The sequence below is a fragment of the Cheilinus undulatus genome, linkage group 12 (assembly GCF_018320785.1).
Source record: "Cheilinus undulatus linkage group 12, ASM1832078v1, whole genome shotgun sequence".
Classification (NCBI taxonomy): domain Eukaryota; kingdom Metazoa; phylum Chordata; class Actinopteri; order Labriformes; family Labridae; genus Cheilinus; species Cheilinus undulatus.
The window spans coordinates 43,613,575-44,767,007 of NC_054876.1; the positions used below are offsets into that span (position 1 = coordinate 43,613,575).

General features: G+C 39.3%; 37 protein-coding genes and 2 non-coding genes across 54 annotated transcripts; 20 read left to right on the forward strand and 19 right to left on the reverse strand.

Annotated features, from left to right (window-relative positions):
* Positions 1-2,403: 2,403 nt before the first annotated feature.
* mcama (melanoma cell adhesion molecule a) lies at positions 2,404-92,420 on the reverse strand. Its single transcript, XM_041801886.1, has 16 exons — positions 92,251-92,420; positions 34,289-34,419; positions 31,208-31,436; positions 31,020-31,090; positions 30,785-30,872; positions 28,782-28,958; positions 25,399-25,526; positions 22,910-23,054; positions 22,114-22,229; positions 20,559-20,700; positions 16,607-16,737; positions 15,416-15,557; positions 12,983-13,018; positions 9,774-9,903; positions 8,410-8,527; positions 2,404-6,516 (listed from the first exon to the last, which is right to left on the reverse strand). The coding sequence occupies exons 1-16, from the start codon at positions 92,312-92,314 to the stop codon at positions 6,514-6,516; spliced, it is 1,851 nt and encodes a 616-aa protein (XP_041657820.1). The 5' UTR covers positions 92,315-92,420; the 3' UTR covers positions 2,404-6,513.
* A 58,211-nt stretch (positions 92,421-150,631) lies between these two features.
* Positions 150,632-160,147, reverse strand: LOC121518321 (ion channel TACAN-like). Its single transcript, XM_041800557.1, has 12 exons — positions 159,983-160,147; positions 157,347-157,465; positions 156,861-156,992; positions 156,583-156,642; positions 156,392-156,487; positions 154,385-154,474; positions 154,035-154,100; positions 153,860-153,921; positions 152,960-153,052; positions 151,629-151,693; positions 151,388-151,456; positions 150,632-151,277 (listed from the first exon to the last, which is right to left on the reverse strand). The coding sequence occupies exons 1-12, from the start codon at positions 160,058-160,060 to the stop codon at positions 151,164-151,166; spliced, it is 1,044 nt and encodes a 347-aa protein (XP_041656491.1). The 5' UTR covers positions 160,061-160,147; the 3' UTR covers positions 150,632-151,163.
* Positions 160,148-161,870: 1,723 nt separating this feature from the next.
* styxl1 (serine/threonine/tyrosine interacting-like 1) lies at positions 161,871-166,376 on the reverse strand. The gene is made up of 8 exons (XM_041802188.1): positions 166,271-166,376; positions 166,096-166,157; positions 164,385-164,484; positions 164,068-164,201; positions 163,638-163,783; positions 163,437-163,540; positions 162,952-163,064; positions 161,871-162,002 (listed from the first exon to the last, which is right to left on the reverse strand). The coding sequence occupies exons 1-8, from the start codon at positions 166,374-166,376 to the stop codon at positions 161,871-161,873; spliced, it is 897 nt and encodes a 298-aa protein (XP_041658122.1).
* A 2,826-nt stretch (positions 166,377-169,202) lies between these two features.
* LOC121518979 (hepatocyte cell adhesion molecule-like) lies at positions 169,203-180,071 on the forward strand. The gene is made up of 8 exons (XM_041801714.1): positions 169,203-169,319; positions 173,944-174,285; positions 175,902-176,183; positions 176,453-176,546; positions 176,624-176,703; positions 176,830-176,903; positions 178,296-178,435; positions 178,967-180,071. Exons 1-8 carry the CDS (start codon positions 169,235-169,237, stop codon positions 179,118-179,120), a joined length of 1,251 nt encoding a protein of 416 aa, XP_041657648.1. The 5' UTR covers positions 169,203-169,234; the 3' UTR covers positions 179,121-180,071.
* Positions 180,072-183,863: 3,792 nt separating this feature from the next.
* On the reverse strand, positions 183,864-206,392 carry ap2b1 (adaptor related protein complex 2 subunit beta 1). 2 transcript variants are annotated; one of them, XM_041800809.1, is made up of 22 exons: positions 206,294-206,392; positions 202,029-202,083; positions 201,755-201,860; positions 201,067-201,202; positions 200,469-200,714; positions 199,342-199,532; positions 198,680-198,901; positions 198,254-198,374; positions 197,807-197,902; positions 197,400-197,515; positions 197,048-197,213; positions 196,801-196,899; positions 196,226-196,485; positions 195,917-196,109; positions 193,472-193,513; positions 192,881-193,033; positions 191,589-191,734; positions 190,936-191,065; positions 190,655-190,739; positions 190,273-190,359; positions 188,630-188,784; positions 183,864-186,499 (listed from the first exon to the last, which is right to left on the reverse strand). In XM_041800809.1, the coding sequence occupies exons 2-22, from the start codon at positions 202,063-202,065 to the stop codon at positions 186,425-186,427; spliced, it is 2,862 nt and encodes a 953-aa protein (XP_041656743.1). In that variant the 5' UTR covers positions 202,066-202,083; positions 206,294-206,392; the 3' UTR covers positions 183,864-186,424. The 2 variants fall into 2 exon arrangements, with proteins under 2 accessions (XP_041656743.1, XP_041656744.1); XM_041800810.1 differs by lacking the exon at positions 193,472-193,513.
* A 619-nt stretch (positions 206,393-207,011) lies between these two features.
* mks1 (MKS transition zone complex subunit 1) lies at positions 207,012-216,131 on the reverse strand. 2 transcript variants are annotated; one of them, XM_041800812.1, is made up of 19 exons: positions 215,812-216,131; positions 215,515-215,636; positions 214,543-214,595; positions 214,263-214,433; positions 213,710-213,810; positions 213,325-213,453; positions 212,974-213,078; positions 212,784-212,888; positions 212,498-212,606; positions 212,303-212,359; positions 211,719-211,761; positions 211,091-211,153; positions 210,924-210,994; positions 210,762-210,831; positions 210,540-210,647; positions 209,758-209,891; positions 209,313-209,395; positions 208,652-208,749; positions 207,012-207,713 (listed from the first exon to the last, which is right to left on the reverse strand). In XM_041800812.1, exons 1-19 carry the CDS (start codon positions 215,886-215,888, stop codon positions 207,604-207,606), a joined length of 1,809 nt encoding a protein of 602 aa, XP_041656746.1. In that variant the 5' UTR covers positions 215,889-216,131; the 3' UTR covers positions 207,012-207,603. The 2 variants fall into 2 exon arrangements, with proteins under 2 accessions (XP_041656746.1, XP_041656747.1); XM_041800813.1 differs by lacking the exon at positions 212,974-213,078.
* A 342-nt stretch (positions 216,132-216,473) lies between these two features.
* On the forward strand, positions 216,474-228,122 carry zw10 (zw10 kinetochore protein). Its single transcript, XM_041801888.1, has 16 exons — positions 216,474-216,672; positions 218,363-218,497; positions 218,635-218,736; positions 218,864-218,941; positions 219,375-219,534; positions 219,663-219,815; positions 220,370-220,567; positions 220,763-220,899; positions 221,703-221,885; positions 222,468-222,691; positions 222,832-222,903; positions 222,990-223,159; positions 223,745-223,875; positions 224,801-224,932; positions 225,261-225,463; positions 226,784-228,122. Exons 1-16 carry the CDS (start codon positions 216,568-216,570, stop codon positions 226,902-226,904), a joined length of 2,304 nt encoding a protein of 767 aa, XP_041657822.1. The 5' UTR covers positions 216,474-216,567; the 3' UTR covers positions 226,905-228,122.
* A 124-nt stretch (positions 228,123-228,246) lies between these two features.
* Positions 228,247-231,093, reverse strand: LOC121519099. Of its 2 annotated transcripts, none has more exons than XM_041801890.1 (6): positions 231,012-231,093; positions 230,165-230,485; positions 229,781-230,053; positions 228,717-228,803; positions 228,608-228,636; positions 228,247-228,455 (listed from the first exon to the last, which is right to left on the reverse strand). In XM_041801890.1, the coding sequence occupies exons 1-6, from the start codon at positions 231,052-231,054 to the stop codon at positions 228,372-228,374; spliced, it is 837 nt and encodes a 278-aa protein (XP_041657824.1). In that variant the 5' UTR covers positions 231,055-231,093; the 3' UTR covers positions 228,247-228,371. The 2 variants fall into 2 exon arrangements, with proteins under 2 accessions (XP_041657824.1, XP_041657823.1); XM_041801889.1 differs by having other exon boundaries at positions 230,165-230,488; positions 231,012-231,088.
* A 1,011-nt stretch (positions 231,094-232,104) lies between these two features.
* LOC121519200 (G protein-activated inward rectifier potassium channel 3-like) lies at positions 232,105-242,197 on the forward strand. 4 transcript variants are annotated; one of them, XM_041802037.1, is made up of 6 exons: positions 232,105-232,132; positions 232,318-232,528; positions 233,525-233,659; positions 236,878-237,109; positions 238,183-239,371; positions 241,491-242,197. In XM_041802037.1, exons 4-6 carry the CDS (start codon positions 236,915-236,917, stop codon positions 241,685-241,687), a joined length of 1,581 nt encoding a protein of 526 aa, XP_041657971.1. In that variant the 5' UTR covers positions 232,105-232,132; positions 232,318-232,528; positions 233,525-233,659; positions 236,878-236,914; the 3' UTR covers positions 241,688-242,197. The 4 variants fall into 4 exon arrangements, with proteins under 4 accessions (XP_041657971.1, XP_041657968.1, XP_041657969.1 ...); XM_041802034.1 differs by lacking the exon at positions 232,105-232,132 and having other exon boundaries at positions 232,183-232,528; XM_041802035.1 differs by lacking the exon at positions 232,105-232,132 and having other exon boundaries at positions 232,183-232,528; positions 233,525-233,644.
* A 1,838-nt stretch (positions 242,198-244,035) lies between these two features.
* On the forward strand, positions 244,036-256,106 carry pom121 (POM121 transmembrane nucleoporin). The gene is made up of 13 exons (XM_041800914.1): positions 244,036-244,613; positions 246,491-246,700; positions 246,921-247,070; positions 247,323-247,403; positions 247,546-247,717; positions 248,006-248,094; positions 248,171-248,250; positions 248,524-248,645; positions 248,738-248,837; positions 249,327-249,602; positions 251,992-253,461; positions 253,713-253,811; positions 255,284-256,106. The coding sequence occupies exons 1-13, from the start codon at positions 244,042-244,044 to the stop codon at positions 255,382-255,384; spliced, it is 3,522 nt and encodes a 1,173-aa protein (XP_041656848.1). The 5' UTR covers positions 244,036-244,041; the 3' UTR covers positions 255,385-256,106.
* A 2,355-nt stretch (positions 256,107-258,461) lies between these two features.
* On the forward strand, positions 258,462-268,357 carry tbl2 (transducin beta like 2). Its single transcript, XM_041800915.1, has 7 exons — positions 258,462-258,674; positions 262,362-262,483; positions 262,772-262,956; positions 263,819-263,970; positions 264,173-264,299; positions 265,121-265,273; positions 267,013-268,357. The coding sequence occupies exons 1-7, from the start codon at positions 258,548-258,550 to the stop codon at positions 267,470-267,472; spliced, it is 1,326 nt and encodes a 441-aa protein (XP_041656849.1). The 5' UTR covers positions 258,462-258,547; the 3' UTR covers positions 267,473-268,357.
* An 875-nt stretch (positions 268,358-269,232) lies between these two features.
* mybbp1a (MYB binding protein (P160) 1a) lies at positions 269,233-298,276 on the forward strand. 2 transcript variants are annotated; one of them, XM_041801556.1, is made up of 27 exons: positions 269,233-269,449; positions 271,399-271,494; positions 274,163-274,246; positions 274,344-274,418; positions 274,648-274,755; positions 274,907-275,097; positions 275,319-275,486; positions 277,542-277,659; positions 278,160-278,449; positions 278,575-278,685; positions 278,765-278,890; positions 279,083-279,289; positions 281,075-281,183; positions 281,409-281,502; positions 281,865-282,031; positions 282,650-282,757; positions 282,926-283,120; positions 283,284-283,457; positions 283,582-283,739; positions 284,907-285,041; positions 285,617-285,695; positions 288,213-288,344; positions 288,428-288,496; positions 290,097-290,210; positions 291,305-291,406; positions 291,510-291,634; positions 297,645-298,276. In XM_041801556.1, the coding sequence occupies exons 1-27, from the start codon at positions 269,273-269,275 to the stop codon at positions 298,000-298,002; spliced, it is 3,870 nt and encodes a 1,289-aa protein (XP_041657490.1). In that variant the 5' UTR covers positions 269,233-269,272; the 3' UTR covers positions 298,003-298,276. The 2 variants fall into 2 exon arrangements, with proteins under 2 accessions (XP_041657490.1, XP_041657491.1); XM_041801557.1 differs by having other exon boundaries at positions 282,929-283,120.
* Positions 298,277-317,604: 19,328 nt separating this feature from the next.
* On the reverse strand, positions 317,605-319,799 carry LOC121519101 (uncharacterized protein C11orf87 homolog). Its single transcript, XM_041801893.1, has 2 exons — positions 319,488-319,799; positions 317,605-319,077 (listed from the first exon to the last, which is right to left on the reverse strand). The coding sequence occupies exon 2, from the start codon at positions 318,976-318,978 to the stop codon at positions 318,559-318,561; it is 420 nt and encodes a 139-aa protein (XP_041657827.1). The 5' UTR covers positions 318,979-319,077; positions 319,488-319,799; the 3' UTR covers positions 317,605-318,558.
* Positions 319,800-359,544: 39,745 nt separating this feature from the next.
* Positions 359,545-376,915, forward strand: psmg1 (proteasome (prosome, macropain) assembly chaperone 1). Its single transcript, XM_041800744.1, has 7 exons — positions 359,545-359,739; positions 361,818-361,921; positions 364,399-364,544; positions 367,169-367,231; positions 371,140-371,338; positions 372,360-372,490; positions 376,756-376,915. The coding sequence occupies exons 1-7, from the start codon at positions 359,621-359,623 to the stop codon at positions 376,831-376,833; spliced, it is 840 nt and encodes a 279-aa protein (XP_041656678.1). The 5' UTR covers positions 359,545-359,620; the 3' UTR covers positions 376,834-376,915.
* Positions 376,916-378,945: 2,030 nt separating this feature from the next.
* Positions 378,946-390,971, forward strand: ccdc15 (coiled-coil domain containing 15). Its single transcript, XM_041802250.1, has 10 exons — positions 378,946-379,345; positions 380,498-380,647; positions 380,780-380,878; positions 382,448-382,564; positions 382,682-382,807; positions 386,294-386,413; positions 386,490-386,593; positions 387,196-387,393; positions 389,556-389,704; positions 389,819-390,971. The coding sequence occupies exons 1-10, from the start codon at positions 379,163-379,165 to the stop codon at positions 389,866-389,868; spliced, it is 1,296 nt and encodes a 431-aa protein (XP_041658184.1). The 5' UTR covers positions 378,946-379,162; the 3' UTR covers positions 389,869-390,971.
* Positions 390,972-393,013: 2,042 nt separating this feature from the next.
* slc37a2 (solute carrier family 37 member 2) lies at positions 393,014-407,538 on the forward strand. 2 transcript variants are annotated; one of them, XM_041802261.1, is made up of 18 exons: positions 393,014-393,620; positions 396,577-396,658; positions 397,566-397,656; positions 399,392-399,470; positions 399,555-399,690; positions 400,969-401,045; positions 402,583-402,749; positions 403,007-403,044; positions 403,129-403,284; positions 403,949-404,039; positions 404,163-404,225; positions 404,683-404,768; positions 404,846-404,894; positions 405,170-405,243; positions 405,369-405,447; positions 406,553-406,650; positions 406,822-406,922; positions 407,235-407,538. In XM_041802261.1, exons 1-17 carry the CDS (start codon positions 393,562-393,564, stop codon positions 406,888-406,890), a joined length of 1,494 nt encoding a protein of 497 aa, XP_041658195.1. In that variant the 5' UTR covers positions 393,014-393,561; the 3' UTR covers positions 406,891-406,922; positions 407,235-407,538. The 2 variants fall into 2 exon arrangements, with proteins under 2 accessions (XP_041658195.1, XP_041658194.1); XM_041802260.1 differs by having other exon boundaries at positions 406,822-406,886.
* A 4,734-nt stretch (positions 407,539-412,272) lies between these two features.
* pou2f3 (POU class 2 homeobox 3) lies at positions 412,273-445,657 on the reverse strand. Its single transcript, XM_041800883.1, has 12 exons — positions 445,609-445,657; positions 435,471-435,499; positions 430,314-430,415; positions 429,317-429,422; positions 427,991-428,079; positions 426,752-426,928; positions 426,394-426,535; positions 425,994-426,127; positions 416,638-416,802; positions 416,023-416,065; positions 414,556-414,670; positions 412,273-412,438 (listed from the first exon to the last, which is right to left on the reverse strand). Exons 1-12 carry the CDS (start codon positions 445,655-445,657, stop codon positions 412,396-412,398), a joined length of 1,194 nt encoding a protein of 397 aa, XP_041656817.1. The 3' UTR covers positions 412,273-412,395.
* A 3,007-nt stretch (positions 445,658-448,664) lies between these two features.
* On the forward strand, positions 448,665-478,759 carry trim37 (tripartite motif containing 37). Of its 2 annotated transcripts, none has more exons than XM_041801269.1 (25): positions 448,665-448,899; positions 452,012-452,091; positions 452,742-452,843; positions 453,227-453,267; positions 453,463-453,579; positions 454,374-454,461; positions 454,562-454,684; positions 455,312-455,435; positions 457,812-457,879; positions 458,619-458,743; positions 459,431-459,481; positions 459,908-459,989; positions 460,674-460,750; positions 461,262-461,441; positions 461,589-461,703; positions 462,048-462,239; positions 462,695-462,828; positions 463,254-463,336; positions 467,886-468,113; positions 468,799-469,131; positions 469,577-469,723; positions 473,637-473,829; positions 473,972-474,063; positions 475,010-475,120; positions 476,344-478,759. In XM_041801269.1, the coding sequence occupies exons 2-25, from the start codon at positions 452,071-452,073 to the stop codon at positions 476,388-476,390; spliced, it is 2,874 nt and encodes a 957-aa protein (XP_041657203.1). In that variant the 5' UTR covers positions 448,665-448,899; positions 452,012-452,070; the 3' UTR covers positions 476,391-478,759. The 2 variants fall into 2 exon arrangements, with proteins under 2 accessions (XP_041657203.1, XP_041657204.1); XM_041801270.1 differs by having other exon boundaries at positions 468,823-469,131.
* A 14,095-nt stretch (positions 478,760-492,854) lies between these two features.
* ppm1e (protein phosphatase, Mg2+/Mn2+ dependent, 1E) lies at positions 492,855-575,259 on the reverse strand. The gene is made up of 7 exons (XM_041800770.1): positions 574,832-575,259; positions 504,572-504,693; positions 498,966-499,165; positions 498,396-498,584; positions 496,233-496,376; positions 496,013-496,106; positions 492,855-495,914 (listed from the first exon to the last, which is right to left on the reverse strand). The coding sequence occupies exons 1-7, from the start codon at positions 575,014-575,016 to the stop codon at positions 494,974-494,976; spliced, it is 1,875 nt and encodes a 624-aa protein (XP_041656704.1). The 5' UTR covers positions 575,017-575,259; the 3' UTR covers positions 492,855-494,973.
* LOC121518460 (kinesin heavy chain-like) lies at positions 511,193-513,962 on the forward strand. The gene is made up of 4 exons (XM_041800771.1): positions 511,193-511,274; positions 511,364-511,434; positions 511,515-511,624; positions 513,892-513,962. Exons 1-4 carry the CDS (start codon positions 511,199-511,201, stop codon positions 513,908-513,910), a joined length of 276 nt encoding a protein of 91 aa, XP_041656705.1. The 5' UTR covers positions 511,193-511,198; the 3' UTR covers positions 513,911-513,962.
* A 7,373-nt stretch (positions 575,260-582,632) lies between the features above and the next one.
* smg8 (SMG8 nonsense mediated mRNA decay factor) lies at positions 582,633-591,244 on the forward strand. The gene is made up of 5 exons (XM_041801810.1): positions 582,633-583,919; positions 584,990-585,893; positions 586,563-586,708; positions 587,083-587,955; positions 589,752-591,244. The coding sequence occupies exons 1-5, from the start codon at positions 583,296-583,298 to the stop codon at positions 589,962-589,964; spliced, it is 2,760 nt and encodes a 919-aa protein (XP_041657744.1). The 5' UTR covers positions 582,633-583,295; the 3' UTR covers positions 589,965-591,244.
* A 5,152-nt stretch (positions 591,245-596,396) lies between these two features.
* kcnj15 (potassium inwardly rectifying channel subfamily J member 15) lies at positions 596,397-602,013 on the forward strand. The gene is made up of 2 exons (XM_041800749.1): positions 596,397-596,653; positions 598,618-602,013. The coding sequence occupies exon 2, from the start codon at positions 598,686-598,688 to the stop codon at positions 599,706-599,708; it is 1,023 nt and encodes a 340-aa protein (XP_041656683.1). The 5' UTR covers positions 596,397-596,653; positions 598,618-598,685; the 3' UTR covers positions 599,709-602,013.
* A 994-nt stretch (positions 602,014-603,007) lies between these two features.
* Positions 603,008-608,997, forward strand: vps26c (VPS26 endosomal protein sorting factor C). The gene is made up of 8 exons (XM_041801065.1): positions 603,008-603,214; positions 604,393-604,536; positions 605,712-605,861; positions 606,295-606,375; positions 606,480-606,554; positions 606,626-606,776; positions 606,855-607,007; positions 608,624-608,997. Exons 1-8 carry the CDS (start codon positions 603,158-603,160, stop codon positions 608,704-608,706), a joined length of 894 nt encoding a protein of 297 aa, XP_041656999.1. The 5' UTR covers positions 603,008-603,157; the 3' UTR covers positions 608,707-608,997.
* Positions 608,998-609,672: 675 nt separating this feature from the next.
* ttc3 (tetratricopeptide repeat domain 3) lies at positions 609,673-654,848 on the reverse strand. 2 transcript variants are annotated; one of them, XM_041801064.1, is made up of 46 exons: positions 654,727-654,848; positions 645,634-645,713; positions 645,496-645,544; positions 643,766-643,925; positions 643,587-643,662; positions 639,002-639,055; positions 638,526-638,658; positions 638,211-638,296; positions 637,618-637,712; positions 636,342-636,404; positions 635,751-635,805; positions 634,326-634,482; positions 633,622-633,640; positions 633,416-633,530; positions 633,130-633,184; positions 629,865-629,925; positions 628,926-629,013; positions 627,271-627,423; positions 625,824-625,904; positions 625,565-625,674; positions 625,343-625,469; positions 624,952-625,074; positions 624,746-624,847; positions 624,064-624,156; positions 623,903-623,967; positions 623,383-623,519; positions 622,726-623,049; positions 622,325-622,600; positions 622,204-622,247; positions 622,034-622,084; positions 621,889-621,953; positions 621,651-621,806; positions 619,032-619,686; positions 618,863-618,931; positions 615,588-615,737; positions 615,355-615,494; positions 615,140-615,208; positions 614,955-615,051; positions 613,805-613,908; positions 613,641-613,725; positions 613,371-613,472; positions 611,962-612,176; positions 611,118-611,232; positions 610,875-611,009; positions 610,521-610,613; positions 609,673-610,021 (listed from the first exon to the last, which is right to left on the reverse strand). In XM_041801064.1, the coding sequence occupies exons 2-46, from the start codon at positions 645,700-645,702 to the stop codon at positions 609,911-609,913; spliced, it is 5,382 nt and encodes a 1,793-aa protein (XP_041656998.1). In that variant the 5' UTR covers positions 645,703-645,713; positions 654,727-654,848; the 3' UTR covers positions 609,673-609,910. The 2 variants fall into 2 exon arrangements, with proteins under 2 accessions (XP_041656998.1, XP_041656996.1); XM_041801062.1 differs by having other exon boundaries at positions 633,416-633,533.
* A 2,500-nt stretch (positions 654,849-657,348) lies between these two features.
* On the reverse strand, positions 657,349-662,661 carry LOC121519155. The gene is made up of 3 exons (XM_041801973.1): positions 662,320-662,661; positions 659,705-660,007; positions 657,349-658,926 (listed from the first exon to the last, which is right to left on the reverse strand). The coding sequence occupies exons 1-3, from the start codon at positions 662,632-662,634 to the stop codon at positions 658,315-658,317; spliced, it is 1,230 nt and encodes a 409-aa protein (XP_041657907.1). The 5' UTR covers positions 662,635-662,661; the 3' UTR covers positions 657,349-658,314.
* A 4,520-nt stretch (positions 662,662-667,181) lies between these two features.
* Positions 667,182-683,082, forward strand: rabgef1 (RAB guanine nucleotide exchange factor (GEF) 1). 2 transcript variants are annotated; one of them, XM_041801623.1, is made up of 9 exons: positions 667,182-667,284; positions 671,851-672,038; positions 672,223-672,440; positions 672,788-672,954; positions 673,040-673,121; positions 674,097-674,229; positions 674,823-674,914; positions 675,640-675,896; positions 678,946-683,082. In XM_041801623.1, the coding sequence occupies exons 2-9, from the start codon at positions 671,860-671,862 to the stop codon at positions 679,357-679,359; spliced, it is 1,542 nt and encodes a 513-aa protein (XP_041657557.1). In that variant the 5' UTR covers positions 667,182-667,284; positions 671,851-671,859; the 3' UTR covers positions 679,360-683,082. The 2 variants fall into 2 exon arrangements, with proteins under 2 accessions (XP_041657557.1, XP_041657558.1); XM_041801624.1 differs by having other exon boundaries at positions 667,185-667,284; positions 671,856-672,038.
* A 2,873-nt stretch (positions 683,083-685,955) lies between these two features.
* On the reverse strand, positions 685,956-711,866 carry LOC121518301 (G protein-activated inward rectifier potassium channel 2-like). The gene is made up of 3 exons (XM_041800532.1): positions 711,723-711,866; positions 690,957-691,877; positions 685,956-687,101 (listed from the first exon to the last, which is right to left on the reverse strand). The coding sequence occupies exons 2-3, from the start codon at positions 691,852-691,854 to the stop codon at positions 686,749-686,751; spliced, it is 1,251 nt and encodes a 416-aa protein (XP_041656466.1). The 5' UTR covers positions 691,855-691,877; positions 711,723-711,866; the 3' UTR covers positions 685,956-686,748.
* A 6,546-nt stretch (positions 711,867-718,412) lies between these two features.
* On the reverse strand, positions 718,413-733,548 carry kctd7 (potassium channel tetramerization domain containing 7). Its single transcript, XM_041802266.1, has 4 exons — positions 732,996-733,548; positions 729,339-729,508; positions 724,372-724,550; positions 718,413-722,758 (listed from the first exon to the last, which is right to left on the reverse strand). The coding sequence occupies exons 1-4, from the start codon at positions 733,299-733,301 to the stop codon at positions 722,382-722,384; spliced, it is 1,032 nt and encodes a 343-aa protein (XP_041658200.1). The 5' UTR covers positions 733,302-733,548; the 3' UTR covers positions 718,413-722,381.
* A 2,352-nt stretch (positions 733,549-735,900) lies between these two features.
* si:dkey-183i3.6 (LAT2 domain-containing protein) lies at positions 735,901-760,402 on the forward strand. The gene is made up of 12 exons (XM_041800885.1): positions 735,901-735,991; positions 746,500-746,604; positions 750,902-750,944; positions 752,548-752,591; positions 752,669-752,702; positions 755,003-755,037; positions 755,138-755,179; positions 756,466-756,496; positions 756,845-756,897; positions 757,004-757,048; positions 759,415-759,459; positions 760,170-760,402. The coding sequence occupies exons 1-12, from the start codon at positions 735,901-735,903 to the stop codon at positions 760,208-760,210; spliced, it is 609 nt and encodes a 202-aa protein (XP_041656819.1). The 3' UTR covers positions 760,211-760,402.
* Positions 760,403-762,688: 2,286 nt separating this feature from the next.
* Positions 762,689-784,986, reverse strand: pgk1 (phosphoglycerate kinase 1). Its single transcript, XM_041801251.1, has 11 exons — positions 784,830-784,986; positions 780,796-780,846; positions 779,195-779,350; positions 778,627-778,771; positions 773,871-773,974; positions 773,395-773,514; positions 769,130-769,244; positions 766,858-767,037; positions 766,581-766,758; positions 764,097-764,195; positions 762,689-764,005 (listed from the first exon to the last, which is right to left on the reverse strand). Exons 1-11 carry the CDS (start codon positions 784,892-784,894, stop codon positions 763,965-763,967), a joined length of 1,254 nt encoding a protein of 417 aa, XP_041657185.1. The 5' UTR covers positions 784,895-784,986; the 3' UTR covers positions 762,689-763,964.
* A 3,543-nt stretch (positions 784,987-788,529) lies between these two features.
* Positions 788,530-791,582, reverse strand: LOC121518941 (cytochrome c oxidase subunit 7B, mitochondrial). Its single transcript, XM_041801646.1, has 3 exons — positions 791,458-791,582; positions 789,773-789,888; positions 788,530-788,756 (listed from the first exon to the last, which is right to left on the reverse strand). Exons 1-3 carry the CDS (start codon positions 791,492-791,494, stop codon positions 788,667-788,669), a joined length of 243 nt encoding a protein of 80 aa, XP_041657580.1. The 5' UTR covers positions 791,495-791,582; the 3' UTR covers positions 788,530-788,666.
* Positions 791,583-791,792: 210 nt separating this feature from the next.
* On the forward strand, positions 791,793-791,903 carry trnal-caa. Its single transcript has 2 exons — positions 791,793-791,830; positions 791,858-791,903. It is a non-coding gene; the product is annotated as a tRNA-Leu (tRNA).
* An 829-nt stretch (positions 791,904-792,732) lies between these two features.
* On the reverse strand, positions 792,733-800,646 carry pgrmc1 (progesterone receptor membrane component 1). The gene is made up of 3 exons (XM_041801316.1): positions 800,308-800,646; positions 796,444-796,599; positions 792,733-795,570 (listed from the first exon to the last, which is right to left on the reverse strand). The coding sequence occupies exons 1-3, from the start codon at positions 800,600-800,602 to the stop codon at positions 795,476-795,478; spliced, it is 546 nt and encodes a 181-aa protein (XP_041657250.1). The 5' UTR covers positions 800,603-800,646; the 3' UTR covers positions 792,733-795,475.
* A 4,874-nt stretch (positions 800,647-805,520) lies between these two features.
* rab24 (RAB24, member RAS oncogene family) lies at positions 805,521-825,533 on the forward strand. Its single transcript, XM_041801718.1, has 9 exons — positions 805,521-805,883; positions 808,149-808,270; positions 808,963-809,031; positions 810,508-810,586; positions 813,458-813,525; positions 815,772-815,871; positions 817,603-817,653; positions 820,529-820,588; positions 821,763-825,533. Exons 2-9 carry the CDS (start codon positions 808,154-808,156, stop codon positions 821,828-821,830), a joined length of 612 nt encoding a protein of 203 aa, XP_041657652.1. The 5' UTR covers positions 805,521-805,883; positions 808,149-808,153; the 3' UTR covers positions 821,831-825,533.
* A 4,349-nt stretch (positions 825,534-829,882) lies between these two features.
* Positions 829,883-875,453, reverse strand: nsd1b (nuclear receptor binding SET domain protein 1b). 5 transcript variants are annotated; one of them, XM_041801263.1, is made up of 24 exons: positions 875,405-875,453; positions 861,031-861,911; positions 857,204-857,342; positions 854,703-854,875; positions 851,471-854,522; positions 848,543-848,655; positions 848,156-848,408; positions 846,784-846,884; positions 845,622-845,664; positions 844,892-845,142; positions 844,247-844,384; positions 843,328-843,451; positions 842,977-843,177; positions 842,707-842,886; positions 842,192-842,348; positions 841,863-842,068; positions 841,581-841,693; positions 841,238-841,384; positions 839,829-839,951; positions 839,601-839,717; positions 838,053-838,194; positions 836,655-836,761; positions 836,342-836,537; positions 829,883-832,784 (listed from the first exon to the last, which is right to left on the reverse strand). In XM_041801263.1, exons 2-24 carry the CDS (start codon positions 861,892-861,894, stop codon positions 832,066-832,068), a joined length of 7,659 nt encoding a protein of 2,552 aa, XP_041657197.1. In that variant the 5' UTR covers positions 861,895-861,911; positions 875,405-875,453; the 3' UTR covers positions 829,883-832,065. The 5 variants fall into 5 exon arrangements, with proteins under 5 accessions (XP_041657197.1, XP_041657195.1, XP_041657196.1 ...); XM_041801261.1 differs by lacking the exon at positions 875,405-875,453 and adding an exon at positions 865,618-865,806; XM_041801262.1 differs by lacking the exon at positions 875,405-875,453 and adding an exon at positions 864,898-865,033.
* Positions 875,454-883,711: 8,258 nt separating this feature from the next.
* trnav-uac lies at positions 883,712-883,784 on the forward strand. Its single transcript has one exon. It is a non-coding gene; the product is annotated as a tRNA-Val (tRNA).
* Positions 883,785-1,009,514: 125,730 nt separating this feature from the next.
* LOC121518535 (serine/threonine-protein kinase pim-1-like) lies at positions 1,009,515-1,010,600 on the reverse strand. Its single transcript, XM_041800886.1, has one exon. It carries the CDS (start codon positions 1,010,598-1,010,600, stop codon positions 1,009,515-1,009,517), a length of 1,086 nt encoding a protein of 361 aa, XP_041656820.1.
* Positions 1,010,601-1,015,757: 5,157 nt separating this feature from the next.
* On the forward strand, positions 1,015,758-1,039,314 carry fgfr4 (fibroblast growth factor receptor 4). Its single transcript, XM_041801580.1, has 21 exons — positions 1,015,758-1,016,301; positions 1,018,702-1,018,913; positions 1,024,736-1,024,923; positions 1,025,012-1,025,162; positions 1,025,276-1,025,326; positions 1,026,356-1,026,625; positions 1,026,782-1,026,871; positions 1,026,974-1,027,140; positions 1,027,224-1,027,347; positions 1,028,993-1,029,183; positions 1,029,494-1,029,632; positions 1,029,769-1,029,962; positions 1,030,164-1,030,309; positions 1,030,655-1,030,776; positions 1,030,880-1,030,990; positions 1,031,362-1,031,552; positions 1,033,918-1,034,040; positions 1,034,602-1,034,672; positions 1,034,799-1,034,936; positions 1,037,135-1,037,240; positions 1,037,650-1,039,314. The coding sequence occupies exons 2-21, from the start codon at positions 1,018,826-1,018,828 to the stop codon at positions 1,037,824-1,037,826; spliced, it is 2,838 nt and encodes a 945-aa protein (XP_041657514.1). The 5' UTR covers positions 1,015,758-1,016,301; positions 1,018,702-1,018,825; the 3' UTR covers positions 1,037,827-1,039,314.
* Positions 1,039,315-1,128,651: 89,337 nt separating this feature from the next.
* On the reverse strand, positions 1,128,652-1,150,198 carry znf346 (zinc finger protein 346). The gene is made up of 7 exons (XM_041801230.1): positions 1,150,113-1,150,198; positions 1,145,022-1,145,125; positions 1,143,440-1,143,532; positions 1,141,359-1,141,488; positions 1,138,162-1,138,404; positions 1,137,947-1,138,046; positions 1,128,652-1,135,291 (listed from the first exon to the last, which is right to left on the reverse strand). Exons 1-7 carry the CDS (start codon positions 1,150,168-1,150,170, stop codon positions 1,135,066-1,135,068), a joined length of 954 nt encoding a protein of 317 aa, XP_041657164.1. The 5' UTR covers positions 1,150,171-1,150,198; the 3' UTR covers positions 1,128,652-1,135,065.
* Positions 1,150,199-1,153,433: the final 3,235 nt, after the last annotated feature.

Consider the following 1,153,433-nt stretch of genomic DNA (forward strand, 5'->3'; position numbering starts at 1 on the left):
TGAATCTGAGTTTTTGTCAACAGTATCTTTCTCTTTGCCACTCTCCCATAAAGCTTTGACTGCTCAAGAACCCGCCAACAGTTGTTGTATGCAGAGTCTCTCCCATCTCAGCTGCTGAAGCTTATCACTCCCTCAGAGGAATCATAGGTGTTGTGGTGATCTCTCTCACTAGTCTACTTCTTGCATGTCCTCTCAGTTTGTGTGGACGGTCTGATCTAGGCAGATTTACACGTGACATATTTTAAATCCGTTTATGTCTTGATGATGGATTAAACTGAACTCCAGGGGATGTTCAGTGCCTTAGATATTTTTTTGTATCCATCCCCTGACTTCTAATTTTAATGACCCTTTTCTCTGAGTTGCTTGGAGTGTTATTTTTGTCTTCATGGTGTAATGGTAGCCATGAATACTGATTAGCCAGTGACTGGACCTTCCAGACACAGGTGTCTTTATGCTACAGTCACATGTGACACATTCACTGCACTTGTATATTTTTGTTTAAATGACAAAAAATGAACCCAGTTTGAGGGTTAGACATTTTATTGAACACATTTTCTGCTCTCTTTGCTGTATTGCTCTGGCATAAAAAGGGTAGGCTGGGTTTAAAGACAGATTTTGTTCCCATAAAATGATTTGCTAAATGTCAAACATGTTATATCCAATTAAAAGCCATGAACTGTGGATTTTTTGTGCCCCCCTGTGAACAAAGTCACATTTAGAGCCCTGATAATCCAGATTTGTATGTATCTGGACAAAGCTGATCCAGTTTAGTTTTCCTGTAAAAAGCTGGGTCAAAAGTGAGCTGGATTACCTGATCCTGAGCATAAATTAAGAGGATTCTTGAATTCCTAGCCAGATTGAAAGCCAAAAAGGAACAGAAACAAGCTGTATAAGCAGCATGGACCCCAGAGTTCTATGGTGAGTGTGTTACCGAAAGGCAGGTATACATTTCTGACAGAAAAGACGATAAATCTGCCAGAGGTTTCATCACTCGATAATAACAAGAACTGTTTTAAACTTCATTGTTATATTAAAAAGATTTCTGTCTTGAAGCCTACAGATGAAACAGAGCAGGCATGTGAGTGAGACTAAAGCATTCCTAATAAAATATAAAATCGTCTCTATCTCAGACAGACTGAGAATGAACAGGGGGATATCTGATGTGTGGGGGCCGCCATGAGGGGCCTGAATTTGTTACAGATGTGAGCAGTTGTTTCAGTCCGTCCCGGGTCGAGACTGCCGCTGGAAACCCGAGCTCCTGTTGGAGTCGTTTGGAGCTCGTGCTGACAGCGGTCTGGAGGCAGCGTCCTTCCTGTCTCCTCACTGTGGGACGGCAGCGCTTACAGACAGCTCTCTGAACTCTGGTTCACATCGAGTCCACAGGCGAAAGCAAAGCGACCACAATCCAACACTAACCACTCTGACATACCTCTGCTCTACAACAGAAGAATCAACACAGCATCTCTTTAAATGAAACCTTTTTATTTGGCATTATTTTTTGCAAAAAATATATAAAAAAACGCAAGCATCAAAGAATCACATGTACAGTACTTAATTTACATACATTTAGAAAAAAGAACATAACTGCAATGTGAAGTTTCAAATTTGTTTTCCAACTTATGAAAAATCCAGATTTACAAACCAAGAAAAAGTTATGGATCGAAGCAGAATTGTGGATGGCTTTTTCAGCTCCTCTAAACTAAGAAAAAACAGCATCAGACTGGATTCGAAGAAACTTCTTGCCTGAGGACGTCCTGTACCTGGATATTTTCTACAACTTTAACACCTCAAACTTCAGTGGAAACAAAAAGAAAAACATTTCACTACTTTGTTAATGCTGCAAGTCTTCTGGGCAACGCTCTCAGCAACAAAATGAATCTTTACACAACAAACTACACAGTGAGCAATCAGTACATCATATTCACAACACAGGCCTTTGAGGGAGATCAGAGCTTCTGCAGGTCTGATCTGGTTTACTGGGAATCACTTCACAGAAGAGCATTGTGTCTCTGGTTATTCTTTCATTTAACCTCCTGAGACCCTGCAGGTACATATGAAGGCATTCTGGCTGACCTACAGTAGAAGAGGAAGTACAGTAAAAGTTTAAGGAATTGCTTGGAATGATGGGAAATTTGCTTTGAAATTTTCCTGAATTTTTTTGGGACATGTTTGTATATTTTGAAGTGTTTGATTTATGGTTATTTGGGGAATTCATTTGTAAATATCTGAGAATTTGGTTGGAAATTTTGTGGAATTTGTTTGAATGTTTTGGAGTATATTTCTGATTATGTTTTGGGGAATATGTAAGAAAATTTTCCATAATCTTTCCATGGAATTTTTTGTAGTTTCTTTATATATATATATATATATATATATATATATATATATATATATATATATATATATATTTTAAGGGATTCACTTGAAAATTTTCAGAATATTATGAATTTTTGGGCATTTTTTTAAATTCAAATTTTTAGGCTTTGTTCCTGAAAGTTGCAGCGAAATGTCTTAGGGATATAATGTTTGAGTTTTTTATGGATTTTCTTTTAAATTCTCTTTTAAGAATTTTAACAAATTTTTGGTAATATCTTGACAATCTTGGCCATTTTTTTTGTAAAATTAAGACCTACAGGTAAAGAGAGTGTGATTCTGTTTGTGTTGTACAGTACTTAGACATCTTTTTTTTTGTTGAAACTAATTGTTGTTGTTGCAGAAATTAAAAATACATTCCAAACAAAAGAAGGGGTCTCAGAATGTTTAAGGATCCAAATGTCCTCATATCCAAAAGATTTGGCTATTTTTAACTGTCTAGATAAATCAAAATAAGATATAAAACATTCAAAATAAAATATGGAAACAATTTTAAAAGATGATACTTTTCAGAAATGCAAAAAAAAAACAAACCCTACAACATGTGACAGTTTGTGTATGTATAGAAAATAAAGATGGAAACACGTGACACAGGCCACTGGATGGCTTTGTCTTATAATCCTCTGAGTGCACATTAAACCTCTGGGCCAGACCATCAGACAACGGAGATTTCTCATACATGAGATCTCACATTAACTTGCGATCAAACGTGACGTAAACAAAACAACAAACAAACAAACAAAGAGGACAACTGAAATCCTCATCTGGCTATCGTTGTGCTTATTAGGTTGCAACAAAAGTTAAAACAAGAGGAAAAGAATGAGGGTAAAACTAAATAAGATGAAGGTATACTTTTATCCTTTCAGCCGTAGCAGCCAGGTGGTGATGCTGCCTGATCTGCTTGCTCTCAATAGTTGTACATGAGACTGACTGACATTGATTTGTAATTATCAAACATACTTGATATTTGCAATTCAATGTCAGGAGGCTCTGGTGTGACAGGGAACAGAAAAATAATCGTTTTGACATCACATGCTTTGGGATTTTTTAGACAAATAATTGCTTGTGACAAGCCTTGACTAAGGACGTGCCCCTAAATTGTCAGAGGGGGCTAATCTGGTCTAAAGTCAGGCTGAAAATCATGTCATGTGTGGCCAGCTTAAGTTATGTGGATGTTTCTTTTGGTTTTCTTGTTGTGAGATATTTCTTGATAGGTTTTATTGCTTTTTCATATTTTTTTCTCCTTGTAGAGCAGGGATGGGTACCTCTTACTCAGACAATTATTATTAGGCTACTGATAATTTAAAAAAAGAAGAAGATCCATAACTTTTCACAGTATTAGTTGAAATGCCCAGGAACGCTTGATTTAACACAGAATTGAAGTGGACTTCAGCTCATTTGAACTTTATTGTTTGTATTTATATTTTGCTTACTTTCTCATTGGTGTCTTTTATTATGTTTTAGGACAAGTTTAGTATACTAAATATTTTCAAATGCCGTAGATGAAATATTTTCAGGTCTTTTAGGATTCTAGAAATGACTACTAAACAACAAAAACAAAAACGGTGATGAGATTGTCAAAGATTTTGCCTTTTAGAAACACGTCCTGATGCTTCTCTGTAAGTTGAATGTAGAGATAAAAGAGGACAAACTTTGGAAAGTTATCTTGCACAGATATTGCTTTGCATTCATTTCCTTGAAACTGGACACTTTCTAGGCTTCAATATCCGCTCCTCCTGCGTTTCTGCTGTTATTAAGGTTAGAGACTTGTGATAGTTTCATAGTAATGCAGAGCAGACGTGGAATAACCAAAGTGGAGTAAGATTGCATCGTTGAAGAGAGAACTAAATGTTCCTGGGTGGACTAAAGGGATCTACATGGGTACTTTTCTTAAATAAAGGAAGATTCAAGTAATGCTGAGGATTGTTTTTTTCAAATGTTAGGATCCAAAGTAAAAACCTGCAGCAGCTCAGAAGGTTTAAAAGTGCTCACGCTGTAGAATCATCAGCTGTTCTGTAAATGATAACCATAGTCAACAGAAAAACCATGCAGAGATGCTGCAGCGCTCCTTTAGGCCTGACTAGCTTTCAGTGGAAACACAAAGAAAAAACACAGAGCAAACCAAAGAAACAGAAAAAACAAATTCAGTGTATGATGCATCCTCAGAGACAGGCACAGCAGATGACTAACTTCTGACCTTTTCACCCTCGGTGAAGTCCAAGGCCACCTCTAGCAGGTCTGTATACTACATGTATTTACAAACAGTACAAGGGATTGACAGCAGTTTGCAGAAGAAGGCAGACAGTGCGTCTGATTGATCGATATCACTGTGATTTCTGTTGATTATCCTGTGTTTCAGATCTCCTGATCACCAAAGACTGTTTCTGTCATTATTTTTGGCAAATTTGAACGTCAATCATGATTAAACTGAAGCACACAGACGGAAGGTCAGTGCTTTTACAGTAGACAGATTTTTGATTTGAAATCCAAAAAGAAGGAAAAAGCTGTAACCCAGTTATGTAAAATGTGAAAGCAAAATAAGGAAAAACATGCTCTTGGCCCTTCTACAGATATCAAAGAGTAACTAAACCCTCAGACATCTTTATTTTTAGATTAAGACCTACTTATGTGGGTATTAAGTCTTGTTGCTGATCGGTAAGGATCCAAATCTTGATATTCTAGCACAACACGGATCTGAAACCCTCTGATCCAACTACTAACTCCACTAGTAGCAGCTGTCAGACAAAATCTGCAGTCTCTACCAATCAGAGATGACACTGTATTACTATTGGATTTTGGGTAATGTAGTTTAATAACAGACTAGCTTGTATCTTTTACAAAACCATATCTAATTGTTTAAACAGTCTTTGTTAAAATTGTTAATTAAATTCCCTAGGAGCAGCAGAACATGGATGTTTTGTGGGTAAAAGCTGGATCAACCAAACAGAGCTGTCTCTGTGACATTCTAGGATTGTGGGTAAAGTAGTGCAGTTGACTTAGACCACAAATAAACCATGTTTTTCCCAAAATTAAGGGGATAATGTTTGAATTTGTGTCTTCTATATGACAAAATCTTATAAGGTTATAACATGGCTATTAATTAAACCATATTAGCAGAACAGACCAAATGATGTTGTGGCTGATAAGGGACAGTAGTGACAGGGGTCTGGGCACCTAATTTGACATTCTAAGGTTCAGTTACTCTTTAAATAAAGAATAAAAAAACTATTTTTGTTTTCTCTTAATTTTTGTAATCCAAAAAGAAATGAATAAAGAGGAAATCTGGTTTTCATCATATCATAGATTTAAAAAAAAGAATACTAAAAAACAGATCAGTGGGGCTCTAACATTTATTTATTCATGATACCTGCATCAGATAACACAAACTGGAAAAAATGAAATCATTTTTGATTCTCAAATCAAAATCAAACTTTCTGAAAGACCTGAGGGCACATTTTTTCCACTATGTTTTGCACCACTATTTTCAAAGTGTACCTGGGAAACAGCTTGTTTCTTGATTTTGTCTATTTAATTTCAAACAAAAAACCTGTTAGCCATAAACCACACGACCCAGGTCCTCCCTTGGTGTGTCAGTAGAGCACTGCAGCAGAGGAGCAGCTGGTGTTTGGTCTCTGACATTATTTCCTGTCCTGAAACTCACCTGGACCCATGAACACGGATCAACATGCACATGACCCAGACGCTACCAATTGACAGAATCTGAGTGCCAAAATATCTTAAATAACAAAATATATATAATATATACACTTTCATAGAAAAACAAACAAAAGCAGATGATGCATACGGGACATCATCAAACGCACACTGAACGACAGCTGAGAAAGAGCTGAAATAATACAAAACAAATGAAGAAAATGAGTGTTTAAGGAGAACATTCACTCTAAAGAAAATACACATTTGTACATAGAAACCTGTGAGTGTGTTTGTTTGTGTATGTATGTGTCAATCTAGTGAATACTGCTGAGAACAAAGCATGTTGGGAGAATGTCCAGGCTGTGAGGTGGTGTCACCCTGCAGGTCTCAGATCAGTGAGAGCCTTTGTTTGTTGTCTCTTGGGCTCCGATGCACACTGACCGCTGTCTTCACGTGTGCTGCCTCCTGCTGCACAACATCTCTGATTTACTGTGACGACAGAAGACGACAGCAAGGTTAGACACAAGATTCACATCTACAGTAACGCAAGATTCAGATCTACTGAAACCCATGCTTCACATCTACTATAGTATCTACTCAGTGTTTACTTAGAACTCACAAGAACCAAGTAAGCGCTCTGTGAGGACACAGTACTCGAGCACTATGCCCGGGTTGGATTGCAAAGGCAGACTAACACACAATTAATTTATACCCAAGCATGATCCACTGAAGATGCGAGTGCATCTGTGCTTGCTGTCAAGAAGCGTTGTTAATCCAAGCGTCTCCTGTCTCTTCATAAACTGTCATAGCTGTGAGGTACTATCCCATTTTTTTCTCAAATGCAGAAGCAGGAAGAAGCCTAATGTTTGCCTTTTAAAACAATTAAGGGCACATTCACACCAGAGTTGTTTGGTCCACTTTAAACGAACTCTGGTCTATTTTCCCAGAAACCTGTGGTTCGAACCAGTTCGTGTATCAGCTGTCGGTAACGCCTAGTTTCTACATACATATGTTATCTTTAAATATATAGACAATGCCCCCTATTGTCCAATGCAAGAAACTGCACCTTTTTACGGATGGGTAAAAAAAAGGTAGCACTTGGGGAGAGAATAATGATGTCCTGGTTTTGCCATTAAGCAGTCTGAAATTAGTGTTTACTGGAATTACTGAGATAAAGCAGGACTAGTATTGCATATCGAGAAATAATTGCAGAAGTTGGACAACCAGGAAAGCAGCAAATATTTCATACAATGACTTATACAGAACTCATACAGAACAAGCTAAGCTAACTTCTTTTGCCATTCAAATCTTCGTTTATATGTTAAATAAATTGTTTTTATCTAACCGTCCCTTCCCAACTTTTCACCTGAAAACTGGCATAGGCATAAATGCAATTACTGTAAATTACCTCCGTAAATATAGCTACCTATGTGGAAACGAGATGTAAGACAGAATGCAAAGACACTTAATTATTTTCTGTTTCTTCAAACTCCAAGAAGTCTGGAACTAGAAATAAGTCACGAAATATGGAAGTTGTGCAAAAACAAGGTACAATACCGCAGCAACACCAAAGTTTGTCTACACAATACTAGGCTAGTTAGCAGTTAGCAACAATAGCTAGTCCCTCTACACTGAGCCAGTGGGCACCGTCTCTGAAAAAATAAAGAGGAAGTTTAGGAGGAAGTTCAATGACCCAAAGGCAGATGTTTCTGGCTGCAGATGCTTTTGATTAATTTATAAATGTGGTCGATTTTGGTCAGTGTCAATTTGTTATATTGTGTCTCTTAATGCACTTAGACTATATAACTCCTGTTATGTTTACTGTGTAAGATAGTAATATAATAATTTAATTGTATTGCACTTCAGTATAACTGTCATAATCTTCCTCACTGTTGCAATTTAGGCCACATTAAAAAGCCTAGAAAACATCTCTAAAACTCTGATATGCATATTGAATACCTTGACCATATTCCTTCAAATCCCAAACATTTAGCTCAGCTCCCGTTTGATCCTCATTTCATCAGAATTTCTTTTTCTGCATGCAAGCTTTTAGGGAGGATTTATTTGCAGCTCTTAAATTATTAATGGAAAGCCACGGCCAATTTGATAGCACATCCACATTTAAAACAGCTTCCGTTGTGAAAGAGAGTAAACTCTGCATTTCCTTACATGCATTTATGATTAAAGTAGGTTTAACTGTCTGACTTTTTCTAAGAGCATCCCTGAGGACAAGATCTGCATTTTAACTCTAGATCTGTCCAACATGAGGGAGACAAACTGATGAGTGTTCTCAGCTGTTGGTTGCAGTGAACACTGCAGCCTCAAGCAGCTTTTTAGGCCTTCTTTAAATAAAGCAACATATTCATTGAGTCCAGTAGTTACCTGCTCATTGGGGCCCTTTTTGTCTCCATTGACAGCCTTTAACAGGACAGCATCCTCAGTCTTTGTGTTGCTCTTCATCTCTACAACAATGTCATCTTTGGTGGTCTTCTCTTTGGTGCTGCAGATGGAAGAAAAAGGGTTAACACAGAGGAATCCGAACAAAAACACAGGTGACTGTTGAGGTTAAACTGTAGTTAAAGTTTAACATTGGCTCCTTTTGTCACTGTTCTCATGCCTAAGCTTTTGTTTTAATGTTTCTTCCACAAACTGGGAGTACAGTTAATCTTGTGAAATGACTTCCTCACTATTATATTGGTTTTTAAGGCATCCAAGAGGGAGAGCCAGCAGTCACATTCCCAACTTTATTAAAGGAAGAGGTAGGCAAGAGTCTATATGTTTGTATTTTCCAAGAAATCACATGAAAAGACCAAAATCTGCAACATAAGACTGTCTAACAACACTTTAAAACTTCCCCTGTCTATGTTACTACTTTTCTGAATAAGAATATTTTTTGTAAAAGCCTGTAATTCCCTTGGTCGCACATTTAGTGTTAAAGTATTGACAACAGCGGGATAAATTAAATTACTGTATGAATGCTCATGAAAAGTTAAAACAATGATAGCAATAGATGACTGGAACATAAACAATTTAACCTGAAATCTACAAAAATGAAACCATAAGGCCTAAAAACAGCAGCTCTTGAATCAGATCTTAATCCTAGGACAGAGACGTGCTGCTATTACACCAGATTTTATTATCTTATACACAGTACAGCTACTCAATTAAGGCAAAAACATAATTGTGATTGTTTTATTGATACTGAAATCCAGGTTATAAAACCACTTGTCCATTTTAAACACCTGCATCAGTACAGGAATTTGGAATTGTTCAGAAACTGTATTGACCTGAGGCGCAGCTACAACCGTGCAATAAATTCTTGGTTATTTCAAACTGTTCCAAGTAAAACTGCAGGTAGTTTTATTTATTTATTTTTTGTTAACCAATAGCTGACTTACTGCCATCTTTTTCAGCTTTCTTCCTTCTCAAACAAATCAAATTACATGTTTTGCCTCTTTCTGATCCTCACTTAATCATAGCGAGAGCTGGGTGGGGCGATGTGCTCCATTTAACACACAAAATCCTACCACACATTATTGTACATTATCAGAAAGACGTTTTATAGGGTCAAAGTGACTATGACCAAAATCCAGCCAGATCAACCTATACCTCTACCTAGGAGTTTGCACAAAATGTGAAGAAATTCCTTAAAGTAGATCCTAAAATATCATGACAGTGGATTTAAAAAAGTTTGATGGGTGGATATGCAAAGAAAAAATTGTCTAGTTAGTGGATACTGTACTCACATCTCCTGTTTCCCCGAGCGTCCACAGGGTATCTTTCCCTTCTTGTGCAAGAAGTAGAGAACGCTGCCAAGGATGGCGAGCAGCAGCAGACACAGAATGATCACCACGATGATCACTCCGCTGCCTTCAGCTACACAAACAGAACCAAGGACAAATTACCATCAGTCTACATGTAAAACTCATCTACAACATGACAGCAGTGGTAAAACTGAAAGCAGCCAGAATGACAGATGTCAAGCGTGAAAGATTATGAGATGTTCAGGTGTTAACATGCAGGAAAAGTCAAACAAAAAGATGCATTATGAGCAAAGTAGGAAGAGTTGCAGGTACAATTTTGGAGGGAAACTTGCATAAAAGTTGCCTAGGTCTGCTTAAGATGCAAAATATCACTGCCAATAATGCTCCAGTGATGCCATTATTCTGTACTTGCCGTCATTTCTGAACTTATCATACTAGTATTTATCCCATTAACAAGGTCCTATGTCTCAACAACTTTAACCCTCATCCACTAATTGTTTTATATTTGATGCTCTTTTGTGTGACCCCTTTTTGGTTTTTTAATATTGGAAAAACTTCGCACCAGAACTTCCTTTGGATTAACAAGCCTCTGTCTAGTCTTTCTCATTTAAAGCTTTACTCAAACTAGGAAAAAGAAGTCATAATATCTCAGCTTTTTCTTCTTATACTCAAACATTCCTCTTTTCACATCCTGTAACTTTGCAGAAAAGACTTGTTGAATGACTGAAGAAGCCTTTTAAAAAAAACAAGAATAGAGCAAACATTTCCATAACTTTAATTATGAGGCTTATATGACAAAGTCACTTTCTTCTGCACAAGACTGATAAGCAAAGCGTGAAATTATATCTATTTTAATTCAGTATAATTAAGCTTACAGGACTGCAGAAAAATGTCATTTATTTTGTGCAGCATCTGTGACCTGAGGCTTTAATAACGGACTCTATTTAGATAACATTATCCAGACAAAATGAAATGAAGTTTTCCTTCTTTTACTACAAGGAAATACAGTGAATTGTTATATTCATGTTGCTCTGGAAGCTGACAATTCTCACTGAATAAATGTATTAAAATGATATATTTTGGATTAAACGCTTCTTAATGAGGCTATTTTAGGCTTTTATTTCCTTTTCCTGCAGTGAATAGTCCAAAGAAGGCTTCTGAGTATGCAAAATCTGTGCAATGCCACCGCTCATTTTACAGGTTTGCGTGTCATTAAACTCGGATACTTTCATTCTAGAACTAGATCTTTTTCTTCACGTTAACCCTTCATGGGGCGAGGAACCAAATATGGTCACTTCAGACTTCCTCTCAACCTTTGTAACAGCAGAACCACACTGATTTTTCTCAGCCAATAAGTGCACATCTGCCAACATCATTGAAAATGACATCACACCATCTGACCAATCAGCAGCGGCCCAGAGCGTCTCAAACTTCCTGTTTCCTCCAGAACTTGAACAAAGCAGTTTTATGCTGCTTTTGGCACCAAACAAATGGCCCTAACATCCTTACTAACCATGATAAGTTGATGAACCTCACATTATAAAGGTGAATAGTAGTGTTAAATGTCATGATAGGTTTAACTTGAGAAGGAATTCTAGCAATTACTGAAATTTTACAGTGAAAAATCAAGGAACCAAAATTAGACATATGCCTGTTTAGGGGTGTAAAATGTTCAACTCAATCAACTCATCTAGCAACCATACTAAGGGTATTTTTTTGACCATTAACTCATTATAATGTAGGATAACAGTACTATATAGCATGGCTTGATTGCCACAGGTTTGGAAAAATTTTTACTAATTCATAGAAATTCTCAAGTAGTAAAATAAATGTGATTTTTGTTTAGTTTGATAACCTTGCAACAGTTTTATTATGCTTATGTGGTTTATTTCAGTTTATATTTTTACTGAGCCTTAATTCTGCATGAATAAATTCAGACATTTTATATTTAAGATGTTTTTCACGTTTTCTGGTGGAATTAAAAAGAAAAATAAGTGGTATAATTAGTGAAATATGTGTGATTTTAGTTAGTCTTTACAACCATTTTAACCAACTTAAAGAGCATAAATAAGTTTATATTTTATTCAAAACCTTATCACTGCTAAAATTCACTTAGTTGTTCAATATTTGTGATCATTAAAGGTTTTCTGTCAAAATTATAAAATAAAACTGGTGGTACCCTTATTACTTAAAGCTAGTCATGCCTTGCCTCTAAAAGAGGTCAGAATCCAAAGCTAACCTCTTATACCGCTATTATAAAATTAATATTTCATATTCAAATAACGTATTTATGTGTAAGTTAATACACATTAGAGTCTACGTGTGTTTATTTTACATTATTAACACTTTAATATGCATATACTTGATGTTCCCCAATAATATTCCAGGGCTTCAATTTTGAATTTCAATGAGCGCCCCACAAAGGGTTAAGCGTGCAAAGGAAGTTTCTCTGAGGGGCTGCACGAGCATTTGAATACATCTCATAATTATCTCAGTAAACAATTAGGGGTACAACCAAATATTGTTTTGTGAGCACGCTACGTACGATATTTTTAGATTAATTTCCTTTTTAATTGCTGTCGTCTTTAATGGTCTGAAATGCTCATTATTCGCCTGTTGTTTTCCCCGTGGGCTTGTGAGGGTTTTAATGGTATGAAGTGACGGCTCAGATTGAGTCAGAAAATTGCCCCATAATGACCCCCCTCTTCATACCTCACTGCAATTTCACCTGGTATGTGAAAATCCACCATAAAACACGAGACTGTCTGGAAAAGGTTGTAAAACTGAGGCTCTGTTTTCTTACTTGTTTCTGTTTGTTTAAAAAATTCTGAAATGCACAAACAAATTTTATTTATTTTATATTTTTTCCACTGCAGAGGTTTTGGTCAAAGATTCATTATCACTGCTGGCTTGTCTGAATTTGCAGCTGTTATGATTTTTCTCCCAGTATCAAACAGAATATTTAATGTGCCCACAGGCCATCCCAAAGATCTGCCAGCGAACCAAAGACAGTCCTAGTGTGAAGTCCCTGTATAGAAACCATAAATAATGTATACAGTGCTCCAACCCTTCATTGTCACAGGCAGAACTTAGTGTAAGCATGAACACCGACAAAGAAGAGAGACTTTGAGCTGAAGCGAAAGTAAAAGAGGCTGCTTTGACAAGAAGAGACGGCAGAGTGACCATCTTACCGGGAGAGAAGGGGGCGGTGGAGGTGAGTTGGGGAACTGTGGACGAGTAAAACAACACTTAGAGTCTATTCCCAGTAAAAACACACCATTCTCTCATTAAACTGAATGCAGCTGCTTTAGCAACATTAAATATTTTCTTATCCTTCTAGAGGTGAGAGTAAAGCAGTGCTGAACGAAGGAATGGAGAGTATGAAACAACACCAGCTTCTTAAATCTTCTAACGCAGCCGCTCAAACCAAAGAGGTCTGGACTCCAAAGGACTAAAGATATGATTAATGAAACAAAAAATAAAACTTGTTCAAAAGAAGTCACTTCTCTTACATTTTTTACTCTTTTCTAACAAAATTCATTCACCCCTTTAGGCCTCTGATAGTCCTTTGAATAAAATAGTCTGAAACAGAGAAAAACACTCTGTTCAGACTGCAGAACAATTAGGCAGGAAGCCTTATCTGTGGTTTTACAAAACAAAATAAATGTTTGTTTAAAACGCTGTTGTTCTTCAGTGCAGTCTTTAGACGTAGTTGGCAGGGTCTGATCCTAGTATCATGAATTTGTTCAATACTGACTCAAAGAGCTACAAAGCATGGAGGTGGCAAACTACAAAGTCTAAACAGTTTGTTGGTATTTCACACATTATGCCAACAATTTTATTATACACTTGCGATAACAACAAAGCTAAAGTTCCAAAGGGTATAGCAATGAGTTTGACCAAATACAGAAGGTAAAACACTTTATCAGCTGTATTGCAAAAATGCAAGAAACTTTCCAGTGCAAGTATTTTCTGAAATTGCTCTGTCTGACCTCTTAGTGAACATATAAGAAGAGTTATCAGAATAATGAATGTAAAAGCTATGGCTGTGCTACACTGTGTTTTTGCTGACTGCGTATTTATTTGCACAGCTCCAGAACCAGAAGAACAGCTCAGTTCTTAGTGTAACATGCATTGATTAATTTGTGGCTTAACTATGAATGCTGAAAGGAGTTAAAAATGAGTTAGAGGTAGAGATGATCAAAGTGAGGAGTTTGGACCAATAGCAAAACTTTTGCAATATATCTGGTTAATAATAACTCATGCTGAAAAAGCTGAGCCTTCAACCTTTTTGTTTTTATGAGTGTGTTTCTACAAAACAGTCCAGTTTGATTCAGTACTGGCATGCATAGTTTGGCACCGTAAAAAACAAGAGCCTTTTCAAAAATTATATTATATTATATTTCCCTTTCTCACATTTTCCTGCTTCTTGGGCATGATTACATCTATATATTTTTTTAAGTTTTAACACAGAAACTTCAGCCTGTTAACACTCCTGTCTCTTCCATTTAAACATGATGTGTATCTGATGGAGGAGACAAGAGAGGATGAAGGTTCCACATGAAAACTTGTGAAAAACTACAGATGTAATGATTTCCTAAATTCATGGCATGACTTTATGTAACAAATTTTTAAAATGAGATATATATATTTCCCTTTCCATATTCTCTGCTTGCAATGTCCTGCAACCAGATGTATGTGAATTGATAAGCTGAATTGCAAGCAAAAGCATCAGACAAGCTGCAACAGCTCAGTTCAGACTGTTACAACTCTCGCCAGGGAAGTGAATATTCTGTCATCCGCTCAACAGAGTCTAATTAATAAATTGAGTCTAGTTCCAGGGTCGGATAGGTATGACTGATACCCCTAAAAGTAGGACAGAGCAGTTATTGTGGTCCATTTCTTAAAATTTAAAAGCAGAAATGTATATAATTGTGTAATGTACCAAACCAAACCAAACCAGACCACTTGGTTGAAAGCAGCCAAAGTGATTGCTACCAATTATTTCACTACAATGAAAATGCAAGAGGAAAACTGTGCATGCTTTCTCTTTGTGGGAATATCTTTTGGAAGAAAACATGCACACCCAAACCATCACAGCAACACTCTGTAATGCATTTATCCAAACTAATCTAACATAATACTACACAAAACACGTCTAATACTGCTAGTGAGCAAATAAGAAATAATGAGATACCAAACTAAACATCTCACCGTTACACTTGTACAGTCTTACATTATCAAAAGTTCTCTGATCAGTTCTCATTATTTTGAAAAGAAGGGAGAGTTTATTATGCTCACGATCATCAATAATTAAAGCTTTAAAAGCAAAAAGTTTCAAACTTAATCAGTGATGCAGACTGTGAAAGAGCAGAGAACAACCCGCAGCATTCATATCATTCATTTTCATCTCAATGCTGCTGCCTCAGTGAAGCACAAGTCAGATATTGGTTCAGTGCTTCTGTTCTTTCAGTAACAACCCTGTCACATTTGAAAATAGGATAAGATGGGCTAAATATGAGCAAACACCAACTGTGAATGACTGTTTTACTCCCTCGCCGTCCCATGGATGTACGGGGCACAGATGTTTTAGCACAGGTGTATGAGAGAAAGAGATGGCTTACTGGCTTTGATGCTGAAAGCTTTGACCTCGGTGCCCATGTCGTTGGAAGCGTTGCACAGAGCGCTGATGTCCGAGGTGACCTTGACCGACACCACGCTGTGTGTCATGTGCTCGTTTGCCTTGATCACCACTTCCTGCCAGTTCTGAGGACAAACACACAAACAAAACTAGTTAGTTAGTGGCAGAAACACATTGTATTTAAAACTGTAAAGACTGTAATTTCACATGAAGTGGGGTTTTTGTGGGTAAACTGAAGGATAAGTATAACTAGTTATTATCAAAATCTTAAAATGTCTACTGTCTGCATTTCTGCTTAACTGGACCTACTGTAGGCTGCTTGAATATTTCCTGATGAACTGCAACTTATAACCACTTATCCTTAAGTAAGAAGGTAGGATATTATCGTCATGGTATCAGTATCATTAAATATGACAATTGATTAAAATATTTACAACTCTTTCGAATTTGCTATAAAAATCAGTCTATATCTGCATAAATATCAACACATATATTCACTAAAATTATCTACCTATATTGACTGACATTATCTGTCTACACTGGCAATCACCTGTATCAGCTGTAAATATCCACCTAAATTAGCTGAAAATATCCACTTATATCAGCTTTAAAAATCTCCCTAAATCGGCTGTAAGCATCCACCTATATCGGCAGAAAATTTCCACCTATATAGGCTGTAAATATCCACCTATATTGCCCTAAACTATCCACCTGTATAGGCTGTAAATATCCACCTATTTAGCCTGAAAATATCCACCTATATAGACACTAAATATGTAGCTATATCAGCTGTCAATATCCATATATCAGCTCAAAATATCCACCTATTTCAGCTGTAATTATCTCTTATATTGGCTGAAAATACTTGTCTATACATGCTGACAATATTCACGTGTTTAATTTGAAAATAACTTCCGATACAGACTGTTAATGATTTTGTGAAGTTTTAGTAAGGAGACCTAAACCAGTTAAAGTCTTTTTCTTTGCTCATCCTCTTTTCTTAAAATTAAAGTTTGTTTCAAGGACTGAAGTTTAAAGACTAGAGTTCATTTATATATTAGACTTAATATTGGCATCAGTTAAGACAAATATAGAATTATCAGTACACTGGATATTGGTAAAACTCTAAAATCCTGCATCTGTATGAATTAGTGTGATATGTGAGGATGGATACCTGGCTGCCAACGATGTTCCAGGAAATGCTGGGCAGTGGGTGACCCTGAGCCTCACAGCTCAGATTCACCATTCGGCCCGCTGCCTCCTCCAGCTGCACCTCCTGCTCCAATCCCACCATCTGAGGACCACCTAAAAACCCACACAGACACACACAAAAAATACAGTTTTCAATGAGTGTGATGTAAATCACTGAATTATTTTTTCAAGTGTATACAATTTCTCCTACTTTGGTTTCTTAACAATTATAATTTGCCTGCTATTGATACATTTTGAGCATTTCCTTCTTGTTTAATTTTGACTTTGATAACTATAGAAAACTTACATTTACATTCACAGTCAAATAATACTCCCATTTAGTTGCTGAGTTCTTCATCCAAGCAGAAATATTCACAAATAAATTCCAGTCAGTTCAACTTTCATTTTGTGCTAAGCTCAAATGTGCTGAGCACTTGCTGCACAAGTTTTCTATCAAAAGTCCCCACAGGGGCATAATCCTTCTCTCCTCTCAGAAACCACATATTTTTTGACACAGATTCTTTTTTTATGCTATATGGATCATCGCTTTGGCACAGAAATCCAAACTCAATCTGACTGACACTTTCTAACAGAAGCAGGTGTTTCAAATCAGCGCTGTAAGACTAATCAAATTTGAGGACTTGGATTGCAACAAAAGGGGGAGCATTCATGACCCAGAGCAGGACTGAGTATGCAAACATGATCATATAGCCAACTATCTTAGAACCCCAGTGCTCGAACTACTTGAGCTCTGAGCAATAATTCACATAAACAAGATATCCAAGTGATTCGGCTCATGTTTTCTTCTAGATTATTTATGGGAAAAATGGGAAGAGGGAGTATATAACTGGAGCTGAACTTGGTCTATTTAGCAAGGACTTTGCCTCTGTTAGCGAGATGCCCTTGCTGCAGAATCCAAGGAGTAGGCACAACGAAACATCACTTTTCTACATGCTGATATTGACATAGACTAAGATGATATAGGTATTCTTTATTGATCACTGCTTAAATTAATTAAGAATTAACCTGTAACAGCAGCTCAAAAAGAAAGGCTAAAGGAAATTGATAAAACACATAACATACGAACACCAACAATGAAATATTTTTGGCAAAATCAGTCAAAATTCAGTACTGTCTGAAAGCTGGTTCAGAAAGACAACCTGAGCTGCACTGAATTCACACTTGAAATGCATAAAAATCCAAAAACACCTTCAACAAATCCTACCAACTGTCAGTAGATCCAAGATGCAAGACTCCCAACCTCTGTTTTTACCTGTCATTACCAGCTCTAAACTGCACCAGTACAATGCTCTTGCTTTAAGCCCTACTACCACAAGTTCAACATCCACCTGCAGGCTCTGACTGTGGGGTCTGAGATGCTATCTCATCACTCCTCAAATTTCTGTATGAAAAAATAAATCTGTGAGGGGTGCTGAGGCTGCAGCCCAGACACTGAAAACAAATAATGTTCTGCTGCTGCAACAAACATTTCAAACTATTACAATCTTAAGACGTCTGAAAGAACAACTCTAAAAACAAAGAACGAAGAAAGAAAATTCTATAGCTATGTACCACTCAACCAAGTCCATTTCGGTGTATTGATGACATTAAGCACTGTTCCTATGGGATTACTGTAGTATAACCTTGGGACTTCTGATGATTTATGAATTACTCCCTGATGATAGTGTTTATTGTGGTGCATTTGCACAGGATAAGCTAAGTATTTCATAAACTTGAATTTACTGATATTTCTGACAGAAACCGTGAAGGCTCTGCATGACATTAGCAACGAAAAACACATTATGTAATCTTGTGTTTTAAATTGCAAACAAAAAACGTAAATGAAGTGCACATTGTGTTTTGCAGGTTACAAAGAGTTTCCAATTGACAACACTTGCCAAAGTGTAGCCTTTTTGCTGATTTTCTCTTGACATTTTTAAATTGTAAAAGCTGTCCATGATCAGTAACTAGTTGACAATCCCCCTTCATTCCCCCATTATGTATTGAGGTTGCATCTGTACGGGTGTGTTTTTTGCACATGACTGGACGACAAAAAAGAGGACGCGAGCATTCTAACATCTACCCAGTTAATGTATGAGAGAAGTGAAACATTTTATCTCAAAGAAAATCCTTATCAGTCTTTGACAGTTTTCTGCAGCTGATGCTGTCCACGCTCCTCTGCATTTTATTAATTTGGGCTCCTTGCGATGTACTTCAACAACCCTCATCATGCAGATTGGCTTTTGTCGCCTAATCACTGAATATTTTATTAACATTTTTTAGGGTTTACTTTAAGGCATTTGGTGGCTTTATTTTAAGAGGAGGACAGTGACAAGAGTTAGAAACAGGGATAAGAAAGATGGGTAGAGACATGCAGGGATGCCAGCATAGATGGGGTGTGACATAACAGCCAGGCCAGGGATCATCAACTTGTGGCCTGAGGGCCACATCAGACCCCCCCACATCTTCCCATCCAGCCCCAAGAACATTCTTAAATTCAGAAACATGCAGAAGAAAAATAAGTTGATACATATCTTGCATCTTGTTTGATTCCCTACAGCTATTAAAAAAAAACAAAAACAAGTGTATCAAAAATAAATGTCCAGATTGCTCAGCCATTATTAGCAATTATGATGCATGATACACATATACTTATCAGATCATTCTTGTTTAAAACAGTGATTTTCTTTTGACTTCAGGCATTTTCCTGCAGGAGAATCAAAACTTCAGGCCTGTATCTTGCATGGGTTTTCCATCAATCTCAACACAGCATTAAACTTAGTGATGGAGAACAAAATAGCCCCAGAAATATTCAGCCAACATTTCTCAATCACCCTCTTGTGGCTGGCAGCAATATAGGGACTGTTCCCACTTTAAGGCATATACTGTATTTGAAAGAAAAAACAAGTATTTTTAAAAGATATGTTAATTAGACCAAAATGTCTGTTTATTTTAGTTTATTTGAAAGTGTGGCCCCCAAAGCGTCCATCAAGGGAAAAGCTGACCCTTGTCCAAATTTAGTTGATGACCACTGTGCAAGGCTACCTGCATCCGCCTACTCACTGAATATTGAGTGACAAATTTCAAATGCAAACTGTATCTGGCATGAAATGTATGGCTAAATGCATTAAGAGAGCAGAGTAAATAAAATAAAATCAAAGTCGTTTGTGAACATAAAGTGAAAAACACAAAAGTGACAAGATCCCAATCACCCCAAATTACTGAGATGCTAATTTACACTAGGATCAATATTACCTGTGGATCTCTGTGTGTGCTGATAGATTTGGTAATTTACCCTGAAATGGTTGATTCACACAGGATTAAAAACAAAGACATCCTTAGTTATTACAAATATTAGCGCTCTCCAGGTAACACCAATCCCTTCTGAACACACCTTTAGTAAAGCATTCCCCTTTTTAATATATAGATCTTTCTTTCCTATACTGTGGTTTCTTCTGCAATGGAAAAGGGCTTTCAAACTACTTAACATTTGCATGTGTTAACTTACCAGAAAGTTGAAAAGTTCACAGCTTGTTCAGTTAATTTACATACTGTCAAAGATAACCTGAACTAAGCTCTGCTCCTTTACATACTGCCTTCAGATAAGAGGAGCTATTGTCATAGCCTCAGACTGACACTAAGCTGCAGTCAAGAAGAGCTGCAAATGAACTTTTTCAAACTGTTTTAGCAAATGGCACGGCTGGCAGTTTTTGTTCTTGTCTGATGAGAATCTTGATGGCTTTGAGAGACAGATATGTTCCTTTATTATACAAACACACGACTCAACTCTGAAAAAGCTGGATGGAAACTAAATTACACAACTGAATTGAGGCCTCAGCTATGTGTTTAATGTAATGAACTCTTGAATAAGTATTTAGTTTGGAAGCCATTCCTGGCATCTCTGGTAAAATAAAGTAGTCAAAGTGATGTCTGACCTTGGACGATGATGTGAACTGAGCCGCTGGTGTGCAGGGCAGGCAGGGAGGGAACGGTCACCTCACAGACGTACTCTCCAGATGTTTCATAGGTGGCATCTCTCAAGTGAAGTGTGTTCCCTTTACCCAACTGTTCTCCATCCTACATACACAAAAATAAACATAACCAGTAAGCACAGATATACTCTGAATCTCTGAATTTAAGTGGAAGTGTTGACAAGCTAGAATAAGAAGAAGGTCTTAATCAGATAGTAGTATTGACTGATTCACCACCATGGTCCAGACAGGAATGTTTCAGAAACAAAACAGTAAATTCCTGTAAAGTTTTAATCAACTATTCCTGAGCCCCAGAGAATCTAATGACAATCCAATCTGCCTCAGTTGAAATTTGTTTTTGGGCTTTTTAGCATATCTTATAGCATGCTAATTTCACACAAAACACGTGCTAAATGCTTCCATCTGTAAACAAACTCGCAATCTTTTTGGTGCACCCCAACACCTTTTATTTGCTTGTTTTTTAAATCCTCACATTTTGTGCATTTGTAATTTTTTATTGCATCAACAAGCTATTATTGCCTCAGTGTGAATGTTAAAACTAGCACTAACATTTAGCTCCTAGAACCTATGGGCTTCATTCACCAATATCTTTCTGGAATTTTCAAAAACCTACTGAAGAAGATCATAAGACTAGTCTTTGGTTGTACCTTTGTTCTTAAACTAATGAATGCCATGTAATAATTTATTTACGTTGCATAAAGCAATGCCCCTTTTATGCTCATATAAGGGCATGAGACTGTAGTGCTGTGTGCAAACACGGGGTGGCACAAGATCAAACTGAGAGGTAGAGAGCTGCCAGGAATGCCCAAACTAAATACAAAAAGAATCATGAGCTGAACGATGGGAAAGACTTGTCATTAAGATAGATTAAGTCTTTGTTTTTTTATTTTAAGTACTTTATTTTCAACATTAACTCAAATATTCTTACCATATTGCTTAGGTTATCATCATAATTTAACAGTTGCAGCTTGTATCAGTAATTGCATGAGCAAAATAAAAGGTGGCAATATTTAAATCCCTTTTCCATATTAGTTATTTAATAATATATCAACGTAAAGAAATTGCAAAAATGTTACTTTGCACTGCAAACAAATCACAGATAAGAAAAATTTAGTGAACATCTGAATCTTCTTTAAAACTGCGTGAGAGGGTGTTGGGAACAAAGTTCTTTTTGGTAAATGATGCCCGTTGTTGCTATGTGGAGCTGCTACTTTAATTCAGGTTTGCAAATCGTGAAACTTTTGTTGACACTGCTGCTCTTCTGCACATTCCCTCTCATACTTTTAACACACAGATTTTCATTTCCATGTTAACTGTTGCATATTAACGGGAGTTTGCTGACAGGTCCGTGGAATGGCCGATACTGATCTTGAGTTAGACACAAGAACTTTTACAGTAATGTGTGGATTAAAAAAGTGGAGAGTATTACAAAAATTATAACCAATGTTAGACTTTTAGTACTTTAATACTATGTAATACTATTCAGTGTTTAAATTACCTTGTACCAAACCGTGTGTGTTTTCAGGGAGGATAGAGCATTGCACGTTGCAGTCAGATCTTCTCCTTTGAGCATCACTTCTGACTCTTTTGGTACCACCACAGCTGGGTCCAAATCTGAACACAACAGGGAACAAGGTTGGAGGGAAAGAATTAAGATTTATACTGAACTAGCTAAAAATTTTCTTGACAGAATATAACAAAATATATATATCTACTGTATGCATTCCTTTCAGTCAGGAAGTTACTGGCATAACTTAGCAAAGAAAGGAGAGACAGGAGGAAACATCAGCTACTGTTTATAGTGAAAAAAAGTCTTGAGCTGTTTTTTAGACATACACAAAAACTCCTGAACTGAAAATTGCTGTAATATGTTGGAGGTGAGCTGCACATGTGTATGAAAATGGCCAAATCTTTTTCACAGAAATGTTCATGCCAGGCCCCCCAAAAAGATTTCTGTGGGAGGTTAGGGTGATCAAGTGTGTGAACACAGCAAGAAATATTCAGGAAGCTGCAAACAGCTGGGGATGATGATGCCTCCTGTAACCCCTCTTCTCTCATCTGAAAGGGAAAGTCTCCTGTGAGGTATATGTGTGAACAGACAAGTCAGGAAGATTTAAGGGCAGCCTGACCTGAGATTTTTTAGACATTTTCAGGAGTACATATGGCAAAATAGCAGTATAAGCTCTGAAAATATTGCTAAACAGTGTGTTGAATTTCATTTTTTCTATTCTATTCTATTGTTTCTATCCTAAGTTGTGTGTTGAAAAAAAAATTGTGTTTGTGTGATGTCTCACAGTGCACAGTGAGCTGCATCTCTCCTTTGATGTCAGAGTAAATATCCGAATCCAGAGGGCGACACTGGTAGATCCCGCTGTCTTTCCGTGACACCGGTGACAGGATCAACACATCACCGCTGCTCTCCAAGTCTACATCCAGCTCCTGCAATAAATACAATCATTTATATCCATTCTGTAATATAATATAAGACTAAGAACAGAATGTGTTAAATGTTTGTATTACATAAGGTTGAAGACAAGCTACATTTCCAAAAGAAAAGGAAATATAAAGTACAGTCCCATGTGAGCCATTGTACTACTTCAGAAAAAGATGACTAAGTTTCTTCAGTCTTATTTGGCAGAAAAAAGATTTTGTGGGTAGAAAATTGGTGACAAATCAAACTCGCCTACCAGTGAATCATGTAATCCTCTTGGATAGTGATCAAAAACCAACTGAAGAATTAGTCTTTGGTTACTAGTTTTCCCATAAAAGATGATGACATTTTAAACTTACCGTAAGACAGGAGTCTAATGGTCACAGTTCAGTTCATAACCCGGTTAATCTGACACAGGTTTGGCTCAACAGGATGCAAATCTCCAGGGTTTTCTTATTCATTATTTTAACTGGCAACAGTGACAGTTACAGTTTGTTCCATCTTGTGTTAGTAAGAAAAATACCCATGATAGTCTGTGAGGTCTATAGTGTGCTGAGCATTAAACAAACATAAAAATATATAACGAACAATGAAAAGCTTAACAGGAACCCAGAAATGAACATGATCTTCTGTTTTGAAATCATAAAATAAATGTAAATCATAAAATAAAATAGTGCATCCTGGGTAAATGTATCATTTTTTTTACTTATAAAGTATGCAGACTCAGACTGACATCTTCCGGTCAGTTGGTCAGTGGGTTGATGATGAGCTCTCACCAGCTCAAGGTCCTGCTGGTCAGTTGGTTGCATTAGTGTGTTTGTGAGAATGAAACATGCAGCAAACATGCAGCAGAAGAGAGAGGAGCAATGCAGCACTTGGCAATCCAGGTAGAGAAGCACACAAATTGATGCGGAACATGTTACAACTTGATTGTTTCACAGTGGTATTGCCGTAAACTTAAAAACAACATATCTGAAACTCAACACACAGACGCAGGATGTTTGTACTAAAGTAGCGCTGTAGAGTCTCTACTGCCCTCTGTCAAGCATCAACTTTTGCCGTCACTTTACTTCACTGGTCAGCAAATATGAGTAATAAGTCCATTTATCATCTTATTAAAATGTTAACATCAGCATTAGTGTCTGTTACAGACTGATAGGGAAGGGTATTGCCTGTTTTTTTTCTGACACCGGTACTAAATCAATATCAATATCAATATCAATAATAAATCACATAAATCCTATAACAATTTACTGCTTTTCATTTGGGGTGGCAGGGTATTGAAATGAAGTATCGATTTCTGTGTTGTAATTTGGTGTGGTAGGTATCAGATGCTTTGGAATTGGTATCATGTGGGTAACAGATTTCAATACTCATTCCCACATATCGATAGAGAGCAGGGGAGAGTAAAGACAATGTCTGCTGGTCATTAAGCCCCAAACAGCAGACTTTTGTCACAACCCTCAGTAAATAAATGCTGCATGATGTATGATATATGCTGATAGACCTATGCCTGGAACCACTGAGTCTTTTTAAAGGAGACTTTTAAAAACAGTGTTTAGAAGTTGATGGAGGAAAGAAGCCAGCAGGTGTTGTAGCTCTGCAAAATGCCATTTTTTGTCATTGCATGGGTCTGAACCATGACGTCTGGACTGTGGTGGTTCAGGACAAATACAATTATTATTACATCCTATCATCAGAGGATAATATGTCAACAAAAATGTCAATATAATTTTGGTCATAACAGTAACATTTCCCTGCTCCTTTCCGATCTTAAGATCTAGGGAATCTGGCCATAATTTTCAGTGTACACTTGGATGTGGTAGTGAGAAGCAGGTAGAACTTCAATCGACTTCAAATAGACTTCATCAAATCCTAAATGTTTAACCATAGCATCCTCACATGCTGACCTGAAAGATAATTGGTGTCAAGTATTGGTGATGGCCTTAGATAAGCAAGCAATTTCAGTAAAGGAAATGATGAAACACATTTTTTCATGGCACAGTTATGTTGTGGAGTCATGGTTTAACAACCACTAAGCTGTGACTGTCTACTTAGGAGAAGTTAAAATGGCAGTCAGCTGGGTTTTTGTATTGTCCACACATACAATGGATGTGTGTCTGACATGGGAACGAATGCTACCCATGAGCCCTGTCAGTGTGGCCTCCGGTCTCAGACCCTGGTCTAGATCTGCAGGGTCAGATCTGACAGAGCCTTCTCAGAGCATGCACACTCATGTCTACATGGGGCCCTGTGAGCTCTGCATATCAAAAACATTCCCTACATGTCTCCCGTGTGTCACCCTTTCTCTCTGGGGGACTTTTAGGGTGAGAAAAAGCCGTCCATTCTTACTTGTTCTCTGTTGAAAATGAACGACGGCGGGGGGTTGCCATCACCCTGGCAACGCAGCTCCACAGTATCCCCCTCTTTGACCAGGCCCTGGGGCGAGTCCTTCCACAGCTCCACCATGGTGGTGGGGTCTAGACACATACACACATACACAATCGAGTTAAGCAGGCTTAATCAGCAAGATACTAAAGTCACTTTAAAGACCATTTCCATAATGCTGACAGCACAAACTGAGTGACCGTGTAGGTTTTAGACAGCTGTTACACAGTAAAACAACAGACTCATATTGTGAAAGTTAAATTACCTCCTGTGTGATGGGATTTTTGGGTTGTATAGCATTACAAAATAAATAAATAAATAAAAATAAAAGGGTTTAAAGCAGTGGTTCTCAACTGGTTTTGCATCAGGACCCACCCATACCCACTTAATGACAAAAACTACCCAGAAATTTTCACAAATCTAAAATCATGATAAAATGTTTAAAATCAAAAACTGTAACCGAACGAACACATTTAGGCATATCCTTAAATATGAAAGAACCACTTTTTTTTGTCCCAGGCACACATCCATGTCCTGCTGAAAATACAATGCAATACAATACAATACAAGAACTTTATTTATCCCCTGAAGGGAAATTCAATCGTCTGGGAGTCTCATCTGTTTACTTTAGAATTATACAGTCTAATTTCTGATGGTATGAAAGATTTTCTAAATCTTTCTGTCCTGCAGCGCAGGGATAGGAGCCATCCACCACCGTTGTTTCTTTGCTCATTGAGGGAGATATGAAGTGGATGATCATTTTTTCTCTGAATGGCCTCCACCTTGCTCAGTGCGCGTCTCTCCACCTCATCCTCCAATGAGTTCAAGTCAATTCCGACCACAGAGCCAGCTTTTTTAACCAGTTTGTTCAAACGCCTTGCATCCTTGTGTTTTACACTGCCTCCCCAGCAGACTGCAGCATAAAACAGAACACTTGCCACTACAGACTGATAAAACATCTGCAGCATCTTACTGCAGATGTCTATTGACTGGAGTCTTCTAAGGCAAAAGAGGCAGCTCTGCCCCTTTTTGTAGATAAAGTCTATGTTTTTAGACGAGTCCAACTTATCATCCAGGTGTACACCTAAATATTTATACGATGTCACCACCTCGATGTCCACGCCACAAGTGTTCACTGACTGAAGAGGGGGTTTGGATCTGCGGAAATCTATGATCATTTCCTTTGTCTTTGAGGTGTTGAGTAGTGGTAGAGTAGTAGCCACAAAATGGCTTTGTGACCCACTTTTTGGTCCCAACCTACCAGTTGAAAACCAGGGGTTTAGAGAAATATGTTTTTAAGAAAAAGAATGAAAGACAAAATGTATGAAGATAAAGCTTTGCAGTTCAATATCATCTTGGTTTCTTTTGCAGTTTTAAAATAGACATTCCCTACAGTGCACTTAACAAAAAACCAAGAAGCAGACACTAAACTGCATGTTGCAGCGCACATGGAGAATAAAACCAAACCGCTGGTAATATGGATGAGAAAGTTTATCATCTGCCAGTAAGACAAAAAGCAAAAACACTGGATTTTGTTAGGTTTCTTCAACACCAGAAAGTCTGAAGCTGGAAATATCTAATCGAATATGCAAGCTGTGCAAAAGCAAGGTAAAATAAAGCAGCAACGCTAAACTTAATCTACAAATTTATACTGTTATGAATGTCTTGATTTGTCTGTAATTTGGTGATTTTCTTCCCACAAACCTGGTCACAATTCACCCTGCTCGTTTAGGGAAACTTGGTGCACCTGAGGTGGCTGGTCCCAGCTGACAGCTGTTGGTGATCAGCAGGGCTGGGAGGCTATATAGGGAGCAGGTTGCTGCTCAGTTCAGTTGGTTGTGTGTGTGAGGGTCAACACCATTAGTTGGCTCTCTTTTTATGTTTTGTTTGATTTAAAAAGAAAATTTGTTTTGAGTGCCTTTGTGTGTGTTTGGGAGAAAAACAAAAATGTTATTTTACCTTCCCCTTACTTGAATGACTACCTGTTTTTGTTTGTGGGTCATATTTTCAGTTCATCTATCATTTTGATAGACTTAGTGGGTGGCAGTGTGGAGACATAATCCCCTGCCACCTTTTAGAAACCAAGACCCATTTTGTTTGTTCATGCAGTTTTTGTTAGTTTCCCCTTTAGCAACCTTTGTTATAAAATTTGTTGTTTCTTGGTGGGGGAATGTAAAATTATGACATCAGTCTAGCAGTTAGCAACAGCTAGGCTTGCTACATCAGGTCAGTGTGTGCTGCCACATCCAGCACTGAAGGACAATCCAAATTTCTCTTTAACTTCTACACTGGATCAGAAGATCATAAGACAACAGAGAGGGCCATATCAGGTTTAAATGCATTATTGCAGTTGCATTTATTAATAGTTCAGTGATTATACTTTAAACACTTTAATTGACTTATTTGGTCTCTGAGGATCTGAAATTAAGTGTTTAAAAGGGAAGGATAATTAAAACTATGCCTGTGCTGATATCCTCTATGAACCAGAACAACTACCGCAGTGAATTCTGTGTGGGACATGTTTCTTTTCCAAAACCAACATATATTTCTATACATATTGTATCCTGACCCCTATTTCGTGACACACAACATATCGTGGCCCCTGTTTTATAATATGTATCTATAATGGCCTTATTGTATTATGGCATGAGTTGCAGACTCAACTAGCTACGAAAAAGTTTGTCATCGCAGCCAGACCTAATAGATTTGATGACTGTCGGTGGAAATTTTACTTCATGAACGTAAGACACTGGCCTTCAGTTTGAATCTGATTAATCTCAAGCTTAAACTTCTACTTTATGCTGACTTTTATCCTTTTACAGATATGACATAATGCTGTGATTACAATTTTAATGTTAGTATTAAAGTACTATTTCCAATTTAAATGCAAAAATAGCAGAGGTGATTTTGATCTAGCTGCAGGGTATGAGTAGGGACCAATAATGTTTTTAAGCAGTGTTGATGTATTTTAGCACATCTATTATGAAAAAAATATATATTTTAGTGATTTTTAATGTTTAACTTCATATCAAGTAAAGTCCAGGATTTACTACACTGAAATCTTTAAAAAATAGCAGGAATTTTGAAGCAAAAGAAAATGTCTAGTGTTTCAGAATCTTAAGGCCAAAGCTGAAAAGCACAGTAAGGGAAGACAGAAGCAAAATATGTTTCAAGCTTTATACTGTACATTATACTGTATATCTAGCCTCAAAGTAACAAGTTGTGAAAGGACAGGGGGACAATGTTCTCCACAAACTTATACTGGGGCCTAATGCTTTAAATGCTTAATGAAACTTTATCTGACTGGATCGTTTTACTAAAGTGTACATAGGCTCAGGGTTACTCACAGTGAACAGTGATGTTGATGCTGTTGGACTCCACTGTCCTGATGGCTCCAGGGACAAAGAAGCTGACCTCGCAGGAGAAATGAGCATCTTTGTCCTCTTTGACCACTCTGTACTCCAGTGTGCTCTGGAGTGAGAAGAAACCATTGGACTGCGAAACGAGGGTCCACACCTTTACATCTACAGTAATGGACAGGACAAAAGAGTTCAGGAACAATGCACCATAGACAACAACCATCATCATGCTTTAAAGCAATTTTTAAACTTTAGGGCCTGACAACAGCAAAGACGTACCAGTGTGTAACTTAGCAATAACTGTAATCGTGTATTAAACTCTGGACAAAGTCATCTGCCAAATAAAACTTACAGGATATAAGAAACAAAACAAAAATACTGTAGGGAGTTGTCTTTACTTGCCTCACATAATTCTAACACCAGCCCAACAGCTGCTTATGTTAACAGGCATTGCATTCCTTGGTTGCCCATTTTGGATGGCAACTGTTGAAGGAAGTGTAAGCATGCTAACATTTGCTAAGCACCTAATACACTGTCAAGACTACAGGATTTGTGGTTGTTTAAGTTACTGAACAACGCCCTGTGTTCATAGTGGGCTTTGTTAGGGCTGGCAGTGCTTGTTTTCAACCCACAACCAATGTAGTCCAACGTTCTAAGCGCTCAGGGTCCTGGGCAGAAAAAACGCTCTCAGCATCAGCTGTCTTTGTTGCAAGGTTTAAAGCACACTTGGTTGAAAAACGATTAACTTCTGGAACGGCGCTGTGCTCATCAATGTCACTTCTTCCTCAACTGCCAATCAAAATTAAGAAGGGGCAGGACTTCTGAAAATAACTGAAGAGAAACCGATCTGACTGTTTTCTGAGAGTGTTTTCAGGTCTGCAGCTGCTGCCTGTGTCAGGGTAGTTTGCTCTACATTGGTCTGTATGTCTTATGTGTGCTATTTTCTTGAAACCCAGAAATACGAAGCACACAGAGGTATTCTAAAACAACATATATCCCAAGCAACAGACCTTGTCTGGAACATACTTCCATGTTGCTCTCCTTACAATCTCATCTAAACAGATGTCATGAAAACTTTGGATTTTGGTTTAAACTTTACTGTTATCTGTTATTTATTAAAAATTTGGGTTTAAATAAATTCAATGGGACAGGACATCATGGGAGTTGTTCATAGAAAACATGCACAGACTCCAGTGGGGTTAGGCTGAATTTAACTGACTCTAAGAGAATGACAAAAGTTTTTGACTCATTACGAGTGCCTGTACTAAATTTAGATATTCATCTTTTTTTGTTTGTTTTAGTAAGGGCTGAATGATTTTGGAAAATAATCTATTGCAATTTTTTTTCTCCAATAATGCGATTGCAAATTGACATGCGATTATTCCTTAACTTTCTTTCATTCCTCACTGAGGGCTGGAAAAAGTCTTTAAAATGATCTGCTTATGATGATTTGGACTCGGGTTTTGTAATTCTCATATCTAATAAGAAAAAAAGCACAAAAATGAAGGTAGGATTTTTTTATACTATTCTAAGAAAAAAATGGCACTTGAATGATTGCATGATATGTCATGCATAAGCATCTCTGCTGCAAAAAAAGTTTAAAACTGCTACTTTGACAAAAATTTCAGGTCAAAGAAATATTGCACCTTCTGCGATTTCAAAATCGCAGCAGGCCATATTGTGATTTAATCTAATTTTTGATTATTTGCCCAGCCCTAGTTTTAGTACCCACTACAGTGATGGACCAACTGACTGCCCAGTTGCCCACTAAAAATTCCACAATCAAGCTTCTTGTTTGCAAATATCAGCATTTTCTGTTTTCAATAACATGCTGTTTCCCACAAAATTTTGATATAGCTGACAATCAGTGGATCAATTAGAAATAAAATGAGTCAAAATCATGATCCTGTTTTAAAATGGAAAATCATCTTAATATAGTGAGGTAGTCTTTGTAAGACAAAAACAAAGACCCATCTAGAGTTTGCACTTACATCCTTGTTCAGGTATCAGTGGCACGTTGTTCCTGTACCAGGTGATGTTAGGTTTAGGAAAGCTGTTCCGCGCTTCACATGATGCAATCTGCAGGGAAAGCCAAATAAGCAAATAGTTTTTATTTTCATTTCGGCTGGTGCAGCAGTAAATAAGGGAGAAACCACCAGCAGAACACAGCACTCCTCCAGATAACTGTATGTCTTGATGTCTGTGTCTAATTTTAAGTGAACCCACCTTTGATGGCACTTCCTTGGTCACAGATATTCCAGCCGGTACACCCTCGATCACTGGAGCCTCAGGAGGAGCTGGACCAGGAAAATACACACTTTGGTTATTTCATATCATGAAAAATAATTACACTGTTAAGACTTAAAATTTCTCTTTTTCCTGCCAATGATAAAGTGTTTTGTGGGCTTCCTTACCAAACACTCTGAGGTAGGTCTTTCCCTCAGCGTTCCCGGCTGCCATACCGTTAACCTGACAGAAGAATTCCCTCTCATCAGAGAGCTGAATATTCCGGATGGTGAGTTGAGTCCCGTGCTCGTCTTTAGTCATGTTGATGCGACCGGTGTATTCTGTATCGTCGTCAGCCATCCGTTCATTGCCACCAAGGTAGAAGATCCGAACACGTGAGCTGCTTTCTTTAACTCTCTGCAGAATGGCACATATTTTAAACATTTTGGAATTACTGGAAATAATTGGCTCTAACTTGCATGAATAAAGGATGTAATGTAAACAGGAAATTAAAAATCTGACATGAACTTTGAGTCTCAAGGGCAAAGCAGTAATGTGCTTTTCTTCTCACGTTCCAACATGACTGTGACTGATTTGGCCATTTGTCTGTTATTCTAAAAACTTGTTCAAGCTCAGAAGTTGCTCTGATTAGCCACTGTCAGACAAAGCACCATTGTTATCCATCAATACATCAATACATTTGCCTGCAGAGCTCAATCAGACTGATCTTGGTACAATTTCTTGTTATCAGCACATTTGTAATGGTGTTGTCAGACACTTATTAATCTTTATCTCGCCTGTCTCTATCCCATTTTTCATTTTAGATCTGACATTCCCAGTCAAATCAGCTGTTGCCCTCATGGTGTGGGCATGCATTATATTTGACTTTTATGTTTTCCTTTTATATATATTAGATAGGACAGTGAATAGAACTGGGGACTGGGGAAAAAGAATAAAGAGAATGACATGCAGAAAAGGAGCCACAGATGAATTTGAACCCAGACCACCACAGACGCATCAAGGACAACAGAAATTGACATAACCACAAGCTTTAGCTTTTTTGCAACTCCCATTCACCTGATTCACATATTACAATCCTTCCACTCATGTCCACACATTCAATAAACCATCCAACCTAAAGCTTTCTAGTGAGCTGCTCTCCAACCTGCCTTTGCTTTGAACCCTGAATTTTGGCCTGCAAGCTTTAACCCATCTTAATTTTCTTGTAATATGTCACTGCTTTCCTTTGGCCTGCCTCATAACAAAAAATATTTCCCCTCCATTAAACCTTGAGCTTTTGGCTCTTGGTTGTTTAACAGAGCTCCTGGAATGGTGTCTACATGACTGTTGAAATAAGCGCCTCGCTCATTAAATATGTGGCAGCAGCTGAATGATGTAATGCCTCTGCTTGTTTTCCCTGGAAACCCTGGCACTTTAACACATACTGTAGCTTATATAGAATATAGAAGACATATGGAAGACTGAGGAAAAACTTGCTAGTGTTTTGTCAATCAGACACATTTTGTGTTGAATATCATCTGCTTGTTTGTCCGATTTTCAAATTCTGTTATAACAGCACTTATATATTCGGGCTTCATGAACCTTTTTGTGTGCAGGGTTAGCATGTTTTCCCAGTGCATGTGTGGGTTCCCTCTGGCTTCCTCTCAGTTTCTAAAGACATCCATGTTAGGTCAACTGGTTACTCTAAATTGCCTGTAGGCATATGGCAGAATAGCTTGGTTGTTTGTCTCTATATCTATTGGTGTCTCTATTGTTATACCTTTTGCAGTGACTTCACTATTACTTCTATTTTCATTCTCTGTACATTGTCTGTGTAAAGCATTGTACAACTGCTGTTGTAAAAAAGTGCCATAAAAATAATTTTTATTAACTTACTTTTGTTAGCCCCTTAATTAACTGGCTTTCTTTACCCTCTCACTGAATGACTGTTGGGATTGGCTCAGGCCCCACAAACTCACATGTTTAGATATGGTGTAGATAATGGACAGATATTTATGTTTTCTTTTTTTGGTACTCTCCATTTTGTCAGTTTTTTAATTTATAAAGACATAGGTGAAACACCAATTATACAGTTCTTCATGAGTCCATCTAAGTCCAAAGTCAAACAAAGATAGCGTTCCCGTCTTCTGCAGCAAAGTGAGTCCATTTGAGCCACGTCTCAACAAAATCTGCTCCTTTTTAGCTTTAGTGAAAAAGTTACATTTCCATAATGTATATTTTAGTTATGGTTTCCATCCATTCCTTGAGGTCTGGGGGCTCAGGTTCATACTATCTTCTTGTAATTGATTCTTTACAAGCCATATCAAGCAGTATCTTACACAAATACCAGTCTTTTTTAGAAACATTTGATATTTATGTTTTTATGTAAAAGTACACAGTTTTTGGCTGATATTCTACTTATTTTTATGTGTTCATATGGTGTGTATTTGTCACGTCAGGCTTCCTTTTACCTTTGAGTTTAGAATCCACATTGAGTCTAAAACTTTTCTTTTTTGTAAAACAAGGCGGGTTGAGCAACACAAGGCTCCATTGACAGTAAGGGCAGTACCTAAGTATGTCAGACACAGCATTGTACACATTACCAACACTAAAAGCTAGCAATGTTAATGCTTATAGCACAGCCTTCGAGCCACACACCTCCAGCTATATCTGTGATGGAGATGGCACAAAGAGTAAAAAACCTGCAGTGGGTCTGCTGTTGAAAATGTGCTCAGTGAGTAATAAAGTATGCTTAAAAATATTGATGACACTCAATGGGTTGCACCCCATGTACGCAGGCAACCTGAGTTTAAGTCTGGCCTGTGGCTTTTTCACGGCATGTCATTCCACAATCTTCCAACTCTGTTTCTGGCTCTATCCCTTGTTCTAGGCAAAAAGCCTTATTATAAAAGTTTAAAAAAGATTCTTTGGAAAGGCATAAAAATCCCCCAAATGTTTCACTGAAAGAGCATTTCAAGTGCAACTTTTATACACAGATTTTGTGGATCATATTTCTTTCTGAGATTGTCTTGAGGGTATCTAACCTGTGTTGTAAGTGGCCTGCTCATCTCTTTAGGCTGTCAACATGAAAGACTGAATGTATCTCAACACAATAATGCACGATACAAAAAGAGCCTAAACTGGGCTCATGGTTCCCTTACTCTGGTTCAAGTGACTAACTTCATGTACTCAGCTTTCTTTTTACATGTGTGGTTGGCTAGTTCCTGACTGGCAGCGTCAGTTTTCAGAGCAGGTCCAGCAGTACTCACCACAAACCACTGGATCATGACGAAGCTGGGCTCATTGTTGTCAGTGAAGCTGTACTGGCAGGGGATCTGTGCCATGTCATCCAGGTAAACCTCCATACTCTCATGCATAGTCACCTCCACTTTGGCCCACACTGAAAAACAGACATGCACAGAAATCAACTTCACACTCTCTGTAGGTACAGTGCCATGGAGCCATATTATCCTTGAGCCAGAAAACTATTGAATTCATTACAGAAATTGGCATCTACCCTGACCCTGCTCTGAATCTAATTGAAATACTGACCCTTAAACCTAATTCAATTCTAAGTGCATTGTGTTTGGCAGATGACTGACTGTGATCCCCGCCAACCTGGAACCAGCCTGCCATGTTAAGAGAACAAAGAAGAAAAGGCTTCTTGTCCACATGGCATAATTTTCATTCTCCTTCTGCCTGGCTGACTCTAGCCACAAAACCACATCTTGGCCAGAAAACCAGTTCCCTAGACATCATTTGGGGGAATGCAGGCATGAGAAGGCTAGCCAGTTTGACACTGGGCTGTTGATTCAGAGAGCCAAGAGCTTTTTCAGCCATGTTGGACTTGGCTGCAGTCACAGAGGGGGCCGCTCACTGTGACAAAGAGAAACAAGACAGCACAAAAAGACCATTTTCTGGTTTGAAGTTGTTATGCAAGATGGTGAAGGATACTTCCACTGCTCTCCTCTCCCTCTTACATGGTCAGGTGGCAGTGACATTGACTAATTTATCCTCTTTTCTTATCTCAACTGTTTGTGCTTAAAGTTGGCTTTTATTTTCGTTCTTTGTCTGCAGGACTTTTTGATCAGAAGTACCGAACAGAGACCAGGACTTCCGTTTTCAGTAACTTGGAAAAATTGGAAATAATTCATTGAACCAGTTCTTAAGATGTTCACTGCCATTTGATAAACAACTTTTAAAACCCAAGTCTATGGTTTGAGGGAAAGCTGTCTTATTTCTATAAATTTTGGAAGTTAAAAGAAAGTGACAGATTAAGTTACATAACAAGAAAACTTCTGCCCTTAGGGATTGTGTCCAGAGCCGTCTTTTATTGTGCTAGTAGTGCCCACGACCTCCATTTCAGAGCGCTTAAAGTTGTTAGGCTACAAAAGTTGACTTTAACTCCCCTGTTAGTATCTGTACAGTCTGTTTTATATAATTCCAGGAATTATTATTTTTTTTAACTCAAGGAAAAACACACAAAAAAAATTATGTAAAGGACTCCTATATAGGCATTAGTAGCAGCGTTGGACCTAAAAATTGAAAAGATGAGTTATAGTGCATTCAGAAAGCATTAATATACACTCAGTCCTCCATAATGAAAACAGAAATTTAAATGTTTTTCAAATTTATTAGAAATAACAAACCTAAATATTACATTGACACAAGTATTCAGACCCTTTGCAAAAACCCATGAAATTTAGCTCAGGTTCCTCCCATTTCTCTGGATCTTAGCTGAGATGTTTCTACACCTTGACTGAGGTCCACCTGTGGTAAATTAAACTGACTGGACATGATTTGGAAAGGCACACACCTCTCTGTAGAAGGCCTCACAGCTGACAGTGCATTCAGAGCAAAAAAAGCCACACAGTCAAAGGAACTGCTTGCAGAGCTCAGAGACAAGATTGGTGCAAGGCACAGATCTGGGCAAGGCAATCAAACCAAGCAATCAGGGGAGAAGCGAGGTCACCAAGAATGTGATGGTCACTCTGACTGAGCTCCAGAGATCCTGTGTGGAGATGGGACAAAGTTCCAGAAGGTAACCAACAATGCAGCCCTTCACCGATCCAGGCTTATGCAAAAACTTCAAATGGACACCAACTGGGCTTTCATGTGTTTTGCACTGAGGAGAGGCTTGCATCTAGCCATTCTGCCATAAAGCCCAGATCAGTGGAGGGCTGCAGCGATGGTTGTCCTTCTGAGACTTTGTCCCATCTCCACACAGGAGTTCTGGAGCTCAGTCAGAGTGATGATCAAGTTTTTGGTCACCGATAAACTGGCCAGAGGAGGGATGAAGAACATCTGATGAAAATAAAGCCAACTTTCAGAGTAATTTTAATAACAATTATGGTTTTATTAAGTACTCATATTTGTACTCAGTATAGGTGAGTACTCAAATGTAAGTACAACAATATTTGTTGACTCCTAGTCTTCATTTCTCTAGTTTCATCACATTGTGTGTTTGTTTGAGAGCCTATTAGTAGGGATGCACAATAATATCAGCATGAAATCACTATCGGCAAGTATGAACATTTCTGCGGATGTTCACAGCCGATCAGCTGTACATAATGGCAGGAAATATCATGTATCAACCTTAAATATCAGCAAAATTTAAAATGGGCCATCACATTTAGATGGTGGTCTGGGGCCCCACAGACCAAAAGGGGCCCACTGTGAGCCCTATGAACATTTTGAATGAAGCCTCAAATGTAAAACAACTACCAGAGAGAGACCCTGCTCCTGTCTCAACACTGTTTGGTGTTCTTTACAATAAAAAAGGTGTTTATCAGTATCAGCGGAAATTAATTTAGAAATATATCAGCAAAAAAACAATATCATGCATCCCTACCAGCATGGTATTTTAGTAGAAGTATGTCGCTTTCCACAACTAAGCCTATACAAAACACTAAGAGAAAACATTATGAAAAGGCCTGAGTGTTGATGTCTTGAAGCAACTTTAATGTGTTTATACAGAGGCCAAACTGTAATTGCATTGTCAGATGGCAGGAAAGCATAAATTTAAGGGTTAAAGTGACAAAAGAATTGCACAATCAGGGAAAAACTAGACAAATCTTGTTTTTTTTTTTGTCTTTACTTTAGAAAATCTTTGAATATCAAAGAAAAAAACAATTAGCAAAGGGCTGGACCTCAATGTCCTTGTATGTGTTTTCAGCGTTGGTTGAAACAGCCCAAGCATGAAAGGAGCTTTAAGAGTCCAGTTGCCACCCTGCTGCCCCCATTCAGCCGGCTGCTCCCCCATCATCCCCCGTCTCCCCCCACCGTCTCAGCACCAATCATTTCACAACTCATTTTTTTTCTTTTCTTCCCTCCCTCCTTTCTTGAGCCTATGCGCAGCCAACCATTCCTTTCAAGGAAACGGGCACACCATTGTTCCCCCACCTGGGTGGACCAGAACCCCCCTCATACACAGACACAGACCCACACAGCCAAAAGATGTTTTTTCATCCTTGAAATAAAGGTTAAAAACAGTTCATCATGTACTGAAGCTGCTGTTTATTGTGACAAAGATGACGTGAGAAAGCTCGGAGACAAGCAGCAGATTATGGAGGCTTGAGAACAAAATATGTCATAGAAGTCAGTGTAAAAAATGTTGTGTCTCTTTGGGGCCGTGCTGCTAACTTTTCAGCTAATCCGATTAGCACCAGGGGGCTGCCGGGGATTTAGCTTCCAAAGCCAACCTGGGACCGCTCTTATCTGTTCCTGTTGTGACTTTATGCTGCACGGACTTCAGCACAAACACACATGACCCATGATCTATGGACCCTGACAACCAAAACTGCTGCCTGCCTGGTGATGTCTGAGAGTCTGTGTGCATACATTTGTGGCTGTCTGCTGTCTGGGTCCAGATGATACTGAGCTAATTCATTCAGAAAAAAAGAAAAAAAACAGAGCACTCCAGAAAATTTGGACGTGTTGACAGGATCAGGCATGTAACTGGCAACAAGACCCAAAATGGCCTGTCGGAGGGGTGGACGACAGAGGGGGGTGGGGAGAGAGACTTTTACCAGCTCAGTCACAAACTCAGTTTCATTTCAAGGAGCACATTAACTTTTAGCTCAAGTTAAATGTGCAGCAACATTTTATACTTCTATGATAAGTTATTTTTAGTGTTTCAGTGCTATCTATTGTTTAATTCCTCCTTACATCCCCCTCTTCATCTGCCATCCATAAACTGATTTAAGTTCTGTCTTCTTGCCAGTAATCACAGCAGGACTGGGTATGGCATTGAAAAAAATTCAATCCTAGTGCCAATTTAATATGTTTTTGTGCCAATACCAAAATGTCTGCATCTTATATTATCAAGAAACATAGATCTCTGTTAAATCAAAGATAAAACCTCTCACATTTCAAATATTGATGTCTGAACAAAGGCTAAATAAATGCAAGATGAAGAAGAAAACAAGATGAGAAGTCTGAACAGGCATTTAATGTCAGCTTTTAGTACTTGCTATTTTTAGTCCAGCTTCTGACTCTAGGGATGTAGCATGCAGTGTCGATTGGTCCAGAATGATGTCTTTCAAAAACCATACTGCCTTGAACTTACGCACAGGCATTCATGTTAACCAGAGGATAAATCAAATGATTTTGGTTGACGCTTGAATTTCCCTGTAGGCCTATAAGCAAGTTAAACATTTACCTTTTCTGTACAATGATTTAGTGTCTACTTATTGAATCAAATTTTTATTAAGCATACCATTAGTGTGTATTATAGATGACTCAGTCTTGGGAGATAAATTGAACTGGTTCAGCTCAGAAGACACCTGCAGACCAAAGTTATTACTCTACACATCAATAGGAGGGGACCCACACCTGGATGTTTCTAGCAACTTATTTTAGGGATGCACAATATTATCGGTCTGGTATTGGCAGATATTAGCTTAAAAAGGCAAATATTGGTATCGGCAGATCTTAAAATGTCTGCTGATATTTAAATCCGATATTTTGCCTGTTTATTTCAGAATACATCAGCTGTACATTTTCTTTATATATACTAACAACAGACGTATGTCAGTTGAGGTCTTTTTCTTTATTTACCCTCAGTCTTTAAACTTTAAAGTGTTTTTAAGGACTTAAGTTTGTTTCCTTGGTCATCCTCAAACCTTAAAGTGTGTCCAATGGGAATAAAATTTCTTGTCTGAATGAATCTGTAAATATCGGGATGTTGGATATCGGCAAAAACCAATATCGTGCACCCCCAACTTATTTCTCTTATAAACTGTCAAATTGAGCAAATGTATTCCAAAAGGTTGTGATGTGCAAAAACAAAGCATGTGCAGCTGGCTTAATTGCTATTTTAATAAGTTTAACTCAAGTTTCAATATGCAAATCGACTTTTTCAAAGGCACTTCTGATGTGCATTATGCAACCAGCCTTAGGTCATTCTTGCAGGTTATTATTACTATGTTTGAGATGATTGTGGCAGACTGGTTTACATCTGGGCAGTAGAGCAGGGAGACCAGGCCCTTCAACTGGAGCTAGAGCTCTGACTGGTAGCAAGTGGCTGTGTTACAGCCTTGATACAACATGGCCTATGTATCCTTCTTTACACGTCCTTCTTAAGCGGTTGGTGCCTCAGCTTATTTTCACAGTAAACCTTTCATACAGATCTAACATTGTGCTATAAGTAAAATCATTATCTGTAACTTCATTGAAAGAAGTTGTCATGTGGCACCTTAAGACAAGGCATTTTAAAGGATTTATACAGACAGAATTAAGAGACTACAGAGAGACAAACAAATTAGTTTCCTGTCCTTTCCTATGTGACAAACAGACCGACACAATGCTCTCTCAATACTAATCAGACAATGACACATAATGCGGGGGATACTTCCAGGACAGCTTCTGCATACAGTCGCTCATTATGCCTGTAACACAGAGACAATACCCTTAGACACTAACTTAAGTGGTCACCATTATTGGCTTTCCCATTTGATTAGGGCTGTCAGCTTAGGGGTGCAGTAGATCTGCAGCTCCACCATAGATAAGAGTGCAAATCACCTCTGACACAACAAACCAGCCTCATTTACTGGGTCTAACCCTAATCCCTCACATGACTGCTGAGCCATGAAATGAGACTGAATGCTTCTGAGAAAATTAAAATGTCCTGAAATAAATGATCTATAAACTCTTGTGTTCGCTGGATCCAATCTGGTGTTTTTTGGGACAGTGTTAGAAAACAGTAAAGACAGATAATTTTCATTTTTGTACTGCTGTGACCAACAAAGCACAGTGTCTGGAGTTTAAACATAGAAATATGAGAAATACTGGATCAAACACAGCTGGACACACTAAATCTTGCATGTGTAATATTATACGTTTTATTACAAATATTCATCCTGGGCAAGAAAACCTCCTTTTCATGCTACTCATGTGGAAATGTAAGAGCAGGAAAGCATTTCAGACTTTTCCAGGACCTGCAGAGTCCCTGAATAAAAGTTGTGCAGACACTGAGTGCACCTCAGAGAGCAGAGGGTGTAAAAAGCTAGCATGTAAGTGTGGATGACAGGGAGGAGGATTTCTCAATACGTAACCCTAGTGTGGTGTCGAACACCTGGGGGACACTCTGCACTGCCTGACATCAAAGAGAGCGCCTCACACACAGTGAAAGCACACAGCCCTACAGTGGAGATGAGGGCTGCTTGTCCCACTGATGTGGCTGTGCTTTCAGAGGCAGCATCTGGCACAAATCTCCCAGCAGCCTGTTCCCTGGGTGACAGTCGGCGGCAGAGAAGGGTCCAGGCTTTATTCTCTAACATAGAGAGATAAGGAAGTGCTGCAAATCTCCTCAAAGGCACCTCTTCTTGCATCAGTGATCCCCCACGTTAATGCAGCAGAGCACATCACAGCTCCAGCTCTGGACCTCGCACAGGGCTCTGCTGAAGAGGACTCGTTCAGGTTAAGACTTGAGGAAATCTACCGGCCTGATACTGACTTTATTTACAAGAATGTAGCTTGAGTGAAGTTAATAATGTTGGTTTTGTATGATTATACTTAAGTTTTCTGGCTGCACAGATGACTTCTCATGGCAAGTGTCAGCACAAAACTTTAGACTGCAGAGGAAATACACACAAAAGTCACATTACAGGTGACAATGTGCTAGATCTCTATTTAAGCTGTGTGATGAATGCAGCATTATCTGTCCCTGTCCTCCTGCTGAGTTCTCCCTTCAGCCATTCCTCTGTCGTTCTATTTTCTCTTATGCTCTCTTTCCAATTTTTCATGAGTAATGTAGGCTCCAGCAACTGTTGTCTGTATGGAGGTTAGTTTTGGGCCAGGAGCTTGAAAAATTAGTTTTAGCATCATCACTACTTGGAGCTTGCACATGTGAAGACTCAGTCTGCTGAAGGTGGCAGTGCAGTTTTGCGTGTGATGGCCATGTGGTAGGGGAGTTAAAGATTCAAGACCTTTGTATGGCTGGTGGTGCGAGCTAGCATCACCTCCTGGAGGTGTCATGGGACTTATTGGAAGAAACACCTGTAAGGGAGGTTCCCACTTGACAACCCCTGACTTGTCCTGGCTCATGCTGCCCATCAGTCTTGGGGGAGCTTGCATGGAGTGACCTGGAACTTGCATTATGGAGCCTGGATCTCTTTGGTGTTGCAAAGGTGTGGCAATTTAAAGCCATGGGGTTGTTCATGTAACTTGTCAGTAGCTCATAGGGATATTAGGTGAGATTAGAGGTTACTTTACAGAGCAATTATGTTGTTATTAAGCCAGGCATATACTGCGATTTTCAGCCGAATCAGACATGAATTTTGAGTTGCACCACTCCCTTGGAAGTCAGGCTGACTTTCAGCCTGATTATGTGTTGTTGTTATTTGTTGTGCAGTGTATGGGGCAATATGACCACCAACCATGGCCCAACCAACTGCTCTTGACTGTCCCTGGCATGTTTGATATTTCGGTTGTACAACACTCACTCACTCGCACAGTGAGAGCAGAAACAAGCAGAACACCCAACTTTGGTCCATTTTCTTACTTTGTAAACTGTTGGGGAGCGACCGAGATGAACGCATAAACATAAATCAATGAATGCTAATCACAGAGTCACCTGCCTGCTATTTAAGTCCTTTATTTCTTGTATTTTCTAATCTCAAGCACCATCTACAGAAACTACAGAATAGCAACTGCACCTTGAAATGAAATTTAAGACTTCCACTGTTAGCTAATTTTCCATGCACAGCTTTGATCTGTAATTTGTCCAATTTAAGCAAGAGCAGAAAAAGCTGTCTTGGTGGCAAAAGGAAGAATCTGGAATTTTATGGGTGAACTCATCACATTTTCCTCTTTGGTTTTGTAAATGTGATGTCTGGTGGAGACTGATTGTTAGCCCTCTGTTTACTTGGCAAGAACGCTCAAGATCTTTGTAGCAGGGCTAAACATTGTGCGTTGGCTTTATTATGTCTTGTTGTGCCCCTGCCATACCTTAAGACCCCACCTATACCGCTTTCCCACTAAAATTAGCGTGTAAAAGCGGGTTTTTTAAATGCGGGCAAACCCACTAACAATTGGCAAGTGACTCTTTTCCCATTGCCAGTAGACCTGGGTCTGATCGCCAGCAGACGAAGTGCATGGCTGCTCTTTTTTTTTTCCCTCTGGTGCATGAAGCTGATGTCATCACGTTGATGACATAATCATCAGCGCAAACAATGAAAAGGAGCATGAAAGCCATGGACATGGTGGTTGACTGTTTTCCGTACTTTGTACTTTTGTCCCTCTTTCATAATATACAAACTCAGCGCAGACTGAACGACATTCAAGCGATGATGATACGAAGGCTGATGGAATTTCAAAGTCCAAAAAACAACAATGCTCGTCCCTCAGCTCCTTTTGTTGCTCCAAGTTACGGGCATGATATTATGATGTAGGCACGTTACGCCAAAGTCATCCCGAGTTCACCAGTTGTGACGTTCATTAGAGGCAAGCCGATAAAAACCTGTGTCCATTGCAGGGTCAGTCGACGCGGGTCTGAATGCTGATTAGAGCCTTTCCCACTGCCGACAGGAGCAGATTGTTAGCGTGTTTAAACAGGTTTTCCGGCCAGTGGGAAAGGGGTACTAGAGGCCATGGACCCCACTTTGGAAACTCCAGGTTAGAGAAAGTGGAAAAACTGGAAAAGCTCTTGTGCTTTAAACTGTGTATTTCTGAATAGACTCTGAATACTTAGTAATAACAGCTTGATGAAATACTCCAAATCCACTTTTGTTCTCACTGATTTACTTCAATTTCAACAGAAAATCAGCTAAATTCAACATCGTTTAATACTAAAGTCAAATATTTTTAGAGCCTGGGGTGCTGGTTTGCTCAGCTGGTAGAGCAGGCACCCAGAGGCTACTGTCCTGCACCGGTTGCATGATCAAAGTCCTTGTCCTGGTGCTGTTTTGTGCATTCCCCCACTCTCTCTCCACATATAACCTGTTTCTCTTCACCTATCCTATCTAATAAAAGATAAAAGCCCATACACGGTTTTAAAAAACTGTTGCCTGATGTGGACTTAAGTTTTTCTTTAGAATTGATAGGATTGGCAACATCTGACTTAACACCTGCATCATATGTCCCTGTAATTTCTCTGTTTGTTTTATGGATTTAACTGCATCCTACAACTTCATACAATCAATTTGCTAATACTGCTTTTTAAAGAATTGCTAATCATTCCCGCTGGTTAGCAACTTCTTCAGCAGCTGCATTAATTTTTCATCACTGCACCCGATGGGTGAGACTTCATTAAAGAGTAGCATGAATGTTTTATTTATGCTTGTATGTGATGTTCAGTAGTGAGTGTAGCTTGTTCCTCCTCATTCACTACCCATCAATAGACCCCCTCCAGAGCTGCCAGGCTCCGGCATGCAGGTTGCTCCGCAGCCACACGATGGCTAATTAAAGGTCAACAGGCTAAACACTGTATCAACATTAAGGGGTTTTCCATTCCCTTTAAGCAGAACAAAAACAAATTTGTGTAATGAGGCTAAAATAGCTCATTTTCCTAAAAAGTCATTTGGTAGGCGTGCTTTCCTGAAAATTAACCCCACAGCTAAAACATAATACAAACATTAATTTCTTATGTTTTATTACGTATCTGTTTGCCAAATCAGACCCAGTCCAACTACTAAAAATGTGGATTATTCATTTCCAGTACCTGAGTCGTGTTTAAAAAGACAGGCTAATGTTTGAAACCGGGAAAATTCATAATTACAGTTCCAGGATCCAGAAGCACATCTGACCACAATGATGTGGTTCTCAGGAAACACTCAGAGTAATTCTGTTTGGTTTCCATTTCAAACATAAATAAAATTCAAGGCCACTTGATTAGATTTCCTTCCCATACATGGGATGGTATGTTTTGACAAAATACAAACCACAAGTATGAAGCACCATACTTGACCCAGAATTGAGATGTCAAAACACAAAAAGCATGAAACTTTGGAGCCATTTCAACCCATGAGACATGTAACTCCACTTAACTGAAAGTAGACAAAATGACATTTGGAGGGAGACAAAATCTGGAAACACGAATTCCATCTTGGCCTCAAATTAAAGTGTGTGAAAGACGAGACATTTAAGGTAAGAGGTGCCAGGTATGAGGCCTCTGCTGTTATTCTAACACTATAAATAGGAGACCTTTTTTCCAATCAGACCTCTGACGACAGCACGCTGACTTGCTGCTGTACTCCAACAAAGGCCTTCTTATCCTGGCCCCTGTGGTCATCATCACAGTGCTGAATATCCTTGAAAGCTACAAACTGGCTGCCAACTAAATCAGCTTTCCCTCAACCATCCTGCAGAAAGGGCTGGCCTGAAGTAATCACTTCCATTTCAATCTTCAGAAACCGAGAGCTCAGCCAGCTTTCAATAACAAAAGTCACAGTTAAAAGAGCATCAGGCATATTCAGGACCACTTTCGGGCACCATTTAGTTCTTTTGAATGGTTGACAGTGTAGAAACTGACAAAACAATGCAGAGAAAAAGGATATGACCACCTAAAAACCTATAGTACATACAAAGGGTTTATTTTATCAATGTAAATAGACAGAAGAGTTCAAAATATATTAAATGCAGCAGGTGGAACATAAAATCATGATTGAAAACAATTGTTTGTTTCTAGGAGAAGGAAAGTGCCAAAATGACAAAAATAATTTCACCCTACTGCAGTCACTGTTCTTTGAATAACTTCTGGATTGATGAAATATGGGAATAAGTTTATGACTTATACAGGTAGAGCTCCTGATTTCATATCTGAGTAAACTGCAGTACCTTCTCAAAATCCAGATCTCTTCATTCTTTTTAAGTTTGTGAAGTAAATGTTACTTGATTTGGTGAAAGCTCTCTGTGGATATCTTTACCTTGATATTTTTTGATTATTTTTCCTCACCACTTTTAATGTGACTGAGTGCTTTCTTCATGTTTGGATTAATGTTGTGTTCCTACATTTAAAATAACAAAGACCCTGGTCTAATTTTGCTTGTTCTGTAAAATATCCTGAGATTAAAATAGTCAGAATTTGGATACTTCCATACTCCCGAGATGACTTGTTTTGAAACTGTGCCGTTACTATTATTTTAATCATTTATGGTGATGAAAAATTATCGGCCCCGCTGATGACTGATGCAGATATTTGGCATTTAGCCGATTGTCTGTACTGGCAATTTTATTTTACTGATAGTCATAAAATCAATTTATAAGAGAGTGTGCAGATATCACACAAGCACTTGCCAATCAACACTGAAGCCTGGGTTCCACTGACACAATGGTGTCACTTCCTGTTTTCCTGCTGCTACTCTGCTGCTCATCTCCATGTTTTGTGTTTATGGATCAGTTTGTTTTAATCTTTTTAACATGCAATTTCACTTTTGACATCGGTTCCAAATATTGGTTATTGGTCTTATCAATTTCCTAACCAGCATCGGCATTGAAAAAACAGTATGGGTTGACCCTTACAGAAAAGTTCTAACGCTTTTGAGAAAAAAACCCATACATTTCATAAGACAAGTGTGCTGAAGATGAATGCATCCATCAAGAGTTTTGAGCCACACCCTCCCATTGTCTTAAATTCAGTAACATGCAGGCAAATTTGTACTTTTCCAATTCAGGAAGTTTGCAGGAGTTTGATTGTACGTTTTGGTATTTAGGAACAAGAAATTACCTTAAATTAGGACCTAAATTTTTGTTGTTGTGGTGTTAATTACACAATATCATAGTATTGATATGCGCTATATAAAAACATTGATTGAAAATTATTGATTATTTGATCCAGTTGCTTTAACAGTCAAAGTTTCTACATTTAAAGTCTTCATCAACGTATCTAAAGTTTTTCTCAGCACTGGTATCAGCCTCAAATGCAGTTTGGGATACTGATGAGTATGCCAGTCAGTTTACTATTTTAGTCATCAAGTATCTGAAAACAATCTCCCAGTTTGAGGTGAATCATTCGGTGTTTTCACAGTGCATTTTAACCACAGCCCTGTAATTCAGCTCTGCTGTGAGACATTTATATTGACAATGCAACAGTATGATATTTGGTGCCCTAGTCTGTTAATTGATGATTTTTCAGCTTTGCAGAAGCATGATAGAGCACGACACAGCACAGGGCTCCACATGCACACTGCACTCAACCACTGGGTCAATGGATCCTGTTCTCACCTGTGTCACTCCTCTGTGACTACCTCTGAATCTGGCACAGAGGTTTATAGTAAAGGTAAAAGGTCACAGGGGCATCAATATTACACCTGCAGACGGCACTGTGAATAAGTCTGTTGTTTAACAACATCAAACGCAACAGTGAGGTGTTGGTCAAAGCTGACAAACTATCAGTAATCCATGTTGTACCATGAATATTGAGTTCATGTCTTTTATCTCATTGATATCCTTATGTCCTGGCCAAAACTCAGTTTCTTTAATCCTCACAATTTTAAAAAAGGGACAAAAATAGAACCAGAACATCTGGTACATTTCTGGCTGTGGAAATCGAGCCTTAGATATTGCAGTTATGTTCTTTCATATTGAAAAATGTTTTGCTGCCGATAACAAACCAGCAAGAATCAGTATTTTTAAGAGGATCAATGATCAAGCTGACTTTACAATGACGGACCTGCCTGAAAATATTGGTGTACCTGTCTTTCTTATCCTCAACAAATTGTTATTGTTGTCGTAAAAATTGAGGATCTTATCAAAAAGAAACCACAGAGCTGAAATAAAATGACACTGCAGCAGAAACAAGCACCAAACTTTTTTTAACATCACATATCCAATTATGCAAACAGGCTGCTGAATCTTTAAGCAGGAATACTGTATCATGTGTTTGATTAAGTCGGCTGGATTTTTACATAAGAATTGTACGTAATTAACTTTAATGCTGATTGCGAGCTAGGCTTCTATCACAGATTCACACACCCCTTTTTCTATTTTCTGTGTGCATTCATATTCTTATTGTGTGGCTCTGGTTCTGTTTGTATCTGAATTTATTAGCATTCAATCCGTGCCTGTCCCACAACAAAGCTGTATTTGTGTGCTCCCCTCCTTTTATCCCATCATCCAGACATGAGGCGAGCTGTCGGGCGAGTGTGCCACACCCATTTCACTGGGATCAAAATGGCGAACCCCAGTTGCCCCCCTCAAATCCCCTGCTGAGAACCTTAATGCTCTCAAAGAGAATATCAGAGTGATCACAGGTGCACTGCTGTGTTAATGAGGGGAAGAGGCTAGTCCTCGTGCCCAGGCCAGTCCTACTAACCCCCCCTCCTCACCACCTCACCACCTCCACACACCAGCCAACTCACACAGTCTGTGATTTCAAAGCAGAGTTGTTTGGACTGGATAAAATTACAGACCCGCACCATAGCCCATCTAAAACCCACAGTCCAATACCATGCCTGTTTTCACAGTGGCTTATAGAAAGGCCTATATTTTCACAGGCTTGAACATATATGATGGTTTTATGACTATTTTTGCCATGTCTTTTTCAGTATTTTTGTCCGTGGTTTAAACTTGATGTCTAACTCTATCTCCTTTAAAAAACTGACCTGGATCTTTTACGGGTGCTACCTCATACACTACATACTTGTGTTTAAAAACTGCACAACTTCTACTACTTTTGCATCTGGTGTCAATAATCCCAGGGTGTTTTTAAACTCCTCTGGAGTTATTTGAGGCCCTACTGACCTGATTTAAGCCTGAAACTTTGAGGGAAAATTTTAATACATGCCTGTAGAAAAATCTGTCAGAGACATATGTCATATGTCTGCCGGTTCAGTTTTATAATCAAGATCTGACCATAAAATAAACTCTGGTCTTACTTTTAACCACTGATATAAATTTGTAGATTTTTTTGCTTGCAAATGACATAATGGACATAAGGGTTAGGTATTGTTCAACACCTCACAATTGAGGTTGCACAACATTGTGTTTTTCGCAAATATCCAATAAGCCTTAATCTACAGATTACTTTTAGCTGATACCAATATTGAAACCAATATCTATAGCCTATACGTAGATGAGGCCTAAAACTAGGGATGCACGATATTATCGGCAGGATATCGGTACCGGTCAATAATAGCTTAAAGAGTTAATTATCGGCATCGGCCGATTATAAAATTTACGCTGATCTACTTAGCCAGTAACACGCTATGCGGCCGATAACACGCTACGCGACACGCTACGTAAAGAAGCTCTTCGAAGATGTGAAGATATGAAGATTTTGACTACCAACATAAAAAAAAAAAAAAAAAAAACATTTGTAGTACAGGATGGAATTGGTGTTTTATACAGTGGAAAAAATGTAATTAAGTATTGCATCGGAATAGCAGGAATGAGGATGAACAAAGAACAAGACATCAGCTGGTGTGTGTCTGTTGGTCCCGACTAAAACGCCAAAAAATTATTTGTTCATACGGCAGATATTTACACCTGATGTAGACTAATATTCACAGCTGAAATATTAGCAGCAAACATCAGCAGAAAATCTCCATATCTGCCGATACCAGTCATGAACAAAAGCATAGTTTTAAGGATCTTACAATTTAAAAACTTAAATTATGATCTTCAGAGACCCAAGAATCAAATTATAATATTCTCTTCACAATCTCTTTCAACTTTAAAACTTAAATTATCTTCTTTGTTGTCTCTCTTACTGCTGTATCTTTTGACATATTATTTTAGTTTCTCTTATGATTCCACTTTAATTTGCAGCAATGCCTCTTGTATCATCATGGCTCATACTCTTTATGCAGCTGCATGAAGCCTCTATTATCAGCTATGTTGTATGGACTCAAGTCAAGCATGAAAGTGTTGTATGTGATCTTCTAAGTGTGTCTAAGTGTTGGGGGAAATTTTAACTAAGGTGTCAGTGAGTGCTGGTTACAATGGCACTCACTGGCCTCTCCCTGTTGTTGCTAATGACAGCCATGTATAGACGGCCATTCGGCGTGTTGCTGTAGTATTTTACCTTGTTTTTAGCATGACATCCAAATCTAGAATTATTGGTATCTACAATAATCTGAAATTTCCAACAATTTTTGCTTATGTCTTGCTAGTGGAGGACAGTTTCAAAAGTGTGTGATGTTTGTTCTGACTTTAAACTTTTGCTTTATCATGCAGTTTGCCTCCTAACCACCCACTGGCTGAGTTTTGAACTGCACCATATGTGAGGTGTCTTTCAAAAGTGCTGACACAAATGGATTATGTAACATCTGTATTGACAGACATTTTTGCAAGGACTACATGAGTTTTTATAGTCCCAACCAGTGTGACATAATGGTCTTTGTTAGTGTTTTTTCATGCATTTTAATGAAAAACTTGTATGTAAACATTACTTTATAATTAAAATATCTTAGTATCAATGTAGCCAGAGAGTCAAAAACTTGGCTAATAAAGCTTCTTCTCATTCTGACTAGCCAGGTGTGAAAATAGGCAGCGCTCCAACCACCTCAAAAACTGCTGTATTCACATTCCTCTTTCTACGTGACCATATTCCCAGCTGAACTACAATGACTTGGCATTGCTAAAAGACGCATGCTTCAAAAGCGTGTGACAGAAACTTGGACCCGATACAACCAGACCTACAAACATTCAGGTCAAAGAAAAATAGCGTTAAGCTCTTAAGTTGAGTTCAAAGACTTTGAGGATCCATGAGAAAGATCATTAAAGCTGCAAGTCCACAGTCAAACATCACATCTAAGTTCGACTTTAGAGGGTTGTTTTTCCTTCATATATGTCCTCATATGATCTCACTGTGATGCAAAGAAACTACTGGGAACACTTGTTTTGCTGGAAAGCTCTCAGTAAATGACTGTATGCTATTTACCTAATCTATTAATGACAGAAACCTCTTATCAAACCTTCTTCATGCTGTGCTTTTGTGGTTAGTTTTCTTAACTCAAAAAACAACTTTGCACTCATCTTGTTTATTAATTGATTATTCATTAAGCCAAATTAATATCAGCAATCTAAAAAGATTGCAAGCAAAATATCCCTTAAACACAAAGGAAGTTTTTCTATCAGGTCCAAATGTGTTATTACCACAAAACACAATCCTGATAATCATACTAGTAGTAGAATAAGTGTTAAATAATCATCTTATGCACTAATAGTTGTAGCTCTTTGCCTAGCAGTGAATTGGGAAAAAACTTTATGGGCTCTAATTTCGTGGCGCAGTGCAGAGTGGCGCAGGGTGGCGGAGCGTGGCACACCCTGCACAGTGGTAATTTCATCCGGCGCACCACCGTGCGCAGCCAATTTGGCAATTTGGTAGACTGGGCTGCGCCGAGATGGGTGTGGCGGTGCACCGGGGGAGGTGTCGACAGATTCAGCTTGGCGCAGTGACAATTTCGTGCCAAAACACTGCACGGAAGCTGCGCCGAAAGCCCGCCAGCTCCAACCTGAACTATTCTCGGTGCAGGCGAAGCACGCCCAGTGTAGTGGTAATTTGGCTGACAGGCGTGCAGTGCGCACACATCACCAAAACCTCATAGGCAGGTTTCCAGAGTGTCAGGCACATTTCAATGCAATAAACAATCACAGCAACCACTATTTAATGTAACCGTCTGAACCAGCATATACATTTGTATCTATATAAATTGTCCTGTCACATCTGATGTCAGATCAAAGATGTTTGTCACGCGTAATTGACACTCAACCTGATGGCAGCTGGAAGTGATAAAAACTAAGAGTTCACATCTCTCAGCCAACCACAAACAGCCATGGCATCCGATATGGAGTATATATTCGGCTTCTCTCATCTCATGAAATTCAAAAGAAAAGAAAAAAGAGATTCGCTGAATAAATGTAAGTCAGTCGGTGTCTTAAGGATTTACCTGTGATTGCCCATATTTCTCTGTTTTAATCTTTATTCTTAATGTGATCTAAAAAGATGGAGTACATTATTGCAAGGAGGATGAGGAGGAGATACCGGGAGAGAATATATCACCAAAGGTTTTCCTATTTGGCGATGACAGAGCAGGAATGCAGGTGGATCACAAGCAAGATGCCTGGATTAGCCTGCTGCTGTGTTTAGTGTAATTGCCACTCAATTTTGTACTCCTATTCATGACACAGGAACAGATTACATCTGTCCCGTGAGGTGGTCCACACAGTGATGTGCATCGTGGCCTCTGATGCACAGCCCGGTGGCCACTGTGTGCCTTCTTTACTCTGACAGCTTTTTTTTGGCCCTTCCCCTTACATCATTGAACCGTTTTTTACATTACGTTCTCAGAATATCTGGGCAAACTTGATTGACAATATCAGTAACTTCCTCCCAGGCAGTTTTTGCATCATCAGCCCGTGGAGGTCTGTTAGTATTACCATATATTCTGGTACTGCGAGCTTGGACCTCCCGGACCAGCACATCAGTTTCCTCCTAGGAGAAGTTTGGCCGCCTGGAGCTGCTGCTGCTGCCTTTGTCGAAGGTGGTGGCGAGGTGAAATTGGCACTGCGCCTTGCCCGCAGCGCAATTAAAGACAAGTAGAGGCTTTCATTTGATTGGTGAAGATTACACTCGGCTGTGTTAAACCCACTCACGCCTTCTCTCCTCTCTCTTTGCCACTTGCGGTGGTGGGAGGGACGGAGGCGTGGGTGTGCCGCACTGTGCCGTGCACGAAAATTGCAAAATGCCCTGGACACACCCCCTTGGCGCCTGCACCTGGTCTACGAAAATAGAGCCCCAAGTTTGTTAAGGTAAAAAAGAACAAAGGCCATTCCTCAGGATTAACAAAGTATCTATCAATCTATCTGTATAGGTCTTTTCTCATCTTATGGCTTAGGAGTTGAAGTTTCTCTTTTACATGAGAAACCCGAGAGTAATGGTGGGTGGTAAAGCAGTATCAATACTGTAACCAGTTTAAGTGGATTTTTATAACACCATCATCATCGGTTTACACACATGCATTGTGTAGTACGGCACATAGGAGTTCAAAGACCGATACTGCTGTTAGCGTAGTAGCGTGATTTGTGGCAGACAAGGGCTCAGTCTGAGTCAAGTCATCAGGGTGTTTTGCTCTGACACTAAAACAGCTGAGTAACAAGCCAAATATGACTCGTTTGTCAGTGTTATCAACGTGAAGCGCAGCATTGACATAAAACGTGCTCTTTCCTCTCAACTTTTAATGCATAAAATAACCGCAACATAGAACAAGTGTGCTCACTTTGCACAGTGTCTCTGTCAGTCTGTCTAGGGCTCTAATGCAAGCTTCGTGCTGCAATGGATAGACATGGTTTGTCCTGAGGAAAGTGCTGAAACTATTTATTTTTTAACAGCTTGTTAAAAGATGTATCTTAACTCTTGACTTGCTTGCTTTAAGTCTATGATGATTCAAATAAGCGGCCTGTGGTTCTAAATGAGGTCAGACACTGTAGCTCTGTACACTCACTCTGCTAAAGTTAAGTTAAATCAATGACAAACATGCTATTTCTGACAAGGTTTTCAGTAAAAATCTGTAGTAGTTATTTGTTTGAGTTCTTAATTGTGAATGCCCACATCAGGAAATGTGATGTTGTCAGTAGCAGCTTGACACAATTCAGAAGGAGAGAAATGAAACTCAAAACTACAACTGAGAAAGAAGTGAACATGGAGAGACTTGTAAAACCTTTTTCTGTGATCTTATCCACAGACATGAGTTCAGTATGTCATCACAGGCTTGTTTTGCAGGGATAAGGGTTATGCAACATCTGAATATTCTCTGAAATGCTTTATTTCTTAAAATTTGATAACGCACCATATAATGCTGTATAATTAATGCTAAGGCCAAAGAAAAAATGCTCTAACAAATTTTGACCTTATCGCCCAGCTCTACCTAAGAGCCTATCATAATTCAACTCAAGCACAGGCAAGCACAGCACACAATGTAAAGCCGAGATATCTAACTAATGCCAATACAAAACATGCTTTAATCACCTTGCACAACTTCAGACCTGATTTAAAGTCTGCGTTCTACTTCTGAGCCCTATCAATGTTTGCTATCTCACTTTGATATTATAAGATAAATTTGAGCAGACAGGCATGCAGCTGTTTTGGGGAAAGAGAAAGATGAAAAGCAGGGATAAGAGGGTCTGTGAATGTGTGTGGGGATCTGTGAATTCATCCTGTACTGGAACTTTATCACCCAAATCACTTCAACAGAACTTTCAGAGCCACTCTCCAGCTGTGATACTGCAGCAGGACAACAGATTAAGTTAAAAAAAATGTGAAGAAAGAGATTCTAAAATTAGATTAGACTTTCTGATGTCAGTGTTTTGTCTTGGCAATCATTAAATCTTATGTTTGGGGAGCTCTGAGGATGTTCCACGGCCGGGTGAAGGACAATTACTTGCAGGTTAAGGAGAGTGCAGGGCGCACAGTGGCAGACAGAGGGGGAGGGAAACTTGTGGAGGAGGACAGGAAGCAAACAAAGCACATGTGGGCTTTAGACTGAGTTATCACTGGAACAATCATAATACCCTTTGCCTTTGTGATCTCCAGGTAAACAACCAATTACAGTAAACATCTTTATCAGGCCAACACAATGGATGATCTTGCACTGGTAAATGGTTATGAGTTTGTATAGCTGTTTACTAGTCATCTGATTACTAAAAGCATGTTTTACACTACAGATCACAATTAATCATTCTCACCTTTTCACACACTGATGCAGGAGGCTGCCATGACAGTGGCCATTAATATTGACTGATCCTACTCATTCACATTCACATTAACACGTCAGTGATGCAGCAGTGGGAGCAATTTGGGGTTAAGTTTCTTGTCCAAGGACACATCAACATGTGGCTGCAGGAGCTGGAGTTCAAACCCCTGACTTTCCAGTTGAGAGCCAACCGAAATTACCTGTCACCCACAGCCACCTCTACAAACCAACCCGTATTTTATCTAGCGTTTAGGCTTTAATTTCCTGTGCCACTCTAACACAGAGCGTTCCTAGATTCTTTAAAGATCTTTTATAGAATTTGTTCTTCCAATATTGAATGTGATGTGCAGTTCAATGGAAATTTCTGTTCGAAAATCACAAGAAATTATTTTAAAAATTCAAATTTCTCTCATATGGAACATGATGTGTCTGATTGGTTTACATGATGCTAATACATTATGAAAATCGCCATTAACAGGCTAACATATGTAGCATAGTTTTGCAGCTATAATCTAAAAACAAAGAATTGAGCTTGACAGTACTCAATAAAGGGATTAATTGGTTATGTTAAAATTGTGCTGTAAAACATTACAATTCTAAAGTTCTTGTAAGTAGGACTTGGCTCAAAAAATTGATTTGCTAATTCTGATCAATTCTCATTTTTAGAGCAATATTGATTCATATAATCTGGAAATCGTTCCTCATATATAGGCCTCAACAGACTCAAGGTTTGAATCTTATGCCCAATCTTGTTTTGGGACATCTGGTGCATTCAATGAACACAAGCTGGGTATGCATGATATGCCAAAAGTATGTAGAATGTAATGTCAATAATATTACTAGTTTGAGGTCAAACCTTGACATTATTCTGTGTACTATTTCCAACTTTTGTTTCCTGAGAATCTCTTTAGTATTAAAGCAAGATAGGTTGTTATCTAAAATATTCCTACACGAATTGATACCAAATCAGATCAAACTAAGGATGGGTACCTTTCACATTCGAACCGTACGGTACTGATTCCCAGTACCTGTGAACCGATACGGGTACACAATGGTAATCATTTTCGGTACTTTTGAGTGTGAATAATATGCAGTAATAAATGTTAAATAACCTCAAAACTTCTGAATTTTCAATATCAAAACACTATCAAATATCCGTGTTCAAAAAAGGGTTTTTGAAAAATTACTCCAACATGGAAAACCTAAACTACAATAACTACCCAGTGTTTTTTCTTTATATTGCACAAATGAAAACCCAGCCCACTACTTCCTATTTGTCTAATTTCCCCTCTTGGAAAAATGTGCATTGGGGTTCATGAAGGAAGAAGTTTAATAAGTTAAGTTAAAAACAAATGAACAATAGAGTATGGAGTCAAAATAATTCCATAAATGAATAAGAGGTATAAAATTTTACCGATTAAAGTATTACAAATGAAAGTAAATTAAATACTCCCTCTACCATGAACTACGTGTACTGCACATCTTCTTGCCTCATGCAGTTCTTTTTCCAACAAAACTAAAAAGTCATCTTTCCCTGGTAAGAGCAGAGTCTGTTCCTCACTCATCAATCAATCATGTGACCGTGCATACAGAAGCATAAACGTCAAGCACAGGTTCCGTTACGTTATATTTGTATACTGCAAAAAGTTAACAGAAAGTGGCAAATTGATTAATTCTGCGATGAAAATAGCAGCGAGGATAAGCCTGTGGCTCTGTCACTCCTTCAAAATCACTCTGAATCCATCCTGACAGAGTGCTTTATACGGCGCTAGCTGCGCTTTTAAAAAATGCACAATATTAAACTATGCGTAACAAAATATAACTTATGTTACACTATCTGCTGGAACTACATTGTTGTTTATTACCATTCAAGATCTTGAGTTAAAACCTGTAAACCTGTAACTACACCATCTAACATGAAATCAATTTTTTCAACAGTGATCACCAGTTTAAACGCCGCATAATGTTAGCGCAGACAGGAGGCATTGCCCATAGCCTATATGAGTGATATGTGACAGACAAAAGCTCAGTCCGAGTCAAGTCATCAGCATTTTCTCTCTCAAATTCCAGAGGAGGAAATCAAATAAAACCTGTGCTTCCTCCAAAGCTGTAAGTGTGGTCACTTTGTAAAGCGTCTCTGTCAGCATCCCTGAGGTTTTAACACAAGCTATGCACTGCAATGAATCAACTCAATTCGTTTTGAGCCCAACAGTGCAGCAACTTGTTTAATAATGGCTTATACAACTATTTAAAGGTGTGTTATAACTGATGACTCAGTTGTATCAAATCTATGATGATTCAAAGAAGGAGGCTGTGGAGTTACATGAGGTCAGCTGTAAACACTGTAGCTCTGTGCATTTGCCAGCACTCAAGTTTAATCAATGGTAAACACGCTATTTTAAAGAAGTTCTTCACAATAAAAGTCTATTGTCATTCTCTTAGACTGCTTTTATTGTGAACGCCTATATCACAAAATGTGGTATTTTTCAGTAGCAGCTTGGCATGCCTCAGAAGGGGAGAAATAAAACTTAAAACTACAGGTGTGGTAACAAAGAAGTAAACGCTGAGAGACAATAAAATCATTTTTCTGCTCAGACATTAGTTCAGTATATCACCAAAGGCTTGTTTAGTGGTGGGTTGAGTGCATTTGAAAGGGTTACACATTTACATTTGGTAATACTGTGATATTAAACTGTTACTACAAAGAGCAAAAGAAATACTGTGATATGACTTTTGAGCCACATTATCAAGCTCTATCTATGCTTTATTTGGGGGGGTTCAAAACTACTGGTGTATTGACCGATGTACTCATTGATTGCCAATACCTTTTCTTAGAGAGCACCAAAGGCAAAGGCACTAACAAAAAAAAACATCTACATTGCTAGTGAATGTGTCCCTGAATAGTCTGTGCTGTTGTGTGCATATCAACAGTCTAAGTGAGTCAAAGGTTCAAAACAGTTTCACCTTCACAGCAGTCTTATTGACTAGTCTCACAGATCTAAAACACGTGTGTTTTCACAACAAACTTGCCCTGTATTTCACGTCCAAACATCGTGCATGCCTTGAGGAAGTAAATAATACTTTCTCCTTTTCCTCTAGCAGGAGTCACATGCCTTCAGTCGGTCAGACACAATGTCAGACACAAAGATATATCTGTGTTCAGAACCCATAACCAGATTCATTGTTTGATATGAGAGCAGTGAGCAGCTCTACGCCTCCTTTATCTTGATCTCCAGACTGGGAGACTCCAGTTCTCAGGGCTCAGCAAACAATATCCTCTGCTTGTTTGATTCACTCGGCCGCAGCGTGCCAAGACCTTGAGCCAGAGCTGTGGTTATGACTGGATTCCCAGTCGTCGGGTGGCACTGAGTCCTGCTGCGCTGGGGAGGATGGAGGCAGTGGGGTTCACGTTGACAGAAGCAGCTGTGAACAATAGCCCACCGCCCCCCCATTCCAATGCTGAGGAGGACAGGGGCAGCTAAGGAGGGGGGACGGGGGCTCCAGCAACACCTGTGGGCTGCCTATTTGTCAAGTGATTTGTGGGAAGGACTGTAGGAGATGTGAGAAGAGAGGAAGAAGGGCAAAAAGGGGAGTGTATGTGTGTGAAAGGTGGATGAGAATGGGGAGGTTAAAAGAGTATTATCAGAAGACCACACAGGGGGAAATCCCTGATGACTTCCTGTTCAAATACACCTGTGCAACTACAAAAAAACATTCACTTCCACTTATCTCCCCAGCACAGCTCATGCACATTTAAAAGAACAAAACATTAAAATCAAAACTAAATATCCTGATTGAATGTCATGTAAAGGTAGCTGAGTCCTGCCTTGTGCTTCCAAACATCAATCAACACTGTTTCATTTCACCTTCATCATTCTTATCGATCTCAATTCAAACAGAAACAAGACCTCACAGTATTACCAGCAAAATCACCTTATGCTACCTGTACAGCTCCAAGCTGCAGTGAGATAAAGTTAGTATTAAAGAGCCTGACATTTCCCTTTGAAGATAAAGAAGAAATGCAGAGTCAAAAGGAGATTATGTTGGCCTGAATATGTCTCTGGATAAAGAATCTGATATCATCATAAATGTTTACAATCGTGTCTTTACAAGACTGACAATAAGCAGTGTTAATTTTGGAAGCTATTTTAAATTCAGTTTTTTTCTCAGCCTTTGGATAAGTATGCCTTTTAGTTTTAGTCACATTTTAGTCATTCTTTCCTTTATAGTTTTTGTCACCAAATGCTCAAAAACATTTAAGTTAACTTTTAGCCCATAAAAAGTCCTTACACAGTCAAAACTTTTAGTCAAGACATTTTTTAACTTTTTCCAAACTGTAAAATTATTACAACTCTAAAAACATCATATTAAGGCACTACCAATGCTTTAATTTTAAATATACTGCTGAAGATACTGACATGCACTATATGGACAAAAGTTTTTGGCTGCCTACACATCAGAGACTGTAATGGCACTGTAATCTAATACATGTACTTTAATATGGAGTTGGCCCCTTTTTACAGCTGTAACAGTCTCCACCCGTCATGGAAGGCTTCCCACAAGATTTTGGAGAGTTTGTAAGAATTTGTGCCCATTCTTCTGTAGGTAAGGCACTGATGTTGGACCAGACTGGCTCGCAATCTCTGTGCCAGTTCATCCCAAAGGTGCTTGATGGGGTTGAGGTCAGGACTGGGCACAGGCCAAGTTCTACCACACTGAACTCATCAAACCATGTCTTTATAGTTCATGAACAACATGATATCTGCTGGTATCTGATATGGTAATATTTAGATAATTTACTTTAGCCAATATACCGGTATTGATACAGATATATATATAGATGTAGTTCTGACTAGGGCTGAACGATTTACGAAAATAATCTAATTGCAATTTTTTTCCCCCAATACTGCGATTGTGATTTAATATGCGATTATTTTTAGGTTCCTCATCCTATGGATTGTTCAGCAAACACATGCAATAAACCATTCTATATTATAACCACCACAATGTTAGTTAAATAAAACTAGGGATGAATGATATGAAAAAATATCTAATTGCAGTTTTGACTCAATTGCAATTGCAATACTGAAGGGGATACATTTTTGTTATTCTCATTTAAAATATTATACATAAACGGAAAAGGTAGGATTTTTGTAAACTATTCCAAAAACAGTCATTTGAATGTATGCGTAATGTGTAGAGCATAAAATCTCTGCTGGAAAAAATTGTATTAAACTAGTATTTTGACACATTTCAGGTCAAGGAAATATTGCAATGTCTGCGATTTGAAATTTGCAACAGGCCACATCGCGATTTATCTCATTTGCGATTAATTACCCAGCCCTAGGTCTGACCCAACACTTCAGCTCTTTGTAAGCACTTAAAAGTTTAAGAATGAATTATAAGACAACCTTCAGTCTAAGGAACGAGCATTAATAAAGAAAAAGGTGTTGGCTGACATAGTTCTGTTGATCCTGCCTTACTGGTACATGGAGCCAATATATAGAGCCAATATATTGGTTGGAAATACTGGCAGAAATTCCAAACCCAATTATAAATTTTTTAATCTAAAATCTGCTGACACTGATATCATGCATCCTTACTAATGGCACAAAAATCAAAAATTGTGTTCAGAATTATTTGAAGTACTGTAGTAACAGAGTAGATTTACAAATACAATGAGCAGTTAGGAAGACATATTACTTTGTGTCTTCATTGTGTTTCATTGTTAAGCAGGGCTACTCTGTCTGCTTGTGTTTATTTTCTAATCTTTATCACTGTAAGTCTTACTGATATATTGTGCATAAGAGCAACTGGAACAGCTAAGTTCCCTCCTATAGAAAAGCTTAAGTATATTCTGACAACTAGCAGGATAGCCTACAGATAGAACAAAAGTTGTATAATTAGCCAAAATTTTGCTTGATAGAAAACAAGAGTCCATACAAAAATGATCCTGTGACAAAAGTTGGATAACCCAATTTTATGCTGAAACATGTATAAATTAACTCCCACAGACAGGCGCACGGGGAAAATCCTCTGCTAGGAGGCCTTCTCTTTGATTAGGCAGCTGATCTTTTAACAGCGTCAAATATCAGGGACTAGGGAGCAGTGGAGGATTTGATATTTAAGCATCTCTTTATCCTCTCCCTTTTGAAATGTCAAGTTCAAAGATCCAGACCAAGGGCCTTGATCTGTGAGCTAAGACGACCGGGAGAAACACCCGGCAGCTCCTAACCGTCGTCACACGGATGAGACGACCTCAGCTTTGTGGCAAGTCGCGAGACAGTACACATGGAGTGTCATTAGGTCTGATTGTGTTAAAGTCTGTAAACAGGCTTTTGATGTTTGCACCTCGTGCTCCGATCAGACCTGCTTAATCGAATCAAAGCAGTGTTTTCTCTGTAGGGAAACGCTCATTGTGTGTTTGAGCCTTCCCTAATTGAATAAATCTTATTCAATTAGGAGACTTTCCCATGCAGTCTGTCTGATGTGTTTTACACATCTTACAGTGTGTGAAGTATGCCCAGTTTGGGGAAATTTTACAGGCAGATATGAAAAGGTTTGATGTCTTTAATGAAGAGGAGTGAGGGATATGCTGCCCCACATTTTTGAGGGGAGTGCCAGTGTCAGTGAATGAAGCAGTGCCAGTTCATTTAGAGCCAAACAGAGCCTGATGCCCTGCTGAACAGGAGCCAAACCAGAAGATGCACTGAAAAAATTGACCAAATTTAGAAGTCAGGTAATATCATGCTTTTTCGTTGACTACTTGTTGGCTGACAAAAGAAAAAAATGACCAAAAGCTGCCATGTGCCAATGTAATATCACAATACCAACAGGGAAGAGAAGCCAGACCTTATTTTTATAAACACCAATATAACACCAATATAACCAATAATTTAACTGATTAATCGAGGAAATATTCAATAGATCAATCGATCATAAAATAATTGATAAGAACAGCGCTAATAAAACATGGCATAATATGATACAATAAGTTTTGATAAGTAAGAATATCATACAGTTATGATGTGTTCAAAGTCAGCTCTGTAAAATGATATGTGACCTACAAAAAATAAAATGTCATGATGTGCTGAAATACAACTTCAAGAAAAAGCTAATTCAGTTCATGATAACTAGCTTAAACAAATACAGTTGTGGAAACAAGAAATTATTTTTTCCAGCAATATAATATGTAAAAAAAGATGGAATCATGGCCTTTTAAACTTTTAAACTCAGCCTCTACTAATGTATTGTTTTTTTGTCTTTGCCTCAAACATGAGAAAAATAGTTATAGTTATTCATAAGGAATGTGATTGATAAGAAGTATTACTAAGGGTATCAATATTGATAAAAATTCTGAATCCCTTACACAACAGTAAAACACTGATTGATCTTAATATCTATCAAACTGAATAATGAAAAATGTCTCTAAAAGATAAGGAGTGGGATCAATGTACTCATTGCAATTTGGTGTCATTTTCACTTCCTATGTCACATTAAATAACTTTGCACAGCTAGTCCACTGGTTTCATCTGAAATTTTTGCATGTTTAAAAGAAGTACAATCTTGTGTTGTTCACGAGATAGTTTGAAGATTAGCCTGTCATTATTTTTTCATATCAAGTACCATTTTCTGCATTTTTTGCATCAATCAAATTAACTTAAATGGTTGCATAAAATTCAGCTGCAACTACACCCTTCCCTCTCACTCATTCTGTCTTCCATAAAACTTCAATTTTCACATAAATTGTGAGGATTTCATCTATGAAAGTAAAGATTAAGATAAAAATTGGTACTCATTAATCATGTTAAACAGGAAAAACTGGATCCTACATTTTATTTTGACATGAGTCATTAAAAAATGTTTAATATTGAAACAAAGTTTTATGTTAAAATATTCCAAAAGCAGTGTGTTTACTTCTCAACTTCTAAGCAAAAAAGGAGGGAATAATGTAGTTGTGACAGCGTTTGTATTACTTTTACTAGCTTAGAGAATTTCTGAGTTGATTCGACTTTTTGAGCTCAGCAGATATTTTATTTATACAAGACTGTTTTCATAAACACGAGATGCTGCTGCTTTGCCCTGCACCGCCTAAAAAACATCTTGTAAGCTACGTTTTCACCATGAGATTTACGCCTGTGAAGCACTTGATAATCGATTCGCCTCAGTTAGGCACACAGCAAACTGATCAGCTGACATTTAGATCATAAGATGATCAAATGAATCCAGAAAACACTCGTGGCAGATTGAGTCCACTGAATTACGGCTGTATAGGAAAACCCTGGGGATGAAGAAGAGAACAGGGAGGCGATAAATAAGTCTAAAAATGCTGAATCAGAGCTGATTAAAGTTTGAAAATTTTAGTTTATTCAGTTAAGTTTGAAAAGTTATGAAGTAGGTTAAAGTTATGTTAATTCAAGAGCCAGAGTGTGAGCTCTTTTTTTGTCACCTTAGAGTTTTGCAGCGAACACTCAGCACCTTTGACAGCATGACCGCCTGTCATTAAAGGGACGCTCTGCTGATTTTACACATGGGGATCAGTTTTCTCACTGTCGACAGAACCACTCAGCTGTGGAAAGTGTTTCATAACATCTCCTATGGCTCTGGATGAGCTGAGAAAACTGGACATTGTCACTGACTATCTGAGCTGTGGGCTTGAAGACTTCAATTTATAAAGGTTAGCCAGGGGGAAAGGGGCATTATGGGAAGTCAAGGATCCAGGAGTTTAGAAGCTTGACCTTCACTGGGGCTTCAAGTTTGACTTTGTGCTTCCTCTTTCCATTTGAGAAACTTTAAGAAAGTTCTGGACAGAATCATTTTTAAAGGATCTATAGGACTAAATACAAAAGAGAAGAGCAAACTTTAAAGAAAAATTCAGATAATATCTATTTAGTAATGCATAGATGTGTCACTTTAACATCGGTGTCGGCCAATATCAACCCTTTTTGATAAACATCATACATCTGCAAATACACTGGGTATGAATTGATGTCATATCAATTTAATGCTGGCATTTAGCACATCTAACTGCTGATTTATAGAGATATTCTACTGGGAAGTAGACATCATACCGGGGGCATCCCTGATGTTTTACACTCAGTGCATTGAGTAATATCTCACGGTTTTGATGTTGTCCATCAATATTGAGCACCTTGTTTCTCATGGCAGCAGTAACATTTGCTGCAGAGTACCATGCTTGAATAGTGATGGAAATTTGGCATTTGCTTTACAAACAGTGACTATACATTTCTGACCTTTTCTCATGAGGCAGAACAAGTGGGGTGAGTGCCACAGACAGGATTAGTCTTTTTGTCTAAGAGATTTACAGACAATAACAAACATATTAGACATTTTTGACCTTAACCTTTGGGTAAATAAGTCATAAGAAACTTGAGCCTGGTTCTTTAAAACCAATTTATGGGATTAATATAGCAAGAAGGAAACATTTTGCAACCTGAGACCGGCTTTTTCCCTTTAATTGAAGGATAATCTACCTTTTTTCTGTGTCAATCATTTTTTTCCACTGCAGGTCAGAAGCACAGACATAAACTGATCTTATGCAGACAAACAGCCTAAATCAGTGGTTATCCAGACTGTAAACAGAAGGAGATGGGCAGGAGAGGAGGGAGACCTATGCACTGTCAAATTGCCAGTGGCTAACAAAGGACTGCTCATATGAGAATCACTGATCTTAAAGGAAATCCCAGCAGGTAGTAATGTAAACAAAACTCCACTCAAGAACATGACTGGAAGATCAAAATCAAAATAAATAATCTAAAGCTATACCACAGTATTGTATGTTCTAAGCACCTTTAACAGCTCTCCTGTTATTTACCATGTGCTATGTACCCTTTAAGTGTGTCGATATCACTGTTCCTGTCTCTGCTGGGCAGCAGATGCCAAGCTGGCTGGAGGTGGAAGACACACAGCGACATGACTCCTCCGGCCTGACAGGGGGCTTTGCATAGTCAAAGGTTTATTTCCAAGGTTTGGCATTTGTCAACCCTTCTTGGTTTAATGTTTTAATATTTCATAGTTTGTTTTCCATTTATTTTACAAAGACCTTCTTCAATTAATGTATGTAGCTGGCCGTTGGCAGTAAGGGATCTTGGATAATATAATGAAGCAGCAGGAGATTGCAGCACTACTGGAGCTATCACTTATTAAATGGGACCCTGGATGGGGTCTGTTATATCTATATGACCACATATTAAACACCACCAAGTCTGACATATGCTTGGATGTAAACACGGAGCCATTAGCTCTTCCTTGGGGTCTTATAGCTAAACAAACACACTTGATGCATTGGCTACCTGCCTCTACAGGAAAGCTTTTGTAGGAAGAGTTAGCTAAACAGACACAAACACTTGCTAATTTATGATATTACCACTAAAATCTATGATATAAAAAAGATAATAGTGCATGGGTGGTCATGGTATAATAATACTAGATAGTGTTGTGCAGGACAAACTGGTATCACTACAGTTTAATTGCTGTGAAGGAATGGATTTTTGTAATAGCATCATCACCGTTTTAAACCCATGCTCTGTGTTGCGGAGGGCATTAGAGCCATAACAGATGCCAGTGTTAGAACAACAGAGTGATAAGTGACAGATAACAGCTCAGTCTGAGTCCAGTCATCAGCATTTTTCACTCCAATATTTAAGAGCGGCCAGGTAACAAGCCAAGCATCACCCATTGGTGTCAGTGCAATCAACTTGAAGCAACATAGTCTGGTAAAATGTGTTCTTTATTCTCCTAGTTTGATGTGCATAATAACAGCAGTATACAGTATACAGTTGGCCTATCTGGGGCTTTAACAAAGGCTGTGAGCTGCAATGGACTGACTGTTCGTCTTGAGGCCAACGATGCAGCAAGTCATATAATAAAGGCTTGAACAACAGTTTAAAGGTTTTATCTCATGACATGCTTGTTTAAAAACCACAATAATTCAGGGAAGTAGGCTGTGCCGACAGCTACTAATACCATAGCTCCGTACACTTGCAGGTATCTCTGCAAAAGCTAAGTTAAATAAATGATAAACATGCTGTCTTTCAAATTCTTCACATTAAAAGTCTGTCAGTCAATAGCAGCCTGACAAACATCAGAATGAAAGAAATGAAACTTAAAACTACAGGTGCCGAACAAAGAAGTGAAGATGAGTTGGATATGCCATCACAGGTATGTTATGGGGGACCTAAATGTACATTTAAATGTGTTGCCTCTTATAGTTTTGTGATAGCGCAATATAAAATTGTGACTGAAAAGGGCAAAAAAATTACAGCACTGTGAGTTTTAGGCCATATCACCCAGTCCAAGTTTCTTTAAAAAAAGTAAACAGGTCAAAAGACACTAAAAAAAAAAACTAAGGGCACATTATTGACCCAGGCACAGATCTGAGTACTCTTAATCCAAAAGTCTGGTTCCTTTAATTAGTGTGAATACAAATGTACTGGACTCACTTGAAGAGGTGGTCTGAGGCACTATTTATGTCTGTTAGAAGAACTGAATGCAACTGTGCTTGAGTACAGGATCGAGTCAGCAAACTGTGTTGTAAAGGTGATTCTAAACACCTGTAGTCTCTTCAAAAAATGTTGAATCTGTGCAGCACGGGCCCCTATCACCCTCTGAGCCTCACAGTAGATGTGAATGAAAGAGGAGGGTTGTTTTTGCCATCTCAGAAAGTAGCTGGATAGTCTCCACTGACTGCATGCAACATAAAGTCTTACAGTTGAAAATGCAAGTTGTTGACTTTTCTTTTTCTTCTTAGAGTATTTGCAGACTAACTTTAAACAAATCGCCATGTATTGTATTGGACCTTGTACATACACAAGTGGGCTCAAGGATGGAACAATGTCACTGATGTGAAAGCAGACCAGCAGAGGAGACAAGGGGGGGCACTGTGCTCAGGCACGGTGTGAAACATAAAAACGCCCTAACAGCATCTCATTTTAATACATTAGCTTCACTGTAGACTCCATCCATATTGAGTCATTTATGCAGGTCAGGGTCGATTTCACCACACAGCCACCCAGACGTCTGTTTCCCCAGCAACCTCACCCAGGTCCTTCAGTCTCTGCGGGGGGATTTCCCTGCCAGATGCCCAAACCACCTCGAATGACTCCTCTCCATGTGGAGAGTCTGGCACCCGGCTCTGCTTCTGTCACCCACTGGTGATGTCAGAAGAGCTACAGGGAGACTTTAGCTAAGATGAGATTCATGTTCTCCTCTCTCCCTCCAGGGAAGCTTAGAGGTTTTTGTGCTGTACTGCTGTTGCAGCTGAGAAGTGCATTTAGGAAGGACTATTAATAATCAAGTCAGGAGTCACAAGTCGAAGCAAAGCTGCAGAGAAATAAATCATATTTTGGCAGTCACTGCATCATTCTGTGACCTACTGCAGAAAAATCTGACATCACTCACTACAGAGGACAGGAGAAGTACTGATGTTTATGTTGGGCAACGGTACATTTTAGTCACCAATCACCTATAAGGTGTATTTGGGAGCCATAAAAGTAACAGAGAGCATCATAATAGAACCAGCCAACTTAATAAAACTACATTATCTCACAAGTTCTTTGCAGGTGATATCACTCAACAGCGGGGAACTCCCCTTAAGTTTGAGGTAAACACTCCACTAGCAGCCATTGATTAGTTGTACTCACAGTAAAACTAATCACCACCCAGTAACTATCAAAATCATGCTGGAGCAGGTCGGCAGAGGAGCAAAAACATCTTTCCCATTATGAAAAGCATTTGGTGTTGTTTTTAATCTTTATTTCATGCAGAGAAGTAGTCAAGTTCTGGTAAAACTGACTCTATACTAGAACTGTAGCCAAGTAATAACAGCACTGGGGGCAGCCATTGCAAACAGATTCAAGTCCATATAAAATTTGCCTTGCTCTTCTCAGATGACACTGATTGGTCTGAACAGTGTTCGGTTCAGCAGAAACCTTGTGGATTGGGGCTTTTCAAGATGGATTTGCCTGATGACAGAGATGGAGTCTAGCAAATCTATCTGCTTTGCAAGGTTAAGACAGGGGCTCTGATGGCTTGAATTACTCCTTGGTCATTGTTGTTGGTGTCACAGAGCCTTTAGGGTTATTTAGGCTAACTGAGACAACTTAAATGTCTGTTAACTGTGACACCGTTTAATCGTCTCATCCCTGAGCATATCAGCCACCTTGCAGGTCCTGCTCACTTAACAGGAGGTCAAATTTGACAAGAAGAAAGTTGTCCAGGGTTTTTATGGGACTTATCTGTACAGCAGACAGCAAAAAATTATTTGCCCTCTAGTTTTAAAAGATAAGTTTTTTAACATAAGTGCTCAGAGCTGATTAGTAATTTATTTCTGGGAAAAATTGTTGCAAGACGAAATAATTCAAGTCATAGATATGTCCAGCCAACTTCCACAAACGCATAGACATCTCCAGAATGAGCTAAGGTTTAATTTTAGTTGCACATACCAGTCTGCCTGTAACGACACACACCAGTTTTAATTTGTTTGGAGAGTAATTCTGGCAGCTAAGGAGCTACATAATCCATCAGGGCAGGCATGATGCTTTTGTTTGGTCTGGATTCAATTTTTTTATTAAGTTGCATGTTTTCCAGCTATGAAATAGTTCCTCCATAACTTGGTTATGGTCCAGCTCTGTCACATTCTCATTGTCTAATTATCACTGCAGTCAACTTCTATTCCGACAGTGTATGTGTAAAGATTTGCATGCATAATTATCGCTAAGAAATAGTACTCAGATACAGAGTTAATACCAAACTCTGTATCTCACATCAGCCAGGTTTAACTAAGGTGTTTGCCAACAGCTAACCACAGCCTCTCTGTCTCATCCTGAATGATTCCAGATGTTAATTCAGAGGGTCTTCATACACTTTTACAGGGATATCATTGGAGCTCTGAAGCCTGGAGTTTTGACACGTCTTTATTCTAAAATTGCAGTAGTGGAGGAACCCCCCCGGGCAGATTCCAGACCCTAAATTTGAGCTGCAGAGGTAGATCACATAACAGCTTTCATCACACACATCTTCAAAAGACACTGGTAGTGTCTGGCAGCCACTAAATTGCCCCTAAAAGTCAACCCAGGCTCCTTAATAAATCCTGTCTGGGACTTGGACACCACCCTTCAGCGTCAGATTTTTATCTTTGAACAAAGCCTGTTATCACGACTCATGTCAAGATCAGTGACATTTCTCAACAAAGCCTAAAACAAGTCACCATGCAGAATCTGTTATCACCAAACATCTACTCTCAAAAGCTCCTGTTTTTCAATCTGCAGTCTGTGGAATACATATTTAAGACTTTCACAGTTAGAAAGGGACACATCTGTTTGATCTTTTCCAATTCAAATTCAGCTCATCTCACTTCAAACTACCAGGCATCTGTCTTAAAAATTCCTCCCCCACATCGACTCTATGACTTCTGGTGGCTGAGTGGAGAACACAATGTGCATAAATATTCTGAAAATACCAGGTTCTTCTTCTTCTCCTTCTTCTTCTTCTTCAGAAAATTAGACAAAATAAATACACAGATTTCCAAAAAGTCAAGGGAATAAGCAGCAAGTTTGAAGTGAGGCACAATAATATCTAGTTTAAGTATTTTTTGGAACCATGTCAATACCTCTAGGAAACCTTTTTTAGTGTAAAGTTTAAAAAACGGAATTGAAAAAAAATTTAAAACTGGGCAAAAAATAAAACGGAATTTGGCAAAAAAAAATAAAACGGATTTCATAGGGCCCTATAAACATCGTCCCATTTTGGCCTAATTCAGCTGTAAATATCTGCCTATATAGGCTGCAAATACCAGCCTATATTGGTGGCAAATACCGGCCAATAAATGTCATTTAGTTTAACCCTCTACAGCCTACATACCACTTTGCTTTCATTTTCTATTAAAAAACTGTCATATCACGCTGTTCCAACTACACGCTAACCGCTAAGCCACCGCTGAGCTTCTCATATTTCCATCTAGTGAAGTGCTGTAGGAAAGCTCAGACAGGAAGGCAGCGACCATTAACTGATGCTACAGCGACCTCCAGCAGCTGGAGGTTCATTACAGTTTAAAACAGCATTAGAGACTGAGATTTCAAGCCTGTGTTTATAGAAAAAGATAGGTAATTACTCGGAAGTCTTGTGCCAGCTAATTTGATAAACAAATTTAATTGTTTAACCGCGTGAATCTCTAGTGTTTACTGCAAATGCTTTAAGCTTCTACCAGGAACAATAAACTAATCTTTTAGTCTACAGTGCTGGATTTTTCAATCCCTTGTTGTGTTACATAGATTCAGAGAAAAAGAAAAAGTAGCATCATCTCAGCAAATTCCACTGTCCGATCAAACTGTTGCTGCTGGTTTCCTCCACCAGCACATTTTCCGCCTCTCTTATCTCTCCTGAGGGACACTTAAACAAAGAGATGAGACCTCTGGGGAATCTGCCAAACAAATGCCCTACAACCACTAACTCCACAACAGGAAAAAAGACAAAAATAATTAGGCCTGCACTATGAATCAGCTGAGGGGGAGAGTCCCACACAAAGCATGAAATGTGAGTTAAATCTGGCCCTCACTGCACTGATCACTGCGCCTCAGGGGTTGGGATAACATTTACAGACGGCACTGACATAAGACTCTGTAATCCTCATCCACAGTACTCATAATGGCAAACACAGACATCCTCTTCACGCCTTCATACAAAGTTTCATTTGAAAAGCACACAATGTTAAGGATTTTTTATGTTGATGAAAAGGAAAAAAACATTTGCTCTAGAAAACCAATGGGGTGCAGATTTATACAAACACTTTACACTAATAAATTCTCTCGGAAAACCCTGAAAGTAGGAAGAGTTTGAAAAATAAAGTCATAAACAGCCAATTCTAGTTGTAAACATATAGATGGTTGCCTAATCAGAAAAAAAAGAAAACAGCGCCAGATGCATGCCATATCCATGGCAGCATGGCACAGCCTATTAGCAAAAGAGACAAACCCCATGAAAGACGCTCTGGTTAGCCCCGAGGTCTTCATGAATATTCATATGCACATGTACATGCAGAACACAGAGATGTCTTTTCACCATCAAAGTCAGCCTGGATTTAAACTGACTTCATTCTAATTCGATGGCAGATGTGAATGCAAGCTGATGTGGCAGGAAACTGACTGGCACAGAGCCATAAATCATGAGCTTGATCAGTTTATCTGTATGGACAAATAAAGGAAAATACAGTAAATATATCTGATATTTGTGGATATGTATTTTATGAATTGCTTTACCTTAAATGTGAGCATGCTAACAAGCAGCTGAATGAGGTAAGAGATTTTGCCACTCAGTATACCTTGGAGCAGTTTCACTGACAGTGTTGGCATGACTAGGTAAGCACTAAACTCAAAGCCCTGCTGTGTCTCTGCAAAGTTAAAATGACACTATTGAATTCTGTAGGAAGGTTAATTTTCTGTGAACAATAGCACAGCAACAAACCTACCACAGCAGCAATAATTATCTCCTGCACACCCACATTTTTTAAAATTTCTAACCTGTACATAACAAAGGTTCACAAAACCAAAGACCATCTCTTACTATTGTTATGTGCAGTCATGATGTTACTTTGCAACCTAATCCCGGTGAACACTACACTTAGTGTATTACTGCAGATTCTCCAGGCGTTCTGCAGATGACACTGACACATTGGTAGGTTTGACAAAAACCAAAAGGAGGTAAGAAATCAGAGGACCTAGCATTCCTCAGGACAATGACCTGGTCTTTGGGGGAAGCCTTAAGCAAATACTGGAGACAAGTCAGTGTCATCTCTTTTGTTCCTAAAAGACACATGTCACATATCCGTTACAAGAGGACGGGGTTAAAGATGGAAGTTAAACCTCTGAGTGATGACATAGTGTTGTGGTCACATTTCACACACACCTAAACCCCCAAGGAGTTAAAGGGGAATCTCTGCTTTCCAGCCACTAGAAGTAATAAGAGTTCATTATGGACCATTAACCACAACTCAGCAGCCTCCATGATTAACAGGTGACTAAGCTCTGACTACGCCGTACAGTTTGAGTTATTCAGCCTTGAGGTAATGACTTTTTCTGTGCATACAAGATTACAAGACAGGACTTTATACCAATAAATTTGATTGGAAATGCCAATATGTTTTTTCCAAAGCAGAACCGCAGTGATGAATAGACTATTACAAATAGATATTAGTAGGGGTGGGTAAAAATATCGATTAATCGATGCATCGCAATATTTTCTCCCCCAATTCAATATCGATTCAGCAAATCCTCTGAATCGATTCACCTCCTGGCCAGTGGGGGTCGCTGTGCGTGTGGTTCACGTTGTATGGACGGAGGCCACATTCGACCAAACAACAACATACCATAACCATGTTATGTGAGGTTTATTACAGTTTCCAAAAGGACAGAAATATTATTTAAGTTTACATGCACTTTACTTTTTCAGTGTTTGTACAGAACTGTCATGTTTTTTACTTTTGTACTCCATATGTACAAATAAGTTATTATTGTGCAAATTTTTATTTTCAGATGTTTTATTGCTCAAAAATGTGAGGTGACTTACCAAATATGTTCACATGGGCATGAAAATAATTATTAAAAAATTGTCAACAGGTTATTTGTGTATTTCTACTTCTTACAGAATCAACACTGAAGAATTTAAATCAATACTGAATCAATATTGAATCGAATCACAATCTAAAGAATCAAAATCAGATTGAATCGTGAGGTTCTTAACAATACCCAGCCCTAGATATTAGCTTAGCAAATACTTTAGTTTCTTTCAGCAAATAAATGAGAAATCACAGATTAAATACAAAGTTATGTTGAAGTTAAAAAGAAACATTTCAGCTGCAGTAACAAGATGGTACCTTTTATATGTCCTACACATATTTTTGTTATCAACTAAATTGTGCGCTTTAATTTTTTTTGATTGAACATCTGAGGAAACATTTTTATGGACTTTTGAACCTTCTAAAACAACATCTGCATATGGAAAATGTTGAGATTGTTTTCACAAAATGTACTTTTAGTAACTGTTTCCACAGCCTGTCTGATGATGGGTAAAAGGAGCCTTCACTCTGCTACAGGAGACTTTGACTTGAGGAGCTGGTCTCTTTAAATCTTTTATATAGATCTTTTATATGTAACTTATATTAAAGGCACTGAATGCATCAGGTTGTAGATGTTTAGACTGATGAATTTCTGCTCTGTGGTTGTTTTGTAATTGTATTTGCTCTGTTTTATATCTTTTTCTGTGTTAATTGTGCTGTTATATGTCTTGGCTGGTGTGTGGCTAGCTTAGTGTTTCAGCTAGACTAAGAAAAGTTCACGGGCTGCTGGCACAAGAGCCATGTTTAAGATGGCACTGGTACGCATATTCCAAATTCCACATAGTCCGTCTGTGCAGCGATCTGCATGCAAAGGGCACACAGGTGTAGGGTCAATTGATTGTTATTAGGGCTAATATTTGGCTGATAATCTATCTCTATCTGCATTTAATTTAACTCATAGACTCATAAAATTATTTTAAAAATGTACTCTTTTGGCTCCACCGCAAGGTGAGTCCTTCCCTCTGGTTCTGTTTCCACTCTCCAAGGTCTTACCTAACATCCCTTGTACACTGACTTGCTTAACATTACATGAGCACTAGCCAATCAACACTGAAGCATCACTCACTGATTTCATACGGCTACTCTTAGTAGGGATGCACCAAAATGAAAATTCTTGGCCGAAACTGAATCTGAATAAGAGGAAACCAAGCCGGAAACCAAAAACCGAAACACCGAAAGAAATTATTATGCCAATTATTAGTACCATTGCATTTATGGCTATGACTGTGTACTAACCTCACTAAAATCAATTGCAGTTGCATAAATTAATAATAATGCTTCAAAGAATAAATCAATTACAAAATTATGTAAATATTTATTAAGCATTGACATTCCAACAATGCACAACACAAAATAAAATAAAAAATAAAATGTTTGACTTGACCCCACTCATGTATACATTAAATCAGTGGTTCTCAACATTTTTTCAGTCATGTACCCTCTGTGAAGTATTTTTTCAGCAAAGTATCCCCTAAACAGCACAAAGCTTTTTGGCCAAAAAGAAAGACATCAAACAGTGCTGTGAGAACTGTCTGATTTATCAAACTTTGTAACTGATAAACACTTTCTTTTTAAATGTTAAAAATGCTTGACTAAACTCATGGCACATCTTCTCAACACTAAATGTGGGAATTCAAATTAATGTAGCGAAAACAGTGACTGGACAGGCAAAATACCATTTAAACCCTGAAGTGTGAAAAACTCTGCTCAGCAGCAGCGGTCTCTCTGGAACAATTTGGAAATAAAGACATAGAACTAGAAAGAACTAAAAACCTGTAAAAAATTAACTAATTATAAAAAAGACAGCTTAGTGCCCTTTTTGGGATCATAATAAAGATCTCCTCTCAAACTGAAATCATGAACTTAGTTATAGATCACCATTTCTTCACAAAAAAAAAATCATAAACCTTTTTATGAATGGAGAGATTGTGAATACAGTGATTGACAGGGATGTGTCAGTGTGGGTCAAACCATCTTGCCATGGGGGAGACTCAGGGGGGTTTAAGGTGATTACATTTAAAGGGGCTCTATGTATGATTTTTGCTTTAAAACTTCCCACTTTTGAGTATATAATGGTGCGCACTTTATCCCAATGTGAACAATGAGGCTCTTTATGTCTTCCTTGTTTGCCTGTATAAGCCTGTGGAGCCGTTTCTCTGTGAAGTACTCGGGCCAAATTTTCCGCCAAATCTCAACAGAAGTGACGTCAGGTACTACGTAATGCACGCACCCCGCTGCTCTGTTTATACCTGACGACGGCGTGTTGAATGGAGAAGGCTGCTTCCGTGAGTAAACAAACAGCTAGCTCAGCCCAAACACCCACACAACTCCTCAAAAACATAAAAAACTAAGACAGTTTTATCTGCTGAAGCCCGTCAAGCTAAAAGAGAGTGTAACCGACGTGTGGGGGAAATGGAGGATAAATATCGGTGGAGCATTTGAGAAATAGAGGGAGCTACGCTCGGCGCTCGGGATAAATACCGATCCAGAGATGGCTGTATTTCTGTGGAAAAGGTAAGGCATCACTCTGGACCATGAAATACAATGTAGTGTTTTATGTTGTATAAACCATACGCTACATCACGTTAGCTTGCTTACAAAGATGCTATCCAAACAACGAGAATGTCATGTTACTCATTTAGTGTTTTCTGGATAATATTTCATCTTTTCTTGCTTCCTGGCACTGGACTCAACCTACTGAGTTTATGTTTTGATACGTAGTTTGTAAAATATCTTTAACACATAATGTCAGCTATCTGATATCTGTGGTCGAGGCACCATTATCAGAGCTAAGCAACGTTAGCCCTGTTGCTTCTGCTCTAAAACGCATCCCATTCAATACACATCACACATTACACACGTAAAAAGACACTTAAATTGGTCAGTGCTGCACTAAGTCACTAAGTTGTTCATTCATAGAAATGGTAGCGAAAAATTTCGTCCTTTTTTAATAGCCTTTGTGCAGTGTCCGCACTAGAGGTTCAAATATGCTTTTTTCATTTTCATTTTTAGTTGGTGGAACTTTTAAGTGTTACTTCACTTACCTCCTCTATATACACAATGCCTGTAAACCACCTTGGTCTGCGTGTTTATCAGCTGATAAACCGGAGGCCCATTCATGAGCAAGGAGCGTGCCGTTTTGGACAAGCAACACAATATTGTTGTAGTTCGCCTAATGGCCGGCAGTGTCGCTACACTGATATTTTTCTAAATCTTGCATAGAGCCCCTTTAATAACAAACAAAATATAAACTCCAGTTTATAAACTTAATGTACTTACACTCCAGATGCAATTTTTTCGTGCAAATTATTCACACAAAATATTTATATTTTGAATCTGTAGCGAGTCAGTACAAGCTTCCACACCTGCAACATCATTTTGCAGCGCGACATTGCTGAGGATATTTAAGTTTCGCTCCGATGAGCACACATGGTGGTGGTGCCGATTTTTAAGGCAGACAGAGGAACAAAAGCATCCTCCTCTCTAACCCCACCTGATATTTGTCCTCTCCTCATATCTGTCTGTAGTCAGTGCTTGTGTTTTTGCCTCATGTAGCCTGGTAGAGAGGGAAACGGGCAGCAGGCAGCCCCACATGTCTACATGAGCGCAAATGCGCCACTCGCACAGCTGGAGCTGTTTCCAAACTAACAGGACTTTATTCCAGTGAAATATTTACCAACACAGCCTCCTCTGACCTCAGACATACGACTTAAAAATGCTCCGGATCAACCAGCTAAATGACTCCTCTGACCAGTCTGGAACACAAACAGTTGAGCCAATCTGTGCGCTGTGGGGGAGTTAACTCCTCTCACCGTGAGCCTCAGCTGTGCCCTCCCTTATTACTCTTATTGATCATATTTGACATAGAATGAATGAAAAGTCAGTCCCTCCTCTTATAAACTTGGCTGGCACAGTGAATGAAACAGTGAAACAAAATGGCACAGACATCCTGGCTGTGCGTAAAAGTGCCGCGTTACGCATGGAGTGAAGGACAGAGAGGGACAAACCTTCTTTTATCTTCCGCTCCAATAAATATCAGTGTTTATCAGAGAACAGAGAAACACACTGAAGACGTTTGCAGCACGGATGTGATTTTAGAATGCAATATACTCGCAAAATCGTGTCACTCCTGACGTGCAAAGAAAGGTGCTATTTTTCGTATATAGCCGGCATGTATTTTAAAATCTCGTGTACCCCCTGGAGTGCCTTCACATACACGTACCCCTATTTGAGAACCACTGATCCAAGCTGGCCGCGGTTTTTGCTTGCGTCATCACAACATCGTGTTTCAGCCTTGTTGTTTCGGTGATAAAAGTCTTTCGGGCGAAAACTGAAAATGCACTTTTGGGCCATTTTCGGCCAAAAATTTTCGGTGGCCGAATTTCGGGTGCATCCCAAATTTTAAGATCATATACATTTTCTTGTCAGATAAAGGACATTAGGTTGTCATCATAAATGCATATCAGTTCCAAATATTGGTTATCACTTTTATGAATGACTGATATTGGTAACAGCAATCAAGAAAAACCTCAGTTGAACCTTACTCTGGAACAAATTGCTTCCTTTCTGCTCAACCTTTCTAATTCCATAGACCACACTATGGTGTGTCTCCACCATGTGCCAGAAGTGCCACTCCACACTGCTCCACAACATATCGAACCTATTTTCAGCAGGGCATGCTGCCAAAATGTGACAATCCATGTAGTGCAGATCTAACCAGACACGAATCAGAATGCAAAAAGCATCTGTTGAGTTAAAAAAAAAAAAAAAAAAAAAAAAATATATATATATATATATACATATATATATATATATATATATAGGTAACAGGACACCATTGATGAAGGGAAACTGATCTAGGAGGTGAATTAAAACAAGATTTTATTTGATACCAAACAAGCTTTCAAGAAAACCTGAACACTTTAACTTTTTATTGCAAATCCATTGGTATGGTCACTTGAAATAAACCCTCACTCACTACCTACATAATGGTTGAAGCAAAAGAATCACTGAATATCTAAGTGAACAGCAGATTAACCTCAGAAAGGAGGAGCAACCTGTTGTTTACATGCTACTCAAACATTAGACTTTACTGATCTTGATGAAATCAACTTCAACTTGAACTTCAACTTTCAACTTCAACTTTCAAATTTATTGTCCCCTAAGGGAAATTTGCTTTGCAGGCAGGTAAAAACATAACACATAGGAAACACAATCACACAAGTTTAGATACAACACTAAAATTGGTAAGTGCACCCATACCTTGAGGGACAGCTGAGGACAGAGCTATTAATACATTGATCACTCAATAGAATGCATCATGACAATTCACTTTTAAAATTTAAATTCCGGTAGGCACACAGACTTTCACCCTCCTGCCGGTCGCTACACAAGCAGCGCCCTCCGTCATTAAAAAGATGTTGACAAGCTAAACATTAATGTCTGCGCAGGCTGACATATTCAAGTGTCCTCACAAAATGATGTCATATCTAACATTCTAATTATATTATGCATTATGTTTTAATTTACAAATGTTTTGCTCCCCAAGACTATGCATGTTACAGTGGCTTTTTTAAAGCTAGTTAAAGAGAGAACTCAATCTCAGGTCCAGAAAAATAGTTGTTGTGAAACCACACTGTTTTTTTTTTTTTTTGGCATGAGCATCTCCTGTCTTTACTGGTTTGGACAATTTGGAGGTAATGTCTTCCAGTTTCGCAAAAAATGTTTTCCAAAGAAAGGCTTTCCATGTGGGTGGTATGTTTGTTGTTAAGAGCCAGATTAGTTTGCCAAATTTTGATTAACTAAAAAGTGACGCAACATAAACCTAAATTTTACATGAAGACTCTTATCAATGTGCAAAAAATGATGTAAGTAGAATATCCGACAGACTAAAGATAGGACTGTTTATCATTTTTTTTACTTAATCTCACCCTTTAATTGAATAAAACTCTTTCCTGTGCTCCCCTGCTGTTTCAGTCGGGACTGTTGACAACAACAAGGGCAAAGTAAACATTCCCAGGCTCCATCCACTGCATTCAGAAAGAAGAAAAGGCAAAGGAGGGGGCATGAGAGAGGTGTTAGAGGGGACCAAATATGGGGGACACAGCTCAGAAAAGGCGGGAAGGAGTCAAAGACCATTGTGGTGTAAGATTTCTCTGTAATGTGAGCCTCTGCTTGTTGCCCCCCAGCAGAATGTCCCTTGTCCGATGGATTGGGCGTCAGGTGTGTGCAGCTGTTGGTTAAGCTCTGTTTGCAGACCAAAGAGGGAGACAAGTGGGAAAAGGAGGAAGGAAAGGCTTCTCAATGAAAGCAATACTGGAGGTTTTTTGTCTCTCCCTGTGGCACTGATGGGACTGCTGCCAAGACTTGGATTGAGGCCCAAGAGAGTGCCATGTGTCCCACAGATGGGCCTTCTAAATATGAAGGGACGTCATGTGCAGATGGCCAATTTTGCCTGTGAAGAGTTTAGAGACAAATGGGCAAATTTGCCAAAGACTGAAATCCTGCTAACACATTTCCTAATTTTAAAGAAAAAGAAACATGGCAGTAATATACCATACATATGCAAAAATCCATAATTACACACATGATCTCAACTTTAAACAACAAAAGATGATAACTTGTTTCTTTTTGAAGGATGTTTGGACACTGGATAGTGTTTTTGTTTATATTTTATCCCTCTATCATTAAAAAAATATTCATGTCAAGACTAAGAGAAGCAGGAGTGACACAGAAAGAAAGCAGAAGTCTGCAATATCTGGTGGGATAACATTTATCTCTTTGGACATTCTGACTTGTTCCTAATTTGATTGTTTTTGTGACAAGACGCTCTTTAAAGCTTTATTCTCAGTGTTATGTGGGTGTCATTTCTAAGCTCTTGTGGGTGTCTTTTGTCCAACTTGTGCATTTTATACATACCAAACATGTCTACTTCTGTCTTAATTTAATCCTGTCTTTTCACAAATACACAACAAAACACCTTCTTATCATTACCAGCACAACCTACAAACATCAGGCCCTGTCTGACTCAGCTGAGCTGACTGACTGATTTCATCATATGCTTGCCTTGTGGTAATAAATCTGTTCTATGCTTTTAGTGGTGACACCATGAATTAAGATGTCTGTATGGGGTTTTTATGTGCCTCAAAGGGTTGACTGGTCACAACGCTCTGTGTGAGCAAAAGGTGTAAGGCTGTTTATGTTCCTGTGTTGGCTGATTCAGATTCCACATGGTGCTGCACATGGGCAAAACTCCAGATGCACTGACTGGTCCAACTGCAGGAAAAAAAAAACACACTTATGTGGGCTTTCACTTTCTTCCAGTTTGTACTTTTAACACTATATTTATCAAGCAGCTGAAATTGCTCATTATACTGTAAATTTTCAGTTTTTGATGCTGTAATTCAGCTCATTATTTACCTCCATGTACCATGTATTATTTTCTTACTTCTGATTTTCTATTTTAACAAGTGTACTGAATTAGTTCAAGTACACATGTAACTCTGAATTGGTTTAAATATTGTAGCCGTAAATAGCATGTACACAGTGCATGAGTAAGGAAACATTAAGCAATGATACCACTCAGGTAGTCAAGTATTTTTACACGATGTAGCAAGAGGAATATGAGCCTATGAAGTACAAACAAGAAAAAAGCAATGAGTATAAAAAGCACAAAGTATAAGCAAAACAAGTTATTGACAAAAGTGTTTCCAAGACATGGCTGTAACTTTTCCTGAAGGAAAAGGTCTGAATACACAATTCAAATGGTTCTCTGTGCAAGAAAACACAGATTTTCTTAACACTGCATGGTTAAAGGGATGGTTAAGGTCACCTTGGAGAAAGGCTGTCTACAATACATGCTACCAAACATTTCTTTCTGTAAACACAGCTATTAAGGTTTGGTTTAAATTATGAGGTTAATAATCGCATAGAGGACAAGTGTGTGAAGCAAAAAGTGACCATCCAACTGTGCAAAAAACAGAGCTCTACATGTGTCACTCTGCTCTTAAAATACTGTATACAAAATAATCAATCCAGTGCAAGCAGTGCAGCCAAATCCAATATTTGGGATCCAAAGAGGCTTTTAAGAAACAACCCTCTCAGCACTCTCCCAGTACAATGAGGAAAAAAAACTGCTGTGGACCCCTGCAGCACTAGCAACACATTTTATAAATAAACACAAAAATACGTGTGCTGCAGAATGCATTGCTCATATTTGTGGCACTGTGTGAGATAAAAGTTTTGCACTCTGGCAACACTCCAGACCGTGGTTTTTTATATACTGCATGTACAAATGTTCCCCCACCTCATGAGGATTCTTTTCACTTTCTACTCTTGATTAAATTTACTTAAATAACCATCTCATGCTTGGACTAGTCCTCCCTCCTCTAGTATGGACTGTTCACTGTATAGATTTTCCACTGTGATGAACAATGGGCTTTGAATAATACACTAGTCAACTATGTTTTGGATGGTTCTCCGCAGCAGAAAGGTAGTCAATACAGGAGAAATTCCCTCCCAGAAGGCCCAGGGATCAAACTACAGAGGCAGCTGCTGGATATAAAATCCCACTCAAACATCAACCAACCACTGACTGCAGAGGTACTCTACACATGCAAGACAAGGTGCTTAAAAAAACCTTCAGTCTAGGCTTAAGGGTGGATGTCAGCTCTGCTCCTGCCAGCTAAACAGCAAGAGCTTTGATTTTCTCAAACTTGTCTTAGATGTTCAGAGCATGCAGGCTTTTAACCAAAGACTGACACAACAAACACGGAGTTGGGGCTTTTAGAACAAAAACAAATGCATTCAAAACATTGTTTTGCCTGTTTTAGCCAGATTGTACCAGCTTAACAGAAAGGTTTAGCAATTTCATTGGGAGTGTTTTTATTTGTTTTCTGAGGAAATCAATGCCTTGTGTGAATCCAGAGTTTCTCTATGCCAAACAAAATAAAGCATGTTGTTTTGATTCATCCCTTAATCTACTCCTTTTCAAAAGAAGTACAGAGCTGCATTGATTTGTATTCTTCATCAACAAAACTGGGTTGCAATGATACCGCACAGATCTGAAAAGTAACACCCTAATATGCATTTAAATACAAAATCTCTTCAATTTGTAATATCACAATAAAATACCATTACCACAAGGGACAAAAAATATTGAGTTATATATTTTAGGTCTTATCACCCAGCCCAGTCAGGCTACAGTATTAGGCTATAAGCACAGATATGGCTCTTACTGATCCAATTCTATCTCCACTTGCTAAAACAAGCTAACAAGCTCTTTTGAGTGAGAAAGAGAAAAAAATCAAGGATATGCAAGAGGAAAATAAAAACATTGCAACAGGGTGAAAATGAATGCATTGTGCTCCACCGGTCTCAAGCTAGTAGGACACTGCTCTTTTAAACACTGTAATAGAAAACAATTGAATAAAGCTGATTTTATTTGCAGATGCTCGCTTGTATCACATGCTGTAAGGACACAATGTTAGAGGGAACAAAATTTTGTATTGACTTATCTAGCATTAAATAAAACATCCTGTATGACCTAACCCAAGCAATGGTCCAAATATCATTTTTGGTCTTTATTAGAGAGTTTTAAAGTTAAGAGGCAGATCAGAAAAGCTTAAAAAGAGGTAGGTCTGACCCTTAACAATAGGACAGAACAGTGATGTTTCTGTTGTTCTAAAGGTACTGGAAGCATTTGACTACTAAGGTATTCCAGTCATGTGTTTTAATAGTCAGCATCAACTAATCAATTTTTTAATGCTACAATGACACAAGGCAAGTTTGTACAGTTGCCCTTCTCTCCAACTTTATTTGGGCAGCTCTCCTGGGGGATCCCCAGTTGTAAGCAGGCCAGATGAGATATGTTACCCCTCCAGTGTGTTCTGGCTGTACATGGGGTCTCCTACTAGCATTATGTTTCTTGAAAATCTCCGAGAACTACTTTGACAGTCTTACAAACCCCAGCCTCACAAATCTCACAATACACGGCACTAAAGATGCAACCCCTGCTGTCCTGTCCAAGTGGAGCAGACACTCTTGAATCAATAAAACCCGATGAGCTTGATCAATTAATGAAAGTAATGAAAGGAGTTAGTTCAATAGGATTTACAGTATTTGATTGTTCACCATGCTGACATACATGCTGGCTGAATTAGCTTACATATGCCTAATGTTGCAGCAAAGCAGCATTTTACTTCCTCAGGGATCAAACAGCGCACTCTCTTTAATGAAAACAATGAGCCAATACATTAGATTACATGGCTGTCAGACCCAGCTATCACTCAGGCAAGAGCTCTAATCCCACAAGAACAACTGCAGCCAACAGCTGCACACTTCCTGCTGCACGCAGACGGCTCAGAAGCACAGCGAAGGCATTCCCAGGCATCAAGCCACAGACACAGATGAAGAAGAGGTCAGGGAGACTAGCCATTATTTACACCAAAAGACTGACTCACTGGGATACCTTACGACTCATTTTATTACTCAACTACTTTATTACCACTTCACTTGCTATGAAAACAAATTTTCCTCCCTGGCAAAGAATGAGCGACTTATGAGTTTGATAAAATTCACAATCAAACTAAAACTTCACCTTCATACAACACAAATAACATCAGGTCAAATAAGGAAACTGCTCTATAAATCGTGAATACACTGTCAAAGTCTTTGCTGCAACTCAAAGTACGGCAGCTCTGTACCCAGCACTAATCAAAGCACAAGTGTGGCCACAATAATGCAAATAAGCACAATTATGCTGTCTGACTTTCAAATCAAACTATTGGAGTATTTCAATCATATGATTGGTCGTTTGAGTTATAACTTATTCTTAATGTAATTTTCAAACATCAATAAATCCATAGAAACAATCTCAATGCGTATATTGAACTGCTTTCCAAAAAAACTATATATATCCAATATGGAATAAATTTTGGATCTAATCAGGGATGCACTGATGCATTGGTTTAACATCGGTACCAGCAAGTATCAGCTCTGTTGACAAACAACAGCCATCAGCAAATAATCTGGCATGAACAGGTATCAGAAGTAGTAGATATTAAAGTAAGCAGTTATTAACAGTTAATTTTCAGTATCAGCAAGTATTAAGTTTTCTGCTGATATTCACAACCAATGTATCGGCTATAAATACCAGCCTGTAACGGCAGCAAACATTGAAGTCCTTTTCTAACTGCTTATTCTCATTCCTTTCACTTCAAAAGACTTCAAGTTTTATGTCTGACATATATGTTTAAATATCAGTACCAGTATTAGTATTGGCTGAAATTAATCTGTAAATACTGACATATCAGATAACAGCAAAAATCCAATTTTGTGTGTCAAATCAACTGAAAGCTGGCAACTAGTATGCCTACCTTCTGATTTTTTAAAGATATATATTTTGGCTTTTTAATGCTTTTATTTAGAGAGAAGGACAGCAGATAGAGTCAGAAGTAGGGATGGGAGAGTTGGGATGAGACATGCAGGAAAGAGGCCACAGGCCAGACTTGAACCCGGGCCCACATACATGGGCCATCAACGCCCCAAAGAAGAGGTTTTTTATCATGTAGAGGAAGTTCCCTGGTGGACAAACTCTGATATGTTTTAGTGGTCTAACATGAGAGAAAATGTTGGCAAAGGGGGAGTCCTGCACCAAGAAATTATAAAGACCTGAAATGGCATCAGCATCATCTAAAATGTTAATTTAAACACCGGTGTCCTAATTTTTACAATTGGTGCATCTCTATTTTCAGTAGGGTTTGGTATGGTTGGGTTTTTTTAGGGCTGGGCAATTAATCGCAAATTCAATTAAATTGCAATATGGCCTGCTGCAATTTTCAAATTGCAGACAGTGCAATATTTTTTTATCCTATAATTTGTTGAAATACCAATTTCATACTTTTTTTTTGCAGTGCAGAAGTGTCTTTTTTCAGAATACTTTACTAAAATCCTACATTTCCTGTTCATGTATATGATTTTCTTAATCAAATTGAGAGTAACATTTTTAAAAATTATCCCTTCAGTATAGCAATCCATATCAAATTTGCCATATGAGCCAAAATCTCAGTTAGATATCTTTTTTCTAATATTATGTTGGTTATAATACAGAATGATTTATGCTTATGTTTGCTGAATAATACATAAGACACGGAAACTTAATAATCGCATATTAAATCACAGTCGTGATATTGGGGGAAAAAATTGCAATTACATTATTTTCCCAAATCGTTCAGCCTTAGTTTTTTCCAATACCAGTGCTTAATTGATACTTTTAAAAAAGTGCCTAAACAGGGCCTAAAACAGTACTTTTAAGAGAAAAATCCATTTTAAAAGTCAGCAGGTGAATAAAAGTTCTCGGCATGTTGAAAGATTCAGAAAAACTTCTCGAAAAATGACGACAGAACAAAGAATAAGGCAAGGACACAAAAAGTTTTGCATAAGGCAATAAGGCAAGCACAATTCATATACTGGCATTGCATTCAAGACTATAGAGACTATCATTAAAGATCAGCGTATTTCATGGCTTTAGACTTGCAGTGGGTCGCGTCAGCGTAGTGGGGTGCCAAGATGAAATATCAAATTCAGTTGTATTTCGTTCTGGTAAGTATTGGATGTGTTGGTAACAGAGTACAATACTCATCCCTGATTTTCAATCATCAAAATATATGACAATTTGTATCAAAACCTTTTGTTTTAGAACACTGCCAGCGTATCTGTATGATATGAAAAATGTGCCAGAGTTTACTTGCAACATTTGACGGATTGATTTGTTCCTGTCTTATAAAATAGATGTGATTTTTTCACAGGTAATATTGAGTTTTGAAAACACTGATCTGGTTTTATAGATAGTACTGGCAGAAGTATTGTACAGTTGTCTCTGGTCTTTGCTGAGCTGCACAAAGAGTCTCTATGGCCAAACAGTCTAACAATGAAGATAATGACAACTGTACAAACAAGTGCAAGTATGAAAACAAATCCACAAACACAAAGTTAGAGATACCCTGAGATCTTTGGCGCCCCCCAAGGGAGGACCCAGATCCAAGGTTGGGAACCAATTATTTTGGGCCATTACTCAGATCTTTTAAGGTGCATGGTTAAAAAAAACATCAGCTAAAGATTATGACCCCAGGGGTCATGCAAGAGAACCAAACAGACATCTTCAAGATTCTTCAATATGGTGTATATTTAGTATTGTGATTTTATAGCCGTTTGTACTGATAAGGATTTAAATAATTCAGATACTGTTTCTATAATCTATAGTCTTTAAAAACATCCGAAACTTCAAGCATGTTGCATGCAAAAAACTCTTACTGAGGATGATTAATGAAATCATTTAGAGACGTAAGCTATTTTTATTTGACAACCTGAAACATGAACAGGTGGCTTTACTTTCTCAAAAAATAGCTTGAAAGATTGAGTCACTACAGATATTTCTATTGATGAATTTTAAGGGCAATCAAGTAAAGAACTACATGACTTATTATTTCTGCAATGAATATGTAATTTTGGTCCTGCAGCCTAAATTCAACTAAATATTCTGGTCTGATTCAGAAAATTCTCCATAAATGAAGAAATAAGTTGGCTTTTAGAGGCTCCAAAACCAGAACGGTTGGCCACAATGTCCATTGGCTCTGAAAAATTATCATCTAGGTCAAAAATATGCTGAAAAGAGACAAAACTTTGTTACACAAGTGCCACAAACACAAAAACAAAACTCTGAGTCCACAAAAAGTGACGTTTCTGGCTAGTGAGCCATACCAAAGCTGTCTCTTATGATTTGACTCCAAACCCTATTAAAATGTCAGCCTGCCCATATATCAGAACAACATCAGCTTCTATTTCCGACACAGCCCGAGGAAACTGGCTCAAGTTATCAGTAAACAAGGAGTATCCTGGTATGGATAATGTATATTCACAACAGGTGAAAGGATTTACAGGTGTAAATCAGAAAGATGATACAAGTCAGACCTCACCTGAAGTCTGACATTTAAAGAAAGAAGTTTCTCCTTTCTTTGTAGGCTCATACCTTATCCCAAAAAACATAAAGCTATTTCAGAAAGTACCCTGGCATCAAATTCCTTCAAAACTTTCAAGAAAACCTCTAAAGGTTGTCAAGTCTAAGTCAGTTGGTACATTATTTGGCTCTAAACTCCAAGCCAGTTTGTCCTACCACATCACTTGAATCTTTAATAACAAATCATGATAATCAGTGATAAGCCTATTTTCAGCAGCAGACTGATAAAAGCTTGATATTTCATTCAGCTTTTACAGCAGCTGGGCAAAAAGGGGGATGAGCTCAAAATCAGCTTTTGGGGGTGTGTTACTGAGTAATGAAGGTCTTCTTGTCTCCATGTCTCCCATTGAAACACTGCTGCTCATTGATGAGTTTTTAATAGTTTTGGGACAACAATGGAGCTCTATATCACAGAGGAATCCAGCTGTGGCTTCACAGACAATACTTGTTAGTGGAAGCAATTTTACGCTGGTTTGGACCTTTTATACTGACAGAAAGGAAACACAGGATACCAACAAACTATAAAGATGATAAAACCACAAGTTGTTTTAGTTGGAAAGATGTGTCCAAACTTAAAAGTTATTCCAGATGGTAGCATTTCAAGAAAATCTTCATTTTCCATGGGGAAAGTCTTGAAAGATATCAATAACTATTATTGGTGATGTTTAAAAACATGTTTTTGGTATCTCAAATAAGCAAAAAGAAGATATCTTCTTTAACATATTTATTCATACAGGAATAAACAGCTGTAGCGCCCATATGTGCAGCAGAATCTCCAGTTAGGATTTCAGTTTTCAGGTTTTTTTCAGTATCATGACTTTTCTGGACTGTGGGACATGTATCAACATGTTTCTTGAATTGTTTTTAGCTGAACAGATAAAAAACACCAGTTTCTACAACTGCCATCCAATTAGCTTAGGCTTACATTCATGTTCAAGTCAAAAACAAAACAAAACAAAAACATTGTCTCTAGAGATGTATGCCTCTGTATCAGGTCTTATCTCCAGCATCAGAACAGGCAGACTGGAGGAAGTTGGAGTTCTGGAATGGAGGAATTTAATTCTAGGTTAAAAGTAGGGGTGTCCAAATTAAACAGAAGTGGTTTGATCAGCCAACTAAATAGCAGACTCCATCAAAACATCCTACTTGAAGCTGCTGAGACAGTCATAGATTTAATCTAGATTAAAGTGATCATACCACCTTCCAAAAATGAATATATTCACATTAGCAGGTAGGGGGCCGTATTACAGTTTAGACTTAGCATTTGTCTATAATTGCTGGCCTGAATTGAGGAAAATTAGTGCTGCACAAATAATCAAAATTGCAATGAAAGGCTGTATGGATTAAAAAACCTAAGTATTGTTTAAAAACAACCTCTAAACATTTGAATTTTCTGAAAAACTGCACAGCATTTCAGCTTTTGCTAAAATCCTTATTTTTCTGCCTTGGAGGCAGAGAGGGACATGAAAAAATGCACTTGTGTGTAAATCTGATGTGATGTAGTGCTGTCATAGATAGTGGTTTCCTGTAACTGAAACATTTTATTCAGCAGGTCCTTAACCACAGAAGAAAAAAAAACAAAGTTCTGATATTGAACACCTCAAGTACCATAAGTGCCACTGCTAACTGGGTAACTAACGGGTGTAAGGTCTGTGAAACTGAAAAGGAGGATGACATAACTGGCTGGTTCAAGCTTACAAGACCAGGACAATATATTTCACACCTGAATGTATTCATTTTGATTTTTGACTACAAGAGTACATAAAGATTGTTTCTTTTTGGGATAATGAAGTTCAATTCTACTGGGGGGGTTAAAACACTAAAAAGGCTTTTAAATTACAGCTGGATTCTAATGGTGATTCTGTCTTGCATTATTAAGAATTAAGGATATTTACACAACAAAAAAAAGCCTAAATGATCACTCAGAGCTCTAAAATGCACTAAGGGATAAAGCCTTGTTTGGATGAAAACAGTTAATTACAGCATGACCTAAGTAAGCACATTCTGCTGTCTACTTTCTGCTCAGTAAATGTCATCGTAAAAGCTCTGCCCACTGCTCTGATTTACTGCACAACCACCCTGTCCAGACCACTTGCTCATTCCTGTAACACAACATGCCCATCATACTGATGAACACTGGTCTGTGAAATCAATAGATGTTGGAGTACAATGCCTGCACCATGCTACACGTTTGTGTTTCTTCTTATACTCAGGATGTTTTTTATTTCCATGCAGGAGAAATGCTTTTAGTCACAAATTGTATTCAAGTAAGTGCCCTTCAAGGTCCATTAGGGAGGAGGTCAGTTTTGACAGGGCTCTTTAAAGGGACGGGGTCTCTCTCGCCAACCAACGACATAATCCAAAAACAGACAGCTTTACTTTGTCTCCAGAGGAGGTAGAGGGGAGATAGGGATTAAAAAGAGGTAACCCAATTAAGACAAGGATGATGGAGTAAAAAAAACAGGGATTTATGATAAAAAGAGGTTTAAGGTCAGTACAGAGTGAGTGTTGTCCTGTTGTGAGATACCATGTGGAGTAAGGTTTACATTTAATTATTTACAGTAAAGCTTCCTTCAATAAGTTAATCCACAAGTCAACAAGAAGTCTGTCTTTCACGATGAGGAGGAGGAGATTTGCATAAGATTCATGATTCCTAATCAGCTAATAGGCTCAGAAAATCAATTTCTGCACCACATGCAGCACATCTTTGCAAAACTTTGACCAGTTCTGATGAGAATAACCTGGTCTGTGTCTGTCTGTCTGTTTGTTTTGTTTTAAACAGAACAAGTTGTCTCGGCACAAGTACAGAAATAACAATACTCATGAGCTTCACTGGTTATTTTTGTTGCACCATTGTGAAATCAGCATTGAACGTGTTTCTGTTGGACTCTTCTAAAGACATTCAATACTGACCAAAGGAAATAAACACTCAAAATCGCTGTTGCTCTAATCAATGTCAGAAATTATCCACAAAGGCCGAGGTTTTCAAAGGCCACTCATTTTGAGCAGCATATTGTTTGTGAACAAACTGGACCAATGAGTGTTTTTGCTCAACCAAACCAAAGCAATTTAGGCTAATATTAAGCTGACTGACTCATCAACTAGGCTATTACTCATTCTTACTCCCTTTAAGTTTATTACTTAGAAATTTGAAACAAAGGATCACAAGGTCAATGAGTTACCCAAGTCCAAGGTGACGTCTTCACTTGTCCAACCATAACTCATAGGCAGTCAGCTTACATTGCAATAGAACAAAGAAAAATCATCCTGTCAGTCAGCTGAAGCCAAGAAATATTTTGCATTTCTTTACAGAAACAAAACTGTCCAAATGTGTAAATGATTGTTAAAAATGTTGGACAAACTCTATTTCAGCTTATGAATATAAAACTTAATGTAAGGGGACTGTACAGTTGGCAAGTTTCCAACATTCAAGTTGACTTAAATTTGGATTATTTGGTCTTACAATGGACAGAAAATGCCAAATATGCAGTATAAAATGACGTAAACCGCCGCACTGTTATTAACTGATGCCGTTATTAATGGACCTTTTTTCTAATAAATACCCTACACATCAACTGTCGAACCAGTTAATATAGGGATGTAACAATCCATAGCTTTCATATACTTAAACACCCCAGGGCATGCAAAAACGGCTCCCTGCTGTTTTAGAAAAGTTGACTGTCCTCGTTGCCACCTTTAAACAGCTTTATTTCATTGTTTTAAAATGAAAGAAAGTTTCTGTTTAGCAAAAAGAGAGTTAATGCTGTAAAACAACTCACCGTCTCTTTAGGTTACAACAGACAGTAGTAATGAAAAAAACTGTTCTAATCCTGACATCAATTATTGTGGTAAGCAGATTAAAATATGCCTACCTTTAACTTAAATCACAGTGCCAGAACACTGACTTACAGCTGACAGTGATCCTGATAATATTAACCAGCTAATGTTCACCAGTAAGTGCTAACTGATACTTAAATATTACAGAATGTCTTGCCCGTCAATTTCCACACAGCAGCACTATTGACCTAAATGCACTAAAAATCCTCACATTTTGTAGAATTTCATACTGGCAGTGATGCGAGGAGAGGGATTCTCCTCTACTTTAGATGTGCTGGTACATATCACTACCAAAGCAAAGTTCTGGCTCAGTCTTTTCTGGTTTGGTGGATTTAAATAGTCTGTGCTGTATAGTAATACACTATATTGCCAAAAGTATTCACTCACCCACCCAAATAATTGAAATCAGGTGTTCCAATCACTTCCATGGCCACAGGTGTATAAAATTTAGCACCTAGGCATGCAGACTGTTTCTACAAACATTTGTGAAAGAATGGGTCGCTCTCAGGAGCTCAGTGAATTCCAGCGTGGTACTGTGATAGGATGCCACCTGTGCAACAAGTCCAGTCGTGAAATTTCCTCACTCCTAAATATTCCACAGTCAACTTCCAGTGGTATTATAACAAAGTGGAAGAGATGGGAATGACAGTAACTCAGCCATGAAGTGGTAGGCCTTGTAAAATGACGGAGCGGGGTCAGCGGATGCTGAGACGTATAGTGCGCAGAGGTCGCCAACTTTCTGCAGAGTCAATTGCTACAGACCTCCAAACTTCATGTGGCATTCAGATTAGCTCAAGAACAGTACGTAGAGAGCTTCATGGAATGGGTTTCCATGGCCGAGCAGCTGCATCCAAACTACACATCACCAAGTGCAATGCAAAGCATCGGATTCAGTGATGTAAAGCACACCGCCACTGGACTCTAGAGCAGTGGGGAAGACTATACATCATCATCCAAAGCGCAGCAGCTGAGCCTGTCGTTCACTTGTATTCACGGGTGATGACGTTAAATTCAGTTGATCATGTTGTAGTTCAATATAGCATGAAGTTACCTTTTTACTTTGATCAGTTAGATTAACAAATGATGCTTATATTATCAATGAAGATTATCTTTATGAATAAAAAGTGTAAGTTTCATAAACTTTTATTGGACATAGAGCTTATTTTCAATGCAAAAACCCATTGAAAAATCCCATAGGCTTGTTGCCAAGGGAACCCATGCGATGCGAACTTCCGGATTTGCCTACAAAATTACGTCACGACTGCACCACTCTATAAGGGAAGCCAAAAGCCAGTAGTGCCATCTGCTGGTTGCCAAAGCTATGCGATAGGCCTATATATTTTTTGACAAATAAAGTTAAATTGTCCATATTTGTATCCACATTTTTATTGTATTGCAAGGAATTGTGAGAATTTTATTGACTTTTTTATGCTCCTTTTAGCTGTGGGCATGAAAATAGCCTCAACTGCCATCATTACCCAGCCCCCCCTACCGGTACCTTAAATATACCTTAAATACTAAATTTAGAGTTGCACAGCAGATCAGTGAAATAAGTCAGCTGTATTAAACAGGTAATCAACCTGAAAGATACTGGGTTTTTTTTTCGTTTATCTTAAAAAATGTTACTTCAGACTCTCTGTCTGTGGTACTTATTATATAATTTATATTATCAATTAATTTTGGCATAAATCTTCACATCTGCTAAAAAAAAACAATCATAGGTTGCATCCTTTCAGTCAATCAGTGTAAATATAGCCTATAAACCTGGCCCTTGAGGGAACACATCTACCATAAAGGTAACTCCTCTCACAATACAGGCACAGGCTACACACACAGTCACACATACTCATATTGGCCAGTATCCCACCACTGCTCTGTCCTGCGTCTAAAACCATCCTCTTCCATCACATTAATGTCTGTTAAACTAAAATAAAACAGAAACCTTTACAAACCGCATCCTTCTTTGGAAACTGGAGCTCATATACTAAGTTTGGTCTTGTGGTTTTTACCACTGCGGTTCTTCAGATGTTTACAGCAATAGGCTACTATAAAACATTTAATAACTTATCCAGACTTACTCTCAAACATGCTACGACAAAAACCCTCTAAAAGTTATATGCTAATGTATGGGTATTCTGGAACACAAGGCTGAGCTATGCTGCTAGGTTAATTAGACCGTTAAGAGCATCAATTACACAGTAATTAATTACAGCTTAAAGTAATTTACGACGAGGGGGCTTTCGACAGAAAACAAGACCAAAAAGACGGCCAAAATTGAAAAAAGTGTACAACTTACAGAAGTAAAGCATCCAATGTAAGCTTACTCCATAAATTTCTCGAAGCTGTCAATACAAGTTCAATACCGAAGCGAAAACTACTATCTTTGCATAAATGCCAGCAAAAGAGCACAACTGAAAAAGAAAGAAACACTTTTACACGAGCAAACTGTGTTCAAGATAGCTTAAAATTAAAGTAAACACTTGTTAATGAAGAAAAAAAGGTTGGAGCATCCTAGATAAGCACCACGTTGTATTTTCATTCAAACGGTTATCAACGGTTGTCCTCCTTCTTCACCAAACTTAACCGTTAAAAAAAATGGCGTGTTAATTCAGGTACACTCACCGCTCATGTGGAGGAGGCAAACATGAAGAAACAACAGTAGAAATGTTTTGTGAAGTGAAGCCATGTCTTCTTCACTGCTCGTCGTATCCAGTCTCAGAATAATGTGAAGTGAAGTGGTGTGTCGACGAGAACTTAGCAAGCAACCCCGGAGGAGACTGAGGAGAGAAGGGGAGGAGGAGAGGAGGTGGTGGAGAGGGGAGGGGGCTCAATTAAAGTCTCAGTCTGGCGGGGTCCTCCTCCTCTCTCCATTGTGGGGCTTTATGTGTGTGGTAGAAGCGGCTTATCTGTGTTTTCTTCTGCCTCAAACTCCCCTCTCCTTATTCGCACAGCGACTTCTTGTTGGTAGAAAGTCCTCAAGGTCACGTCAATAAGCCTACCTTATCACGCCTGTACACCTTTTAGCCCGAATCACATGGCCTGTTAGCTGAATTCAGCTGAACCGGGACATTTTATTTGCATTTCCACAGTGGCTGAAGGCAATAAATTTATTTGGACATGGGCCTGACATTTTATTTTGAAGTAACTAACTTGAGTCCTACAAATTAAGAGTAGTGTAAAAGTAGCCAGGGCTGCACTTGAAGGTTGTTAGACATTATAGCTAGTATGTTTATGTGCATTTAATGAGACTGGTGATACTATCATGATGCTGCAGACTATCTGAGGAATGCAGGTGGTATAAAAAGGAACAAGTGGTGGAGCGGCAGTGTGCAGAAAACATTGTACAGTAAATGAGGATTTACTGGCAAACTGTTTAAAACAGTGATTTAAGATGTTAAATCTTATCAACCTAAATTCCAAAAAAGCTGGGACATCATGTAAACATAAGAATGAAAACAGAGTACAGCAATTCACAAATACTTTTTATAGCATTCAGCTGAATACAGTACAAAGACAAGATACTTGATGTTAAAACTGATACATTTTAGGGGCACACATGGTCCCATGTACACCAGCAGCCCAGGTTTAAGTCCAGCTCATAGTTCCCATATGTCTCTCTCCTATTCTCTCATTCTTGTTTCCAAACCTATCCACTGTCCTACTTTATAAAACAAAGGCATAAAACACAAAAATATCTAAATAATATATAACATTTTAGCATTTTGGGGAAATTTACACACATTCTGAATTTGATGCCTGAATTCCAAAAAAGTTGGAACCTAAAAAGACTGTGAAAGTTGTGTAATATTAAAAAAAAACACCTGTAACATTCCACAGGTATGTGGGTTAATTGGTAACAGGTGAAAGTACCCTAATTATGAATGACAGAGCTTTTCAGAGGGGCTATTTTTATACCAGTCAATGATTGGGTGAGGATCTCCACTTTGTGAAAGACTGTATGGCAAATAGTCTAACAGTTTGTGAGTATTTCTAAATGTGAAACTGCAAAGAATCAAGAGATTATTAATTCATGTGTAGCCTATGTGTAGGCTATGAGAGAATCAGTCCCACTCCCACCCTGTAAGAAAGAGCACTGCCACAGCTCTTTTATTCCAACTGCAATCAGACTTTATAACACCAACATGTAAATGTCTTAATGCACCTCATATGCATGTGGGTTCAAAGATATATGTGTGTTTACAGGTGTACAGGTGTGTACAGATATGTGCAAATACGTATATGAACACCTGTATATACTCCTACAGTCTCAGAGATGTTGCAGCCACCTGCCCAAAGTGCGCAGTTTTTTCTTCACTCCTTGACTACATATTGATTATTAATGTTGTTATAATTATTTTCATTTGTGTAATTTTCCCAATATAGCCCCTCTGCCCCTAAGCAGAAATTTCTTTGAAATGTTGGGAAAAGGACTGTAGTAATATCAAAAATAGTAGAAGAACTTACTAGAATTCTGCATCTGATCCTAAAATTCACCCCGGATCCACCTGATGTCAGACATGGAATCTGGACAATCCCATGTTTGTGCAAAGTAAGAACATAAGGGGCAAGGCCAACAGACCCAACACTAAGCTGGCTATGTCGCTGTTGGATGGTTGCAATCTGGTTATTCTGCATCCGATCAATTGACTATTGTGATCTGTCCTGACGTGAAAGCAACAGTCTGACAGCAGTGTACATCCCTGCAGATATTATTCACAGCAGACTATGATGCAACAGCAGGCGGTGTCATTATCAGTGACACTGTTTCATCATTTAGATGCTTTACTGGATGCAGGAAGTCTTTACATCTCAGCCTTTTAAGATAATAAATAAGTTGATCGCATACAAAAATGTTGTCTCTTTCCTTGTTAATATAAGTTCAATTTAGTTAATTTTGTAGCCTTTAAAACCTATCTCAACTCCCATCTAAAGAATTACTCTCTTCAGTGTAGCCATGTAGTTACAGACTTAGCATAATTGCAGCAGGTGAATACAGAGATACACATGCAAATGAGTTGCAAATAACAGGTTGTGTACAATAATACAGTACATCATCATACACACACTGTGGACAAAAAGGAAAAAAGGCACAAGCTTCACAACTGTCAACATAGTTCTTTGGATTCTGTTTGTCAAAAATGCACGCCATATGAGAGCATGACATAGCATAGTGGCAGTACATGTGTTTTATGACAGAATGGTTACACTTATAACAGTTGATGGCCACTGAAATGCACCAAACTGAATCCCCATGAATCGCTGCTTTGAATCTAAATATGAATAAGCTAATACTACTTATTTCCTATCATGAAGGAAGGATTGCATCACCTCATGTTGTTTCTGTGGTTTCTACATGCTCCACACAAAGTTAACCCCAATTTAAATGCCAGCCAGAGACCGCCGCATCACATTTCCCTAACAGTGATAGAATCTGCTTTTAACCCATATGCAAAACCTAAAGGGAAATGACGTGCTTTTTTTGTGTTGTGGTTGTCCACTTTCCCTTTGGACTCCGAGTGAACTCAAACCAGCAGTGATTGAGACGGTATGGGTTGTTTACAGTAAATAAGTCCATGTGGAACAGAAGGAGCTGCAAAAAGTGTGTTACAGTCTGCCCCAATGCCATCCTGGCCACATTGTAGTCTTCTAGAGAAGACACTGTTTTTGTTAGATATATGTAGACTGACGTCTGTATGTACAGATCAGTGCAGAAGTTTTAGGCATGTTTGGGCCAAGAATTTAGGCTGAAGTAAGGTGTGTAATGGCGAGTAAGCCCAGAAGGCAGGTATTGGCATAACCCTGGTTGTGCTCTGGATGTCCTTGCAAAAAATAACTAAGTCTACACCTTTAGGGTGGAGTAAGGAATGGATGTGGCAAGTAAGCATGGCGTAGGGAACCATCCAGACGGGCAGCAGTGTTGCCACGAGCCCCTGGTCATGCTCTGGATATCCTAAAGGCCCATAAACTACAGGCAGTCTCTGAGTGTACTACGGGGAGTTAAAAGGCCCAGAAAAAGGAGATGCCTTGTGTTTGGTTTGACTCTTGAACCCACCCCTCTAGGTCCTGGGTTGTGGCACATTGGGCCCCACGATGAATCCTTAGCGCCCTACATGCCTAAAATTTTACACACATAACTGTAGATGTAGCTGACCACTGCTGTAAAGTGTCATCTCACAGCTTTCTTCTCAGGTTGCAGGTTGAATTCTAAACCATGGCAAAATACAGATAAGGAAGTATTCAACAGAAGTCCTTTCCCACTAACTGCTTGCAACATCATAAGATTCTCCAGTGGAAGTGTACTTGTGACCTACTTTTGGTTCCAAACTGGTTTCAAGTGAGCTGGGAGCATGTTCCCTAAAATAAAAATGGTGTTAAGCAATGTATTAGTCACTTTTTAAACACATTTTCCTTTGTTCTGTCTGTTTATTTTGCCATGTATCGTACTGTCTGAGGTCCAAACCGCACAGTTTTCATTTAAAAACAAGAATCTGACGGGTTGAACAGTATAAACTATTGGGTTGTGTTATTTTCATGAAGGAGTTGGCAGTGGGTCCAAAGCCTAGACCACTTGAGAACCCAAACTGTGGTCTGGGACCCCCTTGGAAGTGGGGCACCTGAGGTTTGGGGGCAAAAGGGTCTGAGTTGAAGATAAAATTAGGTTCATCATGTAAAAGCATGATAAAACACTTTGAAATTGTTTATATAAAGTTCCTGTGGAAAAAAACTTTCATATTCTGGGCTTTTTGACTTGCTTTAAACAATAGAAACAATTTAAATCTATGTTTATTTTTGACAGTAATATCTCACTCTTTTTTGTGTGGGTCCTAGTGGCCCCAATTCGTCTTAGATATGGGCTGGGCTCAGTGGAAAAAAGGTTGGGAACCACTGCTCCAGAGAGCATCTATCAGGCTTCTATCATCCATCTTCATTTGCACATACAATACCTGGAAGAAGATTCCGTCTTTGTCTCATTTCAGGGGTAGCAGAGTGCTCAGGCTAATCTGAAATGAGACTGATCTATGGAGGCTCTTCAGTTTGTGTCACCAGCTGTCCTCACTCTTACACTTCTATTTCTAATCATCACCCCTGTCTCGACCTCAACAGTTGCACTGGAACTATCATCATATAACTTAAACTATCCCTCTGAAGAATGCAGCTCCTGAATTGGGACATACCTAGCTTCTATCTTTTCTTCCACACTGGGAGTTTTCTGGTTGCATTGATGAGAGTATTTAAAGGACAGTGATCAGAGGATTTTTATAATAGTTTCTCCACTGGATGAGACCTGCTTCTTCACCGAAGGATTTCTGCACTGGAGGAGTGCTCTAGGAGGAATATGATTGTATTTTTATGAAGTAGAAAAGTACTTAAGGTGACACTACATCACGATCTGTTTTCATGAATTGCCCCTTACAACATTTGAAGGCCACGCTAGAGGAGTCTGAAACATGAGTGGTCCCGATAAAGGACAACACATAGGATACTTCATCATTTTTCTCATCTGAAGGGCATCACTGAGGGTAGTATGTCTTGTTTTTTTTTTCACCAGAAGGGCATACTAGTGAGGATTTCATCATGTTTCTTTAATGGAAGGACATCCTGTCTAGATGACACAATTTCATACACACACCACAGGGGCCACTTTGACATGTTTTCTAATGTCTTAAAGAGCTCAACACTGAAGCAACTGTAAGGGAAACCTACATTTTGTGTCAGCCTTTACTTATGTCAGAAATAAAACAGGATACCTTTTGTTTTTTTTTCTTTTATATGTACAACCCCAATTCCAAAAAAGTTGGCGTTCTGTATAAAATGTTACTAAACACAGAATGCACCATGCAGATCTCATAACCCGTTTGTAATTCACAATAGAACACAAACAACATATCAGATGTTGAAACTGAGACATTTTACCATTCCATGAAAATATTAGCTCATTTTGAATTTGATGGAAGCAGCTCACCTGAAAAAATTTGGAACAGGGACATGTTTAACGTTGTGTAGCGTTTCTGTAAATGTCTGGGAAGTCAGGAGACCAGTCGCTGGAGTTTTTGGAGAGGAATGTTGTCCCATTCTTGTCTGATGAAGGATTCTAGCTGCTCAACAGTCCTGGGTTTTCCTTCTCACATTTTCGTTTTATGACGCTCCAAATGTTTTCTGTTGGTGAAAGGTCTGAACTTCAGGCAGGTCAGTTCAGCACCTGGACTCTTCTATTGTGAAGCCATGCTGTTGTTATGCGGTATGTGGTCTATGGCAGTGGTTTCCAACCTGGGGTCCAGGAACCCCCAGTGGGCATGCCAAAGATTTAAAAAGTCTTTTTTTGTGTGGAAAAATCAAAAGTTTTGAGATTGTAAGTCTTTTATTAACAAGAAAGCAACATCCGAATTTCAGAGTTTATAAAGTCCTAAATATATGAGAGAAACTCAAAATCGCAAAGTTTAAAAGTCTTAAATTCTGACATTAGAGACTCAGATATTTAAGTATTTAAAATTTGGAATTTAGAACAGTGTTATGTCAAAAACTGTACAAGGAACAAAACTGAAAACAGTGTAATAAGAGATATTTTATAAGAACAAGAGTTTGTAGGCCTGTCATTTTGGGATTTTGCCAATGAAAAAGATTTAACTCATGTTTCATTTTTTCATTTTGCTGGGGGGGCTTTTCTTCAATAAGAGTAAGTGGGAGCCCCAAGGAAAGATGTTTGGGAACCACTGGTCTATGGCATTGTCTTGCTGACATATGCAAAGCCTTCCCTGCTCTGGATGGGAGCATATGTTGCTCTTAAGCCTCTCTCTACTTTTCAGCACTGATAGTGCCTTTCCAGATGTGAAAGCTGCCTGCTCCATAGCCACTAATGCAACCCCATACCATCAGAGATGCAGGCTTTAGAACTGAGCCGGGACAACAAGATAGATGGTCCCTCTCCTCTTTAGTCTGCATGACATGTGTTTTCATCTGTGGTTTCGAGAAAGAATTTCAAATTTTGATTAATCTGACCACAGAACAGTTCTCTAATTTGCCTCAGTCCATTTTAAATGAGCTTTGGTCCAGAGACGACAGCAGCATTTCTGGACTGTATGCATGGATTTTTCTTTGCTGATGCTGAACCAAACAAATGGACTCAAATGGAAGACTCGAAAACACTGAGGCAAAATTTAAAGTCTGTTTAATCACTCCAAGGTCAGTACACAAAAATCCACAAAACACTAGGTAGAGGTATCCAGAAACAGCAGGCAAAGACAAGGTCAATAAACGAGAAAACTGGTCAAAAACTAACTGGAAACACTGGGAGATTGCTGGAACACTGACACAAAGGATGAAACGGTCTGGCAGTGAAGGAAAGGACAGGGAAGGCTAAACACACTGGGGGAAGGGAGACAATTACACACAGGTGAAACAACAGACAGGTAGGGATGGACAGGAAAAGAGACACAAGATAAGTATACAAAATAAGACAGGAAACACAAGACAAGAAACATGAGGTACTAGAAAATAAGAACACACTAAAATTAACCTGTAGAGAAGACATTTACATGATGCAGCTTAAACTTGCTTTTGTGGATGGCACAGACAGTGATTTCTGGAACTGTCCTTGAGTCCATGCAGTGATTTCCAGTACAGAATCATGCCTTTTTCTACTGCAGTGGCCCCAGAGGGCCTGAAAATCACAAACATCCATATTGATCTTCAGCCTTGTCCCTAATTCACAGATTTCTCCAGATTCTCTGAATGTTTTGATGATATCATAAACCCTAGATGATAGGAGATTCAAAATCTTTGCAATTTTACATTCAGGAAAATTTTCCTGATCTTGTTCCACAATTCTTAGACTCAGATTTTTGCAGATTGGAGAACCTCCTCCCATCTTTACTTCTGAGAGTTTCTGCCTCTCTGAAATGCTCCTTAAATACGCTGCCATGTTACTGACTTGTTGCCAATTAACCTAATAAGCTGCAAAATTAACCTCCAGCTTTTTTTGATTAGTACCACTTACTTTTCCAGCCTTTGTTGCTCTGTCCATACTTTGCAGAGATGCTTAACTGCTACCATCAAATGTAAAATGAGCTAATATTTTACCATGAAATAATAAATTGTCTCAGTTTCAACATCTGACATGTTGTTTGTGTTCTATTGTGAATAACATCTGGGTTCATGAGATTTGCATATCAATGCTTTCCATTTTTATTTACATTTGACACCGCATCCCAACTTTTTTGGAATTAGGATTGTATTTGTGATGTCTTTGTGTAGCAGTTGGTCAGGCATCTTGGAGCTGCAGCAGCCCTCAGTCTGTGGTGTTGGTCTCTTTTGTCTTACCAAAATACAAAATGTAGTCTTTTCTTTTTCAACACAATTGTTAGTTAAAGCTTAACCTTATATACTTTCAGGGCTTCAAACTACACAGATCACCCTTGTCATCATAGAAAACATCAGCAAGCTCACTCTTTGGACCATAGCAGCCATGTTTTTTACCAGCAGTGATAAACACCTTCACAAAAGTGTTAAGGATCAGTTTTAAATTCAACTTTTTTGTATCTCGCCCACACATTTTTCTCCAGGAAATATTCCGCCTTATTAATATTCTTCATAAAAACACAAATCCCAACAATGTTAGTATCAGCTTTCTGCACAGGAATAAATTAGAAATGATTACTAAAACAGCCATGGCTCACACAAAAGCAGAAGTGAGGAGTGGGCAAAGGTTAGATACACTGGAACGGTTCCAGTAAAGAGAGCAGAGTTCTGCTGTTTTCATCACGGACCGTGGAGTCACCTTGTCTAACAGCTGCAGCAGAGAGGCTTCCTGGAGTTTGTCACCCAGCTGTCTGGCCCCAATCATACATGAACCCACAGCTGTGGACACGGCACAGGTATGAGCCATGGAGACAAAGATTCAGAGGTTAAACTAGAACTTACTGTGTGGACTGGAGCAGGCGTCGTGTTGTTAGTCCATTCAGCAGTTAGTAAAAAAGAGTGTACATTTAACATATACAGTCATAAATCATTCTCAGACTGCAGGTCTGAAACAGAAACATACTTCTACTTCAAGAACAAGCATTATTCATTTCTACTAGTTTAAATGACAGATTCACTGTTGGGTTATGCTGGAGTATAAGACAAACTGTAGTAATGATTTACAATGATGATGATCATAGATATGTCTGCACGCCATACAAAAATTTTGAATTGTCAAACAGTCCTAGTATGAACAAACAATGTCAATACTCCTATAAATACCCGGGACTGAATATTGGGTACTTTCTCATCTTTAATAACCAAAACAATGTGAGAAAACTTTAAAAAGGAAATATTATGCAAAAATAACTTTTTCAGGCTTTTCTAATAAAAATATGTGCCCCTGGCCTGTCCATAATCCCCTCAAGTACCAGAAAAATCCATTCCCTCCCCACCTCTCTCTTTCCACCTTTAAGAAAATGTGGCTGAAACAAGCTGTCTCAGATTTTCCCCTCATGGTGTTATGTGGGGAGTTAGCGCCACCCTGGTTGGCCATCCCCACTCCTGATCAGATCCATTAAGCCACATCCATTTCCTGAGAGGGGCGAAGTCATGGGCGGAGTCAGACAGCCCAGTAACATTTAAAGCTACAGACACAGAAACAGCTCATTCTAAGCAGGGCTGAAACAGGGGGCTTTTTAGACATGCAAAAATCCAATACTGGAGAGATTTTTCGGTAACAAACTTCAGAGGTATGTTTTCAGCTATAAAACATTGTTTTTTTATTTTTTTTGTTGTTGTTGTTTTTTTTTTTTACCTCGGATGATTTAGAAGATATCTGCTTTCAACTACTGATGGATTTATTCCTGTACTGCCATGCCCATCCATCCATTTATCCATCCATCCATCCATCCATCCATCAATTTTGTTACACTTATCCAAGGTCTTATTGCAATGGCAACAGGCAAAACAAGTAACCCCAGACATCCCTTTCCTGACAACATTTTCCAGCTTCTCCTAGGGAGTTCCAAGGCTTTCCCAGGCCAGATGGGGTATAAAATGCTTCCAGCTAGGTCTACCAAGAGGTCTCCTCTCAGGCCCCGTTTACACGACAACATTTTCAAGTGAAAACGCTAAAGTTTTGAAGCGTTTTGGCTGTCTGTTTGCACGGCAACAGCATTTTGGTGCCTGAAAATGAAACTTTTTGGAAACGGGCTCCAGAGTGGAAGTTTTTCAAAACGCCCTGCAGCGCCACATTATTTAATAATGCCACATTATGTAATAACCCTAACCATAGGAATAAGTATGGGCTTCAAGGTATGCCCTACCCAACTACCTTGCCCAAACTCTAACCACTTAGTGACTTATGCCTAAACCTTACCCCCCTTCAGGGTTCTAGACTAAACACCTAACCTAAACCTTAGGACTTAAGGTGGGCTCCAGGGTATACTCTACTACCTTGCCTTAACCCTAACCGCTTAGTGGCTTACAAAATGTGGCGTTATTACATAATGACTTGAAAATTTATTACATTATTCCATAATGCAGCGTTATTACATAACGTGGCGCTACACGTCCCGTCTCTGTCTCCGTGTAAACAGGGAAACCAGTGTTTTCTGAAAACGGACATGTGGTTGCAGTAAATATCCATGCTTGAGAAGGCTTATAATGCATGCACATATGGGAAGCCCAAAACAAAACAAAGGCCGACACCAGTGCACTGTTGCTGCTCCTCACTCTTTTGAATTTAACTGTGCTTCTCCAACAAAGTGTTGATTTACTTCACTTTCACTTGGATCAGTGGAGACGTACTTGGTGTCCGCACCAGATTCTGACTCGACCCATATGCCATCACAGGGCAGCCCAAAGGCTGCTTGAAGGTTCATTGCAAAATCACACCGCCATCTACTGGCCTGGCATGTATACTACATCGTTTGTGGTGTTTCCCACAGTCTTGTGTGAATGGAGATCGTTTTGAAAATGTTGCCCTCTGAATGTGGAACTTTTTGGAAACAAAAACGGAAAACAAAGCAAAACGTTGTCGTTGGACATGCCCTGAAGACCTCCATGGGGAGGTGAGAGAAGGAGGGGACCAAACACTGAACCTGGAGGCGCCCCTGTTGATCAGTCATGTAGTTTGGACATTTCTCCCCTGTAAAATCTCCCTGTGAAGTAGGACTTGAACAACTGGATGGCAGACCCTGAGATACCAAGTGCAGAGTGTGAAGAGGAGGATTTGATAGTTTATTGTTGAAGGCAGCAGAGAGATTGAGCAGCAAAGACCAACTGTAGCCAAACAAAACCATTTTGTCACATACCGAGGGGCATCCCCACCAAAAGAGAGACTGATTTGAATCGAGCCAATCATTGTTGTGCACTGTTGAGCTCTATTCAGACAGAAATCATTTTTAAACCAATTTGTGATCATGTTTATTTGTAATGTAAAAATCAGTGTTTTCACTTGGGCTGTGTCCATTTAGTTTCTGTGCTTCTTCAGCAAGTTGACTTAAAGAGGAACTGCACTGTTTTGCACTTTCACACTGACTTAAATTTTCATCCACGGAGGCTGCAGGTTGCGTAGCTGCTGATCAGACAGCTTAAGGCCAGCCACATCTTCCACTGTCTATCTGGTTGATCTAAAGTTAATTTGAGACAGCGTTTCCATGTAACAGCCACCGCAGATTGGCTTCAAAAGTTCCCTAAAGTTACGGCTAAAGTCACGCCGTCCAATACTTTCTACAGTCTACAGGCTTTTTTGGACTTGACCCTCTAAAATGAAGCAATCTGTATTTTTAAAAATGCATTTAACAACACTCCATATTTCTGATGCTGTTTGTGTGCCTGTATTTACTCAGTATTCTATCAGAATTCTTATAATTTATTCCCTTGGATGTTTCTTGTATTTATGAAAAGCACACCAAGTCCTAGAGCCTTGCTTCAGTTTGCTTTGTGAATCCTTATCACATGTAAACGTGGCCTTTAGGTGGCCTTGGGATTCTCCAGGGTTTTGTTTGTGAGGATTTTTTCTTCCAAAGAAGAAAAAGTTACCCATATTTCTCAACTAAGTGGTAAAGTGTGAAAAGATAAAAAGCACATATCTTTCTCAATGCTTGTTGCCTAATGAAATCCTGTTGAGAGCTACACGAAAGCGCCTAAAGGAATCACGACTCCGTCAGCCTTTTTCAGCTCAAACAAACCCAACATGAGCTCCACGCTGAAAAGAGGACTTCAGCAGCTGCACACATGTGTGTAAAAGTCTATCTTACACCTAATATCAGAATATTTGTTTTGAATTTGAGCCAAGTTCTCTCTCACATGAAATCTATCCACTCTTTACTCCTGAGATTGTAGCCAGGCGTCTCTTAATGCTGGGTACTTTTCCAGCCGTTGGCCCACACATGGCTCTTTTCTTAATTCTGCAGCTCAGAGTGCACCAGCTCTGTCTGTCAACCTGAAGTTTGCCCTACTTTCCCCGTTGATCAAGAATCTGAAAGTGATTTTTATTGTAATTTTCTTTTTTTTTTTTTTGGCCTTACCGAGTTTCTAGATAAAATTCTGGCTTTTTTTTTTTCTTTTTAAAGGGCTATAGTCTGTAGACCAGTGGTTTTAAACTGGTGGGTCAAGGCCCAAAAGTGGGTTGAGGAGCTGTTTAAAGTAGGCTGAGATAAAAGCTATGACATATAGCAACTCGAAGAAAATTTACACCTGTGCATTTTATTTACTCTGATTTCCCAGTATAACTGATAAATTTAGGTTGTCTTCTCATGGTCTTGACTTATTCAACTCCTTTTCTCCATATAAAGATGCTGCTTTTCTTAAGATATTTTTTAAACAGCTAAAACAGCTAAAAAGCAGAAAACAGCTAAAACAACATTTACGATTCGTAGGTCAGGGAGGCTACAAGCCAGTTGAGGTGGTTCAGACATGTGATGGATTAGGCAGTAACTCCCTGGAGGGACTATATGCCTCATCTAGCTTTGGAACACCTCAGAATCTCCCCAAGAAGAGCTGAAATGATGCTTGAGAGAGGGACATCTGGGTTGACATCCTTAACCTGCTGCCACCGCAGCAAAGCCCCAGATAAGTGGAGGAAGATGGATGGATGAATGATGGATGGATGGATGGAAGATGGATGGATGGATGGATAGATGGATGGATGGATGGATGGATGGATGGATGGAGGGATGGATGGATGATGGATGGATGGATAGATGATGGATGGATGGATGGAAGATGGATGGATGGATGGATGGATGGATGGAAGATGGATGGATGGATGGAAGATGGATGGATGGATGGATGGATGGATGGATGGATGGATGATGGATGGATGGATGGATGGAAGATGGATGGATGGATGGATGGATGGATGGATGATGGATGGATGGATGGATGGATGGATGGATGGATGGATAGATGATGGATGGATGGACGGATGATGGATGGATGGATGGATGGATGGATGGATGGATGGATGGATGGATGGATGATGGATAGATGGATGATGGATGGATGGATGGATGGATGGTTGGATGGATGGATGGATGGACTGATGGACGGATGGATGATGGATGGATGGATGGATGGATGGATGGATGGATGGATGGATGGATAAATGGATGATGGATGGTTGGATGGATGATGGATGTTGGATGATGGATGATGGATGGATGATTGATGGATGATATCTGGAGTTTGGGAAGAAAGTGGAGACTGTGGTTGTTGGTGAAACAATGTGTTAGTGTGTGCTGTGCTGGTCATCTAATTACACACCAAACACCATCAGGACAAAATGGTTGGGTCAGACATTATTTGTCTCCATGCTGGTGATGGCCACAGCCAGGCATTACATTTTCAGCTGACCCTCCATCTGTCCAGGACATTCTTGTGAACACAGTGACCCACATTATCAAATTTGTGTAGGAACAGCACAGATTTGAGTGTAAAAATCATCTAGTGACAAAGTCCACCTGTGATTTATGAAACGTGCCTATCTTGCCTAACCTTGCAAAGCAGATGGATTTGCCAGAATCCATCTGTCATCAGGCAAATCCATCCTGAAAAGCTCCAATCCACAATGTTTGAACACTGCCCAGATTTATTTAGTTTACAGTTACTATTAGAAAAAATGTATACAAATAAATGAATCTGATGTCATTTAATGGAGTGGATTGTGATAAACATCTGTAAATAGACTCCACTATTTGCATCACAGCCCATGCCTAGGAATCTTCTTACCAAGAGTTCTCTGCTTCCATATCTTGGCTCACTACTCATCTATAATGTCTCGCCTCTTTGCTTTGTTCCCATTGTATTCTCTCTAAATTTCCAACCCCAAATCCCCCCCACTCTGGTAGTTTCACGACTAACCCAGCCGTTACCCCGTGTTGGGTGTGGACAGGCATGTCTTGAATCCCTGACAGATGGTGATAGCAGCCACTTCTCCTCTTCACCTGCCGTCAGAGAGGCACGTTGAGAACATAACATGCCGGATGTTCATGGTATTCCCCTGAAGATTACCACACCCCCCTCCCACGGTGCAGACGCCCTCACAAACCATCCGCTCACATAACTCAGCCCTGACTACAATCCTTTCCTCAGAGCTCCTAAACATGGAGAAATATTCAGTAGAAAATCTTTTGTGTGCTGAGGCATTAACAGACTCCTTTTAAAACCCTTCTCTGGTAGATTTACTGTTTTTCTTTTTGAAACATGCACACTGTTACCTTTGATTTTAGTTGTAGAAGTAGTCTTGTGTAGTAAAAGTTGTAGCTTTATCATTCCAATTAAGAACAGAATTAAAAGTATGCTGAATTGCATTAATATATCAAGTAAGAATCAGTGGATTCATGTAGTTTCAAACAAATTTACAGAAATCAAACCCTGAAGAAAAATAACTGACAAGCAGCGTTAGCGACACAGTTAAATCCATATTTGTCTCTTTAGATCTTGGCTGACAGTCATAAAAGTGTTGCCGTACTCTCCAAGTATTACTGGGCTTTTTGAAATAAAGTCTGTTTTATGTAGAAGTGGAAAGAAAAGTCAGAAGCTTGTGTGAAGAAGTCTTTGAAGTGGAGAGAAATCCCAAACCCCATCTGAAATCCTTCTTTTCCCTGTAATGGAGAGGAGAGGCTGAAAAAAAGACCATTCCCTCTCTGCCAAATCTTTCTTCTTCTATTACACTTTCAAATCAACTCTGCCTCTTTGCTTTATCCATTCCTCCCATCTTCCTCTGGATATTCTTTATTTCATCTATCTCTGTAATGAGCAGAAAAAGAGAGGCAGGGTGTAAAACTGAAGGTTTAATGGTTACATGCAATCAGATTATATACCAGTGTATGTGCATCAAACCTGAAAGAAGATGAACATCACTGGAGATCATGTTTTTACTTCGGAAGCTTATGGACATTACCTGTCTCCGGCCATAATTCAAAAAAAAGTTGGAGCATGGTATAAAATGTTTATTAAAACAGAATGTAGTGAATTTTAAGTCTCATAAACTCATATTTTATTCACTGTAGAACATAAACAACATATTAGATTTGGACACTGAGAATTTTTTAATGAAAATATTAGCTTATTTCTAATTTGATGACAGCAACACATCTCAAAAAAGTTGCGAGGGGGCCATGTTTACGATTGTGTAGCATCCCCTCTTCTTTTAACAACTGTCTGTAAATGTCTGGGACGTGAGGAGACCAGCTGTTGGAGATTTTGGAAAAGAATATTCGTCCCATTCTTTTCTGATGAAGGATTCTAGCTGCTCAACAGGCCTAGTCCTTTGACATTTTTTTTTTTTTTTTTTTTAATGATGCTCCAAATGTTTTCTATTGGTGAAAGGTCTGGACCGCAGGCAGACCATTTCAACACCTGGGCTCTTCTACTGTGAAGCCATGCTGTCATGATGGATGTGGTATGGGGTTTAGCAGTGTCTTGCTGAAATATGTAAGGCCGTCCCTGAAGAGTTGTTGCCGGAGAGAGAGCATAATGTTGCTCTAAAACCTGTATACTTTTCAGCATTGATAGCATCATTCCAGATGTGTAAGCTGCCCATGCCATAGGTACTAATGCAACCCCATACCATCAGAGATGCAGGCTTTGACCTGTTTGCCCTATACTCCCCAGGACACAGAACCCATAGTTAAGAATTTCCAATTTTGATCAATCTTACCACAGAACAGTTTTCCATTTTGCCTCAGCCAGATCTGCTGGTAGGCCTTTCCATCCTCTCCACTCCCAAATTCTGGAGGTAGTCGCTTGGAGGACAGAGTTCTGTCCCAGACTGTGGCGATATGGGATTGCCACTGGTTGCAGAATCCCATGTCCATATCTCTCTGCATCGAAATTGCCTCCAATAGTGACAAGCCTTGTTTTTCCAGTGAGGGAGATGTTGCTCCACACCATCGCACTGCCTCCACCAAAGATGTTACTCTATCAATGCAGCAATCAGGAAAGAGTTCTCTGCATCTTCACACTTTGACCCTACAATCCAACTGAACTCATCGCTGAACATAACGTTCCTTCACATGTTCAGGTTCCAGTGCACATGTTGCCGACACCAGCGCAAACTGGCCCGACAGTGAGGGGCAGTCATGGCAGGCCTATGAAACCAGAGACTGGCTACATTCAGTCTGTTCTGGATTGTCTGGGCAGAGAGGCGTCAGTCATAATGTCCTGCAAGCCTTAACTGCAAATCTGTAGAAGACACCTTTCTGTTCCCTGACGAGTTGAGGAAGCTGTCTTCTTGGGGTGTCATCTTCTTGAGACGCCCATGTTTCTGACATCCCTCATAAGGGGGAACCTTGAGCTTCGCCTTAAGTTTGGACATGGTAGGGCTCACTCCAAATATGCCACAAGTTGGATTTGTGGAACATCAGCTTGAAGTTGCCCTATTGCACAGGCCCTATCCAGATCAGTCAATCGTGGCATGCCGATGCTTGGAGCAGACACCTACTGACTGCTGTTGCAGGTGCTGACCACCAGGTGCCAATCAGGCACCTTATTGTCAGCACATGGGGGTACCAGAAGCTTGAAACAAAAGTCAATGGAAGAATCAGCTGTTTGACATTGGCAGAGGGTGTGATCCAAATACTCAGCTCTGCTGCTCATCCCACAAATGTGTGTTCCTTACAAATGTGGCCCCATTTAAAAGGGAAATAAAAAGATTTTCCAACAGTCTAAGATTTAATGCCAAGGAGCTAACAATGAAATAATCTACCAAACACAAATTTCCCTACCTTGTGCACTAAGTTTACATCTCCAGCCTAAGTAGACTAATTCTGTGACGTACTTTCTACTTCTGTTATGGCTTCCAAAACCACCTCAAGGGTAATTGTCAACTAAATTGCATTGTCTACACCAGTGATACTCCACATGTGGCTCTGCAGCCACACGTGGCTCTGTTGTGATGATTTGTGGCTCTTAATTTTAAATATCATTCCCCCAGAAAACCTTAAAATAGGGAAACGTTTTGCCCTTTTCACCATTTTTTGCCACTTTTCCCCCATTTAAGCTACCTTTTGCAATCAAATACCTCTTTTTCCCCTTTTTTTGCCCATTTTAGCCACTCTTTTTGCCACTTGCTTCCAATTTTTGCCACTTTAATCACATTTTTGCCCTTTTCCCTTCCTATTTTCACCCATTTTAGCTACCTTTTGCCGTTAAATACCTCTTGTTTCCTCTTTTCTTGCCCATTTTTGCCACTCTTGACTGCTTTTTTCCCATTTTAGTCACTCTTCCTACATTTTTACCTACGCCAAGGAGGTTATGTGATCGGGTGGGTTTGTTTGTTTGTTAGCAACATAAATGGCATAAGGAAGGACTGATTAGATTTTGTCTGGATCCAGGAATTTTTTTAAGGATTCTTTGCTATTGGGAGATAGGGCAAATGGTGGAGGTCTGCACTGTTACCACTTTACACCAGGAGATGGCGGACATGAGTAACTTCAATCCCAGCAGCAGTTTTTGGTGTGTTTCTATGAAAGTTTTTGAGTTTATAGACTTTGAAAGACGCACGCCCGCTCGAGGAGACGAGTCGGAGCGTAACAGAGAGAAAGACAGCGAATTGTAGCGAGAATTCTCACAATGCTGGGAGGAATAGAAAAATATTCACCCTCTGCCATGACTTTCAGTCGTCCGGTGAGACCACGGGTGCTTCTGCCATGACAGTCCACATGTAGCGAAGCCAGTACTTTGCTTCACCATGTCTTCACCCCACCGGTGAGGGAGTAATCTGTGAATTAGATTTTGGGAGTGATCCGGATCACTGTCTGGATCCAGGAATGTTTTTAAAGGATTCTTCACTATTGGGAGATAGGGCTAATGGCAGAGGTCTGCGCTCTCTGAGTGCTTTTCTAGTTGTTCAATGTTTTTGCCACTTCAGGACCATTTTCTGCCACTTCTAACTTTTTTTTTGTCACTTCTCACCCATTCTTGCTACTTTCTGACCCTTTTCCACTTTTTCTCCCCATTTTCACCATTCCTCACCCATTTTTGCTGCTTTTTGACCATTTTTGTCACCTTTAACTTATGTTTATTGCTACTTCAAGCTGTTTTTGCCACTTTTCACCACTTAGATTGTGGCTCTTGCAAAGGTATTTTTCAACAATTTGGCTCTCTGGTTGAGCAGGGTAGAGTAACACTGGTCTACACCGTTAACTTCTTCTGTGATGCTTACCATTCCTTGAAAGTGACCAATGGTCGATTTTTTTTTAACCATTTAGTGTTGACAAAAAGAGGGGCTCATTTCTGTTCTGTTTAAATTAACAGTTTTATCGCCATAGGCCATTAGTGTTATGTTTAAAATGACACAAGATAAGGGAAAAAACATGAAACGTACAAAGATCCATTCTTCTGCTCTGGTAGAGAAACAAAGCTGTAATAGGCGCCTCTTTTCACAGATCCTGTCACTTTGAAACTAAAGCTTTCTGCACTTCATCATCTAAGTTTGGTGACGTCTTTGTCTGGGAGAAAGAAGTGTGACTGCAAACATTGGTAAAGACGATACTTCAAGGGTGCCGGATTGAAGGAATAAAAAGGGAAACTTGAAAGAGGCGATAAAATAAAGTGTAGATTAAAGCAGCAAAGATATCGTGACTTTGAAACTGCTCAGATCACACTTCAAAAGCTCTGGATTTTGTTTTTTTACATCAAACAGTAAGCTGGATGACCAATATGAGTAAAAATAAGAGCTTCTGAAGTATAATCCTAACAGCTCACTTCATAAAATTAAGGAACAAAAGTCGATAGACGGCTTTTGTTCTTCTTCTACCAATACTACTGTAAAACTGGGTTAAATCTTACATGACTCCTCTTCAGCGCTGAGTTTCATAAATATTCAGAGTATCAGGTACATTGGTGTAATTGTCAAAGCTTTGAACAGTTCAAAGTGGAAAAGAAATGAGAATTTTGTTCTTGTTCAGAGACATCTGGGTAATCATTTACTGGCATTAGAAATTCTTTGAAGTATCCGGACATTGTGACCAACTTCCTCCTCATCATCGTCCTCCACGTTGTCTCCGTATCTCGCTCACTGGCTGCTCCGCTCACACAGATTGAGGGCAGAGGGTTTCACCACAGGGGTGCCAGACGAAGTCAAGGACCGATGGTTTGAACAGACTTCTGTCAGAGGAAGGGGTGGGAATGTAAGAAAGGATGCCATTCACAAAGAAATGCCAGGGGGGCTTCAAGGGCACGCTTCACTATTAGAGAGAACGGATGAAAAAACGTATTCAAGCTGACCAGAGAAGAAGACATTTGTGTGAAAAATGTCTAAAAGAAAATTAGAGCACTCACACTAACAAGGCTGTGAATGGGAGCGGGATCATTACTCTGACAGAAGCTACATCACTGTAAGCTTCTCATGTATTTTAGCTATTTTTACCTCCTAATTGGATTAGCAGACTGAAATATTTCACAAAGAGGCAGTGGGGTATGCTATGCTCGAATTTCAGTTTTATCTGCAAGAGCGTCAAACACTAGATCAGTGGTTCTAAACTGGTGGATCAGGACCCAAAGGTGGCCTGTGGTGCCATTTATGATGGGCCTGAATGTGCACCTGTAAAAAAGACAAAGGCAAAAGTAGAGTCAGTGCAGAGGCCCCAACCACCTTGGATGTTTTACCCTTTTATTATTTCATAGAGCAATCATGGTCTATATAATTAGGCTTTTTTGACAAAAAAAACTCCTTAATGATAACGTGAGAACAGATCTCTAAAAAGTAATGTCAATTAAATAAAAATATGGAATGTAAAATAAGTAACTGCTTAAATATACATCCTTTCACGTCAGTATTTAGTAGAAGCACATTTGGCTGCAATCACAGCACTGAGGTTTAGTGGAAAGGTCTCACACAGCTTGCACATTGCCATTCTTCTTGTGCAAAACTGCACAAGCTCTGTCAGGTTGCACAGGGACAGCCCTTTCCAGGCCAGCTGCTTTAGAAGCATCCCCACAGCATGATGCTGCCTCCACCTTGCTACACAGTTGGGGATGTTGTGTTTGTGGTGAACTGCTGTGTTTGGTGTCCTCCAAATATAGCAGTGTTACTCAACTCTGCTCAGTCAAAGAGTCAAATTGTTGAAAAATACCTTTGCCAGAGCCACAATCTAAGTGGTGAAAAGTGGTGAAAACAGGTTAAAGTGGCAACATTAATAAGTTAAATTGGAAAAATGGTCAAAAAGTGGCAAAAATGGGTGAAAATGGGCAAAATATGTATAAAATTGCAAAAAATGGGGAGAAAAAGTGGCAAAATATGAGTTATGGGTGGCAGAAAATGGTCAAAAAATGGTTAGAACATGGTAAAAAAAAAATAGTGAAAAAAAAGACTAAAATGGGCAAAAGTGGTGAAAATGGGAAAAAGTGGCATTCAATGGCAAAAGGCAGCTTAAATGGGCAAGAAGGGGCAAAAAGACAAAAAGTGGTGGAAAGGGGCAAAAAGAAATAGCAAAAAAAAGCAGAAAAAAATGATTAAAAGTGAAAAAAGGAAAAAATGAGGAAAATTGCAAATAAGGGCAGAAGAAACACAGGGACAAAAAATAATAGTTGACAATTACAGCCAACCGCACAAGAGTGGGAAACAAACTGATTAATGTAACTTCCAATGGATAATTTCTGAGGTTAAATTTGACCTTTTTTGAGGTTTTCTGGGGGAACATTTTCCAAATGAAGACATAAAAGAGCCACATGTGGCTCAAGAGCCACTGGTTGAGTATCACTGGATTATAGCATCTTGTCTGATGGCCAAAAAGCAACATTAGACAAAATAATTTTCTGTGAGTCTCTCACAAGCCTTTCAGTGAATTCTGGTCCAGATTTAATTTAATGTCAAATAAGTGACGGCTAAATTTTCACCCCCTTTACAGTGACTGACCTAATTCAACAGAGGTCCAGCCAATTGCTGCTAAGAGTCTCATAATTAGTGGGATGTGTCTCAAGTCATTGCAGTATAAAGACACCTTTGTCTGAAAGGTCCAGTCACTGGTAAATCAGTATTTCTGGCTACCATTACACCATGAAGACAAAAGAACACTCCAAACAACCCAGAGAAAAAGTTACTGAAATGTAAAAGTCAGGGGATGGATACAAAACAATATCCAAGACCCTGAACATTTATCATCAAAAAATGGAAGGAATATGGCACATGTGTAAATCCTCCTAGATCAGACCGTGCAAGAAGGAGACTAGTGAGAGAAGTAACAGAGACACCTATGACTGCTCTGAAAGAGTTCCAAGCTTCAGCAGCTGAGATGTAAGAGACTCTGCATACCAAAGTTATTATAGTGAACTAAAACCAACTGAATAACTAAAATTCAAAAATCAGTTAAGTTAACAGAAACTAAATAAAAAGTAAGCTTTAACAAAAAAATGAAAACTAACTTAAACTGAATAGTGGGCTTACAAAACTAACTAATGTAGAATAGAAATAGAGACAAAATATCCTTAGTTTTAGTCCTTGACACAAATATATTGACTGGCACCTACATCCAAGCCTGGGGAGTGTAAAATTGTGTGAACTGATTGGTTAAGACTTCACACAGTGGTAGTTTTATTTCTGGAGTTGTATTCAAACATCATCTTTAAACAAATTAAAAGGGAAAAGTGAAGAGTAGCCTGTTTAAATGTTGTTTTATTTAAATGTATGAAATTCACTCTGCCCTGAAATATATCCCAAAAAACTAAAACTAAGACTAAAACTAATAAAAATCAAACTGAAATGAAGCATTTTTGCAATATAAAAACTAAACTAACAAACCAGCATAAATAAATAAATAAATAAACTAAACTATGATTGAGAAAAGAAAGTAAAAACGAAATAAAAATAGAAACTTATGAAAAATCCAAAACTATTGTAACCTTGCTGCATACAACATCTGTTGCCCAGGTTCTTCACCAGTCAAAGCTTTATGGGAGAGTGGCAAAGAGAAAGACACAGTTCAAGAAAACTGAGATTAAATCTCAACTAGAGATCACCAAAAGGCATGTAGGAGACTCCATGGTCAAGTGGAAGAAAGTTCTTTTGGCCATCATACAAGATTGGAGGACACCAAACACAGCACATCACCACAAACACACCATCCCCACTGTGTAGCACTCGTGGGGGCAGCATCATGCTGTGGGGATGCATCTTGCTTCCAACCCTGGAAGGATTGTAAAGGTAGAGGGTAAAATCAATGTGGCTGGACTTGAAAAGGACTGTTCACAGTGGATCCCTGTGAAACCTGACAGAGCTTGAGCAGTTTTGCAAAGAAGAATGGAGTAAAATTACAGTGTCCAAATGTGCAAACCTGATTGAGACCTATCCACATAGACTTTTAGATTGATGAGGTTATTTTTTAGTCAATAAAGCCAAATTATATTGACCATGACTAATTTATAAATTCAAAACCACTTGTAATTCAGATCAGTCATGTACCTTAAAAATATGTAATCTTTTGCTTACCATAATCAAAATTGATTAGACCAACACCCCTCTCCTACAGTGTATACCAGCAGGAGATGAGCTATTTAGACCAAAACTGTAGTTAAATCAGGCTATAAACATCTTTATTTCTTCTTTATGACTGATTTTTAAAATCACTGACTCAGGATTCATTGTCTTTATCTATTCAAATAAACACATAATATAAGCTCGCTAGTAAGATAAAAATGACATGTTATCACCTAATAAATTCAAAAGACTTTTCTCCACAACATTTCCAGGAAATTTCCATCTACTGTTATTGAAAGTGGGAGGTAATGTGTGTATCCTACAACTGTTGTGAAGTCTGTGTCTACGAAACTAAATTCTTCTCCAGTCTTCTGGTGACACAGTGATTGTGCCAAACTACATGTAGCATTGAGGCCAAGGCCAGAATTGTATTCATAGTTTGACTATTGCTTGCCATTTCTGTGTTGCCTCCAAAGTCCCCGCCCTCCTCCATCTGTCAATAAAAGATCCTTCTATTAGGTACATACACTATATTTCCAAAAGTATTCACTCACCTGCCTTGACTCGCATTTGAACTTAAGTGACGTCCCATTCTTAATCCATAGGGTTTAATATGACGTCGGTCCACCCTTTGCAGCTATAACAGCTTCAACTCTTCTGGGAAGGCTTTCCGCAAGGTTTAGGAGTGTGTTTGTGGGAATTTTGACCATTCCTCCAGAAGCACATTTGTGAGGTCACGCACTGATGTTGGACGAGAAGGCCTGGCTCTCAGTCTCTGCTCTTATTCATCCCATCGGTGTTCTATCAGGTTGAGGTCAGGACTCTGTGCAGGCCAGTCAAGTTCATCCACACCAAACTCTCTCATCCATGTCTTTATGGACCTTGCTTTGTGCACTGGTGCACAGTCATGTTGGAACAGGAATGGGCCATCCCCAAACTGTTTCCACAAAGTTGGGAGCATGGAATTGTCCAAAATCTCTTGGTATGCTGAAGCATTCAGAGCTCCTTTCACTGAAACTAAGGGGCCAAGCCCAGCTCCTGAAAAACAACCCCACACCATAATCCTCCCTCCACCAAACTTTACACTTGTAAAGTTTATATTATTTCAGCACACGCAAAGAGATTTATCAAACCTGAAAGCAATTTTGCTCATAGAAGCTGCGTCTATATTTAACACGTCTCAAAGGGAGGCGCAAACAGTTTGTATGCGTAATTGCGCACACATGGCTGCGGTTATTATGGCAAGAAGGAGACATTGAAATGATGAAAGAAGATGCAGAGAACGCATTTTTCACCCTTGTATGAACATTTTTTGAATGAATGAGGAAACAGTCATTAAAACATATCGCCTATCCAGCCTTGCCATTTTGGAGCTGTTGGAGGAACTCAGAGCAGATGTGGATCCAGCCTCAAGAAGGGGTCATGCAATACCTGCAATGACAAAGCTCCTTGCAAGTTTACATTTTTTTTTTTGCATCTGGGTCATTCCAGCGTACGGTAGTTATTGCAGCTGGGATCTCCCAATCCTGTTTTTCTGATGTTCTGTGTGAAGTTCTAACACTTAACTTTTCTCAAGCTAGCTTTAAACACACACAAGGGAGGATTTTTAAGGAAAATAGAAAACCTTTTAAAGTAAAGAATATATCAAAATGCAATAAACAACAATTCTGAACAAATATAATCAATAAATCTCTCAAGAGAACGTAATGAGTTTAAAGTACTTCCCATTTGGGGAGTAGGTGGCCTAGTGGTTAAAGGCGCTCCCCATGTACACGGGCGGCCGGGGCTCCAATCCAGCCTGAGGCCCTTTACCGCATGTCTCTCCCCCACTCTTGACCCTGTTACCGACTCTATCCACTGTCCTCCTCTATCTAATAAAGGCACAAAAATGCCCAAAAAATAAATCTTAAAGTGCTTCCCATTTAATTAACACCTCTCTAGAACATAAGTGCACGTCGTGCAGAAATTCAAATGAAAAGTTGGTCACAGAAAAACCACATGATTTCATCTCAGTCTTTATAATTTCATAATAAATGAAAAGTCCAAATCTAACGAAAACAGCAACCTCATCCTCAACCAAGCACTTTTAAGTGTCTTTTAAGTCTTTTTAAAATGTCTGTGACTCACGCAAATGCAAAAGTCTATAATACACCAGTCTCCTCAGAAAAAAAGACACAATAAATCCACACAGCTCCTCTAATTCTGTAAGGTCGAATTTCATTTTGCGTGTTCAGCTCTCATGCTGCAAACCATGAAACACGCAAAACCCTCATTTAAATAGGCATGTCTCCAACACATTTGCACCTCATGTCATTTGCGTATTCACTCTTAGTAAATCACCTTCAAACCGCGGTCCAACCCCAAACGCAAAAATCTAGATTGTGCATGCAAATCAGTACACGCAAATTGGGATCTTAGTAGATTTGGCCCTATGTGTCTCAGCATCCGCTGATTCCACTCCGTCATTTTACATGGCCTACCACTTCATGGCTGAATTGCTGTTGTTCCTACTTGCTTCCACTTTGTTATAATACCACTGAAAGTTGACTGTGGAATATTTAGGAGCCAGGAAATTTTACAACTCGACTTGTTGCACAGGTGGCATCCTATCACAGTACCACGCTGGAATTCACTGAGCTCCTGAGAGTGACCCATTCTTTCACAAATGTTTGTAGAAACAGTCTGCATGCCTAGGTGCTTGATTTTAAACACCTGTGGACATGGAAGTGATTGGAACACCTGATTTCAATTGTTTGGATGGGTGAGTGAATACTTTTGGCTAAGTAGTGTATCTGAACAATATTTCAGGTGGATTTTGGGGGTAGTCTGTCCTGATTTTGCAGGAGTGCATATGCAGAAACGGCTCTGAGGACTTTGTCGACCATATATTCTTTGGATGCTCCTGGTGCATGTGACAGGCATTGAAACATCTGACGTAGGTGCAATGCTAGGTAGATAATCCTCACATTGAATACTCATGTCCGTTACCTTTTACTCAGATGTGTAGCATGAGAAGCTTCAGATGAGAAGTCTGATAGGAACTATCATCCTGTAGTTTCGATATGGTGTCACGTTGAGCTGCAGAAAAAGGCTAAACCAAGCTCAAATGTTTCGACACGTGATCCTCTGTTCATCTGTCTGAGTGCTTCACTTCATTTTGTTTTCGACATTCATCAGCACAGGGGTCTTAAAATGAACAAGGGGTCTTTGATTCTTCACATAGCGTTGACGTCAGCCTTATCACAGCCTCCTGGAATGATCCAAACTGATAACTGTGCTATCTTTATTCAGTATGAGTCTTTTTCACTGAGGATGTTCTGACATGTTAGATAAAGCACAGGTGTAAATAATAAAATTAGTGATGGCTGAACTCAGCCTCAGGTTTCTGTACTGTACCGTGTGTTCTGGCTCACTGTCACATGGCTGTCACGGCTAGGTGGGACGTTTAGGCAGAACAGAGGCGATGTTAATGTGATTAGTAACACCTGTGCTCTCCCTGCATGTGACCAGTCAAAGTGTCTGCTGTGAAAAATGCTTTTTCAGTGGGAACCCTCCGCGTCCCGCGGCAGAATACTGAGATTGAAAGTTGCTGCATATTATTCTCAAACTTGCTGCATCCTTATCACTGTGACCGCAGAATGAACAGGCCAATTCAAGAACTTTTTATCAGGTCCACAATGTTTCGCTGAGGCCACATTTCCAAATTGTGCAAGCGAAGCTCATCTTCTAACAACAGAGAGCATCACAGAGGAGGACTTTTAAAGTTTGTCGTCAGTGAACGGTGATAAACATCTGCCCTGCTGAGCGTTTAATTATACACTATATTACCGTGTCACGTCTGTTTACTGCTGCAGTGATGATAAGTGAAAGGACGTCATGATGTGGTCTAAATTTACCCTCACATGTAGAAGGATGCTGGTTTAACCTGAGACCACATTACAACTACTCCTGCTTGTTGTTGTTGTAAAGTCACATTTAGTCCATGCTATAATTAAAGGATGTAATGTAAAAGTAATTACAGTTTTATTGCTGGAAATTGGCAATGCAATAAAACAGAAAACCCAATTACATCCTACTGAAATTGTGCATTGTTTTCTGGTGGCTGCACACCATGAGATATAGATTCTGGAAAAGGTTGCAAGGAGATTTTTATTTCTTTGCTTTTCACTGTTTAATTTGGGCTGCAAGCTCAACGGGAATGACAAAGGCTAAAATACAATCAGTAAAACTTGAATGGATGCCATAATTTGACAGTTTCAATGTTGGCAATCATGGGAATTTTCCACTGAAATAACTGGAAATCCAGTGGTGACGGTTTACCTCAGCCGCTATAGCAGTAGTCCCACACACAGAAGCTACAGCCCTTGTTGCACTGATTGCAGGATTGACTCCTGAAACACAACCAAAGACTCAAATGCAAGACTTAAAAACAGTAAGACAAATTCCCAGATTCTGCAACGGGACTAGTGCATCTCAGAAAATTAGAATATCATGATAAAGTTAAATTTCTTAGATGCACCTGAACATATAAATGCAGCAATGATAGCGAGATGAACAGTAAATAAGGTGGGCTTTTTCTCTTATTAAATTAATGGCACACCTTATTTCCAGGCAATATGTGCCAACATAGTGTGTCCTATTACTATTTTTTTTTTCTATCTCTGGCCCTCGTGGACTCATGCACTCATGCGCTGCACACCTGATGCCACTAAAGTCCATTAGGACTCAGAGCTTCAGCATTAGAGAGGATACAGGTGTTGGGCCTAAATACTCCATGGGAAAGAAGACAATTACACACAGGTGAGACAAATGAGGTAACAGATTCAGGAGACAGTTAGGGATGGACAAGGAAGAGCAATGGGAAAGAGACACAAGTATGCAATTTACAACCAGAAACACAAGAAAGGACAAAATAAAAATACTTAAAATTAACCCATAAACTCGACAGAAACTACAGTGCTGTGAAAATGTTTTCGTCCCCTTCCTGATTTCTTATTTTTTGCATATTTGTCCCACTTTAATGTTACTCTTCATGATGAGTTCTGACAATGTGAGCACTTTATATAACATCTTCTGTGGGTTGGTGCTGTGTCAGTGCAGACATTATGTTTGTTTTTATCTCCATATTTGACCCGATAAGAGAAAGCAGAATAGTGCTGAGGTATGGCTGCAGAGAGAGGTGAAAAAAGATTGCTTTGATAGCTTTTTGGCAGCTTATTTTAAGACTTTATTACAGTTGTTTCACAGGAAAATCTGGGAACTCTGTTATAAAATAATAGGTAGAAATATTAATGTGAACATTTCACCTCCCAGCCCCCATCCTTTGCATCATTTGTGCGTTGTAGATTCCCATTGGGTTTCTTAATGTTGGGGGGAAATGGGGGAGGGTTGGAGGATTGCATGAACAACATACAGTGCCCTTCCTGATTTCTCATGTTTTGCATTTTAGTCACACTTTAATGCTTCAGATCAAATTTTAATATTACACATGGATAATCAGAGTAAATACAGACTGCAGTTTTTAAATGATTATTTCATTTATTAAGAGGAAAAGCCATCCAAACCTACCTGGCCTTATGTGAGAAAGTAACTCCCCCTAAACCTTATAACCGGTTGTTCCACCCTTGGTGCCAACAACTGCAAACAAGCATTTACAGTGACTGGCAGTGAGTCTTTCATGTCACTGTGGAGGAATCCTGGGCCACTCTCCTTTGCACAGTTGTTTAAATTCAGCCACACTGGGGGCTTTCCAGCATAAACACTCTGCCACAGCATCTAAATCAGTCAGACTAAGTTTGGACTTTGACTAGGCCATTCCAAAACCTTCATTTTGCTTTAGATGTAGACATTATGGTGTGTTTTGGATCACTGTCCTGCTGTTTAACCCGTGTGTTTGAGCTTGAGGTCATGAACTGATGGCCGGACATTCAACCCAGACCATCACAATACCACCACCATGTTTGACTGATGGTATGTGGTCTTTTATGAAACATTGTCTTGGTTTTGTTTTATTTATTTATTTAACCAGGGGAAAACCTCAGGTATCTCCTTTTCAAGAGTGCCCTGGCCAAGACAGCAGCAGTGAACAGAGCTCCAGACAGACAAAAAACAGCCATACACAAACAACATAATACAAGATATGTAGTCCGTATGCAGCAAAGGTACACACACAACAGTTTAGTCAGCAACTATTTACCAGAATCAGCCATGATTGTGAATTAATAAAAGCATCTGCAGCCAGATGTGTCTGCCTCCAAGTTTTTCAACTTTCTCTTAAAAGTGTCCTATGAGATCAATTTGTTGAGCTTCAACTCTTTTTGTGAATCCTTCCAGCCATCATTCTAAGGAGCAGCAAATTTAAATGCCTCCTTTCCCAGTTCAGTTCTGACCTTTGGGACAGACAGCAAATAAAGATCCTGGGAACGAAGACTAAAAGATCCTGTTCTCTTCTGAATGATGTAGGTCTGAAGGTAGGCCAAGAAAAGCCTTGTAGACAAGGATATGCCGGTGTTTCAGTCTACGTGTAGACAATGAAGACCCTCCCACACAATCGTACAACAAACAGTGATGAGTTTACTCCAGGTGTAACAGGAATCAACTTTTGTCTGGCCAGTCTACAGACTGTTTTCCCAAAAGTCTTCGGGATCACTATGGTGTTTTTTTAGTCATATGTGAGGCAAGTCTTTGTGTTCTTTTTGGTCAGCACTGGTTCTGGCCTTGGAACTCTCCCATGGATGCCATTTTTGCCCTGTCTCTTTCTTATTGTTGAATCATGAACTCTGACCTTAGCTGAGTCAATTGAGGCCTGCAGGTCTTCAGATGTTGTTCTGGGTTGTTTAGTGTCCTCCTGGATGAGTCGTCAGTCACTCTCTGAGTTCAGTAGGCCAGCCATTCCTGAGAACGTTCGCCACTATTCAACGTTATCTCCATTTGTGGACAATGGCTCTCACTGTGGTTCACTGACTCCCAAACCCTTAGAAATGGCTTTGTAACCCTTTCCACACTGATAGACGTCAGTGACTTTGGTTCTCGTCTGTTCTTGAATTTCTTGAGATGGCGCCATGATGTGCTGCTTTTTGAGCTCTTTTAGCCTACTTCACTTTGTCAGACCGGGATTTCTTAATTTCTTAATTCAGCAGGTCTGGCAGCAATCAGGCCTGGGTGTGGATCGTAAAATTAAACTCAGTTTTCCATAGGTGTGGCTACTAAACAGTTAACTCATGAATCAACTCAGTTAACTCATGACAGGTAGGTTTGGATGACTTTTCTACCTTAACAAATGAAATCATCGTTTAAAAACAGCATTCTGGATTTACCATGTTCTTCATGTCTAATATCAGAATTTTTTTGATGAGCAAAAATTATTTTATTATTTAAGTGTGACTAAAATGCAAAAATAAGAAATCAGGAAGGGGGCAAAAACTTTTTTCCCACAGTGCTGTATAGGGTTCATGCCATCCTCCTCCCCCTCCACCGGATTTTGCATTTTTCTTATGAAACAACTGTAATAAAGTCTTAAAATAAGCAGCCAAAAAGCTATCAAAGCAATCTTTTTTCACCTGTATCATACCTCAACACTTTACTGCTTTCTCTTATCAGGTCAAATATGGAGATAAAAACAAACATAATGTCTGCACTGACCCAGCACCAACCCACAGAAGATGCTGTATAAATTGCTCACATTGTCAGAACTCATCATGAAGGGTATACAAAAGAAAACCAGGAGCCTTCACCTCCCGTTAGCATGGCTGAAATTTGCGAGCTGGAGCCTTACAGGAACAACAATGATTATATACTACCAAGAATTTCTGATTTGATTATCACCGGGTCATTGTGCATCATGTAGGCGTGTGTTTGTGCACATTAGTGAGTGTTTTTGTAAGGCCCAGGGCATAAATGAGTTATGGGGCCTCTAGATGTTTTTTGGGGGAGGGGTGACTGATCGTTCCTCCTGCCATCGCTCAGATCATGTGACAGGGTCTGCCCTGAAGGGGACCGCCATGCTACCATTGACCCCACGTAAAGATTGTTGCCATGGCCACAAGACGCCTTAATGAACTAATGAATCACTGCCGCACACCTCGGCTCAGACACATCAGTGTCTCGTTGAGGGCTCAGAGGGAGGCAGGGAGGGGCCACAGCTCTGTAGACACAGTGCTGGGTTTGGTTAAGGTGGTGTGAGGGACCCAGGTGGCCAATTTCTCCAAATGCAGTGATTCTGAATTTGGTCAGAGAAGCTCTTAATCAGCAGGAGACGGCACACTTCACATTTATTCTTCTCTGATTACATTAACGAGACATTTTAGACTCTGCTGTCGATTTGTACTCATAATGGAGAGAATATAACCACTATTCCACGTAATGAGCTACAGTATAGGGGCATTTTATAGGACACTTGCTCTCATATCTGTATATGTGTCAGTTTCTGCATTATCAATCATGTCCCAGCATAAATACAAAATTTTAAATTCCACTATATTGCATTTACAACTGTAAGTGTTTTAGTTTGGACTTTTGTAATGTCTACTCCCTGTTTTGATAAAGAACTGCTTTTATGTTGAAAGAAATTAAAGACCCAGAATAAACAACTTTGGGGGATTGTTTTCCTTTGTAAACTGTCAGACAGCGTCCTAAATTACCATGACCACAGCTGAAATGACTTTCTGATGCCCCTCCACCCCCGCTATGATAAAGAAAATAAACGAGCAGGAACTATTCCTATCCCCGGACCTTCAGCTAACACAGACATGGTGCTGTTTGTGTGTGAGAGACAGAGAGGTAGCAAGAGAGGGAGAGAGAGAAAGTGGAAGAGATAGAGGGGGGAGAGAGAGAGAATATGACTGGTAACACTTCACCCTCAGACCCTGAGACTTTTAAAAAGGAAACTTTAAAAAGGGTCTCTGTCACAGTCCGTCCCGACTTCAGTTGCGCAGTGTGAGCACTCAGGTCGTGCACGACCATCAGATTGTACAGTGTGAGCACACAACTCGTGCACAATGGTTGTGCATCATAAACGATTCAGTTGCACAGTATGAGATGACATTCTGCCATGACTGTTGTACAGTCAGCTTGAAATCACACAGTGTATACCCGGCTTAACACTACGGTATATAATCACAGAGCAGTTCATCTCAGTACAGTTTGTTGTTAGCTGATGTCACTGCCTTTATTGAAACTTAACAGTCAGTTAAATGCTGTTTTTTTGTTCATTGTGAGGTAAATTTGCCAAATCTATCAGCAGTGGTCTTTGAATCTTTCATTGCATCATAACAGAGATTTGAGCCAGAAAATGGGCTTTGTCTCTTCTTCTGAGGTCACCAAAAGGTCAAGAGGCAGATGAACTCAGATGAACTGCTCTGTGATTTTATATCGTAGCGTAAGAGGGGCGGGGCCATTACCCACTGTGGGTTCGTGGCATAATGGCCCACCCCAAATTAAACCAAGCTAAGAAAGAGATGAAAACTTTCTAACGGTCTCTATACAAAATTCAGTCACACGTAGATCTCAGTGTTTTCACATGTTTTCAGCAACCATATTCCAATATATCTAGAGTGTTAAGACACAAATTTTAGATTTTACTTTACAGGGTCTTTGTGGGCCCGGTGCCCAGGTGCGGTTGGTTTGTATTCACACTGACCCAAATGAACCGGAATTTGGGCTCAAGTGCACTCGGATCCAGGACCGGGTCCCTAGAGTGAAAGCCACCCAAGTCATAGTTTTAGTTGATGAAATGAACACTATTTCCGTTTATGGTGGTTTATGACGCTTTCTGTCAGTTTACACTGAAAAAAATGCCCCAGAGTTGGGGATGCTGCTCTCACTGTGTGATTTGTGTGCAGTGTCCGGAGATCCATCGGACCAGTTAGGAGCAGCTGATTGAGCCGTGGTTGACTCTAGATTCCTGTAGTCTGCATGACAAACAAGGCACAGACTGGCTGAAGAGTCTGCCCAACTTCCAAGCAAGTCCTGCAACTCAAAATGCATGTCTGAATTGGCTGAAAATCAACTGGCTTAACCCTGCCTTCTCAATTTGCATTCATCAAGTGATTACAGCACAGAAAGGACTGAGATAACCACATGTTAAAAATGTGGGGTGTAAATTCAAAGGCCTGTGAAATGTCCTTTTAAAGATAACAGAGATACAGATCATATTTTAATATAAATGAATACCTAGGTGGAAATGAGGTCAATTTAGAGCACAAGCTCAGAAGAAGAAAATAAGAGAAAAGGCTATCATGTGGAGGGGCGAGGAGATAAAGAGGTGAATAAATACAAAGGATTCAGAGCTGAATGTTTATTTTATAGTGAGTTCAGTGCTGCTGGTGTCATATGAGTCAGTATTCTTATCAAAATTAACACTTAAAGCAGGTTTTCAGAGCATAAATAAAACACGCAGGCCCAGAGGATTTTTGCCAGTCAGCCGACTCCTCCTTTAACACATAATTCGCACACTCATACTTCAAATCTATCCGTACATTTCCCACAACAATAAACAGAGCAGCTTTAATGGCGTGGCTCTTGACTTTACATGTGTTCAGTAATCCTCGTGAAATTCAATTCAGAAAAAAAACAGGGTTTGCATTAAGGAGCCGGAGCCTTCAGGCAGCTCTGATAAGGCGGCTTTAACCTCCCCCTCCTCCTCTGCCACATTAGCCCTCTCAGCTGTTTACGACTCCACAGACAAGAAATCAGAGCCTCGCCGCTCGCTCTTTTCCCACAGCCTGAAAACATGCACTTAAAATTAGAATTTGCAAAATGTAAACAGCATCCTCAGCAGACCTGGTGACAGACCTTTTAACATTTCCCATGGTAAAGTGAGATTCTCTTTCTTGTTTATGCATCTCGAGTATTTTACGCGGGGTCAAGATTGGCCCTTTGAAAGCGGCACCCTGCACAGATGAGTGACAACTGCAAGTGCAGGCGCTAACACTGTTAACCTTGAAGTGTTCAATCATCCAATCACATAAAAAAAAAAAAACTCATGTGAGAAGTCGTCCCAAAGGTGTTAACTATGTGCTGTGTTCGCATGTGCAGCATTTTAAATTTTAAGGGTCGACTTTGGGGTGCAGAGTTCCCCAGATAAAAACAGCTTTTAGGGTTTTATCTCTATTCATCATCCCACTGATTTAAGTCCTGTTAATGTGTGTTTTTTAGTCAGAGTCCCTCACCGTTTTATCCATCTGCACCAGGAGGTAGGCTCTCCCTCTTTGACCTTTTATTGCCTTAGCTGAAAGAAGTTTTTATTTCATTACAGCTGCAGCCCTGTTGCTTTGTGCTGGTTTATTGTTCCAGTCAGTGTTTCAGCTCTATTTAGTTACACCACAGACAGTGGTGACACAGCAGCAGCCTCATGGTTGTATTGTAGGGTGTTGGATTTATAGCATGACGCTGCTGCTTTCAGCTGCCAGCACCGTGTTTGCATTCCTCTGTTGCTGTAGTAGTCTCCTTTTTTAGCATCTTAGTCACTGGGAGTAAGTCATCACATCGCTACTTTGCATCATTTTACTTTCTATCTCTATTTAACATTTTAATCTCAAATATACTTTACAAGTAGCTTTAATTGAAGCAACGTCACGTAGGAATTCGGTTTGGCTTTGGTGACTATCAAAGGTCTCTCAGCACTGACATAAAACAAACCCACCTCCAGACAATGAGCTTTAGATGACAAACAAAGCAGCCAGCAAAGACTTGGTGAAAAGAAAAATAATCCCATCAACTGACAAGGTTCAGTAATAGCACTGGATTCTGCATAATTATGGCCTTACTAGTGTCTAGAGCCCGTTGTTTACATGTGGAGTTTGTGTATTTAACTGTTGCCATGATATCTATTCCCTGCTGAATAACTACATCCTAGGTTCTAATTTATTACATGCTTGTTGAGCTAGTTTTGTAAACTCAAAACTTGTTCCCAGGCAACCAGAGCAGTTGGCAACAAGAAAGATGCACTCCTGAGTTGTATCTTGGAGTTGTGGTGTTATTTCACAATTAAGTTGACAACATATGTTGAAACCTATGACAACAAAGAAGATGGATAGTCCGGGACACCTTTGAGAGAAAGAATGGGAAATTTCCATCAAGAAAAACCCAAAAAAGATGAAAAAGAAGACCTCAGTCTCAACTACAACTCCTGGCTAGCTTAAAAGCTAACAACTGATAGTAACTGACATGGAACACTGCCTGATCAACATAAGACTACTGTATGCTACCTACTGAGGTAGCAAGGCGGTGGCACTCAGAGACTGAAAGGAGGAGGACGCAGAGGCAGCACAACACATACAGTTGAGTGGAGAGGAGGCAGAGACGGCGTTGTACGAGATAGTGGAGGCGGGCCAAATGAGCTGGGCTGCAGGCTAGGCTAAGAGCGGCCCCACACAAACCTGCTGTACTGAGCATCTTTCTCGTGGGTGCCCGCTGCCTTGCCAGCAGGATGGACCATGTTAGGCCGCAGATCTCTAACCACCACTTGGACAACTGTGTTTGTTGCTACAGAGGGGACTGCCATAGAAATTTCATTGTTTATGACAATAAACTGTCTGTCTGTCTGTCTGTCTGTCACTTGTAAAGGTAATTTCAAGAAACACAAGGAAAGAAATATTTTTGTTGAAAGCTGGATTATATTTTAGATTCATCTCATACAAAGTGAAATATTCCACGACTTTGATAATTACGGCTTGGAGCTCACAAAAATCAAAACGTTGCTATCTCAAAGTATTAGAATTTCACAAAACATAATTCTAAAAACAGGATTTATAATAGAAATGTTGACCTTCTGGAAAATAAAATTCATTTATGCACTCAGTAATTGGTTGGAGCTCCTTATGCACAAATTACTGCATCTATACAACCTAGTAGCATGTTGGCGATCAGCCTGTGGCACTGCTGGTGTGTTATTAAGCCCAGGTTTCTCTCATAGCAGCCTTAAGCTTGTCTGTATTATTGAGTCTCATGTCTCTCATCTTCGTCTCGACATTTCCAACGAGAGATTCTCTATGGAGTTCAGGTAAGCCCAGTTGGTAGGCCAATCAAGCACGCCATGTAACACCATGGACAGAAAAACAGTTTCTCGTATGTATGGCTTCACTGTGTCGAGGGGCAAAGTCCTGCTGGAAAAGGAAATCAGTATCCCAGAGAGCGTCTCAGCAGATGGAAGCACGGTCTCCAAAATCTCCTTGTAGACGGCTGACAGAGTTGCATCTGGATTTTATAAATACCAGTGGACCAACAAAATTTGAAATAAAGCTCTATATTCAACCTTTCTTGTGTTTAACTGTAGCAGTTCCTTTAGCTCCAACCTGATGTGCTCTTTAGTTAATGTCTTCTTCAAGACCAGTCTTTGTTTTTGATATTTTTGATGATAATTTATCATATGTTCCACCGTCTCTTGTGCTCCACATTCCTGTTGGGTGTTTACTGATGATTTTTAACGTACTGTTAAGGAAGGCATGTCAAAACGTACTCTTGTAATGATGTCTTCTTCTTTCTTATTTCTGCAGATTTTACTGCCTCATTTTTCATGATTTTGAAGCTTAATTTTATAAACTTAGATGTTTTATTTGACTGAAATTTGACCTGGGGGTTCATAACAGTGACCTGTCATACAACAAACCTGAATACAGATATATTTTTACTTTACAGGTCAAGTCAAAGGTCACCAGGCCCCATGTTCATTCCTTGCACAAGATATGCAATATCTCAAGAATACTTTGCAGGATTTTCTTTACATTTACACAAATATTCACTCTGACTCAAAGAAACAGGGTGCATTTTGGCAAAAACAAGGTCAATGTAAAACTCCAGTTTCTCTTCTTGATGCACCATTATACATTAACTATCTGGCCACTGTAAACCTCACGGAGGCATAGAAATGCCAGGCAGTTGTTCTTGTTTGTAATACACTTGGTTTTTGTATACACTATATTGCGAAAAGTATTAACTCACCCATCCAAGTAATTGAAATCAGGTGTTCCAATCACTTTCATGGCCACAGGTGTTTAAAATCAAGCACTTTGGCATGCAGACTGTTTCTACAAACATTTGTGAAAGAATGGTTCACTCTCAGGAGGTCAGTGAATTCCAGCATGGTACTGTGATGGGATGCCAACAAGTCCAGTTGTGAAATTTCCTCACTCCTAAATATTTCACAGTCAACTGTCAGTGGTATTATAACAAAGTGGAAGAGATGGGAATGACAGCAACTCAGCCACAAAGTGGTAGGCCACGGAGCAGGGTGAGCAGATGCTGAGGCGTACAGTGTGCAAAGGTCGCCAACTTTCTGCAGAGTCAATCACTACAGACCTCCAAACTTCATGTGGCCTTCAGATTAGCTCAAAAACAGTGCGTAGAGAGCTTCATGGAATGGGTTTCCATGGCCAACCAGCTGCATCCAAGCCATACATCACCAAGTGTAGTGCAAAGCATCGGATGCAGTGGTATAAAGCACGGCGCCACTGGACTCTAGAGCAGTGGAGACGTGTTCTCTGGAGTGACGAATCGTGCTTCTCCTTCTGGCAATCTGATGGATGAGTCTGGGTTTGTCAGTTGCCAGGAGAACGGTACTTGTCTGACTGCATTGTGCCAAGTGTAAAGTTTGGTGGAGGGGGGGATTATGATGTGGGGTTGTTTTTCAGGAGCTGGGCTTGGACTCTTAGTTCCAGTGAAAGGAACTCTGAATGCTTCAGCATACCAAGAGATTTTGGACAATTCCATGCTCCCAACTTTGTGGGAACAGTTTGGGGATGGCCCCTTCCTGCTCCAACATGACTGTGCACCAGTGCACAAAGCAAGGTCCATAAAGACATGGATGAGAGAGTTTGGTGTGGATGAACTTGACTGGCCCGCACAGAGTCCTGACCTCAACCTGATAGAACACCTTTGGGATGAATTAGAGCAGAGACTGAGCGCCAGGCCTTCTCGTCCAACATCAGTGTGTGACCTCACAAATGCACTTCTGGAGGAATGGTCAAAAATTCCCATAAACACACTCCTAAACCTTGTGGAAAGCCTTCCCAGAAGAGTTGAAGCTGTTATAGCTGCAAAGGGAGGACCGTTGTCATATTAAACCCTATGGATTAAGAATGGGATGTCACTTAGGTTCATATGCGAATCAAGGTGAATACCTTTGGCAATATAGTGTAGGTCAGTCAAACAGTCCTTATGTTTTCTTAATTCTCTGTGCAGCTCTTAAACTCATCGACTTGCTGTTTCACTTTCATCATATAAATAGACCCTGTCTGATGGGCACATCAGCTTCATATTTACTAATAAATGTGCTTTCCCTGAAGGACGAGTCCTGTCCATTATAAGATAAATTTAATCCCACCTGTAAGTCACAACACCAGCTCTGCATGCATCACACAGTTTCTCATAATGGGCAGTGTGGATTATCATAAGTGTAGCTCAGCTCATTCATCCTTTTTAGTAAACACTTTGTTTTTTTAGGTCCATTATTCCCTTTTAATGCTCCAGGATTCAACTTCATGTTAAACCTGAGGCCCAGGGACGTTAACCTTCAACCTACAACCAAAACAATGAGTTGATCCTTGAGTCTGGGTGGACATTTGTGCAAAAACTAAAGAAAGTGTCTTAAATTTAACTTGAGTGATCCTGTTCTCAGGTATGGCTCAGACACACAGACAGGCAACCTCCAACCCTGACCATCAACAATACAGACACAGTATTTATCCATTATTCATCTATTTTTTTGTGTTTTGTGTTTCTACTTTTTGTGCCAGAAATAAAGTGATGGTCAATCCCTGTTTACTTCCTCTTTTTGCTTTAATGTGCAGGAACAGCTCATATTTCCACCCCTTCTCCAAAGTGACCACAGGTGTAATCTCCTAAATGAGAGAATGAGGATGCAGCATCATTTGTATTTATTTGCAGCCTTTGTTACTACTGTGTGCATCCTCTCTACAGCTTTGTTTTATTTGCTTGTTTACACCTCGGCTCAGTGTGGGGGCACACCAGGATTTCAAAGGGAAATGGTAACCAGGGGAAACTGGAAATAGCAGCGACCAGCACTGGCCAACAATGGCTGCAGGGAAAGTAACAATGACAACCCAGGCTTTGGAAACCTTTTTTTAACTCCCATTTTATGCTGAAAAGATGGAAACAAAGGCAATAAACCGGATGTTTGAGAGAAAAGCTTTTCAACAAAATGGTGATGTGATATTTCAAACCTGTCACAGTGGGGGGGCTCGTGTCTGAACAAAGGGAGAATTTCTGCCCTCTGGACTGTGTAATGCCCCGCAGCTTTCTGCTCTCTCACAGTCCTCAGTGCTGCTCAGGTCTGCTTGAATTTATTCCTGTTGTATCTACGTGACTGAATACTTGACTTTGTGGTTCTTCAGTTGTGTTATAAAGCAGGGTCCTCACAGTTAAGGTCAAAATTTTTGATGCTATTATACTTTTCTAGACCATGCTTTATACTACGTACCGAAGAGTGCTTAGAGGATGATTGAACCCATGAATCCAGCAAAAATTACAGCAATCTCCTGCACACTGTCCAGTTTTTTTGGGATATGTTGGCAATGTTTTGGCGCCAAAGTTTAAGATTCAAGTATTATATCAATACTTTTCACAATATCAGATTTTTAAACTTTCATTTAATTCTATCAAAGATGAGGACAAAAAGGAAGATATACTTTCTAAGTCCATCAAGTGGGTATTTAGTTTTTACACTTTGTTATTGAACATGTTAACCTACATACCAGATGGACTTGCCAGATCCCATGTCTATGATCAGGTGGTACTGTCCTGTAAAACTTTAATCTTAACATTGGTTCTTGATCAGAAAATGAACGGACCAATTAGCATCATTTGAGGAGAGAGGGCTATGAGCATGGTTTAGTTTAACTGTAAGCCTGTAAATGAAGAGACTAGTGAAGAGATCTGGACTAGATTTCATTATCAGCCTGTGGCTCCTTTACTGCATGTTTGTCACCCCACTCTCCCATCCATGTCTCCAACTATCCACTTTCATTTTCTCTCAAAAAAAAAAAGGCATAAAAAGCCTAAAAATATATCTTAAGTAAAGGGAAAAAAATGTCTTCAAGCTTACTTCAGTAAAGGTTTGAGTCACCAACTGGCCTCACTTAAACACCCTGTGAGGTGAAAATAGATCTGTATTTAGATTTGTTGTTTGACAGGTCACCGTGTTATGAACTTCCAGGTCAAATTTCAGTCCAATAAAACATCTCTAAGTTTATAAAATAAGGCAGTAAAATGAGGCAGTTAAATCTGCTCCAGGATGGTGTGGGCATGTCTGTTGAGCTGAAGCCATGCCCACTCAGGAGAAATTCAATCCTCCCCTGTTAAAAAAATCTTACAATCTGAACTGAGGAACGCACTCATGCCATTAACCTGCAACTTGACCTTTTGTTGACCTTAGAAGAAGAGGCAGAAGTCCGTTTTCTAATTCAAATCTCTGTTATGATGCTTTAAATGATCCATAGACCCCTGTAGCTGACAGATTTGGCAAATTTACCTCACAATGAACAGAAAAACAGCATTTAACTGACTGTTTACTCTCATTAAAGGCAGTGACATGAGCTAACAACAGACTGTACTGAGATGAACTGCTCTGTGATTTTATATTGTAGTGTTAGAGGGGCGGGGTTATTCCTTACTGTGGGCTGGTGACAACATGAGCCCACATGTTGGCCCCGCCCACATGAAACCCAGCTAGGAAAGAGGTGTAAAACTTTCTAACAGTCTAAATCCAGAATTCAGTCACATGCAGATCTTAGTGTTTTCACATGTTTACAGCAATAATATTCCAACATATCTAGATTTTTAAGACACAAACTTTAGATTTCACTTTACAGGGTCTTTAACCTTGCAAAGCAGATGACCAGTTTCCATGTCTGTCATCAAGCAGATCCATCTTGCAAAGCTCCAGTCTGAAATAAATGTGCCCAGTCTGAAATGGACCTGACCAATCAGAGTCATTCGAGGAGAATGAGGCGGTATCCTAATATTTTTAATAGTGTGAAGTAGGAACATTCTTTGTACTATTTCCAAATAAATTTCTCTTTGATTCTCTTAAATGTAGAAGCAGCATAGTTTTTTTTAACTAAAATATCCCTACATGAATCAGTGCCGAATTGAATCAGGAATCGAATCGGGGCCTTTAGATAGGAATCAAATCAATTCAGGCAATCAGTGGTGATACCCAGCCCTAATAGTATAGCAGCAGTTTATCAGAGCTGGACCAATTTTCTATATCAAAACAAGAGCAAAGAGTCACACTGAAAGCTTTTCTTGGTGAAGATGCCTTTGCAATTCTCCCGACCAGCCTCGGCATGAGTTTTATCCACCAACAAGCCCAACCATTGATAAACTACAACAGCGCCTTACTGCCAAGCTCAGGTAACTACCAAGGCTGTGGGTGCCATCAACCTCATTTTTGATTGGCCATTCTGATTGGCCTGCATGGAATCTAACAGACACAACATTCATCCAATCACCTTCTGAGAACTTTTTTTAAAGTCCTGCCCTCCTCAAACGCTTTGTATGGGAGTGTGTATGTCTCTCATATGCCTCGTGTGCTCTGTCTATACCACTCTTGCTGCTGTAAATTTGGAATTTCCCCTTGTGGGACTAATAAAGAAATATCTTATCTTATGGGAGGTTTCCAAGGTGAATATAATGTATCCATGCAATGGATATATGAAACAGTACTCTTCTTGTCAGGTGAGGTTCCTCTGATAGATAAGAATTATGTATTATTAACATGACAACCGCTGCTAGTCTAACTTGGGTTATGTAGTTTATTCTCTATTCTCTATTCCCATTTTTAAAAATGCCTGGTTAAATATGAAAATAAAGAGTGATGTCTACTGCCAGATATGATTTATAATTTTTTTTCTGACTGAACTCATTTTAAAGATCCTCACATTTCCTTGTAGGTAGACTACAAGTATTAAATCACATTCAAATTAGTGAAGTGATTGAGAAGTTTCCACTGCATTAATATTAATGGCAGAGTTTAATGGGTTTTAAAGCATTTAGACACATGGAGGGAGAAACAATCTATAATTAAACACTCAAACAACACTACAGAGTGTTATTAATCAATAACTTAACAGAAACTCTGAGACACTTACTGGAGCTACAGCTATCATAAGGACAGAGAGTAAGCTGAAATCTGTCGTATGAATGGGGATCATGTTGAGCAGGGACTGACGCTGATCCTGAAGCTCACGCTGGGCCAACATTTTAGTAACATACTCCATGCTGGGCCATCGCTTTTGTGTTGAAAACCTACACCTGAACTCTGAGTGTACAGTCTTGTACTCAGAGTTTTATGGCTGTTTTATAATTGCTGGATGTTTTTATGTCAGACTGGATTTGGTTGTGAAAAGTCGTGAGCACAGAGGAGCCACAGTGACAGCAAAAGTGTTTCCTGTGGACCCCGGTCTCTGAACCTGCAGCATCCGACACGCTGACTGTGCACGGCGGGGGGCTGCAGGCTGTTTATTCTGCACGGTGCACGGTGATTGTATTCTGTCACACAGGGTACAAAATGTGCTGTGATTAATTTTCTTTTGGCTCACACTAAATTGGCCATCTGGTTTACAAGAGCACACCGTGTGTGTGGGAGTGGGCCTATTGACCTGCTTCATTGTTCAGGCTTCTGGCCCCTCAGGGCCCAAATCTTCATATAAATGTGGGTCAAGGGCGAAGTTCTGTATGATTGTGTTGATAAATGTGTAAATATCAGGGTTGTCATCAAAACAGGATTTTAGATTTTTTTATTTCTGTGATTTTTTCTCTCTATAAGATGAGACATAGAGTCGTTAATCTGGGAGATGAGAGGAGCCACAGGCTTGACTTGAACCTGGGCGTCTACTAAAGGCTCGTTCATGCTCCATGTGTATAATGCATACAGATTAAGCTTTCTGTTCATACTCTGCATTTATTTCATCTGTATTTCTGCTCATTCTCTTTAAGCTTAAGGTTGTGATCTGTGATTAAAAACACTTCCCACATACGTACGCTTCTGTTACACAGACCTCCAACTCCCAGGTGTCCTCTGCCAAGGTGTAGTCATCTGTCTCTGTAACCAGGTTAGCACTCATCATTTATTTGATTGTAGTTACCAACAACTCACACTATACCCAGCAGTATTTCCTTGGACTGCACTTTATCAGAATCTTGCAAAGCACATGGATACGCCCGTTTCCTTGTTTTTCACTGGCGAATCCATCATGCAAAGCTCCCATCTGAACTGTTTGGGCCCGGTTAGAAAGTGACAGGACCAATCAGCGAAGGGGGACAGTACTTTCAGGTGCGGCAGGGTCATGACGTAAACAAGCAGCAGAAGAGCTTAGTGTGGATGTTACTAAAGCCCCAGTTTTATCAGAATTTGATGACATTTCTTTGTTAAAAGAAGAACAAAGAACTGCAGTGAGTTGTTTTCCTTCCAAAAATGCCAAAAGTTGAGTACTTACATGTCTATAGTCGCCATGTTTCCATTATTCCTCGGCTACGTCACGTGTTTTGTTGCTCTGATTGGCCGGTAGAGATGTGACAGAATGTTCATCCAATCACACTCTGAGCTTTTTTCAAAGCCTCTGCCTTTTCCAAAACGTTTCCTGTTGAAGCTTTCCCAGATGGATGTGTGACACAATCCATCTGGCGTGTCAGGTTAACTTTATCATATTTTTTCTTCTAAAAGGCACCCTAGACTGCACATTATCATGTTTGTCTACTGTGATCCTTTGTAACAGAAAAATCAGTCTAAGGTGCCTTCTTAGCAGAAAAAAAAAACATGATAATGTGCAGTCTAGGGTGACATCTTTGACTGTGGGTGCTGTGGAGGGCACTTCATCATGGTTTGCCCACCAGAAGGACACCACTGAAGGCATTCTATAATACTTTTTGTCTGTAGGGGCACATTGGAGGACAATTTTTCAAGGAGAAGACGGCACCTTAGGGAGCTCAATCAGTTTTTTTTTACTAAGGGAGCACCTTAGAGGGCACTTTATCTAGTTATGCCCATATCCAGGGCAGCCTTTGGGACATTTAATCATGTTTTGACTACCAAAAAGGCACCTAAGAGTGAGTGCACTGTTTTAAGTTTTGTCTGCAGGTAAGGCCTTTTTTAACATTTCATCCACCGACAGTCATCCTTTAGCACACTTATAACTTACCTCCCACTGGAAGGGCATCCTGGGTGGCACTTTATCCTGTTTTTTTGCCACTATTTGGGCTCTTTGTCATGTATTTTATTGTCATGTATTGAATCAGGAGATGCACTTAGCTACTGAAAGCTTCAGGCTTCTAAAAAGAAGGCACTCTAGATAGTACTTTGGCTGGCAGTTTGTCATGTATTGTCTTCTAAAACGGGCCCCAGAGGACACCTTATCAGGTTTTGTCTACTAAGAGGCCCCCTAAAGGAACTTTATCATATGTACCACTGGTGTATCAAACAGGGTGCAGCAGCAACAACAGGGTGAAATAAAACTTACCAGGATCAGTACCGGTGGTCTGCAGGATGGAGACGACCAGCATGGACTCCGTCATGGCTGTGGCCGAGTTCAGAGCCCCAGTGGCATTGTTGGCTGGTTGGTCGCCAAGTACCGAATTCAACAATTCGAAGTGAGGGCTCCGGGCTGCCGCTTCATCCCAGCTCCCTCCTTTGGTTCCTGAACTTCTTTTTTTAACTTTTTGAGTTTATTTAGGAGCTGCTCGACACTCCGCTCGTATCCTGCAGCAGCCATCTCCCACTGGAGCTTTTCATACACCGGTTTTGTCCGCAAGGCTCCGTCCAATTTCCCCTGAATCTCTTCAGACGACCACAGTGCCAGGAAGCACTGGGTCTCCTCCTGCAACCACTGCTGCTTCAGTTTTCCCTCTATTTCAGTTTTTGAAAGTAAAACTCATACAAAATAACAGACGACTCGCTCCGCAGCTTTAAAAAACGGCTGTTTTCCACTGCGTCACGACTGTCATGATAACCCCGCCCCCTGATGTAGTTGGTGCTTCATTCTGGCCCAGCAAAGAGTACTAAGCACCAGTTTTTAGCACCTGGAGCTTTGTTGGTGAAAACACAAAGAACCGATGCTAACCCAGGCACTAGCCTGGAACTAGCACTAGCACCACCTCGGTCAAAAAGGGGCTAAAGAGGACATTTTTGCTCACCTAGTGTTCCCAGTAACCTTTGCTATTTCTGGGGAGGCAGGAACGACAGGTGAGGGGCTTAACTGTTTTGCAACACAACCTCTGCAGTGAAACTAAAGTTTTGCTGGAACTCTCTCCAGCTCACTGACAGTGCAGCTGAGCTCTTTAGCTCTTTATGTAACAGCACCAGTCGATATTTATTACCATATAATCTTCAGGTGAGAAATGCAGCTTTAGTTATGGATTAAAAATGTTAATTTTGTGTTTCGGGCTTAACCAGAAAAAGAATACATGAATAAATTGAATTTTCTCTTTGATGGGTTTAAAGAACATGACTAGTTTAGTTTGGGAAAGAAAGCAGCCTCATTTCTACACTCTGTATTTCATGATTAATACTTTTGGTTTTTCACTCCTGTTTTGTTGATTTTGAATGATATCTGGAGTTTTAGAGAGGGCTGAAGCTTTCTGCAGATAAATATATCTTCAGAGTCTGAAGATATATTCAGGTGTGTGGATCCCCTGTTTGAGATAACCTCATGTCTCTCTGCTCCTGCTGTAGTCAAAGATCATCTTTTACCGTTTGAACCAAAGGGTGGCCTCAGGACAGTCTCATGTACCTGGTCATGAGTCAGACATCTACCTGCAGGCATCAGGTTTCTGCTTGCAGAGCTTTAGACTCACATATGTCTCCATTTGTCATAATCCACTGTCTGTGTTCTCTGTAAGCAAAGGAGCAATCCTCTAAGAGAAAATCAAAGAGTCGTTTAATAATTGGCTTCAATAAAAACTGCTCACAGTGAGGTCTGTGGATTATGCAGAGCTCCAGATACTGTATATTGCTGTTGAATATGTAAATGTAATTCTTTAATGCTCAAAGCAACACAAATTAAACGCTGGTGGAGGCAAAAATTACAAGACGCATATCTCAAATCCTGGAGAAACTGGATGAATGCTACAGAAGATATGAGGGAAATATGAGTTTTTGTTTTTGTCATGTTTGGGAGTTGTACAACCCAACTATTTTGAAGTTTCTCTGTCAGAGCATTTGTAGAGTCATTGTTTGATCCATGCTTAGAGCAGCCTTGGAGTTAAATTTCAGCGTTTATGAAGTATTCTGCTCTTGCTTAACTGGACAGCTTAGCAGATAGCTAACACCTTATCCATAGAATAAAGACCCAAGAAACCAGAGTTGAGTTAAGGGCTTTAGTATGGATTCTTCCTCATTTTTTGTAAAACTGGGAAAAACATGAAATAATAGCATTACAAAATGTTCATGTACATATACATGGTAAAATGACTCAGTATAGCAGGTAACTGTCAGACCTAGTTAGAGTTTAAGCTAATCTTAGCACTGTTTTTAAATGGTAAATGCTAATCACAGTTAGTATCTATAGCAAATGTACACAAAGAACTTAAAACAAAGATTAGCCTTCACAAAATCTAGAAAGCAGTGAAAAGTTACATAAAACACACAAAAGTACTTACAGACTTTGATCTTCATATGAGAAAAGGTTGAAAAGGTCGTAGGCAACGGCTGCATGTGCATGTGCCCTCAACAGAAAGTGAAACTTAACTGATCTGCCTATGGCAAACAACAATAACTTCAGTGCAGTACATTTTAACACCACTAGGTGTCTCTAAATGACCCACACAGAATATGGGGCGGAACATAAACTGTTTTGGCCCGAGGCTGTCAAGATTTTCAGAATTTAGGTGCTTTTTGGTTCCACATGCATTGATGCAATTTCTGAAACTTTGTAAAAGATCTTTTTCACTACACAAGTTTGTAAGAGGAGAAGAAACAGTAAAAAATTGCAGCTAAACTCCTGCTCACTGTCTAAATTGCAAAAAATGCATTTGTTTCTGTTCGTTTTCAGTAAGCCTTTTTTAAGCAATGCTTATAAATGACACTTCATCACTTTGGTTGACATTAATTGTTGTACATTTTATGGGATAATCGACCCAATTTCAGCCTTACCCCCCCCCCCACACACACACACTGAACAAAGTCAGCAAAGGCATCATTATCGGTGGTTCAAAAGATTATCTTGACAGATTTTCCTGTGGTGTGAGGCGAGTTATTTCCTTCAAATTTTCTCTTTAAATTCAACATATTCAATACTTACGATTCGTAATTCTGTTTTGTGTTGGGAAAAATGAGGACTGCTTATCAGGCGAGAGCAGGATTGTTATGCGGAATCGTTCAATAGCCAACAAACTGATCAAACGAGGAAGCACAACAAACCCAACCATTGCAATGATAGTAAACATGAAGTTAGATGGATGTCCGGAGCAAGTTGATGAATTGTGGAAACTACACAAATGCTCATACATATCCTGTAAAAAAACAAACAAACAAACAGAAAAGCAGTGTTAATGTTGGCAGCTATTTTTAATTTTAGTCTTTGTCTTTTGATTACATGTCTTTAAGTTTGAGTCACATTTTAATAATGTCTACCCTTCTAACTGTTATTTGAGTTTTAGTTGACAAAAACTCAAAAATATTTTAGTCTAGTTTTAGTCCATAAAAAGTCATCACATTTTAGTCTTTAGATTTAGTCCAAGTATTTATTCTCTTGCCTAAATCTGGTACCAAATCATGGTGGTGTGTTCTATGCACTCTTGCACTTTCTACAGCCGAGAGGCAGAAGAGAAACAGATGCATTGTTTTTCACAGTAGAGAAATATTACGGATTTTGAATGTCCGACGAAAACTGCATGACATTTTAGTCTAGTTTTAGTCATCTTGACAATACTAAAGTTACTTTTAGTCCATTTTAGTCATCACAGATCTATTTTTGTTAGTCTTAGTCTAGTTTATGTCCTGGAAAAAAAGGCTGTTAATAACCATTTTTAGTCATAGTTTTAGTTGACGAAATTAACAATGCAGAAAAGGAAAGTAGAGTTTCATCAACTTATCCTTGTATCATAGTTAGGATGTTAGGACCACTGGTGTGGGACTGAAAGAGATGTAAACTTTATTTTGCAAGTTCTGGAGGAAACAGGAAGTTTGAGAGGCAATGGGCCACAGCTGATAGGTCAGATGCTGTGATGTCACTTCCTGTGACATTAATTGATCTCCACTGATAAGGTTGAGAAAAATTATTCTGCTGTATCGGATAGAGTAGGGGGGAAGCCAGGAAGGAAGTCAGCCGAAGTGACCATACATGGTTCATTTCCAAACAATAATGCCAAGAATTTCTCATTAGAAAATGCATGTCACCATGTAAAATATATGGAGATCATTGCATTTCATTCAAATATACATATATATATATTTGTTTTTTTACAAGAGTACAGCAAACATTATAATATAGACTCTGCGATGTTTGAGAACCTTTCTTTATTCACCATACTTGCTGACTTCCTCCTGTAGCCTTTTACTTTAAAGCAGCAATACAACCATACCCTATTCTGGCCACCTGATTTTGGTTGTAAATAGTCTGTTTCTTATTTTCGCTACTTTATTTAAACACATACTGTATTTCTGCATTATATTGGGGATGTAAAAGTCTTGATTCAGCTCTACCTCGGCTGTTTTTTAAGGTCTGACTCCTTTTGACAAAGAAGAATATTGAGCTGAAGCAGACACTTGGCAGCACATAGCCTGATCCCAAATGCTGTTTGATAGTTCAAGAGGCGAAAATGTTAAGCGGCATGGCAAGTGAGTTTACTCCATACTGTCTGCTTTCTGTGGTTGCTATAGAAACTCACAGTCCAAACCCCCAGAAAAGGCGGCGTGTGTGCAATCAGAGCTGCAGAGTGGGGGAAGTCCTGCACGGGTTACTCCCACAGAGGGGCGTTAAAATAAAGATGAATTCTGTTTTTTCTTTCTCACTCTGCAGGCCGTGAAGCTCTCTCTATTTCTCACTCTGACTCTGATTTCCTCATCCCTCATGCTCCCATTTAACAAGTGGATGTGTTCATGTTCCCCTCTCATTAAATATGCATATTTAATCTGGCACTCAGTTCATATTTCAGGAGGTGAAGGAGTTGCTGTCGTGGGACTTAATTTACTAATGAAGAGGGGAAAGATCTGGATCTCATCGCTGCTGGAGCGCAGACCTGTGCTTTCTTTATGACCCTTATTTTGTCAAATCATTTTCTTTGATTAAATGAATATATTTAACCTCCTCTCTACTGATTGGCTGATGGATGATGTTGGTCTGAATGTAGACCCCCACTTTGACATGTGCCAGAGATACCAGACATAAAACAAAAGCTCATTGTTTCAGTCAGTGGAGCTATAAATCACCAAGGATGGAATGAGGTGGATAACCCAGGATACGGCATGTATCATAATAAATAGTTGCAATTAAAATTGTCCCTTCTAGTATTGATTTTTTATTTGTATTGCTGTCCTTAACGTTGGCACTAGCTTGAGTTGACCATGCTGGAGCTATGAGCAGATTCTGCTATGTCGGTCATCGGGGAGACCTACCTTGCAACCCTTTAACCTGGTATCAAGGTTATTATAGTCGACTAGAACTACTGAAATAGCCCAAACTAAAATGTAATAATCCTTTTTGTTAACTGAAACCAAAATATCTGAATAGGTTTTCATTTATTCAGGTCATGGTTATCCATATCTTGGTCCAAAGGGACTGACTGGACTTGATTTAGGATCCTGAAGACATTTTGCCTCTCCTCCACTGGACCAAGCTTTGACATCACGTGTGAGTATCCATCGATCCATTTCCTTCTGATTTTTTGGGACCAGGTCATAGTGGCAGCTGGCAAAGTAAGTCCACCCAGACATCCCTCTCCTTAGCAACACTTTCCAACTCCTTCTGGGGGATTCAATGTGTTCTCAGACCAGAAAAGATAAAAACTCTCCAGGACATTCGGGGTCTTCCCTGAGGTCTCCACCCAGATGGGCGCGCCTGGAGGACCTCCAAAGGGAGGGACATATTTTACCCCTTTAAGACAAGTTTATATTGGTCTCAGAATTCCCGAAAACATGCCAGTGAAGTTTGTTGCTGAAAAAAACACTCCAATATTGGATTTTTGAATGTCTAAAAACTCCTCTGTTTCAGCCCTGCTCAGAACGAGCTGTTTCTGTTTCTGTGGCTTTAAATGTTACAAAGCTCTGTGACTCCGCCCCTGACCACGCCCCTCTCAGGAAATGGATTTGACACTCCTGATGTTAAGGACCTGACTTGGATTTGAATCATCAACCTCCCAGACCAAAATCAGCAGTAACTCACTGAGCTATCCAGCATGTCAGCTGGCAGCTGAGAGGAAGATCAAGGGAGGAGGGCAGAACTTTTTTCCAAGCGGGGAGGGCCAACCGAACCTGGGGGCGGTGCTAACTCCCCACATGACATCATGAGGGGAAAATCTGAGAACGGCTTGTTTCAGCACACATTTTCTGAAAGGAGGAGAAAGGGGGGGGTGGGGAATAGATTTTTCTGGTACTTGAGGGGATTGTAGACAGGCCGGGGGCACATATTTGTGTTAGAAAAGCCTGAAAAGGTGTTTTTTGCATAATATGTCCCCTTTAAAGTGTTCCACCGCTGCTCATTGATATTCCCCAGCTCAAGTCAACAGTTCTCCACTCCTGCTGAAAACAGCCTGAGAGGAGCACCGCTTTTCCCTCCTGAGCTACCTGGGGGTTTGACATCTTCTAACAACCTCTCCATAGTCTTCCTGAACTCCTCCAGTATCTGAGTGTTTGCTTCTGCAACAGCCAAAGTGTGTGTAGTCTTGGTGTGAACATTGAATTCCTCTTATGGGATTAATAATAATGTATAACAAAAGGTCCTATAAGTGTGTTTTACTTACTGCATTTTCAGCTATTTTAACCATAATAATATTAAAGGCTTGGGGCACAGGTGGCCAAGTGGCTTGAGGCGCGTCCCATGTACGTGGTCGGCCCGGGTTTGTATCCGGCCTGTGGTACTTTCCTGCATGTCTGTCCCCGGCTCTTTCTTCCCTGTTTCGATTCTATCCATTGTCCTCCTCTGACAGTAACAGCATAAAAAGCCTGAAAATAAATCTTAAAATAATAATAATATTTAAGGCTGCATTTTATACTTGTAATGTGTTAACCCTCAGGCATCACTGGGGACATTTCTGTCCATTTGGGCAAATTTTTCCTCTTTCTCTGCTCATCATTTTGGCTGTGTCAGTGTGTATGGTCTAACTTTTTGCAACGAAGTTTCTTTCAAGGCAAATGTTTGAATTCAAATTTTAATTGCCCGAATAGGTCAGGGGAACACTGTGAAACAAATTTACTACCTTTTAAAGCCATCAAGGACAAACATGTCCACCTACAAAAAACTGCTATAAGAGCTTAACAAATTTAATTTTTTCGACTTTTTTTTTTTTTTTTTGGCTAAATCCCTTAAACAACTTCAGCTGTGCTCAAAACTACCAAACATTCAATCATTTTGAGGATTTTAACCCTTTAAATGCCAGTTTGATTACTTAAAGTCAATGTTGTTTCTTATGAAAAAAAAATGCAAAAAAATGTGATATCTTTCTTAAACCAAATGTTGGATGGCTGGGGCATAATTTCTAAACCCAGCTTGGACATGTCAATGATTTGCCAAAATATTGACTTTAAAGCATTTTTAGTTTTTTGTATAGCATCTGATTGGATATTTACTACCCTTTCGAGTCATCAAGGACAAAAACGTCCACTTCCAAAAATGGCAATAAGAATACTATACATTAATATTTTTCTGCTTTTTTGGTCAAATCTTTTGATCAACCTCAGTTCTAATCAAAACAATTGATTACTGAATAATTTTCAGGGTTTTAACCCTATAAATGCCAGTTTGAGTACAGGATGGTCATATTTTTTCTGAAAACAACAACAACACACAAAACAGTATTTATTCTCCACATAACTAATGTTGGGGGGTGGGGGGTGTCTTTTTAAATCAGTCCTTGGTATGTCAAACATTAGCCAAAATATTGACTTTGATGCATTGTTCGGTTTTGTGCAGCATCCAATTCAAAATTTACTACTGTTTCGAGTCACTTGTGGACATAAACGTCCCATTGACTCCCATTCAAAACACGTTTTGATCTTTAATTAATCAAACTGGCATTTAAAGGGTTAAAATCCTCAAAATGATTGAATGTTTGGTAGTTTTGAGCACAGCTGAACTTGTTTAAGAGATTTATGCAAGAAAAGCAGAAAAAAATATTTATCTGTTTAGCTCTTGTAGCAGTTTTTTGGAAGTGGACATTTTTGTCCTTAATGGCTTTAAAGGGTTGTAAATTTAAGTGATGCCTGAGGGTTAAAACAGATAAAATGTGCTTTATATCAGAAGTGATGACATTTTTTTGACATATTTGTTATTTTACCAGAAATTAGACAATACACTCGGTAAGATCTGGGGTTTTTGGTGAGAAACTGCAAGTGCTATCAAACTTGAATTTTCTCTATCTTCATGTTGTGGCAAAATTCTCCTAAAAAAAACGTGAATTTTCTAGAGAAAAAGAGTCCGATAAAGACATTTAGTCTTAAAAACAAGCCATAGGTCACTGAAACTTTACTTTAGGAGGAAAAATCCCCAAAGACACAAAACACCTGAAACTTTCTGTGAGCTTGAGCAAAGCCCTCTATGTTTCCAATCCTGGATCAGCCTCTTCCTTCACCATCACCTCTCCTTTCAGGATCTGCCTCCTCTCCTCCTCTCTTTTAATCAGTCCGTCCCAGATGGAAGCTCATCAGCGTTGCCCTCCTCTTCCATAAACCCTGTCTGAGAAAAAGCTTGTGTATTATTTCGGACCTACTCAACCAAATACACCCCCCTCTCACCCTTCCTGCTGCTGCTAGAGTCGTTCCCAGGCCGGGAGAGGAGGTGAGCACAGATAAGAGGTCTTTATCTGCGTCCCAGAGGAAGCGGAGTTAAGTTGGAGGTGAAGGTTTGACATGGCAGCCCGTTGCTGTTTCCTCCCTGCTCCTGCACCTCCTGATGCGAGGCTCAGGCTTGGTCCCCGATCCCCATGTCCTTGGGCTCATTCTTGACGGCCCCCACTGCTGCGGCTTTAATGAGAAAGATGAAAGCAGTGCAGGCTGGGAGAATACCCAGCCCTCCTCCTCTCCTTCTTACCACCTCATTCACTCGGCTGCTTCTCTCTGGCCCTGCAGCACCAACTCATCCAACACTTTCTGCAGGAGCAGGGGGGAAGTTGTGCTGTAATGAATTAGGAGTGAGGCTGGTTTCCATTTTAAATTTTTCAGGTATTATTCCCTCTGATCTTATGTGCAAATTTCATCCCAGCCTTTATTTCTTTGTGTTGTGGCACTGTGACTCTTCTGTGAACATGTTTAAATCATAAACCTGGAGAAGAGCAGCTCCACTGAAATCTTCTCTGTCATCTTTTCCTGAAGGATTCTTCTATTTAATAATCATACTTTCACACTGATGACAGGAAGAGTTTACTAAATGATATCAAAAACAACTTGTTAGTCCACATTTGCTTACAAGAAGCCACATTATTGATTAAACAGAACACAAAGCCACTCTCTCCAGGCTTCATATAAAAGTCCCTCTCTGATATTTGGCAGCCAATTCAGCCCTTTTATTACAAATACCAGTTTTTCTTTGCGTTATTTCTAAATTTAACACTCTTTGGCTGAATAAAAAGGAATATGATTATTCCATCCTCATGAATATATGAAATCAGTCCTTGGATCTGTTTCTTTGTCACCAGCTTTTCTTTTATTTGCGTGAATTTGGCAGCATCATTTTCCTCGGCTGCAGAGGTGTGAACACACTTATGCTAAAGCTGGCACTTTAAGAAAGGATGTAATGACTGAAAAATGAAAAATAAAATGTTACTTTTCCCACTCAAAAATAGTTTAAAAGCTGATCTAATGGCACAATTATTAACATGGTTTCCAAAAAAGTAGGGATAAAGTGTAAAATGTGAATAGAAACAGTTCTGCAAATTCTTTTCATCCTTTAATCAACTGATTTCTGCACAAAGACAAGATATCTAGTGTGCAAACTTAAACTTTATTGCAGTGGTTTTTAATATTTTTTTTGCCCAATGCACACTTAAGATCAAGCCAAAATTTCAAGGCAAACCCAAAACCATGTCTGTGCAAAATAGCCTCTTACATGTTAGAGTAGATTTATCAGTCGAGCACTTCCATATAACTGAGATCAGCTGGTCCTATGCTGACGGCTACGCTTTTTACAACCCTCCTCCATCCCAGCTCCTCCTTCATTCTACCTCTGACTTTATCAATGTCATTCTGTTGTCATTAATGACTGCTCTACTCAGGTCTTTTTGCTGCCTTTCTCCCAGCCCCAGGCTTTCCTTGGAGAGGCAGGAACACACGGTGGTGCCTGTTTGGTGCTTTCCATGTAGACTCGTGGAAGAGCAGGGGGATCCCAGAGCAGTCATATGAATAACAGCAATGAGTGCAAAGTTATAACTGCTAATACATAAAAACCTTTTATAACCACACATCATGTGTGTTCCTTTACATAGTAGTCCTGATTGAACTTAAGCTGTTGTAAAGTTGTAGTAATTACGTGTGGTTGTACAAATTCCCCCAGCACACCAAGACTTGGCTCAAGGCACATCAGTGTGTCTTGCCACTCCCTTTGAGAACCACTGCTTTATTATTTTTATAGGAATACAGAGAAATCAGAATTTAATGCCTGCAACATGTTCCAAAAAGGATGGGACAGGCGCATGCTTCCCACTGTTTCGTCACCTTTTCTTTTATCAACACTCAGTTAGCATCTGGGACTGAGGACCCTGTAATTGTAGAAGAATTTAAAGTGGAATTCTTCCATATTCATGCTTTATGTACTCCTTGAGTTGCTCCACAGTGTGGCATGTTCCACTCTTTGCACCGCACAGGTGGGGACTGCATGCAGGCCAGTCTAGGCCAGTTCTATTATTGTGAAACCATGCTGTTGTGACTGGGGCAATATGTGGCTTGGCATTGTCTTGCTGAAATAAGCAGGGACGTCCCAGATTGAACATATGAAGTATGGCTATTAAATAACGGGACTGCACTTATGAGGATGAAACTCTGTAGTTCTGGGGCGCAGATGGCTTAGTGGTTGAAGGTGCGTCCCATGTACAGTCATGAAAGTATTGGCACCCCTGGAATTTTTCCAGAAAATACACCATTTCTCCCAGAAATTGTTGCAATTACAATTTATTTATTTATTTTTTTGCATACACATTTTTTTTTTTTTTCATTTATGTGCATTTATGTGCATTGGAACAACATAAAAAGCAGAAGAAAAAAGCCAATACTGACAAAATTTTACACAAAACTCAAAAATGGGCCAGACAAAATTTTTGGTACCCTTTTAAAACTATGGGTAAAACATTTTATTTTAAGCATGTGATGCTCATTTAAACTCATCTGTCGTAGCAACAGGTGCTGGCAATATAGAAATCACACCTGAAGCCCCCCCATATGGGCAGCCTTGTCTGCACATGACTATTCTTGACTGTACATGGCTGTTCAACCATCTTCAAGTACAGTGGAGGTCCCCAGTCTCTGACACCTTTATTTTAAGGTTCACCGCCTGAAAAGGTTGAGAACCCCTGGTTTAAGCAGTAGTATTTTGGGGGGCCCAGGAAATGATCAAATTATTTTGGTCATTTTGCTTGTGTTTCGATGCAGTTTCTATCAACAAGTTCACACACCACGCTTCGGGTGAAACAAAGCCGGTTAGCCCGTCCTTGTACTGTATGATATAATGGCTGAGGACACTGTATAAGGAAGAGAATGGTATTGGATGAAGTTTGCTACATGTCCTTTCCCTGTATAACAAATGTTTACAGTCCTTCTACATGAACAAATGACATCTACAGACACAGAACAATTTAAACAGTTAATGCTTGTATGATTACAGCAGGATAATTATAACTATTTTTTAGAGTTTGTGTAAGATGTTGAAAAGATTCATTTCAATGTGAAAATGAAACAAACAAAACCACATAAAGAAAAATCGGGGAAAAAGTCACAAAATAAGAGGAAGAGTTTTTAAAACAATGCCATATGAACAATTCACTAATCCATTTCTGGATGTTTGAGAGTTACAGTAAATCAAGTAAGTCAATGGAAATCCCAGTTTCACTCTTACTACAGTGGGACCAAAACTCTCCAAAAATAAGCATTATGTGCCCCTGTGGATGAGTGTTAATAAACAGCGCCCCCATTTGGAGACTCCACCAGGTGCAGGGACCCAGCTGGAGAGGCCAGAAGTGGCTAAATCCCAGTCTCCATGCTTACAGACTTTGAAGTCAGTGCTGTCCAGGAGGCAAACACTGAGAGTGTGAGAGTTCTGATTCACACTTTTCAAAGACATAGTGTGCAGTGTCTATGAGTCTGCATTAGTTTTCAGTGAGATTTACCCAGAGTTCATAGTGAACTTGGTGACATGAGAAATGTGAGAATGAGAGAGTGATGGGAAGAGTGTATATATGTGTGTATATCTACATGTATATATATGAGTGTGTATGCATGCATACACAGTTTATATATATTAACAGTATCTATATCTGTATATCTATTTCTGTATGTATGCACATGTATGTATGTATCTGGGAGCTGGAGAAGGGGTGGAGGGGCTGATGAAGTGGGAGAGCTGTCTGCATTTGTCGTTTATGTTTGATTGTGTTTGTTATGTATTGTAGTCTGTATTGTTCTATGTTTTTGTGCTGGGACCCCCTTGAAAACGAGATGCTGCATCTCAAGGGGCTATCCTTCAATAAATTCACATCAAAAGGAAACAGTTGGTGGGACTGTTCTCCTCTTCAGGCACTTGACAGGTATGTTTTACCTCTGGATGCCAACCTCGTGTAAGCAGAAGCTAAAAAAAAAAAACTACAATAATAATAACAACTTTATTTATATAGCAAATTTACTAAGCCTGCACGTTATAAAGAAAAATATGTGATTACACTGGTAACAATAATATAAAATGTATTAATTATACATGAACTTAATATCATCTGCAGTACTGTGCAGAATCTTTAGGCCTGTTTGGACCAAAACTTGAGGCCGAAGTAAGGTATGTAACTGCAAGTGAGCTTGCTTTGGCACCATTGGGAGATAAGGAGAACTGACACAACCCCCGCCGTGCTGGATGCCCTTGCATATTACATGGCTAAGCATGGCTAAGGGAACTGTTTGGATGGGTAGTAAGGTTGCCAGGAGTCCCTGGTTGTGCTGTGGATGTCCCAAGGGCCTGAAAACCACTGGCAGTCTGTGGATGCATTGCCAAAGTTGAAAAGACAAAAGGGATGCCGTTGAGCTTGACCTTGGCTGCAGAGCAACACCTGTTGATATTGCTCCCCCCCCCCCAAGCCCTGGCACATCATGCCCTGTGATGAATCTTTAGCACGTGCCTATAACTTATGTACATGACTGTATATCTAAGTTTCTACCTGTTGTTAATTATGCCTACAAACCTGTTGGCAGCATGTTTCTCCTGACTCTTAAATAATCCAAAAATCTTCATTTTCTAAAACAATTTTTCTTCCATTTAACTAACTGCATGCTTGAGCTTCAGCTGACTACAATGAATGGTTTGAAAAGCAAAGCATACCCAAGACTTTCTTAATAAAGTTATAAGCATGTTTGATAAGGAAGCATTGCTTATGTACGAAAAATAAAACTTTTTTCTTAACTCTTCACAAAAATGTAGGCCTTTTCTAACACATTTATTCAGATGCACTTAAAGCAATAATCATAAAGATGAAGTTAATTGGGCCTAATGTTAACTTACCTTATTCTGATACGGCTGTTAGAAAAGGTGATTTCCAGGATCAGGCCTTCCTACTGAAGCCAAAGGATGGTCTGTTTCCAACTACAGAGCTACTCATCCTCATTATCACAATCATCTCTGTGAAGAGTTTAGAGTTAGAGTTAAATTCAAGATCCTCCTTAATGTGTGAAAAAAAGTCATTGCAGTCCCACGTCTCCTTGTTCATTATTACTATAAAGAAATGTTTGAGAACTTTTTAAAAGAAAATGCTCACCACAGGTCCAGGTTTGCAGGAATGATTCACCACTGCCATCTTGTGGTCAGATTTGTAATAACTAAGGCATGCACAGAATAAACATCGTAGTATTGCATGGGAAAAAATGCTTTTAACCATTATCACTCAAATTGGCATTCTGAAATGAATGCCTGCAATATGTTCCAAAAAAGTTGGGACAGGAGCATGTTTCACAACCTTCTCTTCTAACATTTCTCTATAAATGTCCGGGGACTGAAGACATTAATTACTGAAGTACTGAAAGAGCAATTCTGTCCCATTCTTGTTTGAGTTACATAATTTTTTAGACCCCTCAGTACCCCTATCAGTATCAGTGGTGACTCACAGATGTGCAAGTAACCCATGTCATGGGCACTAATACACCCACACACCATCACAGATGCTGGCTTTTGAATTTTGTGTTGATAATCTGGATAGCTATTTTTCACCTCAGGTCAGGTCTGGCTCAGACAAGTGGGAAGCCTTTGCAGATGTTGTTGACGGCTTTTGTTTATCTAGTAAACTAGGAATGATTAACTCTATTTTAGTGTTTTAAATAACATTTATAACAGCTTAAATAGGATGAATGAACTCTTAAAATTGCACCCAATAAAATAAAAAATAAATGTTAGAACAGCTCTGTTAGCTGGTTAAGGTACCAGACAGAATAAAATTTTCAATTTAAAAAATAGAAAATAGAGATTCTTAATCACATTTTTTTTACAGGTAAATAAACAGAAAGTGAATGGAAATGAAAACAACACATATGCTCTATTATCTGCATACTGGGGATAATGACAGAAGAGAATAACTTACAAGAAGAATAAAGTAGTTGATTTCTAAAATACAATGAAATGGTTAGATTTAAAATACTTCTATAACCGCTATATACTGTATTTACACAGTTTGGTTCTTATTCCAGTGGTTCCAAGTATTTCTTAACGTAAATCAAAGAAGTCCTGAGGAGATCAATACAGTAGGAAAAAATGAAAAATACAATCAACAACAAAAACATGTACTGATTTTTTTATTTCATCTTTCTCCAATCTTTAGTTTTTGTCAAACATATTAAGTTTTTTTTAAATTTGGGGTCTCATGATGCACTTAAATTACATAAGATGTTTTTAGGGAAATCATGTAAACAAAAAGAAGTGGAGGGTTTGGAGGAGTGTTTCATTAAAGCATCTCTTTGTAAGGCCTGCATCAGTAGCTGTAGCTCAGCAACACCAAAATAAATATGATATAGTAACACTCTTATTAGCACTTTAATCTTAACCTGACAGAAACCTGATGGTGGTGCTCAGTAAAACCTGTGAGGTACCTCGTTGATTTGGGACAGCTTGTTTTGACAAATCACTTTAAATATTATTTACACACCTTTAAATTTAAAGGACACAGATAAAAGTGGCAATACATATAGAAAGTCTTAAAGGACGACAATCATAACATCCATAAGGTGCTTTAAAGAGAATAGAACAGCTGTTTGGACATATTTGCATAAATATAGAGGATGTTTGGTGATTCAGCTCAGTTTGTTCTCCCACTCTTATAAGCTCTTGGACTTGTCCTGGTTGTTCATGTATTTCTGGTAAACAACTCCCAGCGTGGTGAAGAAGTTTCCCATGAAGAGAACCATGTAAGAGCAGCCACACATCATGACCTAAACCACAGCAGAGAAGTGATCACAGTCAGCCTCTGTAGAGATTATATACAAAATAAAACCACTAAAGTTCAGTGAGAGAGAACATTGAGTCTCCTTGGCGTACTAACCTGCCACTCTTTACACTCAGGGAGCTGAGACATCTTAAAGAGTGTTATGCTGTTGTAGAGCTGCCAGAACTGTGAGAGGAAGAACAAAAAACAATCAGGAATGCTGGAAAATCCACCTCAGCATTCCTTCATACACCACATACTTCATCAAGTCTATTACCAGATTAGCACATATAAACTGTATGTTTTTATTCATGTTATTTTTGTATATATTGGCTGTATTACTGGGTCTGTTACTCACATGACCAAAGAACAAGAATGGCAGGAGGAAGGTCAATCCTCGCCACATCCAGGACTGGAAACCCTCTGCAAACCAGGAGAACAGAAAAGAGAGTCACTGAAGGACTTCTGATGATGATGCACCATGGCAAGAGTGTGTCATTTACAAAGAGGTGCTGGCTAATGACAGCATGAGGCAGCATAAACTCCGGCGCCACATTGAGACAAAGCACCTAAGTTTTGCGACCAAAACACAGCAGTATTTATGACAGGGAGCTGCAGGAGGTGTGGTCACAAATACCAAGGAAACCGAAGCATCATACTGAGTGGCATTATGCATAGCAGAGACAGGAAAACCCCACATTACTTCACCCTGCTGCTAAAGATGTTTGTCTGATAATGATGGGTAAAGATGCTGCTGCCAGGGTGAATGTGATCCCAGTCTGACACCATCCAGCACTGCACCTCAGCGGGGCCTCTGATGTGAAGCAGATGATACTAGATGGACCATCTTTGTTGTTTTTATAAATGATTAATCTGAAGTTAAACTGATTAAATAGGCCGTAGGATGCAGGATATAAACCGGTTACTGTTTTGGGCTGTTTATTATGTTTTAAATCTCAAAGAAATATACAAAAGAAAAGACGTGTTCTAAGAAGATGCAGACAAAAATCATTTGAAGAGATGGGGAATTAAATTCACAAGTGCCTCCACACAGCAGTTAATGGTACCTGCTACAGTCCCGAACTCTATCTGGCACGTAAAGTTAAACAAACCTAAAAGATCTTTAGAAATAATCTTTATTTCCACCCTCTCATCAGGCTGCTGTCTCTGTGAGAAATTTGACTATGGAATGTACATGAATTCTTTCCAACACATAACATTTTTCCAGGACCTATATTTATGATGTGGAGCTTGATTCTGTTCCTCTTATGAATGAGCTGGTTGTTTTGGATCTCCCCTGTAAAATTTCATCTTCTGCTTTATCGGTTAAAATGATGTAATGTGATACCACATCACATGGATCAAGATCGTTTTAAACAAAGTTCGCTCCTCACGCGATTTTTGTTTTTATCAATTTATTCAAGATTTGTTAATGGCTCAGAATTATCTATTTCAAATGTATTCGCCTCAGGTCGCCAGTATAGGTGTATCATAAACCGCAAAATATTGACCAGTTAGAGAGCATTTTCCTCACAGCACAGGTTTTGCTCTGCTTGTAAAAACCCTCATGTGAACACCAACCAAAGTTGATGTCATTTGCAACAGTGTAAGAAATTGGCCCTTGATTCAGACCAGATCAACAGAACTAAAGGTGTGAAAATGGCCTATTTCTATAAGACTATAACTCACCAACTGTAAGGTCCATGTTATGTCTTTCTCCAAGCGCTCTGAGTCTGTACAAACATCCACTTTGGTAGTAGTACTGGAGGAACTGGACGAAGCCTGAACAAATAAACAGAGGAAAGAAAGAAAACTATTTATTAACAGTCCAGGCCAGAAGTTACTTCCTTAACTTTGAGGTATAACTGTGTGAACCTTGAACATACAATTATGAACTACTGATACTTGCAGAAACTCATTTTTCTCCCTGAATGAGTGATTGTTAAGAGTCTGACATGAATTTTTACTTTTTAATCTTCACAAAAATAATACCATGAGGTAGTTCCTAACACAAGGAACATATAAATGTCCACTAGATATTTAAAAAAACAAGGTTTTTCAATGTGTTGGGTTCTTTCGTTGCCTGGACTCATCTAGGTTATTCTGGATTTTTATTTTTATTCTTGTTTTTATAATGTGCCCCACTGGGTTATTATAATGTTGGGGTTATGATGCTGGCTAAATGTTTTATGGGTTCTTCTGTTGTTGGGTTTTGTCCTTCTTGATGAGTTATGATGATTTGTTTTATTTGTGATTATGCTTACTGTCAAAGCACTTTGTAAACCTCTGTTTTTAAAGGTGCTATACAAATAAAGTTATTATAATCATAAGAAGGAAACACAATTATAAATGACAAATATAATGCTAAACATCAGGAAGATCACAAGATTGTTTGTAATGAGGACTGGAGCAAATTGTTGTTAAAACCTTCAAATCAAATATACAGTAAAGTAAATCTTTTGTCCAAACCAATGCCATATTCCATGATAAAGGGTATGAAAGCACTTGAAAAAGCTGGTCTTTACATTATAAAGCCCAGCTTGTTGTGTCTATTTCAAAAAGATTAAAGATTGTGTTTAAAAATCTCACTTTGGTAGAGACAGTATGATAGAAACTGGCTCCTAAACATCTGGTAGAGAGTCCCCTCAGGCCTGAAAACATAAAAGATCACTTGTTATTATGGTTAAAAAACACATGCAGTTGTAAAAATAATGCAAATTTTTTCCAGTAAAAAACAACTTTATAAAAAGATATCATAACTCACCAGGTGAGCATGACCCCAGACAGGAAGGTGGACACATAGTGATGAAAAACCCACCAACCTTTGATCCTGAAATACAATAACAAGGACACAATATCCATAAATAAAATGATCCATAGAAAAAAAGTAATAAAAACTTGTCCAATCAGGTAAAATACATACTGATATCATCTTATACAGGCTTGTTATATAAAAGTTAACTAGTCCAGTATTGTGATAGTTGTAGTGTGTTGTACTGCTAAACAGGAAACCAGCAGACAAGGTAATTAATGCAACCACACCTAAAAAGACAACAGGTAGGGCCAAAGATCTTCTCAAATGTAAATAGTGGGGATTTTAATTTTGTTTCAGACCTTGAGCCGTTGCTGATGAGGATGCTCTCCCGGATGGTGAGTGTGCAGTAGTACCACACCAACAGGAAGTTGAAGAGAGCATCCAGGGCTCTGAAAACAAAAGCAAAACAGTTTAAACACATTAAAATTCAGAAATGATGGACAAAATTCAATAGGTTCATTCACTCTAAAACAGGCAAGGCAATAGAGGTTAAAGTCCTCTGTTTGAGTTCACCTCTGATCAGCCATCTTTGTCATAATAGTCAAATAATGAGATCAAAGGGTCTGTTATTTTCATTTCATTTGACTTATCAGCCCAGCAGTTTTGGAATGACATTCCTTCTTGCCTTGACTTCAAAGAAGGGCCGGGTTTAATTTCTGCAGTCCATTAGTAAGTCAATCTTTCTGTCTCTTCTCCTAGTTTCTGCTCTCTATGTCCTCTTTGGCCACTTTTCCTCAGCCTTAATGTGTGTGTATAGACAACACAGCAAACAGTAGTAAGTTTTCCAGCACGCCTTTCGTCATGATTTACTCACTTCACCCTGGAGACTGTATCTGCTCAACCGAAGTTAAGTAATTCAGCACAGGGGTCAAGTCAGAGTAGAGAGAGAGACCAGAACTTTAAACTCTACACTATCCTTGTCACAAAAAGATATTCATTCATGTTTTAATACCAGAGCAACAAAAATAGAAGTCTTAGACACCTAATATTAGCATATTTTTTTACTTAAATTGTCAGAAATTGCCCCTGTGATTGACTGGCGACCAGTCCAGGGTGTACCCCGCCTCTCGCCCAATGACAGCTGGGATAGGCTCCAGTCTCCCCCACGACCCTGAATGGGATAAGCGGTATAGAAAATGGATGGATGGCTGGATGTCAGAAATTGCAGCTTAGGTCCTGATCACTGTAGAAATTTCAGAAAACATGGATGCAGTCTTTGTGATTTTAGCTACTGTGTTTTTGAAAGAGGTGTTTTCAAGCCCAGTGACGGCAGGAACTGTACTGGGAAAAAGCTACCTTTAACTAATGTTCAGTCAGTCTAGCAACAAAAAGTGGAGCTGAGGAGGGCTTAAAGTCTCCTGGAGCAAAGCGACAATGCGTCGACCCGTCAGTCAGATCAACTATGCCCCAATTATGGAGATATTGCTTATTCTTAGTATAATATCATGAAAATGGATGAGTTACAAAGGAATCATCCCTTGTACCATTCTTACCAACAAAGTAATTAAGTATTCAGAAAAAATATATACAGTATCACTCCTTTCTGGCAGAATATAAACACTTTTATTTCTGCACTAACAACATGCATTTGAATTTTGGTACTAATGGCAATTCCTTAGCTTTTAAAGTCAGTCCAGAGAGAACATTGGAGGAGCTCCAAGTTTTTGCAATTCATGCTAGTAGTCTCACAATTAGTCGGGATTAACTGAGTGCAGTGAATGTGTCTAGAGTTCACCAAAAAGCATGTAGGAGATCCGATGGTCAAGTGAAAGAAAGTTCTTTGGTCTGATGAGACCAAAATTGAGCTTTTTAGCCATCAGACAAGACGCCATGTTGGGCGGAACCCAAACAGTGCACATCACTACAAACACACCATCCCCACTGTGAAGCACACTGGTGGCAGCATCATACTGTGGGGATGCTTCTCAGCAGCCGGTCTTAAAGGGGCTGTTCACGCCTGATTCCCATGCAACCTGATGGAGCTTGAGCAGCTTTGCAAAGAAGAATGGAGTAAAATTTCAGTGTCCACATGTGCAAGCCTGATTGAGACCTATCCACACAGACTCAATGCTGTGATTGCAGCCGAAGGTGACTCTACTAAATACTGACAAGAAGGGGCTAAATATTTCTGCTCTCACTTATTTTACATCTGTTTTCTCTTTGACATTAAAGCTTTTTTTCTGTCAAAAAAGGCAAATTGAGTCATAAAATCACTTAAAGGGTAAAATCCAAGGGGGTGAATACTTTGTAAAGGCACTGTATATTTATCCAGAAATAAAGTTTAATTAAGAGCACTACAGTCTTACCTGTAGCTGAACAAAAAGCGACACGTGAAGGAGAACACAAAAAGGATGACCGTCAGGACCAGTTTGAATTTCTCATATTCATCTTTGTAGGCAAATCTGAAAAAATAAATCATAAAAGCATGATGAGATGCTAGTACAGTTTTATTTTGGAGGGATTATTTCTACATAAAACCACCATGAGGGTGACTTACTTTGACTGTTTGTTGAGGAGTGTTACGTTGACGTTTCCTAGAACAAGACTGAGGTATAACCTAAACAGGAGGAGCCAGCGATTCAAAAGGCCAATAGTGTAAATATTTCCATAAAACAAAAACAAGCAAAAACACCTTTAAATACAACTTATGTATCAGCAGCATTGCACAGCTGCCATTAAAATAAGACATTTTAGGTGTTTGATGCTATATGAAAACAATAACTACTCTTCTTTGTCGTTAAAATAAAATTAAAAAAAAACATGACTGAGACAAACCCGTTCTTCTTTGGTAGAAAAGCTTCCATCTCACAGAATGTCTCTGTTCTCTCTTTGATGGAGTCCTCGATTTCCGTGATGGTATTCATCTCCTCAGGACTTAGTTTGGGGGTAGGACTGTTTTCTTTGCATCTAATCAGGGAAACAAAAGAAAAATTAATTTCCCAACTGGGGATCAATAAAGTATAATCGTATCTTAATATGAATGAGTTGAGTTTATAATGACACAATTTTATTTTATATTTTGGTTCTTTTGTACCAGTTTATGCCCCATTTTCAGTCTTAGGTTGGTTTCCAACCTGGAGTTTGAGCACCCTTAGGCCAAGGTCAGACTGCACAATCTTTTTGTCTGTTATGACGGTCACTATGTCAGATTAAACGATTGAAGAGCCAATAATATGTGCTGTGATTTGACCCACAGGACAGACAACACGGAGGTACACGACCAATCAATGCAACTCGGTGAAATGGCTGATCCATACTTACTCTTCAAGTGACACAGTCAGCTCTTTTAGCTTCTTCCTCTGACGTGCTATAGCACCAGAGCAGCTGTCCTGAAGTTTGGTAACTTCCTCAAGCTTCTGCTTGTATAGACGATGGGTGTCCTAGAGGTGGGGAAAAAAGGAAAACACATCAATCTGTCATGTGCAATAAGAAATTTTGTTACAGCAAAGCAGTAAATGTAAGCCGTAAATTATTCTGAGGTTCAGATGACGCAATATATAAAAAAATCCCAATAAAACAAGCAAATAGATTGGTCTTTTAATTGATAAAGATGTTGTAGTGTGTTTGACCAATAATTTTAACCGTTTTTTAAATAAGAACAATCTACCTGTTGCATCAGATTTAATAGGTCCCTGTATGTTATATACCTATGCATGTATATCTGCATGTAGACAGAGGCTGATTGTTTTCCACTAAGTATATGACCTATGACGACAGTTACTTAAGAGTACTGCACAGTTAGCTATGTGGTAATCTAGATCTTTTTTTTAAATACACACTATGTCTTATTTTAAGTTATATATTCATGTACTTTCTTGATTTCATAAACCAACTGTCTGGTCTGTCTCTCTTGTTTCAGTCACAAGTTCTGAATGTAACTTCAGGTAAAGAACAACATTTCTGCTTTAACATGCCTCTTTTCCACTTCCTTGAATTGTCTTTTTATTTGCAGCTTTAGTTTCTTGTTATTTTACACATCAGTAGTTTAGCATATTAAACATCACTTTTAAAAATAAAAACACCAATTCTAAAAAAGTTGGGACACTGTGTAAAATGTAAATCAAAACAATGCAATCACTTGTAAATCTCATAAACTCATATTTTATTCACATTAGAGCATGAAAAAATATTATCTCTTTTTAAATTTGATGACAGCAACACACCTCTAAAACAGCAGGGCCAGATCATCAGGTACTGGAACAACTTTTACTTACACTGAGGATCTAGATCAGGGGTGTCCAAACTATGGCCTGGGGGCCAAATGCGGCCCATGGCCCATTTTTGATTGGCCCACGGCATATTCTAAAGATAATATGAAATATGGCCCACATAAAAACATGAAGCTTGTGCTGTACTGTACTTCTTGTTTTCAGCACAAGGCAGTGCTACCATGTTAAATCTGTAAACAAACATTTTGCCAAGAGGATATCTTGATTAATAACATCCTGATGGATTATCACAGCAAATAACAGCACCAATATTTTTCCAGGAGCAGAGCCAGTGGTAGCCAAGGCTAAACAAGGCCCCCTGAAATCTGATTGGCATCCCACAATCCTGAAAATGACTCTCCCTGTCACCAATTAACTAGCCATTTAGGCATACTCAATCGCTATGTATGTATGTAAATGTGGCGATTGGCCTATGGCACAATAAGGAGAGCATTAAAGCTGTGCCTTTTGACTTATTTACATATTTTTTGGGCACACCGCTTTAAAGAGAACTTACGTTAATCAGGGATCATGGAGCAGGTGTATCATCACATCCAGGCCAATACCTTTCCTTGTGGGCGTGTTTCAACAAAGTCCAGTTGTTTTCCAGCCCTATCACTCTCTCAGGTATAAAGGAAAAGCCTGGTGTAGTTTTCATCTTTTAGAGTGTGTGGTCCAGAGCAAATTTTGTCTTCTCTGAAGCACTGTGATGGAATGAGTGTGTGTTATACAGGGGAAGTGACATAATGGTACATAATTGGGGGCAGCGAAAACCCAAGCAAAAGGCCTAACAATTTTAGATTGTATAGAGAATCTGTACATATTTAGAAATTCGAAATTTAGGATTTTTTATGGTATCAGTTTCAAACCAGTACACCCAATAAGTCTTTTGAAAGGAATCAAGAACAACTGGAGCAATGATGTGGCGTAAAAATTGAGACAGACAGGCCATCAATTACAGCAGTGATATTAATTGTGAAATCCTCCTCCATGCTGTTTTTCATTAGTACTACTTACTTTTCCAGCCTTCTGTTGCCCCATTCCTGCTTTTTCGAGATGTTTAGCTTACGTGTTATTCAAACTAAGATAATAGTTTGCATTAAATTGTAGGATATCTCAGTTTCAATATTTGATGTTTTGTTTGTTATATTGTGAATAAAATAGGGTTCGTGAGACTTGCAAATCATTGCATCCTGTTTTTATTTACAATTTACACAGCGCCCCAAGATTTTTGGAATTGGAGTTGTCCACCTTTTAAGTAACTCAAAATATTGCCCAGCCCTACTTTTACTTAAGTAGATTTAAGGAGAGTAATTTAAGCGCTGCTTGAATCCATTTCATCCAAAGAGACTGTAAGTATGTATCACAAGGTGTGTGCCTTAACAGAAATGTATTCATTAAGGTCTGGGAGACTAGACTGAACCAACCCTGAGGGTCCCAGGATGCTTCTCTATGAACACATATCCATGAAACAAACTCCAGTAAGACCAGAAAGACTAGTACATGATGTACTCTCCTCTAACTTGTCGTGTTCTTCTTTTCTTCAAACTTGACAGTGAAATTTTATCTATACTTGCTTTGGAGGGCGGTTCCCCTGCCGCCTGTAAACCCACCTACCCCTGCTGTTAGCTTAACCCGGGGCAGCGCTCACTTTTATAGGTAACGGCAGGTTTTATAAGTTTGACTCACCTGAATTTGTTGATAATTCTCCTCTAAATCCTCCCATTCGCGTAAACATTCACTTAAACCTGTTGGAGTGAACAACATCTTCTACAGTGACATGAGGAAACCTTTTAATGTTGAGTAATACTAAAGCTCCGCTGTGCAACAGTTTGACTGTCGTTAGTGGCAAAAACGAACCTGCGCACTAGAGCGACTTCCGGTCTAACCCTTCAGAGTAAAAGCTCGAGACATGTTAATTGAGTCGTTTTACACCATTTCTCAACACTATTATGATCAGAATACCTTCAAACAAAAAATGAATACAAACAAATAACTGAAAATATAGAAGGTGGAAATGCACCTTTGTGGCCAAAATACAGTAACAAACAACAACATTTGCCGTACATGACAACAACGATGGAAATAAAGAACAAAATACAACATTGTCTTTCACCAGTAAAAACCCGGACATGCAATGCACCCATGACTTTAACAATAAAATTGAAAGAAAAGAAATATGATGGATGCTAATGTTTGTACACATTATTTCTTCTGGCTTTGGATGTTTAGGATAAGATAAATAGGTCTCCAGGTCGTAAAGCATTGTAAAAGTGCATATGGTAATTTTATCATAAATAATTTATAATAAGGGATTAATTGTGTGTTTTTATCTTTTAAAAAGTTACATTAGATGGTAATATGATGATTTCTCATTTTTGTCTTTTTTTTTTTTTTTTTGTCAGAATGAGCTTTAGAAATACAGAACACGCTGTCTTATACGGGAAATGTTGTTGTAGGCCAGGGTATCTTTGAGCAATACAAAACTAATTGCTACATTTTTGCTGTATCCGGCTTGGTCATAGTTTAATTATGTCTGTTTTGTTGTCCAATTTAATATGTCCAGTTCTTCAGTTAATAGATGAACATCCTTGTGCGGACCGAGGATCTCAATTTCCCTCTGATGCAAAGAAAAACTTTTGGCAAATTAGTGCTTTTATTTTGTTTTTTTAAACGTCAATATTTGCGACATTTCCGGCGTCGGGTCACATACGTCCAACGTGCTTACTTGACACTAGTTGATCCAATCAGTTGTCGCTTTTGGTATTTTGGGTCCTCCTCTCAGCCAATCAGCTGCGTTTCCTTTATACCAACACTTTGTATGACTTTGAACTACTTTTACCCGAGTTCGGTCTGCAAGGAAACTCTGTTTCCTGCGCTCAAATTCCCTCTCATCTGGAAGATGTGTTTTTTTGTGACGACTAAAGCTCAAGCTTTTGGGCCTAAATATAGCCTTTAAAAACAAAAACTCGTAGACATTGTTTATATGACTTGTTTGTTGTTTGTCTACAAGTGCAGGCTCTGATCCCGGCGAGGTTAGTGCCAGGAAAAATGAATGCCTGACATGTTGGCACATGGCCTGTATTTTTAGAGCTGGGGTTACATAATACCAGAGGACAAACTGTCATCTTTAATTTTGTTGGAACCGCTGGCACAACCATGTATGGGCTTAAATATAACCGCTGACGCCACAGTTAACGTTTTGAGAAAAAAACAAATAAACAATAGTGCAGAATGTAAAACAATAGTACAGTTAATTAAAATGACAGGATAAGAAAAATATAAGCAGATTAATCACACTGACATCATCATACAACTGTCCACAGTAGCATGTCTCACAGTAACAGTGAGAATTTAGAATTTCCTTTGAGATCAGTAAAGAAACTAAATTACAATTACTGAAATCTTGATTAATCTTGAAGTGTCTCAATACGAACATAGAATTACAAAGAATAAAGAGGATTCAACTTTCTATTTATGGCTTTTGCCATTCCGTAGTGCTTAAGAGATAAACTCAGCAGTCTTATTGCCTAAAGTGAAAGAAGTTACTCCGCTGCCATAGCTGTACGTTTCTTTATTAATAAAAAGGTTCAGAGATATCAGTCACTCTTGTTCCTGTGGTGTGAAGCTCCCAGTCAGACAGCTGCTTTAGAAACCCCGTGTTGGGCCTCATGTTGGGCTTACATTTGCACATGTGCTTCCAAGCCTCCTGAAAAAAGTCAGATTAAAGGCATCATGTTAGGGAAGTATTTTAACCTGACATGCTAGATAGAATGTTTTATATGTCTATTGCAAGGATGTATTTTTTTAATCATCTGGAAACCGATATAAAGGGTTTGGAAAAGGCAGGACTTTTCAAAAAATTCTGGGAAGGTGACTGGACGAAAGTTCTGTCTGTCACATTCACCAGTGGCCAAACAGTGCAGCAAGACAAAATGAGCTCTGTTAACATCCTGAGCGGTACTTTATGAACGGTTAAGCTTGTCAGTGGATAAAACTCATGCTGAGGCCATCTTCTCCACCAAGAGAAGCTTTCAGTGTTGCTCTTTGCTCGTGTTTTAATAAAGAAATGTGACCCAGTGCTTATAAAACTGTGATTACTAAAGCTACATCTGAGCTAATCGCTCCACAAACAGCCATTATACCAGCTAACAGTAAAACTACTAAACCCTGCACGTAACTATCACAAACTCAGGCCCAAACAGGTTGGGAGGAGAGCGTAAACATCTTTCTTTGGCATGAATTGCTTTCAGTCCCGTTTCTCGTCCATTTCAATCAATACATTTGGTCCAATTCTGATAAAACTGCTGCTATTTTACAGCTACGACCAAGCTAAATGCTACACTAGCAGCAGCCATTGCTAGATTGGAGCTTTGCAAGCTGGATCTGCCTGATGACAGACATGAAATCTGGCCATTAATCTGCTTTGCAAGGTTAGAAGTATAAAAGTATTAGATGGTTATGTGTACTCCATATCTTTGATTGTCAGTGTTAAACTCTAAATATGTAGCTGGAACCATTTTGGGATGTAGCACAAGTTTCAGATTTTTAAAGACATCATCTCGTAAGAGTATCATGCTAGCTTTTTTTTTTTTAAATCTCAGCATTGGTTTCATATTTCAACACCCAAGGCTGACACTTGAATGAACCTCTCTTACCTCTAGTGTGTATTTGAGGTGATGCATTAGAAAAGCAATGGTCACAGCGCTGCAGCGGCTTCGGCCATGCTTGGAAACTATCAACACACGAGAGTCGGCGCTGAAGTTTGAAGCTGAATAAAAAGGAGACAAAATACTTTTTATTGAACAAAACCTCTACTTCATGAAAATGTGTAACAAAAATACATATTTCTGGAATTTCGCAAAAACAAAAAACCTAAAAAATTTAGATAATTTCTCAAAAAAGGGGGGGGACTTTGGTCCAAAAACACTGGCATAAATGATCCAGGTTCAGACTCTCAAGATGGTTTGATAGGTATAAAAGATCTTTAATTCATAGGAATAGAAACACTGATAATACACCAGTGTGTTCTGGCTTGCACCTTCAGGATGTAGTTTGGTCTAAAGTTTTCCCTCCTTTTTAAGTCCACTGGTGTTTTGAGGGGCGCATGAAGTGAAAAACCTGAAGTATAGCTATGACTTACCAATAAAACTGCAAATCCTTTCAAAACTTGCAGACAAATCAGACGCATCTGTGTCGGCAGCAGGGATGCTCAGGATGGTCCTGTTCCCCTTTGTGAATGTAGACCTGATGTTTTAGAGGAATTTATTACTAATTCAGCAAGTATGGCATCTGACTTAAGGATTTACTCTGGTGGTGTTAAAAATATTGAGTCCCGCCTTACTCCACAGTGTCACTCTCAGAGATACAGACAACAGCGCTGATCTTCAGGTCTTTTAGGATGCTGGAGTCCATGCTTTGTTTCTCGTCACTCATATACAGACGTCCTGCTATAATCTCCACTGGATATGTCTTCAGGTTGTCCAGCTCCTGGTTTAAAACAACATATAAATAAATTATCATCAGCATTACCCAAAGGGTATTATTATTGAATTTTTCACTTACTCTTTTTATTTTTGGCTATAATTTTGTGTCGCTGCAAATATCAGGATTTTTTGAAGGAAGGAAAACATTTTATGAAACCTTTTGTTTCCAATATAGATATTGATTTACTTCTCAATCCAGAGTTTTCAACATTCTTCAAGGTTGCATTTCCGGTTTGCTATATCCTCACAGATGTATTAATGAAAGCAGGTCAGGTGTGTTTGTCTTACCAGGATGGTGTAGAGGATTTTCTCAGTCCTAAGAAAAGTGTAAAGAGCAGAGAATCTCTCAAACCCTCCTTTTAATATCTTGACAGGATAGAGGCTCACTTTAGCAAACACTTGGGCACATTTAGCTGCTCTGCCTGCAAACACAGACATTTGTGGCTGAAATACATGTGAAGCATGGTATATTGAAAGCTACAGGCATGGGATACTGCAGAAATATATGATTCAGTTGGAGCAGTTTGCTTTCACGCTTGTAAGGAACTTTATGGCTGTATTTATAAATGTATGAAAAGTTTTGGACATGAATTTTCTTCAGTTACCTTTCTCCTCTAAACAGCTCGTGTTGCTGTCGTAGACCACCACATGATGCATACTGTCCACCTCCACAGCTTCTGGTAGGAGAAATGTTCCCTCTGAATCCTGGAAAGAATTATCAAAATGTTTTTCACTGAAAAGATTTAATCCCAGCACTCGGGTTACTTGTGCTGAAAGACTTTCTGTTGCAGATTCACAAAAGCTTCTAAATGTAAAATTTCCCCTCGTTATCCCCTAAATTCTAAATGTTATTGTCCAAAGGAAAACAGGCACTGCTCATCACCTGCCCAATACCATTCCAACCTTGAAGCATAGTGGTGGCAGCAAAGACAGCTGTATGGAGCAAAGTACAGAGATATCCTAACCTGTTCTGCAGCATTCAGGCCCTCAGAACAGGACAAAAGTTCACCTTCCACCATCACAATGACCCTAAATACACAGCCAAGACAACACAGGAGTGACTTGGGGACGACTGTGAATGTCCTAGAGTGGCCCAGCCAGAGCCCTGACTTGAACCTGATCAAACATCCTGAAAACCTGAAAATGGCTGTCTGTTCAACCTGGCTGAGCTTAGGAGACATGCAAAGAAGAATGGCAGACAATCCGCCAGTCCTGTTGTGCCATATTGAAAAAGACTCAAGGCTCTAATTGCTGCCAGTGGTGCTTCAACTGAGTACTAAGTCACTGTGATATTTCAGGTTTTAATTTTTAATAAATTTGAAAACATTTCTAAAACTCTGTTTTCACTTAGTCATGATGGGGTACTGAGTGTTGATTAATGAGAGAAAAATTCTGCACAAATCTGCAAGAGTGTAGACCAATTTGTGAACGTGGACTTAGTTTATTTTGGCTCAGAAGAGTTACTCTGTTTGCTTGAAGTTTCCAAAATACTCACAAGTCATGAGTTACAACTGAAGTCTTTCTCTCAATTGGCTGTTGATGCACATAACTTTGGCAACACTTCTGCTGAACACATCTGCAGATGTGAACTCAGATCTGTGAGTGTAAAAGATAGGTTTGGGTGCCCTCAGCACAGGCTTACAGGCAGCAATTTAGACCGAAGTCCACAAATACAAATTGGTCTACACATTTCCAGATTTGTGCATACATTTGTGGATCTTGGTACAAATTTACAAATCTTTTTTACAGATTTGCACGCTTTTGCAGATCTGCACACACATTTGAGTATTTGTGCATGCATTTGCAAATCTATCTATGCATTTGCAGATATGAGTGCAGGTCTGTGTATGTATTTGCAAGTACTTTTGCAACAATAATAACTCCATAAAAATGATTTTAAATGATCATATCAGGCTGCCAGTTCAACAAATATAACTGAAGTGGCTGGTGAGTGTATTATGTGTGCACTCATTATCAATTTTCAAGCCTGATCCTGAGGTTATATGACATTCAAGAATATATTCTAGAAACTTTTAAATAATGTCCCAAATTCTGACTTTATTGTCGTTTTCCCCTCTGTTTTTGTCTCTTCAGTAATATTCATTGTTTCATATGGTCTTATTTCTTCCAGTAAACCTGCAACCACCAAGAAGTTTTTTGTCACATCTTTACCATTACAGTAAAATGACAGTAAATTATATACTGTATTATAAAGAATTTGCCTTCACAGCAACAGCCATCCTCTCCGTGCCCATCAGTCTGAGTGTGATTAGATATACATGAACCACAAAACTGTCAAACCATTAACATCCGTACCACGTTGGCATGTCTAGCTGTTGGGATGTGGCTTGTTTTGTAATCTTGGGCTTCACGAGCATCTAAAAAAAGAGACAAAAAATTGAAAGAGGGTTATAAGGCAAAATTAGAACACAAATCCAGATGATAACACATGGACACATAATCCGGAAGAATTACGAATCCACTCTCTCACCCATCAAACAGAGGTAGTTGATCTCTGCCAGCCTTGAAACATTTCTACTGCTCTGGTTGAGGAGATTGTAGAGCTCTTGAGGCTCACACATTACAATTTCAGCCATCACAGGGAGAATGAAAAAAGAAAAAAAACCCAATCCACTAGATCCAAATTTAAAGACAAGACTAGCCAGATGTGTAGAGGAAGCCTTGTATTATTGTCTCTTCTTCAAGAGTACAGTAGTTGTTTGTATGGGCTCTGTTGCTAGACAACCCAGCTCATTCTGTCATTGGTGGTTGGTGATGATGCAGATTCTTAAAGTGACAGGCCCCCAAAATGCTGTTTCCACATGTTTACTAGACTATAAAGAGGTGGTGTTAACATCAGGAAAAAGTTGGCAATAAAGTGAGCCGCTGGGCTCCTAGGGGCCTCCAGATAAAGTCATTAAAGGTGTGCATCAAATATGAGCATGTTTTTCAGTGATGTGTATTTTTGAGACATAAAAAGGGGAACAATGATACAACGGCATCAAAATAGATTGTGATAATCCAAAAAAATTCCTAGGGGGGACCCCTGGCCCTAAAAGCAAGGACTAACCCTGTATGGACGTCAGCAAAATCATGATCTATATAAAGATAAGTTCTGATAACCAGTTTTTATTTTTAGTCTGAATAATAACCAATGTTATCAAAGCAACAAAATAATAATATTTGTTTATGGTAGATTTTTTTTTTCAAGATTTAGAGCCCTTTACCTTAAACAGAATCACCTTTTTTAAGGCAAATTTAACAATGGGAGCACTGAACTAAACCATCAGAGTAAAGTAGAAAAAAACTGAGACGACTCCAGAGGAAATTAATTAAATAATTGAAAAATTCAGCAAAAGAAAAGTTGAAAAAAGGCTTAAAAGAGTCAGAAAAGGCAGAATGGGTTAAAAGTGGCAAAAATGGTAGGATGGGTTTAACATGGCAAAATATAGGGGCAAAAATGTGTTAAAAATGGCCAAAACTGGCAGAGTGGATTAAAAGGGGTTTAAAAGGGGCAAAATAAAGCAGCACAATGGGTTTAAAGTGGCAGGAAGCTGTAAATGGGTTGGTAAAAATGGGTTAAAATTGGTAAAAAGTGCCAAAGTTGAAAAAATGAAGCAACAATGAGTTAAAAAAAAAAAGATGTACTAAATGTGTTCAGAAAGACAAAAAGTGACTTAAAAGTGGCAAAAAAGACTTACAAGTGCCAACAGAAATGCAAAAACTGATAAAAGTGGCCAAAAAAGTTACAAAAGTGGTCCATGATGGTCAGAAAACCAGTTTCTTGTAGTTTTGGCTTCAATGTGGACAGGAAATCAGTACTCCATAAATCTTCTCAGCAGATGAAAGCATGAAGGTCTCTAAAACTTCCCGGTAGACGGCTGACTGCTTTGACTCTGGACTTGATAAAGACCAGTGGACCAACAGCAGCAGATGACATGGCACCCAAAACCATCACTGGCAACTGGAAACACTGGACTTCAAGCACTGTGGGTCCTCTGCCTCTCTGATCTTCCTCCAGACTCTGGGACCTTGATTTCCAAATGAAATGAAACCAGGACTTCGGACTGACACCACAATGATCCAGGTCTTGTTCTCCTTAGCCCAGGTGAGAAGATCATTGTATCTGTGGTTCAGGGTTTGCTGGGCACTTGTAGACCATTTCCTGGACCTTTCTGTGTGTGGTGGCTCTTGATCCATTGACTCCAGCCTCAGCCCATTTCTTGTGGAGCTCCCTTAAGTTCTTGAATCTGCCTTGTTTTACAGTCCTCTGAAGGCTGAGCTCATCCCTGTTGGTTTTGCTCCTTTTCTTATCACACTTTTCTCTTACAGTCAACTTTCCATGAATCTGCTTTGATACAGCCTCTGAGAACGGCCTGCCCTTTCAGCAGTGACCTTCTGTGGCTTACCCCCCCTGTGGATGGCAGTGATTAGTCTTCTGGTCATTTGTCCAGTCAGCAGTCTTCCTCATGATTGTGCTTGTGTGATCTGAACCAGAGTGAGAGAATAGAGGCCAAGTAAACTTTTGTAAATTGGACTTTTCCACTAAATATTCTAATATTTTGAGAGTGTTTTTTGTGAGCTGTAAGCTGTAATAATCAAGATAAAATCAGTCTTATAATATTTCACTTTGTATGAGATTAATCTAGGATATTTAAAATTGCAGGAAAAATGATGAAACTTTTACTTTACTTTTATTTTTTTGAGATGCACCTGTATGTGGCAAACACAGCTTTGTTAGCTTTAGAAGTTTTTTATTAAATGTTTTGTAATCAGGTTTTGCAGGTCAGGCGTTTGACTTTCAACTTCTTTACCTTAACCCATCACTTCGTAACCCTAACCAGAAGTTTATTTTGAAAGGTTTATCGAGTATTTCCTTTCTCATGTGGTGTCTCACAGTGGTGGTATGCAAGAGGGGGGTGTCTGAGAGCTGAGGTCTTCACCCAGACTGCCTTGGGAAAAGTCACCAGTTAACACAGTCACTTGGTAAACCATAACACCTGCTCTCCTTCAGCATCATTAACAGTGAAGCTTTAGATCTACTATCATTTTCACTGTCAAATTTCTGGTACTTTCTCACTGAAAATTACTTTTTTTTCAACTAACTTATTTTGCATTTTGCAGAATCTTATGAAATCATGACATGTTTACAGATTCACATCTCTAGAACATATGAACCTACTCCCCGTCAATACTTGGATCTTTTTGACCTTAAATCTTTGTTTTTATTTGCCACAGTTGTTCTAATAATTAATACAAGGAAACCATAAAGCTGTAATGAAATGTACAAAAGAGTCATGCAGACATACACCCTTTTGTCCTGCTATATTGGCTTTGGAGAACAACATGTACCCAGTCCCAGCAGAGTCTGAATGACTGACTGTGTTCTCCGTCCTGCCCAGTTGCGAATCATGCTGCTGGTTGTCTCGGAGGAAAACAAAGCTCTAGACCCAAGATGAAGGCAGAGAAGGAGGCTCCTTTAAAGGTCAAAATATTTTCCCAGGTCTTTTGGCTCATTTTTGTCACTTCCTTCGATTCAGGTATGTAAAATCCTCCACTTTAAGATCTATTTAGATATATGCTGGGATAAATACATTTCATTGTTTGTCTGAACAATGGTGTGAGGTTTTACTGCCATGTTTATGCAATGTGCCTGACAGATTTGTGCAAATATATCATTTATATGGATGCAAATGAGTAAGGTCTGATTGATGAGATAAATTATTTATTAGAGCAAGATGAATACTTTTAGAAAGCTTGCAAATTACTCATGCAGCAATTTGCTGGATGAAGCAATCACAGCACCCTTACTGTAGATATTCAATAAAATCAAAACATTTATAAATATATTCTATTTTTGTTGGATTTTGTTGTATATGTATCTGTGCTTGCAAAAAATGCTAACTTGATGTTGATTTTAATAATGCACAATTCAAGCAAATACAAAAAAGAAGAGTGTAAAGTTTTGACACAATATTCTAAACCCAGATGTGTTTTATTTGAGTGCAAGCATAATATTGAAAAGCTGCCAACATTACCACAAATTATGACATTAGAAAATGCAGAGTTAAACGGATAGAGCTCTGACTAAACATTACATCACAAAAGTGGCATTTGTTGTTGGGCTGCTGGGTAGAATTCTCCTGTGTGGGCGCTTATACAGCGCTGTGGACACTCTTTGTAAGTCATACAGTATCCGTGCCCACATCCAGTGTTTTCAGATGATTTGTTATTTCAGCTGTGTCTCATCACTGTTCGGCTATTGTTGTGGCAATCAGCAGAGTCACTGAGCGTTTCTGTTTCTGCAAAGCTAGCATGGCATCTGGATTGCCCCCAGTGCTCTTTTCATGAACTGCCAAGAAGGAAATTTGGACAAACAATCCCAGCTTTTGTTGGTCATGCTGGCCGATGCCGAGAACTGACAGCTGTAGCCATGGTAATGTGGTTGTGCCATGCAAACTGGCTCCTGTATACAGCAGTGATGGGGCGTGGTGTTTACTCTGGCCTTCACATATTTCACTGCACAGAAAACAACATAGAGCCATGCAAAGCAAATGTTGAATGTTTGGGACCATGTTTGTAGCAAGGGAGCATGAAGGCATCACCTGAATTTTGTGGCATAGTCCTTGTGTGACAACTGCTGTATTATCTTTGTATCTTGCATCTATCATACTTGTGTGACAAATATACCAATTATAAAGAGCCGAGGCATAAGAAGTTATTACTGACAGTGTAGCTGCCACCATCTGAGAAATTCCGAACATTCTCCTACATTCACTGTGCATTGCAAGCAGCTGTTAAAAACATGCTGGGAGGACAGCATTTTAACAGCTTTTCTCCCTCTTTAGGTCAGAATCATGCATTAAAAGTTACACTGCTGCAGTGGCGTGCACAGACATTTTCAAGGGCAGGGGTGAAAAGAAAAAAAAAAGGGCACATACAGCGCGTTCTCACCACTGAAGAGGGCACTAAGTTTCGTGTGTTTTCGAGGGCACTTTAAACATGTTTACATGTTATACAAATGGCACATTATATAGCCTTAAAACAGACTAACTAGACAGAATACTCAAGTTAGTTTGTAGTTAGGATCAGCATCCACAAGAACTGTGTAGGTTCAACATTGGACTGGAAGAACACACATAAATAAATAAATAAATCCCTAGGGGGTCTGGGGGTCTTCCACATTTTCAATTAAGTAGATGCCATTTCCTGTATTCTAGTGCATTTTAACACCATATTAGCACCAGATAATCCAAACTGGTTCTGTGAGATGTAGTTCTGGCTCAATATACGTAGATCAAAAAAGGGCCCAAAATCAAAGTCATTGCAACAGTAATGTTTCATAGTATTTCTTGGTCCTAATGGTCTTCTGGAGTTAAGTGTGTTTTCTTCACCCAAAAGAGCAGTTAGGTGTGTTTTGCCAATGAGGAGGTTACTTAAACACGCCTTTATGCCAACCAAGTGGGCAGTTTATCATGTTTTAACCAGCCAAGGGGGCAGTTTAGTGTGTTTTTTCCAGCCAAGAGGGCAGTTTAGTGTGTTTTGCCAACCAGGAGGGCACTTAAGCACTCATTTTGGCTCCCAAGAGGGCACTTTAGTGTGTGTTTTGGCTCCAAAGAGGGCACTTTAGCACACGTTTTGGCTCTCAAGGGCACTTTAGCATGTGTTTTGGCTCTCAAGAGGGCACTTTAGAATGCATTTTGGCTCCCAAGAGGACACTTTAGCACGTGTTTTTCAACAATTAGGTCACGAGGGGGGAGACCCCCCCCCGCACACCACTGCACTGCTGAGTGCATAAACCTTAGAAGCGCTGCTTTGATTGAAAAGACTCCTATATCAAATAAGTGCCTGGGCTTTCCAAAGTCAACATCTGTGTGCCACTAGTGACTTTCAAAAACGTCACTAGTTGTGGATTAAAGCACTTCACACATTTTGAAACTAACTACTAGTCAGCTATTGCCTCTCAACACTCTATCACTGTCCACACTGCATCTGTTGAAGTTTTAATTCTCTTCCTGGTGAATTTCAGCATTGTTTAGTAAAAATATGATATCTAAAGCTTTTATTTCAAAGATTAACAAATGTAACTGTGGCACTTTGTACAGACCAGCCTATGACAGCTGTGAGACAAATAGTTTTTCAGCCAAGACAGAGGATAGCGATTCAGACATGGATATGGTTATTATCAGTGCACAACTAGCTCCACTTTGTAAAACAAACCCACTTTTTGAATGAGAAAAGTGAAAGAAAATCAAGGGAACATTCCTGTCTGACACTCCTGGTGCCATGTCATCCACCTCTGATCATGTCCCTCACCCATCTAAACATTAGGGATGAAGAGGAATATAGGACCCGGTCATGGTGCACTAAATCTCTTGCATACTGCCAGGTTACTCCAACAGGAGTTAATATAATCAAGCAGATACTTTTTGCAGATGCTCACTTGGGTATCATGTAGTTAGGACATGGTGGGGTTGGACTGGCAATCTGGCATACAGAGCATTTTCCTGGTAAGCAGATGCTCTTTGAACCAGTATGATTGATCTGTTTTTAAGAGTTTTATCATTCATTGTTTTCTACAAAGCACCGGCCCATAGAGGAGGTACAGCGGCCCATTGTTTGTTTTCTTTATAATAACAGGTAACTAGGCCAGTTCTGTCACCTTAAGGTCTGCATTTTGGCTGAGATTTTTTTTTTTTTTTTTACATAAGTGCATACTTTTTATGCACTTCTACTTTAATAAGGGAAGATGGATCCACCATTCCCACACCTGACCACAATGTCAGTCAATCAAAAAAGAGTAAGGAAACACTATTAGATGTGTTGATGCCATATAACTCTAAGTTATGTATAAGTTTGGCAAAACATTTTTTGGTTTCTGTGTAACTGGGACAAAATACACCTGCAGTTTGTTATTGATTGTTATAATTACACAAAATTACCTGGCATTTAATATGTCTGTCTATTAGCCTGAGAAAAACTCCTATATCCAAAATGCACTGTGTTTTTGGTTGTAGCCCCTCCTTTCCTTTGTTTTCTTCTTCGTTGGTTATTTGTATATATTCTTTTTGCCCCCTCCCCTCTCCCCTTTTGAATGACTCCCCGTGGGAGAGGTGGGTGTCTACTGTTTTGTTCAAGTTTGTATCTGTTTCCATCTTTATGTTAATTGTCATATCTTGTATATATTTTTAGTCCTTATAATGTCCTTGGATATTTTTCTACTTGTTTACATGTTTATTTGCTTTAAATTTCTTGCGTAATAACTTTTATAGATCTTCGGTTGCTGCGCACGGCAAGTTGAGCTAGCTTGCGTGCGCATGGTATGCAGCTAGCTTGTGTGCACATTGTTTCAGGCTAACGTTGTGTACTGTATTTTTATTTTGTGTAGGAACTGGAGCGGGCTGGGATATTTATGGGGTTTTTGTGTTTCATTGTCATTGCCAGCCAATAAAGGTGATCAAAGAGAGAGATCCTGAGTCGCAGTCTCTTTATCATCCATCAAAAATACAACGCAGGGATATTTCCACTGGTTACATCTGTACATCTTAAAAGGGGCAAATAAATTGTGCCTTCAGTTCCATCACATCTGTTGTGAGGGGCCAGTTTGAAGCAAAAACGCCAGGGCCAAATTTTCTCCCCAGTCCAGCCCTGGGACGTGCTGGTTCTAGTTTGGTCCAGGGGGCCACTAGTTCACCAAAAATCCTACTAGTATGATCTTTGGTGCTACCACAACAGGTTTTGTTCAAACTAGTTGGAAAAAAGCCCTACTAATAGTTTAAAAAACAGTCACGACAAGAATTTTTGCTCGATTAGGACATTACGAAGGAGAAGGAGAAAAGTTGGTTTAAAGTGACACCAGTCCCCATCTGTCTGGTCTGCGTTGTTACGTGTCTTAGCTTGTTCTGAGCAGTGCAACAGCAGCTGCTTACAATGCACATTGAATGTGGGCGAATTATGCAGTAATAATGTCTCATGTCTCTTGTCATAATGACAGTGAATGTCTCAGCATAATACTAGTATACTTTTCAGCCAACTTTTCAAATGAAAAACAGATATTAAAATGGTGACTTGTACACTGGATTTCTAAAAGGTTATACATTTGCCAAAGTCTTCTTTTTGCTCCTGTTTTCTTTCTCTATCTCCTTCCTCAATGTTTCTCTACAGGTGGGGTGCTGGCAGTGAATATGACGATCCCTAACACTCTCATCAGAGGTACCGTTGGAGGGGAGGCCCTACTGTCTGTCCGCTACAGCAGTTTCAGCCTCGATCTGCCAGTCATCAAGTGGCAGCTCAGGAGGGAAAAGTCTATAACTGTAGTCCAGTCAATTGGCACTGACATCATTGGGACCCTGAGACCCGAGTATCGAGACCGCATCCTGGTCTTTGAAAATGGGACTCTGCTCCTTCATAACCTCCGTCTGTCTGATGACGGGACATATGATGTGGAGATCTCCATCACTGATGATTCCTTCACAGGGGAGGGCAGCATCACTCTCACTGTGGATGGTAGGACCATAAGTTCTACATTCTCACATTATCCCTTAATTTTGATCTGTTTTTCTTTAACCAGATTTGCACGCTTTTGCTAATGCTAACATAGCTACGCTAGCTATATAGTAAACATTCCTAAATGCCAATGTAGCTAAGTTAGCTTTGGCAACATGAGCTTGAGCAAACATGGTTAAAGCTAACGTAGCAACATAGACAATGCATACATATAGTTTACATAGCTGCTTTGTGAGCTTAGCTTTTGCTGTGTTAGCAATGTAGATACATTAGCTACATAGCTTTGTTAGCTGAATAGCTCCATTATCTATAGCTATACTACCTTTAGCAACGTGAGCTTAAACAAACAAAGCTAAAGCTAGCCTGGCCGCTTAGATAATGTAGATACACAGCTTACGTAACTTACATAGCTGCTTGGTGAGCTTAGCTTTACTTATAATAGCTATGTTGCTCTGTTATCTATGGCTATGTTAGCTTTAGCAAATATGGCTCAAGCTAATGTAGATACATAGACACGTATCTACATATTAACATAGCTCCTTTGTGAGCTTAGCTTTAGCTACGAAAGCAATGTAAATACATTTGCTATATAGTTTTGTTAGCTACATAGCTCCATTATCTATAGCTATGTCAGGTTAAGCAATGTGAACTTATGCAAACATAGCTGAAGCTAACTTGTCTTCTTAGATAATGTAGATCGCTTTCATAGCTGCTTTGTGAGCTTAGCTTTACCTATTTTAGCTATGTAGTTCTGTTATCTATGGCTACGTTAGCTTTTGCAAAGTAAGCTTAAGCAAATATAGTTACAGCTAACTTAGCTTCGGAGGTAAGGTAGATACATAGTTTATGAAGCTGCTTTGTCAGCTGGTTTTTGCTATTTTAGCCATGTAGCTGCATTAGCTATGTGGCTACATAAGCTATAGAGCTGCGTTATCTAAGTTAGCTTACTCAGGTATGTAGCTAAGGTAGATACATAGCTTATGTAGCTGCTTTGTGAGCTTAGTTTGCTATTTAGCTTCACAAACTATGCAGCCTTGTTATCTATAGCTAAGTTAGCTTCTGCAACCCTGAGCTTCTGCAATCCTGAGCTTCAGCAAACGTAGCTAAAGCTTACTCAGCTATGTAGAGAAACAGATACATAGCTTACATTGCTACTTTGTGAGCCTATGTTTTCTACGTACCCATGTGATCTACATGGCTTATGCAGCTAATGGAGCAACGTAAGCTTCATTAGAATGTTTTCATGGAGGATGAGCTTTGTTTTCTGTAGGCAGACTGTACATGGCTTTACTAAAGGTTTTCTAATCAGGTTTTTAACTTTTAACTTATGGGACTCTAACCCAAACCTTTAACCCTTACCCTAAGCTTAAACGGAAGTTCAGTCTTATTTAATCTCCAAAGTTTTAGCATGTATTTCTATTCTTAGATATATGGTGTCTCAGTGGCTGTCAGAGATGAACGGTCTGCAGTTAAACTGTCTTGTGGGTATTTAGCGCAATTAACCCAAACATCAGACTACCTCTTGTTTAAACATTTTGGAAGAATCTCTTCTATCATTTGAATATTATCCATTTTAATAAACTAAAACAATAAATGCGCTCTGTCTTCTTTCCCAGAGTTTATATCTCGGCCCTACATCCACATGGAGGCTTCATCAGTGCTGGAGCTCAGTGAAAATGTCATCCTCAACTGCTCCCACGACAATGGAACCAAGACCACATACCGGTGGTTTAAAGGGGGGAAGCCACTCACCAACATGACAAGGTTCCTGATATCACCTGACCAGAAGTTCTTGACCATCACACGGGTTTTGATGGCCGACGACGACATCTACAGCTGCTCAGTAGAAAACCCTGTAGGCAATATGACGAGTCTGCCTCTCCGGCTGACGGTCTACAGTAAGTCAGACTGTCTGAATGCTCTGATTATTTCACATTTTTTAGTAAAAGCTCATGCAAGAAGGCCACAAATTGACTCAAAGTAAGTGACAAGGAAGGAAGTCACACAATCACCCAACAAATAAAGTTAACACAATCATAACTCTGTAAGTCAGAGGAAATGTGTAGAAATGTATGACATCATACACTAATAAAAATCATTTTATTTTTTCTTTCTGAGGGCTGTTCATCGTTTAAATCCATTCCTTTTCATTTATATATCCAAACAGGGAGAAGTTCCCTCTACATCATCTTGTCCACTGGAGGAATCTTTCTCCTCGTCACTTTGGTAACAGTGTGTGCCTGCTGGACACCGTCCAAAAAGTAAGAGCATAATCATTTCAATTCACCTTGGACAGATCAATTCAAAAACATAACTTATTAATGCTCCTCTTTACCAGGCCAAAGCCCCAGCCAAGAAAGCCTCTCTCCAGGTTCTATGACCGCTGCCATCACTCACCAATTAATCAGTACAATACAGGTATAGTATAGCCAGAATTCCTTCTGTTTTAATGGTTAATATACAAAGTGGTAGCTCATCTCTGATAACATGGATTAATTTCTTATGATCAATTCGTATGGCGGAATGTTTTCTGACTTGCCTCAGATGAGCGGTTTCCAAAAACGACAGAACACAACGGAGTAAACGCTGTGACTTCACTCTACATCCTGCAGGAAAAGGTATCTATATCTCTCTCCGTGTGGTTTTTATTACCTCAGCCAAGGAGGTTATGTGATGGGTGGGTTTGTTCGTTTGTTTGTTTGTTCATTTGTTTGTCAGCAACATAACTCAAAAAGTCATGGACAGATTTTCATGAAATTTTCAGGAAATGTCAGAAATGGCATAAGGAAGAACTGATTAGATTTTGGGACTGATCCGGATCACCGTCTGGATCCAGGAATTTTTAAAAAGATTCTGTACTATTGGGAGATAGGGCTAATGGCAGAGGTCTGCGCTGCTATCACTTTACACCCGGAGATGACGGACATGAGTAACTTATTCAAAGTTTTGGAGTTTAAAGAGTTTGAAAGACACACACCCGGTCGAAGAGACGAATCGGAGCGTAACAGAGAGAAAGACAGCGAACTGTAGCAAGAATACTCACAATGCTGGGAGGAATAGAGGAATATTCACCCTCTGCCATGACTTTCAGTCGTCCGGTGAGACCATGGGTGCTTCCGCCATGACAGTCCACAAGTAGCGAAGCCAATGCTTTGCCTCACCGTGTCTCCACTCCACCGTGGAGGGAGTAATTAGGGAATTAGATTTTGGGAGTGATCCAGATCGCTGTCTGGATCCAGAAATGTTTTTAAAGGATTCTTCACTATTGGGAGATAGGGCTAATGGCAGAGGTCTGCGCTCTCTGAGTGCTTTTCTAGTTACATTATGTGACTCAGTGACTCGGGGGGGGGGGCTTTTTAAAAAGTTTTTGGTGTTGACATGGAACTTTGGAAATCCATTTGTGAATTTCTGGAATCTGACTGCAAATTAGTCCAGATTTTCAAGAATTTGCATGGATATTGAAGAGAACTTGTTTTGTTGTTTTGGGGAATTATTTTGGGTAATTCAATTAGGGAGATTTTGCTTTGTAATTGGAATTTTTTGCATTTTTTAATCTTAATATTTATTCTCTCAGACCAAATTTTCTGAAACATCTGGAAAATATTTAAAGACATTTTAGGGAACTTTTTTATGGGGTCTGGGGTTTAGTTACTCTTTAACAGATGAGACATGGGTCATCCTATAAAATAAAAACTCAAATTAAATGCATTTCTCAAACACTTTTTTTGTCATGACCAAACTGTTTTGTAGTCAAAAATTCTTTTTGTTTTTATAGCTGTTTTTGCAACTAGAAATTTGATGATAAAATGATGATAAAAATGTGCCATGCCCATGACTGGAGTTCTTGGCTTCATCTCTATAGAGCCATACATAAGTGAGTCACACTGTCCATCTTGATATGCTGTCCACAGCACTGACCAGTCTCATTGACTATCTGGCGAAATTTAATCTGTGTTTTGCTTCGATTTTAACAGTCATTGACATCATTTATAACCATCCTCTATTTGCAGGAGCCCTCCTTGGATGACTCGTCCAGCAACAGTATTGGATCTCCTTCAGACATCGATAACCCTCCGTGCTACACCAGTTCCCCCAGCTACAACAGCTGTCTTAACCACTCTACCTCATCTCCTGCCCGCTCCTCATACAGGTACACCTAAAACCCCTGATTAAAGACGGCATCGCTGCAAAAAACAAGTTCAGGTCGTCAAACAGTGAACTGCTCAGACTTTGGAAAGACACTTTCTTCATATCTGCCCAGTTTTGGAACAGTCCTGCACCATTTTCTGAGGTGTTATCATAGAGTTAGGTCTGTCTTTTGATATTTTATCTTTGATGTAAACTAAAGGATGGTTTTATGTCAGGGGCCAGGGCTCGGATCCTAAACATGCTTGACCCATTTCTTTTAATCGGTGTGAACACAAGCATATGATGCCTGAGTCTACTTGAAGAGGTTATGATCCGGTCAAGTTAGAGAGGCACTTCTTAAAGAGCATATCTATGTAGTGCACAAACATTTCATCCTCTGTGTCTCACAAATACTTTAAACATCCGTAAACATCTGTGGTAGCAGGATGGACTCCACCGTCTGCACAGGACTTCAACCATTATCACACAGTTTGTGGTGAGAGCTGTTGCCATTGTTGCTTCCTCTTCTTTTATCTTCTTGGTGGACCTACAGAAAAACCCACACACATACCACCTGCTGTATCGGACTGTGTTCATACTCAAGCATGCCCAGGCACAGAAGAATGTTACTGATGCAACGGCAGACCAGTGGAAGAGACAGGAGGGGGAGCAATCATGCTCAGGCACAACAATCGTGCCTAATGTGAAAAAACACAAATGGAAATACTTAGCCAGATTCTGAGATATGGCATTGAGTCTTTCAGAGATAGGTGAGGGGTCGGTAAGTTTTAAACTGTAGAGTGATCAAGAGAAAATATTTCTTACACTTCATTTTATATCAGAGTCATAACAAAACAAGAGGATTTTTTGCGTTTATGTGTTGAAAGTTTGAGATAGAAGAACCAACCATCAACATTTAAGTGTTACTGTGTTTTTACTTGTCCTGTTGTGTTAAATCAGTGGTTCTCAACTGGTGGGTCTGGACCCAAAAGAGGGTTGTGGAGCTGATTTTAGCGTGCCTGGAAAAAAATAGCTAAATAGTCTATGATGTACGGAGGCCCCAAATGAACATACATCCATACTCTTGAATGTAGACTTTTGATTTGTTTTCTTTGTCCTGTTTCTTTGTTCAATCATTTTGCTTTTTCCATTTAATGTTCAACCGACAACATATTTATTAAAGAACAACTAAAACCCAGAGTTATAGCTGAGGTTTATCTAGTCCGGACCTTCAGAAAACCTTTAGAACATTAAGAACAGCGGGAGCAAGGAGGGAGGGGTTATAACACTCCTACGTACTGTCACTTAACGGCCACATCATTTAGCCTATGCTGTTTTAACCATAATGTCGTAACAAATCAAAGTAGCCTTACCACAATCTACATGCACTTCATTTTAAGACAAACATGGATTATCCTCAACCTTAAAAAAGCACTACATTACCCCCAATTCTAGAGTAAAACAGCAATTTGCTTGGGAAACTTCAACATTCTGCAGTTACTGGTGAATTTAATGGTCATTTTTCAACATTTTTTAATGAAGAAACAATGGTAGATGGTCATGTAGAAGTCACAAGATAGTATCTGATCAATAACCTTGCAAAGCCAATGGATCTAACCTGACATGCCAGATGGATTTGTTTCACACATCCATCTGGAAAACCTTCCATAGATGGCATTTGGGAAAGTGCAGAGCCTTTGAAAAAAAAAAACTCTGAGGGTGACTGGATGAAAGTTCTGTCTGTCACAGGCCAATCAGAGCAACAAAACACATGACGTAGCCCCTAACGAGGTGTAAACTCCACAGAGAACTGCATAATGCGAACCATGGCAGCTGTAGACATGTCAGTACATGACTTTTGTCGTTTTTGAAAAGAAAACAACTCAATGCTTTTCTTTGTTCTTCTTTTAACAAAGAAATATCGTCACGTTCTGATAAAAAAAAGGCACTTTAGCAGCATCCAGGCTTATGTCTTCCGCAATAACCCTAACCCTTTGGGTGGGGTTTAGTTATATTGTGAGCCGATAGCTTAGTGTAGCAGTTAGCTCAGATGTAGCTTTAGCATAACAGCAGTTTTGTCAGAACTGGACCACATTTTATGTAGTAAAGAGCAAAGATATTTCCGCTCTTACCGATCTCGGTTTTCGCATGCATTTGTGATCTTTACAGTTGGGGGGGGTGTACTGTAGGCCAGTAGACTTTAGCTCAAATGTAGCTGTAGAAAAGCAGCAGTTTAACCAGACCTCAACCACATCTCTTTATCAAAACAAGAGCAAGGAGCCACACTTGTAAGCTCCTGGTGGCAGAGGAGATGTCTTCACTCTTCTCCCAATTGTCCTCGCCATAAATTGTATTCACATCATGCTTCACTGTTGAAAGATACAGCAGGATTTGCCAGTCAAGGAGCTGCACATGCATACCACCTTACTTTGTCTTGTCTCTCTAATTTCGTCCTGAGTGTGACTGACAGAGCATTCATCCAATCACCTTTGAAAAGTCCTTCACTTACTTTGTATGGGAGGTTTCCCAGGTGAATGTGGAATATATCCATGCAAACTCATAAAAAAAAACAGGTTTTATCTTCAATATTGGGCAAAAAGCACTACACTACCCAAAATCCCAGGGAAACACAGCATATCATTGCTCCGTCAAAATCTTACTTGCAAGAGCCGATTTCAGCCTGTATAGATCAGGCACTATAGTTTTAACATGAAATGTAGAACTTAAATGCTTTGTGCTCCAATATGAAGATTTGGACCTAACTGATGAACGCTTACTAAACACCCATACAACGGTTTTCCTCAGAAATAAAAGTAGTTTGAGGGTTTAGTTACTCTTTTAAATAAATGTGAGTGGTTGGGAGTGCTTTGAAATCGGGGCTCAACCTCTCGTTGAGAAGGTGGTGATGGGTTCTGAAGCTAACCAGTTGAAAACCACTGTGTTAAATGAAATCAAAAGACACTTTAATATTTTCTGGAAAAAAAAACAACAAAAAACAAAATGTAAATAACTTCTTTATTTTGCCTGGATGATTTAATATTTTCCTCAGTGACAAAGCAACTGTATGTTGCAGAAAAAAAACACAGTTTAATTTTTGTACAACTATAATAAATGTTCTGAGAATCTTTGTGTTGTCTCCTATTCTGTCTTTGTTTTACCCAAATCTTTAAGATTGGATTCTTGACTCATGTTCATTGTCTGTAAACATCAATGCACTAACATTTAGAAAAATGTTTGGTTCAGTTTGAATTGATTTACTAATCAATACAGCAAATATTTTCAGAATAACTGACGTGTTGTCAAAAAAGAAAATAAATTGTTTGAATGGGCAAAAAAGGGGAATATAACTTTGTGAACTCTTGTTAATATGAACCCATGTACCACACAAACTGGTATGATAGTGAGTTATTGCTGTTCTTTGATGGAGTGGTTAGTCGTTCTTAAAAGCAACTGACTCCATAACTCGAGTTGTTGTGATCTGAGTTATTGTTCTCGCAGAGGCCTTGAAATATTTGTTTAAAAGCAGAGGAGCATTCAAAATGTCTTTCTGGGGTGTTTATTAGCCTAGCCCAACTGTCATTAAACAAGGGTACACTCTGGACTGGTCACCAGTCCATGGCAGGGCTGACATACAGAGACACCCAGGCAGGCTCACAATCACTCCAACAACCAATTAGGATTCACCAGTTAACCAAACGAGCATGGTGGTAGGAGGAAGCCAGAGGAAGTGAACCAGAAACCCTCTTGCTGTGGAGCAACAGCGCTTACCCCTGCGTCGCCATGCATTTAGGCTGAAACTGGTGAAGGTATGACTGTAAGTCATCGGTGGTCCTTGAAATCAAGTACAATGTAATCTCTTATATAGGTTAGGACAACTAAAATTATCACAATTAGTCAAAGAGAGCAAAACAGATGTTTAACGTTGTATTTGTTGTAAAAGCAGCACATCTAGTGGTTCACATAAAGTGTGTATTTCATGAAATAATTAGCACAGTGTTAATATCAATCCAGCCATTAAAGATTAGTTCACCGTCAGCTTCTTACCTATTGCGGTGGCTGGCTCAGAAAACAATGATATTGGATGGTTTTGCGCCAACAACAACTTGAAAACTGATGGTCAAGCAGAGTAAGCATTTGTCCATAAACTATAAGGTGGCAGGTTCGAGTCTAGGTTGTGTCACACACTTCCGGTGTTGTTGATATGGGGCCACCTGTGAAGCACACTGTTTTTATATCATCTGGGGGAAAAAAAGAAAAAAAAAAAAAAACATCTAAACTGTAAATTATTTCAGCTGGATATTAAGATGACTCAACCTGAAAAAATATTTGACAAAAGACCTTTGGAAAACCAAGCTCAACATATCCAAAGCACTGTCCAGTCACCAGATGAGGCATCATCTAAAACCTTTTTGTTTTGTTTGGGACAATGACACACGTGTATTCTGCTCAGATCAGTCCAAAAGCAGTATCAACAGTCCTAATAGCAGCAAGGAGGTCTCTATTAGATACTTTTAGCTGGTAAAGCGGAGGACTGTAGGATGGTTAAAACAGCTATCCTTAGGTCACTGGTTCAACTCTGGCTTGAAGGATGTGCTTTTCTTTGAAATCTCAACATCTCTGGCTTGATTTAAAATCCCATAGTCCCAAGTTCTCACAGTCTGGAGGAAGATCTGAGATGAACAGAATACTTCAGTGCTTGAAGTCCATTTTTTTTTTTTCGGTTTCCACAGTCAGAGAAAGTTTGGGGTGCCATGTCCTCTGCTGTGATTGGTCCACTCTGCTTTATCAAGTCCAGTCAACACTGTCAGCCATCCACCAGGAATTTTTAGAGTCCTTCATGCATCCATCTGCTGAGGAGCTTTATGGAGATTCTGATTTCCTTTTTCAGTAGGACTTGGACTTTCAGTAGGACTATCTACTCACAGTGAAGCCAAGGCTACCAGAAACTGATTTGCTCACCATGGTGTTACTGTGTTTGATTGGCCAGCCAACTCATCTGACCTGAACCCCATAGAGAATCCCTGAGGAAAGGGCAAGAGGAAGACTAGAGACACCAGACTCAACAAAACAGACGAGCTGAAGGCTGCTATCAAAGCAACCTGGGCTTCATAACACCCCAGCAGTGCCACAGGCTAATTGGCTCCATGCAACGTCACATGGATGCAGTAATTTGTGCAAAAGGTGCTCCAGGCAGGCACTGAGTGCATAAATGAACATAATTTTCCAGAAGGTCAGCATATCTGTATGATCAATCATTTTATGGACTGGTATTTTGTGATATTTTAATTTTTGGGAAGGTGGATTTAGATTTTTGTGAGCTGTAATCATCAATATTGAAACAAAAAAGTATTGAAATATTTTGCTTTGTATAAGATGAATCTAAAATATATTGAAGTTTGAAATCTGCTTTGTTTGCTCATTATTAGAGTTCTGTACACATCGACACATCCAATGTTTGACATTTTATTGACACGAGATGCGGTACTGTGACAGTGACAAATCATTAACAACAGGGTTACAGCAATGATGATAGACTTCTCATTTTATGTCAGAGCTGAATCCATACATTCTGTATTGATGGCAACATATTTGGGAATACTTTCATTAGTGGGAATGCTTGAAAAAATTCTCTTTTAAAAAACATGAGATCCAGAACAGAAGATGAAGATTAGATTATAAATGAAGGGTTAAAACTGACAGTGGGCTCATGCAGGCATATGTACATTTATTTTAATTTTAACTTCACATAGGAAAATAGCATCAACATGACACCTGATGATACACAGATATGCCTTTTCTGTTGATTAGATAGAGGCAATGCATTTAAAATTTGAAGGTAATACCAAAACATTTCATCAAGTTTGCTACTCAAACAACACCATGACTTGTCTACACTGTACTGAAGCAGCTCTGGGCTTTAGAGCACAGACACCCTATTGTTCTACAGCACAGAACACGCCAACATTAGAAGGTTATATTGACACTGGGGCACTAAAACACAAGCTTGGCTTTTAATTTGCATGTGTGCTTGGTCCTGTGATTGGTTTGGCTTACTGGCCGTAAGTTTAATGAAAATAAGACGAAGAGTGGTGTCAAAAGTAGAGGTGACAACGTTTGAATCACATTATAGAAGTGAAGCTATGGCACAAATAAAGCAAGGTAAAAGGAAATACACAGAGGTAGATGCACAATAAATAGGAATGGTGATAAAAGAATTCATACTTTGATTAAACAGAGCTGTTAGAAAAGGAATTACGTGTGCTGTAAAAGTGCAAGCACTGGTGAGCGAGCTGCTGTGGTTTGTGTAGTGGTTCAAAGGTAATTCAAATATTTCAGCGGAAAATAAGGGCGACTTCTCCAGGAGGATATCCTTATTTTTATGTCTTTCATTCATGTAACCCCTGGTTTCCACTTGTGTACATGACTGACGTCCATATATCCTTAAATAAAAGGATTATGCCTCATAGTATCCTAATGCAAGGACTAACTTTTTAAAAGACTGATAGAAAGTACCCGTAGCTGGAGGATGATTTCTTTTTTTTTTGGTCTGCTTATTTCCATTCCATGGCTTGGATTGTATTAAGGGAAATAACTTAGACATGTTTAAAAATCAGTGAGGAAGTTGGCCTGCCTGGACTGTAGAATATTTTGAGATATACCTTATTTAAGAGACGCATGAACAGCCAAACAAGCTGAGATAAGCTAACTCGTTTATCCATTCAAATGTTCATTTGTGTCTTCAATAACCTGTTTTTGTTTGATTTGGCCTTCTAACTTTCTACAAAACAGTATAAATAGATTTGAAACTGCTAAGATGATCTGACAACATCTCATATCCACTGATTAATCTTGCTGTTTTCATGTCATAGTGATTAATCTGACTAATTTACCAGCATGTTCACTAAACTAGCGCACTGCCATACTGTCTCTGAAATCCAGCAAAAAAGTTTGACTTTTCCAACGTACTCGAGACATTTCAAGATGAAAATATTTCAGGAGGGAGGTCTTTCTCAGGCATGACATCAGAGATTCCTATAGGAATGAACGGACTTTGGGTTGACTCACCTCCAACACTATATGCAAGTGGAAACAAGGGGTTAACCGTTGCTTGGTAAACTGTTATTACAAAGAACTCTGTCCACTCAGGTCAACTGGAATGCATTCTTGTTTTGGAATTGAATTTTTCTTTCAAGCTTTTATCAGTGTCAGAGTGACTGATCATGAAATCACAGCAGAAAAAATACTAAAACTGCAATAATTTTAAGAGCTTTTATCTTGGTGCAGCAACCTGCAGAACAATAGTGGTGTATTTCTGCCCACATTTCTTTTTTTCAGTTGCTGTGCAATCTTGTACACACTTGTAGAAAAAAAAGAAATGTTTCCTTGCACAATAATACTATTCAATCCTATGAAATACAAGGAGTCTTGTTGAAATTATTTGCTTACGGTGTCAATGTCTTTGTCAATTTAGAACATCAAATTTAGTTTCTGAACATTATTGTTGTTGTTGTTTCTTCACAGAAAACAGTAAAAGGAATGAATCAACACTGGTGTTATTCAGTTTGGTCAGCTGAAGCAAAGAGAGTATCAAAATCAAAGCAGAAGAAAAGAGCAGCACTAAGTACAAAAAGGGAGAACAATGGCTTTTTGAAACTGTGGTGTTTTCCACTCAATCACATCTTCACAACACTAAGACGTTTAGTTAAGGATGGAATGGTTGACATGTTTTCACAGGGAGGTAAAATTGAAATGGGTAGTTTAATAAAGGGATTCGTTAGTGCGTTCATCTGACAAAAGAAAGGAAACATCAACAGCAGTTGTACTGTTTGACCAAAGCACAAGATAGAAGACTAAAGATCGTCAGTCGGGCAAAAAATGGCCCCAGACTTTTTTCATTCAGCTTCACTGTTGGGATTCCTTTGTTTTGCCAGGTCACTGCAAATGGCAGAAAACAATAAAGCACTGCTATTTGATGTCAAGATGAAGCAAAGGTGCTAAGTTGAACAGCAGGTCAGTTCTTCAGCACAGAGTCGTACATCTGGTAGACATACTGGGACACCTCAGGGGCCCGACACTTCAGAGAAAGCTGTGGACAGAAATAAAAAACACAAATGAGGGGGACAGAAAGAAATCAGTCTAACTGTTCCACCTAAGGATGGACACATACTTGCTGTTTCATCTGGCAGCGTCATGAGTTCCTGTAAATATATTTGCCTATAAACGATGCATTTTACTAAATGCACTACCAGAGCTTTTAGGTTGTATAGGACTACCTGAAATGTGGGATGTAAACTAAAATATGAACACACTCAAGGATGTAACTGGGTGTGTTACTTCTGATGTCAATGTTAATTCTGACATCAGAACACTCTTTATAGTAGGGATAGACCGATTATCAGCCTGGTTGAGTATCCGTGCTGATATTGTGCATTTTGACAAGTCTGCTTTTATGGCTCTGTTGCATATGTGTCTTCCCCTCTGGCTCTATAGATCAGAACAGTGCATCATCACTTCCCGCTTTCCAATGAGACCATGCCTCACTATGGGGGAAAACAAACCCTCACACTGAATGGCGGTAGGTTAGAAAATGATGGTAACAATGTGATTAGAAGCCATTTTGTTGTGTTTTGTGCATTAAACAATCAAAAAGGCATAATTTAAGGCATGCTTTGTTACTCTCAAGTAACACTAGAGTGTCAAAGAAGGGAGGTGCCTCTTTTTCCCCCCAATATGGTGATATGTGATATGCGAGTATTCTGAGGCTCCTCATCTTATGTTATTTACAACAAACAACCTTTTGTGCAGATCTTGACTCGTACTGCAAATCCAATATGTATTTTTGTATTGAAGGGAGTCGCAATTGTTATATCATTCTCATATTCAATAAGAAAAATGTACAAAAATGAAGAAAGCAGGATTTTTTGCAAACTTTTCCAAAAAAATGTCACTTGAATGATTGCCTGATATGTAATGCACAACATCTCTGCTGCAAAAAAAGTTGTAAACTGGTATTTTGGCACAAATTTCAGGTTTAAGAAATACTGCATCTTCTGGGATTTGAAAATTGCTGCAGGCCATATTGCGATTTAATCTAACTTGCGATCAATTGCCCAGCCCTACTTTTGGCTAAAACTAGAGGAGTGATGTGGGCAAATGTTAGACCGGTGCTGTGTTCTTAATGACTTTTAGCTAGCAATTGCTCTGTGACAGCAGGAGCTGTAGTCTCTCTGCCTATTAACAGCTTTTCCACACATTCACTAACTTATTAACCACATTTAAGTGTTAAGATCCAACACACATAAGGCATGGAACCTGAACACACCCTCATGTATGTCTATAAATTTGTTTATTTTATATTGTTGCTATGCAAGTAATTACTCATAAATGGCCTCCATTGTATTTTTTATCTCACTGGGCATTAGATTTTTGATCCCAATAACAGTTTTACTGTGAGGTTTCATATTTTAAGCTTTTAAATCCCCAATGACCCAAACTATCTCACTGACTGTTTTAAAGGAATGTTCCCCTAGAAAGGGACGGGGCTGGCATCGTTTGGGCAAAGTACACGGATGGGTTGCTCTAGTCTATCCTCACACACTACTACCTCATCTAATTTCCTGCCCACAACACTATTGATTGGCTAAGATGTCACTCAAGTTCTAGCCAATCAACACCGCAGTCTGATGTGCAGTAAGAGCAGAGGGGAGCTTTGTGCTCTAGTGGGAGCTAGTAGCACTGAAAATGTCACTAATTTTCTGGATCATCATTGGGCTTTGCTGTTTTCTCTTTAAGAGGGTACATCTTACATATCTATTGTAGTGTTTGTGTATATATTTTGTTTTGAATAGTTGATAAATCCACAACACAATTTAGGATGATGACATGAACGCTGCAGAGGTAAGGTAACATTAAATTAGCTATTTAGTCACACTTTATAAACCATGAATAAACAATGAAACCATTAAATGTTTTAGCCCTGAACAGGCAAAAGCAAGTTTGTCTGTAATTCCTTTTATGATTTCCTCTACCTCACCTGTCAAAACATTTGTCTTTATAAAGCCTGTTAATAAAATAAATAAATAAAAGCTGGTTTGACTAAAAAGGTACAAAACATAAAATGTTTGCATAGAAAAACTATGATCTGTTTCTATACAGGTACATTTCCAGGTACAAGCCTGGACATGCCACTATTGCACTAAATCACTGAATACTTTACCGTGTAGTTGGGGTTTCCAGGCTGAATGCGGAGCTCAGCCAAGATCCAGATGCCATTGGTGAGCTTAAGGGACTGGTAGAGCATGTCCTGGCCTTCTACGTTTCTCTTGGCGATGGTGTAGATGTTGTTATTCTGCAGCTTCCCTGATACTGTGTCTGCAGGATCAGATTCAGGATTAACAGATCACCCCACTTTGTTATCATCTAGTAACTAAAGATAAAACACTCAAATGGCTGCAGTCACTGTAACTAATGACACTAGTGTAAATATACAGTTATGTCACTAGAGGCTACTGGGAGAAGGTTTACTAGGGAACTGAATATTAAATCTCTCTATGAGGTTCCTAATGAACTGATAGTGGTAGTTTTAGCAGCAGGTCTTGAACCCTACATCTCCTACAACACAGGGACACTTCTGGAAAAAAATTGTGTCGTCAGCTGCCAGAGTAATACCGGCACAAATATGCACACGTTGGAGAAGTCACCCTTTTACAGAGAAAGAGGAAGTGTTGAAGTATCCAAAGTTAGGCATGCAGATGAAGAAAGAAAACAGAAAAATTGTCAGAGCTTTGGGAGAGTTGTAGCTGGCATAAAGGCTGGGGGGTTTTTCAGCTCTGCAGAAAATCAAGTAAAAGTTTTCTGGTCTTTGGAGGTGTGCTCCCACTAGAGGGGGGGTATTCACATTTTAGGAGCAACTAGGGCTGGTAAAAAGACTAATCAGGTGTTTTACATTTGTCTTTAAGCTTATTTTGATCACTGCTCTCTGAAGAAGAGCACTGATGTTACTCTCAATGTTTACTATTGTTCATGTTAGTTTGACGAATTAAACTAGGCAGAAGGCATCAGGGCTTTTATGTTTCTCAAATGGAAGAGGTGAAAAGGAAAAATTAAAGCTAAAAAAAAACAGGATTTGAAAATAGTCACAAAGTTATTAACGCTTCTCCTCTGTAAAGCTGGGCATACACTGTGTAAATCCATGCTGACTTTACATCTGTTGTGGCAGAATGTCAACCCATACTGTGTGACTGAATCGCTTACAAACCATGGCCATCGTGCACGATTTATGAACTCACATCTGCAGACAGGATGCATATCAGCTCAAATCTACAGAATTTCTTTTTTAAAACGTCTCACACACTGAGTATAAAGTGTTTCTAGTCAAATCCTCTCACTCCCGCTATCTTTCTCTATCCCATACATGTCAGCAGCAGGTCTGCAGGTAGGAATATTTACTACTTGTTCACTCCATTTATTATAGCAGGGGGCATTAGAAAGTCATTTCTGGTGCTGTCTTTGCAGGACATTGTCTAGCAGTTCAGAGAGGAAAAAATTCCCCGAAGGTGTTTATTCTGCTCATGTTTCTGCTCTCACTGTGAAGTGTTTGGATTCTTATGACCAAAATATCAAACGTGTCAGAAATTTATCCGGCCAGTCAGGAGCAGCTGGCCATCTGATCTCCCCGTACACAGCACGTCAAACAACGCTCGATCCAACTAAAAGCCGACACGACTTCCAAGTGAGTCATGAAATGGTGAAATGTATACAGTGTATGCCCGGCTCAAGAGACATTTTCTTGACTGCTTTGAAAGAAAAGGACACAAAAAATCTTATAATAGCAGGGGACAGTTTAATTCCCAAACCTACCTGCATTTAGGTGACACTCCTTTATTTGATACTGCAGCTCGTTCTCATTTGGAATGTCTTTCCAGGTTGCCAGGAACACCTGTCGCTCTGAAAATAAAAATAAAACACAACAATCAGGATTTGGAGGCAAAAAATCTGGCTTGTCTTTAATCACCTCTCTGCAAAACCTCATCTCAGTGAACTGAATTGTGTAATTGTTACTCTGTTTTAAGAAAATATTATAACCCATGACTTCTGTTTAGTGAGAACTGTACAATTAAACATTTTTAAAATATAGTGAACAGCACTCTGAAAAATTTCAATCCCCATTTATGCCATGTGTGATAAGGTTTGTGTGAATACTGATGTGATTCTGTTCTTTAAATCTGAGTAAAATTCATACCCATTTTTCCATCTTCAACAAAGAATACATTGAGAGGGATGAGTACGCTGAAGTAGAAGACATCAATGCTGTTCTTCACAGCCACCTTAGGTTAAGAAAACAGAGGAAAGCATGGATTTGACTTTAGACATTCAGACACCGTTTTCTTTGTGCACCTGCTTGGTTTTATTAAACTGCTTGAAGAAGTTACCTTACATGGGTAAACTCAACAGCAGTTTTTTTAAATCTAAATTTCTGTCCAATTTGCGCCATCAGCTGTTAATATTTTTGAGCTTCTGTACCTGCAGATTATTGAGTGGATCCATCTTCATTACTGGTCCAATTGTGTTGAGAGGCAAAGAGATGTCGATACTCTGGCTGGGCATCAGAGGAGTGTGAATGGGCAAAGGACTGGTAGGAATCACCCCAAAACTACAAAAAAAATTAAAATAATTTTGGTCAATAAGGTATAAAGAAGTCCAACACAGTGAAGCTACTATTTAGGACAGTCTAACACCAGAGGATCTGGGCCTGGATCAGGCACTTGATGCCAAAGTCTGGTTCATTTGATCAGTGCAAACACATTTATACTTGAAGAGGTGGCCTTTGGCACAACTCAAGCATGATCCATCACACTCGAGTGCAGGGTACCCATCAGCAAGCAGAGTTAAAAAGGATAGGACAGTGGATGTTTTAGGGAAAGGCTTAGCGAAATCTGTCTGAAATAAATTTTAGTCAGCAACATCAAAAAACTGTTTCACCCCTGGTGTCAAACAGTGAACTTGAGCAATTCTGCTCAGGCAAAGAATGATGATAACAGAAGACTGGAGAGGGGAGCAATCATGCTCAGGCATGGTATGACACAATTATGCCTAACGTTAAATCAGCCTCAAAGAATATGCAGTGTTTCCAGTATTGTACCCTACTGTAACCTTTACTGACATATTTTACTGACCTGTTCTTGTTAAACTGAATAGCAAAGTCGGTCATGTGTTGCAGAGCCTTGTTGGTGAAGGTCATGTCCATGTACATGTGGCCCTGACGACGAGAGAAAGTGCCAGAGATTTCCAGTCCCTTGGCTTTAACAGCAGGCAGCCACACCTGTGAAAAAGAGCACCAATGTTTTTAATTTATATAGTGAACACTCATGAGTAGGACTGTTGATAGGACAATTCTCTGATTATGATAGATTCTCATTTTCTAACTAGAATGGCCGTCTGAGGCGGCAGACCCACACCTAAACAGCGCCACCGAGGAACTCACGCTCCCATTAATCACTATGGTGTTCAAAATTTCAAAGTCTGAGAAAAACTGAGTGTGGGCGCAGATCATCACCAAAATGTAATTGATTCTTCCCTGTCACTATCCCAATATTCCCTGAACGTTTGGTGAAGATACGACTTTCCGTTCTCGAGTTATCTTGTACACATACAAACAAACAAATGAACAAACGAACAAACAAAGATACGGACCCCTTTACATAACCCCCTGCCGATTTCATAGGCGTGGGTAACTAAGATATCGTGCATATCAGAGAGACATCTGTAAATACAGACCTACTCCTTTTTCTGACCAGCCCTAGACTATTGATCACATGCTACTTGAGACTTGCTCTGAACTCGCCCCTCAAAACCTATAGAGTTCACCCGATCACTTCATTTTGTATACCTGGTGTTCCTCCCTCATGCGTAACTCTCCATCTGCAGTGCAAGCAGTCACACTCCAAAGGTGACTCAATGGCAAGCATGTCTGTGCAGCTGCTACAGACGAAGCTGACTCACACTCACAAAACAGGTGCTACGTTCAAGAGGAGTGCTTCCACAAACCCTGATTGTTTTGTAGAAGGAGTGTATGCGATATTCCTTATAGTATACTGTATTTACCCCTCAGCTGTGATACCAAACCCTGCTCATTTCCCTTTTTAACCACATGTAGTTTAACCGCCAGGCTGCTATGCCTTGTCATTTTGTCTTTTCAAGCATAAACTCTAACACTTCCTCCGAAAACTTCTCCTCTTCCAAACACACTGTTTCCTTACTCATAGATATGCTGTATATGCAGCATTAGTGCACTCGGTCATGTGATTGTGCATGTGTATGTAGGAATTTAGGAGTCGTACACATGTTAGAATAATATTTTGCATATACTGAAACGTGATCCTGCTGGTGTCACTGGTATTGATGACATGCTCTACAATATCTACTGAATTACATCCTACTTGTTGAGACTAAAGTTAAGTGAACTCACTGCTTTTGCAGCAGCGTAGCCTCCAGTGGTGATGGCCATGCCTGAAGAGAGCTCAAACAAGTCGTTGAGGCCGCTGCTGACAGCTGGAGGTGCTGGTGTAGGTGATGGAGCAAATGTACTTGGTACAGATGAAGGAATGAAGTTCTGTCCCACCTTGAGCAATCACGACAGAAAAACACACAAAATAACTCACCAGAATTGTGGAGAACTTCAGAAATCTTATACATCTACAGATTCTCACACACATTTTGAAGTCATGCCAAAGGAAGAGACAGAAACACCTGAGTGATGAAGAGAAAACACGTCTGAACTAAAGCAGCATTAGTGAGAAAGCGTGTTAAGAAGCTGAAATGTGAGGCGAGTCATTTCTGTGGTTTAGTGTATAAAATCATTTACCTACAAGCTTTAATGAGCACATAGTCATTCAGATTCTAGTTAAAGTTAGGTCTTCTATCTAAAGTTGTATGAGTGAAAACAAGCCAGGTTTAAAAACTTAAGAAACACAAAGACTTTTGAGTATGTGATGGGTTAAATCAAATAAGCATACAGCATGCAGACAGGCAGACCACCAAACAGAAGGGCTGGACTTACTGCTGGACTTCCCCCAACACCTCCGCCCAGGTCTCCCCCCAGCTACAGGAGAGAAGAGAGGCCCCCAAAGACAGCATCCAAAACATCACAGACAGACCAAACACACAAACAAAGACAGAGACAGAGACTTTCTTAGCAACCGCAACCCATCAAGAGGAACCCTCACTTTCTGTGGAAATAGCAGCTTTGAATGTTAAGTTAGACATTAAACAATAAAACCTCATAAATCTGCAAGAAGGTTATCAAGAAGTCCAGTTATCCCAGCGGCTTGAAGAAGTGGGAAAGCAACCACAAACAGCTGAAGAAAACTGGTTTTTACACATCTGTATGAAGGGAAATTTACTCGATAATGTGTACATGTACTGAAAGTTTTCAATATATCAAAACAGCAATGACATAAGAGAAATAACTTTGCAGTTTATGAGTACTGTATGAAACAAATTGAAAACAGCAAAGATTAAAAACAAGTGGAATATTTAACTACCATTACTACAAATGCTGATACAGACAAACAATTTAGGAAAAAATGTGCAGCAATTATTTGATATTCATAAGAAATTTACCAATACATGCCCATCAAGCCTTTATGACCAAAGAAGATCCTCAGTATAAAGGTGCAACATTCACTTTTGTTTTCACACTGTTATAAAATCCTGGACACTTCTGATCACCATAAATCATCCTCATACTAATAAATAAACCTCTCTGATGGGTGCAGATAACAGACTTCCAGTTGGAAAATGAGACACAATGTCAGTTAACCCAATTATGAGATTTAAGAATGAGGCTGGTATCATATTTTCGTGTTGTTCTGATGCATCTCAGACTGCTTTTTTCCCGCTCTACCCTTAGCTACAGTGAGAGACTTCAAAATTTTTAAAAGTAAATGGATGGAAATTCTGTTAAAGTACACCTCCAGTTTATTTATTTATTTTTTGCTGTATGCAGCTGTTATAAAAAGGGAGCTTTCCTACTTTTTGGTATTATCTCAATTCTACTTGTTTTTTTATTTATTTATTTTCTATCTTTCTTTTATTCAACCTTTATTTAACCAGGAAAAAAACCCTGCTGGGATTAAAAATCAATGTATTTTTCAAGAATGTCCTGGCTAAGACACAAGCAGCAGGGATTCTGCATGATACCTTGTACTTTTTTGCTATCAACTATATTAAAATGTGATGACAAGGCACTGCCCACCACTGGCTGGGAAATATAATCACAAGGAGCACCATGAGTGGGATTCCATCTAGAGCCAGACTGATGAATTGGCCAACCAATTTAATCGGCCGATTATAGCATATAAAAATAACTGCTAATCAGCCAAAAGTTGGCAGATAGACGCTGGTGTTAATACTTGTATTTTCACTAATAAAGTGCAGGGAGGATTTGTAGGACTTGTTTTTACTTAGACATGTCTGTGTTCAATCATTTATCCAGTAGAGGGCGCTTTGACTCCTTTCATACTCCATAGTAAAATGTGAAATTAACAGTTTCCTGTTTCAGTTCAGCCTGCTGGTCCATGTGCCTCATTGTGTTGGTCACACTTATCTGTTTATGTTAGGTAAAGTTAGAGTAACCAAGCTTAACTTAGCTAGCTATAAACTTTAGCCAAGTTAGTAACGTCACAATTAATGAGACTGTGCAATATCTCAGTCATATTACGCTCACTCAGGCAGCCACATGCTGCCAGATGAGACCTGAGCAAATCAGTTTCTAGTTGGAGTTTGATTTATGATGGCTTCACGGTTCAGAAAGATAGAGAAGAGAAAATGTAAATGCATGTCTAGAGGACATCAGAAAGGCGCATCTCAAAACCAGGTTTTACCTGTGACTTTTATGACAGTGCTTATCCACTTACCTATTATCTACAGAGGCTAATAAATTCATCATTTGTAAATACACTCACTCACCACTTCATTAGACACATCTGTGTAATGTAATGTACACCAACAACATCTCTACCATGAATTCTACTTCAATAAATGTATGACTTTGTGAATGTCGTTGACACTGCCAGAGAGGCAACATGTTTGACTTATATCCAATGGATCAGAAGCAGCTATTAGGCTCTCACTCGAACATGGGAATCAAACTCCTCTCACCATCAGCTTTATACAGCTATTTAACGCTCCAAACTCTCCTTTACTCTTCAGTAGTTTTTTGTCTAGCTGCTTGCTACCATCTCTGTAACAAAAAATATCTTCTTGCTGTGACAACAAGCTGCAGACTAAGAACCAGCTAAACTATTGCCCTGTTATTCTCTACTGTTTTTGTTTTCAAAGTCATGGCATTTATGGACATTAATGACCCCTCCACCGCACAGACACACCACAACACTTTTCAGTCCCACTGGTACGAAGGTTGAGGTCTCAATCAAGTTAAGCATACGCGTCCACTGTGAGGGGAAATTAACCTGTGTGTGCACTGGTGTTTGATCATGCTCACCAAACTGTCCAGGCCTCCTCCCAGGAGATCCACTGCACCCATCTGCATAGAGGAAACCTGGGGCACATTGACTGGAGGGCCAAGGTCCAGGTTCAGGAGGTCCCCCAGCAAGTCACCTTGGCTGGGGATCACATGTGGCTGATCAATGGCAGCTGCTGGCCCGCCACTCACTGGGCTCTCACCAGTATCAATGCTGTTAAAGGAGAAAAGAAAGAATATTGTAACAAAGCCAAATGTGGCCGGATTTATATTAACAAAGATGACGGGGAATCTAAAGCTTACACAATGTTTGGTGTTTGTGTGTCCTACCTGCTGTGCTGAACAGGAAGGTGTTTCCTGTGGATCCCATGGCTGCCCTCCACGAAGGCGCTGGGAGGTTTGTGATAGACAGAGGCCAGAGAGCCAATGTGGCAGATGAGTTCATCCAGCAGGGTGGGCTCAATCAGGTCTGTCTCCTCTGAGATCAGGGGCTTCTCTGACAGGACCACCTCCTTGGCTGTCACAGGATCAGTGGACAGCAGACGCCAATAAATGTAGCCTCTATCACGCAGGTCAGGGTTGTCAGAGTCCTGTAGAGGGGCACAGTTCAACATGTAAACTCTCAATTAGGGATATAAGCCATTAGCTACACGCAGAAATGACGATCACCAATAATTCTGGTACCGACTAAATGACTGATTATTCTCGCCTCTCTATAATTAACTGGTCAAACTGGGCATTTTAACATCAGACTAGCCAACTAAGCAGTGTTGTTTTGGCAACTATTTTAAGTTTAGTCTTAGTATTTACAGTAAAATACCTTCTAGTCACAAGTTAGTCATTTGCAATCTTAAAAGGTTTTAGTGTAGTTAGTTAGTAAATCAAAAACACTTTAGTCCAGTCACCTGAGTGGCCAGGCTGAGGACCTGCTGCACCAACTCCTGAGTCTCTGACGGCTTCTTCAGGAAAAGTTTGACGATGGCAGTGAGCAGAGTGAGCTGGACCTGTCAGTCAAAGCACACATTTAGACCTCTGTTTTATTTTACAGAGACAACAAAAGTCTAATCTCTCATCCTCACTGTGAGGGAAAGAAATACACAGTTTGTTTAGAGTATTAACCCTTCTTCTACTGAGTTTTTGTGATAAACCCACCTGAGTGCTCTCATCATGGAAGCCTTCGAGGAAACTTTCGAGCAGTTCATCAGCGTTGTCGATTCTCTCAGCGTACTCGCCAACGATCCAGATCATGGCAGCACGAGCATCAGGCTCATCCAGGGAGTCCAGATTCTCACAGAGAGTGGCAATGATGCTCTCATACCTGAAGGACATCTCAGTGGTCAGAATGAATCAAAGCAAAAACTGAAATGATAAATGAAACCCTCTTGCATGTAAGACTGCAAGGAATGATTTACAAGCTATCAAACAATGAAGCTGCTCTAGATTATCTATAGAAACAAATTGTGTTTCCAGGACAGAGGGATTAGATGTCATTGGTTCAACATACTTGTTGGGGTACTTGCGGAAGATGTCCCTGATGACAACAATGGCCTCCTGAACAACGTAGTTAACCTTAGTCTGGATCAGGTCCAGCAGGGTGCTGACACAGCGCTCAGCTGATTGCTGAAGAGGAACAGAAGAGAGGATCCAATTCAGAAATACTTATTATAAGGTCATAATAAATCACAACACTGCTAGTTCATGAAGTGCTGTTACATTATAAACTATGTATGAGAACTGTTTTCCCTCTCTAGCTGGAGGTGAAATCTTTCAGGACTGAGAGTGAACAATTGTTCACTACGTCATATAAATGCTACAGCGTGAGTTAAAATGTTCTGGAGTTAATTAGATTTCCTCTGCTTTGCTGAACACAGACACTGCGCTGTAAAAATCAGCTATGATTGCATTTCTCACCTCCACTTTGATGGCACAGCGTCCAATAGCTCGTACAGCCTTACGCACAAAGTCAACATCCACTTCTGTTGCATATTCTTTCAGTTCAGCAAGCACCTAATGGTGAAAGGAAAAAGCATTTTCTTTCAAGATTTCATTTCAGTTTTACTAATTTACTCCAGCTTATATGTTTTTATCAAAATAAAGATTTGTTTAATGCTTTGTTATCACTTCTGGGCAATTAACACTCTTTTCTATTTCAATACTGGTTGTTTAGCTGCACATAAACTAAGGACCTGATGGTGACCCTCCAATTTGTTTTAAGAGCTCTGAAATTACATTCACTCTCTCTCAAAACACTATCAATACACATATAAAGACAAATTTTTTGATACAATAAATCATGATTATTACTGCCAGTAGCACAGTTTTCCTCCTTACAAGGTTTGCCTGTTGTGTTTAAGGTACCTGAGCAATGTTGGCTTGAGAAGCCAAGCGGATCATGATGTCCAGTTTCTCCAGTTTCACATAGATCGGGTCGTTGTACTTAACAAAGAAAACCTTAATTTCCTGCTTCAGAATCTCTGGCCTGCACATAAAACATTCAAACAGTCACAAAAAGCAGGAGAAAGTCTTTGCAAACACCCGTAGTTTGACAGGAAAAATAACATGAAGCACCCTCAGTCATATTAAAGCAGACCAGATTGTAATATCATTTACATACAACAATGTTTAAAGTGATGAAATGCTTTATTTTTATCTTTTTTGCTCAATTTTAAGTTTCATTTAGCAAAAGATACATAAAAAAGGAACCACACTAAAAATAAGTTATTAATCTCTCTCTATATATATTAAGTTTATTATATTATCATTTAGTTGAACTTGACCACACACCTTTTCTGGACAATGAGGTTGATGTTCCTCAGAGCCACATACTGGACCTCAGGCTCTCCGGAGAGTAAGGTGACCAGAGGTGGGGATAATTTCTTCAGTAAAGTGTTGTAGTAGTCAGAGTCCTTTGGCAGCAGCTCTAAGAACTTCATCAACACCTTGACAGCTGACAGCACCACAGCTGAGTTGGCGTGAGACAGCCGAGGAGTGACACGCTCACAGATGCTTTCAAAGGAGAGGAAACAAAGGTTTGAGTAAATGGGGGTCACATTTTACATTATTCTGAATCAAATATGAATCTCATCCTGACAAGGATTTTTTTACTGCTCTTCTTTTAACCTGTGCTATATGATTAAGTCATAAAATCACTAAACTTGGTGGAAGACAAAAAAATACTTATTTCTTATTTTCCCTTGAATAGAGCTAAACTATGCACACAGTTCTGCCAGTATTTTTTCTGGTTTTAAGATATTAGTCCTCAAACACTCACAGCTTCCCAGCAACACTGATATCATTCCCACTTACCAAAATTTAGCAGTCTGCACAGGATGTCTTTAAAGTGTCAGCGATAGCAGAGATAAGTGATTCTCTCTCTTAAAATCAAGCATTTATGCAGGTCAATCAAACAAGCCAACAGCCCAAACTTCACACAGAGGGATAAGCACCTTTGGGCCTCACGCTCGTCTTTGGGGTTGTAGTTAGACAAACAGTCCAGGATGAAGATCTGTCCCCACTCCGTGCACTCGTTCAGAGCCGTCAGCAGTTTGTTGATGTTCTGAGGATTAAGATCCAGCAGGTTGCTGTTTGGGTGAGACTCGCTGATCTCAGACAGGGCAGCAACGGCATTGGCAACAACCTGAAGGACAGAGGAGTTCTTTAGTGAGACCCTGGGAGGAAACTCTTTGTTGTATTGAAAAACAACTTATTTATTAACCAGAATGTATCAGGATAAATTCAGTTCCGACGTTCAAAGTTTTACAGTTGCCTAAAGAAGTTATTCTCAACTAGTGGTTTGGGGTCCAAAAGTGGGTCCCAAAGCTGCTTTCAGTGGGTCACAAGTAGTACCAAGAAAACGTATCTTGGATGTACATAAGCTCCATTTATTCTAATTCACCCTGTTTTACTGGACAAGGATAAAAAAAAATCCAGTTGTTTTACTGAGATTTTCACTTATTCATACAGTTATCTTAGAAATATCTTCAAGAAAGCTGTTTTTTCCACGATGTATTCATTTTTTAAGATCTTTATAAAAATAACCAAAATCTACATTATCATGGTAAAAAAATTAGTGAAATGATATGTTTGTATGCACGTCCTCCCGATGTTTTGTTGATCATCTTTTTCAGTTATATGTTTTGTTCAATCTAGGGTCCACACTGCAACATTTGAATTTGAATTAATGTCAGTGGTTGAAAATTTTGGAAAATTTGGGTCATGATTTCACATAAGGTGTTGGTGGGTCCTGAAGTCAGACCAGTTGAAAACCACTGCCCTTAAGTATACTGAGAGGGTTGTTTGTTTGATTCTTAGAGGCCAGTGTATATTGAATAGTTTAGGGTTAGGAAATCCAGTAGATGATTATACAGTATATTATTTGATTAATCCATTGTCATATTTCCAATAACTACTTCACTCAGTTGATTGTCGATTATTTTGTGATACCTTATGCCAGATTCAGATATAAGTACATATGTTCATGCTTGATCTTTTTCACTGGGTTATGTTGAATTTTAAACTCTTTCTCCATGATTATTTGGCATGTATGAAACACTAAAGGAGAACTGAAACCTACCATGGGATTTGAGTCAGCAATAAGATCTCTCAGAGAGTCAAGGAAACCCTGATCCTCCACCATCTGGGCGTTGATGTCGTGAAGTTTAGCCACACAGACAGCTGCCGTCTTCCTCACATATGGATCCTCATCCTTCAAACACTTTCTCAGCGGCTCACACAGGTACTCAGTGATTTTGTCCACTCGGATGCAGCCCATGGTACGGACAGCTAAAGCTCGGATCAGAGGGTTGGGATCCTCACAGTCCTGCAGGGAAAGACAAAATGGGAGTGTTACAAATTCATCAGGATACGTCCCACCTCAACCAAGATTTTAAAATTGATAAATTTTAATATCTAAGACTGAATTAAACATATTTTTTAGCTGATTAATGATCCACAATTGTTGCCCTTATTGTATTTACCACACTTTTGCTTTGTGGGTAAACTGAAAAAAAAAAACCCTCCTTCAGCAAATATTCTATTGCAATAAAATATAATATAAAACAAAAGTAAATCTTGCCATTTTCCTGTGCAAAGACTTGGATTCATCCCATTTTCATATAGATGTATTTTTTCTTTCAAGTTGAAAAACAAATAACTTTCATTCGGGTCCTTGCCTTGACAAAGCTGTTGACAGCCATGATGGCCATGTCCGGCTGGCTCTTGGCGTAGTTCATCAAATAGAGGTAGACCAACTTCTTCAGCTCCAAGTTGTCCGTCTGCATGCAGTTCACCACATCTGGGAACAAAGAACTGGCAGCACAGAGCGAGGTCTCAGTCAGACTCTAGAGTACAAAATCTAACAGAGCTTTCTTTAATCTTCATGGCACAACTCATCAAAAATGTCAGCCTATAGGAGATCATGATTTCTAATCAGAGGTGTTGTTCAGTCTGAATAACCTCCTGATAAGAACATTTTTTTCCAATTTGATACCTGATTTATGAAGCTATTGGCCAGATGTTAAAGGTCAGAAGAGCTTGAAACTCCAAAATCGCTGTTCCTGCATTCCTCACATTCCTATTCCCCTCCCTCTCTGTGTTTACTTTAAGTTTTTAAGGACCCCTGACGTTTTGGCACATGGTCGTTGCTTGCAGACACAAAAGCTTGTCGTCCCCCAACAACTTAATGTTAAAAACCCTTATTTTTCCGTATTTGCCTAAAGCAAGTGGTATGAGTATGCTGACAGTGAGGGAGTGAGGAACTGCATGTAGAAACATGATATGGGCACACCTCTGTTGGTTTAAGATACTACTACTACTTTAACTGCCTGGTTAATGTCAAGAGCCTGAGTCTGCAGGTATTACCTGACATCTTTGCCAACTGTCATTGCAGCAATGACCTTCTTCACTGCCTCTTTCCTCTTCTCCTTCTTCTCATTGTTCAGCTCTGCCTTCAGTTCAAAGATCTCCCCTGCAGAATAGATTGAACAGAGTGTTGACAGCGGCACAAATGAAAACAGTGAAAGATGATAATCTGGCAAAACTTGAAGCCACTTGAATTTGTTGAAGCAGAATTTTTAAGGATTTATGCAGAGGTACAGAAAATAACTGTCAGCTGACCCTGTTCCTTCCTGCTCACCTTTTTTGTTTGTTGTAAAATATTTGGAGTCCGTCATGATTGTGGTCCTTTACGCCTGTACACAGGAGAAACAAAGCATTATGACATGAGTAAAATCTGCAGCAATGCTGCTCTTTAACCATTATCTGGTTCATATTTCTCCTACATTGAGAATTCTTAATTCAGTGCACTTTTGTTGCCCATCCTACACTGCTTGATCTGGTGAGTGAAAATAACTGATGACTAAACCATGTATAGAATTGTTATTTCCTGCACTTCACATTTAATGTCACTAACATCATTAGCTAGCTAAAAGGTATCTAAATATCTAAATATGTATTTCAGACATGAACGGTCAGTCCTTGAAATTAGTCTTGAAGCTTAAGGATTTAGGAAGAAACTAACTTCAGTCCTTGCAGTGGCAAAAACTTAAAAAGTATCAGGTTTGTCCTGTAACCTCTCCCCACTCTTAATTTCAATTCTTTTTCACTACAGGTAGTACGGGAACAGCTTCATCGCACACAGACTTCCAAAAACATAAATCCAGAGAGAGCAGCTTCCAAGTTGTTTGTTGTTCATTGCAAAAATAAGAAAGTTAAATTAATGAAAAGCAAATATCCATTTGTTCAGGTTTCTTAATGTAATAAAGCACTGCAGCCATCTAAGGCCTGTGGACATTGACATTTTGCACCATGACCAGTCTTCCTCACTGTGCATCAGCCACATATAGTAACAGGCAAACACCTTCACCATCTGAGGAGGGTGCAAACAAAATTTACATTCATTCTGTAAAATTAAACTATGCAATAAAAACTAAAACGTGGCCCCTACAGTTTTTAAAAATCTTCAAAATTTAAGGAGTGAGGATGAACATAGAGAGCGACTTCAGCAGACAGGTCTGTTGGTCTGGCCAAACTCCAGACTTATTCACACATACTGACGATATTTACAGCAAATACAGGCCAATACTTACAGACAAAAGATTTTTCTAAGTATCAGCAGAAATCTGAATATCCGCCCATGCAGTAATTACTTAACTGCCGATACTAATATCATCCCTATAATATTGTGCATTCCTAGACAAAAGAACATGGACATACTATTTCATTAGCAGATTAAACTGAAAACGTAGAGTAGTCAACACTCACTGACAAACATCATGGTAGACTAGGTTAAAACCGAAAAGCTCTGTGATTTTTAAATGTGGAAATGCCACAGGGTGTTTTGAAAAAATGACCTCTGTCCCCACATACAATCTGTTGGACTGGGAGTAACAACTACTCTGTCTGTTATTTGGTAGGAAACAATAGCTTGCAGAACCCAGCCAATGTGTGCATTACAAATTATTTCAAACTGTGGTTGCAACACTCTGACAAGTTCCAAACTGCCTTAGTAAGCAGTGTCAGCGATGTTTATCTGCAGTATGATGACATGGTTCACATGAGTTAATAGTGGGAGTGGTAAAAGGCACAGTGTCCCCAGACTGATGAGCATTAGCATGAAAAAGCAGCATAAAATTGATATTTTACGGGGGATTTGGTTTCATTCAAACTGTCAATATGAAAATTATACACTGATTATATACACAGTGAGTCAGGAGAAAAGGCATCCCCGTTCACGTAGGCTGAAATTCTCATTGCAGTAGTCGCAAGTTCAGCTCTGGGTTCTGACAGTTTGGTGCATAACACCCCCAACTCTCTCTCCCCATGTTTCCTGCCTCTTCCAAGTAGTCAGATCTGATAAAGACCAACACCCCTAAAAACTTTAAAAGCTTTTAAATAAGACACTTTGCTGGAAAAACCAATATTCATTAAAAAAAACTGTTGGAGACTGAACTTGCACAAGTTGTGATCTCAACCTCATCAAACATCAGAATAAACTGAAAAGCCCAGCTTCATCTCCAAATATCCAGTCCACACCACAATGACATTTTTGTGCCTGAATGGGGGTAAGGCCAGAGATGATCTTGTTGTGTCACCTAGTGCTGCTGCTGCATGATTTGGTAATAATGTGTGACTGCAGCTGTGATAACATACATAAATGGTATCATGAGGCTACCTGCCTGGTTATCAAAAACAAAAGCAGAAAATAGTGATAGTTTTGTAGAGTGTATTTTTTTTAACTCAAAACATAAATATTAAGTGGCATAAAAAATACAGCACCTTAAGTATTTACAGTACTGCTTTCAAAATAACTATTACTGTCCAAAAGTTTTTCCCTTTTTATAAATAAGGGGTAACTCTACAAAGGGCAGATGCAAAGGTTCCTTTTTAAACTTTTCAAGTACTAATAAATACAAAATTAATTGAGTCCTTTAATGTGATTTTCTAATTGCACAGCCTGACAGCCTGCAAGTGCCATTACAACTAGAGTAATCATGCAGCACCAGTGTCACCTTTCGTTTGCCTACAGTATGTGTCCAGCTGTGTCATGAGCGCTCTTGTAAGCATACCTGCATCTTATAAGCACACACATCTGTGTTGTGTTCATTTTTGAGGACATGCACAGCCAACACATCGAACTGATGCAGGGAACATAGCAGCCATGATGCACCCACATAGTTAGAAGCAAGTATATCAGTTCAGGTCAGGTATGGGAGCATATGCCAGTTTGGCACTTTGCCACATCAACCTTGGTCAGGTACTGCTCTGGCCTGATGGCCAACCTCTGTGCCTGTGCCACGCCCATGTCCCATCTCCACAGATATCCTCCCAGCTGACCCCTCAACGATTGCCCCCGACATCTGGACCAGCCCAGTCCTGGGCACCAAGTGTTCAGTGAGCTGGATCAGGCCTGGGAAAGTCACCAGGTGCCCATAAAAGCCCAGCTGCTGTTCCCATATCAGCATTAGACACAGTCTCGCAAATAGCAACCAAAATACATTAAAAAGATGTCACAAAGGAGTCCAGCTGCATGTATAGTATATCTCTTGCTTAATAATCCAACATCAATTCCACAAAACCTTGAATAAGCAGATACATGTCCATGGTTTATAAAAAGCATATTCACTGATCACCTATGGGTGACATGTTCAGGTTCTCTCATAAATGTTGGTCATGTAGTTGTTCCCAACATGATCTTGTGTGTATTTACTCATTTTGTTCTCTACAAGGTCAATTGCAGCTGTTCTTTAAAGTAAAGAAAAACTGATACTTCATTTTGAAACCAAAAAGCATTGTCAAAGTTTTCAATACTTCATTACTTTATATACAATATACTTTTAAACAACATATCTTTATCATTTCAGTAATCTATAGTATCTAAGATTTAAAATTACAACATATTTCATGAGACAAGTATTGAGAGGGATAAATCCACTGCAAATTGTAAACACATTCCTACACATTGCTTTAATTGAACTATATCAGAAATGTTCATATGAAAAGGCCACTGTATTTGTGTTATTTCGACAGTGTTTAGCTTGCTTGAAGCTTTTAATACGTAAAAAGTTTTGATATATTGGGCCTCAGACTTCTATTCCTTTTGACACGGTATTGAAACAAGTATCAATACTAGATTTCTCCAAATTTCTGGTATCGTGACACCACTATAAAGTCCAGTGAGTTTTCTAGTTGTTTAAATCTGTGGTATTTTGCGTCATTTGAGGGATTCCACTAAGAAATGTCACATATGAAACTAGGGTTAACTACATATAACAGCAGGTCTTAGTTAAAAGCTAGCCGTTGATGAACCAATGTTAATTTAACGTCAAGTAACTCATAGTACATAAGACTGGAGTAATATTAACGTTAAGCTAGCATGGCTGTTACCATTATGTCGTTGAATGCTCATAGCGTACCTCCCAAAGTAATGGCTAATTTTAGACTGAGAGGGTGATTACTTGTCTTCTGTTGGGCTGGCCGTGATAACAGTTGACCTTTAATAAGCAATAGTAAGCAGCACAGCAGTTTCACTTTGCTAACATTGTTAGCCGCTCGATGCTAACGTATAATGCACCAGTTAAATGAATGCCGCTAATGCTAATGTCACTCCTAAAGAGGAGACGTAAACTAGCTAGTGACGCAAAAACACTCTTACGATTCCAACTACCAAAGAGGTTCCCAGCATAATTAACCGTTACCAGTTGGAGTAGTGAGTTACAATCCTAAAGCATTAAATCTGGCATCAAAACAGATGAGAGCTCAGCGGCCCAGTTTCCATCGCTGCCGACAGGATGTATGTTATGTTCGGTATATGATGAGCTGGCAAACGGACCGATCTATACGAAATCTAAAACATTACAATAATGCAATTCACGTTTCTGGAAAGTAAAATATCTCAGATACCTTTTGGAGTGTGTGTCAGCGGGAAAATATCTACAGTGGGAGCTAGACGCAGGTTGGTCCCTCGCCTGGTTGGAGAAAGATGGAGAATCTGGATCGAAATGGTGCGTTCATTGCAGCAGGAAACTGGAAAACTTCCCTCTTGAGATTAGAAAATTTGCATTCAAAGGACGTTGAATTTAATGCAATAAACATGTATGTGCAGCTTTTTTTTTATTCTTTAGGCTTTAGTTTGTCCTTATTTAGCTGAGATCTGCGGAAAGCTGTATTAGGACAATTCATCTACCAAAACGACAGGGCACAGCAAGGTCACGGGGCAAAGACACCACCCGTAATAAACTGCATGAGGGTGATGTGGACGTATTAATTTCATTTAATGTCATAAAGGTTCATTGGTAAATAAAATGACTACACATCAACGGTTCAAATTGCAAATGTGATTCCTTTTCAAATACAAAGAATGTCAGGCGTGACTGCCTGAATAGTGGTACAATTTCCTGAAGTTTTAAATGCAACACGAGAGGAAAGTCTTGCCTAGGATGTCAGAATGATTTCCTGAATGTCAGTGAAAACTAGAAATATCAAGTGCCTATTTAGTCCTCTTTGCCTGGATATGACCACTATATATAGCTATGAACTATCTACCAACTGTGGAAGAAAATCTAGGCCTGTTTACACATATTCAGAAACTACAAAAAACTTAAGTTAAAGTCAATCAGGGTTTTTGTTTATTACAGAAACTTTTGCATGTTAAATTCATAAAATCCATTTAAAAAAGTAGAAACGTTTCAATAATGTATAATCAAAACATACAAGCCAAGTATCATGTTGTGAATGGAAATAAATCAAGCAGAAAAAACAACATTCTAATATTAAAAAAAATATTTTTACAGCAGCAAAATTGGCTAGTATGTTCAAAGTAACAATAGAAGACAGAGGATCAAACCCTTACATGTCCTATTTTAAACATTTGCATACCTTACTGTCTGAACATTAAGTATAGAAATATGATCTTAAACAATCTGTGACATATTATCCAATACAGTTTGTGGCAATACCAACCTTAGAAACCGCTTTTCATACATTTATAAATTCATATTTAGATGAAGCTCTAGCTGTGGTATCTGTCTTTATACATTAATAAAGACTCTTCTCTCTGACTCATCACAGTTACAATCAGCCAAACATGACATCTGCATTATTTTGATAAAAAGTAAAAGGGGAACTCATAACCTCCAGTTTTGCCATTTCTCTTTTGAATCTTAAAATAACATGTTGTGGTGTTTTTGCTTTTTCATGTTGGTCGATGACTTTCACGTTGCTGTAGATGATTCAATCTGTAGTTGGGAGGTGGCGTTAATGATGTCTCTGGGAAGACTTTCTCGGGCTTCCTGCATCTTTCTCCTGGCCCTTTGGAAGGCCTCTGACAGAGAGAAAATAAATATAGTCAAACCTTTTATTCTATTGGCTTTTTAAAAACATTTATGCAATTCCTTGCAAATTTAATCCAAATCAAAAAGGATACTGTCCATCATTGTTCATTTATATTGAGGGTCCACTGTAAATAATGCAAGGCAAGTGTACGATTTTATCACTTTGGATTTTAAACTGTTTTTGTTTCATTTAGAATTTTTGTACCGGCTTAATCTAAGGGTAGCTGACCTCATCTTTGGATACATAGGTGCTTTTATTTTGAAAGATAATTAGGTCCTTTGCCTGGATTGAGGATTATGACTTGAGCTTAACCATGCAGTAGAAAAATAAGGGAAGAGTAAGAAAGGCAAATGTTTGATACACAAGATGACTTCTGACTTTTCCACTGAGCTCTCTGTGAGTTTTTTAAAGTGTAAGACATTCACAGCCAGTGGGTGACATATATCACTGTGGCTACAGGAGGATGTTGCAGTGACTTAACCAAAGTTTGCTTAAGGGGACAATAAATCAAACAGTTAATGCATTTTTAAATAGAAATGCAATAATTATGGACCTTAATTAAATCATGATTAATGCACTAATGCGGACAGTCCTAATTTATATAAAACATGTTTTACTTTATAGCGACTGACTTTTTAAAATATTCTGTATTCACGAGCTTTAAAAACTTCTGTCCTGAAGAACTGATCTCAAACACAACACCAGACAAACTTTAAACCTCCTCATCCTGACCTTTAGAACATTCTTTATAGAAATTGAACAGAAAACCTTTACAGTCATCATAAAGCAATGAAATTCAGACCTGTTTCCCCTTAAAGTGCATGACATTCCAGAATTCACAATAACAAATTGAGGATGCATTCAAATACATATATTGCACATTAGTATGTGATGTATTTAGATTCAATTTCAATTAAATAAATTTACCTAGAATGGAGCAAACAGCTCCCTGCTGACTGAATCCTCCCAGCTGATCAAAAACTCTCTGCCTTCTCTTCTTTAACATATTGGCATCAATAAAGGACCTGAAACATACACAACATGGACACATTAACGACTGCTGAACAGAAATTTAAACATGTTTTAGTTTGATGATTGATCAAAGTTAATGAAACATTTACACATGAGTAAGACACAAAATACTTAAGTTTATAGAAATATTTCAAACCTAACTTAAGATTTTCAATTTGGTTTGGTTAAACATTGGCCCAACACTTTACAGCACATTCTGCTGAGGCTGAAGTGTAACACACTCCAGAGGATTCTTTGATTATTAAAAAATACAGTGGGGATAAACACAGACAGGTGGTTTTATTCACTTTGTTACATCAGCTATTTATTTTTAAAAAAGAAAGAAAAAAGCAGCTTTTGTTTGGATAGGGATGGCTATTCAGGTCTTCTGCTATGGATAAAAATGATAACAGTGTACAGTTAATTGCTGACTTGGTTCTCTTTAAAATTCACTGTGTTGCCTAGGACCAGTGTGATATTTACTATTATGATGAAATTACAAGCTTATAATTGATCTTACACAATGAAGACCAAGATCAAGCCTCTTAAGGAATCCTTAAATTTATCTAGTACTTACCTGGCTTGCTGGATGCAGTGCAGGGTAAAGGTGACACTCCCTGTGGTTTCTGTTGTGAAGCCAAAGCGACTCAGCCTTTCGCCCTGCAGCCACATATGGAAGTAAGACAAACATGGACATCAAAAATCCAGTATCCAAAATATTTATTTTTGCACAAACTACGGTTGAATATAAATGGCTCACAATAGTAAATAGGACAGCGAGTTTTACCTAAACAACACAAAATGAAAGGACATGAAGCCGTTTTTCAAAGGCCTTCTACATGGCATGGTGTAGTCTGAACAGCTTGGTAGTGATCCTATCATAAGTGCCATGCTGTGCATTTCAACAGTGTACTTTAAATGGAATTGCAGATTTTTTTTTTTTTATCTTTAAGTAACAAAGCCAAATTAAATTTTACTTTACCATAAATATCCAGAAAGCTTTGACAGTGGTTCGAGCCTACCTTGAAGGTCCCTGGTATCCTGATGTAGCTCTGGTCTTCAAGCTCTGGAGAACCTCCAATGAAGAATCGGCGTAGTGCAGAGACTGTTCCTGTCTGGAGAGGTCTCCATGTATGGCATGTTATTGTATGTTTCCCTGACACACAAAAGATTAAATAAACCAACAAAAGATGAGTATGGTCAAAAAGACAAAGAATTACAAAATTGACCTTTGCATTATTTGAACAATAGCACATTAGCATCAAGCACTTTGAGAACTGATGAACCAGTTCATGTTTTATAACAAAATCACCAAGTAATGATATTATTCAGACTAGTGCTTCATGATAAAACTAACTGCAATTGTGATGCCAGGCTATGCAATTACATAATGGCACAAAAGTGTATCATTATATTTGTATTAAGTAGTACTTGAAAGGTTGACAAAAATGCCTGAGGACATGCCTTAAAGTTTACAATAGTGCCACTGCAATTACAATTTGTAGAAGTATATTTATCTTCAAAAAAGGAAAAACTTTTATGCAGTCTGTAAGACCCAACATTTCTGGCCCAACAATAAACAAGTCCCATCTGTTACAGTGGTTCTGTCATGACAACTGCCATAACAAGACACGTCCCATTACAATTATGAAAATTAAGTATTTCTTTGCTTCAAAAATGTTGGAAATGTTTGAGGTAATGTTAAAGTTTGCCAGAAATATATATAACATAGGAGTAGTATTTTTTTAAATCAATATTGACCTTTTAGCGTAAAAATTCTACATATTGTAAAACTGAAAATCACCAGGTATAGCAGGAAAAAGCAGATATCCATAACCTTCAGTGCGATAGCGTTGCCAGAAGTCCAGAGAGAGAACTTTAAAGTAGAGAACTGGCCACTGCAATATTGCCTCTGAAACAAAAAGACAACAAAAATTCAGCTGAATTCCTTTAACAGATTAGTGTAATTGCATAAAATTGCTGATGTTAATGTGTAATAGTTTTAAAAATCATGGACAACACTGACCCTCACTCTCTTTTTCACACATGTAAGATGCTTCAAAGCTGAAGGGGAAACTGAAGAAAGCAACATCTTCCTATTGGCAGAAAAAGAGACATTATTGGGGTTTACATCAATCTCAGTAAAGGTGCTCTGTAGCTCTTCAGACTTTCCATACTGTATACACACCTTTCCTAATGTTTTAGTGCGGCACGTTTGGGTAACCCCAGAGTGAGACTGAAAAGGCAAACTGGACCAATCTAAACCACAGAAAATAACAAAAGTTGTAGATGTATCACATTTATTTGACCTAAATTTAACAATGATATTAATATCATAAAATGTATGTGACTTACTGTTGGGCAGTTCCGTGAAAAAGTGGATGTATAAGTTATCATATTCAAACCCTTTGGCTGAGACTGGAAAAAAGTGAGTGAGCAAAAAAGCAAACATATTAAAGACATTTCATAAATATACAGTACAGTGCAGAACTTTCAGGCATGTTTGGGCCTAAAGAGGCTGAATTAAGGTGTAGAAGCTTCCTGAGGGTACCAACAGGTGAAAAGGAGGACTGACACAACCCAGGTAGTGCTCTGGATGTCTGCATATTACAAGGGACATGGGAAAATAATCTGTTAAAAAATAACAAAGACCACACCTTCATGGTGGAGTAAGGGGTGGATGTGTAAAGCAAGCACAGCCTAAGGTCCTGCCTGGGTAATAGGGTTGTCATGAGCTCCTGGTTGTACTGTGGGTGTCCCAGGGGCCTGAAACCGCTGACAGTCTCCAGGTGTATTAACAGGTGTGACAAAAGAGATACTGTCAAGCTGAACCTTGGCTGCCCGGCGACACACGTGTCAGCATGTGTTGAGCTTGACTATGCCACTACACCCCCCCAGCTCCAGGTCCCCATAGCACCCTACATGCCTAAAGTTTATGCACATGACGCTATGTAGTCACAATGATCACAGCTTTCTTACTCACCAATCTCTCCATGCATCACATAGCGCAGGATACCAGCAGGAGGCTAAACAGAAAGCATAAAGTGCAAGAGCACTCATTAGTAAAAGCAAGATCACGCAGAACAATGTGAAACATGTTGCCAAACTTGGGCGACTTGATACTTCTATGTTGTCATATCATGCGATTCTAAACTAGATAATTTTGTCTTAGACCCTTAGTTCACAAGTGATGTGTCGGAAGCCACTAGTGGGTTTTCAGTCGGACAGGTTGTGTGCCTACTCGAAAATAGTATGTGGCAAAAAGTCATTTTAGTGGCTTTTTGGGTTTTTTTTGAAGGACATTTCTCCATCTTTCTGCTTTGTTACATCTTTCGTACTATCTCAAGCCAACACTGCCCCATTTTCATTTTTTTAAATGGTTGTAATTGAAAAAAAAGAAACTTGGGAGCTGATTTTTCAGTAAAGACATTGAGATGGACCCTGAGGCTAAACCAGTTGAGAACCACTGTTTTAAACCATTGGTCAGACAAAGTAAACTACTTGAAAATTACTCCTAGCATGTTTTTCCAAAAACTCTGTACTGGAGATTCTTTGATAAAGACTCACCATTTCAAAGTCTTGTCCTACAAGGCTGTTGGCGTAGTCTCTGTGATGTGCATACAGCTAGAGAAAGAGAAAAGGGATGATATAGGCCAAGTGATGTTGTGATTCCATAAACAGCATTATAAAAATGGACATTAAAGGTCTTTTTTGTTCATCTCTGCTCTGGTTGGGAGAAAAAAGTGAAGGAGATGAACTCACGTCTTTGTACATGATTTGCTCCTTCTCTTTTTCCTCTGGTTTCATAGCTGGAGACACGTTCTCCAGAGTGAGACGCCAAACTTCTCTCCTCTCCCCCTCTGTTACAATCCTGCACAGCACACTGATTTTATTATTGATTTGTCCCAAATCACATGCACCCTTTTGTCCTTAAACAAAGCAGTTTCCTTTGTTTTAAATGCTTCTTCACAAGCCACTCACCATCAGCCGAGATGTATGGGCTAAAGTGGTGGACCTTTAATTGGTGATGTGGCTAAAAGGAACTTGCCTGTAGGGCTCTTTGCCTTTGTTGAAGTCAGGTTTTACTATGACTGTCCCACTGCCGTCTGTTTTGATGGTCATCAGCAAACATTCACCCTCCTGCTGGCCAAGCCTGAGAACACAAACAAAGCGATAAAATCAAAACAGATGTACACAAGTCACCAGTAGGTTAGTGGTCATGTCCACACCCTATTTACAAAGGCTGATATCCTCTGCCTGGGTGGTCCGGGTTCAAATCTGGCCTATGGCTCCTTTGCTGCATGTCTTTCCTGACTTCTGAATTTCTGATTCTATCGACTGTCCTATCAGAATAAAGACATAAAAGCCCAAAAAAATCTTTTTTAAAAAGTACGCAGGTCAGCTAATCAATGCATTCTACTTGTGGCCAAATTTCTCAGGTGCAAAATTGCCTCCATGTCAGAATTTCTATCACTGTAAACAAATACATGAAAGACAAAGCTCTCCTCTGTGAAGTAAAACTAAGCAGGGCAAATACAGAGAAGGGCCGCCAACATGAGAAAAACCATGTTTACCTATGGAAATCTTACCTTCCAGGAGGGCCGAGGTCTGCCATGATGTGCATAGTCTGCATGCTATTATTCACCACATGACTGTCTCTCACAAACTCCTCTGAAGGCTCCCAGGTGATGATCTTTGATTTAGGGATACTTGAATCCCTGCAAAGTTCAACAGAGCATTGTTTCTAACACGTTACAGTTTAAAATCTAAAAACAAAACAGGATAACAGGATAAATACAATTAATACAGATCAAGGGAAAGAAGTGTAATTCTATCTATATTGAGTTTCCACAATTAGACTCAAGTACTTTACATATTATAGAGGGAGGCTAAGTGAAATCTTAAATCTGTGATTACAGTCTTTACTTCTAAGCGGCCAGTCCATTTAAATAAGTGTGCTGGTTCTCCACCTACATGGTGCGTCTTTCCTGCCGCCGATGTCTCACACTAGCCATCCTCTCGGCCAGGAATGTGGGGCTGGATTTGGTCATGATCAATAGGTCTGTGGCTTGTTTCTGAAGGGGTCAAAAAGGACAAAATCAAAAACAAGCTAATTACAAACACAAACAATTGTTGTAGTTGCACTAAGAAATGTAAGGTTTTACTTTCAGACTCTTCTGACATGTTTTCTGAGTAGAAATATTTGAGAGTAATTCACTATCTTCGTGACATTTCAGTAGAGACACTGGACAACTTCAACAGAAATAGAGCTCAATCTACAAAGGCTTTCCAGTTGACTAATCTAAAATGATTAGATGTAACCGTAGCAACAAAATGCCTGCTTTCATGGAACACTGGGTTGTAAACAATGTTTTTTCTAAACTTTAAACACTCCTTGAAACGTTCAACCTCTTCTGTTACTGTGTAGAATTTTAAAATGTTTTGTGATAATGTGATGTAAATGTGTGACTTTAACTGTAAATTACCAGACATTTTTTATGGAACTGAAATATGTGACAAAACTTACCAGTTGCTGGAAGGGAAGAAGACAGTTGGTGTAGCGGTCATGTTCAGTGTATGTGAAAATCCTGTTCTTTCTCCTGCCCTTTGACCTTTTCAGGGCTTTGACTTGTAAGTGATACTGACGGTCCAAGGGGGTCTGACATGCTGATTCACTCTGAAAGAGCTCCATCTCATACTAGGTGTACATATAGAGACAAAGAAGGGGAGGTGAGGATGAGGGCTTCAGAAACAAATCTATCATTATAATTTGCTATGTGATGCATACTAAAAATTTAAAGTCCTACCTGGCTGAAGAGTTTCTCCTGCCATCCAATCACCAGCTCCTCCTCATTCTCACCTTATAACAGATAAACACTCATGTAGAATCACTGAAGCATGCAAACGTGTTGTACTGAAGTTATACACAATATCCAGTACATCAATGTCAGCTTTTCTTAGATACAAGTAGGAGGGCTTCAAGGAAAAAATGTTGGGAACCACTGGTATATGAGGTATGGCTATTAAATAATGAGACTATGCTCATGAGGACAAAACCCCATGGTTCACATTCACACTAGGTGTGATATATTGTAGGTTGCAACTGCTGTAAGTTTCCAATAAGTGACATCTTTAGTTCACTGCTAGCTACTGAATGATGTGCACGTGTTTTTTCTAAAGCATCAGAAAGTGATTAGCTTAAAAGTTGAGCAAACCATTACTTTGAAATATTTGGTGAAATTGAACAAAATACTAGCCAAATCTTTTGGTACATTAACTTAGGTTTGTGGGGATCACTGCATGTCACATGCATGTGTGTTTGAATGGCACAAAAGATTTAGTGAAGGCAGAGAGGATGTCTAAGCCCATGAACATTCTGGGCGCCCATACTCATCAAAAACGTATGAAAACAAAGTCATTCAACTAAACAAGGTTGTTTTCAGTGAGTGATGACTCAGTGTAAGAATGACAGCAAAAACAGGTGGGAGAGGTAGAAGCACACTTTCTTTGTTGGTTATCTGTTTTTTTTGTATCTGTAACTGCGCTCTTGGTCCAAAAAAAAAAAAAAATCACAGTGCAGAAGGGGAGTATACTGAAGGAGAAAAATGAAAACTGTTTATGTTCAATAAAACTGTACTGCAGCATTTGTCTCATTTTAATAGCCATACCTCACATAACAAAAGGGAGAAAAATAACTTGTTAGATAGAAGGGAAAACTGAAACACTTTTTAAAATAATAATGATAATCGGTCATTCACTCTGCAGAAGAGTAATTGCACCTGTCTGGCCTGTTGATGTGAAGGTTTCCAGCTCAATGTCTCCTCTGTTGGGCTGTGAAAGAACTTGCTGCTGAAGGTGCTGAGAGAGAGCTGCTGCAGAGGTCACTCTCTCTATCCGAACCCTGTAATTGAAAAAAAAACAGAGAGATTCATGTTTAAAAGATGTGTCCTGATGCTGGAAGAGTTCTGAAGTAGGTACTCCCAATAAACCAGATTCCACTGAGGAAGAATAGTGGAAATCCCTTTACTCTTTAGATCAAGTTGATGTTACGCTTATAGTTACCACCAGTTACTTACTTTATTCTTAAGTTCTTGATAGCATCCTGGGTCCGAAACACAGCCTCCCCTGTATCAGTGTTCCAACAGTCTGCCATAATAATCAGGTATTGTTTTAATGTTAGTGAGTGTTAGCATTCAGCTAACGCTACAGTTCGCACATGAGTAATGTTTCTCCTCATTCGATACACAAGGAATTTATTTACTTAACTACCAAACTAACGAATTACTTCCCCACAAATAAATAGCTCATGATGTCAGTAAAAGCTACAACGATTAGCTAGTAATTTCCAACTAAAGAACAGAGCACCGCTAATAGATAGTTGTCGTTGCCATAGAGATGCAGGTCGTTCTTCTTCTTTTGTTGAATTTTTTGTAGAACGCTCTCCTGAGCGTTACTGCCACCTACTGAAACGAAATCTGGACAAGCAGAAAATAAATAAATTCTCTCTATTCAGTCGGTTTATTATAACTGATAGAATTATTTACTAACGTTGATTATGCATGTTATTCCCTGACCATGAAATTTTTACATTTCGCTAAAATAGTCAACAACTGACAGGGGGATACTACACTCATCTAGCATACGGTGGCAGTAATGGTCGGATACGTTAACAGTTCTTCAGCAAATAATAAACGAAGAAGATGGCGGGGGAGGAGGAACCAACCGCCGACATCACGGAGCCAATCACACCACCTGGCGGGTCCTGAGTTGTTATTGTGCTGACCTGTCACTGTGGTTTTTGTTTAATATTATAAAGTTACAAACGCAACAGCATGGCGTCGTTTGTGACTGAAGTACTCACCAGCTCTGGGAAACTGGAGAAGGAGGATCTGTCCGGTAAAATCAGTAAAATGTCGCGAAAAGTGGAGGATGCAAAGGTAATCCAGCAGCTAGCATAGCATTAGCTTAGTATGCTAAGTAAAGTTTGAACTAGCTCTGACCGTTAGCGCTGAAACCAGGCTAAGTTTTTGAAACTTAATCGGCCCTTAAACAAGCGCCGATTTAAAAATGCCGCTTATATGACGCACAATTAGGAATTTGTCCTAGTTTACAACAATACGGAATATCCAGCTACTTTACATTAGTGCGCTATGTTAGGTGGTACAGCTAGCAACATGGGGCACCGATATAGACGTGGCTAATACACTGAATAAATATTAGAAGCAATTTATTGCCCTGTTTCAAAAACAACAACAGCTTTAATTTTCTCTTCGAGTGAGTTTATAGTAAATATTTGATTATACAACCCTCTGTGACAGAGTAAGTAGTGTATTTACATCAAACATAGATTGACAGATGTTGAGGGTTATGATGTAAGAGTTGGGATGTTAGGGCCACTCATGATATGGTACGATTCTCGAAACATCGGCCTCGGTATATATTTATATATCGACTTATTTAACGATTGCTGAATATTATAATACGCTAATATCTAAGCAATTAGGGAATGTGTTCAATGTATTTCTTCTGAAGCCATAAGTCGCAGTTTTATGTACGTATTCACTGCAATTTGTGGTGTATTTGTCCCCCTGATGCTACTGTCTGACATTATCCACTTTCCACTTGTCTTTGTCCTTTTAGGGCCTACTACCTTCCAGGGATGCACAATATTATTAGCACGATATCAGTATCGGCAGATATTTAATTAGAAAGGTTATGTATATATTTAAACGGTATCAGCAGATATGAACTATTCTGCTGATACTCACAGCCAATATCTTTGTTAAAATCAGCCTACGTCATTTGTAAATATCAGCCGGATAAGAAAATAAATTAGTGGAGTTTTAAGCTGGACCAAGACACCTTGTTGGCTTCTTTATTCATCATCAGTCCTTTCACTTATCTTACTAATCAAGTGTTCATTTGTTTACCCTCAAACTTCAATTGTGCTTTTTTAGGTCTTAAGTTTTGGGTCTGAACTACATTAAAATATTTCCATCGATATCAACATTGGCTAAATTGATCTGTAAATATCGGCAACAATCCAGTATTTTGCATCCCTACTAGCTTCCTTTGTGAAGCACAGCCACAAGGGGTAATGAACTAGAGCTGCTGCATTGTGTTAGACTGGCAGAAAAAATGCATTAGAGTCCCATATAATTTGAGGGTATATAGTGTTGGATTTACATTGATATCTGATATTCCATTCTTTCCCAATTTATTTTTCAGACACCAATATTTAAATGTAGTTCAGACCTAAAACTTTAGTCCTTGAAATAAATTTTAAAGTTTAAGGATAAACAAAGCACACTTCAATACTTAAACATACAGTTTGTAAATTCTGCCACTAGGGTCTCTCTCAACCAAAGTGATAACACGGTATGACAAGTACAGACCTAAAGTGCTGCCCATCTCTCTCATTTATGATCTCATACATTTCTACGATCCCTGTAGGTATGCTAATCAGCTTGGCTTAGTTAAATCAAGATTAAAAACTCATGGTGACTGTGCCTTTTTCTGTGGTTGTATCTAAATTTTGGAATGAACTACCCCTTGAAATCAAAGGGTTCCCCACTTTACCAACTTTACTTCCCATCTTAAACTTTTCATCAATGTGTGCTTTTATAGGAAGAAGTATGTGACATGATCAACAAGAAGTATAGTGACTTCTTACCAAGTCTTCAAGGATCTGAAGAGTTGATGGTCCAGGTTGATGAGGTCTCTAAGGAAATGGAAGTTCTCAAAAACTGCATTGAAACTGAGGTATGGCTATGTTTCAAGTAAAGCTGTGTTTCAACTTTGTCCCCTAACATAGCTCAACAGACTGTGTTCAGTTTTGCTTAATTTCTCATAACAGAATTTAAAAATGTATATATGTATTTTTTTTTTAATCTAAACAGGTGCAGCAGAATATCCACGTGGCTGTAGCTGAATATGCAAAACTGAAGCAGCAGCTGGAGAAAAATACGATCATAATAACAATGCTCGGACACCTAAAAGAGGTGCAAAAAGCCTACTGTGTAATAAGTCATTTCTCAGAAATACAGAGGGCAAAAAATGTCACTTTTAGCATCTGTATTACCTATGCTTGACTTTTTCAGTGAGTGTTTTGTCTTCTGTTTTACTCAGTTCCACAATGCAATGGAGGCATACAACAAAGCTTTACTGGACAAGAAGTATGTTGATGCAGCCAACCATCTGGAAAGGGTAAGGGCTACTAGTATCACTTCTGCAAAATGTCACCTCTAAATCTAATCAGATCTAGGTAATTAATTGAACACTTTTACACATGTTTAGACTGGCTGTCATTTTTAGTACAACAGACAATCCCTCAGTGCACTTTTGTAAATGAGATTTTTTTTTATCTCAAGAAGTCTTTCCTGGTATAATAAATTTCAATAAATAAATAAAAGTCATTGTTATTTAATGATGTGTGCCTTCTGTAGCATATCTCCTGAAAGTGAATGTTGTGTCTGGACACTTTCACACAGCATTATCAACAAGCTTTGAAAAAGTTTAAATATGTTTTCCATACTTCAGAAAACAAATAGTACTTATGTCCCATTTGTATATGCATGCTTAGAGCAATCTGTTTTTTCATATGCATTAAAATAAAGATGGATATGAAATTTTGTTGCAGGCGAAAACCAGTGTGGATTCACTGAAGGGCTGGAAGACGTCTCAGCTGCCACTGCTTAGTGCTCTGAGTTCTGAGCTCATAGTGCAGAGAGAAAATTTAATTTACCACCTGGGCGATGAATGGAAGAGCCTCGTGATCTGGAGATTACCATCCTCAAAGGGTAAGACTTCATCAACCAAATAGCTAGCATTACGAGAGGAATGCTTTCTATTTTATGCCTTGTCTCAAAAAATTATGAATCAATTGTCATGATCATTAACTAACAGACTGTTTGACGTTCACCACCAGAGCCAGCAGGTGTGAAGTCGTTCTTAAAGGTGGAGCTGAACCTGAGCTATGCCAGCAGCAAGGATGGTGAGCCGACACCTCCTGCTCTGCTGCGCTGCGTCTTGCAGGCTCTGGCCATCCAGGGAGACCTTCAGCACAAGATCAAGCTCTTCAGTAAGAACAAGCAAAATCGTTTGATGATGCACATGCTGTACTTTCATGATTTATTTATTTATTTTATTTATTTAGCATTTATTTGACACGGACACACAGTAACATTGATGCTGTGATATTTAATCATACACAGGTCCCAGATGCACTGCTTTAAGTGTTTATAGCAAAGTACTAATTTTCAACACCAGTCCATGGGAGGCTTTTAAGGATTAGAGTTGTAAAATAAAAAAAATATGGAAAAATTACGAAATAACACACGCTTTCATAGATTGAGTCAATTCATTATCTGTGCCACAGTTTTTAGAGAACTGTAACCAACATATGTCAATCATTCAGAGGTACATTTAACAGTTAAAAGTTATACTGATCCACTGAGCCCTCCCTGTCTGTGTACTTGAAACACTGTTTCCAAGCAAAGGTTGGCATTTCTGTACCGAATGTATTTGCAGTGTGCAGTTATCTGCTGATTTAATAGTTAAACTGTCTATCTTTATCTGATTACGATAAAGGTCAGAAACGTCTCGTGACTATTTTTTTCTGTCTTTGTGTTTCAGGTCAGGTGCTCTTGAAGAACATGTTGAAACCCCTGGTGATGTACCCGTCACTGTCAGTGAGGGTAACAGAGCAGCAGGGTGAGGGAACCATCCTGGCCTTGCAGTGTTTGGAGGAGAGCCAAGAGGAGAGATCGACTCCCTCACAAGTCTACAGCAAACTGCTCCTGGTGCTCAAGACGCTGCACTCACACCTGCTAGGTACAGGATGTCTAGGCCCATACAACATGAACATTTTACTCTATTTAACTGCCTAGTTATGACTCCTCGAGTCTTTGGCTGACACCAAAGAAAGTCAGCTATTTTTAAAAAGAATTAAACAGCAAGATAGATAGTAATCAAATGCATCTATTTATTTATTACTGCAAGGTAACATGTGTTTTTTTTCTTCTTCAGATGTGTCCATTGGAGATAAAAAGCTTTCAGCCATCTTAGGGGAGCTGATTTGGGAGGAAATTTCCAAGTGCATCATCCATGAGTGTCTGCTCTACTCCATCCCGACCAACAGCAGCCAGCTGGAGAAATACAACACAGTAAGAATATCACAGAAGTTTGTGTAGTATGATAACACTGTAACATAAGGAGACAATATCTGCATTATTACTTTTCAATTCTCTTAGTAGATTTCAAGGAGCAGGACAGTAAATTTTATTATTTTAGTCCTGATATTTAAAAAAAGAATGATAAAAATGAGAGAGAAGTTATAAAATTTACCAGTTAATATTTTTGATTCAGATTTAGAAACTTTTATTCATCCCAAAAGGCAATTTAGTTTTACCAGTCTAACTCAACCATTGGTTCCAAACCTGGGGTCCAGGCACCCCTAGGGGAGGCACTGTACATATGTTTTAAAAAAATCATGATTAGAAACATAATGTCTTAAGGTCAACTGAAGATTTTAAAAAAGGAAAACGGAATCTGTTAATTTTTGAGCAAAATGTAAGCATTTTGAGGGGGAAAAAATCTAATTTTTGAGATTACAAAGTTGTTCATCTACAAGGAAACAAACTCAGAATTTCAGAGTTTAAAAGGTTTGAAATTTACAAAAAAACTTGCACTTTCCACGATTATAAAGTCATGCATTTGACAATAGAAACTCAAAGATTTAAAGTTTTACAAATCCTGCATGTACAACAGTGTTAAGTTAAAAAATTGCAAGAAACCAGACTAGAAATAGTGGTTAGAATTTTTTTACTTTTTGACTTTGTAATCTCAAAAATCTTAAAGTTTTGGTTCTCTTACATTTACAACTTTCAAAGTAAAAATAAAGCAAAAAGCAGTTTGTATATCATAATATCAAGATTTTTTCATGAGTGAATGTTTTGTTGTGTTTCAGGTGATCAAGGAAACTGAGGAGTTTGAGACATCTCTAAAGGAGATGGAGTATCTGCAGGGCGACTCCACAGACCTGCTCAAATACGCCAGAGACGTCAACTGTCACTTTGCCAGCAAGAAGTGCAAGGATGTCATCGTAGCAGCCCGCAAACTCATGACCTCTAAGATGCACAACACTGTTAAGGTACATGAGCTATGGCTGAGTGTTCACAAGGTTGTCTTTATGTGCTTAGCAGTCTTCCATAAAACATTCATCAGATCACATCCATCCAAGGGGCCGACGATAAATACAAAAACCAATGATAAATAACAACAAAATTTAAAAAGAAGACAATTCCAGTGAAGTATCATAAACAAGATCACAATTTATCCTTTTAAAATAAATACACCAATATAATATAAACTAATTTAGAAAACATGAAACAGCAAACAGATACTTTCTTTTTTAGTCTGGTGATAAGTCACTTGTCCAGTAGTAAATGTGTTAAGGCTGTAAAAGTTTCCTTAAGGAGAAAATACTACTCATTCTTAAATCCTTCCTGTAATCAAACTGAGCAATGCATTCCTTTTTTTAAGCAGACTATACAGTTCAGGATTCTCAACCTGATAATTTTCCTTAGCAGTTGCCCTTTGAAGATTTGTTGGAGCTTCCAGCTATGAAATCCTAAGCCACAAAGTGTTTTTGTATTCCACACTCTAATCTTTAAATTATCAGTATTTATTTTTATATGCAGCAATATATTAAACCTCTTTTATTCCCCATTAGATCACCCCCGATTACAAGCTTCGTCTTCCCAAGCTCCCTGCTCCTGGTCCAGAAGTGAAGGTGAAACAACAGATCACCAAGGAGGAGACGACGATGGAGAACTCAAAGCAGCTGTCAGCGTGGAGCCTGTGTCTGCCAGCGTGTCGCATCAGTGAGTCAGTTCAGCAGCTGATGGAGCTGGCCCTCAACACACTGTGTGAAGCTGTGGGGAGCTCCACACAATGGTATGTTTTTTAAAATGCTGTGTGGACTCTTAACATTTGAATGTAAACCTTTGTAATCTAGATAGTGTAAAATATTATAAGTAAAATATTTCTCTTAAATTTAAACAGTGTGTCACAGTTTTTGTATTATCACCTTTCAGTGCACTGCAGCTCTTCTTTACTGTGAGAAACATCTTCCAGCTGTTCTACGATGTTGTACCGACATACCACAAGTGAGCATGACTCCATCAAATACAAAATAACAGAGCAAACGAACAACACTTCTAGGGTTTAAATGGTTTCTTACGTCTTCCCCTAGGGAGAATCTGCTCAAGTTTCCTCACCTGGCTGCCATCCAGCACAACAACTGCATGTACCTGGCTCACCACCTGCTCACCCTGGGCCACCATTTCAGAGCTCACCTGCCACACCCCCTCAGCGAGGGCGTAGCAACTTTTGTTGACATGGTGCCTGGATTCAGGAAGCTTGGTAGGCAAACATTTCTTCAACTGTCTGCCTTATTACCTTTAAGTTCAGGAAATAGTTTGGCCACCAAACTTACTTGGTGACTGCATTACAGACCAAAATTTACTGTTTGTTTTAGAAAAAGGAAGGATGACTGGCAGTGCATAGGGTGTTCTTAAAAGACAATAAAAATGTTATACACACTAAAAGGAGGAAAACCAGGGACTTCAAAGATTAAAAATGTGAAAATGAGGAAGGATATGTTTAAAAAGCCTTTATTTCAAAGGGGAAATCATCTGTATAGCCAACTTTCAACTATTGAGGCCTTCATCAATGTTTGCAAATCCATCCATCCATCCATCCATCCATCCATCTTCTTCTGTTTATCCGCGGCCGAGCCGGGCCAGGCACGTTTGCAAATGATTAGCCAAAAACAAAGGCCTTTTGAGTATGCTACTGCTCATTTTTAGTTATTTTTAAATTGATAGTTTTACCTTTTTTCAGGCAGCAATATCTGACATATTTTCTCCTTCTAAATACAAATGATAAATCCCCAATCCCTAGTTTTCTGTAATATATTTTGTGTAACCCTTGTCTGTTTTCTTGAAGGTGCCAAGTGCTTCTTAGCACAGATGAACGTCCAGAGAGCGGAGCTGTTAGAGAGACTCTCCACGGCTCACAATTTCTGCAACCTGGACGATGAAGACAACTACATTGCAGCCAGTAAAGCAATTAGACAGGTGAGAGCAGAAGCGTTGGAATATTCTAACCTTACAAACAGGTCAGTTGCTTGGCAGTCTAAAGTGCATTTAAGTCTTCAGGTATGCTTCAAGTTGCTGTTATTTAGGGCTGGGAAATTAATTGAAAATTAGATTAAATCGCAATATGATCTGCTGCAATTTTCAAATTGCAGAAGATGCAATATTCATTTCACCTGAAATTTGTGTCAAATAGCAGTTTAAAACTTTCTTTGCAGCAGAGATGTTATGCATTACAGATCATGCAATCATCCACAGGCATTATTTTTAGAATAGTCTACAAAAATCATACTTTTTTAAAAATGTTTTTTTTATTAAATATGAGAATGACATAATAATCATAACTCCCTTCAGAACATCAATTCTTATCCAATTAGCAATATGAGTCAAAATCATCACAATTAGATATTTTTCAAAATTGTTCAGCTCTAGTTTTAGCTAATATTGTGCTGGTTATAATATCAAATGATTCAGTGCTTGTGTTCGTTGGTTAAAAAAGGCAATATGAGGAAATTAAGTAATAATCGCAAATCAAATTGCAATACTGGAGAAAAAAAAACGCAGTTAGATTATTTTCCCAAATCATTTAGCCCTACCGTTACTGCAGACATCAAACTTGGAGAGGAAATAACCAGTTAACCTGTTTACTTTGCTGCTTGTTGGCGTTTGGCTTGTTACCTGGCTGCTTTTTAGTGTCAGAGCAAAACATGTTGAACTATCTGAACTGCATCACCCTGCTACGCTAACAGTGGCATTGGTTATGCCTCATTCATGCACTACAACTCAGCGCATGTGTTTAAACTACTGTTGATGGTGTTGCAAAAATCCATTTCATGGCAGACATCATACTGATGACTGTATTAACACTGGTTTACCACTACAAAGTCATCTGTTTGCTTGATTTTAGGTCATCCATCAGCTGAAGCAGTTGGGCACTGTGTGGCAGGACGTCCTACCAGTCAGTATTTATTGTAAAGCCATGGGGAACCTCCTCAACACGGCCATCACAGAAATTATCTCCAAAATCATGATGCTGGAGGTTTGTCTTTTTGATATGGAGTTTATTTTGATGCAGAGTGTTTATTAATAGGATGTACAGCAGTAAATACAAGGTAGAGGTGGAGTGCTAACTAACCTTTACTATAGTGGCTAAAATAGCTTGATTTAAATATCCACTACACAGCATTACTCCATCTGTAGCACAATAGGTGTAGTTAATAAAATACTCAACTGTATTGACTTTAAACTAACTAATTACATAATAATAATGTTATGTTGATTAGATGACCATAATCAACCTTGTACTTGTAGTGTATCAGCACCACTGACGATCAGTTAAGATTTTCTCTCTCTTTTCATGGCCACAGGATATTTCCTCTGAGGACGGGGAGCATCTTCACACTCTGTGCCAAACCATCATTGATGAGGGTCCGCTGGTCTTCATCCCTTTGGCTGAGGAAAACAAGAACAAGAAATACCAGGAAGAAGTTCCTCTATATGTGAAGAAATGGGGCACTTTTAAAGAGCTGGTCATTGTACTGAGAGCGAACCTGCAGGAAATAGTGGACAGGTACAAAAGAGACGACAATAATATATCTGAACATTATGTTGTACTTTAGCACTGGGCAGGATCCTTTTTAATACTGTGAAACCTTCCCAAAATGTTCCTGTGGTATACAATGTTACCATATTATTACATTATGAAAGAAGCAGGTCGTCAGACCACACGCTTGCTGGCCCTCTACATGCATTTTATTCTGTCCTTAAGCAAAATGCTTCAAGTCCTAAAAAAAAATTTTTCATTTTTAATACAGGGGAGCTGATAGTGATGTGTACTTGTAGCATTTTCACACTTCTCAGGTAAACTGAGCTACATCAGGACAGAGAATCAAATAAAAAGATTAGTCCTTTATTTTTTCTGTGTAATAGCACATATGCACTCTCTTTCCTTTCTTGCTCAGAGGTAATATGAGATACTGATCCAAGAAAATGAGACAATCAGTACTCAAAATGTCCTTTTAAGCAGTTTTATTGGAGCAAAGCACAACGGGCATGTTTCAACTGCTTTTCAAAAACTGTTTGAGTGCAATATTGACATTTTTGAGTGCTGACGTCTCGTTTTCTATTTAGTATTTTTTTGTTGTGCACCATAAGAAGTTTATTGTTTGGAGGGTTCTCCTTTTTCGCTTTCTCAGATAATCCAAAACTATTATAACTGCAATGTTCAACGTCCTTTTACACACAGAAATATAGGCCATCAATGTTGGTTACCCACGCCGATGAAACCGACAGGGAGTTATGTAAAGGGTTCCGTATCTTTGTTTGTTTCTTTGTTTGTATGTGTACAAGATAACTCGAAAACAGAAAGTTGGATCTTCACCAAACTTTCAGGAAGTACTGGGATAGTGACATGGAAGAATCGATTAGATTTTGGTGATGACCAGCTCACCCATTCGGTTTTTGTCGGACTTCGAATTTTGAACACATAGTAATCAATGGGAGCGTGAGTTCCTTGGTGGTGCTTCTTAGGCGTGGGTCTGCCGCCTCAGATGGCCATTCTAGTTATTTTTGTCTTGAGCAACAGCATACACTGGTGACATCACTGTGCAGGAAGCTTATAAAAAGTTACGGACTACTTTAGTGCCCAAAACGGTGAACAAGTACCTAATAAATCTTCATCTCCATATCCATGATGAATTGATAGTTTTGTAAAGATTGCTGTAAAAACAGAGGGATCAAACATGCTAAGTCTGTTGGAGGGATTAACCTCCAAAATAGACAAGAATTTTTCATGCATTATAGTTTCACAAATAAGCTTTCTTTTACTTAAAGATGAACTTGTGGCTAAACTTCTCTGTTGTGCTGATTTGTCTATAATTTCTGTCCACAGGTGGGCTGACAGTAAAGGTCCGCTGGCGTTGGAGTTCTCCAGTTCAGAGGTGAAGAACCTGATCCGAGCTCTGTTTCAGAATACAGAGAGGAGAGCTATAGCTCTGACCAAAATTAAATAGATACTTGACTGTCAGAAATAAACTAAAGCACTTTTTCCTCTGAGGAAAACATCAGTAATGCCTTTATTCATTTCCATCCCCTTTGTGATTAACATTGACATGTATTTAAGTTGGAAAGTTTGTCAGAGAAATGTTTGCTGTTTGATTGAGGTGCTGTCACTGAGGGGTTAAAGCTGCTTCTCATCAATCTGTGGGATATTTCCTTTTCTGCATTCAGCCTGCAATTAGTCCCACAGAGATTACATGAAGGCTGCTTTGCATCATTCTGCAGCCTCTTTCCTATAGCTTTAAAGGTTTACCAGTTCAAATCCAGCTGAGGTTGTGTAACCATCGTCTTACCATCTGTTGTGATGATGTATTCAGGGTTAACTTGGCTGAACGTTGTCAGCATCTTGTTCTTTAACTTGTTTAAGCTTTTCTTGTCTGATGCCATTTCATGGGTTTGTTTTATTATGTCTGTTTGGACTTAAACGCCTCTAAATGTCTGCTATGTACTGTTAAATATACCCTGTATTATACTTTTCTACACCCTGTCTCCTAAAGATAACATTTGCAAATCATTAAACTGGTGTCTTATTAAGTTTCATGAAAACATAATGACTGACAGGATTATGTCATAGAGAGCTTTTGTTAGAGTGAATGAAACACTACATTTATGAACGTTTATGAACCACACAAGAGTTTTAAGTTGGTTTTGCAGATGCTGCGATCAGCTTGATTTGAATGGATCTTTATTTCTATCAAACATTACCAACAAGGAGAACAGAATAGCTTCTGGAATCCTGTGTCTTCCTTACAACGTAAAATCACTTGTAAAAATAATGTAACAGCATGGGTTTAAACCAAGGCCTCCAATCAAGGTGACAAAAACACTTAAACAAACATAACCTTAAAAATTTTGAATAATACTGAAGTCAGTATGAGTAAACGGTCTGCCCCAAGTCTGACTCTTTAGGATTCATGTTATGAAATTATGATTTTTCACAGAATTATCCATTGAGTGACTACATGGTTCATCCTATATATCTGAACTCTCATCAAAACAAGAGTAAATCATTTGGTATTAATTTATCCAAGCATATTTACTTTAATAAACTGGTAATATTTGTAGGACACAGGGCTGTATTTTGTGAACTCTTGTATAAACCGTTCAACTGAACTCTTCAATAATGTATTTATTACAAGACAAAATAAACCAAAATGGATTACTTTTCACAATCTTTCCCTTCATTTGTTTTGAAAATATACTGGGAAGAAATTTCATCAGCCTTCACTTTTCTCTTACGTTACGTTGATCCGGGACAAACCCATGGACTCATGGACATCAAGAAGCAGTGTTTAGTGCCTTCCCAGAGTAAAACTGTCCCACACTTGTACACTCACTGAACACCAAACATCCTAGCAAATCCCTGAGGGCTCCATGCTGAGGCTATAGGGAGGAGATCAGATTGTTGATCCTGACGTTTCTCATTGAAATCTCACAGAAGGCTCACGGCCATCATGATTTTCATAAATAACTGCATTATCATCTTCATTGTTGTCATTTTGAACCTGTTAAAAGGAGAACAACCAAGTTAAAATTCAGAAATAATATGATTAAAACATTCCCCTTTTACCTAGATTTCATACAAAGATTACTGGTTTTCATTCTAACAGGTGAAATTACACAAAGATTTGCTTTTGATTATTGTTTTTAGACTCACAGCATTTTTGTCCATCTCTGTTCTGTTCCCTGTAAAGAAAAAACAGCTTAGTGCAAATCAATGCACAACAAATCTTACATTTTAAAATAATACATGTGAAATTTCTTACCTGTAGTTCTCAGGTATATGTTCACTGTCACCACTGTTATTATGAGTGCAGCTAATAAAACACAGACTATAATAAACCTCAGCCAACCTGGAAATTAGAGCACATGACATTACATTCATTCAATGCACAGATACAAAAACAAATAGGCTGTTAAAATCAGATGATGTGGCTAAAAGAGAATCAGCTTTTGCTTTTTTTCAACATGAATATTTCAGATACAGTCAGTATTGCATCACAGTTATGGGTGGGACATCCCATAAGGGAAATGAACCATTTCCTCCAGCCTGTAATTCTGCAAACACACAGAAGTCTGACACTAGAGCTAATGAGCTGTAATGCCCCACGATAAGACATTACTGTACCGACTGTAGATGAATGAGATCAAAAATGATGTTTTTTGAACTGTAACATCAAGCTAAAACATAAAGAATACTTTCAGAATGCTCTGTAGCTCCTAGGGTTACAGGGACATGCAAATCCCTCCACCCCATCATGGTGGCCTTTTCTAACCTTGCAAAGCAGATGGGTAAGCCCGTTTCCTTCTTTCTCACTGGCAAATCCATCTTGCAAAGCTCCTGTCTGAACTGTTTGGGCCCGGTTAGAAAGTGACAGGACCAATCAGCGACGAGGGGCAGTACTTTCAGGCGTGGCGGAGTCATGACTTAAGCTAGCAGCAACAAGAGGCCGGTGCAATTATGGCGGCAGAGATTAGCGTGGATGCTGCTAAAGCACCAGTTTTATCAGAACTTGATGACATTTCTTCGTTAAAAGAATAACAGCTTTGAGTTGTTTTCTTTTCAAAAATGACAAAAGTCGTGTACTGACATGTCTACAGTCGCCAAGGTTCGCGTTATTTACTCCAGTTGGGTAAATATAAAATGAAAATATAAATGATTTGGGTTTTTAAGTTTGTTTATAGTGCAGATAGCTAAACAGCATTGTTTTCCGCCTTTGAGTGAAGCAGATGTGATGTTTTCTGGGTGCTCCGCTTATCGCAGACTGTGTCTTTGTAAAACCTGACTATAAAAACAGTGCTGACCTGAAAAAGAGATGTGATAAAATACCTGATGTTCCAGATGAGGCTTCTGGGCCGAGTTTACACCACAGGATGTTTTCGCTCCTCATATCCATCACCACACAATACAGAGACTCATCGAAGTCTGTGTTCTGATCAGGATGAGTTGTAAATATCACAGTGGTTGAACAATTAGTCTGTGATGTCTCTGTGCCATTCAAACTTCCAAAATACCACCACTGAACTGTGTGCCAACACATGTCATTATACGTGTCCACATAGCAGAAAAACCTGGACTCATCTTTGGTCTCTTCTTCTTCAACTGGTGGGAATAATTTTGAGAGGGACATCAAGAGTGAGATTATTGCGGGAATCAGAATTATTCTAATTGTTATTTTAATGCAGTTTAAGTTGCAACAAAGTCTATACTTACAATAAATAACAGACAGATCCACATGAGTATCCTGATCAAGTTCTCCTGATCCAAACTGCCTGCAGGTGTACTGACCAACAAACCACATATTGGCCTCCATTACTACCAGAGAACAGTCTGCTGTAACTCTTAATTTCTTGGATATTGTCCCATTTTCTCTGATATTTCCATGTGTAACCAGCTCTAATGTTCCCAAAAGCCCCTCGCTGATAAACCAAGACGTCCTGTCACATGTCTGATGGTTTGTTATCACATCTCCACAAGGTAAAGTCGCGTCGTGTCCCTCTCTGACAGTCAAGGACAGGATTTCTTCTCCAGCTACTGCTGTTGAAGATGCAGACAAATGAAAAGTTAAACTGTTTTTTATAGAAATATTTTCACATCTACAACACAAAATATTCTATAAAAACGTATTTAGCACACAATATTGTGTGCAAACAGCATATTTATTTGTCATCTGTCTACTTCTGCAAGTTGCTTTATTTGGGCCTTAGTATACTGAACAGCTCACCAAAATTTGCACAAGAAAACAAGAAGAGTTTACATTTATCTGATGTTTTTATGCTTGAAATGCAAAAATAACCCCCCCCCCCCCCCCAAATCAGCCCCTCCAGGGCCTTTAACCTACATAAAATCAAACTGGTAAACATATTTAAGATGTCCCCTTATTGTCAACGCTCTTATTGTCATGAAAAATGTACCTTAAGCCAGACTTTAGTCTAACTTAAATGTCAAACTGAGGTCTTTGGCAGGCTTCAGACTTGACACCCCCCCTCTCAGTTGCATCGAGGGGGTGTGGTCGCTTTAATTACTGTACAGATTTAGTGTGTGTTTTGTAAAGTCTTACCTGTAAGTAGAAGCATCAGTGTCACAGATAAAGGTATTTCCATCCTTCTTAAGCCAGGTCTCTCTTTGTCTGTCACTGACTCGTTGTCATTCTAATGAGGAAGTTCCTAACCAAGAAGTTTTTTAAAGACTTACAGCCTCTACATTTTGTGGTCAATAAGTGTGTAACTTCCCTATAACAGCAGGGGTGTTTTCTGCAGTAATATAATCAGAAAGAGCCGGCTATAACAAGCTACTGTAGTCACCTAGAGAGAGGGAGGTTTAGTTTTTAAGAACACTGTTCCTCTGCCAAACCTTTATTTAAATCAAACAAGACAAACCAAACTGTCAGCTTCTCAAGCATTAAGAACCTCGCTGCAAAGAAAATGAGAAAATCTTCCAGTAAATTACACCTTAGACAGCTTTGCACAGTAGTACAGACTGTTTTTAATCTTAGTAAATAGACTGGAGTTTGTGCTTTTCTAGCTGTCTGACTTAAAGTGCTTTTTACACCACAGGTCAGGTTTCCTCATTCACACCACATTTACACCCTGAAAGTGGAAGCTGCAGTACTAGGTTACTGTGAATATTGGCCTTTCCCATTCATACACATTCACACATCACTGATGCAGCAGAGGGAGTGATTTAGGGTTCAGTGTTTTATTCAGGGACACCATAATGGGGCTGCAGGAGCTGGGGAACATGAGAATTGTCTGATTTCACCACTGACCAACAGCTGACCGCTGAGAATTGTTTGTTCCTCTTTGTTGGCTCAGTAATTTCTGAGAACTGATGGGGAGGAGTGAAAGTGTGAACGTCAGTACAGAAGCATCAGCAGAATTCTGTAGATTTGATCCTTAATATGCTTTTGATTTATTACTTCCACCAAGGAGGTTATGTGATCGGGTGGGTTTGTTAGTTAGTTTGTTTAGTAGCAACAGAACTCAAAAAGTTGTGAATGTGTTTTGATGACATTTTTTAGGAAATATCAGAAATGGCATAAGGAAGAACTGATTAGATTTTGGGAGTGATCTGGATCACTGTCTGGATCCAGGAATTTTTTAAAGGATTCTGTACTAATGGGAGATATGGCTAATGGCGGAGGTCTGCGCTGTTACCACTTTACACCAGGAGATGGCGGACGTGAGTAACTTCAATCCCAGCAGCATTTTTTGGTGTGTTTCTATTCAAAGTTTTGGAGTTTATAGAGTTTGAAAGTCGAGGAGACGAGTCCGAGCGTAACAGAGAGAAAGACAGCAAATTGTATCGAGAATACTCACAATGCTGGGAGGAATGGAGGAATATTCACGCTCTGCCATTACTTCCAGTCGTCCGGTGAGACCATGGGTGAGACTGTCAGTGCATCTGATGACACCAGCAGGCAATGTTTCCACCATGACAGTACACCCATAGCGAAGCTAATGCACTGCCTTCCTGTGTTTCCACCCCACTGGGGAGGGAGTAATCGGTGAATGCTGTGGTGGGGGACACATGGGGACGGATCCAGGAATTTATTAAAGGATTCTTCGCTATTAGGAGGTAGGGCTAATGGCGGAGGTCTGCGCCCTCTGAGTGCTTTTCTGGTTTTTATTTTGTATTTTGTTTTTAATGTTTGTTTTCAATTTCAGTTTAGTTTTAATTAGTTTTAACTGCTGGTTTGTTAGTTTTTATTTTGAAAAAATGCTTCTTTTCAGTTTTGTTTTATTAGTTTTAGTGTTAGTTTTTTCAGATACGAGATGTCAGGACTGAAGAAACATCATACATGTTTAAAAACATATTCAAACAGGCTTCTCTTCGCTTTTCATTTTATTTGTTTAAAGATGTTTGAATGCAACTCCAGACATAAAACTACCACTGTATGAAGTCTTAACCAATCAATCCAGACAGTTCTACACTCCCCAGACTCTGGTGTTGGTGCCAGTATGGTTGTGTCAAAGGCTCAATCTAAGGATATTTTGTCTCCATTTTTATTTTATCTTAGTTACTTTTGTAAACACTCTACACAGTTTTAGTTTTTGGTAAAGCTTGAACCACCATACCATTTATTTTACTCCGTTTTATTGTGATAATGGGGGAATTTAAATGTGTTATCAATATTTCAACTCATTTATTCAGACACACCTTTGTGTCTGAATCTATGTGATGCCAATGTTAAAGTGGTAAGTAACAGTGCTAAAATTCACATACAGATATTGATGGGAACAAAAAACTAAAGAGGGTTGGAGAAATGGAGCCACAGCTGCCCTGATTGGGGCCCTGCTGGTTTGGTTTAACCAGGGTGATCACTCTCATGCTGCTTGGTTGACGATCTATCTCTACTCGTAAACTTCAGGAGTTTAACCTTTAACATTCTGCTGTTTGCATTTTTTATTTTGATCAAGTAAAAGAGAAGCATTTATTTTATAAGAAATCTGCAGATAAAGTTTGTTTTTATCTATCTACATCAGTTTTGGTCACATTATCTTTAGAGCTGACGTAGCATCACTGAGTATTTTATATTCAGCGTGTTCAGCGTTTGTGCTGTGATTGATGCAGAGGGAGGAGACAAACAGCAGGAGAGTCACACAGCAGCTCCTTATTTACTCCCCTTCTCCTCCTTCATGTGATCCGATGACTTCAACATGGATGTTACATGTCAGCAGCAGCTAAATTGAGGTAAACTTCACACAGGTACGTGGGGATTTTCTCCTCTTTCATTACTGTTTATGAGTAAAAGTATGATGATGTGTGGGAAATTTCAACAAATCGTGGTTAGTAGAATTGTTTTCTTTATTTGAATTTGATATGACTGATAAAATCACATTAAGATTACTTTTATTATACTAAGAAATAATAATATTTCTAACTTGTGTTTTTAATGTTAAAATACAACACTGGTGTGATCCTCAGTCAAGTCCAACTTTATTTATGGAGCATTTTTAAAACAAACACAGTTGACCAAAGTGCTGCACCAGTTTAAAATGCAACCAGTTAAAACGAATATGAGTAAAACTTTATTGTTCTTTTTACTCATATTTATCTAACTGGTTGCATTTTTTAACTGGAGCACGTTGGTCAACTGTGTTCAATAAACAAGAATCAAATATCACTGCATTATAGAAATGTCTAAATAAATTTCACTTTGAATTTAAAGCCAATACAAAAAGGCTTATCTAAGCCGAATTAAACAGATTCAAGCGAGGCTTTATTCCTCAGCAAGGTGAGAAAAATACAAACTTCAATGTGGAGTTAAAAGTTTGTCTGTCCAAAGTCATGCTTTTGTTTTTGACTTGCCCAAACTTCAGATTTATGTCCTGTCATATGAAAAAGCAGCTATAAAATAAAGAAGAAAGAAGAAAAATAAAGGAAAGCCTGCCATGCATGAATATTAAAATGCATCTTATAAAAAGAGCACATTGCACATCCTTTGTAGGTTTAAATGTGTTTTACTAACTTGTGCAGGTTGGTTTAATACATTTGTTTGGAGTAACAATATGGAACAGTAAACACTTTTCTGGATGAGCTGAGTGAACTTCCCACACTTCATTTGTCTACATCTGGACAATTCTTACTCTAAGCCTTCTAGCAAATACAGTCAGTAATCTTTTCCAATCCACAATGTTCCTTGGTGTTTCTCAGATTAATTTTCAGGATTAGCAGTAATCCCTACATGTGTAAGAAACCGTAGCAGTGACTGAGACTCTGATTGGCCCACTTCAGACCGGGTCAACCTCGCGGTACGAGGAACAGAGGCATCTCTGTTTTTTACATGTCATTGTACACCATCACAGCAGAGCCCGGGTGTTGAATTTTTGGGGTAATTTCCCATGTAGGCAGAAAAATTAAGAGCGGGAATGTGGAAACATTTAACTACTGAATGCAATTAAAATTGCCTGAGTTATTAAAGCAATATCTGAATGTTTAGCGAAGTATAAAACAGATATTTTACTAGGGCTGTTGGACAATTTAAATTTTTAATTCTGATTAATCTTTGAGTTTTTGTAGTTAATCGTGATTAATCCCCTTTTTGTTGTATTTTAAAATTTTGCATTTAAAGCTGTTTGATTTCTGGACTGTCTTAATCTAAGTGAAATAGTCTGGATAAAAGCATGCTTTTATTTTGAAAGAAAATAATCTTTGGTTGGATTTAAGATTCTGGCATGAACTTAACTATGGAAAAAAGCTTTTTATGGATTGTAAAGCAAAATCAGGGAACAGTAAAAAGGTCGATGTTTAATAAGGTGCCGACAGTGTTAATTTTGGCAGCTATTTTTTAATTTTAGTCTTAGTCTTTCGACAAAAAGTTTTTTTTTTTTAGTATATATTTTATTTTTATTCTCACCATGTGTACATCAACCAGAATATAACAGAAACATACAAACAGGAGTACACTACCAAACTCAAGAGACAAGAGAATAAATGTAAATTTATACAACACACTTGTGCATACAAGAACCTGTGACAAACAAATTTGTAGTAAACAAACAGCAGATGCTTAAACAGCGACACATTCATGGAAGAAAAAGGATAAATTACAATTTCAGTTTATTGTAGACTTACTTTCCCTACAGGTTCTCTGTTTTCACTTCAGTATGTCCATTAGGGACATTTGGGAAGTTTTTCTGGCATGTTACTAAAGGTAGGCAGAGGCCTTGAAAAGAGAGAGACCTTAGACGATTTTTTTTTAGTTTTAGTCACATTTTAGTCATTTTTGTCTTTTTCGTTTTAGTCAACAAAAACCAAAGACATTTTAATATAGTTATAGTCCAAGGCAAGGCAAGGCAAGACAAGTTTATTTGTATGGCACATTTCAGCAACAAGGCAATTCAAAGTGCTTCACACAGGTCATTAAAATACATTGAAAAAGGGAAAAAGAAACACAATGAAAACATTTTAAACAAAGCATGTAAAAGGTGATTAAAAACAGTAAAAAGTCCACAAAAAGTCCTCACATTTTAGTCTTTACTTTTAGTCCAAGCAAATCTGGTACCAAATCATGGTGGTGTGTTCTCTGCACCCTGCCAAACCTGGGGTCCCTGCTTTCTACAGCTGAGACACAGAAGAGATACAGCTGCCTTGTTTTTTGACAGATTTACAACCAGTAGAGAAATATCACAGATTTTGGAATGTCCGAGAAAAACTGCATTACATTTTAATCTAGTTTTAGTCATCTTGACGAAAAACTAAACTCACTTTTTGTCCATTTTAGTCATCACAGATCTATTTTTGTTAGTCTTCGTCTGGTTTTTGTCATGGAAAAAAAAGGCTGTTGACAAATAGTTGTAGTCACAGTTTTTGTCGACGAAATGAACACTGGGTGCAGATGCCTTCTGACATGTCCACTAAGATGTCTGTGAGTTTTTTTTAAAGTGAAATGAGACATTAAAGAGCAGTGGTGGTCTTATCTGTGGCTGCAGATGCTGCAAGCTGTGCTCAGAGGCAGTGGTTCTCAAAGTGGGGGTCAGGATCCACAAAATATTAAGAGCGGGTCGCCAGATGCCTTCCAAATAACTAAAATATTTCAAAATGATTTCAAATTGTTTATCTTCCCATTTTAAATTAAATACATAAATACAGATACTTAAATGTAAAAAAAAAACATGTTAATTTGGTGAGATTTTTGCTGAAATCAAAGTAATACTATAAAAATGCTTAAAATGTAAATCTGCACATGACTGTTATTGACTTTTACCTTTGTTTTTGGTTTTAGTCATGTTTGTTTCTGTTGGATTTGATTTGATCTTTATCTTGAACACATTCAAAAGAGAAAAGTTCACACACAACATAGTTCATACAAGAAAGAAAGTAAGCATTTATCAAAAACTATTCTCAAAGCAGCTTATTTCTTTCCTAAAATCATGCACAGTCATGTAACTGTGTTGCTGAAAACTGATTTGTCACCCAAACAGAAGCCAACTTGAAGAGTAAATGTCATCTTGAGGAGCGATGATCTCCACTGTGATGTGCACCAGAGAGACGCTACAAAGCCTTCAGTGCAACAATCACATCAGGAGCCCTGTCAGGACCGAGCCTCGCAGGAACTCCATTCCCCAAACACAAATCGTCACCGCTAAACATCAGCTGGCTAACCTGCCCAGACCACAGACAGAATCAGTCCGCTTCGCTCCCAACACCTACAAGGTACAGCTTCATACACAGTGCATTTACAATATAATGTGTCCCTGGTAGTCTGTATATACTCAAGTATGTAAGATCTGCAGAAACTATGTGCTGCAATTTAAAGATCTTCAATTTTCTTTCTTTTGAACAAACTGATAAACAGCTCAGATCCAGGGTCACATCTAAAAGTGACTCTAGGTGCCAAGAGGATCTGTGAAAGCCTACTGAGAGCTCTTGATGTCATGTAATGAGTGAATTAGCGATAGCTGCTGTAAGGACTTACAGTTTATTTTGGGGTCCTCTGTAGACAAGATGGTTTAGCTTCTCTCTTTAGTGACTATGTTTTTTCTAAGCCTACCAGGCATTAAGAATACTTTGTAAAACTATTCAATCTTTTGGCTGGTGTCTCTTACGCCCAGTTCAGACCAAAGATTTGTGATGAGATGAGTTGAAACTCACAACTACTTGCAACAGGACACTGCGATGTTCTAAACTGCAAGTTCACACCGCTGCAACTGAAGGAGACGATGCATCGTTTCCATGGATGACAATTTATATCTGAAGTTACTGTGCAATAAATCTGTCTCTACAAGACAGTATTGCACATTACACCCCTCATAATGTGCAGCAGGGGTGTTAGGGGCTGAAGTTTCCATGTATACAATTGAGGAATCATCCCCAAAATTCATAGCATGACTTTATCTAACAAATTAGGGTTTATAGACCTGAAGACAAGCTTTATATTATTTGTCTGCTTGCATCATCCTTCACCCATACTGATTGCAACTGGACATGATGTATTGCTGGCAACTGCATCAGACCGCTTGATTTAAGCTGCGACAGCTCGGCTCAGACTGTTGCGACTGTTGCCATTATCAGTCTAAAACCCTCTCGTCTCATCACGTAACTTTGGACTGAAATAGACTTTTACTTTTCAGTCAGTCCTGACAAGAAACAACCCCCCCACATTAGCTGTAAGAACCTCTACATTGTTGAATAGCTGAATAACTCAACACCTGAATAACCTCAACTTTCTAGAAAATGCTGGTTTTGTTGTGTTCTGTGATGTCATGTATTGTTTCGATGTCTTTCAGGCTTCAGCAAAATCCACTATTACCTCCATTATGTCCACCAAAAGAACCTCTCTCAGCCACAACTTTAACAACACTAATGGCTCATCGCTCCCACCATCCCACAGTGACAGCAGCCAGTCCTCTCAGGCTCTGGCTCTAGCCAAACAAGAACCCCACCAGCAGCCTTCTATGCCCACAACTCCTCTAGAGCCAGTGGAGGAATCTTCAAAGCCTCAGCGCTCACATCGCAACAGAGGCCTAAAGCGTTTCAGCTCCAGGTGGCAATCGAGAAGCTCCACCGGCAGCTGCAGCAACATTCCCGCCTTCGCCATAGAGAAGCTGAACGGTGCAAAGAGTCACAGGAAGCGGTGTAAGCTGTTGGGCGATGAGCCCTCGGTGCATGTTGTTGCCAGCAATCAGCGCCAACGTTATGTCGCCAAGGATGGAAAGTGCCAGGTCAATCTGGGGCCTATTGCAGACAAGAGTCGCTTTCTGTCTGATATTTTCACAACATTAGTAGACCTCAAGTACCGCTGGTTCCTTCTTGTCTTCACCATGTGCTACATCCTCACCTGGGTGGTCTTTGGTGGGATCTACTTCTTTGGTGCCTGGTTGCGTGATGACATTGCACATGTTCAAGACCCAGAGTGGAAGGCATGCTTTGAAAATGTAGACGGTTTTCTTTCTGCTCTGCTGCTGTCGATCGAAAGCCAGAGGACGATTGGGTACGGCTCCAGAATGGTCACAGCAAACTGCCCTGAAGGCACAGTACTCCTCATGATCCAGTCCATCCTCGGCTCCATTATCGATGCTTTAATGGTGGGATGCATGTTTGTCAAGATCTCCCGGCCACAGCAAAGAGCCCAGACCCTGATCTTCAGCAAGTACTGCGTCATATGTGAGCGTGACGAGAAGCTGGTCATGCTATTCCGCATAGGAGATCTGAGAGAGAGCCACATGGTGGATGCAAAGATCCGAGCCAAGTTGATCAAGTCCAGGCAGACTAAGGAGGGCGAGTTCATCCCCCTGGAACAGTCTGAAATCAACCTGGGCTATGACACTGGTGGAGACAGGCTGCTTCTGGTGGAGCCACAGACCATCACTCATGTTATTAATGAGAGCAGCCCCTTCTGGGAGGTGGGGTCTGAGCGTCTGAGGAGAGAGACCTTTGAGATCATCGTCATCCTGGAGGGCATTGTAGAGGCATCTGGTTTGTAGACTGAAATATTTCTGAGTCCTCTGCTTTACTCTAGAATCATGTCAAAAAGAGTCCCTTAATGCATGGAATGAAAGCTGTCTTCCATAAAGACTACCCTATGAAGAAACATCATAGTTTGAACCCGTTGTCAGAATGTGAATTAAAGGCCAGACAGGCTCACATTTTAGAAGACATCAAAAAGCTCTAGCAACACTTGTAAAACCCCAATTCCAAAAAAGTTGGGGCACTGTGTTAAACGTAGATTAAAAACAGCATGTAGTGATTTTAAAAATCTCATAAATCCATATTTTATTCACATTAGAACATAAAAAAACATCAGATGTTGAAACTGAGACATAAAACATCTAATTTTGACTTTGATGGCAGCAACACATCTCAAAAAAGTAGGGACAGAGCCTTGTTTACCATCGTATAGCACCTCCTCTTCTTTTAACAAAAGTCTGTAAATGACTGGGAAGTGAGGAGACCAGTAGCTGGAGTTTTGGGAGAGGAATGTTTTCCCATTCTTGTCATATGTAGGATTCTAGCTGCTTGATTTTTCCTTTTATGATGTGCCAAATGTTTTTTTTTTAACAGTGAAAGGTCTGGACTGCAGGAAGGCCAGTTTAGCACCCAGATTCCTCCACTGTAAAGCCATGCTGCAACCTACACCATCAGAAATGAAGGCTTTTGAGCTGTGTGCTGATAACGAGTTGGATTATCCCTCTCCTCTTTAGTCCACAGGACATGGCATATGTTGTTTTAAAAAAGAAATTCACGTTTTGATTCGTCTGACGACAGAACAGTTTTCCATTTTGCCTCAGTCCATTTTAAATGAGCTTTGGTCCAGAGAAGACAGTGGTATTTCCAGATCCTGTTCACATATGGCTTCTGCCTGGCATGATAAAGCTTTAATTACATTTGTGAACAGCACGGTGAACTGTGTTGACAGACAATGATCTCTGGAAGTGTTTCTGAGCCCATGCAGTGATTTCCAGTACAGAATAATTCCTGTTTTAATGCAGCTTATGGTCTTCACCAACATCATCCAAAAGCCACAAGGTGGAAAATGTGTCAGTCTGGTTAAACTGTCCCCACTAAACCAGAGGATGTCAACTGGTTGGGCATTAGGACCCACCACTACATCCTCATGGCAAATTGCAACCCAAGTTTATTCTAATTTTTTGTCTTTTAAGATATATTTTGGGCTTTTTATGCCTTTATTAAGAGAAGAGGAAAGTGGACAGTGTTGGAAACAGGGATGAGAGAGTGGGGGAGAGACATGATGGAAAGGAGCTACAGGCTGGACTTGAACCTGGGCAGCCTGCATCCATGGGGTGCAACCTAACCACTAGGCCATCTGTGCCACTTCTAAATTTAACTGTAGGCAGGACAAAACAAACATAATTGAAAAGCGCAACTGAAAGACATGCAAGAAGCATTCTATTTTGCTCCATTTTCGTAACATAATAATCAGTTCTTTTAGAGGATTTGCCTTGTTTTCTTGGGAAAACAAGCTTTGATAGCACAAGTAAAGACCATAAAGAGGGTTAAATCTTGAGAAAAAATACCCAGATTTGCTCATTATCTCAGGAGAACTGAGTAAAATTAAACAAATGGATATATTTCTGCGTAGGACCTCCGTAAATCATAAAACCTTTGCCCCATGTTTTTTTCTAAACATGGCCCTAGAAAATGGTTCCATGACCAACTTTAGGGTCTCACCCACTTGTTGAGAACCACTGTTCTGAACTGCAAGTGTTGCTGGGGCTTTATACTTTCTTCAAGACTTGTTTTTTTATTATTTAAGCACTTTGGAAGTTCATGAAATTGGGCCAAAAATGCCTACTTTGGTTCTACAAAAACATCCAATTAAGAAACATTTACTACAAGAAAAGCAGGCAGGGTTCAATATCCTGGGACCTGTGCACTGCCATAGACTACTGGGATCTCCATGTGTGTCATAAAACTGCTTCTTAATGTTTTCTGTTCACCAGTAGGTGTTGAGATACAAACAGCAATGATGTAAACAACAATTATAATGGAAATTCTCAGAATTGTTCCAGATATTTCCAGGAGTGCATGTGTGGAAACGGCACTTCCCTTGACCTCCTGCTTTTTTGCGTTGCAGGTATGACATGCCAGGCGAGAACATCCTACACAGAAGACGAGGTCCTCTGGGGCCACAGGTTTGAGTCGTGCATTTCCTTGGAGAAAGGAGCATTTCGTGTGGACTACAGCGCTTTTGATAAAACCTTTGAGGTCCAAATGTCTCAACTTAGTGCAAAAGAACAGAGCACAGCAGAAGAGCAAGACATTGAGTTTTAGACGATGAAAGCAATAACAGTACTCTTAACCTGTGACATATATTATGATGCACCCCTATAAGCTGTTATATTTGTGCTTAATGAAATTTAAACTCAGGATAATATCAGTTGTTCTGTTGTGCTATTAAAGCTCCTGTGATGAGTTTTTATCTGCCTCTGAAACAAACAGAAATGAATACTGATGCCTCTTTATGACTTACAAAAGAAAAAGACACAGGCAGTAACAAGATGTTTTCAAAACATTTCATTGAAGAGATTTGCAACAAGTGGTCATTTTAGGGTGAAAAAGTTTGAGATTTTGTCTCATGAACATGACTTATAGAACAAAGTTATTACAGAGATAAGATGTAGGTACAACTTTGTCCACAGGGGGCAGCAAAGACAACAAAAACTGGAGGTTCCTCACAGGAGCTTTGAGATTGCTATGTGTTTTGTTTAAATATGCTGGTTAATCTATGCTGTATTGTAAAAGGTTTGGTGGTGTTTTCATCTTTTTAAAAATAAAAATATATTTTCTGCTGAACTCTTTTGCCTTCAGTTGTTTCTGAGAAATTAGAAGAGTATATCTCAATGTGATCGCTGCCCTAAGGGTCCACTTTCTCACTGTCTTTTTCTGGACATTTCAACTCTATGGCTCAACTCATCTTGCAGGTGCAGCAAGAGTGGTGCTACCCTATTCAGTCTAAAACCTTAGTTTTTTTTAAATGTGACAAAGTTCTGATATCTGGTTGTATGGCTCAAGATGTTTGTAGACAGGAGAGTAATCAGGTAAGGAGGAAGTTTACCTGAGAGCCCTGTGAATAAACAGAAAACTTTGCTGCTTTCTTCCTTGACGTGTAGGGGGCCATCTAACAGAGCAGTACATGTCAGAAGGGTGAGTACGAAACCTGTACCCAGTAAAGAAAAGTGTACTGTGATATAGGCACCTACTGTAATGGCTTCAACACAAAGGCAGTTGCATGTGCATAGAGTTTTTAAGCTTGAATATTTTTGCCTGTTTTTCATCCTGAAGCAACACTTATTCCTGTAAAGAAGCCCATAGTAGATGCCAGTTTTTCCTAATTTAAAACATAAGATTTACAAGACAAGTCCTGAGCTTGCCAAATACCCAAATACTTGAATTGTTAAAAAAGTTCTATGATTGCATTGTTTAGTGGGCAAATGAGCATCAATGAGGTCAAAATTTTGTCTTGAGAAAAACAAGTATTTGGTTTTTGTGGGGCACAGTGTAAGTTTTCAACTTGCCAAAGCCTGTTGGAGTGAGCTGACATCATGCTGCAGCTGTGATAGAGCTGGATTGTATGAAGAAGTATAAATATGAAAAACAGCATCATCAGCATAAAGATGATTTCTATTACTGAAACAATAGAAATCATCTTTATGCTGGATTGTATGAAGAAGTATAAATATGAAAAACAGCATCATCAGCATAAAGATGATTTCTATTGTTTCAGTAATGTCATAAACATAACAATGAAAATAGAAGTGGCCCCATGATAGAGGCCAGAGAAACCCCTCTGTTAATTACCACAAAGGTTGACTTTACATTATTAGTGACAGCTGATTGTACCTTGTTTTTCACATAGTTATAAAACCAACTTCAAGCCAAAAAACCTTTAAAAGGTCAATGAGTGGGTTGACTGTACAACAGTATAAAGTATAAGACATTGTATCACCAACATAAAGATGTTTTTTTTTTTTTTTTTTTTACAATATCTCTTGTTTCATTTTTTAATATACAATTAAATAAAAGTGTTCCAAGTATGGATCCCTGAAGTATTAATTACCATAAAGGGTGACTTTACATTAGTAGTGAACTGACTGTGTCCTGTTTGTCAAATAGCTGTTAAACCAACTACAAGCAAAAACACTGACACAAACTGAAGAAAACCTACTCTGACATGGAGTGGCTGACGGTATCAAAAGCCGTTAAGTCAGTGAAGAGGGCTTCACATTTGACCTCTATCAGCTAACTTCATAATGTCGTTTATCATGAGGGTTGCAGCAGAAATCATTAAAATTACCTCTTAACTGTACAGGCTACTGTTTTAAGTATCAAAGTATTATCCAAACCACTTATTTTGAACATTAGATAAAGTAAATAAAAAAAACATTTTACTGTATTCTAGGTTTGGACAATTTAAGAATAAATGACAGACTACAATCTTTAAGAACAGATTCTTTACCAGAGTATACTTAGGCCTACCTGAAAATCGACGAAAATGTGAATGCAATTTACGTCCTGCTTTCATTGTTCGCCAAACTCCAGGCCAACAGACGGCGCCGATCCAACAAAATGTTGGACTTTGTAAAATCCAAAGAAGAAGAAATGTCAGCAGTGCAGCATGATGGGATATGAGAGTCCTCCGGCGGCGCGCTGCCGCCATGTCACCTAGAGAGAAACACTTAGCGATTCTCTCTGCTTTAGGCTTAGTTAGTCTTGCTCTTTATTATAGTCCAACTTTTCTTTACGCGACTTTGATTCTTGCAGTTTGTTGTCTTGTGTGTTACTATCACAGCGGAGAACCGCTTCCCGCCAGGTTAGGCCTGAATCCGCGGGCTGGACTGCGCGTTCCAGCCGTGCTTCGGCGTTGGTTGTGGGGTTTGGGGGTAACCGGCGTGTCGGCGGCGGCACGGGGGAGAACGAAGAGTAGCAGAAACAAAACCGAGCTCCGAGAACCAGAGGGGCCCTTCAGAGAAAGGTTCGGCGAAACTGGGATTTATCGGAGGGAGAGCTTAACAAGTGACTCGTTTCTTTTCAGTCCCCGGGATTTCCTAATGGGGAGCTACATCGGGAAACCAGAAAGCCCGACCGCTGATCCAGGGAGGCCGAGACCCGCAAGAAACCCCAGAGAACAACTGAGGGAAAGACTGTCTAGACCCAACCATGCGGTCTATACTCCAAACAGGAGGCTGTCATTTACTGGGTACGTTTATAATCAAACCACGCTGTACCGGCGTGAACTAACCGTCGGGAGGAGGCGGTGCGGGAAGCAACGTCCAGAGAAGATTCAAGTTCTTGGCGGGTTTTAATGATTAACTCTTCTCAAGCCTTTTAAGGAGGCTTTGTTAACACTAGGAATGTGACGATACCAGGAGTATAAACTTCGATGTAATTGTAAAAATCAAACGATATCAATATCTGCTTCGATAGCAGGGCAACAGGAAATGTACAGATCTCCTAAACACCCAGTACTGGGTAATGTGGTTAAACAAAAGATGCATACAAACTCCTGCGAACTGTCTAGACTGAAAGGTATTCAACGTATTAGGGCACTTCAGACAGTGTGTAGGTGTTTTTACTTGCATTATTTGATTGTTTTTTTATTATTCAACTCACCTCTCTATGGAGAAGGTGTGTGTTTTTCATTTTTAGTACTTTAATCATAAATTTATAACAGAAATGTATCGTTTTAAATATCTGGTTTTAAAAAAAAGCACCGAAAGTTTTAAATCATTAGTTGATGAATTTAAATTTGCTTTTCCTCTTCTGCATCTGCTTTACTTTTTTCCCTAGATTTTATGTCTATGTTAAGCTAATCAACTGCTTTTTGTTATAGCAAAGTGACAGATAACATTGATGATTTCTAATCAATTGTTCTTTAATTGAGACTGTCTTTAAAAAAAAGGTACCAAAAAAGTCCAAAGTTTTTTTATAATACTCTCATTTCATGGACAGGTGCATAAGGTGGAGTGAATTATTTTAATGATACAGGTATTGTGCAATTTGAGCAATTATCATTAGCACTCTTGTAATTTTTGTACTTAAAAACAAGAAATTATACAGTGTTTGGAATCGAGGACCTCTCTTCTTGTTGCCTTGATATTGTAACAGGTGTCAAAGCATTTATTTTGAATTAATCAAATCCAAATGAGAAAAACTGGATCATAACCGTAGCTCATGGTTGATATGAACTAGAAAATTAGAAACTTTTGCTTTTGTTTAGAGTCAGATTTATGGCATAAAATTGAACGTATTAAACTATAACGGGAACAGAAATATAAAGTTATAGATAAGTGTATATATATGTGTGTCTTTGCAAGAAACTTGGTGCTTTGGCAGACATCATAAATGTTAGATGAAAGGAAGTTTATGAACAATGGGTCAGTACATATCTCATTATAAAGACATAATAAACTATCACAGACTTCCCAGAAGTTAGATTATACATGTGTCCTATAGGCTGTTTAGTTAGTATGCCATGGCAGCAAACCAGTTAGCCTGGGATGGTCCCTTTACTTGTCTGGGGTTGTTTGAGGCAAATGTTTATCAAGAAAAAAGGCATGAAGCTGAACAAATATGAACAGAAGTAATACTTTACCAGAAGTGATCTCAGAATACTACACATGATTCTGTGATGAGGTCATCTTGCTTTGCATGCTTAGACTTCAGTGGAAACACCTATGAATATTTAGTTAGCTTCTATTCAGCAGTAGATTCTTGCTTCAAAGGAGCTTTTGTAACCTTTAGTTTGTCTGTTTGGATTGATGGGTGTGTTTACCCAGACAAAATCAGTGTCCAAATCCATTATTTATATTGACTGTGCTAGTTTGCTTTGTATAATGATGCACTTGTGCAGAAATTGACTTAAAGTTTTCATGGATTCCAAAGACATATTTGAAGATGGACTCAGCTGCAGGATAACAAACCAACGCTTTGACATATCACAAGAATTTTGTGTGTAAAACTATGACTGAGTTTGAGTGCTGCTTTGTGGAAATTCATCAGTTTATATTCAGGCTGATTTTTCATCATTGGATGCTGCTTTTATTGACCTTTGCACGATTTCTTTTCTTCAATCAGGGAGCCACTGGGAACAGTGAGTAGGTTCACCATCACCCCCCAGCGTCACTACCCCCTGCAGCAGCCGGGTGTCTCATCAGTGGGAGTCTTACCTCCCGTTAGGTGGGATGGCTTCAGGAAGAAAAACATCCTCAGCCCGCGAAACTCTCCTGCGGCCCTTAGCCCTGTTACTGTGAAGATCGCCAGGCCGGACCACCACAGCTCGCCCAGGTCTCAAACACCACCAGTTTAAGCACCTTTTTTTGATAGGTGTATTACCTAGACATAAACCATACACTTTGAATATTTTAATCATAGTGTATTGATTGTATGCCTTTATATATGCTACGTGTTTGCAGTGTTTTCAGAAGTCTAGGCCTAATTGAAACCAGGATTTGTGGTTTGAGTGTTATAACTGATGCAAGCTGTACTTGTCTTTTGTGTTTCTTAGTTTTGACCATCACAGATGTGCAGGACACCCCAGGACCCCAGCAGACCCCTGCTCCAGGGAAAGTGTCCTCAAGGTATTGAAGGAAAGTCGCAAGAGGGATGTAGAGGATGAAGACAGAAGCTTTACAACCGAGCAGAAAAGCAAAAGAAGGTAAGGCTTCAAGGGTACTCTGGAGTAGGGTTGTGCACAAGATCATCTGATCACGAACCTACAAATAATAAAGGGAATATCAATGACCTGCCAAAGCACAGACATCCCAATATAATGCTTTCACATGCTTTATATTGCAGTTTATGCTCTCTCCCCCCATTAGCAGCCATTCTATTCATTATTACAGGCCTGTTGCCTTTGCCCACTCCACTTACCACTGCATGTACTGATAGTCCTCTTTTAACTCTCCAGGCGTAACGACAGTGGGGGAAGTGCACACTCTGCTTTCGGGCCACTTTTGCCAAATGGAACACCATCACAGCTGGTCCCGAAGTGAGTTAAACCTACTTCACTGTCATATTCTGGCTGTAAATTTCACTGATGGTTACTGAGGTTTTGAAGCCAATGGCATTGTGTGAAGTATTGTTTGTGTGAGTGTCTAAATGTCGTAAACATTGTCCTGTCTTTCCTCCAGGCCAGGAAGCCTGAAAAGAGGGATGACCTCGCTGGCAGAGGAGTCCATCATGAAAAGGTCTCGCACCTCCTCCATCAGCTCTGGTAGCGGGGTTCACGCCCCGAGAGGAACCCCAGGGACCCAGAGAAACCCGATCCACAGCTCGTACAGTTCTTCGATAGGCCTCAGCCAGGTAATTTGTTGCTGGTGCAGCAAAGTAAACACAACAAAGCAGAGATGAAGTGGAGGTAACCCAGCCTCTGATATGCCTACTTAGTACCATTGCTAACTATTTTAGTCTCTTCAATGTCTCTGTTTACTATGTTCTTATAAATGTTTATTATATGTACGTATATATGTTTATTTGTATCTCTCTTAGTCATTAGTCTGTAAGGCACTTTGGTCCACTCATACTGTCTTTAAAAATGCTGTTTAAATAAATTTGACTTTACTTGAACCATCTCTGTGTTTGTCCTCACAGTGGAAGAAACGCTCTGCACCCAGCTCTCCTCTGTCCAGCCCTGGATCATCACGATGTCAGACTCCAGAGGGTGTTTCCAAAAGACCTAGGTATGTCTCTGCTAAATTTTAGTACATTTTTTATATTGCTTGTAGTATAGTTTGTAACTTATGGTTTCATTACTAGAGAGGACGAGGGACAATCTCCCAGCTCAGCATCCTCAGTGAGGTCGGACCACACAGCATCAGACAAGGCTCCTGTTACTTGTAAGTCTCACTTATACACAATAATTGTAGAGAAAGATTATGTAATACTGTATACAGAACATTTTGATAAATAATTAAAGCTAGGTATTGCTATTTTATAGCCTCAATGCATATTACTTTGAATTTGATAGGAGATTTGAGAGAATCTGCTCCCTTCGTGACTTGAAGTATCTACGTTTCAAAAGGAGGGAACCACATAGCTTTGTTCTTTGAGTTGGATTTTGCAAGTTTTGTTTTTTCAGTGGGAGTAATTGCTATTTTACAATGTTGCAGCCAAGCTAACTCCAGCTCCCAAGGTTCCAGACAAAACCATGACAGACTCCACTGGTAGTGGCGGGAAGAGAAAACGCAAGATTCAGCTTGTGTCCAGTCACCGGGATGATCAGATCTCTCTGGTAAAGAGTTCCTCTTAACACCTTAAGCTTGCTACATTCTTCCATGTGAATGTGGAAAGCTTTGATTTCTCCTCTTTGCCCTTACTTTGCAGCCCCCACCTCCAGAGCTGGGCTACTCTATCACTGTGAAAGACCTGGATGAAGAGAAAAAGGCTGCTATCAGCAAGATCCAGAAGGTCCTGGAGACACCTGGTGAGTATAAGTAGCTGCAGTAGGGAACTATTTAAGTCTTTCTCTTCTCAGCTTGACAAAAGAGGTGAACCTTGCCTTTTTCCCCCACCTTTGAAGCGCAGTTAGAACTTAAGCAGATGGTACCAACCATGTCTACATGCCTTTAGGCATGCAGACACAGTTGGTTAGAAGTAACAGGCATTTAAGCAGGGAACACTGACTGCTTCAGGTGAGAAAACTAATAAAAGTTGTTCTTAAGATTTCCCTGATCCTTGCTTTTCTTATGTTTTTAATCAGACATTCAAATGTTGTATTTTCTCTTCCCAACAGCTTTAATAATACTAAAAAATTAATTTTTATAAACCAGCTTTAGATGTGAGCTTGTTCCTTAGATAATGTTGAAAAGGATTCTCTTATTACTGGTGCGCTAGGACTGTTCAGCTTAAGCTGTTGCTTGCTTAAGCCCTCAGCCTCACCCTCTGACCCTCCTGTTAATTCGTCCTTGTTTAGCACCAGAGCCTGAGAAGTCTGCTTCACCCCCAGCCACCACCTCAACCGAGCCCACCTCCTCAACCAGCTCCACCAGCACCACCACCCTGAGCAGCCTCCTGGCAGCACCTCTGCCCACTGCCTCTAGCTCTGCTATCCCAGTCATTAACCTGGACCCCAGTCCCAGCAGCAGTGCCACTGCAGCCCCCGCAGCCCCCAACCCACTGCTGGAGGCTCTGAAAAAGAGCAGCACCCCAGCTCCTGTTAGCACCACACCTGCAGCCACGTCAACTACAGGTACTAACACTGCAGCAAAATGTTCTGATCGAAGGGAGATTATTTTTAATGTAATGAAAGAAAAAACGATTGGTTCCTGTTTCTATTAGTGATGCATGATGAGTATTATTTCTAACAATACAGTAACTGAAATTTTCCTGCTCCTGAGGGAGGATACTAGTTGGATGACAGATTTTTTCTTTTCCTATTTTTGATTTTTAAAATATATTTTTTTATTCAGCACATCTGGAGGTAAGAGGGGTTAATATGTAGTGGGCAAACATATTTAAAGCTAATTCTAACTGGCATCATTCATGTTTACATCAAAAAACAATTCTGACTTTTAACTTTTATTTAATTATGCCAAATCAGATGTGTTTCCCTATAAAAACAGGTTAAAAAGTAGAGTGCAGTCTTCAGCACAAAATGAGGGAAATAAAAGCCTGGTTAAAAAAAAATTAACTGGAGATAAAACACCACTTAAAAATACACATGATGGGGCACGCAGTTGGTCCACTAGTTTAAGGTATGACCCACGTATGCGTGTGGCCCGGGTTCGAATCCGGCTGCATGTCTCTCCCCACTCTGATCCCTGTTCCCGAGTCCATTTACTGTCCTCTTCTATCTAATAAAGGCACAAAAATAAATCTAAGCAAATTCACATGATAACATGCTGTCAAGCTAAGAAATGGAACGGTTTCAGGTACAGCTGTGATATTTTTAAAGCACAAGTTAGAACTTAAAGAAAGCTGATGTCTTTCATAGGAATTCAAAATATACACCGACATCAGCCATACCAGTGGTAGGCAATACAATATAATGGTGTTGTCTGTGGATAAACTTCTGTTACTAATGTTGTCAATCAGACTATGAATGAAACCACATCTACCAGAGCAGGCAGGGATGCGTCTAAAACCTGGCATACACCAACATATTTTAAGTGGAGTCCGTGACAGTCGCGATGGAAATTCAACTCACACTTTGCGACTGAATCAGTAACGACACACAACTGTCGCGCACGATTTGCTCACAATACACGGTCCGGTGTTGTGCACAACTTGAGTGCTCATACTGTACGAGTGGGCTTGAGACGAACTGTGACAAACGTCAGTGGACTTTTCTTTGAAAAAGTCTCACAACAACCTGAAATGATCATATCCTCTTTCTCTCTCTAAATATCTCTCTCCAACTCAAGGACACAAACAGCACCACAGTCATCAAGAGGCTAAAAAGTAAATACCGGCTGAAGATCTATTCCCTGCTAATTTAATTCTTTTATTTTAAGGAAGACAAATTAAAGGGCCATTTCAGCTGTTTTCCATGTAATTTAAGCTGCACCAACAGTTTTCAAAGAAAAAAAAAAAAACATAATTAGCAAATCTGCTCATTCAATGTGCAAGCATGAGCAGTCGTGCGACCAGAATAAAAAAACATGCCAGAAATCCATCCAACCAGTTGAAAGAAGCTGGTCCTGCTGTGGACGACCACCGTGTCCCCCTGTACGCTGCACAACAAACGCTGCACAATCAGGCTGAAAGTCGCCTGACTTCCAAGTGATTGGTGCAACTCAAAAGTTGTGTCTGAACCTGCTGTAAATCACACAGCTGTATGCCCTTTGAAAGAAGCAAGAGACTGTGAGACTGTTTTTGTAATTTATAGATTTTCCTTAAAGATGTCTCTGGAAAACTTTGCAGTTTTCTCCTGAAGCATTAGCCTTCGACTTGGTGGTAACACTAGCTGCTGCTGCTGCTTCGTCTTCTGTCAGTCATCTGTTGTTTTGATGACAACTCTTAGTGTGGCTTATAAGATTAGTTGTCTTGTGAATTCTTGCCTCCAGTTATGCTCTTTGTGGAGCATATTTTACAAACACATCTTGTTTCCTTTCTCTGAAACATTAAAAAAACCCACACCAGCAATGCCATGATTAGTCTATCATAACGTTGCAGCTGTGCTTTTGTTACTTTTTCTTTCCTGGGCTTAATGGTGAACACCACTGCACCACAAGTCGTCTGACAAGGAAGAAAAAATACCTTTATAATCAATGGATTCTATTTGTTAATATTTTATTCTTAGAATAATGGAATTATATGAAGTACTTTCAATATTGGCTGATAGTTTATTGTACCGATGTATATTATGCATCCCTGGTTTCCATGATTGTAACTTAAAGATAAAGCTTGCAGAATTTTTATTTTCTTTGTTAATATTATAAATAAAGACTAAGGATCCTAAATTGTTATGACTTTAAAAGAGGCTGTTCTCGATTTCTCAAGTCATTTTCATCAGACTTTTTTTGTAAGCAATAGTTTTGACTTCAGTGTCTTTTAAACCTCATTGGATTTATTTTCTAGAAACATTTTTGCTTGTTTCTTACATTTTTCTGAAACATTTTTCTTTGTTTTGTCCACAGTGTCTGCATCAGCAACACCGGTACAACCTAGTAGCTTAACCTTAAAGGTTTCAACTACAGAGAATTCTCCTCAGCCTCCTCCCGTGTCCCTGCCTCAGTCATCCTCCGCTAGTGGAGAGCAGCCCTCCGCCTTCATGCAGGTGCTGAGTCAGGTGTCAAAACCTCCCAGCAGCACTCCACCTTTAACAGGACCAGGTCTGTTTGGACTTGCCAGTCAGAGCAGCACGTCTACTTCTTCCACAACCTCAAACCCAGTTACTACTGCTGCCGAGACCCCAGCCAGCAGCTCAGAGTCAGTCAGTAACACCAACCCTCTGCTGGCGTCAGGGTTCAAGCCTATTTTTGCTGTCACCTCCACCTCTTCTTCAACACCAACCCCAGAGAGCAAACCTACTGTCCCTACTTTTAAGCCCATCTTTGGAGCTGTCGCTGGAGGCTCTGGCTTTGGACAGCTTTCATCAATCACAGCAACAAATCCCACCTCGACAGCTTCTTCAACTAGCGCACCATCATTATTTGGTGCATCAACAAGCAGCACCACAGTGGCACCATCAGTTTTTCCTGGCATGACCAACACCCCCTCTGGCTCTGCTTCCACTGGCTCCATCCCCACCACACAGCCTGAAGCCAAACCAGCTGTGAAATCCCTCTTTGGAAACTGGTCAGCACCGACCACGACAAGTACAAGCTCAGCCACAACACAGGCTCCAAGCACAGGGAGCACGTTTCAGTTTGGAGCTGCTCCCACCACCACAGCAGCTGCACCCGCCCCCGCTCCTGCTGCTGCTACTACGACCTCCAGCAACAGCACCTTCACCTTTGGTGCCACACAGCCTGATGCTCAAGCCACCAGCCAGAAGGTATTTGCCTTTGGCCAGCCAGCGTCAACACAGAACACAACCACAGCTACATTCGGAGGCTTTGGATTGGCTAACGCAGCCTCCACCACCACGACTGCTGCTGCTGCCACCACCCAGTCCACTTTCACCTTTGGAGCATCGTCATTTCCAGCCCCAGCAGCGGCAGCACAGCCAGCTTTCGGCTCCTCTGCAGCACCTCCTAAACCGTTTACCTTTGGAGCCAGTGGAGCCGCACCTGCTCCTGCTGCTAACGCTGCCCCGCCCCCTTTCCCTTTTGGTTCTACTGCTGCAACCACTGCACCCAGCTTTGGGACACCAGCTCAACCAGCGTTTGGAGCCAGCTCTACTGGTTTCACTTTTGGCAGTACAGCTGCTCCCTCAGCTGCACCGAGCTTTGGTGCAGCAACCCAGACTCAGAGCTCCTCCTCATCCACCTTCACGTTTGGCAGTGCTGCTCCTCAGCCAGCCCCCTCTGGCCCTGCCCAACCAGCACCCAGTGGGTTCAACTTTGGTGCTGGCATGCAGTTTGGAGCACCAGTATCCAATAATCCTGCACCACAGATGGGAGGCTTCAACTTTGGGGCTGCTGCTACTGACAAACCTGCTTTTGGTAAGGAACAACAACAGCTGATGCTCTAAAGGATAAACAGCTACAGATAATTCTGAAAGAGCTGGATGACCAGTTTTTACTCTTTTTTTTGAGTGTTGTTTGCACTCTGTATGGTATAAATCCATCCTGGTCCCTATGATATTTACCTGCTGTTTTAACAAGTGTTCTGAATGTTAATCACAGTGGAAAACAGTAGTCTAGACCCTGTTGTTTATTGGGTTTGATAAAGTTGTGAATTGTATTTTCTGCAGGAACGTCAACCCCGTCGTTTGGCCAGAGTGCTGCTGCAGGTCCAATTCCCTTTGGAAGTCCTGGAACTCCAGTCCAAGGCTTCAATGCTGTTCCTTTTGGTAAGACTTTGTTGAGCAACTACAGCAGTAACACATATCAAGGTAAAAGGTTATGATGAGTAGTTGTAAAAAAGCCTTCAGCTGAACTTTAGCTCACCTAGTTTATCCCAGTATTACCTACCTATGCTGACAGAAGGGACAAATGAGAGCAGAGGAGCAAAATGATTACCTTTATCATCCTTGCTCTATGCAGTTTAACTTGGTAGAGAGAAGCGACTACACCACTCTCAACACAATAAAAACTGTCATACGTACCTTTCAGGAGCTATACAGTAGGCTGTTATTACAGGAAAATTTTGAAGTAGGAAGTTTTACTAATCAGGAATGTCCGTATAGGACAAAGTTTGTGAAAAGCAGTTTTTAATTCAGACATTTTGACTGGTCTATAGATAAAAAAAAAAAGTGTTTCTTAGAAAGTTCTGGTATATGCCTGTTTAACCTGACACAGCCCATGCCAACTTAATCTCCATTTTCTAAGTCAAAACACCACTACCTCTGCACTGCAAGGTACTACTCATCCTCTGTGCTGCTTTACATCTAGTTTTAGGACATTGTGACATGGATGTAGCCATCAACTTCAGCTACAGTCCTTCATCATGGCGGTCGGCTGCATTACAGCTTAGACACTACATATAATCATTATTGTGGGCTTTGCTTAAAGCCCATTAAAGCAATAATAAATAGAATTTCACTGAAATTTCTATATTGAATAAAAATATTATTCCTTTATTATAGGAGTGTGACTAAGTGCACCAAACTGTGACTAATACGAACACAGTTACACCCCTACTGAGTAATGTATTCTTTTAGGTGAGGTATTACGTAACCTCCATATTTCAAACATTTTTCTAAACAAGAGAAATTTATAATTTTTAGAATCGTTGCAGGATGTTTCTTATAATTGTGGTTTTCGTGATGGAGCCGCTATGACAGATATGTGTTGTTTAGCGTTGTCATGGAAATGTCGGTTGTTGCTTTAAAGACTGTTACCCCCAAAGTTTCTCTGCAGACCCAGTAGAGATTTCTCAGCCAAGTAAAGACTAGGCCTGCTGTTCTGCACTCCAGTCTCCATGGCTTACTTTTTTTGTGCGCTATGAGCTACTCAAACATTCTGGGATCCCTCTACATGCGACCACTAAGGGCTTTTTTAACAGCTTTTCTCCCTTACTATGTGAAATTCATCATGAAAACAAAATGTGAGTTTACAGATTAGTAAATACATCTTATGTACAGCAATTTCAATGAACAGTCCTCAATTCCAAACAAAAAAACACAGCAGAAGTGAGTGGAGCTGGTCTCTACTTGTCATATTTTGCTATTGTTTTGATAGAGAGCCCCCTAGTGGCAGAATAGAAAAAGCATGAAAAAAATCCTAAAATAACTTTAACATACTAGTAATTTTGGTGCAGACTAGTGAGGGTAACAATATTTAATGCTAATATCCTTACTCATTTCTGTGTTTTTATCACAAGGGTCTCCAGCGACTCCCTCATTCTCTATTGGAGCTGGATCAAAACCATCAGGAGCCCGCCAGAGGTTACAGGCACGGAGGCAACACAACAGGAAGAAGTAACTTGTTCCACATGTACAGCACCGCTTTCAGAGGACTCGAGCTGTTGCTGTTGTTGCTGCTATGGTTACTCTGGCCAACATTGCTCTGTTGTAAGCCCAACATCCCCCCCAACCAGGCCGCCACCACGCTCTCTGCTTCCTTCCCCTCCTCCAGTGGGCTGTGCTGGCCCAAAACATTTTGTCTGCAGAGGAGTCTGAAAGAACACACCAGCTTGCTGAGGTGACGCTGCCTGGATGACTACATGACCCAGCAAGGGAGTGTAGCAGCGAGGAGACAGAGTCCATAACAGTGTACTATACTTGAAGAGGGCAAAAAGACAGAAGAAAAGTTAAATTCTGAACAAAAGCATATCCAAAGTTCATTTTCCTTTACAGTATGTGGACACTCCCATTGGTTCGTCTTAAAGAGAGAGTTGAGTCAGGCGAAGATGTGGAGGCTTGGCTCAAACATTTATTTTTTTACGTGAAGAGCTCAGTGGTTTGTATGTTACCGAATATTTGAGTACTTTATCTGAATGAGTCTGAATAGAGCAGAATGCACAGTTGCAGTGTACGTGTAAAGTTGTGAGAAGTTTGCATTTTAAATTATTTTTTTAATTGGCTCTCTGACCCTGTAAATGAATGATGCGTTTCTGCACTTCAAAGGCAACATGTCTTAATGTAGACAGTGCGGATCCTTGTGTTTTTGTCTCATACTCTTCGTCATTACAAGCATTCCCTGAAGTCCTCCTGTGGATGGCCTTTTTTTAATAACCGTAACCAACACTGATATAGTTAGTGAACGTTTCAGTTACAATTAGGATGACTACTCTTGACTTGTGCTGACAAACCAAAGCTAAGTCTTCAACTTCATGCCTGTGAAAACAATCTGTGATCTTTAAACCTTTAAACCTGACATGTGTTTGTGCCAGACTACCTCTCTTTACTCCGGGCACTGATTCCGTGTGAATTCACTGAAACCTGATTGGATTTACATCCCATCTTGTGTTCATTTAGATCATAAATTAAGTTTTTAAACATCTGCACAGCAACACATTGCCTAAACTTCTAAAATATCACTGGTAAAATAAATAAAACAGATTAATTTAACTCCAGATTTACTAAAACTAAAATATATCAATTTGAAAAAAAATTATCTAGATGTGAGACAAGCTTTTTGTTTTCCTCTATTGTCTGTTAGTTGCAGAGTTTCGATTCATTTTGTCAGGAAAACATGACGGTAAATCCACTGGATGTCGACAGTTCTTTTTTTAAGGATCTCTGTGTTCATAGTGATGATGAGAAGTATGATGCAGTTTTTGATGGTTAATTTTAAATAAATAAAAACAATTTTGGACAAGGTCATTCCAACGAAGTTTCTGAAGTTCCAGTTCTTGTGCTTTTCTGCCATGTGACCAAACAACTAGTGGATGCCCAAAGTGAAGTCCCAAATCAACTTCCATACTAATATCAAGATTCTCATTTTTGTACCTGGGCCATTCTTCAACTTAAATTTGCTGTAAAAGCTTCATTTTAATAAGATATGGTGTCATATGTACACCAGGTAGTGATAGTCAAACTATCTCATCACTTTCCTCACCTAACATCGATAATTATTACACTTAGAAAACAAAACATCTACTCAAAATGGAACATTATTTTTACAGCTGGTTGCATTTTTTTGAATGTGCATAGAACTGGAAGGTGAAAAGACTCACTAACTATACACTACTATAAACTGATTTATGCAGTACATGTTTGAACACATTATACATGTTAACAATAACTATGAAGTGTGGGTTTGAGAGCCAGCTCATGATGATTCTGCTTGTTCTCTGTTTTGTGATATTTTAGTGTCAATGACTAATGCTACCTAATTTATTTTTTCTTTTCTCTTTAGATTAAAAAAACTTGAATAAAATGGCTCCATTGTTGGTTTAAACCATCTACTGTTTTAAAGTAGTACACAAAATTGTCTCCAAATATGAAGGTTCCCATTTTGGCTGCTTTCTCGAGAACTGAACCTACATCACTGAGCTTTTAAGCAAAAAAAAAACAAAACAAACACAAATACAAGGTAGGATCCAAACAAAGTGGCATACAACATGTCAAGGGACAAAAATAAATCCAAGGATGTATTTGAGCTTTTTATTTTCTGATATTTGATGCCAGAGTAATCAATGACAGAGAGTACAACCAACATCCGGCTTTTGATGTGTTCATTTAAGATAATTAAAGCAGAAAAACCTTCAAGTAGTTGCTGCAGATTCACCATATTTTAACATAACTTTAAAGACGAAAACACTCCCAAGATCTCTTCAAAGTTCTCTCTTTCATTACTGATTCCAGCTAACATCTGCTTGTATGACATCATTATTTCAAACAATGTTGCAGCATTTGTGGAGAATTTATGGTGCTTTGACAGGGAAAAAAATGTGCTAGAAAGCACTGTTTGTGAGAAAGGAACAACATTGCATACCTGCCAGTTTGCTATATATTTTCTAATTGTGGCTCACGCAAAAGGTGTTCTTTCAACGGTTTGGCCTTTTGGTTGAGCATGATTGAGTAACACTGCAATAGAAGAATCCATATTAATTTTGGTCTGTTTTATAACTAGCTGAAACTCCTTGCATTAGTTGTAAAAATCGAGATTCTCTCTTTCAGCCGGTCTGTCATCTCACTATCCTCAAGATCGCACATCTTGTTTGTGAGCCCACAGATGGAAAACATTTCGACAGTGTGCGCAAAATAGTGGGGAAATGCTCATTTGACTTTTAATAGCAAATTTCCACTTTCAGAAAGATCTGCTACAAATCTTAATCCTTATGAAGTTTAAGCTTTAACCAGGCTGCTTCCCTATGCCAGTTTTCCCTGTATAGAGGACATTTTGTTCCTTTTCTGTTCTTTTTATATGAATGTTTTTAAAGTACACTTATCTTTAAAGCAGAACAAATGTACAGAAATAATTTACAGACTGATAAAAATGTTTTGTATTTATTTACTGTGTCAAGTTTGCGCCCTCTAGGTGGCGGTGATGCTTGTTTATATCACTTTTGCGTTAACCTGAGGAAGCGAAGGAGAACAGCGCCCAAGAAGAAGAGGTGTACGCATGCGTAGTGGTCGAGCACTCAACAGTGGCCAAGTAGACGTTAGCGGTGCAAAGTACGTGGCAGAAAGCCTTAAACATGGAGGTTGCCGCTCTGGTTGCATTGACTTTGTTATTAGGAGCTCTAGTTATAATAGTTGCATTAGCGGTGGGTAGACGGAAAGAAGAAATAAGAGAAGAGCTGGAGCAGACAGCAGAGTTTACCGGTAAGAGCCGAACAGGCTAACGTAACTCTAGCTGAAAGAGGCGGTGAGTCACCAGCGCTGTCATTTTCTCAGAGATGTCTGAGATATGAGAGATATATCTAATTTATTCATTTAGAACGAGCTTCAACAAGATTATCATACCTGCTATTTATACAGAGCTCACAGAAAAATAAGGACTCATGTAGGTAGTAAGTAACAAACTGAAACAACTTTAAGCGTCTGTCACCTGTCGTTATCCAATTGGCAACGGTTTCACTGACTGACCAATGGGAGGACTGCTCTTTGGGTAGTCTATTTATGCCTATAAATTATACATAAACGCATGAAATGTTTAATATTACAGCCACTGTCCTCTCTGAGCTTCAAAATTCACCTGTTGCAATGATTCTACAGTATTTCTACACTAAAATGAATATTACACATGTCGGCTCTGGTGTTTAAATTATAAATCAAACATTTTTCTTATTCAGACTACTATTACTACTACTGCTACTTCAGGGCTTAGGTTTATTGTTCCTTATACGACCCATCAAGCTGTTCTGTGCCCCGCTGTCTATCAGAGTCCTTGTACTTCATCCTTTATAAGGGTGATGACTCCTTTTTAACTCTGAATGTTATGAATTACACAAGGACGTGTATAGGTTCAGATGAAACTCATTTATACACCACTAAACGATAAGGGTGAGACTGTGGAGCATGTCCAGAGTACCAGAGTGTCATCAATAATAATAAGCTGTTTATTAAGGAAAATACTGCTGTAGTTTATTAAAGTAAATTACACTCAATCAGTTTGGGGGTGTGCAGCAGACTTATAGCACTGTTTTATTACTCCATGGTTGAATCTGTCCAGGTCTTTGCCATCATCCCCTGGTTTGGTAGCCTTTCATTTAGAGATAAACAGAGTTTAAAACAAAGTGATTAGTTTCCAGTGAAATCGTTGGTATTAGATTAACTGATATGTTTCCAGCCTTTGATAAGAGGGTAACATCTAATGTCCAATCATCATATAGTCTCCTGAGCATCCTCTCCATGCTGAATTTAACTTCTGCTTTCTGGCAGGAGATTCAGGTTCCGGCAAAAACCGGCAGATTAAAAACAAAAGTTTTGCTCAAGCCATTACACAACAGAAGTTTTGAATCCAGCATGAAGTATTTTACAGAAATTACTGATGCCTGATGTTGTCTTTTAAGAAGGGTTTTGTTTTCACTGTATTTTAATTGGGGCTGACCAATCTGGAAAAATAATATAATTGCAATTTTTTGAACCAATATTGCAATCGCAATTTAATATGCACTCATTTCTTAAGTTTCTCATCTCATGCAATTTCCAACAAAACAAGCAATAATTCATTCCATATTATCACAAACACAATATTACATTAAACTAGGGCAGGACAACATTTTTTAAATATCTAATTGTGATGATTTTTACTCATTTTGCAAATTGGATATGAATTGTTGTTTTAAAGGGAATGATACTTTTTTTTATATAGTTCTCATATTTACTAAGAAAACCTACAAAAAAATTAAGAAAATTTGACTTTTTTTGTACACTATTCTAAAAATGTTACTAGAATGATTGCATGATATGTAATGCAAAACATCTCTGCAGTAAAAAGAAGTTTTCAACTGGTATTTCCCCACAAAGATTGCATCTTCTGCAATTGGAAAATTGCAGCAGGCCATATTGCGATTTAGGCTTAATCTAATTTGTGATTAATTGCCCGGCCCTACTTTAAATGCAGTGTTTCTAAACCTTTTTCTGTCGAGGCACCCTTTAAGAATTTGAAAAAAAATCTGAAGTCACTCCAAACAAACTGCTTAGAGATTAATTTAGTAATAGGATTAAAAAGTTACCTCTCTTCTACAATCTCTTAAAACAAATAAAATGCCTATGTTTTTACTGAATGGTGGGGCAAAGTTGATTATCTGTATTACCAGATATGAACATTTCTGCTGATCTTTACAACTGATGTATATGCTAGCAATATCTGCTTCTATCAGGAATAGATATCAGCCATGTAAACAAATAAGTTTGTGGAATTTAAGGCTCGACAAACAGACTGAAGTCTTTTATATTTGTTTATTCTTAAGTTTTAAATCGTGTTCTAAGGATCAAGTTTGTGTCTTTGTTTGTCTTTAAATTTTAAAGAGTTTTACCGATTTAGGTTTCTGGTCTAAACTGCATTTATACAGCAGTATCGTTATCAGTATTGGCCCAAAACAAATTTGTAAATACAATATCACTTAATGCAAGAAAACAAAACAATATTTTGCCACCCTAAATAAACTGTAAATTCAAGTAATGCCTTTAAATTTTGAGGTTGTATTGTTATTACTAATAGCCATGTAGCCTATGTATTTATCTCTATTAAAACTTAGCCTTCAAAATGAGTCCTATTTTGTCCTCCCTTACAGACTGCTTTTTAATCCTAAGGTTCATCATTTTCCCAATATTTAGTGGCTTGCCTAATATTTTTTTCTTTTGTGTTTATTCAGGGTCTGTTTTAAGGTCAGATTTCTCATCATTATCAAACTCAGCTGATTTGAGATTTCAGTGAGCTAGGTTGAAGTCCAGTCAGTGATTGATATCCAATAAAGAGGCGTGTCTTTTAGTCCTCAGATCTCTCTCTCCTCTCCTCAACCTTTTGTTCCCTACGCAGTTTTAAAGCTTAGGGACGGGCCTCGACACAGTGGGTCAGAAACTACTTTAGGTTTGACTGAAATCATTTGAGAGACTTGACAGTGCCAGGCAAAAAAGGGGGGAACAAGTTAGCAATTGGTAATGTCAGAGCCGAGGTTATAGTAGTTTTGGATTTTTCATTAGTTTTTATTTTCATTTTGTTTTTTACTTTTTGTTTTCAATTTCAGTTTAGTTTTTGTTTCTTTTTTCTTCTGGTTTTTTAGTTAAGTCTTGTTTTTATTTTGCTAAAATGCTTTGTTTTAGTTCAGTTTTTAACTACTAGTTTTAGTTTTTTTGGCAATATGGGGAACTTGTCAGGGGTGAGACCAAAAAAGGCTCTTCACTTTTTTCTTTATTTATTAAATTTTTATGTTTGTATACAACTCAAGAAAATTACCACTGTATAAACTATTTCCAATCAAAATTAAGAGATTTTACTCAGGCTTGGTGGTCCATGTTAGTCACAATGCTGCTGTCAAAGACTAAAACTAAGGAGATTTTATTTTATTTTAATTAGTTTTGTCAGCATAGAAATAAATTTCAGTTAGTTTTTGTTATTTTTGTAAAGCTTAATTTTTATTTAGTTTCAGTCGAATAAAATGATTTTCACATTTTAGTTTGAGGTATTTAGTTAGTTTTAGTTAACTATAATAACGTTGGTCAGAGCTAGTGTTTGTGCTCACATGTAAGACACCTCTCACCCTTCCACTAAACCGTACTAAAATGTAAATTCACACAAAGGAACACCAGTGTTGCGTTGTCACAGATGTCAATACAAAGGTGTGATGACTGAGCAACTGTGTAGCAGTGCTGTTGCAGAACTACACTTTGTAGGTGACTACTTCAAGCAGATAGCGTCCTCTTTTGGTTATATCAATCTAAATCATTCATATTTCTGTTGTTTTCATTGTTTGTGCTATTGTGTCTTTACTTTTATCATGTGATGCCTTTGCTATAGTGTTAACTGTTCAAATGGTGATCGTGATCCTTGTGTCTTGTTTTTAGCTGAAAGCAGTACTGCGAAGGCCCCGCAATCTAAGAAACCGAAGCAAGAAAAGCAACGTAGCCGTAAAGATAAAGCTTCACAGCACACTTTCAGCCATCCGCTGTTGGCATCGTCACTGAAGGTAAACTGGATTAACAGAGCATATATAAAACACTATCCAAGTGCCTTGTTATGTAGGGAATGTAATCATACTTATGATCTCTTCATGATGTAAAAAAGTGAAAATAATGTTGGAAACATCTCAGAGCTTCAACACAAGTAGTATTTTAAAATAAGTTTTAGTTTTAGCAGACCCATAAACTGACATCTAGTGTGTTTTTAAACATTTTTGTCTCCAGAAGCAGGAACATCACCCCTTATGTAGGCTCTTTCTCCAGTTTTTTTGACTGTCTTTTTGCATCTTTTTCAGAGCCACAGTGGGAATGTGACATGCCTTGATTTCAGCAGTAATGGGAAGTACCTGGCCTCATGTGCTGACGACCGCACTGTCCGGATCTGGAGCACCAAGGACTTCCTGGAGCGGGAGCACAAGTGTCTAAGGGCAAACGTGGAGCTGGATCATGCCACGCTAGTTCGCTTCAGCCCTGACTCCAGGTGTGCTCTCCTCTGTTCTACCAAAGATGAAAATATGAAATAAATGTACCAGTATTGTTATTTATAGATTTGACTTTGGGATGATCACATTTTATTTTACTGTTGTCTTGTACATCTGCGTAATGGACATAAAGCTTCATATCAATATATAGAAAGATGGGTAACACTTTATTTGAAGTTTTATTCATAAGACTGACATTATGCTATCATAATCCTGACATGACATCTGTCATTAACATGAATAGAGCGTCATGAATGTTGCCATTAAGTGTCATTGGCTAAATTATGACACCTTTACCGCAAATGTCAAGTTATCATAATTATGCCTTCCGAAAAAATGTTGACTTTTCGGTAAAGGTGTCATAATTTAGTGAATGACACTTAATGACACTTAATGGCAACATTCATGAAGCCCTATTCATATTAATGACAGGTGTCATGTCATGATTATGACAGCATAATGTCAGTCTTATGAATAAAACTTCAAATAAAGTGTTACCGAAAGATGTTTTTATTCTGCTGGTACAAATGGGGTTTGGATACGTCAATCAGCCAAACTTTATTTATATAGCACGGTTTTGTCAAATTTAATGACAGGTCAAAGTGCATTTCAAGGGAGCAGAAAGGAGGGATTTTTTTAAAGTATCCTATTTTCCTTTGAACTGTAATCTTACAAACTTTCTGCAGCAACTTTCATAAAATCAGGGTGTTTTGTTCCAGCCTATTATTTTAATGATAGACTGTTTCAAAGCCAACACCTGCTAGGTCATATTGGCAGAATTCTGATTTGTCAAACAGATATCACATTGTTGTATCCTACGATAGTTATAATGCAATTATTTCCTTCACTGACTTTCTCCAGGGCGTTCATCACCTGGTTGGCCAATGGAGACTCAATTAGAATTTTCAAAATGATCAAAAAAGAGGACGGTACGATGACTTTCAAAGCTGCACCCGAGGACTTCCCTCAGAAACACAAGGCGCCCATCCTCAACATCGGCATAGCAGAGACGGGTATGGAATTTTAACTTGTTTGTATTATGACCAAAGGTCTAAGTGAGCACAATACACGTTGGATATAGACAGCAGAAGCATCCTGTGTACACTAACTACACTACAGCATTACATTTTTCCCATTGCTTCAGCTCATTGATATTTTTAAAACTAGTTTGTGTAATAAAGGATAGTTTTCAGTTGTGCTTATTTACTCTCTCAGGTAAGTTCATCATGAGCGCCTCGACTGACACCACTATCCACATCTGGGACCTGAAAGGAGAAATCCTGGCCTCTATAAACACCAACCAGATGACCAATTCTTATGCTGCCATCTCTCCGTGTGGCAGGTCAGTACCAGCCTCGTCACTGTAAATCTTTCTCTTGAGTATCATAAAGTGATCCTGCTCCGTCGCTCCCACTTTAAAAGGTTCTGCCTTTGTCTTGCATTATGAAATCAAAGAAGGGTTATTGTGGCTTTTTTGATTCCATCAACAGGAAAAATGTGTAAATAAAAGGAGACATTATCTCACTGAGGCTTAACTATAATAAGATCTGTTGTTTTATATCATTATTCAGTGACTGAATTTAAGCAATTTAGGAGCCAGAGCAAAAAGTAAACTTCGTTTTATGAAAGTTAAGACATTCAGGTCTTTTTGAAACATAAATGTAATTTTATTCATTTGAGTTTTATTTTAATGAAGGTCCACTTTTCAGTACCTGAAATAATTAAGACCCATCTATATGAATTATGAGGGATATAGATGAAACACATGGACAAACTACCGTCGAATCATGTGAAACTTATAGGAAAAATAACTCACCAACACCATTTATCCATAAATAACTTGGCTTTTGACATTCTTACCCCTATATGCTGCTCTTTTTTCAATCTAGTGTCTCTCGGGCATAAAATAAGTAAATATAGTATATTAAAGAAAAATGAACACTTCTTAGCTTCGCATCTTTATTATTGTAGGTTTTACAGAAATTTGTCACTCATTAAATGTGCAAATGAGTGAAAAAAAAGTATCCTTTTTATAATTACTAAAGCTTTAAATCTGGGGGAGCTCCTTTACAGTTCACCTCAGCTGTTTTTCAGTGTATCAGCTGTTTCATCACTTTCTTTAAAAACAGAAAGTCATTGAATTCTTTGTGTCTCTTTGCAAAGGTTTGTCGCATCTTGTGGTTTCACTCCTGATGTGAAGGTGTGGGAGGTTTGCTTCGGGAAGGGAGGAGAGTTCAGAGAGGTGGCCCGAGCTTTTGACCTGAAGGGACACTCTGCAGGAGTTCATGCGTTTGCCTTTTCCAACGATTCTCACAGGTAATATACACTTTACTGCTTACACAGCAAGACCTAAGAGGTAGCTAGCACTGGTCGGATTTGAAGAGAGTTCAAATGTAAAATGGAAATGGAGGAATAGCTGATCTGGATTTTTATAAAGTTAGAAATCCATCCACCAGAAATTTTCAGACTCATAATCAATGAGAATAACAAATTAAATTGTGACAACGATGTTTGATCGGCTTTTAACATGAGGTTCTTTTAGTTTTTATTGGCACCGTGTACCCTCACAGTCATGATGGAAAACTTAAAGTTGCTTTTGGCCAAATATTATTCTAGCACATGAGCCCATAAGTTTCTTTAACTGTTTAGGATGAAGAAAAGTAGGTACAGTGTTCCTCTGTGTTCTGGAAAAGTAGAAAAGTTGAACAATTTTCCTGGTATCAGATTTCCTTGGAATAAAAACTTTCCAATTTAAGTGAGAGCTCCACAAACAGATGATATCGTCATCTGAAAGCGCTAAATTATGTTGAGGATGATTTCAAATAATGATGACAGTTTATGGACAGTTTAGTTTAAATTCTAGCAGCTACTCAAAACCTGAGGAAATAAAGCCTAGATAAAACCGGTTTCTCTGCAAATTTGAGTGTGCTGCAGCCCAGAAACCTCTCTTCTTTCATGCACTGCTCTTGAGGTGAAACAGACTCAACCAGAACCACACTCAAACACTTCTCGCATGATATTTACTGCCAATAAATCCATTTTCAGATTGTTAGTGAAATGAAAACAGCCATAGGCTTGCATATGCATGAATGGAGATCTGCTGAAAACGTTCTGTCTCCTTTCTCTTTCTTTGTATCTGCAGGTAATGCAGATAGGAGAGAACACTGAGCATGTCAGTGTTTTAATGTTATCCCACTGTCTGGTGTCTTATTATTCATGCAGACTTTCTTAAAATGCCCTCTAAAAGATTTTGGATATAATCCTTAAACCTACGCTACTCATGAAGCATTTGTGCGTCCTGACCCACACTAAACTTACACTCATACATACCATACAAAAAGCCTAAAAGTGGAATACCATTAATAACAGTGATGGGAAAACACTCCTTGGCGGCACAGCAGCGCAGGGGTTAGCACTGTTGCCTCACAGCAAGAAGGTCGCTGGTTCGCTTCCCAGTCAGGGCCTTTCTGTGTAGAGTTTGCATGTTCTCTCTGTGCATGCATGGGTTCTCTCCAGGTTCTCCGGCTTCCTCCCACCACCAAAAACATGCTCATTAGCTTAATTGGTGACTCTAAATTGCCTGTAGTGTGCCTAGTTGTCTGTCTCTATATGTCAGCCCTGCGACTGACTGGCAACCAGTCCAGGGTGTACCCCGCCACTCGCCCGATGACAGCTGGAATGGGCTCCAGCCCCCCCCCCCGTGACCCGGAACGGAATAAGCAGTATAGAAAATGGATGGATAGAATGAAAAAAACACTCCATCAGGATGAAACCAAACCAAAAATGTGTGGTGTGTATTGAACCGTAGGCTCTCTGTATTGTTGCATCTCTCATTTATGGTCATCTCCAACAAATTGTTACTGAAAATGTCCTGGAAAAGTCCCGCAAAATCTCTTAAAAAAACCCTAAAGATACAATATGATGGAAAGCTTTAAAATGCCTTTCATTGCAAACTGAGTAAAAAAATAGACTGTCTGTTCTCAATGTGTTTTATTTTAAATGTTGAATACAAAACTGCCATGTGATTGTGATTTTGTTTTTTCTTTTATCATCAGAATGGTGACGGTCTCCAAAGACGGTACGTGGAAGCTGTGGAACACAGACGTGGAGTACAAGAAGCAGCAGGACCCCTACCTCCTAAAAACCGTCCCCTGTGCCTCGTCTGACGGTAGCCGAGTGGCTTTGTCTCCGGATGGTCGTGTGGTGGCCATCAGTGATGGCTGTAACGTGGCGATGTACAACGCTGCCAGTGGGGAGCTGGAGGAGGAGCTGCAGGGCGTCCACAGCGAGGAGATCACCGATCTTAGATTTGACATTAACGGGCGCTTCTTGGTGTCTAGTGGGGACAAAGCCATCCGGGTATTTCACAACGCCCCCGGCTACAGAGCGGCCATTAGAGACATGCAGGACATGCTGAAGAAGGCCCAGAATGAGGCCATGAAGCAGAGACTGCAGCAGCAGATAGCAGAGGCTCAGAGCGCTCTGGACACTGTGCTGGTCGGTCCTGTTGACTGAAACACCCAAAGAAGCCATACTCTGAATGTGAAAATGTCTGACACAGACTGCTGATCGTTTTTGCAACAACAGTTCTCCTTCTGACACTAAATGATCTGGTCCGGGAATCATGAGATTTGCATGCCGTTTTAATAAAGACAAACGTTTTTATGCAAAGAAATAATGGTTGAAGTTCACACAATTTTTGTGGTGGTTTTATAAATTACTTTTTCTACTTAAGGCTGCTTACACTGAGAAATACTATTTTGCATATTGTTCCTACACCGGCTTAAATATCGCTAACATGATGAGGGTTAATCTGGGTGTGATAAATTTTTTAACCTTGGTTCTAACAAGTCATTGAATCAGTTGGGATAAATATTGCTGACTGATTAAAACTGCTTCATGGCACAGTCTTTATATGGTAGATTTATAATCCACTGTTCATCCACCAGGGATTAAACTGCTCACAGTAAAGTGGATTGAGGATCTAGATCAAACGTTTGATTGGTTTTAATTTCTAAATGACCTAAAATAAAATTCAATTAATCCGACTCTTTTCTACATTTTAAGTTTGAAACAAACGTGGGGTAGTTGTGGTCCAATGAAAGCCATCAGTGAAGGCACTTCTATTCTCGGTTATGCCCCAATGCCCTACTGATGAGTTGCATACCCTGCCACACTAACTTTAATTGCTGCTTCAGCCAAAACAGCATACCCACTTTTTAACAGACCCTGGTGTTTGTGTGAGCTAACCAGGTCGTGATAACACTGAGACAACCTACCCTACCACATGGCCCCCCACTGGCCCCCACAACTCAACTGAGGGGCAGCAAGAGCCTAGATATCACCGTGAATGTCAAGTGGGAACTTCCACTCACCGTTGTTTGATCCAAAATGAATAAAACTTTTCATAAGATAACTAGACAGATTGTTTTTTTCTTTTTTATTTGGTAAACTGACATTTAAGATCAGGGGTGTTCAAACTGGGCTAAGTGGCCTGCTGCAAACTCTACAAATCAAATGACATTTTTCCTGCATTAGAACGTGAAAATGTGCTTGACTGTACTTCTACAGCGCTGCTGAGTGATGCTGCTGTGCTAATCCTCTAAATGGAGAATTTGATAACGTGCTAATTTGAACTAAACTATGATGACAATGTAAATGGTAACAAAACTAACTTCACTGATAACGTCCTATCTCAAGGTTTAAAAATTTAATAAGTGTCTCAAGTCCCTTCAGACTGAACTACTGCCATTCTACAAAGAGATATGGGTATTAATAAAGTTCTAAATGTATGAAAGTATTTAATTTGATAGAATATCGTTTACAGAGTACTTTTCATATGAATATATTTTTATTGTGTTAAGTCTGTAAATTTTGTCGAGTAAAACTATGAGTAAAAATGTTTTTTCTATGAGGAAGACTAGGCTAAGACTAGTTGTGAATAGATCTTTGGGCTCAAAGAAAACAAATGCCCTCACTAAAAGTTTTGACTAAAATATAGGGACTCTTTTAAGACTGGACTGAAATGTTTTTGTTGATCACAACTAGACTAAAATTATAAAGACCAAGAATGACTGAAATGTGACATAAACTTTTAAAAAGAAAAACCTCAATCTTTAATCTTAGATTAGTACTTAATTTTAAGCGCCTGCCAGATTATTGGCCAAAATTGTTGAATTTACACTCCATACCAGCTGGTGGCGGTACTGTGCTAAGGAGACGTCAGAGCTATAGTGTTGACCCGGAAGTAGTGCGGCGCACCGAGGCACGTTTTCTCTCCTGTAGCAGCATGGGCATCAGTGGTGGTGTTTGGAGATGTCTGTAGAGATGGTGGAGCTCTCAGTGAAAACACCAGAGCCGGTTCGGCCGGCCGGGATCCTTCAACAGAACCGGGTCTTCCTCGACTTCTTTTGGGACATAGCTAAACCAGACCAGGATGTTCGACTGAAGGCTGTAGAAGGACTCATTAAATACCTGAAAACTAACAACAAGGTGAGGCTCAAATATGGACTGTGTTAAACTAATGTGACTGTCACTGAAAGGCTGGATATCAACCCAAAGGAACAGCTTTTTAAAAAATGTGACAGTATTGTTTTTTAGCTATTGTCCTTGGTATTTTATAGTTACACTGATTGTGAAATTAACCAGAGATCTACACCTGAATAATATCAAATAGAGGAGGAATAATTTTATAGACTGGATCTTGTCAGTGATGAAAACATGTAGACACAACGTTCATGTACTTAATATGTACATTATTTTTGATTATATTGATAGTTTTGTGTAAAATCCAGGTATTTAAAGGTGAACCCCATGTATATTTTAATGGGCTTAGTAACATACATGTTAAACCTTTAGAGTTCCCAAAAAGACAAATGCAGATATCTCCAAGTATTGAAGCAGCATCAATATTTCTTTAATTACTGAGAAAATACCTTCCTTTTCATAAGTTATTTATTCTTAACTTAATAAAAGTTGACTTGTTCTGGCTGAGTGAGCTATAGTTCTGAATTTTACTCTTCATCGTAAGTTTTTCTTGTATCATTTGAAAAGTTGCACAAATAATTTAAATGTGATAATATCACTATAGCTGATATTGCTATATTCCATTTCATTACGTTGCCTTAGTGCTGCATGATTTGTTATTGATGTGTGATTGCTATCTTACTAGACAATAATATATCATGATTGCAATTTAATACATAAATGGTTTCACGGGTCTACTTGTTTGGTTATCAGGTAAGTGCAGAATATAATGATACTTTTGAAGTGTGTATTTATCAGCTCAAAACATACAAATCTGAAGTTGCATTATAAGATAAAATGTGAAGTTATTCCAGAAATTTCAAAATAACTTCATTCTCAGAAAAAAATGTTCTTTAGAGTTAAGGTACTTCTACAAAGTGCAATAGTGTAACTATTATAAACCTAAATGCTTCTCTGCAGACATTTTAAACCATCACATTACTAATTAGTACAACAATAACTGCAGCCTTTCATGTAATTGTACAGCCTGACATCACGATTGCAATTGGATTAATTGTGCAGCATTGTTTTGCGTGCTCCGAAACAGTGGTTCAACTGATGGGTCGAGGACCCAAGAGAGGGTCACCAGTGTGTGCCTGGAAAAAACAATCTACAGCTGCACAGATGCCCTGAGTTGACACACATCTATGTATTTTATTTTGCTCAGTTTTTCTCTGATGTGGAGTAAATATTTTTCTAAAGATGTGGACTGTTTATAGCTCCTTTTCTTGGGGATGACAAAGCCGGTTTTCCCAAGTTAACAAGGAATTCCTCAAGAAACTACCAGAACTTCCAACTATAACAGGAAATAGATAAAAATATAAAGTATGCACGCTAATCCTCCCAGGGATGTCTTTTTCATTCATGTTTTTCTTCCAAACTGCAGTATTCTACTATGTAACCCATAAAGATTCGCTGCTCTAAAACATGTGTAATAGTAAAATTATTACAGTGGAGCCTTCAAATAAGATGACAAGGTTTTCTGCCTTTCTCTGTGGTGTTTAGAATGATATCTTTGTCTCATTATGTATTATTGTTTAGCACAAAACAAACAATAAAAATGTTACTGTTGAATAGAGTAACTTGTAATGTATAGTCTGTACCTTTTTCATAATAAAACATTATTCTAAGCATTTAATAAAACCAATTCAATTCCCACTTTCCCTTGTGTAGTAGTTCATAAATTTGCACAAAAGTAAAGAACTAAATCTTAATATTGATTTTGCAGCATGCATGTTTCTGAATCTACCTGAAAAATTCAGGTCCATTGAGCAATGATTCAGTAATGTAAAGTTATGTTATCCATCCAGTTGCTTTAGATAAAGACATTGCATGTTATTGAATTTATTGCAGTTTAAAGAATGATATGCTGAAAGCAGCTTTATTGACCACATGGTGTTTTGTGTGTTTTGCAGGAAGATGAGTTGGAGTACACATTTAAAAGGCTGGTGGACGGACTTTCTCACACACGAGAGGCAGCGAGACCTGGATTCAGCCTCGCTCTGGGACAGGTGGGTTGAGAAGACTTTATAACTTGTAAAAATGTATCCTGTATTATGCAGGCCTTGTGCACTTTTATCTATACATATCTAAAATGGTTTAATGACACTATAATATAACCATTGCATTCAGAAAGTATTTAGTCTACCGTCACTTTTTCAGTTTTGTTATGTTGCAGCCTCATACTACGGATGAAAAAAAGGATTTTTGTTCTCAGTAATCAACAGTCAGTACCCAGTCATGACAAAGTGAAAAAAGAATTTCAGAATTTTATGCAAATTTATGAAAAATATAAAACCGAAATATCACAGTAGCATAAGACCCTTGGCTTTTATATCAAGTTTTTTGCTAGCTCCAAGCGGCTTTTATGTGATTTGTACTGAGGAGAGGTTTCCATCTAGCCACTCCGCCATAAAGCCCAGATCAGTGGAGGGCTGCAATGATGGTTGTCCATCTGGAACTTTGTCTCATCTCCACACAGGATCTCTGGAGCTCAGTCAGAGTGACCATCAGATTCTTGGTCACCTCTCTTACTCAGATCCTTCTCCCCCCGATTGCTCAGTTTGGCCAAATGACCAGCTCTTAGAAAAGTCCTGGTTGTGCCAAACTTCTCCCATTTGAGAATTAGCAAGAATGAGCAACAGAACTTGTAGCCTTCCCCAGATCTGTTCCTGGAAACAATCCTGTCTCCTTCTATAGAGAGAGGTGTGCCTTTCCAAATCATGTCAAATCAATTCAGATTAGGGGCGCTGGTGGCTTTGTGGTTTCAGGTGCGCCCCATGTATGCGGTCAGCCTGGGTTCAAATCCGGCCTGTGGCACCTTCCCTCATAACTCTCCCCAACTCTTTCATACCTTTTTTCAGATTCTGTTCACTGTGCTGTCATTTACGGCACAAAACGCCCAAAAATAAATCTGAGCTAAATTTAAGGTTTTTTGCAAAAGGTCTGAATTGCAAGAGGTCTAAAATTCTGTTTTCACTTTGTCATTGTGAGGTACTGAGGCCAGTCAAATTCCTTGTATGTGAAAACAGTTCTAACTCTTTCTCTGATTGATGAGAATAATAACAAGTAATAAGAGTGCCAATTAAATATTTTCACCATTAGTGAGATTAGGAGTTTGACCAACAAAGCCAGTCTAAGTTTACCACTATGCAGAGGGTGAGAGTTTGATTGTTTTTTGTTGGTTCATGTGTGATAAGCAATTGCAATATAACAGCCTGTTGCACCAGCTGTGTATGTTCTGTTTTAAGTTAAGCTGTTAAATCAACACAAACTACTTAAGTTGTACCTTGTATCATTGTTTGGTTGTACCACAAAGGTGTAAGGCTGATCTTATCTGGCAGAGCATAGTGTCCAAACTATTATTGTCACAGACATGACGTTTAGGGGTGTAAATTACCAGTTTCATCACGATACGATATGATTTCGATTCTCAGAACAACAATTTGATATTTGCCGATATCACAAAGTCTGCCATGATAAGATTTCGATTCAATTCGATTTAGAGGCCTGCGATCGATATCAGGCGATATTGTGATCCCATTTACCATAATCTGTTTACTTTTCACATAAAGGAAACACAATATTGATAAGTTTTGAGAATTTTATCGCCAAATGTTTAAGACATGAAAACATTCTTAAACAAAGTGAACAAATGCTTGTGTTTTACTTTAAACTGCTGCAGTTTTAAGTTTTAAATGCACAATATTTATTCAGCATTGTGACTGGGCAGAAACTGTCATAACCAAGCGTGCAAGGTGACTTTCAAAATTAAAGCATAAGGTAAAAATGGTGATGGACATCGATGTTTATACTTTCAATCGATTTGACTGAATTATTGCTCAAACAATCGATATATCGATCCAGATCAATGAATCGTTACACCCCTAATGACGTTCTCTCTTCATTTGACAAAGCTATAAAAAAGCCTTTTTTAATGTAGTGTTTGTTACAGGGTAAAATGTCTTTGACTTGGTAAATGGTAAATAGACTTGTGCTTGTATTTTACTTTTCTCATCGTCTGAATACTCAAAGCACATTTTATACCACAGGTCACACTTACCCATTCACTCCACACTCACACATTGATGTTGAAGGCTGTTATGTAAAGTGTCCATCGGTATTAATTCATCCTACACTGACGCAACAGTGGGGTTCAGTGTCTTACCCAAAGACACATCCACATGTGACTGCAGGAGCTGGGGCTCAAACCCTTAGCCTTTCAGTTAAGAGATGACTGAGTCTACCACTGATCCACAGCTGCCACATTCTTTCTGACTTTCTATACAACACAATAGTATTAAAATGACCGCTTGTGTTGTAAAATCATAAACTGTTTATTTAAATTTTTCAGTATTGAAAGCTTGAAGTAACAAATAAGAACTAATGAGCTTTAGGGGGGGTATGTCGATGGATTTTTCCACATTAATAATGACAGGCTGTAGTCGAACTTGCCAACAAATGTTAATTTAATAGAGCTTCATTAGCAGATTGATCCGTCTGCTGGAAACTGACTAAATAGAAAAGGAAGGTGTTTTCACAGGCACTATCAAACTTAATCAAGATAGTTTTGTGATTTGATTATAGTTCTTAAAAGTTGTAATATTTAGATGTATAGTTGTGTATTTAGATGATTGTACAGTGTCTGTGTGAGTATGATGTGGTGATTTTGTTTTTCAGGTCCTAAGTGCCTTTGAAGACATCTCTCTGCAGAGTATACTCAGCAGAATCAAAGAAAAGCACAACCTGCAATCAGTGAAAAAGGTTTGTGTTTTGTATTTTCTCTCTCAGCTCCAGAAGAAAAGACTTCCGCCATGATCTCTGTGATTTAACTGTTCAAAGCTGCTCTCTTGTTTTACAGAAACTTCTCAGAAATGCTTTGTTTGGGAATATGTTTGGTGTCCTCTCTCTGCAGCAGTCTGGCCGCCTCTCTAAAGTGAGCAGTACCACTACATTTAAGCACTAACTGTTTCATAAATCTATGCATGTTTATAGCTTTGGAGAAGTCTACAGGATGTGTGGAAAGGCTGTATGGTGTTGTTTGTTTATCATGGTGATATGTGTATGAGTAGATGTTAGATAAAAGAGTTAATTATCTGTATACTAATGCATGAGACTAGTGTAAGCTGTGGTGTCATGCACTGTGGGGGCTTGTGTTTATACAGGAGCCACCGGTGGTGTTGGGGTGTGTTCAGCTCCTCCAGAATCTCAGCCAGCACAGACAACACGTGAAGGATCTGCCCTCCAAAACCATGATGGACATCCTCAATGAGGTGGCTGCTGAGTTACGCCTCTAATACTCTAGTGTCATAGCTTAATAATCAGAATATATACAAATAATGCACACAGAGTTCTTGTATTAACTTTCACATGAAGAGCACATCCATGCTTTTCTAAATCTAACGTTTGTTTTCTTTCTGTCAGATCTCAGAGGAGGTTTTTGAGGAGGTCCTGCTGAGCGCCCTGCAGACAGACCTGGCCTCAGCATTCAGGACTCCAGAGCAGCTCCAGTTACTACTGGTGGCTCTGCAGCGCTTCCCACAAACCCTCAAACCCAAGAAACTGAAGAAGCTTTTGGGCTCCTCGACCATCATCAATGCTGACAACATCCCAAAGTAGGAACACTCTGATCAGCCTGATTTTTTATTTTTATTGTAGATCTTCATCTTTTTGTGCATATTTTTCACCATTTTGTGCATATCTGATGTTTGTCTAAATGTCAACATGTCCTAGAATCATGCAAAAGTACACGCACCATTCTTCTGCCCCAAATCTGCTAATTAGCAGCTTCAGTGTGAAACAAAGCAGGATGTGATGATGTGATGCTGTGTGTCAGGTTGACAGAGGTGTTGAAGATGGCCGCCCACTCAGTGAAGAAGGAGCATGTCCTCCCTGCGGTGGCCCTGGACCTCCTGAAACTCTCGCTGAAGGAAGATAGCTTCCAGCTTTTCTGGAATGACGCCATCGCCAACGGCATGTTCAAGGAGCAGTCAGGGCCGACTCAGTGAGTGAACATCAGGCCAAAGCCTGGCACGGACTGAAAGATTTATAAGAGCTTAACTGGTTTTGAAAATGTGAGACCTCACACATGATGACACATTCTGACAGATTTAAAAGATTTTTTTATAGTGTGTGGTGTCTAATAGGATGACCATCACAGCATAGCACACACAAACAGATTTATTCACCAACAGCTGCAGTCTCCACTCTCAAAACTCTTGCAAAATCGAATGCAACTATAAACAAGCTCAGATCGGCTAGCTGTAAGCTACCTGCTACATCTGTTGTAGCAGTTATTTCAGTCCAACACCATTGTTTCACAGGACACGTATAAAAACTTACTTTGTTGCCACAAATCAACAAATTGGTCCTCTATTTCTGACATACATCTAACTTTGTGCTTTTGATCACCGACATTGCTGTGGCTGTGCTTGTTGTGCTTCCTTCTTCAGTCGCCTTGCCCCCTGATTGGTCATTGTTTGGTTCTGTGTGACATCAAGAGTGCATGCTTAGCAGTCCTTGGTTTCCCCCTCATGCAACAGGATTTCAGATCTCCTGATGTTGAAATATTTATATTTATGATTTCAAACCAGAGTCACTCCAATCACCTTTTCAGCTTATCAGAGAGAGACAAATCACTCTTAACACACCACACCCCAAAGGATGGGTGTGTTACTATACATCGATGTAGATCAGTATGATATCCAGTTAAATCAATAGAAAGTCAAAATATCAATTCACACTGTCATCTTTACGCTGCACCTTTATTTTAAAATTCCTCCTATAAGCCTGTTCGGCAGTTTTTGTCCAGTTGTGTGTTGTCCTTAACTTTCAAAAGCTAGTGTATTAGTATTCATAACGTTCAAAATTTAACACTCTTCCCTCAGCTTTGTGGACATCATTTGGACTTAAACTACACCAGAGCAGGCCTTCTGCCTTTATTTGCCAACCATGTTTGCATTTTTAGTCTATATACAATCAGCATCTAAGTTCATTCACAGTTAGAAATCGATCTTTTCTCTCTATCTACCCTTGGCTGAAGCAGTGCGTGTTAAATTTGATATCATGACATGATATCAAGTAATATTAATGTCAGGCTCCTGAGTAAAATCAAAGTCATGTAATGGGAAAAAACTGTGATATTGAAAATATTGTATAATTGTACGAAGAATCTGTACCCTATCCAATCCTGTCCCTTCCCCTCCTATCCTATCCTATCCTATTCTATCCTATACTGTCCCATCCCACCCTGTCCAATGCCATACCTTCCCATCAGATCCATACTGTCCGGCTCTGCCCAATCCAGTCCTTTCCTATCCCTTCCATCCTGTCCTGTTCCACCCAATCTTGTCCTATTCTATTCTGTCCTGTCCTGTCCTGTCCTGTCCCGTCCTATCCCATCCAGTCCCATCCATACTGTCCTATCCTCTCCCGCCCAATTAAGTCCTATCCTGTCCAATCATTCCCGTCCCTTTTCATCCATCCTCTCCTCTCCTCTCCTCTCCTCTCCTCTCCTCTCCTCTATCCTCTCCTCTCTCCTCTCTGGACCTGTCCTATCCCATCCCATCCCATCCCATCCCATCCCATCCCATCCCATCCCTACTTTCCTGTACCACCCTATCCTATCTTATCCTATCCTATCCCATCCTGTCCCATATTTATGAAACGGGGGAATTACACCCCTACAAAACGACAGTATAATTTTTTATAACATCAGGTCATTGGGCCCTTGCTGACCTTGGTCTGAAGGAGGGAATTTATCCCAATCTCTTCACCATTATGATACTATTTTTAGGATAATGGTTATTGGTACAACATTTTATGCTAATCAGATAAATTTGCTCTTCAAAAACTTTTTCTTAAAATTAGTCCTCAAAGGGGGCTGCATCGCATAACTGGGACCCTATTATATTAAATTGCAATTACTAATTATTATATTAGTGTGGAAAATATACAAAGGCATTCATAAGAGGAGTACAGCTTCTCTATTTCCAGCCCTAATTCTGGCTACTTAATATCTATTTTCACATTCACCTGGTGTCGTTCTCTTGGTTTCCAGTTACCTGAGCTTCCGTCTGCTGGGAGCTGCCCTTCCTCTCCTCTCTGAAGCTCAGCTGAAGGAGGTTTTATCTGGAGAAGTGATGATGCACTACGGGGAACACGTCGTCTCTGCTCAGGTGAGTGGCCTCAGCTGTTAACTTCAAACAACCATCCACACTGATTCTGTTCTTTGAAGGGGTTGTTGTGAAAAATAGCTTTTAGTGTTTAATGGCATCACTGCTAGTCTGTCTTTAAGAAAAACGCAGAGTTGTCAGTCCCATAAATAATGGTTCAGATGGCCGCTGCTTTCATTTGGATCATATTCAAGAGTGATTTCATAATTTGAGCTCCAGTGAATGTAAACACACTACTGTCTCAGAGTTAGTCTGGTATTCTGATAAATTAAACACACTGTTACATCTGTTTTCAGCTAAACTTTAAGCTTTCATGAAAGCTTTTATTTCTTCTTCCGAAAACAGATTTATGTTTAAAAGTTTGCAATCTGTCCGGAGGTTTATCAGGCTCATCATCTCCACTTCAAGAAGGAAATCAGCGCTGTCTGTTTTCTCTGAAATCATTGATCAGAAACATTACTGGCTGACTACTTTGAATCTTCTCCATTAATTTTCTCTCTCAGAAACCGGACCGCTTCAAACTGGCCCCAGAAATGGAAGTCTATGTGTCAGACTTCCTGCAGGGCTGTCAGGACTCAGACAAACAGCTGGCAGCGATGGTCGGCTTCTCCTCCTTAACCCACCAGGGTTACCCGGTGGTGCCGTCAGTATGGAGGGTGGTTCAGCACCTTCAGCCTGCAGCTCTGCAGAACTATGTGGACTGGCTGAAGAAGATGTTCCTCCAACCTCAGCTGGACAAACTGCTGGACTTCAGCACCCGCAAGCAGAAGGACAATAAGGAAGGAGGAGATCAGTGAGTTAATACAGCTGTTATATTTTTAACAAGGCTTTTATCCGTCTGTGATCCTCCTGTTTGTTTACCTTAATCATGAGCAAGTGTAAAATAAAATAATGCAAATAATGATTTTGTTTTCTCAGGAAAGAAAGCTCTGTTTTCCGCCTGAGGAAGTGGATCATCGCTCGGCTCGCCTCAATCATAGACAACCACCAGGTGAAGAGGCAGGAGGATCTCATCATGGACATCGCCCGGTGAGAAACTGACTGATATTAAGCAGTGTCGACTCTCTGTTTGATTAAAAAAGGTCCTAACCTGGTGTTTCTTTTCCAGGTTTGTCTTTTTCCACGCTTTCTTCAGTGCGAAGAAAGCCTCAGCAGAAATCCCAGAGACAGAGAGGAAGCTTTCTGTTCCCCTGGATGATAAAACCAGAGCCGTGCTCGTCAATTCTTTCTTTGGGTACAAGTTAAAATCATCTCGAGCTCTACCTGTCTCTATTTACCAAAGTTTTCCTTGGTTCCTTGGTTTTTCCAAATTCTCTGCTCTGTTGTTAGACGTAAAAAAAACTTCAGTGTGCAGCAAGCATGGAGACTTAATTTGTTCGGGGTTTCTTTTAGTGAGACTAGCCTTTTTTGCCTGTCCCTCCTCCAGACTCCTCCTGTCCATGCATCACCTCCCTTTAAACGAGGACTCACCTGAAGGCACGGCTGTGAACCAGAAACGGGTGCTGGGTGTGACAGCAGATGGCACCATGTGGATCTACCACCTGGTCCAGTATGCACAAGTCCTGCTGAACCAACCCAAACATGTCCAGAGCTGCAAACCCTTCAGCGCCGAGCAGAGGCAGGCCTGGGACAGGTAAGATAACAGAACCTGGTCTAGATCAGTGGTTCTCACAAAGCTATTTTTAGTGGGTCGCAAAGGCATGCCTGGAAAAACCAGGTGATGAAATCAATGACGTATGGAAGGTCTAAGCAGACAGATTAGTTTTATTTTACTCTATTTTCCAAAATAATAGGGTATTTTGGAGGTTTTCTCAAGATCTTAACTTATCCATGGACAACAAGCTAACATATATATGTCAGGAAAACAACCACAATTTACACCTTGCCATTGGAAATGGAATCTAATACAATGTATTCATGAATGTCAGTTTAGGGTTTTTATAATGACACATTTGTCTTGTCTCTTCTTTCAGTTAGTTTCAGTTCAGTTAGTCCATATATGGTGCAAATTTCAACATTTTTGGAATTTGGTTTAGATCAGCGGTTCCCAACCTTTTTTCCTTAGCCCCCCCCCACACACACACACACTCATATCTAAGAGAAGGTAAGCTCACCCCTGAACCCATTTAAACATCAATTTGAATTGTTTTCATGAAAAAATCCCAACATAATGGGCCTACATACATTTGTTCTGGACAAAATATCTATGTATGAACTATCCATTATTATTACGGTGTATAAAAGAGGATCTGGTAATTTTTAAGAAAAAAATAAAATTCTTGAGTCTAAAAAGTTGTTAATTACAAGGAAAAAAATAGAATTATTTTACTTCAAAAGCTGTAAATGTACTTGAACCAAAACATAGATTTTTTGGGACTGTAAAGTCAAAAATCCAACCTCTGTTTTCAACTTTCTTGTATTTTTTTCACTTTACCCTGTTGTAAATTTTAGGTTTTAAAACTTGATGTTTTAGAGTTTTTGGTGTCAAAATTTAAGCCTTTTTAAACTTTGATCTCAATTTTTTTTCTTTAAAATTTCCAACTTTGCTAACCCTGAAATTTTGCATTTAATTGATCCAAAAGTGTGCACAAAAATGAACAGATTCTCTTCATGTTTCAGCTTTAGGTTGGCTCTAATGCTTTATGTTTCCAATCATGGTTTCAAAATATATATATTTACGTGTAATTTTGACAGCTCCAGGGCAGACAGGGTCCCACATGTTAAGTCGGCTCATTACTTACACTTGTTTGTCTGTGTAGGTCTTCAAACCCAGGAGAATATTGTAAGCCTCGAACTCTTTACACTTGATATTTCACATGGTCCTGAATCCTGTTTGTTTCTGCACTCTCCCACTTCCTTAAATATTTAGAAATGATTCCAATTAAAGGAAATAAAGTCTCTAATGACTCCTGTGTTACAAAGAAAGCAGCAGGGGAAAAATTTGCCAACACAGCTGTCAGTCATGATGTCGCATCGGCTATTTTTTGTATCAAATAACAAATTAAAAGTGATATTATCAGAAAAATGTAAATATTAGCATCAGTCAGTGATAGCAACTTCTTATAACGAACAAAATCTAAGAATGATTTAACTGACGTGCTTTTCAAAGTTTGTCCCATGTACCATCTGTTAACATGGAGGAGGTGGGTTTTATATCTTTTTATACAGTCTATGAGCTGAACTTTCATCAGTGTACTTTACAGCATAAAAGTGTAATTTTACCTTTATTATTTTTAATCAATTAGTCTTTTGCAGCTATGCTCACTTAGAAGAGAAACAGTAGGATGCATTGTTAAAGACAGCTGTTAACATTCATGCATTTTCACACGTTCATGCTACACTGTCTATCTGTCTAATGAGCTCTACTGAAGTGTGAACATGTCTGATGGCTGATTCTTCATCTCTGTGTTTTTTTCAGCATGATAGAGTCGGTGGCGGCCCTGAAGAAGAGAGCAAAGAAAGGCCAGAGTGCTGAGAGTGGTGCGTTCCAGCAGCTCTTCCTATTGGTCGGCATGCACCTGTTTAAGGTAAAGAACACCACCAGAGATGTGATATAAAGAAGTCTCGATGTTTTGGGATCTTTGCAGACTTGTGTTGACCCTTGAAAGTTGCAAAGCTGGAGCGTTCCCTGACTGAGAGTGGTAAACTGTTCCATAGTATGCTCCCTTTGAAAAATACATTGGCTCAAAGATTTTAGATGAACTACAACAATAAACATCATGTAAACATAGTAAACTTATTGTCCCCTGAAGGCCCCTGATGAGCTCCTGGACATTATGAAGGACCTGCAGAGCTGCATGGACAAAGCTCAGGAGAAGAAGGCCAAAAAGAAGAAGAAGAAACCGGGTGAGCCCTCTTTTGTCCACTCTCACTGACCACTTTATTAATTCATTTTCGCATGCAGACATGGTCAAGCCGCTATGCTGAAGTTTAAATTAGGCATCAGAATGGGGAAGAAAGGGGATTAAAGTGACTTTGAATGTTCAATAGTTGTTTGTGGTCTGGAAGACTCCCAAATTCTGACCCTACCATTCAAAAGTCAAGACTCACCAGACCAGACACCATTTTTTCTGTGAAGACTGCGTGAATTGAAGCTTTGCACAATTAAGGCTGAGTACTTACAGCCTTATTTGTGCAAAGATATAAACAGCACAAAAGTAAACAAATTCATCCTTAAAGTTTGTGACTTTTATTTTCCTTTGGCGCAGCCTCAGAGCAGACGGAGGAGGAGGAGCCGGAGTGGGTGGAGGTGATGGTGGACATCTTGTTGTCCCTGCTGTCCCAGCAGAGCCGACACATCAGACAGGTCTGCAAAACGGTCTTCTCCTCCATCTGCCCCCACGTTACTGCTGCAGCCCTCACCGCCATCTTGGATGTAAGTATCGCAGATGAAGTTGTGCCCTGTCAAAAGCAGAAAAAGTCAACTTGATCATGATTGTTCTGTCGTTACGGTTCATGGCGGAGCATGTTTTTGGAAGAGTTTGGTCCTGTGACACATGGGCTTAAAGGATGTCTGGTACATTGTGTACTGTGATTCATGGCACTGGTCTTAAATTCCTCTCTAAAACTCTCAGATTTAACCATCAGTGTACCCAGTTAAAACATGACTTCTGCAGATAAAAACATGAAGTAGTGTTTTGTGTATTTATTTTCAATCATTTTTTAGCTGAAGATTTCCCATCTCATACTTGGGGCTCAGCTAAATCTTGGAGCTTCAGCAGCAGATTTAGAGGGCTCAGTTGTGCATTTATTGGTGTTTGTTAAGATTTTAGTGCGTCACACTCTTGTACGACAATAACAAATCAGTCATTGTGCTGTCATCAATACCTGGTTAAGATGATCAACAGGAAACCCATCATTTTTGCTAAATGCTTCATTACTGCTCTGCCATCTGTAGTAAATAAGAGACTGTAATATTATTCGGTCATTCAGCTAATCAGCTCTGTAGTAAAAGCTTTGTAAAGTGGTTTTAATTAGACTGATCTCTGTGTAGGTGCTGGACCCAGACAAGGATAATGAAGAGGACGGCGCTGTGGTCATCACTGATGACGACAAAACCCAGAAGAAGAAAACAGACGAGGATGAAGATGAAGACATGGAGGTCAGTTCTGCCCAGTCTTTAATACTAACACTGATGCCATCTAATAAAAAGGACCAACTAAAGACTGTTTTTTTTTTATAAAAGTTGAGGGGATTTGAGGGGTCAGCAAATCTCTTAAAACATTTCAATCATCTGATCCTTAAAATCCTGAAATTTGTGATTCACCAGCAGGATGAGTCTGATGCATCAGATGACGACTTGGAAGGGGATGAGAAAGATGACGACAATGATGAGGATGAGGAGGAGGAGGAGGATGATGATGATGATGATGAAGATGACTTAATGGAGGCTGAAGATGAGGGAGAGGTGGACCAAAATTTCCGTTTGGAGCTGATGAAGGTCCTGCAGCAGCAGAACGCTCTGGTGGGTTTCAGCCTTTGTAACACCCTGCTGTTTTATTGCTTATCTGCAGAGTTAGTGCTTTAACATGGTTAAATTATGCCTGGACCATTAGCTTTTTAGTTTTATCACTGCACAGCTGAAATTCAATTTAAAATGTGTGTGCTCTGCTGTGCTGTGTACTCAGGCCACAGAGGAGGATGGCAGCAGTGATGAAGACCTGGATGATGAAGCCATGATGGAGCTGGATAAGGGTCTGGCTGCGCTGTTTTCAGAGCAGAAGAAGAAGAACCAAGCCAAGAAGGATGAGAAGGCAAAACTACAGAAGGAGAAGATGCTGGTCCGAGATTTTAAGATCAAGGTAAAACATAAGAAAATGTTAACTGCATGCAGGAAGAGTAAGGAAGGATGATGCTTCTGTCCTAGTTTTATTATAAAAGAATCCTTCCTCACACCCTAAAGCTGTCCCCCTCCGTGTGTCACAGGTGTTGGACCTGGTTGAGGTGTTCGTGGCCCGGCAGGCTGGCAGTCCTCTCGTGCTCGGTTTGGTCGAGCCACTTCTCGCCATCATCGACAGAGGGATGAGCTCCGACAGCGACCAGCAGGAGCAGGACTTCCTCCGCAGAGCTGCAGACATCTTCAGGTAACAAACATCAGCTGTAGGTGAAGCGTCTGTCAATCTCTGGTTTGATGTTTACTCTTCCATTCTATTTAATTCATATTTGTTATCCTGTGATATTTGTGGAGTGTCAAGTATAGTTTTTGGTTTGAAGACATTTCTCCTTTTTTATGCAGACATAACCTTTGTTTGCAGTCTTCTTTTTATATTTAAGTTAAGTTTTAATTTACGCTTTCCTTTTTTAATCTGGAGGTCAGGTCTGCAGTTGGGTGAAGTTTGGTGGTATGAGATACTTGGCTATAGTAGTGGCGTTAGCCTCCAATGATTGAGATGAGAATGTTTTATCCACGAAGTTTAACGAGTTTTACATTCACATGGGCCAAGAAAATATGTTGACTCGCCTGTACGTTGTGTTGAAAATATACAAAGCACTTCATTTCTCCCAAAAAAACACCTCTGTGTCTGACACTCATTTACGATGCAGCTTTTGGCATTTTGTCTCCTTCTGCCTCTGCGCACTGATCTCCTCTGATCAGCTGTGTGGGTCTGCAGGCTTCTACAGAGATAATAACACCACACCAAGCTAGAACAAAGATAATATTGGCGATTTCGACTCGAGTGATGATGATGTGCCGTTTACTGTGGATACGAAAGCGTATTTGTATGAGTTGTAGTTCACCAAAGAAGAACATCTACAGATGGAGAGTCAGCGAGTTGAAAGAGAGAGCAGAGAAACTTCATTTGAAAGTTTTGAGCAGGAGAGATCCCGAGCATGGGTTCACATTTTCCATACCTACACCACTAGGTAACACGGGGTCTCTCCTGATGTGGACCACTCACATATATTTGCTCACCATTATTTCTTTTGCTTTTTAAAGCACAACATCCACTTGTGTTGCGTCCACATCTCCATCTCTCAAAGGTGTTGGCTGAATGTTGGCATAGCTGTTTATAGGGCTCAGTATTTACCTAAAATAAACTCAGACCTACATATATCCATTCTCTAAGATGAAACACTATTTAAATTTATTTACAGAATATTTATTCCAATAAATGGGGTTGTGCCTGCCACTGCACATTAAACAGAGTCTGTTTTCCTCAGGCTCTGCCTCGTTACACATATTTACGGCTCCTCTCTCTGAGTGAGTCTGTTTGTTTGTTTGTTTTGATGTGATTTTTGTTTGTTTTCAGGAACCAGCTGTGCAGGTCGAAGGTTTACTGCAGGACTGTTGGTGACAGACAGGGGGAGCTCCATGACCTGCTGGATAAACTGATGACAAAAGCCCAGAAACTGTCCGACTCCTCAGTCTGCCTTTACTACTTCAGGTACAGCTCACTGAACAGAAACATTATAGAGAACACACTAAAATACCAGAGAATGTCTGTTTACATGAGAGTTTATGGATCCTGTCTAATGAGGGGGTGGATGGATACCAGAACTTTGAATTTTGATGCACTAGTTGTATAAAATCTAGTACAAACAGTCTGTAAGCCATAATGAAGACCGACATGGTTGAAAACATGTTAACAATTTGGCCATCTTTATACGGCTTTTTAAGTATTTCCTTTCTTGTTTTTATTCCTTCATGCTTGGAGTGCCTGTTCCCCTTGTTTTAGTATTCACCTTGTATGCACAGTGAACAAAACAGTCACATCTCAATAACTGCCTGAGCTTTTACTTGTATCATCCAGTCTTCTGAAGCACTCTCAGTGTAATTATTCAGCATAGACGTGTTGATGTTGTAACCTTGTGTGATTTTCAAACATCCTATCTGAATCAGTCGGCTCCTAAGATAAAAGATGTAATGTCAGTGCTCTGCATGTAATATCTGAGGCTGTGCGGTTGATCTTTTCTGCCCCTGATGTGTGTATTTATTTATGATATTGAATCATCTTTGCAGTGCGTCTCTGTACGTGGTTAAAGTGCTGCGAGGAGCTCCTGCTGCTGAGACCAAAGATGACAAGGCTGCGCCAGCTGATGTACGTTCACACATTTTCACCTCTGTAGTCATCCTCAGCGATCTCAGGAAACTCAAATTTAACGTTTTTCTTAACTAAATTATTGTCGTTCTGTTTCTAAATGTGAGTAATGCCTCCTGCCATTACAACAATGAAGTAAAATCTGAATAAAAATGTTTAGGTTTTGAAATTCTAATACAGCAGACTAAGATGTTTAATGCATTCATATTAGGCTGGGGAAAATGTAATATCTAGTTTATCAGCTCAATGATATCGAGAAAGTTCAAACAGACCTATACATCATTAAAGTTGCTATGAGTAGTGACAAAAAAAGTATTCCTAGAACAACTGCCTGGTGTTTGTAAGCCTTCATTAGGTTTACAATGACCAGACAGTGAAACTACAGTGGTGGGTGAAAAAGAAGGACTTGGATGGCTTTTGTTGGTGTCTATTCAACCTCCTTTTTTCTTGTTCAATCAGTTTATTTGATCTATAAAATTCAAAAAATGTGAAATTGGTAAGCAGTGTTTTCAGTGATAAAGCAACTGGATAGCTCAGTGGCTTACATTGCTCACTGCGGTACAGGAGAATAATGGGGACATATTGTACCTTTTTAAGACAAGTCTATATGGTCTCAGAGGTCCCTAAAACATGCCTGTGAAGTTTGTTGTGGAAACAAACGCTCCAGTATTGGCTTCTGCTAAGATTCTGCTAAGAACGAGCTGTTTCTGTGTCTGTGGCTTTAAATGTTACTGACTCTGACTCCACCCCTGACCACATCCTGCTCAGCAAATGGATGTGGCACTCCTGATATCACAATATTTAGATGCTTGACCTAAGTGGGATTTGAACCATCAATCTCACAGACCAAAGTCAGCAGGGTAACCCACTGAGCTATCTCGTATGTGAGGCGGTTGTCAAGAGGAAGATCAGAAGAGGAGGGTGGAATTTTCTTCTGAGCGGGCTGGGCCAACCGAACCTGGGGGCGGTGCTAACTCCCCACATGACATCATGAGGGGAAAATCTGAGAACGGATTGTTTCAGCGCACATTTTCTGAAAGGTGTACAAAGAGAGCGGGGGTGGGGGATTCTGGTACATGGGAGGGTTTGTGGACAGGCCAGGGGCACATATTTTTGTTACAAAAGCCAGAAAAAGTGATTATTGCATAGTATGTCCCCTTTAAGGGTTCAAATCCCAGTTAGGGCATCATGAATTAAAGCCATGAGCACCAGTCTAGCTCCTGTGCATCACAATCTCCACTTTGTAAAACAAGCTAAAAAGTTTCAGCTTGCGCAAAAAAAGTTTCAAAACCACTGAGTTCAAGAACAGGTTTCTGAAGATTGATTTGATGTTTTTTGCATTGAGCAATGAGAGCATGCTGAGCATGCATCAGTTGATAAAACGAGAAGACTCTTGAGTAGTCCACATGTAAACAACATCTCTCTGTTATAACATCTCCAGCTAGGGATGCATGATTATGTTTTTTTTTACCGATATCCAATATGCTAGTAAATACAAATTAATTTTAGCTGATCCTGATATTGACACTGATATTTAAACATAGTTCAGACCAAATAATTCAGTCCTTAAAACACACTTTAAAGTGGAGGAGGTCTGTTTGTCCAGCCTAAAATTCTACTAACTTAACCATCCAGATGGCCAATTTTACAGCTGATATAGGCAGATTTTATTGCCAAAATATCAGCAGAAATTTCCATATCTGTTACTACTTATACACTGATATTGTGCCGATAATATCCTGCATCCTTTTCTCTCGCCTGTATTTTATTCATAGAACATGGTCCATAAAAAAGGAAACACCTTTAATATTAGCAGGCCCAGTCAGAATTATAATCCTGATGCCGCGCCTTGCCTGAACAACAGAATTTTGAGTTTATAGTTATAAATGTACTCTCAGTGTTCCCATGGCCTGGTGGATGGTTTGCATGCCTCGTGTGTACAGGCTGTTGTTCTCAAAGTGAGCGACCTAGGTTCAAATCTGACATGCAGCTCCTTCCCCACACGTCATCCACAACTCCGTCTCTCTGCCTGGTTTCTGACTCTCTTCACTGTTCTGTCTCTGCAGTGAAAGCTTAAAAGGACCAAAAGTCCATCTTAAAAATATTCAGTGTTATTATTCACTTATTGAAATGGTTGTATTTTATTGAAATAGCTGACAGCTAACCAATAAGCTGCTGCAGCTTTTGAGATATCTGTCTGAGATTTCTACCTCTCCCTGAAAACACACAAAAAATCACATTTCAAAAATGCTGCAGTGTCATGTTGTTACACGGTATTTATTCAGACCGTTTTAGTTGTCCATGAGGAAACGTACAGCTGCCACAGAAAGCCTTGATAATGGCTGTATCCCAGCGAGACTTGACAGATTGTGACAGTGAAGCAGCGTGAATAACACCAGGACCCTGAAACAAAAGCAGCTAATTGGATTGTAGACGTCTTTTTATTTCATTATTTATACCTGAGCTTTTTAATAATCCTGATTTTCCTTTGTCTGATTTTTCATGGTGTGTGTGCAGCTGAGGTTCGTGGGTAACATGGACCTGGATCGAGTCTCTGCGGTCTTCAGAGACGCTTTGAGCTCCTTCATGAGCAGGAGGAAAAGTCCTCTGACTTCTCAGATGTTCACAGACTTGTTCAGCAGGTTTCCTGTGAGTAAAGACACATGATTTATTCAGATCACAGAAGGAAAACATCTCTGCTGGCTATTTAAAGCAGACCGTGTTGTTTTCAGGTTCTGTGTGTGAACCTGTTGGATGCAGCTGTGCAGCACATCACATCTGGAGTCAGAGTGCACCAGCAGGTAAAGATCTGTGACACATAAATCACCGTTCTTCTTCATTCTAATGCCCGGCTCGAATTTCAGATGATATATACCTGAATGCATGTGTTGCAGCTATGTAAGGAAGCCCATTGCCGCCATTTATAAAAGAAAAAATGTGGAAATTTGGAAATTCTTGAAAAAAAAAACCCTAAGTCAAAATTATGGTCTAAATAGTTGAAATTATGGGATAAAAAGTAGAAATTGTGAAAAACAAAAGTGAAAACAATGAGATAGAGTCAAAATTATGAGCTAAAAAGCCAAAGTTCAAGATGAAAATTCATAATTATGAGCTAAAAAGTCAAAATTATAAGATAAAATCAAAATTATGAGCTAAAAAGTCATAATTATGAGCTTAAAAGTCAAAATTATAAGCTAAAAAGTCAAAATTATAAGATAAAAGTCAAAATTATGAGATAAAATCAAAATTATGAGATAAGTCAAAATCAGGAGATAAAAAGTCATAATTATGATAAAATAATTACAATTATGAGATGAAAGTTAATATTATGATAAAAAAAATCAAAAGTTATGTAAGTCAAAATTATTAAATAAAAAAAAGTAAAAATTCTGAGTTAAAATGTCAAAATTATGAGGTAAAAGTTGAAATTATAAGAAAAACTTGAAATTGAGATAACTGAAAATTATGAGATAAAGTCACAATTATGAGGTAAAAAAGGAAGTGTGATAAAAAAGTCTGAATTATGAAATAAAGTTGAATTTATGAGAATAATGAAGTCATAATTGTGGGATGCAAAGTTGAAATAATGGGGGAAAAACCGTCAAAATCATTAAAGATATCAAAATTATGAGATATAAGGTAAAAATAATTATCTTAAACGTCAAAAATATGGGTTATGTCATAATATTGAGATAAACTATGAGAAAAAAGTCAAAATTATGAGAAAGTCCAATTTATGAGATTAAAAGTCAAAATTATTAAATGAAGTCATGATTACGAGGTAAATATTGAAATTATGTGATAAAAAAGTCTTTATTATGAGATCATGTTGAATTTATGAGATGATGAAGTCATAATAATGGGATGAAATGTTTAGATTATGGAATAAAAAGTCAAAATCATGACAAATATGAAAAATCATGAGACAAAATCTAAATTATGAGACAAAGTTGAATTTCTGAGATTATGTTATAATTATGACATAAAAAGTCATGATAATGAGATAAAATGTCATAATTATCAGTGTGGAAGCTTTGGGCTTCCATAGCTGTGCGACAGGCTAATTATTTGTTTTTCATGAATAGGTGTTCCTAATAAAGTTGTTACTGAGTGTATATTTCAGGAACAAGTAGCAGAAATCCTGACTTGAAAGAGAGGCAAGAAAAAAAGATGGAGAAATTAAATATTTGATTACAGATTCAGTATGAATACCAAAGCTTAGGAGCGAAGGACGGAAAATAACCAGGAAGAAAGGCTCAGATTATCTCCATGTCTATTAGAGGGATCCTAAAAGTAAGCACTGATAAAAAGACAGTAATATTTTTTAACTCACTCTCTCTGTTGCTTCATTTGTTTTAAGATGTCTTGTTGGTCATGTTAGTTACTTGTGTTTGTTTTCAGGGACAAGCGTGTGTGCTGGTGCTGCGGGCGATGCAGAGCAGGGAGGCTCAGCAGCTGCTGAGCGGGGAACCATGGACAGAGCTGTGCGCTAAGGTCGCAGGTCAGCTAGCAGTGGTAGGTCAGCTCAGTTTTACATCACGGTTCACAACACTGAGCTGCATCTGAGCTCAGGAAGTCACGACAGTTTTTCCCCAGAAATAATAAAGAAACTCCACAGATTGATTGAAGTGATTCCAATGAACCCCACAAAAACAACAACGTATATTTTAGGTGCTCTGCCTTAATCTCTACATGGCAGCACTTACGTCCAATTGGACCTGAAGCACTTGATGGCACTTACTGATGTTGTTTCTTCTTGTCTAGATCGTTGCTTGTGTTGTTCTTGCTCTCAAATGTACGTCGCTTTGGAGAAAAGCATCTGCTAAATGACATTGTAACATTGTAACGTTTTATTGCCAAGAAGCAAAACACAACCTGAAATGTCCAGTTATTGGATCTGTGAGTGCATCTCTTCTTGTTAACATGCAAACCAAAATAAAAATCAAACCTTGACATAGCTTTTACTCACCCAGTCAGAGCGGGCCATCTGGTTTAAGAAGGCGTGTTTTTAAAAATGCATAAAAATCAATGATTGTTAGGCTTACAGTCAAATATATTATCGGTGTTAATGTCTTCTTGTTGCTTAATCTTCTTCCTGGTACTCTGTTTTTAACTGTGTAAAGCACTTTAAGTCTGTGTATGAATGGTGCTCTATAAATAAATATGCCTTGTATGTGGATTTAATCACACTTAAGTGGAGGCTCTGGTAGAAACAGATGGTGGAAATAATGAAAAATATAACAACATAAATTAACACTGAAATGTGTCTTCATAGCTGCTTGAAAAAACATTACCCATGAGTGTTTCTGTGCTGCTTATTAATGCTAACAAGAAAAATTAAGAGTAGTGTGACTAGCTGTGAAAATGTCTAATAATTTCATAATTTCATCATAATTTCTAATAATTTACTAATTTAATAATAAGCTGTAATAAGTCAGTTTATGGACTGGAGAACAGGAGTGTTTTCTGACTCTGTCGCCACATGAGCACATGTTGGTCCAATGATCATTAAAACCCTTCAGAGTTAATGAAATGTCCCGGAGACCCGATGATGAGCTGAAGAATCAGCCAACCTGAATATCAGACTAAACCGCATGATCTTCCCTCAGAGTCTCCAGCAGGTCGGAGAGACGGAGAGTAAAGTGGTGAAGGAGAAGGTGGTGAAAACTCTGGAGCTCTGTCAGTTCCTGGTCAAACACGTTCATCAGCAGGTAGGTGGACCGTCAGATGTGAGGATGGAAACGTGAATGGGAAGCTGCTGATGTAGTTTCAGTCCTGACTCAGGTCTCTGTCTCTGCCTCCTGCTCTGTGTAGAAGATGTCTGTGGATCTGGAGCCTCTTCAGAAGGTTCTTCAGTCTTTAACTGATAGCATCACTTTTAAGAAGACGGGAAAGCTGGAGGACACGTACTGGGCCGTGATGAAACACTTTGGAGTCATGTGAGTTGTTCTGGTGTCTACTTCTGAATCATTGAGGGTGACATATCAAACAAGTTTGTCCACCTTTGAAAACAGTTCCCAGGGTTATTAATAAACATCTGTGTTGTGCTTTGGACAGAATATAACATGGATCAAACACCAGAGGAGGTGTTTGACTCTGTTTGAACCAGCATTATCCTTTCTGAGAATGCTTGGGTTTTGGTGTGCATCTCTTTAAATGCATATGAGCTCCTCGTCCCGCCCCCCTCTTCTGGGAGGTGTGCCAGCTAGAGTTCAGCTGTGGGGTGGAGATCTGTGTGTTGGGGTTATAGGTGAGGAACAGGTATTATTGTAATGACTGACTGTGATTTCACAGAGAAGTAGATACATGGACGGAGGCTCACTGTAGCTACTTTAGCTTAAGCTAAAACAATCGTAACTACACTAGCTACATAGTTAAAAGACCTTTGTAAGCAAAGGTAGATAAGTTAGCTTTTGCAATATCAGCTTTAGCAAATGTAGCTAAAGCTAACGTAACTATGTAACCACTACATAACTTATGTATTTAAGTTATTTGCATGACTCCACAAATGATGTAAGCTAACATAGCTACATAACATAATGTAAAAACGTAGCTACGTAAATAACATCTAGAAAAAATAACGCAGCTTACATAGCTACATAGCTGTTGATAACAAATAAATAACGTAAATACATATATGATGTAGCTTACCTATTTACAAAGCTACGTAAATGTTAATACATAAGCTAAGTTTTGTGCTTAGCTGCATAAATAATGTAGCTAACATAGCCACATAAATAACAGAAAAGCATAAATAATGTAAAAATGTAGCTAGGTAAATACCAGCTTTATGAATAAAAGCTATGAAAATAACATAGCTTACATAGCTACGTAGTTATGTAAATAACATTGATAATGTAAATAAAGTAAATACATAAATGATGTAGCTAACGTATTTATAATTTACATAGCTACTGAAATTATTTAAAAACATATATAACCTTAAAACTTTGCTATGTTAATGACATGGCTACATAAATAATGTAACTGTGTAGTTAAATAAATAACTTGAGTAACATTAATAACATAGCTACATTAACAACTTAGCTAAGTTACCTGAATTGTCATGTTAGCTACAGTATTTACATAGATACCTAAATAATGTAAATACGTAGCTTACATAGAAATAATGTAGCTGCATGAATAACGTAGCGATGTAGATAATGTAGCTCACATAGCTATGTAAATAACATGGCTACATAGCTTACGCAGCTAACTTTAGCTCTGTTAGTATAGATATCCATGAATTTCATGAGCCTTAGCTCCATCAGCTATGTAGCTCCATTAGCTTATACAGCTAACAGAGCTGTGTATGAAACTTTGGAGTGTTTTCATGTTGTAACATTTTTTTTCCTTGTAAGCAGACTGTTTTCTTGGCCTTTATTAAAGGTTTTGTCATCAGGTTTTACAGCTTAGGTTTTTAACTTTTGACTTTTAATATCCTAACGCCTACCTTAACAGTTACCCTTACTCTAACCAAAGGTTTTATCTGATTTTATTTTGAAAGTCTAGCGTGTATTACTGTTCTGACAGATGGGGCGTTTGAGAGCCACGGTCTGCAGCCAGAACCCGTTCAAGCTGTCAGTTCTCTCACTCATTACACTTGTTATAATAAGACATGACTAAAGTTAGCTACTGAGCTGGACCACTAAACCATCTAAATTAATGCTGGCCACTATCGTTGCTCTTTCTTCAGTATGTTTAACCTGCAGTATTTTATATTAGCACCTACTGCAATGTCTGGCCCCCAGAGGACTTGTTTTAAAGTCTTTTAAGTTTTTTAAATTCTAAAAAATGTGCAGAGGAAAAAAATGTTTTTGTAATTAAGGGATCTTCTCCTTGGTTGTTTTATCTGTACTGGTGTTAAAGCAACCCTGTAAATACTGGAGATTAAACAGTTTTATCCGGTTGGCTTCATGTTTGATTTGTTTGACAGAAATCCACTAGTCAGCCGTCATAAGCAAATAAGAAGCATGAAAAGCACATACTTATGGGTCCATTCTTGATTGAAGCTGTCGTTTTCTGTGTCATCTTACCAATTCAGGAGCTTTGAGAGTGTATTTTTTCCTGCCAGAAAATCAAAGCAAACAACCTGTTTCCTGCATGTGCTTTTCACAAATCAGGATGTGGCATATTCTCATCAAACCCAGTGATGGATAACACAGCAGACCCAGGAATATGTAGCTAAAATATCTCAATCGCCCCGTTATGCCTGGCTGCTGTATAGGGGGTAGGGACGTATGTTTCAAAGAAAATTGTTTTTTTTTTCCTATATCTGTATCTGTGTACTTACTGGTGTGATGCTCTGTAATTGACTGGTGACCAGTCCAGCCTCTTGGGGCAGGCTCCAGCCTCTGATAGGGATAAGGAGTGTAGAAAATGGATAAATGGTCTAACTGCAGTAAGACGGATGTCTTTTACATTATAATATCCCATATGGCCTTAGTACAGGAATACATTTGGCTTAAAACATTACTGATTAACACCACATATGATTCACATATTTGCTTCAATCTAAGAATTTAGATACCTTCAAACTTCTTGTTGAATTTCCCATCTTTCTATAATTTCAGGGGTGCTTGGATGAAATTTAGGGGAGCTTGTACCTCCTAAGTTTGGGTTAAAGTTTGTTTCATTAGCTAATATCTATTTAATGTTCTTTTTTCAATGTTGATGATGGATTACAACATTAACAGTACAAAAAGCAAGAAATCATCTCTTATTGTATGGGTCGGTTAATGTTTAGCGCTTATGTTTTTAATTTTGGAAATCTCAGTCCTACAGAATGAAGAAGCTTTTTCTATTTGGCCTTGTCAAACTGCTCACCAAAATCCTTTGTTATGTGTTCTCATTACTTCTGCCGTGCCGAGGAGGTTTTATTTTCAGTGCTGGTTGTCAGCAAGATAACTGGCTCAACTTTTCATGAAACTTGGAGGAAAGGAGTAGAATGGGCAGAGAGAGAGCCCATTAAACTTCCACAGAACTCACAGCCAAAAACAGTACATATTTATACCAGTTTGGAAAAATAGTGGTAGTCTTTCCAGATTTGTTTATCATTTAAGACTTAGTTACCTTAGTGGAGGTCTGTACTCTTCTACTACATAATACGGTATTTTTTAATACACATAATAATTCAGTATCCTTAACACTTGAAGGAAATGGGTACTTTTACAAAACTAAATATTTTGTGATATAAAACTGATGTAGCTACATACTAGTGTTGTTAATAAAAATCTGATTTGTTTATAAGAAGCTCATTTATGAATTATCTGAAAGGTTTAGCAGGATGAACCTCACACAGTGAAGAAACTCTCCTACATGCCACATTTGGTGGAGCTGAGCTCCCATAAAAACCTGATCCTTAAATTGCCTCTGGCCAGGACACTCTTAAAAAAGAAATAAATAAACCCTCCAAGGTTTTCCAGGTTAAATAAAACCTTTTTAAATCTTAAACAATAAAATTTCAAGCTCAGGGTTGTTAGCCTGACAGATATTTACTCTCATCAAAACAAGACGCTGCATCTGAAGAAGCAAGCATTAATAAATTTAAATAATTTCAGTTTAAGTATTTAATTTGTTGATCGATTTTGTGAATCAGTATTCAGTATGCACATGTAGAAATAACACTACAGCTATCAAATAAACATAACTGTATGAAAGAATATAGTAGAAGGTCTTAGAACAAGGGTGTTCAAACCATGGCCCAGGGGCCAACTGTGGTTCGTTATTTATTGGCCCTTTCAAACCCCCAGAAATAAAATGTGATAACCCTTGTATGAGAGCATAATGCTTGTGCTTGACTGTGTCGTACTACTTGTCTTTAAAACTAGTTGGTGTTAACTCTATAAACAAACATTTTGACAGGAAGAATTCATTGACCTGTCACTGTTGAGGCTAAATGTAGGTGACAAAGTAAATGGTACATGTACTGACTCCCAAAAATGATTACAATATGTTTGTTCATAATTCCCTGATAAATAAAGCCAAAGATTACAGCAGCAAATAACAGCATACATTGACATTTGGTTCCCTGTATGCAAAGTCTCAATGATTGCACCAGTAATCTTATGAAGATTGGCTGCTTTGTGCAGTTTGTGCTGTATGAATGTAGAGATGAGTCATCAGCGCCTTCTCTCTCTGCTACATAGAAAATATTAATTTGATTACATTATTCAAATGTTCTGAAAATGTATTCAGACAAAGTAGGGTTTGTAGAAAAAATATAATAAATAAATAAATTATGACATGAACTGATTTGTTTTTTCAAGGGAAATAACAGATTTGAACACACAAATATGCACATCACATCACTGACCCATAAACAGACATGTGTATGCATGCATTATTGCACAGGGGCAGCATGCATAGGTTTATCTATGAATGTTATATTGGACAATAGATGCATACATCGCTCAGATATAATAAAATGTATAAGCATTGTCACAAGTCTCTGTTTTGTCATGAGCCACATTTTCAGATGACCTTTGAAACTTGCAAAACTGAAATATTCCCTAACAGAGTGGTAAAGTGCTCCACAGCGTGCTCCCTTTGAATGATACAACATTTGGCCCAAAGCTGGAACATCTAAGGAGAATCTCACAGCCACCTCTACTCTAACAGTGGCTCCTGTCAGTCTGATTGAAGACTCTGTGTTTGCTTTCTTAACAATGACTGGCTATTTGCCTAGAAAGCTGGGATGTCTGCGGTTTTAAAGGCATATTCAATGAAGCATATCAGAACCTAAATTGGATTGGTTTTACCAGCTTTAATTCATTAGAGGTGAGGTTTATCAAAGTGGCTTTGTCCTATTGTTTTTCTGCGTAACCCTCATTGACAGAAGTTTGGACTACCCTGCCTCAGAGCATGGAAAGTGTCCCTAGTCTTAGTTTCACTGAGGAAAAAAATATATTTAAGATGGGGCAGAGGTGGCCGAGTGGCTAAGGCGCGCCCCATGTACGCGGACGGCCCATGTTCAAATCCAGCCTGAGGCCCTTTACCACATGTCTCTCCCCCATGCTCGTCCCTGTTTCCAACTCTATCCACTGTCCTCTATCAAGTAAAGGCACAAAAATGCCAAAAATAAACCTTTAAAAAAAATTTATATATTTAAGATGTTTTTGCAACAAGACATTTGCTACTTTTTAGCACAATGTATGAGTTATTCTTGATGAAATTATTTAAAGGTGCAGTGTGTAATATTTAGCCTTGTAGCATTTAGTAAAACAAACAAACTTGGTTAAATGAAACGTGATGTCTATAGGTAGGTCTATCCTAATTAGTGTTTATCCACCTGAAAAAATGTGTTTTATTTTTATATTAACTCAGAATAAGCAATCTACTCATACATGGGAAGGGTCCCCTCCACGGGCGCCGCCATCTTGAATTTTTTGCATTTTGCATGTTTCTCTGGTGAAAACTGTGGCAACCAGTGGAGTTAAAAAAAAAAAGCTCCTGGCGCTTCTGTGGCGCCATAGAAACATGCAAAATGCAAAAATTCAAGATGGCGGCATCCATGGAGGGGACCCTCCCCATTTCAGGAGGGGTGCAAGGGTCTGTCTGCTCTGAGATTGTTAGTATTAGGGTCATTCAAACTCTAAAATCGTGATAAAATACATGAATGGTTCATACAAAAGTCTTTTGGAAGTAATACTTGTGTTTTTGGCTATTTTGTTTGGCTTTAGATAATGAAAAGTATTCAAATTGATGTGTATTTTGACAGCAATAATGAGGGGCCACAGCTCCTCTTAGATATGTGAAGGGGGGCCTCAGTGAAAAAAAAGGTTGGGGACCACTGGTTTAAAGCAAGTGCTATTGAAAAAGTATGAAAGTATCTACTTATAAACATGATCTTAGGCCAGAGTTACTGTCCAACAGGGCTCATATATGGTGAAATGTTTTTTTACAGGATCTAAAGGCCAAATGTTGACCTCATTCTCTTTACCTTCACAGGAAACCAAAAGTTGAAAAGACAAAGGCTGACAAAGAGGCCGACCAGCAGCAACTTCCCAAGAAGAAGAAAGGCTTCCTGCCTGAAACTAAAAAGCGTAAAAAGCGCAACAAGCCTGTTTTAGAGCCAGCCGCTGCAGCAGCCGCCGACAACTTGACCTCCACAGACAAAAAAGGAGCAGACAAAGGACAAGCCAAAAAGAAACATGACAAGAAAACTAAACAGAAACGACCGGCAGATGGAGTGACGGCTTCTCAGCCAAACCCAGCCAAGAAGAGCAAGGCGCAGTCCGAGAGCGCGCCAGCCAAGAAGAAGAAGAAGAAAAACAAACAGAAGAAGGAGGGAGGAGGGAGCATGTAGAGCGGACACTGCTATTTAAATGTTAATTTCCTTTTAAAGAGGTTTTTTTGTCTGTAATTTCTTTTTTTTTTTTTTATTACTTCTTGCAGATTTCTTGGCTGCAAGTTCAGTCCGGACAGTATGCTTGTTTGTTTCAATATGAGTTTAATATTTACTCCAACTGTAGACGCGTGGGAGGTGAATGGAGATGAATATTTTTCTAATAGGCTGCTATTGATCTGAGAAAATGAACTGCAACAATAAATCCATTTCTCTTTCCAGAGCTGTAAATTCAGAACAGCTTTACTAGCGTTTTCATTGAGCATTTAGCGTCAATGGAAAATTGAAGCAGAGATGAGATTGCTTTTGTTAATTAGAAACCCAAAAAACAACTGGCAATCATTGTATTTGTAGGCTGTCCAAGCTTTTTACAGTTCAAAGGGAACCTCTAGATTTCCTTTTCCTGCGTCCCATGTATGGTCTTGCGGTAATGACACCTGATTACGTAACAGTCTTATAGAAAATATATCACTGGCATCAGGCCTTCATGCTGTAAACGAAGGTGAGCAATCACACAGAAGCTTAATTCATGTGTCAGCGAAATGATGCAGTGTTTCACAAATGGATTACTGTACAGGACATGTAGCTGTGGTGTTATAAATCTAAAGGAGCGCCAGGCAAGCTGCAGCCTCATCCATCAATTATCTCATCTCAAAGCCCTCAGAGGGGGCGTCCACAAGCACGACCTGTTTGGTCCTAGTGTTTGAGGTACCAGTGACAAATAAAAACCAAAAATCATACAGTGATGAAGATTGAATAAGGATGAGGTGGGTTTCTGATGGGTAGATAAGAGCCTCCTCTATGGTGGTTTCTGTTTTCTGACATTTAATGATAAAAATAGGTTGTTTGCAATCACATGATTATGATGAACCCTGAAAGTCAGGGGCAGGGGATGAAGGACATTGGTTAGAAATCACTGGGAATGGAGAAAAGTTTTTTTTTTTTTTTAAAGCTCTATATGGACCTGCATGCTGCAGCTATCAGAAAATTTCTACATGCATTCAGTTTGATCCCCTCACTTTACATAGTTAACCCCTTTGTCTGGAGGCGATTGATTTCACAAATGACTCAGCCCTGCAGAACTCCTGTAGGTCTAACCAGATGAAAGAGTTTTGACGAGTCTTGTTCTGAGCTAAGAGGCCAGCTGTGCCTCTTTAACAGCTTTTCTCTTTATCTTTGCCATAAATTTGCTTTTACTGATTATACTATTAAGCAAATAAACCTTCTGGGTTATGTTCTGTGAAATGGCTCTTTTTATGTGAACCGCTGTCTGAGACCCCATTTCCTTTCTTCCATTTTTGTTATCTAGTACACATTTAAAAAGCCAAACTGGTCCAAATGAAGAGCTGTTTGGAGCTAAAAGAGCAGCTCTTATTACAGAGCGGAGCCACATGCTCTATTGGTTGCACAAGCTGTGCATAAGTTAAAACATTAGCAGGAGAGGAAAGTAAAGACATTTACTCAGATTACTGTAATTGAACTGTTTTTGGGGTACTTGTACTTTTTAGAGTACATTTTGAAATCAGTACTTTTATTTCCACTTAAGTAATTAACCAGAGTAACTGTACTTTACTTGAGTTATACTCTTGTACTTTTTCCACCTCTGTGGAATAGCACTGGTTCCCAACCTGGGGGTCCAGGACCTTGTCTGCTCTGAGGCGGCCCAAATTATATTTGCAAATACTGACTAAAACCGTGATAAAGTAGTTATCAAGTAGTTTATTATACACAGGTATTTAAAAAAGAAATGCATGCATATGTTTATTTTTAGGGTTCCATCAGTGAAATAATTAAAATCTATGTTGATTATTGGCGGCATTGCGTCACTTATTCTTCTCTCTTGGGTCGGGGGGGGGCCTCTGCTTTTCTCAGGTACATGTAAGGGGGGCTTCACAGAAAAATGACTGAGGAAAAACTGCCATTAAAGGTGTGCAGCAAAAACTGGGGTGTTGGTATCTCAAGGTTAGGATTTTAACTCCCAAAGTATAGTGTTAACTCCCTTCTAAGTGAAATGGTCTTCACTACTGGAATTATTTGACAATGTCGATCCACCATTGTTAGTTCAACTCTGTAGAGTCAAATGATTCTTGGGTTGTGGATTATTGTTTTTGATGTGAGACACAGTTGCACCGTGAGTGAAGTTATCCACAGAGTTAGTTTGACTTTAAAGATGCATAGTATGTATGCATTGCCTTGCTATGCAGTTGACTCCTCTTTGTTCTTGTCAAAGGAGACCCACCTTACCACAGATTTTCAGAGTTACTGCAGCTGTCATAAAATATTAACACTGTAAATGTAGTTTAACTATATGTGATTTGGACCAATAAAGACCTTCAAAAGTGTTCAGTGTAACTCTATATGAGCTTAATTAACATCGTCGATTTTGCTGAGTCTTTTACTTTATCACGGAGGTGTGACTTTACCTGAACAACCCACTTGGAGTAGTTAAAGTAAACTTTAAATACTCTTAAAAGGAACCCTGCATGATCAGACAAGTTCATCTTGTTGGATAGATATTTGTATCCCTCATATTTATAGATATCTACTATACTAGATATTTATTAGATATCCCAGATATCTGCATTTTGAGTAAATTTGAGCTCGAACTCACCAGGCGGCTGCTATGTTTTGGTCTGCACTGGTGCTGTGACATCACGTAGCCGTAGCGCTCCTCACGGTTGCTATGCAGTAACCGGTTTTCCAGACGGTTTTGCTGCTTGCAGCTGTTGCTGCCATAACAGCTTTCATAGCAGGCTTAAGTTTGCTGCATGTTGGCTTTGTCTTCCTGCTGTCAAAGCTCTTTCATTCCTCCTGAGTTTTACTTCAATAAACCTCCTACAAGTGACTGGGTTCAGTGTATAGTGGAAGCGTGCTGGGAGCTTTTCAAAATAAAAGCATTTCGTACAAACGAAGGTAGTGTCTGCAAAGAAATGCGAAATTGGGCGTTTACTTTGAAAAGTGCAAACCAGAAGTGTTTTCTTTACTGTTTATCTTTACCTAATATTTTGAACGGTGTGGAATCAGAAAGCTTCATAAATAGTAGAAGTAATACTAATGTGGATGTACATACTTGCTACAACAAGGAAAATATGGCTCTGTATTTATCATCTTCCTGTCTAGTTTGACTGATAACCATTTGTGGTGCAAGAAAAAGAATAGACAAGACTTCAAATATCTAAATTCTCTGTGCAGCGTTTCTGAGATGCAGCTCTAGCACTGGCTGCCAGTCTGAAACAGCGGTTACTGCATGGCAACGGTGAGGAGCACTGCGGCCAAGATATGTCACAGTACCAGTGCAGACCAAAACATGGTGTTTATATTGAGTTTGTAAACTCAAATTACTGAAAATGCAGGTATCTAGTGTTTTTTTTAGTTCATTCTAGATAGAAGAGATACAAATATCTATCCAACAAGATGAACTTGTCATGTAGGGTTCTTTTAAGCCAGTACAATGTCTCTGCAGCCACAGTGGTGGAAAATAAGTCCATCTCTCCTCTAATGTCTCATTTCACTTTAAAAACTTCCAGACAGCTGGAGTGGACAGAACAGAAGTCATCTTCACCTTGTGTTATCAAACATTTACCTCTTAACCTCCTTTATTTCCTTTTCAACCCATGACAAGTTCATTTTTCTGTGGTTAAGAAAATTTCATAACCTTCAAACTTTCAAAAGTTCTTTATTTTCTTTCAGAATCAAAGCAGGTCTGTATTCCATCAGGAAGACAGTTTCCCTTAGTTTAAGGCAGTCTAAAACCAAAAAGGAAAGAAAAATTGTTGTAAATGCAAAATATTGGAATTTTAAAAAAGCAGCAACGAGATAAAATATGTAACTCTAAATCAACAGAGATAATATTTTCATTTTGTTTTCATGTTGTGTTTGAATGGTTGCATTTCTCCTTGTGTGTGAAAGAGTTTGTTCTTAGTGATGTGACCAATCCACAGAGAATTATCACCCTGCTCTGCAGTTTCTCTTATCACTAAAGTGCATTTAAGCTCCTTTAAGCTTTTCCTTTTTTAGCTCACGACGAACTGTTTCAATTTAGTCTCACTGCTCCACTCAACCTCCTTTCTAACAGCAGCAGGCAGCTGTTAAAGAGGAAAAGCTTTAATAAACTCACTGTACAGACTCATAGCACAACAGTAAACAGACACTGCAGCTTTACGGTAAACACAGGGGAGCATTTAGCAGCTGTAATGAAAGATATTTCACCAACAAGCTGATCAGGAACAAAAACTGAGGGAAAAAGAGTGTTGGGTTGACTGGTCAAAAACAGCTGATTAGCTCTCTTCATGTTTGTCTGCTCAACAGGGTTAAAGTACTGTTCTGGAAAATTCTAAATATAAGAAACACTGAGGTTGGTGTTTCTTAAAACCATGTTGTTTGCATGGTGACGTCATCTCCATCTGCAGCAATGTAAAACAGCTTCTGTGCTGGTAACCTGACCAGTTTCTCATTAAAGGGGCCAAGCTGACAGTCATCTCCTGTGGCTAATACACTTACTATTGACAGGTACCTCATACAACCCCACTTAAAAAACGCAATTGCTTTAAATTAGTTTTATTGATCTGTCAGATATGCTTTATTTGAACATAACAGGCAGTTGGCCAGAAAGGCTGCCTTGACAGTCTTTCAACATTCATCACACTGCCCTGAGATGAAAAAAAGTCAGGACATGGTCGGCCTTAAAAAGGTCCAGGCCTTGGATCAGATGCTTTAACTTGCTGTCACAGACATCTGGAACATTTTCTTCTTCAAACCACAGACTAGAAATCCCTCCAGTAAAAATGGAAGCACCTGTAGAATATTGAATTGTTTGGTGTGATAAAAGTGTTTTAATATTTATAGAGGCCGAATGATAACAAAGATCACCAAAGTCCCTGGAATAAATCCCCCGGTTACCTTGTATATTTAGTCCAGTAATTGTTGAAAGATTTCACTCTTGTCATGTTTGTAACTGAAACAAAAACAGTAGAGCAGCCTTCCCCAACCTTTAGCATGCCATGGCCCAAATCACACCTGAAAATCATCAGGGGCCAACCAAGACCCTCATACAGCCAAGGCATGAGAGCGCTATATTTTTATATCAGATACCGATATTTTTTATATGAACAGTTAGTTTACACAGACGTTAACCCAAGGAGGAATGTTTTTGCAGTCACAAAGTACAGTTAACAAGCCACTGTCATTTATTATTTTTATTATAATTATCAGTGTTATTGATGATCAGGACTCTGCAAAGTCACCTTCATTTCCTTACTATTAATCTCTTTATATATTTTTTACTCTGCAAACTCTTTTCTAGCAGCATTAATGTGCTAGCAGGCAGTGGTAGATTTCTGTAATAATGAGGCGGGGTAAAGTCTCCATCCATTCATCTTCTTCTGCTTATCCGGGGTCGGGTCCCGGTGGCAGCCGGCAAAGCAGGCCAACCCAGATGTCCCTCTCCCCTTCAACACTTTCCAGTTCCTCCTGAGGGATTCCAAGGCGCTCCCAGGCCAGATGGGACATATAATCCCTCCAATGAGTTCTGGGTCTGCCTCTGGGTCTCCTCCCAGTTGGACGTGCCCAGAAGACCTCCACAGAAAGTCTCCCAGGAGGCATCCTGATCAATGCCCGGTGTTCTATCGGGTTGAGGTCAGGACTCTGTGCAGGCCAGTCAAGTTCATCCACTCCAAACTCTCTCATCCATGTCTTTATGGACCTTGCTTTGTGCACTAGTATACAGTCATGTTGGAACAGGAAGGGGCCACCCTCAAACTGTTCCCACAAAGTTGGGAGCATGGAATTGTCCAAAATCTCTTGGTATGCTGAAGCATTCAGAGTTCCTTTCACTGGAACTAAGGGGCCAAGCCCAGCTCCTGAAAAACAACCCCACACCATAATCCCCCCTCCAGCAAACTTTACACTTGGCACAGTGCAGTCAGACAAGTACCGTTCTCCTTGCAACTGCCAAACCCAGACTCATCCATCAGATTGCAAGATGGAAAGTGTGATTCGTCACTCCAGAGAGGTGACAGATCGCATTCTATCACAGAACCATGCTGGAATTTACTGAGCTCCTGAGAGCGACCCATTCTTTCACAAATGTTTGTAGAAACAGTCTGCATGCCAAGGTGCTTGATTTTATACACCTGTGGCAATGGAAGTGATTGGAACACCTGATTTCAGTTATTTGGATGGGTGAGTGAATACTTTTGGCAATATAGCGTACATCAGATTTGCCATTTCTAGAGGCACACAGAGGCTAAGGCTTAATATACTGGGCAGAAAAATGGATTTTATTTCAATCACAGTTCCCCTTTCACTGTCCCTAAAACTTGCACCACCAAGTTTCCAAAAACAATCTCTACATCTGATAATCGAGGTTGGGCTCAAGTTGAATAGCTCCAAAAATATTTTCCAAAGCATTCCTTTAACTCTGGCAGAATCTTGGAAATTTCAAGAAAAGACAATCTGCTGTTCCCTCTTTTGCCCACAGAGCAGCAGAGATCTATGCCCAAGTCCCTGGCGCAGCACTCCCTCAGTCACAGCTTGAACCGACAGTAATGAAGCATATAAACAGACACTGGTGGTGACAAATCATCCGCCTCGAACCCTGACAGCAGGGGTGAGAATAGGAGCAGCGGTGTCCTTTCCACCTGACAGTGAACTGTCACTTCTCATCACGCTAAGTTGAGATATAGAGCGCAGAAGCAATCTGCTAATGCAGCTCAGTGGAATAAAAAGAGTGGGCTGTAAAGTCGGGAGCAGAGTCTCATCAATATGAGAGAGATGTAGTGGCCTTACGCTGCTCTTCACCCTCTGTTTACCAGTATTTTAATTCATATGGATTAATGCTGCAAGAGGACTGGGAAATGAATTATTTTGTGCTTTTTCTCCCATGTTGCTTTCTTTTAAATATTGCCCTGTTGGATGTGGTGCTTCACAGCAGGCAGATTGCAGTCTGCTGGCAGGGTGTTGGTTTTTTTATCGAGTGCAACTGGAAACCCATTAATTAGTACACCCAGTAGTGTAGTTGCAAGGTCTTGTAGGGACAACCTCAGATGAGTTTTATCACCACCAGGAGGAAGCTTAAATCTGCACCTCAAACACTACCTGATGCTTCTTTTAAACACCTGCTATGCAATAATCCTCCCCTTGCTTTGGTAAAGACTTGGAGAGCGTAACCCATTTTTTGTTCTTGTTTCTCTTCACTTTCTACAAAAATCACACTGAATAATTTATGATAAGTAGACCATTTCCAAAGCAAGCGAAAAAAGGAACACGAATCTGCGTTCAGCACAGAGCGGACAGGACCGAGAGATTAACCTCACTTAGGATTGCAAACTGAAGTTTTCTCTCCAAAAAGGACAGAAAAGTGTGGTTAATCTGGATTCATGGGAAGATGAATTGAAGTAGATGGGTGAAAATGTGGATATTGTTTGTTAAACATAGGAAGCATGCTAATCAAATCTGGAAAATGTTATAGTCAATCCATTTACAGTGTTTACTGAAACTATTCACCCCCTTGAATGTTTTACTTTTTATTGATTCTATTAATCAGTCATGGTCAATATAATATGGCTTTTATTGACAGAAAAAAAACAGATTTCTACAAAGTAACGTAAATAAAATGAAAATATGTAGTGTAACATAAGTGACTGCGTAAATATTCACCCCTTCAAGTCAGTACTTGAGTACTGAGTCTGTGTGGATAGGACTCAATCAGGCTCACATATGTGGTCACTACAATTTTACACTGTTCCTTTTTTGCAAAATTGCTCAAGGTCTGTTAGGTTGCATGAGGCAAGTGTGAACAGCCCTTTTCAAGTCCAGCCACACATTTGACACAATAAATTTACCTGAGTAAATTTTGCTTAAATTGAGTAAAATTTTATTCTGAAAAATATAACATTTGGTCCCAGTCTATTTGGGGTAAAATTCACTCTGCTTGCAGAGTAATGTTTTCAAGGTTGTTTTTACTCTAAAAAGTGTTTTTATTTAACTCTAAATGATGATTTTGTACTCCACAATGAACAAAATAAAAACAACTCTACAGCAATTGTGCTCACCACAGAGTAATTCAGACCTTAGTTTATTCATTATAGAGCTGTTTTTTCTCAATACTGTGTTGTATTAACCTTGCAAAGCAGATGGATACGCCCATTTGCTTGCAACAATAAAAGTTGAGTACTTACATGTCCACAGTCACCATGTTTCAGGTTATTCCTCAGTAGCTGCGGGTTTGATAATCACCAGATTATCAAAGGTTGAAGAGGAGTTACCTGACTAGAAGCTGTAGTATAAAGGTGTCTGAAGGTTTATCACCAGGTGAGGAGATCTTGATTGCCAAGGATTATCTGCAGCTGGGACACATAAACGAGCTGCAGCTGTGACCATCCATGAGTGATGGCAGCTGAGCTGGAACTTAAGTGGGTGTGGTTAAAAGTTTTACTCCAGCAGAACTTACTCTGTGTTTTTACTCCAACTCTGGTGGTGGCTGGTAACAAATCTACTCAAAAAAAGAGTAAATTTTACTATTTTTGATTAAAACACTTTTTACTCTGGAAAAATTACTCCCCAGATTTTCCTGTGTATATTGGATTAAAGAGGGGGTAGTATACTTTTCTAATTTTTAAAACATAAATATAAAGTCACAATGTTGAGTGTCCATACTTCACGTATGCAAATTTTCAAACCACAAGATAAACGTATGTGGCAGTAATCTTGGAATTAGACTGTAAACTGATAAAATTGGTTCACTGGGAATCTCTCCGAGATCTTCCCGAGGCAAGATTTTGATGGCGCGAACTGATGACGTCAGCGCAATAGGATCTCCTGACTGGTTCATGGTTCGTCTGTGCTGCCGGCAAAGCGGAACAGACCGCCCCCACAAGGCCTTTTAGCCATTTAGTAACGCAGTAATTAAACACTTACCAAACAGATATGTCCTCCTCTATCCTTCGCTGCTGCTGGTTTTCTTCCCTCTCTCTCTCCAAATTATCAGGGTCAGACTCCGGATCTAACACGTATGGACTTATATCAAAATTGGCCACGTTTTACTCAGTCGGACTGGTTCATTCAGAGTTTTCAAGTATTAGCGTAGGAATATAGCCACATTGGAGGGAGTGGGCACAAAACATTGAGTCCTGCCGCCAGCCAGCCTCCGGAAAATCGGCCAATCAGACGAAAGCAGGTCCATGAAGGGGGGGCTGTTAAAGAGACAGCAGCAAAAACAAAGTGTTTCAGACAGAGGTTTTTGAGCTGTAAACCATGTGAAGCTACTACGTGGGTATCAGACAGATGATGTTAAGCTTTGAAAAAAGGCATAATTCCCCCTACTTTAAGGTCTGGGCTTTGACTTGGCCACTCCAGAACAATCCCCTTGAGTGTCTGTCCCCGTACTCTTTGGGCCATTGTCCTTCTGGAAAATAAATCTTCTTTGCAGACTGATTAATTCTGTCCTCCAGGATTTCCCAATATTTTGCCACATTCATTTTACCCTCCACCTTTACAAGTCCTCCAGGCCAACTGCTGAGAAGAATCCCCACAGCATGACGCTGCCACCACCATGCTTCACAGTTGGAATGGTGTGTTTGTGGAGATGTGGAGTGTTTGGTATCTGCCAAACATGACACAAGTGTCTTGTCTGATGGTTAAAAAGCTCCATTTTGGTCTCATCAGACCACAGAACTTCCTTCTACTTGACCACAGAGTCTCCCACATGCCTTTTGGAGAACTTTAGTGAGGAACCTGGGTAACAGTTGATTTATGCAGAGTCTCTCCAATCTCAGCTGCTGAAACTTGTAACTTAGCATTAGCTTTGCCTTCATTTTTATCGTTTTACTGCAGTATTTTATTTTCATGTGGCACTCATTGCAAACCCCATGTGTCATGTCTGTGTTGTTTGTGCCATGCTTGCGTTCCTAATGTCCTTCCCCTGGTGCTGCCATATTGGTTGTACTTACTGTCTCCTGCTGTATTACCATCACCTCTGCTGACCTCACTGGACAAAGGGTGCAACGGCATTATCAAGTGGACAGAAAAGCACATGTTGCTATTTATCCAGTATCATAGACTTCAGTTTATATTAGCACTTAATTTGAAAAAAAACAACATTTGGTGGAAGATACAATACAACATATGGCTGTGCAAAATATCACGATACTATGCTGAATCAATTTTTTCCCTACCCCTACTCTCTCCTTAGTCTTCCTGCACGGTCACCCATCTTGATTTAACTGAACTTCGGTTGGTGGTCAGAGCCTTGGAAATTTTTTCTGCATCCATCCCCTGACTTATACTTTTCAATAACCTTTTCTCTGAGTTGACTGTTCTTTCGTCTCCATGGTGTAATGGTAGCCATGACTACTGATTAACCTGTGACTGGACCTTCCAGACAGAGGTGTCTTAATACGGCAATCACTTGAGACACATGAACTGCACTGAGGTGATTCCCATTTCACTAACTGTGAGACTAATAGCACAAGTTGGCTAGACATCAGTTAAAGTAGGTCAGTCACTTTGAAGGGGGTGAATATTTATGCAGTCACTTTTTTACATAGAGGCATTTTTTATACTATTTTTTATTTTTTTTTGTTTAAAAAGAGCCTTACTGTTTTGACCATTTATAAAATCAATGAAAGGGTAAAACATCCAAGGGGATGAATACTTTTATTTGCACTGTACAGTAAATAAAAGAATATGAATTAACATTTTAAACCCACATAGAACCTTTAAATGTGCTCTAAGTGGTGCTGATGTCATTATAGTCTGATATTGTAAAACTCTATTTTCATTATGTACAGCAAATGTCCCAACAAGATTGTATGATCCTGCCCTTTCCATTTACATTAGCAGAGGATGAGTTTCCTGAGGCATTACATACATCACACATGGCCATAATAGTGCTATAATAACAGCCTCAAAGGACTTAGTCCTCTCCTTGGCCCATCCAAAGTCCCTCACAGAAGCTTTTCTGCAGCACTGAGGAGCAGACCCCCTGGGAAAACAAAACCCTGAAAACTGGCCTCATTAATTCTAAATTAGGCTATATGCTATAAATAGGTTGTTCCCAGAGCTAACTTATATCACACAAAAAGTCTATCCCTTTTTTCCTGGTGCAGCTCTATTTGGTGACAATAAATAACTCCATCTTTCCTCAGGAGATGGCCTTCATCATCTCAATCACTCCCTGCACTGACCGCTTAAAGAAGCATCCCTTAGCCACTGACCTTTGTCCATTAAGCCACTGACTTTCATACAGCCCTAGCCAGGAGCATCTAGTTATTGACCTTCATCCACTTCTAGCCACATATCTCCATTTATTGAATTACTAGGATTACTGATTCAGCTACACCCGTTTAACCTCTGTCTGTACCTCCCTACTGACCCTTTTCAATTTCTACTCAAAGACTCGCATTGATTCCCAACCTCTTACTTGCGTCTTTTCAAGCCAATTACCTCATCTTATCAATAGTGACTTGGCACAACTGATCCGCACCAATTCCTCCTTTCTTTCTTAGTCACTGACATTGACCAGATACAAACCCATGACCTCCATCCAATCCTACAGACCTTCAGTAAATATTGTATTCCCAAGCACTGACATTTTTACATTTCCACCAGTCTCACCTTTGACCTCTATTATCTCTCGCCCACAGCCTGCTTACTTACTGCCATGAACACTTGTCGATTCTTAGCGACCAAGCAGGACTGACCTCCATCAGTTCTTTAGACCACTTTCAGTCACACTAATAGAGCGCAACAGGGCCCCCTGACTTTTTCAACTGCTCTGGTTCCAGAAGTAAAATTCGCCATTCAAACTGCACTAAATGCATGAACCAAGTCAACCAGCTACCTACTTTTCCAAGACTGTAGAACATTTGATTAGGTGCAAAAATACTATTCAAAAACTGAGAAAAAAGGCAAAGGTACAAGACTACACATAATTCTCTAAAGGATGGAGGAACTGTGTATCCTGTAATCCATTCTGATTCTTTTTATTCAGAGTTAGAGGGATATTTTGATACTTTTAAAGTTGGGTTGTATACGTAGATACGTACTTCAATGATTTCAGTGAGCATACAGTACAAATTTTTGAAGCGTTTTATCTTTCACCCAGAAGGCCTCAATTTTTTGGCACTATTCTACAATGCAAGCTTTGGCTATGTGTTCCTCCGCCTCAGCATATCTGAACAGCTTTTTGGGTCTACAAGCTTTGTCAGAGGAAACAACTTCATATTAAGCTGAAACAACACTAAAATGAGCTATTTCAACTTGAGTTATGATGACATGTCTTTTACTGTCAATATGAGGGGTTACTTGTCTGCACCGGAGTGCACAGAGGAACATCTAACCCGCAATTTCCACATAGGACGACTGCATCGTGCACCGAAGCACCGCGGGTTTGGTCTGACCGAAGGCCAGTGACCTCGCCCAGTAGAAGCAAGTCTAGAGTGCTGGGCCGCGGCATGCAGCCCTGATCAGCAGGAAGAGATCACGGGAGAACTGCGAGTTCACGCAGGAATAGTATGTCAACTGCGGACTATTTTACCTTCAGGGTTAATTTATCATCCTTAAAAGGTTAATGGTTGCTAAAGTATCTGTGGTTTTTTTGCAAAATTCTTTGGCTAAATATCCCCAAAAGTTAACTTTTCCTCATGAATGGCGCCGTTGTAACTCAGTGACCCACTGACCTCTTGGTGACCCTTTGCTCTCGCTGCAGGATGAGACGTAATGTTGATGAAGTGATGAGTTGAGATAGGGAGTCCATGCATTGTGTTGTATTTTGAAAGAACCGGATATTCTACGCTCGTCACTTCCTCTTCAGTGCGGCGGACACTGAAAATAGACCTGCAGTGAATCTCAAATGAATCGGAGTGAAGTGTCAGTCTAGGCATGCACCGCTGCCGGTCTGGAGCGCTGGCTGTGGAAATGAACTGATAGACTAGAGAGGGAGCTATTTGCTCCACAGTATGATTTGCCAGCGGTTCGCGGCACGTTCACCGTATGTGGAAATACGAGGGACTGGTTAGCGGGAGAGATCTGACTTACCTACTGGTACAGTTGCTGAAAGTGTGACTTGAATAACTAGTTTTATTTTAGTTTGTTGTCATCTCTGATGAAGCCTGTAGACCCACACAGCTGATCAGATACGCTGTGGTCCTCATTTGTACCAGAACTGGACATTTGGTTCAGCTAGACTCACCTTATGATAGATACTTGAATTCCTTCCAGTGTGGAGTTCAAGTATCTCCAGGTCTTGTTCATGGTGAGGGTAGATGGACCGCAAGATTGGCAGGCGGACTGGTGTGGCATCACCAGTGTTGTAGGCTTTGTATCGGACTGTTGTGGAGAAGAGGGAGCTGAGTAGGAGGGCAAAGCTTTCAATTTACTGGTTGATCTTTGTTGCACGCCTCACTGATGGTCATGAGCTTTGGATAATGACTGAATGAGACTGCGAAAACAATCAATCAAAGTGAGATTTCTCAGGAGGGTGTCTGGGCTCAGCTTAGAGATTGGGTGGAGAGTAAGGACTTCCAGAGGGATCTCGAAGTAGAGCCGCTGCTCCTTCGATTTGAAAGGAGCCAATTCAGGTGGTTTGAGTGTCTGATCTGGATAGCTGGTCGCATCTGATCAGGATGCCCCCTGGGAGACTTCCTGTGGAGGTTTTCCAGGTATGCCCAACCGGGAGGAGACCATGGGGCAGAGCCAGAACTCGCAGGAGGATTACATATCCATTCTGTCCTGGGAGTGCCTCAGAATCCCTCAGGAGGGACTAGAAAACATTCTGGGTGGACTACTTCGCCTGATGGATGGATGGACGGACGGACGGCTGGATGGATGGTTCGTTTCACTGATGGACAGATCGATAGATCAATTGACCAATGACTGGATGGATGGACTGATGGATGGATCGATTGACCGATCAGTCGGCCGATCAATCCCTGGCTGCTGGTCATTCTTATCATTTGACCTTGATCTACTACCAGCGACTGACTAACCTTTATTCCTCTACCATTTCATGCAACTACCATGTTTAGACTTCCAGTCACTGACCATTGACTAATCCCTGTCAGTTGACCTTCAGCTATAACAAATGTTGACCCCAATCGACTCCTGACCACTGTTTCCTGCATTCCTCGACCAGTTTCTTCCCACTGCTCTCCATCCCTATTTACTGATCACCATCCATCCCTACAAGCTACCCCAACTAACCCCAACTAAAAATTGGCCTCCACCAATCTCCCAGCCACTAACTTCCCTCCAATTCCAGCGTTTTCTTGAAAAATGCCTTCTTAGATTCTTTGGGCTATCATTTATTGATCTTCTAAAACCCATGGCCAATAAAAATCCCTATCAACTGACCTCCATCTATCCCTATTCACTGGTTTCACTCTGTTAATTTATTGCTACTGACCTGTTTTGATTCTAGCTTTAATATATTTGTACTCACTGACCACCGCCCATCCCTGGCTGCTGGTTATTCTTATTTATCGACCTTCATCTATTACCAGCCACAGACTTCCCTTTAGTCTTCCACCATTTTCTTGCCATTGCCCCATATTGACTTCTAGTCACTGACCTTCATCCATCCCTAAGCACTTACCACAACTGGAAATTGGCCTCCAATTATTCCAAGCTACTGACTATTAATTGCTAGCCACTACCTTCTCTTCATTATCCCAGTAACTCCTGTAAACTGAGCTGTATTGATTAGAAGCCAATGACCTTGATGGATTATTTTTTCTACCATACATGGCTACTGAAAATCCCTGTCAGTTGACCTTCAGCTATAATAAAAGACTAGCCATAATCAATTCCTGGCCACTGTTTCCTTCATTCCCTCACCAGGTTCTTGCCACTGCTCTGCATCTCTATTAACTGATCTTCATCCATCCCCAACCACTGACCCAAAGTGGACACTGGAAACTGGACTGCACCAGTTTAAAAGCCACTGACATCCCGCTATTATTTCAGCCATTCCTTGAAAAAGGCCCATCTTTGATTCTTCGGGTTATTATTCACTGGTCTTTTCTAAAATATCCAAACCCACTGTCCTTCATCTGTCAACACAACCTTATTCCAAAAAAGTTCGGACACTGTCTAAAATGTCAGAAGGAATCTCATAAACCCACATTTTTACCTCCACCAAGGAGGTTATGTGATACGGTGGGTTTGTTAGTTAGTTAGTTTGTTTGTTAGCAATATAATTCAAAAAGTTGTGGATGGATTTTGATGACATTTTCAGGAATTGTCAGAAATGGCATAAGGAAGAACTGATTATATTTTGGGAGTGATTCGGATCACCGTCTGGATCCAGGAATTCTGTACTATTGGGAGATAGGGCTAATGGGAGGTCTGTGCTGTTACCACTTTACACCAGGAGATGGCGGACATGAGTAACTTAAATCCTAGCAGCATTTTGGGTGTGTTTCTATTCAAAGTTTTGGAGTATATAGAGTTTGAAAGACGCATGCCCGGTCAAGGAGACGAGTCAGAGCGTAACAGAGAGAAAGACAGCAATTTGTAGCGAGAATACTCACAATGCTAGGAGGAATAAAGGAATATTCACCCTCTGCCATGACTTCCAGTCGTCCGGTGAGACCATGGGTGAGACTGTCAGTGCATCTGTTGGCACCAGCAGGCAATACTTCCATCACGACAGTCCACTCGTAGTGAAGCCAATGCTTTGCCTCACCATGTTTAAAGGATTCTTCACTATTGGGAGATAGGGCTAATGGTAGTGGTCTGTGCTCTCCGAGTGCTTTTCTAGTTCAAAATAGAACATAAACATCATACCAGATGTTGAAAATGAGATGTTTTTACCATTTCATGAAAAATATTTGCTCATTTTGAATTTGACTGCAGCAACACATCTCAAAAAGGTAGGGAAAAGGCCAAGTTTACCATTGCGTAACATCTCCTCTTCTTTTAACAACAGCCTGTAAACATCTGGGAAGTGCAGAGACCAGTTGCATGAGTTCTTGGAGAGGATTGTTGTCCCATTCTTGGCTGTTGTAGGATTCTAGCTGCTCAAAAGTCCTGGGTCTTCTCTGCTTTTTCATGTTATGATGTGGCTAATGTTTTCTACTTGTGAAAGGTCAGGTAGGCAGGCCAGTTCAGCACCTGGACTCTTCTACTGTGAAGCCATACTGTTGTGATGGAACAGTATGGGGTTTAGCATTGTCTTACTTAAATAGTCAAGGTCTTCCCTGAAAGAGATGTTGTGTTGATGGGAGTACATGTAGCTCTAAAACCTATATATTTCCCAGCATTCATAGTGCCTTTCCAGATAAGCTGACCTCACCATAGGCACTGATGTGACTCCATCAGAGAGGCAGGATTTTGATCTGTGCACTGATAACAAGCTGGATGATCTGTCTCCTTTTCAGTCTGCAGGATACGGCATCCATAATTTAACGATGTTACGATGTCATTTTGTCCAAAATGTAAATCTGGGACGGTTGTTTCTGGCATTAAGGGGCCATACTGAACACTTATTAACCACTACTAACCCCCAAATTACCTGTGACCAAGTCAGCAAAAGACACTGAGCTAAGCAGCAGCTTACAGTTTTAAAAAAGAATTTCAAATTTTGATTAACCTGACCACAGAACAGTTTTCCGTTTTGCCTCAGTCCATTTTGAATGAGCTCTGACCCGGGGACGACAGCGGCTTTTCTAGCTTCTTCCTTGCATTATACAACTTTAATCTGCATTTGTGGATGGCACAGCCAACTGTGTTGGTGATATCTGGAAGTGTTCCTGAGCCCATGCAGTGATTTCCAGTACAGAATCATGCCTGTTTTTAATGCAGTGATTCCTGAGAGCCCAAAGATTATGAGCATCCAATAATGACCCTCAGCCTCATCCCTTGTGCACAGAGATATCTCCAGATTCTCAGAAGCATTTGATGATTATGTACTGTAGATGGCGGGATATACAAAGTTTTTGTAATTTTATATTGAGGAACATTTTTCTGATATTGTTGCACAATTTTTAGATGTTTTTACAGATGGATGAACCTTTGCCCATCTTTACGCCTGAGAGACTCTGCCTCTCTAGAATGTACCTTTTATACCATCATGTTGTTGACCTGTTTGACATAAACCCAGTTAGTTGCAAAATGCTCCTCCAGCTGTTTTTCCATTAGTACCACTTACTTTTCCAGGCTTTTGTTGCCCTGTCCCTACTTTTTTGAGATGTGTTGCTGCCATCAAATTCAAATTGAGCTAATATTTTTCATGAAATGGTAAAATGCCTCAGTGTTCTTGCTCTACTGTGAATAAAATATGGGTTTATGAGTGCAAATGGCCACCGGGGCTGTTGAAGTCGAGCTATGAGCTATTCATGTTCTAGTTTAAGATATGTGCTCCGGAAGAAGTATAAAATAAGCAGGTGCGCCCTCCGACACCAGGTTTGCCTCAGCGTAATCGGGCTTGCCTCACGTCTTGAGAACAGAGCAGCCTGGTATGTAGAATTATCTATATTATGAATGAAATTATAATTGTTTGATAGGCAATGCCATTAAGTAAATGCTTGTTTGTTACAGTGCAGTATGTTAAGTTGGGTTGAGGCGGTTTCGGGTTTGGGATGGTACCTGTCGCCGGTCAAAGTTTGCACCCTTGGTCAGCGAATGAGGTATGCCAATCTAAGTTCAACTGTGTTTTTTGTGTGAAGGGATGCTGCAATATTTTACAATATTATTGTCAGTTTGAGTGACTGGGTCTATATTGTGAAATGATGTTTTTAAGGAAGTGTGCGTGTTTTTTTTTCTTTTCAGTATCGTATTTTTTTATGTCTATTGTATGAAATAAAATGCGCAACAGGCTAAATTGTGCCTAATGTGCTTTTATACTTTCACGGTGCTCGATGGAGAAATAAAGACTTTTGTACCAGCCAAACTCTACACTTGATCATCGATGCCAAGGGCTACTACAATGAGATTTGCAAATCACTGCATTCTGCTTTTATTGACATTGTAGACAGCGCCCCAACTTTTTTGGAATTTGGGTTGTAAATGTTGACCTTCATAAGTCTCTCTTGCCTTCATATATCTACCCATTCCTTGCCACTGCTCTGCATTTGTACATACTCCCTGTCCTTCATCCACCCATGAACTAAACCAGAAGTTGACCTCCATTAATTCCTAACTTCTGACATTCATCACACTGGCAGACATTAATGTCTATCCACCGACTTCCCTCCATTATTCCAGCCATTCCTTGAAGCTGTACTGCATTAATACCAGGGTACTGACCTCTACAGATTCATATTCACTGGCCTCTTCCATGTGTGGCCATTGCTTTCCCATAGCAATTGCCCTCCATTGGTTCCTAACTGCTTGCCTTCACCAGTTTCCAAGCACTGACCTCCTTCCTTCCTCCTTCTTATGTCTACCTTTTCCTATCATTGACCTCCATCTGTTCATCCATCTTTAACTGCCAATATTCACCATTTAGCTCCATCCATCCTCAGTAAATCACGTCTACTCTTTGCAGCTGACAGCCAGCTAACTACGTTGCTACATCACTCATATTTTCTTACCTTTATTTGGAGATGTTTCAGTCCTCTCTTCCATTTATATTCCACCTTTAGAAATACATAATTGTCTGAAAGCTAGGTCAAAGCTGCATGTATTACAACAGGACGGCTGGAATACAAAAAAAAACTGATTGTAATTTCGTTTCTTTATGACTAATACATCCCGCACCTGGTCTCGGTTGATGAAATATCATCATTCCCAAGAGAGGGGGCTTGTCTTTTTGCTGCAAAGTGCCGTCCCATTAAATCTCTTTATTTGTTACTTAAGATGCCGGAGACGTACCCAGTGTTTCAGATCCTAATCTGTAAATGGTGGGGGAAAGAAACGTATGTTTGAACGTAAACCGCATTAGTCATCTTTCGTTGACTTACTTCCAATTTCCCAACCAAGATAAATGGTTTCACTCCGTTGCACTTATTCCAATGAGATAAGATAGACGGGCAGTCTGTCAGTGCATCTTCCAAGGCTGGAGCCTCGCCAAAGACTGCTTCATATTCTCGGGCTTTTCTTGCTTGGGACAATTAGGAACATGGTGTGCTGGTACCTGGCCAACAGTGACTGATGCTGATTCACTTCCACTGACCTCCAATAAGACAGGCTGCGGTGCCATTACAGGGAGATGTTGAGATTACGAATGGTTCTTCTATGGGTAACCTGCATGTCAATAAATCACAGAGAGATTGATAGGGTCTGCTTTGGATACGCAGTGGATCTAATTGTGTATCCAGCATGCCTGGCTCCACGATAAATGTACTTTCTATGGTATTATTGTGTTAGCAGTGACAAGGTTCTTTGGTATAAAGGTCCTTCACAGAGACCTTGGACATATTATATAACTCTCCCAGTGGAAGGTCATTTTTCTTGGCTGCGTGATGTGGTGAAAACCGTTCAAATGCTAAGAAAAGTTCATGCAATTGCTCATTTTTCTGCAGAGGCAATGCTCAGATTTGCTCTAAAAGTGTCTGACACATTCAAAGATTAAACATAATGTAAGTATTTATTTATAAACTTTGAATATTACATATTTTCCTTTGATAAGGCAGGTTATATGAACTCCAGAAAGATGACATTACTGTAAAACATTCCAGCTCTGGTATAATGGCATACATTTACAGTGATTTCATATAATAAATGACACATAATTTCTTTTAGGCCCACTATGATACAATATGAAGGATCAAAAATAAGACTGGCTTGAACTATCACCCTCTGCTAGAAGGATTCTCAAGTTATTACATGTCAGAAGATACATTATAAATACTGAAAAATGAAAATACTCTATTAGCGCTAAGATTCACTATCTGTCACAGTAAAGAAACAAATCTCATGTGCATAACTACAGCAAAAAGTCTTGCATCCTGTCAGGCTAACTAGAGCTACCTACAGATGTCTAACAGACATTGGAGGACTGTACCTTATGCAAATATGCTAAGTCACTTAATTCAAGGAAAGAAATACTACGCATACAAATAAGCCATTTCTACAGCCTATATGCAGCATTGCACTGCCTAACAGCACCACAACATCCAGTATAGTCTAACTACATAGTGGTAGTGTGTCATAGGACATGCCAAGGAAGATCAGCGAGCCATTAAGGACTGTGTTGTGTCACCAACTCTTAATAATTTAACACAACCATGTGTCACATCCCAGGGAGGATTTAAAGTTTAAACATCTTTGAGGTTTAAACAATGCTGGGGAAGAGAGGAAGAGGTCCAAAAGTCAAAGCAGGCAAGTACTTTATACAGTTTTTAAGGAATTACCGGTTGCTAAATACTAGTGGATTAGAAACTAAGGCCACATAGCTAACCTATGTGCCTCTAGAGAAGCCTACTAGTGTTTCCTCTAGGCCTATTCTGCTAAATACTCTGATTTTTTCCTACGGTTTCTAAGTCATCTACAAGCAGCAGACATGGGTGTGGGAGTTCTTTGTGCCTTATTGCTTATCCTGTTTATTCCACAGTCTCATTCCCTGAAGTTGCACCAAGTTTAACAGTCAAGAGGAGCTGTCTCGTGCGTCGCCTCTTTCTCCTCCACCGCCTCCTTGTCGTTGACGTCCCCGCTCTCCGCGCCCTGGCACGAGAGCTTCTCCTCGCATCTCACAGGTCGGACGATGACGCACGGCCTCGCGGGCTCGACGGCGCGCGCGGGGCTGCGACTGTCGCGCTCGTATTCCTCCTGCGCGCGCTGGATCTTCCTATTCCGGAGCTTCCTCTTGTGGAAGTGGAACGTTGCCAGGGAAACGAGGATGATCCCCACGAGCACGGCCACCAGCACGAGGAGCGCGAGGGTGGAGGAGAACGGAGGGAAGAGGCTGAGCTGCTCCGCGCAGGTGCCGTTGTTGGCAGCCCCGTGACAGCGGTGCAGCGGCACCGACAGCCCCGAGGCCTCGGAGGTTCTGGCCGTCATTTGGTCCACCTATCCCGGCCACGCTTGTCACTCTGACCCCCAGTACCCTTCGTGCTCTCCGGGCTCAGCGTGGAGACACTGGCCCGCGCATGTGGTTACCTGTACCGAGACAAGACACACGAGAGCCGCACATTCAGAGAACAGTGCTTATCAGGAGATCAGAAACACGCCCACCAACACCAACTCACTAGTCCGACCCAGGCTATATTTAAAATATGAACCATGAACACTGGTAGAGAGGATCGTGTCACGTTTAAGATCAAATCTGCCAGCCCTTTAGGGGGAACAGGAAGACCAATATGAAAATTAGAAGCTGCTTTGCATGTAAGATGGGCTGCAAGACGGGACAATACATCATTTATTGTAATGTGCAGGCCTCCAGGAGCAGAAAGCATCCTTTCCCGCACTTCACGCAGCATTGTTTCGGACAGTCTAACCAGAGGGTGATCTCTGCATTAGCCTCGTTATAATCCAAGTCTTTTCATGTGAATATGAAAGAAACGTCTTACCTGCAGACTGGTCAGTGCGGGGAACAGTCCGTGAGCGCAGACTCGATATTTGTAAATGGGAAAACTGGATCACGGTGACGCATTTCATGCAATGTGATGCTGCTGCTGAGCTCCGATCACTCAGGATGCTTTCAATGCCGCAATCCTCTCAGTGTGCATCCAGAAAAAAAGAAAACACTTTCCCATTTAAATACAGCACGGGACGTGAAAAAACAGCCCAGCCGTGCTCGTCAATGTGAGCTTTTTCGAAATGAGATCGGAATAGAGATGTGGTCTGGTTTTCCTAGAAACGCGTCCCTCCTCCGGTCCTCCTCTGCCCCACTCAGCATCTGAATGAAGAGCTGCAGCTGCATTAAAGGTCCCGTATACGAGTCAGCTGGCCGGGCTTTTTTTTTTTTTCTACTAATGAAGACTGGGAATCACCAACACCAGCATGCCTGTGCTTCCTCCTAAATAATCTGTTCGTTAATCTCTATTTGATCATCTTCAAACCAGATTATAAAGAAGAAAAAGTAGTTTAGTTGAGGGACCCTGATCAGTAACCGCTGGCTTTCTGAGTGGGTGTGGTCAGTCAGATGCTGCAAACCTTCATGATTTAAGGCGTTTAAGGCTCTTAATGAGAGGTGAGGAGATGATGGCCAACAGTCCTGCCCTCACTGGGCTTAAAGGGGGTCAGACATGGTTCATTATGGCAGAAAAGTTGACAGAAAGCTCACAGCTTTAATCCTAACACCAACAGTTTCAGAAAGATCTGGAGCATGTAGATTTACACACAAAGTTTTATTCAGATTTATGTCACCATCAAGATCAAGAATCCTATTTATAAGAGTGTCCAATAAGACTTAAAGCTACTCTCAGGCATTATGGCAACTTATAAAATAGGCTGAAAATATTATTGATGTCTCTTAATGACTTTTAGAAACCACATACATGATTTATTACTATATTTATTGTTTTTATATAGTGATTTTAAAAGCTGAAAACTACTACCCAGGGGGGTAGGTGTCAGCTTTTACTTGCAAACTGCCCTAAAAAAGCATTTACCATATAAGATTATTCATAAGTGAAATACAGTAATGACAACCTGACAGGCCAAGATGGATGTGTTTCACAAAGCTTCAATAGGAAACATTTGGGAAAAGGCAGAGGCTTTGAAAAAAAAAGCTCAGAGTGTGATTGGATGAATGTTCTGTCAGTCACATCTTTACGGGCCAACCAGAGCAACAAAACACGTGACGTAGCCGCTATCTAGCTGTGCGTGAGCGGCTGCCGAGGAATAAAGCGAAACATGGCGACTGTAGACATGTAAGTACTTTTGTCATTTTTGAAAAGAAAACAATTCACTGCTGTTCTTTGTCCTTCTTTTAACAAAGAAATGTCATCAAGTTCTGATAAAACTGGCGCTTTAGTAGAATCCACGCTAATGTCTTCCGCCGTAATTGCACCAGCCTGTTGCTCTTCCTTGTTTATGTCACGACTCCGCCGCACCTGAAAGGACTGCCCCTCGTCGCTGATTGCTCCTGTCACTTTCTAACCGCACCCAAACGGTTCAGATGGGAACTTTGCAAGATGGATTCGCCAGTGAAAAACAAGGAAACGAGTGTATCTATCTGCTTTGCAAGGTTACAGTAATGATGTTTTTACCTGAGAGTTAAGCTTAAGTACATTTTATCACCTACTTCAGTGGTTCCCAAAGTGGGCTGTGGCACCCCCCAGGGGGGTGTGGGATCATGACAGGGCAAGACAAGGCTATGGCTTTGTCCACACGGAGATGAATTCAGGAGTATAAGCAAAAGTTTTTTTGTGGTATTGGCGTTTCATCCACACGGAAACAGCGTTTTGGGTGGCTGTAAACAATACTCTTTGAAAACAGGTCCCAGAGTGCATAAATCCGTAAACAACTACCGTTTTGTCTCTGTGTGTACGGCTACCCGCATCTTTCTTGAAATGATTACGTCACACATAGCGAAGCTCTCTTAAGCATGGAACAACAATAGCAGATAACAGGGTTGTGTTTGTGCTGCAGAATCTACTGAGCTTGTTATGGCTTTTACAGCATAATCTGATGCTCCTTTACCACCAACACGAAACGCATACACCGTATGTTCTTAAATCCAACGTGCAGAACAACCAGAAGAGCAACTAGAAGAAAGTTTATGTCATTTTTCTGTGATCTTCTTCTCTTTTGGTGCATTTCCGTGGCAGCAACACAGCGCCACATACAGGCTTGGCATATGCACTACAGCATTTTCAGTGGTTCTTCGCTTACATGGATATTTCCTTAAACTATCCCGTCTTTATGGAAAACTTTTTCAAAATGAAACGGCAATATATTGTTTTCGTCTCCGTGTGGACGGCCTAAGCAACACCATTTATCTATAGCACCAAATAAGTTCACAGTCGTCGCTGAAATTACTGCAGGGCTGGGTGTATAAATCTAAAAGATCTTTCTTAAGATTAAAAAATTGATTTGTAAAAAATTGTGAATGACGGAGTGTTAATCAGACATTTACATGTTTTTACATGTTGGGAGGCCCAACAGAAAAGGTTTGGGAACCACTGCCTTAGTTGCATTTAAACCATATTTTTACCCAGCCCCTTTATAAAGACAAATACTGGAATTATGACTACACACATTTTTATGATTTTTCTCATTTCTTATTGCTTTCGATCTGAAGTCAGCTGATGTTTTTCCTTTTTTTTGTAATCTGATCTGAAAGACAATAAAGACAATTTGTGTTGTTCTGCACATGGTTTGTCCAAGGGTGTCCAATCTATGGCTCGGGGGCAAAATGTGGCCTATTGTCCATTTTTGATTGGCCCACAGGAAATTCTAAAAATAGAATGAAATATGGCCCACATTAGAACATGAAGCATGTGCTTGGCTGTACTGTACTTCTTAGTCTAGCACGAGGCTGTGCTACCATGCTGATACTGTAAACAAAGAAGAATTTACACGTTTGTGTTTTGTACAACCAAACTGAGACGAAACTGTATACGCAAACTTGTTGGCAACCAGAATAACAATGTCTCTTTTTTCATAACACCCTGAATGATTACCTTAGCAGGTAGCAGCACCAATGGCACGCCATGGCCGACCATGGCCCCTGGAAATCTGATTGGCCTCACCAAAATACTTAAAACCATTGGCTCTTTGCTTTGTTCCATTAACTAGCCATTTTTGCATGCTCAGTCACTGAGTATATCCTATATTAGATAGGTCTCACCAACTCTAATATATGAAAGTGGCCCCACTGCCCATTATATTTGTGTATGTGTACCTCGGTGGAAAAAGTTTGGACATCCCTGGTCTATATGTCACACCCAAGCCTGAGACTGACAGACATGGTCCTGGAGCAGGGTCAAACCAGGATTCCCATCCCTACTCTACTCAGGCCTGTTCATGCTCAAGGGAAGTCTAAGATAAACTCTCAGACATGTTTTATACTGTAGGAGTTTTAATTTTTTGTCCATCATTATTTTTCTTGAAAAACAAAAACTTTTTCTGTGCAGACCCACTTCATGAAAAATGAAAAGAGATACACTGCCCTGCCCTGGGAACTCACTCCAGTGAAATGAGTGAAGAGCAGTGCAGACTGTAGTCTCTGTTAACAGGCTGATGATCTCCAAAAAGCTTCACAGGCTCTGTGCACAATGATGTCTGCTCCTCATCCTCACTGCTGTGATTATCATAAACAATAAAAAGGCCATGTTTGTAGTTCATGCTTCTATTTTGTGCTCATTAACATTTATCTTAACAGATATTCGTCATTAAAACAACTCAGAATTACAGCTTAAACTCAAATACAACAGCCAGGGTTAGGTCTAAATCATGCTTGGGCCATAATTTCAGTCCAAGGATGGGTCCAGGACAGGCTCAGAGTGAGCATGCATAGGCTCAGGTAGAGTCACGCCTGATCTAAGATTTATGTTGCACTACCACGACATAGCTCATGTCCATGGGTGTAAATGGAGCAAACGCAGAGTAAATGTAGTGCAGATAAGACAGCTCATGTAGCTACAGCAGAGGATGACCATCCTTCAGTTGACCCATAGCCATACCTTTAGCCCATGTTTGAGGTTCTTTGAAATACAGAATGATTTATATCATTTTTAGAATGTACACCTTGACTGCATTCATGTATTGTAAAAATTCAAGGTTTTAAAGTTTTGAGTTCTTAAGTCTTTTTCAAAGCAAGTTCTCAGAACTATAACTCAAATAAGGACTGAGGGAGCAAATTTGTCTTGTGTGCTAATATTTGACTCAAGCAATGAAGCTGTGTACTTACTCCACCACTGGAGAAATATTTGGCTGTTTTGCTTGACCAAGCTGAGATTTTTTTCTGGTTAAAATCAAAGAAAAACCCATGAACTACACCACTTATCCTATATGAAGCTGCAGGGCTCTGGAGCTCCAGCCACAACTGTACGAGGGACAGGGTACCCCATGGACTGGTCCCCAGTCAGTCACAGGCATTGGTGGAGTAAGGGGGGGGCTGACAGGACTTAAGACCTGAATGTTTTCTCCACAGCTCCATTTCTTTCAAGTAGTAAAAGGTATATTGCTGAGTGTTGTGATAGGTAAATGCAAAATAAATAGAGTATGATAAAGAAATGATCGCCGCTAATCATGTATGGACGTTTCATTTTCGTTGCCAAACTGAAAAAATAAATTTTTTATTTATTTATTATTTAATTATTTTCCTTAATTCAAGGAACCTCTAAACATAATGCAGTTTAAACAAATATTTAAGCTTTGTAGGCTATTAAATATTACCATTTTGTAGAGGGAGTGGAGGAGGCATTAGAGTGGAGGTCTGCAGCCAGACTGCATTAAAACACACTTTGCTTAGAATGTTTTTTTGATTAATCTCTCCAACTGTAAAAACTCTAAATTTCTGCCCAACCTGCATAATGCCACTGTAAAATATATATACACGCCTGTTTTAAGGGAGCAGAAGTGAAATTAACTGATCATCAACATGTTGTATTTTGATTTAAGAATGATGAGGACACTTCAAAGGACTATATGTTGGTGCAGTAGCACAGTCGTAGCACAGCAAGAAGGATCCTGGTCTGAATCTCTATCACACAGGGCCTTTCCATGTAGAGTCTGCATGTTCTCTCTGCACATGCGTGGGCTCTCTATAGGTACTCAGCTTCCTCCCACAGTCCAAAGACGTACTCTGGTGACTCTAAATTGACAGTATGTGTGAGCGCTCGTTTTTCTCTAGCTCTGTGATTGACTGGTGAAGGTGGGGTGCACCCTCACCCAGTAACAGCTAGGATTGGCTCCAGCCCTCAGGGACGCCAAAGTGGTGTAGATAATAGATGGATGGATGATCCTCTGAGAACAATGACATTTTTAAAAAATTATGTTGTTTCTTATGATTTTTTTTTTCTTTTCTTGGTCAAACTGCATCCTTTTTACCTGGATGATGTTTGTTAGCATTTTGATCTAAATTTGTTTTAAAGTTACCTGACATAACTGTCTGAAAAGCAAAACATTTTTAGGGAATCATGCCTCTGGATGCTTTAGCATCTAAGCTCAGCCTCAGATATATAAGCCTTTAAAGACCCTGTAAAGTGAAAATGAATCTGTTTGTTGTATGACAGGTCACTGTGTTATGAACTCCTAGTTCAAATTTCAGTCAACTAAAACATCTCTGAGTTTATAAAATGAAGCTTCAAAATCATGAAAAATTAGGTAGTAAAATCTGCTCCAGGATGGTGTGGGCGTGTCTGTTGAATGAGCTGAAGCCACGCCCACTCAGGAGAAATATGATCCTCTCAGATTTAAACATGTTACAATCTGAAAGGAGGAAAGCTCTCACACTATTAATGTGCCCCTTGACAAAGAAGAGACAAAGTCTGGCTCAAATCTCTGTTCTGATGCTTTAAATGATCCATAGACCCCTGTGGCTGATAGATTTGGCAAATTTACCTCACAATGAACAAAAAAAAACATTTAACTGACTGTTAACTTTCAGTAAAGGCAGTGGCATCAGCTAACAACAGACTGTACTGAGATGAACTGCTCTGTGACTTTATATTGTAGTGTTAGAGGGGCGGGTTCACTCCTAACTGTGGGCTGGTGACATCACCAGTCAAAATATTGGCCCTGCCCACTTGAAACCAAGCCAGGAAAGAGGTGAAAAACTTTCTAATGGTCTAAATCTAAAATTTAGTCACATGTACTGTAGATTTCAGTGTTTTCACATACTTACAGCAACCATAATCCAACATATCTAGTGTGTTAGGACAAAAACTTTGGTTTTCACTTTACAGGGTCTTTAAAACCCCGTACTGGGAAAACACACTTTGCATTAACGTATGAATACAACTGTGCTATTGTCAAAAATCCTGAAAGTTGAGAAGTTGTGCTTCACAGCCATGGTATTATGTGATTGTTATAGTAATTTCACTTTTTCTCACTAAAACTATAACATCAAATTTCCTCTTTTAACATGGGCAAAAGCACTCACTCACAGGACATTTTCTGGGCCTTTTATGGTTAGAATTAGAAAAAGAGCTCAGCAGCTTGGGTGTTAAAAGGTATTTAATGCTTCTGGCTTTGCCTCTGAATACAGGGCTGAGGTTAAGAGACAAACATTTATTCTCACCCTCATACCTACGGGCAATTTAGAGCCACCAGTTAAGCAAATTAAAGCATGTCTTTTGGCTCTGTGAGGAAGCTAGAGCACCCAGGAAGGGAACCCACGCTTAAATATGGAGAACAATGAAAACTCCACATAGAAAAGCCCTGTTTGATTCAAGCCTGCTTGCTGTAAGGCTACACTGCATCACCATTCAGCCCCTACATGCGCATGTAGAGGTCAAAATAAGCAAAGAAAGGTGATGTGCCACTCTGTCCACAGGGGGCGCCAAAATCAACACAAATTAAGATTTCCTCCCAGGAGCTTTAAACTTTAATTACAACGGTCAATCACCATTAAATTCTGTCTTTATGTTCATTAATCACCTTTGAAAGCTGTTTGAGCCCAGGGAGCGACTGCTAGAGTGAGTTCTAGGGTCTGACTCTCAGCGTCAGTTTGATGTAATATGTATGTTAATTTAATATTATTAAAGTTTCATGTCAGCCTAAGGCAGACAGTCACAAAATCTCAGCTTTTATGGAGCTCCAGAGAGGAAATATCCAAATTCATATAGACATATGATAAAAATACATCAGTCTTGAATAGATAAGCCAAAATGAACAGCAGTTAACACTGGCTTTCTCCTTGTATCACGAGGACAACATGGAGTCTTTGAAGATTTAGTCCAGCTCTTCAGTACAGACTGTTTCAAAAGGATTAGATATATCAGATAAAAAGAGAGCAGGGGATCTCTCTAAGCACAATCCTCCTGTTAAAAAACTACTCCTGAATAGCATATTAGACCATTAATTGTTCTTTTAGTATGTGTTTAATCTTTAACAAACAGGAAACTTGGGACAAATCTTAACTCCTTCGAATTAGACCACCACTAAATTTAGCTCCGCTCCTCCTTGCTTGGATGAATCCTGCAGGCTGTGGGACTTGTTCTCCAAATATAGAAATGTGGGTGAAGGAGGACACATTAAGAAGACGGTTCTACAATGAGGCCACACCTTGACCTAGCTCTGAATATCGTAAAAACACACTAACACCATTTCTCACTCTAATGAAAGGCTCTGTTTTTGAGTTTTACGGCTGATATTATCCAAAGTTTGTTGGTGCTAAATGATAGAATATCTGCATTCTCTGAGTTTGTGTTTATGCTGAAAAAGTATAGAAGCAAAGAAAAGTTTGATTTGTAATTTTTCTGCTGAGTGACACTTCCTCGCCCACGGTGCGCTGTGTGAAGGAAGGGCATGCTCGCAGCTATGAAACAAAATTAGCAAGGAGGTGAAACGGCTTCGAGAACAGCAGCAGAAAACCAACAAATGAAAGAACAATTAAACCCTTTCTGTGTTTATTTGTCAAGATTAATAGGCAGTGACATTATAACCCACGCTAACCCTGAGTCATTAACTGCCCAGCAGTGTGCCAGCTAATGTGGAGACAAATCATTGTGTAACTGCATCCTGTTTAAAGCTGCGTTCAAACTCGAGCTGCACTTTTCATCTCTTTTTACCTTTTGTTCCCATTTTAAAGCTGCTTCATGATTTCTTATCTCTTGCATATTTGTCACACTTGAAAGATAACTTGAGTTAATACAAATTTGCAGTTTTCAAATGATAATTTTATTTATTAACGGAAAAAGCCATCCAAACCTACCTGGCCCTGTGTGAAAAAGTCATTGTCCCTTTTTTTAAGCCATGAATTAACCGGGACTAACCACGTTTGTTGGAAAGCTGAGTTCACTACCACTATCCACACCCAGGCCTGGTTACTGCCAGACCTGCTGAATCCAGAAATCCCTTAAATGGAACCTGTTTGACAAAGTGAAGGAGGCTAAGGTGGCTTTCACACCAGGGGCCCGGTCCTTAATCCGAGTGCACTTGAGCCCAAAGTCCGGTTCAATTTGATCAATGTGAATGCACACGAACAGTGTCCGGGCACCAGGCCAGGGCAAGTGGACTCTGGCACGGTTCAGATGAGATGTGCAGCGCAGACATTTGTTTACATTTTTCCTCAATAAAAGGTGGAAATCATCAAAATCAAGTTGACGAACAGTTTGTTATGACTCACCTTATGGATCAACAAATGTTGGACTCAGTGAGATGTGCAAAGCAAGCCAATTCAATCCTCTTAGTGGTCAGAAGTGTAAAGATATGAAGAATGACATTGCTTGCATCTGAAAAAGTGATTTTAAATCATCCATGGTAGCAGCATGGACTTTTTGCCAGATTACAACAAAAACAACTACGCTCAGGTCATGACCAGAGTGGCTGCATCTGCTTCCTCCTGGTTACCGAGTTTGTAAACCAGCTACATGCATTCCTTCACCTGCTGTTTCAGACTTAGGCCCCGTCCACACAGAGACGAATTCAGGCATATATGCAAAAGTTTTTTGTCGTATCGGCGTTTCATCCACACGGAAACAGCGTTTCAGGTGTCTGTAAAAGATACTTTTTGAAAACAGGTCCCAGAGTGCATAAATCCGTGAACGACTACCGTTTTGTCTCTGTGTGTATGGCTACCCGCATCTTTCTTGAAACGATTATGTCACACACAGCGTAGCTCCCTTAAGGCGCCTGCATGGGTCTAGCCAAAACAATAATTACTACATGGTTGTGTTCGTGCTGCAGAGGCTACTGAGCTTGTCACGGCCTTTATAGCAAAATCTGATGCTCCTTTACCACCACCGCGAAACACACACACTATATGTTCTTAAATCCAACGTGGAGAACAACCAGAAGAGCAACTAGACGAAAGTTTGTGTCAGTTTTCTGTGATCTTCTTCTTCTCTTTTGGTGCATTGGGGCCTGAGTACAGACGCAGTAGGCCCAGGCACGGATCGCTGTTGCTAGTGTGAAAGCAAGCCAACGGAGGGGAAGTGGGAGGGGGAGGAGTCTCGCTGTGGCATGGTCCAAAACAACTGGGCCTAGTGTGTAAGCACCCTAAAAGATCTCAAAAACCAACACATCATGGTGCATCTAGAGAAATTCAAGTACAGTCTATCAGTCTGGAAAGGGGTTAAAAAGCCATTTCTAAGGCTTTGGGACTCTTGCCAACCATGGTGAGAGCCATTATCCACAAATGGAGAAAACCTGGAACAGTGGTGAACCTTCCCAGGAGTGGCCGGCCTAAAAAATCACTCTTTTCACCACTTAGACTGTGGCTCTTGCAAAGGTATTTTTCAACAATTTGGCTCTTTGGTTGAGCAGGGTTGAGTAACGCTGCCTTATGCTGGGCTTACACCAAAAGATTTTCACGGTCATAGATTAAAAACTGAAAGTCTTTTGTAAATTTTAGGAGTCTTACTGGAGTTACGGCGCACTCCCGTCATCTCTATTGTTAAAGGTGCAGTGTGTAAAACTAAATATCAACATCTAGAAGTGGGTTCTAGATTGCATTTCTCTGCTGGAAACTGTGGCAACCAGTTGAATTTAATGTGTATCTGTAATGTGAATACAATACAATACAATACAATAACTTTATTTATCCTTTTTTCCTCTATATTACCATGGAAACATGTAAAAATCCAAGATGGCGGCATCCATGGAGGGGACCCTCCCTATGTATGAATTAAAGGTTTATTCTGAGTTGTTTTTTTCAACATAGCTATTTTTGAATTTAGATGACTAAACACTTACTTAGATAGACCGTCTTAGAAATGTTTTGCTTTATTTTAACAAGTTTGTTCAGCTAAATGCTACTAGGCTAAATATTACAAACTGCACCTTTAAGTTTAAGATGGTAATCTGTGCTGTTTTATATCAGTCTTTTCCTAGTCTTGGACTTGCGATCATATCAAACATGTTTGATATGATCGCAAGTCACAGTGACTTAACACTATCAACAACCAATAGATGAGCTCTGACAAAACCGGAAACAGAAACCTGCCGGTCAAAACAACCACAAAAGCGGCAGAGCGGCATGGACGAACACGAAACACCGGCAGTGAAACGTCAAAGGTCCCGACCAATATGGTTTCTACTAAGAGCATGATGGGAAAAAAAGTGCATGGTGTGAAAAAATTGCTAAAAGAATCTAGTAGTAGTCTTCTAAATAGTGACCCAGCAAGATTCACAGTCTTTGTAAAATCTCAGTCTGAGACTAGGCTGTGACTAAAAACTCTTAAAAACTTGTCTTTAGATGTGAGCTGTGAGCTGATAGTTTTCCAAGAGTCTTTTCCAAATCTTTTCAAAGTCTTCTGATGTATGGTAGCATTAAACAGACCCTTCATACTTGAAAACCTGCCAGTGTGGCTGATTAAAAACAATTCTGCAAAGAAGAGTGGGCCAAAATTCCTCCACAGTGATGCGAAAAACTTGTTTCCAATGGCTTGTTTGCAATCCTGCCAAGGGTGGTACAACCAGCTACATAGAGCTAGGTAGGTTTTAGGTGGCTTTTCCCTTTATAAATGAAATCATCATTTCAAAACTGCATTCTGTATTTTCTCAGGTTATCTAATATTGAAAGACGTTTGATGATCTGAGACATGAAAGTGTGACAACTATGCAAAGAAGAAGAAATCCAGAAGTGTGAAAATACTCTTTCACAGCACTGTTCCTGCATCTACTGCACTGTTTGACTTTTTGTAAATCATTAAAGATCATGGTCACAGTAAACTAAAAGTCAGTGTGGGAACTCCGGCATCATGGTCAGACTCTTATAATATCCATCCACCATCTCATTTTCCACCCTGCCCACTCCATCCTTCTTTGGCTCTGACCTTTTACTTTAGATTGTGAATTATGAGGTGCCAAATTGTCCATTAGGGCTGTAGTATCCCCGTGCTAGAATCAAAGAGAGCCTGCCTCCTCATACTGTAACTACAGCTCAGCCTCAGTCCAGTCTACAGTCCTGGGGGAGTCCCAGGTACTAATACTCATCCACCACCACCTCTACATCGTTTGATGGAGACAGAGAACAGGTGACTCCTTCCTCCCTCTCTCTCCATAAACACTCTTTCAGCCCACACTACTCCACAACACCTCTATAATTCAGCCTGTTGGTCCCTGCTGATTCAGCCGAGTCATCCGAGCACTGAGGAAACACAGTGTGTTATATCTGGAGAGTGAGCTGTGGAGGCTGGACAGGGCTGTCCCCTGTGGGTTGTTTGTTTCCTATTTTGCAACTGCTGTCCTAAAAAATATGAAATAAAACCTCCAGCCACCTACGGACTTCCCTTTGAAGACATAAATCTCAAAATGAAAATATAAAAGTACAGTTATTCCTCATCTAAATGCAGCTGTAAGCCATTAAAGCCTGTAAACTGTTTAATTAAAACAGGTCCGAATGAATTATAAGAGTCTGAGTCCACAGGTATTTGCATTGGCAGAGCCAACAACCTCAGACCTTTAGAGCACTTCTGAAGCATTTCTTGTAGCTTGTAGCTCCTTGTAGCATGGCTTTTAAACAGCTCTGTGCCCTAAATATTTTAAGTTTTCCAATAAAGAATCCCCGAGTCAGGGGTGGTGATAACCCCCTGGGGAGGGTGTCTGCTGATCAGATACTTGAAACACCCTCAGACCCCGGATTCAAGCAGTGAGATTGTGTCCAAGCAACACCAAGAGGTCTGATCCACCAATGCCAATCACTTGGCTTGTATGGACCTTTGCAAACTTTGACATAAGATCGCATTTGTTGTCCGTCCCGGTTTGAATTAATGGGATAACCTTAAAAATTAAATGCTCACTGCAGAGGAATGGTGAGAAAATTTCCACATGTCAAGGACATCATTGCTATCCCTGAGTAATCTGAGGACCGACTGCTGCTGACATGGCATGCTCTTTTATAAAAACATGATCTTGTATAATTCATCTGATTTTTATTGGAGAATTTGCAGCATAATGTTTAAAACAATGCTGCAGGATGTGTAAGAGAAAACTGCATATTCATGGTGGTGCACAATAGAAGAAAAAGGGGGCATTTAATGAGACCAAGTCCTCAGTGCTTTTTTGTATTCCTACCACAAAGTGTGTAAGATTCTCACAGTAATTTCCCAGTCCTGCTTGTGGACATGCTCCATCACCGGCGGGGCTCCATGAAAAATGAATGGCTTTGGAGGAAGAGAGGGTCCCTGGATGATGAACTCACTGTAGATGAGTGCATACTGAAAGATTTATACAGCTATTCATGCACAGTTTAAAGCATGGCATATGTCTGAAGGCTGTTAAATGGAGAGTGATTATAGCACTTATTTTAATATTCATACAGGTTCCCTCAGTAGTGCGGGTCAAACTGACCCACATTGGAGCCAGGACCCAGCACAGCGAACACAGAGAGAGAGCCACAGTTATCCATCTTTATAACCTTCAGATAAATGGGATAATGCTTATATAACATACCCAGGCCAGAGCCAGTAGAGGCCCTGGAGGTTGACATAAACTTAGGAAGACATTACAGAAGAAGCAGGTTACAGAGGAGTACAGCTGCATTTTCTGGTGAGTTTTGGTTTGCAGTATTACCTTAGGGTTAAAGTGAAGTTAAAAAAGTACTTTACAAGGCTTTTCTGTACAGATTTAGTCGCATAGGTCTGGCTATACACTGCAGACTTTTTAAAAATTGTGACCATTTATAAACATCTGGGACCACTGACATAGGGACGGTTTCAATCAATCAGTCAATCAAGCTTTGTTTGGATAGCACTTTACGTGGGCAGGTGGGCTAGACTGTACTCTTGTTATATTTCTATAAAACTGAACTCTGACCTATGAGCTCAGCACAAAGTAGCATTAGGCAAAATTACAGTGGCAAAGAAAACCTCTCTCTCCTGGGCTGAAACCTTGAGAAGAGCGAGACTCATGTTAAACAGCTATCTGCTGATGCTGTGATGGACATGAAAAAAAGAGCTGCAGAGAGAGAGGAGAGGGGATGCAGAAAGAGCAACAACAATGAATAAATAAGATAGATACATGTCTGCTCTGGCTCTAAATCCATTCTCCATTTTCTTGGATATGGCTATATCAGTGATGGTAACAAAGCTCTGCCGATTCTGATACCAGACGCAGGAATATGCCTGATTCTGTGGAAAAAGCAAGTATTGGTACAAACAAGTACATAGGGGGCATACATACAGGAGCTTTCCTCAATGAAAGTGGAAGATAACAGCCAAAGAGATGAACCAATGCTGCAATTTACATAACCAGTCAGGGTTGAACTAATTTAAACGATTTATGTGGAACAGTGTTAATTTTGGCAGCTATTTTTAATTTTAGTTTTAGTTTTTTGTTCAAATCTTTTAGTTTTAGTCACATTTTAGTCATTTCTATCCTTTTTAGTTGTAGTCCAGTTTTAGTCAAAAACTCCAGATCATTTTAGCCTAGTTTTAGTCCATAAAAAGTCCTCCCATTTTAGTCTTTACTTTTAGTCCAAATAATTTGTCTCTTGCCTTAATCTGATACCAAGTCATGGTAGTGTGTTCTCTGCACCCTGCCAAACCTGGGGTACTTGCTTTCTACAGCAGAGAGGCAGAAGAGATAAAGCTACATTGTTTTTTGACAAATTTACCCACGGTGAAGAAATGTCGCAGATTTTGAATGTCCATTTTAGTCATCTTGACAAATGTTAAATTGACTTTTTGTCAGTTTTAGTCATCACAGATCTATTTTTGTTATTCTTAGTCTAGTTTTTATCATGGAAAAAAAGGCTGTCGACAAACATTTTCAGTCATAGTTTTAGTCGATGAAATTAACACTGACATGGAAAATATTTACTGACACACAGAGGTGGAACATCTCTGGCCATGGCTTTTTTTTCATTCAACTTACACACACGTGTACCCTCGGCCAAAATTTATAATAACAACAGAGACAATTTCCTACAAAAGACAAGTCCTTGTAATAAATGAAGCTCAGTGTTAGTTCATGCAGGACACAATAGTCATATGCCCAGCTGTGATCAGCTGACGGCCAGCTGATCACAGTTATCACCTCCCAGCTCCCACAGCCAATCACAGCTCTTTCTTTTAACACATTAGTGTATTTGAATATGATGTACTTCTCACTGATCCCTGCTTGTATTGATGCTGATGCACCACACTGCTGCTGGCAAAGCTTAACCTCCTCCATCCCAGCCTCCTCCTTTACAGTATAAAGCTTGTTGCACCTTCATATTAAGAGTCATGATATATGGATTAAGTGCTTTTGAACTAATTTCATTGTATTCAGTACACAATGTCATTAATGTATCTATCCGTATGGGGGTTTGATGACGAAATGTTCCTAAGCGGTTTGTTAGAGTGGTGGACATGATTCCAGAACCAGGAAATCTCCCAGAAACTTGCATGATCAAACATGGAGGATGATCAGCTTCCTCAGCTGGCTGTCCTGTAGGTGACACAGGCTGATAAGAATGTATATTTGTGTTTGTGAATGTGAGCTGTAAACACACATAACACCCAGCTGGTGCCACTACCTGGTCTGCTCACTCTCATTGTGTCTGTTGTGAGTATTACATCAAAGGCAGCTTGACCTCAAGAAAGAGCCGTAAAGCAATCAGACTGACACCACATTTGAGTATTACTTGGACAAATAATCAGTTGGGAAAAGCCTCAAATCTGATTGTTGGCAGGAGGCAGATTGGGCCTAAATTCAGGCTTCAAATGGTCCAGTATATACCCAGCCTTTCCAGTCAGAAGGTTAAAGTTTTTAAACCTACTCTCTTTGAGTGTCTTTCGCAGTCTCAACACAGCCCATTCTGCAAAGAGGAAAAAAGTGCCACCACACATTGTCTCTACTTGAACACTTTCATGCTGTTGCAGTCAGCTTTACACCCAAAAAGTGACAAAAGGAGCAGTTCTGTGGAGAATGGAAAAAACAGCCTGAGAGAGGAGCTTAAACCCTGTCCAATTTCACACCCCTGCACACTGTTTGCTACCTGCCTGGCTCCACACAGCAGTTGGTTTATCACTGCTTGTTCACTGCCTGCTGAGGCTGGAAACAATGCTGATGAGGGAGGGAACCACAACAGTGAGGCTGAAACCCAAACGCTGTTTTTTTTATATGACCCTCTTCAGCTGCACAGATGTGGTGTTTCTGCAGAGCTATGATACTACATGAAGCTCTTTTTGTTTGTAAATGTAAAAAAAACCCCACCTTTCTATAACCAAATGGCATAGGTCACAAAATGCTACAGGAATATATCATCAGCTTATACAGAAACAATACAACATACAGTACATGAAACATATGATATTTCTACCTCTGAAGTTGTCCTTCTGTGTGTTGTCTTTGGTTTGTTGCTGTTCCAAAACGTATTTTACGCTGTGGGACATTAAAGATAATCTTAATCTGAGCTCAGTGTGATGTGACTAGATTGGATGCAATACCAGATGATAGAATACGATACAACTTGATATGTTATGATACTCATTTCACTTTAAAACGCACAGACAACTCAATGGACATGTCAGAAGTCATCTGAACCCTGTGTTATTAGATAATTACTTTTTAACTGTTCATGTATTTCCTTTTTATTGCAAAACAAGTTTCTTTTTTCTGTGAAGTTCATGTTAAAATCTTTAATCTACCTATAAATGCAGGTCTAGAAGTCAGTTACCCTTTGTTTAAGACTGTGAAAAAATCCAAAATGAGAAAAATTTTAGAGTTTATAAAGAGTGCGATTAATCCTGATTAACTACAGAAATACTGAGATTAATGGTGACACCCCTAATTGCAGTACATTAAAGTATGTTACAATACAAAGCAATATAATGAAATGTGATGCATTACACTACAATACAATATTATATGATACAATGCAACACTATTAACAACGCAAAATGATGTGATATGATGATATGGTACGATACAATGCAATGCGATGTAATGTGATATAAGATGCGATCGGATGCAATGTGATATGGTATATAAGATATGATACTTCTGATATGATACAATACCATACAAAAAAATGTGATGCAAAACAATATATGACATGATGCTATGTGATGCAACACGATACAACAAGCTGTGATGCGATATGATACAATGCAAGGCGATGCAAAAAAATGGGATACAGTACAAACCGATACAATACGATTTGTGATTCGATATGATGAGATTAGATACAATACAATACGATGCGAGGCGATACAAAATGTTGAGATACGACACAATGCAATACAAAATGATGCAATGCAATGCGATACATTGTTATGCAATATGATATATGTCTCCATATGATGAAATACGATACATACAATGAGATATAAGATACAATACGATACAATAGGATACAATGCAATACAGTATGATACAATATAATGCAATATGATATGATACGATAAAATCCGTTACCATTCACACAATACAATATGATACAATATGATAAGACACGATACAATATGGTAGAATACGGTATAATATGAAACAATGCAAAATACTATGGTACAATACGATACGATACAGCACCGTACAATGCAATACGATGCAATACAATACAAAAAGATACTATATAATATGATTTGATATAATAAGATACGTTATGATACAATTGGCTACAATATGAAACAATGCACTACGATACAATGAGTTACGATACGATGCAATACGATACAATACAAACGATACAGTACGTAACAATACGATATGATAAGACATGATACGAAATGATAGGGTACAGTACGATACGATGCAATACGATACGATACAATATGAAATGGCACAACAGGATAAGATAAGATACAATGCAATAGGATAGGATATGATAAGATACGATGGGGTACAATATGAACAGTGTAATACGATACGATATGATGTGATGCAACGATGATGCCATACAATATGATACACAGCTATACGATAAAATAAAATATGAGAAATAAGAAGTGACACAAAATTTGTTAATTTTGTTTTACCTTGTCAGTCTCTAACAGATCTTTGAATCCTCACAAGATGCTTGCCAGCTACTTCTTTTTTATGAATTAATGAATTTATTTCTCATTAGTTTATCAACAAATGCTCTTTGTCTATGGTGGTGGTGGTTGGGGGTATCAACAGTATGAGTGTTTTAAAACTACAGTTTCATTCAGTGACCTCTGCTTCATTTACCACAGGGATCAGTTAGCTAGCTAAAGTTATGGAGAAAATGTGGTGGTCTAAAATGTACGCCATTGCCCGCCCAAAATCCTTGCTACTAAAATAGCAGAAAATAGAAATCCTCATTTAAATTCAAGTATCACAAAATACTAAAGTCTGCTTAGCTTCTTTCCACTGCTGTCAGCTTCATTAAAAACTCAAACCATGAGTGAAACTCTCCTTTTCTATCTCTTAATGACACTGTACATTATGAGGCTGCATATTATTGAGTCACCATTCTCCTCAGTGCCAGCGCGCTCTGGCTGCAGCCTGTGTTAATCACGATTATTAAAACTGTAATGAGAAATGTTTGTGGGTCTGAATGCTAAACACATATCTGTCTACACACTTGTTGTCCACTCAATACGTGTGTTTGTGAGTGTGTGTGACATTATGCTTCTTCATATAAAGGAGCTGATATCTTTAAAGCTGCAGGCCATCTCCTGGCCGGGACAATCCTCTTGATATTCTCTCCACGCACACACCACTCTTTTCTGTGTGAGTCTCTGTCAGCAGAATTTCTAATGAATAGCACAAAAGCCGGTTTACCATGCATGCACGTACACACACTTACAGTGCACACACACAAAGACAGAGACGAACTTTCCTTTTGTGCACACAGGAAACAGCTTAAGGAAAGAATGAATCAGACTCTAACACATGCAGAGAGGAAATGCCCTCTACAAATTGATTTTTCTTCGTTTTTAATGATGACCCTGCCACAAAGCACTAGTGTGTGATAAAGTGTGTGCATTTATTATATGAGGATTTTATATCATCCACGTTCTAAATGAAGACATATAACCTCATTGGTTTCTTCATCAGGGAAATTATTAATTGAACTGTGATAGTGGAGAGAGGCAGCACACAACATGCATCACAGTTCCCAGTATGCAGAGGTAAATTAGCCACAAGCTGAACAGGACATACAAATTGAGGTGTATCAGAAGGTCTTCTGTTGGGCTGCAGTTACTCAGCAATGGAAGGGTCGTCAGGTCAAGTCCCTGTTGGACCAGGTCTGGAAACTGGTCTGGGTGGGGAGATGCCAGTTCACTTCCTGCTGAGGTGCCAAAGGTCAGGTGGTTGGTTACAGCCCCCAGTATTACCTTAAAAGGCCCTTATCTCTCCGGTTACCAGTGAAATCATAACTTCATGCAATCCTGGCACATCTTCTTCCTTAAAGGTCATTTTACCCCATTAAGACAAGTTCATATTGGTCTCAGAGGTCCCTAAAACATGCCTGTGAAGTTTGTTGCTGAAAAAGCAGTCACTCCAGTACAGGATTTTTGCATGTCTAAAACCCCCTCTGTTTCAGCCCTGCTCAGAACTGAACGAGCTGTTTCTGTGTCTGTGGCTTTAAATGTTACTGAGCTGTCTGACTCCGCCCCTCTCAGGAAATGGATGTGGCTCTCCTGATCCTCCACTCAGCTGCCAGCTCAGAGGAGGATAAGGAGAGGAGGGGGAAACTTTCTTCCAAGCGGGGAGGGCCAACCAAACCTGGAGGCAGGGCTAACTCTCCACATGACACCGCGAGGGGAAAATCTGACAAGGGCTTGATTCAGCAAGCTTGTTTTTCTGGTACTTGAGGGGATTGTGGATGGGCCAGGGGCACATATTTTTGTTAGAAAAGCCTGATGAAGTGATTTATGCATAATATATCCCCTGTAAATTGAATAGAATTTTTCACTAAGTCCAAAATGCAGACAGTGGCTTGGCCTTGAACTACAACCGCATGGTTGAATCTGAGGTGACTACAAAGAAACGCTCCTCTTCTATATGCTTAAGTCAGTGGGGGGGGGGGTTGCACTTTGGTAACCTATGCACTAGAGTATTAGGCTAAGTTTACACGACAACATTTTCAGTGAAAACGCAAAGTTTTGTAACGTTTTGGCTGTCCCTTTACACGGCAACAGCGTTTTGGTGCCTGAAAACAGAACTTTTTGGAAACCGGGTCCAGAGTGGAAGTTTTTCAAGACGCCCCCATCCCCGTGTAAACAGGGAAACCGGCACTTTCTGAAAACAGACATGCGCACTGTGCCTGCAGTAAATATCCATGCGCGAGTAGGCTTATAAGGCATGGGTGGGAAGCCCAAAACAAAACAAAGATGGCCGACACCAGTGTACTGTTCGTGCTATTCACTCTTCTGAATTTAACTGTACTTCTCCAACAAAGTGTTGATATACTTCACCATCACTTGGACCAGCGGAGACGTATTTCATGCCTGCACAAGATTCTAACTCAACCCATACGCTGTCGAAGGGCAGTCCAAAGGGGATATTGGACGGAGAAAAATCACACCGCCATCTACTGGCCTGGTATGTATACTACATCGTTTTTCGTGTTTCCCGCAGTCTCGTGTGAACGGAGATCGTTTTGAAAACGTCTGAACGTGGAACCTTTTTGGAAACAGAAAAGGAAGCAAAACATCGTGTGAACGGGGCCTTAGCTTAAGCGGAGAAGATTACAGCCATCAACATGGCTTCCAACATGCATGTAAAGATGTGAAATTATTTGTATAACACAAAGAAAAATATGAAATCATCCTTTAATTTCTTGGAGAGAGAGCATCTGAGAGGTGTTGATTGCCCTTGTCTCCATGTTGGGGGTCTCTCCTGTTAATTATTTCATCTATAATGAGTTCACTTTTTCAGCACTTTTCTTTCACTGATGCAGCCGATTATTCTCACGTTTCTCTCCTTTTACAGGACAAAGACGAGGAGAAACCTGCAAATAAAAACCTGCAGCATTACATCAGGTATCACCCTGGTTTTTGAATTATCTTTCATTTCAACATTTCATAAGCACAAACCTCACAGGAGCATGTGTAGAGGTGTAATATACTGCTCCACCACGCCACACAACAAGCTGGTGTGAAAAGCTGGGGGAGAGATGTGATAATTGTACAAATGGGGATAATTGTTCGCTGTTTTTTTTTTTTCTATTTCATTATTTATTTATACAGCACTGCAGCACAGGTGATTATGAATACAGTATGACATTTTTTTCCCACACATTCAAATTTACCACCCAGAGAGTCAAGGGAGTGAAAGAAAAACAGACGAATCCTCCTACATATGTATCAAACATATGGGGTGTTTTAAGCACTGATTCAGGAGATTCATGGACCGTCACTTACTGAGAGTCTGATTCAGGCATTAACAGCAGCGTTTAAACCTGTTTGGCCACAGGCTTACGTTAATCATCACATGACAAAAGCATCATTAGTCACATTAAACATGAGAAGTAGACCTCACTGTTGAGCTGATTCCCCTCAGAGAGATGCTGGGTCACATTTGAAATCACAGAAAGAGATAGAAATGATGAAGAAAGGCTTGAGAGAAACCATGAATCCTCCTCCTTCCTCGCTTTGAACACCTGCCCATCAGCTGTGTAAATACGCCTCAATGGATGCAACCTTTGTGCAGGAGCTGCACCACTGCCAGTGATCAGAGTGATGTTTGTCACCGTCAGCACCTGCTCCTCTGTGTACTTTTTCCTCCATACATCATTATGGATATTATCTGACTCACCCGGCACTGGCCTGGCTGTTAGATGCATATTCAGCTCTTCTCATTCCCAGGTGTGACATACCAACACTTGGTCATGGCATCTGGCCTTAATACAGATGCTTAAAGTAATCCTGTGTATCTCCATTAAATGCACATTTCAACTTAAGCCTGCCATGCACTGAAAGATTTTTAACTCTTAAGCTATGTGTTATGTAATTGTTCTTATTGTGAGATGACCAACACAGCACCACACATTAACAGCTCTGTTCATCCACAACCAGAGTCCACACTCAGGTCAGAGCGGTATGATCTGAGTGGAAAAGAGCACTCTTAACACCACAGAACAATCTGTCAAGATAATCTTTAGAACCACCAAATTGAGCCTTTAGTGACTTTGGTGGGATCAGGCCAAAAACTGGCCAGGTTATCTTATACTTTGCACAGCTCTATCTTCTTATATTCATTCTTAAGAAAGTTTCTAAGATAAACTAATAACATGTTTATGCTGAATTCTTAAACTGCTGAATTGCTCACAACTGTGCTCTGAAACTGATGAATGCCATGTGCCCATAAGCTGGAAGCTCATGCATGTTTTTCCTATTAAAGGGGACATATAATGCAAAAAGTCAGGCCCCTGGCCTGTCCACAATCCCCTCAAGTACCAGAAAAATCCCCCCCACCCCCCTGCGCCCCACGTGGGGAGTTAGCCCCGCCCCCAGGTTTGGTTGGGCCTCTCTGTTTGGGAAAAGTTCCACCCTCCTCTTCTGATCCTCCTGAGAGGAGAACCACATCCATTTCCTGAGAGGGGCGGAGTCAGGGGCGGAGCTCATTAACATTATTTTTATATCATCAAACAAATTCTAACATTAGACAAAAATGATGATTAAATGATGATTTCATTTAACCATTAGAGTTCTCAGCTTTTTTTTTAACTATTCTGTTTTGTCTTGACATTTTGTCTTAAAGGGCACATATTATGCAAAAATCCTTTATTCAGGTTTTCTAACAAAACATGTGCCCCTGGCCTGTCCACAATCCCCTCAAGTACCAGAAAAGTCCCCCCCCCCAACAACACCTTTAAGAAATGTGTGCTGAAACATGTCCTTCTCAGATTTTCCCAGGAGTTAGTCCCGCCCCCAGGATTGGGTGGCCCTCCCCACATGGAAGAAATTTCCACCCTCCTCTCCTGATCTATTAAGCCACATCCATTTCCAGATATGGGTGTGGTCAGAGGCGGAGTCAGACAGCTCATTAACATTTAAAGCCACAGACACAGAAACAGCTCGTTCAGAGCAGGGCTGAAATAAAGGGGTTTTTTAGACATGCAAAAAAAATCCTGTACTGGAGTGTTTTCTCAGCAACAGACTTCACAGGCACGTTTTGTGGACCTCTGAGACCAATATGAACTTGTCTGAAAAGGAAAAAATATGTGACCTTTCAAAAGTTTGTAAAAAACCAACCCTGTGGAGCACAGTCAAGCTCTAAACATCATTTTCTTTAGGACAACCTGTGCTTTAAGAGTAAATTTGCTGCAGCAATGTCACAGGATTTTTTAAAAAACTTTTGGTGCACACATTTGGGAGTTTAACCATTATTTAGAATGCAGTGACTCTGAGGGACCAATTACAGCCACCCTGTGTTTATTTCTCTCTATTATGAGTCATTCAGTCTGTCTCCTTTAGTTTCTAAGTCCATGCACATGCGCTGTTCAGCAAAGCATGATGTGACAACAGAACAGCTCCCATTGGTTGTCACGGCCCAGTCACGATGCATTCTGGGATATAAAAAGACAATATGGCAGCAGGCTAACCAGCTAACTGCAGGAATGATTGAAAAATGGATTATAAATGGATAAAAACATGTTCAGTATTGGAGTTACTGATGCGGATGTAACCTTTAAAGGCATTGGAGAGTCGGGCAAGTTCCAGGCTCACTAGAAAATGCTCTGTAAGACCTACGAATGTGTGGAGAGGGTCATCAGAAAGGCCTAACGGAGGGCTTTCTGAGGAAAAAAACAAGTAATTGCCTACAAGTTACGGTTAAAAAGTGATTTAACTTTGAATAACACCTGTCTCTTCTCGTCGTATATGACAACACCATCCTCGGAGTATGAAAGTATGCAATATAAAATTAATCACTTTGACTCAATAACACACAAAAGATTTACACTTTATAAAGGGAAAAAAGTCCTCAAATCTACCTGTCCCTATGTGAAGTAATTACCCTCCTTTTTATATCATGAATAAACTGTGATTAACAACTTTATTTTTTTGCTTTTGAAAGCTGAGTTCAATTTCACTCGCCACACCCAGGGCCTGATTACTGCCGGACCTGTTGAGTCCAGAAATCCCTTAAATAGAACCTGACTGATAAAGTGAAGAAGGCTAAAAAAAAAAATCCAAAAAGCAACACATCATGGCACCATCTCAAGAAATTCAAGAAAAGATGAGAAACAAAGCCATTGACATATCAGTCTGGAAAGAGTTAAAAGCCATTTCTAAGGCTTTTGGACTCCATTTAACCATGATGAGAGCCATTATCCACAAATGGAGAAAAACATGGAACAGTGGTGAACCTTCTCATGAGTGGCCAGCCCAAAAAATCACTACAAGAGCGTATGGACGACTCATCCAGGAGGTCCCAAAAGAACCCAGAACACCATCTAAAGACCTGCAGGCCTCACTGACTCAGTTAGGATCCGCATTCATGATTCAACAATAAAAAGGAGACTGGGCAAGCATGCTAACTGTTTTCAGTTGAACTGAATATGTTATAGGTAATATTAGAGGTAGAAAAGGTTCTGATATGACATATCATGCCTACAGTTTTAAAAATTTTCAATATTTGGATCCTAATAAATATCATCAGGCCTAAAATGGCACAAGCTACTTGGTTGTATTTCAATTATTAGAGGTATAGATAGGAAAAAACTACAGATTGACATAAACTTCTGATTTTCAACATTTTAACCTAAATTTGCGGTGATAGAGAGAAATAGAGCAGGGTAAATGATGATGTTTTGGCATCTAAGAAAGGTGCAAAAGTTGCATTTTTGTCTCTTAATACAGGAATAATAACTCACACCACAAAACAACTGCAGCATTTTAAAAAGGGTGTGTAGACTTTTTAGAGAAACTATGAATATAATTCATGATATACAGCCTTGGTTCCCAACCTGGGGTCCGGGACCCCCTTAAGGGGGGCTCCAGGGATCTGGGGTGTGGGGGTGTCATGGTATAACAATAATAAGTAATTCATACAATGGGTTTTGGGTGAAATAAATGGTGTTTAGGGCTACTTAGTTTGGATTTATACAACCATAATTTAAAAATTATGCTAACTTTGGCTAGAAAGTGTCACCATTTTTTTCATGTTTGTTCTTGGGGGGGGGGGGGGTCAATGGAAACAGGCTGGGAATCAGTGATATACAACCCATATTCCCATAAACCAGTGAACACATTACATATCATTAAATAATTTATAGAAATGAAGATAAAGGAGAAGATTCTGAACAACAAAAGCAATATCTCTGTAAAAACCTGCTAAAAATTACTCCTATTTCATCCATGTATGAAAATTAATGCTTTATTTCAACTGGCTCATGTCTGGACTTGAACCAGTTTAAATCGGTAAAAATGAGTCCTACTAATTAGCAGGCATTAAAAGTTTTCTGGTCTGGCTCCATTAAAGACAAATGTTGGTCTACAGTACTTTAATCCAGCTCTATAAATGGAATAATTCTGGCCAGAGGGAAAGTTTTCAGTAACATATGGCATCTTCAGATGTTCCCTAGCAGGCAGACGATTGTTTCCAATGGAAAAACATTAAAACACTCTGTAGATTATTTATATATTTGATAAAGCTCATATTTCTATTAATGTCCTCTTCCCCTGATGTCATCCATCGATCTTTCCTCCAGCTGGTGGTTGGTGCATCAGCTCACCTTTCCACCCACCCCACGGCTCTGTGAGCATCATCAGAGCCCTGCAAGCACTTACACGCAAGTTCATGTGATTAATCCCACACCTCGCTCAGAAGTGATCACACCCCCAGTTGATGAACAATGCTGTTCCTAAGCAACTGATCCTCTCGGCGAGGGGGCTCGCATGTTCTCTGTGTGTCTGCTTGCGTGGGATTCCTCCAGGCGCTTCACTTTCCTCCCACAATCCACAGACAGGGAGCTCAGCTGGAGTGAACAATTTAAATTACCCCAACGCGTAAATGTGAGTGCCTGAGTAGGTGCTCTGATGGAATGGGTGCTCGGCTGTGGGAGTGTGTAAAAGGCTGCATCCCTCTGTGAACATAAATTTAGAAATAAATGCTGCAATAATGGACACTCACAGGTCTCCAGGAGCATTTTTCTTAATGACCAGTCCAGTTTCTGCACATGGGGTTTCTAAATTTTTATCCCTCTGCCATACAAAGTTCCTGTAAGGTTGTGGTGTTCATCCCATGCTACAAACAGATAAAAATATAAGGTTTGCCCTCTGTGTGCACCATGACCACCACTGCAATGTTAGCCTATTTCTAGCTATTTCCATTGTATGTTAGCATCAAGCTAAAGGACTAAAGCCAAAGTCAGACATGTTTTCAAAGTGTTTATAGCTAGACTTAACAGTTGCTGGGTTTCAGGACCCATTGACCCCGAAAATCTGTCGCTCCATCTCGAGGGTCATATGGGGCTTTTTCACTATAACTTTTGGCTGTTCCATCCAAATCAAGCCGTGTTGCAGTTTAGCCATGCCGAGATAGGCCGAGCCCAGAATCGTCCTGCTCTGGAGCAGGGTCCAAGACCATCTAAGCCGCTTCCGAGCGCACTGCGGTGACATCACAGCGGTTCAGGGATGCCTCACAGACGTGTTTAAGTGGCAACCACTGCACCAAACTTTGAAACAACAACAGCATGGACCAGCATGTGTGGACAGCTCTTCTGGTAGAACAATACAATGCTTACTGAAGCACAGCTCCTTATTGTCATCAGCTCTAGATTCTCTATTTGTTGAGTCATGTTCTGAGTCAAATGTAGGTCTAAAATAATTTACTAGTCTGCACAGTCGGTCCAGAAAGTTCACACCGGTATCGGAGCAGAACTTGGTATCTGCTGGTACCCAACGTCTTGGTATCGGTATTGGGAATGAATAAAAGGTATTGGAACATGTCTGGTAGAAAAGCATCTTTTTAATTAGACTTCAACCACATTTCTTTATTATGACAAGAGCAAAAAGACACACTGAAAGCTTCTCTTAGCAGAGACATGTTTTTGAAGACGGTGCTGTGAGATGAAGCTTTGAGAAAGAGGATAAGTTTGTCATGCTCTGACAACAACATGTCTGCCTTTATGATGAGTCACAGAGGGACGGACTAAATAGAAATGATAAAGAAATAGCAGCCTGTGAGTGTCTGCTACCTGCATGACATGAAGCTAGTGTTGCATTCATTGTGACATTTGGATAGTATAGTAAATGCACTATATTTGTTTACAGCCCAGAATGCATTGGGGCAGTTTGTAGATGTTGTTCCAGAACGTTGTGGTGAAGAGGGAGCCGAGCCAGAAGGCAACGCTCTCAATTTGCCAGTCAATCCAACCCTCACCTCTGGTCATGCTTTGGGTAATGACTGAAAGAATGAGATCGCAGGTTCAAACGGTCAAAATAAGATTCCTCAGAAGGGTCTAGAGTCAGCCTCAGAGAGGGTGATGATCTTAGGGTGCTTTCACATTAGGGGCCCGGTCCCGGATCCGAGTGCTCTTGAGCCCAAAGTCCGGTTCTTCTTGGTAATGTGAATGCAAACGAACTGCGTGGGCCTGGGCCTACTTGGGGGGGTGGTCTCAGGTGCGATTCAAGTGGACTCTCGCTCAGTTCGGATGAGATGTGAATGCAACCGTGCCTGGATATGGGACAGAGCGCTGTATCAGCTTTATGATGTCATCATAAAGCTAAACTTCTTTCTACAGCACAGCACTTTGTTCACATTTTTCCTCAATAAAGGGCAGAAATGATCAGAATCCAGTCAATAAACGGTCTGTTGTGACTCACCTTACAGATGAACACAAGTTGGAGTCGGTGAGAGAAGGTGCAAAGGCAATAAAAGTGTCCTGTCACCTTAAAAACTGCTGTATCTGCACAGCGCGAGCCCATTCAATCCTCTGAGCTGTAGTAGATGTGCAGATACGAAGAGCGAAGTTTCTGGCATCTTAAAAAGTGATTTTAAATCATCCATGGCTGCAGGATGGACTTTTTGCCGGGTCAAAACAATCTGCGCTCAAGTTATGACCAGAGTGGTTGCCATGGTAGCTTCTTCTTCTTTCTCCTCCTTGGCGGGGTTGTAAACCAGTTATGTGCATACCGCCACCTGCTGCTTCAGACTGAGTAAATACGCAAGTGGGCCTGGGCACGGTTCGATGTTGCTAGTGTGAAAGCAAGCCAGTGGGGGAAGGGGGAGGAATTGCGCTGTGGCATGGTTCAAAACAACTGGGCCTTATGTGAAAGCACCCTTCAACTTACGGAGGGAGAGCTGCTGCTCCTTCATTGCTAAAGGAATTGAGGCTGTTGGGGCATCTGATAAGGATGTTTTCTTGTCCCCTCCCTGTGGAGGTCTTCCAGGCATGGCCAACTGGAAGGAGACCCCTGGGCAGACCCAGAATTTGCTGGATGGATGTTATATCTCATCTGGCCTGGGAACACCTTGGAATCCCCTGGAGGAGTTACAAAATGTCACTGGGAAGAGGGATGTCTGCGTACTTGCATAGCCTGCCGCAACCGCGACCTTGCCCCGGACAAGCAGAAGAAAATGGATGGATGTTTACAGTTGTTTTACAAGTGCAACTCAGCCCCTCCTCCCTCCAACATCATCACATGGGTTGCATTGAGCAATCGTCTTAGTCTGTCATTTTTGTCGGTGAAGTCAAAGCACAGATTTCTGGCTCTGATCGGTTAATCTAAATCGTAACAGACTAAATGATTGCATATTCTGACTCTGGCTTAACACTGAACAGAACAAAAAGCCAACATAAGGGGCTGTGGATACGAGTTAAGGAGTTTCATGCCTTTATAAGCACAGACGCTGTTTGTCATGTGCAAATAAGGGAAAAACCTGCAGAGAAACACTAGTCAGTCTGACTTTAATCTGAACTCTCATGAGGTTTCTTTTGTTTCCAGGTGTAGTAAATCTGTGTCCTGATTGATCCCAGCCTCATGTTGACAAGCTGGGCTGTAAATAACTGGTTTGCATGTTCAGTTTTTGGTCTAACACTAATGATATCATTAACATCTTTTGGAAATTCAGCCCTTGTCTCTCCCTGTTTGAGTCAGAGTAGCCAACCTGCCCCCACTCCAGGTGTCTGCTTTAATCAGAGCCCCAGACTGAGCAAGGTAACCCAGACTACTATGGTAATGTAGAAGGGTTACTCCCTCTGAGGCATTTTAGCTGGTTTATATGATTTTCAGCCTGTTTCCCTCATTACAGATTAAAGTGTCAGACTGCTGCTCTCCCTGAGTCAGTCCACTGTCTGGACTGAATTGTTGATATTCGAGGAGACTCAGCCATGGTTTTGTGAAAAGTGTTTATGATTTACATTTTGTTGTCTTGACAGTTTGTTCCTGAGCACAGAAGGATTCAGCGATGCCTTTTATTCTGCTGTGAAACTAAGCTGACAGATATTCATCTTTTCTGTTTCATTGTTTCATTTTTTAGAGGAAGACAGATGAGCCAAGTCCACATCTTTGCATGCTGTGTGGTAGGTCTGATGATGTGGGTCTCTCTAGAGCAGGGGTCATCAACGACATTTGTACGAGGGCCAGCTCTTTCCTAAACAGGGACATTGGTGGCCAAACTTTCAAATAAACTAAATTTCATAATAATTTTTATATTAGTTTATTTACACACACACACACACACACACATATATATATATATATATATTTGATTACTAATTTATTTATTTATTTTTTAAATGTACAAAATTAACCTCTATCGCAGCCAGCCACAAGGGGGGAACTGAGATATTTTAGCAAAAGATTTCTGTGATAAGTGAAAAACCCAAGCAGGAAAATTGCACTCCCAAGACACTTTAGGCCAAAAGTTTCATTAGAACTTTTTTTATTATTATTATTATCATGAATCAACTGAAAAACATAAATGCTTAATTTTCATTCCCATTTTTACATTTTTATTTTTATTCTCATTTTTGTAATTTATTCTTTTTTTTCCCATTTCTAAATTTAAATTGTTTTTTACATTTTTATATCTTTTTCTTTATTCTCATTTTTGTAATTTATTCTTTTTTGCCATTTCTGAATTTTAATTTTTCCCCCATTTTTATATTTTTATTCTTTCTCTTGATTTCAATGTTTTAATTTCTTATTCTCATTTTGTATTTTTCTTTATTTCCATTTTTTTATATTTATTTATTTATTCCCATCTTTATATTTTCATGCTTTATTCCTATTTTAATGTTTTTGTTGTTTTTACTCCCATTGTTATATATATAAAACTATGTACGTATATATATATATATATATATATATATAGTCTTTTTCCCTATCTTTATATGTTATTGTTCATTCCCATTTTTATCAATAATAGAGTGATAAATACATGTTTAAAATGCTTTATATCTGCTAATAATGGCTCACAGATGGATTTCTGAAAATGAAACATTAAGTCATTCCTGATATAATAGTTTCGGTCTCCTCAGTGTTTTTGGAGTTGTTTTAATAGCTGTAGGGAATGTATTAAAAAAATAAATGATCTAATTAATTTGATCATGCTTTGGGGGCCGGATGGGAAGATATGGGGACCTAATGTGGCCCCCAGGTGCCAGTTGATGATCACTGCTCTAGAATCTTTTAGACTTGCTTCTCTTTGTGGTGTAAGCTGTGGTGTTGGAGATCATGGTGTGCTCATGAGGACATATCTATACGGGTCTGTGATAGAATCCCTGCTTTAACCTTGTCTAGTTATTGCTATTTTTAATATCTTAGAACTACTACTCCACTTTACCACTGTTGAATTACAGGAGAAGTACTTGGCGTCTTCACCATTACACAGATAGGGACTGTAAGATGTTGTATCCAAATACATGAACTTTAATATGGAGTCAGTCCCCCTTTTGCAATTATTACTCTTCTTTGAAGGCTTTCCACAAGATTTTGGAATGTTTCTGTGGGAATTTGTGCCCATTCATTCTGTATTCATTCAGCATTTATGAGGTCAGTCATTGTTTTTGGACGCGAAAGCCTGGCTCACAATCTCCGTGTTCATCCCAAAGGCACGTACATGTTGGAATAGAAAAGGGCCTTCACCAAACTGTTGCCACACAGTTGGAAGCGTAGCTTTGTCCAAAATGTCTTGGTACGCTGAAGCATTAAGATTGACCTTCAATGGAGATAAGGGGCCTTAGCCCAGACCCTGAAAAACAGCCCCATACCATTATCCCTCCTCCACCAAACTTCACAGTTGGCACAGTGCAGTCAGGCAGGTGTCATTCTCCCAGCATGCACCAAACCCAGACTCACCATTCTGACTGCCAAATAGAGAGATGGGATTCACCACTCTGCAGAAGACGTTTCAACTGCTCCACAGTCAAGTGTCTGTGTGCTTTACACCCCTCTTTCTGATGCTTGGCATTGGACTTGGTGATGTGGGACTTGTTTGCAGCTTCCTGGCTGTGAAAACTCATTCCATGAAGCTCAAGAAGAGAGTCCAACACAGGGCTCTGGTTTCTAGTTATGATAATTGAAGTCAGGATGTTAATTGGTGAAACAGCTGCAGATAGGCGGATCCACAGCAACAAGCCTTCGATTTCCATGACGACGGGAGAACAAGAACAGCCATAACTGCTCCCTGTAATGTTAAAATTTAGAAAATGGCAATGAAGAACTGCTTAAATTCTAATAAAACCACAGAAGAATCTGATTTTCTAAAGCTTCTCTATGGTGGCATGTGAGCCCAGAGTCCAAGTTCATTGTGGGGCTGTGAGGAATGTGATTGGCCCGTGGTGGGGCAGAAATGTGATAGTCCTGGTAGCTCGAGAGGTGTCAGTTCACTTCCTAAGTACTTCTGAGGTGCAGTTAAGCAAGGCACCACCCCATTCTCCATTGGTGCATTTCCATCTTGTTAATACAGTCTATGTTAAACAACTGAGGTAAAATTAAATTAACCCATTAACAAATTAATAAAGGTTATCTTCTTCCTCTTTGTTTGAACTCACCATAAAGAGAAGAGCTTAGTTCCTTTAAGTTAAAATAGTGTTGTTATCTCAAGTTAACAAAGGTATGAACCCAGTGTGACAGCAAACAAACGTCCTCCACTGACCGTGTTTATCAGAAAAGAAGTGTTTGGCCGGCATGCAGAGATGGCATCTTGACAACTGCAGTGTCTGATATAAGCTGAAAATGTGAGATAATCTTAATAATGTCTTCACCCCTGCCATCTGCCATTGTAACAGGATTTATTAGAACAGCTGCTGGCTGAAGCTCAGAGTCTGGAGATGAAAGATGGTTAACCTCTCATCTTCTGATACCATGAATGTTTTCTGCTCTGATGAAATAACAGCCACAAAGGAAAGAAGACTACAAATTTGTCTGAACCTGAAGATTGAAAGTTTTTTTACTTAGAATAAATTATCTTCAAAATTTGGCCTTTTTTAAAGATAATTAATCACAAGAAAATTACTTTTATTGCAATAAATATTTAATGTTGGGAAAACTTATTTTAAGCACCAGTGCCTCTTCAGACCATGTCCAATATTAAAGAGATTCGTCTGTAAAGAAGCTTTTATTGTAATACTCTGTCAGTTAGATATTGATTTTTTGGATTTTGGTAAATGTTTGTTCTGGTAGACAGGTCAGGGTCAGCAGTAAGATTAGGAATCCTCCTCTGGGACAGACTCAGGGACGCGTCTCTCTCCCTCTCTTTGGTTGAACTCTCCTCTAGAACATGGGAATGAAATTAATATTTACAGTACTGACCATGACGTTATACTGCTTCTACAATAAGCTACTCAAAGCTCCTGTGAGAAATTAGTCTCTGGCTATGAAACAGAATGAAACTGACACTGAGTCCTATTTATTTAAAGCCTGAAACTCAGGCATAGAGGCCCAATATTAGTAGGTCATATGGGAGGTTTACGTAAAAAGTATTTCAGTAATACGGGGACTATTCAAAATGTGCACAAGGTGTCCAGAATAGAATAAACAGCGTTACACTGATGGAGTCACACTGCAATAAAGTCAAACTAGAAGGCTGGTTCAGACTACAAGGACTGCATCGTCGCAGCTCATCGTCAAACACCAGGCCCACTTTGAACATCAAGAATACAAACACTCTTGTAGAGTGACATCATTAACGGCATGTCCAGGACGCATGTACTAGCATGTGCACATTTTTCTTTCATTGCTGTCTAGTTTGACTCCCTGACTGGACATCAGTAAGTCCTGACAGATTTCCTCCTCATCTTCATCATTACAAGCCTCCATCTTTTCTCCCTCTGGGGATGCATGTGTACTTACAGTGAAGCTCTTTGTATCGGCTAGGCTAATTTGGATCATTTTCTTGACATGTCATCACATTCAAACCTCCAGTTTTATTTTTTACAGGAGAGCGGCCCATATCATCCTCATCTTAACTCATCAGGAAGAGTCCATAACTGTGTTTTTGTTCTGTAGAGTTAAAGACCGCTAAGATCCCAAAGGGCTTTTCTATGGTAATTATAATTAACACTTGTTGACCATCCTCCCTGATGACCTGTGAACTCGCACATGATTGCAGAGACAGTGGTGATGACAACATACAATGACCGGTCCAAATCACACTTGTGTGGCCAGTCTGTTAATTGTGTAGTCTAAGGCCGGCCACACACTACAGGATTTTAAGGCCAATTTGAGGCAAGATTTACCCCGACAATCATGGAGGGGTATCCCGAGTGGCGCCTCGTCGCTTAAAATCGTCAAGTCAAGTTTATTTATTTAAAAGGCCCAAAACTCCCAGTGATCATCACTGATGATGTATGATGCATTGCATCTTGAGGATGTATTCCTGAAGTAACTGGGGAGAGAATTTATCTGAGTGGTGACTCGCCTGGGTTTGGCAGATGCTGGGAGAGCCTTACCTGTCTGACCAACAGCGAAGTTTGGTAGAGGACAGATAATGGTATGGGGCTGTTTTTCATGGTTTGGGCTAGGCCCATGATCTCCTGTGAAGGCCAATCTTAATGCTGCTGCATACGAAGACATTTTGGACAATGCTATGCTTTCAACTCTGTTGCAACAATGTGGGGGAGGGCCTTTTCTGATGTGACTGTGCCCCAGTGCACAAAGCAAGGACTATAAAGACATGGATTGATGAGTTTAGTGTAAAGAACTTGACTTGCCTGCACAGACCCCTGGCCTCAACTGGAGATTACAAGCTAGGCCTTCTCGTCCAACATCATAAAGGCTCTATAGAATGAATGGGCACAAATTCCCATAGAAACAATTAAAAATTATTGTGACAAGCCTTCTAAGAAGAGTGGAGACTGTTAAAGATGCAAAAAGGGGCTGAAATTTTGTCCATATAGTGTATGTGAAACAGTCTATCTGGTGGGTCAGATTTATATAAGCTACATTTATTGGATCTGAAGCCCTGCCCCTGCAGGAAGCACAGAGTCAGGTAGAGGAGAGTCAGAAGGGGAATAAGGGATTTCAAAGATGCACTATATTGCCAAAAGTATTCGCTCACCTGCCTTGACTCGCATATGATCTTAATTGACGTCCCATTCTTAATCCATAGGGTTTAATATGACGTCGGTCCACCCTTTGCAGCTATAACAGCTTCAACTCTTCTGGGAAGGCTTTCCACGAGGTTTAGGAGTGTGTTTATGGGAATTTTTGACCATTCTTCCAGAAGTGCATTTGTGAGGTCACACACGGATGTTAGACGAGAAGGCCTGGCTCTCAGTCTCTGCTCTAATTCATCCCAAAGGTGATCGGGTTAAGGTCAGGACTCTGTGCAGGCCAGACAAATTCATCCACACCAAACTCTCTCGTCCATGTCTTTATGGACCTTGCTTTTTGCACTGGTGCACAGTCATGTTGGAACAGGAAGGGGCCATCTCCAAACTGTTACCACAAAGTTGGGAGCATGGAATTGTCCAAAATCTCTTGGTATGCTGAAGCATTCAGAGTTCCTTTCACTGGAACTAAGGGGCCAAGCCCAGCTCCTGAAAAACAACCCCACACATAATCCCCCCTCCACCAGACTTTACACTCAGCACAATGCAGTCAGACAAGTACCGTTCTCCTGGCAACCGCCAAACCCAGATTCAGCCATCAGATTGCCAGGTGGAGAAGCACAATTGGTCACTCAAGAGAATGCGTCTCCATTGCTCTAGAGTCCAGTGGTGGCGTGCTTTACATCACTGCATCCGACGCTTTGCAATGCACTTGATGATGTATGGCTTGGATGCAGCTGTTCAGCCATGGAAACCCATTCCACGAAGCTCTCTACGCACTGTTCTTGAGCTAATCTGAAGGCCACATGAATTTTGGAGGTCTGTAGAGATTGACTCTGCAGAAATTTGGCGACCCTTGGCACCTCAGCATCCGCTGACCCCAATCCGTCATTTCACATGGCCTACCACTTCGTGGCTGAGTTGCTGTCATTCCCAATTACTTCCACTTTGTTATAACACCACTGACAGTTGACTGTGGAATATTTAGGAGCGAGGAAATTTCACGACTGGACTTGTTGCACAGGCAGCCTCCTATCACAGTACCATGCTGGAATTCACTGAGCTCCTGAGAGTGACCCATTCTTTTACAAATGTTTGTAGAAACAGTCTGCATGCCTAGGTGCTTGATTTTATACACCTGTGGCCATGGAAGTGAATGGAACACCTGATTTCAATTATTAGGATGGGTGAGTGAATATTTCTGGCCATATAGTGTATGTGAAACAGTCTATCGTGTGGGTCAGATTGACATAAGCTACCTTTATTGGATCTGAAGCCCCGCCCCTGCAGGAAGCACAGAGTCAGGTAGAGGAGAGTCAGAAGGAAATAAAGGATTTCAAAGATATGTCAGAATTAGCTATTGGTTCTTGAATAGCTCATGCATTCTGATGGCCACATGTGCTCTATCATATCAAAGGTCCAAACAGAATCCTCATCAGTGCCCTTGAATGACTTCATTAGTGCACAATAGATGGACAGATGTTGGGGTTATGGTACAATAATGGAGGAGGAGTTGGAGGAGGGAGGCTGCTTTATTGTTTTAGGACCGCTGCACATTAAAATGTCTGGCCATGTCTCTGCCAGTCAGCGTGGATGTCTGGCCAGCAGGAGGGGATCAGGCGTTCTTGACCTGAGTGTAGTACGGACAGACAGACAGAGACAGGCAGCAGTAAGTCTCGATGTCCTCTGATCGTCCTGTCTTGCTCCTTTTTGTGACTGTCAATGATGTCATGAAAATCCCTCTGAGTTCGTCCCTGTTATTGTTGACATTCCTCCCTTGTTGTCTTGAGCCTGGAGGCTTCAGTGTTTGTTAAGCTGCACAACATCCCTCCCACTCGTCCCTTTCTCCACTATCAATTATATTAACAGCAGCCCGAAGCTTCCTCCCAGCATGTTGCTCCATTTTGTGACAGGAAGGCTTTCTTGCTGTTACTTTATGGCCTCCTGCTACATTATAGCACTGCTCTGGTAATAGAGCTTACTCTCTATTCTACTCCAGGCTCTGCCCCGCCATCCAATTTGTCTTTCCAGCACAAGACATTTTCTGGTGACAATGAAGTATTTTTACGGCCATGCTGATGTCATCACATTTCTGTTTGTCCCTCATCTCTTGGAGCACAGCTTACAGGAAAATGAATTATACAACACAATGGACAGGATGGATGTTGCACAGTCAACTTGAGGCCAATTTGCCCTAATATGACTTGGCTTATACTCCCATCAAACCATACAACTGGAGATGATCCACCAGCATCCTTTAACAATTATGTTTTCTGGCTTTCCTCCACACTCTAAATTATGTATAAGCACAAAGAAGCTGCAGGAGTCATGTGGTATGTCAAGTTTACCCTTGATTGGCACAAGGACCAAAAATAGAAACATCAAGCATCCCTACACTAATTGTTAGTCATACTCCAGCCCCATACGTTGTGTAACCACACACCATCATGTGAATCCACCGGAGAGCCACAGCCTTGAATCATTCATTGATTTAAGCGAACAGCTCAGGCAGAAATACATTGGACAGGCAGTACTCATGCATGCAGCCCCGGGCTTTGAGATTCCCACAGGGATTGTGAGGAGCGGCTGTTGATGCACCGCTCTGTTTGTATGGACAGTGTGTTTGAGCTGCTCAATTGAAGGTACCTCTGTGCATTTTAAATATTTAGTCTGATCTCATTTGTTGTAATTTTTCTTTAAGGATAGGATCACACCTTACATGTCAGAAACATTCATTTTTTATTCATAGCTGAAACAACTTCTTTCATTTCTACATGGCCCTAAAAAAAATCCCTTCCTGTGTAATCCAAGTTTAAGGGAAAGGAGGGCAAAATCTACAGTCGTCTGTGCATAAATGCTTTCTTATAGGGTGTTAGCTGAAAAGAGTCATGTGTACTAAAAAAGTCTGGCAAGCAAGAAAGTCTGGGAGCAGATTTCCTGCTAATTTTAATCTAAAAAATTGGTTCTGGAGTGAAAAGCACAATAAAAACAAAGCTACACAATGAAATGCCTATGCAAAACACAATATGGCATAAACCTACCCCTAAATCAGATCTTATCCAGTGAAGACAGCCGCTGTGGTAAGTGTTTCATTTTCATTCTGTGAATATGAAATTACACCAACAAAACTGTCCCCAGAAATTATAATCCCTCCAACAGTTTAGGAAACAATGCCCTCATTTTACAAGAACAGCCCTTGAGACTGCAAATCAGTGGGCATGGATTATGAATGTGGATATACACTCACCTGCCACTTTATTAGGCACACCTGTGCAATTGCTTGTTAACACAGATAGCTAACCAGCCAATCACATGGCAGCAACTCAATGCATTTAGGCCAGGGGTGTCAAACTCAATCACAGCAGGGGCCAGATTCTGGATTTAGGTCTTACCTGAAGGCTAAACAGGGTCAACATTTAACCATAAATTGTCAACTCATTTTCACCAGTAATAAAATATCTAAAAAAAACGCACTGATGTCATTTGGAAATTCAAAAAGTAAAAAGGGGAGTTTAAAAGCTCAAATCTGAGATAAAAATTCAAATTTATTAGTTCACGATATCAAAAATAGAAAAATAATGTTTTTAAAGAGGAACTTTACAAGGAAACAGTTGAAATCACAAGTTTGAAAGGTCAGAATATGAGATCAAATTTGAAATCATGAATTTAGAATTCAAAATATAACTTAAAATTTTAAATTGTGTCTGACTGGTCCAAATATTGGACTAAAAAGCCAAAAACTAGGAGTTGAAAATGTCAAAATATGAGCTATAATTCAAAATGATGACTTAAAAAGTTAAAAATATGACTTAAATTCAATATTAGGCGTGTAAAAGGTCAAAATATGATATAAAAAGTTAAAATTATTCATTCACAATGTCAAAATATGAGAAAAAATGAAATCATGTTTTTAAAAGTCAAAATATGGGATTAAAAAGCCAAAGTAAGGAGTTGAAAAGGTCAAAATATGACTTAAACTTAAAATCTGGATTCTAAAAGATAAAATGTGAAATACAAATTCAACGTTATGAGTTGAAAAGGTCAAAGTATGAAATGAAAAGTCAAATCATAAATTTCAGTCATTATCTTGAGATGCAAAATTGAAAATATGAAATAAAACACAAATTATTCCAATTTTTATGGCTTCACAAGGATATGTTAGATAATCAAGTTGAAGTTTACATTATTATACTGGAGGAAATCTGTAGACCTCATATTGGTGTGCCAATTATAATAAAAATATGATATGATCTTGTGGGCCAGATATAATCGTTCCACTGGCCAGATTTGGTCCCCAGGCCTTGAGTTTGACACCCATGATTTAGGCACATAGACGTGGTTAAGACAACCTGTTGAAGTTCAAACCGAGTATCAGAATGGGGAAGAAAGAGGATTTAAGTGACTTTGAACGTGGCATGGTTGTTGGTGCCAGACCAGGGTTTGTCTGAGTATTTCAAAAACTGCTGATCCACAATTGTCTTTGTGGTTTACAGAGAAAGGTTCAAAGAAGGGGAAATGTCCAGTGAGCAGCAGTTGTGTGGACTAAAATGCCTTGTTGATGTCAGAGGTCAGAGGAGAATGGGCAGGCTGGTTCTAGGAGATAGAAGGCAACAGTCACTCAAATAACCACTCATTACAGCCAGTGTATGCAGAATACCACAACATATCCAACCTTGAAGCAGATGGGCTAAAGCAGCAGAAGAACTCACCAGGTCCGCCCTTGTCAGCTAAGACCAGGAAACTGAGGCTGCGATTCACACAGGCTCACCAAAATTGGGCAATAGAAGATAAGATGGTCTGATGAGTCTCGATTTCAGCTGCAACATTCAGATGGTAGAGTAAGAATTTGGTGTAAACATCATGAAAGCATGGATCCAGCCTGCCTTGTATCGATGGTTCAGGATGGTGGTGTTGTAATGGTGTGGGACATAATTTCTTGGGGCACTTTGTCTCTTAGTACCAATTGAGCATTTTTTAAACGCCACAGCCTACTTGGGTATTGTTGCTGACCATGTCAATCCCTTTACGACCACAGTGTACCATCATCTGATGGCTACTCCCGCAGGATAATGCACCATGCCACAAAGATTAGATCATTTCGTAAACATAACAGTGAGTTCACTGTACTCCAATGGCCTCCACAGTCACCAGATCTCAATCCAATAGAGCACCTTTGAGATGTGGTGGAACGGGAGATTCACATCTGCAGCAACTGTGTGATGCTTTCATGCCAATATCGACCAAAATCTCTGAGGAAAGTTTCAAAAACCTTGTTGAAACTATGCCACAAAGAATTACGGTAGCTCTGAAGGTAAAACGGGGCCCAACCTGGTACTAACAAGGTGTACCTAATAAAGTGGCTGGTGAGTGTATACTAGGGCTGTCAGCATTAGTGCATTAACTGCAATGCAACTGCAAGTAGAGTCATAGGGCTGTTTTTTTTTATCCTTTTCCTAAACTGGTTAACTTTGTTAGATTATTTCAGAAACAAATTACTTCCTTTTAACAGTCAAATGTATCTGTCATCAGGAGCATTTGTGGAGGAAAATACATTAAGGTCTGATAAAATCTGTCAGCAGCCGCAGACACTCACCAAGCCCTAATCGCTTATGCACAAAACTCCTGGAAACTTCCTGAAATTTTCAGTGTGAGCTGATTTGTTTTTTATTTATTTAATTACTTATTTTTGATACTATGGATACATCAACCTACATTAAGCATTGATACAAAGACAAATATTGTCATTATAGCGGTTTATCATGGACTCTGTTGCTCTATCGACCACTTTCATGTCATTTCTTTTTACTCAGTGATTTGCCTCCTGATGCTCATCCATGGGGATTGTCTAGTTGAGATATATGTGTGTGAACAACCAGATCTGGGAGTTTGAAAAAGTTTGCCAAAAATTTTCAAGAAATTTTCAGGGTGCATGTGTGAAAACACCTGTATCTACAGCACCATGCAGCAGCTGTTTAAAGCATAAAAAATAAAAATATGTGACTATTATTGCTGTGGCGTATGGTTTCGTTTAAGTGTATAGATTATCTAAAAATATCAATACATTCCTTTTGTTTCATAACTAGTTAAAAACTCTTCACCAGAGCCTTAAATATGTGAAATTAGTTTTTTGAGTACAGGAGGGGCTTTTATTTTGAAAAGGTGCCGGTTGAAGTGGTGGATGTGTCATGGCTGCAGCTCTGCATCACTAAGCTAACTTTGTCATCTCTCTTCGTACCGGTGATTATGGCGACGTTTTTCGGGGAAGTTTTGTCTGTGTATTCTCGGGCTGTGGAGGAAGATGATGAGGATCTCGAAGAGAACGAAGAAGATGAACAAATTCACAGAGAACTTGAGGAAAAGAGGTAAATGACGTTAGCCAGCTAGCACGGAGACGGGAAGTGTGTTAGAAAGCATGGACGTGTTGAATTAAGTAAGGTCAGACATTTGAATGGAGTTAAGTGAAGAGGCAATATAACTTCAAACACTTACAATAATATAAATAGTCCCTCCTAGAGTTGTGTGAAATATTGCTTCGGTTTAAAACAATAATACAGCTAACTGTAACTGTCAACGGCTCCTACAAGCTAACATGACACATGAAATTTCATCAACAATGCGTTGACATTAGCTAGCAGCACTGTATTAGCCTACTACAGATGATATTAAATGCTGTAACGTCATTGCAAGTGCATAACAATACATGCTTTACATGGGTTATGTCAGAAAGAAATCATTAATTGTCGTCTGTTTACTAGACACTTTTGAGTCATTTACACAAACTTTAAAGGTCTTTTGTTAAGTTTTTATTAAAAATTTTCAGTGAGACGTTGTATTTCAACTTAAACATAATATTTAAAGTTTGTAAAGCATATATCTCAGTGTACATATGGTTTGTTAACGTCATATCATCGTGTTCGGCGAGCTAAATGAAGCTCCTCTCTGGCTAGTTTCAGTTTCACTTGCATGGCATTTCATGAATTGCTCCAGTTTGTTTTACATTGTGCTTGGGCTTAACGTGAGCTCCTAGAGATAAAGCATCTACAGCTTTTGTTTGCTTTGGAGACGTAGAAATTAAGTCTTAACTTAAGTTTTCAAATAGATGAAATGGAGTACAAAGTACAAAATTGATGAACTTCAGCCTTTTTAAATGGTTCTCTCTTAGATTCTGTAGCATTTTAGACAAAAACTCATAATTATGAGATGATGAAGTGGAAATTTCGAGATGAAAAGTCAAAATTCTGAGAACGAGCTTTGAAATAATGTGATTAAAAAGTGAGATGAGGTTCTAAAATTATGAGATATAAAGTCAAAGTTATGAGATACATCAAAATTATGAGTTAAAAAAATCAAAATAATCGGATGTAAAGTCAAAATTATGGGATAAAAAGTCTTATTATGAGTTAATAAGTGAGAACCATGAGTTAAAAAGGAAAGAAAAAGTTGAAATAATGAGATAGAAAGTCAAAATTAAGAGATTTTAAGTTGGAATTAATGAGGTTGAAAGTTTAAATTATGAGAAATACAGTTGAAATAATGAGATTAAAAAAAATCAGAATTCTAATGTAAAAAGTCTGTGAAATAAGTGGTCAAATTGTGAGATATAAGTTCTAAATTAATCACTTGAAAAGTCAAAATTATGATACTAAATTAATAATATGAGAGAGGACTCTATGAGTTAAAAGGTCAGAATAATTGGATTTAAAGTTGAAATTATATTATAAAAAGTAATAATTATGAGATAAGAAGTAAAAATTTTGATTAAGAGAAATGTCAAAATTATGAAGTTGAAAATATGAGATTAGAAGTCAAATTATAAATTATAAGGTTAGTTGAAAATATGAGAAAGCAAGTCAAAAGTAAAAATTCTGAAAGTGTGTCATGAGCCTAGTACGTTATGAGATAGTTATAATCTTGTCTTCCATAATGGCCTTTTCATAATTTGGACCTCTTATATAACTAGTCTCAGTAGTATCGTAATATTTCTCATAGTTATGAGTTTTATCTTAAAATTTGACCTTTTTTTCATAATTATGACTTCCTTTCTCTTAATTTCAACTTACTTTTTCACCTTCTTCATATGAACTTTGTTATAAGTGGCAGAAATGGGTTTCCATAAGAAACGGTACAAACTTTGATTTTAAAAAATGCTCATTAGAAATCTAAAGCCATATTTCTAACCAGAAGCATCACCATTACATTGTCAACATATTTGTGCAATTTAGACAGTGTACAGAAGATTGCCTGCATTTTTGTTTGTTTAAAACATGTGCTGCATATTTATATTTTTATTGCCATTTTGATACCATCTGGTTTTTACAAAATTTTTTTCAGTTTTAAAATTCTGTTACCATGAAAACCCTCGTTTTAGTATCATTTTATGCTTTATTTTCTGGCTGGTCAAAAACCTTTCCTTTTCTAACCCCCCATAAATTTTCACCAGGGAGGTTCGTCTTCACTGGAGTCCTGCAGTCTCAGAGTCGCTGAAGTCCGGGAACAAGTTGCAGTGTTCAGACTTCATACTCGCTGTGGGACACAACGCTGCAAGTAAGTGGCTGTCAGAAGCTCCCAGGCTTTTGCTTAACCTGTCAGAAGTCCTTATAACTTCACTCAGAATGTCACTACTGATTTAAAAAATTTTGATAACCTCGCAGGGATACTGGAGCATAGAGTAGCCCAGCAACATCAGCACTGCAATAACTGCAATTTCCAAAAGCATATTTACATTGTATTTTACATATAATAATCTCAAGAATGAGTAATCTTGTCACTTACCTTACTAATAAAACAAAATCTGCTACACGGCATTGCCCTTACTAATGAGAACATTTAAAAAACAAGTCTCTACCTTACTAGAAATGTAGAGGTATCAGTTTTGCCTCAGTAACAAGTTCATGGTACAGTATTTATTGCAGTATCAAAAAACCCTCAAACAACGAATGAAGACTTGGAAAAAAACTGATGTCGACATTTTTTAAATAACACTTGCACTTTGAATATTACAGTATGTGCAAAAAAGTGCTGTAGTGCATTAGGCTTAAAAATATAAACTTATGCTTTAGCTCCAGCTTGTTTACTAATTTTATAAAACCTCATTGTCCACCACTGAGAAAGCCGAAGATCTTTGGAGATATATTCACCATACACTTTAGTATCTGTTGTGCCCTCGCGCTGTTGTGGTGATGTGGGATTGTGAACGCTTCCTGAAGAGTCTCTTGTCCCGGTTGGATTCTGCTTCTCTTTTCATGATGATTTGCCAAATGGCTCCTTATGCTGCACAGATTCTCCAACAAGTCTGATACCACAGTCTGGCGCTATCTACATATTATTTGTTTGTCCATCACCTTTTGTTCTTTTTCATTTCTTGACACCAGGAAATCAAAATGCGGCCACAAAAATCTTTTGTGGAAGCTTTAATGAAAAATAAGAACTTTACTTAATTCAACTTTTGTACCCAAATGTTTGCCTGTCATCTAGTGTGGGCATTCAGAGGATTATAGGTTGAAAAATATTTTGAATGTTCTTTATGTGTGAGATCTCCCAGGTTTTTAAAATCGGTTAGGATTTGAAAATCAAGCAGAGGTCTTACAGTAAAGATTTCCGACACACAAGATCTCAAAGGAACTTGCATGATCAGACGTTGGCCTTAGAAGGAAAACAAACTTGGAGGATGTTTGAAATCTTAGATATGTGTTGCAGGAAAAAATAAAAAAAAACAAAAAACGAATAAGGGTGGAATCCTGGCTGAAGTGAAGGTATAGGTGTGTGGTGAAGCTGCCTGTTCTGCTTGCTGTCACTGGTTGTTATGGGTATTCTGTTGAAGGCAGTCCCGGTTGTAATCGTAAATATTAAAATGTGTAGTATTAACCATCTGAGGTCAGGGAGGCTTCAGTATGGTAGGGAGCAGGAAAACAATTGTGTGGACTCCACAAACTTGAGGATTATTTAGACCATGGGTGTCCAAACTTTTCCCACTGATGGCCACACATAGAAATATATAAGAATGGTGGGGCCACTTTCATATACCTCACCTTTAGGATATTAAAGTTACTATAACCAGTCTAATGTAGGTCAAGATATTCTGATTGAGTGTGCTCACATGGCTAGTTAGTGGTTGACTAGGCAAATAGCCAATCAATTTAAGGATTTTGGCGAGGCCAATCAGATTTCAGTTGGCCCTGGCAACCATCGGCTCCAACCCTGGAATGCTACTGGTGCTGCTATTTGCTTAATCAAATAGGCCATTATAAATCAAAGCATGTTTACTGTTTACAGTATTATCTTAGTTTAGACAAAAATTTAAAAAACAGGTCGTTCAATTCATCTTGTCAAAATGTTTGTTTACAGAATTAGCATGGTAGCACCTTGTGCCACTGAGCATCGACTTGCTGAAATTAAGAAGTACAATACATAATGTGGGCAATATTTTGCATCTTTTTTGAAATTTACTGTGGGCCAATCAAAAGTGGACCACGGGCCATGGTTTGGACACGCCTGATTTAGACAAATAATCCTATGTGACAAACACCCCCTGATCGTCAGAGGGAGCTAATTTGGCCTGAAGTCAGGCTTAAAATTGATTACTCTGCTGTCGGCCTTGGAGTCCTAAACCTAAAAATGTTCATTTTACCCTCACATTTGGTAAAAAATAAAGCAGAAAATCACACAGCTGATAAGCTGAAACCGATCACTGTATTTTTTTACTGAAAAATAATTATATCTTATTACAGAAGGTGCCCATTACTCTTTCTGTCAGTGCATTTATCCATTTAATCCATTTATTGCTTCAGCTCTAATTATAGTAGTTTTGCCTTTTCCAGTGTCTTCTGTGAGAAGAGCTCTGTAATTTATAAAAGCTCTATCGGTGTCCTCGCTGATATTATGTTAACAGCTGTTAAGTACTGTAAATAGTAATTCTTGTACATTCCTGATAATGTCACCATGTCAGATAAGAGCAGAATAAAAAAGAAACCCCCTGTCACATGTGAGCTGTTGTTGAATGCTGAAAGGGTCTGTCTTCACAGGGTTCCTGTCAGTGTACGTTCTCACCTCTGCAAACTGGGACGCAGTGGGACATGCATCAGTGTGGAACGAGAGGAGCCGGGCTGTATCTGGGCAAACCAGCGAAGAGTCGGCGTGTGTTTTCTATAGACAGAAGGACAACCCATCAGTGAGTGGCACACTGAGAAAAACACCATGTGTTACTATTTGATTAATGCCATTGAAAGCATCTAAACTGTTATAAAATCAATAATTGTTTGATTTAATGACTTTGTTCCTTATCTTCTATTTAAATGGTCTCATATTAAGAGCACATTACAGTGCCTGTACCCGGTTCATTATGAAGGCACAATCAAATGACAAATTAAAGGAATAATCCAGATAAACTGGAGAAATAGCAGGAAACAGATGTTTTCAATGACAATAAGGATCAATCTCAAAAACAATAATAGTTTGTTAAAGCTGAAACATAAATCCAGAGCTTGTTTTTTATGATTATATCATATCTGAATCAACCTGACTGAGCAGAGTTTGTACCAAATGTGTTTCAAGAACAGAACTTTAAACTCCACTTTAACCACAAAAGTTGTAAAGTAGGCCATAACACTTAGGATTAATGGTCCTGGGAATCTGGAGCCTCTGAGATAAAGTGTCAGAATACAGACTTATATCCAGCTGGTCTGATGTGTGGAGATATAAGTGTGTTTTTCTTCTGTCAGCCTGGTGTCATTTGCACGTGATTCAATCAAGATAAACATAGTGAACGACCCTGTGTGATAGCACTGCCCTGCTGAGGAAGCTACAGATTTATCACACAGCCTTCAGATGGCTGCAGAGTTAATGAACTGAGGAAGAAGACTTTTATACACTATAAAGCAGCTGTGGCCTAGAAATACTGTAGCCATAACACATTAATTTACACAGCGCTGATTTAGTGAAATTCCTGTTATCACAACATTTATTTTTAAAGCTGATGTAAATGCATACAGTTCTGCTTTGGAAGCATTTTCTGAGTTATTTTGTCTAAATTATCAGGGCAGTAGAAGGGTGAAAGGAGTGCCATCTGGTTAGATAAATAAAGGTAATGTTGGGGTCAAAGTATGCATAAACCAGAGCTGCAATTAGAAGTTCATTCAATTAATCCATTAGCTGGGAGTAAGACAATTAGTTAGCCATTATTTATAATAACAAATCAGTCTAACTCAAAGCAACTTGTCAGAGATCGAATTTTTACAGATCATTAACCATGTGTTTATGTACCTACAATGCATCTTTGTTCCCGGCTCTTCTACACAAGGGAGTCTTATATACAAGCTAAAGCTGGTGATAGAATTTGGAGTAGAGATACGCACATATCAGCGTTGGCTGGTGGAACTGTGGAAGTGCCATTCCACCCTTTCTGTTAAAGCAGTGGTTCTCAACTGGCATGGAGTCAGGACCCACCTCCTTATCACGGACCATGGATTCATGGTCAGTGGCCTCAGATTAGTCTGTTGAAAACAGTGTTTAGAGTACTTTCAAATTAATCTAAATGCTTTTATTATTATTATTGTAATTGTAGCGATGAGTGCATAGTGTAGCAAATTAAAGATGTGGTAGACCATCAAAATGAATGGTTTGATTTGAGGAGCATTAAAATGTACAGTTTGAGTCAGAGTTAGACAATACATACTGTGTGTAAGCATTGATAGTCTATTCAGTTTAAGAGGAGTTAGTTTAAACATTTCCGAATAGACCTGAATGCTTTAAAATTACGAATTTCAGCTGTATAAAGGTCATATCATCCAACCATGAATTTTTTCCAAAATGTAAAAAAAAAAAGTGTAAAATTTCATCTCGTCTTGTGAGATAAGCGTCCCGTCACACCCCTAGAGGAAAGTGTAAATTCAATTAAGCTCTTTTTTTCTAAACACGAATGCAGTGTTTTTATTATGTTGGACAGTGAGAACAACAGAAATGTTAAAAAAAAAACAAAAAAAAAAACAAGTCTTTCAAAATGCATCAATAATTGATTAAGAATTGACTCGTAGCCCTATGGATTGTAATCAAATCGTGAAGTGCCTAAAGATTCCCATCTCTATGTATACTTTGTGGCCAGTCAGCAGGCCATGGCTTCACTCTGAGGCAGCTGTTAATCCATCCATCTTAATATATAGTGTATGCCATAATTCCTTAAACAAATTCCTACACGGCTTCTCTCTGGATTTAATTGAATAAATTTGATGTTTTGGTTCTTGATGTTGCATAATATGCTATTATATAAATAAGGAAATTGATAATGAGTTGCTGCCTTATGTGATTTGGCTTAAACCCAAATGATAACCCACTTGTTTGAGAGTGCTTAATAGATATTATTCAGCATTATATGATAGTTTAGCTGTATGCATAAGCATGTACCTCCAAGGACCGAGTTGCCTCTGTTGACCACAGAGTAACTTTTTATTAGATGTTCTTAAATGTCAGTCATCACAGCAGTCGACCTGATTTTCATAATAAAATAACACCTCGCTTTATCCTCCCGTTTTTGAAACAAACTCCCACCTGTTCATGTCTTACCTACTGAAGTGTGATGTGCCAACTGGCAGAGCAAATTTAAAGGTCAGAGAAAGACCAAATTGTTGGAGCCATGTCTGAGCAAATCATTCTGCCAGAATGAAAAAGAGCTTTGCATGTAGGTTATTCTTTTCATTTGCAATCTAGCAGTATTATCAGTCTTTGTGTTACCAGCAAATATAAATCTCTCTTTATTGCACAAATTTTGCATAAAATGTCTCTCTCATTCCTTCCCCTTAGGTTTTGATATGCCAAGTGACTTGCTACATTGCAGAGGACCAACTTTTTCAGTGGACAGAAAAGGTAAGTTTTATTCAACATAATAAGCTGGATGGTATGAGAGTAAATCATGTTATGTACACATACACACTACATCAGCCTGTAGAAAGATCATAGATTACAAGCATGCATGTTGTATCTTAATAGTTGCTGCAAGAGAAGACATTTTTTGATTTGTTTGCACATTTCAGAACACAACATGAGGCATGAAAAAAAATCAGTCTTGCTGACACTCTAATCTCATTAAGATAATTCAGTGTCAAAAACTAGTTTGTTTGCTTTTGCATGAACTTGCAGTTGCCAGGTTACTGAAAACTCAGGATGTATCAACACCTTGCAATACAATTTCCACTTAGCTTGTGTCTGTGGCTTTTCTTGCTTAAATAAGAAAATGTAGACAAAGGAAAAAGACTTAAGAAAAAATAGATTCTGCATTTAAATGTAAGGGCATTGTATAAAAGTATTTGTTGACAGATTGAATTGGATGTCCTGTTTTGATGAAAGTTAGAAAATGATCAAGAAGAGGAATATATGATACATTGTGGACCCAGTAATGAAAATGCATGAATTAATGTGAGTTGAGTAAATGGTCAACATCTTTACTTTGCACATTTATGAGTATATTCAATTCAGAACTTTGAGTTGAAGAATTTATTTGTAGTGGGGAAAAGGAGGAGACATTAGATATAGGGACTTTATACACTGTCAACTGACATTAACTACAAAGTCTGCACGGTGCACTTGAAGAGGTGGTCTCAGGCATGATTCATGTGCACTCAAGCTTGGTCAGTGGGAGATGAACGCAACCATGCTTGTCTATGGTGTACTTGATAAGAGTTGTAAAGACAACCCTGAGCATCTCCTGTTCCTTCAAAAGCTGTCATATCTATACAGCAGGGACCCATTTAATCCACTGAGCTGCACGGTAGATATTGGAAAGAAGAGGGTGATTTTAGTGTTTTGAAAAATGATTTTAAAAAATCCATAGTAGCAGAATGGACTCCAGTGTCAGCACAAAGCATAAACAGATGTCAACACAAGTGGCTACCATGTTTGCCTCGTCTTTATTCTTCTTGGAGGATTTACAACCAACAATGTGGGAAGGCTCTGTAGCTCAGAAGGCAGAGTCAGTCGTCTCTCATCCGGAGGTTTGGGGGTTTGGTCCCAAGCATCTATAGTTACATTTCAAAGTGTCTTTAGGCAAGACCCTTAAACCCAAATTGCTCCCACTGCTGCATCAGCGGTGTGTGAATGATTATGGATGTGAATGAATGGTATGAGTTTAGACTGGCACCCTGTAGTTGCTTTGTCAGTTAGTTGGTTAATGAGCTCTCATCACAATCCCATGTGGCAGAGGAGGGTCAGTGGAGGGAATGAGAAAGAAAGAGCCTGCTACGGTGGCCAGTCCAGGTAGAGAGTTACAAACACAGCAGTGGTGCACAATTACTTATTTACTGATTGTCTCACAACGGTTACACTGTGGTGCCACATTTGTAAGGAACATTCATTCATTTTTATTGTCATTGTACAGCGTACAATGAAATTGTTTTTTGCAGTTCCATTTAGTGCTCGAGCAGTTTCTCATTAAATATTGAAACTGGGATCTGTGCTGTTTTTTAGTCTGTCAGTTTTGGTTCTTATTGTCCTGAACCGTCTTCCTGAGGGTAGCAGTTGGAACAGGTGATGTGCTGGGTGGGATGAGTCCTTCAGGATGCTCAGGGCCTTCCTGTGGCAGCAGGACCTGAACAGCTCCTCTAAGGAGAGGAGAGCACAGCCTATGATTTTCTGTGCTGTGTTGATGACCCTCTGGAGAGCTGTCTTCTCCTGAGCGGTGCAGCTAGAGAACTACATTGGGATGCAGTATGCCAGCACGCTTTCAATGGAGCATCTTTTCTGTAAAAAGACACCAGCAGCTCCTCGGCCAGGGCATTGCTCTTCAGGACCCTCAGGAAGTGGAGTCACTGCTGTGCCTTTTTGATCAGCGCTGTGGTGTTGGTTTTCCAGGTCAGTTCATCATTCAGGTGCAGGGCCAGGAACTTAAAGTCCGAGACTCTCTCCACACAGTCCCCGTTAATGTGTACGGGCTGAGGGTGGTCTGTTTCTCCTGAAGTCCACTAATATTTCTTTAGTCTTTGTTGTGTTGAGGACCAGGTTGTTGATGCTGCACCGTGATGACAGTTTTTGACCTCATGCCTGCATGAGGTCCATCCATGCATGAACATGCATTTGTGGGATGAGCAGCAGAGCTGAGTATGTGGGTTACAACCATGAGAAATGTGCCAAATCTTCCCTGCCAGTGCCAAACAGCTTATTCTGCCATTGACTCTTGTTTGGGGTTGTTTGATGGATTGGATGATTGAAGTCTTAATAACTAAGACATATTGGCAGTTTAACAATTTATTCATCTAACAAACAGGAGCTACAGTATCATCTCATCCTCATCCTGGTCCCCAGCCTGGTCACACACTGCTGGGGGATGGCATCCCATTCTTCAACCAGCATTTGTCACAAGTCAGCCAATGTGGTTGTTTTGGTCCGTCTGGCATGAACAGCACACCCAAGCTGATCAAACAAATGTTCAGTGGGGTTGAGGTCAGGACATTCCATCCTCTTTACTCCCAAATTCTGGAGGGAGTCTCTGATAACCCCTGCTTGAAGATTGTTCAGTCCCAGACTTTTGAGGTATGGGACTTCCGCTGGTTGCAGAATCTCATCTAGATATCTCTCGGCATCGAGATTGCCTCCAATGATGACAAGCCTTGTTTTTCAAGTGAGGAAGATTCTGCCCCGCACCATCACACTGCCCTCACCAAAAGATATTACTCTGTTGTTGCAGTAATCAGTATGGCATTCACCACACTTTGACCCTACAATCCTCCACATGTTCAGGTTCCAGAGCACGTGTTTCCGACACCAGCACAAGCGGGCCTGAGGGTGAGGGCATTCATGGCAAGCCTCTTGGCAGCGTCATGAGACTGGAGATTGGCTGCTGTCTGTTCTGGATTGTTTGGGCAAAGAGCTGTAGGGCATATCATCCTGCAAACCTTGACTACAAATCTGTAGAAGACAGCCTACTGTTCCTAAGTGCTGACAGGTTGACGAAACTGTCTTTTTGGGATGTCATCTTCTTGGGACACCCCTTTTACAGCCTGCCTCTGACATCCCCTGTTAAATGGCACTTGGCCTTCACTTTGGAGACAGTACAAGGGCTCACTCCAAATAACGCTGCAACTTAGTTTTGCTGAACACCAACTTAAAGTTGCCCTATCAAAGGGGCCATATCTAGATCAGTCAAACGTTGCATGCCTATCCAAGGAGCAGACACCTACTGACCACTGTAGCAGGGCCCATGCTAACAGTTGCTGCCAATCAAGTAACAATCAGGCACCTGATTGTCAGCACCTGGACATACCAGAAGCTCAAAACAATAGTCAGTGGCAACAGCAAAATAAGCAATTTTGCATTGACAGTGAAGATTTGGCAAATTTTTCATGCGCACCACCCACATACTCAGCTCTGCTGCTCATCCCACAGATGCAAGTTCTTTACAAATGTGCATGACTTGAAAGGGAAATGAACAGGCTCTTAAGCTGTATGAGATTTTATGCCATGAAGTATTTTTAAAACAAACAAATAATCTACCAAACACAAATGTCCTTACTTTTTGTGTTTGCATACACAAATGTGCTTGGGCATAGAATGATTTTACTAATGTGAAAGCAGACCAGGAGAGGTGAGGGAAGGGGGCAGAATTTGTGCTCGGCATGGTACAAAACAGTTGTCCCTAATGTAACCCCCTTAATTATTCATTTTTCTACTCCTTGGCTCATGTAAAGGATGTTTTTACACATTGAAACTAAAATGGCAGAATTCAAATGCTGGGTGGTGATTTATGATGTCAGACTGACTTTGTCTTTTACCTCTTCTTGTAGGTCTTTGACTGTCTGCAGCACAGAGAGCTGAATGTCACAGTGCTCTCAGACAGCCCTATGGCTGAGTACAAGGCTGCAGATTATCTGTGCTCTAGCTCCGCCCCCTTCCTGCGGTCTCTGCACACAGGTGTGTTCAGTGGTCAGCCTGTCTGCCAACCACTGGAGCAGCCTAACATAGTTACTGGACTCCCAGCTGCAGGTACCATTGTTTTACACTTACACCTCCTATTGTTCTTCTTTAACAGTGTCACATTACCTGAGTTTAATTTTCCAGGGTTTTTTTTTTATTCTGTTTCTTCCTTTGCAGACACACAAATACACAGTGAAGTCTAAAAAGCTGCATGACTCAACGTTCTTTGTTTTTTTCATTGTCTGACTAATCTGAGTAATGTCCTCCAGCTTTCCGGTTCGACCTTTCTTTTAAGTTGTTCTTTAGTTATATAAGGTAACTACTTTAATTTTTACAGTGCTCTCCTTTTATGCAGCATGTCCGGTTTCTTTACCCTTGTATTCAGTGTTATTAGATGGAGCCGCTGAATCCCAGTTTGCTTTTTGGAGAGAGAAAAGGAGCTTATCCATAACTGTAATACTTTAATTACTAAACATTGTTCTTTCAAAACAATAAGGGATTGTTCTTGTAGAGATCACACGCTTTTCACACATTCAGCAAAGACAAGACATCATACAGCAGACCTTCTTCTCAGTGTGATCACCAGTTAACAATGAATTAATGAACCAAAACACTGCAATTGTACAGCAGCTCTGCCCAATACAGCAATGAAACGAAGCAGAATGCTGTGACCTTGATGTAATGAAACATTTAAGTATAAGGGACATAAACCCCTTGTGTTTGTGTATAAATCCAGCTTTATTTTCTTGTTAAAGTGCCCTTGAGTTAGACACTGTTCAAATATCTCCTTGAGTGTGTATGTGGGGAGAGGCTGTAAGTCTCTTTGTATAAAAGCGTCTGCCAGCTGAATGAATTGTAGGGCCATTAGGCTCCTCTCCACTCACTGAGCACACACGCTCCTGCATCCTGATTTGGTCATTTTGGTGCTAGTACTCTAAAAGATACTGAAAGTCCGAACAGACTGATGTTTTATCAGGATAAAGAGGAGGAGCCTGGGACACTAAGGACTGACTGTCTAAGCACCTACTCTCTTTATTGATCCTCATTGTTTCACTGGGTAGTCTTCATCCTTCTTTTTGTGTTTTATAAGTGCTGAACCACTGTGAGGTCCACCGCATCGCCACTGTTATTTACCAGTGTTACAGTGATGTCACTGGCCCTGACTCTGTCACCATGGAGACCTACAAGCCTGCACTAACTAAGCTTGGCAAGTCCATGCAGGTGAGCTGCTTTTCTTTTTAAAGAGAGCCTTTTGAAAGGTCAGAGAGTTTGAAGAGGATAAAAGAAGAGCCTTTGTTCAAAGTTTGGGGACTAAAAAAGAAACTTTTTCTCATGTCTGTCCCTGTTTTAGGGTTTCCTTCTTTAGTCCTAGTCTAGAGTGATTTAGAGATTGAAATATGTAAACAGTTACACCTCAAACAGGATGACGTTGTTTTCCTTTGCCTCCCACCTTGAGAGGACAAAATGTAAAAAATAGTCTGTGATAAGGTACAGTGATAAATTAGTGAAATGTATCAGCTTCATAACCTGTATTTGAGATTATGAACATAAAAGTAATGCAACTTTGATAAAGAATGTTTGATTACATCACTAATGCCTGACTGCTATGGATTTTTGGGTGCCGATGCCAATACCAAGATTAGGGAATAAAAAGTTCCGATAACCAGTACATCAGTGGATTAAATTTCTACATTAAATTTCTTTTGCTTAATTAACAAATGAAATAAATAACTGCTTCCGATTCCTTAAATATAATTTAGTTCAAAGACGTGTTAAAAGATATAAATTGAAGGCAGAACATTTTGCTATTGTCAAATAATTTAATTGTCAAAAAAAATACTATCATTAACAAAATGCTGTGCTTAACATCTGGGAAATCGAGATGTTGTTATTGGTATATATAACATTGCACAGATGTGTCTCATGAAATGGTCAGTGAGGGTATTTGCAAATGGTGAATTCATAATTATGTTCAGGCAACAGGTAAGTAGTTAAGCACCATCTTAAAAGCCACTGGTAAAATGAAATGCACGTCTGATGTTCTATAAAAGTGTTTTCACATTTTCTCTCTTGCTTTTTGAGCTGTGAAGTCATGAATCCGACCACAAAGCTGAATTTGGTCTGCAGAAATTGTGCACATAATAATAAATAAATAATAAATAAATAAATTCTAGAGAATCTGACACTCTTCTCAATGAAGGAAAAGCTAGAAATGTACAGTGCCACCATAGGAAGCACAGCAAACATTTGCATGGTCACATACAGGACAAAGTGGTAAAAAACAAGGTTTAAGATGGGCGATAGTTGGATCATTTGTATACCAAGTCTCCTCTTAAATAGTCTACAACTTCAATACTTTGAGCCTTGATTGATTTATTATACCTTATTAGATACTGTAGCTTGTTAAAACTCAATGGCTGGTAAAAACTGTTTTAGTCTGTTAGATTTTTGAATCCTACAGCCACAGTGGCAGGTAGATGAAAAAGCTGAATTCCAACTGACACTACCAGAGCGTTAACTGTACACTTCGTTTTTTCCTTGTATTGTCATTGATGGTGAACTGGACAGTGGTTTATTGAAATGTGTTTCTAATAGAGATGCACACATTGTAAAAATTTCATTACTTTTTATGGTGTAAGACTCCTAGTATGACAATATTTTCCCTCACATGAAAGGATCAGAGTTTATCTAATTGGTTACTTCTTCTGCCATGCAACAAGTTTCATATTTGATTCAGCAGCTAGATAAACCAGATGCCCTCATAAGTTTGATCGGACATCACAGATATAAATTGATAACTGATATCTGTTTATGCCACATGGTTTGGCTGATGGCTAATGTTTGTAAACAGAGATGATGTCAGCTGGCACTGGTGAAAGACCGATGCATTGGTGCATCCCTAGTTTCTAACACTGTTCCCCTCTCATGCATTGTACAAACTAAAATCTCACATGCAATGATGTAGTTTTAAAGTATCTAAATTAATATCTCTGTGGAAGTGTTAGTAAAAACTGAACATAGTTATCTTTTCATTTAAATTATTATCTCTGTAAGGTGTCAAAAACTGCACATAACTGTCTTTTCATGGTGCAACATATGACAGAGCTGCTGTATTGGATGACATACGATTGTATGAGTTGAACTAATGAAGAGGTGGGAGGGTGAGAGTGTATCAGTTATTGTTTCTGACACTTTGCCACCGTTGCCATGGTGAAAAAGCCAGTTGGAGGCACAAATTAGTGCTGCAGTGAATTTGCTCACAAAATATGGCACAGTTATTGCTGAGTTCTTCCAAAATTACATAGAATACAAAAGTGAATCATTTTGGCTGCAGGTTGTGTGTTTTTGTTTTCTCAGCAATGTAACATCAATTTAGGCAAAGAGTACAGAGGTTGGCTTCAGATTTGGAGTTAAATGACAAGATCCTCCTTGTTACTTTTACTTTTTTAATCCAACAGTAGAACATTTCCTAAGCTGTTAAACTTTTGTAGTGTTGATTACTTCAGAAGAATTGAGGCAACTGTAGAAGTGCTTCAACTATGAGTCATGTAGCAACGAACATAGGAACAATTACTTGTGTCTGAAATAGCTGCTTCTGTTCTCTCACCTCTACTTAACTTTCCCTCAGCACTTACCCTTATGTATTGTCATGTAACCTGAGAGCTGCCATTTAAAGAGTGAGGGTTTGAGATCTAAGTGGAGAAGAATATTTAAAAAGAAGTGCACTTCATCTGCAGACAGCTGGAATACTTTTTGATGAAAAATACAAAACAGTCATTTGACATTTTGACTTGTGACAGTTGCATTCAGTGTGGAGGATGTGTACAGCATTAGCTCTCATAGGTTGTTTGTAGATGACATCACCTTAAGAAGAAAAACTCCAGATGGGGAAGGATGGGATTCCTGCATGTAGAAGCACTATCAGAATGCCAGGATTTTCTGCTGTTTATGGCTCTGTCAACCATTCAAATAGTTAAAAATGCTAATAATAAGTTGAGCTACTCTTGAGTCCTGAAAGTAGAAACACATTCAGGCAAGAATGCAAAAGTTCACAGAGAAGTGGCAGCAGACATGGATTAAAAGCCTCCCCCTAAAGTCAGAGGGATGTAGTGAGACAAAGCTCACATTTGGTCCATTTCTATCTAGCAGTCTGGACTGCTTTGTCAGTTTGTCACAGTAAACCCTGGTCTTGCTTATGTTTCTTTAGCTGTTTGTGATTGGAAATCTGTCTCTTTATAGAAATCTGAATCATTTGGCTTGGCTCAGTGATAAGAGCTAGTCTTTTGTCTTCAAATGGGCTCTTCATTTGGTGTCAGTTTGGCTTTATAAATGTGTATTAAAACAAACATAGAGAAAAGGAAACTGGCATTCTAACAGAAGTCAGCTCCTGTGGTTTATATGAAAAAAGTCAGCTTGTAGAACTGGCTCATTCATGAACAACACATTATACTTGGTTGTATACCCCACAAGGTTTATTTGCCTAATTGTATATCACTGTTTCAATTAAAGCATGCTTGACTAAATGAGGGAGAAAAGCTGTTAAAGGTGCATAGTTAGTCTCTTAGCTCAGTGCAAGACTCTTCAAGGATCTAGTCTCCCTTCATCTGGCTAGATGTGTAGTAGGAGGTCAGCAGGACTAATTCATTTTTGACATTGAATGCCTCCATGCCAGACAAATCGATTAATCACTTTTTTGTAAACTGTAGGATCACACTCAATGTATGTAGACATTTTCTGATAACTGCAGCATGCCTGTCCACATAAAGATTAAAAGTTACGTTTCCACCAGGTGGTCAAGTTTAAGTACGGTTTGGTATGGTTCAATACGGTTAACCCCTAAATAGATCCCGTCTTCATAGACACCTGTACCCTCACTTGGTAGGTGGACTGTTGAAAACCGCTGTTTTTTAATAACTGCATCTTGACTATGTTCACCACGGTCAGTACAGATCTTCAGCTGATGGAATGTTTATAGAAACTTTTGGAGGCATGATGATGTGTTGTACACTAGCATTCAGTTAGTGATGAATATCGGATATTAGTTTGTTTTTATCCCATTTTCACCCACTCCTCACATAGCAAACAGCTGTGTTTGTGGCCCCGCCGAGCAGTAGTGACATATGCTGAAAGTGACATCAGTGCATTCCAGTATTATGTGTGTAGCTCCGACCTTTTGGGACAGATAGCTTGGCGCCCCAATAGAAGGGTGCCAGAAATGTAGGATGGCATGGGTCAGTTATTTGGGACCCTTTCTAAGTTTTGATCATGGAAACCCACTGATCCATAGCTGAACACAATCTAAAGTTTGTCCGTATCAGTTTATGCTGGGTAGAATGTTTTGCTTTCCTCTAAGCCTCATAAACTTGGTTTAGAAGAAAAATTTAATTGAAAGTTAATTGAAAAATCTACATCCAAACTGTTTTTCCATTTTTCCTTTTTAAAGTGTATTAATAGAATTAATTTCCTTCTCTCTCTTTCTCCCTCAGTTGGACCCGTCTCCGAGCACAGATGTCCTCCGCAAGTTTGTCACAACCACCAACATTCAGAGTAATCTTTATATCTGAAAATGACCTACAGTGCAATTTCATTCTATTTTCCTGTGGTAAATACTGTCATTTTTTAAATAAAGAAAATATTTTAAAAATCCTTTGTTTATGTGTAAGTGAAGGAATATTTGGTTGAATTGGTTTATTGTGGTCCAGTAAATAGCAAAGATAGGGGAGCTCACTGGCAAATTCCATGTTTTTCTGCTCTGTTGTTTGATTTAGGAGTTAAAAAATGGATCAAACCATAATGAAAGTTGACTTTAGCTGGCCTCCATCTCTTAATATTACAAACCTCTCCTGACTTTACAATGTTTTCCTCCGAAAATGACAGCTTGGTGAGTTATTGAACAAGGAGACAGACATATATTACCCTGATTCATGATTTAAAGATGCCACCAGAAGGTTATTTTTTAAAATCTTTATATATGCCCAAATACCTGAGAAAGTTATTAGCTCCACAGGCTCTGAGTCTTGTACTAATAAAATATGAAATCAAGTCTTCTCAACACTGTTATCGCACCAGCACATTAAGCCTAGAATGACCCACATTTCCTGCTGCCTCTGGTGTTGAATTTAAATTGCCTTGCCTTTAAAGTGTCTGAGATATTCAGGAGGCAATTCAGCATAAGAATAGAGCACTTTTATCAGTATACATACTTTATATTTGAGTTTTTTTTTTCATGTTTCTGCTACCACTGATATGCTGTCAGCTCCTGCATGCACACAGCAGTGATATTGCCTCACTGATGCATACAGAGTAGGACAGCAAAGATCAAACAATGGGGAGGGACTTTGAAGAGTGAGCAGAAACAGGTCAGCACCTAAGAGGATACAACAATTCTCATAGCACATTAAAGTTAGGGCCTTGGCCCTGTTGGAGTCTCCTGTGTAAATTAATATTGCTTATTAATTCACAATGTACTGTTATGTTTACAAAATAGGAAAAAAACATGATCAAAACTATGAAAACCGTAAGTGGATGTTAGTCATCAATTTCATTTTAATCACCTTTCCAATGATCAAAAGTTAATTTCTTCTCTTGAGGTCGTGACTAAGCTTCAGTGCCAGAAGGGGAAAGTAACTAATTACATTGACTCAAATTACTGTCATTGAGTAGCTTTTTTTACACACCAAGTTCCCAAATCTCTGTGCAAATGATTGGACATGTCAATGCATATGCCCCCAGAATATAAATAAAACTTCCAAAATAATAAAAAAAGAACAAAATAACCATGAAAATGCCTAAAAATGTTCTAATTCCTAAAAATTTCCCTGAAAATCTAATTGCAAATCATCCCAACATTTCAAGCGAATTTCCAAACATTTTAAAGCCAGTTCCCCCTCAAATGTCTTATCAAATCCCCAAAAAGTTACTGAAGAATTCCCCAAAATTTCATGAAAATGATGGATAATTCCCCCAAACATCAACACAAAATCTTTGATACATTTCTATGAAAAATCTTAAAGTTCAAAGAACCTCCAACCCAATTATAATTTACTAATAAATTTCCCAAATTTCTGTGAAGATGCTGATGCAAATTCCCCCCAAAAAGTCAAATCAAATCCTGAAAATTCAAAAATTTTCATGGAAATGCTTTGTTTTTCAAATCAGAAACTAAATTTCCAAACCAATTCCTTCAAACATCCAAATAAATTTCTCAAAATTTCCATGAAAACAACTGAAAATTTCATCGCAAATTTTCCCAACTTTGAGCAAATTGCTTAAACTTCAACAGACACTGGACAAATATCTCAAAAGATTTATAGAGTTATACACCAGTACTTTTACTTTTATTGAAGTACATTTTAACCAGACTGTACTTTTACTTGAGTGCACTAGTCTTGTACTCTTTCTGCCATTCTTGGCATATTAAATTAAACAGCTAAATACAATGCGAGGAGAGTGTTTTCCAGGAGTATTTTACCTTAACATCATGTGCTATGGCCAGTTATCCCGAATCCTATTTAGAATTACTTAAAAAATAGTTTATGAATTTAAAAAATGTAAATTTTCACATCATTCTTCTAGTAAAGTGAATTGTGTATTTTCGTGATGTCTCCTCCAGTCCGGGTGGGGGCAGTGTTGCGCCGGTTAGGCTGAAATTTAAAGAAGAGCGAAACTCAAACAAACCAAACCAGTACATATCCATCAGATGTTGAGACAAGCGTTAAGTGGGACTTTTATGATTGTTTAGTTTACTTCTCGTTGGACTAAATATTTTTGTGCACTACACAGTCGACTAAGTCGCTACAACACCATGTGTTACTAATGTATTACAACTTTAACTGTTTACCGTAAAGACATAGTTGGCAGTGAGAAAGTTAGCTTCACCTGTTAGCAACGCTAATGTTCCCAATGAGTTCCAGGCGGGTTTTAACCTCGAAAAGAGGCAAATGTAAAGCTTCAGTTTCCCGGAACAAGGAGCACCCAGCTACAAAAGCCAGCAAGGTTCTTGCAGAGAGGAACCAGGCCGTGGTGGCAGTGGGAGCCTGGGTTGAAGAGGGACAAGACTTCGTGGAGCATCCGTCTGTGAGTTTGACATTTAATGCTGATGACTAACGGTTAAAGCTAGCTTTGGTTGTGTTGTCAGGTTACCAAGGAGCCGTTAGTGAAGGTGGGTGCTTTCAGGATTGAGTGTTTTAATGTTTATGTCAGTTTGATAGTAGCAACATTTCTGTTTGCCACTAAATGGGTTGCTATACTTTAGAGTTTAGTGATGACCAAAGAAACAGACTTTACTCCTTAAACACATTTTAAATTAAAGAAATAAGGGTGACCAACGAAAACGGACTTAAGGTGGCATAGGGTTGTTAAGCCTAAAATGTCACAAACTTATTTTTACACATGTGCATTGATTGTAAACATCAGCAGACATCAGCAGCACACGTCATAAATAATACATATTCAAACTGAAGATTAACTGAAGAATATAAAATGCCCCTAAAAGTGAAAATGGAGGATTTAATGCATGTATTTTCTGCAATTTACTGTCAGTGTCACAGAATTTCACAAGACAGAGATAAAACATTGTTCATGTTTTACTCTGTAAATTAATATAGAATTCTCAGAACATAGGAATGTCCATCTGCCATCTTCTATACTGCTTCACCTGTGCAGGGTAACCGGAGCTGATCCCAGCTGTCACTGGGCGAGAGGTGGGGTACACCCCGTAACTGGTCACCTGTCCACCACAGGGTTGATGTATGGACACAAACAAGCTTTCACTCACCCCTACAAACAATTTTGAATCACCAGTGCCTTAGGAGAATGTGTTTTGACTGTGGAAGGAAGCAGAGTTCCTGTAGAGAACCCACGCATACATGAGGAAAACATGCTTGCTCCACACAGAAAGGCCAGATATTTTTTAAAAAGGACCTTTTTGCTGTTAGGGAACAGTGCTAACCATTGCACCACTGTACACTCCAACTTACTTAAACAAATTTACAACATATAATGTAATATAAATGTTTCTATTATATTTGACTGTAACAACCATCTTTGCATGAAAATCTGCAAATTATATGCTTAAATTTTGTAAAACATGAATTCTTGCTTTGTGTTAACCTGCATAGAACATAATCAAGCGGTTGCTAGAGCTGAAAGGAGCTGATACTGCATAATCACATGAAGAAAGGATTTTGCTTAACTAGTTCAAACAGTCTCACCCGGTCTTTATTTTAGGCTCTTGCTTTGCTGACTGAGGAAATCCAGGCAGAGAAAAGGAGGGCGAGTGAAGAGAGCCTCAGACGATTTCAGGATGAAGTACGCCATCGTGTGGCTCAGCAGGCTCAAATCATCAAGAGGAGGGAGCAGCCTCAGGCATGCTCAGGGGTATAGATTACTACATATTGACTAACAGTGATTTAACTCATCATTTTTGTTCTGCATGGTTGCTCTTGTTTGCTGAATATAGACTGTCTCTTTGAAAATATCTTTGTAAATGTTTATATCTGGGTAAAACAGCAGTACCAAGTGTGGACCCAGCATGCAACTGCAGGTGAAAAGCAGATGCCTGCAGGAGGCACTGTACAACAAAGGGTGAAGGGGAGGAGCTTTCATGAGGTGAGAGGATATTTGAGTATTGAAAATGTAAAGTTTTTGATAAATAATCTAATGATTTCATAGGACTGTAACAAACATATTTGTTTAATAAGGTTATTTTCTTTTTTGGGCTCCTCACATTATCATCTGAAAGTTATTTTGAAATCATGGCTGACATAATGGCTCATAGCAACATATAAAATGGCTAGGACATGTTTTTTGGTAGTAGTGCTTTGTTAATGCTCTTCTGTATAGTTACTTAATCTAAAGAAGAGTTTTGCTGTAGTGGTAGAAGTCAGAGGAAGTCATTTTTCTGTCAGTAAGGCTGCACAGACCCTGACCTTAAACCCACATGGTGCCTTTGGGATGAAGTAAGTGCTGACTGTGGAAAAAGCCTTATCACTTAACATGCCAGTCTGACCTCTTTGGTACTCTTTGGGGTTTCAATTGGAGTAGAGTCTCAAAGCTATGTTACAAAATAATGTATGGAGACCAGAAGAAATTTGTTGAGCGGCATGTATGTATCCATAGATTCAGAAAGAAAATGTCAACAAACATATTGTGCTGAATGGGTAGCATGCAAAATATTTAAGATATTGTTTGAAATATTTTTTACATGACATAGTTGATCCACAGATGAGTGCTAATGAATATTTCAACCATAAAATCTCCTTACAGAATCAATCAGAATCATAGTCTTTTAACTACTACTTTTATTAAGTCTTGACAAAATATGATTACTATTCAGTACGGTACACCACAAACAACTTTAACCATTTCTTTGATGGTACTTTATTTTGTGGAGCTTATTCAACACATTATAGGGTAACAGAAAACACAAAAAAGACAGTAAATAATACTAGAATTAAGACATAATCTAAAAGTGTTACTTACAAACCTTTTAATTGAATTTCATAACATGGTATGATAGTTTAGTCTCTTATGTATAAGAAAGGAAAAAATATTAGGGGATTCTAAAAGATGGCTTTTATTATTATTGCTGTCAGGTCTCTTTAAGCTTCTAATACCAATTAAAGTAATTAAAGTCTTATTGCACAGAGATGCACAGATGCATCAGTTTAACATCAATATAGGCCAATATTAGCTTTTTTGACCAAAATAACGTGGCATAAACAGATATCAGTGGCAGAAGAATTGATCTGGTGGACAGTCAGTTTTCATGGTCAAACATAAAAGAAGATGTATGTATTTTGGACATAATGCATCAAAAGAGGCAATGAAAAAACATTGGTATTGATCATTGGCTAAACAATTACTTTAAACATCAGCATCGGCCCTAATTTTCACATTCTGGACATCCCTACTTATATTTTCTTTTTTCTTAGACTTCAATTATTCCTGTGCATGATTGAATTCTGCTTCATTTCATATGATTTCGATCTTCTGTCGTTGATTCTATCTGTGCAGCATACTGTTGATCATCCACGTTGGCTTACTTTAATCAGTTTGCAATTTTTTTTTTTTTTTTTTTTGTGGCTGTCAGAATGGTTGTCTTGTCTCCCTGCATGACTGATAAAATAATGTGACTGTGATTAATCATTGGGATTATTTATTCTCATGATTTTCCAGTCAGTTGAAGGTATGAGGCAGGTCCGTCTCAGACTGGCTGCCTGTCGAATGGACCCGCAAAGGGAAATTACATCAGACCTTCCTGGAGGCGAATGGAACATCTCTCCCACCAGACATGTGAGCGCCTGTGTCTCATTCTTGTTCCCTTTTTTTATATCAAATAGATTCCTGTAATCTTGAACATTCCTGCACATCCAGGGTGCAATAAACAACATTTTCCTCTGCGCTTCACAGAGATCGCACATGCTCCGAGCAGATCAGGACGATGAAGAAAGGGAGGAAGATGAATTGGAAGATGAGGAAGAGGGAGAGGATTGTATCTTCACCAGTCAGCACAAATGTCCCCTTGTTCAGCAGAAGGTTAATGGATACTCACTATAGCTGGTGTGCCATGTTGATGGTCTGTAGGATGCATGACGTTATGAATCATTTTCATGGCTCAACACTCAGACATACATTTCATTGCAGTTGCACAGAGATGTAAGAACATATAAATAGTAAATGAGATCACAGCATTTGCAAACAACATTTACAAATGTGCAGTAATATCTGTGTTTGCCCTCCTTGTCCCCCAAGTCAAGTTTCTCTGTTTACCTTAGAAACATGCATTTCTGCTAAGCCAAACATTCATCAGTCATCTCGGGAATAAGACAGTTTTGATAATTAGACCTATTCTACCTCCATATCACCAGATTGACACTTTATCTTCTGTCTACAAGTAATCCCATGCATGTCTGTATTTCTATGGTTCAGTTAAATTAAGCGACTTTATCAATCCCATGAGGGGCAATTAGTTTGGAGCAGCTTGTACATAAAAGCATTGGTAAAAACACAGTGGCACAGAGAGCACCAATATTTGTAAGCTAAAAGTATAACACCTAAATCAAATGCTGATATAAATTAGCCTGATTAATAAATAAATAAATAAATAGTTTAAAGTTGGATTGTAGACAGATGGTGCTAAAAAAAGTGGGCACACAACTTATACCAGATGTTATAAAACATAAAGTCAGAAAGTATACCTTTAAGTCAGTGATACTCAACATGTGGACATGCGGCCCATTTGTGAAGATTTTTTGGCTCTTTCATGTCTTAATTTGAAATATTATTTCCCCAGAAAACCATTAAAAAGGGCAACTTTAACCTCAGAAATTATCCATTGTGAGTCACAATCACTTTGTTTCCCATACTTTTACAGCTGGCTTTAATTGTCAATCAGTTATTTTTGTCTGTATATTCCCATTGAACTTAGTTGCAATTTTTTGCCCCTTTTTTTGCCACTTTATCAAGTTTTCCTGCTGTAAGCCCCTTTTTGCCCATTTTGCTTCTTTTATCCTGTTTTTACCTTTTTTACCTTGCTTTTGGCACATTTTTTCCCATTTTTTGCCACATTTCACCAATTTAAGCTGCCGCTTTTGCCATTAAATGTTACTTCCCCCCATTTTTGCCTGTCTTTGTATTTTTTGCACATTTTTCCACCTTTTTGTGGCTTTTTGCCCGTTTTAGTCACTTTTCATCCATGTATTTGCCATGGTTTTGGCACTTTTTAAACATTTTTTGCCCTTTGTAACTCATTTTTTGTCACTTCTCATCTATTTCTGCCACTTTCTGCTCTTTTTGTCACTTTATGCCTACTTTGCCCCTTTTCACCAATTTTTGCCACATTTTGATAGTTTAACCTTTAACTCTTATTGTCACTTTTACCCATCTTTGCCACTTTTCACCACTTAGACTGTGGCTCTTGTAAAGGTATTTTTCAACAATTTGGCTCTTTGGTTGAGCAGGGTTGAGTAACACTGCTATAAGTATTTGATTGCAGTTTGCTCCCAGAATTGTCTGAATTTTTTCTCAATTAATATATAAAGTAATCCTCTGCAGGAGAAATCTTTATGTTGCATTTGAATGAGATTTGATACTAATACTAACTTCTGCTTCTGACCATAAAGCATGATTTGATCAGGGAGTATGACAGAAATAAAAAAGATAAGGAAGGGGAAAACTGGCTCCTTGAGAAAGTATTTCAGTATCAAAAACCTAAAAGTGTGGCATCAGTTGGCTTGGTTGTTAGGTTGCACCCTGTGCACAAAAGCCATAGTCGTGAAGTCAATCCCTCAACTCTAACACTTGGCACTCTGCTGCATGTCAGTCCCTACTCTCTTCCCAATAGCCGACCCTCTCCGCTGTCCTGACTACTTAATGAAATCATGAAAGCCTCAAGAATCTTTCTGTCTAAAGAAATGTAATGTGTCTTGCAAACCTACATCAGGCCCAAAGATTTCTGCCAGACCATACCTAAGCTTATGCATGTTCCTTCCGTGGCCGGCCTGTCCAATTGATTTTAATGGGCCCGAGCTTGATTTTGACCCATCATCATTTTAAAATGTATTTCTGAGTCGTTTTAATGACAGAAATCGGTTAATATGAGATCTTAATGAGCACGGTATGAAAGACAGACATGGCTGACTATTGTTTTTGTTAAACAGTAGTGAGGATGAGGAGCAGACGCACAGACATCACTGTGCTCTGAACACACAGAGCTATTTGGAAATCATCACTCTGTTAACAGTCGGCTCCATTTTCATTGATAAACTGAGCTGCATTAATAAAGAAAATCAATAGAAGTAGTCTTATCCTCCACCTGAGTGTAATTGCATGCCACGCTCTCCCTCGCTCGGTTCCCACTGCGTCATATCACTGTGTTGAATGATACGATGCAGTATCAGGGACTTGAGCAGGCTGGCAGTGCCGCTTTTTTTAAAGATTATTTTTGGGGATTTTCTGTCTTCATTTATGTAGGACAGCTGAAATGAGACAGGAAATATGGGGAGAGAGTTTTGAGGGAAGACATGCACCAAACAGCATAGGGATGGCAATTGGTTGTGTGTGGCAAGTGTGTTGAGGACTAAAGCCTGGGCGCCTGTTCTACCCACTGAGCCTAACGGGTGCCCAGCAGCGCCCCTTTTTAACAGCTTTTCTCCCTCATATTGACAAAAAATACATTTAAAGAAAATAGAATGTTTAGTGTATTAACCACTTGGAGTGTAATTTTTAAATGACTTCTTCATTCTTCAGGTCTGTTGTTCACGCGACCAGCCGACCTGGGCAGTTCATCTTGTAATTTGTGCAGCGGGTTGCCACCAAGGGAAATTGTTCTGAACAAGACAAAGAGAAGACCAAAAAATGGAAGAAATAAGCAAAAAACTCAAAAATCTGAGGTCAAGCATAGTCATGCTAACATGTCTGACAGGACGTTTTTGACTTCCCTCAAGCCTGACCTGGGCCAGGGTGAGAGTAGGGACAGGGTTTCAGGCCCGGCTCAGATCTGAGGCCATGTCAGACCGGTCTCAACAGAGAATCTAACCTCTACTTCTGATCTCGTTGATTCGTGTACTTTATGAATTCAAAGTTCCTTGTTTTATTACCCTTGACACAATTATAACTGTAAACTGGGTAAAGTTTTATTATATCAGTGTTTCCAGTACCAGTCTTTTTTTTATTTTACCACATGACTGAAGGAATTTAAGGGTGGAATGATTAAAAAATACTTTTATTACTTCCATTTCCTCTAAGAGCATATGATTCATTGCTTTCCAGGCTATGTACAAGGAACAACAATGATAAACAGTGTATTTTGATCTTATGCCCTAAATCTTCTTCTTTTATAGTATTTTGATGGCTAACCAGATTTTAAACCAACACATTAAGCTGAGGTTGGGTCAAAACTCAAGGCGAAATGTAATTAATGAGGCAACAGTAGAAGTAGTAACAATGCTGTTGTAAGTATGTCCCTGTGGAGTGGCTGAACACTTTAAGCAGTAGTTTATTGTGTGTCTGTTTATTCTTCAGTCAAGTGGATGGGCATTATTGGATTCTGACAAATCACAGCCTCATCCTGGATTCCAGACCAGCCTCAGAGTCCCACAAGTCTTGTGGCCTCTGCCTGACCAAGAGGAACTGAAGAGACAGGTAAACATCAGACATATTCATACTTGTCTGAACCCTGTCAGAACAAATGTTAAACATGGCACGTTTCTCTCTGCAGCAACAGTCTCAGTTCCTGATGCACCGCCGTCAGTACATGAACATTGAGCGAGAGCGAGTGAAGGAGAACAAACAGCACAGGAAACACCTGAAGAGGACAGCAAGGTGATAAGACAGTTTTACTTTCAAGTCCTCTTATTTGAGTGGAAGTATGAATAATTTTTATTCTAAGCCCAGAATCTGTCTTTTGCTAATCTAATAATAACAGCTGAAGCTTTGAAAATGACTGTTTTCATGAAGAAGCTTGAATTCAGCATAAATCGGGTATTAATATGCACCTTTAGTGAGAAGTATCCATGGGAAATCCTCAATGGGTAGAAGAAACACATTATAATAAATACACAAATAATGGTTCATTAAAAAGGTACTAGTATATGGCCCAATACTTTGCCTCTCTGTGCAACTTTTAGATTGACTAAATAGATATTAAGTCATGTCACATGAGGGCGCAGTGTAACTCAGTTGCTAGAGCACAACCCCATATACAGAGGCTACAGTCTGACACATCAGCCTCAGGTTCAATTGCCAGTTTCAGCCCTTTGATGCTTGTCTAACCCAGTTTTTCCTCCCTGCATTTCCTCTGTCTATTCAGCTGTTCTATCTATAAAAGCAAAAAAGCCCCCAAAAAATCTTCAAAGCATGTCACTTGTAATTCCTAAGCCTCACTCAGCTAAAATCTCCCCTCAAATGCCCTGTCTCCACTGAAGGATCAAAGCAGAGAAAGAACAGATCCGTTTGCAGGAAGAGAGAAGATTAGAGAGGGATCGGCAGCTTGAAGAGGCCAGACATAGGATGGAAGAGAGGGAGCTGCTGATTCTGGAGCGACTGAGGCTGGAGGAGGAGGAGGAGAGAGCGGTGGAGCTGCAGAGGAGGAGGAGGGAGGAGAAGTGCAAAACAGATGCAAGGTAATGAAAGGAGAATCATTAGTGGGGGGTTACTTAAAATTAGTGACTATAAACATGAATCAGAACGGGACGGTAAAGAATTGCACACGTGTTTGACCTGCTGTTCATAAAAGATCCTGATGTACCAGACGCAACAAATGAAAGACTGTTTCTTCACCGGAGTGATAACCACACTGAGCCTCACCAGCCCTGTAGACAAGTGCCCAGAGCATTACAAATATGAAGATTAAATGGCATTATACTAAAGTACGTAACAAGAATAAAAGAAAACTATGATAACTAGGGCTGGGCAATCAATCGCAAATTAGATTAAATCGCAATATGGCCTGCTGCAGTTTTCAAATGACAGAAGTTGCAATATTTCTTTAACTTGAAATGTGTCAAAATACCAGTTTAATAAATCTTTTTTTTTTTTTTTTTTTGCAGAGGCAGAGATTTTATGCACATGATGCAAACATTCAAGTGTCATTTTTTGTGCTTTACAAAAATCACAAATCTTTTTGTGTTTTATGTATGTTTTTCTTAATCAAAATGAGTGACATAAAAATGATAATGACCTTAAACAAAGCAAATGACATCACATTTGCAATCAAGCCAAAATAGTTAGCTCATTCTATCTAAAACTGATGAAGCCTAGCGTTACTTCACGAAAGTCGTACCCTAGCTACGATCAGCTGGTAGCCACCTTCACCTCCCCCACCCCAGCCACCTCCTTTATAGCTTAAAGCTTGTTGCACCCCTATTTTCAGAGTCATGCTCCTATGGATCAACTGCTTTGGAAATAATTTAATTGTTTTCAATACACATGGTCTATTTATGGACTTATCTATTGCTTGAATTTGTCGAAAAATATACGAGATTAACCGAAGAATAATCGCATATTAAATCACAATATTTGGGGGTTGCTATTAGATTTTTTTGCAAATCAGCCCTAATGATGACACTCCCTGAGGCAAACCATTGGTACCAATAATTAAGGCATAGTAACTATTTGAAAATTAAACCAGTATACAAAACAGATGAAAACACAAAATGCAATGGGTGTGCATTATCTGCTGCTCATATCACCCTGCTTATTATAATTCTGTAATTGTATTAATTATTATCAGACATTAAACCAGGAAAAAAACTTTTTAGACAAAGTTTTACACAAAGAATAAGTAGTCATACATGGAAAACATACTACTAGGTATTCTCAAAACGAGTAAAGAGAAACAAGATGACAAATTTTATCAACAGATATCCACCAAAATCAACCATATTTGTAAATTTGTCATTCAAAGCATCTGTATCCAGATGTGTCTCTTCCAGTTCATTTAACTCCCTCTTAAGAGTATCCAATGAGAGCAAAACATTAAGTTTGAAGTGTTTTTGCAATCTGCATGGAAAGGGAGCAGCAAACTTCTATACATTTTTTCAAGTTCAGTTCTGACCTTTGGAACAGACAGTAACAAAACATCCTGAGAACAAAGATGATAAGTTTCTGTGCTCTTCTGCCTAAAGAAGGTCAGAAGATATGAAGGAAAATAAACCAAGAATAGACTTGTAGATACTGATACGCCAGTGTTTCAGTAAATGTGGACAAAGGAGACCATCCAATGTGTTCATGCAGTAAATGGTAATGGATGAAGGATTCGAAATTGGTGATGAACCTCAGAGCTCCATGATACACCATTTTCAGAGCATGTGCACAACACCACCATCATCCAGCGCAGACTTGATTCTATTTCCCAGCTTCTGAATATGAGGAGTAAAAATGAAAGGAATAAAAATGAAATCAAAATTCAAAGATATCTGTAGTTCAAAACAAAAGATCTGTGTACCCTGAGAAGTGGGGATTGAAGGCAGATTTGGGGCCTAAGATTAAGCATTTTAGAACAGCATGACTTTAATGGTGACTCGCAGTCAGACATGCACAAAAACACAGTGCTGCACTAATGAATCTGTTACTACCTTCAAAGCTGGCACAGAGGGTGGATAACTTTGTCCCCACTTTATGCTTCTGTAACATCCATATTAAAGGCAAAATGTCATGGGGTCTAAATGTCACATCTTGAAATGGCACCATGAATAAGCCCAATGAGCTGTTTTTCCCTTTGGTCAGAACTGAAATACATGAAGCTGACGCTGCCCTAACTGTCAGGCTAATTGTTACTCTGCAGGTTCATTGAAGCTATGAGAGCTCAGATGAAAGAGCGACTCTCTCAGACCTCCGTGGACCTCCCTCCTCTCTGCTGCTGTGCGTCCTCCTTCTGGGACTCCCACCCTGACATCTGTGCTAACAACTGTGTCTTCCACAACAATCCCAAAGGTACTCACTGCCCCCTGTGCAGTGTCAGCCTGCTGACACTCTGTTTTCAGACCTTTAGTTTGAATATACACAAAAACATTAAACAATGATGTTTTTTTTTTTTTTACTCCACAGAGTATGCCAAGGTCTTACATTCAACAATGCTGAATTTGGATTTACGGTGAAGGAAAGTGATGGACTGCAGGGGACTGTCAGTTAGAAATGAGACCCTTGATGTGTGTTTACAGGAACAGTCCAGTAATTTGGAAAACACAGTTTGATCTTTCAAACCCAGAGTCAAAAACAAAACTGATAGCAGGACGGGGACATGGAACCCCTTTAAACTGGAATGCCTCAACATTAAACAAACTATCACACCTTATATTACATAGACTGCCATAACATTTGCCCAAGCATTTAAATGTTCCTATATGACATCGATAATTCCTAACCCAGGTTTTCTGTCATGTTTTGACTTAATGGAGTGGCTCATAGAATTCTGAAGACATGGATTGTTTTAAAAAAGAAGTTGTGCAAAAGTTATACCTTTAAAAAATCAACATGTGTGCATGGTTACTAAGCATTTTAGCCTGCTGACATTAACATTTACCTCAAAGAGCCATTGTGCCTTTTACAGCTCAGCAGAGCCACTAACAGAGTGCTTTTAATTTATTGAAGATTAAGAATTTGTATTGAAGCGTGATTTTTTTGTGTGATTAGAATAATCAGTTTATAATATTTCACTGTGCATCAGGGATGATTGTACATGTAAAAACCTAAGAATGTGCTTTGGAGTATTGACTTTTTGTTGAGTGGGATTTTTATAAATTGTGTGCAGGTTCTTCAAGACTGTGAAAATAATTAAAAACAAAATGTGAATTTTTGATATAAAGTAGCTAATATTTATAAAAATTAGGGTTGGGTGTCAAAGTAACTTTTCCTATTGACAAATACTGGTGTCCAGAGTTTAAATTCATGTGGTGTCAACTTGGAATCTCATGTCACTTGATGTATATTTCTTATATAGGAGGTCACCAATTTGTTTATGCAGCATTCAAATGTCAGTACTAATCTCCATTGTGTTAACATTATCTATATTAACATGAAGTTGCTCAGGTTTGCATTTTAGATGCTTATGCCTGTTTCTTTTCTTTTTTTTTTTTTTTTACTTCAACTCAGCTACATTTTTTTTCTTTGAATCAGAGCCTTAGTTATTACCAACTTTTCAGAACAGTTTTTACTAGGGCTGTCAAACAATTAAAACATTTAATCCTGATTAAACTCAGCATTTTCCACAGTAAATCTTGAGTAATCTCTTTTTTGCTCCTTTTTTGCTTTGAAATTCCACTGTTTTGCATTTAAACAGTTTTTTACAGTCTTAATCCGAGGATAATTAGCTGCTTATCCTTTTGGATACAGACCTGCTTTTATTTTGAAAGTTTTAAAGTGAAAAGGGTTTTGTAAGTGTTAAAGTGTCTTTAAAGTGAAATGAGACATTAGGGAGCAGTAGTGGACTTGTTTTACATCACTGGCTTCGGGCAAGACCACAGTTTTTTTTTTTTGGGGGGGGGGGGGGGGGGGTTGTGATCATGATTATGTAACACACACGATGAGTTGTTTGGGTTTTTTGTCTTCTCAACATCAGCATCACATACATCTATCCAACCTAGACACTCTTTGCACAGTGAAAACAACCAATAAAAGAAAATAGATAAGTGGAAAAATCTAATGATATATAATAACAATTATTGTCATGGCAAAATTTAAGAACTAACACTGAAACATTTACCACATGACAGAACCAATGGACAAAACAAGCATAACATGACATGCAGCACAATAATCATTTAATCCATATTATCTTGTTTTTAGAATCATAGAAAGCCAAAATTGTGATGAAGTTGAAACTTGATCAGTTGCTCAGTCCTATTGTTGCTGCAGGGAGATGCTTTAGTGGCTTGACCCCAGTGTACTGACAGGGACAATGAAGCATGTGATGAACAAAATGTAATCCACTAATTATGGTGTTGGTAGATGAGAAGTCCTCATTCCCCATGTACATAGGCTCTTGTCCTTGTGGCTTGGTTCAAAACCAGCTAGTGACTTCTTTCTTGCATGCCAGTCTTCACTCTACCCACTGTTATAACTTTTCAATAAAGGCAGAAATGCCCAAAGATAAGGCTCAAAACACTATTAGAGACCAGTTTGAGGCTTAAGTATCCTACATTTTAGGGTAGTCATGATAGCATTTACACTTAAGTATGATACTAGTAACAATCTAACAATAGTAATACCTGTTTTACCACAACAACAACCATAGAAGTCCCAGTCAGCCAGTATTGGGTAAATACTAGTATTAGATCATAAAAATGGTGACCAATCTCCTGCATCATTTGTACAGAAACCTAAACAATGCTTTTTGCATGGTGAGGTTGCTGAATTTCTTATTTCTTCAACCAATCCCTATTAAATGTGGGCATTGTGCTGATGTAACTCTCCATGACACAAGTTGTCAACTCTTCAGCTTGTTAAATTTTAAATTTTGTTAAGAATAAATGATAAATGAATATTGAGAGACTCACATCCCTGATGCATTTAGACAGGGAACAGCATGTTTAACAAACACTGTCATTGAATACATATGTTACCTTTGTCACGTTATTAGTACCACAAACAGAGCAGCAGGTACTGAGAATTACAGAAAATATCACAGCTTATTTAACTTTATTAAACAAAAATGACGCAGTACTTATTTCAGTGAATATTAACTTATTTTTTCCAGCACAACCACTGTTGAAACTGAATCCCTTCAGGAAATCCTTGGAATAATCGCGTTTTTGCTGTTATTACTGTACCGGAAGTTCCGCCCATATTTGTAGTTACAGTAGACCCCCCCAGGTGGATACTCATATGAAGGTATTGAAACTTCTGACCCCATAGGGTTAACACTGTTACCTTTTTCTTTAAATTATTGCGGGGGGGTTGATTCGACCATCACATTTTTTGTGTCCGCTTTTTTACGTATTAAGCGATACTGAAGAGTGTTGTGTGACTTTGTCTGGACCAAAAATTTTTAAACACCTTTATCTTATCTCTAAAAATGTATTATCGTTTAATTGTTCCAGTGTTGTAGATAAAGGGTGATCACAATAGCCTCATAAAATATTATCACAATAATAATAAATAAATGATATAATAAACCAATAACAACACGCGAGATTAAATTATTTGTATGACCGCTCAGCGTTGTTTTGAGACCCTTAAAAGTGGTCGCGACCCTCATTTGATATCAGCTGTTTCCGACTTCATCTGTTTCCTGTACGCGACGACGTCAGAGAGGAAGATCACGTGGCCTCCTGGAGGCTCCGTCTGGAAAATCTTATGGAATAACACAGCTTCGTTTATTACATTAATAGTAATAATACCTATTTTTATTTACAGCGGACGCCTTGTTTGACCTTTATGCGTATCAAGGCTTCTCGGAGGAAGGCTGGCTCTCCTGTCTGCTCCATATAAACTCATCCCGACACTATGGAGCAGAACTGTTGGATGTTTACGGACTGTGTCTCCCACCAGGAAGCTGCTAGACATTTATTTTACTCTTTCAGCAGCTAACGTTTACTTTTAACCTCTGGCTTTACTTACTACACTTACAAGGAGCGCTTTCACCAGTTACCCCGACACAACGAAACGTTAGATACAGAATTTGGTTAACAAACAGCCGTTAAAGACGTTAGGGAGCTGCCTGCCGGTTATCTTGGTCTGTTATCCAACTGTAGTTCGTGAGGTTCAACGCTGGTTCAACTTAAAGTCGAAGAAATGGCTGGAAACAAGGTTTGAGTGTTTTTATTTTGAGTTTTACAAAGTTTTCCACTACAATGAAGTCTTCCCTGGCTCCCGGCATAAGGCTTATTACGACCTTTTCTCGAGATGCTTGGTAAGTTTCTATTGTCGTTAATTTCCTATTGTTCTCACAGCCGGTAACAGCACGCGCACTCCACAGACAGACGTTGGGGTTAAAATAGAGCAGCTAGTCTAATATGTTTGCTAACTTTATCTCACTGCTGTAAATGATTGGCTTAGCCTAATCGATAAACACGCATTCTGTGAATTTGTGGCGGGGTATGTTAACTCAGAGGAGTCATTAACCTATGTAATAACCACTATTCTTTATCTGTCAAACCGTTAATAACTAATTATTACCGTTATATTTTACTTTTTCAGTGCAATTTTGGCTAGTTGTATCTCTAGCCACGCCAAACTTCATTCAAAAAGTGGACAGAAACACTTTTCTCTTTCTGACACAGATTTGACCTTTATCAAATCAATCCGGTATTTGACAAATCCAGCATTAAAGGAATTTGCCAACATATGGGCTACTTAACTGTAATAATAACATATCAATTTCTAATCTAACTTCACACACAGCCAGAAGGATTAAGACACACAATGTGGGCAGTCATAATTCATGTTTTCACAACCTGAATGGTCAAGACGATTAGCTATAAAATCCATTTTATAGCTCTGATTTTCAAATTCGTAATAATTAACGAAGTATCATTTAAAAAGTCAAAAAAAAGGTTAAGACATAACTTTAGATTTTTGTGTTTGTACAACTACATTTTTAAAATACTTCCTTTCTATATAATTATTGTGTACTTGAGTCAAAGTGCTTGCTTCTAAATGTGTGTTTGTTATACCTTTCAGAAACTTACATGTGGAATCAAAGTGCTGGTATCAAAATTAATAGTGTTCACTGTGTGAAATTGCTAATGTTAGTGTAATCTAAATCTTTGGCTCTCAACCGATAGGTCAGGACCCAAAAAATTAGATTAGATTTGACTGATGCTTTATCGATCCTGAAGGAAATTTAAGTTTCAGCTGTTCCATTGCCCTCATAGTTACTGCAGAAAAAAAAGGAAAACTTAAGAAAGTATATAAATGGTGGATAAGCTAAAAGGACTACTGTAAGTCATAAGTAATAAAGTAAAAAAATATGTTCTATACATATATATTTACAAGAGAAATATGAATGTGAAAATTTAAAAGTGGGTTGCAAGTATGGCTGAACAATTTTTGAAAATAATCTAATATTTTTTAGATTCCTCATCTTATGTATCGTTCAACAAACTCAAGCAATAAATCATTATATATACACAGCCTGGCCAAAAAAAAGGTCGCCACCTGGATTTTACTCAGCAAATAGGTATTAGAATCTTTGGGATGTGCTGGAGAAGGCTTTGCGCAGTGGTCAGACTTTCCCATCACCAATATTAAAATTAATGCAACACTGGATGGAAATAAATCTTGTGACATTGTAGAAGCTTATCGAAACAATGCCACAGCGAATGCGTGCTGTAATCAAAGCTAAAGGCGGTCCAACAAAATATTAGAGCGTGTGACCTTTTTTTGATGGTGACTTTTTTTTGGCCAGGCAGTGTATTATAACCAGCACAATAATAGATAAACTAGGGAGGAACTTATTGAAAAAATATCTAATTGTGAATTTGGCTTACAAAGTAAATTTGATATCCATTGCTATACTGAAGGGGAGGATTTTTTTTTCATTCTCGCTCTGATTAGGAAAATCAGATACATGAACAGGAAAAGTCTGAGTTTTGTAAACTATTTGAAAAATGACACTCGAATATTTGCATAATATGTAGAGCAAAAAATCTTGGTTTCAAAAAAATGTATCAAAATGGTATTTTGACACATTTCAGGTTAAGGCCCTAGTTGCATTCTAGTGGGTTGTGTCTAAATGTAACTGTTTTGTGTAAGAATTTTGGGCTCAATTTGTCATTAGGAAGGTGGTGATGGGCCCTGATGCTAGACCATCTGAGAACCACTGATCTAAATTCATTATAATTAGATATGTGAACACCTCTTCAAATACTTAATCTGCTAACTAGTTTACACATAGCCTATCCACCAGGGATCGATAAAGTTCTGTCATCAATGATCAGTCAGTTGTTCCCTTTTTGCAGTCCGGTGCATTGGGTAGCAGTAAATCATCTGACTTCTGTCTGTCTGGACTTCTCCATGCAACTTCAGCTTTGCTGTTGCTATAAATCAAAGGTTTACACCATAATAACCTTGATTGCATTTTCGTTTACGAAATAAGCAAATGACTGCATATTAATATAACCTGGTGGATATGAATGGCATGGCTTTCGTAGAGCTCCATCTCTGTTGCTAATACTTGAAATGTTTCAAAGGAATGAATGGTTTGTGCTCATTGAAAAAGAATTTCACAGCTCCATGCCATGTTTATTGTGTAAGTGATAAAAAACACAATGGCGAGTTAAGTGAGGTCAATATTTCATCACATTTGTATGTGATTTAACCACTGACCAACATCTCTATAAAGTACACCCACAAAATATCTTTAAACCAACAAAGCCTACTGTGTTTTCACTTATTGGAGGTATATATTTATAAATCCTGGCTTTTACTTACACATTTTCCTGATCTGGATTTTTCCATGTCCAGTTTTTCCAATGGATTACCACTGGGGGTTTTTAGAATTTTTGCTGAGGTCCCTTGATCATGTTTTTGTCTTGTGCTGTTGATTGTGGGTGAAATGAGACTGACTCACTCAATGTAAATCAGATCTACCTACAGGTATAAAACAGAACTTACCTTACCTAACATCCCTGCAGTAAGTGGAGTGGAGACTGTCATGACAAGGTTTTTGCTCACACAGTGTCAGAACGTACAGAAGTTCTGAGATAATTTAGTAAAGAAACAAAAACAAAAAATAGAGACCTATGGCTAGTGAAAAATGTGATAATGCATCCTTAGGACACTGACTGATAAAATTCTGTTGAATGTGCTGTCTTTCTGTTTTTTTAGTTTGTTTGCTCATCTTTGTCCAAATCTTTCTTTTGCAGGTACCGAAGCTTCATTCTCTTCCTCACCTTCCTCTTCTACACAGCCTACCATCTGTCACGGAAACCTATCAGCATTGTTAAGGTGACTGAAGCAATTCAGTTCTCTTTTATCTATAGTGTCATTTACATTGTAGCTTCAGGAGCTTGACAGGTATAGGTATAAAGTCGCTCTCTTTGAGAGCCTCTCTGGAAGGAATATCTTCTTCATTTCTCCATTCAGATGGAGCAACAGAATTTTTATCTAGAGAGCAACAAGAAAGTTATCCCAATGGTGGTTATACAGAGGAAGCACTAAGCAAAGCTGTAACATTTTTTCTGAAATTAAAACTTTGCATTTTCACACCATCACTGACATTGTAAAAGTGAATACTCACTTTGAATAATTTGCATCTCAGTAATCTTAAAGGATGACTGAGAAGTTGCAGCAGATTTTCTGTTTCATAAAAATTCACATAAACCTGCACCAGAAATGTAATGGAGGTTTATAAGATGCTGTAAACTCCTAAAAGAAGACATCCTCTGCTTGTAAGTAGTAACAAGTTCAACCACCTGTGAACATCATGTATTGGTCTTCAATGTAATTATCATGTAGTCCATCTATTTTTCTTGTTGTGTTAAGTTCTTTACTACGTAAAGTATTGGGTTACTCTCCCATGAATGCTCAGCATATAAAATGTTCTTGACCTGCAAATGTCAAAAGATATACAGGTCGTGCCATAGACATACTTGTTGCAGTGTCTTTTTGTGTTTGGTTGTTTGTTTTTTCATTAAATGCCTACTACTGATTTTATTAAAGGAATTCTACATGTTATGTAGCATTTGCTCAGATGTTTTTGCTCCTACTGTCCTTGTTTAGTCAGACCAATATTCAAACATCAACTGATATTTGACTTCAGCTAACTACAGCTGACTTCAATGTTTTCTTTTATAAATTTGTTGCTGTTTTAGTAGTTTCATGTGCTTTCTTCTTTGTTTTTTTCCTGGTACAGAGTCAGCTACACAGAAACTGCTCCAACGTCATTCACCCAGCAGACCTCAATATAACTAACAATGAAACCTGGTGTGACTGGCAGCCCTTTGGTATGTACTCTAGTTGGTCTGTAATATACTGGTTTCTGGTCATGTTAGGACAGATGAAGGATTTTTGAATGGCAAAATATTAGTGAGAATAAAATTCAATGACAAACATATTTTTCTAAAGATAGGCAAATTGTTGTAGATAGTGAAGAAAATTATTGACTCATGTTGACTCATCAGGTAGTCACAGCAAGACCACTCATGACAGGTTGCAGATATTATGCATCTAAGAGCTTCACCTCACAGTTTTTTAAATCAAATTTTGAGTTTATAAAGTCTAAAGCACCAGTTTTATCAGAACTTTATGACATTTCTTCATTAAAGGAAGGACAAAGAACAGCAGTGAGTTTTTTTCTTTTCAAAAATGACAAAAGTCGTGTACTGGCATGTCTACGGTCGCCATGGTTCGTGTTATGCAGCTCTCTATGGAGTTTATTCCTACAGTATGAGCACAGCTCGCTGACGGCTACGTCATGTGTTTTGTTGCTCTGATTGGCCCGTAAAGATGTGACAGACAGAACGTTCATTCAGTCACACTACGAGTTTTTTTTTTTTTTTTTTCCAAAGACTCTGCCCTGTCCCAGACACTTTGTATGAGTGGTTTTCCAGATGGATGTGTGAAACAAATTCATCTGCCGTGCCAGGTTAGCAGAAATGGGTATACCGCCCACATTCTCAAGTGGCCCACCTGCCATGTACAATTGCCCTGTGTTATAAACAAATACATGTAAGACCAACTATTATGTTATGGTCACTTGAATTTGAGGCTTTAGTATTTGCATATTGTCACTTAACTTCCAGTGTGTCCAGTTGTAAGGATCCTGATGAAATGAACAGCAAAAGGTCTGATTTTACCATCACCAGTGGCCCAAAATCTATCAGCCGAGAAAACACGTTTACGTATTTTGAGTTTACTATTCCTTATTCCTCAGAAGCGTTAGAGGTGATGTAGTGTACTTGTGCACTGCTATTGCTTTCTTGTTGCTTTTACTATCCTTGAGATGTGGGTCTACTCTATAAAGACTGAAAAATGAGTGAGCCTACTCCATATGCCTGTGTTTATCCTCCACTACGCCAATGTGTCACTGTATGCACTCAAGTTGTTGTATGCATTTTGGCACAATTTCTCAGTCAGTGTGCAGCTTTGGCTTAGTAGTTCAGTCCGCCATCTCTAAATTTGAAGGTTTATAATAAAGGAGACCCTGGCTTTTGTCCATGAGGCAAGTATTTCAGGCTCAACTCCTACCCAGTACTGTACTGCATGTCCAGAAAATAATACAAGGTAGCAGTTTGATCCAATCTCCTGCAGTTCACATGTCAAAGTATCACTGGGCAACACACTGAACTCCAAATTGCTTTCGATGGCTCAGCCATTAGTGTTCGAATGGGATTAGTTGATTGGTTCTTTAATTTGCATCCCCGCCATCAGTGTCTGAATGGGTGAATGTGACATGAGAATGAAGGCACTTCAGTGGTCAGATGACTAGAAAAGTGCTATGTAACTACAGTTCTTTTACCATTTAGTCTATTCAGTCCTTGGTAAGAGAGCTATAATCCTCACATTTAGTGCGCTTCGATGTCTTGTTAAGGTACAGTTCAGAAGAACTTTAGTAAAAGCATAGGTTGTCCATTGTGATGGAGATCCTAGATTTAACTTTCACTTTGAGGGCCCAGTCATGCATTTCAACAAAAAATTGGATGGTTGAAGACTAATTCTTTCTATGTATGTTTTCTGCAGACCAGGACAACTATCAGACCCTGTTTGGGGTCCTGGATAATTCGTTCCTGGTCGCCTACGCCATCGGCATGTTTATCAGGTATGTATGCATCTGTTGCTGGTAGATTTTTCTTTATTTTGATGCAAATGTGCTTCACTGAGTCATTATATTTTGTGTTTTCAGTGGGATCTTTGGTGAACGCCTGCCTCTGCGGTACTACCTGAGTGCTGGTATGCTGTTGAGTGGATTGTTTACTTGTCTGTTTGGCCTCGGCTTCTACTTGAACATCCATTCATTAGGATACTACGCCTTCATCCAGGTAAAGACAAAACACAGCAATGCAGTTTGTATCTTCAGAGGCGTATGGGTTTGTGTTGTTTGGGTGTGATGGCAGCCTTTAATTTATGTTTTGACTTTGTTTTATTACCATTTATATATTTTTTGGGAAGCACATAAATCAAATTGGCTGCTCACTGCTGAGTCAAAACCAAACCAGCAAGATTAACCAAGTTTCAGTGGATGCTCAGCTGCAAAGGAAATGAAAGCTGGTCCTAGTGTCATTGAACCTTACACAATGGTTTTTCCAGGGGATTTTTTTGTTTCACTTCAGTTATTTTTCTTTTGGATCAGTAATAAAAACACCCTGGACAATAAAGCTGTACTGCTGCTGTGATTTTAGAATAAAAATTTAGTACATTCTTAGCATTTGTCTGGAATCTTATCATAAGTAAGATCCTGGAGCTGAAATGTCTGGGCACTTTTAGCCAAAAAGAACCTTCAGTGTAGTTGTTGGTGCATTTGTGATTAAAAGAATCATAAAAACAAACAAATATTGCACTCTAAAATAACAATAACAGCAGTAAAACCTTGTACCTGCACAGGCATGTCTTCATGATAATGATTAAATTGCTGAAGGCCAGACATGCAATACAGTTTTAAATGCACCTTCTCCCAATTCACATTGTTATTTCTAACTTAAACTCCATTTGGATTGTAGCTTGACACCTCAAGACCCATACAAAGCTTTCAGACCCTCTTCTGTTTTGTTTTGTGCATTTTTTCTTCTATGCTTGCAATCAAAATCTGAAAATTCTTAATTAGAAGTTTGTCTGTCAGTAGAGCTTCCTATTGTCATAAGACCTCTGCTTGGCCTGTAATCAAATTACCAACTACTCGAGTTAAACTATAATACAAACAGTGACAAGTATAAAACAGAAGTGCCTGTATGTGTCTCTCAAGCAAACTCAGATTTATTGTGCTGATTAACCCCTTTACCCTATTACAGGTGTGATCACTGTGAGCTTTCTGGGTCAGTACAGACCTTATTAATCTCACTATTGCTTTAAAATGTAGAGATCTCACAGTGGCTTACTCAGGCTTTTCTCACACACATCACATGATGACTCACAGCTGCATCATATGACTGCAGGAGTGAGTCTGGGCTTATTTAAGTTAGGTGTGGTATGTGAAGAATCACTGCTCACTGGTCCCCTCTCCTTTATTGGTAGCTGTTTGTTTGGTTGCAACAGAATTAAGAGGCTTTCATGCACCCAGTTAACTCAGGCTGCTTTCTCCCTCTCTTTCCCCCATCCTGCAGGTTATGAACGGGCTCATGCAGACGACCGGCTGGCCAGCAGTGGTGGCTTGTGTCGGCAACTGGTTTGGAAAGGGGAAGTGAGTACTGCAAGATATGCTTTGGGGCAGATTTCTGCTGACTTTGCAGTACCGGATGTGTTTTTTTGTAGCTATTTGAGTCACAGGCATGCACATTAGTCATGTTTTGACAAAACAGTCACCGGGCTTTGATTTGTGCCTCACTACAAGTGTGAAAACCAAATGTAAATCTAAACTTCCCCTTTATTGAAGCTTAATGTTTAAAGTCCAATTACTGCACATCACTCTGACAAATGGAAAGTGAACACTAGGTCTGGTAAAAGAAACAATCACCTCACCCTTTTGCAGCAGTTCCTCCCCTTTCAGTGTCTTTTTAATTGCAGTATTGTTTACATACACAATTGAAAAAAGGCAACACCGTCACTTCAGGTCACCCAGGGAGTCATGTTTTGACATGCCCTGTAAACGCCAGTTACTGTAAATCTGTGTTTATAAGGAGATCATCAGAACAAAACCACAAAACAAAAAGTAATCAAATTCAAGCCCCAAATCTTTGTTCATTGGTTCTTGTTTTATGCAGTTTATGGGTTCAGACAGTTACAGGTGGCAGTCTGCAATAAGGTTGTCATGTTTGGTTGTGCTCATTAGTACACTCTTCAAACTTTATTAAGATTAAAGTTTACCTTTCCATCTGTCTTTTTCCCATAAAGAAAAGTGGATGGAGTTCAAAACAGAAAGGATAGACCAGTAAATTTGACACGATACAGTAGGGCATGATATATACTCTATTGTGCTTTTCTGGAGATTTGTCTTGACTCCAAGTGCTGCATGCTTTTAGCTTCCACATTATAACATATTAATGATAAATTAGAAACAAAAATGTGCATGCACACAGAGTACCATGTACTATTAAGAAGCACATATTAATGAAAAATGCCACTGACATATATTTCCCATTCCCACGCTACACATGATTTTCACCTAAATAGTAAAAACAAAAAAGAAATACCATTTTAGAAAGATAGAATATAAAAAGGTAAAAAAGAAGAAACCAAATCACACCCTGTAATTACTGCAACAACATGAGTTTTTGAACCAGTGTTGTTTACATTTAGGGACTCTGAATAGTGTACTAGACAAAAAAGTTTATACCCAGAGTGGGGGTTGTGAAAAAGATCAGGCAAAACCCTATGTGCTTGCCTGATAACAGACTAACCTGACCTGACTTGGCTGATTTTTGTCATTATGAATTTACATGGGGGTGTGGTCACCTACTGACTGAGGGTATAGCATGCATGCATGCAATAAAGGCTTGAAGGTCAGGTTTGAACCCAGGGCTGCTACCTTTAGGACTGAAGCTTCTGAGCCAATACTGACCCAAACCAGTGAACCCTTTCCTCTTCTTCATGCTGATCTGTCCAATCATGTCTTGCCCTAGCTCCGCATTTCACAGATATGTGACTTTTATTGGTATGAATGTCTCAGCAACCGAGGTCTATTAATACTGTAATAAAAGCTTGAAATGTTCCTTTAAAATGACTGAAACCAGGGAATCTGAGGCCATTTCCCTTCACACCCTGTTGTTTTCCATTATCAGGCGTGGGTTCATCATGGGTGTGTGGAACTCCCACACCTCAGTGGGAAACATCTTGGGTTCTCTCATCGCCGGAGCCTTCGTCTCCTCGGCGTGGGGAATGTCCTTCATCGTCCCTGGACTCATCATCGCCTCCACAGGGATCCTGTGCTTCTTCTTCCTGGTTGAGAGTGAGTTTCCATCCAAACACAAATTTAACAAAGCTGTGTACTTTTAGTCTCTGATCAGTTTGTAATCCAGTCTCTTTTTTTTTTTACCCCTGAATTAAATTATCTATTTTATGTATGAGTAGCATGTGAGAGATTTTTGGACTGAAAGCTGCAGATTGTGTTCTTTTTTTACATGCTGTTTTAACACATTGCTTTCTTAAGTCCTCAGTTATTGTTGATGCATATTTTTAAGTTTCGTATTTTCCTCTCCTATCCAGAACCTGAAGACGTAAACTGCACCCCTCCTCAGCACCATGTGGGTTAACACAGAAACAATTCATCTTTCACGTCTGTGCATGACAAAATTGCTTGAACTTATTTGTATGTTTGTATTTGTTAGTCTGAACAGGAAAACGGTGAGACGGAACCTCTCCTTAACACTGCCTCACATGTCGACAGAACAAGTAATGGTAACGGAGCCATCACCACTGAGATTCCCCAGATTGTGGAGGACCACAGTGAGGCCATCAGCTTCTGTGGAGCTCTCAGTATACCTGTGAGTGTAAAACATTTATATACATGTGATTTTAGCTTGATCTGGTTTGAACATGCTCAGTTTTATAGTTTGAATTGTACTTCAATATTATTATAAATTAAGCTTCTGTACTTTGACTCCCTCTGGTGGTCATGTCAAGAATTAAACACCATCATGTTGGCTCAGTTGTTCAGAAGTAATGTGATCTGATTAAAGCTATTAGAAACAGGATTATGCTTTAGAGTAAGATCAGGTGATCCAATCTGTGGTTTTATCCAGATTCAATCTCCAGTTTATGTTAATGAAAACTTTGGAGCAGGATTGATTGCGATTACTTTCATTAAAGATGGGTGGGTAAGAGCCGGAGTACAGCAAGGGACTGTGATAAATTGAAAACTTTTTTACAGTGATGTTCATAATTTAGGTAATTGTTTGAATATTCTTACATTGATATGCTATAAGGAGTTGACATCAGGGTTACAAAACAAAATATTAGATTTTGTGCCAATGAAGTCATACAATAAAACAATTGGGACTAAAGTTTACTGGATTACTTGAACTTAGAAGAAACTAGTGGTTTGGTCTCTGATTAAACATTTATTGCTGGCCCTGGATGATAATAAAGAAAACACAATCAAAAAGGTTCCTTTGTTGTTTTTCATAGCTTTTTTTGTGTTTTACTCAGGGAGTGGTGGAGTTCTCTCTCTGTCTGCTTTTTGCTAAATTGGTCAGCTACACCTTCTTGTACTGGCTTCCTCTCTACATCTCAAATGTTGGTGAGTATTTACACAGAGGCTTTACTTCTTAATAAGAAGAGAATATCATTTATGTAATTTAGTAGACCACAACAATGATGTACATTTTTTTTAGTTTATGTGGGTTTTGTTTTTCATTTTTAGCACATTTTGAGGCAAAAGAAGCAGGAGACATGTCAACACTGTTTGATGCTGGAGGTATTGTGGGTAAGTTTTGTTCTGGATTACTTTTCTATCAGCAGCTTGTCTTTTTCTGACATGTTGATGACTGAAGAATTAGAAATGTAGCTTACTAAATGTTCAAAGCAAAAAAGGCATTAATGCACCACTGAGTTGTTCAATAGTACATTCAAGCAAAACTGATGATAATTAAAAAATTTGGAACAAACATAATTAGACAATTGATATATTTGACTTTAAGCAAACTAAATGTATTTAGTCTAAATCCTCATAGTTTACATCCCCGCCACATTCAAACAAAGCATTTAATCCCTGAAACTCAGACAGACTTTTCTCATCTGTGTCAAATGCTGACAGATTATCATCTGATCACTTCCACCCAGGCTTGATTGCTCATCATTGATCTCATAGACGTGGAAGGATACCACTTTATCTTGACCCGAGGTTTCCAAATTAAAAAAAAATTATTGTGCTATTTCTACAGGAGGCATAATGGCGGGTCTTGTGTCTGACTATGCTGGTGGGAGAGCAACAACCTGCTGTGTCATGTTGCTTGTTGCTGCCCCCATGGTGAGTGTCAACACGTCTTTAATGTTTCTGTTTTACCTCGTGGATTCCATGTGCTGATTGTTGTATTTGTTTTCCAGCTTTTCCTCTATAATCACATTGGACAAAGGAGCATCGGTACTACAATTGGTAGGACAGCTGTACTCTTCTTTTATGAGCTTTGTTTTTTTACTTACTTCACAACTGTACCAGCTTTGAATTGATGTTTATTCTGAGCCATGCTGTTTCTAATATATATAAATGAACTGAAAGCCTGACCAGTCTTGTTAAGAAGCACACAATTAAATAAAAGTAGTCAGAAATTCAAAAATTGTCTAATTGATAGAGTGGGGAAAATATAATAGTTTTTTCTATGTAAAAAAGATGCATTAGTCTTTATTAACAGTCTCTTTTTTCATATGCAGGTATGCTGCTGTTGTGTGGAGGCCTTGTGAATGGACCATACGCCCTTATCACTACTGCTGTATCTGCTGACCTGGTGAGACATAAGGCATCATGGGAAACCTACTGTTTCACAGATTATCTCTATTTTCCTAATGTCATGTAGTGGACATCAATACAAAATGTATATTCAGTACTTATTTAAATTTTTTGTTGCAACAGGGAACACATGAGAGTCTGAGAGGAAACTCCAGGGCACTGGCAACAGTGACGGCAATTATCGACGGGACCGGTTCAATCGGTACGTATAAGCCTAAAAGCCTGAGGTCTGAGATCCTTGACTGGAGGTTTTACTTTAGTTATATACAAATTTGAATAAACCCTCCTCTAAATACACAACACTACACTCCCTGGATGGACAAAACAACAGATTGATTGATTTACATCTTTATTTCAAACATGTAAACCAAACACACAAAAAAACATTAATTAACACAAACATTGTGACAAAGACAAAAGCAGTAGAATTAAAAATTAAGCATTTAACCAAATGATAGCAATGTTCATTTAATCAGAGAATCTGGTAAATACTAAAACCAAAGTTAAAATGATGTTAGACAGTTGGCATACATCCTCCTTGGTGTCAGCTTCTTCTGTACTGCCCAAAATCATAAGAAGAAAATAAAAGCAGCTCAAACATTGAAACTTTCTAAATGTAGAGTGTTATAGGGAATTTGACAAAAATCATCAGTATTATCCTGGAGAGTATATCTGAGTCCTTTGCTGAATTATTTTTGTAATGAAAGTTTGGATTAACATGGTGTTGCATGGAGTAGTGCTGTTGCTTTACTGCTGCAAGAAGGTTCCTGGTTGGAATCCCAGTCAGACAGGGTCTTTCTGTGGAGCATGTTCTCCCTGTGTATGCTTGGGTACTCTGGCCCCCTCCCACAGTCCAAAAACATACTTACTAGGTTCATTGGTAATGCTAAAATGCCCGTGAGTGTGCTGACTAGGCCAGGGTTTACTCCACTTCTTGCACAGCTGGGATCAACTCCAACCCCCCACAGCCCTGAATGGAATAAGTGGTATAGAAAATAGATGGATGATTTAGGTATATGGAGGATAATTTACACTGTAGTTATAATTGAGTACTCAGAATAAGGATGTTTAAAACTGAATGACACAAAGATAACCATTGAAGACATTTTAAACATAGAGGGTGACCTTTAAGCAAGTGTTCATTGAGACTAGTCTATGTTTAAAACGAAAATAAACATTTAAGGGACATTTTTGCCTGAGAATGCAACATTTTGTCAAAAAAGCTGAAGGTTTAAACCTTTGAGTCTTTCATAAAGAGGACTTCACAGCCATCACTCCTGTGTATTGATGTTTTCTGCTGTCTACAGGTGCTGCTTTAGGTCCTCTATTAGCTGGTGTGATCTCTCCCACTGGCTGGAACAACGTCTTCTACATGCTCATCTCTGCTGACCTCTTGGCCTGCCTGGTTAGAAACATTTTTATCTTTTACTGAAAAACATCTTTAATTATGTACATTGAAGCAATGCACCATGTCTTGGCTTTCATGTTTCGGATCAGTGAAATATTTTGACACCGTCATGTTCCTTTACTGTGTTATGGCGCATTAAGTGAAACATTTTTGTGAATTTGTTTCCAGTTTTTGTCCAGGCTTGTTTACAAAGAAGCTCAGGGTTGGTGTGGACGGGCTCCCCGAGCAAGAGGGTGAGTCTCATCAATGACAGGGGCCTCCCTTCATGGGTAAAAGAACCATAACTCTTTTGTTGACTTTACATGCTAGTTTTATTTTGATTTGAACATTTACAGTTTAACACAACAAAAATAGACATGTCATATTAGCCTTATCATTTTTTAACTTTTTCTACATGTCTCCTCAACGATGACAAGCTTTTTTTGTGTTTGAATTTAAGAGTATTTTCCCAGCAGCCATGTACAGCGCAGAATATCTGTCATGATCGGCAGGGTTTAATGTTGTGTTTGATTGCATTATATACTGAATGTCTAAAAGTAATTTTTAACATAACTAACTTCCTTTTTATTTTTTAATTCCAGGTTCAAAGAAATCTGAAACTCCCACACAATCAAACAGGAAACCAATGCATTTATGAGGGGAACAACGCCCAAATAACCTCACTGTACAGTTAATAATGTCTTTTTATTCAATCTGGACGGAAACAAAGCCATCAGTGGAAGATTTAAGGCACTAAGCTGGTGATTGAAGCCTTCTTCTTATTGTAAAACAGAGAATTATGCCTTTATAGAAACAAAGCTTTTTTATGATTATGAATACTCATTCTAACTTGTTTGTTTTATTATTCTTTTAACATTAAAGTGTACATACTGTAAATTTCTTTAATTTTGTCTTTTTCTGTCTGCCTGGATGCTGCACTCTCACAAAGCTCAACCATTCAGGACAATAACACTCCACATGACCATTTCGTTACCAAGGTTCCTGCACATCCTTGAAAAGTCTTCAGTTGCTTAAAAACTCTTAAAATTTATGGGGGGTTTTTTCCCAGTGAAAAGTCTTATATTTTACAAGGCACTTTGACTGAGACACGTCCTTATCCAATCTTCAGATTCTAGCCAACATTTTACAATTTCAAATGTCTTTCTCCACAAACTGATGCAGGAATGATCTCGAGAATTCAGGGAATTCAGTGTTGGATGTTCTTAATTTCCTGGGGATGACATTTTGACCCCTCTCCCATTTTATCTAGCTCACTGTGATCAAATAAACTCTGTGCTGTTGTGAACCACTGGTCTATTTTTCTAACATCTGGGCTACCAGGTTAGCAACTGAAAAATACATTCTGACCACTGTAATTTCAACTGATCTTCACCAACAACGAGCATTATTTTCTTTTTAATAGTTAAACTATTTAGAGTAGGTTTAGTACACCTCCTGAAATGGTTAATGATAAATATAAGTATGTGGTATATTGATAGAATAGAGGCATTAAAAGTTCCAGAAATAATCAAGTTTGGGTGTTTATGACCAAAAACTTTCTTCACCCTGTACAATTCGACGTTTCATAAACAGTTCATTAAAACCAGAAATTTCCGCCCTGGTATGGTGTACTGAGAAGTGTCATATGCTTTCATTTTTAAACCATTATCTGTCCAAGAAGTGATATTAATTTTGCTCATCAGGTCTTAAAAAGTCTCGAATTTAATTTTTAAAAACATGTAGGAACCTAGTATCACTGTAGTCTACTGTCACCAAATTTTACATTTCGTGTGAAATAAGGTGGGTGAAGTGTTCGTAGATATGGTTAAAAAAAATCCTTGAGTTAGAGGTGAAGAGAAATGGTTCCCTGAGAGCAGTTATACTCAACCTACGGTGGCTCTTTTTTGTCAATAAAGCCACAGAACTCCAGTAAATGCCCCAGTTTGAGACATTGTAACGTCTTAAAAAATCTTTAGGCCAGGTGGAAGTCACATAATGCTGGTGTTGGGCCAAAAACTGGTTTCTCCAAAATGACCACTTTTCAGGGAAGGAAAAAAATATATCTTTTGACATATGTTAGGCTATTGCTTTAAAATAAGTTAAAACCACTGGCAGATGTAAAGGGTGACCAGTAGCACTGGTTTGTAAGAACAAATTAAAATCATGAAAAATTGAGATACAAGGTTTTAGCCTGATGTCAGTTATAAATAAAATAAATAAATGCTCATTATCAGTGACAGATTGTTTCTTATGATAACACACAGATATTTGTATCCCATTAGCCTCATAATTATCCATTAATTCACAGTTTAGTATAATTTCACCGTCAGATTAACTGATCTCTTAACTACCTTACATTCCCGGTTTGTATTTTGGCTCTCGCTGAAGTATTTTTTTAGACAATGTGGCTCTTTGGTAAAATAAGGTTGAGTACCACTGCCTGAGAGTGAAAATGAAACTGATTTAAGCTTTAATTACAGAAGTAAAAACTTAACATTTATATTAAAAGAAACCTACTGTTACACCTTTAAAGTTTCATACAGATGCTAAAATTCAGAATTTTAAATCATTCAATGAATATTCAAAACATTTTTGAAGTCACAAAACAAAAAAGGGTTATCCTGATATTTCTGTCATGAGACTGAAGGGGAAAAGTCGCCAAAACCACCAGCAGATAGTTTCCAACATCAGCTCTTCTCACACTTAGAGAAAAGGAAAGCTCTGGCATGATTTTTAGTTCAGTTATTATTTTCTGATTGGATAAACTTTCAATCCCAGGTCTCATATGTGTGAAAAGTGGAAAACTAAGGAAGCCCCAAGCAGACATGCATTCATGTATTTCTTCTTTTTCTATGATTAAGATTAATTCCCACATTGTTTACAGTCTTGGTGTATTTTGTCCCCTTGAGATAAAGAATGTTTTCTGATAGTGAATGACTTCAGTTGTTTATTTAGTATCTCTCCTTATTTTTGTGTTCTTGAGATAACAAAGCTGTTTTTCAGCTGCTTAGCGTTGCCATTGCCCACATTCGCGAATGAAGATTACTTCTGCTTTTATTCATTTAATTTTGCAACTTTGGTGATGGGATACGTTAGTTGATTCATTAGATCTTGAAATTACTAATTTTCATAGGAAAATTGAATAAATAAATTGTAGTGATACATGTTGGCTTAGGGTGTCATAACACCTTTCTCTCTATTACAGTGGTTCTCAAACGGTGTAGCAAGGCTCACTAGTGTGCCTTAAGGCAAGTCTAGGTGTGCCGTGGGAATTTGTACCATACAGTGTTACTACAACCTTATGGCAAGTACTGTAACCAGGCCTGCCCACAGATCTGGCTGGACCTCTGAAAAACTCCAGAGAATGGGCGTTGTGATTTACTGATGATATCAGTGTGTGTTGGATCAGTAGCATTGGTGCTAGCATCCTGGCTAACAGTTACCTCATAAAGAGCTGAAAAGCATGGCAAATTATTATTGGGTTGAAATTGGTGTTGAAATTGTTACTTCATGCTATTTTTAACAAAGTGAACCAATTTTTCTACCTATTTTTGCCACTTCTTTTAACTACTTAAACTGCTTTGCTGCTTTTAAGAATTTTTGCCACTTATTACTACTTTTGACTCATTTTTGCCACTTTTTTGGAACTTTTTGCTATATTCAACCCATTTTGCTACCTTTTCGCCATTTTTTGCCCAATTTTGCTATTGTTTGGCCATTTTTTTTTTCAAATTTTGCCATCACTTTTAATCCCTTTTTACCACCTTTAAGCAACGTTAACCATTTTCTGCCACTTGTGATCTATTTTGCCACCTTTTTGACACTTTTAACCCATTTATGCCAACTTTTTGCCAATTTTTGCCTTGATATGACAACTTTTTGCCCAATTTTGCCATTTTTTATTACTTTAACCCATTCCGACCAACATTTAACCCTTTTAGGCCACTTGTAAGCCTTTTTTGCTACTATTTTGACACTTTCAACAAGTTTTTGCCAATTTCATCCCATTGTTTGGCCACTTTTTTTTTTTTAACAAATTTTTCCCTTTTCTGACTTTGTTTTACCACTTTTTGCCTAATTTTGCCATGTTTTTTTTCATCACTTTTAACCCATTTTTTTAGACCCTTTGCCCACTTTTTCCATCTCCATGATCCCCCAGTTGGCTGGGCCCCAGAAAGCTCTCCCCTTTATCCCTCCTTACAGGCCACCTTGACTGTAACATTATTTAAAAAGTCTATTTTGTATCAATTTAAATATGGTGTGCCTTGAGATTTTGGCTCAACCTTAGGTGCGCCTTGGGCAAAAAAAGTTTGAAAATCCCTGCTCTACTCTATTCCTGACATTTTTGGGACACATGGTGTGAACTATCATTGCTACAGAGCACAGAAAAGAAGCACTGTCTTTACAATTAATCAAGACTAAAAAATCAGACAAAACCCCAAACATAAGATTAGATTACAGTGTTACGCACTCAGAGCTGCAATCACTGTCTGCATTCACAATATTACACAGGGCCCCCTTTAATTTGCTAGCATTGTTACAAATATCTATGCATTAAAATATATATTTAACCATTATTTCTGGATTTATGAGCAATATTTTTTACAATGGTTAGATTCAATTTACTTTATTTACAGGTGTACATTATTTTGCAGTGCCGGACAATAACATTTGGGCTTTTTGAGGGAGGAGCAGGACCCCTCAGCATTTTATTCCACTCTCAAATTTCTGTCAATAATGGCACTAATTAGAATAAGAAAAAATTAATAAAAACACACTTTTCAATGCAGACTTCCCAAGAGCCACTCCCTACTATGGGCCCGGACACCCCCCCCCCCCCCCGTGCTACGCCCATGAACAGTTGTAATAATTTGCTCTAAGGTTGCCCATTTGCCCATGGGAAATGAGGTAAAACCTTCACACACGTTTTATTTAAACATCTGGAAAACTAGATTGCAAATCTGTAGTACATACAGAACATTTACGACTGAATTGGCACTTTAAAAATGTATTGCGAGAGGCTTTAACACTAAAAAACAAATTTATTATGCTTCTTCTGGAGGAAGGTATTATAAGATTGTCAAATGATCCAAAGAAAGCAAACATGATATTTTTTTTTTTAAATAAACAACCTGTTTCTGGCCCTGTCTGTTGGGTTCATATCTCCATATTTTTGCATAATGGCCAAAACAGCAAAAAACTTTCTGAAAAAAAAAGCAAATCAATAACAGTACCTCTGATTTTACTGCTTATTATTTAGACAGGCCAGCAGTATGCAGTTTAAATCACTCTGAACAACACAAACTATAACATGAGCATAACAACATAAAATGACTATTACCAGCAAAATGACTGTAGTGCAGCAAAACCTTGTGTAAAGAACAGCTGGATGCACAAATAATGGACTTAAATCCTTCAGTATTTCAACAGATTATTCATGTTTCCATGGTTATGAACGCACAGCAGAAGGCTATAACCTCCCCAATGGTGTTAAAGATATCTGCTGTTTGTTTTTCCTACTTATTCTTCATCTTTAGAGTAAAGACTCACATGACCACAAACCAAACAGCTCAGGGCTCGTAGGTTTCGTGTGTGAGCTTCAGTGTTTACAGCCGTGTGCTGATGAGTCCTTCTAAGGTTTAAAGCATGTAGTCATCACCCTGTTCATAACAGGGACATTATGTTACGCCATCACATCTTATGTAGGTGAACATCCTTCTCAAACTTCAAAAAAAAATCTTCATATGATACAGTTCATGTTTCTTAATGATGATAGGTGGGACTGTTCCATGTGCGGTACCACGGCCTGACAGAAGAGAGAGAGAGAGAGAATTAGTCATGTGTTAGGCCTCAGTACCTGGAACTGATCGAGTAAATGTGTTTAGTAGAGGTTTCAGAGGACTTGTTTACACTTGGTACTGGGTAGGATTTAGTTATTGTTATATAATAATTACATAGGCAGAGCAAGGTTGCGGCTAAGCAAAAACTGGACTGTTGAAATCTCAGGGTTAAACATTCCAGGGTTGAATTTAACTCCCAGAGTGTCATTTGCATCCATTCTGGGATAAATGGTCTTCAGTGTTGGAGTTATACATCAGGGCTGATCCATCACTGTTGGTCCAACTCTACAGAGAGTCAGTTGCACCATGAGTGAAGTCATCACTGAGTTAGTGACTTCCAGCCTGTGGAAATGGATGGTTTGAGCTTGCAATAGGTTTGCTGATCTTCATCAAGGAGTGTTTCCTGGCTTTGAGTTTGTCTTTCTCATCATCAAGATAAGCAAGTAGGCCATACACATTTTTTTTTCTTAAAGAGTGACTGAGATTTCACGATCTGATGATGCGACACCCTCAACAGAGAAAACTTACTGAGCTTTAATTTTTGATACTTTCTTCTGTAGATACCTATCATTTTCGGTAGTAAAGGTGATATTTGCTAATTTGTTAGAAAGGACTTATCAGAATTAATTGTCTAATCAAGCACTGTTTTATTAATTCTGCACTGAGACTTAAAATTCATCCTAGAGTGTTAAATATTAAACCATCTCAAAAGTGTAAATTGATCTCCAGAGCTTATACACATACTTTATTTAATCTTAATATTTTCTGCACTTTTATATATATATATTTCTTTTTTTCAGTGAATTATAGGAAATTCCTGCCCTATCCATATCATGTAACTTAAAATGACAAACATCAGACAGTTTCTGACTCTTTTAGGAGGCAGAAATAAAAAAATATCAATATTCAACATCTTTTTTTAAATGCTGAGGACACTGAGAAAAATTACAAACTTAAATGATTTTGGCTCTGAAGGATGTTTTATTTGTATCAATTTCATGTTTAGGCTACTTTACTTTTACCTGTGGGTAGATTTAATTTACAGCCAAAATCTACTACTGCATGTAAACTTAACCTAAAAGTTCTATGACGTTCTTATCCATCCATCCATCTTCTTCCGCTTATCCGGGGCAGAGTCAGGATGCAAGTCAAACCAGACATCCCTCTCCCAAGCGCCACCTTCCAACTCCTCCTGGAGGATACTGAGGCGTTCCCAGACCAGACAGGATATATAATCCCTCCAGCGCATTCTGAGTCTTCACCGGGGTCTCCTCCCAGCTGGACATGCCCGGAAAACCCCAAAGGGAGGCAACCAGGAGGCATCCTGATCAGATGCCTGAACCACCTCAACTGGCTCCTTTTGATGTGAAGAAGCAGCGGCTCTACTCCTAGTTCCCTCCGGATGTCTGAACTCCTCGCCCTATCTCTAAGGCTGAGCCCAGCCACCCTGCAGAGGAAACTCATTTCTTGTGTCGTGGCTTGTATCCACGATCTCATTCTTTATTCAAAAAAATATATTTTAAAAATAGATTACGTTTATTGGCATATTGAATAAAGTTGTACTTATAATAGTGTGAAAATCATAACTGCCAAAAAAAGCTTGGAAAGCATGCCCCCGGTCCTCCTAAGTTACGCCTCAGCCCCAGATATTTAACACTCCTAGCTTTGACCCTGGTAGTTAATGTACTTCATGATGTTAGATCATGCCCTAACTGCATGCCAGTGTCAAACTTGGTGTCACATTGCACAGCATCGCTCATTCACTGTCCACACTGAATCTGTCAAAAAAAAAAAAAAAAAAAAAAAAAATTCTGCCCTGTGAATTTCAGGCTCCCCTTGTAAATAGAAAAATATCTAGCACTTTACATTGTTGAGTCCTTGACCGCTTTAAGCCAAGCTCTGCCTCTGTGGTAACACAAGCCAGAGTATAATACCTTTTAAAAAATATAATACTATTCCTTTATCAGTTGTATTATGTTGTAAACAAAACATTATCTGCTCTTTGTGATTACATTTTAGGATTAATTTATGCTGTGTTTGACTAAAAGAAGCTTCTTTGTTTGTGTATCTCAGTGTTTCTTACCCTGTTGAGCTGTATGAAGCTGGATTAACCTGTGATGTTAAAGAGACTGAGGCTGCAGCCAGGCTGTTGGGAGACGCTTCACGGCTTACACTGTTTGGGGATGAATTCGATGAAACTGCAAGACACAGATCAAAACCTTCCTCAGTAATCATGACCATCCTGAAGGCCATCATATAAAAACAAACATTTAAAGAAAACTCTGAAACAAAGATTGGTAAATAAACAGCTTGCAATGAAATTTTTTAAAGACTTCTTGATTCAAGAAACTTGACCAGGGCAGTGCATCTCAGTCTCATAACTTGTGTTGTGGGTCTGCACTGAGGGAAGCTATTCTGAAGTAGTTAGATGTAAAATAGACAACCCCCCCCCCCCCCCCCCTGCAAAGAAGAATGGGACAAAATTCCTCCACAGTGATGTGAAAGACTCATTGACAGTTAACACAAATGCTTGCTTGCGGTTGCTGCCACCAAAGGTGGAACAACCAGTTAATTTAGGGGTGTAACGGTATTTGTATCTGTCCCAACGGCCGTCACGGTTCGGTGCACGCAGTAATAGAATTAGTGAGTTTTAAAAATAGTCGAGTTCTCACTTCAATCCAGGTGGCGGCAATGAGCCTAAAAGCTGCCAGCAACCGTCACTACAGAAGAAGGAGCAGTTACAAAAACAAACGAAGAAGAGTAATGTCGCGGATGTGGAGTTAGAAGAGCCGCCGGCGTCATTTAACTCAGCCATATAGCAATGCAGCTGCAGCTGTGTCATAGGTAAAGTTATCCTCAGATTTCACACGGCTTTAACCTCTTTATCCTCCAAGATGGGCTGTGAAAAGTTCTTCCAAACTTTGTCGTAGGTCCCACTGCTGTTGAAATCGGCAAAAAAGAAGCTAATTTGCATACTTAATAAGCTAGCTTGCGGTTGTGTGATGATGCATTCATGTTAGGTGGGAAATTTTAGTGTTTAAAGAATGGGTATAAATATGTCAACATATCAATGAAAATAGCCTAGTTAGTAGAAAAATGTATTTATTAATTAATATTTTTAATCATTGAAGAACTTTTGGAAGGAGGTTGCAGCATTATTTATAATTTAAATGTAATTTATTCAGCCTATTTATTTTAATACAGTTTAATTAAAAAAATTCAAATTAAATTTTACTTATCCGCTTCAACCACCGTACCGAAAACGTAACGAACCGTAACCGAACCGAAATTTTTCTGTACCGTTACACCCCTACCAGTTATTAAGTTTAGGTGGCAATGACTTTTTCCCCAAAAATTAGGACGGTGGTGATCCTTGTTCACAGCATCATGCAGTGTCTCTCAGGCCCTTCTTATGGATGCTTCTTCAGGAAGTGGCCCCCATTCCAAACTTACTGAATAGCCCTCTCATAGTTTTGTGTCATTACACAGTGGAGCAGATCATAACAGTAAGAGGCTTCTCCTTAAAAGACTTAAAGAAAACAGTACTTGCCTCCGCCTGAAGCCAGAGGGCTGTATGATCTGGCTGCTGAAGCCTGAAAAAAAGGAGAAACTTAAGATTAGATATGCAAACCAGATTTGCTTTTAAATCAAATATTTACAAGTTAAACAGTACAAAATATGACTGCTACTATTTTTTAGAAGTAGTGTGATCTAATGACCATGTGTTTGACAAAAAAATGATAAGTCAATAAATGCCAAAAGGAAAATCTCTTTCATATTCAATGATTAATTAAATTATCAGTTATTTATTTTATAAGCCTGAGGGTGGCTTGATGCTTCAGAGTCTGTTTTTTTCAATCTGCTGCCATGATTCAAATATTAGAGTGATCCTTACTTCAGTAGTGTTTTTAAATTTTTGCTCAACTTTGATTTCGTGTCTGTTTCTTAAAGGGATGGTATCCTCTTTCTTAATTTTGTGCACAGTTAGAGCATCTTCTCCCTTCTACGTGCGATTAACTTGTTTTACAAACCAAAGAGTTCATGAAAAGGCCAATCTGGCTCAGTAAAGTTTAGAAATAATCCAACCAACGCAGCTGCATCACTACAAAACAACACAATCCTGTTTGTATTTACGTGAAAGAGTTTGATCTTTTAGACATCTAACCATTCTGGAGATATAGCTGTGTGACTTCACCGATAAACTAGACACCGGGCAGTAGATCCTCTTCTCCTTCTGACGCCGGTTACAGAACCAAACCCGGACCACCTCCTTCTCCATGGACAGCTGCTCTGAGATCAGGGTTATCTCCTCTGAGTTGGGCTTAGGGTTCTGAAAACAACAGAAACATCTCAAAGTGCTGACTGGGTGTGGGGCACTTATGAACCATGAATAGATATAGGTAATAGATCAGGAGTGTCAAACTCAAGGCCCAGGGGCCAAATCCGGCCCGCCGAACAGTTAAATGTGGCCCGCAAGATTATATAATATTTCTGTTATGGCCCATCAGTCTAAGGTCTGCAGAATGCAGAAATATAAAAATGTAAACTTATCCTCGATGATTTAAGATATTCTTGTTAAGTCATAAAGTCTGGAAAAATAAGGAGTAAAAATAATTAGGAAAAAAGTCAGGAATATGGTGAAAAAAATTAATTTGTGTTTTAATTTCACATTTTCAATTTTGCATCTCACAACTAGGACTCAAACTTAGAATTCTGACTTTTTCTTTCCTACTTTGGGCATTTCATCTCATAATTTTGACTTCTTATATAATATTTTGAACTTTTAGATTAATAATTCTAACAACGACCCAACGCATAGAAGTAAATCAACAACAGAATGGCTTCAACAGAAGAAAATACACCTTCTGGAGTGGCCCAGTCAGAGTCCTGACCTCAACCCGATTGAGATGCTGTGGCATGACCTCAAGAGAGCGATTCACATCAGACATCCCAAGAATATTGCTGAACTGAAACAGTTTTGTAAAGAGGAATGGTCCAAAATTCCTCCTGACCGTTGTGCAGGTTTGATCTGCAACTACAGGAAACGTTTGGTTGAGGTTAATGAACATGTTTTGTTCAATAAAAACATGAAAACATATCATTTTTTGTGCAGTATTAGTTTAAGCAGACTGTGTTTGTCTATTGTTGTGACTTTGATGAAGATCAGAACAAATTTGATGACCAATTTATGCAGAAATCCAAGAAATCTCAAAGGGTTCACATACTTTTTCTAGCGACTGTATATTGATAATAAATTGACACCAATTAAATAGAAACATGCTATTGCCACAGACATTGACTGAGACTAAATAGGTCAAAGCTCATTATCTTGTAGTCAGAATTCAATTCAATTCAACAGGTCACAGAAGCAGCTTTATCCCTTAAAATGTGTTCTTCATGTGAGTGGATGGTCTTAAAAGGTCATATTTTTATGGCTGATGAACTCACAAACAAAAATGTGCTCAAATTAAACATGAAGACGCGTTGAAAAAATGGATCATTTCCTGTAATCTAAAGGTTCAACTTTCAGACATCATCAGACCACTGTGTGAATGATGGAGCTTTATTGTTGCTATAATGTCAAATATTACACACATGTATAAAGTAGAAGATGTTAAAATGATTGTGTCCCTTTACTTTAATCGCTCCAGCTACAGTACAGTACAGTATGGCAAGCCGTTTTAACGTTTAAGTATTAGCGGTAATAGCAGTTGTAGATATCACTAATTAATGAAAGATATCTACAATTCATTTTTCACTAGTGGAAATGCTCATTGTAGATATCTGTAACTTAATTACAACATGTAAAATTGTGCCATTGACTTCTATTCAAATTGAATTACAGATATCTGTAATTCAATTTTTACATGTTGTAATTCAGAGTTGACATATCCATAATGACATTTTGACATGTCGCAATTCTAATTAATGATATCTACAACTCAATTCTCACTAGTAAAAATGTTAATTCTTGATATCAACAATTCTATTCTTACTAGTGATATAGTATATTTATGATATCTACAATTGTTCTAAGATTACAGATATCATAAATTAATTCTAGATATCTAAAATGCAATTCTTACATGTGGAAATTACATTATTGACATCTTGACCTGGAATTGTTACATGTAAGAATGTAATTACAGATATCTGGAATTGCATTTCAGATATCTGTAATTACATTAATTATATTACAGATATCTAAAATTTTCTTTTTAACATGTCAAAATTGAATTGTTGATATCAAAAAGGGAATTAATCACATTTTTTTTACTGGAAGTTAGTGGAAGAGATTTGTTTAGATTTGAGATTTTTGCATGTTGTGATTTGACAGGGTTGCAGACACCTTGTTTTATTTGTCAAATTTATTTAAAAGAACACTAAAATTAAAGAGATAATGATTGCCTAATTTTTTAATTGTTTTTTAAAAATGGATTTTTATGGTTTTGGTCTTTTCTATGTTTGTCTCTGTCTCAGTTTTGACTTGGTCTTGAGCTCCAGAAGTCTTGGTCTTATCTGGTCTCAGGCAAGTCTTGGTCTCAGATAGTGTGGTCTTGAGTACAACACTAGTTACCACTCTGCTTTTCATAAAAGGCGTCTTTGCCATATTTAAGTTTATGTCATAACTGTCAATCTACCCCCAGTTCCTTAATTTCTTTCAGAATTAAAGAAGGGTATTTAAATTAATCAACTGAAGGGAATTTTTCTCCTTGAACCACACATTTGAGCTCTAGCCAAGGCAGATATTTGTTCGGGGCCCCTAGCTGGCAAGTAAGGGGCAACTGAGTGCTGACAAACTTTAAACAACAGCAGTGAATTAAAATGTGCAACTATTGCAATGACAGTAGAAGACCGCCCTATGGGGGCCCCTTCTGACAGCATGTTTGTTTGTAATATGGACATCATGGGCCACTGTCCTCATCTAAGTAATTAGTAAAAACCTTTTGTATGATGTAAGGTGGACCTTGCATCAATGAAAATCACAGTATATATGGACACTTTACACTCTACAGTTGTCAATACAGTACAGAAAGTCTATTCTAAGAACTTATTCACTTTAGGTAAACACTTTTATTCAAACTGCAATAATTTTTTTTTTTTCTATTTTTTATTTATTTTTTTTATAGGGTAACAGGAACTCCTGGAGAAAACCTTTCACAGATACAGTGGACCATGTGCCGCCCTGACAGACAGAAAGCTACCTCCTATCCACCAGGACCATGCACCACCCTGACAGACAGAAAGCTACCTCCTATCCACCAGGACCATGCACCGCCCTGACAGACCGAAAGCTACCTCCTATCCACCAGGACCATGCGCCGCCCTGACAGACCGAAAGCTACCTCCTATCCACCAGGACCATGTGCCGCCCTGACAGACCGAAAGCTACCTCCTATCCACCAGGACCATGTACTGCCCTGACAGACAGAAAGCTACCTCCTATCCACCAGGACCATGTGCCGCCCTGACAGACAGAAAGCTACCTCCTATCCACCAGGACTTTCTTTGATCCACTGTGCTGCCCAGGCCTGTTACGGCCTCTCTGAATCTGGAGGAGGGGGAGGGCAGAGTGTGGCCAGTCTCCGGAGGTTTTCCATTATCTTGTCCAACTTGTACTGGCGCCAGCATGATGGAGTGAGGGCCTTTTTGAACTCCCTCCATAATGACACGTTTTCTCCCACCTCTCTTAGTAACCCGGGCACCTCTCTCAGCAGGGCAATGCAACAGTGTGTCTTCTCCTCCAGCTCATCCTCCAGGCTCTCCAGCCGCTCATTGACCGCGTCTCTGCTGGAGGCCTCCTCGTTCATTTTCTGTTCCAGCATCTGGATCCTGTCCTCCGCCTCTGATAGCTGAAGCCTGACACCCTGTAGTTGGTTTTTCAGAGTGTCAGCCCTCAACGTTTCAGCCTGCAGTTGACTGGTCTTAGATGCTATGAGGTCTCTCCCGTGCTCAGTGTCTCTCTGCAGGACCTGGATGTTGCCTTGCTCAGCCTGCAGTTTGAATTCCAGGTCACGGACGTAGCTGGTCTGTTCCTGCAGCTGATTGGTCAAGGACTCTATCTGCAGGGTGGTATCAGTGTCCTTTCTAGAGGCTTCTCTCTGGAGGACCCATATGTCCTTCTTGAGAGAGTCTATCTCAGCCGACAGCCTCTGTCGGACCTCCTGAGCCTCTCTCTGCAGAGAGCCAGACCTCGACACTTCATCCTTCAATCGATCATTCTGAGAAGACACAAGATCCATGAGCTCTTGTATTTTCCCAGGATCAACTGATTCCTGCTCTGGTGCTCTGTAGCCTCGGCATGAATTCTCCAGCTGCATTCTGAGGTCTTCTATCTCCCTGTCCTTATCCTGTTGGGCCTTCTCTTGTGCCTTCATTTGATCACGCTGTACCTCCAGTTGACCCTTTAAAGCTTTTAGCTGCATGTTGCCTTCCTCAGTCTGCAGTTTGAATTCCAGGTCACGGACGTAGCTGGTCTGTACCTGCAGCTGATTGGTCAAGGACTCTATCTGCAGGGAGGTATCAGTGTCCTTTCTAGAGGCTTCTTTCTGGAGGACCAATATATCCTTCTTGAGAGAGTCTATCTCAGCCAACAGCCTCTGTGGGACCTCCTGAGCCTCTCTCTGCAGGGAGTCAGACCTCGACACTTCATCCTTCAATCGATCATTCTGAGAAGACACAAGATCCATGAGCTCTTGTATTTTCCCAGGATCGGCTGATTCCTGCTCCGGTGCTTTGGAGGCTGGGCATGAATTCTCCAGCTGTATTCTGAGGTCTTCTATCTCCCTGTCCTTGTCCTGTTGGGCCTTTTCCTGAGCCATTATTTGATCACGCTGTAACTCCAGTTGATCCTTTAAAGCTTTTAGCTGCATGGCTTCTTTTTTGGAGGCCTTTTCTGGCAAGGTCTTGTTCCTCTGCTCCAGGACCTCATTCCGAGCTCTCAGGGTTTTGGTCTCCTGTTCCAAGACTTCTATCTGAGCTCTCAGGGTCTTCTCTTGGTGTGAAACCCCTGAGGCTTTGTCCTGGAGCTTTTTATTCTGAGCTTCAATGACCCCGATGAGCTCCTCTTTGGTCTTATATGGATAAAGGCCAAAGTTCACCTCAGTGAAGGATGGATTCAGGTGCTTTAGCTGTTCCTTCAGCATCCTGATCTGTTTTTCACTCTCCATCCTCCTGTTATTCTCTACCTTCACCGCCTCAAGGAGATCATTAATCTTTTTGTCTTTTTTGTTATTCTCGGTCTCTAATTTGGCTTTTGATTCTTTCTCCTCTTCCAGCTTGGAGGACACATCTTTTAGCTCAAGGGACACCTCTTTGAGTTTGCCGGTCCGGTCTCTGAGCTTACTCTTTAGACTCTCAATGTCCCGCATCCAAGGAGGGCGATCATGGCCCTGCAATGGTGGGCGAGGGGGTCCGTATTGTTGATGAGGGGGTCCATGGTGTGGTGGACCAGGGGGACCTCTGTACGGCCGATATGAGGGTCTGTTATTCGGTGGGGGAGGGGGTCCACGGTTGGGATATGGTGGTCGTGGGGGTCCATGATAAGGGTAGCGTGGAGGAGGGGGTCCCCGGTAGTGATTTTGGTACTGCCTGGGACCTCCTTCCTCACTTTCTTGGGGAGCATTTTTTCGCTCCTCAGTTGTGACTTCCTCAGCCTGGATCCGATTGCTGCTTGTCTCAAGCATTTTATCGACCATTTTTTTATCCTCAATCTCTATAGACTCGGTGCTTTCACCTTCCATGTCCATTAAATCCCCCCAGCTAATCAAACTTTTCTCGGTGTTTTCAAATTCCCTGTCCATTACATCCCCCCAGCTAACTGAACTAGTCGCGGTGTTTTCGGACATTTTCTTTGTTTGAAATAGCCTTGATATCAAAAACTTTGAAAACTTCTCGCTGAGCGATAATCTCTGATCTGCTCGGTAAATCAACCTCGAAATCAAAAAGTTCGAAGACTTCTTGCTGATCAATGATCGCTGATCTGCTCTGAAAGTCTGCAGTGTTTGAGGTTTGCCTAGTATATATAGCCTTCTAAGAGAGACACATCCAAGCCATTTGCTTTGATGATGTCACAATGCGTCTAATTCCATTTAGGAATTCCCCCTTTTCCTTGGTTACCAATTTGAAATCAAATGTAAACAAACATGGCCGCCCCCGCATTAAATGCAAGGTGCAACACTAATCAACAGTTCTATCAGGAAAAATAAAATGGCTAGTGCTATTTTGAAATGTCAGTAAATTGTGTTTTATTCAGTTGTAACTCAGTAGTGTTTTAAAGCTCCTGTGAGCCGTTGACAGTTCTGCAGGCAGATTCACCAAATCAGGAAATTTTATCCTGTGTAAACAGTGAGGAAGCATCTGAAATCCCAATGACAGCTGAACATTGAAAAAAAAAAAAAATTTTCAAAAAGGTTGGGGCACTGGGTGTAAAATGAGCTTTCTAGAGAGGCAGAGTCTCTCAGAAGTAATGATGGGCAAGAATGACTGTTCAAAATTATAAACCATGTTATACCAAGAGCTGTGAGTGCGGCAACAAAGGGTCTTTTCACACTTGAGAGCCAAGATCAAGGTTCACATTTTTGGTGCATTAAACTTGTAGGGCTGAAACGAATTATTGGGGTGATTTGAATCAAAAAATTCCTCGAGGCAAATTATCTGCCTTGAGGCTTTGCTTAAATCAGTCATGTATCCATATACGCCCGTACTGTAGCCTGGACATCGCGCCGTTCGTTGCACGGCGAGCTGTGTTTCACACGGACGGCTATTTGTGAGGCACATTGTACTTGTTTTCGCTGTTACTATAACGCAACATGCATGATACGAGGCATGAAAATCACGAAGGAAGAGAAGTTGAAGCAGCGATGCTTTCAGGCGTTTCCTGCGATTTTACGCAGCCACTGCTTGCAGCTGTCAGCATCCCAAATAACGCTATAAACTTATATTAATAATAAATAGACACCAATTAAATAGAAACACGCTATTGCCACAGACATTGACTGAGACTAAATAGTCCAAAGTTCATCATCATGTAGTCAGAATGCAACAGGTCACAGAAGCAGCTTTATCCCTTAAAACGTGTTCTCCATGTGAGTGGATGGTCTTAAAAGGTCATATTTTTATGGTGGATGAACTCACAAACAAAAATGTGCTCAAATTAAAAGTGAACACGCTTTGAAAAATAGACCATTTCCTGTAATCCAAAGGTTCACCTTTCAGACGTCATCAGACCACTGTGTGAATGATGGAGCTTTATTGTTGCTATAATGTCAAATATTACACACATGTATAAAGTAGAGGAGGTTAAAAGGATTGTGTCCCTTTACTTTAATGACAAATTGGAAAATAAAAATAAACTACAATAGAAGAAATAAAGTATTGGCACCCAAAATTTCCTGGGAGAGGATCCTTAAAACCCCAAACATTGCATAATCTAATGTCATTATTTAACTTCCTTTCCTTGTAACGTTAAGCAATTTAAACTGTCATTAAGAACTTCATTGCACTTTGTAAAATGTATTTTCTTTAAAGAATAATACCAATTCTTAAAATAGAAGTAGTTCATTTAAGGGACCCAGCTTCTTTTCTCATTTGTCTAGTACTACTTCTCTTGAAAAACCCAAAGTGACTGATTAAAAAATGCAATATTTCTTATTAGAGTACTCGATTAATCGTCAGAAGTATCGATAGACTACTCGACTACAAAAAGAATCTATTGCTGCAGCCCTAGAATAGATGTTAAGTTTTGCCAATATGAGGCACTCCAGTCATAATCCTTTAACAGTGTGTCTAAAATGTTTAAGTCATTTTTTTTTATCAGAATTTCAAGGTAAAACATACTGATGGAGTAAAGAATTAAAGGCCATTAAATATATATTTGTTAAATGAATGAATGAATGGCCTATTTCTGGTTACATGTCTTAACAAATAAACATAAAAAAGATTGTTTAAAAACAAAATTTGTCCATCAGTAACTGAAATAGGAATAGACTAATGCAGTGTGGACAGTGAGTGTGCAATGCTGCGTGATGCCATGTGACATCAGATGTTTGCATGCTGTTAGCACACGATGTAAGGATAATTGACCTCATTATGTAGTGAATGTGAAAAGAGACATTAAGGAGCAATGCAGTGTTCATTTTGACAGCTATTTTTAATTTCAGTCTCAGTTTTATTCTTTAGATTAAATGCATTTTAATTTCAGTCACATTTTAGTTGTTTCTACCCTTTCTTAACCTTCAAGCAGATGGATTCACCCATTTCCGTGTTTCTCACTGGCGAATCCATCTTACAAAGCTCCCGTCTGAACCGTTTGGGCCCAGTTAGAAAGTGACAGGACCAATCAGCGTCGAGGGGCAGTACTTTTGGGTTGTGACGTAAGAAAGCAGCGACAAGAGGCCAGTGCAATTATGGCGGAAGACATTAGCGTGGATGCTGCTAAAGCGCCAGTTTTATCAGAACTTGACAACATTTCTTTAAAGAAAAAAGAACAGCAATGAGTTGTTTTCTTTTCAAAAACGACAAAAGTCGTGTACTGACATGTCTACAGTCACCATGGTTCACGTTATTCCTCGGTAGCTGCGCACGCATACCTTGGTTGCGGCTACGTCACGTGTTTTGTTGCTCTGATTGGCCAGTAAAGATGTGACAGACAGAACGTTCATCCAATCACACTCTGAGTTTTTTCAAAGCCTCTGCCCTTTCCCAAATGCTTTGTATTGAAGGTTTCACACATCCATCTGGTGTGTCAGGTTAACCCTTTCTAGTTTTTGTTAAAGAAAACTCAAAAACATTTTAGCGTCGTTTTAATCCATAAAAAGTTCTCACATTTTAGTCTTAACTATTAGGCCAAGCATTTATTCTCTTGCCTAAATCTGGTGCCACATTATGGAAGGGTGTTTTATGCACCCTGCCTGACCTGGGGTCCCTGCTTTCTAGTTGAGAGGCTGAATAGCTGCAGATGTATTTTGACAGATTTACCTTCAGTGAAGAACTATCACCGATTTTGAATGTCTGACGAAAACTAAATTACATTTCAGTCTAGTTTTAGTCATCTTGACGAAAACTAAACTCACTTTTAGTTAGTTTTAGTCATCAAAGATCTATTTTGGCTTGTCTTAGTGTAGTCTTTCTCATGGAAAAAAAAGGCTGTGGGACGAACAGTTTTAGTCATAGTTTTAGTCGACAAAATTAACACTGGAGCAGTGGTGGATTTATTTTACATCACTAGCTGCCAGGGGGTGCTGCAGTGGCTAAATCAAAGTGTGCTGAAAGCTACGATAAATCACGAGCATCACTGCTGTTGTTACTCATGTTTACACTGGGTTTAGTGCTCACACTCAGCCATAGTCATATTTCTATCTGAATTTCATTTTCCATTTATCCTTTAGAAATATGTGAACAGACATTTCCTGACTTTTTGTTCTTACCAACTTTTCCTTTACACAAACAGATTACATAACCTAAAGCAGTGTTTCCTGCTGAATAAGGAAACATTAAATATTGATTTTTCCTTAAACTCACATCAAGGAAACGTTTCTCCAAGGTCATCTTGATGTTCGTTTCAATGCTTGTCCTCTTTTTCCGTTTGCGTCCGTAGCCCTCTATGAGTGGAGGCAGAGAGGTGGTGCTGCTCATCGAGTCAGAAGGTGAGTTTTCTATTGTAAAGAAAATATAACACACATTCACTGTGAAAAACAAACTCAACTGTTCAATTATGTCAAGTTGCTTTTACAAATACAATAAAAGCCTAACTTAAAGAGCATATAGACTCTAAAGATAGCTGCCTTATATCAACTTAAACAAGAAAAAACAGAAGAGAAATTATTTGCAAATTTCTCCTAAAAGACTATTTTTTTCTAGCTTTTTTTCCAGATGGATGCAGAACAAAGAAAATTGAATGCGTGCATGATAGTCCTATTACCTGCATCACTCAGCCATTTCTCCAGCAGAGGTTTGAGCTTGCACATGTTTTTGAAGCTGAGATTGAGAGCTTCAAAGCGAGAAATTGTGGTCTGGCTGAAGTCATTCCCGTACAGTTTTCCCATCGCTAGACCCACATCTCCCTGTTAGAAAACAGAAAGACAAAAACATGAAGTCTGACAGTTTCTCATGAATCATATCAAAGTCTAGATGGAAGCACAAAACTCAAATTATTTGACAAAACACTTTTTTTTGTCTTAATCCCCCTCAGCTAATGCACTTTACCTGACTAACAACCTTTTGTTACAATAATTAGTATAATGCCCTTCTAATGCAAGCAGGAGTCATTCACTAATCACCTGTGTGAAGCCCAGTTTGATACGTCGTTGTTTGAATGCTTTTGCAAACTGCTCCAGTTCTTCCAGGTCACTGGGTTCCTCCTGTGGTGGGACTGACATGTGCTTGGGCATCTGCAGGTGGGACATGTCCATGTGGCTCTCCATAGATGGTCCTGCCAGACCAGAGCGGCTCATAACCTGGGTAAAAAAACAAAACAAAAATCAAACAAAAATTTCAGGTTCTGGAAGAGATTTGAGATAGCCCCAGATACAAAATTAATAGATGTTTTCACAGCAGTATCTTGGCTGTTTTCTTCCTGCTGATAGCCCCAGCATTTAAACTCTACTGATGGTTGATGCACTCTATCATTGAGCAAAATAATCATAGCAAAATTGTCTGTGCAAATGTTTACAGTAAGTGCACACTAGGACTACAAGTAAAAATTTGTAGCAGTTATTTTGTAAACGGAAGAAAAAGAAAGAAGCTGTAAACATGGGAATATCATAAACTATTTTTTTTAATCAACCTGTGGAAAGTGGTCTAATATTTCCTCTTGGCATCTGTTTTTAGTCTACCATCGTATTTAAAGGTCAGAGTTTGTCTTTTTTCCCCCAAATGCTCCAATGTGTTCAGTGGCTCATGGCTAAGGCCCATTTGTTGCTGGATCACTGACAGTTTTAGTTAGGAGAAGGGATGTAGCGATACTTTGCTGTACAAAACCCAACGAATGATTTATCAATCATGCTTGCAGTGCCCATTTTAAGACCATCAGAGGGCGCTATCTGCTTCTGACTTCTCTTATTTGATGTCAGCAGAAGCGAAAGTACAACTTAACTCTGTCACTTTATAAATAGAAAAATATAGACTGTTTTGTTGTTATACAACCTAATAATTTAAAAGTAGATGTATTTGAAAGTACATAAAACATGCAAATGTGTTAGTTTCATTGAGAAACTGAAATAACTTTATAAGCTGTTATCAATCTTATGCATTTAATAATATTAACCCAATATTTCAGTATATTCATACTGTTAGTTGAGTGTTTTGTCGCATCTCTAGTTAAGAGTGTTTGAGCTAAAAGTAAATAAATAAGAATAAAACAGCCTCACCAACAAGGAAACAGCTGTCTAATACACTAAAGCAATTTTAAAAAGAGCCAAGTGAGTAAAAGCTGCAGGGTCTAAATTAGTCAGTGAGATATTTGTGAATCTTCATGTTGTGTACCATTGCATACACACTACGGATGTGTTGTGGATTACCTGTGGAGTCAGAGCCAGTCCAGGTTGATGCTGAAGGAGGCTGGTTTGACTCTGACCAGGGAGGGACAGCAGGTTCTGCTGCAGGAGGGCTGCAAAGAGGAAAACAAAGTTAGACTTTTACTGTTTCTTTTTATGCTATTAACAATACAATGTGGAGGAGATGGATAAGCAGTGCCAAACCAAAGAAATACTTTCAACATTCAAATTAATTAATTCTAAATCGTGTTCTAAAGGTCAGACTATGATATCAAATTTGAAATCCTGATTTGTAAGGTTCAAATAAGAGATTATATTATGATTTTTAGTTTTAAAGGTCAAATATATGATTTTGAGTCAAAGTAAGGCATGGAAAAGGACAAAAAGGTGAGATAAAATTCAAAATCATATGTTTTAAAGGCCAAAATATTGAATAAAACTTGAAATCATGAGTTTCAAAGGTCAAAATATTCAATAAAATTCTTAATCACGAGTTTCAAAGATAAAAATATGAGATTAAATTTGAAATCCTGACTTTTAAAGGTTAAAATTAGAGATTAAGTTATGAATTTTAGTTGTAAAGGTCAAAATAAAGTCAAAGTAAGGAGTGGAGAAGGTCAAATTGTGAAATAACATAAAATCAAGAGTTTAAAAGGGTCAAAATTTGACCAAATTTGAAATTGTGAATCTAAAAGGTCCAAATAGGAGATAAAAAGACAAATTGTAAGTTAAAGTAGTGATTGTGAGATTCAAAATTTACAATATTATAATATTACAATAATATTAAAACACAAATTAATTTCTTTTCACACATTCATGATTTTTTAAATTTAATCATTTTGAGTTTTAAAAATATGATATGATCTTGTGGGCCAAGTATAACTGTACCAAGGGCCGGATTTGGCCCCCAGGCCTTGAGTTTGACACCCCTGTGTTAAGTTATAATTTCAAGGTATATTTTCAAACATCACCAGAATTGACCAGTTGACCTGCCATGTAACCACATCTAGGCAACGTTTATTATTGTTTTAACACTTTTACTCATGTCTTAAATTAGGGTTATTCAAACCAAGAATACTGTCTAATTGACAAGCTTTGTGTGCCTTAAAAGTGGCCCCTCTGACAGTTAGGCTAAGCAGTTATAAGTAGTTGCCAATCAATATTTCTATCTAAACTATCCATTAAAGATTTTTTTTGTCTTTTTAAAAAAACTTCTAAACCTGTTCTAATGTGATGTTAATATTCTGTTGGAAGCCTTTAGGCTCATAAATAAGGCACTCTTTCCCACATGAATGTTGAAGACAGGCCTTATCCCAGCTATAGATTAACTATATTGATCTTTTGAAGGACCTTGGTGGCTGGTGGGGCTCTGGGAGAGCAGGAAGGATGAGGGAGACGACAGGTGGGATGGTGGCATCAGAACCAGCTGCTGCATGGAGTGGAGAGATGTGAGCTCCTGGTAAGAAGAAAAGGAAGTTTCAGAGTTGAGTTTGGTTTGAAAGTAGTGTAGTGAAAGTAAACGCTCACATTTGCATCAGCATCACGTATTTTTAAGGACTTGTTTTTTACAAAAATCATTTACATTCAGCCCAACTTCATTATGACTCAATTTCTAAAGGAAATATAAAATGTATTGATCCACTTTCCTCTGATACGGTATGTATACATTTATATAAATAGTACAAAATTTTGGGGGGGTGCAGAAGTTCTAGTGGTTAGGATGTGCTCCATGAAAGTGGGCGGTCCAGGTTCAATTTCAGCCTGTGGCTCCTTTCCCACATGTATCTCCTTTACTCTCTCACCCCTGTTTACAGCTCTATCAACTGTCCTTCTATCTAAAATAAAGATATGGACCCCCCAAAATATATCTTTAAAAAAACGTTTTGGAAATATGCGTCACAATTTCTCATCAGGAAGGTGGTGGACCTTGAGAGTAGACTATTTGAGAACCTCTGATGTAAATTATGAAGGACAGCATTACTTACTGATCAAGCCTCTTACCATTAGTAATGTTGAACAGTGTTACACATATATTCTTAAATAGGCCTTGTATTCCTTCTTTTCCAGGGTTATACTGTAATAAAGCAGAGGCAGCTGCACTTTTAGTCCCTCAAACTACTAAAATGAGAGATTCCTTTCTGGCCTAATATATGGCCTTATCTTTCAAATTCAGAACCTCCGGTTCTTGTGTCCAGGATTTTGTTAGAAATTTGTATTTTTCCAGTTGAGACCCACTATTCTAAGATATGTCCTTTTGACACATATTAATTATATATTAATGACACATACTAATTTTTTTTACAGTGCAGAGATACTGAGTTAATCGTGGTCTGTTTCCGTGTCTCACCCCGGTCAGCTGACCTCCCGTCATCGTGGAGCTCTGCGTGAGTGGACATGTCTTCAGTGTGGAGACTGAATGAGGAGAGTCGTTGATATCCTCTGTCTTTATCTTAAAAAAAAAAAAGAAACAGAAAAGAAGCTTCAACATGATTAAAAAGTTCAGAGTCATGCTGAGAAAGAGTAAACTCATTGTGTACATAATTTCAGTGGTACATGGGTTTGTGTGCCTGACTGTGCTGTGTATAAAGACAGCATGCACACATATGGACTTGCTCCAGGACCAGTTTGGTCACTAAACATGATACAAAGACTGATAGACTCTCTCCCTGGCCTTGGGCGAGCCAGTATGCAAATACCCCCTCCCCTCCACACACACACACACACACACACACACACACACACACACACACACACACACACCAAACCCCTCACCCCTGAAAGCCGTGACACTTCCTGAAAACACAAGCACTCAAAGGGATGCGCTTCCCTGCCAAAAAGAGTGTTTAGAGAAGTATTCAAATAGCTTCAAACTATTTGAGGTGCTTCTATAGAGATGGCAGGCATTATTGACATCTGTGGGAAGAGCAGGTAGTTTATCCCCGGGATGTTAGCCGTGCGAGAGTCAGTTGAACCTTTTGTCCTGGGAAAAGGTTCAGCACCATTCACATGGCTCTGGGCTGTTTATACTCCAGCTGAGCGTCGTTATTAGGACTGTCAAAGGGTACATGAAGTCTTGCGGTAATCTCTGTTTTTCCTCATTATTAACTAATCTTTTAACCAACATTAAATTAATCCTAAAGACAAGTATTTCTGTGAATGTTTTATACCTCTGGGCCAATTAAAGCACATTTAAGATTCACGGCTTGTGTAGACACCCAAAGCTCTGCTCCTGTTGTTCTTACTAAAGCATTAAACTGATGTGAGTTTGCAGCTGAAAGTTGTTCCAAAATAATTCACATATTAGGTCTGTTTGTGTTTATTATATCCTCCAGAGACCTTAGCTTTTGTCTGGAAAGCATTTTTAGTTTCTTGCACTTATCTGGGATAAGTAGGGTCTAGTCATAAGTCAAAACTTCAGCCCTTTCTATGAACAGGAATTTCTTGGAAATTTTACTTTCCAAAATCGAAAGAAATTTCAAAGAAATTACCAAAAACACCTGCTAAAATTCTTAAACATATTTAGGTAGGGAACGAGTACTTGCCCTTTAATGCACCCTGTTTTAAAGAGACATTATTTTCAACTGTGACCAATTTAATACAATTGAGAGATGGCTCTGGTTGTGCATTGTATTGTCCTAATCCTTTTCTGTACCCATCCCATAAATGGAAAAAATCAATAAAAATATTTGACAAAAAAATTCTTAAACACATTTTTAAAGTATCCCATAAAAATGTAACCCAAGATTTCTTTAAATAGTCCTCTGATCTTTCAGTGACGCTTCATCATAAAACCTAAAAATTCCAAGAAAAATGCGCCTTAACATTTCTTACCAAATTCTAAAAAAAAAGATACACATGCACTGAACAAAATTGCTGGAAATGGCCGAAACATCCAAGCAAATTATCTGAAATTTCCACTGAGATGATTGAAAATCTCAAAGGATAACCCCTACCCCCAAATTCCTGATCCCATTTACAAAAAAATTAGAAAAACATTTCCCAAATTCCCATGAAAATGCCCCAAAAATTCAAAGCAATTTTCCTCAAATCTTTTAATGGAACTCACCAAAATCTATAAACATGTCCCCTAAATTTCTAAGCAAATTCCCCCAGATATCCACACAGAAAAAAAGTCCAGAAATGGTTACTTTGTTATGGGAGAGCAATGTCCTCATATGTGCACACAGGGTCTAAGGAGGTTAAAACTAGAGTGCCTAGAGTGATTAAAACTATATCTTTGCTTCATTTTTTACCCTTTCAGGTCTTAAATATTTTGAACTGGATAAAGGAACATTTCAGTCAGGTTTACCAGCTTACAAATCAGACATTTTTGATCAGCGAGTGCATCTCAAAGGTTATGAACATCTCAAACACCCAAAGTGTGTTAATCCAAGCCTAAAAAACATAGGGATTCAGAAATGCAGTATGATGGTGCTCTTCTTTTGTAGATTTTCACTTACTTTGCATTTAGTTATTTCAGTCAGGAGCACTCTCATCACTTATACATTTTTATTGCAAAATGGATAAACCGTTTTACTTGGTGGAGAAAGCTCTGCTCTAAAGATGATCCCTGGGTTAGTGAAGTAGCATGCTTTGACTTTGCAGGGAGCACATGGCTAAAAACCTCCATATAGATAGATACATTTATGACAATGCATATTGCAATCAATAAAATTAGTTAAAAAGCAGCTAATTCATTGTAGCATGAATCTGGATATGAGTATGCAAGCTTTATGCTATAAAGGAGGAGGCTGGGGTGGAGGAGGTTAAGCTTTGCCAGCAGCAGAAGCATGGTGCATCAGCATTAATGCAAGCAGGGATTAGTGAGAAATACATCATATCTAACTACACCGCTGTGTTAAGAGAAGAGGCTGTGATTGGCTGTGGGAGCTGGGAGCTGATAATTGGGATGAGCTGGTCGTTAGCTGATCATGGTGGCACATATGACTACCGTGTCCTGCATGAACTTATGCTGGCAACATACTTCAGGGTACAGTGTGTAAAACAAGGGTAATCTAACAGTAAAATTCTAGATTGCAACACTCATTTCTGGTAGTAAATGTTGCAACCTGTGAAATTAAAGAAAAAAAAATAAGCAACTGTTACTCGGCCCCTTCTGTGGTTCTGTTGGAATAAAGGGTACCACATAGAAAAGAAGATAGGCCAGGAAATCAGAGAAAACATAAGGACATTGGTAACTAGAAAAGCACTCAGATAGTGCAGACCTCTGCCATTAGCCCTATCTCCTAATAGTGAAGAATCCTTGAAAAAATTCCTGGATCCGTCCCTATGTGCCCCCCCACCACTGCATTCCCCTATTACTCCTTCCTCGGTGGAGAGTAAACATGGTGAGGCAAAGCATTGGCTTCTCTATGGGTGGACTGTCATAGCAGAAGCGTTGCCTGCCAGTCCCATCAGATGCACTGACAGTCTCACCCATGGTCTCACTGGATGACTGAAAGTCATGGCAGAGGGTGAATATTCCTCTATTCCTCCCAGCATTGTGAGTATTCTTGCTACAATTCGCTGTCTTTCTCTCTCTTACGCTCCAACTCGTCTCCTTGACCTGGCGTGCGTCTTTCAAACTCTATAAACTCCAAAACTTTGAATAGAAGCACACCAAAAATGCTGCTGGGATTGAAGTTACTCATGTCTGCCATCTCCTGGTGTAAAGTGGTAACAGCGCAGACCTCCGCCATTTTCCCGATTTCCCAATAGTACAAATCCTTTAAAAAATTCCTGGATCCAGACGGTGATCCAGATCACTCCCCAAATCTAATCAGTTCTTCCTTATGCCCTTTCTGACATTTTCTGAAAATTTCATTAAAATCTGTCCACAACTTTTTGAGTTATGTTGCTAACAAACAAACAAACAAACCCACCCAATCACATAACCTCCTTGGCGGAGGTAACTATTCATTGTGATCAAAAATGTTCCAGAAACATGAAAGAAACTTGATTTTTGCCCAAATGTTGACAATTACACAACGGCCACATAATGTGCTGCCTACTGTGTCTGCCTAAAGCGGTGGAAATGTCAAGATCAAAAAGATAGCAAATCTAAAAAAGCACGTTATGGTAAGAAAGCTAAACAAGCTAATGACTGCACTGCTAGTTAGCTAAACATAAAAGTTCAAATCTCTGTTTTAACTAGCAGACTGCAAAGACACAGTAGTGTCAGGGATAAAGACGTCAGGTGTCCAACCACCTCTGCAACTCTGCCACAAATGTGATTTTACACGGCATTATTTAACTTTACGTCTTGAGTGATACTATTATCATGTGCGTATGTCATATCTCTGATATCAGTGATTATACCTAACATGGTTATAGCGTGGGGCTAGTGGGCCAAAATTGTCTTTGGTTTTAATAAGTTTTAGTTTGGCTTGCTGAATTTGTTGAGTGAAAACCAGGAGAAAAATTCATAAATTTGAGATTAAAAGTAAATTAAATTAAAAAAGGGCCAAAAGTCAGAAATGAGGACAATTCATGAGATTGATTTCATAAATATGAGCCAAAAATCATTAACACGCGATAAAATAAATATGTGATTAAAAAGTAAGAACTGCAAGGTATAAATTCATGTATGAGAGATTAAAGTCATCATGTAGAAATAAAATAACTATAATGAGAGAGTCTCATTTTATTGAATTTTTCATCTCATAATTGTGTTTAACAAATATAACTTGACTGCTGCTTTAAGTATTAAGTTTTATTTTTAATTTCTTGTAACTATTTTGGCAAGCTATGTCACTTTATTTATGACAATGTGCAGTTTACATTACTACCCCTGAATCATATGCTGTAATACATTACATTACAATACAATACAATACATTTTAATAAATTGCACAGAATGACGTTACTCACTACTTGAGTAGTTTTTTAATGAGGTACTTATTTACTCTTACTTAAGTACTTATTTTTTTATGAAAACTTTTAATTCTACTTGAGTAATTATTATTGTTAAGTAACAGTACTTTTACTTGAGTACTGTAACTGTGTACTCCACCCACCACTGATCAGACCATGCAATGTTATTACCAATCTTCTATTGTCCAAATCTGCTTAATTTTAGCTGCAGTTTCCTGTTCTTAGCTGAAAGGAGTGGCGCCCAGTTCAGTCTTCTGCTGCCTCTGGGTTCAGTGTGCTGTGGGTTTAAAGATGCTTTTTTGCATACCTCAATTGTAAAAAGCAGTTATTTGAGTCGTTACCTTTCTATTACCTTGAACTTCTGCAATTATAAAAGCATTGTAGCTCAGAGAACTGCTGCTAATTGGACATTTTCTCCTCATTCTCTGTAAACTCCATCCATGGAGTTACACCTGGCACAAACACCCATTCAAAGTTGTTAAAATCACTTTTCTCTCTTATTCTGTTGCTTGGTTTAAACTTCAGTTGAATTTCCTTAAAAACAAGGGGAAATGTTGCAACACAGAAACAAACCAAACCCTTCCAATGAAAGCAACCTGAGATTAGAATAAAGTAGAGCTCTGTGACTCACCTGTCGATTGAAGTCGATCCCGTTTTGCTCTGAATGGTGAAAGAAAGAAAAAGAATCAGGTTTGCAAATTTCACTCATGATGAAATTAAATAAATCATTTTAAAATTATAATAAGTCTGTGTGCATTGCTGTGTACCTTCAAAATCTGATCTCCAGAGTCATAGTGGATGTTTGTGCAAAATTTGATAGAAATACCTCAAGGCAGTTTTTGAGATATGACATTCATTAGCAAGGGTGAACATGTTTCTCAGTAACCTTTACTTTTGATTTATGTGCTTCAAAATCTAACCAGATCACCATTAAGTCAGGGTTAACATTTGAGCAATGTTTAAAGGAAATCTGGTTAAGTGTTATTGAGATGTTGTGTTTACAAGAATGGCTGTGACAGATGAACACAACTAAAAACATAATGCCTCCAGCCTCAATTATCACCGAAACTTGGGTATTTGAATCTATACAGCTGCATCATCTACAAGCTTCTTCCTGAATGAGTGCTAATGATCACTATTTATATAGATAAAGATGATTATACAGAGGAGGATATGTAATGTATGTGTTTGTATGGAAAGCAGGCCTGTGTATATCTTATCATATGGTCTTGTATCGTATCGTGTGGAATTGCATCATATCTTGTCCTATTGTGTCTAGTATGCATCTGCCCATGGTCTGTTTGTGAGGAGTGGGACTTTTCTAAAAAATCTCAGGGTGAGGGGTGAGCGTTCTGCCTGTCACATTCATTAAAGGCCAATCAGAGCAACAAAACATAAGGTAACAGGCATCCATTGCCCTAAATTGCGCAATGTGAGCCCAACAGGAAGTCAGTATTGCTGTTCACTATCAGTAGAGCCAGTTGGTGAATCACATTCTCACCTAAACTGGTTGGAAGACGAGTAAAAACATCTTTCCACTTATTAAAGCTTTCACTGTATAGAGAAATGTCCAATTCTGATACATCTGCAGCTACAGCTTGACTTGCAAAGCAGATGGATCTGCCCATTTCTGTGTTTCTCACTGGCGAATCCATCTTGCAAAGGTCCCGTCTCAACTGTTTGGGACCGGTTAGAAAGTGGCAGGATCAATCAGCGTCAAGGGAAAGTACTTTCGGGCATGGCGGAGTCGTGTTGTAAGCAAGCAGTGAGAAGAGGCCGGTGCATTTATTGCAGAGAGCATTAGCGTGGATGCTGCTAAAGCGTCAGTTTTATCAGAACTTTACAACAATTCTTCATTAAGAGAAGAACAAAGAACAGCAGTGAGTTGTTTTCTTTTCAAAAACGATAAAAGTCATGTACTGACATGTCTACAGTCACCATGGTTTGTGTTATGAAGTTCTCTATGGTGTGTACTCCTTGGTAGGAGCGCAGCTCAGTAGCGGCTACATCTCATGTTTTGTTGCTCTGATTGGCCCGTAAAGATGTGACAGACAGAGTGTTCATCCAATCACCCTCCGAGAGTTTTTTCAAATCCTCTGCCCTTTCCCAAACACCATCTATGAGAGGTTTTCCAGATGGATGTGTGAAACAAATCGATCTGGCGTTTCGTGCCAGTTACCACCATAGTCTCCTTCGATAGCACTGATTGTTCCGGCCATTCTCAGACTAGACACAAACTTTTTTATTCATTTTGTTTTGCAAGATGGATCTGACTGATGACAGACACGCAATCTGGCTGATCCATCTTCTTTGCAAGGTTGTGCATATGGTGTCGTATTGTTGCATAGTGTATCATATCAGGGCTGAAGGTTTGTCTCATATTTTATAGTTTTATTTCATTTTGATTAACAGTAGAACCGCCAGAGGTCTCTATATACCTAAAACAGCCAGTTGGTAAAATTTGCCTCTGATTTTGGTGCATTTGTTTTCATAAAGAGTGCTGACCAAGAGAACAGGATCACTGTCAGATGCTGATCCAAAGTCGTCTTCAGACTGATCACTCAGTCCAGAAACTTCCCCACCATCAGATTCTTCTTCACTCAGAGCACTAAGCAAAACTATTAACATTACACAACTGAATATCTTTTTTGCCCGTGGTATCCCTGTTAAAGATGACCTATGACAGCATCTGTGTTTATCTACTGGGATGACATGAAACAGGGTAAATCATGGCTTTCTGATTGGGTAAAACTTGCCAGTATGGTGGTTCTGGGTATAAATGGCCATTTACAAAGTCTGGATTTATGTAAACAGTTTTTAACAGCACTGGGCACTACACAGCAAACTTTCAGGAAAAGTGAAAGACTGACAGACTTTAAAATGTTATTAACGTATGAAGTTGCACACAATTAAAAAAACAGCTGGTGGTGGTTCTAGTGTTGATTTTGAATCACTGTTTTTCTAGTATTGTGTAAGGCAGACAGTACTGGACAAGGTGAGGTCTGAAGGAGCAGGAGGGTTCAAAGGTGTGCTGGATAAGCGCCCTTCATTTGAATGTCAAATTGAGCCTTTTGGGAGTGAGTGTGTGTGGCAGTGAGCTGCTGTAGACTCATGATGCAAATATACTGACATACACCCCACACACCCAACCACACACACTGAGTCAAAAAGTACATACCCACACTTATAACCTCTTTTCTCCCTCACCTCACCCCTCCCCCACTCTCTCACTGCCCCCCAGCAGGCCCAGCTTCACAGCCCAGCTACCAGTATGGAAATGACCAAGACATGCAAATCAGCTCAGAGCGCAGGAAGCTGCTGTTTGAGCTCTGTCCACACAAACACGCACACTGCAAACAATGACCAAGAGTCCATCACAACACCGCAGAAGCTCCCCCATTCAACCTGTTGAGCCCATGTTTAGTCCATCTGTTAGTCCCTGAAGTTCATCGAGGGCTAAAACCTCAGCATATCGGCACCTCCTCTACCAGATGAGCTAAACTGGTGGTTAAACCTGGATGTTTTTAATGAAAATGAGGCAGTTTGGACTTGAAATGGAAGAGAAGTTGTGATTGAAAAAACTTGCCCTTCAAAATAAAAGCACATTAATGACTTTCTGCCTCATAATTACTTCCAAGCAAACATCTACGACCTACTGAGAATGGTTTTGTGTCCACTTTTTGGTTCTGACCCACAAGTTGACAACCAAGACTTAAGAAGACTCATGGACCACAACTGTTCAGCTGCTTAGTAACATAAATATCTGACCAGCCAATCACATGGCAGCAACCAATTTTGTTTAGGAATGTAGAGATGGTGAAAATGATCCAGGGAAGTTAAAATTGAGTGTCAGAATGTGAAAGAAAGATGATTTAAGAGACTTGAACGTGCCGTGGTTTTGGTGGTCTGCCAGGCTTTAGTATGCTTACGCCCTTGGTCCTCAACTGGCCCTAAAAGTGGGTCATGGATGTCTGTCTGGACCAAAAATAGGGGCAGAAAGCCTATGATGTGCTTTTATTTTAAAGTAAATGTCTCCATCTCTTTATTCAGTTGCCTCTTTTGTTCCATTACAAGTCCAAACTGCCCCATATTTCACTTTAGACATTTAGTTACGATTAAGAAATTTAGGAAATTTGGCCCACGATTTCTCATTTGGGTCGCATTTGGGTGCTATCCAAGTGAGAACCACTGGTTTACACCAGACTCTGACCATTCAAATATCTCTGCAGTAACTGAGATTCAAGACTAGTGCTTCAGTCAGAATTTAGAGCAGTAGGATGATGCGTGTTTGGCTTATAAAAATGAATTACATGCAGGGGTGCTGTTTAAAGTGTTTGTAAAAAGCTTTTGTCTGAGCTATTTAAGGAAAGCGATGCAACTGCTTTAAAATATGATTTAACCAAAGCAGAAGCTTGCAGGTGTAAATATTTGTCTATGGATGTCCATCCGTCCATTTTCTATACTGCTTATTCCAGGTCGTGGGGGGCTGGAGCCTTTTCCAGCCGTTACTGGGCGAGAGGTGGGGCACACCCTGGAAGGTCACCAGTCAATCACAGGGCTGACATTTAGAGGCAGACAACCAGGCACGCTCACATTCACACCTACAGCCACTTTAGAGTCACCAGTTAACCTTGTGAGCATGTTTTTGGTGGCGAGAGGAAGCTGGAGTACCCGGAGAGAACCCACACGTGCACAGGGAGTACATGCAAACCACACAGAATTGAACCAGGGACCTTCTTGCTGTGAGGCAATAGCACTAACCCCTGTGCTCCACGGCACCACAGGGGTTAGTGCTGTTGCCTGGTTCGCTTTCAAGTCAGGGCCGTTCTGTGTTGAGTTTGCATGTTCTCCCTGTGCATGTGTGCGTTCTCTCTGGGTACTCCTGCTTCCTCCTGCCACCGAAAACATGCTTGTTAGGTTAATTGATAACTCTAAATTGGTCATAGGTGTGAATGTGAGCGTGCCTAGTTGTCTGTCTCTATATTTCAGCCCTGTGATTGACTGGTGACCATTCAGGGTGTACCCCGCCTCTTGCCCAATGACAGCTGGGATAGTCTCCAGCCCTCCCATGACCCCCATCGGGTCTATGAATTTATCTGTTTAATTTGGGTTTCCGCTTGGTACCCTGGCTCCCTCCAACACACCAAAGGCAAGCTCATTAGGTTAATGGGTAACTCTGAATTGCCCATAGGCATGAGCATGGCTGCTTGTTTGCCTCTAAATGCCAGTCATGTGATTGGCTGATGACCAGTCTAGGGTGTAGCCTGCTACTCCAGGGGCATTGGAGCCATTGTATATGAGTGGGACAAGTCCCACCTATGTCTTCAAATCTTTTATTTTGACCCCCTTACTTTTATCATGTCACAAACTAAGCACATCTCTCCACCCTGCAAAGATTAATGCTAGCAAACATCAGATGAAAAGTGAAATGGAGACACTAGAATACTAACTCGTGGACTACTTTTTCCTCAGAAACATGAAGACCGTAAAGAAATACACCAGTCCTGGAACAATCACCAAAGAAAATATACGATTTTTCTTATTTCTTAGACGTCAGTGTCTAAGTCTGTGGTGCTGCTCATCAGCTTTCCTGCATCACATTTTTTCATTGCCTGAGGTCAGGCACTCACATCATTTGGTTACACTGAGGGGGGATTAGATTTAAAGCCTGAGCCAGGATGTTGTTAATGAACCACTGAGACATGATCTTACCCTAAACCAACCAAACACAAGACTCTAGATCCAAACTCCTGTCTCCTTAGTCCAAGTGTTGCAGCTAAAGCAGTGTTTCCGCAGCCGTGTGTTCTGGTATGATTAACAATTATTAGCATTTACCATTTAAAGTTAGAAAAGGTACCAAAAAAAATCTCACCTGTACTACCATGAATTTTTCTCACCCTTCATTGAGGGTACCACTTATCTGACCCTAAAGGGTGAGGCTAAACTCATGGCAGTAACAAACATACCATGTTCTGTACTGAGATGAACAACTCTTCTCCCTCATTTTATCATAAATGTACCTTTAAAGGGAACAGTGATTCAGCAAATCAACCTCGTGGGTTAGATTGAAATGACAACTCAGTTAAAGCTGAGCTAAATGATCCAGCTCTTTAAAAGGAGCCTGAGTTCCCATCACTGCATGGACAGAGACTGTGGTAGATCAGGGTCTTGAACCGTGTCAAACTCTACTGAGCCAGTCTGGACTGCTTGATGCGTAAGGTTGTCATCCAGCCTGATGGAAATGGAATTTAATGCAACAATGTAATCAAAACAGCATAATGGTTTAACCTCAGAGCAGAAACACCGTGTCTTTAGTTGCACAAAGTAAGACTATGCAGGTAAAAATCCTCCTGAAGCACCACTGCAAACAAAACAGGCTCAAAATGTCGCTTTGGGGACATCTGAGAGTGTAGTTATTAAAAACAACTAAAACTTTGAAGGGTTAAACTATATATCTCTTTATCCTCTGGTGGTTTGTCCTCACACAGTTAGTTATGTTTTGAAAGTTTGTCTGCCAGGTAAACTGTAAATGGACTTGAGCTTGTATAGCATCTCTTTAGTCGTCTGACAACTCAAAGAGCTTCAACACCACAGTACACACCTATCTGTTCACATTCACACTGATGGCAGAGGGAGAATCAGCTGTCAGTGTTAACTAGGTTACTCCTATCCATACGCATCCATGTAGACCACTAATGCAGCAGTGGGAGCAAACTGGGGTTAAGTGTCTGGCCCAAACACACATAGACATGTGACTGTGGCAGCTGGGAATCAAACCCACGACCCTCCAGCTGCAAGATGACCTACTCTACTCACTGAATCAGCCCACACACCAGAGCAGTTCAGTTAAGCTGAGTTTATAGTTTGTGTTTGCAAAACTGACATTTAAACTGACAGTAAAATTTCAGTCAAGGTTGGATTGCAATTTCCTGCTTCCTCTTTTTATGGTCTTGTTTACCAATTACAGCAAGGGTGTCAAACTCAAGGCTGGGGGGCCAAATCCGGCCCGTTGTACAGTTACACCCGGTCCACTAGATCATATCCTATTCTTATTATAACTGGCCCTAAAATATTAGGTCTGCAGGATTTCTCCAGTATCAAAAATATAAACTGATGATATCAAATATCCTTAAGTCATAAAAATGTGAAAAAATAAAGATTAAAAATAATTAGATAAAAAGAAATGTGGAAAACGAAATTAATGTGTTTTCATTTCATATTTTCAATTTTGCATTGCACAATTATGACTTCAATCTATTATTCCGACTTTTATTACATATTTTGAACTTTTATATTTATTATTTTGACTTTTTATCTTGTATTTTGACCATTTTTAATTTATTATTTTAAATTTTGGCTCATATTTTGACTTTGTCAGTTTTTTATTTTCACTTTTTATCAAGTATTTTGCCCTGCAACTGACTGGCAACCAGCCAAGGGTGTACCCTGCCTCTCTCCCAATGACAGCTGGGATAGGCTCCAGCCCCCCGTGACCCCGAACGGGATAAGCGGTATAGAAAATAGTTGGATGGATGGATCTCGTATTTTGAACTTTTCAGTTTATAATTTTTACTTCATCTAATAATTTCGGTGGTTTTCAATTTTTAATTTTCACTTTTTATCTCATATTTTGACCTTTTCAATTTACAATTTAGACTTTTTATCTAATTGTTTGACCTTTTCAATTCATTATTTGCACCATTTTAAAAAACATGATTGTAACTTCCTTTTTTATATATTTGCCTTTTAAAAACATTATTTTAACATCTAATTTTGTGTTTTGACCTTTTGAACAAATAAGTTTGACTTTTTATTTCAGATCATGAGCCTTTTAACTAATCATTTCAACTTTTCAAATCTCAAAATCATTTTTCATCAGTGTTAGTTTTTTCCCCATAATTTATTACTGGAGAAAGTAAGGTTAACAGTTTTATGGAGGACTAAAAGTGCCAAAATGAAATATACAAATAAATAATTAGTTAAATAATTAAACATGTCATCAATTATTTAATATTGGAAATAAATCAACAAATATATAAATAAATATATAATTATTTAATTAATTAAATGCATGTGTTATTAAATAATTAATTAAATGTATCATTAATTATTTAAAATAGGTAACACATTGGGTTTATGTGTATTATTACATAAATCTTATTCTAAATTGTTTCATTTACATTTGAGTGACAAATATGCAGCACATAATGTTTAATGGCCTGTTAATGTTAAATAGTAATTCAAATGGATGGAAATTTTATATGCAATTAAGCCTAAATATTTCTGTTGGTGTAGCAGTCCAACATCACTTAGCAGATCAATCACTGTTTTTGGTAGAAATTATATTTCTACATGACAAATAATTCACTAGTAGGTGGAGTAAAGGCAGAAAACCAGCAGTCACGACATGCATGCTGTAGACTGAAATAATAGCAGTGTGGAGTTCCATAAGTGTGGTTGTCAAACAGACGGCCGTTATGGAAGGACAGAGGTGTGGGACATTATTTACTTTGTTCAGAAGAACTTAGATTTAAAGGTTGAAGTGAGTAGGGAAAACAGATGCTCTTAAATGCTTTAAAATGGCAACCAAAACCAGAAAGAAATGGAAAAATACCACTCAAATGGAAGATGAATTTCTCTTCATGTTTTGAATTTGGAATAGAAGGTGCAGTGTTCTCAGTGCATTCAGCAGCATGGAAATAAAATCTTTTTTAAGGATTTTGAGCTTTACTCACATTTTTAAACTTTGCTGTTATTTGTCACACAACTGGACACGATTGAGAACATTTCTATTTGTCACTGTTGGTAAATGGGCATTTAAGCCAGAGGTAATTTTAGCAGCTATTTCAAATTTAGTTTTAGTCTTTAGATAAAAAATAACTTGTAGTTTTAGTCACATTTTGGTCATTTTCACTTTTTTATGTTTTGGCCTGTTTTAGTCAAAACTTTTAAGTCCAGGTTTAAACTCCAGATATAGTTAGTATGTTTACATTTAGTTAAAACATTAATTTTCTTTGAAATCATTTAATCAGCCATATTGTAGAATGAATGTAACTGTTAAACACACATTAATGCACTATCAATACTTTTAATTACTTTAAAATAAACTGTAGCACATACTGAAGTACCTGGCTTGACTGCTCTCTCACCTCATCTGCTCATGTTTTTACAGATTGTTCTGCTAATAGAGAAATATCATGGATTTTTAATGTCCATCACTAACATTTTAGTCTTGTACAGCCTCAACTTCGATGAAAACTAAATGTTATTTATTATCAAGGATCTATTTTTAGCCTGGCTTTGTCTCGGTAGTCAGGGAACATTCAATTTTTTTTATTTTTTATTTATTTTTTTTATTTTTTTGCAAAATGGACCCTGACGTAAGCATTTTAAAATGTTATTTCCAATAAATCTAGGAGGTAATTATTTTGATCTTCCAAAGAAACCTTGATAAGAAGCTTTGCAGGAAAACCACGATTTATATTTCCTTACGACTATATTTCTTTCCAATAGCCCTCAAAGTGCTGGAGTTGGGCCAGAAATCTTAGAGACAACGATCTTGAATGTAGAGTCATGGTAGCAAAACTGTTTGTATGGAGATGTGCAGAAAACAAGAGAGGACATAGATATATACAAAGTATACCTGTTAATCTGGATCTGCCTCAGCCATGACATGGTCTAATGAAAGACTGGCATGTAAAGTCTCCTGCAGCTTTAGCAGCTTAGGCTGCACGTGTACTGACAGAACAAGTGAAATATTAAAAAAAAAGAAGGCATTTAGTACTTCATTAAAGTAGATCCTCTCACAGCTCTCACACCACTATTGTCTAAATTAAAGTTCCACTTTTTCTGGTTCCTGCTTTTTTGTTTTGTGTCGTCCTCAGCCCCCCTGGCAGATACCATTTCTCTACAAACAGCCTCAGGTGCATCCTGGTCGAGCAACCAACTGCCACATGTCCACACACATACACACAAGCCACAGGCCACCCACCCACCCCTGTAAACGCACACACGCTCTCCCTCCAAAAATCAGGTCAGAAAGGCTGCTTGTTTGGATTACATTTATGTAGCATTTGGCATCATAGAGACTAATATTAGGATTTTTTGATAAATTCTTTCAATTTGCTGAAATTAAAACAAAGAAATGTTTGCAAAACTCTATGTTTGAATAAATCCAATAGAGATAATTTAACTGTGAACAAGTAGAACCAAAGAGTCAGTTTCTATTCATCAATCGTCTTTTTAAAAATGTATATTCTTCAGTTTAAACATTTCAGACACTTTATCAGCATCTCAAACTCTGTAATATCAATTTTTGTGTTTTTTCTATTTATTTGACTCTCATAGCCTAAATAGTAAAAAATCCCTTTTAGATGTGTTTGCTGACATAAGGCCTTAAAATGTGACTTTTGTTCGCATATAACAAAAATTTCAACTATAACAGGTGGAGTCAGAACTGTTTTTAAAGTAAGTATAGGCATAGATAAATAGGATTACCTTGGTCATAGTCTATTATTTGTTCATTTTTGCAGATATCTGACACATTAAGACAAAAGTCCGCCTATTTTTATGTTAAAACTTACAGAGGACATAACATGCAACTAAATGAATAAACTCTTTCAGTGTTAAGATAAAAAGTAGATTATTTTTTGCACCCCCATCAGCAACAGCAGTATCATAAGAGCAGAGCATCATCTCACTTTCCTGACTCATGTCTGTTTTGAACTTGATGATGTTTATGTGTCATGAGGAAGGTGAAATCTTCTTACCTGCCTGATCAGCTGGAGCGTCCGACTGCTCCACCGTGTCTGCGCTCATCTTAATATCTGTAATGATAAATATAGCTGATTTTCCTACAGGATTGTAACTATACCAGGACAATGAAGCTCTCAGGCCACCCAGGAAAATGAACTTGAGTTTATTCTAATGCGCCCTCCCCTCCACACCACTCTACACTCTCCTAGTTATAATATTCATAAGCAACACAGATATTTCCATCACTGGAAAGCGAGAGAGAGAGAATTCCAGCTCATCTTAAAAAATACTGACATTATAAAGTAGACTGATAGACATGTATAGGAGGAGAGACTCACCTCAGACAAACTAGTCCGTGTAACTCCAGCTGCTCTCAGTTTGTCTCCTCAGTGATTCAAAGTGAAGTTGGTGTCAGGATGAAAAGTTTTGGGAATTCACGGCTGCTCATCAGCATTTTCTGAGTGGAGAAGCGCTCACCTCTGCAGCGCACCATGCGCCGTCTCATGGGCTGATTTGCATGAGCCTCAGTGCGTCCTATCGAGCTTAAGGCTGTTTGCATAAAACAACAATGGGGTTACTGCAATTTACAGCATGGACCAGCATGGACTGTCTGTGTCCACACAAACAGACGACAGGACTCGTCTATTATGTGCTTGATGGATGTCAGGATGATGTTTTTAACTTTGAAGAAGTTAAGCTCAAAATGAATGTTTTTAATCATTTAAAAAATTGAATATTACTTTCTGTGTGGGTGCTATTTCCTTTCCTTTCCTTTTTATAAGAAAGCCATCTTAGAAGATTAGCAGAAAATATCTACATTTCAAACATTTCAGAGTCATATTTTGGTCTTTAAAATCAACATAGCTTTTTGCTTGTTTTTTATTTTTTTCTTCTGGAACCAAACATTAAATCTTTTCCTTTTTTTCCTAGCACTTTTTGGCTTCCATACTGCAACACATTTATGTTTATTAAAGATAATGAGAAAACACATTTTCTCAATGTGTTGGCTCTTTTCTAAATCAAAAATTAGAATTAAACACAAGATACTTAGGAAGAAATCCTTGAACCTAGTTGTGTCCTTAATGCTGGCCCCTACAAGTCAAACATGCTGACCGCTGGGCCGCACAAACCATCCAAGGCTGCCACATAAGCTGCACAGTAATCTCCAGCATCTCCAACCCCTCCAATAATAAAAATTTCAGCACAAATCGTAGTTTTTATGTTGTGGCATTGTGTTGCAATCATTTGACATCCTTAAGCTCACTAACAAAAACTCAAAAAAATAATACTTGCACACAACATCGTGCATCAAAATAAAAACTTTTCCAATTTCAGGAAATTTTTGAAATACTTTCATCATTGTACTTCATACACTTTTGCATTTATTGCACTGCAATACTTACCTACTTCCTTGACTTTATGTCACCATTTAGGTTTATAGAATAGCTTTAACCTACTTTGACTAAGCAGCCACTGAATGAGATGTTGAATTTTAGTGAGAGCAGAAAACCCAACTGTGTAAAAGAAGTAGGATATCTGTCTATTATCTACACTGCTTATCATGCTTGGGGTCATGGGGGTTGGAGCCAATCTCAACTGTAACTGGGCAGGAGGTGAGGTTCACCCTGGACTGGTTGCCAGTCAATCATGTGGGATGACAGAGAGAGTCAAACAACCAGGCGCTCTCACATTCACATTCAATTTAGGCGACTAATGAGAAATGTCTATGGTCTGTGGGAGGAAGCTGCAGTACCTGGAGAACCTATGCATGCAAGGAGAGAACATGCAAACTACACAAAGAAAGGCCCTGTCCAACTTGGACTCAAACCAGGAACCCTTTCTGCTTCGAGGCAACTATTCTAACTCCTGCATCTATTTCAGCAATGTCAATATATAAAGAGCAGAGCATCATCCCACTTCCCTGACTGATATTTGTTTTTAACTTGATGATTATTTCAGGAGGAAAGTGAAATCTTTTACCTGCCTGATCAGCAGGAGCGTCCGGCTTCACTCCACTGTCTCTGTGCTCATCTTAATATCTTAACTCACATTCACACTTAAAGAGGCATTTTAGGGGGACTAATGGGAAAGTCTTTGGACTGTGGGGGGAAGCTGCAGTACTGGGAGGACCCATGCATGCACAGAGAGAACATTCAAACTACTCAGAGAAAAACCCTGGCTCCTTTCCTGCACACCATTCCCCGCTCTGTCTCTGCAGATTCTGACTCTATCCACTGTCCTGTCTACAATAAATTCATGAAAGCCAAGAAATATGTAAAAAAAATAGAGATATTAATAACTCAACTTTACAAAAAGAAGTCTCAATTAAAAATGAATATTCAACTTGTAAAGTTAAAAATGCTCTCTTTATTTTCAAGGCCATTGTAACTAGACTCAAAGACAGATAACAGAAACTCATGGCAGCTGATGAACTGAAGACTTTAAAAGAAAAGTTATTTAAAAGTGATTTTATTTTATAGTTACATTATAAAAATCAGGAAAATAAACTAAAACCTGTCAAATAACTAAAGTTGGATAAGAAAATACAAGTCCAATCAAATAAATTCATAAAGCACATTAAAAACAGATTATAGTGACTAAATTGCTGTACAACTAAGCATGATGATCAAGAGGAAATAAAATCCTATTTACATAGCAAATAAAATAAGAAAAAATGAATACAAGGGATAAAATATCTGTAAAAAAAAAAAAACAGTGATTAAAGCATGGAAAAGGACTGTGAGATCACCAAACTTAACATATGAAGAAACAGAGGACATACATTAACATGCATATTTATTTGTACTATGATATCAGCCCTTTGAAAAAACATGGGTTATAATTACATATAGTCATTCCATGCATCATCATCATTACATGATACAATTTTGTGGGAGAAAAGGTATTTTGTTGAAAATATCTGTCTTCTAACCGTAGTTTGTTTTCTTCTGCAGTTCTACAGAAGGCCAGTTGGTGGCGGTAGCGCGTTGAAAAGACCTCTACAACAGTTTAAGAATGAATTCAAGAGAAGAAGAATAAGAAGCCATTTGATTGGTTATTGCTAGGGGACAGACAGCTTCAGAACAAGCGCTACCGCAACATCTTTAATTTGGGGCAAAAGCAGCCGTTTTTCATGACTTTCTGCTGCAAAGTGAACCTCAGCCGTTACATAGCTGACATATTTTGATATTTAATGATTGCTTAGCTGGATAGGGTAACGCCTGCTGTGTGCTAGGTTAGATAATGTAGTTTTGCCTTTTGGTCCAGCCGTTTGTTTGTCAGGTGTGACAGACGAAGCTGGGAAGGTAAGTGAGCCACCCTGCTAATGCCATCAAGCTAGCTAGCCTCACTAATAATTGTTTTACTTTCTGTCTTATCCCGCCAGGCTGTCTGATTCGTGTTTCTAAGAATATCCTGACTGTGAAAGCTTGCTGTGGTTTTGTCTGATCTTGGCTCAGTTAGCTGTCAGTCGGTCTGCTGATGCTGGGCCTTTCATGTTGGCTGCCAGTTTGGCTCTGGCTGCAGCTAACGGTGATGGCAGCACGTCTGCTAGAAAGTCTGTGTTTTTCATCTTGTATAGCAGGAAGTTATCTTTGCTTTTCACAAAGGACAGTACAGATTTAGTAGCCTCTCCATAGCAGTTACATAAACTGCATATCTATTAACTTCATTCTTAAGGATGTTATAACGGTTGGACATTGAACTCTTTACATTGGTATCTCACATTTTCCTTAATAGAGTAATAAAAGCTTGGCATTTAAACAGAGCTTTGTTCTAATGTAACCCAAAACTGTAAACTAGGAACAACAAATTAAACAGTTTGTAACAACCTGGACATGCAAACTAGCGTTGGGTGATATGGACCTAAAATCAGACTTTGATATTTTTCAGATAATTGGTGATACACAAAACACATATGTCAGTATGTCTTTTCTGCAAAAAATACCAAACACAAACTAAGTTCTAAGTCAAACCCACATGGGTAAATTTTACATAAGCCTTCATTAAACAGCCATCTGCAAAGTGTCAGCATATTTTTGGGTTTTCAAGCTTTTCTCAACTTGTTTTCATAATGTATTTTTGTTCATTTCCCAACCCCATCATTACAGCACAAGGTCCACCAAAATGTTCACTCAGCCTTTTTTAGGCCTTTTTTCCCCACAATTTTCAGTTTTATTTCAAGGAGCTCATTGTTGGAACAACTCACCTAGTCATATAATTACCAACTTGAATTAATTCAAGAAACAAAACATTTTTGTTGGACCAGTTAAGCACAACAACATCTTTATAAATCCCCCCTGCCATAGTTATCTGTTTAATGTTTCATCTATGCTTTCTTTCTTTTTATCACATTTTTCTTAATTTCTTCTTTTAACACCTAAATATACATGTATAATGTATGCTGATTTGTAACACTTGGATTGTTTATTTGAGTTTTGAATTTTTCACATTAAGAGGGCCAATCGACAAGCCCATATGGGTCTGTTATACTCTCAGGGGCAATTAAAAACAGCAAATCAGTACTGGTAAATGCTTTGTCAGTACAAACAATATTGTTATACTCTCTGTGTCTTCTTGAAAAATATATGTGTATATTGTAACAACTCAATTTATTTCCCAGCCTGAATACAAACATGAAAGAATTGTTTATCCCTGACATTCAGTAAGGACACTTTAAAACCAACCTGCTACCTTACACTGAACACTTGTGTTTTAATTGGTAGGTGACGACCAGTATTGGTTTTTCATACCCAATACAGATACATGAGACTGATACCCCGTATTTGGGACTGATATGCATTTATTAGGATGTACAGTACATTTGATATGGCAGAAGCAAAACTGCATGATTAAAAAAATAGGTAAAATAAACAATTTAGCCCTAGCTCTGTGAGCATGTGAAACAGCACACAGCAACACAGTAGCAGCTGAAAAAGTGATGCTACGTTGTGGCTTGTATACATGTGACATCTAGCCAATCGGACTGTTTTGATGCAGGGCATTTGGTGAAACAGTGGAGAGAGGAGTAAAGCCAGAGAGGAGGACACACCTTGCAGTGGAGCAAAAGTAGCACACTTTTTGGTTAATTACTTTTATCAGTTAACTTTAAAGTTAAATGCCAGTACCGATTATCTGCCAAATGCTGTATTTACATAAACAACCTAGTGCCTTACTAATGCAGCTGTATTTAGTTTGTTTTATTCTGTTTCTGAGTTATACATGCTCTATTTTAACTAATCAACTTCTGTAAAGGGATACCTTTTTTAATACTCTATTCATTGTGTTAACTTGGGATACACAATATCAGATATGGTGATACTAACAGACATCAATATAAATACCAGTACAATACCAATATAAATGTAGTTCAGACCAAATATTTGCTTAAACCATACTTAAAAGTTTATGGATGAACAAGAAAAACAAAACTTGCGTCCTTTGAAAACAAAAAGCTACTTAATATTTGCATGATTCAAGCTGAGTAATAAACACTACAAAACTATCATTATTCTCTGCATTTTCCTTGATAAGCAAGCTAGTAGTCTCATAATGGCATTTTTGTATTGTATGTAAAAGCAATCACAAATATCAGTATTATCCAGTATAATCACACATTATTACCAATTGGTGGCACAAGTAAGTTTAAGGATGAACACAGAAAACGACTTAAGCTAAAGTAGGTCCTGCCTACAACTCCATAAACCTGTTAATACACACAGTCAATTTTGCAGTTGATATATTGGTGGTAAATATTGGCAGATATTTTCATATCAGCCATTAGCAGTAATTAACTCATTAGGCTAATATCTGCCAGTACCAATATCATGGTATGATGTCATAATATTGTTCATCCGTAATGTTTATGTTGTTTATGCAGATGAAAGAAAAATACAGACTTCTGCCTTTCATTCTATAGTAGAGAAATGTTGTCTATTCTGTTTCAAATCTTTGTTTTAAAAAAATCTTGATGCTAGATGCTTCTTGGTTTAGTGATTTTTCATATGACCACTCTTCTTGGGCTTAAAACTTTACCTTTGTTTTCCATTGCAACTTTTATCTTGGTTCTTATTTCTTTCATAGATGATCATCATGTGGTAATGCTGCTGAAGAGATGGTCAATTTAAAATACCATTACTATATAACCTATACTATTCTTTATAAGAGACATGGAAACAGATGAAGCCTTGGTTGGAACAGAGTTTACAAAATTTTAGAAGAAAAACAGCCTAAGTTTTATTTGAAATGCTCATCAATATCGTAAAACACAGCATAATAAGTGTATAGGAAGTAATAAAGTGACACATTGATAGTGATGTGCATGATGAAATAAAATAATCCCTGAAAGACAAAACTGAAATGGGAGCGATGGCAAAAATGCATTAAAGATGACTGATTTTAAAATTCCTCTCTTTTCAGATCACTGGCAACAATTTCTCTGATTATTCTCTGAGATCAAGACCTTCAAACTGGCTGAAATGGATGAACAGAGTGTTGAGGTACGTGTCACCCTTGTTAAATCAATATATTTCATCAGGTAAACTTGCTTAAAGGTCCTCCATTGCACAAGGATTCTTTATTTGTACCAAGACATTTTTTGTGCAGATTCAGCACTCTAAGATAAAACAGCCCAATACAGCCACACATTTTCAAAATTCAAAGGTTGATGAAGTTTCAAAACTCAAGTATTGATTTTAGTTCAAAGCGGTCACTCAGTTTGGCAAATAAAGTTGATTGTTGAAGTAGTTGGATGATAGTGTTGTTCTTGCCAGAGGCAGAAGGGAAGAATTTATTTGCATGGCAGCTCTGCCCTTACAGGCAAATGCACTTATGCCTCTCATTATAAAAGAACATACTATCAACCCTGACATCAGATGCTCAAAACCAGATCATAAAAGTCGCAAGATGCATCAAAGCCCTTAAACGTCATCGCTTTAGTAGCCATCACACTTAAAACAGCTTCACTGTTTTGTATGGTTGTGTTGAAGTGCATTCAAGTTTGACACAGCTTGACGATTGTTTTTTTTTTTTAACCACAATGACTGATGAATGTTTCCTCCGTTACAGATAAAGATGAAACTCGTGACAAGAGTAACTGAGCAGTACTATAAAAATTCCTTATTTATCTCTCTTTTTGACTACTGTGCAGAGCATCGCAGAGGTGTTTCGATGCTTCATCTGCATGGAGAAACTGAGGGATGCTCGTCTCTGCCCACACTGCTCCAAACTCTGCTGCTTCAGCTGCATAAGAGTGAGTCTGTTTCCACCAATCAGAGTGCAGAATATGTACTTTCACATCACCACTCATCACTATAATCTGTTTCTGGTTGAATAACCCGGGTTTATACAGAAACACTGCTTAGTCCTGCATACATTTCATGTCTTGCATTTATTTGAATCAGTTCTTTGTTGAATGGGATAGATACAGATAGGACAAAAATTCAGTGTATTTTTGGGCTTGGGTTCACCAAAAATTAAAAAATATATACATATCTGCAAGACTGTGGCTCCCAAAAGTGGTTTAAGGATATTAGCAGCTGAAAAGTTGACTAATAAGCATCTGATAATTGCAATGTTTTGCATTCAGTGCATGAGAGTACTTTCATAACTGAATTTGAATCTCTTGTTTGACAGCGATGGTTGACGGAGCAGAGAGCTCAGTGTCCACATTGTAGGTAAGTTTTGAACACTCCAACCCGCTTCAGTGTCCATCTGTGTCCTAAGTGTACACCTTTTAAAGAAAAATGATTCATGTTGAACAAATGTATAGCTGCCGTTTCAGTTTTAACACATTGCTTTAAGTGTTTTTAAATTACTTTAAGTTTCATACTACAAGATATATTAAAATGAATGTGTATTTTCAAACACAGGGCTCCGCTCCAGCTGAGGGAGCTGGTCAACTGTCGTTGGGCAGAGGAGGTCACCCAGCAGCTGGACACCCTGCAGCTTTGCAGCCTCACCAAACATGAGGACAACGACAAGGACAAGTGAGCATCTCTCACTGCATGATTTTATCCTTAAAACATCTAAAAAACAGCTGTTTGTGAATTGGAAGCAGTGTCATCGGACGGCCTGATTTGAATTCCAACGGCTCACTTCAGACAGCTGCAACTATCAAAGATGTTCTCATTGTATTGTGAATTTTTGGTCTGAACTTGGCTTAAAAATTATTTTTCAGTGTGTCACTTTCAATGATTTTCAAAGCTCTGTAGGTGTGCCTGCAGGTTAAGAGTGGAGCAGCTATGTTGAGCTTTGTTTAATGCAGAATTGTACATAAAAGTCATCATTTATGAAAGATTTTGGTGTTTTTTTTTAAATGAAACTTATCAGAAGACCACACTAACAGGTTAAAGCAGTATTGATGCCCACTCCTGATTTATTATTTGCAGCTGAGTATGTAGTTATGCACCTTAATCCAAAGATATCTAATTATCACTATGTTGTATCTGTAGCTGTTGGCACAGGCGGTGTCAAGCATATTTTTTAAGCAATAAGTGTTTATCTTAAGGCTGAATTCTGGCTTCATTAGGTTTGTTTTCCTAAGGATATTTTGGTCACTTTTGGAAAATGCCGGTGGTTATTTTGGTTCTGCCTTTTCTCCAACACAGTCCAGATGTTCCTCTCCTTCATGACTCTTTATTACCACATTAATTGTTATCATCTTCTGGCTCTTTATAAACTTTGAGAGTTTCCATAAACATCATAGGAACACATTTAGAGAGGTTTAAAGGATCCAAAAAAGTGTTTTCTTTCCGTTTAACATTTTCTTGTCTTTTTGCAGATGTGAGAACCATCATGAGAAGCTGAGCGTTTTCTGTTGGACCTGCAAGAAATGCATCTGTCACCAGTGTGCTCTGTGGGGAGGCATGGTAATGTTTCTTATCCATTATTTTCCATCACAGCTGCATTAAAAGGTGCTAACACCCATGATTCTAAAAATCTAATGATACATATATTCTTCAAATCCAGCATGGTGGACACACCTTCAAGCCTTTGGTGGAGATCTATGAACAGCATGTGACCAAAGTGAAGGAGGAGGTTGCAAAGCTCAGACGTCGTCTCATGGAGCTCATCAGTTTGGTGCAGGAAGTGGTGAGCAGTGCTTGTTTGTTTGTTTTCTAGGCATATCAAAATCTGAAAGTGCCATGTGAATAACCATGCGTTTTCATTTTTCTGATAGGATGTTTTTTTCTGTTTTTGACACTCAGTGAGCTTCATGTAACAACTATCCTGGTGTAATGGATTCTGATTTGTTAGTATTCAGGTTCCAAGTTGGATTCAGACATTTTTGGGTTAGATTTGGCAACATTTCTTTACTACACCTGTATAGTTACCCAAGAAAAGAATAAAAGCAGTCACAAGGCTGGATTTTAAAAGATAATAAATGTTCCCTGTTCTTGTTTTTATTAAAAAAAATCATTATTTGAATCCAAAAAGTAATATTGTTTATATCGAACATAAAGTTCATTTAATGAGTCATATTTATGTGGTATGAAAAACTTTTTATTTGAAAGTCAGTGTAAATCTGTTATTAACTACTAAATCTGAGTAAAAATAGAGGTTGTCTGAGGGTAAAGTTTTACTGTCTTCCACTAGATGGCACTACCATAACAGAGTTTCACTTCAGGACTGATGTCTGGGAGATGAAGCTGGGTGTTAAAATAATCTTGTTTGTCAGCTTGTGTGTGTTTTGTGTTTGTGTGTTCTTTCACGGGTCAGGAGAGGAACGTGGAGGCTGTCAGGGGAGCGAAAGACGAGAGAGTCAGAGAGATTCGAAATGCTGTGGAGATGATGATCGCTCGTCTGGACAACCAGCTGAAGAACAAACTCATCACTCTCATGGGTAAAACGCCTCAGCATTTGACTGTCAGAACCCACAGTAGCTCTGCTGATTCTGGGTTTATAAGACACTGCTGACTGTTGGCTTTCTTATGTAAGTCACAGTGGTGTTTAAAATCTTTATAATCTTTTATTGTACCAGAATTTAACATAACATAGTCACAATTCTAGTTCTTTCATTGAAGTCTATTGTACATAGAACAATTGCACTCACCTGTCTAGTATTTTAATAAGATTATAGGTCTGCAGGATCTATCAATGTGGAGTAATATTTAGTGTGTTTTTAAACTGATAAAGACGGGCAGTAAAGAAACCTTTCAGATCCGCTCTGTCCAGCCATAATTTCACTCTACAGGAAGGTTGTTAAAGGTTACAGAATACTTCAACACCCAAGATCGCAAACAAGCACCGATTAACTTCATCTACATTTCCATAAAAAGGGCTTAATATAAGTGTAAAGGTTTTTAAAAACTGTTGACAGTTTAACCTCCTGAAACCTGAGGTTTTGTTTGGAATGCATTCTTAGTTCTCCAACTTATTTGGGATTAGCAGGACCTGATAAGTTTTAAAGCTCAGTGGTGTCTTTGAATAGGAATTAGTTTTTACTAAAAATGATGTCCGCAAAGATCCTGTTTCTGCAGAAAATACAGCACTGGATCGGTTTTAGAGCATATGTTTGAACTTTGTGTCACCAGTTTGTCAGTTGTTGGGGTTCCTCAGTCAGTAAGAAAGGTTGAGTTATATTTCTTGCTATTTTGGTGATGGACCACATAGACTTGTTAAGGAAAACATGATCAAAATATCCATTTAACTTCGGAATTTTCCCTTCCAAAATCCACACAAATCCCCTAAAACTTGAAAGAAATTTCCTAAAATTCATGTTAAAATTATTCAGCCTAATTTTAAAATCCTCATTAAAAGACACCCCAGAATTTCTTCCAAATATTGCACAGATGTTTCAGTGAATCTTTATGATAAAGCCTAAACATTCCAATAACAATTTTCCCAAATATTCCATAAAAATCCTGAAAAATTTTCAAGGCACATCCCCTCTAACTTTATGTTCAAATTCCTAAAGATTGCAAATGCATCCACCCAAAATTAAAAGAAAATGTGGGAAAAAATTCCACCAAAAATTCCTGAAATTCGTGTGAAAATTCTTCAAAATTTTCAAAAAATCTCCAATGAAGTCATGAAATGTTGTATTAACTCATATTTTTATGTGAGAGTGGCCTTTAATTTTGATCTCTAAGAACATCTCTAAAAACGTCCTTAAATCTTTTTTTTGTCTGGCCAGCATCAGTTTTTCTTTTTTTTAAATATTGGATAATGCATATTACGTACTCATCCACAAGTGAGAACGAAAACAGACATGAAAAAGTTTCAGGAAATTTGTCTTCAAGCTTAAAGATAACAAGTACCAAGAAAATGAAGCAACTTGTAAGATATGTAAAGAGATCTTTAGAGCTGGGAAAATGGGAATTAATTCCACTGAGTCTCACATGGAATACATACAGCACTAATGTGATGCTGAAATGGTTATTTTTGTGTAGGTCAGAAAGGTTTTTAAAAAGTCCTAAATGCAGATTAAAACTGTGAAGAAACCCTCTGATATATGATTGCCGCTACAATAAATGTTCTTGGTTCAATGTCATATCCAGGGCTCCAAGAAAATAAAACCTGTATACAAGACAAGAGAATACTGCAGAGGAGACATTTCTAAATTGTCACAGTTCAGAACGGGCATAGGTTCTCTGTATCTTCCATATACATCAATGCCAACTTTAACAATTAATGATGTGAGGAAACAGGAAGAAAGACCACCAAACATGTCAACTCTGTTTCCTTTTGTTCATTTTTGTTAGAGAACTTCTACCTAGAAAATGACTAAATTAGGTTAATTATGACTGTAATGACTACTACGGTTTAAAATGTGTCAGAGGTATAACATCAGGGTGGCACAGATTGGATTATTCTTTTCAGAGCTCGTCTGAATCGGGCCATCATTGTTGTAAAAATCCCCTGCAGCATCTCTAATTGATTTAAACACATCCGTCTAAAATCTTGACAAAGACAGCGGTGTTATGTAATCCGTGTCTGAAATGGCTCTTGTCGATGCATCTTAACATGCACTACAGCGTGTGTAAAGGTTGAGACCTCAGTCTAACAAAATATGCATCGCTTCGGAGAGCAGTCAGATAAACCTTTTATAGCTGCCGGTAAAACACGCATGAAATATTTATTTGGACTGAGTGGATGCTCTCACTCAGCACCCACGTACACAACCTGCACACCCCAACCACTCACACTCTCCAGCCTCCATCAGGGCTGACATTCAGCACAAGTACACTGAAAATAGAAATGCGCTCTTCCCCACCAGGCCAGAAGACGTCCTTGACCCAGGAGACGGAGCTGCTGGAGTCTCTCCTGCAGGAGGTGGAGCATCAGGTTGGTAATCTACAGCAGCTCAAAGCCTACATTCATTTAACTGTAGTGAAAATCGCTTTTCTGTAAGTGGTGTTGAACTGTGGCAGTCGCTGCTACACTGAGATAGATTTCAAGGCAGTAGTACTGAATTTTAATCCAAACGATATTTACTTCCTTTTTTTTTTTTAGTGGGGATATTTCAGGTTTACCTTTTAGAGAAGTTGTCATCAGTTAAGTACAAGAGATGTTTCCATAGACTTTCATTGACTTCATTATAACAGTGGTTCCCAGCCTTTTTCCTTGGAGCCTCGCTACTTTTATCCAAGAATAGCCAAGCCTCCCCTAGCAATAATCGGCAAAGATTTTAATTGTTTCATTAATTGTTAATTGTTTCAAAAGAAAAGGGAAAGTTTTTCTTTTTTGAAAATAAAGGTACCTCCACAAAGTGCTATATCGGCACTTTAGTAAATTAAAAGGCCTGCTGGCATTTCTGTAAACATTTCAACTGCTACTTAAAGCAGAAATAACTGCAGCCTTTTATTCAATCATGCCTGATGGTGATTGCATTTATATTAATTGTGCAGCACTAATCAAAATGACATTTGCTGTGATTATGAATCACACAACACTTCCAGAGTCAACTAGTGCATGGACTGTTGCCATCATTAAAAGAAATGTAACAATGGACCATCTTTTAAAGTTTTGACTGCATGTTGGTTGCACTCTGTTTTTTTAAATCTGCTGTCTCTGTGTCTTAAAGCTTCACTCCTGCAGTAAGAGCGAACTAATCTCTAAGAGCCCAGAGATCCTGCTCATGTTCCAGCAGGTCCATCGCAAACCCATGCAGTCCTTCGTCACAACTCCGGTTCCTCCAGATTTCACCAGGTACTCTACTTACCTGTGGGTAAAGTTGATTTAGCTCTTTTGATGTAACATGAATGCAAGAATATGTCTTTACTTGGGCTGCATTTAAAATTTATTATTATTTTTGATCAAGCAATTTCAATATGGCCAGTTTATTTTTTTATTTTAAGACTAGATAAAAACTTGAAGTGTTGCGAACCCAGTGATATTAAATCACAGAAGGGAAGGTTTCTAATAATCACATCTGACTGCTGGGAAAAAAGTATTTGGCTTTTATGTTTGAGAAATGTAAGGATTCATCTGTCAAAGCTCCTGTCAGATGGTTTCAATCAATAAATCAACTAAATGTTATTATTCTTTAATGAAACAAGTCAATTCATGTGTGTTTCAGGATTCTAGATCATGAATTTTAATACAAGGAAAATTGTGCATGAGCTTAATTTACTGTTTTTGTCATCAACAAAATAATTGTTTACACATATTAAGTGGACTTTGACAAATACAACTGTGTCATAACTAACCATATGCTTTCAACATTAAGTTTCATGTTTGCTTAATTTTTTTTTACAGTGAAATGCGTTTTATGCACAGAGATAAATGATTAAGAGACAGGAATGATTCTGCCTTGAACATATACAGTTATTTATGAATAATAAAGGCTGTAAACAGCTTCTCTCCCTCACCCATGTTTTTCTGTGTCTTTTTCAGTGAGCTCGTTCCAGCCTATGACTCCAGCACTTTTGTTCTGGTCAACTTCAGGTAATAAATGTTTTTTTTTTTTCTCCCTGAGCCACCATTAATGCAGTCAAAATAAAAACGTTGTCAGTACTGCTGATGGTTTTGTCAGCTGTATGTGTAGCAGTAAATAATCTAAAAGTTTTCCTCCTTATCCAGGTTTTGATTCAAATAGCCTCTCAGAGTTTTTACCAACATGCTTACATAGAGCGATTCTCACATAGCTGGATCTTAGAATCCACAATATTTTGTAGCAAAGGGCAAAAATGCATCTTCCAGCTGAACCCCAAAAGATAATGCATTAAAAGTTTAGGGAATACATACCAGCTTATAAAAATGATAATTCTCAGCTTTACATAGGAAAGGCCTATCATGGCAGCCTTTTGTTTTATCCACAGGGTTTAAGAACCTGTACATTTGTTTGATCTGTTTTTGTTGGTGTGTTTGTAGCACTCTAAGGCAGCGGGCAGACCCTGTCTACAGCCCTCCTCTACAGATATCTGGACTCTGCTGGAGACTCAAAGTCTACCCTGTGAGTTACAGTTTTTTCCTGCTTCTTTTACCTCCTGAATTTGGTCACAGTTCATTTTTTACAGTCCAGTTTGTCTGAAGTAGAAATTAGCCTGCCGTTCGGTTGACACATAAATTGCATTAACACAAAAGCACCTCGCATATTCTATCAGTATATACGCCTTTTCAATATTGTGAACTTTGGAACCAGGACCATTTTCACTGCTGTCTATTGTTGCTACCAACTACCTCACTGACACTTTAATTCACATAGGTTAAAAACAACCTGGTCCATGTGCTTGCTTTGCATGGGAAGCTTTGCTAAAGGCTTCAGTACTAATATGTTTCAGTAATTTCAGTTTTTAGACCACCAAGTTTTTGTTGTTGCTTGTTTACTTAGATCACTGTTGGCTTTCACATAGCAGCACCTATTCTTCCTAGGGTCTTCTCAATACCCATATAACAATACAAAACATACAAACAATTGATTGTCAAAAATATACACAGAAAAACACAAACACACAAGCATCCTGACATGTGGAACCCTCTTGAAGCTCTGAACACAAACACATACACCCATTCATGTGCATGTAATATCCACTCTGTTTTACCGATCTATCTGTGCACACACGAGTATATAACATCATATTGAATAGAAACAGTACAATAAAATACATATTGTAACTCTTGTAATATTTGTTATCAGGATGGTAACGGTGTGGTCCGTGGAAACTACCTGTCAGTCTTCTTGGAGCTGTCCGCTGGACTCCCTGAAACTTCTAAGTATGAATCACTTCCTTTTAAGTCTTTTTTCTGTCTCTATAAGCTTCATCTTTATAGGAAAGTTTGAGGCCAAATAAAGTAAATTTAAATCACAGCCTTTTTATTTTAGAGGAAATGTTTGTGGTTTTTTTCTTCAAAGAATGAGCATGATGAATTTGGCACACTGAAATAAACAAGAAGTCCCACTAAGCCTTAAGATCAGGACAGGGTGAATCATTGCCGAACAAGAGGGTAGCATATGTTTTAATGTGAACAACCAGTTGGTTCTACTATTGAGCATTTTCTTTGTTTCCAAAGCCTGCTGCCTTCTTCTGTCTAAACCAAAATACAATTTGATTACATTTGAGACAAAAAGAAACGTGAGGTGTAAACTATTCAGCAGCAACTATCTTAGTTCAGTTTTTGTCTTTCACAATACAGAGAAGCTCCCGATCTTCTGGTTTCATCATGTCTCCCAACCTTTCCTCCAGTGTCTTTTCCTTTCTGATAACTATCACTTGGCTCTGTGTAGGTACGAATACCGTGTGGAGATGGTCCATCAGGCTTCCAGTGACCCAACAAAGAACATAATTCGGGAGTTTGCTTCTGACTTTGAGGTCGGTGAATGTTGGGGCTACAACCGCTTCTTCAGACTGGACCTTCTGGCCAGCGAGGGCTACCTGAACATGCAGACTGACACGCTGGTCCTCCGGTGGGTTCACAAACATGCCATTATCTTTCCATAGTGCATGCTCTGCTCTGCACCTGCACCACTCTGATATTACACTAACAAGCAGCAGAACAGTTCTGGTGCCAGAGGGTAACAGAGTGTAATTTGATTCTCTTGTGTGCTGCACAGCTACCAGGTTCGCTCCCCAACCTTCTTTCAGAAATGCAGAGATCAGTACTGGTACATCAGCCAACTGGAGTCAGCCCAGAGCGGCTACATCCAACAAATCAACAACCTCAAAGAGGTACTGAGAGTCTGTGATTGTTGTTTTTAGACTTTTTTTGAGTGGATTTTTTCTTTTTTAGGTTCTGGTCTCATAAGTCTAAATGACCTGCTGATACTGTAATTAATAGCTTATGTTATCTGAATCCAAGATGAAAACTTCACGATTCTATTTCATCTAATCAACAGTAAAAAGTCCAAAGATATTAATTGATTCTGTTGGTAATACTCATAAGAATATTGGGTTATCCACCCTAGTAAGTCTTGTTTAGAACAGAAAGTTTGCACAGTCATTTTCTTACCTGAAAATTAAGAACCTTTGCAGCTCTTTTAATCTTCTTTACTAATCATTTCTTCTGATTTCAGAGGTTGGCTATTGAGCTGTTTCGCCGTCAGACGTCACGCAGTTCCTCACCTCCCGACATGAGACTCGCTGCAAGCACCACAACATCTGACAGAGACCCTCGCTCTGTGAAGAGTGATGACGACATCCAGACCACTTTAAGCAACACTAAAAAAGGAGAAGAAGAAGAGAGGACCCAGCACGATGACTCTAATGTAAGCAGGAAATATAAGTCAACCTCCAACAAACCTGAGAAAACATGTTTTGCTGCTTCTTATTTATACACAATATACAAATACACATTAAAAGTTATTGTCAATAAAACAAAGAAACAATTGGATAAATATTTTGCTGATGTGTTGCTTTCAAAAAGTACAAGTCTGTTTCCACCTCTGTCCATAAATGAACTCTGTGTATCAGTTTTAGAGTTCTTAGAAGTAAACTTTGCAAGTAGGTTCATGTAAACTTTGGAAGGAGACCAAACCAGACTTCAGTGACCTTGACAAAGAATTTTATTTAGTTAAGCTTGAGTTCAATGTAAATCAATGCTGCGCAGGTTGTTGAAAAAGCATGTTGACGCTACCTGTTGGCAGGTCAGGCAAGGTTTATTAGACATATTGAAGAATGTGAATCCTCTACAAAGCAGCCATGCTTTATCTGTGCTATTCAGGAGCTCTCAGATGGTGACCTGGAGGTGGACTGTCTGACGGAGGAGGAGGTGAACCCGCTGGATGGTAGCAGCACCTCAGGAAGCTCCACAGCCACCAGCAACACAGAGGAGAACGACATCGACGAGGAGACCATGTGAGTAGAATATAGTCTACTGACTCTTCTTAAAGATTATTTTTGGACTTTATATTCCTTTATTGTAAGGGATAGGACAGTAAATAACAGAATAAGAAACCAGGATGAAAGAGAAGAGGATGACGTGCATAAAAGTATCAAGGGTTGAGTCAGACCTGACCCTCCTGCTTCAAGTACTGTTACTGCTTTACAGGGGTTGCATGATATAACCTATAAGCTAGTATCTAACACCCCATAGTGACTTTGTGTACAGGAATATAGCTCACTGATGAGAGCATAAAGACATATGTTTCCCTTCTAAAGGAGGCAAATGAGTAAAAGCAGCAAAGATTTTGTACCAGGTGTAATTTCAAGAAATCGAAGACAGATTAAGTTGTGTAATCAGTGAATAAATTTCTGTTTTTCATATCTGTGTGTTCACTCAGGTCTGGAGAGAACGATGTAGACTTCATTGGCAACCTGGAGACAGAAGAAGGAGAGCTTCCTGATGACTTGGCAGGAGCCACAGGTATGAATCAGACACTCCATATGAAGTTTTTCATAATTGATCATAAATTTAGATCCTTCAGCTTTTTTTTCCCCTCTGTTGTGTAGGAGGGAGGTCAGAAAAGATCTCTCTTCCTGGTTGTTAGCTGCTGTCACTGTCACTCATATACTTCCTTACCGCTGAAGTAAAACTTGGTTTAATGTTTTGATTTGGCTTGAGGAATAAAGCCTAAATTTATTTTTCCAAGTCCACATAACCTCCTGAGCCTGCATGACATACATTCTGGTACCAAAACAGGGCCAAGGACCCTCTTGCACACTTGTTTACATGTCCTAAAACCTGTTTACACACCAAAAACATGTATCAAAGTAGCCACTGTGATTTCCACCATTTTTTCCGACTGTGTTAATGAAGCCACAAGTTAGGCAACTGCTCACCATGTGTTTGGCTTTCTTATAGGGCTGTCCCTATCAATTATTTTCTTATCAAATAATCTATTGATAATTTCTTCGGCTAGTCGATTAATGTATAAAAAAAATTTTGTAATTAGTAAGCTTTTTTTATCCAATTGATGTGGTAACAAATTTTGCCAGTAGGTTTCAAACGCTTGTCTTTTATATCATGTTTTTTCATTCTTCTCTTTAACACAAATATGCTTGACATGTATGCAAAACGATGAATGTGTGGACAGCTCAGCAGCTGTCTGAGGCATGTAAGGATTTGGGCTACACCCAGCATTAGAGGCCAAAGCTTCCAGCCTCAAGTGGACACTTTAGGAACTGTAATGTTTTTGTACTTTGGCATTGGCTCCATTTTTTCAACACCTGAGGTTGCATCTTGGTCTCAACAACGCAAGTGTCAAGTGTCCAACTGTACAGACTCTCAGTGGGCTCTGTTATGTATTGAGCTTGTGCGTTAAATATTCAGTTGAGAAATAATATGTAATTATGTACAGTGCTTAACAAATTTATTAGACCACCTGTCATATTTGTCTCAGAGACCATCCAGCATCATGAAGTGCTTTAATGCGGACTCTTTCATTTTCAGTGAGCTCTCCAAGTTTGACCATTTTGAACAGGAATGAGGAATTTCAAACTGAATTCACCTTTTTATACCCATAGTTGAGCCGGCTCACTGGGCTTCTCTGAGAAGTCAGAAATGAATCAAGCATAACATTCAACCTCTAAAAGTATTTTTTTCTGTTCAGGAATGCAAGTAAATAACTATAATTTGACATATTAATCAAGAAATAATAATGTGCTTTACTATTTTTCCAGTTTTTTTGTAAATCAGTAAATTTGAAAATTCATGGATCACAATAATAATTATATTTAAGCATTAAAAATATCAGTTCGGTTTATGAGCTTCTACATATTGGTGTATTAACCATTGCAGAAACATAAAAAATGATTTTGGTAATTACCAATGCTGTTAATTTAGGGCAGCTGTGGCATAAACCTTACTTTGCATGGTGGTTTACTAAATTGTTAAGCACTGTTTATTTGACCCCATCTTGGCTCAGTTTTAGATGTATAGCAGGCTTTATCCTTGTAGTGGCTAACATACAGTGTAAAAGGGGCTACTAAAAGTGACGGCCTCAGTCCCTTCCTCCCTGCATGTCCTTTTCTTCTCTCTACGCTCAACTATCTTTACAATCAAAGAAAGCTGGATCAATTTTCTTGAAATCAGAAGTTTAAGACAAATTACTTATGCAGTAGCCATGGGGGAGTCCACATTGTTTTACCTGCCACACGTGAGCTTAATGTAGTTAGGAAATGCACCTGCATGCTTAACATTTCTGGTCATTGTTTTAAAATAATTTCAGTCAGTTACTTGATGGGATCGTGCCTCAGAACCGCTTATAGTGTTTACATCAGAGTTGGAGTTCAACAGTAATCAGCGGTTAAGCTGCAACCAACAATTTTATCTACTTCTGCTGAATCTGTTTTTTCTATTTCCGTTATTGTCTTTTGTCTTTTGAATCACAAATAGCAAATCATGTTGATCACATATTCCCAGAGCCAAAGGGGATTCCTCTGGATTATGTCAAAACCCCAAATATATCCAGAGACGAAAACATACAAATCCCAGCATTTGTAAATCTATAACCACCAAATATTTAATGTCCTGCCTCAAATAAAGGCCTCCGTCTCTCTTCAGCTGAAGCAAACAAAAGCCTTGCCCGCTATTTGAGAATTTACAGAATCAGATCTGCGTGAGTTGTTTGGCAGCTTCACAAGCAGCTCATAGTGATACAATGGTGGGCCTCAAAGCGGCTCCTTCTGTGTGTTTGACTGTGTTGGTGTTGAAAGGTATGAAGAGGATGACTCACTGTTGGTGCCTTTGCTGATATAGAAGCACTCAGTGTCTGTATGTGTACATGTGTGGGGGTTGTGTGTGTTCACTCTGTTAGATGTCGGAGTCGAGCAGAGTCAGAGTTGCTGCTCTTTCTGTAGGTCCCACAGTGTCCTGATTTTTTTTATCTTGACCTTTTTCTTTTGATACTGTTAAAACAATAAAGTTTATCTCTGTAATGCCAGCAGAAACTTTCTAACTCAGCTTGAAAGAAAGTTTTTTTTGTGAGGCAAAGAGTTTGTGTAAACAAACTGATCTGATAGGACTCACTGCCTCTGTAAAGATGGTAATGATAATAATAGTGATGATAACAATAATAAATCTAGCTGCTGAAGCAAACTCTGTGCAAGTTCTTTGCAGGTGACATCACACCACAGCAGAGAACTCCAGATGGGGGGCAGGAAGTGATTTCTGCATAGAGCATTGTTTCCTAAACTTTTTTCTCTAGTGACCTACTTTTTACAAGGTTCAAGCCATCATAACCCAACAGCTGTTTTCTACTGATGGCTGGTGCTAGCTTTGATAATTCCAGACTAAATCTGGTCCTTACCTGATACTTCCTGTTTTACAAGCCTGGAAGAAGCCACTTTACCTCCGTCACATATGCATAGTTGTCTGGTTCCTTTTTGCCTTCTAGTGGCTGGTAGAGCCTTGTTTTGGGTTTTATTATGGTGGAGAGGGCTAGTGTTATAGGACGGAGCCCCAAATGTAGATATTATATGTCCTGCAGAAATAAATATCACATTGAACACTGTCGCAAAGATATTCTGAGAACTCATTTGGTGACACTCAAAAAATCTCCTGTGACCCAACTTTGGGTCCTGACCCAGACTTTGGAAATTCGTGCCATGGAGAAATGCTACTAAAAATAACATGTTATGTGCTGTTTATGACCGTGCTAACAGTTCAAAGTGTGCAAATAAAACATTCTAAAGCTACCTTTGTGTCCAGAAAATTAGTGACACTTTCAGGCAGAAAAAAAAAGATTTGAAATCTCACAGAGAAACAGCAGCAGGCTAGGATTAAAAGCCTCCATCTAAGAGCTTGACAGCCGGTGTCACACCCTGCTCGTTTGTCTGTTTCCACAAATCGGTCCAGTTCGTTTCAGTACGGTTTGTCACAGTTTTGCACATTAAACTCTTGTGTTTCCTCAGCCAGTGTCTCTCCAGCTTTGCTTGTTGTGAAGGGAAATCCATCTCTTGTAAGAGATCTGGATCATTTGGCTCAGCTCTGTAGAGCTGGTTGTTTGGCTCCCAAACGGGTCTTCATTGAGTACCAGTTTGGCTTTTTATATGTGGATAAGATAACAAAAAAATAGAGGAAATTAAAGGGCTGTTTTGTAGAACAGGTTGTGAATGGCACATCGTACTCAGTCACTTACCTTACAAGCTTTATTTAGTTGATAGTACATCACCATTTCAACTAAAAGCATGTTTATGACAAAATGAGGATTTTTAAAATATGCTTCAGAGCCACAGCTAGCCTCTCAGCTCAGTACAGGACTCCTCATGACTCTTGTCTCCCTTCATTTGACTAGACAACACTAGACACTAGGAGTTCTGCAGGAGTAATTTGTGATTGATCACCTCTACGCCAGGTAATTCAGTTAACCTGAGGCAAAATTTACTTTTTTGTGAAGTGCAGAGATTGTACTCGGTATATGCAGAAATTTTTCAGGTGATAGCAGCAAAAGAGTCCATTTATGTACAAACTTTTCTTTATCCCCATTCATCCCTAATGGCTGTTGTTCACTTCCTGTCCCCGGTCTGCTACTCGTGGGTCACAGAGATCACGTGACTACAAACAACCTATAAGAGATTCTTTACAGGGCAGAAGAAATGACCAGTCAGACATCTGTTTTCATGGTCAAACATGAGAGGAAATGTTGGCAGTGTGGGAGTCTTACACAAAAAAGTGATGAAAAACATCTGTATCAGAATCAGAAATCGACTATATTTTTTAAACGTTAAACATTCATTGCCTCTGAAAATCACTCATAATGGTAAAACATAATAAAACGGGACAGTAGAAGGAAATGTGGTTTGGTGTTGTTCTGACAAAATTGATTGCAGTATTAAAACCCTTTCTCCTCCTCCATCTCCTCTTTTAGGGAACAACGCAGATGAATTAACATTTTTGTCATATCTAGCCTGTTTTGAAGAACGGTTTAATTCTGTTTGGACTCTGCAAACTTTGCCCTCTGTCTGGTCTTCAGGTGGGTCCAGCGCCAGCATGCGTTCTTTACATCGCAGTTCTGCAGCCAGTCGCAGTGGAAGCAGTAGCTGTGCTGCTGCCGGCGGTGCTGTCGGTCCGGGTAGTAACAGCCTCCTAGAGATCGACCCAGTCATCCTGATCCAGCTGCTGGATCTGAAGGAGCGCAGCAGCGTGGAGTCTCTGTGGGGCCTTCAGCCTCGGCCCCCTGTGTCCCTGCTGCACAGCCAAGGTCTGTAAACACACACTGCCCACTAACAGCAAATCACTGCAGCCAAAGTGAAGAATCAATACTCTAATTCACACACAGGGTCCCTCAACAAATAAAAATCTTTTACAGGGAAACTTTGAGATGTTTTTTTTTTTTTTTTTTTTCTCCACTTAAAGGGAAAAAACTTTTTCATTTCATGCTCTCAGTGACAGAGGTGGTCTTCTGCCTCAGTCGTACATTGAGTTAGAAAAGGTGGAACTGGTGTTTTATTCTGACTATAAATGGACTTTTAAAACATTTTGGTCTGACTGCTCCATGGTCTTCACACTGGGCTTTAACACAGAAGTGAAATAGCAAAGAATGTTTTAATGCTATAAACTGATTAGCTGTTTACTAACTTCTAACACAGTCAGCTAAAGGAAGATCTACAGTGACTACCTGAAAGCGGGTATATCACCAGTACTGTAGCAGAGTCAGGTATGCTCTTGTCAGTTAGTCAGGTCTGCTGTGCATTCTAGGACAAGGACAGCAGTTAAGCTATGTATATATAGCTTAAGGCTAAATTTGGAAACTTCATCTTTAGTAAGAAAAATCTACATTTTAGTCTTTTGTCTTAGCTGAGAAGTGAATTAAAGAGAGTCTGTTGTATGCCATTTCTTAATCAAGGATCACTGATTTGTCCTCATTTTCTCTTCCCATGCTCTAGTTTCTATTTCTCTTTTTCTTCCAGCTCATTCTCACTCCAGAAAAGATCGAGAGCGGCGGCCTCAGGTCGTGCGACGATCAGCTCCAGACTCGGGAGTCCTGATCCGTCTCAAGGCCCAGATGGCCGAGGTCCGCAGTAAGATGTCCGATGTCAAGAGTCAAGTGATGGACGCTCGAGGGAATGGAGAGCCCAGGCCCGGCCCCTCAGGGAGCTTCAGTGTGGAGGAGGTTCCCTCTCACCACGCTGACTCAGAGCTGTCAGTTTGTCGCAAACCCGGGGAGTTGGACCTGCTGGGGAGAGCGGCTGCTACCCGATCCAGGCCTTGCCGCCCTGGTGAGGACTGCCACATGTCAACTGCTGAGTTGCTAAACAGATAAATTACTAAAAGTCATCTAGGTTTACCTGATCTCAACTAAAAATCCCCTCTTCCCCATTAAAAGTCAGATTTTTTAACTTAAAATGTTAACCATGACATTGTTATACAAAAGTCAGTGAAAAAAAATCAGCTCTACTTGCAAATCCTGATATGTGATGATAATGATCCTTTCTCATACCAATCAGTCTGCTGCCATTTCAGTACCCTTGCACAATTTCCAGCCTTAGCTATCACAGTGCAAAAAACTAGCCTAATATGGCTTTGGGTGCTAGTGTAGAACAATGAATCTTCCCTGTGTGTTGTATGTAAAATCTAACAGATATGGTATGTCTTCACCCAGACACACATTCATAAATATGAGACATTCGTGTTTATTTGAGTTTCTTTTTGTTTTATTTCCAGCAAGGAAATCTCTTTCCCCAGTCCTGGACAGCAGCAGCTCTGTGGTGGTGAAGAGGAGGAGTCCAGAGGAGATGGAGAAAGACCCGAGAGGAGCAGATATGGCCACAGAACTCAGCCTGCATCTTAAAGATGGGCTTGGGGCTGAAGGTCAGTGGTTTTCTTACTTTTGTCACTCATCACCTTTGTTTGGGACTGGGGTGGGAAGCATGGATGGATGTCCTCCGATAGAGTTGTCAGAAAAAAGAACCTTCATTTAACAAGCGTTTTAACCCTGCTTTATGTAAAATATCCTTTACTGCCGCTGGCTGAAACTAAAATACTGTAAGAAGCTCACTGTGGTAAAAAAAAACCCACCTCATATACACATTTGCACTAATCAATGTAAACTATCTTAAATTCTTGTCTACTTCATGTTAATTCTTGAATATTTTATACTTCTGATTGTAAGAGAGCCTGTATATATTAAAGTCTTAATTTTTTATACTATTTTCAGTTTTATTTGTCCACAGATGTGGGCATGAACCAATGTCGGTAGCAGATTTTTATCTGCTGTGTTTTCTTTGTCCAACATGAGAGAAAATGTTGGCACTGGGAGAGGGTTACACCAAAAGAAGTCATGAAAAAATGGCTGCACCAGTTTCAGCCATCAGCTAAACTATTATTTTGAACACCAGTGTCAGCATCAGCACTGACTTTTCCATCTGTACATTTGATATTGCTGCTTTTTACATGCATGGGAAATATTTTATTCTTTGGAAATGTGTGTAATGTGCTGGAGAGGCATTAAACAGTAGTATTTTGATCATGATCACTGGAAAGTATGCTGCTAGGATCAGCGAAAGTTCCAAAATAGTGAAGTTTAAAATGAAATTATCTCTATAGATTTGGAATAACTATAATCTGAATATGCATCACTGTAACTGATACCTTCCATAAATCATCAGATCAGAACTGATGTATTTAGATTTCATATACTGTATATATGGAGGCAGCTGTTGCTTTATATATAGGGACTTGGATTGGCAACTGAAAAGTTGCCAGTTTAAATCACAGTATAAACCAAAATGTGGAGGGGTAACTCTTAACTTCCTGAGCATTACTGAGGTTTTCTTTAGCAAGGCCAAGAGTTTGGGCGCTAAATTTACTGCCCCATATTCTGACTTCTCTCCATCAGTACATGTTTGTGTTCATGCATGCTCCTGGCCTGTATGGATATAGCATGTTCAAGAAAAATAAAACTCCCCTTCTCATTGTAGTAAAGTAAGTCATTTTTTTATATTTGGTACAGCTCAGGGCAACTAAATCTAACAAAAACAAACATAAAGCCTGCAGGAAAACATAAATACAGTGAAGAAGAGCCTCAAACATTGTCGTGTAAACTGGGGGTTATCAATGACATTTGTACATGAGTCTGCTTTTTCTTGACAGATGCTGTGGGGGCAAGTATTTTGTTTCATTAACATATTGATAAGACATTTTTATTTTCTTCCAAGATATTCATAAATAATAGCATCTAACTGTGAGATCAGCCTCTAACACTTAAACTGCAGCCAGCCACAAGGGGGCAGTTGAGATATTTCAGCTACAAATTTCTGTAGCTTGCATGTTGTCCATCACTGGGTTTGATGCAAATATGCCACTCTGTGATTGGTGCAAAACAAGTCCAAGAAACAAGTCTTCTGTTTTAATTCTCAGGCAGGGTAAACTGGCTAACAAAAAGCCTAAGGCGGAAAGTTTTCACAGTAACAGCTGTTTTAATCAAGAATGGACGGATTAGTTTATTATGCCAGTTTAAAGAAATGCTAGCCCTATGTGCTCCTTTGTTCTTTGGAATTAAACAAAAGTTAAACAACAACATATGGGAATGTTGGCACGTGAAATAGTACAGCAAAATGTTAAGATACAGGAACTCCAAGGTAGTTCTCATTCTTAATGTAGAAAGGCTAAGGCACAAGCAGCACTTGTTTCACTAGCTTTTGGGATTTAAATCCAGTTTTAAATCTATTTAATTCAAATACAACAACATATTTTTCCTCCTCACATTCTCTGAATTTAATAACATGTCAGAGGAAACATGAGAAGCTGTGGGGGTCCTAATGTGGCCCTCAGGCAGCAAATTGAGGATCACTGGTGTAAACTATAACAAATAGAATATGTAAGACTGAACGTGTAAATAGGGAATAAAATAAATGTTAAATTAAGCAAGGTGCTTTAAACTAGTTCAAAAGAGGTCAGGTTTAAACAGTTGGTTGTTTGACAGTGTGACTGAGGTTTGAAGGAAAAATGACTTATATCCAGTTCAAGTCTAGGGATTTTTAATACAGACATTTTGGTAGAAAGCATGTTTTCCTTTGTCTTTTAGATCTCCATTAGAGGCCTCATAGTTTCATAGATCAGTATTGAGCGTGCTATAAAGTCTGTCGTTTTCAGCACTGTGAAAAATTACTGAGCATACTTACCATGATTTAGTATGTACTCGCTGTATCTTCAAGTATCTCACTTTGGATTTATAATAGCCTCTACTTTACTTTCCTCTTTGCTTTTCCAGCATGACTCAAAATAGTTTCTGAAGCTGTGTAGTGGCTGAACTTTTGATAAACTGTGGGTTGTTTGAGCACTACAAACTCCTCTTCACTAAAAAGTGTGTCAATATTTCAACCAGTGTTTACATCCAAAAATCAGGCATCGACTGCCCCAGTAAACAAACCTGAATACTGAGACTTTTTTTAAAAAGTTCACACTACTTACTTTTTTAGGACACATTCAGCATCTGTTCCTAGGTTGCTGTTTAAAAGCTCGGCTTTCCAGGGCATAGCTAGTCGTTTCTCTTCAAGGAAAACTCTTCATGTTGGATTAACAAATACTTGTATTTCTTAGGATTAAAAATAAGTCCAGATATTGAGAGGCTTGATGAAATCATGCTGTCCTCTGATTGCTTGTTTAGAATTTACTACATGTAGAAAAACCTACATTAAACTCCACTTAAAGGTCCCTTAAACTGTATATACAATTGTATCCTCTAACAGGAAGTAAATTGATAAACTTGTGCTAATCTTATTTGATTTTGCACTGTCTATTAATATATACAATACATTTTGATTCAGGTAGACAAATATGCCTTTTGAGTGGCTTATTTCAGAGGACGTTCACAGGATATTTATGTTCTGCTGATGAGGACTTACCAGATTTGATGACCTACTGAAATTGCTCTTGAAAATCCATCCTGTTAAAATGATCAGTTAATCAATATCTGTTGCACTCACGCTTCCGGCAGGATAAACTCTCTTTGTTTAGATATTTGGTCAGTTTTCTCTAACTTTTTCTTTAACTGTGGAACAAGCTACAGGAGAACTTGAAGCTTCCTCAGTCTGTTAGCTCTTTTAAAACAAGTGTTAAAACATTTTCTAATCAAGTTTAACCTAGTTTTTTTTTTAATTGCTATTTATTTAATTTTTAGTGTAAAAATAGAAAAAGTCTATGTTACATGGGGAGGTGTGCTAAGCTAAGGCTTGAGCCTTCAGTTAGTTTAGTCCTGTCCTGTTTCTTGTTTTATTTTTTTATTATTATTATGTGTTTATTTAAGATTTATTTTGGGGATTTTATGTCTTTATTGATAGAGGAGAACAGTGGATAGAATCAGAAACAGGGATGAGAGAGCTGGAGAGAGACATGTGCCACAGGCCGGATTCGAACCCGGGCCTGCATGGTGTCTGCCTTAAACCACTAGGCCACCTGCACCCCCTTGTTTTTTTTAATGCAAAAAACTTCTTATTTTGTTTATTTGTTGTCCTAATTGATTTCTAAGTTAGGTTTTTATTAGGTTAGGTTCTATTAGGTTTTAAAACCCCTTTTTGTCGGATGTAATTGAAACTTAAATGCCTACAGACTTGGGGATTACAGTCCAGCTCTAACTGGACTTAATGGATCATATTTCATCATGTCAGGCACCAACAAACAGCCAGTTTTCTACATTTTCTTGGCCCAGATTTAACTGAAAAGAAACCAAAATAGGATCCATGTTTTTCCACCTCGTGACTCTGCTCCCGTCTCTCTCTTGCAGGAGCGGTGAAGGCCGACGGCACCCAGAGCTCTCTTGTGTCGCTCAGCAGCTTGTCGTCAGAACAGGCCTCCACCTCCAAGCAGCAGTACTCTGTGGAGCTTTACGGGGCCTCAGGGTCCAGGGACGACATCTTTTCTTTGGGAGGACCGAGCTACATGTCTGCCAGCAAGAACTGTGGCAGTAGGACCCTAGGGTGCGTCTCAGAGTGAAAGAAAAATATCTCAGTTTAGCGGCAGCAGATGGCTGTGTTACTCAGACTGCAACAGAGAGCTCCTCATGCCTCAAACTTTCTGCTCTGCTGCTCACAAACACTCTTCTCTTTATTTCTGCTGCAGGGTGGCCATGTTGGACTGTGACTCTGAAAGCTCAGGAAACCCCCATCAGTCCTTGCTAGAGGGGCTTTCTGCTCAGCCACAGTCAAATGAAGGTGAGCTAATGAATCCTGTAAGTCTGAATCTCAGGAATAAATGTTATTTCGTTTTTATCTTTATTGTTTACAGCTTTGACGATGCTTCCTTAGCTTAAAATAAGGACAGGAATCAGCCAGTCTGGCTTTGGCAAGTGTAACAAAATCCACCACACAGCATCCGAAATGTAATTCTTAAACATGTGATTTCTTGTGATTTTTCATGTAAAAAGGTGCAAAAATAGGTCGCTGGTTTACAGAGGCTTCTCTTTGCACTGGTAGCAGGTTTGATTTCCAGTCCTGATGCATGGTTCATGTCGTCCCTCCTGTCTCCTTCCATATTTCCTCTCTCTCTCAAATTGTCTGATCCAATAAAGGCATAAAAAGCTCAAAAATAATGTTAGCCAAAAATGATAACATCCCATTTTCATAGGACGTTATGTAATGGATAATTTTTTTGGCCTGCAGCTGTTAATATTTGAAGTCTCCACTTGTTCTTTGAGCCAAGAAATACTCTGGCATAAAAACACCCATAAACTGTCAATTGTGATTTCAACACTTCAGTTTTTAAAAGATTAAAAAATAGAAATAATGTGTAAATGGAAAGCTTAAGATATGCCTGTAGGTGGATTTGTTACCTTCTCTTAGAGCCAGGCTAGCTGTTTGTAGTCTTTATTCCAAGCTTAGCTGAGCCAGTTACAGCCTTTATCTAAGAGAAATCACAAGTGCTGGATTGATTCTGCATATATATTCTGAAACTGAAAGCAAATTAGATCAAGATTGGTATCTGAAATCCTGAACCAAAGTTGAAAAACATTTGGATACAAGCCCACCAAACATGAGATTCTTCTAGACTCTTTTGAGAAAAAGATAGTACAAAGTAGTAGATTTACTGTAATTACATGCTTAAATTTGTTTGTAATGGTTAATGGAGGAACGAAGTCTGATAGTTTAATCTTCTCTATAGATCCATCACCATCTGTCCTTGTGGCAGCAACGAGCAGCGACAGCGACACAGAGGATGAAGCTCTGCAGAGCAACAACTCTCGCTACGACAACCAGACTCCTCCCTGCACAGGTAGACAACACACACGAGAACCATGGCAAAACACACATCAACATGGTCTAAAATCAATGTCTTGCAAAATGTTCTCAGTCATAAATGTGGACTTAAATCTCAAACTAACCCTTTTCAAAGCCGTACTTCACCACCAGTGTGATTTGAAATAATACAGAATAGAAATAATAAAATAGAAACCAACATAGAAAGTTCTATCTTTGTAGCACTCTTTTTCAGGCCTTAACATTACTCTGTTTTACTGTTCTTTGATGCATAACAGTACAGCTAAAACTTTTCAGTATTTTTTGCTGCATGTTTAGAACCTGAAAGCAGAGCAGGTGGATGAGGGGAGGAAAAGATATTTTTCTGTTTACATCTGATAAATAAGAAAACATTTCAGCCATGGCTTCAAATTAATTTGTTCTCAATGATACCTTCACCAGTCTCGATGTGAGAGGAAAGAATGACACAAAGATGGATGTTTTTGGCTTCTCTCCTCTTCTCTAAACACAATAATCCAGTCAGAACCAATTATCAAAACAACCATTTCTCAAGAAATCAAGACACTTCAAGGTCAGACTGTCTAGTCTGTACGCAGAGACAGTCTGAGACATCACTCACGTCAAAGATTGCACTGACCCTTCAAGTAATTCAACAGCAGATTCAGTCTGGGATTCAGAAATGTTTATGCAGTGTGTAATCATTTTCTACCACAACATCCTTTTTTATCTTGTTTACACTTAAAGACACAATTCACAGCATTTATCTGTCACAACATGAAACTAGAAAGTCTGACAAATACAAACTCTAGTTTTCTGAAACACCCCGTAACACACGCTGTGTACTTCATGAATGCTCAGACAACAGTATATCAGACTTGACTGTTCAGAGTCGAGCTTCATGAAATGTTTTGACTGAATCATGGCGATCACTGACGCCAAAATTTTCGTCCGTCATATTTTTTTTTGAACAGGTTTGACTTTATTTTGCATCAGTCAGAGTCATTTAAATGGTCGATTGATGATTCAAAACAGTGCTGCTTCCTCCTCGCTTGCTCACACTATAAAAATGTCACTATATGAAACTAATGATCATGATTAAAACTCTGAGAAGAATCACTTTATTTCTAATTAGGAAAACGGGGTATCACATATTTGAAAAGATTATTAGCAGTTTTACATCAAACTGCAGATGATAGCAGAACTTTGTTACGGATGTTTTTTCTCTCTCTCTTCCTCCAGGAGAGCAGCTGCTGTCTGACGACATGAGTCTACCTGCCGACAGGTGATCCAGTCTGAGCCTGCTCAGCACGTCCAGGGACGACAAACGCTAGTTACACACATCTGTAGAGTAGAACCTGCTCGCTATGCATGAAGTCAGAATGAAGACGCAACAACTTTACTGCTTGTCCAGAGACAGAAACATTTCTTTAGTTGTCCTGAATACTTTTAGAAATAAACTATGACTGAAATAATTACAATGAAGATCAACCAGGCAGGTTGTTTTTGGTGGTTACAGAAAAAAAACAACTGAATTTCAGATCTAGATTTGAATCTAGGAAGAACCAGATGATATCGATATTTTTCCATGGAAAATATGACTGAAGGGCCAAAGTTAAGCCTCTGTATTTTTTCTATATTTAATTATTTCAACCACTGGAATCAAAACGTGCCTAAGTATTTGAAATTTTACAACTTTAGTGCGTTATAATTAGAATTTTCCTCTTTAACAGAACCAAGTTTGATCCTTTTTCTCCTTGACTGCATCTTTAAAAGTATTTAGGACTTTTCTTTCTAAACTTTAGTGGACACATTTTTTCTGGACTGCAGTGTTTAGTCACTTTATCACCGTCTGTTACCTTTTCAGTGTATAAAGCTTTTATATCTGACACTTCTACTACATAAGAACATAAGTTAAAGTGTATAAAACCTGTAGCTGCTCAATCGGAGCTCAGTGTTTGATAACTCCTGTCCGTTTTATTCAGCCTGTCTGCTTTTGTAGTCTCCATCTCCTCTACTTCCTCCTTCAGCTCCCTGTGCCGCTGCTTCAACTCTTCATCCATTCCTTAAACATGCGGTTACTGCCACGCTGCAGCTTGTCGCTTGCTTAAATCCTCTCCTTTTTCTCCCTTCAGCTGAACCTGTAGCGCTAAATTAGCTTTCCAGGTAACTTATGTAAATGTCTCCTCTGTTAATAACAGCAGCAACCGCGGCGTCTGTCTTTATGTGACATTTGAAAAGGGTAAACGATCACTGAATCACATGGATTATAAAACACCTGCTGCACTGATGTATGTGGGCTGAAACTTTGAAGAATTAGACTCTTAACACTTTCCAAGCGAGTGTTAAAACTTCGACATCTGCTTGGACATCGCCGGCCGAAGCTTCAGGTGCATGTTGATGGTTTTCACTCGTGCAGAGCTGCTTCAACATTTATTCAAAATTCAGACGTTATTTAAAGATAAAGAAAAAGCTGATAGTAACTTAGACGTCAGATGTCTGCAGCAGACAGAGGAGAAGAAGCTGTGCTGTTCACTCTGACATAAAAATAAGAAAAGCAAAAAAGCATCCTTTAAAAAAATAAGTCGTCTTTATGCTGCTCTGTTTGGCAAATACTTTACTCAAATAATCACTACATTAAATAACTGAACACGATTGAAAAATGGTGCTCTAAAAATTGATATGGTAAAGTTTTCTGGTAATAATTCTTCTAGACATAAAAAGTCCTCAGAGAGTCATCAGTCTAGTTTGGAAATCCTGTCCTCTTATTTTACAGTATGAAGTATTAAAAACAGTAGGCAGGATTGTGCAGATTACTCAGAGCTACAGAGACATTGTCTCAGCAAAGAGATGCTACTGATAAATTTTTCAAATGTCATTTTCTCCGCTGTGAGCTCGACAGATGGCTCCTCGGACAGGCGTCTCCAAACCTGCACAAATACAACAAAAATCTGCAGACTTCTGTAGCACCAGAGTCAACAGAGAAACTGTTTCTGTCATCTGGCTGAACACTTTTTGGTGCATTGAAGATTTTTTTCTTTTTCTCTGAAAGCTCGACACAAAGGTTTAAAAATCGCTTCAATTATATAACATGTACTCTGTTTGCTTCGCTGCTTCTCCTTCATGGATTCATTCTTCACCTGAGTACTCCCAGCAAACAAACACGAGTCGGACTGCTGCTGCAGAACGGTGCACATTAGTGGTCATGTTCACTTTCTGTGTTATTTCTCTGTCCTAGATGATTTTCTGCACTTTGTATAACTGATGATTGCTCTGAAATGGTTCCTTTCATCCTAACTGAGCCATATCTTGTTGTGAAGGTCACATAGACTTTGGATGAATGAAACCACATGACGAGTCTCTTCAGTCGGTAGTTTACATTGTAAATATCTTCTAATGGTGGAGCTCGCTGTACATGTGCCTCTAAGTGCATGGCTTTATACACATCAGTCAAACTGAAATCATCAGCTAGACTGAAGTTAGTCATCTCCACCAGATCACTTTTGTGTTCTTTGTGTAATTTTACATCTTTATCGTTTATTAATCTTCTCTTGTTTGTGCTCGTGTCAAAAGCTGCTTTCATTTTGAATGTTCCCAGATTGCACTGTGCATTATTTGATGTGTACATTTCCTTCTGTGTAATAATAAAATGTTTTAAGATCAGAAAAATTTCCACATTCTTGTCGTCTTTCTCCTATTACATAACATCTTCACTGTGAGCTATAACAGAAATGTAGGAAGGTTAAGTGAAAAATTAACATCTGAATAATATCGTTCATAACATTGGTTCCAGCCTGAGGACGCTGCAAGTTAAACACACCTTAAATTAGGAGAAAGTCACAGATCGGAGACAAAAAAGCTTTAAAAACTGGCTCAGGAAAAGTGTTCTGAGAGACAAATTACAGTGAATAAGTGAAAACATCAATCTAATCTAATCTGTAATCATTATAGTTATAAATAAGGTCATGGTGTTTACTGTCGATGTTAAAAAGCCTTCCTGTAGGATGTTATTACAGGAGGCAGAGACGGCGTCAGACACTGGTGGGCAACTGGTGGCCTAGGTGCCACATCTGGTCCTCCTCACTCGGTGCAGGTTCAATTTATCAGGTTAAAGGGATATTTCGGTATTTTTTAAGCTGGGTTCTAGAGAGCTGTGGTTCCCAAAGTGACTTTCAGAACCCCCAGGGTGGTCACCAGTTAGTAAAGGGGGGGTTGCGAGATGCTTTCCGAAACACAGAGAAATTTTATATTATTTAGAATCTTACATTTCATCTATTATTTTAAAAAATATTCTTAAAATGAGTTCAAATTGGGGGCTGCATGGCAGTGCAGGGTTAGCGCTGTTGCCTCACAACAAGAAGGTTGCTGGTTCGTTCCCCGGTCAGGGCCTTTCTGTGTGGAGTTTGCTACTCTCCCTGTGCATGCATGGGTTTTTTTCAGGTACTCTAGCTTCCTCCCACCACCAAAGACATGCTTGTTAGGTTAATTAATCACTATAAAGTTGCCGTAGGTGTGAATGTGAGTGTGCATGGTTGTCTGTCTCTATATTTCAGCTCTGACGCTGTTGTTTTGAGGGTCACGGCTGAAAAGTTTGGGAACCCCTGTTATAATGTACTTAGCAATAGTTGTGGCATTAGCCCTTTAAAGATTTCAGTGTTTGTTTCCTCTTCAAACAGGATGCACTGGGAAGCTAGGCCACACAGTGCTACAGACAGGTATAGCTGCTACATGTAATTTAGAGAGTTTTAGGTAAAAATGGGCCAAAAAACAATATTGTCTCAATTGTACACAATATTTTTGTTTTCCAATGCAAGCTTCATCTTCACATGTTCTCTGCCAAGGACCATACACAACCCATCTTCAAAAAGCTAAGAAGCTTGTACATTAAAATTCTTTCCTTAATGTGCAGTAACAAGTGAAAATGGATCTCCAACCAGGTAGTTTAATTTCTTTGAACTAAGTTAAGCGGAATTGTAAAACATTCATATGAATGCGCTATAAATACTTTAATGAATTAGATGAATTCTCTCACCTCACCTCTGCTTGTCTTCTGACAGATTTCACACACAGTGGAGAAATAAAGCTCAGCATAAGTTCATGCATGAAGACTTTAATTTCCACTCACTCATGTGTCTCCCTTTTCTTGCTCTGATAATCAGCTGGTATGGGCGTCTAGTTACTAAAGCTCTGAGCCAATTCCTTTCAGCCACAACCTCTCTCAATCCAACCATCCTGCAGCTGTCGTATTTTAAAATCTGTTCTCTCTCCTACACAGTCTGCTGTTTCAGTGCAAGCACTGCAACCCTCCTCCACCCCAGCTACCTCCATTACATCTCATCAGTGTCCAGGTTCAGCTCCTTCTTGCCATCCTGCATCTACCTCCAAGTCAGTTCATCAGTGTCTGGGTCAGTCTCCTCAGAAGTCTCTTCCTCATCTTATCCTACTCCTTCCATCACCACCACCAGTGTCTAGGCTCCATAGGGGGTATCCTAGTTGCTGCTGAGACTATTAAGTCTCTCCTTGATGAAAATATAATGATACTTTAGTCTCAGTTTAGTCTCCTTGATGAAAACCAAACTTTTTTTTCATCAGAATTTTTATAATATAGGATCCAATTTAGGTTATTAACAATCAGTTTTAGTCACATGAAATTAATGCTACTGCAAAGTAGCTCACTTCTGTAGAGCCTGCAGCTGACAGTTTGGTAAAGCATGGGGCATTAAACAACTTTACATCCTTTTCATTCTAGGCAATTTGATGTGAGATAAATTCTGAGTTATTTGTCTTTTTACAACCATAAGAATCAGGGCTTATACATGTGATTTTATAACTTTTTTCTTGCCTGTTAAATTCCCCGTCCATACAAATTCTATACCACTTATCCTGCGGGGGGCTGGAGTCTATCCCGGCTGTCATTGGGTTGGTCGCCAGTCAGTCACAGGCACACTATGGCCAACTTAGAGTCACCAATCAACCTATCAAGCATGTCTTTGGTGGTGGGAGGAAGCCGGAGTACCCGGAGAGAACCTATGCATGCACAGGGAGAACATGCAAACTCCACACAGAAAGGCCCTGACCGGGAAGCGAACCAGCAACTTTCTTGCTGTGAGGCACCAGCACTAACCCCTGCACTGCTGTGCAGCCCTCCCCATTCATGTCAATTTTTTTGATGACACAGCACTGAGGGTGTGTATGCAGGAGACACCCATTCAGATTTTTTTCCTATGATTAAAAATCCAGTTAGTGATTGGATTCTTTAACTTATATAAAACAAAAGAAGTCCAAACCATTGCATAAGAACCCAATCCTGTAAAATAATTAAATGATCTTCAGACAGACCATGTAAAATACTTCTTCTAGTCAAGCAGTGTTTCTGGTCCCACCCTGCTCTTCCTTGTGTCCAAACCTGAACATTAACCCTCACGTTCTCTCATTTCCATCTTTTATTGGCGGAGAAGCTGGTCGTGGAGTAAAGCAGAGAATAAAGGCAGATTATGAGCGGGCTGAAATGATGAGTCTTTTTATAGAAAGAATGTGGAGGACTGCTCACTTTTGTAAAGCTGTTTATGTAACAGCAGACAGCACTGTTCCACATGAAAGCCCTGTTACAGCATCACATCACTCCTCCTGACATCTCACTGAGCTACGTGGAAACCGTTTGTTCAGGGTTTTGTTCATCAGAGCGGTGACTAAACAGAATCCAAGACGTCCTCTCAGCCCTCCTGCTGCTTGGTTTTCAGAACCCTGAGGCCAGATTAACTGAGCCGGATTAATGGGTTAGTAAGCTAATCTGCTTTATGTTTCACTATAAGACAGATGGCTCTTTTTATTATCGAGAAAGCAAAGATGAAGCTCTGTGACGTCACCATCAGCTGTCTGTTTTAATGCTCGTCAGTATCTTAGTAACTACAGCCACCAAATCTCAGCTGTCTGCAGAAAAAAACTGGTCTTCATCTTTTAGAAAATTTTGGATTATTTCACCTCTTCTTGTTTCGTTGTTTGCTGTCATCTTAGAAACAGCAGCTGAATAGAATAAAATAAAAGTTGATTGTGAGGCAGGCCACAGATCTCTGACACCTCCCCCCGCAGACCACTACAGTGAGACACTGTCAGAGCAGGAAATACACACTAACCCTTTCAAAATAAAATCTTATTAAACTTCCAGTTAGGGTTAAGGTAATGCTAAGGATACCAAAAATTAAAAAACCTGCCCTGCAAAAGCTGATTATAAAATGTTAAATAAAGCCAAAGAAACAGTCTTCTTACAGGATAAAAGGGTCATCTGTCATAAAAGCACTAACACAGCTAATGTAGCAAAGGCTAAAGCTAATGAAACTTTGTTGGCTACATAGATGATGTAGCTACACTACCAACCAAGCTGAATCTATGGCTAACAAAGCTATGATAGCTAAGTAACCAGCATAGCTAAATCTAAGACCAATGAAGCTATGCTAGCTATGTAATTAACGTAGCTAAATCCAAGCAACATATGATACGTAACTATTGTGGATAAATCTAAGCTCAAGATAGCTATATTAGCTATGTAACGTAGCCAAATCTAAAACCAAGGAAGCAACATTAGATATGTAACTAACGTAGCTAAATCTAAGCCCAACAAAGCTACATTGGCTACATAACTAATGTAGCTAAATCTAAGGCTACTGAAGGTACATTAACTACGTAGGCAATATGACTAAATGTAAAAATAATGAAGCTATATTAACAACATAGGCAAAATAGCTACAAAACTAACATGGTCTAAGCTGAAGCAGACAAAGCTACATTAGATTATGTTACGTTTACTAAAGTAAGACCATTTTAGAAATAGTTATGCAAAAAGTGGCTGTATTTAGCTTTGATAGCTTCAACTAAAGCTAACAAAGCTACATTTGCTAAATAACTAATGTACATAAATCTAAGGCTACTTAAAATACGTTAACTACGTAGGTAACGTAACTAAATCTAAAGCTAATGAAGTCATGTTAACAATGTAGGCAACGTAGCTACATAATTAACATAGTTTAAGCTAAAGCAGACAAAGCTACAACACAGATATCGGTACTTAATTCTGATTTCCTGCCACCCAGTGAAAGGCAAGAGATACATTATGGATTTTTTATGATTTATGTGTTTAGTTACACTGGGTTTCTTATCTTATCTAATGTTTGACTGCCAGTGTTACAAAGAAATTTCTACAAATCATTTATAATACCCAGACAGCTTTTATTCTCCCGCTGACTGTAAACACACTTTTTTCTCTGAAAAGTATTAATTCAGGCACCGTATGAAAATTATTGATTTTGCACCGGTACCAGAAAAACCCCAGGCAATATTCAACCTTACCTATATTGAATGATACTTGAATTTCCCTCAGGATTAAAAAAATATTGCAAGAAGTTTTGACAAAAAGGTGTTTGTCTTTGAAGTTTCAGTACGCATTCAGAAATTAATATTTGTAGGGAACAATAACTTTTGTATTGAGATCAGCTTTTAATGTGTTTGAATTTCTTTGACTCTAATTAATATAACACTTTTTGGATTTACATTTAAACCATAGATGGGCAAGGGACCCTGTATGGTCTCTTCACTGACCTTGATTTACCACATAATAATGAAAAAAAATCTTAAAGTGACAACAGTTAAAAAAAAAAAAAAAAGTCGCTTTAGAGTTTAAAATATTATTTCAATGAGTGAAGCAGTTAGAGATGTGCGTGTATTACTGTGATTTTTCCACAGGTGTCTCGACTTCACCTGAAGGGGAAACAAAAGACAAAGCAGCAGCCGTTAACTTGTTCTATTCTTTATATACATGATAATTAGTCACCAGTTACAGTACACATATTTATATACTACAGGAACACAGATAATACAGGTACTCAACGTGTGTTTTACTGTTTTTTTTACATTTTTTAACCTAACCTGCATGTTGAAGAAGAGCTTATCGTGGGGTTTGTCTTTTGCCCGGCATACATTTGAACAATCTTCAGCCTGCTGAGGATGCAGATGGAGCTAAAATGTCCTGCCTCTCTTCAACAGCCTCTCAGATTTAAAGAAGAGAGCGTCTCATTCATTGTTCCCTGGATGTACGGCTCATTCAGCATTAAATAGACTAGCAGACTTGTAACAGGAGGTGAGCGCGTGTCTTAAGTGAACCTTACCACAGGCAGCATATGATGACTCATAATATAATCCTCGGTGGGAAAAATGAAGGAGAATCTGACTTCGAGACCTCATTATTAATGCTCTGTGACCTTTCAAGTATGGCTGACAGAACGACACATTCTGCTGCATCCTCAAGCAGAAGACAAACCCTCAGAGAGCTTTTTAATGCAACGTCATTATTGCTTACAGAGAAAAAGAAAAAGCTTCTTTTGTGTACATAGACACACAGTGCAGATTCATGGAGGGCCCTATAGTTAGACAGTGATTATGGGAGAGCAGAGCCGAGCTGCTGCTTCGCTTTCGTCATCGAGGGAGGGAAACATCCGACTCAGAGGAACCTTAAGTGCAAGCAGAGCGTGAGTGATGGGGGGTGGGGGGGGGGGGGGGCACGTGGGTTTCTCGAGCTTAGTAGACGATTTACCACAAACAATGATGGTAAATGTTTTTCTTTTATTGCTCATACAGTGACAACTTCTGGCGGTTTCTGCGTTAAGATGAGTAACACTGTATAGAGAACTATTTCACAGGGGTTTAGTGAAGGTAACCCATGTCACACTTGTCACTGAGCGCTGTTGTGATGGTTTTCTCCCCTCCAGAGCTTCACTTCAACACTGACGACCCGCTATGACACGACATCAGTGAATCAACAAAATCCACAGTGAATCACAGGGGACAGAGAACTTCTGCTGCACGGCACAGCCGCTCTCAGGTGTGGCCTGAAGGCAACATGCTTCGGTACGTACAGAGCACATTTCTACAGCGTGAGAGCCCCCAGTCACTAAAAAATCACTGATCTTGTTATAATGACAAAGAAGTTAAAAGTAAGAAGGGAGGAGATGTTCTTTTAGTCTCTAGAGACACTGTTTAGCCAAAGGATCTCTGGAGACAGTTATGACGTAGGCAAAGCCACCACTTTAGTCCTGATTCTGCGGTTTGTTGAGGCGGTGCCATGAAATTAAAATCAGTTCTAACCAGGAATCAGGTGTCCATTTATGTCAGTTTTCAAGTCATGTTAATCTTCAATGCTGATGTCAGCCAATGCAGTTAGGCACAAATCCCTGCAGTTCCTCAAGTGTCCACTTGAGGCCGGCCCCAAAAATCAAGGAATCTCCAATAGCTTCCATATTAAAATGTTTTTTTTTTTTTTTACAGCAGAAATAAACATGATTAGAGCCTAGTTGAAATGCTGTTTTTCTGAATAGCTCAAGTTTGTATCTGTTAACACTGCACAGGGGGCGGTTCTTTTCAAATCATATCCATTTCATTAGAACAGAACGAACAGTTTTGTTTAACTATGCATAAATAGCGGCACAGTGAGAAGGCTGAACCCCTTGTTTTCACCTACATATATGATTGATGTCCATATATCTACAAATATATGGATGATTGCTCTTCCTCATGGATATGTTAAAACCTGATAGCTCCTGGCAACCACAGAGAGAGCCTTTCAGTACCCTAGAATACGTGTTTGGGTAACAGCACTAATATTACATGTCAAAATATAAACAAAGAAGCTTGAGGAACGTACGGATTTAGCAGCATAACTAAACAAGCTAAGCTTTAACTTGTTCAGCCAGTCAAATGTTTGTTATGCCAACAAACCTGTCTTTATCTAATTTTACTAATTGCATTTCTTCTTAAATGCATATATATATTTCTGTCAAGACAACTGACAGCAGTTCTTATTGACTGATAATTAAGTCAAAGTGATAAATTTAATATGAAGCTGGTGCAGCCTGTTTACTGGTTAGCTTGTTCCTTAAGCTAGCTTACTGCTATATGGTCTCATAAATCCACCACAAAAGTAAGACGCTTTTTCAACTGGCATCACTTAGACTACGGACATGTTTTACTGGTGGAAAACAAGCTCTAATCCCCAATGCTAAGAAATGCAGTTCTTCAAGTGTCCTCTAGAGGCTGGCCTCACTTTTATAGCAGAAATAAACATGTTTACAGTAGGGATGTCCCTACACAAATGATTCTACATCTGATTAAATGCAAATTATAAATATGCGACTACTCTAAAGTCAAGTAAATGCATCCTGTAAACCAGCTTCACACTTACAGTGCAATCGTGGTTTACGTAATGAGGCTAGCAGTGCTAGTATCATCAGCCTATGATCCTCTCTACAAGCTAACGTCTACATTCCTAAGCTGAATATCGTCACTAAATGCTCGTTATATGTGAGTATAACCTGACACAGCCTTTGGACAACTTTATTCCAATTTTCTAGATCAAAATAATGCTAAACCAAACTTTTCCTACACAATGCTATCCATGCTATCAGTCCACTGTTGTCTACACTGGAGCATTGTTGCAGCATGGCAGTAGCCATTGAGAAGAGCTACATGGGCTACCAGAGGCAGGTATCTGTGTCCAGCTTACATGGAGTGTTTGGCCAGGATTGTGGGTCTGAATTGCTAAAAAAAAAAAAAAAGATATTAAGATCAAGTTTCACCGACTTGTACTACTGTTGCTTCTGCAGGCACCTTTCCCAGGCCTGATCCAGCTCACTTGATACTGGGCGCCCAGGACCTGGTGGGCTGGTCCAGACGTAGGGGGCAGCATTGTGGAGGACACCTGGGAAGATGGGGCATGGGCCATCAGGAGGCCAGAGCAGTAAAGGACCAAGATAGACGGGGCAAAGCTCTGAACTGGCATATACTCCCATACCTGACCTGTTGACTCCCAAGAGATCTTGATTTAAGCTGGCTAATCATGCCCATCCTCAGTTAGATCAACATATTTTTCCTTTTAATCAGATTATTTGACAGGACTGTTCCAAAATTGAACTCTGAGATCTTATATGAAGCCCTCTCATTTATAACTACAGATAAAGACTGTAAGAAACCTTTGTCATTATAACAAGATCTCAGAGATGTTCTTAAGTCTCACTGTGGCAGCTTCACTCCAGATTTCTGTTCAATGCGATCCATTTCAAAGATCAAATCTGCCATCTAAAGCAATTCACTTCTCTCATGTGTTCCTCGTGTCTACGCTAATCTTCTCACTCCTGCAGAGTTGGAATGAAAACCTACAAGCTACTGATATCATTTGATTGGCAAACGTTTTAGTTTTAAGGCTTGTACTGATACAAAAATTAAAATGGAAGCTGCAAATTGGAGATATAATATTTCAAGCCAATATTAATGATCTTAATGTTTATTCTCCCCTGATGTGTTGTCATGTCAGGGAGAGAGAGCGGGGTTAGACAGCAGCTAGACCACGATAGGACACTACAACTCTCCAGTGAAAGCCGGACTGGTTCAACACCTTTTATATATTTTAGCAGCTCTTAAAGGCAGAGGCAGGGTTAATAGACTGATGCCCCCCCAAAGCGGTTCAATAACATCACATCCTCCCCTCCACCTCTGCTGGTAGGAGATTTGGGACAGTCCAACATCCGACCATTTAAAGTCAGTATCTTCCAACAGTCAGGCCTTGTTGAGCATGGATTAAAACCACCGATTTACAAGACAGAATTATTATATGTACACTCGCTCAACGCACAATAAGTACTCATAATATACATATGCATCCGTGCCTAAGTGAATATATGAAATGACTGTGACTTCACTGTTCCTTATGTTTCATCCGTCCTCTTCAGGTATCAACAAGCACTTTTAGGGATAGTGAGGCGTGTTACTTCCACAATGGATCCAGTGGCTTTAGTTTGAGTGTCTGAACGTTACATTCCTCATAGATAGAAGCCCCCGAAAAAAAAGGAAAATCTCCCAAAGAAACTCCTCCTCATGTCGACCCACTTCACTGAGTCTCCGAGGACTCTGGGACACGGGGTACATTCTGCTCCACTGACAGTCTGATGCTCTTCACTAGTCAGTCCACGGGATGGTTAGGGAAATGAACCGTTGGTATGGTGATGAGTCTCCATTTACTAGTATGGCTGGAAGAGGGAGAGGGATGGGATTTATTAAGGATGAAAAGGTTTGATATCACACCTCTTTGGCGTGTCATCAGGCAGAGAATGGGCTGGAGAATGGAGGCACGAATATCAGAGCCCGGTCATAACTTAAACTTCTGATATCCAGAAATTTACTGCATCATCAACACTGCATCCCTGCATCTCCAACAATGGGAAATATAAATGTCATAGGGGCAAATTCAAATGACTGTTTGGTAAACCCAACCCCAAAAAGTTCTTGATAACTCATCATATTTCACCAAAGTAACCAAGCATGGCAGTTCTGTCATGGTTATACTTGCTGCAAAGTTTTATGAGTCTCTTCTTAGATTTTATCTTACAAATTCTGAAATACAAAACAAAAAGGATGAAATTGTGTGTTACTAGTGACAATTAGCTTATTGCATTCAGTAGCCACTAAATTACTTGTGTTTAAAAAGCCCTACTTCCAAACTGGGTCATGCAATGTGTACTAACTGTTCACAGCATGGTAGCCAGCACTCTTTGCAACTGTATTATTGCACTATTACAGGTAAGTAAACTATAGGTTGTTTATATTGATCCAGGAGACATGCAAATGTCAGATGGGGCCAGGAAGTGAAGAATAATCAGGATAATTCTTATATTTTAGTCGTTAAAGCTTTAAATGGACCATAACTGTGCAGTTAGCATTAGATCATTTCTGCATACACAGGGTATGATCCCTGCACTTTACAAAACGTGATTTTCCCCATGTTTTAACTGGCATGTAGATGATCGATATCACAAATAACTTCGTCCTGAAGACCTCCTACAACATGCCTAACCAGATGAAGACAGACAAGAGTCTTGAGGCGTCCCGTACTGAGCTAAGAGGCTAGCTGTGCTGCTTTAACTGCTTTTCCCCCTCGTTTTATCATAAACATGCTTTAAATAAAAAATGCTGATATACTACTAAGTAAAGCAAACAAACATTTTGGGTTAGTGAGAGAGTAATGATGTGTTGTTCTCGAACAAGCCTGTAACATGAAACAGCTCTTTTATTTCAACCACAGTTGCTGCCTCACATTATTTAATCCACATTTAAAAAGCCAAATTGGCGCCAAATGAAGAGCCATGTGGGAGCCAATCAACTGTCTCTTCTTATTGAGCTGAGTCACAGGATCCAGATCTCTCAAATGAGATGGATTTCTCATCAAAACAAGCGAGGCTGAGCGCATATAGGCTGTGGTGGCTGTTGGTGGTCTCAGTGCCAAACTGGGGCAGACTGGACTGAACCAAACCAGAATGCTTCGTGGAAACGGATCAGACACGAGTGTTGTCTGTTGTCTGAGACTTTAGATGGAGAGCTTTAAGCCATGTCTGCTGCCGTTTTTCTGTCTGTCTGCTTTTTAGACTTCTTTTTTCCTGAACGTGTCACTCAGACACAAAAGTGGCTTAAAAGTGTTTTTCCCCTTACAGTCTCAACAGTCGGCACGGTTGCAAAACACACAAAACTTTTGCATATTTGAAAGCTCTCTATGCAGAAATCACTTCTTGACCCCATCTGGAGTTCTTTGCTGTGATGTGATATTATCTCTAAACAACCTATAGTTAACTTTTTTGTGAATATACTCTGGAGGTTTACATCCCAGCCAATGCTTACAAAAAAGCATACATTTTCCAAATATCAGCATACCTTGGCTACTTTTCTATTACTGTTTTAAAAAGGACAGACAAGTTTTTCTGGTACTTTTTGTTTCTGTTAGCTTAGCATCCTAGCTCACAGAGACAATTCTTTATTTTTCCTCCTACTGTTCAGTATGAAAAGAGCTAGCTCTACCACAAAACACTGCTCCTTTAGCAAGCTAACCTCAGCTTAAACTTTCACTTCAGTTGTTAAGTTTTAAGCTAATGTGACATGAGTTGTCTATTTAACATATTTAAGATGAATTTACTGTGTTATCTTGGTAAGATGGAAAAACAAAACTCACTTTTTTCCAATCTCTACAGCTAAAAGCTAACAAGCTAGCTGGCTAATATGATAAGCATGCCAATGACTGAGGACGTGTCAGGTTGCTCAGCCAGAAAAGGGACATTTCTTTTGATGGATATTCTGTAAAATTGTTAACACCATGCCAGATCTGCCTAGCAACAGGAAAGGGGCGGGGCTTAGAAAACAGTCATTGAATATTGAGTATAAGAAAAGAGTGATAGGGTCTTAATAAGTTTAAATTCTTTAATTGGAAGGGGCCAAAATGCTGATTTAAAAGTGACTGAGTTTGGGAATTAAAGGGTCCGGGGTCATTTCTAGTTATGTTTTTATAAGTGTGATACAGTTAGTTAATAATTTTGGTTATATATATGAACATTATAATGTTACACATTCAACAGAAAGTGAGTCTCACAAAGTTAACTGGAATATTTTCACATTTTATCATAAATTAGTAGGAGGGTTAATATTTGATGATTACACAGTTGTTAATTCCAATAATAATAATCTCTGGTTAGATATTAGTGAGTTCAAAATGCTGCAGCATCTTCAGTGTTTGGTGTATATGATGAGAGTCGTCAGAAAAAGGCTGCATAAAGAGGATTTTGTTCCTATAACTCGCTTACATAACTGAAGTGTTGCTCCGTCAGCAACGTGTTCGACAACATAAAGGGGGCACCCCGTTGAAGAATCTAGATCAAATGATGGGAAGATCCAATTATAAAACACTCTGAGGCCATGAGAGCCTGCTTCAGTGGATTACCCTGACAGAAGGGGGCTATCTTCAGTGGAATATTCAGTCATTTCATGCACCCAGACAACTCTATCACACCCTATGCTTAATGTGTAGAATCTTTATCTGAGGAGATTTGACCCTTAACGGACTTTGTGTGTTTGATACCAGTTTAAGTCTTTACACTTAAAATCTAGTGATAATACGGCAGCTTGTTTGCTTAGATTATGATAAAGACTAACCTGACATGCAGACAGACTGTTCAACATCCATGACGGGATATATCTAAGATCCATTTGAGCAACAGCCTATAGTCAGTGTTTGGGAGGGGTAGAACCTTTCAAAGAAATCTCAGAGGGTGATTGGACTAATGATCTGTCAGTCTCATTGATTACAGGCCAATCAGAGCAACAAAATATATGATACACAGAATAGGGAAATAAACTACATAATGCAAGCTTGTCAGGTAGTCGTGATCATTGTTAACTATCAGTGGAGCCAGCTGGTAATACAAGCTCTTACTGAAGCTGGTAAAGAGGAGAACAAACACTTCTTTTCCTCAAAAAAATGCTTTCAGTGCCATCTTTGTTAAGTAAAGAAATACTGGCAAGTTTTGAAAAAACTGCCACTATAGCTACATCTGAGCAAATCTCTTCACCAGTCGCCATCGTTACAGCTTGCAGTGAAACAAAACCTGCCCAAAGCTACCGCCTCATTCTTCTCAAACTATGCTGATTGGTCCGGTCATTTCAGACTGGGAACAAATGTTTGAGACTGAAGCTTAGCGAGATGGATTTGCCTGGTGACAGACACTGAATCTGGCCAATCCGTGAGCCTTGCAAGGTTACATAAAGACTGAAATCACAAGAGAAATATATCTTGCTTTCTCTAAAGTGAGGAAACCCAACTACCACCAGCCATAAAACTCAACAGCTATGGTAGATTTAATAACTACACATTGTTGCCTTTCTGTTTTTGCCTACTTGGATGGGACCAAGCTGATTTTAACCTTGTAAATCAGTAGTCCTCAGCTAGTGGGCCAGGGCCCACAACTTCACATGTGTTCCTAAGAACAAAAATTGCACCAAAAAGCCCATGGCAGTTTTTTAAAAATCACATTTAGACCCAAGGCTGCCTAAAAATACAGCCTCTATTACCAAAGTAGTGTTAGAAAAAAATCTCCAAAAACCTGAGAGGACTGCACAGATATTCTGTGATTACTGAGATTTTTATTCTTCAGCTTTGGTAGCTGATAGATGGGGAAAAAACTAGTTCTGCTATAATCCGTCTCTGTTGCTTCAAGTTTTCCCTGCTTAACTTAAAAAAAATTTTAATCCATCGTTTCTGTCTGGGGGCTAAAGAGGCTAAAAACAGACTTTTTTGTATTTTTTATCCTGTTTGCTTCCACATTTGTATTTTAGTGAATCATGTTGCAGTTTATTGGTTACGTGTGTTACAAACTATAAGATATTCCACAATGTGCCGATGCAGCATCAGGTCTTAAAGGTAAATTCACAAGTATGTTGCATCTAAATGCATCTAAATGGGCTGCAACATGGTAGTTTTTACCTGCTTCTTTGATATGTCACGTTTGTACTGTATGAGGACCAATCTTTGCCATTTTTCATTGAATACATTAAAAATATTGGAAATTTACATTTCAATTCCTCATTAAGGAGTTGATGATACTGGGGCTCCAGCCAGTGAGAGCCTCTCCTGTAAATAAACTAAAATATAATGTAAAGCTGAACTACTTAACCTTCAGTTAGAGCCAAAAAAAAGTAGTTACACTCGTGGTGTTCAGGACCAAAAGTGGCAGCATACATTAAAAACAATACAAATAATATACATTAATGTTTTTTCTACATTGTTTTGAATTATTTTCTAAATCAAGATCAGACCTGATCATAAATATCAAATACTGGCTAATTATTGGAGAATTTAACCCTTTAAATGCCAGTTTAAGTGCAAAAAGCCCTGATATTTGTTAAGTAAAAAAAAAAAAAAAACACAAATCTAAAATTTTTTTTATAAATTAAAAGGGTTTATAACAGCCTTGACTATGTGACTTTAATGCATTACTTTTTAATGTTAAGAATTTAATAAATTGTTATAATAGTGCCTCTATAGGAAACCAGGAAAAATCATGCAATTTCCCCTCATGCCAAATATGGAAAGAAAGGCTGTTATTTGGTAAAGAACAGGAAAAACAGAATTTTTGAAGCAATAACTCCAAAATAAAAGCCTAATATCAGAAATTGCATGTATGTTTACTCTAATGGCTGGAGGACCAAAAAAGGTTGTTTAAATTGGTTTTAATGGGACATTTTTGGTGACAAACACCCAGAGTGTATGCAAAAAATATACAGAGCTTATTCTTGACCAGTTACACGCTCTGATGTTAAATTCTACTGCAAAAATCTTACTCTGCAAAATTTTGGTTGTTTGCAAAGGCTAGTTTGCACATTACAAACCAAAAAAGCTGCAGAATGGCTCATACACCCTCTCTGGGTTAAACACTGGAAGAGAAAGGCCAGCTATACCCTTTGCTTTCAGTCTTTATGATGAGTTTAAATAATCAGCTGTGTGATCATGTAAAGGCTGTTAGTCCTCTAATCTGTAAAATCCAAACAGTTAAACTGCTGGATTAAATTCGTCTAAATATTGGCACAGAGCTCTTTTATTAAAAGCACAAACCAGCCTTGTTATTACAAAAAGAATTTAGTCATTAATAGATATACTGTGAGAAGGAAGTAGGCTTTAAATGACATATTAAAAGGCACGTGTTCTTTGAATGATCCTGACCGAACACTTCATGGTTTCACTTCTCAGGCCTGCTGGAAAATACCAGTTTAAGGAGTTTTACATATGTTTGGTAAAAAGGATGCTTGCTCTAACTACAGTATGTGGCCACACTTAAAAAATGGTTTTAAAATCCCCTTCCCCCCAAAAAACAAACATTATCCAAGGAATATATCTCCATCTGCAGTATTGGACTACATGAAGCATTTATTCAGGTAAGTGACGACTAATCTTCTATAATCCGATGTTAAGTGCTTTTATCTGAAGACAAATTGTTGCAGGATAATGGCTTGTTGGGGCATTGGCTGTATGGGGGGGGGGAGAACAGCATGTGCCTTCAGTCATAGAAACCAGGAGCCGACTATTGTTCAGACCTCCTCCGTTAATGTTATTCATCCAAAGGATTTCTCGGGGGGGGGCAAAGAAGCGAGCTAGTCCATTAGTGTTTCATCTAATGCTTGGTTGTTCCACATTCTCGACAGCAGGACAAAAGATGGTGTATTTCACTTTGTGCTCTACCTGGTCCACAAAGGTGGAGAGAGAAATAATGAAGCTGAATGGTCACACAGGAAATCTTTTCACTTCAGATTATCTATCTTTAGACATGAGGGGATATATATCTTTATGTGCTAACTGAGGGATCATAAACATAAGCCGTGAGTCTACTTTCAGTCAAAGACAGATTTTTAAAGTAAAATGCACCTTAGTGTTTACGTTGGGCTTAAAATTGACCCTTAAAGCAACCTCGATCCAATGTTGTGTTTCAAACAGAGTTTGAGAAGAGTGCTGACTGTCATTATATCATGTTAAGGTAGTAATATGCTCACATACATACTCCTGAGCTACAAATGTCACAGTCAAATAACATGATGTGTCTAAAGATGCTGTCTGAATGTGAAACAGCCAAGCAAAACCTCCCCATGGGTTCAAAATGAAAGCATTGAAACTTTTGCCTTCCCTTCAACTTTTGCAGTTCAACAGCGACTGCACTTCCAGCCTTTTTGCTTGGCAGATTATGGGTCACAATGGAGAGGATGCAGTTTTGCACTTGACCTAAAGCATTAAGGAGCAGGGCTTATTTTTAGTCGGGCAGCTTACATTTGGAAACATTTTGGCTTAGGATAGAGAGCATCATTCCCCTGACAGAGAATCAATAATCACATAACGACTGCAGGAGCCACAAATGGCCTACTATCAAAGAAGGATGTGTTGTTGAAGGCAGAGGTCGGAGGGAGGGATGAGGGGCAGGTAGCAGGACTGAAATAATGGGGGGGGGGGGTGGTTTGGTTTGGGCCACGTCTTCAGATGGTAGCACTGTGGGGCAGGTGAGGCACTGCCACTCCAGGCCTGCAGTTGGAGTAGCGCTGCATCTGCGGCACTAAGTAGCCAAATGGCAACAGACCTAGCAGCTCCTTGGATGTGCCTGCCCACCTCCGGTTCCACCGGTGGCTACCGTAGCCGAGCCTGCGGCTTTGCCTCATTGCAGGGCCTAACAGAGTGGCTGTCTGAGGCCACAGCAGGTCCGTGAAGCTAGAGGTGTTGGGATCCTGAAAGGGGATACAGGATCTGCGCCTCAGTGGGCGCTTCCCTCGGTTGATGTGGGAGGTTGTAAAGATGTTGGAGCTAAAGAAGGAGCGGAGCTGCTGGGAGCTGCGGGTCAGGGAGATGCGGCCCTCCAGCGACGGTCCCAGCATGCTGAGGGTGGTTCTGTCCGTGAACGAGTCCGCTCGGTCTTCATAGGTGAGGTCAGCAGGAGCTGAGCACTGCTGCAGGGGCCAGCCTCCGCGATTTTTCCCCCCGATGTCCGCAGTGCTGCCTGCCTCACCGCTGTCACGCTCTACCCTAACCGTCTCATCTTCCTCCTCCTCTTCCTCCTCCTCCTGCTCCTCTTCTTCCACCTCGGCCACCTCCTCCTCCTCTACCTCTCCCTCCACCACGCCCTCCTCCTCATCCTCTGTGCTGGTGGGGGGTGGGGAGCGTGGGTCTCTCAAGAAGACCACGATGACAGTGATGTTATCACTAGAGCCTGCGTCTCGGGCAGAGGCCACCAGCTTGTGGGCAACCATGGTGGTGTCTCCGCTGTTCTCCTGGAGGTGATCACTGACCACCCGCACTGCCTCGTCTGGACCCACTGTATCCCAGAATCCATCACAGGCCAGAATCAAGTAGTCCTCTGTACCGTCCAATGGGAAGATACTGTGGTCTGCATCACCGCAGATATAGGGCTTATGTTCTGAGTCACCTGGACAAAGCAGTAACAGGTTATTCTGTGAGATCAGCATTAATGCCTCCATCTACTGTGAATATATGTAAAGAACATATTCTGAACTAGAAGTTTACCTATTGCTCTGGATACAGAAAGACTGCCGTTAACCCTCCATGTACCAAACCAGATCACACAGCCTCCCAGAGCCTCAATCCTTTGCTTCTCATCCTGTAGACACATGAAGTAGCGTTAAGCTATCAACAAATATGCTGCTTTAAGGAGACAGAGCTGCAGATTCTTGATGGAAGAAGAAGTTAGAATCAGACGTGTTAGCATGTACTGAAAGAGTGTTACCTCTCTGTCTGGTTTGTGTGGTTTCATCAGTTCCACAACTTGTCCTTTTCTGACCAGAATGACCTGTGAGTCTCCCAACCAGGCCACATACAACGTCCGGCCCCTGAGGAAGGTCACCACGCCTGTTGTGCCACAGCGCAGATGCTGCCAAAGACAGACACAAAAAAGTTACAAAATTCACTCCTTTTTCACTGCATCAGGCTCATTGTGTCACTGAAGTAAACATGTAGTAGTAGCAATGAAATAAGAGTCACAGCAGCTGCAGCAATGGTTTTGGAAACAGTTGCAGTTATGGGTAGAAATTCTATTATTACAACCCTGGGAACTATTAGCATGGTAGCAATTGGAGAGATAGTAGTGGTTGTGTTGATGATAGACATTATAAAATCATGTAAAAGCAGCTTAGTAGCAATAAAGTACCTAAAATAATAGTCATGGAAGTATCAGCGACAATAGAAAGGTGGCATTATGTCACTTTATATCACATTAGTTATATAAGTTATATAACATTACACTGGTTGTAACATTAAGCTACTTTACACCACATTATGTTACGTCATGTTAGTTACATTGGTTAGATGTGTTACGCCACATTACGTTAGTTATGTAATTTCTTTTATCAATCAAATCAGTTATGTCAAATTAAGTATGTGGAGTTCCATCATCTTACATCACATCACATTATATAGTGTTACATTGTGTTATATTACATTATGTCATGTTATGTTACATTGTGTTACATTACGCTATGTTACATTATGTTATGCTACTTTCTGTACCGTTATATAATGTACGTTATGTTACGTTAAGGTACCTTATGTTATGTTACTTTATGTTATGTTGCATTACGTTGTATTATGTTACATTATATTATGTTAATTTCTGTTACATTACGTTATGTTACGCTCATTAAGTTACATCGTGTTACATGACATTATATTATGTTATGTTAAGATGTGTTATGTAATGTTATGTAATATTATGTTATGTCATGTTATGTTGCATTCATTAAGTTACATTGTGTTACATTACATTACTATATATTGTGTTGAGTTAAGTTAATTTACATTTTGTAATGTTATGTCACATTAAGCTACGTTTCTTTACGTTAAGCTACGTTCGTTACACTAAGTTATGTTACTTTCTGTTACATAATCTTATGTTATGTTAAGTTACATTATGTTACGTTATGTTATTTTATGTTATGTTGTGTTATGTTACATTATGTTATGAAACATTATATTTAGTTATGTTAGGTTACATTGTTTTGTTATCTAATGTTATGTTAAGTTCTGCAATGTTACATTGTGTTATGTTATGCTATGTAACCTTCTGTTTTTTTACGTTAGGTAAGAGTATGTTATGTTACTTTCTGTTACGTTATGTTAAGTTATGTTATGTTAAGTTACGTTTGTTCTGTTATATTACGTTATGTTGTCTTACCTTATATATGTACTGTATATGTTCTTAACTTTATTGCTTTATATTACAAAATGTTACATAATGTTACCTTATGTCAGTTCTGTCATTATGTCATTATATCATGCCATGTAACTTCACGTCATGTTATGTTACATTACTTCAATAACTTTAGTTAGATTACTTTATGCTGCTTATTGCCAAGTCATGTCACGTCACTGTTTGGTAAGATACAGTACCACGTGTTAAATGTGATACACTGAATTTTATCACCATACAGGGACCCTGCATTAAATGATATATTTCTATAGAAAATAGCATAATGATAAATCAAGATATTCAGAATATAAAATTACTTCTAAAAGTTAAAGTGTATGACTAATGTATTTGTTAACTGCATTTAGGTGCCAGGTACACAAAATGAGAGCATTATCTGTTTTTAATTTATCCTGCATTCAGTGAATCTTTGATCAATTTTTTAAATTCATATTTCTCCCATTTATAAATGAAGTGTCAATGTTGGGGTAAACAGAATACTGACTGAGTGGATCAAATCGCAGGTGGAATCTCTTGAAAGCAACATTTATTTTTTTATTCAAGTATTGATATTTGGCATCACTGATCTGATAATTACATTTATGTGAGTCTGGTTGAATTCATAGAGTCGTACATCATATTTTGTCCCATCCCTATTTCCCACTGTTATTAAATATGAATGTGTTGGTTTTTTGCATGCAGGGTTACCTCTCGTGAGGCCTTCTTCACAAAGCGTTCATCTGTGACTTTGAAGGCTCTGCAGAGCGCCTCGCTCGGGTCCTGGCTGAAGGATTCCTGCTGAACTAAGTTGACGTGAAGGTGGTTGGCAGCATAAATGGCAGCATCTACACCGCCATGACCATCAAACACAGCAAAGTAAGCCTGCTCTTCCTGATCCTGTGGGACAGAAACAATGAATCAGTCAGAGGATTCCAGCAACAATGCAAGTGCAACAAAAACCAACATTTCTATATACCAGTCTGGTAGAACTGGCATATTTACACTGTTAACACCAAAGATCAACAGTGAAAGAGGAGAAAACCAAATGAAGAAACTACTCAAACTGCTTGTAACAACAAGAGGATCAGGATAATTAACTATAATCAGCAGATAATCTTTGACTGATTATTAAGGATAAAGATAAGACTTTAATGATCTGACAGAGGAATTCACCAGTTAACCTTTCGTTTACCAGATTTATTCTGATAATTGTCACAGGAGGGTAAAGGCTGGATAAACTCAGGCAGAGCTGCACAGCGTGGGGTTTTATGTCTCTACCTGAATGTTGAAAAGTGAGTTAAAGTCAGGGATGATGACATGCTTGTCCTCCATCTTGCGCCTCATGTTCTTGATGGCGTGTATCGATGTTTCGTAGTACGGCTGTGGGCGGCGGCGGAAGGGCAGCTCCTTCAGCCAGAGGCAGCACATTTCAAAGAGTCTGTTAAACACCAGGCGGGCCAGCTTCACAGACTCCATCTCTGCACAAAGAAGCACAAAAACACAAAAAGCATCAGTAGGTGTGCAGAGAAATGGAGTCACAAGCTGCTGCTTTTTCCTTATAAAGCATTAGATACCATCAGACTGTCAAAAAACGTCCTTCATGCTACTAATTAGTAAAGCCAACCTCTGAAAAGATTTTATTTGTTGCTTTGAAAAAACACTAATTCATAATACAGGTGTGAAGAGAGGAGGAATAAATCCAAATAAATTACAGGTTAACTCCTGTACACTGTCTAAATTGTAGATTATATTGGTACCAAAACTTTGCTAACACCTCTGTACAACTTAAACAGTGTGCAGGAGTTCACTCTTTTAATTCTGATGGTAAATTTTAAAAAAGTATTTTAATATTTCCTTCCTCGTTTTTCACATTTTTCATGATTCGTGTTTTTATTCTGGCCACAGTGTCCCCAGTTTTCTTTTTATAATTCTTCCACTTCAGTCCTTGTCTCTACAGGTATTAATATTGTATCATTTTTACTTATGTGATATCAAAGTCCAACCCCAGTTCCATGGTATGCATTTGTAATATGTTTGTCTTTGATGCTAATAACATCTTAACACTGAAGATTAGGATTTATGTGTTTCACTTTCCTGACAGACCTGCATTAATGCACATTTAAGACTCAGATGAGGCTTTTAAGATAGCATAGTGCATTACCAGGATGGGTAGATAAATTATTTTGAAATCGGATTCCCATCTTCTTGCTTCTTGATGGTTCTTGGAAATAATAGCTTCCATTTCAATTCCAAGAAAGATCCTCTATATTCTAAAAAACACTTTTGAATATCTGGCAACCCTACCTGAGGCACCTGGGCTGAACACCTTACCAAAACTCAGTCAGATTTAATGTAAATCCTGATATTAGTGTGTCAGGATTGTTTGCATTGTGCCCCTCTCTCTCTTTGCCTACCAACTTCTTTTGAGTAGACTCCTTTGTCAGTTTCTACAGGGGGTAGAGTCATATATTTGTGTGTACAGGTCAAGTTTTGGGTCATGGATCTGCTGGACTGGCACTGTCCAAGCAACCCCAGTAAAAGTGGATCCATGTAGATACTAAGGGAAGTTTGGTTACCTCGACACCCAACATCAAGACTCCCTCAGAGCTCCACAAGCTTAATAAACATACCAAATCGGGGATGAACTGTCCACCTTTTTGACTAATCAGATCATTGCTGCTGTTGTGTATTTGATGTTTGGTGTACTTCAGTGAGTCTACTGCATATTTACTTAGAGCAGTGGTTCTCAACATTGGGGTCGGGACACTGAGAGGGGGTCTCCAGATGACCTAAAAATAACTAAGAATATGTTTTAAATTACACTATTGCCACTTTATGCCAATTTCGCTAAATGTAAACCCATTTACATCACTTTTCCCACCAATTTAGCCAATTTTAACACATTTTTGCCACTTAAAGGGATACTTCAACATTTTGGCAAATTCACCCATTGCCATAATTCCTGTAGTTTTAGTAATAGGTTCGTTACCTTCTGTTGTCGGTGCAAGCTATTTTAGATCGCTCCCCGAGAGCGTTTTGGAGTTGTTGGATTGTGTATTTGATGAGTTTGATGAGGGAAAACCGGAATACCATCTGCTTAAATTGAGTTGGCAAAGCAGGTCCGAACTTGGCAGCAGTGATCTAAAAACAGCTTGCACTGAACTGAAGGTAACGATCCTATTACTAAGACTATAGGAATTATGGCAATGGACGAATTTGCCAAAATGTTGAAGTATCCCTTTGAAAACAATTTTTGCCCATTTAAAAACCTTTCCACCACTTTTTTTCTGCCTGTTTACACCACTTCTAAATCAAATCTTGCCACTCTCTGCCTACTGTTGCCTCTGTTGACCCATTATAGCCTCTATTCACCCATTTTTGCACCCATTTTTGCCCAATTTAATCACATTTTACTATTTGATATGCCCATTTTTGCAAGTTTAACCCATTTCTGCCCATTTTTCTGTCTCAGTTAACCCTTTTTTGCAGTTTATGTAAAATTTTCATCGAATTTCCCCAAATTTCCACCCATTTTTGTCATTTATAAGCAATTTCAGCCACTTTCTAATTCCAGTTTTCCACCTGTTTATGCCATTTTAACCCTTTTTTCCATGTTTTAGTTATTACTTGCCACTTTTATCTAATTTTTGCCATTTGTAACCATTTCTGCTACTTTTAAAATCCAATTTCACCACCTTTTCTGCCGTTTTTTCCATTATTAACTGATGTAGGCATTTTTAACCCATTTAATTCTATTTTTAACAAAAGAGATTTACATTTTTGAGAAGGCTATTTACCACACAAATGAATAAAAAAGATTTGTTTATTTTATGAGTGGTTGTTATTCAGGTTAAATATAAAATATGGATATTACAGCTTAACTTTACAATGAACTGTGATTGTCCTGACCTCCATGGTCCCCCAATTTGACTGGGCCCCAGAAAGCTCTCCCACCCCCCCTCATGGGTAGTCTTGTCTGCATGTGACCATTCTTGAATGTGCATGGCTGTGTTTAACCACCTTAAGGTACAGTGGGGGTCCCCGGTCTCTGACACATTTATTTTTGGGGTTGCGGGCTGAAAAGGTTGAGAACCACCGACTTAGAGGACTATATAGCATACGCTGGTTTTATGGGGTGCATTCCGGCAGTTTTGATATTTCTGCTGTGTCAAAAATCAGAAATGTGAAAATCCCCTCTCTTCTCTGTTTCCCCGTGGACTGATATCCAGCAGGGACCTGTTTTACTTTTCCAGAAAGGCAGATGTCATTTAGAGAAAGTGGAACAGAGGCAAGCCCAGGAGTGGCTTCCACTCTCTGCAATAAAAAACACATATGGGTGTGCGTGTATGGGCTCAACCCACTAATGTTAGCTGCAGGAGTAACAGTCTATCCTCTTTCCTGTCTCTCAGTCTGCTGTCCCAAATATCCTATCAGTTAAAATGAGACAGACCAGCAGACGCTGTCATTCCCTCAGTTCATCTCCATCTAATACCAAACTTTCAATCCCCTTCCCCCTCCAGATCCAAATGAAGACGTTTCAGCTCTGCCTTTGCCATCAAGGACTACCCACAACACCTTGCAAATAGCAGGAGAAATGAAAGGAACAGCAGAGTGCAGTGAAGCAGCATCAAACAGGATGTGATCAGCTGTTACACAACACAAGAAAGTCTTTACTTTGAAAGCGCAAACAGCGAGGTGCAGGACGGTTTGAGCCTCCATGTAAGTCCATCCAAATTAAAACACGTTGCACAACAGCATGATTTATTCATCAGGCATGTTTTAATTCATCCAGGCTGGGAGATAACTGAGGATATTTAAAACTGATCAAAACAAATCTAATGTCAGATCATGATCATGCAAACACGTCAAGTCAGGCAGATTAATAAATTATTAATCCATGTGTGGGGATTTAGCCCATGCATTTGACTTATTGTAAAGGTTAAGGTCAGCAATATTTATTTATATCTCTCTGTGGTACACAAATCCGATGAAAAGACTAAAACCAACAATGATTGTAGTCTTTGTGTTCACTGTTCTGTTGTGCTGATGGGCATAGTGTTGTAGCACTCAAGAACGGTCTTGGCCTTGAGACCGGCATCAAGACCACATTTTGGATGTCTTGGTCTTGTCTTGGGCTGGCTGGACTTAGGATTTTCCATTAAGACTGGTCAAGACCGGCACTAATCTGCTATTCTTCGACTTCATTAATGTGATAATAAGGAGCAGCACTTGCTGAAACAATAAATAGCAACACCTGCAAAAACTCAGACATCAGTCCATCTTATTCCTTGTCAGAAAAACCTCTGAACTCTTACTTTAGGCCTCATTCACCTGACAAGTCTAGATAAACATCTCATTCTCAGATATTTAAAATAATTCCAGACATACCAGGGGCTTTTAAATACATACAAGGATTTATTTAGATAGAAGTTAGTTGACCAAATTTGTTAAGATTTGAGATTTTTGCATGTCGTGCTTTGAAAGAGTTGCAGACATCTTGTTTTTATCTGTCAAATTTATAAAAAAAACAAACAAACAAACAAAAAAAACTTAAATAAAGAGAGAATGCTCTTTAATATTTCAACCTTCTCATGGGTTTTTAAAATTGATTTTTATGGTCTCGGTCTTGACTTGGTCTCGAGCCCCAAAAGTCTTGGTCTTGACTTGGTCTCGAGCCCCAAAAGTCTCGGTCTTGACTTGGTCTCGGGCTCGTCTGGGTCTCGGATAGTGTGGTCTTGAGTACAACACCAGCTGAGCCTCAAACCAGCTAAAACCTCCTTCAATACTTTTAAAACCAGTGACAGTCATGTGGTTTAATTGGGGAGTTATTCAGAATAAGCAAAATTAATCAATTAGTGGATAAGAATTAATTGCAGCTTGAACATAGGTTGATTTCAGGATAAACCTACATACACACTAGGGATACCTAATATTAATTTTTTGCCCATATCCAATATGTTTATATTTCCTAACCAATTTTAGTCAGGAGTGATACAATGTATATACGCCTTTTTTGTTGTAAAAAAAACAGTTTGAAACATAAATAACCCAGGTTTCCCACTAAAAGGACAACAGCCTCTGTACGTGAAGGCCACAGACAAAACCACTAGACTACCGGTGCCCTTAAATGTGCTAAATAAACAAACTTGACCTGACTTGACTATTATAAATCCTATAAAATCTGTCCTTGTCATAGTTTAACTCCTTTGTTTTATAGTTATCATCATATTTAGGATGCTAAAGCATATTTTGCATTCCTCCCACTGCACCATTGTTTTCTGTTGGTTTATAAATAATTCCTTTTATATAATATAACCAAAAACAAACAGGATTATATACTAATCTTTTCCATCTGTGTTAACACAGTGGAGTGTGATTATCATACAGTAAATTAAATAAGGAAAAAATGATAATAAAGGCAGTCTGATTCCTTACAAATTGGGAAGTTGCACATATTTTAAATAGAATTGAAACAGTGCCTTAAAATAACATTTATTTCCTACTTCAGGATAAACATTGTTTTCAGATTCTGATGCATTTAAAAAAACAAACCCAGCTAAAAGAGGACGCAGCTATGAAGATGACATGACTTGAGAAGGTCTGTTGATCATATTTTCTGGCCCGTGGTCGATGAAGTTTGAGTATTTCCTGGCTTTTATCTGAGTATTTCTATGAGTCAACTTCCTGCCCTCTAGCGGTCAAACACCACTTAGTGCAGCTTTGCGGGGGAGAACTGGGACAAAGCCCTGGTGGTTTACGGCTGTGTGGGATGAAGTGAGTGAGAGAGAGACCTAATTTGTCTGTGCCTCTATATATACATGTATATGAGCGTGAGTGTCCGTGGGAGAGGGAGGGCAGTCTCGTGGGCTCCCCTGGGGACTCACGTGGTAATGGGTCAGCTCCATCCTCTACAGTCTTGTTGAGGTGGTGGATGGAGAGGTCAGTCTGCAGGAGGCTGTCTGCGGTGGCTCTGGCCAGGGCTGCGGCCAGGGAGCACGGACAGTTACTGTGGAGAGGAGAGACACCGTACTGTTATGAATGATTCAGAGAGAAAATTATACACTGTAATCCTCAGAGGAGATCAGCAGCATCCATGTTTAGGCAGCTAGTTTTCAGGTAGATAAGTACAGCTTCATTTAAAAATACCAGGAATAAAATCTTGAATGAAGATAGAAAGAATAAACAGCAGAAATGTGGAAATGTTATTAACAGAAGCAGGTTTTTCTTCTGGTTCAGAACAGGTTGAAACATGGACATTGATATTTATTAAAACAATACAGCAGTTCCTGCGAGGAAGTTTACATGTTTGCAGCCTTTTGTCCATTTGACTTTCATAAACCTTGGGTAGGAACCTTTAAATTTTGGTGCCGATCTGACACATAATAAAACAATAATCTGGACCAAATGTTACACCAGTGTCTGCAGCAAATGCTGTGATATTTTAGGCAAATGCTGAAAATATTGCTAGAAATAAATGCACAGGTCAGACAATGATGCTTCAGCCAACAAAGTATAGGGCAAGGTCATATCATTTCTACCAGTGTGGACTTGAAAAAATAAAGGCCAAGTCTAATTCTACATAAAAATGTTTACAGTAAGAACTACTCAAAGTAATATGTTCACTGGAAGAAATTATAACTTTTTGAGTTTAATCTCAATCAGGAATCATCATTTATTTCATTTTATTCAAGAAGCATTTCTTATTTAGCTTCTTTTTTCATGCACATGTTGACATTGTGCAGCTGGCTGTGAATTAGGACTGAACGATTTGTGAAAATAATCTAATTGCGATTTTTCCCCCAATATTACAATTACGATTTAATATGCAATATTTTTTAGGTTCCTCATCTTGTATATTTTTCAATAAATGCAAGCAATAAATTTCTAAATTATAACCTTCACAATATTATATAGAATATACTAGGGCAAAACAATTTAAAACAAATAGCTAATTGGGATTTTTCGGCTCATATTGCAAATTTGATATCAATCACTATATTGGAGGGATGATCATTTTTATGTCATCTAATTTTAAATGAGTAAAACAGAAATGCTTATTCTAAAAAAATTGGAATGTTTGATGTGCATAAAATATCTCCTACAAAAAAAACCCCTATTGCACTGGTATTTTGACACATTTCAAGTTTAAGAAATATTGCAATTTTTGCGATTTGTAAATTGCAGCAGGCCATGTTGCGATTTAATCTAATTTGTGATTAATTGCCCAGCCCTACTGTGAATAAAACTGTCTGTGTGACATTGGGCCTATATGGATTTGCATTAGGAGCTGGTCAAAAACAGGACTTCTCGTGATATAACAGCTGACTATGAGATTTGTGATGCAGGTTATCATTAACCTCACAAAGCAGACTGATTGGCTGGACCCCATGTCTGTCATCTTGAAAAGGTCCAATCCCCAACAGTTGGGCCAGACCCAGTTATAGTTCTGACCAATCAGCATCATTTGAGGAGAGCGAGGCAGTAGACACAGAAGAATTTAGTTGTGCTGGAAGTCACCAACAATGGCTGTTATCAGTGTAGCAATTCACTAAGACTTAGCCATCATAAAGGAGCAGTTTTAAGGCTAATTTATACTCCCTTTGTGTACGAAAATGTATACGTCCTTTTCAAACGATGTTACCGTCACTGCTCACATACTTCCATGCGTCCTTTACGTTGGCATGGATGTTAACCAATACATCCACCAGGGGGAGCGGCCCAGAGTCAAAAGTTTATGACAACAACAAACTCAAAAACAAACATGGCGACTGTGGAGGAGGTATTGATAATGTACCTTTTGCATAAAAGACAAAAATGGAGGCAGTGTGTCAAACCAACTTGCACAACTTTTTCTCAAAAAGTTCCGCAATTTTTATTTCTTCTTGTTGTCTGACTAGAGCTACATATCGCATAGTGACAGCAACACTGCCCCCCCCCCCCGGTTTCCGGTGGTACTGCTCTGTTTGGCCCGTATCCGTAGGCTTTGTGGAAACGTGCAGAAATATGGACGAAATGAACACGAAGCACGGACAGAAGGCTCTGTCCGTATCCGTATCCCTATTTAATGTTGACCATAAATGGGCCTTTATCAGCACTTGGCCACATTGGTTTATTAGAAAATAAGCATAGAGCCATACTGAAAGCTTTTCATGATGGAAAAGATGTATTCGCTCTTCTCCCAACCTGCTTTGGAGTCAGTTTGCGATCATTTTGGGTGGAGTTTAGCTGTACTGTAGCCCAGTGTATACAACAGCTGCTACCATTGTAGATAGATGTAACTGTAGAAAAGCGTCAATTTAACCAGACCTTGACCATAAAATTCAGAAGTTTTGCACATCTCCTGATTGGCTTCAGCATGAATTTCATCAAAAATATCAGATTCTGGTACCAACACAACTAATACCCACTGGACCGAATTACAAAGAGATATTGATACTTCACTATGATACCCCACCACCCCAATGTGACCCCCAGGCACCTCCAATGAAACAATAATAATATGTTTTATTCATAAAGCGCTTTTCATAAAAACTTAAATACACTGTACAATGCAGAAAAAAGACACAGACACTTACTAATGAACATTAAAAGTAGATAAAGCCAACATAAACAGACAGGCAAATAAAAATGACAACATTAGGATGATAAATTAAAAGCCTGTCTAAAATGATGAGTTTTTAAACTCAAACAATACCCAGCCCTACTAACAAGCCCCACTGTTCATAAGCTACAGCATTGATAATCTGTATAGCTCAGGTTAGCATCAGAGCTGCATGTTCACTACCTCATTTTGAAGTGTTCTGATTGGCCCATCAAGAATGTGACAGAGCATTTACCAATCACTTCTGGAGAATCTTTTGAAAAGTCTCGCCCTTCCAAAACACTTTCTCTGGGAGCTTTCCCAGATACATGCGGAGTATATTCCTGCAATGGATATTAACAGTCTGTCTGGTGTGTAAGGTTAGGTTATCATGGAGCATGTCGCTGATGCATTAGCATTTGAAGAGAAATCATGTTTGACATTTATCTCAACAGTTCAGGGTTCTTTCCACACAGTAATTTTTCCTCTCGTTTACACTTTTAGTCTCTCACTTAACCTTTACATAAAATGGTATCTTTTTCTCTCCCTCTCACATCTCTTTTTCTTCTTCAGGTCTTACAGCATCAGCAGAGCAAACTTTTATCGTCTTAATATTGAACCTTTATTTAGGTTGTGTTTAAAGCCAAGTTTAAACTGCTTGAGTTTAGATATTTTTATTGCAAATTACCTCAGTAAGAGTCGTAAGTATGGCAGAGGGGGGAATTCTAGATAAGTAACACAATCAGTGACTAGTCGACAATCAAAAACTCGTTTCTTTCATCCTCTGAATATTATTCTGTAAATCCTTACGTTCCCCTCAGAGAAATTGCAGCAGCTGCTGTTTATTTGCTCAGTCCAGTTCTTTGGTTTGGACTCAAATATCTCAAAATCAGCTGACTATGATTGCCATGAAATTCAACCCAGATAATCAGGGGTCGCCACAGGATACAGCCAACTGATTTCAATGGATTTTCACATTTTTTTAGCCCTGCTAACTGGTTAGTTTTTTCTACAGTCAGCGAAGGAGTAACAGACTCTAGAATCACTAATGGGGGAACATTCGCTTGGTGGGAAATGTCTTGCCAGCTATTCCAACAGATCACCATAAATCTTGGTGCAAAATCATGAGTTTATCTTCTTGATACAGTAGTATATCTTTGACAAAGATTTCAGGAAAATCAACCACAAATGTCATTGTAAATACCTGCAATACTGCTTTCATTTCCATACACAGAGGGTACAGGATCAGTTATTTACTAGGAACAGTTTATTTACTGATTTACTAATCTCTGTGATGAACTCTTCACTCAGTCAGGAACAGTTCATGTTTTAAAAAAAATGCAAGAAAGTGCAGAAAATTGCACCTAGAATGTCAAATATGTGATTAGGGCCTGAGCACCGAGTGGTGCGAGGACCTAATTGTATTTGCTATGATTATTTTACTTACGCATTTGCCGTCATTACATGAACTTTTGAAGTCCTTAACATTTATGAATTCGCGGGAAACTTTGCACGTATATCTGGTCTTGTGAAAATTTTGATATTTTTTAGGTCTCCAACATGAAAATTCAGAATTGCAAAAATAGCGCCCCCTAACAGTTTTCAAAGTCAAAGGTCCCTCCTTTGACTTTGTCGTAGATTCATCAAATTTTGTGTGCAGGTGCAGCTTGGGAAGATCTACAAAAAAGCCTCTTGGGCCTGCACTCTATCTCCAACAGGAAATCCACCATTTTGAATAAATACGCAAAAAAGGGGCTGTTTTTGGCCTTTTCCAGGGGTCATATCTGGATTAACTCCGCTGAGGGATTTCATCTGATCGACTTGTACTTCGGCACAGAGCTACATGAGACATGGCTTATGAAAAGTTATACGGGGTTTTCTCATTAATCGAAAGGTGTGGCCATGGCGAGCCCTTAAATTTGCATATTTCTTTGGTAAACAGGAAGTAGTTTATAACTCAGCTGTGCATTGTTCGATTGGACTTATATTGCTCAGGAATATTGATGGTCATGGCCTGCATCCATTCATATGGACAGATTTTTAACAGATCAAAGCGCCACCTAGTGGTGACAGGAAATGTCAAGGTTTATGGTGCAAGCTAAAGTTTAAAAACTATCCAAGATATCCACTTCAAATTTGTGTCAGGAAGGACTAAAGAAGTGGATTTAGATTTGTGAAAAATAAAATTGACTTTTTGTCAGAGGGCGTGGACTCGGCATGGCGACAAAGTCAAGAGTTGCCATTTTGTCTTGCCAAATTTTTTTAAACATTCATAACTCTAGTATATATGGTCATATCTGAGACAGATTTCATGTGCTTGATAACAGTCCAGGCCAGAACACATCCATACTTGAAATTTAAAAAAATTATGTAGCGCCACCCTCTGGCAACGGAAAGTCACTACTCCTGAATGTCACATCGCAGTACCTACATGGTTGGACAAATCATTCTGAAATTCACTCAGGCAGTTCCCAAGGAGTTGGCCTTACACATATACAATGGTCAAATGTCTACGTTAAAAGGCGTGGCCATGGCAATTTTTTGCTTGCCATGAAACAGAAAGTAGATTTTTCAAATGGTTAAAAGACATCTAGAGCAATGAAACTTGGCAAAAAAAAAATCTCATTGGCATTCTTGATGATTGATGTTCATTTTGTAGGTGGGTGTGGCCTATTGGTTCAATGGCGCCCCCTGGAATATTTCAAAAATTCAACCCCCCCAGCAGGTTTAACCTAGGATTTTGAACATGTGTGGGCAGATGTATCGTGTCAGGACACAAAAAAAATCCTTTTGGACCCATGTCGTAAGTCAAACAAGCCATATTTTAGGGGTCATAATTGAATGGACTCATCTGAGGGCTTCATGCAAACTACTTGATCTTTGGTGTAGAGCAAGAAGAGATGTCTTAGGTCCAAAGTTATTTGGGATTTTCTCATTAGTCGAAAGGCGTGGCCATGGCGGCCCCTTAAATTGAAATGCTTCATCATGTGATAAAAGTGGCTGGTGCGCAACAAAAATTTCCATTTATTACAAGATTGGCCAAATCCTGCTGAAATTAGCCCAGGCACATTCCTCAAGGTTGATATTACTCAAATTTGAAGGTCAACAGTCCTTACCTAAAATGGTGTGGCGGTGACAATTTTTCATTCGCCATGTAACAGGAAGTAGAATTATCTAGTGCTTACAAAAGTTGTAAAGCCATGAAACTTAGCAGAAAAACACCCAGTAGCAAAACGAGATGATTGATAGGATGAATGTCGGTGGGCATGGCTTTTTGGCTCAGTAACGCCCCCTACAGTAATTTGAAAATTCAGCCCCTGCAGCAGGATTATCTGAGGATTTTGAAAATTCTTGAGCTTATACATCATTTTAAGTTCTACAAAAAAGCCTTCTGACCCATGCCGTAAAACAAACAGGAAGTCTGCCATTTTTATTTTGTGGTCAAAACGCAGCACATTTAACATGATTATCACTACAGCCATTTTTACACAAAAGCTATCCTCTGAGAACAGAATCCCTTTTCTTCTTTGTTTTTTTAGCTTTTGTTTTTGTTTTTGTTTTTTTTTTTCTTTTTTTTTCCAAGGTTTGGTGTTTAATGTCAATCAGATCCACTAATGTGCCTGAACCTGCTGTAGTATGCATGCCAGGCCAGTAGATGGCAGTGTGACTGACAATGAAACACATGCATGCACACCTTTCCTTCCTCCTGGTGGTGTCAGCTGACAAACATGGCTGATACACAAATGTTTGTGTGGACAGATGAAGTCGGGTTGCTTCCTAGTGACAGTCAACCACAAAATAAACAGATATTTAAAAAATGGGAACATATAAACGTTGGCAGGAAGTGAGCAGCACAAACAAACAACACATTTTTGTGTGGTCTGTGCAGCACCAGGCCAAGATCAAGTCTCTGATGGACTATATAAAGAACATGGAGCAGAAGAAGAGACAGCTGGTGGAGAGCCAGGACGCTCTCACCGAGGAGCTCGCTAAGCTGCAGGCTCACGGTTCGCACATTTATATTAACCATTAAAACATCTTAGCTCAAGTAAAAACAGGTTAACTGGATGGAATTTTCCTCTTTGTTTTTCATCAGAGAAAAGACACGAGATGTCAGGAGAGGAGAAGGAGGACATCAGCAGACATGATGGAGACGGGGACATAAAGGTGAGGAGGAAACACGTTACTGAGGATCTCTGTTACAGAAATGTGAAATAGCTGAATGTTTTTGTGTCTGTATGGCACAGAAAACTCTGGAGGAGCAGCTGGAGAACCACAGAGAGGCTCACCACAAACAGCTGAGCCCACTGAGAGACCAGATCGAAGACGAGCAGAAGATGTTGGACGAGCTCACAGAGTAAGTCTGACTGTTTTAAATCCAACTACATTTTTGAAGATGTTAGAGACCACAGACATAAGAAGAAATACATGGCGTGAGATATTTTAATCAAAGTCTGCAGTAAAATAAGTACACTAGTTATTTAGACCAGTGTTACTGAAAACTGCTCAACCAAAGAGCCAAATTGTTGAAAAATATCTTTGAAATAGCCACATTTAAAGTGGTAAAAAGTGGCAAAAATGGATTAAAAGAGACATAAATGGTCAAAAAGCAGAAAAAAATGGTTTAAAGGTTCAAAATTGGAATAAAATGGCAAAACCTGGGTGAAAAGTGTCAAAAAACAAGTTACAGATAATAAAAATGGTCAGAAAGCAGCAAAAAATATGCTAAAAATAGTGAAAAGTGACTAAAATGGCCAAAAAGCGGAAACAGAATTAGTGAAGAGGCATTTAATGGTAACAACTAGGTGACAAGTAGCAAAAATGGGGGAAAAGTAATATAAAAAAAGGAGTTATGGATGATAAAAATAGTCAGAGCTGCAAAAATGTGGTAAAAAAAAGTAACAAGTGACTAAAATGGGCAAAAATTGGCAAAAATGTAATAAAAATTAATGAAAAGTGACTAAAATGTCAAAAAGATGCAAAAATGTGGTTAAGAAAAAGTGAGAAGTGACTGAAAGGTCAAAAGCAGCAAAAAAATTGGTGAGAAGGTGCAAAATTGGAATTAAATGGCAAAAAATGGGTGAGAAGCGACTCAAAAAAGGAGCTATAGATGACAAAAATGGTCAGAAAGCAGCAAAAATGTGGTAAAAAAAAGATTAAAGTAAGTAAATTGGTCAAAAAGCTGCAAAAAATGTGGTAAAAATAGTGAAAAGTGACTAAAATGGGCAAAATGATGCAAAAATGAATGAAAAGTAACTAAAATGGCTAAAAGCAGTAAAAATGGTGAATAGGCAAAAAGTAAGCATTAAATGGCAACAACTATGTGAACAGTAGCAACAATGGATGAGAAGCGACATAGAAAAGGAGTTACAGATGATAAAAATGGTCAGAAAGTGGCAAAAATGTGGTAAAATAATGGTGAAAAGTGACTGAAAGGGGCAAAAATGGGCAAAATGGGCTAAAAAAAATTATGTGAAAAGTGACTTAAATTTTAAAAAGCGACAAAAATGTGGTATAAAAATGGGGAAAATTTAGTTTTTTAAGGGTTACGGTGGCTGAGCCAGGAACTTTTATCTGCATACGACTGTAGTCTAGCTTTACAGTGGCTCTAAACGTCTACACACACCTGTTACATTGTCGTCATGTGAAGGTTCCCTACCTGGGGTCTGGGCACCCCTGGGGGGGGCGCCTATAACGAACTTTAATTTATAGAGTCATGATTGAAAATGTGATGTAAGAGGAAGTATTAGAGCCCTCTAAAAGGTCGAACAAAATAAAGAGGATCTGTACATTTCTTGGAAAAAGGTGACATTTAAAAGTACATTTTTGAGATGATAAAGTCGTATTTTTTCAAAAACCTGAACTCAAAATTTTCTAGTTCAAAAGTTCTAAATTATTCCATCATGCACTTTAAAATTTCAAGTTTGTAATGTCAGAATTGAACATTCTAAACCAGTGAATTTACAAGGATCCAAACTGAAAACAGTGAACAGAAATGTCTCTTCAGAGTCTGGGGAATAATGATGAGATCATTCTTGGATCATTTCCTCACTGATCAATCCTACTAAGAAAAATCTGTCCAACTGTAGGACTTATGGAAGCAAAACAGCTTCTTTCTTGTCATTTTTTTTTCCACGGCTCTTTTGGATTTTATAATGACAAAAAATTCTACCTTGTAGTTGACATAAATTTCCAGTTTTCTTTTTCTGGTAAAATTCTGACTTGTTAAATTAGAAATGTTTGAGATTTTACTTAAAAATTGACTGAACCTTCTCATTTTGGTATACTTATGGTGGCTCTAAATGCCGTTGTAATGATGGATAGTTTATATGCAGATATTTATGAAGAACTCGTTTATGCAGGTCTGTTATGCTGGGATTTAGTCAATAAAACAATTAAAAATGATGTTTAATTTTTCAGAGATTGTCCTGGGGGGCTTTAGATTGTTTAGAGTAGAGGGACCCCAAAGAAAAAAGGTTGGGACCCACTGATGTACAGGTCTATCATTTCAGAAATGTTCTGCCTTCTACCATTTTTTAAGCCAAATAACAGTTTGGAGAAATTTCCAGAAACCAGATGAACAAAATGAATATATGTTGATGTGGTTTGTTGACATTTCTCCAGACAGTTACTCTGTCGTTAAAAAGCGTCCAATCACAGCTCAGCGAGCGTCTCCTCTCAGTCTGAACCAGGGTCTGCTGCTGGAGCAGGAGAGGCTGATGTCAGACTACAACAAACTGAAGACTGAAGAGCAGGAGAAGGACGCCAAGCTGCAGAAACTCATGTGAGTAAAGGACTCATCCATACATTTATTTATGTTGAATGTGAGTTCATGTGGTTTTTGTTTGCAGGCTGCTGAATGAGCAGAGGGAGCAGGCCAGAGAGGACCTGAAGGGCCTGGAGGGTCAGGGTACCAAAGTATCATTCATTTTAAAGGGCATTTGAACGTATGGAAATCAAGAAAACGGACAACTTCACTCGTTTTTCGATTTGTGTCCAGAATTGAAAAATGAGTGAAGTTGTCCATTTTCATGATTTCCGTACGTTCAAACGCCCTTTCAGAATAAATGATACTTTGGTACCCTGACCCTGGAGGAGAGCATGGTAAGTATTTCCTGTTTCTACAGCAGAGGAGATGAAGTCCCCATGAGGGGCTCAGTGATCATCCATGCATGCAAATAAAGACTCCATCCTGTAAAACTCCTGCTGTGTCTGCGTTTTTGTTGCATAACCCCCTACTTACATCTCTGGCGGCTCCCCAGGGGGGCGCTGCACCGCGTCCCCCCTTCTCCATCAGGCATGCCTTGATCCAGGTACCGGCCACAGTGGGGTTTGAACCCCAGCATCCCCTGCAGAACTGGTCTAGTCCAGTCCTCTGTACTACTGCCGCCATACCTTTCACACTACCATCTCTTCTCCTGGCGCATTTATCCTCTTTGTTCAGGATGTGGCTTTAAAATTCACTGAGACCAAGATGGGAATCGAACCTGGAACCTCCAGACTCTGAGGCAGTCCACTATCTCTTTAGGCTACAGAGCCGGACATGCAGCAGAGCCTCAGAGGGGCTTTTTCTTCTCTATTTGGATTCAAATCCTGAAAACTTAAAGATATTGGTTAGATTTGAAAGGCCAACTCCTGTCCAGGTTTCCTGAAGTCTATATTTGGTCTCAGACTTTTAAAATAGATGAACCCATGGTAAGATTTGAACCTGTGAACTCCTGATTCACAGTCAGTTGACTTCTCCACTGATCCACTGAGACACACATCTGTTGATGTTTCTCAGAGGATCTGATCTCTGCTTCTGGGGACCGGATTCAAAAATGCACCAAGAATCAAAACCACAACCTTCCAACTCTATGACAGTCCTCTTTACTCCTGAGTCAGCGATTTACACCAGCAGCTTCAAAAATCCCCAGAAGATTTGAATCAACAACCTCACGATTCCAGAGCAGTTACCTGCTCAACTGAGCGAACACACAGGCTCAATCTAGCTGCAGTTTCTCTGAGACTTCACATCTGAAGTAGAACATCTCTACAATCCACAATCTTTGCTGCTGAAGACCATTTTCATACTTCAGTGGAAATTCTCCACCATCGACAATCTTTGCTGCTGGAGACCATTTTCATATCTTGTGTTGCACATCTCCATGAGTGATAATCTTTGCTGCTGAAGACCATTTTCATACTAGAGTTGCACATCTCCATGAGTGTTGATCTTTGCTGCTTGGAGACCATTTTCATATCTTGTTTTGCACATCTCAATCTTGAAAACTTAAGGACATTGGTTAGATTTGAAAGGCATACTCCTGTCCAGGTCTCCGGAAGTCTATATTTGGACTCAGACTTTTAAAATAGATGAACCCATGGTTAGATTTGAACCTGTGAACTCCTGATTCACAGTCAGTTAGCTTTTCCACCAGTCCACTGAGACACATATTTGTTCATGTTTCTCAGAGGATCTGATCTCTGCTTTTGGGGACTGGACTTAAAAATGCACCAAGAATCAAACCCACAACCTTCCAACTCTATGACAGTCCTCTTTACTCCTGAGTCAGCAATTTACACCAGCAGCTTCAAAAATCCCCAGAAGATTTGAATCAACAACCTCACGATTCCAGAGCAGTTACCTGCTCAACTGAGCGAACACACAGGCTCAATCTAGCTGCAGTTTCTCTGAGACTTCCCATCTGAAGTAGAACATCTCTACGATCCACAATCTTTGCTGCTGGAGACCATTTTCATATCTTGTGTTAGACATCTCCATAAGTGATAATCTTTGCTGCTGAAGACCATTTTCATACTAGAGTTGCACATCTCCATGAGTGTTGATCTTTGCTGCTTGGAGACCATTTTCATATCTTGTGTTGCACATCTCAATCTTGAAAACTTAAGGACATTGGTTATATTTGAAAGGCAAACTCCTGTCCAGGTCTCCTGGAGTCTATATTTGGACTCAGACTTTTAAAATAGATGAACCCATGGTTAGATTTGAACCTGTGAACTCCTGATTCACAGTCAGTTAGCTTTTCCACTAGTCCACTGAGACACATACTTGTTCATGTTTCTCAGAGGATCTGATCTCTGCTTTTGGGGACTGGACTTAAAAATGCACCAAGAATCAAACCCACAACCTTCCATCTCTATGGCAGTCCTCTTTACTCCTTTCTCCACCATCGACAATCTTTGCTGCTCGAGACCATTTTCACACCTTGTGTTGCACAAAGCAACTCAAAACATTTTAGTCTAGTTTAATTCCATAAAAAGTCCTCACATTTAAGTCTTTACTTTTAGTCTAAGCATTTATTCTCTTGCCTAAATCTGGTACCAAATCATGCTAGTGTGTTCTCTGCATCCTGCCAAACTTGGGGTCCCTGCTTTCTACAGCTGGGATTTTGACAGACTTACCCACAGTGGAGAAATATCATTTTGAATTTCCGACAAAAACTACATTACATTTTAGTCTAGTTTTAATCACCACAGATCTATTGTTGTTAGTTTTAGTCTAGTTTTTTCATTTAAAAAAGGCTGTCGACGAATAGTTTTAGTCGATGAAATTAACACTGCTGATGACCTGCACAGTGGCGCAAGAATAGCAAGAAGGTTCCTGGTTCTCTTCCTGTCTGTGCAGAGTTTGCATGTTCTCCCAATGCATGCATGGGTTCTCTCCAGGTTCTCCAGCTCCATTAATAGTTAATAGAGTGACTCTAAATTGGCCGTAGGTGTGAATGTGAGCATGCCTGGTTGTCTGTTTCTATATGCCAGCTCTGTGATTGACTGGCGACAAGTCCAGGGTGCCCCCTCCCCAATGACAGCTGGGATAGGCTCCAGCTCCCTGTGACCCCCAACAGGATAAAGCAGTGTAGAAAATGGATGAATGACATCAGTACTGGTGTGAGTATGGGCCCTACTTTTTATAATTGATGCATCTCTTTTTTCCAGTATTTCAGAAACCACTGAATTACGTCACTGAAACTTGGTCCATGTCTACCTGTGGACTATGGTAAAAACCAAACCATCCCCCTCTTGCATACACTCTGCAGCCACCTGATCCATTGCTGTATTTATCATGTGTTGTTTTGCTTTCATACCAGAACTTTTCTTGTATATTTGCACTAATAGTATCAAATAAAGTGATTTTAAGTGTCTACATGTCTTTCGTCTAACTTATCCTTGTTCTTAGAGTACAGTGTCAGTTTGGTTGTCAGTACACTGGGAGTAATCCAAAGCCAGAGTCAAATTCTTTGTGTGTGCCCACATACTTGGCCGATAAAACTGATTCTGATTCTGTACTTCTGTGCATGATTAATTAACTATCATGCATGCTTGAGAATATCTTGCATTTTTGTGCCTAACACCATTGTTTTATAACTACCGTTTTCAAACATGAAGTTAATTTGTGAGATCTGCAATTAGCTAAAATCAGTAGAAACGGAGCACAAACCTACACTGATAGTCCAGTCTTCTATAATGAGCAAAAGCACAAGCATTAAAGCCAGTTAGGTCGGGGCAATATGGAACAAAAATCCTATCTTGATAATTTTAAGATGAATGACATTACATATTATGTAGGTGGTAAAGCACGTGAGGAGAGCCACTAGATGTCTGTGTGTGTAAGGTGTGTTGTTTTCATGACAGGAGAGAGGAAAAAGAATCATTGATAAGTGAAAGAATAAGCTGGATAAATGTTACAGTGAAGTTGTGTTCAACAGCGCCCCAACTCCTCAAGCTGGGCTCCTATATCTGCTAGCGGCTGATGGGTAAAACAACCACAGTTTGTGACAGTAGTTTTGTTTGTTTGCTTTTAAAGATATATTTTCTGGGCTTTTTATGCCTTTATTCATAGATGAGGACAGGGATGAGAGAGTGGGGGAGAGACATGCAAGGAAGCAGCCACAGGTCAGACTTGAACCCCAGAAGGCCATCAGCGCCATGCAGCAGGAAGTGAAACACTTTCATTTTCAGTGCTGAAGATAAAATGCTTCCAAAGTTGAAGTTTGAGGGCACCGCGGTGTTATATTAACCACTTTCATTGTGTAACATCTTGTTTCCCTGTTGTGTCACAGTCACCAATTTACATATTTTACTCTCAGCAAAGAAAGTAAGAATGTGAGATGGCTCACTCCTGATCAATCTCTGCTCCAGAAACACTGTGATGCACAGATTACAAAACAAACAGTAATTTACCCAGTGAATCATCAGCAATTAAATCTGTCAGTGACAACTTTTGTCATCAACTTTTGTCAACAGCATAAATGAATTGCTTCACTCCTAGAGTCATGAACACAATGTTTTGCATAATTGGTGGGTTGAAGAGAAGAAAGATCTTGGTACTAACAGTATATGCCCATAAAAGTAACTGAAAGGGGAATGTTACAGCTGAAAACCATCATGAAAAGGAGACATTGTGCAAGAAAAAACATGAACAAAAGCCTTATTAAAGACTCATAACCCTGACAATAGGAATCAGAATGATTAAAAGTCCAGAGAAAATCCCAGCCTCAACATTCTGAATATTTTCTCTGCTTTTATTGAGGACTTCCTGTGGGCCGGCAGCTCTCCTGTCAGCTGGAGCGAGCTGGTGCCAGTGTTCATTTGAAGAATGTTAAATTGTGATATAACAGCTCTGTTTGAGCACAGCGGTACATCACTACATCTGGCCAGAACTGAGTGTGCTGGAGGAGGAGGAGGAGGAGGAGGAAGAGGAGGAGGTGTGTCTATTCTTAAGGTTTATGACACTGTTGGGGAGGAAAAAAAAGAGGAAGAGGGGGTCATTTGAAGGACTGAGAGCCTACTGGTTTATGAGTCACCAGTATAACTAGGTCACCTCCAGATGCAGGTAACCATGGTAACCCAACTTCTGGATGGTCTTCCTCACATTCAAATTAAGTTGACAATGAACCAGAACTGAACTGATGTTTCTTTATTTAAGAGTCAGAGCCAACGTTCATCTCTCACTGCTGTGATGATATGTATGAAAGTGGACTGTTTAGCTCTTTATTCATGTCTGCCTTGGACAAACCGAAGACTCAGCAGCCATCATGGCTGAACAACCTTCTTACAAAAAACCTCAGACAGAAAAAATGTGGAGTTCTGATTAAAGGTTGTGTTTGATCACATTTGTTGTGAAAGACGATCAATTTCAACATAAAAGGGTATACAGTATATTCAGATTCAGATCCAGGGAACACCTGAAATTTTAAGAGCTACTACTATAAAGTAGTTTTGTTGATCAATTCAGATCCAGATCTCAACATCTGAGTAAGACGTACTTAAATATTAAATATTCTTTAAAGCTGGGTGTACACAGACGGGGGTGAAATGTCAGCTCGAACACAGCCAGGTGTGCTCAAATTATATGAATTATGGATGGACTGTAACAAATGTCAATGGCATTTCCTTTTAAAAGTCTAACATACAGAGGTTGAGGTCATATTGATTGTCTGGTTTATGTTTAGCTAACCTTGAAACGTCCTGTAGATGACCTAACCAGACTCCATGTCTGTCATCAGGTAAATCCATCGAGCAAAGCAGTTCGTGGCTATACAGGTGGGGTATAGTTGTGCTGTAAGGTGGCTGCAATGGCTGCCACTGGTGTAGCAATTAGCTCAGATGTAGCTGTAGCATAGCAGCAGCTTTATCAGAACTGGACCCTATTTCTTCATGAAACAAAGCGCTAAGAACAGCACTGAAAGCATTTATGATGGAAAAGGTGTTTTCGTTCTTCTGCCAGCAGCCCATGCAAACTCAACATGAGTTTAAAATCGTTACAGGTAGGGTTTAGTTGTACTATAAGTTGTTATATACATTAGCCTCTAATGCTGTAACGATTTGCTCGGATGTAGCTGTAGGAAAGCACCAATTTAATCAGACTTCAACCACATTCCTTATCAAAACAAGAGCAAAGAGCCACACTGAAAGTGTTTTGCACATCTTCCAATATGCTTCGGCATGAATTATAACCACTGATAAGCTCCATCGTCCATGCACTACAGTAGCGCTAGCCTGTAGTGCTCAGGTTCAGGCCCGCCCAAAGACTTAGCTGGGCACAAATACAACCCAGTGAAAAGGCCCCTCACCAGCTGTGATTTATTGATAATAGTGTGTGCTGGATCAGTAGCATTGGTGCTAGCATCCTGGCTAACATTTACCATATTCTGGAGCAGAAACTGTGTCAAGCTATAACTGGGTTCTGATGTTCAAATTACTCATTCATGCTGCTTTTTTTCCGCACACTTTTTCCACATTTGTCCTCTTAACTGATTTTTGCCACTTCTAACTTGGGCTTATTTTTGGTATTTTTAACTCCTTTTCTCTACTTCAGCCACCCATTTTTGCAACTATTTTCCAGTTTTCACCAGTTTTCACCATTTTCCACCGTTTTGAGAATTTCTTGAAAAAGTTCTGCCTTTACCAAATGTTTTGTACAGGAAGTTTCCAGATGAATGTAAAATATCCATCCAAACACATGAGACAGTCTATCTTGTGTGACAGGTTATCAAAAAGCTACAAAACTGTTCTCCTCATCTCTCTCACACACATGCATAAACAGCATCACCAGCAAACACAACTAGAAGCTAAATAATAACAAATATTTGAGTCAGCTGGGGGTCCGCAGGCTGCTTGTTTATTTTCTTTATTACAGTCAGGAAAGGCACTTCAAAAAGCCATTCCTGTTGTCATGGTGATTTCAGATGCTGTCTGACATTTTACAAGGGAAAAAAGGCAAACAGGCCAGAAATCCATCTGACCAGTCAGGAACAATTGGCCAGGCCATTGTGTCCCCCTCTACACTGCACAACACAAGATCTGGCTGAAAGTTGGCCTGACTTTCAAGAGAACGCCACAACTCAAGATTCAGGTCTGAATCGTCTGAGCAAAGTAGGCTCAGTTTGGATGGGCAGCACACTGATTCAGTAGTTATTGAACCAGTTATACTCACAGAGAGAAGGTTCCTGGTTTAAATCCCAGTCTCTATGTGGAATTTGCATGTTCTCTATGTGCATGCATGCTCTCTCTGCATGCTGCTCCAAAGACGGGGCCGTTAGACTGATTAGTGACTCTAAACTGATCTTAGGTGATTGTGACTGCTTATTTGTCCCTAATGTATATGCCAATCTTGCAACTGATCAGTCCAGGTGTAGCCCACATATCACCCAATAACAGCTGGGATTGGCTCCACCCCAAAGGGGATAGCTGGGTTTTCTAATAGTAAAATGTCAAATCACTACAAAGAATCATTGCTAATCAGATGGTTGCACAAGGGAGAAATGTCATTAGGAGCTATTTTCTGAAAACTGTGTCTGCAAAATTTTATGGTAATCCTTTCAGCCATTGGTAAAAAAAAAATTTCAGTATGATCCAAAAATGCAGCAATAGCTGGCTGAAAGTATGCCTGTAAAAGGATAGAACCTACAGTAAATGATTTATCATTTAAAATATACTAGGAAAAAATTGTGATTTTTATTCATGCATTCATGAATAAAAATCACAACTTCCTTAAATATTGTCTCATTCATATATTTACCCTGTGAACACTACACCATCCTTTAATACCCAGTCATGCTGGTTGGTATTAATTTAAAACGCAGCAGTGTTGCAGCTTAATCCTGGGGGATAAACTCAATAACGAGCCTGTTAGTATGATGTTTCAGAGTTGGAAGAGTCTCTGCTGTGTTTAATTTAACCAAATAAATGATCAGGGATTGGCTGAGTGCAACACCGGGACATGTTTTGCAATTAAATACTTAGTGTGAAGTGGTAGAGGCCTTCTGCGGCTCTTGTGAGATATGAGATGAGTTTAATCAATTAAAAGCTGAACCAACATTAGCCGGCTTCAGCATCGTTAATGAGAACAGCTCTGCGCTGACTGAGACGCCTACACCAGGTCTTCATGTTGGATGATACAAATTACAGATCATTTCTAAAAATGTGGACAGACACTGACACATCTCTGATAAATATGAGAGACATTTGTGTTTACATTCATGACTGGTATCAGACACTGCTTTGGTGTCAGTCTAGACAGATCATTTATTTTTTATTTTTTTTATTTTCTAAGTCCACAGCCCCGTTTATACAGAAAGAGGAAAACATTCTTACAACTTAAAGGTGACGTATCAGATCCCTTTTCCCCTTAAACAGTCCACTGAGGTTTAAATAAAAACATCTGTGCTGTGCTTTAGCCAAATGTAATATGGATCAAGCAGCAGAGGAGGTTTTTGACCCTGTATAAACTAGCTTTAAACAGCCTTCCTAGAACAGTCAGTTTTGGCGAATGAGCTCCTTCTCAGAAATGGTCGAGCCCCTGAACAGCTCAGTGGACAGGCCCTCCAGAGGTATATTGATCAATATCAAAGCATGTTTGTTTGATCGGTAGGGTTGGTTCTAAACTCCAAGCGAACATTCACCTCTTTTAAGAGCGTAAAGGTGTGTTAAGTGATTTTTGGTTTCTAGAAAGTTGCTTCAGTTTCTTCTTCTGTCTTTTGAAACAGGCTACATTTTGCTGAAGCAAAAGTAGTAAAGTGTGTACTTTTGTAACTTTACTACAAACCATGAGTATCTAGTATCTGCACCAGATTTTTGAATGTGATCTGTATAGCCCAGTTTCTTAATAAATCCAGGCACTAGCTCTATGTTTATAACAATAGCCACCCTATGGGATCAGTACTGGAAGTAGAGTCCTTGATTTTGTCCTCAAACTGGGTGAAAGATCAGGAACAGTAGTTAAAGCACACCCACATAAAGCAGTTCAATATTAACCTCATGTAAACATCTACTTCAGCATCTAGCAGCTGTGAACACATTTCCCTCTCTATGAAGGCAGCAGTGATTCCTAAAGTGGGACCATGGCCCCTAGAGAGGACCCAGAAGGGGGGCTCAGCAGCGCTGAATAACGACAATGTGCATTTTTAAGCACTACTAGAAAAGGACTGCAATTTATTGAGAGAACTTCCAGGTAAACTAGGGCTAACAATGACGCCAGAGCAGACATCAGGACTACTTAAACAAACATGGCAGGTCATACCTTCCCCTCAGCTTCACCTGGATGACAATGGCTATGGCAGAGAGAGCCACACTCTTACTTTATGCTATATTCAATCTGTGTGTGACTGGGTTTTTATGTGATGATGTGTATGGTGAGATGTGGGGGGGCTTAAAATAATTTTCATCTGCCAAAGTGGGGCCCAGCTAAAAAAGTTTGCAGACCACATAGGCTGGACAATTAATCACAAATTAGATTAAATCACAATATGGCCTGCTGCAATTTAAAAACTGCAAAAGTTGCAATATTTCTTTAACTTAAAATGTGCCAAAATACCAGTTTAATACATTCATTCTTTGCAGCAGAGATTTTATGCATATTATGCAAACATTCAAGTGTCATTTTTTAAAGAATGGTTTACAAAAATCCTCCTTTTTGTGTTTTATGTGTTTCTAAATTAAAACAAGAGACATAAAAATGATAATCCCCTTCAATAAAGCAATTGATAACAAATTTGCAATATGAGCTAAAATATATTTTCTAATCTTTCTGCTCTAGTTCATTCTTTCTAATATTTATGAAGCTTGGTTCACAGAAGTCATACCCCCAACCACAATCAGCTGATAGCCAGCTGATAATGCCTCCAAGCAACCACAGCCAATACCAGCTCTTTCTCCCAACACAGTGGTGTGTTTAAATATGATGTGCTTCTCACTAATCCCTGCTTGCAAAGCAAAGTTTAACCCTCTCAACCCCAGCTGCCTCCGTAATAGCTTAAAGCTTGTTACACCCTCAGATTCAGATTCATGCTGTTCATTGGTTCTGCTTCACAAACCCAGGGAGCTTCATTTGAGCAGAGTCTTCTCTGCAAAGTAAAACTGTACATCCATTTTGCAATAAAATGGTTAAATGTCTGGTGAGTGTTCCTGTCTGAATGTAATGACTTACTACTTGAATTTGTTGAAATATACACCAGATGATGAACCTAATAATAATTGCATATTAAATCACAATATTGGATTAGATTATTTCAGCAAACCATTCAGCCCTAGGGATCACTGTGTAGAGGTGACATAAAAGCTGTGTGAGATTATTCATGAAGTTCTTTCTCTTTACTCTTCAATGATGGGATCCACAACCTTCATTTGTTTGACGTTTTGCAATTTGTTGTTTCCAACGTCCAAACTGAATCAGAAAAGAAAGCTTTAATGGTTTCTGCACCTTTAGCTTGAAACATCTGATGTTAAACTGCAAAACTTGGTCATCTTTCTTAAAGTTTGGAATTCGGTTGTTTTTCAGTGTGTTGCTGAAACTCTTATCCAGGTCTCTCTTTTAGAAAGAGCTCTCTGGTAGATAAGTGGTGCACCGTCTACAGAGGCTGTTGTCCTTGGAGCAGACAGCTTGGGTTCAAATCTTGCCTGTGGGTCTTCCACTGACATCTTTGGCCTACTACTATAGACCCACTTGTCTATATTTGTTTTCACTTTCAACACCAGCCTTACATCTATCATCATTATTAAAAGGGTTAAAGTGAATCTCAGAGCTGCTCAGTTTCAACCAGTATCAGTCCTCTCAATGTCATTATCATTCTAGTTACTAATGTTAGAATGTTCAGTCTTTTATCAAACATGGCAGTTATTGCTTATTCCTCACTGTTACCATGACAACTGACACTGCAGTCATACAGAATAAGTTTAAGATAAATGTACAGTCAGGACAGCCATGCATTTATCTTTAAATTGATCTTAATCATTGTTGTTGCTCTCTATGTCTTTCTCTATCTCCCTCTATCCCTAACTCAGCTCTGGCAGATGACTGTTCACTGCCTGGTCCAGTTCAGTTTGGTACGGCATGGTATGTGTTTATTTACGATTCCATTATCAAAAGTCGGAAAGGGTCCCAAATAACTGACCTGTACCATCACACTTCTATAGGAGTGCCAAGCTTACCTACCTGTCCCAAAAGGATGGAGCTACACACACAACAGGGGTTAACACTGACGTCACTTTCAGCATGTGACACGATTGCTGGATAAAGATCCAATCTGTTTCCTGGACCGTGGACAGAGCGACATGAGTCTGGTTCTGACCAGGTTTCTCCCTTTTAAAGCGACGTTTTTCCTTGCCACTATAACTTTGCTAAAAGTCGCTTGATGCTGAGCTCATAGTAGGTCATTGTTTGGATTTCTTTATAAACAAAATATCAAAGAGTACGACCTAGACTGGCCCTTTATGTGAAGTCTCTTGAGTTAAAATTGGTTTTAAATCTGCAGTAAATAAACACCGTTTTCCTCAGTGATTGATTGATTCCAAATATATGGTTCCTCACTCTATTACTCATCCCAATTTCCAACTCTGTCCACTATCCTGTCTAAAGTAGGCACAGACTCTCCAAAAAACTTTAAAGAGTTCTCTAATTGCACTGGGACTAACCTGCTTAAAAGGTTAAATGAATTGAAACCGCATGTATTTAATAATCTTCTAAGAGAAAATTTCCTCTGCAGCCAAATGAAAAAATTCTCCCACTCAAAGACACTACAAATGGATTAGAAATAAACACAGTTTGGATAGATATACACCAACATTAGGTTGCTTTTCCAGTGCCAATGTGTTGTTTTGACCTGTGGCAATAAATCTGAGTTTAGATTTTCATTTGAAGTCATGTGCACAAGTTTAGGGCATGTAGGGCAGGAGGGTTTCATCACAGGACTCGATGTGTCACAACCCGGGACTGTAGAGCTCAACACATGTTGACACACGTGTGTCGCTAGGCAGTCAAGGTCAAGCTCGATGGCATATCTTCTGTCTGATGGTGCCCTTAGCCATGATCACTCGCCTCATCCACCTCTTACTCCACCCTAAAGATGTAGACTTTGTTATATTTTTAGCAGATTATTTTCCACTGTCCCTGGTAATATGCAACGACATGCAGAGCATTACTGGGGTTGTGTCAATCCTCCTTTCCTCTGATGGTACCCTCAGGCAGCTTACCCCTCACATCTACACCTTATACCAGCCTTAACATTTGACTGGAACATGCCTAAAGGTTCTGCAGCTCTTGACCTAATTTTCTTTTCAGATCAAATTCACCTCAATTGATTAAGATTATTCTGAACAATTAATCATTTTAATTATGATTTCAGAGGTTGTGAACCCAAAGAGAGAACATGAGAACACAAATATTCTGTCACAGCAATGACCTTGATGACTTTACTTTTTCCAACTTCTTTACCTAAGTTGAATTTGGAAAGTTTTACTCAGAGTTTAATAATAGTTTTGAGATTTTATTATGTAAAACACAACAAAGCTGAAGACTGACCTTGACAGTGTCACAAAATCATCTTTAAGTAAAAACAAAGATAGTGTAAAACATTAAAAAATGCATTTTGTTTGCACAGAGCCAGGACTTATTGCACAGATGGAATAATTAGGAGCATTTAAAATATTGTACCTGTATACAGGAGGGTTTCCTGTTCTAGAGATAAAGGATGAGCTATCATCTCTGTAAAAAAAATCCTACTACATGCTATATGACTGAGTGAAAGTGAGGGAGGGAGCTACATAAATAGAGAGAGAAAACAAGCTTAGGATCAAACGATGCAGGGTGGGGAGGGTCTATAATATTTGGGTTTATTCATCTGAAGAGTCCTCTCCTCCATGTTTCCATTCATAGAAACATTTTCCTCCCTCTCTCCCTCTATCTCCCTATCTCTCTCTACTCTCTCGTTTCACCACTGGCTGCCCTGTGGGGGTGGATGCTGAGCCGCGGAGCTCTGATTGGCTGCAGGTCACACAGGAGAAAGCACGGCGCACCAATGACAGCTCCTCGTTGCTTGTGCATCACAGTGAGGTCATGTGGAGCGGAGGAGGATTAAAAGGGAGCTTAATCTTAGTTCGCACCATCACACTGCAACAACACAACTGACAGATGAGATACACGTACAGCACTGGTTATACTGGAACCACTGGTTAAAATTAAAAAAAAAACTATATCTGATTTTTATCTGTGTTCTGAAGCTTTTCTTCTCTTTATATCCCCATTTGAATCATTCTACAAGTATATATGTACTTCTAAAAACACTAGACAATAAATACAGTTATAGAATCAAATATCAAAGAGCTATAAAGCAACAAAAGTTCCTTAATCCCCAGAAATCTGCTCTTTGTACAAAACTAGACAATTACTCCAACCATGAGGTACTCACAGGCCTGCTATAATGGACTGGACTGTCTGCATAGTGTTTCTGTCTATTGTGGTCATCTTTATGCTGCATAAGATGCATGACCTCTACACTATGTGAAGATCAAACTGGTTTAATGCACCAAATGTATGGGTATTGCAGCCACATCTACAAGCTAATAGTGTAAAAGCTGCTAAAGTTTGCCCAGCAATGCCTGTAGAAGATTGGATTTAAGTTGGATTTGTGAATAAATAATGTGATGACATTTAGGTGAGGCTTCATGGTGGTCACAGCAAGAGAATTCCTTGTTTGAATCCTCCATCAGACAGAATCTTTCTTTCTTTTTTTGATAGAGGAGGACAGTGGATAAGATTGGAAACAAGGACAAGAGCAGGGGAGTGACATGCGGTAAAGGGCCTCAAGCCAGATTCGAACCTGAGCCGTCCGTGTACATGGGGCGTGCCTTAATCACTTGGCCACCTGCGCCCCAGACAGAATCTTTCTGAGTTGAGTTTGCATGTTTTCCCCATGCATGTGTGGACAAAAAACATGTGTTTGCTTAACTGATGACTTTAAATTGCCTGCATATGTGAGTGTGAATGTTGTCTGTCTCTTAGGGCTTATTCCCACAGCACAATCCATACTTTGCCCAAGCTCATATGACTTAATATTTCTTCTGCCTATATGAACACTAATATAAACAATAGAATAATGCTTTAACGGGACATACTGCAGAGTTTGGGGCACTTTTCACAGCTGATCTGAGCAAATAAGGATACATCCTGTAGCAGTCAAAGCCAGTGTTATAAGTGAAACGCCACTCCCAGCACAGGCGCTGACACTCAAAGGTACAACATTTTGGTTTTATTTGATGCACAATGCTGATGTGCTTTGAGCTGATGCTCCACCTTACAACAATGATGTAAGTTTGTTTTTACTAATGATATGAAAAAATGAAGGCATTCCATAATCCATGAGCAGTTTTGAGTTTGTATTGATTTTTCAGGTTCTAAAAAATACAGAACCGGGTCCTTACAGAACTGGCATTTGATCACCATCCCAAGTGATGACATATTGGGCCTTGGCATGTTCTGCATGTCAATGGGGTATTGGGGTGAGGGCACAAACATGTCTTATTTTCAATTTCCTCATACTCTACACTTTCTGAGAGCACAGCGCTTTGCACCAGACGAAGGTGACAACCTTGCACACTGGAAGCCTATCTGGAGCCTGGAGATCAGAAGTTCATGGGACAATTATGTAAACTATGTAAACAGCAGATTACTTTATCATTCTAGGGTTTCATTTATGTTAACATAATAACATTATTTTATTGCTTCAACCTTAAGTGAGATTTGTTTTGAGGTTATAGGTTTATGTTTTCTATAAAGGGATGTGTGATTTTATATGAATTCTGTGGTTTTCCACCTCAGACGTTAACATTTCTTTGTCAGTGGTGCTGTAGTAGCTCTGTGACCCACTGACCTCCTGATGACCTGTTGCTAATACCACAGGATGAGACGTAATGTTGATATAGTGAAGATTTACTATTGAGAGTCTGTGCATTGTGTTGACGTGATTTGGCAGCAGCTGGTGCAGAACACAGACCTGGCACATGTCTACGTGTAAAGTGGTGTGGAGTGGTGTTGGAGACTGACTGGAGTGCAGGCAGAGGAATTCCAAAGATAGACTAGAAAGGGAGCAAACTGCTCTGCAGTGTGCTTCGCGGGTGGATCCTGGTGCAGTTTGAGTATGTGGAAATTAGAGGTCAGCGTGAGTGCGACTTTGGTGTATCAAATTCTAATACAATTTTGGTTTTCAATGATCATAAAAACATAAATGTCAAGCATTGTTGCACTCCTTTTTTCAAAAGTTTTTTTTCACATGTGGTAAATGGAGCCCAGCCTCTCTCCTTTACAGCTAAGCATGTGCTCTGCTCCTCCCACTAGAACAGCTCTCACTTTAATTTAAGTGAGGGGCAAAGAAAGCAACAGCATGCACGCTATAGTATAAATTGTGAAAGAGCTGAAGAAGACAACAGAAAGTCCACTGTTTGTGAAAAAAATGCAATAACCTCGGCCATATGGAGCACCTTTGTTGGACCTGGAATGATGGAAAAGAACCTGCAGAATTTCTTAGATGGTTTTAGCTGCAATGCAAAGAAAAATTTGATCATTTTGACATTTGTGCTAAAAGTGCTACATATATAATAATTCTGATCTTGAAAACTGTACAAAAATTATTTTATCAAGCATTTTTACAATAACAGCCTTAGAAACTTGTACCAACATCCAAACCACACAGCAGACAGATGTGTATAATGTGTGATACAGCAGCCAGCACTCTTCATTTAAATTCAGATACCTCCTCATTACTAGGGCTGGAGATCAATAATCGGTCACATGAGGAGTAGGTTCTGCATTTTCAAAACCCAAAAATCATTAACCTTTTGGCTTATTGATTCTGCAATCGAGTCTCTGTGACATAACATTAGTTCTTCATATCACTGGTGCAAAAACATACATACGTTCTTGCAGATCTGCATTGAGCATCAAATTAAACCAGCACTACCTTTGACTGTTGGGTTGAAGAAAAAGACTGTTGTGACTGAGAGTAGTGTGCACACTGGCGTTAGCTGCTACAGGACATTCTTCTGCTCCCAAATGTTGTATTGAACCTTGTTAGTTACAAATATTAACCCAGAGAGGAAATCTGTGTCCAAATCAGCAGAAAAAGTTAATTATCTCACTTACTAAGCTGACAGTGGCTGATGGAGGTTATTTATTATGATGTGTTCAAAATGACTGCTGTATGAATGTAAATAAAATAACACGATGTGTTCAAATGTAACATCAGGAAAAAAAATCTGTTTTGATGTAGAAGTTGAATAAATACACTTGTTATGATGAAAAATGCTTGTTTTTTCAGCATTATAACAGATATGACAGATGGATTCATGGCCTTAAACTTTTAACTTAAGGTCTATTCTGCTTAAAACACTTCTATCTAAAATGTATTTCTGTTTTATCTACTACCCAACAACAGAAAAGTATAGACTGTGGTACTCATAAGGACTTGGATCGCGAAGGAGCTTTGGCGTATTAACAGTTCTACTAGTTCAATGTTTATAAAAACAAAAAGTGTACAGTCCCCTGTGCTACCAATCTGATTCGTGCAGTTTTTTTAATGTAGAACTTGGTGAAATGATTTTAAATGATGCATCAGTTCTTTTTGAACATTGCCTGAAAATTATAACAAAACATGCTTATACTGATTCAGGTCACAATAAATCATGACATGAAATATGAATACTGTCACATCTCTACAACATTAATTGAAATCTTTCAAATAATATCTAATAATGAAGAAAATAATCTATAATGTGCATTTCTTGACAAAGTTGTCTTGACTGAAAGGTTAAAAAAATCAAACACCACAAAGATGTTTAAAATGGGTGATAAAGCGGCCAGCACTCTCCATTTAAATCCAGATCTGTCATTAGCAGCCTTCTTGCTTGTTTATGTAAATGCCTCAATGGCACATAACCCTGCTCTTTAGACATGAATGGTTGTGATTGGTGTGACCAGACTGTCTTTGAATACTGAGAAAGGCTGATATTTTAGAGATGTCTACCAAAGAAAAGTCGCTAGAAAAGACTTCTCTTAATTATGAGATATATTCTGATGAATGAACTACTTTGTATGGGCTCTTGATGTGATATTTCCCTCTAATCATCTCAACATTACACCCCTCTAATGCATTAGCTCCATGTTTGACAGTGGAGCGTTTTGTAGTTGAATATAGCGGCATGTTTGAGTCAGAGGCGATTACTGCCATCTCCCTTGGTCTTTAGCACAGTCTGGTGTTGCTTTTGTTCTCTCCTGTGGTCTCTGCTGCGCCTGTGTTTAGCTACAATCGTGCGGGGAGCTTTGACAGGCTGCTCGCTGTGATAAAACTGGAGAGCTCTGAGTGTATGTGTTAGTAGATGACTCATGCATGCAGCCATGTTTTTTTTTTCCTCTTTTTCTTTATCTTTTTGTACCGTTGCTTTCTACAAGCTTGTTCTTTTCTACAGAATTAGCCCCGGAGAGGAGCAACAAGGTTGTTTCCATGGCAACACAGAAGCATGTGACTGACAGTCAATGGTGTCAGTCGTGTTGCTGCCAAACCCACAGAACTAAATCCCTCTTCATTATTCCAAATATTGAATCTTTTCCTTGCCAAGTGGAGTTGAGAGTGTAGATGCTCTGGAACTCGTACAGCTCTATTGATATGCTCCCTCGTATAACGGGCATTCCTCGTATTAGACCAGGAAACACAGCTGAGCGTTTACAAGAGAGAAAATCCTCCGGCTATTTCCATTCTCACTTTTGATAAATCCAAATTTTCCAAACCGCACTCAGGAACAAATTTCTTGTGTGTTTCTAACAACAACTGTTATGTGAACACAGAATTCTCAAGGGGGCATAACAGGATTACATAACACACAGAGCGCCAGTCACCCTTAAATCACAGCATTTTGCTGCTGCTTCTCCCTCAAGACGGCTTTCAGATGACTTTGATGAATTAATTTGTGTCCTCAGTCCGCACACACCATGTGGCGTTTTTAGTCTGTTGCTTGGCTTTCTGGCAGCTGATGGTGAGTGGCAGGAATCCACTGATGCTGTGTCTGTACATCAAGAAAAAGAGTCTTTGTTTCATCTTTGGGGGTAAACCCTTTCTGTTCTTTCTTCTCCATGTAATATCAAAAGGAAAAAACAGGAGAAAGATGCAGGAACTGGGAATATACCTCCACAGCAATATGGCCTACAATTTATATCACTGTATTTTTTTTGCCTTTTGTGGTAATGGTAATCATGGTACTACAAACTAAAAAACAAGGCATTTAAATGCATGTTCAGGTGCTATAACCCCCTTCTCCCCCTTAAACAAGTATGTGATGGCATTCTCAACTCATGCCTGAGCATTAGATCACTTAAAATTTGTTTTTAAAAGTCTCTGTGTTCACTTCTTTGTAACAGCACCTGTAGTTTTAAGTTTCATTTCTCTCCTGCTGAGGTGTGTCAAGCTGCTTCTGACGTTGCCAAAATTTTCTGACATGATTTCTCACAATAGAAGCTCTCAAACAAATAACAACTATAGACTTCTATTGTGAAGAACTTCCCCAAAACAACGTGTTTATCATTGGTTTAACCGAGCTTTAGCAGAGGTACGGAGAGTGTATGGAGCTACTGTGTTTGTAGCTGCTGCTCTGACCCAACGTTACCTTACAGCCCACTTCTTTGAATGATCATGGACTTAAAACAAGCTGGGGATGAGTCAAAACACACCTCTGACCCTCTCAGCCCTCAGCTATCTTTTAAGCATTGTGTCTCGCCTGAACTTCTTGGCTTAAAGCTTATAAAACATAAACCCTGTGGTGCACAGTCAAGATCTAAACATCCTTTTTTTTTCAGGACAAGCTGGACCTTAAGAAAATGTGTGCTGGACTTAAACAACAAAGTCGTGAGTTAAAACACACCTTCAAACAGTTGTTTAGGCCAGTATCATACAAATCGTCACAGCACTGGGCTAAAGACAAATGGAGTTGATCCATTCCAGCTCACAGCTTGTGTTAAAACCACAGAGTGTCAGACGCTCTGCAAAGTGAGCACTCAGCTTCATGATGCTGATATTACAAACATTAAACATGGAGAGGAAAGAACAAACGCTATACCTGATTACTGAGCAACATGTTAATTTAGCTAAAAGGAATGAGCAACGTTGATGATGGCATTGGTTATACCTCTTATATGCACTATAACACAACTTGTGTTTAAATCAGTGATAATGGTGTTAAAAAAAATCAATTTTTTGCAGAAATTTCACAAGTGACTGCCCACTACTACTGACCTTTGAAATTCTTCCCAACATCCAAAACCTGGTCTGTTGTTAACATTGGTCAAATACATTTAACAAGTCTTACAACCACAAAAAGGCACTCCCCCTTTGAATAAAAAGAGTAAAGAGTGTAAGGCCCAAGAAGAGGATATTTCAGAAATAATCCAGGTTTAGGGTCAAGAGTTACAAACAAATGAGTGCAAACCACCAGTTGACTTGAAAAAGAGTTTCTAATATTTTGTGATTGGAGAGGGTTGTTTGCACTATGAGGCTGGCTGCTGTTTATGCTTTATATCTTAATATATTTTATTTTAAATGTCTTAGTTTTGCTTTTTGATTTGTTAAATGAGTTTTAACTGTGTAAAGCATCATAAGTATGGTGGTCTACAAATAAACTTGCCTTACATGGTTAATATTGATATGAATTCTGAAATGACTGCATGTTTTTTAAGTAATGAAACCATTTGATTTGTTATCCTACATTTTTATTCCTAGTCCATCCATCAGTCCATCCTTTACCACCACTTATCCCATTCAGCATTACTGGGGGACTGGATGCAATCCCAGCTGTCATTGGGTGTAAGGCAGGGTACACCTTGGACTGCTCGCCAGCCAATCACAGGGCTGATACAGAGAAACAACCAGTCATCCTTTTACTTACTCTTATGGGCAATTTAGAGTCACCAATCAACTTAACAGACATGTTTTTGGACCGTCGGAGGAAGCCAGCATACCTAGACAAACCCCACACATGCATGGAGAGAACAGAGATGTTTTTGCTCTGTCCAATGAGGATTTGAACCTGGAAACTTCTTTCTGTGAGGCAATAGAGCTACCTAATGCACCACCATGCAGCCTCTACCTCTATTCATTTATTTAAAAGATCATAACTCTGGTGCTGATTTGTGGAGATCTAACAGAACAAACAAAGGAGTTGTTAAACAGGGGTTATGAAGAAAAAAGGATTGGCCTAAATAAAGAAATCTCCGCAGCATTTTTTGACATTATCAACATTTAAGCACATGTGAGAAAGAAAAATGCAGACTTTGCAGACAGCTTTTGTTGTTTTCCAAACCATGCCTGAATTTAGACCATACCATTTTAAGGATAGAGTTTTATATTTTTCCCAAATCCAAACAAAACCTACAATAACCTCGAACTGCCTCTACATATTCCCCACTGGTTTCAAAAGAAGGCATTAAAATTTAAAAACAGAACAAAATCATTCAGTTTATTAATCTAATAAAACATTTAGGCAACTGGGCTACGTACTGGCATACGTCATCTTAAACAGAGTAAAATCCTGTTTTTATTAGGGACTATTTTCAGCTGTGGATTAAGGATCATTTATTGCCATTCTGAGAATTTAAGGCAGCAGAACAGAAGCTAGATATATTTATGACGCATGCAAATGTTCCACACATAAATGAGAATTTGAAACAAAAGGACTCTGACAAATGCATGCCTTCATGAGCAATCTGAGGGTGAAATGAAGGTATTTCTTACAACATTTGTGTTTCCTTATTTGTGTGTTTGCCTTTAATTCCCTGTTAAAAGAAGTTACATTTTTCTAAACCTTGATTTGAGTTCAGGAAGTCACAGCATGAGTAAAGATAGTAGAAGAGCACCACATTAAGGTCGTTTAATTTGTGATTGTTTATTATAAACCTTATTCACAAGCCCCGACCTAATTTACATGTTTATTCAGTTAAGATTAATATCATATTTTAAGAAACTTGGATAAATAATGCTGCTTGTTTGGGAGAATTTTCCTTCATTTTTATGAAATCTTTAGGAATACATCTGAACATTTTCTTCTGGAAATTTGTTTTAAAATTTGTGGGACTTTTTCATTTCAGTAATTTACATTGACTGAAATGTGCAGGCTTTATGATAAAGTTTTGCTGGAATATTTGGGGAAGATTTGAAGAAATTTTGGGGGTTCTTCTTTACAGGAAACTTTCAAAGTATGTTGAAGAATTTTCCAGATATTTTATGTAGTTTTTATGAAATTTTAGTTAATTCATGTGGATTTTGGACATCATTTTTGGTCAAAAATTAATCTCTGTTTAAAGATAAGCCCCAACTAAGTGGGTAAAACTAAAATTCATTCCAACAAAAGGCAGAGGACTAAGGGGGTTATCTTAAACGTACACACCCAGATGGCTGCATGGTGGTGCAGTGGTTAGCACTTTTGCCTCACAGTAAGAAGGTCCGTGGCTCGACTCCCTGTATGACAGGGCCATTCTGTGTGGAGTTGTATCTTGTCCCTGTGCATGCATGAGTCGGCTGGCTTCCTGCCACAGGCCAAGCTCATTAGGTTAGCTGATCTAAATTGCCCGTAGATTTGAGTGTGACTGCTTGTTTGTCTCTGTATCTCAGCCCCTGTGATTGACCAGTGACCAGTCCAGGGTGTCCTCCACCTCTTGTCCAGTGAAAGCTGGGACTGGCTCCGCCATCTACCAATGTGCATGAGATAGTACTGTAGATAATGGATGGAGGGAGGACGCACACCCACTTTCATTGTGAAACAGAAGGCTTTATAAAGCCGACTGTGCAGACTCTATGGGGTTAAAGGTTTTTACATCTGGCAGAAGCAGGAAGCTTTATGTGGGATCGACTCAGGATAAACCACAGCTTGTGTTTATGATGATAAAACAACACACCACTGGGTGCAACAGAGTGGCTCACTGATGTGTTTTTGGACAACAATGGAGCTCTGCGGCTCAGAGGAGTCACACTTTGGCTGCAGAGATGGGTGCTTGTAGCTTTGAGTCATTGTTTAGTTTCCTCCTTTTCTTTGGATATGTCACCAAAAGTACAGTAAAGATTATCAAGAAGCCTTTCCTTCAATAACACTGCTCCAGCTCAAGTACAGCTGTGGTTGTTGATGCTCACAAAATAAATGTTTTTAGACAAACAGCACTTGGGCATGAGAGAACCCACGATTTTAGTGCATGACTGTGGAAGAAATGTGGTTGTGCAGAGATGTGTTTCCTCACTGGTTGGCCGACAGCTGAAGATAACAGCAGATGTCAACACCAAGAGAGTGCTGGGGTTTTGCCCTCTCAGCACTTCCACCTTATAACCTGAGTACACTCCTGGATGTTTTTTTGGAGCCTCTGCTGATGTAACACCCTGCGTCGCAAACAGTGTGGAAATGATGGAGCAACTGTGACTGCGGACGTCACAGAGTGCTGCCGTATGCATTTGCAATGCCACGTTCCACTTACGATGAAGTGCACAATGTTGGCTGCAGAGAGGCGTGTCTAATCTGTCATAAAATTAGAAAAAACCTCCACTGCCACAAAGACTAAACCTACAGTACATCCAGGGCTGCTGTGTGGGCGGAGGGTCTGCTATTTCAGCAAGACACGACGGCAGGTGGAGATTTAAAGGTGACACAGTGCAAAGAAAATGAGGTGTAAAACTTTGCATGTATTTGAAATGGCAGTGTATCTGTTGAAGCAAAGTGTAGTCAGTTTCCAGATAAGCCTAAAGCCTCAGCTCTGTCTCTACAGATAGACTGGGGAACTTGCATGTAATTCCTTGTGAGGTTTTTGAGCAGGCCCAGTGCTGCTCCACTCTGCACAGAGCCTTAAGGCAGTGTTATGTAATCTACCAGCTGGATCATTGGTGGAGTGATGAGAGCCTATAGGGGAGCAACATCATGTCCTAGCCTGAACTATCTCTGGAAGCTACTTTAATTGAAACTATTTCACATAAACAAATAGTGTAGCCAAGGTGAATGATGAGAGTAATAAAAGCTTTACTGTTGCTTCACCTAGAGTCGTATACATGTCCCGATTTATTCACCAACACTGCAGAATACGCTCCTCATAAACGATTCCTCAGTGCGAATAAATGTCAAATTATCCGCTGCTTTCCTGTGAATATAAAGCTTACAGTTTCTCATATTTAGTCTCTGCTTTCTGAACAGTCACTGAACCTGGATACAGAAAAAGTTCTCTGGCTTCTCTCCTGTAAAACACAGAAAGGGAAAAAAGCACAAAAACATGATAAAAAAGTAGAGCTATGGAGCTGAACAGTGGTGGTTCATCTGGTTCTGGGTTTAAATTTCTCCATTCAAATCCTGTGTTTGACATTTCACAAAATCCTTACATCATTTTAATCCAAGAATCAAGCCAACCATTGTCATAATCCATTACAATCCCCTTAATTCATTGCTAATGATTAATTGTTGTACAACCCCAATTCCAAAAAAGTTGAGGCACTGTGTAAAATATGAATGAAAACAGAATGCAGTGATTTGCAAATCTCATAGACCCAGATTTGATTCACAATAGAACATAAACAACATATCAGATGTTGAAACTGAAACATGAAAAATATTAGCTGATTTTGATTTCAATGGCAGCAACATATCTCAGGATGGACATGGACAGTCCATGTTAAACATTGTGTTGCATCCCCTCTTCTTTTAACAACAATCTGTTAACATCTGGGAGGTGAGGAGACCAGCTGCTAGAGTTTTGGAAGAGGAATGTTGTCCCATTCTTGTCTGATGTAGGATTCTAGCTGCTCAACGGTTCTGGGTCTTCTTTGCCGTATTTTTCATATCATGATGAGTCTAATGGTTTCTGTTGTTGAAAGGTCTGGACCATAGGCAGGCCACTTCAGCACCAGGACTCTTCTCCTGTGAGGACATGCTGTTGTGATGGATGTGGTATGTGGTTAGCATTGATAGTTCCTTTCCAGATGTGTGAGCTGCCCACACCGTAGGCATGTAACCCCATACCATCAGAGATGCAGGCTTTAGAACTGTGTGCTGACAACAAGCTGGATAGTCTCTCTCCTCTTTAGCCCGAGGGACATGGTGCCCATGGTTTCCAAATAGATTTTGAAGTTTTGATTCATCTGACCAGAGAACAGTTTTCCATCTCACTTCAGCCAATTTTAAATGAGCTTTGGCCCAGAGAACATGGCGGCATTTCTGGATCATGTTCACACATGGCTTCTTCTTTGCATGATACAGCTTTAACCTGCATTTGTGAATGGTACGGTGAACTGCGTTGACACACAATGATTTCTGGAAGTGTTCCTGAGCCCATGCAGTGATTTATAATACAGAATCATGCCTGTTTTTCATGCAGTGCATCCCATAATCCAAAAATTCTAAAATGGTAAAATGTCTCAGTTTCAACATCTGATATGTTGTTCATGTTCTATTGTGAATGAAATATGGGTTTATGAGATTTACAAATCCTTGCAGTCTGTTTTTGTGTACATTTTACACAGTGCCCCAACTTTTTGGAAATTGGGGTTGTTGTTAATTTGCAAGTCTGGCCCCACAGCAACTGTCAAAAAATCTGGCTCTAGTAGAAATGTAATTAGTTGATGAATGCTGATCCCTAAAAACGATTATTGGCATTAGAGTATCAGGGATGTCTGGAATTAGAAATATTTCAAGTCGAAACAAGAAAATCTAGAATATCCATGTATTTATTCATCATTTAATGCAATCCCACTTATTGTAAAGTACTTTATCTTGTTTCATTGCTAAAATAAAAATATTGATCATAACTGCCTAAAACGGCTTGAAAATAAATTATTTCAGTTCACAAAATGTTGAATTTGTTGACATATACTATATGTCATAATGGACAAATGTAAACATTTTGTTTACATTGGAGACTATTTCTACATTTTTACACTCACACACCACTTGAGCAATGCCACAGTACTTCCAACGGAAAAATAAACTCTTCCACCAGTAAATGTTAGAAAGATCAAATCATTCCGGTCCTTTTCTTTTTTAGTTTTTGGCTAAAAAACAGATGAATAAAAATGTTGAACACCTCTTGCACTCTGCCCTTGGCCTGGTTGTCCTCTAAACAGCCACCATGCTGGGAAAAAGAGCCCAGGTTCAAACATCATCTCTGTCTTCATCATTCACTGTTCCCACTCTGCCACACCAAGACAGCACACAAAATTTCCTTCAAGGCTGTCAAAAGGGAAATGTTTGTTACAAAAAGTCACTTCAGCGTGCTGACTTGATCCTCTCCTCACCATCTGTTTGAACAGAGTATTAAATTGCTCAGAGGATGAAGCGATTGTCAAACACGCCGTGCACACTGGCTTTAGAAAACAGCTGTTGTGAAACCACACTTAAGTAAATGCAACCTCTCCGTCATAATACTTAACAAAGTTTAATTACATTTAAAATCCTTGTTTTATAATTTCAATCATAGAAAGCAGCTCATGTCTTCTGTAATGTTTTTAGTATTTTAGAGATGATCATAGAAGGAGTTTTAGTCCTGTATAATCATTTAAGCTTCATGACGTATGGATAGTTAGAATCATGCTGCACCACTGAATTTTGTCTGTTTTCCTTCTTTTTACTGTCATCTGCCGTGCATATGCACCAATAAAAATATATATGCATTATTCAGAGCCACAAAGGAGGAGTATTACCTCTATATTTATCACAGTGATGCAATATCTAACACTTTGGTTGATCAGAACAAGAAATTTCCATAAAATTAGCAGCGGATGTTCACAGCTCTCAGTGAGTCATTCCTCATGTTTTTAATGTCAAAATATCGACACAAATCAAACTAGCACAGAATCTGCAATCAGATGTAGATTTACGTTCCTCAGAGGAGAAACCCTTTAGCAATGATCGGACCAAAGAGTCACAAAGCAGTAAGATTGTTTATGAATGTTGCAGTTCTGATCAGACTGGCTGCTGATATGAGATCAAAAGTTTGTTTTTGAGGTGAAATCGCAGTCATTTTCATCCTAGTTATTGATTATTGGCCATAATGGAATAAAAATGTCAATATAGGGATTTTAAGAAATGTCTGTGGAAGACCTGGATAGCTAATACTTCCAGAACTAAAGTTGTGTGGGCAGTCATTGTTGAGCTCTATTGTCTGGATGTGGTTCAGTTTGTCCAGTCACCAACAGCTGGTTTTAGAACATCAGTCCCGTCATGTCTTCAAAAGCCACAGCACTTGTCTACATTCCTCGCTAGAAGACTGTTGCTATGAAGAATAGACAGGAAGGATGTTGCCAGGACCACAGCTCTTATCACAGACACTGAAGAACTCACTGTACTCATATCAGTCTCGACAAAGAAGTCTGCCTAACAAGCAGTCTGTGTACTGTGGGGTAAGAAAGAAAAGAGATGAAAACTGTGGAAAAAAAGAGGTAAAGGACATGAAAACGTACGTTTATGGTAATATAAAGCCATCTTCAAAACAGTGGCACACAGTACCACTCTATTCATTATTCTAATCTACATTTATACAATAGAGATTAAATGTATTCAGTCGGTAATCATTAAGAATCCACCTGTATGAAATCAAAGGGCATAATTAAACTTTTTGACCTTGAGCCGTCTTCTTTTGTGCAGGTTCTCATTTAGATAGAGTTTCATTATTCTCAGTATTTCTGCTTTAAGCTCAATCTCCTCCTCTCTTTCTTCATTCAGCCGCTCTCAAATACATCTCTCAAGGTCAGACAGGTAGGGATTCTGGACTATAATGTGAGCTGAACTGCTTTGCATTCAGTTCATCTGCCACAAACACATGACTCATCATTTGAATTATGGGCACTCTGTGTGAAGAGAAAGCCCGGTGCTGTGGAGCAGCAGCAGACCGTAAAAGCTGCCGCTGCTAAAGTGTCGATCCATAAAGCTGTAAAGAGGGAAAGGAGGACACTGCACACTTTTGAAGGTCATTGCACTTCCAAAAATGGGGCCTCTCCAGAGCTGGAATTAATGAAGGCGCCTGTTTTAGAGACATCAGAGTGAGCCACTGCTGGAAACACGAGTGGTCTTTGAATCATGCAGTGTTAGAGAAATATAAACCAAAAACACAAACGCAGACCAACAGGCTTTTAGACTGGATTGTGGGTGGAAGTGTCTCCTGATGCTGCCTGACACCTGGAACGCCTTCATCTTCACCATTTTCTTAACACTGGGGGTCATAAGGACCTGTATCCACACCTGCTTTTAAACTCATTTTCGACACTAAATCAGTGTATTCAAATGTTTGAATTTGACATTGTATTCTAAAACATGTACTTTAATATGAAGTCTGTCCCCTTTTGCGGCTTTAACAGCCTCCACTGTTCTTGGAATGCTTTCCACAAGATTTTGAAGTGTATCTGTGGGAATTTTTTCGCCCATTCATTCTGTGGAGCATTTACTGTTTGAGGACAAGCACTGATGTTGGACCAGAAGGCCTGGCTCACAATCTCCATTCCAGTTCATCCCAAAGGTGCTCCACGAGGTTGAGGTCAGGGCTCTGTGCAGGCCAGTCAAGTTTTTTCACATCAAACCACGTCTTTATAGTCCTTGCTTTTTGCACTGGGACACAGTCATGTTGGAATAGAAAAGAGCCTTCCCCAAACTGTTGCTACAAAGTCTGAAGCATAGCATTGTCCAAAATGTCTTGGTATGGTGAAGCATTAAGATTGGCCTTCACTGGAGATAAAGGGCCCAGTCCAAATCCTGAAAAACAGCCCCATACACCATTAACTTCACAGTTGGCACGATGCAGTCAGGCAGGTAGCATGCTCCTGGCATCTGCCAAACCCAGACTTTCCATCTGACTGCCAAACAGAGAAGCGTGATTCATTACTCCACAGAACATGTTTCCACACTCTACAGTCCAGTTTCAGTGTGCTTTCCACCACTCCTTCTGATGCTGGGCATTGGACTTGGTGATGTGAGACTTGCAAGCGGCTGCTCAGCCATGGAAACCCATTCATGAAGCTCCAGCTGCTCAGTTTTTGTGCTCACATTAATGCCAGCGGAAGTTCAGAACTCTACCAACATGGGCCTAAACAGTCAATGACCCTGCTCCGTGACTTTACATGGTTGTCGCTGAGTTGCTTTTATTCCTCAATGCTTCCACTTTCCAATAACATCACTTACAGTTGACTGTGGAATATCCAGCAGGGATTAAATTTCATGAAGTACTTTTAAGTTACAGAGCTCTTCAGAACGACCCATTTAGGATCACTAATGTCTGTAAATGGAGACTGCATGGCCATGTGCTTGATTTTATACACCTGTGACAACAGGTCTGATTAAAACTCTTGAATTCAATAATTTACAGGAGTGGCCAAATACTTTTGGCCTTATGGAGAAAAAATTTTACACATTTTAAAACTGAAACAAGCTTAAAGATATACAGTAGCCCCTAAAGAGAAGTTTTCAATGACATCAGAGCTTAAACAAGAAAAAAAATGTGGTGTTTTTCAGCACAACAGAAATGTATTACTCATAGAACATTTTAAAGGTGATTGTGAGGGGAAATTATTTCAAGGCTGGACTTGAGGTAAAACCAGTGTTGTCCCAGTACTTCCTCCCAGCAGTGAGATTTGGTAAATGAAACTTATTAAAGCACTGTATGACTGCCTATCGCTCCTGTAAGTAATGCTGCAGTTTTCGGTCCTCATATTGTCTATGTAGAGTTTGCATGTTCTGAATTTCTGTTCTGTATTTGCATGGCGAGCCTCTGGGTGCTCTGCTTTCCTCCCACAGCTGTGGTGAATAGGAGACCTTAAAATACTCATGACTGTGAGTGTGTCAGCCCTGTGATGGACTGTCATGAGTGTTTCCCTGTATGACAGATGATGGAGCAGCACAGCTCAGTATACAACCAGACAGTATGACTTTGTTCAGTCCACCACAACTAAATGACCAGGTATGACTGATCTGAGCACCCTGGACACCTGAAACAGGTTTGCATTATGATGATTTTTACATATTAACAACAGCCTACAGTCATGGTAACCATGGAGAGTTAATCTGCCAAATACTACTCCATGCATATGTTTTGCTTGCAAATGTAGCTAACGTAGCTACCATAAAGTCAAAGCTCACCACTATTTTCTACATAACGATATGGAATCTCTCCACAGGGGTCATGGATCTCAGCATGTTAAGAGTTCTGATTTCCATTTATAGTCCGATATGTATTTACCAATCACACAGGTAAAATACACTCCTGTGGCAAACATGACCCAGCCTAAAGACAAACCAGGCTCTCTCAGTTATTCCTTTGAGGGTTCGTCTTTGTGCAGAAATACCTGCACAAATTTCAGCTAACAATTCATTATAAATCAAAAATTTAAACTAGAGACACAAACCTGCTTGACACTGTGTTGTTAAAGCCAATAAGGCATCAGAAATAATGAGATCGACCTCCAATTTATATAAAAAAATAAAAAGAATGTTTTCTTTTTAAACACAACCCATAATGGGATGGATTTCTGTGACAATTGGTCATGCAGCAGAGTAGTGACCTGATTTACCTCTAATGTAACATTGACTTTTTTGTTTTTTACAAAGGGGTTGGGCAAACATTATTAAAGGATTCAGAGCAGTGATGCTGATATCACAGATCTGCACACTGAGAACAGGAAGAGAGGGAGAATGATGCGGCTGAGTTCCCTTAGAGCAGCATGCATGGAAATAAATGTATGTGAATTGGTGATTTTGCATTCAAATATCGTTTTAATAGCTATTGATATTCAGACACCGCATCTCTCCGTTAGAAAAGACTGATTTAATAAAGTTACACTCATTACTCTGTTATCTCACAACAGGTAATCCTTGAGTGGAGAAGTGAGGAGGCTTGTAATTTACTCAGCCAAACAACAAAAGAGCAGAATGGCATCAGCTGTGATATTTATGACGAGAGGACTAGATCTGTCTCTGCTGACCACATTATCATCTCTATCATTTGACCCCCAGCAAACATTTTACAAACGCTGTCAAAACATAGTCAATTTGTGCAGAAAGTGCAAGTAACTTTTTTTTTCAGCCTGATGTTCTAGAAGAATATGAAGCAGTTCATTGTAGGCCAGTTTGAGTCCTTTCTAAAGACGAAATCCTAAGTTTCATTTTTATTTGAAGTCATCAATCATCACTCCTTCAGGAAGCAGACAGGGAGGGTTGAGTGAGCTTAGACATACACAAATAGATCGCATATAGTGATTCTACAATTTGTAAGCTTTGGCAGATTGCCAATACATTCTATTTCTTCCTAATCTAAGACTGTCCTGTCGTGCACTCCTTGTCTCCAATGATCCGGATCCTGAAAAGAGATGGATTTCCTGTCACTACGAGAAAGACTGGAGGTGAGACAGACATCAGCTGAGGAAATACAGGTAAGACTGGAGTTAAATGTACTAAACCATGAAAAAATCATACACAAGTGTGTAGCGCCTCTTATCTCAGGTTTTAGAAAAGCTTTTTTAAATTCCTACCTGCTTCTGTTTCTGAGACTTTTTATTTTTGCTTGAATATTTCACTGCTTTCAGGACACAAAAGTAGCCAAAGACTAAGAATGTATGTTTTTGCACTTTGAACACTTGGCGTACTCATAAACAGCTGAAAACATGACCTTTTGGTAGCGCTTCTCTATGTAGAAATCACTTCTTGCACACCAGGGGGAGTTCTGCAGCCGCCACATGAAGTCATCTGCACAGAATCTACAGACTGTATATTAAAATGAACAGCAAAACAGCCGTCTTTAAGCAAAGCCAAAAGTCTGAGAGCTCCTTCTGCAGAAATAAAGCTCAGCCTTCTACCGGTTAGCAGAAAGGATATGGAGCCAGTGTTAGTTTCATGGACCAAAACTAAAGCTACTTTCACACTGCCTCTCTTTTCCTTGTCTGTTACGCCTTTGTTCCGCAACATTGTTCTGTATGAAAGCAACAGTTCCGCAATGGGGCGTCAATCTCGCTCCACCTCTGATCCGGATCGAGAGGTAGTATCAGAGCCGTAACAGACTTTTCTGCAGTGAGTTTGAAAGGACGTCATGGCACTCCACAGTGGCGAGTGTGCGTTGCTGTCTCCATAAATGGGAGATTTAAAAACCACTGGGGTTTAATTGAATGGCATTTCGTCGGAGAAAATAACAGGAGGATAAAACAAAGAATAATGTGGATTAACTGGAGAGACTGCGAGGTTAGAGAGCTGATCACACTCTGTACAGGAGAGAAATGAGCAGACACATCTCTGCTCACAGCAGCATCTGAAAAGTTCCATGATGTGTTCAAGTGAGCTCGGTACTCGGAAGTTTGTGGCACTGCTTAACGTTGGACCTCCAACTCAGAAACATGGGGGAAAAAAAGTCTGTTGGATCTAATCGATCAAAATGAATGTTCATGTTATTTCCCACGTATTTCATTTAGAAAATACAAAGTTTTGAACCGAGAAATCCAGAGTTTGGAGTTTCATTGAAAGCAGCAGCTCAGGCAGCAGCTGCCATCTGATTAGGGGATGCCGGGGTGTGTGTGTAAGCTCGGGCGTGCACGGCCCCGTTACACCTTTGTGTGAATTGCTCGTTGCGGAACAGAGGCGGGAATTCCTTTTCGTCTTTATTGCGAAATCTTTGTGTAAAAACGGCTTATGACTAAAAATGTTCGTCGACAGCCTTTTTTCCCACAACAAAAACTAGACTAAGACTATCAAAAATAGATCTGTGATGACTAAAACTGACAAAAATTAAGTTTTGTTTTCAATAAGATGACTAAAACTAAAAAAAACAAAAACAAAAACAATGCAACTGTAGCTATTCTGCCTCTCAGGTGTAGAAAGCAGGGACCCCAGGTTTGACAGGGTGCATAGAACACACTACCATGATTTAGTACCAGATTTAGAAAATGCTTGGACTAAAAGTAAAGACTAAAACATGAGGACTTTTAAGGACTACAACTAGACTAAAATGTTTGAGTTATTGTCGACTAAAACTAAAAAGGATAGAAATGACTAAAATGTGACTAAAACTAAAATGCATTTCATTTAAAGACTAAAACTAATACTAAAATTAAAAATAGCTGCTAAAATTAGCACTGTATGAAACAAACTATTCATCCATCTATTTTCTATACCACTCAGGTTAGCTGGAGCTTATCTCAGCTGTCATTGGACGAGAGGCAGGGTACACCCTGGACTGGTCACCCGTCAATCACAGGGCTGACATATAGAGACAGACAACCAGTCGTGCTCACGCTCACACCTATGGCCAATTAACCTAATGAGCATGTCTTTGGTGGTGGGAGGAAGCCACACATGCATAGGGAGAACATGCAAACTCCACACAGAAAGACCCTGACTGGAAGCAAACCAGGGACCTTCTTGCTGTGAGGCAACAGCGCTTGCCCCGGTGCTGCCCTGCAGCCCTGGAAAACTAGAATATAGAACCAGCAAATCTTAATCAAACACAAATCCTATTCTAACAAATATATGATTATACTGTATAGACCCAAGTGTTTTTTTATTCAGATTAGTTATTTGATACAAAGAAAGTGAATGCAACATCATGATGGACAGCTCTGCTGGCTGTTGAAGCTCCTTGCGGGGTTCTCATCTGAGAGGAACATGAGCAGAAAATATTAAAAAAACATCTAACTACAGCCGCTGAACCTTCTGTTCCAACCTGACAGAAGAATCTGTTCCACTGTGGCGTACCCCGACCTGAGAGGTTTTACCAGTAATTTCTATCTGTCGAGGAGATGAAAGTGGCATCAGGAGTGGAAATCCTCCAGCCAGCTCCCTTCTGTGCATGTCTTGGCTGCAAATTATCACCAGAGCGGTGTGTCCATGGTGAGGCTAATTTGGCTTCACTTTTGTACGTAGAAGGACATGGTGACGTGATTCCAGTATTAATATGCAGCCAATGTGCCAGAGGGATACAAGCTTTTAGCTAAATTAGCAAATAATTGGTTTGGGAAATGAATAGCTGAGCAGATTTTCAGTCAAGGTGAAGCAAAATCTAATTTGGCACGATTAGAGACTGTTCCTTTTATTTATGCTTCATTACAGTCAACATGGCGATTAATATTAAACAGAATAAATAAAAGAATGAACAGAATCACTTGATAAAGGAAAAGGTACTCTGTCTGCCTCTGGCACATTACACTATGATTATTAAGCTGACCTTTCAGAGAGCAAGGTCACATTATTCATAGTGCTCACCACCATTATCATGGCTGCACTTGTTGGCTGATGCCATGTAAATCAAACACTGCAGGCTCAACAATTGCCAGTGGTGGTGGAGGGCAGTAACTGAGGCTGGCCTCTGTGGTAATCCCAGCGAGACGCTCTGATTAAAGGATTACTGCTGCAACTAATTTCAAAGGCTGGGATAGCCCGGGCCAGAGCTAGAAGGCAAAAGAGGAGAGGAAATTGGATGGATGACTTCACGGAGGAAAAACTGCCAAAACAAAGATGGATGGAGTTTAAACCCCAAAAGTGTACTGATGATTATTAGCGGTCACTCTTGTAAGACTTCAAGCACCGACACTGCTCTGAATGCATCCCCAGGTCTGAGCTTTACTAAAACAGTGAGTCACAGAGAAACCCCTTTAAGAAGAAATCAGACTGCTTTGGTTTTCAGAGAGCTGCTCTAGAAAGCCATACAGTAACTTCCCTGCAGCCTCAGAGGATATCCATCTCCAGGGGGATCAACTCTCCTGGCTTCATATTGCTCTGATTAAACAGTGAAAAGCCAGTGGACAGACAGATGGTTGCGTGAAAAACTAGGACTTTCAAAAATACCATGCAAACACGCTTCCTCTGCTGCCGTGTATGTTGACTTCATTTAAAGCTCAGGCTGATCACAGCGCTGTGTGGAGTTCACGGGTTGAGTGGTGACGGATGCATCTGATGATTTATATAAACTGAATGTGATGAAAGCTGTAACCATTGTCTTTGAAACTAGTTCAGCTCAAAAAGGAGGCCACTTCATTCTGAGACAGTACATGTGGGACTTCAGCGGATGCTCTGATTTGTCTGCTGTGGAGTGACAAAATCGTCCAACATTTCCTCACTGAAGTTCCATTTTGAGGTCTGGACTGCTTCATTCTGGACCATCACTACATTAAACACACAGAATACTCGTCTAAAACCTTTGGTCTGCTGGGTCCAGTCCGGCCTGTGACCTTAAATGTTCTAATTAAACCAGAAAGGGGTACTTATTTTCAGATATGCTCAAGAGTCTAATCCATGAATACAGCTTCATCCTGATAGAGGATGGCTAACGGACATCTTTTATTAAATGAAAAGCCCATGGTGCTCTGCTATTACCCACCATGTCAGAGGATCTTGTTTCATGTAAATCCCTTTGCCTCAGCTCTTATTTTCTGTCGTGTTCCTGCTCTCAAATCTCCAGCAAGGGCATCAAAATGTACCAGAAGTGTTTTTCATAAAAGAAAAGCTTAAGAGAAGAACCTCTCCTGGCCTCAACTCTGCAAACATCTTCAGTTATTTTACTGAAAGAAAACTTACCAAGGTCAACAACAACCATCGTTCATATGCAATCTTATCCGCAGCACTTTTATAACTGGGGATGGAAAGGTTTGAATGATAACTGCAGTTAACTTCCCCAAAGGTTAGTAATACTGTTCAAGTTTTGATAATTACAAAAACTGTTTGCAATATTCTCACTTAAATAAGACGGTACACATCATCTAGACAGCATGTGTGGGTTTGGGTCAACTGGGGATGCAAAGAAAAACTGTCAGGGACAAAGAGACATCGTTGTCTCTACTATAGCTAAAACCATCTGTCCAACTGCCAATCCGTGAGAAAAACACGGGTAATGTAGTGAAGTGTTTCCCAACCTTTTTTCCTGGGAGCACCCCTACATGAACCTAAGGAAAACAGAGTCCCCCCAGGACCCAAAAGAGGGAAAAAAGTGACACACTGCTGCCAAAAATCATCATAAAACCCTAAAAAAGGCCAATGCATGCTTTTCTCATCTTGAAACATTTGTATAAACTACCTAATAACTAATTTTTCATGGTTTTAGTCAATTTTGCAAATCTGCTTTGGCAGCCTCAGAGCATACAAAGCCTTGCCCCCCTAAGATCTTTGGGTTGGGAACCAATGATGTAGAGCACTTTGGCAACAGGCTAATACTGTAAATCAATGATCTAAAAGCAAATCAGCGATGTGACTCAAAACAAAATCAGAATAAAACCAAAATGTGCACTCTGACAGTAATCTTGATCAAAAATAGTTCGGGTGTGAGCAGCCGACCGGATTTGTGCAGCAGTCAGATCTGCTCGGGGTCCGGCAGGTCTGCTGGTCACATTTCAAGATCTGATTGGCTGAACGTTGGTTAAATGACATGGCATATTGTGACTGGCTGTATGTCTCAGAGTTTGCTGTAGTCACCACCACAAATTGTTGCTTAAATACAATATTCCTCTCAAGATGCGCTTGCATTTTTTTGGGGGGGATGGATGGATGGATATATGGATATATTTCACATTAATCTGGGGAAAGCTCATATACTAAGTGTTTGAGAAGGGCAGAGACCTTGAAAAAAACTCAGAGGGTGATTGGATGAACATTCTGTCTATCACATCTTTACGGGCCAATCAGAGCAACAAAACACGCGACATCGTACTCCCTACCAAGGAGTAAATTCCATAGAGAGCTGCATAACATGAACCATGGTGACTATAGACATGTCAGTACATGACTTTTGTTGTTTTTGAAAAGAAAACAACTCAATGCTGTTCTTTTTTCTTCTCTTAACGAAGAAATTTTGTCATGTTCTGATAAAATGACACTTTAGCAGCATCCACACTAATCTCTTCTGCCATAATTCAACCGGCCTCTTGTTGCTGCTTACACAGAAACATGTGAATCCATCTCCTTTGCAAGGTTACTATTAGAGCCCGACAGATTGATCGGGGGGCTGATTAATCGGGCCGATTATAGTGTATCACAGATTAATCAACATCGACCAATAAGTAGCCGATATATTACCATTTTTGCTGCGTGGGGATTCTGTCGCTCTGCTCTCGTGTGTCTCTGCTGAACTCAGCTCAAGTGCCTGGCCCCTCCCCCTCGCACAAAAGAGTCCAGCAGCAGCTCTCCCCTACTCAGTGTTGCCAACTTAGTGACTTTGTCGCTATATTTAGTGAGTTTTCAGACCCCTCTAGCGACTCTCTTTCAAAAGAGCGACTAGCGACAATTCTAGCGACTTTTTCTGGTGTTATTGGAGAGTTTTGGAGACTCTGACGTGAAAGCACGTATCGTTGTTACTCTTCTCAGTGAGCAGTGGGTGCTGCTGTGGGCCCCTACCCGTCCCTAAGCACTCACAGGCAGCCCAGTCCTCTCGCAGCAGAGCAGTCCCTCTCAGCACTCGGCTGCAGCAGAGGAGTAAGACCAGAGAAACAGCGAGATAAATTGCATTTTATTTACTCCATGGTAAGCTGTGACTTTATAAAACAATATAACACTACACTTTAGTGCCCCATGACAATAACGTCCTCACAGAAACACGCTGTTAGGGCACGTCAAGGAGAGCATGCCAGTTTCTTCACATAAGTTTTAGAGAGCGTATTACAGCATTTAACGTTGTCTAAGTTGCATCCTTGTGAAAAAAAACAATGATAAATGCAACTGTTAATTCACATGTCCACCATTATCTAATAAAAGACTATTATACAGCATTTTAACACCATATCAGTTGCATCTTTGTGAAATAAACAATGATAAATGCAACTGTTAATTCACATGTCTACATTTGTGTTCATGTACAGATATATCCTGTGTATATCAATGTTCTTATTTCATATATCGGCTGATATATCAGATATCAGCAGATATATAAGATATCAGATTTTTTTAGCCCCCAATATCGGTATCAGCCCCAAAAAATCCTATATTGGTCAGGCTCTAGTTACTATTTTATCAGCAGATATTTACTTGAAAAGTCAAATATCTACAGGTATGAACATTTCTGTTGATCACATTTAAAGCAGCTATATCAGCTGAACATACCAGCTTTATAAATCCTACATCAGCCTTAAATATCACTAAAAATGTACTTGTGCACCATCAGGTATATGTGGTTGCCTAGGGTGCAACACACTCAAGCAGGCCCACTGTGAGCCCTGGACATTTTGAATTAAGCCCCAAATGTAAACCCTTGTATATAGACTGTTGCTTCATCCACCACAGAAACATTCTCCTTTTTACATCCTGTCTTGTCTCCAGAGAACCATCGCCCCATCCCATCTAATAGGGGTATTCTCACGGTGTGAGATGCATGTGTGAAGATCCTGGCTGAAAAAAAAAAAAGAAAAGTTCAGCATGAAAATAAAAAAATGGCCTACAGGCCTTTTTTCCAACGGAGCTCCAGTGCACGCCCACTTTTTTTTCTGCTCTGCATCCAGAAGGAAAATTTGCCATTCAAATGCCCCATAGAGACTTTCGATGCATGAACCAAGCTAACCAGCTACCTGAACAGTCGTTATGATGAATGGTTTGATTTGGCACAAAAACACCATCTGAAAACAGAAAAAAAACATATTTCTTTACAAGGATGAAGGACCTGTGTATCCCACATCAGTGTGATATATTTTATTCATTGTTAATGATAGCTTTTCAAGCTTTCAAACCATATGATTACTTACTCTGCTACACTTTTCTTTATTATAGTGTCCATATTATAACATTATGGCTGATAACCCTGGAGAAAATGAATGGGAATTTGGCTTCTTAAACCACACTGTTGAGCTCCATTTGACACCTACCCCCCTCCTTAATGATCTGCTCTGCTTTTGCAGCTCATACAGGAGTCAGTATTCCTTTAGTCTGTGTAATAACCAGCTAAAATCATCCCAGCAGTTTTAAAAGGACTTCATTCTGTTTGATTTGTTTGGAGCTATATTTAGAGTAGCTTACCATAAATACTGCTGATTGGCTAAACAACCACCCTTCCTTTTTGTGACCTTACAATGGTTCTTAGAACATTATTTCTACATGGCTGCTCTTTTAAACCACGGCTCATTTTGTATTTTAATTGAGAGAATATTCTGCCGGTCTATTCAGACGAGTCTTTCTATGTTTAACATTCATTTCTGCATGGGCTCTGTGTGGTTTTCTAGGGACTGCATTTATATTCAGACAAACCTCCCTGCTTTAGATGGTAAAATATAATTTTGAAGAATATGAGCCGTTTTCTCTTCCGCTCATAAAACTTCATAAAAGTCCCCCACCCTGCAGCCTGAGCAGTCTTCCTATTAGCAGCCTGGAGGGAAAAGATGATTTGTGAAGATCCTCATTCTTTACTACAGTGTTATCCCACATAGAAGCAACTGTGATCACAACAGAACCATAAATAATGACAAAGTGGTCCACTAGTGGGACATCATCAGACATGATTAATACCGTACTCCAGGAGGGCTGGGAGTGATAAAACACGTTCCCTGTGTGATTAAGTCATGTTAGCTGGCTCCAAATGACAAGAGATGGTTCATAGGAGAAAATAGTCCCCAGCCTGCAGAACACAGGCAGAAAAACAGGACTGTATTCTGTTATTACATTCAGAATACACAGGAAAGGAAGCTGTGAACATGCAAACACAGAGAAGCCTCTTTGAAAATTAAAAAAAGCTTCCTGCCTTGATGTGACCTCTTTTTCTGCAAAACAAAAAGCTACAATAACAGAAGGTATTTTGGGCTGTGATTATGGGGTAGAGGGACATCATAGGATTAAAATCCCTACATAGCAAACATGAAACCACTCCATCTGAGAGAGAAAAATTAATCTAACTCCCATTACAGACATTTTTATTCATTAGTAAGCATTTCATCATTAATGGGCATCTGTTTAGTACAAAACGTTTCCATTTGTCATCAGATTTAATGCTGTTTCACACCCTAAAGTGCATTTATGGCTCATTAATTAAGATGTCTTTATTGTGTGCCGATCACTCTGTGGTACTACAGCTGAATTGGTCACTTAGATTTTTCAGCTTCGTGTGAGTACAGCCCCAGGAGTGTAGGAGTGATAAGAGTGTGTGGGCAGGTGGACATTAATGCAGCTACACGCTCCTGTATTGGCAGTATTTCCTCTCTCCTGTGCAGCATCCTACTTCTGCAGGATGGCCTGAGGGAAGTCCTCATTAATAAAGCCCTTAAGGGGTTTGCTTGTTCCAAACAAAGCACGCTCGACCTTGAACTAGAGGACAAGACAAATACTGGTTCTACATTGCTGAATGTCAATGTGACTGATCATCTTTATGAAACACAGTGTAGTGGCAAAAGTGGAACAACAAAGCAGGGGAGGTAGGATTTACTATACAGCTGAAGGCTGCCATTATATCAGGATCTTAAACTTTGAAATGATACTAGTAAAACTGTGATACCTGTTTTGATATCAAGGCAAACAAAATAGAAGTTCATGACACCTAATATTGGGTAATTTGTTGTAGCGAGCAAACTCCTGCACACTGTCTAAACTGCTCAGATCTTTGGCAATGATTCAGAAAGTATTTGTGGAATTCAGAAAGTGTAAACATCAGATAGACTGTTTCACATACCCATGACATGGGATGTTTTTACATTTATCGCGGCAACACCCAATAGATGGTGTTTGAAAAGGGCTGAACCTATTAGACAAAAACTTGGAGTGTGATTGACATTCATTATGGGCCATTCAGTGACAAAACATGACATAGTAGGTGTGCACCATGGCCAGGGATTAGGTGACATAACTAAAGCTCCACAGACAGCTGTTATCATGTCCATACTTCACTATCAGTGGAGCCAGTTAGGAAAAGAAACTTGTGCTGAAGCGTGTTGAAAGTGCAAAAATGTATTATCCACCAATAAAAGCTTTCTGTGCAGCTCTGCAATCCTCTTTTAACAAAGACATTTTGTCCAGGTCTGACTAAACTGCCACTATAGCTACATCAACTAAGTTTTTGCAGGACAGCATGGCGGCGCAGTGGTTAGCGCTGTTGCCTCACAGCAAGAAGGTCTCTAGTTCACTTCCCGGTCAGGGTCGTTCTGTGCATAGTTTGCATGTTCTCCCTGTGCATGCGTGGGTTCTCTCCGGTACCCCGGCTTCCTCCCACCACCAAAAACATGCTCATTAGATTAACTGATGACTCTAAATTGGCCACAGGTATGAATGTGAGTGTGCCTGGTTGTCCGTCTCTATATGTCAGCCCTGACTGGCGACCAGTCCAGGGTGTACCCCGCCTCTCACCCAATGACAGCTGGGATAGTCTCCAGCACCCTGTGACCCCTTATGGGATAAGCGGTATAGAAAATGGATGGAACTAAGTTTTTGCCTAGTGTGACTGTGTTTAACCGACTAAAGTAGAGAAAATGTTCAGAAAACAGTCAAATTTATCACAGTGTCATCGTGCCAGTGGGTATATGATGTGAGGCTGGTATGCTGAGTGTGGCTAAAGGTAGCAGCTAGCTCTGCCAACCTACTTTCCTCTTGGCAGGAAGGCAGTAGCCATTAACTGAAGCTACTGTGGCTACCAGAAGCAGGAGACTTCATTACAGTTTGAAATAGCATCTGATATTTAAGGCCTGTATTTGTTAAAAAAAAAACAATCAGTTGAACAGACATGTACATCTTGTGCCAGCTTATTTGATAACTGCATTTAACCATTAAGGCTGGCTAACTATGCATATCCCTAACCTCAACTATGTTAAATGCCACATAGTGCTGAGGTCATGCTAGACATAGTCACATAATGAATACGTCTAAACCATTTTTTAAAAAGCAAACAAGTGCTTTTTACGTGTTTTCTAACCACTATTAAAAAGCCAACAAAGAAGAGAAAGAAGCTGGTGCAACAAAAGTCTGAGCCAAAACCACAGGTAAGTGTTTAATGTAACCTACATGAACAAACTCCCTAAAATAAGAGCAAATCCAGCTATCATGATGCCATGCTGAACACATCCATTCTCTGTTCACTGATGTGGTAGCTTTAAAGTCTGTGCTTTATCCTTAAATAAATCCATCACCAGCAGAACAACACCTACTCCTCTGATTGTGTGCCTGTGTTGAGTGTGTCATGTGTGCCGGAGGAGGCCGGATCTACCCCTTGGTTCTTTACAGCTGTGGGAGACATCTCTGTTTAATGAGGTCTAGAAAGGCTCTCCCCTCAATTACTATCCATCAGCTCTAAGTGTGTGTGTGCTTTGCGTGTATTTGTGTCTCTGTGTGAGTCAAGGGTCATTTAACTCCCCCACTCACTCCTCTTCAAGTCATCATCAATTCATCAGCAGTCAGGGCAAACACTCGGTAAGTCAGACCACTGCTCCAACTGTACATCAGACTGATTGTACATTTCATTTAACATGAACCAATGCAGACTGATGTTACACTTCTTTAAGAGCTGATTCCCATCTACAAATTATTTTCACCAGGAGTCAAAATCTAAACAGATACTTCCCCTCACTGGTTCAGCGTCTTAACCCTTTAACATCATCAGAAAAGCTGCTGTTAAATAAACTTAAAGCTGCCTCGTTTACGTGTAAACAGCCTTCACTGTCTGTCTATTAAATCACAGCGAGTGTAAACAGTAACTAATGTGTTCATGTCACTTTAAGACACATTCAAACCCATGTTTTCATATTTTCAAGAAAGTAGATCTTTGTTTACCAGCAAACTCTGGTTTTATCTTGCATTTGCATGATAATTGCATCATTATTTGGCCTATTTAACTGTTGATCAATGACTGATATGCAAACATCCTCATGCCCATGCATGCAACAAACACTGCAAGTTAGAAGAAAAAATGTCAAAAATAATACTAGCCATGAAAGCCCTAAGCAGGCCGTGCATGTTATTTACTCCATTTTCCCATGATAATGACTGATTTTCTGTTGCTTTCTCAAGAGCTTGACTGTTTTTCCTGATATTTCAGCATAACAAAGATGTTTTTTAGTCATTCGTATCACTATTTGAGACAAGAAAGCCTTTTATGCTTGTCGTGTAATTTTCTTACAACAGAACAATTGGCTTGTCACAATGATAGACTTGTTCCTGGCATGTCATGCTCTCTATTTCTGTTTGTTTTGTACTTTTACAACTCTGGTGATACAGGACAGAGAAGCCAAGGTCTCAAGAAAGCAACCAGAAGTAAATCGTTACAATGAGAAAACTGAAGGGCTGCATGGCGGCGCAGGGGTTAGCTGTTGCCTCACAGCAAGAAGGTCCCTAGTTTGCTTCCCTGTGTGGAGTTTGCATGTTCTCCCTGTGCATGCAAGAGAAAAGGCAGTATAGAAATGGATGGAAGAAAACTGATTAAATAAAAAAAAAAACATCTTCATATGGCCTGAGTAGAGCTTATGTACACGACAAAAACAGTTGTGTCCATAAGCTCTATAGGCATGTAGGGGGCTAAGGATTTATCAAGGGGCTGGAGAAGGCAGGTCAAGATCAACACACAAGGTCCAGCTTGATGGCAGTTTGTCCAGGTCTTTTCATCACTGGTGATATGCCCAGACACCGCCAGCAGTTTTCAGTTCCTTGGGACATCCACAGTACAACCAGGGGCTTGTGGCAACTCTACTACCCAACGGGAGAGCACCCCAGGCCATGCTTACTCCCCACACCCACCCCTACTACGCCCTGAAGGTGTGGACTTTGTTATTTTTTCAAGATATTATTTTCTGGTAGTATACAAAGATATCCAGACCCTACTACCTGCCCAGACTAAGCCAGTTGTTCTCAAATGTTACCTCAAGGCACACTGGTGTGCCTTAGGGCAAGTCAAGGTGTGCTGTGTAAAAACATCTAGATCCATAAGAATTAGAAATGTGCACACTGTCATGTGTGTATCATTCAGTAACAAAGAGAAGCCTCCATGAGTGTTGTGGTTAAACTTTTGTATTTGACCCATCAAGTGTGACTTCCCTAAATGGATCATGTGTCCTTTACACAAAACAACCTGACTTCCCCCTTAGCTACCATCATACAACATGTGGCTGTCACCTAACAGCACATGTAGATATGGGTAGATGTGGGTAATGAACTGCTTGCACTGAAAACAAACTTCCTGGCAGTATGGATTTTTTTATACCATGCTCAAGGAAAGTTCACAAAGTTTTACAAAGTCATATAAGTTTGGTTATTTACATAAGAGCAAAGCTTATCAAATATATATTACAGTAGACCACATCCTGGAGGAGTAAGAACAAGAAGTATTAGTCATACTCTCCTAAGTTCACATAGATGTGTTTAGATACTGTTACAGTCTTTTGCAGAGACTTGAAAAATAATCTTTAGTACTGCAGAGAAAATGCTTCAGTTTTGGTGAATCAAATTTAAGAAAGAAATGAGACAAAAAAATTTGACAGAGCCCCGATGTCATACATCACCGACCACGTGGCCATTTGCAGCAGAAACCTGAATCTCATGTAAATATGTGCCGAGAATTACTTGTTTTTGATTTACCACGTCTGCATCATCTGGGAAAGGTCAACACAAGGTCAAAGACTGGAGCACAATGTGAATTATCTCTTAATAAGGGGAAGAATGGAACAAAATCAAAATCAAAATGTAATGTATCTAAAAATCATCAGAATACTACAAGTCTATCTGCAATGCAATACTTGATATTATTGGTTCCTAACCTGGGTCCGACCCCCCTATTCTGTTAGGATTTTATCAATAAAAACTATAACTATTTATGTTGAATCTTTTCATGTGGCTCCTTAGGGAGATTTGTCTTGGAACCTCTGATTTAGATTATTGGATTATTGATGCATATGGCTGTATGGATTTGAGAATGGTCACATGACTGCTCACTGGCTGAAACTAACAAAACCTGACTGCTGAAATGCAGATTCTTATATGCTATATATATTCTGATATATGAGCACTAAAAAAAGCTCTTCCATATCTTGTGTTTGTTAGTTTGAAAGCTTACAAGCTATCTCGGGGTTAGGGTCAGGTCACAAACTCTTATTCCCACCAGGCAGCGGCGCAGAGATACTCTCTGTCTGCCAAATCATCTCAGGCTGTCATGTCTTCCTTGGGATAGATTTTGAGTCACTTAAATATTTGCTCTTTTCCCCTTAGTCACTGTACACAGAGGCAGAACAACAGCTTGATGGGGCTAAAAAAAACTCTCAGAAAGTTACTTTTGACACTAACAGAGCTGAGATGATGAATGCATGAGAAGGAGAAGAAGAACAGCTCAGTGTCGGTTACACTCTTCATTTCTCCTCAAAATGGAAAGTAGGATGTACCAGTGATGTCAAGGTTATTTTCAATAAACATAAAAATCTTTTTATTTATAACAGCTGTACTTCTGAAGACATAACTAATTCACAAAAGATTTGTCAGCTGATACAAGGAGCAATAATTTATTGAAGCCAGTTTCCTTGTGCCATTGAAAATAATGGTAATATGTAAAGAGAGGAAAATCAGTTGAGGTAATGTTCTTTTTTAAAAATAGCCAGTCCATATTGTCCTCTTCTTCATAAATAGGAAGGAGTCCACAATCATTTTTCCATTGTTGTTTCATTCTTTAACCTTGCAAAATGAATGGACTGGCCGTTTTCCGTGTCTGTTTTCAGGCAATTCCATCTTGCAAAGCTCCAATCTGAAACAACTGTGTCCAGTCTGACCAATCAGTGTCATTTGAGGAGAAAAAAGCTGTAGCTATTGCAGGGTTTAGATGTACTGCAAGCAAATAGTAATGGCTGCCACCAGTGTAGCGTTTACCTTGGATGTAGCTAAAGTATAGCGACAGTTTTATCAAAATGGAGCCACATTCTTTATCAAATAAAGAGCAAAGAACGGCACTGAAAGCTTTTCAACAGAGAGAAGATGTTTTCACTGATCTCCCAGCCTGCTTCAGCATGATTTTGCAATAGTTGCAGGCGGGGTTTTGTTGTACTGTAAGCTAGTATGTACAATGGCTGCTGCTGTCGCAGCAATTAGCTGGGATGTAGCTACAGTAAAGCTGCAGTTTTATCCAAACTGGGCTACATTTCTTTACTAAAATAACAGCAGAGAACCACTCCGAATGTTTTGGCTCCTCTCACGACAGACCTCGGCATGAGTTTAATGCCATGTTTCCATCAGGGGATCTGGTTTGATTCAGAACGGTTCAGTATGGTTTGGTACGCTAAACCCCAAAATAGTTTGCGTTTCCACAGACACCTGTGCTCTCACTTGGTGGACGGGCTGTAAAAGCTATGCATTTAATGTCACATGCAGTGTGAGCCAGCTGGTCTAGCCTCAGAGTTATACAAAGGATGAGTGACAGAAATCAGTAGGGAATATGCAGTAAACAGCTTTATTTCAGCTGAAAGTGCTTTTAAAAAAATAACTACTACTTCTTAATTATGTTAACCGCTGTCAGCAAAGATCATCAGCTGATGGAGTACATGTACAGAAACATTTAGAGCGGTAACAGTGCGTTAATGTGTGAATATAACTAGTCTAGAACAGTTTATATGACAAAATTTGTAATTTTAGAGCTGTACTGTGAGAATTCACCACATTAAAAATAAAGTAAAAGTTCAGCTGGTGTTTAAATCAAGCTAGATTGTGGCAGAAATCCTGGGTGTGCAGATCTTGTTTTAAAATTGGCTGCAGCCCAAAGTGTTATGAGTACGTTCTACAACCACAGAGCGATGTTTTCACAGGTTACATAAATTAAGAAGTAGATTAATAACTAGTTACAGTACAGAGAATAAACTGATCAAGGGCTTCATATTCATAAAACTTCAGCATTAATTTAGTTTCACATCCATCGTGGATAGATCAGGCTGTGAGCCTTCAAGCTCTGCTTTATGTTCTTAAAATCAGGTCCAGATAAATGTCAGGAAACTTGATTTGTGGCCACATATCAATATCCATAGACTAGGAAACAGTTCGGATTTCTGTCGAGTCCAAATTTCCCTGATTAATGCAAACATTAGTCCATTGTCCTCCCATTTTTGCCGCACCTCACAGCGCAGACTTCCGTGTTTTGCAGCCCAGGGCCAAGCAGCTACTGTGGCGTCAGTGTAATCCCCCACTGCTGTGTGTGTAGCTCCACCTTTTTGGGACGGATAGGTAAGATTGGTACCCCTACAGAAAGGTGCCGAATGGGACAGTACGGGTCGGTTGTTTGGGACCCTTTCCAACTTTTGCTCTGGAATGAAAACGCAAAAAAAAAAAAAAAAACACAAGACATCTACCATCAAACACAACTTTTCTCTTGTAGCCATGATTGACACCTCTTGACCAGGCTCCACTATGACCTATGAACTCTGAAGACAGTTGACAATGACCGGTGAGGATCACACTTGTAGTGTTGCCAGTCTGTTGGCAAAGACAGGATTTTAGATGTACAGGCTGATATGATGTCATCAGCAAAGATAAACATGCATTGTCTAATCAAGTGCTGGCTGATCAGGTGTCTGAACTTGAAAAAAGTTAAATTAAGAGTTTAATCTCTGTCCAAACCCACAAATGGGCTCAAAAGTTTTAGTTTTGTTGTTTCTTATCTTTGTTTAAATTGTGATTTATGTCTTAATTCTCACCATAAAACTGGTGCTGTTGGATTTGAAATGCCTAAAAGGTGAAACCTGCCCGTCATGTTGTAAATGAGGCCTGGATGTCATCTATATGTCTGTGCTTGTCACAGCAGCATAACTCCAGTCATACATGGAGTAAACCCTCTTCACTCACATCACTCTGTGTTCACGCGGCACAAACTACATCCTCCTCTTTTTTCAGATGTGATTCCCAGCTGCCTGGAGGAAAATGGATTAAAACCTTACTGGCATCATTTCACACACAGGCTTTGTCCACACCCCCAAATGCGCTGAAGCACAAGTGCCTCACCCGCCCCTTATTAACACTCCCTCTCACACAGAGGGGATCTCTCTTCTTGCAGAAGTCTATTATTAGCTGTTCAACCCAGAGACAAACTAATGACACGTTGGGATGAATCACCGGAGCTGCTGCCTCCAACTATCATTACACTCACGGTGCGGCTACTGTAGACATCCATGGAGGATGCTGGACACCGCACAAACACACCAACACGCATACCAGCAGACTGCTTCACGAACTGCTCTTAAAGTTCTGCTCCGTGACCCAGAGAGGCACACGACACGTCTGCAGGTTTTCCCTCTGAAACGGCCAAAACCTGATTCAACAAACACTTCTCTGATACTTTTTGGTTACAAGTAAAATGTGTCCATAGAAGGAAATTCTCATGTATATGTCAGCACATCTGAGAAGAATTTTAACTTGTCTGTTTAATTCTCCTGTTCTTCACTTTACTAGAAAAATGTGGGGATAATTTGTCACTTTGATACTTTCCTGAAAACCATGTCTTTAAAATGATAACCTCCATTATTTTTATGATCGGTAGTCTCAGAATGTACAGAGGCTTTAAAAACTACACCTACTTCATAAGACAGGTGCTTTGAAGAGGAAATGATCTATCAAAATGGCAGGCAAACTCCTCCTTTTACCATCTTTTATGTGGAGTTCGCACTCCTGCTAAGGCAGTGGTTCCCAAACCTTTTCTACTGGGCCCCCCTTTGGCAGATGAAAATATTTTCAGGCCCCCCTACCTCTCAAGGTACATATCCACATGTAAAAACATGAATATGTATGACCAACACACTATTATTTACATTTTTTGCAAGCAAATTTCTTTTTTAATAATTTACCACAACATTAAACCTAAAGATTTTGAGCATTGAAAATCTGAGTCTCTGAAGATCAAGTAAAAACTAAAAAAGTAAAAACTTTATGGACATCTTTTAGATTAGTACGCTCAGGCCTGCATTTACTTCAGTGACAACGGTGGACTTATTTGGTGCTGGAGATCTTTTTGTGTCTTGAGTGCAGCTGTGAGACTGCCACTCTCAGTTCATTTTCAATGTCCAGTGATGGTTTGATTTTGTATCGTAGATGCAACAGCCTTTGCAACATCCTCACTAGGGTGACACAAACAGAAAAAGTGTGGCAAAGCCTCTCGTGCCTAGCTACTACGACTCCTTTTCCACCAATCCAAAATGCAGACAATGTCTTGAACTTGAACTGCAATTATATCATTGAATCTGAGGAGACTTCATTAACCTCTCCTCTTCTACAAGGCTGAAATCATCAGCGGGTGCTGCTTTGCCTGCCTCACGGCCCACTTTGGGAACCACTGTGCTAAGGGTAGTTGAGCTCTCAGTCTAATGTGATAGCTGTGAAGTACAGACCCACAGCATTCAAGAGTATGTTACTGTTTTATCTAATCACTACAGTCTTAATTATTGGCTGGATTCTGATCATTTCCGCCCTTTATTGAGGAAAATGAGAGCAAACTGCCGCGCTGTGGAAAGAAGTTTAGTTTTTATGCTGATGTCATAAAGCTGATACGTTGCTCTGTCACGTATGTCCGTATTCACATCCCATCCGAACCGTACCAGAGTCCACTTGAATCGTGCCTGAGACCATCTCCCCAAGTGGGCCCTGGCCCCGTGCCCGGGCGCGGTTCGTTTGCATTCACACTAATAAAACGAACCGGACTTTGGGCTCAAGTGCACTCGGATCCGGGACCAGGCCCCTACTGTGAAAGCACCCTAAGAAACATGCCTATTGACAGTTTCAGCCCAGCTGTGCTCCTGAACTTTTAAACAAAATATCTAATAATCCAAATCATAACATGGCAGATTGCTTGATATTGAAATTAAATACTGTCGTCCAAAGAATCAACACTGTATCGTATTGTGCTGAAACTGACCATTTACACCCCTAGTATCTATTGTTGAATGTCTTTGGATGAAGAACCCATCTGAGGAAGTATCCTTTAGGTTTGTGAAACACTGAATGACATTCTCACTATATTATTCATTCAACAGGCCAGACAACTATTACACTGATCAAGAAAATAATAGGAAAAACTATCAACAAAGTAAATAATCACAACTTTCAGCCCAGTTCTTAAATACTTGGACAACCAAAAGAGCCAGAAATCTTTTAGAACTACTTTCAAACCATTTTCCTTTTTGTCAAAAACATTTTGACACACTTTATTTGAAGGACTCAGGACAGGCTAGGTCTTTCAGTCCCTGTTTTGTTTCTCCTGGACCAAAAGCATACGGTTTTTGTTCAGTACAACACAGGCAGCTGCTTTCAGAGAAAAGCTTTAAAAAAAACCCTGTGAAGGCGTTATGGAACTCTTTTTCTTGTTGTTCATCCTGTTTTTCTCCCCTCATTTCCTGTCAGTATTGCAGCGTGTCTCTGTTATACTGATTAAAAAGACACTTACTGAAATAACAGGGGGTTTTAGAGAAAGATACTGCTTAAAGGTTATCAGCTTAAAGGTTATTAACCAACATTTGGGTATTTTATTACTATAACAAAGAATGTCCTTAAGATACTTTTGACACCAGTCCTCTTAGCTTTAATGTGTGATTACCACGGTCAGAAATCTCTGATGGTCGATGTGGATGTTCATCATCTACCGGTTATAACCATGTGTTAAATCATTTCAGTGTCCAAGAAGGCAGACAAATTCTGGTTTTCAGAAGAACCTGGTCCACTCACTGCTGCAGTCCAGTATTATCAACCTGCCAGAGTGACTGAAACATGGCCAACCCAGTGCCCGCTGAATTCAGACTATACAACAAAACACCATTATGATTACTGTGAGCAAGGACGCCTGAGCTGTTGTTACTATGACAACTGATGTATATGTAAAGAAATGTCAAAGAAACACCAGGCTCAGACTTTGTCAGAGGAACATTTCTGCTGCAGACAGAGAACACAGCTTTAACTGGCAGCAGACCACGCTAATGGGAGCATAAGTGATACATTAGATCCAGTATCAGGTCTGAATACGGGCTGATACATGATCCGTGATCCCGCTTACTCCTGTATCAGGGGAAGGAGACAGCAGGTTTGACTCCAACAACATACTGAGGGCTTGTTTTACTAATGTCAAAACACTTAAAGCCAGGCAGCCTGGAGCTTTGTCTGCTTCAGAGGCTGATGGACTTGACCTGAGATGTTTCTTCCATGTGAAATAGGGGTTCTCTTAGAAAAGTCTGCCTGTCTTTTCAATACTCACAAGTTTTAAATGTCATTCTGATTATACAAGTACAATCTCCATTATAAAAGGACTTTATATAAAAACAAAAGAATTGACAAAATAACTCGAGAAGAAGTCATTACATTTATAGCACAAAGGAGTTGGGTTGTACTTGTTGTCTATTAATTAAGTTTTATTGTATAATTTAAATGTCATATTCAAAGCTTTCATGTAAGGTAAACACTCCTAGATTTACCTTCCTACTACTGAACACTATGGAGAAGCTGATGGCCATCTACTTGTTTATTTCTATTTTTTTAATGAGAGCTGTTCTTCAGCAGCTATGCTAGAATGCTATCAGAGACATAAAACCCACCGAGGAGTAAAGGCAGATTAATGCTGTAAGACATTCCACTGTACCATCAGTCAGGTCAGGTATGGGAGCATATGCCGATTTGGCACTTCACTTTGCCAGGTGATGTAAGCATGCATCTTTCTGAAGACGTGGAGAATTAAAAAGCCGCAGGTCCACACAGCCATCATCGGTAGTTACTACTGTCCTAGGGTTTCTGTATACCCTCCGGCCTTCCACACTGGTCATGTGTCAGAAAGCCAAAAATTTCCTGTCAAAATCCTGAACAAGATATACCAGGGATGCACTGATGCAATTGTTCAACATCTGCCGATACCGACACACATCAGCTAAACAAAATTTTGTTTAGTTTAGGATGTTAGAATCCCCATTAGCTGCTGCTTTACTGTGACATGGAAAGACATCAGTAGCCTTTTCCCTTGCTGTGTCCAAACAACTTTATGCTGGCATCTATTACACCTAACTCCTGAGTCTAATAAGAGTTTTATGACTGGGCAGACAAAGTCATCTAACGGGCAAACTCTGGTCTGTTTTCAAGGTCAAACACATGAGAAAATGTTGAGACAGTGGTTGTCCAAGAAAAGAAGAAATGAAAAACCCATTAGTATCATTAATCAGCTAAATTTAGGGATGCTCAATATTACTGGCATGATTTTGGCATCAGCAGATATTAGCTCATAGTTAGTTATAAGTATTGGCAGATATTGACATTTCTGCCTGTATTTACAACCAATATATTGTCCCTATGTATAAATATGTTTGTGGAGTTTTAGGCACAACTGGCAGACCTTCAGTGCTTAACAAACTTATTAAACCACCACCCAAAGTAAGGTTTATGCCACAGCTTCCCTAAATTAACAGCATTGGTAATTACCAAAATCATTTTTTATGTTTCTGTAATGGTTAATACACCAATATGTAAAAGCTCTTTAACCCACATGATATTTTTAATTTTTATAGTTATTTACTTGCATTCCTGAACAGAAAAATGAGTTTTAGAGGTTGAATGTTATGCTTGATTGATTTCAGACTTCTCAGAGAAGCCCAGTGAGCCGGCTCAAATTTGGGTATAAAAAGGTGAATTCAGTTTGAAATTCCTCATTCCTGTTCAAAATGGTAAAACGTGGAGAGCTCACTGAAAATGAAAGAGTCCACATTAAAGCACTTCATGATGCTAAATGGTCTCTGAGACAAATATGACAGGTGGTCTAAAACATTTGTTAAGCACTGTACATCAGCTTACGTATTACCCTTGTTCATCCTCATTCCTTAAACATTAAAGTGTTTTCTGAAGACTAAAGATTTAGGTCAGAACCAAATATATATGGAATACTGTGCAGAACTTTTAGGCATGTTTGGGTCAAATGTTGAGGCTGAAGTAAAGCATGTAATGATGAGTTAGCACACCTTAAGGAGGATTGACACAACCCTGGTTATGCTCTGGATGTCACTGCATATTACCGAGAGCATGGGAAAATAGTCTGTTGAATAACACCCCCTGGTTGTACTGTGGATGTCTCAAGGGCCTGAAAATTGCCAGTAGTCTATGGGCATATCACCAGGCATGAAGACAAACGAGATACTGGGATGACTGTATACATTGGTACTGTTATATGCATTGGCTAAAATGAATTGGTAAATATCAGTTATCAGCATATATCCATCACTATGCATCCTGACTTTTTATTCTAAAGATCAACTCCAGTATATCGGTCCTAATTGTCAAAGTTGGTGCATCTTTAATCTAAACTTTAACCAGCCAGACAAACATACTGAACTACTTTTGAAGCACAGGACATTACTATTTCAAAAAATAAAATCAGTTTGTGATTATATGTACATCTGCGAAATGTGCAGTATAAAGGCACCACCTTTTAATGTGTTTACCATTTTAATGTCTCAAGTATGGCATCTTGGTTGCTCTTTTTCTTTGACCGTACTTTGAGAAGAGGGTGAAACACATTATTAACATTTTTTCTGACTGACAGGCAGAGCTGAGAGCTAAGTATCACTTTCATTCTCCATAGAGGCGAGGAAGCTGCAGATTGTAGTGATAATTATCAAGATTCTCTTTTGTCTGTACAAGACAAAGGGATAGCTTGTCACTGAAAATCATTTTTTTAAATCCTGTAAAACTATACTACATTAAAAAGAATACAGTAATATAAAGAAAATCATCTTACTATAAAAATGATTTGATTATAAATCCTTAAAGGCAACAGGAAACAAAAACAAAGTTTGGCTAAGAATAAGGAAAGACACCCTCTGTCATAATGATTACCAAAACGATCAATGAGAGGTTTATCAAACAACCAAGGTTCAAGATACCAATGTGTTCATGTGTTAAAGTAAAATGTTTAGTTGAACAACCTTCACCCAACTTCTGCAAACACACTGTGTCTCTTTGATAAAGTAAAACTACTTCCTCCTTTTCTCCAGACAGACCAAAGTTATGATATCTGCAGCGTTATGTTGTTTCAGCGATGCCTTTGGTTTTCTTTGGAGTACAGTGTCGGACATCCATGATCCAAGGAAACATTCCTCTTGACTTTTCTCAACTTCTCACCTTTTCTTGCCCTGTATCAGAAAAAAATACCAGCACAAAAACTTGCATGCATAAAACAGCCCAAAATGAGTGTCCTTCTTGACCTTGGAAGCAGCTGGAGCAGCTAGCTCCTGGTAGGGTCTCTTAAGATAAACGACTCTGTGGACAGGGGCCAAGCAGTGAATCATAGACTCCTATGAGCCAAATGCACTGCACAGAATGCTAGCCAGAAAAGAGAGACAGAGGGATAATTTACAAAGCACGCTTAAGTGATTTGCTGCAGTTATTTTAGTATGTTTGGCTAGTAACCATTATACACAGCCAGCCTGGATGGACTCCATCTAAATGACTGAAGCATCTACAGCTTCCAGCCAAACCTGATCAGGAGCAGGAGCAACGTTGACATTAGGAATCACACTCTTATGTGGACTTGGAGAGCTGTCCACTAAAAATTACAACACCCAGTCATCGAGCAATCACACATTTTCCCTTGTTTCAGCTTTGTTCAGTATCAAAAGGACTGTGGTTGTCAGGGAGCCCAGAGAGCTGCTAGAGATGAGTTTTTCTTTTTGTGTTTTCCTGTGGGAATAAAAGAAGAGCACAGATCCTTTATGTAAGAACTCACTGAACATAGAAATGCTACCATTTAAATAAACTCCATCACAAGAAAGAATGATCTTTTTGGATAAGCAATACTAACAAAATATACATTTAAACTACAACCCCAATTCCAAAAAAGTCGGTTTGCTGTGTAAAATGTAAATGAAAACAGAATGCTGAATGTTTTACAAACCTCATAAATCATATTTTATTAACAATGGAACACAAGCAACATATCAGATGTTGAAACCGAGACATTTTACCATGTCATGAAAAATATTAGCTCATTTTGAATTGATGACAGTCTCTAAATGTCGGTAAAGTAAGGAGACCTGTTGCTAGACTTTTGGGGGAGGAATGTTGTCCCATTCTTCTCTGATGTAGGATTCAGCTCAGCACCCAGACTCTCCCATTGTGAAGCCATGCTGTTGTGATGGATGCAGTATGTGGTTTAGCATTGTCTTCTTGAAATATGCAAGGCCTTTTCTGAAAGAGATATGGTCTGGATGGGAACATATGTTGCTCTAAAGCCTCTCTCTACTTTTCAGCATTGATACTGCCTTTCCAGGTGTGTAAGCTGCCCACACCATAGGCACTCATGCAACCCCATACCATCAGAGATGCAGGCTTTAGTGCTGTGTGCTGATAAAAAGCTGGATAGTTCTTCTCCTCATTAGTCTGCAGGAGACAGTGTCCGTGATTTCCAAAAAGAATTTCAAATTTTGATTTATCTGATCACAGAACAGTTTTCCATTTTCCTCAGTCTATTTTGAATGAGAGAAGACAGCAACGTTTCTGGATCTTGTTCACATTTTGCTTCTTCTTTGGCTTCTGCATGAGCTTTAACATGTATTTTGGCACAGTCAACTATGTTGACAGACAATGATTTCTGGACTATTCCTGAGCTCATGCATTGATTTCCAGTTCAGAATAGGCCGGGGAAATTAATCACAAATGAGATTAAATTGCAATATGGCATACAATTTACAAATCGCAGACGTTGCAATATTGCTTTAACTTGAAATATGTCAAAATACCAGTTTAATACATTCATTTTTTGCAGCAGCTGAGATTTTATGGACATTTTACATATATTTAAGTGTACATTTTTTCAATGATTTGCAAAAATTGTCCTTTTCATGTTTTATGTACATTTTTTTTAAACGAGTGACGTAAAAAAAAAAAATCCCCATTCAATAAAGCAATTGATATCAAATTTGCAATATGAGCAACAATGATTGTAATTCAATATATTTTTCTAATCATTCTGCGCTAGTTCATTCTATCTAATATTGATGAAGCTTAGCATTAGTTCACTTACCCTTAGCCATGATTGGCTGATAGCCAGCAGACACCAATTATTGCCTCCCAACTCACACGGCCAATCACAGCTCTTTCTCTCAACACAGCTGTCCATTTAAACATGACGTACTGCTCACTAATCCCTGCTTGCATCAGTGCTGATGCATCACGCTGCTGCTGGCAAAGCTTCACCTCCTCCACCCCAGCCTCCTCCTTAATTGCTTAAAGCTTGTTAATAATCGCATATCAAATCGCAATCACAATACTGGGAGAAAAAAAATTGCAATTAGATTATTTTTGCAAATCGTTCAGCTCTAGTTCAGAATCATGTCTGTTTTTAATGCATTGGCCCCTGAGGGCCCGGGGCTCATGAGCATCCACTGACCTTCAGTTTTGTCCCTTGAGCAGAGATTTCTCCAGATTCTCTGAATCTTTCGATGATATTGACTGTAGATGGTGGGATATTCAAAGTCAGTGCAATTTTATGTTGGGGAACATTTTTCTGAAATTGCTCATTAATTTCCAGACACAGTTTTTTTCTAGGTTAGTGAACTTCTGCCCATCTTTGACTCTGCCTCTCTAAAATGCTCCTTTTATACCTTACTCATGTTACTGACCTGTTGCCAATTAACCTGATTAGCTGCTAAATGCATTAGGACCACTTACTTTTCCAGCTTTTTGTTGCCGCGTCACTACTATATAACATGAGTTTATATTTTAATGAAATGGTTAAATGTCTCAGTTTCAACATCTAATAGGTTGTTTATGTTCTATTGTGAATAAGATATGAGGTAATGGGATTTGCAAATAAATTCATTCTATTTATAGTACACAGTGCCTCATTTTTTTTAATGGGGGTTTTTATCATGAGTACCTATTATGGTACAGTATACGCTTGTTTCATGGTATGAAAGTGTATCCTTTAGAACCACACTGATTTAAATATTGCTGCCGAATGTTAACCTTCTATTGTAGCAGCTAGCTGAGTTGGACTCAGAGTAAAAGCTTTGTATTCTTAAGTGTAATCTGCAAAGTAACAACTGCTTCTGTCATACCAGTACAAGTAAAAAGTCATAGATTTTCCTCTGAAATAGAGGACAAGTGTAAATCAGCATCTCAAATTTACATTGCAGTACAATGTTTGAGTATAGATACTTTTATTTGTCCTATAGGTATATTAATGATCAGTAAGTGAAGTGTCAGTCGTGGTTAGTATTATAGGACATTTTATTTTAACAAAACACAACACCAGATTATGAACTAGAGGGGCAAACAGAGAGCAGAGACCTCCCCAGGGCTTTACCAGACTTCTTAATGTTAATGCTCATCTGTGAGTTGGGTCTGCTCCCAAATTCAATGAGTTCTTCTTTGGCTCATGCTACAACTTTCCACCAAGTTTGATGAAAATTGGCCCTGAAGTTACTTTTCCATTATCTTCCTGACAAATAGACCCAGCTTATTTTGAAGTCGGATGTGCTATTACTGATATTGGATCTGGATCTGTTCCAAAACTCAGTGGATTTTTCCCATGAGCTGTCACTTCTCCAAAATTTATGTCAGAGCTTTTATGTCTTTATTTGAGAGGACAGTGGATAGAGTGAAAAATATGAGAGAGAGAAGTAAAGGACATGGGAAAGGAGCCATGGGTCAGGTTCAAACCTGGACTGCCCATTTTGAGGACTATGGCTTCTTCACATTGGGCAAGACCAAACCACTAGGCCAACAAGCACCCTTAGACTAACATTTCAAGGCTGCAAAATGGTCTGAGCTTTAAGACTGGCATTTTTGACAGGACCTTCTATTCGATTGCTCAGCCTTCAGCCTGATTACCATTATTACACATAACTCAGCAATATCCTAATTTAAATCTAAACAGACAAGTTTTTAGAAAAATTCACCTGGGGTGCAGATAGCCTAGTGGATAGGAAGCGCCCCGTGTATGTGGGCGGCCAGGTCCGGTCTGTCTCCCACATGTCTCTTTCCTACTCTCATATCATCCCTGTTTCCGACACTATCCACCATCCTTCTGTCTAAATAAAGCATAAAAAGCCCACAAAATCTGTCTAAAAAATTCCCCTGTGCAGTGTGTGCCAAATTCACTGATATTTGTCACAGATTGAATAATGTAGCCTTTGTAAAATTATTTCTGAAAATGTCCCCATGTTTTTTTCATGAAGTGAAAGTATTAGGCCCAGTATTAGTTTCACTGGAGTAATATGAAAGTTAACAGATGAGCTAAAGTAAAAAGAAGCATGGATCACTGAAATATGGTGGCAAAGCTGATCTAAAGCTTCGCAACAACCTAAAACTTCCACACTAATTCATTTTCACATCCATCACTGATGAACCAGGCTGCATGTGCCTTCATGCTGTGCTTAGTGTACCTGAAATCAGGTTCATGTAAATGTCAGGAAGGTTTATGGCCACATGTTAATGTCTTAAGTCCACTGTGAGTCCACTACAGTAAATAATATGGATCTTTGAGTCCAAACATCCCTAACTTAAGGGATATCAGTCTGTTTTCTCATGTTTTTATCTGTCTCCGATTGAGCAGACAGTGGTGTTGCAGAATGTTTTGCCACTCTGCCCTTTGAGCAGGAATGCTGCACGCTGAAAGTGACGTCAGTGCATACTATCTATTCTGACTAAACTAGACTGTGATTTATTTTTAATTGAAAAATTAGCATCTTAATGTGGGATGTGTATTGGACTTCCTGTGCTTTTGCAGCCAGCCTCAAATGGACTGAAGAGTTGTAGGGGGTGTTTTTTTTTACACTTCTGCATTGGCTTAATTTTTCAACCTTGGAGCTTGTGCTTGATCTTAACCCCACAACTTTATAATTAATTTAAGTTTAAACAGGACTCTTATTCACTAAATAAGCATCATGCTAAACATGGAGAGAGGAGGGTGAGTGCAGCAACGGCTCAAAAACGTTGGTAAAAAGTAACCAGGTCAGGTGCTTTTCAGGATGGGAGGACAAACTTCAAACAACGACAAATAGAAAAGTGACTTCCCAGATAATGTGCATATGTGGCGGTCAAAACTGAAAATCTGAGGCACTCTGATGTGATAAAATCCTTTATTAAACAGGGATGTCTGGCGTTACAGCTCACCATGTGTATTTGTATCGGTATAAACTATTTTGTGGTGGTATAAAAATGTCTTTTTGCATTTTGATGTTTGCTGTCGTAATGTCAGTTTTTTGAAATATGTGCTTTTTGGGTGGTTATTGTGGCCTTCTTCAGGTGTCGTGTCACATTACACCTTACTTGTATTAAAACATCAGTTTTTTATCCGTCTATTATGTCCTGATGAAGACTTGTGGTGAGTCGAAATACATAAACATACCTGTTTAAAAAAAGATTTTTATCTTATCAGAGTGCCTCAGGTTTTTCAGCTTTGACTGCCACTTCTGCCATGGACTGTATTAGCAAATAATCTGGACTGTGACAGCTAAATGGATAAACTTTTTTTATTATGATTAATTTCAGATTTTCTGTAGTTAATTGCAAATAATCACTTCTTTTATGCTACATTTTAAAAATCCACTATGTTGCATTTAGAGTGGTGTTTGTGTTATTTTGGAGTTTTCTCCTGACTTGTTCTGAGGATAACTGACTTCCTGTTTGGCTCCTGCTTTTATTGGTAGACAGAGGATTTAAACATGGATTTCACCATGGAAAAAGGAAGTTCTTATGGACTAAGAGGAAATTAGAGCACAGTAAAAGGGTAACTGTTAAATAACACAAAGTACAGATGAGGTTTGACTTGTCCACTGAGCTGTCTGTGAGTTTTTTTTAAGTGAAATGAGACACTACTTCTAACTATTGATTTAGAACAAAAATTCTAGTGAGAGATTGGGAAATCTTCTGATCTGATTCTATAAAATCAACCGCTTGAATGCAGCTAAAAAACACTTTTGCATTTGTCTCAAATTCTAAACAAAGAGATTAATCCCACCTTTTACTGGTAATTGTTCTTCCTTGGCTTGTGGTAAACTCTAAACAGTATTCAAACAAAATGGGCCAGTAGTTTAACTCTAATCCTGCAGGCAAACAAACAAAAGACAGAAAACATAACCTCTTCAGGGAAATAATAAAATAGCCACTAATGGATGTCTGTTCTGGCTGGTGCCATGAATCAAACACTTCACAGATATGCCAAAGAGTCTCTTTGATTCTCAGACACAGACACAGTATCTAAACATCATGGGAGCTGTATTATTTGGATAGAATCATTACAATGGATGTCCAAAACAATAAATCTGTTCTCATTTCTCCCATCACCATGTGTGAGTGCATGCTGTCAGCACATAATTGGAGGGGGAAGGGAGGGTAAGCTGTGCAAGATGTTGAGTGTTGGATGCTCAATGACCTTATATTCACCAGCCAATCAAGCCCGGGCATCGTGACAAAGGCAATATGCATGTGTTGATTTGATCTGCTCCAACAGGTTGAATGTGCGAATGCATCCTGCTCTCCTGCTCACTGCAAACACCTGACAGCACTACTGGCTGCATGAGATCCATCCTGCCACGAACATATGCTCTCCATCACGGCTGGAGTGCAACCTGACCTTCCGAGAGGCACACTATAATGTGCCTATAGGGGGTCGTCTGCTTGCAAACTGGGTGGTAGAGACACTTTTTTTTCCTGGGACATACGTACACACATGCAGCAGTCCCCTTGCCACTAGTTGCCCTAGATGAATCCTTCAGCCCTGTTCTTCCCAGCACAGTTTCTGCACCTATTTTGGATTCAAAACCAGGCCAGGCAGCAGAGCTCAGGGCAGAGCTCTCTCAGCCTGGCTCCTCTTAGTTTTACTGTTTCTGCACGAGTTCATCTATGTCTTAAAATCATCACATTGTGTAGGGTTTAAATCTGATATCTGGATTTTAAAAATGCATTTGCATTTCATGGCAGCCCAATTTTAAAAGTGTATTATTGTCTTGAAAATGCAAGATTTTGTAGAGGTTGTCTATCTTATTTAAGGTGTGTATATCTCTGTTGGGAGGATACAGCTTAGAGTGTGTGCTCTTTCCTTTGCAGCATCTTTTTTGAAACAAAAAAATGATATTTTTCCTACTAAAGCGTTTGCCCACGTCTTAAAAATGCAAGATTTTGAAGAATTATGTCAGCCTCTCTCAGAACTAAATTATGAGTACCATCTTGGCTGATAACATGCGTCTGGGAATGTCTTGTTTCCTTTGAAGCCCCCCCTCCCCCCCATTTTCGAGGGAAACGACGTGAATTATGTCCAAAATGTCACAAGCAATTACTTCCAGAAAGCAGAATTTCAGTCCGTGACATTTCAGTCTGCGTCTCTGATTTTTGAGAGCGTAACGACCAGTCTAACGATTGAGGCTAATAACGTAACCGGTGATGCTATTTTTAGCCTGCATGAAGATGCGCTCAGCAGTGATGGCGATGGCCTCCTCCCCCTCCTACACCATCATGACGTCGTATTGTTACGCAATTCCAGGGGTTCACCTTTTGTAGACCTCCAGCACTGTCACCACTGCTGCAAAATTTGTGGCACGACTTACCGAGCAATGCCAAGACAGTGTGGGCTGTTTCTGACAGTTCATGATACGACACAGACCTGCTGTCCGCTCATAACTTCTGCTTTTCTATTTAATTCCTCTAAATGTTTCAGTAAAGACACTTGACCAAACTTGGCGTTGGACACACCCAGAGTGGTCTGAAGCAGGTGGAGCGGCTGGAGGCTTGATAAAAAGTGGACCCGGTCGGGGTCGCAGCCCGCTAACCTCCGCACAGCTTCACTCAGTGTTACTAACGGTCAGAACAGACAGTCGTTAAGCTGCCACAGTGAGTTCATTTTCACAAAAAGACGCTAAAACACACGGAAACAACAGCATGCCATGACAGAAAGTGTTCACTTAACTATTTGTAGAGGTGCTGAAGACACAGGTCCAGACATTCCCCCTCCACCTCGTCCTCGGTCACAAGGTCCGACAAGGGGCGCAACGGCACCGGGTCGCTCTCCTGCAGAGGCATTCTCATCTCCCGGAGGAAGAGCTCCAGGAACCGTCGGAAGGTTTTCTCCTCTGCTGCAGAGCCGGCCATCATTTCTCATTCCTGGACAGACAGAGACAGCTCCGCCCGTCAGTAGCAACACTAACTTGCCGGGCTAAGTAGAGTCTAACCGAACTAACTCTCCGTACACTACCGGGCTACCTGAGTGAATGTGTGCTACCGGAGGAGCGGAGCCGTTGACAGCCGGTGTGTCAGAAAACAAGCAGACCTGGCGGGATGGAGGGACCGTGGCGTCTACGCTTACACTACCGGACTCGACTCGCTGTCAGAAGCCGGACTGAGACCCCATTCAGAGCCGAGCGAGAGCGCGCGTCGCGTTATCAGGGATTTCGGATGATCAGAGGGCGGTGACGTCAGAGAGGACGTAGCGGTTTAAATGTACGGCGTGAACGCGCACGCAGCGTCGTCTGACGTCTGACCTTTAGAGACACGCAATTAATGAAGGTGGCCTGTTTTTATGTCTGCGCTCCTAACCGTTAGATATATTACCAAAAGATTTTTAAAACGAAGTGTCGCACCACTTGAACTAAGAATACAATAAAACCAGGACTTCAAATGACATGGTAATATATTAAAATCACACAATAAGGCTTCCTGAATCAATTAAATTTCTACCTTTTTATTTGTTTTTTTATTTAGCCATAAAATCACATCGCGTATCGTGCCATTGCAAGACTTACATTAAATAAAAATGCCCTATTACATCATAACAAATTACACATGAATAATTGTGTGCATGGGCTGTCTCTTATGTAACCAGTACTTTTACTTAAAATGTGGCTTTTTTCTTCGAAAGAATAGGGGTAAATTACTGTTTCGGTTAAAAACGGAGTAAAATTGTACTGTTAGAACACAGGAGTTGACATGATCTACAGCTTTAAAGCACTTCTGCTGTTTTGTGGTTAAAAAGATTGCATTGACTCATCTCCCTACTGTGCATAGACCTTTCAAGAATGCTTTTGCTTAAGTCTTTTCAAAATCATTGTTCTTATCTTAATATTGGTGATAATGTATTTGCAAAGTATTTCTAGTCATAAGGATTCTAAATTACCCAGCTTGCTGACTTCTACATACCAGAACATTTTGACATTTTACAACACAGTGATAATGACTGCTTTTGGGACTGATCCGGATCACCATCTGGATCCAGGAATTTTTTTAAAGGATTCTTTACTATTGGGAGATAGGGCTAATGGCGGAGCTCTACGTTGTTACCACTTTACACCAGGAGATGGCGGACATGAGTAACTTCAATCCCAGCAGCATTTTTGGTGTGCTTCTATTCAAAGTTTTGGAGTTTATAGAGTTTGAAAGATGCACGCCCGGTTGAGGAGACAAGTCGGAGCGTAACAGAGAGAAAGACAGCGAACTGTAGCGAGAATACTCACAATGCTGGGCGGAATAGTGGAATATTCACCCTCTGCCATGACTTCCAGTCATCCAGTGAGACCATGGGTGAGACTGTCAGTGCACCTTGTGGCACCGGCAGGCAACGCTTCCTCCATGACAGTCCACCTGTAGCGAAGCCAATGCTTTTCCTCACCATGTTACCACTCCACCGCAGAGGGAGTTATTGGCAAATGCTGTGGTGGGGGGCATCCAGGGACAGATCCAGGAATTCTTTAGAGGATTCCTAACTATTGGTAGATAAGTCTAATGGCGGAGGTCTGCGCTCTCCGAGTGCTTTTCTAGTTGGGTATGTTCATGGAAATTTCGGGGAATCTAACTGGGAATTGGGGGTTAGTGGGGATTATTTGGGTATTTTCAAGGTCAGTTTGGGAATTGTACTTTTGGTCCTTCACTTTGAATAGTTGAGGTAGGGGTAGGGGCTTGAACTTTCTAGATATTTTCATGGAAATTTGGACATTTTGGGGATTATTATGATTGGGGAAATTTTTCGTGTGTTTTGGTAGAGTTTTCTTAACACTCTACAATGTCCTTTAGCAGACGCTTTTATCCAAAGTGACTTACATCTGGGACTGGTGTTCCTGGCTTTAAGGACCTTGCCCAAAGGCAACTGGACACTCATGAACCTCCAACCTCCCATACCACAGCCAGCAATGTAAACCACTGACCTAACCAGCTGCCTGTCTTTCAAGTCTCTGGGAATTTCCTTGAATTTTCAGAAATTGTCATGGAAATTTTGAGGAACTTTTTTAATGGAAGGTTTTGGCTGTAGGATTTTGGTGAATTTTCATGTAAATTTGAGCAGATTTGTTTGGATATTTTCAGGGGGAATTTGTGTTTGCGAGTTGTCCTTTGCGGGTTTTTTTGTACATATTTGGGGAGGAGGGTTCTTTAAAATTTTCAGAATTCAGTGGAAATTTCAGGGAATTTGGGTGATGGGGGAATATCTCATCTCAATGTCATTTTGGAGTATATATGGAATGTATTTGTACATTTCAAAGAATTTAATCAGAAATTTTCAGTGCATTTGCTTTGAAATTTTTAGGTATTGGCTATGAAATATTTAAGAACTGTCATGGAATGTTTAGGCTTTATGATAAAGTTTCACTGAAAAATTTGTTGAATTTTTAAAGAAATTTTAAACATTTGTTCTAAAAACCTGCTAGTTGCTGTATTTTCTGCAGAAACAGGACCTTCAGAAGGTGTTTGAACATCATTTTTGGCCACAATAGTTCCAGTTCAGAGAACATCCCTGTTCATAAAAAATATTTTTGAACTGCTACCATTTTTATGAAACATATTTACAATCTATGCGCCCAAATTAACTGACTAGATTTTCTGTTATGCACAAAATTAGATTTTCAATCAGGTGTCTCGTGACTAATGGCTGTGTGAAAACCTCAAATTGTGCATGCCTTTAATACTTTTTTACAGTTTAAGGAGCTATTTAATTCTGCACATTACTAACATCCAATTATCCTTTATATATGTATTTAGCACGGCTGTCTTAGTGAAAACTACAGTGCATTCATGTGAAACTGCTGCAGTGGCGAGCCAGTGTGTTTCCTCCATGTATGCTCTGAATTTTAACAAATGAGCAGCCTTCATTATCTCAGGGTGATATATATAGTAAGTGATCATGTGACCTGTCTCAAAGGCTTTTGGCTGCAGCATTGAAAGTCTTGAATAACTGATGAAGAAGAATGATTGCATGAATGGTCACATCGAATGCACAAAGACGTGCTGAAGTGTGCTGCTGTTATTTTTCAGTTTGTCGCTTAGCATGTACAGATATAGCTATATTTGCACCTTCTAAGACATGTGGGTCTGTTTTAGCTGTTAGTTTATTTAAAGACCCCCTGAGAATATACACTGAAAACATGCTGTGGTTATAGTGGCTTCAGTTTGTATTTGACCATCTCAGAAAAGGTTTAAAAAAAAATGAAGATTACTTGACAAAAGAAGTTTTTTGTTCACGCTATAGTGAGGGGTTTGAGATGACTCTGTCCTCATGTATCACATGTTATTCTTTTACCTTGTCTTCTCTCTTTTCTCCTAAAAACTGATAGGCTGTTTGAATCCTGATTCACAGTGTGTTTTATTCTTTGTGTAAGAAGGCTCCCGGGGTCTAGAGTGATAAGAAACAGATAAATTGTTAAATTTGAACTTGTGCAAAGTGCAGAGTGTTCTTCCTGAGTACTGCCAACATGTCCTTGAGCAAGGAACCAACCCCACAATCTTTGTGAACAGCACTGCCTCACTGACATCCCCTCCATCAGTGCATGTCCACTGGATCTGTTTAAACCTTAGTGTAGCTATATAGTAGGTGCAGCAACAGTGGAGGAGTTGAATTTCCTCTTGAAAGAAGAATCTAAAATCTAAAATTGATAATGAATTCTATTAGAAATCAAGCTGTTATGATGTACCTGGGGTGGAGCCCAAAGAGTTAAATATCTGGGGCTTTCCCAAACTTTTGTTACCTTGCAAAGCAGATGGATGCGCTCGTTTCTGTGTTTCTCACTGACAAATCCATCTTGCAAAGTTCCCATCTAAAGATGGGTTGTTGGTGAATGAGCCAGTTCAAAGAGCTGGCTCTTTTATGTGAACAATAAGAGCCGGATCCCGTTAGAGAGACATTTTATATTTTTAGAACTATTATTATAATCATTATTATCAGTATTAGTATTAGTATTATCATTTGTATATAGATTGTGTGTGTCTGACTGTTATTTGATTGATTAGTAAGGATGATCTTTTATGCCCTACCACAAGCACACCAAGCATTTAGGACTCATGTTTGATGGTGGAGCATTAATGTTTTCTGTCAGGTGTGTCATTAATCCCAGCCAGTGAGCAGATTCCATCTGACCCACAAGGTGTTTTGGGGGGACAGTAGATTTTGAAAAATAACACAATAATTTCATCAACTTAAAAATTGAGCCTAGTTGGGGTAAAATACCTGCCCAAATATCAATCATGTGTTATAAAAATTGCTAAAATTGGCAGATCAAATGGAGCGAAACTAGGACCTAAATGAAGAGCTGGCTGTTTTTGCTGAGCCGAGCCAAATGAGCTGGATCCCTGAAAAGAGCTGAAATCCCCTAACCTGACACTCCAGAAGCATTTGGGAAAGGGCAGAAGATTTGAAAAAAACCCTGAGTGTGATCAGATGAACGTTCTGTCTGTCACATCTTCACGGGCCAATCAGAGCAACAAAACACGGGACGTAGCCGCTCCTTAGGAGTAAATCCCTAGAGAACTGCATAACGCGAAACCATGGCGACTATAGACATGTCAGTACATGACTTTTGTCATTTTTGAAAAAAAACAACTCACTGCTGTTGTCTGTTCTTCTTTTAACGAAGAAATGTCATCAAGTTCTGATAAAACTGGTGCTTTAGCAGCATCCACGCTCATATCATCTGCCATAATTGCACCGGCCTCTTGCTGCTGCTTGTTTACGTCACGACTCTGCCGCACCTGAGAGTGCTGCCAGTCGTCACTGATTGGTCCTGTCACTTTCCTCCTGGACCCAAACGGTTCAGACAGGAGCTTTGCAAGATGGATTTGCCAGTGAAAAATAAGAAAACAGGTGTATCCATCTGCTTTGCAAGGTTAGAAATTCCCATCACTACCACCATCTGAACCGTTTGGGACCAGTTAGAAAGTGACAGGACCAATCAGTGTCGAGGGGCAGTAGTTTTGGGCATGGCGGAGTCGTGATGTATGTAAGCACCGACAAGAGACCGGTGCAATTATGGCAGTAGACATTAGCATAGATGCTGCTAAATCGTAAGTTTAAATCAGAACTTGACGACATTTCTTTGTTAAAAGAAGAAAAAGAACAGCAGTGAGTTGTTTTCTTTTCAAAAATGACAAAAGACATGTACTGACATGTCTACAGCCGCCATGGATTGCGTTATGCAGTTCTCTCCTCGGTCAGGGCTGCGTCTCGTGTTTTGTTGCTCTGATTGGCCCATAAAGATGTGACAGACAGAACATTCATCCAATCACCCTCTGAGGTTTTTTCAAAGGCTCTGCCCTTTCCCAAACACTGTCTGTGGGAGGTTTACCACATCCATCTGGCATGTCAGGTTAAAACTTTGGAGGGTCTGGAGACAATCACGTAGAATATCTTTCCTTATCAGTTTCAAACACTATTTTCAAGCCATCTTAAATATAGATGTAGATTTAAAATTCATAATTCCAACAAATTTATACATCCTGGGCAAAATTGATACAGTTCAACTTAATAAAAATCCTATCTAATTATTCTCAAAGTCAGACAGTAGTTTATAGTGGAATGCAGGATGCATCAATGCAGCAGTTCAACATCTGTATTGTATGATAATGGCCCTGTTGACAAAGTTAGGCTACCTGGACATGATGTGGCATGAACAGAAATCAGTAGCAAGTGTTTATCTGTTGTGTCTGATAAATTTTAATGCTGGCATCAGTTAACAGCTGAATCAAATAAGATATCTTTAACTTTTGAAAATATTGTACTCAAAATAGTAAAAATGTACTCTTCTTTGTGCATTTATTAGCAGTGGCCACCTCTGCTGGAGTAAAACTTCAAACACACTCAGCTGCCATCACTCACAGTCAATGATTTCATATTCAGCAGAAAGAAAAACAAGATGATGATAGAAAGGAAACTAGCAAAACGCAGGTTCATGTACCGGCAAGAAAGTAAAAATACGATAAAAAAATTATTCCTAAGAGACTTGTCAGTGAATTTGAAAGAAACTTGGAATGATATCCTGTCCTCAGATGATCCAGTCAAAATGTTTTATGCCCAAAATCAATAAAGTACAATAAATACAGATGAATTTAGTAAAAACATAAAATGTTCTCAGAAAAATAACAGAATTTGCCTCGGATAACTGAACATCTGTTGAGTTTAATGAAACACAGGGATCATTCCTTAAAAACCCACTTAAATCAGGACTAGCTCATGACAGAAGGAACTTTCACCGTCTTCATAGTAGAGTTGTCAATGACTTGTCAAGCCGTTTTCAGATTTTCAGATTTTCCTCTCATGATGTCATGTTGGGAATAAGCACCACCCCCAGGTTCAGTTGTCCCTCCCCGCTTGGGAAAAAATTTCCACCGTCTCCTCATGAGCCACAGCTGAGAGGAGGATCAGGAGAGCCACATCCATTTCCTGAGAGGGGCGGAGTCAGGGGGCGGAGTCAGACAGCTAAGTAACATTTAAAGCCACAGACACAGAATAGTTCATTCTGAGCAGGGCTGAAACAGAGGGGTTTTCAGACATGCAAAAATCCAATACTTTAGTGACTTCACAGGCATGTTTTGGGGACCTCTGAGACCAACATAAAATAGTCTTAAAAGGGTAAGATATGTCCCTTTAAAGCAGGTTATAAGACCAAAGTAGCAAACTACAGACCCATACATTTTCTCCCCTGATAATCTCCAAAGTCACAGTGAGAGTCATTTGTGAGCAGCTGATAGCTTATTTTAACACCAATTATTTTCCTTTGCATCCTAACCAGTTTGGTTTCAGGAAACATTAGTGATCAGCCCCTGATCTGTCCAGAGGTACAGATCCAAATACGCAGATGACACAGTTATCTACACCCATGCCAAAACAAGAGAACAAACTGCATCCAAACTCTCTGCTGCATTAAACAAGGTCTCAGATTTGCTAACTAACGTCTTATGAGCAAAATAAGACGTGAGTAAGACATGAGCAAGAATGTAGGTATGTATTTTCTGTTTGGAGAAATAATACACCTCCACCTGATGTGGCTGTAAAGGAGAGGTAACACAAATTGCTGAACAGTTCAAGTTTCTGGGCATGACAATAAACTCCGATCTAAATAGTAAGAAACATGTAAAAAATGTCTGCAGAAATGTAAGAACTAGCCGTATGAGCTTCAGACACGTCAGGCATCAGTTACCTTTAGCTGCTGCTGAACTATGCATGCACTCAATGATTTTTACCCACTGATCTTATTGTGTCATAAGCTGGTCCCAGGCTGGAGCAACCACTCTAAACCCATCATACATCCTCTACAAACGATCACTGAAAACTCTTGATAAAAAAACAAGGAGCAACCACTCCTGTAACATCATTAAGAAACATAACGTAATGACCTTTGACAATTTTCTTTATTATGCAGATATGTGTCAGATGTATAAATTAATTCATGATCAGGCCCCACCACCACTTAAACAATGAGTGATACTCTGCAAGAACAATCTTAGGGAGCCAGGGCATCAGCAGGAGGAGAATGTTCGGCTAAACTTAGGAAAACTGTGTTTGGATAATCTGCATTTTCAGTCTGAGCAGCAGAAAAGTGAAACTCAATTCCTACCCATATCTGCAGACTGCACAAACCTCAGTGTTTTTAAAAGTAAACTGAAATCATAGCTCAAGGAAAAACAAGATGTGATCACTGATTTAAACCTGTGAATGCACCAATCATAAAGACAGTGAAATGTCATTTTTAATGTGTTGTCTTTAGTGTTATTTTATTTCATTTTTTCCTGTTTTCTAAAAAAAATAGGAAGAGCTTAATTCTATAACAGGGCAAACTGTGTCTTACATAGAGTAACAGACATTTTTAATAAAGTTTGAAATATTGACAAATCAGATATCAGCAAAAATATAGTTTATCTCTTCTCTGTAGCGTTTCCTTTCACCTTTACTTCTATCTACTAAGCTTATAACTGCATTCTCACACTAACTTGATTAAACAGCCTTGACCTATTTATATGGTAATGTGTATTAATTTAATCGAGGTAGTTTTATAATTAATTTATTAAATTCAGGGGAACCAAATGGCGACTATTGCACCGACGCGGACGTTTTAGCTCGCGAACCCGGAAGCGCTCCCGGAAACGAGTGCGTCGTTGTTTTCATCCGCTCTTTTTTCAACATGAAGGAAGCAAACATGGCTTTCCCTGTCAGTATAGGGACCCTCCTTCAGTCAGACTTCACAGAGGACGCTGCGTACCGGGAGGACGGTCTGTGTATCGTGGGTATTTTCGGTAAAGGCGCCATGCAGCCCGGACCTCTGAAGGAGTCTCTGGTGAACAACCTGGCGGACAAACACATCTTCTCCCTGTTCAGCGGAGCCGAGGACGGCGGCACCCCGGACAGCCACATCCAGGCTTTCTACCAGCAGGAGAGCCGGGTGCTGTACCTGCTGCTCTCCTCAGTCTGTGACAGCCAGCAGCTCCTCCGGGCCTGTCAGGCTCTGAGCACCGGGGCCGGACACTCCGACGCCCACGAATTCTGGAAAGGCCTGGAGCGACAGCACTGCCTCCACCTGCTCTACATGTTCTCCGTGTGCCACGTCCTCCTGCTCGTTAACCCCAACCAGACCTTCGATGTGACTTATGACCGGCTCTTCAGGGCCCTGGATGCCCTCCGACAGAAAGCCCTGCCTCTGATCCGAGCTGCCATCAAAGACTGTCCGGTGTCCAAAGAGTGGAAGGTGAACTGTCGGCCCTGCCCTCCTAGGCTGCTCTTCGTCTTCCAGATGAACGGCACTCTGAAGGTCTGGTCTTTCATTAACTTGTTTTCCCGCTGCCTTGGAGCCACAGACACCCAAGGGTCCAAAAATCATCAGCTGAACTCAAGTTTCTCCCACTTATTTGGGATAAGTAGGACCTGATAATTTGAATAAAGAAGACTTGAATTCAGTTTTTAAAAAAACAAAAATAATGTCGACAAAAGTTTGCAGGTGGACTACAAAGCTTTAACAAAATTTCCACTACAGGTTCTGAATTTCTTGAACATTTTTGTTACTGATTTTCTTTATTAATTAACTTTTTAAAAAGTACCCCAATATTTCTTGAGTTATGCCCCAAATGTTACGGTGGAACTTTACATAAACAATCCAATAAAAATATCCCTAAATGCCACACACATTCCTGAAAATTAACTTTTTTCTCCAAATTTCATTTTAAATTCTGGAAAATTTCCCCTATCTATCAAAAATATTTCAGAATAGTGATACAAATGAGGATGACCTGCATCTCTATTAATACCATAAAGGTGTCTATGGTAGTATATATGGTATAGTAGCGGCAGATTTACATTTTCTTTCTTAAGAGCCCAATTCCCCCCAGAAAGTTGGGTTGCTGGGTAAATGTAAATAAAACCAGAATGCAATGATTTTTAAATCTCATAAACCCAATTTTATTGACAATAGAATATTATAAACATAACAGATGTTGAAAATGAGACATTTTACCATTTCATGAAATATATAAGCTCATTTTGAATTTGATGGCACAAACACATCTTTAAAAAGTAGGCACTGCTGTTAGAGCTGTGATGGCCTTGTAGAGTAGGCAAAGTAAGGTATTTCTCAGTGTTAGCAGAGTGGACGCTGAGAGCAGGCATGGAGGAGGTTAGCTCTGGGATGCCGGAGATCACTGTTCTCTGGGGAATTCTGGGGCAAAGTGCTGGCTTCTTGCTGCCCATCATTCATCAGTTGATTTGTGGGGTTGAATATTAAGGGTTAAGTGGATTTAGGGATTTCTTTACTTAGCACTTATTCTTTTAGGGCACAAGTATTATGTGTTTGCTTCAAATCAGTCCCTTTTGTTTGTTATACCAAAGGTCTCATCAAACGGCTCAGACTCAGCAGGGAACCCTGACAAACCCAAGAAGCATTCTCCCAGGAGGAGGCTGCAGCATGCACTGGAGGACCAGATTTATCGCATCTTCCGTAAAAGCCGAGTCCTCACCAACCAGAGCAGCAACTGTTTGTTCACCGTGCCGGCCAACCAGGCGTTTGTGTACGTGATCCCTGCCATGGATGAGGACCCTGTGGGTACCTTAATTGGTCAGCTACGATCCAACTGCATCTTGGTTGACCAAGAGTCCACTGCTGTTTTGTCAGGGCCGAGGCGTTACCAGCAGATGCGACGCTCAACTCGGCAGCCCAGCTTTGGGGGTGAATCAGGCAGCGGCTCCATGGGCAGTCAGCTGTTGGACTGTACATTGAAGGAGTTTCTCTGGCAGCACGTAGAGTTAGTCCTCACCAAGAAAGGTTTTGATGATAGTGTAGGCAGAAACCCCCAACCTTCACACTTTGAACTGCCAACATACTCTAAATGGGTCCAGGTAGCCTCCAGACTCCACCAAGTCCTAATTAATAACACAGAAGAAGAAATAGCTGATCTGGCTACCAAAGTGCAAAGCCAGCTGAAGGTTTTAGAGGGTTTTCTGGATGCTGACACAAAGTTCTCTGAGAATAGATGTCAGAAAGCTCTGCCTCTGGCTCACAGCGCTTACCAGTCCAACCTTCCTCATAACTACACAACCACTGTGCACAAAAACCAGCTTGCACAGGCGCTGCGGGTGTACAGTCAGCATGCACGAGGTGTGGCTTTTCAGCGATATGCAATGCAGCTTCACGAGGATTGCTACAAGTTCTGGAGCAACGGACACCAGCTGTGTGAGGAGAGAAGTCTGACCGACCAACACTGTGTTCACAAGTTCCACCTGCTGCCTCAGCCAGGTTTGGTCCTTCATTATTTGTTCTTCTCTTCTGTATCTGATATAAAGCTCAGTTAAAAAGTTTATACAGGGGGAGCAAGTGGCCTAGTGGTTAAAGGAGCTCCCCATGTACGTGGGCGGCCCGGGTTCGAATCCAGCCTGAGGCCCTTTATCGCATGTCTCTCCCCAACTCTTGACCCTGTTTCCGACACTATCCACTGTCCTCCTCTGTCCAATAAAGGCACAAAAATAAATTAAAAAAAAAAAAAAAGCTTATACTATCATTAATGAGAGTTTTAAATCTCCACATAATACTAGTTAAAGTTTACTGAACCATTTTTAAATGACCAAAATCCCATGCAGCTGTCTAAATTGCACCCACATATAAGGAACATTTAAGAACTGTAATGTTACAGTGTCATTTAGCAGACGCTTGTATCCAAAGAAACTTACATCTGGGACCTTTTACAAGGGCCTACACTGGATACTCATTGTGCTCTGTCTGGGATTAGAACTGCCAAATAATCTGTCCAATTTAGACAGTGCTCCCTCTCTTATGCAGGCTGGTTCCCCTGAAAGCACCAAGGTTCATAGACTTCAGAATTAAACCAAGATGAAAAATATACACGGTTTGCAGTTGTAAACAGAGGAGCACAAGATTAAACTTGAAATTTTTTATTTATTTCTGCAGGAGAGAAGCCAGACATGGATCGAAACCCACCCGTCCTGAACCACAACAGTAGGGGGCGCTCCACCAGCTCCTGTAACTGTGGCAGGAAACAGGCTCCTCGGGAGGATCCGTTTGACATCCAATCTGCCAACTATGACTTCTACCAGGTCAGAAAACACTCCTGTCTCCACTGAGGAAACACAGCAGAGTATCTGTCTCCACTGCTGTTCAGATATCCCCTGATCAGCTCTTAGAGCATCAATCTGATGCGGCTTGGCTTGTCGACATTTTTGGTTCTCGGCTCGATTTTTTTGAGAAGTACCTTAAATTCAACTTTATTCATTTGTTAAACTGCTTGGACCACATTAACTTTTTGAACCAGGCTATAAGTCTGTATATTTCTGCTATAGAACTGGCTTCTTTAATGAGTGTTAATGTGACCTCCTGGGCCTCCTTTGGCCAAATTCATCAACACCACTGTTTGTTACTTGATTCTCTCATGTATTTGTCACTGATTTCTGTTAACACTGCTCCTCTTCAGATGCTGGAGGAGAAATGCTGTGGGAAACTGGAGCGCATTGACTTTCCCGTGTTCCAGCCGAGCACTCCAGACCCGGCTCCAGCCTCCAACCAGAGACTCCCGTGTGAGGCCTCCGGTGACACAGAGAGGCTAAAAGAGCCAAGCACCGCTCAAAGCCACACACCAGGAGACCCCAGCCTCAGCCTGGCTCTCAGTCTGGGTCAGTCCACTGACAGCTTGGGGCCATACGGAGAAGGAGAGGGAGGTGAAACCCAAGTCCAGCAGAAGAGGCCGAGCCTTGTGGACCGCCAGCCGTCCACTGTTGAGTACCTCCCGGGTATGATGCACTCTGGGTGCCCTAAAGGTCTGCTGCCAAAGTTCTCCAGCTGGTCTCTGGTCAAACTCGGCTCAGGAAAGTCCTATAACTGCCACACAGGTCTAGAGCAGCCGGGCTACCTCCCTGGCTCCTCCTTCCTCTTACCGTGGGATATAGTGATCCGCTCCCGGTCAGAGGAGGACACAGGACTGTCGGAGTCTTTAGATGGGAGCACCTCCTCATGGCCGGCTCCTAATAAGACCCTGGTGGGAAAGAGAGGGAGCACTGGGGGTCTGGGCAGGAGTCGCAGGAGGGATGATATGGCTCGAGTCTTTGTAGGATTTGAGTACGAGGACAGCAGAGGGAGACGCTTCATCAGCTGTGGGCCTGATAAGATAGTCAAGGTTATGGGACCAGGGGGCACCAAAGATCCCGCAACCAGGGTGCTAAACACGGACATGCCGCTCTACATCCCCTCTCCTTCACAGGGCCGCGGTCTGAAGCCGCACTTTGCTCAGCTTGTTCGCCTTTACATCGTTGTGCCTGACGCCCCGCTGGAGATCACCCTCAATCCACAGGTAACCAAAGAGTAGAGTATTCACTACAATTCACTGTGCCAACTTTATTTACACTAGAAGTGAACGATTAATCAAAACTTTATTGGAATTGCAGGAGGTGGAGTGTCTGTGAGGTGAAATGTGTGTCAAAGATCCATTTCAAATACCATTTTAATTATGTTTTTAGCACAGAATACACATATATTTAAATAAATTATCTCTATGCATAGATTGTGAATAAACAAACTCATTATGGTGCACAAGCAGCAGGTATTGGCAGCTGTAGGATAACAGAATACGGCACCATGTTTATATATGAATATCCTTTTTAGCATCATTGGCAACAGAGCTCTTTGTGATTAAAAATGAAGCTGTGACCCTCCTAACCAAGCATGCTGATCCATACAGATAACTGTCAGGGGAGCGCATGGTTTACCACATAGCTCATTGTTCAGCTACATAACTGTCTTCTGGTGTTTAAAAACCTGCAAAAATTACTTTGTCAGGATTTTCTAACAAAAATATGTGAACCAGAAAAATCCATTCCCTCCCACCTCTCTTTCTCCACCTTTAAGAAAATGTGTACTGAAGCAAGCCGTTCTCAGATTCTCCCCTCATGTTGTCATGTGGGGGGTAAGCCCCGCCCCCATGTTCGGTTGGCCCGCCCCACTTGGAGGAAAGTTCCGCCCTCCTCTCCTGATCCTTCTATAAGCTGTCAGCTGAGAGGAATACCAGGAGAGCCACATCCATTAAGCAACATCCATTTCCTGGGAGGGGTGTGGCCAGGGGCGGAGTCAGACAGCTCAGTAACATTTAAAGCCACAGACAGAAACAGCTTGTTCTGAGCAGGGCTGCTACAGAGGGGCTTTAAGATGTACAAAAATCCAATACTAGAGCGTTTTTTAACAACATACTTCACAGGCATGTTTTGGGGACTTCTGAGACCAATATAAACTTGTCTTAAAGGGTAAAATATGTCCCCTTTAAAAACCAAAAGTTTCCTCTCAAATCACTTCAGGGGTTGTTGACAAGTAAGAAAAATAGTTTTAAAATATCTTGGTATTTTCTTTTGCCTGACATAAAAAGTAGAACATTTTTGACTTGTTCATGACTATCTGGACTCTTGAACACTAAAATTGGAGTGTTCTGACATTATATTTTGCATGTAGGAGGCTGTTTGATCTACTGATGTGGAGTTTGAGTTACAAAACACCATCAAATCCAGAATCTTGAGTTGTTAGATAAATGATGGACTCATCATGGAAGACTGTTGATTATTGAGCTCAAACCAAAACAAACTTCAATGAATTCATCTTCAATTTTAGTAGGTTTATTTGTCGTTCTTTCCCTTTTCAGCTGTGTAGTTAAGGTATTAATTTAGGTAAACAGCTCAGGTAACAGATACGTTGGCGCAGGTGTGGAAATTTGTCCTAGACAGTGATGCTGTTTTTACAAGTTCTCACATTTTCTTGATTCTGAGGACAGTTTGGAAGCTTACAAGTGTCGTTTTCTTATATAATACTGTATGTGATAAATCCTGTTATTGCTTATCTTTTTTAGTTTGTTTCAAAATAAAAGTAACGTGGTAGCCTGTCACTGATTTGGCGTTTGTGCAGTTTAGCCAAATGTATAGAAATGTAATAACAGCAGGAGGCTGGGTAAGTAAAACTTAGCTAACAAACTCCTAAATTAGTGAAACACATTTCTACAAAGTGAAATATGAGCTCTCTTGCTGAAGATTTCTGAAGCCTTTTAGCTTATCATTCCTATCTGACATTAACCACTGCCATGTTGTGCTCTTTCCTGTGTTTCTTCAGGTTCAGCCTGGTCCCCCGCCGTGCCCAATTTTCCACCCGGAGCAGACCGATATAGTTTTGCCGCCTGACGGTCTTTGGGTGCTGCGGTTTCCTTACTCATACGTGACAGATCGAGGCCCCTGTTACCCCCCCAAAGAGAACCAGCCGCTCAACAACTACAAGGTGCTACGAGGCATCCTGAAGGCCAGCACTGCTAACCCTCCACAACAGTGAACTTTAACCTTTAGAGTCAGAAAGACCCCTTCCTGGACCTGACCTTATTTATTAACATCCTCTTTTGCAGACTCAGGTCAGCTGATGAACCGCAGACCTCTTCAGACCTTATCTTATCAAAGTCTGGCCTTGACCCACATTTTCCTCCATGACAAGTGTGAAAGTAGTGGTTGGACCATGATGTGCTGTAGACATTCATGGTTCCAATAAATTAACTGTATATTAATATGGATGGGACGTCTTTGTCTGCTTCAATGCAAAAAGTGAAGCCAAAATAACCTTTCTGGGTGAAAAATTAAACGTTTCTCATTTTTCTAACCCTTAAAGGGGAAACGCTCACTGAAATCTCTGGAGGCCACTGCCATTACTGTTTCCAAGAATCGTGCACAACCCCACATCAAAAACACCAAAATATCCCTTTGAATCGGCTGGTTTAGCAGTGAATAACAAATTCAAACCAAAGTCTTTCTAAGAACAAACACTTTTCCATAAATCAGCATCATTGAGACAGAATCTGGTAATGAAAGTTTAATTAGATGTATTTTTATTCTGTAGTTATATAAAGTGTTCTGTCTTCCATCTGTTAACATGGAGGACCTATTTATTACTTATACTCCAGCCAACCAGTAGGGGGAGTGCTAAATATTTTGTCTTCACTCCAAGACGGCTGCCTTCTGTCCATCTTAATATTCAGTTTATGCTCCTAGCATATCAAATCCTATTAAGCACAATCATCACAGTGAATAACTCATTCATCAGTGCCATATTTCCTGCTTTAGGATGATGAAATCATCTTTGTTTTGACACTTTATGTTTACCGCGCTGTGATGGGCATTATTACAGAGCTTTAGGCTGTCTGTTTGCTTCTTCAGGAGTGCCACTCTGCATCTGTGTTCAACACTTTGTGTAACTTTGGGGGAGAAGAAGCTCTGATTTTCACACCGACTTCACACTGTGATTGGACAGCTGTGCTGCGGAGGCGTTTAATCGAGCAGTATGTGAGCTTCTCTAGTCTGTTCTCAATTCAACCATGTCTGTCGCTTTTCTCGTGAAGACTTCGTGTAACACCATTTACTATGAATCATAAATATTTGAAACTTTTGTATGTCATGTGTGAATGCAGACTGGATGCCTCTATGCTGAAGTGTCTCCTATCTTGCCTGTCTATCTGGATGTGTGTTACAGTATAACAGCACACATTACAGCTTTTTCCTGAAATACAGGGCAGTGAAGGGCAACATCATCATGTTTTCTTTGTAAATAAAAATATCTATTGGAAATTCTTTGTCAGTCATTATTATTTAGAATTTTGAGATTTTTTTATGTAGCAGCTTGATAATACAGTCATTAAATTCATTTTTTCTGTTTTTACTTTGTCCCTATGTGGTACTGAGTGTAGATCCATGAGAGAAAAACACAACAGTTACATTCCAGTTGTGATTTATTGATGATAGTGCATGTGTGTTAGATGAGTAGCATTAGTGCTAGCATCCTAGCTAACAGTTACTCCATTTTGGAGCTGAGAAGTGCCAAACTATAACTGGGTTTTAAGGTTGAAATTATTTACTGCCCAATGTTGCCCCTACTATTTGCTACCTTTCATCAGTTTTGCACAATATGCATGCATTTTTTGCCACTTTACACCAATGTTGCTAAATTCTAACACATTTTCATCATCTTTTCCCACCAGTATTTTCCAATTTCAACACATTTTGCCACCACCCTTTCTTCTAAAGATTTATTTTTAAACTTTTATTGAAAGAGGCAGACTGGATAGAAACAGGGACAAGAGAGTTGGGGAGAGACATGTGGGAAAGGGCAACAGGCTGTATTGAACCCACGCCGCCTGCACTCAAGGGTCGAGCCTTAAACCGCTCGGCCATCTGTGCCCCTATTTCTTCTACTTTTAAGTCGTTTTAGTAACTTTTAAACTCTTTCCTCTACTTTTTCTGGCTGTGTTTGCTACCTTTAAACAAATTTGTACAACACCTTTCACCTATAGTTGCCACTGTTAACCCCTTTCCACCAATTTTTATGCCCCTTTTTTTTGCCAGTTTTGACCTAATTTCACTATTTGAGATGCCCATTTTTACCAGTTTAAACGATTTCTGCCACAGAAAACCCATTTTTGGAGTTTAAACCAATTTTTCCACATTTTTGGCACTTAAGCCATTTGTGCAACTTTTTGAGACTATTTGGGAACCCAATTTTTACCCTCTTTTTCCAATATTTACCACTTCCTCTTGCCATTTTTAACTCATTAATGCCATTTTTACCCATTTTTGTCACTTTTTTTGCAAATTGTGGCCCAGAGTTGGTTATTCTGTTTGCCACTTCTAACCAACTTTTGCTGCTATCTGCCCATTTTCCCACATTTAACCCATTTTTGCCACCTATTCCCGATCTTTTCCACTTCTTTTTGCCACTTTTAACTCATTAATGCCATTTTTACCCATTTGTATCACTTTTTCACCAATTGTGGCCCATAGTTGCTACTTCTTTTTGCCTCTTCTAACCAATATTTGCTGCTCTTTGCCCATTTTTGCCACTTTTTAGAAGTCATTAGCCCCATGTAATTGTTTATGTCCTTTTGCCACTTTTTGCCAATTGTGGCACATGTTTGCTACCTCTTTAGCCACAATAAAGTTATCACTTGCCCAATTTAGTCACCTTTTTAGAAGTCATTAGCCACATGTAACCCATTTTTACTCATTTTTAAACTTGGCTCAGTTTCTTCTACTTTATTTTCTAGCGTGTTTTTGCACATTATGAAGTCTGACATTATTTTTTGTTCAGCGTGCCCATCCAGATTGTAAGCATTCTGTTTAAGGAGGTTTATATTCTCAAGGCATTTTTGTACCAAAGCATAAATATATAAACTCATTTTTTGTTGCTTTGATTCGAGCAGTTATTATTCAGGTAAAGAATAAAACATGGTTATCACAGCTTAACTTTAATATGATCCATGATTTTGCTGACCTCCATGAGCCCCCAGTTAGTCTGGGCCAGAGAAAGCTCTCCCCTTGTGGGCATCCTTGGTCACTAGTGATGTTTTTTCAGTGAAAGGAGAAACACCATGCAATAATGATAAATTTCAGTGTTGTTATGTTAGTCCACTAGGTGGTGTTAGAGTCCTTCCTTTTTGAGTAGACCACTTTGGAGATTTTCACCCTCTTAAAACATTTAAACCAGAGTTAAACTGACAAAGACATGATCCTCACTGGTCCTTACTGATGTTCAAACATGTGATTAGGTTAAATAACAGACAACAGAGAGAGATGCTTCTGAGGGAGTTCAAATTCTGATATAATAAAGAGTGTTACAGTCTATTTCATTATTAAAGTGAGTTTGACTAAAGAGGCTTTCAGTCTGGCAGAGATTTACTTAAAGGTCCTGTAAATATGCCATCATCGTCATTTTAAGTTTGGATTTATTTTTTATTTTTTGCTTTTATTTTTTTTAAGGCATGAGAGACTCCTGACAATCTAAAAAACTAAATTGTTCCCTACAAACCAATATTGCTGTACAGTGTGTGACTTTATGATCTTTCTGTAAAGAACAGAACAATCAGGATTTTTACACACCTTCATTTGCGCTACAAGAGTGCATGTACAGACATTTTATTGGTTCAGGTGTAGTTTTTGTTGATGTTGATGTATTTCTGAAGTGAGAATCTGAATCAGGTTTAAACCTTTCTGTCGTCAGCTGCAGCAGAGTCATGTCATTTAATCTGCAGAGTGACGAAGAGTGATTCATGAGTTATTGATCCCATACTTCAGTTACACAGACACAGGAATGTGGGTAATAACAATGAAGTTAATAACAAAGCTGAGGAATCATTCAAGGTCATAAAAGTGAACCACAGCAGTCAAGATTTAAAGACATTGAGTACATGCTGTGCAGTAATGGTTCATTCATTAATTATTTATGACTCATGCACTTTGTGAGTCATGTGAAGTGACACTTCAAATCTGATCAGTTGAAGAGTAGCATTCTCTTCTTTATAGTTACCTAATCTACCTGTCACCTCTGCCAGGGTAGGTGTCAGACACGAGGACTAGCGTCACCTCACTGAAGCAGTCTTTTGTTAATTTCACGGAGAGCTGGACAGACGTAGAGCGTTTAAAGGCCAAGGCTGCTCATGTTGAGATAGAGTCTCATATCTTACTATGGCTTTGCTAAAATAATATCTTAATCCTGTGAGGTTGTAAACAACAGCTAGAACAGGATATTTTTGGATTCCTGGGACAGGGCTGTGTGCAATAGGAAAAAAATGCTCTTTCAGATGAATTCTATATATTCTACAAATGCCCTGGAGTCAAACCATGGGGGATTCGTGGCCATAGTTTGAACCTACACTTGGACAAAATATTCAGTACCCTTCTGTTAAGGAAAGGGAAAAAAACACAATGGTCACTGAAATAACTTCAAACTGACAAAAGTAATAATAAAAATTTAATGAAAATAAACCAGTGAAAATCAGAAATTGCTCTTGAGAATCCAAAATAAATAAATAAATAAATAAAACTGGCCTGGACAAACATGATGGTACCCCAAGAAAAGATTAAAAATAATGTGACCATAGGGACATGTTAAACTCAGGTGTGTCCTGTAAAATTAGCATCACAGGTGTCAACGGTACTTTTAAACAGTATTTTTGCCATTGGCATTATTTGTCATCCATGTCATGGAGCAAATAGCCGAAATATTATACTGTAAAACACACTGGATGGCTATATATAGGCTTTCAATCATAGACTGTAAAAAGAATTGGACCAACCCTGTTTGACGTCAGCCGTCTGCGTACAATAGGCGAACTCCAACAGCTCTTGAAGCCAATCCGCGGCAGCTTCCATATGAATTTCACAACTTTCAGGATGCAAAGTATAGCTCAAGGATTAAGAATGTTTTTATTTTTGCAGTCTGAACCGATGCATAGTCTTAAACGGCTCAGAACATGGCCTTATCGGTAGCATTTCTCTATGCAGAAATCACTTCCTGCCCCCACTACTTGTAGGTTCTCCACTGCTGCGAGACATCATCTGCAAAGAGCAGCTACATCTGAGCTACATGCTACACCGGTGGCAGCCATTGCTGTCGCCTTCCAGTGCAACTAAACCCACCGTAGATACCATCTCATTCTCCCTAAATGATGCTGATTGGTCAGATCTGTTTTCAGACCAGGCACATAGAGATTGGAGCTTTGCAGGATGGATTTACCTGATGACAGACATGAAATCTGGCCGATCCATCTGCTTTGTTTGAATTGTTTCTAAAAATATATAACAGCTTTTTTAATATTCATACCTTTACATCAAATTAAAAAAAAAAAATAGATGATTGATTTGCCTCAAATAAAATTTCAGCTGACACGTGTTTCCTGCTTTTTGCTTATTGTTGTGCTAACACTTTTCAGGACCATGTCTGAACTCAACGTTTTAGGTAGAACCTCAAGATTTAGAGGTGACTGGGTTGTATTTACATTAAATTATTAACTAGAAAAGCACTCAGAGAGCGCAGACCTCTGCCATTAGCCCTATCTCCCAATAGTGAAGAATCCTTTAGAAACAGTCTTGGATCTAGACAGTGATCCGGATCACTCCAAAAATCTAATTCGCCATTCACTCCCTCCCCGGTGGGGTGGAGACACGGTGAGGCAAAGCTTTGGCTTCGCTATGTGTGGACTGTCATGGTGGAAGCACCCATGGTCTCACCAGACGACTGAAAGTCATGGCAGAGGGTGAATATTCCACTATTCCTCCCAGCATTGTGAGTATTCTCGCTACAATCTGCTGTCTTTCTCTCTGTTATGCTCCGACTCCTCTCCTCATCCGGGCATGCGTCTTTCAAACTCTATAAACTCCAAAACTTTGAATAGAAACGCACCCAAAAATGCTGCTGGGATTGCAGTTATTCATGTCCGCCATCTCCTGGTGTAAAGTGGTAACAGCGCAGAACTCTGCCATTAGCCCTTTCTCCCAATAGTAAAGAATCCTTTAAAAACTTCCATTTCTGACATTTCCTGAAAATTTCATGAAAATCCGTCCATGACTTTTTGAGTTATGTTGCTAACAAACGAACAAACCCACCTGATCACATAACCTCCTTGGCGGAGGTAATAATTTCAAGCATGCATACTCTCATTATTATCATAAATTCAACTCCTTTTAGTCTTTTATTTTAGCTCTGTACCAAATATCACATAAACACCTTATAAAGCCTTGTGATCGTAGATTTGACACCTTTACCTGTGAATTTAAGCCTCAAATCCACAAAGATTTGAATGAAATAGTCCAATCTTGTTTGGCATGTCTGTCCCCTCAGTGTCATAGCGCCCTTCTGAGAACAATGATAGAGGCCGTAAATGTGGGACTGTGTATTGAGCAACAACAACCATAAAAGAAGCACAACAAACTTCAGGTGTTCCCGGCTGTCGCTCCTACCTGTGGACAGGTAAAGGGGGGCAGGCAGGGGGGATAAAAGCCGACCTACATGCAGATCAGAGTTTACAGCTGGGCTTTGTTTCTCATTTATGCTCTCGCCTGAATACGACTGTGCCAAAGTTCAGTGTTCACAACCTGCAACAACAAAAGGAGAAAGAAGACACTGAGCTAGATGTTCCCCAGCAGCTTCAGCGCTCAGATTCAGTGAGAAAAACGAGAGGATTCAGAGAGGACGATCAGAGAGGGGTGAGTTTATAACTGCTGACTGATTTATCAATAATTATTTTAAGCTAAATTTCAGGCTCCTTTAATGGTTTACCACAAGGTTAACTTTCAACTTTGTCCCTTTTTAAACCTTTAGAGGAGAAAAAAGAGAAGAACGTTCTTTATATATCTGAATATTTAGCTTTTAATGTATTTAGGAAAATAGCTTAATGAGAAAATGTGTTTGATTTGAGGACATATGTCAGGTTTCCTTCAGTCACCTTGAGAGGGCAAAGCTGTGATTAACTTTAAAAGAGCGTTGCAACATTTTTGCATGCCATTAACTTGAAACAGTAACTAAGAACAGCCTTTATACTTTAGTATTTTAATAATTAAACAATCTTTAATGGGTTTTTATTGTGGCATCAGTTTATTTTACAACCAGCTTGGTAAAAATGAAAATATTAGATTTTAATTTAAGTTTTGATGCCTTTTCTAGATTGACAAGTTTAAAAATGTATTTTAGAGGTTTTTATCGGCCTGTATAGTGAAGATTAATCTCCAGCACAGGGAAAATTATTGTTTTTTACTTTTATCTTATACAGTAACTTTATGACAAATTTCTCTTTATAAAAACAGATGGAAGTAGGCTAGCTCAAATCCAATGCATCTCTATGACCAATAAAAGAAAACAAACCCATTGTGCACAGAACTAACTTTGGTTAGTCATTAAGAAATTTAACTACTGCTGTAAGGTAGGTGTTAGAAACACACTTTTATAGATTTTACACAGAAAATATTCACAATTAATGCTATATTTAACTGACTAAAGAAAGCCCTATGCTTTAAATCAGGGGTTTCGAAGTGTGGGAGAGTGAGCCTCCCCTTAGAAGAAATTATCTATTCCATGGACCCCCACCTATATAAAGATTCAGACTGAAAAAAAACAACTACATTTTTAAACATTTATGTCTAATCTTTAAACATTTTTAACATTAATATATTTTTGATATTTTGGACTGCAAGTGTCCTTAAACATCTGCCTTTCCCTCTTATTTAGTGGGAACTATACGTTTACATCAGGATTGCACAACAACAGACCATCCTCCACCTTTAGCCTTTCCTGGTACTTTCTTTTGATCAGTGCCGGTGCACTGATCAGTGACTGAAATTCCTTTCACTTCCTGTTAAAATTCCCCTAGTTTGGGCACTAGACTTTTTGCTCAGTCTTAAGATGACCCCAATATTTACACAGCCTTATGCTGTCATTAGCTTGTACATCTTTTCAAATTAAACACTGTGACTTGAGCATCATCGGGATCAATGCAGGAAAATCCTAACTTGGATAGTTGACTCTATAGCATAGTCCCTACAGTAACTACAAGTCTATCCATTTTGCTCCATGCACAGCAGAAGTTGGCAAAGCAAATCATCTTTTTTTTCTGGTTTATGGTTCCCCTGAAGTTTTGTGCCCCCCCCCATAGAATTCTCAATTCAAAACTAGAAGTAAACATCACAGACAGGTGCAGCATGTCTAGTCTCTACTTGTATTGTGTTATAGTTTTGATTGAGAGCCTCTCAGCAGTAGAAATTACATTCTGTGGGTCAATCTTTTTAGTTTTTGCTAGCAAACTATATCTTCATACTACTGAGTAATAGGCTGTTAAACAGTGCAAAGCTAATTGACATAAATGGTGAAAAATAATCCTGTGGCAGACTCAGAGGAAGTAGGAAGTAAACTCCCAGGAAGATTATTGGATAGAGCAACAATATGATGGCATGTTACAGCAGTTTTTTACAGTGGAGAGTAGGCGGGTCAATCAAAGTAAATGCCTACTCTATCCTCGAGTAGTGATTCCTGCTTAAGTTTTCCTGATTTGTGGCTAATGTTTTATACTTTGTTTTCTTTCTGTTAGGCTTACTGTGATTTGGCCTGCTGTCAAACCAACTTTAAAAACTTTTATTGCTTCATATAGACTTTAATGGTATTTCTTGATCTTTTTCAGTCCTTCCATTGGTGATGCCATACTAGAACTTCCAAAGTCTTTCTCCGTTATAATTGGCGCAGACAAACATGGCGACCAGGAAGAAAGAGGTCCAGCGAAGGATTGTGTCCAAGGATGGCCATAATAATGTACGTATCGACAACGTGGAGGGCATGGTGAAGCTGTACCTACATGACATCTGGACCACCGTAGTGGACATGAAATGGCGCTACAAGCTCACTCTGTTTGCCTCCACCTTCGTCATGACGTGGTTCATCTTCGGGGTCATCTTTTACTTTATCGGCATGGGCAACGGCGACTTTGAGCCTGGTCTGAGCACCAACCACACACCCTGCGTACAGAACGTTGGGACCCTCACCGGAGCCTTCCTCTTCTCCCTGGAGTCACAGACCACCATTGGTTATGGTTACCGTTACATCTCAGAGGAGTGTCCACTCGCCATCTTCACCCTGGTGGCTCAGCTCGTCATCACCGGCCTGGCTGAGATCTTCGTCACCGGAGCTTTTCTTGCCAAACTGGCCCGACCCAAGAAGCGAGCTGAGACCATCAAGTTCAGCCAGCTGGCGGTGATCTGCCGGCGTCAGGGGAAGCTGTGTCTGATGGTGAGGGTGGCGAACATGAGGAAGAGTCTTCTGATTCAGTGTCAGCTGACTGGGAAGCTCCTTCACTCCAATGTGACAGAGGAAGGCGAGAAGACACAAGTCCACCAGAGCTCCGTGGACTTCAACATGGACTCCAGCAGCGAGTGCCCCTTCCTCATCCTACCGCTCACCTTCTACCACGTCCTGGACGAGCACAGCCCGCTGGCAGGCCTGAACGCAGAGAACCTCCGCACGCGAGACTTCGAGCTCCTCGTCACTCTGAACGCCACCATGGAGTCGACTGCGGCCACGTGTCAGAGCCGCACCTCCTACGTCCCCCAGGAGATCCTCTGGGGCTACGAGTTCAAGCCCGTTCTGTTCAGCACCACAGGGGGGCGCTATGTTGCAGATTTCAACTTTTTCGACAAGGTTCAAGTTAGCAACGACCCAGCCTTCCTCAGCAACAACACGGAGAAGCTCAAATTGGAGGAGGACTACAAGAAAGAGTAGAGGAGACATGTTTCATTGCTTATGTTGGAAATAAGGTCAGGACTGTGCCTGTTGGTCAGAGTTACTGTCTTATTTATGGCCCCATGATTTCACAGATTAAGAGTTTTAACACTCCAAATGTTTTGGTTTAATACTGATTCTAAATATATATTTTAGTAAGGAAACCTTGGGATACATAACTATTGCTGAGTGAGGGCTTTATCGTTGTTAAATAGCATTTTCTTAAATATGGAATTTCCATGCTGATCCATCCATTTTATTTTACCCTGTTTTTCATGATAACGTGATTTCTGTTGTTGTTTGTGGAAATCTAAACTTTTTAAGTTGTTTACTCAAGACAACAGGGTGGTTTTCCAGTGACACCAGTTTATTTCTTGGGATCTTGGAAAAATGACCAGTTACTATTGGAGATCCTAATCTTGCAAAGTGTATGGATTTTCCAGATTCCATGTCTGTCCTCGGGAAGATCCATTTCCCAAAGCTTCAATCTGAAACGTCTGTGCCTGGTCTGAGAATGACTGGACCAGTTAGCATCATTTTAGTAAACTGAGGCGATAGCTAAAAGCTTGGTTTAGTTTTACTGCAAGTCTGTAAACAATGGAGACCAGTGACGCGATTAGCTCAGATGTAGCTATAGCGGCAGTTTTATCAGAAATGGACAACATTTTTTACTAGAAGAGCAAAGAATCCCACTGAAAGCTTGTCTTGGTGGAAAATATGCTTTTGCTTTTCTCCTGATTGGTTTTGGCAAGAATTTGATTCACCGTCTGGCTCCACTGCAGTTAAAAACAATATGGCTGCCTGTTGAGTGCATATAAGGAAGTTTACTCCACAGGGCTGTGCCCGCCTACATCATATGCTTTTCACTCTGATTGACCCATCCCAAAATTTAGAGATAGAACGCTTGCACAATAACCCTTTGAGATTTTTGTAGAAGTGTCTGCCCTCCCGAAACACCATTCATGGGCTGTTGTCCAAATGTATGCAAAATACATCCAATCCAATGGATATCTGAAAAACTCTATAGGTTTTTTGCAGTCATGTGATACCAGTGACAACCAAATTACTTAGTCCTGCAGAAGGGAGACAAGAGTCTTGAGGAATCTAGTAAGAGAAATAAATAAAAATGGCTGTCAAAATCAACACCAGTGCGAAGTGTCCATCTTTCTGCAAACAATTCTTGGACAGTTTTGAATTCAACAGCAGTGCACTGAACTGTTGAATTCTTCTGTGTGAATGCACTTTGCACAAATATGCGACCAAAATATGAAATATTTAGTACAGAGGATGCAATTTAGAGCACAACGTTTAAGGCTATATCCACCAGTTTGAAATACACTGCGTGAAATTAAAGCCAGTTTTACATTTTGTGGCAAGATTTACTTTGTTGGAAAGACTAAAAATGGAGCCTGTGTGATAGACATGATGCTAAAGCTAGGTCACAGTTAGCTTACAAGCTGTCAGACTGGGAAATGATGGAAACAGCTAGCATGAAAGTAAAGGGGTAAAATTTATTTTTTAATTGTGGTATAAAAATTTTTTAAAATGAAGATAATTTTCGCATTGCTTTGTTGGGTGTAACTTCACGATTACACTAAGTAGGATAGCAAAGCTAATGAAGCAAAGATTAGCTCTGTCAGTGAGAATTCCCCAGCTTTTGTTTTGTTTTTTGTTTTTTTTAAAGTCCTTGCAGTTCTGTATGTTTGTTAAAACTGAGAAGAACTTGTCAAAATCAGTGCCTGTCTAAATCAAATGGATGTTTGAATCCATAATTTAATATGAACGTGTTTTTAACCTACTTTAGCATGACGGATACAGTGGTCATTGCCATGATTGCAGGTTGGAAAACAATAAAATAACAAATGTGTCATGTTCAGTGAGTTTGGAGACATCTTAAAAGCAGCCATACACAAGAAAAAGTGTACATTTTACTTTTTACTAGCCTGTTGCCTTCCACTGTCTCCTATCAGTATGCTAAGCTAAAGCTAGCTAAACTAACCTCCAGTCCTGAAAGATCGGCAAGCAGAAACACACTCTAACAACTGTTTCTTTTTGTAAATGGATCCCTTTAATAAGGAATAAGAAATATGAGTTTATGAAGGCTAATATAATTAAATGTGTCTATTTTCAAGTGATTTACTGTGTCTCTACCAAGGTAAAATAGGAGTGTACATGATATGATTCTTTGAAACACACAAGCTTTCCATCTTTTTTAAACTGGTCTGGGTTATGGTGTATGAAACACTATGTATGGGACTCAATGATGTAGCACTGCAATGTTAATAAAATTGGGTCATTTTCTAAATAAAGGTTTCTGTAAAGAAAATCGGTGTATTTTCGTTTTACAGTCTACACAGGGAAAGCCAGCAGTCACTGGTGAGTCTGAATAGGATTAAATGATAATAGAAAACGGCAAGAAAATGAGTGGTTAGAGTCTTTTAAAGCACAGAACAGGTTCAGCCACCACCGTACGTCTCAGTTGTGTGTAGCTACTGTCAGCTTCTGTTGTGACAACACTGAGAGACAGCCAGCAGCTGGAGCTGCTGCTGACTGTATCTGGTCCAAACAATCTTTCAATCCAAAACAAAACTGGTCTTTATACTGTCAACAACAAAAAGAGAGCATTGAAACTATACTACTATAATTTAAACTGCATCACTAAGAAACTGATTTAAAGGCTGCAGAACTGTTGGCAGTGAACAACTATCAAGCAGTGTGGGAAAATGAAGCTGCGCAGAAGTGCAAAAACTGGCATGTAGTTTCTTAAATGTCCACCTGAGGCTGGCTCTTTTAATACTGCAGAACCTAACATGTTTACAGCCTGGTGAAAAACCTGTTTTAGTCTGCTCATTTTTCAGTTGGTAAAAACTGGGGTGAATTTCTAAGTAAATCACCCTTTTGGGTGGTAATTAGACAAGAGTCTTCCATGATTTGGCACAGTTTGGGGCATGCATGGCTGAACTGATTGACATTCATCTTTGTAGCTTACCTTGAGGCTAACTCCTGTTCCCAAATGATAGATAGATAGATAGATAGATAGATAGATAGATAGATAGATGACAAAAATAATTATAATAAATAAAACAAAAAAATCGGCGATAAAAAATTAAAACTAATACTAATACGTTTGTCCACGATCACTTCTTTAATTCATTTCCCTTATGATATTTGTGCTGGCAGCAAAAATAAGAGGGGGAATAAAGGTCAGGGCACATGACTGCACTTTTTTCATCGACAAGGCTTTTATTTTGAAGGATTATGCATCCGCTTTCCCCGAAGATTCTGAACCGGAAGTCGTATCGGCGTTTAAGTAAACACGGAAGACGGGCGGAAGCTGAATCCAGAGGAGGCAGTTTTAGATTTTAACAATTTATTTGTGCCATTTAGCTTTAATAAGCCCAGGTTAGAACAAGTTATTCAAATGTTTGCTTAATACATCTTCAGCAGAGATGAGCGTCACTTTGGATATAAGACTGAAAAGAGCGAACAAAGTTTACCATGAAGGGGTGAGTATTTTTACCGCTGCCAACTAGCTCTCAAACTTAACCGTCTCTCAGCAAGATAAGTGTACTTTTGACTTCATAATACGTATTATATATAGATAAGTCATTGATAAATAGACTCGAAGTTGGCTTAATACCTTGCAAGAGGCGCTGTCCTCTGAGCACATGACCAGCAGCTGATTAGCAGGGGTGTTTCGCCTAAATCTGTCACCCTTTCAAAACCGCTACCGCTGTTAGATGAGCCGAGATATTTAAACTTAGTAAAACAACAAAAGTATTAGCATATTTGTGCTTTACACAGAGACTCGCACACTGTTAGCGACTAGTTTAAGTTAATGCTATTACAAGTATCATCCACCTTTGATACAGCTAACAAATATGAAGTAAAATAGGGCTGGACAATTAATCGAAAATTAGATTAAATCACAATATGGCCTGCTGCAATTTTTAAATCGCTAAGGTGCAATATTTTTTGAGCTGAAATTTGGGTCTAAATATCCGTTTTAAACTTTTCTTTGCAGCAGAGATGTTATGCATAACATATCATGCAATCATTCAGGTGCCATTTAAAAAAATCCTACCTTCTTAATTTTTGTAATTTCTTATTACATATGAGAATGACAAAAAGCCTTCAAAGCAATAATTCATTTCCAACTTAAATGCGAGTCAAAATCATCAGAATTAGACCCTTTCAAAGAATTGTTTAGCCCTTGTTTAGGAATAAAAGAAAGTTAAGGAATAATCACATTTCAAATCACAATTGCAATATTGGGGAAAATGGCAATTAGATTATTTTCCAAAACTGTTCAGCTCAATAAAACATATTATTATTTGCATTTAAAGCTTTTTTAACAGCACCTGATCCAACGATTGATCGAATGGTTTTCTTCTGCAAAGTGATAGCAAAAAACAAAATCGTCAAATGTCACATTAAGAGTTTACTGCCAAGGTTGGCAGGTACACGAAAGCTGACACTGACATTGCCTTTTATTCAGAAAGCATATTATTGTTTGTGCTTTTTACTTTGAACAATCTTTAAACCAAGCATTAGACCTGGCATCTATTTACCCCCCATGATGACATGAGTACTGTCTTTCACTACATCTTGTTTGAAACTCAGATGTATTGCCCTAATGCTGAAGACATTAGTCAGGACCTCTAGTGTTTTGTTTTCTGTGTAGGAAGTGGTGGCTGGAGTCATCGTGCTGGTGTGTAAAGAGGCTCTGCAGCATCACGGCATCTCTCTGAGCATGGAGGGCCTGGTCAACCTGCAGCTCAGCTCCAAGAGTGTCGGCGTCTTTGAGGCTTTCTACAACTCTGTTAAGGTGAACACTGAAAACTTAAACTATTCAAATCATCACATGATGGGCTGCATTCTGACTTGGTACCCTCCTATCAAGCCAGAGTCAGTCGTCCTGCAGTCAGAAGGTTTTGGGTTCGATCCCCAGCTCCTGCAGTCACATGTCGATGTGTCCTTGGGCAAGAAACTCCCACTGCTGACCAGAAATGAAATAATATTAAATATATATATATATTTATAAACATGGAGGTTTTTTTTTAAAGGAAAACATTTGGCAGCAACATATCAGTCACAGATGACATTCAAAAAGTAATATGGGCAGAATTTAGAGGAAAAACGGTGAACACTGTACTGCAGTGATACTCAGCGCATGGCTCTTGAGCCACACGTGGCTCTTTTGTGATGATTTGTGGCTCTTCTATGTCTTCATTTGAAATATTTTTCACCCAGAAAACTTCAAAAAGGGAAAATTTGACTGCAGAAACTATCCATTGCAAGCTACACTCTTGTGCAGCTATAACTTTAATTGTCAGTCTTTATTTCTATTGTCCAATTTTGCCCTTTTTAACCATTTTTTGTCTCTTTTATCCTGCTTTTTGCTATTTGCCCATTTTTTCCCCCTTTTTGCCACTTCTTGCCCATTTAAGCTATCCTTTGCCATTGAATGCCACTTCTTTTCCCCATTTTTTCCACTCTTGCTGCTTTTTGCCCCTTTTAGTCACTTTTCACACATTTTTTGCAACGTTGTTACTGCTTTTTTTTTTACCACTTTTGTCACGTGTAACTCATTTTTCTCCCAATTTTTGTCATTTTTTGCCCAGTTTTTGCATATTTGTGCCTAGTTTGCCCCTTCTCACCCATGTGTTGTCACTTCGTTGCCACTTTTTGAACATTTTTCCCACTTTAACTCATTTTTTTTTTGCCACTTTAACCCATTTTTGCTACTCTTCACTACTTAAATCGTGACTCTTTCAAAGGTATTTTTCAAAAGTTTGGCTCTTTGGTTGAGCAGGGTTGAGTAATACTGCTATACAGCTTCCAATAAGTAACTTAAACAAAGAAGAAACAATTTGATCTACAAGATCTTCCCAAGTTTAGAGGAAGTCAGCAAATTACATCTGTACCTGGATCGAGGCCACAAAAATTTACCCAGCTCAACAATATAGAAGCATTATGTAACCTCTGTGCCTCTTTTCGCAGCCCATCCAGCTGATCAGCAGTAACATCGAGGTGGCCAAGGCTGGAAAAGTCCCAGGAGGCAAAACTGAGATCCCCTTTGAGTTCCCACTGAGCACAAAGGGAAACAAAGTGCTGTATGAGACCTACCATGGAGTCTTTGTCAACATTCAGGTGAGAAACGCTCACAGAAAACAAGAAGAACAAAAGAATTAATTCCTTTGTACTGAGGGAGGATAGTTACTCATGGTCATATTTCCTTCTTCTTACTCAAATTTCATCTGAGAAACTCTTGAGTAAGCCTCATTTCATAATCTTCAATCTACATTAGCCTCATAATAAAGCCTAATACAGTACAAAAATCCATTGGAAAAAAAGGTTTTAATGCAAAATAGTCGAATTAAAAAATGGGAAGACTAATCGCCAAGATTAAGTACAATTGGAAAATGTATTGTCTGACAGCCCTAGAAATAAGTAGAACCTATGAATCAAAATCCTTTAAAATTAAAAGATAAAGTTGACATGTAAACTCTCAGATTGATGCCGTTTTGGTAGAACGGATGTGAATATTTGTGTCTGTAAACCCTCCTGTTGGTGGTCTCATCAGTACACGCTCCGCTGTGACATGAAGCGCTCTCTGCTGGCCAAAGACCTGAGCAGGAACTGTGAGTTCATCGTGCACTGTCATGTGAGTCAGACTGATATTATTGCTATGGTAATATATGTCATGAGACAGACTTTATTTTATCATACTACTCTGCTGAACTCTTTAATGTGCTGCTCTGATTTCAGCCACAGAAAGCTAAAGTCGTCCCTACACCTGTAAACTTCACCATCACTCCAGACACCCTGCAGAACGTCCGTGAGGTCAGCACCGCTACTTTACTCCTCTTTGTCTTATTTAATCATGGCTGATAGGAAACTTATGGTGTTTTCAGAGGAGTGTGCTGCCAAAGTTTCTCATCAGAGGAAATCTAGACGCCACCAATTGTGTGATCAGCCAGCCGCTGACGGGGGAAGTGGTGGTGGAGAACTCAGACGTCCCCATTAAGAGTATTGAGCTGCAGCTGGTGCGAGTAGAGACCTGTGGTGAGTTCTGGCTGTGAGATAATCAAGGAGGAGTTTCTGTTGTTGTGGTAGAGTGTTAAAAGTGTCTGCTGCGTTCAGGTTGTGCTGAAGGTTACGCCAGAGATGCCACAGAGATTCAGAACATTCAGATCGCTGAAGGTGACGTCTGCCACGGCCTCGCCATCCCCATCTACATGGTGTTTCCACGACTCTTCACCTGCCCAACACTAGAGACCACCAACTTTAAAGTCGGTCAGTAAACCCTGAAAATCTTCATCAAGTATTCAGAATTGTTTTATTTTTTTAGAGCTTCTGTGAGAGGTTCTCACAGGCAGGTCATGAAACATGAATAGTGATATAAGTAACAAAAGCAAACAGGCCACCAGCACAAATGATGACTTTTGTTTTTAATGCAGAGAAATCTGGTTATGGGTAACAGCATGTGCTGACTACACACAATGTGGCTTAAGAACCACCTCATCATCTAATTTCCTCTCAATTGCATAATGGGATGGGCGAGGAATAAGGAAAGAGGGAGATGACAAGGTACTAGGAGTGTCATTTCCTTTATTTTCTTCCACTTTTGTCCTCAGCAAAGCTAGCTAGCTTGTTTTACAAAGTGGAGAGTAGTTGTACATTAATTATATCTATTTCCATGCTAGAAATGCGCTCCAACTTGTGGCAACAAAGAACTGTTCAGCTCAAAGCTGTTAAAGTTTAATCAACATCTGGGACAGGTGTTTCTGGCCTTAAGGGCCCACACTGGGTACTCATTCTGCCCTGACCAGGACTAGAACCCCCAGTCTACTGTAACAAAGTCAGCTATGTAAACCACTGAATTATCCATCTGCACATCTAATATTGGAATAAGGCAGTGGTGGGGTGGGGGGGCACAAGACCCTGTCTGCTGTGATGTTAAAAATTAGATGTACATAAGTATTTTTAAAATCACAGTTAGAAACATAATGTATGACAGTGTATTAAGGCCACCTAAAAAAAGAAAAAACATTTATAGGATCCACTGATTTTTGGGCAAAAAATAAATACATTTTCGGGGAAAAAATAGCCTTTTTGAGATTATAAAGTCAATGTTGAAAAGGTGAATATTTTTGGAATAAAAACTCAGAATATCAGTGTTTTAAAGTCTTACACCTTGACATTAAAAAAAAAAAAAATCTAGTTTTGAAATTATAAATTTACAACATTGTAATGTGAAAAATTTACAAGAGACCAAACTGATAACATATGTTGGATTTTTTTTCCTTCAAATGTCAAAAACTCAAAGTTTTGGTTGACTTACATTTATGACTTTTAGAGTTTAAAAAATCATGTTTTTTCCTTGTTAATTAATGGATTTTTAAATGTAAGATTTTTGAGTTCTTTGGCAGAAAAGTGGAGTTTTAAAAAAAAAAAAAAGACATTTCTGACATTGACTTTGTATTTTAAAAATCACAGTTTTGTACTCGATATGAAGCTTGTTAAGCAGTATTTTACCTGAACAGAGTAGAAACACGGCACACAGCTCTTCTGGCTATCAGTTAAAACGATCAGTTTAGATTTTCCAGTCACAATAAAATGGACACATAATTTACTCATAATTTTGACATGATGGGTTTTGTGTCTTACTAGCTAACTATTTATGGCCATGGTTAGATGTTAGGCAGTCAGCACAGACTTGAAGTAAATACTACCAGATTTCATAAATTTAGGAATCACTTGTAAAGACATTAAGGTAGGTCACACCTTGGCTGTTTCCTTCTGCCATTTTTCCGGTTCAATCTGTAAATTAACTCCACAAAAAAGTTCACCATGAAGAATTCATGCTTTGCAAGAAACCTCTCCTTATCTTGTGATTTTTTTCCCCCCAGAGTTTGAAGTCAACATCGTCATCGTGCTTCATGATGATCATCTGATCACAGAGAACTTCCCCCTGAAGCTGTGCCGAGTCTGAAACTGGACGTCACATCAGTAACACCGTAAACTCCAAGCATGTTCCCTTCAATACGTGGGACTAAAACATGATCTGTGAGGAGGAAACCTGCACCGTTTACCTGGAGATCTGAACTCTGCTTGACTAAAAATCCACAGGAAAAGGAGGCAATGCTAACCTAGAGAGATTTAAAATACAGCGGATCCTAACTAACACGGATGAAAATGACCAAATGTTTCATTTGATTGTTTGTGATTTTTTTATTACAGTGTAATAAATGTCACACAAATAAATAAAAGTATGAACCATGCATTTTTTCCCACATTTCAAGTTTGGTTTTATGAAAGAACAAAAGTTTGAAATATTCTGGCCTGCCTTGAAGAAGAGAGGGTTCATCTCAGTGTTATTCCTTAAATAAATGGAATTTAAGTGTTAGATCGAGATCCACATGCAAGCTTTTCTGCCTTAAGAGGTTAGTTGTTTGATCAGTAAAGAAAAAGTGCATAGTTCTGCCGTTTTGCAATTTTATGGGATTTTCTAATAGAATGATTGCCTTGCTTAAGTTTTACTGTAGAAGTGCTGCCTTCAAGTGCATTTTTAAAAGCTTAGTATTCCTTTAAGTAGGGTAAATTTGCATTTCCTGTTTGGGTCGTGATGTAGTTGAAAAATAGGTTTCAAGCTCTGAAGTTTTCCTGGTTAAAAAAAGCAAATTAAATTTTGGCATATTGAAATAGATTGCATTTTCTCTCCGGCGGCTTTGTTTCCAGCCACTTTTCCATCTTCTATTTATTAATTATTGCAAATTCATGATGACCGCTAAAATGCCTGAATATTTCCTGGGTCTGAGCAGAGAGGAAACTACAACTAACTCTCCAGTTTGTGAAGCAGTGAAGCCATTTAAATTTACTTTCTTCCCAAGTTTTTTCTTCAAAAAATCTTAATTTTAAACCCTTAAACTTGAGAGGTAAACATCTCACAGACAAGAGCTCAAAAATGAGTCATTTGTTTATTCGAACTGAAGTCTCCCTACACATCACAACACTTTAAAGATACAAATAACTCAAATTTCTGCTTTTAGAGGTTTTAATCAAACATGCAGTTACTGTAAAAGAAGATAAAAGCAGGCGTAATTATAAGAGCATGTGAGGGGAGGAGTTTAATCAAACACATGGTTAAGAGAACGATAAAAGCATGCAGGTAGGTAGTAAAGATTGGGGGGGGTATATTAGGGAGCTTGGCGTCTACGGCCGCTCAGCGCGGGGAATTCCTCCGGCAGCAGAGCGTGATCTCTGCAGGTGGGACAGGTGCTCTGCTCCTTCAGCCAAGAGCGGATACACTGAAGACACACAAAAAAACACGTTAAAACCAGAAAAAAAGAGAACTTATAACATGGACATAGAGAGACTTTAAGGCTCCTCATTATTAGAATATTAGAATGGATAAGTAGAAATCTCAAGACAAGTATTTAAATGTGTAGGAAGACCTATATATGAATATACTTTATGCCCCTCTTAGAGCTTCTGTGCAAAGTTTGTCATTTTTTTTTTCTTTTTTTCCCCCCGGCACACATTTGCGACCCACTAGATAAAGCTTCACGACCCACTTTAGGGTCCTGTCCCCCCATTTGAGAACCACTGTTTTAAAGTGTTACCCTAGGAATTTAAACAGACTTTTTTTAGGATGTTAAAATTTAATTTCCAAGAGGAGCTGTCCAAAAATAAGACAACTGTTGGATGTATGAAACCTCTGCTCCTCTTCTTCAAAACGTTACATTAAAAAATAAATTCCATTTTCCTTTTGCAGCAGTGAAGTTTAAGTTGGCTCTGTAGACTCACGTCATGGTGGAAGCTGTGTCTGCACTCCAGCACACAGATGTTGTCTGGACTCATGTCATCGTGACAGATGATACAAGGATCCTCAACGTTCAGCTGCAAATGAAAATAAATAAATAAATAAAAAAAGAAGTTGTATGGCAGACTTTAACATACTTTGCGTTTCCTGCTAAATATTAAACATCAGTGCAGTGTGGCAGAATTTGTGCTAACTTGCTAAAACAAAAAAGAAACATGCTAAGATTTCTGTGCTAAATTAGGCAAAAGAAGTTAAAACATTTGATATTTTGGTCATAAAATCCACACTTATGTTCATCCTCGTTGCTTCTTTCCTCTGTTGTGAATGTTCTGACTTACTGCGCTGGACTGCGTGGCTCTCTGGGGTACGGGCTGCTGCCACACAGGGACTGAATTTACTAAAGGAGGAGTGACGGACTGAGATGGAGTCCCTCGGCCTGTGCGGCTCGATTTGGCAGCTGAATTCAGTTTTTCCTGAGCCACAAAACAAAAGAAAATTGTTTTTAGATTTTAAAATTACTAAGGAGTCAAAGAAAGCCAAAGTGACAAATAGTATTTTCCATCATTACATGAAGGACCCACCTGATGGTCCAGGATGAGCTGGCTGACTCCTCCGACCATGTCCTGTAAGGACATACTGCTCAGGCTTCCACCGCTGGACAAACGCAACTCCTTAACAAGCCTACTCAACTCTGGCCTGAAAACACAGAAACAGGATTCAAATGAAGTGGATATTTAAGATTAATCTAGCAGTTTATTAAATGTTTTAAAGCTGTGCATGTGGAATTTGATCACCAAAAGTTGCCTGAAGAATACACAATCATAAATCCTGAGAGTCCTTGCAAATCTTCCTGTGATTAGGGGATATCCAGTTTTTTTTTTAAACCGTTAAACTTTCCCACAGTATTGTATGGAAAGATACACAAACCTGCATACAAAACATTTAATACTAAACAAAAAAGGCACAAAAACAGCGACACAGTCATAGGAGGAAAGAAAAAACATTATTATGACTTGTAGAACTAAGTTTGCCTACAGGCCTCCCTGTTCGCTCGTCTCCATTTCCGTTATTAAATACCTCTAAAGAGGTTTTAAATTTATAATAATGGGAGACAAAAGTCTTGAAAAACGTGACTTTTGTTGTGCTACTATAGTCAGTCTCTCTAGAATTAGAAAATTTAGAAATTAGATCTAGAAACATCTTAAAGGCTGGGAAGAGGGTAAAGAACACATTTACCAGCTAAACATGTTGTGGTTGTTAATAATCTCCATTTTTCTGATCTAGTTGACAAACTTAGAAAAATACTCTTAAAGAGCATTACTCTATAAAGATACTAAAATCAGACTGAGGGTAAGTAACGGAGGAATTACATCCTAATAAGGCGTCATTCACAGACGTGCAGCTCTGAAGTGAAGCCCGGGTTACCTGGTGTAGGTTGGGAACATGGTGCTCAGGCGATCTATAGCTTTATCAAACACAGTGTTGCTGTGCAGAGGTCCTGACGTCCTGTTTGGAGGTCTGTGCTGAGTATGAGGCGGAGCAGCCGGAGCCTCAGCTGCAGCCTGCTGGGTGAGCGGGGGAGAGCTGCCGGAGGCCCCTGCTGATGACTGAGGGGCCACATTTGTGGCTGAAGCAGATGACTGAAAAAAGAAATATTTTATTTTATTATCATGTTTCTGCATCCAGACAGCCACTAGTCATGATCCATAGCTGAATTTGAAATGATAAACGGTCAGTTTAAAGTAGCTAAATATGTCCGTCTCCGTTGAAACTCAAAGTGTGGGTGTTTTAACTTTTTCTACTGAAGAAAATAATAGCGTGGAAGCCCATTTCCGCCACTTACAAAATCATGAGATAAGAAGTCATAATCATGTGATTAAAAGACACAAGCATGAAATAAAAAGTCATAACTACAAGATAAAGTTATTACCGCGAGAAAAAAAAGTCAAAGTTATGACAAAAAGTCATAATCATGTGATAAAAAGACATAAGCATGAAATAAAAAGTCATTATCACAAGATAAAGTTTTTTATTGCAAGATAAGAAGTCATAATTAGGAGATAGAAAGTCATATTTGCAAGATAAAAAATTAATTACTGTGAGATAAAAAGTCATAATTTCAAGATAAAGTCATAATTATGACGAATATGACATTATGAAAAGTCTTAAGCATGAGATAAAAGTCCTAATTTGAGATACTCTGTTTACACTCTTGCGTGTTTTGTTTACTCCACTCTTGCTGCTGTAAATTTGGAATTTCTCCGTTCAGGACTGATAAAGGAATATCTTATCTAGAAGGCATAATTATGAGACCAAAAGTCATAAATAAAAAGCCAGAATTATGAGGTAAGTCCTAATCATGAGATAAAAAGTCATGATTATGACATTAAAAGTCAAAATTTTAAGATCGACATGTCTTAATTATGACATTAAAAGTAGTAATTATGACATAAAAAGTCATAATTGTGACATAAAAAGTCATAATTGACATAAAAAGACATAATTATGACATTAAAAGTAGTAATTATGACATAAAGTCATAATTATGACTTAAAAAGTCATAACTGTGACATAACAAGTCATAATTATGACATAAAAAGTCAACTGTGACATAAAATGTCATAATTATGACAAAAAGTCATAATTATGACATTTCAAGTTATAATTATGATATAAAAAGTAGCAATTATGACATTAAAAGTAGTGATTATGACATAAAAAGTCATAATTATGAGATTAAAAGCCATAATTTTGAGATAAAAAGTTATAATTGTAAAATAAAAAGTCATTATTATGAGATAAAAAGTTTCTACTGGTCTTGTGGGTTTTCTTACTGAAGCAGTTGCAGGTTCTTGCTGGTTTTCACCACTGACTGGAAGAAGCTCGTTGACTCTTCTGCCTTTCTTCACCTGATCCATCTGCTCCTTGTACTTGGTCTGTGGATCAAACAGAGACGAGTCTTCAATTAAAAATCTGGATGATTCTTCACTAATGAAGGCATTACTGCAGTTTAACAGGCCTGTGATATTTTTATAAACATAGAGCTAAAAGCATCAGCCTCTATGGGTTTATGTTTCTGTACGTGCTGTAATGGTTTCATTTACCTCAATAGTTGAGATTTCCTCCTCGATTTCTTGCATGCTGGCTCTCCAGTCCTTTCTGATTAGGTCCAGGTGTTCACTTGGGTGTCTGGCGTTAAAAAAGAGTCACATGTTACGACCTAAACCTAATAAATCACTCTTCAGAGCTGTAATTTCAAAGTTCTTACCTGTGCATGGCCTCATCCAGTTTGATGAGCAAAGCCTTGTTGTGGGTCAGCTCTCTGTAGAGGTTGTGCAGATCCTGATCCCGTTGGCTCTCCACTATAGACAGCTGGAGACGTGAAACATGACCAGGTGAGATCAAATGTTGTAACAACACACAACCCTTGTTATTCTAATGACAGAAAGCTTTAAATACAAAAATCTTCACAAACTATTTAATAAAGAGCTGCATCAGATTATATGATAATAAAGTCAAAAGCACAAGATAAAAAGCTGTAATCATGAGATAAAAAGTCAAAATTATGATACAAGTTGAAATTATGAGAAAAAACATAACTGCAAGATAAAAAGCCATAATTCTGAGAATTTCATAATTAAGAGATAAAACTAAATTATGAGATAAAATTCATAATTAAGAGCTAAAAAAGTCAATTATGAGATAAAGTTCATTATTATGACATAAAAAGTCATAATTATAAGATAAATATTCATAATTAAGGGCTGAATAGGCCTAATTATGAGATAAAAAGTCAAATAAAAAAACAATTATGAGATAAAAAGTCACAATTATGAGATAAAAAAGTCACATTTATGAGATAAAAAGTCACAATTGTGAGATAAAAAGTCATTATTACAAGACTGCATAAATGCAGCTTTTTTAACCAGCCCATGTGAGCAGAAACGTCTGGTTAATATTAACTGACTAGATCCATATCTATAACTGTGCTGTGTAGTGACATGCCTGTGTGAATCAAAGACAAAAAAACAAAGATTATTGTATATCTGTTAGATTTCTGGACCCAGCTCAGAGCTTTGACACTTTTTAAAATCTTTTCTACAGAGCTGTGTAACACTGGCAGCTCAGCATCTCCAGAATTCAGCGGATATGTCTGGGATAAAGTTGCTAAGCAACCGTCGGCTGGTGCTGGCTGAAACTGATTTTTAAAACCTTTAAACTAGTCTTGTCCTGAACACATGTAGTTTAATTTTTCTAACACTCTGAGCTTTTATGACCACTGTTTTTGTTAACGAGACATTTACACAAAATATATAAAATATTCAGATTTCTGGCACACATTAATTCATTTTCAGCCCCTGTTATACTCAATATCAGTAAGGTTAGCATGTCAATAAGAACCAAAGAGTTAGATCCACCTGAGCATTGTTAGACCTCCTCTTAGTCAAGGGAAACGTGGCCTTACTGCGCCTGATTTCATCCTCCAGACTCATTTTCTCAGCTGCTGACTGGTTGCTGAAGAAAATAGAGTAGAAGAAGAAGTGAGACACCAAGTCTGAGGTGTAGCTAGTCATCATAGCATCAAGGCTAGACCACAGCTTACCTCAGCTCCAAGAAATCCCTAAGCTTTGCGTCATAGGTCGATTTCTTCTCACGGATATTTCGGGTGAGACTTCACACGAGAGAAAAGAGATGAAATTAAGATCAATCATCAAATAAGAGACTTAAGAGCATCTGCAAAGATACTTCTGTAGAAGGAAGCTAATTAAAGAAATCAGGATATTATCCAAAAACACAGAACCCCTAAGGTGATTCTACCTCTTGTGCTCCTCCACCAGGTCTTCGATCTCTGTTTTGAGGGACTTCAGGACCTCCTGGTTGGCTTTTTTCTCATTCTGGTCCTTTTTCACCTCCTCTTCAAGCTTCTGCTGGAACAGTCCCAGCTCCGTGTTCGTCACCTAGACCACATTAAAGACCCAATAACACATCAATCAGTCCCCTACACTGAGCTCATCACTGATACACTCTTATGTGTCTGACTGTTCACCTACCTGAACATTGGCAGTGATTTTCTGTATTTCTTCCTCGAGGTGAGCAATGTCTTCTTTATGCTTTAGATCCACTTTGTCACAGCTGTTCGACATTTTCTTTATCTGAGTCTCCAACATTAGGATTCTCTTCTGCTTTTTGTTGAGGTCGCCCTGAAACACAAGAAGAACAAAATAATCAGCAACAGATCTGAGAGAAAAACAGAATAACTTTCTAAAGGAGACCCAAAATCATGAAACAGTAGAGCTTAACAATTTGGGGAAATAATTTAATTGCAATTTTTTCCCCTCAGTACTGCGATCTGATAAGAAATTATTCCTTAAGTTCTTCATCTTACGTGTATTCCAACAAACACAAGCAATAAATCATTCTGTATTATAACCAACACAATATCAGCTTAAACAAGGGCTGAACAGTTTGAAAAAATATCTCACTGTGATGATTTTGACCTGTATTGCAAATTGGATCTCATGTTAATGAGAAAAAAGGACAAAAATGAAGAAAGTAGGACTGTTTGTGGACTGTTCTTAAAAACTGTACTTGAATGATTGCATATTAAGTAATGCATGACAACTCCGCTGCAAATTTTTTTTTTTTTAAACTGGCATTTTTACACAAATTTCAGGTTAAAGAAATATTGCACCTTCAGCGATTTGATAATTGCAGCAGGCCATATTGCAATTTAATCAAATTTTCGATTAATTGCCCAGCTCTATGAAATAGCACAAATAAATAAAAGCAGAGACAGCAGGCAAAACATCTCTAATGAAAACTTAACTGGTTAATTTCAGACACTCACACACACAAGAAAATCCATACCAAAGCAGGACTGACCCCTAAAGTCCAGTTTATTTGTCTAATGCAAGTGCTCTGTACCACACGCTCCTAGTTTTAAGGTAATCAGCCGCCCAAAAGTTTAGGTAGGGATGCATGATATTGTCGGCCTGGTATCAGTATCGGCATATTTAAAATTTCTGCAGATATTTACAGCTGACATCTAGCCTGTGTATTTCAACATACGTCAACTTTAAATTTTGTTTGAATATACAAATAAATTTGTGGAGTTTTAGGCTGAACCAACATACAACAACGTATGTCAGTTTAGATCTTTTCTTTATTTATCCTCATTCTTTAAAATTTTAAATGTTTTTTAAGGACTAAAGTTTGTTTCCTAAGTCATCCTCAAACCTTAAAGTGTGTCTAACAAGACTGAAATTTTTTGTCCGAAAAGCATATCTAAATATCGCTATCAATAACAGCTGAAATGAATCTGTAAATATCAGCATATTGGATATCAGCAGAAATCCAATATTGTGCTTCTCTAAGTTTAAGTTATTCCAAACATTTGTAACCTATAAAAACATGATACTTTAGTGAAACACAGATCTTTGTTCTATTTGTTATACAGATTGTTTTTTTTTATTGAATACAGAAACTTTTCAGAAATTAAACTGCCAAAACAATTTTTCTGTACTTGCAAGAAATTAGTGCATAAAATCGCCTGGTATCGGTTGTCAATATCTAATCGAAATCAAAATCGTATTGTGACTAAATTTTCTACTACTCTTGTAAAGCACTTTGAAATTAATTTATCTGAAAGGCACTATATGACTTCTGACTGACTGATTGATTGAAATGGGCCTGATGTAAGTACAGCCTTAACCTTAAACGAGAGCGCATGGGATGCTGATCATTGCAGAGTATGTGGTATTTGAGGGTTAGATAAGCAGGAATCTGCTTATCATTCATTTTGATGTCGTCCAGAAGAAAGAGGTGCAACCAAATTAAAATAAATGTCAAAATGTTGGGAAAAAAAACACGTAGAAACTGATTAAAACTGTTATTTTTGTGCGTTTTCCCTCCATCAGTTTATCTCCCTACATTTATTGCATTCCTTGTATCATCACATTTTCATTAATAGACTATCCCACCATTTTGGTTGTGATTTTTTTTTACCAGATTGAAAATTTGGAGAAAAAACAGATTAAAAACAGCATCCACTTACACTCATCTTCCACCAAAAATCCCTTTCCTCAGCTCTTAAAGGAGACATATTATATATACTAAGTCATATTTTAACACCTGCATACAATGCTACAATGTTGAGGATCCTTTCTAAACCATACTGATTTCATTTTATCAAGAGACACGCGTCTTTCCATAAACCCTGCAAACGAGATTACCGGCCTCCCTGAACAGCTCGTTGCGAGACTTGATATGAGCTGACGTCAGCTCGTTTTCCGGCTTCCCCATTGGATGGCTCTGAGCAGAGATGACTCCCTTCCCCTCCTCCCACAGGAGGCTCTCAGACTTGCCCTCCTGGCAGTTCGTTCTCAGCCACGCCCCCTCCCCGGCGCTGTATACACCGCTGCTGTTGTTTGGATTCTTGCTCTCGTGTGGATTTATTCCGGTCAGCATGTCTTCTAAACGTATTCGTATTTTTTTGGTTGTGACGATAAATCTACTCTGTATGCGCTCCCGAAGGGCGAAAGCAGCGGGAATTGTTTGTCTCATCGAGCCGACCGCCTGCGAACTTTTTTCTCTGCGCTCGTCACTTCACCGACGATTGTTTCGTCAATAAAGGACAGTAAGATGCTGGATTTGCTTCTAATCTGCTGCTAAAACATGGAGCTGTTCCCTCTGTAAAGATCGCCCAGGGAGGCTTAGAACCACAAGCTGTAAGTCACTTTATAACATTACTTTAAAACGAGCTATGGGTCAGTGGGAAGCTAATGTGTGCTAAACTTTGTCATCAGTTGTTCATAACTGTCCGCCCTTTTACCCAAACCTATGCCGTGAAACGTTGTATACCTTTACATTACAAAGTCTTGACTTGTGCCGATTAAAAGCCCAATGAGTAAACTAAGCGAAACTCGGTGATCAATGGGCTGAGAAAACAGTTCGGCCCATTGTTCAGCCCCCAGGAAGCTTTGACCAAGCTGGCCAATCAGAGAACGGTAAGGTCACGGACATCTCTGAGCCTTAAAGAGACAGGACTGAAACGGAGCGTTTTCAGCAGTAGGCTGGAAACGCTGAAAAAGTAGATCTGCTGATATTAGGGGTTTTCCTATCGCCAGTATAAGATAAGTGAGGAGTTCTTTGAGCTGCACATCATAAATAACTATTCTAAAAGTGTCCCAAAATGACATACTTAAAAGGAAAAAGGGTAAAATATGTCTCCTTTAAGAACACCACTGAATGTGCTTCTTAGTCACAGTAATCTAAGTGAACTTGTAAATGATTTTTAACCTAAAATAGCCTCTATTTATTTACTCACCGGGCAGCTCTCAAAACCCTCATGAAGCTCAGTGTTCACAGCTACACTCCTCATCGTCTCCTGACACGTCTAACAGAGGCAGAAAAATAACGAAAACATCAGCAAACTTCAACCCACTTCTCTGTGCTGAGGTTTTCACATATCTGTGTTTTTATGTGTGAATATTTACCTGAACTGCAGCGTGTTTCTTCAAAAGGTTTTCCTCATTTGACACTGAAGCAACTCCCTCTGAGGATGAATCTGTTTCTACAAGTCCTCCTTCAGCGTCACTACAATAAAGGTCTGTTTCTTCATCATTAGCTACAAAAACAGGGCTCTGCTGCTGACCATCACTGTTAGTCCACCGAGAAAGGCAATCATCATTAACAGTAACAGCGCTGTTGACTGGTGGAGAAGGCTGAGAGCCAAATACAAACACGTTATAAGGGTTAGGGAGGATGGGATATGTTCGAGTTTGTGCAGATGAAATACTGTCCAAATATGGAGTAAAAGCAGCTTCATGACCCAGCGTTAAATCAGGAGGATTTTTTGGTTTAGTATCCACTATGTCGTCCAGGTCATCCAGGTTGTCCAGGTCATCCAGGTCATCAAGCTCATCCAGCCTTGCTCCATGTCCAGCCTGCTGTAGGGAGACAGCATGTCTGGTCAACCCGATGCATCGCCCCATCTTTATGAAGCGAAGGGACTCCAGAAGGAAACACTCGAACCCGCCTGCGTCTTTGATCTTCTGCTGAGCCACAGCGGGGAAATTTTCCAGTTCACCCACCAACAGACGGTCCTCAGCCATGAGGGGGCCGTGCTCCTCCAAGATCTGAGCAAAGTAGCTGCAGCAGGAAAGAGAGGCATATTTCAGAGTTAAAAATGTCACACTAATCCTCAATAACAGCACTGAACAGCATATCACATAACCATAGGTTTAATTTGTTAACAATCAGAATCCTGACTCTTGAAACTGGAAATCTCCCAAATTTGCCAATCAGAAAGCACTTTAAACATCATGAACGAAGGGCAGGATGAACTGATGATTGCTTTAGGGCAAGCCTATGAAAAAACACGTTTGGACACACAGCCTGTACTGTCTATGGAAAGTAAGACACTCAGCATGTCCCTTTTTCATTCAAGAAAAACGCCAGGAGGTGTTGTGGATTCTATAATTCCAAGGTAAGAGGAAAGCCTAACATACAGTCGTGTTGGGTACGAAGGATTCATCATAGGGCACAGTGTTTCACAATCCAGGTCTGGGGGGCTGGTCAAGCTCAACACTTGTGGACACGTGTTACTTGCCAGCCAAGGTCAAGCTCAACAGCATCTTTTTTTGTCTCAGCTTTTTTGCCCCAGAGTTGGTGTTCAGGCCCTCGGAACATCAACAGATAACTAGAGGCTTGTAGTGATCCTATCACCCACTGCCCTAGGGTTCAGCCCTAGGGCAGTGTACTCAACCTTATTCTACCTAAGAGCCACATTGTCCAAAAAATACTTTAGCGAGAGCCAAAATCCAAACTGGGAATGTAAGATAGATAATAGATCAGTTAATCTGTAGTTGAAATAAAATAGCAGATCGGTGGATAATTATGAGGTTAAATGGGATACAAATGTCTGTATAGTGTCAGAAAAAACAATCTGTCACTGATAATGAGCATGTATTTATTTTATTGCTATCTCAATTTTTCATATTTTAATTTGTTTTTATAAATCAGTGCTATTGGTCACCCTTTACGTCTGTGGGTTTTCACCAATTTTAAATCAATAAAATATGTCAAAAGATACTTTTTTTTTTCATTCCCTTAAAATTGGTCATTTTGGAGATACCAGTCTTTGGCCCAACACCAGCATTATGTGCGTTCCACCTGGCCTAAAGATTTTTAAGATATTAGAATGGGCTGAGTTTGAGCTCTGGGATCCTTTTCAAAGAAAATGATGAATTATGGTTGGCTATTTGGGTATTTATATCTCAAACTGGGGCATTTACTGGAGTTCTGTGGCTTTATTAACATAAAAGAGATACTTTCTCATTTTTATCCACTCATTATTAATTCTTTAGTTAAATGTGGAGGGGCCTCATATTGGTCTTTGCCCTGGGCCTCCAAATGGCTAAAACCAGCCCTGCATTTCACCTGCAGCTCTCCAGACACATCATTTCCCCCTGCCTCATTTTGGAGCTTTGGTTTTTGCTCTTTTGACAATATTTATGATCATTAGTGCATAAAGATAAAATAAAACACCCAGGTTTGGACAACTTTCACTAGATATTAAATATGATGTTATCTTCATGTGATCTGTGAGTGTTATGCTTGTTGATGATGATGCGCATTGGCATAATTGTCATAAGATATGAGTGTGAGAGAGCATTGGCAGGAAGTGGGTGGAGAAAAAGTTAAAACGAGGAAATAGGAAGCTTCAATTTGAACACAAGACAGCAGACCTCAATGAATGAGCATAGAGAAGAGACGCAGACTTCCTCCGCTCTAAAATATTTTTCAGTTTCTGTATAAATAAATACAATTTGGTATCAGGCTTTCATCTATGTTATATTGTAGCGAGTTGATAAAAATAGTAAAAATATAAAAGCTGCAAAAAGCTGATGTCAAACACAATAAATCAAGTTTTTATTGTCTTATAATTTGTGTCTTCGTAAGTGCAGAACAGACTGATGTAAATCCTGAAATAAGCACCTTTCTGTAACAAATAGGGAGATTGTTTTGAATCGAATGTTGAGATATTAAAGGATTCCCAGCCCTATTGGTTTATCTTTCTCTCCCATTTCTCCAGAAGTGAGGCTCTCACTTACTCATACAAACTCTCTTTTGTCGGGTCGGGGTTGTTGTCCAAAATGTTCTTATAGTGATTTCTGTGACGGCCGTTGTTGTACTGCTCCTCAAAATCCGCCACCTGCTCTCGAAGATGACTCGGTACACTGAAGGGATCACCGGGGTGAAGGAATGATCTGATGGCACAAAACCTTGACGTTAGAAACCCTCATGCATACAAATAAAACAGCGTGTTTCCATGGTGATTATGCAGCTTACAAAGAGTCATCCTCAATATAGTCTTGTTCAAACTCGTCTCTTTTTGTGGGGAAAACAAAAACACTCTGAAAGGGAGATGAGAGAAAGCGCGTCAGAGATGCTTCATGGAGATACTTTAAATAAACTACACATCCAACTTTCTCACCCTTGGCTCTCTGTGTTTCTTTTTTCGACCTCGACTCTTCATAGGAGAAATCTGAGATGTGAAAAAAAAAAAAGAAAGAGAAATGATGTAAATATTAGCAATGTGGCCAAGCTTTGCTAAAAGTAGACTAACAGGAGTATGCAAGTGCTGTATGGGTTCTAAAGACTTACATTTTGATTTTCATCAGACTTTTTTAAGACTGAACAATGTCCATCTGAAAAACAAAGAACTTCTAATCAAATCTGCAAACAAACAAAACTTAAAACAAGACGCTAAGTTTCATAAACATACCCATCAGATCAAAATATTCATCCAGTAATGTGTGGCAGGAGTCATAGTCTTCTCTATGCTCCTCCAGTGTCCAGATAAACAGTCTCATGTCATGAGGTGGAGCTTGTTTTAGGTATTCAGTCACAGTCAAGCCAATGCTTGAAAAAAGCTCCGGCCTAGTCCCAAGCTTCTCTATTATCACCTCCTGCAATGGGCTAAAGTTGAGCAAAAAAGCCAAGTCCAGCTGTTCCAGGTGTCCCGCGTAGCGCTCGATGAAGGATTTGGCGGCATTCAGACCTAGAGAAAGAGGCAAAAAGGTGGTTAGACAACAGGCAGCATCTTTGACATACTTCTGTATAAAAATGCAAGTTCAACTTTAACTCAGGGCAAAAACATTTTAAAGTAGTAGAACAACTACAAACCTGCATTGTTGAGCTGGCAGGCCCATTTGTTGAGTTTAGGATTTATGTCCGGACAGCCACTGAGGATTTGGACAAAGACTCGAGCCCATACGCGGTTTTTCCTCTCCAGCAGAAGCTCCACAGTTTGACCCAGAGTCGAGTCCGGCTGCTCCTCCTGCAGGTTCAGAATCCTCCGTGCGACCTGGTTCCCCCTGGACAAGTCCAGCTCCAGCCACGGCTTCAGACTGCCGGTCAGAATCGACACCTGGAGTCCTTTCTCCTCTCTCAGCAGCTCCATGTGCTGGCTGATCTGAAGAAGTACCCGGTCCCGGTACCGCTGCCAGGCTGAGAGCAGAGAGGAGAAATCAGATTTGATGTCATGTAAGTTTCAGAGCATAAGGTGTGAAAAAAACTTGAAGATGTGGGGCTGGTAGAAACATATGAAAGACTGAATTTTAAACCTTTAATAATATAACCACAGAAAAGCTGTGGCTAGCTTGTCTGTTAAAATAAGCCAAAAGATTTATTTGTTGAGTTTTTACTGTTACTTTGGCCTTGCGTGACAAATAATACACTGGAGTAGAAAAACAAATCATTGTGCGAACAAAAAATTAAATAAGCTATTGAGAAATTTCAGCCTTTAGTTCCACTGTTTTTTTACAATGTAAGAATCTGTACCTTTCTGTTGACTCTGTGTCGCTGAATCTTCTTTCTTCTGCAGAATCTCGCTGCTGCTCTCCTGATTTTCTTGACTAGACTTCCTCATCTGCTTCCTCCTCAGTTTGCGCTCCTCTTTAGATTTTAATTTCTTCAGACTGAGGATCATAAAAACAGAAAGACAGTTATCTTAAGACCAGGTACATTTTTCTGAGCATAAAACTCAATTTAGTATCAATTTATAATTAAAGAGCAACATGCAGATTTAAGACTCTAAGACTGCATTCAAGACAGGAAAATAACCATAGCAGAATATTTTTGACAAAAGTTATGAACATACACAAACACAAAGAAAAGTCTGGTGTGCTAAGGCTTTCAGTGAGACATTCCTGACCAGCTTTGCTTTAATAAAATTGTGTGAATGTGCCGGACTTAGGCCTAAAGAGAAATGCCAGACAGAAAATGTGTCTTTGCAAATAATCATTTTAAAATCTGCCATAATTTTAAGTGCATCCATAGCTGATCATTCCTGGTGACTCACCTCGTACACTTCTGATTCACTTTTGGCTTCTTTGGAGTCTGTGGTTTGGGGATGGTATCTTCCAACTGAAGAGAAAAGACATACGAGTAAAAAACTCTAACTTGTAAAATATGAGCACATTTATCATTTCATCTCACCACAGCTACAGAGGATCCTCTTACCTTACATTTCACCAGACCAGTTGGACCGTAGATTTTGATACAAGAGATTTTACCGACACAGTCTGGAGTAAAACAGGACTCTTGCAGGAAATCCTAAGGCAAATAAATAATGCAAAAAGATCAATTCAAACATGAAGAAGACAATAAAAGATCCATTTAGATTTCTAGAAAAACCTGCTTCCTTCTCTTTTAAAGGGGACATATTTTACCCTTTAAAGACAAGTTTATATTGGTCTCACAGGTCCTCAAAGCGTGCCTGTGAAGTTTGTTGCTGAAAAAACACTCCAGTGTTGTATTTTTGCATGTCTAAAAACCCTCTGTTTCAGCCCTGCTCAGAACGAGCTGTTTCTGTGTCTGTGGCTTTAAATGTTAATGAGCTGTCTGGATATGGCTTAATGGTTTATGAGAGGAGGGGGGACCTTTCCTCCAGGGTGGGATGGGCCAACTAGATCTGGGGGTGGGGCTAACTCTCCACATGACATCAATGAGGGGAAAATCTGGGAACGGCTTGTTTCAGCACACATTTTCTAAAGGAGGAGAAAGAGAGGGGTGGAGGAAATTGATTTTTCTGGTACTTGAGGGGATTGTGGACAGGCCAGAGGCACATATTTTTGTTAGAAAAGCCTGAAAAGGTGTTTTTTTGCATAATATGTCCCCTTTAAATAATTGTATATAAATTTACCTTATCACTCTTTTCAAAAACAGGCGACGTCTTCATCGTCTTCCAGCAGGCGATGTGGTATTCAACAGTGCAGCTCTGACAGCAGCTTATCTGAATGAAGCCCTGTAGAAACAGGAAAATATCTTTATAATTCATCATTGCTTTTCATGCTTCACGCCCCCTTTTAAAGCACTTTTGATGGTTGTATTTTCACGGCTTATTCATACCTTAAAATCTGGATCTGTGAAGTAGATTTCAGCTTTGGAAGCGCCGTTACATTTCACTAGCCGACAGATAGCATCGGGAGGAGGAGGAAACCTGCACAACTCTAGATTATTCTCCAGAATTTCCTAAAAAGAAACATACAAGACAGATGCATTATGTTTAACATCAACAATCAACAACAAGAGAGTGCACGCCAGCAAGTGCTTGGATGACATGTATAATGTGCTTTTTAAACACCATGGGAACATTTTTAGTAAGGTTCAACAGTATTAAAGAATGTATACTGTCCAATCCTAGCTGAGAACCACATTTCTAGACTATATGCATTAAAAAAAGACTATCTGATTACAGATGTCAAGGTTTTGGAATTCCCCTTTAAAGGCAGCAACATACCTTGAAATAGTCTGGCTGAGTTTCTTTGACAATCTCTTTGGTTAGCGGCCAGGTGAGTTTACCAGGTGTTATTTGATTCTTCACCATCTGCAGAGAGTCAGAAAACTGCTCCAGAGCAACTGCAAACCTGCCCCAAAGAGCACACACAAGTGCTTTTATTAAAAAGTGGTGGGGAAAAGAGATGTAGATAAATAAAACTCAAAAATTTAACAGCTACCGTACCGGTTCTCTCTGAGGTACACCTTCCCAATGGCGTAGAAAACCAGGCACTGAAACATCCTCTCCTCATAAGATTTAATCTTATCCAGAAGTTTCTGTGCCTGCCCAAGTTCCTGTTGAAACAAAGAAACAACACATCTAATGACTGCAACACAGGAAACTCAGTTTTGAGTTTGTTTTATAAATTGAAAGCCTAAAGAGTCCTCAAAAGGCCCAAATACAGTTGTAGTTGTAATTTAAAAAAGCGTAATATCTGAGTTACCTCAGGCTGGCCAATCTCTGTCAGGGCCAAAGCTCGGCCATACAGCAGCAACAGGACGTCCAGGGTGGAGAGGCCGAGCTCCTGGAGAAGAAAAGAAAAACATCATCCATCATCATTCACAGCTGCATCAGAATATCTGAAAGGTGGATGTTGAGGAACAAGATCCTTCACCCAATGATTTCACTGCAAACTAGATTAATTTACATGCTTTTTCATCAAGTCTTTGGCTTTCTGTATTTATTCCAGTGCCATCAAAAGATTAAAATCTTTAACTGCAATCAATCTCGAGTTTCCAGTAGTTAATTGTAATTGATCGCACTCTTTTTAGCGTATTTTAAAATTCCACTTTTTTGCATTCAAAACTATTTTGCGATTCTGTATTTTTATCTTGTCTTGAACTAAGGATTACTGACTCCCTGTTTGAACACAGACCTGATTTTCTAGGTAGATTGAAGATTATAACATGAACTTAACCACAGAAAAAAGAACTTGTTACAGACTGAAAATGAAATAAGTGAACATTAAAAAGGTTGAGAAGTCTTCTGACTTGTCCACTGAGCTGTCTGTGAGTTTTTAAAAGTGAAATGAGATGTTAAGGAGCAGTGGTGGACTTATTTTACATCACTGTGGCTGAAGTGTGTTGAAAGGTACAGTACAGCATGCGATTATCACAATCAGAAATTAGTGCAGTAATTGTGGAACTTAATTGGTCGTAATAAACTCAATTAATCTCAAAAGCTCTATTTTATATATTTTCCATTTTACAGCTAAAGATTGAGAGTAATTGTAGACCTTAATTAATCACGATTAACTGCATTAATCTCAACAGCCCTAATTTTTTTATCTGAGGATTGCGACTAGTTGTATACCTGAATTAATCACGATTAACTGCATTAATCTCAACAGCCTTGATTTATTTTTTCATTTTATAGCCGAGGATTGACTTATTGTAGACCTTAATTAATCATGATTAACTGCATTTCTCAACAGCCCTAATTTGTTTTTTGTTTTTGTTTTATAGCTGGACTGAGACTTATTGTAGACATTAATTAATCATGATTAACTGCATTAATCTCAACAGCCCTAGTTTGTTTTTTATCTTATAGCTGAGAATTGAGACTAATTGTAACCTGAGGAGGGATAAGAGGCAGCACACTCTCAGTTGAATTCAAAGCAGTGCTGTTGAGTTTGTTTAGTTAACTTGGTCAAATAATACTTCTTTGTTTGTGTAGTTAGTTTTATAACACCAAAAATCTGCAGCCAAAGGTAGATCTGATGTTACCCTACAGTAGAAAAAATGATGGCTACCACGTTGATGCCATATGTTTTTCTTCTCTGCTTAACATTTGAACATCCTATTTAAGCTCATAAAAATCAACAGAACTCTATACAATTTAGAGTTTAGGCACATTTCACCAGCCTTGAAGCCGGCAATACAACAGATTACCTTTAGGTTGTTGGCCTCCACTAACGCCAGAGCTTGGCTGAAAGCCTGCTCTGCGTTGTGGCTGCGGAGGTCGGTCAGAGCTGTGTGAGCATCCTGCACCATCGACTTCAGCTCTTTACACGCGGCTGCTTTGAGATTAACCGCTTTTGGTTTCTGAAAGACAAAAACAAAAAAACAGACATTATAGACCGCCAGCCATGTCATTCCATGACCGCGTTACTACATAACAGCTAGTCTTCATACTGACCAAACTAAGTTTTCACATCTTTTTTTTTTTAAATGTTCGACTGTATAAGAACCACTGTCTGTCAGACAAAGTCTACACATCCCTGTTAAAATGCTACATATAACATACACAATTCGACTAAAAGAACAACCCAAAATTGTTTGGGACAAATTCATGATACAAAAAAACTTGACTGTGTAATTATGCACAACCCACCAGTGGTTCAATAATTACATCATGAGTCAGAGCAACAGTATTTGCTGAATCCACCTTTTTCTCCACCATTTGCTCCTCCAGATTTAGTCTGACCAAAAATGAAGCCTAGCCAGATCTGTGTGACGCAGCTTTAACAAGTTTAGACTGACCGTATTCTTCCAAATCACTGGGCTAAAACTGTGCAGAGATCAAGAAAATAATTTAAAAATTTAAGCCTTAGTAAGATGCCGTTTCCCATTCACCTAGTTTACTTCTGCTTTCACTGACTGTCTCTGCTGTTGTGTCTTAAATCTTCTGTCAGGGACACAAAGCAGACGTAACAGCGTCTTTCTACTGACAGCTAGTGTAGGCAGGAAGGAAAGATCTGCCATTAGTTTTTATAGTAATGACAATGAACGGCTATTCTATTTAAAAGTCAGTTGTTTTTTTCTGTTTACTCAGCTTCTGAAATTTATGTCTGATTTATAAAAATAGACTTCAGCAGATTAGGAAGCTTAGAAATATTTTGCATGACAAATATTAAATGACCTTCTTCCTCAAGCTGTTCTCGATCCACGTTATATTTAAGATTGTGCACTTCCCTAGAAAAGCTTTCATGCTCTTCAGAATAATACAGACTAGAGACAGATTTAAAAAACTAAACTTAACTCTAGGGCTGAACGATGTGGAAAAATAATCTAATTGCGACGTTTTTCCCCAATATTGTGATTGCGATTTAATATGTATTTATTTTTAGGTTCCTCATCTCATGTGTTGTTGAACGAACACAAGCAATAATTCATTCTATATTATAACCTGCGTTTTATTAGATAAAAAAGGGGATAAACAAAAAAAAACTTACTTTTTATGCTCTAATTGCAGATTTGATAACAATTGCCATATTGAAGGGGATTTTTATGTTATTCTCATTATGATTAAGGAAAAAAATTATATAAAGAAAAAAGGACTTTTATCAAAATGCTAAAAAAAGACACTTGAATGTTTGCATAGTGTGTAGAACATAAAATCTCTGCTTCTGCTGCAAAACAAAATTGCATTAAACTACCATTTTTTTTGACAAATTTCAGGTCAAAGAAATATTGCACTGTCTGCAATTTGAAATTTGCAGCAGGCCATGTTGCGATTTAATCTAATTAGCGATTAATTGCCTTGCCCTAGTTAACTCCAAAAGTGATCAAATCTCCAGTTGTATTTCAGGTTAAAATGGCCTTACCTCATTTTCAGACTGAGAGTTTTTGTTCTTTGATTTCTTCTTTGTGGCTGCGCTGGACTCTGCTTTGGCACTCTTTGAAGAAGACTCACTGAAAAAACAAAACTTCTATCACACAAATAGTCTAATAACAGTCAAATTTTATAGTAGGTAGGGCCGAATGATATTGGGAAAAACAGACATGGTGATCATTTAAAATGAATAAATAAAACCAGATAAATGAAGCACTTCTCATGTTCATTTACTACACTTACATAATAGATTTTTTCTCAAGGGGTGTTTATGTCCTGGTCTACTTTACAAGAGTTAAGAGATAATTCCCCTGTTTTAACAGTTTTGTAAGCAACAACAAATAACTTCAGTATGATCCGGAAGGTCTGATTAATTTCTTATATTATGATCAAAATAATTTCTTACCTGAAGGTATCTTTAAAACCTGCTTTTTCTAGACCATGTTTTCTCTTTAAATCTGAGTAGTTCATTTTAATGTCTAATGTCAGTGTCTAGTGTCGGTGTTTTGGTGAAATAGGACATGTATATTAGTTCTTTACTAAAATTTGTACTTAAAAAAACTCAACAAATTTACTGTTTGATAAGAAACGTTTACAACACTTTTTGTGTTGTAAACGTTTCTCTAAACCCTCAAGCTCCCAAACCATTTTTTTTCATCTAGACATTTGCATAAAATGATGACTGGTTCAGAAAAACATACACATTTTTTTAAGACTGTGTATAACCATTAAACAAGCTGTATTTATTTTAAAACAACCAGGATTGTTTTTTTTTTTACTTTGGTTAGAGCCGTTTAGTTTGTAAGAGAAGTAAAATCATCAAAGGCATCAGGTGCTTTTCCTGTAAACCTGCACATTTAAAACTATAAAAAAAACATTTTACAAGCTTATTTTTCTAAGTACAAGTAAAGGTCTGAAGACTTTCACTCACCTTTTCGCTGCTTTGGAGGCTTTAGCTGTGCTCTCAGCCTGTGTCATCTTCTCATTTTTCCCTGAAGAGAGAAAAATGGCCATGAATCCTTGTAACGTCATTGAAAGTTCCTTTTTCAATTTATAATCTATTGATTAGGTAACAAGTCCAGCTGTTTAATTCACGCTTTGTGCTCAAAAGCCAGAGTCAAAACCAAAGTGAAACCCCGTGGAGTCACAGAGACAATGCAGACTCCTGTTTACACTCTACTGTTGAGTTGAGGAACTCCATGTGACCACAACCCTCCAACCATGTAAGGAAAAACAGGCAGGCTGAAAATAGATGCTCTCAGCTAACCAGAGGGGAAGTCCAGGCTGGACAACAGCCTTTGTAGACGGGGCATGCAGACGTAACCTCTGACCTGTGCCACAAACGTTTTTGTCTTTATTATCATGCCATCATTATCAATATCATCATATCATTATTGTTTAAAACACATGATATCTAAAGTAGTTATGTTTTAAATTTTCTGGAAGAATTTAGCTACATGCACTCTTATTTTATGCTTTAGGGCTAAGCACAGTGTGATACTTTTATCATTTCTGCTTCCTGTGTGAAAATGTATCAACGCTGGTTCCCAACAGGTGTTCAATGTTATCAAAAGGAGAACAGGGAGGCTCAGCCTTCAGCCTTTACTAATCTGAAGAAAAAGGCAGAGACTGTTTGGGGAAAACGAATACAGTCTATCTTGTACAAAGAAGTTCAAATGTGAAATTATCATGAACTCTGTAAAAAAAATAAAACAAAACAAGCACCTAATCAAACGAGTCAGTCAAACAAGCCTGTTTTAAGTCAACTTCCTGATTTTATTATGCTATTTTAGTTTCGGAAACAATAAAAAACAACATATCTAAGCATTATTGAAAAAAGATTAAGGATTAATGAAGACTTGTGGTATTTGGGAGGTTTGTTTTAAATCTCCCAGAAGCCTGTTTGTCTCTGAAAGTCTCCAACTTTACAGATCTGATGGATTGCCCAGATTCCATGTCTGTCATTAGGCAGATTTATTTTGCAAAGCTCCAATCTGAAATGTTCCTGTCTGTCTAAGAATTATCAGACCAATCAGCAGCATTTGGTGGAGAATAAGGGAGTAGCTACTGGTGGGGTTTAAATGTACATCAAGCCAGTAAACAATGGCCGCCAGTGGAGTGTTTGACTCCAATGTAGTCTGATAGAGGTCGTTTCTTTAACAGAGCAGTAAAGAACCATATGAGAGCTTTTCGTTGCAGAGAAGATACTTTTGCACCTGTCCTGACCATCTCCAGCGCAAGTTTGTTTAATTTACAGACATGGTTTAGCCCGTAGACAAAGGCTGCCGCCAGTGAAGCATGTAGCTTAGATGTGGCTATAGCAGCATTTTTTTTTTAAATATTTTTGGGGGGTTTTATGCCTTTATTCAGAGAGAGGGACTGAAGATAGAATTGGAAAAAGGGATGAGAAATTAGGGGAAAAACATGGGAAAGGAGCCACAGGCCAGACTTGAACCCTGGCCACTTGTATACATGATAAGCTACCTAACTGCTGGCCATCTGCGCCCCAATAGCAGCAGTTGGTTTTTTTTTTTATCAAAGCTGGACAACATTTCTTTACTAAAGTAAGAGCAAAGCAATAAATAAGACAGAACATTTGCCCTATCACACTTTGACATTATTTTCAGTTTCTGCCCTTCCCAAACACACACCCTGTACTGTTCTAGATGGATGTGAAATATATCTTGTGCCACAGATTTGTAGACAGATTTGGACACAAATTTGGCCCCCACTAAAGGCTCTGCCTTTAAAATTTGAAAACTACCATAGGCAATATATTGCAATTGTGACTGATTTTAATGCACGGTATGTTAAGAGCCACCAGAGGGCACTGAATCAAAACAGTAATCTAATATGACCCACCTCCTCATGTTTTAGATAGAAGACTTCTCATAATGGAGGAGAAATGCACTGAAAGTCATTTCCATTTCACGCTTGAAGTGGCCCAAGAAATGCATGTGTACTGGAAGTGACGCTAGAGCAAATGCACATCCTGGTTTCAGATCCTGATTCCAGAGTCATGCATAAGTGCATTTTTCAGAGCATTTCTCCCTCGTTATGACAAATTTATAAATGAAAACAAAACGCTGGTCTTCACCCTGGAAACTGGGATTGTCCCAAAGTCTGACACTAAGGAGGAGACTCACATCCTTATTGTGGAAGGCTTTCTGCTTTAGACCTATGAACCGTTGATCGATGTGCTGAGCCAACATTACTTTATTTCCATCCCATACGAAGAATGCTAAAAGAGGAGGGGCTCTAGGAACTACACAGTGCCAGATCCACCCGGCCTGTTCAATGGCCACGTCTGGTCCACGTATTTGAAACACAAGAACGTATTTAGTGTTTAGTAAATACGCCTTATGAGGTGCCAGTTGATGAACTGTTCTCAATTCAAAACAAGAAGTAGTTTTGAGAAGGAGGCCATGGAGGTGGGCAGTGATAATAATAATAATAATAATAATAACTTTATTTATATAGCACTTTTTAGAACACACAGTTACAAAGTGCTTCACAAAACCCAAAAGGGGCAAACAGATAAGCAAACAACATAACAAACATACCCCCAATAAGTAACAGAGATGAGCAGTGCTGGTCTCTACTCGTTGGTCCATGTTACAGAGGTGAGATAGGCCGATTGAACTCGTAACCTATTGACAGCCTCCATAAAAATTAAGACTTTATCTGTCTCAGAAAACTTTAGGAAATATCTGTAACACTGTAAGACCTCAATAAAAAGCGTTTATAGCAGGAATGGTCACTTTTTAGATATAAATATTTCAGTGCAAAAATTATACTTTAAATTGAATAATAAGCAGTCATGTCAGATATGGTGATGCAAATAAAATGTTGAGGGAAAAGGATCAATACATTTATAAAAGCTAAAAAGCCAGAGTATTCTGGTGTGTATAAACACTTTGTAGCTCTTGATCACCATTATAAAGAAATATCATAAATCTACACATTTTGGATGAGACTCCATGCTCGTTAACAGAGATAATTCAAAGCAAACAATTACGTTAAAAATCTAAAGAAAGATTCAAAATATTTCTTTAGATGTCAAGGATAAACTCAGAGCATTTCAGTTCAGCAACACAGAGAAACAACCAAGAAGTCACACAAATAATGTGGTTCTGCTGTCCTAATCATTCTGAATAAATTAACAAATAAATAAATACAGAGTTCGTCAAGCTCACCTGGCTGCTTGTTGGTTTTAGCCTCTGGTTTCTCGCTGGTTTTAACCTCAGGAGCCTGTAGAATAACAGACATGTTCAGTAAATGCATAAATTAGGTTATTCTTAATCACTGTAAATGAGAAGGGGGACTTCCTCTAGTAATATGACAGTAACCAAGAAGGGCTGGGTAGGATAGGGCCAATGAACGACTTCTCTGATAGAGTCCTTAAACACTATAATAAGCTGTTTAATATGTCATTTTTTAGCTTGTACATAACGGCCCAGTAAATGGATCAATGACACTAACCTTACTCTGGGGAGCGTTCATGACGGCATCGATGGTAAAACGCTGGTATTTAGACTCTGTCTTCGACTCAGCTGACTTCGTCTCCGCTGCTTGGGTTTTCTTAGTGCTCTCCTGTCTACTGGAAAAAAAACAAGTTATTTTGGAGAGTTTCTACACATTTTTTTTTACGTTTGACTAAATGTAGGAGTGAAGGATGTACTACTTACTCTTTACTTTGCCGTTCACCTGAAAGGAAAGAAAATAAGTCTCAGTTACAGGTGAAGGTATTCAAACAGGTTTTTCCTTCATGAATAAGAATGATCTGTAACGCAGGGGTGGGAATCACTAGTGGCCCCATGATACGATATTATCACAATACTTGGGTCATGATTCAATATTTTTGCGATTTTAAACATTTTGCAATACAGTGAGTATTGTAATGCCATATATTGTGATCTATACAATTTTTTTCAACTGTGCAACCTCATGAATGGCATATTTTCAAAGAATTCTATTTTCATGTAGCAGATCTCACTGGACAAAAAACTGATTTTATTTTTCTATTATCATAGACTTCAGTTCATATTAGCAATTACTTTGAAAAAAAGGATACTTGGTGGACAAGAAGATGTGATATATATCACCAGACAAAATATTGCGATATTATGCTGCATCGATTTTTTCTCCCACCGCTACTATACAGTCAGTGCTAAATGTGTGGTATCCATGTTGTTCTTAGATAAGCATCTTTCCTCTTTGATTTACATCTTATTAAGAATACATGAATACTCTGTAATGAGGTTGCTTCCTAACATTGATATAAAACTATCCTGTAAATATCATGTATTGAAAAGTTTGAACTGACTGCAGAGTGAAACAACACAGGTTTAAAAATGCGTCTTATCTCCATGAATGTGAGATCACGTCTTACTTTGTTCCATCTCGGTGACAAACTTCATGCATTGTTGTTCCAGGTCTTTGTACCCCTCCTGGTCCTTCTTGCACAAACACCGGCCTATCTTGTTTGCTGTAATTGCCATTTTGAGCTCTCCCATCAAGAACAAAGCTTCACAGTAGCGGTAATGAGCCTGCAAACAAAGCACATGTTTACTCATCAGGTAAAATAAATTACTTCGATTAGTTGTTCGAACCCTTAGGGATTGTTTTAGGATTAGTCACACCCAGGCTGATGCTTGAAAAATGTGCTTTTCATTCAGCAGCGATAAAAAATATCACACACTAATATTTTTTTGCCTTTTCTTTCAGCTATCATTTTCACCTACAACTAAGCGTACTATTGATTTGAAATATTTATTAATTTTTAAAGATTTTAACCCTTTGAATGCCATTTTTGTCATGATGCCATCGTGTTATTAAATAAAAAAAAAAACAAAAAAAAACTGAAAATGAATTATTTTCAATATTCTACACACAAAGTATTTTTTTGTGTGTTGAACTATTGCAGCCTGGGATATGTCAAAAATTAACAACATTGATTTTTTTAATACTTTTTTGCACAATTAGCATGTTTCATCCTCCATATGCCATCATATATGGTCAAAATGATGACATTTGGTGGAGAGTACCAAAAATGATCAATTCCAAGGCAAAAGCCCAGACTGACACCGAGATACAAAAAATGAAAATGAATGAAATATGCAGTAAGAGGAGAAACCAAGGGCTAAGCTTTAATGCCGCATTCCTCTGCACTTAACAGCCTGAGTGTAACTTTTGCTTGCAAACAGTGTATTTTAGACCGACTGTAGGAGCTGAGCTGGAATAACAAGACCGAATAAAAATACACACCCTTGCCATAATTCATGCCATATACATTAACACAACCAAAATCATCAAAAAAAATATGAAGAATGAAAAGCAGGTAAAATGCACACCACCTCCCCCAAGGATGAAGACTACATAGTTTTAGTTTCAGTCTGTTGATTCTTATATATATCCTTTAATGCTGAGAATAGGGGTGTAACGTATCGTTACTATTTTATTTTATTAGAAGAACTTTTAGGTCAGTGCAAGTGCAACTGTTGTTTAATAAAGGCTAATGTCATTTTTTCCAAATCTTCATCTGCTGTTCTGAGTTTTTTTTTTAATACCGCAATAAATACTGTACTATGAGATTTTGATACCGTTACATCCCTACCGCTGAGTATTATCATGCTGGAGTTTTATTTCATAGAGGTTGTAAATGGAAGAATAAATCTGTTGTCACAGTAAGGTTTAAAAAGCAAAAGTGTTTTGGACTGTTAAATTCTTAACGTTCCCATTGTGATTAATACTGCTCTTTGCTTTGCTTCATTTCTTTAGTTTATGAAAAAGATAGATGATAATAAAAGGAAAGTACCTTCGCCCAGTGAGGGTCAATCAGAACAGCTCGTTTCCCATCACACACAGCTTTTCTGTAAAACAAGAAAAGATTAAACATTTAATCAAATCTGCACCTTTAATAACTAAGAGAAGGCCCACATTTCCTTCAACATTCCTTCGGATAAATCAATGTTGATAAGGATGAGGCCTTCACAATTTAGAAAATCTGTGAAATAAGTTTTTCTTTGAATAATATTAAAATACTACAAATTTAAAAACAATCATACCACAATAAAACACTCAACTTTATTAAGAACAATCATTTTCTTGTTATGAAATTATAGCCCAGTCTGAAATACTGACATTTGAAATGTAGTGTTAAATACAACGCTTCATCATAACATGATACTGATTCTCAAACAATTTAAACTTCTCCTATGCTTCCAAAACTCCAGTGGAATCTATAGTAAAAGTTAAAATGGTGCGTGTCATAAATTATTTTTATTGCCATCATTACCAGGAAAATCCTACTGACGACTATTCGATCAAATTAAGTCCAAGAACATTTAAAGACAAAGCAGTAGAACTGTTTACAGATGGAAGGTGCTTCAGAATAATCGGTACTTACAGATATTTCTTAGAGCGGATGAAACACAGGGCTCTGTTTCCATAAACCATTTGATTTTCAGGGCTGGATGAAGAAGAAAATTAAGATAATAATTAAACAGATCTATGCCACCTAAGTGAACAAAGCTATAAAAACATAATGTCATATAGAGGTCCTGAGATGAGACTTGTCTTTGTGAAATGTGTCAAATTTATCCACGGATAAACTAACCAGCTTTGATAGTTTCAACGTAGGCCGAAGTTATAACTTAAATCTTACACCTGACCCCTACTAGGTATAATGTCCCCCCTAGAATACGTCTGTCATGGTGATAGCTCTGAGAGACGGGATAACCCGGAGGGTGATGAGAAGTTGAGGATTTTACCAGAAATTTGGAGTCAGCACTGCATTCTCCATGATCAGTAACACTGTTGTTTTCCATGAGCGGAGATCATTTCTGCCTTCCACTGTTATATTATCTTGTGTTATTAGCGATTTCACCAATCAATGTCAGTGTTTTTATTTTATACTGGCTCTAAGTTTAGGCTGGAGGCCTTGCAATACTCACATAGGCAAAATGCCTCGTCATACTATTGATCCACATTGGATGCTGTTCAATGATTAATGGCAGTTAGCAAAAGTTATTTTAAGCCGTTAGCATCTGTAGCAACCACGGGCTTAAAAAATGCTTTTCAGTGATTGTTTAAAGTAAGAGAAAACGTCATATCTGCGACAATAGTTTGGTTAGTTTGGACGTAAATCTCTAGTTAAGATCAACCTTACGTCTCTGTGGTGCAACTTAACAATGAAACAACTTAAGTTAGAACTTAACTAGTTTCAGCGTAGGGCCTAGTGTGGACTTTACACCAGAACTTAAGGCAGAACTTACGCATAGCTGGTGCAATATACTAGGGTTATGAGTCATATCTCAGTTTTTATCATATTCAGGATACTGTGTTTACATAAGCACAGAAACCCTGGTTATGCATATCCCTATAGACATGAGAAAAACTAGTATTCCAATTTCTGATCACCTAATCATATCTGTGATGTTTATTTTTACAAGAAAAAATTAGATTATAAGAAATCTGAGAGAAAGTAGATCACTGTCAATTATTTTCAGTATCCCAAATATGATCAAAACTGGGATATGACTCATAACCAGGATACTAAAGTCCATGTAAATGCAGGTATTGTTAGTGTTTCAAACAAACTAGTAACTCAAAAGAAAATGTGCCATCTCATGTTGTATATTTGCTTAAAACACTACAGGCTATAAGACTTCCAACCTACTTACTTATATTTGATGGCTTTGGAGTAAAACTGCACAGCTTCTTCATACTGCTGATTCTGAAATTTCTCATTTCCTTTCTTCTTCATTTCCTCACATTTCTGGAGAGTAAAAGGAAAAGACAAGACAACAATCAATGGACTCAATGGCTACTTTTCAATATTTATCATAAGATAAACCTCACAGAATAGATAACTGATCTTAACATCAAAGATCTGAGTGCATCGGTACTTGAAATCTAAGATCAGTAAAAAGAAATTATATTTGTCCTCTTATAAACAACAAACTCAAGGATGCTCATTTTCAAATGATCTTTTCCCCCAGTTTTTAAATTTTAGAGCCAAAAGAAAGACCAGGAATCCAAATGAATCAAACTGAAGTGTACTATATTTCAATAAATCCTCAGACATTCAAACTCCTACCATCTATCGGCTGAAAGTGGTTATGAAATATCTAATATGTGCTGATCTGTGCAAACATCCTGAGAACATCCTGAAAATTTGGGATGGATTTCTTGAGTAAATACAAACAACAGATGCCAAGTACAATCCATATTCTGGGTTTTATAAGAGAGGCAGCCCATGCAACAGTTGTCTTACGTCTCTGTCACATGGAGGTGGTTGAGCCAGTAGTGTGTTCATCGTCCTGTCCAAGTTGGAACCCATTTTATACATAAATCGAACAACTGAAAGCAAAAAGAAAGAGTCCACAAGTTAACTATGAGTGTGTATGTTTAAAAGGCTATTGTGCTTTAACAGCTCATCAGAAAAATGTACATTTCTGTGCTTTAAATAATTGTTGTTTATTAATGCAGAAATTATATTAAAAAGGACTTTTCCCATCAGATGAGTCACTTGAAAAGTCCAACTACTATCTGGTTTAATAGACAAGCAGTGTTTTTGATGGTTTCTTACACTCTGTGAAGAGAACCTTCAGGACAGTGTAGCCGGTGTTGATGTGTCCAAACTCTTCGATTCGTCTCAGATCAATGTTTTCTTCTGTCTGCTCCAACCACCTTACAGCATCCTCCATCACCTCAGTGGAGCGCTGAGGAGAAAACGAACATAAACACTGTCATAAACATCCAAAAAGCTGACATACTATAAAGCCACCTGACTGATGATGCGTCATTCACAAATAAAAGTGGCTTTCTTATGTGAACCACAGCAGCTGGCTCCTATTTTAATATGACTTAGCTTTCCTCCATCCTTTGTCATTATTCAATCCAAATTTAAAAAGCCAAACTGTTACCAAATGAAGAGCCCTGGGACTGGCACAACATTGCACCGCCAAGCAGGGCAACACAGACACCAACGCACAAGCCTGCAGTGCTACACTGTAGATTCAACACAGACGCATACACCAGGCTGCAGAAGTAGATTTCTCTTACCAGGTTAAACCTGTTGCTGATGCAGAAAGCCTGTTTTGTTTTTTCGTTCCTCATCTGGAACAGACAAGAAAAAAAGGAGATTAAGATAAAGTACAAACTAACAAAGTGCAAAATAAAAAAACTTTCCTATTCATTGCAAACAGAATCTATATCACATTAAATATGCTAAGGATACACAGGAACCCTGTAGGCGTCTGAGAACTTTTCTTAAAGACCCTGTGAAGTGATCAAAAATCTGTATATAGGTTTTCTGTATGACAGGTCACTGTGTTATGAACCCCCAGGTCAAATTTCAGTCAAATAAAACATCTCTAAGTTGACCTTCTGTGACCTTTCTGAGACCTTCTGTGGGCGATTGGTGATAACTCCTATTGGTGAACAAACCAGTTAAGGGTCGTTACTACTTGTAGGTGGAAAGGAAGCCCCTCTACAAAAGAGGGTATGAATAGAAGCTAACAAGTACTACCGAACAGCTACTAAAAGTCAGGGAGACTCATGCTGGTATTTTGCTCACCGAAGGTAGCGTCAGCTGATCAGAATAGACAGTTTCTGTGGTCCGAGATGGAAAACTAAATTAACCAAAAGCTATCTTTTGTGGTTTCAACTCATGGGTTTTTTTCTGGTGGGACTTTGTCACTAAATTTGCTGGAGTATCCTTATGCTTTTAAGGATTCAAATTATTTCTTTTTCTTCTGGGATTACTGAGGACGCATTTTCAAGAGGGTTTTCTTCAGACCATACAAGGCTCCCGCAGGTGAATCTCACGAGTCGACATGGCTTCTCTCTCTGTTCTTTTCTAAAATACAGCTGGCACATTTACACACATTTAAGGGGGGGTTGGTTAGAGCAATAGAGATGTGTTGAGCTCCAAGTTCTCGCAGCCTGTGAGTGACAGGAAACCACAAAGCCTAACACTACAGCATATAAGAGTGAGTAAGGAGCTGCAGATTGAAGTCAGACAGGATTAAAACCGTCCTTGCAACTTTTCAATACTCAGTATTTTTTCCTGGATCTCCTAACATTTCACGTTTACAGCAACCATATTCACACATATCTAGAGTGTTAAGAAACACACGTTGGATTTTACTATACATGGTCTTTAAAGAGTAACTAAACCCCTCAGAGTAAGTTCTTTAGATGAAAACAAATGAAGGTGGGTATTTGTTGATCAGTTATAGTAGGGTTGGGCAATTAATCGAAAATTAGCTGAAATATTTTTCTAACCTTAAATTTGTGTCAAATACCAGTTTAAGAATAGTATTTTAAGAAAAGTCAATAAAAAAATCCTACTTTCCTCAATTTCGTAAAAATAATCACTCCCTTTAATACAACAATTTATCTCCTGTTTGCAATACGAGTTTAAATCATAACTATAAGGGTTTTTTTCCCCAAAATTGTTCAGCTCTAGTTTAATCCAGTATTGTGTTTGTTATGATATCGAATGATTCATTGGTTTCGTTTGTTGGAAAATGCATGAGACGAGTAACTTCAAATCGCAATTGCAATAATGGGTCAAAAAAAAAAAAAAAAAAAAATGCAATTAGATTATTTTCCCAAATCGTGCAGCCCTATCAGTTAGTTACATCTTCATTTTAGCTAATACTAGGAATGCAACAATTACTGGATTTTATGGTGAGAAAAACAATCAAGATTTCATGATTATTCATGATGATTCTACAAGCTAAAAATTCACATGATCATGATATAGAAATGCAGTGTAGAGAAATTTAAATGTTCTTTGTTGTTGCCTTTTTTGACACAGACATAACAATGATCAAAGAATCTGGTAAAAAGTAATATAAATATCTAACACAAAGTTTACCTCTCCTTACTGAAGCTATTGTTCATAAACTCACTAGCTGGCTTTTTTCCTTTGCTTCACAATATAAGACTAGGATAAGCTCCTGCCTCCCAGGTGAGAATTTCACTCCTGTAGGTAATTAAACTAAAGTGTTACATGCATCATATCTATTTTCAGTAGTTAATCTAGTCTTCCATACAACCTGAAAATCCTTTAATCCTTTAATCATTGAGTCTTCATGTTCCTGGTGTTATGTTGGTTTATTAGCTCATGTTTATTGTAAATGCTTAACTTTTGCTTCACAGGAAGAAGGGAAGATAACGTTCACCCCCTGACGCCCTGCAGAGGACTGATAAGTCTTTCATTCACTACATAACACTTTACTGCCGTTTGTGTTGTAGGCCTACTAAATGCCTACAAATTAGTCTTTAAAAACACTTTAAAGTTTAAGGAATGACGATGAATAAAGAAAAGAATTCAGCTGGTGTAGGTCTTCTGATCCAGCCTGACTAATATTGTAGTACAGCCCACATTTACAGCTCATACAGGCAGATTTTTACAGCAAAAATGTTGCTTGGAAAAATCGGCAGAAAATTTTGTACATGCCGATACTAATATCTTGCTGATAATATTTTGCATCCAGATTTAACAGTATTTAAAAATTCAGCATTTTGTGTTAAAAATATGTGGAATGACCTTCTACTGGCTGATCCAGTGGCTAATGACATACAGAGCATTCAGGAAGTATTCAGGCCCGCTTCACTTTTATCAGTTTTGATATACTGCAGCCTGATTCTACACTTGGAAAAAAAATCTCTTATTAATCTGCACTCAGTGCCCCATAATGACAAAGTAAAAATAGAATTTTAGAAACAACAACACTTTAAATTTATCTCAGGTCCCCCCATTTCTCTTGATCTTTGCTGAAATGTTTCTACACCTTGACTGGAGTCCACCCGTGCTTAATGAAATTGATTGGGCATGATTTGGAAGAGCACACAGCTCTAGGCCTCACAGCTGACAATGCATACATATTAAGTTTGGCACAACCAGGACTCTCCCAAGAGCTGGTTGCCCAGCTAAAATGAGCAATCTTTGGGGAAGAGCCTTTGTAAGACAGGCAACCAAGAACCTGATAGTCACTCTGACTGAGAAAGTCAGACTGTTTGACCCAAGGGGTTTTTATGTATTTAGCACTGAGGACTCTTCCATCTAGACACTCTGCCATAAAGCCCAGATCAGTGGAGGGCTGCAGTGATGGTTGTCCTTCTGGAACTTTGTCCCATCTCCACACAGGATCTCTGGAGCTAAGTCAGAGTGACCATCGGGTTCTTGGTCACCTCTTTCTAAAGCCCTTCACCTATGATTGCTCAGTTTGGCCAGGTGTCCAACTTCACGCGTTTAAGAATTTTGGAACTTTCAGTGTAGCAGAAATCTTTGCAAAGAGTCTGAATATTTAGGTCAATGTGATATTTTGTTTTTTTATTTTTAATAAAGTTAGAGAAATTAAAATACTCTGTTTCTAATTTATCATGATGGGGTACTGAGTAAAGACTAATGAGAGTAAAAGTGTTTTTTCCAATAGTAGCATCAGGCTGCAACATAACACTGAAAAGTGAACGAGGCCTGAATACTTTCTGAATGAACTGTATGTGGTTCCAGCTTTCATTACCACAGGGCTTAAGTTTCCACCAACTTTTCCCCTTCTGTTAACTTCACTAGTAGCAGCAAACATTTGAAATTTGCAGCTCCACCAATCAGAGATGGCACTGTGTTCTCTAACACTGTGAGTAATGTAGTGCAGTTGCACTAGTAAAACATTTATTCTCTTTGAAAGAGTCTATATCACACTAGCATGTGTCTTCTATTTTGCCATGTATCATTGCTTCCCCATTTAAATGGTCTTGTTACACAAGATGATTATATTCACAAGTAGCAGCAGAAAGTGGAAGTTTTGCAGGCAAAGATGGATCAAAAACTGCTTGAAATGTAGTGCTGCAGCCGAGATTGTAAATAAACCATGTTTTTCTTAAAGGAGACATCTTTTACCCCTTTAAGACAAGTTTATATTGGTCTCAGAGGTCCCCAAAACATGCCTGTGAAGTCTGTTGCTGAAAAAACACTCCAGTATTAGATTTTTGAATGTCTAAAAACCGCTCTGTTTCAGCCCTGCTCAGAATGACCTGTTTCTGTGTTCGTGGCTTTAAATTTTGATGAGCTGTCTGACTCCGCCCTCTCAGGAAATGGATGTGGCTTAGTGGATGTGGTTCTCCTGATCCTCCTCTCAGCTGCCAGGTGAGAACAGGATCAGGAGATGAGGGCAGGACTTTCTTTCAAGCGGGGAGGGCCAACCAAACCTGGCCTCATGACATCATGAGGGGAAAATCTGCGAACGGCTCGTTACAGGGGCACATATTTTTGTTAGAAAAGCCTGAAAAAGTGATTTTTACATAATTTGTCCCCTTTAAACTCAAGTATACTTTGTATGGTTAATGATCAAATCTGAAAAGCAGCAATGACTGAATGACGTGGCTGATTAGGGCAGTAGTAAACGGGGCAGTGGGCCTGAGTTATCCCCCCTTCCCTCCCAGCCTTTTCCAGATGAAATTCCAGGTTAGATACTCCTCCGCTCTGGGGTTTAGTTGCGCTTTAAAGTCTACCAATCATTTTCAATGGTTACACATATCATGTAGTCTTACTGTGATTCATGATCTTAATAAATAATCCCATAAACTTCATTATAAAAAGGCATTTAGGCTGAAGTATTAAAAAACGTAAACTTACAGTTCCTTTCTCCATTGCTCTGAAAATGGTTTCTACTAGTTCTATCTTGTGCAGCTGTTTCATAGTCATATCATAACTGAGGAGGAAGAAGAAACAAAAGTTTACAAGTGTAATAATGCACAAATCTTTTTAAATAAGTTGTTGAGAATATTTCCAAAGGCAATAATAACTGTAGCTACCTTGAGTTGATAAGACCAACTTCCAGAGCCCACTGAGTTATGGGGCTGGTGTCGTCACGGTTCAGCAGAGTGGGAAGCCAGAAGACACAAAGTTTCATCTTCATTAAAGCCAACAGCTTGATATCGTTCGGGATAGTGCTCCATCGTTCGATAATTTCATCTAAAAATAAAAATTCACAGTTTCATCCAGCTGAGAGAAGCAGAAATAACTCGCAGTCTCCCGTTCATCAAAGATGCTTCATAAAGAAGGCTAATCATGTCATCAGATTAAAAAAAACAGACTACATTGGGTGTTTTTCAGCATCTGCAGTTGCATCTGAAGAAACAGAATCTCATCATTTTCCCATGATTTTCTTGAGTAAGTTTAATGTCCATATTTTGTAGATTCATCCCTCACAAAGTGAAATATGTCAAGACTTATTTTGTTTTTATCTTGATGACCACAGCTCACAAAAATCCACCACCTCAAAATATTAGAATGGTGTGGAAAAGATCATTCTGCTAAGATTTCCTGAGCCTTCCTTCTCTTACTCTGGTTCAGTGCACACAACCGCAATCACAGGGAAGACTGCTGACCTGACTGTTGTCCAGAGGACAATCACTGTCATCTTCCACAAGGAGGGTAAGCCACAGAAGGTCACTGCTGAAAGGGCAGGCTGTTCTCAGAGGCTGTATCAAAGAAGACTGATGGAAAGTTGACTGGAAGGGAAAAATTTGGTGCAAGCAACAGGGATGAGCACAGCCTTCAGAGGATTGTCAAACAAAGCAGATTCAAGAACTAAGGGCAGCTTCAGAAGAAGCGGACTGAGGCTGGGGTCAGTGGATCAAAAGCTACTACACAGACAGGTCAACGAGTGTCATGTTCCTAGTGTCGATCCACTCCAGAAGCACAGATGTCATCAGTGGTCTCACCTGGACTAAGGGGAAAAGGGACTGGACTGTTGCTCAGTGGTCCAAAGCTATGTTTTCAGATAAAAAGTACATTTGAATTTCATTTGAAAACACGACTTCTGAGCCTATCTGATCTTCCTCCAGTCTCAGTTTCCACAGTCAGTGATGGAGCCATGTCATCTGCTGCTGCTGGTCCACTGGTCTTTCTCAAGTCCAGAGCCAACACTGTCAGCCGTCTACCAGGAGATTTTAGAGACCTTCGTACTTCAGTCTGCTGAATATTTATGGAGATACTGATTTCGTTTTCCCCTGCTAACAGTGAAGCCAAAACTACCAGAAACTGGTTTGCTGGCCATGGTATTACTGTGTTTGATTGATCAGCCAACTGGTCTGACCTGAACCCTGTAGAGAATCTCTGGAGCATGGGAGACACCAGACTCAACAATACAGAGGAGCTGACGGCTGCTATGACAGCAACCTGGGCTTCATAACACCCAGCAGTACCCCGGGCTGATTGGCTCCATGCTATAGTGGTTAGATGCAGTAATTTGTGCAAAAGAAGCTCCAACCAGTCACCGAGAGCATAAAATGAGCAGAATTTTCCAGGTCAACATTTCTGTACTACAAATCCTTATTTTGAACAGGTGTTTTATGATATGGTGGATTTTCATGAGCTATAATCATCAAGATTAAAACAGAAAAAGGACTAAAATAAATCACTGTGTGATGATGAATCTGAATGGAAGTTCAACTTCCTTAAACAACTCACAGGAACATTTTCATGATTTTCTAAATTGTTGAGATGCATCTGTCTTTTATAAGAAATTTTTAGCTCCTACCTGTTGGGCTGAAGGTGGCAGCTCTGGCATGATATGAAAGACGACGGCTCTAGAGTGGATCAAAAAGAGTTTTAATGACAAATAGTGAACATAACAGTGGCTAAAAGCTCTTTGTGTGCTAAGTGATTTGAAACTCACATCTCTCATTCGACTTCTATAGCCAAGATATTCCTCGAAACAGTCACTATCAGAGTCTGATTCCCACATGTCGTCACACTCTGTAAAGACAAACAAAAATCTCTGTCTCAATCAAAAACAGGAAACAGGGAGTTAGTTACAAATGTCACAGATCTGGATTCATTTCACTCTATGAAAATCTACAAACAGGAAAATTTAACTTTTATCAGTGATTTTCTTTTGAAGTCAAAGTTTTATCATTGCTTTTTGGTCATGCAACACAAAATAAGTGCTGCACCAACATGAAATAAAGCAAAACAGAACAAACCCAGGCACAGCACTCAAGACTGATAACTGATCGAGCTGGTAGTAAGTTATGAGGAAATGAAACAACAACGGAAAAAAAGGATTAAAAAAAACACATCCTCATTGTTCAAGCAGAAATGACTAATAATGCTCTTACTTCATGATGTCTTTGTTTTATCACTCTGTGCAGGATGTCTTTAGTTATTGAGTTCTTAGTGAGAAGAAAAGAATATTAAGACTTCATTATGTGCCATCAGAGTTTTTAACCCTAAATAGTTGGCCGTAGCCTCACTAATATTAGAAAAAAATACATTAAAGAACTGTCTGCATTACTATGTCAACGGATTGTCCAGCTTTGGGTTATCTTCAGGGTTTATGCAGCTTTTAAAGAGTAAAACATGAGCTAAACACATCTTACATTCCTTAAGCCATCATCACCATCACATGCAAATGTGATGTCATGCTGCTATTATTAAAAGTCAAAATAAGGTTTACGTAATTTGTATTGTTTGTGCATTATTTTTTTATAGCTCCTCAAAAATATGCACATTGTTCAATAAGATTCTCAAACCAGCCAGCTGAAGCTACAACCAAAATAACATGTTCTTTTTATTTCATCATGGAACCAAAACTTTAATAATTAACAGCTCTTAGCAGAGGTTTTACGCCGTTTTCAGAACAGACTGAAATCAATACTGACGTCTCTTTATGACTTATATAAGCATCAGAGAGCGTCAGTAAGAGGATTGGTTATTTTAATGCCTGTAATTGCTGGCGTCAGACGAGGGGATTCAGCAGAAATAGTTCACCTTTGTTTCAGTTTTCCACAGCAAAGGCTGACAGTGAATGACATGTTTGACAGGCAGCAAAATTAGATAACTTGTAAGAAAACAACTTGCACGGGTAGTTAAATGATAAGATAAGAGGTACTGCTTAGGGCTGAATGATTTGTGAAAATAATCTAATTGCAATTTTTCCCCCAATATTATAATTGCGATTTAATATGCAATTATTTTTAGGTTCCTCATCTTATATATTTTTCAATAAATGCAAGCAATAAATTTCTATATTATAACCTTCACAGTATTATATAGAATATACTAGGGCAAAATAATTTAAAACAAACAGCTAATTGTTTTCCTTTTTTTTGGCTCATATTGCAAATTTGATATCAGTCGCTGGATTGAAGGATGATAATTTTTATGCCATCTCATTTTAAATTTTTTTAAGTAAAAGTAATTTTAACTCTAGAAATACTTGAATGTTTGCATAATGTGCACAAAATAATTCCTGCAAAAAAACTATTGCACTGGTATTTTGACACATTTCAAGTTATTGCAATTTTTGCTATTTAATCTAATTTGTGATTAATTGTCCAGCCTTAGTACTGCTTGGCAGGAAGTGATACCAAATGCTCACTGTGCCAGTGGTACCCAGGATAAGTGTTGACTGGCCAGTACTAGGATTGGCTGTATTTTTTTACTAATACCATCATACCCTACCGAGTATACAGTATTACTGTCAGGTGTTAAAAAAAAAAAAATCCCACTATACATTCATTACACCCAGAAAGAAGAATTAAATTGTTTTAAATCATGTATTCTTGGATTACATTACAGCCACATGATAAGGATTTACTGTTTGACTTTAGAGAAGACTATACTGCGGTGGCACATGAGTATATATTTGATGTTACACGTAATTAAAGCAATACTATTGCAATTCTTCTGCTATTTTTTAATACCCTGCGATATGGTATTATCAAGAAAAAAATTAACTTTTTCCAGTATCAGTCAAACTGGTTTAAAGATTTATTTACCAAACTTTCAGGACAAAAGTTAAATCATATTGTCACTGTATTTGGGTGATAAATATTAGAAATGTGCCATTTTACAAATCAGTAACTTTAAGTAAGGAAAATAGGCTCACGAGTTTCATTGGTCTAAACCCTGCTATTCTACATACATTTCATATTCTTCATATTCTACTTTATACGTTCTTTTGCTGTTATGTTAAACTGGGTTCCCTGTCAGCACCAGAACACAAAGTCAGATTTGCTGTATGTACCTGTCATAAAACTTGATCCTGATTCCTGAAAGAAAGCTGCCCAGGCTGCCTGTTCACAGGTATCTCTACAGAACTAAAGCAATGATTTCAGTTAAACAAATCAGTTCTCTCACAAAGCATTACCTGTCTAAACAAAGCCTGAAAGCAGGCCCAACATGTGCCGGCCTCCACCCTCAAACACACTGCTAGAAACCACACCTACAGTCCTTTTTGCTGAGCATTAACCGTCCTCTTTAAACAACGTGTGTGCATAATGAGCATGCGTCATAACTCACACGTGAACCGGTATCAGCGCCCCTCTCACACACTAACAATGCATCCTTTATCAGCATGTTTAATGTTATTATAAGGTAAAAATACATTCTTCAGGGACAGATTCATCCCAATGCTGCTACTTTGTCCCTGAGAGAGTTTAACTTGATAAATGACAGTGAGATCTGGTATCAAGTGCTAGAGGATTTTCAGACCCATCTGTGAAGTCAAATGTTTCTACCCACACATTAATCCTTTCCTCCATCCATACAGCTGCAGGGTAAACCATGTAAAGTGCTTAAACAAATGAATAAATTCCTCTTAAGCAAAGAGTCCTTACTAAAGACTATTTTAAGTCGCGTTAAACCAGCCTCAGAGCAACTCTGAACAAGAAGACAAAGAAAGTTTTATCTGAGTGAGGAGGTGTGGTTGACCTAGTTGTTCAGTACGGCACATTCTTCAAAAAGCTGAGAATGGTTGATCCAAAAGAAAGAAGATGAAATTAGTACAAGCCATCTCTTAGTCAAAAAGGTCAAAGAAAGATGGTAAACTGATCAGTCATATCATAAAATCTAGAGCGGCAGTGTAGTTATGAAAATCATATCATGTAATCAACATCATAGTCTGAGTTTTCTTCTAAATTATTCACTTAGAGCGACTCTTTGTCCTTAGGAAACTTTATGAATAAGGACTTAGGATTGTTCACTAAAATAGAAGTCAAGTTGAAAGTTAAGGAGGACAGTAATACCCAAATAAAAAACACTGACTTCTGTATGGAATAATGTTATATTGAAAATGCAACTTATAAAAGATTCTGAGCGCTAAGACACCCCCAGGTCTCTGATCTAGCAAACTGTTGTGTAACAGCAACATAGCAAGTGTGATCGCTTTGAATAGCACCTCTGTCAGTGTGACTAGGGATGATCTGATACCATCTTTTCCTTCCCCAAACAATTCCGATACCAAGGTGTTGAGTAATGGCAGATACCGGGTACCGGGTATCGGCAGGGGGTTATGTAAAGGGTTCCGTATCTTTCTATCTTTGTTTGTACGTGTACAAGATAACTCGAGAACGGAAAGTCAGATCTTCACCAAACTTTCAGGGAATATTGGGATAGTGACAGGGAAGAATCGATTAGATTTTGGTAATGATCTGTGCATCCGTTCGGTTTTTGTCGGACTTCCAATTTTGAACACCATTGTAATCAATGGGAGTGTGAGTTCCTTGGTGGCGCTGCTTAGGCGTGGGTCTGCCGCCTCAGACGGCCATTCTAGTTTTAGACCTACACTACCAGTCAAAGGTTTGGACACACCTTCTCATTCAATGTTTTCTCTTTATTTTTACTACTTTCTACATTGTAGATACATACTTAAGATATCAAATCTATGAAGCAAGATATATGGAATTATGTAGCAAAGAAGAAAGTGTTAAATAACTCTTAATATGTTTTATATTTTATATTCCTCAAAGTAGCCACCCTCTGCTTTGTTGACAGTGCTGTAAACCCTTGGCCTTCTCTCAATCAGCTTAATGAGGTAGTCAAATGGTTTTCACTTCACAGGTGTGCCTTGTCAGGGTTCGTTTGTGGAATTTCTTGCTTTCTTAATGGGGTTGGGACCATCAGTTGTTTTGTGCAGAAGTCAGGTTGGTACACAGCTGACAGTCCTGTTTGACAACTGTTAGAAATCATATTATGGCAAGAACCAATCAGCTAAGTAAAGAGAAACGGCAGTCCATCATTACTTTAAGAAACGAAGGTCAGTCAGTCTGGATAATTGCAAAAACTTTGAATGTGTCCCCAAGTGCAGTCGCAAAAACCATCAAGCGCTACAATGAAACTGGCTCACATGAGGACCGCCCCAGGAAAGGAAGACCTAGAGTCACCTCTGCTGCTGAGGATAAGTTCATCCGAGTCACCAGCCTCAGAAATCGCAAGTTAACAGCACCTCAGATAAGAGCCCAGATAAATGCCACACAGAGTTCTTGTAGCAGACACATCTCTGCATCAACTGTTCAGAGGAGACTGTGCGAATAGATGACCGTAGTTTGACTTGAGACCATAGTGGTGAGATTCATATTTTAGTGGCTGAAACAACAGTTTAAAGGCGTTTTAACTGGTGAGGAACCCGTGGAACATCCACATCAGCTGATGTGTGCCTTGTGAAGGCTCATTGGCTTGTCAGCGACTAGAATAGAATAAAACTAGAATAAGACTGAAGAAATGACTCAAAGTGGAGTGACAAGTTTTTTTGTTTTTTTTTTTCAATGTAGCACACACACCCTCCAGCTTAACAGACAAAGTAGTGAATTAAAGATGTCTAGGAACACTACATCAAGGAACCTTTTATATACGTATAGTTTCTTTAAGGGTAATATACTTTTTTGAGCCACAACTTTTGCAATGCTCGATTCAAAGCAACCTGACTTCACTGACACATTTGTCAAGGCAGGCAGTGGCTGTATGGACGTTTCTTGTATCATTAAATGATAAAATGCAGGTGCTAGCTCTGATTCTTCAGAGCTAGCCCCTAAAAAAAAAATTAAAGGATTAATTTTATCTCAACCAGAATCCTTTCTGAAATGCTGCCAGACAATATGACTAACACTTCAAGAATGTCGGGAGGACAGGAAGGCTCTTTTGAGCTGTTTTATTGTTTTAAGAAGGTTCCCAATAGGATTGTTTTACTCATTACAGCTGCTGCTGATTGGCACATTTTTTGGCCTACCAGTCACTGACATGCCCAAACATGTAACAATAGAGCCAGGGTGACTAAATATAGACATCCCTTTCAATCTTTTCAGGTTATACTTCAAGCAGAATCAACCTAAAAACTGTGGTTACAGGATTAAAAGGCTCCTAGCTCGCATATCCAAGGCTGCCTCCTCAGCCCCAGATGTTAGCATTTTATAAAAGTATGCAGTGGGTAGAAGAAGGCTGGGACTTTAGAGGTAAAGCCACCCTAAAACCATTATAAATAAGGCTTTTGGGTATATGGTTCTTTCACAGTCAATATAATGCAAACAAAAGGAAGCAAAGTATCATTTAGTTTTATAAAAAGGCTGTTAAGGTAAATGGAAAATAAACAAATGGTTGAAAGGTTAAACTAGGAACCACATCTGTGTCTGAGATGAGCACAACCAACCGGCTCATCCACTACGCACCCTAAACTCAGTGCAGGGGTGACACGAAAACAGAACTTAAACTTGGAAATTCTCCCACTTAAAATCAAACAATATCAATATGGTTGTCAAAAGGTTTGATACTCTGATACCTTTCTATAGCACGTTTTTAAACAATACAATATCTGCTATTTTTAGGACCGATAGTATTGAAAAGGACAGAGGCTTAAATAGATTATCTGTCTACCACTTCATTTGATGCTTTAACATAAATGAGGATGGTGAAAGCAGAGTACATGACAAACTGTTCATTGTTAAATTGTCAAGAGGAGAGGTGGGGAACTTCTGATGAAAATTAAACTTTCAAATACAATTTGAGAGTTGTAACAGTGTTACCAGGGTTTCACATTAATTAGTTAGACCATAACACTCAACCATAGTCTAATATTTATATCCATTGTCAATTTTTTCCCACCAAGAGAGAATGCAGCTGCTTTAAACATTTCCAATAATCAGATTTATGTGATTTGATTAGTTCCTCAGTTACAATAACAAGAGGGAATGAACAGCGTTAATAATGACCAGTTATTACCCTCTAGAGCAGGGGTGTCAAACTCAATCACAGCAGGGGCCAGATTCTGAATGTTGGTCTAATCTAAGGGCATAACAGGGTGAATATTTAACCACAGACTGTCCACCTCAGTTTCACCAGAAATGATATGGGGGTAAAAAACTGATAAATGATTTTGAGATTAAAAGATAAACATGATGAGTTAAAAACTCAAATGCTGAGATAAAATGTCAAACTTATAAGTTTTAAAGATAAAAGCATGACATTTAAAGTCAAAATAATGTTTTTAAAAAGCAAAATGTGAGACAGAAATCTAAAACCATTCATTTTAACTGTCAAAAAAATTAGCTTAAAGTCAAAATCATGAGTTTTAAATGTCAAAATTTGACATAAAATTCAAAATCATGAGTTTTAAAGGTAAAAAAAAATGAGATAAAGTCAAAGTTAGGGGTAGAAATGGTCAGCAAAACTGAGAAAAAAAACACAGAATAATGATATTTAATAATCAAAATATGAGATAAACATTGAAATCATGAGTTTAAAATGGCCAATTATGAGATTAGATTTCAAATTCATGAGTTTAAAGGTTAAAAAAAACAGATAAAAGTCAAAGTTAGGAGTTGAAAAAGGACAAAACATGAGATAAAAGTCAAAATCATGACTTTATAAGGTCAAAATTGGATTTAAAATGTAAAATTACAAATCTAAAAGATAGAAAATATGTGAGAAAAAGTCATGTTATGAGATGTTAAGATTAAAATATGAAATAAAAAGTCAAAACCATAACTTTTTGTCATAACTTTGAGGTGCGACATTGAAAATATAGAGAAAACACAAATTTCTCCTATGTTCCAGACTTTTTTTCAAATCTTTTTATCAGAAATCTGCAGAACTCATACCAGTGGGCCAGTTCTACTAAAACTATCATATGATCTGGTGGGCCGGGTATATCTGGACCCTGGGCTGCATTTGGCCCCCGGGCCTCAAGTTTGACACCCCTGCTCTAGAATGTGTACTCAACATTGATATTAACTTAACTTATCATTTAAACAGATTGTTTAATTTAGGCTTACAAACACAAATCAACTACTCCAGCATTAATTGCGGAATAAAAGTAAAAAACACAGGAAACAGCTGATATCCACGGTAAATATGGCTATCAGCAGAATTTTTCCTGTCTGCTGATGCTGATAATACCATGCTTCCTTACTTCTTTTCAGTACTATTTAACACTGAAATAACACACTGAAGTGTTATAAAACACCTGGTATTGAAAGATTTTTAAACAGTAACTGACAAATTCCCAGAAAACATCAGGTCTGCTGAGAGTTTGAGTTCTTTTAAATCAAGGTTGAAGACGCACCTGTTCACTGCTGCCTTTGACTGAAAAATGTTATTACTTTTTAAATTTTCTATTTTGGCTCAAACTCTGCACTGTAACTTTCATATGTGTGTTTTTTTAATCTTTTTGGGGTTTTATGTGCTGTTTTTAATCACCTTTTACGTTCTTTTAAATTGTTTTAAGTTAAGAGTTTGGAGCTCAGATAAGGATCCGCTATTGGCCACAAACGTGAAACTGTCTGGGACAGAATTCGGTCTCCGGACCAAGGTTGAAAGGAAGCCAGGTTTTTATCTTTTGTGGCTCTTATTTGCTGTTTTTAATCACCTTTTACATGTTTTCTTTAAAATTTTTCCATCGTGTTTCTTTTTTTCCTTTGTCAATGTATTTTAATGTCCTGTGTGAAGCACTTTGAATTGCCTTTTTAATGAAATGTGCTACACAAATAAACTTGCCTTGCCTACTGTGGGATGACTCTTTTAATTAGAGAGAATTGTATAGGGTCTCCTTATGTCAAATTTCCATCACGTATTTGGAGACTGTATTTGTTTACAAGTTTGTGACAGTACAACAGAGTAATCACAACATCAGAATTTTAAACTCTAAACATGGCGCAGCATACAGAAGTCCAAGGCACCCCATACTGATTGACATTTTTCTGTTAACAACCAAAAATGCGTCACTGAAACACAAATGTTGTTTTCATAAGCTTTAACAAACTATGATGGGAACAACTAACAGAACAAAGGAGGCTGCGTTGTTTCAGATCTCGCGTGTCCGGAAGTGTCGGAGTGAGGACTGTTTTGACAGCTTTTGTGTTATATGGTAGTTCAACGTGTCCTCACATACTATGCATATCCTTTTCATCATTTGTATTTTGTCTGTGTGACTCGAGGAGGGACAGAGTGGGGAGTCAGCTAACATGAACCTGAATGCCCTCTTTTTGATGCTGGCCAAAAGATGTGTGATAATGGAGAAGTTGTGAATAGTTAAGGATGTATGCCGTGTAAGCATCGTCTTTTTGGATTATAAATTAGCTTACAATTTTCTGTGATAACAAGTACCGTAGACATCCAAGGTTTACGTTACGTTTAGCTGTCAAACATTATATTTCTGTAATGAGGTATTTTGGCTAACGCCCCTCCTTCGCTGGGAACAGCAGTGTTAGCATTTTAGCTTGTGAGCTAACCTACGTACACTTCTAATATCGTTCGCTACACGGTAATGTAGCTCTGCTGTGGTACTGCAGGTCAATTTTTATGATTATATCTTCGCCTGTGATCATCTACCATGAGCTGACATCGTCTAATGGCTCGCAAAAACGCCACGACACATATGTTCCCTTTTGTTTTCGCGCGAAACAACAGTCTACGTCACCAGACCAACTTCAGTTTCGCTAGTTCGTCAGTTTTAACGATTTCTACAATATCAGTTTAGTGATGAATCAAGAACACATACCTTTTAATCACGATTGCGTGAACGCTACTGGTGGACTAGACTTGTCTTGTTCATGTCAGTGAAGTTACGGAAGTCAAAGCTGAGGCGCTACCAGACAGCCGCGTGTGACGGGAATGAAGTAGGTAGTTCGAAATACTTCTTCTATTGATTTATTCTGGCAGGCCATGGGCTGCATGGCATTATACCGCCCCCCGCTGACTGATTCATTTGACGTTCTAATTTTGCCCTAAATTGGGCGTGAGGACTGACCCTTTATGACCCCTTCATATTATATTATATTATATTATATTATATTATATTATATTATACAGCAACAGGTTAAAAAAAAGTTGGGGTTGTGTGTATAATGCAAATAAAAACTGACTACAATGATTTTAAAATTTCCTAACCCCGTGTTTTATTCAGGATAGAGCATAAACAACATATCAGCTGTTGAAACTGATTTATTTTACCATTTCATGAAAGGTATTACCTTGGATTTAATGACAGCAGCACCTCTCAAAAAGTAGAAACAGGGCCGTGTTTACCATTGTGTAGCATCTCCCCTTCTTTTAACAACAGTCTTTTATAGTCTGGGAAGTGAGGAGATAGCTGCTAGAGTTTGGGGAGAGGTATGTTGTTCCATTCTTGTCTGATGTGGGATTCTAGCTGCTCAACAGTCCTGGGTCTTCTTTGCTGGATGTATCATTTTATGATGCACCAAATTTTTTCTGTTGTTGGAGGGTCTGGCCGGAAACAGCTTTCACAGATTGGTGCAGCTCTGCCCATTTTTACTTCTGAGAGACTCTGCCTCCCTAAAATGCTCATTTTTTACCCAGTCATGTTACTGACCTGTTTTCAGTTAACCTGATTAATTGCTAAAAGCTCCGCCAGCTGGTTTCCTTTAGTTCCACTTCCAGCCTTTTTGTCCCAACTTTTTAAAGTGATAATAAATAAAAAATCAATGAAAATTAACCAGTGAAAATCAGACATTGCTTTTGAATTGTGGTTCAACAGAATTATTTTAAAAAAACAAACTCATGAAACAGGCCTGGACAAAAATTATGGTACCCTTAACTTAATAGTTTGTTGCACAACCTTTTGAGGCAATCACTGCAATCAAATGATTTCTGTAACTTTCAATGAGACTTCTGCACCTCTCAGCAGGTATTTTGGCCCACTCCTCATGAGCAAACTGCTCCAGTTGTCTCAGGTTTGAAGGGTGCCTTCTCCAGAAGTTTCAGCTCCTTCCACAGATGTTCAATAGGATTTAGATCAGGGCTCATAGAAGGTCACTTCAGAATAGTCCAATGTTTTGCTCTTAGCCATTCTTGGGTGTTTTTAGCTGTGTTTTCTGGGTCATTATCCTGTTGCAAGACCCATGACCTGCGACTGAGACCAAGCTTTCTGACACTGGGCAGCACATTTCTCTCTAGAATACCTTGATAGTCTTGAGATTTCATTGTACCCTGCACAGATTCAAGACACCCTGTGCCAGAGGCAGAACATAACAGAGCCTCCTCCATGTTTCACAGTAGGGACAGTGTTCTTTTCTTGGTATGTTTCATTTTTGCATCTGTGAACATAGAGCTGATGTGTCTTGCCAAAAAGTTCCAGTTTTGTCTCGTCTGTCTATAGGACATTCTCCCAGAAGCTTTGTGGCTTGTCAACATGCAGTTTGGCAAATTCCAGTCTCGCTTTTTCATGAATTGTTTTCAACAGTGGTGTCCTCCTTGGTCGTCTCCTATGAAGTCCACTTTGGCTCAAAAACGACGGATGGTGCGATCTGACACTGATGTACCTTGACCTTGGACTCACCTTTAATGTCTTTGGAGGTTGTTCTGGGCTCCTTTGTTACCATTCGTATTATCCGTCTCTTCGATTTGTCATCAGTTTTCCTCCTGCGGCCACGTCCAGGGAGGTTGGCTACAGTCCCGTGGATCTTAAATTTCTGAACAACATATGCAACTGTAGTCACAGGAACATCAAGCTGCTTGGAGATGGTCTTATAGCCTTTACCTTTAACATGCTTGTCTATCATTTTCTTTCTAATCTCCTGAGACAACTCTCTCCTTCGCTTCTTCTGGTCCATGTTTAGTGTGGTACACACCATGTCACCAAACAGCACAGTGACTACTTGTCACCCTTTAAATAGGCCGACTGACTGATTACAAGTTTGCAGACACCTGTGATGCTAATTAGAGGAAACACCTTGGTTGAACATGTCCCTATGGTCACATTATTTTCAATCTTTTCTAGGGGTACCACCATTTTTGTCCAGGCCTGTTTCATGAGTTTGTTTTTTAAAATAATTCTGTTGAACCACAGTTCAAAAGCAATGTCTGATTTTCATTGGTTAATTTTCATTGAATTTTTATTTATTATCACTTTTGTCAGATTCAAGTTATTTCTGTGACCATTGTGGCTTTTTCTTTCATTAACAGAGGGGTACCAACAATTTTGTCCACGTGTGTTTGTCATTATATTTTATTCTATTTTATTAAATATAAAATTGTATCAAAATTACATGATATACTATATTTTTCATGATATGTAATGTCATATCATGTTACATTATAATATATTTCATTATCACATTAAATATTTCATATCATAACGTAGAACATACAAATTCCCCCAGTATTGCCACAGTGGTTTATTATGTTTCTGAATCTTTTTCAGATTAAATGCGGCCTATATCATATTTTCAACTTGAAAATGTACTATATTACTCTAATACTACCATGTGATACTATTGGGTAATACTGTTATACTGCTATTTACTTGAATGGTGTTTAATTTATCATGCCATTCTACATTATTTTGTCACTTGCCACTTAAGCTTGGTTATCATTTCCATATTACATCTTATATCTTCCTGTACAGCTTACTTTAATCATGTGTATGCTAGTTTTACACATGTAACAGACTTCATATATTATTAAAAAAAAACCAAAATGAAACAAAAACAGGTTAAAATACAAACAGCAGATTTTCAAAATGATACAAACAGATAGAATAATTGTGATGATGTATGGAAATTCTCAGATTAATAACAGTTAAAACAAATTAATTGTTTAACATTCCTGGATTATTACAAGTCCGGGAGTTTATCAAAAAGATTAAATATTTTACCAGGACTTAACAAATTTATTATAATGAATAAATCATAAATAGGGCAATCAGTTTGCTTCCAGTATTCTTACTGAGTTTGTGAATTTAATTCTTCTAATTTCAGCACTTCCTCCTCCAGCTGTGGTTCTGATAAAGTGTTACAGCATGTTTGGCTTCTAATCATTGCTGTGCCAGCTTCTACAACTAGAGGGCGATGTTGCACTGCTTTTTAAAGAGAACATTGCATGTTAAGACATCTTGATTTTATCATATTAATATTATTGTTTTCTCTCTATTCTCTATGGTAGAAACACAACTTCTTCTTCATTGTCCTCCTCACTAAAACTGCACTAAGGTTTGGAAGCTGTAAGTCCAAAGACAGCAGTCAAAGGACACAGGCCCTTAACTTCCAAAAGATGAAAGCTAAATATCAGGTTCATTTGTGGGACAGCAGACAGTAGTTTTCAGGCAGAATCCCAAATAGTGAGTTTGTGCCTAATCTGTTTTAAACTCAAAGTCTTCCCTTTGCTTCAGCAGGCTGTGAAAGACTTTGTCAGGATAAAGAAAGAAGTTCCTGTTCCTATCCAGGTCCTGAGCCTTCATAATACGCATCACCAAAGCTTGCTGTATGACTGGAGACTCACATGGGTGATGCTGCACGTTGTGGCTCACATTCCTGTAAGGCTCGATTACTAACAGACCCTTCATGCTGAAATCCTCAGCAGAACCGTTCAGCGTCTCCATGTTCACCACACCTACGATGGTATCATTGCTTCTGTTAGTCACATTAAGTCCAAAGTCTTCATTCAGTGTGAATCTTTGACAGCTAATATCAGCAGTTGTGTTGGGTGCAGTCTCATTATCAGCTGAGATATCCAAGCTATCATTAAAGAGGAGATTCCTTGAGCAGGTTGTGTTTGTGACGCTGAGTGTGGTTGTTTGTCTGAGTCCAGAGGCTGTCCTGGTTCCGGGTTTTCTTGGTCCTGGAGTCTCCTGGATGTTTTTGCGTAGATAGGTTGTGTAACCCTGAACCAGGCGACCCAGACCAGTCTTATAAGAGCGGCGCAGTGACTCAGCTGATCCCAATGGCACAGAGTTCAGACGGACCTGTTGGGAGAAGGATAAAGAAGCTTTCAGATAGTATCCCCCAGGTATCCACAAAGGATGAGTCAGCAGCTAATGATTTATGTTCTGTGCCAACAGTGCAGGAAGAGAAAGGTTGTGTGCAAATATATCTGACTTTTATGCAGGAAACATGCGGTTAAAATGGGCCCAGCAGGCTTTTCTTAAGACTAAACATGCCCTAACTTGTGTTTTTCTCAGATATATATAGTGACAAATCATCACCCATTCCCCTGCTCACTTTGACTTTGGTCACTCAAGGAAAACATCTGGAGTTTAAGCAGCTAAATGCTCCAACATGTTCACCATTTAGATACAAATGCTGTCTGCCACAGGTGATGCTAAACCAGTTAGCACATTGTGAGTTTTTGCAGCTCTCGATTTGTAAAGAGCTGCTTGTTGAGGGCAGAAAAACCCCAGTAAGAGTGACCAAAATAGTCCAAAACCAACATTTCTAATCTTTCACAGACATGTTTTCCAGTGTCTGACATTTTTTCACATTCATACTCAGTGGGTTACTTCCTCTCTCCTACAAAAAGCTAAATGTGGAGATGAGTGTCCAAAAGGCCTTTAACCAGTCCTTTAAAATGCAGAAGAAATTATAGACCAGATGGATAAGCAGCTTTTCTGAGTGTCTGAGTGTAGAAAACTCTGGACCAGTACATCACCACTGCTATATTTAGAATGTTCTATTATCATATTGTTTTTGAGGCAAAAATCTGGACTGCATGATAAATCTGCACATTCAAACTTCTGTTCTGACCTGGTGGATTCTTATGTGTAGATGGACTGCAGCTCCCACCAGCCACTGCTGCATGGACACTGTGCTCATCCTCTTCTTGGTGGTCATCCTCTCATAATGGTCGATTATCTCAAGTTTCAGCCAGGTGTCATAGAGCTCCGTGGTCTCAGCCATCTTTTCTGAGTTGTTGGCGATGCTGGGGATCAGATGGAGGTAGCTGTGGATAATCCCTCCGATTCGTGAAGAACTGCTGATGCCAAAAATCCTCTTAGGCTGGGATCTCTGAGCTGACAAGTGGCCCTCTGTTGATCCATGGGCTCTGACCTGGTGGGATGACAGAAAATTAGACATGGGGGATTCACTTCTTTCCTTTCTCTCTTCTGAATGAAATAATGCCTCAAATTCACACAGGAGCTGCTTTGCCTTAAACAAAATGCTTAAGTTAAGGAGCTCAGATACTGACACTGAACTGCTGTTTCTAAGGCTGCAAATCACATGAATGTTGGATGTCTGACTGGTTGAGGCAAAATCTAGATGTCTGAAGTGTCTGTTTAAAAAAATACAAAAAATATATCTGATAACTTGTGTTGTAGTGTAGGGCGTATGCAGGTACATGAAGTACACCCATTTATTTGTCAATCTCCATGGAGTACCCCCACTTCAGACTCAAGGGAAGCTGAATAAAGGGGGCATTAAAGAGACGTTAACAAGATATTCAGGAGACAGGAATCCCACAAAGAGGCTGGACTGGACTCTGTCTCTCCCTCCATTCTGAAGCACTGTACTGATCAGCTGCATCCCGTTTTCACAGGCATTTTTAACATCTTATTGGAGACATACCAGAGACCTACACCATCCAAAAACCAAGGACCACAGGACTCAGTGACACAGGCCTGTCACCCTGATCCCTGTGGTGATGCAGTCTTTTGAGCGCCTTGTGCTCTAAGCACAAAAAGACATCACGAACCTGGACACCCTGCAGTTCATCTACAGAGCCAACAGATCTGTAGACAACACTGTAAACCTGGACCTCCACTTCATCCTTGAGCATCTGGATTCAGCAAGAACCTACACCAGGATCCTGTTTGAGGATTTCAGATCAATAAACCTGGCTCTACCAGCTGAATGTTCCTGACTCCACCTGCAAGTGGGTAGCACACTTCCTGTCTGACAGGAATCAGAACTATATCAGCACCGACTCCATCCAAGACTGCCTTCTTTCTCCTCTGCTCTTCTCCCTGTACAATAGTTATCATCAAACTAAAGACCTGTTTCTTGCACAGGTTTTTCACCAATCAGGATTTATCCTATTAGCATCAAACTCAGTGATGGAGAACATAACAGCCACAGATATATTCAGCTAAAATATCTTAATCACCCCCTTGTGGCTGGCTACAGTATAGGAACTGATGTCACTTTTAGAGGCTAAATATGGCATACATTGAAAAGAAAAGACAATATTTAGAACAAAATGTCTGTGTACATGAACAGCTGTACCTCCAGTCCCCAGACCATCAGGCTTCTCAAGTTCAACATGACTCTCATTGGACTAATCTCTGGTGGGGGCTAGTCTGGACCATGAAATGACTTGATGCAGTCAGAACAGCATGGAGCGTAACGCTCTAAAGACAGTGAAGGATATAGATTTCAGGAAGGATGCTACCATCCACACCTCTACCCCTATAGCCCTCTGGGACTCCCCAGTTTCCACTGAGGACTCTCTTCTCACTCAGGACCTCAAGTTAGAGCTCAACATCAGATGCCTTATCGCAAAGGCCGAACAGAGGATGTTCTTCCTGCAGCAGCTAAAGAAATTCAACTTGCTAAAGACGATGATGGTGCACTCCTACACCACCATAATCGACTCAAATCATCCTCCTCAGTCTGGTACGCTAAAGCCACGGCAAGGGACAGGAACAGTATCATTGACTCTGCAGAGAGGGTGATAGGCTAAAATCTTGCCACGATGAGGCAGGCAGGTAAAATTGCAGCCGACCCCTCTCACCCTGGACAGGGACTTTTTGAGGCCCTGCTCTCTGGCAGGAGGCTGCGGTCCAGGTCAGGACCAAAAGCAGTTGAATGAGCAGCACACCACCCCTCCCCCATCTGGACAATGTTTGTGTCATACTTATTTAGACAAACTGCACTATAACCTCTCCACCAACTTACCTGCACATCCGTATGGTTTCTCCTTTTGCACCTTTTGTGATGTTCTTATTCTATTTCAATTCTTATTGTGCTACCATCTTTTCCAGAATAATCTAAGGTAGCTCCTCTTCTTAATATTTTTTTACTCTTCCTCTATGTTACTTGTTTTGCACCAAACACCAAGTCAAAGTCCTTGTGTGTAAAATAAATGTACTTGGCTTTGAAACACAATTGTAATTACAATCCTGAAATTGAAATTATGGCTGTAAGTCCACTTACAGCTTTCATAATAAACAAAGAATTAGAGAAATGTCACCTTGAGCTATGCATGAGGAACATTTTAAAGTCATCCATGTTTTATATCGATTGCTTTATAATGTTGGTACAAGATTTGTAGTTTGTAAATCCATAATTTCTCTGCAGAGGACAAGATTTAACAGCACCACTAACCAGTACAAACAACAGAAACCAAATTGAGTGTCACCCACTTGTTGGGCAACCTGGTCAAACAGCATGGACAGAGCCAGAGCAACGACCCCCACTCCTCCATACGTGACCCTGCTGCTGCCTCCCAGCTTCTCTGTCAGGCTGAGGCTGAAAGCTGTCTGCTGCCCGCTGCTCATGCTCCGCTGTAAGAAGGCGTACTGATGCTGCAGAGCTGCCGAGGAGTCCAGAGAGAGGAAAGTGGTGAGGACAGGATCTAAGGAGATGTCTGGGATGACATTGGCATCTCTAGCCACAGAGAACAGCTCGTGGACTGTGGCTCGAGTAGGAAGGCACAAACTGTGACCCATCAGGATCATGGCGATACCAGTGTGTGTGCCAGTGTGTGCGTGCAGCAGGTCTGCTTGTTATCTGTGCTTCTGACCTTCTGTCTGTGTATTTGTCTGAGTCCAAGCTGTGTTATCTGCATGACCAATCACAAAAGCTCTTGAAATACAAACACAATTCCCCATGTTCATTTTGAAAATATTTCAGCACATATTCACAGCATGAATAAGAAAATCAGCCGTATTTCATAGCAATCTTGCTGTTTTCTGAACATGAACTCTATTTTCATGTTTGTGAATGGGACAGACGGCACATTTCCATTTTAATGCTTGTTTTGATATCATATTGGAGTTACATTTGCTCTTTACTGGCTTTGACATAAAATATTGAGCTGTATTTTTCACTTTCAGCTCCAGTTTTAAGTTTCAGGCCATTTTCAGCACATGTAACCACATCTGAAGCCCTTATTTAAGATCTTTCACAGACAGCTTCTCACTTTCTAGTCATTTTTACTCTGTTTTCTCTCTCTCCAACCGAAGGTTGAAAGTGCAGAATTTATCACATGAGGGCATCGAGGGCATCGAACACACTTCTGTGGATAATCAATACATGAAAAGTGTGACAGTGTTTTTGAAGTGCATCAGTTCACTTGGAGAAAGTAGGAATGCTTGGACTGTAGAGATTATCTGCTTTGCCCTAAACTGAACTGAATAACAGCATTTTTGTAGACACAATGGCATAAATCTAGACACAACCTCTGAACATTAACCGTAAAGTCAACAAGCCAGCAGTCAGATCATTATGAAAATAGTTACAGTGCTGACAAATCTGTTCCAGCAAGGCTCCAAAACAAAGTTACAGCAAATCAGGTCAAATTTAAAATAGACAGTTTTGATTTTGATTTTGTAAAAAATGCTAAAAAAAAAAATGCTTAAAAAAGAGTTTTGAGCAGGGTCATTAAAGTAAATGTAAATAAGCAAATCAAAACTTATTTATAATATAACTGTAAGATGATCGACTGTAGTTTAATTGCACACACAACACTTATAAACCGAGCTCTTTTTAATTGATTAATTTAAGATTTGATTTCAGAAAGCTCCTATCATTAGACCATAATCTAGAAGGTTCATCTGGACACATTCATGAGACTAGTTGTCATGAAACAGAATCTATTTTATCAGGCTGCTTAATCAACCTGCATTCTTTTTTACTCTTTAACTATCTACTCATTAGTTTGTTTGTTTTTTATTTGGTGGTTTTCATCCTCATCATAATGTCATGATTGTGTTTAATTTAGTTTTGTTTAGTAAAGTTGTGTTATGTTAAAGTAAGTTGACTTTAATTGAATGAATCTGAGTTATTTTAGTGTTTTTATTCAGTTTAGTTTAGTTTGTTCAACTTAAAATAAGTACAGCTGAGTTAAGTACAGTTGAAGAGTCTACAAAGTGAAAATAGATCAATATTTAGTTTTTTTTGTATGACAGGTCACTGTGTTATGAAACCCAAGGTCAAATTTCAGTTAAATTAAACCTCTCTAAGTTTATAAAATTAAGCTTAAAAACCATGAAAAATGAGGCAGTAAAATCTGCTCCAGGGTGGTGTGGGCGTGTCTGTTGAATGAGCTGAAGCCACGCCCACTCTTGAGAAATAAGATCCTCTCATTTTATAAAAAGCTATAATCTGAATTAAGGAAAGCACTCACACCATTAGCCGGCCTCTTGACCTTTGCTGATCTTAGAAGAAAAGACAAAGTCACTTTTCTGGCTCAAATCTCTGTTATGATGCTTTAAATGATCCATAGACCACTGTGGCTGATGGATCTGGAAAATTTACCTCACAATTAACAAAAAAAAAACAGCATTAAACTGACTGTTAACTTTCAATAAAGGCAGTGACATCAGCTGACAACAGACTGTACTGAGATGAACTACTCTGTGATTTTATATTGTAGTGTTAAAGGGGCGGGGTCATTCCCTACTGTGGGCTCGTGACATCATGAGCCCACATATTAGCCCCACCCACATGAAACCAAGCCAGGAAACAGGTGAAAAACTCTCTAAAGGTCTCAATGCAAAATTCACTCTCATGTAGATCTCAGTGTTTTCACGTGTTTACAGCAACCATATTCCAACATATCTAGTGTTAAGAAAAAAACTTTGGATTTCACTTTACAGGGTCTTTAAGTTAGTTTTTTAATTAGTTAAGTTTGGTTTAGTTTGAGTTAAGTTGAATTAAGTTGAGTTTAGTCAACTGTATTTTAGTTTGGTTAAGTGAAGTGAGGGGAGTTGAGTCAGTTTATTTCATTTAATTAAATTAAGTTTTTGTTCAGTCAAGCTAGGTCTTTATTTAGTTTAGTTTAAGTTGATTCAAATTAAGTTTAGTTTAGTTATTAAGAATTATTAAGAATAGTTTACTTCAGTTTAGTTTAGTCCAGTTAAAATTTTGTTTGGTTGTTTGGTTAAGCTTAGATTAAATTGACTTAAGTGTAGTGGTTTAGTTCATGTTAAGTTTAGTTTAAGTGCAATTATGTTTATCTTAGTTGGTTTAGATTAAGTTCAGTTAAGTTTAGTTTGTTAAGATTAAGCTTAGTTTAGTTTAATTGTTTTGTTTTATTCAGTTTAGCTGAGTCCAGTTAAAGTTTAGTTTAACAAGATCAAGTTTAGTTAAGTGTTGTAAAGTTTAATTTACGTTAAGTCAGGTTTACCTTAGTTTGGCTTTGATTAAGTTTTGTTAAGCTTAATAAAGTTTAGTTAGACAGTCAGAATTCATTATATGTTTGACTGAGTGTTTAATACAGTGGTCCTGAAGGCCAACAGGATTAAATATCTAAAAAGGGCAAAATTTTTTATTAGTGTTTTGTGAAATGTATTTTGCACTTTTGAAAAATTCCATCATGTTGGCCTTCAGGGCCACCATCGTTTAATGTGTCAAAACACCAGCAGAGACAAGTTGAGGGAGATTTTAAAGGTGTGTCAGTATTTGTTTCAGTATATTTTAAGGTAATCTAAATATTCATCAGCTTTTAATAGCAGTGTTTCACATTTATATATTAACTTCAATAGTTAGCTGATTAAATCATTTTAAAAAAGCTTTGACTAAAAGTTAAGACCATATTTGAGTAGCAACATATTGAATTAAGCTGGACTGAAACGTTTTTAGTCGTTTCAACGACTAAATCTATACTAAAACTTCTAGAGTGAAATAACTACAATGTCACTAAAACAAATTAATATCTATTATAAAAACAAAATATAAAATCACTGCCAAAATTAAAACGATATTAATTCAACCTTTATTTAATCTCGAAGGAATCATTGAGGGTGTTCCCTCATTTTCAATGATGTCGAGAGTACAACCAATAAAATGCATCAAAAAGTGATACAAAGAATATCAACAAAACATTACATATGACATTCTCTGATATGCTAGACAGCCTAAAGCAGACATACGTGCATAGTTATGAAGGGGTGTGGTCAATTAAGCAATTTATGCTGGATGTGCAAACAGAGGACCTCTGTTAACTTTGTCAGGTGGATACAGATTTGACTGCAGTTTTTGCATAAATGAGGGGAAGTTTTGTTGAACAAGGACTTCCCACAACTAACATTTATATGGAAAATGAAGAATGGAACCCCAGGTATTTATTCACTAAGTCTGAGTCATGAAAAAGAGTCTGAAACCGACCAAGTCATGCAGAAAAATGACCACAAAGTTGGTCTACATGTGGTATTACAAGCTCATTTCATACAGGCAATTATTTGCAAACTAAAACCTTGTCAATTGTATCTTAGGTAAATCAGCCAAGTACACAGCCATCTCAGTATTTACAGAAGATCCTGTTCAAATAAATAGCCTCTCTGATGCTATTTTAAGTAGGTACATTTAAGATGTGTCTGTTCTCATGCCTGGTGTTTTAGTGAACTAGTTGGTGCCCTAAATGCTTGTCTTTAACGCTCCTTTTAATGGTCCAGGAACTTGAAAAACAAACATTTGGGGTTCCTCTCTTTATTTTGGTACAATATTAGTTGTGGCAGGTATCTGCACCTCACCAATTCACCAGAAATGTACAAAAATGGAAGTGTGATCCAGTCTTTCCAGCAAAGTTAATGGAGGTGCCAGTGTTTGTGCCCCTCCAACATAGTGGAGCATGAATGCAGCGCTAATGTCAGTGTAAGCAAGAATTGGGGAACAACACTGGTTTTCCTGAGGTAATGTGATTCTTTCTCAATAGGTTGTTATAACATTGTCATACCTTATTAACAGTAGTTACACGTGAAGCCGAGACAACAACAGAAAATGGCTGTTTTTCATTGGAAAACGGAATAAGGTAAAATCTACAGGCGCGTGTTCACTTAGGGCTTCCGTACATTCATGCCGACATACACAAATGCTTGAAAACTAGTCCTTGAAACGGAAGTAAATGACACGAGCCCGCACTCTCACCAACAACAGACTTTTTCGCTTTATAACTTTATTCACACAGATTTCCCACCCATCCTATGGTAAAAAAAAAAAAAAAAAATCAAGACATAATCGTCATAACGGTGCAGCCTTTCGCTCCCTGGACTTCCGGGTTGTCGTCATGACACGTCACGGTCTTCACCCATTTAAGCGTCGTCGTCTCTCATAACAGCGACGAAGAGGAGGTCTGTCTGCGTGAGTGATCGGTGAAAACATTATAGGTGAGTACCTGTTCGGAGTTTACGTGACGTGAGAAAGTTTAAAATAAATGGTAATTTTGGCGTGTTTTTCTTGTCCTGCTAACTCATGTGCTAAAGCTAACGAATCTAATGCGATGTACAAGCTAACTAACCAGCCGTTAGGATGATAATTCAAAGAAAAGGCTGATTAAATGAGTGAAAAGTCCTAACTAGTATTGTTTAAGTGACACATAACCCCAGACGTAGCATTTTAACTCACTGCCTTATTGAATAAAGTTCCTAGTTGTGTACATCTAAGGCTATTTGGCCTTCACAGTCAGAGAAGATACTAGCATTACAGTTGTAACAGTTAATAAGTGAATATCTGTTGGTCAGAAGTTTGTTCATCCCTCACGTGCAGAATGACAGGCAGCAAGGAGGCTGAGCTCGAGGACTGATGAAGTGTTACACCCTTATAACACTTTTTGTTGTCGTTTCCCTTCACGTTATCACCTCGTTATGTCTGTGTATAAATGAAGGACCTAGACAGAATACTTTACAGTGAGTCAAACCCTGCAAACACACTGACCCAGACTGTATTTTGCTCACTTGACTAAGCTGGTCCAGGGTCCAGAACTCACGTTATCTGCTGGTTTTCCTTATTATTGTTACTGAGGAATTACTCTGTGGGGATTAAATTTGTTTGTTTATAACTGCTAAGTAGATTTTCTTAGAAATCTGTGAGATGAATGATGCTTGTTAACTATCCAGCAGTTAAGGAGCAAAACTTCCAGAGCTTGGACTGAATTGTACTTATGTAGTACTTACAGAGAGCTAAGGATGCTCATTTTTAACTAAAATATATGCAGCTCATTTTAGCTGATACTGACATATGCACATCATTTTTGTTGTAAAAAGGTTATAAACCACCTGGTTTCTACTGTGCAAAGAGTGGCTGAGTCCAGCAGAGTTGAGAGAGGAGTGGGAAACAGTAGACAGGACTGGTAGCTGTTCTGCTTCGTTCATAGTGATCAGGGCTCACTATGGGCCCCCTTGAGTGTGCTGTGCCTTAGGCAACCACCTATACCAGATGGTATATATGAATATTTGCCACATTTAAGGCCGATAATTATTATACTGCAGGCCAGTATATTTGCTGTAAATATCAGCAGAAGTTTTTATATCTGCTGATACTGATATTTGACATTTATACCGATGTCTGCCGATAACATTGAGCATCCTACCTACCAATACCAGTATCAGGTTTCAGTACCCATACCAAGCCTAAGTACTCATACTCATAAAACATTGCAGATACTGTGCTCAGTATTTAAAGCATGCTGTTAGCATCTTATTATGTGAGTATCAAGGTCATTATAGTTAACTAAAGCTAATCAAATAACTAAAACTAAAATTCAAAAATCATTTTAGTTAACTGAAACTGAATCAAAACTAAGCTTTACCAAAAAAACAAAACAAAAAACTAACTAAAACTGTATAGTTTACAAAATAGCTTACAAAAATAACTAAAATAAAATAAAAATAGAGACAAAATATCCTTTGATTTAGTCTTTGCCATAATCATATTGACTAGCACCTACACCAGAGTCTGCGGAGTGTTAAATTGCCTGAATTGATTGGTTAAGACTTTATACAGTGGCAGTTTTATGTCTGTAGTTGTATTCAAACATCATCTTAAAACAAATATAAAGAAAAGTGAAGAGTAGCCTGTTTAATTATGTTTTTAAAAATATATGATGTTCCCTCAGTCCTGACATGTATCTGAAAACTAAAACTAACACTAAAACTAATAAAAATGAAACTGAAAGAAAGCACTTTTGCAAAATAAAAACTAAACTAAACTAACAAACCAGCAGTAGAAACTAATGAAAACTAAACTGAAATCAAACACAGAAAGTGAAAACAAAATAAAAATAGAAACTATGAAAAATCCAAAACTATTATAATATTGGTGAGTATGTACTCAAAGTTGGAGCAGTGTCTGCAATGTATTGATATTTCAACATGAATGAGGATGATAGAAGTAGAAGAGAATGAAAACTATGCACTGATGTCAAGAGGAGGGGTGATGAAAACAAAACAAACTTTCAAAAGAATTTGCAGAATAATGATGGTATTAAGTACACATATTTGTACTCTGAATTGGTGAGTTTTCGAATTTAAGTACTTAAACCCTATATAACCCTGTGTAACCCCTTTCCCCCTTTTTTAGATCCTCAGATCATTGTTCTAATATCCAGGTCCAACTTTTTAAACCAGAGTAGTTCCATTATGAACAAGGTTGTTTTACCTTTTTTTTGTTAAACAATGGTGGCCTCTCTGTTATCTTGTTTGGCTCAACACATGGGACGCTGATAAATGTCCAAAACAAGAAGGGTCTTTGCTAGAACTTTGACTCAGTGATTTTAACATACCAGTAGTCTATGTCTAAAGTAGAGATGAATCATTCCCTTTACAGCTGAGTTTTAATTATTTTCTGTGTTTGTGCCAATTATGCTGCCATTTGAAAAGTAAAGGGCAAGAACTTTGTCACTAAAGTAGGGGTGCATGAAGTAATCGGCATGACATCAGTTCCAGAAGATAAGAGCTTAAGAAGCAGTGTTAATTTCATCAGCTAAAACTATTATTAAAAATGTTTGTCAACAGCCTTTTTCTCCCCAACAAAAAACAGACTGTGATGACTTAAGCTGAAAGAAAGTGAGTGTAGTTTTTGTCAAGATGACTAAAGCTAGACTAAAATGTGATTCAGTTTTGTCTGACATCCATAATCTGTGATATTTCTCCAATGTGGGTAAATCTGTCAAAAAACAGTGCATCTGTATCTCTCTGCCTCTCAGCTGTAGAAAGCAGGGACCCCAGGTTTGGCAGAGTGCATAGAACACACTACAATGACTTGGTACCAGATTTAGGCAAGAAAATAATAAATGCTTGGACTAAAAGTAAAGACTAAATGTGAGGACTTTTTATGGACTAAAACTAGACTAAAATGTTTTTGAGTTTTCATCAACTAAAACTAGACTAAAGCTAAAAAGGGTAGAAATGACTAGAATGTGACTAAAACTAAAAGACATTTCTTTTAAAGACTAAGACTAAAATTTAAAAAAGCTACCAAAATGAACACTGTTAATAAGTAGAATGGCAGATTTGAAAACGTCTGATAGTATTTACAGCTGATATACCTGTTATACCTATCTGCAGTATAAAACAAATATCCTCTTGAAATATCAGCAAAATATACAACTGTACCATCAGCTATAGGTGGTTGACTGAGATGCCACACACTCAAAGCAGCCTATCGTGAGCCCTGAACATTTTGATTTAAATCAAATGTTAATCGGCTACCAGGCACTTTATTTCCCCGCTCCTCTCTCAGCTCTGCTTGGTTCAGCCTCTCTTTGCATAGAAGACACTTTGTTCTCTATATCAATATTGGCTCAAATAAGTCTGGAAATACTGACATATTGGATATCGGCAAAAGTCTGATACCATACATCCTAAAAGGTGAGTGGTAATTAGCTTACACTAGCTAAAACATGCTGCTTTTTGATATTATGAGGATCACTGTCAGCTGGGAGCCAGCGTTTGGTGCTGTTACGTTTGTTTTATGACCACCGTATTCTGCTTGAGTTAGCATAATATTTGGTGGCAGGTTTAGAAGAAGTCTGTTCAGTGCTGCTGTCTATTTTAACCTACAGAGACAGTCAAGTGTTTAACAGCATTAATCAGCTTTTTGCTCCTCTCTGAGCTTTCTTTCTCTGATGGTGTTGTGTAGAAGTGTAACCTGGGCTTGACTCCTCACCGGCTGGTGCATCCTAAAAACAGAGGTGGCAACCATTATCCATGGTGTGTGGCAGTAGAATGCTGCTCTTGTCCGCCAAGGAGTGGCTCCACGAGCGTGAGACATCACGTGAAAGTTGTCAATAGCTCTGTTGACAAATATTGGTCATCGGAAAATAATGTTGCATGAACAGACATCAGTAGTCAATGTTTATCTGTCGTGTCCAATCAATTTAATGCTTGCATTTGGTGTATCTAACTACTGCTGAGTCAAACAAGTGTGGTTTTTTTTTTCAATGGGGAGAAGAGTTCACCTGTTGGACAAACTTGTTCTATTTTTATGATAAAACAAGAGAAATGTTGTCATAGTGGGACTCTTACTAAAAGATTTGATAAAATAATATAGGTATCTATCACTTAAGTTATCACTTATCACTTTGGTGCATCTCTAGTTTTTGGATGTCTTTCTTTCTTAACAGCTGTAATTCTGTGAAAAAGATGCTTTAAGGGTTAGATTAACCAAATCTATAAACTAATGTGTTGCAAATAAATTTAAATCAGTTTTAGCCGACACGTTAGAATTTAATCCGTGTTTGTTTGTCTAGCTGCTTATAGACATGAAATGTAAAGGGTTTTTTTTTTCTGTGGAAGTTGAACGATCTGTATTTATGAGACAGAGCTTTTGAGCTGTAATGATTTGAAACTTAATCATTTCTCTGGGCTGACAGCAGTGTGGGGATAGCCTCAGTGAATACAAATACACTAATAATAGTCACAAAGATTCGATGATGAATTTTTCATTCTTGTTAGTCCAGCATCATGAGTCAGCGGACTGAGCGACGGGGGATACATGTGGACCAATCAGACCTGCTGTGCAAAAAGGGATGCGGTTACTATGGCAACGCAGCATGGCAGGGCCTGTGCTCCAAGTGCTGGAGGGAGGAGTACCAGCGGGTACGGCAGAAACAGATCCAGGACGACTGGGCCTTGGCAGAGAAGTAAGACCGTCTGCTGCATAAATACATTTACCATCTGGGTAGAAAAAACAAAAATTTGACTAAGCAGTACTGTTTATTTTTAGTCAGGATAAGTTTGTGATTAGTATTTTTTTATTCTGTGAAACAAAAATGTTGGCGACTGTGCTCTTGATCATTTTGTTCTGAAAAATGTCCTTGGCTCCAGGTTGCAGCGAGAGGAGGAGGCAGCGTATGCCAGCAGTCATGGAGCGCAGACGCAGTCTCACTCTCAGTCTGCAGCACCAGCACCACAGCCTCACCCAGGACACGCCTCGCTGGGACCGTTCTCCAAGTTTGAGGAGAAGAAAACCAATGAGAAGACTCGGAAAGTGACAACAGTTAAGAAGTTTTTCAGCCCTTCATCACGCACCGCTCCAAAGAAAGGTAAGAGGAGAAATTTTGATATGATGCAGAGGCAGAAGCATCAAAAATCAGAAGTTTAGAGTTGGCTGAATTCATGTTAACTTTAGACTGTCATCCATGCTGGCTCACTATCACATTGTCATCATTTCTTACAACATTGAAAAAGAAGAGATATTTGTTGTTAACCTTTCTGACAAGAATAATGTCTCGAGCATAAAACAACTAGAGAGAAACAAGCATGTTAAGAAAAATCTGAATCCCCTAACACTCATTTTGTAACATTTTAGACCATCTTTAAAGTCTGTATATTTGGTTTGTAGGCTTTATTTCCTATTGACTCTGATCAAAATTTTGATTGCTCTCATCAGAAACCCAAGAAAGCAGAACCACCAGTCCATCTCTCAGCCGCCACGCCAGCTTTGAATCAGACCAAGTGTCCAAGGACTTCGTGGAGTTCTTGAAAAACCTCCAGAAGCCAGGCAGGGAGATCCATAAGCAGTCCAGAGCCTTTATTATGAACATGTCCAGCAAAAAGGTTTGTTAAATAAATGAAAAGTTAATGTTGAATGCTGATCCTATGATATTTTGCACTGGTAACCTTTCGCTACGTGACCTTTCAGGACCTGAGTGCTGACGAGCTGTCTGAATGTGTTCAGGATTTCTACCAGAACATGGCCGACCGCTTAATGAGCCACTTTAAAGGTTTGTTATTTGAGAACTTAGTAAGTTCCTAACTAACCAAACATAACGCAACCAAAACATTAACACAATAAGAAAAGTACAGACCAGCTTTCTCCATCTCCACTTTTAACTTTTTGTTTTAAATTGAGGATTCTGTTCAATAAAAACTGCACACCATAAAGTGTAAAGTGTATAAACAGAGAACAGATGTTTTTTTTTAATTCATAAATTTCTCCCAATAAGGGAGAAAAGCATTTAAATTGCATTCATGCATTTGCACTGGAAGCAGTCCCAGACAGCGAATGAGTGCTAGAAGGGACGCTAGGGGAAGTGCACTTTTATGTGCATTTCTTGCCATTTTTATTGAATAGAGTCCTCAGTCCAAAACAAGAAGTAGCATTTAGAGGGAGGCTTCTCTGCTTAGTTGTGTGCCGCTGGTCTTAACTCACTGGAAATGCCCAGAGTGCGGGGGGTTTCCATGTTACAGAGGTGACAGCCACCATGACAACACACGTCCTGTTACACTTATAAAAATTAAGAATATCTCTGTCTTTGAAAACTTTGAGAAATATTTTAAATACTCTAAGACCTCAATTAAAAAACATAATATAGGAATGGTCACTTTTTAAATCAACGGAGATATTTAGTGCAAAAATTCTACATATTGTATCTTTTAAAAGGGTCTGAATTTCCATCACTGACAGACATAAATAAAGCCACATTTTTTGTTTACTAGTACACATAGTACATACAGTAGATCATAGTTGAATGCCAGTACGTGCTGTATCTACACAACCAACTCAGTTTGAGTTATCAGATTGTTTTTAGTATGTATATAGGTGCATCTCACAAGACGCATAAAGGATTACCCCTTGGTATAAATCCCTGTTAAAGCATTGTCTAAACAGGGAAGTAGCTGTCGAGTCTGTTTGAATACATGTTCAGAGTTTTGCTGCATCTTTAACTAGTACTGTCTGATAAATCTGCACTCACTAGGCTCTTCAGAGTCCGTGGAGCAGGTGATGGACCAGGTAGAGAAGTACATAATGACTCGTCTGTATAAGAGCGTGTTTTGTCCTGAAACCACTGATGATGAGAAGAAGGACTTGGCCACACAGAAGAGGATCAGGTGGGCCTCACAGAAGTCAATTACACTTTTTTGTTTTCAAGTTTCAGCTGAGTGGAGGTCAAGGTTTCTTTTTTCCTCAAATAATGGATCACAACACTTACGTATGAATTTGTGCAAAAGAAAGCCTCTTAGCAGGGTTCTTAATAGAGTTCAGGCAGAGAAGTCATATTTGGGAAACTGAAAGCTCCAGCAACATGTAAATTAGAGTAAGAGACTTGATTAGGCCATGTAAGCCAGAAATATCCACTTTAGACGACTCAAATTTGTAATGGATTGAAATGTTTATTGTAGCAGAGCATATTTTAATTGGCATCTAGATGATACCTTTGACCCCCATTTTAGCCTACAGGTGGATGCTGGGGTGATGGTAGGTGGAAAGCAAGTACTGCTTAAAGCCAGAGCTGGTAAGCAGAGCAAAGGGAGGGACCAGAAATCCTGCAGCTTGCAGAGATTGCCAACCGGGAGGATGTTTGTCAGATGATTGGATAATGATGCATGGCAGTGTGAAATCAGCGCAGCCTGAGTTAACTGCTCGATCCAACTCGTAGGCGTTGATCTATTTACATTTACTCTGTTGATTGTCTGTTTTTCAGGGCTTTACACTGGGTCACCATCCAGATGCTGTGTGTGTCTATGGATGAGGAAATCCCAGAAGTCTCTGAGAATGTGGTCAAAGCAATAACAGGTCAGAATCTGTGCTTTCCATGCATTTCATATGTGCAGGTGTAACTAAAGTGCATGTTTGTTCTGCTACGGCAGTGACATCTGCTCTGTAAACAAGATGCCCTTTGTTTTTCTCTGAGCCTCATAAGCAAGAGAAAACATGAGAAACCAAAAGGGAGGAATTTACACTTAGTGTTTTTTGTTTCATGATGGCAGCCTCTCACTTTGTTTGATCTTTGTGTATGTAGATGGAGAAAAAGCTTCATTTTCAACTACACCAGCATGAAGCTGTCCCGTCAGTGTATCATAAACAGAACAGATGGTCACACTGAGCCAGACAGCAGCTCGCTACACAACAGGAGACACTAAACAACAAGACACAACATGCTGAAGTTTCCCCGTTTTTAAATTTAAAAACATGAACAACTTCTTGTTCTGCAGATGAGGTTGTTAAACAAGACAGATGAGATGTCCTAACTCACATAGACACAAGACTATTCTCACCTCAAGATGTTAGACAAGTAAAATATACTTTTCTCACATTTTTACTTTTTACAAGCCATTAAAACTTTATTTTTAGCTTTTGATATTGTGATATAAAATATCCTTTCATATGCTTCTTTGCAGGATGCATTTAGGTTAAAACTCTAACATTGAAGTATGCTTTCCTTTTATATTTTACAGGACATGAAGCTATGATACTGTAACATGTCCAGCCCATGACTAAGTATTAAATATTTGTTTCAGATATCATTGAGATGGACTCAAAGAGAGTTCCTCGGGACAAACTCGGCTGCATCACACGCTGCAGTAAACACATCTTCAGCGCCATCAGAATCACAAAGAACGAGCCGGCTTCAGCCGACGACTTCCTCCCCGCGCTCATTTACATCGTGCTGAAGGCCAACCCTCCACGGCTTCAGTCCAACATCCAGTACATCACCCGCTTTTGCAACCCCAGCAGGCTGATGACCGGCGAGGACGGATACTACTTCACTAACCTGGTCAGTGTTTTATTTTACTTAGCTCACTCTCAGTCCTCTGATGTTTAGGATAAAATCTGTATAGAAGGCAAAGTTGAGTAAAATAAGCGGTGTGGACTGTCTGTCTACTTTTGAACTTTTTCAGCAATTGTTCGCCTGCATTTCCTTACAAAAATATCAAGACAAAGACTAAGCAGGGTTCTCCTGTATCAAAGAAAAGTAGAGAATAAGTTTGGCTGACTAGTCTGATACTTTTGAGTGAAGAAACAAGAACTTTTTTGTAGCTAATTTACATAAAATTTGAATGAACCAGCTAGTGAGCAGAATCCATATTCCTTTAAACATTTAGAAATGAAGAAGCATTGGAATAATTGGATCTCTGATTAATTTATCTGTCTCTCACAGTTCAATCCATCTCAGGTTAATTGACATGGAAGTTTCAAAGTTTCTCATGTTAGATTTTTTAATTCTCTCTCTGTCATGTCTTCGTTAGCTCCCGTGTTTTACCATGAACACAATAGTCACTTAACTTTGGCTAATTTGAGGTTTTGCCTTTTTCTGTATTTAACAACCCTCAGCGTTCCAGAGTCCGATTTAACGCTTAAATTAAGCTCCATTAAAAATCAGAGTGTTGTCGAAGCAATTTTTAAGTGACCAAAGTAGAGTGGTTTTAGACGTTATGTGGTCAGCATTACCAGAACTCTATTTCTCTACAGTAATAAATATATACACACAGGTAATGATACAAAATAAAAAAGAAACTGGCGGGACCCTTAGTCTGGTTGTTAAAGCCATGAACCCCATCAAATTTAGCCTGCAGTTTCTTTCTCAGCTGTCTTTCCCTGTTTCTCTTAACGGACCTGTCTCTTTAATAAAAACTTAAAGGCCCCAAAATAAAACGCTGAAAAATGATAAAATGGTTAAATAATAGAAAGGGAGGTTCCCTCAAAAACACCTGCCTATTCACAACACAACATAAAAGTAGTAGTAAATATAGATTTTTATCAGTTGTTGACTCAGGCAAAGGGATAGGGGTGATGATTGCCCCCCCCGGTGTTCTACTCTTTAAAAAAACTGTGAAAATGCCCTCTTTGATACCTTTATGGTAGATAAGCATGATAAAGTGCCCTCTAGATGGACCAAATTTGACAGTGATCTCTTTATTGTCCTCTAAGTGGGTAAACATGATAAGGTGCTCTTTAGGTACACAAAATTTGACAAACTGCCCTTTTGGTTGCCTTCTTGGTAGAAATAAAATGCTCCCTGTTTCCTTTCACAAGGTTCCTGCAGATACTTGAAAAGGCTTAAATTGGAATTTTTAAATTTAAGGCCATAAAAATGTTTAAAGAAAGTCTTATTTTTACCAGTCAGTATTCTTAAAGGGGACGTACTATGCAAAAATCACTTTCTCAGGCTTGTCTAACAAAAATATATGCCCCTGGCCTGTACACAATCCCCTTAAATACCAGAAAAATCCATTCTCTTCCACCCTCTCTTTCTCAAATCTCAAGGAAAATGTGTCCTGAAACAAGCCATTTTCAGATTTTTCCCTCATGATATCATGTGGGGAGTTAGCCCCGCCCCCAGGTTCGGTTGGCCCTCCCCACTTTGAAGAAAGTTCCACCCTCCTCTCCTGATCGTCCTCTCAGCTGGTCTAGGAGATTGATGGTTCGAATCCCAGTCAGGCCCTTAACTTTGGATGAAAGTGTCTGTAACATTTTAACATCAGGAGTACCACATCCATTTTCTGAGAGGGGTGTGGTCAGGGGCGGAGTCAGACAGCTCATGAACATTTAAGCCACAGACACAGAAAGAGCTTGTTCTTTGAAGGGCTGAAACAGAGGGGTTTGTAGACATACAGAAATTCTACACTGGAGTGTTTTTCCAGCAACAAACTTCACAGGCATGTTTTGGGGACCTCTGAGACCCATATAAACTTGTCTTTAAAGGGTAAAATATGTCCCCTTTAAAATTTTAGAAGGCACTTTGACTTAGACATGTCTTTATCCCGTCTTTGTTTTCAACCTACATTTATTCAATTTTAATCCATTTTTTATAGTATGCTTGGTCTGGAGTACCAAGAAATCTCACCGTCTTTCATTTTAAAATTGTATTTCTTTTACACAGCTTTGACAAATTGGATAAAGGACCCTCTGTATGTTGCCCTTATAGTGGACAAAATTTGACAAATTGCCCTCTGGGTTGACCTCTTCGTGGACAAAACCTGATAAGTCGCTTTCTAGAGGCCACATGTCTGTTAATGGAGAAGGTTTCCTCATGTGTCATAAGCGTCTTAATATAAAGTTCATTTTTCACTGATTACCTCCCCCACCCAAGTATGCCTCTGATTTTAATGTTAAATTGAGTATCCTTATGTTGACAGAATAATAAATGATCAAGTAAAGATATCTTTAAACTTCACTTCAGTACAGTAACAAAATGTATTTACTTAATATGGATATTTTAAAAATGTAACACCAGGAAAGAGCTTTAAAACAGACATTTGTGCCCTGTTTTGCAGGTGGCCATGGAGAATTTCAGTTTGGTTATTAGTTCAAACAAAACCAGATATAAATTCTCTTTTAGGCACTTATTTTTATTATTTTAAAAGCACAAGTAAATAAAATTGTGTGTTACTTGGCTTCAGAGGTGTTGGTCAGTAGAATTTAGCCTCTTTACCACTAATTTGTAGGCTTGCATGGCCTCATCTAGGACCATTTCCAAGAACGTGCTGTAAAGCAAAGCCAGCATAATCCTTTGTGTAAAAGAGACATTTTTTAACCTTTGGAAGAATCAAGCTAGCTTTTCCCTTTATTTCCATTTTTATACTAAGCTTAATTCAGAGGGTTCTTGCCCAAGCTTCATTTTATAAAGATTTGATTTGATAAGGGATTGTTTTTTTCTAACTATCCTTAAGAAAGTAAATAGATGCACTTCCCAAAATTTCTGGTCTGTACCTTTAATACTGAGGCCATCCAGCTGCGTATGACTCAGGTCCATGGAAGCATACTTTGAATATCAATGCTTATTTTTATCTGCTCTGTCTCCTGTGTTTTCTCTCCTTTTTCAGTGCTGTGCAGCGGCTTTTATCGAGAAGTTGGATGCTCAATCCCTCAACCTTTCCCCTGAGGAATTTGAGCGCTACATGTCAGGCCAAGCCTCTCCGCGCATCAACAGCTCTGAAGGTGAGTGGCCCGGACCTGGCCCGGCAGACGTGGCCACCAACCCTGTCCTGGCTCAGCTCAACCACAACCTGGAGCTGCTGTCGAGCCTCAGCAGCCGACAGGAGTCAGTGATGGAGGCGGCTCAGAGCCTGCAGGCCGACCTCCTCTCCTGGCCTGAGCTTGTGAAGCGGGAGGTGCAAGACATCCTGGAGAAATACCCTCTGGAGATCCTTCCACGCAAAGTGAACGCCATCGATGCCAATAATATGGACAATGACAACCTGCCACCGCCACTCACACCCCAGGTGTTTGCTGGGTAGTGCAGTTCTACCATTATTTCAGACAGAGTAAAGGTGCTTTTCTGCTGTCCCGAGTAGGCTCATTTCCAGGGATATGAGTTTAAAGGTAACAACCCTAATGCACTAATCCTGAATAGTTTGGAGCCTTACCTTGCTGAGCTTGTTTTGCACCTCAAACACAACCAAGTATTTATTTCAGGAAAATTTTTCATTTCAGTTGAATCCCAGCATCATGGAGATTTGGTAGCAGGAGTAACATAAGCTGCTCATTTATGTCCTGGTTAAATATGACCCTCAGATTTGGGTCACTTACCAACAAAAAGTAGAGGTTTGCTATGAAATATAAAAAGAGTATTCAAAAATAGTTCATAGACAAAAAATAAAGACATATAGACATGCTGATAGATCTTTCATGTATGCATAATACATATATGCATACATTAGAAAAAAAAACATTAAAATGGCTATTTTTTCTAGTTTTGATTTATAATGCAGTATTTTATAGTATTTCTATTTGCTTATTGTTTCTTTAAAATAACTTATTTTCTTTTTTAGCCATGGCATTCTAAGTGTTACCCTGTAGCTTTGACAGACTGTTATTTAGTTTGCCATTACAACTTGCAGAATAAATCAAAATATCAAAACACAAAATCTGCTCTATGACTTCTCATAAAAATATGATAGTGCCGTGCTTTTGCTATTAGAATTTATTCACTCTCCTCTTCTGATTAGTTGTTGTTTGTTTATTGTGGAATAATTATAAATGGCCCACACCAGAATTGTCAGGCTGTTTTAGCATCTTCTATTTGTATTTACTACAAAGCATTAGGGCCACTCTAAGAAAAAGAAAGTTAAAATGATCTGTTAATTTTTTGAAAAAAAACAAAAAACAAAACTTTGAGAAACAAACTTGAACTTTTGAGAATATAAAACTGTACATTTATGACAAACCAAACTTATTTTTTTTATTTTAAAAATTCATGAATTTACAAGTTTAAAAGTTGTAAATTCTGACTTTATTAGTTCAAAAATTTCAGGTTTATAAAGTCAGTGATTGACAATATTATCCACCTTATTTCTGGAGGGTCTACTGTAGCTACAAATGTGGCAATAAGTAACAGTAACAGCTACTAAAACTTCAGTTTTCTAAGTACTGCTTCATTTCTCTAAAACGTGCATCCAGATTGATTTTTTTATGAGCATGAATTTTCTTCTTGAATTTCCCTCGGGATTCATGGAGCATCCATTCATCCATACAACCACAAAATGAATCATGTTTATTTTGCCTACAGAAAATCCACACACTAAATAGTGAAATGTTAAAGCTCTGACTGGGCTCTACATCTGATATGAAGTATAGAAGGTCTTATCCTAACTCCTTTAACTAAATGCAGTTGTCCTTCTTACTATGCAAATACTGATATAAAGTTAGCTAAAATCACTGATGTACCTTATCGGAGGCAATTTCTTCATCTTGTCCTCTCCTTTAGAAGGTGGAGGAATAATACTATCCCGTTGCAGGTGTAACAGATGATGTTTACATATTTTAATCTCCAATATCTATATAATCAGGATCTACATCTCATTAATATGCAAAGTCCCAGTCTAAAGGAAGGGACCATAAGTCGCACTGACATTTCATGCAAAGTATCATGTGGGATAGGAGGGTGGATAAAGCCATAAATTTACCAAACTCAGAATTTTTTAGTTTGAAAATTGTATGTGAGGAAAAAAATCAGACATTTCATGTTGAAAAGACGTAAAGTTTAATTTTGTAAACTCAAAAATTTCACGTTCATAAAGTCAGAAATTGATGACATGTTGAAGTCTTACATAAACAAATCTAAAAATGGTGATTGGATAGCCCGAGTGTACAGAAATGTCTTTTTTTAAGTCGAAATGATTATGGCAATGTCCTGATAATTTTGGGCTAATAATATAAATAGACTAGTCTAAGTTTTGGTTTGCATAAATTCATGAATTTTTGGCCTTGTTTTTTATCAGTAATTTAACCAATCCTCTTTATTATTTAGTGTTTTAGAGTGGCCATAATATGCTATCGTATTTATTAAACTATATTTTGTTAAAATAAAAAACAGATTTTTGTTGACAGTTTATGTTTTTAGCCCTCTTTGCAGCAAAGCTGACAGTTTTACTGACAGTTTAACAACAATGTGTAAGCTAGCTAGCTTAAAGCCACTGAAAGTTCACTAGCTAGCTTGGGTGCTAAGTTGTACTTCACAGTCTTACTAAGATAAACTGATTCTTCTTCAAAATAAAGTCTTATTAAAATCAAACAGCACAATTTGGGTAAAATAGCTTCTGCCTGATGCTAACCGGCCTGTTAGCACATTAGCTATTAGCTAAAGTATAAGCCAACTGACAGAATAAAGTATGATGACATCAGTATTTTTTGACACTATATTTAAAAGAATAGCTAAAAATGTATTTTTCAAATTATGTTCGCACTAAATTAATTCTGTAATCACGAGCTAAACCGTGGGAAAACAAGAACAGCTCAAACAAAATAGAAAAACGCTACTGACAATGCTAGCTAGGTTTACCACCAGTTAGCTTGCTAGCTGCTAGCTCTGGTAAATGCTTACTGGCCCAAAACCTAACAGTTCATACTGTTGGAAAGAAATAGCAACTTTTTAAACTTTGTGAGATGAAAATGAAACCAAGTGCTAAAACATTTCAACATGCTGAAATTAGAAGTGTAGGGGATGTTAGCCTGCTGAAAAAGAGCTAATATTTATGCTAGCCCTGTAAACCATGGGAAATGGATGAAATTATAGGTTCTAAACATAAAGATAAACCTCTGGACTCATTTTGAGTTTTTAATCCAAGCAAACCTTTTTATAAACATGTTTCTCAAACTAATGAAGAAACCATAGAGCATATTTTAAAAAGAATGCAGTATTTTATTTAACACCTGAACTACATGACACCCTTTAGTTCTCATTCATAATAGCCTGTTAATGTTCAATTTAGCACATGAGCATGAGGCAGATCTGTTTCTCTGCCTTGCATAATGCATTTGAAGATCATGTCTTTATAAAAGACTGAAGATAAAGTTCTTCTTTTGGAAGATAAAGGTTTATTTCCCAGTTTACTTGAAGCATCCCCTGTTTCACTTCTTATGTGACTTTTTTGGATTTTAATTTCTCTGTTTTCACTTTGGGAGACCACATTCATGTTTTTACCCGATGCAGGTGACCCACAAAGAGTTTTAAAGCAATTATAAAGTGATGTACTGTGTATTTATGATGTTTCTTGGTTTTGTTTTAAGTTTTAGCTGCATTAGTATGTTTCTTGGTTTTATGTTGAGATTGATATTTTATGAAAAGCGTAAAAACACTGAACCACTTTGGAGCAAATTTTTATTGTTACTCTCAAAACACGGGTTTAACCTGAAAAGCTCTCCATTGCTGTCCAAACACTCCAGTGTTATCATTGTACTGCATTATTGTGGATGTATTTTAGCAGGCTATCTGTAACTGACCTCTATAGATAATCAGAATGTAATACCCGAGTTATATTAGAGATTACTAGGAAAAAAAGAGTTCTAAATAGATGCTTATTTTGTCATTTTCTGACCTGCTGTATAATATTAGATGTAAAAACATGCTGGTAATGTCTGATAGCCTGTTGAAACACTGATGCCGTAACAGTGATCTTTGTATGTGTGTAAATGTGCTGTGTGATGATTCATTAAATGACTAGCAGAGGAACAAGAGTGCATAACAGCAAAGAGAACCACGGCCTTGTTTGGTGTGTTTATTTCTACTGATCTTAAAAAAAGATATTAGTCATATTAGACTGTATCAGGACTAATTACAACTTCACCCTAAGTAGCTTCATCAGCAAAACTGCTTAGAATTTAGAAACTAATAATAATATTTATAACAATATATCTTGTAGGTGAATGTTGTGCTGCAGCATGAGGTCATGATGTCACACAGTAATTACATTTTGCTGATAAAACTTTAATTTTCAAGATTTATTTTTGGCTGTTATGCCTTTATTGTGAAAGGATCGTGGATGGAGTTGGGAGCTGGGGAGAGTTGGGAATGACCTGGGACACAGGTTAGGCTTAAAACCAGCCCGCCATCTTAGGGTCAACAGTGGAGGCAGCCTTTAACCCAGGGGTGTCAAACTCAAGGACCGTGGTACAAGATCTTGTATCTTTGTTTTTATAAATGCACCACTGGTATGAGGGCTGCAGATTTCCTTCAACATAGAAATGTAAACTTTACCAAGATTATTTAAATTATCCTTAAGTCATAAAAATATGATAAAGTAAGAGTAACAATATTTTATTTTAAAGTCAGGAATCTGGGAAAGAAATGTCTCCTCAGTAAATATTTTTAATTTTGTATCTCATAATTATGACTTAAATTTATGATATTTCCTATTTAATAGATTTTGACTTTTTCAATTCATATTTGGACTTTTTATCTTAAATTTTGACCTTTTAGATTCAGTTTTTTAAATGAAAAAAAAAAATACATAAAATATTTTTCTCATGTTTTGACCTTTTAAAATATTTTTAGCCTACATTTTATCCTATAAGAATCACAATTTAAATGTAAAGTCATATTTTGTTTTTTTTAAATTCATGATTTTGAATGTTAGCTCATACTTTCACCTTTTAAACTCCTGATTTTGCATTTTATCTCCAAGTTTGACCCTTTAAACTCATGATTCTGATTTTTTCTTGCATTTTTTACCTTTTAAACCCATGATTTTGACTCTATGTTTCCTATTTTGACATTTCAGATTTACACCTTTATATTATCATATTTTAACATTTTAACTCATGATTCTGAATTTTATCTATCATTTTTACCTTTTAAACCCATAATATTGACCTTTCAGATTTATAACTTTACATATTAAGTCATATTTTAACATTTAAACTTATGATTCTGTATTTTATCTAATATTTTGACCTTTGGACTAACTATTCTGAATTCTTTCTTATACTTTTACCTTTTAAACCCATGATTTTGACTTTTCATTTCATATTTTGACTTTTTAGATTTATAACTTTAATATTAAGTCATATCTTAACATTTTAAACTCATTTGTGTTTTATCTAATATTTTGACCATTTAGACTCATGATTCTGAATTTTATCTCAAATTTTTACCTGTTAAACCCATGATTTTGTCTCTTTGTGTCCAATTTTCTAACGTTTAGCTTTATACACTGCCTGGCCAAAAAAAGGTCACACACTCTAATATTTCATTGGACTGACTTTAGCTTTGATCACAGCACGCATTCGCTGTGGCATTGTTTCGATAAGCTTCTACAATGTCACAAGATTTATTTCCATCCAGTGTTGCATTGCTTTTAATATTGATGATGGGAGAGTCTGACCACTGCGCAAAGCCTTCTCCAGCACATCCCAAAGATTCTCAGTGGGGTTAAGGTCTGGACTCTGTGGGGGCCAATCCATGTGTGAAAATGATGTCTCATGCTCCCTGAACCACTTCTGTCACAATTTGAGCCCGTTGAATCCTGGCATTGTCATCTTGGAATATGCCCGTGCCATCAGGGAAGAAAAAATCCATTGATGGAATAACCTGGTCATTCAGTATATTCAGGTAGTCAGCTGACCTCATTTTTTGGGCCCATAATGTTGCTGAACCTAGACCTGACCAACTGCAGCAACACCCTAGTTAAATCCAGGTGGCTTTTTTTGGCCAGGCAGTGTAACTTTAAATATTAAGTTACATTTTAACATTATAAAACTCATGATTTTGTATTTTATCTAATATTTTGACCTTTTAGACTAATGATTCTGAATTTTATCTCATATTTTTACCTTTTAAACCCATGATTCAGACTTTTTGTTTCATATTTTGACCTTTTAGACAAATGATTCTGAATTTTATCTAATATTTTTACCTTTTTAACCCATGATTCAGACTTTTTGTTTCATATTTTGACTTTTAGATTTATAAATTCTCCAGCCTCTGCTGTAATGAGTTTGACATGCCTGCTTTAACCAGGGGGGACAAAGACACGGTGTTGACAGCTGAATGTAAAGATGCAGGGCAGTCAGCTGTCAGCGTTTGCTGATAAGTGAGGGAGCTACTTCTCACAAACTCAAGACAGCCCTGAAAAATCTGGTCAAGGAGACAGAGCAGGGGATTGTTTGGCTCTGGCTGAGGAGAAAGGACCAGACGTGGGGAAGGCAAGGGTCCAAGGGCAGCTGCAGGGGGCGGTAGGGAGATGTCCCTACCACTGCTTCACCATGAGATGCTCTGAGGTTAGTGGAGCAAAGAATCAATGAAGGGTGGCGCCAGCTGATGATCTTGCAGCTGTCCTAATGGCACTGTCAGAGGCAGCAGTGTAGCCCCTTATCTGTGGGTCCATCTAGCTGTAGGAGAACTTTAGAAAGATCACTGCTGTCTTATTATTAAACTGATTATTCTGCTTTTGCTGCCAGTATAGAAAAGAGTCATCCATTAGGATAATATGCAAGGAAAGAGATGCACAGCCACACTTGTAAATGACATTCATAACATTTAGAAAAATAAAGTCAAAAAAGCAAAAACATGATATGCAATTATCATTTTATTTATTTTTGATACTGTTAGGTGACATGTGAGGGATTCCTGGAGACTTAAACTTCCTTCCTCCACCAGAGGCCTCCACTGTGCAAAAGTGACGAGATGCAGTTTTAAAGGGCCGTTGTGTGAAGTCACTCAGCTGTTAACAGCAAGTCATGGCTTCTGGAGTCTGAACCGTACTGTAGACGTGTAGCTCTACCTTCAACAAACATGTAGGTGTCGTTTGGGGAAGTATTTGTCATTGGTTTAAACTAGAGTTTGCATCCATTGAGATGTATGTGTTCCTTATTACATTATCATCATACAGTATATACACAATACAAGATAAATTAACTGCAGATAATGTTTATACATGCTAATATAGTTCTGAAATATCAAATAATGAAGGCTTTATACATAGAGTAAGGCATAGAATATATATACAGAACTAACCTAAAGGTATTAGTATCAAACATCTGTCAAATATTCACACTGCAACAAAACAAAGAATTCAAAACATTTTATAGTATATACAAAAATACTTATGCAAATGCCCCTAGGAATATCTTAATAGAAAAAATAATAGGAATCTCATCAGGAGGACATCACATTATATATGAAACATGCACTTTCCGCAGTGGGTTCAGTTCAGCGGTGGTAACATGTCTAAATGTTTGGGCTAACTGTGGATCACTGAGAAAAAGCTGTTCTTGGTGCAGGGATACTTGGTCTACTGTGCTCATTGGTCCTCGATTAGTACCTAAAACTCTCACCTGTGCTCTGGTGTCTTATTTGGAGAGTCCTACAGTACTCAGTAATAATCTCATATGGATCTCTATCCTACTCGCTACACTTTGGACTCACTCTCTATGTTGGCAATGTCCCCGTTCCTCTCAGTCTGCTGGCTCTTCACTTCTTTTTCCTCGTTGGTCTTGGTCTCCGGATTCTCCTGCTCAGACTCTGGCAGTCCCTGCTGGCTCAGCTTGCTGGCTAGAGACCAGGTGAGTGGCAGGCGTGCGCGGTTGGTCATATCAGCCAGCTCTTTGGCACTGCAGGTGGGTGTGTTGGTCTCATAGATGTCGTGGAAGCTGTTGTAGTCGACCTCGTAGAAGCCGTCCTCCAGGGTCAGGACTGGGGTGAAGCGGTAGCCCCATTTGATCTCGTTGCTGACGTACGAACTCCTGGCCTGGCACGTCATCCCTGGAAACACAATGAAACAGTACGTATGAAAGCAGATTCCCCTGCACGATCCAAATAAATGCAACTTGTTTCTCTCTCTCTCTTTTGTGGTTGTTTGTGCACACGGCATTATATCCACAACAATATGATACATACAAAGCACAATCCTGGATTTTTGCTGATATCCAATATGCTGATATATAAAATCATTTTGGCAATACCAGTTTCAAAACTGAAAACACACTTTCAATTTCAAGAAATGAGGATGAACAAAGAAAAAGACTTCAGATCATGCAGGTCGGTTGGTCCTGCCTGAAACGCCACAAACTAATTTCAACAAACAGATTATATCTATAGCCAGGATATAGGTTATAAATATCTAAGGCAGTGTTTCCCTACCATTTTTCTTTGGAGCCCACCACTAATACATATATATTAATATATTTCAACCTTTTCAATTCATATTTTTTAACTTTTTAAAATAGAAAAAAAAAATCACAATTCTGATTTTTTTTCTCAGGTTTTGACCTTATAAACTCTTAACTTTGACTTTTTTTCCCCATATTTTAACTAAATAGACTCAATAGACAATTTACGTGTTAACTAATATTTTGATCTTTTAAACTCATGATTTTGAATTTTAGCTCACATGAACATTTTAAACTAATGATTTTGATTTTTTTTCCTCATGTTTTTACCTTTTAAACCCATGATTTTGCCTTTTTGTTTCATATTTTGACCTTTTAGATTCATAACTTTAAATATTGTCATATTTTAACATTTTAAACAGCTGCCCTAAATCAACAGCATTGGTAATTACCAAATCATTTTTTATGTTTCTGCAATGGTTAATACACCAATATGTAGAAGCTCTTTAACCCAAATGATACTTTTAATGATAAAATAGAATTATTGTTGTTATCCATGAATTTTCAAATTTACTGATTTACAAAAAACTGAAAAAAATAGTAAAGCACATTATTATTTCTTGATTATTATGTCAAATTGTAGTTATTTACTTGCAGTTCTGAACAGAGAAATTAGTTTTAGTGGTTGAATGTTATGCTTGATTCATTTCTGACTTCTCAGAGAAGCCCAGTGAATTTGGGTGAATTCAGTTTGAAATCCCTCATTCCTGTTCAAAATGGCAAAACATGGAGAGCTTGCTGGAAATGAAAGAGTCCGCATTAAAGCACTTCATGATGCTGGATGGTCTCTGAGACAAATATGACAGGTGGTCTAATACATTTGTTAAGCACTGTATATATATATACCATATGACATACCATATGGCACTGGCTAAAATAATCAGAATCCAGGCTCTAACTTACCTTGAGTAGAGGCTGATACCAAACCACCTCTTAGATTTTAATGCCATATAAACAGCATAGTATTTTAACAGTGGTATACTACCAAGTCTTTATCATTTTTGTAAGACTATCATTGTTGTGTCCTGGGCCAGCAAACTGAAGGAATCCACATCTGTACATGTTGAGCACCTAAAATAAGCTCATGTTAAATGCAACTTGGTTTGCTAACCACCCAACCTCTTGTTAACATGAATACAACTGTAGAGTAACTGTTTCGTTAACATGGATTTGTTTTACCAATTTTATTACATGTTTTACCCATTCACTGTTGCACATTTTATTATTCTAATGAAACCTCAAACTGTATAATCTGTAGAACTTTAAGGCCCTTTGGAGGCACTTTCAGTCCATGTGGTTTTGACCAATCCCTTTGAGCTCACACTGTATCTCAGTCTCTGTCGACTCTGCCTGCACCTCAGATCGCTCTTTTTGAAAACTAAAATGTCCACTGACCTTAAAGTGCTTTAAAGCAATGACAGCAAATACACGCTTTCTGCCTTTTCAAGACTAACCACTTTAGGGTTGAATCATATTTTCTAAATACCACTAAAGCATATTTTTCCTGTCTGACCTAAACAGGCTTCATAATGCAGCTCTCCACATAAAACCTGACTGTGACCACTAGCAGAAACACAGCTCCCTGTATCTGAAGGGGCGGTGAGCTTTGATAGCTTCTGAACACCGTTTACCCTTTTTTTTTTGTTATTTATAGTGTCCTCTTTGGCTCAACTTTCTGCAGGAAAGTCCTCTGTGAGCCTCTAGCAGCTGCTCCAAAACACCTGAAGGCATTATGTAACTGGTTTATTCCACCATGGATGACAGAGAGGAAAATTACCAGTTTAAGTTACACACAGCAGAACACCTTTGTAGCCAACATATTATCACATAAATGTTGGCTGGTGGTGAAGAACTATGTGAGCAAAAGCCTCTATTTCATTATTTATGTGTATAACACACAGAATATCCCAGCCTTTCTAACAGGGTGCCTTCAGGAGTGCTTTTGACATTATTTAAATTCAGCTAAGAATAACCACGAATATGCAGATCTTTGGCTATCCTGGAGTAAAGAATAAAATTCTAAATACATCCTTTTCCTATACGTGGTTATGTATGTGGGTACTGAGTTGGACTGTTAATCAGTTAGGGTCCAAATCTTGACATTTGAGCACAAAAGATTCAAATTCAGCATTTTGTGTAAAAATATATGCAAAGCAACTGCCCTCTACAGGCTGAAAATGTCCACTTTAACTACATTTTGGGGGAATTTTCCACTAGTTGATCTGCTGGAAAGTGACAAATGTGGTGCCAACAGTCACTGCCAACTTTTCCCACCACCATTAACTTCACCAGTAGCAACCCACAGCTGTAATTCACAGCTCCACCAATCAGAGACACCACCTTAACACTTCAGAATTCTGGGTAATGTAGTGCTGCTGCCTGAGACAGTGAATAAACCATGTTTTTCTGAAATGAAGTGGAAAATATACAACCTTATGCAGAAGACATATGTCTGTCTAAACTGCCTTTTGGTAAAATCAGTTCAATTCACTTGTGGTGGATGAGCAGGGAAGTTTCACAGGTAAAGGTGAGTTCAACCAATCAGAGATGATGATGGGACACTTCAGCATTGTGGGTATTGTAGTGCTGTTGCTAAGGATAGTGAACAAACCATACTTTTCCAAAATGAAGTGGATAATTAATGTCTTCTACATGACCATAGACTATTATTTCACAGTTACGTAGCTCCTGGTAAATCAGCCCTGAATGACTAAAATTGTGGCTAATAATCAGATCGAAAAAGCAGCATAGACTGAATGATGTTGTGGCTGATGAGGGACACTAGGAGAGGAGATAAAGGTGTGTTTCACCCCTTCTCCTCTCCCAGCCCTGTTTATAACGTCCTCATGGGCGTATTGGGGGGGAGAAGGGTACTGAGGCCCACAGTAGGAGGCACCTTCGGGAAGCCTGCAATGAGAAGTGTATTATTTATTTTTCTTCTTTCAATTATAATATTTTCATTTTGGACATTTTGGAGGCACCCATGTCAATGCCAGAAGGCAACCCTAGGTGCGAAAGAAACCTGGTTGAGAAAGGCTGCATTAGAGATTAATGTTGTTAATCTTAACGCTGCATGAATCCCTCAGCAGTCACAGGGATGAAGAATTTTCACTCTTTATTAAAGTCTTCTGACTGGGGTCACTTCCTAATTTTAAAAGGTTCTTTTAGTATGAATTATTTGCAGAGTATGTGTAAATTACAGTTGAGCCGGGGTTACTGATCGTCAATACTGTCTTTTAAAATAGTAAAAATATTGTTATTCCATTTTGATTTTCTTTTATTGAATATAGGATGACTTGTTGACACAGTAAACTTCCTGTGCATGTTTTTCCAACTAGATATGTATGAAAAAGAGGTTCATGCAGGATTTAAGGTACTGCGCAATGTCTTCGCATCCACTGGAAACCTGTTTGGTTAAATAATACAGCATTACAGTAACAAGTCTTACCTGTGGCCTCCACCATCCCCTCCAGAATCACGACGATCTCCAGATCTGCCTTGGCGAGGGTGGCTTGTGAGATCTCCCAGAAGGGGCTGTTCTGATTTATTTCATGACAGATGATGAGCGGCGACACGAGGAAAAGCCTATCGTCTCCCGTGTTGTAGCCCACATTTATGTCCGTCTGGTTCAGAGGGATGAACTCCCCCTCCTTGGTCTGCTTAGACTTGATAAGCTTGGCCCTGATTGAAGCCTCGACGATGTGCGAGTTTCGGAGGTCTCCGACTCGGAACATCAGGCACAGTCGTCCATCTCTCATGGAGATGACTGCATTGGTGGAAAACACTAGAGTCTCAGCTCGCTTCTTAGGCTGTGAGATCTTAACAAACATGCAACCCACCATAAAGGCATTGACGATAGATCCCAGCACTGACTGCACTAAAAGCAGAACTATACCCTCTGGGCATTTGTCCGTGATGACTCTGTATCCATAACCGATGGTGGTTTCTGTCTCGATGGAGAACAGAAAGGCTGATACAAACCCGTTGAGGTTATTGACACATGGAGTCCACTGGTTGTCTGCTATATGGTCCAGATCCCCTCGAAGGTAAGCAATAAGCCACCACATGAAACCAAAGAAAAGCCAGGTCACGGTGTACACCAGCACAAAGATGAAGAGGTTGAATCTCCATTTGAGATCTACCAGTGTGGTGAAAATGTCCGTCAGATAGCGGTACGTCTCCCGAACATTCCCGTGATGGACGTTACACTTTCCGTCTTTCTGGACGTACCGCTGGATCCTCTTCGACCGTTCCACTTCTGCCAGCTGCTTTGGCAGGTCCTCACGGGCCTGCTTCGGCAGCTTTGGCGGTTTGATGACGGCCGGGCTCTCCACATCCTGCTCCATGAGGTTTCTGGGTGGATTCAAGCCTGGAAGAGAACAAATGAAGAGTTAGCGAGGCTAATGGAAGCCAGTGAAAGTGGGACAACCCCATTTCTGCACTGATTCAGTGAAAGCGCTGGTGATAACTTAGTGGACTGATGCCTCAGATGAGTCAAAGTACTGAGCTGTTTTAGGGTTGTAAAAGCTTATTTCTAATTCCCTTCAATTTATAGTGTAATTTATTCTTCACACTGCCCCAAAAGTCAAAGACTTCGGAACGCAAAGCAACAAGACAAGGTCAACTTTCATTTTGACTCCCATTTTTAGCTGAGTCACTAGTTGTTTTTAGAGTTTAACAAAGTATTATCAGTCACAGCTTTGTATCAAACAGTTCAATTTGTCTGACCAATTCTGAGTCAAATGCAGCCATATTGTATATTTTATCTTGTTTATTAATAGCTGGAGTTAACGGTTGTTGTATTGCAGTAAAGTGCATAGCATGTTTCTTTCTGTCTTGCATATGGTTAACATGCATGATGAGTTTAGCTAGGTTTCGCCGCAGACCACCAGGTTTCAAAACTTTATTAACACAGAAAAACATAAGGATGCCTGAGCCACTTTGACAGATCTCACTTTTAGTATGTTGAAATTAGCAAAAACCTTTTAATGTACGTTCATGTATTGGGATTCAGGATTTTGAGGTGGCCAATTGTATTTCAGAGAGGCCCTGGTTGGCCTCAGGCACGACTGGATCCAGCTCTGGTCAGAATAGGAATGGAACTGATGCTGATTGATTATCTCCACATTCAGACACAAAACAAGAGCAAGCTGCACAAAGCTGCCAAACCTTGTAGGAGTGTTGATGCTTGAAGATGATCAAAGTCATATGATTTGGAAAGCAGAGTAAATAAATCTGAGTCATGCTGCTGTTTGCTCCACGATCCTTTTGTCTTTATCCATCAGAGCATTATGAAGCAGGATACCCATATCATTCCTTTTAATCGGTTGTGTACTGGTAATGCTGTTGTTTCAATTTAATCATGAAAAAATGCATGCAAATGAATTCTTCTCAAAATGTTGCACCATCGAGTCAGAGGGAAGGATAACTACTGGAGTGCTTGCCTACGTGTCACTTAAACCAAGTGCAGCAGGAACTTATGTCTTCGCCTACTTAAGATGTGTTTAAACCAACATCACGCTCGTCTTTTGTCCTGGGTGATTAAGAGGAGCAGGCTGTGGCTTTGTCTCTCTCAAAGCAGCAGCCGTTAGTCTTTACTCTCAGCTACATAGTGCTTAAATTCAGCAACGCTGGAATTCCACTGGGTCCATCTCCAGTTTCTGTTCTCCACAAGAACTTTTTTTCTTTTATTCATGCTAAATATGACTGCTCTTTTTGACATATCAGAGTTTCTTGAAACTCTTTAAAGAGGACGTATACAAAAATTCAGTTTTTCAGGCTTTTGTAACAAAAATATGTGCCCCTGGCCTGTCCACAATCCCCCCAAGAATCAGAAAAATCTCCATTCCCTTCTTTCTCCACCTTTCAGAAAATGTGAGCTGAAACAAGCTGTTCTCAGTTTTTCCCCTCATGATGTTATCTGGGGAGATAGCCCCGCCCCCAGGTTTGGTTGACCCTCCCTGCTTGGAAGAGAATTCTGCCCTCCTCTCCTGATCAGCTGAGAGGAGGATCAGGAGAGCCACATTTCCGGATAAGGGCAGGGCCAGGGGTGGGGTTAGACAGCTCAGTAAGATTTAAAGCCACAGACACAGAAACAGCTCGTTCTGAGCAGAGCTGAAACAGAGGGGCTTTTAGACATGCAAAAATCCAAGACTGGAGGGTTTTTTTTTCAGCAGCAGACTTCACAGGCTTTTTTGGGGACCTCTGACACCAATATAAACTCGTCTTAAAAGGGTAAAATGTGTCACCTCTAAACTGTTGATGGCTGGGGACAACACTGACATCCAGGACCTTACAGTGATGGAATCAGAGTCCCAAGATGATAAGGTCAGTTTTTCAGAGGCCTGTGCAAACAGCGAGATGTCTGAATAGCATAAGTCTTCTTTTCAGCTGGTAAACATCGAAACCAAACAAATCAGAGGAAAGCTCAGAGATGTCTGCCCTCAAAAAGCTCTTCTATGTGACTGGTTTACAACAAAATGTTTGCAAAGCTCACTCTATCCTTCACATGTTACAATATTAAGCCTGTGCTGTAAGATTTTCATAATACAGAGTGCATTTTGACCAACTTTGGAGGTCTATGTTAAAAGAAAAACTATATTTTTGTCTAAACAGAGGGCTTAAAAGAAGAAAAAAGGATTTATTAAAGTCAATCATACTTGAGAGCCATCTACACAAACAAGACGTGCATGCAGATAATATCAGCAACAATAGACCTCCCACTCTTCTATTGTTTCCAGCATCGCCACAATCAGTATTTAGACTCACCAGTAGTACAAAACAGTCTCAGCACGAAACACTGCAGCTACGGTGAGGCCGAGAAAACGTGTAACCACCCACACCGCCAAGAGCGAGCTACACTTGGTCACAGAAACTCACGCAGTATAGAGACTGAAGTTAGGCTGTGATGCATCGTGGGTGTTTGGGAGCTCCTCAGCACCCACGGGGGAAATCATACTGTGAGGTGACCATATCTGAGGAATGAGATAATTACCCACTGAAGATAAATAGAGGATTAGAAATGGTGTCAAAGCAGAATTTTAACTGTGACCTAAATTGTGCCCATTTCTATATTTAACTGTCTCAGTGTGCTGACAGTCTCTGCTAGAGTTGACCGCTCAGTTTTCATGCAGTCACAAACACAGTAACTCATTTTGAATCACATCTGAACGGCCTCCATCAGACTGGTAGAATGAGCCATTTTCATAGTTGAATAACACGGCAGAGGTCACTTATGCTGCAGACGAATAAAAAATAAATTTGGACCATGTGTGTTTTTCTAAATGCTTCCAATGACCTCTATGGAAAACACGAGATCGCAAAACTGTCTGTGCTTTTTCTGGAGTAGGTCATTATGCAACAACAGAATTATTGACGCGAGTCTGCAGTGAAAGAATGAAGTGTTATTTTTATCCAACAGATCTGCGCTTTATCCTGCCCTACAGTGTTTTTGTGTTGTACTTGCAGCTCAAATGTTGCCTTCATATCATGGCTTTCTCACATCAAGTTGTTCCTTTAGCAGGAAATGACATGGGAAATCAACCACCTCAGTGCCTTCTGGTTTGAAAAATGCAGTGTAAGTTTTTAATTTTATTGCACATATTGAACAAAGAAAATGAAAAACAATACACAATAATACAAGAAATACGATACATTTTGAAGTCAGATAATGAGTAAATTTGCAGGAGAAGCCAAAGAAACCAGAGTGGGCTTGTCAAGTGGCTCTCCTAAGTTAAAAATTCCCTCTTTGAAGCCCTCTTTGAAGCCCATGTGGTAGATAAGCACGATCAAGTGCCCTCTAGAGTGCCCTCTGATTTGACAAAATGGGATATAATGCCCTCTACGTTCCCTTCTTTGTAGACAAAACGTTTCATCTACGGCACCCTCTAAGACAGTGTTTCTCATCTGGCCCAGCCATAGGACCCACCACCTACTGTAATGTGAAGTAGGGACCCGAATTTCTGATTTTTATTAACCCTTATGCCCTCCTTGGGCATTTTTGGCCATTTTTCTCAACTTTTTTTTTGAATTTGTGATCATTTTGTCAGATTTACAGCTTGTGGCATGAATTTTTACAGGAACTTTTATTTCTAGTTAAATTTTTGAAATCCAACATGTTTTACTCTTAAATGTCATTCATACTCTCTCAATCAATTTTATACCCTCTGGACACCTTTAAGGCAAAAATGTATATGTACAAAAAACTGCTATTAAATCACTATACATCAATATTTTTTCTGCTTTTTTTCATACATCTCTTAAACAACATCAGACCTGCTCAAAACTACCAAACATTCAAAAATGTTCAAGATTTTAACCCTTTAAATGCCAGTTTAATTATTTGAAATATTTCATTTTTTACTACAAAAACACAAAAAGTGAATTATTTTCCATAAAATTAATAGTGGAAAGAAGGGGCTTTGGTGCTGATAAGAGTCTTGGATGGGTCAAAGCTTAGCAACAAAATTGATTTCATTGCACTTGTATTTTTTATGTAGTGCCAGCTTTAACATTAAAGCACCCTCTGGATACCTTCGAGGCAAAAATGTATATGTTAAAAAAAAACCTGCCATTAAATCCCCATACATCAATATTTTTTCTACTTTTTTTCATAAATCTTTTTAACAACTTCAGACTTGCTCAAAATTACCAAACATTCAATTATTCTCAGAATTTCTCAGCAGGCTGTGCTGTGACTGATTCAAATTTTTTAATTTAGTTGTATAAAGAATGGGACTATGCTCTGGCACATTAAGTGTAGTAGAGAAAGCTGAGTTAAAACAGTTTGAATTGTTATGTCAAAGCATCATGTCAAAATGGATATTTACAGCTTCACTTTTTAAAGGGTTTTGGGGCGTTATCCAGCCAATTTTCTACACTTACATCTGGAAACAATGAAATATTAAATTTTCCACCAGGCCTGATGCGCCTGCCAAGTGTGGCGAGTTTCTGAACATGTTTAAGCACTGAAAATTGAGAAAATAGGGTCAGATTAATCCTTTGAATTTCAGTAGGGTCCTTGCACCATTGATGAATATACCAAACCATACAGTTATATAAAGAGGTTAGTACTGCACATGGGTTTGTTTTGCAGGATGGTGCAGTGTACACTGTGTTTAAACAGACAAGAAATGAAGCACAGAAGCACCTTTCCATAGCATTTAGAGAATTTTACCAGCTGTCCACATGGCTGCAAACTTGTTTCTTATGGGTCATTTCACACAGCTAGAAACCTCCCCTAAGGTGGAAAAAAAATACCAAAAACTAAAGGGCTTCTACATGCAGCTTTCTGCTGGACTACACAGATATGCAGTTGACATTTTGGTTTGTTTTCTCTCTGTTGTGGTGGTTTTAATGTTGCATTAAATTTATGAATAAAGTCTTACAATTTATCACTCATTAAAATGCTACACAGTGGTTGAGTTTCACTTCACTTCGTATATACAGCACAAAGGAGACTTAAATCTTCCTTAGACCACCTGCTGGATACTCAATAGTGTTTTGAATTTTCCCCAAAAGGCTTCATGAGTAACTCTGCAACATTGAGTCAGATCACAGCGTTGAAGTTTACTCTGCAGTCACAATCAGATATAAAACAACGTGTCTGAACTAGGCTGCTTTGTTCATTTCTCTTTCCTCCATGACCTCCACAGAGGAAAAAAATAAACCTGACTGTGGCGAAATACAGCGGAGTTGTGACGTGATCCCCTCTGATTCGTGCGCCTTCTCGTTTACAGTCAGATTTTCCTTTACTATGCACATTTCCTAAGCCCCCATCAGTAATGTTTTTTTCTCTTTTTTTACAGCTGGAACAAATGTCTGTGTGTTGAAGCCGTTCTGCTCTCCATTCACCGGGGGAATATTATGAGCTTGAGCAGCGCTGGTTTCCATGGCAACGCACAGCTCAGTCTAGCAAGTGCTCACAATATAGCAGGAATGTATGAGGATGAGGCCGGACGGCGTTGGATAACATTTGTCTGTTTCATCTTGTTTCAGAGGGCCTGAGGAGGAACAATGTACCCCTGTCTGCTTTGTGTATAAAGATGTCATTCATGTAACAGCTGGGATTTTTTCCCCCTCTCAATGATGAATATTTGTGAATAGGAGCATAATTACCTACAGGCTTGTTTGGAGCCTGTTTGATATGATTACACTGACAATAGGGACAAAATAAAAGCCAATGACCCAAAAACAAGAGACACTTTAGTTATACCTGAGTTATAGAATTTATAGATTAAAATATTAAAGCACAGGGGTGGAAAAAGTACCAGACTATTGTGCTCAAGTAAAAGTGCAGTTACTCTGGTTAAAATCTATGTGAGTAGAAGTAAAAGTACTGGTCTATAAATCTACCCAAGTAAAAGCAAAAAGTAAGTCATTTAAAATGTAAGCCTACTCAAAGAACATTTTATACCTAAAGGGCTGTCACAGTGAAATATGACCGGTCTTTAATGTTCAGTAACAGCAAGAAAATATGGACCTCCAGCCAGGTTATTTATTATAAGCTCACTCATAACCTAAAGTAAAATGCAACAGTTGTTTTGGAAAAAAGCTATATGAATGTACTGACCATCATGTGCTGTAAAAGCCAAACACTTGGTCATTTTTGTTTCATTGGCAGAAAGCTTGGACCTCTAATTGTTGTGGCTTTTTGTGTTTTTTATGTTACTCAGTACTTGACATATTATGCAAAAAAATCACTTTTTCTGGCATTTCTAACAAAAATATGTGCCCCTTGCCTGTCCACACTCCCCTCAAGTACCAGAAAAATCTCACCCCCCAGCCCCCTCTTTCCCCACCTTTCTGAAAATGCGTGCTGAATCATGCCGTTCTAAGATTTTCCCCTCATGATGTCACGTGGTTAAGTTAGCCCCGCCCCCCGGTTCAGTTGGCCCTCCCCACTTGGAAGAAAGTTCTGCCCTCCACATCCATTAGGCCACTTCCATGTCCTGAGAGGGGCGGAGTCAGACAGCTCATTAACATTTAAAGCCACAGACACAGAAACAGCTCATTCTGAGCAGGGTTCAAACAGAGGGGGTTTAGGACATGCAAAAATACACCACTGAATTGGGTTTTTCAGCAGCAGATTTCACAGGCATGTTTTAGAGACCTCTGAGACCAATATCAACTTGTAGAATATGTCCCCTTTAAGTACAATACTTTACTGAAAATTTCCAAAAGTAAAAGTAAAAGTAGTGATTTTTAAAACTACTCAAAAAGTACAAGTACACAAAAAGCTACTCAATTACAGCAATTTCAGTAAAAGTAATTAGTTACTTTACATCCTTTTTAAAGCTATAATAATATCTTTATATTCATATGTAAATATAAAGATATTATTATATCTTTATATTCATATGTGACCGTATAGAGGTACCTGCTGGTTCTACAGTTTTTCTACCTTCTAGTGAATATTTTAGCATCTTTAGTGATTGTTTAGGATTTATGGCTCACTTTGGAATTACTTTATTTCAGTCTGATCACTATTTAGGATTTTATAGGATCGTTTTTGACAGTTAGTGAGAGATGCTGAGGTTTTTAGCATCTCCACAGTATCGCTCAGTTGTGTAATTGCTCAAAAGTTGCTGGCCTGTGGTCCAGGTAAACTTCATTAAAAAGATCAACAAATCAAGGAGGAGCTATTGTTACCTCCGCCAAGGAAGTTATGTGATTGGCAGGGTTTGTTTGTTAGTTTGTTAATTTGTTGGCAACACAACTCAAAAAAGTTATGGACAGATTTTGATGAAATTTTCAGGAAATGTCAGAAATGGCATTAGGAAGAACTGATTAGATTTTGGGAGTGATCCGCATCACTGTCTGGATCCAGGAATTTTTCAAAGGATTCTGTACTATTGAGAGATAGGGCTAATGGCGGAGGTCTGCGCTGTTACCACTTTACATCAGGAGATGGCGGACATGAGTAACTTCAATCCCAGCAGTATTTGTGGGTGTGTTTCCACTCAAAGTTTTGGAGTTTATAGAGTTTGAACGATGCACGCCCGGTCGAGGAGACGAGTTGGAGCATAACAGAGAGAAAGACAGTGAATTGTAGCAAGAATACTCACAATGCTGGGAGGAATAGAGGAATATTCACCCTCTGCCATGACTTCCAGTCATCCGGTGGGACCATGGGTGAGACTGTCAGTGCATCTGTTGGCACCGGCAGGCAATACTTCCACCATGACAGTCTACCTGTAATAAAGCCAAGGCTTTGTCTCACCATGTTTCCACCCCACCGGGGAGGGAGTAATCGGCAAATGCCGTGGTGAAGGGCACATGGGGATGGATCCAGGATTTTTTTTAAGGATTCTTCACTATTGGGAGATAGGGCTAATGGCAGAGGTCTGCGCTCTCCAAGTGCTTTTCTAGTTAATTTTAGTCTCAGTCTTTAAATAAAATGTCTTTTAGTTTAAGTCACATTTTAGTCATTTCTACCTTTTATAGTTTTAGTCTAAATTTAGTCCATAAAACGTCCTCACATTTTAGTCTTAACTTCTAGTCCAAGCATTTATTCTCTTGCCTGACTCTGGTACCAGACCATGGTAGTGTGGTCTCTGTACCCTGCTAAACCTGGGGTCCCTGCTTTCTACAGCTGAGAGGTAGAATAGCTACAGATGCATGTATTTTGAAAGATACGGCAGATTTTGAATGTCCAACGAAAACTAAATTACATTTTAGTCTAGTGTTAGTCATCTTGATGAAAACTAAACTTAGTTTTAGTCAGGTTGAGTCAACAAAGACCTTTTTTGGCTAGTCTTAGTCTAGTTTTTCTCATGGAACAAAGGCTGTCGATGAACAATTTTAGTCATAGTTTTAGTCGACGAAATTAACACTGGAAAGCAGCCCATAACAAGCCCTTAACCTATAGCTTATGTGTAACAGATTTTTTTTTTTTTTGCAAAGGCTAAAGACCAAGTTTTAGTATTGAAAAAGCATTGACTTCAAGAACAGCAGTGAGTTGTTATCTTTCCAAAACGACAAAAGTCGTGTACTGACATGTCTACAGTCGCCATGGTTTGCATTATGCAGTTCTCTATGGAGTTCACTCCTCGGCAGTGGCGCACCTCGGTTTGGAGCTACGTAACGTGTTTTGTTGCTCTGATTGGCCCCTAAAGATGTGACAGACAGAGCGTTCATCCAATCACTCTCTGAGATTTTTCTCAAAGCCTCTGCCCTTTCCCAAAAGCTGACTATGAGTGATTTTCCAGATGGATCTGTGAAACAAATCCATCTGGCGTGTCAGGTTAGTTTTAGCAGGTTCAGGACCAAACACAGTCAGCTGTTGTGCAATCCCAGAAACCATTGCAGTTGTCTAACAATAATTTAGCCTTAGATTAGGGATGCACAATATTGGATTTTAGCAAATACCGATATCTAAATATATTTTACATAACAAAAAATTCAGTCCTTTGAACACAATATAAGGTTTGAGGATGATAAAAGAAACTTTAACTTTACTCCTTTAAAACACTTTAAAGTTTAAAGAATGAGGATGAATAAAGAAAAAGATCTCAACTTACGTAGGTCTGTTCAGCCTAAAACTCCTCTAATTTATTAGTATATCTGGCCAAATTTTCAGTTATTACATGCTGTTATGCACGGCCAAAATATCGGATGTAAATATCGGCAAAAATTTTGATATCTGCCCATACCGCTATCTGGCCGCATCCCTACCTTCGATCTTTGCACATATCCTGATAATTCTCTCTGTAGTTGTTCCTCAGCATCCCCATTTTTATTTTGCAAGCTCCAAGTCAATTTATAAACAACCATGATGCGCTGAAATGGGATTCTTAACCAGAAGTCTATTATTGCTAACTGCCAGAAATGCTACAATACCCCCAACAGCTGTCTGTCACACGGAGGGTTAAATATTTTCAAATGATAAATGAAGGGTTAATAGATGGTTATGGTGGGGTTCCTCATTTCAAGTCATGCAGGTGCAAATGAATGGAAACATCCAGTAAAGAGCAGGAGAGATGCTATTGTTAGCTTAAACTCTGATGAGTAGGTGGTAGCTTCCCTTTAACTGCTAATGGAGATTCCAGAAGTATAAATAAATTAGACATTTATGGCCACAACACAGTAGATTTTCCAGCCTTATGTCATGAAGATGGCTGCAAAATCTATCATGAAGCTTCAACTCAAAGCCTATAACTCTAGGTTACTACTCTTAGAGGTAAGCTAGTTAGCATGCTATCGTTATCAGCTGAAGTTTAGAGCAAACGCCCTCACATTTTTCAGCTGTTTTAAGAGGAAGGCTGAAAATAAAAAGCTCACCCTTGCTGAGTAATGCTGTGAAAAGGCTATCATGTAAAGCATCTAAAGTGTAGAGCAGTAGCAGATGATTAGATTATATCATTAGCAGATGGGTTAGCGTGCGGCTAATTGGATTATTAAAGCAGGTGTTGAGGGGAACCAGAGTCAGATCATGGCCAAACCAGTGTTACTAAATTAAATTACCAGAGGTTACTGCAAACAGAGTGGTTTAGTCTCACTGATGGTTATATAAGTGCCATGAAAAACTCGTGCCTGGCCCTGAGACAGGATGCCAAGATGCATTGTGTCGGATGAACCTTGACTTGAACGAAAGTCTATGAAGATGTGCGAAAAGAGCTGCAGACACCTCAATAATTTAATATCCACCTCTCCTCCTCATCATTTCTGCGTAGGAGAGATTGTTATGAACAGGTAGCAGAGATCCAGATGTGGCCAAAATTGAGCTGAGGCCGCACTGGGACATGCGCTATTTTTAGGCACCCGAGCAGCTGAGCACAGGCGGCCTGAAAGTCACAGACAAATAATTTTCAAATCATACCACAGTATTCCCCCTTTCTTCTGTGGTCAGGTCATAAAAGAAAGCTCATTTTATCACTGTTTCTGGAATAAATCAAATTAAAATCATGAACACTGCTCTCTAAACAGGATGAATTCATACCAGTTACCCAAGCTAATTCAGGCTGTGAACACATCCAAAGTTAAACATACAAGCTGTCTACTAACATATGATAAAACAGATATACTCTAAGAACACTGGCTCGTTTAGTTGTCAACACATTTATCACATTGAAGTAAGCCACAGAGACAGCAGAGTGCAGAGTGTACCTCGTCACTGTTATTTGGATTGTTAGGGGTTAAAAAGGTTGAACATTTTACCTGAGAGTCTCCATAATGAAGCTAAGATGCAGCTAAACATAAAAAGCAAGTTATGCAGAGTAGAATGATTATAATAGATATAAAGATAAAACAAAACACTGCAAAAATAAAGGAATGCAAATGTGCAAACATCTGATATTTTATCTATTATGTCTTGATAAAAACTCACTGGAGTTGAGGAGCATAGACATCCCTGTCTAAAAAAAGGATTTTTATCACATCAGAGTGCCTCAGATTATTGATATTATCATCTCTGTTTGCAAATAATCTGGCCAGTCATTCCTTCAATTTTTGCAGTTTTATCCTTGTCCTCTCATCCTGAAGAGCCCCTGATCCTCGTTGCAATTTTTCAGACATTTTTGATACTGTGTGACATTTCCAACAGTTTCCAAAGCCAGAAAAATTCTTAGTGTTTGTAGCTGTAAAGGTCTATTTCCTGCAAGGGCAGCTAACCACAACAAAGCGTGATATTTTAAATCGCCACAATCCCAAGCTTTCATGCATGCATTGTTTGCAATATCTTAGTAACCATAAGACGCATCTCTGTAGAGTAAATTGGGATCTGAAGCTTTCCTTTATGTCAATCTACAGACAGCTCGTGGTGTTTATATCCCTTCCAGAACATTTTTAATACAAGCACAAAGCACGGCGTTTATTCAGCACTTTGATGCTACAAATCACAGCTTAATCCAAGGTAATGTGATAATTTATGAAGTTATTTTGAGGAAAAACTTAGTGTTGCCATCAGTCCTCCATCCTGACACCGGAAGTAAAAGATGACCACTTCTGATATTGATGCTCCAATTTCTTCTTCTACTCTTTTGTTTGCGTTAGCGACTAATCAGGGCCAGCTAAAGATCAACAAGAAACAAAACAGTTATTCAGCAGTTCGAAAAGCACTGGAATAGCACATGTGTGCAGAATGTGAATTGGTTTTATGAGGTAAATGGCAGTGATAGCTTCTGTTGTGTTTTTCTTAGAAAGCTGTTTTTTCTCCTCATGGACAAGGCCTGTAGGAACGAAATGCATGAGCAAAAAGGCTGTTTATTGTTGATCTGACAGTGAATTGTACAAAGTTCTGAGATTCAATTTTCCTTTTGTTCTTTTACTAGGTCTTTTTGGTCACAAAACCTTTTACAAGTTATCTGACATCCTTGGAGCACAGATATTCTGAAAGCCCATGCTGTCCTGAAAAAATAAATGTTTATAACTTGACGTTTCTTAAAAGGGTTCCGATTCTACGTGGATTTTTGCAGAAAAAATACAGACGAACCAAAAATGGCAAAAACTGGCTTGGGATTCCAAGGGTTGGCGTGGAAATTCTGGATGTAACTGGAAGCTGCCGTTCTGTTGCTGTATCACATCAGCCATCAGCTGTGCATTCTGACCTCCAAGCTCCCAAACGGAACAGTTACTCAGGGTCTTACTCTAAGCTCCAGGGATCCTATGTGGAGATTAGGGATGGGCAATTAATCGCAGATTAGATTAAATCACAATATGGCATGCTGCAATTTTCAAATCACAGAGGATACAATATTTGTTTTACCTGAAATTTGTGTCAAAAAAAAAAAAAACAGCTTAAACTTTTTTTTGTAGCAGAGACGTTATGCATTACATATCATACAATCATTCCAGTAGCATATTTTTAGAACTAGTGTACAAAAAAAAATCATATCTTCTTTATTTTTGTATGTTTTTCTTGTTAAATATGAGAATTACACAAAACTCACATACCTTTTAACACAACAGCTCACATCCAATTTGAAAAATGAGTAAAAATCATCACAATTAGATATTTTTTTCAAAATTGTCCAGCCCTTATTTAATCTAATACTGTGCTGGTTATAGTTTAGGATTAATTATTTATTTATTTGTTTTAGAAAATACATGAGAAAAGAAACTTAAGAAATAATCACGTATTAAATTGTAATCTCAATATTGGGTAAAAAAAAAAAATCGCTATTAGATTATTTTCCCAAATCGTTCAGCCCCAGTGGAGATGGGACAAAGTTCCAGAGGGACAAACATCACTGCAGCCCTCCACTGATGGAGGACTCTCCTCAGTGCAAAACACACCAAAAAGCTTTACAAAAAGTTTGCAATACACCTTATGTGAAAATCAAGTCGGCTTTCATGTATTTATACGTCACCTGTGTATTAATTCTGTATGCCTCTGTCCTGTTTGTTTTAAAATTTTGAGCATATTTAAGAGCAGTTAGCGGTTATGATGTAGGTTATTCTGTCATTGGTCTGCACAGTTACTAACTATGGGTCCTTAACTCTGCTGTTGCATGCAGTTTGGCATTGCAACTAAAATGTAGAATTCATTTTTGAAAACCAGAAAGTACTCTAACACCCAAAACACCAGAGTGCTTCAATTGCCATCCTTAACACACACCAACGGTTAAATCCCCACCAGCCACTGCATGGCCAGGTGCTTGATACCAGAGCTGAAAGCATGCTCTGGGATCGCCTCCCTGCCTCACCAAGTAAGTGAAAAAATTATAAAAAAAAAGGAGCAGTGGTGTTTCACCAGCAGCTGAGGCCTCCTGTCTGTTCTACACCTGGAACAAAATATGGTACTAAGTGTATTTTCTGTGCTCCTAAACCGCCTCAAACTGAGCTGGCCCTATAGCAGCCAAACAGCTGTTCTCTTAGGGAAACACTCTCGGCGGCGCTGGGAATAGAGCAGTGCCAAGGGCGTCTTACCGCCACTGGTGTGGGTTTGCTCATAGAAAACAATGTGAGAAATCGTTTTGATGCATGTCGGCTGGTGCTGGTGTGTTTTGGGTTTTAATCTTTACTTTTCTCAGTATGCAACAAAGCAACCCAACGAGGTACTTTCCTGAAGCAGCCTCAGCACATCTACAAAGACCACACTGGTCATGCAGGATCTAACGACATAACTCCCTTTCTGATGGCTTGCAAAACATTTTTTCACCTGAAGCCGATCGCCTAAATTTCTGAAAAAATTCAGGATCGTTGTGCACATGTGAAAAGGCGGAATATTTGTGTTCAAAAGTGGGGATACAAAGTAAACATGTATGAGAGTCAACTTGCATCGTTCACGTAAAGGAGCCAGCACTTTGAGCGGTTTGTTAGTGAATGACATCACTACAGTGTCAATTCTTCAAAGGTTTAGCCTTGGTTACTATTTCAGAATGAGTTCAAAAGGCCAAAATTTCAGTGTTGACCTTTGGTGTGAAACAGAAGACAAATTGGCATCTCCTGGGTAAAAGAGAAAGAGCTCTCTGGGTGAACGGCATGGAGCATACAACCCCAACAACCTTCATCATAACTGGAGAATGCCTTTTAGACAAAATTCTGGGCAAAAAGAATCCACAAACCTCACTGTTACGGCTTCTACATAACAGCACTCAGATGAGTTTAACAACACTTTTATGAAATCATACCTGGTCTTCTGTGGATGGAGAGTTAAAGCACCGTGCTCAGGGAGATGTCTGTGAAAAAAATCGACCTGAAACTTAAAAAGGACTGAAATAGGAATCAGAAAAGTGAGGGGGATACGCTCTCGAGCCTTGTTGCCAAACCGACACAGGTAGAGTTCAGGTGGGTGCTACAGCAGCCCACAGACTGTGTTACTATACCAGGAGTCATCATGCAGGGAGTGAGTACAGTTTAGGAAAATGACTGAGCAGGATGCAGATTTATCCGTTAAATACCACAAACTAAACATGGGACTGGTTCTTCAAGAAGAGGAGACGTAACAACAGACCCTGGCACCTAAACTACTATGAAATATTAAAGAATACATTGGATAAGAACATGCTTTCAGTGGGAATCATGTATTATTTAAGATTAAATGATTGCAGCGGAGGACAGCCAGTGAGCTGAGTACAAAGCCTGAATACATTAAAATAATTCAACTGTAGAAAAATTAACCAAGAATAAAGATATTGTTGCTGATTTTATTAGAAATGCTGCTTCATAAAGATCACTAGTTTTTATTTGAGTTTAAAGAATATCAGGATCAATTTGGGATTATAAGGTCTATTAGTTATTAAAGACACAAGCTGTTTAAGAGGGCACAACATTGGATGCCTTCCACATTTATTTTTAGTTGGTTTTTGGACCTAATGGTTTAAATCTGGACCATTTTAAGTCTACTCATCAGGTGATGCACCTCAATAACAGCAGTTGGCTGATTAACTGTTGTTTCTGTCACAATATTAATGTGCATCAAGAAAAAGATCTGGGAGTCGTCACTGCAAGGTTTGGCCACTATGTTAAATTGGCTTCAAAGCATTGTGCGCTTCCTGAGGGCTTGGACGACAACAGCAACCCCCCTGAGGGAAAAACTGAGTTCATTCAAAGGTGACGGACACCCAATAATCATTAAACACATTTTTTAAAGTCTTGTATTCTATTTCTGCTGATGAATCTACAAAAACACCTCACTGCGTTAAAAACTGAATGTTTTAGTAGGATTTAAGCATCTATCTCTGATAATAGGAGCATGATTTTACTTTAAAGGGAGACAGAATAAACAACAACACAGTTTTTACATCTTAATGTAGAAGCACAGCTTCTGCATTTAAGAGGCTTTTAAGGTCATCAAAATTTGAAATACTTTTGTTTAGACAGCACACGTTCAATTATGAAACAAGCTCTGACTGATGAATCTGAAAGACTGGTGCATAGGAGATGAATGAATATATCCTAATGGTGCCAGAACACTTTCTGTTAGCAAAAAAAAAAAGCATTGGCAATGTTGTTGTGCAATTTAGACGGTGTAATGCCAGCTACTAAAACTACTCAATAATGATTGCCAAGGACTTCTTTTGCTACCCTGTGTGGAAAGAATCCATCAAAAATTGCAAGCAAACTGCAGCATACTGTTGTCTCCAATGTCTTTGTGCAGCTGAGACAGTTCATGGAGTTCTCCTGTGATTTTTTTTCCCTGATATCAGTAGGATTTCTGTTTTATTGCCCTGTGTGGAGATAATCCATCAAAACTGCAAGAAAACTGCCATAAATGATGATGCCAATGCTTTTGTACAATTTAGACAATGTACTTGAGTATACCTGCATCCAAAATAAGAAATTACATAACACTGGTTGCCTGTGACTCCTGATCACTTCACCTGTGCAGTATGAATCCATTAAAATGGGAGGAAAAATATGACTGAAAATATGAAAATATGACACAATGTTGTTGCCAGTGTTTTGTGCATTCCAAGCAGAGGTTTGTCTGATTTTTTGGGTGATTAAAAATAAGAAATGACCTTATATTGGTAGACTTGGAGCTCTGTTTAGTTGCCCTGTGTGGAGTGAATCTATCAAATATTGTAAGCAAACTGCACTACACCTACCCTGACACCCCAGATGGATGTGTTTCACACATCTATCTGAAAAACCTTCCATAGACAGCGTTTGGGAAAGGGCAGAGGCTTTGAAAACAAACTTGGAGGGTGATAAAACAAACTTTCTGTCTGTCACATCTTTACGGGCCAATCAGAGCAACAAAACACGTGAGGTTGTAGCCCCAAACTGAGGTGCGCTGCTTCCGAGGAATAAACTCCATATATAACTGCATAACACAAACCACGGCGACTGTACACATGTCAGTACATGACTTTTGCCGTTTTTGAAAAGAAAACATCTCACTGCTGTTCTTTGTTCTTCTTTTAACGAAGAAATGTCATCAAGTTCTGATAAAACTGGCGCATTAGCAGCATCCACGCTAATCTCTTCCGCCATAATTCCACCGGCCTCTTCTTGCTGTTTGCATACGATACGGCTCTGCTGGGCCCAAAAGCACTGCCCCTCGATGCTGATTGATCCTGTCACTTTCTAACAAGGCCCAAACTGTTCAGACGGGAGCTTTGCAAGATGGATCCGCCAGTGAGAAACACGTAGATGGGCGTATCCATCTGCTTTGCAAGGTTACACTACACCCTGGTTACCAATGTTTAATGCTACTTAGACAGTGTAATGAGTATGCATGCATTTTGGTAATTAAGAATGGGGAATCGTACATTATCAAATGCCTTTGATTTCTGTTTAGTTGCCCTGACCACAAGGAATCCACCAAAATTGCAAGAAGACTTTGAAACACTGTTGTTGCCATTGTTTTGTGCAACTTAGACAGTTTTCTGGAGTATGCATGCCTTTTTGTGATAAAACTAGGAAATTACTTCAATATTGTTTACCTAGGGCTTCTATTTAGGTTCCCTGTGTGGAATAAAACAGCAAAAATTGCAAGAAAACTGTGGCACAACTTTGTTGCCAATTTCTTCTCAATTTTAGACAGTGTCTATAAAATTCTTGCCAATTTGGCTGATTAAGAATAAGAATTATTCAGTGTTAGTTGCCTAAGATTTCTTTTAATTTGCCCGGTATGGAATTAATCCAACATAAATTGCAAGTACATCTGGATCACGGTTGTCAATTTTTTGTGTGCAATTAAAACAAAATTCTGGAGTATGCCTGAATTTTTTGATGATTGGTAATAAAAAAAAAAACCTCCCCATTAATGCTTGCCTATCATGTCTGTTTAGTTGCCTTCTGTAGAATGAATCAATCAAAACTGCATGAAAACTATGGCAACCTTTGTTGCCAATGTTTTTGTGCAATTTAGACAGCATGCTGCACTACGCTAACCTGACATGCCAGATGGATGTGTTTCACACATCCATCTTGGAAAGCTTCAATAGGAAACGTTTGAGAAAAGGCAGAGGCGTTGAAAAAAACTCGTAGTGTGATTGGATGAACGTTCTGTCTGTCCCATCTCTACAGGCCAATCAGAGCAACAAAACACGTGATGTAGCCGCTATTGAGCAGCTACTGAGGAATAACGTGAAACATGGCGACTATAGACATGTAAGTACTCAACTTTTGTTGTTTTTGAAAAGGAAACAACTCACTGCTGTTCTTTGTTCTTTTGAGAAGAAATGTTGTCAAGTTGTCATAAAACTGGCGCTTTAGCAGCATCCACGCTAATCTCTTCCGCCATAACTGCACCAGCTCTTGCTGCTCCTGCCCCTTGTTGCTGATTGGTCCTGTCACTTTCTAATCTAATCGGTTCAGATGGGAGCTTTGCAAGATGGATTCACCAGTGAGAAACAAGGAAACGGGCGTATCCATCTGCTTTGCAAGGTTAGCACTACGCTTGATTTTTTCCAAACAAAAATAAGATTTTTACCAAATACTGGTTGCATAAGACAATAGTTAAGTTCCTCTGTGTAGAATAAATTGGCAAGAAAAAATTGTCACACTGTCATTGCCAATGCCTTTGTGCAATTTAAACAGGAGTTGTCAGATTTTTTTCTGATTGAAAGTCAGATATTACCCAGTAGTGGTTACCTAGGATTACAGTGTAGTTACCCTTTGTGGAATGAATTCATCAAAATTGCAAGAAAAGTGAAACACCTTAGTTTACAATGTTTTTGTGCAATTTAGAGGATTAACTAGGGCTGAATGATTTTGGAAAATAATCTAATAACGATTTTTCACCCACCAGTATTGCAATTGTGATTTGATACTAGATTATTTCTTAAGTTCCTTGTGTGATATATCATTCCAACCAACACAATATTAGATAAAACTAGAGCTGAACAATTTTAAAAAATATCTAATTATGATGATTTTGACTCGTGTTGCAATTTGTAGGAATTGATTTATTAAAGAGAGTTAAAATTTTTATGTCATCCTGATATTTAATAAGAAAAACATTTTTAAAAAGTAAGATTTTAGTAGCATACTCTAAAAAATAGCCTGTGGATGATTGCATGAGATATGATGCATAACATCTCTGCTGCAAATAAAAAGTTGCAAACTGGTATTTTGAGACAACTTTTAGGTTAAAGAAATATTGCACCTTCTGCGAATTGAAAATTGCAGCATGCCTTATTGCAATTTAATCCAATTTTCGATTAATTGCCCAGCCCTACAGTTAACTGGAGTTAACAGTTAACTGCATTTTTGTAATGATTGAAAATAAATAATGACATATTGACTGACAATGATTTTTGTTTAGTTTCCTTTGTGAAATTACTGTTTCAGAACAGCAAAAAACTCACACACTACTGTTGCCAACATTTTTGTGCAATTTAGACCGTTTACTGAATTATGCTGACATTTTTTAGCAATTAAAAAAAGGAAAATACACAACACTGGTTGCTTTGGACTTCTGTTTCATTGTCTTGTGTGGAATGAATCCATCAAAAATTTAAAAACAATGTTTCTGAACAATTTAGACGCTGTGATGGAGTTAGCTGCATTTAAAAAAAAGCAAGAAGTACCAGATATCAGAAGCCTAAGACTCGTCTTATCTTCATTAATATCCTTTCTAAGCTTAAAATTTTAATACTGTGAAAAACTAACTGTCTGAAGGTTAAGGTAAGTTTCTCTTCTTGCAGGATAAATCTGAATCTGGTTGAAGGATAGCTGTCTCCACAGTCTCAGTGTCTTTGTCAGCTGTTAGCAAAGCATTTGTGCTTTTTATTTAACTCTGCTGAGCATCGTAACTGGATTTGATTACCTGGTAGTCTCTGGGTTTTATGTTTCTCCCTCTTCTAGCTGGGATCAGGTGCATCCGCAGGAAGAGGAGCAAACTAACGTGCTGGAGATTTCCCGTTGCCATGGAGACGGGAGGTTGATCCCGATCATAATAATAATAAAAGCCTTCAAATCTCAGTGTGTGTTGTGTTTCCTGTCTTTACACCTCTGTGGCTCGCTTTTCCCTGGCTGCTCTGAGGAGTTAAGAGCTCCTGTGGTGATGATGATGGTGGTGTTGAGGCCGCGGGCCTACAGGCTCTTACAGCCCGAAACATTTTCTCCAACACCTGCTAGTTTGTTCTTCTAACAGGCTCATTTTCCTCCATTTCTCACAGGAGGGAAACCAGGAGGCTGAAAAATTAATATTCTCTCCTCCATGAGTGTCTTCCATGGTGATAATTCCCCCTAATTAATGTGTGATTCGCCTTACTCTCTTATGTAACTATCCACCCCCACCGTCCCCCCATATAACACATGATTACATTTAACAAGCTATCATCGCTACCGGGAAGAGCGCGAGAGGGGGAAAGGTGCGTACCTCGTGCAGCAGATCAACGGTCACTCCCCGGGTCATTTTTCAGCCGAGTGGCTCCCGTGAAAATCATCCGAGGAGGCTGAGAGGATCCCCGGCGCTGTGAGCGGAGAGAAACACCGACTGAAGGAGAGCCACACTAATTCCCTCTTTCCTCCTCCATCCCTCTGCTGGAAAAAAAGGCTCCGTCCGTCCGCCAGCCTCCACCCCTCACAGCTGAGGGAGAGAGACGTAGAAGAAGACTGGGAGAGAGAGAGAGAGGCGGAGAAAAGAGAGGTGAGGAGAGTTAATGTAACACAGAGGATACTTACACACTGGTGCATGTGAAATACAAGATTATATCACCATTCATTTCCAGTGTGTCCACAGAAACCATTAAAGCCCACACACACATTTCTCTTTAACATTAAAGATACTTTAACACTAGAACTGCCGATGGGTAAAATTTACCCAAGGCTGTTCTTTAATTCTATCTTACTTGATGTGTTTCCAGTTTTAAAGACTGTCAGTCTTTGACTTTTCCTACAAGTTTGTTAAATAGCAATAGTGTCATAAATACAGTCTTTGCCTAAACCTACATTTTTTAATGGACATTTATCTCTAGAGCAGTTATACTCAGTTTGTGGCTCTTTTGTGGTAATTTGCGGCTGTTTTATAACCTTGCAAAGCAGATGATAAGCCCGTTTCCTTGTTTTAACTGGCGAATCCATCCTGTTAAGACCCCGGTTAGAAAGTGACAGGACCAATCAGCGATGAGGGGCAGTACTTTCAGGAAAGGCGTAAACCAGCAGCAGCAAGAGGCCGGTGAAATTATGGAGGAAGAGCTTAGCGTGGATGCCGCTAAAGCGTAAGTTTTATCAGAACTTGACGACATTTCTTCATTAAAAGAAGACCAGCAGTGAGTTGTTTTCTTTTCAAAAATGACAAAAGGCAGTACTTACATGTCTACAGTCACCATATTTCGCGTTATTCCTGCGCGCAGCTCCATAGCTGCTATGTCCTGTGTTTTGTTGCTCTGATTGGCCCATAGAGATGTGACAGACAGAACGTTCATCCAATCACACTCTGAGTTTTTTTTTTTTCAAAGCCTCTGCCTTTTCTCAACGTTTCCTATTGAAGCTATCCCAGATGGATGTGTGAAACAAATCCATCTGGCGTGTCAGGTTAGCTCTTTATGTCTTTATTTGGAATATTTTTCCCTCAGAAAACCTTGAAAAGGTCAACTTTAAGCTCAGAAATTATACATTGCAAAAACATTAATCAGTTTGTTTCCCACTCTTGTACACTTGTCTTTATCTTCATCACATTTTTTGCTTTATTAAATTATCAACCTTTATTTTTTGTTTGTAAATTTCCATTGATCTTATTTGCAATTTCCCCCCTTTTTGTCATTTTTTAAATCTATTTTTACAGATTTTTAAGCCCAGGTTTGCCACTTATTTTGCCCTTTTTCACCAGTTTATTTTCTTTTTTGTCCTGCTTTTTTCTGTTAGCATTTTTTCTCTTTTTTTGCCATGTTTTGCCCCTTCTTACTCATTTAAGCTGCCTTTTCCATTGAATGCCACTGATTTGCCATTTTTGTGTCCATCTTAGTCTCTTTTCACTCATTTTTTGCCAAAATTTTACAGTTTCTTGACCATTTTTGCCACCTGTCACTCATTTTTTTTAAAGCAATTTTGCAACTTTTTCTCCCCAGTTTTTGACAATTTTGTCACTTTTGTCCAATTTTGGTCCAGTCTTTTTTGCCACTTTTTAAACAAATTTTTTGTTATTAATTTTTGCCAGTTTTAACCAGTTTTTGCCTTGTTTATCTTGCTTTATGCTTTTTTCAAAATGTTCCCCCATTTTGCCATTTTTTGCCCCCTCTTGCACATTTAAGCTGCCTTTTGCCTTTGAATGCCACTTTTCCCCATTTTTGACAAATTTCACCCATTTTTTGCCACTTCTTTTGCCTCTTTTCACCAGTTTATTTTCTTTTTTGGACCGCTTTTTGCTATTTGCAATTTTTTCAGGTTTTTTTTGCCATGTTTTTCCCCTTTTCACTCATTTAAGCTGCCTTTTTCCATTGAATGCCACTTTTTTCTCCTGTTTTTGCTATTTTTGTGTCCATTTTAGTCTATTTTCACTTATTTTTTGCCAAAATTTTAAAGTTTCTTGACCACTTTTGCCCCCTGTAACTCATTTTCTTAATCAATTTTGCCACTTTTTCTCCCCAGTTTTTGACCATTTTGTCACTTTTGTCCATTTTTTTGCCACATTTTGGACTCATTTTTTAAAATCAATTTCTGCCATTTTACACCAGTTTGTTCCTTGTTTATTCTGCTTTTTGCTATTTTCAAAATGCCCCCCCCCCCTTTTTTTTACCCTCCTTGCACATTTAAGCTGCCTTTTGCCACTGAATGCCATTTTTTCCCCATTTTTGACATCTTTCATCAATTTTTTTTGCCACTTCTTTGCTGCTTTTTTACCATTTTACCACTTTAACTTATCTTTATTGCCAAGTTAAACCATTTTTGCCAGTTAGATTGTGGCTTTGCAAAGGTAAGTTAACATTTTGGCTCTTTCGTTGATCTGGGTTGAGTAACACTGATCTAGAACCACCATAAGACCAACCTATAAGAAAGCCTTGATTTCCCAACTGTTTTATTTCACACCAGCAATAAATAGATGGCGCAATGGAAATAGAAATCTCTCTATTGCAGCAATGCCTAATCAGAAGTTGATAGATCAACCTTCAACATGGATACAACTGGGAAAAAAAAACATTCACCATTAATAAATGTCTAAAGGTAATCTCAGTGCTTTTAATGAAGAAGAATACGGTGATGAGGAAGTTTCAGGATTAGCAATCAGTCCAAAGACAATTTTCAAGGTGATGGATCATCTTCCAACAGTGATCTTTGCTATCTGTGGTTAATAAGCTGTTCAATGTCAGTAGTTAACTACCAGTCCTTGATCAGTGCTATTTTTGAAAATCAGGGCACTTTAATGACAGGTAAATTTGACCTATTGGCTGTTTTAGGTATGTAAAGATCCAGGGTGGTTCTAGTGTTAAGGAATTTTTAACTGGTTATGAAACAGACTGATATTATTACTAAAGTCTCTTTACCTCCTACAAACGTAAACAAGACTATCAGTGACAAGATTAATGATCTTAATTTTGGTATTTTATTGGCTAAAGTCACTGCTAGGGGGTAGGTGGTAGACTAGCTCCTGGTTTCCACTTCAGTGTTTCTCTGTAGATAAGGATGACTCCTCCTCCTGTCCTACAGAAAAGGAAGCCCATTTCTATACAGATCAATATGAAGCTATCTGAAACCATGGGGGAGGGGCTAACTAGTCAGTTTTTAGCTGTCCAGTGGTTTGGAGTGGAGAGGATATCAGAGGTTTCCATAGAAATGAATGGACTTCTGGTGAAAACAATGGAAATGAGGGGTCAGTGATAAGACAGAGATGAGTGTGAGGGAAATAGCTAAGAAGACTAAGAGAGAGAGAAGGAAACAGCAGAATAATGGGCTAATTAAGCACTAATACAATATAGTCTGAAAACGCCTTAATAAGAAGTACAGTGACCAGCAACAGTGAGATTAAATTCACATTTCCCATCTTTGATTTCATTTGTTAGAACTGAGTTTCCTGGAGCTCTCCATGGTGCTGATCTCTGTCCATATTTCTAGGAAGATCTTTTAAAAAACGATAGTGTTTCATAACTGAATTCACCTTTTCTTATATAATTTTTTATTTCTGATTTTTTTTTTTATTTCAATACACAAACAGAAAAAACAGACAAATATTCAAAGCAAATCCATTAAAATAAACCAAAAACAACAACAGACCAAAAACAAACAAACTGCCCCCTTACAAAAAGGAAAAATAAAGGAATGTGTCCATGTCAGCTCATTGTGATAACATACAGAAAAGCACACACATTTCTCCTTCCTCATGTAATCAATGAAAGGATCCCAAATCTTAAGAAACTTTGGATAAGAGTTAGACAAAGAATACCTGATTTCTTCAAGATATAGGCAGGAAATCATATTGTTTAACCAAGTTTTAAAACAAGGGGGAGAAGTGGATTTCCACTATTTCAAAATAACTCTTGTTATTACCATACCAAACCTCAGGGATTGTTGCAAGGTAGAGGAAAGGGTCAGGGAATGATTGGAGCAACCCAGTATCACAGTTAGGCTATCAGGGTTCACGTCAATACCATATATAACACTGTACAGATGAAAAATACTGTTCCAGGAGTCTCTAAGTTTAGGGCATGACCAGAAAAGATGTCCTAGAGTTCCATCATCAAACCCACATTTGTGTTGCAGAAACAGGGGGGACAAGCCTGTTTAATTTAGTCTTGGAGTAATGTAGCTGGTGAATAACTTTAACCTGGACGAGTTGAAGTTTAGCATTGATAGAACAAGACTTGATCCCTGTCAGACCCTTGGCTCATCGGAAATCTCCACCCCAGTGTCTTTAACCCACGCTCCTTTAATATGAAGAGATGGGGTTGTCGAAGAAAAAAGATTACTAGTTGAGCAATTAAAAGTTTTGAGGTGGGTGGTTTGGTCATTAGCCTTTATCATAGAAAAGATGCTGTTAGGGTAATGAATCAGAGATGGAGAGAGAGCCTAACAAAACTTCTGATTTGAAGATGGCAAAAAAATGTCCAGAAGGAAGATGAAATTTTAACTGTAGTTGGGCCAAAGATGCAAAGTGATTATTAATATAAAGGTCTTTAGTAATGGTCAAGCCCCCGTCCAACCAGCATGTAAAAACAGTATCCATCAAACCTGGCTTAAATAAGAGGTTCTGACAGATAGGAGCATAGGTCAACAGTTCCAGGAGACCCAGCACACCTTTAATCTGCTTAAGAATCTCGTATGTGTTGCAGAAAATAAAATCTTCCTTCAACTGTTTGGAAGAAAAATTTAAATTAGAAAATAAAATGGCTGACAAAGAGGCCTCTGTAAGTTTAGTAGCTTCATCATGCTAAATTAGCGGCCAGCTAGGATAGAACGCAAACTGAATTCATCTTTAAGGATGTTGATCAAATATTGAATTTAAATGACAAAGGTTTGGTAGATAGCTTCACACATATCTGTGTCTTCTTATAATGGTAATCTTTTCTTACAGCTATTGTCTGATCTCAGTGGGCCATCTTAATTTAATGACACTGATAAACCTTTTAACAGGTGAATTAGGTTCTGAAATACATTCTTTTGCAGGATCCCTCCATAACTATGGGCAGAGATCAGCACCATGGAGAGCTCCAGGAAACTCAGTTCTACCAAATGGAGACACAGAGAATGAAATCACAGATGGAAACACTGAATTTATTTTTGTTGTTGTGTGGCTTTTCCTATTGTACTTCTTATTGTAGCATTTTTAGATGTGTTCACTGTAATTATAAATAAAATGAACTTTATTTTCTCATTGTTTGAGACTCCTAGTACACATGTAATGAACTTTGATGATATATAAATCTGAATACAGCAAATCAGACACAGTTTATGCATGAACATTTTTTGCTTGTCTTTGATAGCATGGAACTCATAGTTTTTTTAGATGTACTTAAGACCTAAATGTTGACCTAAACTGTGTTCATAAATCCTTACCTCACCAATGCCGACGTAGAAGTGCAAAAAAAAGTGTCGTTCCTCAAGTGTCCACTCAAAAGACCTGAAAGACCCATAAACAGCCATATTAAAATGCACATTTTTACAGCAGGATGAGGTTGTTTACAGAAAAGAACAGTTTTACCTGAGGTTGTTTCTGTCTTTATTTGGACACACTGTGGAGGAGTGAATTTTCTGTAACTAGTGTTTAGATTGTATTAAGAGTCATGCATAATTAAGGGAGAGGCTGATGCTGACAGGTAACTGTGTTATAGCTGTTAATGGAGGATAAGGCCTCATTTCTACTTATGAACAGTTATTGAGGTGAGCCAACCAGAAGTCTATTTATTCCTACAAGAATCCCTGGAATACGACCTGCCAGTAAAACTCTACCCCTCCGTAATATTTAATCCAGAATGTGCCAAGAATACATTGAAAAATTGAACCTCTGTAGTGGATTTCAACATGATGAGTTATAGATTTATCAGTTTGTTATGAAATATTGTCAGATTAATCAATTTGACATGAAAAACAGTGAGATTATGAAATAAAGCAATGATTTATCAGACGATAAGAAGTGCAGTCACATCTCTTGGCAGTCTAAAATGAACCGGTTTGTTAATATACACACATTTGAAACGATAAACTAAATGAGCTAACTTAGCTTAGCCAATTTATAATCCCGTCTTTATTTCTGTAATTCTACAAACATATATTACAAACTTATGGATGGCAGGAAATGGACAAAAGTATCCTCTCCATGGCAACAGGTAGCTTCTATCAGATTTGGATCCATCCATAATAAGTGCTCTTCCTTGTGTTGTCCATATATTTTGGGAAATACAGACTTAAGTCAAATTTGTAAGTGGAAAGGAGGTGAAAAAGGCCCATTTTGTTCCAACTTATTGCCTGTTGCCACTTAGAAACTTAGTATGAGAAAGCATATCCAATACGGCTACTGCCTGTTCTTGACTTTAAAACTCTGCCTTGGAAACCCTTGGGTGATGCTGCTGAGACTACGTCCACGTTTCATACAGTCTGTAAGAGTGACACATTGTGAAAGCATTAAACAATTCTTTTTATTTTTACCATAAATAATAAAAATGACACATATCTTTTTCTCTACAAACAAACTTACACCAAATATAGAGCTATAGCTTCCTAGAAGCTAACGGAAACAGATAAATAACAATATAAAAACACTGAAAACATTGCATAACTGTAAATCAACATTAATGCTGCTCAGAGGGAAGGATGGAGCATCTCTCCTGCATATCTGTTAAAGTAAATCAGTAAAAGAAGCATGATGTCTTTCTCAGGAATGCTGCCAGAGCTTTATGAAACTTAGAACAATGGACTTAAACTCTTACTCTTTCACTTGAGGTACACAAAATATATAGATATACTAGATTACAATCACAAGGTGCTCAGACTTCATTATCAAGTACATTAGGACGTAACATTAAACTTCGCTTTGACACTCGCTATCACAGCTTCAGAGGACGCCGTCATGTGGAACAGAGGTTGACGTTAGCTCAGAAAGTTGTTTGATTCAATGTTAAATGACGGGGACTTTTGATTCATGATGACTTTTGAATCACGACTCCAAACAGTAAACGAACAACTGGATTTCTGCTATAGCGACAGCTGCAAAAATGCATTAGTGTTTAAGAACTTCCTTCAATCACCTGCAACTGATGACATGTAGAAAATGTTTCTACTAGCCAACTTTCTCACATCTTTAAAAACACTCCTCTAGAGGTTGCATAATTAAAATATACTCTGTTTATCCAAAAAGGAACAGGCTCACAGTTATTCTGCATCCTGAAACAAAACTTAGCCCTAAAAATACACATTTTACTTCCACTTACTTAAACTTACAATATGTAATATTTACTACAAGATCACTTCTCTGAATGTTTCTTCTGGAAATGTGAAGCGTGGTTGTGAAATCATCACAAATCGACCCATACTGAAGACTAAACTGGGACAAAACTGGACTGATAAATGAGCAATGAAAAAGCTCACAAATATTTCAAGGTCTTACAGGAAAACGGGAGCACGTCTAATGACACAATCATCTCAGATTTTAACTTTTTTTTGCACATTTTTACATTCAGATTTTAATTCCAACGCCTGCTCTTCATTGACTGCATTCTGAGCCACAGATCAGCAGCTTCAACCTTTAGTCTACACTGGATATGTTCAGCCCCAGCACTGCTGAGGGTTTAGATTGTGTTCACTCACAGTCCAGCACAGTCACTGAAGTTACTGTCTTAAAGTTTAGAAAAGAAAAGAACTAGTATAAAAGAAAATAGACACTTTAACTCAAGGCAAGCAAGCTAAACTGTGTTGCATTTGATAAAAATGATTCTTGTTTTCTCTATCTCAGATGACCCAGAAAACTATCCAGGACCCCCTTGGGGGATACCAAAGATCTCAGGCTGTATCTGCTCAAAGGTTGTCAAAATTAGATTTCCATGTTAACTAATTTCATGATTAAACACTTAGAAATAGTTTATATAAGGGTCTTTTGGTAAGAAAAAACATTTGAAGCCATGAAATAACTAAAACTAATGTTGATCTTTGACAGCAATGTATCACTTTTTCCTGCGTGGGTCATCACAGGAGGCTTAGTCTTATCTTAAAAAAAGTACAAAAGTACATTACGGCCTGATCACCTAAAACACTTGCAGCTGTGGGGTCAATATTCACGTGTTTATGCTAAAAGAAATACATAGGCTGTGTCCAAAACCGCACACTACATAATCCTACATACTGAAGCACTACATGCTGCATACTAAGTGCAATTGCAGAAGGTGTAATATTTCTTTGATGTAAAATATGTGTAAAAATTTAGATGAATACATTTTTGAGGCAAAAATGTTATGCTCTACACATCATGCAAACATTCAAGTGTCAATTTTTTCTAGAATAATTTGCAAAAATGCGAGAAAGGCATACAGACATCATTTCTTTCAATACGACAATTTGTATCAAGTCAAAAATAATTGCAATTATTTTATTTTTTATCAAAATTGTTCCGCCATAGTTTAATCTACCAAATATTGTCTTTATTTTATTTTAGGGTGAATTTTTGCTTGTTTATTTAGAAACGTATAGCATTAAGAACTGAAAAAAATCATATTAAATCACAATTGAAATATTTGGGAAAAAAATCACAGATAACTTTCCCAAATTATTTAGCCCCAGTTAGTATGCTTTTAAAGGCTGCAATCTCCACGCCACGTGACATGATGTTTCATCTATTCCCAGTCAGTGTTTCAACAACAAACCAGTGCCCATAAATGAAATTCAGCAACACCTGGGGGTTCTGGAAAAAAATCCATTCACCTTAGAATTGCAGATATTAATTTATATAATTCTGACCTGATTCAGAATGTCCAAAACCCCTCCGGCAAGTTTCTGAGCATAGGCTCGCAAATTATATTCATATCAAATTATTTTGCAGTTTCAGCACAAATTACAGCTACGCTTGATTTACGTTTTCCTCAGCAATTATATTGTTGGAGTCAAATGATAAAACACTACAAATATAGGCTAAACACCTGTCTAGAACACTTTTTTAAATTTCAGTTAATGACAGTTAATTTACAGCTCCTTTGTACACAGCAGACTGGAGGAGATGTTGAAATAATCACCTCATTATCAGAAATAGGGAATGTGTCGTGAATCAGAACATTGATTCTGAATCAAATCAACGTTCAAAGAGTCACAATGCATCGTTGGGCTGTTTTGCATGACAATCCTGTTCCTGTTCTCTACCTAATTCTGGCCAAACTAGTTTACATCCAGGGATTTCACACATAAAGAAAAAAACTATAAATATGGATGGTACTGCAGCCTCAATGTGATGTTACATTTAGTAGGAACAGTGTGCTAGTGTGCGGTTTCAGACACACCCAGACTTTGTGTTGTACACGGCGGTTCCATTTTGTTTTGTCCTCTGGAGGTTGGAAAAGACTTTTTCCTGCCACTCTCAGGTTAAAAATCCAATGTATGCTTTAAAGTTCTTTAAAAGGTTTAATCCCTCAGCTAGCTTGTTTGAAATGAATCCAGCCTTGCTAGGAGACATATTGAATCAATAACAGGCTTCTCTGTACGGGACACATACCACAGAAACTTAGTGACCATTGTAGGCCTGTGTCACTATTCCACATCATTTCAGCGGTTACAATTGATGCAATTATTTTTGAAATATGTGGCCACAGTGGATGTTTAGCTAATAATAAAATAATGTCCTGCTATCACTGAGCTGAATTTCTGAGGTTACATCAGGCTTTCTTTAATGGTGTGCTTTTTTAAACAACAAGAGATAGAGCTACTTTGGTTTTTATAACCACAGTGTTCTGCAGATGCTGTGAGATAACTGTTCTCTTGGTGTAATTCTGTATTTTTCTTTAACTTACAGATAACTTCGGTGATTGTGAGTGGGCTATGAGCAATGCTAAAACTAATCACAAACAGTGCTGTCTGAAAATATCAGTACACAGATGAAAATAAAAGCTTCAGCCTCTCTGCAGGTGAAAAAGGCTGAAATGAGCCCTAATAGTATCCTACATTTCATCATTTAAGGGAAAATCTTTATACTTCATAGAGCTTTGGATAAAAACTCTCAGTAAGTTAAACAGCAGAGCTTCTCTGCTCTCAGGGTTTAAACTTATAGACCTGAATGTGTGAACATTTACACTTTAAACCACACCAGACAACGGTGTCATGAGGTCTTTAAGTACAGCTGTATTTCACTGCATCAAAATGAGGAGTTAAATCACTGGATGCCAACAAAAACAGGGTAATGGTGGCTTTCACTGACCTGGACTCAACTGGAAAAGGTCAGTAATTTTATCATTTTGACACAAAAGAAAAATAAATATAAATTATGATAACAGAGGATCCTCTTTAAGTAGATTTAAAGGGTCACATCAGCACAAAATATTGGCGACTTCAATACAAAAGCCAATATCGGCCAAGTTTGAAAAAATATGAATCATCCACCCTTTTTGGTCCGCTCAGTTGGGACCCTCCAGCTTCACCACCATGTGATCTTAAACTCATAGATGGGCCTCTTGCAGTAGTAATGGTTGATGAGGTGTTTATCACATACGCCGATACACTGCTGCTCAGCGGTGATGCCGCGCTCTGCCAGGTCGCTGACGATGCAGTGCAGCAGGTCATAAACATCCGCCACGGCCTCCCAAGGTCCGAAGGAAACGTCCACCTCGCAGTGGTGCTCAAAGAGCTTTGCCTCACTGTCCGAGCGCTCAAAGCGCAAAGAGTTAAAAAGAGGCCGCTCGTACGGCGTGATGGGCATCTCCTCCTTGTAGACGCAGATCTTCAGCTTGGCGAATCGAGCCTTTTTCTGCATCGCTCTCAGCTTGGCAATCTCCACAATACGCTCCAGATTATCTGAAATGACAACAGTTACTCATATTAAGTCTATCCATTAAAAGGAAATTGACCTAATCAAGCTTTTTTGCAGCTCAGCAGAGTGTTTTGCTGTACATAAATCAAGTCTTATAAAGACACATTTCATCTGCTTTTAGAGAAAAACTGTTTTTAGTTTCAGCACTGCAGTTCACATCACCTCAGTGTGATGAAACAGGTTGAGAACATGAAGTAAGCTGCCACTGAACCCAGGGTCAACCTCCTCAGAAACTCAACACAACCTCTGATACATAGATACATAGATCTGTTTTCAGGAACAAGTGAACATGTAGGCCTATTATGTTGGGATTTTGTCAGTTAAAACAATAAAAATGCATTGGGAAGCCTTCGGTCGGAGCAAAATGGTGGCACTGCAGAGCGCAGCGCAGACATTGTTTGTAGAAATTGTGGGTTCGATATGAGCAGGGTGGGCCCAAGTAAAAAAGGTTGGGAACCACTGCTTTTAAACAATACAATATTCATTATCCTTATGTTAGATAGCACCAAAAGTACTTTAGGTTTGAAGACAAAACAGATAAACATGTGGATTTCAACCCCAAAAAGGTAGAGAGTAGAGTGGGAAAGCGTGTAGCAGTCCCTCTCTCTCACGTGAAGGAGAGATAGTCGGTGTCCTGTTGCTAAAACTGAACGATAAAACGGACAGAGATGTTATTTTCGCTCCAAAGAAGTTAGAAGCACACACCTTTGCACAGGCATGAAAGAAGATTCAGGATTTTGTTTGACTTGTGTTTAAGACATGCCTCTCTCTGCATGCTGCGTGCCTCTCTGCTCTCCGTCACAGCCTCTACCCTCGCTACTGGTTCAATTCACCAGTCAGCAAATACCTTTTATAAAGTCCAGTAATGTCTCTTAAAGATGCATGGGTCAATATTAGTGTCTCTTACAGACAGACAGAAAGCAGAGGAAAGAGAGAGCAATGTCTCCAGGTCCCGAAAAGTTTTCATTTACATCCCACCTGAGGACCGATGACTGCCTCACAGCCCTGCATAAACACTGAAAGTATAAAATGACCTACATATGAAAAAATCAGAAATCACAGACGGAGCAGAATCCTTGCAGACAATTCTTCTGGTTTATTAATGAAAATTTAGAGGAAATATTTGATTATAGATGAGGCCTCTTTGATTGCCAACCAAACAAGACTTTGGTCAGACTTGAGCTCATTGATCAAACACTTAGAGCTAATAGCCCTTAAAATATACAGGTATGAAACACCTTAGATTTCTATGATCTATGGTGTATACATGAGATACTATCAGGGTTTTCACCAGGGAACTGAAATCTTGCTGAGGTGATATTTATCAGCACACACACACAGGAGTACTGCACACAGGATGCGCTTATATCTAATTCAGGACGCTGCTTGTGAGCCAAATTTACCGAAATATGAACAGAAAAAGATGTAGGTCAAAAAATATGGGGCACAAGATGTAGGCAGAAGCTTCCTCACTGACTTCATACTCCACAGTGTCCGACTATGACAGCCCCTGTAAGTAATTCATGTGTGTGTGGAGCTGTGATGCCCATTTAAGAATTCGTTTAATTAACATTTACATGCAGAGCAGGCAGATTACCTTTGTAGTAGGGCAGCAGATCGAGGAAAGCTTGTCGGACTTTCTCCCCTGTGAGCGGCTGAGTGTCCTCTAGGCTGTCCAACAGCGGGCCGATGGAGTAATACTGAGCCTCCCGGTGCACCGCTCGCACCCGGTCTCTGTGAGGAAGCTCGCCTTCTCGGAGGAAGTTCAGGATGTCCCTTTGGGTGGAAATAAATGTCATTAGAACAAATGCACAAATTTTCCTATATCCTCAGATTCAGATAAGCATTCAGTATGACACAGGACTACATTAACAGCAAACTCTGACCCAGGTTTTTTTTTAAAAAAGACACTTGCAGCAAAGACGACTGAAAAGACATAAAAGTTAAATATAAACAGTAAATCAGAACTTACACTGAAATTACAATTTCCATTACAAAAATTATGCAAAAGTGCAATGTGGAGGTGTCCAAATGTGCAATATTGTGTGAGAAAACCAGCTGGCCTAATTTGCATTTAGAATATGAATTGCTTAATTCCATACTTTAAATAGCAGTGCTGTAGTAATGAGTCCTGATGCCTGGAAATGAATGAGCATTTATCACTCTGTCTATGGGATTTTTTAATGTGTTTTTAGGTTGATTTCTGAAATAAAATCTGTGGTAAATACAAGCTTAAGAGACTAACATCTGTTCTATGACATAAACACATTTGGAGTAATCCAGCAGTGAATTTTCAGGCTTTTTTTTAAGTCTACCAAAATGCTCAGAAGAGGCTGACTATGACCACAGAGTTTGTCATTTAACTCAACTCAGCTTCATTTGCATTGAACCTTTCATGCAGACCAAAAATGCCCCACAGAGAACAGATGAACAGAAATATTAGGAGTGGTGGAATAAAGAAAAAAATGAGTTGCTAAATAAATTTAAAAAAAAATTAATATAGCAACAGAGACAGTAAAATACCAAAATCAATCAAATACAAAGAAAAAAATTAAATTTAAAAAATTACTTAAAAAACAGAGATAAAATAATGGTAAAATAAAGGTAAAATGAGTCTGTATTAAAAGCCAGATTAAAAAGACGTGTCTTTAGTTTTCTTTTAAAAACCCCCAGAGGCACTGGGTGTCAAAGTTTGGGAGGAAAAAATACAAAGCTCTCCCTCTGGTGTTTCAGTGAGTAATATTGGGGACGTTAGAAGTAAGAATGCGTAATATTATCTGCATTTTATCAGTAGATGTTTGCTTGAAATGTAATGATTGGGGCGCAGGTGGCCGAGTGGTTTAAGGCGCGCCCCATTTATGGCACGGCCTGGGTTTGAATCCAGCTTGAGGCCCTTTACCGCATGTCTCTTCCCAGCTCTCGTCCCTGTTTCTGACTCTATCCACTGTCCTCCTCTATCAAATAAAGGCACAAAAACACCCACAATAAATCTAAAAAAAAAAAAAAAAAAAAAAAAAAAAAATCAGTATTTTTCTGGCAGTCCCGAATATCTCAAAGGACATTTACAACTGATGTATGTATCAATGAATATGAAACAATTGAGTAAATGTATGAATAAATGTGTGGAGTGGAAGGCAGGACCAACAGACCTCTGTGAGCTCAGTTCTTTCACTTTGTTCATCCTCATCTATAAACTTTAAAGTGAGTTCAACTGACTGATGTTGAACTACATCTATAAACCAGTAAAAATCTGCAAAATCAAATTTCCTGCATCCCCAATTAAAAGGGAACCATTAAAGGAAGGCCTCAGGCAGTGAACCCCAAAAGATCGCCCAGGTCAGGCCCCACCAGTGCCAATTATCTGGTCCACCTTGGGAAAGTTTCTAAAAAAATGTAAGTCATAATTTTATAAAAAGATTAGAATAGGGGCACAGATGGCCTACTGGTTTAAGGCGTGCCCCATGTATGCACATGGCCCAGGTTTGAGTCTGGCCCGTGGCACCATTTCCCTCATGTCTTTCCCCCACTCTCCCATCCCTGTTTCTGATTCTATCCACTGTTCTCCTCTATCAATACAGGCATAAAAAGCCAAAAACTGTATCTTTAAAAAAAAAAAAAAAAGGTCAAAATAATGATATTGTGACAAAGCTTTTCCACTCTATGTTGGCCATTTCCTGCCCCTACACCTTGTTCATGATTTTGTTTCAACTTTTCCTAATATGACCGTATCATAGAAAGACTGAGCGTCTAATGCTGATGTGCTCAGGAGAGTGGGGGTTGGAGGGGTTAGCTGCTGGATACAGTAGTGGAAGCTGTGCGTTTATAGGCACCTGGCAAGCTTTCCTGGATACCTGAGGAGATGGGGCATGGGCCTGACACAGGCCTGGATGATGGCCATCAGGACGACAGAGCAGTATAGGACCAAGTACGGTGTAGCGAAGTGCCAACTGGCAGGTGCTCCCATACCTGACCTGCTCTCACCTTAACATAGGATTTGAGACTTTGAATTATTGTACATTCTCCAACACTTATAATAATTTTCAAATCAAGGTAATTGAAGTAACAGAACCCATGTGAAAGTGGAACCCAGGTTGTTAAATTCCAGGTTGGTGTACAAAAGTAGGTCATCAGTGAAGCAGTATATTGACTCTAAGGATGGCTTCTTTTCCTTAAATTAAATAAGATGATTCACAGACATATACAAACATTGATATGTGGAAATCTGTGTGACCTAAGCTCTTCCACCTCACTGAAACAATTCTATTTCGTGATTTTTTTCTCAATAAATATCTACTTTTGTGCCTTCTAACCTGAGCACTTCTCCCCTACGTTTATGTTTCTGTATATCTTTACTGACTCTTTCTTTACACACGTTCTCAGCAATAAAAGTAAGTATCTTGAGAGCTGCTGCAGCTTGACACACAGTTCTTCCACAAACGCGGCCAATTAAGTTGATATTCATTCTCCATTGCTGCAGCAGAACCTGGCGGGCGTGTAAACAAAGAAAATAAAATGAATGCAGAAAATACAGAGAAGTCCGGGAGGAGAAGCTGCTGCAGTGTGCACCACAACAGAAACCTGTAAGAAGATTTATTTTATAGCAAGACAATAGGTTCAGAAGCGTGAAGCTGGCAAAAATCACCAGTGTTTACATCCCAAATGAAAAGGCTTCAGTACACCTGCAGTGGAAACATTAAAAATATAGATGTATATATATTTTGTGCATCTTCTATCTCTCTTTCTGTCAGATCCCTCTGTATAAATCTTTAATACACAGGCACACACAGGGGCATATATTCAGAACTGACCTTACTAACCTCAACCCACTTCTTACATAAGCCCTACATTTTGACTCTGCTTGCTGTTGCTTTAAAGACACACAAGAGTCAGAAAAGTTGGTCCATTTTGGAACAGACTGAAATATCCCAAACATTTTCTTATACAAACTGCAGTCACTAGAGGATAAAGTCTTTCGACTTTGGTGGCCCTCTGACTTTTCCTCCTGCACCGAGTTCCTCAAACTTTTTTTTCCCAATAATGTATCCTGTTTAAAATATTTTTGGCCTAGAACTTCCTGTCCATCCAAAAAGCACCACAATAAGTGTCGACTGTTGATGAATTTCTCTCCGAAAAGAAAAAGAAACACCCTGAAGAGGGAGCAGGATGCATTACTGGTAAAATGGCACTTTATAGGCTTTGTTTCTGTTGTTTGACTTGTCTGTTCTGTTTTGGCATTATTGTCATGCCATCAACTAAATCTGTCAAAAGCATCAAAATTAAATTCTTGTGCATGTCACTCCTTTTTTTAAACATGACTGACAGTATAAAATAGTCAAACACTTTAACTACAGACTTTCAGTCATTAAAAAAATCCAAAAACAACACCGTGTGAAAAAGAGACAGCAAGGTTTTAAATTTCACAAATGACAAAATACTGCCAACTTATTTGTGCAATTTGGACAGTGTGCCAGAGTTTGCCTGCAATTTTTGGGGATTAAAACAAAAAAAAATTCATCTAATATTGGGTTCCTAGGGCTTCTACTGATGTTAGGGTGTGGAAAGAGGTATCAGTATGGCTTGGTTTTTAACAATTCATATATATATAAAATATCTGAATATATTCCAAACAGATGAACTTCATGTACATAAGACATCTGCAAATACAGAGTTCTGTAGATTGTAAAGAAAAAAGAAATACATAAGCAATGGTGAATCTGTTTGTAGGATGTACAGACTGCAGATAACAATCAATAGTGTTTGTGTTTAGGGCCATTGTCAGCATGCTAAGACACTGAAATAAGAGCAGGAGCATGGTGCTGTGAATAGAGGGCATTGTGAGTGATTTAGCATGCTAATGATAGCCTCAGATCTGAGCACCAAATGCTGAGTACAATGTGTGAATGCAGTCTGAGCACATCCTGGTAATGTTCATGATATCAGTAGCCAAGAGGCCACAGGGATAACCCACGCAGGTCATTATTTTTAATTAGTTGCACCTTTTCAGTCAGTTTCTGCTGGCTTAGCTCACCATTCTGCTGCCTTTTCACCCCTCAACCACACACAGCAACAAGAGCTGTGTAACTGGAGCTCATTTAGTAACTTTGAGACAGACTTAATAGAAAGCTACATACATCAGCACATTTTGATCTCATTACAGGAGTATTTCTATAGGCAGGCATATCTGTCAGCAGATAAGCATCAAGTATGAAACAGTGCAACACAAAAATAGATATGTAAATGAGTTTACAGCATTAGCAGAAGGCAGAGAGCATTTTTTCAGAAAATCCCTGACTCTTTAAACCTTCTGTCAAAATATAATGAGTTGCCATCAGCAGCTTTCAAACATAACAGATTGCAGCATGAGCTTTATTTAGGAACCAAATGTTGTCACTCTGTTGCCAGCTATAGACTTCTTATACTCACAGACAACCCTCCTTTATGTTTCTGTCACACTCATCTCAGACGTAGACAAAGACTTTACTGAACAACTGCACTACATCTCTGTGATAGTAACAGCGTTGTGTTTTTGCCTGTCAAATAAATCAAACGCACAGAGCTACCCACCCAAAATACGTGCCATCCCGATCAATGAAGTAGCGCCCGTCTGCGTCCTTGGGGATGTAATGACGCCCACTGAACATGGCCGCCAACATGGTGTCCTCAAACCGCCGCAGCGTAGACAGGCGAGTGGTGAAGTATGTGCCCCCGACATTCAGAGAGATGACCTCTGGAAACTGTTAAAAGAAGCATGAACATGTGGGTGTAAATAGCGAGGCTAAAAGCCTATAAACATGAAGGCAGCTGCTCTGACATTGTTAATTTTGTTATAATGCTGTGCAAGATCCCTCTCTTCTCTTTTTCCTTCATTTAAGGGTGAAAATATTATCATCCAAACAGATTTTTATAGTATTAAGAGGTGAATTTGTATGTGTGTATGTATTGTTTTATTGTTGTACCATTTCACTTTACAAAGCAGGCTGGTCACCCTTGGTTGTTTTTAAAATGTGCTAAATAAATAAAGTAGGGATGCGAGACATTATCTGCATGATGTTGACATCAGCAGATCTGGCTATTTACAACTGATATAGCAGGCATGAATATCAGCATCTATCAGCAGCAAATACTGCCAGCAACCTGCCATAAATACCTGCATATATTGGCTGTAAATTCTGGCTTATAACGTAAAATATGGATATATCTGCTGTAAATATCGGCCTATATCAACTGTAAATATCTGCCTATTGGTAGTAAACAGCAGCTAATACTGGCTATATCAACTGTAAATACAGTAAATACCAGTTTATATCGGCTGTAAATACTGGCTTATTTTGGCTGAAAATATTGGCCTATATTGGATGTAAATATCGGTTTATACTGGCTTTAAATATTGACTAATGCTAACTGTAAATACAGGCCATAAATATTGGCTAATTTCAGCAGTAAATACAGTAAATACTGGCGCATATTGGTTGTAAATACTAGCTTATTGATGCTGTACATATCAGTTTATATTGGCTAAAAATACCCGCCAATATCTGCTGTAAATATTGGCATATATCAGCAGTAAAAATTGGCCTATATCTGCTGTAAAAATCACCCTATATTGGCTGTACATACAGTCTTATATCTGCTGTGAATATTGGCTTTTATCTGTTTTCAAAATAAACTTATGTCAGTGGTAAATATTACCATATATCTGCTGGAAATGTTATTCTAAATCTAATGTAAATATCAGCTCATACTAGCAGGAAATATTGGCTTATATCTGCTTTCAAAATAAGTTCATGTCAGTTGTTAATATTAGCCTATATCTGCTGGGAATGTTAACCTAAATCTAATGTAAATATCAGCTCATACTGGCTGGAAATATTAGCTTTTATCTGCTGTGAATACCAGCATATATCAACTTTCAAACTAAATTAAAAACGGCTGTAAATATCAGCTTACAGCAGCTCTAAATATTGGACAAACTGGCTGGAAATATCAACTTCAAGCTGCTGTAAGTATCTGCCTATATCTGCTGTAAATATCAGCTTATATCAGCTGTTTATACAATTAGTTCTCATCTTTTTCTTTTAAAATGTTAGATCCCAACTCTTCAAATGAATAGCAGTTAAAGCTAACAAGTTTGGCTATAACACAAAGTTACACAAAATTTTAAAAACTTCAGGACTTTTTTAATGTGGTACAAGGGGATTTATTTTTGTGTGCATCAGAATCTAAAGATGTTAATGTAAGGATGCACTGATGCCCTTTTTTCACATCAGTACCTGCTATCACCCCTACTTTTCTAGTTAGTTGAACACTGGGTTTAGTTATGAGTATTTTTAAATCTAATATTGCCATGCTTATATCTATTTTTATTCTTTAAGCCTATTTTAGGAAAAACGTGTGCATGTAGTTTTGTACCTCTGTGTCTCATCCTCCTAAGTGAATTGTTCAGTGAGATCATCTATCAGGCTATTGTAGTTTATCTTTTAATCTTATTTGTTTACAATTGGAAGATCTAATCGACCTGACACTTAATGGACGCCATAGAGGAGCTTCAGCTGGAGCACTCTGCTTAGTAGATTTTCACCGTCTATATTTATTAACATTAATGAGGCAACAAGGATGGCTGCAATAAATTTAGGTGAGGTCCTTTGTTGTAGCACTCTCCAGCAACAAAGCAATAAAAAGTGCTTCGTACAGGACTTATGAGTATATGGACATATATTTTAAACATTGAAGACAGACATGATACCATCTTAGAAAGTGCTCAACAGTTGCAGGAGTCTAATTTGATACTGTTCAACCACTAGGATGCACTGTCTGCATCCATGCAAGCTAGATAGTGTAACTTAAAAAAAGAAAAGGAAGAGGAGTCCTGCAGGATTTGAGTACATATGAGGAGTTACACAGAAAAACTACAGGCAGAAAACTGATTTCTAAGCCAATATTGATTGTTTATCAGTGGATATTTTATGTAAGATTATCAAAATAGTCATGACTTTCAAACTTTTTCACACAATGTGTTTTAAAACAGTACAATCAATGTTATTGTCTTTATTGATGGAACTGAAAGTGTCAGAAATGAATCAGAATAAGGATCATGATTTATTGCCCAAAACATTTTCACATTCAAGGAATTGACTTGTGTTTGGTGCAAAACAAATATAGAGGAAGAATAAAAACATGATGAAGCTAATAAAAACATTAAGGGGCTAGATTTAAATAGACTGTCATAGAAAAACTGAGGTCGCAAAATGAAAATATAAACATCATGAAATATGATGTATGTACAAAGGTGGAAAAGGAGAAACTGTACGGATGTGCAGATGTACCGCTGATAAGGTTATAGTGCCGTTTTTCTGAATGAGCATGACACACACTGTGTGTGGTTGTAATACAGTGTGCAGTTATAAAACTACAACACTGCCTAAATTGCACAAAAACACTTGTAATTAAAATATTGTCAATATTTTTGTGCAATTTAGACAGTGTGCAGAGGTTTGTCTGCAAGTTTGCCAGCATAGAACAAGAAATCTCCCATTATTGGGTGCTGAGGACCTATATTTTTGCCCTGTCTACGAAAGTTTTGATATGTTTTGATTTTCACCTCTTTCCTATTGAAATGTAAGATTCTGGTATGGCTTTAATGCCGATTTGATCAAGTACATACCGTCATATGGCCAGAAATCCAATGCAAAATTCCCACAGTGCAGATTTAATATCTGATGAGATTATTTAAATGACTCTGAACAATCTGTGAGAAGCTACATGTGGGTTCAAAGAGTTTGTAAGCAGCCATGACTTTGCTGTCAGACCACAGAAATAAGAGGATTATTCTCCTGTAGCCATGTTGTGTACATCCATGAACAGACTAAAGATATCACCTGCCAGCCAATTATAAGCTCAACCAACCACTGACTCCGCTATAAATAGTCCAATGAAGCTGAGAGTGTTTAAAACGAAGTAAATGTTATAAGGTGCACTGTAATTATAAGTTTGGATATGTGAACTTTAAGTACATATGGCGGTTACTTAAATTAACTGTTACTGTTATTTCAGTTGGTCTTGAGTAATAAACCTCACATTTACTTGGATAATACGGTCTTTTTTTTTTTTTTTTTTTGCTTTAACGTTTTAAGATAAAGTAAAAGAGAGTTTAGTTTTGAGTTTGCTAGCTTGTTTCTGCTGTTTCAGTGTAATTTTCCACGTAAAAAGACTTGTGTGGCCTACCTCCTGCTCCTGTGTGCTCAGCGAGGAGTGAAGCGGCGTGCTGAGGGTGAAGTTCGGGGCTGGGGAGGCCGGCTTTCGTAGCTCGTCCTCCGCAGAGTCCGAGCTGGACATGGCATCGCCCGGTTTCTCGGTGTCACCCGCGGCCGAGAATACCACCATCACTCTGGGTAGGGGCAGCGTCCGTCTCTCCTGAATGAACCTCCTCACCCGTGTAGTAGCGGCGGGCAGCGGGCTGAAGGACAGAGACTGGCGATCCCTGCTGCAGCCATCGGAACCGTTGGAACCGCTCGAGCCATTCTGCTGCATGCGCGCGGCGGGCCAACCGTCGGCACAAACCAGGGGATGAGAGCTCGAGCCACAGCGCGCGACTGCTAGTAAAAACAACAACAACGTAGAGGTAGCAGGGGTGGGGCGAGAGCAGCCTGTGGTACACACCCCGCCTTCAGAGCGAAAGCGGAAGTAGAACAATTCCGCCGTCAATAATTAAAACCAGAAAACATAAAAATGTGCCGAATATTAGATCCAAACTGTTAGGTTAGCAAACACGACTGGGCCCGTGCTGTCTTCGGTCATACGTGCAGTGACGTGACAAAAGTGTGCACCGTCATCACGTCAAGGAGTTCTCTTGGTAGAGAGGGAGTAAATTTGCAATAGAAGTTGTGGTAACTTTGAAAAACACTCAACCCTTTATTATCAAATGATAATATTAAGCAATTGTGATTTAAAAAGAAAACGTAAAAGAAGGAAAATGAATCTATTGTTCCCCTCATTAACATAAAACAAAGCCCAATACAAAGTCCACAGATTTAGTTTTAACTTCTGCATATGTTCTGAATATTTGTGATTTATTGGACAAAGTCTTTGTATGCTGCAGAAGCCCCAAGAGGACATCAACTCATACATTTATTTTTATTTTACTCAATTTTTCTGGCATAATAATCAAATTTAGGTATTTTTCTCAGGATCTGGACTTATCTGTTTGTAATTTCTGGAAAACAAGGCTTGTTTTTTCATTATGATTAGTCTTTTATCATTGTTTTGATGTTAAAAAAATTAATTCGATATCATTGGAAAACCAGTGTTGTCGATACTTCAAAACAAACAAACAAACAAACAAACAAACAAAAAACAATATTTACCGGCTAATAGGGCTGAATGATTTTGGAAGATAATCAAATTGTGATTTTTCCCCCAATATTGCAATTGTGATTTGATATGTGATTATTCCTTAACTTTCTTTTATTCCTAAACAAGGGTTGAACAATTTTTTTAAAGTGTCTAATTCTGATGATTTTGACTCCTGTGACAAATTGATATGAATTATTACATTGAAGGGTTTTTGTCATTCTTATATTTAATATGAAGAAAGTACAAAAATGAAGGAGTAGGATTTTTTTGTAGACTACTCTTTAAAAATTGCACCTGAATGATTGCATGATATGTCATGCATAACATCTGTGTTGCAAAAAAAAAAAAAAAAAAAAAAAAACTGGTATTTTGACACAAAGTTCAGGTTAAAGACATATTGCACTTTTTGTGATTTGAAAATTACAGCAGGCCATATTGCGATTTAATCTAGTTTTTGATTAACTGCCCAGCCCTATTTGCTATCATGGGAAAGCAGTGGAATACAATATGGATGCTTGTCCCTTCAGGGCTTCTGTAGTTTGCAAAAAACTATTATAAGGTGTGTGCATAAAACATCCTGAAATGGCAGTAGAAATAAAAATAAAATAGATTCTTAATAAAGCATTTTAGTTTATATTTATTAGCCTACAGCAGGGGTGTCCTAACAGTGGTCCGTGGTCCAACTGAAGTCCATGGTGCATCCTAACCGGCCCACAGCAAATTCTAAGAATAAGGGACTTTTACATTAGGGGCCTGGGCCCCTAGTGCTTGGGTGCGCTTGAGCTTAAAATCCAGTTCTGATTGGTCGGTGTAAATGCAAATGCACATTCACTAATGTATTTTCCTTTTTTTTTTTTCAGTTCAACAGACGCACAATTAAGGTATGTGATGTCAGTTTATGACATCACAACTATCTCTGCTCACAACATGGGGCCGATTGTTCAGTTTGAGAGAGACTGAAGAGACTAATACAGGCCTACAACTATCTCTGTTTTTTTTTTTACTTTTAAACAACATGACGATGCCAATCTCTGTTTATAAAGTCATCCTTTTTATCTTTAACTCACTGGTCATTGGATTTGGGCTCTTAATAACTTAAATTACAGGGTCAGGCTGGTATTATCTGGGCGAAGTACTCGGATGGGTTGTTCTTATCAATATACAAAGATTCCCATTAATCCCAGCAACAAAACAGAACCATCTCCTGTGTTTTAACCCTAATGTCATCCTTGGCTTGGCTTGTTTGTTGGATGAGATTCATTGAAAAAACATTGGTGTTAACTGTTCATATCAACTTATTCCACTTTAAATAGAAATGTAATTTATTGACCCTGAACACATTTACTTACTTATGTTGGACGAGTTTATTTATCTGAGTTTGTGTTATAATTGTGCTCTGTTTTTGTTTTGTTTTTATTTGAATTTGACTTGTTGATTTATAATGAATCCAGGCATTTATATTATATGGGGGGCTTGTTTTTAACAGGGTAAATCAGTTTTAAATAAACACACAAGCCTTCCAGTGACTGAGTTTGGCTTTCTGGTGCAGAATATTCTTTTCTGATGAGGTTTTATTTTATGCTCATGTGAAGATAGTTCGTGTTAAAGTGGACCTCTGCCCTCTCTCACACCTTCCCCATGCAGCCACAGAGAAACTAGAGCACTACAGTGTGAACAAAGCATCAAGCATCTGCAGCAGATGAAGGAGATGTTTACATGTCCATCTCTAACCACAGAGGCTGTAGATGTGTATCTCAGGGAGGTCTTAGCGTGCCGGATGTGGTGGGCTGTTGAAAGAGGAAGCACAGCGCTTTCTGCTGCCTTTGTCAAAAAACTGAAGAAGAATGAGGACAGACGGACCACTGAAGGTAAAACACAGAAACATTTCTGATAAAAGGTTGTCTGTTTGTGAGATGAAGCATCAGATTAACTGTAAGTAATGACTGATTTATCTGAAAAAGCATTTGTTCATAGGACGCTATCTGAGGGGCATTTAAAAAGTCATGACTGTAACATGAGCTGAAGGAACAAATAACTGTAAATTGTGTGAGTGTTTGAGGAAGGAAAACTTTTAGCACAGTTTTATTTTCAAGGATTGTTGTCTCTGTCAACACAGATACCCAGAAACAAGCAGCTGAGAGTCACTATTACTGTAAAAGAAGTAGTCATCAAAAATAGAACTCATACTTTGCATAATTATGACATAATAAGAGACAGCATACTTCTGCTTAGGGGCATGATTATGGTCATTTTTTAGTGTTGTTTTCAGTTATGACTCAAAGACTGCACATTTCAAACATTTAAACATGATTTACAGCTGTAGATTAAACTAAACAACCTTACTGAAACCATTTTAACATTTTCTTTGCCCTAACAAGCTAAAACAAGCATCCCTGTTAACTTTAATAGACAGTTAAGTCCTTAGAGGTGATTCTAAGAGTTAAAAAATAAAAAATTATGTATTTATTTTTTAAAGGATCTTTCCATTCCAGCTTTATTGGAGTGTCAATTGTTTATTTCTTACACAAATTTGCCTTTTAATTCCAAACTGAACCTGGCTTAGAGCCTACCTTGGTATAAACATCAGCTTATTAATACTTTTTATGCAAATTTGATCAGTCTCCATGGCAACATAAGAGATAAACTATGTAATTTAATTACATTTTTTAAGTAATTAAACTATTTTTTTTCTCCCCGCAGTAACTTTTTGTAATTTATGAGCGATTTCTTCTTATCCAAAACGTTGCCGTTCTTCTCATTCTATTTCCTTGCCATTGCTCTGAAGTCTGCAGCAAAAACAAAGTTAATTTCAAAGGTAATGTGGAGGAATTTCTTATTTGATTGTTTTTTCTACATTTCCTTTGACTTATACCCTCAAGGTACTGTTAATAACTTAAAGCAATTATAATAAAAGCCACGTGTACGTCTGTTTGTCACTTAAATGCTCAATTTGCAATGGTAAGATATTGAACATAGTCGGATGTTTGACTTACAGCGGATGATTACCTGGTGTGTTTTTTTCACAATAGAGATAAATAAAAACGCACCTTATTACTCTGATTTATTTTAACAATAAGCTATTAGCCCTCTGTACAAATAGTTTAACTCTTGTGTATTTTTTATTTGGGCTAAGCCTACTGTGGAGTGTCTTTGTAGATTAAACTTAATCCAATCTGGACCCAGTTTCAGAGCATGATAGGACAAAGTCTCACTGGATTCTGTGTCTGATTATTCCTGCAAACTTCATTTGAACTCATTCATCCTCATGGAAAAATGCAAACATCTTGGTGTAATTTCTGACTCAAATTCGACTTTTATTAAAGACCATGACCACAGCAAGAACAATAAAACCCTTCATATCTCTCTTTAAAAAGATGGTCAAAATCCTGGACAGGAAATCGTTTAATTTCCGTGACCGCAGTATCATTAGTAAGAAGTTTAGTATTTTAAACTTTGACAGTTACCAAACATAAACTGTTGTCTGTCTTATCTTGAAAGTTTTAAACAGGCTTGCCCCCACCATTTATGATTTTATTCAAATAAAGAACAATAACAGAATAAATACCAGAGCACAAACCAGAGGAGAACGCAATGTACCGAGGCACAGAACAGTGTTAATGTTGACGGCGATTTTTCATTTTAGTCTTTGTCTTTAGATTAAATGTCTTTTAGGTTTAGTTCCATTTAAGTCATTTCTACCCTTTTTAGTTTCAGTTGACAAAAACTCTAAAACATTTCAGTCTAGTTTTGTCCATAAAAAGTCCTCACATTTTAGTCTACTTTTAGACCAAGCATTTATTCTCTTGCCTAAATCTGATACCAAATCTTGGTTGTGTTGTCTATGCACCCTGTCAAACCTGGGGTCCCTGCTTTCTACAGCTAAGAGGTAGAATACACACAGATTTACCCACACTGGAGAACTACCATGGATTTTGAATGTCTGACAAAAAGTACATTACATTTTAGTCTAGATTGAGTCATCTTGATGAAAACTAAACTAACTTTTTGTCAGTTTTAGTCATCACAGATCTATTTTTGTCAGTCTTAGTCTAGTCTTTGTCATTGAAAAAAGTCTGTTGACGAACATTTTTACACTGGCACAGAACAGAAAGTAGTCAGAAGGTGGCACCTATTACAGGCGCACACTCATGGAACAGATTACCAACACACATCAGAGATTGTGGCAACTATGTAATGTTTATAAAGAAACTCAAATGGTTAAAAATAAACCAGTCATGCTCTCATTCATAATGCGAGTCCTCTTATGATCTTGGTTCTATTAGACCATTCAGCTGCCTTTAACACTACTGATCACGTAGGCCATACGCTGATGATACTCAGCTTTATTTTTCATTTAAACCTAATCACCTCAATAATCTCTCTGTATTCCACAACCGTCTTTCCTCCGTTAACTGGACGTCTCAAAGTTTTCTCAATCTCAACCCGGATAAAACTGACATTCTTGTAATCGGCCCCGACAATTTTTATAAGGTCAGCCACAACATGGGAGCCCTGGCCGCCAATATCAAGTGCCAAGAATCTCAGTGTTGTATCCGATCATTTTAAATGTTTTTGCATCTCTGCAAATTTAACTCAAATTGTAAAGTCTCCTACGAGACCAAACCTGAAACAACCTGACAAATCTACGCTTATTGATTTAATCCTGACAAACGCTCCTCACAAATTTGAAGCCACTGCTGTTTTTGCGAATGACGTCAGCGATCACTGCGTAATTGCTGCTGTGAGAAACACAAAGCTTCCAAAGCATACGCCACGTATTTAATCAAGCGATATTTTAAACATTTCTGTGAGCAAGCTTTTTTCTATGATCTTTATTTATGTGACTGGGAGAAGGTATATTTGATTCCTGATCCTGACATGGCTTTCTCTTATTTTAAATCATTATTCTTAGCCGTTGTTAATAAGCATGCTCCTCTCAGGAAATTTAGGGTTAAAGGGCGTGACAACCCCTGGTTCTCAGATAAACTCTCTTATCTCGTTCATAAACGAAATGTTGCGTGGGCAGCTGCAAGAAAATCTAAATCTGAGTCAGACTGGACATATTTTAGACAATTAAGAAATAAATGTACCCTTTTATCTGCAAAGCTAAATCTGAGTTTTATGTAAATCAGATGACTGAAAATGTATCTGATTCCTCTAAGTTTTGGAGGACAGTTCAGAGCTTGACCTCTGCTGCTGGACAAAATTCTGTCCTGCCACAGATGATAAAGCTAGGAACTGAGACCATAACAGACAAAAAGAAAATTCTCAATGTGTTAAATGAACATTTAGTGTCCTCTGGCCTGCTTTTTGACAGCCAAAAACACCAGCATCTCCCTGAAACCTCTTCAAATTCTGGAGATGGGTCTCTTAATTTAGATTTTAATTTAATTCCTTTTAATGTTAATGATGTTTTTAATGAATTAAAAATGCTGGATCTTAAGAAATCAGCTGGTCCTGATGGCCTAGACCCATACTTTTAAAAAATTGCTGCTGAAATTGTTTCTGAGCCTTTGACTTATATTTTCAACCTGACACTGGAAAATGGTACAATACCAGAGATTTGGAAAGCTGCTTTTGTCACTCCAGTTTTGAAAGCTGGTGATCCCTCTAGCCCAAATAACTATAGACCAATTTCTAAACTGTCAGTTTTAGCAAAAGTGCTTGAAGGGTTGATCTATAACCAGTTAAAGGGATTTCTGTTACAAAATGGCATTTTAAAGTCTGGATTCAGAAAGAAACACAATACAGTCACTGCTGCTACAAAGGTGTTAAATGATATAAATGCCATTGACTCTAAAGAACATTGTGTTGCACTTTTACTAGATTTATCAAAGGTCTTTGATACCGTTAACCACTCTGTCCTATTACAGAAGCTGGCTGATATTGGGTTCTCCCCAGCAGCACTGAAATGGTTTGTAAATTATTTAAGTGGTAGAAGACAAAGCGTTAAATCTGATGGTCAGTTATCTAGCTTTCTAAATGTTCAAAATGGTGTCCCAGAAGGATCAATATTGGGCCCAATTTTATTTATTATTTACATAAACAAGTTGTGTGAATGTTACTGAGGCAGTTTCATTTCTATGCAGACGATACAGTCATGTATGCATCGTCCTCTTCCTTTGAAAGTGTGACTGACAGACTACAGGCGGCCTTTAATGTTGTCCAGAGAAACCTCTGTGACCTAAGACTCAACAAGACCAAAATGATGTGCTTCTCACGGTCTAAATCACAAGTCCAAGGCAGCGCTCAGATTTTTTCCTTAAACAATGAGGCAATTGAATGTGTTGAAATATAGAAGTACCTCGGCTTTTTGTTAGAAGAGAATCTGTCTTTTAACCATCATATTGATTGTCTTGTAAAGAAACTGAGGGTGAAACTGGGTTTCTTCTATCGAAACAAACGTTGTTTTTCTTTTGTTGCAAGGAAGAGACTCGTTCAAGCAACATTTCTGTCTGTAATGGATTATGGTGATGTTCTTTACATGCATGCTACCTCATCCTCTCTGAAATTGTTGGACTCAGTCTACCATGCTGCCTTGCGATTTATCACTGATCTGGGTTTTCAGACCCATCATTGTGTTCTATATGAGAAACTTCGTTGGTCGTCCTTATACAATAGAAGGATGGCACATTGGTAAACCTTTCTTTATAAGGCTGTTTTACATGAATTACCTTCTTATCTTTGTTCCTTACTGACTCCAGTAGCTTTAATCTTTGTTCTCATGGACTCATCATGTATGATATTCCTCGCACTCGCTCTGTCTTTGGTCAAAGAGCGTTTAATGTTTTTGCTCCATCGTCTTGGTCAGAGTTACAGGGTCATCTTAAACTTGAGCGTTGTGTTAGTTTAGGAGATTTCAAAACTAGAGTTAGGGAACATTTGAACCAGTGTGTGCACGTTTTTCTGCTGAAAGCTGCTGATTTGTTAATTTAAGTAACCTATGTTCTAAGTCCTGTTTTAATGTCATATATGTGAAACTTATCATGCTGCTGTCTTGTCCAGGACTCCCTTGTAAAAGAGATTTTTATATCTCAATGGGAATAAATCCTGGTTAAATAAAGGTTAAATAAATAAATAAATAAATTTTAAACTCTGACTCAGGTAACTAAACTAGTCCAGTCTTCCTTCTTTCAGCTTAGAAATATCACAAAAATTAAACCCATACCAACAGCAAAACATACTGAAATTAATCCACGCTCTGTGTTTTTCCTGGTTAGATTATTGTAAACTTCTCATCTCTGGCATCGCTCAGTCTTTCATTTCACGCCTTCACTCTGTACAAAATGCAGCAGCTAGGTTATTAACACACACTAGTCATCATTTGCACATCACTCCGGTTCTTGCATCTCTGCATTGGCTTCCAGTAACTTTAAGGATCAAGTTCCAAATTGTATTAATTACATACAAGGCCCTGCACGGCCAAGCTCCTACATATAAAAGTGAATTACTGAGCCGTAATTCTAGCAGTCACCAGGTCTGATCATCTGATCAGGGTCTTCTGGCAGTCCCTTGTTCATATTTTAAATCCAGAGTTTATGCTTTTGAAATGGCCGCCCCCTAAACTTTGGAACAGCCTTCCTGCTGAATCTGTAGTTTCTTTTAAAAAGCTGCTAAAAATCTAATTTTTATACCTTAGCGGTTTTATTTGTGTATGTACTTGTGTTTGTAATTGAACCTATGTTGGTTGTGTTATTTATTGTGGGTATATTTGTTATTTTTGGCACTTTTACGATTTGTGAAGCACTTTGCGTGTTTTAAAAAGCGCTATATAAGTAAAGTTTGTTGTATTATTATCATGATGCTGACTGCAGAGTGCTTTGGTGTATCCTGTATTTAAATAGATTTCCGTATGTGTGTGTGTTGTTTGTTGTGCATAAATTGTGTCATCCTGTTTGATTAAGTGCGTATTTCTGTGTACTGTCTCATAAACTGTGCCCTGTAATTTTAAATCTGTTCATGTTTTTAATGTGATTGCTTGCCTCAGAACAGATGAAATTTAGCTATTGTGCTTATTATGCATATTTACATTGACGCATATTGTGTAAAATAATTTTGCTCTTTTACATCAAATTTATTGCCATTGTACCGCATTTGCATGACATGTTTTCTATTGTATTTGGTCAAAAATCAACATTTTTGATTTCTTTTGTGATAGAAGAAGTATCTGATGGCAGATACTCTTGATCAAACTTTTCTGTTCTTTGGGTCTGTCAGCATTAATGCATTAGTGCATTAATCGTGTTGATTAAGGTCCATAATTAGTGCATTATTTCAAAGAAAAAAAAAATCATTAATCACAAACTTTATTGCCCCTTTGGTTAAGCCACATCAGCGTCTCCCTGCAGTTATAATGATGTATGAAGCCATGTTTATCTGCAGGAGGAAAAGAGAAAAATTACAGAGGATGATGTGCTTGAGGGTAACTGAGAAGTTCAACCAAGGAAACGTTTACTTTCCAGTAAAATCATGACACAAGACATAAAACTAAAACCACACCGAGTTTCAAAACAACTCCAGCCACATTCAGAGTGGAAATCAGAGACCTGAATGTGTGGCAGGACTGAGACATGTTCAGCACAGTTACACTTTAAACCATTTCTGTGAAGCTTTTGCTGTATGCAGGTCATTGTCTTGCTGGAAAATAAATCTTCTTTTGCAGACTGAATAAGATTGTCCTCCAGGATTTTCTTATATTTTACGCATTAATTTTACCTTCTAACTTTACAAGCCTTCCAGGGCCATCTGCTGAGAAGCCTCCCCACAGCATGATGCTGCTACCTCTGTGCTTCACAGTGTGTTTGTGGTGATGTGCAGTGTTTAGTGTCTTGTCTGACTGCCTAAAAGCTCCATTTTAGTGTTGTCATACCAAAGAATTTTCCTCCACTTGAGCATAGAGTCTCCCACATGCCTTTTGGTGAACTTTAGTGAGATTTTATAGGACTTTTCTTCAACAGTGTCTTTCTCTTTGCCACTCTCCCATAAAGCTTTGACTGGTGAAGAACCCGGCCAACAGTTGTTATCTACAGAGTCTCTCCATCTCAGCTGCTGAAGCTTGGAACTCCTTCAGAGTAGTCATAGGTGTCATGGTGGCCTCTCTCACTAGACTGCTTTTGTGAGGACAGTCTGATCTAGGCAGGTTTACACATGTGACATATTCCCTCCATTTCTTGATGATGGATTAAACTAAACTCTAGGAGATGTTCAGTGCCTCTTCTCAATAACCTAATAACCGCTACATCACCTATATTGGGGTCGTAGCTAACATAGCTTTGTTAGCTTCAGCAGCATTAGCTTTATAAGCTTTGTTACCTATGTAGGTTATATAGCTAATGTAGCATTGTTAGCTTCAGCAACACTACCTACATAAGCTAGCTTACCTATGTAGGTAACATGGCTAGCCTAGCTTCATTGGCCTCGGGTTAGTTTGCTATGTAATCTACATAAACTACATTGGTGAGACAGCTAATGTAGCTTTTTTAGCTTCAGCAATGTTAGCTATGTAAGCTACGTTACCTTGGTAGCTTATGTAGCTAATGTATTTTCATCAGCTTTAGTCCTAGCTACCTTAGCTGCATTAGAATGTTTTTATGGAGCATGTTTTTTTTCCCTATAAACTGTTTACTTGGCTTTATTAAAGGTTTTGTAATCTGTTTTTTCGCTGACCGCTGAAGTCAGCCCTACATATGGGTCTGTATGTGACTGACTGACTCTACTTTCAGATCCATACACACAGAGTCAGGCCATAAGCAGGATTCAGTTGTACTGAAAGCCATCGGTAATGGCTGCCTCCACTGCAGAACAAAAACAACTCTAAAAGCTTTTCATGTTTTGAAAGGTGTTTTTGCCCTACTGACAACCTGCTTTGGCATGACTTTGTGATAGTTACAGGGAAAGGGTTACTTCTTATGTGAATGCTTATGTGCAATGGCTGCTAGTGGAATGTTTAGCTCAGAATTAGCCACAGTGGCACGTCAGAACTGGACATTTCTTTATTAGAACAAGCACTGTGCGCGACACCGAAAGCTTTCCGTGATAAAAAAGGTGTTTTTGGTCTTCTGCTGACCTGCTTTGGCATGACAATGAGATTGTTATGGGGAAAGTGTTAGTTGTTGCGAGTGGTTGTACACAATGGCTGCTAGTGGAATGATTAGCTTGGACTTAGCCACAGCAGCGGTTTGGTCAGGACTGGACAACGTCTCTATTAAAACAAGGGCAGGGGGGAAAACAGAAAGATTTTTGTGACAGAAAAGATGTTTTTGCTCTTTTCCCACTCTGTTGCACGGGTTTTTGATCATTATGATGGGGTTTTCCAGTGTATCTAGGGCTGCTGCTGTGGTAGCCGTTAGCTCATATGTAGCTGTAGGAAAGCGGCAGTTTAATCGGAACTGGACTGCAAAGAATCACACTGAAAGCTTGTCTTGGCAGAGAAGTTGTTATTGCACGTCTCCCAACAGCTTTGGTATCAATTTTATATGAAGCAATGCCACTAAGGATCTAAGGCAATGGTGGCCTGCATAAGAGTAGCGTATGTGCAAAATGTCATTTGCCACTCTGATGTCCATCTTGAATTTGACAGACAAAATGTTCCTCCAACCACCTTCTGAAGATTTTCAGAAAATTCCTGCCCCTCCCAAATGCTTTCTTTGGGAGCTTTCTCCAAGGATTGTGAAATATATTCAGTCAATCTGGCGTGTCAGGTTTGCTGTTTCCTGCTGACAGGGCTTTATGTTGTAAACTTTAAAGGGATACTTCAACATTTTGGCAAATTTGCCCATTGCCATAATCCCTATAGTCTTAGTAATAGGTTCGTTACCTTTAGTTGTCCGTGCAAGCTATTCTTAGATCGGCGCTGCCGAGTTCAGAGCTGCTGTGCCAGCTCAATGGAGTCTTACAGTATTCCAGCTTTCCCTCATCAACCTCATCAAATACACAATCCAACAACTCCAAAACGCTCTCATGGACAAGTTGTGACCTGCACATTCACCATGCTATGAAATAATAAAGTATAATTATGTAACATTACGACACAAGCAGCAAATACTCTGAACTATTTCTTGAGTAAACCACTGGGCGGAATGACACAGTGCAGCAGCCATGTCTGGAGTGTAGTTCCGGCTTTGTATTAACTTTAAAACATCTCCGTATCGTAAAGTTCCATTATTATTTCATAGTGTGGTGAATGTACAGGTCACAACTTGTCCATGAGAGCGTTTTGGAGTTGTTGGATTGTGCATTTGATGAGGTTGATGAGGGAAAGCCGGAATGCCATAAGACACCATAGTGTTAGCTGAGCAGCTCCTATCTCTGCACCATCGATCTAAGAATAACTTGCACGGACAACTAAAGGTAACAAACCTATTACTAAGACTATAGGGATTATGGCAATGGGCAAATTTGCCAAAATGTTGAAGTATCCCTTTAAGGGTCCTTCAGTTCTGAACCCACAGACATTAGGGACAGCGTAATTACACATCCCAAAAACTAATTACTCTGCCATAACACACAGTTCACTCAGGCATTTCAACAGGCATACCAGATAGCTGCAGTCAGCAATGTACTAGGTTTTAACCTAGTCTTGTTTCAGATGAACTGACGGTTGCATTTTGAAAGTCAAAGGCCACAGCCGCCTCTAATTTTGAGGTTTCAGTACCACATACAATATCATGTTGCTGCTTGACAAACCACTGTACTTTCACTGTCTGCCAGATGTGTAGACCTATCTTACAAAGGCAGATAACTGCCAGTTTCTAGTTCTATGTGGATTTACTTCTTAAACTCAGTATCAAAAAATTCAAAGAGGGTTTCTTCTCTTTCTGTTTGGCTTATTTCAAATACACTGACCAAATATGCAAGGTAACAGTCGAGGGTGGGGTCACTCTTGAACTTTAAACACTGAATGTTACATTTGCTCGCATTCAACTTTCCAAATTAAACATCTGACTCTATAACAGACCAGAACGTCTCAAACACCTTTATAAAAGCAGCTCCTGTGTCAAATATAAACAGATGCCAGTGACTTAAAGACTATTTTAAAGGTGTGGTTAAGGTTCTTGTCTAAAATATTTTACTTCTCTATTTGGTGCATGCTATTCCTCTAAATGCCTCCGTACCTGAGCGCAGGCTTTAGCCCTTTGTTTCAGTTTTGCTACGGCCAACCACATCCTCTGGTTCTCTTTGTCTATATGTTAAGAATAAAACAGCAGCTTGAGCCATGACGGTCTGAACAACTGCTGATTGTTGACCAGAAAACCTCACGGTACAATCTCAGCTCTGTTTGCATGTCTAATAAAGACATTTTTACATTTGGTTTGATTACTGAAGACTTTGAGGTCTACCTAAAGTTAACGTTTGTGTCTTTTGTGTTTCGTTTCAGGTATGATAGGAAACTCCAGTGTGCTGTCTGCAGTCCTGACTGTTGTGTCAGTGCTGTCGCTGAGTCTGCTCGCTCTTTTCTGTGTGAGATGCAAAAAGAAACCAAGTAAGTTCAACTACAACCGGAAAAAATATACAGAAATATAACTTTTTCCAGGGGTTTCTGTTTTCTTTTTGGGGGCTCATGGACTAAAAGGTTTGGGAATCCCTAGAAGGTACTTACAGTTGAAACCAGAAGTTTACATACACTATATAAAAAGGCACATAAACTTTTTTTTCTCACCGTCTAACATCAAATCAGATTAAACTTTTTCTGTTTTTGGTCAATTAGGATTACCAAAATTATTTCTATTTGCTAAATGCCAGAATAATGAGAGAGATCATTTTTTAGACATTTTTTTTTATAATTTTCTTGAGAGTCAGAAGTTTACATACATTTCATTAGTATTTGGTAGCATTGCCTTTAAACTGTATGACTTGGGGCAAATGTTTTGGATATGCTTCTACAAGCTTCTCACAATAGCTTGCAGGAATTTTGGCCCCTTCCTCCTGGCAGAACTGGTGTAACTGAGCCAAGTTTGTGGGCCGCCTTGCTCGCACATGCCTTTTCAGCTCTGCCCATAGATTTTCAATGGGATTGAGATTAGGGCTTTGTGATGGCCACTCCAAAACATTGACTTTGTTATCCTTAAGCCACTTTGTAACCAGTTTGGCAGTATGCTTAGGGTCATTGTCCATTTGGAAAACCCATTTGCGCCCAAGCTTGAACTTCCTGGCTGATGTCTTGAGATGTTGCTTCAGTATTTCCACATAATGTTCTTTCCTAATGATGCCATCTATTTTGTGAAGTGCACCAGTCCCTCCTGCAGCAAAACAACCCCATAACATGATGCTGCCACCCCCTTGTTTCACAGTTGGGATGGTGTTCTCAGGCTTGCAAGCTTCCCCCTTTTTTCTCCAAATGTAACAATGGTCATTATGGCCAAAAAGTTCAATTTTAGTTTCGTCAGACCACAGAACATGTCTCCAAAAATTAAAGTCTTTGTCCCTGCGTGCATTTGCAAACTGTAATCTGGCTTTCTTATGTTTCTTTTGGAGTAATGGCTTCTTCCTGGGAGAGTGGCCTTTCAGCCCATGTGGGTACAGGACTCGTTTGACTGTTGATAATGACACACTCTTACCAGCTTCAGCCAGCATCTTCACAAGGTCTTTTGCTTTTGTTCTTGGGTTGAGATGCACTTTTCGGACCAAAGCACGTTCATCTCTGGGACACAGAACCCGTCTCCTTCCTGAGCGGTATGATGGCTGGACATCCCCATGGTGTTTATACTTGCGTATAGTTGTTTGAACAGATGAACGTGGCACCTTCAGGCCTCTGGAAATGACACCCAAGGATGAACCAGACTTGTGCAAGTCCACAATTCTCTTCCTGATATCTTGGCTGATTTCTTTTGATTTTCCCATGATGTTACACAAAGAAGCAGTGTGTTTCAGGTGTGCCTTAAAATACATCTACAGGTGTGCCTCTAATTAACTCAAATGTTGTCAATAAACCTATCAGAGGCTTCCAAAGACATGACATCATCATCTGGGCTTTCCCAATTTTTTTAAAGGCATAGTAATCTTAGCGTATGTAAACTTCTGACTCTCAAGAAAATAATTTAAATAATGTCTATAAAATGATCTCTCTCATTATTCTGGCATTTAGTAAATAGAAACAATTTTGGTAATCCTAACTGACCAAAAACAGGAAAAGTTTAATCTGATTAAATGTTAGACAGTGAGAAAAAAAAGGTATTGTGCCTTTTTATATAGTGTATGTAAACTTCTGGTTTCAACTGTAGTAGAATTTATCCGCCACAGCAGATTCCAATCTATGGGTTCAAAGCTGAGGTGCACAGCCCTGTGGACAGGTATAGTGGCTCCTCATAATTCAACAAATTTTTATTAGCGTCACTAGCCGGATGTTGCGTACTTTCACAGCTCACAAACAAAAACTTCACCACCAGAATTTCACCCCTATTCTTTCCTTGTTTTGCTGCAACTATAGCATACACTTCAGCCAGCTGAAGATTTCTGCCATACTCCATGTTTGTTTTTTGTTAACTGAAGTCACATCTGATCACGAGTTTCTGTGAGATCTTATGCCTGGGGAAAATTATTTGAAACTGTTCTTATATCAGTGGTCTCCAACATTCTTAAAATCTTAAAAACTGTTCACTGGGTCCATGTATGCCCCATTAGGAATGTTTTGCTTATCAGACAGGTATTTGCACAATTTTCAAGCAACTTTAATCACAAATTTAGATTTAGATTAGAATCTAATTGCTCTCATACTGTCCTAATCATTCTAAAATATAACATAACATGATGAAAATCAATATTTTTCACTTTTGTGTACTAAAAATTGAGAATTTAGTCTTACTTCAGGCAGTCCATGGTGTCAAGCACTGGCATTTCATTGAGATCAGCTGATCTCACACATGACATCTGCTGTGGGTTGCACCAGCTGTGTTTAAGTTCAAACGTAGCCTAGTTTGAACATAAGTTCTTACGACGGAGTTTACGCTCTCCTAACATTTAAGGTGAAACAGGCTGCAGCTGATCATTAGTTGACTGCCGCTGATTCACGCTTAGCTTACTGCTGACTATGCCACCATGTCTCATCTACTCTGGCCTGCTGGCTGCTCCCTCTGCAACCTGCTTTTAAAACCCTCCTCCTCCCCAGCTCCTCCTTTATGCCTCATCTGACTTAATCAATGTCCCTCTGTTGTCATCGATGCCTGCTCTGAGCTTTTTCCTTCTTCTTTCCCTGCGTTGTAGACTTTCCTTGTGGGCACAGGAAAAACAGGAACGCTTTAGGATGGGAATTTATTGTAAAAGTTTAGAATAAGAACTATTCATGTAAAAAAAAAACAGAGCAAAAATGTGTGGTACCAGATATATTAACAAAAATACAGTTGATGATGTACAATATAATGGTGCAAATATTTCATACTGTGTATTATGTTATATTGTGTTGTATATAAGCTCTAAGAATCAAGAATCAGCCTGTGGCTCCTTTTCCTGCGTGTTCCTCCCTTACTCTTTCATCCCTGTTTCTGACTCGATCCCCTGTAGATAAAGTGCTAAAATGCCCCAAAATACATCTTAAAAAAAAAAAAAAAGCTGTACAGCTGTGCAGGATGTCTGTGGGTAAGTTAAAGCAGTGTTTTTCAACTTTTCGAGGCTGGTAAATGCCAAAAATGTCACAAAATGACACATTACCAGTTCAGCTACTTACAGGTACATCTCAGAAAATTAGAATATCATGAAAAAGTTCAATATTTTTTGTCACTCATTTCAGAAAGTGAAACCGATATAATATATAGACCCATTACACATAGAGTGAAATATTTCAAGCCTTTATTTCTTGAAATGTTGATGATTATGGCTTACAGATAATGAAAACCCAAAATTCAGTGTCTTCAGTGTCTCGTAATATTACAACTTTTTTCTCGTAAATTACGATTTTTTTTCTCATAATATTATGACTTTAATCTCGTAATACTCTGACTTTATTCTCGTAATGTCAAATATATATATATATATATATATATATATTTTTTTCTCTTCGTGTGGCCCTAATACTCTGTCGTACGTCGCCACTGTTTAGCATGCATCACTAGTTCTGTTGTCCTAAATTAATGAGGTAATTACTGCGCTCCCTACTGCCACCCACTGGCATGGAGGAGTATTACTCTAACCAGTTACCACATTGCTGGCACAGGCGCTGAACCATTATATGCAGTGACTAAATAATATATTTTTTGAACCTATTAAGTAAGATTGAATAATTTCCTATGGCACACCTGGCGATCTCTCACGATACAGCAGTGTGCCGCAGCCCAGTGGTTAAAAATCACTGGGTAAAGTACGAACACCTTCCTCTATTAAATGCTGATTATATTGGTGATTAATGTATTTATACATTTTATGAGTTTTTAGTTTATTAATTGGTCTAAACTGATGTTTAATGCTGAAGTCCCTTCAGTGGACATGTAAGTCTCAGGCTCTTAGTAAATCATGATTTATTCACGGTGTGAGCTATTACTTATTTAATTTACCATACATTTTTTATGATGTACAAATCTGTTCATTTTTAATGTACATAAGGGAGATGGATTTAAATGAACTAACCGCAGGTGATGGGGCAGGTTTTCTCAGAGGATACTGAGGTCTGTTCCTGTGCCAAGAAGCTGTCAAAATGTAGCAGGGCTGATAGTAAACAAACGTTCCTTGGTTTCTAGGTTTAACTTTTTTAAATCATCAATACTAGGAGTGGCATCTTCCAGGAGCAACATCATTCAAGGTGCTGAAAACTGACATCACACTTATATTTCACTGCTTTGTGTTTGTTGCAGAGACCATTCACGAAGAGCATCAAATCTACAACCCACAGACATTGTGAGTATGTTAAATATAAATGTTCTCCTTATTATCAAGCAGCGTTTCTCAAAGTGGAACTAACAATGAATCTACGCCAGACATCACAACGACGAAAACAAAGACAAGAAAATATGAGTCATACTTGGCCCTCGGCTGTTTTACCTTTATGATGATGGGTTTCAAAGACAGAGTGACACTCTTTTACCACAAACCTGCAGATGATTGCTTTCTCTGTGTATACACATCTATGTTTGTGCACTGATGTGTACAGTCAACATATTTTCCTCTGCCAAAGGAGGGCTCAGCACACAGAGTTTAGAAAACACTGCTATAAAGACAGAAACAGCTTATTTAAAAAAGAAAAAAAAAAGGTTATAAATACAACCCTAATTCCAAAACATCTGGGGCGCTGTGAAATGTACATAAAGCCCTGCGTTTGACTGCCGACCAGTCTAGGGTGTACCCCGCCTCTTGCCCAATGACAGCTGGGATAGGCTCCAGAAACACAGGTGTCCTCTCAGGGCCAAAGCTCATTTAAAATGACTGAGGCAAAATGGAAAACTGTTCTGTAGTCAAAATTATCCAAAACTGGAAATCACGGATGTTGTGTCCTGCAGGAGACGGACCATCCAGCTTGTTCTCCTGGCTCAGTTCTAAAGCCTGCATCTCTGATGGTATGGGGTCGCATTAGTGCCTATGGTGTGGGCAGCTCACACATCTGGAAAGGAACTATCAATGTTGACAAGTAGAAGTTTTAGAGCAACATATGCTCCCATCCAGACAACGTCTCTTTCAGGAAAGACCTTGACTATTTCAGCGAGACAATGCTAAACCACATACCACATCCATCACAACAGCATGGCTTCACAGGAGAAGAGTCTGAGTGATAAACTGGCCTGGCTGCAGTCCAGAATTTTCACCAGTGGGAACATTTAGTGTAGCATAAGATTAAAAAATCCAGCAAAGACGAACCAGGACGTTGAGCAGCTAGCATCCTATACCAGACAAGAATGGGACAACATTCCTCTCCCAAAATTCCAGCAGCTGGTCTCCTTACTTTACCACTGACATTTGTTAAAGAAGGGAGGATGTTACACAGTGGTATCATGACTCTGTCCCTTCTTTTTTGAGACGTGTTGCTGCCATCAAATTCAAAATGAGTTCATATTTTTCATGAAATGCTAAAATGTTTCAGTTTCAACATTGATGTATTGTTTACGTTCTATTGTGATAAAAATGTGGGTTTTTAATATTTGAAAATCATTTTACTCTATTTTTATTTACATTTTACACAGCATCCCAACTTTTTGGAACTTAGGTTATAATGGAGGCAAATTTCTATGTTTAAGGTGAAATTATTTCTTAATTGCATGTTCTAGAGATTTCTTGGTTTGCCTTAGATATGAGAGCTTGATCAAAACCATGACTTTTATAGTTTAAGAATACTGAATTTGAACTCTTGGCTCCTATAACTCCATCTGTCTACATTTCTTAGTTGTAGGAGCCAATAAGGGCTGTGCGTTAGGGTGGGTAGTATTTACAGAGCCTGTTGAATGTAGTGACGCTGCAGCAGCTAATTAGGTTTTTCCTCGTTTTTATGAAATACTGTTGTTTTTCACAGTCAGCGTGCGGGGAGCAGGTTTGCTGTGACACGATCCAAAACAGGTCTGTGAGCCTACTCTTATTTGCTCAGTTTTAAAATCAAATCTTTTATTAACTTTTAAAAAACTTTTTTTCTCCAGTCACAAGAGCCAATCAGATGACTAAAACCCCTGAGTACGTACACTTTACAGCACAAATCCACAAATCAGACATCCTGTGTTTAAAATACAAAACTGATAGCATCATTTTGGCTTCACAATATAGAACAAATGTTTTACTTCACTGATCGATTGATTAGTTTGATCAGTCCAGACCATACTGACACTTTAAAGCTGTATTGACCCTTTCTTGATTTCTTAATTTTTGCATATTTGACACTTTAATGTTTCAGATCATCAAACTAATTTCAAAATTGGAAGATAAGCCCAGTAAAAATGATGGTTTTTAATGATATTTTTATTTTTAAGGGGAAAAAACCATCCAAACCTGCCTGCGGTTCTATCTGAAAAAATAAATAAGTCATTGCCTCCTGTAATAACAGGTTGTGCCATCCTTGGCAGCAACAACTGCAAGCGTGTGTTAATTGTCAATGAGTCTTTCACATCATTGTGGAGGAATTTTGGCCCACTCTTCTATGCAGAATTGTTTTAATTCAGCCACACTGGAGGGTTTTCCAGCATGAAGGCCTGTTTAAGGTTGTGCCACAGCATAGCAATCTGATTTAAGTCTGGACTTTGACTAGGCCACTCCAAAACCTTCATTTTGTTTTTTTTAAGCCATTCAGAGATGGACTTTCTGGGGTGTTTTGGATCATTTTTCTGGTGCATAACCCAAGTGCTCTTGAGCTTAAGATCATGAACTGATGTCCAGACATTCTCCTTCAGGATTTTCTGGTGGTGAGCAGAATTTTTGGTTCTGGACCATCACACTACCACCACTATGTTTGACTGTTGGTATAATGTTCTTATGAAATGCTGTGTTAGTTTAACTCCTGAAGTAATGGGACGCACACCTTCCAAAAGGGTTCAACTTTTGTAAGGTCAGAATATTTTCCCAAAAGTCTTGGGGATCATCAGGATGTTTTTTTGTCAAATGTGAGCTGAGACTTTCTATTCTTTTTGGTCAGCAGTGACTTTGGTCTTGTAACTCTCCAATTATGCCATTTTTTTTTTTTTTTACCAGTCTTTTTCTGATTGTTGAATCATGAACTCTGACCTTAACTGAGGCCAGTGAGGCCTGCAGGTCTTTGGATGTCATTCTGGGCTCTTTTGTGACCTCCTGGATAAGCCGTTGTTGCTCTCTTGGAGTCATTTTGGTAGGCCGGACCAGTGTTAATTTCGTTGACCAAAACTATGACTAAAAATGTTCATTGACCTATTTTTCCATGACAAAAACTAGACTAAGACTAACAAAAATAGATCTGTGATGACTAAAAGTGACAAAAAGTTAGTTTAGTTTTCATCAAGACGACTAAAACTACACTAAGATATAATTTAGTTTTTGTCAGACATTCATAATCTGTGATATTTCTCTACTGTGGGTAAATCTGTCAAAAAACAATGCATCTGTATCTCTTCTGTGTCTCAGCTGTAGAAAGCAGGGACCCCAGGTTTGGCAGGGTGCAGAGAACACACTACCATGATTTGGTACCAGATTTAGACAAGAGAATAAATGCTTGGACTAAAAGTAAAGACTAAAATATGAGGACTTTTTATGGACAAAACTACACTGAAATGTTTTGAGCTTTCATCGACTAAAACGAGACAAAAACTAAAAGAATAGAAATGACTAAAATGTGACTAAAACTAAAATGCATTTCATTTAAAGACTAAAACTAAGAGTAAAATTAAAGATAGCTGCCAAAATTAACACCGGGCCAGACACTCCTGGGAAGGCTCATCACTGCTCCAAGTTTTCTCCATTTGTGCATAATGGCTCTTAGTATGGTTTGCTCACTCTCAAAGCCTTAGAAATGGCTTTGTAACCCTTTCCAGAATGATTGATGTCAATGATTTTCTTTCTATACTTGAATTTCTGTTGATGGCGCTATGCTGTGTTGCTTTTAGTCTACTTCACTTTGTCAGACAGGTTTTATTTAGGGGGTTTCTGGATTCAACAGGTCTGGCAGTAATCAGGCCTCGGTGTGGATGGTGAAACTGAATTAAGCTTTGCAGATAATGTTGTTAATAACTAGTTAGTCATGATTTAACAAGGAAGACAATGCCTTTGTCCACATAGGGCTACATAGGTTTGGATTAATAAATAAAATCACTCAAAATGCATTTTGTATTTTTATCTTTATCTAATATTAAAATTTGTTTGATGATCTGAAACATTTAAGTGTGACAAACGTGCAAAAATAAAAATTCAGGAAGGGGGCATACCTTCCCACAACACTGTAAGACAGATACTGAGCTCTGTTAGTGAGTCTAAGAGTTGTTTTTAAATTCTAAAATTGTTTTATTTTTTTTCAGTGATACTGGTGAACAGTTTGAGGAATTTACAGCTGGTAAGCTTATTTGTTGTTTTGGAGTTTACAGATTTTAGTCTTATTTACATGAATATGATGAGTCAAAAGAGGATAAAGTTAAAATCAAAATCTTTTGCAGAATCAACTGATGGTCCATCAGACTATATGAATATCATCGATGGTAAGTTAACAAAACTACACTGTAACCAACAATAATTGACCTGAAACGCCAACACATCTGGAAAACCTTCAATACTAAACGTTTGGGAAAAGGCAGAGGATTTAAAAAAAAAACTTGGTGCTCTGATTGGATGAATGTTCTATCTGTCACATCTTTATGGGCCAATCAGAGCAACAAAACACGTGACGTAGCTGCGAATGAGGTGTGCTACACAGCTACCAAGAAATAACGCTAACCATGGTGACTGAGGACATGTCAATACACAACTTTTGGCGTTTTTTGAAAAAAAAGAAACAACTCAATGCTGTTATTTTTTAAAACTTACGCTTTAGCAGCATCCACGGTAATGTCTCCAACCATAATTGCACTGGCCTCTTGGTGCTGCTTGCATAAAGTCACGACTAGGGCTGTCATCAACCGAAGAAAAACCTGGTCGACTAAAATCGCACCAGATCATCAATTAATCGATTGGTCGTGGGACGGACCAAAAAAACCCCAAACAAACCCTTCTTGTTATTTCTACATCAAACTTATCAATGACAATGTAGTCAGGGCATTTAGGTGGTAATTGAAATTCAAAATGAACCCAAAATTACCTTAAAAATCTTAGGATTTTTGCAGTATACCACCTTATGTTGTAATTAAATAATAAACCTTTTTAACAAAATGTTGCCACACTGCTGACTTTTTCTAAATTTTGTCAATTAACGGAAAATGGAGTATAAACGAGCTTCACGGGCTTTACTCTCCTCTAAGGTGGGAGGGTTCTAGTGACATTGTTTTGACTTTCTGGGTATTTAACCTGTAATTAATTACCCTTAAAGGCACGGGTAAATTATATTTGAAGTTGCATATATAGTAATTCTTTTTGTAAATTATATTTCTTGACACTAGATAACTGAAAAAATAAAAACACATGACGTCTCACTGCTCACCCCTGCAAATAATAGATTCTTCCAATTAAAGTAGTACGTGCAATTATTCGACCAATTGGATTTTGGTCGGACATGAGGTCATTGACCAATTAATCGACCAATGGACGTGAGGCTGTCAGCCCTAGTCACGACTACACCACGCCTGAAAGTACTGCCCCTCGTCGCTGATTGGTCCTGTCACTCTCTAACTGGGCCCATACGGTTCAGATGGGAGCTTTGCAAGATGGATTCGCCAGTGAGAAACATGGAAACTGGCGTATCCATCTGCTTTGCAAGGTTAAACAATAATATGATTTTAACAGTATTATTGTTCTATTGGTGATGTTAATGTTTGTTATTGTTTTACTCCAGCTTTCACAGGAACAGCTGAACATACGTATGTGTAAGTATTTCAGGTGTTTCTAATATTCTCATGACTAACAGAATGAAAAGAGTGTGATGCTAACTATTTTTGATATGTTCATTTTCACATTGCATGACATTAATTTAGTATATTAGTCAGCTTAGGACCTAAAACTTTAGCTTGAATTTAACAAACTAAAAGGTAAAAACTCCCTGACTGTAGTGATGTGTTTTATTAACTCATTTATAAACCTATGTAAGTTTTTACAAAAGATCTCTGTGCGATTTTAGAAATCTTTTTAACAGGAATTAAGGATTGCTAATAACGGATTCCCCCTGGTTTAAAACAAGACAAAGTATAAAAATATTCTACTTGTGTGTTTGACAGAGCTCCACTCCCGGTGGCGGTGTATGCAAATGATGAGAGGAACGAACAGACTGGTAACTTCAACACTGATGACAATTTCTACAAGTTCCTCAATATTTAAGAAGTTTTTAAGAACTGAAATGTATTGTGATATTTCCTCCACCTGTTTTGTTGTCAAAGGTTCCAATCTGGATCCAGGCGACTACGAAAACATCCAGAAAGACGGTATGCTTTAACATTATTCATGTCATTGTTGCAAAAGTTTAGAGCAAATTTTAACGCTCAGAGAGATTTTGGGCTCAGATCGAACTTTCCACAGAAACCTGCCTTTGCTCTAAGAACTGCCTCCATGTGCTCAAACGTCTGCTTGCTCTCAAATCTTGACTTGCTTCTTCAAATTTCCTGCTCTTGTGGTCAAAACATTCTCCTCTCATTCAGCTTGCTTCTGCTTTTTTGTTGAAAAGCTAATCGGATTTTTCTTTGTGCCCAAAACTTTCTCTATGTGTGCTCAGAATTCCCACAAAACCTTTTCTCTGCACTCGTACGAAAAATTATCTTTACACATTGCCTCTGTCTGTGGGCTCACCTAAACCTTACTCTGCTCTGCACACAAACAACTCTATGTGTTTGAAACTTACTGCACCGTTGCAAACTTTCTCTAAGCATGTCTGAAACTTACTGCACTGTTGCAAACTTTCTCTAAGCATGTCTGAAACTTCCAGTGTGCATGAGACCTTGTGTGTACAAAACTTTCACTGCACAAATATAAAACTTTGTCTGTGCATGCACAAAACTTGGTGAAACATCCTTCGTGCACTTTGTCCTCTATGTGCGTAATAACCTTTCTAAATGCAAATTTACCTTTCTCTCTGTACTTACAAAACTTCTATGAACCTGAAAGAAACTTTCTCATAACCTTAAGAAACTTTGTTTGTACCCACACGAAACTTTTCCTGTGCACATATAATTAGAGCCATTTCACTTATTTTGTTTGATTATTGTTATTATTATTAATAATATTATGTTAGATCCTTGAAATGATTAATGAAATTAAGTTTAAGTCTAACTTTGAACGTGTTTTACAAAGTGCCCTTCCTCCCAGGAAATGATATAGAGGAGCGAGGGACAGGTGTGAGAAGTTGCTAATAAGACAGCGGAGAGCCATACTGTTTTTGGACCGCTCGCTCTCTTTTTTGTTAATTTTCGTTGCTTTAAGCCCAATTGGGCTCAAGTTTAAGTTAGTGTGGGCGATATATGAGTAAGATCAATAAACCTGTGACAAACAGGAAAGCAGTGAGTCTTTAATTGGAGCGCGTCAGGACTGCAGGTCTCCCCTGCATGAAGAAGGGCCGCTGCCCATGGAAACGCCACCACACATATAATTATCTCCGTAAGTGCATGAACATTTCTCTGTATGCATACAAAGCTTTCTCTGGTCGCGTAAAAAAACTTAGCCTGTTCCTATAATAAACATTCCCTGTGCCCTTTAAAACTTTACCTGTTCCTGTAAGAAACTTTCTCTGTTCCTGTAAGAAACTTACCCAGAACCCAAAAACTTCCCTGTTCCCTAAAAAACTTTCTCTGTTTCTGTTAGAAACTTTACCTGTTCTCTAAAAAACTTTCTCTGTTTCTGTTCGAAACTTTCCCTGTTCCCTAAAAAACTTGCCTTGTTCCCATAAGAAACTTTTCGTGCTTCCATAAAAAACTTTCCCTGTACCCTAAAAAACTTGCCCTGTACCCCTAAAAAATGTTCCTTTTTTTTCCGGAATAAACTTTCCTGTACCCTTAAAAAACAAACTTGCCCTGTACCCTTAAAAAATGTTCCCTTTTTCTGGCATAAACTTTCCTGAACCCTTAAAAACATTTCCTTTTCCCAGAATAAACTTCCTTCCCAAAAAACACTCCTTGTACCCTTAAAAATTTTTCCCTAAACCCTTAAAAAATGTTCCCTTTTCCCAGAATAAACCTTTCCTTTACCCTAAAAAAACATCCTGTTCCTGTAAAAAACTTTCCTGTGCCCTAAATAAACTTTCCCTGTTTCCATACAAAATTATTCCTGTATCCTGAAAAACTTTACCTGTTCCCATAAGAAACTTTCAGTGCACATATAATACTCTTGGTAAGTGTGCGAAGCTTTCTCTGTGGACATGCGAAACTTTACGGGAATGTACATAGCATAATCTGTTCACATGAAACTGTTTTTGTACAAAATTCATTCGATATTTCGTTGTGTGGGCATGTAACTTTCTCTTCCCACATGCGGAACTTTCTGTGTGCGCATAAAACTTTGTGTGTACAGAACTTTATCTACGCACAAGTTTCTCTGTACCTGTACAAACTTTACCTGTGCATGCACAAAACTACCTCTTTCTCTGTTCCACACTTTGTATGTATGCTTAAAAAAAAAAACTTTTTAGCAGCTTTTAATAAAAAGGTCAATGACTACTCTGAGCCTAAAATCGTTCAGTCTAGCTCTGAAAACATGAGCACTTGTCTTTGAGTTTAGCGACACTAAAGGCTCCATAAGCTATCCAAATCTGATTGAGCAGGAAAGGACTTTTTGTTTAAACATTTTGTCCGTTTTTCTCCAGACGACGACTATGAAAACTCAGAGTTCCTGAAAAAGCAGGAGGATGGTGAGGGTTGAATTTGTTGTTTATTTCTCTAAAAGGTGGATCCTGTGTGTGTTTCTGTATCTTTTAACCCGAGCAGAGGAAATAAACTGCAGCAGGGCTTTAACTTACAGTTGAAAATATTTCTATTTCTACTCAAGGAATCGATGATTATCAATATCAATTATCAATTTGTTGCCTTGTCCAAGATTCTCTGTCACATTTTGATTAAATCCATTTTGTTGGATTATGGAAAAATAGGCCCCAGGAGATGGTAGTGGACATTTTTTCATACTTTAACATTTAAAGGGTGAAGTGATCAGGAAAAATCCTAAATTAGCAGATGCTGTGGATCACTGTTAGTTACAGACCTCAACTCAATTCAAAGAAATGTAAGGCATGTTAATAAAAAAGGAAAACAAGGAAAACTTAAATCTGTGAAAGAAAGATTAATCATTTGAGACTGAATTTAACTGAAGTAATTCACATTATTCAAGGGTGCATTTTATTTTAAGGAGACAAATTCAAAGTGGAAAACAAATATTGGTGAATAACAGATATCCTGAGAGTAAACGGCTTGTTTTAAAAGTGTAACAATGCTGGAGCTGAATTGATCAATGATTGTTGGAGTTGGGATAAGATTTTATTTTGGGGTAGCTGCTGTCAATTATGTAAAGTTTTCATTAACACTTCTGATCAATTCTAACCCTTTGTTTGTCCTCTTTTTTGCACAGAAGAGCCAGATTATGTGAATGAGAACGGTGACTGCTCCTGATGTGAACATGAGCCCACGCTCAGAGCTCTCTGTGTAAAACTGACAAAAAACTTTTATCATTCATTTCTAATTTCATGTGAGATGTGCTATGAAGTGGAAAACAGTGAACACATTGCTTATGGACAAGACTGCCATCTAGTGGTAAAAAATAAATATATAATGCATTTAACAAATAAAGGGACTGACTTCTGAGTGTGTTTTCTGGTGATTGCTTTGTGCATTTTGGATCTAAATAAAAAGGAAAATGAAAATTGTTTAGTATGTATTTTGAGAATCAAGTTAAATGACTTCAGACAATGAAACTAAACCAGTTAACCAAATGTCTGTGACTAAAGGCTCTGCACATGGGCTACAACCTAACTGACAGTCTTATGAATTGTCCCTGAAATATCATTTTAATTGAAAACAGCAAAAAGGCAACATATCAAATATTCAGCCTCAAAACTGAACATCCCAACTTTTTCGAATTTTAGGTTGTACAAGTTGTATTTTTTGAGGAGGCTTTTTGCTTTTATTTGGATATGACAGTTGAAGAGAGAGGAAACACACTATATGGACAGAAGTATTTATCCACACCTGTTAATAATTGAATTCAGAGGTTTCAATCATACCTGTTGCCACAGGTGTGTAAAAGCAAACACCTAGCCATGCAGTGTCCATTTACAAACATTTGTAGTCCTAAAGGGGTCGTTCTGAAAAGTTTACCGACTTCAAGCGTGGCACAGTGATGGTTTGAGAAATCTCATCCCTGCTTGATATTCAACAGTCAACTATTAAACAGTAGAAGCATTTAGAAACAACAGGACCTCAGCCACAAAGCAGATGATCGCGTGAAATCACAGAATTGGGTCCACGGTGCATAAAGGTCACCAACTCTCTGCTGATTCCATAGCTGAAGAGCTCTGAACTTCCACTGGCATTGATGTAACCACTAAAACTGTGCAGTGGGTTTCCATCGCTGAGCAGCTGCATGTTAGCCTCACATCACCAACTCCAATGTCGGATGGATTGGCGTAAAGCACAACGACACTGGACTGTGGAGCAGTGGAAACATTCTCTGTGGAGATGAATCACGCTTCTCTGTTTGGCAGTCAGAGGGGTGAGTCTGGATTTGTAGGAGGCTGGTAGAACATTACCTGCCTGACTGCACCAATGGTGAGGTTTGGTGGAGGAGGGATAATAGTATGGGGCTGTTTTTCAGGTTTCGGCTAAGCCTCTCATCTCCAGTGAAGGCCAGTCTTAAAGGGGACATATTTTACCCTTTTAAGACAAGTGTATGTTGGTCTCAGAGGTCCCCAAAACATGCCTGTGAAGTCTGTTGCTGAAAAAACACTCCAGTATTGGATTTTTGCATGTCTGAAAACCCCTCTGTTTCAGCCCTGCTCAGAACGAGCTGTTTCTGTGTCTGTGGCTTTAAATGTTACTGAGCTGCCTGACTCCGCCCCTGACCACACCCCTCCCAGGAAATGGATGTGGCACTCCTGAAGTTACAACGTTATTAAACAGACTTTTAACCAAAGTTAAGGACCTTGCCCAAAGGCCCAAACTGTACTTGGAGTATGCACTGACTGGGACTTGAACCATCAATCTCCCAGACAAAAGTCAGCAGGGTAACCCACTGAGCTTTCCAGCATCTCAGCAATTCTTGGGGGGATTGTGGACAGGCCAGGGGCCCATTTTCTTTTGCTTGAAAAGCCTGAAAAAGTGATTTGGACAATGCTATACTTCCAACTTTGTGGCAGCAGTTTAAGGTAGGCCCTTTCCTATTCCAGCATGACTGTGCCCCAGTAAAAAAAAAAAAACAAGCACTATTAAGGCATAGTCTGAGGAGTTGAGTGTGGAAGAATCTGACTGAATAGCATAGAGCCCTGACTTCAACCCCATCATTTTTTTTTTAATAAATATTTTTTTTATTGGGGTTATCTCTTTGTGACAAACAAGGCATCACAAAAATAATGAACAGTCTGACAAATGCACCAACTCCTCACAGGTGCAAAATGAATAAAAACTAAAATAATATCAGTTAATAAACACTTAAGCAAAGACATACATATAATCACATATGGTGTGTATCTATGCATACAACTTCAACCCCATCAAGCTCATAGATTGCAAGCCAGGCCTTCTCGTTCAACATCAGTGCCTGACTTCATAAATGCTCTACAGAATGAATGGGTGAAATCTTGTGGACGCCCTCCTAGAAGAGTGGAGGCTGTTTTGCTGCAAAAGGGGGCCAACTCAATTTGAAAGTGCTTGTTTTTTGAAAACAATGTCATTTGAGCCCCTGTTGGTGTAATGGTCAGGGCCAGAATAGTTTAGTCCATATAGTCTATCTGTGGGAGGAGACCAAACTTTGCTGGCATTGGGAGCCACTCCTTTGACCAGTTCATTGAGTACTCTAGCCTCTATATATGGGGAGTTAACCTTGCTTGTATGAGCTGAATATTAAGTAATAATTAGGACACAGTGACTGCAAAGTTTGTACACAGAGAGTTTTATTATCCTGAACAGGCTGACGTCTGAGTCTGAAGCTGCTCAGAGACACACGACCAGAGAGCCAGAACATCCACATGAGCACGCTCACAAAAACCGTTACACTATACTTTTTATTTATACTCTATGAATGTGTACACACTGAGGGCGATGTAACACTCCCAAGGTAAGCAAAGCAAAAGTGACGCAGGAAAATACACACTTAAGACACACACGCAAGAGCCAGTGTTTGTGGTGAACTATTGGAGCTGAACTACACAGCAGAGATCATGAGACGTCCAGATTCAGACTCTGATTGTACCTGGTCCTCAACTAGCGATGTTCCCAGTGATTCATGACCCTATCAATTAAACTGAAATTTCATATCAGACCATTTTAAAGTGAGAGAATATGATACATCTCACACACCTGTGTCGTTATGAGTTGTGTTTTCCTCTCAGACTGAGCTGGATCAAAGTGTCTGCAGGTTAACGTCCACATGCTTGTGCTAAATGTGGTTACGTTTTGCTCATTGTGCCAGTTTAACCTGACAGCCTAGTAACAACTGTATCTCCATTTTCATGATCAAAATACTAAAAATCACTCTGCACTTCAAGTTATCGTTGGTCTACTTTGCTGCTTTAAATCCAGACAGGAGCAGAAGGGAATAAGGCCCACTAACTGAAGCTACAGCCCCATCTAGTGGCAAGCAGCTGCATTACAGCTTAGACACAACAATTAACCAGCAGTGCAGGCCTGCTCTAATAAAACTGTAAATAATTAGTCTAATAGATTAGTAATTCTGGTGCAGACTAGCAAGAGTGATGACACTTAATTGTTTAGGTTGCTAAACTAGACTCATTTTGAACTCAGATTCAGACTCAACTCAAAGATTTACGGTGATGTGTCATTAAATCTGCTGTGTTTCAGCGTCCATGCAGCAGGACAACATCCGAGCAAAAACAACTTCTGTTTCACCAGCAATTTGACCTTTTGGTACTTAAAAAAAAACACAGTAACATGACTCGAGGAGTTTCATCAGCATGTTGAGATAAGGCAGAAGGCTCTACTTGTGAGCGTTGACTTGTTTAATGCGAAAGAAATGACCCCTCTATGTGAGAACTTCAAAAGTATCCATGATTAAACAGCTGGTAAAACGGGAGGTTTTTTGCTTACAGGTAAACAAGAGTCTGGCTGAGAAGCTACCCACCTCTCACACACTCACACACTCTTCCTCACACATTCATGTTCTCACACACGCTGCAGCGGTCTGATGGGAAGTTTAGACGTTGCTCAGTGCCTCCACACCTGGCAGGACTTTACCTGAGAACACAAAGAGAACAGAGTCAACACCTCCATCAAATCACCTCACAAACCGGAAAAGTTAAAGGTCATTTCAGCTGGTTTTGCTCACCCTCCAGCAGCTCCAGACTGGCTCCGCCCCCTGTGCTCACATGGCTGACCTTGTCTTCTGTGTTCCACTTGGCGCAGCAGGTCGCAGTGTCGCCGCCACCTGGACACAAATACATCAATGATGCATCAATGCAACACATGCAGTCAAGCACGCATCGATACTAGCACCAGTAGGAGGGCCTATAGCAAGCCTAAATACTCATAAACCCATAAAACACTGCAGACTCTGTAACTGCATCATTTTAAAGCATGATGCTAGCTTCCCATACCATGTCTGCAGTTTGGTGATACTGAAACATAAATTAGGAGGAAAAATGTAGAGGAGAATGAAAACTATGCACTGATTAATTTACAAGTGGAGGGATGAAGAACATCTGATGAAAATAAAACAAACTTCAAAATAATGTTAAGAACAATAGTGGTATAACTAAGTACTCACATTTATACTTGGTATCAATGAGTACCCAAACACAAGTACTTGTACTTGAGCTGGGTAAAAATGTGGCATCTCTACTTAACTTAAAAATCAATGATTAAAGGGTTCATTACACTTCTTGGAAGTTCAGTTTACATTTATAATGACAAGAAAATTATGTGCTTTTAAAATGTGCCAAAATCTTCCAGACATTAGGGTACAAAAATATGTCATAACGTGGGTTGGTTTTATTTAATACGGCAGGGCTTTTAAAATTGTCTTATACTTTTGAGTCTACTTACTTTGGGGCTAAAAGCTGGAGCGTGTATATAGTTTCCTATTGCAGTATAGCCCTTTTAAAAAATGAGGTAGTAGGTTATTCCAGAAGAAAAATACTACAAGAAATTATATTTTAAAATCATGACATCTTCAATCATTCAAAAGATGTTGACCAACTTTGTGTAGGGGTCAGGTGTGTAACAATGTCCACATTTTGAACTTGGATATTCTAAAAGTAGAAACATTAGGGATATGCAATATTAGATTTTTGCTGATATCCAACATGCTGATATTTACAGAATCATTTTAGCTGATATTGATACCGATAATTGAAGTTCAGACCAAAAACTCCAGTCCTTTGGGATTTAAGGATGAACAAAGAAACAAACTCCAATGAAGTTAAAGAATGAGAATGATCAAAGAAAGGCTTCCACTGACTGGGTCTGTTGGTGCCACATCTGATATTTATAGGTTCAGGGTATCTTCATTAGTATCTAAAAAGATAAATTTACTATGCAGACAGGAGATACAATGGTCTGAAATTCAGTATCTGCTGATACTAATAACATGCCGTTAATATTGCGTATCCATGTAAAAATCAAGTAATACTGGTACGTTTTGATACTAAAATACAAAAAAGGATATCCTAAGCACCCCAAATTAGTTAATTCCTTGTCTTCACTATCAGAAACTGCATGTAAACTCTGGCACACTGACCAAACTGCACAAAAGCATTGTCAAAGTTTTAGGCCCTAAATGTTGCCATTGCATTTGTGCAATTTAGAGCATTTAGGAGTCTGGCTAGTTTTTGATGGATTCATTCCTCTTCTATACACTTGTCTTCTAAAACAGATGTAGTTTTTAAAACTTTTGATCATTGAAATAACTAGATAATGGAGATGTTTTAAATTGTGGTAGCAACCAGCATCAAGTATCAAATAGGTTTGTTAAAGGAATCTTTCAGTATTTTTGACGTTGGGTTGTAGGGGCATTAGGCTCCAGTGATTTCAGTGGGCAGTGACCCTTCACAGAGGATGCCCTGGTTATGAGCTAGGTTATAAAGCAGAACAGACACTTTCTCTGGTTTCCCAAAGTGTATCACCTTAACGGGACAATACACACTGAATCCTCTAGAGCAGTGGATCTCAACTGGTGGGTCAGGACCGAGCCCTTTTCAGTGGGTCGTGAATGTCCTGGAAATAAAATTGCGTCAAAAATGTCAACAAAACTCTTTCAAAACAAGCTCTTTTTTTGCCTCTCATCTTTGATTTGTGGCATTTTTTGCATTTTTGAAGTTCAAACTGGGATGTTTTTCATTAGATAAACCTGATTGGTTGAAAAAGATCAGAAATTTGGGTCTCAGTTGTACCAGAAAACAGTAAATTTGATCCCAAACTTCTATCTCTCTGCTGGCACAGAGCCTGGCAGCTGTGCTCTGATCAGAAGCATTATTTTAAAATTTGAGAGGATCGTATTTCTCCTGAGTGGGGGTGGCTTCAGCTCATTCAACAGACACACCCACACCATTCTGGAGCAGATTTTGCTTCCTTATTTGTTGGGATTTTGAAGCTTTATTTGATAAACTTTGAGATGTTTTTCATGAATGGAATTTGGCCTGATGGTTCATACAACAAACCTAAAATTAAGTTGTTTTTTTAAATCACTCTACAGGGACTTTAATGTACTCAGGACTATCAATCTGAAACAGCATCCTAACACCCTGACATTGGCTGTTACCATTAAAGTACATTAGTGATCTACCAAAAATCATAAAAATAAAAGTTCTCTCACCAATGATTGTGATGCAGCCTTTTGAGGTCACCTCCACCACTTTGTCCATCAGGCTCTTCGTCCCTTTAGCAAAGTTGTCCCACTCAAACACACCCAAGGGGCCATTCCACACAATCTGCTTGGCCCTGCCAACCACCTCAGCATTGGCCTTAGAGCTCTCTGGTCCACAGTCCAAACCCTGTAGAGAGAATAGTTACCAAATATATATAGGAATTAAAATGAAACCCATGATTTTCACTTTAAGCTAAAAGGTGTACAATAAAGCTCCTTCTCTCACCATCCAGCCGGCAGGGATGCCATCAGCGACGGTTGCGGTTCCTGTAGTGGCTTTCTCGTCAAACTTGTCGGCGGTGACGAAGTCGACGGGCAGTGTGATCTTGACTTTGTTCTTCTCTGCTTTGGCCATCAGGTCCTTAACGATGGCGGCTCCCTCCTCATCGTACAGGGAGGTGCCGATCTGACAGAATAAAAAAATCAGACATGAGAAATTTTATTACTAGTATATGTTTAGTTATTTGAAAGAGTTGTAGATATAACTGGCTGTGCTTGTTTCTGTAAAATACTTTTATATGCAGCACTAAAAACATTTTTAAAAAACAATGCAAATAAAATATATTGAAATAACATAAACTATCATGTTCACAGCATTATAAGCAGCACATTATTGATTTTATTCTGATTACCTCTTAAAATAAAAAAACTTATATTTGTACTCAAGATCAAAAACATAATTGTTGTTTGAATTTTGTCCAAATCTGGCCCTTTGGCAATGACACTAAAAATGCAGCCCTCTCTGTAGCTGAAGTTGCACATCCCTGGTCCTCACCGTTAGGACAAATGTGATGCATCCATGCCTGGTATTTCTCCTTGAGTCACTGATGTTTGGTGGATGTGAGAAGTGATCGTGGAAAAGTGAAATCTAGTCCTACTGTTATTGTACTTTTTTTAAAATTAGGATGGATTAAGAGCGATTTCCTTACATAAAATGACCCAAAAATGTCTGAAATACACAATTTTCTTTCACAGAGTTTGACAGATTTATCTCCAGAGTATCACAGTATTTGCATATTGAACTTTAGTGTAATTCTGCTGTGTCAAGTGTTTCTTGTGCAGGTCTGAACCCTCTTTAGAAGGAGTGTGGTCACAGCACAGTTTAAGAATCTCCTCATAACCTACTTCTGAACTCTGAGATACAAATAAAACAGAAGCAGCTTTTGTTAAAGGGGTCAATGCCGTTCACTGAGTTTATAAAAGCCTACATTTCTACACCTCTGTCTCACTGATAGCTTTGAGTGTTTTTAGATTATACAGTTTGAGATTCCTGCTTCTACCCCATAACAGTGGAGGTGAAGAAAGACAGAAAATTCTATTTTTTTCTTAAAGGCTGGATTAGAATCATGAGTGTGATTTTTTTTTTTTTTTTCAGATTTAGCAGTGAAATTTCCAAACAAAGCACTTTCAGAATGAGCAACACAAACACTCTACAGCAGTTTGATCGCCTGAGTGGAGATGAAACTGAACTTTTAAAAACCTTTTAACTTATTCAAGGTTCATCTGAAGTACTTTTTCACCCTGCCATAGAAAAATATATCTAAAATGAGAGCATCTGCTTTTTAAACTCTGTTTTTAAGTAAAGAAACACACAATGAAAGCTGCAAAAATCAGCGTTTCTCCCTTAATAATGCAAGTCAAATCTATACTTTACATACATAAGTGCTGTTTCTGTAATAAAGAAGGTCTTGAACAGTTTTCAGTTAGCTACAAATATTTTCACGACTGATGTAGTGACCTAAAATGTCCTATGATGTAACAAAACAGACTTTTAACTAGGGATGTCCGTGGTTGATCTGTAAAACAGTCAAATTTGTTTATAAAATTAGCCGGTGCAGGATTTACGGGTCGGTTAAACTAATCATCTATCATATTTCATAAACACAGGCTTGAAATCCCAGTCTATAATACTCTTTTAAACTGTAATGAACCTCCTGCCACTAGAAGCTGCTATAGCTTCAGTTCATGGCCGCCGCCTTCCTGTCTGGCACTTCAGCGGATGTAAACATGAGAAGCTTAGCGGTGGCTTAGCGGTTAGCGTGTAGTAGGAACAGCACGGCATCACCGTTTTTTAAAGTAGTAAATAGAAATAAAGTGGTATAAAGGCTGTCGATGGTTTAAATCACGTGTAGCTTCTCACACAAAGTGAAAAGAGGCCACACACCAAACCACAACATTAAACTGCAGAGTAACGAAGGCTGCTGGTGCTAGCTGTTAATGTTGGCAAAGCTGTAGAGATTACACCAGGCTAACATCACATCCACATACACAATGACCCTGTGAGGAATATGAATGTTTTCTAGGGATTTTCTCCTCTTTAGACTAGTTGGTTAAATTAAATTTAAATAAGCATTTAGCTGAAAAGGGAAACGGATGCTTAGGAACATCGTTACTTTTAACCTCCATCATTCAAACATAAAGATATTCTAAGGTTATCGTGTGTGTTCTAAGATTTCTGTGATTCATGTTTGTGTTGTTGACACCAAGGTCTTCCTCACCTCCATGTTGTTGATGACTTTGAGGAAGGTGAAGGCCATGCCGCCGCCGATGATCATGTCATCGACTTTATCCAACATGTTGTTGATCAGCTGGATCTTATCTTTCACCTTCGCTCTGAAGCACACAAAGAGAGAAGGAACAAAGCGGACCAGATAAGAAACTCACTACGACGGATTTGTACACAATGTTCTGGTTTATACTTTTACTAGTATGAGCGCTGACCTCGCCTGTGATTGGTTCAAGTTATACACTTCAGGTCTTCCTTCATGCTCGTAATGCTGCTCTAACAAAACTAAAGTGTCCAGAAGAGTGTTCAGACCTTTAAAATGTTTATCTGCTCATTCTTATTTACCTGTTTGTTTTTTTACCTTGATCATGTGTTTAAAGCTTGTTCAGCACTTTGATTTACCACAGTTTTGTTTTGTTTTTTTTACAAATAAACTTTAAGCCCAAAACACAGCAGGGCCACTGCTGGGGCAGACCCTTGATACCAGAGTCTAGAGCCCGCTCAGGGATCGCCTCCCTGGATAAGTGAAAACCCGATTAGAGCAGTGGTATTTCACCAGGGACTGATGCCTCCTGGATATTCTACACCTGGAACAGAAGATGGTGCTAAATTTCTTCTCCTGTGCTCTCAAACAGAGCTGCCACTGTGCAGCAGAGATCTAGCTAGGAATAGAGAGGTGGCTTGGTGCATTCAGGGGCTACTTTGTAGAAAATTATGGGGGCGATTGTATGGACACGCACTGGTCGGCGCTGGTGTGTGGGCTTTAGAGCAAATTATTTCCTATAGGTTGTTTGCAATCATGTGATCCCAAATGTTCATTAGGGATCAGCTAGAGGGGGGCAGACATTAGAAATAAATGGGAACAGACTTTGTGCCTGACAGTTCAAAATGGACCTGTACGCTGAAATTATCCAGAAATTTTTTAGAAATTTATCACCAGAAAATTTCTGCATACATTGAATATGAATCCTACACCTGACCAAAAAGTGATTTTGTTCCACAGTTAAAGTGGTTTACCTAGCATGGAGGTGATCGATATCACAGTTTCTCAGTCCTACAGACCTCCTTGAATCATCTAGTCAGATGGAAACAAAAGTCTTGGGGTGTCTTGAACTGAGCTAAGAGGCTAGCAGAGCTCTTTAAACATTGAAAAAAAAATCCTAATTTTGTCATGAACATGCTTTTAATTGAAATGATAGCACAGTGATGTCCCATTAACAGGATTGACTGAGAGAAGAAGAGCCATTCATGAACACGCTTATTCTACAAAACAGCTCTTTAATGTTAGCCACAGTAGCTATCTTCCATTTGAGTGCCAGTTTCCTTTCCTCCCTCGTTTATTGATTCACATTTAAAGGCCAAACTGGAACCAAACTGAAAAGGCGATCCGGGAGCCAAACAACCAGCTCTACTGAGCTGAATAGCTGAGCTTAATTCCTGCCTGCTACCATTTATCCATGAACATTTGTTTTTACTTTTTTTGCCTGAATATTTCACTATTTTTAGGACACAAAAGTAGCTGAAGAATTAAGAATGTTGTTCGCACTTTAAACGCTTAGCATAGCCCTAAACAGCTCAAAACATGGCCTTTCTGGTAGTTTCTCTATGCAGACATCTTTAATTGCCCTGTGAGAGGAGTTTTCTGCTGCTGTGTGGTATCATCTGCAAAGAACCTATATTAACTGATTAATTTATTGATCAATCAATTTTAATAAATCCTTATTTTAATATAAAAAAATGTCTTTAATTGAAAGAGAATTTTTTTTAAATTACTTGTTTTCATTTAATTACATAAACGTGAAAAGCCAAAGAATAATTCTTAACAACAACTAGTAGGTATTTGGCAGACTTTTCTATAAAAATGGTTTGTTGAAACCTGTTCTTAATTTTTTTTAATAGTTATAATTAAGAGCTGAATTTAGGATGCACTTGTCAAAACAAAATTATAAATTATAACATACAAAATTTGACATTAAGTAATAAAAAATAAGAATATAAGCTAATTTGGTGTGCAATTTAAGTTTACAGTTTAAAGTTTAATATGTTACAGAGATATCTTAAATTCAGTGAGCCTCAGAGCCACATTTATTAATTCATAGTTTACTCTCTTTATTGTTCACATCTCTATCATGACAATGACAGTGTGCTGGATTTGATAACTTCCTAAAGCCATAAAACAGAATCATAAACTGTTGTGTGATGTTCTAGAACATGATAATAAATAAAATAATAAATCTCAAAGCTATCTTTGTACGGCCGGATTCACAGCCTTCAGTGACTCATTTATCCGTCTCACTGCCGTCTAGTGAATGTGGGGCATTCACTGGCTTATCATTAAACAGTAATGATCGATGCCCTTTGTTTTCGAGCTGAAGGTGATTGGATGAAGTGAGCAACGGTTGCACAACGCACTAGAATGGACTCTGCCTGGAGGCCAAATCCCACATGTGGTTAACGTTAGTTCAGGGAAAACTAAGACTTACTGCAGCTTCAACCACAGTTTCCTCTGTGTTTAACAAACAATGATGCAACAACTCATACTAAAACATAATAGCCCTAACATGATGTTGGTATCATCTTTGACCTCCATATTATTGATTACAGATATTTTAATTATTTAGAATCCTAACTGAACAGGTTTAAGATCCTGTAAAACAAACTCGTCAGTGTTGTTGAGTACTCTGAGTACTGTAGTCCTGTTAGATATTAACACTGGCTATAGTTGTTTCTACTGTGTGAACTAGGGTTATCATCATATCAAACAATAATGGTTACCTTTATCAGTACACCAATAAACAAACAGATTCCTAGGATACCAATGCTGGGTAATTTCCTGTTTTGATAAAAAAAAATGCCAGGCAAAAACCTGCACTCTCACTCTCTGAAGTGTAAAAACTGTAGCAAGGTTTTGGTGCTTAGATGTAAATGCATTTGTGCCATCTCTGTCTTTTTCTCTTTGCAGCTTTCAGTCATAAATAGGGCTGAGGAGAACACGTTTTTTTAAGCTTCGGTAGTTTTAGATGCTATCGATCATTAAAAGAATGCTGACCAATATTTATAAAACACGGGTTGTTGAAAGGATTGTTGTTCAATACTTAAATAAAGATAGAATAAAAACTTGGGTGCAGACGATTTCGTGGTTATGTACGTGGGCAGCCTGGGCTCAAGTCCAGCCTGTGGCTCCTTTCACGCATGCCCCTCCTCTTGTTTCCTACTCTATCTGCTGTCCTTCACTCCAAACAAACAAAAAACATTTAGCTGATCTACTAATGATATCAAATTACACTGAAATCATAACTTAAACTTACAAAACCAGCCAAACAAACCTAAAAAAGCATTGCTCCTACTGTATTTGACCTCTGCTCTCTGCATGCTCCAGACTAAGCGCTCAGTGTTAATAATGTCTTAAAGAAAGGAAGGGCACGGTCACACCACTCATGACATAACAAGCTTATTGTCTCTATTCCTGGATGGCCACCAGAGTGTTTGAAGAAGCAGCTGCAGTGAGATGATACCTAAACTACAGCAGAGGGAGGGGCTGAAGCTTGTCAGATGAAACTGCTTCCTCAATCATCATTAAACCTTCAGTATTTACTGGAATTTTGGCTTTATGTCTGGTTTGATTAGCAGGAAGAGCAGCCTACTCTTGTGAGTATTCCAGTTGGTTTTTATGTCAAACAGAGGAGAGGAGGCTGATGATACATGTCCTACTACAGACCGCTAAAAGGCTCGGATTAATCTGCATGAAAAAAGCCAACATCATTCAGGTAAAAGGGGTTGAAACAACTTGATTTACTATTTAGGAGCATATACAAAAATAACAGGTAGACATAACAGGCTCAAGCTTCAGCCAATCCTTTTTTCAGTTAGTACATGACTTCTTTTGCCTTTTTATCATGCGTAAACAAATCAATATAAATACACACATGTGTTATACGACTCACTTTCCAGAGGAGTGACATCAATGTAGAGTGATGGAATTATTTTCTAAAAACAGTCTTTTAATAGATTATTTAAAATGTGAATTTGACTTTTCTACCCCACTGGCTTTGCACAAGCTACTGCTATGTCTTTGTCACAAGAAAAACTGATCCTAAGTTAAAGTAGATCAGGATTCAACTGAAACTGGAGTTCCAGGGTTATATTTTATGTCTTTGCATAATCTTCTGCAGCACACTGAGACACTAACAGCTCTGTGGATTGTCTTAATGCAGGCATGTTTAAATTTTATGATTATTAATGATAAACAGTTCTCACCCTCCGAGGATGGCCAGGAAAGGCCTCTGAGGTTTCTCCAGAGCCATGGCGAAGTAGTCCAGCTCCTTCTTCATCAGGAAACCGGCTGCCCTCTGAGGAAGGTTCACTCCCACCATGGAGCTAAGAGAGGTGAGGAAGGCAGAGAAAACTGTTTAAAAAAACAGCAGGTTTTTCTCATTTTTGTTCATTTAAGCTTAATTTTTGCTATCGCAAATGTTGTTGTGTTTTTGTCATTTTATACAAAACACGGTCAGTACACTATTTTACCAACTTGGATGATGGTGTGATTTTGTCACTGTGGTTCTGTGATTTATCAATGTGGGAAAGAGTTTTAAGTGAATATGCTCTGTATGAACACTGAGTTGTGGTTGACTCCTGCGGCTAATGGACCCAAATAAATGAGAAATAAATGAGATATCATATGTAGCTTCTGTTTTTGTGCATCATTCACCATTTGATCCAGACAGCCTGCTCACCTGTGGGCTCTGTGAGCCGTGCCGAAAGCATCGTTGACGTAAATGTCTCCCAGTTTGGACAGAGATGCCCTGAAGGAGTCGATCTGCTCCTGGGAAGCTTTGGTCTGAGGGGAACAAAACAAAAAACATGTAAGAGTAAGAGCGGAAAGAGATGGATGGAGTTTTCTGCTTTTCTTTCATGTGCCTCCCAGAAGATTGTTTCTTTATTGACCATTACTAAAAAGCAGCACGAACACTTCCAGTTGAAAGCATTTATTAATCAAAGATATTTTCATTTTCAACCTGACAAAACTTTATCGGTCACTACTGTCTTTTGTTAGACAGGAGACTGAGAAACGAGGGTCGGGGGAAACATGCAGCAATGTTTAGGTGTAAGACTCAAACCCAAAACAGGAACCTCTTTACGTACCATGCCCTGATTTCAAGCCTTATTTGTCAGACATAAAAATCAACTTTAAGATTTCTTAAGACTTTAAAGCTGTCACATTGCTACTACAATTTGTTTCTGGTGTTTTCTGGGAGGCCTTCAGCAACAAAGAGTCCTCTTTATGTGGTTCAATGCATATTTTCTTATTGTTTTGAATAATTTTACTGATATGTCAGTAAAGCTTAAAGAATTTCTATGAACTCTCTCACAGACAGACATGTACAGGCTGCACAGTCGTAAATGCTATTAATCGTCACATAAATATACTAAAAAAAAAAAACCTGTAAAATGTTGGCTGGAAGAATTTTTATAAAGACATGTCTTTTTGAATATGTCATCTAAAAATTTCTTACCTCTCATCGTAAAAATAAGATTTTTTTAATACTTAAAATGGTCTAAGATTTCAAAAGTCCGGTCTGGAATGTTTCGAAGATCCACAGGAACATTGGATTTACTGATTCCACTGCAGAGAGGAGCAGATGAACCTGTCATTTATCATCCTGAATGCAGACTTAAAGCTGCATGCTCTCACCTTTTTCCCTTAAAACACCAATTTTCTGCATCAAGGATTATTTGTTGGGGGAAAATATCCAAAAGGCGGACTGGTCTAGTTGGCCCAGCTCAATATTTACACAGACCCACCCATTAACCTGCTTTCAGCTCTCAGTGCTCTCATTAACATAAACTAACAGACCTAACAAATGTATTAGCAACCTGCCAGGGGGTTTATACACCTTATAGTCTCCCTGTTTAATTTTAGAATTCATTTAAAAATGTTATTGTTTGTTTTTAAATCTTTAAACGGATCTGCACTTAAGTATATTTCTGACCTCTTCAATGTCCAACCCCCCCACCCCGCCCTTTGGCTTTTAATTCAGCATGAGAGTTGTGTGATCTCTGTCCTATTATGTTTTTTAATTTCTTTATCCTGTGTTTTTATGGCTTTTAGTTTTTTTGTTGGGGGGGGGGTATTTTTTTAAGTGTTTCTATTTAATTTATTGTTTTTTTTTGGTGTTCTTATTGGCTTTTATTTCTTTCCTCCTAGTGTTTTCATTTCTGCTGTGTTTTTGCTCTATTTCTCTGTTTTTACTGTGCAGCACTTCAGTAAACTTTAATGTTTATAAAACATAATAAATAAACATATAGATAAAGTGGACTGGACTGCTACTGAAGAAAGTCCGAAGAAAACCCACTTTTTTGTACATATTTTGACACCTACATACAAGCCTAACACAGAGGACATACAAATGAATATCAACAAAATTGCTATAAGAAATGTTGAAATCATGTGTGTTTTATTCCCATTTATGTTTTTCCCCAAACATGAGCGGGATGCCACTGAATCACTGATCACAAACAGGGTAAAATAGGATAAGAACTCCATAGAGGGCACCTAAAAAACAAATAACTGAACATTTTTTGGGTGATTAGTTCTGTCTACAACCTTAAAAGTTTAGTTTCTTACTGTGCATCTGCTAGAGTAAATGTTCAATCAGTAAGTCATGGTGGATCAGGTTTATGCTGCACTTTAACAGGTGAAGGTTGTGACTGTGTGACTGGAGGGCAGAAAAAGGTCAAGAGAGTTCCCCAGTGCTGTTCAAATGTCAGACAGGTGCTGCACGCTTTATTATTGCTTTCTAAATTTAACTCTTCTATGAACGGGATCATACAAAGTCAATTATGAGTAAAAAGTCTTGTAAATGTTTAATATCAATGTCAGACAAAATCAGAAGTTGGATAATTGCTTAATTCTAAGTTCTGTCACATAGAAGTTGACCAACATTGAAATTCTCCTGCTAAACTTTCCAAAGCTTCAGAAATATCAGTAAAATAAACTGAAATTAGAAAGGTTCCTGTCTGATGCAGTGCAGTAGTACAGTAGTAACAAACCCTCCCACACACAGCATACCAACCAGGCCTCTCAGGACAGGAAAAGCAACACGTCCAGGCGGGACTACCCTGCTGACCTTCAGAATAAATGTCAGCAGGTCAGAGCCGCTGATCCACTGCAGAGACGGACGCTCACACAGTGTCTGCAAATGAAGCCTTCTCTTGTACGAGCAGTTTTATAAGAACATCTGACTCTCAGAACAATCAGGGAATGAATAAATGTCCATTAGTCAGAAGGTTTTTCCTTGTTGGCCTCAGAAAGCATTAAAGTAGACATGCTGCATTAAAGATTTCATTATCAGAGGTTATTCACTATATAAAAAACATTTCCAGCTAACTTTTCAAGTGACATCATAATAATGATTTAGATCTATGTTGTCTAGGAATATATTCCTATATTACATTTCTTCTCCATGTAAAGTGGTTTTATTTAGTGTCTTTACACACACACAGCCACCTGGAGTCTCATTAATAAAACAGTTTGTAGAATCCAAACTAACATTGTTTGTGAACTAAAACTTTATTTAGATTTAGAAGACGTTGTGCACACACCTTTTCAAGTTATGCAGGAAATGCCTGCACTTAGATCAGCCTCCTTTTCCATCCTTTACACACCTACATTCAGCCTTAAACAATCGATGCAACGCTCCTCACGAATAATCAAGACGACTACCAGAGGGAAGTTGAAGAAAGTGAACTTTTTGACAGGGAAACTGGTGTGTTTGTGGATGAAAGGGAGGTTTGACAACATCCATTGTTAGTTTTCTAGGGCAGGAATGGTAAACAGAACGACAGCAGGTTGTTGTATTCACCTATGCTGAAGGTTGTTGTATTCACCAATGCTGATTTCTTCACATATCCGATCTCTCCTCCACTATAGGAGAATTTGATTGTTGAACAAAAGCTTTTATTTACTTAGGTTTATCTTTATTCTGGTGAACTCAGCCTGAACTATGACTGATTGTGAGAATATATTGTGTGTGTGAGAGCTGTTTAGGCTTCATTTATACGTTTTGCTTAGTTACGAGAGTGACGAGAGGGCAAAGAGGAATCCTAGTAGAGCAGACACTGCCATGTCTCTGTTTTCTCTATGCATCTTACAGCACAGTTCAATGTATTTAAACTTTAAAAAAAAAATCACACATTCAAACCCAAATTAATGAAACATTTTTCTAGAAGAGCCAAAATTACGCCGTTTGTCACCTGGCCTCCTTCTATAGCGTTGTATTTGTGTTTCCACTCTTAAAATATGAGCCAGCAGTTCATAAAACTCAACACCCAACTACTGGGAAGACATAACAATGGATTTCTCTCTTTCTTGCTCCTTCTAGCTCTTTCATATTGCTGGTGTCAAGCCAAAACCTCACATCTCCAGAGTTACAACTTTTCAAGGAATGGAAAAATGTTATATTTCTTAATTAATTTAACACAGAGAGTCATAGTCACCTTTTATTGCTTTGAAATTTGTTAAAAACCCACTGACAGATGTAAAGGGTGACCAATTGCACTGATTTGTAAAAAAAAAAAGAAGGTTAAAATAATGGAAAATGGAGATACAAGGTTTTGGCCCAAGCCAGCAATATGTTCAATAGCAATGGCTGGTTATTTTACTGGGACCAGCTCTCAATATGTGGTGAACGGACTGATTGATCATTTTTGCTAACAAAGCTCCCTTTTTCATTTTGTATATTTTTGAAGCCATTTTTGACCTAAAAGAGCCACAACTTGTCACAAAAGAGCCCCATGTGGCTCTAGAGTACTGCTTCTTTAGAACAATAGTTATTTTCAGTAAAAGCCAAGGGTTAAAGCTTTCAGATGTTGCTTATGAGATGTCTCAATCTGCTACAAAGGCTGTGAAATAAAGACTTTAGTAAATGTTGAAATTCTGTGCAGATTTTGAGGAAGCCCTCAGGTTTCTGGAGATAATTTCTGACTAATATTTGGATTTTAGAGAGCTTTTTAAAGACAGCATTGGGTCTTAAGTGTAGAATATTTGAGGCTGAATTTCTCCGTCATACACTTCTTCCTATGTTTTTAATTCTCATCAGTTCCCTCTTCAGTGAGCAGTAAATCTGGACACTTATAAAAAGCAGAAAATGTAAGAATACAGCAGCAGCACACCTTACGTCACCTTGATTTGACATTCAGGTCTTTGAATTTTGTTTAAAACTACCTAGCTATCAGACAACCAATAAAAATGGGACGCTGAGTAAACATGATGCAATATGAGTCTGCAGCATTCCTGATGGTGACGTCATCAGGCGGTGACTCAGCTTTTTCAGAAGGACTCTGCAGCTGCAGTGACTCTGCATGACCCAGCTTTAAGAAACTCTAATGAACAGAGCTTGCTGCTCTCTGTCCCATAGCTAGAGGAGGGTCTATTCTTTCAGGACTGCAGATCTTTAGCTGTGTCCTCAGCCAGACTGCTGGGAGACTCACCTTGTTTCCAGAGGCATCCTTGCCCTTCCCCTCCTCGGCCACGTGGAAGCGGAGGTTCTCCAGCAGGATGACGGATCCGGTGGCGGGATCAGCACAGGCGGCTTCCACCTCCGGACCCACGCAGTCCTTCAGGAAGGTGACGTCCCTGCAGAGTCAGAGGACCGATAAGGATCTCTGATGGACTGATCAGATTATAATCTTAACAGAATTAGCTCTGTCTTCTAATGACAAGAAACAACAACAGAAACAACAATGAGATGATTCAGCTTTGACTCTTATTTGGATCGACTCTTTTCTGATGGTTGCCACCTCTGAAACAGAAATTTTCAGTTCTCTTTGTGAGCAAATATTTGCTTAATTTCTGTCAGGGGTTAAAGGAACAAGCAGAAACTTCAGTTATTCCTGTCTGCTGTAAACTAAAATTGTAATCTGGTTGCTGTTTATTACCTGAAAGAAGCAGGACTTTAATTTTCTAAATCAAACATCTTAAGAGCTTTATAATTGATGCCTCTGCTTTACAAAAATACTAAATGTGTTTAAAAATGGTAAATCATCAGTGTCCACTCACTTCCCCAGCAGGCTCTTGAGCTCAGCAGCGACGGGCTCCAGGGAGTATTTCTCTGGCATGAAGTTTCCGTCAGGGCGGCCCAGATGGCTCATCAGGACCACAGATTTGGCCCCATTGTCCAGGCAGTGCTGGATGCTGGGAATGGCTGCTTTGACCCTGAAAATGAATGAACACAAACATGCCTTTTCACTCCCTTTTCCTTCATCCCTCAGCTCCTCCCTCCCCTCCTTCACCTGTAACATGTAACATGTAACATGAAAACATGTTTCTGTGATCTGTTTTAATTGAAGATGCACATTCCTTTTTTTGCCAAAGAAAATCTCTTCCTTGGTTTGGAGAGTCTTTTGGTTTTCTTTTCGTTATTATCATGGACTCATCCCACCCAGCACATCACCTGTTCCAACTGCTACCCTCAGGAAGATGGTTCAGGACAATAAAAGCCAAAACTAACAGAGTGAAAAATGGCACATATCCCAGCGCAGTTGCAATAATAAATGATAATTGCACTGAACGGAACTGCGCACAATTTCATTGTACTTGTGTACAATGACAATAAAGATTCTGATTCTGATCATGCCCCCAGAAACGACTTCCTCAGAAGCCAGGGCCATCTCTTTTCCCTGTGTGGTGGCAGAGCTAATAGTTGGACAGTAAGCAGTCAATTAAAGGAAAAAACATGTTCGAGCCTCTGAAGGAAGCACAGTCTCATCAGCGTGAACACAGAGCTGAGAACAACAAACTCAAAGGGAGTTTGGCTCCTTAGAAGAACAATTTACAAAAGGTATATTTCATTTTTGCTGTTTCAGTAATAAAATATCATATATTAAGCCTTTAAAGATACAGTATGCATAATTTAAACACTAAAATATCTATATTAATTTCAAAAGTAACCATTTATTTGACATATTATAATATCTCATATATTTCCTACAATTTTCAAAGACAGAGAAAATCTTAATTTTCATATATATTTTTCTTAATTGTAACAATGTCTTTATATGGAAGCTTCCATCAGTTCACAATCACCCAAACTCACCTCTGTAACATGGACACCCCCCTCCCACACACACACACTCTGCACTTCCACAGAGTTGAGACAGCACTGCTCAGTGTTGCCCACCTTTGTTGCCTCCTTCTCAATACTACTTCCTGCTTTAAACTGAGGATTCTGTTCGATAGAAATGGCACCTCATTAGGCATATTTACTAAACAGAAAACCAACGTTTTGTTTTCATTCAGAAATTTCTAATAATGATGGAAACATGCACTTGATAAGGCACTTCTGCCTTTTGCTGGAAGCGACACAACTGTACTTCCACATGTGCATTCTGGGGCCACTTCCAAAGGGAATCAGGAAGTGCCTGGTTCAGTGTGTTCCCCCCTCATTATTAGAAATTATTAATGACAACAAAACATTGGTTTTCTGTTAAGTAAATACACCTCATAACATGCTGTTTTTATTAAACAGGGTCCTTGATATAAAACAAGAAGTAAACAAGCTGGGCAGCACTCGTCTGTACTCGACATATTGTGATGTTTTGGTTGCTAGTGTATCTTTCACATGCTGAGCATCTAAAGGACAGAAATAAGAGGAGTGTTACCTCTGGTTGTTTGTGATCTGCTTGTCCTTCATTGGAACGTTGAAGTCAACCCTGAAAGAGAAGAAACTTGATCAAGAGACGGAAACAGACCAATAAAAATGTTTTATTGCATTTTTAAAGAATTTTCTGGCTTTGTTATGAACACATTTTCCGTGTCAAGAACTTCCACGCCTGTTATTTTCCAGGTCATTATTAAACATTTAGATCATGCCATTTAGCTTGATAAAATTCAACAGAAATTGGAGTGTTCCAACTATAAACTCTACATACAAAATGAAGATGATGAAGATGTCTTTCTGGGATTTTATTATACATTTATTTATGGAGTCAGACACAGGGATGAGAGAGTGGGGAAAGACATGCAGGAAAGGAGACACATGCTGGGCTTAAACTTAGACTGCCAGCACACATGGAGCATGACCTGACTGCTAGATCATCAGTAGGTAAGTGAAGTGTTAAAAAAAAAAAGGAAAAAAATCAGAATCCACTGAAGGTTTCCATCTCTCCACAGTTGTTTTTCTGCATTGCTTATTGTACTTATACATCTATTTTGTGCCGGAACCACCCACATATTTTCAGATGAGGGCACTATAAGGCCTGCATCATGCCTTTGCATTGCCCTGCCCGGTGAGCAGGTCTCACATGCAGCGATGCACGCTCTGCACGCTCTGCAGCTCCAGAGAACATGCTGCATCCCTCGTACTCCAGTTACATAATCCACTCCCCTCCCCTCCCTCCTCTCTGACTGAGACCCTGATGCACTGATACACATGATCAGTCTGCACACACAGACAGACTGAACACACACGACACGCTCTGCCGTAACAACAATGTGTGCCATAATAACAGCCGGCCATTGTGTTAATCAGAAACCCTGCAGTCAGCAGTCCGGCGGCTTAACGGCTACTGTACACAGAGACAACGCTCATTCATCCAAAAGCTGCAGGAGTTTGTTGCTTTTGTGTTGTTTCGTCTGTTTCTGCTCTGTACTGTCTATGTGAAGGGCATTATAAGTTTTTGCTGAATCGTTTAGAGCCAGAAGGCATGAACAAAGAGAGGAAAGCTTTTACTGGAAACAGTAAATGATATATGAAGACATATACATCACAGCTGTTAGATTAGCTACTGTAAACTTATATTAGACTAAAAACACTGTATGAAAGTAGAGATGCACTATATATTGTTTTTTGCAGATCTGTTATGCTGATATTTGCACATTTATTTTAGTTTTTGCCAATATTTTGTGACATATAAATGTAATTCATACCTAAACAGACTTTAAAATTTAAGGAATGACGGTGAACAGAATTCAGCTGATGCAAGTTTGCTGGTTCTGCAAAAAAGTCCACAATCCATAGCTGATATTTACAGCTCATATATGGTTGTAAATATTGGCAGAATTTTTCATATCTGCAGATACTAACAGTGAACTTTGGAGCTACTATTTGCTGCATGCTGATCATGCATCTCTATGAAAGGCATCAACAGTTTTGATTTCTCCTTAAACATCTGTTTTATATAAACATTATATGAAGCCTAATCTTACATTAAAGAACCATTAATGGCCTAAATCACCATATTTTATCATATTATCTTGGGTAATACTGATAAAAGTGTGTATCTTTGTATCCTATATTTATTTTTTAAGTTTAACAAGAGGCTGCTCTGATTCGGGAAAAATGTTCAAACTTTCACTGATAGCAAAGTATTATCAATTTCAGAGTTAAAATTAATATTCAGAGCTTCTTGAATGCACATGTATTATAACTTTTTAAAAAGAAGAGAAAAATGAGAGCACCATTTACGGCTTTAGGGTCACTGATCCAATATTTCTCCACCCATCCATTCATTCATTCATTCATTATCTACACTGCTAATCCCATTCAGGGTCACGGCGGGCTGGAGGCATTCCCAGTAGTCATTGGGTGAGAGGCAGGGTACACCCTGGACTGGTTGCCAGTCTGTATTGTAAAACAAACAATCACTCACCAGTAAAGTAACTGTTAGATTAACTGACAGGGAAAACAGTGCTGTGGCTGCAGTCTGACCCCTGTTTGCACTCACAGTGTCCTCTTATATTCTCAACTACAATAATAATTCATTTATAAGTATAAGTGGAGGAAAAGGCTTTCAAATCATGAAACCCCTCACTGTTATTGATATGTATCAATGATCCCGGAAGAGAAATTGTTTACTTGGCTCTTTATTTTGCGATCAACTTTCTGTCTGATGCACAAATGTACAGTAACCCTGAAATCTCGCAGTGAGCCACATGCTAGCATGAAGGGTTACGCCTCTTTGGGAAGTCACTTCCTGGTTGATTTGGCAGCCAGGCAATTTTCTGTCAGGTCTCTACAGCAACATCCTGCCTTTTCTCTTTTAAATTCTAGACCAACACCCCACAAAAGACAATCCTCTGCTCTGTCTGAGGCTGGAAATAACAACACAGACTGTCTGCATGCTATGACAGGCCTGAGGAGTGATATAAGGTAACGTACTGCCTAGTTCTAAGCCTAGAGCTGTCATGATACCTGAGTTTTAACTTTCCATATGATCACAGTAAAATCTAACAATTCTGATCTCTTTAGACTGTCTGACCTCCCCTGCTATCCACATGTTTGTAAGAGACATAACATCAGTTCAGTAGTTGCCAAACTGTGAATCTGACTGGATCTCAGTGTCTCTCGCTTGTACTTGCTGAAGCTCTGGGTTGAAATACAATGAAGACCTGTTTAACTTTAAAGCTTTTACACTTTTCAATACTCTGAAGTCTATACAAATAGTGTTTTGAGACATCTGGCATTGAAAAAGTCACTGAATAAAAAACTTGTGACAACCTTAGACTCCACATTGACACTACAGTGACGCCACTTGGAGCAAAGTTGACCTTTTAGCTCTAAACAGAGTGAGCTGGGGCGCTGCTGCCTGTGAACCTTGTCCTATGCTGCCTGTCATTGCATCACGATGTGGAGCAAACCAGAATGGCTCTCTGACATTTCCACATAGGGTGTCAGTTTCAAGTACACTTCCAGCCTTTCTAGTGTGAGAGCAAGTAAACGGCAACACTTTGCAACAATAAAATAACTGTGCTGTATTTCAAAGACTTTTCCATTGCTAAGAAATGACTTCTGCGGGTGCAGGACGTCCTTCCAGCTAAAGAGATTGTACTTTAGTGGATTAAAACCTGCACTGTGGACTGCTAGACCATTGAGCAAGGCACTAAAGAAGCTTTTTGCCCACCTTCACATCTGCTATAGTAGCTGAACTTCACATAAAGTAAATAATTCCTGTTTTAAACGAATAAACCTACAAATTATTTACTATTAATAATTATTATTATTAATGATAGATTTTTGGACGGACAAAACAAGCAACAGAAATAAGTGGAAGCTGTCTGTTTTTTAGATGATATTGCAGCATTTTTATAACTCAAATTACTAATATACAACACAAAAAGCCCGTATCATCTCTTATATTCACATTTTTACATAGTTTTATCTTTGTTAGTGACTTAGGACACTTAGCGAACGATCATTTTGTACTTTTAATTGATTTGAGGGCTAAATTAATAGATTACATAACTGAATTAATACCTAGAAAAGAGCATACTAAATGACGACTGAACTTCCTCAAATTAGCAATACAGAGAGTCACAATTCAACCTTTATTCAACACAAAAGGACGGAATCTTACAATGATGACACGCTCCTGTCTAAGAAGGTTAAAGGACTGAATGAGACCATCTCGGATGCAGACTGTTGCATCCATGCTGCATCTCTCCACAGGCACGTAACATGACTGGAAAACGTGACAGCCAACAGTTCACTTCCTGTCCTTTCTCAATAGTCCGTGCTGACTCACACTTATCATTAAAATAATCACATTTTTACCTTTAGTTAACACTATGAATGGACCTAATAGGGAATGAATAAGAGTAACATTATGTTTGTGGAACAGAACGTCTCTCAAATGTCAGGCTGCTGACTAACGGCTAATATTTCAAGTTAGCCGTGTCAGCTAACCAGAACGCTCACCTCATAATGACTCTCTTCCCCTTGACGTCCACCTTGTCCAGGGTGAGTTTGTTGGACAGAGACATGTTGCCGGTTTCGTTGGGTCTTTCCTGCACCTTCCTCGCTGGGTCTCCTCCACTTCCTTCGGCTGGTTAGCTACCGAATGACAGCAGTGACCTTAGCGCAGCGCGGAGGAACACCCCTGTAGGCGGGACGGAGCACACCTCCCTCTTCTGATTGGCTACAAAGAGGACAAAGGGTCGCGTTCCATTGGATGAGGTAGTTGTCTGTTGTCATGACTCCGGAATCTTACCCTTTGATAAGTACAGTGCATGATGACTTCACCCAGCTCGACAGGCTCAACTTCATTGATATGAACAATTATCGCTATATTTGAATACAGCTTAATGCTACTCAGTGGTCAAGGGGAGAAAACTATTTAGAACATCTTGAAAGTTAATTCCTTTGTCAAATAATAACACAAGTTCTCTCTTCAAGTACAATTTAGAGGAAAATTGTACTTTCTCAAGTATGTTCTCCAACTGGCGACCTGGGAACCCCCAAAGCCTCCCACCCGGCCCCCAGATGACTATTGAAGCAAGAAAACATATTGTTTTTGGGCATATTTTGTCTTTACATCCATATAGCTATTAAATCATCCCCCAAAGCTATCAATAATCAAACAATTTCACCAGGAATAATTTACGTTTGACCCATTTATTCAGAAATCCACCTGTCAGCCATCATTAGTAAATATGATGCATAATAAACAGACTCATCATTCAAGTCCTACTTAAATCTGCAGCTTTTTGTTAACTGTCCATTTCAGCCTCTTGGAAAGTGCAATTTTCCCTGCCTGAGATTCATTGTTAATTTTGGCAGCTATTTTTTAATTTTAGTCTTGGGATGAAATGTCTTTCAGTTTTAGTTACATTTTAGTTATTTCTACATTTTTACTTTTAGTCTCGTTATCATATATCTATCTGGTCTAGTTCATCTGAAAGTCTGGCTCCCACAGTGTCTGCTTGTATTAAAAAAAAACCCCATAAAGCTGAAAATCCCATGTCTGCCAGAAATTTAGGCCTATTTTAAACCATCTTGCCAACATTTTTCTTTCTGTTTTGCCTTTCAATTACATATGGACTGATACACTGTATGTACAGATGTGAGTACTTGTATTCATGTCAAGTATCATATATTAAAGGCAAGGCAAGACAAGTTTGTTTGTATAGCACATTTCAGCAACAAGGCAATTCAAAGTGCTTCGCACAGGACATTAAAATACATTGACAAAGGGAAAAAAAGAAACACAATGGGAAATTTTTAAACGAAACATGTAAAAGGTGATTAAAAACGGCAAATAAGATCCACAAAAGATAAAAACCTGGGTTCCTCTCAACCCTGAGACCGAATTCTGTCCCAGACAGTTTCACGTTACTGGCCAATACCAGATCCTTATCTGAGCTCCAAGCTCTTAACTTAAAACAATTTAAAAGAAGAATGTAAAAGGTGACAAAAACAGCACATAAAACCCAAAAAAGATAAAAACACACATATAAAAGGCACAGTGCAGAGTTTGAGTGGAAATAGAAAATTTGAAAAGTGATAAAAGTTTTTAGTCAAAGGCAGCAGTGAACAAGTGTGTCTTCAACCTTGATTTAAAAGAGCTCAGACTTTCAGCAGACCTGATGTTTTCTGGGAGTTTGTTCCAGATATATGGAGCATAGTTACTGAACGCTGATTCTCCATGTTTGGTTCTGACTCTAGGGACACAGAGCAGACCTGCACCAGATGACCTGAGCAGTCTGGATGGTTCATACTGGACTAGAAGGTCTCTGATGTATTTTGGGCCTAAACCATTCAGAGCTTTATAAGCTAACAGGAGGATCTTAAAGTCTATTCTCTGAGAGACAGGGAGCCAGTGTAGAGACCTCAGAACAGGAGTGATGTGGTCAACTCTCTTGGTCTTAGTGAGGACTTGTGCTGCAGCATTCTGGATCAGCTGCAGCTGTCTGATTGACTTTTAGGCAGACAAGTAAAGACACTGTTACAATAGTCAACTCCACTAAAGATAAATGCATGGACCAGTTTTTCAAGGTCCTGCTGTGACATTAGTCCTTTAATCCTAGAAATATTCTTGAGGTGATCATAAGCTGACTTTGTAATTGTTTTTATGTGGTTTTTGAAATTCAGGTCTGAATCCATGACAACACCCAGATTTCTGGCCTGGTCTGAGGTTTTAAACTGAAGTGACTGGAGCTGCATGCTGATTTTAAGAGATTCCTCCTTGGATCCAAAAACAACTACCTCAGTTTTTATCTCTGTTTAACTGAAGAAAATTATGGCACATCCATTCAGTAATTTGTTCCATGCATTTACCCAGTGCTTGTATGGGGCCATGGTCACCTGGGGACATTGAAATGTAGAGCTGTGTGTCATCTGCATTGTTATGGTAATTTATTTTGTTGTTTTCTATGATCTGAGCAAGTGGAAGCATGTAGATGTTAAACAGAAGAGGCCCCAGGATGGAGCTTTGGGGGACTCCACATGTAATTTTGGTCTGCTCAGATTTAAAGTTACCTATTGACACAAAATAATCCCTGTCCTTTAAGTAGGATGCAAACCAATCAAGAACTGTTCCAGACAGTCCCACCCAGTTTTCCAGTTGGTCGAGTAATATATTGTGGATGACTGGGTCGAATGCAGCACTGAGGTCCAATATCACTAAGACTGAAGTTCTGCCATGATCTGTGTTTAGGCGAATGTCATTAAACACTTTGACCAGAACGGTCTCAGTGCTGTGATGTGGTCTAAACCCTGACTGGAAGATGTTAAAGCAGTTGTTCACTGTTAGAAAATAATTTAGCTGTTGAAACACAGCCTTTTCAATAATTTTAAAGGGGGAAGGAGGGTGAGGTTTATATTTCATTTTTGTTTGGCTTCTTCTAGAGCTGTCAAATGATTACATTTTTAATCACAATCTAAAAACTAATGTATTAAATCAAAATCCCTTTATGCACTGTGAAATTCCTGTTTTCATTTAAAAAAAACTTCATATTTGGATTCAGACCTACTTTTAAATTTGAAATAGCAAACTTCAGGTTGATCAGAGATCATGCCATTAACCTTAACCACAGAAAATGAACTTATTGCTTAAAAAGGAAACAAGGGGTAAAACTAGAAATGTTTGATAACATGAGGTGAAGATGACTTGACTTTCCACTGAGTTTTTAAACTGAGACATTGAGCGGTGGACTTATTTTACATCCTTGCAGCTGCAGGGAAACACCACAGTGTCTTAAGTGTTCTGAAAGGGGCACTGAAGCACCCAATTAATCATTATTTTGGGAAAAAAACCACACGAATTATGGACCTGAATCACATTAAACACATACCATTACCACGTGATCACACATTTTTTTGCCAAATCAAGAGGACTGTTGGGTGAAAAGTTCCTAGGTAATGCTTTTTTATTGAAAACCTACAGAAGTAAATAAAAGATAATCTATCTGTTAATCAATAATTGATGGCCAACATGTATGAAAGCAAAATTTTTTTGGTCATTCCAACATTCTTTCATAATTTTTTGCATTACTGAATGAGAATTATCTCATTATCAGAATACATAATAAGGGCTTGAGAACAAGACTTAGTGAAACATTCCAGCTGTTCAGGGTAACTGGTGGCTGCACTGTCTGAAAACAAGACACATTAATCCACATAATTATAGTTAATTTATTTTGACAAAGTAACATGTTTGGATAAACACAAGCATTCACTGTCTGAACACACAGTTATTGATCTGTACAACCAGAGAGTTTATTATGAGGTGAGATATTGGTCTGCCATGGCGGCTCTTCACTCCTCAGACTCAGGCTCTCTCCACTCTTTAGGCATGACCTTTCCAACAGGTGAGAAATTCCAGGTGATGCCAGTCTGAGTCAGCACCTGCACACAAAGACAGGATACTTTTATCCAGAGGCAATGCCACCCTCTGCTGGACTTTCGGGGCTTCAAATGTTATTTTGCACCAAAGATAAGCCAAATACTAGGAGGCATCAAAGTCAACAACTGACACAGAAATGTGTTAGTTAAAAGCAAATGCAAAAAAACAGTCTTAAATCAAAATTTGTATATTTGAAAATATTCGGCTGAGGTAAAACAACAGACAAAGACATTCAAGGATTAGTTAGTAAATGCCAAACAAAAAATATAATAAGGCACTGAGAACCAAAAATGTAAAGCCAAAGTATGACAAAGGCCACTCTTATTTAGACAGTTGATGTGGAATTTGAAGCTCATTTACATTAGCTCTTCTGACTTTGATTTATGTCAATATCTGACTGAATCATTTTCTTTAACGGTGCACTTTTTTGTAGTGCAAGTTAACTATGATGACTAATGAAAATTCTTTTCAAGCAGGGATTTCATGGCTGATCAAGAGTCTTCTAATGCTCCATTAACACCTTCATTTAGGTGCCATATAGGGTCAAATTAAAGCTACTTTAATTGTAACATCAGCTTCGATTTAAAGTTTCTTGATGTTTACTGCCTGTGTATAACATCTTTTAGTGCTGGGCAGATAATTGAGATTGTCATGTTTTAATGATTACTGTGCCACATGGGGTTTTGTGCATAGGATTTATCATATGGTAAAAAAATTTATTGCCATTTATTGCCTTTTTCAAAGCTATGATGTCTATACCTCAATAAGTGCATGTTTTGCAGATGTTGTAAAATCAATGAATAACTGTATTTAATCATCGTGATCTCAATACCAATCAAAATAATCATGATTATGATTTTTCTGATAATCAAGCAGCCCTAACATCTTTATCCTTTACAGCTAAAAATCTGGACAGATGTGAAGCATCCATTTCTCCTCGCTTGAAAATGGCTTTCAATCATGCATAGAATGGTTCAAACATTGAATGAATTGTGGTTTGCAGGACAACACTACTTACGTATGACCACACAGCTGTGCAGAAGACGGCTCCACCGATCATCAACCCATTGCCGTACTTGGCGTGGAATTCTGGGTTGACGCTGGATGAATGCCTCACCTGTCTGGAGGCCTGACCTGGACAACAGCCAAAAACAGTATTCATGACTCAACTGAAAAACATAAACCGCTATACTGATTAATTCAATCTCAGCAAGTGTGACCTTTAGTGTAGTTTTCTTCCTCAAGACTTCTTATAATTAAGAGTATGAAGAAACTGAATTTAGTCACACGAAGATGGGTAAGATTTAGTAAAGTGTCATTAGAAGTGAAAGACACTGATTGGGTTATCAAGATTAAGGATATATCATCATGATATCAGTAGGCAGATTATGCTTAAAAGGGAATTATAGAGGGCAGATGACCGAGTGGTTAGGTTGTGCTTCTTGTACGTGGGCAGCCCGGGTTGTAGTCGTCTCCTCACAAAGGCATAAAAGTGTATTTTATGGACTGAAGTTTATTAATATGTTCATCCTCAAACGTTAAATTGCATGTTTTTAGGACTCAGATTTTAGGTGTGAGCTACATTTACAAATCATCATCAATACCAGTGTCAGCTAAAATTAATATGTAATTCATGCCATTTGTGATATAGGTAAATTCCAACATTATGCATCCCTAATTAAGATGGATCAGAATTTACAGCCCTCTCTCTATCAGCACATCCTGCCATTATTCAAGAAAAGAAATGGATTATACAAAGACCCCCTTTCTGAGAAATACTCTGTAGTTATGATCTGTGCATGTGCCAGGGTTTAATGTACTCTGATCAAATATTATTGTGTCAAAGCGCTGTGATGTCCTTCAGACAAAAACGAGAACAAGGACGTGGATACAGTTGCACAGTGCTGACACTGGGTGGCTTTGTATGACTCCCTTTGGACCGAGAAATTTTTTCTAAATACATTTTTTGTGGTTTTGAAAATCATAAGAGTTCAACATAAAAATTCTGAGCTGCTGTTATATTTTATCTAGATATAAATTAAGGTATGTGTAAGTCTCTGTGTAACTAATCCCCCCAAAACAGGTTATGTTTTTGATCATAGCAGGAACATGCTGTGTCCCAAGCTAGACCCTTTCTTAAATCTGTCAGTACAATCAGAAACAGCACTTCTGGGTCCATGTGCTCCAAAATAGATATTACAATACCGGTAGTTACTCAAGGATGTCCTCATCTGCCCTACCTTCATATATAACGCGGTCGTATGACATGAACATTATCTGGAGAATCTACCATATGTTATTATCCCAAAGCATGACGTTTACATTGATACTCAACAAGGAAATAAGCAGAACAATAAAGCTAACTCATAAAAGTCATGAATTTAACATATCAGTTCCACACATGAACATAACGATAAGAAACGGAGACCATTTTAAAAGGCTTCTTTCAGTCAGTTTCCCTCTAAATATAATCAGATCGTGTTGAAACTGAAAGTCATTCAGATCAACGTCAAAAAAATGTGTTTAATGACAGGACACGACTCTTCCTGCAGTAGTTCATGTTAGCTGTTAGCATCAGTAATGTTAGCAGGCTGACCGCGGTCACACATCAACACCAGTAAATCCTGGCGCAGGCTTGTACAAGACTATAATCCGTAGCAAATACGTAAAATAAGCATTTCTCGTATTACTACTTTGCCTTACTTGTGATGTTTACAGCAGCTTTAGCGAACCGGTACATGTTGCCTCGCCTGGGTCGCTTCAGTTACCCTTGAAGATAGAAATGGAACGCTAATATGGCCGCTGCACGTAGACACAGCGGAAGTTACGTCTAGTGATATGCGCATGCGCTTGCACAGACTTGGGGAAACAACAGCGAATTTATGGTTAAAAAACAAAACTTTAAGGTGTAAAAATGTACAGAAAACAACACGAGTGTTATTGATTTCATTACTAAAATATCATATATAAAACATAAGGTGTTTTCCGGATAAACTGCTGGTGATATAACCTCATTCACGTCGTTAATTTTGCATCGTGTCAGGATGGCCGAGTGGTCTAAGGCGCCAGACTCAAGGATAACGTCCTTCCGTACGAACGGGACTTCTGGTCTCCGAATGGAGGCGTGGGTTCGAATCCCACTTCTGACACATACTTTTTAAAATTTTTAATTTGGTCATAACAACAACAAGTGAAGCAACACCCTCAGCTCTCATCGGAGTTGTTTTGACATGCATGCTTTTGAATTTCTGCCTATTCTGCCTGTTTCTAATACTCATGTTTCATAAAGTCTGCTTATTTTCATGTGTATTTGTCATGTTTCTTTATTCTTTGAGATTGCTTTTAAATAAGAAATAAACCACAGTTCCAAAAAATTCAGGGCACTGTATAAAATGTAAACAAAATCAGTAGGCTATGGTCTGCATATCTCATAAACCCATATTTTAATCACAATAGAACACAAACATATTAGATGTTGAACTTTTCTACCATTTCATGAAAAATAAAAATTTTAGCTCATTTTGAACTTAATGGCCGCATCACCGCTCAAAAAAGTAGGGAGGGGGCGACAAATGGCTGGAATGGTTGAAGCACAGATGTCATAACACCCACAGGACATTTCTGGGTGGCGGGCCAGGGAAGGGATGTGGAAAGACACTACCAATGCTGAAAAATAGAGAGAAGTTTTATATCAACACTGCTCTCATCCAGACGTCTCTTTCAGGGAAGGTCTTGACTACTTCAGCAAGACAATGCTAAACCACATACCATATCCATCACAACAGCATGGCTTCACAGTGAAGTCTGGGTGCTGAACTGGCCAGTCTAGACCTTTCACAAATAGAAAACATTGGGAGCATCATGAAACAAAAAAATCTGGAAATGAAGAGCCAGGATTGTTGAGCAGCTAGAATTCTTCAGACAAGAATGGGACAACATTCCTCTCCAAAACTTAGGCAACTCTCCTCACTTTCCATGTTTAATATGATAGTTTTCTTTATTAAAATCAAAGAACTTTTAAGGATAATAACAGTAATATAACACTTAGTTTGAATTTTTACAGCATTATGAAACTGTTCCCTCATTACATCTGTTCCATGGAAGATACAGTCATAGCTCTGGTGTGGAAAAAATAACAGATGATTAAACCCATCATAGTTTATTACAGTCTTAAAAACACAGACTTCTTTCAATAAATGTCAGGGATTAAAAAATAATCCTTGAACTTAGAGTTTCTGCGGTATGTTACAGACACATTTGTGGAAATCCTGGTCCAATAAGTGCAGCCTAAGACTGTATAATATTGCTGAACCTGGTAAAACTCAGAAGGATTGCCTTTGAGGATTAGTGTTCTTTTTGATTAGACAAATGGAGGCTAAGAAGCCAGGACTGTAACCTCGGTAAAGAAAACATTTCAATAAAAAAAAGTTTTGTGCCTCAGAGGACTTAGCAAAGATATTTTGACCTCATAATACATGATTAATTTATGATGGATTTAGTGTCAAACAAGCCACTGAAGGATAAATGGAATGATTATCTTCTTTAAAATTTGTATTTGGTGACATCTCCGCTTCCTACTGTGTGATAAAATACAGAAGTGAACACTAATCTACATCACTGTTTTCTATTATTTTCTGCATTTTATTTTATTTCTGATAAAAAAAAACAAACATTGCACATAACTCTCCTGATCCACAGCCTAAATGTAAAGAAATTCAGCTTGTCTGAAGTGAAACGTACAGAACAAAGAATAATTATTTTGCTTGTTAACTGTCTTTTAAGTAAAATTATATATATAAAAAAATGGTGTCAAATGTTAGATTCTTGACTTTTAATGATTCACCACTATGACGCTCTAGATACAACAGCCTGGATTGTCAATTTGTTGCTTCGTAATTTCAGTGAAATCTTTTAAATGAAATCTGTAAAGTGAAATTTCATTGGGCTGGGGCTGTGATAATCAGATATATTTGATGGGGTGGAACATTACAAACATGGCATTGTCATACTACTGTAATCTAAGCAGGCAGAACTTCATACCAAAGGGAATGAATGAGAAGGAATCTGACTCGTAGATGAGGTTGGTGTGGTTAATAAAAAGTGTTTGAACAAGGCTGTTTATCAGTGACTGCTGACACTAGTTAGTGGGGGTGTTTAAATGGTTAGTTAGAGGCTGACAAGGCAAATAACCAGTCATTTTAATGATTTTAGGGACGCCAATCAGATTTCAGGGGGCCCTGGTCTCCAGCTACCACTGGCTCCACCACTGGCTCTGCCATCAGCTGTCTCACTGAATGTCCTGCCTACAACATAATTTGATTGGTTAAATGTCATGAGTACTACCCAATCAACACTTAAGCCTGGGTGCCACTGACACAGTGAGTGTATGGCATCTCTTCCTTTTGTACCTGCTGCTCTGTGCCGTTTCTCATGCTGATAGTGCCGGGCTCAGATTGTTGATATTACTTAGTTTTCTTTTTTTGATAATCCTAATAAATGCATCTTGATTCCAAATATTGATTATCAGTCTCTTGAACTACTCAAGATCAGCATCGGTTCTGAAAAACCGATTCAAGTCGGCCCCCAAATTTTACACTATCATTTCAACATACAGAGGCCCAGATGATGTCTTGTGTGTTTTGATAGAATCAAAGTAATTCTGCATAGTTAAGGCATGATAGGTCTAACCTTGTGCAAAGAGCGGCCAGAATTTCATTGCATCATTGGCAGTGACCATGTGCATTTGGATTCATTACAAGAGGTGTATAAATTTGTAGCAAAATATCTTATGTGCACTACATAAAAAATGGAAAGGATTTTGAGAACTTTAAGGGATCTGCACGAATCCAAGCTGTCACAGTAACAAGTATTTTAAGTCTACACAGAAATCTTTCAATGTCAGCTAACTATACTATCTGGTGGTTTGAAATGATTAATGAGAAATTTTGTTTTACTTTAATAATAAAAAGAGCTCCTGCTACTTCATTCGACTGATGTTATTGTTTTTACACTCAATTTTGACTCCTAAATGTTATTTTCTTAGAAGTGGTAGTGCCCTTTTTTGGCCCTCTATGTTTTCTTTGTGATCATCAATCTTTAGTTTAAACAAACCGGTGAACAGAAAACTAAGTGACAGAAAAAGTGTCCAAAATTCTTCGGATATGGCTAGTGCACAGTCAGCAAGCTCTGCAGATGCAGTTTTGATAGTTACACAAAAATAAAAAAGAAACATTAATCATATCATTTTCATGTAAACCTGTCCTCTGAACCCACTCATTTATCTACTTGAATCTTTATCAGACTACTTCCTGAGATGATTAATTCCAATGAGGGCTGAGCCGACCTTTGTGAAGGAATGTGTACACCTGCAATACGCCACTGCCTTAAAAAAGTTTACAACAGAGCTGTAGATAGCAACAACCGGGTGTCACTTCACTGATATTTGAACTGGTCCGTCACTAATACAATCTAATGAACATGTTAATCTAACTCTAACAACACTATACACCTCTATACATCAGTATGTTGAACTTGATGACTGTTAATGCCGTTTAACCTTCAAATAACATCAATCAATTCAGTCAACTTATAAAATCCAGTATTATGATGGTCCAAAAACATTACAAAGTTTGTGTCAAAATGGTCCTAACAGGAGGCATCAAAACTTCACAGAAACATTAAGGCAATTATCTTTGTTTCCCTCTTGGTCACTTTTCATGTTCTAGTCTGACTTTTTGTCCTTCCCTTCTTCGTCGTCTGTGTACTCTGTGGGCTCTTCGCCGGGCTTCAGAAGCTTACCAATGTAGTCGTACTTAACTGTAACAGAGGAGAAAGAAAGGAGATGAGAAAATGTTGAGTCAAGCCTTAAAAACAAAGAACTCTCCAGCAGACATTTAAGAAAAACTAACTCCCCCAGATCTGTGCCCGTCCCTGAGCTCTGCAGTTCCTTTGACCTCATGGTTTGGTTTTTGCTCTGATATGCATTGTCATCTTCTGTAGAGAGGTGTGTGCCTTTACAAATCATGTCCAATCAGTTTAATTACCACAGGTGGACCTCAGGGAAGGTGTAGAAACATTTCAGCAAAGATGAAGAGAAATGGGAGGAACCTGAGTCAAATTTCAAATGTTTTTGCAAAGGATCTTAATACTTGTCAGTGTGATGTTTTAGTTTTTTTACTTTCCATAACTTGCAAAAAATTCTAATTCTGTTTTTGATTTGTCATTATGGGGTACTTTGTGTAGATTTATAAGAATAAAAAATGTCACTTTTTTCATGTTGCAGCCTGATGCTACAGTCAGAAAAAAACAGAGAAGGGGGTCAGAATACTTTCTGAATGCACTCTAAATTCGCTGTTTTGCTAACTGTGGTATGTTCATATTCGTCTCTTATGCTCATATTCACTAATGTGCTTTGACCCTTTTAAATAAACAATAAGATATTGTCAATAATAAACAGATAAATAACACGAAGAGAGATTAGTTCGTCCTTTGCCCCTCACTAAACTGGAAAAAACTGACTTGTGCTCCACTTTTCTTTGGAATCGCCAGTGTTACGGAGCCCACTGAATCATCTCACCAAAAATGAACAAATGTGTAGTGCAAGTGGGGGAAACATGGAAAACTATTTCCTTTTTTTTATAACTAGAACTAAAGCAGTAAGACTGATGCCTGTGTATTTCACAAACTCACAGGTAAACTGGGACTCCCACTCAGACAGGCTCTCCTGCTGCATGGCGTTCAGGTCGGACAGGTCATCATACTCGTCTTTCAGAGCGTCTTTCTCCAGGTTGAATGTAGCCAAACCTCTGGACGCATCTCTGCCTGCAAACACTCCATATGGCCCCTCTGCAAAGAGTGCATACAGAGAATACACGGTTACATTAAAGTAAAAACACCAACGATGGTACAAGAGCTACAAAACACATTTCTGTTTTAAATGGAAGTTTCTCTCTAGAGTGGTCTGATGTGAAACTGAGCGTACAGAGCCTCTGTTTCCTAATGACGATTTACTCATTTTAGGCAAAACAGGAAATACAAAAATGCTAACAAGTGACCTATAGTTCAGCAAAATGTTATTAAGGTTTTGTTTGCACATTGTAGACAAATTTTATTTTTGATTAGAAGATTGAAGGAGATTTAAAAGTTTTGCATTAACAAGAAGTTAAATCTAATTTAGTGTACTGGTAGCATGAAGGGCATGTTAACTCATTCCTTGATGATAAGTTTATCCAATTTAAAAAAGGTATTTAAAGGTGTTGTTTAAAGGCTATGTTTAAAATTATAAGCCTTTCAACATTCCTTACAGAAAGAAAGCTCTTTACCTCTCTTACATTGATTTTTTAACCTTGCAGTGTTAATTGTGGCAGCTATTTTTAATTTTAGTCTTTAGATGAAATGTCTTTTAGTTTTAGTCACTTATCGTCATTTCTATCCTTTTTAGTTTTAGTCAACCAAAAATCAAGAACATTTTAGTCTAGTTTTAGTCCATAAAAAGTCCTGATATTTTAGTCTTAACTTTTAGTTCAAGCATTTATGCTCTTGCCTAAATCTGGTACTAAATCATGGCAGTGTTCTCCGCGCCCTGCCAGACCTGGGGTCCCTGCTTTCTACAGCTGAGAGGCAGAAGAGCTACAGCTGAGTTGTATTTTCACAGATTTACCCACAGTTGAGAAATATCATGGATTTTGAATGTCTGACGAAAACTACATTACATTTTAGTCTAGTTTTAATCATCTTGATGAAAACTAAATTTACTTTTTGTCAGTTTTAGTCATCAAAGATCTATTTTTGTTAGTCTAGTTTTTGTCATGGAAAAGAAAAAAAAGGCTGTTGAACATTTTTAGTCATAGTTTTAGTCACCGAAATTGACTTTGTAACCCTGAAATGTTCATCTTCTGTCTTTTTTTTTTTGTGAACTTAAACTCCATCTAGTCAAAAACTTGGCTTAGCCAGCGCTAACTATTACAGGTTTGAAAGTCTCAAACAGGCACAAGTCCTAAAATGTTTAGAACACATTGAGAATTGTTAGCGGAGGACTGTTTTTTAACAGTCTGCTTTAATATGAGACTGAGGTTCCAGGCCTGAGTATGCCCTGCAGTGAGAAAGTTTGCATGACAGTGAGTGATCATGCTGGTCAGAGGTTACAGGCAACAGAGGTAACAGTCTGAGATATGATAAAAACACAGAGGTCTCACGCTGCACTTTTTCTTGAAAACAAAAATGCTGTAGGAAGCATGACAAAGCAGATTCTTATTACACAGAATTAACTAAATAAGTTCAACCTCATAACAGCGGACAAGTGTTTTTTTTTTTTTTGTCTCCTTTAATTATTTGAAGTTCTGCTTAAATCACTGTTTCCTTATTTTTGTATCCTAAAACTAGAAATCTGACTGGGTGAGAGTGTGCAGAGTGATCTTTTTTTCCACCTGTTTTTCACATGAAAGCATGACTGCAGCCAAGACATACACTCAGGTAGGGCTGTGAGCTCCATGTGTACAACCATCTTGAAATAAACACTGTCCAGTGCGTTACACTACCCTTTTCTACCTCATTACAAACAACTGTACAAAGTTCTAAATTTGTTCATTCTCAAACTTTAAATTGTGCGCTTTAAGGACTATTTTTTCTGTCTGAATTGCATTCAAATATCAGTATTGGTTAAGATCAACATGCAAATATCAGCATATTGGATGTTGGCAGTCCAATGGAGCTCAACAGTGCACGTCCACTTTTTTGGCAGCTCTGGTTCTGGAAGTAAATTCACCATTCAAATCCCCCATAGACATTAAGCTAAGTCCTTAATTACAATGCTTTTAAAGCATAAACCAAGCTTAACAACTACCTGCATACTAATGACCACAAAACATTTGATTTGGTGCAAAAACAGCATTTAAAAACGGAGACAACAAAGATACAAGACTATTTTTTTCCAAGAATGAAGAGACTGTGCATCTCATAATCCATAACAATTTCTATTAATCATTGTTAAGGACATTTTATCAAGCTTTTCAACCAAATATGAGCTATTTTTGTACACTTACCTTTATTTTAATGCTCACATTTCAAATTACTTATAGGGGACATAACTACTCTTTAAGACAAGTTTTTGGTTTTTACCCCTTTAAGACAAGGTAAAGGTTTTTGAGCCGTTTTTGTGTCTGTGACTTTAAATGTTAATGAGCTGTCTGACTCCGCCCCTCTCAGGAAATGGATGTGGCTTAAGGGATGTGGCTCTCTTGTTCCATCTTTCAGCTGGCAGCTTAGAGGAAGATCAGGAGAGGAGGGTGAAACTTACTTTCAAGTGGGGAGGGTCAAATGAGCCTGGGGGCGGGGCTAACTCCCCACATGACATCATGAGGGGAAAATCTGAAAACCTTGTTTCAGCACACATTTTCTCAAAGGTGAAGGGGGGTCGTTTCTGGTACTTGAGGAGATTGTGGACAGGCCAGTTGCACATATTTTTGTTAGAAACGCCTGGAATAAGTGATTTGTGACATAATATATCACCTTTAAAAAAATGTAGTTTGCACATAAATTACTCCATATTATGGCAGCATGAATAGATGGTGAGACGGAGACTCCACGGTGAATAGACGGAGACTCCACCAATCAGAGACGTGGCTGCCCCACTCCAGAATAGTGAGTACTATAGTAGTTTTGGCTGAGATTGCAAACAAACTACATTTTTCTTAAAAAGAGGTTGATATATTACAAACTTTTGCCTTCTACAATGAGCACATACTATTGTTTTACACCTAGACAGCTTGTGGTAAGTCTGACTTGGATATTTTTGAAAATATGACCAATTATCAAATACATGAAGAAGAAAATAGATGGGATTTTAACTTCCAGAATTACACAGCTCTATATTGTGCATCCCTACTATAAAGGCTTGAATGATGATTTCCCAAGGCTGTTGTTCTTGTTATAATGGTAGTATAGGCTTTACAGTGTTGCTATGCTTTAAGGACAACCAGTGGAACCTGCAGAAATGATCAGACACACAAAAACACACACTAACACTCATAGTCAAAATAACATTGCAAAGTAGTGCGCAAGAACTTAGTGGGACCTTGACCAATTGTTGCAAAACAAAATACACCCAACTCTAAAGCATGTATCAGCGATTTAGAAACGTATAATTAGAGCCTGGTTTCTCTCAGCTATTCTTAGGTTTATGATTTACACTTTCTCGCCTGCTTTTCTTTGACTCTAATATGTGGTATATTTATTTAGTATGTAGTAACTCATCTTCCATTATAGACGATCTCTGGCTTCAAGGCTCCTCTGTTGTGAAATGGGATCCGTGCTAACAAACTTGAGGGGGTGTGGCGTAAGCCTCCAGTTACAAAAGTAAACTTGACAAAAAATACAAAATAACTGATTATATTGTGTAATAATGCCGGTTTAATGCCACCAGAAAGTAAATATAGTATAGTGACGGTCATTTGACGAAAGCAGCCGTTAATGACGTTACGTTCGTCAAAGCAGATGGACGTTAGAACAAGTCGTACCACATTCGGTTGAGGGTCAGCTCGGGTAACGTTCACCTACCCGGTCCGTAGAATTTCTTCCCCCGGGTCACGTCGAACACTTTCCCATTGACAGCCATAAGGATCCTGGGGTCCTGCAGTCCATCGTAGGGCTTCAACTCTGCGAGGGTAAAATCCCTCTTTTTCATCTTAGGCAGCTGTTGTTCCACCTCGCCGAGCTCCGGCGGTTTGTCTCCGCGGAAGATTTTGTAGAGGAGGAACAGGCAGAGGCTGAGCAGCGTCAAATTCAACGGAGAGGTGAAGATTTCCTGAAAAATTCCTCCAGAAGTTAACTCGCTTCCCTCTGCTTCAGCCATGTTGGGTTCTCTCTCTCTGTCTCTCTCTCGCTCTCTCCGGCCGACCGTGTGTGTGTGCGCGTGAGAGTTGGGTGGGACCGGTGGTGCTCATGAAACCCGAACCAATCACAGCAGCAGTCTCAGGGGCATCGTTCACGGCCTCGACCAATCAGGTTCTAGGAGCTGCGTGCCAAAAAGTGATCAATTTCTGAGAACATATCCGTGCTTAAATATTGTATGGTGTATTTTAGCGCATTGTAAGAGCCAGGATTAACTTTACTTTAGTGGAAATTCACAATTTCTGTGTGCAACATCATTAGAAATAAACCGCACTATTTGTAAACATAAAAAGTAACAATAAAATAAATGTGCAAACAGGTAAAAATAGGCTATAAAAACTATTTATAAAGCCAAGAAAGGTGAAAATTAAATGACGAGTGTGTAAATAGATAAAGAACCAGGGGCTACATATTTCACATGATAAAACGATCAATGTGCATGTTCAAGTGACTTAAATAAATGTACTACAGTATCCTATAAATCACCGTTTAGGAATTTACTTCTATATCTGTTACTTTTGTCATGCTCTCAGCACACTCTTCTCTTTGATGTACTTCATAATTCGTCTCTTAAATCTTATTAGAATATAATCTATAGAAGATAAATAACATATCAGGTGTTGAAACTGAGTCATTCTATGTAGGCTATCAGTATCTTTAGTTGTTGTGTAGTCGTAGTAATAAGCTATGGTTGTACAATTTCCCATGTCACACTAAGACTTGCCTTAAGGCCCACCTTTGTGCCTCAGCACAACATTTTAAAAACCGCTGCCCTTAAACATTAAAGGGTAATGCTTTCAAGAGTGCCATGACACAAACATTAAAGACAGAAATACTATTCCTCAAAGCAAAACAAAACTTTTGTTGATTATGAATTCTGGCCTGTGGCTCCCTTCCACATGTCTCTCCCCTGCTCTTTCATGCCCATTTCATACTCTAGCCCAGGGGTCAAGTACATTTGCACAAGGGCCAAGTTTAGTCTTGCCAGAGTCTCTGGGGGCCGGACTTCCAAATAAAGAAAAATTATATCAATATTTTGTGCTGATTATCATATTATTTTATTATTTTTTGTATTGTCTCTCAAAACGCAGGACATTTTTAGGCATTAACAGTGAGATCTATCCTGATTTATAATGCCGTAGACCATTAGTTCTCAACCTTGGGGTCGAGACCCCTTTGGGGGTCGCGAGACACTTAGAGGGGGTCACCAGATGCCCTAAAAAACTACAATTTTTTAAAAAAGTTACACTGTTGCCACTTCACAACTATTTTGTCAAATTTTAACCCCTTTATGTCATTTTTTCCACCAATTTTAACACATTTTTCCATTTAACACCTATTTCTGTCAGTTTTAAACTTTTCCACCCCTTTTTTTCTGCCTGTTTTTGCCACTTCTAAATTCATTCTTGTCACTTGAACTTAATGTTGCCTCTGTTGACCTATTATTGCTACTATTAATCCCTTTTTTTTTAATTTTATGCCCAATTTTTCCCATTTTATTCACTTTTCACCATTAGATATGCTCATTTTTGCCAGTTTAACCAATTTGTCATTATCTGCAATTTTTTTCTTTCTCAGTTAACCCTTTTTGCCTGTGTATATCAATTTTTCATCCTATTTCACCAAATTTCCACCCATTTTTGCAAATTTAAAGCCATTTCAGGCACTTTTAACTCCCTTTTACCACTATTTATGCCCATTTTTTCCATTTTATCTAATTTTTGCCACTTCAAACCCATTTCTGCCACTTTTAAAATCCAATTTCACCACCTTTTCCACAAGTTTTTGCCTTTACTCATCCATTGTACCAATTTTAAACCATTTAAATAATTTTTTTAACAAAGGGGATTTACATTTTTAAGAAGGCTATTTACTACATCAATGATTAAAAAGAATTCTTTGATAAGAGTGTTTATTTTTTCAGGTTAAATTTCAGATATGAATATCACAGCTTAACTTTACAATGGACCATGGTTTTGCTGGCCCCCAGTGTGGCTGGATCCATTATCCCCTTTATGAACAGCCTTGTCTCCACATGACTATTCTTGAATGTTCATGGCTGTTTTCAACCACCTTCAGGTACAGTGGGGGTCCCCGGTCTCTGACACCTTTATTTTGGGGTCATGGGCTGAAAAGGTTGAGAACCACTGCCGTAGACTACAAGGAGACAGGCCCTCATGATTAGGATTTAGCACCAATATGAACTCATGTTTCACACTCTTCACTGCTTCACTGCTGCATTCTGCCATTTCTGCAACATTTTGTGCCACTTTTAACCCATTTTTGCCACTACTTGTTATTTTATCACTCTTTAACCTTCTGTCTCGCCTTTTCATTACTTTGCCATTGGCTATTTTTGCACCTTTTCACCACTTTTAACCCATTTTTGATACTTTTTGCTCTTGTTTGCCTCTTTAACCCATTTTTTGCCATTCTTTATCCCCTTTAAACCACTTTTCTTGCCTGTCTTACCCCTTTTGTTCTACTCCTTTATCCATTTTTGCAACTTTTTGTCACTTTTCATTACTTCTTTCACCATTTTTGCCACTTTTGTCCTATGGTGCAGTGTTGCCTGTAGGCAACATTTCAATTTTTGGCCTTGTGCACTCACATAATACATTCCCAAGTATGATCGAATACTTTTATAAAGTGACAGGACCTTAAGTAACCCATAAAAGTGTTTTGACTTGTCATATGACGCTCTGGATGACATCTTGAACACTTTTTGTGCAGACATTCTCACACAAAACAGCTCGGCCATTGTGCTGCAAATGAACTGCAAGAAAATATATTTTCCAGATATTTCTGTGGCTGGAAAAAACACACATAATTATTGGTGGGTAAAGTTTAATTTCTAGTTGTTAAATGTTGCATTCTTGATGAATAAATAATGGAAAATTGTTAAAATATACATGTTGCCTTGAGGCAACGCCGCACCACTATGGAATACTGCAAACACGGTACTGTGATGGAGTGCACAATGATACCATTACTTTTTGGTATTGTGCATTTCAGTAGAAATCGGATAACTGAAATAAAAACAAGGACAAGGACAGTGAGATTGATCACGATGAGAATGAGGATGAGGAAAGTGAATAGTAATGTGGATCAGGATGAGGACAGTGAGGGTAAATGTACAACAACGAATATCACCAGAATACAGTAAGATAGACATTAAAAATATTTTTTGTCATAATTAAAGTTCAGATAACATGAATTGCAACCTGTTGCAGTTTTCAATTCCAATATGCTTAAAAAAACCCTTTTTGTTCAAATTTTAAATCATGTTTTTTCTTGTTCATTCCATAATGGTGCAGTGTTGCCAATGCGCCCCAAAAAACACTTAAAAAAAGGTTTAAATTTTTTTCTTAGATTGTGTTGATTTAGTCTATTTTATGACAAAAAACACCACAAATTTTTTTTTACACTTGGCATCATATTGTGCACCATAGAGGGTTAACGCTAATGGTTTGTCACATTTTAACCTTTTTTCCAACACATTTACTGCAAGTTTTTGTCCTTTTGTGCCACTCCACAATCGATTTGGACACTTATTGCCAACTTTTGCCACTCTTTAACCTCTTTTCACCACTTTATCCGTTCTTGTTTGCCAGTTTTAACACATTTTTTTGAAATATTTACTAATAATGGCTGACAAGTGAATTTCTGTAAAAACAGGTCAAATTTTGAGTCATTCTAAAAATATTTGAATAGTAATTGCTTTTTGGGGTGGATTTAACAGCTGTAGACATTTAAAGCCAAAAGATACTCTTAAAACCACAACATTTTCTTCTCCTGCCTTTCTGAATTTAATGATCTTCTGGGGGCCAGACATCAACTTTGAGGGGCCTGATTTGGCCCCCGGGCCACCAGTTGATGATCAGTGCTCTAGCCACTTTCCCCAAGAGTACTTTGATGCAGAAAAGATGGCTGACATACATTCAATCCATACTGGAAGTCTCAACCGGAAGTCCTAACGTCTAAGGTTAGGCTTAGGCATTAAAACCCGAGTGGTAAGGTTCAAGGTAGGGCAGTGGGGAAGGTGATATATTTAAGATCCAACACCATGGGTTAGGGTTAGGCACGAAAAAGACTGACAAACACTGGCAGCTGAGTCCAACATGAAGAAGAAACTTCTGCTTGGGACTTGTACAGCGACGCCCATGTCGGCCTTCTTGACTGCAGCTAGGTCCCTCTCACTTTCCCCCTCTCTGAATAAAGGGATAAAAAAAAAAAGATAATTATATTTGACTTTGAATAAACAAACAACAGCCCCCCCCCCCAATAAAATAGAAATAGAGCTGCTGATTTCTTGAGACATAATTGACTAATAAATATAGCTTCTATTTTTCATTAAAATCTGTTTTATAAAATAAAATCACATTTTGACATTCACTGTTTTGAGTTACCTAAAAAAGATCAATATTAACCACCAACTTTCCCAACATAAGCGCGTCAGTTCTTGGCAATTATAATAATATCTGAATAATACATAATATTACATGAATTCATATTGGGATATTTTTGGATGATTCATCCAAAGATGTTGGGTTAGGGAAACTGCCAACAGGGCACCCCTGGAAAAGAGACCTCCATGCTAAAATAAAGGATACATGAAAAATAAAAATGATATTAAATATTCTCAAAGCTCTTAATATACGAAATCATTCTGGAAATATTTTAATGATTATAATTAGTCAAGATGTTCACTGCAAATTCCTAATTTTGCTTAGTTATAAACTAAATGACAAAAAAAAACACCATTGTGATGCCAAACATCCGGGGTTGTTCCATAAAATCCAGTCACTTCCGGCTCCTGGAAACAGCCTCTGTCACGTATTTGGTTCCCACCCAAACAAACAAAAGCTCAGATGGAGAATTCCCCCCCCAGTGACGCCTGACAGCCCCGTCTGTAGTCGACTAATTTTTGCCGGGGAGATGGACTTGTTTTGAGTCCAGAGGGCCCTCTGCTGTATTTCCTTCATCTGTTATTTACCTTAACTGGCGGATTTTGTTGCGCAACAGTGGCAGTAACGTTATTTTAGCTAGCAGCCCCTCGCTGTATCGCAGCAGCAGCAGCAGCAGCAGCCGGCTGAGCGAGGGTGAGCAGAGATGAGCTATTAGTCTGGTACGGTCTGTACTTCAGAACTGGTTTGGTAGGCACGGATGACAGCCACCGTTTGGCCCCTGCTTCGAGGAGATCAGATGTTTACAGAAATCTGTTGAGTCAAGCTAGCTAGCAGGTGAGTTTTAATGTTTGTATTTTAAGTTAGCGAGCTTAGCTGAGATCTCAAACCCTGATTAACCAGTAGCTAACGTTTATGTTTGGCTAAGTTATGACAGAAATGTGAACCTCGTATTTTTTTTTAAATGTAATGTTATTTATGTTAGTCATATTCAGACAAAATAGAGTAATCAGTCGTGTTGTTGGGAGATAAAGCCAAGAGTATAAACTTCATTATATCAGGTTACGAACAACATGTAACGTTTGAGTTTTACTTTCATATTCCAGGTTATGTCAGCTCATATAGTGAAAGCTAATGCCCTTTTCTAAAACACAACTTCTTCCATGAAGCTTTATGTTCAAAATCATATTTTATCAGATTAATGACTGATTTTCCTCTAAAAATTTTATTTTTTGGGCTTTCAGTGTTAACACAGCTTATTGTTTTGACAGTTGGTCCGACTAAACTAGACATACTTGCATTCTTCTTATATGTTGAAGTTTTAGTAGAGTATTCGTATTTAATGCTACTTTACAATGAAAATCCTACCCACAGCCCGAGTAAAACTATTATAACTTTGACCCAGCTACACTTTCTAGATTATTAGGCAACAGTTGGGCTTGATTACAAAAGTCAATCTCTATAAAGTATCAAATATTAAAGAAAAAACTTTCTAATTAATGCTGCTTTACATTCATAGGCCAACAGACAACTGTGATAATACTATTAAAACATTAACCATGTAAACATTTAAACTGACTTTTAATGCTGCATCTGAATTGCATGGTCAACACCCTTTTGCCTTTTTTAAAATCCCTTTGTTTTAATAGCCTTTATTTGTTATATTTTTATGGTGTTCTTATGGGCTTTTATTATTTTAGTAATGTTTTATTTCTGCTGTTTTCACTGTGCAGCGCTCTGGTACTTGTACATTTTTAAAAATGTGCCATATTAATAAAGCTGATTGGATTGGATTAACCCAGCTACATTTATTAGATGATTAGGCAAAGGCTACATTATATATCAAGCTTGAGAACAACAACAATTAATCGCTAGATAATGCTACAAATTAAAGCTAATTGTTTGTATTCTACAAGCTTTTGTGCATGCATACTATTAGGGATGTACAATATTATCAGCATGACATTGGTATGATTAAAATTAAAGTAATCGTATCAGCAGATTAACATTTCTGATGTTTACAACCAGTATTTTGGCATTAAAATCTGCCTATGTCAGCTGTAAATGTTGGCAAAATGTACAAATAAGTTAGAGAAGTTTAAGGCTGGACCTACAGGTCTACACCAGCTGAAGTCTTTTTCTTTATTCTTACACTTTAAAGTCAGTAATAACCTAGTAAATTAGTTTTTTCTCAGACTTAAAATTGTGTGTTTTAAGGACTGAAGTTTTTGGTCTTAACTTCATTTAAATATCAGTATCAGCTTAAATAAATTTGTGAATATCAGCATTGTGGATATTGGCAGAAATCCATTATCATGCATTTCTAACTGGTATTTAAACTGGCATAAATAACAGATCCAGAGTGTAATTTCCAACTTTTAATTATGATACAGTGTTTCTTCTAAGTCGTATAGATACTTCTAAATCAACATCCATTGGCAAGTAATTATAGCATCAACCCATGTCAATAGCAGATGTTTTTCTATTGTTTAGTGTCTGTTTCGGCATTCAGCACACTTCATGGCTGATTCAGAGAAGAGATTTATCACTGGTTAGAAGATGTGACCTGCTGGACAAACTATGATCTGTTTTGGTGGTCAAACATGAGAGAAAATGTTGTTTCTTGGGAGTGTTGCACCAAAAGAATGAATAAAAAACCACAAGTATTGACCCTGACTTTTTACAATCTATGGATTTCCAATAATCAGCCGTGTACCTTTCTTTTCAAAGTATTCTTTCAAGTTGGAGTAATAACAGTTTAGTTTCACAAGCATGAAATCTTGAAATCCATGCAACAGTGCAGTGAAGAGGTCCATACATAGATGACTGTGCACTTGTTGTCTGGTGTGTAGCAATATGTTGGTCATATTTAGACACAGTAGATGATCAAAATACAAATAAGAAGAGGAAGTAAGGGGATTTGTAAGTAGAGTAACTATGTCTCAATGAGTTACCAGAGCCAAAAAGTCTTAAATGACATTATCAATACTGCAGTTGATTTACTGTCCTTTTTTCCACAGCACACAGAGCGGCATTTACATTACTAACCCCCTCCCCTCCTGTTTGTGTCTGTGGTCTCCTCCTGTGCTCTTCTTATCCCAGTTACTATGAGTGCAATGCGTGTGGACGCCAAAGTGGTGATGCTGGGAAAGGAGAGTGTGGGGAAGACCAGCCTGGTGGAGAGATACGTTCATCATCGCTTCCTGGTCGGCCCCTATCAGAACGTGAGTGTCAGCTGCTCGACTCTACTTTCCATGTCAGCCCGTTTCTGATTCCCTCTTTGCACGCTGCTCAGATGAAAGACATTATTATTATATTTAACCCTCGGGGAGGCTGTGGTAAAAGAGACTCAAGTTTGTGATCAACTTAAGCGTAAAATACCTGATTATAAAGCAAAGATGCAGTAATGTGTTGGTATGTTTCTTTAAGTAGCTCTTGCATTCGACAAGCATATTTTAGATTATTTTACATGTTAATTTTAAAGATCATGAGACATGCCTCATATGTCCTCTTTGAGATCACACCATGATATTTAATTACTCTGCAATTAGTGATCCATTGGTGTAGAAAGGTATTTAGACCTTCTCACCCTTTTGCACACACTTTCCATTTAATTAGATTTAGTGTTAGTTTTCTATTTCTGTTGAATAAATATCTATTTATTTACAATAAAAATTACAATCTTAGAGTTACATCATTACTCAGTTTTTCTTACGAAAAAACCCCCAAAATGTTTAGACAACTTTTTCTTTCCTTTTTTCTTTAAACAAAGGCTTTTCCAGTGAGTTGACTTGTAGTTTTACTCTATGACTGTTATGAGGGAAGCACTGAGAGTATCTGCAGTCTACTGGGACTCCCAATATCTCCATAAACACGTGTCTGATTCTTCTCTGCACCTGTTTCCTCCTCTTCACAGACTATAGGTGCTGCTTTTGTTGCCAAACCAATCCAGGTGGGAGAGAAGGTGATTACCCTGGGAATATGGGTAAGTATGTCCTGATGTACCTCTAACGTTAAATAGTCTGTGTGCTGCTTCATTGTCAGCTCTGGAGAGTCTGGATCCAAAAATGTGTATCAGCTGTAAATATTGGCTTATACTGGCTGTAAATTATGGTCTATAATGGCTGTAAATATTGGCCTACATAGCTGTATGTATTGGTTTATATCAGCTGTAAATACCATCATATATTGACTGTAAATATCAGACTTTGTTGGCTGTATATATCGGTGGTAGATATCGGCCTATATGCGCTGTAGATATCGGCCTATATCAGCTGTAGATATCGACCTTTATCAGCGGTAGATGTGGGCCTATATCAGCTGTAGATATCGGCCTATATCGGCCTTTATCAGTGGTAGATATCGGCCTATATCAGCTGTAGATATCGGCCTATATCAGCTGTAGATATCGGCCTATATCAGCTGTAGTTATCAGCCTTTATTAGCTGTAGATATTGGCTTATATCAGCTGTGGATATCGACCTATATCAGCTGTGGATATCGACCTATATCAGCTGTAGATATCGGCCTATATCAGCTGTAGTTATCAGCCTTTATTAGCTGTAGATATTGGCTTATATCAGCTGTGGATATCAACCTATATCAGCGGTAGATATCAGTCTATATGGGCTGTAAATGCCGACTTATATTAGCTTTAAAAATCTGTCGGAAATATCAGCTTATGTAATTACTGTCCTTTATTTGCTGTATATATCAGCTTATATCGTCTATATCAGCAGTAAATATTAGCCCATATTCATCATAAATATCAGCTCTTATCAGCTTTATCTATCGGCCTCTATCAGCAGTAAATATCTGCGTATCTAGGCTCTAGAAATCAGCCTTTATAGATGTTCTTAAAACCACATCTTCACTGTGTGTGATTGTTACACTGATGATCATCTTATCTTTATTTGTTTTAATAGTGCTTTCTTAAATATGTGGTTGCACTGTAAATGAGGGAATTTGCAACAATTTTTAGTTGCCAGTATTTAAGATTGATTAGAATTAAAACAGTTGGTTTTAGACAAAGTCAGCTACTTCACATATGTATAAATTTGATATATACTTTATGGTGATACCTTTAGTTTGTATAAGGTGTACATAAATATTGACTCTGAATCACACCTCCCTCTTAACATTTTCTGGATATTGACTGGTCTCAGAAAGGAAAAAAATCCCCCAAAATAAATGAGAGTAATTTGTTTTAATATCAGCACCAAAAGACACTGTTAAAAAATCTGTCTCCTTCTCGCAGTGAGGGGAAATGATCTTAGAGCTGCAGATCTTTTCACTCTGAGGATTACTGAGCATTTAAAGCCTGTATGGGGGTTGTAGGAATGTTGACTATGTACAGATGCTGATAGAGTCAAACAGAAAGCAGTTAGCACTCTAGTGTCTCTTCTTTTTTCATTTACAGTCAGTGGATCTTAGTTTCTCTCTCCTCTTAACTCTCCATCAGGACACAGCGGGATCAGAGCGCTATGAAGCTATGAGCAGGATCTACTACAGAGGAGCGCGGGCAGCCATCGTCTGCTACGGTACATTTATATCTTTCCTGATAAACCTGAGATAGAAGCTGGATGTTTCTGTTCTTTCTTTATCACACCAAAGTGCAATGTTCAAATGTACACATACATGATTACACACTCTCCTTACCCATCTCTGTAAGGCTGGCTACACACTAGAAGATTTTGTCTTGATTTTAGGCCCAGAGGGGGTTCCAGACTTGACGCAACTGATTAGTGTCCACATAATCCTCAAGGATGTGGAGTCAGTAGGATTACTCTACCGCTCTCCATCAAGTTGGAGCCTTCCTTGAATCGTAAATATCAATCATGTTTGATATTTATGATTCAAGATCAGGAAGTGTAAGCATCTGATTTCTGATAGATTACCCACACTAGCTAATGAGAGCGAGAAGACCAGGAAGTGCCGCTAACCAGATGATGCATACTTATACAGCTCACAAACATAAACATGAGCAACAAAACCTGCACTGCAAAGTGTACGCCACGTCTTTTCAGTCATCTCAGCCAGGATTTCGCCCAAATTCTTTTCCTTGTTTTGTGTTTTTCGCTACAAAACAGTACATCTGTCAGTACAGCCTGCTGATGATCGGCCTCCATATTTGTTTTCCCTCTGAATTAAGATTTGATCAAGTTTTTTTTAGATCTCATGTCTGTGAAATCTCCACATATTCAGTGGAATGCTTACTTCAAACTAATGCTGCACAATTTGGTAGTAATGTGCAATTATACTGAACTGAATATTGTGATTTGCGATTGAGATTAAGATAAAATACATGGATGATATAATGACTCTACTTAGTTGGTTATCATAAAAAATGCAGAGAATAATTAAAGTGCTGAAGCTTTAGAGATCTGGATCATTTGACTCAGTTCAGTAATGAAAAATGGTCTTTTGGCTCCCAAAGAACTCCTCATTTGGTACTAGTTTGGATTTTTAAATGTGTGTTAAATAACAAAAAGAAATGGAAAAAAAAGAAAACTGGCTCTCAAACAGGCATCAGCTCCTGTAGTTTATACAAAAGAGCCATTTTGAAGAGCAGGTTTGTTCCTGAGCAACACATAATTTCTCAGATGCTTACCCCAGGAGGTTTATAGTAAATCACTATTTCACAGAATGAGGGAGAAAAGCTGTTTAAGTGGCACAGTGAGCCTTTTTAACAGTACTGCTCAGTACAAGACTCCTCAAGATTCTTGCTCTCTTCATGTAGTGAGATGTGTAGTAGGAGGTCTGCAGGACTAAGTCATGTGTGATATGGATCGCCTCCATGCCAGGCAACTGAATTAACCTGTGGGGGGAAAAAAAAACATTTTGTGAAGTGAAGGGATCAAACTAAATGTATGTAGACATTTTCTGATGATATGTGCAGGTCTGTATAGACCAGGGGTGTCCAAACTTTTCCCACAGAGGGCTACATACAAAAATATATTAGGATGGTGGGGCCACTTTCATATTCCTTGCCATGAGAATTTTAAAGTTAGTAAGCCTAATCCAATGTAAGTTAAAACATGCTTTGCAGGTAAGTATGCCTAAATGGCTAGATAATGGCTGGCAGAGCAAATAGAGAGTAATTTCAGGATTTTGGGGAGCCAATGAGATTTCAGGGGGCATTGTTTAGCCATGGCTACCACTGGCTCTGTCCCAGAAAAGTTATTGGTGCTGCTGTTTGCTGGGATAATCCATCAGGACGCCTCTCGCCCGATGACAGCTGGGAGAGGCTCCAGCCTCCCCGCGACTCGGAACGGAATAAGCGGCATAGAAAATGGATGGATGGATCCATCACAATGTTATTAATCAAGATATCTTCTTGTCAAAATGTTTGTTTACAGATATAACATGGTAGCACTGCCTTGTGCTGAAGACAAGACGTACAATACAATTAAGGACAAGCTTCATGTTTTTATGTAGGCCATATTTCATTTTAACTCTAGAATTTGCTGCGGGCCATTCAAAAATGGGCCGCATTTGGACCCCGGGCCATAGTTTGGACATCCCTGGTATAGACCTTTAACATACAAAATTTCCTCCATTCCTAATGATTTTTAACTGATGTTCTTCACTTCCTGCCCCCATCTTCTCATGTCATCAGGATCATGTGACTGCAAACAACCTATACTGTTGATCACTGTCCAAATGGAGATTGCATTATTTTCAAACCTTGGTGTTGAAATCACAACTTTAGAAAACCTTAATCTCCATCCATTCATCCATCTACCAAATCTCTATCTCCTGTTTCTCTAGCTCTCCTCTACCTCCTCATCTCTCCTTCCATCTTTCTCCATATTTGTATGAGGAAATTTAAAATTAGAAGTAAAAGAGAGAGCACTGTGTAGCTGCTTTGTGAATACATCAGACTTTGATTTAGTGAGGTGAATTCCCATGAAAGCGGATGAAGCTCTGCATAAAGGCTGTGCATCAGCATTAACAGGAAAGATGAGATGAACACTTTGATACATGAGATGAAGAGGGTCATGATCAGAGCAGCAGGAAGGAGTTCTTAAAGAGGACTGAAAGCTCTGACCTGAGTATGATTCTAAAGCTTTAAGCTGTATTTATGAATGATCCTTACCTACATGTTCTTTTCCACTTAAGGAAACTTTGTTGGGGAACTTAGGAAATAGCTGATGGCATTTCCCCCTCGATTGCTCACTCTCATGTCATGTCCATGTCACACTGTTTCCCATCCTCTTGTTTCTGTTGCATGGTGTAGATTTGAAACAGCTGGGCTAGTTTTGTTATGTTTTATACCCTGTCTGCTTTGGTCAGTAATCTGCTCACATTTTCATGGGAATTTCCGTAGAACAAAACTGCCGAGAAACAGGCAATGCTTTGTGTGTATTCTAATATCTGCTTGGATGTTACGCTTATTGTTTGTCTTTCAGATCTGACTGATAGCAGCAGCTTCCAGAGAGCTCGCTTTTGGGTGAAGGAGCTGCAGAACTGTGAGGAAGTAAGTTAAATTTAATAGAACTTGTCATAAAGAGTAACAAGAACCAGCTGTATAACATTTATTTTTATCTCAGTTAAACAGGAATAGTGCGCCCAAATTTTTTTGTCATGTTACCTCTTTTATTACTGTCATATTTAACCAACAAAATTTGTTATTAAGTACAAAAGGGTGGAGTCAGGATGAAGCTTAATACTCAAAATATGAAAATAAAAACACTGCGTTATGAATCAGTCTGATGAAAATGTAGTCTATAATTTCATATTTAATTTTGAACCAAACTCATAAGATGGAAAGATGAAAACAAGGGATGACCAATACTGTTTTTTTTTTTTTTTGCCAATATCAACAAATTAATTTAAGTTGATACCTATGTTCATGCCAATATATAGATATAGATATAGTTCAAACCTAAAACTCTGTTCCTTAAAAGTCTTCAAAATGAAAATATGAGTCCTTAATTTATACTTAAAAGTTTAAGGAAAGAGATGATCAAAGAAAAAGACTTTAGCTGATGTAGATCAATATTTAAAGCCGATAATGGCCAACATTTCCAGCAGAGACAGGCCTATATTTAAAACTGATATAGGCCTGATAGACTCTAGCATTAACTGAAAATATAGGGTGATATTTACTGCCAATAAAAGCTGATAATAACCTCAAATAAAGGCCTATATTTACAACCAATATATACTGATATTTACTGTAAATATATAGGCTGATTTTACAACTGATATAGCCCAACATTTTCAGCTGTTATAGGCGAATATTTAAAGCCAATGTAGGCTTGTATTAACAGCTGATAAACTCCAGAATAAACTGAAAATATAGGCCAATATTTACTGCCTGTATAGGCTGATATTTACTGCCAATAAAAGCTGATAATTATCTTCAGTAAAGGCCTATATTTATGGCCAATATATACTGATATTTACTGCCAGTAAAAGCTAATAATTACCACCAATATAGGCTGATATTTACAACTGATATAGCCCAACATTTTCAGCTTAAATAGGCGAATATTTAAAGACAATTTAGGCACATGCTAGAAGCTGATAAACTCCAATATTATCTGAAAAATTAGGCCAATATTTACGGCCCATCAAGGCTGATATTTACCACCATTATAGTCTAATATTCACTATCAATAAAGGCTTATTTTTAGAACTGATATACCCCAACATTATCAGCGTATATAGGCTAATATTTAAAGCCATTATAGGCTTGTAATTACAGCTGATAAACTACGCTACTAACTAAAAATATATGCCAATATTTACTGCCAATAAAAGCTGATAATAACCTCAAATAAAGGCCCATATTAACAGCCAATATAGTCAAATATTTACCACCAGAATAGGCTGATAGTTACAGCCGATATAGCCCAACATTATCAGCGCATATTGGACAATATTTAAAGCCATTATAGGATTGTAATAACAGCTAATAAATTCCACTATTAACTGAAAATATAGGCCGTTATTTACTGCCAATAAAAGCTGATAATAACCTCCAATAAAGGCCCACATTCACATAGTGTATTATTTACCGACAGAATAGGCTGATGTTTACAACCAATATAGCCCAACATTATCAGCCTATATAGGATAATATTTAAAGACAATATAGGTTAATAATAACAGCCCATATAGGCTTATATTTGCCACCAATAAAGGTTGGTAATTACCACTAAAATAGGCCAATATTTACCACCAATATAGGCTGATATTTACAACTGATATAGCCCAACTTTATAGGCTAATATTTAAAGACAATATAGGTTGTTAACAACAGCCCATGAAGGCTGGTATTTACCACCAATAAAAGTTGATTATTACCACCAATTTAGGCTGATATTTATAACTGATATAGTCCAACATTATCAGCGTATATGAGCTAATATTTAAAGACAATATAGGTTGTTAACAGCCCATGTAGGCTGATATTTACCACCAATAAAAGTTGATAATTACCACCAATATAGGCCGATATCTACCGCCAATATTGCCGGTAAATATCATTTTACAGCCCTACTATTTAAAAGAGTTTCAGGGTCCCTGGTTCAAGTCCCATTTATACCAGCCCTCCCTCTGACATCTCTCCACTAGTGCTTGTCCATAGGGTCCTGTTGGATGAACCAGTACAATGCCTGGAATGTACAGCCAAGATCAAACTTCTAAACCAGAGAAACAAATTGATCTTCTGTCGCACAGTCACGTTGTTTTGTCATTGTCTGTGTGTTACTGCAGCACTGTAAGATCTACCTGGTCGGCACTAAGAATGACCTGATTGTAGGAGATCGGAGCCTTCGACAGATCGACTACCATGATGCTCAGGACTTTGCTGAAGGTAACCACAGTCTCTTAAAGTTTGGTACACTGATGCTGTTCATGGTTTGTTTTAAATAAGTGCAGATTAGACGAAGGGATGACATGTAAATACAGAAAGTCTCGCCATTTAACTAGTCAGAGGCAGGTCTCTCTGCAGATTTTGACATTGCCCTTAAAGACCAAGTGAATGCATGTGCCTAATCTTCATCAAAATACTCTCTCCTACATAAACAAATATATGGTGGCTATGGTTTTGTTCCCTTAGGACAGGGCTTTTCTGTTTGGTGTTTATATGTCTTTCTGTGCATGGCTAGGTTCTCTCTGGGTACTCCTGCTTCCTCCTACAGTCTAAAGACATGCTAGTTAGGCTGATTGGTGACTCTAAACTGCCTGTAGGCAAGGCCACCCATAAGCGAATATGAAGGGGGAGCTCGCTGGGGCCCATTTGTCCATTGAACATTTAAGCTGTGATAACCATGTTTTAGTTTTTTTTAACCTGAATATTAACCACTCTCATCAGAGCAACAAATAGTTTGCCTTTTTAGTTATGCCATAGAATATAACCTTCATAAAAATGTACACCCCATTTCTTAAAGCAGAAACAAAAATGGGTGAAATGGGATTTTAAAAGTTGCAGATGCAGATTAAAAGTGGCAAACTGTTAAAAGTGGGAAATACTGGCAAAAAACTGTGAAATGGGGTTACAAGTGGCAAAAATGGGGCCAACAAATAGTTGTAATTGCTCAAATTGACAAAAAATGTCTAAAATTGGCTAAAATGGGTATGAAAAAGTCACCAAAAGTTGTTAATATTCACAAAAATGGGTCAACAGATGCAACTATATGCAGAAAGGGATAAAAAAAAGGCTTAACAGTGGTGGAAATGGTTGGAAAAGGAGGTAAAATGGGATGGAAAGTGGCAGAAAATGTAGTGAATTGGGATTTAAAGTGGCAAAAATGGTAGAAAAAAAATTATGAAAAGGGGTGAAAGTGTGACAAAATTGGTATAAAGTGGCAAAAATTGCGCAAAAAACTGATGAAAGGTGGCCAATAATAGTGGTAAAAATGGGCAGAAAAAGTGGTCAAAAGATGCCACAACCTAGTTGTCTTTAAACTGTGGTCTTTTGCATACTTTTTTTGTCTTAACTGAAGGGACAGTATGTCTTGGAAAACCCCAACTTTTAAAAGCATGAGTTTAAAAAGTGCTTGGACAAAACCAGAAAAAGTTGAATAACAAAACCCAAACAAAGGGAGACAGAATAAGGATACAGTCCAAAGAAAGATAAATGAAAAGAAAACAAATAAACTCAAACAATATAAAGATGGAAAGTTGAAGGCCTTCTATCGAGTGTCACAGTTTGTGATGTGAATTAAACTGTTAGACATTTAGTAGCATGTTGGTTTATTCTCGGTCTGAATATGTCCGATCAAATAGTATTTGTGACAAAGTTGAGTTCTGCTGAGGAAAAAAGCTCCAGGCTTTTCTTTGGTTGACGAACCGGGTAAAGTTTAATCCTCTAAGCTGAAAAGAAACAAGTTTTCCTGACTTTTTTGAGATTATATTACTGCCCAAATATAAAAATAACTACATTATTTAATTCTTAGTAAAAGTACTGAATGTGATTAAAGGACATTAAGAAATCATTGACCCGCTGTACATGTGGGATTTGTCGAAATTCCAGGATTGACTGAACTTCAAACGTCTGTATCCCAACCTCACTTAACCTCACTGTTTTGGCTTTCTTTCACAGAGATCGGTGCTCAGCATTTTGAGACGTCCAGTAAAACAGGAAACAATGTTGGTGAGTCACACCTTCAGTCATCTGAAGGCCACATTTGACACGGGTGGCTGCCTGCAATCACAGCCGTATTCATTCATGGTCCGCTTGTTTGGCTCTCCTTAGAGGTAGAAAAGGTCTGGGACTGTTTTCAGCAGAGACACAAAGCATTTACGTCAGAGTAGAAAATATTGTTGAACCCCAGTGTAAGATATGAAAATACTGGCACAAGAAAAAAAGAATACACTGGAGTCAAATCAAGGAAAAATGTGACTTTAACAACCACCATTTAAGGCATAAACCACACAGTTTACTGTCAGGGTGTCAGAAATGAGGGGTCAAGAGGTCGTCCCTCGTAAAGTATTTAACAGAGTTGCTGTTAGTCAATTAAAAAGTAATGTAATTAATTATAGGCTTATAATTAATTAATCGCAATTAACCACATTGTATTACTGGTAATTTAAAGATTAGTAACAAAACACTCGGAAAGGACATGTCTCAGAATGGAATCAAAAGGGTTTTTTTCTTAGCTTTTGAAACAGGAGAAATGAAGACTGAGGACAGATAGTTCACTTACTAGTCAATCTAGGATGTTAATCTGTAGAACATGGATTTAATTTATACAATTATGAAAAAAATAAGAGCAGAGAATCTTTAAATGTGTTCCAATCAAAGCTACTTTAGACGGTTGTGTGATGGCATCAGAGTGCGGTTAATCATTAACATTTTTTATCACATTTTTTCACCATGAACAATGATGAACTCACCAGCTCCAGATCACTAACCCCAGTAGTTTCCTGATTGGACAAGGCAGTCTCTTTGTTCATATATATACTAAATTGTTTGCATTCTTTTCTCATACCTGGTGAAGATCACTTAGACCAAAAGGCTTTGTGTCTCTGTAAACATCAGCAAAAAACGAGACATGTGCTGGAGCTTCTTTGAACTTTAATACCCCAAAATGAGAGAGAAAAGTGTTAAAAAGGGACTTCCTGCTTTAACTGTAAGCTACTTTTAAAGCATTCTGGGATCGCAGCATTAACCAGGAACTCCACTTTTAAAGGGGATATATTTCCCCTTTTAGGACAAGTTTAGATTGGCCTCAGAGGTCCCCAAAACATGCCTGTGAAGTTTGTTGCTGAAAAAACATTCCAGTATTGGATTTTTGCATGTCTAAAACTCCCTCTGTTTGAGCCCTTCTTTGAACGAGCTGTTTCTGTGGCTTTAAATGTTACTGATCTGTCTGGCTCCACCCCTGACCACACCCCTCTCATTGTAACATCTCCTGATGTTACAATGTTACGATGCACTTAGCAGACATTTTTATCCAAAGTTAAGGACCTTGCCCAAGGGCCCAAACTGGACATGGATTCTGCACTGGCTGGGATTCAAACCATCAGACTCCCAGACTGTGGTCAGCAGGGTAACCCACTGAGCTTTCCAGCATCTCAGCTGGCTGCTGAGATGATCAGGAGAAGAGGGCAGAACCTTCTTCCAAGCGGGGAGGGCCATCCGAACCTGGGGGCGGGGCTAACTCTCCACATTACATCATCAGGGGAAATCTGAGAACACCTTGTTTCAGCACAAATTTACTGAAAGGTGGAGGAAGAGATAGGCGGAGGGAATGGATTTTTCTGATTCTTGAGGGGACTATGGACAGGCCAGGGGCACATATTTTTGTTAGAAAAGCCTGACAAGTGATTTTTGCACATCATGTCCACTTTAAAAAGCTTTTCTCCCTCATATGAAGTTTATCCATTGAAATAGAACCACAGTTGACTGTCACGTAAATGCACCTCAAGCTGGGTGTACACTGTGTGAGTTCATCCAGTTCAGCCAGTGTTTTTGAGTTGCGCGACTCACTTGGAATTGGAGCCGACTTCCAATTGCCTCCTGCATCCTTTGTCGTGCTGTGTACAGAGGAATACGACGCCCAACTATGGCCAAACCCGCTGCTCCCAACTTATTTGGATGGATTTCTGACATGTTTGACTCCAGACACTCCCACTGTGAGAGCAGAACCACGAGCAGAATCCTCAACTTTAGGGTATTTTTTCCCTAAAAAACTGTCAGACAGCATCTTAAATCATCATAACAACAGCAGGAATGACTTTCTAATGGCCCCACAGCCCTGCTATAATAAAGGAAATAAATGAGCAGGAAATATTCCTACCGGCGGACCTGCAGCTGACATGGATGGCGATGCTGTTTATGTGTGTGGGATAGAGAGAGAGGATATGACTGGATTGGACTTCAACCTCAGTGTGTGAGACTTTTTCAAAGGAAACTCCACTGATTTTTGTCACAGTCCGTCCCGACCTCATTCACTCTGAGCACTCAGGTTAGACCCTTGGACCCTATAGTGTGAGCACATGCATCGTGCGTGATGGTTGTAAGTGATTCAGTAGCACAGTATGAGCTGACACATGGCTGGCATAGAGTCGGCTTGAAATGGCTCAGTATATACCCAGCTTTATGGAGTGTTCTTTATATTAAACAGAGGTGAGCAGTGCTCAGCACCATGTCTCTACTCCTCATCCTTTATGTTTAAAGACCACAGACAATAGTTTACAGAGGTGGATAGCTTAAGATACTTTCCTCTATTAAAGTCCAAAATATTTAATGATGTTTAAATGTGAAATCAGCTCATCTTATGATTTCCAGAAGACATCTAAAATTATGAACACAGCGAGATCTGGTTCAGATCTTGTAAATTTGTTGAATCATTGTGAGCTTGGTAGTGGATTAGTTTCAGAGCCTCTCATACTCATCAAACATGCTGCTTCTGTGAATCCAGATGTTGAGCTACTTCCTGTTTGACCAGGAATGTGAGTGAGCTTGTTTTAATCTTTATGGACTGACAGAGACTGACAGGACTCTTTCTTCCTCTGTTTGTCAGATGAGCTGTTCCAGAAAGTTGCTGAGGACTACAACAGCACCTCCTTTGAGTATATGACAGGTGAGTGTTTGATTCACTGAAACTTGTTTGTTTGCATCCTTTATCCCAGTGAAGACTGATTCAGTGATGGCAAACAAAGCACAGTAACCGGCATCAACCGTGCTGTTCTTTGAGATTAACTGTGGTTGAATAAAAAAGCAAAAAGCCTTTCACATAAACATCTATGAAGTTTATCTTTACTGCTTGTAATCACCACCGCTATAAAGTAAAAACTGCATCTGTAACTGGACTGTTGATTAAATTTAATCTTCAATAAATCCCTTGGAAAGAAAAGTAAGGGAATGAGAGAGAAAAGGAAAGGAAAAAGGGAAGGAAAGGAAGTAAGGAAAAAGGGAGGAGAGAAGAGAAATAGGAGAGGACTTGAAAAGTAAGAGATAAGGAATGAATGGGAAGGAAAAATAACAGAAAAAAAGGAAAGAAAAGTATAAAGAAGGAAAAGGGTAAGTAAAAAAGATGAGAGGAAATGAAAAGATAAAAAAAGGAAATGAGAGGATAGACAGGAAAGGAAAGCATAGAAGAGAAGTGGAAAAGAATGAAAATGGAAAACAATACAGGAAAGAAAAGAGAAGGAAGAAAGAAAAATAGATTGGAGGAAATTAAAAGATGGAAAGGAGAGGAGAGAAAAGGAAAGGAAGGAGATAAAGGGGGGAGAGAAGAGGAAAGGAAATATGATAAAAAAGGAAAGGAAATGATGAAGGGATAGAAATGAGATGCAAAAGGAAAGGAAATGAAAAAATAGGAGAGGAATGAAAGTAAAAGGGAAAGGATTTACAATAAATTGAGTTTGCCAGTCCCCCTTAGCTCTCTAGAATTAAGAGATTCACAAAGTTTGTGTTAACTAATTAGCGATGTTCTTAGAAATAAGAGTTGTCCTAAAATAGACCCCTGAGGAACACCACTGGACAGACAGACTATAAACGCTAGTTAGCTTAGCTGACGTTGATAAGAGGAAAACAGCTAGCCTGTTTCTACCCTGACCTATTTTCCATCACTTCTTAATGAGGAGGTTCATGATTAACTTGTAGTTCTTTTTAAACCAGAGTCTAAAAATAACTTCTTCCTATGAATATTCAAAGTGGGCTGCTTTCTGTAACTGTACAGAACATAAAACTCACGAACTGACTCTAAAAATGCCAAATGCAGGAATGTTAAGTGTTTTTCTCTGTTTGAGCAGAAGAAAGCAGTGTTGACTTGGGCCAGAAGAAAGACTCGTATTTCTACTCCTGTTGCCATAACAACTGATGTCCAACAACAGGAGAAGAAACAGCGATGGTCACCCAGACCCGACCGTAGTTAAACCTGGATATGCTGGATCGATGTCCGATAACTCTGATGTGGAACTGGGATCCCAACCACAGAAAGAAGTGACTGTTTACACTTTGTTCAATCTGTTTCTTTCTTTTGTGCCATAAATAACTGAGAGCTAAAAGACTACGGGAGAGGATTTACATCTGATGAAGAGGGATCTACGCACCAACTCTCACTTTTCACTAATTTTTCCTTCCTTGTGTCAGCTGGTCCTTTGTCTTTTCCTCTAAACTGGACCCTGGGATTACACATCCTTAAACAATCAGGAGCTGGATTGGTTAGAGGACGACCTGCAGCTGAGCTGAAGGAGGATCCCACAAACACAGACTGGCAGAGAAAGTTGATCGACACTGTTAACTGTTGTAGCAACCTCGATGCATCAGGAGGGTGGATGGTTTGTTTACAACAGCTGATTTTTGTTTACCTCCAACTCTATTTAACCTTGTTATGGAGTCTGATAATCCAAGAAGCCCGATGGAGAGAAGCCAAATATGATCTGATCTGTCAGAAATACACTGACTGTTATCTCGCAAGCTTTGGCTGGCCACACGCTAGACGGTTATCAAATCTGGAATGGTTTTAAAAATGTGGAAGTCTTCTAAACATAGACTCTAGACCCTGAGAGTAAACACCTGCCGCCTCTAGTAACAATTTTACATTGAAGATTCCCCTCACACTAGATCAGCAGTTCCCAACTGGTGGGTCAGGACCCAAAAGTAGGTTTGCAGAGCTGTTTCCAGTGGGTCCTGATGTACCTGGAAAAACTTTTAATTCTCTATAGTTTTCCTGTGATAACAATTAAAATCCAATCATTTCTTCAAGATTTTACCTTATTTATCTTCTTTATTGGGATAACAAAGCTATTTTTCCTAAGATAATAAGTTAATTTCTTTGGAAATGGCCAAAATTTCCATGTTATTTTGGGAAACTCAAGTAAAGATACCATACAATAACACAATATGACGAATAAACTAGCTCTGCCCATCTCAAACTGTTCACTTCCTGTTTTGAATTGAGGTCTCTTTTTAAAAAATAACAGCTTCTCATAAACAGAAAACCAACATCGTCCTGTGTAGTAACGAGTGAGGAATGCACTTAAAAAGGCACTTCCTGTTCGTACTGGAAGCGGTCCCTGAATCCCAGAATTGCATGTGCATTGGTGTTGCTTCCAGCATGAATGTGGAAGTGCACTCTTAGAGGCATTTCTCCCTCATTCTGAGAAATTTGAGTGAAACCTAAATGTCTGTTTAGTAAAACAGCTTATTGAACTGAGACCTCAATTAAAAAACAAGTAGAGTTGAGGCATTAGCACTGAGCAGTGCTGGGTTGAACTCGTGGTGTGTAAGGGGGAGGTCCATGTTGCAGAGGTGGGTGGTCGATAAAGTTGCATACAGTTGCAATTATAGAAATAAAGAATTTCTGTCTTTGAAATTTTTAGGAATTATTTAAGATACTGTAAGAACTATATGTTTATTCAGGGCTTATATCGATACGGTTATTAGTAGTTTATCTGACCAATAACCGATAATTCTAATTGAAATGCTACTAAATGCACTTGATATGGCAAAAGTAAAACTGCAATTAAAAAATAACCATAAACACACAGTCTACCTCTGTCAATGTGAGAAACCGCACAGAGCAACACTGTAGCAGCAGGAAACAGGAAGTGGGGCCACACACTTCCTGTGTCAGAGCCACTAAGGCCTCAGTGTTGATTGGCTGGTAGTTGTATTACATGAAACCAGTCAGATTGTGTTTTAAGCAGGATGTTAGGTGAGACTGTAGGGACTGAAAACAAACCCAGAAGGGGAAGACACCATGCAGCAGAACCAAATTAGCTCACCTTTGAATTACCTGATTCTGGCTGATTATCATTAAAATGAAATGCTGACACCAATTATCAGCTAAATGCCAAATATCAGCATTAATAATCGGCCAGACGGATAGTCAGTCGACACAATTAAAAGATACATAAAACATATGAATCGTCATTTATTCAATTAGTAAAGGTATTTTAGTGCAAAAATAATTTAGTGTGGTTAGAATTCTGGTTGTGATAAGGAGGTGGTAGAGGGTCCTGACATCTGACCAGTTGAGAACTTCTGCATTAGATCTTGTGTGATCTAGTGTGAGTTCAGAAGAAAAACAAACATGGAGGGTGATTGAAATCTCCAGATGGCTGTCCTGGCATGCGTCACAGTTGCAACAAAAAGCAAAAAAAGCAAAAAAGTATGGCTGAAATCCTGGCTAAGGTGACGGTAAAACGGTGATTGGAGAGCTGTAAAATTATGACACTACCCAGGGCTGCTCTCTTTTCATTTGTTGCTGAGGTTTTCCACTGTGAGGCGGTCCGACCTAGAATCATACAGGAGGTTTAGATGTGGTTGGGAGAAGTAAATTGACACCACACTCTTGGGAACAAACTTCAAATCCAGGATCCTCGGAGGGAGCAAAATAGCGTAAAATCATCCGTCTAGTGTGTTGCCAGCCCTGCTCAGAATTTTCACCTAGATTTAATGAATCTTTTATCGTTGCAACTAAGATACAGCACATGACACCAATGATCTTCTCAAAAGCCTTATACTTGCATTAGAGATAACAAGATTGTGAGTAAATTAACCTAGCAATTACCAAGTTTTGCCATGTGACACCATGGATGTATTAACAGAGATGGTTTCTGCTGCACCACTCAGCCTTGCTAGTTGTTTGCCACGATGGCTTGTCAAAAGAAATCTTCCTCTGACCCGAAAACAACTTCTACACTGACGGCACCTTTAAAACTGGTCATTTAAACTAGAAAAGGGGTTTGAGTACTCATTTTTAACTTTTCAGTGATGGGAAAGCTGTAAAACAGTCAAAAAACCTGTTTTATTTGCATGATTCTGATTAAAATGAAGATAAGTGGCAACATGTGGCCAGCAGGAGAAACACTAATAAGCATGTGCAGTGGGCCACAAGGAACCATGTAAACCTTGTCTTTTCTTTTGAGCCTCTTTCATTCAGTCCAGTATCGAGTCTTTTAAGCATCCATTAACCATGTCTGTGATCTGGTTTGTTTTGCTGCATAAGCTATGATTCTCTCAAGTAGAAAAACACGATTGTGATTATTAGGTGATGGTTTCTAAATGCCTTTATCTCTATCATTAAACTGCATGGCCTCAGCAGACTGAGAGAAAATGTCAGTGACAGTTAATTTCCTGCATTTAAATCTAAATTTTCTATTTTCTAACTTCAAATGCAGCGTACACATGAAAACTGTCAGATTTTCTTTCAGGCTTCATTTAAAGGTTTGAGATGATCTAAGTTCCTCCTCTCTGTGTTGAGAAACTGAAGATTTCAGCACCACTGGAGCAAACATTGTGGCTGAATGTTGTAATAAACTGTCACCTGGATGTTCTCAGAACAATATCTACAGCTCTATTTAACTTCAACTCACTAATTTATTGCCTTTTTAAGTTGTGCTGCCAAGAAGACGCGGGGAAACGAACAGACTTCATATCAGTTTCCTTGATGTCGCTGCTTTGACGTGTTGATGTTTCATGTGTTGAAATCTTGAGGCACAAATGTTTTTTATTCAGGGCTGTTCAACACAGACCAATGTAAAGTAAAAACATGTTCTGTAAAATTAAAAGCTTGTTGGAAGAGTGTCTGAGGTTTCTTTAATGTGATTAACCAGTTTTTGGAAATCTGGGTTCAGTATCACGAGCCATACCCAGGCCTGTTGAATCAAGAAATCCATTAAATAGAACCTGTCTGACAAAGTCAAGTAGAATAAAAGAGCTCAAAAAGCAACACATTATGCTAAATAAATACAAGACCAGAGGAGAAACAACATCTATCAGTCTGGAAAGGGTTACAAAGCTATTTCTAAAGCTTTGGGACTCCAGTGAACCACAGTGAGATCCATTGTCCACAAATGGAGAAAACTTGGAACAGTGGTGAATCTTCCCAGGAGAGGTCGGCCTACCAAAGTTACCCCAAGAGCACAACGACGATTCATTCAGGAGGTCAGAAAAGAACCCAAAACATCATCTAAAGACCTGCAGGTCTCCCCTGACTCAGTTAAGGTCAGAGTTCATGATTCAACAATACAAAAGAGACTGGGCAAAAACCACTGCTGACCAAAAAGAACACAAAGACTCGTCTCATATTTGACAAAAACATCCTGATGATCCCCAAGACCTTGGGAAAATATTCCATGAACTGACCAGACAAAAGCTTAACTTTTTGGAAGGTGTGCGGCCCATTACATCTGGAGAAAAAGGAACACAGCATTCCATAAAAAGAACATCATGCCAGCAAACATGGTGGTGGCAGTGTGATGGTCTGGAGCTGCTTTGCTGCTTCAGGATGTGGACCACTTGCTGTGATTGATGGAACCATGAATTCTGCTCTCTACTAGAAAATCCTGAAGGCCAACAGCCATCAGTTGGTACCCTCTAGTATACTTGGGTTAAGCAGCAGGAGAGTGATTCAAAACATACCAGCAACTCCAACACTGAATGACTTTGAAAAAAACAAGAGAAGGTTTTAGAGTGGCTGAAGTTGGTACTGTGGCATGACCTTAAATAGGCAGCAGTTCTGCAAAGAAGAGTGGGCTAAAATCCCTCAACAGCGATGATAAAGACTCATCACTAGTTATTGCAAATGCTTGCTTACAGTTGTTGCTGCCAGGGGTGGCACAACCAGTTATTAGGTTTCGAGGAAATTACTTTTTCACACAGAGCCAATTAAAAGTTTGGATTTTTTCCCCTTAATACATGAAATCATTATTCAAAAACTGAATTTTGTATTTACTAAGTTATCTTTGGCTAACATGTGTTTGATGATCTGGAACATTTAAGTGTTAAAAATATGCATAAGCATGGGAAATCAGTTCTCAGGAAGGTCTGCAGCTAGACTGAGATCTCACCCTTGTAAATTATCCAAAGTAGATCATGACCACAGGTGAGGGCTGGAACAAAAATCAACCAGTAAATTTAAAGCTTTGCTGTCCTGCTCAGCTCTCTTTTCCCCATGACAATCCTGTAAACACCTGAAATAGTGCTGATGCTGCTCCAATCCACCTGAGAATTTAAGGACATTCTACCCTCACTTGTGAAGAGGACTAGAATACTTGGACTCCTTAATGAGGGGTTAAGACTCACTCCCCACCCAGAGGAACAATCCACTGTTTTTCCAGCATGCCATTACAGTACTTTAAAATATATTCAAGTCAAAGAAATACATAAATAATCACTTTAAATCAAAATAAATATAATTAAAAGTTTCCTAAGTAGCTTTGTGAAGGACTATTACAAAAAAGGAGGCCAGTGCAGAGATGTTTCATAACTTCCTTTCTTATATATTTATATAGCAGTTGTTTTAACAGGTCAATGGTTGAGATCTACAGGTCTTTTATTACACTGGAATGAAACATTGCTTGTTGGGCAGCTGTAAAAAGGCATTAGTAGGGACACTTGGCTCTCACAGGTGCCAAACCGTTCCTTAAAAATATCTCCACAGAAATACACTCTAAGGCATTGGCAGATAACACACAGACGATAATAAGCTTGAAGACAGAGCGCAACACAACGTGGCAAGAACACAAACTGAAGTGCAAGCATCATGGCGAGAGTTTGTTTCTCGTTAAGCGTCCCACTTCTGAAAAAGTCTTTTTGAGAGTCCAAAGGAGGAGGGAAGGAGGAGCAAACTCTTCCTCGTCATCATTTGTGCGTCACATAATAGTTTATAAATAACAACTACAGCGCACAGCAGACTCACTGGAGTACACTTGGTGCCGCCTTTGTTAGAGCGACCACGAGGCAGCACCGACTTTTCCATTCATGTTATAACAGTGTTAGATAACGGAGTGTCAGTCTAGAATACCGTGGACCAATCTGTCTCACTATGGAGCTATGAATTACCTAAACAGATTTACTGTCTTCTTCATGAATTCTTGTCAGTTTGAAATTCCTTTCTTGGACATGAAATGGTCACATGTTGAAAGATCCCTTTTTGTTGCTGGCTGCTTGCAACTTCAGTCCAAAAGAATCTGTGTTGTCCTCAATGCAAAGTTTAAAATCTGTTGGATGGACGACCACAAAGCTGCAGTCACAGATCGTTGAAGTCTATTGTCTGATGAAGTCATGGCGAGGCCACACCAGGCAGCCAATCCTGACACTTTCATGTTTTTGTAGATGGTCTGATCTTGAGTCCCTCAGCTGAAACTAAGAAGAGCTTGAGTGATTGGAGAAAATCCTGATAGGACATCATTAAACTTGTTTTCAAATGCAGCAAAAATGAGCTGACTGCGATCTCTGGACTGGACAGGATAAGTAAAACGGGTTCATTACAGTCATTAACAGGACCTCTGAGGTAACTAAAGACCAAAACAGGCTCTCTTTGGACAAAACTCCTTCATCCTGCCTTTAATATGGATATTTAACTTTCCCCTGACCTCAAAGGTCAAACTCCCTCAAGGTTTGTTGCTCTCAGCTCTGTGTTCACACAGATGGGCAGTGCTTCTAAGAACTTGTTTAAAATATTAACAAAAACATTAATTATAATACATAATATGTATAAAACCATGTTCAAGTACTCAAAGACAGTGCATTAGTTAAAAATAAATATAAAAAAGCATTATACATTGTTTTTTTTTTTTTTTGTGCGTACCAGGGATGCGCACAATTAGCCGGCTAAACTGTTCAGTTGTATCCCTTAGTAGTTGGCACTAGAATTACAGTTTGCTTAAACCCCTCATTCCCAAAGTCGTGAGAGATTTTTCTACGGTTGCCAAGTTCTTTCCTAACGTATTTAATGACATTTATGTCTGCAGTACAAATTGAAACCACAAGTGGGAGCGCCACCCTATAACACTCATCCTCTCCATCATAATAAAACACCAAACAAGGCCAACGCATCGCAGAGGTGACCTAACGTCACAATCATGGATGCTTGGCTTATAAAAATCAGCAACTTATTGCTCCAGACCAGACAGCTAGAGAAGGTACAAGGCGTTGAGCAATGAAAGACTCTGTGACAGAAGTAAGGTGGCTTCTTCCAGGCTCATAAAACAGAAAGCGGCAATCTGGACCAGATTGAGTCCAGAATTAACTTGATCCAGCTGGCACCAGCCATCAGCTCAACCAGCCAAGGACGGCACAGAAAGCAGACATAATAAGTCATGTAAAACAGAGTTGTTGTGTCACGAGGACTTGTACCTTCTAAGAAAATGGATCACTAAGAAAAAGTTTGGGAAACACTAGTTTAAAGAACTGTCAGATTATACACACATATCACCGAAGTATTGTGTGATGAGGAATGTGGACTTTGTCCTGTAAAAAGGATCGAAAGTAACCTTGCAAAGCAGATGGATACACCCGTTTCCTTGTTTTTCACTGGTGAAACCATCTTGCAAAGCTTCCATCTGAACCTTTTGGGCCCGGTTAGAAAGTGACAGGACGGGGCGCAGGTGGCTGAGTGGTTAAGGTGCACCCCATGTGGCCTGGGTTCGAATCCGGCCTGGGGCCCTTTGCCGCATGTCTCTCCCCCGCTCTCATCCCTGTTTCCGACTCTATCCACTATCCTCCTCTATCAAATAAAGGCACAAAAATGCCCAAAATAAACCTTAAAATAAAAAGAAAGTGACAGGACCAATCAGCAATGGGGGGCAGTACTTTCAGGCACGGCAGGGTCATGACGTAAACAAGCAGCAGCAAGAGGCCGGTGCAATTATGGCAGAGGACATTAGTGTGGATGCTGCTAAAGTGCCAGTTTTATCAGAACTTGATGACATTTTTTCATTAAAAGAACAAAGAACAGCATTGAGTTGCTTTCTTTTCAAAACGACAAAAGTTGTGTACTTGCATGTCTATAGTCACCATGTTTCACGTTACTCCTCGGTAGCTGCGCACACGCAGCTCGATAGCGGCTATATCAGGTGTTTTGTTGCTCTGATTGGCCCGTAGAGATGTGACAGACAGAACATTCATCCAATTACACTCCGAGTTTTTTTCAAAGCCTCTGTCTTTTCCCAAACGTTTCCTATTGAAGCTTTCCCTGATGGATGTGTGAAACAAATCCATCTAGTGTGTCAGGTTAGATCGAAGGCTGGCGGTAGCAGCGCTTTCAGCTTTAGCCACATTCTACAAACCAATTCTGCATCAATACGGAGTGAAACCTATTTACAGAAAGAGTTTTCTTGACTTTGGACTAGCCTGCTATACAAAATCATAATTTGCAGATGCAAAATTAGGGACATCCCTAGTGTAAAGCTTAACTGTCAAACCATTAACCCTATGCTTTAGTGGAGTTCTCACTCTGCAATACTCAGCCCAAAAACCATTCAGCAGTGCAATATTTAGGCCAGATCCTGATCTCATCGCTACATTCCTGACTTGTTTGTGTACAAACAGAGCCTACTATTCTGCAGTTAGAGTCAATAAATAAACTGCAGTTATTGCACAGAAGAAAAGGCAGATGGGGCCGTTTTTTTACTTGTTCAGTCACGGAGAGAGACATGAATATGGAAATGCTCCCCTGATATTTTCAGATGTCTGAAAGTAGATCTGACTATTAGTGCTGTTGCCTACGGCCATTTGTCTTACTCTACAGCAGTGGTTCTCAGCTGGTCGAGCATCAGGATCCACTACTACCTCCCTATGAGAAATTGCGACCCAAATTAAATGAGACCATTTAAATGTTAAACTAAAAAAAAAAAGGTTATAGGTTGGACCCTAATGAAAAAAATAAAACAAAACAAGGTTGAACAAAGACATCAAGACAAGGACGTGCATGCATTTTACTCAATTTTTTCCCAAGATAGCATGAAAATTTGGGAAGTTCTTGAGGAATTTTCTAATAATCTTAGGGAAACCAGCTTTGTTATCCAGGAAAAGGAGATAAATACTTACTTCAGGGCAACCTAAAACAAATACACATGTACTGTCCACTTAGGGCTGTTGCACATGATAGACTTCGTAGCATAACGTTCTTTTCCTGGCACACATTTGTGACCCACTTGAAAAAAGCTGTGCAACCCGATTGAGGGTCCCAACAACACCAGCTGAGAACCACTGCTCTATAGAACATACAGACCAAGAGTGGCAGTCATCAGTGCTAACTAGCCAACCAATCACATGGATTACTGGCGTTTAGATATGTAGTTATATTTTTGAGGAGGGACACATTGGCTTTGTGCAATTCAGGGCTGTAGGTCCACTCAGGGACAGCGTTTCTAGGAGAAAATAACTTAGTGTTGCTGCAAGAGTACACCTAAGGGAGAAGCAGCGGACCAACAGGCCTACAAATCAAAGAATAAATTGTCTTAGGTGCAACCAAAGCAACAATGAGATGCATATGGTCACTAGAAATGAACTGCAGAGTCTTGTTTCTGAATGATTACCAGCAGTTGTCTCACAGACACTTAATCAGGAGAGGGAAGGCTTGTAAAAGAGTGGAGGAGGGGGAGCTAAGGGATGAAGGAGGTGTACCTAAAGAGTGCATTTGTTTTGGTCTTAAAATCTGCACTGAAGGTCACAAAGTAAGCCTTCAAATGCACCAAAGTTAAGGTCATTTTTTCGATTGAAGACCAAACACTAAACTTTTACATGACGCTACAGTTTACTTTCATTTCTAGCTTGAAACCTCTCACCTGAAACCGTCTCCAGCCTCATAAAGCTTTAACACATCTGCTTGTTGACAGATTTGATACTTGAAATTGTACCAAAGAAACAAACTGTCAGTTTTTACTGTTCAAAATGTGTGGAACAAAAACAAACTGTAGTGAAATATGCCAACAGAGTTCTGTATAGTAGTTTCACTTGTTTTTCTAGGTATAGAGCTTATATAAAGGTGCAGTCAAGTCAGTGTGAGCGAAGTGTCATGAACCGTTGTTTTTCTACAGCATGTGTACCGAGGTCAAGGAGAACAGAGGAATAAGAAGGACAAAACTAAACTTACACTAAAGAAATACATCTGTATCTGTATATATGACTCTATAAAGGTTTACTTTTTAATTAGACTTTTGTTTTAAGAACTTTTTTATTTAGTTTTGTCCTAAAAATTCCTCCGTACATCTGCCTGATTGCAGAAGCAGTGACAGACAGGGCTTCTTTATAATCAGACTTGCTTATCTTTATTTTCTTCTCCTGATTTAAAATCATCTGTTGCTAAAACACAGTTGTGTGTCACTCCTCTTCCTCCTCCTCTTCTTCCTCGTCATCATCATCCTCCTCTTCCTCCTCATCATCGTCCTCTTCATCTTTAATCTCCAGGTATTCCAGCCCCACCTCATCCATCACCTCTCCCTCCTCTTCATCCGATTTCTCCCTCCCTTCCTCCCCCTCATCAGCTGAATCCTCCTCGCCCTCCTCCACTTCTGCCAGCAGCTCCTCTTCTTCCTCCTCCTCCTCCTCCTCCTCGAGCACATCTCTCTCCTCTTCATACGAGGAGATTGGGGAGTAGTGAGGGAGGTCGAATACGTGTGGGCTGCTGGGAGGATCAGGGCTGCTTGGTGGAGGTGAGGAGGGAGGAGCAGAGACGGGGATGGTGATGGGCACAGGGATGGAAAAAGCAGGAATTGACTCAGAGGAGCTGATCTCCTGGCTGCTCCTGCTGGCCGGGTTCAGACTGTTTGTAGTGTTTAGAGAAGCAGACGGGATGACGGCCATGCCCAGGCCCGAGGTCAGGGCTCTGGGTTGGGGGTTATACTCCCGGATCTCCCCAGGCTCTAGAGGTTCGGGCCCACAAGGGTCATGTTCGCTGCAGCACAGCTTCCCATCCAGCTTGGAGATGAAGAGGAGGCCTTCACGGTGCTGGGAACAGTATGAGCTGGGACACATCTCACAAAAGGAGGCCGCCTCCTTTCCACATATGTCACACTGATGCCATGGACACTCCCAACGACCTACAGGAAATATTCAAGAAGAACACAATGACAAAATGTAAGAGCCTATTTCAAAGAAAAAAGAGAGACATGTGTTTGAAAAAATGTTTTATTTCACCAACAATAAGGGCAGGTTAAATTCTGATCCCTTTGTCGTCAGCACCAAAGTTACAAGTCAGTTTAACTAGTTATTAACAGTTAAGGCCCAACTACCCCAGTCAGATGCTCTGTCTAAACTGTGACATGGCCACCAACCACTAATAGCCACTGTAGCCGTCCTAAATGACTGCTGCCCTGCTAATACAATGATCTTTCATCCAAAATAAACAACTGCTCACTGCTATAATCATTGATAGCACTTTGTAGGAACAGCATGGCCTTGCTGCCTTCAAGGATGAAAGCCAAGTGTTCATGTGTTCAGCATTTTGTCCCATCTCCACACAGGATCTCTGGAGCTCAGTCAGAGTGACCATTGGGTTCTTGGTCACCTCTCTTACTCAGACCCCTCTCCCCTAATTACTCAGTTTGGCCGGGCTACCAGCTCTTACACTTCTTCTATTTAAAAATGATGGAGGCTGCTGTGCTCTTGGGAACCTTTGGTACAACAAAACCTTTCATGTAGCCTTCCCCAGCTCTGTGCCTTGTACTAATCCTGTCTCTGAGCTCTGCTGGCAGTTCCTTTGACCATGTGGCTTAAATCCTGTCAAATCAATCTATTTTACCACAGGTGGATTCTGATCAAGGTGTAGAAACATCCCAGCAATGATCAACAAAAATGGGCAGATCCTGAGCTAAACTTGAAGAGTTTTGCAAAGGGTCTGAATACTTATGTAAATGTGACATTTCTAGTACTGTCAGACGATTAAAAAAATCAAATTAATTACAGGCTTTGTGACGAATTAATGTCAATGAATCACATATATTGGATAATATGAGCAGGACTGCATTGCAGGTAGATTTACTGTCTGTATAAAGGTCTACCTCTTCTCTCAGTCTGACTGAATCCCTGTCTCTTCACTGGTGTTTTGTTTCATTCTGAAAGTTGATATTCCTCAAAAACATGTTTTCATCACGTGAGCGCAGGAAGCTTCTTGTTAGTGACGTTACGAAAGTTTAAACTTTTTATGAGGTTTTAAAGCAGAGACACAGGAGTAAACTTCGTCTGCATGTCAGTAGATGAATTCAGCGTTTTTAGATGTAGTGCTGCAGCAGGTCTCTGCACGTGGGTGACTGTGCTTGTCTGTGTGTCAGTTTGTGTGTGCGTGCTCTGGAGGAGCATCACAGGCAGGAGGAGGAGAGATAGAGACCACAGGTTGTCTTATTAGTCAATCCTAGATGGTACGTAGGGCTGGGCAATTAATCGCAAATTAGATTAAATCACAATATGGCCTGCTGCAATTTTCAAATTGCAGAATGTGCAATATTTCTTAACCAGAATTTTGTGTCAAAATACCATTTGAAACTTTTTTTTGCAGCAGAGGCATTATGCATTACATATCATGCAATCTCTCTAGTGGCCTATTTTTAGAGTAGTGTACAAAAAAAATCCTATTTTCTTCATTTTTGTATCTTTTTTCCAGTCAAATGTGAGAATTATCTATCAGAAGTCATCCACCTCTAACAGACATCCCGCCCCCTTAGATCAAACACACAACAATATCTCTCTGTCCCATGCAACCATCTAAAGACTCGGGGTGATAGAGCTTTTGAAGGCATTGGCCCTATAATGTGGAATGAGCTGCTCCTGTCTTTGCGCTCAGCAAGCTCTGTTAATGACTTTAAAAGTCAGTTAAAGACTCACCTGTTTAGACAAGCTTTGGTTAACTGAATTTTCTTTAATGTAATGTGAACTGTTTTACTGTGTTGTTATATTGTTGCTATGACTATTGGGTCATGTGGTGATCTCAAAATAATCACTTTTTTTCGCTGTATTTTTTTGTCTGTGTAAAGCACTTTGTGACTGCTGTCTGTGTGAAGTGCTATATAAATAAACTTTACTTACTTACTTAATTATATAAAAAATGATAATTTCCTTTACTACAACAGCTCATATCCAATTTGCAAAATGAGTCAAATTTCACAATTACATATTTATTCTAAACTGTTTAGCCCTAGATTCATCTAATTTTGTGTTGGCTAGAGTATAGAATGAATTATTGCTTGTTTTTGTTGGAAAGTACATAAGATGAGGAACTTAAGACATAATCACATTTTATATCACAATTGCAATATTGGGTAGAAAAATCGCAATTGGATTATTTTCCCAAATCGTTCAGCCCCAATGGTAAGAATCTTCAGATATTTAAAATAATTATTAAAAAAATACAATTAATTTGATTAAAAACAAGATTAACACATTATGTTTATGTGATTAATTCATTGAAATTAACACCTTATTTTGACAGCACTAGCCATTTCAGATTTTTTAAAAATAAAATTCACTTTGTCACTGAGTGTGGATTAATAAGAATAAAAAATGAATTGAATTCACTGTAACGTCAGGCTGCAACATAAGAAAACTAAAAAAATGGGGTGGGTTTGAAACTTTCTGAATGTTTTGTATGTCCCTCTGATGTAATTTATCTTTAAATATCAAAATGTATGTCCTTTTTTACTGCTACCAGTCTACTGAGTAATGAACGAAAAATTCTTTAAAGAACTATTCCTTTTGTCAAGATGTAAATCTTAAGAGTTTAAAAAATTAAAAAAATGAGATGACATAACATGACCATCAAGTGTCCGCTAAAAAAGGGAAATGTGTTTAGAGGAAACTGGTAATATCTTAAATTATTATGTACTGTATGATAAAATAAATTTTAAGCATTTTGTAAAAGGGGGTTGAACCGGGGGTCCTTTGTATAGCAGAATCTTGGAACCCCTAGCTTAATTAAAACAAAGCAAAACCCATAAAAACGTTACACTTTCTTTTAAATGAATATCAGTTTGAGGCGGAAATGATGTATGCAGGAATTAAAAATAGCATGCTAACACTTAAAACCAAAAGGGGGAAGGAAATGTCGGCCTAGTGTACTGCTTGAAATGTCTCAAAGACCTACAGGTAGACCCTAACCTACAGGTTAAGTTCATCGTCTGAGCACCATGGGGAGCAGAGCTTTCAGCCGCTCTGCTCCCCAACTTTGGAACTCACTTCCACCAGACATCCGAAACATTGGCTCTCTCCCTCTCTTCAAATCCAGGCTCAAAACCCACCTGTTCAGATTAGCCTACTCTTTGTAATTACTTTGTCCTATTTTATATTGTGTTTGCTTTTATCTATTGTTTTATTTTATTCATTTTTATCTGTACAGTGACCTTGAGTGTTCAGAAAGGTGCTTATAAACAAAATGTATTATTATTGTAATTAATCTAAAAACAATGTTTGACCCTAAAGAATCAAATGGTCAATGAAGAGGTGGGGAAGCAGATTTACCATTTTCTGGCATGTTCTTTCCTGAAAATGCTGGTAAGAGGTACTGAAATGTTTACAAAGTGTGGGAAACTTTGCTGACTCACAGTAAATGATAGCACAGATATTACTTAAGTAAGATTTACAGTATTAGTCATGCAGAGTCTCTGACCTGCAGGCCTCTTGGTGAGGTTGAGACAGTCGGCGTGGTAAACTTTGGGACATCCGGGTTTCTTACAGGAAACCATTTGCCCTCCATCTCCACAGCTGAAACACTCGTCTTCTCGTTCTTTGGTCAGCACTGCCTTGTTCTTCCTCTTCCCCCTCCTCTTAAACTTACGACCTTTGTCATCAGACGGAGGATTGTTCTGGTTTGGAGAAGACAGGTTTTTAATCGTACATTTATTTTAACTCAGAGATCCCTGCTAAAAAATAATCTACCTCAGGTCTTTGACATAAATCAAAGTATTTGGGACCCTCCTCACCTTTGGCCTGACACCCAAGAACCCGCTGCAGTTCGATGCTCCACATTTACAGACCGTCTTCCCGTTCCCCAAACACTCCAGGTTATAGTTGAAGGTGAGCTCTGTGCCTAAAAACACAAAGAAAACAAAGAATATGCTTTTGATTAAATGGTTAAAAATCTGCTTCATTTCATTTTCTTTTTTTACTGGGCGAGAGTGAGAAGGTGTGTGGGGAGTACTCAAAAGCCTCTGGCTGCTGCTGTGCTGACGTTTCATCAGTCAATGAAAGAGTTGCCTCCCTACTACCTGTGGCAGGGCAGCTAAGACTAAAGCCCTGACTCTGGTTTGTGCCTATGCACCAAACAGCAGCCTTCTTAAAGTCTCTTGGTGGGGTCCTGAAGCAGGTTTAGCCTGGGGAGTGGTTCTACTGGTTCTACATCAAGGCTCACATCTGCAATGACAGAGAAGACTGGAGGAACAGCCTGCCAAATCTGAACCTGAGTGCTGTTCTGTTACTCGACCTACGCTAGCCACGGCCTGCTCATAGCAAACATCAAACATTAAGCGTGCACCATATTAGAATTTTGCTAATATCCGATAGACTGATATTTACGAATTGATTTTAGCCAATACTAATATAGATATTTAAATGTATTTCAGACCTCAAACTTCAGAGCTTAAAACATACAATTTAAAGTTTGAGGCTGAACAAATTAACAAATTTCAGTCAGTAAACCACACTTAAAAGGGTTTGGAATGATGATTAATAAAGAAAAAGACAGACGTAGGTCTGCGGGTCCAGCCTTCAACTCCACTTACTTATTTGTAAGTACGGCCAGTACTTACAGTGTTACATAGGCAGCGTTTTATGGCCAAAATATTGGTTCTAAGTACAGACAGGAATTTCAATATCAGCCGATAATTATATTTCGAGGTTCAAGGTATCTTTAGTAGTACCTAAAAATCTAAATTTGTTGTGTAGACAGGAGTCAAGGTATCCATATTGTATATTCTACTTTCTAAAATCAACCACTACTGATATCTTGCTGATAATATCACAAATCCCTATTAAACATCTTTGAGTAGAGGGGTGTTCATTAATGTACCTGGTACCAAAGCAGCCAAGGCCAAAGAACATTGATCAACTCTGTAGTCATTTCATCAGATCTGTGTTCCTATGAGTTGGACACTCTGGTGAGGAGAGGAGCAGAGCTGTTTATGAACTGGATCACAAGTATCTTATAATCAGTTCAAACTGACTTAGCTAATCGCTGCTTGAAGTTTTTGCTGGGTAGTTTTCCCTGTTGACCAGAGACGTGCAAACATGTCATCACCATTTTCTTGCCTGTTGACCAAATTTCACAAACCTTCTCATCACAGATGTGTGGTTTAGTTTTAGCTCTAAGTGAGGCAGCGTACCTGCAGCGATGTCGACGAGCGCAAACAGTCCCACCCGGGTGTCTCCGCTCACTGTCCACTTCTGTGTCTCACAGTTTGGCTGACAGCTGTGATTCATGAAGCGAGCCTCGTTTCCCTTTGGCCCAGCATCGATGATTCGATCCTAAAGACGCAAAAAAACAAACAAAATATACACTCAAAAAATGAAAATCAAACTTAGACCTGGACACACAGTTTCATATTCTTGGTGTAAGGTTGAAAGCTCTAAATCACTGGTTCTAAACTGGTGGGTTGGGACCCAAAAGTGTGTCACGAATGTGCACTGGAAAAAAAAATCGTCAGTCTATGAAGAGTAATTTCCTGTAGTTTAGGTTTTTGAAAGCAAAAAACAAAAAAGCTCTTGACAGAAATTTACTGAATTATTGAGGAATTGTAAATTTACCTAAAACCTTTGAGAAATTTTCCCTGAAATTTTGTTGGGAAATTTAAAGATATTTCTCCCAGTTTTGGGGGTGTTTTCTGTTGGCATTTTGACAAAACACTTCTGGTGATATTCTCTTAGACTTTTCAATCTAAAAAACTTCCCAGGGACTCAGATTTGTTTGGGAATTTTCAACAGAATTTTTAGGACTTTTCACAGAACCTTTCAGCAGTCTTTTCCAGGAGGTTTCTAGGAATATTTACAGAATTTTCCCCTGGAAAATTTTAGGAATTTCTGAGAACCTGTATGGAAATTTTTGGAAATTTTATCTGGAATATGTCTCATAAACTTTTGGGAATCTTCTATGATACTTTTCCAGAAACTTGAGCTATTTCTGGTACTTCAGTCTTTGTTATGTCCTGTACAGTCTGAGGTCCTAACAGCACAATGTTTCTGGAAGTAAATCAGATTGAAAACAAAAACTGTACATTTGGGCCAGGATTGCTCATTAAGGAGTTGGTGGTTGGTCCTATGGCAGTACCATTTGAGAACTACTGTTCTAAATCACACTAAGACCAGTGAAAGGTAATACCAAGACTGTATATAAAAGGTTGTCATTTTATTGTTTGGTGGGAAGTAGGGCTGTCAAACAAGGAAAATATATCATGATTAATCTTGGATTTTCTGTACTTAATAAGGATCTATCTTTGCAATTCTATCCAAAACAGTTTGTGTTTCATGTCGGATGTTTTTATTGTCTTAAACTAAGGGTTGTTGACTTCCAGTTTGGACAGCTTTAGGCAGAGCGTTTTCATCCATGTCTGCCACTGTTTCTCTGTGAGCTCTTTACACTTTTTCCATAACTGTGCCTTTTATTTGGGGACACAAATGTAGCTCTAGTTAAGCTGCATAGTCATAAACAGCATAAAATGTGGGCATTGTAACAGTGCTTCTCTATGCAGAAATCCCATCCTTCCCCCCATCTGGAGTTTTTCGCTGTGACATGATGTAATCTGAAAACAACCTTTATGTCAGTGCCTGTCATGGGGGGAATTTTGGCTTCATTTTACAGAACAGAAGAAGATACAGTGTTCATATTAATATACCATCAGTGGAATTAAACACAAACACTGTGCAGTGACTTGTACCTTGTCCAGTGTGAGCATGTAGAAGTTACCGATGTCATTCTCCTGAGCATGTCTGATCCTCGATCTGCACTCCTCCTCGTCAATCATCTCCCCGACATACTCACTCACAAACTGACCCTGAGAGGGAAAACGAACAGCCTGATCTCATGTTCTGTCTTCACAGGTTCATCACAGTGGGCATACAAGCTCCAGAGGTACAGCAGTATTGTTCATGACAGTGACAGTTACCTTCTTGATGTCGTGGACACAGCGGAGCCCCCAGCCTCGAGAAAGCGTCCTGAAAATCTCCACCTGGCTGTACTGACGCTTTGTGAATGCCTGATTGAGGCACCGCTCACCAGCTGGACAAACCTGAGTTATTTTGATAAACCAGACTGATATCAGGGCAGGGCAACATCACATATGGCCTAATTATAACACACTTCGTTCTCGTTCACAAAGGACACTGTTGCTTAAAGGTATATTACACACATTTCACCCATGTATTTCAATTTCATGCGGTAGCTCTTCTTATGCTGCTCTTAAAATATCCATTATGCACCATAGAGATGTAAATACATTAAAATTTTACATCATGATTACAGTTACCTAAAATATCACTGTTAACGTTATAATTTCCTGCACTTCAAGTTGTATTAAAAAATAGCAGTACAGAACACTCTACACTTCTTGTTTGCATAAACATCAAAATTCTGACATATTAAAAGTAAACTTAAAGTTTATCAAATGTGCATAAACAAAGATACTTCTCTGAAGTTTGCCTAAAGCCTGGCACACACTGAGAGATTTAAAAAATCTTAACAGATTTTTTATGTGAGAGACTCCACACATGATGACAAATCCCAGATTTAACGGTTTTATTCCTGTAGTGTGTGATGTGAGATAACAGCACAGCACAGCACACACTAACAGACCCATGCACCAACCAGAGTCTCTACTCTCAAAACTTCATATCTCAATGGTCAAACAGGACCCTAGACTAAAACTAATCTGGCTAACTCTCAGTCAGTTAACTCTCTTGTCAATTTGAGTGTGGTAGGTTTCTCGAACACATTGTTAAACACTTGTTTTGTTGCCCCAAATCAAAAAGTTTCTCCTCCCTTTCTGCCATCTGTCTGCCTATCCTTTGGCTTCACTATCGTTATCGTGGCTGTGTTTGTTGTGCTTCCTTTTTCTGTCAGCTTTCTTCCTGATTGGCTATTGCTCTGTTCCATGTAACAATCCTGCTCATGCCTGCTCAGCTGCCCATGATGTTCATCCCACAAAACAGGATTTCTGATCATAAATAATAATCATGATGATCATCTCAGCAGATCAGCAAGGGAAAGATCAATGTCAAAACACCTAACACCACATGATAATCTGGCAAGATAATCTTCCAATAAACAGGTCTTCAGGCAAAAAATCAGCACGATTATCTATTAGTGTGTGTCAGGTTTTAAGAGACAAAACTGTATGTGATAAATATGATAGAACCTACAAATACAATTTAATGCATTCATTTCTGACCTTAATGTCATCACTACAAAAGGGTTAATGCCGACAGACCTAAAATATTTTGGTTCATCTTTGAAGAAAAAAAAATATCAATGTTTCTTTTGAATTGAATTTTGAGTTTTTTGTAAGTATTTATGTACCTGTGGGTGACATTCATACAGCAGCATGCGGTTGATGCACTCTGAGTCCATCCCACACGGACTCTCATCTGTCGCCTTACAGTTACACCGCGGGATCTCTGATAGGTCAGCTGTAATGATCTGAACCTTTCCTATTGGTCGATTCACCTGAATGAGTCACAGAGACAGAAGAAAACATGAACACTCTATACAATGTTGTATATCTATGTTTGTAAAATGTGACTCAGTATGTTTACTGATGTAACAAACTGAAGTAAAAAATCTGACAGACAAAGCTAGACTTTTAGAAAACCTCAAGTTTAAGCCTTCTGGGGTAAACAAAGACATAAGTTGTCTTTCTCACCTTTATATGTTTGTAAGGAGGAGGCTTCCTGTCGTTCTTTTTGTCCTCTTGAAGCTGTCGGAGCTCCTTCTCTGCCTGCAGCTCCCTAAATCGTACAGCTGCCTCCTCTAGTGCTGCGGATGGAAAACAACACAAAACTCAACTATGGTACATCATCACATCAGATGAAAGCAGAAGACACAACAAACAACGATAGAATTTCAACTAAAGAAATCCAAATGATGACTTTTACTCTCAGGATCTGTTATGGGGACTATAAATCTAGTTGAATACACTGAATACCTTTCTTGTACGTCGCATCAACGCCTTTCCCCATCTTCTCTTTGCTGTTGGCATCCACGTCCATATAAGGAAAGACTCGCGCCTGGTACGTCCACAGGTAGTCGTTGGAGCCAAAGAAGTGAACGGGAAACTCCCCGACATCATGCCTCATCCTCTGGATGTTCTCTGGGATTGTTTTGGGATGACTGACTTCTGCTGGCCACCACCTTCACAGAAAACATACAAAAACAAAGAAATGCAGAATCTACTGTAAGTGTCTAAAAGTGATGATGACTGCATGTTTTTTAGCTGCAAGCAAGGACAAACAATGTCTGCAGCACTCTACTGACCTGTACCGTCCCACCTTCACCCAGAGGATGTCCTTGATCCGAGGTTTCTTTCCAGCCTTGCAGTCGTTGCAGTACCAGCTGCCTTTTGGCATCTCCATGTTCAGACACTCTCGATGAAATGCAGCAGGACAAGACTCACAGCACAGTAGACTGCCCCCTACAGCACATGAGAGTCACAGCATTTTATGAAATTGTAAGTGTATGTCCCTTTAAAAAAATCATTGAGAAAGACCAGAAGCAAAGATGAACAATTTTGGAAAAATGCTAACTTAATTTAGTGAGATAAATGTTGCTCATGTGACTGCAATGCAAATTTGAAGCTACAGGAAGCATCCAGTTAGCTTGGTTAAAACTGGAATAGAGTGTACAGTTAGCATGGCATTGTCCAGTAGACAGTAACAACTGCCAGCCAGCATGTCTAAAGCTCAATACACAGATTATATAGCTGGTTTGATAAAAGAAAAGCTACTTTTGCTATAGACATAAACTCCTTCTTCAAATCCCTCCACCCATACCTTCTGTGCAGACGAAGCACCAGCTGACATTAACATGTTCGTGGTTCTTGACGCCGCGGCGTGGGGTGAAGTGGTTCGGACAGATGATGCTGTTGTTGGAGAGGACGACGCAGCCAGCGGCCATGCAGAGATCTGTAGCATGATACGCTATCGGGCAGCGAACACATCGAACTAGACGACCTACAGACAAACATAAGAGGATGAACAAAAAATCAGAGCATGGACCAAACATCGAAGCTGTCTCTGAAGTACGTTTGCCCTCTGGTTTACCTTTGGAGATGGAAGAGCTGTTGGGGTTGGCGATGAAGCAAGTGAGACAGACGTGGATCGAACAGCGGAAGCCTCGGTTCACAGGTGCGGTGGGGGCAAAGCTGGCGATGCACTCCCCATGATAAAACTTCCCACACACAGGAATCATACAGCGCCGCACATCCTCACTGCGCTTTTTACACACAAAACAGGTGTGGACGCCTGGGAGAATTAAATTACATATCATTAGTTTGTGTACACATGCATGGGAGGGTGGTTGCTAAGTAATGTTAGCTAGAATCAATAATGAAGGTGAGAACTTTACATGAACAATGTACTTTTTTTTTCTTGATAGCCTGGACAAAGACTTACCTGATTTGCACTCTGGACAGACAAACTTCCCTTTAGGCGCTTCGGCCAGAGAGATACAGGCGAGGTGAAAAGCTCCACAACACTGACCCTCACAAAGCAGCAGCTCCCCTGTCTTCTCACACACCTGGAACAAAAAATATAAACCTAAATTACAATATATAAAATCATTTAAGGAAAAAAAAAAACGGTTACATCTTCTGAATTTCACTATGGATAATACGATTAATAAAACATACATGCTGCAAGAGATGTGCACAGTTAGCCAGCTAAAATGTTAAATTCAGGCATCAAAAAAGCAGGCACAACATAAAAAAAAACTAGTTAACTTAAATGTTTATCAATTTTTATAAACACAGGCCTGAAATCCTGGTCAAATACTCTTAAAAACTTCAATAAAAGTAGCTTGGCTGCTGACTTCCTCTGAGAGCTTTCCCCCGGCTCTTCACCAGACATAAACATTAGCAGTTAGCATGATGTAGAAACAGTGCAGTATGGCAGTATTGGGAAGTAGAAAATGAAATAAAGTTGTGTGTAAAGTGATGAGTAACCACATGAAGCATGATATTGTCCAGCAGAGCCATTCTCTTGAACATGACTTGTCAAGAACAAGAGGCTTTCTTCAAACTTTGCACTTACATCCACTCTGACTCAAAGATAAATGGATCTGATTTCAGAGGTCAAAGGTCAAGCTTATTGTGTCACATCCCTCACTGATAATTTTCTATGAATCAAGCTACCACAGAAACCACCCCAGCCCTTCTTTCACTTGACTGTCACTGTTTTGCAATTACAGACCACATAGAGGCATATAACCTCCAGGTGTGTCCTCTAATTTCCATCTTGTGTTCATAGGGAGGGCAGTTTTGTAAATATCTTAGTTCTATTTGTTCATAGTCTGGTCCTTGGTGGGGAAACTCACTTGGCAGATGTTCTCCTTCATGGAAGCTGGACCCCCTCGGTCCCCAATAATCTTCCTTGAGGGTAAAAGTGGGTCATCACACAGCGACAGCTCATCCTTCATGGAGGAGAAGCTGTGATCCAAGCTGGATTGGTCACCCTTGAAAGTGAGAGATTTTATGAAACTAACTGCACCTAAATTTACCCTAATGAACACCCTATTATCATACATTACATATGTCTATCAAGTTTTTACGTGCAAAAAAGAAAAGAATGCAAGAATATTGAGTTTTACAGCATCGTGATTTTTACAAATAAGCAGACTGTACTGTGCAATAAAAAAATACATTTTATAATACCATAGTTAGTGCCACACTTCTTGTATTATGTACACCAGAGCACATGAAGGGCCAAGGTTTCTGCCTGTTTAAAGGCAGGTTTTCTTTGCCACACTTCTGTTGCCAAGTGTATCTAAGTGCTGTTCTCATGGTGTCTTGACCTGCTTTAATAAGTTAAGTGTCTTTGTGAATCAGTGCTTTACAAATAAAAAACTATTAAATGTCTAATTAAATGTTGCCAACACTTCTGCACACTTATGCTACAACATTCGATACATTACTTCAATACTTCATAAAAACAGTATGATGATTAATCAAAGATGGCCGACCTCTGACTCTACTGTGTCCTTTCTGGCCTCTTCATCTTTAAAGTCGTCTGTTTGAGAAGCTTCAAAGTCTGCCATCTCTGTCCAGGTGGATTCAGGCGGGGTCGGTGCCTGAGTGGTGTGAGCAGGAAGAGGAGGAGGAGGGTCTGTCTGAGCGGAGGAGGCAGGCGTACAGGGGAGAGACTCTGTAGTTGTTGGAGTGGAGCTGAAGGCTGTTTGATGTTTACTTTTTGATTTTAAAGACGATGCAGAATCTGGAAGACCAAAAGTCGAGACAAAACAAAACAAACTGTTAAAGAGGTTGTTGAAAAGCATTTACCTAAAGACAAAACACTGACAGAAAATGTACGTTTAAAACTATTAAAACATTAATCATTTCTTCTGGTTGAAAATTATCAAAGCTTCAGTCTGTTTCATTTAAAAAAAATGATTATTTTACAAAATGAAAGAATATCATTTTAAAAATCTGAAAATAGTGGGGGCAGATGACCAAGTGGTTAGGTTTCACACCACATGGTGCTACATGGGTGACCCAGGTTCAAGTCTGGCCCTGTCTCTTTCACCACATGTCATCCCCACTCTCTCATTCCTGTTTCTAGCTTTTTCCACTGTCCTATCTCTCCAATAAGGTCAGTGAAGCCCCACAATAAATCTTAAACAATAATATATATATTTTATTAAATAAAATTAATGTTTGTATTGAACAACAGCATAAAATTCATAATTAACTGACCTGATTGAGGAGCAGAGTTAAAGTTGTTCTTCAGTGCTTTGACCTGTAAGCAGAGAGATCATAATCTGTGATCAAATCATTCATTAAAAACCTCCTTTAAAACACTGGCTCTCAACAGGGGGCTCAGGACCCAAACAGGGGTCGCGGGGCGTTTTCAGTGGTCGTGAATTTGTTTTATAAATACTTTTGTTCAATAATTTAAGTTTTTGATGGCAGAGAGAAAATAAAACAGACTTTCCATTTTTATTTTCTTGAATTATTCAAGAATTTTCTGTGAATTTACCCATATTCATATGTGATTTTATCTATGATTTTTAAGGAAACCTGAGGTACTTTTCTTTGGGTATTTCTCACAAGAACTTTTTGTACTCTTCTCTGTGACTTTTTCTCTAAATATTAGAAAATTTACAAGGAACAAGGGACTTTCAGGACTTTCACCTGAAACTTACAGCAATCTCCTCCAGTAATTTTACTCCATGAATGGAGGGGAAATTTTCCAGAAGGTTTTTGGATTTTATTGGAGATTTTTCACAGAAAGTTTTAGAAGTCTTCTATGATACTTGCCTGGAAATTTTATCCCTCCTTCTTTATACTATGCTTCTTATTTTCTTTAGTTTTTTGTCCTGTCTGGGGTCCAAACGGCACTATCTTTTATTAAAAAAAATTGATTGATTGACAAATGTATAATAAATTTGGGTCATATGGAACCTATGGTTGGTCCCAAGGATATTACTTTAAAACCTTCCTGATTATTAATAACAGTTTTGGTCGGCAGAAATAGGAGAAAAAATGAATCCTTTAATCATAATTGCTTTTCCTCCTGATCTTCACAGAAAGTGTCTTTTTTACATTATTGCATAGGGGCTGTAGCAAGATTCACGTATTCACGCCATGTAGAAAAACTAAGGCACATATAAATGACCAAAAATAATACTTGTAAACTGAAACAAGTCTCTCAACAAAATCACTGGCATTGATGTCACTATAATTTTGGTCTGTAGGCAGTTTCGTGTAGACATTTAAAAGCATGATGGACTTTTCAAGTTAAAAAGGGTGATAATATCCCAAATTAGAAAAATTAAATTTAACTTTGTTCTGTACAGCAAAATGAAGCAAAAACTGGAGTAATTATTATAAACAAAATGATATGTCAGTGTTCTACCTTCTTCTTATGGACTGGCAATGCCTCAGCCTCCAGACAGTACTCCAGGATCTTCTGAGTGGGTTTCCTCTTCCTCTTCTTCCCTAACACAGGAGCATTTCCTGTGAGTTAAATGTTGAACAGAAAGACTTAGTCAGTGGGATCCCAGTCTCTTTGGTGTGTGACTTCATACGCACAGGTGGGTAGATGTTTAGGAGTTATTTGTTGGACCATCCAAGGGAAAGTTAAGGATGTGAACACTTCTTCTACACTCCGGATATCTAGGCAGCCCAAAAGCTTAAACCTCTAGTGATTAACATTTTTAACTGTGTACTTCTGATTCTGCAGCTACAGATGGGGACGGTCTTTTTGTTTCCAAACCCTAAAGGTAAAACCAATGAGTGTTTAAAATATGGATAGCACAAGAGTAAGAGAGAACATAAGTCAAAAGTCTTATAGCACATTTAAACACAGTTTTAATTATTACTATTTTCACTTTTCAAAATGGACACACTTAAACACTCAAGAGAGTTGAAAGAAATTAAAAATTGACACAAAAAATCAAAAGGTAAGCCTATAAAAGTATGTAATTTCTAAAGCAAGGGCATCAGTCCTCAAATATGTAATTCATATCTTCTGAGGACTGCTATTTTATCAAACAGGTAAGTTATGTGACGTTTCACTTCACCCTCTGCTGTCACCAGCCCCCTAACAGGAAACTAGTGGAACTACAACTATATGGCCACCTGTGCAAGGGGGCCCTATTGGTGTAAATGTGCATGAAAAAAGGGACAAAAATTAGATTAAGACAAAAAAAAAAGATGCGATGTATAAGGTCAAACACCAATCTTTCATTGGCCAAAAAGGGTGTGCCATGCAGCTCCACCAGTCATCACAAACTGCTGGCTGGAGATTGGCTTCAGTATTGTACAATGGAAAGACACTAAGACATAATGTCCATATTTATATATAGTCTATAATGCATGGTGTTCCAAATTTGTTGTTTCAGATCTTAAACAGCCTGCACTGAGTCCTGAGCTCAACCCCATCCAACACCTTTGGAGTGACTGAAACAATGACTACAGCACAGACCTAACTGTCCAGTAACAGAGGTGCCAAACCTCATTCATGCTGTGTCTGAAAGAGAGCAAATCTCTGCAAAAATAGTATCTAAAATATTGCCCACAGTATTCCCAGAGGAATACTATTGTTGTATCAGCCAACTATAGCCTGAGTGTTTTTATTAAATGCACAACAGCCACATAGTGACGTAGTGTGTGAATGAGGCCAACATCCTTTCAGCCACATTTACCAAGGGGACTTTTCTCCAGCCTACTTTATGCAGCTTCAATTGCAGTTAAGCTGCAAGGAAATACACTTATAACTCTCTTACCGTTATCTTTGACGAGCCCTTCTGATGTAGATGAATCAGCTTCAGGAGGAGGGGTTAGTGTGTCGATGGAAAGCACCGGTGCCTCTTGGGTTGACATGTTTTCTGTACTAGGTATCTGTAGTTCAGAGGGCGTTGCAGCAATTTCTTCTGGAGGGGGAGTCTGTATTTCAGGGATTAAGTCCAGTGATGGGTGCTCATGTGTGTCCTTCTCATATTCTGGGAGTTCAGACGTAGGCGTAACAGGCTGGGTGGCCTAAGAGAAGAAATTATATGATTATTTGGTCAATCTTTGATAAAAGTACTAAGAAGCTGCCAGAAGTCATACAGGTTGCTCAAGGCATCAGTCTAATATATATTAACAGTATAAGATCTTCGTAGGATTTTTACCTTTCCAATTAACTGGAGAGGCTTTTTGGTTTTCTTCCTGTTGGAGAAAATCTGATCATACTCTTCTGTCCACTCAATCAGCCTCTTGCTCGGTTTTCTTATTCGTTTATGAGCTGAAAAAGATTCATAAGAAAATAAAACAACTTTTAAAGTATTTTCTTCATGCAGTGATGGAGGTTATTGTATATAGTATATGCATTCAAGTAGGACAGGGCAATTAATCAAAAATTAGATTAAATTGCAATATGGCCTGTTGCAATTTTCAAATCGCAGAAGGTGCAATATTTCTTTAAGCTGAATTTTGGGTCAAATAGCAGTTTAGTTCTTTTTTGCAGCAGAGATGTTATGCACTACAGATCACACAATCATCCACAGGCAGTTGTTTTTAGAAAAGTCATCTAAAACCCTACTTTTTGTACGTTTTTCTTATCAAATATGAGACTGGCATAAAAATGATACCTCCCTTTAATATATCAATTCCTATCCAATTTGCAATATGAGTCAAAATTATCACAATTAAAATACAATACAATAACTTTATTAATCCCTGAAGGGAAATGTATTTGTCTGGAGTCTCATCTGTTTATGGTAGAATTATATACTCTTATTGCTGATGATATGAAAGATCTTCTATATCTTTCCGTCCTGTGGCGAAGAGAGAGGAGCTGTCCATGACTGTTGTTTCTTTGGTCATTTAGGGAGCTATGAAGTGGATGATCCATGTTCCCCAGAATTAGATATTTTCAATTAAATATTTTTCTAAAAATTTCAGCTCTAGTTTTATCCAACATTGTGTTGGTTATGATACAGAATGATTTATTGCTTGTGTTTGTTGGTAAAAACAAAACAAAAATAAAAAGAACAAACATAATATAAGGAACTTAAGAAATAATCGCATATCAAATTGCAATTGCAATACTTGGGAAAAAAAAATCCCAATTAGATCATTTTCCCAAAATGGTTCAGCCCTACATTCAGGTATATTTTTAATTTGTTTAACACACTGGTACAAGTTGGCTTTAGACAAGTCTGTAAATTGGAGTATATTACAGACTTGAATTATCCTGTGTGAATGTGCAGCAGCAAACACTGAGGCCAGGGGGTGATGCACAACTCACAGAGGTCTCCAGGTAATACTAATCTCATATGAAAGGGCCCAAAGAAAAGTCCAACTACTTCAACAGAGCAATACATTTTCCTCTGTCCAGTCAACATATCACCAAAACATGGCTCCACAGACTTTTTTCAAGGCTTTTTCTTCTTCTTTTCAACATACCAACAGATATATGTGTGTCCCTGGTAGGTTCTCAGTCATCTGGTTCATACACATTAACAGTTTTACACATCAGACAACTGGCCTTGGTTAAAAGGTTTTGAACACGTTTTCAGATTAAAACATAAGCAGCTTTTTGCAGAAGTGGTGTAACTTTATCAAAACTTCTCAACAAAGTCCAGTTGTCTTATTGATCAAGTCTAAAGTAAACATGATTGTAACTACTTTGTTGTTGTTTAAAACCATTCCTAGGCTCGAGATATACTTGCTGTTAACTATGCATTCGTGGACACATCATGCATCATGGCTAGCACATGCACCCTGCATTGTTCTGACACATTGGCTATGCACAGTCTTAAAAATGAACACATCATAGATGCAAAACGCAGTGTACGCATCTGTGGCAGTGGTAGAGTAGACGTGTGACAATCAGCGCAGCAGCAGGGACAACAGAGGATTTTTAAAAATCTTTTGTAGAGTTTTATAGAGAATATGGGGACATTTTTGCCTCATTTTGACAGGTCAGATAAAGAGACTAGAAACACACAGGGAAAGACAGCAGGGAAAGAATGCACCAAACCGTGCCACTACAGCGAATGGGTGATCCACCAACCAAGCCAAACTGGGGTCCCTGGTGAAAGATTTGAGCAAACTAATAGGCTAAACCAAGTCAGCAATTCTCCAAACTTTATGATGTGTTACTGTCAAGGCACAGAAACATGTCATTCTAACAGGTTCGGCCAGATAAATTTGGTTGCATAAGCCAACATTTAAACCTGTAAAATGTCTTAAATTAAGATTGGTGTTACAGTTCAACAAGTGACTATGCAAAGAGCTGACTTTCGGTCAAGTGTGTCCATGGATGTTTGTGTTAGTTCAGTTAGTCATGAAATACATATCTAGTGAGTATATTTTTAATACAATCATTACAAAAAACTACAGATGGTTATTCACAAAGACTCTTTCTGTTTTTATTAGCTGCTGTAACAATGACATCTGACAGCACAGCCAACTGGAGGTCACTAATTAACACAGTAACAGACTGAACCAATACACCAGGAGTGTTATCTATGCACATAGAAGAAAATGGAAAAATAAGTGCAAATGGTGTGTTCTGACCCCCATTCATGAATCTGAGCTGATCTGATGTGACATCACAGTGACCTCCTCAAGTGTCTCCATGTTTGTAGTTTACATCCCACACATTAGCTAGTCATATATGATCTGAGCTCTCTCTTTTGTTTTCCTCTATTAACAAGCATCTCATATGGGCAAATATATTTACAAGAATACTTACAACTGGACAAACGCATGGATGCAAGGTGAAACAGCAAGAAAAGCTCCTACCTTTTACATACATAATGATCATGTTTCTATAAGTTCTAAGAACATTTATGGAGGTTGACTGACTAGACATCACAGCTGAAAATATGCTCTGTATAACTGTGAGTCTTGCTGAATCCAAAGATATTACTGTGTTTAAGAAATGACTGAGCTATGACTCCAAGTGTCTTTTTACAGCTAATCAGAGGCCAAATTGGGGTCAACCTATAATAACCAACCCTCCAATTTTAAGAGTTCAAGATGCATTCTGTGTTTTCATGTTGATGGAAACACAATTGTTTAATTATTCCTCTTAACGAGACTGCACTCACCTCTTGCTGAATTGTCACCCTCTCCAGTGTTGTGCATCAAGCTTGTGTTTGTCTCAGTGTAGTCTGCAACAAGGCCGTTAGGCTTTTCTAGACCCGGCGTCGTGCTGCATCCCCTCTGTTCCAAAGGCACCATGTTTTGTAGATTCTCATGTAGTCTGCTCCAACTTTCTTCCATGTCCTCAACGACTCCTTCACTTCCTCCACTCTGCCTCTCCCAGCTGCTGGTCTCAAAGCCCAACAGGGACTGAACTCTTGAAGAGCAATCCACTGATGATGCAGAGTCCCTAGATCTTGGGGACTCCAGGCCTGGGACACCAGGTCCAGACCTGGCAGGATGACAAGGCACTTTGCGACTGGCTTTCTTTCTCCCCCCAATGAAGCCACCCCTTCTATTACAGGGTCTCTTTGACATTTGATTTGTTTTGACATCGTGTACGATTTCAATTTTGTCTGGACTGGAATCTGAAAGGTTGCTGACGTTTTCCACTGCTTGATTGTGAATTGCTGGTGTAGTCTCTCCTGGCATCACTAATGGTTCCTCCTTCACATGAGCACTTGGCGGCCCAATTTCCAGTTCCAAAGGGGTCCCTTCTCGCTCCCTAGTGTCATGCAGGTCCTTCAGCATCATGAGAAAAGTGCTGAATTTGTAGTTTGTGTCTGCTTTGAAAGAAATGGGTTTGCCATTGCTTTCATTTGACAGAGATTGGAAAGATACTTCCTCTACGTTTTTAAAGGCATTCATAAAAGAAAATGGTGAGGATGGTGATGATGGAGAGTGTAAATCTGTGGACTGATCCTCCTTCTTTGACCTTGACCTTGAAGTTAGGGGTATGAAGTCCATTGGTGGAGTTGAAGATATCGAAAGGTCCTCATCTTCACTCTTGACATCAGTTTCAATGTCAACTGACTGAGATGTCACGGGGGAAGTTTCAAAGCTAGAAAACATGTCTTGATCATACTCTGCTTTGTCTTTACAGTCGGATTTAAGTTTGGTCCCAGGACTCACAGGAGAGTTATCCCCAGATTGGCACACAAGGTCCTTTTTTTGGACCTTTTCACGCTTCTGCTGCTCTACCTCCTCTTGTGCCTTCAGGGCTTTGGTCATCAGCCGACCACTAGCAGGGAGGTGAGCAGGCTGCTCTTGCAGAACAACTTTATTCACCTTATCTGGAATTTTCTTTAAATTTTGGATGACTTTCTTGGATTTCTCAGAAGACAGGCTTTCTGACAGGGGAGCATTCTTACATACTAAATGCCCCTGCCGATGGGAAGGTGGAGAGGTTGAATGAAAAACTATACTAGAGATTGAAGTGGTCTTTCTTTTTGAGGTGCTAAACTTGTCAGAGAACAGACTTGTTATGATAGAAGTGGAAGTTGTTTTACATTCTGACTGGTCTGACTGGTTGGAGGATAAGGAAGTCTTATCATTTGGGCTTGTATCTAAAGCAGGCATCCTTTCCACTTCAGGGCTACCTGACGTATCGGGAATAATTGAAACACTGGACACATCAACAGTCGTCTTATGTGATGAATCTGAGAGAGAAGGAATGTCCTTCTCACTACTTGTTGAATCTGAGAGAGGAAGACTATCCTTTCCACATTTTGATTTTAACTTTTTAACTAAGACTTTCTCAGGTTCGGGACTGATTGCCTTATCAATGGAAACACTTTCTTTTTCAGAAATAGAATCTGATTGTTTAGAGGAAGTTTCATTCCCCTTAGTATCTGGTGTCTTTTCAGTCTTTGTTGATACTGGTTCATCAGTAGAGCTTATTGTTAGACTGGAGTTTAGAAATCTCTTACCCTTTATTTCCTTGCGTATCAATTTAACAAAAGGCAGCCTACACTTGGAGACCAGACTTGCGTGCCTTTCTAGCCTTGCCAATGCATCAGCTGTATCAGCATTTATACTGGGTGCTGGTGTCTTTTTCTTTTCTTCTTTATCTGTTAGTTTGTCTTTTACACAGACCTCTTTATCTGTCATGGCGTCTGAATTTTCAGTTCGACTAGCACTTTTTGGACTCTCTGAACACCTAGATTGGTCAGTTGAACTGACCGTCTTACAGGGCTCGACAGACTTTTTAAGACTTGAGCTCCCAAACTGGTCAGAGGCTGGTCCAGTTGTGGTATCTGTTGTGTTACTGTCCATCCTTTTTCCCTTTAAATGTCCCCTCTTGTTAGAGGACACACTGGTCTCAACAAGGGTTGGAGATTTCTGCTTTTCTGATGGTCCTGTCTGCTCAGTGGGAATGCTACTTGTACTAAGAGGCCTACTTTCAACTGGGGTGTTTTTACACTTCAAGTACCCCGATGGTTCAGGTTGCGGATTTGTTTCAGCAGGTGCCACAGTCTTTTGTTTGTCTGACAACCCTGACGGGTCAGAGGACCCACCACTGGATGAGGAGGCACTAGGAGCCAGTGTCTTTTTACCAATGACAGATGAGCTCTTTTTCTTGCAGGGCACTTTACAAAACAGAGTTCTGTCTGGCATTGGGCTGGTCGTTTTGGGTCGTCTGTCTTTGCCTGATTTGCTGAACCAAAGACCGCTCTGTATCTCTGGCAGCTTCTTCGTCTCTTTAACAACTGTAACAGATGGCTGACTTGGAACCAACTTTTGCTGACGTTCAAGTGCTTTAGGACACAAAATCTTGGGGACTGAGTCGAGGTCAGAATACGGGCACTCTCCATTGTCTCTATCTGATTGGTCAGGGCTACTATGTAAAGTCTTTTTAGAGTTTTTCTTACTTCTTTCTTTTGACAATTTACTCGTTTTCTTCTTGCCAGGGGGTTTCTTTAAAGTGCTTGGCTTTGCTAGAGTTGTTATTGGGGATGAAAGTGAACCATTTGTCATGTGCGATGTCTCAAGAGGAGAAGGGGAAGTAGGGGGTGGAGAGGTTGGAGGGCTTTTTTTCGATGTTTCTAGTGTTGAGCTAAGAAGGAAGGATTCATCGATGTACAAAGAAGAAGATGAAGCCATTTTTGGTCTCTCTTCAAGAATAGACTCTGCCTCAGCCACGCTTGTTTTCCAAGAGTCCTGAAAGCGCTTTGGAATCTGCAGAAAGACAAAGACAATCACTGATAAGTTTTCACACTTTGAGATAGTTCTTTTTCACCACCAGCTTTGTTATTTTATGATGTGCAAACATGTTAAGGTTTCTCAAAAATTTTCTTCCAACGCAGATGTTTTTAAGCCATGCAAGTAGTGATTCATCATTCATAGAGCTGGAATTACAGTGCATCTGATGTTCTGATCCCTTTGCTTCCCCCGCCGGTGCAGTAAGCAGAGCTGTTCAAACTCAAAGCCACCATAGAAAGGGTTGGTTGCTTTGTCCTCCACCCAGGTTACCTCCACAGGCTCCCCAAAGGTCCTGATATAGTAGAGCCTACAGGGCCGATCACTGGGCTCTAATGAAAACAAAAAACATCTGGTTCAATCTCATTGAACTTGAATTCAAAGTGCATCAAGCTGCACAGCAAGCAAAGGAGTACATCAATGGACAGAGTGCTCTTTAAAAGGGATGGGATCATTAATTTTTAACAACACGGATACCCTAATTGATACTCTTTATCGCTACTACTATTTTTTTGTTGTTTGGTGGAAAGATGGGACTATAATACAATTCTAATATTAGTAGTAAAAGCTGAGTAGAGCTCTAGTAAGACAGCTTAAAAGGTGTTATATCAACTTAAAGACTGCCTTCACAACTGTATTTGTTCAAATTTTTAATCAAAAACTGGGTTTCTTTTTTTTGATGATAGATTTGAACAGCATTAAGTGTGATTAGTTAATTAGTGCAATAATTTTTTAAACTTTAAGCATTGCATACTTCATAGTCCCTTTCAGAAGACTGAAAGCCACGTCAGCGTCCCTCTGCAACCACAGTGATGTAAAATAAGTCCACCACTGCTCCTTAACGTCTCTTAGACAGCTCAGAGGGCAGATCAAAAGTCATCTGAACCTTGTGTTTTCAAACGTTTACCTTTTCACTTTTATCTTTTCAATCCATAACAGGTTCATTTTTCTGTGGTTAAGTTCCTGCCATAAGCTTTGATCTACCCAAAGTTCCTTATTTTATGTCTACATAAAAACAGGGCTGTATCCTGACAGAAAGTCTTATACCCAGGTTTCGGACAGTTAAAAAATCCATAACGAAAAAAGTTTTCTATTGTTGTTGTTTTTAATATATTTTGGGGCTTTTTTGCCTTTATTACAGAGAAAAATTGTGGAATTTAAAATTGTGTCAAAAAGGGAGATTAATCATGATTAATCACTGAAAATCCTGCATTGATCTGGGTTCGAAATTTAATCATCTGACAGCCCCAATTTGACTGCATTACAGAATGCTATTTAAATTTGCCTTATAGTCATTTTACTGAGCGGAGCTTGAACACATCATGAAGTAACGATCTGTCACCTCTCCAAGTTAAGCAAATAATCTTATTCTTATTTCAACATTTGATCAGTCCTTAAACACGGACTGAGTAGAGTGTTATGAGGGCATACTACTTACTAGTGTTTTTTTTTTTTTTTTTTTCAAGCCAACAGTCAAAGGTACCAAATTTTGGTTTAATCTGGTGCAAAATTCTGATGTGCTTTGAGCTTATGTTTCCCTATCAAGGACAGATTCATGTTTTTGCAATTATAAATAATAAAATCACGTTACAGTACAGAACCAGTGAGACTCAACAGCAGCATGGATAAACTAAAACATTATTGCTTTTCAGGTTTAGAAAAATGCAGAAGCAGGTTCTTACAGAACTGGGTTTTGATCTCCATCCCTATTCTTAATGCAATTTCACTGACTTACTACACTACTCAACTACAAAGAAAAAATGTTCAAACCTGTGCCCAGATTTTTAGCATGAAAAGCTGTGATTCACCCGAACCATTATTAAAAAGGTGAACAAGGAGAGAAAATAACCCTAGCACAAATGTAAGGATATTTGTGTTTGGTAGATTATTTCTTTGTTATACAGTGCTTCTTGGCAATAGATCTTGGATACCGTTGGAAAGCCTGTTCCTTCAATAGGCGCAACCCACATGCTCAGCTCTACTGCTCATTGCACAAATGCATGTATCTTACAATGTGGCACCATCTAAAAGGGAAATAAACAGGCTTTCCAGTGGTATAAGATTTTTTTGCCAGGCGTGTTATCAACGTTGCATTAAGCATTGTGTACTCAACATAACCATGACTGTCTGCGTGAAACCACGATAACAACCTGTTTTGTTATGGACTGTACTCTTTAATGATCTTTGACATTTTCTCTGTAAGTTAAATGTGAGTACTGGCAAGCATAAGAACTATGTTGCCAGTACTGTGGCTCGTATGGCCAGCTAGTCTCTGCACACGTTCTGGTTCCTAATGATATCTTCAGAGATTTTGGCTTCTTTTTTGTACAGTGGAGCAGATGGAGACCTTATCCTTATATAGCAGTCTATGGCTGGGGAATTAAAACATCTTAATGATAATCTTACAATACAGTGTGAAAACTGACAATCTGATTTGTTGTTTATTGTGTATTTCTATGTTATGATGTAGACTGACATTTCAAATTACCCCAATTTTTAACTTTTTATGAAACGTTACTCAGCACTGATGCCATTACCAGCTAGGGATGTCATTAACTGAGACCCAAAATAATCCAGAAAGCACATTAACAGTTGAAAGTAATCGACTAACAATACATTGTCTAAGTAATTAAGGCAAGTCGACATTGTTTCAGGCCCACCTTTCACTCTGTGATAGGTTCCCTGTGTGGGGTCAACGATCACCTCGCACGGCCACCACGGTCGTCGGTTGAACTTTGCCCAAATAACTTCACCCTCTAAAAACTTCACAGGTGGCAAAGGCTTTTTCTTGAGGCTGTTCTGCTGTCAACAAGACAATGAAGAAAGAAAACTACTATGAGATGTAAGAAATTACACAGGTTAGTATTTGGCAGGCTTTTTCTAACCTTGCTTGACCTGTTTAGGCCTCTCTGGGTCTTTGCCTTAACCTGTGTGGCCAGTAAATGTAAGCCAACTGTGAGAATAAGTCTGAACACAGGAAGTAATACTCATTTCTTAATTTCTATGCAAACTTGATATTAGGGATGCACCGATACCGATCCTGGTATCGGGTATCGGCCCGATCCAGCCCCTCAAAGCTGGATCGGGTATCGGTGGGAAAGGGCCGATCCGTGGTGCCGATCCAGGCAACCAGCTCTAAGCCTTTTTTACAAGGTTTTCTGCACTATTTTCTCACAAAACTGTGACTTTGTTTACAGTATGTGGTTGAAAAACACTTATGTAATACAGTTTTGTACTAGAATGTTATCTCTGATGCACTTTCTTTGTTTTTTGCTGCATTACCAGTCTACAGGGTATAAAAGTTTACAATTGAATAGTAATTTCTGTAAGTTATGAAGCACTGTTTTTACCAAACTCCTGGTAAACATTTAAACACGTTATAGTTTAAATAAATATCAACTTCAGTAATCTATATGTACTCATTTTTGCCTTTTACCCAAAACAATTACCAGTCTTATCTTACAGTAGGGCATGCAGGTTATTCTTTTAACACTGGTATCGGATCAGTATCGGTACCGGTCGATACCCAAAGCCCAGGTATCGGAATCGGTATCGGGACCAGAAAAGGTGGATCGGTGCATCCCTACTTGATATCTCTACTTTTACCTTCTTTCATATTCTAAAAGCCTATCTAGGGACAGGAGATGGAGACTAGCAAAAGCCATAAAGTCTATATGTGAAACATCAGTTACTTTTGGCTTGTTTGTAACAGGCTTAAGTTACACTATGTAATTTGCATTGTCCCTTTCAAATAAACTTAATAAAATTTTTTTTAGAAATATCTAAACTCTGATATCTTGACAATTTCTGTATTCAGCAAAGTAAAAAGTGAAGACTAGAATTAAACCTTTTGTAAATTTTATGTTTTGGTTCTATTCAGAATTCACTGTTCCCAAAGGATGAATCACAAGCAGTCACACTTAAACAGCATCTTGCTCTCCATCTATAATTTTCACTTGATAAGCTGGTAAAGAGAGGATCAAGTAGTAACTACAAAAGCATTTTCTTAAAAAAGACCTGCTATGTTTGACAAAACCATAATGTTTCATCATATATTGGCATACAATTTCACTCTTATAAAACTGCCTGAAAAGATGATTATTTGTTTTTTTTGTGCCGCTCAGAAGGCTTTCCAGGGTTTAAATTTCATGACGTACAATGTTTACTGAAGGCTCTGAAGGCCTAATTTTAGCTCTTCTCTTGTTCCACAACACCACAACATGCACCAAACTGGTGACTCTTCGGGCCACTTTATCCAATGTGTGTATAAGACGGTAGTGGGTTGAGTGGACTGGCAGGGTACATGGGCAGTCCTGAGTTATGGCTGGCATGTAGCAGGACTGGCAGTAGGACTGATACTGGCTGCCGCATGATGTAACTGTGAGGGCAATTAAAATCTCCTATCTGTCAGTTTAAAATAAAGCTAAAATGAAGAGATAGCTTAGGTTGGTACATTAACAAAACATTAGTTGTATAATCAACACAAGAACAGAGAAGGCTAGTATTTATTGATGTGAAAGTGACATCTTCAACTGATAACATGTAAACATACCACTTTTATTTGGAGAGAATAACAACTGAATATCAGTAAATTAATGCACTGATGGAATCATACTGGCTAGGGGAAAAGCCCATAAACAGCCTAGGTAAGTCCCCCTTCCTTCCTTACCAAGGAAGGAAGGCAGCCCTCAGGCAGCTTACTTGCCAACATCTACATCTTTAACTTAACCTCAATTCTTTGGCCCAAGCATGCCCAAAGTTCTGCCCAGTACTGTAAATCTAAGTGCTATACTCACTGTAAAAAATCGGCAAGCAACTCCCACCAGGAGCTGGATTTTTATTTTTCTAGACTGACAGTTTAAGGTACAATGTTTTGTTCAATTCGATGCAACATACTGCTGTGCTTTGAGCTTATGTGCCCCTTTGCTGATGTCAGTCTGTGCCCCAGTGATATGATAGAGTTATGTTCTCAAATGGTTTCATGTCGGGACCCAACACCACCACCACCTAAATGCATAGCATGCATCCAGCCTCGAAGGTAGAAGCACACCAGGTTCTCATCCAATCACAACGGTATATGCAAATGCTGCATCTGGTCTAAATGGGTTAAACTTCAAAGTGTGTTTTAAGGACTTAAGTTTAGGTCTGGATGACATGTATATAGTGTATCGATGCTGATAAAGACAAAAATGCTTTGTAAAGATCAGCATATCTAATACTGTGCACCCCTACTTCCAACATACCGTAAGTCTTTAGCTGACATCACATTGTAAACAAACCTGTGGAGCAACACTTTATCACAGGTTTTCAAGGCTGTTTACTTTTGTTGGGAAAAGGCTTTCAGACCATCATTCTTTGTCTTACTACTACTTAGGACCAATACTGAACTAAATTTGGGCAGCACAGTTCCCATACTTTTGGAGGGTGTTAACTAAGGAGTATAATGTTGCAATGGGGGTCACTAACGTTTGGCTAATACTTGAATCCACTATAAAAGGACAGTGGGCTGATACTGTAGTCCACTATTTTTCTTTGTGGGCCTGTATTTATATACATTATGGCAAAACAGCCCCATAAAGCAGGCCAGATAAGATAAATGAAAAGTTCCTGTTTATGAAGTAGCCATGACCGTGCAGACAACTATCATTTGATTATTATCACACTGAAGTGAATTTAAAACATGATGTTTCTCAGACTGGCTCTGATAAAAATCTGCTTTACCCCCTGATTTTCAGTGGCTTTAAGGGCGTTCGTTGTGATGAACATCTGAGATAATGGTGGCCAACAGGATGTGCCAAACACACCGAATATAAAATTAAGTGTACCAATTCTGCAAGTTCAGATTTTACTACTAAAGAATGAGCAAGTTTGGGCACATACTACTGAACATGAACAAAGCCTCTTCAACTACGTGAATCAAATCAATGAAGCATCTTAGCTGCAGCTGCCACAGCTGACCATGGAGATAAGAAAGCAACTCAGCAGTCTATTTACAATAACCAACTTCCAGCTGTTTTCATAAAGCCACAGCACCTGTCCCCTTGTCTTTAGCCCTGTGTTGATCTTGCTCATGTGTACACTCAAATACACATGCTACTGAAAATTTGCAAACTTTTTTTGTGGTGAGCAGCAGGCGTGAAGACAACAGTGTTTCCTCCTCATCACAGGTATATATATATAACACAGGTATGTATATAACACATTCAATTATACCCAGCACTGAATTAAAGGTAAAAACTGACATGATAATGTCAGCCTCTGCTGCTTCACCTACAAATTTGGATTTCTTGGAATTACTGCAGCCTACACCATGCCCTGCCATCTGAGACCCCTCACACTGTGTGGGACATGCAAGCATAACAATTGTAGGAAATTTTGTGGCAAGTTGTTCTGAAATTTTCCTGTGCATGTGTGAGAACAGCTTATATATTGGCTAAAACCCTGAAAAGCCATCTAGCAACATCTAACTTTGAATGCTATGACTTGCCATTGAAGGCCTTGAGAGACTATCATCAAACAGAAACAGCTCGGCATCACTCTCCCATTCGTCCTCCGAGCCATCCCAGTATCTCCTGCGCTGGCCAGACGACTGGGATCGGGTGACAACCTTGGCGGTCGATGTGTTAACATCCTTAAAGTCTGTATTTAAATCCTTGGAAGTTGACTGAACAACATTTCCCACACTCTCGTGCTTGTCCTGTAAGCCTCTCATAGGTGACGCAGCCTCCTGTTCTTCATCGTTATCATCATCCTCAAACAAAGAGGATTCAAAGTGGAGGAAGCCATTGGCAAAGGGGCTGTTGCTGTCTAGAGAAAAGGCCGGACTTGGCGGGCCTGAAAAACAAGCCTCAGTCTTTTTTTCTGAGGAGACAGAAGTGCTCTGATTGGCTGCTAAAGTGTCTGTACTTCCTGTTTGGACCTCTTGTTGTTGTTGCCCAGCAGATGAGCTACCAAAACTCTCCCCTCTGTTTGGACCAGAATAATCGCTGCTTGTACAATCAGTCCAAGAGTCCCTCTCCTTCCCCTTCTTGCTCACCCCCCACTCCCAGCTCCTCTCTGGATCTCTCACTGGCAGGACCAAGTCGGGCTGGCTCACCATGGTGGTGAGATGTTGAAGCCTCCTGAGAGGGCTGTAGGAGGAGGACGAAGAAGGAGAGGAGGAGTGATCGTTTTGATTGAAGCCATAGATTGAGGCATGCTTAAGGGAGGAGGTGGTGGCAGACATGGTTAAACTGATCCTGTGGTCATGGCGACTGGAGGAGCTGGAGTGGGCGGAGAGGTCACGGCCTGAGGTCCAAGGGCAGCTGGACTGGTGAGTCTCCCTGCCGGGGCCTGCGTACAGCCCACTCATGCTGGCATGGTTCCTCCCTGAAAAATTAGCAGAAAACAATCAGAATGGAGACAATGAAAGATTAAAGCAGATGATATTTAACTTTAAAAAATGCACAGTTCCTTTCACCAAATCTCATTATTGAATTCCTACATATAATCTTACAATTAGAGCTGTCAGACTGCATTAATTGGGAATAACTCAGATCCATAATTAGTGCATTCAGTTCTTTTAATTGTGATTAATCACATGCTGTGTTATCTCTTTCAACTGGGGCTATCAAAGGATTAAAATTTTTAATTGCAATTAATCTCAGAAATTCTCTGACTAATCACAATTAATTGCATCCTTTTTATTGCATTTAAAAATTATCTTATTTTGCCAAACTGTTTCTGTCATTTTGGAGTTTCCTACTGTCTTAAACTAAGGGAAATTGGCTTCCTGTTTGAACACAGACCCGCTCTTATAGGTACACGGAAGATTATGACATGGGCTTAAACATGGAAAAAGGAACTTGATATTGACTGAAAAGGAAATAGGGAAACAATAAAAGGTAAATGTTTGATATCACATGGTGCAGACAAATTTTGACGTGTCCACTGAAGCCTGCCATACACATAAAGATTTATAAAATCTTTTCCGTTTTTTTTTTCAGTGGGATAGATCGCACATGTGCAGACAAGAACACTAACTGACTGCATGAAAATCTGTGTCCTGGGGAGCTCATCTATTTAAAAATAGATTAAAGGTGATTGAGAAAGGTGCATCTGGTCGCAGATGTTTTATTTTTTTACTAATGACTTATTTCTCTGTGACCTAGATTTGACTGACAAGTGTTTGTAATAGTTTTAATGTTTTATGAGTGTAACTCTGTTGATTGTGCGTCTCTGTCTTGGCTTGGACACTCTTGCAAATAAGATTTTTGATCTAATGAGGTTTTCCTGATTAGATAAGGTTAAATAAACAAAATAATCACAGATTTTAACGTTTTGTTTGTATAGGGCATTGTGTAGAAGGAGATAATCGACACAGCACATCACACACTGACAAATTCTGTTCACCTCTCAGAGTCCCAGCCTGGTCTAAACTCGATCTGCATGGTGTGCACGATTTGGAGTTAGTGACTTTACAAAACAATAGTAAACATGCTAATGTGGCTAGCCGTTAACTACAGTTGCAACTTTAGTCCAACTCCCTCCCTTGTCAGTACGTCTGCAGTATGTTTACAGTGCATAATGTTAAAAATGCATTTTGCTGCAACAAATCAAAAAAGTAGTCGCCGTTTCTTACGTCAATCTAAATTTCCCATTTACTATCATTGCCAAAGCTGTTTTCATTTTGCCTATTGATTGGTTGTTGCTCTGTTGAATGCAACAATGCTGCCCGTCTGTCCTTGTTGCTCACCACACACAACAGGACTTAGGATCAAAATATTTACCAGGCCTTTGCTGATTTTAGTTGAAAGGGGGAATTCAGGCCAACAATTTTCATGGGTATCATGGAGTGTGGCCCACTTTAGCTGTCTGAGTTTTATTCAAGTGAAAAGAAACATTAGGGTGCAGAAATTGACTTATTCTTCATCACTGTGGCGAGACATATGGGAGACATTGCAAGTGGTTTAAACAGTGTGCTAAAAGGAACAACAAATCATGCGACTAATTGCGATTTCAAAGTATCATTCACAATTGTGGACCTTAATTGATCACAATTAATGTGATCAATCTTGAAGCCCTACTTTCAAAACATTGTTAAAGCTACTGCAGTCACCCTGCAGCCACCATCATGTAAAATAAGTCCACCATTGCTCCCTAGTGTCTCATTACACTTAAAAAAAAACCCTCACAGACAGCTGTGGATAAGCCAAAGGTCATCTGCACCTAGCGTTATCAAACATCGATCTTTTAACTGTTCCCCATTTCTTTTTCAATCCATGAAACGTGCTTCTTTCCATGGTGAAGTTCCTTTCATAATGTTTGATCTACTTAGAGAAGCAGGTCTGTAACCAGGAAGGCAGTAGAACAATCCAAAATGACTAAAAAAAACCCCACTTTGATATGCAAAAAGCAGAATTTTAAAATGTGATAAAACGGATGCGATTCATCACAATTTATTCCAGGAATTCTGAGATTACTATTGATTAAAAATGTAATCCTTTGACAGCTCTGCTTAAAATGCTCCCACCTCTTACTTGTTGAATAATGAGGAATAGTATCATATTTTCACAATATTCCAACAACAGATGATATTTTGAGTCCGTCTTTTGTTACATGTTTCTATAATCCATCTTTCATTCAATAACCTGCCCTTAAATCGCTGCAGCTCATCCAAAGTTACCCAAAATAGCTAGGAATGACCCACGTAAAGCACAAGGAAAACATTTCATCGTGTTACTACACAACTACACAATCCGTCTTCATATGATGGGTAGAAAAACGTAATAAGACTCACGAACGACGAGTGGATCGACCTAATGTGACATTTCTGGTGTGGATTCTGCGCAAACACCGCAGCCTCACTGTCACTGTCGAGCCTTTTGGGAAGAATTATCGCGATATGATGAAAATGACATCAAGTATGATAAGGTCAGCAGCCTGTAAACTAACACACGAACGAGCATAATCAAGCAGTGAGATTTTCACCTCGATAAAAATCCACGCGACGTAAACACGCCGGCGCTGTAACCCACGAGCTGGAATTAAAATGGACCCGCTCGTGCGCGCGCGTGTGCATAGGCGTGTGTATACAGACCTATACACCTAGGTGTGTGCAGCTGCATGTGTTTGTATGTATGCTGTGTGCGTCTGCGTGGATTTACAGTGGCTTCATAATTGCACGAGACAGATACACAAACGCTGTGAGATAAATTGAGACGACGACACAACACAAGTTCATCTACACACTGACTCACACTGACACAAACCCACTTCCACAGGCTTCCCTCCGACAGATGCAGGCTATGAGAGTCAAACAGCAAAATCACGCAGAAAACGACAAATGACACGGGATTTGGCGCGAGAATCTTACCATTCCGATGTCAGCCACCGCAAACGTGACCCCCAACGTGTTCATTTTGGCGCTTAAATGTGCCAATTTCCCATTTTTTGAAAGCGGATGAGGAGAGTCCCAGCGGCAATACTACTAGGCCTGGATCCTGTGAAACGTACTCACTCACTCCCCCCTCCAACCTCCCTCCTCCTCCCCCTCCTCCTCGCTACATGCGCTAAAGCCTGGTCCAGCGGCCCCTGGAATAGAAAATTCAGGCGTGTTGTGCTCCTCCAGCGACACTCCCCCTTTCTGCTTTGAGTCAACTTTAAATTCTCCGTCTTTTTTGTATCCCTGCTCTGTTGAATGGCTGTTTCCTGCCTGCAGACTCTGCCTTGCCTCCTTCAAAGTCAGTCTCTCTCTGCTGTGCGCACTGCCAGGCGTCACCACTGCCTCCCTCCCCAGCCGGTCCACAGCATGGAGCACAGAAGGAAGGGGCCGTGAATCTGTTATCAAGGATTCAAATCTGAGCTGACAGTCACCCAAAAAACACCGACACCTTAAAAAAAGCCCCGCCTCTCCTCTTAATTACAGGCATCAATTATTAACCTAAACCAGGCTGCCATCACCAATGACATGTATGGCAAAGTTGTGCCAACAACTGGCATCCTCCTCATTCCCACCTCCTTGTTACGCACACGCGCCTCCAGGCAAACTAGAAAAACATCCATGTAAAGTATAAAAATGGTGCAAGCAGGCTACCCGGAAAAACAGGCGGGTTTCCTTTCCTGAGACGAGTTGCTGTGTTGTCTAGCAGCTCACCCGGTCCCTTCAAAATGGAGTCCTCCAGCCTTAGATGAAGAAAAAAAAGACAGGCCACAAAGTGTTAATATATGCTCGATATAAAGTTCACCCGGCCACGGAGAAAGTGAACCTCAAAGCGCACCTCTACACAGCCCTAGAGGTGTCTGTGGAGGCTGTCTGAGTCCTGAACCAGCCCTTCCTCGATAGGAATATTTTCTTTACATGTTGTGCCTCTCAAAGTCACTGTCTTGTGAGCGTTTCTGCCACGATAGGGGGGACTGAGGCACACTTATCCTCTGGTGTGTGCGTTTTTGCCAAACGCACGTCTTAGAGCCCAAAACCACACGATTTAATGGCACCTTAAAGCTTCAACCGTGCTGATTTGGTTGGTGTTTTTGTTCATATATGGAGGAAAAAAACACTACGTCAGTTTGTAGAAACGAAGGGGTGAAAAGCTGGGAAACAACTGCAGCTCTCGGCCGGCGAGACTGAGCTTCTGCTGCGAGATTTCAGCTTTGGTGTATTTGGTTTTACAGGGAGAAAAACATCCACAGTAGAAGATTTGGAGGCGATAGTCAGAGAGGACAATCATGGAGGGAAATGGGTGTTTCAGGTGTTAAAAATCAGCCCCACACTCATTCACTCTCCCCTCTTGTCACCGGGAGGCGATGAGAGAAACGACGTTTGTGATCGTCACGGCCGCCAAACAACAAACCCTCCCTCCCCTTCTTCCAATACTGTGGGAAATACTTGACAACGAAGTGAAACAAACCCAATTTGAAGCTCGTTTTGGTCTATTTTTAGCACAAGAGTCTTTACAGGACGTTAGTGCTCATGTTTCTTTTACGTTTTATGCCACACAGACGCTGCTTCCCGGTGAATATGAGCCCCTCTCTTCCCCCGGTTCTTCCTCAGTGTCAGACTGAGCTGAGAGGAAAAGACGCTAGATTCTTTAAATTTTTAATTTTGAGACTCCGTCACAGGAGACAGAATTTGTAAGAAAAATGGGAGAGAGTTCAGAGACAGACAGGACGGAGAGAGGGACAGACAGACAGGACAGGGCCTGCTGCGGGTTAATGAAGCGCCGAACAGCGCCGCACACCGGCAGCACCGCGTAAAACCTCAGCCAGTCTCCATCATCAGTGATATAAATGTGGTTTCAGCATCATGAAGTGACGCTCATGGCTCCTTAATCTGCATCATCACCAACTCTCAGTTTCCAGTCAAACGTCAAACCAGGTTTTGATTTGACAAAGCATAAACTGCTCTGTAACACAACCTGAAAGTCCTATTATATGCGGAGTAAAAGTAACTGAATTATAAAAGTGGAGGTGAAGGTGAAAACTCGTTATAAATGTAGTGTTAAACTCTTAAGCTATTTGATTTCTATCTCACTTTTGTTTTCTTTATTTTATTACACAGAACCAAACTTAAATATTTAACTGTCATTCATCCATCATTTACAGTGGCTAAAAAGTCCACACACCCCCAGGCCTGCCCACAGAAATTGCTGGGCCCCTCATATAGGTCATTTCCACTGAGTGGTCAGGTTCATTCTGGTACGGTATTGTAAGCGTCTATTTGGTTTTTGATTTTCAAAAGTTGACAAGGGTACCAAATAACTGACCCTGATCCACTTTTTTGGCACCCTTCCAGAAAGGTGCCAAGCTTAACCATCCACCCCAAAAGGCTGGTGCTACACACAACAGAGGGTTTGCATTGACATCACTTTCAGGGCTGGACACGGCTGCTCATTTTGAGTGACAAAAACAGGTGTCTGCTCTATGTGGAGTGGGTAAAAACAGGGGAAAATCAGACTAATATTGCTTAAATTAGGGATATTTGGACTCCACAGAGATCCATACTGTCGACTCAAATCGGGTTACCTGATGTTTATGTGGACCTGAGTTCAAGTAAACAAAGCAGAGCCTGAAGGCACACATCAGCCTGGTTTATTAGCGATGGATGTGAAACTGAATTAATGCTGAAGTTTTGTTCTGAAGCTTTAGATCAGTTGTTTTGCTGTATCGTAGTGATTCATTTACTTATTTTTACTTAAGGTAATCTGTGAAAAGATCCCTCCATGAAGATCAATGTAACCAGCATTTATTACTTAACCTCGTTTGATTCTAACACCAGATAAACTTTTAATTTATTTTTAATGTGACAAATGCACATGGTACAGCTTGCAACTTTTGTGCTGTATAAACTGTTAAAGTGTCACATACATTCACTTTTTCACAGAAATTACACCAGTATTTAAATAGAACACTAGAAGGACATTACGTTGATTTACAAAGGCTACTTTATTTAAAGGTACAATGTTTAGAATTTGGCATTTAGCAACATCTAGCGTTCAGATTTTAGAATGAGCCGATCTGTTACCAAAATGTCACATCACTAGGCGACGAGAGCCTGTGAAGACCAAAAAGGATGAGGTGAGAGTTATTTATTCGTTTTTGTAACCATTATTTTTATAGATTATAGGTCAGTCTTCTTCTCCACCTGCCTTCCAGGTAGCTTTCAGGACCAGCAGGCAGGTTCGTATTTAAAAATCGCATTTCGCTCTTTCTGTCCCCAAAATGTTGCCGTAGACAACATGGCAGTTTGTTATGTCAGCCTCCGTGAGGGCGACCAGCGGTAATGTAAATATAAAAAGCTTTTCTCTAATTTTGTGAAAAGAAAACGAAAGTTTTAAGGGGATAATTGCGCACTTATTTTAACATACTTCACATAGATATATAAACATTATATCCCATGTACACCGTTTCTGTTCAGCGAAATGCAGCCAAATTTTACACATTGTACCTTTAATTGTTTGAAATACTGATGGACTTGACTTTTTTTGTCTTTCCCCCCAAAAACCCCAGCTGTGTTGCTAGGACATTGCAGGACTAATTATATAGTTATAAAGCATAATCCATTGTCATTAGAGGACTTGTCACCTTAGATCACTGATCATCAACTGGAGGCCCTGGGGCCACATCAGGCCCCACAGAGCTTTCAATCCGGCCCCTAGAGGCTTGATTAAATTCAGAGAAAAAAAAAATATTGCTGTTTCTAGAGTATCTTTTCTTTCTTTCCTTTTATGATTTCTACAGATATTTAAGTAACCCTGAAAATAAGTGAGATTGAATCTTTTTTTAGCAAATAAGATGCATGACAAACTTACTCATAAGTCCATTCTTGATTAAAGCAGCAAATTTCGGTGTAAATTTAACAGTTTAGGATCGAGAGTCTACTTTTAACTGCCTGAGAATTAAAGGAAAATAGGCTATATTTTTCCCTCATGTGTTTATCACCAATAAGGACACAGCATTTTCATATCAAGCCCCAGAAATATGTGGCCTAAATATCTCAATCGCCCCCTTGTGGCTGGCTGCAATATGGGGATTTTAGGGCGTGTTCACACTAGAGCTGTTTTGTCCGCTTTAACCGAACTCTGGTCTGTTTTCCCGGATAGTCCGGTTTGTTTCGAGTGGTGTGAACGTTCACATGAACTGAACTTGCAGACCAAACAAGCGGACTCTGGACCGCTTGAAACAGGGGTCTCGGTCCGCTCCCTAATGAATCCTGGTGCGGTTCGTTGGGGGTGTGAACGCAAAGCAGACCAACTTGTGAACCAAAGGCAGGATGAGGCATAAACCGTAATGATATACGGATTTGTATGTGATTTAATACGCTCAAATACATGTCAGTACCTCCCTTGGCATCTAGGTATCCACGGCAACGCGTCGTAGTCTGTGCTGATTTATTCGTCTCGTGTAAAGGACGACATGCTGGACAGTTCACCACCTTGCCGGCTGCTCATAATACCGAAATGCAAGAGCAGAAACCACAAGAGCACAGCGCGGCAGCGCCCCATAGCGGGCAGAGGTTGTAGGTGTTGATGGTTTGGTCCACTTGACCAAAGAGAGCAGTGTGAATGCTAACTAAACCAAGGGAAAGTGCAACAATGTTGCCATTTCTGTTCCAAAATGGACCGAGTCCCCGGACTATCAGGTGTGAACACGACCGAAGTGTGTAAATAGGGACTGAGTTCACTGCCAAAGGCTAAAAATAAGGTACATTTCAAAGAGAATACAAATATTTATAAAAAACATGTTTCCATTATTTAATTTTTTTGTACAAATGTAGTTGATGACCCCTGCCTTAGACGTTAAACCACTCTATGGTTGATCTGTTGAAATGTATGCTCTTAATTTCTTGTAAAGTAAGAAGAAGGAGTCTGGAGTTAATATTACTTTCATTACTAACTAAATGATAGTTTGCTAGTTGTAGCTACTGTAATAGCCCTGCATCATCCTGTGGCATACCATTATGGCTCCAAACATTTCTATAAACATATTCCATCAGCTGGGGATCTGTACTGACCATGGTCAACTTAGACAGCAATCTTCAGCTGAAATAAAGCTGTTTACTGTGTACTCCCTACTGAGTCCTGTCAACAGTGTGAACTTTCTTTAAGGTAACATGCATAGCTTCCATAGTCTATCCACTATGAAAGTGTACAGGTGTCTGTAGAAACAGTACCAAACTGTACTCAATCAAACTGGACCATCTGAAGGAAATGAAGCCATAGAATCAAATATAAGGCCCTCATTGGATCTTATTAAATAATATCAGTGAATCAGGGATTCACAAAATAAATTCTACATTGTCAGTATTAGGAATGTCCCAATACCATTTTTTCCTTCTCGATTCAGATACTAAGGTGTTGGGTATCTTCTGATACCGAGTACTGACCCAAAACCAGTGTGAACTTTCTAGACTGACTGTGCAGACTAGCAAATTATTTTAGACCTATAAAACTATTTGACTCAGAACATGTCTCTACAAATAGAATCATAATGTAGGCTACAGCATCTCTGTGCCCCTCAAGTTGTTTTTCTGCTGTTTTTCTGCTCCTAAATATCTAAATAACAATTATACAAGGGGCTGCATCACAGGCTCTCTCCATATCTCTCTCCATTATGATCTATTTGGGCAGCATGACATGATTACGAAACAGCCTGCTATTGGCTGACAGACACTCACAAAAAGTAAACAACATGGCGGTTAACATTCGAGCTAGCCGTAGTAAATGATCGTAATGTGATTAAACTGGATAAAAAAAAGATGTCCAATATCTGGTTTACTGGTGTGGATTAAATCATGTAAGTCCCCATAAGTCACAAGTCCCAGGCTCACTGAAAATGCTGCTGTAAGGGATCCAAAGACATCAACAGCATCAATGGGTAGGCACAATGGCTAGCTTCAACACAAAAAAAACAAGAGGCAACGATTTATGGTTCAAAAGTTACCTTACTTTTGATAAACTGTGTCACTTCTTGTCATGTGTGACAGTGCTGGTCTGGAAGGCATTTTAACGATCACATCCAGAGAAAAACTGTCACACAGCCATCATCATTCTTTGCTGGTGGTTCTTCTTCCCTGCTCTTAAAATGGAAGCCCATACGTTCCTGCAGCGAAGAAAAATTAATTTCCGGTTTATAGTACTAACTTTTAGCATGGCTAAATGAAGCAAAATATAAAGCTGAACCAAACGATATTGAATCAGTGCATAACCTCATCCATTAAGTTTCCCACAGGTATAAAAAGCTCAGCAAAGATCAAGCGAAAGGGGAGTAACCTGAGCTAAATTTCAAGTAAAAGTTTGAAAAAGGTCTGAATACATATGTAAATGTGATATTTCAGCTTTTAAAATTCTGTTTCCACTTTGCCATAATAGGAAACTGAGTGGAGGTTACTGAGAATATTTTTTTTTTCCCCTTAACTGTAGCATCAGGTTAAATGACGAAGTTGATAAAAAGTGCAAGAGTTCTGATTGCTCTCTGAATGTACTGTATAACCTAAGAGTAGTTTTATTGGTAAAATGTAGTATAAAAATCAATATCATAGCTTCAGATGAAAGACCATTTAGGCCCTCCATGGTTCAGAGCAGTGGCTCCCAAAGTGGGCTGTGCCCACCCCCACCCAAGCCCCCGAGGGGTGTACTCTCATATTCAAGGATGCGGTTGCAATTCAAAACGAAGTTCAAGACTGTGTCTGCATTTTGGATTGGAGAGGAAAAGAGCTACCCCCTGCTGTGAGAGTCCTAGCCACACTCCTCCCTATTGCAACATCCTACCAGTAGTGTTATAGTACTCAGGTCCAGGACTCGGACTTGAGTCCGACTCGAGTCTGGAGGACTCGTGACTCGTCTTGGACCCGAGTGCTGATGACTCAGGCTTGAACTCGGACTCGAGCTTAAACTGCATCAGGACTTGAGGATGAAGGGGAGGACAAACCCTTTTTATAAAGACTGGTTAATTCTGTAAAATTTGTTGTTTTTTGTGAGAAAACCCCGAATAACTGGTCCCCTGCATGTGTGTTCACGTGTGTCTAACCTGCTGTCTGTTAAAACAACCGGAGGAGAGAGAGCAGGAGGAAGAGGCGAGCCTGGGTGTGCGAACCAGTGTGACAGAGTGAGGAGCTGATAGGTTGATACGTAGCTTAAACCTGTGGCTCTTCTCTGTATTCTAGCAGTAATCTTTACATGAAATTAAACTAAAATGCCCTTCCCTGGAATTGCTGAAAATCTCCATCTGCTGAATAACTTAGACTCGTCATATTAGCTGCTGTTGCTGCTGCTCAATAATCCCCCTAAGTCTTGGACAGAGTGATAACAACTCTTCAACCTTGTAGTCAGTCCCGTTAGTAGAAAAAAATAATCAAAACGTTGAAATCTTTGTTAACATCTGCGAGATAACACAGATTAGTGAGCTAAACAAGGTTTGAATACAGTCAAGTTATGATATGTTTAAAGACAGCTCAGATTTTAGAGCATTAAAGGGGGTGGTTAAAACCTTTTCATGATGTGTTCAATGTCACACATGTAAAACTAGAATTTTAGTTTTTAGCAAATAAATCTAGTCCTTTTAAAGGAGAAATACTGACTTAATTAGCAGTATAAGATAGATGTAAAGCATGAGTTTAGTTAAAAACATGTCTCATTTTTCCACCCTGAATACACAAATAATCATGTTAATATAATTAAAACTGAGGAAGAGTGTGATCATTAAGGAGCATTAATAAGAGTAGCAATATCAATAAAATCAATGACCCTCATCCCAATTTTATCCAATGTATGTTAGTATCTATATCAGTTTATTTCACAAGTAGGCTATTGATAGTAAAAAAAAAAAGAGTGTTCACTTAGGCTAATTTTAACAGTTTTGCTTGATTATGTTTTTAACATTTAGAGAGAAAAACTATTGAGACCAAAAGTGAAACCTAAAATTTAAGGACTTTATGGACTGAAGGGTGATTAGGACTAAATTTTTACTAAAACTAAACGTATTTTTGTCAAAAGACTAAAACTAAAAACTGGTTGCCAAAATTAACACTGTCTCTAAGGCCACTCAAACACTGGGTCGAAGATGTTTGGTTTTGTTTGTGCACAGTTGCTGTAAACAGCTTCTCTAGTCCTTTAAAATAAAAAAACTGAAGAAATTCCTATATTAATAAAACACATCAACAAAGCCCTCCTGGAAGCTGTAATGGCTTAAAAAGTATTAGCCTAATACTTAGGCTACATTTATTTTGGCCCTATGTTTAATGAACTGGGGACTCGTCTAGGATTCGGACTCAGGTAAAGGGGACTCGACTTGGACTCGATTCAGAATTTTCTTTGGTGACTCGGACTCGACTCCAGTATGAGATAAGCTTGTCTGCTGTTGCCTCAATCAAAACAAAATCAGGTCATAGATGGACACTGAAATAACCCGAGAGTGCAGTTTTCACAGCTGCACCCAGGACCTGAGAGGGCTGTAGCACAAAACAAACCAACAGTAGTTAGTAGTTCTCTAAACATTAACAGATTTAAGAGCTTCCTAAAACACCAGTTTATGCCAGAAGGATATTATACTAACAACAAAGGTTATCTAGAGAAATGGGAAAAGTTTATTGAAGCTGGAGGATGGTAACTGAGTACATGCTGCATGATTGAAAATGCTTTATTGTTGTTATTATTCTTTATTATTGTTAGGCAATTTGTCTAGTCAAACTTAAACTAATTTTGAATATTAAGCCAAGATGGATCCTTAACTGTATGACTATCTGACCCCGTGTTGTTTTGCCGGTGTTGTATATGGTATATTATTAGTGTTTGTCTGTTGTTAGGATTTATTGTGTTGTTTGGTGTGGTTTTGTTTTTTGGTTGTGTTGTATTTGCCTTTGTTTGTTTATTTGTGTATTGTTTGTGTTGTGTTGTTTGTAGGGCTGGGCAATTAATCGCAAATTAGATTAAATTGCAATATGGCCTGCTGCAATTTTCAATTTGCAGAAGTTGCAATATTTCTTTAACTTGAAATGTGTCAAAATACCACTCTAATAAATCTTTTTTTGCAGCAGCAGCAGCAGAGATTTTATGCACATTATGCAAATATTGAAGTGTTAATTTTTTATAATGGTTTATAAAAATCCTCCTTTTTGTGTTTTATGTATGTTTTTCTTAATCAAAATGAGTGACATAAAAATGATAATGCCCTTAAACAAAGCAAATGACATCACATTTGCAATAGGATCAAAAATAGTAAGCTCAATCTATCTAAAACTGATGAAGTCTAGTGTTACTTCGCGAAAGTCATACCCCAACTGTGATCAGCTGGTGGCCAGCACCCCCCCCCCCCAGCCACCTTCTTTATAGCTTAAAGCTTGTTGAACCCCGATATTCAGATTTATGCTACTATGGATTAATTGCTTCATTGATAATGTTGCTGTTTTCAGTACACATGGTCTTATTTATAGAATTATTTGTTGCTTCAATTTGTTGAAAAAATACATAAGATTAACCCAAAAATAACTGCATATTAAATCACAATCCCAATATTTGGGGAAAAAAATCGCAATTAGATTATTTTTTGCAAATCGTTCAGCCCTAGTTATTTGTAATAACAAAATTAAAAAACAAAACAAAAAAAAAAACAAAAACAACAGTAGTTCCTGAAACTATTGCAGTACTTAAGGTATAAATCATTAAAAAAATGTTCACTAAGTTTTAATTTTGGGGGGATTGTTCATTTTCAGAGAATCAGATTTTTTAAACTCTGTTTAAGGCAATGTTTATTTTTATTTCTACAAAGATTTGAGTTTTTCATATTGCTGTAAATTAAAAAATAGGAATTTGTTGGCCAAAATCGTAACTGACAGTGTTGTAAACACATATTTTTACATGATGATTTGACAAAGTTTTAAAAGTTTAGAGTTATACTATGATAGATGACAAAAACCTTGAGAAGCAACCTTGAAGTCTGGCTTTATTTTTGGCTGTTTCATGCAGATAGTTTTCTAACTGCTGCTACCTTCGTTCTGTAGAGCAGGAAATGACCATATTTGGACAAGTTGAAGGAGCCGTTAAAAATGGGCGGTTGGAAAAAGCTAAAGGCTAGCATTAGCTTGATGTGTAAGGTGTAAGCGTAATTCACGGTAACTTTACTGAGCAGCTAATTGCGGCTAGTATAAAATGATGACCCATGAAAACGTAAACCCCAAACCTTTCACTGTTTCTCCGTCTTACCAACGAAATAAGGATTTTCAAGGACATGGTAGCAGCTCACTATACCCTTAGTATCTGCTGCTCTGTTGTTGCTCTGCCGTTCTAGCTCTTAGTATCGCCGTATTTAACGAAATTAACCAATAAATAGTTTTAAAGACAAGGCTGGAGTCTCAGACCACAAGTTACCAAGAAAAATAGTTTACTTACTCCTTTATGAACAGAAAAGTCGGCTTGATTTCAGTTGAGTCCATCCTTCTTTTAGTCGTCTCTCCACTACTAGTGGGTCTGCCCCCTGCTGGCCGTTAGAAATACAGGTTTACAGCACTTCCCCGGATGTGCTCGACAGACACATTTTAAAGATTGAAGATTTTATTGGTATGTACACACAGAGAGGCAAGTATGATACATAAACTTTCTAAATATAACATAAATGTAACTATCATAAAATAAATTATGCCCAGCCTAAACGAGCCTGCAGATATACAGACATGCAATCTGATCTGAAGCATCACATTTTATTTATAATTGAATAAAAAAGCATATGTACAAAGTCAAGGATGATAGGATTTACACATCATTAGAAAGCAACACTGCACTTTTGATAAAATAAACAGAAAAAAATGTCAAAGAGCAATCTCAAGTGTTGTAAGACCTTAAGAGACGGATTGCAACTCCAACAGTGATTCAGCAGTTCTGTATGTGGGCAGCTCAGGTTCAAGTCCGGCCAGCACCTCCTTTCCTGCATATCTCTGCCCCAACTCTCTCATCCCTCTTTTCAAATCTATCCACTGTCCTCCTCTCCAAATAAAGGCATAAAAGCCCCAAAATAAATCTCTTTAATAAAGGAAACGTTAATTTTTCCTTGAGTTTAGTTTTTTTGTAGGCCAAATAATCCAGCCATCTGAGGCAGGGGTGTCAAACTCAGTCACAGCAGGGACCAGATTCTGGATTTAGGTCTGACCTGAGGGCCTAACTGGGTCAACATTTAACCATAACTGTCAACCTCATTTTCACCAGTAATAAAATATGAAAAAAGCACTGATGATAAATCATTTGGAAATTCAAAAAAGTAAAAATGATGAGTTTAAAGGCTCAAATCTGAGCTGAAAATTCCAACTTATTAGTTCAAAACATCAGAACACAATATTAAAAATAGAAAAAGAATATTTTTAAAGAGCAAATATACAAGGAGAAAGTTGAAATCGTATGTTTGAAAGCTCAAAATATGAGATCAAATTTGAAATCATGAGTTTAAAAGTCAAAATATGACTTAAAATTTAAAATTGTGAGTCAGACAGTTGAAAAATGTGGGATTAAAAAGCCAAAATTAAGAGTTAAAAATGTCAAAATATGAGTAAGACTTTAAAATGATAACTTAAAAAGTTAAAAATATGATTTAAATTCAAAATTGGGAGTTTAAAAGGTAAAAAAATGATATCAAATGTAAAAATAATGTATTCAAAATGTCAAAATATGAGAAAATAATGAAATCAGGTGTTTAAAAGTCAAAATGTGGGATTAAAAAGCCAAATTCAGGAGTTGAAAAGGTCAAAATATGACTTAAAATTTATAAATGGGTATCCAAAAGATAAAAATGAAAATCAAAAAAGTCCAAGTTATGAGTCAAAAAGGTCAAAATATGACTAAAAATTTAAAATTTAGGATCTAAAAGATACAAATTTGACATATAAGTCCAAAATATGAGTAGAAAAGGTCAAAATATGACTTAAAGTTTTAACTTTAGGATCTTAAAGATACAAATTTGACATTAAAGTCCAAATTATGAGTGGAAAAGGTCAAAATATAACTTAAAGTTTAAAATTGTGGATATAAAAGATAAAAATGTGAATTATAAAGTCCAAATTATGAGTGGAAAAGGTCAAAACATGACTTAAAATTTAGGATCTAAAAGATACAAATTTGACATTAAAGTCCAAATTATGAGTGGAAAAGGTCAAAACATGACTTAAAATTTAAAATTTAGGATCTAAAAGATACAAATTTGACATACAAAGTCCAAATTACAAGTGGAAAAGGTCAAAGCATGAAATGAAAAGTCAAAATCATAAGTTTGGGTCGTAATCTTGAGATGAACATTTAAAATATGAAATAAAACACAAATTAATCCCCCCCCCCCCGACATTCTTGACTTTTTATGAAGTCTTTCTCACTCTTTACTTTTTCAGATTTTTTGCTTAACAAGGGAATTTTAAATAATCAAGTTGAAGTTTACATTTTTATACTGGAGGAAATCTGCAGACATTATACTGGTGGGCCAGTTATAATACAAATATGAAAAGATCTCGCAGGCCGGATATAATCGTTCCGTGGGCCGGATTTGGCCCCCGGGCCTTGAGTTTGACACCCGTGATCTAAGAGAACTTGTAAAGTAGTGAAGTTGTTCACATGGAAGGTGTGGTGTTCAACAAAGTGGTAATTCTATTGGAAGCATTGCATGGGCACCAAAATTTCCATTTATCCACTTTCTATGTGGATGTACAAACATCTGATAAATCATTTTTGCTTGAACAAAGTAGAGATAAAAATACTGAATTCCAGGTGCTCTGTCGTTTCTGAAAATGTCATCAAATATGTCACAAAAACAAAATAAACATGACCCAATTTGAAGGCACCATAAGTTGTCAAATGTGACTTTTATCATCTGAATGCATCCATTACTTGCAGAAAGTCATATAAATACTGGACTCCTTTAATTATGTGTTTCATTCTTTCTTTATAACTTTGATAGATTAAAAGCTACATCTACTGGTTTAAATGTGGGTAAAATGAGGTCATATTAGTTAAAAATCAAATATTAGTTGTGTGTCAGTGAATTTGGAGAGGTAGATCTGACTTCGTATGTAAACACTGAAGAGGATTTTTAGTTGGAAAAGTTAGGTAACTACTGACTCCAGAAAATGGTACAATAGTCTGAGTAGTAAGACAAACTGTGAAAGTATAGATTAGAAAATCTAAAAGTTAGTGCTTATAAAGTTTGTTATACCTGGTGTAAGTTTATTTTTGCTGCTGAGGGTTTTATCATTGGGGTCAGTGATGGGGTTAAGGCCCTTTAGCATGATTTTGATTTACAGTCCTGCAGCCTGTTGAACCAGCTATATGTACGGTATGTCTCCAGTTATGGCTTAAAGTTCACACTAAACCCTACGCTGACACTAGTTTAGTTGTAATTTAAGTTGTGCTGTTGTTTGGTTTCACCATAGAGGTTTAAGGTCAATCTTAACTGGTAGAGCATAATGTCCACATTAACCAGAATAATGGTGAAGATGTGACGTTTTCACTGAATTGACCAATGAGTGGAAAGCATTTTTAAAGCGGGGCAGTGCTGTCTTTCGTCTCTAATTGACTCTAAACAGGCTGACAGCTGAAAATAACTTCTGCTAACAGCTTTTGATCCTCAAACAGCACTGAAAGTGCAAAATAAGGTGAAGTGTTTTGATGAAGTGGCAATCAAGGTTAGAATAGTTTGGGATTTTTCATTTGTTTCTAATTTTATTTCGTTTTCACTTTCTGTGGGCAATTTCAGTTTAGTTTTTATTAGTTTTGACTGCTGGTTTGTTAGTTTAGTTTTTATTTTGCAGAAATGCTTTGTGTTAGTTTCGTTTTTATTAGTTTTGACTGCTGGTTTGTTAGTTTAGTTTAGTTTTTATTTTGCAGAAATGCTTTGTGTTAGTTTCGTTTTTATTAGTTTTGACAGCTGGTTTGTTAGTTTAGTTTCGTTTTTATTTTGCAGAAATGCTTTGTGTTAGTTTCGCTTTTATTGGTTTTAGTGTTAGTTTTAGTTTTTTACGAATAGATGTTGGGACTAAGCGAGCGTCATACATTTTTAAAAGCATATTCAAACAGGCTACTCTTCACTTATCAATTTATTTACTGAATGATGATGTTTGAATACAACTCCACACATAAAACTACCACTGCCTGAAGTCTTAACCAATCAGATCAGGCAATTTTACACTCCAGACTTGTGTGTCAGTGCCAGTCAGTCTGGTTGTGTCAAAGACAAAAACTAAGGATATTTTGTCTCCATTTCTATTTCATTTCAGTTAATTTTGTAAACGCACGTATACAGTTTTAGTTAGTTTTTGTTTTTTGGTCAAGCTTAGTTTTTATTTAGTTTAAGTTAACTAAAACGATTTTTGAATTTAAGTCTTAGTTAACTCTAATAATCTTGGTGGTAAAGCCTACACTCTAAACCTAGAGTCAGAATAAAATACCAGTGAGGTAAAAATGATCATCCTAGATGTGTAAGGAGTGTAAACTGTAAGTGTTGATATAATTTTACTGCTTCTAATGTAATATGCTTGTTTACTTGTTTGGCTGCCCTTATTTACTTTGTTTAGTGAAAGACTGAAATGAATGCATTAATGATTTTTGTTTAAAGTACCTCATTTGGAAATTAATTTGACATTACTATAAATAGTTTGATATTTTTTATTGAGATCTGTGATTTTTTTGTCCTTGTTTGTTTACCAGAAAAATAAATCCTTTACACCAGAGGTCATAAAGTACATTTACACAAGGGCCAGATTTAGTCTTGGCAGAAACCCTGGGAGCTGGACTTTCAAATAAACAAAAATTAAATTTTTGCCATTTCTAAACCAATTTTCGTCACTTTTCACCCATTTGCCACTCTTTAACCCCTTTTTTGCAACTTTCTTGCTAATTATTGCCCCTGTGTGCTACTCAGTAGCACCTTTCCACTACTGTGCTAGGCTATTTTTGCTATGTTTGACACATTTTTCCCCTTTTTGATACTTCAACCCAATTTTCGCCACTCTTTATAACCCCTTTAAAAAACCACTTGCATGTTTTATCCCCTTTGTGCCACTCTTTTATCAATTTTTGCCACTTTTTAACCTATTTTCATTACTTTTCACTTTTTGTTTTGCTAATTTTGACCTATCTTTGATACTTCTTTTCCCTTTTTTTTCCTCTTTTACCAAAATCTTCCCCATTTTAACCTCTTCACCACTTTTCCTGCCATTTTTTGTCCCTTTGTACCACACTGCAACCCATTTTGCCACTCGTCACCCATTTTTAACAACATTTCTGCCAACTTTAACCCTTAAAAAAAAAAACAAAACTGATAATGGCTGGCAAGTAAATTTCTATAAAGAATCAGATGTTAAGTCATTCTAAAACTATGCCAATATTAATCATTTTGGGGCAGATTTATCAACTACAGACATTTAAAGCCAAGAATATCTTCTTTTACTCCTTTTCTGAATTTAATGATCTCCTGGGGGCTGGACAGGAAGCTTTGGGGGGCCTGGTACGGCCCCCGGCCGCCAGTTGAACATCAGTGCTCTACACCATCTGAACATAAAATGAAACGTTAAAACAGTAATGGCTCCCATTTTTAAATAACCACTCAGCACAGGTTATTCTGTGGATCTTTCAGGAGCATCCGTACACATTCACACACCACTGAAGCAGCAGCAGGAGCCATTCAGGCTTCACTGTCTCGCCCAGGGAAAATCAATGTGTGACTTAAGGAGCTGGGGATAGAACCCTCAATGTTTGGGCTGAAGGACGACCAGCTCTCCCTGCTGAGCACTAAAATGTCTCATCAGGAATAAAGATTTTCATCTCAATAATTAGTGTTCATGATTTCACTGTTCTGTTCAAAACACGTCCACTTTCAGAGAAGTGCTTTCTCACATGGTAGTTCATGCTAAGAGCCTTAATTCAGTGGTTAGATCAGGGGTGTCAAACTCAAGGCCCGGGGGCCAAATTCGGCCCATGGAACGGTTATATCTGGTCTGCAAGACCATATCATATTTGTATACTACCTGGCCCACCAGTATGAGGTCTGCAGATTTCCTCCAGTATAAAAAATGTAAACTTAACCTTGATGATTTAAAATTCCCTTGTTGAGGCAAAAAAAAAGGCTGAAAAAGTACAAATAAGTCATTATTTTGGATTTTAACTCATATTTGGACATTTTCAACCCCTAACTTTGTCTTTTTAATCCCATAATTTGACCTTTTAAACTCACAATTTAAAATTTTAAGTCATATTTTGACCTTTAAACTTATGATTTCAACTTTCTACCCTTATATTTGTTCTTTAAAACATTATTTTTCAATTTAAATATCGTGTTCTGACCTTTGGAACTAATAATTTGGACTTTCTATCTCAGATTTTGAAACTTTAAATGTATTCTTTTGACTTTTTTGGATTTCCAAATGATTTATCATCAGTGCTGATTTTTTTTGCATATTTTATTACTGGTGAAAATGGGGTCGACAGTTTAAGGTTGTGTTGACCCTGGTAGGCTCTCAGGTTAGACCTGATTGAGTTTGACACCCCTGGGTTAGATATACTTTACTAATCAGACTCCTTAGATCACATTAAAGCGAGTCAGAAATAGACTGAAACGCCCACATACATTTTTTGCCTGTCTAGCTAACTAATAATAGATTAGAATATTCTTTATTCAGTGTCTGAAGATTTCTCCATTTTACCTCAGTTTGAGAAACCTTTTATGTGTCTTAACAGTCCTTCACGGGGTCTGAATGAAGGAAATGATTGGGTGAGGGGGTTTCTTCACTGAACACTTACCCACTCAGGGCACAAGTATCCTGTGTTTACAGTAAACTTCACATAACTCTTCATTCCCATGTTCCAACACCATCCCTTGTAAAGACCTGTCATGTCCACTAGAGGGCAGCATGGGACATACTTTGAAACGGAGCTTTGGGGGCTTCCGTGTAAAAAAAAAAAAGAAAAAAAGTCCTGACTTGTGCTTTAAACTTTTCTTTGACTGTGTAAATTGGACACTTTTTAAAACCTGCTTTGTGTTTTTTATTGTTTTATTTCTTTTTAAATAAATGAATGAACATTAAAGTAGCTATGGCTATATTTAATGCACAAAATAACATTGTTTGGAGGAGATATTGTAAAAAAAAAACAAAAACAAAAACAAACAAACAAAAAAACCCTCATTCCCATGTGGTTTCATGATGTAGTGGTCATACATGCAGAACGCCCTGTGTTTGATTCCCAGTACATCCTCTGATTCAGAGTCAGTCCTGTTGCAGGTTCCTTCTGCACAATCATGAAATAAAAATCATGCAATTATGTGGCATCGGTTCTCTCATTTTGAAAATGATAAAAGAAAATGAATGCCTTTCTTTAGCATGTAAAAGGCAAAAACATACTGAAAAACAAATAGACAAAGTCACTTATAAACCTTAAGGCAAGTCTAGGTGAGCCGTGGAACTTTGTATCATTTTGGCTTAATCTTTGGCAGGAAAAGGTTTAAAACTTAGAGCTCTGGAGCTACTCTGAATGGGATCATTGTACCGTCACCATTGCTATTAACTATTTGTGACTGTTTCATGTAAAAAAAAACAGGCGATTTTGAGTCATTTTATTTTTCATGCATAGAAAACATTGATTTAAAAAACACAGTAATAGTGGTCCAAGAAAGTGGCGTTAGAGTGTAATGGCCTCTCTGCTTCACATGCAGACGGTCCTGGGTTCAGATCCTGAGAAAAAGAAGACAAAATCATCTCATAGTGATTTATCTGCTTGTTATATAAAGTTTTGCCACTTATTTTCTCCACTGTGATGTTTATAAGAGCACCACTGTTATATCACTACTGTTGCTTAGTGCAGGGTGTCAAACTCAGTCACAGCAGGGGCTGGATTCTGGATTCAGGACTAACCTGAGGGCCTAACAGGGTCACCTTTTTAACCAGAAACTGTCAACCTTGCTTCACCAGTAATAAAATATGAAAAAAAAACTTGAGCAGTGATGATAAATGAGTCTGACATTTAAAAAGTTAAGAAGATAATTTTAAAGGCTCAAACGTGAGAAAAGTAAATTTATTAGTTCAAAAAGGTCAAAACATGAAATTAAAAAACAATGTTTTTTCAATGGCAAATATATTAGAAAGACATCAAAATCATGAGCTTAAAAGGTCGAAATATGAAATAAAATTTGTAATCATGAAATTAAAAGTCAAATTATGATCAAAATTTAAAATTGTGAGTCTAAAAGGTCCAACTATGGGATTATGGAGTCAAAGTTTGGAGTTTAAAATATGAGGTAAAATACAAATAATTGGTTAAAAAGGTCAAAATATCACTTAGAAATTAGAATTATGAATCTTAAAGTTTAAAATAATATATGAGAAGTCGAATTTATGAGTTGAAATGCTCAAACTATGAGATTAAAAGTCAAAATCCTAAATTTAAGTTTAGTGAGTCAACAAGGATATCTTAAATCATCAAGGATGCGTTTACATTTTAATACTTGAGGAGATCTGCAGACCTCAGACTGATGGGCCAGTTATAACAGAAATAGGAGATCATCTTGGGGTCCGGATTTGGCCTCCAGGCCTTGAGTTTGACACCTGTGGCTTAGTGCATCATATGTTTGCATACTAAATACAAGTTATATTTTGATAAGAATAATTTTCCTTCATTAAATCTTTTCTAGACAGATGTAGTTAGATAGAACATGGTGAGGATGGGCAGAAATGTGGTTTCATGGTGTAGTGGTCATCACGTCTGCTTTACACGCAGAAGGTCCTGGGTTCAATCCCCAGTGAAACCAGTACTTTAGAGTCAAAACAGTGATTTCATGTGACTGAAAGCAATTACAAAAGATTTCTATGGTTCTGGAAATTGCTCATGTCAGTGGTGACTGACTGAAATAAATGGTCACTAAAGTAAAATCAGAAGATGTTATTATGGAGGACGATTAAAAGTCAGAATTCTGACTTTTTCTTCACTCAAGTAAAAGGAAAAAAATTGTCTCAAATTTTTTTTCAGTGGCCCTAATCCTCTTCCTTAAATTGTAAATAATGCTAGCTCATTGAACCTCTAAGTGGCATATTCAAACAAGTGGATCCATAAGTCATTTAAACCATCTACTGAGATACTTCCTCCTATACTTTAGAGACCTTAGCAAATTAACAATTCAAACGCCCCAGGTGCTTTTAGTGTGAAATCCCGCTTCAACTACATAGAGATACAGTAGGTACTCCTAGGTTTACAGTTTTTTCCAATTGCTAAAACACAATTTTGCAAACTAGGCTGGTTTTAATCAAAATACTTAACACAATTCACAAAACCACACACCCAAACTGCAAAATACCTCATATATCCTGCAAAATGAGGCACTGCAACCAAAACTACATATAGCATTATCAAAATCAAACTTTTGCACCAAATGGCACACACTTCATTCACATCACCAGATTTTTGTCTAACCAACTACACACTGTTGGGCATAATGAAAAGCACTCTCATCTTTAGTATGCTTTGCCATAATACTAAAAAAAAGTTCAAACTGTAGAAAATTCTTCAGCTTGTTCACATGCACAGAAATATTTGCAGATAAACACACACGCTGTTGAAACATTTATTTTTCTAATTTTCACCAAACAAGTCTGTGCAACTTATGCACAGCAGGCATATTTACATTGGAGTGAACAAAAATATGCTCCCAAGAAGCAGTAACTTAAAAAATAAATTGCAGTAAAAATGTGCAGAAAAAAAAAAAAAAAAAAAAAAAAAATATATATATATATATATATAAAAAAGAGGCAAGAAAAGTTACACCCACATCGATTTCATCACATGCCTCTTCCATAGCCTGCACAAGCCAACTGAGGTTGCTCTGATTTCATTTGAAAGTTGTTGTCTTCTTTGGCCATGAACTCCTCTACCAGCTCTACCCCTACCTCTCACTCTTCCTCACCCTCCTTCTTCCTCTTCCTCTCTCTGCAACGTCTTCCATTGTTGTAAAAAAAAAGGTGCTCACCTGTAGTCTTTTTATAGTGCTTACTTCCTGATTGAAGTGCTAACAATTAACCACTGAGGTGTTCAGCCAGGTGACACATATATTGGCAAATTAAGCTCATGTAGTGTCATTTTGAATGGCAGTGTTTGGGAATGGCAAACATGTGACTTTATGTCAGATTGTTGTGCTCAGTGCATTTAAAAAGTGCCATTTTGAATTGCAAAATGTGTGTAAAGCAGAAAATGTGTTTAGAGTTTTGGAGACTTGAGAAGAGGTTTTGCTCTCTGTGTGTCAGTTTAAATAACTGTGCTATGCATGTCATTTTAGTGTGTTAGCAACTGGAAAAAACTGTAATGAGGCTAAAGCAAAGAGTGTTGAACAAAAGCAGGGCTGTTTTTGTTAGAATATGTACAGTAGACAACAGTAAAGCTTGAAATGGTGAGTTAACTGACTTCAAATCTATGTTCGTTTGTACAGTTTTCTGTCTTGGCTGGATCTTGAACTGATGAGAATCACAAGAATCTTGTTGTTTTCTGTAAGAATTATCAGACTACCTGATCTACTGTGCTCATCTCTGCTAATGTGCTTCTGTTGTCAGAATAAACGGGGCGCTCATGTCACAAGAGAAAGTTTCCGCCCAGTTCAACACAAGAGAAAATACACAACACCTATAAATGTGACTTTAACTCTTAGTAACCGTCAGAGTCAAAGCTAAACTTACACACAGAGACAGGATCAGATATGTGGGGGGAAGTTTTCACACTCTGATGAAGTTTTAGTGAAGTGTCTGTCACACCAGAGAGACCCGGACCAACAACGAACGCCCACGCCGGTCTCCTCTCCCAGACTCTGTGTGAGTGTCTCTTCCTGTTGTTTTAGATTCCTCTTCACTCCCCCACTGCTGCCAATCCCTGATCTCTGACCTGTGCTGAACCCAGCTGTCAGCTGTCCTGGACCACATGAGACCCCTCTCTCTTTCTCTCTTCATCAACTTGTTTTATGTGTCTCAATTTCGTTCCCTCTCTATCTTTTTTTGTTAACAGCAATGTGAAGATGTTCAGCAGTGATTTATTTGGTTTTGCTCCAGTGTCTCCTGAAAGTTTTTATCTAACTGTAGATACTCAAAAACCTATGCAGGAGAAGATCTAACCTGATAAAAACACTGAGAGTGTAATCTGTATGATATGTGTTCAGAGTTTTAGCTCAGTGAGCAGAGGTCCTCAGCTCTTTTTACCCTGGGTTTTGTCTCTCAGGCTGTCTTATCTCAGTGATGGTGGTTGGGGCCGTGTATGACTGGAACTGAACATCTAGAGCAGCGATACTCAACGTGTGGCTATCAAGCCACATGTGGCTCTTTCATGATTATTTGTGGCTCTTTTTTGTCTTAATTTGAAATATTATTCCCCAGAAAACCTTAGAAAAGGGAAGCTTTGACCTCAGAGATAAATCACATTAATCGGTTTGTTTCCCAGACTTATATAGAAGGCTTTAATTGTCAAACTTAATTGTCTCATTTTTGTCCTTTTTCATCATTTTTTTTTGCCACTTTTCACCTAATTAAGCTACCTTTGCCATTATATACCACTTTTTTCTTTTTTTGGCCACTTTAATCCCATTTTTGCCCTTTTTCACTTTTTTTTTGCCACTTTTAACCCATTACATTAAATACCACTTATTTTCTCTTTTGCACATTTTTGCAACTTCTTGAAGCCACTTTTATACCATTTTTGTGCTTTTTCACAATTTTTTGCCCATTTAAGCTACATTTTGTTATCAAATACAACTTTTTTCCTACTTTTTTGCCAATATTTAACACTTTTCCCAAATTTTTGCCACTTTTATACCATTTTTGCAACTTTTCACCACCTAGTTTTGCCACTTTTTGCCCATTTAAGCTACCTTTTGCCATTAAATACCACTTTGTTCCAACTGTTTTGCCCATTTTTGCCACTTCGTTTTGTCACTTTTTCTCGATTTTGCAACATTTATCCTGTTTTTGCCCCTTTTCACCATTTTTGGCCACTTCTTGCCCATTTTAGCTGCCCTTTGCCATTAAATACATCTTATTTCCTCTTTGGTTGCACATTTTTTAACTTCTTTTAGCCACTTTTATCCAACCTTTGCCCTTTTTCACAATTTTTTCCCATTTAAGCTACATTTTGCCATTAAATACTCATTTTTCCCTTTTTTTTGGGTCTATTTTTGCCACATCTGTTGGACACTTTTTCCCTCATTTTTGCCCCTTAAATCCTGTTTTTGCCCTTTTTAGCCATTTTTGCCACTTTTTGCGTATTTAAGCTACCTTTTGCCATAAAATACCACTTGTTTCATCTTTTTTTTGCACATTTTTGCAACTTCTTTTAGCCACGTTATCCCATTTTTGCCCTTTTTTCGAAATTCCACATTTTTTTGCCCATTTAAGCTACCTTTTGGTATTAAATACCACTTTTTTCCTATTTTTGGCCCATTTTTGTCATTTCTCTTTGTCACTTTTTAAAAATTTTAGCCAATTTTATCCTATTTTTGCCCTTTTCACTTTTTTTTTGCCACTTTTTGTACATTTAAGCTGCCTTTTGCCATTAAATACTACATGTTTCCTATTTTTGGCCTTATTTTGCCACTTGACTGCTTTCTGTCCATTTTAGTCACTTCTCGCTCATTTTTTTTTTGCCACTTTTGGACTCTTTTTGCCACCTTTAACTTATTTTTATTGCTACTTCAAGCCATTTTTGCCACTTTTAACCACTTAGATTGTGGCTCTTGCAAAGATATTTTTCAACAGTTTGGCTCTTTGGCTAAGCAGGGTTGAGTAACACTGATCTAAAGACACCATTCAGACTGTTACCCTAAAATATCAGCGGATTTTGTTAGAGTAATATTTTCAATCAGGCCTCCAGGGTAGAACTATAATAGGAAGCGTTTGTCTCCCTCTTGTGGCAGTGAGGATAATTACATCTCCTTGCATCTATTGCATGTGTAAACTGTTATCATTTCCCCCAGACACTGAGCTTAGTTTCTTTTACCTAACCCTCAGAACAGTGTTAAGCAAATATGTTTTTATTAGACAATGTTTCCACAAATGTTGGGACATGATGGAAATCCTTAAAAAGGAAATAAGAATGTAATGTTTTTTAAACACTAAAACACCATACTTGATATTAATTTTAAAATTATACAGTGTGCATTTGAAAATTAATCTTAACAAAAATACAAAATAAAATAGAATAAATGAATGTCACACAGCACTGGCAGCTCTCATTTTCAATACAAAGCCAATGTAGTCCAGTGTTTGCAGTGCACAGCATCCTGAGCGGGGAAATGTCTTCTGCATCAGCTGTTTCTGTCACTTTTGTCACTGTGGCTCTCACTTGAAAACTTGGGACAGTGCTGTGCTCGTCAGTGTCACTTCACTCTTACCGGCCAATCAAACTCGGGAAGGGCGGGACTTTTGATGACGGCCGAAGGGAAAGTGATCAAACGTGTCTTTTTTAAGGGTAATTTTCAAATCTACAGCTGCTGTGCATGCAAGAACACAATACCTTTACATTTTTTCCAAGTTTCCAGCAGTGAACATAAAAAAGTACGGATACTTTTACTTGGATAAAGTAAAATATTAAGCACACAGAGCTAACAACATTACAAGAGAAACAGAAGTCAGCTTTCATGATCTAAACATCAGAGAGAAGTCCTGGGAAATGGAGGATACGGGGGCTGCCAGCTTCTTGTTTTCATTTATAAAGTTCTTATAATGAGGGAGAAATGCCCTTCTAATTGCACCTCTGCATTCACGCTGGAAGCATTCCCAGAATGCAGGTGGGCTGGAAGAAATGCAAGAGCACATGTGCATCCTGGGACCGCTTCAATTTGAAGGGCATTTCTCCTGACTTTGCAAGGCAGATGGATTTGCCAGACTCCATGTCTGTCATCAGCCTATCTTGAAAAGCTCCAATCCACAGTGTTTGTGTCAAACTGAACACTGCTCAGACCAATCAGCATCATTTGAGGAGAACAAGGTGGTAGCTATGGGCGGGGCTTAGTTGTACTCAAAGCTTTTGCAATGGCTGCCTCCAGTGCGGTGAGTAGCTCGGATATAGCTCTAGCATAGTGGAAATTTTACCAGAACTGGACCATGTTTGTGCGTAAAATAAAGAATTTAAACAACTATAAGTGATGTATGTAAGATGTTTTCACTCCTCTGTCACCCTTTTTTAGCACCAGTTTGTGCGAGTTATGGGGGAAAAGGTTTGTATTGTGTGATTTGCTCAGGCGTAGCGATAGCGGCAATTTTACCTGAACTACACAACATTTCTTCAATAAAACACAGGCAGAGAGTAACAATGAAAGCTTTTCATGACTGAAAGAATGTTTTCTCTCTTCTCCCGTCTGCTCTGGCACTGGCTTGCTGATGTAAGCAATGGCTGCTGCCGCGATAGCAATTAGCTCAGATGTAGCTTTGGGAAAGTGGCAGTTTAAGTGGAACTGGACTGCATTTCTTTTCAAAACAAGAGCAAAGAACCACCCGAAAGCTTGTCTTGGCAGAGAAGATGTTTTTGCACGTCTCCTGACTGACCTTGGCAGGAATTTTCTTCACAGAGAAGCTCTGCCATTAGCAATCTACGTCAGCAGTAACCTGTTGGATCAAGAGTGGCGCATGCGTACAACCTCATCTTGTCTTGTGGCTCTGATTGGCCCGTCATGACTGGGACAGACAGGATGTTCCTCCACTCACCCTCTGATAACTTCAATTGTCTGTTTTTGAATGCACTTTCTGGGGAGCCTTCTTTATTGAACAGAGTCCTCCATCTAAAGGAAAACTGGAGATGGGTAGATCTGGGCAGCTCACTCATCATATTGTCTTACTGTTTTGTTGAAGAGTTCCCATATGGCAGAAATTTGCACTTTGTGTGTTTAATGTATAGAATAAAGAGGAAAGTGCTCACCACTGACCCCTGGGGGACCTCAAAAGCAATGACCATATTAAACTGAAAATAGCAGCACATTTATGTTGAGCTAATAAAGTGCACTGTTTTTGGATAAAGGGGTATTCTGTGAATTTCATGTCAGAAAATTGGGGGTTGTTGTACTAAGAATATTTTTCATTTTATATTTGCAGCTTCTGTTTTTGGCAAAGTTTGATTACCACTTCGGTAACTTTAGATTATTATTTTTTGCTGATCATAGAGATTTCCTGAGTCTTATCACTTGTCAGTGATACATTTCTGTATTTTAACACTAACTCTAAGGCCATTCTCAGACAGCAGCACACTGGGAGGACAAACCGAGGACACGCCACCAGAGGAAACATATTTTGGGGGTCACAAGCAGCCAGAGGAGTCACCACCTGGAGCTGAGTCACAACGAGCCTGGATGCTGAGTCACAACATCGTCATGGAGACAGATATCATCCCGTTAAGGTCATGAGCAGTGTGTGACTCCAAGGCTCTTTTTTGATTATCTAAACCCGCGATACTCAATGTGTGGCTCTTTTGTGATTATTTGTGGCTCTCTTATGTCTTAATTTCAAATATTATTCCCCCAGAAAACCTTAAAAAAGGGAAATCTTTTGCCACTTTTCACCCATTTAAGCTGCCTTTTGCCATGAAATACCACTTTTTTCCTATTTGCCACTTTTATTCATTTTTGCCCTTTTCACCATTTTCCCCTGCTTTCTGCCCATTTAAGGCACCTTTGACCATTAAATACCGCTTGTTTCTTCTTTTTTGCTACCTCTTTTTGCCATTTTTATCCAATTTTTGCCCTTCATCATCACCTTTTGCCCATTTAAGCTATCTTTTGCCATTAAATACCACTTTTTTCCTACTTTTTTACCCTTTTTTGCCACTCCTTTTTGCAACTTTTTCCCCAGCTTTCCCCATTTTTGCCCTTTTTCCTGTCCATTTTAGCTACATTTTGCCACTTGATTCCCCTTTTTTTTTGCCCACTTTTGCCACTCTTGACTGCTTTTTGCCCATTTTAGTCACTTTGTTTCATTTTTTTGCCGTATTTTTGCCACTTTTGGACCATGTTTTGCCACCTGTAACTTGTTTTTCTGTCACTTTTTCTTCCCATTTAACCCCCGATCATCCATTGTTGCCACTTTTGGACCATTTTTACCACTTTTAACTTATTTTTATTGCTACTTCAGGCTGTTTTGGCCACTTTTCACCACTTAGATTGTGGCTCTTGCTAAGGCATTTTTTAAAAATAATTTGACTCTTTGGGTGAGCAGGGTTAATTAACACTGGTCTAAACACTTAAACAGACGAGATGGAGCTGTAGTGAGCAGAGGAGCTGCTCTCTGCTATTTTGTTTTTTTTAAGATTTATTTTGGGGCCTTTTCATGCCTTTATTTGATAGAGGAAGGACAGCGGATAGACTTGGAAACAGAGAGGAGAGTGGGGAGAGACATGCGGTAAAGGGCCACAGGCCGGATTCGAACCTGAGCCGCCCGCGTACATGGGTAGCGCCTTAAACTACTCGGCCATCTGCGCCCCTAAACTCTCTGCTATTTTAACAAAAATGTCCATCCAGACCTGCTAAGTCACATTTGACATTTATTATGGACCAAAGTAGCTGATCTGAGAACAAAACTCAGCCCCATATTTGACTGAGGACAGCAGATCAGAGGTGACCAACCTTCTCTAACTGTAAATCCTCTATGATGGAGACAGAAGAAGCTTGATCTACAGCCCAAAGCCATAGAGAAAAGAAAACATATTTACTTTCCAGTTAATAATATTTAATTTTATCCACATTAAAATGAAGAGTATAAAACATGCAAAGATGTGGGAAGACTTACATGAGGAAGGTAAGATCATTTAAAATAGGGGATTAGTGCAATGTGCATATGAGGTTAGGTATTCATCCAAGTGAGGCCTGCAGGTCTTTAGATGTTCTGGGTTCTTTTGTGACCGCCTGGATGAGTCATCGATGCACTCTAGGAGTCATGTTGGTAGGCTGGCCACTCCTGGGAAGGGTCCCCGCTGTTCCAAGTGTTCTCCATTTGTGGATAATGGCTCTCACCATGGTTTGCCAGAATCCAAAAGCCCTAGAAATGACTTTGTCAGTATATGTCATAGACTTTGTGTCTCATCTGTTTTTAAATTTCTTTAGATGATGTGTTTCTTTTTGAGATCCTTAGCCTACTTCACTTCGTCAGACAGGTTCTTTTGAAGGGAAGGTCAACTACTGTTCCAAGTTTTCTCCATTTGTGGATAATGGTGCTCACCATGGTTGACTGGAGTCCCAAAGTCTTAGGAAGACTTCCAGACTGATAGATGTCAATGACTTTGTTTCTGTTCTTGAATTTCTTTAGTTGGCACCATGATATGTTGCTTTTTGAGATCTTTTAGTCTACTTCACTTTGTCAGACAGGTTCTTCCTGTTTAGATTCAACAGGTCTGGCAGTAACCAGACCTGGTTGTGGATGGTGAATCTGAACTCAGCTTTCCGCAAAACATGGTTTTGGTAGGACAGCACTCCTGGGAAGGTCATCTTCTGTTCAAAATTTCTCTATTTGTGTATAATGGCTCTCACCATGCTTGACTCAAAGCCTTAGAAAGACTTCCAGACTGATAGATGTCAGTGGTGATATTAGTTTTCTTCAGTGAGCGTTTTCAGATGGAGTCACTTTTGTTACAGCTCGTCTCCACACAGAGGAGTCAACAGTGCCTCCACAACAGGAACCAGTCATTAATATATGTATATTAAACATGTTTGAATATGTTTTAGAGTAAAAAAGTATTTTTTCATGTCTTGTCACTCTTTATTTTGTTGACATTTCTATATTTTCAGATAAATATGACTATAAAGTGACTTTGGGACAAGAACAGGGCGAGCCGTTGGCTGCTGATGACTCGCTGCGATGTTTTGAAATCTTACACTAAATATCCTCTCTACTCTCATCAAAACTCATTACCTCTCCTCATATACATAATCCTCATTAATCCCACTTGTGCTCACGAACAACGTGTGAAAAAAAGAAAAAAACACTCTTTGAAACCAGAGTCCGCTTCACTCCCGCTTTGGCGCCTTTGGACAAAAATATCTCAGGATACCATTAAAAAATGTCAAATTCAATTATGCCTTTCTCTCTTTTGGATCTTATTAGCCACCACACACACATTTACACGCATGCACACACACACTTGTGTAAAATGTGAATAAAGAAGAGGAAGTCCTGAGGGCTTTGAAAGCCTGATTGGGAGAAAGCTCTTGTGCGGTGGAGAAAGGAGAAGGTGAATAACAGCAGCCAGCACAAAGTGGAGTGGAGAGCTCCTTTCTCCCTGCCAGAGAGGGAGACCCCTCATGGGGGGTGGGTGAGGGACCAGAGGGCCCTCGGCAGCCCGGGACCCTCTCTTAATGAGAAATTCCTGGGGATTTAGAGGGGCGCAGAGGTCTTCATTTTCTCACTGCGCCCACGGGCCCCCGGCAGCCGGGTGCTGAGGGTTCTCTTTCAGCCCCCAAACGTCCCCAGAGGAAGAGAGTCCCCCCCATTCAACAAGAGTAGGGGCCCGCCTGCCTGCTGGATTATGTATATGAGATGTGGGTTGTAGGATCACAACCTGCCACCTTCTGCACACTGCAAGAAATGTCAAGTCATTTAAAGCTGCACCTGCCTTTGACAAAGTGGGGCTTGAGCAGGGAGGAGCGACCCATCCCCGCTAATTAAGATGCTGTTCATTCACACTGATGAGTGACTGACAGGAAGATCGGAGAAAAACATCTCCACAAACACAGGAGAGATGCACAAACTGTGCTGAAAACTCAGAATTAAAACCAATAAATTATGATTTTTTTCTTTATTTTCAGGCAGGATGCTCTCTAGCAGGAGTCTGACTCTTACATAAGCTGCTCTGATGTCTCAGCAGGTGAGATTTACTGCTGTTGTACTAAATCACTTTTTCCTCAAAGCTGAGAGACTGGAAGACAATAGGCAAGTTCTCCTTCCTTCAAATTACGTCCACACAACTGGGAGAAGTGTAACTTTAAGACACTGATGAAGATGCTCCATGCAACACACCTAGCCACTTATCAAGCACTTCCTCTAATGAAAGTCTTGTGTAAAGTAAAAAGTCAACATAGGTTTCACCAGATTGAACCGATGCACTCGAATCTTTGACATCAAAGCTGTTTATTGATTTGCATCACTTATCTTTACACCACTAATGCAGATCGTATGGAAGTTATGCAAGTTTTGCAAGAAATGTGAGGAGATTCTGCAAATAAACTGTTTTAATGTGGGTGTCTGACTAAATATTGGTTTGCATAATCTGTTGCACATGAAGGCTCCAACTCATCAGGCTATGTTTGCAGGAATCATGCTTTGTAATGCAGCCTTGGCATGTACCTCTTCAAAAGAACTTTTTAATATTAACCTTTGAAGACCTCACACCTTCGGTTTGTAGCAAGAAACTCACAATTGTGATGCCAGAAACGTGAGATCCCACAGAAACTCACATGATCAAATGTGACTGTTAAAGAAAAATTAATATAGAAGATAATGCATATTTGTCCGACTTTAATGTTTAAGATCATCAAACAAATTTTCATTTTAGACACAGATAACCTGAGCAAATAAAAAAGTGCAGTTTTTAAATGACGATTTCACTTGTTAAAAGGGACATATTGTGCAAAAATCACTTTTTCAGGCTTTTCTAACACCAATATGTGTCCCTGGCCTGTCCACAATCCCCTCAAGTACTGGAAAAATCTGTTCCTTCTCCCCCTCTCTTTCTCCACCTTTCAGAAAATGTGTGCTGAAACAAGCTGTTCTCAGATTTTACATCTAGTGACCTCACCAGGGGCCTAAGCACCCACCCCCAAGTTTGGTTGGCCCTCCCCACTTGGAGGAAAGTTCTGCCCTCCTCTACTGATCCTCTCAGCTACCAGCTGAGATGCTGGATAGCTCAGTGGGTTACCCTGCTGACTACAGTCTGGGAGCTTGATAGTTTGAATCCCAGTCTAAACTTTGGGGAAAAAAGTGTCTGAAATATCACGAGTGCTGCATCCATTTCCTGAGAGGGGTGTAGTCAGGGGCGGAGTCAGACAGCTAATTACCATTTAAAGCCACAGATGCAGAAATGCCTCGTTCTGAGAAGGGCTGAAACAGAGGAGTTTTTAGACATACAAAAATCCAATACTGGAGTGTTTTTTCAGCAATAAACTTCACAGGCATGTTTTGGGGACCTCTGAGAACATTATAAACTTGTCTTAAAAGGGTAAAATATGTCCCCTTTAAGGGGAAAAAGTCCTCCAAACCTACCAGGCCCTTTGTGCCGTTAAAGCCACACCCAGGCCTCATTACGGTCGGACCTGCTGAATCCAGAAATCCCTGAAATAGAACCTGTCTGACAAAGTGAAGTAGACTAAAAGATCTCCAACTCATCATGGTGCCATCTACAGAAATTCAAGAACAGATGAGAAACAAAGTCATTGACATCTACTGACAAAGTCCTTCCTAGGACTTTTGGAATCTAGAAAACCACAGTGAGAGCCATGATCCACAAATGGAGAAAACTTGGAACGGTAGTGAACCTTCCCAGGAGTGGCCGGCCTACCAAAATGACTCCAAGAGTACATCGACGACATCCAAAGACCTGCAGGCCTCACTTGACTCAGCTAAGGTTAGAATCCATGATTCAACAATAAGAAAGAGAAAGGGCAAAAATGGCATCCACGGAAGAGTTCAAAGGCCAAAAGCACTAATGACCAAAAAAAAAAAGAAAAAAAAGAAAAAACAAAACAAAACACAAAGACTCACATTTGACAAAAAGACTGTCTTGTTGATCCCCAAGACCCCAAGAGGGAAAATATTCTGTGGACTGATGAGACAAAAGTTGAAGTTTTTGAAGGTGAGAGCTTGTTACATCTGGAATGAAACTGACAACTTTTCATCAAAAGAACATCATACCATCGGTCTAACACGGTGGTGGCAGTGTGATGGTCTGGGGCTGCTTTGGACCACATGCTATAATTGATGGAAACATGAATTCTGCTCTCTACCAGGAAATCCTGAGGGGGAATGTCCGTCCATCAGTTCATGACATCAAGCTCAACCACACTAGGATGGTTGACCAGGGCAATGATCTGAAACACACCAGCAAGTCTATTTCTGAACGACTAAAAAACCAAAACGAAGGTTTTGGAGAGGCCCAGTCAAAGTCTGGACTTAAATCTGATTGTGATGCTGTAACATGAGCTTAAACAGGCTGTTCATCCTGGAAAACCCTCCAACAATTCTTCAAAGAAGAGAGGGCCAAAATTCCTCCACAGTGATGTGAAAGACTCTACCAGTCATCACGAATTCTTGCAGTTGTTGGCACCAAGTTCCCTTTATAAATCAAATCAGCGTTTAAAACCTGCATTTTGTTTTTACTTACATTTAAGTGTGACAAATACACAAAAATGAAGAAATCAGGAAGGGGCAAATACTTTTCTGCAGAAATGAACATCACCGCTCATGAGCATCAAGCTCTCTCAGAGTTATTACACAATCAAACAGGACTCTTTGAAGAGAACTGGTTAAGACAATACATCACACCATGAACAAAATCACTTCATTTTAGACTTTAGTAATCAGGTGAATATTTCGTTAGGACTCAGCTTTCCTTGGCTGTGAGGGGTTGCATGCAGAGTTAATTTTTTAGACATCTAAATATAAGAATGAGTGGAGCACTGAAGGGCCCGCTGGGCTTCAGCTGCCCCTGTCAGAGCCTCACAGCACCGGCTCTTTGGACACTCACTTTGGCCCCTGGCCTCCAGCTGGGACGCTCTTACAGCCGGCCCCCTCGGCTGAGCGTCAGACCTGCAGGGCCGGGGCGTCGGTCATTGTGTTTTAAGAGCTCTTGCTGAGGAACGACTCGGCTGCCGACACAAACAAACCCCAGGTGGCTGTTTGACGGCTTCACAGGTAGAGGCGGCGTCCTCTCTCCGGGGCTCGCCTCTTTAGAGGGCCGGTATTCAGGACGGGGCGCCAGGAGAGGAAAGCTGCCCTATTTATGTCTGCATTCACATCTTTTTCATCTCACAGGGTTTTAAAGAAGGGTTTGACCTGGACTGACCTGCTGAATGAAGAGACAGAGGAGAAATGAGTGCAGCTTGACTTTAAAGAGAATCCGCCTAAAGACTGATGACAGTATGAGCAGAGAGGAGACATGATAGCAAATGTTTAGACAAACACAATGTAAATTACTTTACTCCATAAGGTACATTTACTACACAGTAGCCAACATTTTGGTTTAGTTCATGAAGTTCACATGATGAGGGAGAAAAGCTGTTAAAAGTGACCTCTGGCTCATGCTGCAAGCTTCTCGTAAAGCATTCTGGGACAGCTTTTTTAAGTTCCTGTACTTTTTAAAACTTTTGATCAAAAACAACAAAAATTCTATTAAAAAACACACAACATCAAAATATATCAAAGAGTGATAAATTATGATGAGTTTGGGCAACGTAACTTCAATTTTGTGTTGTTGCTTGTGAAGAGGTCGCAGAAAAGGTACATTTATCAAACAGTTGGACTCGGAGGCGGGGCAAAGTGGTTACTATATATTTTAAAGTACCCTCTAGGATGCCCCTGTGGAAAATAAAACATGAGGCCGGACCAGTTGAGAATCAATGACCTAAAGCTGGGATGTCAAACTCAATCACAGCAGGGGCCGGATTCTGAATTTGGGTCCAACCTGAGGGTCTAACAAGGCCAACATTTAACCATTAACTGTCAACCTTATTTTCACCAGTAATGAACTATGAGAAAAAAAACTGTAGCACTGGTGATAGATGGTTTTGAGATTTAAAAAATGATAAGTTTAAAGGCTCAAAATCTGAGATAAAAATTCAAACTTAATAGTTCAGAAGGCATTTAAAGTCAAAATAATGTTTTTTAAAGGTCAAAATATAAGAAAGAAAGTTTAAATCCTGAGTTTTAAGGGTCAAAACATAAAATAAAAAATTTGAAGTCATGAATTTTCAATGGTAAAAATATGAAATAAGTTTACTTGAGATTTAAAATTGAGGATACAAAAGGCCAAATTATAAGACACAAGTCAAAGTCAGGAGCTAAAAAGGTCAAACCAGGAGGAAAAAAAAAAATCATGAGTTAAAAGGTCAAAATGTTACTTCGAATTTTAAAATTGAGGATCAAAAAAAGGTAAGAAAATAAGATAAGAAGTCAAAAATGTGAATTGAAAAGGTCCAAATATGAAACAAATAGTCAAAACCACAACTGTGAGACACAAAATCAAGAATATGAAATAAAAACAGAGCTTTATTTCCCCACATTCCTGACTTTTTGTCAAATTTTTAAAGCTTTTTCTTATTTTTATGACAGAAAAAGGATATTTTAAATCATCAGGGTAAGGTTTCCATTTTTGAACTGGAGGAGATCTGCAGATCAGTGGGCCAGTTATAATAAAAATATGATATCATCTGACGGGCCAGGGACAACTGTACCACAGGCTGGATTCGGCCCCAGGGCCTTGAGTTTGACACCCCTGACCTAAAGTGTCTCTCTGGTGACAAAGTGCCCTCTAGAGAGCCCTCACAGTGACAAAGTCTACTCAGCGGTACCTTCCAGTTGACAATATTGGACAAAGTGCCCCCCTAGAGAGCCCTCTAAATGACAAAGTTCCCTCCATGTAGTCCCCAGGACAAGGTGCCCTCTAGAACGTACTACTGATTGCCCTTTTGGGTCCCCCCTCAAGAGGACAAAACCAATGACATCCCCACAAGAGTGTCTTTGCAAAATAAATGGTTAAATAGACGATAACTGCCTCTCTGCTTTATTAGAGATGTAGCAGGTATAGTCACATAATAACAAACATTTACTCATTGGTCCCCTGCCCCTTAAATGTCCTTAATCTGCCACTAATTTGTTGGTTTATGAAAAGTCACATTTTCTTAACACACTAAAAGTGACTGGGCTGTGTGAATATGTGGTGTAATTATAGCTAAATCACTGACTTCTGTTTCAATGAAAACAATATGATAACAATTGATAAAAAGACTTATTAATATGAGACAGCTCAGCCAAAAATAACAGAGACATGCGGTGAAGCCTCATCTTTAAAACTGGACGTCTAAATCTGAACATCAACCAGCAGCAGGCTTCTTTCTGTTCTGTGGACACAGTGACCATCAAACAGGGTTTAAGTCTGCATCCTTCTCAACAAACTTTGAGATCCTCAAGGCCCAGATCCAGGACACACAAGAAAAAAAGCTGTAAAAGTGCCGCTTTTCTGCCTGGGGCTAAAAATAAAACATCCGAGAGCTGCTTGTTCACTATTTAGCAGCAGTGTAAAGAAGTCGTCTTTGCAGGAGAAATGTCCGGCTAATTGGTTTGTTAGGACCAGAGAGGGAGTGAGGGGAGAGACAGGGAGAGAAATTTCCCCTTTCTTTCAGTCCAGACAGGTTAAATGTGCAGTTAGGACGGCACAATGGAGCCAGCCTTTCACATGCAAAGATGAGGTATATGGAGCGAGCCTGGTTTTGTGGCCGGTGTTCAGACTTCAATTGAGAGGCACCAAAGCGTGACGGTGTCCCCTCCCCTCTCATGCCTCCCACTCTTCCCTCCTTCCTTCATCCTTCATGCCCCTCCATCTAGCATCCATGTTTTCCTTCATCTTCAGCATTTGTTTCCTCTGAAAATGTGGGATGCTGCTGCATTGTGGGTAAAAAAAAACAAACAAAAAAACTGAACGATGGGCATCTATATCTGCCCTCCATGGAGAAAATGCTAAAAAGTTTCCTGGTTCCAATTACAGTTGGACTGGGCCGACTAAAACTATGACTAAAAATGATGGGTGAATACGGTCTTCTGGGGCTCTTTACCTGCTGAGTGAGGAGGCTAAAACCGTGGGAAGATGCGTCTCCTGGGCCAAAACAAAGATCCCAGCATTTGGGGATGCCTTGGATGCTGCCATTGAGTCCCTGTCTGTGGATGGTGAGAGTGTGTAGGTTGTGGTGCAGTTCATCTGCCTTGGCAGCGTAATCCATCGATCTGCTGACTGCAAGGAGATCAACCTGAGCAGATGGGGGGGATGGGTTTAACAGGCGAGGTGATGCGGTGCTCCCGGTGTCTGAGCATGGGGTTAAAAGTCACAGTCTTTCGGTCCTTGGCACTCTGTGTCTTACGCTACTCCTGTGAGGCCTTGGCGCTACTGGCCAGAGACGCCGGCTAGGCTCCTATGTGACGACTTCCCTTTGGTGCATTTTTGGGTATTGTTGGAAAGACCATTTGTCTTATGCTGCTGTGCTCAGGAAAGCCAGGATAGGAAAGGTCAGCATCCGGCTTTCCAAGGCTTCCTTGGGTCTTTATGGCTTGGCCGGATTCTGCTCCATGCATCTTTGTGAATCTTTTGGGGGTGATTGTTTGCACGGTGGCTCCTTTTGTTACTCATATCCCAAACAAGTGTGTGATTGCAGTCTGACAGTGTCTGCAGATTGGTTTTTATTTGTCCATCACTTTTTCTACTTTCCTTTTTCTTGGCACCGCGAAACCAAAATGCTTCCTGACATCAGATTTAAAAGTTGCTGTAGACGCCACGATCTCACTCTGTTCTCCCTCGCCATTTTTGCGCTGTTGGATCAAGCCAGCAAATGGAGTGCAAAGAATGACGATTATGCAAGGCTGACAGTAACTGTAGTTTCCACTTCCGTCTGCTCTGCTTCACTAAAAAAACACTTTTTTGACCTCGAGACCTATTGTTTGAAACGGTCACATGTCTACGATGGTATTGAGATGCTTCTGCCCAGCTTTACTTACATAGACTAGTTACTAGAGATGCAACAGTAGCGTTAATGCCGCGGTATCATGGTTCCAGAGCACCTTGGTGTCACCCAGATGTGACGGCTTCAAATGTCTTCAGGGCACTTCCCATCAGCCCTGTGTACCCATCACCCACTGTGCTCCACACAGCTTGATTTAACAAGGAAAGATGGAGATACTCCGAGTGGCAAGAGAGGATCAGTCTATGCGGATAACCCAGTGACCCCATAGACTGTGGAGGCTCTAGAGACTTTTAAATCTGACTGTTGAAGTTTTTTGGTTCCGCCGTATCAAGAAATGAGAAAGGAGAAAAGGTGGCGGACAAAAAAAAAAAACCATGCAAACACCGCAAGACTGCAGTGACATGATGGGGCATATGAGCAACATAAGGAGCCACTTGGTAAATCATCATCCTCAAAAGTGAAGAGCAGCAGTGTTAATTTTGATAACACCTTTCAATTTTAGTCTTTAGACTAAACGCCTTTAAGTTTTAGTCACATTTTAGTCTTTTCTACCCTTTTTAGTTTTAGTCTAGTTTTAATCGACCAAAACTCAAAAACATTTTAGTCTAGATTGAGTCCAAAAAAAGTCCTCATGTTTGAGTCTTTACTTTTAGTCCAAGTATTTATTTTCTTGCCTAAATCTGGTACCAAATCATGGTAGTGTGTTCTCTGCACCTTGCCAAACCTGGGGTCTCTGCTTTCTACAGCTGAGAGACAGAAGAGCTACAGATGCATGACAGATTTTCCCAGAGAGGAGAAATATTATGGGTTTTGAATGTTGGACAAAAACTTTATTACATTTTAGTCTAGTTTTATTCATCTTGATGAAAACTATACTTACTTTTAGTCATCAAAAATGTACTTTTTGCGAGTTTTAGTCGAGTCTTCCTCATAGAAAAAAGGTTGTAGACGAATAGTTTTAGTTGACAAAATCAACACTTGAGAGCAGAATCCAGTAAAGCCGAAAAACTCTTAAGGAAGCGTTCACAATCCCACTTCCCCACAACAGCAGGAAGGCTCAACAGATTGCAAATGAGTGAATATGTCTGCAAAGACCTACTGCTGTTTTCAGTGGATAACTAAGGTTTAAGACGGTTAGTAAACACTGGATCCAAGGTATAAGTTTATATTTTTATGCCAAATGCAAACCAATGGTAACCCGACATTTCAAGTGGATTTGTTTCACACACCCATCTGGAAAACCACTCATAGACTGCGTTTGAGAAAGGGCAGAACCTTTGAAGAAAAACTCAGAGGGTGATTGGATGAACGTTCTGTCTGTCACATCTTTAGGCCAATCAAAGCAACAAAACACGAGATGTAGCCGCTACCGAGGAGTAAACTCCATAGAGAGCTGCAAAACCCGAACCATGGCGACTGTAGACATGTCAGTACACGACTTTTGTCGTTTTTGAAAACAGTTCACTGCTGTTCTTTGTTCTTCTTTTAACGAAGAAATGTCATCAAGTTCTGATAAAACTGGCGCTTTAGCAGCATCCACGCTAATGTCTTCCACCATAATTGCACCAGCCTCTTGTTGCTGCTTGCTTATGTCACGACTCTGCTGTGCCCGGAAGTACTTCCCTTTACTCCTGATTGGCCCGGTCACTTTCTGACCGTGCCCAGTCTGTTCAGATGGGAGCTCTGCAAGCTGGACTCACCAGTGAGAAACACGCTTTGCAAGGTTACACCTATGGCACTTTTTCATCAAGCCTTCATTTGTTGTTTTGGTTTTTTTTTAAGTACCTTGATAAATAATTCACTATGGTCTTATTACTGAGGTATTAATGCACACTGAGATTTTGATGCCAATACATATCTGGTAGTTACCTTCAGCATTGTGACTCCCTAGAGCTTTTATGTACGGAGCCTGGGCCCAGTCAAGGTAGCATTACTGTTTGGCTGTGTTGGCCGAGTAGTAAGGTAGGTTTGGTAAAGATTGTCTATCCAAGGCATATAGCAAAACCCAAAAATGTTGATTCCTTCAGAGTTAGTATTTATGGAGCCCTCTGCGATTTCCCATCAGTAAAACCTGGAGCTGCCTAAATCCATCTGAAAACAGCACACCAGACAGGACAGTGATTAGAAGGAGACGAGGATTTGAAAAGAAAGAAGTCAGGAGAGGGAAAGATTGGAAGAGTTCAGGGTGGTAACAGAGGGATATTTGGTGGTGTCATCCAAAGACTGAAGCCGTGAAATGGTTCTTGTAAAAGCCCAGCGCTGGCCGCCTCATTGAGTTGTCAATCTGCCCGGCAGGTCCCCCGTATGATGAGACCTGTCAGAGAGAGAGCAGGAGGGGTGGGGATGACCTAATGCTACATCACCTCCCTCCCTTTTCTCCTTTGAGCGGTTTGAGTGACACCCCCACTGGCTCTCAATACGACCCCCCGTGGCGCCATGGCAGCAGACGGACCGGACCAATCAAGACACTGGACGCTGGCTCGCTGGTCAGCGGGGGAGATTAAACACTGGAAGAAACTCAAGAAACACAGGTGGCAGAGAAAATAATGAAAACACTTTATAAAGAAGGAGCAGACTGAAGGGACAAGAAAACACGTGCTAGAGCAGATTAACTACCAGATAATGTACGAGTGAGTTTTAAAGTCAACTGACTGAGCTTTAGGGTGGATGGCTCAGAATTTTAAGGAGGTAGTCATCATATTCCCCTATGTGTCTTAAATTCCACCACAGTCTCTGTCATAGCCATGGTTGGCCGAGGATCTATGAGGGGAAAATTCAAGTAATAAGAAGGTTTTAATTCTTTTATACTTGTTAAAAATGTTTCTTGTTTTGATCTTTACAATGTAATGCCAATTAAACAGATATATGTAATTTAAAATAAGTGAATGCATAAATATTCACCCCTTCAAAGTGACTGACCTAATTCAACAGAGGTTCAGCCAGTCAGTCCTAGTAGTCTCACAGTTAGTGAAATGGAAATCACCTGAATGCAGTGAATTTGTACCTGCGTCCAGTCACTGTTTAATCAGTATTCCTGGCTACCATTACACCATGAAGACAAAAGAACACTCCAAGCAAATCAGAGAAAAGGTTACTAAAAAAAGTCTAAGTCATAGGATGGATACAAAAAAACATCAGTTCAGTTAAATCCATCATCAAGAAATGGAAGGAATATGGCACATGTGTAAATCGTGCAAGAAGGAGACTAGTGAGAGAGTCCACCAAGACACCTATGACTACTCTGAAGGAGTTCCAGGCTTCAGCAGCTGAGATGGGAGAGACTCTGCAGACAACAACTGCTGGTCGGGTTCTTCACCAGTCAAAGCTTTATGGGAGAGTGACAAAGAAAAAGATGCTGTTAAAGAAAACTCAGATTTAATCTGGACTAGAGTTCACCAAAAGGCATGTGGGAGACTCCATGGTCAAGACGAAGAAAGTTCTTTGGTCTGATGAGAGCAAAATGGGGCTTTCTGGCCATCAGACAAGACGCCAAAAACTGCACATCACCACAAACATGCCATTCCCACTGTAAGGCCCGTCCACACAGAGATGAATTCAGGAGTATATGCAAAAGTTTTTTGTCGTATCAGCATTTCGTCCACATGGAAACGCCATTTTGGGTGACTGTAAACGTTCCTTTTCAAAAACGTGTCCCAGAGTGCATAAATCTGTAAACGACTACCGTTTCGTCTCCGTGTGGACGGCTATCCACATCTTCCTTGAAACGATTACATCACACACAGTGCAGCTCTTAAAGCACCTGCGCAGGTCCAACCAAAACAAACATGGTGGACTACAGGGATGTGTTCGTGCTGCAGAAGCGACTGAGCTTGTTATGGCTTTTACAGCAAAATCTGACGCTCCTTTACCACCACTGCGAAACGCATACACCATATGCTTTTAAATCCAGAACCAGAAGGATAACTAGAAGAAAGTTTGGGGCAGTTTCTTGTGTTCTTCTTCTCTCTATTAATGCATTTCTGTGGCAGCGTTACAGCGCCACGTACAGGCTTGGCTTTGCACTACAGCGTATTCAGTGGTTCCGTGGTTATGTGGATAGTTCCTCAAACGATCCCATCTTTACAGGAAACTTTTTCAAAACGAAACGGCAATATAATGTTTTCGTCTCCGTGTGGACAGGGCCTTAAGCACAGCAGTGGCAGCATCATGCTGTGGGGATACTTCTCAGAAGCTGGCCCTGGACGGATGGTAAAGGTAGAGGGTAAAATGACAGTGGCAAAATATAAAAATCTTGGAGGACAATCTTAATCAGTCTGCAAAAAAAAATATTGCTAGTGTGAGATTTATTTTCTAGGAAGACAATGACCTGATGTATACAGCGAAATCAACAAAGAATTGTTTTAAAGTAAATGTCCTGGAGTGGCCGTGTCAAAGCTCAGGCCTTTGTTCAATAGAGAATTTGTGGCTGGACTTCAAAAGGGCTGTTCAGGCCTGATCCCTGTGCAACCTGACAGAGCTTGAGCAGTTTTGCAAAGAAGAATGGAGTAAATTGCAGTGTCTAGATGTAAAAACCTGACTGAGATTTTTCCACACCGACTCAGAGCTGTGATTGCCAGTATTTAGTAGGGGCGGCTACTAAATACTGACATGAAGGGGGTGCATATCGATGCAGTCACTTATTTTACCTTACGTATTTTTATTTGTCTTTACTTTGTAGAAATCTGTTTTCACTTTGACATAGATTAGGGAGCTAAAGAAGTAAGGTTCCAAACTTACAAGCTTTAAGCCTGACCTGTGAGGAGTCAGGGTTTTGGGGCAAGATGGCTTCATTCATTTATTTGTATGCAAACCTGAGATGAACGTGTCTTGGATGACTCCCAGTAGCCTTCTGTGCCCCATATTTATCTGGATTTCATGCACTTCATCCCTGAAATCATGATAGCTGTTAAGGATTGAATTGTAGATTGACTTGAGAACTGAAAGCTGAAATAAAGGCCATCCCAGTTTTTTCATATGCCATTTGAGGTCACAGCCCATTGAAGCAAACACCACTGCATTGTCTGCAAAGAGACACTCCTGGATCACCAAACCTTTATTCATCTGACTTTATCATTTAAGATAAGAAAGAAAATATGAAGTACTTTGCCAGAAAAGATAAGGATATTATTTAAAAAGTCCTGTTGAGGATTCCTGCAGGATGTTTGTCTGATTTAGTTGCTAGAGTCATCTGTCTGGTGTTCTAATCAGGATTCTAGCACCGGGGGTCCGGTGACAACACAAACAGCTTCATCCACTGGCCTTGAGTTCTCTGTCCCCTCCTTTCACCTATCACACCCCGTCTTTGTCTTCCCCGCTCTCCCAGAGTTCAGCTCTGGCCTAGACGTATTGTCCTCTTTGATGACTGATGTCTCTGTCACTGGGACTCAGACACAAAGACACACGGAGCTACACAACCCTGTCAAAGCTTGGCATCATGGCAGAGTCTCACAAAGGTTGTATGTCAATCTGATATGACAGCCATGATAAAGACTTATAACGCAGGTCACACTTAGAAATAAAACAGGATTTTAACACTTAATGAGTGATTTAAAGGGCACCATGAATGCAGATCCACATATCTGCCAGATGTCAGGGTGACTGAGGGTATGACAAACTAAAAATAGATTTTTTTTGATTGTTTTGAAGTTTTTTTGTGCATGTGTACCAAGAACACAGGGTATTACATAGCATTGTAATAATAAATGAGGCTGGGCATCATATTACAGCAGGGTTCTGGTCCTTGTAATCAAGTAAGGACTTTAAACATAAATGCATGTATTGGTGTGCATACTGCACACACTGCACTGTGTAAACCAAACACACACAAACAGATGAGAGTGAAGGATTGGCCTCACAAGTTCGAGTGCAGTTTTTACCTTAAAAACTGCTTCTCTTCGGCTTTATAGGGGACAAAGTCCTTAAACAGGGTGGTGAAGTCCAGCTCTTTAAGCTGGGGGTAGAGGCGTCACTGGGGCAGGGCAAGTTTGCAGCCGCTCTGGTTCAGTTTTGCAGGCTTTACATGGAGCAGCAATGGGCTCCTCTTAGATTGTCAGCAGTTGGCTTCCAGGGTTTTGCTTTCTTTGGTGAAGGCCGCATGAAGACAAACTGAGGTAAAACTAGAAAAGCACTCAGAGAGCGCAGACCTCCACCATCAGCCCTATCTCCCAATAGTGAAGAATCTTTTAAAAATTCCTTAATCCGTCCCCATTCCAATTACATTCACCAATTACTCCCTCCCCAGTGGGGTGGAAACATGGTGAGGCAAAGCATTGGCTTTGCCACGGGTGGACTGTCATGGTAGAAGCATTGCTGACAGTCTCACCCATGGTCTCACTGGACAACTGGAAGTCATTGCAGAAGGTGAATATTCCTCTATTCCTTCCAGCATTGTAAGTATTCTTGCTACAATTTGCTGTTTTTCTCTCTGTTATGCTCCGACCTGTCTCCTCGACTGGGCGTGCGTCTTTCAAACTCTATAAACTCCAAAACTTTGAATAGAAACACACCCAAAAATGCTGCTGGGATTGAAGTTACTCATGTCCACCATCTCCCAGTGTAAAGTGGTAACAGCGCAGACCTCTGCCATGAGCCCTATCTCCCAATAGTAAAGAATCCTTAAAAAAATTCCTGGATCCAGACAGTGATCTGGATCAGTCCCAAAATATAATCAGTTCTTTCTTATGCCATTTCTGACATTTCCTGAAAATTTCAGCAAAATTCGTCCGTAACTTTTTGAGTTATGTTGCCAACAAACAAACACACTAACAAATTACCTAACAAACAAGCCCTGCCCATCACATAACCTCCTTGGCGGAGGTAATTATGACACAGAAATGTGTGGTGTATTTATACCATCTTCCTTCTTGTTGCAAACTATTATTACCTCCACCATGGAGGTTATGTAATCGGCAGGGCTTGTAAGTTTGTTAGCAACATAACTCAAAAAGTTAGCCCCTACATGTAAGAAAAGCAGAGCCTCCCCCAGGACCAAAGAGAGAAGAAAAATTGACACATGCCATCAAAAATCAACATAGATTTAAACTGTTTCACTGATAAAACCCTCGGTCTCAAATGAACTTTGTATCAACCTAACGGCCCTCCCACTAAGCTCAACTTCCTGTCAGCTAGCTAGCATTCTGGTTGACAGAAATGTAGCTTCTGCCTGTCAAACTATCGGTGAGACGCACCAATCAGTCCGCAGAGAGGTTTTTCCTAAATATAATCTAAACCATTGTGGTACAAAAAAATTCACCCCTGTACAGTGACATGAAGACATTAGCTAATGAGATGTTTGTTTTTTTGAACTAGGCTGTAAACCAGTTTATTTCTAGTATAGAAACCGTCTGTTTAACAGGTGTTCAGACGGGACCTCTGGACCTCCAATTTTTTGCACTTCCACATTGGCTTCATTTTTCAGGATCGGAGTGTGCCACTTGAAGTAATTTCAGTTTAACCTATTAAAAATATTGCTCATAAATGGGGAAATTATGTTTAAAACATACATAAAAATGCATTGATATTTGTAAAACTTATGCAACATATGTTGCTTGGCTAGCCGGTTGAAGGGGGGCCTGTATAATATTTTTTGTGGGGGCCCAAAACCCCTAGCTATGCCCCTGCCTCCAGTACAAATATTTTGACATTATCTTATTAAAGTTTTAACTCCAGTCCTTCCCAGGTGTTTCACTTTGCTAGAGCATGCAGACTGAGTGAAGATGACAACCACTTTTCTAAGTTGGTGCACTGGCCCATTTGCTTACATATTGTACCGATCTAGAACTCCACAGACTGATGCACTCAGATCTTTGCCATGAAGATCAGTTATCAATTTGGATGTTAATCTTTAGTCCGCTAGCTGACAGAATATGCCTGTAATAAATGTTTGTGTTTGGATTTGTGTTGAAAGAAAGTCAGACTCACCACCAATGAAACAAAAAGAAATCTCCATTTGGTTAATGTTAAAAGCAAACTTTGGTCTGCTTGTTGTCTGTTTACTGAGTCATCAGTTTTCAGGGCGCTGTGGTCTGGTTTCATGTAAATCCCCTCATTTGTTTAAAATGTAAAATGTAGTTTTTACATTTGAGATTCAAAGCTGAACACAGGGAGGGAGGATTTGCATTCAGGTGAGAGTATGACGGACCCCTCTACAGATGATTCTTAGTGTAATAGTGATATAGGCATGTTAGTCTAATAGTGTAACCTACTTTATAACATTAAAAAGGCTAGAACAGGTAAGTTACTCACAGTAAATCGACGCGAAGATATTCAGTTTATCACAAAGCTCCATCTCACGCTGAAACTGTTCTTTCGTCAGTCAGATTATGAGAAGACATTGAGGAATACTTCTGAAAAACAAAAGTCTAGTTAAGTTTTATAGTGATTCAGAATCCTTTCAGCATGTTTTAATGAGTCACGCTCTGCCTCCGTGTCACCCACATCCAACACAACAGCAGCCCACTCTCAAAGACACAGCACGCTACAACGTGTCAAATCAGACTCTTTCTCAAAGCTCAGCTACTTCTATAGACATGCCTGCTTTAGAAGTTTGTTAATCAGTTTATTTGGCCATATTTAAATATATTCAGGGACTTTATGGAGTGTCAGTGGCCTAATTCGAAGATGGCAGTAGTCTTCATCGTAGCGTATAGTTACAGTAGCTTTCTCAGGCCTGATTCAGCTCATGGCATAATGGCTGCCCAGGACCCAGTGGGTTTGACGGGACCACATGCATCATGGAGGGGTCAGCTGGGAGGATACCTGGGGCATGGGCCTAGCTCAGGCCTGGACGATGGCCATCAGGAGGCCGGAGCAGTAGAGGACCAAGGCTGATGTGGCTAAATGTCAAACCGACATATGCTCCCATACCTGACCTGACTTTTGCACTTCCACTGCTGCACTCCTCTCCATCTCCAGTAAGTGCCGGATCTATCTTTGCAGGCAAACTGCATCAATCCACATGACACAGATCTATCAAAAAGGAGAAAGAACTGGCAAAGCATCCAGTCAACTTTTAAACAAATGCATGGACTCCTGACAGTAAAGCATCAATAAAGGAACATTCTGTCAGATCCTGTGGCACAAGCTACAGGCCACTGGTTGGTCAGTGAGCAACAGAACTAGTAAGATGCAATGGAAAGGAAAAGTTAATTTTTGAAGTGGAAAACTGAGTCTCCAGCTGCTCAGGTTTGGGCTCCAGAAACGCTCTTATAGGGTGATGGCATGTGTGGACATTCTGGGCATTGGCAGAGTATGTGGAATTTGCAGGTTAGTCTGGTCAGCAAATTGAAGACTACACCAGAATAATTTTTATCAGGAGTGCAGGGCTGTTAAATGTCCAAATTCAACTAAAGGACAGGACAGACAGGGAGGTTAGCTTAACCCTTTCAGGCCCTCCTATAACACTTTGGCCTTTCAATTGTTTATTTTGCTCTCATTTTGACTGAAATGAGGACATCTGACAAAGACAGCAATTTTTGGATGAATTTTAGAGTTTCAGCATGATTAGAACTGGAGTTAATTACTACTACTACTACTACTACTACTAATAATAATAATGTTTAATATTTTTTTAAGTAAATCCAGTGACCTAAAAGGGCCTTAAGGGGAAAACTGTGATTTATTTAAAGGGGCCCTCAGGGTTAATCTCAGCATTCAAAGTTGAATTAAATAAAGGTTAGAAAATATATTTTTTATATTTATAGTGAATTTTTAGATCATATATTTACCTGATTATGTTGTCAGCTTACTCTTTAAAGGAACATTCAGTACTTTCTCTGATGCTAGTTAGCTGGATATGCTATTGAGGCTATCTTGGGTGAGAGCAACAACAGAAAAAGACACCAAAACATGTGTAACGACTTTGTTTGTGACTCACTGAGAAGTTTCTTGTTCCTGGAGTTGAAAAGGGACAGTCTGTATTTTAGGAGCTTCAGAGGTGTGCGGTTTGTCACACTGGGCTTGGCTCAGGAGGCTCTCCAGGACTGGCCTTGTTTATTTGGAGAGCAGGCTGTAATGTGGTGAGCTGCAGCCCAGGAGGCTGACCAGGAATGTGGCTGAAGGTCTCATCAAAGATGACCATGAGCCTCTCATGACCTGGCAGACTCTCAGCAGACTGTTTTAAATACAAGTACTGTCAAAATATGAGGTAAAATAAGGACTCTACATAACTAATATATAACCTTTTTAGTGCCTTGTGTTTCCTGATGTAGAATCATTCTCTGCCTTTTTAACTGTAATGTGTCAGTTTCATCACCTAGACCTGCATTCTAGAGTACTTTTTTTTTTTTTATCTTGGTTTTAAAGATATTTAGTGGTTTGGTATTTCTGAAGCTGGGTCATATGAGGTAGTTGTCACTAGTAAGTATTCAAATTAAAGCAGCCACAGGAGATGCCAGTCAGCATGGCCCCGTAGAGAGACTGGCCAGATTGCCAGCATGTAAACAGGGTCATTTCCCCCCACAAGCTACAAAAAACAGAGCAAAGCAACACCATGCTGAAAAAATGCAATAAAACTTTACACTAAAAACACTTTGGTTAAGCTCTACTTCACCTCTCTACATTTGTGTTCTTCTGTCTTGCAAGCTGTACAGCCAAACTGAGCCTGCAAAGGTCAATGTCTGCCCTCAAAAGGCCAGCATCTACTGCTGCTTATATACCCAATACTATAAAGGTTCCTGGTTCCATGAAGTCACCCAGGTCCTGAAGCAGCAGGACATGCTTCAGGACCTGGAGCAGGTCCTGAACTGTTGGTATGATGTTCTTTTGTATTAAATGTTTGTTTTATGCCAGACTATAACTCTTGTCTCATCAGTCCACAGAGTACTTTCCCAAAAGTCTCGAGAATCTTCAGGATTTTTTTTTTTTTTTGGTCAAATGTGAGGCAAATCTTTTATAGTTTTGGCCTTGGAACCCTCCCATGGATGCCATTTTTGCCCAGTTTCTTTCTTATTGTTGAGTCATGAACTCTGACCTTAACTGAGTCAAGTGAGGCCTGCAGGTCTTTGGATGTTGTTCTGGGTTTTTTTGGGGGTCCATGTGCTCTCAGAGTCATTTTTGTAGGCTGGCCACTCCTGGGAAGGCTCACCGCTGTTCCAAATTTTCTCCATTTCTGGATAATGACTCTCACTGTGGTTTACTGGAGTTCAGAAAAACCTTAAGTCGTGTTTCCATCAGGGGATCCGGTTTGATTCAGTTTGGTTTGGTATGGTTTGGTATGCTTAACCCCACAATAGTTTGCGTTTCCACATACACCCCTCACTTGGTGGGCTGGCTGTAAAAGCGATGAATGTGAAGTCACAGTTGATCTCTGTGAAGTTTATCTCGTTGTAAAATAGGCTGCAGCCTGAAGTTTTACAAACATGTTCAACAACCAAAGAGTGATATTTTCACAGGCTACCTAAAGTAAGAAGTAGATGTCATATCATTTTGGGGTTTCTTTTTACCCTTGTAGCTGAGTTATTGTGCTGCATTTCTGAGCCCCCATTTAAACACAAGCTGGTCATAATATTAGACATTTTCCCAGTCTTATTAACTAAATTACCTTCCTTCCTCTAATTGAACAAGAAAAAACAAAATAAGACTCGGCTTGTTCAGATTTGAGCACTGTAGGAAAATGTGGGGAATTCGTACGAAACAAGGCTTTCCAATCACAATACAAGCTGCGTTAAACACAGAGAGTTTCAGTGTCACAGTAAGCCCAGTGTTTCAGGGACTCAGGCAGCTCTCCGCCCGGCTCCTGACATCCTGCTCTTCCTCCCCTCTCACCTTTTAATTGGTTGGAGCAGCCGCCGGCCTGTCAGGACGTCCCGGTGCTGCATGACGCCTGAGCTCCCTCCCTCGCAGCTCAGACAGAAAGGCCTCTGTCTGCCTCTGTTTCCATGAGCCCCGGAGAGAAGAAACTTACCTGTTCTGGTCATTTCTATTGTGAGTTATGAGTTTATAAAAGTCTAAACCAGCCAAGACGGTCTAATTTTAGCAGCAGTGATGGTGTGAAAAAGAGCTTTCATATTATTTGTGCTATTTTTGCTCTTGGTGGGACTTTCCTGAGTGACGCCTGTTAATCTAACTTTGTTTTACTGAGTCTGGCATTTGTTAAATGCTTCATATTGTTCAATCAAACAGTTTTCATTTTCAGTCATATCTAATGCAGTTAGTGTACAAAGCTAGCTTACAGACAATAAATTTACCTTTAGATGTTTTTCCTTCAACAGTTTACATGATGACAAACGAGAGAGCCGCGTTTTAAAAGACTCAATTCTTGAAGCAAAGTCAGGGGTTTTTGATAGCTGCTCTTCATGGATTTTACATCAGTTTTCTAAAATAAAAGTAATAATATCTACTTCACTGGAATAGCTAAAGGTTAACATTTTATTTAAAAACTGCTAAAATCTGATCACCTTTATTCCTAATTGTTGCTCCCAATTTCTCACAGTAACTCTTCAGTGAGGAGCAGATGACACATTCGCCACTTTTTAACGGTAATCGGAACAGATGGGATTTCATTACCATTGGATGAATCAGTGATGTTCAACCTTGCGCTTCCTTAGAGCCAATTACAGAAAAAAAATTAGTTATAAAAAGGTCACAACCAAAAAGTACGGAAGAGGATTAAGGCCACTAAAAATAAAGATATTTAAAATCACTTTGACATGTTTTTTTTTTTCTTGTGAAAAAAAATTCAGAATTCAGAGAAAAAGTCTGAATTCCTAGGGTGCTTTCACGCTAGGGGCCTGGATCCGAGTGCACCTGAGCCAAAAGTCCAGTTTGTTTTGTTAGTGTAAATGCAAAGGAACCCCACCCGGGCCCACTTGGGGGGGTGGTCTCGGGCACGATTCAAGTGGACTCTGGCACAGTTTGGATGGGATGTGAATGCAACCGCGCTTGGATACGAGACAGTGCACCATATCAGCTTTGGAGATGGTAGGAGGTGCAAAGGCAGTAGAAGTCTCCTGTCAACTCAAAAACCGTTGTATCTGCACAGCGCGAGTCCATTTAATCCTCTAAACTGTAGCAGATGTGCAGATACAAAGATCGAAGTTGTTGGCATCTTAAAAAGTGATTTTAATCATCCATGGCTGCAAGATGGACTTTTTGCCAGGTCAAAACAAAAACAGTCTTCGCTCAGGTCATGACCCCAGCGGCTGCCATGGTAGCTTCTTCTTCTCTCTACTCCTTGGCGGGGTTGTAAACCACCAACGTGCATACCGCCACCTGCTGTTTCAGACCGAGTAAATACGTAAGTGAGCCTGGGCACGGTTTGTTGGGGGAAGCGGGAGGGGGAGTGAAGCGCCGCATTATGTAATAATGTAATAGATTTTCAATTCATTATGTAACAACGCCGCATTTTGTAAGCCACTAAAGCGGTTAGCGTTAGGGCAAGGTAGTAGGGTATACCCTGGAGCTCACCTTAAGTCCTAGGGATAAGGTTAGGTGTTTAGTCTAGAGCCCTGAAGGGGGGTTAGGTTTAGGCATAAGCCACTAAGCGGTTAGAGTTAGGGCAAGGTAGTTGGGTAGGGCATACCTTGGAGCCCACACTAAGTCCTATGGTTAGGGTTATTACATAATGCAGCGCTACAGGGAGGAATTCTTCTATCCCATTAGAATTGCTGTTCGAAACAACTGGGCCTAATGTGAAAGCACCCTGAGATTAAAGTCAAAATTCTGAGAAAAAAGGAAGAATTCTAGGCAAAAAGTCAAATTCCAAGAAAAAAGTCAGAATTCTGAGATTAAAAAGTCAGAATTCTGAGAAAAAAGGAAGAATTCTAGGCAAAAAGTCAAATTCCAAGAAAAAAGTCAGAATTCTGAGATTAAAGTCAAAATTCTGAGATAAAAATCAGAATTCTGGGTTTAAAAAAAAATCTTACTTTTTTTTTTCAGTGGCCCTAATCCTCCTCCGTAGAAAGTGATGTGGTAGTACAGCATCAAATAGACTGTGATTATCCAAGCCCCTAACAAAAGCCCCAAATGTTATCTTGGAAACAGCTTGCTTCTCAGAATTGATTTCCTGATGTCAAAATGAAAGTCTGTTTCCTGTAAAACACACCGACCCTCCGAGGAGCAGGAGTCTTGACTCGTCAGACAGAACACCTGTGACAGGAGGCTCCCACTTGATGATGATGATGATGATGATGTCCTGCTCTTGCTGCTCATCAGTCTACACGTTTTAAAATTAAAAACCGACCATGGATTTCAGGAATAATCCCATAGACATTTCACCATCGCTGACAAACAGACAGACTGGAAAAAGTGAGGCAGTACAAATACTGGGAACTGTTGGAAGATGAGCTGAGCTTTGAGTCCCAGGTGGACGCTGCTGTCTGCAAGAAAGTTAGCGAGAATATAAAGTAAAATCTGTAATGTTGACATGGAGGGTTTCTATGAGAATGTTGGCTTCTTGTTTTATTCAATCCGTTCTCACAATCTCTTTGATTTGTTTTTATAGTTCACTTAATTATTAAAGAGGTATTTGATATTCCAGTGAGTGCTTTTCTTTGCATTAAGGCGCATATATCTTCTGTTTATTAGTCTCAAACAAAAATGCAAAATATAACATCTGTGGACAGATTTGATGACTCTAGCCAGGTTAGCTTAACATTTAAGTCATCACTACGGAAACTGCGGACAAACAAAACAACCATCTTGTCGTCTTGATGCTCGGTACTAACTAGGACAGTAATCTGGCTGCTTTATCCTCTTAAAAAGCTTCAGTTTAGAACAAAATTACAGACTGTGGCATGTTCAAACACCTGCATAACTGATGATTGTCTTTATTGTTTTAAAACTGTTGCTCCGGCTCCTTTAAATGTGGATTTAGTTCAGAGCATCACAGAGCCATAATTGTAGACTGTTCTGCATGTAAACAGGTAACCAGATCCAATAATTGTATTCACTGATGTTTCTTTTGTGTTTTTGTGGGAATTGTAATCAGACGGATAACTCTGGTGCCTTTAAACATCGCTCTGTGTTTGTCTCTGTTGTTCCTTTGTCTTTAGATCATTAACGTGTTTTGGAGGAGACCCCGGTCTTCGTCGACGTCTCCCCGTCTGTCTCTCTGTGTAGACTGACCCGTAGCTGTGTGGTCAGACGGTGGCGACAGTTTAAGCCTCTCGGTCACCGGGGCTCTCGCCAGACTGTCTCACCCCCACAGTGCTCGGAGACAGACAGGTGCCTCTGGAGCTCACAGCTTGTTTCAGAATAACTAAAACAGAGGGGTGGTTGGACATTCAGTCAAATATCTGCAAAACTGTGCTGTATAAGGCTTAAGTTAGCCCAGTCTGCAGATCGCTCTAGCATGAACATTTAAGAAAATCCAGCCCTCACATATTTACTTTTGCCACATAGAAGCATATTTATTAGGAGACTTAGTCAGAGGCTCTGGAAAACAAGAGAGCATGTTTGTTATCCTTCAGTTTTTAAATAAAGACATTAGAGAATTACTCTGGAACAAACCCGACCTTGTGCCTGACCTCTGAGTGAGAGCCAGGGGTCACTTTCCCTGCCCTCCTGGTCGGATCGGGACAGCTGCTCCTTGTCTTGTCTCGGAGGTTTGTTGTTGAAAGTCAAACACAGTCAAACAAACACAGGGAGGAGCGCTCATTTGTCATCACTGGTACAAACACAACAATCAGTGACATACCAGAGAGATCAGAGTCACAAACATCTGTCCCATCTTATCAGTTGGTGTCCATGGATGCTCTGATATTCTTCTGTCCTGTTAGAAACCTCTAGACCAGTGATACCTAACATGTGGCTCTTTTTATGTCTTAATTTGAAATATTATTCCCCCAGAAAACCTTTATAAAGGGAAACTATGACCTCAGAAATTATCCATTACAAGTCACGTTCATCCGTTTGATTCCCCACATTAATACAGTTGGCTTTAATTTTCAACCTTATTTTTCTGTCTGTATTTTTCCATTACCCTTATTTGCAATTTATTTTTTTGCATATTTTTTCTTTCTTTTGCCACTTCTAATCCATTTTGACTGCTTTAAGCCCACTTCTGCCATTTCTTTTTGCCAATTTTTACCCCTTTTTATTACTTCTATCCCATTTTCGCCACCAGTTTTTTGCCTTTTTTTATCCTGCTTTTTGCTATTCTAGCCTCTCTTGCCACTTTTTGCCCATTTAAGCCACATTTTGCCATTACATGCCCCTGTTTTCAGTATTCTTGCCACTCTTTTCTGCTTTTTGACCATTTTCCCCACATTTTTGCCCATTTTAGTCACTTTAACACTAATTTTTCCAATGTTTTTGCTGTTTTTTTGGGTCATTTTTTGCCACCTGTAACTCATTTTTGCCACTTTCTGCCCTATTTTCCACTTTCTCACTCTATTTTTCCACTTTTTCGCCATTTTCTGCCTACTTTGCCCCTTTTCGCTAACTTTGCAAAGCACATGGATACGCCCGTTTCCTTGTTTTTCACTGTCGAATCCATCTCGCAAAGCTCTCGTCTGAACCGTTTGTGCCTGGTTAGAAAGTGACAGGACCAATCAGTGACGAGGGGCAGTACTTTCAGGCGTGGCGGAGTCGTGATGTAAGCAAGCAGCAACAAAAGGCCAGTGCAATTATGGCGGAAGAAGTTAGCATGGATGCTGCTAAAGCGTCAGTTTTATCAGAACTTGATGACACTTCTATGTTAAAAGAAGAACAACAAACAGCAGTGAGTTGTCTTCTTTTCAAAAATGACAAAAGTCATGTACTGACATGTCTACAGTGGCCATAGTTATTCCTAGGTAGCTGTGCACCTCGGTCGCGGCTACGTCATGTGTTTTGTTGCTTTGATTGGCTTGAAAAGATATGACGAACATTCATCCAATCACATGCCAAGTTTTTTTCAAATCCTCTGCCCTTTCCTGAATGCTTAGTATTGAAGGTTTTTGAGATGGATGTGTGAAACATCCACCTTTTCGCCCCTTGTTACCACTTTTTTGCTGCTGTTTTAGCATTATTTTACAAATTTAACTTAATTTGCAACAGCATTTTTCAACAATTTGGCTTTTTGGTTGAGTAATGCTGCTCTAGACTCTCTTAGTGGGTGTTTTTCAACAGTATTTGAAAAATGAGTACAAGAATTACTGCCATGGTGGTATTTTTGGTTTTAATAATAATCAGTTCTACCTCCCATGAATACGCTGGTATTTTGGTGTAAATCCTTCAAGCTTTGAGGAGAGAGAAACCACTGGTGGTGAAAAATTTGACCTTCTATGCTCCATATTTTTCAGTGAGAAATGGACTTCGAAATGGACATTAAAAGAGCATTTTATAGTTGTTTTGCTAGTTTTGGTTCCACAGGCCTTTAATCATCTTTATTAGTTCACTATCACGGTTTTTCTCAGCTTCCTAAAGCTGTGTGAATAACTTTCACCCCACCAAACAGCAGATCAACAGATTAACATTGTAGTATACAGGGGTGACATGGTTAAGAGAGATCAGGGTTCAGGTTCTACCTTGGTTTTGGGGTCATAGTTCTGCTCATACCTTAGTTCTGGTGTCAGGGTCACGGTTGGTTTGTACCCTGGTTATGGGGTCAATGTTTGGATTGCACCATGGTTTTGGAGTCATGCTTCAGTGTATGTGGTTCATACCTCAGTTCCCATCTTGGTATGGGGTCATCATGAGGTTCAAACCTTAGTGTTGGAGTCACTGCTTGGTACGCAAATTGGTTTTGGGTAAGGGTTCTGTTAGCACCTGAGTTTTGGGGTCACAGTTGTGCCTTGGTCATGGGCTCACAATGCGGTTAAAACTTCGGTTTTAAAGTCATTGCTTGGTTCGTATCTTGGTTTGGGATCATGGTTTTGGTCATACCTTGGCTTTAGGGTTACCTGTGGTTCATACCTCATTTCTTCTGTCATGGTTTGGTGTTAGTCTTGGTTCTGGGGTCACGATTTATTCTTCAGTTTTGGAGTTACAGTTTGACTTGTACCTGAGATATGGACAAATGTTCGGTTTTGTTTCTCAGCTTGGGGTCATGGTTCAGTTAAAACCAAATTTTGGAGTCGTGGTCCGGTTAAAACCTGGTTATGGGGCCACGGTTTTTGGTTTGTAACTTGGTTTTAGTTTTATAGTTTCGTCCATACCTTGGATTTAGATCACTTTTTGATTCAGACCTTGGTTCTGGGGTCACGGTTTGTAAGTCATTTTTGGAGTCATAGTTCATCTCATACCGTTGGTTTAAGGGTCTTGTGTGACGGTTCATTTTGTGCCTCGGTTTTGGTGCCTCGTTTAGTTTGTAAGTCAGTCCTGGGGTCACAGTTAATTTTGTACCTCAGTTTTAGGGTCACTGTTTGGTTTGTAAGCCAGCTCTGGGGTCACGGTTAATATTGCGCCTTTTTGAGTTGGTGGAGACCAAAAACAGAGCTTAAGGTCTATGCAGTGCTAGCTACTTCTTATAGGCCTTGTTTTGCAACTGATACAGATTAAAAAACAAGAGAAAAAACACATTTTTTGTTGTTTGGGGCTTGACCATCTCAGGTTGTCTCACGTCTGTGTGCCACAGTGCTGCCAGTTTGTTTTCATTAACCTCCTGCTGAGATCTTCTGCTCTGCAGAGTTTCACCTGCTGCTGCTCATTTCTATCTGGGGTGGGGGTTCAACAAGACAAGTCAAGACATTTTATTATTTTATAATCTCACAACAGCTTTTGAACCACATTCTTCATTTTAACCTAAATTTGCTGAGTGAAAACGTTCTGAATCATTCGTGGTGATGGCCGCTCTCTTCACTGTTCCTGATGCCCTCTCAGCAGGAGACCAGACTCCTGGGGTAAATCCTTATCTCCCAAATCCTCAAACACAGGTGACCCTGCTATACATGTTTGACTTACAGAGGGCGAGTAAACAAAATGCTGATCTGAAGTCTATATTAAACAAAAGTCACTGTTTTAACTTGTTTGTGTTCTAAAGAAGCAAATGAGTTTCCAGAGCGTTTCCCACCAGGTCAGTTTGACCAGCTTCTTCTCCAGTTTACAGACGTTGATATTTATTTTAATCATCAAACATTTTAAACTGATTTTCTTAACAGAATTTTCTAAATATTTCCCTGTGGTCTGGGTGGTGGTTAATCTTCAAATCTCCCTCGGCTCAGTTCACATCTACAGCCCTCTGTTTGATGTTGGAGGGAAATAAAAACTGATTTTGATTTATGTGGGAGACAGCGGAGAGAGACGGCCATGGTTTTGAGATTTGTTGATTTTCCTTTTTTTCAAAACTGCCTTAAAAAACTTTCACAGTGCCCAGCGGAGGATCTGTTTGTCAAATGTGCATTTAGGATCTTTGTGTGAGAAGTTTGAAGGCTGCTGAGAAAACAAACACTCACACATTCACAGAGGAAAGGGCTCAGTATAAACAGGAAGAAGACTGATAATTACATATTTCACAGATGGAGGATGAACGGTGAATGTTGACAGCCTTATTCTCTTTTTTTTTTTTTGACTTTTCATCCTTTTATTTTTCCATGAGGCTCACATGCCCACAGTCTCCCAGGAGCTTTAACTCTTACACATGTGCCCATATTTCAAACAGTCACTGAAAAACCGTCGCCTCAGTCTAAATTACACATGAATGTTAAGCTTTGGATTAGTTTTAATCATAATAAGCTCTTTGTCTGGGGGTTTAATTACACGCATGCTTTATTTCATTGCTCTAAATGTTTATTTTGTAAAGATGCCTCGCTCAATGTCGTTACCATGGCCTTGCTTTTAAAGCAAACGCTCCCTCAAAATCCACACTAAGACAGTCCTCCACAAATCTCATCACGTCTGATGGGATACAGAAAAAAGAGAGGCAACGTTTGTTTTTAAGCATCTATGAATTGCCTCATTGACTGTGACACTGGAGACATTGGTGAATTCGGCATTGAAGCGATCTCAGGTGTGGAGCCACGGACGCCATTTTTGTGGACAGTCCATGCATCCTGCCTGCCATCGCGGGTGATCCATCCATTACCAGCGTGTTAATGCGGCCCAAATCCAATTTGTTCTCCTCAAAGAATGAGACAGTTTTATTTAAAATTTATCTTACTGTGGTATGTCCCTCCAGAGGAACTGAAGTCTTTGCAGCCCGTTATTTTCGGATCCGTAATCTGGACAACATCACGCTCTAGAACCTTGCACTTTGAGTCCGTTTTGTGTTTATTTGCCTTGCAAGGTCAGTGTGTTTTCTGGCAGATCAATGTCCTGTTTGAAATGAGAGTCAAAAGTCACGAGAAACTCTTGTTCTTCTGGTTTTTATTTTACTGAAAATGATGAAAAACCCTGGAAAAAAATGAAACATTTTCTCATTTTTTTTTGTTTTTGAGGGAAAATAGAAAAAAACAGGAAAATCATATTCTCTATTCTTTCATTTCTGTCTCAAAAAATGAATATATATATATATATATATATATATATAGTTTTTTACTTTTCCCCAGCTCCATTATTTTGTGTTTCTTCTTCTACTGAAATACTTGAGGAAAAGGAAAACATGTGACCCATTGGGTCAGGTGAACATTTCAAAATAAAAGCCCACGTGTCAAATGTGACAGAAAAATGGAGATTGTGAGGGATGGAAATTTTGGCATCAGTGTGCAAACATGATTTGAACAACATGAGCTTGACTGTCTTTTTTTAATGTGGAAAAATTTAGATGAAAAACATGAACTCGGTACGCAAAGGTGTTTAGTCTGATCCTTCTGAAAACATTCATTGTCAAAGAAACTAACATAAAGGCACAAATGCCTGGACTACATTGTATAAAGCCGTCAGGAAGAATGGGGCCAGGTCTCAGGAAAAAAGTCGTCAGGAAAACGGGGTAAGGTCTCAGGAAATAGGCATCAGGTCTCAGGAAAAAAGGCATCAGGAAAACAGCATCAGATAACAAGCTTAAGGAAAACAGGTGTCAGGTCTCAGGAAAAAAAGGCATCCAAACACCACCCCTTTTTCCTGAGACCTGACACCTTTCTTCCTGATGTCTTTTTTCCTGCTGCCTTTTTTTCCTGAAACCTGATGGCTTTTTTTCCTGAGGCCTGATGCTATTTCATGTGTCACCTCACTCCTCGTTCCGACACCTGAGGATGTCCTAGAATGTACACCGTACTGGGCTCACCCCTGGAAATGACATAAGAGAAAAAAACAGATTTGAACCTGGACCTCCTGTTTTGAGGACCACAGTCTCTGTACGCAGGGCGTGTGACAATACCACCAGACAACTAGAACCCCACTGTTAACACATTTTAATTTTGAGAAATAAAGCCAAAGTTGGGAATAAAGTCGGAGCTGCCAGCAGGGCTGAAGACAAATATTTGACACAGATTTACAAGCTTGTTAATTCTTTAGACCCTGAGACATTCAGACAATGTTACTTTGTCACAAAGGCTTTAATATTTGGTTCACATGCAGCGACACCCTCAGCTCTTTGTTGTGTTTTTTCATGCTATAAAGTTCACCCATAAAACACTCTAATGAAATAACAGTGTTATAAAATTCAGCACAAGTCTGATGTCTTTAAACATGTTTTTAATTTCCTCTCAAAAATGCACAAACACACAAGCTACCACACCCAACCCAGCACCCCCCGACTGATTGACTCTTAAAACAAGATTCAATGAGACAGAAAATAAATGAAGCAGAAGAGACACGTTTATTTACCAGAATAAAAGGGTAATTCTGTTGATTTAATCAGATTCAATTCAGAGGTGAAACACTCTGACTATATGTGAGACAGAATGATCTGGATCATCTGAGTTTGGAGCCTCTTAGTCTGTTTCATGGTCTACAGAAGTCCTTACTTCACTGTGAAGTTTTCAGGCACCACAGCACTTAAACTCTCAAAGAAAACAAAAATTGCTGATAGAGTCTGCCAAAGATCATTTAAGTGCTCTGATACACAGACAAAAAGGCTGGGCTGCGATTTTATCTGATGTGTTTCTAAAGTTTTTTGGGGAGTTTCAGGAAAATTACAGAATAATTTGAAACATCAAGATACAGTAATCGGAGACAAGCTGTTGGCTGGGAAAGCCAGATTAATCACACGGTCACAGTGGTGAGAACTGAGGCTTTCAGGTTGTCCATCTGTCCATCTGGGCGTTCTTGTGAACATGAAATCTCAGGAACAATTTGAGGGATTTGCTTAAAACTTGACACAAATGTCTACTCTGACTCAAGGTTGACCTCACTAGATTTTAAGGTCAACATTATTGGGCCTCATGTTAAATTTCTTCCTTGTGACCGTGGAATTCATAAATGGATTTTCCTCATACTAAGAACAAATGTCCACTCTGACTCAAGGATGGATACTAAATGGGATTTTATACACTCCTGACCAAAATCTTAAGACCAGTTGAAAAATATCAAAAATTTACATTTTGCATTTTTCAACATTTTTTGTTGAATCTTAAGAAGGTTCTAAGTAGAGCTTCAAAATACAAAAAGAAGAAATGGAAGTGAGACAAAAAAATGAGTAAGCAATTTATTGAAAACAACAATTAAATGTTCCCACTAGCCTCCTGGAAACACTCGCATCAAGCATACCGAAATGAATTTTTGTGGTGATCAAAAAGGCCGGTGGAGCTACTCATTACTGAGTCCTTTAATGAAACTTTTATTTCTTTTTTGAGGGGGTTTTCAGGTTTTTTTGAGCCATGGTCTTAAACTTTTGATGAGCTGATGAACAACCTATTTCAGTTTAATTGTCATTTTCAATAAATTACTTATTCATTTTTTGTCTCACTCCCATTTCTTCTTTTTGCATTTAGAAGCTCTACTTAGAACCTTCTTAAGATCCAACAGTGCAAAATGTAAATTCTTGCAATTTTTCAACTGGTCCTAAATTTTGATCAGGAGTGTATGTCATCATTTCTACGAATATAAATCTTTTTGACTCCATGGTGGAGTCAAAAAAATATCCCAGAGTAATAATGGAGTGAACAGCAACTCAGTCTCAGAAAAGCGGAGAAGTGTGTTGTTTACATACTATTATTGGACATTGCCACAGGTGTATAAAATCATCACCTAGCCATGCAGTCTCCACTGCAAACATTTAGGCCTTTAAATAAGTTGTTCTGAAGAGCTCAGTGACTTCAAGTGTGGTGCTGTGATGGATGCCACATTTGCAATAAGATGGTTTGTAAGATGTATATTCTACAGTCGTTTGGGATATTATTAGAAAGTGGAAGTGTTTAGGAACAACAGCAGCTCAGCCAAGAAGAGGAAGACCATGTAAAATGACACAGATAGGGTCAACAACTGCTAAGGAGCATGGTGACTAGAAGTCACCAACTCTGCTGATTCCATAACAGCAGGAGCTTCATGAATAGATTTCCATGGCCAAGCAGCTGCATAAAAGCCTCACAAGTCCAATACCAAGCATCGGACGGAGTGGTGTAAAGCACGCCAACACTGGACTGTGGAGCAGTGGACACGTGTTATGTGGAGTGATCAATCATGCTTGGCAGTCAGATGGGTTAGTCTAGGTTTAATGGCGGCTGGGAGAACGTTGCCTTCCTGACTGCATTGTTCCAATTGTTAAGTTTGGTAGAGGAGGGATAATGTATGGGGCTGTTTTTTCAAGGTCTGGGCTAGACCTCTTATCTCCAGTGAAGGCCTATCTCAATGCTTAAGCAGACCAAGACATTCTGGACAATACTATGTGTAACAAGACACTGTTGAAGGGTTTCCTTCAGCACAATGAACATCCATGTGGTCCCATATTAATGCAAAAGTTCTTTAATGATAATACTCACACACCTCATAATCACAAAACTAAATCAATTTCTTTGCCCAGTGCTTATTGTCTTCAGTCCTTTCCAGTGTTCAAAGTCTTACTCAAAATCCTTCTTCAGTGAGGAGCACAGCCTCACTGCTCTGCTGTGTGAGTCCTAGCTCCAGCCTGCTACTGCAGAGAGACAAAGAGAGATTAACTCACAAAAACCACCTGTGTCGATTAGCACTGGCACTGCTTCCTGGAGCCACTCCCATACCTTTCTCCCCTGCTGTGCAGCTGAACCACACCCCACACTATGCTTCCAACTTCATGGCAGCAGTTTGGGGAGGGCCCTTTTCTATTCCAGCATGACTGTACCCCAGTACATAAGGCAAGGACTACAAAGACATGGTCTGACGAGTTTGGTGTGGAAGAACTTGACTGGTCCTCACGGGACCCTGACTTCAACCCTATTGAGCACCTTTGGGATGAACTGGAATGGAGATTGTGAGCCAGGGCTTCTTGTCCAACATCAGTGCCTGACCTCATAAATGATCTACAGCACTGATCATCAACTGGAGGCCCGGGGGCCACATCAGGCCCCCACAGCTTCCCATCTGGCCCCCAGGAGATCATCATACTCAGAAAATGTGTTATGGTATAAACAGTGTCTTAATTTTCAAAAATCCCTACAGCTATTGAAGGAACCCCAAAATTAACCGAGATTATTATTATTTTTTTTCTGGATTTGCTTGATGCTTGAACAGTTTCACAAAAAATCCACCTGTCAGCCATTATTAGTAAATAATATACATGATAAACACCCTTCTGTCCATTCTTGATAAGAAGCATCAACCTACCAATTTCTCTGCCTGGATATCAAAAATTAAAGAGCTGTTTACTGCTTGTGTTTTTCACCATTCAGGATTAGACATATTTAACTCAAACCCAGTGATGAGCAACATGACAGCCCTAGAAATATGTGGCTAAAATATCTCAATCGCCCCCTTGTGGCTGGCTGCAGTATTGGGACTTAATTTACTGCTAACGCCTGAAAATGAGGTACATTTTAACAGAACTCAAAACATCTGTATAGCTCTTATTTGCTTTATCAACAGTCTGGCCACCACAATGTCTGCCAAGAAAAAATCTGACCCTTGTGCAAATGTAGTTGGTGATCTCTGCTCTACAGAATGAATGGGCACAAATTCCCACAGAAACACTCAAAACTCTTTTTGAAAGCCTTCAAAGATGATTAGAGGCTGTTATAGCTAGGAAATCCATCTTTAAGTACTTATTTTAAATACTTAAAGAAGTCAGAGTCAGAAATGGGCAATAAATGGTAAAAAGTGGCCAAACAATGGGTGGGCAAAAAGTGGCAAAAAACTTGTTTAAAGTGTCAAAATAGTGGCAGAAATGGGTTACAAGTGGCCTAAAAGGGTTATATGTTGTAAAAAGGTGGTAAAAATGGGTTAAGGGTGATAAAAAAGGCCAAAATTGAGCAAAAATAAAAAGTGGTCAAACAAAGGCAAGAGTGGGCAAAAATGGTCAAAAAGGTGGCAAAATAGATCACAAGTTGCAGGAAAGTGGCAAAAAAAGGGTTAAAGTTACTTAAAGATGGTAAAAAAGGGGTTAAAAGTGGTTGGAAAATGGCAAAAAAATTGCCAAACAATGGCAAATTTTGGCGAAAAGTGGCAAAAAGATAGCATAAATGGGTTAAATATGGCAAAAAGTTCCAAAAAATGGCAAAAATTTGTCAAAAGTAGTACTAAGAAGTGGCAAAAATGCAAAATAAAGCAGCAAAATTGTTGAAAAATTGGTTAAAAGTAGCAGGAATTAATAATCTCAACACCAATTTCAACCCAATAACAGCTTGCCAAGCTTTTTAGCTCTTTATGAGGTAACTGTTAGCCAGGATGCTAGCACCAATGCTACCGATCCAACACTCATACACTGATATCATCAATAAATCCCAACTGGGGAGGTCCCATTCTCTGGGGATTTCAGGGATCCAGCCTGGTCTGTGGGCAGGCCTGGTTACAGTACTTGCCATAAAGTTGTAGTAATAACGTATGGTACAAATTCCCACGGCACACCTGGGCTTGCCTTAAGGCCCTTTGGGATAAATAAAGTTGTCTGAGTCACACTAGTGTGCCTTGCCACACCATTTGAGAACCACTGCTTTAAGCAATAAAGCCAATATTTCCCATAATCCTACATTATTTGACAGCATCATCAAACATAGTGTTCCTGAAATTCCTCCCTGTGTTTAAGAAATGCTCTACCTCAATGACAGCTGTAGTCAGGACATAAACTCTGTTATATGGACTTTCTGTCTTCTAGTAGGAAGCTTATAAACCTCTTAGGCCAAAATTATCACCTTTTATTAGCTGTCCTCTGAGGAGAAAGTGCAGGGTTGAGAAATAAAACAGGGAGCGTGACTGTAATGAGCCTGCTACATGTCCGTTTGACGCACGTTGGACTTAATGACATCCTATCAGTCACATCCTCAGGGCTTCACACTCGAACAATTACAGGCCTGCTGAGCTGCAGCGGACGGTAATGGCTCACATCAGCTGAGTAATGACTGTTTGAAAGAGCAGACAACCTGTTACTTCACAATGACACTTCTCATATTATTAAAGGAAGTAACTGTTTTTAGACTGGGCGTCCCAACTAATGCTTCCTGCGGGATCTGTGATGAAACAGTGAAGTTTTAGGGCTTTTAAGACCCTGTAAAGTGAAATCCAAAGTTTTTGTCTTCACACTCTATATATGTTGGGATATGGTTGATGTAAACGTGAAAACACTGAGATCTACATGTGACTGAATTCTGGATTTAGACTGTTTGAAAATTTTTCACCTCTTTTCTAGTTTGGTTTCATGTGGGCGGGGCTAATATGTGGGCTCATGATGCCACGAGCCCACAGTAGGGACTGACCCCGCCCCTCTAACACTACAATATAAAACCACAGAGCAGTTCATCTCAGTCCAGTCGATTGTTAGCTGATGTCACTGCCTTTATTGAAAGTTAACAGTCAGTTAAATGCTGTTTTTCTGTTCATTGTGAGGTAAATTTACCAAATCTATCAGCAACAGTGGTCTATGGATCATTTAAAGCATCATAACAGAGATTTGAGCCAGACTTTGTCCCTTCTTCTAAGGTCAACAAAAGGTCAAGTGACAGACTAGTGGCATGAGTGCTGTCCTCTATTCAGATTGTAACATTTTTTAAATTTGAGAGTGGGCGTGGCTTAGCACATGAAAAAGACACGCCCACACCATCCTGGAGCAGATTTTACTGCCTCATTTTTCATGATTTTGAAGCTTAGTTTCATAAACTGAGAGATGTTTTATGTGACTGAAATTTGACCTGGAGGTTCATAACACATTGACCTGTCATACAACAAACCTAAATACAGAATTATTGTCACTTTACTGGGTCTTTAAGGAATCATTTTTGGTATTAGAACTGATGTCATAATTGAAAACTTTTAGGAGGTTTAGGTTATTTACATGATTTTCATGGAATTTTGGAGAATGTTTCTTGAAAATGTCTAGAATTTGCCAAGAAACTGAAGGAAGAATTTACTTTAATATTTAGGGAATTTGCTTGAAATTTTCAGGAATTTTCATTGAATTTTTGGGGATTTTTTTTAATTGGAATTTTCAGGCTTTATGAAGAATTTTCACTGAAAGATTTGAATACTATCTAAAGAAATAATTGGGTATTTTAAAAATAAAAAAAAATGTTTTGACATTTTTTTATTATGTAATTTTCGGGGGTTTGGAAAGGAAAATTTCCGAGACATTCCTGTTCAACGACAAGAGTGATATTTTAACTTATCTAACCGTATTTATCCCAAATAAGTGGGAGAAAATAAAAAAACCCTCCAAACAGGGGCTTGGGTGTCAGGAGGTTAAATACAGTTAGAGTAAGTCCATTATTGTGCATTTAATATACTAAGACTCAAGTTTGAAACTGGGACTCAAGTTTGGCAGACTTGTGTCACTCATATGCAACTTAAGACTTAACCTGAAGTCAGATTTTCAGTTATCAACATCGAATAAAATCGAAGCTTTGCGAAGGAATCGAAGTGATTCAGGCATGCTGATACCCAGCCCTATAAGTCCGTGCCCATCAAAGGTGTTTTGGCCTCACGAAGGGAGGGAGCAGCTGTAGAGGTGTTGTCCATCCTTATAGTCAATAAACCTACTAAATGCATCATCATTGTCCTTTTACCTGAATGTTATTGTTCTGCTGAAAAGCTGTTTGTGTACCCCCCAAAACAACATCAACAAACACAAACAAAAACAACACAACCCACACTATAATTGAACAAGGAAACAGGTTTTTTTTTGGTCAAAACTTCTCAGACAGTTTTCACATCTGTGCAAATTGGTTTTGAGATTAAAAACATCACAAACCAACTTCAGCTCCAGAGACAAACACCCAGGATGTTTGGTGTTTCTGAAAATTACAAGCAGGAAATGTGATTTATTAGAGAGCGGGTAAACCAAACCCCTGCATGCTCTTCTACAGCCTTACATTAATTTACGACGACATATGGAGAAGAGAATGAAACTTCCTGCAAACAACAGCATCTGTTGTTTTTACCAACAAGAATTTAGCCTCTTTGAAAATGAACGCTACTCAAAGTCATCAAACCTCCAACCATAAGTCTCTGACTGGCTCTGCCCTCTGTGGACCAGGATGAATGAGACAAACATCCGTCCCTGTTTTTAAAGATTCCTCTTCTCAGCTTGTTATTTGCAGCCTGTGGCTGTGTTGTAGGAAGTGGTCTTCATTTGTTGCAGAAGTGGGTGTAAATGGTGCATTTTTAAAAAGTGATTTATGAGACCTCTGGGTTCCTCTTTTGTCTTTACAGCTGCAGTTTCCTCACGACTGAATGTCTCTCAGACACCACACTCTTAAAATGCCAGCTTCCTTTGTGTTTGTGTGTCATTGAATGTGGAGGACTGGAACCTCCTGAACCGGGACAAAGAAGCTCAGAGATAACGCCGACCACATCCTACAACCTCCTTAACCTTAGGTGTGCTTTGGGTGAAAAAAGTTTTGGTATACACACCTCTAAATCCTCTCCTAGGATGGCAGGCATCAAAAGGTATCAAAAATGTTATCTAAGCACACTTTGATTACATTAGATCCACTACTGAGGAGTAAGGAATAGCCTATAAAGTAGCAATATCAAAATCTGGTCTGTTTCCACCAATTTGGTTTAACACAGTTTGTATTTTGCTTGCGTGTACACTGCTGATGTCCATCCTGCCTCACTCGTGATGGGAAATCCATCTCTTTTAAGAGATCTGAATCAGCTCAGTAAACAGTCATTTGGCTCCCAAACAGCTCCTCGTTTGGTACCAGTTTGACTTTTTAAACGGGCATTAAATGAAGACAAAAAATGGAAATACTAGCTTGCAAACAGGACAGTTTCTGCAGTTTATTTAAAAGGGTCAACTAACAGAACCAGCTCATTTCTGAATGACACACCTTACTTTAGCTCTTACTCATGTGCTTAACAGTACGTCAGTGTTTTAACTAAAAGCACGTTCATGACAAAACGAGGGAGAAAAGCTGTTAAAGGGGTGCAGCTAGCCTCTTAACTCAGTCTGGAGGACTAAGTTATTCATGATATTGATCACTTCCATGTCAGGAACTCTCCAAGACAGTCTGGCTGCACATTGCATCTCTTAGACACCTACTCTGCAGACCACTGCTGTCAGACATCACCACTCTCAGGACAGAAATACACGCAAAAACGTTCAAAATAAAATCTGATTAAACTTCCAGTTAGGGCAAGGGTAGGGAAAAGGCTTACAAAACCAACAGTAACTAACCTGAGCTGTAAAACCTATTTACAAAATGTCAAACAGTCTGCTAACAGAAAAAAGCTCACCCTCCATGAGAACTCTCCAACTTGGCTTATGTAGCTAAAGATAATGAAGCTACATTAGCTTAAGCTTATGTTACTACAGCTGGAAACTGGAAATACATTGTATTGGCAAACAAACAACAACAAAAAAAAATCTGGTTAAATTTCAAAATAAAATACTCAGTTCTGATGCCAGACAAATGCCAGATCTAATTTCACTTTACAAATGGGGTGTAGCCAAGCCTGGAGTCAACTAGTCAGTGAGTAAAAAAAATACATTTGAGTTTTATGTCATTCAAAGTCAGAAATTTATGAGTTTATAAACTCAAAAATGTCAAATTTCAAAAAGTCAAAAGTCAAAAATTTCTGAAGTCATGGAGTGTAATTTGAGTTGACTCTCAACAACAGGGCTTTTTGCAGCACTTGTATTTGATTTTCTCTCACCCAAAGAGCAATTTTATGATCTCAAAAATTTCAAGTTTTGGTTTTTGTGAACTTACTACCTCTAAGTTTTTTTCTCATTCGAATCTACACTTTTTGACTAGAAAATGTCTATCATTATTTTCTAAATTCAGAGATAGCCTTTCTATTTTAGAGTGGCCCTCATATAGATCGTGACTGTCATAAGATCATACCCACTGTATGTAGAAATTTTCTGATGATGACTGCAGGATGCAGGTCCACATGAAGCTGTAACGCACTAACTTTCATCTATTCCCATTGATTCTTAACCACCGGTCTTTAGTTCCTGCCCCCCATCTGACGTCACATGTCATCAGGGTCATATGTATGGTGTACATTTTAGGACATCCTCAGGTCCCGGAGTGAGGTGTTTGGTGTAATATGAAAAAGCATCAGGTCTCAGGAAAAAAGACAACAGGACTAAAGGCTCAGGAAAAAAGGAATCAGGAAAAAGGGCATCAGGTCTCAGGAAAAATGGTGTCAGAACTCAGGAAAAGAGGCATCTTTATTCCTGGTACCTTTTTTCCTGAGACTTGACGCCTTTTTTTCCTCATGCTTTTTTCCTGAGTGCTGACACCTTTTTTTTCCTGATGCCTTTTTTCCTGGTACCTTTTTCCCTGAGACCTGAGGCATTTTTTCCTAAGACCTGACACCTTTTTTCCTCACTCCTTGCTCCTGAGTGCTGACACCTTTTTTTTTTCCTGATGCCTTTTTTTTTCCTGACATTTGTTTCCTGAGACCTGATGCCTTTTTTTCTAAGACCTGAGGCATATTTTCCTGAGACATGATGCCTACTTTTCTGAGACCTGGCGCCTTTTTTCCTGAGACGTGATGCTTTTTTCCTGATGTGTTTTTTTTCTGATGCCTTTTTTCCTGAGGCCTGATGCTTTTTTCCTGATGCCTTTTTTTCTGATGCCTTTTTTCCTGAGGCCTGATGCTTTTTTCCTGATGCCTTTTTTCCTGAGACCTGATGCTTTTTCATATGACACCTCACACCTCACTCCAAGACCTGAGGATTTCCTAAAATGTACACCTACACATGTCTGCAAACAACCAACTGTCTTTGACCGAGTGGTGATGGTAAAATCTGCTCTACTGTAGCTGTTAATTTCATCGCGACTTTTGAGTCTACCTACATCTACAGGCACCATTAAAGCACTCGGTATTTATGTTAAAATTAAGTCCCAAAGTTTTGAAATGTTGGCAGTAATATGTGAACAGCAGAGGTATTTAAAGTAATGCCCTCACTCTAAATTGTGAAACAAGCTCGTAAATGGTAGCCTCTGCTGTGGGGATACTGTGGATCATTCCTGTACAAGGGGAGAAGACAGAGATATGCTGTACTGTTTAATACACATTTGGTTCAAACTATTCCAGTCAATGGTTGAATCATGGTTGGTTAAAAGTACATCAGAAATGTGTTTCCTATTGTATGATTGTTTTTTCATTCAGCTGTAATAACATAAGAATTAAAGACATCTGAAGCCATTGTCCTGATGTGTTCAGTCATGATAGAGAAGAGAATCAGCCAAAGGGCCGACATTAAGACTGTAAATATCAACAAAGCCTGTGCAGTCTGCTGAGTGTTTTCCCTGATTTTGGAGGAAACAGGTTAACACAGTGAGCGGTTTTATTGCTCCCCCATGGGGAGCTCTGTGTGTCTGAAATGAGTTATCACCAGGGCCAGGCAACATAAATCTAAGCTGACAGAAGCTCTCCGCCAGCCAGGAAACCAGTCAGTCAGTCAGTCAGCAGGTCCAGTCAGTCGGCCGAGCTCACAGCGGAGCAGACAGGTCGGCCGGCTCAGAGGCCAGACGAGCAGGATCCAGGACGCCGGTCTCTCGCTCTGCGCTGCACTCAGTCAGATTAAAAGCCTGTCAAGAGAGTTTGAGAGACTGATGTTAAACAGTCAGTCAGAGGGGCTTTTACCGAGTCAGCAGAAACAGAGCAAGACAACAAAAATAGCCAGAGAACCTCACGACTGAGGGAATAAGGCTTCATGTGGACTGTGTGTTAATCCAGTTACACCACAAAAAAAGAATTACAGCTCTATTTTTCAAGATTTCTTTTGTGTTACAATCTGTGCCTAGAGCTGATAAATTAGCAGCTTTAAGCTTTCCTAGAAATATAAAACTGCTTCAGTTTAACAGTTGAAAATATCTGAAAACTCCCTGGTTTAACCCAGTGGTTCTCAGCTGGTTGAGCCTCAGAACCCCCCATCCACTTGCCAATGAAAAATTGCGACCCAAATTTCGGATCCTTTTTGACCAATAAGGTTTATCTAACAAAAAATATCCCAGTTTGAACCTCAAAAATGCAAAGCATGTCCCAAATCAATGATGAGAGGCAAAAAGGTTGTTTTGAAAGAGTTTTTTTTTTTTTTTTTTGGACATTTTTGACATAATTTTATTTTTCAGGAACACACTCGCTACCCATTTTTGGGTCCCGACCCACCAGTTGGGAACCACTGGTTCAGATGGTGTCCATCTGAACCAGTCCTGATGCAAGAAAAGTGACAATAGGGTGTTTATAAAGACAAGTCTACAAGAAATTATAACCACTTTATGCTGGCATCAAGTATCTGATTGGTTTACACTGCGTTTCTAGATCAGTGATTTTCAGTTGTTTTTCGTCTAAGGCACACCTACACCTAAGGTCTATTCCAGTGGTTTACAAAACTTTCTTGCCCACCTAAGGTTAAGCTGAAATCTCAAGGCACACCATATTAAAATCAATACAAAAAGGACATTTTAAATAATGTTACAGTCAAGGTGGCCTATAAGGGGAGAGCTTTCTGTAACCCAGCCAACTGGGGGATCATGGAGATGGCAAAAGTGGGCAAAAAGTGGCAAAACAAAGTCAGAAATGGGCAAAAATTGCTAAGAGTGGCCAAACAATGGGTTGAAATTGGCAAAAAAACTTGTTGAAAGAGTCAAAATAGTGGCAGAAGGGGGTTACAAGTGGCCTTAAAAGGTTAAATGTTGTAAAAAGGTGGTAAAAACGGGGTAAAGGTGACAAAAAAGGCCAAAATTAAGCAAAAAAAAAAAAGTCACACCAAGGCAAAAGTGGGCAAAAATTGGCAAAAAGGTGGCAAAATAGATCACAAGTGGCAGGAAAGTAGCAAAATGGGGTTAAAGGTGGTAAAATGGGGTTAAAAGTGGTGGAAAAAATGGACAAACAATAGCAAATTTGGACGAAAAGTGGCAAAAAGGTAGCAAGAATGGGTTAAATGTGGCAAAAAGTTCCAAAAAAGTGGCAAAAATGGGTTAAAAGTAGTAATAAGAAGTGGCAAAAATGCTGAAAAAAAGCAGCAAAATTGTTTAAGTTGTCAAAAGAAGTGGCAAAAATGGGTAGAAAAATTGGTTAAAAGTAGCAGGAATTAATAATTAATCATTTCAGCACCAATTTCAACCCAATAATAGCTGACCATGCTTTTCTGCTCTTAATGAGATACTGTTAGCCAGGATGCTAGCACCAATGCCACTGATCCAACACACATACACTGATATCATCAAAAAAACCAACTGAGGAGGTCCCATTCTCTGGGGTTTTTCAGGGGTCCAGCCTAGTCTGTGGGCAGGCCTAGTTACAGTACCTGCCATAAAGTTGTAGTAATAATGTATGGTACAAATTCCCACGACACACCTGGGCTTGCCTTAAGGCACACTAGTGCACCTTGCCACACCATTTGAGAACCACTGGTCTATTCTTCGGCGCAGATTTGCTGCAGAGGTAAAAGTCAGGCTTGAGATAAGATAAATCCATGGGAATACAGTGACTGACTTTCTGTTGGGTAAGATTACTGAAACAATGGCGCCATTCGTCAGGAAACCACCCTGATGTTTATGACAGAGCAAGTGACTTTTTCCTGTTTCTGACCTCTTCACAATAAAAGCTCAATAAAATGAGCCCAGATTTCATGGCTACACAGCTGCACAGACGCCAAAAAAGGAAAGCATGTGAAGAAATCTCCCTTTAGGATTAACGTGAGCAGACCGGGGATAAATCTGTGCAAGTGTGTTTGTGTGTGAAGGCTAGACAGGCCGCTGTAAGTCATCCAGCCAGCGCTGAATAACTGAGTGTCTCACTGGCCAACTGATTCAGCGGCTGTCTGGCTGATGGGGCGGTCAGGTGATTACAAGGACGCCATTTGGTTTTACAGCAGAATAATATTGCCACTGTTCGCCCTCTTTCCTTTCTCTCTTGTCCCATGAGGATGCAGAGGGGGCCGGCAGGGGAGTGATTAAGATTTTAGGGAGCTGCCCGCCTGGTTCAGGGGTTAGAGGGTAAAGAGAGGGGATTTATTAGGGCCGTAAATTAGACCCAGATGTCTCCCCCTCATCGCTTTCTCCTCCTACAAACACCATCATGTTTAATCCCTCCTAATTATTTTAATGATAGATTATTTGACTTTAAATTAATTAATTTATTTTTCCCTTTTTTTGTTTTTGCCTGTTTCTGCTATAATTACTTGTGCATGGACTTTGGGATGCTGATATTGTCTTTATTGATTTTAAATGTTTACAGAGCACTTTGTGATACATAATTTTAAATGCAAAGTGTCTTAAAGTCATATTGAGATGATCCATCCACAGTAATGTCATTCATGCAGCTCTGAGAGGTTAAATAACGCCTCGTTCCCTCTCTATGAAGCCACACAGACAGCGAGGCTTTCAGGTCAGCCCTACAAATCTTGCTCTAATGTTTGTGGATGTGTCAGCGCCACAGAGATCCGACTGTACTGCAGCCTGTCCTGAACGACCTCTGACACCTCAGCGTTTGCTCTAAGAGGAAACAGGGACGCTCAGTAAATACAGAGACCCTCCTTCAGCTCCAGGGTCCAGGAGAGGGACTCAGTCTGAGAACCATCTGTGCTGATGTGACCTGATAAGTCATTTTTAAATGGGACTTAAAATTCTCTAGTTATTATTTAATATATGCAAGCCTCAATTTCAAAAAAGCTGGGACAAATGTGAATCAAGCGGAAATTTGCAAATACTTTTAACCTATATTCAGTTGAATACAGCAGAGATACAAGATATTTGATGTTCAAACTTTGTGTAAATATTCACACATTCTGAGTGTAATACCTGCAACATGTTCCAAAAAAGTTAGGACAGGGGGAAGAAAAGACTTGGAAAGTTGTAAAATGCTGAGGAACACCTGGAACATTCTGCAAGTAAATAGGTCAACTAGTAACAGGTTATTGCACTGTGATTGGCTACTCAAAAACCACTCCTGAAAGACTTAAGTTGTTCATAAGCAATGACTATTCAATTTCAATTTGCTTTATTGGCATAAACAGATCAGTTACTGCCAAAGCAGAGTAAAAAATTTAAAAATGCATTAAATATTTACACATAAAACACACAAAAAATCAATGTATAATGAAAAATAAATCTGATTAATGAGATAGAACAGTAAGAGTATATGCATTCTTTCTTTGTATATTTGTGGTGTTATATATACAGTGATGACATTAATAGTCAATAAAAATAACTAAAATTCAGTGTGTTTGTTGGGAAGAGACTGATTAGTTGTCCCTCAGGCTTTGTCAGAATGGGATGTATTTAACAGAGTCTACACAGATGATTCTGTGTTCTCCTAACATGTATGGCATTTTGTCTTAACCCTTTAAAGCCTGTTGTATCATATTTGATACATACTTTTATGATACCTCTATCTAATCAATATGATCATAAATTACTAAAAAAAAACCTTCTGAATACAATCAGGTAAATGATAAAAATGTCCTCAAGTCGACTTGCTTGTGACTTGGTCTTCAAGACTTGAGACTTGACTTAGACTTGAGACAGATGACTCGAAAGGACTTGACTTTTTTAATTTAAATGTTTGCATTTTTTGCATTTTTTTTTTAAAAGTTAGATTACGTTAGAAATCATGTTTTATTTTAAAACATGATCGGGTGATTTGACAGTGCAATGCATGCAGCGTGCTGCACGGACTAAAGGCCCAAACGTACTTGGGCGGAACGTACGCGGAACAGACTCCGTGGAGGTCCACGCAGCCTCAAAGCGAAAGTCCGCCAGGCCCGTGTGCGCAAAGCTCAAATTTTACAACCGCGCGGACTCAGCTCTGTGTACTGGTGTCACACAAAACACTGCTCGGCATGTATTTTTCACAGCGACCCACATTAAATGTGACACCGACTTGCGTTTTGTTCCTCTGTGCAGCGTTGACGGGGTAGCGGTGACTCCCAGAGTGGAGAAGGAGCGGGGCTAGGCACCCAACTAGCTCATCAAAGTGGTCACGTGTCATTTGGAAGTATTGAAAATGTTTTTCCATGTCACTACTTCGCATGTTCTCCACCAACATGGCGTACTCCCCTTCCTCGTCTCTTGTGGCATGTCATGGCCGTACATACCACCATCTCTTAATTTTATTGCTTTGCAAAGCCAGCAGGCTTTGTCAATGTAGAACGCCATGACAGAAGAATGTAAACAACGCGCAAGGATTGTAGGAAATGTAGAATTTCACAGAAATTTCACAGGAAACGGCTACGCGGCAGTGCGCTCGACTATGGAAGCTCTTATGACTGCAGACATTCTGCACGGAGTCCATTCCGCTCACAGTATGCTCGAGTATGTTCGAGCCTTAACAGCAGACTGCAGGTCAACACAGGAGCTGCAGTCATGGACGCAGCTAGACTAAGAATAATTCCATTTGGGTTCAAGGATCATGTTGTCGATGACGGTATGAAGAAGAGAACGGCAGTATGCAAGGTCTGCAGCTCAAAAACCAGTGACACGACCACCACAACGTCCAACTTCATCCGTCACCACAAAACCCACAAAGAAAGGTAAGCTACGTGAATGTTTCTTTTAGCTAGATGTTACGGCTGTTAGAAAGATAACGTTTGCTAACACTAACATAGCTTAAACAACCTACCTCATGTATATGTCTTCTCAATAAAATGTGCAGTAAAAGTGTCTTTAGCTAACTTATTGGCTTGTCAAATGGGTCAAACGTTAACTAGAAAGGATGTGTTTGTATGTGTGTGTGATATGGATGTGTTTTCGTGTGTGTTTGATATAAAGTTTGTGTGGATTAGCTTTTTGTAAGCAGTTTGATTCATATTTGATTCATATCTGTTGTCCAATGGAGACAGATTGACTGGCACCTTTCTGGTTTATTTTTACGTTGAGGCAACAGTATATATACACTTTCTGATGGTAACGTTTGCTGACATGAAAGCTAACGTAGCTTTATTAAACTTACGTTAAGTTTAAGATATGCATAAGATTAACGTGACGTGAATGCATGACCCTCCTGAAGGGGGAAGTAAGTAGTTAAGTAAGTTAGGTAATTGTAAGCAGGCTGCAATAGTTTGAGTTTTTGTTAATGTTGAAATAACACTCAACTTTTGTACCACTGTCTTTACTGATTTAAATGTGGAAACTGGGGTAGATCATCCGATTTTTGTATGAGAGTCTTCACAGTGGTGTAACAGTGGTAAACATGCCCCTGTCCCAGCTTTTTTGAAACACAATACAGGCTTCAAATTCAGAATGTGTGAATATCACCAAATAAATGATTTTGTTTTTAAGTTTAAATGTTAAATATCTTGTCATCAGGTGCTGGTTTAGCTCAGCTGTTAGAGCGTATACATCCTAAAGTTTCTGGACTGTTTTAACTGTGTCTACACTTGTCGTCCTTGCCTGACGTTTTTCTTGGCCCATTACCGTCACCAGCAGGAACCAAAGAAGTCAAGAAAACACAGCAGAACCAAACAGCTGGACCATCTACACAAGTCTTGGCGGCTTGTTCACTGATCAAACTTGAAAAGGTTTAGAAAGAAAAATGTTTTTCCTGGTTAGATGGTCTGACCCAGCAGGACAGTAAAATTTAACTTCAGAGCTCCTCTTCCACCATCCGCCTCATCTGCTCAGTGTTCAGAAGCTATTTTCATCATTAAAGAAACGGGCCCAGAGCTCTGTGGGTGTATGTTAGTCCTTCGATTACAGGGCATCCTTTAAGGAGTGTGTGTTTTGTGGTCTGAGCCAGCGGTGAGCAGGACGCCATACGGGCCTGGACTGACGCAGTGGCACCACACGAAGATCTGAGCGTGTGCGGTCCACGAGTGGGGGGAGAGGCTGTGGGATGGACAAGATGGGTGAGTGAGCAGCATTAAACAATCATTCTATGACACATTTACTTATACTACTAATGTAACGTAAAATTTAATTTGAAGAGCTCAGTTCTGGATGAAGCAAAGTCTCTGCCAAGGACCGTCCTCGTCTTAAAGCTCTTCACGGTAAAAACAAACATGACTGAACCTGCTGTTTCTTGCCATTACAAAACCACAAGCTCGTGGTTCCTTCAAAAAGGTTTTGTTTAAATAAATCCTGGTTAATTTCCCTAGAAGTGTGATTCCTTGACAGTGATTTAAAAGCTGTCAGTTACATCTCTCTAACACTAATAATTTTCTAGAGGAATGGTTTCATTGATTACACGTTGTATGCTGCACACCTGTCCCTGTGCATGAGCGATCACACTGTGCTGATGTCCACCTCTTCGATCTGTGACAGGACAAATGAAGTGCAGTGTGCCCAAGCATGGTACAGAGCACTCACACAAGTCAAACAAACTAGACTGAGAGGGTCAAGCATGCTTGGGCACAGTATGGATTGCCTAGTATAAATCATCTTGCTCTGTTTCTAAATGCACCCTGGTCCTGTTTGTTTGAGGTTCAGAAGCAAATTAGAATCTGTCAATAGATGGTATGCATTTACGTCATTGTTAGTGTGCAACACACCTGCTCGATAAGCAATCACCACTAGAGATGTGGGCAGATAAATGGTCAAATTCATTGATCATATGAACCCGTGCAAGATTTTTGAGTCGGTTAAGCTAATTACCTACCATTTTTATGAATGCAGGCTTGAAATCCTGGTCTTTAATGCTCTTTTAAAGTGTAATGAACCTCCCGCCACTGTAGCTTCAGTTAATAGCTGCTGCCTTCCTGTCTGAGCTTTTCCATGGCACTTCAACAGACGTAAATATGAGGAGCTAAGCGGTAGCTAAGTGGTTAGATGTTTTTGTAATATGGACGGTGCAAACAGACAAACAGGAGGAAAACAGACTAATATCAACTTAGAGATATTTGGACTGTGGACATTGATATAATTGAGTATTCTGATATTATATGGTTCTGATTTCAAGTAGACCAAGCAGGCAGAAATTTCTAGAAAGAAAGGATCTGCTCAAGATCCCAAACACACAAGCTTATCTGTGAAACACAGTTGAGGTAATGCCATGGCTTGAGCTTGCATGGCTTCTTCTGGGATGGTCTCATTAATCTTCATTGATGATGTAACACATGATGTTACAGCCTACAGAAACATTTTGTCGGCCAATTTAAGAAAAGATGCAACCGAACTGATCGGGAGATCCTTCATCACACAGCAGGATAATGTCCCAAAACACTGCCAAAACAACAAAGGAGTTCATCAGAGGCAAGAAGTGGAAGGTTTTAGACTGGCCAAGTCAATCTCCAGACTTAAACCCTATAGAGAACCCTGCTAAAGAGGAGACTGAAGAAGTAACCCCCCAAAACAAACGACAACTCAAAGAGGCTGTGGTGAAAGCCTGGACAAGGATTACAGAAAAAGAATGCAACAATTTGGTGATGCCAAGGATTTGCAACTAAATATTAAGTATGTATCACTTTAATCTGTTTTAAGTTGATTTGTTCCAGTACTTTTTCTCTCCTAAAAATTTGGTATCCATTACAAATAATGCTATCTTCTAAACTGTGAATAGGATCCTGGAAATAAAAGTTGAAATATTGATCTCTTGTCTCATTTTCAACTTTTGATGTCAGACTCAAATGCCATCAGTCTACAGCAAAAATAAAGGAGTTGATCTCACTGTTCCAATACTTTTGAACCTACTACAACAATACAACTTTATCTTGTGTCTTTGTTAAAGGAACATTATGAGTCCAAATGCTTCTATAAACAGAACCTTTACTGTCTGTGGTGAGGATCATCAGTATTAATAAAAAGATGGTATTTTTCAGCTTAAATAAAGCTGTTTACTCCCTACAGATCCCTCTCACCACACCAAGGTTTCTGCTTGCCTGGAACTGCAGTGATTTGTTGTTGCCGGGCAACCAGAGCAGTTGGCAGCAGGAAAGATGCACTCTGGGATTAGTAGTGTTATTTCTCAATTAAGTAGACAACATATGTTAAAACCTATGGCAACAAGAAGATGGATACTCCAGGACACCTTTGAGAGAAAGAACGGGGAATTTCCGTCAAGAAAAACACTAGGAAGACGAAAAAGAAGACCTCAGTCTCAACTGCATCTCCTGGCTAGCTTAAAAGCTATCAACAACTGCCAGTAACTGCCAGGGAACGCTGCCTGATCAACAGGAGACTACTGGGCAGCGACATGTACTGACGCAGCAGAATTAAGCACTACACTTGTGCTAGATCTGACATTCTAAGTAAAAGAGACTGCTTCCTTGATGACTGCAAAGGAGGCGTGCCCATGGTTTTGCATCTTTTCCGACAGAGATTATCTGGAGCGCTTGGAGACTGGGTGGGGAGGAGGCAGAGACAGCGTTGTGCGACAAGGTGGAAGTGGCGGAGGAAGCCGGGCTGCAGGCTAGGCTAGGGGCAGCAACATAGAAACCTGCCGTATGGAGCATCTTTCTTGTGGGTGCCCACTTCCTTGCCACCGGTATGGATAACGTGGGGTTGTGGATTTCTAACCACCGCTTAGACGACTGTGTTTGTTGCCACAGAGGAGACTGTCCAACAAAGTTTTGTTGTGTTTTTACAATGCAATGACAATAATCTATCTATCTATCTATCTATCTATCTATCTAGCCAGCTGCAGTGTAACCTCCAGCCCCAGCTTTAACGCCGCTCAGCTCTGATTTGACATGGGCTGTTCCGATTTTAATGAGACTCAGTCATACTTTAACATGTTTCACACCCCCTTATATGGATTTTTCTCTTCGTATAAGCTGCTTAAAGGATTTCCTTTCTTGGAGCTACTTTGTATTTTCAGCATTCCTTCTGTCCGTGTGATGACTGAATTAGAGACTGAGTGGATGTAGAAATCATTCTAAATTCGTCATCCAAGTCACAGCAGTGGAAATAATCATTTAAAACCCCTTGTTGATCAGGATCATGTTGGAGAGATAAGGTTTACAGAGGAATGGTGAAGGATCCAGTGGACTGCCTTGTGGAACACCTGTGTCACATCCAGGTAATCACATGGACCAACAATCTTCAGAAAATTTTTTTTAAGCTAATTTGCCAGTTGTCTTTGCAGTTGTGTTGTTTGAGTCTAAAAAGTAATACAGTGACTCCTCTCTCTCTCTCTCTGTACCAACACTGTGTAGCCTCCCTCCATCTTTCCCCTCACTTTCTCTCCTACTGAGCGCTCCATTGACGTACCAAGGGCTTCTTTCAGCGTGTCTTCAGGTCTGTGGCCCTTTTCAAGCAGCCAGTGTGGCCTGACAGAGGACTTTTTCAAACCGGCCCTGACATTGATGAAACACCTCCGGTAGAGTGGTGGAGCTGCAGTTAAACACACAGTGGTGAGAGTGTTGACTGAGACCGAGAGTCCATGTGTGTGTCTCTGTGTAAGTAGTTTTTCTAAAAGTCAAACGTGAAACAGAGGAGTATTTGATGTCTGACACTTTGAATCTCCTCAAATGTTTGGAGAGAACGTGTTTCTCCACGGCAACTCAGTACGGTTTGATATTTCTTACGCAACACATTTCTGAACACACATTTGGGAGAAGAGATTGATTTTCCAACCACTACTAAATGAACATTTTCAAACATTTCCTTAAGTAGCTGCTAAAGCTTTAAGCTCAAGGCTGTTAAATGGATGCAGCATGCCTCACTATAGAAAGAGCACTTCTTGGTCTTTACCAAACTTGGTAAAACTGAGAAACTAAGTGAGTCAAATAAATGTTATCATTATCGTATTGTATTCTATGACATTGCTTTATCAAATTATTTCATCTTGTATTGTATCACATCTCATCTTGTTGTGTTAGTTTTAGGCCTGTTAATATGAATGCGTTATTGCTTGTAATTATTCTGGAAGGCTAAACGCATTCAAAAAATAATAACGCAACTTAATCATATGACTAAGTTTGACCACAGCTTCCTCTCGTAGTCCTCCTGCGCAGGTGTTTACATCCCTCGGGTGAAAAGGTTAAAGGCAGGTCAAACGCAGCCAGCAGTGATGAGTGAAGAGACAGACCCAGGTGTGCTTCACGGCAAATTTGGATTTAAAAAGCAAGTTGTGTGTACATACTGCAGTGATGACCTGTCATTACACTGAAGCACGAGTCTGAAGTACCACCTCCAGGCAAATCACATCTTTTCTAATGTTAGCAAAGATGCTAACAACAACAAGGGATCAAGCTATGATAGCTAATGTCGCTAATGCTAGCAAAGACACTAACCAACACAGGATCAAGTAATGATAGCAAATTTAGCTAATGTTAGCAAAGATTGCTAAAAGCAACACGGGATAAAGCTATGATAGCTAATGTCGCTAATGTTAGCAAAGACACTGACAACAACATGGATCAAGCTTTGAAAGCTAATGTTCCTAATGCTCGCAAAGATGCTAACAACAACACGGATCAAGCTTTGAAAGCTAATGTTGCTAATGCTAGCAAAGATGCTCACAACAACACGGATCAAGCTATGATAGCTTATGTCGCTAAAGCTAGCAAAGACGCTCACAACAACACGGATCAAGCTACGATAGCTAATGTTGCTAATACTAGCCAAGACACTAACAACAACACGGGATCAAGCCATAACGCCAAGCTACACCGGCGCAGTCCAGCAGACCTGGATTTGTCCCCAAAACAACAACATCTAAGCTAACTAATTCAATCGCTAATGGGTCGCCAGAGACTGCAGACCATTGATATCGTTGACGACAACGGGCTTCAAGACATCATCCGCGTCGCCTCAGATGACCTATACCACAGAACACCTACGAGAACTACTGCCACAAGAATCTGAGAACCGTATGACAGCTAAAAAGGCAGCAAAAGTGGAGCTGCTGGCCCGAGCTACATTTATTACACTGACCAGAGACCACTGGACATCAGTCAGCAACTTCAGCTACCTTGGGGTAACAGCACACCTGATATTTCACTTTACAGCGTACAGTATTCAGTACCTGCTGTTGTTTGTCTTCTGGGCTTGTTTGCATTTTATAAATATCATTGCTCAGTTAAGACACTGATTTACAAACCACAAATAAGTTTAAAAACTCTAGTTTGTTTATTATTATTTCTTCATTTAAACACTATACTTGTACTAATTTATCTCAAACAAAAACACAAGTAAATGGTAGTATTTGAAATATTAATTTATAGATAATAATAATAATAATACATTTTTTGGTAAAAAGCGCTTTCAAAGGGCTGTCCATAAAGTTAAAATAATGAAAACAGACACTTGATGATCAGAATGTTTAAAAATGTAAAAATGATTAAAACTAAAGAAATGATGTGATTAATCATGATTAATTACAGCATGGTGACGTGATTAATTTGATTCATTTTTTAAATCAATCGACAGCACTAGTTAGTTTGTATCCCATCTGGTCCTATTAAATCAAACAGTAATGTATACTTGCATTGAATCAGATCGTAGTTCTAAGTTGAATCAAATCAAATATCCTGTTGTATCCTTTAGTGTCATTTGCTGTTGTACATCAGGACATTGCATTGGTAATGACCTACAGCCATATGACTCAGTATTTTTTTAATTTATGGCATCAAATACACTATTAAAGACCCTTTAAAGTGAAATCCAAAATTTGTGTTTTAACACACTAGCGTTGTTGGAATATGGTTGCTGAATGTGAAAACACTGAAATCTACATGTGACTGAATTTTGGATTCAAACTGTTGGAAAGTTTTTCACCTCTGTCCTTGCTGGGTTTAATTTGGGCGGGGCCAGTATGTGGGCTCATGATGAGTGTTTTTCTCTGCTGCCACCTGTTGGTGTCTGGCGAGTGGTTAGTGGTCATCCCTTCAGGGGCGCCCAAGTATAGCGCCCACAGAGCTCCTACCTCTTGTACTGAAGAGGAATGAATGTGCACGCACTGCTTATAACAGTAGTCTATGGAAGGCTGTGGGCGCTCGAGCCCAGCGCCCCAGGGAGGAAATGAGTAAACAGGAAGTAAAAGCAAGTGCCTAGAATATTTGTGATCTACTGATTCATTGCACATTTCACATTTAAATCTCTTAATAAATCCTATTTATACAGTGCATTATAGAGTTTATCTATATTCATATTAATTTGTTGATATTTAAAAAATGTATTAAAAGAGCATAAGACCGGTCCTCTCTTTGTGGAGAGAGTGATTGAGGTGGCGCCCTAGCACCCCCTATTGACCAGCCGCTACTGCTGAGAGGATCGTATGTCTTGTGAGTGGGCGTGGCTTCAGCTCATTCCAGAGACACGCCCACACCATCCTGGAGCAGATTTTACGGACTAATTTATCATGATTTTGAAGTTTATCTTCATAAACATCGAGACGTTTCATCTGATGGAAATTTGACCTGGTGGTTCATAACACAGTGACCTGTCATACAGCAAACCTGAATACAAATTTATTATTACTTTACAGGGTCTCTGATGCTTGGATGTTGGAGATTAAAAAAACATGAATAACACTTGATTTTTCAGTCTCACAGAAAATAGTCTACATATTTTGAGATTCACAATTTTAACTTGACAGAGTGAGAAAAATGTGAATTTCAAATTCTGGAGTGTTTATTCACAGGGTGGTGATAATGTCAGCAAGGTCCCAACATCGATCACAACTAAAAATGTTTAAGTGTAATCACTAATCTGGGTGTTGGTTTAGCTCAGTGGTAGGACAGGCTCCTATAAGGCTGGAGTCCTTAACGCACTGGTCGTGGGATCGATTCCTGGTCCCTAAGCTCTTTGCTGTACGTCTTCCCCTCTACTCTCTCCATGTCTCCTGTCTCTTTTCACCTGTCTCATCTAAATAAAGGCAAAAAAGCCCGAGAATATCCTACCTATCTATACTTCTAAAGTTGAGTTACTGAGTAGATGAACTTGTTAGATTCCACCACAGGCCGACTGTGTGCCTAAAAGTAGCCTCGTTGTTTTACAGAGAAGAGGAAGAGAAAGGATGAGAAAGAGAGAAGTAGAGTGGGGCTTGTGTTTGGATGGATGGAGGCGAGCAGTGATGGACTGAAAGAGGAGGTGGCGGTTTACTGTAACAGCTCTCATTAAGGGCTCAGGAAGAACAGGAGGCACAGGAAGTCCGGCTCTCGGTGTCCTACTCTGCCCTGCTGCATGCCTTTTACTGCTCTGTTATGGTCTGCTCTGTCTCACTGAGTTTAGGAGAGAGAGTGAATGAGCCAGCAGAGATTTGGTTAGAGTGGGCGTGTGTGTACTGAGTGAGTGAGTGTGTTTTCTGTGGAAGCATTTACGTAGAGAGAGAGAGAGCTGCAGTGCACACAAACACACTCCCACAGATGTAGGTAGTGGGTCCAGAGCGGTAGTTTCCTGGTTGTGGAAGTGAATGTGACTATTACTGAGGTATTAATGTCTCCAGATTGCAGGCCTGTTCCTGCCCCCGCATCCGCCGGCACTCCTCCGTCCACAACTGTAAAATTGGGACCATGTGTTGTTGTGCTGCACTCCTCCACCTCCTCCACCACCACCACCACCACCACCTCCTCTTCCTACACTCCCTCTTCTTCATCCTCTTCTATTGGCCAACAGCAGGTTTCTCAGCCTCCCTCATTTTTCTGAAACAGGAGTACTGTGTCACAATCTCTTTCTTGGGTTTCATCCTCTGACTCTTCAAGGCCTCCAAAACAGTTCTAGTAAACACAACAGAGACTCCTTTATACCCATCCAGACAGGTCTCAAAGGAAAGCTAAACTAAAACCATCAGCCACTGTTCTTAGAGACAGAGTGAAGACCAATGGTGGTTGGGTACCATAAAGCCACAAAGTGACTTTGATGGAATCGAGTCATTTATTCCAATAATACTTGACTAAAAGTCCTGATCCACTTGATTTTTGCTGGACTACAATTAGGGCCCTAGCATAGTCACTTTTGGGTCTCCAAAATGCACGTTCCAGACTGCCTCAATAGCGGCCCCTAACATTTTTCTACGGTAAAGCCTCCTTCTTTAACTTTGTCGTAGATTTGTGAAATTTTGTGAGCAGATACAGCTTGGGTAGATCTTCAAAAACTCAGTGGAGAACTGACAGTCTGGCTAGAGTCAAGACAATGAAAGATGAAGACTGTCGTCAAGGGCAACAGAGAAAAACTCGACAGAAAACTGAGGTTTTAATGAAGCGGTCAAAAAACTGACCAAGTGGAGAGAAAATGCTGAGAAGTGACTGAGTGTGCATACGTGTGTATGTCTAAAGGTTGCTGAGGTGGAGGGGTCACCTCTCACCAGGATGCAGGGGTCAAGTTTATTTTTCCTGCCAGGGGAGATGCTGACAGAGCGAGAAGAGACGGGGGGATGAGGGAGGAGAAGGACAAACTTGGTGAGCGTTTTTATAGAGAAAAGATCTGGTCAAAAGTGAAAGCTGATGATTTAACTGTCGTATGTAGATCAGTTTATACTCTGAAGTCTGCTTCAGCCATAAGATTGACTGCACTTTCAAACACATTTGCATCTCATATTGCAGCATAAATGATTGAATTACTGAGCCCAACATCATAGCCACTATTATAAAAAAACCTGACCTTCCATAGAAGGCAAAAAGATAAAAAGAAATTGTGCTCAATGTGCAAAAAGAAAGCATTTTTATAAAAAACAAACTATTTACAGTAGTGCAAACAAATCTCTAAGAGTGCCAGATTCTTTAAAGCATACGTATATTTGCAGAAGACAATGTTGAAACTATAACAAGCGGACTCGTGACCTGCAAGAAAACATCACGATAGGTTCACGCAGACAAAACGTCATCACGTACATGTAGCAGGAAATGCTGTGAGAGGCAGTGGTCCAGATTATATTGTAGTATATTGTTTTTGATGTGTGCGCTTTTAACTATATTTCTGCAAAGGAAGGAAGGATATTTCTGGAAAGAAACAGTTCTCTGGGACACACTGAATGTGTAATATGTTAGTGTTACTCCTCCAGTTTTATATGAAAAAGAATTATTGCTCTATCTCATTTGGTTGCCATAATCGCGGTAAAAAATAGATATGCAATGGGAGTACTGGTGCTCCCGCAGGTCTTTAAGGGTTCTGCATGCATCAAAGCAGGTGCAGCGCCAGATCACAATTCAAGTTGGGCCAACATTATTTTGCTTGGCCTGCTAATAACAGAAGTTTAAATGAAGCTCAGCATTAGCTAATGCAGGACACAGTGGTCATACGCCCAGCCAGCACCCACAGCCAATCACAGCTCTTTCTCTCAACACAGCAGTTTAGTACCGCCGCCAAGGAGGTTATGTGATCGGCAGGGTTAGTTAGTTAGTTAGTTAGTTAGTTAGTTAGTTAGTTAGTTTGTTAGCAACATAACTCAAAAACTTATGGATAGATTTTGATGAAATTTTCAGGAAATGTCAGAAATGGCATAAGGAAGAACTGATTAAATATTGGAAGTGATATGGATCACCATCTGGATCCAGGAAGGCAAATCAGTTGCAGTGCACACAAAGACTTTAACTTCAAACCAGCTGAGGGAATGACTTTCATGGTGTTAGTACCTTAAATGTCAAAGAGCTCTGCACCAACACACACTCACTCAAACAGGAACACACTCTCCTGCTATCAAACTCCTCAAGTACTTCCTTCCACTCGAGCACAAAGAGCCGCTCGTCCAGAGTTTCAGCTAGATGTTTCTTTATCAGGACACTTGTGCAGAGCTCGCAGATAGACAGTCAGACACTCAGGATTATCAGTGTCTATTTAACCACACACACTCAGAGCTATACACTGAGACGTCTTCATGGTGTCAGGATGCACCGAAGGCCTCCACAGTCACCCCAGGGTTCATCTTCAGAGGTCACAGCAAAACATCCTACAGGAAGCAAACACACATACACACCTTTAGCCTTCTCTTCCTCTTCTCCTTTCTCATGTCAGACTCAGATTTCACAGCCTGACATCCTGTAGGAAGAAGAGAGAGAGAAAATCCGTCAGTGTTTGTAGTTTTAACTCATGAAGAGGTCATTTTATGGGAACGACACATCCCACTGGTTTTAAGTCTCTAAAACCCAGAGCCCTAAAAGAAAATCTATCTTTGAAATGCTCTGATAAAAAAAGGATTATAATACAGAAATGCTGATGAATTCCTGAATCTATGCAACAGCGCATGGAGCCGATCAGTCCGTGGCACTGCTGGGGTGTTACGAAGCCCAGGCTACTCTGATAGCAGCCCTCAGCTCGTCTGGATTGTTGACTCTGGTGTCTCTCCTCTTCCTCTTGATATTTCAGTTGGCTGGCCAACCAAGCACAGAAATACCACAGTCAGCAAACCAGTTTCTAGTAGATTTGGCTTCACTGTGGAAGGTTAATAGGAAATCAGTATCTCCATGAATCTTCTCAGCAGATGGAAGCATGAAGATCTCTAAAATCAGTGTCGACTCTGAACTTGATAAAGACCAGTGGACCAACAGCAGCAGATGACATGGTACCTCAACAATCATTGACTGTGGAGACTGAAAGCACTTGACTTCAAGCACCTTGGATTCTGTCCCTCTCTGATCCTTCTCCAGTCTCTGGGACCGGGATTTACCAATGTAATCTTAAATAAACTTTCATCTGAAAACAGGACTTTGGACCACTGACTAATGGTCCAGATCTTTTTCTCCTCAGCCCAGCTAAGATACTGATGACATCTGTGGTCCAGGATTGGCTTGACACTAAGAACGTGGCACTTGTAGTCCTGGACCAGTCTGTGTGGTGGATCTTGATTCACAGACTTCAGCCTCAGTCCACTCTTTGTTAAGCCCCTCTAAGTTCTTGAATCTGCTTTGTTTGACAATCCTCTGATGGCTGAGCTCATACCACATTTCCCCTTCCAGTCAACTTTCCATGAGTCTGCTTCTATACAGCCTCTGAGAACAGCCTGTTCTTTCAGCAGAGAACTTCTGTGGCTTACCCTCCTTGTGAAGGATGACAGTGATTGTCCTCTGGACAACAGTCAGGTCAGCAGTCTTCCCCTTGATTGTGGCTGTGTGCACTGAACCAGAGTAAGAGAAGGAAGGCTCAGGAAACCTGTGCAGATGTTTGGTTAGTCAGCTGATTAGAGCTCCTTTCAGGACTGAAATAACTGACACAAAACTGGAACTTTTCTACAACACTGCAATATTTTGAGGCAGTCATTTTTTGTTTTTGTGAGCTGTAGGCCTTAATCATCAAAATAAGAAAAAATGTCTTGAAACATTTCACTTTGTGTGAGATAAATCTAGATTAAATGTAAGTTTAACTTTTTATTTTGACCTGTGTCTGTGCACCATCTAAGAGTTAGGGATGAGTATCATCAGTGGAATGAGATTTACAGAGCCCCAGACATGACATGTTCATAAAAATTTAAACTGTGGCCACAATATAGCTATAACATGCGCACGTAATACTAATTCACGGCCACAAAATATTAATTTGTGGCCACGAAATACTAAATTGTGGCCACAAAATACTAATTCATGGCCATGAAGTAGGTAGAATATGTGCACAGAATACTAATTAATAATATTAGTATCATTCCTGGACAGCTGGGTAAGCAAATCAAGTGCACCTTCCTATCCTGGCGTCCAAGTCGTACCTCCACCGGTAAAACAACCTGGCTCTCAATATTCTTTTTAAACGCCTCTCAGTAGTAATGGTTCCTTGCAATGCCAGCTTCTTCAGAATGTCTTTGTCTTCGTCATTCCCAGCCTAGAATAAAAATCCAATCATGCTATCCCTGTCCATCGTGTAGCTTTAGCCCCTCTACTGCCTTTGACCTTAGAGAAGGTGCGCTCGATTTGCTTACCTAGCTGCCCAGGAATGATGTTAATATTATTAATTAGTATTTCGTTTGCACATTACACCTACTTTGTAGCCACAAATTGGTATTCTGTGGCCATGAATAAGTATTTCGTGTACATGTTACAGCTATATTATGGCCACAATTTAATTTTCTTTGACTATGTCATGTCTGGGGCTCCGTACAGATTAAAGATGCAAATGCCGATATTTGACAATCTTTAAACTAAAACCTTTTTACTCTGCCTGAAGCTGCTTTGTGTGTGCCCCACTAACCCTGAACTTTCACATCCTTTTACCAATAACTTTATTTAAAGTGTTCCTATGGAGATGAGGTGACACCAAAACATGAAACTCAGAAAAATGTTAAAAATGAGGGCATATTTGAGAGGGCAAAGAGGTCAGAGGAACTCACAGAGATGTTCAAACTCATGTCAAAGTCATGTTTGCTCACTTGCTTCTGCTGTGGTGTACTCTATAATAATGCTGTCTGCTGGTTAGCTTTGGAAACGACTGAGGAGAAAATACAATGTCAAATAGATAATAATGACCAAAAACATGCAAACACTTTAACAGAGCTTGAGAGACATAAAACTAAGGAAAACCATTGTGCCTACAAAGTCAGCTCCAAAAAAGTTGGGTTGTGGTGTAAAATGTGAATAAAATGGAATATAGTGATTTGACAGTCCTTTTAACCCATATATTACTGATTACAGCAAAACACAAAATATTTAATGTTCAACCTGATAAACTGCATTGTTCATTTAGAATATACACATAATCTGAAGGGTGTGCAAAGTGTTCCAAAAAACTTGGGACAGGAGGATGTTTATCCCTGTATTACATCCCCTTTTCCTCACAACACTCTGTGAGCATCTGCAGACTAAAGGCCAGCTTTTTGGTGTTGGGAGGGTTGGAAGATGTTAAGGGGATTCATATGGACATATTGACACACTTAGTACTTGACTGATTACTCTGTAACGTCCTACAAATTGAATAAAAAGAGTTGGAAAAAAAAAAGACTAATGGATTTGATTAAGGATAACAGTTATTGATGTACTATGAGGAGGACAACTTGGACCTGTTCTCCTTCAGATTGAACTTAAAGAAGAATCAAACACTTGGACCGTACTTTTATAAAACACATCAATGCTGGTGTTATTTCTGACATTTGCACCAAACTGATAAAAATAGGCACTCTATGGTTTGTATATAGCTCCAGTGGACAACTGCTTTGAAAAATCTTTTTTGAAGAAGGCGTGGCCTATGTGACTAACTCCGCCTTTGAATGTGCGTCTCTGGAATCACTCCGCTGTTTGCTATTTGCTATTTACTAACACTGAAGCTTTTTAAACTTCAAATTTTTGTTGCTGTCGACTTGTTTTTTCTGAATCACACAATGGTCCAGATGTGTTCTTTTACCGGTTGTAGAAGCACTACCAGACTTCATTCATTCCCTGCGGACCCTTATCTGGCTGGTCAGTGGCTGCAGTTTGCGGGACGGCCTCTGAACGTGGGTGCTATGTGAACTATACGGAGTATGAGTCCGGATTTCGGTCATCCAGCAAACTCTCCAGCGTTACCATCCTCGGTAAGTGTGCAGTCTGAATATACAACCACTGTCATGCTAATAATACGGCTAGCTAGCTAAAGCCTAAACTGTCAGTAGCTCCAAACGTGTGCTAACGCCGTTGTCTTGCTAACCAACTCAAATTTGAGCACCGAATGATGGAATGATGCTGGTGAGAATGATGCTGGTTTTAATGCAGTGCTTCCTGAGGGATTGAAGGACATGAGCATTCAACGTTGGTTTCAGCGTTGCTCCTTCTATGCTGAGATTTCTCCAACAGTTGATGGAGTAATCTATAAATTACTTACCAATACATCTGAGGAATGCTGTTCATGAACCTTTAGCGTGTTTTATGATGCAAAAAAGGAGAGATGTGCCATGTGTTCTCGTTGTGTGGTAAACTCCAGATTGAAGCTAGGTGCTCTTGAAGATTGACGCGTATAGTCGAGAAATGGAGAAGCCACCAGGGCAATCTTCAGGCACACTCGCTCGAGTCAAGGATTTAAGTAAAAAGCCTTTATTATTTCAGGGCATATCTAATAAAAATTAAAATCACATGGAAAGCTGACCGGTTTCGACCTCACAGGGTCTTCATCAGGGTGTGGACAAAACACTGACACAGGTGAGGTCGATTTAAAAATATTTTTTGTTTTATGATGCATTTTGAGTGCTTTTGCTATATTTTTATAGTGTCCTTCTTGGCTTTTATTTTTCTTTTGTAAACTGACATGTTTTTTATGTTGTTTTTGATGTTTTTAAATGTAAATAAAGAGGATTGGTTTGACTTAGCCTTTCAGGAGTGCTCTATGCCCCTTTTTGCTCCTGTCCCAGCTTTTTTGGAACATGTTGCAGGCATCAAATTAAGAATATTTGCCGCCCCCCCAACCAGAATACATCAGTTAAAACATTAAAGATCTTTGTGCTGTAGTCAACTGAACAAATCTGGTTTTTAATACAGAATAGTTAAACATGATTAAGTTCTTTTTAAATGCATGACTCTCTGGCCTGATTGAAAGTTTTTGGCACCAAAACATCATGTGTATTAAAGTTTGTCTGACACAGGCAGCTGCATGTGCTGACTCCGATTCTTCCTGAATGTGAAGAAGATGAAGATGAAGGTGGGCTGATAAGGATTAAATTATAAGGTTTTTGCTTGAGTGAGGCCGAGAGGTCTGTATCACAACACAAAACAACGTCCCTGCAGCTATTCTTGTAATCTCTCTCGGTTTCCCTCCCTCTCAATCACTCTTTTCTCTTTTCCCTCTCAGTCGCTCTTTTTCCCTCCAGGATCCACATCAAAGGGACGAGCGTTATCAGCGCCCTGAGCTCTCTGTGAGCTGGACATACCTCGGCTTATCTGGGGGAGCTGCAGACCTCCTCCTGGTCTATCTCTCACACTGCTGGCCGAGGTTCATCAATAAGAAAAAACTATGGAACAGAACTAAAGTCAGGGCGAGCCGATGTGTGTGTGCAAGAAGGGTCGATGACATCGGTGTCATGTGAGAGGTGAGCAACGACCCCTGCAGTTGTTGTGCACGATGAAGCTGCTGCATGCTTTCTACTCACCAGTGGGTTCTTCAATGTGTCACTACTTTTGGGACGCTGAAGCAGCTGATTTTTTTTTTTGCAATGTGAATGATTGACAGAACAAACCTTGGCATTTTGATAGTGCTTTCTCTGCAGGCCTCACTTCCTGACCCCCATCTAGAGTTCATAGCTGAAGTCATCTGCAAACACCTGATAGAACTTTCCAGCATTTAAGCCAGTTTACGGGAATAACACATGATTGTTCTTCCAGGTGGGGTGGAAGCTCTGGCTGCATTATCTCAAACATTTCAAAGAGTTCTTCATTTGAGGAAGAGGAAACAAACTCCAGCAGCTCTATCTTATTCCCTCCTTCATCTCCTCTCCCGTCCTCCCACCACCCTGATAATTCTGCCCTCCTAGAGGGCGTCCCGGCTGGTAACCGGGGGTCGGCCCTCCTCCCCTGATAGCATCCTGAAGGGCCACATCACAGGAACACATGGCCGGTTTGATAAGCGATCCTGTTCCAGCAGCTGCAGACAGTCAGTGACCACAGGCTGAGCTGATAGCAAACTACACTCTTAAAATAACACAGGAGAAATCAGAGACACAAACACACAAAGGCATGTCAACGAAGTTAGTCAGATCAGAAAGGAAGGAGACATGCTTCACTTTTCAACACGTCTAAAAAAGTTCAGAAAAACTAGGACCTTTTACAGCACTGAATGTTCTGTCTTAAGCTTTTTAAAGCTCCTGTGAAATGAAGCACAGAGTCAATAAACCATATAGATGAAGCAGAGCGTTAAATATTATGATGTTGTTCTCTATGAGAGCATGGAAACAGTCAACACAAAGTTATTAGGACAGTTAATATGGCTGTCTGAGTAGTAATCCTTGTCTGTGACTCTTTATCTGTCTGAGCAGCTCTCTGATTTGCTGAGTATGTTTGTTCAGTTCCACGCTGTTAGAGAGAGAGCTCACCTGTGTCTGCTTCACGCTCAGTTAGCTGTGTATGAAGTCAAGAGGGAGAGAGGGAGAGAGGGAGGAGGTCCAGGGAGGAAGTCAGAGTTTGAATATTTGGTTGGCATAAATCTGAGTCAGTTTTGCTCACAGGTGTCAAAAGACAGAAGGTGGATCTTGCTCTTAAAAAGTATCGTTCTCATTTCTAAAGCTGAATTTCCAGCAGTGGTCTAGTTAATTTCAGATCAGTTGGTATGGTTTGCAGTTAGTCGTGTTTCCACTGCCAGAAGCTGGCACCTTTCTGTTGGAGTACTACTGGTTCCTATCAGGGATGCACCACAGATACCAGTACCAGGTACAGAGGCGTCAATACCAAGCCTAAGTTTTCATAGTAGTAGTAGTAGTAGTAGATCAGGGGTGAACTATATGATATTACTACAACATTAAGACCACCAAAAATAATGTAACAGATTTTAAAGCGGTATTATGTGTAGTTTCACACATCCATCTCGTAAACCTTCCCCTGATGACATTTGGGAAAGGGCAGAGCCTTTGAAAAAAAATTTAGAGGGTGACTGGATGAACACTGTCACATCTTTACGGGCCAATGAGAGCAACAAAATGCATGACAGCTGCTACAGAAGAGTAAACTCTATAGAGAGCTGCATAACCATGGTGACTACAGACATGTCAGTACATGACTTTTGTCGTTTTTGAAAAGAAAAAAACTAATTTCTGTACTTTGTTGTTCTTTTAACAAAGAAATGTCGTCAAGTTCCGATAAACCTTACGCTTTAGCAGCATCCACGCTAATCTCTTCCGCCATAATTGCACCGGTCTCTTGTTGCTGCTTGCTTACGTCATGACTCGTACTGCCCCTCGACACTGATTGGTCCTGTCACTTTCTATCCAGCCCCAAACTGTTCAGATGGGAGCTTTGGAAGATGGATTTGCCAGTGAGAAACACGGAAACGGGCCACTTGATCTACTTTGCAAGGTTAGCGTGGATTTGGTGTCCCTTAAACTTTTCACAAGGCTTTGTCCACACAGAGACAAAAAAAAAAAAAAAAAATCTTTATTTGAAAAAGTTTTCCATAAAGGACATTGATTCAGGAAACGTCTGCATAAGCACAAAACCACCAGCCTGAATTCCCATTGCTTTAAGTCTGTGGAAACAAGCAAGATCAAACTAAACCAGACTGGACCGCTGAAACACAACAAAAGAAGGCTGGCTGAATAATGTCTAGTAATGATGCATACTATTAATTATATAAGCAGTGTTTTTTTAGAACTTCAGAGACATAAAGTTTGTTATTAAACTGGCCGTTCATTCATCACTGCTGTCCAGTCATTGTGTAACAGATTTATTTTGGCGGGGAGATTCAGGAATGACCTCACCTGTGAGGTAAAGAGTACTTTATCACAGCTGTTTATCGTCCTATTTCTGGACTGCAGAGCTGAGAAACAGATAAACGTAAGAGAAGTCAGACATGTAAGCTCCTTCAAAAGATAACAGAGAGCCAGCTGAGAGCCTGCAGGGAGACATTAGGAACCAGAAGTTTCCATCTGAAATGCTACGTGTTGTTGTGAGACGGCCTCCTTCAATCCTGAGAACACAAACATGGATATTATTCATCTACATCATTTGACTGGTACAAAACGGACCCATCAAAACCCACAGAATATGAAGGACAACACAGAGGCTTGAAAGAACATTTCATTTTAGTAAACTTCTTGTCTCTAACTTTTATTCATAATGTTGATTGGAGGAGTACTCTGGTCTAGTAGCCAGTTAATGTCATCAAATTAAATAGAAATTCATGTTTAATAGACATCTCAGAAGTTTCATAAATCAGTTTTTTTTTTTTTGGTTGAACACTGGGGGTTTAGTGTCATGGCTTTAAATTAAGTCTTATATCTGAAGGATTTCCATGACTGTTCAAGCCATAGATCAGGCCTATTCAATTAGTGGTCCACAGGCCACATGTGGCCCAGAACCAACCCCAAAGAGGCCCAGCCTGTGGTCATGCCAGAGATGCAGAGGGGCAACCTGTTTCACAAGTTTTCATAAAGTCCCACAGTATTTCAGACCATGAATGCAACACTCAATGGCTAACGATGCTGACAGAAGTACCCCCAAGATACAAAACACATTTCAACTGTAGCTACAACTGTGCTGATTTATTTATGCACTTTAAGATAAGTCTGGGTAAGATGTGACAAAAACGGTTATTGTCACAGAAATTCATTTTATTTTTCATTAAATTTATTTTATTTTTATTCAAGTGAAAAAAAAAAATTCTACTACCTCAGATTATGTTCAAATACAGCTCTGTTGTGTTTTTATGCACTTTTTGATGTAGCTTTTGTCATGTTGCCAAATTTCAAAGGGGGACTACAAATAAAAACTGCATATTTTTCATCAAATTGATCCGTATTGGTTCGTAATTTGACATCACCAGCTGCTTACTGGGCACCAAACATGTCTGGCCCGGCTACATTTCTTTTCTTTTTCTTTCTTTCTTTTTTTTTTAAAGATTGTTTTATTAGCAATTGCAAAAACACAAATATTATCCACTTATGGCATATACAGTTTTTGCATGTTTCCAACAAAAAAAAGAAAAAAAAAGAAAGAAAGAAAAACAAGATAAGTAAATATAAAAGAGGTTAAAGGAAATGGAAATAATAATGATTTTTAGACTTAAATAAATTAAATCAAATGACAAAAAAATAAAAAAATTAAATTAAATTAAATTAAAAAAAGAATAACAAAGAAAAATAAATAGATAAACTAAAGTAAATTCACCATGCATAGTTATGACAATACATAAAATAATAATAATAATAATAATAATACTAAAGTTACAATAATGTAGACAATTAACTAATTATAAAAGTGCACTTATGAAAAGTAAACCATTTTAATAGTAAAAAATAATAAAATATATTAAAGATGAAAAATATAGTACAAAAATAGAAAAATATATAAATAATATTACATACACACATAAATACAAGAACAATATGCATCATCTAAAATGATGTCTTTTGCAATCAATGTTAAAGTTGATTATCTATAAGAAAAAGAAAATTTTCTGGCTACATTCCTTGATTTTAAAATTTGACTGAGTTGACTTTGTGAAATAGCCCTGCTGGCATTTGGCATTTTAAAGACTGCTGTTTTTGCCTTTCACTTGTACTGCAGTTTCAAAGTCTGTACACATGCGCTGTTCAGCAAAGCATGACATGTCGATGGAACAGCCTATCAGTGTTTGTCACAGCCCAGTTGCAATGCATTCTGGGATACAAACAGACAATATAGTGGCAGGTTGACAAGCTAACTGCAAGAACGAATGAAAAATGGATTCTAAATGGATATAAAGGCGTCCAGTATCGGGGTTACTGGTGTGGATTTAATCTTCAGAGACCCTGGAAAGTCAGCCAAGTTCCAGTCTCGCTCAAACACGTTCTGTAGGAGCTACGAAGACGTGGATAGCGCCATTAGAACGGCACAACTGAGGGCTTTCAGAGGAAGACCACAAGTAAGTGGGTACAATTTATGTGTCAAAAGTTCCTTAGAGGGTCAAACTTGCTAAATTATTTGGAGCAGCTATAACCGCCTGTACTGCTGTTTAGTCTAACTTCCCCAAACACGTCCTATTTAGAGGGTAAACGCACACTGAAATCTCAGGAGGCTAAAGCTGCTACTACCAACGAGTACCTTGTACAAAACAAACATCAAAAACCCTGAAATATTCCTTTAATGTCCTTGATGTGGGCTTTCTCATTTAATTCATTTCGGTCATGGTAATGTTTTCATTCAACCTTCTGTTGGTGCCAATTTAAACAGATAAAAACACATTTTATACAGATGATGCGCTGAATTTCAAGCATACTCCAACCTTAAAATCCAACCTTACCCTGTGTGGCTTCTGTTTGTTAATGACTGAATTTAAAACGTACATTTTGACAGTTCTTACATAAAATCGAGGATTTATTTTTAAACTTATCTCTTTAGGAAAACTGTGAAAATATTGGAAAAATTTGCAGAAAATATCTTCAGAACTTGACACATTCCTCAACCTAGAGATAAAAATTAGTGACTTCCTTTTTTCATCATCAACACTTAATTTCTTTTATTTTTCTCTTTTATTTGACATCACAGTTATATTTCAAAACTAAAAACTGAGAGAGGAAGCAGTCGTGTGGAGAAGACGTCTTCATCCTTCAGAGGAGGGAGAGGAAGACGGACGGACAGGAAAAGGAGGGAAACGCGGGGAAAAAGACGCAGACAGGGATCGGTGGAGCGTGACAAATATCTTCATCCTGTTGGGTGGGTGGGGGGAGAAAGTAGTGAAAAAAGGGAGAGGGACGGGGGGAGAAGAAGCTGAGAGAGGAGATAAACAAGATGGACAGAGGGGCGAGTGAAACGGAGAGACAGAAACTTCTCAAGCCGGGAACAAAAAGCACATTGATTGGATGTGTCAGTCAGCGGAGGTGAAAGAAAGATGGAGGGAGAGAGTGGGGGGAGGAGGGGGGAGTCCTGCCGTCTGGGCGACAGGGAGGGAAGCAACGAGAGGAAGCGGGATTCAATCAAACTCTGTCAAGGTCAGTTTGCAGTGAATGGGCCGCTCCACCTGGACGCTCTTTCACTGATAGGATGCATGCTGCTGCCGGGGGCCTCGCTGCAGTGCATGCTGGGAGGGGCCCCGACCACTCCAAAAACAGTCACTGAGACAAAAGTATCTTCAGTTTTGTAATGTTAATTACAGGAAGTGAATCTTATCAACATGAGAGATAAGTCTATGAATTAACTTTGCCTGATTTGATGCTTCTTTCATTTCCTGATTCGCTCTTCTGCTAAAATGCAATAAATAAAATTTCCGTACATTTCTAAACAACTGAATACTCGTGTTTTAATTATAGTCTGTATATAAACATGGACAGAGTCTTAGCAATGTCATCCATTTGGTTTCAGAAGGGAAGTTCTGAAGCCTGTTGACAAGGATTTCCATTATAAAGAATTCTTATACATCATACAGTCAGAACCAATGAGGTACAAAGAATTTCGGTGCTCCATCAGTCAACGTTCAGGCCTCACAAGAGTAGAACAAGACCGGGAGGGCCAAGGACCAAACGGCTCTGACATTTGTCCCCATACTCAGAATCTGTGAGCACCACACCACCTTGCCTAGCCAACCCATCACCCCCTGTGCAAGTCCAAGTCTGTGGTTGATCTCAGCCTCGCGGTCAGTGGATCCATGGATTACACTGCCAACTTAGATGAACTGCTCAGCAGCTACCATGCTCTCATCAATCACAAACACAGATTTAGCAGCATCATCTTGGGCATCCCTAACCTTGCAAAAAAGATAGATTCACCCGTTTCCATGTTTCTCACCGGCAAAACCATTTTGCAAAGCTCCCATCTGAACCATTTGGGCCCAGTTAGAAAGTGACAGGACCAATCAGTGACAAGGGGCAGTACTTTCGGGTGCGGCAGAGTCGTGACATAAGCAAGCAGCAACAAGAGGCTGGTGCAATTATGGCGGGAGAGATTAGCGTGGATGCTGCTAAAGCGCCGGTTTTATCAGAACAGCATTGAGTTGTTTTCAAAAACGACAAAAATCATGTACTGACAAGTCTACAGTCGCCATGGGTTATGAAGTTCTCTATGGAGATTACTCCTTGGTAGCTGCTACGTCACGCGTTTTGTTGCTCTGATTGGCCCGTAAAGATGTGACAGACAGAACATTCATCCAGTCACTTTCCGAGCTTTTTTTTTTCAAAGGCTCTGCCCTTTCCCAAACACTGTCTATGAGTGGTTTTCCAGATCTGGCGTGCCAGGTTAGGGCATCCCTGAGTGGCTGGATCTTTGTTTTGACCCAGGAGGCATGCAATGTTTCAGCCTCCTAACTCAGCAAGTTAAGAGCCGCCACAAGAACATCTACAGCCCCTGCAAAGATGGCAGCATCATCAGCAGAGTCGCCAAAGACACTGCCCCTGTTACCCACCCCATTATCCAGTCCATACAGGCACTGAAGACCATAGGTATGGAGAAAAGAGCGATTACATTTCACCCAAACCAGATCAGACGGCACAAATCTATCCAGAATTCATTGATTCCTACATAAATGTTATGTGATTTTATTACCTCCGCCAAGGAGGTTATGTGATCAGGAGGGTTTGTTAGTTAGTTAGTTAGCTTGTTTGTAAACAACATAACTCAAAAAGTTATATGCAGATTTTGGTGAAATTTTCAGGAAATTCCAGAAATGGCATAAGGAAGAACTGATTAGATTTTGGGAGTGATCCGGTCTGGATCCAGAAATTTTTCAAAGGATTCTGTACTATTGGGAGATAGGGCTAATGGCGGAGGTCTGCGCTCTCTGAGTGATTTTCTAGTTTGTTAAAGGTCGCATTAAAATGTGTAGAAAGTTGGACAAAAAAGAAAAGGTGCCATTTTAACATTGGTGTGCAGACTATTTAGAGCAACTGTAGATCTATAAACACAACAGATTTGTTTGTTGTGCATTGTGTAAGAGGAGGATCTCCCTGTGTGTGATTGTTTTTGTGTGGTTGTGTTTTTTGTGTGAGTGTAGCTGCAGCCACAGTGCTGCTCCATGTGTGGCCAGAGTATCTCAGTCATATTTACTGTTAGCCACCATGTTTAAATGGGTAAACTCTTGTGGCAATCTCCCTGTGTTTGTTTGCTCATGACTCAGCCAGTTAAAGTGGTTTCAACCAAACCAATGAATTACACGTTTTAAACAGATACTGAGGTGTGTTTGTGTGAATGTCTGCTCTTAATTTGGGAGGACACTACATTTTTCTACCAATTATCTGACTTTTTACTGGAACAGATGAGGTTAGGTTCTTTTCAACACGTTTTTGAACTAATGCGTTATTTTTATTATCATATGGAGGCGTACCGAAGAATTTAAAGTACCATGAAATCCAGTTTAGAAGAAACTCTTACAAAACTTTTATTTTTGTTTTTAATTTTGGCTGTGCCTGTGTACCTGTGACCATAATACAAGGAGGAGTGACAACAAGTACAGATTCCATAATTACCTGCTGCATGTGATTATCAATAATAAATCACCCACTTTTATTGGTTTAGGTAAGCCTCTGCTTCACACCACAGAATATGCTTAGATACACAGAAGCATGGACCACATTTAATTTGAATAAATGCCTGATTTATTCCGATCGAGAGATGTGGTTTATGCTGATGGTCATTCGGATCAACGTCCATGAAAACACTCGATCTGATTGTCTCTCCCTGTTTGTGGTGATTTTTGTCTGCGCATGTCTGCCCTTCGGACAGAACAGGAACAAAACAAAACCAGACAAACAAAGACAACTTCCCTTACTTGAAATTTAAAGGAGCAGAATTTCTTTTTCTACTGCAAATTTTTCGTTGATTTGACCAGTTGGACGATGCTGCACACGTTGGAGCAGGTTTGTTCAAATTAAATGTACAATGCATGTAACCTGGCACTCCAAGGGGATGTGTTTCACACATCCATCTGGAAAACCTCTTATAAACAGTGTTTGGGAAAGGGCAGAGCCTTTGAAAAAAAAAAAAAAAAAAACTTGGGGGTGATTGGATGAATGTTCTGTCTGTCACATCTTTACGGGCCAATCAGAGCAACAAAACACGTGACGTAGCTGCTAACGAGCAGTACAGGTAAACTCCACAGAGAAGAAAGAAAACTCACTTCTGTTCTTCGCTCTTAAGGAAGAAATGTTGTCAAGTCCTGGAAAAATGTACACTTTGTCAGCATACACGCTAATATCTTTCGCCATAATTGCACCAGTCTCTTGTTGCTGCTTGCGTACGTCACAACTCCACTGCGCCTGAAAGTACTGCCCCTTGTCGCTGATTGGTCCTGTCACTTTCTAACCAGGCCCAAACGGTTCAGATGGGAGCTTTGCAAGATGGATTCGCCAGTGAGAAATACGTAAATGGGCGAGGTTAGTGAATTAGTGCAGGGTTAGTAAATCAGTGCATCTGTGAGAAAAGTGCAGGGATCATGCTCAATGTATGAAGACATTTTACTGATAACTACATATTGATAATTACACATGTGGAGGTCCACTTAGGGCTTAATGTTCAAACTTTCCTTTATTCTCATTGGTTTCTATCTGATCTACATTTCCAGCTCCCCATCTGATTTCTGCACATCATCGGGATCATGTATCTGTTTGATAAGAAATGTCTGCTGGAGAGGAATGAATCCGTCAAAAATCTCAAGAAAACTCCTATGCTTATTTGCTCATATTTGCAGCCAAATTTCACTGTAGCTGTAGTATTTGCCTGCAATTTTTAAAACCTGGAAACAATATTGGGTGCCATAGGCTTCTGTAGCTGGTACTATGCTACAGGGACAAGTATTGATAGTTTGATTTGATGTAGAATCATATAATAGTTTTACCTTTGCAGCATCAAGACAAACAGCAGCAATAAACTGATTCTGAATAAGACCCAACCAGAATAATCTTTAACTTTCAGGATTAATCAGTAGCCCATTTCTTCTTTTTCCTCCCCCTTCCTCTTCACTCTTCACTACAAGACGGCTATTGTGGTCCTGAGAGGGATTTTCTCCTCTTGCAGTCACAATAAATCAGTGTGGTTTATGTGCTAATGGGCTAAAATATAAAACTAAATGTGAATGCGTGCTATGCCCTGGATATTTGGCCCTGTGGCCTGATGCCAACCCAAATCGCCTGCTGGCAGCCTGAATGCAGCAGGCCTGCGTCTGCCTGAGAGCCATTTCACAGGTAATTAATGGACATAATGACTGCAATTCAGGAGAAAAAAGAAGGCTGCTCTTATAAATGCACCAACGTGGCCATCCATGCACAAAGGCAATTAAGAGGCCGGGATATGTTGTTTATTATTCCTGCCTTACACACTTGTATCGCTCAGTAAATCTTAGCAAAATTACACCTTTAACAGCTTTCAAATGTAAAATATGGTAAATAAACACCAGAACAAGAATTTTACACACACAGCTTTGTTTTGTAATTATGTGCGAAGAGAAAAAGTTCACTTTCACAATCGGAGGCGCCGGCTAAACTGCGTCTCTCGAAGATACGGGTAAAAGAACACAAACACACTCACATCTGCCCGTGGAGTTTTCTTTGGCTGGATCTGCGTCACGGTGCTACCACACGCGCCTGGAATCACTTATGTCGCCACACATCCAAAAACCAACACAGGAAAGACGTGTGGCACCACGAAACTCCACGGTTCACCACCGAGGCCAAGAGCTCAAAGTGCTTCATGCTGAACTGAAACTCAGCCTCACATGGAGGCTTTAATGTGTATGAAAAATGCTACCTGTATTTAATGCACAGTATGATGATATACACAACGGGATAGTTTGTAGATTTTAGGACAAAGTCTGATCAGAACAGGAGACATGAGCTGTGGCTCTACGTAAAATTTGTTGATGAATTTCCCACTGAGGATTATAACCCAACAAGGCCTTTGTTTCTTATTCTTTGCCATTAAATATAAAATTTAATAACTTTTTACTGAACTTTAATTCTACATATTTAAAAAAATATTTAATTTTCACATTTAAGAATTGTGTAAAAGCCCAATGTACTGGGCTCAGGTCCCAACAAGGTGTAGAGTCCAACACTCAGAAAGAGGTAGCAGAAGGCCCAAAACAAACAAAAGTTAAATCAAACTTGACTTTTCACCTACAGGACGGGGTTTTCCAAATGAAGTGGGAGTGACAGTGACGTCCCCTCGCCAGAAAGTGACAGAGTCCCGCAGCACTGCTGCCTCAGAGCGATCTTTTGAGGTGGAGGATTTTTCTCCTCCAGAGTCTCCTGGTGCAGGCTATAGTGTGGTGGTGGGCCGTGGTGGTCCTGAGCTCTACCTGTCCGGGCTCCAGCACCGGCATTACTAAAGCCGGAGCTTTCGGAGCCGGGGCACTGCAGGTGTAGGAGAGGGTGGGAGTGGTCTCTGAATGGGAAAGTCAGTTAGAGGCAATAACATTCTACCTTTTATATAGAGTTTGTGACATAGAAAAGTGAAATACAATCTGGCATTTGTCCAGCATCAACACAGAGTATTTTATTCTGAAAATTAATTAGAAATTTGATATGGTTTTGGCAAACTTACTGCCTCGCTCAATCATCAGCTGGATTGATGCGCGGTGGTAGAGGTCCAGTGTTTCTGCAGAGACGGGCTCCAGACTGACGGAGCAAAGACGGACTGCAGCGGAGCCGTTGAAAACTCTAATCACCTAGAAGAGAAACCTATCAGCTCCAAACAGTCCTTGAATGTAAGAAATTAAACAACGAGTGTAGATAGATTACGTGTAATGTTAAGTGTCTTAAGATAACATTCGTTTGGAATTTGTGCAATTCAAATGGGATGACCGTCCAAACCACGAGTGTCAAACTCAAGGCTCGGGGGGCAAATGTGGCCCACAGTGTAGTTTAACCCAGCCCACAAGATCATTTCATATTTTAAGTAGAAGGGGTTCACCTGAATGAGGTCTGCAGATTTCCTCCAGTATAAAAATGCAAATTTAACCTTGAAGATTTTTTTTTAAGAATCCTTGTTAAGTCATAAAAATCTGAAAAAGTAGAGAGTAGAAATAGTTAGAGAAAAAGTCAGAAATGAAGAAAAGAGATTAATTTGTTTTCATTTCACATTTTCATTTTGCATCCTAAAATTATTGTTTAAACTTAGTATTTTTACTTTTAATTTAATATTTTAACCTTTTCTCTCATATTGTGACCTTTTAGATTCACAATTTTTCATTTTAAACATATTTTGACCTTTTAAACTCCTAACTTTGAGTTTTAATCCCATATTTTCACTTTTTAAACTCCTGATCAAGAATTTTGTCTCATATTTTTGACCTTTAAGAGTCACAATTTTGAATTTTATCTTCTATTTTGACCTTTTAAACTCTTGATTTTGTATTTTAGCTCATATCTTGACCTTTAAACTCATTATTTTTACACTCTATTTCTTATATTTGCCTTTTAAAACCTTATTTTGACTTTTAATTTTGTTTCTTGACCTTTAGGACTTATAAAGTTGACCTTTTTATCTCAGATTTTAAGCCTTTAAGTCATTTATTTATTTGACAAGGACACACAATAACACTGATGCTGTGAAATTTAATAATTTTGACTTTTTCTTTTTTTTTTTTTCTTTTTTAGAAATCTTAAAATCATTTATCATCACTGTTTAATTTTCCCGGCCCCTGCTGTGATTGAGTTTGACACCCCTGCTCCAAACTCCTGATACATCATCAGTAGTCTTCAGTGGCCTTAACACGAACAGATATCACAACGCCATCTTGAATAGTTTGTTCAAGATAAAAAGGCCCATAATGCATTGGAACAACCTTAAATAAAGATCTTAGATAGTTGTCATAATTCTTTAACAGTATTAACATTGAAAGTATTTGAATTAACACACCTGTTTGATGCTTGAGCAGCCATCTTGGCCATGATGTGCAAGGCATTCAGTTTCCCATGGTGCTCAGTTTACAGTATTTCATTGGAGATTCTCCATTTGAAGGGCTGTGAACCCTAAACCCCTTCAACCAACCTCTCAATTCTGACAACAATCAGGACACCCTACCCCTAAATGAGAGGGGACAGTGCATAAGAACAATAGTACATTTGACCACCCCTTCATATAAGATCCCAACCCTTTTTCATTCATAGGGAGAAAAATGTTGGCTAACAGTTGCATGTTTCACAGCCAGGACCACATTTCCCATAAATCCTGTTGCTTCCTGTCCCTGGAAGGATGCTGCTACTTATCATCCAACTCTGAAATGCATCTGTTTGTTTTTAAAAAGTAAAAAAAGACAAGATCTGTGTGTGACTGTGTGCTCTGTCTGACCGGACAAAAAGCTCCTCTGTTGCCTCCCTGAGGACCAATCAGCCGCTCTGCAGCTGTGCGTCTGCACACACTGATGACAGCAGTCAGTTATTCACACACAGGCACACACTGAAATGTTGTGAAATGTGTGGAAGCTGAATATGAGTGCACATGTGCAAACATATGCACCATGACCTCTGATCTCTGTGACCTGAGATCTGTCTCAGGAGAGCTCAGCTGGACGGCCACGGCCACCTGCCGCACATTTACCCGCCTACCACTGGACACATTCGCACGAGGTGGTGCAGACCCTGAACAAGCTGGAGTCACAGAGAAACCCGATAAACTCCTTATTTATAGATGGTCATGGTTTTATATATCAATGGAATATAAGATTCACCACCAGGTGCTAAATCTTGTTATTTAGATCTCGATATTAGAGAAGCTGGAGAAAATCAATTCCCCTCAGATTGGCACATTTTAATGTCTGTGTTTCTGAATTGATTCAGAATTTCCAGTGCACACAGCAAACCTGGTATTTCCCTCCATGCACCATCTCTACCCCCCTGATGCACAGAGTTAAACTATGTAACACATCTGAAAAAGTGGCATTGTGTAGCATCCCCTCTTCTTTTAACAGCTTGTAAACATCTGGGCAGTGAGGGGACCAGTTGCTGGAGTTTGGGAGAGGTATGTTGTCCCATTCTTGTCTGATGTTTGGAGTCTAGTTGCTCAAGAGTCCGAGGTCTTTGCTGGATTTTCTGTTTCATGATGCCACAAATGGGGCTGCATGGCGGTGCAGGTGTTAGTGCTGTTGCCTCACAGTAAAAAGGATCCTGGTTTGGTGTGCAGAGTTTGCATGTTCTCCCTGTGCATGCATGGGTTCTCTCCAGGTACTCTGGCTTCTTCCCACCACCAAAGACAAGCTCATTAGGCTGATTGGTGACTATAAATTGACTCTTAATAATTGTGAGAGTGCCGGGTTGTCTGTCTCTGTGTGTCAGCCCTGCAATTGACTGGTGACCAGTCCAGGGTGTACCCCACCTCTCACCCAATGACAGCCTTAGCCCCTCCTGACCCCTAACGAGATAAGCAGAGTAGAAAATGGATGGTTGGAGGATGCCACAAATATTTCCTTCTGGTGAAAGGTCTGGACTGCAGATAAGCCAGTTCAGCACTTGGACTCTTCTCCTGTGAAGCCATGCTGTTGTGATGGATGTGGTCTGTGGTTTAGCATTTTTCTTGCTGAAATAGTCAAGGCCTTCCCTGAAAGAGACATTGTCTGGATGGGAGCATAACTGCTCCAAAACCTCTTTCTATTTTTCAGCATTGACAGTTCCTTTCCAAATGTGCAAGCCACACACACCATGGACACTAATTCAACCCCATACCATCAGAGATGCAGGCTTTAGAACTGTGATAATAACAAGCTGGATGGTCCCTCTCCTCTTTACTCCACAGGACAAGGCATCTATAGTTTCCAAACAGAATTTCAAATTTTGATTCTTCTGACCACAGAACAGTTTTCCATTTTGCCTCAGTCCATTTTGAGTGACCATGACACCAAGAGTACAGCAGCGTTTCTTGATTGTGCTCATGTATGGCTTCTTCTTTGCATGATTCAGCTTTAACTTAAATTTGTGGATGGCACAGTGATCTGTGTTGATAGAAAATGATTTCTGGAAGTTTTTCTTGGGCTCATGCAGTGATTTACAGAACAGAATCACCCCTGCTTTTAATGCAGTGCAACAAATTTTATACACAGTTTTATGCATACTGGTGAACCTCTGCCCATCTTTACTTCTGAGAGACTCTGCCTCTCTAAAATAATCCTTTTATACCCTGTCATGTTACTGACATTTTGCCAATTAACCTAATTAGTTGCAAAATGCTCCTCAAGCCATTTTTACTTCACTTTCCAAAGAACAGAAGGACATCATGCACACTGCAAGGCTCCAAAAATACAATTATTTATTGCACATCTTTCTGTTCTTTGTCAGTCTCTTTTTTGGCTCAGCACCTGCCCACCTAGGTTTGGATGTGCGTGTAGACTTTTTCTTACTACTTCACTCTTCAAGCCTTCTGCTGCCCCATCTCTACTTTTTGAAAATGAGCAAATGTTTTTCATGAAATGGTAATATGTCTCAGCTTCATCATCTGATATGTTGTTCATAATCTATTGTGGATAAAATATGGGTTTGTGAGATTTGCATTTATATTATAATAATCTTTTTAAATGGCTTCAAGAAGGCTTTAAATTCATTATCTTTCACATCTTATTAAGCTTTTAATGCCAATGATAATTTACAGCTCCTTAGTACATAGCAGACTGGTGGACGCTGAAATAATTACCTCTGTAAGAAACAGGGTATGTGTTTTTCCAATAGAGAATCGGTTTGAATCGAAAATCGATTCTAACTAGTCAGGACCCCCAGAATCAGAATCAGAAAATTAAAGGGTTCACATCTCCGCGTGATTTAAACACACGCAACCTGATAGTGAGAGGCGTGTCTGAAAACATGCAAAACTGGTGAAAAATGTCCCAGAATTTTAAAGATGAACTGCATGCATGAACACAAGCGAACACATTATTCACCCTAACTTTACTCTCATTTCTTACAGCCAGCACACTAGTTACATTGACAAAGTTAAAATCAGGTCTAGAAACAGATCCAGATTTCTTTGTCTTTGCAGTTGTCAGTGATGAAGGATTTTCTAGCTGTGAGGGAATTTCATCTACAGAACCCTTGGGTGACAGGTAGAAGAGGGATGTAGATCAGGTGAGAAAAGCTTGGGCAGGTCAGGCAGGGTGACTGGGGTTAGATAACCAGAGGTCATGGGAGGAACCCTTCGCTCTGAAAGCTGCATTTTCTACATACCCAAAGACAACAGATTGAACAAATGATCCATGACCCCAGAGTGACGCATATTTTAGTTCTCTTTTCTAACATTCAAGGGAGAAAGTGAAATCAGGTGAAGAGAAGAGAGAGAGGCAAAGGAAAGTTGGAGGCGCTGATGTATTTCTATTCTGCACAATGAAACTCCTCATTACAACCAATCCTGCCCTCCAGGCCTGAGTGGACCAAGCAAGGTACACCTGTAATTTTAGTGTTAAGGGAACAGCAATCCCTTTCAGTGATACCATGTGTTGGAGTTCGTATGTTCGTTCAGGTGTTTGAAGAGTTTAGGGAGACAGCAAAACGCTCCTCTTGTATTTCAGTGACACCATCCAGCCTGAAGTCAGAGGCCTACAGGCTAAAAACGCATGCTGAAATGTGGATATGAACTCTCCTTAGTTAGCAAATATTATGAGGCTATGCTATTGCCATTAAGATAAAGTCATCATGGCATGTGGCGTCACTTTTGAATCAGTTTTAGCTAGATTTATCCCTGGATACTTTCTCGAGAACAAACAAGCCAATAACATGGACTGTGGGTTTTGCCAATATGCTGATGACATCCCAATTTACCTAATTCTTAAACCAGTAATTTTTCTACAGGATTAAATGAGAGCATAAAATGGCTTTGTAGAATTTGATTGCTCAAAATTAAAGCACAGATATGGCTGAATTAGGCAATAGTAGAAAAATTAAACATATTATGTTGTAGTCCGCTGTGTTCCAGAGTGACAAGGACATAACTTTAAGAGAAACCTTTGCACTTAAGTATACTCAGATTTGGGCTCTGGAGGATTTGTCTGTTCTGAGAAAGAGAAGCCCCTGGCTTTTGGAAAATAAAAGCGAGTCCTCCATCATACTACTATTATCAGCAGAGTGTCTGTTTGTCTGTGCCACTTTAGATTTAGACACCTTTATTTATCCAAAGGGCAATTCACTTTTTGCAGTCAACCCAGACCATACATACATTCACAAACAGCAGAGACAATAATAATACCACACCATTGCTCCACCTGTCCTTGATACTTCTCAGAAGATTTCTTGGGTGTCTGTCCAGCAGGCTAAGCAAATCAACCAAGACATCCTTCTCTCAAGCAACACTTTCCAGCTCCTTCTGAGGTATTCAGAGGCGTCATTACACCAGGCAGGAAATATAATTCCTCCAGTGCATTCTGGGTCTTCCCCATGGTCTCCTCCCAGTTGAACATGCCTAGAATACATCCACAAGGAGGTGCCCAGGGGGCTCTACTCTTAATTCCCTTCAGACGTCTGGACTCCTCACCCTATCTCTAAGGCTGAGCCTGGACGCCCAACGGAGAAAATTCATTTTGGCCACTTGTATCCGCGATCTCATTCTGTCAGTCATTACCCAGAGTTCATGACCATAGGTGAGGGTACTGAGGTAGATCAACAGTAAATTGAGAGCTTTGCCTCATGGCTCAGCTCCCTCTTCACCACAATGGTCCGGCACTATGCCCGTAGCACTGCTGACACTGCTCCAATCCACCTGTCAAATTCACGCTCCCTTTTACTCTCACCCATGAACAAGACCCCCAAGATACTTGAACTCCTTCACCTGAGGCAGAGGCTCACTCCCCAACCAAAAGGTGCAATCCACCATTTTCCGGCAGAGAACCATGGTCTAGGGATTGGAGGTGCTGATTTTAACCTCGACCCCAAACTGTCCCAATGCCTGCTGGAGGTCCTGAGCTGAGGAAGCCAACAGAACCGCATCATCCTCGTTCTTCATTTGAAATTGGTGCCATGAAGACGTCAAAAATATGACAGATTTTCCATAAAATCCCAAAACGCTGCACTGAGTCATCATTCGAGGACTTCTGCTGCATTCCGTTAACCCCAGAAGTCAGAGCTGGGAATGAGGTTACACCCAAAATGAATGTGTTGCTATGAGCATTTTTAATATGGGCTGTAATGGAGATTGATCCCAATAGGAGTCTGCCTCTAGTGGACACCTGAGGAACAGCCGCTTTAGCACATCTGCTTTGGCATTTTCCTAAACATTGGAATCCCTGCTTGTCTCTAAACCACTGGATATTAAAATATTTTCCAAAAAGACACAGTGACTGCAGAAATTATTTTCAGACTGTACTGACTGGGTCAAATGTAAGTTAATTTGACTGATCTGATCTTTAGGAGACATGCAGATCTCAAAGATTCAAGTATAAAACAGACAATATCCATGAGTAAGAGCTTAAATCAAAGATGAAAACACCATAAGATGTGCCTTAAGTGTGTTTTTATTCTGAATCTCAGACCACATCCTTGTGCTCAGACCCTCATCCCTCTGCCGGTTCAGCTAGCACGCCTCTCGCCATAAACCAGCGACAAAATAGCAGCTCCTAATTGTTGAGTTTAACACCTGGTGATTACAGGGGCCCATAAAACTCCCTCTCTGACAGAGGAACCCACCCCGGCCCCTCCCTCCTCTCCTCCAAGGCCACACAGGGCGCCAATGCCAATCAGCAAGTCCCCCTTTTTTACTCCGTTTTTCTCCTTTTACAGCCCAGAGAGGGAGGAGAAGTCTACTCTCATTTAGCTAACGGAGACCAATAAACATAGAGAGATTTAGATTAATTGACCATTTACAACCAGCGGAGGAGGAAGGCTGGGCAAACTATGCTAACGGGATGAGCCTGGATGACTTTGAGACGTTTGTTATTGACCTCTAAAATAACAGAAAACACTCAAGGCCAAGACTGAAGAGAGGCGGAGGGATTGGACTGTAAACCATGAGTATTTAGGGGTTTTCTTTTTATGTCTTATAGTTCTTCCAAGTTAGCGATTTTGCTACAGGATTTTAATGTAAGACAGCGTTCAGCGTTGCTCTGCACAGATGTCACAGTGACTCGTCCCCCTCTACAATGTGCACAAAGTCAGTCATGTTTTTTTTATTTCAGATGCTCCGAGACTTGTTTCTGTGCACTCATACTAACTTTTAGTTATAGTAGTTATTAGTTATTCCAATATTGCTGCCTTTAATTCTGCTTCATATAAAGAGCTATGTGCCTTTTTGTCATGAAGCCATCATGATTATTTTTAAATCATAGGATTTAGTGGCTTATTTAACCCCAATATTAAGTCTATAGGAGATCTAGTGCCAAATTCAGAGCCAGGCACACATCTGTAAATGTGTGAATCATTCATTTTCACTGACACGTTTTTAATAGTGCTGTCAGTTGATTAAGAAAAAATGATCAAGTTAACCACATCACTATGCTGATTAATCATGATTAATCACAGCATTTCTTTAGTTTTATTAATTTTTAGAATTTTAAACGTTCTTATTATCAAGTGTTTATTTTCATTATTTTAACTTTATGTACAGCACTTTTAAAGCGCTTTTTACTAAAATATGTATTTGTACCTCCACCGAGGAGGTTATGTGATCAGGTGGGTTTGTTTGTTTCTTTGTTTGTTTCTTTGTTTGCTTGTTAGCAACATAACTCAAAAAGTCATGGATGGATTTTGATGAAATTTCCAGGAAATGTCAGAAATGACATAAGGAAGAACTGATTAGATTTTGGGAGTGATCCGGATCACCGTCTGGATCCAGCGATTTTTTAAAGGATTCTGTCCTATTGGGAGATAGGGCTAATAGCAGAGGTCTGTGCTGTTACCACTTTACACCAGGAGATGGCGGACATGAGTAACTTATCCAAAGTTTTGGAGTTTATAGAGTTTGAAAGACGCACGCCTGGTTGAGGAGATGAGTCGGAGCATAACAGAGAGAAAGACAGGGAATTGTAGTGAGAATACCCACAATGCTGGGAGGAATAGAGGAATATTCACCCTCTGCCATGACTTTCACACATAGCAAAGCCAATGCTTTGCCTCACCATGTCTCCGCCCCACCAGGGAGGGAGTAATCGGTGAATTAAATTTTGGGAGTGATCCGGATCACCGTCTGGATCCAGGAATGTTTTTAAAGGATTCTTCACTATTGGGAGATAGGGCTAATGGTGGAGGTCTGTGCTGTCTGGGTGCTTTTCTAGTTATTATTTTTATTATTATTATTATTATCTACAAATCAACATTTAAAATACTACCATTTACTTGCATTTTTGTTTAGATAAATTAGTACAAGTATAATGTTTAAATGAGGAAATATTAAACAAACTAGAGTTTTTAAACTTATTTGTGGTTTGTAAATCAGAGTGTCTTTATTCACTGAGCAATGATATTTATAAACTGCAAATGAGCCCAGAAGACAAACACATCAGGTAGAAAATGAGTTCTGCTGTAAAGTGAATGATCAGTACACTTTACAGCAGAAGTAGGTAGAGAAAAATCCCTAAAGTACACTTTTATTATAATTTGATAGACTTAATTCCACTCATTAACTGTAAACTGTATTGACCGAACTGTAAAAGATCTCATACTTTACAACGCAGTCTCTGTCTTCAACCTTTATAAACATATGATAGCAATTTTTCCTCTTGACTGTCTGATTTTCATCAAACCTGAACAGAGCAGGAGTTTTTAGTATTTTTATTCCTACGACTCAGGAAACGTCTGATCCCTCTCCGCTGCAGTCTGGTTGATTTAGGCACCAAAGGTACTCTGTTAGGTTTAGATAAAAACCCTTCTGTTCTGGGCTTCCACAAAAGCTAAAGCGGTTACTTTTCTGCCATATTTAAAGCAGAAATCTCTCAGCTAAAGGTCAAACAGCTTTGATGATGTGTTCTGCTCTGATCTGACTCAGTGGCTGGCCTTCTTTGTGGGGAGACCCCTTCATTTGGGGGCATTGTTTTCTTAAAATGAGCTTAATAAGAGGCTACGTATGAGGCTTTTATTGTTTGTTTTCGCTCTGAGCACTTTTGAAATAACTAAATTAGAAGGTGGATGAGAGACAAAATGAGTGGAAGAAAATCAATGGAGATAGAAGAAAGAAGTCAGAGGTTTAGTGTCTGCAACGAGCCACCATGACAGACATGACTTCAGTTTTAAATGACAGACTGCTTTATGAGGCAGCAGGAAACGCTGGAAGCTGCTGGTCTTTTGCTGTCTCCCATCCACGTTTTGTGTTGCTCACTTGTGATAGACCATGATTACTCTCTGACACCAGTTAGAGTTCAGTCGCTCAACTCACCCCCACTACACGGGACTTTCCCGTAGGCATTTCCAGATCAAGTATGCCGTCCTCACTGGCTTGATCCTTATTTTAAGCTGAAGACTCTGCTCAATAAAACTTTGTACAAATGTTCACACGGGCTTGAGGGTGAACTGATGAGATTCTGGAGGTCAAAGGTCATTGGGCCTGTAACATTTCGAGGAATCCAAAGGCTGTGTACTGGCGGGGTTTACTCAGACCGATGGCACGTGTCCTCTTAATAAGTACACTTAAGTAAAAGTGTAACCATTGGCAACTGGAGGCTAGAGATCACAAAATCATGGGACAACACGTTACGTCATGTTATAATCCTCGATCTACCTGAACTTCCTTTTTTTTACTTTCAAAGTAAAAGCAGGTCTTAACCAAACAGGAAGTCAGTTACTCTTAGTTTAAGACAGTAGAAAAATCCAAAATAATTCAAAGACTGTTTAACAAGACCCATTCCAAAAAAGTTTGGGTGCTGTGTAATACTCATCAACTCATATTTGATTCACAATAGAACATAAAGAACATATCAGAGTTGAAAATGAGACATTTTACCATTTCATGAAAAGTATTAGCTCATTTTTAATTTGATGGCAGTGCCACATCTAAAAAAAAGTAAAGACAGGGCAACAAAAGGCTGGAAAAGTAAGTGGTACTAATGAAAAACAGCTGGAGGAGCATTTTACAACTCATTAGGTTACTTGCAATATGTCAATAATATGACTGGGTATAAAAGGAGCATTTTAGAGAGGCTGAGTCTCTCAGAGTAAAGACAGGCAGAGGTTGACCCATTTGCAAAAAACTGCATCTAAGGGTTGTTTAAAAATGTCAGAAAGAAGTTCCTTAGTATGAACCTGCAAAGACTCTGAATGTCTCACTCTTCACTAAAAAATGTCATTGAAAGATTCAGAGAATCTGGAGAAATCTCTGTGCACAAGGGACAAGGACAAACGTCAGTGTTGGATGCTGGTGATTTTCAGGCCATCAGGGACCACTGCATTAAAAACAGGCATGATTCTGGACTGAAATCCCTGCATGGGCTCAGGAACACTTCCAGAAATCATTGTTGACTATGCCATCAAAAATTGACAGTTAAAGCTGGATCATGCAAAGAAGAAGCCATATGTGAACACAATGAAGAAACTCAGCTGTCTTTTTGGTGCCAAAGCTCTTTTATAAAATGGATTAAGGCAAAATGGAAAACTGTTCTGTGGTCAGATGAATCAAATTTTTAAATTCTTTTTAAAACCTTGGACACCGTGTCCTGTGAAGTAAAGAGGAGAGGGACCATCCAGCTTGCTATCCAGTTTTAAAGCCTGCATTGCTGATGGTATGGGGTTGCATTAGTGCCTATGGCGTGGGCAGCTTACACATTTGGAAAGGAACTATCAATGCTGAAAAGTATAAAGATGTTTTAGACCAATATATGCTCCCATCTAGACGTCTCTTTTAGGGTAGGCCTTGACTATTAAAACTAGACGATGCTAGACCACATAACACATCCATCACAACAGCATGGCTTCACAGGACAAGAGTCCAGGTGCTGAACTTGTTTACCTGCAGTCCAGACCTTTCACCAGAAGAAAAAAAAATAGTGGCATCCTAAAACAAGAATCCAGCAAAGAACACCCAGCTAGAATCCCACATCATATACATACTGCATTTTTGTGTCTTTGTCACGTCAATCTTTGAGGACACACACAGCCAATGCATCAAACTGACATGGGGAAGCGAGGCCATGGTGTGTTCGTGCATTTGTATTTAAGTTTATCACCAGCTTTGCACACACATGCACACACACACACACACAGAGCCATTGTTGTCTACGTCCAGTAGGCAGCTCTCACAGCATCTGTGAAACACCAGGAATTTAAATATACAGTAGTTGAGTGAGAGTCTGTCTCCTGTGTAATTTTATTTCACATTTATACACAAAAGGCCTCTCAGACTCTCAGGGAGGTGACCTTAACGACAGGCCGCACACATGGGAAAGTTTTTTGGTAATTTAACTTCAGGAAAACAACGAATCACAGACTACTGTTAAAATGAAAAGATCAATGATGGAGCCAGGGTTCCCTTTAATTCTGGCGAACGTTTACATTTGTTTTAGTTTCATGTTGAGCCTCATTTTATTTTCCAGTTTACATCTATTGCCCAGTTTGGAGTAAAACAAGAGAATCCTGTCTTTACTCATACTTCATGGATGTTTTCCCTCCGATGTGATGTTTTGCAGCGGTAGCAGGTTTCTTTCTCATAAATCTGGAGGAAAAAACACTTGTGTAGTGGTTGTAGAGCGTCTTTGTCAGCGGGGTCCTCCAGCCCGGCCTGAAGATGCCTTCTCATTAATTCGGGGGTGCTGGGCCTTATTGTTGTGGTAATCAGGCACAGATGTGGACACCCCGACTCCAGAAAATCATCCGAGCAGTCTTGACAGCAGACGCCTCTCAGGAGGGAGGAGGGGAGGGGGCGTCCTGGGGGGACCGTTATAATAGTTTTTGACAGGGATCCAAACCAAATATGTACACGCGTGAAAATGAATCAAGCTTGAGCTGTCAGCGTCTGAACTGAGATATTTATGGCAGTGGTGCGGAGGAAAGAGACGGGCTTCTTTTGACAGAGATGGGAAAACGGAGAGTCATTTTTGATTTAATCTCCCAGAAAAGCTGGAAAAGTCAGTGGGAGGAGAGAAATTCAGTTTGAAATCTTTATGAAAGAAATTTTAATCCCTACTGGTAAAGTGGAGCATCATAAAAGTATGACTGGTGCAAGTTTCTCTAGTTAGTTGCATCCTGGCATTAGCTGATTGTTAACTAATGTAACACACAACTTGGGTTTTAGGGATTGTGGAGACAGCAGTCTGGATTTTGGATTGGAAGAGGAGGACTTCTGGTTCAGATTCTGGTAAGGCATGAGATGTTGGACGTGGTCAACTGCTGCAGGCATTCCTTAGGCACAAACCACCTGTTTTAAGTCTCTGCACATCTAATTAAATGGCATTGGTATAAAGGAATCTATTGTAGGTCTCCACAGACTGGACAGTAAGTAATGAAAGTCCGTGAGATCAACAGGCAGGCTGGTGCAGCATCGGCAGTGCTGCAGGCGTTGTGCCGTGCCGTTGTGGTAAAGAGGGAGCTGAGCCAAGGTAAAGCTCTCAATTTACCACTCAATCTTTGCTCCAACCCTCAATCAGTGGTCATGATTTCTGGGTAATGACTGAAAGAATGAGGTTGTGGGTTCATGTGGTCAAAATGTGATTCCTCCCGAGGGTTTCTGGGCTCAGCCTTAAAGACCCCGTAAAGTGAAATCCAAAATTTGTGTTTGAACACTCTAGATATGTTGGAATACGTTTGCTGTAAACATGTAAATACACTGAGATCTACATGTGACTGGATTCTGGATTTAGACTGTTCAAAAGTTTTTCACAACTTTTCTGGCTTAGTTTAATGTGGGCGGGGCCAATATGTGGGCTCATGATGTTACAAGCCCACTGGGGAATGACTCCGCCCCTCTAACACTACAATATAAAATCACAGAGCAGTTCATCTCAGTACAGTCTGTTGTTAGCTGATGTCACTGCCTTTACTGAAAGTTAACAGTCAGTTAAATGTTGTTTTTTTTGTTCATTTTGAGGTGGATTTACCAAATCTATCAGCCACAGTGGTCTATCATTTAAAGCAGGCTAATAGCATGACTGCTTTCCTCAATTCAGATTGTAGAATTTTTTTAATCTGAGAGGATCATATTTCTCCTGAGTGGGCGTGGCTTCATTTCATTCAACAGACACGCCCACACCATCATGGAGTGGCCCCTCACCCATGACACACCTGGATTTTCAGTTTGGTTTCATGTTAAGAAGTCAGGGCTTTTAGACTGCTGGCATGAGTGCTTCGTTTTACGCGCCTGATACGGGTGGAGAATTTCGAGAATGGAGGTCTCGCCTATTTTTTCCACACGCTGTGCGCAGTTATGGACCATAAGAGACAGAAAATTCATAAATGGAGAGACAGATTTACCTTGTTGTAGCACATATGCACATCCACATGAGAAGAATATGTTTAGAAAAGTGTGTCTTGATAACCCTGAAGAAGGCCAAAAGCTCAAACATACCTGTTTCAAAAAGTTGTTCTCTAATGATCTATTAGTGAAACTTTCTGTATCCACACTGGTAGGATATGTCACAGGAAAGATAAACACATTATGAGTACACCTCTGGTTTTCTGCTTTCAAATTAAAAGCTTGGTTGAGCATTTCTGTAGAGAAACCCCTTTCATTTGTACAGAATGCTTTTATTTTGAATAGTTCCCGACTCCCATCAAGGTTATAATAGTTTGGGATTTTTCATTAGTTTTTATTTTGAATATAATCCCAGACATGAAACTACCATCGCGCAAAGTCTCAACCAATGAATTCAGGCCATTTTACACTCAAAAGACTTGGGTGTAGGTCCCCGTTAGTATGGTTGTGTCAAAGACTAAAACTAAGAATATTTTGTCTCTATTTTTATTTTATTTTACACTACACAGTTTTAGGTCATTTTAGTTTTTTTTTTTTTGGTAAAGCTTAGTTTTCATTTGCTTTAGGTTAACTACAATGAATTTAGAATTTTAGTTTTAGTTATTTGGTTAGTTTTAGTTAACTATAATAACCTTGTGCCCCCACTTTCACAATGTACTGAATAAAGTTAACCTTGCAAACCCACTGGCGAATCCATCTTGCAAAGCTCTCGTCTGAACAGTTTGAGCCCAGTTAGAAAGTGACAGGACCAATCAGCATCGAGGGGCAGTGCTTTTGGGTGCAGCAGAGTTGTGACATAGGCAAGCAGCAACAAGAGGCCGGTGCAATTATGGCTGAAGACATTAGCGTGGATGCTGCAAAAGCGCCGGTTTTATCAGAACTCGACAACATTTCTTCGTTAAAAGAAGAACAGAGAACAGCATTGAGTGTTTTCTTTTCAAAACTGACAAAAGTCGTGTAATGACATGTCTACAGTCGCCATGGATCATGTTATGCAGCTCTCTATGTAGTTTATGGAGTTTGGCTATGTCACATGTTTTGTTGCTCTGATTGGCCCATACAGATGTGAAAGACAGAACGTTCATCCTTTCAACCTCCAAGTTTTTTTCAAAGGCTCTGCCCTTTCCCAAACACCGTCTATGGAACGTTCACCAGATGGATCTGTGAAACAGATCCATTTGGCGTGCCAGGTTAGAATAAAGTTGCTTGTAGGGGGGCTTTATTAGGGTAAAATTGACAGGGCTCTGTCAGCAGGGAAATGCGGCTAACGCAGCAAACTCGAGCCTTGTGTGAAAACTACACCGGCAGGAGCCTGAGCAGACACACGCGTCACATGCAAACAGCAAAACACGCATCCAGTCCAAACAGGCTTTAAAGATAAGTTGAGGAGAATGGACATCTGGAGGGAAGCTCAAGTAGAGCTGGTACTTCTTCATCTCCAAAGGAGCCACTTGAGGTGGTTCAGTCCTCTGGATGCCTCCAGGTCAACTCCCTGTAGAGGTCTTCCAGGCCTGTCCAACTTAGAATAAACCCTGGGGTAGACCCAGTACTAGCTTGAGGGATTATATAAGATTTTTGAACTATAGAAACTGTTTCACCCAACCAGAACTGAAAATATTTTACCTGACAGCCTCTCTCCTCTCTGCCTCAGTTAGTAAACGGGATTTGTGGGTGCACAAATGATGGTTTAAATCCCCTATTTATACTGAAATGATAATTCATGTAAAGTGATGCATCTGATTGATGCTCAGTCTTCCCAATCACACACACACACACTGAGGTTTGTCCACTGAAAATGAGGGTATTAGCAGAATATTTAATCACCTAATGACCAGCGCTGACCAGCCTGTGTGCACGTAAGAGTGACGCATCCATGCAGAGCCACGGATCCTACATGTATTTATTTTTATTTTGTTTAGTTTTATTTAGACTTGAATTTAAAACACCCCCCCCCCCCCCCCCCCAAAAAAAAAAAAAAAACTTGGAAATATTTCTCGTGTTCATATTTTTAGACTTTGTCATCACTTTGTTTTGTTGTTAATAACACGACAATATAAAAAGTTTAATTACAAAACATTGGCATGTAATGAATCTTGTGATATATTTGGCTATGAAAGATGCATCGGATGGGAAAAGGGATTCATTTTTTCGCCTCTTTTTAGAGAACAAAAAAACCTCAGGGTTGTCTCAGGTGACCTGATGCAGGTCCTTTAACTCTCCCAGGTGTTTCTTTACTCTCGACTGAGCGGCAGACACCCATGGAGTCTCCTCTCCATGTTTATCATCACGGCTGTTCATCTTCTTCTCTCAGAGGAAGGTGTGTTTCCTCCTCTGTCACCAGCTCTCTGTCAGGAATCCACCTCTGTGTGTGTGTCTTTAAAAACGCAGAATTACATGGTAGTGATAGTGAGGTATGGACACACACTCACCAGGCTGTGTGGTATGAGTGAGTGTAGGCCAGGTGTGAAGAAAGCTTTTCCTGCTTTTATAAATTGAGCTATTTAGCGCCTTTGACCCGTGCTCCCAGCCACAAGACACACCTGCTGATAAAACCACACACCAAGAAACAATAGCAGTGAAATAATATTTAAGAAGTTTAATTTTCAGGAGATATTTCCATGCAAAGAAACATCCTTCAAGTCAACCAATCTTCATTTGTAGGGCCCCAATTCATAATCAAAGTTATCTCAAGACACGGTTGGGGTTGAAATGGGTAGTAGTAGCGAACACTTGTTTAAATTCCACCTCTGCAGGCCGGACATCTGCATCTCTCCCATTCCTACTTTTATTCTCCACACAGACATTCCTACACATATTCTCTGACATCCAGCCAATCAGAATTCCCGATAAACAAAAGGCGTCCGCTCTCCTTCCATCCTGAGCAGCTTTAATTAACCCTTTGTGTATCTGCTGATGGTGAGGAGGGCCTGGCTCATGTCAGGGAATGAATGAGCTGATGCTGGAGACACTGGTGGATTAAGAATATCCCCCCAGAGGATGATGGGACATGAAGGGAGGGGAGTCACTCTGCTGAGATTAACACCTCGGTTTGCTTTTCCCACATGGCCTCTCAATCCCTCTGGAATGCTGCATCGCTGTCCCTTCAAACTAACGTCTTTCTTTAGAACCCGGGCTAATTACAATATGAGTCCAGAACTTAGAGGGTCACGAGTTTGCTTCTGTCTCCACATGAAAAGAGAGGGCGTTTTAATAAGCAGAGGCATGCATTAGCAGGAAAATGATCATTTTAGATGTGGGTCTGTTTGGAGAATTATGAGTATTTTTCATAACACCTGCTGCATTTTTTGCTCTAGACACGTCTTCTCTGCTCATATTTTTAAAGAATGATGGAATAAACAGTACTGTTTTTGTTTTGTTATCTTACTGTATGTCTGTGTTGATTTGAACACCAAACCGTTGCTCCGGTTGTTCTTGACTCCTCTCAGAAAATATCTTGGGTGTACTGGTTTGAAACTGGAACCATGAAAAAATCCTAAATATGTACAATTTTTCTATAAAATCCCCAAATTTTCCACCAAGCCATCATTTGGCGGCATCTGCTGCACCTCAGAATTCAGATGTTGGCGCTGGGTTTGAAAGAGTCCCGTGCAGGGCTCTAGTTTAAGTAATTTACAATAAAAAGGATATAGTTTGTTAATGTCATAAAATTATCTCTAGTCCTTGTGCCATTGGGAATTTGAGTCATTATTTATCTTGCAGTTAACCTGACACGCCAGACGGATTTGTTTCACACATCTATCTGGTAAACCTTCGATAGTCTTTGGGAAAGGGCAGAGCCTTTGAAAAAATACTCGAAGGGTGACTGGATGAACCTTCTGTCTGCCACATTTTTACGGGCCAATCAACGCAACAAAACATGTGACGTAGTCACTACCAAGGAGTAAACTCCATAGAAAACTGCATAACGCGAATCATGGCGATTGTAGACATGTCAGTACACGACGTTTGTCATTTTTGAAAAGAAAATAACTCAATGCTGTTGTTTGTTCTTCTTTTAATGAAGAAATGTGGTCAAGTTCTGATAAAACTGACGCTATAGCAATCCATGCTAATCTCTTCCGCCACATCTGCACCAGCCTCTTGCTGCTGCTTGCTTATGTCACAACTCTGCCACGCCCGAAAGTACTGCCCCTCGACGCTGATTGGTCATGTCACTTTCTAACCAGGCCCAAATGGTTCAGATGGGAGCTTTGCAAACACGGAAACAGGCGTATCCATGTGCTCTGCAACGTTAACCATGCAGTGGCTCTGAAGGAAAAACTTCAGACTCCCTGTGTTTTTTTTCCTCTCTATTTTGAGTCATTCAAACTTTTTTCTTCAGTTTCAAAGTCCGTGCACATGTGCTGATCTGCAAAGCATGACATGACAATGGAACAGCTTCCCATTGGTTGTCACAGCACAGTTGCAATGCATTCAGGGATACAAACAGACATTTTAGCAGCAGGCTAACTGGCTAACTGCAGGAATGATTGAAAAATGATTATAAATACATATAAAGATGTCCAAAATCACATCACCAGAGTTATTGGTACGGATTTTTCTTTAAAGACCCTGGAAAGTCAGCCAAGTGACACTACCCTGTCAGCTCACTGTCATTGGTTGTTGCAGGTACACCGTCAGAGAGCACTACGACCTAGAATCGTGACTATCAAACAGGTCTGGGAGGATAGGGGGCGATTTGGAGCAGTAAAACAACTGAGTTGACACCACACACATGCAGATCATTTAGACAAATAACCGGTGCCACTTGGGATACGCCCCCACAATCGTTGGGGGAGGCCTTCAGGGTCAAAAATTACCATGCATTTTTTAAGGGGTGTGCCTGTGCCATGTAAGCTCTAAGGGTTAAAAGAAATAAAAAAATAGTTGTAAAGTCAGAATTGTTCTTTGTTTTTTAAATAATCATGAGTGATGTCAGTTAGAATTAGTTGCTAACTACATATTAACCTCTCTTATCCCAGATGAGCATAAATACATAAAATAAACCTATTTTGAAATAAACAATGACAAAAAAAGATTTATTATTGGCCATCAGGAGTAGGAAATGATCGGTTATCGGTGCTGGATCAAAAGAATACGTCTCGTGCATCAATAATCACAACATGATGTCTGTGGTGAATCTTTTGTCTCCTTACTGGATTTCCAGCTCCAGTCTCAGTTCAGTGGTTCAGGACTCAGGTTAGATGTAATCATTCTCTTGAAACATCTTTCACAGAGATTTAGTTTCTTCCCAGGCAACAAAAAGCCAAATCATCCACAAATCTTTAAGAGAAAGGTGTTCAGAAAACAAAAACACATTAAAAAATTATAAAACAACTTCACTGACAGTAAGAATGTCAAGACAAGTTTAGGGGACCCGATATAAAATCCTGAGGAACTCCATATTTAGCAGAATCAAACTTTTATCTCTCAATGAAATCTGACCAAAATAAGTTTGCATATTACATCAACAGTATGCATGATGCTAACGGCTCCTGATTAAGTTAGATGTAAAATTCCTCTGCTAGTCTGTGGGGGTCAAACATTCCTGGTGATTGAGATGTTCAGATTTGATCGATCTCTCACTATTGAGATGTTTCCTCCAAGCTGCTCACTTCACATCTAAAGGCTGACTCTGACATCACCAAGCTGTGGACAAACAGACGGCCACAGGGCCGAAAAGTATGAGCTTAAGGTTTAAATCCCTCATCGTCTAACATCCCATTGTCCCCCAAATCCAGCCTACCTTTAAAAGAAGCCTTCTCTGAGCCCTGCAACAATGTGGCCCATAAGACCCCCCCCCAGACAAAGAGAAAGAATGATCTCGTCTCTTTCTTACCCCTGGCTCCCTCTCCTTCACTCCGTGGAAAAAGCCTGATCCTCCGGTGTGAGAAGCTCTTAATCAGGGGCCAAACAATAAGAGCCCAGATCCCTGCTCTTTGACACAGGACCTGATCTAATAAGCAGAGGAGGACTGGGGTGAGGGGGGCAGGTGGCCTGATCCAGGGGATTACTGGGAGAGATCTGGGGGATGTGGAGTGAGAGAGTGCACAGAGGTAGGGGCCCAAAGTCACAAAAAGGGCCATTTTTGATAAATAATTCAACAAATAAATACAGGCCTGGAATTGAAAGTCAATATTTCTTTATGGAGCGCATTTAAATCGACCTAACAGACCCCAACCTACATTATAGAATTGTTTCAGTTCATTTAAGTTAGACCAACATGTTTTAAAAGCTGTTTTAGTTTGAATAACACAATAAAATCAACTTTTTTAAAAGCATATAAACTTACAGATAGTTAAGCAAAGGTGGAGTAATGGTCATGTTAGTATAAGCAAGAATTTGGGAAAAATAAGTGACATGCCGATACTATCAGAACATGTAGCATGACTTTTAAATGCTAATACAACTCTTGAGATAAATTCCAGCCATTCCAGACTCTTCTAGGAATATGTATGTGTGTCTTAGAGATCCTCTAAAGCCTTAAGTTGTTTGAACACTGAGTCTGTTTTCTCAAATGTATTTTACCCCCCCCCCCAAAAAAAGAATGTCCAGTACCTGAAACTTGCACATTAAGTCAGATGCATTTGATTTATGTAAGCTGGGAAAATTATACTATTTTGTAATGCAGACAGAAAAAATAACCAAGATGATTCTGCAGGTCTTCCACTCTTCTAAAACACACTGGGTCCATCCATCCTGACAGAGAGCTTCTTTGGCGTGGGTCATAGCACACGGCCAGGTCGTAGAAAAAAAATCTCTGTCGTGTTGCTGTGAGGACAAACTTTGGCACACTACTGATTATGTCCCATGGATGGCATGGAAATACAATGGGAAAATTATGGTGTAAAATGATGTTACAGGGCAAGGGTGAGAGAGGAGGGAGGGGAGCGAGTGAGCAAGGAAGAAGCAGGAGGCGCAGTTCTGATGCATCAATCCCCATTTAAAAGACTTAGGCACCGTCCACACGGAGGCGAATTCAGGAATATACGCAAAAGTTTTTTGTCGTATTGGCGTTTCATCCACACGGAAAATGGCGTTTTGGGTGACTGTAAACGATACTTTTTGAAAAAGTGTCCCAGAGTGCACAAATCCGTAAACGACTACCGTTTCATCTCCATGTGGATGGCCAACCGCATCTTTCTTGAAACGATTACGTCACACATAGTGTAGCTCTCTTAAGACACCTGTGTGGGTCCGGCCAAAAAACAATGGCAGATTATAGGGTTGTGTCTGCTGCAGAAGCTACTGAGCTTGTTATGGTTTTTACAGCAAAATCTGATGCTCCTTTACCACCATCGCGAAACGTGTACACCGTATGTTCTTAAATCCAACGTGGAGAACAACCAGAAGGGCAACTAGAAGAAAGTTTGTGTCAGTTTTCTGAAAATCAGTATTTACTCACCATTATGTGCACTACCACCCACTACCCTGAAGCTGTCCCGCTGTGTAAAATCAGGTCCAGCTCTGTAGTGAAAGCATTAACCAAATTCTTCTCCACATTTGGCCTCTCTCGTGTAATCCTAACGGATCAAGGCACAAACTTTCAGTCGCGACTTTTCAAACAAGTCCTAAAAACCTTAAATGTGAAACACTCCGTGTCCAGTCCTTATCATCCTGAATCCCAGGGAGCGTTGGAATGCTGGCATCAGACGTTAAAGTCTATCCTCTGGAAATATTCCTTAGAAACAGGTAAGAGTTGGGATGAAGGACTTCCATTTGTGTTATATGCTGCTCTTGATGCCGTCCAAGAATCCTTAGGCTTTAGTCCCGCCGGGCTCGTCTTTAGCCACACACTCCGCGGTCCACTTAAGTCCCTGCAGGAAAAATTCCTCTGCGCTGAAACCATCTGACAAATACCAGACCATATTTTCTTTCACTACATCAACATAAAGCCATAATGGGGCATAGCAGAGTCTGTAGTCAACAGGTCAGAGGAGAAAGAGGAAGTGCAATTATTTGTAAAGGGTTACTGACCCATGCTAGAAGTATAAAGATCTGCATGAAAGGACAAAACAGAGATAAATCAAAGCAAGCTCATCCTACTCCTGCAGTTCAGAACAATAGCTTCACCTGTGTTTGTTATGTTTTCTACTCGCAAGTCTAGGTGTGATTCTGTAACTACAATGAAAGTCCTCAGTCTTGAGTGTCAGTCCAGCACTGCTGTTGACGGACAGCTGGGCATGCAGTCAAACTACAGCGAGACTGATGGACCGGAGACGGACCCAGTGGAAGTTCGAGGTAAGGAGCACTCTGACCAAATGACGTCACACTACCGGTGCGGACCAAAACATGGCGGCCCCCTGGTGAGTTTCTAAGCTCAGATTTACTCAAACTGCAGATATGTATCAGTATACATATGAGAGATACAAATATATATCCAGTTAGGGGAATCTGTCCGATTATGTCAGGGTTTCTTTTTTTTTCCAGTTCCAACATGAAGCCCTGGTGATTGTTTGAGAATGAACTGAAGTACACCTCAGTGTCTTTGGCCTGCTGCCTCTCTGTTTACATACTTGGCACATCTGCATCATGTAAGTCCTGCTGTTTGTTATAGCAGCAGTCTGTTTGGACTGTGCAGGAAAAAACTAGATCATTCGGACAAAGAAGAAATGTCTGTGCTAAGAAAATTTGTCATGAATTTTTTTTAAATGTACCTGCCCATTTTACTACCAATATTAGGGGCTTTTTTGAAATTGAGACAGATAATATTCACGTGACAGACTGGAGATCAGTCATATTTTCAGATGGTTTATAGTAAGTTCACTGGATCATAAAAATCATGGAAGATTTTTGTTGGTTAAGGTTGCCAAAGCTTCAAGCGGTTCATAGAGGACATCAGATGAGCAGAAATATTTACTTTGTTCTTTTACAGATGATGTTAGCATTATTTATACTTACAAGCTGCTCATTTATGATCAGTTCTCCAGAAATATGGACAATTTCTGAATCATTTGCTCAAATTTCAGCTAAATGTGATGAGTACGTCACAAATGTGCAGTTTGAGTTGACTGTAAACTCATTGTGTGACCTTTTGCTGACTCTGCGGTATAAAAAGGAACGAATGGATGGTGGCTGATGTTACTTTGGATGAGGGGGGACGGGAAGGAGCAGCAGGAGTCACAGATCCCCCCTCTCTCCTTCCAGGCAGGCCTCCAGCTCCTCTTTTTTTCCCCTTCTCTTAGCCTCTTCATCTAAAGCCTTCCTTCATCCCCTGCTTAGCCTCCTCTTAACCCAACCATCACCCTAAGGCCCCCTCATGCTTCCATCCCCCTCTCCTCCCCACCAACTCGATCACATCTGTTCATACACTGACCAAACAGGCCAGGGCAGCAGGTACAGACTGCATGTTCCTGTACATTGAGGGAATTTGCAGATGTTTGTATGTTAATACAAAATTAACCCATGAGTGAGTGGAAAGAAGCAAGACACAGGAAAGATATTTTCAAATAAACTTCTGAGTTGATGATTTACCTCGACTCTGGGGAATTTTACTCTTTTCCTTTAGTACCAGATCTAAGTATTCAGTGTTAAATGCTTTCAGTCCATGGACGCCCATCTGAGACTTCATGTAGGGTTGAGTTCATTCACCAGAGAGCGGGGCAGCGTGGCTGTTGAAGGAGGAGGAGGTGACTCTCTTCTTGCTCCATTAGAGAGGGCGGATCCATTAGTAAAAGCTACTGTGACACTGCGTTTGAGACCTTTGATGTCCTCACAGCAGCAGGCTGCAGAGGCGGAGGAGAAAAGACCTGAGGGCTCCTTAAAGGGCAGACCTGGTGGGTCCAGAGGGGGTCTTCGGAAAGGTCTCTGTGCTGGATGTGGAGAGTTCCTCTCTTGTTGGTAAAAGCACAAAAATAATCAACTTTGACTTCACATGTGTGGCTTAGTCACTGTAAAATGGACCTTTACTACTTCTATCTCTATTCATGGCTCTGTTAAATGACCTGTTTTTAAAAATCACGACTTTATGCCATATTTTCTCCACCTGCTTCATACTAAAATATCTGAAAGATGTCACAGTGAGCAGCTGTATGAAGCTAGAGGAACTATTCAGGGAAGTTATCCATGATTGCATAGCGGCGTGATACTCCTTTCTGCATATTTATATAATAAATGTGTTCAGCTAACATAGCATTGATATGAAGGTGTGCAGTGTCAGGGTCTTACTATTTGTTTTTTACATCTTATCTTGCAATCCTTCCTGTTTTATGTCCAACACTGAAGGTAGCAGCAGCCTGACAGAAGCCTACAGGCTCTTGCTATGTTTCTGCAGACCCTCACCTGTACTCACAGAGAAAGACACACAACGACCCTCTCACCACCTCTGATGGTGAGATAATGGGTCAGCACAAAAAGCTGGAACCTACAGGGTATCTATGGACAGGTAGACTTCACACACCTGGCTTGATCGAGGATAATCAGGCACACACACCTGAGCCTGCAGTAAGAAGATTCTCTCACTAAACTCAACAGGTGGCAGCTGTGAGTGGAGTTCTCCGTTTACATGCAGTACATTTATATCACAGGAATAAAGTTGAATTGTTGTGTAAAGTATTTAAACACTGAGTCTGTCATTTTCAGATGCATTTTTCGCTCCATACTCCCAAAAAAATCCATGCACTTGAACCTTACACACCGATTCAGATGTGTTTTTTTTCCTGCAAAAATTAATCAACCATAGCAAATTGTTTCAAACTGGGAAGAGAAAAGAGGTGAAGGATCTTAAATCATAATTATGAGACAAAAAAATCATCCCATAATTATGACTTTTTCTACTCTTTTTCTCATAAGTTCAACTTTTTTATTACGACTTTTTATCTCATAGTTCTTACTTGTGCATTAAGTTTGACTTATATTATGACTTTTTTTCTCATGAGTTTGACTTTTTTCCACATTAATGACTTTTTACCTTACAATTATGACCTTTTATATCAGACTTATGACTTTTTGTCTCATTGTTATGACTTTTTGTCTCATTGTTATGACTTTTCCCCATAATTATGATTTTTTTTCTCATAAGTTTGACTTTGTTACCTAATAATTATGACTTAGGATTCTTTTGTTTTTTTAGAATTGGCTATTTTTCCCATTTTTCTTTGTTAAAGACCCTGTAAAATGAAATCCAAAAGATATGTTGGAATATGTTTGCTGTCAACATGAAAACACTGAACTACATGTGACTGAACACTGGATCTAGATCCATAGACCACTGTGGCTGATAGATTTGGCAAATTTACCTCACAATGAACAGAAAAACAGCATTTGACTGACTGTTAACCTTCAATAAAGGCAGTGCCATCAGCTAACAACACACTACTGAGATGAACTGCTCTGTGATTTTAGATTGTAGTGTTAGAGGGGCGGGGTCATTCCCTACCGTGGACTGATGACATCATGATCCCACATATTGGCCCCACCCACATGAAACCAAGCCAGAAAAAGGTGAAAAACTTTGTAACAGTCTAAAACCAGAATTCAGTCACATGTAGATCTCAGTGTTTTCACATGTTTACAGCAAACATATTCCAACATATCTAGAGTGCTAAGACAAAACTTTGGATTTCACTTTACAGGGTCTTTAATCTGAGATGATTGTATTTCTCCTGAGTGGGTGTGGCTTCAGCTCATTCAACAGACACACTCACACCATCCTGGAGCAGATTTTACTGCCTCATTTTTCATGGGTTTAAAGCTTAATTTGATAAACTTAGAGGTTCATAACACAATGACCTGTCATACAACAAACTTAAATACAGATTCATTTTCCCTTCAGCGTCTTTGAGTGGCAGAAATGGGCTTACATATGATGGTGTGCCAAGCTTGAGAGATTTTTAATTCAATCTTTGTTACATGGTTGTGAGGACAAACTTTGGCTATCGATTATGCTCTGTGGTTGATATCCTCATAATAGACGAAGAATTCCCAGTGTTTACAGAGAGGTTTCTGTGTGAGGAGAGGAGGGAGCAGCAGCAGCCGGTCTGAAACATCAATCCCCCGTTTATATGACTTGGACTGATGTGAAAAACGCAAAGAACTGAACCTGTTCTGGAAAAAAGGGCAACAAAAAAGCTTTGGCGGCAGTGTGCAAAAATGATTTACACAACATGAGGTTTTTTGCTGCAGAATTTTGGACAAACTGACTCAGTGTGCAAAAGCTTTTAGTCAAACTGAAACTGTGGTGTTAAGAGGCAAATAATCCTGTTAGTCTGACTGAACTTGTACTAAATTTATTGATGTCTAATTTCTTGATGTCAGCTCACACACAGCTGACATCACAGCTAAAGACTGACTTAGAATATTTATGTTCTGCACTTATTCTCCAGCCTCTGCACCATACTTTGACACAGAAGTCATTCAGAATAAACTCTGCATGTCTGTGTGTTCATCCTCACGGTAATCCTGCTGTCATCTACCTTCTGCACTACAAAGCTGGTGGACTGCGTGCACCAAGTTTGTACCCAAAGTGAAACTGGCGTGTGCATGCCGTGTGTACCTGAATAAGCATGTGATATTGTTTTTTTTTTTAGCTCAGGCTGCCTTTCTTCTCCTGAAAAGCTGTTGGATGCTTCCGCGTACCAGGAAGCTTTTCTTCACCAGTAAGAACCCAGTGTGACAAAAATAGGTAAAACTATTAGATATCTTGCCCCTACATATTAATATAAGTAAAAACAAATGAAGAAAAGAGTGATTTGGGCCTTAATTGGTTGGATATGCAATGGTTATGTAAAGCCTAAATCACATAAAAAGGAAATAAAATGAGATAAACAAGAGGAACTTGACAACAAGACATCCAGATAGATTATTTAACGTCACTATTAAACAGCTGCGGAAGCAGTTTTATCTGATATCAGAACAATATCCTGAAGAGGAAGAAATCATACATGAGAGAAGACAGGAAAGAAGAGTCAGCGGAGAGAAGACAGAGGAGGTTCAGGAGGAAGACTCAGACCACAGATCCGTTTCCATCCTCTCTCTCTGTTTATTGAACTGTAATCATGAATAATACCCTCCATATGTAGCACGTTACCGGATTTCCTCCGCGCTGCTGCAGCCGGGAGTCTGCGTTCGCTCAAGCTCCAGTGTTGAGGTTAACCAAACATGTCTCTGCGTGTACATCCTGGGTCTATCACACGGTGTGTTTGGACGGCAGCGATGCTTCCAATGCCAGCCAAACTATCTGTAACAAAACACACATGTGCATAAAGAGCCTAAAAAGGGCCTCTCAAACATGCAGCCGCTGCAGGTCAACTTAGTGTTGTATTTTAGAATAAGGAGATGTTCGTTTACATGAAACATGAGCAGATAGGGGTTATGTGTTCCCAAAATAAAACCTGCACTCAAGTCTTCTCAACAGGAAATCTGCAGGAAATCTTCTTGATTAGTGGATTATGTTTGCTCCAAAAATGGCTGGTTGTTTGCACATCAGGTGATGACACCTCAGGATGAAGGCCTTGTGCTTGGAATGTTGTGGTTGAACTGAGTAGTTGTGGAATTGAGCAAGTGTGAAGGCAGATCTCTTTCTTCTAGCAGGGTTATGTTCATTGCTAATGGTAAGTTTTCACTGCTAAAGAGGAAAAATAATCACGCACATGGCAGGAAGGATAGCAAGCAAACTGTATCTCTGAGCAAAGATGTCAGGCGTTTGCTGAAGAGAGAGAGGAACTATGGGCGAAGAGACAGAGGGGATGCATGCACCAAACCACACCAGGATCAGGATTTGGACCTGCAACCTGTGCACTGAGGACTGCAGCCTGTCTATGGGTTGTTTGCAGTCACATAATACCAACGATAAGTGAAAGTCAGCAAAGAACACCAGTCAGAAATCGATGAGACTGAGGAAAGAAGAAGAAGATGCCATGGCAATCACTTGGGTCATGACCTGACGGACAGATGTTTATGTTTTATGCCGGCAAAGTAGTCCTTCCAGCCACCATGGATATTTTGAAATCATTTTTGAGACGCCAACAACATCCCCCTCTGTACTTCCATATTTACGTGCAGCTCAAACGATGAAACGAACCCGCGCTGCATGGATATGATAGTTCTTGAGGTGAAAGGAGATGTTGGTTGCCCACAGCTTGAGGTCATCTGTAAAGGAAGTCATATAACATTTGCATAGCAAAGACCACATGTCCAAGTTGTTGCAAACCATTACGCTGACCAAACAGACCAGTGGCTGCACAGAGGCAAACCAAGCTGTGCTGATTTACTTTTCCATCACAAGTTTTGCCTCGCTAGAATGGTCCTGCTCTAGAGCAGTGGTTCTCAGCTGGTGGGTCGGGACCCAAAAGTGGGTCGCAGAGTAGTTTTAGTGGGTCGCAACTAGGTGTCTGAAAAAATAAATGGTGGCAAAAGTCTTGAAGTCCTTATTGGACGTGCATCAATGCCTTCAATTTTACCCTGTTTTACTGTGAAATAGGGTAAATTTAAATGTATGATCAATATTTCAACTAATTTCTCTTCATGTAATAAATGGCTGCTTTTCCATAATAATGAAGTAATTTCACAAGTTCTGTGGAAAACTGGCAAAAGTGGACACATAATGATCGGGAAAGAGGGTATAAAATTTGTCAGTTTTGTCCCCTTTTCTTCTTTATATCAGGTGTTTTGGTCCAATCATGCTCCAAATTGCAATATATTCAATTAACTAAACATGCGTTGTTGAAAATTGGTGGGTCTTGAGGCCAGGACAGTTGAGAACCACTGCTCTAGAGGGCCAGTGCAACCCAAACCCACCTTCAAGCACGCTGCTGGATGGGGAGGGGGGGTTACCCATTCTGGGTGATCCATTTTATCCCTGCCTCTGCTAGGACTGGCTACAACTCTGTAACAGTGGTAGTCTAATCTCAGCATTTACTGTGCGACTGAAACATTTATGACATACAACCAAAACTCCAGATTTATGTGTTCATAGGGTCAGATAGTTGCACATGGCCTGAGTTCTCACACTTACGAGTGAGATCAGGATGGACCAGGAGTAAATCCAGGATTACAACTTTTTTGGCACCTACTAATAACAAAGGTTTGACCCTTTCCTTTTCCCATAGACAAATTCCAGACTTTATAAAAATAAAATGCTTGATATGTTCACAACATTTAACCCATGATAGAGACAGTCTTTAATTTAACTGGCCCTTGTAAAGCATGCAGTTCTTTTCACCCTATTGAAAAATGTGATTGTGCTCATTTTCTGCTATCTAGAGACCCAAAAATCAATCATCAGAAGACTGGTCTTTAACTTCTATGCAGGGAAACTCTCCTTTTGATGCTAAGCATGAGTTATTGTTTATTGATCATACAAAGAGAGAGAGAGAAAATGTGAAAATAGCGGCGCCTTCAGTCTACAGTTAGATTTTCGATTTTAAAGATGTGAAGCCAATCAGATCAGACAGTGCAGAGGTCAGACTATGGATGAGATCAAGGAGGGCTCAAAGGCTACGTTCACACTGCAGTTAAAAGTGACCTGAATCTGAATTTTCTGCTCACTTGTGACTCGTATCTGATTTTTTTTATGACGGTGTGAACAGCACAAGTCACACTGAATCTGACTTTTTCAAATCAGAAACAGGCCACTTTTAAATGTGGATCTAAATCAGATCCATATCTGATCTTTTGGAAGTTGACTGCAGTGTGAACAGGCAAACAAAAAAATCAGATCAGAAAAGATCAGAATGGAGCATTAAGGCCTGGAGTGTGAACATAGCTGTGCCATCAGCTCTAGACACGCCCTCCAACAGGTCACTCGGTTGCAGTGGAAAAGTAAATCCCCTGTTGTGCTGAGTTAAACCAAGTCAAGCCAAGCGGCCCTGTGTAATGGTAAACCCCTTCAAGTGTACTCAGATCCAGGACCAGGCCCCTAATGTGATAGCAACACAAGAGACAAACTATTCTAATGGAGCAATGCACTCAAATATCCAGCTTGTAGACAGCTATAGAAAAGCATTAGAAATGTAGATTTTACTGCAGTTTTACTGAGATTTGTATAATTAAAACACGTCTCCTCTGGATTAAGCTATTGTAGGCAAACAACGGTTCTTGGATAGGCCAACATAGCATTAAAAACTACTTTATTATGTTGCAAACATCCCTTTGGAGCAAACTCTAAACTTGGGACTAAAGGGGGAATCATGCCTGGGTATCACCTGACACGCTAGATGGATTTGTTTCACACATCCATCTGGTAAACCTTCCATACACGGTGTTTGGGATAGGGCAAAGCCTTTGAAAAAAAACTTGAAGGGTGATTGGATGAATGTTCTGTCTGTCACATCTTTATGGGCCAATCAAAGCAACATAACACGTGACGTTGTAGCCCCAAACTGAGGTGCGCCCCTACCGACGAGTTGGCTAAACTCCGTAGAGAGCTGAATAACGCAAACCATGGCAACTGTAGACATGTCAGTACACGACTTTTGTCTTTTTTTTTTTAAAGATTTATTTTTGTGCCTTTATTAGATAGAGGAGGACAGTGGATAGAGTCGGAAACAGGGTCAAGAGTGGAGGAGAGACATGTGGTAAAGGGCCTCAGGCCGAATTCGAAACCTGGGCCGCCCGCGTACATGTGGAGCGCCTTTAACCACTAGGCCACCTGCTCCCCGACTTTTGTCATTTTTGAAAAGGAAACAACTCACTGCTGTTCTCTGTTCTTCTTTTAACGAAGAAATGTCGTCAAGTTCTGATAAAACTAGCACTTTAGCAGGATCCACCCTAATGTCTTCTGCCATAATTGCACCGGCCTTTTCTCGCTGCTTGCTTATGTCACAACACGAAAGTACTCCCCCTCGTCGCTGATTGGTCCTGTCACTTTCTAACCGGGCCAAAACTGTTCAGACAGGAGCTTTGCAAGATGGATCCGCCAGTTAGAAACACGGAAACAGGCGAATCCATCTGCTTTGCAAGGTTAGCCTGGGTACAGATAGTGCACCCTAACTTAGTTGATCTAATGCCTAACCAAACTCCAATCATTAATAGAGGTTACCATGTGTTTGTTTGTTGGTGGTAAACACATCTGTTGTTCTGGAAATCATTGACAATCAACACCAATTAGTTGGTTACCTGGACACTTTCTCCCTCAAACATCACAAACTCACAAACAGACTGGTAAAAAAGTCAATTTCCAAACATTAACTCAACCTTTGTGTCTGTTTTTTCCATTTCATGTTGAGAATAAAAGCAGTCGTATGAAATCACTGCAGCACCGCGGAAAAACAAACAAAAACAAATGAATGCAAATCATGTCAGAAGTCCTCGCTGTAAGCAGGAAAAAGTGACGTAACAGAGAGAGAAAAGAGGGAATCCTCCTCCTCTGCCCGGGGTTATCAGAGCCGGGGTTATTTCAGCCGTGGCATACTTCCCAAATACTTCAAAGAGGGACGTGTTCACGCACACAGACACAGGCAGTCAGCCAGCCAAACAAATAATTAACAAAGTCAGTGAGATTAATTAAAGCGGCAGGGTTCAGGCAGGGTTCAGCCTTCTGTGTGAGAGAGGGGGGAGAACGGGACTCCCCTGCTGGATGTGATTAGAGAACCAAAGAAGAAAGGGAGGAGAGGCGAGGGAAAACAGTGGCTGTCATTGATATCCATCTTCATGTAAACAGCTGGCTCTGTGGAGGTGTGTGGGGGAGAAAACTCGGCGTTTAGTAACTACATGTCTCCCTGAGCCTCCAGCTAGAGCTGGGAGAGGCAGAGTTAGTGAAAGACTCTTGTTTTACAAACTTTAATGAACAAGTTTTACTGCAAGAACAAACTAGAATTCACTTTACTGTACTTTTCAGTTTGGTCTATCTCTCTGAAAGTACAAAGTACATGACGAAAAATGTAATCATAGACATAAACGGACATGAAGAAGACTACACATGAAAAAAGTTTGTGTAGGGTTTCTCATCTTTACCTATGACAATAAATGCTTGAAATCAATCAGCAAATTGCAGGAAAATGTCTATGCTAAACTTAACATGAGGCTGTTGAAAAAACTGGATCCTTCTGCTGAGACATACAGAAAAATCCCTTGGATCTTTTACCCTTTTATTCATTTTATAAACTAATCATGTTCAATATAATCTGGCTTTTTTGACCCCAAAAAATACAAAACCCCTCTTTAATGTCTTTAATGTCAAAGTGAAAACAGATTTCTACAAAGTAATGTCAATTAAATACAAATATGTAATGTAAAATGAGTGACTGCATAAATATTTACCTCCTTTAGAGTGACTGACCTAATTCAACAGAGGTCGAGCAAACTGGTGCTAGTAGTCTCACTATCAGTGAAATGGGAATCACCTGAGTGCAGTGAATCTGTCTCAAGTGATTTTAGTGTAAAGACACCTGTGTTTGGAAGGTCCAGTCACTGGTTCATCAGTATACCTGGCTTCCACTACACTATAGAGACAAAAGAACACTCCAAGCAACTCAGAGAAGAGGTTACTGAAAAGTATAAGTCGGGGGGGGGGGGGGGGGTGCAAAAAAAAAATTTCAGTTAAATCCATCATCAATAAATGGAAGGAATATGCCACATGTGTAAATCTGCCCAGATCAGACCGTCATCACAAACTGAGTGGGCGTGCAAGAAGGAGACTAGTGAGAGAGTCCACCAAGACACCTATGACTCCTCTGAAGGAGTTTCAAGCTTCAGCAGCTGAGATGGGAGAGACTCTGCAGACAACACAGTTGGCCGGGTTCTTCACCAATCAAAGCTTTATGGGAGAGTGGCAAAGAGGCTTTCCTGCATTATAGCAATCATTTCTGGTATTAGAATTGATGTCAGAATTGTCCAAAATGTCCATTTAAGCTTAAGGTATTTGTTTGAAATGCTGGGGTAATTTTACAGTTTGGATATTTTAGGGAATTAGGGGAAGTTATCAAAGATTTTTTTTTTTGGAAATTAAGAGGATCAGTTTGTATATTGTGTAGGGTTTCATTGCTTTGAATTTATTTCAATTTTTAATTCATTTTCATAGGAATATGGGGAAATTATTACCAAATTTTGGGGAAACTGGATCGTGAATTTGGGGTTCAGGATTGTCCTTTGAATTTTTCAGCATTTTTGTTAGAAAACTTTAGGGGGTTTGTGATGTTTCCATCATTCTCTAGGAGTTTTGGAGAATGGTTTTGAAAATTTCCAGAATTTGTCAAGAGATTTAAGGTGGATTTTACTTAAGTATTTGAAGAATTTGCTTGAAATATTTGGGTACTTTTCATGAGATACCCTAAGAATTTTCAAAGCCTTTTTTTTTTTTTTTACTATGGAATTCTTTGGGTTTTGGAGAGGAAAATTTCCTAGAATTTCCTGTTCAAGACTGATATTTTAACTTATCAGACCGTATTTATCCCAAATAAGTGGGAGAAAATAAAAATGCATTCCAAACAAAGGCTCAGGTCTCAGGAGGTTAAAGAGGGTTTTTTCCCCTTTTTTAACAAATAAGACAAGTCATGCTGACCATGATTTATTTATAAAATCAATGAAAGGGTGAAACACCTTTTTTCACTCTGCTTTCTGGCTGCACCAATTCATCAGATGGAAAAGAATTGTATGTTTGTCTTTCTAATTTGTACACTTAAGTCTTAGAGCCAGAAAGACTCTGCTAACCATGTTTAGGCACTTGAATCTATGCAGTATAAGATACATTCCTGTGTATCTGCAGGTTTCTCAGCCTGTTTCAGCACTGACAGCAGCACCGCACCATCATTGACATGTTTTAATAGCAGCTCTCCTGCAATGGGACCCTCCCCCTCCCCTCTCTACTCCTTTCTCTCCCCCTTTCTCGTCTCTTTCAGCTCTGTGTTTTGGCAGCAGCGCTCCTCCTGCATCACAAAGCCCGTACTCCCAGCTCGCCCCATTGTGTTGCGAACATCGCAGGTAATGATTAACACAAACACACAACAATGGGAGCTTCAGCACACCAGTCAGTGTGGGAGTCTATAGTCTGCAAGTCTGGATGAAGAGACCACAAACAGGCTGGAGATTTACGTTTTACAGTTTCAAGAAAGGTGCAGAAACTTTCACATGGATAAAACTGCATTATTGTTTCAGGAACTTCGTAGGTCAGTTGATTTCTAAAATACTCAAAACCCAACATATCTGATAACTCTGATGAGGAATCCTGAAAACAGCACAATGTTGCACAGGATTAAATCTGCAGAACCACCATACTCTACAATAGTGGTTCTCAACCTTTTCAGCCAACAACCCCCAAAATAAAGGTGCCAGAGACCGGGGACCCCACTGAACCTGAGGGTGGCTGAACACAGCCATGCACATTCAAGAATAGTCATGTACAGACAAGGCCGCCCATTAGGTGGAAAAATGGGAGAGCCCCAGCCAAACTGGGGGCCAGCAAAATCATGGTCCACTGTAATGTTAAGCTGCAGTACCTGAATAATATCCAGTCTTATCAAAGAAACAAATATTGTTTTAATTCAGTTGTGTAATAAGTAGCCCTCTTAAAGATGTAAATCTTTTTGTTAAAAACAGAATGAAAATATGGTAAAAGTGGCTAAAATGGATTAATTATGGGAAAAAAAAATGGTGGGAAAGGTGGTGAAATTGGATTTTTAAAGTTGCAGAAATGGATTAGACGTGCCAAAAATTGGATAAAAGTGGCGAAAATAACCATATATATGGCAAAAACGGGTAAAGTAGCAATAAAGGGCATATTAAATGGTAGAAAGGATTAAAAAGTGGCTGAAATGGCATTAAAGTGGCAAAAATAGGCGGATATGGGATGAAAAATTGATATAAACTGTCAACAAAGGATTAGCTGAGGCAGAAATAGGCAGAACTGGGTTAAACTAGAAAAATGGGCATATTAAATTGTGAAATGTGGAGTAAAAAGTGGCAAAGAGGGGTTAATAATGGCAATAATGGGTCAACAAAGCCAACAATAGGCGCAGAGTGGCAAGATTTGGTTTAGAAGTGTTAAAAAAACAGGCAGAAAAAAGAGGTGGAAAGGGTTTAAAATTGACAAAGAATGGGCTTTAAGTGGCAAAAATGTGTTTATAAACTGCCAACCTTGTTTCACCAGTAATGAAATATGGAAAAAAAAAAAAGAAAACTTAGCACTAATGGTGAATGATTTTGAAATTTAAAAAGTTAAAAAGATAAGTTTAAAAGCTCAAAAAGGTCAAAACATGAAATTGAAAAATAATGTTTTTTAAACAAACAAATAAAACTTTTTAATGCAGATAGAAAGTCAAAATCACGAGTTTAAAAAGTCAAAATATGAAATAAAATTTGTAATAATGACATTAAAAGTCAAAACTATGGGATTAAAAAGTCAAAGGTAGGAGTTGAAAATATCAGATAAAATACAAAATAATTGGTTTTAAAGGTCCAAATATGACTCAAAATTTAAAACTATGAATCTTAAAGCTCAAGAAGTCAAAATTATGAGCTGAAATGCTCAATGTATGAAATTAAAAGTCAAAATACTAAGTTTGAGCCCTAATTGTGAAATCCAAATTTGAAAATATGAAATTAAAACACAAATTAATTTCTTTTCCCACATTCCTGACTTTTTATCTAGTTATTTTTTCTCCTTACTTTTTTCAGATTCTATGACTTAATAAGGATAAGTTCACATTTTTATACTAACTGCTAGTTAGTTATAGCCTAGCATATAAACTAGTTTATGCTGGATTCTGAGACACGGTCTGCTGTGGGACTGGTACAACAAAGACCGAGGCTGAATATAAACAGTGATTCTGCATGTGTCATAAATCAGTTTCACCAGCCAACAGTAACCAAGAGTGCTCTTACAGAGTTACACTAAGATCAAAATATAAAAATGAATGAAGTTAGGATTCAAACAAATAATTTAAATGATCTCAGCCTGAAAAAATACAGATTTACTACACCTAAATCAATCTGATCTTACGTAGTGATGTGTAGTGCTGGTAGGCAGCTTTAGCACTTGAATCAAGTTAAACTCAAGTCTCTCCTTTGTTGATGAGGTCATTTTAGAGCGGAGCATTCACCAAACAGTCAGAAATTTAAATGTAAATGAGAGCTGATGTTTCAGTAATGTATCCCTGCTGTGACGTAGACTAATGAGCGACTAGCCACACCTCACATTCCTCCTGACCTTTACTCCACCTCACTTTCCCTCCACACACACACATTTATCATTCACCCCAACATCACCCTCCTCCTCCTCCACAATCTGTTATCAGCTGTCAGGCACCAACCAGCCCCGGTATTCCCCATTAGCATTAACATCAGTATGCAGCAGGCTATCAATGCTATCTGGACCTGAGGGCAGCGGGAGGGTCGGGAGGGATCCCACATATCTCTGATGTCATCAGATAAAGATGTGGGATAGAGGGTCTGGTCCTGGTCCAGGGGAGGGGTCTCACTAAAAGGTATTTGATTCTATCACAGAGTTTTAAAGAGACTAAAAACTTCAGCTTAGAGGTGATGTAACAATGAGAAGCCACTTTATACCTCCTGTTTGGTTTATTTGAGCAGGATTACACACAGTTAACTTAGCATAAAGCTTCAGATCTACCCTGGATCTGTTTCAGAATCAGAACTGGCCCTGCAAGAACGTAAATGCTCCAATTTCAAGCCTGATTGGCTCCTCATCAGATACAGAGGAATCTTTGTGATGTTTCTGCCCAACGACTTAAACAATTAAGGTATCGACAACCTTATTTTAGTGCTGCCTTCTCTGAATGCCGCTTCTTTTGGTTTCACATTGTTACTCTAGGTCAGTGGTTCTGAACTGGTGGCTTGGGATCCAAAAGCATCCAGAAAAAAAGACAAAAAAAAAAAGAAAAGAAAAAGACCCACACCATGCTTCTGTAGGAGTGCAAAGCTTAACCAGAGAGTCTGGTTTCCTGACATTGCATCGTAGGTCATGGAAATAACGCCATCGGACTGCTGGCTAGTGCTTCCAGACAGACACAGATCTGGCTCCGTTCAGGAGACCCAGAATTTTTATGCTTTTTGACGAACCAGCCCACGTTCACTTCAGTTTAAGTGGAACCAAACTGGGAGGGTGTGAGGGACATTTATCACAGTAAAGGCCTTTGCACACTGCGTCTGTTTTTTTCCTTCCGAATTTTTCGCATGTAAAAAAAATGAAAATCGAGCTCATGTTGTTCTAATCAAGCTTGCACACTGACACCAAACTTTTCATCTGTCTTTTTTTTTTTCGAAACAAGCTCGATTTTATGTGAAATTTCGCATCGGTCCAAGTCATTTCAATGGGTGAGTGATGATTAGTGGTGGGCGTATCGTGCCTAAAGTATCGATATATCGATATTTACAAAGTACTCATTTGGTATCGAGTAGGTTTTAAAAGTATCGATATTAAATGACTACGTTAAAAAAACGTCTAACCATGCACCCCTTCTGGTTGTTTGCAGTCACTCTCGTCTGTCTGTTGTGCCAAAAGTCCGATGCTGCACTGTTTTCTGTGTCACGTGACTTTGGCGACCAATCAGATAGAGCAAACACGCACATACACACTCAAGGCATCTGCACGCACACACGGTGATTCAGAGTCCTCACGTCTGTATTAAACAGGAGAGGATGGCAGAAATAAACTGCTGCAGCTTTGTGAAATAACTTTCCACAAAAATGCAAAGGTGAGTCAGCATTTCTAGTGTCTAACAAGTTTTTATCTCAAAGTTATAAAAACTGATGCATGAAGAGCATGTTAGAGTCATGTCTAATCTGCACCGCTCACTTTCCAACAAAAGACATTGATGGTGTTTTTCATTGAATTGAATTGAATTCCATTAATTTGACAACCTTTTCTAAAAGTTTAGAAAGTTTTTGCAGCATTTTCTCAAACCACACTTTGAATAGTCCACGGATTAATTAACTAATTTAAACAGTCTAACCATTAGGTACAGTGGGGAAACAAAATAGTTAAAAACAAGTTCCATATTACTAAAAATATACATTACAAGTTAAAATCCTGCTTTGAAATATGTTTTACCCCAAATAGTTGATAGTTAAAGGATATCAGATCCGAAAAAAAAAAAAAAAAAAAAAAAGCATCCAAAAATAACAGACCCAGTTTGTAAAGACCATAAGTCTTTCTTTCTGTCCCGGTATTTCTTCTTCAGTTTCATGAGTTTGTTAATCATTCCATCTGGCATTGGAGTGAATCCTACGACAGAGTATTAGGGCCACACAAAGAGAAAAAAAAAAAAAAAAAGAATTTTTTTTTTCGACATTATGAGAATAAAGTCATAATATTATAAGAATAAAGTCTTAATATTACGAGATAAAAATAGTAATATTACGAGAATAAAGTTGTAATATAATGAGAAAAAAGTTGTAATATTACAAGAATAAAGTCATAATATTATGAGAATAAAGTCGTAATAATACGAGAAAAAAAGTTGTAAAATATCGAGAAAAAAGTCGGAATATTACTTGAAAAAAGTCATAATATTACGACAATAAAATATTACAAGAAAGAAAGTCTCCATTAAAATGAGCAATTTTGAGCATCTTGTGAAGCTATACTTTAGTATCGGTTTCACAAATAAGGAAATACTTAATCTTTTGGCACATCAGCATCAAAGTATTATCAGAATCAGGACAATACTCCGTCGTAGAGCCGCGGCACCGCAGCAGACTGTCTTTCTTGTAGTATTTTATTCTCGTAATATTACGACTTTTTTTCTCGTAATACTACGACTTTATTTTCGTCATATTACGACTTTTTCTTGTAATATTACGACTTTATTCTCGTAATATTACGACTTTTTTTCTCATGATATTACAACTTTTATTCTCATAGTATTATGACTTTATTCTCGTAATATAAAAAAAAGAATTTTATTCTTTTACTTTTTTTTTCTTCGTGTGGTCCTAATACTCCGTCGTAGAATCCAGCCTTCGCCTAACCTTGCAAAGCAGATGGATTCGCCTGTTTCCGTGTTTGTTACCAGCGAATCCATCTTGCAAAGCTCCCATCTCAACAGTGTAGGCCCAGTTAGAAAGTGACAGGACCAATCAGTACTTTGGGGTGCAGCAGGGTCATGACGTAAGCAAACAGCAACAAGAGGCCGGTGCAGTTATGGAGGAAGAGATTAGTGTGGATGCTGCTAAAGCACCAGTATTATCAGAACTTGACGACATTTCTTCGTTAAAAGAAGAACAAGTTGTTTTCTTTTCAAAAACTCTACAGTCTCCATGGTTCGTTTTATGCAGTATGAAGTTTTCTCCTCAATATAGGCAATGACGTCACATGTTTTGTTGCTCTGATTGTCCCGAAAGATGTGACATCCAGAACATTCATCTAATCACCCACCAAGTTTTTTTTTTTTCTCCAAGGCTCTGCCCTTTTCCAAACACTAGCTATTGGAGGTTTTCCAGATGCATGTGTGAAAACAAATCCATCTGGCATGATAGGTTAGCCTTCGCCATCTCCTCCGTAGGTTTGGCATATAACTTGCTCTTCCTTGTACTACTCTCCAGCTTCACCTGGAATTCTGTCGATGCCCAGATCGCAACCAGACATTTTGTCTCTTCAGCAGACCACTTTATCTCCATTTTCCAATCATTGTCACAGCCTAGAACACGGGTGTCAAACTCCCGCAAGATCATATATTTGTATTATAACTGGCCCACCAGTATGAGATCTGCAGATTTCCTCCAGTATAAAAATGTAAACTTCAACTTATTTATTTAAAATACCCTTATTAAGCCATAAAAAAGTAAATGAGTAAGAAAGATTTCATAAAAAGTCAAGAATGTGGGGAAAGAAATTAATTTGTGTTTTATTTCATATTATCAATTTTGCATCTCAAAATAACAACTCAAACTTATGAATTTGACTTTTCATTTCATATTTTGACCTTTTCAAGTCCTTGCCTTGGCTTTTTAATCCCACAATTTGACTTTTAAAAACACTAGTTCAATTTTTTCTCATATTTTGACATTTTAGATGAATAGTTTTAACTTTTTATATCATATTTTGACCTTTTACCCTACCAATTTTGAATTTAAGTCTTTTTTTTTTTTTTTTTTTTACTTTTTCAGTGATCATTTTGAATTCTAGCTCATATTTTGACATTTTCAGCTCCTAATTTCTGGCTTTTTAATCCCACATTTTGAACTATCCAACTCACAATTTAAAATTTCATGTCATATTTTGACTCTTAAACTCATGATTTAAAAATTAATCTCATATTTTCATCTTTCAAACTTATGATTTCAATTTTCTCCTTGTATAGTTGCTCTTTAAAAACATTTTCTTCTATTTTTAATATTGTGTTCTCATGTTTTGAACTAAATATTTCAGATTTGAGCCTTTAAACTGAACATTTTAACTATTTAGAATTTCTGAAAGATTTATCATCAGTGCTGTTTATTCATATCTTATTACTGGTGAAAATGAGGTTGACAGTTATGGTTAAATGTTGACCCTGTTAGGCTCTCATGTTAGACCTGAATCTGGCCCCTGCTGTGATTGAGTTTGACACCCCAGGCCTAGAATATGAAACTCCCTCTAATGACTGCACGGTTTACAGGGAAGAACTAACTTTTTCTGGGTTCCACCTTAGAACCAACTTTTCAGGTGCAGAACCATTTTTTTACCGGTTATAACATGACGGTCGGTTCAGATTTAGGCTCAGGAACCGGAACTGGTACGGAGCCCCCACTGGGCTGAAAGGCCTACCAATGATCTTGCCACTAGGTATCTGAATGTCCAAATCAGGTATAAATCCAAACAGGGTATAAATGACACAGCTTTACAATATTTAGCTTCCAAGTTGGACTATGTGTTTGCATTTTTGCAGCCTTTTTAAGAGACCTTTTTAAAGTCCATAATTTGGTCCTGTTCTGGTGGTGAACAGTGAATGTTGGCTCCTTAAAACTCACTATGTTTACTTTAAATGCTCTATTAAAGGAGTCTCAATGGGCTTTGTGTTAAAAGGTGTCTGTGTGAAGCAATAGAGGTGGCTGCAATCCCACCTGAGTCCCATTAGCACAACAACACAGTGCAATAACATTAACACTGCTCCCCCTCCCCAAACACAGGTAATCTATGAGCCTCAACACAAACAAAGGCTCACACAAAAGACTCAAACTTTGGAGCATTTTCTGCCTGCAGCTCAGGGCAAACCTGGTGGGTAACATGAAATTAATCATTAGTGGAGTCTGGGCTCCTCTGTGCTGCTGTTGCCATGTTTCTCTCTCTCTCTCTCCCAAGTCCAGCTCAGGTACGACACAAACATGTAACGGACCCTGTAGCCGACCTCGTAGCGCCAGCTGGCATTAGCACAGCTCTTATCTGCTTTATGACTTCCACTCTGCCTGCTTTATTTGTGTACTTTGACTTTCCCTGTAAAGCTGTGTCTGACCCCAGGTAGCACTGTGCCGTGTCAAAAGTCAAATCTGGAATTTATTTCAACACATAAATTTCCTCTAAATGCTCTTATTCTGCTGCCACTCCAGGATTTAGTCCCTCAGATAAAAGTAAATCAAGTGTGCAGGTTTTTGTGATTTATTTGGATTTTTTTCTTCCTGCAGTGTCCCAGTGTCTCACTTGGCTAAAGCAGGTATCATGTAACCATGTTTGAATCCAGGCCAGGACCTTTGTAGCTGTGATTGCCCTCTCGCTCCCTGGTACTTCCTGTCTCCCTACACAATAAAATCCTGCCCAGCAGAGGCAAAACAATAATCCTGAAGAGTTCCCAAGAGGCTGTAAGGACTTATTGTTGCAGTTTTATGGCTTTTGCAAGTATGGGGATGGAAGTTATGCAAACTTTTGCCAAATTTTCAAAACGATGCAATTAGCATTATTTTAATGGTCAGTGAGATAAAAAAAAAGACCAAATCTTCTTAAAAAAACTACATCCTGGTTAAACCCAAGCTGCTATGAGCAAAAGAGAGTATAGTAGTGTCATCTCCGACTCAAAGGTTGGTTCACCTTGGGTGATAAAGTTGTGTAATACCCCTTTCCCACTGGCCGAAAAACCCATTTAAACCCGCTAACAATCTGCTCCTGGCGGCAGTGGGAAAGGCCCTGATCAGCATTCAGACCCGCGTCGAGTGACCCTGCAATGGACACGGGTTTTTATCTGCTCGCCTCCGATCAGCTTCAGTGGGAACGTCACTCCCCGGTCAATGCGGGATGACTTTGGCGTAAAGTGCCTACGTCATAATATTGCGCCAGCAGCGACCAACGTCTGTAACTTCTGCGACTCTTTGCCTTCTCAGTAACAAATGCCATCCGCCTTCGTGTCATCAGCGCTAGAATGTCGTTCAGTCTGCGCTGAGTTTGTTTATTTTGAAAGAGGGACAAAAGTACAATGTACGGGAAACAGTTGACCACCGTGTCCATGGCTTCCATGCTTCTGCACACGCGCAGCTCGATAGCTGCTACGTCATGGGTTTTGTAGCTCTGATTGGCCCGTAAAGATGTGACAGAACAATCATCCAATCACACTCCGAGTTTTTTTCAAAGCCTCGGCCTTTTCTCAAACGTTTCCTATGAAGCTTTCCCAGATGGATGTATGAAACACAACCATCTGGTGTGTCAGGTTAATGATTTTGACTTTCTTTGAATATATTGCCATTAAAAACATTATTTTTCAATTTCATGTTTTGACCTTTTTGAACTAATAAATTTACTTTTCTCAGATTGTGTTAACTTTTTAAATGTCATTATCGTTTATCACCAGTGCTACATTTTTTTTAATATATTTTAAATGAGGTTGACAGATTATGGTTAAAAAGGTGACCCTGTTAGGCTCTTAGGTTAGTCCTGAATCCAGAATCTGGCCCCTGCTGTGATTGAGTTTGACACCCCTGCTATAATCCCTATGGTATTGAAGTGTCAGACTGTGGTATTAACAACATCCAGTCTTTTTGGAGGCCTTGCATCCCATTTTGGATCCTGACTGAAAATCAGCTTGTAGATTCACTCAGAGGAGTTGGTTAAAAGCTCCATCTCAAGGTGGACCATCCCAACAAGAGTACTGAGAGTTCATACTGGAGATCTGACATCTTTTCGTTTTTTTCTCCATGCATCGCCGCTCTTTGAATGGAGGTAGGTCCCCATGTTCCAAGAGGCAGGTCTGTTATGTAAAGCCAGGGGCATAGCTAGGGATTTTGAGAAAGAATATTACACAGCCCCCCCTTAACTGGCTAGCCAAGCAACAAATGCATCATTTTTTACAAATAAATATGCTTTTCTTTTTCTTTTTTACTGGTTTCACATTTATTTTTTTTAACGTTTTTGTCCAAAACCATGGCTTAAAGACCCTGTAGTGAAATCAAAGCTTTCTTGTTTTAATTTTGGATTCAGACCGTTAGAAAGTTTTTCACATCTTTCCCGGCTTGGTTTCACCCCACCCCTCTAACACTACAATATAAAATCACAGAGCAGTTCATCTCAGTCCAGTCTGTTGTTAGCTGATGTCACTGCCATTATAGAAAGCTAACAGTCAGTTAATTGCTGTTTTTTTTGTTCATTGTAAGGTAAGTTTGCCAAATCTATCAGCCATAGTGGTCTATGGATCATTTAAAACATTGTAACAAAGATTTGAGCCAGAAAACAGCCTTCGTCTCTTCTCTGGCACAGAGCTGAGTGGGCGTGGCTCATTCAAGAGACACGCCCACACCATCCTGGAGCAGATTTAACCCCCTAATTTTACACGATTTTGAAGCTTAATTTTATAAATTTAAAGATGTTTTATTTGACTGAAATATATGGCGGCCGAGAGGTCTCACACGAATGCAAATTCAAAACGCTTTGCAAAAAGAAAAAACACGACATTTGGAAAAAAGCACAAAAACAAAAGTTCACAACACAAATACAAAAACTTGCTGCAGCGCATGAATACAAACACTCAGAGCCGCGCATGGATACATAAACTCGGCACAGCGCGGAGGCAAACAGATTCCACAACATCACAAAAATACAACAACTTGGCGCAGCAGATGCAAATAAAAAGTCACAACACAGCAGAAGTGGGGCTGTTATTAGGGACAGACCTGCTAAACCTGCTAACGACTCCGTTAGCAATAAAGTTACGCACAACACAGTTACTGAAAATAATTTCTGTACTCACAGTTTGTAATTTGTAGTGTGTTTTTCGAGATTTTTAATAACTGTAACCTCCTGTACAGTTTAATATGTATGTAAACAACTATCTAAGTCAAATTGATCGAGTCCATTCATTCGTCTGACAGCTTACGTCATGCATATCGGTACCCAAATGTAGCTGTCCGTGGTTAAAATTACCTCTCAAACTTACGATTACAAAATAAAATGTGCAAGAAGTGGAGCTGAGGAATGAACGGTGTTTACTTAATTTAATTGCTCGATCCAAGCATGTCTTCAGTTAGTTTGCGTTGTGGTATGTAACTTTATTGCTAACGGAGTCGTTAGCAGCTTAGCAGGTCCGTCCCTAATAACGGCCCCACATCTGCTGTGTTGTGACTTTTTTTTTGCATCTGCTGGACCAAGTTGTTGTACTTTTGTACTGTTGTGGAATCTGTTTGCCTCCGCGCTGTGCCGAATTTATGTATCCATGCGCGGCGCTGACTGTTTGTATTCATGCGCTGCAGCAAGTTTTTGTATTTGTGTTGTGAGCTTTTGTTTTTGTGTTTTTCTCAAATGTCGTCGTGTTTTTTCTTTTTGCAAAGCGTTTTGAATTTGCATTCGTGTGAGACCTCTTGGCCACCGTAGAAACATGATTTAGGGGTTCATAACACAGTGATCTGTCATACAACAAACCTAAATACAGATTCATTTTCATTTTAAAGGGTTTTTAACATTAGCCCACAGTAGCTTAGCAGGATGGTACACCAATGCCAAGTATGCCAGATTTCTAGCAGTCCTGGTGTGATGCAGTTTATTGGAGCCATGGGTGATTCTGCAGCTCCTCCAGCGTCGGACGGTCTGTTGGCACCGTGGCGCAACACGCCCTCAGGAAATCTTTGCAATTTTTGGAAAGTCTCTTTTTGACTTTTTGATGACTTCCCACGAACTGGATAGTCTCAAACTTCTGTGTCCTGTGAAGCATGTCAAAGAGTACTATTCCCAGCTGCCAGACTGTAGTGGGGCCTGGCCTGTACCTTTGTAAGACGTACAACTCAGGAGGGATGTGATCAGCGGTTCCACAGAAATTACGGAAGTTTGAGCGCTTCTTAAAAAAGCAGCTCAGCCCAAAGTCAATTAGTCTTACACGTGGGACGTCAGATCCAGTCTCGATGAGGATGTTTTCCACCTTGATGTCCCTGTGAAAAATGTTGTTTTCCTCGAGTTCTTTTGCTGCATTGACGAGTTGTTTCATTAAAACCCGTGCCTCCTTCTCCTTGAGGGCCCCTCTATTCCTTTGGATGTAGGTAAAGAGGTCTACAGCCGGGACTGGTCTCTCCTGCACTACTATCAGCTCCTTACCCAGGTCGTACCAGTCCAGTAGGGACACCGCTGCCGACGTCCCCACTGATCCAGCCGCCCCAGCAGAGAGCTTCGACATAGTTGCTACTTCAGCTGACATCCGTTTCCCACTCTGATCCCTGATTTTGAGGAGTCTGTTCTTCGGGATGTGTTTGATGGCCACCGGTAAATGGTCTTCATTTCGATAGCCTGCAAACACACATCCAAAGCCTCCTTGGTCAAGAACATCCTCTTCTGTATATTTATCCTTGAATAAACCTCGTTGTTCATTAACAGACAAGTTTTTTAGAGTCTGTGGTTTGATCTCTGTCTTTTCTGTTCTGCTCTTCTTTTTACTTGATCCTTCTCCCGCAGAGTCAGCTTTTCTTTTACTTCCTGTCTTTTTCACGTCCTCCAAAGCTGAACTGCAGTTTTCCACATTACTGGTTGTTGATGTGGCTGATGACTCCAGTTCATCCTGGTGGACGTCTAATCGTCTCCTCTTTGCTGTTTGTTTTTTTGGAGTTCCCTCTCCATCATCCCTTAGTCTTTTCAACATTTTCACTCCTAAATCCTGCTCTTTTGTTTTTTTTTTTATAAAACTTTTTTTTTAATTTTGGAGATTCGCCAGTCGTGTTCTTTCTACGAGAATTAGCAGTGACTGTTTTCAGTTAAAAATTCGACAAATAACTGACTCTAACGCCTGGAAATTAACCCAAGAGTGCTCACCTGTCTGCTAAAATTTATAGTTAGGCCAGTCTGACCATGGTATGTTCCCCTTATCTGTGACATCACAGTGTCTATGACATCAGAGTGTCTAAAGAGAATATGCTAATTATAAGTTTTCACGTTGCCGTGGTAACAAGGTGACCAATAGTGTTAATGTGTTCCAAATAGAGTGGTGCAGGAATGAGTCCTAAAACGCAGAAGTAAGTTAGCATTTTAGCACTTCCGGTTCCCTCGTCTGAAAGTCTACAGGAATTTTGAATGTGTTTTCGGTTAAATGCCTAAAATAAGGTCTGTGGTGAACACAAGTTCAGGAGAGTTTCACGTGTTATCCTCCGACGTAAAATACATCTGAAACGTGCCCCACCTACGAATTGTGTATCTTTTCACGTCTTAATAAAGGCGGTTGCTAAAAGATAGCTAACAAGGTCTACATACGTCATCATCTGAAGTGCGGCAACTGAGCCGTTCAGTTGTATCCGCGTGTCGACCGTGTTGTAGTTCAGTTTAGCATGACGTTAGCTTTTTACTTTCACCAGTTAGATTAAAGAACCAGATATGATGCTTATATTATCAATTTGTGAAGATTATCTTTTTGAACAAAACGTGTAAGTTTCACAAACTTTTATTGGACACAGAGCTTATTTTCAGCAATAATCTAAAAACCCATTGAAAAATCCCATAGGCTCAACGCCGAGTGAACCCATGCAACGCTAACTTCCAGGTTTGCCTACAAAATTACATCACCACTGCACCACTCTATTGCGTACTTCTGTAAATAAAACATATCCGTTTTTTCCCCACCTTATTCCTAGTCCCCATGATTCTTTGCGTGAAATATGGGCACAACTTCTGGTCCCTTCTATCTAAATGGGACTTTGCATTGAATACGAGATGTGAAACGTGATTTTTAGAGCAATTTGGACATTAAAATATGTAACTTTCGACTGCTTCAGCTCAATCGGGACAATATTATTATTTCTTTGCCCTCTACTACAGAGTACAAAGTGACGAGATTACCTCAGACAACCTAGACAAGCATATTTAGCTGACTTTATTAGCTTCATATCAATATAGTAATAAATGATCACGTTTTGTTAAATGAGTTTGGACACCACCTTCAGACAACATTTCTAGTTTGTGGGGTTGCTGAAATCCTTATCCCACCAACTAATCCCTCTTCAAATGTGGAAATTATATTAATAAAATTATCCATGACTGAGTCAACTTTTCAGTTTGGTAAATGTCAAGTTTTGAATTAATATTGAAAGAATTACATCCCGGATGCATTTAAACAGTGAACAGCATGTTTAAAACGCTGTTGTTAAAGACATACTGTATATTTAACTTTGTCACCTAATTAGTACTACAACTGAAGCAACAGGTACTGAGCATTACAGGAAATATTATTTAAACATTCAACTCATTTAACTTTATTGAGTTAACACAAATGGTGCATATTTATTGCAGCAATAATTATTTCAGAACAACCACTGTTGATGCTAAATCACTTTAGTAATCCCTTGGAAGAATCGTGTTTTGCTATTATTGCTACTGTACGGGAAGTCCCAACCACATTTATAGCAGTAGACCCCCAAGCAATAATGTAGTAGCCTATCCACCTTATTTACTTACTTTCATAAAATACATCAATATTTACAAATTTGCGGTGAATTTCTATCAAACAACTGTTGTTTGTAGTTAGCATCTATTGTTAGCTGCTGTATTAAATTACATGTAATTATGTACTTCCGCCTTACCACCGAAAGTTTCGCCCATATTCAGATTTACAGTAGCGGCCCCAGGAATAAGGTGGATAGAAAATTTTGTTCAACTTACAAAGAAAAAAGAAAGGACTTTTTTTTTACATTGCTGCCAGTGTTAATTTTGGCAGCTATTTTTAATTTTAGTTTAAGTCTTTAAATGAAATGCATTTTAATTTTAGTCCCATTTTAGTCATTTCTACCCTTTTTAGTTTTAGTCCATAAAAAGTCCTCAAATTTTAGTCTTTACTTTTATGCCAAGCATTTATTTATTTTCTGGTGAGAGAGATAACAGCTGCGTTGTTTTTTGACAGATTTACCCATAGTGGAGAAATATCACAGCTTTTGAATGTCCAACGAACACTACATTACATTTTAGTCTGGTTTTATTCATCTTGACAAAAACTAAACTTACTTTTTGTCAGTTTTAGTCATCACAGATCTATTTTTGTTAGTCTTAGTCTAGTTTTTGTCATGGAAACAAAAGGCTATCGATGAATAGTTTTAGTCAGACTTTTAGTCCACAAAATTAACGCTGTGTAATTGAGACATTTATCTGGAGAAACTTCAATTTAGTCTAACCCCCTAAAATGTTTGTGCAAGTGGATAAAAAAAGGATAATCATAGCACAAAGGATTAAAATATCTGAAACATAAAAAACATTTCTATACATTCTTAAATCAGATAGTGCAGATAGAGGAACTGAAGTAACAAGAATAAAGAAAGTCGACAGATTTTCTTTGAGTGTTTTCATTCAGCCTTATCTTGTGTTCACTTTTTTATCACCTTGTTTTCATTATCAGCTTTGGTCATTATCTCTTGTGTGCTGACAGAGCTGCAGCACAGACTCTTATGTCCAAATAGTCCAAGATGCTGGTGTGCAGTGTTAATTTCGTCGACTAAAACTATGACTAAAACTATTCGACAGCCTTTTTTCCATGACTAAAACTAACAAAAAATGATCTGTGATGACTACAACTGACTGAAACTAAGTTTAGTTTTTGTCAGATTGACTGAAACTAGACTAAAATGTAATGTAGTTTTCATAGGAAATTCAAAATCCTTGATATTTCTCCACTGTGGGTAAATCTGTCAAAAAATAATGCATCTGTAGCTATTCTGCCTCTAAGCTGTAGCAATCAGGGACCCCAGGTTTGGCAGGGTGCAGAAAACACACTACCATGATATGGTACCAGATTTAGACAAGAAAATAAATGTTTGGACTAAAAGTAAAGACTAAAATGTGATAAATTTTCATCCACTAAAAATAGACTAAAACTAAAAAGGATAGAAATGACTAAAATGGGACTTAAACTAAAATGCATTTCATTTCAAAGACTAAGGCCCTGTCCACACGGAGACGAATTCATGAGTATATGTAAAAGTTTTTTGTCGTATCAGCGTTTCATTCACACTGAAACAGTGTTTTGGGTGACTGTAAACGATACTTTTTGAAAATGGGTCCCAGAGTGCACAGATCCCTAAACGACTACAGCCAACTGCATCTTTCTTGAAACGATTACATCACACATATCGTAGTTCTCTTAAGATGCCTCCTCAGGTCCGGCCAAAAAAACAATGGCAGTTACAGGGTTTTGTTCATGCTGCAGAAGCTACTGAGCTTGTTATGGCTTTTACAGCAAAATCTGATGCTCCTTTACCACCACTGCAAAACACACCATATGTTCTTAAATCCAACATGGAGAACAACCAGAAGGGCAACTAGAAGAAAGTTTGTGTCAGTTTTCTCTGATCTTCTGCGCTCCTTTGGCGCATTTCTGTGGCAGCGCCAGGTACAGGCTTGGCATGTGCACTACAGCGTTTTCAGTGGTTCCATGCTTACGTAACCTCACACGCCAGATGGATTTGTTTCACATATCCATCTGGGAAGGCTTCAATAGAAAACATTTCAGAAAAGGCAGAAGCTTTGAAAAAAACTCGGAGTGTGATTGAATGACAATCCATCTGTCACATCTCTACGGGCCAACAAGAGCAACAAAACACGTGATGTGGCAGCTATCGAGCTGCGCGTGTGCAGCTACGGGGAATAACGCAAAACGTGTCAGTACTCGACTTTTGTCGTTTTTGAAAAGAAAACAACTCACTGCTGTTCTTGGTTCTTCTTTTAACAAAGAATTGTTGTCAAGTTCTGGTAAAACTTGAGCTTTAGAAGCATCCACACTAAGCTCTTTCGCCATATTTGCACCGGCCTCTTGCTGCTGCTTATTTACATCAGGACTCTGCCTGCCTGAAAGTATTGCCCCTAGTTGCTGATCGGTCCTGTCATTTTCTAACCGGGCCCAAACGGTTCAGATGGGAGCTTAACAAGATGGATTCACCAGTGAAAAACAATGAAATGGACGTATCCTCTGCTTTGCAAGGTTAGTGCTTATGCAGATATTTCCTGAAATGATCCTGTCTTGATGGGAAACTTTTTCAAAACGAAACGGCAAGATATCATTTTCGTCTCAGTGTGGACAGGGACTAAAAGTAAAACTAGAATTCACAATAGCTGCCAAAATTAACACTGCTGCTGTGTCCTACGAATATAATGAATCATTTTTATTCTGTGATGTGGAACATCCTTGAAAACGTAATCCTTTATTAAAACATTAAGCCTCACAGTGTTAAGCTGATAAAAACGGGTCTGATCGTGGTTCTCTGCTGCATGCAGCTATAATGGGATTATGGGGTCTTGTTCTCTTACTGATGCAATTAAAACGTGGAGGCAATTCACAGCCTTCACTCACTGAAGCATCTTAATTGAATGCGTCTCCTAAAGAGGCCTTAACGCTCTGTTTGCATAGAGGACAATAAACCCGCAATAAATGATGAGGCGTCATAAAAAATTCACACTAAAAGTTTTCATACGGTGATTTATGAGGATGCTTTGGCACGCGTAATGAGATGTGGAAAATAACCCCAAAAGTTTGTTGGTAATTTTTTTGATTTCAGGACAACTTAAGCTCGCTGTGGAGTGGAGGGGGAGGCTCTTGGGTTTTATTTGCCAGCTCTTTGGAGGGAAGGGGGTAGTTTGTGTGTGTGTGTGTGTGTGGGTAACAGAAGCGCACCCCTCCCCTCTCTCTCCCCTCCTCCTGCTCCCCTGGCCGCTCTCAGACCATTGTTGTTGTGACTGCCGGCAGTAGAGGAGCAGTAGTGCTGTAGGAGAGCTGCTGAGAGCAGGACGCAGTCTCTCTCTCTCGGTCTTCGCTGTTGAAGAGAAACGAACAGAGGAGGCTGAGCTCCACATTTCAGCGGCAAATTTCACCGGAATATACTCATAAAGGAGAGGAGAACTTACGGAGGCGCTGCGTAAAGACGCACGGAAAGAGTTAGCCAAGAATACAGTCAAACCAAGACGGGACTCCACACCACGGAGCACGTTTTACCACCCTCTCTTTCTGGATCTTTTTCACACTTTTGCCAACATCGATAAAGGACTTCTTTTCCCACATTTTCGCTCCGTGTCTTGGGTTCTTTTCTCCCCATGGATTTAGCTCCCTGAGCGCCCGGCTGTAATGGACTTTGCCCAGCGGGATCACACAGCTTCTTCCACCGGTCACTAGTAGAGAGAGAGCCCGGCAGCTGTCGTTCATGATCCAGGAAGGCTGTTTTTGATGGATTTATAAACTGATTTCACCTCAGATTTTAGGCTGATTTGGAGAGGGATACAGAGGAGATCCTAACGCTCCAAATGAGGCTCTCAAAAGTGGCTCGGGATAAGGAGTGATTTCTCCTCTTCATCTCTGCTCGGACGGACCGGGAGGAAAGGTGGGTGAAAACAGACTGAGACAGCTGGAGCTTCTTGGAGAGTTGGTCATTCATTTTCAGCAGGCATGGTGTTGTTTGGGTACGATTACGACTCAGATTTACGCACGAAAGCCTCATTTTTTAACAACTTAAAGCCTTAAGTTCACCACAGGAGTGAAGTGATTTCACTTCTTTGGTTTAAAGTTAGAAGCTTTCCTTTAAATGAAGTGTCTCTATATATCACAATTAATCATTTGCATTTTAGAGTAGAGATTTTATTCGATACAGTCAGGCCAAATTGTGATTTTAAGAGACTTTCTTGATATAAAACTTAAGTTTTACAGCCGTTGAACCATCTACATGTCAGGAGAAAAGTCTGTTTATGTCGCTCAGAGTGGAGTTTGAACCCAAGCAGACCATGGATCACATGTATGCCTATATGCTTTTAGTAAACATTCAGTTTTCGTGATTTTTAACCGTGGAAAAAAGCTGATAATTTGGCGCCAGGCATGGGGGCAGATTTTTGCATGAAAAACCTCAAATTGATGTTAAAAAATGGATCAGTTTGGGATGATTTTATATAAAGATTTTAAGAAGGTTCAAGCAAATCGATCGAGCTAATTGGCTGATTTTGGATCACACGTGAAAACAAGTGATCCGGGAATTTAATGTAAACCTATTACTTTATAAAGATGTCGATGTTTTGGCATCTCCGTATAATGTACAGCGGCTTTTATATGTAATACTAGAGTGTAACGATTAAAAAAGAGGGGTTTATGTGGCATAAAATATCATGGCAACCTTCTGGATCAAGCTGAACGCAGCAGTGCGCAGCGGAATCAGCAGAAGTGTTTTTTCCAGACCTTAATTGAGAGAGAATACGTTTCATTCAGCAGGCTGGTTCTTTAAACGCTGTGTGGTGCTTGTGTGTGTGTGCGCGTGGGCGCGGCCTGCATGCATGGAGCGCACACACCAGGGTCTGGCGCCTGTGCGCAGTTGGCTCGACTCTCAGCAGAAAAATCGCAGCATTGTACCTTTAGCGCTCTTATCGGCTGACAGCGTTTATGGTTAGTCTGCAGGGGTAGTTCATAATGAAAGGCTTTACTTAGATTTGATTTAAAGATCTTTTTTATGCAGCATTTATACCCAAAATAAGTAAAACTAGATCCACATTCACTCCTGGGATCTAGGTGGACTCAAGATGCCGCTGAAGATGGCAAACTGTTGCAGAGATTAATTTTTATGGAGGTTGGAAAAACTTCTTAAACTTTTATTTCAATGGCATCTTTAATGTCTGAAGCAGTGGCTCTCAACTGGTGGGCAAAAAGTGGGTTGCAAGTGTGATCCTCGAATCTAAAATGTGCCAAAAATCAATTTTAAGTCCTATATTTGGTCTTTTTTTCACATGTTTTGTACTGCATGAGGCTCCAGCTGTGCCGTTTTTTAATCAGTACATCCGATTGTTCAGAAAACATCAAAAATTTGAGTCAAAAATTCTCATAAATGAGTTAACAGAGGCTTAACCAGATGATAACCACTGTTTCAAAGTTGCTGTCATCTCCTGTAACAGTGAGCAGCTGAGCTTAAATCTTTAGCGATAAGATTATAAGAGCTGGAGTGTTGGATAGGAACGCTTATTTAGTCATGTTTCTTGGATGTTTATTTTGGCAATAAATTAAGGCTAAAATTGCCAAACAGATTCTAAACCCTGGCTCCAACACAGTTGTGAAATATGCTGACTTCTTTTGATTTGCTGTGAAAATAAAACACATTTTAGTGGTTTCCTTGTTGGTCCAACAAAAATAGGCATTTGAAGTCAGGATTTGAGATTTTGCGACACTTTAAGAGGCTTTTTTTCTGCAAAGATAGGTCTGATTATTCATAGGCTTGACAGTAAATGCTCAGTTGCAGCACTTAGACTTGTGCAGTTCCAAGTAAGAAGTAAAGGTAGCACTTAAAGTGAAGAATCAGTATTCTGATGCCTGTTTTTAGTCATATTTTGTTTTCAGCTGCTTCTAGTGTTTTCCACCATCAGCTGCGAGTCGACTCTTGCCGCCGCTCCTCCAGATTCTGTAGCTTCCTGGCAAGTTTCAAGTGTTTTTCTAGTGAGGGCCCATTATCCCGGGCCAGACTGAGCGCCATCCATTGACAAACAACAGGCGGTAACAGCCCTGCTCCTTATTCATGACGCAGGAGAGCCTGGACAATGTGAGGAGGACGAGCGGGACAGTTAGCAGGACATCTGCTGACGAGTACAGCTGCTCACAGTCAAAACAGGATTGCTGACTGTTGGGATGAGTTTAGTTTGTTCTCTCTGACACCTGAAGAGAAAAGTTTGTGTCTTTAGCAGATCCAGAAAGTGAAGAATCAAGTTTCTGATCAAGTGATAACCGTCTCCCTTGTGGATTTTTGTCTCTGCAGGATCCGTTTTTAGAGACTTTGTGGGTTTCTGGAGTTCCCAATGCCAGGGACTGGAGTGTGAGGCCAATCCCAGGCTTCAAATACAGATTTTTATACCTTTGAATCAGAACATCGCATCAAGAAGATGGCCTGGGTCTGCACGCTCTGCGTTCTCCTGCTGTGTTTGACGGACAAAGTCTCAGCCAGGGCCATAGAGGAAGGAAGAACTAAAGGTAAGATCCTCTCAAACCATCAAACATCGAGGAATGTGCTCTGATATCTTATCATTTTCAGATTAATTTCCTTCCTAACCCTTTCAGGATGGTGTTATGTAAAAGTTAGACGTCTGGTGCGGAGGGTTCGCTCAGACATTTAGTGGAAATCGGATCCGTTAAGGTTACAATCTGACCACTTTCCCTTGTTAGAAAGTGTCAGTTTCTTGGCAGCCGTGGCCACAGAGGAAGTCAAGGTGACAGGAAAAATGACAGAGAGGCTGCAGTCAAGGTTTGGATGGAGGGAGGAAGAAGGGGGAGAAGGGGGAAAAAAAAGCTCTCAGTGTTTTTGCTGCCGTAAACTGCGCTACCTGATCCGTCCGAGGCCCCGAGGCTCGGAAGTGTAAATCTGCCTGGCTGCATGCCAGCTGTAGGAGGAAGAGGAGGGGGGCAAAGGGGCTTTTTTCATTCATGCTTTACAGAAGGAAGTCAATGTAAGAGGTTAGATAGTGCCCATGGAAGTGTTTCCTATGAGTATGACTGTAAGCGACAGTTTGAGCTGCAGATTCATCTGCCTGGCATGGAAAAATCACATCTCTCTCTTTCCATTTGAGTGCACCAGTTTGGCTCTAATTAAAGGAGTTAAGGTGGCATTTTTGAGTAGATCGATGAAAGACGAAGTGGATTGTTTTCCCCTGAAGGCATACAGCACAGAAGCTGTATCTTCTCAGTCCCTGCGGCTCTGCTTGGTGCTGCAGGACCCAGCGTGTTTAGATGACAGTGTGCAGGAGGAAGGGGCCCAAAAAGCATCTAAAGATGGCCACATGCAACAAGATTCTAAGCTTGATTTCAGGCCAGATTTGCCCCCTTTGACAACCAAGCGTGCATAGAGTCAAGGTCTGTCGCTAACGATTATTCGTCCCAATAATCCTCAAGATTGTGCTCCCTACTACCCCAGACCTCGAATTGTAACTGTCAAACCAGGGATGCATGATTTGGAGTTGCCGATATGCTGATATTCCACACATGAAAATCCAGTCCTTAAAATGCACTTTGAAGTTGAAGGAATGCAAGTTAATTTAAGTTTCGATTAATTGCCCAGCCCTAGCTGCTTCAGGTGGTGGTCTCATTGTCTTGCAAAGTTGTCCAACACCTTAGTTCTCAACTGGACTAAGGCGTTGCCCTTAAGGAGGCCATAATTCCAATTTTTCAGTGTGAGCCAGAAAAAGAATATGTGTCAAAAATATATGCTTTTATTTTAAAGGATGTAATCTCTTTGCTCCGTTATTTCATCTCAAGTCTAAAGTGTACCATTTCTTATTAAAAGCATCTAGATATGATTAAAACATGTAAGAAATTTGTGTTGCAATTTGGCTTTAAGTGGATCATAGTGGGTTGTCACACAAGAAGAGTTGAGAACCGACGGCCCAAGAAATTAGAGAGAAATAATCACCATTAGCAAAGTTTTTATGGAGAATGGTGTTCCCCAAGGATCTATTCTGGGTCCTCTTTAATTGATCATTTCCCAGCCACTTTTCTAAGTAAACCTGCTAAATTTGAGTCTAAATTAGGAGATGGTAGTGTGTCATGAGGCTAGACCAGTTGAGAACCTCTGGCACAAACCATAATATACATGATTTAGATATTATGCATGATATGGGTTTGCTAAAACTTAGTATGATTTATGCACATTTCTAAATAGCAGAGCATACAGAAACATTACAGGTCATCATATCATTCCTACACTTACCAGACACTTTTTTTTAGTTATACCCTGCTATTACTGGAGGTCCAGTGACACTAAAGCTATCTCATGATGGCTCAAGACGCTGAAAAAATAACCCCTTCTCACACTGTCTATATCTTTGGTTCTCAATACCCACAGAAATCAATGAAGTGCTTTTATTTTGAAAGGTATGCCTCCATCTCTTTGTTCTGGCACATATTTTTCTTCCATCTCAAGTCCAAACAGTCCCATTTTTGTTAAAATGTTTGGTTCTGATAGAAAAAATGTGAGAAATGTTTGTGGTGATTCGTGGTTAAGGAGGTGGTGGTGGGTTGTGGTGCTAGACCAGATGAGAAGCGCTGGGCTAGTTTGTGCACTCAGAGGATTATGGGAAGAGAAATAATCTCCCATGTTTTTAAAGTTTTTGAAGATTTAAAACTGAGAAAAAAGGAAAACCAGGATTGATAATAGAGAGATGGTTAGGTTGTCAGACATGCAGGTTGCAGCTGTAGAGGTGCATCTTTTATCTTCTCCTTGAATCTGTGGCTGCAAGAACCGAGTCAAATTCAAACATTTGTCAAAGTAGAACTATGAATGTAATTTTTCAGTTCCCTGCCAAAAACATTCTATTCAGAAGAGTTTTTATGAGCCATAGCCCAATAAAATCAAGCCTTTGTCTCCACAAGCAACCCTTTTGTACTTCAAGTGTAACAGATACATGATTATTATCAGCAACCTCAATAAACAGTTTCCTGAAGCAGCTCTTCAATAAAGTATAAGTGCAGTTACATCAGAAAGAAAAGCAGCAATTACAGTGTAATTCACACAGCTTTTATAAAACTATTTCAATTATTCTCAGTCCTCGGGCGCTTTCTGTCATGTTCCTAATCTGATAAAAACTCAGAGAGAAAATAAATCACCTCGTTCCTCAGATATAATTATACTTCTAACATTACACACCACATGCTGCTAAATGCAGAGGTCTGACTTGTCCAATGTTTTTTCTTCCTCCTCCAGGAAATGTATTTTAAGTCTCGTTTTCTGCCACATCATTACAGACTTTAGAAAGCAGCTTTACTCCGAGTGCTGTCTGCAGCTCTGCATGCATACAAAGCAAACACAGTGGCAAATATAAGACTTAAAAACAGGATTTGATAGAAGCTGATATGAGAGATTGAAGTATGGCTGTGATGCTGTGTCTTTTTTAATTGTGTCCCTGCACAGTGAGCTCTTTCCAACATAAAGACGATCAGATTGTGCCAAAGAATGCCGTCTTTCGCTTTGGTCTCTGCGCAGAAATAAGTGGGTTGGCATATTTTTAGGAGTGCATCTGCTGGTCAGGCCGAACATTCAGTCCAGAGCCGCCTGTGGACGGAGTTTGACCTCTGAGCGGCAAACCTACTCGCTGCCGTTTGAACAGATAATGAATGGATGCGAACAAATGTAGCATCCATTCATTAAATGCAATCATGGCCATATTAAACATGACCAAAAACATGCCAGAACATTCAGTCTGAACCAGTCGCAGCTGAAAACTTTGATGCTGATGTTGAATCCTGACCACAGAATGACAATTTAACAAAACATTCTGAACTTATTAGCTTTCTTATAGAGCTTTCAGCTGCGCTGAATGACTTTCTGTGGCTTGTAAGGCTTTTTATTTGTCAGGGGATTAAAAAGGAACCAATTCTAGACAAGTCCAGACTTCATGAGACGCAGGAGTAGATGTTTCAATGTCACTGTCGGTTTAAAACTTACTTTCACATGCATCATGCGCTGATTTACCACTACCACTGCTTACCATGGAAAACCCCAAACTTTGCAAATGCATTTGTAATTTCTTGTCAAAAACATCCACTTTTAAGTCCAATAAACATCTCATTTAAAGACATAAATGCCAAGTCATTGGATCCAAATGGCCTTTTTGTGCAATCTACTTGTAAAATTTGTTAGCTGCATGGTCAGATATTTTCACAAACAACTAATCAAGCTTTATTCTTGCATTTTGTATCACAGAATAGAATATTTGTGTGGACTTGGTGTAAGAATTTGACTCAAATTAAGCATAATGAGGTGTATTTTGTGCAGAATTTTGGCACATAAACTTACTAAGATAGTTTTTTTAAAGTCCTTGTTAAGGCCTAGAACTACTACACATTGTTTTATAAATTGATTTTTTAAAGTCATTTTTGTGATGCAGGGTTTCTGCAGTTACACCGAGTAGGACCATGTCTTTTCTAGTCTGCATAGAGTAGTGCTGCATGATTTAGCATTAATGTGTAATTGCAATGATGCATAAATGGTATCACAAATCTACTTGCTTGGTTCTCAAGGAAATGCAGAGATTAATGTTACTTTTGGAGTGTGCATCTCAAGACATGCAAAGATTAAATAGCATTTGAAAAATAAGGAGTTTTTAACAGTACTGCTTTCAAAATAACTATAAAACTAGAATTTGTTTTTTTTTTTTTTTAAATAAAAGATTTCGGCAAAGAGTAACAGTTACACTGTTGTAAACCAATACAACTGAGTGCAGTCTTTAATGTGAATGTGTACCTGAACAGCCTGATATCACCTGTGCAGCACTTACAAAGAATATACCCACTTCTAAACCCCTTTTTCTAGAATGTCAGGGAAACAAAAATGTAATCTGGGTGCAGAAGAATACTGGTTTGAGATGCATTAACCTCCAGCAATGTGGAGGAGTGTGGAAAAGTTAAGTCTAAATGCATGGTCGTGTCTGCAGGCCGGTGGTGATTTTACAGTTGGCTCTTCTTTGGCTGTTAGTTTTGTAATGATCCTTTCTCCTTAAGCAGCAGAAATTCAGTGATAATGAGCAAATACTCAAGGCCTTTCTAAAACTAAGACGGTCCTACATGCCTTTAACACAGTGTGATTATCCTTTGCAAATGTGGGGATAAATTCAGAGTATGCTCACCACAGCACTGCCTACTGTACTTCCTGAAGCGCTGTGCTGCTCTGAGGCCTCTTCATTGTCCATACTGGTTTCCACTGAGGACTCCTCCGCCTGCCTGAGCAGCCGGCCGGCTGGCTGACTGCTTGTTTGGCTCGAGCATCCGAGCGGTTTGTTTGTGTTGTGTTGTGTTTTGTTTGCCCCCTCGCCTCTGGGTGACAATTCACACTCTGCCGCGAGTTCAACTCCCGGGCACCGTCCCTGTCTCTGCAAGTTCATTAGCGTGGCTTTAACTTAGTGTGTGTGTTAACTGCTGGCTGTTAGTTTTACTGCTCTCAAATTTGCTCTGTTAAAAGAAAAAAGCAGCCTGATTTTGTCCTGCAGTCTTAATTTAAACTCAGATGCTGCATTTTGTAGTTTTTCGATTAGGCAGACTAATTCATGGTTATGTTTGCACTGTAACCTCTATTCTTCATTCACTGGGTGCCATTCTGAGCAATTACAGCTCCTTATTTTCCACTAGTCGATGTGCATTTGCTCCTCAATCGTCACCTCTACTTGTTCTCTGTGCGATTAAGAAAAAAAAGCAGCACTTCACTCGGACAAGAAAACAGATTGCCTTTTCACTAAGCGTGATCGCAGGAAGCAATCAGTCAGAAAATTGCCCTGGAAAATTGCTTGTTCTGAGTGACTGAGCAGAGAGCGAGGTCCTCCGTCCAGGGCGCACATATGCTCCAACAAGTGAGTGGGCGAGCGCATAAATGGGCGAGTGACCCACTGAATGGATGGCACTGTGGCTGATGGTGACACCATAGTTGCCGGGTTATCAGGGCACTCTATCTGCTGGTCCTGCTGGCATTAAATGACACCGGCCGTTCGGGAACATTGTGAACTTCTGTAGCGGGACCTTTCAGAGGTAAACTGAGACTGCACTGTGTGTTTTCACAATTTTGGCCTTGTTCACTTAGGCCGTGTTCAGAGCAAGGATGCTTGTTGTTGCTCAGTGAGACCTTGGGCTCTGAAATCTGTGTTAAAGAAAAACTCAAATCTGCAAGTAAAATCAGTCAAGAAAAGTTTGCAAAGATCGAAAGGAAGGGAGGTTTGGGTAGCATAATAACTTTAGAGTAAACCATGAAAATAAATCTCTGCAGTAAGGGGGATAAAAGCCACCAAATCTGATTTATTTGTTCTTCTTCCTTCTAGATCTTCGTGTCTCCAGGCCTCTGATTGCCCCAGGTTACCCTGAAAACACGACAGCGGTGGTGGGTGGTCAGGCCAAACTGGTGTGTAAAATCCACAGACCAGCTTCCACGAAGGTTCAGTGGTTGAAGACAGAGGTGGCCACAGCGGGACGAAGCCAAGGAGGACAGGCTCAGCTCAAAGCTCTGACGGTGAGAAGTGACCACATCACAGTTTTAAACAGTGAAGTGTGGGCCTATTTTTATCTATAAGGTGTTAAATGATCTCCTTTTTAAACAGCCTCTGCAGAACAATGCATCCAAGCTGAACACTCTGCATCTGTCCAACATCACCCTTGAGGATGCCGGAGAGTACATCTGCATGGCTGAGAGCACCCATGGGGGGCAGACGGTGCAGGCCATGCAGTCTGCATGGCTCGAGGTCCTGCCTGGTGAGAACTTTAGACATGTATAAGCAGTTTTTGTACCATTAAAAGGAAGCTTCTTAAGACTTCTGCACTACATAAGAAAACCTTTTCCTTACTTCAACTTTTGCCCTTCACAGGTACGATCATTTCCCGGACTGTGGACATGACTGCTGCTGAAATCCCCCCAGGTACAGAAACTTTACACTACTGCTTGGTTTAAATTGGAGCTGTCAGCATTAATGCATTGAGGTCCAAAGTTGCAGCACTAGATTTTTAATCACATTAAACTCAGGCTTTACTGTCCAATCTCAGTCCATCACTGCTCCTTTTAAAATTTTCCTGAGATGTTGAAAAATATATATCATAAAAACCAATTCAAAGTCACCGATCACCGTTTTTTTCTTCTTCACCTTTTTTGCTTATATTGAATTTGCAAACTAAATGTGGCATTGATACAAAGCCCAACCTTCTGGTCATTTCTGCTCCAGTTTTTTTGGGTCCTACCTCCTCAAACTCCACAACCACCACCATCAGACTGTGATAGCTTCTGGTTGTAATGTGTTAGTAGTTAAATCAGGAAGATTTCAGGGGCAGCCTGTCTGAAGTTTTCCAGTGTGCATGTTCAGGAATGCCTTTACATTCAGACAAAAAAAAAAAAAAAAAAAAAAAAAAAGAAGAAGAGGAAGCACTGTAAACTGGTTAAGATGGTATGGCGACCATCTGTGTGGGCTTCGTTACGTGCCTCCTCCTCCTCCTCCTCCCCGGTCTAGAATGAACTTCTCTCCTCCAAACGCTCACTTAGATCTTCAGTGAACCTTCACCGCCCCTCAGATTTGCTCTCCGTCCACTGTCACGCTGCAACATGTTCATTAGCCTCAGCCGCTCTTCCTCTCTGTTCTTTTTCTTCTTCTTTTTTTTTTTTTTTTTGAGTGAGCAAGTGTTGGGAGGAGGAGGAAGGGAGGAGAGAGTGTGAGGAGGGGGGGTTGGATCTGTTAGGCCTCCTGGTCTCTATGGTAATTTCTTTGTGTGTGCATAGGGGTGGGGGCGGGAGATAAAGGGGGTGAGAAGCTAAAGGTCATGGCAGAGGGGATGGTACTTGAGTAAGAATGGAGATGAAGAAATAACCTGCTGACTGGCTGAAGAAAAGGAGAGAGAATAAAGAAAAAACAGTAGAAAAAAAATTCTCATAGCTGGATCCATCTCTTTGGTTTTCACAGATGTTCTGGAGGACTTGAGTGAAGACACCACAGAGCATCTTCTGTTAGAGCCAGGAAACGTCCTGAAACTTCGCTGTGACATGAGCACCCGGCCCGGGATGGCAGTGACCTGGTACAAGGAGGGAATTCGGATTGTGCCCACACCACGAATCCAGATCCGCAGTGCCATCATGGAGATCACAGACGTTACATACGAGGATTCAGGTGTTTATGTTTGTGTTCTCCGGGGATCCAAAGAGCCTGTGAGGAACTTCACCATCACTGTGGCAGGTAGGGACACTTCTAACTATTTCAGTGCCTTTTTATTTGTCTTTTCTTTAGAAAAATTCCAATAGAGACTGAATCTAGTGTCTTGGGTATGAATATTCGCATCTCGTTTGGTTCTAAATGACATAAAATTCTCCTCATGTTGCCCTTATTTGTCAGATTCTTTGGGTTCTGGAGATGACGATGAAGATAACGGCTTGGAGGACTCATCAGCCGAGACTGAAAACGACCAGGTTTACTTCTCCAGAGGTGTGTTTTTCCTTTTCTAATCAGTCTATCCAGTCTATTCAGTCTATTCAGTCTTTTAGTATAATTCCATCTGACTAAGACATATTGTGTCTATTTATTTAGGTCCTTACTGGACCCACACCCAGCGCATGGAGAAGAAGCTGTACGCCGTCCCTGCAGGTAACACAGTAAAGTTCCGATGCCCCGCCATGGGAAGCCCCATGCCCAGCATCCGCTGGCTTAAAAATGGACGTGAGTTTAGAGGGGAGCATCGCATTGGAGGCATCAAGGTGAGGAAGGATGGTATTTTAATGGAAAGAGTTCTAGCTTTGTTTATGCCCATGCTGATGTTGTTCTGTGCTTTCTTGTCCAGCTGAGACACCAACACTGGAGTCTGGTGATGGAGAGCGTGGTGCCTTCAGACAGAGGGAACTACACCTGTGTGGTGGAGAATAAATATGGCTCCATTTCTCACAGCTATGTCCTTGATGTCCTCGGTAAGTTTTGAGCTATAGGTTGTTTTCAGATGACTTCATATCACAGCAAAGACGTGATTTCTGTATAGATCAAAATGCCAAAGTTTTGTACCATTTATGGCTGTGCCATCCATTCAAATTGTAGGAATAAAAGCTAGTTATTTTGAGTCCCAAAAGTGATGACACATTCAAGAACAAAAGCAAAACGCTCACAGAGAAACATCAACAGCAAACATGAATTACAAAACCCCTGACTAAAACCTGGACGAGTGGTGTCAGACAAGCCTCATGTACGTCCAGTTTCCACCAAGTGGTCCAGTTTGGTAAAGTACTGTTTGGCACTATTTGGTACCGTAGCCCTTGAACATGCTTGTATTTCCACAGCTGTGTTCGTTTGGATGATAACCCATTAGAGATCTGGATCATTTGTCTTAGCTCAGCCATAGGAGCTGGTCTTTTAGCTCCCAAACAACTCTTTATTTGGTACCACTTTGGCTTTTTAAATGGGGGTTGAATAATAACATAAATGGAAGAAAGGAAACTGACTCTTACACAGGAGCCAGCACCTGTGGCTCTTATAAAAGATATCAAAGAGTAGGCACATATCTGTGGCTTTCCTAACAAGATTTATTTGGTTGACAGTATTGTACTTTTTCAATTAGACGCATTCTTATGACAAAAGGAGGGCGAAAAGCGGTTAAAGGGGCATAGCTAGTGTCTTAGTCTTTTGACTAGAAGTGCAGTAGAAGGTCTTTAAGACTAAGTCATTTTTGAAATCAGTTGCCTCCATGTGCATATTGGTTAACACATGACAAAAGCCCAACTTTCTATAGTGCAGAGATCACACCTGACATATGTAGAAGTTTAACTGTATAACTGCAGTGTGCAGGTCCATTTGGAGCTTTGATGTACCAAGTTTCCTCCAGCTATTGGTGAGCACCTCACTTGTCACAATCATATTAAAAAAAAACAGGAAGAGGGAGGAGAAAGCTGAAGGGGGTGGGGGGTTACAGAGGGTGACAGGGGCGACTGGCGTCGGCCGTTTTAGGAAGGATGTGGACGGTCAGGCGTCTACATCAGTTTTCTACCTGACCTGTGACAGGGGATCGAGGAGGACTGCGGTTTATTTGTTCATTTGTTCGCTTCCCGTCCATCACGGGGTCAGTTTCCGTCCCCATTGACGGGGGGAGAGGACTAACGAGATGGTTAACGAGATCAGAGAGCGAGAGTAAGCACAGATCAAAGAGAGCCGGCAACCAGCTGACAAAGAGACACGCTAATAGAGCCCATTTTCAACCCAAAATGACATTTTCTGCTTTGTTGCAAGAATATAAACATGTTATTGGTGATAGCAACATTTGCTTGGTATTTTTAGATGTTTGTGTACAAAGCAGTCATGTTGGCTGGCTGTTAAACAGCCAAATATCTGGATGTTTTTAGCCACAGCTTTCAATGACTCCAGTGTTCTTCATGTTTGTCCTGCTACATGGACTCCTGCTGAGAGGGGGATTTCTTAGACTTAATGCTTGGCAGATCAGTAAAATCTCTTTCTTCATGTCCCTGTGTTACCCTTAAACTACTGCCCTGAGAAAGGGAAAAGCCTTTAAGCCCTAAGTTTAAAGCCATCCTTCATCTTTAACACCTTCTCCCTTTCTTCCTAATATAGAGCGGTCCCCACACAGGCCCATCCTGCAGGCCGGTCTACCTGCAAACACAACAGCAGTGGTGGGCAGCGATGTCCAGTTCCACTGTAAGGTCTACAGCGACGCCCAACCTCACATTCAATGGCTCAAACACATAGAGAGGAATGGCAGCCGTTATGGTCATGATGGGACGCCATATGTTCAGGTCCTTAAGGTGGGTCAAAGTCCTGACACTGAAAGAAATTAAGAAGTACAAAACATTACATGGAAAAAATCCTCTTAATTTCAACCAGACTGGTAAATCCATGTTTGAGTGAACTTACCTGCTCCCATTTCCATTTTTGGAGCTTTACTGTGGTCTTAAAACTGATTTCATGCCAAAAAGATGCCAGTAAAGCATCCAGTAATATGCATTAGCTTCCTAAGGATAGTCTTGAACTGTCAAAAACAATCAAAGCCTGCACTTGGAACCTGGATTTGCGTGCAGAATACTAATGTTGCCCTCTCTGCCTTTGTTTTTGTAGACTGGCAGTCTGAACATGTCAGATGTGGAGGTCCTCTACCTGTCCAAAGTCACCATGGAGGATGCAGGAGAGTACACCTGCCTGGCTGGAAACTCAATCGGATTTGCTCATCAGTCTGCATGGCTCACTGTTATCTCAGGTAGATAAAGACTTCAATTTTAGAGCTGCAGGATAAACAAGTGCATCATCTGCATATTGATGCAGCCTCATAACACTTGAAGCAGCACAGCCGCCGCATCTGTTACTTTTTCTTACAATTTTCTCCTTCCCCATAGAAGAGGAAGCAGCAGATGCCATGGACACAATGGAGACCAAGTACACCGACATCATCATCTATGCCTGTGGTTTCCTGGCCCTGATCATGGCCATCGTCATCGTGGTGTTGTGCCGAATGCAGGTCCATCCAAGAAGGGAGCCGTTTGATGCCCTGCCAGTACAGAAGCTCTCAAAGTTTCCTCTTCGGAGACAGGTACAGGGCACAATGCATCCAAAAGCTGCTTAGAATGGTCTCGGACTATTGCTTGAAATGCTTGAAAGTTTGGTCGAGGGACAGTCCAGACATGTGTGTAGGAAAATGTGTTCATATTTCCTTAAAATCTTACCTAAAACCTTGCTGAATGTTTATACGGGCTCATACCTGTACTTAAGTTTTATATCCCTCTTATTTTAGTACTCTGTGGAGTCTAACTCGTCTGGAAAGTCCAGTGCCTCTCTGATGAGGGTGGCTCGTCTCTCGTCTAGCTGCTCACCTATGCTGGCTGGAGTCATGGAGTTTGAACTTCCCTATGACCCTGACTGGGAATTTCCAAGAGAGAAGTAAGTGATCTGCCAGTTATAATAGAATTTTGTTGTATTTGGTTCAGAGATTTATTAAACAGGTGCGTTTGAATATGTTAAGTAAGTATGAATGATGATTAAAGAGAGGTTTTGTGCACCAATAACAGTATTTCTCCCCTAAGTTTAGTTTGGCCTCTGAAATCCAGACTCATTTAAACATTGTAGGTCCCGCATCATGTGTAGACCTAAAAAGAAACAAGCCCACAGCCTATTTTTGGCACAACCCAACCTATGCTTTGAGCAACCAGAGCCCCAAATTATGGATTTCTAAAGTTTCATTTAGACATACTTATTTTTGCTAACTTTCTGTGTTTCTCTCTCTAGTTTAACATTGGGTAAACCTCTAGGAGAAGGCTGCTTTGGTCAGGTGGTCAGAGCTGAGGCTTACGGCATCAACAAAGATGCTCCAGATCAGGCCACAACTGTGGCGGTGAAGATGCTCAAAGGTAGGGGGAAAATACAGACCTAGAAATACTTTTAGGGATTTGCTGAAGTATGTTGTCTGTTGGGGAGGCTCAGTTTACTAAATGAAATATATTTGTTCTTTAGATGATGCCACAGACAAAGATCTGGCGGACCTTATCTCAGAGATGGAGCTGATGAAGGTGATGGACAAACACAAGAACATCATCAACCTGCTGGGAGTTTGCACACAGGATGGTAAGCTTCTGAACTATAACTGTTTCCTCATTTCAATCATGTGTATCTGGATTTAACCGTGAGTTTGGGTAAAAAGAAAAGGGCCAAGTCAGTTATATTAAATTGATGGTTTTCTTTGCATTGGAGCCGATAATAAGATCATTGATTAGAGGATTTCTTCCTCCTTGTAAATGGTAATTTTGACACACACCCTAATTTTTAGAGAACAAACAATGCCTTTCCTTAAACTTCCTCCCACCCAGCTTTTATCGTAAATCTCAACAAACCAACCTAATTTAGAGTGTTTCAACTCTGGTGGTCCCAAGCCTCCAGGCTAAACCAACAATAGAAACAACCCTGGTCCTTCATCCTGTTTGTGCTCCCCCCCCCAGGCCCTCTGTATGTGCTGGTGGAGTACGCCTCCAAAGGCAGTCTGAGGGAGTACCTGCGGGCCCGGCGACCCCCAGGCATGGACTACACCTTTGATGTGACCAAGGTGCCTGAAGAGCAGCTCACCTTCAAAGACCTGCTGTCGTGTGCCTATCAGGTGGCCAGAGGGATGGAGTACCTGGCCTCTAAAAGGGTACGTTCACTTTAATGAGGGGAAACAAGGTGTAGTAGAAGAAGAGGATCACAGATTATCTCCTTTATGGTTATTAGTCAGTCCATCCAATGAGAGAGTTGTTATTATGTTGGGCTGTGCTGCTTTCTTTTTGATTTATATCATTATAAATGGAAGAAACTTTCCTTTAAGTTTTCAATCCAGCTACATAACACATTTAAAGACTTCCCCATGTGTTTAAGGAACTTGGGGTTTTTGGACTTCTTAAAACCTGATTAACACATGAACTGACTATTAATGGAGTATTTCTGACTGTTAGCATTTCACAGTTGGTTTAAGAATGGAGACAAGGATGTATTTTTTACAGATCTGATCAAAACCCTTTAAATACTGGCACATACCAACCCTCAGTCTTTAGTCTCCAACTCATCTAACTTAATGATATCTGGACTGTTGGTTAAGGTTTTTCTGGGCACTTATAAGCAGCACTATATTTTGCTGTCATTCATTTTACCTTTACAAGCCTTCCAATACCTGCCGCTGAGAAGCATCCCCACTGAATGATGCTGCCACCACAATGCTTCACAGCGGGGATGGTGTCTTTGTCCTGTCTGTCAGCCAGTAGGCACCAAATTAGCCAGCAGATCCACTTGACCATGGGGTCCCCTCCATTCCTTTTGGTGAACTCTAGGCCAGATTGAACCTGAGTTTTCTCCAACAGTGTCTTTCTTTTTGCCACTCTCCCATAAAGCTTTGACTGGTGAAGAACCCAGGCAGCAATTGTTGTCTGCAGCATCCCTCCCATCTCAGCTGTTACTCCTTCAGAGTGGCCTCTCTCACTAGTCTCCTTCTTGCACACCCACTCAGTTTATGAGGACGGTCTGTTCTAGGCAGATTTACACATGTGCCATAGCCTGTCCATTTCTTCATAATGCCTTTGAATTTTTTGTAACCATCCCCTGACTTACACTTTTTAGTAACTTTTGTCTTCATGGTGTAATGGTAGCCAGGAATACTGATTAACCAGTGACAAGACTTTCCAGACACAGGTGTCTTTATACTACAATCACCGAGACACATTCACTGCACCCAGGTGGTCCACATTTTACTAATTATGAGACAGCTAGCATCAATAGGCTGGACCTCTGTAGAATTAGATCAGTTTAATTGACATTACTTAGTAGAAATCAGTTTTCACTTTGACATTAAAGAGTTTTTTTTTTTTTTTGGTAAAAAAAAAAAAAAAAAAAGCCAAATTATACTGACCATTATTGATACAAAAAAAATCAAAGGGTTAAACGTCCAAGGTGAAATACTGAACTTTTTAGACTTTTAAGCTCAATGTTTTGGCCTTTTAGGGATTTGTAATCAAGATTAAGTTCTTGCGTTTGGGGTTTGGCCTTCTGATAAATGAATTTGGACCAGGCAGGTCACCATAGCGGTACTTTGTGATGCTCCGTTTGCCCCTATTGCCTCCAATCCCCACCCCCTTGTTTTTACTCCTTTCATTTTCCCAGCATGCACAACTGCCTGTGTGCATCTTATCAACACGTCTCTTTGTCTGCCAACTGATGTCTCAGACAGGCATTCCTGAACAGAAAGCTGCAGCAGCTTCAGCCCTGTTTACTCTCCGCCATCCATCCATCTGCCCATCCCTCTGTCGCAGGGCTTTGTCCTTTTTAATGCTGCCATAAATCTGTTAGCAAACAGGCAGCAGAATCGTCGTCTGGGTGTAGGCATCAGGTTTCTGGCTCTGCAGCCTCCTAAGAATGCAGGAGTCTGAAAGTAACCCTCCATTATGGGGAGACCCACAAACCAAGACTGGTTCATTTCGCACGTCCCCACAAATCCCACGTCTATTTCGAATGAAAACCAAAATAAACTTAATGACATCCATTCAATGTGGGCAAACAGAGCCTTTCTTTTTTCCCTACCAAAGGGTTGTTTTTTCTTCAAACTCCCGGCTCTCTATATAAAGACATTTTAATTTTGTTGCGTTCACTAAAATGAGGCTCTGTGTGTTGACTTTAGACGACTGAGTCTTCTCATTTTTGGAGAAAATCTGCCATGAATCATTTCTACCTCCCCTGTCTCATGTTTTTACATGACCTCTCCAAACCACCACGGCCTGGAACAGAAAAGAAAATGTTGTCTTGCAAGTTAAAGCGCTTCTCAAAAATGCAAAACCTTTGATAGCAGCTTTTACCTTAAACTTTTTGTTTTTGCAGGACTGTCATTTGTACCTTTGGAGTGAAAAAGAAGGAAAATACTCAGCTTAAACAATAAAATCAGGCATCTTCTCAGCCTTTAACATTTATACTTAATGCTAATCTTCAAATCTAGAGATTTTTCAACTAACTTTAGGGTTTCTTCTCTCTCTTTGCAGTGCATCCACAGAGATTTGGCAGCCAGAAATGTTCTGGTAACAGAGGACAACGTGATGAAAATCGCTGACTTTGGCCTGGCCAGAGGAGTCCACCAGATCGACTACTACAAGAAAACCACCAACGTAAGTGACTCATTGTGGCAGGGATTTTTTAGGAATCACTTTTCATGCTTGTAACTTTGCTTTCCTCTAGTTAAAACAAACATATTTTCTTTAAGCTTGACCCTGTAAATATTAGCAGCATCAAATATCATCTATAATATGTGGATGACCTATTGAAGTGTCAGACATCCTCCCTGACATCTGACCCTCTTAAATGACTTAAACATTCCCCTTCAGGGATCAATAAGGTGTCATGACATATCGTTCAATCACAGAATCCAAGTACCTTCATGTTCAGATACGCCCGTCTGGCTCCTTTTACGGCTTTAAAACCCCTCAAGACAGATGTCTGATGTTTTCCCCTGATTGGCAGTGGGCTTAATGGGACTTAATTAGAAAAGAGAAGAGGAGAAGGAAGGAAAGGAGGGAGGAAGGGGGAGAGAGAAAGGCTTGACAGAGTCAGAGTGTGGAAAAAAAAAGCTTTTACAGTAACCGAAAGAAAGAAAAAGCGTGTCAGTATGAAAAGTGAGCCGCTGTGGTTAGAGAAGGTGGAGCTCTAACGTGTTGGTGTTTGCTCCACAGGGACGACTGCCGGTGAAGTGGATGGCACCAGAGGCTTTGTTTGACAGAGTCTACACACACCAGAGTGACGTGTAAGTCTAACTTTTCATAAACAGATCACAAAATGCTGTGGAGATCCCCCTTTGAGACAACAGAAACAAAAGTTCATGAAACACTCCGAGCTAAATGCCATTCCTCTCCTGTTTTTCTGCCTCCAGGTGGTCATTTGGGGTTCTGATGTGGGAGATCTTCACACTGGGTGGCTCACCGTACCCAGGCATCCCTGTGGAGGAGCTCTTTAAGCTGCTGAAGGAAGGACACCGCATGGACAAACCCTCCAACTGCACACATGAACTGTAAGCAAGCAAATCCTCTTCTCAAGTCATTTTATAGATCTGTATGCTCTGAGCCTGCATCATGGTTGTGCTCATATTTATGTAGGTGTTGTGCTTTATGTGGAACGTGGAAGATTTGTTGTTTAGGGGTTTTCATTGGTATGCTATGAGTGGATTGTTATTTTATGTTTTTAATTATTGAATCTACTGTAAAGGCAGCTTTGAGTCCGAGAAAAACTTCTCCAAAGGGAATAACAAATGCACTTTCTTAATGTATTGTGAAGAATTTGATATTGCATTATATTGTATTAGATAATTGCATATTGGGTTTTATAGACTGTTGTGCCGTATCGTTATATTTCCTATCATATCACCGTAATGATAGTATCATATCACATCGTATTACATCATTCTGAATCACATTGTATAGCAGAGATGGGCCACTTTGGTCACTCCGAGGCTCAGATTAATATTATTTTTACTGCCAAAGAGCTAAAGGACAATTAGAATCACTAACAAAATAAACAAATACATAAAGCTTCTAGCATAATTAACCATTCTAACTTTTATCCTGCCAATACCAATCAGCTTAACAGCCTAGTCTAGCCACTTTAATGCAATGAACACAATAGCTACAAGATCTTAAGTATAGATAACTTAAACTTCTATTTTTTTAGAACGTATTTAGTAATATTTCCTAAGAGTTTTTACAAAAACAAATACAATTTATTGCAAAATGAACATAAACCCTAAATTAAATTAATTTACTTTTTTTTTATTCTTCTGATTTTTGTTTTAATGGCAGTTTTTTTTAAGGTTGTCCTCATGTTAACATTTTTTATATATCTAAAATTGACTTAAGGACTGCTTTGAGTGGGAGGGAGGGTAGCATGTGTTCCCCCAGTTGCTCACACATGTTGTACAATTAGGGCAGGGCAATTAATCAAAAATTAGATTAAATTACAATATAGCCTGCTGCAATTTTCAAATCACAGAAGATGCAGTATTTCTTTAACCTGAAATTTGTGTCAAAATAGCAGTTTAAAATTTTTTTTGCAGCAACGGTGCTATGCATTCCAGATCATGCAATCATCCACAGGCAATTTTTTGAATGTATACTATATATACTGTATATTTGAATGTGTACAAAAATCCTACTTTTTGCACATTTTTATTATTAAATATGTGAACTCCCTTCAATACATCAATTCCTATCCAATTTGCAATGCGAGTCAAAATCATCACAATTAGATATTTTTCAAAATTGTTCAGCTCTATTTTTTTCTAATATTATGTTGATTACAATATACAAAATTTGAACGGATGTAAACATGAGAACGCGTAGCGGTGGCTTAGCGGTTAGCTTTTATTTGGAACAGCACGGTGTGACAGTTTTTTAAACAAGAAAATGGAAATGAAGTGGTGAGTAGGCTGTCGAGTATTGAACTCACAAATAACTTCCACCCAAAGTGAAAAGAGGCCATTTATATAAAAGCATGATATTAATCTACAAAGGGAAATAAAGGCTGGCGTTGTTAGCTTGTAATGTTAGCCTTGCTGTAGAGAGTATATAAGGCTAACATTACACCCACTGACACCTGCTGATGAATGACTGTTTTTCTGTGGCTTTTCTCCTCTTTAAGACTAGTCGGGTAGACAGAATTTAAGTGAGTGTTTAGTCAAATACAGAAATAGACGCTTAGGAACATTCTTATAGGTGGCAAAAATGGCCAAAAGCGGCATAAAAGTTGCAAAAACTGGGTGAAAAATGGCACAAAAGAGCAGAAAGTGGCAAAAATAGGTGAGAAGTGAAAAAAATCAGTGAAAGGTGTGGCAAAAATGGTTTGAAAGTGGCAAAAATAGGGGAAAACAGCAAAAAGCAGCATAAAAGTGGCAAAAAAACAGATAAAGGTGGCATATAGTATCCTACTGTTTTGATCATTTGATATATCACTCATTAACACACCTTATTCTATCATATTTATCCCACTGCACTGTGTTGTACATTGTGCATTATACCGTATCCTATTGTTTTGGACTGTGCTGTTAAACTGATTAGCGTGTATCATGTTGTATCATATCCTACCACTCTGGATCATATAAAGATATACATCTAACTCCACCATACCCTTAAATAAGCACAGCTACTGTCAAACCAAATGTTCTGAAGGAGTTTACCATCACTGAAAGCTAATTGTTGGACCTGCTGTCTTCTCCAGCTACATGATGATGCGAGAGTGCTGGCACGCCGTTCCCACCCAGAGGCCGACCTTCAAACAGCTGGTGGAGGAGCTGGACCGGGTGCTGCTGTCCATCTCTGACGAGGTAGGTTTCAAACACTAACACATGCAGTCATACAGATGAAAACACACACTTGTATTTCCTCTTTTCCTCAATCTGCTGTCCAGATGTCTTCAGTGCATTAGAGTGAGAGTGTAAGGAGCTTTTAAACTCCTCAACAAACAACAACACAAACACATAGCTGGCATTTTTCTGATTTATTGGATCATTTGATTGAGTTGTATTTATATATTTATGTATATATCTTTGATCTGACCCAATCAAAGCAGCGCACTACATAACTGGTGGTCTACACTTCAGATTATAAATTTTCACCACATCTGGACGCCATTTAAGGAACACCATGTACATAAGCAGTTTAGAAACACGCCAGATTCCTGTTCACTGTGCTGTTTCATTCCTCTAATCTCTGCACACCCTCTCTTTCCTTCAGTACCTGGACCTGTCCACGCCATTTGAGCAGTATTCGCCGTCATGTGAGGACACATCAAGCTCCTGCTCCTCTGACAACGACTCTGTTTTTACCCACGATGCCTTGTCCACCGACCCCTGCCTCCTGGGCTACCAGGACGTACGCTCCCGGATAGACATGAAGACGGCGCTCCGATAAACTAAAGGCACGCATGCGACGAGAAGCGAACACCACTTTGGGCTTTTTGTGACACACTCTTGGCTGCCATATTAGAGATCCATCGCTGCGTTTCAGGTTGTTTTTGGTCCTCCATTATGGCGCCAGACGAAGCCCTTAGACACAAACACATAGAAACACTTGGAGCACTGAGGCCGGTGGGCTACATCACAGGAGGAAGAAAAGAGGACAAGCAAACGGTGGTACTTTGGACTTTCAGCTCTGGCACTGTGCCCATGAACAGCTGTAACGTTGGAAAAACCGCGGCACTAAACACAACAGAGACCCTGGTACTTAAACGCCTCACAAGCTTTCTTTGATCGAGTCTCCTTTGGAGAGACGACAGACAGACAGTGAGCTGGAGACTAAACCGGGGCGTGAAACCTCGCTGATAAAGACATTTTAACAAGAAAGAAAAGATTTATTTTGCTATGATAAAAAGAAGAAACTGATTGTTAAATATAAATCTCTTTATATAAGATTATTTTACTTTTGTGATGCTTATTTAAAAAGAATACAGTCTTAAATCTCAGGATTTCTTTGTGCTAAGAAGTTGCTGTAGTGGCAGCGAAGTGCCTGAATTTACGATTTCCTGTGAATATATTAGAATATCTAAATATTGTATGTACATATCAACGACATAAAGACGATTGCCTTTTATAAATTATTCTGAACGACACAAAAATGAAGGTTACTGGAAAAGAAGAGAGGAATTTAATCGTGTTCAAGTGCCAAACCTGTCATGACTATCATGCTTCATTCATGGACGAGTTTCATTTCAAAATACCAACAAGTTATAAATGAGCTCTGCAAATTATCACCTGATTTTAAGTTTAAGTGAAGATGCATTGAGGTCGTACTTTAAGCTGTCAAAAATGAGTTTGCATCGGCAACATTTACAACTAAAACTTTATGCATTTTGAGTTTTTGATTGACGACATAAAAACGCTAATCTTGTTTTCCATTGGCAACACAAACCGTAAATTTATGCGGTCAAATATTATAACTTGGCTTCAACTTTTCAACCCTGAAATTTTGAAATGAAACTCGCAATTCGCCACTTTTATTAAATTGCTTCTACCTCCGGTCCAGGAAAACAATTTGTGGTTAAATGAGAAGAATCTAGTTGCTGTTGTTGGACGAAGACCTTCAAAACATTTCACATCTGCATTCCCAAAGCTGAAAAATCAAGGACCCCAAGGTCATCAGACGGACTTATTCACATGCATGAACAACCTTGTAAACTATCAGACAATGTCATGTGGTCTTGGTCTAACAACAGCTCGGTCAGAGACGGGGTGTCCAGGGTGGGACTCGTCCTTAAAGGGGGACTCAAGCCCACTGTCAGCGCTGACAAGGAGAGGAGCACAGGGAGAAAGGAGGGGGGCTCTGAATGTGAAAGCCAGTGTGATTGATTTCAAATAGAAGAGAAGGGGGGGGGGTCCCTCCTTTGTCTGCCTCTAACCCCGTCACCCAGCCCAATCTGTTGGCGAGGGGTCCTCAGGTCCGCAGCCCCGGCCGGACAATGAAGGCTTTGCAGGCTCAATGGGTGTGACTGCAGACTAGAGGGAGCTCTTTTGGGGAGGGGAGGGGTGCTGTTGTGGGGATAGCTTGGGCTTGTGTGCAAATGAAGAGGCTCTTATTATGGTAATGTCTCCTCTTCTTTCCCAAACGCCCCTATCTTTATCCCAGCAGACGCTATCTTTTAAATTACAAATCTTAATTCAGATTCGGCCGCTGCCACCAGGACCAGCTGCAGGAAAAAAAAATCAACTCCCCTGTGGGCAAGAATGCCAACTGAGTCCCAGTCAACCCCCTGAATCTGACCACACTCAAGATAGTTTAGCTAATGTGGGTGTAAAAACCTCACTAGATGACATGCATGTGCTTCCATTCGACTTGATTGTTTGGGTGAAAATGTGGCCTTTACAAATGCTTTGTTTGCTGCAGTATTTCCCTGTTTTTTTCTCGTCAAGAGAAAATAGGTTTATCCCTAAATGCCTTAAATGCATCATCCAATCACCTCTCTGTGTTAAAACCCAGTCATGCATTTCATCAATGAAGGATTCATGAGTCTCCTCGTGTCTTTGTATCTGAGGCTGTTGATCATCATGTGACAGCTGGTGTAGGAAATCTCATTCTGGACTGAAGCTCTTACATTTACATTCAGAGTATCCGGATTACATTCCAGCTCCTCTCCCAGGTACAAAACTGTAAACAGTCACAATGTTCTTAAACATTTCCTCAAGAGAATTATTTTAGAAATATCTAATTTATTTGTTTATTGTTTTGTTTTTATATGAAATAAAGTATAATTTAAAATAAAGCAGCTCTCTGTCTCTGTGTATATAAAGGTGATTCAGTCTGTCAGGGCTGAGAAAAACCAGACTCAAGTTGGAAACCAAAACATCCTGGTTCAGAGCAGGGTGTTATTTTTATGATTTTAAAGTTCCTACAAAGATGCTCACAGTTGAGACTAGCCAGAGATGTTTTTGGCCTGTTGTCTTATCCTCTGTTTATAGCTTGTCTTTTATTCTTACATGTGCAAAAAACAGAAAAATGAACTCGAACTGCATGAGTAAATGACAGCAGCCATGTTTCATCCTTAAATTACTCAGATGTTTTCCCCCAACCACTTTGTAAGGTTTCATTTTTGAGCTAGGGCCTGATTTAGGCCTGTGTGTTGGAGCTACGCTACTATGACCCATGCAGAGGTATACGCTTGCAGCTAACATGCACAACAGAAAAAACAGCCGTAAGTTAGAAACAACTCAGACTACAAGCCCTGTGATTGGTCCACTGGCTAGCCCTAGAGCAGGGGCGTCAAACTCAATCACAGCAGGGGCCGGATTCTGGATTCAGGTCTAACCTGAGGGCCTAACAGGGTCACCCTTTAACCAGAAACTGTCAACCTCATTTCACCAGTAATAAAATATGAAAAAAGAACTTAGCACTGATGATCAATTAATTTGACATTTAAAAAGTTAAAAAAGTAAAGTTTAAAGGCTGACAATCTGAGAAAAGTAAATTTATTGGTTTAAAAAGGACAAAACATGAAATTGAAAAATCACATTTTTTTAAAGGCAAATTTATTAGAAAGAAAGTCAAAATCATGAGTTTAAAAGTCAAAATATGATTGAAAATTTAAATTGTGAGTCTAAAATGTCCAACTATGGAATTATGAAGTCAAAGTTTAGAGTTGAAAATATGAGATAAAATACAAAACAACTGGTTAAAAAGGTCAAAATATGAATTAAGATTTAGAATTATGAAACTTAAAAGTCCTAAATATTATATGAGAAATCAAAATTTGAGTTGAAATGCTCAAAGTATGACATACAAAGTCAAAATCCTAAGTTTGAGTCCTAATTGTGAGATGCTAAATTAAAAATGTGAAATTAAAACATAAATTAATTTCTTTTCCCACATTCCTGACTTCTTATCTAAATATTTTTACTCCTCACTTTATAGATTTTATGACTTAACAAGGATATCTTAAATCATCAAGGATAAGTTCACATTTTTATACTTGAGGAAATCTGCAGACCTTATACTGATGGGCCAGTTATAACAGAAATATGAGATCATCTTGCAGGCCAGATTTAACAGTTCCGCTGGCTGGATTTGGACCCCTGAGCCTTGAGTTTGACACCTGTGCCCTAGAGGCTGTCAGTCTCTGAGAAGACTACAGCAGTGGTTCTCAAATGGTGGGCTCCAAAAGTTGGTCCTTTTTCTTTGAGTTGCCAATGTGTTCCCCAAGGCAAAAAATGTGCATGTAAAACATGCTTGTTTGTCCTCCCTCCTTGATTTGCTGTGTTTAGTACTGCTGGTGGTCAAAACTGTACTATTTTTAATTAGACAGATCCAATTGATTGAAAATATCAGAAATCAGTGTTGCAATTTCTCATTGAGGTTCTGTGAGAACCACTGGTGTCCAGGCATAATGTGAGTACTCTAGAGCCTTTTGCCCTTCCTTAGCCCACCTTCTACTCAAATCTTAGAAAGCTAAACACCCACAGGACACACAGAGAAAAATTAAATATCAGTTTTATTTATTTATTTATTTATTTTTTTAATTGATAAAATCCCAACAGAATAGTTCTAAACCAAAGATGGACAACTTTGATTTCACTGCCAATGCCAAAGAACAAATTAGTAACAAATTAATGGATGTAGTCAATTAAACCACTATGATTACTAAGAGAATCTATGGAATATGTTGCTTTCTCATTCATTTATTCTACCAAAATTTGTAATTTTGAACTCAAGTACAAATAGAAATTGCTAATTTATCGAAAGAAACAGAATTAAATGCTTTTTCAGTGCAGTAAAGATGGTGGTTACTTGCCCCATGGCTTAATTCCCTAAGTCAGGGGTTTCCAAACTATGGCCCAGGGGCCAAATGCGGCCAGTAGTCCAATTTTTATTGAAAAGTTGTAGCTACTTTAACCTTGCAAAGCAGATTTATATTATTTTTTATTTAACCAGGCTAGTCCCATTGAGATCAAAAATCTCTTTTTCAAGGGAGACCTGGCCAACAGATGGATACGCCTGGTTCCGTGTTTCTCACCGGAGAATCCATCTTGTAAAGCTTCCATCTGAACCGTTTGGGCCCGGTTAGAAAGTGACAGGACCAATCAGCGACAAGGGGCAGTACTTTCGGGGCGGCAGAGTCGTGACGTAAACAAGCGGTAACAAGAGGCCGGTGCAATTATGGCGGAAGAGCTTAGTGTGGATGCTGCTAAAGTTTAAGTTTTATCAGAACTTGACAACATTTCTTTGTTAAAAGAAGAACAAAGAACAGCAGTGAGTTTTTTCTTTTCAAAAACGACAAAAGTCGTGTACTGACATGTCTACAGTCGCCATGGTTATGCCGTTCTCCATGGAGTTTACTGCTTGGTAGCGGCTACGACATCACATGTTTTGTTGCTCTGATTGGCCCGTTAAAGATGTTACATAGAATGTTCATCCAATCACCTTCCACGTTTTCTTTGAAACGCTCTGCCCTTTCCCAAACGCTGTCCATGAGAGATTTACTAGACAGATGAAACAAATCCATCTGGCAGGTCAGGCTATATGTACTTACGAATATCCAAAAGGATATCGTACTGACATACCTTGAATGCTGCCTCATCTCATCCTTGCTTGTGTTTTTAAAGATCATATGCACAGAGGAGAGATATTAAGGTTGAATGTCAAACCGTCCAGCACTAACGTTTAAGTCTCATTACCTCCGCCAAGGAGGTTCTGTGATCGGCAGGGTTTGTTAGTTAGTTTGTTAGCAACATAACTCAAAAAGTTATGGACGGATTTTGATGAAATTTTCAGGAAATGTCAGAAATGGCATAAGGAAGAACTGAAAGGATTTTGGGAGTGATCTGGATCACCATCTGGATCCAGGAATTTTTTAAAGGATTCTTTACTATTGGGAGATAGGGCTAATGGCAGAGGTCTATGCTCTCTGAGTGCTTTTTTAGTTTAAAATCTGGCTCAGATTACATGAACACAGATTTTGGCCCAACTGCAACGCTGCAGCTCATTGTCCAAACTTGTTCCTGCTTTTGAGCATTAGGTACAAAATCCATTCTCATAATAATAATAGTAATAATGCATTTTATTTATTGGCACCTTTCAACGCACTCAAGTTTACCTTACAGGAAAAGGGTAAAACAAAAAAAAAAAGTGAGTCCACAAAATATACACAAGTTAGTAATAAGTTAAAACATTGATTACACAGTGTAGGTTGGCTGAAAGAAACCAGTCAGACTGAATACCTGTTTGAAAAGATGGCTTTGAGACAGGATTTGAAAATGGAGAGTTTATTTTACAGATTTCTGAAGGGAGGGAGTTCAAAACTCAGGGATCAGAGCCACCAAAGGCTCTGGAGCCCATGGTAGTCAGGCGTGTGGGTGGGACATTAAGGTGGAGAGAGGAAGAAGACCTGACAGTGAGAGAGGGTGTCGATGTGAAGAAGGTCAGAAAGGTACAGAGGGGCGAAGTTATGGATGGCTTTGAACGTCTTGTAGTGTGACATAATTATCCAAGATCATATAAGGCATTCAAGACGCCCTGCAAACCACGACTCTAGAAGACTAGCACGTCAGAATTTTGCTGACATTGTTGTCTGGTTTGACCTGATGTTGACGTTAGGAGACTAAAGGCCCATTTATGCTCAACGTTAAATACAAATCCGGATACGGATGGAACCCTCTGTCTGTGCTCCGCGTTCATTTTGTCCATATTTCTGTACTTTTCCATAAAGCTTACGGATACGGGCCAAACGGAGCAGTACCACCAGAAACCGTGGGGGCAGTGTTGCTGTCACTACCTGATACGTAGCTCTAGTGAGACACGAAGAAGAAATAACAATGGCGGAACCTTTTGAGGAAAAGTTGTTCAAGTTTGCCTCCGACAACACTGCCTCCATTTTTGTCTTTTTTGTAAGAGGTACATTATTAATACCTTCTTCACGGTTGCCATGTTTGTTTTTGAGTTTGTTGTCATAAACTTTTGACTCTAGGCTGCCCCCCCCGTGCAATGTATTGATAAACATCCATGCCAATGTAAAGGACGAATGGAAGTATATGAGCAGTTATGGTAACATCGTTTGAAAAGGACGTATACATTTTCGTACGTAAAGGGAGTATAAATGGGCCTTAACACCAATGCTCCTGATCTAATACATGCTTTAGTATTGATAACTGACACTGGGGAGGGCCCTTTTATATTGGTGTTAACTTGTCCATAGAACAGATATCTGTATGCATTTATTTACCAAAGAAATTTTGCCCCAACGGCATCTTAGAGAAAGCTACAAAGATGACTTCACTTCACTTCACTTTAAATATGTTCTGAGTTTTTTCTATCATTTTTTGGACTCATTATACAGAAATGTACTTTTGGAGTAAAATGTTCAGAATCTGGACTTTATAATTACACATTTTTTGCTAAAACGCAGTGCAACTTCTTTGTTCAGCTCTAGAAATCCACGTACATCCTAGCAGAAGGCATAAAAGTTAAGAAATGTGTAATTCTTCCAAGTAAAATAGGAATCAAACAGCATAGAGACTGAGCTGCAGACAGATAGCAGGTTAAAATCAAAGAGGATGTGAGAGAGACACGAATGTGAGAAAGATGAAAGACAGACGAGCAGAGAGGAGAGATGGCGAGACGGAAGAATGAAGAGACGGAGGTCAAACGTCAAGAGGAGGGCGGAGAGGGCAGCAGTGATCTCAGCCTTTTGAAGTGTGTGTGCGTGTATGTGTGTGTGTGAGCGTGATGGCGTGTCAGTGTGTGTTATCTCCTGTTCACATGGTGTGTGGTCTGAACATGGATGTGTTTGTGCCTTCACCCACTGCCTCTGTCTCTCTCTCTCTCTGTCTCTCCTCCTGCTCTGGATGATAAAAGTCTGGATGAACGTCTCAGTCTCAGGTTTGGAGATGTGACGTTAGTTTTAGTTACATGCATTTTTTTTTTTTTTTTTGCAGTGCAGGTTTGAACACATAATAATCATTCATTTAAAAACATTTTAACAGGCAAAGTTCCATGTTAACATAGAAGACATTTGTGGCTGATTCAGAGCACAGACAGGTTCCTGCAGATAAAGGCATAATGAGGAAGGTTTCTGACGGACAAATACATCGGATTAAGGAACTGCTAAAATGCCATTACAAAGCAGCAAACAAGTATTTGAAGCTGCTGGTGCCTCTGGAGTCCCACCAAGCTCAAGGTGTAGGATCCTCCAGAGGCTTGCAGTCGTGCATTAACCTACTATTCAGCCACCCCTAACCAGTGCTCACAAGCAGAAATGGTTGCAGTGGGCCCAGAAATACATGAAGACTCATTTTCAAACAGTCTTTTTTACAGATGAGTGCCGTGCAACCCTGGATGGTCCAGATGGTTGGTAGATGGCCACCAATGTCCCAACAAGGCTGTGACATCAGCAAGGAGGTGGCGGAGACATGTTCTGGGCTGGATTCATGAGGAGAGAGCTGGTAGGCCCCTTCAGGGCCCCTGAAGGTGTGAAACTCACCTCTGCAGAGTATACAGAGTTTCTGAGTGAACACTTTCTTCTATGGTACAAAAAGAAGAACCATGCCTTCTGTAGCAAAATTTTCTTCATGCATGACAATGCACCATCTCATGCTGCAAAGAATCCCTCTGTGTCATTGGCTGCTATGGGCATAAAAGGAGAGAAACTCATGGTGTGGTCCCATCCTCCCCTGACCTCAACCCAGTTGAGAACCTTTGGAGCATCCTCAAGCTAAAGATCTATGAGGGTGGGAGGCAGTTCACATCAAAACAGCAGCTCTGGGAGGATATCCTGCAAAAAAATTCAAGCAGAAACTCACAAGTTCAATGGATGCAAGAATTGTGAAGGTGATATCAAAGAAGGGCTCCTATGTTAACATGGAACTTTGACTGTTAAGATATTTTTGATTGGAATAGCTTTGATTTCAGTGAATATGACCTCCTAATGCTGCAAATTCAACAAATGACCATTTTCAGTTCTTTATAACCTATAAAGTGTTTTAAAACTCTGTTGTGCTTAATAATGTGGAACAGTGCATTTTGAGGTTTCAATTTTTAAAAAAATAGTGGTTATCATTATGAAGTTTGTTCAAAAATAACTGAATTATGCTCTAACGGCTGATGACTTCAAAAATATTCTGTCATTTGCAATAATATTTAGGAAAATAAGATAAAAATGTCATTTGCATAATAATGTGGAAAGTGGTGTACATACAGACTGAGAAACCTTTACAGCTCTTTTTTGTGCTCACTGTATGACAGCAAACTGAGCTGAGACATACAGAATCCAACCAACGTTGTGCATAATTGTGTGAAACTGGAACAGCTGCACAGCTGATTCAATTAAAACAAATCAGGAGCTTTGACACTTACATTTCACCAAGAAGCTGTTCTTGTCCCTCTCACCCATATATCCAACATAAAGCGGATTATTCCACAGTGCATGTGCACTGACACGACTGTGTTTACCTTCCGCTGGCACGGTGCTACAGGCCAACATGCATACAGGAAAGAAAGAAGAACAGTGCATCTTAGTTTTTTTGACCAAGTAAAGTGTAAAAACGGGCCAAACCAAGGGAAAGTGCAACAGTGTTGCAACTTCATCCCCAAACTGGGGTTTGAAAATCACCTATGATGTGCTTTTGTTTTGAAGGGCATGCCTTTATGTCTTTGTCTTGTCAGATTTTTTGTTCCATCTCAAGTCCAGACTGACATGTGATAAAAAATGTAAGAATCTGGGTCACAATTTTCTGTTGCAGATACTTAACCACTAAAAACTACTGTTTTAAACTTTTAAGATGTATGGCATAATGCATCTGTAGAAGTTTGTGTCCCAGGAAGGGGCAAACTTTTTATTGAGGTCTTGAGCTAAAAAATGAAAAAGCCTGTCTCAGAGACTTCAGGAGAACTGGCATCATAAGGGAACAAATCCTGGACTTTACTGGAGATTTAGTCATCTAAGAGTCCGATCAGCTGGTAACAGACTGTGGAGATGTACTGCAGACATGGAGCAACTCTGTTTATCACCGTTTAAAGTTTAACTGCTCTGCTGTAGCACAGTGAACCCTGGACCACGGTTTACTACTGTGAGTCAGTGTGCAGACTCCACTGCCATGTTTGTTGCTCTACTTTATCTATTGACCTGCGGAAGTATTTGTGATTGTGTCTGCACACACAGAGCGTGATAAGGCAGGAAGAGAGTGTGGACACAGGATGTTGAGTTAACACTGGGACAACATGAGAGCAGCTTATCACACAGAGGAGCAGCCGTAACACAACAGGCCGCCACGTGGATCCATACGGCCGTCTGCTGACACAGCCTGCTGAGGAGAGGAGAGCTCCATACTTTATAAAGCTCAGTCTCTATAAAACACTCCAGTGGAGAATAACTGATAATTATTTTATGGACATATACAAAAATGTAGAGAAACAGAGGAGGTTAATGCACAGAGAAAAAGAGGGGTGATGAAACGTAAATATGGTTGAAATCTGTCACAGTACATCCAGAACTCAGCAATGTAGGAGAGGAGACGTGGCATCTGCTCAGAGTTTTAGTGGATGTTTAACACGTCAGAAGGTCAAACTGCAGAACATTCTGCTGTTGTGCAATGAGTTTGATGGAGTCAGATATTTCACAAGCATTGTATGTGTTTGCATCACTGTTTGTGTTTTCTTTCAGAGCCTGGGCAATGGCTTTAGAGACATGTCACTGCCCCAGGAGCTAAAATGGACAATGCACTCATTGACCAAGGGCTGCCATCATGATGGTGACAAAAGGAGCTTTTTGACCACAGGAACCTCGCCATCCAGGGAACTAGGGCCTTTTTGAGGAGCTGTGCTTTTCGATCCCTGGAACTAGGGTCTAAATTTAGTCCTCAAGAGAGTGTAGTACTGTCTGAAGGCCCAGGGACTATGGGCAGGTATGGGGCTGCAGTGCTGAATGTTTATGATTGAGAACTAGGTCAGTTACTCTGCCAACGATTCCTAGATGACCACACGGATCATTAGTGTTCTAATGATTGGCAAACATTTCCCTCTGGCTGCAGTCAGTCAGATCCGACGCCTTTCAGAGGAGAGATGAAAAATCTTTAGCAACCCTAAGTCCAGTTCTCCCTGTTTAGACCAGGTGTTGATAACCTGATTGGATGGGTTATGGATAGATTATAGAGACTGTGTCTGTCCCTTGACCCAGATCTTTCATTATTATACATCCAAAAATGAATGAAAAAGGTGAGCAAGACAAAAACCTTTTAAACCACATTATTGTTCCTGCTAAAAAATACAACAGTTACATTTTTGGTCTGTTAAATAGTATATCCTTATAATCTAAATCTAAGTACAATATCTGATGGTCCATAATGATATTGATTTACCTATTTATTCACCCTGTTGACCTAAGGCGAGCTATCTCGCACACTGGAAACGTGTTCATAGAGCCGTGCAACACAACACAGCCCTGATCAGCGTGAGACAAGAGAGCAGAGATCATGGGGGAACGAAGGAATAGCACCTAAACAACGGATTACTTTGCTTTTTTGGAGGGTTATTTGTCGTTCATTTTGACATGATTCCATGACTTTATTGCTTCTCCCATGGATGAGTACATTAGGAAGTTAAAAGGTTAATTATTGCTACAAAGAATCTGTGGTTTCATATAAAATCCTGTGGCTTTTTACGTTGGGGGTTATCTTTTTCTCCTGATGAACTTTTGCTCATGCTACAGGATGACAGATTTTAGTAGATATGTTGATTTAGTGAAAATTGATGATCGGAAGTCCATGCATTGTGTTGTATTTTGGAGTTGTGGGGAATTGAAGTGCTTTGTATGTTTTTGACACAGCGTACAGGCAAGCCAGCATATTTCCTTGGCCTTTTTTTTTTTTTTTTTTTACATAAAACTCGTTAAACTACGTGGATCAAATGTTCCCATCTATAGCCATAATTCCGTGGATCTCTCTGAGCTCGTAATAACCACAGGAGCAATATTCACTACAATAGCCAATTACCTCATGAGACCCAACTTCAAAAATCATGAGATATCCCTTTAAGCCGAGTATATACTGTGCAATTTTCCTCTGATTCAGCCACGAATTTTGAGTCGCACGACTCACTTCTAAGTCAGGCCAAATTTCAGTTGGATCGGGCGTCATTTGCCGTGCTGTGTACAGGAGGTTGCGATAGCCAACCACGGCCCAGCTTGGACTCGACACCCTGCTCCCGATTGGTTGGATGGATTTCTGTTTGATATTTTGGTCGTACGACTCCACAGACACTCCCAAAGTCAGAGCTGAAACATGAACAGAATAAAGAACTTCGGGGTAATTTTCCTTTGCAAACTGTCAGATAACGTCCTAAATTACCATGACAACAACTGGAATGACTTTCTGATCCCCGCTATGATAAAGAAAATACAAGAGCTAGAAATATTCCTACCTGAGGACCTGCAGCTGACATGAATGGTGATGCCGCTATAGGCTGACATCACCACTGTCTCCATGACTGAGTGCGAGTTCACAGGTTGTCAGGGGGCGGGCCAAAGAGTGTCAATCACTCTGCAACAGAAGCGCTCGGTGTGATTATTGGGGTCTTTTGCTCGTAAAAAGTAAACTAAGAAACAACTGTGGATTGGATTATGGATAACAGTGATGGATGTATAAAAACAAGGACAATATGGACTGGCTGTCTTTCAGATAGAACTTAAGGTATGCATGTGATAACATAAAATAAAATGTACATATTAGTTTTTGGGAATAAAAGGGGCTAAAGGTGGTAAATCTTGTAAGTGATGATGCAAAGATGAGTCAATGTTCTCCTGTTGTTAGAAATCAGGATTCCATCGTTAACGTCAGGTCAGGGTGTCAAACTAGATGACAATGTACGAAAAATTCTGGCATGCTAGTCTTGTTGAATTGTGGTCGTGGGGCGTCTTGGATGCGTCGTTAGTTATGTCACACTACAAGACCATTTGTCATTCCTGATGCTCTAAATCAGTCCTGAGTTTTGATGATAAGCTGCGACGCTGCAGTCTGGCTTATATCTGGCTGAATTCGTGTAGTCTGAGCCAGCTTTTAGTGTGTGTGTGGGATAGAGAGAGAAAGCTGTTTTTTCTGCTAATCTCAAAGATCTTGGATTTAGATGAAGACCTTCAAACAGTCCCGTACCAGTTTTAAAAGATTCAAACTCATGTGACTGAAATTTGATGGATTTCTCAGTCTTTCTGCTTTTGTAAATGGACATGTCATCATTATAAATGTGTGTATGTGTCTTTATGTGGGAGACAGAGAAGATTTGACTGCGACAGTCTGCAACAAGCCGGATCAGGTAACGCTGGAGGAAAGCCCAAGGTCACGGACGAAGCAGCACCCCGAAACTGTAGACACCCCCTGCCTGGCGTCTACGGTTACCCACAGGGACAAAACAGAGACAGATGGATGGGGTTCTTTTACAGAATAAATTTAAGAAATCTGTTTTCTCTCTGTGCCATCTCCGAGTGAGAAAAATACAATATTTACTCTTTAATGGATGCTAAATTAACTTTTCTACACAAGCAAATAAAAAATAAATTTAGAACAAAATGAACACAGCTTTGACATCTCATCTTGTTTTGAGTAAATACTCTAACTACATCCACCCGTTCAGTAAACATCGTGCAGCGAAGCACATAAAAGCTCATACAGCGATATTGTTAGAGGTCTGAGGCCCCGGCGTCCTGAGCTGCAGACAGGAGGGGCCCCATAACTCCAGTTTCCCCTCCGCCCGTCTCCGCCGCTGCTGACTGGCCCTTGTTATTTATTGCTCTGTAATTTCTGCAGACTAATTGATTTGGCTCGGCTTTCAGGCTGCAGGGAGGCAGGAAGTCGAGCAAGCAGGCATGAGGTGAGGAGGGAGGAAAGTGTGTGACAGTGTTTGTGTGTTATGTGAGCGAGAGTGACAGTGAGAGAGAGTGGAAAAAAGGAGGGTTTGAGTCTTAGAATTCAAAAAAAGTGAAAAGTGATGGAAATTCGCTTTATTTGCTGTTTTCATCTCATTACAGATAACTCAGGTTTGTAAATCAGTTACTGCAACAGCAGAGCATGCTCATGTTTGGTGTCTAGGCTCCAAACTCATCACTCTTCATAGGTTTAGTTCCCTGAATCTAAGGAGTGATGAAGTAATATCTTAACCCCTAGGCCTGGAGCTTACTGATGCATGCTGGGTTTGAATGCACAGTACAATAAAAATGACACAGCAGAGGGAAAGCCTGGAGATCTTACTGCTGAAAGGGGACATATGCAAAAATCACTTTTCAGGCTTTTCTAACAAAAATATGTGCCCCTGGCCTGTCCACCATCCCCTCAAATACCAGAAAAATCCATTCCCTCTCCCATCTCCTTCTCCACCTTTCAGAAAATGTGTTCTCAGATTTTCCCCTCATGATGTCATGTAGGGAGTTAGCCCCGCCCATAAGTTCAGTTGGCCCTCCCTACTTGGAAGAAAGTTCCGCCCTCATCTTCTGATCCTCCTCCCAGCTGTCAGTTGAGAGTAGGATCGGGAGAGCCACATACATTGGAGTAAGAGGCGGAGCCAGACAGCTCATTAACATTTAAAGCCACAGACATAGAAACGGCTCGTTCTGAGCAGGGCTGAAATAGAGACGTTTTTAGACATGCAAAAATCCAACACTGGAGTGTTTTTTTTCAGCAACAAACTTCACAGGCATGTTCTGAGCACCTCTGAGACCAATATAAGCTTGTCTTAAAGGGTAAAATATGTGACATTTAAAGACTCTCAGTGTTTGCTCCCGCTATCCACTCTGGGTCATGATATAAATAATTTCATGAATATTCCCTACTTTCTAACATCAGGACATCCCAACATTGTGGAGGAACCTGGGTGCTGTAAGACAAAAATCCAGCACAGTCTTGGCACAAGATTCATGAAACTGTTCCTTTAAATCCCTCATTGTTGTTGTTTTTTGTTTTACAAAGATACACTATATGGACAAAAGTATTGAGCCACATCTAATAATTATTGTATTCAGGTATAAAATAAATCACCTAGACATGCAGTTTCCATTTGCAAACATTTGTGCAGAGCTCAGTGACTTCAAGTGTGGTTCTGTGGTGGGTGCCACTTTGCAACAAGGTGGCTCGTTGAATTTCATCCCTGCTGGATATTCCACAGTCACCTGTAAGTGACATTATAAGAAATTGGAAGCATTTAGGAACAACAGCAACTCAATCGCAAAGCACAAGACCACGTAAAATCACAGAACGACGACCATGAACTAAGCGGCTGCATGCAAGCCTCATACCACCAAGTCCAATGCCAAGTCAGATGGAGTGACGTAGGCCCTTTTTTTACTCCAACATGACTCTGCCCCAGTGCACAAAGAAGGACTTCAAAGACATGGTCTGATTAAGTCAGTGTGGAAGAACTTGACTGGCCCACACAGAGCCCTGAACTCAACCTCATCAAGCACCTTTGGGATGGACTGGAATGGAGACTGCAAGCCAGGCCTTCTGGTTCAACATCAATGCCTGACCCCATGAATGCTCTACAGAATGAATGGGCACAAATTCCCACAGAAACACTTCAAAATCTTGTGGAAAGCCTTCCCAGAAGAGTGGAGGGGCCAAGTCCATATTAAAATACGTTGGAATACAGTGGGAGTACAGTCCCTGTCGGGTAATTTTATCGTAAAAATCTATCTGAGGGGGCTGAACCTTATCATGGCTCATTATCAGACCCTTATTGAGATATTAAGTTTGCATATAAAATGTTAAAACTATCGACAGCTGAGTGCAACTCTGGGTTCATTTCATTTGTCTTCTTGTCGACTTGTACTGCAGAGGAAAATGAGTGTTGATGTTAAGGCAATAATAAAATGTTTAAAAGTCTGTCAATCAATCTGCCACATTTTTTTAACCACCATATTTATCCATTATCTACACTGCTTATTTCGCCCCAGGTCACAGGGGTCTTGGGCCAATCCCAGCTTTAACTGTACCAGAGATAGGGTGGATCAGTCAGTCACAGCACTGACATGAGGAGACAAACAACCAGCCATGCCCAAACTGACACCTATAGGCAATGTGCAGTTAACATAAATGTCCTTCAGAATCACTTTGTCTTTGGAGTCACCAATCAGCCATGAGCGCTGTGGGAAGAAGCCAGAACACTCAGAGAGAAACCACGCTTCAACCAGGAACCGTCTTGTTGTAAGGTAGGAAAATGTGTTATTTAAACTTTTAAAACAACCATTTTTAAGGGTTACAAGTCAGATTTCATCCAAAATAAGTCATTAGTAAAAATCCATTAGGAAAAATCATTTCAACCATTTAAGGAGGCCTACCTGTCTGATGGAGGAACCCAGAAAAATAAGACCTACTTTAATAAAGTGTAATTATCCTTTAAGAAAATGTTTGTACTGGTTCATTTTAAGCCTATCAGTGGATTTCATCATGACATGAAAACAGAGCACATTCAGGTCTACAGTTAGCTGTGAAGCCTGTGCAATCAGCAGTAAATGAGTCGAATCGTCCAAAAACACAGGCGTGTTCCTTTCGGCCAAACTAAGCAGCAGTGGAGCTGTGTTTTCAGTCAGCATTAGATCTGACTGATTTATTGCTCTGTGCTAAGTGTTTTCAGGTCAGAAAATGAGGGTTCAATCAGATTATCCCCCAGACAACACTTAGTGAAGGTCAGCCTCTCTCTGAGATCAGCCTGCTAAATGTAAGGAGCATCAGTGAACTTTAGTCCAGCTGCTCCATCAGCAGACGGCTTTCAGAGGGCATGGCCTAGACTGCACCCTCAGGGCTCGTTTTAGAGTTTAGAGCCAGTGGACAGCAGGTGGAAGACGATGAGAGGAGAGTCAGACTTAACCATCGATACTGACACTCTTTTGTACGTTCTGTTTATTATCTCAGACATTTCTCGTCACATAAAGGCCTGCTGAGTCACTATGTGGTGTACATGTAGAATGAACCAGCTCATTCATCCTCCAATCATTGCATTAACTTCACCAAAGAACCAACTGGATGAAGATTCAGCTTCTTTTCATAATTACACTCATAACTAGTCAAGTGTTTTCAGCACACAGCAGATGTTAGCCCTTCAGAGAGGGTGAGGAAATCTATACACCAAACTAATTTCATTTGTGCATGGACCAGGTTATTATTGAAGCGCAAACCTCCCAGCTTCACATGTTTTCTTTTTTAACAGCCCAAGAGAGCATGCACTCTGGTGAGAGGAGGAGAAAACAACTCCGGGGTCTGATCAGTCATTTCTGACACATTTCCGGGAAACTGGAAATTTGAGTTAACCCTCAGAGCTCACGGATCCGTGCCTCAGGCACATCCCTTTAAAGATCACTTGGTAATGTTTTAACCGTAGGTCGTAGACACTGATGCCCCGTCCACACGGAGATGAATTCGGGCGTATACAGAGAAGTTTTTTGTCATATTGGCGTTTAATCCACATGGAAATGGCATTTTGGGTGACTGTAGACAATACTTTTTGAAAACGGGTCCCAGAGTGCATAAATCCGTAACCCACGACTACCGTTTCGTCTCCGTGTGGACGGCTATCCGCATCTTTCTTGAAACAATTATGTCACACACAGCGTAGCTCCCTTGAGGTGCCTGCGCGGAGAACAACCAGAAGGACAACTAGAAGAAAGTTTGTGTCAGTTTTCTGTGATGTTCTTCTTCTTTTTTGGTGCATTTCCGTGGCAGCAACACAGTGCCACGTACAGGCGTGGCAAATGCACTACAGTGTTTTCAGTTGTTTCAGTGGTTTCATGCTTACGCGGATATTTCCTGAAACGGTCCCGTCTTTATGGAAAACTTTGTCAAAATGAAACGGCAATATATCGTTTTCGTCTCCATGTGGACAGGGCCTTAATTTTTTTTTTTTATCTAACAGCTCTCCATTGTGCCTTTCTGATTATGGTCTCCGTGCATTTGCAGCTCTTACAGAACATTTTCTAGTGAGCCTGGAACTTGGCTGACTTTTCGTGGTCTCTGAGGACAGTGTGGTCGTAAATAACATGAAGTGACATGTTTATAAAGATGTTGATACTTTTTGAACCATAAATCTACACTTTTTTTTCCTCTAAAAGCTGACTTTCCTGTCATTCGTTTGCTACCCTCAATGTCACCATAGCCCTAAAGGACGCCGTTCTAGCCAGCCCGGAACTTCGATGACTTTTTGGGGTCTTTACAGATTGAATCCACATTGTTAGATCTGATAATAAGTGTCCTTTTATCCATTTTAATCCATTTTCAATAACTTACTTTGGCTTTTTGCCCAGGGCATTGCCTTGTTGTTTACTGCAATGCATTGTGGGAGCTGTAGTCAACCAGTTGCGTCTATACTGCTTTGAGGAATGGCACAAATGAATCTAACTAAAAAAAAAAAAAAAAAAAAATGCATGGACTTTTCTTTGTATATATGTGGATATTTTGAAAACCGTTAGTCACAAAATGTTTATTTTTTCACTCTTGTGTCCCCAAAAGATGGGAGAACAAGTCTGTGCAAAGAAAAGACGTAGTCACTCATGTTTTCTGTGTATTATAAATAAAAATCTGAGTTTCAAATTTGGATTTGTTTTTTTCTTTGTATTTAGAGTCCTAAACCTTTTTAAAAATTCAAGTGACATTACTGTAGTCAATATGTTCTTAAAGCCCAGGTTGTCCTGAAAAAAAGATGTATAGAGCTTGACTGTGCCCCACAGGGTTGATGTTTTACAAGCTTTTTAAGACAAAAAGACCAGACAAGACATGATGGTGAAAAAAAATAGCAGTGAGCTCTAAGGGTTAAACCCAAGTGAAAAAGTTCTCTCTCTTTAAAGAGATAAACACAGGTTTCATTATTCCTGCAAACACCAATGCCTGCTGATACATGAATAGTTAATAGTACTTCAAATGTACCACAAACACAACCTATACAGTACATCTGCATCAAATCTGTGCTGTAGGTCCAGAAGCCCTAAGGTCTCTTTAATGAAAGAGAGCCTAGAATCCATACTAAAATTACAACACTAAAACTGGCCTGCACCTAAAAAAAAATCAGATTATAAAACGTTGCACATCATGCAGTTTTCTCCTTAAAAATCCCAACCTACCTAGAAAAGTGCACACGTAAAAAATCTGCCTCCTGTTCTGCCTTTTACATGCCTGCATTCAAGCTTAAATGCAAGGCAAAGCTCCTTAAAAATGAAAATAATTATGAATGAGCCGGAAGATCACAGGGGGAAATGGTCTCAGACTTAAAATAGAAACAGATTAACACCACAGTGCTGCTGCATTCACACGCTCCCCTTGCAGGGACAAAAGATCCACCTTTCACTGACTTTTACTGCAGGTTTTAGTTGTTTACTTTTTGAAATTCTGTAAAGCTCAGCTCACAGTTTGCTCATTTATATGATTAGCTTACATAAAGACATGATCAGTGACGAAAGGGTAAAGATGACTGCATGCAAAGCAGACACCGCCACTTGTTTGGGAACTGGCACACACCAACTTCAGGCCTTATTTTGTGCATACCCAACACTTATAACTGAGACCCCTGAACCTTTGGCAGAGGCCAACATGGACCTCCTTAAAGGGGACATATTTTCCTTTTTTAGAAAAGTTATTTTTGGTCTCAGAGGTCCCCAAAACATGCCTCTGAAGCTTGTTGCTGAAAAAACATTCCAGTATTGGATTTTTGCATGTCTAAAAAGCCCTCTGTTTCAGCCCTGCTCAGAACGAGCTGTTTCTGTGTCTGTGGCTTTAAATGTTAATGAGCTGTCTGACTCCACCCCTCTCAGGATGTCACAGATTTCAGGATAAACTCAAAATGGAGGACCCAAATGCAGATGAAACTAAAGAATGATTTAATTAAACAAACAAACAAAAGAACTACTTACAGCTAAACCCTAGGAATCAAAACTCAAAAGTCCATAAAACAAAGCAAGTCCAAAAGAGGCACGAGGGAAGCACGAGGAATAACACAGGGAGTAACACAGGGAAGACATCTACAATGAACCGACACACACACAGGGAGACACAGAGCTTAAATGCACAGGGAGTGATTAACAACGGAGGACAGGTGTGGACAATCAGACACAGGTTGAACTGGTGAAGGTAATCACAGTGGAGGGAAACTCAGGCAGGAAGCAAAACTAGAATCACACACAAGGGAAGGCAAACTACAAAGTAAAACAGGAAACATGGAACCTAACACAAGAAGCACACGAGGACTGAATGACAAAACACTAGAAGCTGAACAAAGGAAACACAGGAGGATACAAAGAACCAAACACAAGGAGGGAAACTAAAACACAGGGAGGAAAACTGAACATGAAACACAGGGAGTAAATCTAAACATGGAATAACTAAATAAGAAGCACAGGGAATAAACTACACAAGAAACACAGGGAGTAAAACTAAACATGAGACACAGGGAATGTAAAACTAACATGAAGCAGGGAATACTAAACATGAAACACGAGGAGTAAAACTAGACATGAAACAAGGAATAAACTAGACATGAAATACAAGGAGTAACTAAACATGAACTAACATAAGGCACAAAATACACAGAAACACAAGGACTACAAGAAACACCTAAGAACTAAACACCGGAAATATACAAACTAGAAAACCTGAGTACAATGTAAAACTAGAAACATGGAAATCACAGAACAAAGAAAACACGAGGACTCAAGAAGTAAACTGAACTATACAGAATAAACAGGAAAACACTAGAGAATCTCAAAAACATAACAAATCAGAACCTGGATCATGACACAGGAAATGGATGTGGCTCTCCTGATCCTACTCTCACCTGGCATCTGAAAGGAGGATCAGGAGAGGAAGGCAGAACTTTTTTCCAAGTGGGGCGGGACAACTGAACCTAGGGGCGGGGCTAACTCCCTACATGACATCATGAGGGGAAAATCTGAGCACGGCTTGTTTTAGCACACATTTTCTGAAAGGTGGAGAAAGAGAGGGGCGAGGGAATGGATTTCCCTGATTCCTGGGGGATTATGGACAGGCCAGGGGCACATATTTTTGTTTGTTTTTTTGCATTATATGTCCCCTTTAAAAATGTTCATATGTGTCAAAACAAGATAGACTGCAATCCTGTGATTGGTCTTCTGGTAGCACTGGTGCCCACCAATGATATAGGCATATTGTGTTAATTTTAAAATGAGATAAATGTCTGCAGACAGTGAGTTAAATCAACTTGGGGACATGCAGAAATATCAAACATGCATTTCCTTACCCATGTCTCTCATTGGCTGAAGGAGTGCAGAATATTCCCCTGTCCTCTGCTTCAGCTGATTCTGGTAGCTGGATGAACTGGCATAAAAATGGCTCTGCTTACACCAAAGATAAGTCCTGCATGGCTATTCATTCAGTACACATCTTCACTGTAACGAAAGTCCTGTACCAAATAGGTTCAAAGTTAAACGAGTAAACCTACACACCCCTTCTTATGTCTAAGGTTTAAATGTTGAATTCTGCCCTTTAACAGCTGCCCTGTAAGATCCATTTTTACTCATTAAATCCCCCTTTAACTATTTTTATTGTTAAATCTGAGCTGCTGCAGAGCTTAAATCAGGTCTGCTGTAAAAGTGGAGATTCTCAGCGTAGCATCTCCCAGGAGCCTTTTTATATTTCCTAATGAGAGCCGTTTCTGATGCTACGTTGTCAGGTGTCGGCGTGGAGGTCACGCAAACATTTGTAAAGCTGTCAGAGCCTCGGCATCTGCTGCATATGTGTGTCACGCTACAGACGGACAGACAACATGCATGAGGAGAAAGTGAGGAGAGAAATCAGTCTGAGGGAGGCAGAAAAATGTGTGAATAATCCAATTCCACCCAAAACTAAATGGCTGCTTCATTTTGACCGGGAAAGATTTCTGGATACGAACCCAGACGTGCTGCTGCTGGCCAGACTTCCCCAACAGACGAGCCAACGTCTCCCAAGGTGGAAAAATAAAGGATTTAATCACATGACTGCCGGGATAAGTGGGTTATTTTACTTCACTCTGGAGCCTTGAAACAGCTGATTTGATTAATACTGCTGATTTATTGATATAAAGGCATTTACTTAAACAAGAGAAGGAACACAGTGTTAATTCTCAGGTTTATTTCTTCTGTTTTAAAACAGCCAAAGAGGCAAATCTAGCAACGCTTTTAAATACTGAGTTTGCAAAAGCACTGTTATGAAGGCCTACTGTCTGTGTATCTGTACTGCTATACAAAATCTCAGTGTCTGATTACTACAGAACTGCTAAAGCAAGGATGGTATGATGACTTTCTTAAAGCAGATTTATTTTGTTTTATAATGTTAACAATGTGGACGGGCACACAGAACTAAGCCATGTGAAAAGTAATATTAGACTTCATAGCTAAGCTATGGTGTGCACAAATGTCAGGATACCCGAGATTAAAAATAAAGTTAAATTAAGATAGCTTTGATGGGGGAAAAAAATTATAAAATTGCAAAATAAAAGCAGAAATGGGTAAAAAGTGGCTTTAAGTATCATCGAATTTGGCTAAAGGTGGCAACAATGGGCTGGTAATATGGAAAAAGCAGTTAAAAAGTGGCAAAAATTGGCAAAAAACTGTGGAAAAGTGGTAAAAGAGTGGCAAAAATTGGTTAAAAGTGGGCAAAATGGGATAAAGCAGCAAACATGCATTTAGAAAGGGTTGAAAGTAGCAAAAAATTATTAAAAGTGTTTAAAAATTTGCTGGAAGTGGTTCAAAAGAGGCAAAAATGGGTTGAAAGTGGCGGTTAGAATGGTGAAAATCATTGAAAAGTGGTAAAAAAAAAAAAAAGGTTTGGAAATTTGCAAAAATGAATTTAAAATGGTAACAATTGGCAGTTAAAATTATGGAAAGTAGTTATAAAGTGGCAAAAATCAGAAGTGGCAAAAAGGTGCAAAACGGCGGCTCATGTAGTGAAAAGATTTAGAATAAGCAAAAGTTGTCTGAAGGTTGCAAAAGTGGGTTTAATATGGAAATAAATGTGGCAAAACAGGTGAAAAAGTGATGAAAAGGGGTTAGAAATGAATGAATAGCCAGAAGCTAGACCAGTTAAGAACCACTGTTTTAGCAGATATGTGTCTACAGCAGTAGATATGTTTGCATTCTGTTTCTTGATGATTCTGATGAAGACCACAAGCCAAAATGTGTCTGTCTAATAAAGTGATTCTCTTAACTTTCACTGTCATTGAAGTTTTCTGTTTCCACATGGGTAGAATATGTCACAGGTACAAGTACAATTCTAGTTTGGGCTTTTAAAAGTAAAAGCCTGATTTAGCATTTCTTTGCAACTCTAACATTTTCCTGGCAGTTTGGCTCCAACTAATCAAGTCACTTATACAGAGATTTGTTCAAGTAAAACTTGTGAAGAAAGGTGGGGGTGTGGCAGCAGGTAGATGCAGCCAACAAGCAACACACACACAACTTGATATGAAAGCCATGATGGTGCAAGATGGAGTGGAGGCGCCCAGCAGCTGCACGCAGCAAAATGCACAGCTAGTCTGAAACTGGCGTTAAGATGCAACTTCAAAAGGTGCACAGCGCTCTGTCTGTGCAGAAAAACGTCGTTTCCAGTCATTCTTATAATTCCACAGCATGCTGCATGTTCTGTCGCTGATGCATGCCAGAAGATGAGTAGCAGGTCTACCTTTAGCCAGCAAGCATCAATCTGACCAGAGAAGATTCATCCAAACAGGAAGTTTGCACAAAGCATCCAGTCAACTTCATAATAAAACACCTGGTGCAACTGCTGATCGTTTATCCCATATCTGAATCGACCATAATGTCAAAACAGGAAGTAAATGAACAGAAAATCAGCCTCTGGAAGCAAAGTAACATCTGTATGTTGTTCTCTTTAGTCTCATATGAACTCATGATGGAGCTGCTCTGCCCTGCTACACTTCAGGGACAAACCCAGGGAGCTGTCTGCATAAGAAAAGGCTTGGCTGCACAGGTGGACTTTCACAAATTTCAGGTTAGATTTTATATCGGTTGCCAGATCATAAAAATCCAAGTTAAACCCTAAACTCATTTCTATCCCTCATAGAACACATTTGTTTTTATAGTTGAAGCTCATTTGCAAAGCTTGGCCCTTAATTGATAATCAGATAAAAGTAAAGTGGAAGAAATAAGTCTGTTTTATTAATAATCGTTCCTAGTCTCAATAAAAACCATGTAGCCCCAGATTTGCTGCGCTCTGAGAACAGTTAGATAACCAGCCTGTCTTAAACAGTGTGAGAAACTTCCACCTTGAAGCTGAACGAACTAAAACGATGTTCTGAAGCTTCTCTGCTGACAGCCGTGCATAATGCAGCAGCAGAAGTGGATAAAACAGAGGGGAGAAAGGGCAGCGGATGCCATTTCTCTAAGGTGTGAAAGAAAAACAGACAGCAGATGTCATCCAGGCGGGGGGTCTGTCTCATCCCTCCCCATCCAGATGACTTATCAACGCTCACTGAGTCCGTCAGACTCTGAACCCACCACATGGATGACGGTTATAGGACAGAGCTGCAGAAGATGTCAGGCTTTTGATTCTTTTTGGACCAGAGTCTTAGAAACCATCTCCTCTGGGTCTGTGGGAACCAAGACTGATGACCTCAGTCACAGTGGGTTCAGTTATTTTAACAGGACGAGATGCTGGGTGAAAAGTAACAGGATACAGTGACTTGGAAATCTCATAAACACATATTTTATTTATAACAGAACATAAACAACATATCAGATGCTGCAGCAGCACATCTGCAAACACCCAGATGTGTACGCTGCCCCCACTATTGACACTATATGTCGTTCCCACCGAGTGGTCTGGTTCAATTCTGTGCAGAACAACACGCATTTTTTTGCGTTTCCATAGAGCAAAAGTGGGAAAGGGTCCAAAAAAACTGCCCCATACCGCCCCACTTTTCAGCACCCTCCCGTAGGGGTACAAACCTTACCTATCTGTACCAAAAAGGTGGAGCTACACACACCAATGAGGATTGCACTGACATCACATCAGTGTACACAACTGCTTGGCTCTAAGCTACAAAACACGAAGTCTGCACTGTAAGAAGCAGGCGAAAACGGGAGATAAACAGACTAATATCTGCTCAAATCTGGGATATTTGGACTTGACAGAGATCCACACTGTTTCCCAGTCTGGGATCAGCGCACCCAGGATTTCTGACTTAGTCTAGTTTGATTTTAACTCCAGTTAAACCTTTGGTTTAGTTTTAATGTGACGAATTCTCATGGTACAGCTCTGAGCTTTTATATCATGTCGTATAAACTGTTCTAGACTAGATATATTCACATACTAATGTACCGTTACAACTCTAAACGTTTCTATACATGTACTCCATCAGCTGATGAGCTGTGCTGACAGCGGTTAACTGACAGTGGGGGTATTATGCCTTTTTTCAAAGCTTTACACCATCTCTCTGATACCCACGTAGTTGCTTCACATGGTTTACAACTCAAAAAACTCCTCATGTTTCTCTCACTGGTGTCCAGAAAAATCCTTGTTTTAACCTCTGTCTGAAACGCTTCGTGTTTGTTGTTGTCTCCTTAACACCCCCCCTCCACGGACCTGCTTTCCTCCAATTGGCCGATTTTCCGGAGGCTGGCCGGCAGCAGGACTCAATGTTTTGTGCCCGCCCCCTCTAATGTGGCTAATGTTGTTATGCTAGTACTTGTAAACTTTGAATAAACCGGTCTGACTAAGTAAAATATGCCGAATTTTGATATACGTCCGTACGTGTTAGACCCGGAGTCTGACCCTGATAGTTTGGAGAGAGAGAGAGGGAAGAAAACCAGCAGCAGCGAAAGATAGAGCAGGACGTATCTGTTTGGTGTTACTGTGTTACTAAATGGCTAAAAGGCCTTGTGGGGGCGGTCTTTTCCGCTTTGCCGGCAGCACGGACGAACCAGTCAGGAGATCCTATTGCGATGACCTCATCAGTTCGCTCCATCAAAATCTCGTCTCGGGAGAATCTCGGAGAGGTTCCCAACGAACTGTTTTCATCAGTTTACAGTCTAATTCTAAGATTTCTGCCACATACGTTTATCTTGCAGTTTGAAAATTTGCATGCATGAAGTATGGACACCCAACATTGTGACTTTATATTTATGTTTTAAAAATCAGAAAAGTATAATACCCCCTCTTTAATTAAGATGTAGTTGTTTTTTTTTTAAAGTACTTGCAGCTGAAGTAAAGCTGTTTTCTGCTTATTCCCTACTCGTTCCGGTCACTTGTTCTTTCTATAACTCTACAGCTGGACCAGCAGAATCGCGCTGCATGTGACTTCACATTCATCGCCTTTACAGCCGCCCACTAAGTGAGGACACGGGTGTCTGTGGAAGCGCTAACTATTTTGGGGATTAGCGTACCAAACCGTACTGAATCAAAATCAGACCCCCTGGTGGAAACAAGGCTTTATGCAACCTCAAACATTCAGAGATGCAGGCTTAAGAACTGTGCGCTGATAACAAGCTGGTTGGTCCCTCTCCTCTTTAGACTGCAGGAAACAGCGTCTGTGTTTTCTATAAAGAATTTTAAGTTTTGATTCATCAGACCTCAGAACAGTTTTCTATTTTCCCTCAGTCTATTTTAAAGAGCTTTGGCCAGGAGAAGATGGTGGCATTTCTGGATCCTGTTTACATACGGCTTCTTCTTTGCATAATCCAGCAGTGGCCCCTAAGGCCCCACACATTACTGGCATCCAACATTCACCTTCAGCCTTGTCTTTTGCACACAGAAATTTCTCCATATTCTCTGAATCTTTTGCTGATATTTTGGACTGTAGATGGTGGGATATTCCAAGTCTTCACAATTTTCACTGGGGAACATTTTTTTAACTGTTCTTTAACTTTGAGCCACAGTTTTTCGCAGATATGTGAACCCCTGCCCATCTTTACATCTGAGAGACTTTGCCTTTCTAAAATACCCCTTTTAAACTCCATCATGTGACTGACCTGTTGCCAATTAACCTAATCAAAATGCTCCTCCAGCTGTTTTTCATTAGTTCTACTTACTTTCTAAGCTTTTTGTTGCCCCATCCCTACGTTTCTGAGATGCGTTGCTGCCATCAAACTCAAAATGAGCTAATATTTTTCATGAAATGGTAAAAATGTCTGTTTCAACAGCTTAAATGTTATTTATATTCTATAGAGAATAAAATATGTGTTTATGAGAATTACATATAATTGCATTCTTTTTGGACTTTTGCCTTCAGTCGTACAGATCAGCTGAAGAGAGACAGGAACAATGGGGAGAGAGAGCAGGGAAATACTTCGCTGGGACTGGGAATTAATCCTGCGACCAGTAAACTAAGAACTCAGCCTTTGCACATGGGTGCCTGCTGCAGCATCAGAGCCAAAGTGTTGAGCACGTGCTTTCTTTATATTCACATTTTGCATGGTGCTCCAACTTTTTTGGAAGTGTGGTTGTATAATGAGCTGAATCTATTCAGTCTTTAAGGTAGAATAACAGTATGATGTATGAAAAGGGTTTCTGCTCAGCCCCTGCAGGGACGTTTGCTGCACTCAGTCCCTGCTCTCTCCCTGGTTTACTATCTGATCTCAAAATGACAAAAAGAAATTACACTCCAAACTCTTCTTCCCGCTGAAGGTTCATCGGCACATGGCTCTTTGGTCTGCTGAGGCATCGTGACGCCCTCGCTCAGAGCTTTCAGGAACTCTGCTTCATGTCTGTTAGTGCTTCAGTGACCACATCACAGCTCCATCCACACATGGCACCGAGGTTCAGAGACGCCACCATGTGTGAGCTGCTGTAATTGGCGGTGGGCGGTAATAGAGCCGGCGTCACAGAGCGGGCGTGTTTGTAGTGTATATGATGTGTGTGTACTGTGTCTCCACTGAGTCTCGAGGTCTCTGGTCTCTCTGAGCTGCTGACAGCTCACCATTAGACACTTCATTACTGTCAAAGTAGCAGAAACAAACCATCCAGCACCCCGCTTCTACCCTCCTGCTCCCTCACTCCGACTCTAATGTGGACTTTAAATGAGACGATCTCAGAGATTTCAGACTACTGTAAGAGGAATTATTAAAGTTTTTCACCCATAAGTTTCTCCACATTTCTCCTCTGTCACTGACCTCTCTTCTTCATCGCTATAACCAACACTAACAAAAATGTTCTCTGTACCCTTCATTCAAAGTATCTTACAGTAACATCAGGGAAACATGCCTTGATTTCAAAAGGCAAATTTAACGCAAAGCATAAAGCAATATACAAGGCTGAATGTGGGAATGTGTGTGTAGGTGTGAGTGTGCCTGGTTGTCTGTCTCTATGTGTCAAGCCCTGTTCACCAGTCCAGGGTGTACCCTACCCCTGGCCCAATGACAGCTGGGATAGGCTCCAGCCCCCCTGTGACCCCCAACAGGATAAGCGGTGAAGAAAATGGATGGATGGACAAGTGTAAAGGCCTTTACACATTAAGGGTGTCATGAATAAATGGCACGAAAACTGGGGGCAAATTTTATTGCACCGTTGCACCTATGAACATCAGGAGCGACGGGATTTTGCAAGTATATTACACGCATTCTAAAAAACATTTGTGCTGTGAAAGTCTGCGGTGTGTTTTCTACTGTCCCCTAATACAGGGGTTCTCAACATTTTCAGCCTGGGACCCCCAAAATAAAGGTGCCAGAGACCGGAGACCCCCATTGTACCTGAAGGTGGCTGAACACAGCCATGAATAGTCAAGAATAGTCATGTGCAGACAAGGCTTCCTGTAAGGGGGGATAAATGGGAGAGCTTTCTGATGCCCAGCCAAAATGGGAGCTAAAAGGTCATGGTCCATTGTAAAGCTAAGATGTGGTATTCATATTTTATGTTTAACCTGAATAATAACCACTCTTATCAGAGAAACACATTTTTTATTATTTTTTGTAGTAAGTAGTCCTCTTAAAAATATAAATCCCTTTTCTTAAAAACAGAATTAAATGTGTTAATTATGGCAAAAAATGGTGGATAAGATGGTTAAATTTGATTTTAAAAGTAGCAGAAGTGGGTTAGAATTATAAAAAAAAATTAAAAAGTGGCAAAAAAAAAATCACCCAAAAAATGGCAAAAATGGGTAAAAGTGGCAAAAACGGGCATATAAAAAGTGGCTGAAATGGCTTTAAGGTGGCAGAAAATAGGTGGAAATTTGGTGAAATAGGATGAAAAATTGATATAAACTAGCAAAAAAAGCTAAGCTTAAATTTGAAGTAAACACAAGATACTTGTGCCCAACAGAAATGATCAGTGAAGACGTCCTGAGCCATTCAGGCCATGAGTAGCAAAAAGACCAGTGGGCAGCAAAAAGCCAGACCTTCACCAGTTTCCTAATAAAACTCCTAGTTGCCACTACAAATAGACATCTACTCCTCACAGTGGTATTACACGAAGCTGCAAAAAACAAGAGAATATAGGATTAGAAAATTGCCTCCGTGGTTCATTCTAGTCCCATTCTTAAAATTGAGATGCATTTCTCTGGTTCATGAAGTCCTTTTACGTAAAGAAAGGAATCGGATATTTCATGGACAAATCATTTTCTATGGGTCAGTTGTTATAATTTTTCAGTGTCAGCTGGTGAACATATTTCAAACTTTGAGCCAACAGTAAAAACAAAGACATAAACCTCGCCAATATTTTAATGAAACCACTTAGAGTCACTCAACCACACGAGGCTGTGTGTACAAGGCGAGCTCAGCGGGAGAGGAGGTTGTGGTGAAGATATGTTTCAGCTTTCAGGAAATCCAAAACCACTTTGGGATGGTTTTGTGATTAAAGTGACTCGCCTGTCAGTCGGATCATGCAAGGTCAAAGTGGTTTATTTAATGTCTCTTTGACTATTTCTGACATACTTCAACCCCTCAGCAGCATTTTTGAAGGAACTGTAGGAGCTGAATATTGATTTCTGGTATTTCCTTTCACCTCGTCTAACTCAATTGATGATAATTAAATAAAACATTTAGAGCTGGAACATGCCAGAATATCTGCTGGACTCAAGAGCAGGAAATAGAGAAGAATTTAACAAAATAAACCGCTCTCAGAATGAAAATTTGACTAAACTGAGGTTTCCTTCCTCTGTCAACATTCATTTCAGTGTCTCTGCAGGTTTTCTGGGTTTCTTTGCTCTTTTTCTTTTATTTTTGTATAATAAAACCATTTAGTTTGAAGTAGCCATTTAAATATAACGTAATCAAATAAAAACAAAGTTGGAGTCAACACTTAATTCTCTCCTTAAAGTTTAGTGCACACACTTGACTCCTGATCAAGCGGCAACCTCTGGTCCTGAAAAATGAAGCCAATGCAGAAGCGCAAATATCGCTAGAGTCCACTTGAGGCTGGCTGTAGGAACACTGCATGTCCCGTCTAAACACCTGTTAAAAGGCCATTTTGTACACTAGAAATAAACTGGTTTACAGCCTGGTTCCAAAATCCAAACGTGTCTCAGTAGCTAATGTCTTCAGCTCTCACTGTACAGGGGCTGAATTTTTTTGTACCGTTGGAAAGTGACAGGACCAATCAGTGACGAGGGGCAGTACTTTCAGGCGCAGCAGAGTCATCACGTAAACAAGCAGCTGCAAGAGCTGGTGCAGTTATGAAGGAAGAGATTAGCATGGATGCTGCTAAAGCGTCTGTTTTATCAGAACTTGATGACATTTCTTCGTTAAAAGAAGAACAGAGAACAGCAGTGAGTTTTTTTCTTTTCGTATTTCGATAGCGGCTACGTCACGTGTTTTGTTGCTCTTATTGGCCCATAGAGATGTGACAGACAGAACGTTCACCCAATCATACTCCGAGTTTTTTTCAGTGCCTCTGGCTTTCCTTAAATGTTTCCTATTGACGTGTCAGGTTAGCTGATGTCTGCCCTGTATTCTGGTACAGAGAGTCCTGAGAAGAGTGGTGGCTCCACCCCATTTGATTCTGGCGTGAGGCAGGGGTGTGCCTTATCCCCTATGCTCTTTAGTACCTGTAGGGACCAGTGTTGCCAACTTAGCTATATTCAGCCAGTTTTCAGGCCCTTCTAGTGGCTCTTTAAAAAAAAAAAAAAAAAAAAGTAACTGGTGACAAATCTAGCGACTTTTTCTGCTATTAGACTTTTTCTTTGTTACTGTTACTGGAGACTTTTGGTGACTGACATGAAAGCACACATCACTGTTGCTCCTCTCAGTGAGCAGCAGGTGCTGCTGTGCGGCCCCTTCCTGTCCCTGTCTCACAGGCAGCCCAATCCTCCGCAGCGTCCCCCTCAGCTGAAGTCGGAGCAGGAGATGCTTACGCCTCCATGTCCAGACTGCAAATTACTTGCACCATGAAGGCATCTTGACTATTTTTTTCTATTGTTTCTTTTTGGTCAGTTTAAAGTTGTAAATGAAGACTTTATACAAAAAAACAAACAAACATATTATAAGTGTTATGGTTAAAAATAATAATGTTTCACTGGGATTTGGTGTAGGCTTTTAAGTGGACCGTAAGGTTTAAAACTAAACCAAACATAGGAAAATTAAACCTCTAAGAAAAATAGAATAATAAACTAAAACTAAAAATTAAAGTAACTCTGCCAGTGTATTTCTAGAGTCATTTTTGCCTGTCCCAAGCCCAGGCAAAACAAGCATCAGCAGAAGCAAGTTCATATGTAGTTTTACACATATGAAGGGTCTTTTTACTCACTTTTAGTCTCTCTCATGGCATTTTTCCTCTCTCCTGCAGCGTCCATTTCAATTAAATGCATACTGATGATTATGCAAATTAGGCGGTGACGTCATTAAGCAACTTCTGGCGACTCTTAAGACAACCTATCTAGAGGAGTTGACAACATTGGTAGGGACTAGATAATGGGGCGGGTAACAGGGCAGCAAACTATGGAGTGTCATTCGGCGATGTCCAGATCTATGATCTGGATTTTGCTGATGATGCTGTGATCTTTGCAGAGACTGTGGATGTGGGAATGTGGGTCTCCTGGGCCAGAACAAAAATCCAAGCATTTAGAAATGCCTTGGATGCTACCACACATCCGTCTTTGCAGTATAATCCATCTATCTGTGAGGCTGAAATCAACCCCAGACTTGGACTCGCACATGGGGCGATGGCTTTCGCTGAGCTAGCATGCTTTACCACATACTGGGTGCCCAGGACCTGTTAGGCTGGACCAGACGCTGGGGGCGGCTGAATGCATTGTGGAGGTCAGCTGAGAGGATAAGAGATGTGGCATGGGCCCGGAGCAGGTCTGGAGGATGGTGATCAGGAGGCCAGAAGGGGACTGGACCAAAGTTGGCAATGCAAACTTGACTACCAACCTGAACTGGGTCTTGTCCAAAACGTCCGATGTTGGCATTTGTGATTGTTGCTTAGAGGTGTTGTATGAAGCCGCAGTGACCTCTGTAGTCCATACAGGTATTTCTGTTCACCAGCATAGTGCGAGAGCAGCTATGTTTGTGTAAGAATTTCAAAAGTCCAGTTAGCATCAAAAAAAGGAGACGCTGGAGCACAGTGGGACAGTGCTAGCCCAAAACTCTGATGTTTTCTGTTCTCTCTGTTTCCAGAAGCCTGGTTGATGATAAATGGATGGGTAGGTGGGATCTGCAGTGTAAAAGTGCTTTGAGTAGTGTTTTCTCTATGCTTTCTCTGAAAATCCGACACGCTTAAAGTAAGAGAAAAGCATGGTTACAGCTGATAAAAACACAAGTTCATATCTGTGACGCTCTGCCTACACTGAGGGTAAACTCCTTCCCACAGCAGCACAGATCCTGGCTCCATAAATCACCCAATATGGAAGTAATTCCCAGAGATACAGGGGGACTGGAAGTGGTCCAACTGGCAGCACTTCCACTTAGTAAATAAATAAAGATAAAAATGTGGTCAGTGTGACATGAGCCCTGTCCTTTACTCTCTCCTCGCTCACTTCCAGGTACACTGAGGGTGACTGTTATCAGGCTAATTATCAGATCTGCTCTTCCTCTGCAGCTCTCCTCCTGCAGGAAAACAGGAAGGCAGGATTAGAGCGACGCGCTGCGCTGAGATCCGGAGAGGCCGGACGAGTCCCGGCTGGAATGCACACACACTCACACACACACCCAGAATGTTTTGAGTCACTCTGACTGCACAGTTTGCACACAAACACTTTCTCTCTCAGAATCCACCACACTCACATCCCCATTAAACCCATTAAGTGATCATGAGGAAACAAATAGCACAAACAGCTCGGGGAAAACTTGTTGGATGGTGCATCTAATAAAAAAAATAAAATCAGAACGGCGAGGAGAAAGCCAAGAAACAATACGAGCCTCAGACTGCGGCCAAAAAACACCAGAGTACCGTTTACGACCTGCATCAGGGTTCAGACCCCGTCATTAAGAGGAAGAGGTGCTCATTACAGCCTTTTTACGGGAGGAAACAAATACTCTCCAGTGACTCACATTTCAAGTTAAAATGCAAAGATGCAAACAACAAGTAAAAAAAAAAAATGTGGCTGCAGTTGGCTGAGAAAGCACAAAGTTATCTTGGACTGATATCTGTGACCTTGGGAGGCGGTAATTGAGCGGAAAGGGGATGTAAAACATCCGCTGGTGAGGTTTAGTGGTTGTGGATACACACATAGAGACACACATACACAGCAGCAGCAGCAGCAGCAGTGGCAGTGGTGTTAGTCCCAGGCTGGCCTCTCTCTGGCATTATCTCATAGCCTGAGCACTCCCGCTGCCTCTGAGGCCGGCCAGCTCCACACACAGAAGCATTACGTGCATCTGCCTCGCATTAATCGACAAATTATGTAAAAAGTGCACGTCAAAATGCATTACTGGAGGGGGAGGTGGGGCGTGCTCCTTCAAAACATCCCCAAACTACAATATTTGATCATGTTTGCACTGATTTTTTCACTTTTTTCTCTGTGCACAAAAGCATTTAAGGTATAAAATGCCATATTTCATTTTTTAAAGTCATTTTAAAGTTAATTTTGTTTTTCTTTTGCTGATATTTTAAATTTAATCCTCAGGAAAGCAGAGGAGCATGACTTTCTGTGTTAGTATATCCCACAGTGATCTTATCGTACAATCAAACCCTCATAAATAACAGTATAAATAGGTCAGAAGGGCCCCACTCTTATGCCTACAACCACCTACTTTGCTGAGGGGCCCCTGTGACGCTTGTTGCCATGGATACCATTCAAATCTACAACCACCACATCCATGGGCGGCTAATAACAAATTCACATGACCTCATCCCAGTGCAGGTGGTTTCTGTGTCGTTTTATAAGCCTGACACAGAGAGGACAACAATCAGCAGGAAGCTATAGATTATGCAGAGAGCTGATGTTCACAATGATGATAAACTCGGTTTAAATAAAGTTTTGATCAGCATGAATCTGCATTTTAAAATATGTGATTAGTTGGAGAGATTTTGATCTGCACAGATTATTAATGTTTTCAGGATAAACCAACGGTGATGCATTCTGGGTCTGGTCTGGTCCTGCAGCCTCAGTCAATGGTGGAGCTGAAGTTATTCAAAGTTTCCTTGGTGACAAACAGAACTTTTTGCTAGATGCTCACTCCTTTAAAATATTATGTACACAAGAACTAAAGCCCGGCACACACTATGTGATATCCTCCTGATTCAGGCCTGAATTTTGAGTCAAACGACTAATGCTGGTTTTACACCAGGACTTTGCTAAAACTCTTAAAAGACTCTAAAAAGTCTGACATCTGAGACCCTCTCACATCTAAAGACAATCTGTCAGCAAACCTATGAGATTTGAAGCTGGTGTTCTGCAAAACCAAGTTGTGGCATTGTTTGGAGTGAACCCTAGCATCATCTCCAAACTGAAGGCCAAGTTCAATAAAACGGGGAATGTCAGAGACAGGCCACGAAGTTGGCGTCCCAAGAAGACAACACCCTAAGAATACTGTTTTCCCACCCTGTCAGCAAGAACTCTATCCTCCAAGATGACAACACTCACCCCCACGGAACGGGTTTATCAGAGACTACCTCCAGTATTTGGGAGTGGAGAGGATGGAATGGCCTGCCAGCAGTCCTTACCTTAATCCCATTGAACTCTTGTGGGATAAGCTTGGGCGTGCTGTTCGTGCCAGAGTGACCAACACAACCACGTTGGCTGATTTGCGACAAATGCTGGTTGAAGAATGGGATGTCATTCCACAGCAGTGTGTGACCACGCTGGTGACCATCATGAGTAGGAAGAGCCAGGCTGTCGTGGCTGTGTATGGTTCTTCCACACTCTACTGAGGCTCCTGTTTGTTACATGAATAAATTGTTAAATTGTCGATATGCCTTGTTTCTTCAAACTTCAATCATCCAATCCACCAAACAAGAGTCAATGGCAGAATCAGCTGTTTAGCATTGGCAGAGAAGATTTGGCACAATTGTTCATGGGCACAACCCACATACTCAGCTCTGCTGCTCATCCCACAAATGCATGCTCCTTAGAATGTGGCATCATTTAAAAGGGTAATAAACAGGCTTTCCAACAATATAAAATTTATTGCCAAGAAGCATTGTTACAACAAAGAAATAATGAACCAAACACAAAATTGCCTTACTTTTTGTTTTATGTTTGTAAGAGTCATTCAGGCTGTCTCCTTCAGTATATAAGTCTGTACACGTGCTGTTTAGCAAAGCATGAAGTGACAACAGAAGAGCTTGCCATTAGTTTTTACAGTCCAGTCACAGTGCATTCTGGGATACGAACACACAATATGGTGGTGAGCTAACCCACTAGCTGCAGACATGCTAAAAAAAAAAAGATTAAAAAAAACTTCAATATCTGAGTTAGTGGTGTGGATTTATTCTTAAAAGACCCCAGAAAGTCTGCCAAGTTCCAGGCAAAACGTTGTGTAAGAGATACAAAGGCATGGATAGCGTCATTAGAATGGCACAATGGCGGGCTTTCAGTGGAAACAAGACAGTAAGTGCCTACAAGTTACAGTTAAAAAGTTATTTAACTTTGAATAACACTTCTCTTCTTGTATATGGCAAAGCTGTCCTCAGAGGGTTAAAAAGACTTTCTTGGCATCAGAGAGGGATTTTTTTTTAATTGCAGGATTTGCTAAATCCTCTTGAAACAACAGTTTACTGCATATCAAGTTAAATCTGTATTTGTGGTTGTTAGGGGTAATCCTCCATTTTCTGCCTCAGGTAGTTTTCCTCATTTTCTCCCTGTTAGAAGCTGGACTCTCTGAGCTCTCTGAGCTTCAGTGTCAGGCTTCTTAGCTGCTCTCATCAGGACAAACACTGGGTGTCTGTGTAACCGCTGAATGTTCCCTGTGGTCAGAGCTCCCCTCCCCTCCCATCACTCAGATATTTCTGTAATGAATAAACTTTCTCGCCTCTTACGTTCACTCTCAAACTGTACGTGTTTGTTAGCACTGAGGGTTTACCCAGCATCCCCGAGGCCCTGACTCACTCTGACTCTCTCCTCCTCCGTAAGGTTTGGAAACATCACTTTGATGCCACATTTTTCAGAGGACAATGAAGGAGCCAGCAGAGGCGTTGCAAGGATGATTGCTGGTTTGTCAGTGAGTCAGATTTGATCTTTGTGATTGGAGTTTGCAAATAAAAAAAATCTCTCATCAGTGTTCTCGTGGATCAGCTACTTCTGCAGGTTCATTGGTGATAAACTACGGTAAGCTGTGTGCTCATTTAGAGGTGAGATAGATCATGTGTAAAGGACAGACAACTTTATCATTTCTGATTTAAATCCATGCTGCAGAAGCAGCAGAGTAAAGCCAACGTTTTCCTTGTCTCCATATCATTTAAAGTAATGAAACCCTGATGAGTTCAAACTTTTATGAGAACAGAAAAGTTTCTTGGCTCCGTCTCACATCTAATTTACTCCACAACCGCCCAAACCTTGCTGCTCGTTTCCTGCGGAATCAAAAACACAATTTAATTATGCTTGTTAAAGTTAAATGTGGAATGTACACAATGTGTATGTCTGAAGTTTTTATGCCATCCCAGAACCACAACGAGCACGAGCAGCAACAATCATGCAGATGTGAGACAGACAGATGTGGAGAGAGAGAGAGAGCTGGAGCACAGCCAGAGTTTACAGCCCGATGTTCAGTTTCACACGATTAACTCCTCTGGATGGAGAGAATACCTGCATAGGGAAGTTGTTTAGTATTTCCTCTCTAAAACTAGGTAAAGATTAAAATTTCAATAACTAGATCTCAGACTTAACATTAAAAGTTAAGCTGAAATGGGAAAGGCATCATACTTGTTCCAATGTTTTTTGCTCTTCCTCATTTTACTACTCTAAGTTCAGTGTGCATGAACGTCTTCCCTTTGAGGACCAACCTGGTTGAAAAAGCTATTTGACATGCACTTAATGCTAACCTTACATGTAAAAAGCCTGGCAATGTGAAAGGTATAAACGCTGGTCAGTGAAAGTAAACTGGAGGGTCATATGAGTGGTTAGGTCCAATCCCCATGTTCAAGTCCAGCCTATGGCTCCTTTCCCACATACACTGTATTGCCAAAAGTATTCGCTCGCCTGCCATATGAACTTAAATGACATCCCATTCTTAATCCATAGGGTTTAATATGACGTTGGTCCACCCCTTTGCAGCTATAACAGCTTCAACTCTTTTGAGAAGGCTTTCCACAAGGTTTAGGAGTGTGTTTATGGGAATTTTTTTACCATTCTTCCACAAGCGCATTTGTGCGGTCACACACTGATGTTGGATGAGAAGGCCTGGCTCTCAGTCTCCGCTCTAATTCATCCCAAAAGTGTTCTATGGGGTTGAGGTCAGGACTCTGTGCAGGCCAGTCAAGTTCATCCACACCAAACTCTCTCATCCATGTCTTTATGGACCTTGCTTTGTGCACTGGTGCACAGTTAGTATGTTGGAACAGGAAGGGGCCATCCCCAAACTGTTCCCACAAAGTTGGGAGCATGGAATTGTCCAAAATCTCTTGGTATGCTGGAGCATTCAGAGTTCCTTTCACTGGAACTAAGAGACCAAGGTCCATGAAAGCATCAGGAGACTGGGAGACTGATTTTGGCGTTGTTAGCATTGCAACTTTTGCCTCTGTCAAACTTTCTGAAGTTTCCAATGCCTGCTTAATCAACACTCTGCCTGGTATTAGCCTTTGGCTTGGTCCTAATGCCCCCAGCTAAGGCTAGCTGCTAGCAGCTACTGGCTACCACTTTGTTTGAAAATCGTTAGGATGATGACTTTTAAGTGACTTCAAAGATCTGTTAAAATGCAGCACTTTTTTTCCACACTTCTGAATCTTTGCAGGGCAAATTTGACCAACACTGCCGTGTTGTCCTCCCCGTAAATTCTGAGTAACTCCACCAGTACCGCCAGTCTATAGAGTGGTGCAGTCGTGACGTGATTTTGTATACAAACCCGGAAGTTTGCGTTGCATGGGTTCCCTAGGTGTCCAGCCTATTGGAGTTTTCAATTGGTTTTTTGGATTATTGCTGAAAATATGATCTGTGTCCAATAAAAGTTTATGAAACTTACACATAAAGATAATCTTCATTAATTGATAATATAAGCATCATATCTGGTTTGTTAATCTAACTGATAAAAGTAAAAAGCTAACGTCATGCTATATTGAACTACAAAACAGTCGACTGAATTTAACGTCATCACAACTGAATGGCAGGCTCAGTTGCCATGCTACGGATGATGAAGTAGTGTCTTCCCAACAAACGCTGTAGTCCCTGTTAGCTGTCTTTTAGCAACCGCCTTTATTAAGATGTGAAAAGATACACAATTCAAAGGTGAGGCACGTTTCCGATGTATTTTATGTCAAAGGATAAAACGTCAAACTCTCTTGATCTTGTGTTCACCACAGACCTTATTTCAGGCATTTAACAGAAAACTCATTCAAAAATCTATAGACTTTTAGACGAGGGAACTGGAAGTGCTAAAATGCTAACTCACTTCGTTTTAGGACTCATTCCTGCACCTCTCTATTAGCCTCTTAGCACTGAGGCTGCTTCCTCTTCTTCTCTGGTGCTTAACAGTGGGTCACGTACCACAGCGCCATCTACTGTTTCAGAATGTGTGGTCGCATGAGAAAGAGAACAAACTCCTTTATTGTCGCTGGATTTTATTGGTTGATATTTTATCAAGATAATAAAAATATATAAAATATATGCAATATCGGCCAATAATTTATCAGTACAAATAATTATTGTGCAGAACTATTGACAATGAACATTTTTAGATTTGCCCAGTAAAGTTTTGCTCTAATGGATCTCCATTGAAAAAAAAAACACGAACATATTCATGTTTACAGAAATGGGCAGAATGATGCAGTGGTGTAAACAGATTCCCACCCAGAATGAGTCAGTACAGTCATCCTTTCAGCCACGGAGGAGGAATCTGACAGGAGAGTGAAAGTCTCTGTGTGAGGTTTAACGTCCGATGAAGAAGATTAGTCAGGTTGGAGAAGAATTAAAAATAGATGAGAACACAGTGCATTACTTACAAATTCATGTTTATGTGGTATGGTTGATGTGTCATAGATTTTCCTGCAACTTTTTTTAATATGATAAATAACAAAAAGAAATCAGCATACATATAAATGACTTAAAAAATGTAAGAAATAGAAATCAGTGTAAAACATTTCAACATGAAATCTAACAGGCATGAATGTGCATGTGTAAATACGTACTCTGCATTTCAGTGATTACCAGCTAAATTTTCAGCTTTCTTGCTTCCCTAAAAAGAAAAGTTTTCTTCACATTTTCTTCTGAGTGCAAACATTCGTCCCTCATAAGAAAATCTCTGTTCCAATCAGAATGAAACTAGCTTGACTCGACTTGTCTCTGAAGGTTTGATTGTGCTCTGACTGCTTTATTACCTCCTGAGCTGCAGGTACTCAGCTCCCCTTAATTCTCTCGAGTGGTGTGTTGACAGTGAAAACAAGCCGCAGGAACAAACGCCGGGAGGGATCCGAGGATCTGATTGCAAAGCTTCAAGCCCCGCACTCGGCTCGAGCTACAATGGGAGATTTAGGGAAAGACGGACGGTTGGACAAAGAGCTTGGGGTTTGGCCAATGAGCAAGTGGGTCTGATGTTGGAGTCCAACCTCAGAGAGGGGTGTTCTGCTATTATAAGGGAGAGCCGTTTGAATTTCAACCCAACAAGAAGTCACTGGAGGGGTGGATAGAAGCTGAATCAAAGGGTTTGAGGAAGTACAACATCAAGAGTTTAATCTTTGATAACAAAACATTTATAATCCACGTAACACTCAGATGTTCTCAGACATCCAGCTGACACATAAGCATTTGTGTAAATATACTTGCCTGTTGCCAGTGGATGGTGCAAGAGAGGCCTCTGGTTATACCATTATCTGTATGGGATGTAAACTACAAACAAGGTAAATATGAACATGGAGATTATTCTGGGCTCAAAACTAATATAATAAATATCAGATATCAATCAGAGCAGCTCAGACTGATGACTGGTGGTCAGTTAGCACCGTCTGCATTCATTAGTCCAATATTTTCCTCCAAATTCAATTCCAACCAATTTAAGTGACATTTGAATAAAACACTGAAAGTCAAGAATGGTTGTGAAGCAAAGAGACAAGGATTTCAGATGGAATTAAATATAAAAACAAGCTCATGTGACAGTTGATTGGTAATTGGAGTAACTTTAGCTAATGCTGGCTAATGCTACTGCAAGCCTGTACACAACGACAGTCAGTGAAGAGACTAGTGTGGACGCAACTCTAGCTGGTGTTTTAGCAAACCTGGACCACATCTCTTTAAAGATCCTGTGAAGTGAAATCCAAGTTTGTCTCTTAACTCTCTAGAGCTGTTGGAATATGGTTGCTGTAAACATGCAAAAACACTGAGATTGACACGTGACTGAATTCTTGATTTAGACTGTTAGAAGTTTTTCACCTCTTTCCTGGCTGGGATTGATGTGGGCGGGGCTAATATGTGGGCTCATGATGTCACAAGCCCACAGTAGGGAATGACCCACCCCTTTAACACTACAATACAATACAAACAACACTAATACAGAGCAGCTCATCTCAGTCCAGTCTGTTGTTAGCTGATGTCACTGCCTTTATTGAAAGTTAACAGTCAGTTAAATGTTGTTTTTTGTTCATTTTGAGGTAAATTTGCTAAATCTATCAGCCACAGTGGTCTATGGATCATCTAAAGCAAGGGTGTCAAACTCAATCACTGATTTAAGGTCTGACTTGAGGGCCTAACAGGGTCCACATTTAACTGTCAACTTCATTTTTCACCACTAATAAATTATGGGGAAAAATGTTAGCAATGATGATAAATGTTTTTGAGATTTAAAAAGTCAAAATGAAAAGTTAAAAGGATTAAAATCAGAGAAAAAAAATCTAACTTATTTGTTAAAAAGGTAAAAACATGAAATTAGATGTTAAAATAATGCTTTTAATAGGCAAATCTATATAAAAAAAGAAAGTCACAATCATGTTTTAAAGGCAAAATATGGCTTAAAATTTAAAATGGTGCACCTAAAAATCCAAAATATGATATGAAGGTTGAAATAATAAATTGAAAAGGTTGAAATATTAGATAAAAAGTGAAAATAATAAATTGACAGTTTAAAATATGAGATAAAAAGTCAAACTCATAGATTAAGAAGGTCAAAATATTAAATACAAAAACAATTGAAAAGGTTAAAATTTGATATAAAAAGTGAAAATAATAAATTGACAGTTTAAAATATGAGATAAAAAGTCAAACTCATAGATTAAGAAGGTCAAAATATTAAATACAAAAACAATTGAAAAGGTTAAAATTTGATATAAAAAGTGAAAATAATAAATTGACAGTTTAAAATATGAGATAAAAAGTCAAAATCATAAATTGAAAAGGTCAAAATATTAGATAAAGTCAAAATTATAAACTGAAAAGGTCAAAAAATAAACAAAAAGTGAAACAATAAATTGAAAATGGTAAAAATATGAAATAAAAGTCCAAATAATAGATTGAAGTCATAACTGTAAAATACAAAATTGAAAATATGAAATGAAAACACAAAGAAATGAGATTTATTTTGACCAAAGGAAACCTAGAGAGGGAGAGAATGGGTGAGGTAGACTGAAGGTTAAGGAGAGGGAAGAGAGGATATAGGAGGGATGAAAAAAGTGAGATAGTGGTAGAGGGGAGGAAAAGAGGAAGGGGGTGCAGCCCAAAGCTCTTCAGGAACAAAGAGGCACTTATACAAGCAGCAGCAACAGCTGAAAACATCTTTAAGCTGAGCTGAGCGCTCTCGCTGTGTGCATGTGTCCTAAACCATGACAAACTCCAACACTGTGCTGCTGGATGTTTAGCTTTACAAGTGCTGCTTAAAGAGCACTGCTATAAAGGCTGTTAAAAACAAGATGGTACATCCTCAGGAGAGCAAGAACAGGCTCAGAAAATTTCATGGTGATCTGACAATCAGTCCATCATGCAGAGTGCCGAGTACAAATGTCCTGATGGTGGAATCATAAAAATGAAGTCCTCAGAAAAATGACAGTAATCTTTGCAGGGGAGCAATAACCGAAGAGGCAAACGAGGACAAAACAGGAAATCAGTCCAAAAGATTTGAAGCAAACAAAATAGGATACGTGCTCAGCAAGAAGTCCCTAAACCCGTTTAAATCATTACCTGAACACTGAACGCCGATCATCCCTCCCCCTTCCATGCTCGCTCTCACTGCCCACCACGCCAACATGAAAACATGGTCATAACAGCCCAAACAGCATCGCCGCTGCGTTTGTATGCGCCCCCCATGCTACCTGAACAGGTAGCATTCAGTATTCTCCTGCTGATCAGGCGGTGTTCTGTTGCAGTTATTGTTAGCTTTTAAGCCAGCCAGGAGTTGTAGTTGAGACTGACTCCTTCTTTTCTCCTTTTTTGGGTGTTTATTGATGGAAATTTCCCGTTCGTTCTCTCAAAGGTGTCCTTGACCATCCATCTTCTTTGTTTTCACAGGTTTCAACATATGTTGTCAACTTAATTGTGAATAACAAGTCCAAGATATAACTCAAGAGTGCGTCTTTCTTGCTGCCAACTGCTCTGGTTGCCTGGCAACAGTGGTTAGGTTAAATCTGCATATGCAAGGTTTTACCTTGAATACACTTCCTCCACAGAATAAAAAAACAACAATAAAATAAATCCTGGAAAATCTTGCAAGAGCAGCAAAGAAGAATCAGGCAACAACGAATACTGGATCACAGGTGAGAAGCATGTGCATGTAAAGGTGAGCTAAATTAACTGGTGAAGTGATATGAGAGCAGCAGAGGGGAAATAATAATTATTATTTATATAGCACTTTTAAAAACAAGGGTTCATAAAGTGCTTTGACGTGCAGAAAACTAGAATGGCCGTCTGAGGCGGCAGACCCACGCCTAAGCAGCGCCACCGAGGAACTCACGCTCCCATTGATTACTGTGGTCCGAGAAAAACCGAACGGGTGCGCGGATCATCACCAAAATCTAATTGATTCTTCTCTGTCACTATCCCAACATGCCCTGAAAGTTTGGTGAAGATCCGACTTTCAGTTCTGGAGTTATCTTGTACACATACAAGCAAACAAACAAACGAAGAAAGAAAGAAAGAAAGACAGAAAGATAGAAAGATACAGAACCCTTTACATAACCCCCTGCCGATTTCATCGGCATGGGTAATAAAAAAGCAGCAGAACCCAACAAGAGATGAAGATGGCAAAATGACAATAAGAAGAGAACACTCAAGGGACATCCTAAACAAGATCAAACCCCAGGCTGCATGTTCAGCCCAAACAACATTATTACTGAGACATTATTAGAACTAAAAATCCATGGGAGTCATAAGAGCTTCAATATATCTCAAGACATCCCCAGAGCTGAGACAACCTGAGACGTCATTAGAGGAAAGACATCCTAAAAACCCACAAGTACCCAGTGTTCCGTCAGATTTTGCTACCTATTGACTACTCTTACCCTAACCCTTATGGGCGTTATGCTGATGGCGTAGGGCGCATGCGCAGAACCACAAAGTAGCAATTTTTGATGGGAAGCTAAATATGACAGAACACCAGCCAACACAGGAACCCAACTGCAAAACCTGAAGTGTATAAATAACTGAGATCTAGACAGAGATGTCAAGTAACTAAGTACAAATACTTTGTTACCTTACTTAGGTAGAAATTTTGGGTATCTATACTTTACTGGAGTGTTTATTTTGTCAGCCTACCTTTTACATCTACTCCTTACATTTTAAAAAATAGCCTCGTTACTCTTATTTCATTTCAGTTCATTTTCATTCCAGCTTGTCTAATTAAAAAAAAAAAAACACAAATAAAAAAACACAAAAAACTATCCAGATAAATCATGTCATCTTGATAGAGTGAATTTGATTGTGGTTGGATGAGAAGTATAAACATAATACCATTCTGACACCCTATTGGTTTGTACGCGATCCATCGCACCTGTGCACATGACACCATTTACGTCACACTCCAGCAAGGAAATAACAGACGTATGTAGCCTAGTATGAAGATGTCTGTGTCAGAGACTAAAGAGAACTCGAGAGAAATGTCCCAACCAACCACCAGCGAGGAGGTTGGTAGTACACATATATGGTTATTGAATTTATTTGCATTGTACTAAAATGCGTTCACTTTCAATGGGCATAAATGCAGCTGAAACAGGTGCATCCCAAATTTTTCAACATTAACATTTTAATATAACATTATAGTCATTATGGCCTTTAGAAAAATGTTTTTTGGGGAGGTGGGGTAGTGCACTATAGGCCCCTGTGGTGTGGCCTAAGCTTTTGTCCTTCATGGAATTTTTTTCCCCCTTACATTACTTTCACTTTTATACTTTAAGTAGTTTTGAAACCAGTACTGTTACACTTTTACTTGAGTAAAAAGCTTGAGTTGAAACTTAACTTCTACAGAAGTCTTTTTAAACCCTAGTATCTACACTTCTACCTGAGTAATGAATGTGAATACTTTTGACACCTCTGGATCTAGTTGGTAGAAATGTGATAAGAAATCTAATTAATATCAGGTTTATGCACCATGTTTTTACAAGAAAGCTGTCGTGATTCATTGGAATTAACAATGTAATCAGAATATGAAGAAAAGGTAAAATGCAAGTGATGATAACCCTAACCCATGTTTGAGCTTTAAATCTCAGATTTAGTCAGTGTTGAATTTAATCCTGTCCTGTTAATGTAGCTAACTGAAGTCTGACACACACACTTTGAGAAATTACTCTAAAGCAAATCAGAAATCATCTGTTACTTATGAGTAAACTTTTACATTTTGCAATGCACAAACACACGTGGACAAAATTGTTGGTGCCCCTCTGTTAAAGAAAACCCTACAATGGTGACTGAAATAACTTGAAACTGACATAATGATAAATAAAACTTTAATGAAAATCAGACATTGCTTTTGAACTGTTGTTCAATAGCATCATTTTAAAAAACAAACTCATGAGACTGGCCTGGACTAAAATGGTGGTAACTATAGAAAAGATGTAAAATAATGTGACCATAGGTACGTGTTAAACTCAGGTGTGTCCTGTAATTAGCGTCGCAGGTGTCTTTAAACTTGTTATCAGCCAGTCTCCCTATTTAAAGAGTGAAAAGTCATCACTGTGCTGTTTGGTATCATGGTGTTCACCACACTGAACATGGACCACAGAAAGCTAAGGAGACAGTTGTACCAGGAGATTAGAAACACAATGATAGACAAGCATGTTAAATGTAAAGGCTATCAGACCATCTCCAAGCAGCTTAATGTTCCTGGGACTAAAGCTGACCACATAAATAAATAAATGACACACAATTAAATGTGTAGATTGTAAGAATATTGGGACTAATACAGGACACTAGTTGGCTGGTTAATAGATATCCACAGGAAGCTATGAGGTCTCATTAGCTTCATCCAGTCCTCCACATATCATCTCTCCTTCTCCTCCTCTTCCTCACAGCCCCTTCCTCTCCTCCCATCCGGCTCTCCTTATCTCCCACCCTTCCTCTCTGCCAGCTGTTGTTTTGAAGGCTGTGAGTGGAAGGTCTGAGGGTCAAGACCCAGGCAGGACCTTGACAACCCTCAGCCTGGATAAATGCAGTCTTTGTGAGAGTTAGAGAAAGTGCATGTGCCATTTTTGGTTAATTATGACCATATATTCTTAATTTCTAATGTTCTGAATGTTTTTATCTGTGAGGAAGGACTGACAGCACCAGGGCGTAAAATACAGATTTATTATCACTGAAAATATTAAGTTTAAAATATTAATTTTATATTTATTTTCATGTTCATCTACGGTCATTTATTATATTCATGCTGCCATGCTGGCGTGGAGTTTTCAGTGGGATCGAAAAATTCCTTTCATTGCTTGGTGCAAGTCCAAGGCAACTGTTTTGAGCTGTCATTCATTTTCAACATAGAAGTGACAGGGAACAGGGTGTTCAGTTGCATGAAATTTGTAGTTGTGTCAAATATCTTAGTATCAGGGTGTAGGACGGACCGAAAAGGGGGGGGGGGTTAGCAGCAAAAGACATAAAAAAGTGGGAATGAGTCATCATACAGCTTTCAGATGATCCGTAAATCCTTGGCAGTCCCTCTGAACAGCTTTCAGGTCCTGTGACTCAATGTGAGCTTTGTCCTCTTCATCAGGGAGGGGAAGGTGAGTCCAGGCTGTCTGAACCTTGACCTTTAAACCTTAAGGTCACATGTCCCTGGAAGCCATTTTTGAGGCCCTAAACTGCAGATGGGAGGTCTACATCTCAAACAACAGTGAGCGTACAGAACTATGAGAGAAATGTTGCTTGGAGGTCTGACACTGGACAACATGAGGGTTTGTTCCCACCTTTAAAGCATCATTTTATTTTGACACGGTCCCAGCGTTCCCACAAATCCTCCCTTTGCTCTACGCTCCATCCTGTACAAAGGTCAGATCCTCTGGTGACACAGTGGCACTTCAATGATCGCTGTCAGAGAAACACATCTAGACTGAAACACGTCCATTCAAACAAAACAACAGTATCTTAATTTGATTTTTAATGCGACAAGAATGTGACCTAGTACTGTTTTGTGGTATTTATATGGTGCTTTTGAGAAAGTGAGTCAAGTTGCAGGGACTATTTTACATTATGCACTGAAAAAAAATGAAATTAAGGAACTTTGGCATGTTAGAATTGGACAAAAAATGTTAACACTGTAAATGATTAAGGTGTTAACATTATTAAATCTTTATCAGTCTGCTAACATGAGGGGTGTAATAGTATTCATATAGTTTAATTCCTTGCACACATCACACAACAAATCCATCTGAATGGAGAACACCGAGGCTCCTACATGGTATCTGCACCCCAATTCAGTTGGCAGTAATGCATTTAAAGGGGGCATATTATGCAAAAATCACTTTTTTAAGCTTGTTTAACAAAAAAATGTGCAGCTGACCCATCTACAATCCCCTCAAATACCAGAAAAATCTCCCCCACCCCCCTTTTCTCCACCTATCAGAAAATGTGAGCTGAAACATGCTGTTCTCAGATTTTCCCCTCATGATGTAATGTGGGGAGTTAGCCCCACCCCCCAGGTTCAGTTGGCCCCTCCTCACTTGGAAGAAAGTTCTGCCCTCCTCTCTTGACCCTCCTCTCAACTGGGCATTATCCATTTCTGGAGAGGGGCATGGTCAGGGGCGGGGTCAGACAGCTCCATAACATTTAAAGCCACAGACACAGAAACGTCTCTTTCTGAGCAGGGCTGAAGCATGACTTTATACGTGCAAAAATCTAATACTGGAGGGGTTTTTAAGCAACAGACTTCACAGGCATGTTTTGGGGACCTCTGAGACCATTATAGACTTATCTTAAAAGGGTAGAGTATGTGCCCTTTAACTGTTGGCTTACATCATCCACCATCCATCCATCCATTTTCTTCTGCTTCCATGCCCAGGTCAACCTGGACATCCCTCTCCCCAGCAACATCTTCCGATTTCTCATGGATCCAGAGACAACCCCAGACCAGATAGGATTGTGTAATCCATCCAGCGACTTCTGGGGTGGCCCTGAGGTCTAGTCCCAGTTAGACGTGCCTGGAAGACCTCCACAAGGAGGCTCCCAGATACTTCATCCACCTCATTTTGGCAGCTTGTTTGTGCAGTTTCATTCTTTTGGATATTACCCAAAGCTCATGACCAGAAGAGTTGCCTTCTGGCTCTGCTACTTCTTCAGCATAATGCCCATAACACTGCTGATGCTGCATAAAAGTTCCAAGACTTTTGAATCCTGGGCTTGATTTTCCTGTTGACCTTAAACCGTACTGAAACCATGACCCTGAACCAACCCCTGTGAAGCTTTACCCCCCGGTTAACATTAACATAAAAACCTTTTTGAAAGCGCGATGGAAGTACATAACTTCAGGTGAAGCAGCATTTCACGATAAAAGCACCCGAGGCATTTTGGCAGGTCATTTATCAGCTGTAGAGTACAGGAAGTTATAAACTCTATCTCTGAAAATGGCATGAAAAGAAACTAAATGACATTTAATTAACATCCAAAATAATCAATGATAAATGGATTAGTGGGCATGAGTCTAGCTCTGTATGAGCATGACTCCTGTCATTTAACAGAGGGTTTAAATTTGAAGCAAGAATGTCCTTGATAACTCATTTAAAAAAAAGAAACAAATTCTTTCAAAATAAAAGTTTCTTCTGGTTAGAAACAAAGATTAAACTTTAAATGTAGTCGGTGCATTTGTTTTGTTAAACCTGAGTCTTTTTTGCAGCTCTGAGTTAATAAATGCTGCCAAATATTTGATTGCTTTGATTCTCTGAGCTCTGCTGAATGCCATCGACCTCTTTGTGACCCTGTTTTTGGAGTGTGGTCTGAAGTCTGAGCTGTGTGAATAACAAGGTCATTGGCCTCAGTCAGCTAAAGGAGCCTAAACCTCGATCTCTGAACCCCCATTTAGACCCAAGTCACATGTTCTCATGAGATTAGCCCAGCTAAATAAGATTTACTCCGACTGCAGACATCTGAATTTAGAAATTTGTAAACAAATAGAGAGGATTTGATCTCTTAATTCCTCCTAGCTTTTCTCTTGTGAAACATCCAAAAACATAAAAATAAAATAGATTATACATATTTCATTCTTCTTGATATTTAGACTCTGAAGTCTTCCATTGTTGTTCTGAAAACTCTGACATTGCTCGGTCAAGAATTCCTCATTATTTTCCATCTTTAGAAATGAAAGAAACTCCACTTGGCATTTCCAGTACCTATTTTACACAAACATCCTGGTTATTTGGTAAGAAGCACTGAGCTCTTTTAACACATTTTTAGTTGTCTGACTATTTAAACTGCTATTTTACACCACCAAGGGCTAAAGGAAAGACATGGGATTGACCCTGTGCTGTGGAATTAGTACAGTCATACGTGATTAAAGACCCTGTCAAGTGAAATCCAAAGTTTGTGTCTGAACACTCTAGGTATGTTGGAATATGGTTGCTGTAAACATGTGAAAAACACTGAGATCTACATGTGACTGAATTCTGGATTTAGACTGTTAGAAAGTTTTTCACATCTTTCCTGGCTGGGTTTATTTTAGGGGGGGGGCCAATATGTGGGCTCATGATGTCACGAGCTCACAGTAGGGAATGACCCCGCCCCTCTAACACTACAATATAAAATCACAGAGCAGTTCATCTCAGTCCAGTCTGTTGTTAGCTGGTGTCACTGCCTTTATTTAAAGTTAACAGTTAGTTATTCATTTATTTATTTATTTTTCTACGTGAGGTAAATTTGTCAAATCTGTCAGCCACAGTGGTCTATGGATCATTAAAAGCATCATAACAGAGATTTGAGTCAGAAAACGGAGCTTGTCTCTTCTTCTAAGGTCAACAAAAGGTCAAGAGATAGGCTAATAGCATGAGTGCTCTCCTTAATTCAGACTGTAGCATTTTTTTATTTGAGAGGATCATATTTCTCCTGAGTGGGCGTGGCTTCAGCTCATTCAACAGACACACCCACAACATCCTGGAGCAGATTTTACTGTCTCATTTTTCATGATTTTGAAGCTTAATTTTACAAACTTAGAGATGTTTTATTGACGGAGATTTGATTTAGGGGTTCAAAACACAGTGACCCGTCATACAGCCTAGAGTCAAAAGTTTATGACAACAACAAACTCAAAAACAGACATGGCGACTGTGGAGGAGGTATTGATAATGTACCTCTTGCATAAAAGACAAAAACGGAGGCAGCGTTTCTAACCAACTCGCACAACTTTTCCTCAACAAGTTCTGCCACTGTTATTTCTTCTTCGTGTCTCACTATAGCTTGGTATCAGGTCGTGACAGCAACACTCCCCCCACGGTTTCCGGTGGTACTGCTCCGTTTGGCCCGTATCCGTAAGCTTTATGGAAACGTGCAGAAATACGGACGAAATAAACGTGGAGCATAGACAGAAGGCTCCGTCCGTATCCAGATTCGTATTTAACGTTGAGCATAAATGGGCCTGAAGACTCTTCATCTGGCTAGATGTGTGGAAGGAGGTCTGGAGGACTAAGTTATTTGTACTATCAATCATCACCCTGCTATAATAACTGCAGTTTGAGAGTCCACATAGAGCTTTAACATACTAACTTTTCTCCATTCCCGTTGATTCCTAATTTGTGTTTTTCACTTCCTGCCCCCACCTGGCATTTGTGAGTCTTCAGGATCACATGACTGCAAATAACCTATCCTCTTACAAGTTACAAAGGCTGTTTTGTTTGGATATGAATATCCTGAGATTTTTTCCATAGGTGGTTTCAGTGGGTTGTGGTCACAAGACTGAAAACTAAAAGATATTTGGATCACAAATGCGTTTATTATTTGTCATTTTTAGTTGCTGCAGCTCTGATGTTCTTCTGAGCCAATCAGATCACTCTTAACACGACTCTTGCCACAGGAAATCTTGGCAAGATAATCTCCAGAACCTCAGAGGAATCAGGACTATGTTTAGGATTGTCAGAACAGGAAATCAGGACCAAAGTTCTGCCTGTCTCAATCCTACAACCTGTAATCTGGAATTGGATGGCTGTTTTCCCTTCTTTCCATAAAAATGGTCCACTATTTCCCACACTGTGATTATAGAAAAGGAAGCAGTGAGGCTCTTTTTCTTATAATCGAGGTAATTTGAAAAGTTCTTACCACAACTGACACTCAAACACGTCAAGGCTGTTTCCCTCAGTAGGACCCTTCCTATCCAAGCCCTGGACCTGGATCTGAGTCTGAATAATCCATCTTATGTTGTCCAGGCTGTTAGGTGTTCCAGTCATTTTACTGTTGATAATCATTTTCAGTTATATAATAAAGCTTTTCTTCATGCCTGATTAGATCCTTCTGGTCCGGATTAGCTTCTCCTTTAGTCTCTGTCTGCTCATGTGTCTGTGTCAGTTCATCTTTAGTTCTTCTTTAAACATTACAACCTTCTTCACTCTTCTGCCTTGTTTTCTTTGACCTTGGCTGTTTTTGGGAGTTTTCCTCTCCCTTTAAGGAGAAAAAGACAGAGTATGGGCCCTCCCAGTCAGGATTTATTGACGATATCAGTGCACATGTGTTGGATCAGTAACATTGATGTTAGCCAACAGTTAACTCATTTAGGAGCTTTGTCAAAGTCTTATTGGGCTCTAATGTTTATTTGTGCCACTTTTAACTATTTTTAACAGCTTTTCTGTCAGGATTAGCAAACTTTCAAAATGAAAACAACAGGAGAACCCAAATGCAGACTCAAAATAGCTCAAAAGTTCAGTCATCAAACAGTAACGAAAACTGAAAAAAAAACTCCTTAAACTGGTTCTAAATAAATGCTACACACAAAAAAACACAAGCAACATGAGGAAGCACAGGAGGCTGTTTGACATTCAACGGACTGACAGACAAAGGGAAACAGAAACTAAATCGACCGAGTGATTAGACTCAGGAAGACAGGTGCGGCAAATGAGACACAGGTGAAACAGGTGAGGGAAATAAATGTAGAGGGAAACCAGAAATCACAGAAGGGCAAAGGCAAACTACAAAATAAAACAGGAAACATGGAACACTTCACAAGACAGTTACCAAGAAACACACAAGGACTGAAAGACAACAAAAGTGGACACTAGAAACTAAAAGTAAGGAAACTGCAAACACAGCAGGAAGAAAAGGCAACGACAAACCACAACCACAAAGAACACACACAAGGAGGGAAACTCAAACACAAGGAGGGACAAGCATGAACAAAACACTAGAATTACGCAAGAAATAATAAAACACAAAAAGGTCGTCTACTAAACACCAGAAACATGATAGCACAGAAGCACAAGGGCAACTTCCTTAGGACCAGAGATAATTGCTCATTTTTGCCAGTTTTTCCACTTTGAGCTCAATTTTCCCCATTTTTAAATATTTGTTTCCACATTGTAACTCCTTCTTACTACCTTATCTAGCAATTTTTGCAACCTTTTGCCACTTTTAACACTTTTCCCCACTCTTCCCCATCTTGCAGCTGTCAAACAGTTGTTCTATATTTTTTAACTGCTTTTCACCATTTCCCAACCACTTTTGCATTTGTGCAACCTATTTATGCCTCTTTTAAAGCTCTTTCGACTACTTTAGCATTTTAAACCTCCTTTTCTACTTTTCCTTCCATCTTAGACACTTTGCTACATTTAACCCATATTCCCCCTTAAAGCCAACTTCAGCGTTTTAGTCCATTTTTTTGTACTTCTTTCAACAATTTTTCTACTTTTTAACTACTCTAACCATTTTCTACTGATTTTTGTAATGCATTTAGCCACTTTTAAACTACTCTTTACTATTTTCTACCCATTTTGTAAAGCATTTTAGCACTTTTTAACTACTTTTTACCATTTTCTACCCATTTTGTAATCCATTTGACCACTTTATAACCACCTTTTACCATTTTCTACCCATTTTTGTAATCCATTTGGCCACTTCTTAACTCCTTTAACGGTTTTCCCATTTTTGCTATCGATTTAGCCACTTTTTAACTGCTTTTTACCGTTTTCTACCCATTTTTGTAATACATTTAGCCCCTTTCTCTACCCATTTTTAAATTTATGTAACCTATTTTTGCCACTTTTTAACCCCTGTTTAGTACTTTATTTGGCCATTGTTGCCACTTTTCAACAATTTCTTTGACACTTTTTTTAAACCATTTTTCACCATTTCTCACCCATTTTTGTAACCCATTTTTTTGCCTTTTTAAACCTAACTTCGCCACTTTGGTGCCATTAATCCATTGTTTCCACATTGTTGCAGTAATTTCATTATTTTTCTTTCAAAGTAATCTCAGTTTTTCTACTTTATTTCCTGGTATCTTGGTGTTTGTGTTCACCATAGCCCAGCTGTGAAGTCTGACATTACTATCTCAGTGGTTTGGTTCAGTGTACCGGTCCACATTGTTAACATTACCAACAAAAGGTCATTCTGTTTTTTTTTTTTAAAAAGGAGTGTTTGTTGCTATGATAAGAGAAGTTATTATTCAGGTTAAAAATTAAATATGGTTATCACAGCTCAACTTTATAATGGACCATGATCTTCCTCACCTTCATGGGCCCCCCATGTGGCTGGGCCCCACAAAGCTCTTCTCTTTATCCCCCCTTATTGGTGGCCATGCCTTTTTTTTGTAGCCCTCTGTTCTTGTTTTGAAAAGTTTTTCTGGGTAAAATTTTCCGGACTGCATTTACAAAGTTTGTACATTCATTTTAACCCCCTGGCAACGTCTGGCAGTTTAAACATGAGGTGAATGCTCTAATTCTTACCAAAATACAACACTTAAAATCAAGCAGTTACTAAACCCAGCACTTTTCTAAGCCAATAATACATAAACTCGTTGGTTCAGTGGTTGGTTATATAAATAGTAAAGCCTAAGATGCTGAGATTTGAATTCTTGCTCAAGAGAGCTCTTTCTTCTCACTCATAAACCTTGCTGATATTTCTGTAACAGGCCTGCTTTAAGCAAAAATGACAGCCTCAGCAGCGTAACCAATCCAACCCCTGGGTGGTCCGGGCATTGCTTATAGGAAGTGACCAACAGTAATGACCAACTCAAGCAGTTAAGTCAGGCCACGGGGCCCTGAGAGAACAATGAACAATACCAAATCCCTCAAAGATCCTCATAATGTTTCAATTCTGTGATGCAATTTTCCCCTTTCAGTCAGGATATGGCCAAGTCAAGCAGCAAGGCCACACCACTGTGCCCACTCAGTTAAGTCTAAGCCCCATTCAGAAAATCTCAGCCTGGAAATCTTCACAGCTCTCTGACAGAAACTTCCGGTCTCTTTGCATGTGAGCGCAGATGTTTGAGGTTATTTTAGATAGTGGGACGTCACTGCTCATGATAACCACCTTCTCTTATCTAATCGTTGCACTTCTGCCAAGAGGATATTTAAAGGCGGCTTCACATTAGAGACTTGAAGCTGGATCTGAGTACACTGGACTGCCAAGTCCTGTTCCATCTGATTGGTGGGAACAGAGCAGTCGTGGTCTCAGGCATGATTCATGCGTACATGTCGTGCACGTGTCGAACGTTATGTGTTCAGGGCTTCATCTTAATATGTTCAGAAAAAACTTTTTGCTCCATTTGGCCACAGTTTGAAAGATAAAGGAAAGGAAACTGGTACTCAAACAGGAGCTAACTGCTCACATTAAATAATTAGCTCATTTTGTACCAGATACTTACCTCACAAGGTTTATTCTGTTCATAGTATAACACTATAACCCAGGGGCCAAATGTGGCCCTTGGTCCATTTTTTATTAGCCAGCAGCAAATTCTTAAACATAAATGAAAACTGGCCCACTTTAGGACATGAAACTTGTGCTTTTCTGTGGTGTATATCAGTGTTTTCTTATTGACAGACGAGTGGAGTTTTGTGTTCCCTTGGGGGCTCGTCCGGGAAGGCAACACAAAATTACACTCCTCTTTCAATTACAAAACAGAAAAAAATATAGTTTGTGAAGACAGTATGTATTTATGTTATGTATGTATTCATTTATTTAGCACTCGGTAAGTCTACTGTCTGTATGCAAACATTTTGACACAACAATTCATTGATGTACTTTTTTGTGGCTTCACTTTAAAACATATTAAATCACTTAGTGCATTGTCACCTAAACTGGACTGGATTGACTTACTTTGATATCATAAAAGGGGGGTAAATGAGAGAGGCACCACCATCCTAGAAATTTTCTGTATGTGGACCTTGGCGGGAAAAGTTTGGACACTCCTGATCGAGGCAGACGGTGCGAAATGTAAGGTCTGCAGGACTGAGTATTGTGATATTGATCACATCCATGCCAGGTAAATCTGTTAAACTGTTGTAAAAATCATTTTTATAAAGTGTAGCTATCGTACTCGATGTATGTAGGAATTTGCTGATGATCATTCAGCATACAGGCCCACTTAGAGCTGTAATAATAAATAATAATAAATTTATTTATAAAGCGCTTTAAGTCAAAGTGCTGTACATAGAGATAAAAACAACTTCACAATAAAAACGGAAAATCCAAGTACTTTCTTCAATTCTCATTCATTCCTAAAGCCTCCTCACTTCCAGGCATGCAGCAGACAAGTCAAGTCAAGTTAATATAGCACATTTAAAAACAGCCTTAGTTGCTGTACAGGCTTTTAATTTCTAATTTCAGAGACAATGCCAAGCACGTTCGGCACAAATTACAACAACATTAACCTGACATGCCAGATGCACATCCATCTGGAAAACCTCCCATAGACGGTGTTTGGGAAAGGGCAGAGCCTTTGAAAAAACGCTAGGAGGGTGACTGGATAAACGTTCTGTCTGTCACATCTTTACGGGCCAATCAGAGCAACAACACATGTGACGTAGCTGCATGTCAGTACATGACTTTTGTCATTTTTGGAAAGAAAACAACTCAATGCTGTTCTTTGTTCTCCTTTTAATGAAGAAATGTCGTCAAGTTCTGATAAAAATGATGCTATAACAGCATCTGCTAACCTCTTCCTCCATAATTGCACCGGCCTCTTGTTGCTGCTTGCTTATGTCTCGACTCTGCCACGCCCGAAAATAACCGGGCCCTAACGGTTCAGACGGGAACTTTGCAAGATGGATTCACCAGTGAGAAACAAGGAAAGGGGCGAATCCATCTGCTTTGCAAGGTTACAACAGCATGGCTTCACAGGAAAAGAGGGCGGGTACTGGTCTGGCCTGCATGCAGACCAGACCTGGAAGAATGTATGGAGCACGAAATACAACGAAAGAAAGCCAGCGCTGTTGAGTAACTTAAGCTGCACATGAAACAAGGATGTGAAATAATTTCTTGTTCAATATTTTAACAGTTCGTGTCGTCACAAAAGGTGATGTAACAGTGGGAAACATACAAATGTTCTAACTTCTTTGGAAAGTATTGCAGGCATCTAATTAAGAGTGTGTATATATTTAGTCTTTGTGCTGTATTCAGTTTTGCAAGACACCGTGTTCTTGTTTTTTACACATTTTAAACAACGTTCCAACCTTTTTGGCATTTATTAGTTATGATGCTATGATGCAAAGCAATAAAAATGTTAAAATGTGATATGAGAGCTAACAGCAGAGAAGACGAGTTAATTCTTACAGTAAATTCTGGTGCCAGGTCGCTTCAACTTTCAAAAGGAACATATATAAATGACATCTGATTTATAAAATACAAACATCAGTTTATTGTTATCTGTCAGAGCCTTCAACACTTCAGCTTAATAGTTTTACAGTATGACAGCACAGATGTTAAATAAAGGTTTAATGCCTTTTTCTTGGTAACATTAGCTCTGGCGTGTTGATTTGTCTGATTTTCTCATTCTGCCTCCTTCTCTCCTTCCTCTCTCCTCTTTTATTAATCAGGCAGCAGGAACAGTCTGAGGTATGAGGGGGCCGTGAGCTTCCTCCTGATGACCGTGAAATAGTATAGACGTCGTGCCTCACGCTGACACACAGGCCTGACATCCTGCTGTGGATAATGTGCTAATTAGATTTGGCCTGTGGTCGTTGGCCTAATCAAATCTATCCGGTGCTGCAGGGCTGAGAGGCTGAAACCTGAGCCGAAATCCAAAATATGCACTCTGACAATTTCTCCAATCTGTTTCCCCTCAAGTCCTGGCACGCTGCACTAACTGTCCACCCCACATATGTGTATGCATGTGTGTGAGAAAGACAGAAGGAGAAACACAGTGTACTGCACATGTGTGTGAGCAAGGCCGCCCGTAAGGGGGGAAAGGGGGAAGCTTTGAGCTAAGCCACGACCTGCACAAATGTCTGGTTATCAGAAAATAAAAAAATAAAAAAATAAAAAACAATCTGTTATAACTTTACGGGGAAAATAATTAAATGTTGCATATTTTACCCCTATTTTACAAGTTTATATCGGTCTCAGAGGTCCCCAAAACATGCCTGTGAAGTCTGTTGCTGAAAAAACACTCCAGTATTGGATTTTTGTACATCTAAAAACCCCTCTGTTTCAGTCCGACTCGGAACAAGTTTTTTCTGTGTCGGTGGCTTTAAATGTTACTGAGCTGTCTGACTCCGCCCCTGACTCCACCCCTCTCAGGAAATGGATGTAGCTCTCTAACTTTCTTCCAAGTGGGGAGGGCCAACCAAACCTGGGGTCGGTGCTAACTCCCCACATGACATCATGAGGGGAAAATCTGAGAATGGATTGTTTCAATGCACACTTTCTAAAAGGTGGTGGTGGTGGTGGTGGCAGGGGGGTTGATTATTGGGATTGTGCATGAACCAGGGGCACATATTTTTGTTGGAAAAGCCTGAAAAAGTTTATTTTGCATAATATGTGACCTTTAAGAATATGTGTGATGCAGTAATGCCACTTGAATTTTTAAAAATCCATCCATACATCCATCCTCCATCCATCCATCTTCCTCCACTTATCCGGGGTTGGTTCGCCGTGACAGCAGGTGAAGTACGTCAGCCCTGACATCCTTCTCCCTTGCAACTTTTTCTAGTTCCTCCTGAGGGACTCTAAGGTGCTCCCTGGCCAGATGGGATATATAATTCCTCCAGTGAGTTCTGCGTCTGCCTTGGGGTCTCCTCCCAGCCGGACGTGCTCAGAAGACCTCCACAGGAAGGCGCCCAGGAGGCATCCTAATCAGATGCCCGAACCACCTCAACTGGCTCCTTTCAACATGAAGGAGCAGTGGCTCTACTTCGAGATCCTTCCCGATGTTTGAGCTTCTCACCCTATCTCCAAGGCTGAGCCCAGCCACCCTCCTGAGGAATCTCATTTCAACTGCTGACCATAGGTGAGGGTGCTTTAAATATAAAAGAAAAAAAAACAGAATTAGTTTTTTTTTTCTTTTTTTTTTTTTTTTACAAATTTGTTTGCCCTTCTCTTTGGGACCAAAAAGTAAATCATTCTATGACAAAAAGTCGTCAAAATTATCTAATTTTTACACCCAAAAGTCCCTGCATTTTTCAGAAATTTGAATTTTTGGCAAAGCATGACGTGAACATGAAACAGCCTGCCATTGGTTGTCACAGCCCACTCACAATGCATTGAGGGAAACAGACAGAAAATATGGCAGCGGGCTAACTAGCTAGCTGCAGAACAATCGAAAAATGTATTATAAATGGATCAAATGACAGCAAATGTCAGAGTTACTGGTGTGGATTTAATCCATAAAAAACCCTAGAAAGTCACCAAAGTTCCAGGCTTGCTAGAAAACACTCTTTAAGAGCTATAAAGGCGTGGATAGCATCATTAGAATGGCACAACGGAGAGTTCAGAGGACAAAACCAGTAAGTGCCCACAGTTTATTGTTTAAAAGTTATCTAACTTTCAATAAACTTTGTCTCTTCTTGTCGTATACGACAACTCTGGTCTCAGAGGGTTAAAATAAGGTTGATAATGCATGAACTTGTGTCTAAAAAATGAGCATATATCATCATTTCACACTGGGGGAGCTGGTGATAAGTCTACCTTGAATGACATATGATATTATAGCTAATAATCAAATCTTAGAAGCAACATAGACGAATGATGTGGCTGATGAGGGACAGTTGGAAGAAGGGAGTGGGTGGGTCTTATCCCCCCTCCCTCTCAGTCCTGTTGATGAAGTTCTAAAGGCTTTTTTAAAATTTCCATGTAGCTTACACGCTGAATCCTCAATATCCACCCAGAAAGAGTCTGTGTAATCTTACTTCTCCTTGACTTACTGGAGAGTGTGATTTGTTCCTGTTTTATGAACAGACTGCAGCACTTAAAGTGGGGAAACAGCAGAGGAAAGCATATTTGTGAAATAACTCCCTTTCTCTGTTTGTGAGCCCACCAAACACGCAGCCAAAAACCACATCTAACAGCAACACTCAAGAAAACAAAGCCAACAACCTCCCCTCTCAAAATGTGAGCACATCCTTTGTTCCTGGGATATTTGAGGCACATCGAGGCTTTTCAAAATATCAGCTCTGCCACATTCCACCACAAAAGCCATCCGGGGGATAATCAGGCCGACTCTTCCGATTAAAAAAAGAAATGTTTTCCTTGCAGAGTCATCCATATTCTCACGTTCCCACATCCGGATCAGGAAGCAGCTCTGAGCACAAGCAACAGGTGGATCACCAGCACAGTCAGCTGGAGGCTGTGACGGTCTGAGGGCATCTGAAGGTCTTCATATCGCTGTAGAGTAGATTCAGATGAAGAGGAACAGTCCACAACTGTATGTTGGTGATTTCTGCTCATGATTCAGAGACTCTTGTCCTTTCCTCGCTGAGATCCAGATAGTCACAAATGAGGAATCCTTCTGTTAAAGCTTTGCAATATCAGAAAGATAATATTTCTTTCCAGGAAAACTTTATGGATCACCTCATTTCACACTGGTGGCATTCCTGATTCTTCATACTTTGACTACAGCATCAGCAAATGAAACTGGATGTGAAACTAAAGTGGCTGATCATGATTGCATAATGATTCATTGATCACACATAGCAAGCATTAATGGGTCTCTGAAACTCTGATGAACTTTCTGTGTGGCTACGTTATCAGGTAGAATTTATGTCTGTGTCCAATGTTAGTGACTTTTTCCATCTGACACCACAGGTGCCTAACACTGTGGAGCCTGTGTTGTATGAGCAACCTCCCCAAACAAATTTCCATTGAAACTACAAATCTCACACCACACACATAAAACTGACATCAAAACGAAGGAAGTCTTGTCCCGCTTCTGTCAAATCAAGAACCAAAGCCATATCATGCACAATTTTGGCGTGAGAGGACCAACTGTCCCACAAAGTCTGAAATCTCCTTCATCTGCTGCAATGTTATGGATTCTGAGACTTTAGTCTTCAGACTCAGAAAGACACACTGGCCTCATTTCTTGTACAATCAACACCAAAATAACATCACTGCTAGTTCAAAGTCTGCAGGTGTTCATGCTGAAATCCCTTTACTGATAGCATTTATGGAATTGGCACACGAAGTGGAGAAAGAGACTGTGTTTACAAGCAAAATCACCCAAAACTGCTCTCTGCTGTCACAGGTGTAACTGATGAGCACAAGTGCTCTCTGTGATCAGTGATGCATGACCATGCAGGCATTAATTACTATGGAAACCAGGCAGACACAAGGAGCTGTAGATCCAATTCTAATTCTCATTTAACATGGATTAATTTTTCTCTCTCGATTTAGCATTTAGCAGCTTTCTGAGATGTTTCCTTCCCATCATTAGCAGTTTAGCGTCAGCCATTCAAGATTACATTTAGCGTCTTTCAGGGAAAATTAATAACCCTGCATTAGCAGTTTGGCTTTAGCCATTCAATGTTACATTTAACTTCTTTCTAAGACTTTTCATTGCCACTTTTAGTAGTTCAGTTTCATCCATTCAAGATTACCTTTAGGTTCTTTCTCATATTTTTCAAACCACGCCATTAGCAGGCCGGTGTCAGCCATTCAAGATTACATTTACTTCCTTCAGGCATTGTTCCAACCCAGCATGAGAAGTTCGGCGCAGCCGTTCAGCAAATCAGCATTCACAGCGCAATTTCTTCAGAAACTGCATTCTCTATTTCTCTCTATTATGAGTAATTCTCACCTTCTCCTCCAGTTTATAAGTTTGCACATGGGCTGTTTGGCAAAGCGTAACGTGATGACGGAACAGCCTGCCATTGGTTGGCACAGCCCAGTCACAATGTACTGTGGGATTCAGACAATATGGTGGGCAACATTAGTCCTATAGTGGATGGAACAATTGAAAAAATGGATTTTAAAATGGATAAATAGGGTCAAGATCGAAGTTACTGGTGTGGCTTTAAACTTTAAAGACCCTGGAAAGTCAGCCAAGTTTCAGGCTTGCTAGAAAACATTATGTAGGAGCTACGAAGGCATGGGTAGCATAATCAGACTGGCACAATGGAGGGTTTTCAGAGGAAAAAAACAAGTAATTTGCTGCGATTTATGGTTCAAAAGTTATTCCACTTGAATAACACGCCTCTCTTCATGTACAGTACATGACAATGCCGGGCTCAGGGGGTCAACATAAGCACAAAAACATGGGTTTCCATAGCCGAGCAGCTGCATGCAAGCCTCACATCATTAAGTCCAATGACAAGTGTCAGGTGGAGTGGTGGAAAGCACACCAACACTGGAGTGTAGAGTGGTGGGAACATGTAAAAAAAAAAAAAAAAAGTGGTCTGGGATTTCACAATTATGTCGTTGGTAATATCAATGACAGATTGCAGACTTGTCCAGCTTTGACTAACTGCTGCATTGGTGCAGGTGTGCATGCCAATGGCCTTTTTGTCTATTGGCTTGTCTACTGGCATGCAACAGGTCCAAATGTCCACATCAGACTATAGCTTAAGATGGACTGAGCAACAGCTGCACGGAGTGGAGGTCAAAATATTTGGAATATTGACATGGCATTAGTCATAAAGGGCCTCTTCATGTTTGCAGATGGGATATGGGTCAAACTATTGAATTGAAGTGCATGTGAAACACATCTTCAGACACAAGCTGACAATATCCAGGACATCCTTATGCTCCTCTATTAATGAAGTGAATAAATATGACAAGCCAAGATGTTTAAGAGCCTTCAGACAAAGTGACAATCAGGGATGGGCGACAGAAAGATGAGTGATGCTGTTTTCTGAGGTTTGGTGGTGGAGGAGGAGGATGATGAGGTGGAGGGAGGAGGAACAGATTATGCAGAAAACCACTTCCAGAGGAAGTGTGTTTTAATGCTGACCGGGTTCCTGCGGAGGCTGTTATGCTAATGTGCGCCCCCCTCTTGTTAAACACTGCAGAACGTCTGTGGTGGAAGAGGGGAAATGCACCATGAAAACCTATAGCTGTGGCCAGCAGAGACAGAGAGAGAGAGAGAGAGAGAGAGAGGGCGGAGAGAGAGAGAACCCGGTGAAGAGGAAGCCCACAGGAAGCAAACACGGCATGTTTTTTATCCCTCCAATGCCAACGCGGCTGCACTCTTACCCCACTCTGACCCGTCTGAGGGGGGTGACATCTTGTTTTCAGAGTGGATTGCATCCGCCCCCTCTACCCCCCTACACCACCTCCACCTACACACACATTTGACCAGATTTTACAGCTGGATGAAGAGCTTCAATGGGAGCAGTGAGCGAGCGGCCAGACAATGGACACGGCGTCCAGGCCCGCACGCCAACCCTGGATTTCCTGGCTTACATCACAAAAAATTGTCAGATCCTTCCGGCAGCACAATAAAGAATGACACTCTTTTATGTAGCCCCAAAAAAAGAGCATGATGGGTAATCATACAATCCAAACAAGTGGGGTTAAGATCATTTTTTGTGGCTTTAGACGTCAGGTAGTTTGCTTTCCACTGTTGTTTTGAGTTACTGGAAAGGTCCGCCGCCTCAGTGCCGGGCAGCTCGGTCAGTCTGACACAACACGGCTTAAAAAAGCAAACAGAGGCAGAGAATGAGCGGTGCCTTCAAACGCGAGCGCCACTCGGACATCAAACGCTCTGATTCTGACCCGATCCTCCCTTTCACTGCGACATGAGCCGGCATGGAAGCTGTCAGGCCTCGTTAACGGAGAGACGCCCACCGCCAGGCTGTCTGCCGTCCAAACCGTCTGACCGTCTGACTGCAGCTTTCTGTCTGACTGTTCTGTCGCCGGATTTCTGTTTGTCTGCTCCCAGATACACAAGCTACCCCTGAGGTTTGACGAGGAGAGGGGCAGAGGGAGCAGGAAGGTTGGATTAACTGAAGAGTAAATGTGAGGATTAAGGGACAGGAAGGGGGGAGGATGGAGGGGACACAGACACAGGAACAACACAGGGCTGATGTTACTCCATGCTGCTTTTTCATCTTTATCAATCAGGGCTGATCAGAGTCATCGGAGGGTGAACTGATTCAGTGTTCATAGGACAAGAAGGTCCTGACCTATCAGTTAGTTTACATCCACAGTTACACTTTGATGAGGTCGTGTAACTGGACTACTGTCCGAGAATACAAGCCCTAACTGTCAGATGCAAGACTAAACCTGCTACAGTAGTCAGTGATATGTCCCCTTTTAGCTTATTACTGTTGGACTTTTGACTGTGAAAGATGTCGAAGAGCAAGTAGAAAACTGGTTCTATGTCTCACAGTTCAAACTCTTATTTTATTTGTGATCTTTGGCAATAGTACTAGATTAACAACGCCCCTAGAGCTATTCATTTCAGCAACCTAAAGTGGAGTTAAAGGGGTGTTTTTCAGTTTTTTGAAGTTGGGTTATATAGGGCAGTGGCTCCCAACATAAAGGTTGGGACCACTTTGGGGCTCGCGAACCACTTGGAGGGGGTCTCTGGGGGCCTTCAAAAAACTAAAAAATTACACATCCGTCTTTTTACACCAATTTTGCCAATTTCAACCCATTTTCACCACTTTTCCCCACCAATTTTGCCAATTCTAACACATTTTTGCCACTTAAAAACCATTTTTGTCCATTTTAACCTCTTTTCACCATTTTTTTTCTGCCTGTTTTTGCCACTTTCCACCTATTGTTGCCTCTGTTGACCCATCATTACCTCAATTAACTACTTTTTACCACTTTTTATGCCCATTTTTGCCTGTTTTAGCCACATTTGACTACTTGTTATGCTCATTTTTGCCAGTTCACCTGTGTCTGCCCATTTCTGCCTATTTTCTGTGTAAATAAACCTGTTTTCGCCAGTCTAAACAAATTTTTCATTCCATTTCACCAAATTTTCCACCCACTTTTGCCACTTTGCACCTATTTTGGCCATTTTCAAAATCTCATTTTACCACCTTTTCCTTTCAGAAGGCTATTAACTATGGCACAAAATTTACCCCTTGCCATTGGCACTTCACACCAATTTTGCCAAATTTTAACCCATGTCTATCACTTTTTCCCACCAATCTTGTCAATTTCAACACATTTTTTCCACTTAAAACACATTATTCTCAATTTTAACCCTTTTGCACCATTTGTTTCTGCCTGTTTTTGCTGCTTTCCAGCCATTGTTGCCTCTGTTTACCTATTAATACCTCTATTAACCACTTTGTGTGCCCGTTCTAGCCACATTTGGGTACTTGTTATGCCCATTTTGCCAGTTTAACATATTTATGCTAGTTTAAACAAATGTTTTATTATATTTCACCAAATTTTCTACTAATTTTTGCCACTTTAAAACCTACTTTGGCCACTTTCAAAATCTCATTTTACCACTTTTTCCACCAATTTTGCCATTTGAACCCATTGAAATTCAGTACTCAAGAAAAAAGATTTACATTTTTAAGAAGACTATTTACTATGGCACAAATTTTCCATTTGCAATTGCCACTTTACACCAGTTTTGCCAAATTTTAACCCATTTTTGCCACAAAAAAAAACTTTTTTTTGTCCATTTTAACCCCTATTCACTACTTGTTTCTGCCACTTTCCACCTGTTGTTGCCTCTGTTTACCCCTTTTCGCCTGTTTTAGCCACATTTCACTACTTGTTATACCCATTTTTGCCACTTGACCTGTTTCTGCCAATTTCTGCCTATTTTCTGTGTAAATAAACCTGTTTTTGCCAGTCTAAACAACCACTTGCCATTTGCAATTGCCACTTTACACCAATTTTGCCAAATTTTAACACATTTTTGCCACTTAAAACACATTAGCCTCAATTTTAACCCTTTTGCACCACTTTTTCCTGCCTTTTTTGCCACTTTCCACCTATTGTTACCTCTGTTGACCCATTAATCTCTTTATTGACCACTTTTTACCACTTTTTATGCCCATTTTTGCCTGTTTTAGCCACATTTCAGTCCTTGTTATTCCCATTTTGACAGTCTAACATATTTCTGCCAATTTCTGCCCCTTTTGAGTCAGTTCACATTTTTGCTAGTTTGAACAAATATTTCATTCTATTTCAACAAATTTTCAAAATCCCATTTTACCACCTTTTCCACCAATTTTGCCATTTTTGACCTATTTACACTCTGTTTTTAGGAATAAAGGTTATTTACTATGGCACAAAATATGAAGAAAAAATGTGTTTCATTGGTAAGAGTGTTTTTATTCAGGTTACTATAAACTATGGTTATCACAGCTTAACTACAACGGATCATGATTTTGTGGACCTCCACAGGCCCCCAGTTTGGCTGGGCCCCAGACATTTCTCCCCGTTTTCCCCTCTTGTGGGCAGCCTTGTCTGCACATGACTATTCTTGAAAGTTCATGGCTGTGTTCCTCCACCTTCAGGTATAGTATGGGTCCCCGGTCCTTGGCACCGTTATTTTGGGGGTCATGATCTGAAAAGGTTGAGAACCACCAGTATAAGCTATTTGGTGGCTTTGTCCCCTTGAGGAGAGTGTGCTCTTCACAATGGATCATGATTTTGCTGACCTCCATGGGCCCCTGGTTTGGCTGGGTATCAGAAACCTACCCTCTTATCCCTCCTTATGGGCAGCCTCCAGGGTCCTGGGTCTCTGGCACCTATGTTTTAGGGGTTGCAGGCAGAAAAGGTTGAGAACCACTGTTTTAAAGGATCAAGCCTTAACTTTAAGTGGAAGTTCTTGGACAATGAATTTTCATATTTTTGTCACTAGGAGCAAACTTTGGACCTGGAAGTCTTTTTGACAGGTGGTCGTGTTTTCGGCTTGGATTCATTTCATTGGGACACAAACACTTAAAGTCTCTTCAGTGTCGTCAGCGCTCAGATCACCTTTGATTTCCTGTAAACCCTCTCTGAGTCCTCTGATCTCCTGAGGGGCACAGTATCAGGGACCCCCGTATCCTTCCTGCCCTCCCCTCTCCTCTCTCCATCCCATCATCCTTCACTTCCTCCTCCTCGTTGCAGGGGGACATAAGCCTCTTATCGACAGGCTTCAGGGGAGCTGAGTGGCTCACAAACTGTTTAAAATGTATTGCTTTCACACATATGGCAGTCATTTGTTAGACAGAGATGCTTTTTGGCTGTAAGCAGGATGTATTTGGATGTGAATTTACATTTAGTGATTGTGAGTTACATAATCCAGGATTTAGACAGAGAAAAGTTCCCTTTAAAAGTTGTCATCATATTTCTCTGATCCACAAAAACAACAATCAAACCAAAATGAGGCGTAGAAGCATCTTCCCCTCAGAATTTAATCTGGCCTTACAGGTGGCTCAGCCTCACCCCAGGGAGGTGAAAACTCTCCCTCAGAGAGTAACGCAGGCAGACAGAGGAGCTTTTTGTGCTGAAGGGAAATGAGAGAAGCTGCCGATTATCAGCACCAAAGGCGAAAAAGATCCCCTCATTCTTAAAAACCCCCGAGCAAGCCTCTGAAGCCTTACATGCTCTTTTATCCCTCCTGATTTGAAACACAAAAGCTCACAGAGCGTGACTCTGAGGGAGGGAGAGCTGGAGTGAGCAGAGGGAAAAAAAAAAATCTTAATCTCTCTCTTAATTGGTCAAACAAAAAACTCCTCTGATTCATCTCAGTGAAGTCAGGTAGTTTCATAACTGCGGCGCCAGCAGCTCATGACATCATCGTGTGAGAAAGGTCGGTCTGGTTCTGACCCGCTGAGAGGAATTTTGGGACAATGGAAGGAAATTAAGAGAAAGAACATTTGCTGCATTTTTAGTCTCTGAACTTTGCATACAAACATGCAACAACAAATATACAAGAAACCAGCTCAGTTTAACTTGATTTAACTTAACTGGTGCAACCTACATTATTTTCAAACCCCTGATAACTTAACCTTAACTCTTAAAGAGCTGTGATTGGTGCGGTCTGTGCTCTGTAGTTGTTTTTGTGTGCAGGTCTGTCTGTATTATGTGTCTAACAAGGGGAAGCAGGTGATGCAAGTTTAAAAAAAAAGTCAAATTATTATAAAAGTCAAACCAAAACTGGATTTTAAAATGCATGTTAAAGATTAAATCAACACCTGTATGTCCTATAATGAATCTTTTTCACCATTTTTGTAAAATCCATTCTCAATCATTCTGCATGCTAACCACCATTTTGTATCCCACAATGCTTTGTGATGAGCTGTGACAACCAATGGCAGGCTGTTCCATCTGTGCTCTGTCAAACTGCCAATCTATGACGGCACAGATTATGAAGGAGATGGCCTGAATAGCTAGTGATGGAGAGAAAGCGAGACAGAGAGCCCGTGATGTGGCCCACTGTGTCTCTGCAGACAGGAACTCTTTGAAAAATGGCACAAATAGCACCAATACAAAAAAAGTGCACAGACTTTTTTGTAAATATGTCAATATTTTGAGTATTTTGAAAAAGTACTCATCCAGTAGCAACAGCAAAATAAGCTGTTTGGCATTGGCAGAGAAGATCTGGCACATTTTTCATGGGTGCAACCCACATACAGTCATGGACAAAAGTATTGGCACCCCTGAAATTTTTCCAGAAGATACACAATTTCTCCCGGAAATTTTTGCAAATATAAATGTTTTTGGTAAACACATGTTTATTTCCTTTATGTGCATTGGAACAACACAAAAAAATTAAAAAAGGGACAAAATTGACTTAATTTTACACAAAATTCAAAAAATGGGCCAGACAAAATTTTTGGCACCCTTTTAAAACTGTGGGTCAGTCATTTTATTTCAAGCATGTGATGCTCATTTAAACTCACCTGTGGCAGTAACAAGTGCTGGTAATCTAGAAATCACACCTGAAGCCAGTTAGAATGTCTAAAAGTTGACTCAACCTTTGTGTTGTGTGTCTGTGTGTGTCACACCAAGCATGGAGGAGAGAAAGAAGAGCCCAGAATTGTCTGAGGACTTAGGAAGCAAAATTGTGGAAAAATATGAACAATCTCAAGGTTATAAGTTATAAGACCATCTCCAGAGATCTTGAGATTCCTTTGTCCACTGTGTGTTATATAATCAAGAAGTTTATAACAATGGAACTGTGGCTAATCTCCCTGGATATGGATGGAAGAGAAATATTGACAAAAGAATGCAACACAGGATAGTTGGAATGGTGGATAAACATCCTCAGTCAACTTCCACACAAATTCAGGCTGTCCTGCAGACTCAGGGTGCAAAAGTGTCAGCTGGGACCATACGTCGTCTTCTAAATGAGATGAAGCGCTATGGCAGGAGACCAAGGAGAACCCCACTGCTGACAAAGAGACATAAAAAAGCCAAACTGGAGTTTGCAAAAATGTAACTAAGTAAGCCTCAATCCTTCTGGGAGAACATTTTGTGGACAGATGAGACTAAGGTAGAGCTTTTTGGAAAAGCATGTCATTCTACTGTTTACAGAAAACAGAATGAGGCCTACAAAGAAAAGAACACAGTACCTACAGTCAACCATGGTGGAGGTTCAAGGATGTTTTGGGGTTGTTTTGCTGCCTCTGGCACTGGTGCCTTGACTGTGTGCAAGGAATCATGAAATCTGGAGTCTATCAAAAGATTTTCGGCAGCAATGTAGGGCCTAGTCTCAGAAAGCTGGGTCTGCGTCAGAGGTCATGGGTGTTCCAGCAGGACAATGACCAGAAACAAACCTAAAAAAAGCACCAAGAAATGGTTGGGGACAAAGCGCTGGAGAGTTCTGAAGTGGCCAGCAATGAGTTTAGATCTAAATCCCATTGAACACCTGTGGAGAGATTTCAAAACTGCTGTTGCAAGAAGGCATCCTTCAAATCTGAGAGACCTGGAGCAGTTTGCAAAAGAAGAGTGGTCCAAAATTCCAGTTGAGAGGTGTAAGAAGCTGGCTGATGCTTATAGGAAGATACTGGTTTCAGTTTTTTTTTCCCAAGTGTGTTCAACCAAATATCAAGTTGAGGGTGTCAATCATTTTGTCCGGCCCATTTTTTGACTTTTGTGTAAAATTGTGTCAATTTTGTCTTTTTTCTTCAGATTTTTTGTGTTGCTCCAATGCACATAAAAGCAATCAACACATGTACACCAAAAACATTTGTAATTGCAACAATTTCTGGGAGGAATGGTGTATTTTCTGAAAAAAAAACAAAAAAAAAACAGGGGTGCCAATACTTTCGTCCATGACTGTACTCAGCTCTGCTGTTTAACTCAAAAATGCATGATCCTTACAAATGTGGCACCATTTAAAAGGGTAATAAACAGGCTTTCCAACGGTGTGGGGTAAAATATGGGACCTTTAAGACAAAAATTCCAGGCGAGACAAAACAGTTAAAAATAGCTTAGGGCTCAGAGGGTTAATATAGAATTGTCCAGTTCTGATAAAACTGCCACTATTACTACATTCAAGCTAATCGTGGGTCACCATTGTTTGCTGGCTTGCAATACAAATAAACTCCGCACCTGGCCACCACCCGACTTTCCCAAAAATGACACTAACTGGTCCGTTCATTTTCAGACAGGGCATAAATATTTCAGACTAGAATTTTGTGAGATAATTCTGCCTGATGACAGACATAGAGCCAATTGGCTTTGCCAGGTCAGCAGATTACTAAACAAGGGTGGGTGCCTTTATTAGACATGATGCATAGCACATAAATTTTACACAGTAGTGATTTTTGTTCATGCTTTACTTAAAATTTTACAAAAGAAAAATCTGAAAACTTTTAAAAATCTGTTTGAATAATGTCATGGTAATTGTTAAGGGTCATGATAATAAGACAAGGACAGTATCTCTGATAAAATGCTTAATCAGGATGTAACTTAAGCTTAACTTTATTATATATTAATCTGGCAACCAGGAGAGTCTCACAATAATTAATCCACTCATGATCCATGTGCTAGTTTTGTGCTCCATTTAAGGGTCTCCCACCTGAAACCTTCTCTACTACATTTTTCAACCATGTTAACTTGATTTTACTTGATTAAAATGTTCTGTTGGTAATCTCTCACCCTGACTCCCTCCTTGGTACAATGCTAAATCTATTCATATTCTTCTCTTCTTTATAAATCCATGCAGCGGCTCTGCTTCGTGACTGTGTTCTGCAGGTATTTTGTCAAACTGTGTAATCCTGCATCCTGGAACTCGGACCCTCCACCCCCAGGTGAGCCAGAGATGCCGAGCACAGCGAGCGGACATCCGCACTCCATCCTGAGGAAGGGGGAGAGGGGGCGGAGGGCAGTGACCCGTGCCTCCTTAAACGTCCAGAGGTCAGCCAAAACAGAGGTGTTGGATTCATTCAGGGCTTCGCTGAACGCTGACCTGCAGCCTACTCAAAAGAAATCATTGTGCGGTGTGATTCTGGAGACCTCCCTCTCAATCTGTCGCTCTGGTTTCACTTTCAGTTGAGGATTAATGTCACTGAGAAAGGGATCATGTTTAGACTGTATATTGAATGAGTCTAGGATGTTTTATGAAGTGCTGACTTAAACATTTTGATTGAGTTCACAGATTTGTTTTCTTCAGCTCACCACTGTGCATGAGAGAGAACTGGTTCTGCTACTGTGTAATGATGTTTGATCTGGTTAGTTTGAGTAGTTATAGGGTTTATTTTCATTTCTTTACACCAGTTAACAAGATCTTTTGAAACACTAGTTAGAGGTCTTAGGGCTTGCTTGGTTGTTGATTTGGGCAGCACTTATTTGCCCATTCATTTTGCCTCAACCTCTGATACATAGCACAATTGTTCTTCTTCTGTGATGGATTACTTTTATTTACAGACACCTTTTGGTTTTTATGTGACGTCTCTTTTCCTAAATAGCTGGGTATTAACAAACATGGGGGCTCGTCCGGGATATCCATGAAATGATTCCCAGAGTTAAAGTTTTCTGTTGCTTAGATGTAAGGTTTTTATTCAGTGCAATTTCGTAGTGTATGTTTGGCTGAAATTCAGTGATTGTAGTTATGCCATGTCTCATGTATGCAGGCGGCCTGTGACTCCTTTCCTTCATGTCTATCCCCCACTCTCATCCCTGACGCTGCTGGCGTTGGATGGAAGGAGGGAATCAGACTGAAAGTAGGCATGAATATCTTGTAGTGTGAGCAAGGATTACATGGATACTGGACCTGAAACTTTTCTTTATATTATGCAAATATCACTTTTCAGGCTTTTCTAACAAAAATATGTGCCGCTGGCCTGTCCACAATCCCCTCAAGTACCAGAAAAATATTTTTAATTTTAATATTTTAAATTTTAGTTTTAGTCTTTAAATTAAATGCATTTTAGTTTTAGTACTATTTTAGTCATTTCAATCTTTTTTAGTTTTAGTCGACCAAAGCTCAAAACATTTTAGTCTAGTTTTAGTCCATAAAAATTCCTCAGATTTTAGTCTTTTCTTTTAGGGTGTTTTCACACCTGAAAGTCTGGACCAAGGTCCGTGTTTTTGTTACATTTTATACATTTGGTTCGGTCTGTTTGGGTTTCAAACTGTCATTATCGCAAACGGACTAACAGACTTTACATGACGAACCTACGTGATATTGTCATCAACTACGTGGTTTGCATGTCTCTGTAGTTTACATTGATTGGCCATTTGGCCATTGGCATCTGACATCAACACATTGAACAACGCAAGTCTTGAATGTTGTAAACAATGAATGAAATCGTCATTCCTACCTTCAGATTATTGTTGATTTTCTACTACCAAAAGCGACAACTTGAAGAGCAGTAAATAAGGCTGGTCTGAGTTTTAATCATTAGACGACAACTTTATCATCATTGACAGGAAAGGAGAAGAAAGTATGCAATCCTGCAAGCCATTGCAACACCGACTCAGGAGACAAGGTATGTGTTGTAAAAACTCTTGAAAAGATGAGCTGTCAATAGTGAGGTATAACTTTCTACAATTTTAGGAAATTTTCTGTGCTTGGACAATCCCCATTCAACATAATAACGGACACTTCTACTCCTCGCATAATTTAAAGCAGCACCCTGTCCAGGCTGCTGGTTAATTTCGGTAGCGTGAGATTGTTGTGGGCTCTTCCGTGGCTCATTTTGTTATGGTGATGGATTTCCTTTGCTGGTAGTCATGTCGTAACTTTCCTGTCATTGATACGAAGGTCCGAACCTTTCAAAATAATGTTTTCAAACTGGGCATGAACCAGACCGTGGTTCCATTTGGTCTGGACCGAGACCACCTCTTTTTCGTCAGACCAAGGTCCGGCTGTTTGGTCCAGACCACGGTCCAGGGGAGGTTTCACACCTATCATTTTGGTTCGAACCAAACAGAAAAGTCCGAAAGTCTGGACCAAACGACGTAGGTGTGAAAGCCCCCTTAGTCCAAGCATTTATTCTCTTGTCTAAATCTGGTACCAAATCATGGTAGTGTGTTCTCTGTGCTCTGCCAAACCTGGGGTTCCTGCTTTCTACAGCTGAGAGGCAGAATAGCTATAGATGTATTGTTTTTTGACAAATTTACCCACAGTGGAGAAATGTCACAGATTTCAAATGTCCGACGAAAACTACATTACATTTTAGTTTAGTTTTGGTCATCTTGTTGAAAACTAAACTAAGAATTGTCAGTTTTACTCATCACAGATCTATTTTTGTTAGTCTTAGTCTAGATTTTGTCATGGAAAAAAGGCTGTCGACAAACATTTTTGGTCATAGTTTTAGTCAACAAAATTAACACTGGTGCTGAAACCAGAGGTAACGAAGTACAAATACTTTGTTACCTTACTCAAGTAGAAATTTCAGGTATTAATACTTTACTGGAGTAATTATTTTTCAGCCAACTTTTTACTTCTACTCCTCACATTTTAAAGCAATTGTCTGTACTTTCTACTCCTTACATTTTAAAAATAGCCTCATTCCTCCTATTTCATTTCAGCTTGTATTCATTCTGGCTTATCATCATTAAAAAAAACACAAATAAAGAACCCAAAAACCTATCCAGATAAATCATGCCATCCGGATAGAGTGAATTTGATTGTGGTTGGATGAGAAGTATAAACATAATACAATCCCGACACCCTGTTCTGGGGGAGGTGGGTAGTGCACTACAGGCCCCTGTGGCACGGCATAAACTTTTGTTGGCATTTTTTCCCCCTTATATTACTTTCACTTTTATACTTAAAGTAGTTTTAAAACCAGTACTTTTATACTTTTACTTGAGTAAAAAGCTTGAGTTAATACTTAACTGCTACAGAAGTTTTTTTAAACCCTAGTATCCATACTTCTACCTGAGTAATGAATGTGAATACTTTTGACACCTCTGGCTGAAACAAGCCGTTCTCAGATTTTGACGTTTTTGCAACTTTTTTTTGTCTCTTTTCACAGTTATTCTATTCTATTCCATAAAGTTGTCTCATTTTTTTCAACTCCACGCATCCTGCAATTTGTGCACATTATGGCCTTTGCTATCAAAGGGGACATATCATACAAAAATCACTTTTTCAGGCTTTTCTAACAAAAATAAGTGCCCCTGGCCCGTCAACAATCCCCTCAAGTACCAGAAAAACCCATTCCCCACCCCCGTTTCTCCGCCTTTCCATTCCTGTGCGAAACAAGCCGTTCACAGATTTTCCCCTCATGATGTCATGTGGGGGGTTAGCCCCTCCTCCAGGTTCAGTTGGCCCTCCTCTCCTGATCTCTATTCATTAAGCCACATCCATTTCCTGAGAGGGGCGTGGTCAGGGGCGGAGTCAGGCAGCTCAGTAACATTTAAATCCACAGACACAGAAACGGCTCGTTCTGAGTCCAGCTGAAACAGAGGGGGTGTTAGACATGCAAAAATCCAATACTGGAGGGTTTTTTCAGCAACAGACTTCACAGCCATATTTTGGGATCTCTGAGACCAATATAAACTTGTCTTAAAAGGGTCAAATATGTCCCCATTTAAAACAAACCAAATTAATGGTCAGATTCATTGAAAAATTTCACTTTCAGATGGTGAATCTCGGAACAAACCCAGGCTTAAAGAAATGAAAATGTTTTCCATCATTTGGGTTTAATTGTGCTGCTTCAGTTAGCCCTCATGAAGAATCTTCCTCTCCGGCCTGAAGCTCCCTGCTCGTCTAAACCTCGGCTCAGCTTGTGTTGAGATCTGCTTCACATTGAGAAGATCAAAGCATGGTGGAGGGGGGGCAGTAAGGCAGTAATGTGTTTCCACAGGGGAGTCCTCTGCCTGGGAAAGTGCAATAGGTTAGAATATCAATGAGACGTGCCTGAGAGCGTAACCGCTCACCTGTTGTCTGACTGCGGCTTTGGCACTCTTCTCTGCGGTCAGGAGGCCTCGGCTTCATCTGAGCGGTCCATCTGGGTTTCTCAGCAAACATTTTGACGTGGAATAAATCATGAAGACGGTCTGAACACAACACTGAGCACAGAGAGTGAAAGAAAAGGAGGATTCTTCTCAGTCAGGACTCATGAATTTTGATTGCGATTAATCTCAGAATTTCTGGAGTTAATCAGGGTCTGACATCTGCGGGCAGCGGGCGGACAACAAAATTGCTGCAGGTCCTACAAAATCAGTTTTTATAAGGCCAGTGTTTACTATGAAGGAACTAAATAACTGACATGGAAAAGAGTATTTATTCTGTTTATTTACAGCAAAAATACAGCACTGCTAGTCTGTGAATAGATCTTTCATGAGAGCAGGAAAGCAGCTGAACTTTGCTGAAACTTGGCCACAGGTGAACACATTTGGTATGCCTGGATGTGATGATACACCTGCTCCTCGTTCCCTGATCAAAGTAAGCACTGTTTATGATAAAGCACATCTCAGATTAAACAAGATAATAGAAATCTGATAGAAATCACAGTTTAATTGCTGTTGTTTGGAGTCGCCTGTGCTGCTTAAAAATGTTGGAATCTGGGTGTCAGGTAGGAGGGGCAGTGGGACACAAACGCAGACAATGGGAAATCACAAGTGATTAATGGGAAAAGGGTGAAACAAAAGCACAAGATAGCAAGCCCAAAACCAAAACAAATTTTTAATAATACTGAGAAAAGCAGAAACCAAACCACTGCTGCCTTGCAGCTGAAAAGGAACACAAACTCCTTGGGAGACTGAGGCCTTGTCCACATGGAGACAAAAAATGATATATTTCCATTTCATTTTGAAAACGTTTTTCCATAAACACGGGATCATTTCAGGAAATGCCCACATAAGGACAGAACCACTGAAAACGACTGAAATGCTGTAGTATACATGCCAAGCCTGCTGTGGCGCTGTAACGCTGCTATGGAAATGCACCAAAAAAGAGAAGAAGATTACAGAAAACGGCCACACACTTTCTCCTGGTTGTCCTTCTGGTTTTCTCCACAGTGGATTTAAGAATATCTGGTGTCTGCTGTTCTCAGTGGTGGTGGTAAAGGAGCATCAGATTTTGCTGTAGAAGCCATAATAAGCTCAATAGCTTCTTTAGCATGAACACAACCCTGTAACCCGACATTGTTGTTTTGGTTTTTGACATTCACATGCGGTGTAAGTGGGCCAAGCTATGTATGATGTAATCATTTCTAGAGTTGTGCTGTTGGCCGTCCACATGGAGACGAAACGATAAGTGTTTAAAGATTCATTCACTCTTGGACACGGTTTCAAAAAGTAGTGTTTACGGCCCTCCAGAACACCATTTCTGTGTGGATGAAATGCCGATATGACAAAAAAACGTTCACGTGTACTCCTGAAAAACCTCTAACCCTGGGGGTAACTGATTTTTCTCATAAAGTTTACTCAATAAATTGCATTGACAATGCTTACGCAACCTTAAAGACCCTGTAAAGTGAAAATAGATTTGCATTTAGGTTTGTTTTGTTATGAACCCCCAGGTCAAATTTCAGCCAAATAAAATATCTCAAAGTTTATAGAATTAAACCTCAAAATCATGAAAAATGAGGCAGTAAAATCGGCTCCAGGATGGTGTGGGCGTGTCTGTCGAATGAGCTGAAGCCACGCCCACTCAGGAGAAATATGATCCCCTAAAACTGAAAAAATGCTATGGTCTGCATGGAGTAAAGCACTCACGTCGCTTGACCTTTTGTTGACCTTTGAAGAAGAGACAAAGTCCATTATCTGGCTCAAATCTCTGTTATTATGCTCTAAATGATCCATAGACCACTGTGGCTGATAGATTTACCGCACAATGAACAGAAAAACAACATTTAACCAACTGTTAACTTTCAACAAAGGCAGTGACATCAGCTAACAACAGACTGGACTGAGATGAACTGCTCTGTGCTTTTATATTGTAGTGTTAGAGGGGCGGGGTCATTCCCTACTGTGGGCTTGTGACATCATGAGCCCACATATTGGCCCCACCCACATTAAACCAAGCCAGGAAAGAGGTGAAAACCTTTCAATCAGTCTAAATTCAGAATTTAGTCACATGTAGATCTCAGTGTTTTTACATGTTTACAGCAGCCATATTCCAACATATCTAGAGTGTTACGACACAAATAATGGATTTCACTTTACAGCGTCTTTAATCTTTCTAAGCCACAAGAAATAACACCAACAGTAGACATAAGTGAGCCACACCTGGCCCCAATCAGCCACACACACACACACCTGGCACTGCACTGATTGACTCACACTCAATGAGTTACCAGGCAGATTTTCCTCACACTGGATTAGTCTCCACGCAGCCAAACGACGAGATGCTGTTTTAAATCTCCACAATAAAGTGCACAAACTAAAACTTTGTTATTAAGTCAGAAGGCAGAGCTTTAATGCACCACACAATAACAGGAGCAGTGGCACGCAGAGACATTGAGCCATTATGCAGTTATTTGGGGAAAAGCTGATAAAAGCACCGCGTTAATACAGTAAAGATTCACCTTCTGCTCACACTGCAGCTTTTCCAGAGATCAGGAAACAATTCCACTTCTGTGACTTAAAAATATATATGTGTAAATAAGGTCGGTTAATATATCTTTGACATTACTATTACTAAGCTCTAACTAGGAGTTAAATGAGGCTGTGGCTCCCAGCCACTCTTTTATCCATGTGTGGCACCTTAAGCATGATGAAGATATGAAGTGCCTATTTCTTCATTCAGGGAAGAAACTTTGTCAAGGTGGTTCTTAAGCTAGCGCGTTCCTTTAATTAATGGCACTATCTGATATTCTGAATATTTAACAAACATGGATTAGTAATGGTCAGAAATCCAGCAGGAGTGGCGGGCTCTAGCAGGCCTCTAGTTGGCGTCCCTTGCCTCTGGAGGCTCAGGGCTAAGAGTTTGCACTTCAAAGCCCTTAATCAAACATGGACACTTGCAAATGAAATACCCACATAGGGAGTACTCCTGGCGCTGCAGCCATGCAAGCTGTGGGTAATCTGACGGTGGCAGAAAGCCCTCAGGACTCTCTTTGCTAGATAAGGAGGAAATCCCTGTGCAGCGGCTTAATGCTGCTGGTGGTGATGAGGTGTCAGCAACCCTCAACTGTTTCACCTCGGACTCAGTAAGTCCGAATCAAGGCCTAAAACGGGACTTCACGCAAGAGGACTCTCAAACCTGCAGTCAGCTGGGAAGATACACAGGCCTGGACGATACAGGAACTCTTCTACTCTTCATCATTGCCTTAAATGTAACATTTACCATCTCTATTTTGTTAAAATCATATGATCATTGGGTCAGCTTCATATTCTTGACTTTAAATGGGTGCAAGTAAAATTCAAAAGCCAAAGCATGTGGTGAATTAATTCATCCCCGCCATGTCGGAGTTAATCATCAACAACTCAGACAGTTAGAGGTTAAAAATGTACAGATTGTCCCTTTAAGAGTCTGGGGTTTCTGCTAGAAAAAGTCCAGACAAATCTCAGACAGGAAACAGAAAACGGAAATATTCAGTTGTTCCAGCTGTTTCTCCCTCTCTCCCCTTCCTCCTCTATCTGTTTCTGTCTCACCCCTCAACCCCCATCCTCTCCCTCCTCTCTCCCTCTGCCACATATCAAGTGTCCTGGGGGGGCAGGAGGAGGAGGGGGGGTCCAAACAGGTGTCTGACAGTCCCAGCAGCCTGTTGGTCGTTCTGCTGCAGGTTTTAGCCCGTGCTCCCAGCTGCTCTCACACACATTTGTCCATCTGTCACTAGTATTAGAGTAATCCAGAGGAATTTTCACATGTCATGGAAGGGTAGGGGTGTGTGTGCCTCCGTGTGTGTGTGTGTGTAAGTGTGGTTTCACTGGGGTAACCCGACCGCCCAGCCACCTGCAGCAGACGGCTGAGAAACTAAAAGAAGGAGAACACTCTCTCTCTTTCTCACTTTTCTCCCCCTCTTCTTCTCCCTCCTCCCTCCCTCTCTCCCCCTTTTCCACCTCTCTCTAGCTGTTTACTTCCACTCTGTTCATTCTCAAAGTGAGAATGAAGCAAAATCCAAATCCATACACTAGTTTACACTGAGACACCTCTAGATGTGAGGCCCATAAAAATCTATCATGGAAAAGTTCGCTTTTTATAAACATTAATTTCAGAGAGTGAAACTTCCATTTATTCTAGATTTCACAAATAAATATTTCAAGATATTTTTATTTTTGATGATTGTTGCTGAAAATTGTGGAATACTGTGTAAAAGTCCTGAAAGGATCCACTAATTAACTCCAAACATCTGCAAAGGTTTCCTGAGCCTTCCTTCTCTCACTCTGGTTCAGTTCACACAACCACAATCATGGGGAAGACTGCAGACCTGACAAATGTCCAGAGGACAATCACTGTCATCCTCCACATGGAGGGTAAGCCACAGGAGGACACTGCTGAAAGGACAGGCTGTTCTCAGAGGTACAAGCAACAGGGATGAGCTCAGCCTTCAGAAGATCGTCAAACAAAGAAGATTCAAGAACTTAGGGGGGCTTCACAAGGAGTGGACTGCAGCTGGAGTCTGTGCATCAAGATCCACCACACAGATGGGTCCAGGAATTGGACTACAAGTGTGGTGTGCTTAGTGTCGAGCAAATCCTGAACCTCAGATGTCATCAGACTCTCACCTGGTCTGAGGAGAGAAGATCTGGACTGTTGCTCAGTGGTCCAAAGACCTGTTTTCAGGTTAAAGTCATAGTGTTGCACTCAAAACCACACTATCCAAGACCAAGACTTGCCCGAGACCAGAGTGCATGGAGACAAGACCAAGACTTTTGGGGGCCGAGACCGAGGCAAGACCAAGACCATTAAGATCTGTTTTAAAAACCCATGACAAGATTGAACAGCTCATGAGCATGCTTAATTTTAGTTTTCTTTTTAATACGTTTGACAGATAAAAACAAGATGTCTGCAACTCTTTCAAAGCACATGCAAAAATTCAACTAACTTCTTGTAAAAAATAAACCCCTGTATGTATTTAAAAGCTACTGACAGGAATTATTTCAAATATCTGAAAATTGTGATGATTGGTGTCATAGTTTTTAAGTTAAGCAGACAGGAAACAGATGAAGCAGTTTAACAGATTTATTGTGGGGGTATGGAGGAGGTTGGGGAGGGGAATCCAGGGTCCAGGGCATGAGGGAGGAATCCAGGAGGTCGTGAGGACGTGAGGCAAGAGGTTCCATGAAGGAGGCAGGTGAGTGAGTCCAGCGTGAAAGTGTGGCAGTGTGGCAGAGATTGGGCTGAAGCACTGGCGGCATGTGAAGGCATTGGGAAAGGCGGAGGAGAGCAGGATTAGTCACAAGCAACAGGTGAACAATAGCAATACTCAATATTCTAGAGGGTGAGTCACAAATGCACCAGCGAGAGGCCGATACCACATGAGACGCGGGAATAATCTGGTGCTCGAGAAGCCTTGCAGCAGAGCTGGAGGTGGGGATTGCAGTGATTGCGTGCAGGTGCGAGAGTGCCGAGAGAACCATTTCAAGGAGGCGCCCAATCTCTGTAAAGAGAGAAACAAAAACTCCACTCCAGGAAACAGATATCTGGAAAACTTTCAAAATAGAACAGAAAAGTGCCACAATCACCACAAAAGTGAGATATTTATCTAAATTAGATTTGTCAGGTGAATGAGGCCTAAAGTAAGTGTTCAGAGGTATTTCTGGCTAGAAATAAGATGGACTGATGTCTGAGTTTTAGCGAGTGCTTCTCCTTATTATCATATTAATGAAGTGGAAGAATAGCAGATCAGTGCTGTCTCGACCAGTGGTGAACAAAGTATTCAACTCCAGTTCTTGAGTCAAAGTATTGATACTCGTGGTCAAATCTTACTCAAGTACAAGCAGAAGTTGCTCGGTGAAATTTTACTCAAGTTAAAGTACTAAAGTACTTACTTTTAGTAGTACTTTTAGTATTCAAAAGTACAAAGTACATTTTCTAATATCAGTGCATTGCTGTATTGTTTTCTCAGAGCTTTTACAGAACCTTGTAACTCTCTGAAACCACCTAATGATGTTCTGACTTACATGTAGAACCACTCTGCTACAGAAAGTCTGTAAAACACCTGTAAAAAATGTCACCATAAAAATGCAATCAAAAACAATGACAACTATTGTCATAATTTTTGATGATATGAATCATTCCTCATTTCTGAAATCTCAAACTTCGAGCTGAGATAAGGCCGTGGGTCCTGCCATCTCCATTGCCGAGTTTTGTTTGAATGAAGGCGGGAGAGCTCACTACACAGAGCGAGGATGAGTTCTTTAGAGACCTCCATACTTCCATCTGCTGAGATATTTATGGAGATACTGATTTCCTTTTCACCTGCCCACAGTGAGGCCAAAGCTACCAGAAACTGGTTTACTGACCATGGTAGTACTGGGTTTGATTTTGACCTGAACCCCATAGAGAATCTCTGGAGAAGATGAGAGACACCAGACTCAACAATCCAGACAAGCTGAAGTCTGCTATCAGAGGAACCCAGCACCCCAGCAGTGCCACGGACTGATCGGCTCCATGACACGAGCAGAGACACAGGAAATCCATTTTCAACATTTCTGTATTATCATCAAGATTTTAAAAAAAGGATTGAAAATTTTACTTTGAAAGAGAAGAATCTAGAATATGTGGAAGTTTCCCCTTTTGAATATGGCAGCACCACTTAGTATCAATACCAAAAAGTAGAACCAAGTCAAGCACAAGCTTCCTTTTCTACTGTGGGCCAGGTTGGATTTTATTCTTAGAATTTGCTGAGGTCCAAAATAAAATGAACCATGAGCCACAGCTGGCTCCAGTTTGCTTCTTGATCCATAACTTTCTCTCTTCCTTTGGTTTTTCTCCTAGCATTGCTAAAGCCAGACTTGAGTATATTCTTCCTCAGTAGTTTTGTGTTTTATGATTCTAAGCTCTAGTGAGAGCACAGTTTGCTAGAATGATTTTGGACAGAGTGAACAAAGGCTCACTACTGTTGGATATCGATGTTAAAAATGCATCCCTGTGGACAACAAAACTAAAAGATGTTTTAACAGTCAGAGAAAAGCCTCCACACACAGCTACATGGTAAACCAACCTATGAATTCACACACACACACACACACTCCTTTCAACCCCACACTCGTACCTGCAGCTGGAGGCGGCTCTGCTGATACCTGGCCTCCTGTTAGTAACAGAGTGCCTCACTGACTGATGGCTGATGGGAGATGGTCCTACTGCATGTTGGGTAATGAGCTGATGACAGTCTTATCAGCTCCCCTGCTTTGATCGTCTTGTTTCTTTGCTCCAGTGGGCTGTTTGAGCCTCCTCACACTGACAATGATTAAACTTGAGAAAAACACTTGAGTGTTTCATGTATGAGCTGGAAGCAGCAGAGTGGAGACTGACAGGACGTCGCTGAGGAAAACAACCAAGTACTATCACATCAATGCAGCACTTTTATTCTACAAATATTTGGCAGTGGTAGCAGAAGTATTTTTTACTCATTCTTCAGCAATAATACAATAGTTAAACAGCTTAGGTTAACCTTAGTAGAGGATTTTTCATCTGCTGATTGCACTGATGAAAAATACATTTGACTCTTTCTCTACAGTTACAAGGTTAGACAAAATATCATGTTGCTGCCCCCAACTATAGGATATTTACTCCCTGTCATTTTAACTCCATTCTGACTGAATGTGTCCTCACTGTTTGAGTAAAGCCAGTTTTACACCAGAGGACTCTGCTAAAACTCTTCAAAGACTCTAAAGACTGACACCAGAGACCCTCTCACATCTAAAGACAATCTGTCAGCAAGTCGTTGAGTTTTTAGTCTCAGACTGTGATTTTGCAAAGACTGTACGTCACTAACTATGAGACTAGAATATGATTCCTTTAGAGATTATTTCCCATCATGCATCTGGTTGAAATTCACAACAATTTTTAAGCAGAGAACATGATGCAGAAGGAGATAGAGATTATATCTGAGTAAATATCTTACATACGACCAGACTAAAGACGACAATATCAAACACCAAGACTGAGGAAAGACCGCCTTAAAACGGCTAAAATCGAGTCTTATGACCACCTTACACCTAACAACTGAGACAACGGGAGTGAGCTGCCACTTTAGCATGACTCCCATGATTTTACTCCGACTTTGGAATTTTTTTCTGGGACTTTGAAATCGGTGGAAAACACGTTAGGTGTAAGGCCACCTTAAGTTGACAGTGTTGATCTTATAGTGTGAGGTCAACTCCGTAAAGAGTCAGCTGATCTAATCGCCCAGTGTGATTTCAAATCTGGAGAGATGAGAGGGTGAAGTTCCTCGTTGTGCTTCAAAAACAGCAGTGACCTCATTACAACTTCTTTCGCTATTGTACATGTTAAAAAGGTAAAGATAAAAGGCAATGGCACTTCCATTTGTAACCGTCAGCTGCTCCAGTGAAAGTTTCACCGCTCTCCGTCATTACGAACTCTGACCCGGTGCTTTGCATTGTGGGTAACAGTAGGCGAAGCAAACTGGTCCAATGCATACTATTAAATTTTCCCGAATCAGTGCGCCATCTGGGTATTTTTGGCATACTGCAACTTTCGCATTTGTTTGCATACTGCATACTACATTTTGGGCAAATCAATACGCACCGCTAGTATAGTAGGCGAATTTGAAAACGGCCTTTGTAACAACAGGAGTGCCACATCCATTTCCTGAGAGGGGGGCGGAGTCAGACAGCTCATTAAAATTTAAAGCCATGGACACAGAAACAGCTCGTTCTGAGCAGGGCTGAAACAGAGACATTTTTAGACATGCAAAAATCGAATACTGGAGTGTTTTTTCAGCAACAGACTTCACAGGCATGTTTTGGGAACCTCTGAGACCAATATAAAGTTGTCTTAAAATGCGAAAACTACGTCCCCTTTAATCTAGAGCATATAAATATTTTAGAGTTTTGAATTGTTGATGGGTTGCAATGCTCTTGTGGTCAAGGAAAGAGTTAGTTCCAAAAGATTTAACAAAAAGTCACACCTGCAATGCATTGCACTTAAAAGACCCAGCCCAGCCAAAGCTTTTCTTACTCTAAGTGTCCTAACAACAGTTGCTATGAGCAGGAGCACTCAGACTGACAGATCAGTGGACCAATCGGAGAAACAACACAGGTTCAGTTTTACCAGGAGCTCATGCATGTGGGTCTACAGTCCAACTACAGTGTCTCCATTTGGAGGTATGAAAATATGTCACCCTACTTCGGTGATAAATGTTGTGGTTATTTTTTACAGCTTGCAGCTCAGCCACCTGTGCCTCCATAAGAGCGGAGGAGGAGGAAGAGGAGGGATGTGTTTTGTTCCTTGCTTTGGCCTCCGGATGTCTCCATTTCAACACGACAAGGCCTCTTCAAAACACAGCACCCGCACTTTCTGTCTCTTCCTCTGTGTTTTTTAAAAATCCTCTCCAAGTTTGTTTTTTGTCTCTTTTTTTTTCTTTTACATTTTATTCGCTTCTTAGTTTTCTCACTAGACAATGTATTTCTCTCTCTTCTTGTTTTTGTTATTTAAATTTATCATACTCCATCCAAACAGCAAAAACATTAGTATGTATAAGTCAAGGAATCTATTGCATTTCAATAGACTGAAAAAGGACAAAAACAAACATGCGCTGTAATCACCTCCCTCTGTGTTCTGCACCATGCAAAACATGCAACCAGACACCTCAGTGCATCCTCCAAACAAACATCAGCTGGTTGTTGAGTCACAGAGACAGAAATGAGATAAGGTGACCAATGTGACACAGTCAGCTCAAGCACAGAAACATCAACATCAACACTGGGATTAAATTATGGCTGCAGATTAAACATGTCTGGTTACATAAGAGTTCAATAACCTGTTAATGTAAATAATCTATTAAGATACATGAGTGATCTACCTGAAGAATAAGATGTTCAAAAACATCTTTTTTATATGAATTTACCTGTTTAGTTTATCTTTAAGTGCATCAGACAATCATTTTAAAGCTTACAGAGCTGCAGTAGGGAACGTTTTTGCACTGAAATATCTGTACTAATTACAACATAAACTCTCCTTTGTTATATCTGTTCATGGAAGTCTCACATTACCTCGAATATTTCCTACAAATTTAAAAATAGAGAAATGTGGCATGTCTTGTCACAGCAGCTGCCATAATGGACATGGAATGTTCTCCTTACTTTAGAAAAACTGGATGTTTTACAAGAAAGATCTCTGGAAGCTGCTGTTCTGCTGCTGTATCTCAATCATATTTTGTGCTGTTTACTATAATGCACCATGGTTTTTCTCTGCCCTCAGCTGTGAGTTCAGTCACCCAAGGTCAGCCTCTGTAACACAGAACTCCATCCCTGCTAGAGGTATAATGCTCTGCTTAAGCAGAAGCCCAACCCGGCCCATGGTCTGGAACCAGGTTGGGCAAGGATCCCTACCTCTGCCCTCGGGCCAGTGCCAGGACAGGCTTAAGGGGAGTCAAAGAAGCTCTGTCAGATATGACAGCATGACTGCATTTCAGTCAGGAGAAATTAAACAGGAGTTAACATGGGACTCAAGAGGGGGAAAATCCTCCACCTCACAAGACTGCTCTGAGGCAGCAGTGCTGCAGGACTCTGTGTGACTTTCTGGCCAGGGGATGTCACTGTCACTCCCACTGCACCTGTCATTTCCCCTCCCTCCTCTCAGTACCAAACCATCAATTTTTGTGCATTTTTCAAAAGTCTGAAGTGTGCGGAGGTAGCTCTGAGCTGGGGGTTTAGTTACACTTTAATTATAAAAGCCTAAGCCTAAAAGATTTGGGCAGGCTTTGCCTGAATTTTTTTGACCAGATCTGAGCTCTAGTCCCTGCCACCCCTGTAATGTTTTGGCCAAAGTAGGCATTTCCAGGTTGAGTAGTAACCAGAAATGCTGCTCAGATCTAGCCTCCTCCATGCCTCACTTCCTGTTCTGGATTAAGGGCTTTGTTTAATAAAACTGCACTCTATAAGGTGTGTAACTAATGGTGGCTCAGTAGGTAGAGTTGGCTTTCTTGCAGTCACAAGGTTGTGGGTTCGATCCCCAGTTTTTGAAGTCACATGTCAATTTGTCTAAAACACATAACCCCAGTTTGCTGCATCAGTGGCGTGTAACTGGGTATGAATGGGATTAGCTATTACTGATGGCCAGTTCTCCACAGCAACCTCTGCCATCAGTGAATGAATGAGTAGGTTTGACCTGTGCTTTTAGTAGTCGGATGACTAGACCACTGTTATAAAAGCTAAACAGTAAAATAATCTTTTTGGTTTCACTGGTGAATTTCATCTAAGGGGTTGAAAAGCAGTTAAAAGTGCCCTCCCTGTTTAACACTGTGAGCTACCAGCACATATCAGGCCACTTTTAACAGCTTTTCTCCCCTATTATTTGAAATTCATCAGTGAAATCAAAAGGGTGGTTTACTGTTCAGTAATGGAGCGCAGTTCTCTTGAACAGTCCTCAGTTCAAAACAGGAAGTGAGGCATGGAGCGCAGTGTGTCTCTACTTTTGGTTATTGTTTGACTGATAGTGCCCTGTTAGCAGGATTCCCAGTGCATTTAAGCATAATAGTCTCTTTTCTTGAGTGTTATATTCTATGATTTAAAGAAAGGCAGACCCAGACTGTGTGATGTTTTGTTTTACACCAAATGTAAATCTGTTTTTCCCCTGCAGACAGATGAACAAAGATCAGACACCATAAAACCTTCAGAAACTACAGGGATTGATTTTCCTTTTGATCCTTTGAACACATGGGCTGCACAGTACGAGACGTGGAACCAGATCCTGGAATAAAGCAAAGCCATGTACAGTGCTGTTTCCTCTCTGTGACCTGCAGACATAGATACCATTGTAGGAACGTTTTTGTCTTTAACTGCACTGAGAGTGGAAACTGGTTCTCAGCTTGTGTCCTGTAAAAAAAGGGATGTGAGGCTGATGTAGTGTTAGGTGTTAGGGTGGTATTAAAGAATTAATGTACAACTTTTAGGGAAAATTGTATTGATTTTGATCAGGATGCATGTTTTTCTTATCTGGACACTAAACGCTGTGACCAATGACGTCAGACCACGTGTCTGACGCCTTACCGACCGAACCGTTGATCCACTGCATCCTTCCTCTTCTGAAAAGAACACCTGGATGCATCTCCTGCTTCTGTAACTCATATTATCACAAATTATCATCCAGTTTACATTCAGACAAAGAGAAATGAAGAGATCCATGACAGGTTTAAACTTCACTCAAACAAACTCTGGCAGCCAGAGCAGGTTTCCACACACAAAGGAAAATTCAACTGACAATGACAGACAATTAATTCCATCTTCTCCGTTAGTGGTTACTGTACAAGGACAGCGTTTCTGCATGAAAACAGACTGGGTGTATTTTAATATGGTCATGCCTCTTTAAACTGAATCACAATAATGGTGAAGCCCATTCAGCCTGCAGAGGACCAGGACTAATTGTCTTGTCTGGCTGCTCTTAGCGACTGTCCTAGTGTCACCCTGAGGGATTCACAGACTATTTATGCAAGCACAACACTGTTAAACACATATAATGATAGTGTGTTTACCTGAAATTTACCTAAAAACACCCACTTCATCTATGGAGTCTACCTGGAAGATTTATGACCATCAGGAGGTCAACAGCAGTGAAACATCATCCAGCAAAGCTGTTGACCAGGATCAGGTTGTTATGGCAACATGTTAGGGTCACATGACGATCAGAAAAGCATTGATTATTGGCATTACAGCAGCTTTTAGATGCTCTGAAGTTAAACCTTTGGGGTTTTTCCCCAACTGATGTGCACTGATCAGGGCTGGGCAATTGATCACAAATTAGATGAAATCACGATATGACCTGCTGCAGCTTTGAAATCGCAGAAAGTGCAATATTTCTTTAACCTGAAATTTGTGTCAAAATACCAGATTAAAACTTTTTTAATCAGCAGAGACGTTATGCATTACATATCATCACAGGTGTAACTAGGGATTTAGGGCCCCCAGAAAGAATTTTACACAGGCCCCCTTAACTGGCTTGCCAGGCAACAAATGTTGCACCATTTTTTTTTACAAACTTATATACATTTAAATGTGTTTTTGAAGCATAATTTCCCCATTTATGAACAAGTATTTTTTACTATTGTTATACTGAATCTATTTGCATTATTTCACAGTACAGGACTAAACCATTTGGACATTTTTAAGGGAGGAGCAGAGTCCCTCTCTACTGTGGGCCTGGGTAATAAGAACCCTTTTCCCCCCCTGTGCTACGCCCCTGCATATCACGTAAACATGTGGCATTTTTTTAGAATAGTCTGCAAAAATATCCTATTTTCTATTTTTTCGTACGTTTTTCTTATTGAAAATGAAAGTTAGATAAAAATGATCAGTCCCTTCAATACAAGAATTCATATTCAGTTTGCAATACGAGTCAAAATCATCACAATAACTTACTTTTTCAAAATTGTTCAAGCCCTTCTAGGAACTTCAGAAATAATCGCATATAAAAACGTAATCACAATATTGGGTAGAAAAAAATTGCAATTAGATTATTTTCCCAAATTGTTCAGCCCTTGCACTGATTATACTCTTATATTTTAGTTTTATCTCCTCTAGCGCCTTAAAAATCAGCCTCTCTAGCTGCTAAATGCTCAACTGAATCCAGTGTCTGATGCCTTAGTGTGCCTACCTGCTGTTAAGCATTAAGTAGGTGGTTAATAGCCGGTTGTTAGAGCATTTTCACCAACAACAGGAGCCTGCAGCAGCTGAAAATGCAGAAATAGCTCAGGTAAGTTTAAAAATAAGCTGAAATTCTACAGGGGTCCTTTAAGCCTTTGGGTAGAGATCCATCACTACAAGTGCAAAGTCTTGTAGAACACAGATTGATAGATCTGCACTAAGTTTTTGGTTATCAGCGTACTTCAGGAAATATGTACAATGATGAGTAAATGATGTAAAATCAGGGGAACAGCCAGGAGCTGAGGTAGCCTGTGTGCTGAGCTCATTGTTAACAGGATCAAATGAGGAGAAAGCCACTTGAGCCTGAACCCTGAACATGCTTTTGTCATGAGCTGAGACCTGAGACCCCTCTGCTGATCCAGCATAACCACAGACTAAGAGCGCCACCACGTGGACTGAATGAAAACATCCAGCAGGTATCACAGAGCAGGGTTCTGAGGCGTTGTTTATAACTGGTTCATTCCTGTTGTTGTCAGGAAAGAAGAGAAAAACTTCCTCCTGTAAATCCTGAGGTAGGATTTTTTTAAAGGCACTTTTATGAAATCTCTATCTAATGAACATGATCAGTGATGTATACAAACTAATACATGCTAAAAATGCCCACCAGTGGATTATCATTTGCCAGAGATGCCAGATGTTTCATATGTAATACAAAAAATATATTTGAAATTTTATGGCAATTTTTTTTTAGACTTAAGTAGAGGGATAAATAAACATCACAGTTCCCAAAGAAAGAGACTTCCCTGGCTATTATTTGTGTTTTCAGGCTTTAAGGGTTAGTTCCCTTGATCCAGTTGGCTCCACTTACAAAATTTAATTTTAGTAAGTGTATTTGTCTTATTTCTGGTCAAAATTACCTAATTACATTGATTTTAAGCCACATCAACTTTACAAGTCAATATACTCATCTTATATGAAGTATAAAAAGCAGAAACAGAAAGGAAGGCCTAAATTACTGGTAGGTCAAATAAGACATGATCGAGGTATATTTTAGAAAAAATATGGCAAGCACACTCTTCCTCATTATGTGTCTAAAGAGTGAAATGCATTGACTTCTCTGACTTGTGTGGTCCACTGACATTTTTCATTAAAAGCAGTTAAATCTTCATGTTTTATTTTGTTGTATCTGGAAATAAGATGTTTGCTAGATTTGTTAGAAAACACGGTTGGAAATAAATGGAATGGGTTATTTTTAAATCAATATTTAAATCTAAAGATTTTGGATTTATATTGGTGTCATTTAGCTATAAGGATGCACAATTTGGATTTTTGCTGATATTTATATGCAGTTATTTACAGATTCATTTTATTCTATACTGATATCAGTGCCTATATACTTAAATGTAGTTATGACCTAAAACTTCAGTCCATAAATCAAACTCTAAAGTTTAAGAAATAAGATGATCAAAGAAGCTGATATATGGTAATAATTACAGCTGATATACAGAAATATTTACAGCTGATAAACAGTAATATTAACAACTGATATACCGTAATATTTACAACTGATACATGGTAATATTTACAGCTGATATACAGAAATATTTACAGCTGATAAACAGTAATATTAACAACTGATATACCGTAATATTTACAACCGATACACGGTAATATTTACAGCTGATATACAGAAATATTTACAGCTGATAAACGGTAATATTAACAACTGATATACCGTAATATTTACAACTGATACACGGTAATAATTACAGCTGATATACAGAAATATTTACAGCTGATAAACGGTAATATTAACAACTGATATACCGTAATATTTACAACTGATACACGGTAATAATTACAGCTGATATACAGAAATATTTACAGCTGATAAACGGTAATATTAACAACTGATATACCGTAATATTTACAACTGATACACGGTAATATTTACAGCTGATATACAGTAATATTTACAGCTGATAAACGGTAATATTAACAACTGATATACCGTAATATTTACAACCGATACACGGTAATATTTACAGCTGATATACAGTAATATTTACAGCTGATATACAGTAATATTTACAGCTGATAAAGGCTGATATATACAGGTGATATAGGGCAATATTCACAGGGGATATGGGCTGATATTTACAGCTGATAAAGGTCGATATTTACAGCTTTTTTAATGCTGATATCCAAAGCTGATCTAAACCAATACTTACAGCTGATAAAGGTTTATATTTACAGCTGATATAGGACAATATAGGCTGATACAGGCTAATATTAACAGGTGATATAGGCCAATATTTACAGCTGATTAAGGTTTTTATTTACAAGTGATATAGGACAATATTGGCTGATACAGGTCAATATTCACCGGTGATATAGGCTGATATTTACATTTATACAGGCTGGAATTTAAAGCAGGTGAAGGCTGTATCTTACAGCCATTATGGGCTGATATTTACAATAAATGCCTGTAGATACTTTATTTACTGCTGATATTAGCCCTGTATTTACAAACAGTAAGTAACTGACTTTTTAAGCTAAAACCTGCTGATAATATCGTTCAGCAGTGAAGAGTGTGCCAGTAAAGCTGGGCAACAAAATGGTGAGCAGTATCAAAGGTGGGGGATTTGTTGTACTGAATATCAGCATCTACTGTAGTTTTCTCTGTGCTCTTTCAGGCCTTTTCATGTTACTGAGCCTCCAAGTGCATTCCTAAGTACCTCCTTAGACTAAATGCCAATTGAACACCTAAAATCAACAGCAGGTCTTTTATCTGCTTCTTCTGTAGTGAGATAAGAAGGGACCAGAGCACATTTGGCCATGATGGTAAAAATGAGCTAATTGATAAATTTGTGTTGCTGTCCAAATACATGCATACCTAACTGTAAGTCATTTATTGATTGTTATATAGAAAAACACAAAAGTCCACAGCATTAGTCTTAAAACATGTTTTTACTTAATGCACATCTTTGCGACATCTTTTTTCCCTCACTTATACACAACTTATATAGAAAGGCTGAACCACAAAACACCAAACACTCAAACAATGAAGGTGAAAACAAAAAGGCCATTTGTCTTTTATACACCACGTACTAAACAATATGCATAAGCCCTCTTTGTATAAATAACATCCCCAAAAAAATTTTTTTTCTTTACCTGGAAGTTTGAAGACATTCAGTACTAAAATATCCAACCAGTCATCCTGTATGAGGACAAATGGACTAAAAAAACCTTATTCTAATGTTGACATCACTGTCTAATCTGACATCACTTTTAAAGATCTCTGCGGTAAATATTCTCTGCTATTGACAGTAATTACAGAGCTCAGAAAGCAGCTACGTCTCTTTTAGAGTTCATAAAGCCCCATTTTTAGAACTCAAATCTTAAAAAAACATCACCCTTTAATAAAACAAGAATTTAACTACACGTTACAAAAAGGCTTCTTTTCTTTAACTCAGCTCTGATGAATCCACTGCATTTTAAATGAGTATTTCTATTTTCACTATCATCCATTCATGTTTTATTTACTCTCCTGAAAACTGAAAACAGACTTTAGAAAATGACATCAACTTCTACAAAATGCTTGTTTTCATCATAACCAGGTACTTTTGAAGCTTTTGAGGATCTAATTTAGACTCTCAGGTCACTTGAAACCTTTTAGCAGCCTCTCTAACCATCATCAATAAATGATGAGCCCCCATTTACATAATTTAGTATCCTGTAGTCAAACAGTTTACATTTTTATACGCAGCCTTCAGATGTGGAAACAGAAATGTCACACAGTCCGAGAGATAAAACGCAAGTTTCAAAAACGGAGGAGTTAGAGCAAGATAATCGATCAAGAAAGTTACATTTAGGAGAAGTCTGAGCCAAGCAAACAAATGTCAGCTGTTTCAAACAAAATTTAAGGTATTTGCTTTGAAATGTACACAGAATGAGCGCACTGTTACAATGAACAATAAAGGCAAACTCCTTTAAGCTTTAAATGAAAATCAGATCAACTCAAAGTTCACACTTAAACTGTCGTCTGGATGAAGATGACATTGAGGTGATGGCATCTTAACGGCTACAGCGACTGATCTGAATGTGCAAATGTTTGTTCCTTCAACAACAGAGTGGGAATTAAATAAAGCTTTCAGCGAGTAGAGAGAAGATGTGAGGTTGTTTTAGAGTGAATACATTCACAGAAGACACAAACCAAATATATTCCAAAAAAAAAAAAAAAAAAGGAGGAACATGAACTCTGTGGCTGCTAAAGTATTTTCTAGAGATGAGCGCGATTAGCCAGACAAATTTGGACCCCTTGGTAGTCAGCACTGAAACTACAAGTTGGTTAAACTAACTCTTAAATAATTTCATCAGTTAAGGCTGAGCATTCCGGTCAAACACGTCATCCAGATTGCAACGCAGCCGCCCACCACAAGTAGCCTCTGTAGCTTTTCTGAAAAGCTCCTGCCATGCTGCAACAGTGCCCATTAACCTGATGTAAACAACAGTAAACTGATAGCATTGCTAGCATCTCATAAGTGCATCAACTTTGCATCTTTACAGTGTGTTGTCAGTTAAACAGAATGTGCTTACTTGACTTTAAACTTGTCAGGTAAAATGCAGTTTAAGTTTGCAGTAATTAGATGTGAAGCTATTCAGATTTTTATCTAATCATGCCTCTAACTATATTTCAAACTGCCTCGTATCACCTGATAAATCATGCTGCGTTTCATACCAAATGGATAAATTTGACTGTTTTTCATGTCAAGCTGATAAATATACGACCTGTCATGGACTATAAGCAAGTAAGCAGCTTGTCCGTGAAAAGTGAAAAATTTTACAGAGGAGGAGTTTTGCAGGCACGTCGGATATCATGGAGATTCCCATAGGAATGAATGGATTCTCACTGTGAATGTCTGCTGTAGTTAACATCAACAAAGGCTGCTTCAGCAGTTTGCTGCAAATCCATCTGTCTAACACCTACGTACTGTAAGGGGTTAAATGCATTTAAACACAGTCATACAGAAAGCATCAGTCTGATGGTCTTATCTGCTTTTCTATGTCATGCCTTTGGGCATTGGACATGTTTGCACCATGAGTGAAATTACTGACCGAGTTAGGCGAGTCCTGCCTGTGGAGAGCAACTTAAATATTAAAAAGTAAAGTAAACCCAGCATAAATGTATGAGTAAAATTGAGTTGCTATAACTTAAAAAGGTGAAGTACCTGCTAATTAAACCTCCTAAAGGTTTCATGTAATCAGTTGCCTCTGTTTTGAGAACTCATGAACTCATACGGGATTGCTCAAAAAAATGTTTCCACTGGTGAAGAACTTTAACATAACCAGTTTTAACAAAAATTGTTTTTTCAACTTGTTTGGTTTTACAGTTTACAGAGAAATCAGCTGAAAACTCCTCACAGGAGCCTTAAACAAAAACCCATAGCGTATAAATTAAATTGAACCAGATAACCAGGGGTTTCTAGATTTTTACTTCGTCTTGTTTTAACCTTTGGTAAATGTGATGTTCTGCACCAATACTGATTTATCTTTAATCGACCTATTATTACTATATAAATGTAATAATGACCTACTATGCTTAAAGGTTATTTAAGAGTGCCAATGTTTAATATGGTGAAACTACTTCTTATTTTATTATTCTGCAGGTAAAGTGTCTAACTTATCTCCAGCTTTCTATTGCATTGTAAAAACATTTATTCTTTTGTCTTGTCTTGGCTCTTGTCCACAAACACAAAAGGGCACATCCAAAATTGATAAGAGCCACAATCAGGTACTGCCCAAACAACACCTGCCTCGCCACTTTTAGGGTGAAAACAATCCATCAAAATGAATGGAGGTAAATAGGAACAATTGTGTCTTTCGCTATTTAAAAGCTTAAAATATGAAAACCATTTGCATTTTAACGTTACTGAGAGCCGGACTCTAATGGTCAGTGAGTTTTGCATTAAAGATGAGTCTTCCCAGAACAAGACTGGCAAAGTTGAAAGTGTATATGAGCGTCTGTTCAGACTCTATATCAAACTGGACAAATGGCGACAGAGACGTCATAAATTGACATCACCTTGTGTGTTAACTTAATTCAAGGGTGTCCAAACTTTTTCCACTGGGGGCCACACACAAAAATATATAAGGATGGTGGGGCCACTTTCAAATTCCTCATCCTGAGGATCATAAAGTTAGTAAAACCAATCTTATGATGGTTAAGGTATGCTTAGTGATTGGGTATGCTTAACCCTTTAAATCCTAGCGTGTCGTCGACAACACGCTGTTGAAGCACACTTTGCATGACCATAACTGCATAACTGAATTTTTCTGATAACACAAAACAAACAGTTTCTGAAAGCTGAGAAACTGTGCTTTACAGCCAGCATGTGGTTATTACTGTAATTTCCCCTTTTCTCACTAAGATTCTAGGATAAAGTTCCCATTTTTTGTGTTTTTTCATTTGAAACTGTTAAAACACTCTTAACATGCAGTAAAATGTGTTTTATCCATGTTAATTATTTTTCCATCATCGAGTTATGATTATAAGGGTTTTCTCCATTTTTTAAACTTATTCGGCCGGGAGCTCCTTGTTTTAGCTGTCTACTGTCTCATCTACAAACCGGAAGTCCCAACATGCAGTAAAATGTAAATAACTGCCATATATTAAAAGTTCTAAGTATTGTGGAAAAATTGGCAAAAGCATGTACTCACAGGACATTTTCTGAGCCTTTTATGGTTAAAATTAGAAAAGAGTCCAGAAACTCAGGTTTTAAATGGTTAATTGGCTGACAAAGCAAATAGCCAATCATCTTAAGGCCCTGGTCGGCCCTGGCTACTCCTGGTTCTGCCCCTAAAACACCATCTGTACTACTATAAGACTTCGTAATCCATCAGGGTATTATAAATCAAAATATTATTATGTTGGGTGCCAATTTGATTTCCATTTACAGTGTTGTCTTCATTTAGTCACAAAAAACTCAAATCAATAAAGTTTTCTTGTCAAAATGTTTGTTTACAGAAATATCATGGTAGCACTGCCTTGCGCTGAAAAGAAGAAGTACAGTACAGTACATTCATGTTCAAATGTGGGCTATATTTCATTTAATGTTTAGAATTTGCTGAGGGCCAATCAGGAATGGACCACAGGCTGCATTTGGCCCCCGGGCCATACTTTGGACACCCCTGACTTAGTTGGATCTAGATTTTTCATACATAACACCCCAGTGAGGTTCAGTCTAGAGCAGTGGTTCTCAACTGGTTGGACAAAATGACCAACCACCACCTCCTTTAGAGAAACTGCCACCCAAATTTTTGAACATTTTTTTTTAACCATTTTTTAAAAAACATCATTATGGTAGGAAATGCATTCATGCATTTAATTTTAATCTATTTTCCCAAGACACCATGGAAATTTGGTAATTTCATAAGGAATTTCACCAATATCTTGGAAAAAAAAAAACCTGCTTGTTATCCAGTGAAAATGAGATAAATAGGTTGAAATCATGAGGCAAACCCTGAAATTTACTCATTATCATAGGAAAACTATAGAATACATGTAGTGCTTCCATACAATAGACTTTTTGCTGGATTTTTCCCTGGCACACATTTCGCGTCCCACTTGAAAGAGCTTACCAACCCACCAGTTGAGAACCACTGGTCTAGAGCAACAAAGGTCTTCTTCATACTCCTTCATTAATCGAGGATAAATAACATGGCTTAAACTTTGTTTGTTTTCATTCTTTAAAGCACAAAAGGCAGCACAATAGTTTTATCGCATTGTTACAAATGTTTTCTAATTTACTGCCATTCACTCTCAAAGCTTATTTTCACCCAACAACGACATAGAGTGGGAAGTCACACTGAACTGGTATCAATTAAAATTGTAGAAAAAAAGAAAAAGGCTTATACATATGCCTTACATTTCAATTCTCTTAGAGCACTGGCATCCAACCTGGGGTCCAGGACCCCTTGTGGGGGTATGAATAGTTAATACAAATGTCTCTTGATAAGAAAACCTCTGTGTGGGGCTTTTTTGTAAAGATTTGAACAATGAAAACTTTTTAATTTGATGCTGATTTTTTTACATCCATGTATCAACTTTTGTTTTGGGGGGTCCTGCACTCCTTTACAATACATTAAGGGGGGCTTAGAATTGGAGGTTGGGAACCACAGTCTTTGAGGACTGGCTGATATCTTGCATAATGCTTACCTTATTAGAATAGAGCACTACTTATTGGCTTTTATAGCCGTAATAATTCTATGAGTAACTCCTCAGCAGGTCAAACTTGAGCTCATGTTCAGCTGGCGTCTGCATCCTCAAATATCTTTTATGAGGAAAGACCCTCAACTCTGCAACGTCACGAAAACCACTGAGTGAATGCACATTTCTGTATTTACTGCAAACTTCTGAAGCAGTTTGGCATTGCAGGCTCTAACATGTGGCATCACTTTAATATCATCTTTTTTTATGTTTAATCTCCTAGTTAGACCGCCATAAAATCTAGATCCTATCTGCATCACTGTAACAGTGCATGACAAATGTGACATCACAGTGACATTACAGTATATTTAGACTGCAGCGATTTATGAGCAGACTCATGGACTTGCCACAGGCTCTTGAACAGAAAAACTTCACTTGCACATCTGCTGTACTGACACAAAGGTTGGGTTCAACACATAAAAACAGTTTTGGTACGTTTGTTGTACACAGTTTCTAAAAGCTTGCATAGAATTTATGCTCAGATCTGTAGTTTTGTATTTTTAGAGCTTTTATGTGAATCCTTTTAGGTCATTTTAGACTGTGGTCAATTTAGGTCAAGTTTGATATCTCTCCTTTTTAAAGAACATTTTTGACAAGTGAAACCACTGAATTAACTGAAAGCAACATTGTAATAAAATAATAAAAGATTTATAAAGTCAGACTCCATAAGTAAGGAAATAAAAAGTGTTGGGATCTGGATTTAACCAGCCTTGACGTACAGATATTTAAAAGGACATTTTAAGTCTGTTAGTGCTTTAGACAAAAGTCAGAATAATCTGAAAGAGGCTCTTAACCGTGCCTGTAGTTATGATCACATTTAGGTAACACTGCGGACTGATATTTGTTCCTATTCATACCTCAGAAACATTGTGAAGGACAAGAAAATAAAATCCAAGAAAAAAATCACAAACTTCTGTAACATTTTCAGACAAAAGAAACAAAACAACTGAAATAAAAACCTCTTGGGGTATTCAGAGTCTAAACCTGTGTTTAAATGACTCCGTTTTGGGGGGGTCGTACTAAGACGAGACTCTGAGAGGAGCTGAAAGTCCATGGAGGTCGATGTTAATGAGTTAGGGGCTGGTTGTTTTGTTTTCATTCCAAGTCCTGACTGAAAAAAGCTCTGCAGCCTGGACTCAAGTGAACTGACACTCCTCTGAGTACTCCGTGTCCTCAGGAGTGTACAGCTGACCTCCGGCTGCAAAAGCTTCATCTTCCCCCATGTAAGTGTCACCTTCTCCTGGTGCGTACGGCTCTTCTGCAGGGGCGCTGCTGTACTGGTTCTCTCCACTGACGTCACCCCCCAACGATTGTTCAGCTGCCACTTGGTTCTCTGTGGTTTTCAGGCCAGATTTCTTCACTCTAATTAAAAAAAAAAAAAAAAAAAATTAAATTTTACAGTGTTTTTATTAAACAGACTAAATAGCCCTATATTATTTATCTTGTTTACACGAATCCAAGTGATTTCTGAGTCCCGGTTTCCTGCTTGTTTCTTCTGACTGTACAAGCAGAGCTGAGCAAGTCCACACACTCACTGACCAGAGAGTCCCGCCCCCTCCTCCCTGTGTCAGAGCGAGGGTCACACGTGTGCTGGGATGCTTTGACTCAGTACCATGAGAGAGAGTTCTCCAATGCAACTACTTCATCCACTAAAGTTGTGTATGAACTGATGTCCTGCTTGTTTTACGTCAGAGATAGTTAAACGAGTGCTGAATTTTGGTGTGAGATTGCAGCAATTGTGTTCAGTTTATTAAATTCTTGCAGCAAGTCTGACGCTTGTAATGCAGGATAATCCTGCAATTCCCTGTAAATCATGCTGCAAACTGACAAACAGGTGGGAAATGTGCCTAAAACTAGCAACAGCTGGGCTAATGTCCACATCAGCACCCTCTTGATCTTCTCACCACAGCAGGCAGAAACACGCACGACCCCTCACATTTTCAGGCCTTCTGTACAGTAACATATTGTATCATATTGTAACATAACCTATTGTATGGTGTCATAATTTAATGCGACATTTCAGATTGTAAAGTATCGTATCCTATCATAACACATGGCATCTAGAATGCAACTAATGACTATTCCTACAGTCGACTACTACGATTAGTCGACTAGTCGGGTGCCGTGCTGTGGGATCCCTTGATGGCTTTGGCGGCTCATTTTTTTAATCTTATTTTTTTACTAACAGCTTAAAAAAAAACTTTGACGTACTTAAAAAATGTATAAACTAAAAATACAAACAACAAGTGAGAGTTCTTCATTCAAAAATGTATTTAATAACACTTTATGGCAGCTACAATACAAAAGGTGTGTAAAAAAAAAAAAAGTAAAGCCTTTGTCCATTTAAAACCAAGGACAGGCAAAAGTGCTGATATTAAAAATAAATAAATAAATTATTAATTAATTATTAATTAGATACTAAACTAATTATTGTATGTTGGTTAGAGTCCATTCCACTGTTGGAAGTGTTGACAGTTACTGAAAGAGATGACGTGCATCACTCCCTATGTACTGTCAGAGGTAGAAATCATGTGAGGGGGAAAAAGCCGCCGTAACGTTACACTATTGAGTTAGAAGTAAAAAGGGGAAGGTGTCAAATTCTGTTTGCAGCACTGTAGTATTACATTAAAGAAGTAGTGAACACTTTAACATTTTTTTTTCAGCTGTACACTTGAGTATCTGACTGAACAATAAAACACGTCAGAGCTGCTGTTATTTCTGACAATTGCACCAAACTGATAAAAATCTGCATTTTACATCTTTTAATTAGCTCAAACGGACATCTGCCTCGAAAATCTTTTCTGAAAAGGCTTATGTGATGTAGAAACGTCACAAACTCTACATAAAAGGTAGAACGTTACCTCCTCTAACTGACTTTACCATTCAGAGACCACTCCCATCCTCTCCTGCCTGCAGCTGCACTGCTACAGCTCCGAGAGCTACTGCTGTAGTAACGATCGATACGAGACAGCAGTGCCTGGGGACTCTGTGTTACTGTCACTGTCACTTCCGCTTCATCTGGAAAACCCCGTCCTTGAGAGAAAAAAAACAAACAAAAAACGTCCTTTCCCCCTCCCTCCTCTCAGTACCAAACTGCCCTCTTTCTTTGCATTTTTTGAAATCCTGAAGTGGGCGGCGTTAGCGCTGAGCTGGGGGTTCACTTACACTTTAATATTAAAAGCCAGGATAACATAGCCAGTGGAGGACCAACGTTCGCTAGCATAGACGGTAAAAACGCATTGCTGATGCGCTCCTGTGATATTTAAGCTCTGCTTTACATATTTTACAAACCTCTTTCTTTTTGAACCATCAAGAGTGAAATATTCCCAGACCTTTGAAGTTTCAGGACGTGCAGATGTTGCATCAGGCACCACCATTTCTCTCTGTTTTCTTTTCCTGTCAATCACCGTTGAGCATGCGCAACTCTCGACAGAGAAAGTATAAATGACAGATGGCTCACTCCTGAGCATCTCAGCTTGAGAAAACAACATTTTGCAAACGCAATAACAACACGCTGCATGAAAAGAGGGTGCGAGGACTTAACAAACGGATCATCGACAATAAAATGTGTCGGCGACGGAAGCCATTATCGATTGTTGATATCAGCGACGAATTATTGCATCCGTTACGGCATTGTCAAGTAATTGAATGTAGTGTTGCATAGCAAATCATAATGTAATGCTATGGTAACGTGTTGTAGATCAGATTCTCTCTGATATTGTTGTTGACATCAGAAGTCCTTCACCATTTTGATTTTGACTGATTCGCGAGGAAAACATTACACCAACTAACACTGCACTTTTCCAGATGGTGAACTTATCTCAAATGAGAGCGCTGAGAACATTACAGTGATTTTGTATTGAAAATGAGTGCTGAAATATAAACAGAAGCTGTGGATATGGGCCCTGAAACCTTTTTCACAGAAACTGCACTTGAATAGAATGCTACAAAATGTGATTCAATGTCAGATAATCAGGAAATACTTCTTTACAAAGACTGAAAGGTGTGTGTACTCACTGGTTCTTATGTTTGGCTCCACTAATGTGAGACTGGTACTGCTCCACAGAGTTCAGTTCAATGCCGCAGACGGTGCATGGGTAGCCCTTTAGTGTGGAAGCTGCAGAAAAATCATTGATTCCTTCAGTAGTTATCTTTATAGGAGTTCTTTAAGTGTAGCCATTAAACAGCATCTGTTAAACCAACTTCCTAAGTCTGTGGCAGTGTGGCCTGACCTGGTGCTGTGGATGGCCCGTATGTCTCCAACAGTTTCATCTTGGTCATCTGTTTTCGATGTTTTTTGCCGACGTAGTGCTGCTGGGCCATGAGAGGATTGTTGAAGGAGGCCTGGCAGATGGAGCAGAAACGATCTGGGTTGGTGTTGTTGTTATTGTTGCCTCCCGTAACCGGCACATTGCTCAAATCATCAGCAGGCTTCTTTTTCGGTTGAGTTGTTGGTGGAGTCTGGGAGGCAACAGCTGGAGAACAAATGATAACAGGAAAGTTTTAGGTTGGAACAACACTGAGCAGGTTGTTACAGCAGAAAGAACCACAAAAATAAACTCTTTTTTTTAGAAGGATTTTCTATCTTCAGCTAAAGAAGTAGTCCATTAGACTCTACAGCTGAAAATGCTTCCAGGGCAGGTCAACTTCGAGCCTTGAGTAAATTTGACTCGGCTGCTCTCAAACTATCCGTTTCTATTCATGGCAAACTGAGGCACAGTGAAAAGATCAGCATGAATCCTCGTGGCACCAGAGTGAGATTTATGTTTGCCTCTTAACTGCTAATGTCTTAATATTTCCTTTTCCTTACACCTGTTTTTCAACACTGGCGTTTCCCTGTTAAAATTACATTTTATTTAATTTTGTTGATGTCTCTGTTGTGTTTGTATCTTAAAACCTCTCTTAGAGCTTTTTTCATCTTTTATTCTCTTTCCACAATAAAAACAACTTCATATTCCTCATACGTCTGTCTGTGGAGTAGTATGGTTGGAGTTAAGTCCTCCAGAGTGTGAAATGTATCAGGTACACAGCAAACAGTTTTTCTGGTTTTGGGGGACTGCAAAGAGGAAAAGATTGCAATCTGAAATTTTCAGTCCCCTATCACCCCCAAATTCCATAAACTCATAGGCCTGCACCAGGTTGTTTTCTCCAACCATGGATACGTTTCTGGAGCAAAGCTCAACTTGAGACAGGGGATCACCAGAGAATAATGAGTTTATGGTGGGATATTATGTAAGAAACGGATTACTATCAAAGTTGATTTGCTGTTCACTTTGACATTATTCTGTGCTTGTTTTGCTTCCACCATGAATGAGTAAAATAGAAAGTTCAAAGGTTATGTTTTCTAGAAACATGTGGTTTCTCAAAAATTCAGTGGTTTTCCACCTCAAAAATGTACTTTTCTCTTTCTATTGTGTCGTGTTACCTCTGCTACCCTCTGACTGAATGATGAGTCATGGCTCTGATGAGACAGAGATTCATGGTCAGGATTCTGTGCATTGCGTTATATTGTGAAGTTGACCGGATGCCTTGCACGCTCTTCCTCCTGTTAGGGTCTATCTTCTCTATGTGGACTGATGCATTTTGACAGCAGCTTCAGCCAAAAATAGACTTGGAACTGCAAAGATTGACTAGAAAGGGAAAGATTTGTCCCGCAACTACCAACAGGATAAGTGGTGTAGAAAATGGATGGGTGGCTGCGAGCGATTTCCTCTAAAGTGCACTTAGTATGTGGATCGCTGCACAGATGAAGTGTGTAAAAGTTAGGGGCCAGCCTTTATTATTTTATAAGTTGTTGGGTAAATACTCAAAACTTTAGCTGAAGTTAGTAGTTTCTCTGTTAAACCAGCATTCCATAGAGTTTATTTACTCAAAAGCATAACACTATTTCATTCAAATGTATGATCAGGACAAGGGCTGGGCAATTAATAGAAAATTAGATTAAATCGCAATATGGCCTGCTGCAATTTTCAAATCACAAAAGGTGCAAATATTTTTTTTGACCTGAAATTTATGTCAAAATACCAGTTTTAAACTGTTTTTTGCAGCAGAGATGTTATGCATGAAATGTCATGCAATCATTCAGGTGCCATTATTTTTTAGAATAGTCCACAAAAAAACCTACCTTCTTCGTTTTTGTACTTTTTAAAATCAAATATAAGAATGCCAACAACCCTTCAATGCAAAAATTCATATCAAATTTGCAACATGAGTCAAAATCATCAGATTTAGACACTTTTAAAGAATTGTTCAGCCCTTGTTTAGGAATAAAGGAAAGTTAAAGAATAATCGCATATTAAATTGCAATTGCAATATTGGAGAAAAAAATTGCAATTAGATTATTTTCCAAAATCGTTCAGCCCTATTCAGGAACAAGGTTATTATTGTTAACTACAACTAACTAAATAACTAAAACTAAAATTCAAAAATCAAGTTAGTTAACTAAAACTAAATAAAAACTAAGCTTTATCAAAAAAAGACAAACTCTATAAAACTGTAAAGTGAGCTTATAAAACAAACTAAAATACAAAAAAAATGGGGACAAAAATCCTTAGTTTTAGTCTTTGACACAACCATACTGACTGGCACCTACACACAAGTCTGGGGAGTGTAAAATGGCCTGATCTGATTGGTAAAGACTTCGCACAGTGGTAGTTTTATGTCTGGAGCTGTATTCAAACATCATCATTAAGTAAATAAAATGATACGTGAAGAGTGGCCTGTTTTAATATGTTTTTAAAAATGTATGATGTTCACTCAGCCCTGACATCTATCTGTAAAAAACTAAAACTAACACTAAAACTAATAAAAACTAATGAATGAACTAATTATTATTGCTCATATTGTAAATTTGATGTCATTTGCTTTAATGAAGGGCATTTGCTTTAATGAAGGACATTATCATGTTTATGTCACGCGTTTTGATTAAGGAAAACATACATAAAACAGGAAAAGGAGGATTTTTGTAAACAATTATCATTGACACTTCATTAAGTGACACTTGAATATTTGCATAATGTGCAAAAACTCTCTGGTGCTGCAAAATTTTGATTATTTAAACTGGTATTTTGACACATTTCAAGTTAGAGAAATATTGCAACTTGTGCAATTTGTTAGTTGCAGCAGGCCATAATGCCTTTGAATCCAATTTGCGATTAATTGCCCAGCTCTAATTTTCAGTCAGGTCAGCTGAGTGGCTGATGGTGGCAGCTTCACTTGTGGTCATAATGACTTGTTTCTGCATTTTTACTGGCATACATGTTGCAGCCATTCATAGGATGCAGCCCACTTATGTTCAGAGAAAATGGGTATCTTTAAAAACAAATTTAAAGGGTAAATGTAAAATATATATTCAAACAATTAATAAAGACAACAACAGAAAGCTAGATTTTAAGAGTTGAAGCCTGTGAATTTAAAGCTCCATAAATACCTGGGTTCTGCCTCAGGTTTTTAGCGTGAACTTTGCCTTGGTAATGGGACTCTGCGACCACAGGAGAGGTGAAGGTCATGTCACATATATGACACTTCTTAAACCGGTCTGTGTCTCCATTGTTACAGTCCTGAAACCAAAACACACAAACAGGGAATCATGAAAAGGTACAACATCTTCTCTTCTATCCACGAAAAACACTGCACGTCTGCTGTCTTTTCTTTCCTGGAGCAAAGAAAAAACCTAAAACGTCTTATTATCCCCTTTTAGAGTACAAGCTATTTTCAGAAATCAAAACAGAGGACCCAAAGTTTGAATGCTCCAGACTGGAATCCAAACACAAAAGAACAAGAGGAGGAAGTGAGCTTGAATAACATTTTCTACTGCTGCTGACATCTTTTATTTAGCCGGGTGCATCAATGGTCTAAAATAGAAACTTCTGCTGACAGCCTTATGGAGGGTGGAAGCTTTGATACAACATCAAATGTGAGATTTAGTAAACAGAGAGCCCGTTTGGATTCATAGCCATTAATATTTGAGGCATGGCAAGTTTATAAATAGAGCAATTCAAAGGGCTTTGCAGATTTAAATAGAATAATCACAACAAAAGGAGCATTACAAAAAAAAGTAAAAATTGAAATATGAAACATTTGTTAATTATTGTGAATATTAAATTTCAAAGTATATTAAAATATCCTCCAATTGTTTATCTGCTCTGTGCTCCTTACATGATATTTGAGGGCCGGACTTTCAAATAAACTTAAATTAAGAGAGACATTTTGGTCTAATTAACATATTTTAAATGTTTTTATTTTATTTCAAATGTATGGCATTTTTTAGCCTCTAAAAGAAAGATCAGTCCCTTCACCGTAGACAACCACAAGGGGGTGATTGAGAAATTTTAGCTGAATGCATTGGGCTGTTATGTTCTCCATTACTGAGTCCACTGCAAATATGGCGTGCCCTGATTGGAGAAAACCTGTGCAAGTTAAAGGTCTTTAGTTTTGATTCTTACGCAGGGAAACGCTTGAGGTTGAAAGAAAACCATTGTCTGAATTCAGAATGAACTCAAAATATGTATTTATCATGCATCATATTTGCCAACAATGGGTGACGGGTAGAGTTCTATTAAATGGATCAAACATTGAACCAATTTTGACCATTTCTATCAATCTCATTTTTTTAAATAGCTGGAGGGAATTTTAAAAAAGATGCCTTATGTGCATCAACCTATTTTTTTCCTCTGCATATTTCTGAAATAATAATGTTCTGAAGGCTGGATGGGAAGATGTGAGGGGCCTGATGTGGCTCTCGGGCCACCAGTTGATGATCAGTGCCTTACACTATAATAGTCTAACTTCCCCAACAGACACAGATTCACCTGCTAGTCTTCCAAAATAATGCTTTCTGTTTAACAATCCACCCAGAATGTTTTCCCAAGGATTTAGACTCTCAGCTATCATCAACTAAGATAAAACGTACACTGACATTATGATTGGGCAGTATCATATTCTTAATACCTTGTACCACTGAAAAATTTTTGAGCAGTTTTAACAACATTAACACCACACGAATACAAATCTTATTATACAAGAAAACAGTTTAGAAACCAAGCACTGCACTGGGTTGCTGATCTTGCATGAAGAGCGCTCGCCTCAAAACAGGCTTCACCCAATCCTTTAAGAAATACTTTTTTTTACCAAATGTAAACAAACAACACAGCACTTATTATGAAGGTGGGGGGTGTCAGTGTTCACACTACCATTGCAAATGGACACCATACAAAGGCATTTTTAAAAAACATGGGTGCATTACACTTCTATTTTTTTCATGATCATCTCTAAAGGGATACCAAAGGTGGATGTGGTGGAAAATGCAGCAGTAGAACTCAAGGTTAATGCCATGCTGATAAGCTTTCAACTGCTCAGAAATTATTTTAAAAGTTTTTCAATCAATAGTTTGTGATTTAAAAAGCTTCAAAGGTGAGTTTGTTTTTGAGCAAATAAAGTGAATATGCTGTTTTACCCAACTGAAGGTGTTTGGGTGACGTTAGCTGCTAAAACTGATCACTGTGTACTCACACTGTCAGATGAAGACTTGATCTTTTTGACAGGCGTCTCCTTCTCATTTTGGAGGGAAAAATAGCGCCTCACTTTGTTGGCGTGTTTCTTGCTCTGAAAAGAAAAGTAAACAACAAATATTACCATCCTAAACTTGTGCATAATACCAGTTATCCAAAAAGGCATAAATCTGACCTCCTTTAACTCCGAAAGAAAGAAGTCTGGGGGATGGCGTGCTGCTTTTATCCAGCCTTTACTGGGAGATGATACATATCTGTATTCTTCAAACAGAACTATAGTAGACTATGGCTGTACCGTCAAAACAAATATCTGCCTCGACACCAGTCATCAAACTGGACACTCAGTAATGGGCTTTCCATTCAATACTTTCCATGCATCATTTCAATTTGGGTATAAAACCCTGATTAGAAATGCTACAAATGAATGAAAATACAACTCAAAACATCACAAAAGGCTTTTATGCTTGAAGGAAGTGAATGTGTTTGTGAATCAATAAAAGGATAAGGCAACTTTTTCCAGTGGAAACACATTAAGGAATTCCCTAATGACGCTTCTGGATGAATGCGTTTAAGAAAGTATCTATTACAGGGCAGCTACAAGAGCTCCTAGGTTTAGGGAAAGCTGTTCAAAATTTTCAAATTCAACAGGTAAAAGTCTCTGTTTTCTTTATCTCTTCAGTAACCTCTAAGATATAGGGTGCATCCCAAGTCTCTTTTCCTTTAAAATACGTTTTGGGGCTTTTATGCCTTTATTTCTAGAGAGGACAGTTGACGGAGTTGGAAACAGGGATGAGAGAGTAGGGGAGACACATGTGGGAAAGGAGCCAGACATGAGGCCGGGCTGCCTGTGTACTTGGGGTGCAGCCTAACATTTACACCCTTAGTGAAACAAAACACTGTTACTGTGGGAATAAATATGGAGTATATTTGCACAGACATGATCAGCCATCATCATAAAAGGATATCACTCCATGCCATGCCATGAAGGAAAGGAAGTCATGTGCACTTTCAGAGACCTGGGATGCACCTCATAAACCTTTCCACTTGTGTCTTTTCCTTGCCCCTTAATCCATTCAACAAAGTCCTCAGAGAGATGAGGCTTGTGACCTTCTAGAAATCCCCAGGTCTCCATCCTCTCTCCTCCGAGCAGTTTAAAAGCTTTGGGATGGTCCTTAAGATGGTGGGTCAGAAACTACCCCTGGTTAGACTTAGGACATATCATTTAAGACATTTGGGATGGACTGATAGTTTTTAACTGTTATGCAATGTGGCACTGAGCCACCCTCTTCTGCAATGGTTTTTTTTAGTTAAGAACTACCTAAATCCCAAAGATGTTTTCCCCTTTACATTTATTTTGGCTTTTGTTGTCAGGCAACTTGAGAGAAACTGATGTGACACGTTGTGGACGAGCTCTTCCAGAAGTAATAAAACCTTCAGTTTTTAAAACAAGTGCATTCTATAACCAAACCCTGCATCTTTAAATCCTGCAGCTTTCTTCACTGTATCACTGAGCACAGTAGAACAGAAAAATATAATTTGAGTCCCTTGACATTGAAACAGCAGCAAACTGTGAGCTCACTGACCTGATAATGAGTCAACTTCTGAGACTCTGAAATGAGGACAGCACTGCAGACTTTACACTGGGAGTCAGAAAACAGGTCACCATGCTCCTTTATCATTTTATTTACTGCAGAGGGAAAGACAAAGGCAGGAGATTTTTAATCAGGTTGCATCTTCTGGGAAACGTCATCTTAATTTCACTTCAAAATGTTTAAACAACATCACTCTGTGAGATTGTTGTCATTTCTCAAGGACATAAGACACCTCAGCAGTGTCCTACTTAGAGCTACATTACAACAGTCTGATGTACAGTATATGCTTACTAACTGTCAAAATAGCTCTGTTTGTTGTTCTTCTAAGAATCTAATGTAAGATACATACATGGACTACTTCTAGTAAGAAGTAAAAACCCTAGTTGTGAGTCTTTGATGGAGGCTAAAAAATATGTAGAAAATTAAATCAACTTGACACATCAACTCAAAAATGTGTATAAATAGCTGATGAAATATTAGCTAAAGCTAATTATGGTGGGTACTGCATTGGTGAATTAAGTTGGTGGATATATTACTGCAATAACACGCAATGTCCTGATGCCTTTCATTGACTCAGCGGGTTCAGATCAACATTTTAATTTATCTCTATTATACATGCAAACTAACACATCACTGGCAATTATTAATGAAAATGTTTACTAAGTTTAGAGGCTTTTAGTCATGAAGAAGTCATGTGTTTCTGTTTGTTCCATATCTTCTCCATTCAGCTTTTTACAGGAAAAAAGGGAAAGTGGGCCCACAATAGCTGTAGTACATTCCTTTTTTTTTCTTATTACGGAGTCATGGTAAACATACCGAGTAAACCTTTTATCAGCCTGACTGATTATCGGGGCCAATATTTAGTATTTAGCCAATAATCTGTATCAGCGCTTTAAATTTTAAAATAAATTTTAAAAGTGTGCTACTTGGGCTTTGCAGCAAGTTGTACCTTCCCCTCTGGCTTTTTTCACTCTCCACAGTCAACCTAATGTCCTGCACCACCACAGGTAATAGCAATAGTCATCTTTAATCATTAGCAATAAGCAAATCATGCACTGTTGATAGTAGGACTGTGCTAAAAAAAATCAATAAGGCATTGGCAATAAATCATCATTTACTACTTGCAAATCTGTGCATCAAAAGATAATACAAAATCAATATGGCAGCAAATACTGTGATGACAGTTTGGAAAGACATGACCCAGTTCACTTTACAATGCAGAATGCAGGCAGCATTTGAAGCCAAACTACATGATGCAGCACGCATTCATGGGAGCATTTTGGAATTTGGAAAAAACTGTAGGGGGTCATGCAACATGCAAGCCATGCAAAAACAAGGCAACATACTGCAATTCGACCAACTTCCCTCTACACATGACAAGTTGCAAGCAACGACAGTTAAGCTCGCTACGTGGGGCCAAAGTGTGTCGACTCATCCAAAACTGAACGCCGCTTTTAAGTCAGACTTTCACCTAATTTCGTAAGGCTCTTTGATCCTGTACTATTAAAGACTTGAACCAGAAGAGCATAGCTGAAACCTTAGGCTTCAGGCTGCTGCTTGGATAGCTTGAGTCACTGAATTCAAACCCCAGTTATTGATTCATCACAGAAACGGCTGCCTAAGTTTTATGCAGATGAAATGCAAAAAGACACTAGTGGACTTATAGTAAAATATAATATACATACGATTCATCCATGTATATCGATATATCAATTGGATAATTGATGATCCAATCAGATTGATGGAAAGTCTAAACATTGATCTAAATTGATGCTTCAAGCTATGCTTTTATTTTGAAATTTTCCTGGCACGCCTGTTGACAGTTTCAGCCCCAGGCAGCGTCCTCAACAAGCTAGCTGCCAGCCAGCTAGCTAACTAGCAGCAGTGGGTTAAAGTTTTGCGGCTGATGGAAAGAGGATATCCTGTCCTCGCTGAGCTGTGTGGACATAATTGAGACAGACACTACTGCAGGACGGTTAGTTTGCTGACTACGTCTACATCTTTATCTGTATACAACCGCTGTATGAGATCGTTCACTGATAAAAACATTCATCTCGTTATGGCTGAGGTATGGCGAGTGCTGTCTGCAGCAGACTCCAGATAAACAGAGAGGGGAACGTCAGCTGCATATCTCCTTTGATACACTGATTTTATTTCATCGTCTCACGTTAGATTTATGATGAAAATATAAGTTGTCCAAACTTAACGTGGTTCATACAGGACAGCTGTTCTCTGTATACCCCCCATCCCCTCGCTCCTGTTAGGAGGCTGCTCATCACAGGAGCATTTTTTATAATAAAACTTTGCTCCAGTCTAACCTCTCCATTTATTAAAATGAAGGTTGCAATAAATACGAAATAATAATAAAAAATTAATCACTATAAAATTATATGCCACATATTTAACCTCATTTAAATCTCACAAGGTGAATAAACTACAAATGAATTTATATGCCACGTTAATAGGCCCCTGTGTAAAGTATGAAGGGCTGATATAGAGCAGAAACATCTGTTCAAGTCCGCATGTGTGCAGATAAGTTCAGGAAAAAAATCTAAAATGGGAACACAGGCCAAACATTTGGATCCTTATTATGAAGGGTTGCAGAAAAGGTCCATACTGGTGCTTTAGAGTGATCTGGAGGTGTGAGGAAATAAAAATATGGTAGCCTACTGAAATTGTTTTCTGTTTTAAATCAACATGTTGTAACACAAATGTTCATAGTTGTGTTCCTAATTTAGAGGTAATCAGGTCTTTGCTGTTTTGTTAAAGAGATGCTTTTATTAAAAACAGAGACCTGTCAATAATTTAATCGTAGAAACATTTTTTTTCTGTAACTGTACGAAATTCTTGCATAAAATCGCCTGATATCAATTGTAGGTCCCTATATTGAATCGAATCGAAATTGCATCATTTTTGTGATATCGGAAAATATTAGGGGGTGTAAATCACCAGTTTCATCACGATACAATATCAATTCTCAGAACGATTCGATATTTGCCGATATCACAAAGTCTACCACGATTCAATTTTGATTTAATTTAGAGACCTGCGATCGATATCAGACGATTTTGTGAACCCATTTACCACAATCTGCTACTTTTCACATAATGGAAAAAAAACAAAGTATTGATACTCTCTTTGCTGTTAGCCATTACCTGCTATCCGCGCCTACCAGTGTTGTGACTGGTGGATGGGCAGAAACTGTCAAAACCAAGCACTAGGGGGAATTTCAAATTAAAAGCGTGAGGTAAAAATGCCGATTAATATTGATGTTTATACTTTCAATCGATTTGACTGAATCATTGCTCAGACAATTGACATATCAATCCAGATCGATGAATCGTTACACCCCTAGAAAATATCGTATCATTGTCCAAAATATCGATATCGTATCAGGATGAAACTGGTGATTTACACCCCTCATATATAAATTTGTGAAGGCAAACAAAAGCAAGAGAGACAACAAAGAGGTTTATTTTAAGTTTGAAAGTTAAGAATATCACATTACATTTATTAACAGCTTTAAGATTATAAAATTGTATTTAACTTTACTCCTAGGATCTCTGAGGATCAAAAACAAGGTGTTATAAAGAGCAGGATCCTTAAAACTATACCTTTCCTGTCATTTTCTACAATGACAAGCATCTATTGTCATGAATATCCTATAGGACACGGACAAACCCCATGTATAATGTGAAATAGGCTAGGCTTATATCATATAATGGCCTTTGTATCCTGAAGCATATCATAACATGGGGTTGTGAGTAATACTCAGCCCTAGTTGACAGTTCTGTGCCCATTTGGAGCTTGCTGTTGTAATTAAAAGACAGATGGGTTTTTTTGTATTTAATACACAAAGCACATATCATAAGTAAGCAGTTTGTGCCATCAACAGCTAAGGTTTACAGGTTTTCCAATATTTTACTCGTTTTTCAATTCACATTTGTTCAGAACTGTACTAATCTGCAATTTTAATGGCATCAAAAGTGCATCAACTTTCAGAAAACTGCACTTATTAAATAAGACAAGTACATACAGAGGAATGAATCCATTGAAAACTGTAGACAATCCCCTGCACACAGTCTAATTTGCAATAACACTGCAAATAGCATCAGTACCAAAACATTACAAGAGTGTATGTACAATTTAGACAGTGTACAGGATTTTGCTTACATTTTTTTGGATCATCCAAAACAAGATATTACTCAAAACTGTATCATTGTTGTTGTGGTATCATAGGTATCAATATCGTTTGAGTTTTGCTACAGTCATATTAAGGTTTAAAATTCTGATATCATGAAAATCCTGTCAGCATCTTCATCTAGACTGACTGTAACAGCATACAAGAAGTATGCTAAAAACAACTATCTTATGTTCAGCTGTGAAATGTCCACTCATTGCCTTATCTGCACCCACAGACAATCAAGCAAATGCTGAGACTTGATTTCTTGTTTCAGTCTAACATCAGTGGAAATGCAGTTACATAAAGGGAATGAAACAGACATACATTGCACTAGAACCATTCAAAAACAGTGGTCTGCTCAGGCGAAGCTTACAGCACAACTGACGGGTAGAAACACACTTTAAAACATGCGCACATTTAGTTTTAAATATCTAGTAAGACACTGCATGAAAACTTTGGCGATTTGCAACTGTTGAAATATGCCATGTGTCTGCTGTCTTCTGCATGTGTCAATTCCAAACAAGCACAAGACCCGGATTAGAGCTAAATGAAGCCACTTTAAGGCATAAAACATGCGTATCTGCTGGACCAAACGGAACGGTGGCTGCCCCAGCCTCCGCTGTCCCACAGGCGCAGGGATCGATAAACAATTGGCCTGAATCAACATCGGATGCAGACGTGCTCTCGTCGACCTTGGAGCAGAAACGGCTACAGCTAGCTTAGCTTAGCATATATTAGCAGACCCGTTACGCTCGTCATTCAATGCCGGCTAACGTTAGCATGCGAGAAGCTAACGGCAACGCTGGCATGTCACACCTGAGTAGTGACAGCGTCATTAACTGCGCTGAGATCCTGTTCTGCTTGAATAAACATTAAATTAGTAAAGAAAGAGACCATACCCTCCGCCAGCCCCGACGGTAAGTAAGGAAAATCCTCCGTCTGCATCGCAACGGCCATAGTTTTCTACTCAGCTCACAACCTGCGGCGAATTGACGCATGCGCAATGAATAGGCGCAGGCAAAGAAAAAAGATCAAACAACATAAGGAGCTATCACTCCGCATGTATTTTGATGCAAATGGATTACACGTCAGTGTAATTGCGGCAGGGGATTTAGTCTTTATTTTTGCCACGTTTCAGTCTTTTTCACACTTAAAAGTTTAGTCGACGAAAGCTACAAAAAATCCAGCTATTGTATACAAAAAAAGTCCTTACATTTTAGTCGTTACTTTAGTCAAAACATATGATTTCTTTACCTTAGTTGAATATAGCCATATTGTAAAACTAATAGAAGTGTAAAACACTCAAAATCGTGCACCATTAATCCTTGTCCCTCAAACTAAAACGAAGAAAATACTGACATAACTTGAATGCTCACTACCCAAACTATGCTTGTGTATTTACTAAGTATGTGTGCATTGGAGAAATACCTTGTTTTTTTGAATGTCCAACAGCTCAGCCATACCATTTTAGTCTCGTACCAGTCAACTTTGTGAAAACTAAACTTACCATTCCTCAGATTTTTTTCTTCAAAGATGTATTCTTAGCTAGGCTCGTGTTCCTCCTGCCAAATGTCAGCGAACGAACATTTTGGACATAATTTAGTCTATAAGAACACTTCTACACATACGTTTTTTTCTTGTTATAGACGATCTTTGTTCCGTCCAGAGTTAATTGATTAAGCCAAGTTGGCCACAAAGTCTTCTTTTTACTGCAACGTTTTTGTTTTGTTTAAATACAAAAATAATTATAGTTGTTTTACTTGGTATGAAAATTGTGAAATAATGAGACATGATGAATCTAGCTCTCTATACTTGAAATAATTACTTTGAAAAAATAATGATTATTTCAAAACTTATTTGTTTTAAGTACAGTGTCACTGAATAAACACATAAAGAGTTATTTTACTTTTTGCAACAGAAACAAAACACATAAATGTGGTCATTTAATTAGTTCATTGAAAAAGAAAAAAGAAAAAACGGTACAGAATGCAACATTTCCAGACAAAAACATTTGAAAAGAAATGGCATCTTTTTTTTTTCACTGTCAAAAAAAACATTGAATCTCAACAAACATTTATGATGGAATAATGGAAATCAGACTTAATTTATGATAGGGCAAACCACAGATATAAGAAGATCTCTAACTATGACCTCAGAATAAGGTGAAACTTGACGGGATGTAAACAAAAACAATGAGAAAACTGTTGTAGGCTAAAACAAGCTTGCATTCTAAATATAGTAAGAGACATTTACTATAGAAAATATGTTGCAAATATCCTAGGGAGAGGAATGCTGTCCCATTCTTGTCTGGTGTAGGACTCTAGTTGCTAAATAGTCCTGGGTCTTCTTTGCTCCATTTTCATTTTATGATGCACCAAATGTTTTCTATTGGTTTAGGCACTGGACTGCAGGCAGCCAATCCGTACCGACTCTCTACTGTGAAGCCATGCTGTTGTGATGTATGCAGGATGGGGTTTAGCATTTTCTTGCTGAAATATGCAAAGAGTTTTCTTAAAGGGACCTTTTCTGGATGGTGGAATATGTTGTTTGCTCCCATATGTTTTGATGATGTTTTGTACTTTAGAGACTTTACAAATTTGTTCCACAAATTTAAGATGCAGTTTTCACAGATTGGTAACCCTCTGCTTATATTCACTTTGTTTATTCCACTTTTGCTGCTGTGATTTGGAATTTTGCGGGACTAATAAAGGAATATCTTCTCTTATCTTATCAGATATGTTGTTTATGTACTTTTGTAGATAAAATATGGGATTATGAGATTTGCAAATCATGGCATTCTTTTCATATTTACATTTTATGCATTGTTCCAACTTTTTGGAAACTGGGTCAGTAAAGCTGTTTAAGCCAATCCTTTTTATCAACACAAGTGATATTAATTGTGCAAACATGTTAAGACACCAATTCAAATTCAGATTGAGTCACTGAATCATTAAATAATTTGTGAATTATCAAATTATTATTTTCAGGTTACCAAAAATTAAATGGAACATTTTCTAAACAAAAAATGCACAAGCAATTAAGAGAATACACAAAAAAGTTCACCAGCAGTGGTTTTCTGCTGAATTAGTCAGCCACTGGATGGAGACAAATACCTGCTAACTGTACTCCTGAACAGCAGACTGTGGTAGTGTTTGTGTTTAGTTAAGGAAGGTACTGCTGCTCTTCACTGGCTTTGCAGTTGTTTCCATTTTGACAAAAGGCTCTTTCCAACCCAAATCTGTGTAAAAGCTCAGGCTATTTCAGCTTTAGCAGTGTTTGTGACTTATAGTGTGAAAGCCCTTGGACAAGCTCGTTAAAATGTGCAAAGTGTCTGTCAGTGAAAAGGCCAAAAAACGCCAAATTTGGACCTTTTGGTGTCTGTAGTTCGGTTCCTGTACGTTTTAGAGGATGTTCATAATGTAACTTTGTCTCGTCTCATCATGATATATATGTGTACCGATTTTCGTGCAGGTTCAAACATCAGTAGAATTGTACGAAGCCCCTTGAGAGACATGGGAGAAAAGAAAGGGACATGAAAAAAAGGGAGATTTTTTTTTTAAACAGTTTGCAAGATCTCGCAAAAGTAGATTGAAATCATACCATAATATGTACGATGATTGAGGGTTTTGGTAAATGTGATGATCCTCTGCTGAGTTATTATGGCGGAAAGGCCGAAGCTATGAAGTTAGCAAGAAGGCCTAAAATTTAAAGAAATTCAATCCATGCTTTTTGTCACAGGCTTGCTTTTCGTCTCAGAGAAAGGCATTTGAAAGCATTAAGGGTGAAAGGGGACTCTCGGCGTAACTCTCCGATCTGGTGGACCTGGTCCTGATTCATCAGCAACCAGTTGTAATCCTCTGGACAGCTGCACGGGTACAGCATCGCTGGTCCTCAGGATTCCTTAAGATTCAAGACAAGTCGGTACTTCCTCGTGCTTCAAGAAAAGGAGGTAGTCTGTTAAAACTTATGCTGGGTCTTGGGCCAGGTTTGCTCCAATGAGATGACCTGAGGGCCGGACTGTTTAGGCCAGGGATGTAAACGTGTCACAATGAGGCCCATTTTTGAGTTTTGTGTAAAATAATGTCCGTTTTGGCTTTTTTCTTCTGCTTTTTTGTTTTGTTCCAATGCACATAAAGGAAATAAACATGTTTATATCAAAAACAAAAAAAAATTACAGGGGTGCCAATGCCAATACTTTCATCCATGGCTGTAGACGCCTT

What these genes read in the sequence shown, in the direction of transcription:
- tbl2 (XM_041800915.1), top strand. Translation starts at nt 258,548, where the DNA reads ATGGAGGTTGCCGCTCTGGTTGCATTGACTTTGTTATTAGGAGCTCTA. An exon ending in TGTTGGCATCGTCACTGAAG is followed by an intron (nt 262,484 to 262,771) that starts GTAAACTGGATT and finishes CATCTTTTTCAG; the next exon opens with AGCCACAGTGGGAATGTGAC. An exon ending in CGCTTCAGCCCTGACTCCAG is followed by an intron (nt 262,957 to 263,818) that starts GTGTGCTCTCCT and finishes GACTTTCTCCAG; the next exon opens with GGCGTTCATCACCTGGTTGG.
- kcnj15 (XM_041800749.1), top strand. Translation starts at nt 598,686, where the DNA reads ATGGCGACCAGGAAGAAAGAGGTCCAGCGAAGGATTGTGTCCAAGGAT.
- vps26c (XM_041801065.1), top strand. Translation starts at nt 603,158, where the DNA reads ATGAGCGTCACTTTGGATATAAGACTGAAAAGAGCGAACAAAGTTTAC. An exon ending in GGTGCGAGTAGAGACCTGTG is followed by an intron (nt 606,777 to 606,854) that starts GTGAGTTCTGGC and finishes TGCTGCGTTCAG; the next exon opens with GTTGTGCTGAAGGTTACGCC. An exon ending in GACCACCAACTTTAAAGTCG is followed by an intron (nt 607,008 to 608,623) that starts GTCAGTAAACCC and finishes TTTTCCCCCCAG; the next exon opens with AGTTTGAAGTCAACATCGTC.
- ttc3 (XM_041801062.1), bottom strand. Translation starts at nt 645,702, where the DNA reads ATGTGGGAATCAGACTCTGATAGTGACTGTTTCGAGGAATATCTTGGC. An exon ending in TCCAAAGCCATCAAATATAA is followed by an intron (nt 636,405 to 637,617) that starts GTAAGTAGGTTG and finishes TTCTTCATCCAG; the next exon opens with CCCTGAAAATCAAATGGTTT. An exon ending in GACACAGCTTCCACCATGAC is followed by an intron (nt 610,022 to 610,520) that starts GTGAGTCTACAG and finishes GTGTGTCTTCAG; the next exon opens with TGTATCCGCTCTTGGCTGAA.
- LOC121519101 (XM_041801893.1), bottom strand. Translation starts at nt 318,978, where the DNA reads ATGACGGCCAGAACCTCCGAGGCCTCGGGGCTGTCGGTGCCGCTGCAC.
- pom121 (XM_041800914.1), top strand. Translation starts at nt 244,042, where the DNA reads ATGAGAGTCCTCCGGCGGCGCGCTGCCGCCATGTCACCTAGAGAGAAA. An exon ending in AGGAGGCTGTCATTTACTGG is followed by an intron (nt 244,614 to 246,490) that starts GTACGTTTATAA and finishes TTCTTCAATCAG; the next exon opens with GGAGCCACTGGGAACAGTGA. An exon ending in TACTGACAAACCTGCTTTTG is followed by an intron (nt 253,462 to 253,712) that starts GTAAGGAACAAC and finishes TATTTTCTGCAG; the next exon opens with GAACGTCAACCCCGTCGTTT.
- slc37a2 (XM_041802260.1), top strand. Translation starts at nt 393,562, where the DNA reads ATGAAGTCTTCCCTGGCTCCCGGCATAAGGCTTATTACGACCTTTTCT. An exon ending in GATACTACGCCTTCATCCAG is followed by an intron (nt 399,691 to 400,968) that starts GTAAAGACAAAA and finishes CCCATCCTGCAG; the next exon opens with GTTATGAACGGGCTCATGCA. An exon ending in TGATGCTGGAGGTATTGTGG is followed by an intron (nt 404,226 to 404,682) that starts GTAAGTTTTGTT and finishes CTATTTCTACAG; the next exon opens with GAGGCATAATGGCGGGTCTT.
- mcama (XM_041801886.1), bottom strand. Translation starts at nt 92,314, where the DNA reads ATGGCTTCACTTCACAAAACATTTCTACTGTTGTTTCTTCATGTTTGC. An exon ending in CATCAACATCACTGTTCACT is followed by an intron (nt 25,527 to 28,781) that starts GTGAGTAACCCT and finishes GTATGTGTCTAG; the next exon opens with ACCCCACCACCATGGTGGAG. An exon ending in CACACACGGTTTGGTACAAG is followed by an intron (nt 20,701 to 22,113) that starts GTAATTTAAACA and finishes TTGTGTATGTAG; the next exon opens with GATGGAGAACAGTTGGGTAA.
- LOC121519155 (XM_041801973.1), bottom strand. Translation starts at nt 662,634, where the DNA reads ATGATCCTGATGGGTCACAGTTTGTGCCTTCCTACTCGAGCCACAGTC. An exon ending in TTGACCAGGTTGCCCAACAA is followed by an intron (nt 660,008 to 662,319) that starts GTGGGTGACACT and finishes TCATCCCACCAG; the next exon opens with GTCAGAGCCCATGGATCAAC. An exon ending in TACACATAAGAATCCACCAG is followed by an intron (nt 658,927 to 659,704) that starts GTCAGAACAGAA and finishes TTCTCCCAACAG; the next exon opens with GTCCGTCTGAACTCTGTGCC.
- znf346 (XM_041801230.1), bottom strand. Translation starts at nt 1,150,170, where the DNA reads ATGGCCGTTGCGATGCAGACGGAGGATTTTCCTTACTTACCGTCGGGG. An exon ending in ACCGTCGGGGCTGGCGGAGG is followed by an intron (nt 1,145,126 to 1,150,112) that starts GTATGGTCTCTT and finishes TTCCCTCTGCAG; the next exon opens with TAAATAAAATGATAAAGGAG. An exon ending in GGAGCCAAACATAAGAACCA is followed by an intron (nt 1,135,292 to 1,137,946) that starts GTGAGTACACAC and finishes TTTTTTAATTAG; the next exon opens with AGTGAAGAAATCTGGCCTGA.
- LOC121518321 (XM_041800557.1), bottom strand. Translation starts at nt 160,060, where the DNA reads ATGTTGTTCACTCCAACAGGTTTAAGTGAATGTTTACGCGAATGGGAG. An exon ending in CTCCTCAACAAACAGTCAAA is followed by an intron (nt 156,488 to 156,582) that starts GTAAGTCACCCT and finishes TTATTTTTTCAG; the next exon opens with ATTTGCCTACAAAGATGAAT. An exon ending in CTCATCAGCAACGGCTCAAG is followed by an intron (nt 154,101 to 154,384) that starts GTCTGAAACAAA and finishes ATTGTATTTCAG; the next exon opens with GATCAAAGGTTGGTGGGTTT.
- mybbp1a (XM_041801556.1), top strand. Translation starts at nt 269,273, where the DNA reads ATGTCTGTAGAGATGGTGGAGCTCTCAGTGAAAACACCAGAGCCGGTT. An exon ending in AAAGAAGAAGAAGAAACCGG is followed by an intron (nt 281,503 to 281,864) that starts GTGAGCCCTCTT and finishes CCTTTGGCGCAG; the next exon opens with CCTCAGAGCAGACGGAGGAG. An exon ending in CCCTCACCGCCATCTTGGAT is followed by an intron (nt 282,032 to 282,649) that starts GTAAGTATCGCA and finishes ATCTCTGTGTAG; the next exon opens with GTGCTGGACCCAGACAAGGA.
- LOC121518941 (XM_041801646.1), bottom strand. Translation starts at nt 791,494, where the DNA reads ATGTACCGGTTCGCTAAAGCTGCTGTAAACATCACAA. An exon ending in AGCTGCTGTAAACATCACAA is followed by an intron (nt 789,889 to 791,457) that starts GTAAGGCAAAGT and finishes GCTGTTGTCCAG; the next exon opens with GTCAGGCCTCCAGACAGGTG. An exon ending in GCACAGCTGTGTGGTCATAC is followed by an intron (nt 788,757 to 789,772) that starts GTAAGTAGTGTT and finishes CTTTGTGTGCAG; the next exon opens with GTGCTGACTCAGACTGGCAT.
- LOC121518535 (XM_041800886.1), bottom strand. Translation starts at nt 1,010,600, where the DNA reads ATGTTGAAAAGACTAAGGGATGATGGAGAGGGAACTCCAAAAAAACAA.
- zw10 (XM_041801888.1), top strand. Translation starts at nt 216,568, where the DNA reads ATGGCGTCGTTTGTGACTGAAGTACTCACCAGCTCTGGGAAACTGGAG. An exon ending in GAAAAGTGGAGGATGCAAAG is followed by an intron (nt 216,673 to 218,362) that starts GTAATCCAGCAG and finishes GTGCTTTTATAG; the next exon opens with GAAGAAGTATGTGACATGAT. An exon ending in TGCTCGGACACCTAAAAGAG is followed by an intron (nt 218,737 to 218,863) that starts GTGCAAAAAGCC and finishes TGTTTTACTCAG; the next exon opens with TTCCACAATGCAATGGAGGC.
- LOC121519099 (XM_041801889.1), bottom strand. Translation starts at nt 231,054, where the DNA reads ATGGAAATACCTTTATCTGTGACACTGATGCTTCTACTTACAG. An exon ending in AGCCTCATCTGGAACATCAG is followed by an intron (nt 228,804 to 229,780) that starts GTATTTTATCAC and finishes TCTAATTTCCAG; the next exon opens with GTTGGCTGAGGTTTATTATA. An exon ending in CATATACCTGAGAACTACAG is followed by an intron (nt 228,637 to 228,716) that starts GTAAGAAATTTC and finishes TTTTCTTTACAG; the next exon opens with GGAACAGAACAGAGATGGAC.
- LOC121518979 (XM_041801714.1), top strand. Translation starts at nt 169,235, where the DNA reads ATGAAGGCAGAGAAGGAGGCTCCTTTAAAGGTCAAAATATTTTCCCAG. An exon ending in TCTACATCCTGCAGGAAAAG is followed by an intron (nt 176,904 to 178,295) that starts GTATCTATATCT and finishes CTCTATTTGCAG; the next exon opens with GAGCCCTCCTTGGATGACTC. An exon ending in CCTGCCCGCTCCTCATACAG is followed by an intron (nt 178,436 to 178,966) that starts GTACACCTAAAA and finishes GTGGACCTACAG; the next exon opens with AAAAACCCACACACATACCA.
- fgfr4 (XM_041801580.1), top strand. Translation starts at nt 1,018,826, where the DNA reads ATGGCCTGGGTCTGCACGCTCTGCGTTCTCCTGCTGTGTTTGACGGAC. An exon ending in ATCGCATTGGAGGCATCAAG is followed by an intron (nt 1,027,141 to 1,027,223) that starts GTGAGGAAGGAT and finishes TTTCTTGTCCAG; the next exon opens with CTGAGACACCAACACTGGAG. An exon ending in TCCAACTGCACACATGAACT is followed by an intron (nt 1,034,937 to 1,037,134) that starts GTAAGCAAGCAA and finishes TGTCTTCTCCAG; the next exon opens with CTACATGATGATGCGAGAGT.
- trim37 (XM_041801269.1), top strand. Translation starts at nt 452,071, where the DNA reads ATGGATGAACAGAGTGTTGAG. An exon ending in ACTGACACGCTGGTCCTCCG is followed by an intron (nt 461,442 to 461,588) that starts GTGGGTTCACAA and finishes TGTGCTGCACAG; the next exon opens with CTACCAGGTTCGCTCCCCAA. An exon ending in AGATGGGCTTGGGGCTGAAG is followed by an intron (nt 469,724 to 473,636) that starts GTCAGTGGTTTT and finishes TCTCTCTTGCAG; the next exon opens with GAGCGGTGAAGGCCGACGGC.
- rab24 (XM_041801718.1), top strand. Translation starts at nt 808,154, where the DNA reads ATGAGTGCAATGCGTGTGGACGCCAAAGTGGTGATGCTGGGAAAGGAG. An exon ending in GGCAGCCATCGTCTGCTACG is followed by an intron (nt 810,587 to 813,457) that starts GTACATTTATAT and finishes TTTGTCTTTCAG; the next exon opens with ATCTGACTGATAGCAGCAGC. An exon ending in TGCTCAGGACTTTGCTGAAG is followed by an intron (nt 815,872 to 817,602) that starts GTAACCACAGTC and finishes TTTCTTTCACAG; the next exon opens with AGATCGGTGCTCAGCATTTT.
- LOC121518301 (XM_041800532.1), bottom strand. Translation starts at nt 691,854, where the DNA reads ATGGAGCAGGATGTGGAGAGCCCGGCCGTCATCAAACCGCCAAAGCTG. An exon ending in GGGGATGGTGGAGGCCACAG is followed by an intron (nt 687,102 to 690,956) that starts GTAAGACTTGTT and finishes TTGTGTTTCCAG; the next exon opens with GGATGACGTGCCAGGCCAGG.
- ccdc15 (XM_041802250.1), top strand. Translation starts at nt 379,163, where the DNA reads ATGTTCCCAATGAGTTCCAGGCGGGTTTTAACCTCGAAAAGAGGCAAA. An exon ending in AAGAGGAACTGAAGAGACAG is followed by an intron (nt 386,414 to 386,489) that starts GTAAACATCAGA and finishes TTCTCTCTGCAG; the next exon opens with CAACAGTCTCAGTTCCTGAT. An exon ending in CACCTGAAGAGGACAGCAAG is followed by an intron (nt 386,594 to 387,195) that starts GTGATAAGACAG and finishes TCTCCACTGAAG; the next exon opens with GATCAAAGCAGAGAAAGAAC.
- LOC121519200 (XM_041802037.1), top strand. Translation starts at nt 236,915, where the DNA reads ATGATCTCCACTGTGATGTGCACCAGAGAGACGCTACAAAGCCTTCAG. An exon ending in TCGCTCCCAACACCTACAAG is followed by an intron (nt 237,110 to 238,182) that starts GTACAGCTTCAT and finishes GATGTCTTTCAG; the next exon opens with GCTTCAGCAAAATCCACTAT. An exon ending in GGGCATTGTAGAGGCATCTG is followed by an intron (nt 239,372 to 241,490) that starts GTTTGTAGACTG and finishes TTTGCGTTGCAG; the next exon opens with GTATGACATGCCAGGCGAGA.
- kctd7 (XM_041802266.1), bottom strand. Translation starts at nt 733,301, where the DNA reads ATGCAGCAGAATGGCTCGAGCGGTTCCAACGGTTCCGATGGCTGCAGC. An exon ending in TGAGCACACAGGAGCAGGAG is followed by an intron (nt 729,509 to 732,995) that starts GTAGGCCACACA and finishes TTCTTTTAACAG; the next exon opens with TTTCCAGAGGTCATCTCTCT. An exon ending in TCTGCTGCCCTACTACAAAG is followed by an intron (nt 722,759 to 724,371) that starts GTAATCTGCCTG and finishes TTGTCATTTCAG; the next exon opens with ATAATCTGGAGCGTATTGTG.
- pou2f3 (XM_041800883.1), bottom strand. Translation starts at nt 445,657, where the DNA reads ATGAGCGCAGACACGGTGGAGCAGTCGGACGCTCCAGCTGATCAGGCA. An exon ending in GAGCCCCACCAGCCACCAAG is followed by an intron (nt 428,080 to 429,316) that starts GTCCTTCAAAAG and finishes TCCTCTTTGCAG; the next exon opens with CCCTCCTGCAGCAGAACCTG. An exon ending in GACTGGCTCTGACTCCACAG is followed by an intron (nt 426,929 to 427,990) that starts GTAATCCACAAC and finishes TTTTTTACCCAG; the next exon opens with GTTATGAGCCGCTCTGGTCT.
- nsd1b (XM_041801263.1), bottom strand. Translation starts at nt 861,894, where the DNA reads ATGAGTGGGCTGTACGCAGGCCCCGGCAGGGAGACTCACCAGTCCAGC. An exon ending in TGCCAGTCCATAAGAAGAAG is followed by an intron (nt 845,665 to 846,783) that starts GTAGAACACTGA and finishes CTCTGCTTACAG; the next exon opens with GTCAAAGCACTGAAGAACAA. An exon ending in GTGTCCACGACATCAAGAAG is followed by an intron (nt 839,718 to 839,828) that starts GTAACTGTCACT and finishes TTTCCCTCTCAG; the next exon opens with GGTCAGTTTGTGAGTGAGTA.
- rabgef1 (XM_041801623.1), top strand. Translation starts at nt 671,860, where the DNA reads ATGAGTCAGCGGACTGAGCGACGGGGGATACATGTGGACCAATCAGAC. An exon ending in TGTGGTCAAAGCAATAACAG is followed by an intron (nt 674,915 to 675,639) that starts GTCAGAATCTGT and finishes TATTTGTTTCAG; the next exon opens with ATATCATTGAGATGGACTCA. An exon ending in GATACTACTTCACTAACCTG is followed by an intron (nt 675,897 to 678,945) that starts GTCAGTGTTTTA and finishes CTCCTTTTTCAG; the next exon opens with TGCTGTGCAGCGGCTTTTAT.
- ap2b1 (XM_041800809.1), bottom strand. Translation starts at nt 202,065, where the DNA reads ATGACGGACTCCAAATATTTTACAACAAACAAAAAAG. An exon ending in GACGAGCGTGAGGCCCAAAG is followed by an intron (nt 198,902 to 199,341) that starts GTGCTTATCCCT and finishes CTCCTTTGAAAG; the next exon opens with CATCTGTGAGCGTGTCACTC. An exon ending in CTTCCTGTTCAGCACAGCAG is followed by an intron (nt 196,110 to 196,225) that starts GTAGGACACACA and finishes CTCCTTTAACAG; the next exon opens with CATTGATACTGGTGAGAGCC.
- LOC121518460 (XM_041800771.1), top strand. Translation starts at nt 511,199, where the DNA reads ATGGAGCAGAAGAAGAGACAGCTGGTGGAGAGCCAGGACGCTCTCACC. An exon ending in CGCTAAGCTGCAGGCTCACG is followed by an intron (nt 511,275 to 511,363) that starts GTTCGCACATTT and finishes GTTTTTCATCAG; the next exon opens with AGAAAAGACACGAGATGTCA. An exon ending in ATGGAGACGGGGACATAAAG is followed by an intron (nt 511,435 to 511,514) that starts GTGAGGAGGAAA and finishes TGTATGGCACAG; the next exon opens with AAAACTCTGGAGGAGCAGCT.
- ppm1e (XM_041800770.1), bottom strand. Translation starts at nt 575,016, where the DNA reads ATGATGGCCGGCTCTGCAGCAGAGGAGAAAACCTTCCGACGGTTCCTG. An exon ending in CTTCAGCACCTCTACAAATA is followed by an intron (nt 504,694 to 574,831) that starts GTTAAGTGAACA and finishes TCCTCTCCACAG; the next exon opens with TAACTGTCCGTGCTCCCTGG. An exon ending in TGAAGAAGGCCTCACGAGAG is followed by an intron (nt 496,377 to 498,395) that starts GTAACCCTGCAT and finishes TGTCTTTGGCAG; the next exon opens with CATCTGCGCTGTGGCACAAC.
- styxl1 (XM_041802188.1), bottom strand. Translation starts at nt 166,376, where the DNA reads ATGGCTGAAATTGTAATGTGTGAGCCTCAAGAGCTCTACAATCTCCTC. An exon ending in AAATCCTCTACACCATCCTG is followed by an intron (nt 163,784 to 164,067) that starts GTAAGACAAACA and finishes GTTTTAAACCAG; the next exon opens with GAGCTGGACAACCTGAAGAC. An exon ending in TCTGAGAGTGACACTGTGGA is followed by an intron (nt 163,541 to 163,637) that starts GTAAGGCGGGAC and finishes CTAAAACATCAG; the next exon opens with GTCTACATTCACAAAGGGGA.
- pgrmc1 (XM_041801316.1), bottom strand. Translation starts at nt 800,602, where the DNA reads ATGGCTGAAGCAGAGGGAAGCGAGTTAACTTCTGGAGGAATTTTTCAG. An exon ending in GAAGAAATTCTACGGACCGG is followed by an intron (nt 796,600 to 800,307) that starts GTAGGTGAACGT and finishes CACTCTTTGCAG; the next exon opens with AGGGGCCATATGGAGTGTTT. An exon ending in GTGGGAGTCCCAGTTTACCT is followed by an intron (nt 795,571 to 796,443) that starts GTGAGTTTGTGA and finishes CCTCTGTTACAG; the next exon opens with TTAAGTACGACTACATTGGT.
- mks1 (XM_041800812.1), bottom strand. Translation starts at nt 215,888, where the DNA reads ATGGCAGACTGTTGGAACACTGATACAGGGGAGGCTGTGTTTCGGACC. An exon ending in CGGCAGGAAAGACGCACCAT is followed by an intron (nt 213,454 to 213,709) that starts GTAGGTGGAGAA and finishes TGAACTTTGCAG; the next exon opens with GGATTCAAGTATCCCTAAAT. An exon ending in TAGGACAAGACTTTGAAATG is followed by an intron (nt 211,762 to 212,302) that starts GTGAGTCTTTAT and finishes CTTTCTGTTTAG; the next exon opens with CCTCCTGCTGGTATCCTGCG.
- psmg1 (XM_041800744.1), top strand. Translation starts at nt 359,621, where the DNA reads ATGGCGACGTTTTTCGGGGAAGTTTTGTCTGTGTATTCTCGGGCTGTG. An exon ending in AGAGAACTTGAGGAAAAGAG is followed by an intron (nt 359,740 to 361,817) that starts GTAAATGACGTT and finishes AATTTTCACCAG; the next exon opens with GGAGGTTCGTCTTCACTGGA. An exon ending in AGCTTGGCAAGTCCATGCAG is followed by an intron (nt 372,491 to 376,755) that starts GTGAGCTGCTTT and finishes TTTCTCCCTCAG; the next exon opens with TTGGACCCGTCTCCGAGCAC.
- si:dkey-183i3.6 (XM_041800885.1), top strand. Translation starts at nt 735,901, where the DNA reads ATGTGGTGGGCTGTTGAAAGAGGAAGCACAGCGCTTTCTGCTGCCTTT. An exon ending in TGTGACACGATCCAAAACAG is followed by an intron (nt 752,592 to 752,668) that starts GTCTGTGAGCCT and finishes TTTTTTCTCCAG; the next exon opens with TCACAAGAGCCAATCAGATG. An exon ending in ACAGCTGAACATACGTATGT is followed by an intron (nt 756,497 to 756,844) that starts GTAAGTATTTCA and finishes TGTGTTTGACAG; the next exon opens with AGCTCCACTCCCGGTGGCGG.
- pgk1 (XM_041801251.1), bottom strand. Translation starts at nt 784,894, where the DNA reads ATGTCTCTGTCCAACAAACTCACCCTGGACAAGGTGGACGTCAAGGGG. An exon ending in AGGATGCCTCTGGAAACAAG is followed by an intron (nt 773,975 to 778,626) that starts GTGAGTCTCCCA and finishes TGTTCCCCTCAG; the next exon opens with ACCAAAGCTTCCCAGGAGCA. An exon ending in AGGCTGCATCACAATCATTG is followed by an intron (nt 764,196 to 766,580) that starts GTGAGAGAACTT and finishes ATTTGTGTCCAG; the next exon opens with GTGGCGGCGACACTGCGACC.
- smg8 (XM_041801810.1), top strand. Translation starts at nt 583,296, where the DNA reads ATGAAGGAAGCAAACATGGCTTTCCCTGTCAGTATAGGGACCCTCCTT. An exon ending in CCACCTGCTGCCTCAGCCAG is followed by an intron (nt 585,894 to 586,562) that starts GTTTGGTCCTTC and finishes TTATTTCTGCAG; the next exon opens with GAGAGAAGCCAGACATGGAT. An exon ending in CCAACTATGACTTCTACCAG is followed by an intron (nt 586,709 to 587,082) that starts GTCAGAAAACAC and finishes GCTCCTCTTCAG; the next exon opens with ATGCTGGAGGAGAAATGCTG.